Here is a 1,153,433-nt window from a genome sequence, read left to right as displayed (position 1 = left end):
AGTGGAAGTAAAATTTTTCAAAGGTATACAAGGTTCCCCCAAATATGATTACCATCCTTTTACCTATGTGGTTCTAGATTAAATATGTCTATCTTTTGCTAACTTCTCCAGCCACAATGTTTTCCCGGATTTTTCCCAAAACTTCAGCACTGTACCTGACTCGGAGCATTTGCAACTGCTATTTACTCTGCCTGGAATGCTCTTCCCCTGATATATGCACAGCTACTTGCTTTATCTCCGTCATTTCTTTTAAATGTATTCTCAGATATCTTCTTATAGGTCAGGCTTCCGGACCACACCATTTTTAATAACAACCACACTCAGCACTCCCTGTCTTTCTGCACTATCTTATGTATACCACACTTTATCTGAGAATCTATGTATTTTACTTATTTTGTTCATATTTGTTTACCCCAAATGAAACCCAAGTTCCATTGCAACTCATGTATCGATATCATGGAAATAGAGCCAGAGAAATTTAGACAGCCAAACATATTTGTTCAATGAAAAGAAAGACTCAGTAATACTTGAAAGTAATATATATATAATACATATTTTACAAATGTGGAAAACAAAGTAAATTGTTTTGGTAGGTTCTACAGCAAAAAAGAATGGAAATCAGTAGTAATACCCCAAATAGTACAGATCATAGTCCTTTTTAACCATTGGACCATACCATCTCTCCAAACCTCACATTAAATTTCTAATAAAGACGATTGAATCATTACTTGTTTTCCAACTGAGAAAAATCTGAGCTAATTTACACAGGGAGGTTTTATGACAACAATGTGGTACCCATTTATTGCTTTTAATGCACTTAATCCTACAGAGTTGTTCTCTCAGAATATCTGTTGAAATGAACGTCTACTTATCAGGACCTTTTAAGAATTAAATGGAAAGCTTTCCTGGGATTTCTGAACTTGAGACATATTTAATGAGTCTAAAATGTTAAGGGCTATATCTTGGAAGATGTAATAGCCAGGTCTTCTGAAAGAAATCTAAAGATGAAGAAGAATCAGGGGAATAGAAAGCTCATAGAGAGGGAGTTCTTTGATCATGTTTCCCGTGCACTATTTTTATTACTGAATTTTGTAGAACCTCATAAAAATTTTTTCCCATAATATAACCTAAATACTTTCAGGGTTTTTTAAAAACTATTTATGGAGTTCCCGTCGTGGCGCAGTGGTTAACGAATCCGACTAGGAACCATGAGGTTGCGGGTTCGATCCCTGCCCTTGCTCAGTGGGTTAACGATCCGGCGTTGCCGTGAGCTGTGGTGTGCCGTGAGCTGTGGTGTGGGTTGCAGACACGGCTCGGATCCCGCGTTGCTGTGGCTCTGGCGTAGGCTGGTGGCTACAGCTCCGATTCGACCCCTAGCCTGGGAACCTCCACATGCCGCGGGAGCGGCCCAAGAAATAGCAAAAAGACAAAAAAAATAAATTAAATAAATAAATAAAAACTATTTATTTCCATTGTATAAACGAAAATATAATTTTATATGTAGATGAAAGTCAATTACTAAAATATCATCCAATGAATTGTTTTTATTTTAACAATATGATTTGAGATGGCACGGTAATCAAAATAATCTAAGACAATAAGTTTTGTACATTTGTGATATGCTTTCTAGATAACAGCTAAGGCAGTGGTTAGAAAGAAGCATACTAACGTTTTTCCTTATCATTGGACACAGCTATGGCTGTTTGTTGCTCTGAGAATTTCGAAAAAACATGAATATCAGGGCCAAATTTACTTTGAGACTGCTAGACAATAATCTTACACATTACAAAGGATAGTCCAGTCTTACTTTTGGCCTTTTTAATAAGTAATTTATATAATTGAGTTAATCCATCAATAGTAAAATGAATATTTTATTTTAAATATGTTGCATTGTTACATTTATATTTTCTCAAATAAAAAGATAAAAATGGAATACTTCTTAAAAATTTAAATTATTCAACAATGGTGAAAAGCTTGTTTCCATTCATGGGATTTCTTTCTATTAAAAAAATTATCTGATGTCTTATTAACCCAAGTATGAAATTTTAAAGGTAATTATCATAAAAGGAACTTGTACAGAATTGCCTATTTCTACAATTTGTAGTACACCTTATGATATTAAGGAAAACAGAATATAATTGAAATTTACATGACTATTTCCTGATTTTTAAAACAATTACTCTGTATTCAGAATCATATTTCTTATTGTTTAAAAAAGAATATAGCATTACTAAGAAAAAACTGTTTTCCTAGATATATTTCTTCTTACACATCATTCAGCAAAGTATTATCTGAGTATATATACACAATAAAGAAATGATAACCAAACTGTGGCCAAATAGAATATGACACATCTCATCCATGGTTTATTTCCATCTTTTCTTACTTTACGCTGTTGCCAATCTATATTTTATTTTAAATCTTGTAGAAGTGTATTCCAATGTTCTCAAAGTGAAGAACAATTGAAAGTCATTCTTGTGTGATGTTTCTTTTTCTTTCTTATTTTTTTTACTTTCAAAGATTTATATTTTCCTAGTTTTATACCAATAAATGAATCACTTGTTACCTGAAGATTTAATTAATTTCCACTTGCATCATTTTCCAGATCATTAATAAAGCTAATATTAAGATTGATCCCTCTATCAGGTCCCTTCAACTTGACAGTCTGCTATTTTTCATTATTCTTTGTTTACTATCCTTCAGCATATTGTCAGTCTTACAGACAAGCCTCATAGTGTGGGTAGGAGTTAATTTTTCACACAAGATAATATGAATAATATGAAAGAGCATTAAGTGCCTTATGCAAATTGATTCTCCTAAAGCAAAATTCTACCAATGCTTATATAACTTACTTATATAAATATTTATCATTAATATAAGAGATTACAATCATAATTACTAATCTATTGTATTTTAGTATTTTCTTCTATAATAGATATGTAGAAAAATAAGTTGAATAAGTTGGAAGGTGATTATAAATAGCATCAAGCCATTTAAACCAATTTATGAAAAGTTTTTACTCTTATTATTTTGTATTTATCCCTGAATGCAAAACTGGTTTTTCTTTAAAGTTCCAATTATGAACTAGCCACAACTAGTTCAATATGATTGTTCATTTTATCCAAAATATTTGCCTATCTGCTATGTGTAAAAAGTTGTATCTTTTATTTCAGAGAAAGACTCACAGAGTATTGCTCTAAACATAGGAGAGATCTCTTATTTAGTTTAGAGGAGGGGAAATGCTTGATGATTAATGAACTGTCAGTTTCCTCTTGATACTGCCTTTAAGCAGTGTTCATTAGGTTTGTCAAACAATTTTGTTTAATTCATACAATTTTCCTAACATCCCCTTAACCATTTGTCTTCTCAAATGTAAGTTTTGTTAATATAAACATTTTTTCTCTTTTAGATGATATAATATTTGTACAAAGTTCTTTTTTTTTTTTCCAGGTAAAACTTTCTACTTTAAATTACCAAAAAGAAGAAACACTGGTTTTATATGATTTAACTGTATTTGAATAACAATGGATATAATTTTATGGTAATATTGACTCACAATTATAAAAAAATTACTGAAATCTAAATTAATGATATTAGTCCAGGCATTTACAATTTTTTTTTAAGAAATAGAACATATTTTTAAATAAAATCATACTAATACCTCAAGCTATATAACAGATAAAAGCAGAATATCTGTAAAATAGATTCAAGGGAACGAAGGTCTTGAGGTCTTCATCCATTTCCAGACTTTCATGCTTCTCAAAGTCACATACCCTAAGGCAACTCCTTAAAACTCTAATACAGTGAGAAAATCAATGTAATTCCTTGGGAAAATGGGCATCGAGGTGTATGGATTAAGAGATACACATTCAGAGGTAGATTAATGGCCTATGCTGAGAATTAGTAGAATGATGGCTAAACTTGCACACTTTATCTTAAATACATACACATTTATTTTGAAAATCTGGAAGTATTCTTTAGATATAGAGCTGCTTCCATGGAAAATTCCACTCTATTAGCTGTGATGTAGCAAATGTACTTTTCTAAGAGATCTGAAAATCTTTCATAAAGCCTATTTGTAATTAATTTCATATTGTGGCTTGCATATGACATATGAATAATTTTGTGTTGCATATATTTTCCAACTGAATTTAATGTGCTTGACAGGATAATAGGTTTCATATATCACTGGAATAAACTCTTACTCTAAAATGCTTTGTGCACAAAATTTATTTTCCTCATTTTTCAAGTAGCTTATACTAGAAAATCTTAAGCTAATACACAAAATTTGAACTAATCCACATAAATAAAGTACATAAAAAAGGACATTTTTGACAGAACTTACCAATTATCTTTGGATATTAGAAATACAGCCATCATATATCTTCTTTGAAGAAATGTCTATTCAGTTCTTTTGATTGTTTTTCAATTGGGTTGTTGGTTTTTTTGCTGTTGAGTTGTACAACTTGTTTGTATATTTTAGGGTTAAGCCCTTGTTGTTGCATCTTTTGAAACAATTTTCTCCTGTTCCATAGTTTGTATTTTTCATTATGGTTTCCTTTAGTGTGCAAAAGCTTGTCAATTAAACTAGGTCCCATCAGTTTATTTTTGTTTTTAGTTCTGTTGTCTTGGGAGACTGACCTAAGAAAACATTTGTAAGGTTTATGTCAGAGAATGTTTTGCCTATGTTCTCTTTGTGAAGTTTTATGGTATCTTGTCTTAAGTCTCTAAGCCATTTTGAGTTTAATTTTGTGCATGGTGTGAAAGTGTTTTCCAGTTTCGCTGATTTACATGCAGCTGTCAAGTTTTCTCAGCACCACTTGCTAAAGAGTCCATCTTTTTCCCATTTTATATTCTTGCCTCCTTTGTAAAAGATTAATTGACCATACATGTCTGGATTTACCTCTGGGTTCTCTATTCTGCTCCATCAGTCTGCAGGTCTGTTTTGGTACCAGTACCACACTGTCTTAATTACTGTAGCTTTGTAATATTGTCTGGAGTCTTAGAGAATTATGCCTCCTGTTTGATTTTATTTCTTCAGGACTGTTTTGGCAATTCTGGCTCTTTTATAGTTCCATATAAATGTTTGGATTGTTTGTTTTAGTTTTGTGAAAAATGTCATGGGTAATTTGAGAGGGATTGTATTGAATGTGTGCATTGATTTGGGTAGGATAGCCATTTTAGCAATATTAATTATTCCAATCTAGGACTATAGAATATCTTTCCATTTCTTTGAATCTTCTTTAATTCCTTGATTAATGTTTTACAGTTCTCAGCCTATAAGTCTCTCACCTCCTTGGTCAAGTTTATTCCTAGGTAGTTAATTTTGGGGGGTGTGATTTTAAAAGGTTTTGTATTTTTATATTCCTTTTCTAATATTTCATTGTTAGTATACAGAAATGCAATTGATTTCTAAATGTTAATCTTGTATCCTGCTCTTTTGCTGAATTCATTGATCAGTTACAGTAGTTTTTGAAAAAAAAAAAAAAAAAAGCCCAACATCACTAATTATTAGAGAAATGCAAATCAAAACTACCAAGAGGCATCACCTCACACTGGTCAGAATGGCCATCAATAACCAGTCAACAAATTACAAGTGTTGGAGAGGGTGTGGAGAAAAGGGCACCCCCCCCTTCACTGTTGGTGGGAATGTAAATTGGTACAACCACTACAGAAAACAGTATGAAGGTACCTCAGAAAACTAAATATAAAACTTCCATGTGACCCAGCAATCCCACTCCTGGGCATATATCCAGAGAAAACGTTCATTGAAAAAGACACATGCACTCCTATGTTCATCACAGCACTATTCACAATAGCCAAGACATGGAACCAACCTAAATGTCCACTGATAGATGAATGGGTTAAGAACATGTGGTATACACACACACACACACACACACACACACACACACACACAATGGAAAACTACTCAGCCATAAAAAGAACAAAATAATGCCATTTTCAGCAACGTGAATGCAACTAGAGACTCTCATACTGAGTGAAGTAAGTCAGAAAGAGAAAGACAAATTCCATATGATATCACATATCTGGAATCTAATATATGGCACAAATGAATCAATCTACAGAAAAGAAAAAAACTCATAGACATGGAGAACATACTTGTAGTTGCCAGGGGGGAGGGGAGGGAGTGGGATGGACTGGGAGTTTGGGGTTAGTAGATGCAAACTATTGCATTTGGAGTAAATAAGCAATGAGGTCTTTCTGTATAGCACAGAGAACTATATCTAGTCAATTGTGATGGAACATGACAGAGGATACTGTGGGGAAAAAAATGCGCATATATATGTATGACTGTTCACTTTTCTGTACAGCAGAAATTGACATATTATAAATCAACTATAATAAAAAGAATTAAAAAATATGGAAAAGAAATTAATTCATCAAAGTAAAATTAAAACAGGAAATATGTTTAGATAATTTGATTATATAAAACAGAGTTCATTTTCATATAAAATTATATAGTTAATAAATAGTGATATATTCAAACCCTGTTTCAAAATATTTCAATAAGTTCTGGATCATATAGCTTTGCAAAATTAGGTTGTTGAAAAGCATATTTCAATTTTTAGTGAATGTTAAATACAGCAAACTTGGCAAAATAAGAATATTCCATTTCAACTCATGTTATGTTGTATTCTTCTTTCCTGGACACTTGCTTTTTATATCTGACAAAGCTTTAAACTTTTGTGTATTGTCTGTATAAATGCACTTATTTAGCTAAAGATTTTAATATTCAAAAAGAAAGGTGAAAATTTTTTTCCTGTTATTTATGGTGGTACCTTGACAGTACAACGAATATTAATTATTTGATTGAAGGTGACTTGACAATAATGTTGTGTGTTATTTTTAAATTTATTATAATCTGTGCCTCTTTGGACACAGAGAAGATAGGTACCTGGCTGCCCTAGGGCCAGTGCTTTAGAGGACACATATCTGGCTCTCCTTCACCCATGACTCTTGCCATGTCCCTTTTTTACAGTACAGTCTTCGAGTGCCAAGGAGATGACATTCCTACCTGAGGTCCTGGTCCCCTTTTTAATCCACTCTGTACCTATCCAGAAACCTGGAATTCCCCCCACCCACCCCCACAAAGGACTGTTGCTAGGGCACTCTGATGACTGCAAAGATTTGCACAGCTCTACATCTGAGGAGGCACCTGTGTCAGGGAGTGGTGTAAAGCCCTTGGAAGGACATGGTAGATGAGGGTATTTCAGAAGCTGTTCTTCTTAATATCACATTTCAGTACAGAATTCTGAGGAGTCCAAGAAGTACAAATTCAAGTCTGAACTTCTAGGCTTTTATGAACATATTTATCTGTGCAAAAGTATGTCACATTGTAAATTGTTGCTTTAATTTGTAACTTTCAAGTATTTATAAATATATTATGGAAAACTATTTTCTGTACTCTGGCCCCATAACATAGGCATCTCAATATTAAACACGAATCTAATTATGATGATGGTTTCTACATAGCAAGTAAAAAAAGAAAAACATTGAGAATAGGTATTCTCCACTGACAATAAGGTTGAATAATTTATTTTCCAAATATTTGGTTTTAGCTTGTTTTTCCATTTTGGGTGAGCAGTCCTTATGGTCTAATGCAATGGCAAAAATGGATCATTGTTCAATCTTCCATTCTGTTTAGGAACAGATGACATTTAAAGGAATAAAACAAAATTATTTCTTAGTTTTTATTTTTTATAGTCATATAGCATATATATCATTGTAAAGAGATAATGTTCAAGAGTTAATATATTTAAGACCCATATCTAAAATATATATATTTTGCTTTTTAGGGCCATACCCACAGCATATGGAGGTTCCCAGGCTAGGGGTCTAACCAAAGCTACAGCTGCCAGCCTACCCCAGAGCCACAGCAATTACAGATCCAAGCCATGTCTGCGACCTACACCACAGCTCATGGCAACACCAGATCCTTAACCATTGAGCGAGGCCAGGGATCAAACCTGCAACCTAATGGTCCCTAGTCAGATTTGTTTCCACTGCACCCTGACAGGAACTCCAAGACCCCAGTATATTTTAAAATAAATTTTTCAAAATTTCTTAGTTTAAAATCTAAATAAAATTATCTATTTTTTTGTTTGTTTTTTTAGGGCCACACCCTTGGCATATGGAAGTTCCCAGGGTAGGGGTCAAATGGGAGCTGCAGCTTCTGGCTTACTCCACAGCCACAGCAATGCCAGATCTGAGCCACATCTGTGGCCTACACCACAGTTCATGGCAATGCCAGATCCTTAACCCACTGAGTGAGGCCAGGATTGGTATCCTTATGGATACCATTTGGGTTCATTACTGCTGAGCCACAATGGGAACTCATAAATAAAATATTGATACAAATGGTAAATGATACTGGGGGAAAAAAATCACACTTTACATGAAGTATTATGTACAAAAATAGAAGATTTATAAAATATTACTTATATGTGCCCCAGCAGATACTGAACTCTTAAGAAAATTTTAAAATATTTTCTTTGAAATTATTCATGAGGTAAATATATTTTATAACATAAGGAACTCTGAATGATGATATAAATACTTCTAGTCTCAAAGATTATAGAATAATAGTATATTGATGATCATGTTTTTTTATGATTATATTTTCATGGGTATTGTCTGGGTGCCAATTTCATGTATGATTGATTTTCAAAATGTATTGAGTGGAATATATTTTTAAGGTTCATTTATTCAAGATAAGGTTCAAATTTTATGAATAATAAAGATAGAACAATCCCCTAAAACACCAGAGTTGATGTGGATTTCTATAGTAGAATCCTTTTTTTTGTTTTTTGTTTTTGTCTTTTTAGGGACCCACCCATGGCATATGGAGGTTCCCAGGCTAGGGGTCTAATCAGAGTTGTTGCCACTGGGCTATGCCACAGTCACAGCAATGCCAGATCCGAGACACATCTGCGACCTACACCACAGCTCACGGCAATGCTGGATCCTTAAACCACTGATCAAGGTGAGGATCAAACCTGCAACCTCATGGTTCCTAGTTGGATTCATTTCTGCTGCACCATGATGGGAACTCCTATAGTAGAATTTTTTTAAGTGACATGATATTTAAATCAGTTCTTTTTACAGATGCAAAATTTTTAAAGTATACTGTATAATATGATTATTCAATTTGATCTCCTTAAGCACCTATCCAAGGGAGAACAATTTCACCCCTGAACTTTTCTGCACTGAATAGGTATAGAAAACCCTCTCCATCTTATTAACTAATTTATTCATGTATATATTCATTTATTCATGTCATTTACTAGACATCATGCTTGGTATTTTTATATAAACATATGTATACACATATAAATGCACATACACTGGATTGTTACATAAAGGAGTCCAGAGTATAAAGATGAAGAGAGTTAAGTCATTGAATTTAATACAGATTATTAAGCCATGTGATAGAAGAAGGTCCCTCCATGAATATCTCTATCTACTAAAAGTTACCAAGTTAACCTCATTTTCACTTCAACATGGACAGTATGATGTCTTTCAGTATATTAAAGTTACTTACAGTTGTATTTGTTCTATATTTAGATTCTGTACTTACACTTAGAAACCACAACGCCAAAACAAATGAATCAATAGAGTAACTTAAAATCACACATTTTAAAAATTAATGACAAGATTATTAAATTAGTTATAATAACACTATACCATATTGCCAGGGGTTTAGTAGATCAACATGAAGATATTTTTCTAAAATCCTGTAAAGATGTGAATTTCAATCCCTGCCATAAAACACATTACTAAATGGGATTAATAGTAGATTAGACATTGCAGAATCAAAGACAAATGAACATGAAGACATAGTAGTCCAAAATGAAATACAGATAGAAAAATATATTGAACGAACATAAATACATAATTTGGGAGTTGTGGGACAAATTTAAATGGCCTCTAAACTGTAATTGGAGTCCCTAAAGGAGAAGATTGGGGCAGGGTGGGGAGTGTGAGAGAGAAAAATAAATGAACATTCTTTTAATATAAGGAAATTTATAAATTTAGAGATTAAAAACTCCAAAGAACCCCAGATAGGGAGAAAACTATATCAAGTCATATCATAATCAAATAATACAAAACAAGTAATTTTGGAAAAATCCTAAAGCAGGAAGAGAGAAAACACACAAAGTATATACAGAAAAACAAAGATAAGAATGACAGCATATTTCTTATGATAAACTCTGCAAGTAGGAAGACAATGAAGCAGAATTTTTAAAATACTAAAACAATCTCCATAAACTTGGAAATCTATATCCAGTAAAAATATCTTTCAAAAACAAAGGTGGACTAAAGACTTCTTGGATACTGAAAAGCTGAAAGAATCTCTAACAGGTCTGCACAAGAAATATTAAAGGAAGTCCTTCTAGCAGAAAGAAAGTTATACCAGATGGTAATATATATCAACATAAATGAAAAGAACTGAAAATGGTAACTACATAGATAAACAGGTAAGTCTTTTCCTCTGATTTAAAAATCTTTAAAAGATGATTTAATATTTAACAAAAATCATAACAATATATTGCAGGGCTTATATGTGGAGTTAAAATGCATGACAACAATGGTATTTATGCCAGGGATTCAAAGATTCTTCAATATCCACAAATCAATCAGTATGATAAACTACATTAAAAAACTGAAGAACAAAAACCATATGATCATCTCAACAGATGCAGAAGAATTTTAAACAAAATTTAATACCAATTTATGATTGAAAACTCTCCAGAAAGTGCACATAGAAGAAACCTACCTCAACATAATAAAGACCATATATAACAAACCTGCAGCTAACAACATTCACAGTGGTGAAAAGTTGAAAGCATTTCCTCTAAGATCAGAAACAAGACTGGGATGTTAACTCTCACCACTTCTATTCAACCTTGTTTTGGAAGTCCTAGTCATGGCAATCAGAGAATAAAAATAAATAAAATGTATCCACACTGGAAAAGAAGTAAAACTGTCACTGTTTGCAGGTGTCATGATACTGTACATAGAAAACCCTAAAGATGCTACCAGAGAACTGTTAAAGCTCCTCAATGAATTTGATATAGTTGAAGGACACAAAATTAACACACAGAAATCTATGGCATTCTTACATACTAACAATGAAAGATCAGTAAGAGATATTAAGGACATAATACCATTTACCATTACGTCCAAAGAATAAAATACCTAGGAATTAACCTACTTAAGGAGGCAAAAGACCTGTACTCTGAAAACTATAAGACACTGATGAAAGAAACCAAAGATACACAAACAGATGGAAAAAATAGACCATGTTCTTAGATCAGAAGAATCAATACTGGGCTTATCAGACACAACTTAGAATAGATTTACAAGGAGATCCTGCTGAGTAGCATTGAGAACTTTGTCTAGATACTCATGTTGCAGCAGAACAAAGGGTGGGGGAAAAATGTAATTGTAATGTATACATGTAAGGATAACTTGATCCCCTTGCTGTACAGTGGGAAAATAAAAATAAATAAATAAATAAAATACTGACAAAATAACTATACTACCCAAGGAAATCTACAAATTCAATTCAATCTCTATCAAATTACCAATGGCATTTTTCACAGAACTAGAACCAAAAATTAAATTTTAAATGGAAACACAAGAGAAACAGAATAGTCAAAGCAAACTTAACAAAGAAAAACAGAGCTGGAGAAATCAGGCTCCCCAGCTTCAGACTATACTACAAAGCTAAAGTCATTAAATAGTATGGTTCTAGCACAAAAACAGAAATATGGAAAAACAGATCAATGGACTGGGATAGAATGTGCAGAAATAAACCCATATACCTACAGTCAACTAATCTATGGCAAAGGAGGCAAGAATATCCAATGGAGAAAAGACAGTCTCTTCAGTAAGTCCTGGAAAAACTGGATAGCTACATGTAAAAGAACGAAATTAGAACATTCTTTAACACCACACATAAAAGTAAACTCAAAATGGATTAAAGATCTAAACGTAAAGCAGGATACCATAAAACTCTTAGAGAAAAACATAGGCAGAACAACCTTTGACATAAATCACAGCAATATCTTCTTATATTTATCTCCTAGAGTAATGAACATAAAAACAAACAAACAAAAAATAAATAAATGGCACCTGAGCAAACTTAAAAGCTTTTTCATAGCAAAGGAAACCATAAACAAAACAAAAAGACAATCTAGAGAATGAGAGAAAGTATTTGCAAAACAATGTGGCTGACAAGGGATTAATCTCCAAAATATACAATTAGCTCCTACAGCTCAATATCAAAAAAACAAACAACCTAATCAGAAAAATGGTCAGAAGATCTAAAGAGTAATTTCTCCAGTGAAGACAGACAGATGGTCAAAACAAAGATGAAAGGATTTTAAATATTACTAACTATTAGAGAAATGGAAATCAAAACTACAATGAGTTATCACTTCACAACAGTCAGAATGGCCATCATTAAAAAGTCTATAAACAATAAATGCTAGAGAGGGTATGGATAAAAATTAATACTTCTATACTATTGGTGGGAATGTAAATGGGTACAATCACTACAGAGAACAGTATGGAGTTTCCTTAAAAAACTAAATATAGAAATACCATATGATCAGCAATCCCATCTCTGAGTATATACGTAGAGAAAACCAATTTAAAAAAAATACATGTACCCCAATGTTCATTGCAACACTATTTACAATAGCTAATACACAGAAGCAATCTAAATGTCCACTGACAGAGGAATGGATAAAGAAGATGTGGTACATATATACTGTGGAGTATTACTCAGCCACAGAAAAGAACAAAATAATGTCATTTGCAGCAACATGGGTAGACCTAAAGATTGTCATACCAAGTGAAGTCAGACAGAGAAAGACAAATAAGATATGTTATCATTTATATATAGAATCTAATTTTTAAATTATACAAATGAATTTATTTACAGAACAGAAGCAAACTCTCAGGTCTCAATGTCAAACTTATGTTTGCCAAGGAGGAAGTGTGGGGGGAAGGGATAAATTGAGAGTTGGGGATTGACATATGCATACTACTACATATAGAGTAGATAAGTAACAAGGATCTACTATATAGCAAGGGAAATTTGCTCATATTCTGTTATAATGTAGGTGGGGAAAGAATCTGAAAAAGAGTGGATATGTATATATATGTACGGTGGATTCACTTTGCTGTACACCTAAAAATAACACAACATTGTAAATCACCTATACTCCCATAAAAATTTTTTAAAAAGATAAAATGTATGACAATAAGAGAAAAAAAGGCTAGGAGAAAAAGAATGAAATTATGTCACTGTAAGGCTTTATAATATATATGAAAAACACCATTTTTTATTTTTGTTCAAAACTTCAGCATGTGCAAGTTCCCCGGCCAGGGATAGAACCCATGCCACAGTAGTGACCCAAGCTGCTGCAGGGGCAATGTCACACCCTTAGCCTGCTGAGACACAGGAGAACTTCTGGAATAATATCATTTGAAGGTAGACTGCAATAAGTTAAAGATACATAGGGTAAACCTTAAAGCAACCACTAAAATAACAAAACAAGCATTATAGCTAATATGCTAACAAAAGAGGTAAACAGAATCATGAAATGTATTCAATTGAACCAGGAAAAAAGGAAGGGAATAAGTAGTAGTAAAAATGAAAAATAGCTAGGGTAAATAGAAAACAAATGGCAAAGTTATAAATTTAAATATAATTATGTTGATAGTTACTTTAAAGGAAAAAAAAATATCAAACCATCACATTTGAAAAGTAGCTACGACCGGATTGGATAAAAAAGATAAGACACAGTTAATGCTGGTGGTGGGGTGGGAGGGATACTTTAAAGATATAATCAAATAAAGGGTAAAAGCCCATATATTCCTGGATCCTCTAAAATGCAAATGTTTAATAAAACTTGCCCTGTTTTAACAAGAAAGAATCTGTATTTCACCCTGGAACACATTCCCAGGGTGAATGTCAAGTACATAACTAGCAAGTAGATAACACTGGTCCTCTACTGATAGTTCCAAGTGTATTCAAATGGATTTATGCATCTTCAGGGTTTGGATACCTAGTAACTAAGCCAATGTTGCATATACTATAAAGGACTGAAACTAGAAATATCATGCCAATTTGAAACTCTTAGGTGCATTCCATCAAATCAAGGCATTCACTTCACTGCTTACTCAGCACAAAAATGGGAGAAAAATATCGCAGTCAGTGAATTAATATTCCTTATCCCCGTCAAATTGATAAGTTAATAGGGAATTGGAATAGAAAGTGAAAATCTGCTATTAAATATAGGGGTAGGAAAAGATGAAGAATTAAAGAACTTGTCTACAACCATTTAGTATTGTATTTTACAACTTAACATTAGAGCAACTCATATAAATAATAATATATATTTACACTATGTAAATTGTTATTCTATTTGGTGAAATTGGGGACCAGGTGTTAGATGGTAATGTAAGAACGTAGTAGAACTCTTTCGTAAAGTACCACATCTTTCCTTTTAAGTGCCAGATCCAATAATTCCTGGGGACCAAGCTACTGTTAAGGATCCCAGAGGCTAGCAATTTTTCAAAATAAAAACTTTGTCTATAAAATTGAACTTCTAGTACTCTAGTTTCTCCCTAATTTATTAAATAAGGCATTTTTTTTCTTTTGAATCCAATTCAGCACGCTCAAATAATGCCAAGTAAAGAAATGCTAACCTATCCACTCCACGAAAACATGACAAAGGTCTTAAAACTGAAAATGTATATAAAATTTGGTCTGTGTGTTTAACACAAATGAAGTAGTTAATAAAGTAAAAGAACACGGTCTTTGGGATGAAAAAAGCATTGGTGATGGTCTTAAGTTCATTCCTCAGTAGCTCTTTAAATAATTTATAAAAATTAAAATTATATTCAGCTAATTTTACATTCCAAATGCAGTCACAACTCTATCACACATCCTATGTGCTCTTTTGCAAAGCAACTTTGCCATTCCACTTTCAAGAGTCAGGTAAAGTGCAATCCCTTTCCTGTGAGAATGGGCTGGCCAAAGTGACTTGTCTATAACCAGTATCATGCAGCAGAAGTGATGATACATGATTATTGAAACTGGGTCATAAAGAGGCTTGCAGCTCTGCCTAGGTTCCATGGAATGCTTGTTCCATGCTTGTGAGAAGTCTGAAGCACATGAAGAAAGCACATGAGATCTGCAGCTGACAGCTCCATAGAGCTTACACTTCAAATTCTCTCAGCCCAGGAGCCAGACATTTGAGGGAAGTCCCTAGATGACTTCAGTTCCCAACAGTTCAAATTTTTACAGCTGTTCAAGTGGGAAGCCATCCACCAAGACCCCAAACATCAAAGAATAAGGACAAGCCCCCATCCATGCTCAGTCTGAATTCTTTTTTCTTTTCTTTCTTTCTCTCTCTCTCTCTTTTTTTTTTTTTTTTTTTTTTTTTTTTTTTTTTTTTTTTTTTTTTTGTCTTTTTAGGGCTACACCTGTGGCACATGGAGGTTCCCACGCTAGGGGTTGAATTGGAGCTGTAGCTGCTGGCCTATACCACAGCCACAGCAATGCCAGATCTGAGCCATGTCTGCAAACTACACTGCAGCTCACAGCCATGCTGGATCCTTAATACACTGAGCAAGGCCAGCGATCGAACCTGTGTACTCATGGATGCTAATCAGATTCATTTCTGCTGTGCCATGAAGGGAACTCCCTCATCTGAATTCTTGATCCAGAATATTTGTGAGCAGAATGTAATGGTTGTGGCTTAATGTCATCAAGTTAGGGGTAGTTTTGAGGATTGAAGAATTTAAAATAAGTTATGAATTGATAACTCAATTGTCAGCCTACTAAAAGTTAATTTTTTCTTCTATTTCTCCTTAGCCCAAGAGCTAAGAGAGCCAAATTAGAGTTGTTAATACAGGAAAACTGAAAAGTCCAAAAAAGGAATGATAAAATGACAAAGTGTTCACCTTTGGATAAAGCACTGAACATTTTTTTTTTAAATTACCACTTTAATAGCACTTAAGTCTATTATTTTAAAGTATATAGAGTGAATGAAATAAAATTCAACTTAATATACATTCAATTTTTTGATGTAGTTTTGTTCCTTTTTTAAAAAGAAAAGACTTGTTTTCTTTTGAGTGTTAGCACATAGTAATAATGATGACTTTGTTAGTTACACAGTGAGGGGAGTAAGTCTTGATTCATAGGAACAGTCACAAGCTAAGTTGGGACCCTGAAGTTTTCTCAGCATGATCCTTGTGTAGTGAACTCTTTGGTACAACATACAATTTCATCAAATCATTCCTTTTCACACCAGCTTAACTACTCCTTCACCACACAGCTTTCCCTTAAATGTAATCATTCTGTTACTTTCTATTGTATATACTCCTAAATATATAATGTGCTGAGCTTTCCTAAAAAAAAAAAAAAAAAAAAAAAAATTAGGTATCACCAATTCTGTTCAAGATGGTGCACTAGTTCTAGGACAAACATGTTTTTTTCTGTAAAATAGGACATGATAGCCTGCACTTTACTCCACTCTTATATTTTAGAGCCACAATTAAGTTTGTTCTCCTTAAGAGCATGTTGTAACAGATGTGAAATTACTACTATTTCCTACATTTGAAGATTAACATTTATGTATATTGAAAAGGTTTTAATTTCTTAAACAGGGATACAGTGAAATGATAAAAACATTAAAACTTACATCAAAATGTATAATGATTGTTAATAAGCATTCCCTAGCCTACCTCATCTTGGGGATAAAAATCAAACCACCATAATTTTTTGAAATCACATCTCAAAAAACTGTGGGAACATGAGCCCTCTTAAAATCTTTCCAAATTATCCAAAACAATTAAAAGACTTCCTGGCTAATAGAGTCAGCTCCTGGTGAAAACCTGCCTCCTGGGTTGCAAATGGCCATTTTTTCCTTCTATCCTCACATGGTAAAGATAGAGCAGAAAGAGAGGAACAAGTTCTCATGTCCCTTCTTGTAAGAGTAATAGTCATGAGGTACTAATTACCTTCCAAAGGTCCTCTTAATACAATCCTAATACCTCCTAACACCATCACATTGTGGGGGAGGAGGATTAGGATTTAAACATATGACTTTTAGGGCACACAAACATTCAGTCCATAATATAACCTAAGCAGCTATTAAGAAAGGAGAAAAATTATTAAGTAGAAATAAAAAATAAAGATGAGAGTGAAAAATTTAAAGAAACAAAAAAAGAATAGAGGAAAGCAAAGAAAACAAAACTTTCTTTTTGAAAAGACTAATAAAGTTGATAAATCATTAACAATACTAATGAGGAAGGACAGAGAAAATACTGTTTTATTGCTATCAACATTGAGAGTTACAGAGTTTCCGTTGTGGCTCAGTGGTTAACAAACCAGACTAGCATCCATGAGGACACAGGTTTGATCCCTGGCCTCGCTCAGTGGGTTAAGGATCCAGCATTGCTGTGAACTGTGGTGTAGGTCACAGACGTGACTCAGATCCGGCATTGCTGGATCCACAGCTACAGCTCCTATTCGACCCCTAGCCTGGGAACCTCCATATGCCTTGGAGCAGCCCTAGAAAAAGGTGAAAAGATCAAAAAAAAAAAAAAAAAAGATTGAGAGTTACTACAGTTTCTTTAGACATCAAGTAATAATTTGTTAATATTATGAACAAATTTATGCCAATAAATTCAAAATCTCTGATGACTTGGACAAATTTCTTGAAAGACACAAATTAACTATGATGGTTCAAGAAGAATGAGAAAATCTGAATAAATCTACCAATTAAAAACATTGAATTCATAGTTTAAAGCTTTCCCACAAACAAGGCATGTATGTCTGCTCATACTACTTCTGTTCTTCATTGTTTTAGAGATGCTAGCCAGTATAAACAATAAATAAAACGCATAAAGGAAATGAAAGGCGTAAAAAATGGAAGAGATAGTTAAACTGTCTTTTTCATAGATACATGATTAAAATCCCAAGGAATCTACAAAAAATCCTCCACGTCTAGACATGAATTTGGGAAGGTTACAGTGTACATGATCACTGTGTATTTTTATACTAGTAGAATAATTGAAATATTACGTTTAGGAAAATATAAAATTCAAACAATAATATCAGAAAGATACACCAGAATAAATTTAACAAAAGGCTTGTGCACTCCCAAACTGAAAATACAAAAAAATTTTGCTATGAGAAATTAACACTTAAATGAACGGAAGGTTATAATATGTTCACAGATTTGAAGATAATCATTAATATGTAAATTCTTTGCAAGTAGTTCTATAGTTTCAACAGAATCTCAGTTAAAATACTAATAGGCAGAGTTCCCTTTGGTGGCTCAGTAGTTAAGGAACCTGACTAGGATCCATGAGGATGCAGGTTTGATCCCTGGCCTCCCTCAGTGGGTTGGGGATCTGGCGTTACTGTGGCTGTGATGTAAGCTGGCAGCTGTACCTCCAATTCAGCCTGTAGCCTGGGAACCTCCATAAGCTGCTGGTGTGGCCCTAAAAATAAAAAAAAGAAAAAATATATTAATAGGTATATTTATAGACAAGCTGAAGCTAAAACTTATTTGGCTGTGAAAAGGTCTTAGAATAGCCAAAATAATCTTACAAAATAACAGTACTGTAATGTTTATTCTATTTCAAAATTCAATTATAGCTATAATATTCCAGATAGTGTAACACTGGTATAAGGGTAAATAAATCAGTTGAACAGAACATTAAGTCCCTAAATGAACCTACGCCTATAAAGTAAATAGATTTTTGACAAAGATTCCAAAGAAGTTGGAAAGAAACTGAAAAAAGAAACTCTTTTTTCATCAAATGTTGCTGGACCACCTGCATAAATACAAGGTCATAAATTTCTCATCAAAAGTCATCATAAGAGAAATTTTTTAAAAATAAGTGACAGAAGTATTTAAAGTACATATATATGACAAAATAATATGCATAAAGTACTCCAACAAATAATTTCTTAAAATCAAGGAATTTTGGATGAAAATTTTAAAAAGATATTTCACAAGTAATACATTTCAATGGGAAATAAGAACATGAAAATCTGCTCTACATGTTTAGTCATCAGTGAAATGACATAAAGAATACAACGGCATACCACTTCAGTCCTACTTGAATAGTTAAAATTAAATGTCAACACCAATATTGGCAAGGATGTACAGCAAATAGAGCACCTACACATTGCTGGAGCAATGTAAAATTGTAAAGTTGTGTTGGAAAACTGGTGAATTTTTACTAAACCCAAAATATTGACCCAGGAATTACACTTGTGGGGTTTATCCCTGACCCAAAATAAAACATACTTAAGTGAAATCATTACATACAAAATATAAGCTTTATTATTAAATTGTCATAAAAACATACAAATCAACAAGAATGGATAAACTGATATGGTCAGAGGGGAACATTATTTAGGAAAAAGTGATCTGCTGAATCATGCAACTACAGTCCTGTACCTCAAAATTATGTTAACATTATATTAAACAGGAGAAAACTGACACGCAAAAAACAGATATAGCATGATTACATTTATATGAATATTGAGAACTGGCAAAATCAATATATTTTAATAGAATCAGAAGTATGAATTTTTATAGAGGTTGAGATTAATTCATAGAGGAAAGGAATTTGGGGGTTGATAGAACTATTCTATGTTGTAATATATATCAAATCACTTAAAATTATATAATTAAAATATGAGTTATTATTGTCTACAAATTTTACCAAAAAGAAAATCATCCAAAAGGCCCAGTATTGGTAAAGATAGAGAGTAACTATCCTTCTACATATTTTTGCTAGGTGCATAAAATGGAACAGCCACTCTGGGACACTTTTTGTCAGTATACTAAAACTGAACATACATACCCTATACTTGGCATTTCCACACCTAGTTATTTATCCAAAAAATATGAATTCAGATGTCTACAAAAGAGATATAAAAAATGCTCTACTTTATTTATAATTCAAATAGACATGAAACAAGCAATCTACACAAAGAAGAATATAACATAGTTTCTCAAGTATGGCAATATTAACATTTTAGACCAAATAATTATTTGTTGTGGAACTATCATGTGCAGTGTAGGATGGTTAGTGGCATTTTTAGCCTCCATCCAATAGGCATCCCTAGTAAACATATAGTTATGACTTAAAAACATCTCTAGAAGGATCATACCTGCCCTCTAGGAGGAAAATCATTCCCAGTTGGAATCACTAAAATAAACACGTATGGTGTTTATATATATAAATATATAGGAACAAACTATTAATAAACACACAGCAGGCACAAACATAATATAAAATAGCATGTCAATAAATGTTAGTAGCTGCTCCCTGAGATGGGGTAAGGAGAAGCAGATATGCAGCATTTGCCAATTTCCATGGTTTCTACAGCATTTCAAAATAGCCTTTGACTGCTATTAGATATATGATTTTAGGAAGAATATTCCTAATAAGACTGTCACAAAATATTTGAAAGATAGAATACTTTTAATAGTGAATTCACAGATATTGTTTGACTCTTCAGGATATGGTATAAAATCTTATGAATCCATAAACTTTGGGGTCATCTAATTTTGAGATTTTATAACACTATTTATCCTTAGTACCTATTGTTTTTTTCCCCTGTTTAAGAAACTAAATGGACCCAAACTTTCAGTAATTTATGCTTTTAAATATTCCCTTTATATTTATTTGTAAATTCAACATATTTTATATCTAAGAAGAAATTAATTTATATTTTCATTAAAAAATTATGAAATCATATACACATAGATCTATGTATATAAAAAGAGCTCTTTTGTCCTTGCAAGTAAGTACATGTCATAAGAAAAAAGTCTTATTTACAAGTTAAAAAAATATCAGGAACTAGAGTAATTATTTTTCTTGGGGCTATTGTGCTGGATTTCTGATAATAAGAATGAAAAATCTGACACTAGATTCTACTACTTAGAGATGTATCAACAATAGTTATGAAGAAAGTTAATGAGGCTTTTGACTCTAGAAGAAATTGAAGCACCAGCATGTCACTGTAAATTCTGTAACTTGAATATAATATTTAGATTTTAAGTAAATATCACCTGTGAATTCTTGGCATTTGATTTTTCTTTTTCATCCCTATTTCACTATTTTTTTTTCTCTGTAGACCCAAGATGGATGATGATTATAAGCCTTGTTTAATTACAAAAGTGTCATTCAGCAGTTTTTTGACTTTGAAATGTCCAGGTTGAGTGTTTACATATTATCTTACATAATAATAGAGTCATTAAAGTTACCTATATTAATTTGAGAACTAAGAGGTACTTTATCATTCCAAATTACTCTCTGTAAACTGCATTCACTCAAATCACGTCATTTATAATTTCTTAGAAAATGAAGCAAAGTAAATATTGGGTTCCACACTTTTCCTCATGTTAGTTGGAGAATGTAAATTAATATTAGTAAAATCAAAATTTCCTTGTGGATGACACTTGAACATCTATCTACTCTACATCCTTCACTAAAGTACAAAAATACTTAATTTCAAAAGCATTTCACAAAAGTTCTTTGTACTTTCAATAGTGGTTTAGGCAGTGGTTGTACCTGGTCTCATATTTTGTAATCTTTAAATTCCGCTAACTCCTCACCAGCCTCCCCATTGCAATTAGCCTCTTGGGCACTAAACAGCAATCGAAATGTTTTAAGAAGCAAGGAAATTGACATTGTTCTGGAAGCAATACTTAATATATGTGATATAATATGTGTGATATTTAAAGGTCTCAGTTACATCAAAGCTGTTTGTTTTGAGAGCAAAGAAGCTGCCCCTTTCAAATAAGGGAACATGAATTATTACACTTGGTTATAGATATAACAGTTATGCCAGTGTTGAATAACGAGTGTTCGGTACCTTACTGAAGCTGTAAAGAATAGGTTGATTTCTTTGAAAAACTTAATGCCAAGGGATAAGAAATCTCATTTCATGTAACGTTATGAAATGTAAATATGTATTAATTTGCACTTTTGCCATTGCAGGCCTAACACAATTATTCAGCATTTCTTAAAAGTTTATAAAATTCACAGTATTAAAACTATTTCAAAATATTCCCAAAGAATATTTTCCCAATGAAATACATTGAACTTTCTTAAAATTCAGACCTAAATGCAATTTTCTTTATTCAGTGTCTTTCTGCCTCAGTTCTTCAGAATATGACCATTATCTCCTATAATTATGAACTACTTTATACATTGAGCAAGTTTTACAGCCCAGTAAAAAGCTAATTAATGTTAAGTTCAAATTGGTTCTCTCACACTGACATTGCTGTGAGTAGTTGCCTTGGCTCAAATATAAAGTGCATTTTCCTTTGACCTTATATAACCAAATGCAAGGGTAGCTCATTAAGAGAATTTTAGTATTTCCCTTGCATGGATCTATTACTAATGTTTGGCTTTCAAAAGCAAAAGAGAAAGTGGAGGGGTGTGCAAATTAGTGAAAGTTCTGTCAAGGTCAAATACGCATACAGTTTAATGCCTCTCTTAGTTTGCTCTTGACATTGGACTGGAAATAAGTTTGTAGAAGTCAGAGGTCATAGAAAAAAGTGCAATGCTTTCTTCTCTGTAGTAATCTTTCTAATTTTGGTTTTAGAGCATTCAACCTGAGGTCACTTAACCTTACTAAGAATTTATACAAATCACTATTCTTGCCATGTCTTCTAAAGAAATGTATTTAAGTATGTGTATAAGATGCATCTTATGGTCACTTCAAATCCTCCTGGCCCCACCTCTTCCTTCTGCCAATGTTCTGGTCATCATTTCCTCGCAGACACTGAGCAGATTTGTGAACATGCAATTGACAGTGTCTTGCCTCATGCCAGTATTTCTTCTTTTCTACTCTAGGACGCTTGGGTTATCTAGAAATGTGGGAAGTTAATACTCATGAAACCACTCTTCCTAATAGTAAATGCTTCTATCTTTCTTCCGAGAATAAAGAGTCATGAGCTAATTTCATAAGACCTCTCAAGAGGTTCAGGATAGAGCTCAGGTGGCTCAGGTGCCAACTTAATATTACATCCTTGGATGGTTTTCTTGTTTCCCTGTTTTATTTCTTTACTCCTGCTCCCTGGGATAATTTTCTAAATAAAATATCTATATACCAAACTTGCCCTCAGTCCTGACATTCAGGAACTTCAGACAAGACATAGAGCAATGGGCATGAGAATTTTTATTAAACATAATTATCTCATGTTTTAGGATATGATCAATATTCTGAGAGTGGCTCTACTTTTTTTTTCACCGAATGGTAATTATTTAAGCAAAAGATAAACATACTAACATAGTATTGCTAACTTAAAAAATAGACATGAATATTTAAGAACAAAACAAATATCTGTTTAACATACTAGGTTCTAAAATTTTGCTGATACCTGAATCTAAGAAATTCCACCTGCTGGTTGAATTTGTTGTCATCTCTGAGTCTGTCTCCTCATCTGTAAAATGCAGATATCAAGAGCATGCTAGAAAGTTAGAATAGCAGCATAAAGATAATGAAGTGTAGTAGATCCCTCTTGCTGCATAGAAAACCAATTCCAAAGTAAATGGCTAGAAATATTAACCATTTAATTTGCTTGGGATTCTGCATTCTTGGCAGATCAGCAGAAGAGTTCTGCTACTCTCTCTTCTAGGATCATGCATGAACTTATCATCTGGAAGTTTCACTAGAGCTAAGTATTTCAGGATGTCTACCCTCAAACAGCTGGTTGTTAGCCGGGGTGCCTTGATATCTCTCCTTCTTGCTGCCTCTTTGGAACACCTCTGTAATTTCTTACATTGAGGTAGGCAACATTCCAAGTGGGAGAGACTGGAATCTATTAAAAAAACACCTTGAGGCTGAGGCTGGGAAGTAGCAGAAAAGTCACTTCTGCCACTTTATATTGGTCATAGCAAATCATAGGGATTGGAAGGAAAAGGAATAAACCCCACATCTTAATGTAAAGGAATAAACCCACATCTTAATGAGAGAAGCAACAAATAATATGAGGCTCTTTTTCAAGGTATCCACCACAGGAGCAGTATGTATAAATAGTTAAGAACACTGCCTAGTACATAGTCTCTGACAATTAAAAAATAGCTATTTTTCACTACATATTATTATCTTTTACTACTATGTTAAAATAGAACAATTTATTTTTCTTAAAAACACATGAAATTGGTTATATGAACACAAAGAATAATTCTTTATATTTAATAGATCTTATTTACTAAAAACAACATATTTTCTTATCACATTTAGACCAAATATTAATACATATATAGTAATATATATTATATATTGCATTATATATAAAAATAATATAATACATAACATATAGTATGTATGTTATGTATTATATTTATATAATATAGATTTATATATTGTATTATATATAATACATATAAAACACATAAATATATATAAATACATATATAAATTCATATATATGTATAAGTATATACATATATACAAATACACAATAAAACATTATATATGTGTGTATATGTGTGTGTACATATATACACACACACACACACACACACACATAAAACTAACACTAGTCCCAGCATCAGCAGCACTAGTGTTTAGTAATTACTCATCAAAAGCATCAGTTTTCCTTTTAAAATTTACTCATAAGGAGTCCAGCTTATGTAGTTTTTGAAAAAAATTTCTTATCAGAACATAGCCATCCCAGGATTTCCATATAATTTTCTGCCTCATCAGACTTAGAGCAGCCAAATAGAAGGAGAGCACATCTATTCTGTTTGGGGATTAAAACAAATTACAGACTTGAAGTCCTGTAATGTCCTATTTTACTAGTGTTCCTAAGCTTCCCGTGTGAGTTTGGGCATTAACTTAATTCTAGTAATGAGCACAAGACCAGTACAATGCGTATTCCTCAGAATACATGGCCAAGTATCAAATTCCATTCTTATCATGACTTTCTATTACTTTCTTCAATGTAAGAACGACATTTTCCTTGGATGGCTTTAAATATTATGTGAAATAATCAAGGTATGTGATGGCTTTGGACACATTTTATTATTTATAAAGTGACTTTATAAAAGACTAATGTATTTTTACAATGCAGCAATAATACACTCCATACCTAGCCAGAAATTGCTGACTGCTCACCTTTGACAGGAGACTTTGATAGAACAAGGGATGCTGGTTCACCTATTCCTTCCATGGGCATGTGATTTTGGCATCACTTGGTTTGCCAAATTTCACACTTTGTCTATGTGTGCCCCAGTGCCTGAACCACTTCTTGTTATATAGACCTGATCTACAGCCAAAATAAGCTATTATATCTACTAGCTCCCTTTCCCCTTCCTGACTTTTCCACTTCCACTACATAGGACATTTGCATCATTTTTGAGAGAATGTGTTTTCTCTCGCTGAGCTTACTCAGGAAATAAATGGTCTCTACTAAAAATCAAGGCTTTTAAAGGAAAAGAATCTTTTATGCGATAACTGGAAACAAAATAAAATAGTACTATAGGAATCCATGTTACAGTAGGAGCATATGACTACAGAATGGAAAATAAAAAATAAGAGGATCCTAAATTGGGTAGGAAAAGAAATCAACATGAAAGTGAAGATTATGCTGAAGAAATTAGGAAAAAAATGAGTCTGGCAAACTATGTCGCAAGGGAAAGAAAACAGTGTTTAATAGCACAATGAAGTGTTTGTCAAAGCAGCATTTCAGTTCTGAAACAAGCCAAGAGGAAAGACTACAGATAAATCAAGACAGTTTTTGAGGGACCATTACCACACTCCCAGTGAGCAGCATTTGGAGGCCAAAATTTAACTCGCCCCTGAGTACTTCTGTAATTGGATTTGGAATATTTGCAGTGATAAATAGTCTAGTAAAAATATTGATTGGAAGAACAGTACAATATGGAAAGAACTAGGAATGTCAATGTGACCAAAAACCTGGGGTTTAATTTCCAGTTCCAGCTCTTAATAGCAATGTGACCCTGGGCAAATTATTTCAATTCTATGCACCTCAATTTCCTTATCTGTGAAGTGACATTTTAACTGTCTCATTCTGTTGTGAGTAAAATTATTAAGTCTAATAAATTGTAATAATTAGAAATGCCCTATCTGGGCACTGCTTGGAGGAGAAATACTTATTCTTAAGGGACCATAATACTCATTTAAATCACTACTGTGGTGTCCATCACTATAGATCTCCTCTTCCCTCTTGTTTCTTAAAATTGGGAAAGTTTAAATAAAAGTGATAGAAATGACAGAATCTAATATCATTAACATCATTAGAGTATTTAAATTTGTAGAATGATAATTTTATTATAGAATTTAAGAGAGATTTTAGGAGTGCAAGGCAAGAAACCACTTAAGTCTTTATTTCTTTTATAGTTTAGCCTGTAATACAGCAATTTGCTGTTTTATTTTCTCTGCTTTATGCAGTATTCTTACAAGTGAACATTAAAAATCCTGTTAAATAGTTGCATAATTAATTTTTGAAGGTTATAGTCCCACTTTCTGCTGTAAAACTTTTAGAATCATAGCATCTTAAAATAATTACAAAAAGGCATTTTTTTCCCAAATTCATAAACTAGATGTTAATCTTATGAAGAGTTTCTTAGAGCTTATCATTTCTTTTAATTCATCGATAGAGGATAATCTAAAAGTCCAAAGATTTTCCTCCAAGAAAACGTACTTTTTTTTCTTTATTTACCACTTATTCTCCCGCACTCCCACTTGAGAAAATAAGAAACATTAATTTTAGAACTACTTCCACAATGGTTGTTCATCCATAATGGAATTTTGGTGATTTAGGAAAGTCACATGAAAAGATTATTAGAATATGACATGATCAGATCTATATTTTTGGATTGTAAGTGGTGGCCCGCCCTCAGGATTAATTAGACTAGCATGAAAATGGGTAAAACAAGGCCAGAAAGAAGATGACACAATAATCCAGGAAGGAGCAAGACTAAACCATGAGATCATTCACAGCATATGCAACATACTACTCAGCCTTGTATTTCCCTATACATGTTCAATATACTATTTCTTGCATTAATGTAATAAAAGATTGAACTAGGATTACTTGAGTGGATTGGTAGGAGATTTGAAAAATGGTACAGGGTCTTCCTGTTGTAGCACAACAGAAATTAATCTGACTAGTATCCATGAGGATGCGGATTCTATCCACAGCCTTGCTCAGTGGGTCAGGGATCCAGTGTTGCCATGAGTTGTGGTATAGGTCAAAGATGCTGCTTGGATCTGGTGTTGCTGTGGCTGTGGTGAGAGCCAGCGGCTGTAGCTCTGATTCAACCCCTGTTCTGGGAACTTCCATATGTGGTGGGTGCAGCCCTAAAAAGCAAAAAACAAAACAAAACAAAAAGAAATGACAGAATGCTTTTGCAGCAGCTTCTGAAAAATGGTTGCTAAATGGACTCATGAATGGGACAGAACTATGAAGGTTCAGGAACATATGACAAGGGGAATTAAGTGAATTAAGAGACTAAGATTAAAAAAAGAAATAGGAACAGATTTGGGGAGGGATGATGAACTATCTTTACAGGTCAAATGTGAAGAACTTTCAAGACATTGGACAAAAGTGTCCTGAGTGGAGTTAGCAAAAAAGTTTAGGACTGCAGATATGTCTTACAAAGCTGATTATCTAGTGCTAGTGAGCTAAGCTCCTTAAACGTGATTCAATGCCTTTGCACAATCTCAATTGTTTTGGGATTAACTTCCCTGTTATCATGATTAGTTTCAGACTACCAGTTCCTAGCAGAGAAGTTGGAAGGAAAATGGGAACTTATTCTAAAACAGTATAATGTGGATGGCCTCAAGTCATGTAATTTTCCCTTCTATATTTTCTTCTTGAACAATGTCCAAAGTACAGACATGACTTTCTTTTTCAGCTTAGCACTATCAATATCTCACCCAATATAAAATACTTTATGTTGGCCAAAGCAAATACTCTTTTATTTGTATAATTTTTATGTTTGTCTCTATAAATACTATTCCTATTATCCCTCTTTCCAATAGCTTTCAGTGTTATGGAGGTATATTTAATAAAATTGTAAGATATTTGAACTGTGCATTGTTGTGATTTGATGTACCTATATATGGTGAAAGGTACCTATATATTGTGAAAGGTACCTATATATTGTGAAAGGCACCTATATATTGTGATTTGATGTACCTATATATTGTGAAATGTTTCTTACCATTAACATACTGTCACCTCACATTTTTTTCTTTTTGTTGATGAAAATATTCAATTGTATTCTCTTAGAAAATTTAATTTATATAATATGCTATTATCAACTATAGTCACCATGTTTTACATGAGATCCTCAGACACTGCTCATCTTATAGCTGAAAATATATGCCCTTTTATGAGCCTCTCTCTATTTCTTCCACTCCTCACCCCGGCAATCACTTCTCTACTATCTGTTTCCAAGAGTTTGACCCTGTTTGTTTTTAAGAATCCATATATAAGTGACACCATTCAGTATTTTTCTTTCTCTGTCTGGCATATTCCATATAGTGTAATGCTTCAAGACCCAGTCATGTTGTAAATGGCAGAATTTCCTGCTTTCTCATGGCTGAATAGTATATCATTGTATATATGCCACAACTTTATCCATTAATGGATGTTTAGGTTGTTTCCTTATCTTTGCTATTGTGAATAATGCTGCACTGAACGTGGGACTGCAGTTATCTCTTCCATATCCTCTTCTTATTTCTTTGGATATGGACCCAGAAGTGAGATTAGTAGATCCTCTGGTAGTTCTACTTTTAATTTTTGGAGGAGCCTCTCTATTCTTTTCCATTGTTACTGCACCAATTTATGACAGCTTTTCCAGCTGAGAGGTGCTATCTTAACAGTTGTTTTGATATGTATTATGCTGCTGATTAGTGATTCTGAGCATCTTTTCATGTACCTGTTGGTCATTTATATGTCTTCTTTGGAAAAATGACTATTCATTTTTTAAAATGTATTTACTTATTTTATGTATTTATTTCTTTTGGCTATTAATCCCATGGCAGATATATGATTTGCAAGTATTTTCTCCCATTCTGTAGATTGCTTTTTCTATAAACTCCTTTGTTCTACAGAGCTTTATAATTTGAAGTAGTCTCACTGGTTAGTTTTTGCTTTGGGTGTCAAATCCAAAAAATTGTTTCTAAGACCAATGTCAAGCAACTCATCTCATAGTTTTATTCAAGAATTTTCATGGCTTTAAGTCTTAAATACAAGTCTTTAATTCATTTTAGTTAAATTTTGTATATGGCATAAGATAGAGGTCTAGTCTCATTCTTTTGAATATGGCTGTTCAGTTTGCCAAATACTTTTTTTTTGCACACTTGCAGCATATGCGATTTTCCAGGCCACGGATCAAATCTGAGCCACAGCTGCAACCTACATCACAGCTTTGGCAATGCCAGAGCTTTAACCCAGTGCACTGGATTAGGGATCAAACCCACACTGCCCCAGAGATGACAAATCCTTAACTTATTGTGTCACAGCAGGAGCACCTCCCAATACTACTTATTGAAGAGTCTATCCTTTCCCATTGTGTATCCTTGGTTCCTTTGGTGAAAATGAATTGGCCAGATATAAGTGGATTTATTTCTGCGTTCTTTATTCTGTCTTTTGGTCTGTGTGTGTGTTTTTTATTCCAATAGCATTCTGCTTTGATTAATATAACTTTGTAATATGGTTTGAAATCAGGAAGTTTAATGCTTCCAGCTTTTTAGGATTTTTTTGTCTCCAGCTTTTTAGGATTTTTTTTTTTTGCCACACCCACAGCATATGGAAATTCCATGACCAGGAGCTGAATCTGAACTGCAGCAGCAGCTGCAAACTACTCTGCAGCTGTGGCAATGCGGATACTTAATCCATTGTGCCTCAGGCAGGGATCAAATGCAGACCTCCATACCAACCCAGGCCACTGCAGTTAAATTCTTAACCCACTGCCCCAGGAACTCTGTAGGATTGATTTTTCTATTTCTTTGAAAAAATTCCATTTGAATTTGCATAGGGATTGCACTGAATCTGCAGACTACTTTGGTTAGTATGGACACTTTAATAATATTTCTTTTAATCCCCGTGAGCATGGGTTGTCTTTTTTTTTTTCTTATCTTCTTCAGTTTCTTTCATCAGATTTCAATGTACTGATCTTTTCCTTCCTTGATTAAATTTATTCCATAGTACTTTGTTTTTTATGTAATTATAAATGGGACTATTTCTTAATTTCTCTTTCTTATAGTTTATTGTTAGTGTATAGAAATATGACAGATCGATCCAGCAAGAATATCATTTGAAAGAGAAGGGGAAATAAAAACTTTTCCAACAAACAAAAATTGAAAGGGCTTCTCTAAATCAAAAAAAAAAAAAATAATGAAGAACTAGGATGGAGGAAACCACAGTCAGAGAGCAGACACTCAAATAAGCCAGCATACAGATCTAATCATGAACATGTTTCAAACAAAATAAAATTAAAAATAAAAAAGAGATATTAAAATCATAAAATGTAGGCAAGGGAAGTAAGGAAATAAATAGATTCTTTTTTTAATTTTCTTTTTTTTTAATTTTAATTTTAGTATGGTAATGAAGTGTTTGAACCTACAAGACTATCAGGCTAAAACACACAATTACAGGAAGGAGTTAACACTCAAAAAAACAGGGCAACCACAAGTCAAAACCAAACATTACATTCGCAAAAAATGAAAAGAAAAACACTCAAGCAGAAAAAAATTGGAGACCATCCAACCAAAAAAAAGAAAGGAAGAGTGGAGAACCATAGAATCAACTGGAACATGAGGTTCAAAATGGCAATAAATAATCATCTATCAATTATCACTTTAAATGTCAATGGACTGAATGCTCCAATCAAAAGACACAGAGTGGCTGATTGGATAAAAAAGCAAAAACCTTCAATCTGCTGCCTACAAGAAACTCACTTTAGGACAAAAGACACACATAGATTGAAAGTGAGGGGGTTGTAAAAAATATTTTATGGCAATGGACATGACAGGAAAGCAGGAATTGCAATACTCATATCAGACAAAATAGACTTTTCAACAAAAGACATAAAGACAAAGAAGGACACTACTTAATGATTAAGGGATCCATCCAAGGAGAGGATGTTACTATCATCAACATATATGCCCCAAATATAGGAGCACCCAGATACATACAACAAATATTAATAGACATAAAGGGAGAAATTGATGGGAATACAATCATAGTAGGAGACTTTAATACCCCCCTCACATCAATGGACAGATCCTCTAGACAGAAAACCAATAAAGCAACAGAGATCCTAAAGGAAACAATAGAAAAGTTAGACTTAATTGACATCTTCAGGACACTACATCCCAAAAAATCAGAATACACATTCTTCTCAAGTGCACATGGACCATTCTCAAGAATTGATCACATATTGGGGCACAAAGCTAACCTCAACAAATTTAGGAGCATAGAAATTATCTCAAGTATCTTCTCTGACCACAATGGCATGAAACTAGAAATCAACCACAGGAAAAGAAATGAGAAAAAAACCTACTACATGGAGACTAAACAACATGCTACTAAAAACGCCAATGGGTCAATGAGGAAATCAAGAAGAAAATTAAACAATAGCTAGAGACAAATGATAATGGAGGCACAACTGCTCAAAATCTATGGGACAACACAAAAGCAGTGCTCAGAGGGAAATTCATAGCAATACAGGCCTTCCTCAAAAAAGAAGATCCTAAATTGACAACTTAACCCACCACCTAAATGAATTAGAAAAAGAAGAACAAGCAAAAGCTAAAGTCAGCAGAAGGAAGGAAATCATAAAGACCACAGAGAAAATCAATAAAATAGAGATTCAAAAAACAATAGGGAAAATTAATAAAACCAAGAGCTGGTTCTTTGAAAAGGTAAACAAAATTGACAAACCTCTGGCTAGACTTTCTAAGAAGAGGACATAAAGAACCCAAATAAACAAAATTAGAAACGAAAAAGGACAAATCACAACAGATGCTGCAGAAATCCAAAAAAAAAAATAAAAAAATAAAAAAAATAAGAGAATACTATGAACAACTATATGCCAACAAATTTGACAATCTGGAAGAAATGAACAACTTTCTAGAATCTTACAACCTGCCAAAACTGAATCAGAAGAAACAGACCAACTGAACAGACCAATCACTAGAAATGAAATTGAAGAAGTCATAAAAACACTCCCTACAAATAAAAGTCCAGGACAAGATGGCTTCACAGGTAAATTCTACCAAACATACAAAGAGGATCTGGTGCCCATCCTCCTTAAACTTTTTCAAAAGCTTGAAGAAGATGGAACACCTAATTCTATGATGCCACCATCACCCTGATTCTAAAACCAGAGAAAGATACCACCAAAAAAGAAAACTATCGGCCAATATCTTTGATGAATATAGATGCAAAAATTCTCAACAAAATCTTAGCCAACCGAATCCAAACATATTACAACATGACCAGGTAGGGTTCATCCCAGGTTCACAAGGATGGTTCAACATACACAAATCAATCAGCATCATACACCACATTAACAAAAGAAAAGTCAAAAACCATATGATCATCACAATAGATGCAGAAAAAGCATTTGACAAATTCCAAATTCCATTTATGATAAAAACTCTCACCAAAGCGAGTATTGAGGGAACATTTCTTAACATAAAGCTATTTATGACAAACCCACAGCAAATATAATACTCAATGGGGAAAAACTGAAAGCCTTCTCACTCAAATCTGGAACAAGACAGGGAGGGATGCCCACTCTCACCACTGCTATTCAACATGGTTTTGGAAGTCCTAGCCACAGCAATTAGACAAACCAAAGAAATAAAAGGCATTCAAATAGGAAGAGAGAGATAAAAGTGTCACTGTATGCAGATGACATGATACAATACACAGAAAATCCTAAGTACTCAACTGAAAAACTACTTGAACTAAATAAAAAATTCAGCAAAGTAGCAGGATATAAGATTAACATTCAGAAGTCAGTCTCATTTCTCAATACAAGCAATGAAATATTAGAAAAGGAATACAAAAATACAATACCTTTTAAAACTGCACCTCACAAAATCAAATACCAGGGAATACACCTGACCAAGGAGGTAAAGGACTTATATGCCAAAAACTATAAAACATTAATCAAGGAAATTAAAGATGTAAAGAAATAGAAAGATATTCCAGGTTCATGGATTGGAAAAATTAGTATTGTAAAAATGGCCATACTACCCAAAACAATCTACAGATTCAATGCAATCCCTATCAAATTACCCACGACATTTTTCACAGAACTAGAACAAACAATCCAAAAATTTAGATGGAACCGCAAAGGACCCAGAATTGCCAAAGCAATCCTGAGAAACAAAAACCAAGCAGGGGGCATAACTCTCCCAGACTTCAAACAATATTACAAAGCCACAGTCATCGAAACAGTGTGGTACTGGTATCAAAACAGACAGACCAATGGAACAGAATAGAGAACCCAGAGGTAAATCCAGACATGCATGGTCAATTAATCTTTGACAAGGGAGGCAAGAGCATAAAATGAGAAAAAGACAGTCTATTCCACAAGAATTGCTGGGAAACCTGGACAGCTGCATGCAAACAATGAAACTAGAACACACCCTCACACCATGCACAAAAACAAACTCAAAATGGCTGAAAGACTTAAATATAAGACAAGACACCATCAAACTCCTATAAGAGAACATAGGCAAAACACTCTCTGACATCAACCCCATGAATATTTTCTCAGGTCTCCCAATGCAACAGAAATAAGAGCAAAAATAAACCAATGGGACCTAATCAAACTGACAAGCTTTTGAACAGCAAAGGAAACCAAAACGAAAACAAAAAGACAACTTACAGAATGGGAGAAAATAGTTTCAAATGATGCAACCAACAAGGGCTTAATCTCTAGGATATAGATACAATGCAACAGCAAAAAAGCCAACCACCTAATGGAAAAATGAGCAAAAGACCTGAACAGACTGTTCTCCAAGGAAGATATACAGATGGCCAATAAGCACATGAAAAAAAATGCTTAACATCCCTGATTATTAGAGAAATGCAAATCAAGAGTACCACGAGATACCACCTCATACCAGTCAGAATGGCCATCATTAATAAGTCCACAAATAACAAGTACTGGAGGGGTGGTGGAGAAAAGGGAACCCTCCTGCACTGTTGGTGGGCATGTAAATTGGTACAACCACTGTGGAGATCTGTATGGAGATACCTTAGAAATCTATAATTAGAACTACCATATGATGCCACAAATCCCACTCTTGGGCATATATCCAGACAAAACTTTCCTTAAAAAAGACACATGCACCCGCATGTTCATTGCAGCACTATTCACAATAGCCAAGACATGGAAACAACGCAAATGTCCATCAACAGAAGATTGGACTAGGAAGAAGTGGTACACACACACAATGGAATACTACTCAGCCATAAAAAGAACAAAATAATGCCATTTGCAGCAACATGGATGGAATTAGAGACTCTCATCCTGAGTGAAGTAAGTCAGAAAGAGAAAGATAAATACCATCTGATATCACTTATAACTGGAATCTAATATCCAGCACAAATGAACATTTCCACAGAAAAGAAAATCATGGACTTAGAGAATAGACTTGTGGCTGCCTAGGAGAGGGGGGAAGAGGGAGGGAGTGGGAAGAATCAGGAGCTTGTGGTTAACAGATGCAAACTATTGCTCTTGGAATGGATTTACAATGAGATCCTGCTGAGTAGCATTGAGAACTTTGTCTAGATAATTACATCACAGCACAACAATGGGAGGAAAAAGTATGTATACATGTATGTGTAACTTGGTCCCCATGCTGTACAATGGAAAAAAATTAAAAAATAAATAAAATAAATAAATTTGAATAAGTTAAAAATAAAACAAAGAAATACAACAGATATCCATACATTGATTTTACATCCTGCAACTTTACTGAATTCATTTATTAGCTCTACTAGTTTTTGATGAAATCTTTAGGGTTTTTGTATATAATATTATGACATCTACAAATAAAAGTGATTTTACTTCTTCTTTTCTACTTTTTCCTTTTACCTTCTTTCATTCTTTTTACGTCTTTTTTTTTTTTTTTTTTTGTCTGATGCTACGGCTAGGACTTCCAATACTATAAAGAATATCAGTGGAAGAGTGGATATCTTTTCTTGATCCTGATCTTAGAAGAAAAACTTCCAGTTTTTACTTATTCAGTCTAATAATTTTTAATTGCAAATTTACAATTTAATTGTCTAAAGTCTTTTATCAATGGTCAAGATTTTTACAACTTTGAGCTTGCAACCAACTCTGCTCTATATTCTAGTTAATGATTGTTATGAACTCAAAAGCTCCAATTTTCCCAAGTTTCTAATACTCATACTTTTTCAATTACTTTTTATCATTTAAAATAAATTATACCAGCAATACCTTTCTCATGACTTTCCCTATTTTTTAAGATAACTCTTCTCAGAAAGATAAGAGTGGTTTTATTTTATCTCTGCTTTTGCTAAGTAAAAACTACAGTAGAAACATACTGTGTGGTATGGCGGTATTTAAGACCACTGCCTTGGGAGCCAGACTGCCTGGTTTTAAACTTTGACTCCACCATTTGCTTAGCAATTGTGGTCCTAGAACTTATGTAGTCTTCCTGGGTCTCAGTTTTTTCATTTGTACCTGAGCATACCAACAGCTCCTGTTCCATAAGGTTTTGTGCTATGTACTTTATGTCTACCCACCAGATTTTCCTCCCAATTACCCCTCACTAACTATATGCTGAGAGGTCTACTTAGATGTACCAAAGCATTGAGCTCCCTTGCCTTCTACCATGACACTGGACTGGATATAGAGATGGTGGGGTATGAGGGTTATTTATTCTCTATTACTGCCAAGTTACTGTAGACTGGCTACAACCACCTACCAAAGAGCACAGCATCTGGATGGAAACTCTCCATATAGTTACATGCACTAGGTCCCAGTAACTCCATTCGCTCCTTCAAGCATAGGGCTGGTAAAGACCCCCTGTTGTGTTAGCCCTATGATATCAAAACCCTTTCTTTAAGTAGTTTCAGTTCTCCTTCCATTACTTGTTTTGAATATGCTATTATTTTCCTGTTGGTACACAGAGACCAAGTGAATGGATTAAATGAAGTAATGTATGTCCAGTGCCGGACAAAGTAAATTCTACAAAAAGTGTTAGCTATTATTAATACACCTAGATATTTTAAGTGCTTCTATGACATAATTACAGCTGACAAAGACTGGTAAGTTTTAAATGATTAATCTAAAATGATTAATTTAGTACCATAACCCTATGAGGTACTTTCTTTTATTATAATTTATCAAAGAAGAAACTGAATAACAGACACAAAGTGATTTGCCAAAAAGCATAACTCTGTTGAGTGGCAAAACCAGAACTTAACTTGTCAGTCAGGCTCCAAAATATTTGCTCCAAACACTGCCGATATTGTTTCATCTATGCCCTTTTTGAAGCCAGTCATTCTACCAGGATCCCAGTACTGATTACTGTGAGCCCTTCTCCCCTTCTTTTTTGCAATCAGCAGTCAACCCTAGCAGATTCCCCTGTGATCTCCCTAGGGGCAAGTTTGAGAGGAACTCCCAATAAGCAACTCACAACACTGAGGGTGCAGGATATCCACCCTGAGCTCTCTTTTCCCACTAGAGGAACTACAAGCTCAGGGCAGGCCTCTCAGACCAGCCTCCGGGGAGGGTAAATGCAGTGTGTAGCTGCTTCTCTTACCCTTATAATGCAGTCTGTCTTGGTCTCTGTAGTTCAAGGGGTGCTTCAGCCTCACCCCTGTGTTCTAGGATTTTCAGTGTTGTCTTAACCATGAATAGTTGGTTGTTAGTTGTTCTCCTTGCAAAGAGAGCAAGTTCAGGAATGACCCACGCCACCATCTTGGTGGTGTTCAAATCATGGTTAATCAGTAGTTAAATCCGTTTTAGCTGTGACCTGCCTCTGGGCTAATCAAGGTTGTTCTAATTGTTACTACAAAGTACTTGCCTGACATATAAGTGACCAGCCACCTAAACAATAGGATGTTTGCCTGAGTTGTTTTCAGGAACTTGGAGTCAGCTGTGTCTAATTCAAGTGCCATGAACCAGACAGAGATGACTATAACTGTTACACAATTATAGCACCTTTTCCAATCAACTTTCCCCGTGCTCCCACACCTCAAACCACCCTGATTCTTGATTCTTTACAAAAATACCTTCAGGGAGGTAGATTTGAGACTTATTCATCAATTTTCTTGTTTGGCTGCTTTTGGAATAAACTTTCTATTTGCTATAAACCTCAGTGTCCCAGCATTTTGGCTTGCTGTGCCTTGGGAAAAAAAACTAATTTGTTAACAATGGCACTCTTCTCTGAGCCAATCATTTTGAAGTCTGTTTTCACTCTGAAGTGTCCTTCTTTGTTTTTTTCTCTTTTCTTTTTTGTCCACACCTGCAACTTATGGAAATTCCCAGGCCAGGGATCAGGGATCGAAACCACGCCACTGCAGAGACAATGCCAGATTCTTAACCCACTGCACCACAACAGGAGCTTCTGAAGTGTCTTTAATATGACTATGTTCCTCTCCTCATTAATCTACACACATACACACACACACACACGCACACGCCCACGCACATGCACACGCACACACAAATCTATCTTGTTTCCATCCATCCTCATAATTGAATTTTGTGTTGATATGAAATTTCTTGACCAAATACAAGATTACTTGCCTTCTAAAATATCAGTTCACATGAATGTAAATATGCATGCACAATGCACCAAAGAAGAGAAGCGAAATTAACTTAAATGCTCTTGTTTTAGTGATGCAAATTGAATAAAATTAAAAAATCATATAACCTTCAGAGTTACTAGTACAGAGAAAAGGGATAGTTAATGGAGTTAAACCAAACATCTTAGAGAAAAGTACTAGGGAAAAAAAGTCTCCAAATGTGAAGCACATCTTGCCATTTCAAAATATTAAACACAGTAGCATAATTGTTGACATAATTCCAAAACTCATTTCTAATAACTTACTAGTTTGAAATAAGAATATCTTTTAATTTTTATTGGATTTAGTTTAAATAAGATATAATTATAAAGTAATACTGTATGTTTACAGTATATTTCAGCATATTATTAATTCAAAAATATAATTATTTTACTTCCTATATTGATTTGTACTATGTTGTACTTCTTAACAATGGTGCTTTTTATGTTTTTCTCAGGAGGAAACAACTTGACATTTTGAATATTAAGGAATACTTGCTCTTATCATATAATACTTTACTTATATTATAATTACTTATATTTGCTTTTAATACTTAATACAATAAATATATATCATTATAATCTTTAATGAAATCAGTGTATATCAAAGGCTTACTATGTGTCAGATATTTTGCTAGTTACTGTGATAAGATTAAAAATAAATAAGATTCAAGATCTGCTTCACAAAGCTTAACACCCAGTAGAGGAAACTGGACATAGGAATAAAACATCTCAATAAAGAAAGAATGAGGGAGTTCCCCTCAGGGCTCAGTGGTTAATGAATCTGACTAGGAACCATGAGGTTACAGGTTCGATCCCTAGCCTCGTTCAGTGTGTTAAGGATCTGGCGTTACCGTGAGCTGTGGTGTAGATTGCAGACACGGCTTGGATCTGGCATTGCTGTGGCTCTGGCATAGGCTGACAGCTACAACTCCGATTAGAACCCTAGCCTGGAAACCTCCATATGTTGCCGGTGTGGCCCTAGAAAAGACAAAAAAAAAAGACAAAAAAAAAAAAAAAGGAAAGAAAGAAAGAATGAGACATCTTGAGGGATCCCCTAAAATTAGAAATGAATGGTGTTTGGAAATTATCATGGAAAGTTTGAAGAATTAATCACTTGAGCTGTGTTCTAAAGTTTAAAAAATTTTCAAGAGAAGAGAGCATGAAAGTGAAGAGAGAAGCATATCTAGTGGAGAGACTGCTGAACCTCAAGGACAGTGACAAGGAAATGACCAACATGTTCAGCCTACCCAAGCTCACCTTCCTCAAGGTATAACAAATACCAAGTATGACAGTGCAGGGTAAGCCATGAGCAGTAAGGTGATAACAAACCCATGTGAATTCTTGAATGCTAGCCAAGGAACTGAGATTTCCTTGTTGGAAAACCAAATGTCTCTGCTTTAGAAAATTTCTAATGCCATTGGTATATGTAATAAATACAGGGTAGGTGAAAATATTGTCAGAGAGACCAGTAAGAAAAAAATTACGATAGTCAATGTAGGAAGCAATAAGCACTTGAATTCTTATAATGTCTTTATGAATTTAAAGTAAGAGAAATACATAAGAAACATTAGGTATGTCCAGTTCAAAATCATCCATATAGACAACATAACATAAACTAGCAAATCTCCTCTCAATAAAGAAGTTTATTGTTTGACTAGATGACCTTCTCCTTTTCATTTGAGAATACTTCTGAGTAAATAGTTTGTATTTACTAAGGCAAGAGTAAACAAAAACTGGATAAGACGTGGAGAGCAAATTTTGGGAACAAGGAACAGTTCTTAAGTAAAGGGGCAGTTATTACAAAAAAAGAATTGTAATGGACTTTACTCAAGAACTCAAGTGCTTCCTGCAAAAAAAAAAAAAAAAAAAAAAAAAAAAAAAAAAAAAAAAAAAAGGGAGGCTATGCTGGTGGAAGGGCTGAGCATTAAAGACATTGACTCACCTTCAGGCCTTGAGAGCATAGCAGTTTAGGAAGTTGCCAATGAGGCTCCATGTTCTTCTGCAGGACTGGCCCTTAGCTTGTTGACAACCATGGTGAACCTGACCTACATGTTCTGCCTGAGCCCCACTGGTGGCTTCTTCAGTACTGTATGCCTATTCTCAGTACCCATCCAAAGTGATTTTTTTTGGACATCCCTTATTTTCTAACAATCAAGGGACTGGTATTCTTATTATACCAGTAGATTATTTCAGTATCAAATGCTTTTCTCTAGACAAGTCATATAATACTTGGAGCAGAGCAACCCCACATCACTTAAAACACAGAGGGCAGACAAAAATATTCAGTATAGTTGATGAGCCGGTGCATTCTTGGCATCCAAACAAATTTGTATTTTTTAGGAGGGCAGTTGCTGTGGGAGCTTAAAAACCACCTTTAGCAATCTAAAGATTCAATGCAATCCCTATCCAATTACCCATGACATTTCTCACAGAACTAGAACAAGCAATCCAAAAATGTATATGGAGCCAAAAAAGACCCAGAATTGCCACAGCAATCCTGAGGAACAAAAACCAAGCAGGAGGCATCACTCTCCCAGACTTCAGACAATATTACAAAGCCACAGTCATCAAGACCAATGGAACAGACTAGAGAACCCAGAAATAAATCCATATACTTATGGTCAACTAATCTTTGACAAAGGAGGCAAGAATATAAAATGGGGAAAAGACAGTCTTTTCAGCAAGGGATGCTGGGAAAGCTGGACAGCTGCATGTTAATCAATGAAACTGGAACATACCCTCATGCCATGCACAAAATTAAACTCATGGCTTAAAGACTTAAACATAAGATAAGATACCATCAAACTCCAGGAAGAGACCATAGGCAAAACATTCTCTGACATCAACCTTACAAATGTTTTCTCAGGTCAGTCTCCAAAGGTAACAGAAATAGAAGCAAAAATAAACCAGTGGGACCTAATCAAACTGACAAGCTTTTGCACAGCAAAGGAAACCATTTAAAAAAAAAAAGACAACATACAGAACAGCAGAAAGTAGTTTCAAAAGATGCAGTGGACAAGGGTTTAATCTCTAAAATATACAAACAATTTATACAACTCAACAGCAAAAAAGCTAACAATCCAATTGAAAAATGGGCAAAAGACCTGAAGAGACATTTCTCCAAAGAAGATATACAGATGGCCAACAAGCACATGAAAAAAAAATTCTTAACATCACTGATGATAAGACAAATGCAAATCAAAACTACCATGAGATACCACGTCACACCAGTCAGAATGGCCATCATTAATAAGTCTACAAATAACAAATGCTTGGTGGGGTGGAGAAAAGCAAATCCTCCTCCACTGTCAGTGGGAATGTAAATTGGTGCAACCACTATGGAAAACAATATGGAGGTATCTTAGAAAACTATACATAAAACTACCCTATGGCCCACCAATCCCACTCTTGCGCATATACCCAGATAAAACTTTCCTTGAAAAACACACATGCTCCCATATGTTCATTGCAGAACAATTCACAATAGCCAAGACATGGAAAAAACCTAAATGTCCATTGGCAGATGATTGGATTAAGAAGATGTGGTATAGATACACAACAGAATACTAGTCAGCCATATAAAAGAACAAAATAATGCCATTTATAGCAACATAGTTGGAACTAGAGACTCATGTACTAAGTGAAGTGAGAAAGAGAAAGACAAATACCATATGATATCATTTATATCTGGAATCTAATATATGGCACAAATGAAAGTTTCTACAGAAAAGAAAATCATGGACATGGAGAACAGAATTGTGGTTGCCAAAGGGGAGGAGGAGGGAGTAGAATGGACGGGGAATTTGGGGCTAATAGATGCAAACTATTGCCTTTGCAATGGATAAGCAATGAGATCGCACTATATAGCACTGGGAACTATATCTAGTAATGTGTGATGGAGCATGATAATGTGAGAAAAAGAATGTATGTGTGACTGGGTCACCTTACTATGCAGTAGAAAATTGACAGAACAGTATAAACCAGCTATAGTGGAAAAACATAAAAATCATTAAATAAATAACAGCTTTAGGGAAAAAATCCACCAAGCTGCAGTACATTTTCCTATGCCAAATTTTTAAATCTCCCAGAATTTTAATGTTTATGGAAAATTTGTTCTCATTTCTTTATAGTCATAGTAATATGATCTATCAGCTATTTATTCATTAGACATGGTTGGTTTATGATCAGTTTAGAAATAAAAGTGAAAACCATGGTGCCGGTTAACAACAGCAAAAAAAGAATAAACACATAAACTAAATTTCTGATAAATGCATACTATGTTTTTTGCTTAAATAATTTCTTTTAATTAGTCATTCATAATGCCAGAATATATAATTTTCCTTTATTATGGGAATATTCAATCCAAATATTTTCCACTACTTTGTAAATACTTAACATTTTATTCTTAAATAAAAGTCTTACACTTCCCAATTGAGTAATTTATTGCTTTAATACTGTTTATAATTCAAACAACAATCTAAAGATGACTTTATTCCTCAAAAATAGTTGTAGAAATATTGTATTATTACCATCATTATCAAAATTTAATTGCATGTATTTTTAAAACAAATGAAAATATTATGTCCAAAAGATAATTCATTTTGAGCCAGAGTACTCCTTTATTTGAAATGAAAGATCAAAGCAAAGGTTTCTACCCACCAAGAGATGTATTTGCTAAAATGATAGATGTGAAAGCATAATAATTACATTGATTTTATTCATCAATCTCAAATTTTCAGGAATTTGAGGGTGGAAAATGGAAGATAAAAATAGTACGTAAACAGTACAGACATAAGAAAAAACAATAAAATAATGTTTCCTAAAAGAGATTAGTATATGTTAGAGTAGAACCTAGTAATGCTTTTCTCAGAATCTTAAACACATAGTGCAATCATCAGTAGTTATAGTAGAAACACAAAAATAAAGTGATGCTTCAAGTTCAGTATACAAAAAAAAAAAAACATTATATTTTGTATTTCTAATTTTCTAGTGATATATTCTAAGACGCTGGGCTATATATAAAAATTTATGAATATAAAAATTTTGCTGAAGTTCTTTGAAAATTAAAAGGGATCACATAGGTGAGATATTTTCAATATGACATTTTCAGGTGAAAAATACTTATTTCCCATTTTCTAATATAAGTATTCTGAGGAAATCCACCTATTCTATTTTTCTAAAATGTTCTTGTATGAGTTTAACTAATGTATAAGATTTATATTATATAAAATTTATATAATTTAACACTCTAGAAATAAGCTAAGAAGAAGAAAGTAACATGTGATTTTAATTTTATAGTGAAAAAAATATTCAGGAAAATAGTTTAAATTATATTTTAAAATAGCATAATATAACCAATAATAGAATATCTTACAAATCATTAGAGGGCAAAATAGAAACGAAAATTAGTACTTAGAGTCAAAGAGAGGAAATGCAAGAAAATTAAAAACTCAAATACATGAAATGACAGACCAACATCAATTATAGCAGTGTATGTAAATATGTAAGAATCCCTTTATTAAAAAGAACAGCTCTCAGATTGATGTAAATACTAATGCTATACATATTATATGAGGTAGATCTAAATAATACAGCACAATATCACCATGAAAGAAGAGGAAATGAAACATCTAATAAAAAGGGATTAGTTGAATTCATTATACCTCCACAAGATATACTCATTAAACTTATGTCCTTGAAGAAAATGTAAGGTTACAGAAAAATGCCCAAAATATAATGAATAAAAAGCTATTATAATATTATATGAATATTCAAAATATAATACATATGTCTATATACTATAGATCAATATACAGAGATACTGAGATTATAAACATTTCAACATAAAGAGATATAGATATAGGAGTAACAGTCATGGTGCAGTGGTTAACAAATCTGACTAGGATCCATGAGGTTGCAGGTTCGATCCCTGGCCTTGCTCAGTGGATTAAGGATCCGGCATTGCCGTGAGCTGTGGTGTAGGTTGCAGACGCGGCTCGGATTCTGTGTTGCTGTGGCTCTGGCATAGGCCAGCAGGTACAGCTCTGATTAGACCCCTAGCCTGGGAACCTCCATATGCCGCAGGAGTGGCCCAAGAAATAGCAAAAAGACCAAAAAAAAAAAAAAAATAAGAGAGAGAGATAGATATAGCTATTATATATTTACATAACAAGGAAAATAGCAAAGACACACACCAAAATATTAATGCTCATCATGTCTGAATAATGTAATTGGTGTCAGTCTTCTTCAAATTCTTGGTATTTTCCAAAATATGCTTCCACTAATTTTTGGTTGTATAACAGACTGAAGTTTGAGAAAGGTAAGATACATTTGCTTTGTTTCTTCTTTTTAAAAAAATGGCTAATCACGTAAAGAAAGATATATACAGTCATCTCCTTAACTCAAAATTCACTGGCACCACTTTGTTTTGTAGAAAAGTATTAGTTAATGTTTAAAGCAATTAGAAACAGGAGTTCCTGTTGTGGCTCAGCAATTTAACGTCTCTGCAAGGATGCAGGTTTGATCCCTGGCCTCACTCAGTGGGGTAAGGATCCAACATTGCCACAATCTGTGGTATAGGATGCTGAGGCAGCTCATTTTGGTGTTGCCCTGGCTCTGGTGTGGGCCTCAGCTGCAGTTCTGTTTCAACCCCTAACCCAGGAACTTCCAAATGCTACAGGTGTGACCATAAAAAAGAGAAAAAATAAAAATAAAAAAATAAAACAATTGGAAACAAATTTCATGTTATTTTGCCCCAAATTTTTATTTGTTAATGTTTGGAAATGTTAGATTCCATAATATAACCTGCATTTTTTATTTGTGAGCTTACATATGTCATATTTCCACCGTTAGTGATCCTAATCTACACAGATCATTATTGATAAATTTTTTTCAAATTTACTATTTACAACATTTTAAATTTCTTGTGTTAAAACATTATTTCAGTGTAAAAAGATTGACTTCAATTATAACAATTTGTTAAACTATCATATGCTTATTAAATGATCATTTGGCAATGTTTTATAGTTTATTTTGCCCTTTTAGCTTTAAAATAAGTAGAGTTAAGCTTATCTACAAATATCACTTTAAACCAGGGTTTCTCGACACTGACACTACTGACTTTGGATTAGGTAATTCTTTGTCATGAGGTGCTGAGTTAAGGTTAGAGTGACAGAGTTGGAAAGTGTTTCTTCTACAAAAAAGGGATTGTGGAAGACAGACTTCAGAGCCTAGTAATTCATGTCATTTACTGAACTGTATCACTGTTTCAAAGTCTCAAAAAATCTTTTGATGATGTGAGTGTTCAAATCTTGATTTAGGGAACTAAATTTGCCTTGAAGTTTCCTTCTGACTCCAAACGGGACTTCCATCTCAAAGATCACAAAGAAAACATGGTAATAATAAAGTCTCACATCCAGAATAATATTTTAATAGAGACCAACTCCTTCAGAATTGCCTAGAGTGCAGATAACTGTTAAAAACAGTAATATTTGGGGACCATTACTTAGAATTTCCAAAAGTCTAAGCATTTCTTTAGGCATGCTAAAGAGTTCTAATTTTATGTAAGTTTCCTTAAGTCATTTTAGAAGTGTTCAGAACACTGAACAGAACCTCCAAACAGACTTGGAGATGAACCTCATGAAAAGACACAGATCATAACAATTAAAGTATATTTTACTGTGGACATCAGCCCTTGTGATGATGCTTTGATGTTATTTTGGAAGGTCTTCTAGGATTTAGTGTCAATCAGCATTTAGGTGACACTAAATTTTTCACTCTGGAAAGTTACCCCAACATAAAAAAGTTTTATACACTCACATACATCTGTACAAAAGAACAAATCACTGCAAATGAAGAAATTCCTATAACAAAATATGGTAACAAGATGGCCTAATAGTTTACCATCTCTCTATTCTCTACTTAAAATAGTCTCATTGACAGCACCATTATAAGTAGATTTGAGACATGGTTGTCTACTCTCAGTAAGCCAGAAGGAATCACAACTAACATTTACATCTAAATTTCTTTTAAGTCTTCTGCTGTCAGAGAACATATAAAATTGATGTAGGCTTTTGGCTCCTTCCTCCAAATCAGTCTTAGAAATACAAAATAAATAAAAAGAGATTGATAGATCAAAGAATAAAATGTAAAACTATGCGGCACTTTCAGCAAGGAAGAAACTGGTTATTTCTTAGTGTGTGTAAAAATGAGCAGCATAAAAAGCTGGCTAAATAGCCAACATGTGGAATACTGCAGAAATCTCTTAGTTGTCTTTTCTTTTCCCTATATTTGCTATGTAGGTCTCTGACTCCCTTAAAAATGAGAAGGTGCCTATGATGGTTAATTGCATATATCAACTTGGCTAGGCTATAACACTCTTACTTAATCAAACACTAATTTAGGTGTTTCTGTGAAGGCATTTTGTAGATGTGGTTAATATCTACAATCAGTTGACATTAAGTAAAGGAAGTTATCCTCAACTGTGTGGATAGGCCTCATCCAATCATTTCAAAGTTTAGGAGGGAAAACAGGTTTTATAGAGAAGAAGAAATTCTGGGAGTTCCCATTGTGGCTTAGCAGTAACGGACCCAACTATTATCCATGAGGATGTGGGTTTGATCCCTGGCCCCTTTCAGTAGGTTAAGGATCCAGTGTTGCAGTGAGCTATGGTGTAGATCGCAGATATGGCTTGGATCCTGCATTGCTGTGGCTGTGGTGTAGGTAGGCAGCTATAGCTCTAATCCAACCCCTAGCCTGGGAGACTCCATATGCTTCAGGTGTAGCCCTAAAAAGAAAGATAAAAGTACTGTAGTACTGTATTTTTTGACAAAATTCTGAATCTGCATATAAGTGGATCTGTGCAGTTCAAAGCCATGTTGTTCAAAAGTCAGCTGTAAGTGAAAACATTTTCTTGAAAAAGAAAACTTTAAGACTGATTCTGGTTTATTAAGAAACTCAAATTCAGGAAGATCTCTTTTCTCTCTTTTTTCCTATTCTCTCAAAGAAAAAAAATAGTTGAATACAATACAAAGCTTACATGAGTAAGAAAAAAAAAATATTGACCCGTTTACTTATTTAAACTAGCTTTTTCTTCTCTCTCCCTCCAACGCACGTTCCAAGTAATCAAACCTAGAATTCTTTTCTATATTACAAACCAAGTATGTTATCTCTTGATGAATAAAAATCAATTTTAATTATTAAAAAAATAGTTTTTCTTAATTGGTTCCATGATTTCTGTAATTTGTTCTCTAACCAGATTAGATTTAAAGGCACTGATGACCATATTTCCAGTGATAAAGAGGGCACTGATTAGATAGAGACAGAGGTAGAGTTACTATAGATATATCCCATTTGTTCTGTTTCTCTGGAGAATACTGACTGTTATGGTAGCCTAAAATAACAGAAATATAGATCAGTGGAACAGAGTAGAAAGACCAAAAATAAACCCATGCACAGATGGTCAATTAATCTACAAAAAAGGAGGCAAGAATATACAATGGAGAAAAGACAGTCCCTTCGATAAGTGGTATTGGGAAAACTGAACAGCTAATGTAAAGAATGAAATTAGAATATTCTCTAACCCCATACACAAAAATAAACTCAAAATGGGTTAAAAATGTAAATGTAAGTCTAAATACTATAGAACTCTTAGAGGAAAACATAGGCAGAACATTCTGACATAAATGGCAGCAATGTCTTTTTGGATCTGTCTCCTAGAGCAATGGAAATAAAAACAAAAATAAACCAATGGGACTTAAGTAAACTTCAAAGCTTTTGCACAAAGGAAACCATAAACAAAACAAAAAGATGACCTACAGAATGGGAGAAAATATTTGCAAACAATGCTGCTGACAAGGGATTAATCTCCAAAATATACAAACAGCTTATGCAGCTAAAAAAAAAAAAAAAACTAGTCAAAAAATGGGCAGAATATCTAAAGAGACATCCAAATAAGACAGACAGACAGTCAAAAACCATATGAAAAGATGTTCAATATTTCTAATTATTAGATAAATGCAAATCAAAATTACAATGCGGTATCACTTCACATCTATCAGAATGGCCATTATCAAAAAGTCTACAAACAATAAACGCTAGAGAAGGTATGGAGAAAAAGGAACCCTCCTACAACTGTTGGGGGGCATGTAAATTGTGAAACTGCTATGGAGAACAGTATGGAATTTGTTTTAAAAGTTAAAAATGGAGCTACCATATGATCCTGCAATCTCACACATGGGCATATACCCTGAGAAAAATACACATGAATCCCAATGTTCAGAGCAAGACATGGAAGCAAAGTAAATGTTCATCAACAGAGGTATGGATAAAGAGGATGTCATGTATATACATATATATACACACACACACACATATATATAAATACACATACATGCAATTGAATATTATTCAGAGATAAAAAAAAAACACAAAATAATGCCATTTGCAGCAACATGGAGGAAACAACATTATCATACTAAGTGAAGTAAGTCAGACAGAGAAACACAAATGTCATATGATATCACTTGTGGTATCTAAAAAGAAGGGTACAAATGAATGTATTTACAAAACAGAAACAGACTTACAGACTTAGAAAATTAATTTATGGTTGCCACAGTGGAGGGGGGAGAGGTATAGATTAGGAGATTGGGATTAAAATATACACACTATTATATATAAAATAAATAATGAGTAAGAATCTACCATATAGCTCAGGGAACCATACTCAATATCTTGTAATAGCCTATAATGGAAGAAAGAGAATGTTAAAAACTGAATCTCTTTACTTTATACCTAAAACACACAACATTGTTATATCAACTGTATTTCAAAAAAATTTTTTAAAGTTTGAAATCAAGTTGGGATGGAAAATAGATAAAATGGTACATGTAGACCCAGTTGCCTTTCAGATATTTTCTCCACAGTCCCCTCTAGACCCTAAGATCTGAGTAATTAAAACCCTGGGAATTAACCCTTTGAGAAAAGAAGTTTCAGAGAAGATCAATGATAGAATTCTATTAAAGACAGAGGCACATGGATTGTTAAAAACGAAAGTACGTATTTCTATTCTAGATACTCGCCACCCTAATATGCCTTCCCCATTCATCCTTCACTCTAAACTTAGGCAGAAATGTACCAACAGGGATCAAAATTTAATCCATCCTTTTTTTCTTTTTTCGCCGCACTCACAGCATAAGGAAGTTTCTGGACCAGGGATTAAACCTGTGCCAAAGAAGTGACAATGCTAGGCCACCAGGGAACTGCTAGGCCACCAGGGAACTCCTGGCCATGTTTACACTTTTCCTAAAAGGAATATAATCTAACCAGAAAAACGAATGGGACTTTTGATGAACACAAATCCTGGAGAAGAAAGACAACAAACTGAGTTATAATTTAAAAAATGAAGAAAAATCAGTGAACCACAGAGAATAAGAATTTAAAAGAAGCAAAATAAATCTCTCCCTCAAAGAGATCAGAAAGGCTATTGTAACATGGAGCAAAAGTAGTTCTTTATAAAAAGAGACAGTGAATTGTTACATATAAAATATAGAGTACCCAAAGGGAAAATATGAAACATGAATTTAATGGCAAAAAAAAAAAACAATTTAATAAGTTAAAAGATCAGGTCAAGAAATTCTCCTAGAAAGTATTAGAAACAGATAAAGTAAATAATGTGGGAAAAGCTAAGGATATAAATGGTAGAATTAGAGGCAGCAATATCGAAATGATAAATGTTTGAGTATGTGAAGAAAAAAAAGAAAGGAATATTTTAAATAATAAACGTTAATAATTTCTAAGAATTAAGGAAAGATTAAAAACTTTGAAATAGTCTGTCATGCGCACACACACACACACAATCTAGATAAATTACAGTGAAATTCACTACTACTTCAAATAATGTGACAGCTCTCCAAGCTTCCAGGGAGACTAGCTCTGCCTTACAGCAAGCATCAGCCTGATAGGATGAAACATTGACACTTTAGGCAAGAAAATAGTGCTAAATCATTTTCAAGTTACTGGGGTAACTTGAAATTTAATGGCATAGTTTTATTCTAGCAAATTCTCAAAGAAATAGACAAAATAAAACTATGTTCAATCATACAAAGTAAAACAAAATAAAACTATGTTCAATCATACAAAGTCTCAAAAGGTGTATGAAATTATACATGGAGGATATAAGCAAATAAGAACAGAAATCCAAAATGTTGCCAACAAATAAAAGGTTCGTTAACATCATTGATAATGTAAGAATGTGTAAATGATTTAATGAATTGACTACTGTTTAAATATTCACTAAATAAAACATATTCAAAATAACACATAACTAAATTCAAAATAATACCAAAATTGTGCTTTGGGAAGTTGGGGTAGAGAATAAACAATCAGGAAATAAATGCATGCCCAATATATGGAGAAGGAAGAAAATTTAATGCTATCAAGAAAGTGATTTTTAAATGATCTTAATAAATTAGATACCAAGTGAAGCACAAAGATTAGAATTTATAAATTCCTCATAGCTTCAGAATATAATCGTATCTATTCATTTATTAAAATAAATATTAATAAGTTAACTTACCAAAATGGAAATTCTCTGAATGGATTTATAAAACAAAGCCAGCATTAAGTAGAAAACAAGAAATTCTGAAGGAAATGGGTTGTAGATTTTTTAAAAGCTTGGTAATAAAGGAATAGAAGATATGCAAGGAGAAATAAACTAAAGGAAGGGAAATGTAGAAGTTTTACTACTAATCCATGATGAAGGACCTATAATATAAGGAGTTTTTAAATATAAATCATCTATAAATAAACTTGAGAAAATATTTGTAATTTTGGGATCACAGTTTTCTTTGACAAGCCACAAAAATCACTAATCATTAACGTAAAATTTAGAGTATATAAAGAACTTTTGCAGTTCATTAATAAAAAGACAGGCCCAATTAAAATATATGGGCAAATTCTGGAATAGACACCTCAAAAAATAATACATAAAAATGGTTGGTAAGCATACAAAATATGCTTTACATCATTAATAATCAGGGAAATAAGTTAAAACCACAAAGAAATGCTAATCCAGACTTAGTAGAATGGCTAAAATTTTAAAAACTTGACTATATCAACTGGTGGCATAGATTTGTACCAACTAAACTCTTAAATTGCTATAAATTATACAACTGCTTCATAAAACTCTTTAAGCACCTATTTTATGACCAAGTAATTCCATGCTTAGATATTACACAAGAGAAATTAAAATGTATGGCAAAGGCGACTTCAAAAAATTGTTCATGGCATGTACATTCGTATTTCCCCGAACTGAAAATAGCCCAAATGTCCATCAACAGGAGAGTGGATAAGCAAATTGTGGTACATTCAGTTTAATGATTATTATTGAGCAATAAAAGAGATAAATTACTAGTACCTGCTACAATATTGATGATTATCAAAAATGTTGTATTGAATACAAAGTCAGATACAATAAAGAACATACTGGGTAACCTCCCATTATGTGTATTGCCTCAAGTGATAACTTCAGACAATAAAGGGGCAACAGTATTAAATAGGGAGGTGTTGCCTCTGCTCACAAGAAAGTTTCAGTGAAATTTTAATCTTCAGGAACTAAAATATATCTGAATCCACCTAAGTACTCCATTTCAATTCTTAAAGTCCCACTGTTTTCCAATATATGCCCTAAATTTAAATAATATATTTAGGGAGGCTATGAATTCAACTTATTTTGTAATTTGGCAACTAAGAGGATCAGATCCTGTGCCTAGTTTTGTATGCTAATGTTATGCCCTCAAGGATCAGATTCTATTAGGGGCACAATAGAGGATCTCTTATCTTCTGATAGCTCAATGAGCAGGGATTTTTTAAAGCTCAAAGCTTATCATTTTATTTTTCCTATAAGTCCTCTAAGGAAGCTAAAAATATCCAGCTTGACACACAGTCTTTATATTACTTAAGTTCTTCATACTAAGTGATTCCAGGCAATAATATAAGTGGATCTTTCACAGCTTTATATTACTTAATAAGCTCTTCATTCTGAGTGACTCCAGGCAGTATTATAAGTAGATCTTTCACAAATATGTACCATATACTACCACTGCATCATCCTCTGATCTTAAATTCAAGTATTTGGAAGGATATGTGCTATTTTTAAGCCCTACCAGATCAATTTAGCCATATCAGCCTTCCATTTTCTTTAGAGTCTCTGACCTTCAACATCTCCAGGTAATATTTACTCTATCAATCTATTTAGTACAAGCATCAATCAATTTAGTACAAGCAAAAAGAATTTATTCTAGCTAATTAAACAGAACAGGATTAATTGCACAGTATTACATGGTTTAGAGAATTTTGCAAGAGCTGATGAGACAGAATCAAATCTGAGCTGGTAGGAGTGAGCCAAAAGCCACCCCAAAGAATTAGACCTCCTACTGCTCCTCTACCCAAGATTAGGTGGCCACCTGTCAAATAGGAAAGTTTCCACCATATATCCTCTTCTCCAATGTATGTTTCCATTGAATTAATTAGCTTACATGTGAGTTTTAAAGAAGATAGTAAGAAGAGCATAGTATAAACACTGAATTAGCTTATAAGAATTTTTCCCAGTCTGTTAATTTTTCACACCAAATAACTGAAGGCAAATTATAAGAATACAGTCTAGTGCAGCAAGAACCAATAGGTGGCACTCTTTCCCTGAACATAATACCATTCACCCCCTCCTTTTTCCTGGACTCAGTTTGCCAAGTATTATTAGAAGGGCTTAAAGTATGATTTTCTCCTATCTTTGTGTAGGTTACCCTTCCTGCAATAAAATAGCATAACACAAGGATTTTGAGGAACACATCCATCACCTTATATCAGAATATCCTGTTCAACAGACTCTGTTAGAAACTACATTGTTAAACGGCTGTCACTAACACTACCATTCCATTCTTTGTTTGCATGATATGTTTCTGATGGCAAGAACCTAAATCATATACGGAGCATGAAAAGTAAAGCAGCCGTGCCAAAGTAGTTTTAAGTGTTTTTTTGTTTTTGTTTTTCATTTTAGCATACTAGAAAGCAAGGGGAATGGTTGTTGAATCAACAAGTCTAAAATATCTATCAAAGAAGGGGCTCTTGGTCACAAGGAGAGAACTCTAAACAAAACAAAAATAAACGAACCAAAAAAATCTCACCAAATGCTTCACAATTAAACAAACAAAGCCATGGAATTCTCTATATATCTCATAAATGAATCCAATGCCATGTTACTACTTTATTTGCCACTTAAGATATTTTCTGGCCTCATACTTCCCCTCCACTGTTTCCATCAGTTCTGAAAGAGCCCTACCACCCCACCGCCACTCTCAAAAGCAGCTAAAAAGTAAGAGAACAAATGCAGCAAGAAAGAGCGATGTCAAACACTATCTCCTCCTTCTATTGCAGACTTCTAAGTCAAAGGTAAGCTTTCCCTGCTAAGGAAGGGAAAGATTTGAATTATGTAAACAATGATTTTATTATCTCAGGTTGACCAGAAAAATTTGGGATATGTCTGACATTTCACCCAGAGCGAGGAAAGAGGTTTCTACATAAAGGAATCACAACACCTGAAGTGGGGGAAAAAATAATTTTGTCTTTTGCTGAATCCTACTGTGTACATCTCATTCAACAAATCACTTACCTTACCCTAGATGATAGTTAACTTAGATGCTAGGCTGTTTCTAATTCTTCACTTTTCAATGATATGACTATGCAATGATAGCCATGGTATAGCTTCATTATATGCAAAATATACTTGCACATAATCTTGACATTAACTTCAACATGGAATTTCTTTGGCCATTGGGATATTAGTGGAAATTATAACTGGAGGCTTGAAATGTAGTTGTGGAGTTCAGCCTGCCTTCCTTAACTCTGGTGATTCACCATGAGAAGAAAATGCCCTCAGCAAACTACTGTCTTTCAAGTTGGACTGCACAATTTGATACATGGAGATTGCCACATGCATTAGGTAGTTGCTGGTCCCAAAAGATTGAGCATCATAAGGAACAGAACTGAAGCTGAACTTGAACCCAAAGTGCTGGGAGACTGGAGCCTAATTTCTAGAATACAGCCTAAACCAGCCACAATGCAGTCACGCAATGACTCACAATTATGTAAATTAATTTAAAAAAATTTTTAAACCATTAAATTTGTGAGTGGTTTGTTATACAGCATCATTGCAGCAATAGACTGACTGATACACTACAAAATTTCAATTAAACAATTTCATTGCTGACTATAATACATTGTTCTGTTTATCTAGCTTTGCAAAATTAACAAGATTTTGGGGTGAGGAATTGCTGAAATATTAGAACCTCTGTGAGAGAAATAATTAGAAAATTATTTTTCATAATTAAAATAAAATATGATAATGGAGTAAGACTTTAGTGTGCCTGACAATACATTTTCTAACCTTGTACAAATCCATCTTGCTTTTGCATAGTATTTCTGTTTTTTTTTTTTTTGGCTTGAAAGCTAGGTGAAAATGTCTTCAAGGATGGAAAAAAATCTAAACCATCATAAGTTTATAGGGGGAATTCATTGTTTGCTAGGATGAATTTTATAAAAATACTCTTTAATAGAGGTCATATTAATAGTCAAAAATATTTATGAAATACAATGTATGCAAATTTCATATTAAACTAAATTTCATATATGATTTATTTTTATCTTTATTACAATGCTAAGAAGTTCCTATTTTAACAATTATTTCCCTCTTACAGATAAGAAGGCTGAAGTTAAGATTTTACTAAAAAGTTAACACTCAAAATTTGTTTACTATTTAAATAAAATATGTTTTTAATATCCTTAATATATATAATCAAAAACATTCAAAAGTTTTAGGACTATAATACCTTCACATTTTAAAATCACCTATTTCTGTCACTTTTCTAAACATCAGTACTCTACATGTGAGAGGGTGACAGTGGGTAAAATGTAAGCCTAAAGTATCCATCAGAAAATTACTTAGAAAAGTCCTTCAAAGTATATAATCCCTATTCTTTAAAAAGAAAACCACAAGAAGAGCAGCCTATTAAAATTGTTCCTCTCGAAAACAGGAGTGTTCTCTAATGTACAGAAAACATTTTTAGTAAATAAGTACTTCTAACATCTTTACTTCTTTTAATGCAAGCTAACCCAAGTGAAAAAATAAATAAACTTAGATATTTATCAGCAAATTGTAAAACAAAACAGAAGATTACTTCATATACTAAGGGTAACATAATGGCAAAAGGAAACAAGAATGGCAAATTATATAGAACCAGTGTCATCTGTGTGTAAGCTGAGAACAGTAAGGACCTTTGCCTTTGAAATGTAAGTACAACTCTGTCATGCTCTAATACCCCCACAGGCAGCAGAATGATTGGAGCCAATATTAACTCGGACAGTTCTGGGGAGTCTGTATTTTGCAACAGATGTATGACTAGCCCAAACCTAATATTGTAGAACTAGATAGATAGCGAAACACATAATCTTTCGGTCACGGAGCACCGTTACATAAATACATCTAAGTTTTTCATTTGAGGGCTGCCAGCAGTGGTTTATTAAATTAAAACAAAAGGACTGAAGTAAAAACTACACAACATGCAATTACTTTCTACACAGGTGTGCTAGTGGGCAGCATGCATCCATTAAAAGCCTGTTTCTATTTCCTTGTGAGGCAGTATATCACAGTGTTTAGGACTGAGGAATTAAAGATCTGAGTGAAGTTCTCAATTCAGCCACTTACCACTGGTCTGACCAAAGGCAAATATCAACTTCTTCAACTGTAAAAGAAAAAAAAAGTAAACAAACAATTGTACGTTCTTCAAAGAGTGCTTTGAGATATATCAACTAATATATGTTAAGCCTCAACACAGTAACTGAGACGATAAATACTTGAATGTATTTTGTCTTGATTTTATTTCTATTATTCACTAAACCACTTTTTAGGCTTTTTCTCAGTATTTGACGATTTTCTCACTTCATGCTTTAGACCATTTAATTAGAAGACACGTATATCTATTGTTTTAGGAAAAATGTGAAATGAAAAGAAATGATGATGAGAGGAAAGAGATATAGAAGCCAATAAAGAAGAAAGGACAGTGTAATATCCAGTAAGGTTTTTCTATGTTCATAGTTGAGCTGGTATAGAAGTTTAATAAGTCTAGAAATCAACCAACACAATTCTTTCATTAAAACTCAGTGAAACATGGTTTGTTCTTCCTGCCGCTGTATTGATGTAGATCATTGGTTCTAAACCTGTAAAAAATATTTTCTAAAGTTCTCTTTGCTACTTAAAAAGACATTTATAGAAAATATAATCTGAAACCACACATTAGAATAATTCAGTCACACATTATTGATGCAAAAGTATACATTATATTTTACCCAAGATAATATAATGTCCTAACTGTAAAGGAAAGAAAACATGATTTATAGTAAAATAATTGGCTACAATAAAAAACATAATGAAGTAATTATTCTCGTACCTCCTTACAGTAGATTTGAATTTAAGAACTTAATATAGTAAGTGAAGGAAAATGGAAGAAACAAAATATATGGATACTAAAAAAAAAAACTGATGTCAGGCTAATTGTTGCTAATTATTGATAAGATAGCTAATACCAGCAATAAATAAGACTATATAGACCATGATGTCCAATATGGTAACTACTAGTTTCAAGTTATTGAAATATGCTCAGTGGCACTACAGAACTGAATTTTTAACTTTATACAATTTTAATTAAATCAGGCTTATCTTAAAAATTAAATCAGTGTAAAATAGCTCAGTGATATTTACAGTATTAATTACAGGTTGAAATGATAATTGGGAGATTAGTATGTTAAATATAATACACAATTAAAATTAATTTCCCCTTTTCTTTGTTATTCTTTATAACATGGATACTAAAAGTTTTGAAATTATATGTAGCTCTCATTTGTGTCTGGCATTGTATTTCCACAGTGCAGTGTTGCTATAGACAAACTGAATGGTAAACTTCTGAGAATAATAGCAGGGTAAAACTGATTAACAATAAGGAATACCCCCAAATTGTTTCAATACTAATTTCTATAACCAAGATAAATTATTTCAACATGTAACTTTTACAATCTAGATTTATTTCTACATTACAAAAATAATTACATATAAACAATTTTAAAACAGTCTTTATTAATGAAATTCAGTGAGAAACCTGAATTTTAGCCGTGCTATTAAAGTTGTTCAAAATATGTTAAAAGGTTATCTCTTGTTTCCTTGCTACAAATAGGTATATTGATATTGGTACTTTTGCCAGATTTGCCCTACAGCCTGGACATCCATTTCAACCATATATGTTGTTGGAAATCTAGAATAATTTGTTTCATTCTGAAGAAGTGTGTGTAAGTTTTAATAACATCCAAAACCCTTCATAATTAGCTTGATTAAAGTGTACTTTGGCCCCAACTAGGTGTTTAGGTCAATTAAGTTTTTCTGAAAATTTTGGTTAACATGTTCTTCATCTGTTGCAAATGGATTAATTACCCAACCCAGTTTTGTATATTAAACCAAATTTTTAAAAATCTAGGAAGCTCCCATTGCGGCTCAGTGGTAATGAACCATACTAGTATCCATGAGGATGTGGATTTGATCCCTGGCCTTGCTCAGTGGGTTAAGTATCCAGCATTGCCATGAGCTATAGTATAGCCATGCAGCTGAAGCTGCGATTTGAGTCTTAGCCTGGGAACTTCCTTATGCTGCAGGTGTGGCCCTAAAAAGCAAGTAAATAAATAAATAAATCTAATCATCCTTTCTTTCTAGTAGCCAGCAATTCAAATGAAAGCAGTCCAACTTCTGCAAAGACGAAAGCTGTATAAATGCTTTATGTGAAAACTAATTTTAAATAATATATGTTTGTTGAAAAATCCTATGATAATTCCACCCACTAAGAGATTGGTCTTATTTCTAGCATTTTATGAAGGTTCCCACTTAACCTTGCAAACATAAGTACATCTTCAAGATATATCATTTTTGTGATATTTAAATTGCGATGCTTAATTTTGCATTCAATTAATAAATTTTTTATTATTTCAAATAATGAAAATTTTCAACTGTACATTGAAGTCATCTTCCAATTTCAAACTCTTTATTACACATTGCATAGTCTATACTTAATTTTATTAATAACACCAAATACAAACATTCTTTGATTTTGAGGTATTTCTTTAATATCCCTGATGTCACTAAATAATATAATGAATTACTAAAGTAACTAGAGCTATTATTATCAGTTCTACACCCACTTTGCAGACCTTTCATAGCTGCTATTGAAGCAGTAATATTTGGAAAGTGAATATGTTTTCACATGAGATATCTTTAAGAGCTCAATGAGTTGACAATCTCTTTGTATCCATTCTCGGTAATTCTGAGAGTAACATTTCCTTTACGATTTTTTAATCTTTACAAACCTGACATATATATGGGCCTTGATGATTCATTTTCACATAGGATACCCCATCCCTTGTTTGAGAATGTGCTTGACTGTAGTTCAAGCAGATCTTCTTCAGTACACAGCTGATTGATATTTTCACAATCTCATCAAGCCTTCTTGAAACAAAATCATTGCTCAGTGAAACAGAAGTGTTTTTTTTTTTTTTATTTGAACTTCGTTCTGTAAACAAAAATAACCTCTCAAACAGCCCTTTAATGTTTTTGGTTTCACATATCTTGTAATACATTGTGCCATTCTATAAGAAATAATGAAAACTTTAGTCCTCTGTGTAGGCTATTTTTAAAGCAGTCTCATGACAGTAATACTATTTTCAAACTTTTCCTATACATTTCAGAAATATGATATATCCTGGCTATTTTAATCATTGTGTTTCTTTGTAACATTAAAGTTGCATTAAATTTCACTAGTTTTATTTTTTTCATTTAAAAATGTTTTCACGGATTGGGAATATGAGAAATTGTTCAATTATTGGACAAACTACAAAATTCAATGTGAAAAAATTAGCTGAATATCATTAATATATTTTTACATTTGGAATTTAAAAATAAGAATTTTAAAAGTGTATTTATACTTATGTAAAAAATCTCTAAAAATGTAATCATTATAAACACAAACTGAAAAAGTGTGTTATATTGGTGACTAAATACAACAAGCAGCATTGTCATTGCAATGCATTTTTCCAAAATGGAAAGTGACTTTTGGCAAAATTCAAACAAAAGAGTGGACAATGTCCCTTTGATATATAGGTGAATTTCAGGAAAATTCCATTTATATTATAACCATGAAACATATTTTGTACATGCCTATAGTTAGTTTCTAGGCTCAGGTAATTTTAAATGGCAATGAGGATTTTCAAAATTTGTCTCCGGAGAATTTTTTTTTAAATAGGCTGTACTTCTCCATGCTTTACAGGATGTCTAGCATTCTTGGTCTCTGTCTACTAATGCAGCAGCACATTTAATAATTTAGTAATCAAAGATATGCCTCCAATAAATCTCCAAAAGTTATCAGAGAGGGTGTGCTTCCTCCTCTGAAAAGAGCACTGAATAAGATATAAGCCAGTGAATTTTGCTGAATCTGTTGAATCTATGTGAAAACTATCACCACATTTGCTCTCATCTGCTATTCAGTGTCTTTTTTTATAATGAGTAATTTTTGCTATATCTCAACCTCTTTCATAAATGCAAGTGTTATTAAAAATTTAGCCTTTGGAAGAGACTTTGGGGTTAGTCACAGAATCTTCCTGTGATACTGGAAACTTTTAACAAGTTTATGATAATGAATTATTTCTCTAACTTTTATATATAATATCTGTAATTCTAGTTTCATACCTTTATACTATAACAATATCTAAGCTCATCTTTACTTAGCTATTATACAAAAAAATAACTTTAAGTAAATGTTACCGTGACCACTATATATTTATCATTTAAAAAATCAACATAGCCTCCTTCCATGACACAAACATAAAAAGGAATCATTGACCTGCTTCCACAGCTAATATTTTTTGTCTTTGCCTTAAATGGAGGAAGGAAAATAACATTTCAAGTTTTCTAAATATTAGCAAAATATTAAAACAAGGGTTTAATCTTTACAACAATCCCAGAAAGCTATTTTTTAATACAAAGAAATAAATCTCAGGAGATTGAATGACTTTGACCAAAGCACAGTGAAAGACAAATTTAGTTGTCTTTCTACTCTATCATCCTATTCTCCTTCATAGTTGGTATGCTCATGGAATGCTTTAAACTTATCCTTTTAAAACAACAGCTTATGACTTACAATAAATACCAGAACTCTTTTTCCTAAAATATCAAAACAATTTTGGAAGTTGGATTTCATTGCCCCAATTATTATTTATTATCATGATTATTTTAATATTCTGCCCCTTTTACTTATTGTCACTCTAGTCAACTTTTTCCCTGTTAAAGTATCCTGCAATTCTTAATTGTATGCCTTTCAATGTAATGAGCATTGTAGTTTGGGGATAAGTGATATCTGTCTACTCCCCCTAAAATATTTTTAGTCTATGGTTTAACAATGTGAATTTTGAAAACAAATAAGCCAAGGTTATTGCATTTTACATTTACATGAAAATACTTATTTTCCTTAAGCAGGTAAAAAAAAATTATGCTTTGAATGGAAATATTTTAAGATCTTGATGGCTTTCATAATTAGAATCATGGGAAAATTTCATTTCTAAAGGCTCATCAGAGCTATCAGTGTGAACTAAACATGTTTACTTCTTTTTATATTAGTGCTTTTCAGTATTTTATTCTCCTGAGTTTCTGTCTATAGTCACATTTTCTTCTGAATACCCAGAAATTATCTATTGCATTATATCAGTTTCATTGAAAAGCAATATTTATGATGGCATAATTTGGAAAGCTATTTATCAACTTACTGTTGTCCTCAATATAAACTTAGGTCCTTGCTTAGTGCACTTGCTCCTGTGATGATTTACATATTTTTTTCTACAGTTTTACTTTGCTAAATGTTCCAGTCAGTTTTTCTGCCCACAACTTCTTTTCCAATCATCTTCCCTTAGATTTCCCACCACAGTTATTAAATGTCTGAAACTCATTCTGCTAGTCTGGAAAATAGGAATAGCAAATTTTTTCCCAGAGCTGTTATTTGGATTGAACGAAATACAAAATGAAAGCACTTGGGACAGTATATGGTGTATAATAAGAACTAGCAGTTATCTTACACTTACTTAGTGCTCAATGAATAAAAAGTTATTACTAACATTACCTTGATTCTTTCGCAGCGATATTGTTCTATAACTAACAGTTTATACGATGGAAAGGATCACTGTTTTAACCTGCCTTTGTCTATTTTCTTCTTACAGTTCTGAGAGAACATTAATTTTTCATGTCATTCTAATGTATACTTTTGACCAAACTATAGCATATATGGGATTAAATATGTAAATTGATCAAGGTATTTACAAAAATTAATCACTTTTTAGGTTATGACCTTAATACAGTGCCTGGCCCATGGTAGGATTCAAAAAAGGCAGCTTTAGAGGTATTGTAACAAATCAATCAATATTTTATTTAGAATCCAACTTTAACACACTGACTAAATAAATGGACACAAATCTTCTCTGTCCTACATCATTCTATAGGACCTCAAGATCTTAATCAAGTTAAATAATTACTCCCTAGATTTTAGGGTGAAAGGGTAGAACCAAGTGGGAGTGCTTTTTGAGGAATAAGTTACTGAAAAACACTGCTTTGTGCATTTATAATCTGATCATTTTCACATTTTTTCCAACAAATTTCTCTCCCAGCTTGCCATTGAGCTAATATAAATCCCACTTTTCTGGGGTTAGTAGATGTAAGCTATGATACATAAAAGAGATAAAAAACAAGATCCCACTATGTAGCACAGAGAACTATATTCAATGTCTTATGATAAACCATAATGGAAAAGAATATTTTAAAAGAGTGTATATATATGTGTGTGTGTGTGTGTGTGTGTGTGTGTGTGTGTATATATATATATATGAATAACTGAATCACTTTGTTGTGTAGTAGAAATTAACACATTATACATCAACTTAACTTCAATTAAAATGAATAAATAAATAATAAAGGTATATTAAGAAAAATTCAACTCCTTTTCTGAGACTTGGCTTTACAACAAACTGAAATATCCAACTTTCTTTTGTCTTCCTCCCACACAATTCTCATTGATGACTGAATTTTAAATGCTCCATGTCATATACTCTATATGGGACAAACCAGCACCTCCTCCCACCCAAAGCTATTTAAATTCTCATATTATTCTAAATGATCTTATTTTGCTTCCATGAAACTCTTATATTTTGAATTGGATGCTTGAGAGGAAGAATCATGAAAATCTTATTTTTTCCTTTTTTTCTAACCTATAAAAATATGTAAGTTCTAGATGGCAGTATGGTATCTCTTAGAAATATACTCTATATTGGAAAAGTTTAACGTCAAATGATTTTGTCAACAGAATCTGGCACCACCCTGGGCTATGTTGCGTGTTTGCATTGAGATATAGTTCTGAAACATTCTAGGGAAGCAATCATTTCTGTATTGTCTAGCCTGAGGAATCTATACCCCACTTCCTCCCCTGGCTTACAGTTCTCACCTGCTGGCTGTCATTTTAAGAAAAGCCTTGATTGCAAGTGGCCTGAGCTGCAGGGTAGCTCTGGAGATATATATATTTTTCTGTTTTTAGTCTGTGTTGTCTATCTTCCAGTTTTTCTATCAGCTTTTGCCTCCTGGGAACAAGTACTATATATTTTATTTTTTGCCAGGAATTTAAATTACCATGTGTTTATATAATCACCAGGAATGATTTGCTTTTTTTTCCTAATGTCATAAAACTAGTATTTTGTTTTGATTGACCCTTTTCAACCTGAGTCATTTCACTTCTTTTTAAATACATTTAGAAATCACAAAGCTTTCCAAATCTCCCTTAACAGTTTTTCAAGACATTTGTAGGAAACACACTCAACAATTGCAAGTAGGTCAGATAGAAACTCCCTGGAGGAAATAGGAAATATACCTATCATTTTCATATGCTCATGACTAGGAACTCATCTGAAATCTTATTAGCACCGAGTATAAGGATTTTTATTTCCCTTTCCCTTTGGCTAATGACTTATTTACATATTGACTCATTCCGTGGGATTTAGGGAGAAAAAAAAAAACAATAAATGGGCACTCAACTGGAGAATAAAATAGTATTCAAAAATGTATTCTTCCTATGAAAATCCTTCTTTTGTTGAATTAATAACATGGAAATGATCATTGTGTCACAAAATAAATGCTAAATGACCTACTGCTCCTTAATCAGCATTGTTCACTGCTGACAGGATCATAGAATCATTGGACTTGCAAATGCAGGTTTTGACTTATCGTGGCTTAGTGTAATGTATGAAAATTGGTGATGGGATATTTCAAACCAAGAAAATTCAACTGTGATTTTACATACTGGATAGTACTGGCCTGCATGGTTTCAGTAATGAAACCCATTACCCATTTTTCTGTTTTATATTTTTGTGAAGTTTATTTTGGATTTTTGTGTGAGATTTTGTATGGAATAAAAGATACATGTTAAACTTTATTTGAAAATGTTTTTATATTTGCAGATAATGCTGCTAATAATGTAGCTAAGATTATTACAGTGTTGATCCTAAACAAAATTCCTCATGTGATTTACAGACATGTATCTCCCTCCAGAAAATACCAGCTCCCAATATTGGTCTTTTATACTAACTAAGGTTATCATAAATAAAACACTGTTTTGAATTTAAGACAGTATCTTTATAAAATCAAAATTTTAGCTGGATACAGTAAATATTTGAGTAAATTAAAACATTATCTTTCCCTAATAATTTGGTACCAAATACAGAGTATATTTTTGTTTTTCAATGGCAACTATATTACCAATATCAATAGATTTTATAGATATAAAAGTTTATATCAATAAAACAGTATCACGTGTATATTTATTATAGAACAGCAGAAATTGCCAGGCATAACACACATAAAGTTTGCATGCATTACAGATAAAACAAAGTTGCCCTAATCAAATTGCAGTGAAAAACATTTTTTAGAGATAGCCTGAAAGAATCTGATCATATGCTTTTTTTTTTTTTTTTTTTTTTTTTTAATGGCCACACCTGCAGCACACGGAAGTTCTGAGCCAGGGATTGAATCCGAAACATAGCTGCAACTTACACCACAGCGGCAGCAAGGCCAGATCATTTAACCCACTGAGCTGGGCTGAGGATGGAACTTGTGCCTCCACAACAACTGCAGCTGCTATAGTCAGATTCTTAACCCATTGTGCCACAGCAGGAACTCCAACATATGTTTTAAACTGTTTGTTTTACTTAAATTTTAGCTATAACACCCTGAGAGATTTACTTTCTATTTTACAAAAAATAAACTAAGTCTCACAGAGGTAAAGTGACCTTCAGAAGTTCAACTAGTCAATGGAAGAGCTTACATATAATTCAATTCTTCTGTTTTCCATTATAGTGTGTTTTGCACGAGTCTATTGTAAATTTAAGAAAGCAAAATCAATCCTTAATAAGAATACATGTCTATAATAAACAAAATCTATATTTCCTTTATAATTTCTAAGAAAATATCTTTGCATAATGAGACAAATTTTGGCTTGCTGGCATCCTGATTCCTGGATTACTTTGTTGGAAGAGATTTCAAAATCTCTGTTCATTGCCATTGTTGAGAGTAAGTAATATCTGGACATATTTGCTACTCCCTGGATTTGTTTCAGGGCTATATTTTGGCCATCTCAGGCATACCCGAGACCTGTAATAAATCAGGAATGCTGTTATGGTAAAGCTCTGTTCCTAAGCTAAAAGAAGAAAAAGAAATAATGTAAGAACTCTTACCCTTGTATTATTAATCTATTTTTTCTTTTTTAAAATGATAGTTGATTTAGCATGTTGTGTCTCTTTTATTAATTTTAACTAATCATCTCCCAGACTGCTATAGTTCAAAATATTCATGTTATCTCTAGTAACACTTGCGCACACAAATTGTGGAGTACTTACTGAGCATGTGCCACTAACAATACCTTTATTTTTATGTGTCTTTTATCTCCTCAGTTAGATATGAACTTTTGGATACCAGAGATTTATTTTATGCCTTTTGTCATTCACAGCACAAGACAAAGCCTTTACAGAGTAGATTTTAATTCTTTTCTGATTTAATTTTTGATTGATTTATTAGGATTGATTTAATCCACTTAACATTTGAAAATGTTACCAACTTTAGAAACCTTGGGCTTTTTATGTATGTGCTGATAAAATTGTTTAAATCAGAAAACCTATGTTTTCCAATGATACTTCTTCCCATCTGCACTAAACACTGTACTCTAGTTGTTTCTCTCAGGGGTGTGGATTAACAAATTGGAAAAAGCTGACATATGTGTAGTAAGTACAGTTCAAGAAATAACTAAATAGATGGTGAGTGCTAGGAGCTAGGATTATCAGTATTAGAGAGGGAGTAACATATAAACAAGGAGATGGGGGACTAGAATGAACCACGTGCTATTGAATTAAACTCATAGACATCTATGTAAACCCATGTTTAGCTTAATATAGATATGGAGGTGTAGATAATGATGGATATTTGTGCCTGCATGAGTTAGTGTATGTATGTCAAAATTTTAGCTGGATAAAGTAAATATTTGAGTAAATTAATATATATTATTTAATTATTATTACTATATATTAATTATATAGTTAATATATTACATATTATATATTACTATATAATTTTATTATAATAATTATTATATATTAATATTATATATATACCTTAGTTCTGTCATGTGAGAAGGACAATAGGCAACAATGCCAGAAAATTAAGCCTGCCTAGCTCCCAGATCTTTGTCTATAAAACCATTCTCCAATAAAAGGTATCAGGGCTCCTGGGAGAAATGGCTTAATCTAGTGATGGGGCAGAGGATATACAAAGTGAACCTGAAGCATCCTGTAGTGCTAAAAAGTAAGGAAATGCTTTTAAAAACATAAGCAAAAACCAGAAGGATTGGTGCATGCCAAAAGGACAAAGAAGCCTAACTGAAAGAGCTCCCAGAGGCCAAAACTGAAACAATTTGAGCAATAACATTAATGTAGTATTAAATTATGACACAAAGTATAAAAGAAGTATTTAGGAGAGAAGAGACATATCTACTTTCCCCAAGACTTCCAAATAGTTTATGTAGCTATTCCTCTCTTAAGGAAGTGGAGCTTAACTTCCCCACTTCCCGTTAATGTAGGTTATGTTAAATAGTGACTTATTTTCAAAAAAGTAGATTTTGGAAGAGTGGGGAGTGGCTTTACAGCCAACAAACCTGTCAAATATTACTTTGGCCAGGTGAGGAAGGTCAACATCATCAACCATGTTATGTTGCATGTGCCTTTGATACAATGTGAAGAAAATGATACTTCACAATCTGAAGTTCTTTTTACACCATCCATTTTCTTCCCTGGTATTGAACATGCATTGGCAATGTGAAGGCTTTTCTTACTTTTTCCTTATGATGCTTCCTTGTATTATGCACAGGTGTTACGTGAGTAAATATTTTGAGCTTCTGACTCCATCTTGGTAAATTTTCTGGAAAAAGCAAATAGCATTTACTTTTATATAATAATTGATATATTTGGGTTTAAGTCTACTAAAATGGTATTTGTTTTCTAATTGCCTATGTGTGCTTTCTTACACTGTTCATCTTTTCCTGACATCTAGAGTGAATTGATATTTTTATTGTTCCATTTATCGTCTCTGTTGCCTCTTTAGTCATGTTGCTTTCTGTTATTTATTTTGTGGTTCCCTTATGCATTTTTAATTTATCAAGTCTCAAAAATAATCTACCACTTTATAAACAATGTAAGGGTCTTACAAAAGTGTACTTCAAATTACTACTCTCATGCTTTTATGTCCTCATAATATATTTAATTCTAAATATGCTATTGATCTCATAATACATTGTTGTTACCTTTTTTTTTTTTTTTTTTTTTTTGGCCCCACAGCCTATGGAGTTCCTGGGCCAGGGATCAGGGCTCTGTTGAAAGCCACAGTCGGGACCTACGCTGCAACTGCAGCAATGCCAGATCCTTTAAATTACTGTGCCAGGCCAGGGATCAAACCTGTGTCCTGGTGCTCCAGAGATGCCACCGATCCCATTGTGCCACAGTGGGAACTCCCAATTGTTATATTACTTTAAATAGCCAACAGTATCTAAAAGGTATCTAAAGAGATGGATATTGCTATACATAAAACATGGACATAGATGTAGATATTTAGAAATATATTTACTTACATATTTGCTTTTTCTGGTATTCTTCATTCATTTTCTATAGCCTAAAAATCTTCTCTTAGCATTTCTTGCAGTTCAGGTTTGCATCATATGCAAACCTTTAAGCTTTTGCTCATCTGAACATTTCTCTGTTATTTTTACATAAAGGGTATTATCTTACATATAGAAATCTTTGTGCATATTTATTTTCCAAGACTAAAAGGATGCCATTCCAACATCTGGGTTCAATCATTTCTGGTAAGAAATCACCAGTATTCTTTGAGTTGTTCCACTATGTGTAATGTCTTTTTTTTCCTCCCGAAGTGATTTATTATTTTCATCTTTCCTTTCGTTTTCCACAGTTCGTCTATGATGTAACTATATATAGTTTTATCATATATATTATGATTAACCTCTGAATTGATATCTTATCAATTTTGCAAAAACAAAAATTGCTATTATCTATTTAAATAGTTTTTCTGCTAGATCCTTACTTCTTCTTGGGCTCCAAATAGATGTGTTAGACCGTTTTATACCATCCCATAAATTTTGCAAGCACTGTTCTCTTTTATTCACTCTTTTGACTTTTGCTATTTAAATTTAGAAACTTTCTTTGACCTATATCTAAGGACACTGATTCGCTTGCTCTTTTCTCTGCTGTGCGCAGTCCACTGATAAGCTCATCAGAAGAATTTTTCATTTCTAGCATTTATATTTAACTATTCTTTTATAATATCTATCCCTATGATGATACATCCCATCTGTTCATTATTGCTGTTATCTGCCTTTTGCCCTAGATGCTTTAACATATTTACCATAGTTACTTTAAAATAACTGGCCTTTTAAGAGACACTTTAACATTTTTATTATGGTTATTTTAAAATCACTGATTGATAATTCTGACATCTCTTGACTGCTTCATCATTGATTATGGCTCTCATATTCTTTCTCATTTACTTGTCTAAAAATTATCTCTTAAATGTCAGAAAACTGTAAAAAAAAAAGAGAGAGAGACTGAAGTAAATTATAATTATGCCTAGAAAAAAGCCTACCCCTTCGATCTTGTCTGTAGTCGCCTTAGTTAGGTTTAGCTTATTGAGCATTCAAATTATTTGAGGGTAAGTTCAGAAACTTTCTTTTAGTAGACTTGGGATCTGAATGCCAACAGCATTTCTGTTTCCCTGGCCTCAGAGTGCAGTAGGTCTTGTGCTCACACATTGGAGAGTTTTTTTCTCATCTCTCCCACACCCAGCCACAAGTGATTTCTGCCTCATGTTCCTTGTAAGATCCAGAGTATCTGTGGAGATTCTCTCCTTTCTTCTGCCTGGTTCACAGACTTCAGGAATCTCTATGCACCTGCACCTGAAGGGTTACTCTTAGCTCTCCTCCAGGCATAGACAGATATTGTTCCCTATGCCTTAGAAGGCAGGGAGATTTTCTCTCATTTGCCTTCCCCTGCCTTCTCATTGTGGCAGATCCATGGCACCATAAGCACAAAGTGAGTACCTGAAATGCTGGGAGTTTCTCCTCCCAGACTTCAGCATTCCCTGCATACCTGAATCACTTGTGGAATCTGCCTCAGCATTCCTGTGCTTCTCACGATTTTCTGGATTTTCTCCTGAATTCTCAATGAAACTTGTGGGAAATATTTGGCAGGTAGCTGTAAATTTTCTTTGTCTCCATCTCCCTGGGATTCTAAATTGCCATACCAGCCCATTATCAGTCTTTAACAACTTACTAAAAGTACCTGTTTTCTCCTTCGTCATAGCTATGATGACTTATTCCTCCTCCCACTGTTTCACCAGATAAAAAGCAGCCATGGATCACTTCTCTTCTAGATCAAGTTGTTACTTTGTGGGTTATAATTCAATAAGTCAATTTTCATGCTCCTACCTCTGATGGGTATAAGAAACCCATGACTTTAAAGTTCTTATTGTTAAGGTGGAGGAACATTCTCTTGCAACTCCCTCTATATTCAAAGTGGAAGCTGAAGTCATCTTTTTCTTTTAATGGATGTGTTTCTTCAACAGTCTCTTTAAACAATGATTAGCGAAAGACGTTTTAAATTTCTTAAATATTGCAATTAATTTCTCTTATTCCTAGAAGTTTATTACATTTAAGTTCTCTAAAACTATTGAGATGCCCACCATTGGGATTTCTCAGAAGGATGTTAAATTTCTAAGTTCTGGATTTATTAAGCCTCATGTCATGAATCCAAAGTACAGTAGCTGAAGTAGCACATATGGCTAACTGCTAAGTGAACATTCTAGTTTCCCATTAGAATTATGGGGAATATTTCCCTATGTGTAAAACTAGAGCAACATTTCTATGGAACTAAAAGATTTTTAATATTAAAGTATAAGTACAAAAGTCCAGGTGAGATTAAGGTAATTGTGGGGACATAAAAAGTCATGTTGAATACAAAGATTTATTGCTTAAACCTAATCCTAAGGGTAATAGAAAACTAGTGCAATTATTGAAATAATAAAGGGCTCATTTCTTAGACTTTACATAAAGCAATGTTTAAAGCTTAAGGGAAGCAAAACAATATTCGTGACACAACCTGAATATAAAGCACTATCTGCATTTTGAGATACAATCACCTTGAATACAAGCTTGAAAACTTCAAATTGATTTTTTTGAAGTACTAATGAATGGTATTATCATCAAAATGGATATAAATAAATTACAAAATGCATGGAATCATCCTAATGTAATAAATTGAAATTACTGTGCTTCAGCAAGGCATTTCTAGTTTTAAAAATGCACAGTTGTCCAAATAATCACCAAAGTTCTGAGTTACAAGCAGACAATTCAGAAATAAAGAGAAGAGAAACAAATATTTGATTAAATATGAGTATAGATAGATAATAAATATTGACTAAAAACTACATTTGTAATTAAAAATGATGAATCCTTCTGTATAAAAGGACTAATTATAACTGCATATGGGTAAAAGGGAAGCGAGAAAATGAACTTGAGGTATTTACTATGTGCCTGGCACTATTACATCACAACTTGATTTACTTATCCCACCATGCATTGAATGAACTTGTGGATCAGTGGTCAGTATCCTGGCCTAAGTCAAATACTAGAAGGGCTTAGATTCCAAATCAGGTGTGGTTGACTTTTTCTTTTTTATATGATTTTTAGTTGATTTTTAATTCCATGTTCTAAGAAAAAAAAAAATCTGGAGGTAGTAGGATTAGAAAGATAGGTAGAGAAGGCTTAACTTCAAAGATAATAGGTTTTCTGTGAAAACCACCAAAAGCAGACATCACAATGGGGAGAGCCGTCAAATAATGAAATCCTCTCAGGAACCAAATCAATTCTTGGCCACAAAGAAAGGAATACAAACACTCTGGCAGCTCTCTACACTGATTTTCTAACAGTGAAACAACTTAGGCAGGGATTTAAAATATTACCAAATCACTAAGGGCTATGGCCGGAAGCATCAATCAAAGGAGGCATAAAAATGCCTCATAGTTGAGCCTAGGGACTCCTTATAAAATAAAGTTTGGTTAAAACATAGCTAGAGATCAACAAATAGCTTGAATATCCTCCAGCAATGCTCAAGGCGATGAAAGAGTTGACTGTTCATATACACAGCTCCAAGATATTCAAGCAGTAGTAAGGCTGGCAATTTAAAGACATAGACTGACTCTGAAATACAAATCAACTGAAAAAGGAAATAACCTTCTGCTTTTCTGAATAGTTGTCTTCCTGAGGCCACTTCTTGCCCCCAGAACATACTTTATGAAATTAATTAGTGTTTAACTTTATGCATGATAACTTTCTAAACTCAACCCAGTAGTTGTGATCTTCATAATAAACAGTGACTCAAAAGAATGCTCAGCATTTGGATCACAGTGTGTATTTATGCCATTTAAACATAACTGTTTGAGTGAGAAAAAGTAAGAACATTTTATTTGGACTATATCATGACAAAGGGCATAACTGATTGCAAATAGAATTTTGAATAGTAGAATTCAAACACATAGATAAATACATATATATGAAGTCCATTACAAAATTAAATGGAAATTATACTCTCATGCTGAAAATATGGAAGTTTAAATACTATATCGTAAGGAGGATAATTTTCTTTAAAAGTTTTCCTATGAAAATCAGCAATATAAGCCAGTAAGTGTAATGTTGCTTCAAAATGCACCACAGCAGGAGTTCCTGTCATAGCTCAGTGGTAAGAAACATATCCATGAAGATGTGTGTTCAATCCCTGGCCCCACTCAATGGGTTAAGGATCTGGTGTTGCTGTGGCTATGGTGTAGGCCAGCAGCTGCAGCTCCAATTCAAGCCCTAGTCTGGGAATTTCCATATGCCTTTGGTGCAGCCTTAAAAGAAAAAAAAAATTAATTTTTAATTTTTAGTGAAATTAGAGGAATTGGAAGGAACTCAAAATACATTCTAAACTATGAGAATTGACTGAAACTGGGAATAAAATATAAAAAATTATATGTGATACAGCTGAAATTTTTCAGGAAATATCTTAAATATTTTATGAGAAAATATGATTGAAAAATAAGTAAACTAAATATTCAACATTGGAAGACATAACAATATATCAAATTAAAATAAAAGAAGAAATATGCAAAGATGAAAGTGAAAATTATTTATGAGATAAAAATCAAGAATGTTTTAGAACTAGACATTAACCTAATTTAATATGTCATTAAATTAAAGGATAAAATATATATAAAAAGATATCTCTAGATGCTAAAAAAGAATTGGAAACAATCAGTATATGTTTCTGATTTTTTAAAAAAGCAATCATATGACAAACTTAGAAGAAAATACCTTTAATCTATTAAATATTATCAGGGATCAATAAGAAACACCTTATTAAGAGTAAGCAAACAATGCCCCAAATTCTCTATTATTCACATCATTCTTCTAATAAGTATAGATAAAATAAAGGATTCAGTCATATGAATAATGGAAAGTTAATACAAATGATCATAATTACTATTATTATTATTAATAATAAAAAATATAGGTATATTATCTAGCATAGTTGCCAAATTTATGAGGAAACAGTAAGATGGAAGAAAAAGACAACATAGTTCATACCATATCTTTACTGTGTACTATAATATCAAAAATAAGCAGCTTTTTAAAAAGGTGATGTAAAAGTATTTTATTCATGATACAAATAAAGAATAAAACAAACTAAAAATTAATCAACAAATTTTTAATGAAGAGATAAATCATTATTAAAAACATAAAACATGGCCTGAATAAGTAGAGATCATAGTCCTAGAGAAAAAGAATTACTATGTAAAGAGTTCACTTCTCTTCAAATCTACCTAAATATAGTACAATTAAGTTGCATTCATCCAATAAGCCTGGATGGATGGCTTCTCCTAGCATATAAACTTTACAAAGTTTCTGAAATTTAGATTGGAAGTGCTGAGAAGACCTGAATAAACAGCTGATCTGAGACTCAACAAAGACTTTGCAAAACTTCCAATTTCAAAAGATAAGTATGAAATCATCATGGTTAGAATTATCACTCCCCTAACACAGATCACTGAAAACCACAAGTTCAACTGGTCCATATGCCCTGTAATAATTTGAAATATAACTGCTGCTCTCTGTAGTTAGCTCCAAGTTGAGAAACCAAGGAATTTATTTTCAATAGTGGTTAATAGTTCCACTGAGCCAAAAGAGATAAACCAAATCCATGATAGTAGATTTAATGCAATGCCAATAGCAATCCCAAGGTAATTTCATTAAATTGAAAAAAATTCTCAAGTTAGTCTGGAAGAGTAAATATATAAAATTTGTGGAAAAATTATTATGGTATGGTTGCTCTACCAGTTAAATTTAAAAGTGTTCTATAAAGATATTATAAATAAAAGGCTCAGTCATGCACAATACAAACAGATGACAGAACAATAGGGAAAATACAGAAACAAATTCATAAGGAAATACAGGATTTGATGAAGCATTGAGGGTTGTGATATTTGGTTATAAAACAGGGATGGGATAAGTGAGTATAAATTTGGAAAAATAACATCTTTTATATCTGTTCCTCATACCATAACCAAAACAAACATAAAAAGGATTAAAGTCATAAGCACTGTAGATTTCAGAAACACAAGCAAAAAACAGGTACACTTTAAGAAGGTATGTCAAACATTCTGGTGAAGTTTTCTTCTGGGCATAGGTGATCAGAGACGACAAAGGGATTGCAGTAAAAGGATATATATTCCCAAACCCTCAGCATGCTGTAAGAAAGCCAGGGATAAATCCTTACAGGAGAGACATATCATCCCTGCTTTTTTTTTTTTTTTTTTTTTTTTTTTTGTCCTGTGCCTGGTAAGTTGAAATCCTTGTCAACCATTTAAAATATACATGTGTGCAGATATATACCCAAGAGTGGGATTGCTGGGTCATATGGTGAGAAAAAAGAATGTAGATATGTATGGGTGACTGGGTCAACTTGCTGTACAGTAGAAAATTGACAGAACACTATACACCAGCTATAGTGGGAAAAATAAAAATCATTATATGATTATAAATAAATAAATGAATAAAAATAAAATATACATGGGTGAATTCTTCTGTAACATTCAGAAATCTTTTACTTTTCTTTTTTTATCTTGAACTCACATTTCCATTTTATCCCATTACTAAATTACATCCTAATGTAATATTATTTTTGGCTTAGATCTTTAAACAAGTCATCTTAATTCTGTCACAAAACATATACATATAAAAAGAAATTTTACATTTTGTTATACCTGACTTTTTATTAAAATGTTTTTTTTCTAGATTTACTTGCATTATAATTTTTATTAGAATGTAATTGATCTTAGCATAAACTTACTACAAATTTAACAAGTAGTTTTAACATAAAATTAATTTATCCAAAATGCACATCTCAATGAGATTAATAAAGCTATTTTTTCATTTCTAAACTTATCCATGGATAAACATGAATTATTGCTAGACTATAACAGTTTACAATCAATCCTACTGATGTTTTCATTTTATTACTTGAAGTAGTAAACTTGTTTATACGTATAAATTGATAGGAATGAAGGTGTCTTATTTTTAACAACATTACTCAATTCTTTGAAATCCTTCAGAATAACATGCCAAAGTAACATAATAGTCTATTATAAAATTATTAATTATAAATCAGTTGATTAGGTTATGCTTCAGCTTTTTGGAAAGCAAAGAACATGGAGTAACCAGAACTATAATTTCTTTTTACTCAGTGATTAGTATCACTCATGGTCTTTATTTGGGGGAGTATGATGCTTAATTTATGATCAATTTGACTGGGGCAAAGGATGATCAGATAGCTGATAAAACGGTATTTCTGGGTGTGTCTGTGAGGGTATTTCCGGAAGAGAACAGCACTTGAATTGATAGACTGCATAAAGAAGATTGCCCTCTCCAGTGTGGGTGGGCATTATCAGATTTGATGAGGGTATGAGTAGAACAAAAAGGCAGGGGAGGAAGTTCCCATGTGGTTCAGTGGATTAAGGATCCAGCCTTGGTGCAGCTATGGTACAGGCTCCAACTGTAGCATGGGTTCAGTGGGAACTTCCACATGCCACTGGTGCAGCCAAAAGAAAAAAGGAAGAAAAAAAAAGGCAGAGGAAAGGTGAATCTGCTCTTTTTCTTGGGGTGAGACATCCATCTTTACCTGCCCTCTGGTATCACTCTCCAGCTCTCCTGGTTCTAAGGCATTTAGACTAGGATTTGGACTTAGACTATTAGTTGTCCTGGTTCTCAGACCTTCAGACTTAAACAGAATTGCACCACAGGATTTCCTGGTTCACCAGCTTGCAGATGGTATATTGTCGGACTTAGCCTCCATAATTACGTGAGCCAATTCCTATAATAAACCTCCTTTTATACACATTTATATATATCCTATTGGTTGTGTTTCTCTGGAGATACCTAATACATCGTTATAATCAACCTTAATGTAAAATCATTATAAAATGATTATATTTTATGCTAAAAAGGCATTTGGTTAAATTTGTTAGCCACACAGATTGGGTGAGTTAGACGTGGGAGTCTAAGCAGGAAAACACCACCAACCAGAAACAACAACACAAACAAGACTTTCACTAAACTGTATTGATTTGAAAACAATATTCAATGGCATTCTGAACTCTGAATCATTAGAGGCATTCCAATTAAACTCTGAAGGCTGTTTTCACTAACACTTCTCAGTTTTATAATGCAAGTCCCTGCCAATGAAATCTTACCAAAAAGGAGAAGTGGAGACTCATTACTACTGGAAAAAGGCAAGCAGAATAATCAATATTAGTATATTACAGTATTGCTCATTACCAATAAAGTCAGGACAATGAAGAAAAAGAAAAATAGATCCACTAAGCAGTGTCAGCTGGCTTATCAAATGAAGAGATTAGCATTTGAATTGATAGACCTAGTGTCTTCATCAAAGCAGTTGGATATTATCCAACATGATGAGGCCCTGCATAGAAAGAAAAAGTCAGATAAATGGCAAATTTGCTCTATTGCATGAGCTAGCCATCCATCTTTCCCTGCCCTCATATATCAGGTGTCCTAGTTCTCAGAGCTTCTTTTTTTTTTTTTTTTCATTACTCAAATGAATTTATCACATCTGTAGTTGTATAATGATCATAACAATCTAATTTCACAGGATTTCCATCCTATAGCCCAAGCACATCCCCCCACCCCAAAATTGTCTCCTCTGGAGACCGTAAGTTTTTCAATGTCTGTGAGTCAGCATCTGTTCTGCAAAGAAGTTCATTCTGTCCTTTTTTCAGATTCCACATGTCAGTGAAAGCATTTGATGTTGGTGTCTCATTGTATGGCTGACTTCACTTAGCATGATAGTTTCTAGGTCCATCCATGTTGCTAAAAATGCTGGTATTTTGTTCTTTTTGATGGCTGAGTAATATTCCATTCTGTATATGTACCACATCTTCTGTATCCACTCCTCTGTAGATGGACATTGAGGTTGTTTCCATGTCTTGGCTATTGTAAATAGTGCTGCATTGAACATTGGAGTACATGTGTCTTTTCAAGTCATGCTTTTCTCTGGGTAGATGCCCAAGCATGGGATTGCTGGATCAAATGGTAGTTCTATGTTTAGTTTTCTGAGGACTCTCCATACTGTTTTCCACAGTGGTTGCACCAATTTACAATCCCACCAACAGTGTAATAGGGTTCCTTTTTCTCCACACCCTCTCCAGCACTTCTTGTTTGTAGACTTTTTGATGATGGCCATTCCGGCAGGTGTAAGGTGGTACCTCATAGTGGTTTTGATGTGCATTTCAATAATAATGGGTGATGTTGAACATCTTTTCATGTGTTTCTCGGCCATCTGTGTGTATTCTTTGGAGAACTGTCTGTTTAGATCTTCTGCCCATTTTTGGATGGGGTTGTTTTTTTTTTTTTTGGTATGGAGCTGCAGAAGGTGTTTATAAATTTTGGAGATTAATCCCTTGTCAGTCGATTCATTTGCAAAGATTTTCTCCCATTCTGTGGGTTGTCTTTTTGTGTTGTTTAGGGTTTCCTTTGCTGTGCAGAAACTTTGAAGTTTGAGTAGGTCCCATTTCTTTATTTTTATTTTTATTGTCAATACTCTGAGAGGTGGATCTGAGAAGATGTTGCTGTCGTTTATGTCAGAGAGTGTTTGGTCTATGTTTTCCTCTAGGAGTTTGATAGTGTCTGGTCTTATATCTAGGTCTTTAATCCATTTTGCATTTATTTTTGTGTGTGGTGTTAGGGAGTGTTCTAATTTCATTCTTTTCCATGTGGCTGTCCAGTTTTCCCAGCACCACTTATTGAACAAGCTGTCCTTTCTCCAGTGTATAGTCTTGCTTCCTTTGTCATAGATTAGTTGGCTGTAGGTGCGTGGGTTGAATTCTGGGCTTTCTATCCTGTGCCACTGATCTATATGTCTGTCTTTGTGCCATTACCATGCAGTTTTGACGACTGTTGCTTTGTAGTATAGTCTGAAGTCCGGGAGCCTGATTCCTCCAGCTCCATTTTTCTTTTTCAGGATGTCTTTGGCTATTCTGGGTCTTTTGTGCTTCCAAACAAACTTTAAAATATTTTGCTCGAGTTCTGTGAAAAATGAATTGGTAATTTGATAGGGATTGCATTGAATCTGTAGATTGCATTGGGTAGTCTAGTCATTTTGATAATATGGACTCTTCCAATCCACGAGCATGGTATATCTTTCCATCTATTTGTGTCATCTTTAATTTCTTTCATCAGTGGCTTGTAGTTTTCAGAGTACAGGTCTTTTGTTTCTTTAGGTAGGTTTGCTCCTAGGTATTTTATTCTTTTGGATGTGACAGTAAATGGGATTGCTTCCCTAATTTCCTTTTCTGCTTTTTCATTTTTAGTATATAAAAAAGCTATCAATTTCTATGTATTGATTTTGTATCCTGCAACTTTGCCAAATTCATGGATAAGCTCTAACAGTTTTCTGGTAGAGTCTTTAGGATTCTCTAGGTAGAGTATCATGTCATCTGCAAATAGGGATAGTTTTACTTCTTCCTTTCCAATTTGGATTCCTTTTATTTTTTTTACTTCTCTGATTGCTGTGGCTAGGACTTCCAGAACTATGTTGCAGAGTAGTGGCGAGAGCAGACATCCTTGTCTTGTTCCTGATCTCAGCAGGAATTCTTTCAGCTTTTCACCATTGAGAATGATGTTAGATCTGGGTTTGTCATATATGGTCTTTATCATGTTGAGGTAGGTTCTCATTATGCCCACTTTCTGAAGGGTTTTTATCAGAAATGGGTGTTGGATTTTGTCAGAGGCTTTTTCTGCATCTATTGAGAGGATCATATGGTTTTTATTCTTCAGTTTGTTAATGTGGTGTATCACACTGATGGATTTGTGGATATTGAAGAACCCCTGCATCCCTGGGATAAATCCCACTTGATCATGAGGTACAATATTTTAATCTGTTGTTGTATGCGGTTTGCTAGTATTTTGTTGAGGATTTTTGCATCAATGTTCATCAGTGAAATTGGCCTGTAGTTTTCTTTTTTTGTAGAATCTTTGTCTCGTTTTGGTACCAGGGTGACAGTGGCATCATAGAATGAGTTTGGGAGTGTCCCTTCCTCTGCAATTTTTTGAAAAAGTTTCATAAGGAGAGGTGTTAGCTCTTCTCTAAATGTTTGATAGACTTCACCTGCGAAGCCATCTGGCCCTGGACTTTTGTTCGTTGGAAGTGTGTTAATCACAGTTTCAATTTCAGTTCTTGTGATTGGTCCATTCATATTTTCCATTTCATCTTGGTTTAGTCTTGGAAGATTTTACTTTTCTAAGAATTTGTCCATTTCTTCTCGGTTTTCCATTTTATTGGCATATAGTTGCATATAGTAGTCTCTTATGATCTTAGTACTTCTGTGGTATCCGTTGTTACTTCTTCTTCATTTATAATTTTATTGATTTGAGTCCTCTCTCTTTTTTGCTTGATAAATCAGGCTAGGGGTTTATCAATTTTGTTGATCTTTTCAAAGAACCAGCTTTTCATTTCATTGATCTTTTCTATGGTTTTCTTTGTTTCTATTTCATTGATTTCTGCTCTGATCTTTATGATTTCTTTCCTTCTGCTAACTTTAGGTCTTGTCTATTCTTCTCTCTCAAGCTGCTTTAGATGTAAAGTTAGCTTGTTTATTTGGGCTTTTTCTTATTTTCTGAGGTGGGCTTGTATTGCTTTAAACTTTCCTCTTAGAACAGCTTTTGCTGCATCCCATAGGTTTTGGAGTGTTGTATCTTCGTTGTCATTTGCTGATAGGTACTTTTTAATTTCCTCTTTGATTTCTTCAGTGATCCATTGGTTGTTTAGTAGCATGTTGTTTAGTCTCCACGTGTTTGTGTTTTTTGCAGGTTTTTTTCTTGTTGTTGATTTCCACTCATATAGTGTTGTGGTTGGAAAAGATGCTTGATGTGATTTCAATTTTCTTAAAGTTACTGAGGTTGGATTTGTAGCCCAGGATATGGTCAATCTTAGAGAATGTTCCATGTGCACTTGAGAAGAATGTGTATTCTGTTGCTTTTGGATGAAATGTCCTATAAGTATCTCTTAAGTCCATCTGGTTTAGTGCTTCATTCAGAGCCTGTGTTTCCTTATTGATTTTCTGTCTGGTTGATCTGTCCATTGCTGTAAGTGGAGTGTTAAAGTCCCCCACTATGATTGTGTTATTGTCAATTTCTCCTTTTAAGGTTGTTAACAGTTGCCTTATATATTGTGGTGAACCTGTGTTGGGTGCGTAGATATTTAAAATTGTTATAACATCTTCTTGGATTGATCCTTTGATCAATATGTAATGTCCCTCTTTGTCCCTGAAAATATTCTTCATTTTAAAGTCTATTTTGTCTGATATGAGTATTGCTACTCCAGCTTTCTTTTGATCCCTGTTTGCATGAAATATTTTCTTCCATCCTCTCACTTTCAATTTGTATGTGTCCCTAGAAGTGAAGTGGGTCTCTTGAAGACAGCATGTATATGGGTCTTGTTTTTGTATCCATTCAGCCAGTCTATGTCTTTTGGCTGGGGTGTTTAGTCTATTCACATTTAAGGTAATTATTGATATGTATGTTCTTATTGCCATTTTATTAATTACTTTGGATTTGTTTTTGCTGCTCTTTTTCCTTTCCATCTTCTCTTGTTCTTTTCTTATAGAAGTTCCTTTAGTATTTGTTGTAAGGCTGGTTTACTGTTGCTGAATTCTCTCAGCTTTTGCTTATCTGAGAAGGTTTTGATTTCTCCTTCAAATCTGAATGAGAGCTTTTCTGGGTAGAGTAATCTTGGTTGGAGGTTTTTTCCTTTCATCATGTTGAGTATATCATGCCACTCCCTTCTGGCCTGCAGAGTTTCTGTTGAAAAATCTGCCTATAGCCTTATTGTGGTTCCCTTGTATGTTATTTGTTTCTTTTCCCTAGCTTCTTTCAAGATTTTCTCTTTGTCTTTAATTTTGGTCAGTTTGATTAGTATGTGTCTCAGGGTGTTTCTCCTTGGGTTTATTTTGTATGGTACTCGTTGTGCTTCCTGGATTTCAGTGAGTGATTCCTTCCCCATGTTAGGGAAGTTTTCGCCTATTATCTCTTGGAATATTTTTTCTGTCTCCTTCACTCTCTCTTCTCCTTCTGGCACCCCTATAATACGGATGTTGGTGCATTTCACATTGTCCCAGAGTTTTCTGAGACTCTCTTCATTTGTTTTCAATCTTTTTTCTCTTTTCTGTTCTGCATCCATAATTTCCAATAATCTGTCCTCCACCTCGCTTATTTGTTCTTCTGCCTCCTATGTTCTGCTGTTAGCTGCTTCTAGTGAGTTTTTTATTTCAGTTATTGTATTTTGCATCTCTTCTTAAGTTTTGTATCTTGTATCTCTTTGCTCAGTGTTTCCTGTAAGTTATCCATCTTTGCCTCCAGTTTATTTCCAATGCCTTGCATCATCTTCAGCATCAACAGTCTAAAGTCTTTTTCCTGGAGGCTGAGAATCTCCTCATGGCTTAGCTGTTTTTCTGGGGTTTTTCCTTCCTCCCTCATTTGAGTTATAGTTCTCTGTCTTTTCATTTTTATAGGTTTTTGGTGTGGCGACCTTTTTACACATAATAGGGTTATAGCCTCTCTTACTTCTGATGTCTGCCCCCCTGTGGCTGAAGTCAGTATGCGGGCTTGGTGTAGGCTTCCTGATGGGAGGGGCTGATGCCTGCCCCCTGGTAGGAGGAGCCGATTCTAATCCCTCTGGTGGGTGGGGCTTAGTCTCTGGATGGGATTAGAGGCGACTGTGTGCCTGAGGGGTCTTTAGGTAGCCTGTTTACTGAGGGGTGGGGCTGTGATCCCACCTGGGTTGTTGTTTGCCCTGGAGCTTCTCAGCAGCTGGCAAATGGGTAGGGCCAGATTTTCCCAAAATGGCCACCTCCAGAGAAAGGCACAGCTGCTGAATATTCCCGAGAGCTTTGCTTTCAATGTCCTTCCCTCACAGCAATCCACATTCACCCCTGTTTTCCCAGGATGTCCTCCAAGAACTGTGGTCAAATTTGACCCAGATTCCTTTGGAGACATTGCTTTGCCCTGGGACTCAGTGCATGTGAAAGTCTGTGTGTGCCTTTTAAGAATGGGGTGTCCATTTCCCCCAGTCCCATGCACAAGCCCCACTGGCCTTCAATACCAGATGCTCTGGGGCTCTTTCTCCCTGTGCCACATCCCCACATGTGAGAGTTTGATGTGGGGCTCAGAACTCTCACTCCTGTAGGTGAGTCTCTGTGAACCAGTTAGTTTTCAGTCTGTGGAACTTCCCACCCAGGAGGTATGGGGTTGTTTATATCGTGAAATCACCCCTCCTACCTCTTATTGTGGCCTCCTCTTTTTCTTCTGGAGTAGGGTATCTTTTTTAAGGTTTCCGGTCCATTTTGGTGAAGATTGCCCAGCCTTTAGTTGTGAATTTTGTTGTTTTTAGGAGAGAAGTTGAGCTCCAGTCCTTCTATTCCGCCATCTTACTGCAATCCCCATTCTCAGGGCTTCTAACTCAATCTAAGATTTATATCATTGACTACCCTGGTTCTCGGGCATTCAGGTTTGTAGCAGAACTATACTACCAGCTTTCCTGGAACTTCAGTTTGCAGAAAGCAAATCAAAAGACTTCTTAGTCGCTTAAGAAATCCCTATGTATCTATTATCTACCTATCTTATTGATTATTTCTGTGGATAATTTTTATTAATACAGGAAGAATATCCAAAAATATTTTGTCAAAACTTTGCAAATGAAAATTCATTGTGCCTGTTATTCTTTCTCTTTGCCTCATCTTGTTTAACTTCATATAATAAGAAAAGTCTTAGTTCTACGTCCCCTTCCATATTCATTCTATTTCCTTCTCTGCCTTCTCTCTGCTCTGTTTTACAGACTTGAATTGACAAGCTAGTGGACTTCCAATGCTTCTAATTTGTCTCTGGCTTCAGCTATAGGAAAACCCAGCAGAATGTCTGAAGGAAAGAAGTGAGTGAAGTCAGGGTCTACAGTCATTTTCATTTATTCAGTCTCTTCAAGACTGCCTCAGACTGATTGTGTCCCTAAACAAAAGTCAGTGCCCATTTCCAAACAGCCTTGTCTACAAGACTAATTCTCCTTCCAGGTTTCAATAAGCTCTTCCTTCCCTGGTCCCTGTGGTTAAGTGGTAGTAACAGCTTCATTCCACTTGGTCCTATTTCTCATTTTGCTGGTTCTCATTTTGTGGTTCTTCTATAACTCCACCATCCCCTTTGTAAATAAACTGTCTTCAAAAATTCTAATTTAAGGAGTTCCTGCTTAGGCACAGTAGGTTGGCTCTGGTCGCTGAGGAGGAACAGGTTTGATCCCCAGTGTAGGTTGCAGCTGTAGCTCAGATTTAATCCCTGGCCTGGGGAACTTCCACAAGTTGTGGGTGCAGACATTAAAAAAGAAAAATTCTAATTTTAGTGTGTCATCTGCTGAACCTTAACTGATACAGAGTTAGAGTTATGAATATATTAATTTTATTACAATTTTATTAATCTAACATTTTAAAATGTTCTTAGGTTGAAGTTTAAAGATACATTTCTCAGCTATTTTGGACCTGCATACTTTCATTCATTTTATGAAAAACTCTAGAATGCAAGCAAATTAGCAAAGCTAATTCTCATTTTTAAACTAAACATCTAATTCTTTCTCTTTATCACATAGCCTGGTTTCATTTGTCAATTTGATGCTATATATTTCAAGGAATATTAAAAAGATCAAGGAACAAATAGTGACATACATCTTGAAAGACAAATTACTTAATGCTGTGCACTCAACATTGAAATGTTGTGCATTGTATATAATGTGTTCATCCACTTTATTATACATTATAAAAATTATGTAATATATCCATATTCTATTTCTCATTATTTAAATGTAATAATGTTATGCAATGTGTATAGCTATAATTTTTTATTTATGAAGCAAGGAGCATGGTAAAATACATACTATTTCTTTGATAAACTTATTTTTAGCTTTCAGAATAATTAAATCATAATCAAGAATAAAAATTAAGAGTTGCTATTTTAACTCATTGGGTTAAGAACCTGACTAGTATCCATGAGGATGCACTTTGATCCCTGGCCTCACTCAGTGGGTTAAGAATCTGGTGTAGCCATCAGCTGTGGTGTAGATCCAGTGTTGCTGTGGCTGTGGTGTAGGTTGCAGCTCTGATTTGACCCCTAGGCTGGGACCATCCATATGCTGCAGGTATGGCCCTAAAAAGAAAGAAAAGTAACAAAAACTAGAAATAAGTTCATTTAGTTTTTTATACATCATGACCATATTTCTTGTATAATGAAAGAAACAATTACCTTTTACTAAAACTAATAGACATGATAGCCAGAATATAATTTGAAAAGTAGAGATATAAAAGATTTAATTTATTCTGAGTGTAAATGAATTGATTGTCATGGAAGATACAGCTTTTGATATGTTTTAATCAAATAGGTTTTTAACTTCCTTATTAAATAAGCTGAAACTACAAGTCAGAAAGAAATCTTTGCCTATCTCTCTTTCTCTCTCTCTTTTTCTCTCTCTTTTTTTTTTCTCTCTTTCTCACACACACACAGGTTTTACAGGTTTTATATTGAGACCATTTGCATTAAGAAATTTGCTGTACAACATTCCAGATACATTTTAAAATATTTTTATTAATAGATTACAAAGATTCTACATAGGTTTGAAAGTGCTTTCATTGTGAGGAAGAGTACTGAGAATAGCTTAAAAGAATTGCTTATTTTTAAAAACCTGGTGTCAAGAGAGGAAGATGTTGTTAGCTTTCAATAATTTCTTCATGCTTTTTTTTGGACTCAAAGAACTTCCCTCAAGTGTGATGCATTCCTTGCTAGTAGCCAAAGGTTGGAATGGATGTCATTAAAAGAAATTTTTCATCATACCTACCACCCCCCTCCATCATGTTTCAGATTCATTATGTAGTATGAGGTCAAAAGTCCCCTTTCAATGAACACATTTTGTATATGTCACATATTTCACTTTTAAAAGATGTATTTATGATAGAAATAGACATTAAGTCCTATGGGTTTGTGTGGCATTAACTAAATCATTAAAAGAAGTTGCTTTTGTTTGATACCCTAAATGTTGTCAAACAATGCATTTTTATGGTTAAAGTAGCCACAATATCTAGAAGTTAGTTTTCTTAAGATTATATTGCCAGATTACATTTGAAAAGTATATAATGAAGTATTTAACCTTATCCCAAAAAGGTCTAGCCTCTACCCTCAGCTACTAGGCAATGGGAGATAATCTCCAAGCACTTAGGCTATCCTCCATGATGAGTGTCTTCATTTATCTGAAAGTCTTTTTGCCACTAGATGTCTAGTGATGTGAATTACGACAAGAACTTTGGGCTTCATGGTATCCACTCTACTTCCAATAAGCTGGAGTCTAAAGATCAGCCATGTGGGAAATGAAACATGGAGCCCCAGTAATAACTCCAGACGCTGACACTCAGATGAGCTTCCCCAATTTGCAATATTCTGTATCATCGTATTTTGGTGTCAGGAGGGTAATGCATCCTAAAGAAAATGGAAACTTAACTTTTGGAACCCTCCCTGATTCTTCCCTATGTGTGCCTCCCCTTGGCTGATTTTAATCGTATTATTCCCCTGTAATAAAGCATACTTGAGCATAACAGCTTTCAGCAAGTTCCATGGGGACTTCTAGGGATTTATCAGATCTCAGGGTGGTCTTACATATTTAATCAGCCCACATTTTGAAAATCCCGTGACAGTGAATTTCTGATTACTGTTTCTCTATCATAGGGTATATTTATGCACAGTGATTTCAATAAACCACAGAAGTATGGAGGCATCAGGTGAAAGTCTTCTCAACTTATTACCCCAGAATTCCCAGAGTACCTAAGCTGAACGAATAAAAATTATCCACCAAACATGGTACTCAAAGAGCTATCAGGAGGGAAAGAATGAAAATACACTGGTAACATACAGCAATAATTGATCTCTGGTTGTAAGCTAAGTACACTTCTGCCTGATTCTTTCTACCACTTTCCAGTGGCAGGGAGGCGAGTGAGCAGTTTGTGTTTACATATTTAGGAGTTTTCAGCGGAAATAATCTCCCTTTTGATAAAACTAGGAACTGTATAAACTTTTATGATGCTAGGAGTTACAGCTATCATCTTTTGGCTTCTGGAAGGTGCAAGGTCAAAATAAGACATAACACATGTTTTTGAATTGGCATAATAAATTTTTTCAATGGTCTTATATTTAGATATACTTTCATGAATGACAGTAATATGACAAGGTGGCTAAAGAATAGCTTACCAAAAATGTTTCAGGCAAATAACTGGTGGAGAAACATGAACCAATATTCCCACTGAGTTCTTAAATCATTGCATTTTGGCAGTACACTGGGGGGGGAGGAGGAGAGAAGGAAGAAAAAATACGGAAAGAGCGATAACACAAGGACTAGAAATAATGAAGCTGTAGGCATTTCAAGTGATTCAAATTACTCCCTTTTATCAAATTTCACCTGTGTGTGCAAGGCAGTGTTGTTCAACATAACAGTTATACTTAACTGTTTATTATTGATGGCTGTTCAGGCTGGTTCAGAGGGAGGCAAAGCTGAACACTTCTCCAGTGCAGCCTTATCTCTGTGAAGCAGCAGCCTTGAGAACATAGGCGCTCCATCTGTGTTAGAGTCTGATCTTAGCAGCTGAGGAACAGCAGGTGATAGACTCCTAACCTCTGGGGAGCTGAAACAATCAGACAGCAAAGAAATAAATACCTGGCACAAATAACTCATTGCTTCACTGCTGTTTACCTACCTAGAGCTCTTTGGAAATTATGCATCATGTTTCAAATCACACACCTGAAGCTGTCTGATGTTCAAAGCTGTTGGAGTATTTGGCTAGTAGCCTGAATTTTAGCGAGTTATGGATTCTAAGTGTTTCATGAATATTGTGACTTTGATGCTTGTTTCATTTCATTATAATGGACACTTGTGCTATTTAATGGATTACATTTTGCACAGCTTGCCATGTGTGAGTAAGCATGTTGTTTGTGTGACATTTTAGTAAAAGCAGAAGGAAAGATTTTGAAAGAATTCTGTTTTCAAATGCTCAGGTATCATTGTTACTTTAATGGGCTGTTTAGTTTCTGTTTTGTTTTGTTTTTGCCTATCATTAATTCTGCTTAATGGACAAGAGGAGAAGGTATTTTTTTTCTTCACACTTAAGTAGCCTGATACAGCAACTAAGCTGGAGCGGGGAAATAATAAAGAATCTCTTGGGATTGATCAGTAGTCTGCATAATTCTTGTAGGTATTCATTTTACTGATGTTTATGTAACATATATATTCAATACTTTTTAAAGGAGCGCAGATTGCTATTGTGTGCTTTTTTTAAAAAGTTCTGCTTTCCAAGTCATGGAAAATTGATGAGTTAAAGAGAGAGAGATAGTAATTTTGAAGTATAAGTTGATGATGGTAAGCAAAGAATTTAGAAGAGTATGTTATAAATGTGACATGTCAAGCCTTTCCTCAGCTGAGCATACGTATCCCACTGGCTTCCCTTCAGGTACCAGCTCTGTGAACTTGTGCAAGTTCCATGACCCTTGTATATCTCCAAATTTCCTCATGTGAATAATATGCAAAAGAAGATTAAATAGGACTGTTGTGAGGAGTAAATGAGATAACACCTATTAACAGCCTAGAATCACGCCTGGCACATGGTAAGTGCTTAGAAAGTGCTAGTTATTATCTCTACTCAAATTCCCTTCCCCAGATCACCAAATAAAATCCAATTTATCTAAATTATAAATCCACTCAATCAACTCCAGGGATTTAGTCATTGGAAAATGGTTCAGTAAAGTCTATTTTTTTCCTTGTTCATAAAATTTGCATATAATACCTAACACTCTATAGTCCTTCTAGTTTTTAATGACAATCATGCAGGTTTCAGAGAGTATAGCATGATATTCATGATAGAAATAAAATTCACGCTCAAGTTGGGAAACATTTTGGCAGATGAAGAGACTTTTGAAGTTTTGTGTAGTGTTGGCACATAGTGCCTATTTTGGATTTAATTAAGACTTCAAAAATTCCATTTTCTTAGAAGTCTCCTTGATGTGCACATCCAGATACATTATTTTTATAAATAAATTTCTTGGCCTGGTAGAATAGCAGAATATGGCACTCCAAAATATGTCATATTGGCCTAAGGATTATTTTGAGCAAAAGCAATTGGATAGAAACAGATATAAGAAAAGCTCTCTTTCCTACCCCTATATGCCTAAAAGTATGACATGAATTTACAAGGGTGTTCCCCCCTTCTATCTCTACCAGGAAGGACAGAAGTTAATTATTAGAGACAACTTTAGATCCTTATCAAAAAGATACATATATACCACTATACCAGTGGAATCTCCAAAACAAACCTTGCTAATAATAGCTCTTATCTGCCATAGTTTTCTTTTTCCACATATTTGCCTTCCCACAATTTGCCACCCTAGAAGCTCAATATCCTTTTCCTTTATCTTCTTACGTCTCTGGAAACTTAGTGTTCTTTTGTTAAGGTGCTAGTAAGCCCAAGTTCTAACCACCCCTTGGAGTTACTCATCACTGGCTGTTGGATGATGCACATGATAATACTTCCACTTGTTTTTTCTCTTGTTAATCTGTTTTTGGACCTTAGCAGGACAACCGGGGCAAGTAGAAGGGAAAAGAATTTTATCTCCTCTATAGCCTTTTTGGAAAAGTTGTTATGGGTTTTTAGTGTGTTATATTTAAAAGTTATGTGGTTTTTAATGTGTTATATTTAAAAATGGCTTTATGCATAGTTCAAAAAGGGTTAATTGTTACAAAATTTTAAGGGGCAATAGTAAGGCTCCATGTGTTAAACCACTAGTCGATACAGGAGAATTAATATTTAGTGTTTTAGTTAGCAAAAACTTTGATTTTTTTTGTAAAACAGACTCTGTGCAGAGTATGGAGAGACTGCTTGTTCAGCTGATTCAGTCTTTTATACTTTAGAATGAGAGTTTTTTCCACAAATTGCTTGAATATTTAGAGACAATTAAAAAATGTAGAAAAAAATGTGTTGGGGAAATAACTATTAAAAAAATACATTCACCAAAATATTCACTGAAGAACTATCTGCAATAGCCAAGACATGGAAGCAACCTAAACATCCATCAATAGAGGAATTTATAAAGATGTGGTACATATATACAACAGAATATTACTCAGTTATAAAAAAGAATGAAGTAATGCCATTTGCAGCAACATGGATGGACCTAGAAATTATAATACTAAATGAAGTTAGACAGTGAAAGACAAATGTCATATGTTATCACTTATATGTGGAATCTTTTAAAAAAGGATGCAAATTAACTTATTTGTAATATGGAAACAGACTCACAGACTTCTGAAAAAACTTACAGTTATCAAAGAGGACAGGTGGTGGTGGGTGATGTGGGGGTTGGGACTGGAATATGCACTGTGCTATGTGGATTGACTGGCCAACAGGAACCTGCTGTATAGCGCTGGGAACTCTACCCAACATTCTGTGATAATCTATGTGAGAAAAGATTCTGAAAGAGAATGGATGTGTGTACCCATATAACTCAATCACTCTGTTGTACAGCAGAAATTATCACAACATTGTAAATCAACTATACATCAATAAAACTTGAAAAATGAAAAAAAAAATTAGTGTCAGTGAGTGGGAATGGGGCATAAGTGGGAAGTTAATTGATATGAAATGGGTGTCTGAAGTATTACGAAAACACATTTGCCACTGCAGAGGGACTATTTTGGGAAAGAAATGAAGTCCAATAAATTTAGGCCATCACAGTTTAAGGAAGGGAACATTGAGGTATACCTGAACTAGAAAAATGCAAATGCAGAAAGAATAAAGCTCTTTACCAGTGCCGCATGGAGTCAGGTCTGATCCCGAGGCAAAACAAAAGGTGTGCTCCCCAATATGGACTTATACAAAATATTAATACATTCCACTTGTTGAACCAATGGAAAAAAAGGTAATAAAAGACCTATAATTTAAAAAAAACATCACATATAAAGCCTTGCATTGCCCAGTGTGTTCCTATGTTCTTATCCACCCTCATTAACCCACCTCATGTGATGTGACAGAACTGCAGTTCTGGCTGGAACCCCGAGGCTAATTAGAAACAACTCTTCTTCTTGTACAACACAGGGTCTTAAAGGAAACGGTAGTCCTTTCTTCTTTATAATTGTGTTCACCATAGATTTTTTGACACTAACTTTTCTTTTTTAAATATCGCATTAATAAAGTGTTATCTTTACTGCCAGAATTTTTGGTGACCTGTTACATTTTAGGCTAGATGAGTGTCTCACTTGTCTCACCTTAATCATGGCCCTGCTGCTCAGACACAAGTTTCCACATCAATAGGAGCAAGGGTAACAGAGGAGTTACATAACTATGATGGTTATATAACAATTACATAGAGAATTTTATAAACGTGCGGTTCATGTTTTCTTCCTCATCAAGCCTTTTTGTTTTCATACCTTTATATTTCTGCAGAGACTAGGACCTCTATTACCATTTTGAAGTAGTGACGTTCTGCTTGTCCTATTTGGGTATTAAAGGAAATGTTTCTAACATTTCACCATCAGGAATCATATTATTGTAGCTGTTAAATATTGTTTATCAAATTAAAGAAGTCTATTCTTTTTTGTCTAATTCTAATTATCAGATATATATGCCAAATTTTATAATTGCATTTTCTTCAGCTACCATGTGATATTTCTCTTTAATCCATTATTGTAATATTAATTACATGAATGTATTTACTAATATTAAATTATACTATCATTGTTTTGAATATCTGCTAATTAGATTTTTCCATATTTTGTTTAGGATTTTATCTTCTAATAAATTTGTGTTATTTTCTTTTATCACATTATGACCTCATATATCAATATTACACTAGATGGACTCAAAAAGGAGTTGGTAGGCAATCTTTCATTTTTTATCCTCGGGAGGTTTTTTGTATAGAATCTAAATGGTTTATTCCTTAAAATTTTGGTAGACTTCAAAAATAACCACTGAATCTCTCATTTTCTTTATGGAAAGATCTTTAAATTCTGCTTCTACTACTTAAAGGCATTTCAATTATTCTTTGTAAAAATTGGAAAGTTATTTTGTCTATGTATTTTTAAATATTTTTCTGCCTTCAAAATTTTTAGCAAAGATTTCACGGTTCTATTTCTTCTCATATCTGCTCTGTTAAACTATGATCTTCAAGAAATGTGCCCTTATCAGTGAACTTTAAACTTTTATTGGGATAAAGTTGTCAATAATATTTTCTTATATTTTTCACATCTTCAGGATCAATAGTACATCCCTTTTCAATTTCTGATATTTTAAATTTGTGTTTTCTGTATTTATTGATCAGTCTTGATTAAGGTCTATAATTTTGATTAATCATTTCAAAGAAAGAATTTGTTGCTTTGTTGATTCTCACTTTTGCATATTTGTTTTCCAGCTTGTGCTGTCACAGGTCATGCTCCCTGAGAAGTGGAAAATATGTGAAATTTAGCACAGGAGGTTGATTAGGCTGTGTTCTTGGAATAAACTCATTCAGGACAAGGGAAGGATTAAAAGACAAAGAAGTTGCGTTCTGATTTTTTTCACAAAAAAAAGGTCAATCCCACAGAGAGTTCCAGATGGCGTTTTAGAGTTCTGAGATGTGACTGGACCAGGACATTATCCCTCTGCATCCACAATTCTTAGGTGCAGTATGCTTCAGGGAAGGGGGAAGAACTTCCAGTGAGGCAGTTCTACCAGGCAAAAGCACTGCAACAGCCTACAGGACAATAATTAGTTTAGTAAATGGATGTCGAAGCACAATTCCATTTCAGAATTTAGAATGTCCACTTTTAGAATTCACTCTACTCAAATACACTTCCACATATGTGTTAGGAGTGGCAGCTTTTCCCTGATTTTGGTGTGCTTGTTTTGTTTTTGTTTTCTGTTGGCAACTCATGAGAGGAAGAAACCACAAGTATCAACTCTGTAGCAGATCTTGAAGCTGCATCAGATACTCAGTATCACCTTCCTTGTTATGGACTGAATATTTGTGTCTCCCCAGATTAATACATTGAAGCCCTAACCCTAGTGTGATGGTATTTTAAGGTGGGGCCTTTGGGAGACAATTAGGCTTAGAAGAAGTTTTGATAGTGGGGTCCCCATGGCAGCAGCATTAGTGTCCTTATGAGCAGAAGAAAAAGCACTAAAGTGCTTTTGTGCTCTCTCTCTCTTTCTCCACTGAGTCAAACCTTCACCTTGTGAGGACATAGAAAGAAGGCAGCTGTCTACAAACCAAGAAGAGGACCCTCACTAGGAATTGAATCTGTCAGCCTTTTGAACTTGGACTTCCAGGCCTCCAGAACTGTGAGAAATAAAAATGTTTGTCATTTAAGCCTCCCAGTCTTTGATATTGCATTTTATAGTAGCCCAGGCTGACAAAGACACTCCTTAACTAGCCATTTCCACTCCCTTCAGTCTTAAATAGCATCTTTGTTCGTCCATATGACCTAACTTTGGATGACTCAGACCTTCATTCTGGAGTCCTGGTCACGAAGCCTTCTCAGGCATTTGCTGCTGTGTTATTGTACTTACTCTTGACACTAGGCAATAGGAGACATCCAAGTGGATCATATAGTGTTAAAAATATTCCTCTCTGCTCTTATACAAGAGCTCTACTTCTTCCTGAAGTTTAGATCAATTAACCTCTCTACTATGGTGACTTCTCATCTAGCCTTTTGGGAAAATATTGCCTAAAGTACTCAGGAAAAAGTCATAGCTTATGTTTGTCCTGGGGGGGTCAATGCATTTCACCTTTGTCAGTCAGAACTTCTAGGAGTTTTGGGTTAGTAGATGCAAACTATTGCATTATGGGGTGGATAAGCCATGAGGTCCTGCAGTACAGCACAGGGAACTATATCCAATCACTTGTGATGGAACATGATGGAAGATATTATGAGAAAAATAGTGTATATATATGTATAACTGGTCACTTTGCTGTACAGCAAAAATTGACAGAACATTACAAATAAACTATAATATTTAAAAAAAAAAAAGAACTTCTACCCATTGAGTCTGGAATTATGGGTCTGGAAAGCCCAAACACCCCAATTAAGTACCTGGGGTGATGTTAAGTGAGTTATTTTCCTATTTTAAGATCTTCATTTTCAGACTCATGTTTCCGACCCTATAAGAACACAAAACCACATTAGGTTGTGGATTTAGAATAATTAAAAATCCATTAAAAATGACATGCCATCTTCTATGGGCTCATATCTGAGCTAAGCACCTCACTGGAAATGTTAACAATCCATGCCATTTTTCTACCATGTGACTGATTGGTCTCCATGCAGAATGGTGCTATTAGGAGGGCTCGTTATTTATTTCTGTGTCTGGACATCATGCAGTGGCAATAGATACATTAGTGTTTGAGAGAGGAAGCCTATACTGCTGAAATCATGCATAGAGTCCCTTATGTCACCAAGGTTCCCAGGTTTACATGCCCATGATGGAAGCACTTTGAGGTAGGTCATTCTGCAAACTGTGGTTTTTCAGTACTTTAGTATTTCTTCCAGAGTTACTGTGCACTGATGAATATGAACATTTGTAGTATCTAATATATGGGTTGGAATAGCATCCTCAGATGCGGAATGAGTGGCCTCATACCCAAAAAGGACTATCTAAAATTGTGCTTCTTTCCTGTTGGTAAGTAGTACAAAAAGTAATAGTTTATCTGTTACTTTGTAGATGTCCCATGAAGCCCAAATCATTGAACTCCTACACATGACTAAACTGTCATCTCTTATTCTTTGTAGTGTAAGAAAGCAATTTTTTTTCTTTATTGATATTCAATTGTTCTAGCACCATTTAACTCCTTTCCCATTAAATTACATTGGCAAGGATTTTCCCTCATGGCACAGAGGAAATGAATCTGACTAGAAACCATGAGGTTGCGGGTTCGATCCCTGGCCTCACTCAGTGGGTTAAGGATCTGGCATTGCCGTGAGCTGCGGTGTAGGTCACAGACGCGGCTCGGATCCTGGGTTGCTGTGCCTGTGGTGTAGGCCAGAGGTTACAGCTCTGATTGGACCCCTAGCCTGGGAACTTCCATATGCCATGGGTGCAGCCCTAAAAAAGATAAAAGACGAAAAAAAAATTACATTGGCAAATTTGTTTTTTTTTTAAAACAGACTATCTATTTATGCATACATTTCTGGATGATATTCTGTTCCATTAACTTAAATATGTTATTATGCCAACACTCTACTCCTTTCATCCTTGTCATCTATCCTAAGTCTTAAAATCAAGAACTGTGTGTTCTTCAATATTGCACATCACCTTTAAAGTCACTTTGACTATTCTAAGTTGTTTGCATTACATAGAAAATTTAGAATTAGCTTATCAATTTCTACAAAAGTCCCTCAAACATTTTTTAAATTTTTTAAAAATTTTTTATTAATTTTTTTGTTGTTATTTCCCCAATACAATATTTTTTTCTACTGTACAGCATGGTGACCCAGTTACACAAACATGTATACACTCTTTTTTCTCCCACTATCATAAGTGGCCAGACATAGTTCTCAGTGCTACACAGCAGGATCTCATTGCTAATCTGTTCCAAAAACAATATTTTGCATCTATTAACCCCAAGTTCTCAATCCCTCTCATTCCCTCTCCCACCCCCTTGGCAACCACAAGTCTGTTCTCCAAGCCCACGATTTTCTTTTCTGTTGAAAGGTTCATTTGTGCTGTATATTAGATTCCAGTTATAAGTGATATCATATGGAATTTGTCTTTCTCTTTCTGACTTACTTCACTAAGTATGAGTCTCTCATTCCATCCATGTTTATTAAAAATATAGTTTCATTTTTTTCTGGATTATAATGTTTCAGATAAGAAATGTGCTAATATTATTGACTCCTCAGTAAATAATGTGTCATTTTTCTCTAATGCCTGTTTCCAGGTTAGGGTTAGAGTTAGAATCAGGTGATACCTTTAAGCTTTTTGGGATGGGTTTAGAGGATTCTTTACCTAAGGATTACTTCAACTCAGGTACTAAAGCATGACCCTTCTGATGTCTGTCCTTGATGTTCTGGATGGTTGGAAAGCAAATCTTTCCTAGCCTTAGAGCAAGCCTAGGAATTGTTCACCTAAAAGCCTCCCACTCCTCCATGCAAGTGCAACATAGTGTTTCATAACCTAACAAAGGGCACCACAGTGTATGTTCCTGGAGTTCCTCCTACCCTCCTTCAGGTAGTTTCTTTTCTTTGGCAATCTGCTTACACATTCCACATTCCAGGTACCTCAGCTTTCCCTTATATGATCTCTGTCTCTGCAATTCAGTGAGATCATGTAAGGGATCATCCTCCTGTAGAAGTTTGGAAAATGCTTCTAGGCAGATCATGGAATTCATTTTGTTTCCTTTTCCCTTGGACTACAATCCCATGTCTCCCATTAGTCTTTCTAAAAGCATTTGATTAATACATTTTCCAAGTTTCCTAGATGTTTATAACATTAGGAAAAACTCTAGTCCTGTTTTTCATCCTGACCACAAAAGTGTTCCGTATCTACTCATTCTAAATAACATTTTGTAGTTTACTGATTTTGTGACCTCATCTATTAATGTTTAAACATTTTATATATGGTAGTTCTATATTCTCTTTCTGATCGCTCTAATATTTGAAGCCCTTAGGAATCTAAATGAGATACTTGCTATTTTTGGCATTTCACTCACTGTGGCTTGACTTATTTAATCTCAATCTTTAGGAATTCTAGGATCAACATTTCATCAAGAGGTATTTGAAATTATTTCTCCCCGAAGCTTGGCGTTGTAGGAATAGGGACCAGGCTTGCTGACACAATGCCTGGTTCCTAAGATCAGCTCCCTCAGACTTAGTTTTAGAACACAATGCTGATATCAAGGTTTGTCTCAGCTAGTTCTATCTACTTTCCCTTTTGTGTCTTGCAAGCTGTTTACTGTTTCTGGACCCTTTCTCGGGATTCAGGTCATTTTTTTGCATGTTTATTAGGTTATTTATTCAAAGGGAGCTTAGAAATTTACTTATTTCTCTGTAATCACAGCAATGTATTTAAATGTAAATTTTTATAAAGAATCTATGCAGATTTTTTTTCTCTTGGGGGTTATTTATATGGATTTTTAAAGATCTTTATGTCTGTTTTTACTACAATATATCTATGTGTGTTTTCTCTCACTCCAGATTCAGTGTGCTTCCCAAACCTTAGAATTAGGATTCATGCTATTTTATCAATTTTGAAAAATTTACAGTTACTCTCCTTTCCCCATTGCATTACTGTATTTTAATCTATCCTCTTTTTTCCATATTTTTTTCTATCTCAGACTTTCTTTAGTCTACATAAAATCCTCAGCTCTTTCTCTCTGTTTGCTAGTGGTCTCTTGGGAAGTATCTTATCTGCTTTTTAACCATTGTGTCAAAGGTTACAATTTGTTTTCTCAGTATCCATATTCTCCTTTGGAGTATTACAATTTATAGATGAGTAATGTCCGCCTATTTAACATTTTCCATGCTCCATTACAACTACCAATAATGAAGTCCATGGAATATAAGTAAAATTAATGTATACAACTTCTCGATCATGGTCTTAAAATGAGAGGGGCAGACGCTCCTGCTCTTTTTTACCACTCAGATACAGTAGGGTGTAGATGTGATCACAGTTCATGGAGCTGTCATGCTGGCCACTGAGGATGTTACAGAAAGAAATCTAGTTGGCTGACCACATTGGAAATGCCTTATCAGCCGCAGGAGCCCTGCATTGCTTGCATGTAGGGAAGAGAATAAATATATCTCTTATTTGAACTACTGCTAATTTAGCATTTTTTTACAGCCTCCTATATCATGTTCAGAGAATATACCTATTAAGCCCATATCTTGGAAGATTTTTCTTTATTTAATATATAATTTTTTCACTTTTACAACTTATACTTGGCCTCTTTCCAAATACATCTGCTCTTTTATGCCATCTTATCTTTTATAGTAATTGATTTATTTCCTGCTTCATTCAGTTTAAAACTACTTATTATATAGCCTCTGTACCAGTCAGAGTTTGATATGAGAATCAGAACCACCAGATTTGTGTATAATAGGGGATTTAGAACAGGGATTGGCCCCTTTCTATTTGTTAGAAGAGGCTAAACAATCACTGTGAGGCTACTGTTTCTGTGTCTGCTGCTAAGCCTGAAGTCATAAGGATAAGTAGTAAGGAGGAAAAGTTTTGTGTGAAATGGGGAAAGCAAATACTACCTAATACCTGCAAGAATAAGCCAGAATCGATCAGGACAGACTGGAATTCAGGTCAGTCTTTCTCTGCTTCCAAGTCTCCAACCTCAGAGACTGATTCTCCCTGGCTGATCTGCAGAGGGACTGGTATCAACTAAAACACCCAGTACTCAGAAGGCAGAGAGGCTGAGAAAAAAAAGGGGGGGTGTTCCCATTGCCTAGCAGGTGTGGCATCACTGTAAACCCAGATACTGTCCCATCTCAGCAAGGCGAGAGAGCATAGTAACAACCTGCATGAGTAGCAACAGTGTCTTGTGCCCAGTGCAGACTTTCTGAGAATCAAAAGAACATAGTTCCTATTGTACTTCACCCTTTCAAATACAAAGCCTCTTTCCTGGCTTTCACTAACAAGAAACAATGCTAGAAGGGAGCTCTAGGAAACATAATTTAAACTTAGTTAATTTATCATAATACAAATCTAACAAGATTTCCCCAATAATCATTGCCTCTTGGTATTCATGCCCTGTATAATCCCCTCCCATGTTTAATAGGACTGACCTATGTAACCAGAGGTTATGGTAGAAGTGACAGTGCACGATTTATAAGGTCAGGTCATTAAAGATGTTACATCCTCCTCCTTGGTCTTTTAGCATATTCCTTTTGGGGGCAGGTGGCTGCCACACTGTGACCACACTAAAACAGCTCTATAGAGAAGAACACATGGAGAAGAGCTGAAGCTTCTTGCCAAAAGGACCACCAATTTCCCAGCTGTGTGAGCTAGCCACCTTGAAAACATCTCTAGCTCCAATCAAGAACATTTGTGTCCTCCCCAAATCCGTATGTAAAAAACCTAATGTGCAAAGTGATGACATTGGGAAGTGATTTGGTGGTGACCATGGAAACCTCATGAATGGGACTAGCACCTTTACAAAAGGGGCCTCACATATTCTTTGCCCCTTTCACCACAAAAGGACACAGGGAGAAGCAAGTGGGCCCTCACTGAACACCAAAAATGCTGGTACCATGATCTTCAACTTCCTAGCCTCCAGAACTGTAAAAAAATAAATTCTTTATAAGTCACCCGGTCCTCGCCTTTTTTTTGTTTTTGTTGTAGTCAAAACAGACTAAGACACTAGTCTTCAGCTAGTTTCTGCTAGTCAGCCCTCAAGTCTTCCAGCTGATACTACAGTGTGGAAGCAGGGACCAACCATCTCGTCTGGGCACTGAGTTTGTAACACATCAACACCATGAGACAGTATGACTTATGTAGTTTCAACCACAAGGTGACAGGTAAAGAATAGTCTTTAGTTTCTCATACCGCTTTGAATGGATTATTTCTTTTCATGCTTTGCTATTTTGTTTTTTGCACTCAATTTAGAGGGGCTTTATCTGAAATGACACCAGGTGGTTTGCATTTGTTTTTGTCAGAGTGCAGGGATTCACTGATCTGAGTATAATTTGACATTGATACTTTTAGCTTGAGTATTCCCAGGTCATATGGGTAGCATAAATTTGAACCCCAAATTTATATGAGATGAAAAACCCATTGTCTTAATTTGTGTTTCTCTGAAAGCATTACTTGATACAAGGAGTTGTGTTTAAGTGTCATATTTAGGAGGTGATCCCAAGAAGTCAAACTGAGCGAGGAAAGACGGGGCGTGGAAGGATGTAATACCAATAATGGGTATGCTCTTGAACTATAGTCATACTTGGAGGCAAGTGGGGCTCAAACTTCCTGAGGGTCTTCTGAGACACAGTGTGGGATGTTCCTCCGAATCTTAGTTTTGAGGGGAAGGAGTTAGAAATGTTTTTCTTGGCTCCCACATTCCATTGGCTGAGGATTGTCCAACAGGTGGTATGGCCTTTAGAAAAAAGTTGGGGGTAGAGAGCAGTAACTTGAGATGGGAAGTCTTCTAGATGCATGGAAACTACCCACCACCACTGGAGCTGAAATTGAAGATGGGCCTGGAGCATGTGAGGTAGAGAGTGTTATAGCATCTGCTTCACATATGGTTTCAAATTCTAAGGGGTATATTTTTTTACTCTTCATCCAGAGATCAAGTCACAGTAAAAAAAGTTTTTGGACTATCTTACTATGCCAGTGGAAAGATTATTTTTTAAATCCATCGCTTCATTGAAGATTGATCATTTTGTGGATTCCAACTTTACAGGGAAGTCTCATTTGCAACTCTCAGCATCCCTACTTCATCTTCTGTTCTGATGTGGACACTGGAACCAAGTGACTAAATGAGGTTCTTTGTTCCCTGACAGTAAAGCTGCAACAACAGCTCATAAATTTACCACTCTAATATTCCATCTCATCATCAATCTGAACCACAGATATTTTCTTTACTGAAAGTACAGCTCTACATTTATAATATTTAAGTATTTTATCCAGTATTTTAGGTGTTTTACAATAGGAAGGTATTCAGTATATTTAGTCAAACACATTAGCAAAATGTAAACCCATAGTCTTCTTTCTTGGAGTATGGAAATTGTCTAAGGAAACAAATGCTAGCCTGTCATTGAATCTTAATCATATTCCAATGATGGAGAAGGCATCTTGGATACAAAGATCTTAATATTATCCCTAAAATATAATTTTGGACATAATGAGTCGGGGGTGGGGGGGCTATGAAAGGGAAGGGGATGACATGCAGGACAAAGCTATTTGTTTTGACTTCAAAAGTAATTCCCTAATGTTTAGCCTAAGATTGAAACCATACTTAATTTCAGGCTAAATGAAGAAGAGTATTGCAGTGATCATCTAAATAATTCATGCCAAAAAAAGACATAAGTGTGTTTTGCATATATTATGTAGCTATTTCAGAATACTATTTATTTTTAGGGAGTACTGGCACAGGGTTAAAATTGTCTCATCACCCTAAATTTCTCCAATTATAGTCTAAATATATTGTTATATTTTATATCCTTCTAACAGGAGATAAGCAAGAAAAGCATTTACTCTTCTCTACTTCATTTTATATTTGCTTGGGCTTCTTAGCAAGTGTCCCCTTTCTGATTTTCCTTCTGTAGCTAAGGAAGTTAGGTCTCTTTACTATCTCTGACAGATTATCTTATCTAAATTGTTAATCACAATTAAGGCTCTCCTTTGAAGAAATGCATCTTTTTGATGCAAGTCTATTTATCAAGATTTTTCTAGTTCTTACTCTTTGCTTCTAAAGAAGCCCTAATGTTAGAAAATGGCAGTGGTTTCCAAGACTAGTCATGCATTAACTATCAGCCTAAGAAGGCTTTTAAAAAATAGATTCCCCGCCCCTGACAGCAATTAGCATTTACAGGGATGTGGATCAAGTACTGATAATTTTAACAAATTCCAGGTGATACATATAAATTCAGCTTACTTCTGATCCTCAGATTAGCAGTGAGAACACTCAAGTATAACAGGTGATCTGTTGTCCTCTAGGATTTAAACAAAATTAGGTAAATATTCCAAATTAGAGATCTTTCTAGGGACTTCATGTTCCTGGTATAATGTATTCTTGAATGAATAAGGGAACTTTGGTTTAGAGGAAAGGAAATACTGCTGTGGAAAAAGGGTCCAGTCACTAAAGAAAAATAAATTGTTTAGAAGAACACAAGGGAACTTTTTTTATTTTATGATTTTTATTTTTTCCATTATGGTTAACTTACAGTGTCCTGTCCATTTCTACTGTATAGCAAAGTGACCCAGTCATACATACATATATATATTCCTTTTCTCAGATTATCCTCCATCATGTTCCATCACAAGTGACTAGAAATAGTTCCCTGTGATATACAGCAGGATCTCATTGCTTATCGACTCCAAATGCAATAGTTTACCTCTGTTAATCCTGGACTCCCAGTCCATCCCACCTCCTCCCTCTCCCCCTCAGCAACCATAAGTCTGTTCTCCAAGTCCATGAGTTTCTTTTCTGTGGAAAGCTTCATTTGTGCCATATATTAGATTCTAGATATATGTGATATCATATGGAATTTGTCTTTCTCTTTCTGACTTCACTTAGTATGAGAGTCTCAGTTCCATCCATGTTGCTGCAAATGGCATTATTTTGTTCTTTTTTATAGCTGAGTAGTAGTCCATTATATATATATCACATATTCTTAATCAATGCATATCACATATCTCACATGTTCTTAATCAATTCATCTGTCAATAGGATATTTAGGTTGTTTCCATGTCTTGGCTATTGTGAAGAGTGCTGAAATAAACATACCAGTGGATGTATTCTTTTCAATGAAAGTTTTCTCCTGATATGTGCCCAAGAGTGGGATTGCTGGGTCAAATGGCAGTTGCGTATGTACACAAGGGCATTTTTCTTTTTTTTTTTTTTTTGTCTTTTTGCCATTTCTTGGGCCGCTCCAGCGGCATTTGGAGGTTCCCAGGCTAGGGGTCCAGTTGGAGCTGTAGCCACTGGCCTACGCCAGAGCCACAGCAACACGGGATCCAAGCCGCATCTGTGACCTACACCACAGCTCATGGCAATGCCGGATCGTTAACCCACTGAGCAAGGACAGGGATCGAACCTCAACCTCTTCGTTCCTAGTCGGATTCATTAACCACTGCGCCACTACGGGAACTCCACAAGGGCATTTTTAGAGATAGTAATTGATTTGGTGCTTTTTAAAATCACTACAGCAGTGAGACTTTAAGAAAATTATTATAAATTAGTAAAAAGCATAAAAGATTTAGTAAAATGTTTGCTAATATTTATATGATCAAATCGGTTTTACATGTGAGCACATACACATTCTATTTTAGAATTAAAAGATTTCATATTATAGTCTGTACTTTTAATTGAGGTATAATCAATATACATCAATCACATATGTTTAAAGTTAAAATATGATGTTTTAAAATTGAGATATATTTGTTATTACATATGTTTAAGGTGTACAACATACTGTTTCAACACATTTATATTGTAATATAATTCTTCAGAGGAGGCTCTGGTAAATGCAGAGCTAGAAATCAGGAAATCTCACTTAAATATGTGCCTTAATAAGTTTAGAAGAGGGACAGGGGAGGAAAGGCTGATAATATTTGCACTATTAATACTTGGCAGGTATTTAATAGCAAGATAGAAATTTAGTAACATCCATGTTGGATTAAACTATCAGATATTCTGAGGAAATCAAGGCAAGGAAATGTGGAAGCACTGACAGAAAAGGATTTTAGAAGGAGATTTGAAAAAACATTACACTCAGTAAGATTTTTGGTATTGTCCTTTCCTAGTAAAGGGAGAAGGGATAAATTGAGTAATTCTCAGTTCTTCATAGTCAGGGTATTTAAACTATGTTATTCAAAAAATTGCTCAGATATGCTCAATTCCATGAGTAATTTACATAATATTATAACTTTTCTGTACTTCATATGTGGCATAACAAGATTATTTAGAGCTAGAAATATTCAAAATTATGAATATGCCATTAACCAGAGATTTATACAGCCAGTTGATATAATGTTTCAAGCTTACCTGAACCCACTTTAGAATTAAAATAAACAAACTCTAAACTCATTTGTTCCTGGGGAAAAAAAAATCTCTTTATCTGCATATTTGATGTCCTATAATTATTTCCTATTAAATTAAAAGGGAACTCTATGATGTGATTGATCCATTCTAACTCAACTTTTTTGTGTAGCAAATATTCAACATATTTCATGCAATTAAATTTATTTCTAATTTTTTCTTTATATTTTATATATCCATTTCAACTTTAATAATTCCTTTTCTCCAACATAGTTTTTCTCATTTAAAATCATATAGAAATCCAAACAATATTGAATAATATAAGGATACTAAATATATCAACATAAGGAATAATGTTAAAACCACTCATGGAGTTCCCGTCGTGGCTCAGTGGTTAGCAAATCCGACTAGGAACCATGAGATTTGGGGTTCGATCCCTGGCCTTGCTCAGTGGGTTAAGGATCAGGCGTTGCCGTGAGCCATGGTGTAGGTCGCAGACGCAGCTCGGATCCCGCGTTGCTGTGGTTGTGGCATAGGCCCACAGCTACAGCTCCGATTAGATCCCTAGCCTGGAAACCTCCACATGCTGCAGGAGCGGCCCTAGAAAAAGATGAAAAGACAAAAAAAATCTCAGAATTAGAGTTCCCATTGTGGAGAACCCCACTAGTACCCGTAAGGACCCAGGTTCAATGCCCACCCTCACTCATTGGGTTAAGGATCCAGTGTTGCTGTGACCTGTGGTATAGGCCAGTAGCTGCAGCTCTGATTCAACCCTTAGACTGGGCACTTCCATATCCTGCATGTGCAGCTCTAAAAAGACAAAAAAAAAAAATTAAGAAAACCACCCCAAATCTCACAAAACAGAAGCAAGGTTTTAAACAATATTCCTTTCTCTAAATATATATTCTGTTCAGAGCCAAACTCCTTTTGCATATCTTGGCCTTAGTGCTAAATCTAGCTAAAAAGTGGCTGTCTCCCTCTATAGCAATTTTCTTCTTAGGGCCTCTTAAATTTCCCTGCAATCAAGCACATTTCATTACAATTTTAATATTAAATATAATTCAATATATTTGAACATCTAATGGGATGTAAAAGAATATGTTTCCTGGTTCAGAAGTCTTTTGACCTTTGCAGATGCCTAAAGGCAAACAAGAAAAGGAGTGCCTCTGTGCTTTACTTGACAGCACCAGACCACAGTCACCTAATCCCATCTATGAAGAGAAGGTCTAAACGATGCCTTGGCAGTGGTGAGCACAGTGGGGAGGGGCAGGCACTGGCATCACTGTGCTGTCTTCCACTTCCCACTTCCCTCCACGCTAACAATCTCTGAACTTAAGTTTCTTGGAATTTTTTTTTTTCTCTTTTGAGGGCCACACCTGAGGCATATGGAAGTTCCCAGGCTAGGGTTCAAATTGAACCTGTAGCTGCTGACCTAGGCCATAGTCACAGCAAAGCAGTATCCAAACTGCATCTTCAACCTACACCATAGCTCACAGCAACACTGGATCCTTATCCCACTGAGCAAGGGCAGGGATTGAACTCACATCCTCATATACACTAGTCAGGTTCATTACTGCTGAGCCATAGCAGTTACTCCAAGGTTAATCCTCTTGGAAAGCAAGTATATTGTAGTTTACAAATTTGAATTTTACAAGTATTTACCTGAAAAACATCACAGTGGAACAATATTCATTTTCTTTTCCCATCCTTAAATGATAATTTTAAACATCAAAAAAAAAAGATTTCTGTTTGGTTCTCTATAATCTGAGAGCCGATTTTCCCTAAGAAGGCTTCTTTTCTTTTTTTTTTTTTTTAATTACTCAATGAATATATATTTTTTTTTTCTGCTGTACAGCATGGGGACCAAGTTACACTTAAATGTATACATTTTTTTCCACCCTTTGTTCTGCTGCAATATAAGCATCTAGACATAGTTCTCAATGTTACTCAGCAGGATCTCATTGTAAATCCATTCCAAGTTGCATCTGGTAACCCCAAGCTCCCGATCCCTCCCACTCCCTCCCTCTCCCCCCGGGCAGCCACAAGTCTATTCTCCAAATCCATGATTTTTTCTGTAGAAATGTTCATTTGTGCTGTATATTAGATTCCAGTTATAAATGATATCATATGGAATTTGTCTTTCACTTTCTGACTTACTTCACTCAGGATGAGAGTCTCTAGTTCCATCCATGTTGCTGCAAACAGCATTATTTTGTTCATTTTATGGCTGAGTAGTATTCCATTGTGTGTATATACCACTTCTTCCTAACCCAATCATCTGTGGATGGACATTTGGGTTGTTTCCATGTCTTGGCTATTGTGAATAGTGCTGCAATAAACAGGCAGGTGCATGTGTTTTTTTCAAGGAAACTTCTGCTTGGATATATGCCCAAAAGTGGGATTGCAGGGTCATATGGTAGTTCTATGTACAGATTTCTAATGTATCTCCACACTGGTCTCCATAGTGGCTGTACCAGTTCACATTCCCACCAGCAGTGTAGGAGGGTTCCCTTTTCTCCACAGCCCCTGCAGCACTTGTTATTTGTGGACTTATTAATGATGGCCATTCTGACTGGTGTGAGGTGGTATCTCATGGTAGTTTTGATTTTCATTTCTCTTATAATCAGAGATGTTGAACATTTTTTCATGTGCTTATTGACCACCTGTATATCTTCCTTGGAGAACAGTCTGTTCAGGTCTTTTGCACATTTTTCCACTAGGTGGTTGGCTTCTTTGCTGTTGGGTTGTATAAGCTGCTTATATATTCAAGAGATTAAGCCCTTGTCGGTTTCATCATTTGAAACTATTTTCTCCCATTCTGTAAGTTGTCTTTTTGTTTTCTTTTTGGTTTCCTTTGCTGTGCAAAAGCTTGTCAGTTTGATTAGGTCCCATTGGTTTATTTTTGCTCTAATTTCTATTGCCTTGGGAGACCAACCTGAGAAAATATTCATGATGTTGATATCAGAGAATGTTTTGCCTATGTTCTCTTCTAGGAGTTTGATGGTGTCTGTCTTATAATTAAGTCTTTCAGCCATTTTGAGTTTATTTTTGTGCATGGTGTGAGGGTGTGTTCTAATTTCATTGCTTTGCATGCAGCTGTCCAGGTTTCCCAGTACCACGTACTGAAAAGACTGTCTTTTTCCCATTTTTATGTGCTTGCCCCCTTTGTCAAAGATTAATTGACCATAGGTGTCAGGGTTTATTTATGGGTTCCCTATTCTGTTCCATTGGTCTGTCTGTCTGTTTTGATACCGGTTCCACATTGTATTGATGACTGTGGCTTTCTAATATTGCTTAAAGTCTGGGAGAGTTATGCCCCCTGCTTGGTTTTTGTTTCTCAGGATTGCTTTGGCAATTCTGGGTCCTTTGTGGTTCCATCTAAATTTTTGGATTGTTTGTTCTAGTTCTGTGAAAAATGTCATGGGTAATTTGATAGGGAATTCATTGAATCTGTAGATTGCTTTGGGTAGTATGGCCATTTTTATAATATTGATTTTTCCAAACTATGAACTTGGAATATCTTTCCATTTCTTTACATCTCCTTTAATTACTTTGAATTTATTATATTTATAGTTTTACAATGATCGCCAATCCCAGTTTTATAGCATTTCCATCCCCTTCACCCCCAGCACATCCCCCCACCCTCCAAACTGTCTCCTTTGGAAACCATAAGTTTTTCAAAGTCTGTGAGTCAGCATCTGTTCTGCAAAGAAGTTCATTCTGTCTTTTTTTCAGGTTCCACATGTCAGTGAAAGCATTTGATGTTGGTGTCTCACTGTATGACTGACTTCACTTGGCATGATAATTTCTAGGTCCATCCATGTTGCTAAAAATGCTGGTATTTCATTCCTTTTAATGGCTGAGTAATATTCCGTTGTGTATATACCACATCTTCTTGATCCACTCCTCTGTAGGTAGTTTCCATGTCTTGTCTATTGTAAATAGTGCTGCATTGAACATTGGAGTACATGTGTCTTTCCAAGTCATGCTTTTCTCTGGGTTGATGCCCAGGAGTGGGATTGCTAGATCAAATGGTAGTTCTAATTTTAGTTTTCTGAGGAATGTCCATACTGTTTTCCACAGTGGTTGCACCAATTTACAATCCCACCAACAGTGTACTAGGGTTCCTTTTTCTCCACACCCTCTCCAGCACTTCTTGTTTGTAGACTTTTTGATGATGGCCATTCCGGCAGGTGTAAGGTGGTAATCAGAGTGGTTTTAATTTGCATTTCTCTAACAATGAGCGATGTTGAACACTTTTTCATGTGTTTTTTGGCCATCTGTATGTCTTCTTTGGAGAACTGTCTGTTTAGAACTTCTGCCCATTTGTTGATGGGGTTGTTTGTTTTTTTGTATTGAATGGTAGTAGGTATTTATAAATTTTGGAGATTAATCCCTTGTCAGTCGATTCATTTGCAAAGGTTTTCTCCGATACTGTGGGTTATCTTTCCATTTTGTTTAGGGTTTCCTTTTCTGTGCAGAAACTTTTAAGTTTATTTAAGTCCCATTTGTTCATTTTTGTTTTTACTGTCATTACTCTAAGAGGTGAATCTGAGATGTTGCTATCATTTATGTCAGAGTGGCCTATGTTTTCCTCTAAGAGGTTTATAGTGTCTGGTCTTATATCTAGGTCTTTATTCAATTTTGAGTTTATTTTTGTGTATGGTGTTAGGGAGTGTTCTCATTTCATTCTTTTCCATGTGGCTGTCCAGTTTTCCCAGCACCACTTATTGAACAGGCTGTCCTTCCTCCAGTGTATATTCTTGCCGCCTTTGTCATAGATGAGTTGGCTATAAGTTCATGGGTTTCATTCTGGACTTTCTATCCTGTGCCACTGATCTATATTTCTGTCTTTGTGCCAGTACCATATGGTTTTGATGCTTTATAGTATAGTCTGAAGTCCGGGAGCCTGATTCCTCCAGCTCCATTTTTCTTTATCAGAATATCTTTGGCTATTCTGGGTCTTTTGTGCTTCCAAACAAACTTTAAAATATTTTGTTCTAGTTCTGTGAAAAATGTCCTTGGTAATTTGATAGGGATTGCATTGAATCTGTAGATTGCCTTGGGTAGTGCAGTCATTTTGATAATATGGACTCTTCCAATCCATGAGCATGGTATATCTTTCCATCTATTTGTGTCATCTTTGATTTCTTTCATCAGTGTCTTATAGTTTTCAGAGTATAGGTCTTTTGTATCTTTAGGTAGATTTACTCCTAGGTATCTTATTCCTTTGGATGCAATGGTAAGCGGGATTGCTTCCCTGATTTCTCTTTCTGATCTTTCATTGTTAGTATATCAAAATTCTGTTGATGTCTCTGTACTGATTTTGTATACTGTGACTTTACCAAATTTGTGGATGAGCTCTAACAGATTTCTCATAGAGTCTTTAGGATTCTGTAGGTATAGGATCATGTTATCTGCAAATAGTGATAGTTTTACTTCTTCCTTTCCAATTTGGATTCCTTTTGCTTCTTTTACTTTTCTGATTGCTGTGGCTAGGATTTGCAAAACTCTGCTGAATAATAGTGGTGAGAGCGGACATCCTGGTCTTGTTCCTAATCTCAGCAGGAATTCTTTCAGTTTTTCACCATTGAGAATGATGTTAGATCTGGGTTTGTCATATATGGCCTTTATTATGTTGAGGTAGGTTCCCTCTATGCCCACGTTCTGAAGGGTTTTTATCAGAAATGGGTGTTGGATTTTGTCAAAGGCTTTTTCTGCATCCATTGAGAGGATCACATGGTTTTTATTCTTCAGTTTGTTAATGAGGTGTATCACACTGATTGAGTTGCAGATATTGAAGAAAACTTGAATCCCTAGGATAAATCCCAGTTGATCACGACGTACAATTCTTTTAATGTATTGTCAGATTCAGTTTGCTAGTATTTTGTTGAGGATATTTGCATTTATGTTCATCAGTGAAACTGGCCTGTAGTTTTCTTGTTTTGTGGTATCATTGTCTGGTTTTGGTATCAGAGTCATGGTGGCCCCATAGAATGAGTTTGGGAGTGTCCCTTCCTCTGCAATTTTTTGAAATAGTTGCAGAAGGATAGGTGTTAGCTCTTCTCTAAATGTTTGATAGAAATCACCTGTGAAGCCATCTGGTCCTGGGCTTTTGTTTGTTGGAAGTTTTTCAATCACAGTTTCAATTTCAGTTCTTGTGATTGGTCCGTTCATCTTTTCTATTTCATCTTGGTTTAGTCTTGGAAGATTGCACCTTTTTAAGAATTTGTCCATTTCTTCTAGGTTTTCCACTTTATTGGCGTATAGTTGCATATAGTAGTCTCTTATGATCCTTTGTATTTCTGTGGTGTCCATTGTTACTTCTCCTTTTTCATTTCTACTTGTATTGATTTGAGTCCTCTCTCTTTTTTTCTTGATAAGTCTGGCTAAGGGTTTATCAATTTTGTTGATCTTTTCAAAGAACCAGCTTTTTGTTTCATTGATTTTTTTCTATGGTTTTCTTCATTTCTATTTCATTGATTTCTGCTCTGATTTATGATTTCTTTCCTTCTACTAATTTTAGGTCTTGTCTGGCTTTCTCTCTCTAGGTGCTGTAGATGAAAGTTAGCTTGTTTATTTGAGCTTTTTCCTGTTACCTGAGGTGGGCTTGTATTGCTATAAACTTTCTTCTTAGAATGGCTTTTGATGCATCCCATAGGTTTGGAAGTGTCATATCTTTGTTGCCATTTGCTTCCAGGTATTTTTCAATTTCCTCTTTGATTTCTTCTGTGGTCCATTTGTTGTTTAGTAGCATGTTGTTTAGTCTCCACGTGTTTGTGTTTTTTGTAGGGTTTTTTGTTGTTGTTGTTGAATTCCAGTCATGTAGCATTGTAGTTGGAAAAGATGCTTGATATGATTTCAATTTTCTTAAAGTTTCCAAGGTATGATTTGTAGCCCAAGATGTGATCAATCTTAGAGAATGTTCCATGTGCACTTGAAAAGAATGTGTATTATATTGCTTTTGGATGGAATGTCCTATAAATATCTATTAAGTCCATCTATTCTGATGCTTCATTCATGGCCTGTGCTTCCTTATTGATTTTCTGTCTGGATGATCTGTCCATTGTTCTAAGTGGGAAGTTAAATTCCCCCACTATTATTTATTGTCAATTTGTCCTTTTAAGGTTGTTAGCAGTTGCCTTGTATATTGTGGTGAAACTAGGTTGGCTGCATAGATGTTTAAAATTGTTGTACTTTCTTCTTGGATTGATCCTTTGATCATTAGGTAGTCACCCTCCTTGTCCCTTAAAATATTCTTTATTTTAAAGTCTTTTTTTTTCTGATGAGTATTGCTACTCCAGCTTTCTTTTGATTCCAATTTGCATGGACTATTTTCTTTCATCCTCTCACTTTCAATGTGTGTGTGTCCCTAGAAATGAAGTGGGTCTCTCCAAGACTGCATATATGTGGGTATTGTTTTTGTATCCATTCAGCCAGTCTATGTCTTTTGTTTGGGGCATTTAGTCCATTAAAAGTAATTAAAGTAATTATTGATATGTATGTTCTTATTAACATTTTATTAATTGCTTTGGATTTGTTTTTGTTGCTCTTTTTTCTTCCCTTCTTCTGTTCTTCTCTCCTCTTGCGGTTTGATGACTAGTGTTGTATTTGAGTTGATTTTTCTTATTTGTTTGTGTATCAATTCTAGATTTTGGGTTTGCAGTTATTCTGAAGTTTCGGTATAAGTGTCTATATATGAGATTGTTTTGTTGGTCTCAATTGCAAGTGCATCTCCAGTGTCCTGCATTTGTACCCTCTTCTTCTCATGATTTCTGATTTTGGTGGCATAATTATGCATGGATGATTTTGTATCTTTACTGTATATATACCTTTACTGATGAGCCTTGTCATTTGCGGTATTTTTGTTTCCTGTTGTGGCCTTTTCTGCCTAGAGAAGTTCCTTTAGTATTTGTTGTAGGGCTGTTTTGGTGTTGCTGAATTCTCTTAGCTTTTGCTTATTTGTGAAGCTTTTGATTTCTCCTTCATATCTGAATGAGAGCCTTGCTGGGTAGAGTAATCTTGGTTGGAGGTTTTTTCCTTTCATCACGTGAAGTACATATCATGCCACTCCCTCTGGCCTGCAGAGTTTCTGCTGAAAAATCTGCCAATATTCTTATCAGGGTTCCCTTATATGTTATTTGTTTCTTTTATCTAGCTGCTTTCAATATTTTCTTTGTCTTTAATTTTGGTCAGTTTGATTAGTATGTGTCTTGGGGTGTTCCTCCTTGGGTTTATTTTATATGGTACTCGTTGTGCTTCCTGGATTTCAGTGAGTGGTTCCTTTCCCATGTTAGGCAAGTTTTTGGCTATTATCTCTTGGAATATTTTTTTCTGTCCCCTTCTCTCTCTCTCTTCTCCTCTGGCATCCCTATAATATGGATGTTGGGGCTTTTAATCTTGTCCCAGAGACCTCTGAGACTCTCTTCATTTGTTTTTAATCTTTTTTCTCTTTTCTGTTCTGCATCCATAATTTCCACTAATCTGTCTTCCACCTCACTTATTCATTCTTCTGCCTCCTGTATTCTGCTGTTGGTTGCTTCTAATGAATTTTTAATTTCAAAGATTGTATTTTGCATCTCTTCTTGCTTAAGTTTTATATCTTGTATCTCTTTGCTCAGTGTTTCCTGTAGTTATCCATCTTTGCCTCCAGTCTATTTTCAATGTCTTGCATCATCTTCAGCATCAACAATCTAGAGTCTTTTTCCTGGGGGCTGAAAATCTCTTGACCACTTAAGTGTTTTTCTGTGTTTTTTTCTTTCTCTCTCATCTGAGTTATAGTTCTCTGTCTTTTCATTTTTATAGGTTTTTGATATGTGGTGACCTTTTTACAGATAATAGAGTTGTAGCCTCTCTTACTTCTGGTGTCTGCCCACCTTGTAGCTGAAGTTGGTATGGGGGCTTGCTGTAGGCTTCCTGATGGGAGGGACTGATGCCTGCCCACTGGTAGGTGGAGCTGATTCCTATCCCTCTGGTGGGTGGGGCTTTGTCTCTGGGTGAGATTAGAGGTGGCTGTGTGCCTGGGCAGTCTTTAGGCAGCCTGTTTACTGATGGGTGGGGCTGTGATACCACCTGGATTGTTGTTTGCCCTGGGGCTTATCAGTGCTGATGGGTATAGCCAGATTTTCCCAAAATGGCCACCTCCAGGGAAAGGCATACTGCTGAATATTCCCAAGAGTTTTGCTTCCAATGTTCTTCCCTCACAACAAGCCACATTCACCTCTGTTTTCCCAGGAGGTCCTCCAAGAACTGCAGTCAGGTCTGACCCAGATTCCTATGGAGACTTTTCTTTGTCCTGGGACCCAGTGCATGTGAAAGACTGTGTGTGCCTTTTAAGAGTAGGGTCTCCACTTCCCACCTCCCATGGAGCTCCTGCACACAAGTCCCACTGGCCTTCAGTGCCAGATGCTACAGGAGCTCTTTCTCCCAGTGCCAGTTCACCACACATGGGAATTTGATGTGGGGCTCAGAACTCTTACTCCTATGGGTGATTCTCTGTGAAACAGTTACATTCCAGTCTGTGGGGCTTCCCACCTGGGAGGTATGGGCTTGCTTATATCACATAATCACCCTGCCTACCTCCTGATGTGCCCTCCTCTTTGTCTTCTGGAGTAAGATATCTTTTTGAAAGTTTCTAGTCCATTTGGTTGAAGACTGATCAGTATTTCATTGTAAATTTTGTTATTTGTAGGAGAGAAGCTGAGCTCCAGTCCTTCTATTTCTCCATCTTAATCCTCCTCCCTAATTTCCTCTAGGGGCATTTTGATATCGCTTTCTGATCAGAAGGTTTATTTTCTTAGGAAAATAAACTGAAGGGATCTTCCTCTTTAGCTATACATATAAAATCTGTTGTTTAATTTGTGTTGAATTTAAGGAGGAATTAGACAATGTGTTATAGTCTGCTACTCATAGGGAATGGCAATTCTGTTTAACGATTATTAAATAGCTTTATTAACAAAATGCATCATCAATACACATTATTAAATGGCATGGAATATAAAACACAGACTGTATTAATTGTTCCCTTTTCATCTTCCCAATATTTTCCCTCTGCACCATTGCTCATAAGTGAGACCTATAGAGATCTGATTGCAAAGTCACTAACTACTTTGAAGCAGATGTCCACCACAGCTTGGTGGGCACAGCATCACTCAGGTTCCTTCACATCTCCTATTTCACAAATTAATCACAGAGGATAGGAAAGCAGATTATGGGTTTTTTTCCTCCCTGGAAAATTTAAGTTAAAAAAAAAAGCCAATGCCAACATTGTACATTATCCTCCCAACTAAGAGGGAAGGCTAATACGTAAATATAATTAAGAAAGTGAATGATTCTGCCCTGCAGCATAACTGCTTTCAAGTTGCAGGAAACTATTTCCAAAATATGAGAGTCAGAACAAAATGGAGTTGAAATACTAATTTCCTTCTTCTTCCCATTGCATTATTGTTACTCCATTAAGAATTTAGTATCCCCCCTTGCCCCAGGACTATCATACTTCTATAAAATGAAAGCAAACATGATTCAATCAGAATAGAAAGAGCACAACCACAGAAGGTAGCTAAAATGATGTATCAGGAGTGACATGGATATATGATTCAAGAAAAAAAATAACTTGATTGCTTTTAAGCAGTCATTGCAGAATGTATTAGCAAACAATGATAAATTTCCAATCCTTTTCATGGCTCCCATTTTAAACTTTATCTGAGCTGTCCAAAACTCCCAGTAGCTCTTTTTAGTTATTGTTACTTACTATATTTCTTTATTATGGGACAGAGATTTGAATGTACACCATTCTTTATTTTTTCTAAGATTTAAAAGTACAATGATAAAGTTACCTTATAATTCTTTTTTTTAAATTGAGTTGCTTATATCTTTATTATTGAGTTATATTAGTTCTTTATTTATTCTAGATACAAGTTTTTTCCCCAAATGTGTGTATTGTAAACATCACCCCCCAATCTGGCTTATGACTTTCTTTCTTTCTTTTTTTTTTTTTTTCTGTTTGTGGCAACACTGAATCCTTAACTCACTGTTCTAGGCCAGGAATCAAACCTGCATCCCGGTGCTCCAGAGATGCCTCTGATCCAGTTGTGCCACAGTAGGAACTGCTGTATAATTATTTTAAATAAATAATAAATATAAAATTTGAGAAACATTTCCTTTAAGAATGTGAACCTAAAGTCCTGGGACAGAAAAAGAAGTCTAAAATTGACTGCTGGATAGTGAAGAATTATGAGATACTTCTCAGTATGTGTGTGTTGTATAAAATTGTTCATAACTTTGCTTTCTTTCCATTTCCATATTTCCATTAAAATGAAGTAGTATTTTCCCAGAAGACTCTATATTTTGCTAGGAACTCATAAAATTAGAGACTAGAGGAACCAAAAAAGAAATGAAGAGAATCACATTTGGCTTCTCTTTATTGCCTGCAACAGCATCTCATATAACAGTGATGAAACAGTAGTTCTCATTTTGTGTCTTTTTAAGTCCTATATGTGTACTGTATTTCAGCTTTAGCAATCAGAGTTGTGTTGGCTAAGGAGTCATTACATTCTTTTGAGTAAATAAATAAAATAACTTGACCTTAACTGTTTGTTGTTGTTGTTGTTGTTGTTGTTAGTATTCAACTCTCATTGCTTTCAGTGATATTCTAAAGGGAAAATGCAAAGCATATCTCTGGGTCAACTGATACAAAAATGACACTACAAAAAATCTTAAGCACATTTGTACATGAATTATAACTCAGTAATTATTATTGTATTTTAGATTGCAGTACCCTTTTTATACATGAAAAAACTCACAACTTATAAATGTTGTGAACATTTTTATACTTAGGTAGCTTGATTAATTGCCATTTTAGATCACTGACACAAAAAAAACATATTTCTATCTAAAAAACTAAAATGTCTCCTGAATGATAACGATTTGGTTCTATAAAGAAATGGAGAAAAACTAAAACATCACAAGATTGATAAGACAGATAAGTGATATGTATATATGTGTATGTATTGTGTATTCATATACACATATACACATATATTTGCCTGCTTCTAATCTGTCTCTCAAATTTCTCACTCCACAACTGCTTTATAACTTTCTACCTGGGTCTAAATAATTGACTGACATATTGAGATGAACTGTAATACTGTAATCCAGTAATCAGATACCTTTTATTTGCCTATGTCTGCTTTGGTTCTGATTGGCACCCACAGAGTGAAACCTCGTGTTGGCCCTAGGAACTAACTACTGTCTTGAAAGCACAATTTCCATGAGTGAATGTCCCAGTGCTTGCTGCAAAATCTCTCTTGGTTTAACATGCATTTCTGTTGTCAGCTTCTGCCATACTTTTCTCTGTCCATTTTAGGCATATGCTGCTGTCCAGGGATTGATTTGACCAGCCCTAAAAGCTGAGATTCCACCTAGCGTTTATGGTTCTCTTCCCCTGGAGACATATTCTAAATTTCTGTGAGATACTCATGTTACCTTTTCTCATTTACTGGCCTGGAGGTGGTAAGAATCCTGTCTAGACTGTTTCTTAGTGATTTCTACTCCATATTTTTCTTGACAATTGAGCCTTGATTCTGAAAGAATAGTAACTTTGTGTTTGTTTGTTGAACTATGATTATGCTGATCATTATAATCTCTTATTTTACAGAGGTGTTTGCCAGAGCAGACAAAGTAATAATGAGTGTGTTAGCCCTGTTGTCCTATATTATAATTTATTTTGGAAAAAGAGCTTTCTTGAAGGTATAATCTTATTGCAGAAAACATCACGATATTATTATGCTTTGTCTCTATGTTGCATTTCCTCAATTTAAATACAAACACCTATAGAAGAGACTATAGCAGATGAAAACAAACAAAACACACAGGTTTTAGATTAGGTCAAATAGGAAAGCAGATTTCAACTCAAATAAGAAGGTATTTTTTAATAGCTAGAGGTACTCCAAATAGAATGAGATAACTCAAGAACTAGTGATTGAGGCTGAAGTTATTAAAATATAGATTAGCCAATCACTGAATGGCAGTGATATATGTTAGTCTTAACACATCAGAGCTAGAATGATTTAGGCTATGGTCTGAAAGATAATTTACAATTCTATGATTTTACAATATTGTGCAATGGCAAAAATGTATCAAAGTTTATAAACCCAAGCTCTCTCCATATGTCATAGGCACAATTTGCCAAACTTTTCTGATCCTCAACACTTTCATGTGTAAAAAAAATAATGCTTTCTTTCATGGCTCTGATGAGGATTAAAGAGAAAGTTTGTAGTAAGAATGCTTTATTTGTAGGCAATGTTATATTTTAATTTTAACTGTTAATAAAAGTGACAAAAAAAATTGAAAAATTGGGAGAAGACATGAATAGATATTTCTCCAAAGAAGATATATGGAAGGCCAGTAGGCACATGAAAAGAGACTTGACATTGCTAATTATTGGAAAAATGCAAATCAAAACCACAATGAGGAACCACCTCACTCTGGTCAGAATGACCATCATTAATAAGTCTACAAATAATGAATGCTAGAGAGGGTGTGGAGAAAAGGGAACACTGTTGGAGGGAATGTAAATTGGTACAACCACTATGGAAAACAGTATGGAGGTTCAGTTAAAAACTAAATATAGAACTACCATATGGTCCAACAATCCCACTCTTGGCTATATATCCAGGCAAAACTATAATTCAAAAAATACATGCACCCCTATGTTCATTGCAGCACTATGCACAATGGCCAAGACACGGAAAACCTAAATGTCCATCAACAGATAAATGGATTAAGAGGATATACAATGGAATACTAATTAGCCATAAAAAAGAGCAAAATAATGCCATTTGCAACAACATGATGGAACTAAAGATTCTCATACTAAGTGAAGTTTAAGCCAGGAAGATAAAGACAAACACCCTATCATATGACTTATATGTGGAGTCTCATATACGGCACAAATAGACTTATCTATAAAACAGAAACAGACTCACTGACATGGAGAACAGACTTGTGGTTGCCAAGGGGGACTGGGGAGAGAGTGGTATGGGCTGGGAATTTGGGGCTAGTAGGTGAAAACTATCACATTTAGAATGGATAAACAATAAGGTCCTCCTGTAAAGTACAGGGAAATATATCCAATTTCCTGGGATAGATCCAAGTGGAAAATATATAGGATATATATCTATATATATCACTTTGCTTTATAGCAGAAATTGCCACAACATTGCTAATAAACTATAATAAAAATTTTAAAAAAGAATGGATATATATGTATGTGTGTGTATATATATATCTCACTATAGGATATATATATGTTAAAAATATTAACACAGCATTGCCAATAAACTATAATAAAAATTTTTAAAAAGAATGGAACCCTACAAAAAACTTAATAAAATAAAAATAAGGGAAAGATAAGTTTCAATAAATAAAATTTGAAATTCCTAAATGATGAAACATTCAATTGTTATAAGGCAATTTTAAAAAGTGTTTGATAAGACTTTAAAGTCCAACTAGTTCAAGCACTTACATTTTCTTCACAACATTACTGCCAGATGATTATATAATTCAGTATTGTAAAATTTTAAAACAGAATTTTCTTTTAATCTTACAAAAACTACTTCATAAAATATATAAAGAGAATTGTTTTACTGAGTAAAGGATGGAGGCCCCTTGTCCTAGCAATTTGCCTCCTTAGCCTCTAACATCCTCTAAGCTTAAAATAATAACTGATTATTAATATATCTTCACAACAAGATAACCCTCACTTTTTAAGATAGTCCTTTCCTTATTTGAATAGATGCTAATATGAACTTTCTTACATTAGAAAAAAAAAATTTGCTTCCTGGCACTTCCTCTCCATGATGTGGTTTAACAATTTGGGGCCAGACAGAACAAGTCTACATGTTCCTCCAAGAGACATTCTCAAACATTTTAAAACAAGTTAGTTTTCCACCAAGTGTACTGACTGTTCAAGGTAGAAATCCTCAACCTTAACAACATAATTCATACACATTTTCAAATGTCTCTAAATCTATCAATATTCTTTTATCTTTTTTGAATTTATCTTAATGTTGTCATTTTAATACTCCTGGTTATTCTGGGCTAAAGTATAGGACTATATCCTCTCATTCTCAAAATATAATTGTGTATTTTTTCATAAATAATATACCACTATTGACTACTTTTAAGATTTCTGCCAACTAAAATTCCTCAGATATTGTTAGACACTCTGCTGCTAAAATCTAGCAGTCTCATCCTGAATAGGTAGGTTATTTTTTCCTTTTGGTCAAAATTTGTTTGATTTTTCTTTGTACAATCTGTAATTAGCATAATAAATATAGTAATTATTAATCAAACTATTGATTAAAAGTGTTGAACAAGATGGATACAAAGCTCATAGTGACAACTTTTCTTCAGGTTGACAATGAATGATTAATTACATGTCTTTGAATGCGGTTATTTTACCCCATCCAAAGTTACCATGATTCTTTAGCCCCTATTTCTTCATCTTATGAATAAAGGACATAGGAGGACATGTTCACAAGTTGATAAAAAACCTTCATGTATTAAACTTCTTGGGTCTCAATCTACTGGTACTAAGACTGTTGGTGACAACAAAAACAAAAGCTAAGCCCAAGCGAAATCTACTAACAGTTTGTTAAAGCTCATATCTTGGACTAGCACAGGGTCAGCATATTTGTTATATGAGTAAGAAGGAAGGATGCCAAACTTTTGTCATATAGAGAGTATAAGGCATGGCCACTGAATGATGGCACAAATGCACCCTTCATATTACAGCACAACATTCAAGTTTAACCATTTATTCTTTTTTTTTTTTTTTTTTTTTTTTTTTTTTGATGGCCACATCTGCAGCATATGGACATTCCCAGGCTAGGGGACGAATCAAAGCTAAAGCTGCTGGCCAACGCCACAGCCAGAGCAACACCCAGAGCCAAGATGCATCTGCTACTTAGGCCACAGCTGGTGTCAATGCTGGATCCTTAACCCACTGAGCAAAGCCCAGAAGGAAATCCGTAACCTCACAAGGACAGCATTGGGTCCTTAACCCACTGAGCCACAATGAGAACCCATAACCATTTATTCTTTTATTGTTATTGTTATTAATAAAGTATGGTTGATTTACAATGTTTCTTCAATTTCTGTTGTACAACAAAGTGACCCAATCACACACAGTTCCCTGTGGTATACATTAGGACCTCATTGCCCATTCATTCCAAATGTTAGAGCGTACATCCACCAACCCCAAACTCCCCGTCCATCCCATTCCTGTCCTTTTCCACACTGGCAAAAGTCTCCTCTCCTTGGTAGTGATCTGTTTCTGTTTTGTAGCCAGAATCATTTGTGCCATACTTTAGATTCCAGATATGTGATATCATATGGTATGTGTCTTTCTCCTTCTGACTTACTTCACTTAGTATGAGAATCTTTAGTTCCATTCATATTGCTGCAAATGGCATTATTTTGTCCTTTTTATGGCTGAGTAGTGTTCCATTGTATATATATATACTACATCTTCTTAATCCATTCATCTGTTAATGGACATTTAGGTTGTTTCCACATCTTGGCTATTGTTAATAGTGCTGCAATGGACATAGGGGTGCATGTATCTATTTGAATGAATGTTTTGTTTGGATATATGTCCAGGAGTGGGATTGCTGGATCATATGGTAGTTCTATATTTAGTTTTCTGAGTAATCTCCATACTGTTTTCCATAGTGGTTGTACCAATTTACATTTCATCCAACAGTGAAGAAGGCTATCCTTTTTGCCACACCATCTCTGACAACTGTCATTTGTTGACTTGTTAATGATGGACACGGTGACCAGTGTGAGGTGGTACCTCATTGTACTTTTGATTTGCATTTCTCTAATAATTAGCAGTGTTGAGCATTTTTTCATGTGCCTGTTGGCCATCAATATACCTTCTTTCGAGAAATGTCTACTCAGGTCTTCTACACATTTTTTAATTGGTTTGTTTATTTTTTTGTTGTTGAGTTTTATGATATTTTGGAGATTGGGCCATTGCCTGTTGTATTACTTGCAAAGATTTTTTCCCATTCTGTGGGTTGTCCTTTCTTTTTGCTTTTTTTTTTTTTTTCTTTTTAGGGCTGCACCCACAGCATATGGAAGTTCCGGCTAGGGGTTGAATTGGAGCTGTAGCTGCCAGCCACAGCCATAGCCACGTCAGAGCCGAGCCATGTGTTTGCAATCTGCACCACAGCTCATGGCAATGAGGGATGCTTAACCCATTGAGCAAGGCAAGGGATCAAACCTGCAACCTCATGGTTCCTAGTCAGGTTTGTTTCCACTGCACCACAATGGGAACTCCTTCTTTTGTTTGTTTGTTTGTTTTAGTCTTTTCTTTTTTTAATGGTTTCCTTTCCTGTGCAAAAGTTTTTGAGTTTAATTATGTTCCATTGGCTTATTTTTGCTTTTACTGACCTTATTCTAAGAGGTGGATCAAACTAACCATTTATTCTTATAGTTATGATGAGAAAGGAATTCTGCTTATATAAAGAAATGATTTTCCAGTTTGTATATAACTGTGGTAACAGCTTCATGTGAGACTATTAAATAGTTAAAATGCCTATAAAATAATATCAAGAATAAAATTTTCACCAACACAAAAGGAATAAGAGTTATTGAGAAGATGGTTAATATGGTGTACAAAACAGCCTACAGGGCAATTCTAGCACTGATGAAAGAATTGGAAATGTCAGATAATAGACTCTGAGAACAATGGTCAATGTTTGAATTTGGATAAGTAGACTAGTTCTGAAAACATCATGAACACGTAGAATACTTCTACAGTATATCATGCTTCACATTTTGAGTGATAAACATTCATTCTCTTCTTCTGAGGAAAGTAAAACAAAGCATTTCTAAAGAAAATAGTTGTCAGGATGGAAACACAGGTGTCTTGGCTTCTGCAAAAATATTTGTCAAAATCTAAGAAGAAAAATTGACAATAACTGATACCCAAAAAGGATATATGCCTTAAAATCACAAATGAAGACAGTAAAGTTTATTTCCTCTGCATTAATGATGCTCTTTATGCATAATTCATTTCACAAGATCAAAATGTCAATCAACCTCAGTGTGTAGAAATTCCATTATTTCTAAAATTCAGGATGATAAATCTTTACCATCTTTGAATCTGTTTCTAAGAAGAACATGTCACAGATTTTGAGCATAATTTCAAAGGAAAACTTTAAAACTGTTAGATCAACATCATTCCATAAATGCATTTATGTATAAATACATTTATTTAATTTATTCTTGTTTCCTTTTTTAAAAACTCCTTAAATTCAGGAGGAGCATATTCTAAAGAGGTGAATAGCCTCTCAAAGACACTGATACCTTAAAAAATAATGATTTTTCAAGTGTTTCTGGAAAGTTTATTTTTAAATATCATTGATGTATTTCCCAAAAATATATTAATTATTTTAAATACAATTTTAAAATCATAAACACTGTAAAGGGAAACAACTGTTATTTGTTATGGTTGAATAAATATGTATCCACTCTTTTTTTCTTATTATATGCATTAATTTATATTAGTAGTTTACTTGCTCTTATATTATTATGAAATTTAAAAAAGAATTTATGATACTTAAAAATTATGGGGCTTCAATAACTGTTTATCTTCCTTTACTTAAATAATTTCTGAAATGGAATTAACTGTTTTAGTAGACTTCTATAAAATTAGCTTTTAATCTATTTTAAACTATAACTAAAAGGGTTTTATTTTCCATTTTATTTTTTAATAGCCGACAAAACACCAAAGTTTTAACACAGTAATTATTTGTCTGGAATTTCATTGTGAATTCCACTTTATAAGAACTGGCCATTTTATTTTGATGGGCTATTAACTTTAGGGCAGATAAATTGAGTGTTATTAATAAATGTGTATAATGCTGAAAATAGTTACAGTGGATTGAAGAAGAAAATGTTATGACTTAAATATTCACTATTTTTATGCAATAGTTCCAAGAAAACTATCTTACAACCAAAATGTTTTACACTGCTCTACTTTGTGATCTGTTAAGTCCTGTAAGTCACCACAAGTGGAATGGAACATGGAATAATGTTTGAATATCAAAGCTCACTTGTCTTGAAATCATATATTATTTTTCTTATTGTTTTATTTTAACAATCAACAAGATTTTTTTAATTCATTTTACAAATCTTATAATTATCTACTATGTTCCAGGCAAGGATTTTGGATCTGGAGATACCCTAGAGAGGAAAACATTTTTAAAAATTCCTGCTCTTGATCTTACATTCTAGTGTATTATTTGATTTGATTTGATTTGATTTTAGTCATTGTAGGGCCACACCCAGGCTAGGGGTCCAATCAGAGCTGTAGCTGCCAGCCTATACCACAGCCATAGCAAGGCAGGATCCAAGCTACATCTGTGATCTACACCACAGCTCACAGCAACACCAGATCCTTAACCCAATGAGCAAGGCCAGGGATTGAACCTACATCCTCATGGATACTAGTTGGTTTCATTACCCCCAAGCCACAGGGGAACTTCCTAGTGTATGTATTTTAATAAATGGGTTGGAAGTGAATGCTTACTACTTTGTATACAATAAATGTTTTGATGCTGTTCAACAACTCCAAATTCTTGATATAGTCTCTATTGGCTCTATTTCTTTGCCAATCTCCTTCATGGTTCTTCCTTTCTACCTACTTAATATTATTTTCCTTTGTTAGCCCTTCCTTCAGCACCTTAAACATTGGTGTTTCTAAAATTATAGCTTTGGTTCCTTTTAACTTGCATACTCTTGCTCTGAAAATTCCCATTCGCCACAAGGTCCCATACAACATCTTTAGGTGCATGATATTCAATTTAATTTCTGGTATAGTCAATGCCTTTGAATTCCTAATTCAACTGCTTCCTGATTATATTTTGCTAAGTACTTCAAAGTAAAGTTCAAAGAAAAGCATTACATTAGGAAAATAGGGTACTTTAATTGATAAACAGTAAATTTAATAGAACCTTCAGTAGCTAATAACATAGTTTTAAATGTCAAATACAAGAATGATTAGAAATATTTACATATATTAACAAACCTATAGCAGTAAAGAGAGTTTTTAGCACATCCTTCAGTCTGTGATAGGCTAAATTAATAACTGAGCAATACAATTATAAAACATTAGAATACATTAAATAATTATTAAAAAGATAGATTTGTCAAATATTATAATTAAAGGAGCCTAGATTTTTCAACAATATGCAGTATTTTACAAAATTTCAAATGTAGAAAGTGTGTTCAGGTAAAAATTTTTAACACAACAAAAACAGAAATTATATATGAAAATTAATAACAAAATCCTGTTACATAGAAAGCTTTAAATATTCTCCCAAACAATATCAAAATCATGATTAGAAAACCAAAATCATTAATATACAATTATAAATTGAATACTATCAAATTTAACTCAACAATAATTCTTTTAAATATTAACATAATACTACCAATTAGAGTTAATCATTGACATCAAACACATATATTATTAATCATTCTACAGTGAAAGTAGAATGATTACATAATACTGAAAATTCTGAAAATCTTTGATTAAACTAATTATCTATTCCTGATAAAACTCTTGACCAATTTGAGGTAGAAGGATCCTTCCATAGTATAATAAAGAAGAAAGTTTAATAAACTTTAACATTACAGTTAATGGAAACAACTTTAAGATATTTTCATTAAAAATAAAATATAGCTTCTAAAATTCCACAAGGAAAAAAAAACTAAGACATAAAACTGGACATAGAAATTAAACCAGTTTTTTTTTCTTTTCTTTTGCCTTTTTTTTCATTGAAGTATAGTTGATTTAAAATATTATATTCATTTCAGGTGTACCATATAGTATTTACAGTATTTTTATAGATTATATTACATTTAAGTTTATTACAAAATAATGGTTATATTTCCTCATGCTGTATAATACATCCTTGTTGCTTATCTGTTTTACACACAGTAATTTCTCACTTAATCCCTTACCCCTATCTTCTTCTTTCTTCTATCTATTGGTAAGCACAAGTTTGTTCTCTATATGTATGACTCTACCTTTGTTTTGATATTTATATGCATTTGTTTTATTTTTTAGATTCCACATATACATGATAATAGAGTATTTGTCTTTGACTTATTTCACTAAGCATAATACCCTTTAGGTACATCCATGTTGTAACAATTTGTAGACTTTAATTCTTTTTTTCCATTGCATATATGTATCTTTGTGTGTATATGTAAACATTGGGGTGCTTGTATCTTTTCAATTAATATTTTCCTTTTCTTCAGATATATACCCAGGAGTGGAATTGCCAGATGATAAGGTAGTTCTATTTTTAGTTTTTTGAGAACTCTCCATGTTGTTTCCCAAAGTGTCTGCAACAATTGGCACTCCCACCAACAGGGTACAAAGGTTGCTTTTTCTCCATGTCCTCCCACATCTGTTGTTTTTGCTCTTTTTGATAATAGCCATTCTGTTAAGTGTGAGGTGCTATCTCGTTGTGGTTTGATTTGCATTTTCTGATGATTAGTGATGTTGAGCATTTTCTCATGTGCATTTTGGCCATTTATATATCTTTTTTGGAAAAATGTCCATTCAAGCCTTATGAACTTTTTTGAAAATACATTTTATTGGAGTATAGGTGACTTACAATGTTGTTAGTTTCAAGTGTATAACAAAGTTAAATCAGTTATACATGTACATATATATCCATTCTTTTTCAGATTCTTTCCTCATATTGGCTATGAAGAGTACTGAATAGATTTCCCTGAGCTATATAGTAGGTCCTTGTTATTGATCAATTTTGTAGAGTGTGTATATGCCAATCCCAACTTCCCAATACATCCCTCCATACAACATTTTACCTTTGATAACCATAAATTTGGTTTCAAAATCTTGAGTCTCTTTCAGTTCTGTGAATAACTTATTTTGTACCATGTTTTACTAGATTCCACATATTGATGATCTCCTACGATACTCGCCTTTCTATGACTTACTTCAGTTAGTATGATAATCTCTAGATCCATCCATGTTGCTACAAATTGCGTTATTTCATTCTTTGTTATGATTGAGTAATATTCCATTGTGTATATGTATGATATCTTCTTTATCCAATCTTCTGTTAATAGACATTCAGGTCGCTTCCAGGTATTGGCTATTGTAAATAGTGCTGCAGTGAATATTGGGGTGCATGTATCCTTTCAAATTATGATTTTCTCTGGGTGTTTGCCCAGGAGTGGGATTGCTTGAGCATATGGCACATCTCTCTCTCTCTTTTTTTTTTTTGCCAGGCATGTGGAAGTTCCCTGGCTAGGGGTCAAACCTGCAGTGCACTTGAGGCCTGCACCATGGCTGCAGCAATGCTGAATCCTTATCACTGCACCACAAATGAACTTCCTGGTAGTTTTTTATTTAGTATTTTAAAGAATTTCCACACTGCTCTCCACAGTGGTTGCACAAACCTACATTCCTACCAGCAATGTAGAAGCATTTCCTTTTCTCCAACCCTCACCATCATTTATTGCTTGTAGAGTTTAAATTTTTTAAAGTTTTACTGAATTATAGTTAATTTACAAGGCTGTGATAATTTCTGCTGTACAACAAAGCCTCATATAGACATACATCCATTCTCTGTGATTATTTTCCCAGATAGATTATCATAGAATACTGGGTAGAGTTCTCTGTGCTATATAGCAGGTCCCCATTGGCCAATCATTCCATACACCTCAGTGTGCATCATATGCCAATCCCAAACCTCTGGTCCATCCCTCCCACCACCCCCCAACATGTCCCCTTTGGTAACCATAATTTTCTCAAAGCCTGTGAGTCTTTGTATGTTTGTTTGTTTGTTTGTTTGTTTTAGATTTCACATATAGGTGACATCATATGATGTTTGTCTTTCACTGTTTGACTAACTTCACTTAAAATGATAGTTTCTAGGTCCATCCATGTTGCTGCAAATGGCATTATTTCATTCTTTTTTATGGCTGAGTAATAATATATTGTACATATGTAACACTTCTTTATTCATTCCTTTGTCAACGGATATTTTGGTTGTTTCTATGTCTTAGCTATTGTAAATAGTGCTGCAGTGAATACTGGGGTGCATGTATCTTTTTGAATTATGGCTTTCTCTGTATATATGTCCAGGAGTGGGATGGCTGGATCATACGGCAGTTCTATTTTTAGTTTTTTGAGGAACCTCCATAGTGTTTTCCATATTGCACCAATATACATTCCCACCACCAGTGTAAAAGGATTCCCTATTCTCAACACTCTTCAGCATTTATCATTTATAGACTTTTTGATGATGACTATTCTGGGTAGTATAAGGTGGTACCTAATAGTAGTCTTGACTTTCATTTCTCTAATAATTAGTGATGTTGAGCATCTTTTCATGTGTTTTTTGGCCATCTGTATGTGTTCTTCAGAGAAATGTCTATTGAGATCTTCTGCCTATTTTTTAAATTGGGTTATTTGGGTTTTTTTTTTTATATTGAGCTGTAGGAGGTGTTTGTTTATTTGGGAGATTAATGCAAAAGACCTACACTCTGAAAACTATAAGACGCTGATGAAAGAAATCAAAGATGACACAAACAAATGGAAAGATATACCTTGCTCTTGGATTGGAATAAACAATGTTGTCAAAATGACTATACTATTCAAGGCAGTGCACAGATTCAATGCAATCCATATTAAATTACCAATGGTATTTTACAGAGAACAAGAACAAAATATTTTAAAGTTTGCTTGGAAAAACAAAAGACCCCGAATAGCAAAAGCAACCCTGAGGAAAAAAAATGAAGTTGTAGGAATCAGGTCCCCTGACTTCAGACTATACTACAAAGGTACAGTCATAAAAACAGTATGGTACTGGCACAGAAACAGAAATATAGATCAGTGGTACAGCATAAAAAGCCCAGAAATAAACCCAAGCACCTATGGTCAATTAATCTATGACTAAGGAGGCAAGAATATACAATGGAGAAAAGGCAGTCTCCTCAATAAGTGATGCTGAGAAAACTGGACAGCTACATGCAAGAGAATGAAATTAGAATGTTCTCTAACACCGTACACAAAAATAAACTCAAAATGGATTAAAGACCTAAATGTAAGACTGTATACTATAAAACTCTTAGAGGAAAACATAGGCCAAATTATCACTGATATAAACTGCAGCAATATGTTTTTGGATAGGGATTAATCTCAAAAATATCCAAACACCTCCTGCTGCAGACTTTTTGAGGATGGCCATTCTGACTTGTGTGAAGTGATACCTCATTGGAGTTTGGATTTGCATTCCTGTAATAACTAGGGATGTTGAGCATCTTTTCATGTGCTTTTTGGTCATCCATCTGTCTTCTTTGGATAAATGTCTATTTAAATCTTCTGGGCATTTTTAATTAGTTTTTTTTTAATATATAAAGGTATATGAGCTGTTTTTATATTTTGGAGATTAATCCCTTGCTGGTTGCTTTATTTGCAAAGATTTTCCCCCACTGAGTGAGTTATCTCTTTGGAATTTTTAAATGGTTTCCTTTGCTGTGCAAAAGCTTTTAATTTTAATTATGTCCCATTTGTTGATTTTTTGTTTTTATTGTCATTACTCTAGGAGGTGGGTCCAAAAAAATATTGCTGCTATTTAAGTCTGAGAGTTTTCTGCCTATGTTTTCTTCTAAAGTTTTATAGTACCTGGCTTTACATTTAGATCTTTAATCCATTTTGAGTTTATTTTCGTGTATGGTGTTAGAGAGTGTCCTAATTTCATTCTTCTACATGTAGCTGTCCAGTTTTCCCAGCACCACTTATTGAAGAGACTGACTTTTCTCCATTGTATACTCTTGCTTCATTTATTGTATATTAATTGACCATAGATGAGTCAGTTTATTTCTGGGCTTTTTATGCTGTTCCACTGATCTGTATTTGTTTTTGTGCCAGTACCATACTGTTTAGATGACTGTAGCTTTGTAGTAAAGTCTGAACTCTAAGAGCCTAATTCTTCCAGCTCTGTTTTTCTTTCTCAGGATTGTTTTGGCTATTTGGGGTCTTTTGTGTTTCTATAAAAATTTTTAAATTGGGTTGTTTTTTTTTGATATTGAGTTAAGTTATTTATATATTTTTGAATATTAACTCCTTATCAGTTATATCATTGGCAAATATTTTCTCCCTTTCAGCAGATTGTCTTTTCATTTTGATGATGTTTTCCTTTTCTATGCAAAATATTTTAAGTTTAAGTATGTTCCATTTGTTTATTTTTGCTTTTATTTCTTTAGTGTTAAGAGGGAGATTCTTTTGCCTTTTTGCCTATTTTCCACTCTCAGTATGACTGTCTATATGAATCAGACAAAATAACCCACCTAAAAATATTAAAAGAATTATAGAGGGAGTTCCCATCATGGCACAGTGGAAACGAATCCAACTAGGAACCATGAGGTTGCAGGTTCAATCCCTGGCCTTGCTCAGTGGGTTAAGGATCTGGCATTGCCATGAGCTGTGGTGCAAGTTGCAGATGTGGCTTGGATCCTGCATTTCTGTGGCTGTGGCATAGGCCACTGGCTACAGCTCCCATTAGACCCCTAGCCTGGGAACCTCCATATGCCATGGGTGCAGCCCTAAAAAGACAAAAAAATAAAAAATTAAAAATTAAAAGAATTGTAGAATTCTGTAAAGTATCATTGAAAACATCTGAAAACATAAATATACAAATATCAATATTTTTCTTATTTTCAGCAACATTTGGATAGAGAATTAAGATAAATAATGTACATGCTATTGTAAATAAAAATTTTAGATACTTAAGAATTTGAAAAAATTTAGTAAGATCTCTGAGAAATTTTTAAACTTAATATAAAAGGCATAAAATGAAGATCATGTAGCAGGTTTAATAGGTAGAGATTTTTGCTCATCTCGTAGAACCAATGCCATACCCAAATACATCTAGCACATATCCACCATAGGGCCAGAGCTCTTCTCTCTGCTTGGGACACTTCATTCCTATCACATCACAAGTTCACCCTGGAAATCAGTATGGCCTCAATGGCATCTCCCAAAAGAAGCTTTTTCTGACCATCTGATTTAACCTAGAAACTCCAAAACTCAATCTTATACTAAATTACCACCAATCATACTCAAGTTTTCATAATAATTATTAATATCTATAATTATTCTGAGTCTAAAGTCATTTTATTTACTGCTTAATATTATTTTTATGTTTCATCCAATTAGATAATAAATTCTAAGAAAGCAAATGCCCACAATTTTATCTTCATCTATTTCCCCAATCCTAAACTAGTGCCTAACACAGAGCAGGTTTGTATTAAAAATCTACTATGATTGGTGTTTCCATTGTGGCTCAGTGGTTGATGAATCCAACTAGGAACCATGAGGTTGCAGGTTCCATCCATGACCTAGCTCAGCGGGTTAAGGATCTGGTATTGCCATGAACTGTGGTGTAGGTTGCAGACACGGCCTGGATCCTGTGTAGCTGTGTCTCTGGCATAGGCAGGCGGCTACAGCTCCAACTAGACTCCTAGCCTGGGAACCTCCATATGCCACGGGAGCGGCCCTAGAAAAGGCAAAAAGAAAAAAAAAAATCTACTGTGATAGTCATTGGTTCATATGTCTTAGACACCTCTCATTTCATAACTGGTTGGTGAAGCTTCTAGGAGCTAATTTATAGATTAACTAGTTGAAGGAAGATTTTGAATACCCAGGCCTGGGAAGAACTGGAGAAGCACAGGGTCTGTTTTGGATATTCTCCCCCAGCCAGGTCTCATTTCTGCTGAAACTTGAGGAGAGAGAATCTGAAAGCTGAATCTGAGATTACTCTTTCTTTGAGACATATAAGATAAAGCTGCAACTTCATATCAGAGAGATTCTGAAACAAAGTTTCATTGCTTCAATTTTATGGTGAAAATGTGTGTTAAAGTGTTAAAAAGAAGCTCATGTGGTTAAAGAATGAACTTGAAATACCTGTCCTGTGGATTAGCCATACCAAATAATTTACGCCAACTCCATCCCCACACATACTCATGCCCTGCTCCCACCACAAAATGTACATTTTCACTTGTGGCAAAAATAAGTTCTACTTCAGTTTGTAAAGGAAGACTACATTTCCCAGTCTCTCCTGCAGGAAGGGTAGTGGCCATGTGAATACATCCTTGTCAAACTCATAATTTTCAGGGCTGTACATAATTTGTCCATAATCTGTCTCTCTGACTTTGATTGCAACTCAACCATTTCCTATTTTGCTTTTTTCTATTCTTTCTTATACCTCAAAACCGGAAGGAAGCCTGCCAACTCAGGGCCTCTGAACAGGTTATTCCTTGTGGCTTAAAGCTATCTACAGACTTCCTCTCTCATTTCATTCAAGTCTTTTCTTCATCATCACAATAATTCCTCCTTGATTACCTGATATAAAGTTGCAGCTTTACCTTACATCCTCAGTTGTCCATATGCCTCCATCTATTTTTTTTCCCATAATGCTGATTGACTTCTAAACTACAATCTTGTTTGATATTTAATTTATCAACTCTCTCTCCTAAATGCAATATATTCTCCATGAAATCTGCATACTTCTTTTCCTACTTGTATGTTGTTTAATATCTTTGGTCAATTTTTAAAAGCTATTTAATATTGAATGAATGAATGAATTACCAAATAGATATTATTTTATCCTTATGAATTATGGTTGTTATTGCTAAGAAACACCCTCATTGTCCCTACTGCAATGTACAAATACAAATATTTTATATGTATATTTAATGTCAACCTAGAGACCCTGGGGATATGGTCTCAAAATATAAACTTGATATAGCTATTTTAGAATCAAAATGTTGGTTTGATTCAGTCTTACTATGAGTTGAAGACTCTTTACTGTAAAGTTGGGCTACAATATACCACCACTAGATGAACTTATTTACATGTTTGTTAAAACAGATAATTTTAGACTACAATGTACTCTAGTCATGCAAAGCATTTATTCCAATGCAAGAAATAACTATTATGCTTAATCTTAGGATAATAACTATATCACCATATGTTGTCTATTTTCTTATGTATTGGAAAATCCTCATAGAAAAATGTTCTATGCAGTTTGCTTATATCAGTGTAATATACCCTTGGGCTTGCTTATCTTTATAGATAAGAGAAATGAGACCTATTTAAATTATCAAAATCAGATGCTGGAATGTCAAGTTGAGAACAAAATTGTAATAAATCTGTGGCACAGGATGGCATTCACCTGAGAGTTCTTAAGTACAACATTTCCACTCAAAATAATTAATATTAAAACAATCATTTTCCGAAAGAACTGAATTTGCCTAATTCTGTTCTAAACTTTAAAGGTGTTTGTGTATATACAGGAAGTTATGGACCAGTAGGACTGAGGTTAGAACCCCTTCTTCCCTCAAAAACATCACAAGGTTATTAAAAGAAAAAAAATAAAAACAGCCATAAAATACATAAATGAGTTTCATTCCCCCTCATTTTCTATGAGGGCATGAAAACTTTGGCCTCCATAGGTAAAAACTAGCATGTTGGCAGTCTCAAAACCATAAGATATATTTGAAAGAAATCAAAACAATAATGTGGGGGAGGAGACAAGATGGCGGAAGAGTAGGGGGACACGCTCGCCTTCTCCCACAAACACAACAAAAAAAACACATCTACAGGATAAACAACTCGCACAGAACAGCAACCAATTGCTGGCAGAAGAACCTAAGCTCCAATAACGGCAAGAATTTCGGGACATTACTGGGTAAAACAAGAGAAAAGAGGCAAGTGAGAGAAGGGGAATCCGAGCTGGACAGACGATCCTGAAAGGGAACTGCGGAGGAGAAAGGGATCCTGCACCCTGGAAAGTCACCTAGATCAATGGAAAGATCAACTGAACCAGAGGAATCTCCAGATGCAGAGAAGAGTGTAGAAGTAAGTTGGAGTTCTGAAAAGCAGAGCAAGAACAGATCATCTGAACTACGGGCACAGTCACCAAAAACTGAGATGCCTGGGTGGTGGCTGGGCACCGAGATCTCGGCTCCAGAGGTTAGTCCCTGGGAAAGGGCTGGGAGGGCGGGGTGGAGTGGAGACTGCTTGGGAGGTCCAGAAACCAGTCTGTCAAGAGACTGCCTAGGAGACTAGAAAGCAGAGTGTCGCAGGGGGAGGGAGCAATACACTAAGAGCAGGGAAGTGGAAAGCCACATCAGAGGGAACCTGGGAGAAGAGCCAGGTCTGCGCCAGTGTTGGGGAGGGGAGAGAAGAAGGGGTGGGCCCCCATAGAATACTCCCCACACCACAGCGAGCTTACCGGCCTGCTAGCTATCAGAAAGTTGTGCTTCCCAGTGCATTTCCCTGCCACCCATTACATACACGCCGGACCTGGGGCTGCTTGCCATCCGGGAGGGCTGGCCTCAACAATTGACTGAAGCCTACCACCACAGGGGCTGTCCCTGCCCTGGCCTGCTTGCCCTTTGGAGGGGCTATACTCCCGTGGAGTAGCACCAAACACCACCAGCCCCTGGGAAAAGGCCTGCAACCCAGAAAAGCTAGAACAGCTTGGCCGGGCCGTGAAAAGATCTGCCTAATTCTCAGACAGTCCTTCCGAGTCAGGCTGCTCTGGGGAAGAGCCTCTTGGGTTTGCAGCTCCCCAGCTAGCTGCTCCATCCCTCAGGGGGTGCTGCACTCCTGCAGAACAGCTGCCCAACTCCGCCAGCCTCCTGCAAGAGCCCCTGCAGCCCAGAAAAGCTAGAAAAAGCTTGGCCAGGCCGTTAAAGATCTGCCTACATTCTCTGACAGTCCTTCTGAGTAGGGCTGCCCTGGGGAAGAGCCTCTTGGGTTCTCAGTGACCCAGATGGCTTCTCCAACCCTGGGGGTTGCTGTACTCCTGTGAAACAGCTGCCAAGGACTGCCAGCCCCCTGCAAGAGCCCCACAGCCCAAAAACACCAGAGCAAGCTCTGCCCAGCCAAGTGAAATCTGCTACCATCGTGGTGTGGACCTCCCAGGTCTGTCTGCCCTCAGGAAGTCCTCCTTTGCTTCAGAGAGACCTTGTTAGCCCCACCAACACTCCAGAAAAGCCACACTGCCTCAAAAAAGACTGATCAACAATGCCAGCCCTCAGGAAACATTCCACGGCAGTGACAAGGCAAACACTGCCCGATAACGGAGAGTACAACTCCGCCAGGAAAAAGAAAACAACAAGCAAGATAAAGAAGCTGAAAAACCACCCCCAGTCAAACAAACAGGAGAACTCACCTAAAACAGTCAACAATGAAACAGATCTCTGCAGTCAGACAGACCTGGAGTTCAAAAGAGAAATACTGAAAATACTGAAGGAATTAAGAGAAGATATGAACAGTAATGGAGACACCCTCAGAAAGAAACTAGAAAATATAAGGAGGAGCCAAGAAAAACTAGAACATTCATTTGCAGAGATGCAAACTGAACTAAGGACAGTAAAAATCAGAATGAATAATGCAGAAGAACGAATCAGTGATATGGAAGATAGAATAATGGAAATCACCCAATCAGGTCAACAGACAGAAAACCAAAGGAAAAAACATGAAAGCAATATAAGAGGCCTATGGGATAATATAAAGTGGGCCAATCTACGCATAATAGGAATTCCAGAAGGAGTAGAAAAAGATAAGGGAAGGGAAAATATATTTGAAGAAATTATCACTGGAAACTTCCCAAATCTAAAGGATACTGGATTCAAGATACAAGAAGCACAGAGGGCCCCAAACAAACTGAACCCAAACAGACCCACACTAAGACACATTATAATAAAAATGGCAAAAGTTAGTGATAAAGAGAGGATCCTAAAGGCAGCAAGAGAAAAACAGAATGTTACCTACAAGGGAACCCCCCCATAAGATTATCAGCTGATTTCTCTACAGAAACTCTACAGGCCAGGAGGGGATGGCAAGAGATATTTAAAGTGCTAATAGGAAAAAATATGCAACCTAGAATACTCTATCCAGCAAGAATATAATTTAAAATAGAAGGATAAATAAAAATATCTTCCAACAAACAAAAGCTAAAAGAATACAGAAATACAAAACCCAGGCTAAAAGAAATACTGAAAGGGCTTCTCTAAACCAAAAAGAAAGGGAGGAAAAAGGAAAAAAAAAAAAAGAAGATGAAGAACTAGGATTGAGGAAACCACAATCAGAGAGCAGTCACTCAAATAAGCCAGCATACAGATTTAATCATGAACATGTTTCAAACAAAATAAAATTAATAAGAAAAAAAAGAGTCATCAAAATCATAAAATGCGGGCAAGGGAAGTAAGGAAATAAATAGACCCTTTTTTTGTTTGTTTCTCTTCTTAATTTTAATATAGTAATGAAGTGTTTGAACCTACAGGACCATCAGGCTAAAACACACAATTATAGGAAGGGGTTAGCATACTTAAAAAACAGGGCAACCACAAGCCAAAACCAAACATTGCATTCGCAAAAAATGAAAAAACAAACAAACAAACAAACAAAAAAACACTCAAACAGATAATAACCGGAGACCATCCAACCAAAAAAAGAAAGGAAGAATGGAGAACCATAGAATCAACTGGAACACGAGGTTCAAAATGGCAATAAATAATCATCTATCAATTATCACTTTAAATGTCAATGGACTGAATGCTCCAATCAACAGACACAGAGTGGCTGAGTGGATAAAAAGGCAAAAACCTTCAATATGCTGCCTAGAAGAAACTCACCTTAGGACAAAGGATACATATAGATTGAAAGTGAACGGGTGGGGAAAAATATTTCATGCCAATAGACATGACAGAAAAGCAGGAGTTGCAATACTCATATCAGACAAAATAGACTTTAAAACAAAAGACATAAAGAAAGACAAAGAAGGACACTATTTAATGATTAAGGGATCCATCCAAGGAGAGGATGTTACTATCATCAACATATATGCCCCAAATATAGGAGCACCCAGATACATACAACAAATATTAATAGATATAAAGGGAGAAATTGATGGGAATACAATCATAGTAGGAGACCTTAATACCCCGCTCACATCAATGGACAGATCCTCTAGACAGAAAACCAATAAAGCAACAGAGATCCTAAAGGAAACAATAGAAAAGTTAGATTTAATTGATATCTTCAGGACACTACATCCAAAAAAGTCAGAATACACATTCTTCTCAAATGCACATGGAACATTCTCAAGAATCGACCACATATTGGGACACAAAGCGAATCTCAATAAATTTAGGAGCGTAGAAATTATCTCAAGTATCTTCTCTGACCACAATGCCATGAAATTAGAAATCAACCATGGGAAAAGGAAAGAGAAAAAACCTACTGCATGGAGACTAAACAACATGCTACTCAAAAACCAATCGGTCAATGAGGAAATCAAGAAGGAAATTAAAAAATACCTTGAAACAAATGATAATGAAGACACAACCTCTCAAAATCTATGGGATGCTGCGAAAGCAGTGCTCAGAGGGAAATTTATAGCAATACAGGCCTTTCTCAAAAAAGAAGAAAGATCCCAAATGGACAACTTAACCCTCCACCTAAACGAACTAGAAAAAGAAGAACAAAAAAGTCCTAAAGTCAGCAGAAGGAAGGAAATTATAAAGATCAAAGAAGAAATCAATAAAATAAAGATTCAAAAAACAATAGAGAAAAATAATAAAACTAAGAGCTGGTTCTTTGAAAAGGTAAACAAAATTGACAAACCCCTGGCCAGACTCACTAAGAAGAGGAGAGAAAGAACTCAAATAACCAAAATTATAAATGAAGAAGGAGAAATCACAACGGATACTGCAAAAATACAAGAAAACATAAGAGAATACTATGAACAAATATATGGCAACAAGTTTGACAATCTGGAAGAAATGGACAATTTTCTAGAATCTTACAGCTTGCCAAAACTGCGTCAAGAAGAAACAGACCAACTGAACAGACCGATCATTAGAAATGAAATTGAAGAGGTCATAAAAACACTCTCTACAAATATAAGTCCAGGACCAGATGGCTTCACAGGTGAATTCTACCAAACGTATAAAGAGGAACTGGTGCCCATCCTCCTTAAACTCTTTCAAAAGGTTGAAGAAGGAATACTCCCAAAGACATTCTATGATGCCACCATCACCCTAATTCCAAAACCACACAGAGATACCACCAAAAAAGAAAACTATCGGACAATATCTTTGATGAATATAGATGCAAAAATTCTCAACAAAATCTTAGCCAATCGAATGCAACAACATATCAAAAAAATTAAACACCATGAACAGTTAGGGTTCATCCCAGGTTCACAAGGATGGTTCAACATATGCAAATCAATCAACATCATACACCACATTAACAAAAGAAAAGTCAAAAGTCATATTATCATCTCAATAGACACAGGAAAAGCATTTGACAAAGTCCAACATCCATTCATGATCAAGACCCTCACCAAAGTGGGTATAGATGGAACATTCCTGAACATAATCAAAGCCATTTATGATAAACCCACAGCAAATATAATACTCAATGGGGAAAAACTGAAAGCCTTCTCACTCAAATCTGGAACAAGACAGGGATGCCCACTCTCACCACTGCTCTTCAACATAGTTTTGGAAGTCCTAGCCACAGCAATTAGACAAACCAAAGAAATAAAAGGCATCCATATAGGAAGTGAAGAGATAAAACTGTCACTATATGCAGATGACATGATACTATACATAGAAAACCCTAAGGACTCAACCCAAAAACTACTTGAACTGATTAATAAATTCAGCAAAGTAGCAGGCTATAAGATTAACATTCAGAAGTCAGTCTCATTTCTCAATACAAGCAATGAAATATTAGAAAAGGAATACAAAAATACAATTCCTTTTAAAATTGCACCTCACAAAATCAAATACCAGGGAATACACCTGACCAAGGAGGTAAAGGACTTATATGCCAAAAACTATAAAACTATAATCACAGAAATGAAAGAAGATGTAAAGAAATGGAAAGTTATTCCATGTTCATGGATTGGAAAAATCAATATTGTAAAAATGGCCATACTACCCAAAGCAATCTACAGATTCAATGCAGTCCCTATCAAATTACCCATGACATTTTTCACAGAACTAGAACAAACAATCCAAACATTTAGATGGAACCGCAAAGGACCCAGAATCACCAAAGTAATCCTATGCAACAAAAACCAAGCAGGAGGCATAACTCTCCCAGACTTAAAACAGTATTACAAGGCCACAGTCATCAAAACAGCATGGTACTGGTGCCAAAACAGACAGACAGACCAATGGAACAGAATAGAGAACCCAGAGGTAAATCCAAACATGCATGGTCAATTAATCTTTGACAAGGGAGGCAAGAGCATAAAATGAGAAAAAGACAGTCTATACAGCAAGCATTGCTGGGAAACCTGGACAGCTGCATGCAAAGCAATGAAATTAGAACACACCCTCATACCATGCATGAAAATAAACTCCAAATGGCTGAAAGACTTAAATATACAACAGGACACCACCAAACTCCTAGAAGAAAACATAGGCAAAACACTCTCTGACATCAACATCATGAATATTTTCTCAGGTCAGTCTCCCAAAGCAATAGAAATTAGAGCAAAAATAAACCAATGGGACCTCATCCAAGTGAAAATCTTTTGCACAGCAAAGGAAACCCAAAAGAAAACAAAAAGACAACTTGTAGAATGGGAGAAAATAGTTTCAAATGATGCAACAGACAAGGGCTTAATCTCTAGAATATATAAGCAACTTATACAACCCAACAGCAAAAATGCCAATCAATCAATGGAAAAATGGGCAAAAGACTTGAATAGACATTTCTCCAAAGAAGATATACAGATGGCCAGCAAACACATTAAAAAAATGCTCAACATTGCTGATTATAAGAGAAATGCAAATCAAAACTACCATGAGATACCACCTCACACCAGTCAGAATGGCCATCATTCATAAGTCCACAAATAACAAGTGCTGGAGGGGGTGTGGAGAAAAGGGAACCCTCCTGCACTGTTGGTGGGAATGTAAGCTGGTACAGCCACTATGGAGAACAGTTTGGAGATACCTTAGAAATCTATACATAGAACTTCCATATGACCCCGCAATCCCACTCTTGGGTATATATCCAGACAAAACTCTACTTAAAAGAGACACATGCACCTGCATGTTCATTGCAGCACTATTCACAATAGCCAGGACATGGAAACAACCCAAATGTCCATCGACAGATGACTGGATTCGGAAGAGGTGGTATATATACACAATGGAATACTACTCAGCCATAAAGAAGAATGCCATTTGCAGCAACATGGATGGAACTAGAGAATCTCATCCTGAGTGAAATGAGCCAGAAAGACAAAGACAAATTCCATATGATATCAGTTATAACTGGAATCTAATATCCAGCACAAATGAACATCTCCTCAGAAAAGAAAATCATGGACTTGGAAAATAGACTTGTGGCTGCCTGATGGAAGAGGGAGGGAGTGGCAGGGATCGTGAGCTTGGGCTTATCAACTTAGAATAGATTTACAAGGAGATCCTGCTGAGTAGCATTGAGAACTATGTCTAGATACTCATATTGCAACAGAACAAAGGGTAGGGGGAAAAAATGTATACATGTAAGGATAACTTGATCCTCTTGGATCAAGTTACAGTGGGAAAAAAATAAATTAAAAAAAAAAACAAACAAACAGGAGTTCCCGTCATGGCTCAGTGGTTAATGAATCCGACTAGGAACCATGAGGTTTGGGGTTTGATCCCTGGCCTTGCTCAGTGGGTAAGGACCTGGTGTTGCCGTGAGCTGTGGTGGAGGTCGCAGATGCGGCTTGGATCCCGCATTGCTGTGGCTGTGGTGTAGGCTGTTGGCTATAGCTCCGATTAGACCCCTAGCCTGGGAACCTCCATATGACGCAAGAGCAGCCCAAGAAATGGCAAAAAGCAAAAATAATAATAATAATAATTCATCAAGGGAGGAAAGTGAACCTTTTAAAACTTAAGAGAAATTTTATAATTTATTCATGAGATAATGAGAAAGTAATTAACCACAGCGTTATAGAAAAGTCATATGTTTGAATACTAAATGAGAGCTAAAACACAAAACTGAACAGTCATCATTCAAACTGGAAAAAATTGTAACATTAGGGCCATAGTACCTATCTTAGGGATTTAAATATAATTTTAACAGCTGTGTATCTCTCTACCATGTATATTCTACTTCCTTTAATATATATAGCAATATTTGTTTAAAGACTAGAAAACATTGTGTAAAATAAAATAATTTTTCTTTTGTGCATAAATTATTATATAAAGTTGTTTAAATATTTTAAGTGCTTATTATACATACGTATGGCAGGCAAACTTTTAAGACAGCCCCCAAGGATACTTCCCTCTTGGCATCTGCAATCCCTCCGCTTGAGTGTAGGCTGGACCCAATGACAAATTGAAGACAGCAAAGGTAATGGGATGTCACTTCCATGATTAGGTTATGAAAGATTATATGACTTCCATCTTGCTAGCTGACATTCTCTCTCTCTGTTGCCTTTTGGCTTGCACACTTTGATGAAGCAGGATGGTATGTTCAACAGATCCATGCAACAAGGAACTGAGAGAAGCCTCAGGTCAACAAGCAGCAATGAAAAGAGACCTTCAGTTTAAAAACCCACAAGGAGCTGATCCTGTCAGCAATACTGTAAGTGACACTGAAAATGACTCCTTTCCTAGTTAAGCCTTTACCTGATTCTTCAACCCTAGCTGACATGTTGAATGCAGTCTTGTGGGAGAAGCAGAAGACCTATCTTAGCTGTTCTGAGAAGCTTGACTCACAAACTGTTGTTTTAAGACACTAAGTTAGGGGGTAAGTTATTATGCCCCACAGATAAGTAATACAATAGAAGTATTTATTTAGCACTTACAATGGGCCAGACATTTTTCTCAGTGCTTAGTTAGCATCTATTAAATTCATCTTTTAACCTTCACAGTGAGACAGGTGTGATTATTATCACTAACACATGCTGAAACAAAGACAGGTAGATGCAACATCCTCAAATTTAAAGTATCCTCAATTAGCAAGCAGAAGATACAGTCTGATTTTGTTCACAAAAATATATGTGCTCTTAACTATTCAAAACTGACTTTCACTTAACTCTAAAAACATGTCATTTGTATAAATCTTCATGAGAGATAAAATTACTTAGCTTATTTCATTCAATCCTTGAAACAACTGGGTATTTTTTAAAATCTAGTTCAAAGAAAAATGAGGCTACCTGATTTCAAAGTCTATTTTAAGCTACAGTAATCAAGATAATGTGGTAACGATCTATGGATAAATAGATCAATCAGAAACAGAGTAAAGAAATGAATCTACATGGATATGTTCAATTGACTTTTCACTAAGGCACCAAAGAAGTCAACAGGAAAATGAAAGTCTTTTTTAAGAAAAAGATATTTGAACAACTGAATAACATTATAGAAAAAGTTCTCAATTCCTATCTCACACCACACCTAAGTATTAATTTTAAATGGATTGTTGACCTAATATAAAAATTAAAATTATAAATCTTCTGAGAAAAAATATTAGAAAATGTCCTCACAACTTGTGTGAGTAATAATTTCTTAGAACACAAAATGCTTACCACAAAAAGGAAAGGTGGTAAATTGGACATATTCAATGCGAAATCTTTTATTCATCAAAAATACACCATTAAGAAAATAAATAGTGGAGCCACAGACTGAGTGAAAAATATTTACTGCACATACATATGACAAAGGACTTACATATAGAATATGTAAGAAATTCCTATAGCCTCCCGATTTAGAAATGGGCAAAAACTTTAAAAATACAGTACAAGATGTATGAATGACTAACAAGTACATGAAGAGGTATTCAGCATCATTAATAATCAAAAAATGTAAATTAAAAACCATGAGATACAATTTCACTCAATAATTTGACTAAATTTTGAAAAGATGAAAATACCAAATGTTTCTGGGTATATGGTCCCTTAAAGTCTCATTTATTCTTGGTGGGAGTGTATGATGGTATAAAACTTTTGCAAGTGTTTGGTAACTCCTTAGAGATTTAAAGCTACACCTACCCTATAAACCAGCAATTCTGCTTCTACTTATATGCTCAAGAAAAATGGGTGCATTTCCCCCCCCCATAAAAAAAAGTGTAAGGATGTTGTGGCAATTTTATTCATAATATACCCAAATTTTGTTAAGATCTGTGAGGTTTTTTTGTTTGTTTGTTTGTTTTTTGTCTTTTGCCTTTTCTAGGGCTGCTTCCTGCGGCATGTGGAGGTTCCCAGGCTAGGGGTCTAATTGGAGCTATAGCCACTGGCCTACACCAGAGCCACAGCAATGTGGGATCCAAGCTACATCTGCAACCTACACCACAGCTCACAGCAACACCAGATCCTTAACCCACTGAGCAAGGCCAGGGATCAAACCCGCAACCTCATGGTTCCTAGTCGGATTCGTTAACCACTGAGCCACAACGGGAACTCCGGTCTGTGAGTTTTTGTATATGTTAATACAAAAAAGCAAAATAAAAAACAAACAAGAAACCCCAAACTTAATGTATATATGAAACTCTGATTAAGTAATTTGCTCAGGATTATATTATACTGCCAACACATGGAAATGCCTGGCCTGGGCTTCAGGTCTGCTGTTTCTAATTGAATTAACTTTCTTATTGTGCCAGTTGTTCTCTAATAGGTTTTAGAATAAATACTCTTTTTTTTTTTAAATGAAGTCTTTTTTTTTTCTTTTTCCATTGCTTCCAGAGCATATGAAAGTTTCTGTGCCTGGGATCGAATCTAAGCCATAGCTATGACCTATGCCACAGCTGCAGCAACACTGGATCCTTAACCTCCTGTGCCACAGCAGGAACTCTTCAAATGAAGTCTTATTTTAACAGTTTGATAACTGACAATACTGGAGAGGAAAACACACTCATATGTGTGTGTATTTCTGTTTGTTTATGTGAGATATGTAAGTTTCTATGACCTTTTGGAGGGCATAGCCACAAATCTCATCAAAGGTAAATATGTATAAACATATTAACCAGATATTCCACTATTAGAACTTTATTCCACAAAGAACAATAAAAAAGAAAAGTTATTGATTGTGTATTCCATAGGACACCAAAGTGGAAGCAACCTAAATGTTGATCAATGGGGAATTAGCAAATAAATTCCATAACATCAATGTAATAGAAATCAAGAAGTTATTTGAAACAAAGTTATAGATTCATATATGTGACATAAATCACTGAGACATAAGAGTATAAAAGTGAGTCCCTAAGAAATTGCATATTATACTTCTGTTCAACTGAAAATATGAACATGCACTTATAAATGCACAGAATACTTCTGAAAATATACAGGGAACAGGACTACAGGGATGGAAGGAAAACTCGCTTATTGTATGATTTCTGAACTGTTAAATATTTTTTAACAGACTGTATTTTTTTCTTTTGCAACAACAAAATGAACACACAAAATATATGTCATCTCATAAATAATGGTTTCATCTCTATGAGTGAGTGTTGAGGTGAGTAGAAAGAATGACAGCAGAGGGATCTGCAAATTTATCTATCTGAATGTTTAAGATTGATTTTTCTAAATAATGAGAATGTGAGTGATTTATATCTAAATTTTTATTGTTCTGCAGATTTTTCCCCAACTCAGAAAAAGAAAAGGAAGAAATAAGAGGAGTGAGAACAATAGGGAGTAGAGAGAAGGACAGAAGGAATTAGAGAAGAAAGGAAGAGAAGGGAGAAAAGGAAGGAAAGCTACAAGGAGGGGTGGGGAGTGTGTGGCAGAAAGGAAGCTAGACAGAGGTGGGGGAAGGAACTCCACACAAAAGAAAAGGAACAAGGCTGCTTTTGTGGAAGTTGGAAAAAGACCCAGATCCCCAGATGCTTTGCTTGGTTCTACTGCAGCCCCTGAGGCAACCTTAAGTCTGTCTGAAATGACCAGCACATTCAAGCCTCAGTTATGCACCAGCAGTAAGAGGAAGTGGGACCAGTGATGGCAGCACCTCTGATGGGGGCTTTGGCAATAATAATTGTTGTGTTGCAACAGAAGAAAGAAACAGAAAGTCTCACCACAGAATTTTGACGTAAGAGAGGAATAAAATGGTAGGTGCTAAAGGGAAATTAAAAGTGCGTATCTGGAAGATTTAAAAAGTTTTAAACATCATTCCATGGTGAAGATTTAAAGATGTAGATATATTACCTCACTTCACATAAGTAAATTAAAACCAGGGGACAGGTTTTCCCATCATGGCTCAGTGGTTAAAGAATCCGACTAGGAACCATGAGGTTGTGGGTTCAATCCCTGGCCTTGCTCTGCGACCTACACCTGAGCTGTGGTGTAGGTCGCAGATGCGGCTCAGATCCTGTGTTGCTGTGGCTCTGGTGTAGGCCAAGGGCTATAGCTCCAATTAGACCCCCTAGCCTGGGAACCTCCATTGGCCGCAGGAGCAGCCTTAGATAAGGCAAAAAGACAAATAGAAAATTAAAAAAAAAAAAAAAAAAAAAAACAGCAGACAAATAGTATACAGTAGACAAAAATAATATTAAAAATGATGATAATATAAAAGAAATATTAGTTTAGAGAACATTGGAAAGAATTTGTTAAGGACTTGTAAGCAATAAAGCATTAATGAGTGGTGGTATTTCATGAATACTTGTTGTATTTCCCCAAAACAGATAAGCTTTACAGTTAAGGTTGAGAACTGCTGAGGCTCTAGCCTCCTCTTTCTATATCTTCACTCTTTCCATAAGGAAATGCGTCCGTGTCCCTGCTCCTTCTCCCATCTGTGCTATGTCATTAAATGCACATCTTCATCCCAGACCTCTCCTCTCAGCTCCAGACCCATTTATCCAAATATCTATATTTTGAATATCTAGAAACTTTTTTAAGACAATGGGTCAGATAATTAAGATATCTCCTAGTACCTTTCAGTCTGTTGTCAAGAGTGCCTCTTCAGACTTAGCTATCATTATCTCTCACCAAGAATCTTTCTCCAAACTCATAATTGATCTCCATCTGTTTTGGCTTCTCTCACCAATTTGCTTTTCACAAAGTATAAGATGCAGAATGATATTTTCAAAATGCAGATAGAAACGTGTTGCCCTGATGTTTAAAACCCATCAACAGCTTTCTATACTACTTTTAGGACAGAGACCAAAATCTTTCACTAGGCGGACAAGGTCTTGCATTGTCTCATCCCTATCGAGTTTTTTTTTTTTTTATTTTTTTATTTTCCCACTGTACAGCAAGGGGGTCAGGTTATCCTTACATGTATACGTTACAATTACATTTTTCCCCCCGCCTATCGAGTTTTAAGATTTACCATCACTTCCTTGTTATCTCCGTGCTCAAAACACTCTGGCTTTCCTTTAGAGACTTAAGTTCAATATTGTCTATTCACTGCAAGACTTTTGCTCAGGCCTCCTCTGCCGCTTGGAACACTCTTCCTTTTCCCAACTTCACTCTTGCCTCCTCCAATGTCCCTATTCCCAATTAATCCTAATTCATCTTGGCATAAGAAAAATATTCCTAGAGCTTTTCATTCTAAACTAAACACGTTTAACTTTCGGAGAAGAACATAACTTTCCTCTAAAGCACTGATATAAATGTAAATTACATGTTTATCAATTTCATTGTTAGTGTAAAGTATACCTTTTGAATAAGACTGTAAGCTCCACAATGGCAAGACTTCCTCTGGTGTTTATTTAAGCAATGAATCCCCAACGTTGTCTAAAAGTATTTGTATGTAGGAGTTCCCACCATGGCTTAGCAGTTAATGAACCCAACTATCATCCATGAGTTCATGGGTTCGATCCCTGGGCTCACTCAGTGGATTAAGGATCTGGCATTGCTATGAAATGTGGTGTAGGTCGCAGACACAGCTCGGACCCAGCATTGCTGTGGCATTGGAATAGGTTGGTGGCTACAGCTCTGATGCAGTCCCTAGCCTGGGAATCTCCATATGCCATGGGTATGGCCCTAAAAAGAAAAAAACAACCATCTGTATATAAATTAAGGGCAGATACCATAGAAACTACTTTGTATTAGCCCTCACAACAACTATCATAGCTCTCTTTGAAAAAGGGCTTCACATACCTATTCCGATAGAAACTGATGGCTTTCCCTTATTCCTTTCTGTGGAAAAACACATTATTCTCTATTTTGTAGATTTATCTATTTCTTGAGGCACTCAAAATGAGATATCCACATAGGGTAATTTGAATAGTGCTTAGCAATTCTTTAAGTTTACATAGGTATCACTCTGATGAATGATTCCCAAGCAGCAGGCAGGTGACCCTTGATGATAACTCTTACTAGATACAAGCAGAAGAGCTCTCATGGCTCTGCAGAATCAGGCAATATACAGTACTAGCTTTCATGACATTGGAAAGGCTACAGCTGTCTTAACTTGGTTCAATTCCCTGATGTGAGAAAAGGAGCATAGAGAAACCTCTCAGTGCTGATTTTATCTATCCACATTATGGCTCGGATTCCTTCCCTTTCTTGCCTGCCCTACCCACCCTGCAATTCTTCTTGCCTCTTCCCAGGCTGGATGATGCTCTTTCTTACCTACTCTCCTAGAGGTTACAGCTCTTTAGGTCTTATTCTATGCTAATTTCCAATCTATCAGATAATTTGACTTCCTTATTTTCAAGACATTATTTCCTCTTATCAAATACTTTCTTTTAAATCGAAATTTTTGGCTTTCAGAATAACTTACTGATCTGGCTTTCAGAGCCTATTGTAGAATTCTGAAACAGAATAATGACTAGATCTTTCTCTTTACATCCTACCATAACAATTTTACTCTCCTGCAAATGTTGTGTCTCTGATTGCACTGGGAAAAGTGCAAACCCAACTATTAAAGTATATCATTTCATGTCACTTGTTAACTAAGCACCTACTCCGTGCCAGGGAGAATGAAATATGCATCTTAGGAATTCCCCCTCAATGCATTTCCTTCACTCACATGGTCAACAAAGAAATACTCATATGAATCACTTGAAAAGAAAAAGCTGCCAGCCGCATTTGCCACTAATGTCACACTTACACAGTGTGAATAAATATATTTAAAGAATATTCTTCCAAAGAGAAATCTAAAAACCATTTAAGTTGCCATAAAAAGAAATAACTTTCATCACCAAGAACATTATAATCAGATTATGAGGTGGTATGCTTTGATTTTTTTCTTGTCTTAGCTTCATTTTAGATTTAATATTATGGCCTTTTTCATACTTTTTTCCTGTCTCACCTATTCTTATTTTTTATTTTGGTCTTTTTTGTCTTTTTAGGGCTGCACCCGTGGCATATGGAGGTTCCCGGGCTAGGGGTCCAATCAGAGCTATAGCCAGCAGCCTATGCCATAGCCACAACAATGCAGGATCTGAGCTGTGTCTGTGACCTACACCACAGTTCATGGCAACACCAGATCCTTAATCACTGAGTGAGGCCAGGGATTGAACCCATGTCCTCATGGATGCTAGTCGGGTTCACTAACTGCTGAGCCATGATGGGAACTCCTTATGTTTTTGAATATTTTATATATCATTGCAAATTTTAAGTTTCCTTTATGTATTTTTGGAACAAGATAGTGTATAAATAACTAGGCCTTTGATACATAAGTTAGTTCAGAAAAAGTTAAAGATATACACATGCATGCTAACAGTGGAGCAGAAGGTCAGTAGTCAGTTTAATCCAACATACCTTTGGTTTATTTTACCCAAGTAATTATTGTCCCTAGAGGGTCTTTTTAACTTTTTATAAAATGTATTCTCAACCAAAAGTTCTCAGGATGCATTAAAAGCAGATGCTGCAGCAACATGGGCTGAAAGACATGAAATAAGCTGAGGAAGACTGTCTCGGGGATGTCTCCATTGCTGATATGTGTATAACTCCTTGGATGGGAGTGTGGGTCATAGAGAAAGTGAGACAAATGTTGATATCATATAATTAACAAGTGAGACATCAATGTAGGGAATATATAGGAAAAAATAAAAGGTTCCCAAACTGCTGGCCAGGAGGATGCACAGAATCAAAATAAAGAAAAGAGCAAGTAGAGAGAAGACTAAAATCTCTATTTCTAGATATTGTATTAAATGGTGGCAGAGAGAACCCAAAGTTAGATGATGACAAATAAATAATTGAAAATATTATAGAGCGTGTCTTATCTCAGACTGCTATGACAAAACCCTGTAGCCTGGGTAACTTAAATGACAGAGAATTTTTCTCTTAGTTCTGGAAATTGAGAAGTCCTAGATCAAGGTGCTATGAGATTCAGTTCTTGGCGAGGGCCCTCTTCCTGTCTTGAAGAAGGCCACTCATCCAATGAAAGGGCTCCACCTACACAATCTCCTCTAAGCCTAAATATTTTCAAAGGCTCCACCTCCTAAAACCATTACACTGCAAATTGGTGATTCAACATGTGTATTTTGAGGGGACGTAAGCATTTAGTCCATAACAGAGCGTGTTGCAAGAAAATGGGGGAGAAGAGAGTGCAGTCAGGGAGAGAAGCCTGTAGGACACACACTAGAAAAGAGCATGGGAGAAATACCAAAACCAGGTGCAATGCCATAGAATCCTGACAATATGTATTTTCATAGGATCAAAGGCCCAAGAACATAGTGAATGAAGTCTTTTCTTTGGCAAAGAATTCAAGAATGAGAACATTATTTTTCAACCCAGACTTTGAGAGGACATCAAAAGCTTACTTCAACAATAATAATTACCCTGGAGTGACACAGGAAGTAATAAAACTAAACAAAGTCTATAACTGTGAAAGAAATTTAGCAACACACAGAAGGGAGATAGAAATGGAGAGAACTATTCATTAAGTAACATCTATAGGCCAAATTCTGTGCCAGATACTCTGCTTGTGCTCGCTCATCCAAGGCTGCAAATATTGTGGCAATAATAAGTTGGTGGAATAAAACAAAAGCTTTTATAAAGTAGAAGACTTCAGGAATGTCACAATCTAGAGATATTTCAATGACTTAAAAGAAACTGTCACATGAACAAGGTTGAGGGTTTACAAAACCATTAGCTGGACTCTTCAAAAATGTTAATGTTTTGCTAGGCAGACTAAGGAATTATTAAAATTAAAGAAGACCTCAGAGAGAAAGCTAATAGTATCAGAATGTTATATGGAAAGCAGATAAAAATACTGGTATTTTCTAGATGATGTGATCCTGACGTTATTTTTCAACTTTTAGGATTTATACATGTGTTCTGATTTCTTTTTATTTCTAAATAAATACTAAGTCATGATTTCTATTTTATAATGCTATATTCATTTTCTTCTACGGGACCCCTAAAATGTATGTGCTTCAAGTCCCACAAGGTCTTAATCTTCTCCTAGAATAAAGAAATAACAGAAAATAAAAGGGAGAAAAGATTTGCAGGAGCATGTGCTCTAGTAAAGAAAAGAAGTGGGGGTGTCCGTATGCACATATCTTGTAAATGAAGTAACTCCAGACTTTTAGATGGGTACATTTAGATTTTAATTTTGAAGATCCATACACATTATGTAAATGATCAGTTAATGTGTACAGTGAATTTATATATATAATAAAGACTTACCTACCTATATTATTACAATCAGAAGTAGTTTTATAGAATGACTGGCATTTTTGCTGAAGCAGAATGGGTCTTCAGGACTCTACTGAAATGTTTAAACCATGACAAAGAACTAACTGAAGGAAGGCAAAAGTTAAAAATGAGCACCTGTAAAGCTGGATTACCTTAGATATTTGCATCCGATTTCCTTGTTTCCTTTCTTATCCTGTTCATCTGTTATTGGACAACTCAGTGATGATAATGTGAGTCACTATACATACAAGCTCATGGCAGGGGTTTAGGAACTTAATGTTTAAAAAACTAAAAGTGGGAGTTCCTGTTGTGGCCCAGCAGAAACAATCCCAACTAGTATCCATGAGGACATGGGTTCAATCCCTGGCCTCACTCAGGATCTGGCATTGCCAGGAGCTGTGGTGTAGGTGGCAGATGTGGCTCAGATCCCATGTTGCTGTGGCTGCAGAGTAGGCCCACAGCTGTAGCTCCAATTTGACCCCTAGCCTGGGAACTTCTATATGCTGCACCTGTGGCCCTAAAAAAGCAAAAACAAAAATACCCAAAAAACTAAAAGTCTATTTAGTGAGTAAAACTATTAGCTTTCTTCTTTTATACAAGTAATCCAAAGAAGACCTGGCTTTATGGAAATGTTGGCTTTTTTTTTTTTTAATCAGCACACGTGGTCTTTAACCATTTTAGTTTTACTATTGTTCAGTAACTTTTTGTCTATTTGGATTTTCAAGCTGTTTCTTGGTTCTGCTGTCCTCAAAACTAGGCACTATTTATTGCTCATTGACAGAACCACATGTTATGCCACCGGCAAAGCCCATTAACAATTCCCGGGAAATAAAAATAGAATCTGGACAATAAAATAAAGTCTAACCTTTTTTTTTCCTTTGTGCTTCACTTGTTCATGGTGGGGGAGTGTGGGCGCGGAGCGGAGGCTGTGTGTATAAGCACCCCCTCAGCTGGGCAGCTGCACAGCACCGCAATCGGAGATGGCGGCAGTGCGTCGTTGTAGTCAGATATACTGAGCTCCTGGCACTTTGGCCTGAAAGGCTGGGAGCAACAAGACCGAGCCTGATCCCGCGATATCTCCTCCCACTGACAAGAATCTCTAAGGCAGCCCCCACAGCTTTAAAGCTGAGCTCATGCCTCTTCATTCTTCAATCAAAGAATCACACCTTAAAAAAATAAATAAATGGAGTTCCCATCATGGCGCAGTGGTTAACGAATCTGACTAGGAACCATGAGGTTGTGGGTCCGGTCCCTGCCCCTGATGGGTTAACGATCGGGCGTTGCCCTGAGCTGCGGTGTAGGTTGCAGAAGCGGCTCTGATGCTGAGTTGCTGTGGCTCTGGTGTAGGCCAGTGGCTACAGCTGTTATTAGACCCCTAGCCTGGGAACCTCCATAAGCCGCAGGAGCGGCCCTAGAAAAGGCAAAAATAAATAAATAAATAATAAAATTTTTAAAAAAGGAGTTCCCATCGTGGCTCAGCAGAAACGACTCTGACTAGCATCCATGAGGACTTAGGTTTGATCCCTGGGTTAAGAATCCAGTGTTGCTGTGAGCTGTGGTGTAGGTTGTAGACAGCTGGGATCCTGCATTACAGCTCTGATTTGACCCCTAGTCTGGGAACCTCCATATGCCATGGGTGTGGCCCAAAAAATACAAAAAAAAAAAATTACACTTTCCTTTGCTTCTGAACTGGACTCCATCTTGTTCTATGGTGCCAGGAACACTGGGACAAAAGGACTCTAGTTGGGGACCAACTCAGAGGGTAACAGCATAGAATCTATAAAAGTATGTATATAACAGATTTTATTCAACTACGTATTTACATACAGACTTCTGTATTCCATACAAGTAAATATTTTGAATTTCAGTAGCAACTTCAGGGCTTCAGAATGGCATGTAAACCCCCTTCAAAAAAATTCTCCCCTGACATTGTGTTAGCCAGTGTTAACCACCATCAGGTGTGGTCAAAAGATTTGAGTATAGTTTCTCAGTAACAGTCACCCATTATGTTAAATACTTGGTGCTAAACTTTAAACTCATCAGCCACTCCATGAATGCTGTCTTGTTTAAAGAATGTCTTGCTCCTGGTTTTTTCCCCTGAGTAAATAAGATACCAACAAGGTGTTAGTTACACTTATCTGTGACATCAGCCATCAAATTACCAAAAAAACCTGTGACTGTGAAGCAAGAGATGAGCCTTTAGAAAAGAGCATTAAAAGCCTGTCAAAGTTCCATTAGGCACTGATTCCTCCGGGAGGGTTGCCTTCTTAGCATCCAATCCCTGACATTGATTAGAAGCATGACATCTAAGGGCAGCTCACTGTTAGTTAGCCCTAAAATTGCACTCTGGAAAGAGATACACAGCATCTGGCTGAATTCTGTCAGTACTTCTTTAAAGCAAGGCCAGAAAAAGAGATTCTGTATCTTATTTCTGTGGCCAACACACTGTTAATTTCTAATCTGGTAAAAAGATCTGATTAGTCAATGAACATATTTTGTTGATGAAAATTCCAGAAAACAATTAAAATGCAAACTACTTTGTTTTGGAAACTATTGATGCTGTCTAAAAGACTTGCATCTGGCACCCAAAACATTTCAGCTTTCATCACACTCTGCATGTCCCAGTTTTTGGCCATCCCAGTTCATGATTATTCTCAATTTTTTTGGAAATAACCAAAGGACTAATTAGGTCACTTGTAGTTTGGCTTCAGTACCAGTTCCAGGATCCCAGCTGGAAGTAAAGGCACTTAGGAGAGCAATCACCATGTCTAATGCTGCTGCCCAGCTTTAGGGATGATTGACATTTCAAAAGCTGAACAAGCTTAACATTGAATGAAATGCATTGAGGCAGACCTGACAATAGGAAATGAACACATTTGTTCTACAAATTTTTGCCAGGCGTTTGCTATGTGTTATCCATGGTGCTAGGTGCTGGAGATAGAAAGGTTAGTGTGAAATTCCTTTGCCCAAAGAAACCATTGTCTATGGATTCAGAAAAATATGTGACTTACAATATAGTGTGATAAATATGGAGGCCACAAATGGGGGTTTACTAGAATATAAATTAGGAGCATAAAATTAACTTTGAAAGAAAAAGGAATGCTTCGAGGAAGAAGTATCATTAGGGATGGGGGTGACTATGGAAAGAATTGCACATGTAAAAAAAAGAATGACAGTGGAAAACATGGCGTCTTCTGGGAAATCACAATGTTTGAAGTATTGAATATAAGCACTTTACCACAGCTCTTAATCTCCTGAATTATTTACGTGCTTCTCACTTTTTTAGCATTCTTTGGTGTTCACTGTTCCTCAGTCGCTCAGATTCTTGTTCAGATCTTCTAGCACTCCAGGCTTTTTCCTAGCTCAGTATTTTCCCACATGGTTCTGCCATGATTGGGTCAATCTTGTCCTTCATCTCAGCATAAATATCATCTCCTCAAATACATATTTAAGTGATAACATTTCCCTTATTATTCCCCATCATGGCAACCTACAGAATTCTTGTATTAATATGGATCTCATTTTATAATCAGTTCTTTTTGTGTTTATTTACTTATTGCCTATTTATTGAAAGTCTCTCTCTGAACCTTGGCAACTTCGCTTCCTTCCACACCGCATACTTAGTGCTATTTAGATAAATTTTGGAATCTGATTTAATGGTCCCAGATGAAAGCAACCTAATGTTTTAGTATGTTTAATAAAGGCAACATTGTTGCTGTATAGCTTACTTAATATTATCTACATTTCATCATTCACTATAGCAAAAAATAGTGATAGATTCCCTGAAAGTTTATCAATTTTTACTATCCAGATAAGCATGGAGAAAAAGTTATAAGACACTCAGACACTTGTCATTTCTCCTTAGGAGACAAAGTATATACCACTTAAGTTTAGTAAATGACCAGAATTTCATAGCAAGTCAGCATTAGAGCTCAGGCTTGGAAACGCTGTACTTTTACATAGACTTTGGTTTAATTTGAAACCAGACTTGGTTTCTTTAAATCAGTCTTTATTTAGTATCCCCAGATTCATCAGATGAAGGAAAAATAAATGTCGCTCTCAAAGCCATCCTTACCAAGAGAAGTTTTTCTTGCATTGTTCTTTATATAAGCATCTTGTATGAACTGGTGCCTGATCAAACAGCATTATAACTATGTATTTATAAATTTCATTGTCTCATAAAAATTAATATGCCCTCAGACATTATTCGAAAAGAACAGATAATTGAAGAAAAAATTTAATACTAAGAAAAAAATGACATAGCAAGTGACTAAAAACAACAAAAGAGTAAAATTGGACATTACCAAATCAGATAAGATAAAACTGAAAACATCTTTAAGATGATATTTTTGATAGCTTTCACTTGATAAAACAAAGATATTTACTCACTTATTTGCTCTTATGTGATCTTTAACATCGGAATCTGCTATCCTTAAGCTAAAAAGAAAGGCACCAGGGCATGATCCTGCACTGTTGATGACCTATGACCTTAGCAGAATATTCTAATTCTGAGAGATAATTTATTTTTATTTACTTCTATTTTTTTGCATTATTTATTTTACTTGTCAAGATCAAGTTCACTGATAGAAATCTTTGTGGAATGGCTGAACACTCCCTAAGGAATGCAACCTGAAGTTTATCCTAAAGTCCCAACACAGTGCAAACACAGAAAAGACTGGACCTAAATATCTCAATGTCGTTTCCAGGGACAAAATATAATAAGGCAGGTTTTTTTTGGAGATAAGGAAATGATCTATTGAAGCAATAAGCCAGCCACATCACAATTCTTTACAAACAGTCCATTTGTTATTGTCTATCCAAACATCTATAGGAACAATAACCTGGATTAGAGTTTATGATTCATAGGCTTACTTTCTGGTATTTTATGGTAAAACACAAACTATAATTCCACTTAATGAATAATAACCTATTTTAAAGAAAAGGATAATTTGCCAAAAAATACTGAGCAAGGTAGTGTTTTTTGTCAGATAATTATTTTATATGTATCCTGTAATCTTCTGTTTTGTTGTATCATTGATTTTTACATTTCAAAGAAATTTGGCAAATCAATTGATAATATGGTTTATTGGGGGTAGGGGAAGCCTCATAGTGTTTCTAAAGCCTTTATCATGAATTAATTTTATGCCACAATAAACTGCTGTGGTTGACTCGATACTTACAACTACTACTATGGAATTTAGAGGGCCAGAGGGCAACAACTGTCTTCTCGGTGGAGTATAACTCCACTTTCCACCTCCAGAGAGGCAGAGCTGGACCATACTGGTGCCTCTTTTCATTTCTCAGTTTCTCAGCCAACAGAGTGCACTCAAACACATCCATGCTGATGGCATTCTCTGAAAAAAATAACCAACACTTCTACTGCTTTTACAACTGCTAGGGTTAGGCAGTGGAGTGTTTAGAGGGTGTTCTGTTAGAATACAAAGGGGCTTTTTTTCTTAAGCAAAGGAAGTATTTAATATTATTATTTTTGTATTGTTTACTATAGACATATTCTTCTCTCTCCTACCATCACCACTAAAACACAAACACATGTATGCACACACATTTTGTAATTCATCTCAGGTCCCATGAATCAGAATTTTTTTTTTCTTTTTTAGGGCGCTGCATCCACAGCATATGGAAGTTTCCAAGCCAGGGGTTGAATCAGAGCTGCAGCCACCAGCCTATGCCTCAGCCATGGCAATGCCAAATCCAAGCTGCATCTGTGACCTATGCCAAAGCTTGTAGCGATGACTGATCCTTAACACACTGAGCAAGGCCAGGGATCAAACCCATGTCCTCATGAATACTACTCAGGTTCTTAACCTGCCAAGCCACAACAGGAACTCCTATGAATCAGAATTTTAATAGGTTAGGCTGAGGGAATCTGCAGTTTTATCAAGAAAATAGAAGTTTGAAAATCCACTATTCCAAGCTCTTAATAGCAAATAAGTCTATTTGCCCATATCACTTCAAGAATTTTAATGAATCTTAAAGGGACATTTACCACCAGACACAGAGGGGAAATACTATCTTAACTCCCTAGTTAAGCTCTGATTATATTCTAAATTTACTTGATTAAATGAATAATTGCAGCAATTTTAGCCATGACAGAACCTAATCCATTATATAATCTTAATAACAACACTATATGTATTATCTTTATGAAAGTTCCCCCAAATAATAAGACTTAATCACATGATATTTTAAGTTATCAGAAATGTGAATGTTTATATCTGTCCAAGATGCTAACATCTATCAATTGATAAGTATATGTAATTTTTATTTGCACATTTAAATGTGAACCCATCCTTTTGTTTATTCACTATCCATCATGCAATACTCTTAAATAGCAAACCTAAATTTTCCTTTTAAATATTTTAACATCACAAAGTTTATTCTATTTGTAACTGGGTATTTTTTAAGCAAATATAGAAATAACAGCTGCAGAGACTCAAGGTTTCATAAAACACACAGCAAATGGAAGAAATGGCTTTAAATTTATTTGATTTGACTTGATTTAGATAAATTGGGTAGATTTAAAATTTTTAAATGACCTTTATGTTTATGTGAATTGGCAGGAGATGTAAAAGGTAACTGGCCTGTTTAGCCTCCTTTCTGAAGCAGACTGATAACATATTGTAGTTAAAAGTAATACTTGGCAGTCACAAGAGGCTCATAAACCTGGGATGACTCGAGCCCTTTATTTAAAAAAGGCAAATAGTAATGTAAAGATGGACTTATTTTGGCTGTTAAGTTTAGGCTATATAAAAGATTAAGAAATGAAAAACATACATAATATAGAAAGTGAGCAAGAAATTGCATTCAGAAACATCTGCCTCAAAGCAAAATGGGTTAATACCACAAAAAAGAGCCAGATAATAACACATAAATTACAGTTAATCAAATAATAGCATTGCATATTTTATACTTATATAATGCTACTTTATTTTATATATATATATACATATATCCCCTAACAGTGAAAGTGATCTGTAAAAAATCATCACTTTACCATAATTCACCTTTATTTTTTGCTTCTTTTTGTTTCTGCAACAAAGGAAGATGATTGAGCAAAAATAAGTCATTCAGAAATTCAGTAAAGGAACTAGAAATAGAATAGTCTTTACTCTTAGAGGTTCTTTTTTAAAAAAAACAAATCTCTAAAATTTGGAAATTATGTAATTTAATTAAAGTATGAAAACCAAATCTTTTCTTTGAATTATAAAATCCTAGGTAAGACAAAGAATTTATGTGATGTATGGAGTCCTACAAAGTCATATGCCATAGCAATTTTTTGCAAAGCTATAAATTATAGAAAAAAATATCCAGCATGAGAATTATATTTTGGCTTAAAGCCCCACAAAGTACTCTAAGATTTCCAATATTCTCAGTAGTCAATTTGGTGAGCTCCCTCTCAGTGTGGGGGCTATGTTTCAGTGCCATCAACTTTGATCTCAAGACCTCATCCTTCTGTAAATACAGAGTAAACTGGACCAGCCATTAATCCCACATTTTGTACCTTCATACCTGCCCTCTTCCAAGAGATTCTCCCAACTCCAAAATTTTTAGATCATTGAATTTTATGCCCGCTGAGGCACAGAATCATCAGGACCAAGGCCAGCTCCAAACTCTGCTTAGCCTACTCTTCTATCTCCTGTTCCCATTAGGCAACTCTTCAGAGCACCATTCAAGCTAATGCTTATTCTGTTGCTGAATTGTCTCAGACAATGGTGTCATCTCTGTCACCTGAAAAGTGAAGTGTCTTCTTTATTCTTCTTCTGTAGAGCAGAATCTTAAATTAACACATATTTTAGGGACATGGCTTTTTTTTTTCATAATTTCACACAGTTCTTTATCCCCACAGCATATACTGTTACCATAAAGTCAAGGTCAAGGCTGCCACATAGTATAAGGAGCCTCAGGATCTGCTGTTAAATCTGCCTCATCAAGACATACTTCATCAAGGTAGAACTCTCTCTGAAAATTTACAATCCCACCAATTGTCTTCATTTTCCTATCTCAGTTTATTCACCCTGTAAGTCTACATGTGCCCCTTTCCTATGAAGCATTCTACTTCCCTGTAAATCAAATGATATAGATAAATGTGTTGTTGGAAAGATGAGGTAAAGCAAGACATCCCCTATTTCTATAAGCTATGTTTAACATTCAGCTACCCCAGTAAAAAAGAACTGTTACTGCAATGTACAGAAAGATAATCACAAACAAAGTGGTATCAACTTAACAAGATTGTTCAACTTAAATTAGCTTGTTGTATATACAATTTCATAATCTTTTGAAAGAAAATATTTATCAGTCTTAAGAATTCACCTGGAGGGAGTTCTTGTCATGTCTCAGTGGTAGCCAACCAGGCTAGTATCCATGAGGCGTGGGTTCAATCCCTGGCCTCACTCAGTGAGTTAAGGGCCTGATGTTGCTGTGAGCTGTGGTGTAGGTCACAGATATGGCTTGGATCCCACATTGCTGGGGCTGTGGTGTAGGCTGGCAGCACCAGCTTCAATTTGACCCCTAGCCTGAGAATTTCCATATGCCCAGAGTGCAGCCCTAAAAAGACAACAACAAAAAAATCACCTGGAAATTTTTTTTTTTTTTTTGTCTTTTTGCTATTTCTTTGGGCCGCTCCCACAGCATATGGAGGTTCCCAGGCTAGGGGTCGAATCGGAACTGTAGTCCCTGGCCTACGCCAGAGCCACAGCAATGCGGGATCCGAGCCGCGCCTGCAACCTACACCACAGCTCACGGCAACGCTGGATCGTTAACCCACTGAGCAAGGGCAGGGACCGAAACCGCAACCTAATGGTTCCTAGTCGGATTCGTTAACCACTGAGCCACGACGGGAACTCCTTTTTATTTTTTGAAGATCAACGCATGTTAATTTTTTTTTTTCCCACTGTACAGCAAGGGGATCAAGTTATCCTTACATGTAGACATTACAGTTACATTTTTTCCCCCACCCTTTGTTCTGTTGCAACATGAGTATCTAGACATAGTTCTCAATGCTACTCAGCAGGATCTCCTTGTAAATCTATTCTAAATTGTGTCTGATAAGCCCAAGCTCCCGATCCCTCCCACTCCCTCCCCCTCCCATCAGGCAGCCACAAGTCTTTTCTCCAAGTCCATGATTTTCTTTTCTGAGGAGATGTTCATTTGTGCTGGATATTAGATTCCAGTTATAAGTGATATCATATTTGTCTTTGTCTTTCTGGCTCATTTCACTCAGGATGAGATTCTCTAATTCCATCCATGTTGCTGCAAATGGCATTATGTCATTCTTCTTTATGGCTGAGTAGTATTCCATTGTGTATATATACCACATCTTCCGAATCCAATCATCTGTGGATGGACATTTGGGTTGTTTCCACGTCCTGGCTATTTTGAATAGTGCTGCAATGAACATGCGGGTGCATGTGTCTCTTTTAAGTAGAGTTTTGTCTGGATATATGCCCAAGAGTGGGATTGTGGGGTCATATGGAAGATGTATGTATAGATGTATGTATAGATATCGAAGGTATCTCCAAACTGTTCTCCATAGTGGCTGTACCAGCTTACATTCCCACTAACAGTGCAGGAGGGTTCCCTTTTCTCCACAGCCCCTCCAGCACTTGTTATTTGTGGATTTATTAATGAGGGCCATTCTGACTATTGTGAGGAAATTTCCCATGGTACTTTACCATGACCGTGATTTCAATCACACTTGCTAACAACAACATTAATGAGAAAAACAAATTCCCAGGCATTCCTTAATATTGTTCTTTTCCTCCATGGCACTAACATTTCACATTCATTTCATGTTGTCCAGGATTCTCTCCTTTATTCAATATTCTATCCCCAGACACTAGGAACATATCTGGAGTAGAGTAAATATTTGTAGTAAATATTTCTTGACTAATAAATAAATGACTCTATTAGTTTACTAGGACTTCCATAACACAATACCACATACTGGAAAATTCAATAAATAGAAATTTATTTTCTCATAGTTCTAGAGGTTAGAAGTCCAAGACCAAAGTATTGACAACTTTGGTTTCTCCTGAAGCCTCCTCTCTCCTTGGCTTACAGACAGTCATGTTTTCACTGTGTACTCATATGGTCTCTTCTCTGTGCATGTATCTCTCATGTTCTTTGATTTATCCAAATTTCATCTTTTTTATGACAACAGATTGGATTATGATCCACCCTATCAGCCTCATTTTAATTTAATCACCTCTTTGATGGCCCTATCACTATAAATATTGTCACATTCTGAGGTACTGAGAGTTAGGGCTTCAAATAAGAATTTCAGGGGGACAGAATTCAGCCCATAATATGAACATTTACACCATCCATCTAAAATTCAAGATTACAATAAGAGAGGCAAATGCTGACTTATGTGAAAATGTTATTACTATATATTTAGTCAGTATTGCATGCACATTCTATAGGAAATGTAAAATGTTTTAAAATGGAGCTGAAGGAATCAGGCTCCCTGATCTCAGACTATACTACAAAGCTACAGTCATCAAAGCATTATTGGTATTGGCACAAAAAACAGAAACATAGATCAGTGGAACAAGATAGAAAGTGCAGAGATAAACCCATACACTTATGGTCAATTAATTTACAACAAAGGATGCAAGAATATACAATGGAGAAAAGACAGCCTCTTCAATAAGTGGTGCTGGGAAAACTGGACAGCTACATGTAAAACAATGAAATTAGAACATTTTCTTACACCATACACAAAAATAAACTCAAAATGGATTAAAAACAAAATGTAAGGCAAATACTATAAAACTCTTAGACAGAAACATAGGCAGAACACTCTTGACATAAATTGCAGCAACATCTTTTTGGATCCACCTCCTAAAGTAATGAAAATAAAAATAAGCAAATGGGACTTAATTAAACATAAAAGCTTTTGCACAGCAAAGGAAACAATAAAAAAAGAAAAGACAATGCATACAATGGGGTAAGAGCTTTACAACAAAGCAATTAATCTTTACAATTAATCTCCAAAAGATACAAACAGCCCATGCAGCTTTATATCAAAAAAACCTTTATATCCAAACAACCTAATTAAAAAATGGACCAAAGATCTGGACATTTTTTCAAAGAAGACAGACAGACAAAAAGCACATGAAAATATGTCCAACATCACTGTTAGAGAAATGCCAATCAAAACTACACTGAGTGAGTTTCTGTCATGACTCAGTGGTAATGAATCTGATTAATATCCATGAGGATATGGATTGGATCCCTGGACTTGCTCAGTGGGTTGTGGATCTAGCATTGCCATGAGCTGTTGTATAAGTTGCAGATGCAGCTTGGATCTGATGTTGCTGTGGCTGTGGCATATACTGGCAGCTACAGCTCTGATTTGACCCCTAGCCTGGGAACTTCCATATGCCATGGGTGCAGCCCTGAAAAAAAAAAAAAAAAAAAAAAAAAAAAAAAGTTCAATGAGGTATTACCTCACGCCAGTCAGAATGACAATCATCAAAAAATATACAAACAATAAATACTGGATAGAGTATGGAGAAAAGGGAACCATCCTACATTGTTGATGGGGCTGTAAATCAGTATAACCACTATGGAGAAAAGTATGGAGGTTCCTTAAAAAACTAAATATTGAACTGCCACATGATCCAGCAATCCCTCTCCTGGGCATATGTCCAGAGAAAACCATAATTCAAAAGATACCTGCACCCCAAATGTTCATAGAAGCATTATTTTCAATAGCCAAAACATGGAAGCAACCTAAATGTCCCTCTGTTAACAGGAATGGATATATGTGGTACATTACATTCAGTGGAATATTAGTCAGCCATAAAAAGTAATGAAACAATGTCATTGACATGAACATGGATGGACATACAGATTATCATAAAAAGTGAAATTAAGTCAAAGACAAATACCATATGATATCACTTAGATGTGGAATCTAAGAAAAATGATACAAAAGAAACAGACTCACAGATTTTTGAACTCAAACATGGTTACCGAAGGGGAAACATGGGGGGGTTAAGTTAGGAGTTGGGTGTTAACATATACACACTACTGTATATAAAATAAATAACTAACAAAGACCTACCTTTGTTTAGCACAGGGAAATTACTCAGTATTCTGTAATAACTTATAGGGGTAAGAATCTGAGAAAGAGTGGATATATGTATGGGTATAACTGATTCACTTTGCTGTACACCTGAAGCTAACACTACACTGTAGGTCAACTATATTTCAATAAAATTTAAAAATAAGATAATATGTTTTATTAACAGAGAAAAATTCTATAAATACAAAAAATTATAATGGAAACAATCAAGAAATTAGCTCAAATGTCAATGTACAAGGGAACTAGTTAACAGTTTGCAGTAGTTCTCATAATAACATTTCACAAGCATATTAAGTTATTCTGACAGAAAGCCTGAAGAATGAGGAGTACCAGAGACAAGAGGAAAAGTGAAAGGAAAAAAAAAAAAACTCTACAGTATCTACACCCAAGGTAACATTTATAGTTTAGAAATTAACTATATAAATGGGTTCTGTAAAAACTTTTCATAAAAGCATTATAAAAGAGAAGCAAACCCTGAAGTAGTTAAAAACAGGCTGGGAGCAAACTGACCTGTGTCTAAATCCCTGTTCCACCACACCCTGGCTGTGGTTTGAATAAGCTATTTCACCATTCTGAACTTCTTTCTTCTGTAAAACAAATTGGAGTTAAAAGAAATGAGATCAGTAAAGAGCTTTGCATAGTGGCTAGAAAACAGTAAATATTCAATAAATGACAGAAAAAAAAGGATATAAACTAAACTGAATGCTAAATATTTGATTATCTCATGTTAACATATGATTATGGACAAGTAGTTCATTTGGCACATGTTGAGTTCTCAGCTCAGAACAAGAAATGTAACAGACTGACTACACACACACACACACACACACACACACACACACACACACCTATGGGATAGGTACTACCATCTGTATTATACAAAAGAAGGAAAGCAATTTTCCCCTCATATACTTATCTGTAACTTAGGCTTTTATTATTCCAAACGCTGAAACTTGGCCCAATATAGTTACTGTCATTGCTAATAATTTTCAGATCAAATCCAGAAAAGCCAATTTCAGAAGTATGTTAAGGAGATTATTCAAAAGGTTCAGGGTTAATATATCAAAGTTTTCTATTTATTGGAAATCTAAACAAACAAGTCAAACACTTCCTCTTATGTCCTGTTTTATGAAGAACACACAATTGCCATGTTGACTTTTGACAAGTTGACTTTTGACACACTTGAGAAAGTAACTAATCTATAGAGGTTCTTTAACTTAATTGGTGTGGGCCATGGGATTATCCTCCCAGAGAAACTGCCTTTGCTATTCACCTTGAAGAGAATCTTTGCACTGATAAAGAGAGTTAATTGAAGGGAACCCATGCTCTTTCTTCTTGTCTACTTCCGTCACTGAAGTGAAAAGACAGGATGCTTAAAGCAACATAAATGATCTTATCACCCTGACGGTAAAGCCAAGAGCCTCTCAGAGGTGGTGGATTCAACAATACTGGAAAAACAGATACTAGGACTTCGAGTTATAATTCTTGAATTAATTGTCCTTATGTTTAAGCCATGTTTAATTGAGCTTTCTCTTATGGAGAGCTGAAAGTCTCCATGGATGACCTCGGTTTGCTTTACTGTGCAAAAATCTTGAATAATCAAATGTGAATGAACTGTGATAACTTTTTATATTCATCAATTTTCTCTTCAGTTCACATATAAGCTTACCATATTTCTTCCTGGGGAAAAATAAATTATAATTTTAGAATAGAGACTATGGAAAGTTGCTCTCACACGCAAACTATTTTTATGTGTGACTAAATTAACATAAATGCCCTGGGCAAAAAATGAAATATTCCAGCAAAAATAATTTCACAGATGATGTGAAAATTTTCAGTGCAGCACTAATTATAATTATATTGACCATAAAGCATTTGTTCATTGCCATATTCAATCAATACCATGCCAAAAACATTTTTTTAAATAAAGAATTCCTCTCTTGCCATAACTGTAAATGATAGTTTGGCTAAAAAGAAATTCATTTCACATGAAGTACATTTTTTCTGTACTGCTTCATCATCAATAACAAAGAATTCTCTCTGTCTTTCTGCAAAAATTGTCACACAGTATATTCTCAGTGACAGCTTTTCAAAATTTGGAGACATGGTTGCCTGTGAATCATATGCAATGCTCTTACTGACACTCTCCCTGGTCTTTACTATCCCTGAGATACTTGTAAAGTTTTCAGGTTATCATCACGGAATCACTCAATATTATGGCCTCCAGTCATCTGTACCATCATTGAAATTTCTTTTTAAAGGCAATGAAAAGAACAAGAGAAACCATTCAAAAGCCAAAAAGACACACCTTTTCCCCAAAGAGATTTATATCACAAGATTCTCAAGCACAACTGGCATATAGACAGATACGTAAGTTCAGAAAGACACCACAGATTTGAAGTATACCTGCACCCACAAGTTAAACTCATTTTTTACTTTATTATTTATTATATATATATATATATATATTTTTTTTTTTTTACTATGAACTTGAGACTCTTTTAATTCTGATCACCCAACCCTGTGGTACATGCTGTACTTTTTACCATTAAATTACATCTCTTTGGTTCATTTGTCAAATTAGTCATTATTACTATTTCTGTCATACAGTTTTAACTTACTTGATCATTAATATTTCTTCTAAAACTTTCTTTTAGGACTAATTCTTTTATTTTCAAATGCTTTACTTCTATCTTCCAGTTTGTTCTCTAGAAGTAAATTCTCTTATCTTTTTCTTCTTTTTTTTATTACTCAAATGAATTTATCACATCTGTAGTTGTATAATGATCAGAACAATCTGATTTCACAAGATTTCCATCCCATAACCCAAGCACATTCCCCCCAACTCCCAAACTGTCTCCTCCAGAGACCATAAGTTTTTCAATGTCTGTGAGTCAGCATCTGTTCTGCAAAGAAATTCATTGTGTCCTTTTCTCAGATTCCACATGTTAGTGAAAGCATTTGATGTTGGTGTCTCGTTGTACGGCTGACTTCACTTAGCATGATCATTTCTAGGTCCATCCATGTTGCTAAAAATGCTGGTATTTCATTCCTTTTAATGGCTGAGTAATATTCCATTGTGTATATGTACCACTTCTTCTTGATGCACTTCTCTGTCAATGGACATTTAGGTTGTTTCCATATCTTGGCTAAGGCAAAGAGTGCTGCAATGAACACTGGAGTCCATGTGTCCTTGTGAGTCGTTATTTTCTCTGGATAGATGCCCAGGAGTGGGATTGCTGGATCAAATGGTAGTTCTATGTTTAGTTTTCTGAGGAATCTCCATACTGCTTTCCACAGTGGTTGCACTAATTTACAATCCCACCAACAGTGTACTAGGGTTCCTTTTTCTCCACACCCTCTCCAGCACTTCTTGTTTGTAGACTTTTGGATGATGGCCATTCTGGCTGGTGTAAGGTGGTACCTCATCGTGGTTTTGATGTGCATTTCTCTAATAATGAGTGATGTTGAACATATTTTCATGTGTTTTTTGGCCATCTGTATGTCTTCTTTGGAGAACTGTCTGTTTAGATCTTCTGCCCATTTATTGATGGGGTTGTTTGTTTTTTTCGGTATGGAGCTGCAGAAGGTGTTTATAAATTTTGGAGATTAATCCCTTGTCAGTCAATTCACTTTCAAAGATTTTCTCCCATTCTGTGGGTCGTCTTTTCATTTTGTTTAGGGTTTCCTCTGCTGTGCAGAAACTTTGAAGTTTGAGTAGGTCCCATTTGTTTATTTTTCTTTTTATTGTCAATACTCTGAGAGGTGGATCTGAGAAGATGTTGCTGTCATTTATGTCAGAGTGTTTGGCCTATGTTTTCCTCTAAGAGTTTTATAGTGTCTGGTCTTATGTCTAGGTCTTTAATCCATTTGGAGTTTCTTTTTGTGTATGGTGTTAGGGAGTGTTCTCATTTCATTCTTTTCCATGTGGCTGTCCAGTTTTCCCAGCACCACTTATTGAACAAGCTTCCCTTTCTTCATTGTATATTCTTGCCTCCTTTGTCATAGATTAGTTGGCTGTAGGTGCGTGGGTTTCATTCTGGGCTTTCTATCCTATTCCACTGATCTATATTTCTGTCTTTGTGCCAGTACCACACAGTTTTGATGACTATTGCTTTGTAGTATAGTCTGAAGTCCGGGAGCCTGATTCCTCCAGCTCCATTTTTCTTTTTCAGGATGTCTTTGGCTATTCTGGGTCTTTTGTGCTTCCAAACAAACTTTAAAATATTTTGCTCGAGTTCTGTGAAAAATGAATTGGTAATTTGATAGGGATTGCATTGAATCTGTAGATTGCCTTGTGGAGTATATTCATTTTGATAATATGGACTCTTCCAATCCAAGAGCATGGTATATCTTTCCATCTATTTGTGTCATCTTTGATTTCTTTCATCAGTTTCTTATAGTTTTCAGAGTACAGGTCTTTTGTCTCTTTAGGTATGTTTACTCCTAGGTATTTTATTCTTTTGGATGTGATGGTAAATGGGATTGCTTCCCTAATTTCTTTTTCTGCTCTTTCATTGTTAGTGTATAGAAATGTCATTGATTTCTGTGCATTAATTTTGTATCCTGCGACTTTGCCAAATTCATGGATGAGCTCTAACAGTTTTCTGGTAGAGTCTTCAGAATTCTCTAGGTATAGTATCATGTCCTTTTTAAAAATAAATTTCATTGGAGTAGAGTTGACTTAGAAAGTTGTATTATCTTCAAGTGAACAGCAAAGTAAATCAGTTTTACACATACGTATATCCGTTCCTTTTCAGATTATTTTCCCACAGAGGTTATTACACAGTGTTGAGTAAATTACCCTGTGGTATTCAGTATATCACTGTTATTTATTTTATATATAGTAGTATGTATATATCAAACCCAACCCCCTAATTTATCCCTCCCACCCCACATTTCCCCTTTGGTTAAGTAGTTATATTTTAAATGCTAAGTGGTTAATTAGACACTTATGATTTCAAAAATGCTAGGCTTTCCTCTTTCCTCTCATACCATTCACAAATCCTTCAGAGTGTATTGCATTATCTCTGAAATGGGTAATGTGATATATAATATTAAATAAAATGTTATATGTTAACCAGTCTACATAAATGTTTTAAACATTTTGGATATATTTATATCTATGTAAGTTTGACAACTCTTTATCAGGAGAATATTCTCTTATTCTGAGATTATCTTTGTCCTGTTACATATTCAAACATAATCTCATTTATGTTAATTATGGCAATACTAGATGCTTGTTTGAGGAAACTAAGGCCTACAATAACCACTTGAGTGAGCTTAAAATTTCACTTTTAAGCTCTCATCAAGCTCCAAGATCTAGCTTGACTACTGAGAGACCTTGAGCCAGAATCATTCTGCTGGGTTTCGCTAGAACTGAAAGTTCAGAAGTGTATGAGATAATAAATATATTAAGCTGCAAAGTTTTGAGGAATTTGTTGCACAGCAAATAGATAACGTCTATAGATATGGACTAAATGAAAACTATTTCCTTGGCCACATTATTTAAATAAAAAAGGACTTGAGAGTTCCCACTGTGGCACAATGGTATTTGCAGTGTCTTGGGAATGCTGGGTAGCATGTTCGGTCCCCAGTCTGGTGCCATGGGTTAAGGATCCAGCTTTGCCGCAGCTGTGGCTCAGGTGGAACCCCTTGTCTGGGTCATCATGTGCCACAGGGACAAGGAATAAAGGGGAAAAAAAAAGAACCTGAAGGCTGATAGAAGAATTCACTTTTAGCATTCGCAACCCATGGAGGGTATTGGTAAGAAGTGCTTATTTTAGACTTTAGGTCTGATCATTATCAGTATGTTGTTTTACCTTTTGGGCAACAAAGTCCTCAGTTAACATGGTCTTGCGTGTTTTCCCATTTAATTAGTTGTCTACATATCTATCTATCTACTTACCTACCCATCTATCCATCCATTGATCTCTTTTTCTATCTAGAGATTAGGACAAAATGAACCCTACCTAAATATGGACAGTCAAGATTGTTGGGACTAGAGAGAACAAAATCTTCTTGCATGACTAGTTTTGCCTTCAAGAGTTTAATTTATTTCTTAATGTGCTGTTCATTAAAATATTTTATGGTTTTAAGTGGTAAAATTAATAACATAAAATCTTAGGCAAGGAAAATGAAAAAAATAGTTGAAGGAAAGAAAAAAATCTAAGTAAACAATAAAAACACAGCAAATGCAGTCTAATCAATCTTTATGAGGCAGGTATACTGTGGGATTCTTGCTACAAAAGGAGATTTCACTTTAACCAAGGCACATTTTATTGACTTCCCTTATTTAGATAATGTAATATGATAATTTTAGATTTATTAATATTAAATGTGCAGATGACCAAATCCTGAAATTAGAAAAATTCTTACACTAACATATTAACTCTTTCAGGAATGTACTGCCACACAGCAAACCAACCCAAAACTTAATAGCTTAAAATAATAACACTACATATATTATTTCTCATGATTCTGCAACTACAGCTGGATGTATCTGGATTTTTTGTTAGTTAGTTAATAAATTAGTTAAATTCGTTCTTGTTTGGTCCTTATAGTCTTCCTCCTCCAAGACAGCTTTATCATTTACGTGGGAGGAACAGTTGGGAATTGTCAGAGTTTCTCTTATCATACAGTCTCTAATGGTGCCTAACATTTTTGCACAATGATGATCTTCACAAAAGATTTTTTTACATGATGGCAGACTTCCAAGAGAAAGGAAGCAGAAGCTGTCAATCCATTTAAAGGCTATATCTGAAACATACAGATTCATTGTCACTGAACCCTATTGGTCAAAGAAAGATGCAAAGCCAGACTGGAATCAAAGATAAGGATAAAAAAATTGTACCTCTTGATGTGAAGAGCAGCATGCACATGCAGAAAGGGAAATGATGGCAACTGTGTTCAGAGGCTATCTACTTCAGTTCATTCTCTGGCCACTTAATTCATGGTCTTCCCACATACAAAATACTTTCTTCATATGTACATGAATACTACATTCTAAGACCTGCAGAACCTCAGCCCACTGTGGCATCAGGCTCAGAAATGAAATCAAATTTCTCAATATCTGTGTCAGATCCAGAAACACAAAAGTGCAATTCCTCAGGATCCAAGACCTGTAGAATAAGACGAGTTACCTTTCCTCTATGTACCCAATGCAGAGTAGTAAAACTGTATATTAATTTATTAATTTGAATTTATGCTATAATAAATTACCACAAACATAGTAGTTTAAAACAATACAAAATACGTTATCTTGCCATTATGAAGAACAAAAGTCCAAAATCATTTTCTGTGGGCTAAAAGACTGGCAGGTCTGCATTCCTTCTGGAGTCTTTAGGAGACAATCTGTTCTCTTGCCTTTTCAGGCTTTGAGAGGCAGCTAGCTTTTCGTGCCTATTGGTCTTTTCCTCCATCTTCAAGCCAGTAGTGTGACATGTTCAAACATTCTCTCACTCTCTCTCCCCTCCTCCACCATCCACTAAAATCCCTTCTTCTGTTGTCACATTTTCTTCCCGCGGACTTTCATCCTTTTGCCTCCCACTTAGAAGTACCATTATACATTGGGCCCATCTGAATAATTCAGTATAATTTTTTCATCTTGTGAGCCTTAATTTAATCACATCTGTGAAGATGCTTTTGCCATAGAAAGGAACTTAAGTTGCTGTGTGGTGGATAGGATAACTCCCATTTAAGTAGGGGCAGACAAATGACTTCTATCTGTCATGAGTTCACAGCAATTCTGAAATCCAGCAGAGAATATTTCCCAAGTCCTCCCTGCTCCAGAGGCAAGGTATGACGTATGTTTCTTGGCTGGGATAGATGTATGCTCTTTGGGAATGGTTTTACATGGCTCTTGAGTTCTTTCCACAGGATCTTGTCCCTATCATCTGAGTTATTCTTTCTTTTTCCATAAGAAATGGCTAGTGTTTTAAACTGAGTAGCTTTCTCCTCTGCTTTCTGCTTCCTGCCCCCAGACATTTTCATGCCCTCAAACCTCTTCTCCTGTTTTTTGGGGTTTTTCTTTTTTAACTCTTTTTAGTCCACATTTGTGGCAATTTTTGCCAATAAAATTCTCTTGAAAACATTGTAAGTTTTCTATGAATCTTACTGGGACTTTATTTCAATAGGTCAAAACACACTATAAATCTTTTTGAGGTAGGGTCCTTTTATTCAATTTTGTGAGACAGAGTGCTGTGGGACTATGCTTTTAAGATGCATGAACTTAAGACAGTCAGAAATACATTTGTCTAGATAAGAGGCTCTGATACTAGGTACTACCTTAAATTTTTCTGAAGTCTTCACTCTCTTTTTAGAGTTAGCCTTGATTCCGTGTTTTACTAGAGGTATTTGGTCTTTGCCCTGAAGTCATTTTTACTTTAAAAATATTTTGCTGCCTGGAGAAGCTGGTAATGAAACCCAAAAAGTCTTGCATAGTATCCTTGAATAGTGAAGTAGTCCTTCTTTATTTCATCTTTTTCTTGCAATGTGTTATTATAGACAACTAAAGGAAACCAAATTTACTTGCCAAATTCTGCCTGGAAAGGTATATATCAGATTCACAACTTCCTTAGGTCCGATTTTTATTTTCCATGTCACTAATTGTTTCAGCAGATTCCATGCACTTCATTCCATGCACTTTATTCCATGCACCTTCTCTTCCAGTTTCCTGTTCCTTCTTTTTGGGGGGCCGCACCTGCAGCATATGGAGGCTCCCAGGCTAGGGGTCCAATACAGAGCTGTAGATGCCAGCCACAGCCACAGCCAAGCAGGATTTGAGCTGCATCTGGGACCTACAGCACAGCTCACAGCAATGCTGGATCCTTAAGCCACTGAGCAAGGCCAGGGATTGAACCTGCAACCTCATGGATACTAGTCGGGTTTATTAACCACTGAGCCATGAAGGGAATTCTCCAGTCTCTTGTTTCTTTCCTGTCTTTCAGGCCTCAGTCCAGTCCCAATGCCAATACCATGTGCTTTAGATTTTTGTCATAGCAACATTCTACCTTTAGGCACTAATTTCTATTCCAGTTATTTATTTAGTAAAAAAAAAAAAAAAAAAAAAAAAAAAAAAAAAAAAACAAATCTTTATTTATTAAGCATAACATTATTTCTCATGATTCTGCAAAGTCAGATAGGCTTAGCTGTGTAGTTAATCCATTCTACACTGTACCACTGGGTCTGGATCATGCAAGATTCAAGTCAGGTGTTCTAACTGGAAAGAATGATACACCACAAATTTAAATCATGGATGTAATTTTTTTCATAGACTTTATTTTTAGAGAAGTTTTAAGTTCACAGAAATAACCCACAGAAGATACAGGAATATCCCATATACTCCCTACTCCCACATATTCATAGCTTCCCCCATTATCATCATCCCCACCCATGTTACATTTGTTACAATTTATGAGCTTATACTAACAAAACGTTATCACCCCGTTTACATTAGGTTTCATTCTCATTGTAATGTCTATGGATTAGGATTAGTTCATAATGACATATATCCATCATTACAGTATAATACAGAGTAGTTTCACTGCCTTAAAATTCCTCTAGGCTCCACAGGAGTCATATTTTCAACGCTTAATACCTTGAGATTTTAAAATATTTGACGCTAAAAAGCTTCTATGGACTTGCCATTGGATTCCATTGTACACTTACAAAGTACCCTTCATGTAATCCTTGGTTGCTTCTATTTTTGTGGTTTTATTTCTGCTGTTGTTTGTTTAATTTTAATTTGTTTTATTTTCTTCCCTGCTTGACTATAATGTATGTGAGAAAAGTGATATTTTGTTTCATCAATGTTTTCCTCACTGCCTATCAAATAGGAAATGTTCAATAAATTATTAGTAATGCAAAATCAAGTTATATTAAAACAGGATATTTTAAACATTATATTTTCTTATTTTATTAAGTAACTTTTATTGTAGTGGAACCTTAAATATATGATCCTCTAGTTTCCATAGCTTCTAATTTCTTTAGACTTCACTAAAGAGAACTATATGTGGTATATGAATAAGACCAAAAAAGATAACTAATCCCAAAATCCATTCCACCAATGGTGATCAAAGTGGTTTTAAAGAAAATCTTATTTTTCATCATGCTCTCTGTTTCACATAATTAATTAATGTGATCACTTTGATAGCTACCAAGTGGTATTTTTTATTTAGCCGGTGTTGAATACAAATCTGAAACATTATTTTTGTGTCTTATTTTTCTGTAGGGTGTGTTTGTTGATTAAGTTAAGCAACTTTTGGGGACTTCCCATTTTGGATGGGTCTTCTTGAGAAGCAGGAATTGTGACAAATCAGATATTTCCACCTGGGAGTTTGAATGTTGAAATTAACAAAAAAAGTCACAGAGATGGTAAAGATAAAATTTCAATCATCAAGTTACGGTGACAATTCAAGAGGCATCATGATGGGCTTAACAGTATCAGTGTAGCAGTAATGTCCTAACCAAATTATTTCTATGAAAGAGCCTTAAGCGTAACCTCCGCTATTAGTCTCCCATTGGTCTTGACCTAATTTCTGAACTTAACTCCCCAATTTTTTTCCAGTTTTGCTAAACACCCCAATAATCTTTCTATAAACTGATTTTCTGCATGGGTTACTAAGGATCAGTTTTTTTAGCTTGCAATCAAGAAGCCTAAAATACATGCTTAATCACAGTTTAACCCAATTTTATGTATTAATACATAACCAGAGTACACCCAAGATGTTTCATTTAATAACAACACATTGTCCTCCAAATATTATTAACATGTTCTCCAACAGGCACTCTATTGCATCAGGAGAGCCATTGCTAAATTGTGGTGAAGATGTTTTGAGTTTTTTGTTGTTTTGTTTTGCTTTTACAAATCTCAATGGTTTTATTTATTTTACAGTGTTCTTAGATGAAAAGACCTTAAGTGTTTTTGTAAACCAGTAATCAACAACAAGACTGAAAGGAGACATTACCCCTTGGCAAATCACGTAAACTCAAAAAAAAAAAAAAAAAAAAAACCCTAAAAAACTCTTGTTTATCTAGATACTTAGGAAATTAATTATTTGCATGAATAAAAACTTCTAGAAAGCCTGAGCAGTTATTCTTTCAAAAGCCAAAATTTTCATCATTTTTACGTATTTTCAACTATTTTTTGAAAAATATACCAATCACAATGTTTAGGTCAGTGACTTTTCACTTTTCATCATATCTGACCAGCATCAAAATAAAAAAAGCAAAATATTACACTTACAAAGTACCCTTCATGTAATCCTTGGTTACTTCTATTTGTGTGGTTTTATTTCTGCTGTTGTTTGTTTAATTTTAATTTGTTTTATTTTCTTCCCTGCTTGACTATAATGTATGTGAGAAAAGTGGTATTTTGTTTCATCAATGTTTTCCTCACTGCCTATCAAACAGGAGATATTCAATAAATTATTAGTAAATGAGTGAACTAATAAATAAATTGGTGGATGGATTGCAGTTGCACGAGTATTATAAATTCTCAATTCGGAATCAAAGAATATTTGATTCCTGGTTTTTTGCCTGAGCTACTAGTAAGCAATTGCTATTTCAGCGTTTTATTTACTGGTAATCCTGTTTTTCTACTCCTTACAGAATATTAGCTGTTGTTATTTGTAGACAGGTTTATGTGGTGTGTGAACCTATTGTCTCTTGGTCAGTCAGAATGACTTTCTCCCCCTCCAGCCACCCCTCTAAAACTGTACCTATTGGCCATATTTCAGTTAATGCTTTTAACTTCCCCCCAGGAGTCGATATGTTCTTCAGATTTCAAGAAGTATCTTTTTTCTCTGAGGCCATTTTTTTTTTAAATCCCTAAATCTTAAACTGAGAAGACTGGAATATAAATTAAGAAGCATTCTTCATAGGAAACATTGTATTAAGTAAATAACAGAATCTATTATCACCACTGTGGTATTATTTTCTCTTATACCATTACATATTTTCTAATTATTTCAACACTAATATTTTTTATTTTTGTAATAGCATGTAAATAGCTATATGTGTCAAAAATAAGAGAAGTACAGCCAGAATTTTACACTGTCCACAAAAATATTAAACTGATTCACATCTGTATCCCTAAAAAAAAATACATGAAAACATATCACCCTAAAACACCCAGAATTAACATTACTCAGTTATTTATCTAATTAACCCCTTTGGTAATCAGATCAGGTAGACTGGAACCCTATTGTGCAGTGATTAAGTTATACTCGTATTAATAACTTTGGCTAAAGGTTTTTCCATACTTTGTTATTTGACTTATTGATAAGCTCATACTTTAGAAATTTGAAAAGAATTTGTTCAATAATTGTGTAAAATTTTTCTAAAATAAATACATTATGGGTCTAGCAGACATTTGATATTTGGGGAGATGCCTACTGTAGGCAATAAGAATTGTGGAATGATGTTTTTGCCAGTGAGAGTAGTAATTCTGTTGAGAAAGAATTTAGGCTGCAGTTAACAGCTTCTCTTCTTTCTTATCAATTTTAGGTGTTTAAGCTGCCCCTTTCCTGATATTTCTGTGAGCAACCTGATTATCAATAGAGGGTTTTTTGTTTCTTTAAGCTGCCAAAATCAGTTTATGATGGTTATACATAAAGCAACCAATTGATAAATTAGTACCTAAAGTGACAACAGAACTTTAAAAATACGAGAGCATCTGGGAATAGTATAAGTAAAGACTGGCAGAAGTAACACTTTTAGATATGGTATCTTAACTGGCTTGGAGGTCATAGTAAAATGCTTCAGTTGAGAGAACCCCAGGTGAGCTCCCAGTACCAATTATTAGCCCTTTGAGTGGGCCATCTTGTATTTCCACAACAGTTCAACCTTCACCTAACAGCAGCTTCACATGACACACTGCTACAACTACAGGACATACTCAACAGAGAATCACCCAGCTTATTCCTGTCATACCACTGAACCATGAGAGATAGTAAGATATTGCTGTTTTAAGCTCTTAAGTTGTGGGTGTATTCTATATAGCAATAGATACCTAGAAGAAATGATATGTTAGTCAGGGTCCTGCAGAAGACAGAAACCACAACAGCATGTTGAACAGGGAAAATGTATCTTAAATATCTGTTAACTAGTAAAAAGTGGCTAATTGCCAAAAGTAAACCTACACTCAAAAATATAGAAGTATCAACTATAGAAACCTAATCCTATGCTAGGACTACAAGAGGGTGAAAAAAACAATTTTATATTTCCACCTAACAAGGTGCAGTCATACTTCACACAAGGGAGTTCTCAGTCTATCTCCAAAATAAGGAGACACACAATATCAACAGTATTGTATATATGATTGGTTATATTAATTAATTCTCCAATTCATTCACAGTCCCTTTGGATTAACTTTAAAGATTTGTAAAGAGATAGATAGAACGATAGATAATAGATAGAGATAGAGTTACATATTATTATGCACAGGCTTATTGGAGGTTAATTATAAATCTTTAAGATATAGTTATTATATTATATTACAATTTCTACAATTAGTTATTAAAGGGTAACTGACTTCCTTCTCCCAGTACTATTTTATATTTAAATTTTCCATTCCAACCTCAGGTGGCTGTGGTGTTTTATCTAGGAAGTTAAATCAAACCATCATTTTAAAGCATCTAAGTGCTTACTGGCTTTGATTTTTGTTGTTGTAGTTATTGCTGTCATTTTCCAATAGTGATGGAAATTCTTAAGAGAACCTTAAAGAGTCCGCTGGGTTCCAGACATGATTCTCCCTGCCCTATTGTATAGCAGCAAACCAATTTTCCCCCAAATAATTAGGATCAATTCAATCAGTCTGCTTGGCAATATGAGAAACCACAAGTATACAGGAAACACTCCTGTTCAAAGTAAATTGAAGAATTACTGTGTTCCCTGGTGGAAACCTTCTCTTCTTAGGAACTATGATCTCTATAACAGACCTCAAGATTTTTAGGGTAGGAAGCAAACATTCTGTGACTGTGTTATTAGGTAAAACAGTTGATAGGAGCACCTTCCTATCCTTGATTCTTGGACCCATGTATTCTAGCTATGCGGGAGACACAACCATGTAATATTGTCTCAAACTATATACTACATCATATGAGATCACACCATTTCAGGATGTTGTCTCATGGCTACCATCATAAATGCCTCTTCAGTAAGCCATCCCATCTTTGTATTAGGCCAACTCCTTCAGGGTGAAAGAGTCAGTAGTAAGACAGATTAACTCCACAACATCATTGAAGTTCATGCTGAGAAAATCAGTTTGTTGAACAGAATCAATGCTGTGCAAAATCTCCTGAGAGTAATTAAAGTGGTGTTAGGAGAAGCATCATGGACATCAAAAGCAAATCAATTTTCAGAATATATTTTTATTCAGTGAAGTTAAATCTCTACCTCTTCCTCATGACAACGATCCAATGAGATCAACCTGCTTCTAGATGGTAAGCTCCCCATGAGGAATGATGCCATATAGAAAACCCAGTGTTGGTCTATACTACCAGAAGATTGGGAACCCAGCAGTATTGTTATCAATGTCAGCCTTGGTAAAAGTAGGTCCATATTGCTGAAGTCCATATTTCATTCTTACTGCCATGACCTCTTTGTTCATGGCCCTTTGAGCAAGCACTGGGAAGGCTGGGGAAGAGCATACTCACATCCATTAAGTTGGTTGTTTGTCTACCTTATTATTTTGAGTCTCTTCCAAAATATATGTCTTTGAGTAGGCATTCACATGGGAAATAAATCTTCACAGTCTATGCCCCTCAGAGAGATCCATCCACAATACCTCTTTTCACCAATATTCAATTATTTTTTAAAATTTAATTTTATTGGAGTATAGTTGATTCACAATGTTGTATTGGTTTCAGGTGTAGAGCAAAGTGAATTAGTCAGACATGTAAATATTTCCATTCTTTTTTCCTCATATAAGATATTACAAACTACAGAGTAGATTTTCCTGTGCTATATAATAGGTTCTTGTTAATCATCTACTTTACACAGTAGTGTGTATATGTTATTCCCCTCCTCCCAATTTTTCACTCCCACCAATGGTTTCACCATAAAATTGGCTCTGAAATCTGCAAGTTTATTTCTGCTTTTTTTAAATAATTACTTAATGAATTTTATTACATTTATAGGTATACAATAATCATCACAACCAAATTTGAAAGCATGGCTTTTGTATCATTTTTATTTGATTCTATATGTAAGTAATACCATATGATGTTTTTCTTTCTCTGTCTGACTTACTTCATTCAGTATGATAATCTCTAGTTCCATACATGTTGCTACAATGACATTATTTCAGTCTTTTATATGGCTGAATAATACTCCATTGCATATACATACCGCACCTTCCCAATATTCCATTCTTGTTTCTTCCGGGTCTCTATATATCCAACCAAACCATTAAGAATCATTGCTTTAGTCGATACAATCTATACTTCTCAGGCCATCCAAAGTAGACAGGACAATATACTGTCTGAAATTCTGCCTAGTGGGAGGTTACACTTCATTTCTGTCTTCCAGGTTCATTTCTGTCTTCCAGATTCATTTCTTTGGGGACTGTAAATCTGAAGTGTTCACTTTCAGGTAATATGATCATATTGTCTAGAACCACTTACAAAACAGTGGAAAGTTTTCATTCTTTCCCTTAGTCCATGGATCATAAAGTACTCCCCATGAAACCAGAAGTTAGGATTAAGAGAGAGGAAAATACTGACGTAGGAGTTGGTTGCAAATAAATCTGAGCCTTCTGCTTAGAAAACTTAATCGTACCTTTGAGATCTGCCTGATACTAGGCTTTTTTATACACTGTTTCCACTTGATGAAATATTGCTTTTGCTCATGCCAAACCTTCAGTCTGATAGATCAGAAAACTATATGATTGAAAGCTCAGACTTCATAGTCACTTGATATCCCAAAGCTAGCACTGTCTTTCTTAATGCCAAGTAGCAAGTCAGAAGCTGCTTCTCAAAGGAAAATAATTACCTGCTAAAAAAGGTATGTATTTTCTCCAAAATTATTGGGTTTTTTTGTTTTGTTTTATTTTATTTTATTTTTTTTTTACAGCTGTTCTTCTATTGGTTCTCCACACAGCACTTTTTTTTTTTTTTCCATTCCTGTGGCATATGGAAGTTACCTGGCCATGAATTGAACCAGCGCCACAGCAGAGACTCAAGCTGTTGCAATGACAATGTCAGATTCTTAACCCACTGTGACACAGGAAACTCCTATAATTTGAATATGATTAGATCTCCTGGATTATGAGGCCCAAGGGGAAAAGCAGATTTCACTGGAGCCTGAATTTGCTTCAGAATATTCTTTCACTCAGGAAGAAAAAACTTATAGGTAATTTGGTAAGGTTAAAATAGAATACACAAATATAGTCTATATGGCTTTTAAATTCCAACCATGCCTCTTTGTGTTTATATGGTAGGTGGTATGAAATAATAGCAACCTGTGTTTAACCCAGATGAATATATCTTGTTCTCCACATCACTGAACCCCCAGAATTTCACTGAGTTAATAAGTTCATGAAATTTTATAAAGTTTATCTGTTACTCTCTGGCTCGTGAATGTCTTAATAAGGCATTTACATTCTCAACTACCTCCACCTCATCCTGTCTAATCAGAATAATATCAATTTATGGAAACAATGAGATATTTTGTGAAATTTTAAGAAAATTATTTGCAGACTGTGTTAGGACAGAGAGCAGGAGAGTAGAAATAGCTCTTAGACATAAACATGAGGATGCCTGTTGTCTGATAGAAATGGAAAACTTTTCTAGTGGTCAACTTACCTAGTGGTCCTTGCCATTTTTTGTATGGAGAAAAATGAATAGGCCAGAAAAATATTTGCAAACCAAGTCCAAAGGACTGGATTGATTTGCTCCAGTAAAAATACTATAACTGTATTACTCACTGCAAGCAGTGCCTCCAAAGTTATTCTCCATGATCTATTCAACTTTAGCACAGGCCAAATAGGTTAAATGAGGATGTGATAAGTACATTTTTTTTTTTTGCATCTTTACAATATTTGATAACAGTACAAATCTTTGCAATTCCTTCAAGGATGTAATATTCTTTCTAGCATAGCTTCTGAATAAGAAGGGAAAGGCCTAGGAACTTTCATGGTGGTTATTACCCATGGGTCACAAGTTAATGTAGGGATTCTACCAGTTCCCAGGTATATCTATTTCAATTACACACTCAAAAACACCTGTGATTTATAGCTAGCTAAGACTCTACCTTTCTCCTAACAACCATTAGCTTTTGCTTTGACCAGTGAACTGCAGTGGCACATTAGATGGAAGAAAACTGGCCTGGAGAGTGCTGGCTTCAAAAGAGCCATGAAGGCTACCGCTATGGGATAGAGAAACTTTTCAGAAGGCATGAACTTCTAATCCATGAAACTTGGTACTGTGGTAAAGAGTACAGGCCTCCTACATACCAATCACCTGGCCGCCATGTTAAACCCCGAACACCCTTAAAAGAAAAGTAATATATTTCTCTTCCTCTGATCTTGCAGTGGCCTTCCAGTGCCCTCTATAGGTGAACTCTAATATTAAGCTACCCACAAAGGAGAAATGTGCAGAAGGTTCAGGATCATAAAGCCAGACACAGAAATATGTTAAAAGAAGTATATACCATGACCATGTAGGCTTTTTTCCAGGAATGCTAGAATAGTTCAACTTATGAAAACCAGTCAATGAAATAAACTCATATTTACAGAATGAAGAAAAATCCACACGATCATCTCAATAGATGTAGAAGAAGCATTTTACCAAATCAAACATTCTTTCATGATAAAAACATTCAACAAACTAGGAATAACACTGAACTTTTTTTCACCAGATAAATGAAATGAAAATACTACTAACAATACTCTTAACAATGAAAAAATCAAAATTTTCCTCTTAAGATTGGTGACAAGACAAGGACTTCTGCTTTTGACACTTCTAGCCCATTTTATACTAAAAGTTCCAGCCAGGGCAATTAGGCAAATATCCTAAAATGAATATGGAATTGCAAGGAACACTGGGCAGCCAAATCACTCTTGAAAAAGGAAAACAAAAAAACAAAGGCAACACTTCTGATTTCAAATATTACCAAAAAGCTGCAATAATAAAAATTATTGTGATTCTAGCATAAGGATAGATATATCCGTCAATGGACTAGAAATAAGATTCTAGAAATAAACTCATACCTTTATGTTTCATTGATTTTCAAGGAAGATGCTAAGATGATTCAATGAGGAAAGATTGTTCTTTTCAGCAAATGATGAAGAAACAACTTGTATCCACATGCGAAAGTGTGGATTTGGATTTCTACTTAACACTATATACAAAAAATTAACTCAAGATGAAACAAAGACTTAAATTTAATAGGTAAAACTGTGAAACTCTTAGATGGAAACATAAATGTAAATCTTCATGACCTTGGATTAGTCAACGATCTTTAAATATGAGACCAAGAACACAAGCAACAAGAGATAAAATAGATAATTTAGGCTTCATCAAAATTTAAAATTCTGTACATTAAAGGACACTACCAGGAAAGATAGAAGACAACTCATAGAATGAAATGAAATATTTGTAAATTATATATCTTATGTGTTTAGTATTCAACATACAAAGGATCCTTACAACTTAACAAAAGATGAATTAACAAAAGATCCAAAAGCAGGAAACAATGAATAAATATTTCTTCAAGGAAGGTATATAAATTACCAATAGGCACATGAAAAGATGCTCATCATTAGACATCAGGGAAAATTCAGATCAAAACCATAAGATTTCCATTTACCCTTACTAGGATTTCTCTGTTTTTGTTTGTTTGTTTTGTTTTTTTAAGAAAATGGCAAACATTGGTCAAGATGTGGAAAAACTGAAACCCTCATACACTGATGATTGGAACTCAATTATATTTGCATAGGCCTCCTTTTCCTTAATCTCTTATCTCACATGTTCTGTATTTTTCCTTTCTTTTAAATATTTGCATTCATTATGGATATTTTCTTCTGATTTTTCATCCAGTTCAAAATTCTCTCTTCATCTCTGTCGAATATTTTATGAGACTCACCTTTAACTTCTTGATTTCAGTTTCTGGATTTTTCAGTCATAGAAATTCCACTTTGTTTACTATAATAGTTACTATTTCTATATTAATTATGCTTTTTATTTCTTTGAATGTATTAAGCATAAGGTTTTTGTTTTTTTTAAAGTTCAATGTGCAGTTGATTCTGGTGTACAACCTGTGCATCAGCAAATCTAGGTGCTTTAATCCAATATGAGCTGGAGTCAATTCAATGCTATGATTCAGACCCAGTGAAGGCTAGTCTACTTCAATTGAATCCTTACTCCTAACTTGCATTTTTTTGGGGGGGGAGGGGTTCCAACTCAAACTTGGTATAATACCAGGCTCTATTTTTTGGTGGGCCCCAAATCACAAAGTTTGCCTCTCTAAGTCTTTGAATTTGTTGAAAAATTTGCTTTGCTTCTCAGATTCTCAGCCTCTTCTTCAGAAATACGTTGGCTCTTCTTAGGGAAAAGTGTCTACACATTCTGGGGTCATTACACTGGGTTTCCATTTTTTTCAGATCTTGGCCCTGCAATTTTCACTATAGGCAGAAGACAGAAAGACAGATAATGTAGATGAAGGTATAGAAATACAGAAATTTATATCTGAACTTGCTGATTGTGCTCTTAGTGGAAGTGTTGATCAAAATTACCTAGCTTGTCAAATACCAGGAATAAAAATCCACTCCAGCGATAATTCTTAACAGGGTCAAACTGTCCATGGCAGCAATGATATTTGAGAAAGAAAAAAATACATTTAAAATGAATTTATTTTTTGTTGAAATATAATTAACATGTTTGGAATTATTATTTGACAGCTAGAAGATTCATGCTAGACACTTTTGGTGCATTATATTTTTTGGGGAAACTTATGCTCCTAAATATTTTCTTCACAGATTGATTTAGATGGATAGATTGGACATCTTTGGGGAAGTGAATTTGGTAAAGAAATACATATAGTTTAAATGCTTGATAAATTAGAATAATAAATGGCAAGTATATGCTATCTGCAGAGTAAGGTAGATGGGAGAATTTGCAATTCTGCAAGCTGGAAGTCAGTGTTTGTGAAATTAGTCTTTAGTTAGTTTGAAAATTAAGTCAAAATAATAGAAACTATAAATTATTTTCAAATATTTGTCATAAATGTAAGATTCTTATGTAATTTTACTTTATATTTTTTAACAATTGGTAAGAAATTAATATTTGTGTTTTCTTGAATTTTTCATTAACTAAATATGATTATGTTAGTATTTGAATTGTCAGAATATGTATTTGTCCCTTATCATTAAAGGAGGATAAACATTAATATTTTATTATGTGCCTAGACATTCTCAAAGAGTAATGATTAAGCAGATATATTTTATCAATTTCCTATTTATAATTCAATTTTTCTTTTTAAAAATTATTAATTCAAGACAGCATATGAACATAAAAGCCAGACATTATTCCAAAATTCAAATAAGGAGCTTGATGGAATTCACTATCAGCTTTTTATTTCTGTGTTAACAAGAAGAGAACCAAATGTTAGCTGAAAAGATAGTACACTAAGTCAGACACTGCAGTAATTGTCTCCTTCGGGCATTTGTCTGTCAAATAAGGAAGTATCTAATGAATATGGAATTACTCTGTATTGGAGAGAAAGGCTGCTCCAGAAATACACTGCATTATGTCACTGTTAAAATTAATTACTTTGAGCACTTCATAAGTTCAAAAATAGTTTTTTAATCAATAGATGTATCGTTCTGAAATGCCTCTAGTCATCCTAAAATAAAACTTTCAACCTAGATTATGACTTAAATCCAAATAAAACAATTACTTGCAAACTGACTTCAAGTTAGAATGTAATGCCACAATATAAGGATATTATTAATGCAATTGCGGGGTTTCTTAGCAAAATAATCCAGTTCGTGTTTGGATAGGCTAGCAATTCCCAAAGAGTCGGTGTGTTTCTTACATGATTTTTGAACATAGGACATTACTTCCCAATTAGTCCAAATCCATAGTGAAAATATGTCCTTTACTCCCTATTATACACTTCTCTTCAGTTCACTAAATCCAGGTTTTAGTTCATTTCTACTTGAGGAGAGCATTTTCCAACAAATTTTAGAGAAATTATGTGCATGTTTTTTTTGTAAAGTATGGTGGAGTTAGGGAGCTGTTTTGCCTTTAGATTAGACTCAATAATATGCAATAAAGCAGGGTAGATGAGAGGTAAAACAACAGGATTTGTGTTATTTGCTTTAAAAAACTCATACAAGGTAGAAGTTAAAACGATGTTTACTTTTGTTAGTGTGAGCAGTTAAGTGAAAAAAGTGTACATAGTGGGAAGGGAATTTGGGGGTGCTGGTAATATTTTATTAGTTTTATCTGGGTGCTGGTTATATGTGTGTGTTCAGTTTGAGAACATTCATTTTGCTATAAATTTACAATGTACATTTTTGGCCTATATATAACAACTCCATGAAGACCTAGAAAAATGAAAAATAAATAAGATAGGCTATATAAATATATATTAAATATTGATATTCATTGAAATTGGATGTCAGTTGCAGCATTATTCACAAAATATGAAAACAAACAAAATGCCCATTAAGAGATGACTGGGTAAAAAAATGTGGGGGGTGTGTGTGTGTGCGTGTGTGTGTGTGTGTGTGTGTGTGTGCATTTATTTATTTATATAATATTCCATTACATATATGTATGTGTGTCTTAAAGAAGTACATCCTGCCATTTACAACAACCTGGATGGAGCCAGAGGGCATTATGCTAAGTGAAATAAGCCAGACAAAGAAACTAAAAAACTGCATATCTTCACTTACATGTGGAATCCAAAAAAAGTCAAATCCATAGCAGCAGAGAGTGGAACTGCAGTCAGCAGATGGTGGGGATAAGGGCCAGGGATACAGAGAGATGTTTGTTAAAGAATACAAAATATTAGTTATATTAGATGAATAAATCTAGAGAGCTAACATTATGACATGATGACTACAGTTAATAATACTATGTTGAAAACTGGAAGTTTTGCTAAGAAAGTAGATTCTAGGTGCCCTCATCACACACAAAAAATGGTAATTATGTTAGGAGGTGATATATTAGTTTGACTACTATAATCATTTTACTACATTTTACTATATAAAATAATCATACTATAAGTATGTGAAATTACTATTTTTAAACAGGTTAAAAGAAAAAAGACTAAAAAAATAAGTTGAATGACAGGCTGTGTGGGGGCTTATGTTCTACATTTAGGATTCTGAAATATTAAAAATAAAAAGATTTTTAAATGAAGTAAAATGACACAAGGCAGATAGCTGATTCAGCAACCGCTGTTGACTCTCTGACATGAAACTTTTAAATAGAAAAATAACACTATTATAATTGAGGAAAATAGTGGCTTGGAACAAATATTTTGATGAAATGTTTGATTGGATAGAATCAATTTCTAAAAATTACCACTTGCACTATCTGCACTGGTTGATTCCTCCCCCTAATATTTATTTGTTATCACATATACCTCTGGGACTTTGCTCCTTGCTGCAAGGGTGTTTCCCCCAAAGCAGAACCAGGTCCTGGGAAGGACTGTTATTAGGAAATGGAGGTCAGAAGGGAGGAAACCAATAAAGGATATGCGAATGAGTAGACATGGCTGTGTGCAGCTGGGGGTCCGACTTGCTAACAATTTGCTGAAAGAACTTTCCCACCAAGGAATGAGGAAACCAAGGAATTTACCTACAAATAAACATTCCTTATTGTTGAAAGCTTGCTTTTGGAGCATTAACTCCCCCACATCTCTGGCTTTCTCCTCCGCCTACTACATTTATGCAGCTAGAGAAAGCCCTCACACAGAGGTGCTAGGAGGTGGGAAGTCATTCATCTGTCCCATGAATTCTTAAGAACACAAATCCAGAGTGGGCCAAGAGAGTAAGTCCAGAGCCTTATGCAAATACTATAATTAAGACTTTGGGGAGTTCCTGTTGTGGCTTAGTGGAAACAAATCTGACTAGTAGCCATGAGGACACAGGTTCGATCCCTGGCCTTGCTCAGTGGGTTAAGGATCCAGTGTTGCCCTGAACTGTGGTATAGGTCACAGATGCTGCTGGGATCTGGTATTGCTATGGCTGTGGCTTAGGCCAGAGGCTGCTACAGCTCGGATTTGACCTCTAGCCTGGGAACCTCCATATGCTGCAGGTGTGGCCCTAAAAATACAAAAAAAAAAAAAAAAAAAAAGAGTTTGTGGTTCTGATTCCTTTTCTTTACATGAAGTTGATAATAAAAGAAATGGGAATGCACAATATATTGAGTACAGGGATGTTGTATGCCCTCATAGTTCTGAGCATTTTCTCTAAGATTTTGAAACCAAAATTCTCCGACTTTCAACACTGATTACGTATGTTGAGTCCATCTCAGTTTCATTTCTGTTGCACTAGAGTTAGACTTGTATCATAAAAGATTTTTTTCTATGAGTCCATCATTCTCTTTACAGGTCTCTTGTAAAAAATAAGGACAATTTAACAGAATTCAAAATAACTTAAAGAATAAAAGACAAGAAAAATTCTTTACGACTACAAAGTAACAATATGAAAAAAGATACCATTTATTCTGGCTTGACTAAAGAGTAGAAGTAGAGAGAATAACAATTTGAAATAGAAAATGTAATATGATAACCCCCATTTAAATGACATGTGGCTAATAGATCACTAATGCAGCCTCTCTATGGACAAAAAATGTGGAAAAAAGACAAAAAATAATAGATAAATAAAATAGGCACTTAATCTTAGGGTAGAATCTGGGCAACACTGACATACTTATAATGCCAAGAGTAGGGGTTTGGGGTGGGGGGGAAGAAAAGAAGAAACCAACTCTGGATTTAATGCTTGAGTAAATTCAAGAGATTAACTGAAAAAAAATTAAAGAAGATTCTTTATATACTCCCCAGATAAATGGCATATTTCAGGCTCAATTTTTGTAGAGAAAGCACCACAATATACACATTCTGGAAATTATGATCACTACAGCTGAATAATAAGGGAGGCAGGTATAACTAACCCTGTTACAGTATGCTATGAATTATAATCTTTACCTACTATCTTGGTTCAGGATCAGAAAAATCAGATTATTTAAGTAGTGAAAAAAATCCTTGACATTATTGAGAATTGCATGGCCTGTTCCTTGTTAAGGCTACAGCAGTCTTCCCTCCATTGTGACTCTCAGAAAAGAATTTCACCATCACTCAAGTAGAAAGAGAGCCAGGTCTAAGACAATCCATAATTTCTGTTAACAAAAATTAAATCCTGATTAATCTAAACTCTCTTCAAAAAGAAAAATAGTCAGCATTGGGCTAGTTAAAAAAATTCTACAGGCAAAGAGAAAGGGAATGGCATGGAAAAGAGCACATCTTTGACAACTTATTGAAAAATTCTAAATAAAATTATCTGATTTTGTTAAAGCTACAATACATTCTTATAGAAATATACATAGATATTTCAACATAATAATACTTCTTTGCCTCAGTTTCCTCATCCATAAACTGAACAATGATAAGTTCTGCCTCATATAGTGATTTCAAAGACTGAATGTATTAGTAAATTTAAATGGATTAGATATTTTTTATACAATTTCTTAGCAAATAGCAACTGTTCATTGTAATATTAACAGCAATTAAATTGATTAAATACATCAAAACTCATCAAACTGTTGGATGGGATAGACGTGTATTTAAAAGTCTATGTCAATTTCGAAAAAAAAAAAAAAGAGTAGATATATTTATATGTATGACTGATCACTTTGTTGGACACCTGAAACTAATGCATACTTATAAGTCCACTATACTCCGGTAAAACTTTGGGGAAAATAAAGTCTGTGTCAGGAGTTCTCATGTGGTATAGCATGTTAAGGATCCTGCATTGTCACTGCAGAGTCTCCAGTTGCAGTGCAGATTTGAGCCTTGGCAGGAATGCCACATGTTGTGGGCGCGGCCAAAAAAAAAAAGTCTATGTCTGCCAATGCCAATGAATTTAATCTCTCTACATCTCAGCTTTTCTCAGATGCAAATGCATAAAGATATCATTCTTCTAGCTTTATTATGATGAGTAAACAATGTAATAGTATGTTGTCTAGTACAATATAAATTTTCATGACACTTGACATTGTCATTTATGATGGTTAATTTTAAGTGTCATTTGATTGGGCTAAAATACTTTGCTAAATCCCAGGTAGTTACCAAGGTAGCTGTTAAGACATTATTTCTGGGTGTTTCTCTGAGGGTGTTTCTGAGTCAAATTAATACCTGAATGGGTAGATTTGGTAAAAAACAAAACAAAACAAAGCAAAAACAGAGATTGCTCTCCCTAGTGCAAGTGGACTTCATCCAATACACTGAAGGTCTGAAGGGAACAAAAAGCAGAGGAAGGACAAATTTGCTCTCTTTACATGAGCTTGGATGTCTACCTTCTCTAGCGCTTCAATGTCAGCTTCCTTGGTTCTAGGGCTTTAGGCCTGGGACTAATACCAGGACTTATACCACCAACACCCCTATTTTTCAGGTCTTTGGACTTGGACTGAATTATACCACTGACTTTCCTGGTTCTCTAGTTTGTAGACATCAGGTCATGGAACTTTCTGCCTTCCAAATCTCATGAGCCAGTAGCTATAATAAGTACTTCTTCTACATATATTTGTACACATATACAAATGTATATTTGTGTATGTATGCTATATATCAGATCTTATAAATATATCCTATCTGTTTTTCTTCTGGAGTACCCTAATACATCATTACAATAAACCTAGGTTTAAAATAATCACACCATGATTATAATTAATGCCCAAGAGGCATTTGGTTAAATTCATTAGCCAGTGAATTCATTAGTAGATTGGGTGAGTTTAGGTGAGAGAAAAGCAACATCAACAACCAGAAACAACAACACAAACAAACCTTTCATTATTCTAGGGATTATACATCCATCTGAAATCCATACTCAATGTCATCCTGAACTGTGAAATGCAGGAGACATTCCAATTAAGAACTGGAACATGTTATCACTAACATTCTTCAGTTTTATAATAGAAGCTCCTGTCAATGGAATCTCACAAAAAGGGAGAAGCGGAGACTCATTACCACTGTAAAGAAATAATCAAAATCATCATTATTAGTAGATTATATGATTGTCTCCCTAACTGATAACTGAAGAAAATCAAAGAAAAAGAAAAATAGACCTAATAAGCAATTTTGGCTGGTCATCAGGTGAGTATACAAAAATTAAATAATTCTCCTACATACCAACAATAACCAATTAGAAAATGTAATTTTTAAATTTCTCATTCACAGTAATAAAGTACGATTTTACAAAAGTGTACAAGACATACACAAATGAGACTATAAAATATTATTATGAACTTGAAAAAGTCTAAATGAATTCTGAAACAATCCATGTTCCTGGGTGTAGGTAATTTTTTTTTGTTTTTTGAACTGCAAAATTGTAAGTTTCATATGGTCATTGACCAGATAGATTAATTCATAGCCATACCCAATATATCTGCAGACTATAATATAGGCTATTTTCTCTCCTCTTGGGATAGAGTCAGTCTCTCCCCGCACCCCCCGTCTCTCTCTCCCCATCTCTTCTCTCTCTCTCCGTCTCAATCTCTCTCTCTCCATTTCTCTCTGGGTTGTCTAGGGGCTTCACTTACAATGAGTATCAAAACTTCTCTTTACACTGACCTGTAGTGTTCTTCATGAGTTGGTCCCTAACTACTCAGAAAGGCTTCTTTCTATTCCTTCAATACATTAAACTCAAAAAACCCATGTTTTCCTTTTTTCTGTAGATCTCACCTCTTTATATAGTGGGCCTTTTATCCCACAGTTCTATCTCAAAAATCACTTTCCTCCAAAGAAGATATACAGATGGCCAACAAACACATGAAAAAATGCTCAACATCGCTGATTATAAGAGAAATGCAAATCAAAACTACCATGAGATACCACCTCACACCAGTCAGAATGGCCATCATTCATAAATCCACAAATAACAAGTGCTGGAGGGGCTGTGGAGAAAAGGGAACCCTCCTGCACTGCTGGTGGGAATGTAAACTGGTACAGCCACTATGGAGAACAGTTTGGAGATACCTTAGAAATCTATACATAGAACTTCCATATGACCCTGCAATCCCACTCTTGGGCATCTATCCGGACAAAGCTCTACTTAAAAGAGACACATGCACCCATATGTTCATTGCAGCACTATTCACAATAGCCAGGACGTGGAAACAACCCAAATGTCCATCGACAGATGACTGGATTCGGAAGAGGTGGTATATATACACAATGGAATACTACTCAGCCATAAAAAAGGATGACATAATGCCATTTGCAGCAACATGGATGGAATTAGAGAATCTCATACTGAGTGAAATGAGCCAGAAAGACAAAGACAAATACCATATGATATCACTTATAACTGGAATCTAATATCCAGCACAAATGAACATCTCCTCAGAAAAGAAAATCATGGACTTGGAGAAGAGACTTGTGGCTGCCTGATGGGAGGGGGAGGGAGTGGGAGGGATCGGGAGCTTGGGCTTATCAGACACAATTTAGAATAGATTTACAAGGAGATCCTGCTGAATAGCATTGAGAACTATGTCTAGATACTCATGTTGCAACAGAAGAAAGGGTGGGGGAAAAAACTGTAATTGTAATGTCTACATCTAAGGATAACCTGACCCCCTTGCTGTACAGTGGAAAATAAAAAAAAAAAAAAAGATAAAAAAAAAATCAGTAAATGCAATACGATTAAAACTTAAAAAATTAAACGCTTAAAAAAAAAAATCACTTTCCTAATGATATTACCCAATCTAATCCCCAACCCTTTCATAGTCCAGCACAACTCAGTTGCGATTTTTTAAAAAGTACTCATTGTAATCCAAAATTATCCTTATTGTTTGCTTGTTTGTTTATTGCTTATTATACTTCTCATCCCATTAGAATGTAAGGTTTGAAACAAACCAAATTCCCAACTAAGGGAGTTAAGTTAAATGATTACTTTAAATGAACATATTGGGCAGCTATTCAGTCTTTGAAAGTGTTGCTGGAGATCATCACTTACTGCCATGGCAAGATGTCACTCTATATTGAATAAAAAAAATGGAATACAAAATAGGTTAAAAAAAAGTATGTCATTCAAAATATATCTTTAAGAGGTATCCCACCCTGAAGGCCTAACCAAGAGATTCACTCACTTGGGGCAAGAGAATTAGGGTACGTGATCTTTATCTTAATATGGAGAATCTGCCTTTTTTTAAGTTACACTTTGGCATATCAAATGCCAGACATTTGTACTTGATATGATGCTTAACACATTAAGGAGTTATAGAATAAATTTAATTTGGTTAGGCCACATTTTTAAAAAATAAAATAATAATAAGAATAAAATAGAATGGAATAGAGAACACATCAAAATATATTACACATGCTAAAGGTAATACTTTATGAGAAAAAATGTGTTTTGTGTGTGTGTGTATACTGTCATAATATTAAATATATTTATTATTGTGAGTTGAGTTTTAAAAAGATAGCAAGAAAAGAAAGTTTGAAAAGTGTTGCTCTAAGTGAGTTTTATTTAAGGCAGGTAGATGGGAAGAAGAGGTAAATTCCCTTCTTCTGGTCACAGGAGAGTAAGAAAAAGAGAAGGAAGAGAAGTGCAAGGGTTTTTTCCCCCAGGCTTTTGCTAAGTGGACAGCATTCATCAGAGAGATGTAGGGGACCACTGAGGGTAGAGCTCATACTTGGATTCTTCTCCTGGACATCCCAGGCTCCCCATCATTTTCTGGGAAGACTTCAAGAGAACTGGCTTGGGAATAGAAATCCATTAAGTTTTCCTGGACCTTTCTGGCTCCCTGAGAATGAAAACGACTACTTCTGTTTTAACAAACATTATTCCATTTAACTTTCACAAGATTTTCCTGAGTAAGTAGTATATTTTACAGGGGTGGAAAGGCATGCATTACTAAGGTTATGTGGTTTACTGAAGCTAGGAAAATGTAATTCCATAATGATATAGAAGAAAACTTCCTACAGGCAAGGACTGAGGATATAAGGTTCAAAGGTTTCAGCCAAATAGCCTTTGTGTAGACTATTGCCTCAGGGACCAGTGTGAGCTCTTCTCTTAGTTTTGTAGGGCTGCTGTGACAAAGTACCACAAATTGGATGGTTTATAACAAGAGGAATGTATTCTCTTATATTTCTGGAGACTAGAGGTATGAAATCAAGGTGTCAGCAGGGCCTTGCTCTCTCTGATGTTGAGGGAGATCTGTTCCTGTCTTTCTTTTAGCCCATTGGAACTCCTTAACCTGTAGCTGCATCTCTCCATCCTCTGCCTCTGTGGTCACGTGCTGTTCTCCCCCGTGCCTGTCTGCTTCTATGCCTTCTCTCCTTTGTTTAAGGACATCAGCTGTATGGGATTATAGCCTCCCTTCCCCTACCCCCGCTTCATTATGACCTCATCTTCTTTTTTCTTTTTAAGCCCACAACTGCAGCATGTGGAAGCTCCCAGGCTAGGGGTCGAATTGGAGCTGTAGCTGTGACCCATGCAACAGCCAGAACAATGCCAGATCCGAGCCACATCTGAGATCTACACCACAGCTTGATTCAATGCCAGATCCTTAACCCACTGATCAGGGCCAGGGTTGAACCCACATGTTCATGGGGACTAGTTGGGTTCTTAACCTGCTGAGCCTCAGTGGGGATTCCAAGACCTCATCTTGAATAATAACATCTGCCATGACTCTATTTCCAAATAAAGTCATTTTCAGATATTCTGAGAAGGACATGCATTTGTAGGGACACTATCCAAACAAGTATGGCTCTTTTCTCCCTTCATCTATTTTGTACTCTCTCTATTAACCTTCATCAGAGGACTTAATCATATTGTTTGCTTGGTTGGTATTATTTTTGCCAGTTTGGTGGCACCCTGGGTATTTGCCTCTCCAAACTCTTATTGAATAATTTTCTACCTACAGGTTTTTTTCTCCTCCTTCAAGGAACTTCCTTCTGGAAACCCTCCCCTGCCCTCTCCTCTCCCAGAGCCCTGCATTCCTTTCGATCTGCTTCTGAACTTTGAACTTCCAAATGATGTTTTGCCTTCCTGGGTCACCCCGAGTAGGCAGGACTTGGTCCTACACCTTTGCTAACTTATTTATCGAGGACAAGGCCGTGCAGCTATAACCAATATTTTGAAATATCATCCTATATTCAACTTGCTTCTGATTCCCTGTAATTCTTGCTGCTCTAGGGTTCTATACTTATTGAAGTCGAGCATCTCTTCATGAAAAGGGCAGAAGCCAGGTAAAAGAAGTGTCACATGTTGAGAGAGAAAACAAAAATGTTTTGAGGGGAACTCCTAGACCCAGGCTCTAAATTATTAACCTCTAGCTTAGAGGATTCAGACCACAGCAATTTTTCTATAAACCAGAGTAGGGAGAACGTAAGGATGAAATGGGCTCTCCTTTTCACTTAGAAGGAAGGCAAACAGACTTCTGCCCTGGTGTGGAGCTTGAGTGGAGGACAGTAGAGGAATCTAGGGGGAGCTTGAGAGAGAGAAGAAGAAGCAGAGTCAGAAAATAGGGATGTACCGATCCCAGAGGACTTCCTTGTCCTCTTGTGTTCACATAGGGCGAAGTTTATTTATACTTTAAGACTTCCTTATTTATACTTTAAGAATTACAGAATTCTGTGGTATAGAAAGTTTGTTGTTAGACTCTTTCCTTAATCCTTGGATGAAAATGCCTCATAGAGTGCAAATTAGGACTTCTACAAAGAAGTGAAACAGTCAATAATATATTCAGGTAAAGGCAGAATGAAGAATAGTGCCATTTAGTTTGCTATTGTGAGCCATGTGAGGAGATCCAGATTCTTCTGGTGGCTCTAGAGGAGCATGGGAAGGTGTGTCTATGCCTAGAGTTCTGGAAGAAGCCTGAGGTTGGAATGAGGTGGGAGCTGAGTCCTTACAACTGGAAGCCCAAAGGAGAAGATGGGAGCACTGGATGCATCAGGGTAAGTGGCAGACAACCAAGATCAAGTGGAGGACAGGAAAGCTGAATAGAAGAAGACACCTCTCCCTATTACCAGGACAAAACATCAACCAACCACTAGTGGGGTAAGGACAAGAAAAGCACATGAGAGAAACCCTGGGAAACAGAATAATTACATAAGAGAGACTAAGTTTCAAACCAAGAAGAGACTGTGCTTCCTTGAGTTTTTCCAATAGCTAGCTGATATGAGTAGCTTGTTTGCAAGGCGAACTTAATTACAGAGGATGTTAAAAGTTGATAGCCTATCATATTATACATATATAATATAATATTTTTATAATTTAGTGTTGTAATGACAAATTTTGAACACATCATCTGATTATGACCATCATTTCCTTTTCTTTATTTTCTATTACATGCCTATCTGTAAATTACTCCAAACATAGAATCTTGGGGGAAAATGTTATTCAGCTCTCTTGTAGTCCTTCATATCTGTGGCTTAATCAAATCAAGCCTTTGTCAGAAACAGTGGGTTTCTTTATAGTTCTACCACAAATTTTCTAATCCAATGTTGATCTTTAATCTGGTCTACTGGTGACCTAGATGTGTAAGCATTGCTTTATACTAATCTGTTTTTAAAAGATAGTAGGCCGAGCATAGTGATAAGCAGAAACTTCTCTGCGTTAATATTTAAGCTGTTGAGTTCTCCAAGGATACATCTAGGGATGTAGCAGTTTTCAAAAATAATCTTGAAGCAAAATTATACTCTCAAATTTTCAAGTTTTCAGCTCTTCCTAAGTCCTGAAATGCCAAACCGTTACAGATAAACTGTGGAAAGATTTCAGAGTTCAATGTGACTGGACAGAAATGGGACAGATGAACTTTGAATGAAAGCAAGTGAAGTAATGCTTTTAGAGAAAAACTACTTCATCCTCTTTATAAAACTAAAGGTTCCACGCTGTCAGCTAGCCTCAAGATGGAGATCCTTCCAGTTATTAGCCCCATGTACAAACGTCCTCCAGCAACTAACAGATATTAAGAAAAATATTAGCATTAATAATAATAATGATAATAATGTATTGCTTAAGCCAGGTGCTGAGCTATGTAATATTCATGTATTACTTTATATAAAACTCTTAATAAACTCATACTCTTTTCATTTCAGGGGATACAGGAAATGTCAAGGTCACACTGACGTCAGAAATTCAAGCTCAAGGCAATCTGATGTCAAAGCTCAGACATTTACCTACGATGTTACACAGTCCTGTCCTGAACATCTGCTCTGGAACAAGTCAGCATTGAGTCTGTTCCCAAAATAGTATCAGAATTATAATAATAGTGCAAAGGAGGCATGCTAGAAGAAGAATAAATCTAGATAGGGCAAAGCAACTAACATCACTGGGACTACTGTATAGGAGAGTAGACTTTTAGAAATAACTATTAGTTCAAGATACAAACTGTATAGAAAACATGAATGAGTCACAAAATCCTACAAGTCTGGAATTAGGGACTAGCATGTTTGTCTTAAAAGAAGGAGGAACTATCAGAGCCAATGCTCTTTACCAAATAAATAAGTACTCAGGAAGTTGTTTTTTTGTTTTTGTTTTTTTCCCTTGGCTGTATCCACAGCATGTGAAGTTCCCAGGGCAGGGAACAAACCCATACCATAGTCCTAACCAGATCCACAGCAGTGCCAGTGCCAGATGCTTAACTGCCTGAGCCACAAATGAACTCCTCAGAAATTTATTTTTGAGCTGAAGATACAGTATCAAGACTACCATGATACTACCTCATGTTTTCCGTCTCTGCCTCTACTTTCCTGTCAGATACTCTTCACTGGCAGCTACAATATATCTGAGACCTTAGCCCCATCATCTGGTAACAAATTATCTTGGCATCCTTTCAAAGTAGTATCCATATATTCAGCCTCACCTGGGCACCTTTTATTTTTTTTGGACCCTGTATTTGCTACTTGCAGGGATTATTCTTTGGGCACTTTGTTGCTTCATCAAGCCATGCATCTTTCCTTGGCTTTTCTCAGCCCTAAGAAGGGGATTTGATGTGCTTCCTTATTTCTCATTTTAGCAGTTTCTCATTGCCCTTTTTTCTTTCACTAAAGCCCCGTTGAGGGACGACTGTTTCCTAAAATGAAATCTTTGTCTCATATTTAACACCAGTATCAGGGTTCTGCTTCTTATAAACAATTGCCCTGACCCTGCCTCCTGCAAATGACCAGCACCTGGAATTCCCCAATGCTATGCTCAGTGTCTCTAATAAGAAATTATATCTATCATCTGAAACAGCTGATGCTTTGTGATGCTGCTTAGACTTCCAAACTTGCATGCTGGCAGATATTACCATGTAGGATGAAATTAAACTAGGTGAACAGGCATTTGGCTAGAGAAAATTTACCAGGACAGAAGATTTTGTGCCCTAGAGAAATGGTTCCAATTTAGTTAATCAAACTTTGAGGTAACTAGGTTAGTTTCAAAGAGATCTGATCCATGGGGCAGAGGTCGAGGGGGTAATGGTTCATGGCCTTGGGTACAAGTCTGGGCCATAGAACAGTGAAGCTTGCCTTAACTGATTTTGGGAATATCAGAAGCATATTTTACCTCAGGATAAAAGGACCAGGTCAGGGATCCAGCTATGCAACCAACTCAGGTATAATTCAGGGTGGCTTGTCCTTTGCTGCTCCTGTTAGAGACAGAAGAGAACTCCTGAGTGGGCCCTGGCAGTAATGCAATGTGGGATTCCTTTGAGTTCTGTACATTGAGTTGCATATTCACTATGCAAAATCCAAGAAGCTGTTGATCTTTAAATTTATCCACACCATCCCTGTAGGAAACAACACTAACTGGGCCACCCAGTGTCCTGGTTCTGATTTCATTACAGCCTTCGCACCTGCCTTCCAGAGCGGCTCCTCTTCTTGCTGATATACCATCTTCCTGTCTGTTCTTAAGACTCAGCTCAGGCTCACCACCTGGAGGCCTTCAATAGTTAGTGCTAAGGTGAGGCGAGATACATAATGCCTATCTGATTACGGCAGCCTAGAACTGTGGAAGTGCCAGGAAAAAAAAGAAAACCAAACAAAAAACTCTGATTGATTGAACTAGCTGATATTTCTATAAGTCGTCTAAACAGTATTTTCATTGGAAGAAAAAAAAAAAAACGATGTTAGACTCTGCACAATTTTTATCCTTAGTGTCATGGAACCCAATTAATGGTTGCATGTAAAACCTACCACTATGTGCCTTGGGACTTTCTTTATATATCACACTTAAGATGTAAATAGGAGTAGTGGTGTATGTGTTGACCAACACACATTGTCCACTAGATTGTGTGCTTCCTAAAGGTAGGGATTCTGTCCTATGTATCTTTGAATATTCAATATCCTGGATAAGAACTGGCCCAGAGTAGATACACCTGGCTGTTTCCTCAATTGAAGTAAATTGTAAAACGACTAGGCTCTCTAAATTCTTTATGTGCTCCAAATACATGGAGCTTGGTCCCTACCTTGGCAGAAGTGTGGATTACATGGAAAAGAAAGGCCCTGAGTTCCTCAAGCTTGTGTTCTAATCTCGAAGATTAAGAAAAGTAATCCCTATTATGGGTACTCACTTAATCTGGGTTCCTCTGTTAAAGTGACACACTGAATTTTTGGGATAATAAATATTTCAATCTCCAGTCCTGAGATTAATCAAAGAGCCTATGGGTCCATAAATAAAAATCAAAGAAAAGGACTGTACAAATACACAGGTGAAGTACTCTTTCAGAACACGAGTGGCTAAAATCCGGAAGTTCTTCTTGGACCAGACACAGTCTGAGCTGCTATCTGAGGGAGGCACTGCACTTTATTGCCCCTCAAAGCTGCTGTGCTGCACTATGCAGGAATCACCTACTTTTAAAAGATTGATCTCCGGAAACCTAAGACAACACCCCTCCCACCCCCAGCTGACCAGAAAGTGAGCTTCACTCATTCTCCTTCAGAAATGCCACACACTGAGTTTTGCCTCTAAAGTGATACTTAATTCCATCTCTGTGAAAGTGGCGCCTCATAAAGAAGAGGTCCTCAACACTGTGAGGCATCCTGTGGGAACTTTTCAACACTGATTCCTCTCACCTTGTAAATCCAGAGTAGTAGATCACGCCTTATAAAAATAATAGACATAATTCATTTAAGTGAGAAGGACCTTGGTGAAAACAATGGGTTCATTTTCTAGTGCAGGGAGTCTGCCCTCGCCTCGCACCCCCACTCCCGCGCCCCTCCCAGCCATAGCACAGGGAGACGGACCTGCAGTGTGTTTTACTGGTCTATTATGGGAGCAGACAAATTAATAGTATGCTCCAGATTTTCCGTGGCAATTACTTTTGTAACACATGTATAAATGCACGTTTTTAGCTATTTTAATCACTTCCCCTACCCATATGTTGTTTGAAGAGTGAAGAATATATTCGACAAAGTGGATTGCAAGCAGGAAACACTAATTATCGTGGCTACAGAAACATCACAAACGACTACTCTATTCCCCGTTTTCCCCTATTAATTTTTGGTGAAATATTTCTATACTAGTTCCAGTGTAAATTACAGATGCTTTGTATTTTCTAATCCTTTTATAGGTATGAATTTCCTAAGCTCCTCAAACATCAGAGCTAGATCTGCCCCAATGAGAGACTCCGTCTTTCACAAAAGGGAAAAGATTTTCAAAGCGGTGAACTTTAGTAGAAGACATTGCATGTTAAATATACTAAGTTCTGAACTTTTAGTGTTTTTCCCCTAGAGCCGTCATTGCTGTGATGACCGTATTTCCGTTTAAAAGGACAGAATTGCGGAAGAAACGGAGTTGTTTCCAAGTGCTGTGGCCTGTTCTACCCTTTAGTCAAGAACGGACCTGGGAGATCTCAGGCGGCGGGGAGGTGAAGGTGTGTTCCGTAATCACCCTGGGTCTAAAGTGGTAGCTGGCCCTTCCGCGTGCAAACACAAATAGCTCCATCAGAAAAGACTACCTGCGGCCGCGGCCGCGGAACTCCGGCTGGTGGGGGCGGGGGGCTCGGCGGGGAAGGCTGGAGGCCGGATCCGCCGGCCTCGCGGAGCCTGTCGGCGTTGTCCATACTGATGAGCTCTTCGACTGACACAGGAAGGCAGAGCTTAGGAGGAGCCGAGGAGGCAGAGGCGCGGAGGAAGGAGACTGAGCCGCGCACCCGGCTTTGACGTCGCCCGGTTGCGGCTAGCAGCTCGCGCTCTCAGCACGTAGCGCACAACGTGACCACACACAGCTTCCCTCTCCCACAGCCCGGCAGCCTGGCAGCCGACTCTCGGCTTCGTCCTCCTCCTCTTCGCCTCCGCGGCGCTCACCCCCGCTCACGCCCAGGATTCCGGCCCGCGTCGAGTCCTCGGCGCTCCGCCGCCCGGCCTGGGCACCTCTGTTGCAACTGGGGCCCGAGCGGCGGCCGCGCAGCCGGTGTCCTTCTCAGGCGGCTGCTCTCGGGTTCAGCTCCGGATGCCAGCGCAACGTTAGCCCAGGCGGGGAACCCCTTCCGCGGCTCCCTCCTCTAAACTCCCGCCTGTCCCGACCGCCCCCACCCCTCCACCTGGCGGGGGCAGCGCGGAAGCGAGGAGGACGCGTGGTGGTGGTGGTGGGCACGCATAGACGTGTGTGCGATCCATTCTCTGCTTCGCATTTTCCTCTCTTGCAAGTGGCGGTGCCTGGACTCTGCTTTCGACTCCTGGAATTGATGCGGCCGGCCTGAGCCCCTTCTTCGCTTGCTGGGCGCAAAAGGCTATTTTGGAGAAAGGTGGTGGCGGCGGTGGCGGCGGCGGCGGCGGCGGCGGCGGCGGCGGCGGCGGCTGAAGCTGGTGCCGGGGAGAGCTCCAGACGCACACTCTGCGCCCTGTCGGTCCCTCTCCTCCTTCTTCCCCCTCCTCCCTTTCTTTCCTCCCCACCCCCGTTCCCCTAGCCCCACTCCTCCTCTTCCTCCTCCTCTTCCTCCTCTCCCAGCGCGACGATGCGAGCCTGTATCGTGTAACAGGATTGGCGTTGCAATGGCAACTGATGGAATGGGGGAAGGCAAGACAGCAGGGCTGGGGGCTCCGGACTGCGGGCAGGCGGGCCGCTACCGCCGCTTGACGCTCCTCCGGGGACCTTCGCGAGTTACTTTGTAAAGGCGAACCCAAGCGAGGAAGCCCCTGCTCGGTGCCCCGAGTCAGAGGCCACTTCCTGCTCCTTGGCTGCCAGCGCCAGGCTCGCACCGCTCGGCACACCCGGCCCCTTGCCCGCACTCGCCGCCAGCCCAGCGCGCCGCCGCCGCCGCAGCTGCGGAGACTCGAGCCCGCTACCCTGAAGAACACTTCGCCTCTCGGCTCCCCTTCCCATCACGCCCCCTGCTCCTCCCCGGCGTCTGCGATTTTCCCAGGCGCCCGGTGTGAGTGCGGCGTGCGTCTGAGTCTGTGTCAGGGTATTGTGTTGTGCGAGAGTGTGGTGTGTGTGTGTGTGTTTGTGTGTGTGTATGAGTGTGGGGTGTGCGGGGCTCCTGCGCTCCGCTCACGGCCGCCGCCGGAGAAGGACGGACGGACGGCGCTTCCCTCTTCGGCGAGCGGTTCCCGGGCACCTCGGCTCGGCCGGGGCGCGAGTGGAGTGCGCCGGGCTGACCGCCGGCCTCCGGAAGGTCCCGCTGCGTCCCTCTTGGACTGGATATGCTCATGTTCACGTGAAGATGGATTTGGTGTACGGTCTCGTGTGGCTCCTGACAGTCCTCCTGGAGGGGATCTCCGGTCAAGGAGTGTACGGTGAGTGGAATCGAGACGCTATCGTGACCTTGTGATTCTTAGGTAAGATAGGCTGGTGAGCGAAAAAGCACGACTCGCGCCGTTCCGGGGCCCCTCCCGGCGTGGCTTTTGATTTACACTTCATCACGTTATTGGGAGCGGTAAGGAGGCAGCGAGCGCGCTGCGGATTGGGCTGCGAGCCTCTCCCCCAGCGCCTTGGCTCCGGCTCGGAGTTGGGTCGAGCTGGCAGCACCGCACTGGTACGAATGAGTAGCTTTGCATTTGATTTATCCCTCTGGGGACCCCAGCTCTAGCAACCTTTGGTTTAATCCTGATTTGGCTCCCTGCCTGCGGTGGTGTTGGTACCGTGTTTTACCCCGAAGGGAAGCTCCCCATTGTGACCCCAGTGAGCTCCCCATTCCTCTCCGCCTTCCACCCTCTGCCGCCTTTTTCTTTCTCTCCACCTTTTCCTTTCTCTCCACCTTTTCCTCCTTTTTTTACCCCCTCGTTGGGAGTGGGTGGGTGGGGTGAATACCTCCTTGACTTGATTTTTTGGCACAGGAAGTGGGTTGACAGTTGAGTTGCGTTCTGCACCATCCGTTGCCATGAGCACTGACTTGGGGACGGGAGAATAGCAGACAAGATTCTTGGTGCTAGACACAATTAAGGGACGTGTTTATGTGAATGGATGAGCAAATGCATGAATGAACCGACGGCCAAGTCCTCGCGACTCGGCTTCGGGGCAGGACGCTAGCTCACTGCAACAGGAACATAGACTCAGTTCTGTGGAAACCCCAGGGCCGGACGGGTTAGGGACAAGAGAAGGGCGAGTTTGTTAATTCCGATGTTTTTAAGTCCTCAAGAGCAAATCCAGGTTCCTTCGTCTGTCAGCAGTTGGCACCCTTGGCTTTCCGGACTGAAAGATAAACTCAGACCCCCCCTCTCCCCCCCAGGCTCTGGCTGAAATATGCGTCTTCTCCTGGGACAGACTGGCAGTGCCACAAAGGCAAAATAACTTTTATGTTCCTCAGGTATGGTGGGAAGGTTAGGAGAGCAGCCCTCTAGGGAACAGCAGGCCAAGACTCACCTACAGTTCCCAGCCCAGAGCCCATATTCAGAAAATGTGTGCTGGAAATTTGACCCACTGCCTTCAGATTCCTCCGGGCTTTTGGACCCCAGGCTGCCTGGCCTGAGTGTCTGTGGAAGTGCAGACCCTGGAAGTGACTTCCAAGTGGGCGAGGATGCAAGGGGACCTTGAGTGTTCAAACTCTAGGAACGTGTCCTGCGCAGTGGGCGGGTGTTTGGGAACAAATGCTGGAGACTCGACCCAGGGTTTCCTCTCTCCACTGTCTCCTCCAGGGCTGAGTTGTGCCTGGGATGGTAGGGAAATGGTCCCAGCTGCTAGCCCTGGCCTCTGCTGCGCTCCTCGGCCCCTCCCCTCTCCTGTCTTCCTATTTCCCTCCTTAGCTCTCCGGCCAGGAAATCTTTTTCTCTCACCTCTAAGTGTCTTTATTTCCCTTCTCTTCTCACTCCTCTTTTCCCTTTTCCGAATGAAAGAGTTTGCTTGGTGGTGGTGGGTGGTGGTGGTGGGTAGTGGTGGTGGTGGTGGTGGGACTCCTCAGTTTCAACTGCTAGGCTGATGGCAGGAGGTGGGCTCTTCTTGAGCAGAGATGGAATTCATTTAGTGCTTTTTTGCCTTCAGAGGGACTCTGTATTGAGTAGTGGGAGTGGCTGGGATTCTAGGGATGAAGGAGTGCTACAGATAAGATAGACCCTTCTCAGTGAGCTGTTCCTTAGTAGGATAGAGTCTGAATTTTGCTTGTCCAAGCCTTTCTCTCCCATTGGTTCAGATTAGCCCACATTAAAGAAATGTTTTTTTGTTTTTGTTTGTGTGTGTGTGTGTGTGTGTGTGTGTGTGTGTGTGTGTAGGAGGTAATGAGAAGTGAGAAAGATTGGGTGGCGGTTGGAAATGCACTGGAACTGTCTGGAGGTGGGGGATGTACTGGAACAGTCTGGATATGCAGGGTTCCATCTTTCTGTCCACTTTTTGTCAATAAGATTATTTGTCCTGGCAAGTCTTGCTGGGCAGTGGAAAAGAAGAACATCTAGGAGTTAAGACAAGTAGGGAAAAATTACATCAAAACAGTCTTGTGCCCATGCTGCTTAACAATAAAGGAGGAGGCATTTCTGCTACTGAACTGATCCTTGAGATGAAGGAGCTGGGGTGGTGGTCTTTTTTTTTTTTTTTAATTGATGTGGTTATTAGTCACTTAGCTTGGAATAGAATTGGCTTTGTGTGAAAATTAGTCACCATCTCTAGTCATTATAAATATCATAGCTATGAGGTGGGTGGAAAATATATTTATATATTACTTTTCAAATGAGTCTTACAAATCACAGAAGTTAGATAATCAAAGTGGGAATCCCTAACCTTCAGCAACAGCATCACCTGGGAACTTGTTAGGACTGTGGATTCTTGAGCCCCTCCCAGACTTTCTAAATCAGAAATTCAGTGTGTGGATTCACATTCTGTGTTTGCCACCTCAGGTGATGATTCTGATGCATGCTAAAGTCTGAGAACCACTGATAACCACTTCAGATTTCATTACTTTGACTTTGTGAATCATGACCTTTCTTAATCTTAAGGAGTTTTATTTTTATTTGTGATAGCATTTATGGGGAAGAGAACAGTTTATTTTTATTTAGGTATAAAATATTGATCAGCTGTAAAAAAGACTTGGCGCAAGACTCTAAAGTATGTTTTAAACATTTTACCCGAAAAGCCTTGAAAATGATTAATTTAAAAAGCAGGTCAATCATAAACAGAGACTTGAAAGACCTAGATAGGAACTTTTCTGGCATAAAAGTCTGTATTCCTGTATCCCTTTATTTTCCTGTATTTGCAAGATGTAAAACCTTTCATGCTGCACACAAAGTGTTGTTTATTAATATTGTCTTCTAGTAGCTAGGTTCAAGAGGAAATAAATTATTTTATAGGTACTATATTCAAAATCACTTCATTGCAACCTAAAATTAATTTTGTGATTTAGAAATACATCATTATAGTCTTTCTTCTTTGAAATAGCTAGGCAGCCCTTCAATCTTCTACTACTAGCCTGGAAAATTCTGAGCATGAAATTCAGATTTTTTAAAAGTAATTGAGAACATTTGTTTTAATGCATAAATTATATTGTCCTAAGTTACTCTAATCTTCCTATTGTCAGTCAGCTGGGCATCCTGTGAAACACTTAAGAATGAAAATTTCTGCTATAGATCTAGGACCTTATTGTCATTTATCTTGGAATATTGCACAACAGCCTTACTGCACAGTAGCTGAGATTTGTGTATATATGTGGCATTTGAGTAAAGGAGATTCTCCTTTGATTTATATCTGCCTGTCTACCCTCCTCCAGACATTCTGACATCATTAAAAAAAAACACTTTTTAAAAATGGCATTTTTCTCTGTAGAAAATGGCATTTTCCCCTGTATCTATATTTGCATAGTTTCCATTTTCTTAAGTTACATATTCTCTCTTCTTGAATTTTAAGAAGTTATTTGTACTCAAACGTTTTCCTCAAAACAATCTCAGAATTTTAAAGTTTTAATTTTCTTTTTTACTGTTTTAAACATCACTGAAAACCAAAAAGTCGTTAAAGAGGAGTGAACTGTTATCTGTTTTTGGCATTATTAATGTTGCATTAAACTCATTGCATTTGCTTTAGGATAACTGATTAAACATAGTACCAAGGGTCACAGTGTAAGATGGACAGGAAGGATCTGAAGAAATTTCAGACTGTCATTGGGTTGAATCTAAATGTATATAGATTGACCCATAAGGATGTTCTGCAAGGTCAGGTACCGTTACATCCAGTCCCAGAATGTTGTCCTCCACACAGCAAAGTTATCTCAAGGTGCACTGAATTGTGACTTTTGTCTGGTTTGCATTTGAAGAAACTCTGTGATCAGATATTGCTTTTGACTAAACACATATTTAGGGTGTTAGCCTGTGGGATGTGAGGAGGAGATGACTTTAATAAATGTTGCTAAACATAAGTAAATATGAAGCTCTATCATATACAATTAGCTCTAGTCTTCTCTCTTCCCACTCCTCACCTCATCGTCCCTATGTGCACAGGAGAACACACCCCCCACACACACACATGCTCTCAATCATCACCACCTTGGTCACCATCAAAAGGAAAAATGGGTTGTCCTTTGTATCTTGGGATTATTTTTGTTTATTCAAGGTTATCCTTACTGGTCATGTAACTGAGAATTTATGTGCCAAATGAGCAGATTATTGTTTCATACTATGTTACTTGCTCATGTCCTCTTTGTCCCTGGGGAAACCCCTAAGTAGGCTATTAAGTATGTAAGATTGAGTAGTTGTACATCAAGCCTAAGGAATCATTTTCCAGAGAACAAATCAGTAAGGGTGCCAGGGTTCTGACAGTTGGGAGTCAGAGGTTAAAAGTTTAGAGGTGAAGTGTTTCTGGTGAATGGATGTCACAAAAGAAATTCAAGGAAGGTATTTTTCATGATCTTCATGATCTTGATTTTGCTTATCTTTAGTACCTTTAGTAATGTTTGTCTTATTGATTGATATTGTAAAATTTTTTTTTTTTGTTCTGTAAGGTGAACCACTTTCAACCTATTTTGAGAAATAGGATACAAGCAGACTTTTCTGAAAAAAATGTCCTCTGTATTATTTTAAAACTTACTGTTCTAATGTTGATTAGGGTAAGACTCAGGGGGATGAAATTAATAGCATGAGCCTGTGGTTGAGTTTATGTCTTACGATAGTGTTGGGAACTGTGATCTCAGGGTACTTTCCAACTATAGAGATAATTCATCACTCATGTTCTCCGGCTTGGTCCTCATGCTTTGGGAAGAGTCTTGGAAGAGCTGGGCTCAAGGCTTGCAACCCACAAAGTCAAAGGCAAAGGGCCAGATATGCCTGCCTTGTCCTAGAACTGAGCTCTAGGGCTGGTGCTCTTTGGCAGTGAACTAAGATGCTCTTGGTTCCCCATTGAATTGGGGAAGATCTTCCTTTCCTTTTTGGCTATTTTGGAAGGACAAACAAAGTATTATATTGAATGCATTCCATATATGAATATGGTGAATGTTTTTAGCCTCGCTGTAATTGTCATTAACTGAATAGTCCCTCAAAGTGAAATTTCATTTCTTCAGTGGCTGTCAATACAAATATATTCCTTAGAGCAGACTGAATAAATGATTTCATTTAAAGAGCACTGTATCCTATTTTATTTTCAAATCCAATTAATACACTTTTGGTGCTGTGAAATCATAAAGTAAGTAAGAGACTTTATGATGGCATTTCAAACTAAATCATCTCACTAATTTATGACACAATGGCTTTACATTATGGTAGTCAGATGATGGTCCCATGCCATTTGTGAGATTTGTTTACAGAAAGAAATTTCATAACTGTTTTTTTTTTAGCATTCAGGCGCATTCACTGGATGGATATTTTTTGTCACTGTGTTAAAATCCCTCATCTCCATTATTGAGGCATGCAATTAGTTATTTTCCATTTTCTTCCAGTATAATTCCATTTTTTCCCCTTAACTATACCACCTTGAATTAATCCCAGGTAATCTCTTTTGTATTGGTTTCTTACTGCTTTTCCAGATACTATGCCATTTCTAATCTGTGTTTTAAAATACTTTATTTCCTTTCCTGTTGGTGTAATTCATCAAATTCAATAAGAAAGACAATTTCCATTTAATAATCTAAATCATAAGTTCCACAGGAATTTGCAGTCACAGAAAAGAATTTCAATATTGGGAACATTTTTTTGGCTATTACACATTTGCTAAAAATTGATCAGTTAAAAACATTATGGTAGGAGCAAAGGTATTAGAAATTATGATGTAACTTATTCTTTATGTCTTTTAGTATGCTACCTCTACAACTTTGTGTAAAAAATAGGAAACATCAGTTTTTTGCTGTTCCCAGTCAAAACTTTGCCAAGGACTATTGTGTGGTTGGCAGATGGGGTCAAATATGTGACATGTTACCATATCTGCAAGCAGCATATTTCTTGTCCTGCTTTGTTGTAATGAGAATGGGAGGGATAAAAATAATGGAGTGATTCTGTGGAAAGGGAAACATACATATCTGAAAGAGGAAGGTCTGGTTCATAGCTCGACTTCCCACAGCCATAAAGGACAGCACAGAGTGCATTGAGAGCTCAGAGAGGTGAGAAGGAAATCAGATGTTAGCCTGAAAAGGCCATTAGAAAAATCTATCTTCCCTTTAAGTAATAGCAACACAGCAAATTTTTTTTTTTCTGAAGTCAATAGAACTTTGTTCATGTGTGTCAAACAAAGGAAGAAAAAAAATCTGCTTATTGACTCACTGACATCTTCAGGGAGATTCTTCTGGTCTCCCGAAAAGGAAAGATGAGGAATTCTTATATAGAGACTATGGTCCCAGTGGACCAGATTATCCTACTAGCTATTTGATTGTACAGAAGCAGAAAGAGGCACAGTTTAAACATTGTGGCATTCTCTCTGTTATTTCTGAGTGGAGCTGAGAATTGGGTCCAGGTCTTACCTTAGGTCCACTTTATCCTAAAGAGGAGGGGGATCCCATGAATCTCCTGAGAAGGATAGAAAACTCTGAGGAAGGTATGCGACTTTTCAGAAATTGTGACCAGTAGGAGTTGTACATAAGTTCTTGGCAGATTTTAGGTAAGTTCTGGTAACTTCAGTCAACAAATTCATCTATGGATTAAACATGTAGGTATGTAGTAAGGGCTATGAACTCAGTTTACCAGGTGATTGAGGAGATGAAGCCAAATGGAAAAATAAAATAAGAGTATGAGAAATACACACGTATTTGTGCCTAGATAAGAGAGAGTCTTGATAGCTCCCGTGGTTGGAAGAAATTGAAAAAGCTGGTACAGCATGACTTGAGTCTTGAAAGTGGGTTGGTATAACATAGAGAGGAAAGGGCAGTGCTATAGCATGGATTCCAGCTGCAGGAATAGTGAGGCAGAAGGGAAAATAGCCCTGCACTATGTGTCAGTATTAAACCTAACAACTGCTCCACAGTTTACCCCAACTAAAAAGATGGATCCACTTTAATCTGTACCAATACCCCTTCCCCCAAAGTCTATAAGTCTGTGAAATAACCTTCATTCTCTGATACTCTGGAATGTGCTCAGATAGCCACCAAGTTCCTAGGTTTGTGTGTGTTCCATGTGAAGCCACTTGACCTGCTCATCAGAAGATAAGATAGTTGTCTCTAAAGTTCCTGTAGGATACTGAGCCCTCCCCAATTCCAGGCAAACTTGGGAAGCTTTGAAGCTACAAAGCAGCTCCTTTTGGAGTTAAAGTCAAAGACTTTTCAAAGCCTTTTTAGAGTGCCTACTACTTAGAAGCACTGGACTGTGGGTCCAGAATGACTTAAAACTGCATGTTGTTCTTTACAAATGTACAGCCACTGAGATGAATGCATTGCCCTTATGAAAAGAAAGGTATATGCTTTCATCATTGTTTTGTGTATTATTGTGCAAGGCAGCGTGATGTGGTTGAAAACTGTTGGGGAACTTGGGCTTTCTTCTTGTTCACCTGCTGCTTTACTGCGTGGCCACAGGCAAAAAAAAAAAAAAAAAAGAGAAAAAAAGAAAAAAAAAGTCTTAATCTCTCTAGCCCTCAATTTCTATATCTTATAAACTCTTAGGAGGGTGGCCTGTTACATAGGGAAAGTATAAATAACAGCAAGAATAAAAGAGTATGTTTTCATTTTCATACCTGGAGTAGAGAGAGAGAGAACATAGTACTCTGTCTTCTTGAAAAAGTACACTCAGTTGGTCCAGCGTTCGGACTTCATAGAAGGAGTGCCATTGGGTTCTTAGAACAGAGGGAGGGGCTAGGAAGTGATAGAGAGCAAGTCTTTATTTATTTATTTATTCCTGGAAAAATAATTCCCATCTGTCAGTCTAGCAGAAAGTAACTCAAGTGGTATATTTCGAAACATGTATATATAATACTAACACATGCATGAAAATGCTATTTGATGCACATGTAGTTGGTATTGCTTCTTGGGCCAGTCTCCTTTCAATCCACTGAAGCCTGAAATTTCTCCTTTTTGCTCCTTAATGGTAGGGGCGGGGGTGAGCAGCTGATGGTTCTCCCTCATTTAAGAGCTCCAGAGATTATTAGTGTCACCTAAACCCTATGGTCATAAGTATATTTATATATGTGTGTTCAGATATACGTGTAAATCCTGCTTTCATATCAAGAAGCTAGAATATTCTCAATATCTTACCACTTTCAAGACTAAATGAAATACAGCAATATATAAAAATAATACATCCAAATGGAAAAAAAGTATGGATATATTTGTAAGAATACAAATAATTGATAATTTTAAAATTAAAAAGAGAAAATGAGAATAAGCCATTACATTGAACTATCACAAATTTGCCATCTATTTTGTGGAAAAGTGACCAAAATTGCTGTTTCCCACCTAGTCACCTAATCATTAAAAACAATTTATAGAATTAACTGAAAAGGCTGAGACCTTGTTCAACATTAAACTGCAATAGCTACATATGTAGGAAAGCATTTTTATACATATGTATTTTAATTATCCTAGGTAAACAATTGCTTTCTATTTTTTGAGGGTGAAAGATGGTTCCCTCAGCAGTCCTTATTCATATAACTAACTATGTGGGAGAAATCCATTAGCCTAGTTTTCAGAATGTCAGACTACTAGTTAGATATTGGTTGGAAATATTGGTACTTTTGTAACCAAAACCAAAGGTCATCTTTACTCAGGACTTTAAACAAGACAACACAATTATTAGTCAGAGATTAATTTTCCCCATTACATAGAATGAGCAATATTGGTTTCGCTAAGCATGGCACCTTAAGCAAATACACATGGTAGACTTTGCGATATGCACAGATTTAACTGATATGTGGTTTTGAAGTTGTCAGGCTTGGTATTTCAGAGTTAGTGAAGTTATATAGTTATTCATGAAGTTTTTACATAATTATATTGAGAAGTTGTATAATTTTTGTTTTTTTCCTGATTCTGAACTTGTTTCTTCCTTTTTGGTGGCTTTTTCTACACTGTAACTGTGATTCTCACCTTGTTCTTTTACTCATTTCACTTACATTTTTCATTTGGTTTGTGTTTCACACTGGACTATACTACCTGTACCCTTTCCTTGTATAGAGCTGCTATATGAATATTAAAGTTTTCAGTCTTAGCCCACAATTCATCTGAACTCAGTCTTGGGCTAATTTTGTTCCTGCTTTTTCATGTGTAGATTCATCTAATTGCCTAGGGAGGTGCAACCCTCTTCCATTCTGACCATTTCCTACAGTATTGTAAACTATATAATGACATCTTCACTGTTAAGATTGGGGTTTAGATACTTCCTACTCTTTACCTAAGAATAACTAACAAGAATAATGTCCAGGGGGGCTGCAGCCTTTTTACTCTGAGGCAGCTACTTCTCTAATTATTTCCTGTGTCTCGCTAACATCTCTCTAGTTGTGGAAGCAGGGGTTAAATGTGGCCTTCTTCCTGCTCCTTCTGATTTCGTGACTTACTGTTGAACTCTATCATTATATGATTTTGGTTAATATTCCAAAAAGCATTTAAGTTTTTAATTTTCTGTTATTGAAAGCTTACTCGCTAATTCCTTAACTCTCTAAGCTTACTTTTGTGAAGAAGTATTTTGAAACCTTTAGGTTTAATCACCTCTCCAGTTTCAAAGTATAAAGATATCTATCTATCTATATACAAATTATACATATATTTGTATATATGAATATATATATGTACTCTAAATATATATATTCACATAAATAAATTGTGTATTTAAGTATATGTATATGTGTGGATGTGTCTGTGGTTTTATGGAGTGGGTCTTATGAAGTAGTAGCTGAACTTGAGCCTAAGCTTGGAGAACTGGATGGCTTTCTCGCTTCCCTTGCAAAGTTGACTGATTCAGTATTAAGAACAGGTAATCTGTGGAGTGCTCTAATCTCCCATCTAACATTCATTTTGTTTTTCAGTTTCTTTTGTGATAATTCATTTTGGTATTGTTCACCAGTTTGCAGCATTGCCTTCAGAAATTCGCATGACTTCTTTTTACTTCTATATTTTTGCAGTTGACAGAAAAGAAATGTTTCTTAGCTACATAATAGCAATGCATGTGCAGTTTACTTCACCTGTCTTACAATGATGTGTATACTTGAGTCTGTGTCATTTGCATAATCAGAAAACCATCCCTCTTGCCCTGTTAGCCAGGTTTTTATTGTGATCTTTCTCCTTTTTAAGTGGAATTTTAGAGCATCAGTCATATATGTCTTCATGTGTGGATTCTAAAGTACATTTATAAACCAAGTTTAATTAACTTGGATTATCTGGCTTCTTTTTCTGTCATTAAAAAATAGTCAAATATAGGATAGTGTAATTTTTTCATAGAAAAATTGCTGGTTTTCAAATGCTTCCTACATGCCACACCTTGTACTAGGAATTTTACATACAGTATGCTATACTCTAATTTTTGAATTAGATAGATAAGAACTTTGAAACTCATAAAGTTTAAATAACTGCCATATAGTTACTGGTGACTGAATCTGAAATTAAATATGAAGTATATATTAAAATATTTGAATATATTCTTATATGTATTATTAAATATGTTCATATATGTGTGTTTATACTGCTATGATGAAATCATGCATGCTACTTAACAACGTTTTGCCATGTTGAGGTATCTCAAATTGGTATATTTGAAATGTAAATTGGGTATTGAATTCTAGCCGTTTGCCTGAGAAATATGTATAGGTAACTAATGTCAGCACTTATATCATAGTTTTCTTCTTTGTAAAAGGAAGATATGATTTATAATTTTTTTTTTTCTTTTAGAATTGACATGCCCATACTGAGGGCTCTCTCTGGTATAATTTATTTTTGGACTAGTAGGATATTTTAAGCACATTCATAATTAGTGACCTGTAAAAAATGAAGACATGGCTCTACTCGATATTCTGCAGAAGTAGTTATATTTCTCCATGTAAAATAAGAAGCATGTGCTTATAAAAAATAACCAGTGTCAAGTGTACTACTTTATTTTCCCCCAGGCTGATTAACAATCATTGGCCTTGGTAAGATTGATAGTTAAATGTGATATTTGGCCTGATTTTTGCCTTGAGTTCCCTCTGGGTATTGCTTGGGCATTTTTTTGCAGAGTTAATTGAGGAGACCATATCAGCGGGTTTCTTTTCTTGAAAATCTTGTGCTCAAGAGGACAGTTGATTGCAAGCTCTGTCCTTCTCTTAGCTGCCCGGGAGTTTCTCAAACCTCAAAGCTTAGAAATTAGTGCAGTTTAGTGATTTGTTTTAAGCTTTTAGCTACAGCATTTGCTATTATGAAAGTGATTTTTTTCCTATGCTTTTTGAATGCAGTTATTGTGTGTCATATAGTATAACCCTGTACCATTCTGTCTATTGTGTGATTGATACAGAAACTGCTTCGATAGGAAACCATTTCAAGAGAGAACAGGAAAGGTATTATATTCAGCTGTAGTGCCATGCATTTCTAAACAGCTGATGTTTTCTTTAACTGATAACCACCCCCCAAAAAAATTTTAAGAGGCAGTTGAGGCTCTAGAACTTTAACTCTTAATTCAGCCTGGCTACAAACGCAGTGTGCTGAAATTCATTTTTACATTCATGTTGCACAATTGTGGATTCATTAATACTGGATTATAACTGTGTTGTTGTATTTTAAAGCCAGAGCTTTGCACTTTAAGGATATGGAGAAACATTGATTTTGTGAATATTTCTCTAAATGGTGCTTCTTCATACTTGAGCCAGATACTTGAAACCAGTGGGCTATGATTTTTTGGACACTGAAAATTCTGTTAATATTGTTAAATGAAGTGGGCCATCATGTATTTTGCAGCCTAAGGAGCTCAAATTAAATTGCAAGCCATTGTAAAGGAATAGGGTAAAAGATGATTGAAGTTCAGAAGAGCTTAATTATAGATTTTATGTTTTTACTACCTTACATATTTAATGCTATATTTGGGAGTACTTTAAAAAATTGTGCATCCTGTTTTTATATCTTTCTCTACGTATAATTTTTGTATTTTATGATACCTTGGATGCATACTCTATTTTGAATGAAGGTGGATAATAACTTAATGATTGAGGTATAAAATTATATACCTAAGATTTAAGTACATCTATATGTTATGGTTTATCAGTTAGTTGAATATTATAAATATCAACAATATTAATTCAGTTGAATGTCTAAAAAAGCTGGAATAGAAATTCTTAAACAAAATAAAGGATGAAATATTTTATGAACCTAAAAGTGCCATTTAAATATATTTAGTTGTAATAAAAAGTAAAGTCTAGATATTTTTAAAGATTATTCTAAAATTGCTCTAAGAATCTTTTCTGGTGGTTTAACTATTGACTGCTTTTCATTCATTGTACATAGCTGTCATCCTCCCAACAATTATTATGACATTGCAGAGGATTTTTCATTATTAATGAAAAACTCAGCATTTCCACAGATAGGAAGTGTTTGATAAAGCAAATAGATGAAAACTAGTAAAGCAGATTTCCATTGCACTCTTTGTGCACTGTGCTGGGGGAGCTGGATTTGATGTTGCATGTGAAGGCACAGGTGAGTTAGTCTGGTCAAGGTATTGGCCTAAAAATAGGCAGAGTCAGCCGGAATAAATTACTTCTATTACAGGGAGATGGTTTAGCCCAAGTCATGGGAATGAGTAGGATGGGCTAAGGCACAATGAGGTGTCTGTTTGTCAGAGTCTGGCTTCCCAGACACTGGACACTGAGAGGCCCGTTAACAGGCAGGTGGTTTCTGAGGGTGTGCTCTTGGGAACAACACCTGGAAGAGAGGGAGGGAGCTGGAATTCAGCAGAGAGAGAAGTTTGCTGCAATTCTGTTGTAACGGTGTCCTGAACTGAGTGAACTGGGTACCATGATGTTTGGATGGACCTTCAGAGATGTTCCAGATGGAGAGAAAAATCTTTCCACCCCCTTTTCTACCAGTCGCTAGATGCAGGCTGTTGCTGGGGAGAGAGTAACCCATTTCCAAATGAAGTGGCTCCCTAGGGTTGAAGGAAAATCCTGGGAGGAACTCAATTGTGAGCAGTCAGGTGGTAACAGTCTTGGGAGTTGGGAGAATGACTGTCCTCATGCAGAAGGTGTTCTGGACAGTGTATTGAATCTTCTAGACCTCCTCCTTTATGGTGTTTGTATTTGCTGCTTAGAAAAGTTCATCCCAGAGTTTCCGTCATGGCTCAGGGAAAACAAATCCTAATAGCATCCGTGAGGATGCAGGCTCAATCCCTGGCCTCACCTCACTCAGTGGGTTAAGGATCTGGTGTTGCCATGAGTTGTGGTGTAGGTTACAGACGCAGCTTGGATCTGGCATTGCTGTGACTGTGGTGTAGGCTGGTAGCTGCAGCTCTGATTCAACCCCTAGCCCAGGAACCTCCATATGCCATGGGTGTGGTCCTAAAAAGACCGAAGCCAAAAAAAAGAAAAGAAAAGTTGATCCCATGTGGGAACTGGTCCTCTGGGAGCAGGCCTCTTATATTAGGGATACAGACAAGAAGAAACTTTGTGGGATGAACGTCAGCCCCTGCTGCTCCACTTGCTCTCAGAATGTCTGATACTCATCATCCCTTTTTCTACCATCTTTTCTAGAATTCTCTTACTCCCAGCCTGCAGCTCTGATGGGCTGGATGGTGAGCTTAGTGAAATGACCCTGAAAAGCTTAGGATCCTGGTTCCCATGCCCTTCTCTGGCTGCTTCCACAACTGCTGCATTTGTCAGTCTGCTGTCAGAATCTGGAAGGAATACTAACAGATACTCAAGTGGGTCCCCTGGGTGCCTGATGTCTTTGTGCCTCATAACATTGAGTTTATAGCAGTCTTGCCTTTTCTTAACAGTCAGGGTTAATTATCCCTGCCTGAATGTGACTTTTTGCTTGCCTGTTTGTCTTTTGCACCAGGAACCCACAGTGGCTAGTTGGCAACTGTCATACAACTTGGAGACTCACTCTTTCCCCAGGGGAATGTGTTACCCCTCTGGAAACCAGGACATCTTAACCACACAGGGTTTAGAATTATGAGGACTAGAAGCACAGAGATCCCAGGTGGGCCACTAAGAGAGAAGATAAGTGGGACTGTTGGACCTGTGCATTCTGTGTACTAGAGACACAGCTCCACATACTGTTCATTAATTTTAGGGTTTAACTACCTCCTAGGAGTGTGGTGCCTGATCCACTCAGGATATTAGCCATAAGTTGCTGTATCAGCTGCTCTTTCAAAAGACTGTTGTATTATTTTTTCAGGTCAGCAGCTTTGGAGAGGTACATGATGTAAAAGAATCAGTGAATTATATGATCATATACTCATTTCTGTACCTTTTTTTTTTCATCTTTAGTGAATCTCTTTGTTGAGGGCAATTTTATGAGGGATCCTGTTTGGGTGGGTTACGTATTGTGAAAGCCCATGGATTGAGGTGCTTGATGAGGCTGTGTTAGCAGTAAAGATAAACCCATTCCCAGAGTACATGTCAGTTCTAATCAGGACGGCTGTTCGCTCCTTTGTATCTGAATGGAGACCAGTGTAGTAATTTACCACCAGATGGATGGGTGGTATCCTTGAGGAGTAGTGTGAATCAGGGTCCTTCTTTCTGGTAGGTTGGACATTTAGCAGCCACAGTAGCTAGATGAGCCTTGATGAGTGGGAGCCTGTGTTACTCATATATGCCTGGTGTCTGTACTTTTCACTGTGGCTGCTTTCTTTTGCACATATTGAACGGCAGTGAGGTGACTGATGGGAAGCTGACTGATATGAGCCAGGTAAGTCATTCTGTCTACTTGGCTGTTTATTGCTTTACTCTAATTACTATTGCTCTGTAAAAAGCAATCCCAACTTAGTGGTATAGAACAGCCACTTTGTTATGTTCATGGATTCTGTGGGCCAGGATTTCATGCCAGAGACATTTAGAATGGCTTGTCTTTGCTCCATAATTTCTGGACCCTTACTTGGGAACACTGGAAGACAGAAGATGACTTGATATATAGAGACTGGAGTCATCTGGAGACATCTTCACTTTGTGTGAGAGCTGGACCTCAGCTGGGTTAGCAGGTAGAATGCCTCTATGTGACCTCTCCATTCAGGCTCTCACATCATTTGGACTTCATCACCCAGCATGGTGGCTGAATTCTAAGAGCATGTGTCTCAAGAGGTTAGAAGTGGTCTCTTGGGGTCTTGCTTTGGAAGCCACAGGCATCAATTCTGTGGTACGCTTGTTTGAGGTAGAGACAAATAAATGTCCACCCAGGTTAAAAGGACTATGGATCTCACTACTTGGTGGGGACAGTACCAAGTTCACACTGGAGGAAGGATTTATATGATTAGAGAAATTGTTGCAGCTTTTTTTAGAGACCCCAGTCTGCTGCATGGCTCTTTCATGGTAGTTGCTCTCTTGAGGGCAATAACATGGTAGACAAAGATCTGTCTACTTTACGTCTACTCTGGGCTTCCAGCCAACCAAACAGCCAAGCCGCTAAATAAATAAGTATACATTCTTTCCTCAGCTGCCTCGCTTTCCACACAGTGTATGATCCCTGAAGCTCTGCCCCTTGGGTAGATCTACCCTCAATGCTGACTTTGAAGGCACCGCCTAGTGGGGCTTCAGGGTTGGTGTAGTGCCTTTTTAATTTGTACCACGTATCAAGCCAGCCTACCTATGGACCATTCTTGCACCTGATGGTATAAGGGACTTCCCATGCAGTCATGCATATGAGTTGAAGGTAATGAGCCATCCCTCATTATCGAGAGCAGCTGTAGGGGTCTGGATCAACTCTGCATGTCACTTACTTATGCATTCTCTGTCTACTTGTGCTCAGTCCCAGATACACCATTTTCACCTAATAATGGGTTACTTCTGGACTTGCTTGGTCTTGCTTAACTTGACTAAAAGAATCCAGCTTATGTTGGACATTTTTGGCTACATGATCTCATAATAGCCTGTGGCCATGCACTCTGCCTAAACAAGGCTCAGTGGTATATCATAAACTATTTTCAGTTGATCTATAATTCTCTATTGAAAATGTCATGGATTTTCTTAAAAATCTTAATTGTCTACACTCTAAATTCTCTTTCTGAGGCTTGCCGTAAATCCTGTATGGAATTTTTCTCCCATCAGAGATGCTTCTAATATCTTGGAGTTTGTGGGATCATATGGCCCAAGCTCAGTATTTCTTCAGTGCAACCTGGACCTTCTGCAAAGCTTTTGACTTCCCTTTGTTCCACTCCAACCCAGAAAACTTCTGTCATACATGATGAAGGGGTCAGAGCAGTATTTCTAGCATAGGGTATGTTCACTCTTGAATTGAAAGGCATGATAGGGATTGTGCATCCTTCTTATTGATGAACAATGTGAGATGCAATATTTTACTCTTTCTTTATGAAGATTTCTTCTCATATTCTCAGACCTTAGAGCCCTACAACTTTCATCCTTACTAAGCAAATATGTTTTTCGAAGGCTTCTAAAGGGACTTGCAACTTTTTGCTTATCTGGACCACTTAATAGGATGTTACTGATATAATGGGCCAAGGTAATATTTTATCTAACGCTCAGTAAGTTCAGATCCTTTCAGACTCTATTATGGCAAAGGATGAAAAAACTTATCCTAGTCGTGGGTCAGGAGGGTAGATGTGTATTGCTGTTTTCCCCCTGTCAATGGACACTGCTTCTGGGTTTCCTTCTTTATAGCGATGGACAAGAATGGACTTGTTAGATCAGTTGCCAGGGATCATAGACCTGAGGTTGTATTTGCTCTAGCAAAGGCACCACAACTAGCCAAGCATCTGCAGTTGGTGCTTCTACTAAAATGAACTTCTAGTGGTCCACTCTCATCTTCCATCATCCATTTGGTTTCTGTATGGACCAGACTAGTGAATAAAATGAGAATGTGATGCCTCAATTAGGGTTTTAAGAGTGGTACTACTGTCTTCAATTTCTCCAGTAAACAGTATTGATTGTGATTTACTATCTTGATTTAGGTTTGGGATAATAGACCTTTTAGAGAATCCCCCAACTTGGCTGCCACTGTACTGCTTCTTATGATTAATTATGCCAACATTCCTTCTGATGTTTAAGTGCTTCAAATGAGGCTCTATTATTTGGAGATTCTATCATCCCACTGCTCTCAGGGTGTCTAGTTCTGTAATGACATCGACTTTCAGTCCTCACCTCAGCAATGTTAAGACCTTTCTCACTGGTGCCGGCATCATCAGTTGGTGAGTTTTCTGCCTTTAAATAGTATATGTTCTCAAGTTTTCCCACTCTCTTAACTTTTTAGAATATTCGTTGTTAGTCACTCTGTGATAAGAGTATAGTGTTTGGTCTGGTTAGTGCCATTTTCTACAGAGCTCATTGATAATGAAACCCCACTCCCCTCCCCCCTAAATAACCAGTAGTCTTGGCAGTATTTAAAACTACTCCATTGACATACACTGTATTTCTACATATGACCAAGAGGGTTGTTATCAACTAAATTGTGTCCCCCCCCAAATTCATATGTAATAGTCTTCACCTGCAATGTAACTGTATTTGGAGATTATGTCTTTAAAAAGGGTAACTAAAACTAAATGAGGTCATAAGGGTGGGGCCCTAACCCAAGAGGGCTGCTATCCTTGTAAGAAGAGATACCTAGAAAAGGCCCACACAGAGGTGTGGACACCACCAGAAAGAGAGAAGCCTCTGGAGAAAACAATCCTACCAGCATCTTGAACTTGGATTTCCAGCTTCCAGAGCTGTGAGAAAGTAACTTTTTGTTGTTTAAGCCACTCCGTCTGTGTAGTTTGTTATGGCAGCTCTGGCCAACTAATACAGGGCTCAATAAAAGAAACTAACTGCAATGGCACACATCTTTCCCCCTTGCTTGGAATAAAACTCACTCTGTTTTTTGTCTTCTTTTCCATTTCTGTATCAGTTAGTAAAGGGTGAAAACTTGCAAGTCAGGTTTTCAGTGCTATCCTACCAGGATTAGTGCACCATTACCTGGGGTCCTTACAAAGGTGTTAATAAATGCTTTATCATAGGAAGGTGCTCCCATGTCAAAAAACTCTCCCTCTCCCATATCCAGCTTTTTACCCTCTCCCATCATAATCCAGCATCTGAAAATCCATTCCTCCATGTACTCTTCCTGCTTCTACTAGTGTTTATTGGCTAAATCCACCTCCTTCAGAGCATGGTGCTTTTTCCTCCTTACTAACAATTTTAGTATGCCCATGGCTGGGCTATGTTATAAGTAAATAAACCCTAGTGATTGGATTGGCTACCTGTAGGGGGTTTAGGGATACATTCTAAGATATAAAAGTGTTGTCTTGCTGGACAGAGGTCTCTGCATCAGTGAACTCGCAGTGATTCAACTTGATACATCCCTCCCCTGTGGACTCAGCATCCTTAGACTCATCCCCAAAGTGACTTTCTCTGCAGGCTCAGCACTTCCCCACCCAGTTGGGACTTACTCCTAGTTGTTAGGCAGGGGGAGGACATGGTGGCAAATCCTGACCTCATGTCCTCCTGCAGAGAATTGTCATTTGAGTTGTTTTAAGGCAGAAGTGGGAAGCACAGTCTAATGGGGAGGGATGTGCCACTTCTCAGGCAGACATAGTCCAGGGAACCTGATTTTTGAGATTATTGTGTGTATCAAACCTGACATTCATTTCCTGAATCTCCAGGGCTCCACAGTTTCCCAATTGGTCCTTTAATTTTGAAGTAGCAGAATTTTCAGATGAATTCATCTGTTAGTTTAGAATTAAGTTCTGGACCTGATCCTCAGGAATTTTTTTTTAACCTTCTATTGGTAAGGAGATGAGATGGTTTTCATTTATTGACAAGAAAACTCTTTCTGGCTTTCATGCTTCATCTTAAATTGATGGTTGTATACATTTTCAATTGCTGTTGTAACAAATTACCACACACTAAGTGGTTTAAAGCAATAAAAATTCTCTTACAGATCTGCAGGTCAGAAGCCAGACCTGGGTCTCAATGGGCTAAAATCAAGGGGTCAGCAGGACTGTGTTAATTTTCGAGGCTCTAAGGGAGAATCCATGTCCTTGTCCTTCCCAGCTTCTAGGGCCAGCCCATGTATCTTGGCTCCTAGACCATTTTTCCATCTCCAAAACTAGCAGTGTTGCATTCTCGGCCCTTCTTCCACAGTCACATCTCCCTCTGTTTATACTCTGAAAATCCAGGGTGTTCTTTCTATTTTGAGGTAGCCGATAACAATCTTAATTTCATTTAAAACCTTAATTCCTCTTTTCCATGCAGCCTAATATAGTCACAGTTTCTGGAGATTAGGACATGGAAATCTTTAAGGAGGGGACAATATTCTGCCAACCAGAGTAAATAAATTGATGCCAGCCTTTTATTGTTTTTCTCAAATGCATGGGTGGTCTGCAGCAATAACTATCTAATTCTGCATTCCTTGTAGTTATCATTTACCCCAGCCTCTCAATACCTGAGACATTGCATATACCTTTCCATGGCGTATCATCATTTCAATTCACCTAGATAAGACATGGATAAAAAGTACAAAAAGCTCAAGCAGTCTTCGTCCTAGAGCTCAGCAAATCTCAGCAAAGAGCTGTTGCTTCCACAGTTTTCCTTTGATGAATGGATTCTATTGTCCTGGGAAATTTGTTACTGCTGTCCTGTGTTGTGCTCTAGAGAACTTTTTTATTTTAAAGGACCTTAACTGTGGCAATTTCAGATCTTCTTATGTTTATGGTTTTTTTCTTGTCCTCTGAGATTCTTACTAGATGGTAAGGATCTGGCAGGATACCACTCATACCTACCAGGATTCCATGAATTGGTTGAATTTAGGGATGAAAATGAAGATTAGATACTCTATCAGATAGTATCTCTTTCTCCTCAGCCTGCATCTGGCTCAGACTTCCAGCCGCTCTCTGAGGTATGGTAAATATTTTGGCCATACATGCCAACTCTTTAGGGATTTTGAGATCCTGATTTCTGAGTCTGAGTTATAGTCCTTATTTGTTTTTACTTTTTTGAAAAAATTAAAAATGTTATATTTTATTTCTACTACTGATTATAAGTTACTAGAGAAATGTGTGTGTGTGTGTGTCTATGGATATGCCTGATATTGAAAAGATCTTTGCAATTTAAAAAATTAATGAAGAATTATTAAGTACTGTTTTCTTACTCAACTTTCATTTTCCTCTGCTGATGTTTTACAGGAATTGTTTTCTCTGAAGAAATAATTATATAAACCTGAAATAGTTTTAATGGCATCTTCCAAAGTTATATATATATAAATTGCAGCCTAATTCTATTTAAAACCATATACATACTGTAAGTGCTGAATACATTGATATGTTCAGATGAAGGAAAGTTACTTTGTGAGTTTTTTACCATTGGAGTTAGTCTTGTATATGCAAAATTTAAGAACATCTGTTTGTCATTTGATACTTTTATTGGTTGTTATGTGTAATGAAAGTTCAGGTTTATCTGTGAATAATTTATTATGTTTATGTAGAACTTTTGTTCTCAGAAATAATAGATGAGAGGAATATTGGCTATGCTTAAATTTTCTGTAAATAACCTTCCTTCTTTTAAGGAATTCAAGATGTTCCAATAGTACTTTATAGTAAAGGAAAATAATATTTTCTAACAAAGAAGTCCATGTCATAGATGACACTGGTCTGTATCTTTTGCTAGTTCTTCCTCTTCTTAGTTGCTATATGTTAGAGATGCTCAGAATTCTGTCCTAGTGCTTCTTTTTTTCCCTCACTCTGAACCTTCTTGCCTTAGACATTTAACATACCATCCCTGTCTGATGACATGAAGACTTTTTCTCCATATCAGATCTTTGTTTTGAGCTCCAGAGCAATGTAGGTAATTGTCTCTTTCACATTTCCACTTTGATTCCTCAGAGGTATCAAAATTAACATGTCAAAAGCTTGACTCTTGATCTTTGCCTAAATCTTTGTCCTCAGCTTATCTATCTCCTTTTCACAAAAGGTCACTCATGTCTACGCAGTTGTTCAAACCAACCTCCTGGAAGTCATACTTTAACCCCCCTCTTCTTTATATCCCTTTAACCAGTCTATTGCTTTTATTGTGGATCAAACCTGAAATAGGTCTCAGAGGTACTGCTGCCACCACCCTGGCCCATGCCATTTTTATGTTTTGTCTCAATAGATGTAGTCATTTCTTAACTGTTTTTTCCCTGTTTTTATGAATGGCCTCTCCATCTGTTTCATATACCTCCATACCCACATCCACATATCAATCCTGCATGATTTCTGAGAACATAATCAGAGTATGTCACTTCTCTCTTTTAAAAATCATTCAGTAGTTTCCCATTCATTTGAAGATGCATTTGAAACTCTACTGCCATGTTTACACATGTAAGATGTGGTCCTACCTACTTCTATAATTTCTTCTTGAATTGCTGCTTTCTTTAAACATGGTGGTGGAGAGGAGACACAGTTGTTTTTATTTCATATCATAAACGTACTAAGCTCTTTCCTACTTCAGAGTCATTGTACTTGCTTATTCTTTCCTCTGAAATTTCTTCCCCTGTATTAGTCAGGGTTCTCTGAAGAAACAGAACCAATGGTCAGCGATTTATTATAAGAAATTGGCTCATGTAATTATAGAGGCAGACAAGTTCCAAGATTTGTAGTCAGCAAGCCTAGAGACCCAGGAGAATGGATGGTATATAATTCCAAAGACCATCAGGCTTGAGACCCAGGAACAGCCAATGCCTCATTTTATTCAAAGGCAGCCAGATAGGAGGCGTTCTCTCTTATTTGGGAAGAGTCAGCCTTTAGTTTCATTTAGGCCTTCAACTGATCAGACAAGGCCCATCAACATTAGGGAGGGCCATCAGCTTTACTCAGTTTAACGATTTAAATGTTATAAATTTATCCAAAAACATTTTCACAAAAACACATCCAAACATCTGGGCATCCTGTGACCCAGTCAAGTTTACACATAAAATTAACCATCACATTCCCTTTACCAGTCCTTTCTGCCTAATTCATCCTGATTTTCCAATATTCAGATTAAAAATAGAGTAGCCCTCTGTGATCACTCACTTGATTTAAATTTAAGTCCACCATGAAGCCTTTTATAACTTCACATATGTTATCTTTGAATGCTTATCATGATTTATTTTTCTACATTTATCTGTGAAACAATTTGATATGACTCTTTTTCACTAAATTGGATGATCCAGAAATACAGAGACTGCTCCAATTTATTCACCGTTTGTACAAGGAGCCCTTTGCTGTATGTCTGACACAACAGTTATTTTACTGGGGGTAGAGAATGAATGGATAGATTAAATGAACTCTTTTAAGTTTTCCATAGAAGTAGTCCTTAAAGTCTCAGGGTTAACAGATAGTAGGAAAGTTTTCCAGTGCCAAGTTACCATTTACCCCATCTGTTTTTAGTGAAAATCCAAAGTTACTCTGAATCACTATGACTGTGGACATGATTTTTATTTCAGTGAGTATCGTATACTTTGCATAATTATAGAAATTTTCTGTTGTATTGATATTTCCAAATAAATGCTCTAGATGTAAGACATGAGGTCAGAATACATAAACCATTGTCATTGTAAACATGGTAGCTTCAGGTATAACAATTATTATTGATATAATTTTTGGTAAAAATATGTGATCTTCCATTTCTGTTTGAATTCTTAAGAAGATATGTTTAAAGATGGTTTAATGAAGAAGTTGAACTCATGTGAAGAAGTCAGAAAACAGTTTATTTTAAGCAGTCTTCACTTTGGTGAAAATTCTGAAATGTATTCTGCTGAGAACATTGTGTGATTTTATTTATTTAGTCTTGTTCTATCTAGAAATGCTTTCACTTTCCAGTTCTGGCCCCTTGTCTGCCATTGATCCTTCCTTGATTCCACCAGTCCACTCATATCTCATTCTGTAAAGCTGAGTCTTTCTTGCACTTGTATTTCAGTGCCTTACAGTTTAGTGCTTAATTGCTCTCTATTTATCTTTGGTTATAATTGTTCACTGAGAAAATCATTGTTAGACATTATGTACATAACATGATACTTTCTAGACATTCAGAAAAACAAACAATTATCAGAATGGTCTTTGTCCTCAGATAACATATACTCTCATTGACAAGACAAAGAAATTGGTAATCATACCCATGATACTATCACTTACTGAGAATAAGCCTGTGTTAGAAACTTTATATCTCAAATTCTCAAAATACTCCTTTACTATTATTCCAATTTCAGAGGAAGAAGCTGAGTCTCAGACAGATTGTGTAATTTGTAAAAGTTATGTAGCTAATAAGTGCCAAAGCCCAGATTAGAAATTGTAAGTGTCTAACTCCAAAATCTGTATTCATGTCTGTTAAGAATATAAAATAACACATCACAACATGGGCAGAGAATTGAAGGATTTGCATGAAACATAGTTTGAGGTCGAGTATACATGCATATTTGAGAGCACAATTTAAGTGGTAGTCATAGTTTATGGTTGTTTTGTAAGCTTTTAAAAATGTGTTTATTTTAATCATAACTACTTCATAGTTAAAGAGAAAATGATGACAAAGACATTGTAATATATAGCCAATTCTGTGTTTCATTTCATTTTTAATGTTCCATAACTTCTGAACCATTTATAAAGCATATATGTTTGGGCCATCTGTATTAAACACCTATGTTATTTTGTGGTACCACCCCGATATTACTCTACTGCATGTAGTAGTATAAATCAAGTGTCAAAATGGATGCTATGACTACTTTTTGTCCACCAAAGGAGATATTTTTTATGCAGTGTTTCTAAAAGGTTAAGGTTTGTTTCTCCAGTTAGGTTTTACTCATTAAGGATAAGAAATCTTATGATAACCAGTCCCTAAGCCAAATAGTGAGATAAATAACATGTTAAGTTCACCCAGCTAGTAAGGGATAGACCCAAGTATTCAAATCTAGGTAGAATGACTCAAAGGCATCATTGTTACTCACTTTGCTACTTCTTCTAGGCTCAGAGTAAAGGTTTAGACTGAAAATCTAAAAAGAAGTGCATATATGTATTAAGAAAACTAGTTGGTAATCTATTCTAGACACATCTTTAGCAAGTGAAAATAAAAACAAATATTGTTATAGCACGTGTATTTATATCTTGATATTTGGACATTGAGCATATATCAGAAATGAGAATTTCTGTGTTGAAGGTGGTAAAACTGCAGAAACTTTGGAGTATCTGCCATAGTACAGCAGGTTAAGGATCTGGCGTTGTCTCTTTGGCTGCTGGGGTTCACTCCCCAGCCTGGTGCAGTGGGTTAAGGATCCAGCATTGCCTCAGCTGTGGTGTAAGTGGCAGCTGTGGCTCGAATTCAATCCCTGGCCCAGGAACTTTCATATGCCACGAATGTGGCAGAAAAACAAAAAACAAAACTGAGGAAATATTTGTTCTTTTGTTTTTTCTTGTATATTCATCTATCTTGAAACAGTCGACAGTTAAATTTTGATTAGATCTTCTTTTGATTATTTACAGACTTTTTGTTATTTTTGGAACTAGATTTAGGAGAATTTTAAAAATTATGTAATAAACAACATATCTGCCTTACATTAAGTTCTTGAAGGCAATTTTTTTCTGTTTAGAATTTTCACTTACGGGAGAGAAGTATAAAGATGATCGTTCAGAAACCCTTGCAGATAGAAAAGAGGTGTAAGATAGTTCCTTTTAAGAGTGATGTAGTTCTAAAAGAAGTATAGCTATAAAATATATGTGCAAAGGGAGAGGCTACATTATTTTTATTAAAGCAGTGCATTATTTCCTATTATTTGCTATAACAAATTACTGTAAACAGTGGTTTGAAACAGCTTAAACTTGTTGTCTTATAGTTCTGAAGGCCAGAAATGAGAAGTGGGTCTTATGGGGCTAAAATCAATGTTTCTACATGGCTATGTTCACTCTGGAGGTTCTTGAGAAGAATCTCTTCCTTGCTTTTTTTCCAGCTTCTAGAGGCCACCTGTGTTCTTTGGCCCGTGGCCCCTTCTTCCATCTTCAAAGTATGCTTAGTAGGTTCTTCAAATCTTTCTTCTACTCTGACACTCCTACCTAAATCTTGGTAGGACCATTGTGATTCCATTGATCACTTCCATTGAAAGATAATCCAGGGTAATCTTCACGCCTCATAGTCTTTAAAGGAATCACATATGCAAATTCCAGTTTGCTAGGTAAGGTAATATAATCACAGGTTTCAAGGATTAGGAGGTGGACATCTTTGGGTCGGGGGACGGGACTGGTAATTCTGCCGACCTCAGTCAGATTCTACAATATAGATTCAATTATTGTTTTCATATAAAAATATATCTTTATAATTCTTATGGATGTGTATAGATGTTCTAATAAAGTAATTTAAAATTAGCTGTGAGAAAATTCACCTGCTCTGCTCAGATCCACTGAATGACCTTTTAATGGCTCATTTCCTCCTTTTCACTATGTAAATTATACACAACAAGGAGAGTGCTTGGTAATGAGCTTTTAGCAGTTACTGCATTTAAAAGAAAAGAGAGACTCATTTAATCAGTTTCCCTCACAAATTTTGCTTTTTCTGTATAAGTAAAGAAGTGTGGAGACTCTAAATCATTCTCTTTTTTTGTCTTAGCACTGGTTATCCCCAAGTTTCTTTTTGCAGAGAAAATGAAAAAGTAGACACATTTTTGTTATTCTAAGTTTAAAAAGTTATTATATAAAGAAACTGCCTGTCAAATTATGACTTCTTGATATTTTTATGTACACAACAGAGCTTTTAAGGAGAGATTAAGAGCTTCCATCAGGTGTGTTAACAGTTGGTACCTGCTTGTTTCCCATATTTTGAAATATTGGTGATAAAAAAAATGAAACGTTTTGTTTCAATAACTAGGATGGTATTTCCTTGCATATTAAACTACTTCTAAGAGATGAATTTTGAGGAATTATTGGGAAGGAATTGCATTTTCATATTTACATTATTATCTTCCATATAGCAAACTTGATAGGCTTAGAGAAATCAGTGATTTGCATGTGTATTTCCAAAAATGGTGCATGTTAGTGATTTCTGCATCATTTTTGTAATGATTGAAAAGAAGTACCAGAGATGCTAAAACAGTCTGCTTGTTAAATATCTTTTCAACTTTTGATAGACATTTTATTAAAGTGATATAGTGTAGAACTTTAAAATATTTTACTTTTTTTCCCCTTTGCTTTGTGAACAGAATTTAAAATAAATGAACACACGCGGAATCCATTATTTATTTGGCTCTTTCTTTGAGTAAAATATGATTTTGCATCAGCGTAGGGTAAAAGTATAGTCATTGTGCTTTATCTAGAATAATGATAATAATGAAAAACAAAAGCTTACATAGTGCTTAATATTTGCCAGGTAATAGTTCAAGTGCTTTGTGGCTTTGTGTGTGTGTGTGTATGTGTGTATGTGTGTGTGTGTGTGTGTGTGTGTGTGTGTGTGTGTGTATCCATCTTCTGGTCATTTCTTATTGACTATAGTCTGAACTTTGGAACTCTTACTCATCATTCAACTCTCTATTCAAATACTACTTCCATTTGGTGTCACTTCCCTGTGCTGGAATTCTCACCCCCCTTTTTCTCTGATACTTGGCCCCTCAGAGTGTTTTTATTAGTCTACCTTTTCTAGTTACATTTGTGTTTAGAATCAAGTAAGTAGAAATGGTGAGACATCTCTAGAAGCATTCAATGAATCCGGGATTTCAAGTCCCCAGAGTAAGCAGAGTTGGTAACATACGTGAGGAAACGGTTGATTTTGCTTTGGAATCAGACTTACATATACTTGGCAAAGGGATCTGTTTTATTCTTTAGGCCAGGCCTAGTAATATAAGCATCAGGGTAGTGATCTATATCCCTGTGTAGAATTTGAACTTCTTGGCTTGACTCCAGGTATATCAATATTAGCCATATTTAATTTGCATTGGGTACATATGTATGAGTAGGTGCATGCATATATTTTTGCAGTTTCTTCGTTGAAGGAATAAAGCAAAAAAGTTGATTATATAATAAATCTAATTCACAGGGAATGAGATGAATATTTCTTCTTGCCATTGAGGAGCTCCTTAAGTAGGAGAGACAGAAGAGTAAGGAAATAATTTCTCACTTACTTATTCAAGAAATGTTTGATATGTACTTTTTAGGTCCAGATTATGTTAACCAGAGGGGTTGTGCTCCTGCTTCTGTGAATTGTGTGTTGTGATCTTATATGATATGTGCCATGAGGGAAATGCTCAGAGGTCTTGATGATAGCTCAATACAGAAAGGCTTTCCAGAAGGAATGATGTTTGAGCAAGTCTTCATAAAACTGTTGACTGGGGAGAGTGTATTTCAGGTTGAGGGACCAGCATGTGCAATAAGTCAGCCCTTGGAGATTATAAGTGGGAAAACTACTGGAGAGTAGATGGATGTGGGTGGGCAAGGGCAGGAAAGAAACATGAAAGAGGCTAAAGAAGAGGCGGGGGCTCTGTGGTGCTTTGTATGATATGCTAAATATTCATTTTAAGCATTCTAGAAGGATATAGAAATCCATCTACAGGTTTTCAGAAAAAATATGACCTAGTTTTAACTTGAAAAACAATAGCAACGACCATAGCATCAATGCATCAACATGGAAGACTATTAGAATATAACTGGAGGGAAGGAGGACACCTGGTATTTGTAGTATACCTGGTAAGGAATGATGTTATTTGACATACTTGTGTCAGTGTTAAATGCGGAGGACTTACTGAAAAGGCAACTGGAAGAAGGAGCCTATAGAAGTTAAAAACTGGATATACATGGAAAAGTGATTCTCAAATGCTTGGCATGTATGGATTTCTTTCTCAAGATGTAGAATGTGGAAGAAGAGAACAATTTAGAGTTGAACTTAAGGCTGATGGAAGAAGAAATGGGGAAATATTTGACTTCTTTTTGAATATGTTGTGTCTTACATGTTTGAAGAAACTCTAAGTCTAGTGAACATATACAGTAAGTATGTAGAGCTTTGGCTCTGGAAATCTGGGGGGAGGTCTGGCCTAGAGTGATGCATTGACTTGGGGTCATCATTCATTTAGAGTATAGTTGCTTACCATTCATTATGTGCCACATACTATGCTTAAAACTAGTGATTCAGTAATGAGTAGGATATGACCCCTATCCTCAAGATGCTTGGAATGGAAGAGCCAGTAAGGGAGGTTTGGGAGACAAAGCTGTATAGATATTTGAGATTGTCTAGGCAGTGTTTCTGCTGAGGAAAAAAAAGTTACACAGGGTCTTCATAAATGCTGATCTTAATGGATTGATGATGGTGGAGAGGTCCTTGGATGTGACTGAGAAGCAGCGGCTTGGATGGAAGGAGTTGAACTGGGAAAGACATGGACAAGTAAAAAGGTATACAATGCTTTTTATTCAAAGTTAAAGATGGATTATATATATATATATATATTTCATTTTTTATTCAAAATTTAAGAGGCATTATATATTTGTCTCCAGTGAGAGGAATCACAGTATAGTTGAGTAGAGTTCAACTTTGTGGTAATTTGGAATGAAAGTATGGAGTAGACTGGAGACCATGAGTGATTGTAAAGGAGAGAGCATTAATTACTTTGACAAAATCTTGAAAAATGTATTACTATCTCAGTTGTAGTCAAAGGGGAAGGAGGTAGAGGGAAGAGAAAGGCTTTATCCATGTCTAGACCAGAGTAGAGCAGACAGTGAAAGACACTGAAGGAGTGATGCATCGAGTGGTAGCAGTAGTAATAAATGTTTGGTCATTATATTTTTAATTGTGGGACATCCTCGAGACATGAATAGTTCTCATGGATTCTAAGTCTAGTGTAGTGAAGTAGACAACAAATTTATATTTATATGTATCTATCTATACACATACATTTACATAAATATATTCTATTAGCTGGTAAGAGTGCTACAAAGGGTGTAAATTAAGATGAGACAACAGGGAAAAATAGCAGGAGGCTTCTATTTAAAGCAAATAACTAGGGAAGACGTCATTCATGATAGCTTATCAGAGCCCTAAATTAGGTGAGGAAGCTAGGAAGGGGTATCCCAGGCTGGGGGAACTCTGAGTGTCAAGACCCTGATGTAGGAGTATACCTCCTATGTTCAAGGACTACCAGGAACTTCAGAGACCTGGGGGAAGTAATAGAAAGGGTAGAGAGCTAACTAGGAGCCAGTCATGTAAGTCTTGAACATCATTAAATGCATTAAACATAATGAAGACTCTTAAATACATTAGAATATATTCTGACTGAATGGAGTGGGTAACATAAGGTCTGAAAAGAGATGTCAGATTATCTACCATAGTTTTTACAGGGATCACTCTGGTTACTGGGTGTAGGATAGACTAAAAGGTGTTGGAGTTGGTTGAGAGAGTCCCTTAGGAAGCATTTGCCATAGTTATGGGGAAAGATGGTACTATTTGGACCAGAAGAAGAGATGGTGTGAAGAGTCACAATTTGATTTTCTATTTTGAAGTAGGGGCTGACAGGATTGGTTATTGAGCTGGTTGTGGATAGGAGAAAAAGAAGACGACCAGGACTTCCTTGTGAATTTCAACCTGAGTAATTGTGCAGCATTAGGTTGACTAAATCTGAGGGTAAAGTTTGGGCTATCTGCAGGTCCTCCGCTTTTACCTGGTATTGGGGATTGCCGGTAGGCATTTGACAAATGTTTGCTTCAGATTCAGTTTCATCCTCAAGGAAGTACAGAAAGAAAGTTTAGTTTTAGGTGCTAAGAATCACTCTAGACACTGTTTATATTTCTAATGTATCATTTTCCTTTGAATCTTCTCATTTAAAGTACAATAACTAGGGAAGATGTTCACTCCTGTTGCTCAAATGAAATTTATTTTGAATAGTTTTAACTGCAGAGTGGAGGTTATATTCATATCTAGAAATTCTGTGCCTACACACACATCCATACACTTGGGCATATTTTGTGAGGTTGCCCAGATGTATTGGCACTAATTTCTTTTTTTTTAATAATAATTTTTGTTTTTTCCATTATAGCTAGTTTACAGTGTTCTCACAATTTTCTACTGCACAGCAAGGTGACCCAGTTACATATACATGTATACATTCTTTTTTCTCACATTATCATGCTCCATCATAAGTCACTAATGTGTATTTCTGCCTCTGGATATCAGGGGCTTGCTTCATCTACATTCTTTGTGTTAGGCATCATTAGGCCAGCTTCTTTGACTCTGTTGTAGTTTGAAGACCATAATCACATGCTCAGAGCCTGGCAGGATTTGATTGAGAATGGTGATGACAAAGAAGACAGTAAGCAAAAGAATCAAAGTTGTGTCATTTCATCTCCTTGGGTAACCGCATAGACGTTTAATCTGAGCATGTTGCTCTTTGCTTTGCCAAAGGCGGTGTGGGAACACAGCTATGCAATTAGCATGGTAGTCCATTCAGGAAGAACAATGAAAGGAGACCAGCTAGAGTTAAGGATTATATATATCACATCTGAAATCTGACATTAGCTCTCTCTAAAACTATCTTGCAGTGAAAATTTAGATAGCGTTTTCTCTGATGACTTCATACCAGTTTATATTCCATATACTATACAAGATGAGGACTTTTTTTTTTTTTTGTGCAGAACTGCACACATTTAAAATCCACAGATATTTAATTTCTTTGAGGCAGGAATGATGTGAACTTTCTTAGGAATTTTTTAACCTTCAAATTTCTTTCCTTAAAGTCTTCATAGGAATATTTTTCCTAGAAAATTATTTAAAATTATACTTTCTATTAGTTATTTTAGTGTGCATTTGGCTATGTTATTCTAGCAGGGACTAAACCATTAAAAAGAGGTAATCTTCTCTCAGTGTGTTTTGATATTTCTCTCAGATTCATTTTCTTCTATTGACTTTTTTTTTTTTTTTTTTTTGTCTTTTTAGGGCCATACCCGGGGCATTTGGAGGTTCCCAGGCTAGGGTCGTAATTGGAGCTGTTGCTGCAGGCCTATGCCAGAGCCACAGCAACGCCAGATTTGAGCCTCGTCTGTGACCAACACCAGATCCTTAACCCACGGAACAAGGCCAGGGATTGAACCCGCAACCTCATAGTTCCTAGTCATATTCATTTCCGCTGCACCAAGATGGGAATGCCTATTGACCTTTATGTCAGATGGCTAGGTCCTTATTTTAAATAATTTACTACCCATTGTTAAAAAGTTAATCCATAAAATTAAAAAAAATTTTTTTTGGCTATGCCTATGGCATGCAGAAGTTTCTGGGCCAAGGATCAAACCATGCCACTGCAGTGGCCCAAACCATAGCAGTCACAACACTAGATCCTTAACCTGCTAGGCCACCAGGGTACTCCTCAAAATTAAAAATTTTGGTACCAAAATTTTAATCATGGGCATCTTAAACACAGACACATTTTCATAGTGGGTAGAGTTAGAAGTTCTGTATTTATTCTACTTGGATATGAATCCTGTTTTGTATCCCTAGCCAGCTGGGTGACCTTAGGCAAGGCATTCAACTCTGTATACACATCCCTATATGGATGGGTATGTTTTATGAGACCTTGTTTCCTCATGTGTAAAGTGAGGATACAATACTGAATTTCATTAAGGTGAAGATTACAGTGAGAAAATGCATGTACAGTACAACTCACGATGCTTCTCAGGTTGTAAAGAGTTAAAACACTTTTGAATTGCTAAAAGTTGTTAGGTTTACAAATGGCTACATTTATTTACTAATGCTGCTTTTTGGACACTAGCTGTCTTCAGTTGATGGAACTATTTCTAGCCTTACCACCATTTGAGTAGATTTTGCTTTATGATTGATTCAAACCTAAAATCCAGCACAAGCTGTTGCCTTCATTTGTATTCAGTGAAGGCAGATTAGACTGTGTTGTGGTTTCATGTTCTTTCCATTTATACTTAGAAGTTGTTGCTTTTAATAGTACGATTAATATTCCATGTTATCTTTTTGTTTAAATCCAAGTTATACTTTCAAGAGGAAGATATCTTTGTTTAAGGAGTTGTTGGGTCTGGGGGGACCAAAGTGCTTGAAAGCACTGCGTTACTATGAAAAGATCAGATGTAGCATTAGGATATCCCTGCTGTAAGAAATTGTCCTTTACTGGCAAAGCCTTGTTCCTTCAGTAGCTTTTTGAAAAATGTTCCCATTTGTCCTGTTTCCTCTTAGTTGATCATTGAGAATTTTAAAGTAGGCAACTTTATGTATAAAGATTTGCTAGGGTCTCTATTTTTTATCAGTGAGTTTAGTGTCCGTCCTTCATTCCCCTAGATTGTGTCTTGTATAGGCATGTCTGTCTTTACCATTTCTAACTTAATATCTTTCCATTGTTTTCTTGGATACCTCATACACTGCTTTGGATGAAATCTGTGCACTCTGGAAGGTAACAGCAAGCCATGGATGTTTCCCTTCACAGAAAATCAGCACATAAGGGCCTTATTGTTTGTGAAAGTTTGAGTTGCAAGATTACAAAAATTAACACTTCTGATTTTAAGGACCATTGAATTTTGAGAATTAATTGTTTTCTGTGAAGATAGACTTAATTAAGATAATGACCATGGTCCTATCTATCCACATATTGATAATTTCTATATTCATGTAGGAAGGTGTTTGCACTCTGGCATCATAATATATTTGATAAGTAGGGATGATGACATGTCTTGACATTTGAGCTGTTGAGGTTATATTTTATAAATGAAATTTGTGTCATTTTGAGAAATTTTTTTTTTTGCACAATTATACCTACTTTTAAAAATTATTATTATGTGTAAACCACCTGTTCTGTGTTAGATCCTATGCAGGCCTTTTGAAATTTAGGAGAGAATACATTGATTATTTTGCACTGATTTCTGTTATATGTCTCACATAATCCTATCTAAAATGTATAATGTAGGTATTCATCCTGTTTTGTTAGTGAGGAGCCTGATGCCCAGAGAAATAAATGACCTACCTGAAGTCAACTTTAAGAATCCTAGGAGTTCCTGTTGTGGCTCAGTGGGTTAAGAACCCAATTAGTATCCATGAGGATAAGAATTTGATCCCAGGCCTCGCTCAGTGGGTTAAGGATTCGGCATTACCCTGAGCTGTGGCATAGGTCACAGATGTGGCTGAGATATGGCCTTGCTGTGGCTGTGGTGTAGGCTGGTAGCTGCAGCTCCAGCTCCTATTCAACTCCTAGCCTGGAAACTTCCATATGCTGCAGGTAAAGCCCTAAAATGAAAAACAAACAAAAACCCCAAAGCAACAGCAAAAAACAAAAGGAATCCTAGAATTTTATCTTCAGAAAACAAAACAAAATTTACTTTTTGCAATGTACTTTGCATAGAACTTTAAACAACAACAACGAAAAAACGTAAAACCTAGCTCTGATTTAAGTTGAGTGATGAATATACTGACATTTATATGCTACCTACTGTAGGTTTGTTCCTGTTTTAGGTACTTTCCATCTATAATTACGTTTAATGTTCATAACCACTCTATTCAGTAGGCCTTATTATTACCCATAATAATAATCTAGATAAGTAATTTGAAGCACAGATATGTTAAATAACTTGACTGAGGTCACATAGTTTAGTAACTGAGGTGCTGTGATATGATTTCAGGACCTGTTCTTAAATTCAGTTTTCTTTCACATTAATGGCCTCTTTTAAAATCATTCAGTTAAAGGAATGGCACATAATAATGATTTAGATGGGAGAATCTCAGAACATTGTGCCTTTTACCTAGCATTCCTACATATTCTTCATTTGTTACAAATCAAAAAATGCAAATGGTTTTCTGGCTATGAAAACTGTGGCTGAGTAACTCACAAAATCAAATTAACTGATATTGAAATCAGTCTTTATAATTGAAGTCTTGTGGTTTAGACTTGAGATACAGAAGTAATCATTTTATTTTATAAAATATAGTCCAGAATATGATTTATGAAAGTCCTGTTTTTTCCTACTGGAGACCAGATTCGCAAGCAATTTTTTTTCATAACGATAATATTAATAAACTTCTAGGACTGATTTTTTTAACATTTGGGGAACTAAAAAGAGACATATAAGAAATATGTTTATTTCACAGAATTTATTAAAAAATCACTTCACAAATATATAGCTTTTATAAATTATTGCTTATCCATATTCTCATCTGTTCCTCAATATGAATATATAGTCATACCTTAGAGATATTGCAGATTTGGTCCCAGATCACTGCAGTAAAGCAAATATGGCAATAACATGAGCCACATAGATCTTTTTGGTTTCCCAGTACATATAAAAGTTATGTTTATATGATATTGTAGACTGTATTAAGAGCACAGTAGCAGTATTTCTAAAAAAAAAATGTGTGTACCTTAATTGAAATATACTTTATTGCTAAAAAAGGCTGACCATCATCTGACAACACAGGGTTGCCATAGACCTTCAGTTTGCAAAAAACTCGGTACCTGTGAAGGGTAATAAAACAAGGTATGCATGTATTACTCCCATGTAATTGAAATCAGTTTATGTAAAATATGCTTTTATTTGATATTATATAGCAGAACTAAAATGATTTTGATTTGGTCATAGTTTTAATTTTGAGGGCCTGACTACGATCTGTCATAATACACCAAAATCTTTGTTTTGAATATAGTTTCTGGTTTTCCTGTTTATTTTGAGAAATACTAGAATAAAGATCTTGATGCATTTGGCTTTTTTCCTCTTTCAGAATATTTCTTAAAGTGAATTCCCAGAGGGAAGAGTACTGGGTCAAACTATACAAACATTTTCCAATTACATTATAAAATACATGTACCTTATTTTCTTTTTTAAAGGATCCATTTACTGCTTAGGTACATATTGCTATGTATTTCATCCTAGAAAAGGACAAATAATGTGTTTTTCAAACCTTTCACCTCCATAATATTTCAAGAACAGAATTCCCTATCTAAACAACTCTTACCCAGTTAATGTAGTTGGCACCAATTTGTCAGATTACAAAAGCTGAGAGATCTTATATCTAACCTTTAGGATGCACTTTTTAAGGTGCTTTACCTAAGAAATAGATCCAGGGTCAAAGATCTGCCTTATATTTATGGTGGATTACAAACTGAAATTTATATTGTCTTCATGGTATCAGTAGAATTCTGCACCTTTCACATGGCATTTATAAAATAAGCAAAATATGCTGTATAGTTAGTTCACTATTGAAATTGCTGTATGAGACCGATATTTCAAAATATATGAGGATTCTCTTCTTCAAATTAAAATTTTCATGTTTCTTTTATATGCCTATTTAGTGTTTTGTCAAATATTTATCTTTGTAATTATTTACACTTTACATTTACTAAAATATACACAACATAAGTAGCATCTCAAATTACAAAAAGAATTTAAGGATTATTCCTGAATGTTTTAATTAAAACAACACACACACATATAACACATGGGAAGCAGCATGATGCTTTGAGAAGTGCACAGCCTGTGCAATTGGAATGGTTTCTTTTTAATTATGAAGCCCCTGGTCTTGTATTTAACTGGTGCTATTAGAGGCTTTTGTTTCTGTGCCAGATGTCAGGAATTCAGTATTAAGTAAAATGGACATGAGCCTGACCCCCAAAGAGCTTCAGTAAAGTGGGAGATAAAGAAAAAGATAAAAGATTTAGTTATTTTATGTGAAGGGGACAGTGACAGGAGCAGTAGAGGGCAGGGTGAGAGCACTCAGGATACTGACCAAAAACACTTGTGGGGTCAGTGGAGCCTTCCCAGGAGCATGTGAATAATAATATATATTGACAATTAATATGTACCAGGCAGTGTGCCAAGCACTTTATAAGCATTTTTTCATTTAAATTTTATATAGGTCTATGAGATGACTATTTCTATTATCCTCATATTAAAGATGAAGTGACTGTGAATTAGGGAGGTTAAACAACTGTCTTAGTTTCACAGAATAAGAAGCTTGAGTCCCGATTCAAACACAGCCCAAGTCCAGATTATGAGCATCCACTGTTGCACTAACACATGAGAGATAAGTGGAGTGTTATCCAGCAAGGGAGAAAATCTTGGGCAGGGAAAAAGGACAGAATAGTTCTAGGCAGAGAAAAGAGACTGTGCCAAGCTGGATAAGCCAGAAAAAGCACGACAAGTTGAAAGGACCTTAAGAAGTTCATTATAGGCGTTTCTGTGAATGTGAAGGAAATAAATCGCATGAAATGAAACTAGAGAGGAAAAAAGTGATGGTTTTTGAAGAACTTTTTAAGCTAAGTGTATGTTTGAATTTTACTCTAAGGGAAATAGGGGGCCGTTGAAGAGTTTCCTCAAGGAAGGTGATGGGATCCAGTTTTCCTCTTACTGTGATTCCCATCCTGGCCATGTGTAGATTGTAAAGTAGAGGCAACAAAATTACAAACAGAGGTCACTAGACTAGGGGAGTGACAGTGGAGGAATGATATTAAGATGATGTATTTGGGAGTTAAGAGGACTTAATGCTTGGTTTAATGTTTTTTATAGGGGAAGAGAGGCTTCAGGAATGCAGTTGTGTTCCTGGATGGGGCTAAGTTATGGCATCCTTCATCGCCAAAGGGAAGAATGAATGATAAGGAGATTTGTGAGGAAGATTATGAGTTCATTTTTGGACATACTAAGTTTCCATAGCTTGGAGATGTCTAATTTATAATAGGGTATATAAATCTACAGTTCAAGAAAGATTAAAATGGATAAAGCAACTAGCATAGTCCTTGGAACATGGTAAATTCACAATAAATATTGCTTGTGCTCTTCTTTGTATCTCAATGAAAATAATCCTAGAAATGTGTTTTGTTTCTACTATCAGGCTATTCTCTGCACTCACAACATTAGAATAGTTTCACTGACTTCCTTGGAATGAAGGGAATAGGTGTTATGGATGTCCCTTTTTCCTTTGGCATTATCACAACAGTTCATTTCCAGACTTATACTATGCACTTGTGGCTTCTTTTAATGTTTGGTTTTGTTTTTAAGATTCAGATACCTGAACATTTAAACCTCTTTACAGAAGGAAAGTCTCTGCTTTTTATAGATAATTCCATTAGCACAGAAAGAGTAAAAATTTTTAAGTCTTTCAAAAAAAGGAGACATGAAACACAATGCGTATTATTTGTCATTGTCTCACTTAAAATTTGACATATAAACTTTGATCTATGTATGTATGATACATACAAACACACAACATAGATGTGTCCAGATTTTATCCTGAAAATTTAGTTTGTGCAGTAGGAAAATAACCTACTAAAACTATTTATTATATCATATAATCCATACTTACAAAATATAACATGTAGTATTTGGAGGTTTGCATTATAGAAATGGTTTTTATTTGCTTCCCATTACTACTCATTAGGGTTTACTAAACTTTTGGTTTACTCATTTTGTAAAGTATAATTAAGTAGCTAAGTGACCTTTTTTACATATGCTTGTATGTTTGAGTAATTTTTCTTCAAAAATAGCATATTTTCTTCCCCCTGCTGAGTGATATATTAGAAATATTGCTTTGTACCTAAATTACATTCCATGAGCCTTTGTTACATGAAAGCTATATGTAATGATCATATTATAAATATGACTCTGATGATCATGTGGAGTAAGATTGGATAAAATTAGAAATAAGAAAATAGAGAATGATTTTGGTAATCCAGATAAGTGAAGAAGGCCTAAGACATTGAAACTGAAGAGGAAGGAACAGAACCTCAAAATGTTAAGGATGAATATATTTATGTCTCTTTTCAGTGACCAAAAGTCATTGAGCAATTTTGATAGGTGGAAGCCATAGTTAAGAACTATGTAAAAAGCTGAATATGCATTGTAAATTTTGTGTAACATTGCTCTTAGGGGGATTTTATAAATATTAGCATTAGTAGGTGATTAGGAGATACAATCCAATTTTAATCAGAGACCAAGTAAAACACAGTTATACAAGTTATAATCTTGCACTCTGAAGTTAAATGATTTTTTTTATTATACATCGTTTAGGATCATCTTTGTTTTTTGTCTCTATTTTTGAAGATATAAAAATTTGTCCAAATTATAATGTAAACTACTATACTACCCTAAAACAAGTTATTCCAAGGTGAATAAAAACCTACTACAGGAATAACTGAGCTATAACCTGTTGTTGAAAAAGAAGCCATAGATGTCAGGAGACATGGCTTGAAGTTTTTAGCTGTTACTTGCAACAATATCTTGAGAAAATCATTTAATTTTTAGGACCTTGGAGTTGGTCAAAGCAAAGAAATTACACTCACTCTACAGACAAGGAAACCTAAAATAGTTGAGAGCTTGAGTGATTTGTTTAATTTCACATGTCAAGGTAGTGGTCAAACCAAGTGTAAATGTGGGTTCCATTTAATTGTGATTCTAACAGGAATTTCTATATGGGAAATGTAAAATCAATCTGTACAAAATCAACCTATCCTGCACTTGAAAACAGTTTTATATGGTGCTTGCTATATTAGCCCCTTATTTCTATGTGGTTCAATCTTTGTTTTATATGAAAAGTATTTATCTGGTATAAGGAAGATAAGCAGAAGTGTATATTTCCCAGTTTGAGATCAAAAGAACAAAGTTAGTTTTGACTTCACCAGTTCAATGTGACCTTTATTTTAATTTAAAATTAGAAGCACATAGGAAAATTGTTTACCATTTATTTCATAGCCTGGAGCTGTTTTCAGCTGATTGGATATAAGAATATTCATTTATTTTCAGGTTTGGAACCAACCCTTTGGTTCTATTTATATCCTTATAATTGGATTAAATATATAGACTTTTTTTTCTCAAGGGTGAATATAAAGATATCCCTAACAAAGTGAACAAGGGCCTTCAACCTTATTTGTTAGGTTGAAGACACATCCTTTAAAATGTATAATAATTGAATTAAAACAATATATCATAAAAGTAGATATTAAAATAAAAGCAGTGCCTCAAAAAGTAAGATGTTAAGGTTGACATAGATTAATAGCTTCCTAAAGCCTAAAGATATAGCTCTCCCTGGAATGAAGAGAAGAAGTCAGCCACTGGCCTGTGGTTTGGGAATCACACAAAATAACTTGTTTGAGATGATGGGTAATTTTAATATACACTAGGGTTTTGCCATGTGGGTAATTTTCTTCTGCTTCTCAGTTTTCTGCATAGATTTCATAAGAGGCATATATTATAGGAGTAATAAGTTGAGTTCTATCATAATCCATCTCAAACTCACCTTGGAACCTTAGGCAAATTTAAAATTGGCCCAAACCTCAATTTTTTTCCACTTAAAAAATGAAGATATTAATACTGGTTTCCAGCTACCACTCATTGTCATGTCAATCTAATGTGGTGTTTTCAATGAATGTAAAAAAATTTAAACGTAAGGGAAATGCTCACAAATAAAGTAATAATAGATTCACAGACCACTTAATTTATGCCAGTGTCCATTGATTTATAAAGAGAAGTGTTTAATATATCCTGATGATATCTGTGGATAGCAACTACATCAGATATTGTATGGAACCTAAATTAAAAAAAAAAAAAAAGCAATGCTTTGGCTTCATTAAGATCTCTAGTCCCTTGCAAACCTCTGCTTTCCCCGTCTAACAGTGGAAGCACCCATAACCATACTTTCATTTTCCCGACTTAAACATCATATTCCATAAGCAGCAGCTATATCCTTGCCAGTATCCACAGTTCCAGTTCTTTTTTGGCTTCAGTGCAACCATCTGGCATCAGAAGCTTCTCTGGCACCAACCACCTGCCTTCTTCCCTGAGAGCATAACCAGTCTGAGTGCCTCTGTAGAAAATCATCCCATTCTGATGAACAGAGCCACTCCACTGCTGTGCTTTCCAGTAAGCTAGCAATAGTGCCCAGAAAACTTTTCCCAGTCTCTGGTCAGCTTCCTCACTTGTCTGTAATGGTAACATCAGACCTTATCTAACTTCCTAAAGATCAGCTTTACTTCCTCCACCCCTCTTGGGGACAACTGATAGATTTTTCTGTTTTCACCTGAATAAAAACTTCCTTTACCCTTTCTTTATGTTTCTAAGTCACTGTGCTTTTCCACCTAGGAGGACTTATAATGAATACTTACTTTTCACTATTTCCCCATCTCGGTAGAGGCAGAATTGCCTCTTTCATAGTTGTCTCCTTAATGTGTATCAGTGTGTCTGACTTACAGTTAAATGTTCAATAAATATTTGTTGAATAAGAAAGAGCCACGACATCATTCTTTCACCCCTTCCCTACCACCTCCAAATCTTATTCTTCTCCTTACTGTGGCTCTCTTCAGGTTGCCTTTTTGTTACCTTTTCCTTTGACTTTATTTAATACATATTTATTAGGTACCTGTCACTCTTGTAGGCATATCAGGAATTACTATTTAGAAAACATGTCGTTCTCTTCTTTGAAGAATGTGAGAAAATGAAACAGGGACAGACCGTTGGAATGATGCCAACTTGACAGTAGTTCAAGTATGTATGTATTGAATATTTCCTGTGTCACCAGCCCAGTGCTAATCACCATTCACATTCTCTTGTTGAATGATCACTGTGAGTCTGTGTAGTATTACGCTAGTTTTTTCTAGGTAGTTTTTGCTGGGGTAACATAGTCCCAGAATTTCAAGGACTTATGACAGTATAAGTTTATTCCTCGCATACATGTGAAGTATGGTTCAGCTGTGACTTTGCCCTCTGTCTTCCTCACTTTGGGAACTAAGCAGAAGGAGCAGTTCCTGTTTGGGTCATGTCATTCTTCAGCTCACATTTTATTGGCCAGGAGAGACACATAACCAAGCCTGATGCCTATGTTTTGATGTGTTCTAAATATAAGTAAATACTCTTTGCTAAATGTACATGGTCAAGACAATTACATAGAAAGAGGCAAGAATTTGTGAGTAATAAGGTGCGGTAAGGAGTTCCCTATGGATGTCTGGGTATTGTGAAAAGTAAGATGGAAGGAAGAAGAGAGAATAATGACTCCTAAGAACTGGATCTTTAATGTATTTGACAAAGAGTTTGGGGATTTGTGAAGGGATTAGGGACGGTAAAAAAAGGGGGGGGGAAATAAAGTTCTAATAATGTGAGAGTATAAGTTGTGGAAAAGGGCTTGGGAGATAATGGGAATGGTCAGTGATGCTAAATGTTTGTTTTCAGACATAAAGATCATTGCATTGGTCAGATGGGAAGAGGGTGACCAGATTTGCAAAAGAATTGCTCCATTTAAGTAATTTCCCAACATTTGTTACATTAAAGTATTTTAGAAGTAAATGACTGAAACCGATTTTCAGCATTGGGGATGCTCAGTGATTACAGTTGTAATTAGGCTACAGGTGACAAATAGTGGGCAGTTTTGCCTACACAGGCTTTATATTGTCTTGATTAGAATGATGATGCCTCAGCCAGCCTGACCCAGTCAGAGTGAACACAAATATCTAATCATGTGCTGTTGGGGCAAGTTTACGTTTGCTATTCCCAAAGACTGAAAGCCATTGCCTTTAACTGTGCCATTCTCTCTTCAAAGCCTTATGCTGCATGCAAGCCATAACATGGCAACCAGCTTCTTATTTTCTTGTAAGATTGCTTTGGACACTTGGGAGAGTCAAGTGTGAATGCTAATCTTATCATTTAGAAATTTTAAAAAAATTTGAAATTTTAGTGCAATGTTTATCGTAACAATTAGGCAGCAAGTAATTAGGTTCTTCTGCCCATCCATCATTAATTGAAGGAGGAGGAAAAGCACTTGTAAGCATATAACATATATACATATACCTATGATTAAATGAAATGTACTTACATGTAATAGGAGTTTTATGATTTAAGAATTTAAAAGTCAAATTGAAGAAATTTTAAAAAATACTACTTATGTAGACTCAGTAATGCTTTCTGTTTCTTTTAGGAAGAAGCATCTGCTATGTTGATTTGGCATGATATATTTGAAAACTAGGAATTATGTGTGTTACCTTTAATATTTAGAGAATTTAACTTCATAGAATAATTTAATTTGCATTTGCTAATGATTTCCCAAAATAAACTGTTTCCTCACGGTGCCTTTATTTAAGCTAACAGCACCACTGTGTTGTCCTTTGTATAAAATTTTGTTCCGCATGTCCTTGAATAGGCTGCAGTAGCTCGACTGCTAGTTATTGTTGTAATTCAAAAACTCAGTTATTAATATTTATCTCTCGAATCAGAAATGGTGACCAATGGCTTGATAAACTATTATTTTGATATTAGCTTCTTTATGATTCATGTATTTCTAAAAGCTGGCATCTCTTTGATGCCTTGGTTTCCTTGATATATGCACTATGAGATCTAAATTCATTTCATGCCTTAATATTTAACTCTAAATTCATTTCACTCTAATATTCATTTCACTTGTAATGTTCAATATCAGCATTATGCCAAGGATTGTATGTCTATCTAGTCTGGAGCTTCCTATGAACATTTTGTTGGAGTCTTTTGTGTAACCAAGATGTGAAGGCAAGTTTGGGCTAGCAGAATCAAGTAGATAGCTGTGTGCTGTGATGAGGACAGCAGCAGGTCAATCTGTGGGTCAATCTTGCTCCACCGTTGAGAGTGGAGCAGCTGTGGCTAACGAAGTAATAAGTTAAATTGCGATCGCGTTTAAGATTGGTGTTGGAACCTCATTCAGATATTGACTGTGTGGGGGAAAGTGTCCAATCAGGTGACTGCATCGGTCAAAGGAAACAAAACATAAAATCAACAGCCTTTTGAAATGTCAGTAACAGGCTTGAAAAGGGCACTGTAGTCCTTATGCTCAGCCTGTGAGTACAGGGAAGTACCTGTTCATCTATGAGTTTGCTACGTGGTGGTCCCTTGAGAGGCTTCCGGGCTCTGTCAGTCTGAGATTCCATCTCTGCCAATGGAAAACTAGAGGGATGTTTGACTGCACTCTTTATCCACCTCCTCATACTCATTCTGACTGAATGCACAGTCCTGACTCATAGCTACTTCCACCCTTCATTTGATGTGTGATTTTAGAGAAGCCACCTTCATTTACCTATGAAGTTATTGATGTTAGCTTTAATGTACTTAAAGCTCTGCTTACTCATTAGAAGAAATCAATCAGCCAGTCCTCTGTTAGCAGTCTACTTCATGATATTGACAATGCCCCTGACACTGTACCATGAAGGGTACTGTTTTTTTTTTCATGTGACTGATATTTTGAATATTATTATTAGGCACTGAAAGTACTAGTTACTATTTATGAGTGTCTTCTTAATGGCCTACAAGTTGCTAGATGTTGTACTTACATGGTTTCCCCATCAGAGAAAGTAATGGTGACTATATTTAAATTTAAGAAATTGAGACTCAGAGTTGCTGTTATGTTAATGTGTCAAAAACAGTATAACCTAGAGATTTCCTCTCCAGAGTTGTGTGCCAAGGTCTTGATTCTTTGAGTTTTTGGACCTGCAAAGAGGGGCTCAGAGATGCTAGGGCCCTCGGATGGGGCCCGTCTGAGCACTACAAAAGAATTTTTTTGTTTCATTTAGTGCACTTTACAGATGTGATCCTTTTATAAGTGCCATCTGTAGAAAGTTTGGAAATCTCCAAAGCCTAATAAGTTGTGGTACCACAGTTTCAACTCAGGTCTTCCTGAATTCAAAGTTGTTTTATTTTGCCTTTTTTGGGATGGTTTGTATTGTTTTCAAATTCAAGCTAACTTTGTTCATGCTCTGAGTTTAAGTACTCTTTTTTCATTTTGTGGCTGTTTCAGAGTACTGGAAAAGTAATTGTATCAAGGCAAATGAAAAGAAGAAATCTGAAATAGATAGAATAGAATATTGTTCTAGCCAGAGGGCTTGCTTTCAATAGATTTAGAGCCTTTACTATAGTATATATTGCAGCAGGAAAGGTACAGATGGAGAGTTTTAGATAGCCTTGAGAAAGGATGTGTCACATTCAGGAAGGGGATGATTGGTGGAAACATCCTGATAGATATCCAGGCATACATGGATGGATAGGTTGCTTTTGATAGAGAGCAGGATACAGATGGACATTGGGCAGAAGAAAACAGAACAGCACAAATAGCCGTACTGAGCTGGGAATTCCATTAACTTTTGTAGAATTTATTTATCTTGCATTGTGAGATTTGCACCTGCAAAAGGAAACAGAAATGGGGCCCCACTGCTTTATAGACATCAGAATGATTTTTAAGAATTTCTATGATAATATATGAGTGGGGTATTTCTGCCGGTTAGAAGAAACATCTCAACCTAGTACAGGTATTTTTGTTCACATATGTGTTTGTCCTTGTCTTCATTTTGGGTTTAACAGTAAAATTAGTTTAGGTTTTGTCATAATTTGATCTAGGCTTTGCCCTTTTCACCCCATTGAAGACTGGTCAGATTCAGCTAAGAAATTGAAAACGTCTGAATTCTTAGTTAAATTCAAATCTAAGGGAGTTCCTCTTGTGGCCCAGTGGAAAAAAATCTGACTAGTATCCAGGAAGACATGGGTTCAGTCTCTGGCCTTGCTCAAGGGGTCCGGGATCCAGCATTGCCATGAACTGTGGGGTAGGTCACAGATATAGCTTGGATCCTGCATTGCTGTGGCTATGCCGTAGGCTGGCAGCTGGAGCTCCGTTTGGACCCCTAGCCTGGGAACTTCCGTATGCCACAGGTAAATAAATAAATAAATAAATAAATAAATAAATAAATAAATAAATTCAAATCTAAGATTTAGCCTGTATTGGAAACTTTTAAAATTTAATGTTCTGGAGTTTCCGTCGTGGCGCAGTGGTTAACGAATCTGACTAGGAACCATGAGGTTGCAGGTTCGGTCCCTGCCCTTGCTCAGTGGGTTGACAATCTGGCGTTGCCGTGAGCTATGGTGCAGGTTGCAGACACTGCTCAGATCACTCGTTGCTGTGGCTCTGGTGTAGGCTGGTGGCTACGGCTCCGATTAGACCCCTAGCCTGGGAATCTCCATATGCCGTGGGAGCGTCCCAAGAAATAGCAAAAAGACAAAAAAAAAAAAATTAATGTTCTTTGGGATCATTCCAAATGCTGGCATTGTTTCAATAGAAATCTTATACTAATTTACTCATTTGTGTACAATGAATATGAAATTACCCGCTCAATTACATTGTTCATCTCCAAGCTGTCTCTTTCTCCACTTTTGTCTCTGTATAGTATTTTGTGTTCATGTAGTATGTTGTATGCAAATGTACAAATCTCATGTATCTGATCTAACAAACAAACAATAACTACAAGTTACTTTGTACCAAGCAACCCAGTAACATTTTCATGTTTATAAAGTAGCCAAAAATTGTCTTTGAGTATGTCAACACAGACAATGTGTATATTAATATAGATTTATAAATTCAGCATATATTTATACACTATATATATATATATATATATATGGCCTTGCTTTTTTAAAATGAGGTCTAAATACAGTGAGCTTGTAGATTTAGTGCTGAAATAATTTTTTAAGAGGCTAGTGATTATTGATAGCAGCAAACAAGTTTATCATTATGTCATTTAAAAAGGACTGGTAAAATTGAAATGATCTTAGAAATGCCTTATTATTCACCTATCTTACCAGATTATATCTACTCTTCGCTATGTATAAAAAGGAGTGGATCATTTGGAGGCATACACGTTTAACTCTTTAAAAGTTTGTGATTTAACAATAAGGTTGTTCCAAGAGTGATGCTCTAAAATCAGTGCTGTCCAATAGAACCGACTCCACTGATGGATATGTTCTGTATTTATGCCATCCAGTGGGGTCATTGCTACCCACATTTGGCTTTTGAACACTTGAGATTAGGTTACTGAAGCTGAAGATGCGATGTTTTAATTGTGTTTAATTTTAATTAAATTTAACTAGTCACCTGTAATTAGTGGCTACTTCATGGATAGCGCAGCTTTAAATGACAGATCAGGTCATATTATTAATGTTTGGGGCAAATCTGTTTTGTGAACATTCCATCTAGAAGCTTATACAAATGTGGAAACAAACTGACATTGGCAGTCCATTCTCTTAAATATTGCTGTGTTTTTATATTATGGTTACTTGGGTGAAAATTTTAGAAATCAGTGGGATTTCACTTATCTCATTTGTGTGACAACCTCCAAAATAACAGAAGTCACTGCTTGACTCATTACATTGTACTTAAAGCAGACCCAATAATTAGCAAGAGAAACACAGCGATGGTGTTTGGAAACACACATGCCGTAAGCAAAAGGTTTCTGAGCTAAGGAAGCACTTGCCTCAAAACTTCACTGGCAGGTGGGGAAAGAAGAAGCAAGCATTTAACAGCATTATAAAAATAGAGATTTTTTTTCATGTTGCTCCAATATCTAGAACAATAATAAATCAACAGTTATCTCACAGATTATGTAAGAGTCACATGAATGGCATAAGCAGACACTATTAAAATAAACCCTCTAACTGGCTAATTCGGAGTTCACTGCCAAGAGCAAAGCCATCTGGGAATTTTAGCAGCAGATCACAAGAGGACCAGCCAGTGCACCGATACTCACTTTGATTCTTCTGTCAAATTTGACATTAATTCTCCATCATATGTTATTGTCACCTTCAAAATAAGAGTCAGATGTGTTTTAGATATAAGATTTAAACTTATAGTGCTTATTGATCTTATGCTGAGTTTTTAGTGGTCCTGATCACGCCTCCTCACGCTCTGTCACTCCTCCTAGGGGAGATGGAGTGACTTTTCTGCTTGGTGAGATTGGATGGATAGACAAGGTCTGCTCTTCAGTGTTTTCAGCCCCAGATGGGGTAGTGCCAGAAGTCATGCTCTAAAGACTGAGCTCAGATATCAGCTGCATTTTACAGTTACACTTTTGTCAGTTGTAGAGGTTAGATTGGGTCTTATTCCCCAGTTCAGAACTAGGTTACAGAGAGGGGTGATATTGATTAGACCCCTTTGAGATTTAATAGTTTTCACCTGCACTGGGAGGAAAGAGGCTGAGGGTTTGCGATTATCCATTAGAATCACTGGTATAGCTTTTTCAAAGTACATTTGTCCTTGTCCTTTTCTCCTCTCTTCATCTGACCTCACTCCATCTCCAGCCCTGTAAATACTCTCCACTGAGAACTAGCATGGGTACTGGAAAGCCTAGTTATGCTTTTGCTTAGTGTAGTCATGCACAGCCCACATTTCATCTCTGGCTACAGTGGGCCACCATTCTATGAACGTCCTGTCTGTTGCCTCAAAATAGAGTCATACGCGTTAGGGTTATCTTGAGCCATCCCCAAATGCTCAGTGTAGCCACTGATCTGGATCACTGGAATTATCCTTAAAATGTTCATGAATTTCAAATGCCAAATTAATTTCTAATAAATGTATGTTCTTACGGAAAGGTTGAAGTGGTTACTTTGGTAGGAATTAATTAACAGCACCATTGAATTGAATGTTATTTTTATATTCTGAATAGCATCATTTTATATTAATTCAGCATCTATTCCTGAGGAGGTCAAGAGAAATAAAATAAATGTCCTTGTCTTTTTGATGGTCATAGATGTATGAATGAAAGAAAAATGGAAAAAAATAAAACAAAAAACAACACACCAGGAATATGGATTACCTTGTGACAGGATTTTTTTAACTTACAGAATCATTTTTCCAAAAGGAATTTTTAGAAAAATACATTTTTAATCAGCCCACCAATTGGAGAATCCACTTTGTGCCAAAATAATGATGGTAATAATAACATGAAACTTATGGAATACCTACTACATACCAGAGGTGGAGCTAAATGTTTTTAAAATATAAACTTGGGGAGGTGTAGTACTAAGAGGTCCTGCTCACCCTCTCCCACAAACACATCAAAAAAACACATCTACATGTAAAACTACTCATACAGAACATCAACTGAATGCTGGTAGAAGAACTTAAACCTCCAAAAAGGGCAAGAAACTCTTGACATAACTGGGTAGAACAAAAGAAAAAGAGAGAGAGAAAAGGAATCAGGATGGGACTAGCATTCCTGAGAGGGAGCAGTGAAGGAGAAAAGGAACCCACATCCTGGGAAGCCACCTAAAATCTAAACCTGGAGTTCCCGTTGTGGATCAGAGGGTTAAGAACCAATGCAGTGTCCGTGAGGATGCAGGCTTGATCCCTGGCTTCACCCAGTGGGTTAAGGATCTCATATTGCTGCAGGCTGCAGTGTAGGCTGCAGATACTGCTTATAAAAAGAAAAAAAAAAAACAAAAAAAAAACTAAACCTCACTTGAAGTGACTATTGTTACTGTGCTATTTTTGTAGAAGAGAGGCAAAGAAGAACTATGTCACTTCTAAGCCTTAGAAACATGGGTATTAACGTCTTCTGAATGTTTTGAATGAACCAGTCGATGTTTCAGATACACTGAAAAATCACTTCTTATTTACTCTTTAGTTCTTATTTTACCCAGTTAAAACAGTGAGCCACTAGAGATTTAATCTGTTCAGGGAGCATTTTGGACTTGCTCTACTGGAGGGTTCTAAATTAGGGAGCTTGACAGTTTTCACCTTAATGTTGAACCCGTCTAATTAATATGGGTTCATGAAAAAATGTTATATTAGAATTAACCTGTAATTGCTCCATTGGTTAGCATAATGGATATGAACATAAGTAGCAAAAATACACACAACCAGGCCCCCAGTGGTCTTGAGATAAATAGGCTTTCTGCTCTATAAAACTAAGTGGAATGCATCTGAGGGAAAATATGGATTTAAAAAGTGAATAACCTGTTTTTGGACAAATTTGACCAAAGTTTTTTATAGGGAAAATGAATTTTTTATAGGTTAAATCTTATCTACTTTGTTTATATGCTTTATAAACCATGTATACTTATTCTATATAAAATAGTTTATATACTTTTTAATTAAAGTGTAGTTTATATACAATGTTGTGTTAGTTTCAAACAAACAAAAAAAAAACCTAAGAGGAGTTTCCGTTGTTGTTCAGTGGTTGATGAACCCAACTAGCATACATGAGGATGAAGGTTCGATCCCTGGCCTCACTCAGTGGGTTAAGGATCTGGCGTTGCTGTGAGCTGTGATGTAGGTCACAGATGCGGCTCAGATCCAGTGTTGCTGTGGCGTAGGCTGGCGGCTACAGCTCAGATTCGACCCCTAGCTTAGGAACCTTCATGTCCCACTGGTGTGGGCCTAAAAGACAAAAAAAACAAAAAAAAAACCCAAAAACCCAAAAAACATACAAAGTTGTGTTACTTTCAAGTGCACACCAAAGTGACTAAGTTATACATGTACATATCTCTATACTTTTTCAGATTCTTTTCCCATCTAGGTTATTACAAGATAATATAGTTCCTTAGGCTATACAGTAGGTCCTTATTTACCTATTTTATATATAGTAGTGGGTATATGTTAATCTAAAAATCTTAAATTATCTCTCCCCGCCACTCCTGCTATCCCCCTGGGTAATCATAAATAGACTCTATGTCTGAGTCTATTTCTGTTTTGTAAATAAGTTCATTTGTATCATTTTTTTTTAGATTCCACATATAAGAGATATCATATGATAACTTGTCTTTCTCTGCCTGACTTACTTCACTGAATGTGTGATAATCTCTAGGTCCATCCATGTTGCTGCAAATGGAATTACTTCATTTTTTCTTATGGCTGAGTAATATTCCAGTGTATCTATATACCACAACTTCTTTATTCATTCATCTGTTAATGGATATTTTGGTTCCTTCCATATCTTAGCTATTGTAAATAGTGCTGCTATGCCTGTTGGGGTCCATGAGTTTTTTTCAAATTGGAGTTTTCTACAGATACATGCCTAACAGTGGGATTGCAAGATCATATAATAACTTTATTTTTAGTTTTTAAAGAACTTTCATACTGTTCTCCATAGTAGCTGTACCAATTTACATTAGTACCCACAGTGTGATAGGGTTCCTCTTTCTCTAAATCCTCTCCAATATTTATTATTTGTAGATTTTCATGATGGCCATTCTGACTGGTGTGAGGTGATACGTCATTATATACTTTATACTATGTAAACAAGCTTATGTATTTTTAAATAATTTATATTAATTTCTTCCAGAATGGCACACATTCTGTTCCCAATTCCTCAAATAGAGTTATAGAAGCCATATAAAACACAACTCCAACAATATATATAACTCCAATATATATGTTTTAAATTTGTGCATAGTCAATGAAAGAAATTTAAAATATTTCTTGTAAAAAAGTACAAGTAAAACATCCTAATAAGTTCATGAAAGTTTATTTTTAGTGTGATCTGGGAAGTTACCTGTATGAGATTGAGATTTCTTACTAGTAAAGGAAATGGTATGGGCATTTTGCGTGATGAATTTTGGACATGGCAACTGTGTATTATTCATAAAGGAAATCAGGAGAGCTATATATAAATGTATGTGCAGAAAGCATATAAGCCCATATCATAGGCTGTTTAGGTGATTTGACCCTCACAGTATGAAATGAATCCTTTTTTCATGATAATATTGTAGCAAGTTCAGGATTTTGGGGGGTGTGTGTGTATTGTGCATGCATGTCTAATAAATTAAGTAAAGGTGTCTGCAGAGTGTGAATTCATAACCTCTCCCTCAAAATACGCATTCCTATCTCCTGGTGAATGTCTGTCAGAAATTGCACCACACAGCTTGCTTTGTTTCTTTTTCTTTCTTCCTTTCTTTCTTTCTTTTTTTTTTTTTTTTCCTGCTTGTTAGAGCCACACTTGAGGCATATGAAAGTTCCTAGGCTAGGGGTTGAATTGGAGCTCTGGCTGTTGGCCTATGCCACACACAGGATCCCAGCCATCTCTGTGACCTACACTACAGCTCACTGCAACGTTGGATCCTTAACCCACTGAGCGAGGCCAGGGATCAAAGCTTCAACCTCTTCGTTGCTGGTCCGATTCTGTTCCACTGAGCCATGATAGGAACTCCTTTGCTTTGATTCTTTTGTTTAAGACTTGACTAAGGGGTTGTTAACATGCAATAATCTTTCCTTAGGCAATGCTTTATGCTGTTCACCCTCTAATGAAAAGCAGCACTATTAGGGTCAGATGGAGCTAGAATTGACCCTTGTTAGTAGTTAGCTGAGTAGCCATAGGTAATTTATTTATAGTCTAAGGTCATCAGTTTTCTCTTCAGAAAGATAAGGTAACTGTATTTATTTATTTATTTATTTATTTTTGTCTTTTTCTAGGGTTACAACCTCAGCATATGGAGGTTCCCAGGCTAGGGGTCTAATCGGAGCTGTAGCTGCGGGCCTACGCCAGGGCCACAGCAACGCCAGATCCGAGCTGCGTCTGTAACCTACACCACAGCTCATGGCAATGCCAAATCCTTCACCCACTGAGCGAGGCCAGGGATTGAACCCACAACCTCATGGTTCCTAGTCGGATTCATTAACCACTGAGCCATGATGGGAACTCCAGGTAACTGTGTTTATTTCAGTGCTGGTATGAAAAAGAAATGAGAAAACTGTAGCAGTTATCAGAGTTAATGGCATATATGGAAGGTGCTTAAAACTCAGTGTGAACTGCTATCTGAAATTCTTCCCTGACTTCAGTTTTTAAAATTTAAGTAGTAAAGGGTAGATACTATGGTATCAGAATGTCTCCAGAGGACTCTGAGAAGGGGGTGTCAGTAAGGCCCCCCTTACTGTAGGAGAAGGGGAAATCCTATAGACAGACCTGGTCCACTTTTAATATTGGTCACACTTAGCTTTCAGGAACGTACTTGCCTAACAAGTTGTCAATCAGCCCCATAATTTAAACTGGATATGAATTTTACATTGTAGTTTTTTGTCTATGGAAATAGAATATGTTTAAAATACGCTTTACTTTATGTATGTATATAACATATTTCCTGAAGTTGAAATGTTATTTCAACACTTTATTTGGGAAAAAACAATACAGACAGTGCATAAAGAGCACAAACAGTGGCAAATTACTTGGAGAAGGTTTAACACTTTTCAAATGGAAGCACATCCAAATAGCTTTGCATAGCCAAAAGTGAAAAATATCAGATGATAAATGCTGTATAATTTCACTCTTTGATGTTAATGAAATTGAAAATTCACATGCCAGTAGTTTTAACTTTGGGCGTCTAGAACTTTGAGCAGCTTAATAAAGTTATAGAACCTTTTTGTTTTTTGTTTGTTTTAAAGCTTATATTTGTTAAATGTTTTCATTTTAAAATATAGTAACATAACAAATCATTCTTTTACATCTGTGGTCTTTCCATAGGGTGTATAACCTCCTAAATTACTTGCATGAATTCTCTGCAGTAAATCTTTATCCTGAACCTGCTAGAGGTCACACCCCATTCCAGAGACTGACACTTGATAAAACACAGGAAACAGTACTTACATGTATATTTTATTTATAAAATTGAATGGAATGAGTGTAGTACAAAAATAGTATTGAGTTGCAGATTAGGGGAACTGTGTTTCTTAGATAAAGAATTTATTTGAAAACTTGGAAAATATTTCTAAGTAAGATAGCCAGAGTTTTTCCCTCAAAATGCTGTACTCAGGGTACCCAGATAATTGTTCATATTATAGTGCAGTGTCTTGCTAAACACATCCTTCCACTCTTGAGAAATAAATAGACTATGGTGCATCTTTCCTTATGGGGCAAGTTCTGCCTCACAAGGTGAGTCTCTCTTTGCTCCCCAGGATTGTTGAGAGCTAGCCTTTTTTATGTGCTTTAGTGTATTGTTGGCCAATAACATGCTTGATCATTATGGAATTCGGCCCAAATATGTTGTTATTTCTCTTGGTTCTGCTATGCTTGGTTTGTTTGTCACTTGGCTTTCCAAGCATCTGAGATTTGGGACATCTCCAAATTAACATCAGAACTGATTGCCTGATTTTTCCTCTCTGGACTTCCTGCTCTAGGGTTCTTTTCCTTCTTGGCAAGCGGCTTTCAGTGGCTCAGAGCAGAAACCTGCACTCTGCTTTCTCTTCCCAAACCAATTTTCAAACTATCAGCATAGCCCTGCTTTGATGTACATCCAGAATCCAGCCACTTCCCTGGCTGCTGCCTTCATCCAAGTCATATACCATCACCTCTCAACTGGATCACAGACTAGCTCCCAACTAGTTTCTTGCCTCTGCACAGCCTACTTTCAATTCAGCTTCCAGGGTGATTCTTTTAAAAGTTATATCTGACCCCTCTCTCTGCTGAGCACTTTCCACAACTTCCCATCTTATTTGGGAGGAAAGTCCACAGTCCTTACAATGGCCTGCCAGGTTCTACATGATCAGGGCTCTGTTATCCCTCTGAATTTATTTCTCACAACTCCCAATCCCCACTGCTTTAGCCATGAGGACTTCCTGAGCATTGTTCTTGATTATATGGACATTCTTCAACCCACTTCACCGCCTTTGTATTTGCTTTTCCCTTAGTACCCCCATTGCTTACTTACTCATCTCTTCAAGTCTGCAGGTCTTTCCTAGACCACTCTATCTAAAAGTACCAGTTCCTCTACTCTCAAGACTAATCTTTCCCAGTTCTATTCAGAAGAAGGCAAGGAGGTCTTAATGAATGAGCTATAATAAAGCCCAACTCACTAGGAGCTACTCACACCTACCAGCTATTCCTGAGCCAGTGTCCATGAGTACTTCTCTGCTCACTTCAGTGATGCTACTCCACCATGGGGTATAGATATTACGAAAAAGGCACTTCAATGTTTATATTATTGGGCTTACATTGACTATCTCAAACCATTAACTAGTTGTGTGGTCATAGGATTGCAAAAGAAACTCATGATGGATTTTGGCAAGCTTTTAGATTTTTACCTTTCCCCACATGCCCCTTGGGGAAAGGCAATCAATGCAGTAAGTATATCAGAAAAAACCCAAACCAAACAAAACATGGCAGTATTACAATGCAAAGTCTTTCTTTGATGCTTGATCTTATCACATTATAAACACAATTTTCCTGTAGTGCTGGATTAAGCCATTTCCTATATACACAAGACTATTAACTTGTTTTAAGTAATTGAATAGCTATTGGCTGGCTATTTGAACATACGGAATTAAGTTTGCTTATTAGCCAGTTTTCTTAGGTATAAATCCCGTATCCCTTCTGGCCTACATGATGCAGTCAAAACCACTTAGTCTGAAGGCAGGGCCCTTCCTTCAGCATCCATGGATCTTGATGTCCTTACCAGCCTATCACTTGCAGGGAGCCTTGGCCTCTGTGCTATCTCCATTTGGCTCCTTGACTTACTTGTTAACTGACCAACACTGCTACCACTGACACTTGTTGCCCCACCATGCAATGATCTGAACCATTTTCTGCCTAAAAATATGGATCTTAAAATTAAGAGCACACAGAAGGTTAAATTTTTATTTTGTCTGAGCTGTGTAATTCTGCTAATAGACAGCAACTAAAATAACTTTATGCTTTGCTCACTTGGCTGCTATAAAACTGAAGAAAGGTGAAAAATATGTGGTGGACGAAGTTTGTGTATCATTAGTTGTAATGTCTCCTTGTTCCATAAATGACACTGAAATACCTATCTTCATATAGACAAAGATGAAGATAAAATGCCTCTCTTCGAGTGCTTTATTTTCTCCTTTTTGCTACTGTGATCTCTATTATAGGAAGGTAAGGAAGCTACACAAATCCAAAAGTAGCATATATTTGTAGACAAATGTCAAGCAATTTATATTCTGGTGAAATATGCATTATAATAGAAAAGTATGTGTTTATTTTCTTGGGCATGTACTTCTTATAGAAAGTCTTAACTTTAGAAATAATTTGACTCTTGCTGATTATTACCCAAATAATTGTTAGCAAACAATAACAAAAAAATTTTTAAATTAAGTTATCCTACACTTCCTTGGCCAATTAAAATTTAGGACAGTTTGGTTATACTACTGCATACATTTTGTTTTTAAAAAAACCTCAAGCTTTCCTAGTGTTACCTTTCCTAACACATGACATTCTTTCTTATTATGCATTAAACTATTAAAAAAAACTCTAAGATTTAAGAGGTAGGGAAAAATGGTGAATTATTTAATAACAAAAACAAAAAACTCACAAACCAATTCTCTGTGGTTCGGGGAGCAAGCATTTCAGCTTTTCACAAGATGCATGCTTTGACTCACTCACAGCAGCTCTTTTTGTCCTACAAACCATTTCTTCCCAGTGGGAAACAAATCATATCATACATCTCTATAAGTGTACTGTGTGCTGTAGGGAAGGGGTGATGCCTTTTCAAAGGAGTGTGGGTGGATCTGCTGACACAAGGCAAACTGTACCTTTAGTGTTTAGCCTCAGATGTTAGATTGGAGCTGGAGGTTATGATTCCAGGCCAGCTCTACACAGTTAGGTCTCAATTACCTCTGCTAATGGAGAGGGGCATGTGTCTCATGTCCTGACGTGGTGATTACTAAAGCATATTTTGAACATAAAAACTATATATTTAGCTTGTGGATCAAATCATGTGTCTTTTAGTAGATACCATTTAAAAATGGTTTCCTGGCCATATCAAAATTTACTTTTCTGGGGTTCCCGTCATGGTTCAGAAGTAACAAACCCAACTCTTATCCATGAGGACATGGGTTCAATCCCTGGCCTTGCTCAGCGGGTTAAAGATCTAGCCCTGTGGTAAGCTGTGGTGTAGGTCACAGACATGGCTCATATCCAGCACTGCTGTGGCTGTGATGTAGGCCAGCAATTACAGCTCTTATTTGACCCCTAGCCTGGGAACTTACATATGCTGCGGGTGTGGCCCTAAAAAGACCAAAAAAAAAAAAGTACCTTTCTTTTCTGAGTCCTGGTTTTGACAGAAATGGAAAGTGATTCCAAATTGTGTTATATGGCAGAACAAAGTTATATTTGTGTAATTCATTTGCCATTCATGCATTAAGTTCATGTAGTCTAGGTGCTAAGGGCATAGCAGTAAGCAAGAAAAAGAAGGTCCTGGTCTCATGGACTGTATAGGTGAGTTGAGGAAAATAAAATATAACAAAAATATAAAATAATTTCACCCAGTGACTTGTGCTATGCAAAATTTCTATAACCAGATGAATATGTACAACATTAACTAGGGACCATTAGATACAGTATTTGGAGATAGCCTCGTTGAGACAGCAGCATGAAGGAGGAGACTTGGATGATGGTCAGGAGTGAGCTGTGTGCCTGGGCTAAGCATATTTGAGAAAAGCCAAGACCGCAATAAGGAAGAGAGTTGAAGGAAATGAGGAGAGATAGGGAAGGAGCTAGATTGCTTAGGGAATTATGTTAGGAAATACATTTGTACTATATAATCAAATACCAATGGAGATTGTTGGAATCTACTGTAAAATCTATTTTCATTTTGTGAGGAAGGAATACTTACTTCCTTCAACTTGTGAAAAGGAATTTCAAACTGCCCTCAGAACTCATGCTAAAGTTATTTTGGGGAATTCTAAGATTCATTTCTTTCATTGTAACTACTGTAAAGTTTACCTGTAGGACTATGGGAACATTGGATATTTTGTTCCCTTGAATATTTGCTGGGCTGGTTTGATGGGATTTTTCCCATTCCTGTAAATGATGTTGTTCTCTCTGTAATGTCTTATAGAAAATATGAAAGATACAGCAGTTCGTAATTTCCCCTCTGCCTACCAGCTGACTCATCCACCCCTGTGGGTCCATATGATCCTCTTATAGTTAGGAGTTCCTTGCAGCTATAATTAAAAATGCGTGTGTGTTTGTGTGTGTGTGCACATACGCATAGACACAAGCACACATATATTGCCACTTCATTATCTTGCTTCTTATCCATAAGTAGAAAAGTAATGATTGCCCTCATTAAAAAATTATTTACTGCATACAAAAATGTGAATCCAAGGGAGCTCTTATTATTAGACTAACATTGGTGGCACAAGATATTTTAAATCGTGGAGAAAAATATAGGAAAAAAAGAGAGACTGAAATCAGAGTGTATTTGTTGTGTATTCATCCATGACAAACCACTCCTGCATTTAGTAGCTTAAAAACATCAGTTTATTATTCCCAGTGATTTTGTAGCTGATGTGGTGCTTCTTCCACTGGTGGTACCTGAACTCTGTCATGCCGACGCTTCCACAGATGGGTCTCCTAGGACAACTTGACCTCTCTCTTCATATGGCCTTCCTTCTCAAGGAAGCCAGACCAGGCTTCTTCAGAGGCTGGTGATCTCAGTGTTGTAAGAAGGTGAGAATGAGGCCTTCTTTGAAATTGTAGGATATCATTTCTAAGGTAGTCACAAACTCTCCCAAATTCAAGGGGTGGAGCAATGGACTCCCCTTCCTGATGGAAGGAGCTGCATAGAATGTGTGGCCATTTTTATTATGATAGAGCTAGAGGGCCATCAAGATTCAGGAGGAAGGAGAAACAGAGGTGAGAATGGTGGTGGGTAGGGAAAAAAAGGGGCAAAAGAGATGCAAAAGAAGTGAGGAAAGTAACATCTGAAGTATCAAAGTAAAAACAAGTATTCCTTCCACATTTTACACTGATTTGGCTCAAGAACTGTCAAGCAAATACGTATATGTTTAGCAACATTTTTTTAAGAGCTTAGAGAAAACAGGCATGGAGCAGGAGAAGGAAATGAGAAAGGAAGGGGGCAGAGAGAGACTGTGAGCAATGAGTGGGGAGCAAGAACTAAATCCACATCTAATTTTAGCTTAGTCATTGGACAAAATCAAAGCATTTGCTAAGCATCATCTTGAGAATATAGATCTCTTGTTCCTTCACAGGAGCAGCCTGACACAGGAGCATTTTCAGTGTGACATCAAATAGCACCCCTCTTGGAAAAAGCACTTCTTTGAGCAGTGCTGGCTTTATGTCTACTGTTCATAATTTGAGAATGTACTCTGATGCTTTGGACTAATCCATCAGTATATGGAACTAGTACAGACTGATGTATTAGTTTAATAAAGCATTCAAATGAAATCGGATAGTTTCGTTAATGGCTGGGAAAGGATTGTAAAAGCAAAATCAATTAGTGGTGAGACAGGAAAAATTAGAATCCCTTTATTTAAATCCTTGCAGGTGGAAAGAGTAAAAATACTGCATGTCTCTGCGTCTTGGCAGACAGACTATGTTGTTGCTTAGAGAGCCATGGTCCTAGTTCTTGTTGGGGTAGATTTTACATACTCATTACACTAAACCTGTTAGGGCTGCATTGTTTTCTTCAGTTCTGCCTGCCTCAGCAAAGACTTGAAACAGCGGGTGAGTTACAGCAAGTTTATTAAAGCAAAAGTACACTATCAGGGAGAAGGGGCTGCCCCTTGTGGAGGGACTGGTCCCGCCTTACAATTGGGTTTTCCTTATATCCCCATGCTGGAGACCTGAGTCAGGGCCTGATTTCTCCATCCCAGGCCCTCTGATTATTCCTGCCCCTGCACGCTGTATGGGACATATTCAATCTTCTAATTGGTCTAGGGGCGGGATACCTCATTTACATGTGGAACAGGTTATAGGGAAATTCCCCAAAGAGTGCCCCATGATGTGCTTACTAGGCCCAGTTTCTCAAGGTGGGGGAAGAGGGATTACGATTAGATGGGTGGGGAGATGATAAAACCAAAAATTCAGGAGCTTCCGTTATTACTTCTCCTTCCCACCCCACCAAAAGAAATTCCTGTTTAAAGTCTTCTTTACTGGAAATCATTTCTGGTGAGATCTAGTAAGAAACTAAACATATGCAAATTTCAACCTAGTAAGAGAGGAAACATAGGTGGTCTCTTTTTCCTGCTGCTTTTAGAGGAATTGTAAATTGTTTGCATTTTAGAGAGCTTCAGAACTCTGTAAACACCCTTGAAAAGTGGAATTATTCTGCTGTTTTAATGAGTGATTCCTCTGATCAAAGTTAATGCTACTCATCTCTCTTGGCACCGTCTGATTAAAAGCAGACACTAATTAGTGCTTTTACTGCATTCACTCTGTGTTGGGCCTCTTGGTCGCAGCTGTCTCTTTGGATTTAGAATAACTGGTACGCACTGGACACCTTTTTGATTGGGCCTGTCACTTAGTTGGTTAGTCGTTTAACATGGTCATTTCGTCAAAACATGAAGTTGCTGGTACAAGAAGCAAAACACATGCCCCTTATTTAAAAAATAATTTCTGTGTACATTTAAAATAGTCATAAATTTCCAGAGTCCTGAGAGCTATCTTGGATTAAATATGTAATACAGATTGTAGCCTTCCTATTCTTTCTAAATGAGTGAATTTCCTATAGTGGTCCTACTTAAAACAGTATGTAACCACTCCAGGAAAATAAGCCTAAGCAGAACCCCAAAGCTAAAAGAGATAATCTAAGTTTTGTACTTGCATGGATTCATAAGACTTACATGCATTTAAAGTGAGTTCAAGTTTTATTAAAGAATATCTATTAGTACGGGCCCAGGTATACACAAGTTTGCTTTCATTCCCAGAGCTACACATACACTGGGCTATTACATCTAAGTGCCATTCACTTATGGAGATGGATCATGACCCTTGGCCTTGGCTCAGATGCCCCTGAAACGAACAAAAAATCTTTTACCCATATTTTTAAGAACAAAATTTGAGTTTCATCTCAACTATGCATGTATTTCTTTCTTTTTTTTTTATTACTCAAATGAATTTATCACATCTGTAGTTGTATAATGATCATAACAATCTAATTTCACAGGATTTCCATCCCACAACCCAAGCACATCCCCCCCAACCCCCAAACTGTCTCCTCCGGAGACCATAAGTTTTTCAATGTCTGTGAGTCAGCATCTGTTTTGCAAACTTCAGTCTGTCCTTTTTTCAGATTCCACATGTTAGTGAAAGCATTTGATGTTAGTGTCTCGTTGTACGGCTGACTTCACTTAGGATAATTTCCAGGTCCATCCATGTTGCTAAAAATGCTGGTATTTGGTTCATTTTAATGGCTGAGTAACATTCCATTGTGTATATGTACCCCATCTTCTTGATCCAATCCTCTGTTGATGGACATTTAGGTTGTTTCCATGTCTTGGCTATTGCAAATAGTACTGCAATGAACACTGGAGTCCATGTGTCCTTGTGAGTCGTTATTTTCTCTGGATAGATGCCCAGGAGTGGGATTGCTGGATCAAATGGTAGTTCTATGTTTAGTTTTCTGAGGACTCTCCATACTGCTTTCCACAGTGGTTGCACCAATTTACAATCCCACCAACAGTGTACTAGGGTTCCTTTTTCTCCACACCCTCTCCAGCACTTCTTGTTTGTAGACTTTTGGATGATGGCCATTCTGGCTGGTGTAAGGTGGTACCTCATCGTGGTTTTGATGTGCATTTCAATAATAATGGGTGTTGTTGAACATCTTTTCATGTGTTTTTTGGCCATCTGTATGTCTTCTTTGGAGAACTGTCTGTTTAGATCTTCTGCCAATTAATTGATGGGGTTGTTTGTGTTTTTGGTATGGAGCTGCAGAAGGTGTTTATAAATTTTGGAGATTAATCCCTTGTCAGTCAATTCACTTTCAAAGATTTTCTCCCATTCTGTGGGTTGTCTTTTCATTTTGTTTAGGGTTTCCTTTGCTATGCAGAAAGTTTTAAGTTTAATTAGGTCCCATTTGTTTACTTTTGTTTTTATTATTATTATTATTTTGTCTTTTTGCCATTTCTTGGGCCGCTCCCACGGCATATGGAGGTTCCCAGGCTAGGGGTCTAATTGGAGTTGTAGCTGCCAGCCTATTCCAGAGCCACAGCAACACAGGATCCGAGCCACATCTGCAACTTACACCACACCTCACGGCAATGCCAGATCATTAACCCACTGAGCAAGGGCAGGGATCAAACCCACAATCTCATGGTTCCTAGTCGGATTCGTTAACCACAGCGCCATGACGGGAACTCCTATTTTTGTTTTTATTGTCAGTACTCTAAGAGGTAGATCTGAGAATATGTTGCTGTTGTTTATGTCAGAGAGTGTTTGGCCTATGCTTTCCTCTAAGCGTTTGATAGTGTCTGGTCTCATATCTAGGTCCTTAATCCATTTCGAGCTTATTTGTGTGTATGGTGTTAGGGAGTGTTCTCATTTCATTCTTCTCCATGTGGCTGTCCAGTTTTCCCAGCACCACTTATTGAACAAGCTGTCCTTTCTCCATTGTATATTCTTGCCTCCTTTGTCATAGATGAGTAGGCTGTAGGTACGTGGGTTGAATTCTGGGCTTTCTATCCTATTCCACTGATCTATATTTCTGTCTTTGTGCCAGTACCATGCAGTTTTGATGACTATTGCTTTGTAGTATAGTCTGAAATCTGGGAGCCTGATTCCTCCAGCTCCATTTTTCTTTTTCAGAATGTCTTTGGCTATTCTGGGTGTTTTGTGCTTCCAAAAAAACTTTAAATATTTTGTTCGAGTTCTGTGAAGAATGTCCTTGGTAATTTGATAGGGATTGCATTGAATCTGTATATTGCCTTGTGGAGTATATTCATTTTGATAATATGGACTCTTCCAAACCAAGAGAATGGTATATCTTTCCATCTATTTGTGTCATCTTTGATTTCTTTCATCAGTGTCTTAATAGTTTTCAGAGTACAGGTCTTTTGTCTCTTTAGGTAGGTTTACTCCTAGGTATTTTATTCTTTGGGATGGGATGGTAAACAGGATTGCTTCCCTACTTTCTTTTTCTGTTCTTTCATTGTTAGTGTATGGAAATGCCATCCAAATTGGAAAGAAAGAAGTAAAACTATCACTGTTTGCAGGTGACATGGTTCTATACCTAGAGAATCCTAAAGACTCTACCAGAAAACTGTTAGCGCTCATCCATGAATTTGGCAAAGTCGCAGGATACAAAATTAATACACAGAAATCGACAGCATTTCTATACATCATCTATGCATGTGTTTCTGACAATACTATCTTTCGTATTTAAAAGAAAGAATATTTTATAAAACCATTTTATTTTGGTATTAAATAGTGGAAAAAAATCAATAGATCTGTTTCATCCTAACTAGTAGACTAGTAATAGAATATAGGTTTATATGTAAGCATCAATTATAATTTAAAGGTCAAACCTAAAACTGTTGCTTCCTAACCTTTTATAATCTTCCAGAAGATAACCGTTTTGGATCAATGCACTTTTTTTGGGGGGGGGTGTTCTATATTCAGAGGATTGTTGGAGCAAGTCTCAAGTGTTGATTTCTAGCACAATGGACACAGCCTGTCACCTCAGATGGGTCCTGGATCTTGTTCTTTAACCAAGGCTGTTCCAAACAGCCTCCCCTAGTTACTCTCTGTGCAGCTCTTACAGACTTTCACTATTTTCTTCATGCCCTCTGACTGACTTCTCAGATCTAGCTGATGGGATGCAGAGTAAAAGGAGGTCATCCACACACAACCTAGCTGGTGCTCAGAAATATCTGTGCAGTTAAATGCTTAGTATTTCTGTTTGAATTGATATCAAATATTCTGTCAACCTGTACTCTCTTTGGAAATCTTGTGATGACAGACTTGTGCTATTACTCTTCATAGATGTTTTTCAAAATGTGTTCACAGTAGAAGATTTGTGGCACATCTCTCTGCATGTTGTAAGAAGATGCTAGCTTACAATTCCGGTATCACCAAATTAAAACTGCTTGTTAAAGCTGTCTCTTTAGTCAGAGAAAACTTATGGGCTCATGTGACTTTGCAGTGTTTGAAAATGGCTTTTATTTAGCCATCAAAAAGGCAATTTAAAGCTTCTTTTTAGCAACAGTGGTGAGTTTACACCAATTTAAGGGAGCTCTTTCAGCTCTTTTTCATGATCTGACAGGCAGACATGCATCTCTTTTGTAGTTTACAAGGACAAGGGTGACTGAGGCTGTGACTGTGGACCATAAGCATCCTCACCTATGGGTTTTGATGCATTTCTTTTATCCGAACAGCCTGATGCTCTAATGAATCAGGACTAATGGGAGCCATAGAGAATGTGCACACACAATTCTGCTACATCCAAAAGCAGCCATGTAGTCATTAATTCAATAAGAGCTAGGTAAAGTATTCAGCTATCCTCCGATTGCAACTATGTACAGTATTAAAGAGGAGAAAACATACCATAGTCATGTAGCTTATACAGCTGCAGATCAAATATGTCTTATTTCTTTGTAAATTTGAATTCCAGTTCTTTGTTCTGTACAGTATAGCCTAAAAACTAAATTAGTTTAGTTTTAGAGGGTAATATTATTATACGGAACTTACAGTTCTAAACACCTAAATCTCTATTTTCACCTGTATATATTTTATACATTTCAAACAGACTTATGGTTCATTACAAAACATAGTGAAGAATGTACCCATTGTGGCTCAGTGGTAACTAACCCTACTAATATCCATGAGAATGTAGGTTTGATCCCTGGCCTCACTCAGTGAGTTAAGGATCTGGCATTGCCTTGAGCTGTGGAGCTGTGGTATAGGTTGCTGATGTGGATTGGATCCCATGTTACTGTGGCTGTGGTGTGTGTAGGCCACAGCTCTGATTTGACCCTAAGCTTGGGAACTTACATATGCTGGGGGTGGGGAGGGGAAGCAAAACACAGTGAAGTGAGGTTATAATGAAAAAGAATAACTCTTCAGTAGACCTAATGCCTAGCCCTGACTCTGTCCTTAGCCAACTAGGTGATTTTGAGAATATATATGGCCTGATTTATCTGTGAAAAAAGAGGGTAGGGGCAAGGTTATTTAAAAAAAATTCAATTCCAATTATAAATTAATGTAATTTTAGAACACAAGCTTGTGAAGTTGATTAAGGAGGTATTGTGTTTTTCAAATGGGGGAATTGAGGCAAACAAAGTCACTTATTTAAACTCTCTTCTTTTGTATGGGATGAAACTCATGGATGGAGTTAAATGAAAAACTCCTGACTCATTCTAAACACATGCCACTTTCTACTACTTCTTGGAAGAAATATTGAATGCAATAAAATACTCAGCTGTGTGTAAGTGATTTGAGTTCCGTGTATTGCTTTTTCTTTTTGTGCCTAAGTATATATCAGTAATTATCCTAATTTGATTTGCTGCCATTTGAATAAAATGGAAAAAACCAGCACTTGTCTTAGTTTCCAACTGACTTCATTTTTTCCTGCTAGCAGATTTTCTGTCTAGTTATGTCTCAGATGGAATGACTTGACAGATTCCTTTTAAGTTAAAATCATTGACTCAATTATGGAATATCCTCTTTGTGCATAATGATATTGTGAGACATCCTGAAGGAGGACAGACATGATGTCTTCCCCAAATGATCTCATTATCTAGTTTAGGAGATGAAATAAACTGATGGGAAACAAACAGAGAGTGACACACTTTTGGTGTAGCATCCGGGTTTGGCGATCCCTTCTACTAAACTGTATTCTGTGTAGATATTAAACATAACCCTTTCTTATAATGTATCTAATTCTCCTAGTTCATTGTTTTTGTGGAGAAAGGCACTGAACCACATTTTGGGGTGGAAGCATCTAGAGATGATTATAGCTTTCTTTCTTTTGAATCATTGTTATTGTGGTAAAATACACATAACATACTATATATCATTTTGACCATTCATACGTGTAGAAATTTGATGGCATTACATACATTCATAATGTTTTGTAACCATCATCACTGTGTGTACTCAAAACTTTCTATCATCCCCAACATAAATTCTGTACCCATTAAAAAATAACTCCCTATTCTTTTTCTACTTTCTGTCTTTATGAATTTGTCTATTCTAGGTACTTCATATACGAGGAATCATACAATATTTGCACTTTTATGTCTTGCCTATTTTACTAAGTGTATTTTCAAGGGTCAAAACGTCATTCCTTTTTGTGCTTGAAAGATATTCCACTGTACGTATATACTACATTGATTTATCCATTCATCTGTTAATTGATATGAGTTGTTACTACCTTTTGGCTATTGTGAATAACTCTGCCATGAACTCCAGTGTTCACATATCTGTTTGAGTTTCTACTTTTAATTATTTTGGATGTATACCTAGGGGTGGAATTTCTGGGTCATGTAGTTTTATGTTTAACCTTTGGGAAACCACTAAACTTTTTTCCAAGTGGCTACACCATTTTACATTCCTACTAGCAATGTATGAAGATAGCAGTTTCTAAGCATCCTCACTAACACTTCTTTCATTGTAGCCTTCATAGTAGATGTGAAGTGGTACCTCATTTTGGTTTTTACATTTCCTTAATGATTAGTGATGTTTATCGTATGCTTATCAAAGCTTTCTTTTATAAAATATATACTAAAGCATAGTTTGTGTCTATGTTTTATAGATGAATTACTTGATAACCTTTACACACACCCTTGATGTCAATATCTGTTCTTTCCCAGGGCTTGGACAATTATATCTGGAGGTGACAAGTCGAGACTCCCTGTTTTTTTGTATGTTTTTGTTTTGTTTTTGTCTTTGTCCTTTAAAATAAATCTTCCATATATTTAACTTCCTTTTTGACAGTAATATACTGTATTTTTAAAAAGGAAACCATTGTAGCAGCTGTTGAAAGCAAACAAAGATACATGAAATGGTTTTAAAGTTGTTATAGTAATGATGATTAGGGAGAAGGGTGTTGAGCAAAGATCAATTTAATCCAAATGACTATTAACTTGTCACTTTTATATTTATAAAACAACTTTTTGAAAGGGAAACGTAAAGTTATTTTACAAAATTTTCAATTTCTGAGATATAAAAATACAAGATGAAGGGATGTAATGAATTCCAGGCTCTCCCAAAAGCTAGTCATATTTTAGTTGGACTCTTTTACTGACATTATTATTTTTAGTTCCTTGATGAATTTGCTAGAAAAAAATAGGAAGTTTCATCTAGGATATTTTCCTTATTGATCTGAGTTTTACTGAAAAAATTGCAATATTAATTTTGTTTAAAAAATGGACAGACTGCTACATAGATGTCATTTCTTGATTGTGAATACAGACAACATTGGTAATTCTGTGAGAAATAGTCATAGTAAATTTGTTTATTTTGATGATTCCTTTAGATTTTTCTTTTTCTTTTTTTGGCTTTTTAATTTTCTTTATTTGTCTTTTCTAGGGCTGCACCCCCAGCATATGGAGGTCCCAGGCTAGGGGTCTAATCAGAGCTGTAGTCGCCAGTCTACGCCATAGCCACAGCAATGCGGGATCTGAGCCACATCTGCAACCTACACCACAGCTCACAGCAATGCCAGATCCTTAACCCACTGAGCCAGGCCAGGGATCGAACCCACAACCTCATGGTTCCTAGTTGGATTTATTAACCACTGAGCCACAGCAGGAACTTCTCCTTTAGATTTTTTTCTTAACTGACTACCTAGAAAATTTAACTTTAAAGGGAACATTTTCATGACTTCAGATTCTTAGTGAAAAGTCTCTTGATTACTTGAGTGTATTTATCTCTCACAGAGTATTTCAGTCTTCTACAGGAAGAAGACCTCAATGGGACTGTAAATGTGTGGCCTCATTGTGGTAGCACAATAACTCAGTAACACACTAGGATACTGTATTTGATGTGGCTGCTTAATGCAGAGCAGGGCTCTTTTAGGATGGACTTAAGCACCAGAACATATTGGATATGGATGCAGGCTCTTGAATGGGTCTTGAATCAAGGCTTCATAACCCACTAATTTTTAGAAGTCAGGAACACTATCTCAACTCTACAGGACTATTTTCTTCATCTGTAAAAATGGGTATAGCAAAATACTTACTTCAGAGGGATATTTTGAAGGTTAAATAAATGAATCCAAGTAACAGAATACTTGGCAAATTTTGTGTTCAGGAAGTTATTAGCTATTGATGATATTGGTAGTAATTTTTGGTGGAGAAATGAGGCAAAGAGAAACCAGAGGAAAGAATGCATTTCCTGGGAGGAGACAGAGTGGGGAAAGTGATGCTAAAACTGAAGCTGGATGGTGGTCAGAAGTGAACTGCTAAAGTGTTTTACTTACTTTATAATTTTACCCTAGACCTGAACATATCAAAGAAAAACATAAATAAGAAAGTAAACCATAAAAATGACTTTCAATAATGAATCTTTTTGCCTTTTCTTGTTTTTTTTTTTTTTTTTTTCCCTAGGGCCGCTCCCGCCGCATATGGAGGTTCCCAGGTTCCCAGCTCTAATTGGAGCTGTAGCTGCCAGCCTACACCAGAGCCACAGTAACATCAAATCCAAGCCGCATCTTTGACCTACATCACAGCTCATGGCTATGCCGGGTCCTTAACCCACTGAGTGAGGCCAGGGATCGAACCTGCAACCTCATGGTTCCTACTTGGATTCATTAGCCACTGAGCCACGACGGGAACTCAAGAATGAGTCAGAAATGCTTTCAGAAGATGATGAGGAGCTAAGTCCACATTTTTAGATTTCAGTTCTTAGAATGAATCCATTTTCTTTAATGCTCATCAAGCCCTACTTCTTGACTCCAAAATTGCATGTTAAAGTTCCAAGGCCGGGGATCAAACCTGCACCACGGTTTTCTTTGTTTTTTTTTTTTTTTTAAACTTTTAATCAAATTTTATTGTGGTATAATTAACATACAATAACATGCACCCATCTGAAGTGTGTTAAGTCAATGAGTATTGCATAAATACTCCCATAATTAAGATATGGAATACTTTCATTACCCACTCTCCTAAATTATCTGGTTTTCCTTTGCAGCCAATTCCTCTGCCTTAACTTCAGGCAACAACTGACTTACTTTTTGACATTAGAGATTAGGTTGGATTTTTTTTTTTTTTTTTTAGAATTTCATATAAATGGAATCATATACAATATAATTTTTACCATTTGGATTATTTTGTTCAGTGTGGGGGGTATCCTATTAAAGTCAGAATTTTCTTATAGAAAAGGCCTTATACCTCATGTAGACTGTCAATTTCTTTAGTTAGATATTTGAAAACTACCAACTCATATAGGAAAATTGAGTTAGGGACAGAGATCACTATATGCGTACATGTGTCTGCCCAGCTTGGGCACTGCCTTGGTGACTCATTCCAGGTGATGAACATTTAAGATGCATGGCTGATAATGGCTCTTCTAGGGTATAATTAATACCTCTCACTCTATTAGGCTGTCATGTCCTTGAGTGAATTCTTCATTTGGATTCCACTAAAACATAGTAGGATGAATTTATGTGGGTTGCTCCTTTTTAAAGACATTTCTTAGAATACATTAGTTTTTATGTTTCTTTAGTGCTAAGGATCAGTAAAGAAACATGGTCAAAAATGTCTAAAGGATCTTCTTTTGAACTTCCTAGTTATTTCTTATTGTTGATTATGTCCAAAATCATCAGGGCCCTACCATATGCATAATTTTTTTTAGGCATTTTCTGGGTGTGAAGAAAGCTTAAATTGGCTTGCTCTAGAAGAACATATATATGTTTGGAATGGGATTTGTGAAAGAAATGAGGTATTTAGCTAGACCTTGAAAATGGGTAACATTTTAGAGTTCTCTGGTGGCCTAGCAGTTAAGGATCTGTCATTGTTACTGCTGTGGTGCAGGTTCTATCCCTGTCCCGGGAACATCTGCATGCTGTGGGCATGGCCAAAAAAAGAAAAAAAGAAAATGGGGTAATATTTCAATTAAGAGGAGTGAGGAGACATTCTCAGATGAGGGGAGGAAGTACTAATGAAGGCCAAAATGTTAGAGAGATTGGAGGAAATTGACAAGATAGGTAAGTGTGAGATATGCCATATAATCTCTCTTATCCATTGCACTAAAAGCAACTTAAGAACAGAGATGCTTTCTCATTCCACTGTATTCTCAGCATCTAGCACTGCGCTAGTTATACAGTAGGTATTCAGTAAGTATTTGCTGAAAAAATAAAGGAATACATGGAACTTCACGGTGAGCACAGAACCTAGCGGGAAGTGGTTATGTCTCTACTATGCTTGCCGTTTAAGAGCCAAGACTAAGTCCTTTTTTAAGTAAGAGCACAATGGCATCTGGCACCTGGGAATACAAAGACCACATAGGAGGCAGTGCTTTCCCCTCTGAGCCTTGAGGAATACTGAACCCAAAAAGTCTATCCCAGAAAAATGACAGAGACCCACTATTACTCAACCTGAACCTTAACATTTCCATTAATTTATGTGTTGTTGTTGTTGTTGTTGGTTGTTCCTTTTTTTGGCCACAGGCACAGCATATGGAAGTTCTTGGGCGGGGGATCAAATTTGATCTGCAGCTGTGACCTACACCACAGCTCTGACAATGCTGGATCCTTAACCCACTGCACAGGGCTGGAAGTTAAATCTGCACCTCAGCAGCCACCCGAACCATCACAGAAACAACGCTGGAGTAGGCTAAGGAACCTGCTGCACCATAGCAGAAACTCCTAATTTATATTTTTGATTGAAACAAATTTATGGGTCTTGCAGAGAAATCTGTAGAAGAATCTATCCTCTTATTGAAAAGTTGAATTTATAAGCTCTCAAGACATTTTACTTTATAACACTTTAAGATAAAAATTAGAATATGTTCAGTTATCAAAACCCTCAAGTTATTCTAGAGATGTAGGTAAGAACAAAGTAAAATAGAGAAAGACATCCATAGCCACATTTTTACCCAAATTACAGGAAAGTGACTCTTTAATCAAAGTATGACCACTTAGTTTATCCTAAACAAAACCATTAATTCCCTGAAAGAGAGCAAGCCTTAATATAAGAGTTAGTTATATTTTGTACAAGGACTGTTGTTCCCAAGCCACACTGAATCTGAATTCCTTACTGAGGAAGAAAAGGGAACTGACTGATTTTTGAAACATTTATTTTTCAATTTTTTTATTTTGAAAATAACATTTTATTTTTACTTTATTTTATTTTTTTTTTGAAAAATTTCTAAGTTTCATTCTAAAAAATCTCTGGCACTTCTATAATTTCACTAGTGTTTTAGTTTAATTACATTTTGAATGTCATTTGCAACATGTACGTCACTGATAAAATCTCCCCACAAGAAACTAAGCAGAAATAATCAGGCAGGGTCTTAACTAAACCACTGTCTTCACACGTCACCAAGCTTTTCATATTGTTTGAATTGGTGCCAAACTTTAACAACTAAGTGTGAGAGTGTGAATGGCAGATGTCCAGTCTCAGCAGTCAAACCTGGGAATTTTCACATCAGAGATTAGCAGTTTTCCTTTGCCATGAGGAAGCAGAGACAGGAAATTTCTTTTGTAAAACTGGCATTAAATCCAATAAGATTCTGTAAGAGAGAGTCATTTCTTATGACATATCAGAGTTCTGACCATTGCCAATATAAAGATGAAATGTCCTTTCCGCTTCCAAAATTAGCCTGTAATTGGGTTTAACTGACATTTTCCCCTAGCATTTCATCATTACTTGTTGATTAATCATGAAATTTCTAAGATATTAATTACATCAATGAAAAAATTTCCTTGTCTTGTAGGTGGTCAATGAGTATATTACAAAAGGCATTCAATGCATTATTACCAGAATTGTCCTAAGATATATACTACAAATGAAAATTTCTTAGTTTAACTGATTTATCTTTTTGGTATTTTAATGATTGAATTCACAGTAATGAGACATACCTTCATTATCTCTGAAAAATTCAGTTAAACCTGATATTCATAATCATGGCCTGTATATTTCTCCCTAAATATCTTTGCTTACAGTTTCTTTCTGCCTAGAATGTATCTTAACCTTGTCAAAATCCAACTCATCATTCAAGACAAAGTTAGTATTCTTTTTATTCCTACTAACAAATGATAACTACATCTCCTGAAACTTCAGTTATTTGCATCTTTCCTTTTACATTTTTTATGCTCTTCTTTTCATTTAAAATATTTATGTTGAATATCAGCTATTTACTGTACCATGAACTAGGCCACCGCCAAGCTTATTTGTAAGGAGAAGAGAGATAATTTAAGATATTTTTGAAATAACGGATGGTATCTGCTTATATTACTTCTATTCAACAGTAGGGTTTCACCAGAGTATTTAGGCAAGAAAAATAAGTAAAAGGCATCCAGATTGGACATGAATAAATAAAACTATCTCCATTTGCAAATGACATAATTTTGTTTACAGAAAACCCTAAGGAATGCATATATATATAGAAACTACTAGAACTAATAATAATAAAATAAATATAAAAATAAAATAATAAAATAAAAATTAATTAATAATAAATGATTTCAACAAGGTTGTTATGTTTATCAACATGCAAAAATTATTTGCATTTCTGTATGTTGTCAATGAACAATTTGAAAATGAAAATAAGAAAGCAATTCCACTTAGGAATACACACACACACACACACACACACACACATATATACATATATACAATAAAAGAAGTGTAGACTTGTACACTGAAAATGATAAAACATTATTGAAATAAATTAAAGACCTAAATAGGTGGGAAAATGTTTTATGTTCACAGATTAGAAGATTTGTTATTGTTATTATGACAGTATTCCTCCAGTTGATCTACAGATTCAATCAAATCCATATCAAAATCCATACTGCCTTTTTGCAGAAATTGACCAGCTAATTAAAAAACTCAGAATAGGAAAATAATCTTGAACAAAATTGGTGGACTTAAACTATCTGCTGCTATCACAGCTCACTGCAAATCATGACAATGTGGTCTGATCTATTGGCGTAGATTGATGTAATGGAGTCTGACAATAAATTGTTTTATTTTGTTAAATGGGTTTTTCATAAAGATGCAAAGTCAATTTTGTGGGAATAGTCTTTTGAACTAATGGTGTTAATACAACTGGATCTCCATATACAAAAGAATGAGAATGAACGTTTTCTTCATACCATATACCAAAATTAATGCCACATGAATTATGGGTTCAAATCAAAGAGCTATAGTTATAAAACTCTGAAAAATAGGCCCAAATCTTTATAATCTCGGTTAGGCAGTGACTTTTTTTAGGGCTGTACCCACCACATACGGAGGTTCCCAGGCTAGGGGTGAATTGGAGCTACAGCTGTCATCCTATGCCATGGCCACAGCCACAGCAACACAGGATCAGAGCCATATCTGTGACCTACACCATAGCTCACCACAATGCTGGATCCTTACCTTAACCCACTGAGCGGGGCCAGGGGTTGAACCCACAATGTCATGGTTACTAGCGGAATTGGTTTCTGCTGCGCCACAATTGGAACTCTAGGCAGTGCCTTCTTACAAATAACACCAAAAGCATGAGAGACAATAATTTAATCAATTATGGTAAGTAGAATACATCTCCACAAAGATGTCTACATTCAGATCCCCAACACTTGTGGTTACCTTACTTGGCAAAGTGTTTTTGCAGATGTGAGTAGGTTAGTTAATGATTTCAACCTAGAAAGATCATTCTGGATTATCAGAGTGGGCCCAATGGAGTGACAAGAATCTTTTAAGGAAAAAATAAAGACCTAAGAAAGTCAAAGTCAGAAAAGGAAACATGAAAACAGTGGCAAAGTTCAGAGTGATGCAGGACCATGAGTGCAGTTTCAAGAACCTGGAATAAGCAAGGGAACAAATTCTCCACCAGAACCTCCAGAAGTAAAGCAGCCCTGCCAATTCGATTTTCACCCAGTGAGACCCATTTTGAACTTTTGAGGCCTAGAACTATTGTATAATAATTTTGTGTCAGTTTAGGCCATTGAGTTTATGGTTTTTAACAGCAGCAGTGGAAACTTAATATGTAGATGAAGTGGACTTTATTACAATTAAATCTTGTGCTTCAAAGAACAACATCGAATAAGCGAAAAAATAACTTCTTCTAGGAGAAAATATTTTCAAATCATATGTCTGATGAGTTATATCCAGAAAATGTGAAGAACACTTACATTCAACAACAAAAAAAGAAAATAACTCAGTTATAAAATGAGCAAAGGGTTTGATCCTGCTTCTCCAAAAATATCAAAATGGTCAATAAGAACATGAAAAGATTCTCAATATATTTAGCCATTAAGGAAATACAAAGGGAAACCACAAGGAGATATCACTTTACAACCATACTATAATGGCTATAACTTAAAAAGAAAAGGAAAATAACTGATGTTGGCAAGGATGTAAAAATTTGGAACACTCATGCCTTGTTGGTGGAATTGTAAAATGGGTCAGCTCTTTTGGAAAATAATTGCTGATTCTTCAAAATGTTAAACACAGAATTATCTTAGGATCTACCAATTCCATTTTTTGATATATACTCAGACTTTTGGAACACACTTTTACAGAAAAACTTGATGAGAGAAGAAGATAGACTTAAAAATGAAAATTGATTTTAACTTAGGCAAGATTGGTGATGGGGAAGGCCTGTAGGAGACTTTGTGATAACCCAGACAGGAGTCTCTAAGTTCTGAACTAAGGTTGTAGCAGAGGGTCTGGAGAAGAGGACATGGATGCTAAAGGCACGTTAAGACATTTAAGGAGTTCCCATTGTGTCTCAGCAGTAACAAACCTGAATAGTATCCGTGAGGGCACATGTTTGATCCCTGGCCTATCTCAGTGGGTTAAGGATCCAGCGTTGTTGTGAGCTGTGGTGTAGATCACAGACAAGGCTCGGATCTGGTGTTGCTGTGGCTGTGGTGTAGGCTGGCAGTTGCAGCTCCCATTCAACCCCTAGCCTGGGAACTTCCATATGCCATGGGCCCTAAAAAGAAAGAAAGATAAAAGATATTTAAATTTTTCAGAAATGTAAATTTTTTTGTTGTCTGTACTACAAAAATAGAGCAATGTTTCCTCAATATAATGCTTGTAAGTAAAGCTGTATCTTATTTATGGTTTTGATATTAACACTCTATCCACAAAACAGAATATTATCAGTTAGCAAGTATTGATTGAACAGCCAGTGTGTGCCCAGATTAAAGGTAAATCTATAACAAACAATTAAATGATATTCACAGGTGTGATCATGTTTTATATTTTATAAAACTATATTAGCAAGAATTGCCAGAAGAGACTGCCTTTGATTCATTGATATTTATGGGCTCAATGCCTAGCACTGTCTCTGAACAACAGAAGGGGCATAATAGTCTTTGTTCAGTGGATAAGAGATGAACAAATATAATAGAATCACTGGACTTAAAAAGGTGAAATTTTATTTTGAAAAATAAATAATTTCATTTTTTAAGTAAACATCCCTATGTCTCTCAAATAGCCAGCCTTTTGTCATCAGGGTGGTAACTTGCTAAGATGGTTACTTTTTAGCATAGTAGGGATAAGGTTATCATCTCTCTAATTACTAAGATGTGTTAAAGGTTAGGTGGATTTAAAGTAATTAAAAATAAAAGTCTGATGGACAACTAAGGTTTTCAGAGAAAGTGCTATTTATACACAGGTAATCATTTCAACTTCTAAAGATGGCTAATAAAGAATTTATCTTAGAAAGTAATCGCTTGTTATCTGGGGACGGTATTTTGACTTGAAGACAGATGCAATTTTATATTATTTTAATCCAAGATCCAAATACAGGGATTAAAATAAGCAAGAGGTAGTGATTAATAAACAGTGATATTTAAAATCTATCATTTTCTTCATCCTCCTGAGATTATAGGCAGATGGTATTGCTGTTGGGACCTAATATTTCATCAGTTTTTCAAGGAAGAGAAGGCTCAATGCATATACACTATGTTTAATATACATGCCAAATTTATATTAAAATACATGTTTTTTTTTTCATCTTATTTTTCAGATTATTCAACATCCCAAAGTCTGGTACCCTAATGTCTCCAAAAGTAAATTAGGAATCAATTACATAGTTTTAAAGAGAATTGACAAGATGAAACAAAGGCTCTAACTCACGCTTAAGCCAGGAATTGTAAAGCTCTCTATTCCCACTGGTTAGCTGCTGCTTGTCATTTTAAAGTCGGAGTATATCCTACCTCCTGAGACAGATATTTTCTCTGGCCATCCAATTTGATCTTGCCATGCTCCCACATCACTCTGTCTTAAGTCTCTGCATTGCACTACATTCATTCTTTTATTTACTTGCACATTATCTGTTCCCCCTTAAGCTCTGTGAGGCTGTCTTCCTTACCTCTCTCTCATACCCAAAACTATGCACTGTGGGGTTCTTTGAGTAAAGGTTTGGTGCATTAATGAGTTATGAATAAAAACCACAATTTGGAGAGATTATCTTTAGAGTAAATATCTTAAGTTTTCCCAAGATGGTATTAATTTCTCATCAGTAAGAGTGCTGTGGCATGCCATCAGATGCATGTTTGCTCACTTGCTATAGTTTATCAAAGTGAGAAACTGAGTTGAAACATGACAAAGCAGTTGAAATGGTGACTAATTCTGAATTCAGAGAAAATGTTTCAAATAATGTTGTACTATCAGAGGACACTGATAAACAATATATGTTTTTATTAAGAGCATAAAAGAACTTCAAAGAAAACTAGTTCATCCTTTTATTTGCTGATCTGTTTGGAAGAACACAGTCATCTAGCAGAAGACCAGAAACTATACTTGCTGTACTCTACTTTTATTTAAACTGAGTGAAGGTGATACTATATAGATTTAATTTAGAAATATGAGTTGTAACATTTATCCTATGGTTAGTACTGATATCTCAAACTTAGATTAAAACTATAAAATGTTATTAAAAATAAGGAAACAAATATAGAGTCATGGGAAATGGTTAAAACTTGATATTCACATAAGGAGGAAAAGAGGTTTAGTGAATATATGTATTTCCATCAACAAGATTTAAAATAATTTAAAGAATTCCTATTCAGCCATATGTAAGTCATTTATTTTCATGATCACGTTCTTAAAACATGAATTTATTATTATTATGATTCCCATTTTGCTGTTGTATTTTTTATTGAAAAACTTTGCAATGTTGAGGTCCATTTTCACTATACTGATATGGAAAAATGGCCATTGGAAGAGTGCCTTCTTCCCTTCTTTCTTCCCACTTTAATTTCCCATTTCCTTTGGTAGTTTGTGTCATGATACTGTATCAATAATTAAGACATGAGCAATGAAAAGATAGTATGACCATGGCTAACATTTAGAGGAAGATTACTGAATACCAAGCCTAGTACTAATATGAGCTCGATGCTGTCGTTATGCCAATTTTGCAATTGACTAATTGTGTTTGCAGAAATTAGCTTACTCCAGGTCCATCTTTATTTCAGAGCTTGCATGCTTAACTGCTATTGTGTTGCCTAAAGTAGTGAATGCCACTCTAGGCAGGATGAGGGGAATGAATATGGAAAGTAATTATTGAATTACTTTCCATTACTCAGGTTTATATAATCATCAGCCTAACTAACAATTTTCAGAGACTTTTAATAGCAAACATTCATTTTCCCTCTTAGGTTCAAGTCACTCCACATGTTTTCATTTTGGAACCAGTGATCTGCTGGAGCTTACTTTTCCCACAGAGGACTGAAAGAGCAGACAAATTTTGTAGTAACTGTAGCCTATGTTTTAAATTAGGCAAACTGTCCACTTCTGCTTGGATTCCAGTAGTCAACACAAGTCATGTGACCAAGCCCAAAATCAATGAGGTGAGAAGGTGATCTCCCCCCACAGAGTGAGAATTGGGAGTGGTACTGTGCCCTGCATGTACTTAATAGGGTGGAACCTCCTATGTTCTTCCCACATTTATCAGCTGGTTGGTTCTGATTTCTTTTTAAAAGACTCTGTTTGAACATATTACTATAAAAACTTGATGGTTCACAATTCTCAATTCTCATATCCTCAAAAAATCAAAATAGTAGTCCTCAACCAGAGACTGAATTCTTGGAAACTTGAGGACTGAGGGAAGTTGGTTGGCAGAGGTAATGCGGAAATACCATCTTCACAGCCCACTCCTATCCTGTTGAAAGCTAGTTCCTAAAAATGTTGCTTTTCTCCAGGCAGGACAAAGGCCCTAATGAAGAGAATAACTTAGGGTAGCTTGGAAAGAGAGGTTTTTTTCCCTATATAACTGTAAAGATGCATATTTAGCATTTTCATTAACTTGAAGGTTGAATTAAGGGATAAAGTCCTTAAAAGCAAATTGCTGAAGAAGTGTATTGCATTGTGATAACTTGGAAGTGCTTCCTGATTTCAGATGATTAAAATCTTGCTTTACCCAGTGATTGAGCTATCGTGGCTTTCAATTTATTAGCAATTATTTTTCTTTTCTAAAATAAGGTGAGGTGAAGAAGTCTGCTAAGCAGGCAAACCCAGTTGATGTGACCCTTTGACATGTGACCTGTGGAGAAGGGCATTGTCACCAAGCTGACTACAAGGTAACAGGCAGCATGTTATATAGCAGAAGCATTATTTTTCATAATTGCAAACCATGAGATAAGAAAACCAGTGCCTTTTCTGATTTAAAAAACCTCAGGAAAATGTAAATCCATATTGTTTCAAAGTAAAATGAAGTGACTTCTGAGGGATTATGCTGGCATTTTTTGTTTGTTTTCTTTTTATTCTCGAATATCTAGACACCCTATATATTCTACTCTCTTAGAGATTACTTTCTAGCAAGTATTTCCTCTCTACATTGCTTTTCTTCAATCCCATATTGTCTCCTCATATGGTTCATAGCAGTGGGTTAGTGGAAGCCTATTTGTATGATTACGTTTTTTGAAAACTAACTCACACCTAAAAGTTGGAGCTTTGGAGAATAAAATCAACATAAAATAAATAAATAAAAATAAAATAGAGGAAAATAAAATAAATATAAATAAAAATAGAGTTGGGTTCAAGTACTTGCTCTACCATTTAATTGTGATGTGAATTTAGCAGAGGAAAGCAATCTATCTGGATCTGCTTCCTTATTTGTAATATGGGAATTGTAATTCCTCCCTCTTGGATCTACTTTGTAAATTGTAGTATAATGCCTTGCATATAGTAATAGAGCTTGACAGTTTTTAGTGATTTCTATATCTTTTCCTAAAAGCTGTTTTAAAATGAAAATGGACATGCAGAAATAACTACCCACTCTATATTGTCAAGGCCTATTGGGTCAATTTTAAATTTTCGTGTTTTCTGAGAATAATTCTAACTCTTTGTAAGGATTGCTATATCGTGAATTTATTGTTTCTTAGAGGTCTTCCAAAAAACAAAGAGATTTACTTGTTTATTTAATCAGAATAAAACTCACCATATCTTGTAATTATTATATGAATCCAATGGGCAACTTTATAAATCTTAGTTGTATTATGGGATTTTAGTGATATTATTTTTCCCATATCATAGAACTTTTTGTTCTTTCATTATCTAGGAATTAGTTCCTTTTCACCTTTTATTACTAACTATTCTAAAATAGACTTAAAAAAGAAATAAAATTTCAAGAGAAGTTGTTTCACAATTATTAAATGAATCAGAAGATGAATGAAAAGAGACAGGAGCACTTTAGACTTTAATGATGTTGATGAAAGTTATTATGTAAGTGAAATCTCAAACCATGAGTCTTCAGATTATGATACTCTAGGTTTCTCCCCCAAATCAAGAATAAGTAGATGAATAATACATTTTTAAGGACAAAAATAAATATGGCATTTTCACTTCACTAGTCATTCAATTGGAAGGACTTAATCATAATACTTTACTATAAAAACCTGATTCATCTCTCTCTCCTTTTTTTTTTTTTTTTTGTTTTTCCGCTGTGCCTACAGCATGTGGAAGTTGCTGGGCCAGGGATCGAACCTGTACCACAACAGCAACCTGAGTTCCTGCAGTGACATCCCTGTATCCTTAACCTTAGGCACCATAAGAGAACTCCCTGATACATCTCTTTTTGATAAAAGTTTATCTTATAAAATATTTGTATACCAAAATTCTCTAAAAAGAGGTCGATATATTTAAAATATATGACAAACTATAATAAAGTTTTTCATTATCTCTTCACTTCTGTAAATTTTCCGTAAAACTTAAAAACGTGTTGAAATATATTTGTGTTTTAAAAACTGGATGAAGATGGTAAAAGGTGATGATTATTTTTCCTGGTATCTTGAGGGAAAAGTATTCATATACTTTGACCTAATACTGTACTCCTGGAAATTTGTCCTAAGAAAAGAGTTCTACTCATTGAAGAAGAAATTGATTGTAGCATAAAATGGAAACAAGCTAAGTGCATAACATAAAATGATTTAATAAGTTGTCCTCTAACAAGAATAATTGTGAAGACCATGGCAATTTAGAAAACTGTGTATGATGCTGAGTAAAAACAATAACGTATAATTGATAATGATTATATAGATGTGTCAAAAGGAAAATCATTAACTATGCTGTCCTTCAATTATAAAAAAGAAAGTAAATTATCAAAATTAGCTAAGCTTAGAGTTACCATTGTGGCTCAGTGGTTAACCAGTCTGGCTAATAACTGTGAAGTTGTGGGTTCTATCCCTGACCTCCCTCAGTGGGTTAAGGATCTGGCATTGCTATGAGCTGTGGTATAGGTCACAGACACGGCTTGGATCCTGAGTTGTTGTGGCTGTGGCATAGGCTGGCAGCTATAGCCCCAATTGGATCCCTAGCCTGGGAACCTCCATATCCCTCCAGTGTGGCCCTAAAGAGACAAAGATGACAAAAAAAAAATGCCTAAGCTTAATTATTCCTCCCCTTGGTAATATCTTACTATCTTTCCTTGGTTGGGGATTTGAACTCAGATTTAGATGATTTCCACAAAGTAAGGTTGAAATTCTCCATATTTTGGGGATATTATTAAGTCATTTTGCTTAAACAAGTTATTTCTATTCTTCATTTCCATCTCTTGTCTCATTAACTTCTTCCTTCCCAGAAATATGCACAATAGCGTGGGTAACTTTATAACTTTTCTTCAGGAGTACTCTGGCTAGGCAAAAAAGTGGACTCTCAAAGAAGAACAAGACATTTGTTCTACACTTGAGAATCCCCCAAATTTTATTTGATGCTCGATTGTATATTCTGGCTTATTTCTCCACTTTAGGTTTAAAACCAAGAGTAGTTTCCCAGTTCATATAAATCCTATGGTAAAAAACAAACACAATGAAATGTTTCTTAGATTGAGTGAATGTAAATGCTTCTGTGAGAATAAATCTGGTGCAATGAGAACAATATATCTTGAGATAAGGGGAAGTGATTGAAGAAAACTGAGACTTCTTGAGGAATTGTAATGTGTTAGTCATGTAGATGAAAATTCTACATCTATTCTTATGGTAATTTTCACTAAAATTTGTAAAATATGTATAGTTATCCATATTTTAATAGTTGATAAAAATTCAGGCTCAAAAATGTTCTTTCTCAAGATCACAGTGATGTTAAGTTTCTGAACCAAAATTCCACTACTGGTCTACATGGTCCATGCATAGTGGAAATATTACGTCCACTACTCTATACTGTGAAAAAGTAGGGAAACAGAAAAATATTGCTTATTGCATAGGTTAATCTCTGAGATTGGGGACACACATACAATTTTTAAGTTGGCCATCATCTTTTACTATTGACTAAACAGAGAAAATATGTCATTCATTATTTGACTAGTCAAGGTCGTACAATGGTTCCACTTGGTAAAGAGGAATGAGCTTTGATTAGGTTTTGATCTTCACTTTTGCATCCTGCAAAATAGTCTGTTTGGCCTTATTAAAAACATGCAAACACACACTAGTGTGATGTCTTTACAATGAACCATCTTGTTACTTCTCGAAGCTGCTTGGCTGTACGTAGCAGCTCTCTGGGCATATGTTGCTCTGTGATAAAGTTCGAATAAGTGGGAATGAAAATAGAGTCATAACTAGGTTACTACGACAAATGTTTCAGGGCTTTTTTTCTTCCTATATTTTTATTTGGAAAAGGTAGAGTGGGTCACGGGTTTGTGTTAGCATTTTTATGGTGTGCACTCCAGAGAAGTTAATTGCAAGTTTACAAAAACACTGACCTTGCAGTAGAGATTAGGAGAACATTTGTGGAATTTAACTTAGAAGGAAATGAAACACATTTATGATTGCAAAAAACTGAAGGCTGGCAAATACCCTCCTCAAGTTAGTGTGCTGGGATTTCTTCTTGACCTTATTAAATATTATTTCCCTTTCCCCCACTGAATTTAATAATACTTCTCAACCTCCATCTAGTTGCCACAGATAGAACTTTTTGGGGACAGAATCTTGATGACATGAATGTATTTTTTAAGACGGCAAGGCTGAAAAAAAAGATGAAATATACTGACGGAGAGACTAGAGCTAGCAGACATGCCTTGAATTTTTTGGAATAGAATGGTTAAATAATCTATAGGAGGTTATTTAAAGTTAATTGAGTATTTAGCTTATTCTAAGATATTAGTACTATTATTACAATCAATATTAACATTTTATACCCCCACCACAGTATCCAGCTAATATATTTATACAAGGGTCTGTTCTCACATTTACTTCTCATTATTGTCTTCCAATATTGGCAGGTTTACTCTGGTGATTGACACATGGGAAATATGGCTCTTTGATTTTTATACTGATTGAAATGATGTTTATACCATCAAGTAGAACTTGATTTTGTGATGACATAAATAGGGAGATGAAGAGCCAAATTTACAAAGAAGAAGGAATCTATTTTTAGTTGTTCTTAAGGTCATACCAGTTATCCACATTAAGGATGTATTGTAACAGTAGTTTTTAAAATATTGGGCTCTAGAAAGACAAATTATATTTAGGATAAGCTAATATTTGCATTTACTTATGTTTACAGCATACGTATTTCATGAAAGCCTTGAGACTGTTTAAAAAAATGGGAATCTGTAATGAAATAGAAAAATAGAAAAATAATTCTATATTGAATTAGAAACTTTGTTTTAAATATAGAGATGCTAAAGTCAATCATTTAAAAAAAAAAAAAACCCAAAAGACAACCTATGAAATGGGAGAAAATATTTTCAAATGATGCAACTGACAAGGGCTTTACCTCTAAAATATACAAACAACTTATACAACTCAACAAAAAAAAACAACCAAATTGAAAAATAGTCAGAAGACCTGGATAGATGTTTTTCCAAAGAAGATATACAGATGGCCAATAGGCACATTAAAAAATGCTCAACATCACTAATTATTAGCTAAATGCAAATCAAAACTACTTAGGTACCACTTCACATTGGTCAGAATGGTCATCATTAACAAGTCAATAAATATCAAATGCTGCAGAGGATATGGAGAAAAGGGAACCCTCCTACACTGTTTGTAGGAATGTAAATTGGTACAACCACTATGGAAAACAATTATGGAGGCACCTCAGAAAATCAAATATAGAACTATGATATCATCCAGCAATCCCACTCTTGGGCATATATCCTGCCAAAACTTTCATTGAAAAAGATACATGCACCCCTGTGTTCATTACAGTACTATTCACAATAGCCAAGACATAGGAACCAAAATGTCCATTGGCAGATTTATATATATATATGTGTGTGTCTATATATATATATATATATATATATATATGTATGTATGTATGTATATAAATTAAGATACACACACACACACACACACAATGGAAAGCTACTCAGCCATAAAAAAGAACAAAATAATGCCTTTTGCAACAATAGGGATGGAACTAAAGACTTTCATACTAAGTGAAGTAAGTCATAAAGAGAAAGACAAATACCATATGATATCATTTATATCTGGAATCTAATATATGGCACAAATGAAGCTTTCTACAGAAAAGAAAATCATGGACTTGGAGAACATACTTGTGGTTGCTGAAGGGGAGGGGGATGGACTGGGAGCTTGGGGTTAGTTGATGCAAACTATTGCATTTGGAGTCAATAAGCAATGAGATCCTGCTGTATATCACAGGGAACTATTTCTAGTCACTTGTGATGGAACATGATGGAGGACAATGTAAGCAAAAGAATGTATATATGTATAACTAGGTTACTTTGCCATACAGCAAAAACTGACAGAACAATGTAAATCAGCTATAATAGAAAAAATAAAAACCTAAAAAAATAGAGTTACTGTTTTAAAGCATACAGATAGACTTTCTGTGATTGACACTCAAATTTGGCTCTCGGCTTCCAGAAAGCTATAGTTGGGGTTCAGGAAAAAACAAACATAGTGTAATTATGTAGCTTATCATACTGAACCAAAACATATATACAAGTTCTTCAGAGGAAACATGGATTTCATTAGCACTGAATCCAAAATATGTATCATGTGAGGTTTTATGTGCTGGATATGAATTTATATAATATAGTCCTAAATTATATTTTTACTTAGTATTCTATGTTAAATTTCATATATATTTTATGTCCCTCAAAAAAACTGTAAGAGGCATAATATTAAAGTATCTTTTAGTAAAGTAGATTATGCAAGGGGCAAGACTAATGAAATTCAAATACATGTGCTTCTGCAGAAGCTGATTTTGATCTCTAATATATGTACTGAGGAAGGATGAGTACACATATTTTCCCTAAGTGTCACTTCTTGTCCTTGACAGGTAATGGATAGCAGAACATCCAAGGTTTTATTTTCTGATGATAACCTGTGTTGTTGGTATGACAGAACTCATTTTTTCCTGGAAATGTTTTTAGCCCTATATTAATGATCACCATGTTCAGTTAGGTGATCAGTGTTTCCAAGTGGAATGATGCAGTTTCTCTGGGAGTCTCTGTAGTGTTTAATATAGAACAAATGGTTTTAGTTACTTGCCAAAATAATCCTTTTGCTTTTGATGGAATCAATTTTGAGCTCTTATTTTTGGAAATTTTGGATAGTAGGATCAAGGCTTTTTTCCCCCTATTTTATTTGAAATGTATCTATTATGATGATTAACATCATAACATCAGTATTTAAAAGGGAATTTCTCTTCACTGTGCAAAGTTAATATATTGCATTTTGTTCAATGGACATATTGATCAGAAATGATCTTAGTCTCCTCACTCCAAAAAATAACTTAGAATGGTAAACTTATAGCCACTTTTACTGAAATAAATAGCAATAGGTGTCCTAACAGTACTTTTAATCTTAGGCATACACTCACTCAGCTCTGTCCTACAGTGGCCTGGCATACCCCCATTCCCAGCTGGAGATCCCCAGTCTCAGCCACCATATAGAAAAGAGGGTTTGGGTAGCTCAGTGCCCTATGGCAGATGGGGCCAGACTTGCTCGGTTCAGTTTTAGCTCCTACTTACTGGCTGCCTGAATGTGGACAGATTATTTATTTTTCAGTGTTTTGGTTTCCTCATCTGTAAGAGGAGCTCTCAATAGCAACTGCCTTAGAGAATTGATGTCCAGATTGCATATTTTGGACACATAAACTATTTAAAGCATTTTATCCATAGTAAGCACTCAGTAAATGTTAGCAGTTATTTATGTTAGGAGTAGTAGTAAGAGTGGCCATACCGAAAGTAAAGGCAGAGAATTTTCCTTGTTTTAAGGGAACAATTTAGATATTACAGTTAAGCTATCATGTCTTAACTAGAATTGGGTTGTAATTAATGCTTAAGAAAATCAGAGTAAATTGTTTATTAAGAATAATTGTAAATTGTAATCGAACATCAAACTGGAGTCAGAAATACAGAGTTGGGCTCTGGGGTGGATAAAACAGGATGGGAGGTCAGGGACAAAGTGGAGTCTACTGCTGAGCCAAGGACAAGAACCCAGGGGAGCAGAGATTATTTACAGTACTGTTTTTTGCATAGGATTTGGACATGGGGATATTAGCAAGGAACCTGGAAAGTGAGGATATAAAGGAATAAGGAAGCATCATAATTTAGGTTCATGATATGGGTAAGACCACAGAAGCTGATCTTCAGTGGGAACAACAGTCCATGAATCCTCTATAATCTGCTTGTGTGTAATCCACTGTCTTCCTTGGTCTGACTCTATAGTTTGCTAAAAAAAAAAATAGTGCACAGAACCTACCCTTTCCTCCATAAAAACTTGCCATTGATAAACTAGTGTCTGGTTTGTACCTGTATCTGTCATCTGAGTTTTATCATCAGCAGAACAAAGAGGAAGGAGAACAGTGAAAAAAAGGCAAACTGTCAGTTTGGGTTCAAAAGCACTTTTGGTGCAGTCCATGGAATTCAGAGTATTTTCTTCCTATCAATGTTAAAGCTTTACCCTCTCTGGTTTCACCTTTCTGGATTTGTAAAGAGAGCAACATCCTACAATTTAATCAATTTTTAATTTTTAAAACAATGTTAACAAATTCATGACTTGTAAAACACTCCTTCCATATCATTTCCTCCAATCAGCTCTGCACATGCTTTTAGCTGATTTTCTACTGCTTATTAAGAGCAGCTGTGTTTAAGCAGCTGGTGCACAAGTTGGCCAGTAAATGCAGGCTATATAGATATTTAATACCACTTAGTGTTTTATCAGGCTTTACAACCTCTAATTAGTTAAACCAAAGAACACCCGAGCACATTAGGTAATTATTACTTTCCCCCCATTTCACAGATAAGGAAACTGAGCATGAGGAAGATTTGTTTTCTACCAGGTTCTAATGGCTGAATGAAGGTGCATGTAAGCTGAATATTGGGTTTGTAAAAAAAAAAAAAAAAAAATGCTATCTGGTAAGGTGGAAAGCTCTCGTGGTTCTGGCAACGAGAGGTATAATGAGAGGTATAATAACATATCAGCCTGCTTTATCGAAGGGTTATAATGACTTGTAATTAATAACATGCTACTTTTCCTAGAAATAATCTGTGTCATTATGCTGGGTTCTCTACCCAACAGTTCATGCTTAACTGCTTGGAAAACACTTCCCGAAAGAATAATACTCATTCCTTCAGTGTTGTTACCTTATTCAAGTCTCATAGTATTTCATCTTTTCATCAACAGTGTGATGGAAGTTATGTCTATTAATGTTTCCAGAGATATAAAGTAGGCAGAGAAGCACATTCCTTAATGGATATATTCAGTTAATAGAATTAAGTGCTAAATTAGAGAAATAATTAGTTGCAGAGGGATTGGTCATTGTTTTAAGGGATCTGTTTAAGGAAACACAAGACTGTGATAAATTAATTAAATTGCTTGATTCTTAGGATAATTCCTGCCTTTATTGCTTTGCACTGAAGAAAATAGGATGTAGAGAGCATTTGTATCAAAATGCTAATCAAAGTTGAGCAAATGTGTTTCTTCTACGAAATTTCAAGTCTACTGGTTTGGTTGGTTTACATTGTTTTAAGGATGCTGCCAAGGCCAGAATTTCCAAGTTCCATTCATATATGGGCTCATTAATTTCCACTGAGAAAAAACAAAACTTTTCTGCTTCTATAGTCCGTATCCCCAACCCCTGGCTTATCCTCCTAGGAGTTAGGCTGGCTATCTTGAGTATAGGGGTGTTAAGATCTCCCAACCAAGAGACCTACAGAGGTTCTGTGCTGCCTCTTCTAGGTTTCTGTGCAGTCGGAAGGACTGACTTGTTATTTGGTCCTTTGTATGACAACTCACCAAAAAGCTGAGTGTTAGGAATACAACCAGTTCATCAGTGAACATCTTTAGTGGTTAAGTCTGATGTTTCAACCATGTCAGAAATTTTAAAAATTGTCCAATCAAAGCTTGAATCATACTTAAAGGATTGTGATATTTAGTAACTATTGATCATAAATAGTTCTAATTCAAGTAAGACATTATTTAGCTAGGAATTAGGAAAATTTTCATGCGTAAAAATTGCTTGGTCATCTATATAGCTGAAAGTGTATATGGGGATTAAGAAATATATGAGTCATTTTTGTAAAGTAGTAAGAATATCATGTAGAGGTCAGTATTTTGTTCATGGTCGTTGTTCATACACATACCTTGTATTCTGCAGAGAAGAAAATTAGCAAAGCAATGAATCATAAATATCAGAGGTAGTGCATGAATTTGGAGGAACAGGGGATGGGGTTGGGTAGCCTAGGAATTTTTTTTTTTGCAACTTCTTCCTGAAGTAGGATGAGAGTGAAAGATGTGCTATTCAGAGGGAATAATGAGAGTAAAAAGTGGAGGCCCAAAAAAAAGTCCTGTATTATTGCTCAATTTACTTTTTAAGTTGGGCACATGAGGAACGTGTGTATATGTGTACTGTGCAGGTGTATGTGTGTATGTGTGTTGGTGTTTGCTATACTTTAAGAGAAGATAGGACTTCAGTTAAAAGTTTGAAGTGGAAATGTAGAAAAAGGCATCTAATCTTCTAACAATTCCATAAAGATATTACTATCCTTGTTTTGCACTTAAGTATCCTAATTTTGAGAGTTAAGGAAGTTTTCTGAGATGAACATTATATCTAACTCCCAAATCTGCGCTTACTTGAATTTCATATTAATAGCTTATGTTTAGATCACACTTGAAGATAATATTCAAAAGACTAGGTATGTGTTGGTACTTACTGTTCCTTAATGTAGAAAAGCTTGCTTCACTTTAATTTTAGTTTTCCATGAATCCTGGGGCATATTTGATAAAGAAGAAAAAAATTTAAGGTTAATATTTTAAAGCAGTTTGCAACTGGAACTTTTTAATAATATATGCAGATAAAACAGTTTCTCCTTTTTTCATTAAATTGGATCATGTGTAGTTACTCTTAATTTCATTTTAAACACTTTTTTCATCTTCATCAATAATAATAACGTGGTTTGTTTTGCCTAAACAGTTTATTCAACACTTCATTAAAGTTCTGGTTTTCCTGAGTATACCCATAAATCTTTAAAAACACCTTTATCTTCCATGCTTAAGATGAATCTGGAGTTCCCCTCGTGGTGCTGTGGAAACGAATCCAACTAGGAACCATGAGGTTGTGGGTTCAATTCCTGGCCTTGGTGGGTTAAGGATCTGGCATTGCCTTGAGCTATGGTGTTGATTGCAGACACCTCGTATCTGGTGTTGCTGTAGCTGTGGCTCAGGCCGGCGGCTACAGTTCCAATTAGATCCCTAGCCTGGGAACCTCCACATGCCGTGGGTGCGGCCCTAAAAAGACAAAGGGAAAAAACCAAGATGAATCTTTTCTTTTTCTTTTTTTCTTTGTCTTTGTAGGGCCGCACCCACAGCATGTGGAGGATCCCAGGTTCCCAGGCTGGGGGACATAGTGGAGCTGTAGCCGCCAGCCTACACCAGAGCCGTGATAATGTGGGATCCAAGCCACATCTGAGATCTACAACATACCTCACTGCAATACCAGATCCTTAACCCACTGATTGAAGCCAGGGATGGAATCCGCTTCCTCATGGATCCTAGTTGGGTTCCTTAACCACTGAGCCACGATGCAAATTCCAAGATGAATCTTTTCTTAAAACTAATCTTTTTGAAATCAAGAGAAGTTATTATTTGCACTTCGGTGGAATACCAGACCACAAGAGAGGGATCAATATCTGAAATATACTTAAGTTTGAATTTTTAATTAGATTATTCTTTTTAAATAAATTTTATTGGAGTATAGTTGACTTACTCCATGTTGTGTTAGTTTCAGATGTATAGCAAAGTGAGTCAGCCACACATATACACATATATCCATCCTTTTTTTTGGATTCTTTCCCCATAGAGTTTATCACAGAGTATTGAATAGATTTCCCTGCGCTATACAGTAGGTCTTTGTTACCAATCAATTTTATATGTAGTAATGTGTATTGCCAGTCTCAGTCTTCCACTCCATCCCTCCCCCAACATTTCCCTTTTGGTAACCATACATTTAGTTTCAAAATCTTTTGAGTCTGTTTCTGTTTTGTGAATAATTTTTTTGTATCACTTTTTATTAGATTCTACCTCTAAGTGATCTCAACTGATATTTGTCTTTATCTGACTTATTTCACTTAGTATGATAATATCTAGGACCATCCATTTTGCTGCAAATGGCATTATTTCATTCTTTTTATGGCTTAATAATATTCCATTGTGTATATATGCCGCATCTTCTTTATCCATCCCTCTGTCGTTGGGCATTTAGGTTGCTTCCATGTCTTGGCTCTTGTAAATAGTGCTGCAGTGAACACTGGGATGCATGTCTCCTTTTGAGTTATGATTTTCTTTGGGTATAGGCCCAGGAGTGCGATTGCTGGGACATATAGTATTTCCATATTTAGTTTTTTTAAGGTACTGCCACACTGCTCTTCATAGTAGTTTACATTCCCACTAGTGTTATAGGAGGGTTCCCATTTTTCCACATCCTCTCCAGCATTTATTCAACTATATTATTTTTAAATTATATTTAACCCATTAGAATGTCGTGACTAAAGCGTGAAACTACTGCCATGGAAATTCTGACAAAAATGGCCTAAGCAATAAGGGTATTTCTTAGCTCCAAAATTTGTCAGTGCGCTAGAATTGATTGCTGACTGAACCATATCAATGGGGCCTTTCTACTTCTTCACTTTCCCATCTCTAGTGTATTCACCTTTTTCTCAGTCTCTTTTCCACTGTGGTTGCAAGATGGCTGAAATTGTCACTTAGGACTGTGTGTTTTCGGTTCCTATTTAGTGAAAGACAGAGAACCTTTCCCCCAGCTATGCAGTAGAAATCATCTCCTTTATTTGACTGGGCCAGACTAGTAGCAGTTGCTATATTAATACCATACAATGGATATCTCAGAGTAATCAAGATCCATTCCCTAGAGGTGGTAATGGGGTAGATATCTGAACAAAACTGTGGATTGAAAAGAGGAAAACAATAATTAGATTTTGGTCCTAAACACTTTATGTATCATATTTTAAGAATCTAATATCAACGTTACTCTGATATCAATCCTAATTTTTCTATAGGATTTCTGATTATGAGAAAGTTATTTTGTAAAGCAAAATAAAGGCATTAACAGCAAAAGGAACACAAAATTGAGTTTTATTTTTTATTTCAGTTAACAGTCAAGTTTAAATCTAGGATGGCAGTAGTTTCATGCTTTAGCTAAATGTGATAGAAGAAACTTATATACCAAAAGGAAGTAATAATCTTCAAATAGTGGCTTAGTTCTTGGGGATCGGAACTAGCTTAAAAAAAAAAATCATAGTAAATGCAACCTAAAATTGATCACATAAAATTCTGCATTTTAAAAAATTATTTTAATTCTAGCAATAATTTAAACATTCTGGGCTTCTCCTGTTATACACTGTTACCATTGATAGATAGTTTTACCAGTCTACAAAGATTTCTTAAGAGCACTTATCTAAACCTTCATTTTTATTCTCCCCAGAGAAAATAAGTTGAATAGTTTTGGGGGTCATTTCCATGATATGGAAATTGGAATAAATGATCACATAGATAGATTTTCATTGGTCTGAACCATCTAGCTACCTTTTCCAAAGACATATTGTTGAAGTTTTTCTTTACCATGTAGAAGTTTTTCTTTACCATTTTCTTAAACTGGAATGATTCATTCAGTCTTATATTTTATTTTAAAACTTAAAAAATTATTGAGGGTGACTGCTTTGTGGACGGCAGTGAGGGAAGCTGAGCAGCCCTCACCCTGTGACTTGTAACAGGAGCAAAATTCCCTAGAACAGCAGTTGGTTGATGACTTTCGTCTATACAGACAGCATGAGGTCCATAAAATCCGCATGTGATTTTAAAACTTTTAACTTCAATGACCTTTCTGTGTAATAAGTCAGGCAGGCTAGAAAGTAATCCATACTGTTAGGGCCCCAACAGTGCTGCCTAGTAAAGAAGACAGGGAAACTGGGATCCTTTGGAAACATGGGAGTGAGCTCAGGAAAACCATAGGGCTGGCTCCTTATTGGGGGCACTAATTTGGGAGTAGCCAGGAAAGTCTAAAAATAGAACTCATGGAGCATGCCAGCTAACAAAAGGACAGGAGGATTTAGAGTATATGACAATTTAAAGCAGCATTCCAGCCAGGCCCAGGAGTGAAACAAATAAAATATACCTTACCAAGAGAAGGGATAAGATTTTGTTTATTTACATAATGTGGATATATTAAATATATGTATAATATATATGCACAATCTATCTATATCTATATGTCTGTATATGCATACACAAAAACCAAAGCAAACGAAAACAACAATAACAACAGCAAACCCAGGCATAATGTCAAGTTCAGTGAGCTGCTCTTGCATTAGGAAAGTGGATCCAGAAGCCTAGGCATACTCTAGGTCAATCAAATGAAGATGGTAGAAGCTGCCTCAAAGGGTTGTGTGACACTCAGCCCTGCCACAGATTCTAAAGCAGTGAGCCTTGGATCTCATAGAGCAAGACTTAATTTCACCATACTCATTGGTGTCTTGTCCATGTAGTGAATGGGATGGGCTCAGAGAGTGGATGGGATTTATCTTCTAAATGGAGAGTACTGCTGCTTGGGTAAGCAAATGTTGAGTGGCTGCTAGGGTTCATATTTCACCATTTGGCATTTCTGTAATATGATAAATATTTGTCCCTCAGTTGATACAGACCTCATTTTAACTAGTCATAGATAAAGCTCACCTTCTCATTCTATCACAGACCTTGTTTGGGACAGGTTTTGTAATAAAAATACATTGAAGATACTTGTGTATGATGAATGGTCGAATTATCCTTTTAAATATTTAAAAATAATACTGGATTTTAACCTTATATCTGTTCTCTTATTAATAGTTTTGCAAATGCTTAGTTATTTAAGACAACTGCATAAAAACTTGAACAACTTCATGCAAAGTTCTTTTTGTAAAATCATATATATGTGTATATATACATATAATTTTTAAGATAATGAAATAAATTTTACAGATTATAGCTGTATATTTTACTCCCTTATTAAGGGTAACATATTTCCATGCAGGAAATCCTTAAGTTTCTGTGAGAAGTTCTGTTATTAGAAATAATCATTTTTCCCTATAAATTCACCCTTAGGTTTTACTATAACTGTCATTATATAATGTATATTCCCCATCTTCCCTAAGGGAAAGAGTAAAATTTATATACACTTACAAACATGCAAGCATATTATCATTGACTGGCAGGCAACACATTGTAATAGACACAGAAAACTCATTAAACTGGACAAAGAAGATGTTCATATGTGTTCTCCCCGAAGACAGAGGCTAATTATTAAATTCACTACTTAAGGGTCTGCTTTCTTTTGTCAATTCACGTCATTTATTCCTGAAATCCAGAGATGTTTATGCATTATTTTTGGAATCTTGACATTTGTTCTTCATTTTGTTTAGGTACAAATAATGTACTCCCCCAGAAAACTGCATAGTGAGTCAGTCATTTTCAATAAACATTACTTTTCTATTGAAAATGTAACTTCCTCCAGATGCTGGATTAAAATCAAAACTGGGAGTTCCCATCGTGGCACAGCAGAAACGAATCCAACTAGAACCATGAGGTTGCGGGTTCCATCCCTGGCCTCACTCAGTGGGTTGAGGATCAGGCATTGCCGTGGGCTTGTGGTGTAGGTCACAGACGTGGCTCAGATCTAGCGTTGCTGTGGCTCTGGCGTAGGCCAGTGGCAACAGCTCTGATTAGATCCCTAGCCTGGGAAGCTCCATGTGCTGTGGTGTGGCCCTAAAAAGGCAAAAGACAAAAATAAATAAATAAATAAAAATCAAATCAAATCAAAACTGGCGTTATACCAGTCTAGAGCTAAAATTTGAGAATATCAAAATTGACATTTTGTTCTTACCCCTGCCTACCCAGGATTGGAAGTTCTTTGAAGAATAGTATTTTTAGAAAGAGTTACACTTTTACCCATAGGCATAGATGGGAATAAGTCAGAGTCTTCACCCAATGATAAATCTTGTTTTCTAGGGGTTTTGGAATCATGGTCTCACATAACCAGCCTTTTTTTTGACTGCTCTCCTCTTGCCTTCATTTCCACTGTCATCTATCCCAAAGGATTCTATTTTTGAAAAATTCGTGATGACTCATCTTTTTTAGAAATGAGACCATTCAGACTTATATCTCAATTTTATGAGATAAGTGGATTTTAATGAAAAATGTGGATAATCCCAAAATCAATTTACTCAGCTTACAGGTCTCTTTGTAACTTTTTTATGTGACAGTGTAGAGGGGTGAGTTTTGCATGTACAAGCTAACAAACAGAAGCCAAATCAAAATGTGTTAAAAATGACTCACAAATCAATCTCTCTCTCAAACACACACACACACACACACACACACACACACACACACACACACACAGCCTTCAGTTATGGAATTGATGCAGGGTAATTATACTGCGTCCTAACAAACAGACCTTTTGTTCAACATTAAAGCTAGAGGGCTTGATATAGAACATGGTACATAATAGGTACTTAGTAAAGTTTGCTGAATGGATGAATAAATTCATAGATGGATTTAGTTGGACACAATGTAAGATGTATGAAGAATTGTCTCTGATTTGAAATTTTGAATAATAACTCAAGCTTCCTGGCATATACCTGCCCTCCCTCCCTGTGTGCCCCACCTCAGCCTACCCACATGCTGGAAATGTCATCTCTCCTTTTCTGGTTCCTTTTTGTTGTTCTCTGGTTCTTAAAGGCCTGCATGTGAGGTTTTTTTTTCTCACAATAGATTTGTGAACCTGCACTATCAGGAAGTTTTATAGTCCGAAGATGTCAAATGGAAGCGTTAAAACCAACCAGATCATTTGACATTTTTTTTTAGCACACTATGCACTCCATGTGAATTTTCCTGAGATATAAGGTGAAAAATCAATATCTGAAATGTCACTAATCTTATTAGGATGCTGATAATCAGATAAATACTAAAATGTATTCATCCCCAAGTTTTTGTCAATTTTACTTCCATTCGATTTGTAAATCCTACCTCCATCATGCTGTGATTTTTGTTCCTGTTCTATCACTGAATAATAATTCATTAAGTGTACATACTTCACAAAACAATGAGTTCTGCGTACTGGGCAATGGAAGGATTTGGAAACACAACCTTCTCCAAAGGAGATATGATATCATGCAGAATTGGTGGGGCTGGTGTCAGAGCCTTGTGGCATTTACTGGGCATCCATATCTTTGGATCAGCCATTTGATCTCTCAGTTAGTGTTCCTCATTGGTGAAATGGGGATGATTCACAGATCACAGAGTTCTTGTGTGGATAAAACACTTTTAAAAAATGTATATAGGATGATTGGCCAACAGGGACCTGCTGTATAGTACAGAGAACTCTACCCAATATTCTGTGATAATCTATGCAGGAAAAGAATCTGAAAGAGAATGACCATACTTCAATAAACCTTTAAGAAAATAAAAAATGGAAATTTGAACACACTGTAAAATACCATGTAACAATATGAAATGTCCCAGGGACACTTAGAAAAGAAATACTATATACCCATAACAAAGTTCTTTACTTTTTATTGAAGTATCTTAGAGATATAATATTAACAGTGACAAGTATTTATTGGGCATATATTATATGTCAGGCACATTTAATTTTAAACTCAGATAGTCATTCCTAAAACTCTGTGAAGTTGACATTATTATACTTCTACTCTGCAGATGAGGAGGCTAAAAACACTTCCCTTGACGAGGTTGTTCCAGCTGGAGTTCCAGTGGAGAAACAGGGACTCAGACCTAGTTGAGCTTCACTGCTGATCCTCTCAAGGGGATGGCATTTTGTAAAATTAGTTTCCTTCTGGCGTACTCTAGAAAAGTGGCCTTTTAAAATCCAGCCTTGGAAAGTATGTAGAATTCTAACAGTGGGGCTGCAATTCTGACAAGGGCTTTGCTAACTCAAGGGATTGTGTGAGGAAAGCTTTAGTGGTGGGAAAGCAATGGGCAAGGTTTGGAATGACTGGTGCAGATGTCTGGTGAGAAATAGAGTGGGAATTAATTATAGGTTCTGATAGTTGAGTTCAGTCAGATTGTGGGTTCAGTACAGTGAATCAAGTTTGTGTTGATTTACTGGGTGTCAAGGTCCCCTAACCTGTGCTGTGTGGCACTTGCAATGACAGAACCAACTTCAAAGCCAGAGGTAGGGCACAATCTAATGGCCAATGGTAGGAGACACAAGCGAGCCTACCAACCATACGCAGCCAGTGTGAAAGCAGAAATGGGCGTCAGAAATTGGTATATGGAAGGAAGTAACTTAACAAGAGTAATTGCAAGAACCTGAGCCAAGAGAGGCTGAGTTCAGAAATGTCAAGATGAAAAGTAAAGGAAACCTTTAAGCCTAAACAGCAATTTTGTTAGGTTGCAGCCTGTTTGCAGAGCCACTTCTTGCTCTCGGTGGTGGGGGATGTAAGAGTTTGGGGGTTGACAAATGGGCAGACATGAAACGGTGGGTAAATGATAGAGTTGTATTTGAGGAAGATTAATGTGACCGTAACAGAAAGAGATGGCTGGAAGACCTTGGCATTAGAAGGAGCTGTTTAAAAAGAAATCTAGCAGAGTTTTGGCCAACTGAGTTATTTCACTGTGGGAGGTGAAGAGACAGTGATTCTCATTTTCACTGCCTCACTATTGCTCTGTTTTCTTTCTAGAAAAACATGTCTCTTGAAATGTAGAAATGATAATTTTAAAACACTTTTTAGGAGTTCCCACCATGGCCCAGTGGCTTAAGAATCCAACTGAAGCAGCTTGAGTCACTGTGGAGGCATGGGTTTGATCCCAGGCCTGGTGCAGTGGTCTAAGGATCCAGCATTGCTGCAGCTGTGGTGAAGGTCACAGCTGCAGCTTGGATTCAATCCCTGGCCGAGGAACTGCCATCTGCCATAGGGGGAGCCATTAAAAACAAAACAAACAAAACATCTTAAACATTGCTATGATGGATTATCACTTGTACTCCTTCTTAGTCTTCCTCCTGAGGATATAGTGTCATATGTCCCTTGTATACATACTGTTTGGAAGAAAAATACTATATCTTTCCCAGATTTAGGACTATTTAATCTTAGTTCCATTTTGTGCCTAATTTCATTAGTCTCTCTTATACCCAACTCACACACTCTTCACAATTTGAATTACCCATTTTCACAAGCATGTGATTCCAGTGGCTTATCGTGTTGCAGTGCTGAGGAATGAAAAGTAAAGGAAAGTCAAGGTTTCTTGGTTCTAATTCTAGTGCTAGTGCTAGCTACCTGTGTGACCTTGGTTATGTTAGAGAGATGTGTGCCTTCAGTTTGCCAATTGGAGCCAAAGGAAAGCACTGGCCATCCCTTTTCTTCCTCAGTTGGTGAGAACATACAGTGTTAAGCCTGTCTCCTGTTGCCAGCCTGAACTCTGACAAAGGCAACAGCCCTGTTCTAATAATCTCCTTCCTATAACATTTATAGAACATAACTCAGCATTCAGAAGATTGTTTTGCCTGGGTTGAACTTATTTATTTATATAGATTTGGCCTTATTCTGCAGTTCTGGGGAAAATTAGAAAAGAGAAATATGAAAAAAAAAAAAAAAAGGAAAAGAGGTGAAATAGAGAGGACCATAGCAGCTTGTGGCAAATAACGTTTGGCCTGTTTCCACATCAGTGAAAGAAATGAAGCAAAGGAAGTGATTGCTAAGGCCACGTGTAAATGTGAACTTCTAAGATTCTGTATTTGGGGTTTTTTTGTGTTTGTTTATTTGTGTGTGTGTGTGTTTTTTAATAGGCAAGAAATAGATTCATTAAGATAGGATGCTTGTGAGAGATGCAAGCGGTCAGGCAAGGAGGCTCTAGCCCCGGATCCAGTGGGCTACAATTTTATCCAGATTCTGTATTTGAATATAACCAAAATGTCCTGAGGTAGTAAGTTTAGAATAGAAAGAGTCCAATTTCAACTCCTAAATCTTAGGTGAAATGGGAAAGTAATATCTTTAAAATGAGAAGATTAGATCAGCTCATATTAAAACACTTGATATTTAAAAAATTATTTATCCTGGAGTTCCTACTGTAGCTCAGTGGGTTAAAGGTCTGACTGCATTGGCTTGGGTGGCTGCGAAGGTGTGGGTTTGATCCCTGGCCAAGGGCAGTGGGTTAAGGATCCAGCATTGCTGCAGCTGTGGCATAGCTTTCAGCTATGGCTCATTATTTGCTTTCTGACCCAGGAACTTCCATAAGCCATGGGTGCAGCAAAAAAAAAAAAAAAAAAGATTTTTCCTGAATACAGTAAAGGAATAAAGATTTATTGAAAAGTACTGATAATAGAATTGGCATGATCCTTGGAAACTTTCCCAAAGAATCATTATTAATTCTTCAGCCATTCAATATACCTATTATGCACATCTTCATCTGTCTGAGATAGTTTAGTTATAATGCTGCTGGGGTGGTTTATGAGGACAAGATGCTTTTTCATTTTTTTTTTTTTTGCATTCCTTTGAGCTGTTTCTGTTTTTACACAAACATACTCAAAAACATACATTTCAAAAAATAGTCTTCAAAGTTATTTTTTTCTAAGCAGCAAAATTTCTATCCATGTCTCTGTTTTCCTGTGAAATAAAATGTAGACAACCCCTAGGTGTGCAATATACTCATCATAGGACAGTCATATGGCAAATGTAGAGTGTAGCTCAGAAAAAGAAAATAAGCCCAAATCAATACCACCTGTAATGGAACTCCCACTCTGAACCCAAGGACAGAGGCATTCAGGGAATCAAATGCTCTTACATAATGGACAGTGATTTTAGCAACTGAACACTCACTGAATGAAAATGGATTTCTTACATGATGACAGGAAAAAAAGTAGGTGGAAGAGGGTTAAAACTGCAAGATCCAAACTGAAGTATGTTATAGAATTACCATACCCTCCACTGAGAATAAACAGAATGCTTGACCTCATTTTATCTGTGACTTGGCTGTTAGAAAAGTGTAAGGTATTTGCATATTTTCTTCATGATTAATAAATATTCATTGAATACCTAATATGTAGAAAACAATAGATGGTTCCAGGGATGCAATAAAGTATAAGAAAACATATATCCTCATTATGTCATAAGCAAGTAATTATAATTCTGTGAAGTCTCTGATGAATGATTCTGGGTGAGTACAGATCAGTGTGGAATGAGACAGCAAAATTGTGTGGAAGATATTGGTTTTGAAGGGGTCCTTCAGATAACTTAAATTTCAAAAATATAGGATTACCTGAATAAATTTATGTACATTCAGCAAACTACTAATAACATTATTAAAATGCTTTTGATAAATAGTTAATGACCTGATAAACTATTGAAAATTAAGCATAGGAGTTCCTGACATGCCTCAGCAGAAACGAATCTGACTAGTATCCATGAGGATGCATTCAGGTTTTATCCCTGGCCTTGCTTAGTGGGTTAAGGATCCAGTGTTGCTGTGAGTTGTGGTGTAGGTCATAGACGCAGCTTGGATCTTGCATTGCTATGGCTGTGGCATAGGCCGGTGGCTACAACTTTGATTTGACCTCTAGCCTGGGAACCTCCATATGCTATAGGTGTGGCCTTAAAAAGACAAAAAAAAATTAAGTGTATTTTCTTCCTTATGTTATAAATTATGTCCTATAATATTGCTATATATGTGTGTGTGTATGTATATATATATGAGTGTATATATATTATATATAATATATATGTAATCTCCTTGTGTGTATATATATATATATACACATACATATATATATATATATACACACATACATATATATATATATGTGTGTGTGTGTATGCACAGGAAAAATACCAGAAATATTTCAAAATATGAATAGTATTGAGATAGATGTGATAGTTTAATTTTACCTTTTGATAATTTCTAAAACCTTTCTAATAATCACATAATTATTTCCAGAAAGGGGCTATTTTAAAATATAACAAATAATAAAGGCGTCAAACACTTTACATATTATTTATTTATATTAAAATAATGATACCAATTATTGAATACCTAGCAGGGTTACAAGTGGCTGACCATAATATACTTCCAGATGACTTTCAAACATCCCGTGCCTCATCATTATAGTTTAAAAATAGGCATCTACTCTGTGTCTACTACTTTTCTTGTTGCTAGGAAGCAGTGAACAAAATAGACAAAATTCTTCAGCATCGTGGAGATTGCATGGGAAGAGTTAGGTAATGAGAATAAAAAACACACAAAAAATAAAATACATCAGATGTTAAGTGTATAGATAAAATAAAGCAATGACGTGGCAGAAAGATTGCCAAGGAGGAGGTTAGGCCTGCATTTTAAAATAAGGTATAAGGGAGAGTCTCACTGAGAAGGTAATATTTGAGCAAAGATCTGAACCGTTTGAGGGAGCCAGCCAGCCAGCCTGCCAGAAGATATCTGAGAAAAGAGAAATCCATGAGGAGGAAAAGTAAATGCAAAGATCCTGAGGTAAGAGTTTGCTTAGTGTGTTCCTTAGAAGTACAGAAAGAAGCCAAATGCAAAGTGAAAATGGTAAGGTTGGAGCATTATGGGATTGTATAGGGTTTTGTAAGCCATTGTAAATAATTTGACTGTTGCTCTGAATTAAAAAAATTAATAAATAAGCCATTGGTGGATTTTGACTAAAGGAGTGATATGATTTGATTTTTTTTTTTCCCGTTCTTGTTCTTATTTTCTTGAAGGATAAATAAGGACCAGTTATAAGTCTATTGCAGTAACTTGGTTGGGGAGGGGAGTGATGGTGCCTTGGACCAGTATAGAAGGGGTGGAAATTATGAGATATGACCACCAGATTCTGAATATATTTTGATATAACACAGGAGTTTCTGAAGGACTGGATCCTGTGGTATGAGACAGAGAAAGGAATCAGGGTTTATCCCAGTATATGTGGTATATTTGGTCGGAACAACAAGAGGGGCATAGCTGTAATTTACTGAGGTTGATGAGACTATGGGAAAGCTCTTTTTTGGGGTGGGGAGGAGATATATCAAATCCAGTTTTATACATACTGATTTGAAAGTGCCTATTAGTATCCAGGTTGAATAAATGAGTAGACAGTTGGGTAGTCAAGTCTGGAAATAGAAATACTTTTGAGAGTGGTCAGTCAGGGATGGTATTTAAGGCTCTGGATCAGGATAAAGTCTCTGGTACAGTATGAGTGCTTTTCCATTAAGAGAATGTCAAGGACTGATCTTGGAAGCACTGTATATACAGAGTTACTGAAATGAAACAAAAGATTAAGATGGAATGGCCAGGGAGGAGGGAAGAAACCTTAGGAGAGTTGAAGTCTTGAAATATTATTTTTAGACTAATTTAAAAAGAAAGTCCAAATGACCATAACTCTTTCAAAAATGAAGTCTACTTTCTTAATGGAAAACAGAAAAATAACTTAAGCTCTGTTGGTAATTACTGTTGTTGAAGTTATTTCTATTGATGCTTCTCCCTTTCCTCTTACACACTTCAGTAATTTCTTCCTACTGCTCTTATTATTTATAACAATAAAACAGAGTATATTGGAAAAGGACAAATGGGGATTTATTTTTTACCTCACAAGTATTCTGTAAAAAAGTAGACATTAGTAGACATTTTTATAAATATGCTTACAATTTCTTTTGATCTTGTTCATTTTGTTTTCTAGTCTGCCAAGAAATAGTTATGAACATGTTGTAATATTAAGGTCTTGGGAGATTTCGCTTTGAGTGTATTTCTATTGCTTTCTATTTTGTGTCTTAATTCTTGGAAGGCACTAGATTGTTAAATATGGAAATGTCTAATAAGAAAGAAACACTTCATTAGAGATTAAGGAGAGATCAGATTTGGGGGAAGGGTTGGAACCATTGCAGTAAGATGGCAAAGATACCCTTTATTTAAAGAAAATGCCATCAAAGTATTTCATAGAGACTCAGAGAAGCAATATGTACATATTTAGATGTGTTGTGAAGAAGCGAGAACTTCACAATATTTATCCTCAACTGCAGCTGCATGCAGTAGAGATGTTTTGATAAACGGAAATGCATAGAAAGCAAAAATGTTTATCTGCAGGCAAAGAGTGGGCTCAGTGATTTCTAAGCTGGTAATTAGAAATCACTCTAATGGGTTAAATGTTGTGTGATAAAACACAAAAGGAAAACCACCTACCTATGCTGTCTGGAGGCAGAATGTAAACGTATGTATATTTTGAAATATTTTTTGAATCAAAAGCAAATGATCTCTTCTGAATTAAATAATTATAGTTTTAGCTTAGTTTGGAAGATGTCCCATATTGTACTTAATTTCTTTATAAACTTCTGACTTTCATCTTTACTTAAAATGTAAAATCTATTTAATAAATTAATATTAAACATACATGTTTCTCATTTTGGACACATACTTTAGATGATAAAAACATCCCCAAAGCAAAAATGGGTGAGAATCTATGCTTTGAAAAGACTGAGTTGGTTTTCTTCCTCCTGCATCATAAGGATTCATTCAAGTGGGTGGCCAAGAGTTGGCTTGGAAAGGATTAGGGTTCTGTGAGGCTCTACCACTCTCTCAGTGTATACCATGGGCCAATCTCTGGACTTTAAATTCATTGAGTGTTTTCTTGATATGTTATCTGGTTATCAAAAATAAGATCACCCTAGGCAGAACTGGATATAACTTGTAACAGAGAAAAGCCACTGTCCCTTTTGGCCATGCATCCATATTTCCAGGAATTCTGCTTTGCTGCTAAATGCAAAGACAGTGACTACAAAGATTCAGGCTCATGAAGACTGTAGTGAGGTGGAAATTGCGTCATATTTATTTGTTTTCAGCACAGTTAATTAAAAGAAGAAAATCAGTCAAGGGATAATGTTTTGATTTAGGTAACATCTAAGGATTGCTGTAATTTTGGCTTTTCTTCATCAAATTGTCAGTTTTACTGGTGGGTTGTTGGGAGATACGGCAGACACAGGTTTAATGTCAAGTCCATATTTCAATATCAGCACTGGGATAGCAGTTTTCTATTTATAGTGCATAGACTTTTGTATGTATGATGCTGTTGATTCTGAAGAAAGTGATGAAAGTATTAACATATCAAACTGGCTTGCCAAACAACACTGTACTTTAGCTCATAGCCGCATTCACTAACACGGGAGGCTTTTTTTTTTTTTTTTTCCACTGAGAAGTTGTAAATAAAGAAAACAAAATGCTATGTAGCCTTTAATCCTTTGTTTAGAAATTTTTGGATTGCCATAAAAACAAAAAATGAAACAAAAGCAAAAAAGACTGACATGGTGAAAACTTATTTTCTCACAGTTTTGGAGGATGGAAATGTGAGGTCAGGCTATCAACATTGTCAATTTCTGCTGAGAGCTACCTTCCCACCATAAGTTTACACAGTTTTCCTTCAGTACATGTGAGTGGAGAGAGAATCTCTGGTGTTTCTTCTTACAAGAACACTAATCCTGTTGGATCAGAGCCCCACTCTTATGTCCTCATTTAACCTTGGTTATAGTCTTATAGTCCCTCTCTCCAGTCACATTGGGAGTTAGGGCTTCAATAGAAGACTTTTATGGCAGGAGACAATTGAGTCTATCAGTAGCCAAAGCCAGGAAGGAGGTGGAATCACTGATGCTTTAAGTATAAAGAAATGAGACCCAAAGGAAAAGTCTGGCAGTCAGGGGTGAGGACTAAAGGAAGCCATTGACTCTGGATATTAAGTTACCTTCCTGAAAGAAGCACTTCTGGAACAGCAAGTAAGGACCTACAAGAAAATTAGCTATTAAGGGAGAGAGAGTTATAGAGAGAGAGAGAGAAAGAGAGAGAGAGAGAAGAGGAAGGAGAGACGGAGAGAGAATGGAGAAGAGAGACTGAATACTGGCAAAACCTGTCACTATGAACTTCTTCAGAACTCTGGAAATCAGTCAAAGAGTTGCAGCAATCTGAGGATTATTTATTTGAGAAAGATCTTTGAATATCCGTAAGAACAGAGAGCTTGGTGGCATTTTTTAACCTTCTCTATGTTTATCTCTTTCTCCCTACCTTTACAGTAGCTATGAAAATCATCGGTCAAACATGGTAGCTGTAAGAATGCACAGCCTGTTAGCCACTGGAAGGGTAAGACAGTTTTAGAACTCCTTGAAAAACTTATTTATTTATTTATTTATTTGTCTTTTTGCCATTTCTTGGTCCGCTGCCTTGGCATATGGAGGTTCCCAGGCTAGGGGTCCAATCGGAGCTGTAGCTGCCGGCCTACACCACAGCTCATGGCAACACCGGATTCTTAACCCACTGAGGAAGGCCAGGGATTGAACTTGCAACCTCATGGTTCCTAGTCGGATTCGTTAACCACTGAGCCACAACGGGAATTCCAAAAACTTCATCCTTTAAATGATCTACACTCCTAATAGAATGGCCAAAATTCAGAATGATGACAACACCAAATACTGGTGAGGATGTGGTACAGCGGGAACTCTCATATATTGCTGGTGGGAATGCAAAATGGTACAGCCATTTTGGAAGACAGTTTGGTGGTTTCCTACAAAACAACATTCTTACCATGTGATCCAGCAATCAAACTCCTTGGTATTTATTCAAAGAAATTAAAACCTTATGGCCACAGAAGAACCTATACATGGATGTTGATAATAGCTTCATTCATAATTGCCAAGGTTTGGGAGCACTACTATATCCTTCACAAGGTGTATGGATAAAGAAACAGTAGTAGTACATTTTCTAAGACAACTATTATTCAGTGCTAAAAAGAAATGAGCTATCAAAACATGGAAAGCCAGTCTGAAAAGGATCCAGTATGATTCTAACCATTTGACATCTGGAAAAGGCAAAACTATGGGGACATTAAAATTATCAGTATTTTCTAAGTTTTGGGAGATGGGGAAGAGAGAGATGAATACATGGAACACAGAAGATTTTTAGAGCAGTGAAAATACTTTTTTGTTTGTTTGTTTGTTTTTGGTCTTTTCAGGGTCATAACTGCGGCATGTGGAAGTTCCCAGGCTAGGGGTTGAGTATGAGCCGTAGGCGCTAAACACAGCCACAGCCACAGCAATGCCAGTTCTGAGCCGCATGTGTAGCCTACATCTCAGCTCACAGCAATGCAGGGTCCTTAACCCACTGAGAGAGACCAGGGATCTAACCCACAACCTCATGGATACTAGTCAAGTTCTTAACCTGCTGAGCCACAATGGGGACTCCAAAATATTCTCTATTATACTTTAATAATGAAACTTATCATTATACATTTGTCCAAACCCATAGGATATACAACACCAAGAATGAATCCTAAGGTAAACTGTAGATGTTGTGTGATTATATTTGTCTTGTTTCATTAATTTTAACAAATGTACTACTTTTTTTTTTTGTCTTTTTTCCATTTCTTGGGCTCCTCCCCCAACATATGGAGGTTCTCAGGCTAGAGGTCAAATCCGAGCTGTAGCTACCTGCCTATGCCAGAGCCACAGCAACGCAGGATCCGAGCCGCGTCTGTAACCTACACCACAGCTCAAGGCAACGCCGGATTCTTAACCCACTGAGCAAGGCCAGGGATCGAACCCGCAACCTCATGGTTCCTAGTCGGATTTGTTAACCACTGAGCCACGACTGGAACTCCAAATGTACCACTTTTGTAGGGGGACTGTTGATCATCAGGGAGGGAATGCATGTGTGGGGACAGGAGTAGAGAAGGAATCTGCGTACTTCCCTCTCAATATTACTGTGAACCTAAAACTGCTAAAAAAAGGTCTCTTTAAAAAGTTTTGTCCCCACTGAATTGTTGCTATTTGACCTGTCTGCCAGATCTCTGGAAAAGTCTGTTAAAGGGCCTGTCTTTATTCGACCTGACTCAAGAGATCACTCAGTGAGGACCAAGGAGTTGGTTGAAAAAATTCAGCTGCACTTGTTAACAACTGAAATGGTGATACCAATTGGGCAAAATAGGTGGCTGGCCAAAAATCTTACAAAGAAAACCCGAGGAATAAGAAGTCTGTGAGAGATATAAAGTTCTTTGCCATATACCTGGAGATCCAGAAGTCTACGGCCATAAGCATAGCTATGTGCATGCCCAGGAAGTAATACAGAAGGTTTTATTTTCTTACCTCTGGCTGACCTTGAGGCTTTGTACAAATAGAATGTGAAGGCTTAGAGTTTTAAAATGCCGGGGCTTTAAAGGCATGCCAGAGTTCCTTTTCAGAGGTTTAGAAATGTATTGGTTCAATGCATTTAAGGAGATCTCTGTCCAGTCATTGGCTCCTCACTAAACTAAATTAAGCAGAAACTTCAGTGACTGCACATGGCAAAGAATACAGACTTACCAGAATTAGTACAGGAGATTCATTAAATAAATAGCAACAATAAGAAACTCTCAGGATGGGACGTCTCACTTATTAAATTGTAATATCAGCAACAAAAGTATGGCATATATATAGGATTAAAAAAGTCAAAAAAAAACCCCTCAGATAATGAACTAACAACCCCCCCAAAAAAACTTTAAACTAGCTCTTATAAATACATTAACCAAGCTACAGGAGAATGACATGCCATAAATGAAAATATCAGCAAAGAGATAAATTTTTTAAATGAGAACCAACTAGAAATTCTGGAGTTGAAAATATAATAACTAAAATGAAAAATTCAGTAAGGGGCTCAACAGCAGATTTGAGCAGGCAGAAGCAGTGTAAACTCAAAGATAGGTAAATTCAGATTATCCAGTCTGGGGAATAGAAAGAAAAATGAATGAAACCTGTGAGAATCATCAAGTATTCTATGATATACATAATAGAAATCCTACAAGGAGAGGAGAAAGACCAGAAAGAATATTTGAATAAATGATGACCAAAACCTCCCCAAATTTATGAAAAAGTTAACATACATACCAACCCCAAGAAGGGTAAACTCAAGGAAATCCATATCTATACACATTATATGAAACCGTCAAAAGACCAAGACAAAGAAGGAATTTGAATGCACCAAGAGAAAACACCTCAGTAAGACCTATATATAGCTGCCTTAACTGGGAACCACAGAGCCCAGAAGAGGGTGAAATGACATATTTGCAGTACTGAAAGAAAAAGATTGTTGGAGTTCTCAATGTGGCAGAGAGAGTTAGGGATCTGGTGTTGTTTCTATTGTGGCTCTGGTTGCTGCCAAGGTATGGGTTTGATCCCCAGTCAGGGCCAGTGGGTTAAGGATGCATCATTGCCACAGCTGTGGTGTAGGTTGCAGATGTGGCTCAGATTCGATCCTTGGCTTGGGAACTTTCAAATGCCATGGGTGCTTCCAAAAAAAAAAGTAAGAAGAGAGAGATTATCAACCAGGAATTCCATGTTAAGCGAAACGATCCTTTAAACTTAAGGAGAAATTAAGAAATTCCCATAAAAACAAATTGAGAGAATTTGTCAGTGATAGACATACTTTTATAAGAAGTCCTTTAGGCTGAAGTTAAAGGACACTAAACAATAAACCAAATCCACATTTAGAAAAAGAGCACAGAATAATGGATTAGTACATACATGCATAAGAATGAGAGTACAAATGTATTTTTTTGTTTGTTAACTATTCTTCTGTTTAACTTAAAAGACAAATGTGTAAAGCAGTAGTTTTAAAACTGTGTTGATGGGTTTTAATACATCAAGTTGTGATTCGTATGAGAGTTATAGCACAAAGCAGGGGAGAGGCAAACAGAGCTATGGTGGAACAAAGTTTTCTTATACTTTGAAACTGAGTTGGTCTTAATCCTAAGTAGATGGTTTGAAAATATGATATTAATTACAAACCCCAAGGCAACTATTGAGAAAATTACTCAAAAAATATAGCCAAAGAATATCAAGTGAATTTACATTGTACACTAAATAATATCTGCTTAACACTAAAGAATGGAATAATGGAAAAATTGAATAATTGAAAACAACTTAAGATGTATAAAAACAGAAAGCATAATGGCAGATACAAGTTTGATATTATTAGTTATTACATTGAATGTAAATTGATTATAGATATCAATCAAAATTAAAAATAAAAAAATAAACCACAGAGGAAATTAAAAAATACTTTGAGATGAATAAAAAGAAGATACCACATACCAAAACATACTGGATGTTGCTAACAAAGTACTTACAGGGAAACTTATAGCTGTAAATACCTATATTAAAAAGGAAAATATTCTTTAAATATTATAGCTTAATCTTTTACCTTAAGAAACCAGAAAAAAAGAAAAAAAAATCTAAATGCAGAGCAAGCAGAGGGAAGAAAAAAGATTAGAATGAAAAAAAAAAATGAAACAGAGAATGGAAAAACACTAGAGAACATCAACAAAACCAAAAGTTGCTTCTTTTAAAAGATCAACCAAATTGGCAAACCTGTAGCTAAACTAAGAAAAAAAGAGGAAACCCAGAAACTCAAATTAGTAAAGCAAGGAATGGGAAAAAAAAGGAACGTCACTATTAACTTTATAGAAGTTAAAGGGATTATCAGGGAATACTATTGCATTGTATTTTTTTGGCTGCTGTTTTAAATTATCATAGATTTAGTGCCCCAAACAACACAAACTTACTATTTTTCAGTTCTTTAGCTTTGCGTCTGAAATGAATCTCACTGAGGTAAAAGCTAAGTATCAACCAGGTTGCATTCCTTTCTGGAGGCTTTAGGGGAGTACCAGTTTCCTTGCTTTTCTAGCCCACATTTCTTTATTTCCTTCATCTTTAAAGCCAGCAACAGTAAATGGAATTTTCATGTCACATTAGTCTGACCTCTTCTTTTGCCTTTCTTTTCCATGTTTAAAAGACCCTAGTGATTACATTGGCCCACCTGGATAATCCAAGATAATCTCCCTCTTTTAAGGTCAACTGATTAGCAACTTTTATTTCTTCTGCTACTTTAATTCCCTTTGCCATTCAAGGTGAAATATTCACAGGTGCATGGGCATCTTTGGAATGCCATTATTCTAACAAAATTATACAGTTGTATGCCTACAAGTAGATAGCCTAGATGAAATGGAAAAATCCCTATGAAGATACAAACTACTGAAATGGACTTTAAAAGAAATAGAAAAACCTGAATAGATGTATAAGTACAAAGATTTTGGAGTTCCCACTGTGACACAGAGAGTTAAGAATCCAGCTGCAGTGGCAGAGTGTGGATTTGATCCCTGGCCCAGTATAGTGGGTTAAAGGATCTGGCTTTGCAGCAGCTGCAGTGTAGGTTGCATTTGCAGCTCAGATTCAGTCTCTGACCTGGGAATTTCCTTATGCTGTGGGTGCAGTCATAAAAAACCAAACAAACAAAAAGCAAAACAACAAAAAGTATAGATATTTTTACTTGTGGGAAGAATCTTTAACATTCCTACAAAGTATAGCCTAGGTACACATAGTTTCACTGGTGATCTACCAAACTCTTAAATGAGAATTAATAATATTTGTTCACAAATTCTTTCCTTAACCCCCTTCCAAAAAAAAAAAAGGGGGGGTTAGGAAATACTTCCTAGCTTATTCTCTGAGGTCAGTATTACCTGATAGCAAAACTGATAGACGTCACAATAAAACTACAGGCCAATATTGCTTAAGATTATAGATTTAAAAAATCAACAAAATGCTGGCAAACCCAATCTGGAAACATTTATAAAAGATTATGCTTCATGTCCAAGTGGGATTTATCACAGCATCTGAAGGTTGATTCAGCATCTGAAAATCAATCAATATTAGTAAACCACAAAAGTTACATTATTATTTCAATAAAAACAGAGAAGTATTTGACAAAATCCAAAACATTTAACAATCTAGGTATAGACATGAATTTTTTCACCCTGTTAAGGAGCATTACAAAAAACCCAAAGCTAACATTATACTTAGTCATCAAAGACTGAATACTTTCCCCCATGATCAGAAATAAGAATGTCTGCTTTTACCACTTCTATTCAGCATTACTTTAGAGGTTCTAGATAGGGCAGCTAGGCAAGAAAAATAAATAAAATGCATCCATATTGTAAAGGAAGAATTAAAACTGTCTCTATTTCTGGACATTTTGATCCTATTTATGGAAAACCTGAGGAATCTCAAAACTTTAGAAGTAGTAAGTGGGCTTAGCAAGATTGCAGGATACTAAGATCCTATACAAAAACCAATTGTACTGCTGTATACTAGCAGAGGAAAAGCTGAAAATTAAATTAAGAAAGCATTTCCATTTACAATAGCAAAAAGATGAATATTTATTAATAAGTTTATTAAGTGCAAGACTTGTACACAAAACTGTAGAATATATTTGAAATCAATTGAAGACTCAAAAAAAGGAAAGAAATTCATGTTCATGGATCAGAAGACTTGGGAATTGTTTCGATGACAATATTTCTCAAATTGTTCTACAGATTTACTGCCGTCTTTATCAAAATCTCGTGTCTTTTTTTTTTGGAAATTGATAAGCAGATGTTAAAATTCATTTGAAAATACAGAGTACCCAGAATTGCCAAAACAAAGCAAAACTGAAAAATAAGAATAAGTTGGAGGACTCACATTTCAAGATTTCAAAACTTACTATGGGAGTTCCCGTCGTGGCGCAGTGGTTAACGAATCTGACTAGGAACCTTGAGGTTGCGGGTTCAGTCCCTGCGCTTGCTCAGTGGGTTAATGATCCGGCGTTGCTGTGAGCTATGGTGTAGGTTGCAGACGCGGCTCGGATCCCGCGTTGCTGTGGCTGTGGCGTAGGCCGGTGGCTACAGCTCCGATTCGACCCCTAGCCTGGGAACCTCCATATGCCGCGGGAGCAGCCCAAGAAATAGCAAACAGACAAAAAACAAAAAACAAAAACAAAAACAAAACTTACTATAAAGTTACACTAATCAAATTAATGAAGTTGAACCCTTCATACCACATACGAAAATGATCTCAAATTGAACCATAGAGTTGAATGTGAAAGCTAAAACCATAAGACTCTTAAGACAAAGAAATCTTCCTGACTTTAAGACATTAGTTTCTTCTATATGACACCAAAAGCGTAAGAGACAAAAGAAAAAGAGATGCATTTAATATCATTACTTATTTTTAAATTTATATATATATATATTTTAAATTTATATTTTAAAGGACACTGTCCAAAAAAAGAAAAAAGAAAAAACTCATAGAATGGGAGAAAATATTTGCAAATCATGTCTGATAAGGGACTTTATCTTGAAAAAAAATCCATTTCTTAAAATTAACGGTAAAAAGAGAATCCAGTTTTTGAATGGGCAAAGCATTTGAATAGATATTTCTCCATGAATAAATACATGAAAAGATGCTAAATAATTAAGTTATAATAGATACATACATGAAAAGATGTATCTATGATAAATACATGAAAAGATAAATACATGAAAAGATGCTGAATAAGTTATAATAGAAATTCAAGTCAAAATCATAATGAGATACCACTTCACAACTGGTAAGATGATAAAATAAAAAGTAAAACACAGAAAATGAACAGCATTACTCAAAATGTGGAGAAATTGGAACCGCAGAAATCATTGAGTGGGAAAGTAAAATGTTGTAGCCACTATGAAAAATATTTTGTAAATTCCTCAAAATATTAATTGTATATTTACCATGTGACCTAGCAATTCTACTCTAAGAATATACCCCAGAGAAATTAAAATTTTTGTACCCAAATATTAATAGCCCCAATATTCATTTTAGCCCCCAATTGGAAGCAACTTAAATATCTATTAACTGATGAATTGGTAAACAATATATAGTATATCTATTCAATGGAATAGTAATCAGCAAAAAAGGGAATGATGTACTTATACCTTCTGTGGCATAGATGAATCTTGGAAATATATTGAGGAATGAAGGCAGTCACAGGAAACCACATATTTTGTAATTCATTTATGTGAAATGTCCTGAATATACAAATTCATAGAGACAGAAATTATGTTAGTGACTCTCAGGAGCTGTAGGAAGAAGGGAATGGAGAATGACTAGGAATAGGTATGGGGTGTGTCCTGGAGGGAAATGAAAATATTCTGAAATAGAATATAGTGATGTTTATGCAATTCTGAGACTATACTAAAAGTCAGTTTATAGTATGAAGGGGTAAACTTTATGGCATATAAATTGCAGTTGACCCTTGAATAACATGGGGATTAATCTGCATATGAGTTTTAGTCAGCCCTCCATAACCAAGGTTCCTTGGCATCTGCAGATTTAACCAACCAGGAATCCTGTAGTAAATAGTATTTACTATTGGAAAATATCTGGGTGAAAATGGACCCATGCAGTTCAAACCCACATTGTGCAAGGGTCATCTATAGGTATTTTGCCAAAAAAGATGATAAAGACAAAAGGAAAATTACAAAAAGATTGATATTGAATCAGGATAAAATATACCGTTATCCTTTCAAGAGGGCAGTAAAATTTAAGGGAATGAAAGAATCATAGCTAAGTCCTGTGAGGGCTGGAATGTTTGCAAACAGAAGAGAAGAAACTGAGAAGGAAATGAAAAATATAAGTGAGGGAGCATAGTTTGATCATTTTATTTCATGTGATAAAATTGCAACTTTCTTTTAATACAGATAAATTGCTTCTAATTATGATTGATTGCTTGTATTATCAAATTAAAACTATCTAATTATCCAGTTTATGTGCATAAGTGCTTTTCCTCCTCCAAAGTTTGCATGACATTCTAACCCAAGCCAGGTCTGTGTTAGGTCTATGCTGATGCAGTAATTAGAAAATATCAAAACAGTGTTTTCAACCTTGGCCTGTTCAATCTTGAGAGGTGGCTGTGCCTGGCTAAGGTGCTCATAGTCCTCTCATTTGTCAGCCCATACTAGTTCTTCAACCTTTGCTGAATGGTTAAAAATTATCACAACAGGAGTTCCTATTATGGCTCAGCAGAAACGAACTTGACTAATATCCATGAGGATGCAGGCTCGATCCCTGGCCCCACTCAGGCTGAGGATCCAGTGTTGCCTGTCAGCCGTGGTGTAGGTCACAGACTCAGCTTGGATTGCACTTTCTGTGGCTCTGGCGTAGACTGGCAGCTGCAGCTCTGAATCGATCCCTAGCTGGGACTTCCATATGCTGTATCTGCGGCCCTTCAAAGTTGAAAAAACAAAAAGTCATGATATTGGAAATATGTGAATATGGTAACTTCATTCATCTGCTTCAACAATTTGATTGTTGGCTCTAAAGCTCATATCTGAGGCTTTTTTTGTTGTTGTTGTTCAGTTTTGGGCAAAAATGTATTAACTCTTATTATCTTATTAGAGAATTTGACTTGTATATATTTTGTTCTCTTGTATCTAAGAATCTTAAGCTCCTAGTAATTCAAGAAAAATTATTGAGAGGTTTTTAAGCCTTCTTTTCAGTATATCAAAAGAACTAATAAAAGTCTACATTTATTATCATAAGGCTACAAAGAATACCTAAGGAATTAAGATCACTTGTTTAAAACTATACCCCCGCAACACAGAAATACAATGCTGTAGTTAGATCCTGAAGAATAGGAGTCCTGATTCTATGTCTCCATGTCCTTCTATCTATCTATATTTTAAAACTGGGATGTTAATATTGTTTCAGGAGTTCCTGTTGTGGCGCAGTGGTTAACGAATTCGACTAGGAGCCATGAGATTGTGGGTTCGATCCCTGACGTTGCTCAGTGGGTTAAGGATCCAGCGTTGCCATGAGCTGTGGTATAGGTTGCAGACGCGGCTGGGATCCCGAGTTGCTGTGGCTCTGGCAGTGTCTACAGCTCCAATTAGAACCTGCATATGCCACGGGAGCAGCCCTAGAAAAGGCAAAGAGACAAAAAAACCCCCAAAAATATATTGTTTCAAAATCGCATAAGTTGGTAAAAAAAATCTCTTTAAGAAAATCTCTCTTAAAAAAGGCAATAGAGAAGTCGTAAATGAAAGACTTGAGATATTGCAGGCCATGCTTATCTCATTAGAGATAGATGTGGAAAAGATGGAGAAGATGTGGAAAAATATATCAAAAGTCATAGGTTACCGTTAAAGGAATGATTGGCACCTACTTCAAAAATGAACAAATATTCAGCATAATGAATTTATTAACTATTTCTAGAGTGTCATGGCACATTTATAAAACATCTCAACCACTATCTTTGGTGTGCATGTGAAGATTTCCAGGTGTGGTGTAGTTTTGTGTGCTTATATTTAATGATAATGTTAATGATAATGAGTAATATCAAAAATGGTTCCCCTAATCTAGAGAGATAAAATAAGTTTAAAATAGAAGCATTGGAGGTGATGAGAGTTTATGTATACATCTAGACAACATTCTCAGTGTATTTCTTTCCTTGTGAACTCAGCTACTCTATTATAGATGAGCCATGCAGGACTCAGAGGTAAAGGAGAATGTGGAGGTGAACAGCCACCGAGTGGCTGAGCAGGGTTTGAATCCAGACAGCCAGGCTCCAGGGCCTCCATTCATGATCCTCATGGAACACCGCATTTTTTCCTTTTCTTTCCTTTAGACGAAACATTTTTCTCATACCTCTTTCCTCTTAACTTTACCACCATCCCCAGAGTAAATGCCTTTAAAATAGGTTTAAAATATAATTACGTATTCTTTTAGGAAATGTATATATCTAGATTATATGGCATTAAAATTGTTGGGGGTTATTCACATGATTCCATTTTTTTTCCTCTCTGGTATAACAGACACATGTTTAATGCTTAAATTACTCTGATAAATGAGCAAGTTCAGACATTTTTTAAAGAAATAGTATATGAAAGTGGGACTCAAATGCAATGAGACTGATTTCTCTTTTTGCTAATGAAAATCAATCTCATTATTAGCATGGATGTAGCAATAGTTGACTTTAAAGGGCACTGCTAATTATAGCATTATCTTTATATATAGCCTCTGCAAAGAATTGTGTTTGACACAATTTTAAAGTGTAAAATAATCTTGTTCAAAACTTGTTCAAAAATTACCTTATTCCTTTGAAACTGAAGGCATTGTTATTCAAGGAAATGAGGGCATATTGCTGGCAGTATATTATTATCCTATTTTAAGTACTATGAATGTGTGTGTGTATTTAACTTAAATTTACTTAGCAATTATCCTGGTTACTATAGGATGTAAATTCTTTTGTTACTGCTAAGATTATGCTATGAAATTTAGCTTTAGAAAATATGTGCTACTACTAACAGTTTTTATTGTATATATTCAAAATGAGGTAAACAATTTTCTACAAAAAAGCATTTTTTAGATCTTTAGAGCTTTTGATACTATCAATAGATGTACCATAAATAAAGTCAACTGAGGTTTTGTTTTGTTTGCTTGTTTCTTTTTGACCTCGGTGCTTTTGCTCTGCTCACATTTCCTCTATGACAAATAAAAATTTCTGAACTTGGAAGCAGGGATGTGGTTTATAACCAAATATTGAACAAAGAATACTATTCTATCCAGTTATTTAACTAGTTTTTTCATCATCATTTTAAAATGAATATATAAATATATTTTTATTAAGAATCTCGTACATAAAATGTTGTGACATATAAGCAGACCTTCTCTTCTCAGATGTAGATCTTCATTTCAAAAACACTAAAGTAATGCATTTTCTCATTTTAAACCACAGTGTGATTGCATATTTGTGTTAATGGGCAATGATACAACCACTTGTGATATTCAGTGGTTAGTGCCTTTTCTCTTAAGTGCTAACTAAGTATTTTGGATTAACCATATTTAAAAATAAAAGCCACAGTAAAGGGAGGGGTATAATTTGTATTCATTTACAAATACTTACAGAATTTAAGTAACTTGTTCATGGGCATACTAGGAGTAAGCACAGGGCCAGATTTTATCTTATTTATTTATTTATTTATTTTGTCTTTTTGTCTTTTTAGAGCCACACCCACAACATATGAAGATTCTCAAGCTAGGGGTCCAATCCAAGCTATAACCACCAGCCTATGCCAGAGCCACAGCAACACGGGATCCAAGCCATATCTCTGACCTACACCACAGCTCACAGCAACACCTGATCTTTAACCCACTGACCTAGGCCAGGGATGGAACCCTCATCCTCATGGATGCTAGTCGGGTTCGTTAACCACTGAGCCATGATGGGAGCTCCAGGTGCCAGATTTTAAATCAAAGACTTCTTATTCCAGAACCTCTGTATGTCACCTATTGTAAACTTTGAAAGAATAAAGCAATAATCACCTTTCCTGCTTTGACATGGATAAGTCTGAGATTATCCAGTATTTATGAAAATACCATTTCTCTGTCGCTATAGCCAGTTCATCTCCTATTGTCACCCTTACTTGGCATTGGATTGCAACCTCCTGCTCTCTCTGCTTTGTTTTCTCTCTAGGCCAAATCCTGGGTCTAAACTCATAAATCCTGGTCCAGAAAAAAAGGGGAAATATGAGGGAGTAAAGGAGAGCAAATTCCTAGAGCCTGCTATGGAGTCCTTTGTGAGTCATGGAGGATAAATAATCTTTTTTGAAATAAAAGCAAGAACTTCAGATTTCTCTTGTCGCTCAGTGGGTTAAGGATCCTGTGTTGTCACTGCAGTGGTATGGATCATTGCTGTGGTGCAGTTTCCATCCCTGGCCCAGGAATATCATTACGTTGCAGGTGCAGGCCAATAAAGAAAAAGGAAAAAAAGTGAGAACTTTACCATCAATTCATTCACTTTACTGTGTGCCTAGAATGAACCAGGTGCTGTTCTAGGCAGTAGGCCTTAAAAATTAGCAATGTTAAAAGGCCAAGGCTTTAACTTTATGTAGGTTCACCGAAGAGAAGAAAGAGGCTGACACAGAAGCTGGAGGCACTGAGAAGTACTGTTGAGGTTTTAAGTGATTTGAAGCCCTGGTTCCTCAACCCCAGTCCCAGAGTTCCTCAAATTACTCTTCTGGGATGCCAGACCCCTTGTTAACACCAAAGGGGCTTCCCTATGTGGCTTTCAAGAGTTTCTAGTTCTAACATTCTTTAGGTATGTTGGACCTGGAGGCAAAGTTCTTCATATGTATGACATAAATGCTTGGTAGCCCATTTAAGGGTCTTGAATTTGTTTTCCCTCAGGAATATAATGGTTGGCTTCATATCAATGGCCGTCCGTATCTGCTTCAATAATATTATGACTTAAGTAGATTCCGTGTGTCAACAAAATTCTGTGATAAGGCACAGCCTTAAATAAATATGAGCGTCTATATTCTATTATTCTTGGGATCATATATTCAGAAACAAATATGACAGAAAACTGGTCCAGATTATTATTTTCTTTTTAGGGCCTCACCTGTGGCATATGGAAGTTGCCAGGCTCGGGGTCAAGTCAGAGCTACAGCTGCCTGCCTACACCACAGCCCTAGCAATGCCAGATCAGAGCCCTGTCTGTGACCTACACCACAGCTCATGGCAACACTGGATCCTTAACCCACTGAGTAAGGCCAGGGATCGAACCCATGTCCTCATGAATACTGGTCAGGTTCATTACCACTGAGCCATAATGGGAACTCTCAGTCCACATCATTAATCGATGAATAATTTCATTTTCTATGCTGGCCCTATAGTAACCACCTCTCCCCCTTGTGTACTTTCTGCCAGGACCCTTCCCAGTCTGCCCAGTTACATACTTGTCTCAGACTCTGCCTTGTTAGTTTCCATTTAGCGTCTTTACTAGATTTTCCTTCCCAGTAAGCTCTATAATTTTGCCTGAACCATGTTTCCTAAGTCCCTACTAAAAGACCCTTCTCTGTAAAGTATTTTCTACCACTATCTATGACCTCTTCTCTTGTGAATAAGCATAAAGTTCAGTTAGCATTTATTTCAGGGTCCAAATATACCAGTTGGAATGACAGTGTTGCTCTTCTTCAAAACCTGATATGTTCTCCATTTCACCATGAAACCAGTTATTTAAAAGCAAGGGATGTGTGTGTGTGTATGATGGAATCACTTTATTGTACAGCAGAAATTAATACAACATTGTAAATCCACTAGAATTCAATAAGACTTTAAAAAAAAAATCTAAATATTCCCTCAAAGTGCCTAGCACAGATTGCATACTTGGGTGAATGCTTGAAACACAGCCTATTCTTAAACCAGGCTTCCTTATTCCCAGACAAACATCTCAGTCAACTCCCACGATTCTTTAATCATTGACAATGAACTTGATCGACATGGCTTTCAAATCCTTCCCACTATCTTCTTCTTTATTTCCTTTTGTAGCACACTGCTATCATGGAGACTGCTGCTGAGTTTTCTTCTTACTGTTATTAAATACTCAGTGTAAGGATCCAAGCAGGTTGTCTTTTTCCCTTTGACCATGACAGAGTTGTTAAATGTCATTGATTGACACTGAAGATTTGAAATGTATTTTAAGGAAGAAAGCCTCGTTGGCAGATATTCACCTGTGTAAATAATACATTATAAGTAACACCCTGCCTAGTTTTCCTTGGCTTGGGTGTGTATAGATCTTTAATCTATGGCTTTCATTCCTGTTTACAATGTATACCAAATCATGAACATATTCCTTTTTGAAAAATAAAGTGTATCTAGCACATGATCCCTGCCCCTCTCTAATCTTTTCTAATCTATAAAAACATGAGAGGTTTTCAAACCAAATATTGAGTCTCTCTGACCACAAAATGGATATTTCCTTTTTAAATAAAAATGCGTGTTGGTGGGTTTTATGGTGTGCAGTTTAAACTGCTTCCCATTCATTAAATATGGACACTTAAATACATTTAGAGCTTAGCTATCAGCTTTTAGTGACATCAGACTTTCTATTTTGTCCTTTTATTTGCACAGATATTATTAAATATAGCCAACAGTGACTTAGGATTAATTCATCGATATGAAACTCATTTGTCACAAGATTTGACAGATTTTTACAATGCCAATACCAGGCCAAGATTTTTAATTTAAATACTGAATTTGGTGTTGCATAGTTGAATAATAAAAATGCTTCTTCTTTTCTGAAAAAAAATCAATTTTAGTTGGCACAGCTCATATAGATCATTATTTTATACCAACTTTTCTTAGTGCTATTCTGTTGATGAATTCTATTAAACTTAGAAAAATAAACCCAGCCTGTATCTGCATATCTATGGTGATTACAAAGCAGTTATTGGGATCAGTTCTCTCATACTGGTCCTGTGATGTGACTCTCATGGTATCTTTATTATTCTGTACAGATTTGATCCATTAGATAATCTTCATGTTCTCCAATACAGGTTATTTGGGAGAACTGGTCTGTCTGGCTTTGCTAATTAATAACCTCTGGTAGCAAAAAAAAACCCTAATACTTCAGAGGTTTTTAGTCTGTCGATTTGAGATTCAGTGCAAACTTCTGGGTCTATGGTGGTCCCCCCTATGTGCAAGAAACAAACAAAAACATCTTTAACAATGAAGCAGACACAAAGAAACAAACAGCTCATCCCTAGATGTATATGAAAGTATCTCAGCCTGTGGGAGATCACAGGCTTGTCAGACATATAATTGACATTTCCAGTGTACCCATTCATTTGGAATTGGATTTGAAGTGGGTGATTGTTTCACATTGATCTTTGGGGCAATTGAAAAAAAAAAGTGCAATTTAGGAAGCAAATATTTTATTACAGTTGTTAGTCCATGTCTACAGGTTTAAAATAGGCAAATCGTGCTCTTTATAACTGGAAAGTGAGGTAAAAGCCACACTAACCTGCTAATGGTTTTTTAAAAATCAGAAATGCTTCAACACCTAGTCTTACAGCTGTTTAAGCCTGAATACAATTAAATTTTTGATAACTTTCTCACTGGTGATATTAACCCCAGTATTTTGTCAATGGTATGCTTTCTAATCTCCGTTTCAAATGTCTAGACATTAGTTCTTTTGAGTTAGACATTATCTTTTGTTCTGTTGGGTATGTTGCTGTTAGGACTTTATATGAACCAATCTCAGACCTTGAGGATATTCCTGAGGAGGAGTGAAGAAGTTTGGCAGAATGTTCCATGGTACATATAATGGAAAGATCCTGAGTTAAACAGAATTAATTGGGTGTGTTTATCACAAGTTTCTTAAGAGCCTTTATCTGTTAATGTACTTTGAGACACCTGCAGTCAGGGTTCATGAGCTACCTTCCTCCCTTTTTTTTCTTAGAAAATCTCATGGACTAGTACTTTACTATATTCTACTACTTTGCTGAATGACATTTTAGTGCTTAATATCTTACAGAGCATCTTTCAAACACATCTCCCTTGATGATTTATAGATTTTTATGAACTGTTGGCTAGACTAGATGATTTATGACTATAACTCTAGCCGTGTGCATGAGCAAACTCAAGATATTTTTGAATTATCAGAATAAATTCATTTTAAGTGGCAAGAATAAGGATCATTAACTTATTAACCATGGGGAAAAACTTGAAAATTGAGAATGTCACCTGCTCAGAAATTATTCCATTCCCTGTTTTGGACATACTCATGTCCTTAACTCCTTTAAATTAGAGTATTAACACTTTAACTTTCCTCTTGCTTCAGGGTTAGTGCTTATGCTTCAGTGACCATCTTTAGTCATTAAGGGTTAATTTATAATCACCAATGACACAGTGATTGTTGTGTCTGATGCAATTTGTTACACTTTCATAATTGAAATAAGTAATTATACCATTTTTTGCATATTACATTTTTTCTACTTCCTATGTTTGTTAAAAGCTTATATCCATTGCTCTTTATACTTTGAGAAATAAAACGTATTCATAGATGTATTTTCTAATTCAACACAAAGCATGCTACGTCTTTGCATTAACCCATCATTGCTATTTAGAAATTAGTTGATCATACAAAATATATGTAAATTAGCATTTTTATAACAACAATTTAGAAATTTAGTGTCAGAAATCCTTTTTAATTGAATTTAATTGAAATTGATTTATTTTTATTACAGCAAACTTGTGAATAAATAATTTTTTCTTAAATTTTTTATAACACAGATTTACTGTTTTAATGCCTTGATGATGCTATTATGTTCTTAGCCTAGGAATGATATTAAATCTTTATACTGTAGTCTAAAAGCTAAAGTAAGTGTGGACTCTGAATTTACCAGTAAGAACATGAACTATTTCCTAGGTTAAAGGAAAGCTGAAAGAACATCAGCTAAACCAGTTGCAGTCAACCTCTACCTTCCCTTTTGTGCCAGAGGACTAACCAAATGTGCTTCCTAAAGGTTTTTACAAAACCAATAGTAAGTTTGCTATCCACCGACAAATCTTTTCAGAAATAAACATGTTTCTAAATGTCTATTAAATGTATCAAAAAAAGAGGTTATGAGTAGACTATCCCTTTCATGATCTATTAGGGAGAAATAAGTACTTTGTTGAAAAGAAATATTTTGTCTCTGTGAAATACTCTCTACTTTCAATTATTTAGTAAGATCATGTGGTCACAGAACCATGAACTCAAGTCATGCCTTGAGACTCTGGAATCCATTTTTTTGCCTATAAGGGATACTTGCTAACAAAATATCACTCTTTTCTTAGTCTTCCCCATTCTCCTTCTTCTCCTTTCCCTTTCTCTCGCCTTTGCTTTGACTGAGGAAGTAGATAATAACGAATTGAAAGAACAGCTCAGTAAACCTAAATGTTATATGGTAAAATGATGTTATAGTGCCAAAATTTGACTTTTAGAAGACAAACCTTGTGTGATTATCCCTCTTAAGCAGAGATGGATTCAGGCTAGTCAGCAGAAGAGCAGCCAGAGGCCTGGGGGACAGCTCGGAGTATTGCAAAGTATAGAAATACTTGAGGAAAAGTGGTATATTTTCCAAGGGAACTCAAACACTGTGAGAAAATTAGATGTTGGAGTTCTAGAAATTTACCCAAGTTCTCATAATGGTCAAGAAAGAGGTAGAGCTATAATTCAATTCTTCCTTTTTTTAAAAAATTATTATTTTTAATCAGAATTCTCCAAGTAGTCTCTTGTCATATTTAGTAAGTCCTCCTCTGTGATATAGGTTCTTTAAGTTTTTTATTAAAGTATAGTTGATTTACAATGTTCCTTAAATTTCTGCTGTACAGCAAAGAAACCTATATTCCTTTTTTTCATGCTGTCTTCCATCATGTTCTAACCCAAGAAATTGGACATAGTTCCCTGTGATGTACAGTAGGGCCTCATTTCTTATCCATTATGGGGGAGGTGGGAGGGAGAGAGATGGACGGAGAGTTTGGGGTGGTAGATCAATTCTTTTTTTTTTTATTCCCAAAAAGATGTTCCTTCTGAAAATTTATCATGTGTAAGCTTTTGGCAGAAAAAGATGGAAAGAATAAAGGATATAAAGAGGAGAGAAGGAAGACAGACAATGTCTTTATGGGAGCAAAGCTGATTTGATGAGAGGATTGAAGCATCAAGAGTTGGAGCATAAGTCCAGGCAATGTGAATTTAGAAGTGAAAACATGGACTTCCAATCATATACCAGTGAGGGAGAGTACTGTGGTTCCTGGCTGCCTTGGCTGCTTTCTGCCTCCAGACATATTTTGTTTGTTTAGCAAAAGTGTTTTGGTTTCATTTTTGGTTTCTATTTGTTCTTACATTGAATTTGTACCTACATTTGCAAACCAGAAGGTTATACCCCAAAGCATTTATTTCTTGACACTTTTGCAAAGTCTGAAAATGGCCAGGCTTGCTTCTTATTCCTGTATGGCCACAATTTTCAATGGAGATGATGGATAATTCAGACCCTTCAGACAGGACATGCTTTCTTTCTTTTTCTTTTTTTAACTCAATGAATTGTTTTATATTTGTAGTTGTACAACCATCATCACAACCTGCTGTGTCCAGCGCTCCAGGGAAATGGGGAATCCTGGAAGAGGGATGGCGAGGTATAACAGAACTCACAATACTCTTACATTTAGAAAATGGTGGGCAGGGACAGTCTGGGCAATGATGAGATAATCTTTTTAATATCAGAAAGGGGTATCCTTAGGACATAATGCAGCTGTTTATAGAATAACATGGTTAATGCATAAGTCCTACATCTTGTCTTTGAAAGAGACTCTGTACTTTAAAACTCTTGAGTCCATAGATATTTTCCTTCTGCAGAGTTCTGCCGTTCCAGGGTCTCTAACAACAACCCAATTTTACACCATTCCATCCCAGACCCATAGCCCATCCCTCCCCCACAACCTGTCCCCTTTGTTTACTGTAAGTTTTTCAGTCTGTGAGTCTGTTTCTGTTCTGCAAAGAAGTTCATTGTATCCAGTTTTTAGATTCCACATATAAGTAATAGTATAGGACGTTTGTGTTTCACTGTCTAACCTCACTTTGTTTAGCTTGATAATTTCTAGGCCCACCCATGTTGCTGCAAATACCATTACTGCATTCTTTTTAGGGGCTGAGTAATATTCTATTGTGTATATGTACCACATCTCCTTTATCCACACCTCTGTTGGTGGACATCTAGGTTGCTTCCAAGGACATGCATTCTTCATTTCACCCAGGGACTCACTTGCCTTAGCCTGCTTCAGACATTTATATTCCCTGCTTGTCATATGTAGGCATTTGACAATTTTAATTTCTAAAAAAGCAATGATCTGATTTTAGATTCATTCCACATGTATTTATTGATCATCAGGCATGCCTCAGGTATAGATCTAAGATCAAACATATGGTGCACTGGAGAAGCCAGAAAAGTCCTTCCATGGAGATTCTATTCTAATGTAGCTAGGCAATAATTATAGTAATCAACTACAATATATAGTGTGTCGTGGTAAGTGCTAAGGAGAAAAATAAAGCTACAGTGCGGGCAGGAAGTATCACTGGGTTGCTATTTTAGGGTAGTTAGGGAAAGTCTTATTGAGAAGGTGACATTTGTGTAAGAATCTAAAGAAAACCATCTCTGCAGCTTTTTGAGGGAAGAGTGTTTCAGGCAGAGAAAAAAATCAAGGACAAATGCCCTGAACGGATATTTTAGTCTGTTAAAGGAACATTAAAGAGATCTCTGTGTGTTGCGGGGCAGGGGTGTTGCATGGAGTGAACCAGTGGAAGAGGTAACAGGGGTTTGGGTCTGAAATGCCTTACAAATTGCTAGTACTCCAGTGTTCACTCTGAATAACTGTATGACCATAAATATTAGGCCCTAAAGGATGTGAGTTTATGTCATACTTGTTCTAAACTGTGAATTTTTCCCAATTCTCTGAAATGTAAGTACTGGTAACCTGTGTCTTTGAACTTTCCTAGCTACTCCATTGCAATATGTTGGTTGGAAGAAAGGGTGCAGGTAGGACCAAAAGATACGAGAATCAGAATTATTAGATGCTAATCCTGATCCTCATTTGATTGTTGAATGATATTCCAGTTATTCATGCATTGCCTCTCAGCTCCAAACACATCCTTCATTACCTGCTCAGCTAGAGTGAAGACAGATCCCTTCAACATTTTTTCCTTTTCAGTAAGCTCAAAATTAAACTTTGTCAGTAGAGGGCGCTAAAGCAACATTGCAGGAGGAAGAGTGTTTCTCTTAAGTGGTCTGGGGTGAATCTGTTTTGTTTCTTGCTTCTATTGCAAGAAGGCTGGTGTGGGAACATCCAGTAGTAGCTTGCTTCAACCCTACATCTGGAGCATGCAGTCTGATGCATCACTTTGCTATGACTGACTCTGCCAGTAGGATACCTATACAGTAGTTCTTCCGCTCCTCTGCTGGTGAGCAGACTCTAAGCGCTGACACCTTCAGTATGTACACATGCCAGCCTTAACCAGTCTGTGCCCCAAAAGATATTTCCTGCTTGCCTGGCAACTATAGACTGGCTCTGTTTTGGGCAACTCAGCAGACTCCTCCAGTTAGATCTAAGTTCCAGACTTGGAGAGGTCTTCTCACCTGTTCAGGTTGTTCCATCCACAGGTACTCTCCCTCAGCTCTAGAGTTTTTTCCAGAGGTCTCATTACACCTTTATTTATTTATTTGTTACTATTTTTTTTCTTTTTTCAGAGCCTCACCTGCAGCATATGGAAGTTCCCAGGCTAGGGGTCCAATGGGAGCTGCAGCTGCCAGCCTATATCACAGCTACAGCAACTCCAGATCTGAGCCGTGTCTGTGACTTACACCATAGCTCTGGCAATGACAGATCTTTAACCCACTGAGCAAGGCCAGGGATTGAACCTGCGTCCTCCTGGACACTAGTCCGGCTTGTACCACGCTGAGCCACAACGGGAACTCCTCTCATTACACCTTTATAATAAACTTATACTTAATATTTCTTTTCTTATTTAATTTTTGTTTGCTCCATATAATTATTATTGGTATTAAACTTTTCCTGTTCAAATCATGATGTGATTGATTGATTAATTGATTAATCAGATTGATTCTGACCCCTGATTAGACCCTAAATGATACATGTGGTAGAGCAAAAAATTAATTCTGAAACTTATAGGCACATGTTTATTTTTTCAGTATTCTCAAGGACACATCAAGTTGAAAGCTAAAACGTTATTTGAGTTGCAGTTATCAGAGGACTTGAGAGTGAGAATAGGCATTCTCATTGTGGCTCAGTGGGTTAAGGACCTGATATTGTCTCTGTGAGGATGCAGGTTCAATCCCTGGCCTTGCTCAGTGGGTTAAGGATCTAGAATTGCCACAAACTGTGGCTTAGGTTGCAGAGGTGGCTTAGATCTGGTGTTGCTATGGCTGTAGCAGCCTCAGTTGCAGGTCTCAGTTGCGGTCCCAATTTGACCCCTGGCTTGGGAACTTCCATATACTGCAGGGGTGGCCTTAAAAAACAAATTGAGACTAGCATGACAGGTGGGATAAGAGAGACAACTGACATACATGCAGAGCATTCTTGACTGGCAAAATGGACTTGATAGGGAATATAAAGATATGATTTAAGTCAGGGCTATGCATACTTATTAAGCAATTTTACATGCAAAGCAACTATGTCACTTGCTCTGAAACTTACAGTGATTTTATTCAGTGTATTTATGTATTTATTGAGCAATAGTTAAGAGCTGGCACCAGATAACTGCCAGGTAATTTCTAGGATAACCAGATAGGATAGACAACGCTGGATCCTTAACCCAGTGAGCAAGGCCAGGGATTGAACCTGCAACCTCATGGTTCCTAGTAAGATTAATTTCCGCTGTGCCATGATGGGGTTGAATAAGAGCTTCAGCTGCTGGCCTATGCCACAGGCATAGCAACGTGGGACCTGAGTCACCTCTGTCACTTATACCCCAGCTCACAGTAATACCAGATCCTTAACTCACTGAGTGTGAGGCCAGGGATAGAACCCACATCCTCATGGATACTGTTGGGTTCTTAACCTGCTGCACCACAATAGGAACTCCTAGATATTATATTATTATCTTTATGTATAACACTGAATCTCAGATAATTTCTGAGACCATCTAGTCTCATTACAAGACTTAGTTTGACCTACCATTACTGTTCTTGAATGATAATTTACAGAATCACCTGGTAGTTGAATAATCAAATCAACTTCTTAGATGTTATTCAACACTCATGGAATAATTTACTGGCCAGATTCTGCTAATTAGAGGGAAAAATTAATTCACAAATTCAAAATATCATGCCAATCACAATCAGTCAAACTTTAATAAAACTGCAGGAAAAGCTCCCAGTAATTTTATTTCATCAATAAGCCATATATATCCAGGGCATACATTTACATATGGTTAAAATGTGTTAGCACAGATTCAAAAGAGCATACCTTTGTTTAACCACTCCTTCTTTTAAATAATTAGAACTTAAACCAATCTAACATTGTAATTTAAATTGCAAATAGAAAAACACAGAGGATCTGTTTATCTGAATCTGTCTGGTCCTAAACATCACTGCTGGTAACAGGGCTTTTCATTTAACAATATTTTTTTCTGTCGTATAAATAATACATTAGGATATAAAACTGCCCACCTGTGCTGTTCACAGTATTATTCATTATGTTGTCCTTGGGAAGTTTGGTTCCTAAATATTTATTAGTATGAACTCATCGCATTGTTTTATCCTTGAGGAATATGTTGAAGTCTTAATCCTGTGCTTTTGAGATTCAGTGAACCCTGGAATTAATGTGGTAGCTGAAATAGGGGGAAGTTTAAACCACAGTTCTTTGGCACAGGATCAATGGATCTGTTCCATTGTAAACAAAGGTTGGTTTAGTCAAATCAGCCATCTGTCTCTGATGAATTTAAACAGTAGCGAGGCACATTTTAGGACTGTTACAAGCTTTTGCTTATTTTTAATTTTTTTTACAGTGAGAAGGTATCACTGTGTAATAGTGGGCCCCAGGTTTCCTCTTCAGATTAATTCTTGAACTGCATTGTAGCTTCTCTTTTCCATGTCAACAGCTGCTGCAATTTTTTAGGGCTGCACATTTGAAGGAACTTTCATTTCTAGATTCTTCAGTTCTTAAATTATTCCGTAAATTCTTCTACAGTCACTTGACCTCTTTTCAAAGTCCTTTTTCTTTGTGGATTAACCGCCAAGTCTACCATTATTCCATGAAGTGGTTTATAAGCTTTAATTACATGCTCAGAGTTGGTGCTGTACTTAACATTTGAAGAGATAGCAGAAGGTATCTACTTCTTTTGTTATATGACTAACTTTGGGGTAAGATCATATATTTAGGAGAATTATTTGTATATGCTAATGTGAACGTTACATCTGTACACACAATGTCCAAGGTTACAGCTGTACTCTATAAATATTGGACCAACAGCTGGAGAGGAAACATATATCTTAGCTCATTCTGGATACTATGACAAAATACCATAGACTGGGTGAATTAGAAACAAAAGATATTTATTTCTCACAGTTTCAGAGCTAGGAAGTCCAAGATAAAGGCCCCAGTAGATGTGGTATCTGGTGAGGATGTGTTTTCCTGGGGTCCATAGCCAGCTGTCTTTTCATTGTTTTTCACTGTTTATTCACATGGTAGAAGGGTCAAGGAAGCTCTCTGGGGTCTCTTTCATAAGGGCACTAATCCCATTTGTAGGAACTCCACCTTCATGAACTAACCACCTTCTAAAGGTCCCACCTCCAAACACTATGGCACTGGGGATTGGGTTTCAGTGTACGAATTTGTGGGGAGCACAAACATTCAGTCTATAGAAACATTTAAATTTGTTTTTAATAATGCATTTGTACATATTTTGTTTGGTTATGTGTTTTTTGTGATAGATTCACTTTGCTTGACTGTGTTTTTAGGACAGATTAAATTATTGGCCCTAATTCTTCACCCTGCCCTATGTCCAAGCCCTTTGCCTTGTGTCTTTATAGTTCTTCCAACTAGGGTTAGAAATCCATGTCTTAACTTGGGTTTAGCCAAGTTATTTGCTTGGGTCAATGAGATGTTAACTGAGTTTGTGAATAATTTGTTATGGATTATTTTTGTGGCTACAGTTTTGATGGATATGGTAGGTTTTATTATGTATATACCTTGACTTTAGAACTATTGTACTGAAAATTAAAGAAGGTGAAAAATTTCACTGGACATCAATTCAAGTCTGCTTTTTGTCTGTAAGTTAATCACATAGAACGTCATCATTCCTACAATCCGTTATCTGCCTCTGATCTTTAGTCCATCGCTATTTTACTAAAAGTCCACTCCTTCTTAACTGAGAGCCACTGCTTCTACTTCCTTTGTAACTCAGAGCCGACCAAACCCTGGCCTGTCGTCTGGAGTAACTGCAGACTCCTCTCATAGATGCCAATTCCCTTACAAAACATTTCTGAAGCACAGCACTTTCTCCTGCCTGCTAATGTAAGACAGGACATTACTTCCACTCCAATTAAACTCTTCACACTTGACTTAACTTTCCAAAGTTAGGTGTTAACCTCTAGAAACTAGTAAGTTCCTGACTTACATCTGTATACCCAAGAGAGGAAAACAAAATGGTTCTTTCTAGAGCAAAGAATCAGCCCTAAAAAGGACATTCTGTTTCTATTCTTAGACCCACTAAAAGCAAATAACTGTCATCTTAGATATGGAAGGTTTACCTTGTAGTTGCTGTGGACTTTCTTATTGAGTTGATCAGTCAGGTATGGCTACAATAGGAGACAGAGAAGCTCAGGAAAAAGCTAAGTGTGTGATACTCACATGTCTTAGAGACAAGAAGAAAGGACACATACAAGGCCATGTGGAAAAACACCAGGATGGTCAGGAGTCATGGGACAGGAGCTGGGAAGAGCTTAGGCCAATACCCTTTCGTTGGTTTTCTGCAGGAAAGGCGAGTCAGAACAGGGTAACCAGTGTAGGATTGGCTAGTTTGAATCCTTTTGGTAGGCTTTGGCTATAAGGCTGATCTCCGTTAGTTGGTACTGGCCCTGGAGTGATTAAGGCAAAGGAATACTGCTTCATAGGGTACACAGGCCGCATAGAGATGATGCATTTGTGTATCAAAGGCTTGCTCTTGGCTGGGCCCTTTGCTGTCTCTAAGAAATATCCTCCAAAGGAGGGACAGTCTCTGCCAGCCAGAAAGATTTTGAAAAATGTCAACTTCATATTACACAGAACATTTTAAAAAATACACACACATATTCACTCATAATACACTAGATGTCAAGTCTTCAGGAATAGGAAGGTCCAGTGTTAGTGCATCCTGTGACATGAAAGAAACTGTGTAAGTAATGTAAATGGAATTTATATGACTGCATTTTCATCCTTTCCTTTTGTGAGACAGGAATGGAAATACGGCCTAAATCAATACTCAACACCTGGTAGTCCCAATGATGACAAACATATTCTGAAGAAACGAAAATGAAAACATGTTGTCATATTAATGTGGTTAACTGACTCATAACTTTTCACAATTCATTTTCTAATTTTGAGACACAGTCTGTGTTTCCCCGAGGCTTTATCTGAGTGGCATTCACAAAAGGCTGCAAGAACAGTGATGTTGGGTTCTGTCAACAATGGTCTGTGAGACATTCAGGCCCCAAGCTTCTCTGTAGACAATCTTGGATTTCCTGGAGGAGGTTCTATAGGTGTCAGTGGTCTTCTAATCTATCACCTGTTGTCTGATGTTTTTTTACCTTTCCTGCTATTTATGCCTAATACGTCCTCCAAAAGTCCTCAGACCTGATTCAGAGAGCTGGTGTTCTTATCAAAACAATTTGTGCCCACGAAGACCCTATATTTGTTGGTGCCAAAACTGTCAGATTCAAAGCACGCACTTTTCACTGTTACTTGTTTTTTTCTTGAAGCCACCCACCTCCCACTCACCCATGCTTCCTCTCTGGGATTTATGCACGGGGACCTGAAGACTAGACTACAGATCAATCAGCATGACAGATGTTTTTCTCAACTTAAAGCACTCTTACCTCTTCAGTACTAGCTCACTGCCCTTGAACTTCTGTGGAGCCTCACATCTCATCCATAAGTTATTTTTTCCCAGAAGTTTTCTCTATCATGAAGAGCCCTAGGCATATCCAGAACTGTTTGACCACTATGGTGAAAAAGGTTCAGGTTGCTTAACGTAGGACCTCCTGTGAAATATAAAGAATTTGCTCCAGTGATGAATTTGACCACTTCAGTTGTACTTACCATGACTAAAGGAATATCAAATTGTACTTTTTGCTTTCTATCTATACTAATCAAGAGAATAGAATAATAATTAATGTTATTGAACAAATAGATATTTAGGAGCCTACTACATGTCTTTGCTGAATTCTAGAACTAATAAAATGATCAATAATAAGTGATTGATTCTTATAAATAAGGATACAGTCTAATGAGGACCTATGTATTCATTAAAAATGTATACAAGTGACAGAAGGATATCTGGGCATAGGCAGTGTGATGAGGTCATAATTCTCAAATTACCAAGCTAGAACACAGGTATGATACTATATGGTTTTTAAAATTATATTCTAGATACACAGAATTTTGAGCATCCTCCCAGAATTTTGAGCATCAGGGTGCTATGTGAAGAGAAGGGGAAGTAGGTGCTGGGAGGAAAAACAACAACATCTGAGACAAGGCCCATCAGGTTATTAACTCTCAGCACAGATCATGTTATCTGCATTGCAGTATTCCCTCCTCTTCTCTCCCCTAATTCTTACAATATCTAGCACTGCAGAAAATCCATTAAGTCATTCTTAATGCATATGTTGCAATTTAATGATTAATCAATAATTATTCCAACCTGACATACATGTTTGGATTCAATAGTTTATTTATTTATTTATTTATTTGTCTTTTTAGGGCTGCACTCACGACATATGGAAGTTCCCAGGCTAGGGGACAAAGAGGAGTCATGGCTTCCACCACAGCCACACCAAACTGCCACACCAACACCAGATCCAAGTCACCACGCCTTGTGGCAAGGGTGGATCCTTAACCCACTGAGCAAGGCCAGGATTCAAACCCACTGAGCAAGGCCAAAAATCAAATCCAGTATTCATGGATAGCAATCAGGTTCATTACCTCTGAGCCACAACGGAAACTCCTCAGTGGTTTATATAAATCCATCTAGGGCCAGGTTAGACGCTTAGAGAAATAAAGCAATAGAAGAGTATATGTCCATCAACCCAATTTTTTTCCTGAGTCAGTGAATCCCCTTAATAAAATGACTACAGATGGTTCTACTGTCATTTGCAGCTGAAATAGCCACTGACACAAAGAAAAAATAATTGGAGTATAAATAGTGAGAAAGAGCTTATAGTAGAAGAAACAGAAATTAATTTTCATGGAAAGGCATATAATGTAATGGAAGCATATTAAGTGGCTCAGGTCTGTCCAGCCCTGGAAACATAGAATTGAAATAGGGGTGAAGAGCAGGGCTCAATTTAAAGGTTTGTGGGTAACAATTAGGATGACCATTAAATTCATTAGAGATGGCACATAGAAAATAAACAGAGTAAAACACAGTAGACTTAGGGTGAAAACGCCACTGCTATGGTAACATAAGGGGGTGACAAGACCATGAAAGCAATAAGAAAGAAGGAAGACAAGGTCAGCAACTGTCAAGGTCATAAAATCCAAGGAAGGACGTTTTCATTTCCTGATTGAGAGTTAATATTTAATGCAAATTAAAAGAAGTAGACATTATATATTTCTTTAATTTCAACAACTATAATATTAATTAACTTGTAAATCCCAAACTGGACAGTTTTCAGTTTTCTCTGCCTTTAAATTAGTGCATAGGGCTTGGTAACCAATCCTAAGTGTGTTGAGATCAAAAGCTGCTGTTTGATACACACTGTGTGCTTCTGGCACTCTGTCATCACTGTGCACTGTTAGAATCAAATTTTGTGAAAGACTCAGCAGCCTTGGACCAACAGTCTCTCCCCCACCCACCCCAACTCCTGTGCTAGAGACTCTGGAAACAGTGGTTTGTATTGTATAACCCTTAAGATGGTCGACTTTCTACATTTATTCTGATTAAGAAATATGTTTGTTGGACTTTTCTTCATGAAATCTTTCTCAGGTTTTATTTTCCTTGATTTTTCAGATTTCTAAATATAAATGCACTCAGTTCTCTGGACCACCTAGGGTATTTAATTTCAAACTTAGATGCTTTTACCTAGATTGAGATACTGCAGGTAGAAAACCATTATTTCAAAGTGTGAATACATTCAGTGTTGCCACCAGCCTGTGACACGCCTTTGCCAACAGTTCTTATATTTAAGGAAGAGCACCTCTCGCCAATAAGATGAGGTAATACTGCCCAGTTTAATGCTTTGGGATAACAACAGTAGGCTTTTTATGTCTGCAGCATTGCTGTAAAAACTTTCTGTGAATTAATTCATTTAATCCGCATAACGCTTTTAGAGGGTGGTGTTATAATTATCAACAGTTTATAAGCAAGATACTGAGGCCCAGATAGTTACAATATTGTGTTTATCCCGTGACTCTCTCAAATCATTCACACACTTCCCTCCCTAGCCCCTCCCCCCTTTTTTGTTTTTTTTAGGGCCACATGTGAGGCATACGAAGGTTCCCAGGCTAGGGGTCGAATTGAAGCTGCAGCTGCCAGCCTATGCCACAGCCACAGCAATGTGGGATCCAAGCCAATTCTGCGACCTACACTGCAGCGTGGGCAGCACCAGATACTTAACCCACTGAGCAAGGCCAGGGATGAAATCTATTCTCATGGATGTTAGTCAGGTTCATTACCACTGAGCCACAATGAGAACTCTCCCCTTTCCCTTTTAATGTGGGACTTTGTTAGTACTGGCTTTTTTAGGACAATGTGACACGTGCACATTTTGTGGTCTTACATCTTGTATCATTTTGAGAGTGATTGTGCTTGAAGTTTTGCTGAAAAGGAGATAACCAAACTCCTAAGTGTTATATCTTCTACTCTGGAATATGGTGATAATTTCCTAGGTGATTTTTATAACCTCCTTTGGAAAATTAATTTTAGCCTGGAAACTTAATGGAAGGTAGATGACATGGGCTTAATTAACTTATAATTTGGATGAGGAACCTTTAATGTGAATTCCAGAAGATAGATATTCTTTGTTTTATTTTAAATATCATTTTGACTGCCTCTCCTTCATGTTTCCAAGTAGCAAAAATTCAAACTAATGAAGATATGATTCCTCTATGGAAAATGTTTGCAATTGTAAGTGGCATAGCCATACATACCCTGCAACTTCTGTGTAACTGTACAGTTGCTTTGAGTGACAGGATTTCCAAAATAGAAAAGTCACCAGCTGTGACACGCAGAACAACACTTAGTCAAACAGGGAGACTTATTTTTTAACCTACTGAAAAAGACTTTCACTCCAAGTTCTCCATTCTCAGTATTTTTCGTGAAAGAAAACACTTTGGAAATTCAGGTCTGCAGTTCAGAATGCTGGAACAGAGTTCTCTGTTAAAGGTCACTAGAGTGTGGAGATAATGGAAAAAGGGAGAAGAATTGTCCATTTTACCTTTTTTTTCTTTTTTATTACTTCATGAAATATGCTCTATAGAAATGCAGTAATAAATGATCATGGTAGATTTCCTAAGAAATAATGGAGTTAATATGTGTCTCTGATTTGTAAAAGTTTTTCCAGGTAGTGTGAAAAGGGGCTCACTAAGGCCATTCAGTAATGAGTCATATTGCAGAGGTAGTTTGTTATAAAAAAAAAAGTCCTCTAAATCCTGCTCATTAAGATTGGAGGAGGTAATGATATCTGCCCCTGGTCCAGAAAACTTTATGAAACTGTTCCAGGGAATGCATGCAGTCTAAATAACTCAAGAGAGATATTTAGTAGATAACTTTCTTTGTATAGTGAATGGATTGCTTTGCAGAATAAAATGTATTGATAATCCTTTTTCATGAACTTCCCAATTTGGTGTAAAAAGAACATTTATGGTAAGGTAAGTCAAATTATAAGACTTATTTGGTCAATTAAGTCTAAGAGCTAATATACCTGAGAGAGAAAATTTCTTTTTTATTTTTATTTATTTATTTATTTTATATAATTATTTTAATTTTTTTCCATTATAGCCTCTTGGGCATATATCCGGACAAAACTTTCCTTGAAAATGTTTTAATCTAATCAAAAACTTCCATGACACAGATCATTAAAAAATAACCTGGTTAAATGTAATTTTTAAACATATGTTTTACTGAATTTTGTTGGTGTAAGATAGCTATAATATTAGTGAATGTTTATTTTCTAATCTTATCTGAAAATCTGCTGGAAACCTACTCTCAGGCAATGATAGAATAGACCATGATATGTATCTTTAATTGGAAGATGGAAAGTTGCCATAAGTTTCCATAGCCACTGACTGAGAACTTCCATATTTGGGACCCTTAACAATATGGTTGTTTGACAGAAGCACATAGCATTCTGTAAACAGCTAAAGTAAGCTCTTAGAGGGCAGGCACGATGTCTGTTTTATTCACTATCCTATTCTTCTTGCTAAGCTTCCTGCTCTGCTTACAGTCAGCACTTGTTAAATACTTATTGCATGCAAGCATTCCAGGACAGAGATGGACTTTAGAAGTGCTGTGTCTGGATATAGGAAAAGGAACACTAGCCCATTTGGGCACAAACATATGAAAAGGCCTGACTTGACAGCAGTTCTTATAAAAAAACATATGTTGGTTTTATTTGGCCTGAAGTTTAATGTGCACCTGCTATGAAATATAGATACAAAAAATGTCAGAGATAATCATATTCTATATCCTAACAGTCAAGGAAAGGATCTTATCTAATTAGCTTCATGTTCTCTCCCCTGCATTTTCTGTTTCTACCCTCCTATGGTTTCTTGCCTTTCATCTCTAAACATGCCCAAATCTCACCAGAGTTAAAACTAAATAACTTACCCACTGCTTTATCACTTTCCTTTCTGTCATGACCAAAGATCAAAAAGAATATATGTTAACTGAGGTCTTCCATTTCTCCTCTTTCATTTCTTACCTCTGCAGTCTGCCTTTGCTACCATTGCTCTGCTCAAAATATTCCCAGTTAAGCCACTAATGCTGGTATCATGAGAGTCAAAGGAAGAGGGAGTTTGGAAGAAATTTTTGCTATACTTGAGTCTTCTGCTCAACTTCTTGAAACTCTGTTCTCTTGGTCATGGAGAGTCTTCACAGTTTCCTCTTTTCTGACTATCCCGACATTCTTTCTAGCTTTATACTTTATCTTTTCTAAGGTTCTTACCTCAGTTTTCAGTCTACTAAGTGTCTCATGGAGACACATCTTCCAAGCCTATCCTGCCCCCTGTTAGTATTTTTAATGCATCCTATATGTTGATGGTTACCTTTTTCTTTCTTTCCTTCCTCCTACCCTTCTTTCTCTCTTCCTTCTATCCCTCCTTCTTTTCTTCTTTCCATGTATCCATCAATAAAAGTCTTGATGGATAGAAAATAAAACCATGACTCTCACCTAGTGGGAATCAAGAGGTAGTTTCTAGTTTATTCTTCATAGTTTTATTCCTTTTCTGACTCTTTTTACAATGAATGTGAATTACTAATTTAATCATATTTTTAAAAATATATTTCTAATTAGAAACAAACAGTGAATCTGCTCAAGAATAAGTGCTTTCCTTGACACACCCACTATCACCTCAAACACTTTACTCTCTGTGTTAAGTGAAGTTAAGGATGGGGATCATATTTTAATTATCTGTGTAGGTTGTTTAACACAGTGTTTAGGATTTAGTAAATACTCAACAAACATTATTGAACTATGATGACCTCACTGCACCCTGCACAATTAAAATGACATATTCAGATCTTAATGACATGAGTGAAAACCCAACAGGACTTGGGCCAGCATCCTGGAGAAAAGAGACCACCATGATGATCCCAACAGTTGTGCTAGTTTTCCTTCACAGAACCTGTCAGTTTTCAGCAGAAGGAAGAGAGACAGAGGGAAAGTATCAGCCAGAGGCTTGCAATAGACTCGCTGGGCTAGAGAGAGAATGTCTGTCTGTCTGTCTGTCTTTCTTTCTTTCTTTCTTTCTTTCTTTCTTTCTTTCTTTCTTTCTTTCTTTCTTTCTTTCTTTCTTTTATTTTTATGACTGCACTTGTGACATATGGAAGTTCCTGGGCTAGGGGACGAATAAGACCTTCAGCTGCCAGCCTATGCCATGGCCACAGCAACACCAGACCCAAACCACATCTGAGCCACATCTGCCACCAACTCCACAGCTTGTGGCAATGCAGGATCCTTAACCAGCTGAGCAAGGCCAGGAACTGAGCCTGCATCCTCAGAGACACTATGTTGGGTTCTTAACCCACAGAGCCACAGTGGGAACTCCAGAGACAGAAAATTTAGCATTTAGGGCTACCAAGTAGATCAAGACATGGACAAGAATTCTCTGAGAACCCGGAACAGAAATTAGATGTGTGATTTCCTCCAAAAAGCATATTCCAGTTCTTTCTTTTCTTCTTCTTTTTTTTTTTTTTTTTTCAGCCTGCACTTGGGGCATATGGAAGTTCCCAGGCTAGAACTACACAGAAATGCAAGCTGTAAGCTACAGCACAGCTCACAGCAATGCAAAATCCTTAACCCACTGAGCAAGACCAGGGATAGAACCTGTATCCTCCTGGATACTATTTTACTATTTGGGTTTGTTACTGCTGCGCCACGATGGGAACTCCTTTTTTTTTTTTTTTTTTTTTTTTAAGGGTATGTTGCAGTTCTTAAACTACATATGTGCAGCATGAAACTCCTAGAAATCAGCTAGACACCTGTTCACAGGAGACCAAAGAGCTTAGCAAAGGTATCAGTAGCCTGGTGGTCCTACTGAGAGAGAAGTTAGAGTCTAGGACTCAGGAAAGTAGAGCGGCCTTTGTCAATTTCACAGGCTTTCAGTCTTGATCCCAAAAGTACTATGATGTAGGAATAAGAGCACACTGAAAAAAGACCAGCCCTAACAATATCCAAAAACCTACGCTTGACTGGATATGCTAATATTTTATCTGCCTACCAGAAAATAAAATTTGGTTTGGAACAAATCAACTAGAGTCTTTGAAATAATATTTTATATATGATATCTAGTAGTCATTTAAAATTACCTAGCATGCACAAAAACAAGTCCAGATGAGTAAAAATGAAAGCAAAATTCTATAGACAGAAACCCAGGGGATGATTTAGATATTGGGGTTTTTAAATAGAAGCCTCTAAGTAACTATGATTAATATTTTCAAAAAGAAAAGAAGAAAAGATGGAGAATTTTCCCAGAGAACTAGAATCTGAAAAATGCAGTGACTGAAAATTAAAGATCAAAAAGATAGGTTAATAACAGATTTGACATTGTCAGAAGAGAGGATTAGGTAAGTGGGAGATAAATGACTAAAAATATCTAGATTAAAAGCCCAAAGAGGGAGAGAAGGCTGGAAAATGAGGAATAGTATTTAAAAAGTGTGCCACATACATATAGAGTTCTAGAATGTGGGGAGCAAGAGAATAGGACAGAATCAACGAACATTTTCAAGAACTGACACTTAAGCCACAGATCCAAAAATCTTCAGACTCCAAGGAGGTAAATACAGTGACAGACCACACCCAGGTGCATCATAAATGACTGCAAAAAAAAGAGGAAGAGAAAAGCTTAAACGCTTAAAAGTTTGCATTTTGTTCATTTTTGAGTTCCATATGTATAGAAGCTTATTCATAAACTAGAGCTTATTCAGAGGCAAGTGCCTGGAGATCATAAAACACCTAGAGACTAGACCTAGAGACCAGAAAATAGTGAAGGAGGTGAAAGAAGGGGGAACATTGAACCAGAAAAGAATGAGCAAGACAATTATGGTGGTCTTAAAATTTTTGAAGTGTTGTCAGGATGAAAAGGCAATTTACTTGTTCTGTGTTATCTAAGGGACAGAGCTCGGATGCAAATTGAAAGGAAGCAATTTGTGACTCGGCGTAGGAAAGCTTAATAAATAGGCCTGAAGGAAAATGGAATAGTGAACTCCCAAATATTGGGAATTTTTTAAGGCTGATATTTAATGAACAAGCTTCCGAGAGGTAGAAGGTATTCTTAAATTGGATGCGAGTTTAACGAGCTCTTCTGTAAGACTCCTTGTAACTTCAAGGTTAAATAATTCTGTAACATGCGTTCCAGTGAATGATTGTTGTAGTTTCATGACCACAACTGATTTAAGAAGCTGTTGATTTAATCCTTAACTCAGCAAATGCTGGTGATTACCCACTTCATGTAAGGCCTCCTCATAGGCTGAAGAGCTACCAGGAGACATAAGACACAATTTCTGGCATCATCGGGATCATGTACATGAGAACAGCCTGTTCTGGAAAGTTTACATCTCTTTCAGGTCACTATAATATAACTTAGTATGAGGAAGACGGGACATATATTATTAAAATAGAGCTGAATAGTGTAAAAGAATCATTCATCTCCACTAAATGGGTATTTTATTCCTTTTTACAGAGGAGATTACATGCTGTTTGTCAAATGGAACACAAGTGCTATAAATATATAACCCTTTCAAGGCAACCTGGTACTGTTGCTTCAGTTCTGTACAAGGCATATTTGGTATCTCAGTGTGGTTAATTTAAACAATTTTGTATTTCTTCAACAAAACTTAGTTTCTGTATTGACTGTTAATGTAATGATTCCAGTTCTGTCATGAAGTGATCATAGCTTTATGTGGTGGCAGAAGAAAGATGACATTAATAGTAATTTTTACATACATTTTCTATGCCTTGCTATTCGATTTCAAAATAAAAATCTTCTGCACCCCCTTGGCAACCACAAGTCTTTTCTCCAAGTCCATGATTTTCTTTTTTGTGGAAATGTTCATTTGTGCCATATATTAGATGTGGCAACTACATCTGGTCACTTATGGTGGTGCATGATGGAGGATAATATGAGAAAAATAGTGTAGATATATGTGTGAGACCGGGTCACTTTTCTGTACAGTAGAAAATTGAAAGAACACTATAAACCAACTATAATGGAAAAAATAAAAATCATTTTTAAAAAATCCTCTGCAATTATTTTCTACCGCAAATATTTTCTCCCACATAAATCTAATGGGATTAAGAATCTTTGATCTCATCATTTTAATAATCCAGGCTGAGGGATTGGTTTATACTACAGTCTATAAATGATAATGACACATATCTTTAAAAACATACTTTTCATAACAAATTCTATTTTTAAAAACTATCTGCATAGTAGAAGAGAGGTTTTACATTTTAAAGACACCTTTTTAACTGGATGGGGATAAAAAATGAGGAAATACCACATACCTCAGGTCTTTTTATCTGTCCTTGATTTGCCCTCAAACATTACTGAAAAATATTGTCAGTTCCACTGCCTGAAGATTGTTTTCTGGGGAAAATAAATGTTTCAACTGTGACATTGTGCTCCCATTTGATACACCTTTCAACTTGGAAGCTGCTGGAGAAAGAAATAGGGATGTTTTGTTTCAGTCACAAACTGAGGCAAAAGCGGCTTGTAATATGATGGATAACAAAATAAAAATGGAGATGTCCCTGCATCGGGATCATGTGCTGAAGGCTTAATGAACCTATGCACCGTCGAGTTGTAGCCCACATACTGGCAAGCATGCAGGCCTGGAATGGCTATGGGGCGGGGTGTCTGGAGGTCTGAACAGAGCTCAGGCATGCTTGCATTTCTCTCTCCCTGAATGCTCCTTTCCTGAGGTCATCCCTCCAAGTTTCATGTGAATTTAGGTCCAGAGACTCTGAAGATTTGATGGATTCATTACAGATGTAACCACCCTATGTTCCACATTTGAGTCTCTGTCATTTTTTTTCCACTTCAAATAGGAGACTCCATTTAAAGTGAACTAATCTAAGTGCCTTCTTTCTCTAAATTACTTTAAAATTCTGAAAAATTAAAAATAAAATAATAGTCAACAACTTAAGGTCAATTTTCATTAAATTATAGTCAACCCCTACTGTTTGTGTTAACCCCCTACTGTAAATCTCAAATACTTTTGTTGGTTCTGATTAATTTAAATTTTTTATTAGTAAAATTGTGTACTATGGAGTGTTTTGTCATTCAAAACTGAATGAGTAAGACTTAATTGTATTCTCTCTCTTTTTTAATTTTTTTTGTTATTTTCCCAATACAGTTTTTTTCTGCTGCACATCATGGTGACCAAGTTAACACATACGTGTGAACATTCATTTTTTCTCCCATGATCATGCTCCATTGTAAGTGACTAGACATAGTTCTCAGTGCTACATAGCAGGATCTCATTGCTGATCCATTCCAAAAGCAATAGTTTGCCTCTTTTAACCCTTTCATTATTATTTTTTTTGGAACTCTTTGGGCTTAATAGGACAGATAGGTTGTTTTCTTATTTCAGAAGCATTTTGTTAGTATTTTATAACTATATAAATGTATACAACTACTGATAAGCCAACAAAATTAAGCTTTATTTATTTATTTATTTTTGCTTTTACAGGGCCGCACCCCATGGCATATGTAAGTTCCCAGGCTAGGGGTCAAATCAGAGCTGCAGCTGACTGCCTATGCCACAGCCACAGCAATGTGGTATCCGAGCCAAATCTTCGACATACACAGATCACAGCAGTGCCAGATCCCCGATCCACTGAGCGAAGCCAGTGTTTGAACCTGCATACTTAGGGATACTAGTTGGATTCATTTCCACTGCACCACACCCAGAACTCCATCAAAGGGAAGCTTTGATTCATTAATTTGAAACTTGAAAATGGGGTTATTTTATGATTGAATAACATTCTTGAATGTTTAATGCATGGCTTCATTTACCTTGATTAGCTCAGCAATTCACTACACATTATTTTCAAAGATGCTAATCAATATTAAATCAAAATAGATAGAATTGCCTCTGAAATTGTGAAGATTCCCTGAAAGTGTCAATCTCTTTGAGAAATTGAAATTCTGGCATCTTAATGAATATAACTAGTTATAGAAGTACTGTATAAGAATAATGGGTTTTGGAAATACTGTAAGTTAAAGATAAATTCCTGAATATAATAGTTACTTTTAAATTAATTTAACACTGTATTATTATACCGATGTCATTCTAATTGGAGGAGATACTTGTGGTATTATTGTAGGTATTATTCCTTCCAATTGATAAAATTTGAAATTTAAAAATACTATCTCACTAATTATTACCTCATTCACTTCTTCTGGATTGTTCAGTCATCACAATTTTAAACATTCTCCCTGATCAAATGGCAGTGTCATTCCTCAAAAGTACATCCATAGGAGTTCCTCTCCTGGCTCAGCAGAAACAACTCTGACTAGCATCCATGAGGACGCAGGTTCAATCCCTGGCCTTTTCAGTGAGTTAATGATCCAGCATTGCCATGAGCTGTGGTGTAGCTCACAGATGTGGCTTGGATCTGGCCTTGAAGTTGCTGTGGCTGTGGTGTAGACTTGCAGCTACACTCCAACTTGACCCTTAGCTTGGGAACCTCCATGTTCCCTAGGTGCAGCCCTAAAAAGAAAAAACAAACAAAAAACAACAAAAAACCCCTTCATCTGTAAAGTTATTTTAAGCAGAAAGAGAAGACAATTCCTTTAAAACATATCCAACTGAATATAGCATTTTTATTTATATATATTTAGTTAAGTGTATGTATATATATATATACACAAATATATTAGCATATTTGGATATTCAAATATGAGAGGACAAAAATACACTGTTTTTATTAACCTGTGTAAGACATTAAAGGCAGATATTTATACTGCAAGAGAAAATCATTGGCTTGCCAATAGGAAGAAACTGCAATGCAAAGGCTTCTGACCACGTGTTTATATCAGTTCATGTATTTGTTTAGTTCAGTGGAGTATGTATAATAAGAGGGGAATAGAAGGGGTAAGTATATTTCCAACTGAAGATTCATTCAGGGACTAAGATATTCAGAAGTAGAAGGAGAGGTTATCCAATAAGGGAGTATAAATATGCTTAGTTCCAATATTTTAAAGTATAAAGACATTCTGAAGAGTGGTTATAGCATTTTGGAGACTGTAAGATCCCATTTCAAACCTAAGCTCTCTTCATTACTGTCCTTGGTCCTTTAGCTAAATTAGTAAACTCTCCGAACTTCATTTTTTTTTTCATCTATAAGGTGAGGCTGATTATATCTTCTGTATAGTTTTCCGTTTTTATGTATGTATGTGTGGGAATTTCTTTTTTTTTTTCCTTCTCTTTTTGCAAGAGAAAAGATAGTGGCAAGATCAAAATTTAATACAATACATGTGAAGAACTTGGCCCTGAACCTGGTAGATGTTATTATTATAACCACCCTTAAATACATGAGTGATGAGTCAGGTAACTTACAGAGCAATGAGTAAGACTAAAAAGAGAGCACGCGAGAGAAGAAAAAGACTCTCCAAATTCAGCTTTTTTTGCCTTATTCAGTAATTGAATATCAAGTATTAATTGAATATTAAGAATGACAGTTGCTGAACCAATGATTAAGATGCCCTGGAAGGAGGAAGCAAGTCTTCTCATGAAAAGATTAAGACTGGATTTGAGGGAGGTGGAAAATCAATTTTAGTTGCTGTTAATATGAGTCTTTACAAAGTGGAAGTTATTTTTGTTAATTGTTATATCCATGACAGGTTTTGCTACCCTAGAGTTTAAATCAATGACAATGTGTAAATGCTCTTCAATAAGCATTAGCAAAGAAATAAAATTCTGATGTGAGTTGAAATTCATTCTGTATTAAAGTTGTTTTACAAATTATTTTCCCTTAATTCTGGATGACACAATCCTATACTTTAGGAATGGTCAACGATTAGCTTTAATTTAGATTCATCTTTTATCATGAGAGAAATTTATTTGAGGCTTTCATGTAATGAATGAATCAATGAATGAATTTATTTGAGGCTTTAATGAATCTAATAGTTTGGAATCATATATCAAGGAATGGTCACTCATTCCTTCTGTGTTCTGAAGTGTACATTCATTTCCAGTGTGTCAGGTGCTTAATTTACAACACTTATTGATTCTTGATTTTTGCTTGGCTGTGAGCTCAAGTATTTTAATGGAGTTGTTAATAAAATGTCAGTTTTCTCCTGTTCTGTGTTCTGTATCTATTTTCTGATCACATTTACTTGTGATCTGTCAGAGAAAAAAAAAAATGACTAATATAATTTCTCAGGGCTTGCAAACTACTTACACTTTAATGTCCATCTTATAGATTTTTGCGTTAGAAAGTTCACATGGGTTCATAATATGTAGTTTTACTTATCATTGACATCAGCCTTTTCTGGGAAATTAATCCCATGAGTTGCTTCTAGTGGGCTAATAGCAGCTGCTGTGCTTTTCCAATGTTTTAAGTCATTTCCAGTGTTTTAAGATTTCAGACAGTGTTTTTTTTTGTAGATACCCTTGAGTGCATTGTGTTTTGTAGATATTTTTCAGGCTTCTGAAGGGCCAGACTCACTTAGTTTGAAACACATGGTGACAAAAAAAAATGAAAGGAAAATACCATTAAATAGAGAATAGTCTACAGTGAATGCAAATCCTAAGAAAGCTCTAAGTTTCTACTGAGAATGAGTGAAATGGGATAATTTAGTGGTGTGCTGCTTCATAGGAAACAGGCTTAGAGGTCTACACTTCATAGTGCCTGAGATCTGGAATTAGCCCATCTACCAAGCCCAGTGCATAGACATGGAGCTAGTCTTTGCCAAATCAGGAATGAACTTTTAAAAATATGGGTTCATTCCAGCATCAGTCTCCTTGTTTTCAAGCACTGAGTTCAACTGATTTATCATCAAGCTTCACAGAGAGAGTTTATTATTGAGAAGAATAATGGCCTTCCAACTCAGTGCCCTAATTTACCTGAGATAAATATTGGAGAGAAGGGGGCATTTTGTTAGACTCATGTTTCTCCTTTCATTCCAGAAAAGAGGGGAAAAAATTTCTTATTGTGTAGGAAATCATTATCTCACAAACTATAGTGACTTTGATACTGGAGGTAAAAATGCTTGCATGTGGTATAAACTCAAAATTTGTTTCCAACTGAAGGGATGACTTAGAAGACTTAGAGACAGAGGGACTTGGAAAGTAATCAGGAAGAGTAATGAGGGATGGAAAACTTCCATTGTTCTTCTGACAAAAAAAAAAATCTTGGGAGAATTTTTTTTTTTTTGCCATTTTTATGCTTTCTTTTATTGCCTATTTCTCAAAGAAAACAATCAACAATTTCAAATAAGATTTACATGGAAATTCAAATTCTTTCTCTTAAAGTGGTGTTACAATTTAGTTGCCCAAATGAGTAGTGTTTTAAAAGTCATATACCGTACATAAATTTGCAGTTTTAAAAAACTGAGAAAAGAAAAAACAAAGCGCCCCCAAAGCAGGTGGTCAAAATATGTTGATCTTCCATCTCTTAAAAACCTTTGAAGACTGAATCAAAAAACTAAATCCGCTCCTTAAATTAGAATACAGCTGTGAATAAAATATACAATAGGTTAAGAACTATAATAAAATTGAATTACACATTTTAATTGATAGGGATCTTAAAACTACAGTAGTACTTCTTATTTATTTTCTGTTTTCGAACATTCTACATGTAGTAAAAATGAATATTTCAAAAATATTCACTAGTCCTTGCTAAAATAAGAAGCAAAATAATACTAAATCATTTAAGTTTAGTAGCTTTTTTTTTTATAAAAATAGGACATGTAGGTGCCCAAATAGGCAACAGTGGAAAGAAAAACAGTAAAAACGATGATGACCCAGTACTTACCTTGTTCTGTATGTCTCCTGAATATGTGCGTGACAGCTTCTAGTGTCACCAGAATTTATATAAAGCAGACTGCTGCTGTAGAAGGCTTAGGGACCTTAGGTGGCTATTTTCAAATTCCTGTAAGTGTTTTTAACATGTTAGTCCTCATCTTTCCTTTTTTAAAAAAAGCTTCTTTATAGGGATAGCCTATGTAATGGAATATCAAATGTAAAAAACAAAGAATGAATCAAGTGTAAAATAATAATACCTCACTGTTGCAAATTATCCCTTCTGGTGTATGAAATGTACATCAATAATAGAAGGCCTAAGCAGTGTTTTGTTTTCTGTGAAACAATTAATTAGTGTCATATAGAAGTCTGTGCCAATTTTTATGCATATAAATGTATATTTAGGCATATATATAATTATAGAATATATTTCCTCTAGAAATATTTATGTTTATGTAAATATGTTTAAAATTGTATGATTTTCTTTTTACTTAAAGGGAGTATATCAAATCTTTTCTACTTCTGTTTATGAAATCTGTTGACCTCACCACAACCTACCCATCTCTCATCCTCATAGATATCGTATGTTTTTGTGGGTAAAATTTCCTACCTCTAGAATTTTGAAGTATCATTTAGTCAGTTTTTGAGGAAGCATTATTTCTTAATCCACTTTTATGACATGCATATGTATGCTCACTTATATCAGCACTCAGTATCCCCTCAGTTTTCACTGGTCCAGCCACTTCTGAAACGTCTCCTTAATTCAACTACATAATCCCCCAATGCTCACCACACGAGCACACACCAGATTCCCTGTCTTTTTCATGAGCATTCATCACCTTAAGTTTTTATACTGTTGGATTAAAAAAAAAATAATGACTGGGAAGAAAGAAAAGGAAAGAAGTGACAAAATTTAAGACACAATGTGTTGGAAAATCTTTTTTAGAAAATAGCTTTAATTTTTATTGATTTATTTAGTTTTGCTTTTTTTTAGGGCAGCAACTCTGGTATTCTCATAGAGGGTGGAACCAGAGCTACAGCTATCAGCCTACACCACAGTTCACAGCAATACTGGATCCCAGACCCACTGAGTGAGACCGGGGATTGAATCTGCATCCTCATTGGTCAGATTTGTTTCTGTTATGCCACAACCAGAACTCCTGTTGGAATTTTTATACAAAAATTTCCTTTTTCTAGTTGAGAGAACTAACAGTTTAGTAAATAGAGATCAATGAATTCACATAATCATGTTATTAAGCCCTCTTGTCATTTTCATGCATTAGAGTATAAGTTATTTTTTCATGATTTTTCTGAATGATATAATGTCTTCAATACCCTTGTGTACAAATGTGTGAAATAACTCATGGTCAGAAGATGTCAATGTACTCCTCAAGTTCATTGAGCTGATCACACCACAGAATCTAAAAGAGTTCATTATCTCTGTCTTTCTGGAATGGGCTAGTTTTACACTGAATCACCTAACAGTGTTTTGCATATATATAGATTTAACATATGTGTGATGTTTTGATTCTCTCTGATTGGCAAATGGCTTGTTTAAAATGAAGGAGGTAAGAGAAAATATTTCTGAAAGTTATACCCTACTTTGTCAATGTTTTGCTCTAAATATCCTGTTTTCTTCCCTTTTTGTGCTCTTGGGAGGTGTGTACACATGATGGCATACTAATATCTCTGCATTAACTTTTGCTGAAGGATATATTTTGACATCATAATTTCCCTTCAGAGCTCCGGAGTACTTTAAGCTTGACTTCTCTCCATTTTAGTCATTGCAAAGACTCCCACTTGCAGTCAGAGTTAAACTACAAAAGTCAGGTGTAAGCATTTTTGGCAGGCATGATTTTTATTCCCATGTACTTGTGAAAAAAAAAAATTCAATCTAAGATGCCTTTTATCTGACTGACATTTTCAGTCCAAAAGGAGGATAAATAGTCATATGTGAAAACATTTGTTGATGTTTGTAAACGATTTGTTACTATCATAACTACTCTGAGTCTCAATCTGTGATTTCTTCTGATGCAACTTATGAGTGTTTCTCTGATGAATGTGTTACAATAGGCAATTATTTTTCAGTAAATATAATATCCATTATTTTTGTTTGTACATGTAAGAATATATTTTTTCTTCATTTTCTAGCTTGCTTTTGAATTAAAAATCTTTCACTTGCATGTGGTAGAAAACCTAACCCACATTAGCTTAAAAAAATAACGATGTATATTTACAAAATAAGAGATCTTACTGACTTGAGGCCTAGTTTGAGCTAAATGTTCATGATGTCATCCAGATGTTGGCTTTTTTTCTCTGTAACTCTCTAGCTGTATACGCCCAGTGTGTAGGTATCGTATTCAGGTCAGCTTTCCACAGGTGGCCACAAGAGGGGTCAAACCTCATGATTCACACTTTGAAGTCCAGAGAAAGAGAAAGTTCTGGTAGTTCCCCTAAAAAGAGAAGAAATTGCTGTCCTTGGAAGCCCCAGCAAATACTTCCTTCTGGCTTATTGGCTTGATCATCCCTAACAAAGTCTGCAGCCCAGAGTACGGAATTTACTCACTGGCTAAAGCAATATGGCTTTCTGAACCTGAGGTCCCGAAGGCTGGGAATGAAGTCCTGTGGATTAGCCAGAGGGAAGTCTGGATCCTGGTGGTGAAAGATTAGTGGAGATGAAATATTGAGGAGGCAGTCGAGAAAATGTCTGATCCAGGTATGTGCATAAAAGATCATTTTACAACATTGCTTATGAAAAATAAAAATTGGTTTGTTTTTAATGTCCTATGCACTAATGGTTTTGCTCGGCAAATTATAGAGGGAGGTATTAGTTATAGGTATGAAGAATTCATGAAAATGCAAACAGGTCCATTCTAGCCATAAGCATCACCTATAGAAAACTAGCCATAGATGCAGTCAATGCATAAGGAAAGGTACTGAGTCTTCTGAATGGGGGTTAATGATTGAGCTATGCTTATTTTCTATTTTCTCTAGGAATGAAGGATCTTTGTATTTCATAAAATTTTCATTGACTTAAGTTCCTAAGAGTAGAATTCAGGCAGTCTTCAACTTAGTAACTGTTGGTGGTTCCAAAATTTATTTGATGGTTCAGAACTTGGAATGAGCATGCAGATATTGATTCTGCACTATTTTCAGGAGAGAAGACTGAGGTAGAAAAAATGGAGTGAATTTGTCCAGCATCAAACAGTTAATAAGTGGCAGAAACAGCGTTTATACCTATGGAGTCTGGACTCTTAATCATTGCATATGCTGTGCTTCAAACTTGCTGTAGTTTTTCCTCAGTAATATTATGGTACATGAAGATTCACTCATGTTTCTGCACTTGCCCACCATGACTTTTTTTTTGTTTTTTGTTTTTTATAGAGCCACACCCTGCAGCATATGGAAATTCCCAGGCTAGGGGGTCAAATCAGAGCTGTCGCTGCTGGCATACACCACAGCTACAGCAATGCCATATCAGAGCCACATCTGTGATCTACACCACAGCTCACAGCAATGCCAGATTCTTAACCCACTAAGCGAGGCCAGGGATTGAACCTGCCTCCTCATGGATACTAGTCAGGCTTGTATTGTAACCCACTGAGTCATGATGAGAACTCCCACTATGGATTATTTATTTCTCCTACTGCTAAATCATAATATTCTAAGATTTTTAAATTAACTCCCCCAAATCAGAGATTCCTTTCTCTGTCTTAGACACGTGTTGTACCGAACCATTGAATATTCATTCCATTGTCATGTGGGGGGGTCTGATTCCAAAAGAGTCAGGAAGCAATGTCGTTATGACTTCTATGCACATATAAACAGAAGCTATTTCATCTCCCTGCTCTTGTCTGCAGAGGTATAATCATGTGACCCACATTTGGCCCATCAAATCTGAACTCTGTATCTGGATGTGTGCACGATATTCACAGGGTAGTCACAGTGGCGGTAACCAATTGGAAAGTTCTGTGGCATTGCTGACAGCTATTGTGATGATACCATTGGCAGCTCCTAAGTGTCCATCCCTATGGCCTCATCTTTCTGTATAATCAATGGGCTAGCCCCTCATCCTGGCCTCATCTCTCCTTCTGTGCAAACATATGCACCAGCCTAAATCCTGAAATAAAATCTGTTATTGCTCAAGCTATTGACTATTACTTTCTAATTCTGACTGGCAGAACCACTTTTTCTTCTCCCTGTTCTTCAACAAACCTTCTGTTTATTCAGTCAACTTTACAAGAAAATACAAAATGGGCATAGATAGAAAGGTAGAACTTTGTCTATATGAAGGGAGAGAGTGTGGTTAATCTGTATTTCAGAGGTAACTATACTTAGATTAGCTAGAGAATTCATCAGAGGAGATGAAATGGGCCACTGATCCCTTGATAGTTATCAGTATAACTAGAGAGGTGAGAAAAAGGAAGAACTTGAGGATCATTTTTTTAGCACAGCTGTGACCACCTTTTAATCAAGAATTTGGGCTGCTAAGGGGTATCTGAGAGTAGCAGAGAAGAAATGGAGAGGAAATATGACATAAGAGGATGGAGAGAAGGGTCTCTTGAGTTTAGAATTGTTATTCAACTATAAGGCAGAATTTACTTTATACAAGTATAAATTAAGTACCACCTGTGTAAAATGTACTTCAAGGTATAGGATATAACAGAAGTATATTGATGATAACACTACAAAGTATTATTTAAGCTCCAGGACTGGTGTTAACAGGTTTGTGGTCTTAAGGAAAAATCTCAAGAGTTTCCAGTGTTCTCATTTGTAAAACAAAAATTAGAGGCACCAATAGATTCCTGCTCCTCCAATTATCCTGAAAAACTAAAAAGGAAGACAATTTCTGAGGTTCATTTTAGCCTGGGGGGGGGGGCTTTTTCATCTAATTTTACTTGCCTCTGAGTCATTAGGAGCTCACAAATAAAGGCTGTTTTGAACATATTGTCTTTCTCAGGAACTTTGGGGCATCACCTATCTCACTTTTTTGAACAAGGAAGAATGTTGTTTGAAGGGGAAAAACATGTGTCAGATGCAATTTTCTTTTAACCTGGGGCTGGTAATTATAACAAGTATCCTTCCACCTTTATGAAAAACAAAACAAACAAAATGAAAACTTAGTAAAAATCTGTTAAGGTGCCCTAGCTAAAATCAGAGCTCCATGTTAAGTGGGCTTTGCTGTTAGTTTCTGAATTACACTTTCTCCCTTTAGTGTCAGTATAGTCTTCATATTGTTTTAGCCTAGTAGACTGTTCCTAGAAATCAATAAGATTTTTTGAGCATTTACCGTATTTCAGATATTATACATGTATTTTAGTAATATTCCAAGTGGCTTAACAAAGAGGGAAGGTACAAAATAAATGAGTATTAAGATGGTTTTTGAGTTACCACTTGGTAACAAGTGGACAAATCATTTCATATTAATTTTTTATAGCATTAGATTTGGAGGTCAATTAGTTTGTAACTCAGGACATAGGGGATAATAACTTAATGTGCTTTTCACTTCCTTGAATTTAAAACACTCTGCAGCAATCATTTATGTATGGCTATTAGCCTTAGGGACAATGTGTATCAGAATTTACATTCTAGGCAATATTTACATTGCAGTTGATTCAGGTTTCTATCACTGACTGAAAAGCTCATTTACCCATTCATTTTTTAGACCCCCAAGTTATCACTCTATTTCTTTAGATAGTTAGAAAAAAGATCACTAAATATGCTAAGTGGGAGTGCATTTAATAGTCCAACATGTTTTATATCAGAGGTCTTAGCACGAAAATATTAAATTACCTCATGAGTTTGTTATACTAATTGTTTTAGAAAATTTCTTCCAACATAAGCTCCACTAGGACATAAACTATGCTATTACTGTTTTGTTCATTGCTGTATGGGCATATAGGAAGTTCTCAATACATATTTGAAGAATTTGACTGAGTACTTCTAAATAAATTTCCTATTTTCAATTAGCTAGCACATCCTCTCATCATAAGCTTTACTTAAGTAAGACAGCTATATAAGAAATATTTTTTTTTGTAAAATTCTGACAACTATTAGATTTGTTTGAAGGAAATGCATATACTATAAACATGGAATGACTGGATACCATAGGACAAAGTAGAACAATTCTCACTAAAATGTACCTGAACTCAATTATATAATAATTAACTTTGGCAATATACAATATTATTAAAGATTGTCTTGAATGCTATTTGGCCAAATTTTTATGGCATTTCATAGAAGCATAGCAGAGTTTCAAAGTTTAGCTCTGAATTGCTGTGCAATTCAGAAATGAATATGGTATATAGCTGTGATAACATGGATCATGTTTTCTTCCAGTTCTTTCAACCAACTCAAAAATGGCTGACACCCTCACAGTGAGAGAAAGCCATGGATTTTGAGTGGCTCTACAGGGAATCTGCTGTATAAGAGACTGACATCAATAATTTCAACATTATGCTGTCATCTCTTAAGAAAATCATTGAACTGTGGATTTAAATTAGCATTTCACAGTTGAAGTACTGTTAAGTATGGACCTTGGCATAGACTACGATAGATTTATGATGTCGATAGAACAAGGCATCTCTTCATAAGTCATTCAAATCTTTGGCACTTGAAAGGTTGATACCATTTCAGTAAGTAAAGTGGAGAATTTGATTTATCATTTATAGTCCTCTAATTTGGGGGACCTCTTTGAATCTTTATGAGCAAACTTAAACTATAGTTAGATTGAGATCATATTTAATGTTTATATCCAGTGAATTACTATATATATATATATATAGCATTTTAGTGACTTTTCTAATGCAGAAAATCAGAAGAAAAATTTTTACAGTGGGAAAACTTACAAGTCAGCCTTCTTTTTTATCTGACACTTATTCATTCAATTTTGACCCATTGTTGGAGGGCAAAGTTAGATATAAACAGAAAATATTTTACACTTTAAAATTTTTGTGTGTCCAAGTATTTTACCGAATTTAGAAATAAAATAAAATATTAAGATAATTAATTTACCTGTGTTCATTGGGCAGTTTTCAGTAGCTCTCAAGATGTCCCAGGAAGCAGTAGCACGTATCAGCTCTGTGACCCTTAGCAAGGGCTTCACTTTATTGATCCAAAGTTTGTTATTTATGGGTTGTTGTGCTTATGTGTTTGATATGGCTAGAACCATTTGGGGTATGTGGGCCTGCAAATGTTCATTATTAAAAAAAGAACTATTGCTTTGAGTAGCAGACTTGAACATGTCTACTTCTGCAGACGTGGTCATCATTACTTTTTTACTCTCTTTATGTTCCTTCTACACACTCAATGCAATGAAGATAGACTTTCAGCTTGAACTGGCTGCTTTATCAGTTGCATTTATATTTCTGGTTTAAAGGTGTGTTTAAGTGTCTGTGGTTTGTGCTTATTTCCTAACTTGCCTCTTTCTTTTCAATGTGAGTAATACCTAACTAATTTTAAATTATAAGTTGCTAGAAACACTTTTGTTCTCAGGAAAATGTATGGCATGTTTAGATCCATTGGAATTGAAACAACCCAAAAAGGGCAAACTCCTCCTCTCCAAACAACTCTCTTACATGTTAAATCTTTGCACATAAAATCAATTTTTAAAATATTTAATTATTTAATAATGTATATATTGTAAATTATTATTTTTTTCTGTAAACATACTTGATGTTCACTTTATGGTAGAGTTTTTCAAAATTCAGTTCTTAACTGTAATGGCCTTTGGGCCATGGTGTAAGTTGGTCTTTATTCATTCATTAATTCATTTTAATGAGATTTATGTACTGAGAGCCTTCTTCTTGTCTGGTTTATTCCAAAATCTGAAGATAGACTTGTGACTGGAACATAGTCCTCACTTTCATAGAGTTAATATGTGTAGATGGATTGGTAGACACAATTCAAACCAATAAAAATTAGAGAAGTTTAGATAATGATATCTGCTATAAAGGAATTGAGACTGGGCAATGGAATGGAGATATCTGCCTTGCCTAAGCTAGTGATGGAAGTTTGTGCCAAGAAAATAAATTTTGAGCTGAGATCCAAACTATAGGAACAAAGAATTCATGTTCCAGGTGGAATATGCAAGTGCAAAGTCCCTCAGGCAGGAATATGTTGGAGGAGACCAGGAATATGTTGGACAGGCAGGAATATGTTGGAGGAGGCCAGGACAGAAAGAAGACATATTTTATGGAAGGTAAAACATGATGATGTCAGAGAGGCAGGAGCTAGCTCATGTAGGGACTAACAGGACAACCACAAGGAGTTTAGATTATACTGCAATACCAAGAGTAAGTAATTGGAGGGCTTCCCATTTATCTTCATATCCCTTGGTGACATCCGTCTTTTGTTACATGAAGAAAAGGGGGAGGAAGAATAATTAAAGGAAGTATGGTTATTTGAGGCTGTGCTGATTATGTCGTTTTTTAAAAGAGACATTGAATTAGAAAATAAATGAAATTGCACGGAAATCTCAAGCTAATATCAGAATGGTTAAAGAACAAAATTAAGGTGAGGTTTATAAAATTGCTAACAAGAAGAGCTTTTTTGTGGAGGGGAGTCCTATTTAGAGCAACAGAGCAACACGTTGAGCAGAAGTCTGCCTCTCTCTGTATACCTCTCTCCCATATTTCAGTGCTTCCCCCCCACCTTTTTTTTTTTTTTTTTTTTTTTTTTTGCTTTTTTGCTTTTTAGGGCTGCACTCACAGCATATGGAAGTTCCCAGGCCAGGGGTTGAATTAGAGCTAAAACTGCTGGCCTACGCCATGATGACGCAGAATCTGAGCATTGTCTGCAACCTACACCACAGCTGACGAGCAACACTGGATCCTTAACCCACCAAGCGAGGCCAGGGATCCAACCTGCATCCTCATGGATACCAGTCGGATTGTTTCCGCTGAAGCTCCCTGAATTTACCTCTCTTATGCTTTCACCCTACTTTGCTTGAATGAGCTCATGGACCACCACCATGTATATAATCCGTAAACTGATGTCTTTAACTCATTCTCCTTAGATCCAAAACAAATATTCCAAGGCTTTTACCATATATATTCACACCCAGCCCCACCTCATTCCCAACAAAATCTCTTCTAGCATACTATGTCTTTTGTATGACAGCCTAACTAGTTATTCATTGTCGACTAAATTCTCTCTCATCTAGACCTTGCTCTTTTTCTCAGTCCTTACCTACAAATGGCAACTATTTTTTTTTTAACTTTCATTTTTTGACTTGCTTTCAACAACTCAGCTTTTCTCATAGAAACCTATCTATATCGCAACCATCTTAATTCCTCCCCTGTAGTCTTGTAGGAAGTTGTGTTGCATTTTTCCCAAAACTATTATTTGCATGTGTGTGCATTTATATTTTTTCCTCCTATATTGTGCAAGTCACAATATCTAAAACATTCACCAGATCTCAAATCCATGTAAAAATAATCACCAAAACCAAACAATGAAACAATGAGATAAACTTCCTTGCCTCACTCTTACTTAGAGACTTGGTTTTTACACCAAAAATGAATGGAAATAAGATCAATACCATCCCTTTATAAAAATTCCATTTCTCATGCATACTAAAAAATACGATGAATTGGTGGGAAGAGAACTGAGGAATCTTACAAACTAGGAAATACTTGGCTGGAACCAGTTAACTTTACATTACTCAGGTATTTTTAGGAGCATTACTATCCATTGGAGATGCATATAATGCATTTATATTAAAAAAAGAACACTATATAGTCCAGCAATAATAATACTTATGTTAGATACCAGCAGTGATTATTATGACTTATTAATTGTATGATTAATAATACTTAAAAAGTGATTCAACACCTGGAGTAGTATATATGCACTAGGAATAAGACATGCACTGGAACATCAGTTTCTTATGTTGTTGTTATTGTTTTAGTCTGTTTCTTTGTATTTCTATTTTAATGACATTAGAAAAGTGACTTTTTCCAATAATAGTACATAATAGTATATATAGTATATATTATTTCTGTTTAGGCAGAATATATGACAAAATCACTTTTTAAGTAATTTTGACTAATTTGGAGAAACACTGTCTAGATGACAAGATACATAAGTTAATCTCATAAATGGGTTGCATGACTATACTTGAAATCTTATCAATGAATATATATCAACCTAGAGGGAGGCCTCTAGCGACATTCTACTGGGTTCTGTTTTCAATTTTGTCCCTTTAAAATTTCTTGATTACTATTTTGAAAGGGAGATTCATAGCATAATGATAAAGCCCAAAGATAAAGCAATGATGAATACTCTGGTTGTAAAATTGGGATGCACTTATTTTCTCAATTGTTTCAAAGAATAGAATGCTCCTTCAAGGGGAAATTGAATAATAATTAATATAAATTTTTTTTCCTTTTTTTTTTTTCAAGGTCGCTCCTGTGGCATATGGAGGTTCCCAGGCTAGGGGTCTAATCGGAACTGTATCTACTGGCCTACACCACAGCCACAGCAACACCAGATCCAAGCCGTGTCTGCGACCTACACTACAGCTCACGGCAATGCTGGATCCTTAACCCACTGAGCAAGTGCAGGGATTGAACCCGCAACCTCATGGTTCCTAGTCGGATTCGTTAACCATTGAGCCACGATGGGAACTCCAATATAAAAATTTTTAATGTGTTTTATTTTTTCCATCAGAGCTGGTTTACCGTATTCTGTCAATTTTCTACTGTGCAGCAAGGCGACTCAGTCACACATACATTTATACATTCTTAAAATCTTTTATTTATGTACAAATTTAGCTGCCCACATACAAAATCATAGCACCATATTTTTTAAAGATCTGAAAATTTTAAATGACTGATTTTGTCGTGTTGCTGTTACTTATTTTTATACAAAAAGTGCCCATGGTAAGTTTTGAACCTAGCAAAATGTTAAACTGGTTTGATCATAATAGATAAGTTGACAGTTGCTGACTATTCTACACCAATCAAATTCTCTTTGATTTTGTGATCCTTTCTAGATACCTGTAGAAGATGAGCATGAGAATGCCTAGGATGGTAAATGATCAGTCTGGTAAAGGTAGTGCAAACAGCTCAATCAGAGATGAGTCAAGGAACTGGATATGGCATCTAGAAAGAAGTCTTATAAGAGACTTAACTGTCTTTGAATATTTGAATTGTAGTCATGTTGAAAAGGAATTATCTTTATATTGGGAGCCTTCCATAGAGGGCCATTCAAAACTAGGTGAACAAATAGAGCCATTCACAACTAGCTTTCTCTTTCACTGATGTCAGGAAATACTTGGTGATATTTAAATAGAGGCAAGACTTACGGAGAGAGGTGTAGAGGGATTCAAGCATGAGGATGAATTGGACTGCACTAGAATTGCAATCACTTTTTCAATCACTGCTCAGTTCTCGGATTCTGTATTGGAATGGAGTAAACAGCAACCTAGACAATAAACTTAGAGATCTTAAGCAAAAATTGAATTTTCTTCAGTTACTGACGTAATCTCGGCAGGAAAAAAATTTTTGTATGAATTATTTAGGCAGTTCTGACAATGAAGATAAGACCCAGGTGAGTATAATCTGGAAAGAATCCTTTAGGTATAAAGAAGAATACTAAGAGAATAATGCATTACCTTTATCACTAGGGAAAAGTTGAAATCACTATTCAAAACCTTTCTTCTTCTGTCTGATAATCTATGGCTAACATGTTATAGCTACTTGAAAGGAACTTAAAGTGAGAGGCTTATCAGCTCTGTTTTATTTAGGATCAAACGTGAATCTGTGAAATCCTGTCCTCTTCCCTTTTCAGATCTGGCCTATTTGGTTTCCTCTTTACTTTTGGTGTTACACTGTGCTTATTTTCTCCACTTATTTTTGAGTAAATGGTTTCTAAACTGAAGTTTCAGTTCTGCTTTCTTACAAGTTCTTCTTTTAAATTTTTAACTCTCCAGTGAATATATATTTTTTCATAAACTGTATTCATAATTCCCTCTTTTAAATCCTTTTCCTTTTGCTGTTACCTAATTTGAAAGAAACTCAATCTCCATTGTCTTATAGGTTAATATCACAGCTAGATAATCTATTATCACTGCAATTCTGCATTCTCTACAGTTTATCTTTCTGTTCCCTCTTTTACATTCTCATGTATGACATTAACTGGTTTGATCTGGTCATTGATCCTTCAGTCCATTAAATACACAACTTCCAATAAATTGTTCTCATCAAATTATGATGAAATAACTTGAAAGAGCACACTGATAGTACTGTGATAAATGTGAAAAAAAAAAAAGCTAACTATCTTCTTCCTTCACCTAATGAAGACCATAAAAACAGAAAAAAAAGATCTAAACTCATTCATCATGTCTGAATGTTAAAAGTCTAGAATGGCTCTCCTCCAGGAAATCATCCAGGGACCTTGGTTTCATTCTTCCTAGGACTCCATATTTTAGAGATTTTTTTTTTCCCCCACAAGTGTTCTTGATCTCTATTCAAATGCCAGAAATAGCCCATGAGAAAGGGAAAGTGAGAGAAACAAAGAAAATCCAGGACAAGCAATTTCATTTGAAATAGAAAAAAGGGACTTACATTTGTGTGCCATGACAAGAAGCCAGTCACATGGCCACATCTAGCTGTAAACAAGGTTGTGAAATATAGTTTCTAGATGGGTAGCCAAGGGAAAAATAGATTTTCTAAAGGAAAATTAGCTGTGTCCTTCATCAATTCTATTTTCCATATGCCTTTTTACTCTATATCTTATGCATCAGCTTCAGCCCTGTGCCTTTGCTCTTCCTGGTCAGTCAATTTAGATGTCAGAAAAGACGTCCGTTTGTCAGAAAAGACGTCCATTTCATGCTGAAATGCTGCCTCTGGAGCATTATGTTGATCATTCCATCCAAAAGTTATCTACTGAACTCCCATAGTTTTTTGGTATGTACTCGCTTATCACTCCTTCTGCATTTTATGAGTTATATATGTGTGTGCCTTATCTCTGCTACAAGCTACTTGTTCAAAGATAATAGTACATTGGCCCTATTAATAATTTTCTCCCACTCCACTGAGAAGAGTATGCTTTGTCTCATTTCAGCTCAGTAGTCATTTGATGAGTGCATGAGGAACATGATTATTGTTTTTCTAAACTTGGGTTCAGAAGAATGAAAAATACGTAAATGACACATAATGGAAATATGTAGAAAAAATGAAGTCCTTGACAGGGATTAAGAATTATTCAATGGGTAATGACTCTGGATTTTAATTCAAATTATATTCCTTCATTCATTTTTGTATTAAGATTATAAGAGACTAAAATGCAAGTTGAAATTTGGAATTTATTTGAACATAAGGGAAGGATTAGTATGCACTTTGCAAATAATGGCAAAATTTCCTAGTAAAAATTCATAGGCAAAAATTCCTAGAACTTTTTTTTTTACTAGAATGGATTATAATAACCTAGATAATTTACTTATATATGACTTTATTCATTCAACAAACACTGAGTGCTTAATGACACAACAGCCATTTTTCTAGGTCTGCAGATGAAGCATGAACAAGACAGATGCTATCATGACTCTCCACCTCATCACATGATAACATGATATGTATATAATACAGTATAATATAATATGATATAATCTTATAGAGGATGGATAAAATGGGCATTGGATATTTATATATATATGTATATATCCCCTTCTTTTGTTGTGAATGTTATGAGAACAAGTGAGCAGTAGCAGTTTCCTAACCTATAATTCAGTACTCCAAAAATGAGTTCCATGTCCAAAAAGCATTTAAGGACTAACTATTTAAAAAAGAATTTTCAAAATGGAAATGTGAAAAATGAATCATTAGTTAAAATACCAAAGTCTTACAAGAGTTCCTTTCAATTTTTTTAAAGTAATTTGGTCCTTAGCCTTCCTTAACTTTTAACCTCAGATATATTAGATATTCATTTTTTTATAGAATAGTCATTAGATATTATGTCACTCACTTTATGAAATGGCATCATAAAGTTGCCATGTACATTAATTCATTATGAAGATCTTAGGGTTACGCTTGTTATACATCTTTTAGTGTGAGGCTCACTAAAGGATGAAAATGAAAATCCTTATTTGGAAACAAAATCTAGAACTAACCATTCACAAACTGGATACAAGCTTGCCACATTCCAAAAAAGAGGCACAGGTAGGTAGTGAAAAAGAAGGTAAAAAGGGCATTAAGGTGTTCCCATTGTAGCTCAATGGGTTAAGGACCTGACTTCTCTGTGAGGATGTGGGTTCAATCTCTGGCCTTGCTCAAGGTGTGGCATAGGTCACAGATGCAGCTGGGAGCTGGTGTTTTCATGTCTGTGGTACAGGCGCAGCTACAGCTCTGATCCAACCCATAGACCAGGAACTTCACGCTACAGGTGTGGCTGTGAAAACAAAAAGGGTAATTAAAAAGGTCAGCACCACTCAGCCATTTTCTAGAGAATACGAATTAGTACTGGAAGCCAGAGAGGAGCAAAATAAAGGTATAAGAATCTAGGATAGAGTTGAGATAGTAGAGGGGTAGCATAGTGGAGAGTGGTGACTCAATTAATTTTGCTGATCGCATGCCTTACCTAGGACTGTTTTTACTAAGCTATGCACATATGACTTAAAATAAGGCACATTTTTCCTCTTCGACCCATTAGTTTTTCCAGAAATTAATTTTAGACATGGAACCCACGTGTTAACTATATTAATTATCAATGCATTTTAAAACAGTTCTATATTTCATATATAAAAGAGGAATAAACCTTCAGCCTCTTCTCACTGAAGTCCATGCCACAATATCGAGAAATATCAGATAGCTAAGTGTCACTTTGGAGAATGAAATTGAATCTCTATACATTTATTTATTTATTTATTTGTAGTTAGCTTTAGGGCCACACTTGTGGCATATGGAAGTTCCTAGGCTAGGGGTCGAATCGGAGCTGTAGCTGTCGGCCTACACCACAGCCACAGCAACTTGGAATCGGAGCCACATCTGCGACCTACACCACAGCTCATGATAACGCCGGATCCTTAACCCAATGAGTGAGGCCAGGGATCAAACCTGCATTCTCACGGATATTAGTTTCGTTACTGCTGAGCTACAATGGGAACTCCTATGCTTTATTTATTTTATTATTTTTTGGCTACACCTACGACATGTGGAAGCTCCCTGGGCCAGGGATCGAACCCATGCTTCAGCAGTGACAACACTGGATCCTTAACACTAGGCCACCATCAAGGGTTGAATCTCTATACTTTAAAACCAACACTTGAATCTCTATACTTTAAAAGGGGCTTGTATTTTTGGTTTTCTTTACCCCGAAGCACCCAGGAATGTTCTAAATAAAATAGCATATTATTTAGAAAAGTATCTTTGGTAATTTATATTTTACACTGGATTTATAAAATACTTATGTATTTTGCAGTATATTTGTAAAAACCTTTTCAGAAACTGAGTTGTTAGGGGGGCTTATCAATACTATAGAAGACATGGATTTGGGTAAACTCATCATCATAATACTAATGAATGGCATTTCTCTGGCTGGATTCTTTGGTTTTGCACTTCGGTTCTATACCGGAGTCCAAATGCAGTTCAGAAAGGCCGCCTTAATTTCAGCTGTATATTCATGTTTAATCTCAAATATTGATTTCATGCTTTTATTTTACTCAAAAAAAATCTTTCATCTGGACCTTTCTAATCATACCAAATAAAGCAATATAACATGATTAACCCTACTTACCCATAACTCAGCTTTAGTGATTATGAATACTTTTCTAATCTTATCTCATTTCTTCTCTCAACATACATTTTTACTAGATAATTTTAGTGGAAATCTCACACATCATGCCGTTTCATTTGCAAATACTTCAAAAGGTATTTCCAACTAATAAACAATTTAAATGGAGTATTAATTTGCTAGGGCTGCTGTAACAAAGAACCATAGACTGGGTGATTTACACCTCAGTCATGTGTTACCTCACAGTTCCAGAAGCTAGAAGTCTGAAATCTCTTCTGACTTGGGGATGGCCATCTTCTCCCTGTGTCTCCTTACATCACATTCTACACGTGTCAGTCTCAGTGTCCAAATTTTCCCTTTTCTGGCAGTCCGTCATATTGGATTAAGGTCCACACTTGTGACCTGATTTTAACTGGATTACCTCTGTAAAGATGCTCTCCAAATAGGTCACGTTTTGAGGTGTTGGGGATTAGGACTCTTAACATGTCATTCTTGGGGGACCCAATTCAACCATAAAAAGCAGTAGCATGTACTAATAAAATCCTTAATATCAAATATCCAATTCTTACTCAGGTTTCCCATCATTTAACTCTAGAACATCTTTGTAGAGTTGATTTGCTCAGATCAAGAGCCAAACAATGTCCAAACATCACATTTGATTGTGATCCCTTTTCAATTTTGTGATGGACCCTATAAGTTCTCTTTTGTGAGTGTCATTGATCTATCAAGAAAGTAATTCATTTGTCCTATAGAATATTACCTATTTTGAATTTGATTGACTTACTTCTCATGATGTCATGTAATTTATTCTATCACTGTTACCCCATAAACTGTAGTTATAGCCAGAGGATTAGTCATATTCAAGTTCAGATTGTTTGATATTGGATCATATCATGAACCCCACTTTTAGTGATGCTAAAATTCATTGGTAGTTTTGGGGTTTATTATCTTTATTTTTGCATTATAAATACCCCATCACTATTTAATTTAGTAAAATTTACTGATTTTCATTATCTATGTCTTTTATTAAGATTACAAAATAACAAAATTTCTAATTCTAAGTACACCTTTTGTACTTTTAACTGGAATCTTTAATAAAAAAGAACTCTCCTTCATCATGCAAGAAAACAGGATAAATGCTTGATATTTGCCTTTTATTTGCCAGCTTTCAATATAATACTTTGGTTCTAATATGCTTGAGTTATAATTGGTTCAATTAACTTTTATTTGTATCATTGTGAACATATGGATTTTTATTTTTTAAATATTTTTAGGGCCGCTCCTGAGGCATATTGATGTTTCCAGGCTAGGGGTTAAATCAGAGCTGCACCACAGCTACAGAAACACCAGAGCTGTGTCTGCAACCTACACCACAGCCCACGGCAACATCAGATCTTTAATCCACTGAGCCAGTCCAGGAATTGAACTCACATCTTCATGGTTACCAGTCGCATTTGTTACCCCTTAGCCACAACGGGAGCTCCAGGGTATATGGATTTTTAAATATTTGATTTTTTTTTTCTGCACCCATGGCATTTGAAAATCCAGGGCCGTGGATCGAACCCATGCCACAGCAAGTGATCATATTCACAACAGTGACAATGCTAGATCTTTAACCCACTGAGCCGCCAGGGAACTCCTGATGTGTTTTGATCAGTTGTAATCATGATTCCTTTTTTTTTTAATATGTTTTTTTTTATTTTCCGACTGTACAGCAAGGGGGTCAGGTTATCCTTACATGTATACATTACAATTACATTTTTCCCCCACCCTTTCTTCTGTTGCAACATGAGTATCTAGACAAAGTTCTCAATGCTATTCAGCAGGATCTCCTTGTAAATCTATTCTAAGTTGTGTCTGATAAGCCCAAGCTCCCGATCCCTCCCACTCTCTCCCCCTCCCATCAGGCAGCCACAAGTCTCTTCTCCAAGTCCATGATTTTCTTTTCTGAGGAGATGTTCATTTGTGCTGGATATTAGATTCCAGTTATAAGTGATATCATATGGTATTTGTCTTTGTCTTTCTGGCTCATTTCACTCAGTATGAGATTCTCTAGTTCCATCCATGTTGCTGCAAATGGCATTATGTCGTTCTTTTTTATGGCTGAGTAGTATTCCATTGTGTATATATACCACCTCTTCCGAATCCAATCATCTGTCGATGGATATTTAGGTTGTTTCCATGTCCTGGCTATTGTAAATAGTGCTGCAATGAACATGCGGGTGCATGTGTCTCTTTTTAAGTAGAGTTTTGTCTGGATAGATGCCCAAGAGTGGGATTGCAGGGTCATATGGAAGTTCTATGTATAGATTTCTAAGGTATCTTCAAACTGTTCTCCATAGTGGCTGTACCAGTTTACATTCCCACCAACAGTGCAGGAGGGTTCCCTTTTCTCCACAGCCCCTCCAGCGCTTGTTATTTGTGGATTTATGAATGATGGCCATTCTGACTGGTGTGAGGTGGTATCTCATGGTAGTTTTGATGTGCATTTCTCTTATAATCAGCGATGTTTGTGTGTGGTACTGGTACCAAAACAGACAGACCAATGGAACAGAATAGAGAATCTGGAAATAAACCCTGACACCTATGGTCAATTAATCTTTGACAAGGGAGGCAAAAACATAAAATGGGAAAAAGAAAGTCTATTCAGCAAGCTTTGCTGGGAAACCTGGACAGCTGCATGCAAAGCAATGAAACTAGAACACACCCTCACACCATGCACAAAAATAAACTCCAAATGGCTGAAAGACTTAAATATACGACAGGACACCATCAAACTCCTAGAAGAAAACATAGGCAAAACACGCTCTGACATCAACATCATGAATATTTTCTCAGGTCAGTCTCCCAAAGCAATAGAAATTAGAGCAAAAATAAACCCATGGGACCTCATCAAACTGAAAAGCTTTTGTACAGCAAAGGAAACCAAAAAGAAAACAAAAAGACAACTTACAGAATGGGAGAAAATAGTTTCAAATGATGCAACTGACAAGGGCGTAATCTCTAGAATATATAAACAACTTATACAACCCAACAGCAAAAAAACCAATCAATCAATGGAAAAATGGGCAAAAGACCTGAATAGACTGTTCTCCAAAGAAGATATACAGATGGCCAACAAACACATGATTCCTTTTGATGCTGAACTTATCCTATCTTTGACCAGGTGCATCCCTCTTGCTTGGCTATGGCAACTTCCATCCTTCTCAGCACATGCCCCAGGCTCATCTTTTATATATCCCCCCCCCCACCCAGAAATCAGCTATTTCTCCAAGAAGATCTGGTTCCTTAATGGGAAATAGTATTTGGATAACACAAACTTGGTACTAGGTGTTGAATTTGATTTTTCATGAGGTCTTATTTCCTGGCTCAAGTATCTAGCTCAAATATCTAAATCAGTATATGGTCATAGCTACCAGTTTTGATCTTCTCTTATAGTCTTAATTTTCTTATCTCAACAATGGAGAAGACCCCTATTTACAATTGAAATACAATATGTATACACACGTTTATATGTATTATGTATAGTTCATGTATATAAAATAATCTCAATTGAGAAAGAATTCCTGCTACTGGTTTGGGACTTTACATAGTCCTACAGGAGTTCCCGTTGTGGCTCAGTGGTTAAAAAATCCAACTAGGAACCATGAGGTCGCGGGTTCCATCCCTGCCCTTGCTCAGTTGGTTAAGGATCCGGCATTGCCGTGAGCTGTGGTGTAGGTCGCAGATGCGGCTTGGATCCTGCGTTGCTGTGACTCTGGCGTAGGCTGGTGGCTATGCCTCCAATTAGGCCCCTAGCCTGGGAACCTCCATATGCCACAACAAGAACGGCCCTAGAAAAGGCAAAAAGACAAAAAAATTAAAAATTAAAAAATAAAAATAAATAAATAAATAGTCCTATAGTCACAGGATTAATTTAACTTGTGTAAAAACTTTAAAAATAACCGAGGAGTTCAGTCCCTAGGAAGATATGAGGACATTTGTACAACATAGTTTTTGCCTTAAATTCAAAATAGTATGAGCCTCAGATTTGCACGTTTGCATGTGGGTTTTCTCCTGTTCTTTTGTGAACATCTGCTAATGGTTTTTCAGTGGAAGTAGACTTGCAGTTTTTTTTTTAAAAAGCCCTTAGGTACTTTTAGTGTTGGTATATTTTCCAGCGTCTACCACTAAATTTCACATTTTCTTTCATCTTCAAGTTAAATATAGGCACGTATACCCATTGGTTATCAGGGCAAAGATAAATACCAGGGCACAAAACTAGAGAATGCACAGTTTTAGTAGACTAAATTAGATCTGATTGAAAAAGAACATCTATTTGTAAATTCTCAAACTTGGAATTTGCTGTGCCTGTGAACTGTTTTTTCTCAGAAGGCAGGGCCTGGCAGTCCTGCTCTAGTAAGTACAAAAAGCTCATCAAAAGATAAGTGTAGGTTCTGCTCTTTTGTGCCTTTTTTTCCTCTCGTTATCTTTCGAATAGCCAATCTTTGCTCATCTCTGCTGCTGGAAGCTATAGGTGTATGGGCTGATAGCGGTCGTGTGCTATGGTAGAACTACATTAAGAGTCCAGCGTTGCACATTAAAATAGAGTAATTACTTGTCTATGATCTGTTGTTCCAGCAGAATAGGAGAAAATAGAGTTCATGTATATTGTGGCTAGAGGTAGAAGGGCATTAATCTGATTGAATGGTTATAATTCTGCACAAATAGGAGAAGGCAAGACTATATTTGCCTATGTACTGAAAATAATTTTTAAATATTTTTCTAATAGTAAGAAATAGACATGCAAGATCTGCATATAAATGACAAAGCTTCCCTTGATACCTCTGATACTCTAGCATTTGCTATGGACCTAAAATATCTCAATCTCTCAATCTAGCAAAGACCAATCAATGGGAACAGAGCCAGGTACATTTTATGCAACTTTGTTCCATTATGATATGGACTAGCTCCAGCTGGAATGATCAGGAAGAAATATGCCTAAATAATGAACACACCTTTGGTTTTAAAAATGGACTAGTATTAGCTGTGCTAGAGAAATATGAAAAATTAGCACATGAGACTGTGAAAATAAATCCTGAAGAAAAGTGCCAAATTTTTGAGTATTAGAGTCCTGGATGACTACTCTCCTGCTGCATGATTCATAAACTGTGGTTTCATAAACTATGAATGGTTATGTCATGACATTGATTAATGAAATTTTCTTCTTTCTTTAAAGTTTTTAGACCAAAGTATGTAATGGTACACAGGATATTTATATGCCAAAAACTATGCTGAAAACCTTCCTTTTTACAATGACTTTTCCACCTTTCAATTTAAGTCGATGTGTTGTTTCCTGATATTTTTATATTACCAAGTATTGGGTGCCTTTATTTCATATGTTTTGTTACTGTGGAAATATTAATTACAGGGCACTTAATAACAAATTAAACTATACCATTATTTTTTTCTGACTTGAGTGTATCTTCAATAATAGATATTTTGTGAGTGAATTCCTGAAGAGAAGTTTTTTCAAGTTCTGTTTATGAAGTCCCATTTCTCTTGTACCTACCATGGTGGGAAAGGCATTATGAACACACATATTTATTAATAATACTAGACTACAAGGCTAAGGATTCCTTCATAATAGCAACAGAGTAACTTCAGAAATCAAGGTCTTCTATGTCTATATTGTTCCAGTAATATCTTCATGATAAAAGAATGTGTTTGTCCTTTGCTCAGTGTTTTATTGTATGAATATTACCTCAGTCAACAAGTTAACACACATAGAGAGTTAATAGATGGGGTTAACTGCTTCAGAATACTTTATGTAAATGTAGAGACTTACACGTAGCAAAGGTACATGTAGAATATGCTGGGGTCTGAATATTGATAGAAAAGTCAGAGATTTACTATCACAGTTGACCCTTGAACAACTTGGGAGATTAATCTGAGTATAACTTATAGTGAGCCCTCTATATCCATGATTCCTCTGCATCCCTGCATTCAACCAACCATGGACCCTATAGCACTGTAGTATTTGCTATTGAAAAACTATCATGTATAAGTGGACCTGGGAGTTCAAACCTGCATTGATCAAGGGTCAGCTGCTTTATCAGGTTTCCTGGTCAGTTGTCCTATTTTCATCTGTGCTCTTTCTGCTGTTTACTTTCTGTCTTCCAAGTGAAGCTTGTTGAATAATTACTTAAATTTTGGAAAGAGCACCCCAAAGAGAATATTATAACTGATTCTTAATTAAAGTAATACTTACCACAACAGTAATACACAAAATGAATTACTGTGAATTACATTGTATTTTTCTATTCATTCACACCAACACCAGACATATTTGTAATCAGTTGTGATTTATCTTCAGTTTCAACATCTTCTTAATCTGTAAGTTTTAGCTTCTCAAACATACATACACAGAAATTAATGGTAACAGATCCTTAAGAGAATCTTTTGATAAAGTAATTTTAAAAGGAAAGATACTCCAACACTAGTAATTTTACACTAATATCTTTATTTTCAATTTTGAATTGTAATATCTCTTGTTTTAATTGGAGCATACCCTATTCAAAGAATTAAAGGCAGTTTTTAAACCCTCTATTAAATTGAAGCACAGATTCAAAGAATTATCAAAATTCCTCACCAAGTCAATGAACCATATGAGTGATTTGTTAATCTCATTACCATAAACTCAGTTATAGTGGAAAAGGTCTTGTTATGAATAACAAGACAGCATTTTCATCTTTATGGCTCTAAAGCTATTTTGAGAACTAAGATCAGAGACCAAATATTTTAACAGAAAATGCTCTCATTTTTCTTATTATTTAGGAAATTCCAAGAAAGCTTTGAGCCAGGACCAAATAATATTTGGACTGTGGACAAAGATCAAATAATATTTCTTATAGAAAACAATATTGCAGACAGTGATTTTATAAAATTTTTTTAAAATAGATGAGTGATTGAAGAAATCATCTCCACCTTCTGGTTGTCTCTGTTGTCCTAGCCTTGAGACCAGAAATCACAGCAAATTTAATTGGCATCTTGGGTTCATTATAATGAAATCAACATTATTAATATAATAATACTTGTAAATTAAAGATTAAGTGAAAGAAATAAGTGTACAAATATTTGGACATATTTGAGGGTTCATAGCATGATTCAGAAGCATTGGAAAGAAAGAGGAATCTGTCCTTGTGGTTCCTGGTTCAAAGAGGACAAATGTTCTTGAATGGTCACACATTGTGGAAGATGTGGTAGACAAACCTACTTGATGGTCTAACTCAGATTCTAAAACAAGATCATTGCTGCAAGAGAAGAACAATTTATTTATTGAGAGAACAGTGGATATTACCAGGAATGTTTGAAAATACTACCATCATTCTGTGGTCAAACATGCTAACTTTTTTAGATAATTTTTTTTAAAGAGAGACTACTGTATACATTGGAAATTAGTGTTGGCTTTAATATTTTTCTCTTTAAATCAGACTTGTTACATAGAAACTACAGTATACGCATAAAATAATAATTGTCCAACAGATATGTATCATCCTGGTAGTATTCCTGGGGTTCTCACAGGAATCGTTGTTAACCAGGGCTATATAGCTAGGTTACTAGATCAACTTAAAAAACAAAACCCAAAACAACTACACTATATGAGGCCCCCATTTTTATCTCCATGTGCCATCATTAGGTCTACTTATTTAAGCTAATCAGAAAGTCTCTTGCTTAAGCAGAGGTTCTAGGAGATGAAGTGCTGGTCTCCCCTTCCTGTAAACATCTTTAATCTTCATGATTGATATACTGGTGCCTTTCTCACTTAGCTTCACATATGGGAGAGTTCCTCTCTTCCTTTCTTCCCAGAGAGCAAAAGGAAACTTTCTCACTGTGAAATCTGCATTCCTCACAAGACGGCTAGTGAAACTGTGGGGGCAGTTGGTGAATTGGTGTTGGGTGGTAGTGAGGCCTGGTGTGCTAAACCCTGTATGGTATTTGGTCCTGACTCTTTGAGTTCTTGCCCATCTCTTTAAAATGTAGGTTAGGAGCTCCTGTTGTGGCACATGGAAATGAAGCCAACTAGGAACCATGAGATTTCAGGTTCTATCCCTGGCCTTGCTCAGTGGGTTAAGGATCCGGCGTTGCCATGAGCTGTGGTGTAGGTCACAGACAAGGCTGGGATCCAGCGTTGCTGTGGTTGTGGCGTAGGCTGGCAGCGACAGCTCTGATTCAACCCCTGGCCTGGGAACCTCCATATGCCATGGCTGCTGCCCTAAAAAGACAAAAGACCAAAATAAATAAATAAATAAATAGAATAAAATGTAGGCTAATGAATGAATTTCATTTTCAGCTATGGATCTTAGTCATAATTCTCAGATAACAGAAAGGATTCCACTCCATATCCTTTTATAACTATTTCCTAAAAATCAATCCTAGAAAGTGATTACATTTGTTGATCTAGCTTTCTGTGTATCTGTATATCTACCTACTGTCAGAATACCAAGGGATAATTCTTCTAGTTCTTTAACAAATAAGAAAATAGGTAATGAATAGTTTCTAAAACAAAAGGTCTTGTAACAAGAGTCTTGTCACAGATCCTGTGAAACGTTCTTCTCCCATCATGGACATGTATTGCTTATCTCTAGAAGTGGTACCTGCCCTGGTCCTAACAATCTGATACCTATAAGAAGGGGAAACATTCTTTCAGAGTAGCAGTGAATCAGTGGACCTCGAAGGGGATCCCCCAGGGCCCACCATACAAAGGTTATTGTTTTGCTTGTTATGTCTAACCTAATATTTTTCATTATCACTTAGCTCATGTTTTTAGATCTTCCAAGTTTTCTCCTTTGTAAAATCTTCCATATTTCCTTTTACTTAAAATCCTACAATTTAATACTTCCAGTATTTGCTTCTAATATAGCTTTTTAGCATTTCTTTCTATTCCCACAAATAGGTATAACACTGTGAAAGTGAGCTTTGGCAATTATTCAGGTAATGTGATCTGCATAGAGGAGATAAACCATACCATCTGATTTGGTTTCAAAATGAATCTTCATTTAGTTCTCAGAGATATATAATATGATGCTGTCTATCACCAGTTATTGAAGAGCAGCTTATTATCTTGAAATATCTTCAGAATAAAATTATTTTTCACAGCTATTTTATTTCTTTAGCTTCCAATAGTATTTGCTTTAAATGAAATGTTTTCAAATTACCAAAGATTATTCTTCTATATATGCACACTATTATTAGGGTAGTCAGAAGAGTTCAACTTTTCTATGACTAGAAAAATGACTTTGTGTAAATAACAGCAATAAACACAGGAAACTAAAATTCAAAAACATTTTATATGAACTAACCCCAAGAGTTGCAATTTCTGTACAGTTTATGAACAAAAATACTCCCTAGTCGCATTGTTGTAGGCATTTGTTTGGGGAATAGACTGTATCCTGGTGTTGACAATACCATCTCTCATTAAAGCAGCCATCACTGTCACATTTTCATTTTCCAAATTAAAGGTAGGTGCACATAGTCATTCTTTGTTAGACTTTAGCAAACAACCTGTCACAAAAGGGTATAAGAGTGTGAAAGCTGCTGAATAATTTCTAATCTTGAAAGAATGAAATAATTCCATTTGCAGCAAAATAGGTGGACCTAGAGATTATCATACTAAGTGAAATAACTCAGAAAGAGGACAGATACCATATGATATCACTTATATGTGGAATCTAATCAAAATGATCAAAATAACTTATTTATAAAACATAAACTTTGTGTTTGTTTCTAAATCAAACTTATGGTTACCATAGGGGAAATCATGGGGTTGGGGACAGGGATAAATTAGGAGGATGGGAATAACATATATATACTACTGTATATAAAATAGGCATTCCCATTGTAGCTCAGTGGAAATGAATCTGACTAGCATCCATGAGGAAGCATGTTCGATCCCTGGCCTTGGTCAGTGGGTAAAGGATTTGGTGTTGCTGTGAGCTGTGGTGTAGATCGAAGACACGGCTCAGATCCTGCATTGCTGTGGCTGTGGTTTAGACTGGCAGCTGTAGCTCTAATAGGACCCCTAGCCTGGGAACTTCCATATGCTGTGGGTGTGGCCCTAAAAAGACTCAAAAGAAAAAAAAAAAGAAAAAAACGGTTAACAAAGACCTACTGTATAGCACAGAGAAATCTATTCAATGTTCTATAATACCTATATGGGAAAAAAGAATGATATGTGTGTGTATATATATATATATATATATATATATATATATATATATATATAAAACAGATTCTCTTTGCTGTATACCCGAAACTAATACAATATTATAAAGTAAACTATACTCCAATAAAATTTTTTAAAAGGTTGCATAGCTTTGAGAAAGTAACCCACTAGTTTGTAACGGAATGCTGATGAATAGCTTGAGCTATATGAGAAAGAAAAACCTACCCATGGAGGAAAAGAGAACTGAAGACTTATTGAAACTTGATAAGCTGTGGAGAGTACCAGGTGCTACCCAGCACTTCACTGAGCATTTGTATGACTTTGGCAGCATTGCATTTGCTGCCTCAGTTTCTCCTTTATAATTTGGAAATGGTAACTGTTCTGAATGATTACAGAATTTTTTATTGAATAAGTGGTATTAAAAACTTGAATAATTAAAATTATCTTATGCAAATTTTATATATGTAAAATACTACTTGGATCATCAGTGTTGTTTGCCTGTCTTGTTCTGATGGCATAGGTATTTCACAGATCACTGTGACCTTCAGCAAATAGTTGGGACGCACTGTTAAAATGCTAACCAAATAAAGCAGTGTTTAGGAAATGTCTACTCTTGTCAACAATTAGTTAGCTGTCAGTTCTTTGGGTAAGCTATTCAAGGATGAAGTGAAAATTAAAAGCCTTGTTCAATTTAGTAAACAGATGAATCCTTAAAGATACATCAAGAAAAATTTTCATGAATTCAATATAAAAACATAATGTGAGAAAGAAAGTATTTATATATGTATGACTGTGTCACTTTGCTGTACAGCAGAAACTGACAGAACCTTGAAGTTAAGTATAATAGAAAAAATAAAATCTTACAAAAACATAATTTAATGAACTCCACTTATAAATTTGGAAAGAAAAGCATTAAAATATGATTTTTTTTATAAATGCTAGTTCTTGTTAAGGTCATAAGTCTATGGTTTTAGCGTCATGGATGTGCTAGTTTATCTTTGAGCATTTATGTTGTTAAACTTCATCAGTCCTCAAAATTGTTATAGCATAATAAGGAACTTCAGCAGTCCACATCTCTAGATATGATTTTAGATAAACTTACATCAGAACAAATACCAGGAACCATATTTCCTAATTATCTTGTTTGGTCATTTTCAGATCATAACTTTGTCCTATGTTTTATAAGAGGAATACCCCTTTTAGCTAAGAGGAAACACTATGGTCATTTGTCCATTTCAGCTGATTATGTTATGTGTTTCTCATGGCATGTTTTTCCTGTGGTTTTCCTAGTCAACCTGTGCTGTGCAGAAGTGGGTACATTATCATCCTTTGTTAATTATGTACTTTCAATATGGTTGCATGCATTTGTTATTTATTGTTTACTTTTTATTTGCTTATGAATCTCTACTAAGCACTCACTAACCATACTTTAAATGAAAACTGGGACCCTGACTGTGACCGACTTTTTACTTCGTGCTTCTCCCTCATCTCATTTCTTCCCCGCGTTCATTTTTCTCTTCTTGTTTTTAATATAGTTTTAATTCATTAATATATATGCTTTAAAGTCTATTTATGTTAAATTTTTAACCTTATAAAAGGAGTGGCCTCTTTTTTCACGATGCATTGTTAAAAAGTCTTTAAATCCATCATGAAGCATGCATGTAAAGCAGCAGAACTATTGCAGGCAAGATATTAAGAGCACAATGCTTCCCTCGAATTTGATCTATGAACCAAATGCACAGGCCAATTGCTTCATTGGGAGGGGGGACTGGTCAGATTATTTCTCCTGCTTTGCAAAGGTTGGCTTTGTAAAGAGATTTACTTACTGAAGTTTTGAAATTTAAAGGGTTCCATTCTTTCTCTGACCTAAGTTCACTCTGTCTTAGTTTGAAATCTCACATGTCAGTGCATACACCTGACTGACAAGAAATCTCATGGGGTGACTGAATTTTCTAAAATATGCATTGTACTTAGACTGCACAAGGATTTAGCCAGGGTAGAGGATGAGTGGCCTGGAGCAGGGAGACAGCCCAGAGAACCCCCAGGGCTCTATAGAATTAAATAATTCCTACAAGGTGATAAAGACAGCCTGTAATAAAACAGATATTCCTAACTCACCAATAATTTTACTTTCCAGAGTTTCCTGGTGGCCAGCAGTTAAGGATCCAGCACCATCACTGCTGTGGCTCAGGTCACAGCTATGATGCAGGTTCCATCCCTGGCCCAAGACTTCTGCATGTCATTGGCATGGCCAAAAATTTTTACTTTCCTACTGTAGCAATGTTCCATGGATAAGACAATCCTTGTGTGAAATATGAAAATAAATTGTAATTTCAGTTCAAATCCATTGTTCAAAATATGGTTCAAACTAGACTTTCATATTGGACATTTTTGAGGTATTTCCAAGACCAAGTGATAGAAGAAATCTCAGAAATGCTAGAAAGAATGATTAATTATCAGTCAATCTAGATTGATGAAATAGCAAGTGAAGGGTTACATTTTGTATTTGTGACATGGCTTCTAAATTTAGAAATAAGCCCCCAAATAAACTTAAAAGGTGACATTAAGCAATATTGGGCTCAAATAATCTGATATTCTTTTGCATTCTTCTATTCTGTGAAGAGATGATATAATAATGAAGCCAAGGTGCTAGAAACATGTGAACATGAACAACAATGAAAATTAAAATATGAGAGTAATAATAAAAGTTCTCATTTTCTGTGTCTTCTCCGTACCACACTCTTTCACTTGCCTTATTTCACTCAACCCATACAACTCTGTCAATTATGTTTTGTAATTTTTTTTTTCTTTTTTTGGTGTCATTTCTTGAGCACGTGGAAGTTCCTATGCTAAGCATCAAACCCACACCACAGCAGGGACCAGAGCCGCTGCACTGACAACGCTGGATGCTTAATCTGCTGCACCACATGGGAACTCCTATGTTTTGTAATTTTTGTTTCACAGATGAATAAACTAAGTCTCAGAAATATTTAGTAACCTATCCAAGGTGCAGGTTTTGATAACATACCACCCATAATCCTTGTTATGGAAACAGGCTAAATCTCCTTAAAGTCAAATGTAGATGTTCTAGCCTTGTATCTGATGGAATGTGATCTACTGTATCTCTTTTAGGATCCTGCACAGTAATTGCTGTACCTGAACATCCATCAGGGAGATTATTTGAATAAGGTGGTGTTGCATAAGGCACTTACGTTCTTTATTTTGAACAGAGTCTGTGATAATCTTTGCTTTCTCAGGGTTTGGCTTAGGAAGAGTGAGTGAGACGAAATTAGCAGTCATTCAAGCTGAGCAGTTATTTTTCAAAGCATATTGTAAATGCAGAGATTTTTGTGTTTCTAATATTGTGAATTGATGATGAATGCATAAACCTTCTCGTACACATTTATACATAAGTGTGATAAAGGAAAAAAAAATTCAGTGCTAATTTGGAATCCACATGTCAATTTGAAGAGCTGTTTTGGACTTTAGAAACCTCCATGAATTTAACACCAAGCAGGAGAATGAAATTAACAGATAGTATTTCATTTACTGGTAATTTGAAGAAAATATTGTTATCAAATCCTCCTTAAAATGAAAAAAAAATCCCTGCACATTTTGGACTAATCTGTCTTGAAGCATTAATATATGAATTTTTTAAAAATATTACCAGTTGTCATCAAAAGCTGCTCTATTTGGTGGGCTTAAATATTCTATTTTATTTTGCAACCATATATGATATTCTCCTGTAAGTGTATGAAATTGCACAAATTGTATAAAATATAAAAATTGAAATCCAGCATTTTTTGTGATTTTGAAAATAAATTCTTTGGAACTGTGTATACATATTTATTTACAATTTCTGGTCCATAATTTCTCTGTCATAATTACAATATGGCTTGATATGATAAAGCTGAAAGTTTGCTAAAAACCCAAAAACTATTGTAATGTGATAAACCTGTGTAGCCATATATTCTTCACTTGGAGGTTTCTCCCACTCATTTCACCTTGAATTTCTTTTATTAAAATAATTAGACAAAATTTATTTAAAAATATAAAAATGATGGCAATACCATTCCTGGTTAGAGAAAATTTGTTTCTCAAGGGTTATGACACCAATGGACAGGTGCATTTATTACCAGAACTAAAATTTGCTGAGGAGTGGAAATGCTGAAAGGCTTCTTGGGGACTAGAATATGTCTTTGACACTTGTCTTTATAATGTCACACTGTTTAGAAAACAGAGACTCAAGAACAGCTACAGGATGAAAATAGATGCCAGCCACTCACTGCCTGCTGAGATTTGCCAGTGTGAGTGGAAAGTAAAAAGAAGTACTTGTGGGAAAATGAGGTAAATATGAATATGTTAACAGATGAAAATCCACTGTTATTTTGACTTCTGTGATGCACTCATGAGCTTTCAGCTTTGTCTTTAACCATCTGTACTTTTTTGTACATACATAGTAGACCTCTATGCCCTGTAGACGAGATTTAGAGCATTTCTCTGTGGTAAATGTTTGAAATGTGGGGTTTCAGAGAATAAGAATGATTCTTAAAATTGGGGCCTCTCAACATTGAAGGTCAGCTTTGGCCATGAGAATGATGGAGCAGGGGAGTGAAAAGAAATGGAAAGACAGCTACAGGGGTCATGATGATGGTAATTAAACGTGTCTGTTTGAGGCAGGCTCTTGCTCATCAAGATTTCTAGTTTAAAGATTGACAAAGGCCAGCCAGTTGTTATAAGGGAGGAGGGAGAATAACATGGAACATATAGAGTAAGCAGTCATTGAAGCTTAAAACGGGATAGCTTAATAATAAAATTATTAAAATAATAATAAAATAATAAAATAATAAAATAATAAAATTAATAAGTTTAAGGAAAACACTTGAGAGGTGTTTTAGAATTGTGAAAAGGGGAAGATGGGGTCAATAAAAGCACTCGAAATGATGCTTTCATAGTTATAATTGCCATGATCTGAAAGAAATATAGGTGAAATGCTGTATTAAAGTGTTAAAATTTTAGTTTTTTAAAACTTGAAAGTATACTATGAAGTATCAGTTCAGTATGATGTTTTAATTTTATTGACATGTAGTTGATTTACAATGTTGTGTTAAATTCTTCTGTACAGCAATGTGATTCATTTATACATATATATTTTTATTCATATTATTTTTCATTATGATTTGTCACAGAATATTGAATATAGTTCCCTATGCTATACAGTAGGACCTTATTGTTAAAAAATACTGTCATTGTATTATAAATTTGGAAAGGAAAAATAACTGTCTTTAGAATAGGAATAGTAGGATTACAGAGAGGGAAATTGCAGTAATATCCTTCCTTCCTTCCCTCCCTTTCTCCCTCCCTCCCTTCTTCCCTCTCTCTCTTCCTTCCCTCATACAATTCAGCAAACCTTGACTATGCCTTCAGAGTATATCTAGAATCTGACCACTTTTTCACAACCTCTGCTACTAACATCCTGGTTTAAGCCCAGAGTATCACTGTAGCCTCCTGACAGGTCTCTCCATATCACCTTGCTTCCTATAGCCTGTCAACATAGAAGTTAAAATGATCATTGGTCAGTAGTACTAAATGAATGAATGAATGAATGAATGAAAGGAGAATGATGAGAAAGATATGATATGATATGTTTCTCTTGTTTCACAATCTAGAACCTTAGATTCAATTAAGATTTATAAAATTAATTAGCATTATTTTATATTTACAAATTAGAGGCATTGAGATTTTTTAAAGTTGGAGTGAACTGTAGTACAGTGTTCTTTGTGCAAGATAAGGAAGCTGAGGTCCATTGAAAGAGATCAGCAATATGTTCCATGTCATAGTTTTACTTAGATCTGGGACTAATTTTCAGTCCAGTATTCCTTCCAATATACCATATGACTCCCAGTATGAAAATGAAAACTATTGGTAAGAAATTGATTGGTGTCCTGTGTCATTCAAAGTGCTGTTCAGTAAATGGTCCTATAGCAGAAATTTTGTAATTTGTTAGAGCCTTTTTTATCTTAGGAAACTTCCCTCTCTTCCCCTCTTCCTAAACCAGTGTTACTTCTGAGAGTCTCCCTGTGCCTAGGAGTCAAAGCTCCCAGAGCTACAGCTTCCTTTTTTTGCTATTCACTTAGAAATTATAATGCCTCTAAGAACCACCTGTGAAGCTACACTTCTTTCACTGTTATAACCCTGTGATAAATTCCAACTGGAAAATCCAAGTTCACCCTACAGGGTCTGTTAATTCACTGCAATATATTACTTAAAATATGTCAAATAAGGCCTACTCCTGAATAATAGTCTTTGTAGATCTTTAACATTATGAAAATGGGGTGACATTATCATGATATGTTTTTTATTTTTTTTTATTTTTTGATGTTTTATTGAAGTATAGTTTATTTACAATGTTGTGATAAATTCTGCTGTACAACAAAGTGATTCAGTTATAGACATACACATATCCATCCTTTTTCATATTCTTTTCCCATACAGATTATCACAGAATATTGGGTAGATTTCCCTGTGCTATACAGCAGGTCCCTGTTGGCCACTCATTCCATATACCATAGTGTGCATATGCCTATAATGATATGTCTTTAACTGTTTATTTCTGATGGTTTATATAGTTCCTCCTACACAGTACACATTAGATATTTTCTCTTTTTTTTTCAGAAGTAATCTATTCTACTTCTAGTGAAAGCTCTGAATTTTTTGTGGTGTTTTAATTTTCTTCAGTAGAGAAAGAAGCCTGATGTGATATTTTTGTTGCAGAATTTACTAAGTCAAGTAGAATTCCAGAACCATAAATGTTTCTCTGTCTTTGAAATCCTTCTACCTAGGATGGAGAAAATAAGCAAAACATCACTTCTCTTTCAATGTGCTTTATCTGATAATTAACAGGACTCATGTGATTATATAACATTGGGGTAATTTGATTACTCTTCTCTGTAGGTAAAGTCTGGGTATTTTTGAAACAGAGCTATTTTATACTTAAGTCCCAGAAGAAATATTCCACTTCAGTATTTTAGTATCTATTAGAACTCCTTCCTCTTTGCTATTAATATATTGGACAAGATACCTTGAATCTATAAACCTTACTTTGCATTGTGGGCAGCTGTATCATTAGCAAATTTCATTTCTTGTAAACTGGTGCATCATGTAAGCGTTGTCAAAAAAAAAAACAAAAAAAAAAACCCTCTGACAGTCTATTCAGTGACATGTTGATTTCAAAGTTTCTAAGTGGAAACTCTTTTCTGCACACTGGAAATAGTACTGGTTCTTTGCGAAGTCAGATTTCCTCCTACGCTTATCACTTTCTATGTGGCAAAGAGAGTGAAAAGAGTAGGAGGAATAAGGGTAGTCTCTTTTCTTAGTATCACATTAACGAAGGCAAAGAATTGGACCTCCTTAATTCCTATTTGCAATGGCAATGCCATTACTTATATATCTTTTAAGGATATTAGTAGTTCTCAAGTGTTAAAATGTTTTTCTGTAAAGATTTGTAATATCTCAGGGTTTTTTCCCCCTTCTTTATCCATTTCTATTCTCAAACAATATGAAATTATCATTATAATAGCAAGATAATTTTTACTATTGGAACAATTCTCTAGGGTGCTTCTCCATATCAGTGTAAAAACAAATCATATGATCATCCTATAGTATGAGAAGTTTTACAATATCACATTGCCCTAATTACTGCAGGAGAATTTATGATATCTCATTCTTCTTAGCGACTCCTATTTTGGAAAAAAAAAAAGTCTTTCCTGGTTTATCTTCAATACTAGGTTTTAGATGCCACAGTGGGTGTTCAGGGACCAGTGTTTAGTGGACTAAGTTTATCTCTTCTTTCCAGTTCTGTGAATGGTAGTAAAACATAAATTGTATCTTCATCCTTTTGGAAAAAAGAGTGATAAAACCATATTTGTCTTTTTGGAATATACATGTCCTACTAACCATCCAAACTATATTCTTTTGATTAAAAAATACTGGATTATTAGTACTACTTGGTTGAAATATTAATCCTTCTAATTATTTTATCAAGTGATAAAATAATTTAGGAGCAAACTGCTCTTGTCAAAGATGTTATTGTAGATAAATTAAAAGCATCATTTTCTTAGAAGTATTGTTTCTTAGACTTAAAGATATGTGATGGAAAAAAATTCATTTGATATGTTAAAGTAGTCACCCAATACTTAAATATCACTAGAGACAATTTTAGTTGAATTGATGAAGTTCTTTAGCTCACCTGTGAACCCTGATATGTTAGGTTCTTCTCTCTGGAAATGTTTGAATTTGTATGTGTATTTATGCATTAATTTTACATGTGCTTAAGTTTGGCTGATTTTTAAAGAGCTATCCATTAAAAACTTTTAAATAAATATTAAGGAGGAAAATGCATTTGGTATGAGGTAATTTCTAAATAATTAAAAATTTTATGCATTTTTATGTAAAGCAACCACATTTAAAAAAAAAAATGCCTAGTTTAGCATCAGCCATTTGAAAGGGATGAACCTGGAGGGAGATAGAATAGAAAGGATGTTCTTGCATAACCTTTGGAAGATGAGATATGAACCAGAACATTGGCAAGGGCAGTAGAAATGGAGCAGACGTGATTTGATTAGAGAGCAATTGTAGGAACTGGAAGCTGTAACTGGTGGTGTAAAGATGACTCTGAGATTTTTGTATGGTTAGCTAGGGGCATAGTACCTCACTGAGGGAGGGAATATAGGACATGTAAATAATTACTATCTGGAAACTCTTGTTTCTGTACTCTTAATGTTTTTCCGTACTTCCGAGATAGTGAATGTTTGCACCAGTGGTTATTTAGAAAAACATCTCACCAAAGGTAGTGTTTACACTATTTAATTTTTGTGTCCTATGTATAGGACAATAATTGCTTGTAATTAAAATTAGGTGCCAAGAGGCAGGAGATCCTTCAGTAGAGTGCAGTTTGCAGCTGATAGACCACAGTATTAAAAGTGTCTTTAGTCTGTATGTCACTGTAAGCCCTAGATTTTGAACTGTTGCAAGTCTTCTTTGAAAAATGAATTATGTTGAGCATTGCAGATTATCATTTGAGTCATCATCATTCTACTGTGTATCTCAGTAGGGAAGCTTTTTCAAACATTTTCTGAGTTTGTATCAAGATCTAGTATTCATCTATTTAACTTTAAGATAGATAATTATTATGTTTATATGTAGTGCACCGAGGAAGAAATGATCATGTTTATTGGATTGTTATAATAAAGAGGCTGGGACTGTTACTCTCAAAAATAATTATTTTAAAGTGAGCATGGTGGATATTTCCTTTTGATGGAGCCGAGTACAGGGAACTACAGCTAAATCTTGACATGCCTATAAAGAGCCAAAGGTGAAGTTCTCTAGAAATTAGCTGCCATTTCAAAGGCATCAGAATGTCCAAAGATCTTCAACACTTCAAAGCCATGTCTTTTCCTTGTCTATTTAGCATGCTCTGTCATCCACGGATGAAATATTCTCCACTGAATTCTTAACTTGCAAGAGATTTTTTTCAATGTATTTTCTATCAGAGAAGGGTCATTTGAATTCATTGTTGATAGAGACGTAGTGCTCTTGAATGTTAAAAATGTGTAAAATAATATTTGTAAATATAGTTGCATTTAGACAAAAGTATCCCTGAAAGCAGTTTTTGATATGGCATCACTGTCTATTTTGGCTACCAGTGTGTCCGTCTAGAATACATGCAATATGCTTTTGTTTTGAAAGAAAGGTCAGCACTGAAGTTCAGTTGATTAAGCATCTGGAATACAAATCTTCTGTTCCCATCAGTTGCAAGTTTTTAAAGCTGAGCTGAGTTTTATATTCTTCAGAAAAAATATGCAGGATTGAGTTTTGCCTTAGGCATCATGAACTAAAATACCAGAAGCGCTGTCCATTTTGAAAACAAAAGCAAAATGTTTCAGCAGCACTGAGTTTATTTGTTTATTTTTATTTTTCTTATTTTTTTGTCTTTTTGCTATTTCTTTGGGCCGCTCCCACGGCATGTGGAGGTTCCCAGGCTAGGGGTAGAATCGGAGCTGTAGCCACTGGCCTGCCGGATCATAAGTCGGATTCGTTAACCACTGTGCCACGACGGGAACTCCTATTTTTAAGTACCTTAAAAGCTGCAGGATATTGTGGTAAGGGCAGTGGCCTGGGAGTAAGAAGGCCTGAACTCAGTTCTCTTATTATTTAGCTGTTTAACCATGGCAAATGCCTTAACCTTCAGGGGCTAAGTTTTGTCTCTTTAAAAGAAAAATAAAAGAAAGAGGTTGTTTAGATGGTCTATCTGGGTTCTTGGTGCTACCCATATGTGTGAATGTCTATGGAATATCATGGATTTGTTTCTCAATTAGAGCTAGGAAATTTCCGTCTAACACATACAAGCTATTAGGATCTCTCTCTTATAAATGAATGAATATCCTTCTCAGACAAAAGATTTGTACAGAAAAGCAAAAGCTGCCATGGTGGAGGGACATTAGTCATCTATTACATATAATTCCATGTACAAAAATATAGTCCAAGGTGGAAATCAGCATTGAGAGCTTAAATCAGATAAAGACGAAAGTCCTGTCGAACAAACTCAAGAGTTAGGGTCATAAATGAAAACTTGGGTAAGGACCTACAAAATCAAAAGAATCAGTATGGACTCTGGTTAAGATATTAAATGTAGCAGAAGCATGTCTGTATTATGCATTCATTCTTCCTTAAAGTTCACAATTTTCACAAAATTTCACTTGGGGCTTAATACTATTTTAGGTTCCAGGGGTATTCAAATTAAAAATATATTCCCTAGCATCCAGAAGCTTAAAGTGCTTTCAAATCAAAAGTCTAAAAAACAGAACAAATATTTATTGAATGCTCACTATGTGCCAATCATTACATCAGACACTTTACACAGATTCTTTCATTTAATACATGTGACTTGATAATGTGGATGCCATTATTAGACTTAAAAACTTAGTATTAAAGAGACTGATGGCAAACTGGCTGTCCATGCCTGATTTGACTATGTCCAATGGTCATGTTACTACACTTTTTATTATATTTTCCCCATTACAAAACTATATATGGTGCCCACATTTGTTATTGAAAAATTATAACACATGAATTAAGGAAAAGAAGACTAACTTAAAAATGTATAATCTCTGATTTCTCTTGTGGTGCAGTAGGTTAAGGATCTGGTATAATCACTGCAGTGGCTCTGGTCCCTGCTGTGGCATTGGTTCAAACCCTCTATATATATATATACACACACACACATACATATAATATCATGCTAAGTGATAAACTTTGTGTCCTTTAGATTTCTTCTAGGCACATGTTTACATAGAATTTACCCATAGAACAATAAAGTACTATTGTGTATGTTTTCTAATTTCTTTTCTTCACTTGAGATCATCTTATATCTTTGAGTAAGTGTTCATAAGATTAAATTTGAATATATATGCTATTTTATTAAATAATATAATATCAATAAGCATTAAAATATCTTTAAATTTTTCCAGTACGTTTGTATTTAAATCTTCATTAACATCCGAATTTTATTATTTAAGATTGTCGAGATAAAGTTTTATATATATATTCGATAGCTTTGTTACATTTTGTCAAATTGTGCTCTAGATAATTTTTTTTTAACATTTTATACTCCTGGCAGGTATGATTAGCCCTTTCCTCATGTCCAACACTACATTTTATATACGTGTGTGTATTTTTATATTTTTCACAATTTGGAAATTTTTATATTCACGGACCTTTATTATTCAGATTGAAAATTTGTTTCCATGCCTTTTAGCCACTCAAAAGTTGGTTTTGTTTGTTTGTTTGTTTGTTTGTTTGTTTTTTCTTTTTATAGCTGCATCTGCAGCATATGGAAGTTCCTGGGCCATGGGTGGAATCAGAGCTGCAACTGTGGTCTATACCACAGCCACAGCAACACTGGATCTGAGCCTCAGCTTGAGGCAATTCCAGATCCTCAACCCACCAAGCAAGGCCAAGGATTAAACCTGCATCCTCATGGAGACTATGTTGAGTTGTTAACCCACTGAGGCACAGGGGGAACTCCAGCCACTCAAAATTTTTTAAATCAATTTTGTCCTTGAAACCTATCCATTTTTCTGTTGGAGTTTTTATTTTATTTTATTTTTTGATGTTGAATTGAATTTTAGTGATGAGCTCTTTTTGTTAATGGAAGAAAACCTATTTCAGGCAGAAAGCAAGTATACAAAGCACTTAATGGCATTAAAATATGGAAAAACATGAGGTAAATGTTAAATAAAAAATGCAAAACTAAAATTATGTATATGCTACTACAATGACTACATATTTTACTTCTAAGTATACATATACACTTAAGTTGTAAAATACATGTATAGGCATAGCTTAAAGCTGAATGAGCCAAAAATAATCATTGTGTTGGAATGAGATTACGTATTTTTTCTCCTTTTCTGGATTACCATTAGTTTTGATATGTTACTTTTACAATTTAAAAGAAAAAACAGTAACATTTTAAAAATATTTCCTGTTCCCCAATATAACTTACTATATCACCTTGATCAAAAAACATTTCATTCAGTATTCACTGAAAATATAATAATACTGTAAACATTTTATTTGTGGATGTCTGGTCTTGTAACAGGCTAAAAGTTATTTTGAGAGAGGTAACTGTTTTCATAGCTGTCATTTCCAACTTAGTAAATTATTGTTTGAATACAAAATTGGAATGCTTACGGAATACAGGAATTGTACTTGACAAGCCTTTAATGTTTTCTACATTCATAGAGTTTATTACTAAGTTAATTCCCAAAGAATAAATATGCCATTTGAAGCAGTTTTAAAATTTGAAATTATGTGAATGTTAACTGAGGAAAATTATCTAATATTAGTTATTTTATTTTATTTGAATTAATCAATTTAGCCAAGATTAGGTATTTCTAAATGAAAAGTAGAAAACATTTTGCCAGAGAGAATTAGTTCTAAAAATGGGGAAAAGACTGCCAAGGTTGTTTTTTAAAATAAGTAAGCATTTTGCTAAATCATATTTCTTAGACCAGTTCATACAATAAATTTCCTCCTCATTTTGTATTTGTCGATTTTAAAATATGCTTAACTAGTTTAATCTAGAGAAGAAATACAGGGGTATATTTTTAAATGTCAGGATAGTTTTAAAACTTTCTGACTACTGATTTAGTACAGATGTGTTAAAATGGTAATGTGACAACATCCAGAGTCTGTTACTAAAAATACAAAAACAAAACAAAACAAAAAAACCCTCCATTAATGCCATTAGTCACAGGAAATAGAAGCATACTCAAGAATCCCTCCTCTTCCTTTCTAGTTTCTATTCTGAGAGCCATGGAGCTTTTTACCTGGCAAGATAAAATGGAAAAGAAAAACACACTTGCTTTTGCACTATCAGTCCATAATGCTTTGGGGATACTAAAACAGTGGTAATAGTAAATCAGAACTTCCTCCCCAACACCGCCCCAAGTAGAGAAGACCAGGAATCTTGCCTTAGCTCTCCCTCTCAACATTGAGATGAGACTTATAAACATATGCACTGTTGCTGGTAAATCGTAACATATGGACTTACTTCCTAAAGCTTTCTACTATAAACTTTACGAAGAAATGCTGTCTTATTAGCTGAGTATAAAATCAACCTTGCTTCCATGCTTTCATTAATTGATGCCAGTTTGGCACTGGATATCGCTACTCCTGGGAGAATTTATCATTCTTGATCTTGATAGACCTGTGGGAAATCCTTCAGTGGAAATCCCATTAAACTAGATAAACCAGTCCCATGGGAGACCTAATAAAATCTGCAAGCTGATACCTTGATAGAGGTGAACCTTCACAGTGAGCCTGTCTATATATGGTTGGCTGTTTTTAATTTCTTTCAATCAAGGGAGAGACAAAGTGGGTAGGAGGGAAAACTCTCTATATAGACATTAACTTTTAGGTTGCCTTTTTGATATAATAAGAAGGTGGTAATTTCTTCCCAATACTAATCCAAATTAATGTTAAATAATAAGCCTGTTGACATAGCAATTTTTGAGTATATCATGACATCATGTGGGTCATTATGTGATTTTTATATTTCTTTGGAGTATATGTATGTGTGTATATATACATATGTGTGTGTGTGTATATATATAAATCAAATAGAATCATATTTATTTCCAGAACCTTCCTATGAATGTAAAGCATGAAAAAAAAATCTTTTTTTTTCAAATTTCCAATCCTCGATGTGAAGATTTGACATTTCAAAGGCAATTTTAAGTGATTATTATTTGCATAGTAAATTCTCAAAATTCCCTATATACTCAGACACTTTGCAATGAGCTAAAGTCATTTGAAAAGCAATGCACCTGGCATTTTTATCCAAAAGAGGTGCCAAGTTTAACTAAAATATACTTTAAAAAATTTCCCCATTGGTTTAAGCTAGTTTTTAATGCTATTTTAACTCCTTAGAGGAAACACTAACCCTGTGAAATTCAGTTTATGAGGTCAAGTGAAGCTCTGCTGGGCATGGCTAAGAATTCCAGTCTACCTTTGTTTTAGCTGATTTATTAAGTATCATTTAGAATTGGATTAATTTTGGCCTCAGCTGTCAACCTTCATCATAATCAGAGATGTTATTCACACAAGTTTTTCCTTGAAGAGGCTTCAGAAAGAAAACTATTTATTCCACTCGGCTATGATTAAGAGTTTTCTATTGTATAGGGACCAATAATTGGTGCCCAGATGTTCAACTTAGGTATAAGATGAAGAGCAACAAAACCAACATGACTGTCCATCAACTTTGAGGCTGCCATAATATATTCAGTTTGTCATTTCCATAAAGGACTAATCTACTTTTTTCTTTCTTTGAGGCATATTTTGAAGATTACAGATAGGCAAAATCTCAGAGAATTTAACTAGGTTTCATCTAGTTAATTTGAGGCCATCCCAAGATGGCTTTTGTCACTGTCACCCACCTAGAAGTCCTTAGATTATTGGGATTTTGCAGCACTCTCCTGATTACCCTCACCTCTCAGCACTATCCTCCTGTACCAGCCCAATGTCAACACAAAACCAGCATTGCTTTCACTCTGCCACCATTGTAAGCTTCCATCCAAGGCTCTCCATTATTAAAGGATCCAGTGTTGATAGCCTGCCATCGAATTTCTCACTTTCTGCTCCATCTTTATATAATATTTTGTTATGTGGCAGATACTATATTAACAGAGGTTTTTACTTTAATTTGCTCTAAGTTTGGAGTTAAAGTTTATTCTATATAGGTTGTTATAACCAGTTAACAAGGTTAAAATATTAAATAATATTAAATGATATATAATGAGATGTTTATATATGGTGTTTAATATGAGTTAGGCTTTGTTCTAAACATGCACACCTACACATACACTCATTTAGTCATAGGCGCAACCTCATTTGCCTTCATTTTACAGATAAGAAAACTGAGGCAAAGGAGCTAAATGCCTTTCTCAAGGTCAAAGAGCTGGTAAGTGGGAGAGTGAGAAGGCATTTCCCAAGCAGTGTGCCTCTGAGAGGCTATCCATTCACCTACTACATTATGCTGCCTCTCCAGCTACTTCAGAATATTAAAAATTGTGCCCGGCTCTCAGAACCTTGAATTGATGCCCTCATTCATGCCATTGCAGGGCATATTAATGGAGGGAGAAGGATAAAAGATGATAGTCTCTTTCCTCAGAGCCCTTATCCAGAACCTTTATTGCATGCCATGCTTCAAGATTCATGGCTCTGTCTCTCCACTCCGAGTTCCTACTGCATGAAACTTGATTGAGTTCCTTTTGCATTCCTGCAGCACATGTACTTTGTATGTCATTGTTTTGATCACTCAGCTACCCCATATAGTCAGCCATTGTTACATAATAATGCTTAGTCTTTGAGGAGGATAAAGAAAACCTTTCTCTGAACTTGTTTCCCACCCCCCCACCTACAAGCCTTGTTTTGGCTTCTCCTTTTTACCATTTTGGGAGGCATTTATCATAAATCTTTGTGACTTTTTTTGTTGAGAAAGTAGTAATTTATGATCTTGGTGCCATTTGGAAGAATAGTGTTACCTCCTTAGTGGCACCTTCACTATCCCTCTTTAGTCGTAATTGTTCCAGTTCACATTACTTGGCTTTGTTTCTTCCAGATATGATTCAATTGCCCTTTTCCCTTCTCTGCAATTCCCTCTCTTACTTAGAGTATCCCCAGGAAAGCACATGCTTCAGAAATTTAAGATATCTATAGAATGAAGGAATGTGTGTATATAGATTATACATATATATTTTATGTTATATTATGGAGTTAATATATGGTATTAGTAACAATATATTTAATGTATCAGGTACACACACACACACACACACATATATATATATGCACGGACTTATTTCAAAGGGAGTGTATCAGGTACACACACACACACATATATATGTATATATATATATATGCACGCACTTATTTCAAGGGAGATTTTGATGACCTCTCTTTGAAATATCATTTCTCTTGAAAGAATAATATTCAAATAACAGGAACATGGGCTAACCTAAGTTGAAGGTTGATAGTATTACCTCACAGACATCAAGTCCTATAAATGAACAACAGCCTTGTTGCAGAGACTGGAGCTGAAATTGGAGAGGCTGAAAGGTAGATTCTGCTCTCTCCTTCTCAAGAATAATACCAGCTCTCTCCTTCTTGCTTTCACCTGCTTCTTTGTCTCACCTCTCTCCATCCTTCTGTTTCTGCTAGTCCCAAGTGACTATGTAAGTCTTGTCTGAGCTATTAAGACTTACTGTATCAAGTTAACAAGACTTATTTTGTCACTTAATTCAAATACCTGCAAGAAAGAGAAGTGTATTGGTTTTTCCTAACCTATGAGTTATGTTCTCTTGAATCTCATGTCCACCCCAGTCTGTTATCTGGTCAGCCATGGTTCGTGTCTGCTGGCACTGGCAGAGCAACGGAGGCTGTGTGTGCATATGTGAACCTAGTCAATCAGAAATGAGCTTTAAAACAAAACTGCTCAGCTAATCTTGCAGTAATTGTTCTAGGGAGAACATGTGACAAATATTGTACAGTTCTTAGGTTATGCACATTAGTGATCGATCCTCAGCTGTACCTCAACAAACATTTGGCCATTAAATTAAACTATCAGGTATAGTGACTTTAAGTTATACCTATTATACAATAACTTTAATTTATACCCATTTTATTATACCTATTTTAGACTAAAGGAATGCATTAAATAAGGAGAGATCAGAAGAGTCCTAAAATTTCCATGCTATTGCAGGAAAGGAGTCAAAAACAATAATATGAGGATTAAATGAGAGGAAAAGTACCTACTTAGCACAATGCATCGCATATAACTGGTGATTATAAAGGTGGAGCTGTTATTTAACACTACTTTATATATGTTCCTATCCCCATAAGCTTGCTTGGAAACAAAGAGCTCTTATTTCCAGTGTATTCCCTTTTCATCTCCTTGCTAAAATGAATTTTCCTATTTTTCAAAGTTTACCTCAATTACTATGCAAAAACAGTTGACCAGTTAGGCTAACCCACAAGAAACTCTATTCTCTTTATTTTTCAAGATGTGCCTCTCTCGGATGAGATATAATATTTATATATTGGATTGCAGGCAGTTATATGGACTCCTGTGTATTATGCACTGCTACTGTTACTTTAGTTTTGGGATAACTATGACCCCTCTTTTTCCACCTAAGTTATGAACATCCTAAAAGCAAGAGCTAAGACTTGTAGTCTGTATAGTATCTACCATTATACCACATGTTTGGGGCAAGCATTCATGTGATTTTTTTTTTTTTTCTGGAGTTTGACATAGATTATTCTCAAAAGAATTTTTTTTTTTTCAGTGGAGTGGGACAAGGGAGTACGAGAGTAATCTTAATAGAAATTTAGTTTAAGATTCAAATTTAAACCATTATCTATAACTAGTATCTGTTTTGAGTCCTATATTTACCTTTCCAGAAATTGTAAGATTACTGAATATTCCTGTTCTTTTCCATGCTTAGAGTTTAACTCATTTCTTCAAGACACACATGTACACATATTTCTTTTCTAAACCTATCGTTAACTTATTCAAATTTTTTGGTAGCAAACCACAGCTATACATAAATGCTTCAATTTTGCCTAGTAAAGTCCAGTTTTAAAATCTTGTACTGTGTGCTATGAGCTGACATGGTATGTTACTAATATGTTTAATCATTTTAGTAGGAGAGGTGGAAAGGGGAAAAGCCAAAATAATTGTTTAGTATTGAAATTGTCTAGGCAAAATTGTGACTTACTTCAGTCAATTATTTACATTTTAAATATGTTCCGTTATTGATATCATTTATTTCCAAAATTACCATGCTAATAATAATCCCTTGGGGCCTTGAGCTTCCTGTTCCTTCTTGAGGGATTATGAGTCAGTGGCTCTTAAACTGAAATTTTAACAGGAATTTGTATTTTTAATCTTAACTTCTGTTTAGGAAGAATTTTATATTTTAAAATTACCTCAGGCAATTCTTAATATCCAGGAAGTTTAGAAAACATCTCTATGAAGTAGTTATCCTTCTTGTCTGTTCCCTTTATTCCTAGTTACAAATCCAGTGGACATTACCTACCATAATCACTGGTTTTATTGGGAACATCTCTTGTGAGCTGGATTTAAAGGTGGCAAAATAATTAGAGTTTATTAAGTTTCTTTTAATGGCAAAGACCTAAGAGTGATGTTGGCCGGTGAACTGTCTTCATCACTTATAAGATATTTCTAATTAGAACAATTTACTGTCCTCAATTAAATGTGAAGGGATCCCACAGATTTCAGCTTAGGGACTGTTACTGAAAGCACATTACTCATCTATGAGTTTCTTTAGTTCTTGTTGTTTCAGTCTTTTCAAAGTGTTCCTTTTTGAAATAATTTGAAATTGGGTTTCTGGGAGAAGCGAACAGCTTTGAACTTCAGTAGTATCATTCACTTCACATGAAAATAAGAAAGCTGGGATCATATGTTGCTCGAATCTTTTTCATTAAGCATCTACCTTTGATCTTTTATTTTTTTTCTTTTCTTTTTTGATGCCTTATTGTGGTTCAGTCTGTAGTCTGCAATCATTACAGGTATTTGTGGGCTTGAATATATTTGAGCCACTGAGCACAGAGTCTGTAAAGGAGCGAATGCTCACAGTTGGAAGCCACTTTCCTGAGAAATAAATGTACTGCAGAAAATTTAAATTGCTTCTACTTTTTTTGGACAGCGCTATTCTGTTTATAAAACTAAGACTTGCTCTTTGTTGTTATTTCCATGTCTGAATTCCCTCTGTTCTAAGATCTTTAAATTCTCTTTCTTATTTCTATTTTGAGTCAGAAGTTTGACCAAATGTTCTTCCAGGTACAACTGTCTGGACTCTGCTGGATTTGTGCTTCCATTTCACCGTGGACATTTTTTTTTTTTAAACTGTAGCTGAGGGCAACTATGAAAGTACTTAATTTGGGCCCATTCATGAAATAATTAAGAAACTTTGGGGTTATTCTGATTAGACTCCCATAGTTAGATTCCCCTTACTATCCTCTTGGTGGATATTGGTGCATCATAGCCATCTAAGGGCAGGGGGAGATCTTAAAACATGAAGTTGTAACCAGTGAGCACTTTTACACTAGCATGGCCAATGTTTGTCCACTGGGATTTGGAAAGTGAGATTCTATGATTTTCCTTTTTCTGTTTTTTTTTTTTTTTTTTTTTTTTAAATCAAACTGGAGGCATTTCCTTTGTAGAATGTGAAGCTGTATGAAGTGAACATAGTACATCTTTCTTATTTAAATATTGTAATTAATGTTTAGACAACAATGTGTAGTATTGAATACTGGGTCTCATTCAAATAAGTGGAATAAAAATCACTTTCTCAATCTGCCTGCATTTCTACTGAGGAGACTTGTGGATCTCTATAGTGAGTTTGTGCGATGTTCTAAGGTGAGCAGATATGGATCAGTAACACATTTATTAACCTTTCTCCTAGTCTGTTTGACAGTCACTACATAGAACCACAGGCCTTCTGGGTTCTGTTCTCAGCACTGTGGCATGCCATGATGTAATACCTCATTTTCCAAAGAGAGCACAACCTTGGATGAACTGCATGATGAGTCTGGATTACCCAAATATGATGGCTGGATGATGGCTGGATAAATAACATTTTACTTGCTGTCTTCCATTAACTACACACAATTTTCTTTTTCGTCTGTTGTGATGAATTTTGCATGAGTTTAATAACTTTTTTCTTTCTTTAACATAATTATTTTCTAAACTCTCCTCTCTTTGTGTTTCATCTCAGTTAACAACTCTAATGTATTAGTTTCCTAGAAATAGACAAAAATACACCAAATTGTAAACACTGCAATACAGTGCTTATTTTTTTTACATATCTCCTTTTAGTTTTAGCACATTCCCATTGTTCCTGTTTGTTTTCAAAGTATTTCCTTGTTTACAGTTATTCTTTTCCTAGCTAATCATTTCTCTTTTTCTTTCTGTAGTATTCATATTTTCGGGTAGAACAGAAACAATATCTTTTACATATGATTAAGGATCAATTATGGAATCAAAGTTTAAACAACCACTACATGTTCTGAATTAGGCATATCATATAAGGAGTATTAAAAATCTCTTAGGAGTCTATTTTAATACTGAGTATGGATGAGACTAAAGAAAAGAATATTACCTTATTTCATAAAAGATCAGAATCAGATCAAGTGAGTATATTTCATTTTGAAATTTTGAAGTTCAATATAAGAAATTTAAATTAATGTACACAACCACTTCTATGTTGTGGCTGTGTACTTCCACTCTAGCTCATACGATAATAAATTACTTGGTTTGCAAATTATGAACATACTCTTCTCCTTTTTCTACCTCTTTCTACAACTCTGAAAATAATTTTGCTTCTTAGCATCTTTAACAGATCTTGGCAGAAGTAGCTACCGTAAGAATTATCTTAGTTCATTTTGGTATTAATTAATTCTCATAAAATTCTCAATAAGAGCAACAATGTTTGAGACTTACAAAATTATAAAATAATATACATTTAGATTTCTTGGAATTTTTTTCAGTACATCGTTTCACTTTAGGGGTTTTATATGCCCTTTCTAACAAATTTCTCCTATTGAAACACACACACACACACACACACACACACACACACACACAGAAATCAGTAAAAGGAACAAATGGGAAAAAAGGAAAGAAAGGTAGATAGATAGACAGATGGATGGTGTATAATACAATTCTGAAATAAAATGAAACTGACCATTAAACAATGCCACGGGAGGAGGAAATCTAGGAGGAATTCTTTATCCTTTAAAATGGCTCAGCCACATTTATTCTTGGAGATGCATGACCTGTTCTATGGAGATAACCAAACCATGTCTTGAACTCCCAACCCCCACCCTCTGCCAGCTTTCTGTAAGTTTTTTTCTTGGGAAACTCAGGGCCTGTCCCCTTTTACCTCTCGTTAGTAAGTCAACAATTGAAAGATACCAAGAAGAATATGGAGGGGGAAATGATATCATCACATGGCCTTCCTGAGGTCTATTCCCAGCACATAATGTCCTTCGTAAAAGTAGAAATAGCCTGAGCCATGATGATTTAGAGATTTTTCTGGTCAAAGAGTATCCACTGCCTCAAATTCACTAGGACATAAATATTTCTCCTGGTTAAAGAGCCATTGGAGGATAGAAGCAAATAAGCCATCATCCCACAAAACCATACTAGATCAATTTCTGGCCATTACTGAAACTTGAATCAAAATCTCTACATATCAACTATGTCAAAATCGGAATATTTTTTCAGTTCCAGAGGACAATGCAAGTGGAAAGATTAATTCACACATACCTTGCTTCTGTTAGGAGACTTTTCTGAATATGTTATAAACTCAGGATATCAGAGCAAGATAATAAAATTAGAGGGGAAAGGATCTAATGGGAAAGAGAAAATTTTAAAAATAAGCTGCATAAAAATGTTATATCTTCTTAACCACTTGAAAGAAGAATGGATTTGTGGAAATAATTTACTATAGTAACAATGAATGATTTTAGAAAATGTCTACCAACTCTCGTCATTAAAGACAATAAATATTAAATAAAAAGCAAAATAAAACAACAAAAAATGACCACATAACCTGAAACTAGGAAGCTATAATAAAAGATCAAAATTATATTAAAAAAAATATAAATTGACTCAAGCTAATAGGAAAAAAGGAAATAAACTAACATTTTTCAGTGGCAGAAAAAAATAAATTAGCATATCTAACTCCAAATATGAAACAGTTAACAGTGTAGAAAATCAAATAAGTAATATAGAGGAATATCATTAGATATTACCTCAGTCATCTTTGGAGAAAATGTATTATCACTCCCCTTTCCCTTTGTTTCCCTAAAATTATGTTTATACCATTCCAAACCTACTTATCACCCCATAGTAACTTGAATTGGAGTTACTTGTCTTCATGTATTAATTCTCAATTGTATTTTAATTTAGGGAAGGTAATGAGTTTGCATTCGTGTAGTCCTCACTGCATTCATCAAATATTTGCAGAAAGCATGCCTTCTAAAATACATGCTGATTGCTAATCTATGATTAATATTTCCTCCTCTGGGAAACCACATACAAACAAGAAATACTAAGTCTTTCTACTCCAGACTGATAATACACATGCTAAAACAGTTACTGTTAGTATACAGTTCGTCTAACTCCACTAAGTAATCTAGTCCTTTTGAGTCTACACTCCTCTGTTAGTTCGCATGTGCTTTATCAGAATATTCCTTCGTTCAACACTCCAATTGGATTCAGCCACTTATTGGAGTATGTAAGCTTTGGTTCAAAATATCTCATTATATAACTAATCTAGAAAATATTTTTATCCAGAGTTTACAGATAGCATGACATTTTTTAGTATGTTTTAAGTGCTTTTCTTAAGTATTTGCTCAATAAGGCCTAGTGCTGTTTTAACTAGAACACATTCACAAAGATTCACCATATTTCTATTGCTTCTCTGTAAAATATTAGGGAAAGAATGCCCTTGAAATTTCCAGACATCATATTTCTTTCTTAAAAGAGGTTACTCCATTGAATCATTTGCATTTATTTCCCTCTCACATAGGGACAGTCTAACTTGCCATTTGTCTTCTGATTCATCCCTCACCTTATGGTTTCACATCTCTCTGAGTCTGTAAAAATCTACACAACTTTATTGCTAATACTGATTCAATTGTCTATTTTAGTATAAGTGTTATAATCTATTCTGGAAAACTTTTCCCTGACCTCCTAATATTCTCAAATGTCATACCCTCCAAGGCCTTATAAAAGGCTTCTCCTTACCTCCTCATCTTTTAGTTATAACGTTTGATATAAATTCATTTACGCCATTTGATATTTTATTTTCAATATCCCATTCTCACTCATATTCTAATATTTGACCTATAATTCCCTTTCATACAAAAAATAAACAAACAAACAAACAAACAAACCAAAAAACTACTATGTTTCTGTGGCTTGCATTCAGGATCCTAACCTTGTGAATCAAAGTTTTTCATTAACTCATATTATTCAATATTTCTTTGCATCTTTTTAGATGAATCTTTGTAAATGTACCCCTTTTTTTGCCTACTTCTACTTGTGTGAATTCTCAAATGATAGAGAATATGTAATCATGAACAACTTAAATTCATTTTGATTCATTATTTTATAAAACAAATGTTACAACTTGCTTCATCATTTTTGTTTTAACATAATGTCTGTTCTCTGTATTACCTAATGTTCATATTTTCTAAAGTTGTTATGTGATAGTGTTTTCCTCATCTTTTTAGACCATTGAACAAAGCTGGAAGAAAAGATGTCTGTATGCTTTTTCAGTCACATTATTACATCTGCTTCTCTACTGTCCTTATTAGTGTTCATTTTTCAGTCCTATCTTCCCAACATTCCCCATTGCCAGGTGTTAATGTCTCTTGATTCTTCACATTTTATCTTTTGAAATCATCTTTGCTTGAAGGAGTGTGAAATTATCTTACTCAGAAGAGTGAATTCCAAATCTGAGAAGATTCTGAAAGATACCATGTTTTTTATCATTCATTACTTCAGGCAGTCATTCAGCACACTTTCAGGTCCTTTAATTTCAGGCATCATAATAGATGCCCCCTAGCAAGCCTCTCAATTGAAATCTTTTTATATGGGTACCACTACTGAAATTGAGGAATGATTACAGAGAATCAGGTACATATGTAAAAGCTTGTTCCTATTGAGTGTGAAATCTATACACAGAGTTAAAAAAAAAACAAAAACAGGAGAATGAATAATAACTTTTATTGATCCCTTAAGGTCATTAAGTATTATAGAGTTAGTTTTTATATAGTTTTGGCCCCCAATCTTATATGTTTAAAGTATTAAAGAAATTTTGAGGTGGCAAATATACCACAGACCAGTCATTGCTCTTTTTCAAAAGCATAATGTAAAACTTCATGATTTATGGTAAACAATACTACATTTTTTTCACCCAGCTTCCCCTCCATCATAAATAAATGTTGATGCAGTTGGAGGAGAAAAGTGTGTCACATCAATTTCATTTGCTCTGTCAGACATCAAAAATTACAGAGACTGCTGCCTGTTACCCTCTTCCACCTCCCTGGATGAATTAGAAGCTTCTATCAATCACATGGATCAGCACTCGGAAGAATAAAGCAGCTACATTTATTGAGCTAAACCTCTCTATTGGGGCCTATTTCACAAATTCTGGTAGCAGAGGGAGTATGTAGCTTCTGCTATGACTAATCAAAGATTTTCAAGTACTGTATGTAATGATTTTAGCATGACATTTAACATCTGTTATCTCATCTTTTTAAATGTCCATCTGTGTGGCTGGAATCTTCTGTGAGATTAAAAGCCTTGCAGAAGCAGAGATAGCCTTTATTGTGTTCCATTAGCTAATAACACCAGTTCAGATTGTGGAACTCACTATACCTGACGTATGTTAACTCTCACCCAAAGGCAGAAATTGTCGGACATATCCAACTCTTTCCTGTTCTTTAGCTCCTTTCATAAATTGGCTACGGATTAATCAGTTTTTTAGGGGTTACCAGAGTATTTCAAATATACTCTATGTCTATGACTAAAGTTACTCTTACCAAAGCGACTGTTCTAAAATTCAGTTAGCCAATACTCTGAAGATCTTTACCCTTTTTTCTTGAAATTGTATGGGATTTCAAATCTTATGCTTTTCAAATTGGCCCATGGATAAGGGTTAGAGTTAGAGGGGAGGTTCAATAAGAAGGGAAGAGAAGAGTAAGCCTAGGGAGAAATGAACAAAAGCCATCTAGGAAGTTCAAGCTTTCCTTAATAATGATTACGTGAGGGAATTATCTTTTACTGATTAACAGAACTACTTCCAAAGGGTGTGCCTTATACTAATTTATTATTTTTTTGTAATTCTGCAATTCAGTTGGTGAAATTGTCAAAGATAAAAGATATGAGTTGAAGCTCTATAGCACCCCTTTGTAAGGAAGATTTTTATGTTTTAAAATGAGAGGGTGAAGGCAAGGGGATTTAAGACATATGAGAAAGTTGGAGTAATCAAAAGCTAAACTCAGGTGCAGTCATCAGTTGATCATACTTGAAAAGCATAGATAGCCTTTATGTGAATTTACTCTCTTGACTTTTTTTCAATTGCCGTAAATGTACCTAGTAGTAGAGTACCCAGTAAGTTGTAATAATATTATTATAGAACAAGAGTGTGTGAAATGCCTTAAACTTAGAGAAAGAGAAACTATCAGAGTTTTTATTACTCTAAGTAGGCTGTTATAACAAATTAACCCTAGAATATTAGTGACATAACATAATAGAACTGTATTTCTCACTAATGTAGCAGTCACTGTAATGTGCTTGCAAAGTTGGTGGCCTTCCACATTGTGAATCATGGACTTAGATGTCTTTAATCTTATGTCTCTGCCATCCCCTACAACATTGGTGATTTTTTTCTTTTTAATAACATTTTTATCCTTTAGCCAGAAGAAAAGAAATAAGAGCATGGTGAAGACATACCAATTTCTTAACCATTTCATCTTAGAACCGACATATATCACTTCTGTAAACATTCCATTATAGAGAGTTAGTTATGTGGTCCTATCTAGATGCAGTGGGTCTGGGAAATACACGCTTGACTCTTCTGGTGCTTTGTAGCCACAGTTCTATTTTTTGGAAGGAAAGCACACAGTATGGCGGAAATTCTACATAATGTACAGCCGGTCTAATTTATACAGACAACTTCCATCGGTGGTGTGTGTGTGTGTGTGTGTGTGTGTGTGTGTGTGTGTGTGTGTGTTGGGGGAGAAACACTGAAAAACTTTTAAACTTCCTATGCATGAACAGCACACATGATAGCATACTTCTTATCACTCATGACTGCTTTTTTCATTTTTAAATAATTTTATTAGAAAGTTTTCTTTTTAGCAACTAAGAAACACATCTTCTTGAAGCCCTTGGTTCCTACATGTGTACTTTATTGAGTAACTACTTTTATGCATTGGCATTCTTCAAATGTTCTTCAAACAAAGAAATTGTATCTCCATGTTCCTTCATACTTATACATAATGTACCTCCAAATAGTCTCATCATTCCCTGAACATTGCTGAGTCTTTCCAAGGTCTTCTGCTGTCTATATATCCGTTTGTCTAGTTTTGTCAGTGTGAAAATGACAAATATTATAATACATGTTACTGAGTTTTCATTTACATAGGTGAGGGTAAGTAAAATCTATTGACCAGGACCAATTCTCATTACATGGAACAGCTAGCACCTAATGTATCCACAGTCAATTCTTTGCAGTTAATAAAATATACACAGAGAAATCTGTTACTAAAATTGTCTTTATTATTGTAGGGGTGTGGTCTATTATCTGCTCTCTCCTTCTCCATCCTGGTAGATTGTTCACATATATGTTAGCTTCAAGTGTACCTTTAGGTTAAGATTAGAAGGAGGTTTCAACAGGAAGTTCCACTTTGCCTTTTTCCTGAACCCTAACTTGCTGTCTCTTTAGTCTTCCAAAGACGGGGGAATCCAGGTAGTCATGTTCTTATGTTCCATTTTAATGCCAAGGTACATATGATGGAAATCAACAGACTGATCACAAAATAAAAAGATCAAAAGCCAAGATTTGCCCAGTTCAGATTCATATGATCACTTTATTCCTCCCACAAAACCACTAAAGTTTCTCTCCTTACACAGTGACTCCCTTTGAATATTATTAAAAGATTTTTGATGGACTCCATCCAAATCAGATCTCTTCCTCCCTAGGTTGGAGAGCTTAAGGTTATAAAGTATGCTGTTTTAGTAAGTCTTTAGAATTTACAGATAGCCTTATCCCAGGGATTATGGAAGGGGGTTTTGGAGAGATGTGGTAAAGGATTTCTGGAAGTACTTCTTTTGAGAGTGGCTGCCATTTTAGCATCCCTTTGTGATAAGCTATGTTTACTGTCAGATATGTGATTCTCTCATATTCCCTGATGAGTTAGGAAGCAAAAGAAGTTACGAGCACCTGCCCTATCCAAATGTTAATTCAATAATGCCCCAGCTAAGAATTTTGAATTTGAATTATTAAGTTTACTTGAAAAGCAAGAACTTCAGTTCTCTATTTCATTAACCTTTATTATGAATTCCAGTATCAACCAATTGAAAAAATTAAATTATACACAATTTCATGCAACAGTTGTGCTTTGCTTCAGCTTGAAATTAAGCAGTTCTTATTCTTACTCACTCATGCAACATTTCTTCTATTGTCCTAAGAGGCTAAAAGTAAATACTCCTTTAGTTTAGGTTAAGATTGGAATGTCTTGGACTTTCCATGTGGCTCACAACATAGCTACTCAGTGTTGCTTCTACAGTGGCTGTGGATTGACCCCTGGCTCAGGAACTTCCATATGCCACAGGTGTGACCACTTGTTTGGAAGAAAAAAAAAAAGATTATCATGTCTTAATTCTAAGACAAAAATGTGTTATTACATGCTAATGGATGAAATAAGAGTAAACCTGTATGATAGGGGATAAGAAACAGAGAGCATGACTTGACATTGATATTTTAAAAAATTTGCTTTTACATTTATTCCAGAGATTCTTTTCAGTTGCTTTAATGTCATTGTGAATATGACACTGCTGGGAAGTTCTTTCCCAGTTCTGACCCAGCAGCTTATTTTAGGCTGGAAATAGATGATACTCCTTTAAGTGACCTGTGAGATACACCTTTTCTCCGCTTGCCTTAGCTTAGGGGAAGTTAACATGTGTTTCAAAGGACTTGTCAAAAGGAAAAGTGACAGATCCACACAGCTGTGTTTAAACACATTGCGAAGCTTATATTTATGTGATGTGGGAGTGAACTTCAAAAATACGAAGAGCTATTTACTCTCAGATCTTCTCAAGAAGATAGGAATTAAGAACACATAGATTGTGTGTATCAATGAAAAATGTAAAAAAATGAAACACGTTGAATTTATGAAATCCTGTATAAATTAAGTTTTTGTTTTTTGTTTTTCCTTTTGTTTTGTTTTCCGAGCCAAAGGTTTAGTACATGGAAGTTCCCAGGCTAGGGGTTGAATCAGAGCTACAACTGCCAGCCTACCTACAGGATAGCTCACAGCAACAGCAGAACCTTAACCCACTGAGTAAGGCCAGGGATCGAATCTACATCCCCATGCTTACTAGCTGAGCTCCAGAAATTATTTTTAAGCCACCAATTTTTTTCTTCTTTCTTTTTTTTTTTTTTTTTTTTTGCATAAGAAAACCAGTGTTTAGAGAAACGTCCTCATGGAGATCTTAGAATATTTTTACAGAGAATAAAGGAGTTTGTTAATGTCAGCCTAGGTGGTTTTGTTTTAGTTTTTTAAGAATATTTAGAAATCCTGAGACTTAAAAATATTTTTTTCATCTTCCTTTATCTTTTGTGATTGTTAATTACAAAATAATGTTAGTGACCTTTCAAGTGTATTCACCTTTCTCAGCTAAATCTAAATTACTGAAGAAAGTAAACTAGATGACTTCTAACTTTACTTCTATTTATAAACAAAAAGTTATACTTCTTTGAAATAACATTCCCACCATGGCCAATTCTCATTGGTCCTTACTATATGAAAAAACAGTGCTAGGTACAAAAGTTAGTTAAAAGCCTGTTATAAGTTAATTTATAATAGGAATGAATCTTAAGATGTTTCTGTAACAAAGCCCTCATTTATTTCTGCTTAAGACCATTATACAAACTAAATTTAAAATATGAAATATATTGTTGTGAGTATAATCAAGTGTTTAAATAGAAAAAAACTTTTGGACACAGATAGGGCTTGGGTTCCAAATGTAAAGAATAAAATAAGTGCTAAGTATCTCCACTTTTTTTTTTTTTTTTTTTTTTTTTGTCTTTCTTTTTATTACTGTACCCATGGCATACAGAAGTTCCCAGCCCAGGTGTTGAAAATGAGCTGCAGCTGCCAGATCCTTTAACCCACTGCACCAGGCCAGGGATCAAACCTGACCCCGAGCAGTGACCCGAGCTGCTACAGTCAGATTCTTAACCTACTGCACCACAGTGGGAACTCCTGCCTTCACATTTTTAAGAAGGGTACTGGATGACTGTTTCAGGACAGACAAAGACAATGACAAAATATCAGTTGAGTGAGCCTCAGCTGTTCACATACTTCGAAGGTGCATAAGAGGTTGAAGTATCAGAGTTAAGATTCCTTGGGAAAAAACTGGGGAAATACTTCCTTCTCATCCCAAGTCAAATGAGAAGATTTTCAAGACGTCGTTTGTAGATCTTGTTGTAGGTCACCTAGAGTTCAGAAGAGTCCAAAGCTTTGATATTTGTGCCTGTCAGCAATTTAGAGGCAGTTGGCTTTGGCTAGAGCTTCTGGCTTGACAGTCTACCAAAGAGGTTATGAGTTGGGAATCACTTCTACTGACGGTAGGAGCAAAAATCCTCATTTCCCATGAAACAGATTGAATTACAGGGAAGGGAGCCAGCCCAGGGTGAATTAAAAGGGACTTTCTCCAAGAGTACTGTCTAGAAGCACAGTCTTGGTGGAGTGGGCTGCCATATGCCCTGGTGGAGTCTTGAGGATTGATGTCAGAAATGACCAGCTGAAGAATTGCATTGCAGCAGCTCCAGGCACTGTGAGGGATTTCCATGTAACCCACAGAAGCATCCAAAAAGATAATGCATTAGAACTGAGAAACTGCCATATGAGGGAGTCCCATAGCCAGATGGCATCTGAGGCAATTAAGGAAAGACTTTTCCTTCCCTTCCCTTGGTTCTCCTTCCTGTATCCAACTCCCTTAGTAGATTCCAAAACAGTGGCTGGGGGGCAGAGAGAGGCAATGGGGGCAGGACTGAGAAAAAATTCTCTTGTCTTCACATAGAACCAAGGCTAAATAATGCTAAGTGGAGCAGAGGTAGGGACTAGAGGAAAGCAATTACATTCTACGATGTTAGGAGTTCCCTGGACTGAATATTCTTATTTCTAAAATGGTAATATTTAATATATGAGTGCAACATGAAAAAATGTTTATTATCTGAAAGTAATAGGAAAATATTTCATCCATGAGTTAGGGAAAAATGAGTCCATGTGTCAGGTTTAAGTGAACAGTGTGGGGAAAGATAGTTTTCTGAGTACATGCCATGGAGTTCACCCATTCAATGTAATGATTAAAGTCACTGCAAAGATACAGGAAGTTCACTGACAGCGTGAGAACAGAATTCTGGTCTGCCACACTTAGGTCCACGCAAACATGATGGATATTAGCATTCCTCCCCCATTTCTTCTGTTTTTTGTTTTGTTTTGTTTTGTTTTGTTTTTTTGGCTGACAGTACATCCACATACTCTAGTTCAGGCTTCTTGTTTATCTTAATACTAGGACAAAGCTAAGGAGATGCAAAAGAGAGGAGTGGATTGCCTCAGTGATAAGTGGAGAGAAACGTTTTTTTAACATTAGATAAACTTCGTGTCAGTCCTTCAAGTCTTTGTGAAACAAAAGTTTTCTTTCCCTTTTTCTCCCCCATCACTCAACCCTACTCCCTACTTTTCTTTTTACAAAGGATTATCATTTAGAAGAAACACCATCAAAACGTTTATGTTTCCTCTTCTTTCACAACAAGCCATACCTCTGAGGGAAAGGAAACCAGTAGTGTGTCCATTTAAGCAGCAGCGTTTTTTTTTTTTTTTTTTTTTTTTTCATGGTTTAAGCCTTATGGAACTAGTATAAATTCTGGATTATAAACATATTACATTTTTGCCATTAGCCACTGACTGCATAAACTTTCACTCAGATTTCTTATGTAATCTCATACATATTTACTAAAGTGTTTTTGCTTTGTTATAGCAAACCAAGTGTTTATATCCTCATGTAAACTTTCTCTGTTGCCAAGCCATTTTTCTTAAAAATTCCACACTGGGCTCTCTGTTACAAGTTCTTTTTTTTTTTTTAAGTCAGTGAGTATAAAATTTCAGACAGTTATTTTTATATATCATGACTAACAAAGGTTTTTTTTTAAGTCATAAATAATCCCTTCGTCTTCTGTGGTGCCTAGGGACAAGCTCTAAGAGGTTGAGGAGGTAGGCTTTTGAGAATATCTTGAAAAAAATAACTGAATGACTTTATAGCCTAAAACTACAAAGCTGCTCACTTGTCACATGAACAGAGTATTGACCCAGATTGCTTTCTGTGTCCTTACTAGAGTTATGGAAATAAATTGTATTCTATTCCATTGTGTTCCTTTCTTTTCTATTTATCAGCCATCATACCCACTACTATTGTGGTATCAAGAAATTGAATTCCGTTTCTGACTCACTGCTTTGCCTTTTATTTTTGTGTTTATCATTGCCCCAGAGAATTTACGAAGGAACCACGTGCCATCCCATAAAGCTGGTGTACAGTGACTTTGGTCTCTTTCCTTTCCCCTGCCCCTGACTTCCCAGAATTGTCTTCATTTTCTTATTTTCTCTATTTCTTATTTCTATCCCCTCTGGACTCTTACTTTATTTTTTGTCTTATTATGTTTTGTGATCTCAGTGATTGAGAAAGAATGGGTAAGAAATCAAACAGAAATTAAACTTCTTTTTAAAAATTAATTTTTCTTTTTTTTTTTTTTTTTTTTATGGCTGCACCTGTGGCATATGAAAGTTCCCAGGCTAGGGGAACTGCCACTGCTGGCCTACACCACAACCAGGGCAACACAAGATCCTGGCCACGTCTGGGATCTGCACAACAGCTCACAGCAATTCCAGATTCTTGACCCACTGGGCGAGGCCAGGGATCAAACTCACATCCTCATGGATACTAGTTGAGTTCATTGCCACTGATCTACAATAGGAACTCCTAAAGTTCTTTCTTTAAATAAGATTTTTCATGAAGTCTTTCCTTACTAATAATTAAAAAAAATAAAGGTGGTTAAAATGAACTCAACTGATTAAAAAGAAAAATACCTTCTTGTTACAATTTAAATATAATTAGAATATAAAGAATGATTTGCAACCATAATAATTTCATTTATTATTCTTTCAAATTGGGGCGGGTAATTGAGGGAAAAACATTTACTTTTAGAACACATAAATTCTTATTCCCTGAATGACATGTATAAACAGATAAGGTAGCTACAGTCAAGCGATGGAGGTGGCCAAAAGCAGATACTCTTCCATGACCTTGCTGCTGTTTCAAGTGTTTTAATCCTTAAATCTTTCTTTCTCCTAACCTCTTCATCAATACTGAACTTTGGTGTGGGTATCAAATGCCCAATTTTGAACTTCATTTATTTTCAAAAAGGAAAAAAGCATAGCAGTAAAATGAAGAGGCAACAGGATCTATACCTCCTCCTTCAGTTTTGTCCATCTCTGCCTTTGATTCAGAACCTACCATCTTCCCCATTTCCCTTGTCCATTTCTACCCAGTAGCATTCTCACTATAGAGCAGATACTGTGAGGAAGGCTGTTTTTATTCTTTGAAGTACATTCATCTTCTAATAGGCAAACTATGTATTATGACAGTAATCCATTATTTATATTATTTAATGATTTCAATGTATGACTCCCACTTTAAACCTGAGAAAATAAGTTTAGCTAATAAGTTGAGTATTATTGACCCCTCATGCAGGGTATGATTGAACCAATGTCCAAGCTAAGACTATGAAGCTGAGGGCTGAGTGTGTCTGAACACCTGCTTTCATCAAATTTGCTGTTCCTTTTCTCTAATAAATCTGGTACGTAACCAAGTCTCTGATGCAAAATGGCTCTTTAGAAAACCCCAGAAGTATTACATGCATGCTTTATGGGTAGTCACCGAAAGACAAGTTTTAATCTTCAGCAAGGTGTCTACATGAAAGAAAACCACCATCATAAGCAAGATGATCTCTCCCTTAAACCAGTTATTCTTTACTGTCTTTTATATGCTAGAACCCATGCTATGGGAAAAACAAACAAAAAAATAAAACCTGCCATCAATAAAGATGTAATCTAGTGGATATGGAATAGGAATGGAACAAAAAGGGTAGCCCCAGAACTATGTAAGAAAAATGAGTAAGAGTGATAGGCAGGGCCTGGGATTGAAGAGATCCTCAATTTCCATGGCAGAAGGCCTTAGACCATCTCTGTCTGCCATATGGATGCCTGAATTCCAACCCTCAGGGTCTTATTCCTGCACTAAAGGCCCCTTTTTGAGGGTAAGCCCCAGTCAGCAAAAAGGTGTCTTCCCTTGCTAGGGATACTTTACTGGCATCTCAGTTTTAACCCTGGATTTATTCTTCTTTGAAACATTCTTGTACAGGTGATGGTTCCTACAAAAATTACCAACCCTTGAAATAGTGATGTTAGGAACAAATAAATATTTACGTAGCATATATAGTGAGTTTCAAATCTATAGAAATGTAATGCTTTTAGTATTATCAGCCAATCAACACTATTATCATTTCTTAATCTAGTTTGAAGCTAGAGATCACCTAGTGTTCTATATGAGTGTGGTCTCTGCAGGGAAGTGGTGAGAGAGGGGTTGGACACAAGCTCTGTGTGTTAGTCACCTCACCAGGTCCCCTTTCTTCAGTGTCTTTAAGCCTTCGTTAATCCAAGTGGAAAATGAGGGATATAATAACAGCTACAGTGTAGAATCATTCTAAGATAAATACATTAATACTCAGCTTCTGCCATCACCACCAACTTCATGGGTGATGCTGCTTTCTCACACCATCTCTGTGTATGGACCTCCAAGGGGGCCTGTGACCAGATGTGCTTCTCACTGCTGGCTGTCCCCTTCCTGTTTCCTCAGCCAGGAAGGCAGAGACTTTAGTTGGCAGTCTACCTGGCTCTCATTTAAATTGCTTCCCAAATCATCAAAGAGGCCACCTTGGTTGATGACGGACCCATTATCCACTTATCTGGTTGATTTTACTTTAGCGGGCTTTTCACTGAAATTAGATCACCTTCTTCCTGTGTATATATTTATTGCTGTCTGTTAACCACTAGAAAGCAAGCTCCAGAAAGACAGGAGCTTTTGATGTTTATTCACCATTATGTCTGTAGTATCTGGGACAGTGTCTGGCACTAAATAGAACCAAAATAAGCATACTTTCAATAAATGTAGGGATAAGTGAATAAATGCTTATGAATCCCCTAACAGACTGCTTGCTGTATAATCAGAACTCAAATTATTATTATTATTACTATTATTATTTTTGCTTTTTTTAGGGCTGCACTTGTGGCACATGGAAGTTCCCAGGCCAGGGGTTAAATCAGAGCTACAGCTGCTGGCCTACTCCACAGCCACAGCAATGCCAGATCCGAGCCACGTCTGTGACCTACACCACAATTCACGGCAACATCGGATACTTAACCCACTGAGCAAAGCCAGGGATTGAACCCTTAGCTTCATGGTTAGTAGTTGGATTCGTTTCCACTGCACCACAACGGGAACCACCAGAACTCAAATTATGCTCTGCATTACCATTATTATAAATTATCACAAATTGATGCCAACCTATGATAGATCACATGATGCACAGTGTGTGTGTAGAACTTCTACACCACAGTCCTGTTTATCTTTTCTGCACTATTCTGTTTTTTCCCCTAAGTAAAACTTTGAATCAGTATATTTGCTGGTTTATCGATTTTTTGAAATCAAATAGGAAAACATTTGTTTTGTTGCACAGATAATTCTATCTTGGGATATATTGTGGCATCGGTTTTCTAATCATTCTCAGCTTTGTACTCATGTTGTGTCTGATTGATGTTTCATTCAAACTTCAGGAACTAGTTTGTATTTCAATTGACATTGTTCTGTCTATTGATATAATAACGTGTGTACATGTATGAAGTTCATCTACCAAGTATTTATTTTGCTACTCTGCTGGTTGTCATATGTTGTATCCATCACTAACCTGATTTTCAAAAAACTAGAAGTCCCATGGGAAAAGGGAATCTGGTTTAATAGTGCAACCCTAGTAGTTATAGGTGTTCAATGTATGTACTTATTTTGATACTTAAACTAGATTACCCCTTAACTTTCCCAACAAATCCTTCGGCGTGGCCAAAAAATGCCTGTTTCCAGTCCTTTATTTGACATTTTTAAGAAATTTACGTCATCAAGTGATTTTATGGGGTTTTTGCAACTTTATTCTCCTTGTGTCTGGATTAGCTCCTAGTACTGCAGTGTTCTTTCTAGTTATAATTTCTCATCAAATTCCAATTGTTTAAAATTGCTGTAATTAAAGTTCCCATGTGGCTCAGTGGGTTGGGGATCCAACATTGTGATTGCTGTGGCATGGGTTTGATCCCTGACCTGGGAACTTTCACATGCCATGGGAGTTCTCATTATGGCTCAGCATGTTAAGAACCCAACTAGTATCCATGAAGATGCAAGTTTGATCCCTGGCATTGCTTAGTGGGTTAAAGACCTGGTATTGCCGCAAGCTGTGGCATAGGTTACTGATGTGGCTCAGATCTGGTGTTGCTGTGGCTGTGTTGTAGGCTGCCAGCTGCAGCTCTGATTCCACCCCACGCCTAGGAACTTTCATATGCCGCAAGTGTGGTCCTAAAAGGGGGGAAATATATATACGCACACACACACACACATACACACACATACGTGTGTGTGTATGTGTGTGTGTGTGTGTGTATGTATATATATATATAGTCTTTTTTTAAATGTTCGTCATTAGCCCTAAAATTACAAATTTTTGGTGTTCTTTTTAAACCACATGAAAACAAAATGAACAAAAAAAAACTAAGAAAGAACGATTGTGTATCTCTGAAGTACAGATGTTTCTTTCTACAACTGAATTATCACAAGCATAGAGGGAATGGGGCAGCATCATCTGATAATGCAGAGATGTTAACCTAGCAGTTCAGTCCACCCATTTCACAAGTGTTTCTTGAACAACTGCTGGATGTCAGGTACAGATTGCTGTGCCCTTCTTGTGATAAATGCTTATGTAAGTCTGAGTTATTGTGTAAATATGTATAGGATATGCAGAGGTACATAAAACATATCTTCTGTGCACACACACACCAACTCTGCATGTATCTGTTTGAACTGTGGTTCATTTCCTTATTTGATTTAAGTCACTGCTGTGTCTCTCAATATAGCCTGCTATATTTATCTCCATCATACCAAACTCTTCTAAAGAAAGACTCTTCTTGCCTTTAGAGTCACTTTTTTTCCTGTTTTATTAACCAGAGCACTACTGAAGTTCATTTAAGCATCCTGAGCAAGACAAAAAGACCTAATTCACTACCGAAGCCTAATGCATAGTTAAATTCTGCAGATTATTTGCTACTGAGTCAGCCTATTTACCAAGATAATTCAACTTGCAAATTAGTCATGTAGAAAGATTTAGTTGGCGAGGATAGAGTAGGCACATTTGCCCTAAAAATAGACACACTATGCTTGTTCCTAAAGCAGTACAGTAGCACCACACATAAGAGACACAGTGAAGCAGCGAGAGCCTTTTTTTTTTTAAACTTATCCAAATGATCAATTTCTTTCCCTGCTAGAGCTTGGAGCACATTGCCAAGCATTTGTGCCAGCTTTTTCTACCCTGAAAAATAACCCCTGGCCCATGCTAATGAATCAGGCACTAGCAGGACCAATTGGTCTGTTTTTTTCTTTTGCTTTTTGCATTGCTGACATTTCCTCCTTCCAGCTTCAGAGTCACAGCTGCACGGCTAGAGCTGCAGCATATTTTTGGCTCCTTTCTCTGGAAAATGGCATCATGGAGCTGGGGGAGTGAAGGACCATACTGGCTTACAGATAAGAGGCGTGGAAGGTATTTAGAACCTGATGAGGAATATTTGAAATTCTTTGTAGAAATGTGATACACTGGTCTAAGAAGTCAGAACACTGTCCTCCTATCACATACATCCAATGATATTTCTTTCAAGGTTGCAAGGCGAATCTAAAGCTTGATGGACATTTTAACCACCATTCTTTCTGGAGAGAGACATTTGCTCTTATGAAATTGGAGCTACCAGTATACCAACTAGAAGAGTCTATTTTTTTTTTCCCACTCTTCTCTAAAGAGGCAATGTATAAAATTGTCCAGTCATTCACAGTTCTGCCAGTTCTAGGTTAAACAGTCACTTGTATCTCCCATTGCACCACTGCAAAATCTTACCTTCCCCTAGTCTTGGAGATTAGCTGAAATGTTTTCCCTTTAGATTTTCCTACTTTTAGGCTTTAAGTTTGCAAATGTAGTAAGAAGTTAAATCAATGCACAAATAGCTAATAACAGAGTACAATTGGTAAATGGATAATTAGTAATGGATTGTCTCAATCCATCCATTGGTGTTTTTGAGTCACATCCTAATGTAATGCAGCATGTAATAATTCATTCTAGAGCTACTTCAGAATGAGGTGCTAAGAATTACAGGGCTCCATGTGTATTTGGCATGCTATCCATAGTGGGAGAAGTTTCTTGATGAAAATGGTTGGTATTTTATGGGGAAAGACATTGTATATAAGACATGACCTTATGTTGCCTTTATTAGAGTATAGCAGTATTTCTCAGAATAAACCAGGGCCAGTGCTCATTAATGAGGCTTCTTCAGCAAATTACTCCTACTGTGGATATGCTTTCATATTGCTGGACTGAAATACCAAAATTTGCATGTGTTTTTCCAGCTGTGCTTATTTGTTTAATTTAAAAGATCAGCTGCAAAAGAAATTCTGATCGTATTCTTAAAGTACAAGAATGGCCCCAGTTCCCTGATGACATTTGAAGACTGGCTTATTTAACAGAGTAACTTCCTATCACATGTTGCCTCCACTTTGCCCAGTATGACATTGGAAATTTGGCACACCCATTCTATGTACTAACTATGGGTGGATTTGAGTACAAGTCATAAAGAAATACTATAGCCACTAAAGAAATAGAGGCATAGTCATTGTCTTCTAGCAGTTGGCAATTTTCCTGTAGTGGCAACATATGCTATATATCATTTGAATATGGTTTGAACAATTGAACATCTATCAGAGCTATGAAATAGAATGTAAACAATAACTTATGTTTACTGAGATTTATGCTCATATACTCTGGAATAGGCTAAGCTTAGGTGTGTTACTGCATTTATTCTTCTCAACCCAGTTGGGATACCTGAAAGGTTGGGGGTTAAATAAGTTGCTTGAAGATTCCAGGGCTGGTGGCCATGTCATTATCCCTTATTTGGTATGGTCATATTTCTATATAACTACTTTGGACTGAAAAGAATCAATTAATCTGTGGTTATTTCTTGTAAAGGTTAAGTTTAGAGGAACTGAAAAAAAGGCACACTTCTAGGCACTAAAGATAGAAAAATGATTCAGTAATGTGCCTGATCTTAAGCAGTTTTCCATGGGGTAGTAAAGACATAGGTCAAGCAACATTATGCTCTGAAGGAGGAGAGTTGCTACAGTGAAGTCTGTATGCAACCTTAATAAACACAGAAGGGCACATAAAACCCAGATAGACCCTGTGCTCACTCCTTCCTGCAGATGCTGGTGCAGTGAGCTGGTGTCAAGAATGCAGATCCCAAACTAGTGCTTTTCCCAAGAAACCTACTGGCTAGAGGAGAGTTCTTGTGGTTTCCCTGGAAACCAGGGGGCATTATAGGGAAATATGTTGGGCTGACCCAGAAAGTATGGAACGCTATAGCAGATGAATATAACTTTTTCTTTCATCTTTCCACGCTACCTATGAACTCCACCTGGGGTCCTCTCTTGATATTATATATAAATTATATATTTTTATTGATATTATGTATAAATTAGATATATTTTTTATATTTAGATAATGCATACTACTATATATACTACATATTCCATATATAGTAGTCTATAGTATATTATAAATTATATTATGTATGCTATATTTAGAAGGAAATGCCATTTGCTTTGCTTATCTGGACTACCAAAAATGGAACATGAAATTCAGGTTTTACACAGCATGAGATGTATATAACTTCATGTTAAACCTATTTCTAACCCCCATTCACCCCAGTACCACCACCTGAGGTATTTACCCAGGACTAAAACCTTTAGCTATATTTACAAAACCTGAATCTCCTGCCAGCTTTCATTTATCTCTATAAGAGCAACCTCTCAAGTAGTGAAAAGAGAAGGTTTGGGGTATTAGAGATGTATTCATAGGTGAATTTTCTATGAGATGGCCCAGTTTGAAGAAAACTGTTAATTTATGGACTTAACTATTGAAGTTCTGGGTGCACAAAATGTCGAGTGGAGCTTGAGGAGGTCTTTTCTGACAAGGGTAGGCTCTTTGACAACAAGTGACCAGCTTTAGGAAGAGGGAGAAGAAGGAAAAGAGCCCTGGAAAATGGCAGAAGCTTAGATAAGTCAGGTGGGAACACTGTAGATTTTCTAGAAGAAACTGAATAATGCAAATGCCGTTTGATAGACCATGTTCTGCCACATTCATAAGGAATTAATTTGAGAGGCGTGAGTCCAAAAGCATGAAGTCCAAGGAGGCTGTTTTGGTAACTTGGTCTTGAGGAAACATGGTCCCCCATCACCACCTCAGTGGCAGGGACATAAAGCCATGTGCTCCTCAGTACAAGAAATCCAGGCAGAACAAATGGTTTTTAATAAACTTTTACTATTTCCCAGTACTACCATGCATGCAAATGGCAATTTATGGTGACCCTAGAAAGTCTTACAAAGCAAGTTAATTATTTTTAAGGCAACAGTAGTCATACTTCATTGGTCACAGAACATGCAGGCAGGGTTATTAAACCCTGAGTAAAGGGTGTTGTGAGTAAAAACAACTGACATTTCAAGAAAGCTGATTTCTAGGTTGTACTAAAACATGCAGCTCTGGTCCACATTTCAGAGCCCAAGCGCTTACTAACATGGGGGTCTGGTGAGGTAAAAACCTGCATAATTCCCCATTTGGAAAATGATGGAAGATCTGGAAAGAAAGTACACATGAGCCAGAAATACTTGCAGGCACAGAAATGCATTTAGGAAATGTCTGGCTAAACACAAAGGAACTCTTGGCTTAGCTAAAAATTAAGGGACTCTGATATTTTAGGAAGGTGCAGCCACATTTCCTCATGTATGACACTCCCACTAGAGCTAAGTATAGTACCTGACTGCATCGCCCACATAAAGTACAATTTTATATTGCAGGATTGATTTTAATAACAGCATTGTATTCCCTCCCTCACTGAAGTACTGAGGCCAGAGTGAGCATATGAGAATTTATGCATCCAATTCTCAGTGATCACTCCTCAGATGCTTATTTGTATGTATGTCATGGATAGACAGATGATAAATATAGATAGATTTATTTTACCCATAATTTGTGATTATCTTGTCTTCTCCTTAACACTCATAAACAGCTGGTTGTTCTCTCCTTCAGGTATAGGGAGAAGATTTTTATGATTAGGGTTTCTCTACCTTTTTCTTTCAAATGACTCCTACCTATGTAACATGTATTTGTATTTGTTTTTATGTATTAAATAATTTTATCCTCATCGACATAGAGCCATGAACTAAATTTGAAGTTAATAATTTTCCTATTTATACTTGATTAGAAAAGTAAGGGGAAAAATTTGTTTTTAAATCCCTAAGTAATTCATTTTTCTCCCTTTTCCACGTTGAGTGTATCTGATACCTATCAGTAACGACTGGGAAACTAACATTTACTAAATGCCTGTGTCCATGTACCAAATACTCTGCTAGGTCCTTGACATGAATGTTTGTCTCATTTATTCATCAGAGCAACTTACTTGATGGGTAAAGAAAATGCACCTCAAAAATTTTTAAATGCTTTACCCAAGACACAGAGCTACTAATTTATTCTTACAGACCAGTTTTGAACTCCATTCTAGAAAGAGAATGGATCCGCTGCTCCGTGTGTGTGTGTATGTGTGTGCGTGCGTGCGTGTGCGCGTCTTCCTTTCTCTGCTATTCAGCTTCAGTATAGTGATTAGATTTCGACTATGTTGTTATGTATTAAGGATGCTTTATTTTCTTACATAATTTTTAGAGACTCATGTGATCAAACAATATATTATTTCCTACTGTATTCTTTTCAATGACTGAGCTTGTTAAACAAAAATATTGGTATATAATATTTATATACATATATATACACACACACATACACACACACACGTAGATGCTCACACACACACATTCATGGTGTTATAAGCACTAACACACAAGTTATCTCCTTTAATCAATTACTTAAATCCTAATTTAATTTTTGAGAAAGTATAATTGAAGTGTAATATTCACTTTTCCAAAGGTCAAGGAGTAAGTAAAGGACATAGGTGGGCATTTGAACCAAAGTCTCTTGATTTTAGTGCTCTTTCTAATACCCCAAACCTCCCCATGTCTGTCAGGACTTCATCACCACTTAAGCAATCACATATGTACATTAGAACTACATCACTCCTAAGCATATATGATTATGATGGAGGTGATTCCAATTATTACTCAAGCAAATGGAGAAATTCTAAATGTTACATGGACTCTATAAAATTATATAGTCAATACAGTGTGGAGCTAGAGGTTCTCAGACCCAGAAGTTCTTAGAGGAGCAATGCCTATTTATGTGACTTGGATAACTGATCTCTTTGTGTTTCTTTTTTTTATAAGCTAATTTCATTAATTTGATAGTTTCACAGACTAATACAAAAGCTCACATCCTTCCCATCACCTCGTTATCAATAATCCAAGATAGATGATAACAGTAATCTCATAGTTTTAATTTATTTTGGCCATGACCATGGCATGCAGAAGTTCCTAGGTCAGGAATTGAGCCTGCACCACAGCTGTAACCAGAACCACAACAGTGACAATGCAGGATCCTTAACCCTCTGAGCCACGAGAGAACTCCTAGTTTTTTTTAATTTTAAAGGAAACATGATGAAAAGGTATCTTGTTTTGGAAAGTTGCCGGAGGAGGCAACCGGAATGTGAAGAGAGAGGTGGATTATAAAGCATAAAGCTAGGAGGATCCAGAAAAGAAGTAGCCCAAGTGTGATGGGAATTGAAGCAGCTCCCAAGGTAGATCTTCAAACAGAAATTCTCATTTCAAGTTATCAGGCAATTTAAATTTAGCTCATCTGATAAATCTCTTAATCCCTTGTGTATTTCCGTAAATTTGCAAAATCCTCGTCCTTGAAAAATATGGTTCAATGTTAATGCCTTCCTGGGAGAAGCTGCACCAACATTGACATTCACATTTACAGACTTTAGGCTTGGAGATATCAATTTTTAATACTACTGGCAAAACTCATTTCAAGTAATAGTGCCCATATCCATCTAGACAATAAAACGAAACTAGATAAACAAACACTCACTTAATATCAGTAGGAAATAAATGTAGAAAAATGTCACCTAAAAGTACAAAATAGTAGTATCTATCATCATCAAGTTCCGAGAACACTTTCTAGTGGAAACCACTAAGAACTAGTCAATATCATGTCATTAAAATGTTTAAAAGCAAAGGAAATAACACACACACACACCCACACACACACACACCCACACACACACACACACAGATTATAGAGGCTAGTCACTTATGGGAACAGAAAGATTATTTTCTGTAGAGGGATGTTGAAGGGTGTTAAGATATTTTTCACTGAAGTGTAATTTAAAAGCCCATTTTCCCAAAGAGTTTAATAAAAAAAAATTCGTTTTAGTACAATATTGATATACTATTCTAAGCCACCATGTATATATGTGCAAATTATATATAATATGGATGGATATATATATATATGTCATATACTTATGTGTACACACACACATATAACAAAAATATGTGAACAATCTAGATGTCTAACAATAGAGCATTGACCAAGTTATAGTATTTGATCCATGTTACCTTTAAAGTATGATAAAGATTCATATTTACAGAGGGCAGATGACATTCATAATATATTGCCTGGAGATGAGGAGCAGACTTTGCAGTTCCCTACATGTTGTGGGTTTTTTGTGAGCCGTTTTTGTAACCATAGAAAAATATCACAGTGATAATAGGCTGTGGCAGGTACTCTTAAAACTGTAATAATTTAAATAAAAGTATTACTGAATTTGACCGCTTTTGATTGGTGGCATTGAAATAAGTCTGCTTAGTTCTAATAGATATAAACTTCCTATAAGCTGCTGTCGTACCACAATTGTCAATAAGGTAAAATGGTCAAAAAGTTATTACATTTTTGTATTTTAAGAAAATGTCTGAAATGTGTTCTCTGAAGGCAAAAAACAAAAACCAAAACCTACTATTCCTTCCTCCCCCCCCAAAAAAGGCTGAAAGTGATGGAAATATAGAACAAGATTTAAGGAAAATGATAGATTTTTGTTATGGAAATTTGAGAAGCTGAGAGATGGTAGGTAAAGGGAGACAAAGGATTATTTTGATTTTTTAGATGTTAGGGTTAGCAGATACTATGTTTTCAACACTACTCTAGGTATTCTTAGCACTCACGACTTTGATCAGAGTGATAGGGAAAAAGAAGTCTTTGGATCAGGTTCTCTCTCTCATTTGCTTATTATTCATTTAAGCAAAAATTATAAAACATGAAGTTTTCTCACTCTCTTTCTTTTCCCCAGCATTCTAAGGGAAAGCCAGACAATTGCAACTGAGTAATTGTTACCAAGCTAGGTGGTGGGAGCCAAGAGATGGAGTTAGAAAAAGCAGAACCATTTTTCTCTTTCCTGAGACTTAATGTGATGCCAGATACTTCCTCAAATGGTGAATTTGTTTCAATTGTCTAGCAATCCTTTCTCTGGTAGAAAGTGCCAATGAGCAGTGAGTTAGGGGAAGCTTCACGTTTCTGCTAAACATTTGATTCACTGCAAGACTCTGTGAAAGATGTCTTTCTCATTATTAAGAGATCTATCGTTGGAACAGGCCAAAATTAAAATTTATCATGCTGTTAGTTTAGATCTATGGATTAGCTGCACCTAAGAAAGAAAGAAAATGGTGCCAAATTCCTAAAAAAGATAAATTATTCCATGATTTCACTAAAACACGGTTATTGATCTTGCCAGATTTTTCTTTCCTTTCTTCAAAATGCTATTTTAATTTGATAATCAGTTCATAGAGAAACTTTTTTAGGGATGCGTTTCATTGAAAATGCATCATTCTATTTTGTGTGCCACTTTAAAGTCAATACATAATTGGAAACAGGAGAAAAATCTAAAGAGCATCTGTTTTCTCATTTGTTGTCTGTATTACTTATAAGTAAGGATAATTAGTCTAGAGAATACTATATCAGTATCATTCAGTCAGTCTTATAGTTAAAAAGATTCATGTGCAATTCTAAATTTTAATTGTGTTTCACTGAAAATGTTATGAATTGTTTCAAGGTTTCAGTGGAGAAGCACAGAAGTTTGCGTGATAAGTTATTCTGTCTCACTACAAAACAAGGAAATCCTGGTTAGCTTACATAAAGACTAATTTTCAGAAGCAAGTCTATATTTGATTCTTAATAGTTGGAATATACTATTTCAAAATGAAAAATATCACCTTAAAAAGAATATATTTTTCAAGAATCTGCTTCCAAAACTCTCATAAATACATATTTTGTATTCTTTTAGCTAATTATCATCATTTGAACCCAAAAAATAGACCCTGCTGGTAAAGCCTGCTCCAAATGGAGCTTTGTGCTCATTGTTTTCTAGGAAGAGCTTTATGTGTGTGTATATATGTATATATATGGAGCTTTTCTATATATAGAGAGCTTTTTCTATTATTCTCTTTCATATATATACACTAAATTCTTAAGAATATTTTCTTTACCATTAAAGTATAGTTGATTTACATTGTTGTGTCAATTTCTGCTGTACAGCAGAGTGACCCAGTAATATATATACATATATATACATTTATACATACACACATTCTTTTCCTCATACTGTCTTCCATCACGTTCTATTCCAAGAGATTGGATATAGTTCCCTGTGTGTACAGTGAGACCTCATGGCTTATCCATTATAAATGTAATAGTTAGTATCTACCAACCCCAAACTCACTTCCATCCCACTCCTTCCCTCCTTCTTGGCAACCACAATTCTGTTCTCTATGTCTGTGAGTCTGTTTCTTTTTTGTAGATAGGTTCATTTGCATCATGTTTTAGATTCCACATATAAGTGATATCATGTGGTATTTGCCTTTCTCTTTCTGAGAAAGAGAATCTCTAGTTGCATCCATGTTGCTGCAAATGGCAGTAATCTGTCCTTTTCATGACTGAGTAGTGTATATGTATCACATCTTCTTAATCCATTCATCTGTTGATGGACATTTAGATTGTTTCCACATCTTGGATATTGTGAATAGTACTGAACCCCCCTTCACTCTTGGTTGGATGTAAATCAGTACAACCACCATGGAAAACAGTATGGAGGTTCCTCAGAAAAACTAAATTTAGAATTACCACATAATACAGCAACACCACCCTTGAGCATATATTTGGACAAAACTATAATTCATAAAGTACTTACACCCCTGTGTTCATTGCAACACTATTCACAATAGCCAACACAAGGAAACAACCTAAATGTCCATCGACAGATGAATGGATTATCTTACAAATAATATTTTCATAAAATGCTACATGGAATAATGATTTATACAAGATAATGGAGGCTTTGTTGAGCATGATTCAAATCACTGCTTCAGAATAAGACCATCCACGTGTTATTTTACAATAAAATTGAAGAAACTATATAACCACTAAATATAAGTATAGATATATGCATATGCATATACTTACATATATATCTCTCCACACACACACACAAACACACACACACACACACACACATATAATAGTGTGGAGGTGTTTGATATTCCATTCTAGTTCTCTTTCTTACTAAGGAAATTATAATCATTCTTTGCAAATATAAATCTTACATTTTCTGGATTTCTCTTTTATTCATGCTCATCCAGTCTTTTCTATGGCATGTTTATAGCATTCTATTCTGAGATGGTCTCATTCCTTTTATAAAGCATCCATCATCATCTTCATCTATGTGTTGTGAGTTATCAAAGTGAATCTTGAGAATTTAAGTATAATATAAATTAGTTTATGCAGACTTGCTCTTTTTTGCAAAATGATTAATGCCAACCTCATTCATTTTCCATCATATATATATATATATATATATATTTTTTGTCTTTTGTTGTTGTTGTTGTTGTTGCTATTTCTTTGGGCCGCTCCCGAGGCATATGGAGATTCCCAGGCTAGGGGTCGAATCGGAGCTGTAGCCACCGGCCTACGCCAGAGCCACAGCAACGCGGGATCCGAGCCGCGTCTGCGACCTATGCCACAGCTCACGGCAACGCCGGATCGTTAACCCACTGAGCAAGGGCAGGGACAGAACCCGAAACCTCATGGTTCCTGGTCGGATTCGTTAACCACTGCGCCACGACGGGAACTCCCTCCATCATATAATTTAAGTCTTCATTCATTGTAAGAATTTTAACTGAAATCCTCAATGTCCTAGGAACCATTCTTGGCATTTAAGATTGATCAGTGAACAAGAGACACAATATTTATATCTTGTTGGAAAGATGGAGCATTAACAAGTAAATTTACATAGCAATGCATTCTATGAGCAATGTAAAATAATATCATAGAATGACCAGTTAAGGGGGGAAACACAGGGGATAATATCACCGCATTAGATAGTTTGCGGTCTAAGATTGATTGAAAATGAAGACCGGATGATCATGAGTGTAAAGAGCCTTCTAGAGGGAAAAGCAGGTGCAAATCCCTGAGGTAGGAGAGTGAGAAGGGCAGTGTATCTAGAACATAGGGAGTAAATGGGAGAACAGAGTTGAAATCCGAGAGATAGACAAGGTACATCCTGCAGTGTCTTGTTGACACTCCTAAAGAGTTTGAATTTGATTCTAGAAATATTGAGAATAGTTTTAAACAAGGCAATGATCTATTTGTAAAACAGATATGTATTTTATATTTGGTATATTTGAAAAGACCATTGCACACTGAATAATTAGGAGACTGTTGTAGTAGTTTAGATGATAATTCAGAGATATAAGTAAAACCATTAAAACATGTTCATTAATTGATCAGCAATCATAAGCTAAAAAAGGAATCGAAGATTTTTTTTTTTTTTTTTTTGGCCTGAGCGAAAGAATAGATTGCAGTGCCACTTACTATGATGGTGAAGACAGACTATTAAGTTTCCATTTCTGTCCTTAACCAGGTAGCTTTCTATGACCAGATTTGTCTTCATCTTGCATATGATCTCTTTGCCATGATCTATGTTCCTTATGCTATATTGAAGAAAGTGCATATTTAATTAATCAGAGTAAGAAGAAACCTTTTTATTGAGTTTAGAAATTTTAAATATCCGCATAAGGAACATTTCTTCTCTCTGGGGAGAAAAGAACGAGGAGTATCATAATTAGATGGAATCATCTTTTAAAAACATTCTCTAGCCTACCCATCATAGAACAATTCAAAAGTCATTTCTGTTTAAACATAATATGATTCTATATCAAATAAGCACTGTGAGTGATATTTCCTCATTGATGTTTAAAGTCTTACTTATTCAAATGATGGCATCCCATTTATTTAAATGTTGGCAGCAAAAAAAAAAAAAAAGGTCAAATGTGAGATTATCTAAACTCAAATCCTGGTAAACTATTCTAGCTATTTAATCTTGAATAGGTTCTGTTTCACTTTCATAAACTGGAAAGGGTTATCTATCTCATAGGGTTGTTTCAGAGATTGAATGCACACGTGTGGAGAGCTTAAAATTGTTCATAGAGTAGGAACTCATCAAGCATTTTCTCTTTTTATTATTTTTATGTTATATGTTTTGATTTGTAACTGTGTACACACACACACACACACACACACACACACACACACACACACACAAGGAATCACTAGTGGGAAGAGATAATTATTAAACGGTTAATCATGGATTTCCCGTTGTGGCTCAGTGGAAACGAATCTAATATCCATGAGGATACAGGTTCGATCCCCAGCCTCTCTCAGTGAGTTAAAGATCAGTGTTCCCATGAGCTGTGTAGGTCACAAATGCAGCTCAGATCCTGCATTGCTGTGGCTGTGGTGTAGGCCGACAGCTGCAGCTCCAACCTGGGAGCCTCAATATGCCATGGATGTGGCCCTAAAATAAATAAACAGTTAATCAGAGATTACTGATACTACTGTTGGCAGTGGTAACTCACTTGGTCTTGGATACTGATTCACAATGAAAATTATTTTTATGTTTTTAGAGCAATTTTAGGTTCACAGCAAAGTTGAGTGGAAAGTACACAATGTAAATTTTAATCATTGGCTTTCAAGAGGTGGGGAAGGAGTTCCCTTTATAGCACTATGGGTTAAGACTCCGACTGCAGTGGCTCATGTCTCTGCAGAGGTATGGATTCTGTCCCCTGCCCAGCATAGTGGGTTAAGGATCCAGTGTTGCTGCAGCTATGGTAGAGGTCATAGCTATGGCTGGAATTCGGTCCCTGGCCTGGGAATTTCCACATGCTGCAGGTGCGGCCATTAAAAAAAAAAGAGAGAGAGAGAGAGAGAAAGAGTGTGGGGGGAAGTATCATGTACAGTTGTCTAAATTAAGTGATAAAAATTGCTTAAAGACATTAACATTTATCTTCCCAGTCAAAAGTCCTGAATAAACATGGAGTTATGGTACCCATATCATAAGAATATTGTGAGAATTTTATATGGTGGTATATATAAAATGTTAATCCTGAAAGATTAGAACGAACTCATTAAATGTTATGCTTTTGATATTGTTATATTTGGAAAATCATAACACTAGGGATAAGTTCAATTCATGGCTTTACTTTAAATTATCTCAAGAAAGTTGATCATATTTCAGATGTTGCCTGGAGTACAGTGTTTTCTCTGCACAATTAAGGCTTTCTGGCTAATAATATCATTTTATTACAAAAATGTTTCTTGAGTACATTTTTTAAAACTTTATGGTAAAAAAAAAACCTAGGGAAATTAAAAATTAGCAAAGACTTAATCACTGGAAATTGATTAGTTTACATTTTTTTTAAAAAGCCAGTTTAATGACACATATTGGTAAACTAAAGGCTCCAAAAAGTCCTGTAGTAAACAACCTCTTTAAATTTGCCTGATGCAGCTAGTCCATGATGTAGTTAACTAAACTCTTATTTCAAATGTCGTTATTTATCTTCTGAGGAATTACTACTTCAAGGAACAAAGTTCAGGAGATATTAATGTAGGTTTAGTTATATCAACTTTTTTATCCAGTGAAGATTAACGTAAACAATCAGGTCTTGAAAGTGAATCTCCATGAGATGTAAATACTCTAAATAAATTGGCTGATCTATATGTGTAAAAACATGTCTATCTCTGACTTTTTAATAGATTTTTCAGGATAATTAGGTTTCATGTGGACATTTTTACTTCATGGTTTTGTGGTTAAGTTTTATTAAAAATCTATGACACAAGATAAAAGTCTATTTCATCCTCAGGGTTAGATAGATATTCTTGAATTAACTTTCACTTGTGATGATTGAGGAAATCTCACACTTTTTATGTGAGGTCACAGCTCTGCACAAATTTTGTCTAGCAGTTGAAATGTCTCATATTATGTTGTCTCACATGTACCTGCCAAATTAGATTTATAAATCCTTGGAATAAGAATCTGTATATTTAAGTTATTTCATATGTACTTTCTAGCTCCATTACTGGTAGAAGGAATTTCTCCGCAGTGTTTTTAGCTGAAAATGCATGCCAAAATCATCCTGTATCTCAGTCTAAATATATTTCTGTTCTCATTTATGTGAACAAAGGCCTTACAAACTCCTGATACTCCTTTTTCTTTTTGAAAAAGAGGAATGCTGTCTCAGATAAAGAACTTGAAAAAAAAGAATATGCTAAATGTGAATACTTTGAAAATTACCCTCTCAGGCTCGATATCCCTAATACATGAAACATGATTTAAATAAATCACATTCTTAACAATGGGTTTTGAAGGAAAACATTTTGGAAGCTCTAGTTTCAAATTGGTTATCCCCCCTTTTTCGATGACCTAGGTAAATGCAGATACAATTTTTGGAAGTAAATAATTGTTGTAAGGATTTTTTTGTAGATCAGGACCCAGATATTAATCATTCATCCATTTCTTCCATATTTATTGAGAACCTACCATAGGCCAGAAGCTGTGCCAGATACTGGGAAACAGAGATGAAGAGGAATAGCCTGTTTTTCATGCTCTCAGGGAGCTGCCCTCATGGTCATGTGAGGGAGGGCTGTATCAAGCCAGTAATTATAGATATAACTGCCTTTTCTTTTTTATCCTTTTAGGACTGCGACTTACACCATAGCTCATGGCAACACCGATCCTTAACCCACTGAGCGAGGCCAGGGATCGAACCCATGTCTTCATGGATACTAATCAGGTTCGTTCTGCTGAGCCACAGTGGGAACTCTCCTAATTGCCTTTTCAAAAGCAAAAAGATAGCGTGTAAACATATTATAGGAACTTGGAGATCGAAAGTGTTTGAGGAGAAATATTAAGTTGGGTAATTATAAAGTGGCCACAACTACAACACAAATTTTTTCTTTAAAGCCAGTTTGATAACATTAGACATAAGAACCCTAGGCAGAGTTTTCCTTCTGGGAAACAGAGTCACCGCTTCAATGACACTTGGTTTCTTGGTCAGGACTATCTTCTGGAAACACTAAGTATTGTTTATGAAAACAAATGACATTCTACCTGATTGAATTTTTTAAAGATACTATTCTTTAAATTCCCCAAACTAAATGCATAGGAAAATAGAGAAGACAAGAAAACTAAAATAATTTAGAATCACTTTGAAAAATGTTTAAACCCGTAAAATAATCATGTCTATTGCCAGTTTTGCAATAAGTAGCCTGATATCTTAATGGAGATATTCCCTAAAGCTTTATGAAACAGAACTCAGGACTGAAGAGACATTTGGAAAGCTACTCACTAAAGGAAATTAGAAATTCTGGATTCAGGACGTCAGGGAATTGAAGTACTGTGGGGCTGATGCTGCCATTTACATTGTTATTCCATGAAAATGGAATAAAGCTGTAGACCTGAATTGTAAGCACACTGAGAAAAATGAAATCATCTTTTTGTTATTCAAAGCAGACAGAGCTTTCTCTGCTATTTAAGTATCTCATCTAGTTGTGCAGGAAACAAATGCATGTGCTAATTCAGGAATGTGTTGGAGCTTCACAGAGCATAGCCTGAGGTATGTCAATGAAATAATTATCAGGCATTGCTGAAGTTTGGCATACGTTTGAGAATCATGGTGGACATGTCTGAGGTTTGCATATGGCTTCATCATTATTAGGCTCGAATTAATTTCATACCATTACCAAATAAAGACAATGTAAAGCAAGCATATTTCTTAAAAGATAAACAGAATGCCCTTAGTATCTGAAGAGGAATCATGGCATAAAAAAAGTCAATCTCTGGCAAGAAAAAAAAAAAAAAGACCATTAGCTGTGAGATTACTGTTAAGATCCTCTATTTTAGGAAATAATAATTTAAGAAAAATCTATCAATTATTGAATGGATGACCTTTGTTATTCTTGTCAAAGACTCAATTTTCTGTGATATTTTCAATTTAACCAAAGTTCGGCTGTCAAGTACATACTGTCTTGAAAATATTGCTTAAACACTGTCCAATAATTCGCTAGTTGTAGGTATTTTATGCTACTGTGACTATCGATATTGCCCTTTAATTTGTTTCAGAAACAGACACTACAATTTGTAGAACTGGGATTATTTATAGCTCCATGGCACTCTATCTTTTGAATTCATAGCTTATCAATTAATTTTTTCCTTTAAACATTTAACGTATGGTTTATGCTTTGATGAAGTGAGTTTTACTAATTCTAGATTATTTCTTTTAGGTCAAAGAAGGTCACATATATTCTCATTTTGCCAATCTAGATTTTACATTAATTTCCTTAATTCACAGGTATTTCACAGATAATGATAGGGTTCCCTAAGTGTGGCAAAGATGAGACGCTTAGCACATGGCAAAGATACATTGGGAATAGAAATATAGCCCTTTGTGTTGAATGGACTGATGCTATTTCTGCCTTGTAGTTTGTTCCTTTCTTCATGTCAGTTCTAACAGTCTTTCTAAGTGGTCTAATGTATGGAAGAGATACACATTTTGGCTTTCCTGTTGAAGGTGTTTGAAAAAAAGGATTAAGCTTATTTTTCATGCAAAACTTTGGTGAAGGAATTTCCTAGTGACCTAGTTGTTAAGGACTTGGCGTTGTCACTGCTGTGGCTCTGGTGACTGCTGTGCCACAGGTTTGATCCCTGGTTGGGGAATTTCCATGTGTCATGGGTGCAGCCAAAAGAAACCCCAAAAAAACAAAAAAAAACTTTCAGCTATTTTCTTTTTTTCCACACTTGTGCCATGTGAAAGTTCCCAGGCCAGGGATCAAACCAGTGCTACAGCAGCTGCAGTGACAACACTGGATCCTTAACTTTCTGTGGCACAAGGGAACTCCCAAATATATGGTTTGTATTGAATGGATACCTAGGAATATGAAAGAGAGAGGGATGGCAAAAAAAAAAAAAAAATACACATTATAGAAGTAAGAGTGTAGAAAGAAAACTTCAGGGACTTCCCCTCGTGGCTCAGCAGAAACAAATCCTACTAGGAACCGTGAGATTGCGGGTTGAATCCCTGGCCTTGCTCAGTGGGTTAACAACCCAGCATTGCTGTGGCTGTGGCGTAGGCCAGGGGCTACAGCTCGGATTAGATCCCTAGCCTGGGAACCTCCATATGCCGTGGGTGCAGCCCTAAAAAGCAAAAAAAAAGAAAAAAGAAAGAAAACTTCAGACCTAGCACTTGAATGAGGGAAACAAAACTCCAACCAATGTAAATATATCTTCAATTTAAGCTGCTTTTCCACTTGAGCCTTGCTTTTCAAAATCCTTAAAATGAACTTCAGAAATATCCTAGCAGATTTCTCATTCTTTGGGAGATATGTTTAGTTAATTTCACTTCACTTTTGTTAACCTGAAGTCTGGAGGCTGGAAGTGGGGGTGGCTAGGAAACAAGGAAAATCTGCTACCCCAGCCTTGCTACTCAAAACCAAAAGGAAACTCAGGCTTCACTAGGCAGAAGGGTAATGGGAAGGTCAACATAAGCGCTCATATTTCCCTTTTAGTCTATAGAGACTTTGTTCACAAATGAACTCAAATATTTAATTTATTGCTATTAGAGTGCTGAGAATGCTTTACTGAGGGAGAAAGCAGAATATTTATGAGTTTAGAGATAGAAATCAGAAAATGCAAGCCTGGCAATTTAGTAAACAGAAGTGAGAGGGTGAATGTCTGTGTGGTAGTACATAGAGGGCAACTTTCAGGTTTTAGGAAGAGATGAATATTGTTTAGTGACACTTCAACCTCAGGGAATATTGTTAAAGTTGTAAAATATGGCTTTTTTATTACAGTCATTACACCTCCAAAATTGTCAAGTACATTATTTCTTTTAACTTGGAAAAATGAATTTAGAAGTCAACACAATTAGCAGACAATTTAACACCAGAGTGATCATAAAGCAAAACAAAATGCACACTCTTAAATATTTGAAAAAAGACAGACATTGAAGAAATAGAATCTGGTTTTTATAATGGTGTATTATCTAATTCTGCTAAGATTTGTCTGTTAATAATAACTAAATAGTTTTAGGCATTATACAAGAGATATTTTTCTTAAAATTTGAAATTTTCACCTTGCAAATATCAATATATGTTTGATGGCCACTAATAGTTCAATGATATATCAGGGTTACTTACAACTCTACTAGTGCAACATTATGTAAGGCAAATGTTTTCTGTAAATGTTAGTAAAATTTGATTGTGTTCTTTCTGTCCTGAAAAACAAGAAACTCAAGGAATTTTCAATTGCACTTTTCGTTTCCTTATTTTTCAGCATGACTGCATGTTAAAGGGTAGAAGTTAACAAAATACATGGTATTGCCCCATCTTTTTCTAAAAAACGAGTCATTGTGTTCAAAATTGTTTGTTTTGTTTGACTATCCATTAACCACAGAAGGCAGAATTTTCTCCACAGTTCACAGTTTTGTTTTGTTTTCTGACTCTTTAATCTCAAATGACATATTTTTTTTAATTTCTTCATACTCCTTGAATAACAGATTTTTAAAATATAATTGTTACAGAGGGAGCAGACCTAGAATGAAGTTCTCCATATCTACTGCAATGTATCAAATGAACCTGGACTTGGGTCTGCTTGCCTATGCACAGTGCAACCAATCTACTGCCACTGTGTTGTGGTGAAGGAAAAGTATATCATTTGTTGAAGGGCACCATGCAAAAGAATAGGCAGCTCATGCTCAAAAGACCTTAACACCCAATGGCTTTTAGAGAAAGGTTCTTAAGGCATTTTGAGAGAGAGAGAGAGCTGTGGGGTGCATGATCTTGTGCTCAGGTTTTGGGTTGATTGTGTCAAGGTGAATTTTCCAGTATCATCAACCTTCTCATTTCAACTGATCTGTGGCCTACATCGGACCCCCTGGAGAGGGTCTGCTTCCTGCAAAAACAACTTAAGAATATGTATCAGACCTTTATCTATCTAATCTTTCAGGGAACTGTGAGTTTGGTGACTCTGCTATATGGCTAATTTAAAGTCTAAATAGCAATTAGAGAGGAGTTCCAAGAAGCTGTAAAACATGGAAGGCCTTTATAGAAGGGGACAAGAGTAGATCATTTCAAGTTTAGGCAACCTATCTATGGAAGGTGGAAGGAGGCTATGTGCCATCATTGGTGCCAATCAGAAAATTTTGGACTGATCGGTTAAGACCACATTCCTGGGGAAGATTGTGATTGAAATTAGGTTGAGTATTAAGTCTTAGTTTGCTGATGTTGGACTTAGCACAAGTGACTCTATTTTGGGTCTGTTCTTTCTTTGTTAACAGATTGCACTAGGGGTTATTGAATGTCCATGTAAAGTGTAACATTTTGCTATAATGTCAGTTCTAGGAAAATCAGAGAGGTTCTTTTCCTATCTTGTTCTCTGCTCTGCAGTCTTTTTGCTTTACCACATTTTTCAGTTAGTTTTATTCTTTTAATAGATATGTTTTCCTTGCGCATAATTGAATATAAAATAACAATAATCAAAATGGTCTCCAGACAAGATGCAACACATATCTATCTCTTCTTTCTGATAGAAGAAATAGCGTTTTTCTTATTGTGGCTTTAAAAAACTACACGCACACACATATGGAGAGAGAGACAAGCTCTATATTGTATTTATATATATATGGGTGTGTGTGTGTCTGTATGTATGTATGTATATGTATATACACACACATACATACACACACATACATATATATATATATATATATATATATATACACAGATTTTACTTTTTTATCTAAGGAAAATAGAAGTCTTTATAAAATTAGTCCCTGATACTAAAAGTAAGGGCCTTTTCACTTATACAAAAAGAATTACAGTGTGAATAGGATTCTGCAATGGTCAGAGACTTGCATACAGCTGAGCCCAAATGTTGACCTTCTCATCTGCTTTAAATTTTAGTGTCTGTATTTTATGACACCACGGAGAAAATGCCTACACATATTTGGATGACTCCTTTCCCATCCCATTGTCTCACATCTCTTCTCCTCCTTTTTTCTCACTTCTGCTATCCTTAAGATTAAAGATCTAAATCACTCTTCATACTAATTCATTACATAATTTTTCCAAAACGTAGAATGTCTTGAAATCACAGTAGATACTGTCATGCTTAAAGTAAATAGGATACTAGAACTATCTTGGGCTTTGTCTGTTTCTTTCCTTTACATTTGAAATCTTTGCCATTCATCTTTATCTTGTTATATGGCCATAATACTTTACCAGATTTATTTCTGAAAAGATTCATGCAACTTTTCAACTATCAAACTTGAATTGTTCATGTAACTTTCAATTTAAAATACTTATTCTGAAAGAATTTTTTTAAAGTTGGTTATAAATTGTTACCATATATATTGTATACAGGTGTATGCATATATATATATATATATATATATAGGCAAATTTTGGATTATTCGATCACATATCCCATTTCTATTTTTTACTTTCTTCCATTCAAACCCTACTCATATAGCTTGCCTAGCAATCTTTCATTCTTAAATCATTCCTTATTTCTAGCTTTTTTTCACTTATGTCTTATTACCCTTGTATAATTTTTGGATTATCCTTCTTCATATATGAATGTCCCATGTATTCCATTAAAAACATCTCAGCTTTTATGCCTAACTCCAGAGAATGGTCCTCCTCACCCCTCAAAAATGGTCCTTATGGAAAAATATTTCTTGTCCCCTATTGAATTATCAAAGCAATTTTACAACTATCAATTTAAAATTTAAATCTGACTATTCAGTATGTTTTACTGAATAATAGACTTGGTCTTGTGTCTACTGAAAGATATGGTGTATTTTATTTAAATTATTTTAAAAAATCTATTTAAACATATTCACCTGATGCTAAAATTATACTAAGCATATATAAATGAGCAGTGAATCTGTGTAAGGAATGTGTCAGGAAAGGCCTTGACTGATGAAAATAAGAAAATAAATCCAGTTAAATTCATTTTTCTGTGCTCAAGTATGTTATTTGGAAGACTACTTTAAAAATAATTTCTAGGAGTTCCCATCATGGCTCAGCAGAAACAAATCTGACTGGTATCCATGAGGACGCAGGTTTGATCCCTGGCCTAACTCAGTGAGTTAAATATCAGTATTGCTGTGAGCTGTGGTGTAGGTCAAAGAGGTGGCTCGGATCTGGCATCGCTGTGGCTGTGGCCTGGCAACCTCCATATGTCACAGGTACGGCCCTAAAAAGACCAAAAAGAAAAAAGAAAAAGAGAAATAAATAATTTGTACATTTTTCGTACTGGAAACATGTTTAAGGACCTTGACCATCTTACTTTCTTTGAGGCATGACTTTTGACTTCATATTTGGTATTTCAATATCTAAATCCTTGATAGGATGGAGAGAAAGCCTTCTTTTGCTAAATTATTTCCTCATGTGAGCAATATTGACAGCACTGGGTAGTGTTTTTATGTCCCTGTGCCTTTGCACTTAATACCACTTCAGCCTGGAATCCTCTTTCCCTTGCAGTATCCCTTTGTCAATCCCAATAAGCCTTTTATAACATGCTAAGTATCAGCATAAAAACCAATTCCAACACTGGCAGATGGATAACTGATATATCTATATATAAGTGAAAGGCTTGCTTAAAGTTGCACTTCTTAAAAATAAATTGGAGCTGTTTAAGTTATGTGTCTGAATCCCTCTTTAACATCTCTTTAATCCTTTAATCTACAATCTCTCTATAGGGCAGAAACTGAATATTATTCTACTTTCCATTCCCAGAATTCAGAGTGCTTAAATTATAGTAGTGCAGTGTTTTTGTTTGTTGTTTTTTGTTGTTGTTGTTTTTTGACAAATAAACCCTCTCCAATGGGCTGATTTCCCTAACAGAATTTCAGATCTAATATTCTTCCTATTCTCTCAGACTTAGGTTCTGTTCCTTTATAGCAGCTAGATATAATGTTCGGAAAGAGAGGTAAGAAAGCAAATTGCAGTTAAGATGTTAATAAGTGATGTCTCCATACATTTTTCTTATTAAAATCATCTTTGTTTTAGTTTAATTGAGTCAGAAACTGGGATATATAATTATAAGGGAGTAAATCTCTTCTGGTGAAATTTTAGGTAGTCTGATAAACTGGCAATGAAGATATTTTGATTAAAGGAGTTTTTAAACCTAGAAATCCTGTCATTTACCCTCAAATTCAACCTAGGTAGTGGCTACTTATTTTATTTGCACACAGTACTTTTGGGACTTCACAGTTTATGAAGGAAGTCCCTTTTGTACAATGCTTTGAGTGTATTTTGTAAGACGTATAGAGTAATTCTTATGGGGTTGGCAGGATTGGCACTTTTGCCCTGAAAGTAGAGTCTTACTGTGTTAGAATAAAAGTGGAAAATAAATCTTGAAGAGTGAAATACTTTAATTTACTCTATGTTGAGTAAGAATATGTTTGTATAATGTAAATACCTAAATTCTATATGTTATGTATATAGAACACATTTTAAACAAGGTAGAATGACTAAAATTGGTTAAATTATAGAGTATATGAGGAGATTTACTCTCTGTGATTATGAGACAGAGATAGATCTTTAAGTTTATTACTCAGAAAACAGCCCTATAGGTAAATCTAGGCTTCTTCATATGTTAACAACCAAAATCATATGTACTCGTAAAGGGTTATTAGTGTGGAGATTGCTCTGTGGTTGGATCTACTTTAGTTTATTCAATGAAGATTTTCCAAAATAGGGGTTACATCATGTCAGAATAGTGACATTAGTTCATTCCTTTTAAAGAGAATGAATGAACTAAAAGAGTGACTCTAAGTAAAATATCTAAATTGACATGTAAATATACACTTTTACATTTTAAAGATTCCTTGAACAAAAATGAATTCTTTTTTCTGTTTATCGTAGAATTAAATTTGAATCCTCACAGTGTTAGTAAAAATGACAACTGCATTCAACCTGATGATTCTTTTGACTTGCTTTTATCTATTTTTCCAATATCTGTTTTGTTGCATCTGAATTTTTGTTGGGCTTTTGGTTACATGGTGTGAATTTAAATCAGGACAGAGTTTCATAAATCTTAATAATAGTCAAATGTTCAACATAGTAGTGATGTATACAATGAAATATGAATCAAAGAAAGTAATTTTAAAAAACCCAAGCTCCACAGATTTTATATCCACAGGTACAGTGTTCATTGGCATTTTTGTATATCTCTAGCAATGGTATTTATTTTTCAGTTTTTACTTGAGTTAATGAATCAGCAAGTGTTCAACTGCATCTACCTATTTCCACATTCTTATGTTTGTGTTTGTATGTATATCAAGAAATTTATTTCTAAGCACCTATTTGTAATTTAGCAAATGGTATTATTCTTGCCATTAGTAACTAACATTTATTAAACGTATTGGTATGTATAGGGATTTTTTTAATGAATTGTATAATTTAATTCTAAAAACTAATCTATGAAGTATGCATTTTATCATTCTCCTACTATGTTGAGGATAATTAGTCTTAGAAAGACTGTTATATGGCCAAAGGAACAAAACTCGTAAGGGATGGCTCTTGGGTTATAATAAGATGCTCTTTATTTCTAATCAGTGGACTTGACTGCTATGTTTGTGGAGCTTCTGGAGATGAAGAAATTTAGTTAAGGATAAGAGAGAAATAGTACTCTGGACTATAACTCCATTTCAAGTAAAGTCTTTCCACACTACCTTATTGCACTGAATTTTTTACAGTTCTCTTAATTCCTATAGGGCATTTTTATCATTTTCTTTTGGCTTTAAGAAATGTTACTTATCATTTTGTAAATGTCATCTTCTGAATAGACTTTCAAGTTCTAGAGAGTGTGCATCTATTCCTTTTCTCTCCTTGGAACTTAAAAGAGCCTGTGACATAGGCACTGTGGATTGTTGATGACATTGATGACACAACCGAAGTTTCCCTTCTCCCTATTCCCCAATTCTAATACATATCTAAACTCGCCATTGCCACACCTGATTCACTTACTCCCCACTCCGTCTCTTGTGTGTGTGTGATGTTCTTTTGCAGCTTATGTTTCTTTGCATATAGAACAGATCATTTTGTTGGATTATTGCTTGTAATGAATAGACCATCAAGCAGCTGGTCAATCTGTGCTACCCTGTGTTTGTGTTTCCCTTGTAAGTGGTTGCTTCCATCCAAGTATTTTGTAGGCATTTTGTTTTTGTTCTCTCACAGAATTGTTGAGGACATAGGCAATGACTTTGGTTATTTTCATCATTTCCCTTTCTCATGTAACTTTTATTGTTCCTACCACCCTTCCCCTTAGAAGCGCAGATGAAGTCTTTTCTGTCCTTAGAAACTCATCACTTAATGCAATACATAAAACACAGTAAGGGCTTAAGAATAATTTTCTGAGCTCAACATTGTGAAAGGGCATGCCAACACCTCAAAAATTAGTCAGGCACACATTCTAGCCTGTGGACCTGGAATTTAAGAATGTACTTTTCTTGTTGTCTGATTTTTACTTCCAATCAAATATTTTGCAGTCTAGTATAAACTTTTGTCATTTGATAGATGTTTGGTATTAATAGGCCAAGTTTAATATCAGTTCAAAACACTGAAATATGGTTCAAATGCTCAGTCAGTCTAATGGGATAATATTATTCACATGGAATGAACAGGTTTTGACAATACACAATTTTCTGGACTAACGAATGGTTCTGAAGAAAATCAAATGAAATTTTGATAAGATGTTGATAATTTTAAAAAGCACATTATGAATCCCTGTGTGGCTCAGCAGGGAAGGATCTGGAGCTGTTACTGAAGTGGCTTGGGTCACTGCCATGGCATGAATTTTATCCCTGGCCCAAAAACTTTTCATGCCATGGGCATGATTAAAAAAAAAAAAAAAAAAAGCACATTAATGAATCTCTGAGCAATATCAATTTCCTTTATTTGTAATATATTCAGATTGCAAAGAACACATGAATTAAAGTCTTTGTCTTGTGATAAAGGATGATGTTGGTTTGCAAACTGGCTTTTCAGAGGGAGAGAGAGAAGGAAGAGGCAGACTACTCCAGATCGGTAGGTGGCAAGTTTAAGAGAATTTACTTACAAGGCTTATCTTTTTTATACATAAAGTTTATGTAGAGGCCTTAAGTAGGTTCAGGCACTATACCCAGCCTAGATGATCTCAGTACACATTACTCTCTCAAGGTTGTGTCCTTGGAACAGCTCCCACTGTGGGAATGGAGGGCAGAGTGTCCCTCCCAAGGACAGAGGAGGGGATGAGCAGCTTCCAATTTCCTTGGTCCAGCTCACAGGTCACCTTGTGGTCACATCTTCCTGATTCCCTCCTCCAACAGGGAGGGAATATAAAACAGTTTTGCAATAGATGAATGCAAAACTGTTTAGTTCAAATGGCCTTTTCCCCAAATGTCACCTGGAAATTGTATGTGGTTTGGTCTGTGTGTGTACCTCAGTAGCATCTGTATACCTCATGGCCTCTTTTCCAGGGAAATTCAGGAACTTGACAGTTGGTGACAGCCTAGAGAACCACTTTCATTCCAGCCTGTCTACTGGAATGAACGAATCTACTTTTAACATAATTTATTTTACTATATAATTTAGACATTATCAGCAATGTACCACATTTTAAAAGTATCTTTACAACTTGAAATATTTTAATTTATGTTTTGTTTTACTCCTAAATAATTATCTGGAGAGCTTCCTGTCTCATGACTTTCCCTGCCTCATATTATTCATCCTTCTCCTTTTTCAGAGTTTGACAGACACTTCAGATCAAACAAACTGAAGACAGTTGTGAGCACTTTGATGCTTCCATTTTTCCTTCTTCCTTTCAGAGAATATTACCAAACAAAATGGGAACTGGACTCCCTTGGGTTACTAGCTGTGGAACTTTAGGCAAGCTTCTTTATTTAACTTTGAGTTTCTATAATCTGTAAAATGGCATTACTGTTAATACGAATACCTACTTCTTAGGGTCATTGTGAGGAGGAGCTAATACATGCAACAGTGCCTGTGGTATGTAGCCCTCCATAGGCAACCTGTCTGACCTTTGGGGTTCTATCAAATGCCCTAATATAGCCAGAGCTCTGATTCAAAGCTAAGAATGTAGGAGTTCCCATCATAGCTCAGTGGTTAATGAATCCAACTAGGAACCATGGGGTTGCAGGTTCCATCCCTGGTCTTGCTCAGTGGGTTAAGGATTCGACGTTGCTGTGAGCTGCGGTATAGGTTGTAGACATGGCTCGGATCTGGCGTTGCTGTGGCTCTGGCAAAGGCCGGTGGCTACAGCTCCAATTAGACCCCTAGCCTGGGAATTTCCATGTGCCGTGGGTGCAGCCCTAAAACAAAAACAAAAACAAAAACAAAAACAAAAACAAAGATAAGAACCTATGCCTAATGATCCATCCTAGAATAGGCAGACTGTATGACTTCGACAGACCAATAGAGCAGATGGATGTGATCTTCCTGCTTTCCACTTAGATTACTGCTGACATTTTTCTTACCTAATCCTTCATGAGCCTATTACCAGTTAACATTTGTCATTTCCAAATGCTTTATTTTCCTATCTTCTCATTTTATATGAGTTTTTCTGTGTGTAGTTGTTGTTTTTTGCTTCCTATGGCCAACTTTTATGATCCCACAGATGTAATGAAATTTAAATGATGGAGATCAAAATTTGGATAAACTTGTATTTAATCATTTTAGAGAATCTGAGGATTCTCTACCTGGACATAGAAGAAACTAGCCTTAATTCCAAGACATTCTAGAATGTTCCAACCCAAGCATACCAGCTACTTTTATACATGCCTTAATTTCCTTTTTCCCAATAGCATTGTATTCTATAGTGTACTTTCAAGACTTGGGAGTATTTTTTGATTATCTTTGCCTAACTGCTACCTCCTCTCCAGTGTGGGGGTGAAAAAAGAAAGTTCTCTGTATTTCTGCTATAATTATATGGAGGTGAGTTTGTATTATCTTATCTTTCTCTTTGAAGCTCACAAATGTCCTTTTTCTGATAATTTCCATTCCTGGAAGAGATTTGCCTTTCCTCCTCATAAACTGATCATTTCTTCTTCAAATGATTATAGTTGATATGCCATTTGTTGTCTGAAATCACTCCTTAAAAGTTTGTTATAGGAGCTTCTACTGTGGCACAGTGGGTTAGGAATTTGACTGCAGTGGCTCTGATCACTGCAGAGGCATGGATGCGATCCCTGGCCCAGCACAGTAGGTTAAAGGATCTGGTGTTACTGCAGCTGCCTCGTAGGATGCAGCTGTGATTCAGATTTAATCCCTGGCCTGGAAACTTCCATATGTCATGAGTGAAGACATAAAATATTTTTTAAAAAATTGAAAAAAGTTTATTATAGAGATAAACCTTAAAAAGAGTGAGGAAGTGAATCACAAATATATAAAAACAAAAGGAAAATTGGTTAATTCCAGTATCAAATTAGTACAACAAAAATGAAAGGGCATAAATAATCTCTTGGTTCATTTTAATGACCTTTAACATTTTTGCTTATAAAATTTGCAAAGACTAGAAAGTAGTAATGATTTTTTAATATTTTTCTTTCTTTCTTTTTTAAAATCTTTCATCTTCCTCTTCAGTAAGCTATAACAAAGAAAAGGCTTGCTCTAGTTTACTTATACTTTTCCAGGCTCTAAATGATTGAAGATCTTAGTGCCAGAGATTAATTTTAGGTATACTAACCAGGCCTTCCAACTGGTGTTTAGAATGCAAAATGGTCCTTACTCACATTTTAACAAGTTTGCTTTCAGAAGACAACAAATATTAGTTGGCTTTTGTTCTTGTTAGAATATGGGCAAGGCAAAAAAAAAAAAAAGTGAATTTGTTAAACAGAATCAAACTCATAGCCTCTAATGACTATGTTGCTTATTATTGTGCAAAAATCAGTGGTTACATAGATAATTTTGCTTTGGAATATTTTTACACCTTGCTCCTCAATGATATGTAAGTATTGTGCCACTGCTCACTTTGCCTTTATTGGATTGTTCTAGGCTTTTTCTTTACAGTGCTCCAATCCAAGGAGGGGAAAAGAGTGAATTAAATTAAAGCCCAAGAAACACTATTCCATTCGGACTGTCTTTCTTCCAGTGATTATACTATTTCTGAGGTTTTTTTTTTTTTTCCTTTCTACTGAAAAACAAATCAAAATAATATGAACCTGATTTTCACATCTAGGTGTCATCTAAGTGGTTTGAAATGATACAGCTTCTGAGAGAAATGGCCTGGAGGACTTCTGGTGTGTCATAAAATATAAGTCTTCTCAGAAGTCTGGAATGTAATTGCAATACAGATTAGAAAAATAGGGCTGGCAGCATGTAGCTTTTTATTAGGCTCACCTGAAATTATGCAGTTGCCTTTCTAAGGGTCCATCTTGAAGTCTAGATGGAGAGAAAGAGTAAACAGCTAATTTCAAACCAGTGGTGATAAGTGCTATCGTAATAGTATGATGTATTACGATAATTAAGTAAAGCTATATAGGTGTGTCATGGATACTTCCTGGAAGAAGAATTCCTTAAATGTTATATATGTAAATAAAAAAATATTTACAGAATAGGGTCCTTTCTCATCATCTTTCTTTTCACCACTTTAAGTCATTGTTACCTTTTGTGTGGATAAATGAAGTTACCTCTGAACAAACCTCTTGGCTTCTGTTCCTGCTCCCCTAACAGCCTATTCCCAATACAGCAGCCAGATTTGGTCTACTTTTAAAGTAGATCATATTGCTTATCCACTTAAAACCTTTCAGTGGCTTTCTATTTCACTAAGACTAAAAGCTCAAATTTCCAAGGGCTGTGATGGCAAATGTTCTGAGTCCCCACACCTCCCTGGCTTGTTCTGCACCTACCCTGTCCAGTCCCAACTCACTCTACTCCACCTTTAGAAGCCCCCTTTCAGTTCCCGAGAGACACAGGGTCTATATTAGAGTCTGTCCTCCAGCAGGTGCCTCTGCCTGGAAACACTTCTTTCGTTATGTCCACTTGGCCAATGTTCTTACCTCCTTTTTGCAAATCTTAACCATCCTGATGAAGCCCAACCTGGCCACCTATTTAAAGTTCAGTCTGCCTTGTCTCCTCACATAAGCATTCTGATTTCTCTGACCTTACATTAATTTTATTTTTTCAAGACCATTTAATACCTTCTAATATATTATCAAATTTACTTATTTAGTATGCATTTTGTATTAGTTTTCTATTGCTGTCAGGACAAATTACGACAAATATAACAATTGCTTCAAATAATACAAATTTATTATCTCACCATTTGGTAGATAGAAGTGCAAATTGGCTTGCTGGTTTCTCTGCTGCATATTTCACAAATAAGGAGCATTTTTTGAAATCAAAGTATTTGTCATCAGGGCTTTTCTCGGAAGGTTTTGGGAAGAATAAACTTCCAGCTTCATTCAGGGTCTTGGCATTTCCATAACTTTCTCTAAGAATATACAAAGTAGAAAAATGTATTAAAAGCCAGAAAGCCAATTGGAAACCATATTGTCAAGGGTTAAAAATTGATTTTGGGGGATAACATTTGAAGATTTCATAGTACTCTATAAAGAACTCATAAAAATTCCAATTTTAAAAAAGTAACATATATGTATAAACAATCACAGAATAAACAAACCTGTTTTGTCAACATTCACTAAATGCAACATTCTACTAAAGGCAGAAATGTAAACGAAACAACCCAATTATTGCTAGAAATATTTCATAGCTTTATCTTATCTATTGTCTTTGATGCACAGAAGAGAAAATATAAATGTAACTGGATGCAGAAACTAGAATATGTCATTTTCTCTTTGTTTCAAACTTTCCCAGATAAATTCTGCTCCTCAGACTTTCAAGTTTTTGTTTCCATACTGCTATTTTAGTGGCCATCTAATCAGCCATCCTTAATTTGTACCCCAGTTAATTTTACAGTTACCATATTGTCAGTTATTTGCACCATGTCTGCACTTATCATAATTTCAAAATTTTGTATTGTTTTTTAAATTAATTAATTTTTTATTTCATTTCTTTATTATTCAATGAATTTATTACATGTATAGTTGTACAATGACCATCATAATCCAATTTTATAGGATTTCCATCCCACAGCCCAAGCACATCCCCCCACCCCCCAAAATGTCTCCTTTAGAAACAATAAGTTTTTCAAAGTCTGTGAGTTAGTATCTGTTCTGCAAAGAAGTTCATTCTGTCCTTTTTTCAGATTCCACATGTCAGTGAAAGCATTTGATGTTGGTGTCTCATTGTATGGCTGACTTCACTTAGCATGGTAATTTCTAGGTCCATCCATGTTGCTACACATGCCAGTATTTCATTGCTTTTAATGGCTACTATTCCATTGTGTATATGTACCACATCTTCTTGATCCACTCCTCTGTTGATGGACATTTAGGTTGTTTCCATGTCTTGTCTATTGAAAATAGTGCTGCAATGAACATTGGAGTACATGTGTCTTTGGAAGTCGTGGTTTTCTCTGGATAGATGCCCAGGAGTGGGATTGCTGGGTCAAATGGGAGTTCTCTTTTTATCTTTCTGAGGCATTTCCATACTGTTTTCCACAGTGGTTGCACCAATTTACAATCCCACCAACAGTATACTAGGGTTCCTTTTTGTCCACACCCTCTCCAGCACATCTTGTTTGTAGACTTTTTGATGATGGGCCATTCTGGCTGGTGTAAGGTGATACCTCATAGTGGTTTTGATTTGCATTTCTCTAGTGATGAGTGATGTTGAACATCTTTTCATGTGTTTTTGGCCTTCTGTGTGTCTTCTTTGGAGAATCATCTGTTTAGATCTTCTGCCCATTTTTTGATGGGGTTTTTTGTTTTTTTGGTATTGAGCGGTAGGTGTTTATAAATTTTGGAGATTAATCCCTTGTCAGTTGATGCATTTGCAAATATTTTCTCCCATTCTGTGGGTTGTCTTTTCATTTTGTTTAGGGTTTCCTTTGCTGTGCAGAAACTTTTAAATTTAATTAAGTTCCATTTGTTTATTTTTGTTTTTACTGTAATTACTCCAAGAGGTGGATCTGAGAAGATGTTGCTGTGGTTTACGTCAGAGAGTGTTTGGCCTTTGTTTTCCTCTAAGAGTTTCATAGTTTTATAGTCTTATATCTAGGTCTTTAATCCATTTTGAGTTTATTTTTGTGTGTGGTATTAGTGAGTGTTCTCATTTCATTCTTTTCCATATGGCTGTCCAGTTTTCCCAGCACCACTTATTGAACAGGCTATCTTTTCTCCATTGTATATTCTTGCTTCCTTTGTCATAGATGAATAGGCTATAGGTGCATGGGTTTAATTCTGGACTTTCTATGCTGTTCCACTGATCTATATTTCTGTCTTTGTGCCAGTACCATATGGTTTTGATGACTGTTACTTTGCAGTATAGTCTGAAGTCAGGGAGCCTGCTTCCTCCAATTGTATTGTTTTCATTAATTTTTTATTTTAAATGATTCACCATTGAACTACTTAATTTATATGTGAGTTTCTGGTTATTTCCATAGGAGAGATTTCTGACTTAACAGTGTAAAATTTATTTTATTGAAAATTATTTTGAAATTTCCCTATAATGAATTACTAATTTTCATTCCTCCCAGCAGTGAGAACATATAACTTTGTTCTATATGTTAATTCTTACATTGAGTATCAATTCCTTTCTTGCTTTTGGTCTTATATTAAAAGACTTGCATAAAATTTGCACATAAAGAGAATGAATTTCATTTTCTACGGAACATTACCCAGGCTTAGACATTTATATTTTATAGAAAAATGTTAGTTGTTCATTTTGAAGTTTGCAGTTCTTAATTATTTCTCTTTCATTCAAATCCTGACTATACAAGTAATGCTGAGTCATGCATGAACATAGATAACTTTTTAGAAAGATTCTTTGAGGAGGTAAATCTGTTGATTGAATTTTTGTGATTGCTTCATGTGTCATTTATACTCTAGCAATTTGAGCTCTTTAAATCTCCTTCTTATTGTCTTCATGCTCCAAGTGCTTAGATTATGCAAAATTATGTGACAAAAGGCACAGATTCTAAAAATAGATTCTATAACTGTCAAAGTGATTTTGCCATACGTAATTCAAGAAAAGGTGTTTAAAAAAGACTTTGAAATTGGACAAACTATTGCACCTTCAAAGACAAGTGTATAGCTTTGTTTGGGGATTGATGGTTTCATTTTCTTCCACCATTGAGGATAGTAATATTACTTAACATCACTATTCCCCTTATCTTTGAAAAACATGCAAAGCATAAAAGACATGTCGGGAACGGGAAATAAATGATTAATTCTCAGACATTTTTGAAAAACAGCATGTAACCATCTTTTTCATGACTGAAGACTTTGTGGAATTTATAGATATGACAGAATATTACACTCTAGCAGTAATGCATCAGAGTTCATATTCATTGGGAGAGAGCCAAGTAGAAAACACAAGATGAGGATGTGACTTAAATTTTATTGAGAATTCGGTTAAGAACTGTAAGATGAAGGACACATTACTGCTCCTTGATTTAAAAGTCAGTTTAATTAATTACTTTATATTTTGACAAAGCTGATCATGGCACACATTATTAATCATTTTTATATAAACATAAGACTGCACATATATATATCAGAGAAGAAAATTTTAAAAGTATTTTGTGAGCTATTGCTTACAAAGCACTGATTAACGATTGCTATAAACATCATTCATAGGTTCAGATTTCAAAAGTTAGGGATCATGTGTACAGAAACTGAGCTGCATATATTTTTTTTTTCATTATTGCTGTCTTGGGTAAAAGTTTTACTACATAAACAGATAGTCTAAGATTCATTTGGGGGTAAAATAAGAAGCTTGCCTAAAATCCTTATAAGATATATGTCATAATTACTTTCATAAACATTATAGGAAAGTTAAATAAACCAACAATCCCTTAATAGCTTAAAAATTGTAGGTATGGAAAGCTAGAGGATTCAAATTTAAACACAATTTAGAAAGCCTTGGGAAGGCTTTGATAAGGAGACGAGAGTTAAGCATAGGCCTTCAAAGATAAGCAGCAGAGAAGGCATTTCTTTTTCTTTCTTCTTCTTCTTTTTTTTTTTTTTTAAGGGCCTCACCTGTGCCATATGGACTTTCCCAGGCTAATGGTCAAATTGGAGCCACAGTTGCTGGCTCATAAATCACAGCAAAGAAGGTTTCGAGCCACCTCTGTGACCTAAGCTGCAGCTTAAGGCAATGCCAGAGATCCTTAACCCGCTGAGCAAGGCCAGGGATCAAACCCACATCCTCATGGATAGGAGTTGGTTTCTTCACCTGCTAAGCCACAATGGTAACTGCACATTTCTATTTAAAAGAAATGGTCGCTCCATAGGATTGAAGGTATGAGAAGGCAGCATGACCTCACAGAGGATAAAAACTGTTGTGTGAGCTTCACTAAGAATCCATATTGAAGATTAACAATGGATGCAACTAAAAAGGAAGGAAGGGATAAGACCAAAGAAAACGTGCTAGTTATTTTGAAAAGTTGTCTCTTGATTTCCAGTTGGAAAGTAATAATTTTATTTGAATCAGCATAGAGCATAGAGAATGATTAAGTGGCTACTGTCGGGGCTAGTGTTCCTAGTGGTAGAAATGGTTGGGAAAAAGGGAAAGCTGTTAGCAAACTATATGGTGATCCAGGTGATAGAGGCTGAGGAGCTGAGTTAAGGCTTTGGCAGTGGAGAAGGAGAGAGCACTTTGAAATATCAAGTGATTTATCGGTCGAAGGGATAGTCCTTGATATTCAGTTCATTCAAGTGGAGAAAGGGAGAGGGAAATCCAGGAAGACTAGACTATAGACTGTGAGTGTGATCAACTAACATTCATGTAGACAGCAGAGAAAAGGGAGTTTGCAGAAAAGACTTACAGGGAATGTTCAGAGGGGAAAGGTGAAGAGAGTGGTTTCCAATTTCTGTAATGTCAAATGAAAGAGAGTTTTAAAAAGGAGGAAGACAATGTTAAATGAAGCAGAGATATCAACTTGGATAAGAAATGAAAAATGCCCAACTGAATTAAGAGTGAGGGAGTCTTCAGACTTAGCAAGAATGACTTTATAGAACTGGGAAGGATGGAATTAAGTTGAATGCATTGAAGATGAAGGATGGTGACTGAAAATGAATCTCAAATAGTTATGAAGGGAAGAAAAGAGCATAGCATGGTAGCTGCATAGAGTATTGAGAGAACAGCTGTTGTTTTTTAACATGAGGATTCAAGAATGATTTTCTGTTGAGGGAGAAAAAGCAAGTAAAGAAGAAAAATTTTGTATGGAAGGGAGTTAAGTGATGGTACCAAATAGCTAAAGAGATGAAAAAGTAAGAATATCGACCCACAGGAGCAGAAATTCTTTGTTAATGAAACAGAAGAGAATTTTTAAATTAGCTACCATTCTTAATGGACACTTTTTAAACGTTCTTTGTACTCCAGTCTCATTTGTAATTTCCCCATTACAGATTACATGTGTACATAATATATTGTAAACTACATAATGTTATACACATGCAAAATGCTATTTTGGAGTAAAACATTTCATATTCTTTCTTATCTTTCTATTTGTTCTCTTTCTTTTTTTTCACATTCTCCTCTGCTACTTCCTTGTCCCATATTGTTGCACAACATTACAGAATAAACATGCATTCTAGGCTAGAAAGAAAACTTCTGTCATTTGTAGAATTACATAGGAGTACAGATAATGTACTCCTTGGTGAGATGGAAATGTGGCACCCAGGGGTAAGTTTACTTCTCTGCTTTTGTAGCAAATAAAAAGGATCTGTTTAGGATAGGTTTTTTTTGGTTTTTTCTTTTTTTGTGTGTGGGTTTTTTGGGTTTTTTGTTTGGTTGGTTGGTTGTTTTTTTTTTTTTTTTTTTTTTTTGCCTGTAGGGTTTTTATTTTAGTATAAACCACTCATTTATTTTTGGGTTTGTGGAAACCTAAATAAGATTTGTGGAAACATAGTGACAAAATACTACCTTGTTCATGATTTAACTTTCTTTTCCTTCTAAGTATGCCAGAAGCTCCTTGAGTTTTGGAACTCTGTCTTTAATGACTTTTAAAGATGTGCTGACTACCTGTGGCAGATTTATGAACACAAGCCTAGAGACAAAATGCTTCTATGAGAAACAAACCATGAAAAAGTCTTAAGTACTTCTCCCAGTCCATATGAGATAGACGTTGATAAACTACCTGTTTGTGATAACTCTTGCCTACAAAATGGAATTTGATGGGCTCTGAATTTTCATGCCCTAGGGTATGTCTTAAAGTCTTCACTTTTTATGAGGTATTTGAATTTTGCTTATTTATTTTCTCTCACCTGTCATTCCTTGGAAATCCACTGCATTAAGTCAGCTTCACAATGAAAGAACTTTACCTCTCAGCAGACATCATAATTTATCACTTAATTAAATCAGTGAAAGATGCAATCAGTGGTCCAGCCAGACCTGATGTTGGTTGTCATGGGTTTCCAAAAAAAGAGCTCTCTGGTGATTGTGCTGGAGATGAGGCTGGGGGAAGACAGACGTGACTTCTAAGTGAATTGATCTGATTGGGTGCATGGAGAAGGCTGCACAACAGCTACAGGTTATGGCCTGACTAGTCAGTCGCTGCCAGGTTGCCTGGTACCAAACACGATCAGGACCCAGATTCATAGTCTGATTACATTTAATCATTTTTTGTTGTTGACATATAAACATAGCCAAACTGTACAGGACCTGAGTGGTAAAAATTGAAGCAATTTGGTGAGTACCTAACACTAGGGTTAGTCACACTGCTGTACTTAATTTTTAGGGTGCCTCAGTGCTTTTCTCTGGTAAGCAAACAACACTTGGTTTGCTCTCTCCCTTCGTTAACTTCCATACACCTTATGGCTCTGAATCTTATCTTATGGCACCCTAAGCTTTCAGTGTCTGTTTTAATTATACAAATTCATGTCATCTTCTGTTTGCCCTTTACTGTTTCAAAGGCTAGAGCTTCATTCTATCTTTTCATCCCAATAGATAGCGCCTACTGGAATAAATGGATATGAGAATGAATGATTACTTGAATAAATAAAACGAAGAATGAACAGTTATTTTGTTACTGTATCTGGTAGTTTTATTCATTGATTTAGCACATTTTTATTAAGGTTCTACTATTAGGCAAGGAAAGCACCTAGAACAGTACTGGGAACATAGAGGGAAAAGTCATTGCTTCCCATCAAGAATTTTAAAACTGATATGTTGTTTTGCTTGCAGTGTTTTGTTCATTGTAGGTGTAACCAATATAAACTCTACCAAGTGCATTTTATCATTGGCTAAACAAATGTCACTGGTAGATTTTCAGTCAGAGCCAGATATAAATGTACAAATATAGGCGGATAGAAAGGGCAGTCTAAAAGTCGATTCTGCATAAAGGGCAAGTGAAGAAAGATAAGTTCCAGAAAATTATTTTTTGAATTATAGTCATAAGAAGAAAATTAGGGAGTTCCCATCGTGGCACAGCGGAAATGAATCCTACTAGGAACCGTGAGGTTGCGGGTTCAATCCCTGGCCTTGCTCAGTGGATTAAGGATCCAGCCTTGCCGTGAGCTGTGGTATAGGTCCAGATGCAGCTCAGATCCTGCATTGCTGTGGCTGTGGCTTAGGCTAGCAGCTGTAGCTCTGATTTGACCCCTAGCCTGGGAACCTCCATATGCCACAGGTGTGGCCCTAAAAAGCCAAAAAAAAAGAAGAAAATTAAACATTGAGTAGAAAGTTGGATGGGTTTGTGATACAATTCATATTAAATGATATACCTATGGTAGTTTGGGACCAGCAGTGTGTATGTTGGAAAATAAAGACTTTAACATTAAATTGTGAAGGAATCAAAAAAAAAAAAAAAAAAGGAATGTGAGTGTTTTAATAGATTTTTTTATAGTAAGCATGCATTTTTAATTTTCTAGTTTTTGAATTTATTTTTCTGTGTATGGTTGTTCTGGAAAAAAGATTATTTTTACCAGAACATTATGCATCCAAACTGGCAAAATCCTGGCAGGAGAAAATGGAAGTGAATTGGGGATACATGCTATCCTTGTGCCATGGGTCAGCTTTTATTTTTAGGTGTCAACACTTAATTATATATTCTCAGTACCACAGTAAGAGACTTGGATGATGACCAGACCCACCTCCTTATGGATGCCTACTTTAACCACATCAGTTGACCCATAGTGATTTTCCTTTCCTCTGAAATTCTAAAGCTTGCTATTTTTACATTCCAAATTTGAAAGTTAACATCTATTGTTCTATAGCATTGTGTTTCTTTTGAATTAGCCATAATTTGTTTCCCGAACTTTTTATCTACTTTTTGTGGAGGTAAAGAAACATTTAGTGAGCATTCGTTCTTTTGGGCACCTCTCTAATTTTTACATACTTTGTCAGTCTTCTCCGGCATCTGTTAGGTGTGCCGTTGGGGAGTGGGGGGCAGAAAGGCATTTTTCCTAGAACAGGATACCCTAGTCAGCCATGATGTTCAAAGTGTTTTAGAATCTGGTTCAATCATATTAAGACTTTTCTAGGAATTTCCATCATGGCACAGCGGAAACAAATCCAACTAGGAACCTTGAGATTGTGGGTTCGATCCCCGGGCTCGCTCAGTGGGTTAAGGATCTGGCATTGCCACGAGCTGTGAAATAGGTCACAGATGTGGCTCAGATCTGATGTTGCTGTGGCTCTGGTGTAGGCCGGCAACCACAGTTCTGATTAGACCCCCTGGCCTGGGAAACTCCATATGTGACGGGTGTGGCCCTCAAAAGACAAAAGACAAAAACAAACAAACAAACAAAAAAACCCACTTTTCTAAGTAGATAGAAATAAATCTACTTCTAAGATGATGGAGAATCCACTTCTAAGATAATGTTCCCACTGTGGTATAGTGGTTAAGAATCTGACTGAAGTGGCTCAGGTTGCTGCAGAGCTGCAGGTTTGATCCCTGGCCTGGTGGATCCAGAGTCGCTGCAGCTGTGGCATAGGTTGCAGCTGTGGCTTGGATTCAAACCCTGGCCAAGGAACTTCCTATGCTGTGGATGTGGCCATAAAAAAAGAAAAGAAAAGAAAAGAAAAGAAAAATAAGATAATAGAGACGTGGCTACTTACTTTGACACCAAAGAAGCAAATATTGGACTAGTTATTACTGCTCATTCTCCCTCTTCCTATTATGCAGATAGACAACCCCAAGCACAAGTTTTACCTGCTTTTCCTACTTTGCATTCTCTCTTGTCCTTATATTCTTATCCCCATGTGATTGTGTACCATAAAACTGTGTCAGACCCATTTCTCTTCCTGTCCCTCCACTTCCTCCTTCCTTTGTCCCTTGTCCTTCTTTACACTGCTCTTTAAGATGGATATTTCCTTCTTTCTTTTATCTTTGACCTTTTCTTCTTTAGATTGTAATTTTCTTCTGAAAATTTCCCCTACTTGTTGTCCATGACATCTGAAATTATTTTCGATGATAAGTTTTTTTGACAAAACATAGTATTCTGTCTTGGCTGAGGAGGAAAGAATTCCTGGAAAGTCAGAGGTTCCATCAGGTGAATATAAGTAGACTAACCTATTCTGTTGAAGAGTAAAAAACATTGTTCTATAACAAAAGCAAGTGAAGTTACTTATTGCATATACAGGTGTATATATACAGGTATATGTGAGTGCTGTTGTGTACATATCAATTATTTTTCCCTCAGGAATTTACAGTTTTTTTATAGAAGCAACAATATGCAAATCTAGTAATAAATACTAAATAGTATCTTAAAAATGATGTACTACATAAAGATTCAAAATCAGGAAAACATGATGTGGACTTAAATAACTAGGGGAAAAAATGGAAAGGATGAAGTCTGTGCTGTGCATTGAGGGACTTTTTGAAGCAATGCTGTGCCTTACAAATTGCCTGGAATAAAGCATCAGAGGACATGAGTTCAAGACACACTTCTATTAAGAACTGTGTGCTCTCAGGGAAATCTCTTATACTCATTGTTCCTCAATTTTCTCAACTGTAAGGGAGATAATGATGGTTTAATAATAGATAATCATTTTTACAGTACTTGTTAATGTGTTAGAAAGTACATATATATATAATTTCTGTTACCGTCATAACAACACTTTTAAAAGTGCATTTCCCCAATAAAGCATAAAATAGTAAAATGATGTTGAAAAACATTAGAACATTTTCCTGAACTCTCACAGGCAAGAGTTAGTAGAGTTGGACTAGGAGTCGGTCTGCCTGGCTCCTGGCTCCATGCTGCCTCTTTATAAGACTGTCAAGAGAATAAAGGAGGTGAAATTGCACATCTAAAGATAGCCTTGATTTCTAAATTTCAAGAGTTATAAGTAAACTAGAAAGATTATATTTTTATAGATAAACTAGATTAGGTTTATATCAAGATCATGATGTATTTTTGTTCTAATTGGCCATTTTACATTTTAATCATGTGAAAAAAATCCATACTTTTTAAGAGTTATGTGATTGCAAAGTTCTCAAATTAAACTGTTATAATTACCCCTCTCAACCTGGGGCATATGGAAGTTCCTGGGCCAAGGATCTAATCCGAGCCACAACTGCGACCTTTGCCACAGCTGTGGCCTCGCCAGATCCTTAACTCATCATGGGGATCTAAGCTGCCCCACTGCAGAGACAACACAGATCCTTCACCCACTGTCCTACAATGGGAACTGCTAAACTGTTATAATTTTAAAGAGAACCACTAACTTAAAATAGAAGAGCATGTATATTAGAATATGTAAAGAGAAATATTATGTAGTCATTGCATTCTCTGACAGATATATCCACTTGAGTGGCAATATAATAGCTTCTTCTCAGGTTTGGGATTAAGTTTTTTGTTTTTTGTTTGGTTTTGTTTTGTTTTTGCCTTTTTAGGGCTTCACTCGCAGCATATAGAGGTTTCTAGGCTAGGGTTCAAATCGGAGCTGTAACTGCCAGCCTAGGCCACAGCTACAGCAACGTGGGATCTGAGTCATGTCTGCGACCTACCACAGTTCATGGCAATGCCTGATCCTTAACCCACTGAGCAAGGCCAGGGATCGAACCTGCGTCCTCATGGATACTAGTCGGGTTCATTAACCACTAAGCCACGATGGGAACTCTCAGCCTTTTTTTTTTTTTTAATCAAATGTCTACTTCTATATCATATGTTTTCTGATTTGCTTATTTAAATCAGAACAGCTTAGATCATTTCTAGATGGGTTCTGATTGGTAAGTATTTGTAGACTGGGACATTATTAAGGGCATTTCAGATGACTAATTCAAGATATTTGATTCTGGTTTAGGCTCTAACAAACTATTGTCCTTCAGTTGATGATTCAAAACCTTAGTGGCCTAGTGGTGGAAATGTTAAAAACACTTAATATTTATTGCTTATACCTTGAGGGATTTTTAAAAGTTCAAATGAATGAACAGATTCAAAAGCTACCAGAAAAAGTAATGTCACATGCTTATATCTAGTGTGTTTACTACATATAAAATTTGTTTTTTCTTGTGATATTAATTATTATTATGATGGAAGAAGTTTGCATTTTCATTTTAATGCAGTTGGAAAGAGAGGCCCAGAATAAATCAGGTTAACAACAATTTTGTCTTTGGGAAACAGGATTAACAGATTTCATTTTCCTCCTTCTAGTTGCTAAACCACTATCTACCCTGAAGTTCTAGTGACCAGTGGGCCTGATTTTAGCACTGAATGTCTCATTTCCTGAGAAAAGATACAGTCCTTGGTAAATAAGTATGACTACATAGGTTGCAAACACATTTTCTCACTTCCTGCTCAGGCATAAATCACAAGATATTCTTACTATTGAAAGACAGACAAATAGATAGTATTGTATAAATAGAGGCAGAATGTTAATTAATTATTGGTATCACATTCAGATCATATTGGCCTCCAAAGCTTTAACAATATTGAGGTGTGGGGTAACAGTTCCTATAAAAATAGCATATAAAATAACAACTCAAAACCTAGAGGAAAACCTTGTACAAATAAGAGGCCTTAAGGTTAAGCTTCATGGAAAATTTGCTTCTGCTGATTATGAATCAATTTTTTTCTTCCCTGCATATACCCACAATTTAAAAGAAATAGCTTTTAGCTGTTATGTTTTGATTCTTAAATAGCAAATACATTCATGCATTAAATATGCAATTATAGAGTTCCTGTCATGGCTCAGTGGGTTAAGAACCCAACGTTGTCTCCATGAGGATGCAGATTCCATCCCTGGCCTCATTCAGTGGGTTGAGAACTGAGCATAGGTAGCAACTGCATTGCTGTGGCTGTGGTGCAGGCCTGAAGCTGCAGCTCTGATTTGAACCCTAGAACAAGAACTTCCATATGCCACAGGTGAAGCTATAAAGAGTAAAAAAAAAAAAAAGAAAAAGGAAAAGCAATTATATTTCCTTTTTAAGAAAGTCAAAGAACCACAATTTAAAAACAAAAACAAAAACAAAAAAAAAAGACAACACTGAAAAAATTAAATACATGGAGATCCGGTGTGGAGCTTTCAGCAGTATTATTTGGAAGTTATGTTGCTGTAGCACATTATATAGATTCCCAAGGATGTAAAAAGTGAATGCTTTAGATTTTGTAATTGAAGCAACTCTAAAGTGCTTTATTCCTCAAGCATCAATCTTAGAGAACAAAGATTTTGACACAGCCAGCTATTTGTATCTCTTGTTGTAATTCTTTTTTTATTATCTGGTCTATTTAGCTTGTAGCAATTTAAGGTTCATCTAGCACACAATTTAGTTTTTAAGACTTTGGAAGCCTAACTTCTCTTTTAGCCCTAAGTAAAGGGTTCTCAGAAAACACTGGGATGGTCTGATATTACCCAACAGAATTTCCTTGGCTGATGAAAGAGTAAGAATAGTGAGACCCCTACACTCACATTATTCCCACACTCCTGAGCCTTTTCATTTCTCTAAATATGATCTTTATTTCATTCAGGCAATGACAGACTTATGTGCTTTTTATTTAAATTCAGAAGTCTCGTTCGTCAGATAGTTTTACTTAAATATGCATTTTTGTTTGTTTGTTAAGAAATAAATCTACCCCTGGATAGCAAGTTTAAATGGAACTATAGACTGAAGCCGCTCTTCCTCTCTGCCCAGGAGATGCTCACACATCTTTGCTCTGGCCCTCCCTGTATGCCAAGGGGCATCGCTTTGTATGGGAAGGCCTCAGTAAGGCCTCTCTGGACTCTGCCTGTAAGTCCACTTGCTTCTTGAAGCCAGGGTTTCTGTTTATTTTGTCCATCATCATATCATCCACTCAAAGATATTTGTTGAATGAACAAAAATTTTACTGGAATTTGGCCTGTACTCAAAGGCCTTGTTGCATGAATATGTATGATAATAAACATTCTGATGTGGGTCAGCATGAGCTATCAGCAAAAATTAGGTCTTCTGCGTACTATGGACTATGAGTATAATTTCCCATCATTTTAATGTTGGGTCACTTGCTTAATCAAATAACATTTAATCATTTTTAAGTTTTACTTTATCTTCACCTTTGACTATAATAATTAACAATTTTTTCTTCCCTTCAACCTCACTCTCAACTAATCATATATGCATATATGTATGTATTTATTTATTTACTTGCCCATCATTCATTCCTTATTTACACACATCTTCTGTTTGGTACTCTCCTCAGCAGGTCTCAGGGACAAAAAGTCTGGCATTCTCAAAGTCTGATAAGATAGATCAAAGGAAACTTAGTTTAAGGTCACTTTATGATAGGTAATTTGCACACAATATGCCCTAAGCTAATTTGTTAAACTTTCTAGTGTTTTTTGGGTGATGCATATGAAAATGTCATTTAAATAAAATTTTAAATGTAAAAAATATTATTATTGTTTTAAATAATAATGTCATATGTCATTTAAATAAAATTGAAAATTTTTATTTATTTATTTTTTAAATTAATGATGAGACTAGCTCCAGAAACTTTGCTTAGAAAAAAATTAAATGGAAAATAATTTTTATTTAATGCTTCTCAGCTACTTATATGAGATTTTTCAGATACCTGTGTTGATGCACGTTTATAGTCCACAAGAGCCCACCTAGGAGAAAGTTGAATGTCTGACACTAATTATGTATACCCAAGGCTCCCTAGTATTTTTTGATGTTGACACTGCAAACCAGGAAGACATTTTCAGATTCACATACTTTACTGTGAGAAAGACTTTTAAATGTAATCACGGTCAACCTGACTTTTTATAATTGACAAAACCAAGATCAGAGAAATGACAGGTCTTGATTAGTGGATTGTATTAATATACATATTTGTGACTAGAGTGAGTACAATTTAGACAGATGTTCGAAGTGAAGTGAGGCTGGCAGGGAAGCCCAACTAGATGGTATTCACAGAATCAATCCCAAAGGCTGCTTTTACCTTGGGTCTGAACTTCACAGCCTCAAAAATTCAGAAATTCTCTGAATGGATCATTCTTTTTCTTGAAAGCAGTATCACACTCACCTGCTCCCAGAAACTGATTCATAAAAACTATAGCAAAACAATGCCAGCCACTTCAGTGATGAGAAATTGCTTTCACATGAACAGGAATTCTGGCACAGACTACCGCATTTTCTCCCTTCAGCAAATCTGCACTCTATGCAGTTACGATCAGAAGATTACTTCAGTAACATGAAATCAGAGCAGAGTTTGTTTTGTTTTTTCTTTTTTGGGTTTTTTTGCCTTTTCTACCCATGGCATAAGGAGGTTCCCCAGGCTAGGGGTCAAATCGGAACTGTAGCCACCGGCCTACGCCACAGCAACTCGGAATCCGAGCTGCATCTGCGACCTACACCACAGCTCACGGCAACACTGGATCCTTAACCCACTGAGCAAAGCCAGGGATCGAACCTTCAACTTTATGGTTCCTAGTCAGATTCATTAACCACTGAGCCACGCGGGGAACTCCAGAGCTGAGTTTGCAGCAAAGGGAATAATTGACTGTTTCCAGTGTCTGGTCAGGAAAAGCTTAACAGAGGAGATCAAACCAGAGGAGGAGGTGACTCCAGCCAGAAAGGACAGCACCTTAAACGCATAGAATCAAAACTAACATGGGGAGTTCCCTTGTGGCTCAGCAGTTAATGAACCCGACTAGGATCCATGAGCATGTGGGTTGGATCCATGAGCGTGTGGATTCGATCCCTGGCCTCACTCAGTGGTTTAAGGATCTGGCATTGCTGTGAGCTGTGGTGTAGGTCGCAGACATGGCTTGGATCCTGAATTGCTGTGGCTGTGGTGTAGGCCAGCAGCTACAGCTCCAATTTGACCCCTAGCCTGGGAACTTCCATATGCCATGGGTGCGGCCCTAAAATAGCAAAAATACAAAACAAAACAAACAACAACAAAAGCTAACATGATGTGTCTCTAATAATAATGTTAGATTGTACAGTGTGTAAGGTCTGGTGGGGATGAGGGCTTGAGGGCTTGCGGAGCAGGGGTGGGGGAGGGCGTTATAGAGCCAGAAATGGCAAAGACTCAGTTTTGGAAAGGTAGAAGTGACCAGACCTTGAAAAATCTGATCTGCTCTATATCAGAAAAGAAAACACTACCAAGTGGACCTAGAAGCAGGCAGAGAGGTAGGAGAAAATCCAAGAGAAATTGGTGTCCCAGAAGCCAAGAGCTGGTTCTGAGGAAATATAATCTGGAGTTCCACTTGTGGCTCAGCAGGTTAAGAACCCAACTAGTATCCACGAAGATGTAGGTTTGAAACCTGGCCTTGCTCCGTGCGTTAAGGATCCAGTGTTGCCTTGAGCTGTGGTATAGGTCCAGACTCCTCTCAGATCCCGAGTTGCCGTGGCTGTGGTGTAGGCCAGCAGCTCCAGCTCCAATTCTATCCCTAGCCTGAAAACTTCCATATACCTCAGGGGAAGCCCTAAACAAACAAACAAACAAAAAAAACCCCAAAAAACCCCAAATTTTCTTCTAACCTAGACAACCTCTGAAGTGTTAAAAGATGAACTGAGGCATATTCATATTTACAAGAGCTTATTTGAGCATACATCCATTTGAATCATGCAGTGCCAAACTAAAAGTGTTTGGGGCGAAAGGAGCTAGGGGGGAGGTTTTTATAAAGAAGGTAGGCAGGCAAAGCGAGAAAGATACATAATTGGCTCTAGCCTAAGCAGTTGTTTACTTGGGAAAGCCTAGTTGGCTGTTTGAAATTGGTTGGTTGTTCTTAAGTTTCATTTTCTTGGACTCCAGTGCTTTGATTCTGGGGTAGATTTTGGTTGCTGTCAAGGCATTAGAGCCACTTCAGTCTAACGTGACTAATTATTTTAATGTCACAAAGGTAGAAGTGTAAGACAACAGTTTTAGTATTGAATAAGCATTATACCAGATGTGGTGTGCAACACAGGCAACCTGCTAAGAACCTGCAAAGACAGAAGGACATATCAGCTTTTCATATAGCCATTGCATACATGTTCTCAAGATAAATAGTAACTAGCCCTCAGGTAAAAGGACTTGACACCATTTGCCCCATATAGTTCATTCTCAATTCATTTGGTAATTGGGATGACTGTCTAAGTTAGCCAGTTGGCTTTATCCAAAGAAAAACAAATTTATTTTTCTGATAGAACCTAGCTTTTGATGCCAGGCACTTGCCAAAGTTGGACTCCTACCTGTTGCAGGAAGGAGGACCCCCTCTAGGGCCTGAGAATGGGTTTTTACCTAACATTTAGAAATGAATTGTCCGAGGAGACAGGTGCTGACAAAAGGAAGGGACATTCAGGCAATGAGCAGCAGGGTAAGGGAACCCAGGAGAACTGCTCTGTTACATGCCTTGCAGTCTCAGGATCTATGGGAATGGGGTTAGTTTCTGGGTTGTCCCTGGCCTGTCATCTTGCTCAGCCTGTACTTGATCTGGCCCAGGGTCTTTCCTGGTGACAAGCGCACCTCTCAGCCAAGATAGATTCAGGTGCCAAGGATCCTAAGATGTTGGTTGTCTCCTCCCTCCTACTGGCCCCTTCCACATTCTCAGGCTTAGTCTTAAAGGCAGCATCCTGTTGCTTATCAGGGCCTCCTGTTGTTATGCAAGAGACTTTTATCAAGCTTGACCAAGGTGGGTGGTTTCAGTCAATGGTCCCTTAACATAACCACTACCCACCAGCAGAAAGTGGGAGATGCGGTGCCCTTTATTGATAATTACAATTCACAGGGTTGCTTCTCCTCTCCTTGTGAAAGACATTGCTGGATTGTGAAGGTGGCAAGAGGCTTATCTAGCTTTTAAAAATAATTGAAGAGTTACATGCATTTCGAAGAGATGGAAGGAACTTAAAAGTTTTCTCAAGAATTTGTTCTAAGAAGGGAGCTGGAAGAAGTCTCTCTGATTTTCAATAGGGAGAATTAAGTCTCTCAGTTTTAATTTGTATTTGCCCTGAAGGTCAGTTATATTAGTTGATCCACTACCTCAAACATTGAAATTCAACATGTTTTGTTTTTTTGTTTTGTTTTGTTTTGTTTTTTAAAGGGATGGGCAATGGAGAGGGTTGAGGGAAAATACTGTTTCCATCTCAAAGAGGCCAGACCTCCACTTCCTTATCCTCAGTATTGGGGTAGCAAACCGAAGGAGCCACCAGCCTGTGTAGTTTTTGCTTTAAGAGTCGGGAAACTGACTACTTAATAGTTAAATGGCCTCTTTCTTAGTATCTTTTTAAAGTCAGGTGGCTTAATTCTGAAAATGTTGTTTGTATTTGAGAGAATTATGTTGGAATCCTCTACCCTGAGGCATTTTGAAGTACTTAACTCTAGCAACAGTTTTTAGTCACAGCTCTCTGAGAAATTACCCCCTTTTTTTACCCTGAGGCCCAAGGACTGCAAAGTAGGGCAGGCATGCCTGTTCTTTTCTACCGCTGCAGGTGGTAAGGCTGCTTTGCTGTTTTAAGGCTTTTTTTTTTTTTTTTTTTTTTTTTTTTCTTTTTCCCCAAAAGGGAAATTGTCAAGTCCTTTGTAATTGTTCACACAGCATTTTATTTTTCATATATTCCAGCATCTGAAAAGGATTCTTAGATAGCACTGCTTTCTTTTAAATCTTTATTTTTCACTTTTTAATAGTTCTACATTTCTTTTTTTTTTTTCCTTCCAGGTTTATTGAGCTATACTTTATAGTCAGCACTGTATAAATTTAAGAAGTACAGCAAAATGATTTCACTTATATACATCATGAAATTATTACCACAGTAAATTTAGTGAACATCTATCATGTTAGATCCAAAATAAGAGAAAATAAAAACATTTTTTTCCTTATGATGCGAACTTTTAGATTTACTCTATAGACAACTTTCATATATAATGTACAACAGCGTTAATTATATTTATTATACTTGTGGGACTTCAAGGCCTCTCCAAGGAGATAGAACTCAAAGTCTATCTTGTATTTCCCATTGTAGTTCAGTGGAATGAACCTGACTAGTATCCATGACGATGCGGGTTCTATTCCTGACCTTGCTGAGTGGGTTAAGGATCCAGCATTGCTGTGAGCTATGGAATAGGTGGCAGACTTGGCTCAGATCTCTCATTGCTATGACTGTGGCATGGGCTAGTGGCTGTAGTTCCAATTTGACTCTGGCCTGGGAACTTACATATGCTCCAGGTGTGTCCCTAAAAGGCAAAAAGCAAAAAAAAAAAAAAAAAAAAAAAAAAAAATCAAAATCTCTGGCAAAGACAAGAATTAGCAAACCCTTACTCTCACCCATCTCATTATATTGCCCACTCCACTACCTTGAGCAAGCTGGCCTCCTGGCCCACTCCTTCCTACCCCTTACTAGAAAAGGAATGTGTTCCACTCCTCACCCCACCTCTATAGGGCCAATATGCCCCCAACCAACCAGCAGGTGTATTGTAAGACTCTCTTTCCCCAACCAACAGTAGGTTAACATATGTGTCATAAGACCTCTCCTCTCCTGGGCTGTAAAAACAGACAAGACTAAGGGCCTAGGATCTGCTCTCCCTGATCATCAGGAAGTCATCCCTTCCAACCCAAAGCACAGACTATGACAGTATTGTATATTACATCCTTAGTACTGTTTATCTTATAACCCTAAGTTGGTACCTTTTTACTGCCTTCATCTAGTTCCCCTATCACCAACCCTTGCTCACCGAAACCACAACTATGACATCTTTTTCTATGACCCTGTTTGTTTTTGAAGTATAATTGATCCAAAACACTGTGTTAGTTCCAGGTACACAACCTAGTGATTCAATATTTCTATACATTTCAAGTCAGTAGTTTTTTTCTTTTCTTTTCTTTTAAAGACTCCATTATAATATGACCAAAAACAAAACAAAACAAACAAAAAAATCCAAAACCACCTTGAAACGCTATTGGTTGAAATAAGTATTTGTTTATACCATTTAAAATCACAAAAAATTAGAAAGTACAGCCTAAGGAACATAAAGAGTGTATTTACTGATGCTTTTCTAGTCATTACATGTTAGTTTGGGAACTTTAAAAAAATCTGTTTGTGTGACATCCACTCTGTTTTAAGAGTCAACATGCTTATATGTTTACACATATGTTTTCTCTATGCAAAATTTATGTAACATTTATGTTTCCACTTCATAGATCAGAACATACATAGGGACAATTAAAAGCTATGATGGAACACAACTATTTGCTAGTACCATGTTGTATGTATTGAGAAATAAAGAAAAAGTGAAGACTTGATGCAGACCACAAGAGCTTATAGTCTTGGCAGTGAAATGTGACTAACACACAGACAGTGTGTCATTAATACTGACTTTAGCGACTCAAAGCGTCTTTCGCAATGGGATTTCTGAGACTCAGGGATCAATAAGCAGTAATCTTAGAAGACATCACACAGAAGGTAAAATGTGACCTTTAGTTTGAAGGATAGTCAGTGTCTTGGTTGGGATCCATGGTTGTAACTAACAGAAATCCACTCAGCCAGTTTTGGCAGAAAGTAGTCTGCACTGAGAGAAGGCAGACTAAATCATACTAAGATCAGGAGTTATTACAGTTAGGCATCAACAGCTAAGCACCACAATAGCCTTGTTCCGCTTTCACTTTTAATCTAGGCCACCTCTTCCCCTCACCTGGGCTTTTCTGTGAATATCTGCATCACTCTCTCTTTTTACCTGGAATCAGCTTTGTTTACGTTTCTGCAGATGAGGAAAGATTACAGCTCACACTGCAAAATCCAAAGTTTTTATATCCTCAGTTCAAGTGTCTAGCAAATACTGACTGGCATCTCAGACTCCTGATTTCAATAGCTGAAAAAAAAGAGTTTGACTTGATCGAGCAAGGTCATAAGGGCAACCAGTTGGATGGCTGCCACTAAAATCTTCTCTTAGAAAAGAAGTAAGGTCGGCAGGAGACTGATCCTGGAGATGGAAGTGGTGGTAATGCACAGACAGGAGAGAACGTTGGTATATGAGGGAAAATGGCATGTCAAATGGGGCATGCCTTTGTATGAAGGGAGTTTCATTTATAGAAGATTAGTGTATCGAAAGGCTGTTGAATCTGACAGTGTTTATTTTCTTCATTTTTTGCTTTTTAGGGCCCCACCTGCAGTGTATGTAAGTTCCCAGGCTAGGGGTCGAATCGGAGCCACAGCTGCCGGCCTACACCACAGCTACAGCAACATGGGATCTGAGCCATGTCTGCCACCTACACCACGGCTCATGGCAACACAGGCAGAGGATCCTCGACCCACTGATCGAGGCCAGGGACCCACCCACGTCTTCATGGATTCTAGTTGGATTCATTGCTGCTGCACCACCACAGGAACTCCTGACAGTGTTTTAAATGGGGGAGACATGTAACAAAGACCATTAAGAAACAAAGTGGTACAAATCTTTCCTTTATTTCCTTTCTCTGAGGGCCTCTTAACACTGCCCCCACATCCTGCCCAGTAGAAGGAGATACTGGACTGCGTGGAGCCCAAGTCTAGAGACCAGGTATCTGGGATTGAGGCTCTCCTAAGTGTCAAAACAAAACAGGAACAAAACAGTTCCAAGCAGACATAAAAACAGCTTGAAGATAGAATTGGACTCAGTGAATCAGGTCAGTCACTGTGTGAAAATAATGCACTTCAGGCTACTACAATCAGTGACCCATACGTAGAGTTTTGTCCATAAAGGAGAGAATCCAGATAGGGATTAAGCAGCCTCTTAAGTGGTCTCTGTCAAGAGCAAGAGACCATCTTTGTCATGAATGAATCACAGGCTCATGGTTTTTCTGAGCTGGAGAAGGGATGAAGGGTTGTGGAGCAGGATACTTCCTTTCAGTTGAGAAAACCTGACTGTTCAACAGGTTGAAGAGTCAATAGCATGGAAAATAGGGTTGAAATCATGCAGAGAAATAAAATATGCAATAAGAATGAGGGGAAGCAGAGCAAGAGCAATAAAGGATCTAGGATTGGCCTTGAGGAACGTGAATAGTAACAGGGAAAAGAAGACACAAATCTTATAACAAAAAAAGGTGTGTCAAAAAGTTAGTGGTGAATCAGGATTTGCAATGCCACAAAAACAGGGAGGGGGGAAAGCACTTCAGGGAAGGCGAGAATATGTGTCAAATGCAGCAGAAAGATGAAGAAAAATGAGACTGGAGAAAAGGCCATTGCATTTGGTGATAAGGAGGCTATTAGTGACCTTTGAGAGAGTAGAATCAGAAGATTGATTTGGTCAAAAACCAGGTTTCAGGGGGTTAAAATATTGAATGGGTGTGAAAAATGAAGGCAGTAAGTATAGATCAATGGTTTCAGATGCTTGTCTGTGAAAGGAAAGAAATAGGAAATAAATTTTTTTTTTTTTTTTTTTTTTTTAGTTAGAGGCAATGCATGTTGGAAGGTTAAGTCTACCTACCTCCAAATTCCATAGCCTTCATTCTTATGTACTCTAGAGCTCTCTAATTAACTCTTAGTCTATTGAGTTCCCCACCCCCTTTTTAATACTTATATATCTACTGGTTTGTATAACCTCCATTTTTCCATCACTGATACAACTTCAAAGAGAGGCATCAGATTACAAACCTCTACATTTTATACATTTTTAGGAGGATTTGGAACACAGTTGAAACACTTGACTTGGTGCCATTACAGAATTATTTGAGGATTCAGTTTAATTTATTACCCTTAGCATGGAAAATGTTGGACAGGGTTTAATTTCAGACCAGATTTAGGGAAGAAATTCTAACTAGGGAGTCATTTGCATCACTACTTCTTCTTACTTATATCTCTGTATCCAGTATAATTTCAGCTAGCACTCTGGGAATACTTAACAGAAGAAAGGTGACAAAAACCAAAACCAAATAAAAATAACAACAATAGATTCATCAAAGCCTTTAGTGATGAGTTCTCAAGATGAGAGAGAAGGGAAAATATGGAAAGAACTTCGTGTTTGCGGTCTCTCAATAACCAGACATTGAAAATAGGGGAAATGAGCAGAGTGGATTTGGTAAATGTTCAGAACTGTGACTTACTGACCAAACAGGCATTCCCATGCATATATTATCATTTCTTCTGATATCAGAGGCTATACTGCCTCTGAGCTAGCACTAAATAAAGTCTGGTTTGGAAATAGACAAGGGGTCTGCTTATTTACAAACATACCCCCAATATAGAAAGACGGTGAGATCTATGACCTTAGAAGTTGTCATATCCATTCTACAGAGGGCCTAGAGTATATCAGAGTGCAGGATATATTTACTATGACACAAAGATTTTTAAAGTCCAAATATGTTAATCAGAATTATGCCACATGATGACAGTTAAAGAAGTGTTCTCTGTTGCAAAAGTTTTTTAAACAACTGAACACCTTGACTGATTTTCTAAAAGCACACTTTAGAGAAACTTCTGATTTTTTTCTCTGGCTGAAATTACATAAAGAGCATACGAGAGTTAACAGAGAGGTTGGTGAGAATAAGAGGTACCTAGTAGACAATGATGAGAGACAGAAACAGAGAACTCTTTTGGTGTACTGACCACAAAGATCCAAATACTCAGTGGACTCAAACACCTGTAACTTGCACCTCCAACCTTTGACTTTACCTGCACTTGGTAGCAGGGGGTGAGGAAAACAACAGCAAGACCAAAGCAGCCCACTTTACTCTGCTTGTCTTGGTCTTAAAGTATCTGTTCATGAAATGAAGGAAATGAAGCCAACTGCAGAATCAATTTTGCCTAAAACATTCTTGAAATAACTGTTAGAGAAACCTTTATATTTCTTGCAGTTATACAGTAACCAGCTCCTAAAAATGTATTCTAAGAAAAGTATCATAAATGACAGAGCCCTTGTGGATGACATAGTCATGCCCCTTGAAAATGTCTTTGAAGAATAGCACTCATTCATGGGGAATGTATATAATCTGGTCATATTTGTTTTGTTGTTCTTATTTTTAAATCTTTATATTTTAAGACATTTATTGAGTTCTGACCATGTGCCATATGCCCTGTGTTTCATTTACTCCCCATTAAAAGCCCAGTGAAGTAGATATTAATGCCCTGGTTTGACAGATGAAGAAAGTAAGATTCCAAGATCAGAGAGCTATTAAATGGTGGAAGGGGATGTGAAGCCAGACAGCCTTCCTTGTGAGTTCATGTTCACAACCACCCTTCAACAGAGTCATTTTACTGCTCCTCTGTAATCTCTGAAACAGATACCACAATTGTGGAAGTGGCTTCTCCTTTTTTGATTTGGTTTGACAAATTATCAGAGGCTAACCTCAACAGGTATTGCTAGTGTTGATTCTTGTCCCTGCATTTGTCTCTTCTCTCTTTATGTGTTTTCACTCTGCTTCCTTAGCTAATCAGTACCTTTCAGCAAGGCTAACATTTTATATTGTTATTTCCTAAGGACTCCTTCACCTTGTAATTGTCACCTTTGTTGCCATTTTTTTCTGAAATGATTACCATGTTCACATCTTTGAGGAATGGTGGCCATTTTATTGTGAAACTAATGGTGATGATTATCTCTTTGTTAACTGCATATCATCAATCAATGGTTGCATTTTTTTCCTTTGCTGGAATCCAGCATAATCAGTTCCTGTGAAATCAGAATCATTGAAAAGCTTATGAATGAATCGGATACTTTTTAAAAATTTTTAAAAGTGATTTGAATATGAAATGGATACCTTTATTTCATTATATTGTTCTGAATGATAATCTAAATTTATTTTTTCCTCTGTCATGCATGTTACTGATTATAGTCCTGGGATTTATTGGCCTCATAAAGATGAGTAAGCAGCTGCCTCAGTTGCTATCATCACTGACTTTTTGGGACATCTTAGAGATAATTTGTTCACTGTGGTCACACAAAAGCTATCTCCTCCTTCTTCAACAGAGACCAAATATGTGAATTCTCTGCTTTGGGCAGGTAGAGACCATGAGAGCGTTATTAATGGATGAGTGAGGAGGGATGGTGGGAGGAGGAGTCACTGGTCACTTTCCTTTCTTTTGAACAATATAAAACACTAGAAGGAAAAATTAGCTTTCTAATGAGCAGTCCCCATCTCTTTTTTTTTTTTTCATTTTTTAAAGTTTATTGAAGTACAGTTGATTTAAAACGTGATAATTTCTTGTATACAGTAAAGGAATCAGTTATACATGTACACACATCCATTCTATTTCAGATTCTTTTCTCACATAGATTAGCACAGAATATTGGGTAGAGTTCTCTGTGCTATACAACAGGTCCCTGCTGGCCAATCATTCCATATACCTCGGTGTGCGTATGTCAATCCCAAACCACCAATCCATCCCTCTCCCCCGACACCGGTTCCCTTTGATAAACGTAAGTTTTCCAGTCTGTGAGTCTGTTTCTTTTCTACAAATAAGTTCATTTGTATCCCTTTTTTATTTATTTTTTATTTATTTTTGTCTTTTTAGGGCCACATCCACAGCATATGCAGGTTCCCAGGCTAGGGGTCTAATAGGAGCTATAGTTACCAGCCTACACCGCAGCCACAGCAATGCCAGATCTGAGCTGCGTCTGGAACCTACACTATAGTTCACGGCAACGCTAGATCCTTAACCCACTGAGAGAGGCCAGGTATCGAACCTGCAACCTCATGGTTCCTAGTTGATTTCATTTCCACTGCTCCGTGAAGGGAACTCTTTGTATCCCTTTTTTGGATTCTGCAAATAAGCGATATCATATGATACTTGTCCTTCACTCTCTAACCTCACTTATTATGATCATCTCTATACGTCCATCCATGTTCCTGCAAATGGCATTGTACCCAACTCTTAAATAACAATATTCTGACTTCATCTTTGAAATAAGGGCCTATGTGTGCACCATTCTTAAAAATATTCTTGATTGTGTTTGAATTTTTAATCTGATAAGTATTTTCACACACTAAATGTATGCTGGCTAACATCTGCAGTATAAAGCACACATCACTTATTTAGAAATCCTTTTTAATTTTTACTGAAAGTATTTTACTGTGTCTTAAAGGAATGAATGTCAGCTCCTAATTCTTGGTAGATGTGACCAGTGTCAGCTTGGTAAATGTGACCATTCTGTTATTTTTATTTGGATCCAGGAACTACTAGGGACACTGTAGATATTTATATCTATATAGTTAAAATCTTTAGGCTCTAAAGTGCAGTTTTTTTTTTAAAAATGTGTAAAAACTCTTAGAAATACGTATTTTTTAATTTTATACTTCAATTTGGTTCACACATATTATTAGATATACATTACCTATGTCCTGTGGGTCTCACCCTTCCACCCAGGCTTTACAGACGGTTCAGTTGCTTTGCCCAAGATTAGAAAGCAGTTAATAACACAGCTGGGACTTTAAATCATGTCTGCTCACATCAAGAACAGTGTTTGTTCTTTTTCAGGAAACCCTAGCAAGACAAATTTGAAATAGCTGAAGGCATCAGAAGTACTCATTGTACAGTTTGTCCATTGTTATAGGCTCAGCTATCTTTGTGTTCCCAGGTTGCATGGTTTCCTGATTAGCTCTGCAGTGTTCTGTTCTTCGGGTTCACTGCACTGGGCTTAACACCCCCATTTGTTCTGTGACTTTCAATTTGTTTTGCACTATTTTCTTTTCTACTGGAGTCTGTAAGTGGTTATATCAGGTAGGATGGAGCCCCTGAGAGCTGTGTGGAAATGCTGTGGCACCCGCCTCAGCAATCAGGAACAGCGATTTTGATGGCAGTGTGTGGTAAAGTTGCCTCTCAGCCATACTGAAGAATACAAAAATATGAAATAGTCTAGATTAGCAAGGAGGAGATGCAAAGAATGATAAACCAGTAGTAGTTCCCAGGGCAGTCGCTACAATACCCAGGAAAAAACAGAGAGGGAAAAGAAGAGTAATGCAGTATAACCATTCTATGAGAAGTCGTCCTAGAAAGGTAATTTTGAAGAAAAACAGAGTTTGTACATTTAATTTTTTTTGTAGGTTTTAAGATTATTATAAAGTTTAAGATTGTTATGACCTTGCATTAAACTAATTAAGCAAGTTTAGGGAACTTTCTCAGTCTTAATACAGCCTAACTTCAGCAGAACCTCATGACGTTCCAAACTCCTGACTCAGTCTCTTCACATCTATTGGTGCTACCAAGTATGAAATCTCCACTTTGTTTTTGTTTTTGGTTTTTAGCACCACACTCATGGCATATGGTAAATGGAAGTTCCCATGCTAACAGTCATATCAGAGCTGTAGCTGCCAGCCTATGCCACAGCCACAGCAACAGCTCAGGACAACGCCAGATCCTCAACCCACTGAGTGGGGCCAGGGATCCTAGTTGGGTTCATTAACTGCTGAGCCACGAAGGGAACTCCCTCCGCCTTTTTTTTTTTTTTTTTTTTTTTGTCTTTTCAGGGCCACACCCATGGCAAATGAAAGTTCCCAGGCTAGGGGAATCTGAGCTGTAGCTGCTGGCCTACACCACAGGCACAGCTATGGGAATCTGAGCTGTGTCTGTGACCTACACCATAGCTCACAGCAATACCTTAACCCACTGAGTGAGGAGAGGGATTGAACCCGCATCCTCATGGATACTAGTCAGGTTCATTACCACTGAGCCACAATGGGAACTCAGAAATCTCCACTTTTGGAGTTCCCGTCATGGCACAGTGGTTAAGAATCCGACTAGGAACCATGAGGTTGCGGTTTCATCCCTGGCCTTGCTCAGTGGGTTAAGGATCTGGTGTTGCCATGAGCTGTGGTGTAGGTTGCAGACACGGCTCGGATCCCACATAGCTGTGGCTCTGGCGTAGGCCAGTGGCTAAAGCTCCAGTTGGACCCCTAGCCTGGGAACCTCCATATGCCATGGGAACAGCCCTAGAAAAGTCAAAAAGAAAAAAAGAAAGAAATCTCCACTTTCTTTTCTACCTCCCGGACTTTTCTGTTATGTCTGTATGATTATCAGCTTCTATTTTATAATACTTTGTTAAGCCACTGGATATGTATCTAATAATCAAATGTCTGAGGGAATATTTGACAAGATTAACTAGTCACTAACCAGTATAGATCACCATAACGTTTCATCTGCCTGTCTACAGAACATCATATATATAGCCTTTATGCCAGGCTGCTTCTAAGGACTGGGCAGTCTGTAGAAGGCAACATTTTGTCTCCAGCATGATCACAATCAGCTGATCCAATATTCCCAATTAGAGTGGCTTGTGCATAAGAAATTCCTATGAATCTGCTTGCTGAAAAAGGATATGTTTCAATCACTTTCCACTTAGAACTTTGTTTCCTTAAATAATTACAGATTGCATACATGGACCCTGTTAGATCTTGTTTTGAAAGTATTTGACAGAAATCTTTCTGTCTTATAAAGTGAATGCAATGGACTTTTTATTTTCTTGATGATTCAGAAACATGTCATCTTGTAAAGACAGACAGAACTCAGTTGGCTGATTGACCCGCAGGAAACTGACTGAAGAGGAGCAAATCATAGTTTTGCAAGTGGTCATAGACTACCTCCTGAGCACACGGCACTTTGTGTGTATGTGTGTTGTGCTTTTTTGTGAAACACACACACAAGACACACAAAGATGAAGAGCAATCATAGGGAATCACAACAGAACATTTAATAAAAAGCACAAAATCAATGACCCATAAATTCTAAAAACTGCCATTTTAGAGGATAAAGAAAGGGAGAGACGTGGCTTCTAGTTAGAGTAATTAGGAAAAGTTTCTTGAAGTAGGTGAAAGTGGAAACCTGGATGGTTGTGAGGATTGGGACAAGTAAAATGTCATTACATTGTTTAATTAAAAAGAAAATTGTAAAATGTATATAATCATTGAATCATAGAAAAACAACTTAAAAGTTAATCTTTTTTTTTTTTTTTTAAAGAACTGACATTAAGGAAAAGGTAGGTTTAAGGAAAATATGTTTTTTCAAATATATATCAGTATATGAAACCAGATTAAGAAGGGTCTTAAAGGTCAAGTTAAAGAATTTCGAGTTTATTTGGTAAATTAATTCAATAACCTTGCATGGAAGATTTTTAAGCAGTGAAGACATGACGTGTGTTTTAGAAAAATAAAACAGGCAAAATGAGTGATTAGGGCTTTTGATTAAGATTTTAAGAATTTGGGGGCTAAGAAATTAAGGGAGAAAAAAGAATTACCTATTATTGAGTGATAATATTGGTGGGTACTGTATTAGAACTTTTTCATTAATGATAGTTTAACCCCCTTACAGACCTACCAAGTAGATGCTATCTTTCCCACTTTGTTAATGAAAAAATAGATTTGGAAAGATTAAGGAAGCGATCAAGTAAATGCTTAGAAAACAGGTGAGCCATAGTTCAAGGTAAGCTTTTTTTCAAGCTCTTACCATTATAACACACTGGAAAAAAAAAAAAAATCTCTGAAATAGTTATAAGGGTGAAGTCAGGTTAAAAGAAAGTGAGAAGAGGGGAGGGGGAACACTTGAACAGGTGATAGGTTTTATATTCAGTCCATCTAACACTAAATAATTTTAGGTATGGGTATATATTTTGGAAAACATACCATTAGAAATACAAGATTGGAACAGAAGGGATCCCATATTTCTTTTATCTTTTTTTTTTTTTTCTGTCTTTTTGTCTTTTCTAGGGCCGCACCTTCAGCATATGGAGGTTCTCAAGCCAGGGGTCTCATTGGAGCTGTAGCCTCCAGCCTACGCCAGAGCCATAGCAATGCAGGATCTGAGCTGCGTCTGCATCCTACACCACAGCTCATAGCAACGCTGGATCCTTAACCTACTGAGCGAGGCCAGGGATCAAATCCACAACCTCATTGTTCCTGGTCAGATTAGTTAACCATTGAGCCACGACAGGAACTCCAATGATCCCATATTTCTAATTCTAAATATTGACTTTTACCAGTTTGAGGAAGAAATGTGCAGAAAATCATAGAAAGCAAATCCAGTTCGTGTCTTTTCCAGCATCTGCAGCTTTTCCTTGCTCTTGTGTAACTCCCCTAAATCGATTTGTCACTAATTTTTGAAACCATTTTGATATTAGTGGCTGAGTCCTTTGCCAAAAACCAGCTTTGGAAAACTGTAGTCTGGAAATAGATATCCATGCAGTAATTGTAATCCCTCATGGAATAAAAATGGATCTGAAAATCTTAATAATTTGAATATCAGATACTATCAGGAACCCTTCCCAAATTGAAAATTGTGGCAGTATATCACATTTTCCATATGTTTGACAAACTTATATAGAGCAGCGAAAGCTAATAATTGAGGAAAAAGACATCTGAGGAGCCAAAACTGATCTCACAATATGTAAGCATTCAAGGTCAGGTACATTATTCATAGGAATTCATGCTCGCTCTCTCTCTCCTTTTTTTTTTTTTTTTTTTTTTAAATATGTCTGCACCCACAGCATATGGAGTTTCCCGGGCCAGGGACTGAATCCAAGCCTCAGCTGCGACCTGTGACCTACAACACAACTATGGCAACTGAGCTAGCCTGGGGATCAAATTTGCCCCTCTGCCGCAACCCAAGCTGGGCGGTCAGATTCTTAACACATTGCAGTCAGAGTCTTAGCCCACTGCACCCTAGTGAAAACCCCACTCATGCTTTCTCTTAAAAGAGTTAGTCTTTACTCTTATTTAGGATTATATTTAATGAGATTTATTGTCAAAGAAAATTAGTGAGAAATCTTTGGGGAAGTTCTTTTTTTAATCCTTACTTATTTTAATATTACTTTTAAACTCTACTATATCATAATATTAGAGATTATGTTCTTATTACTGACAACAGCTTTCAAGAAAGGTATGGCATATTTTTATTGGGATATTGCTAAAAAAGTCAAGCAGGCTTATAACAAAGTTTAGAAATTTTTCTAACCAAAATACCTGAATGTTGAAAAGAAAGTGTTGACATTTTGCGTGGAAATTATCAACCAACAGAAAATTTTACTGATATGGAATACCTTATTTTTGTCTGATGCCAGATTACAAGTTACTTAATTTAATGAGCATAACATTTAAAAATTAATTTTTAAGAGACATTTTACATGTTCCAGAGAAAGTTGTCTTTTTTTTTCTCTTTATTGAGACATCATTCGTATACCATACAGCTCACGCATTTAAAGTATACATTTGAATGTTTCTTAGCATATTCACAGGGTTGTGCAATCTAATTTTTGAATATCTTGTCCGCATCAAAAGAAACCCTCTATCTATTGGCAGACATTCATCCTTCTCCTCTTGTAAACCCCCTCAGCCCTAGCCAATCACTAATCTACTTCCTGTCTCCAGAGATTCCTTTTCTCAACAAATCAAATGTGGGGATACATTAAGTGGTTTTTTTGTGACTAGCTTCTAAGCATAATGTTTTTAAGGTACAGCCATGGCGTAGCATGTATTAATACTTTAATTTTATTACAAAATAATATTCCCTTGGATGGATATATTATGTTTTATCCATTCATCAGGTTCATTAATGTTTGATTGTTTCTACTTTTTAACTGTTATAAGCAACGATGCCATGAATATTTGTTTACATATTTTCCTTAATATATTACCTAGGATCACAGATTATTTTTGAACTGATATGCTGGGATTTACATACTTTATCTCTTACCAGTATTAATCTTTTTAAATGTCAGAATGTTTTTTCAAGTTAATTAAATTAATTACTGTTGATACATATAAAAAGAAAAAGCAATTAATAATCTCTCCCACTCTTTCTTTTCACCAAACCTTCCAAATAAACAAAGGTAATAATCTAATGTATGCATTTCTATTTCCCATACTGTTCTCAAAAATGCTAACAAACTTATAAAATATACATACAAACTTATACAACTGCAAAATTATATATGTACACATATGATGGTTTGTTGTATGGCTTTTTAAAATGGAATAATATTGGTATTCGTACTTCTCTGCAATGCAAATCGTTTTTCTCATTTAAAAACATATCATGAGTATTTCTCTACGGCAGAAGTTGTAGCTCTAACTCATTTTTCTTAATAATAACATAGTGTTTCATAAAATTGGTATGACAAATTTTTATAAATATTTACCTCTCAGTGGGTATTCAAATTTAGTTATTTCACCTCTTAATTTTTCACAACTATAAAAAAGCTACAATAATCATCCTTGTACATAGCTTTTTACAGTAAATTTATTAACTTCTCTAGGTTTGCTTCCATAATAAAAGTTTGCTAAATTAATTATATTATTAAATTTATTTCAAAAAAATATAGCAATACATACTCCAACCAACACTTCATAACAGTGACTGTTTCACAGCCTCTCCACCAATACTGGATATAATCTTTTTAAATTTGCCAATTTTGAGTATATTTCATATGTTGATTAACAATTTAGATTTCCTCTTCTGTGAATGTTAATTTTATTCTTTTGTCCCTTTTCCATCAAATTTGTTTGCTTTCTTCCTACAACATATTGGAACTCTTTCTATATTAAAGATATTAACATCTGCTTATCATTTATGCTGCAAATATTTTATCATTTGTTTCTAATTTTTTAAAAATTTTATTACAGTTGATTTATAATGTTCTATCAATTTCTGTTGCACAGCAAAGTGACCCACATATATATATACATATTTATACATTCTTTTTTTACATTATCCTCCATCATGTTCCATCACGAGTGATCAGATATAGTTCTCTAGGCTTTACAACAGAATCTCATTGCTTATCCATTCCAAATGCAGTAGTTTGCATCTACTAACCCCAAACTCCCAATCCCTCTCACTCCCTCCCCCTCCCTCTTGGAAACCACAAGTCTGTTCTCCATGTCCATGAGTTTGTTTCTTTTCTGTAAATAGTTTCATTTGTGCTGTATATTAGATTCCAGAATTAAGTGATATTACATGGTATTTGTCTTTCTCCTTCTGACTTATTTCATTTAGTATGAGGGTCTCTAGTTCCATCCATGTTGCTGCAAATGGCATTATTTTGTTCTTTTTATGGCTGAGTAATATTCCATTGTGTATATATACCACATTTTCTTTCTTTTTTTTTTTAATTTATTTTTTCCCACTGTACAGCAAGGGGATCAAGTTATCCTTACATGTATACTCCCCCATCTTTGTTCTGTTGCAATATGAGTATCTAGACAGAGTTCTCAATGCTACTCAGCAGGATCTCCTTGCAAATCTATTCCAAGTTGTATCTGATAACCCCAAGCTCCCAATCTCTCCCATTCCCTCCCTCTCCCGTCAGGCAGCCACAAGTCTATTTTCCAAGTCCATGATTTTCTTTTCTGTATATACCACATTTTCTTAATCCATTTCTGTTGATGAACATTTAGGTTATTTCCATGTCTTGGCTATTGTGAAAAGTGCTGCAGTGAACATAGGGGTGCATGTATCTTTTTCAAGGGAAGTTTTGTCTAGTTATATGCTCAGTAGTGGGACTGCTAGATTATATGGTAGTTCTGTATTTTGTTTTCTGAGGCATCTTCATAATGTTTTCCATAGTGATTATACCAATTTACATTCACACCAACAGTGAAGGAGGGTACCCTCTTCTCCATACCTTCTCCAGCATTTGTTATTTTTTGACTTGTTAATGATGGTCATTCTGACAGGTGTGAGGTGGTATCTCAGTATAGTTTTGGTTTGCACTCTCTAACAGTTAATGATGTTGAGCATTTTTTTCATGTGCCTGTTGGCCATCCATATGTCTTCTTTGCAGAAATGTATATTTAGGTCTTCTGCCATTTTTCAGTTGGTTTATTTGTTTTTATGCTATTGAGTAAATTTTTTTTTGTTGTCTTTTACCATATAATATTTTTTATGTACTGTGATATATGAATTCTTTTCTTTTAGTCATTTTTAGCTTACTTGGGAACATTTCTTCTACCCACCAGTAATAAGAGTATTTTCATACTTTTTGTCTTATATGCATTTCAACCAATATTATGTTTAAGCAAAAGAATATAAAGTATTCAGTAATTAACTACAGTTAATGTAATATCCAACATTTTCTCTACTGTTCCTTTTCTAGATATTGAATATTTATAAAATCTAAAAGTATTTTATAAATGAAGTGATATCTATTATATGTCTTTCTATTGTTTCAAAATGAATTATAAAAAGTGGAAATATATATTATAAATGTTTAATTTTAGAAACACAGGCTACTTAAAATGTTATCAGACAGAAAATGTAAAATAACACTAATAGACATTTTTATCTAAAAAGAAAAAAATACTGACTTATATGATACTATAATATAAAATATCAAGTTGTAGATATAGAAAGTATTTTGATATATATTATTTTCGGGTACCCTTTCAATGAAAATGAGACTCAATTATTCTTACAGTTGGAAAATCATTAGGGCTATGGAACTTTTAAATTCATATGAGACCTCTTGATAAGTACATTTTGGAGATGAGGGAATTGCAGGAATATTACCATTTAGGAAACTACTTTTTTGCATTATTATCCTCCAGTTATTTATCTGGTTCTGTGCTTCTCATGCTTCTATTAAGAATATAAAAATATGCCTGAGATCAAAATGATTAATTACTATAATATTAATGTTTTATGACAAAATATATTAAATTCTGTCCTGAATAAAATTTATGGCTGTAAAGAGTCAGTACATTAATTCGGAGATCTAAGAGAGATTGACACTTCCAAGTAAGTAACTTAGGTATGTATTTGAGACTTTATGTAGTGACTTTAGGTTTTACAGTTTTATAATAAAATTTAGTAGTTTTTTCTTTAATTGAGTTAGGAAATCAGTATTTGAAAATGGCTCATACATACTTTTTTGAAAGTTCAGAATTGCTACTCTAATAGTAAAATCTCTTTAAACTAGACTGCTTTGGGGAGGGCAGGGATCCCACATCATACTATTGAATTTTGGCTTGTAATTTAGTTTAAGAGAAATTTAGTATTTTCTACTTTTCAAGTTACTTCAAATTGTAAAATTATCATTATTTTATACAACTCCTTGTTCATGTCCTATTTCATTATTGTTTCTTTTATGAAATTTTTCAAGTCAAGAGGTATTTTAAAATTCTTTTTCTGCTGTCTACTAGATATGAAATAGATTTCCAACTTGTTGATTTTGTTATAAAGTTGGAGATATAAAATGTATACTCTGAAAGGTGTTAATGCCCCCCCCAAAAAAGGAAACAAAATGTAATAAATGTTTAGGTGGTATAAAACCAACTTAGTAAAACAGAAATACAGAAAAAAAGTACCCTTGGATTTTTGAAAGTTATTAGAAACTTAAAGCAAGTGTATGATTTGCATTTACAAAGCAGCTATTGCCTGAGCATATGGGAAAAAAAGAGCAGAAATGAGTAGCTGCTTTGCTTGGAAGAAGTTGGTGTGGCATAACTGAAAAGCTTACAAAATTATTGCTGGACTTTTATGTATTTAGCAACATACTATTTCAATGATTAGTTTGAACAACATACAATATAAACAAAACTATTTAGGTGAATAGCATATTCTATGAATTAGTTTGAGGAGAATATTTACTATGGAATATTATACATAAATTTCTTTCTAAATGTACAGACACAAAAATCTTATTCACATTTATGCGTGCACAAACAATAAACCTATTAAATAATCATTCATAATCAAATCACTGATCAACTCTCTTTTCCTAAAAGAGGCATTTTATCATCTGTCTTAAATAACACCCCTCCATGCACATGTTCAGCCTTCTCTCTATTTTTACTCTGCTTTTGATTTTTCTTCAAAGCATTTGTTGATGCATGCTATCTGCTGTAGTATTATATAATTGTTTGTTGTTTTCTTTCTCTGGGAATTTAAATTCCATGACAGCAAAGGCTTTGTTTCACCCCTGGGTCCCATCACCTACAACAATACTAAGCTCTTAGTATCTCAATAAATAACTGTTGAATTCATTATTGAATAATGGAGTGCATTATTCATTGAATGATGTTGAGAAAATAAGTATTACCATTTGGGAAATAACAACAAAAAAGGAGTAAGCCACTTACATTACTTCCTATTTCAAAATAAAATGTCAGAATGGTTAAAGAGTTATTTTTTTTAATATGACCACAAAATGCAATGGGCAATAATCTTTTAAGCATTAAACTAGAAACATCCTAAAGGAAAAATTTTACCTATATAATTATCTAAATGTCCAGAAGCCAGTATACACAAAATTATTGTAAACCTATTAAAAACTAAGTGGCTAGATGCTTGAAATATTTTCTACAAATGTATAAATGAAGTAATACTTTAATATAAAAGGAATTTGTACAATTCATGATGAAGAATATTAATCCTCTTAAAATGATTCATCTAAAAGTGAGCAAAAAATGGTTAAAAGATTTAAAAGGAATACAAATGACTATATTTATGGAAAAATGTAATATCTTATTTTTAATCAGGTGAAATTAAAAGTAAAACCCTAGAGAGCACCATTTTTTTAAATCTATCCTGTGATAGATTTTGTGGAGGAAGGGAAGCAAAAAATCTGTACTCGCAGACATTATTGTAAGAAGAAATGATAGAATTTATTACCACAGTTTCAGGAAGTGATTCAGAAATGGTATCAGTCTTAAAAACATTCTTACCCTTGACCATGTACTTCCAACTCTAGAATTTAAGGGAATTTTCAGAGAAGTGGATAAAAATTTATGTACCAAGGTTTTCAACCCAGTTTTATTTTTTTATTATAAAATTATGGATATGTAAAAATAGAATAATTGATATAAGTAAGTATGCAGTTGCTTAAAATGACGTTATCAGAGAACTTTTTCTGTCATTAGAGATAGTTCAGGATATACTACTATCCTAAGCTCCCAATCCACCCTACTCCCTCCCCCTCCCCTTTGGCAACCACAAGTCTATTCTCCAAGTCCATGATTTTCTTTTCTGTGGAAAGGTTCATTTGCGTCATATATTATATTCTAGATAAAAGTGATATCACACGGTATTTGTCTTTCTCTTTCTGAATGACTTCACTCAGTATGAGAGTCTCTAGTTCCATCCATGTTGCTGCAAATGGCATTATTTGTTCTTTTTTATGGCTGAATGGTATTCCATTGTGTATATATACCATATCTTCCTAATCCAATCGTCAGTCGATGGACATTTGGGTTGTTTCCATGTCTTGGCTATTGTGAATAGTGCTGCAATGAACAGGCGGGTGCATGTGTCTTTTTGGTTTTTTTTTTTTTTTTGTCTTTTGTCTTTTTGTTGTTGTTGTTGTTGCCATCTCTTGGGCCGCTCCCGCAGCATATGGAGGTTCCCAGGCTAGGGGTTGAATCGGAGCTGTAGCCACCGGCCTACGCCAGAGCCACAGCAACGCGGGATCCGAGCCGCGTCTGCAACCTACACCACAGCTCACGGCAATGCTGGATCGTTAACCCACTGAGCAAGGGCAGGGACCGAACCTGCAACCTCATGGTTCCTAGTCGGATTCGTTAACCACTGCGCCACGACGGGAACTCCGCATGTGTCTTTTTGAAGGAAAGTTTTGTTTGGATATGTGCCCAAGAGTGGGATTGCAGGGTCATAAGGTAGTTCTATGTATAGATGTCTAAGGTACCTCCATACTGTTCTTCATAGCGGTTGTACCAGCTTACATTCCCACCAACAGTGCAGGAGGGTTCCCTTCTCTCCACACCCCCTCCAGCACTTGTTATTTGTCGACTTATTAATGATGGCCATTCTGACCAGTGTGAGGTGATACCTCATGGTAGTTTTGATTTGCATTTCTCTAATAATCAGGAATGCTGAACATTTTTTCATGTGCCTTTTAGCAATCTGTACATCTTCCTTGGAAAAATGTCTTTTCAGGTCCTTTGCCCATTTTTCCATTGTGTTGTTGGTATTTTTGCCGTTGAATTGTATAAGTTGCTGGTATATTTTAGAGATTAGGCCCTTGTCAGTTGCGTCATTTTAAACTATTTTCTCCCATTCTGTATGTTGTCTTGTTTTCTTTTCGGTTTCCTTTGCTTTTCAAAAGCTTGTCCGTTTGATTAGGTCCCATTGGTTTATTTTTGCTTTTATTTCTATTGCTTTGGGAGACTGACCTGAGAAAATATTTGTAAGGTAGATGTCAGAGAATGTTTTGCCTATGTTCTCTTCCAGGAGTTTGATGATTTGTTGTCTTATATGTAAGTCTTTCAGCCATTTTGAGTTTATTTTTTGTGCATGGTATGAGGGTGTGTTGTAGTTTCATTGATTTGCATGCAGCTCTCCAGGTTTCTCAGCCATGGAAGAAATATTTAATTTGTGAATGTATCTTGTTAGTGTTTACTCTGTCTATAGCATCATTTATTCATTTCAGCTGCAGATTATTGTGGCGTATCTTCCTTTTTTATGGAATGTGGCTAACAGGATAATTTACTTTAGTAATTTTAGGGAAAAATAATAAACTTTGGGTTTCAAAAAGATTTTGCCTTTGCAAAAATATATTTTTACTTTCCTAGGTAATAAATCATTGCCTTGTAATTGACAAACTTCTTTAGAGTCACCTAAGGCAAGTGTGGAGAAATGCCAGAAGGAATAGTGGCCAAGCAAGAGAATGAACTAAAGCAGAGAAAACAATTTCAGAATGGGATTAGCAGATCATACCTACAATGGTTGCCTTTGTTTAAATTAGATTTGTTTTTGTTTTAACAAACTATGGAAGAAGAGTAATGCAATTTTTAGGATAGTTCCCCCATAAAAATCTGGTAGTTAATAGCCTATCATTTTGTAGTTTTACTTTGGGATGGTATTGCTCACCACTAGACAACTGACATTTGGTTACCTGGGAAAGAATATTTTTGGTATTACTAGAATCAAATTAATCCTGTGTGAAACAGAAGCTAAGTATAACTTTAGCTTAAAAATATTTCCTGGCCAGTGAAAAGAAGAGTTTACTACACATTAGTCCTTATGAGCATCTTGGCTACCTGACCTCTTAATTGGTTTCCTACTTTTTAACAAACAAATACAGCCAAAGAAACACATCAAATACAGCCAACCTCATCAGAATTCAGAATTATCAGATCAGAAATAATATTACATTAATACACATCTAATATGTCTTCTATTATTTACTGGAAAATGGTGGATTACATGAATATTTTTGATTTTGTCTCTTAAATAGTATTCAGAAACCAAGTCTGTTTTTCTAAAATGAGAAACTTAAAACACTATTATGCCCTTTCTGAATGTTGATAAGAGTTGAAATATTTTAGGACTCCATGTTTGGTAGAAACTGCTGCTATTTAGAAAAGATAAAAATACTTGCTTCAGTAATTGACATCTGTGTACCTAAATTAAATTGGAGTCAAAAGCAGGTGATTTATGATTTAGATTAAATGGGTTGCAAGTTGGGTAATACTGAATCCAATATGACTGGCTTGAAGACAGAAATTTTTAGAGATATACATCTCTAGGAAATATTTAAATGATTTTGAGAACTCTAGGGCTTTAGCTTACTCTGAAACAAAGATGGATGGGTGTTATTGCAGAGACAGACAGTACACATTTCTGTGAAAATTACTCATAAGACTTAATGGGTGAATTAATATCACTATGTTTTAACTGCTTACTATGAAGAAGAATTAAGATAGCTCAGTTATATTTGTATTCCTCTGTGCACGTTAGCAGTAATTAGCTAATAAACTCCAACTGAGTTCTTATTCACAACTGTCTATCTTTCATTTGATGACAGATGATTACACTGTAGAACACATTTATTTGTAACAGTTTGAACCATATAGATTAAGGTTTCTGTTCATTAGTTCTTACTTTTGCAGACAAATCTGCCTTTCTTTTTTCTTTTTTCTTCTGTTAGCAAAATTAGTGAACTGAAGTCAAACTGAAATGATTACATTATGTCTAAATTTTGGTAAAACACAGTGTCACACATAATGTTTGATTTCAAATTTGCCTAGATAAAAGTACTGTTATATAGATTGAAGTAGATATAATATTTTTAAAAGCTTCTGAGAAGGTAATATAGACACTTAAGCAAGGGCAAATAAATAATAAAGGTGATGATAATATTAATAAAATTGAAGAACTCTATACTGATTAAAAATAAATGAACCAGAAAGCAAAATTTTAACAATGTATGCTTTAAATATATATTACATATTCTTTGTAACATGAACATGTTAAATCGTCAGTTTTATTGGCTGATAAATACATTTACTGCACTATGACTTCCTGGTAAAAGAAACCAAGATGAAGACAAAAATTAAGAAGGAACCCCTATTTTACTATTATTTTACTTAAAGAGACTATGAGGAAAGAGTTTATACTGGCCAATCCTAGAAGGATTAGGAGGAGTCATTCTCTCCTTCGAGAAACTCTAGAACAGACCCCTTTGGCCTTGGATGTTTTGTAGACTAACAAATCAGTCCCAGATACCCTTGGGCAGTCACATTTTCAAGTTCTCTCTACCATTTCTGCAGAAAAGACTTTTAAGTAAGAGGGATTGAAGTTTGGGACTCTCCAATCCAGCATTCTTCCAGTAGTTTTCCTGATTTCTCTTCAATACCCAAAGGCCTAAAGCCCTGAGAGGGGTGGGTGGCGGGAGGTTTGAGCTACATGAAAGCACCCTTGAATGCTTCTAGTGCTGTAGGAGGAAGGGTTCCTGCTGTGAGAATTGCAGTTGTGTGACTTACAAGAGTGGTTTGGAGCTCGGGTTTTTGTTCCCTCCTTTTCTTTTCCCCTTCATGCGTGGTTATTGAGATTGCCTTTGTGATTGAGTTCTTGGCACCTCAGTTCCAAGAAAGATTTAGATAAATTAAAAGAGCTTCCGAGAAAAGCCACAAAAATGATGAAAGAGTTGGAAGTATTGATTTATGAAAGAAGATTAAAGGAATGGATATGCTCTGGCTTGACATCAAGTTAGGATGTGGTGGCATACTGTAGCTATAAATATTTGTAAACAGAAGGAGGAGGGAAAGTTCTGCACAATGGCCCAATGAGGTAATATGTTATGCAAGCAAGAGAAGGTGAGGACTATATTTAATGTCCTTCACTCTGGGTCTCCCCTGTGTATTCTGGCTGCGTCTGTACTTGGAAACAGAATGAGTTACTATTCACTATCTGAAACAACTGCCTTATATTGCTTAATGTGGAAGAAAAAGAAGATTAAAAGTGAGGAAATCAGTGTTTGAACAGAAAGGCTATGCAGTGTCCCTGGGCTTTCTTGGTCTTTCCCAAGTTTTAACTCCCAGTACTTACTGGTCATGGCACTAAGCAGCTTAGGGATGGAAAGAGGTTGTGCTGTCGGCAGCATAGCTGTGGTGATTCTGCCCGTTCCAACACAATCAGCTCTTTATGTTCCATGGGATAAAGAGCTTCACTCATTTATTACTGCCGAAGTTATCTCCGCCTCAGCAGCTGTGCATACTGCTAGCTGCAGCTTCCATGGGTAAACCTGGACAGACAGGAAAAGCATAGCTGGGACACCAAGAGGCACATTTTCCAGCTGTGCTCAGAAAGTCCTGTCTTCCTTTTAACCCAGAGGGAAAAAATAAACCCCATCTAAAACTCTTTCAGATATAATATACTATTGAGAAATGGATGGAAGTGATGGAATTGGATTTTATTTGATTTCTATGATAACAAGCTCGAGCACTTATTTAGTTGAGTTCCCACTGAATAGTGTAGAAATCAAGCTACAAATTTCCCCAGAGGAACTTTATTATGTTTACAAATGGGTTTTGTTCAAGGTTTCTTAGTTGTTTCTTAGAATTCATGCCCATCATGTTAGGAAAGCAGTATTATACTTGGTGATTCAATTTTAGATGAGGCTGTGAAATTCTGCTTTACCTATAACCTACTCATAATTCCATTATGACTTTACTAGGCAACTTTGCTCACACTGTTTATATAAGAAATGAACTCTAAGATCTAACTTAGAATACCAGGGGGACGTTTCTCTGGAGAGTCAGTTCCCTCAGTAAAAATTTTTGCAGCACAGTTTGGCATCAGTCACATTTGCTTTAAGGAAGGACCTCAACATAAGATGAATTATGATAACTATACTCTGTCATCTCATAGTATTCATCATTTGCAGATTAGTGGATTTAGTGTTGAAGAAGTGCATAGATACTGCTTTTTTACAGATAGTATATATATATATGTATTATTGAATTAGAATGGATCAAACTCAGAGAAAATCACTATAATAGTTATCTGAAATAAAGATGACAACGTAAAACATTTGGGAATGCCCACATTCTATTTGCGTTTCATCTCTAGTCATGTGGTTTGGTATAGGTGATCTATCATTTTTTCCCCTTTAACTCAAAATTTTTAAGAAATTCATTTTTATTCAGGCAGCTACTGTTTTAAAATATATTAACACTTTTAGGTATACAGTCTAGATTTAGAAGAGGGGCAAAGCAAATAATATATACATGTTAGACACACAATGAGTATTAAGATATATACTCACACACTAAATTGGATTCATTGTTCTCCGGAAACACTCCTGTAGCTCATCTGTTTTGGCTTCAGATCTCTCTCCCTCCTTCCTCCTTTCCTCCTTCCCTTCCTTCCTTCCTTCCTTCGCATCTTGTTCCACCTCCTTCTCCTTCTTTGTCTCTTCTTCTGGCCCTCGTCTATAAAATAATTGAAATGTTTACCAATTTTGTTGACCATGCTATGTGACTGCATTACAATTCAATGAACAGGAACTATTCGAAACTTGGATCAGTCATCAATGTTTGGTATAAGCATACAAATTTGATACAACCCAGATATTCAAGCATTTTTATTACACTTTGAAAATCTGAAAGTAGGTGTAAAAGATATAAAAATAAGGTAGATACAGTGGAGGTAGACATTCTGGCATTGCTTGTCATATTACTAAGATGATAAACAAAGATTGTAGTATATTTAGCTTCCACAGAGCTTTTCCTAAGAGAAAGAAAAAGATGCTGTTTTGTGGAGCATATAAAATTGTGCTACCATGACCAAATTATTAACTGTTTTAAAAAGTTTACTAATTGCTTTTGCATCAGGAATGCATATATCAATTTAAAATAAAAATCATCAAGCAATTTTAGTCATAAGTGCTTCTACATAATGAGCTTTTACTGACAGTGTTCAGTCCATTAGTACTATAGTCTTTGATGTGTTTATTTGAAGTAATTCAGGATAAGTAAAATAAAATAATACCTACTGTCAAAACCAATGAGAAAGCTTCAATTTGGGTATCATAAAAACTAGCAAAGTATCAGACTGATAGCAAAATATGAAAAGTAGTTCTATTAATCATGATGAAATATTCCTTCAAAATTTTAAAGGAGACCTAGAAGCTGATGGCTTTTAGTTTTACCTAATAATTTTGTAACCTCATATGTTTAGAGGTTTAGGAAAAAATAAATAAAATGGAGGGGAAATTCTACGTAAGGCAGAATAAAAAACAAAAGTGAAAAGTAAATGTGGATTTCCCTGGTTGCTTAGTGGGTTAAGGATTTGGCATTGTCACTGCTAGGGTGTGGGTTCCCAGCCTGGGAACTTCCTCAGGTTGTGGGTATGGCCAAAAAAAAAGTAAATTCAACCAAGAATATCAATAATTAAGTTTTAATTTTTATAGTGAACTTAGTACAGTTGATCTATGCATTGTAAAGACAATAAATACTAATCATTAGATTAATTAAAAGTGGAGTGAATCAATGTCTTACTATGTAGGTACACACTCAAAATCATCAAAATTATTATTTTTATTTTTTCTTTTTTGGCCTTCCCAAGGCATATGGACTTCTCAGGCCAGGGATCAGATCTAAGCCACAGTTGTGACCTATGAGCAGCTGCAGCAGTGCTTGATCCTTAACCCACTGTGCTGGGACGAGGACTGAACCTGTGTTCTAGCAATCCAACTTGCGTTTCAGCGCTCCAGAGACACCTCTGATCCCATTGCATCACAGTGAGAACTCCAAAATTATTTGATTTTTATTATTTTTAAAGTCTGCCTATTTATAACTTTACTATGATACCTAAGTGGAAAAGAGTCCTGCTTGAATGAAGGGAAAATAAACCATGGGTACTTCAAAACCCATGGAGGTGTCCGTTCTCCCCTTATAAGATTCACTTAGTGATGCAAGTGTATTTGAATGAGAATACATTAAATCTAAGGCCATTTCGATAGAAGGCCAAGCTAGGCTTCTGGTTTAAGTATAATGACTTGAATTTAATAGTAGAGTGAAATATATATATTCTATCTGATCCGAGGTTACAGATTTAACCTCAAAAAACAAAACCCACAACCATCTCCTTTCAAAGAACGATGTTTTATCAATATCAGTAACAAAATTTAAAAATAAAAGGAATTATAGTGTCTCAGAATAAAGAAAAGTGCTTGAAAAACACATTCCGGAGTTCCTGTCGTGACGCAGTGGTTAATGAATCCGACTAGGAACCATGAGGTTGAGGGTTCAGTCCCTGCCCTTGCTCAGTGGGTTAAGGATCTGGTGTTGCTGTGAGCTGTGGTGTAGTTTGCAGACGCAGTTCGGATCCCGCGTTGCTGAGGCTGTGGTGTAGGCTGGTGGCTACGGCTTGGATTAGACCCCTAGCCTGGGAACCTCCATATGCTGCGGGAGCAGCCCAAGAAAAGGCAAAAAGACAAAAAAAAAAAAAAAAAGAAAGAAAGAAAAACACATTCCAATCTGCTTTTTTCCCCCTCATTTCCTGTATTCTGGTGAAAATCTTCTCATAGATTGAGCAGATATGCTGATAAGTGACTCAGCTGAACTCTTAATTCTCTAGTTCAAAATCAAAAGAATTCAAGAATGGAGTGCTGTGTAAACAATCTGAGATTCAACTGGTCCCCTCTTTTTTTTTTTATTTTTTAATTTTTTTTTCTTTTTAGGGCCGTACGCATGGCATATGGAGGTTCACAGGCTAGGGGTCAGACTGGAGCTACAGCTGCTGGCCTACGCCACAGCCACAGCAATACAAGATCCAAGCCATGTCTGTGACCTATACCACAGCTCATGGCAACACCAGATCCTTAACCCACTGAGGGAGGTCACGGATGGAACCTGAGCACAACCTCATGGTTAATAGTCGGATTCATTTCTACTGCACCACAGCAGGAACTCCACAGTTTTTTATTTTTAAGAGTGAGGGCACCTCTGGATAATACTTACACTTTAAATCGGAATGGCATGAATCAGTTGTATGAGGGCTGATGACATTCCAATATACCTTTTCTTACCTACCATAGGAGGCAACAGTAAGATTTCTCGCAGTTAGTCGTGGTGTGTTAGTTTGCTCCGACCCACCTAACAAGATATCCCAGACTAGGGGACATATCAGAAACTTATTTTTCTTAGAGTTCCAAGATGCTTAAGTCCATGATCAAGACACTGGCAGGATTTGTTTCTTCTGGGGCCGCTCTTCTTGGCTTGCAGGTGACTGCCCTCTTACTACCTCTTCATGTGGTTGTCTGTCTGTGTGCACAAGTCTGTGATATTTCTTTGTGTGTCCTCATTTCCTCTGCTTTTAAGGGTACAAATCAGATTGGTTAAGACCCACCACAATGGCCTCACTTTAATTTAATCACCTCTTTTAAAGATTGTTTTCAAATATGAGTACATTTTAAAGTACATGGGCCTAGAACTTCAACATATGAATTTGGGGGGAAAACAATTCAGCCCATCACACATGATGCATATAATTTTGTGCTAAAGTTTTAAGCATTTTCAAAAAAGGGCTTGAAAATATTCATTACAACATAATGAACTTTAATATGAAACAAGTGATATTAAAATTTAGAGAGTAATATAATCACCTTATTAAGAATACTCATTAATATCTGTTCAGTAATTTATAATTTAGAAAGAACCTGTATATACATATGTAATATATATATTCCTCCCAATAATTCTGTGGGATAGGTAAGCTAAATTACAATAAATATAAAAATGTGTAACATTTATTTTTAAAACCATCCTGTGTCAGGCATTGTGCTGGGCATTTTATAGATGTTATCTCAATTAAACCTTATAACTTTTTATCTCCATTTTACATAAAAAGAAAGAAAACTTAGGATAGGAAATAGGAAATAAGTCTTCTTTCCTTACTTGACCTCTTTCTGGCATTTGATGCTGTTGAACATTTTCTTGTATCTTTGATTTTATAACATTGCACTGTCCCTATCATATGCCTATATGTCAGGTGATTTCTTCTGTTATTTTTGTGGGTTCTTTACTCTGTCCATTCTTTGTCCATATTTTTATTATTCCTAATGACTTTCTTAACACTTTTCTCCTCTGCTTCATATACTTTCAATGAACTATCAGATACCCATGACTTACTTCCACTGTACATTAATGATGCCCAAATCTTTTTTTTTTTTTTTTTTTTTGGTCTTTTTGCCATTTCTTGGGCCACTCCCATGGCATATGGAGGTTCCCAGGCTAGGGGTCGAATCGGAGCTCTAGCCACCAGCCTCTGCCAAAGCCACAGAAATGTGAGATCCGAGCCCTGTCTACAACCTACAGCACAGTTTACTGCAACACCAGAGATCCTTAACCCACTGAGCAAAGTCAGGGATCAAACCTGCAACCTCATGGGACTGCAACACCAGAGATCCTTAACCCACTGAGCAAAGTCAGGGATCGAACCTGCAACCTCATGGGACTGCAACACCAGAGATCCTTAACCCACTGAGCAAAGTCAGGGATCGAACCTGCAACCTCATGGTTCCTAGTCAGATTCGTTAACCACTGAGCCACGATGGGAACTCCAATTCCCAAATCTCTGTCCCAATGCTTCGTGTTGATTTTAGCTTCAAAACGCTCGTTAGAACAAAAATCTTCCCCAAAACCATACTAGTTCAGTGAATGAAAACACCAACCAGCTAGATGTCTCAGCCAGATGCCTAGGAGTCATCTGTCTGTTTGATTCAACCAATTTCCCCTTTCCCTAATGCCTGTTCTCCTCACAAGCCAATAAAATGTAAATTCTTTAGTTCTACCATCTAAACATCTGTTACATTTATCACTGTTATTGATTCTCATGGCCACTTTTCCTAATTTTTTTCCTCTAGTACATTTTACCCTTATTCCTTACTGGAATTACTGCCATAGTCTCCTAAAAAGTGTTCTGGTCTCTACTCTTAACCTGTTTAACTCATTAGTCACAGTTGCTCTCAGAATAACTTTTAAAAATGCACACTGAGGTATATGGAATGATTGGCCAATGAGGACCTGCTATATAGCATAGAGACCTCTACCCAATATTCTGTGATAATCCATGTGGGAAATGAATCTAAGAGAGAATGGATATGTGTATATGTATGATTGGGTTACTTTGTTGTACAGTAGAAATTATCACAATCTTACAAATTAACTATTCACTAAAACTAAAAAAATGAAAATCTCTGTAACTTAGAGGTTTAAAATACGTTGCTCTTAAAACAAAGTCCAGACTCCTTTAAGTGGCTACCCAGCTCTGTTTAAATGTCTGATCACTTTCCATTCCTTTCTTTACATACATGAGAACCAACTATACAACATGTAAGCATACACTCTTGCTCTGACTCTTTGCCTTTTCATGCATTTCTCTTTCATGGTGCATTTCCAACCCAGTTCTCCCTCCACCAGGCTCATCTTTCTATTCTCAGGTTGGTCTCCAATTTCTTCTCAGCTCTTCTTTAATTCCAGATTATATTGAAATGTTCCTACTTTGTATACTTCACCTTTTAAATGCTTTTGGCTTTCTAATTTCCTGTTTTTCTGTCTTTACCTTATATGAATTATATTCTTAAGGATTATAAGCCTTGTGAGGGTGGTAAGCATGTGAATTTTATTCATCATTAAGTCCCCAGCACTTAGAACAGTGCCAGGCACATAAATGCTTAATAAATATTCCATGAATGAATTAATAAAAGTAAGTAATGTGCCATAATAAAATTATAATTAAAAGGAACATTTACTTCAGTTTGAGGATTAATATCCAATATGTAAAGTGTTTTATATACATGTAATCATGACAGTTCTCCGAATAGAATTGTTGTTTTATACATAAGAAGATTGAAACATAAAAAAATTAAATGACTTGCCTAAATTAAAAAGTAATGGGATATAACAAAAAATTGAATTCCAGTCCCCAACTTCTGGTCTAATGTTACCTTCACTATAGCTCACTGGCTAAAATTTGGAAGTGCTCAAAGTACAAAATTTGCATACATTGTTCCATTGGAGAAGTTTATATAATGCACAAACTAGTATGGCTGATGATTACTACCAAGAATAAAACAAGAATAATAGTTATCATTCATTGAATGTTCACTGTGTTATGGACTATTTGTCCTTTAATTGATGACTATTTGAACAGAATTGCTTTTTGACTCAACTCCTCACTAAGATACATTGCACAAATGTATTTGTCTTCATTGTGAGAAGAAAACAGACAACACACACTTCACTTCTACAGAATATAAAACATCTAGTATTTGGGTTAGCTAATTTATGACTACTCTTTGAGCCTCATTGTAATTCAGCTGCAGTTCTTCAGTGGGAGAATCCTCATGCTGTGGAAATATGTTTTATTCTTTAACCAAGCTTAATTTGAGAATTTAGGTTGGGGTGGGGAATTAAAAATTTCAAATTGTAAAGGCACTATGTAGTTAAGAATTGTCACCCAGAAATATTAGAAGTAGGGATTCCAAGCCATCTTTGAGGGTTTTTTTTTTTTTTCATCACTTAATTTCTTGATACTTTACTTACCAGTGGAGTAAGTATTCTTCAGGGAGATATTTAGTTACATAATGAATATTGGTACAGTCCTTAAACTCATTGTTTTATAGAATGAGGTTGTAATCCTTATCTTCCTATTCATAGCATGTGTGGGAAGTATATTTTATTAGAAAAGGGACAGTCTGAAGACCATCTTTGTTTCCTGTTGGGGCATTTCCAGATTGGATGAAATCTGAGAAGAGCCATCTGTTGAATATTTAGTATTCAGAACAGTAGAACTACTCCTGGCATCTGGTTTTGCCAAGACCTAGCTAAAAATAAATATTAGATGGAACTTGCTTCTTTTTTGCGTTGGTTTTGAACTCTCTTAGAAGTGGTTGTAAATTCCCAAGGGAAAGAAATAGAGCAAAAAGAAATGTAAGCAGTTAATTTTCATTGTCATCCACAAAATATTAGGTTGAATTTTAGGATCAAATATGCTAAGACTTTTCTACTTTCATTTCTTTGTCTCGCCTATTTTTTATAAGTTGTTATGAAATAATGATTACCAGTTACTAATGATAATATCACAGCCACCTCATCCAAACACACATCCAAACACACACACACACATACACACACACACACACACACAAACCCCTACCTTTTTCAGTCATGTACTAAGTTGCAATCCCATGGTAAAATAATAAAATTTTCAAATTATACTATTTTGCTGGCTCTTGGGAAAGTATTTTTCATATTTAACCTATAATCATTGGTACAGTGTCTTAGCTGTCATCCAGCATTGACAGAACCCCTCCAACATTAGTGCTCTATTAATAAGAATGTCCCACCAGATTTGAAGTTACATAATAAAGAGATAAACTCAATTAAAACATTTTATATAGGTTAATAAATATTAATTAAATTTGTTCTCTACATCTTATTTGATGAAGAAAATATTAAGAAGTTTCATAGAAATTATCTGCTCTCTAGGAGCCAGTAGGTCAGTTTGTAAAAAAAAAAAAAAAGGTAAAGTACTACAAAAGTTTTCCTACTTTAGAATTTGCCCAAATACCAGACTATTTATGTAGCTTATCATTGTCTGGCTTCATACACCTTGTACAAAATTCCCTGATAGTGATGAGGGCTTCGAAGACACAAAACTAGAGGGGGACTGGGCTAAGTTTCTTCTGCCATCTTTCTGAGACAGCAAAGTAGGTTTAAGGATTGAATAAACTGAAGAATAAACTAGTTTCAAAATTGGCTGTAGTTTTGCTTGGCAAAACACTGTATCAAGACTGTTCTTGTGTTATTGAGGACAGGGTCTTCACACAAAAGAATGTCAATACACCCCACGCCAGCCAATCTTTAACAATAGGGTGAGAGGCAAAACATTTATCCTGACAAGATGGCATAGTGAAATATACTTGGCTTAAATACATGCCAAAACTAAAAATGCTTTCCTTTTTATGCAATAAAGAAATCTCTTACCCCTCCGAAGACATGTTTTTGATAAATGCCAAGGATAAAGAAAGCAGAGGAAATTGGAAAGAAAATGAGGGAAACAATTGTAGTTGAGAGTGATTGTGTGGTAAACAATGATCAGCTGTTTGCACTCAGGAGGGGAGGCAATGACAGTTCCGTTCATTCTAGATGTGCAGAGGTGTACACTCTTTTCTTATTTCTTTGAGAGTCAGGGTAAATGAATAGGCTGTAAAGTGGTGAATTCCATTATTGAATTGAACACTGAATAACTTTGTTGAGTTTTTAGATACCTATGGCTATTTTATTCTGAATTATTGCATATTACCTTAACTGTTTTCTTTTTAAATGCATTTTAAAATTCATATGGGCCATATCATTGTGCAATGCTTGAATATGCAGGGTTAAAAAAAAAGACACAAAGCACTAGGGAGAGCTTTACCAAAAAATTAGCAAAGCAATATAAAATTATCATAACCTAAATGCAAACATTTATTTTAGGAGGAGAAACAGCTTTCCTATTGTGTGTGTATGTCATTATATTTAGATAATGAGTGAAAATGGCATTTTTGTTCCTTGAGGTCTTCCTTCTTTGTTAGAGAAAATATTTTCACTCTGTGGCAGTTAATTATGCTATAGTAATTCAAGATAAAGCTAAGGGAAAGCTGTTGTGAAAAGTTTACTGGGGGTGGGGGATGACAAAAAGAAGGAAGGAAAAGGTATGACAATGCCTGGATGAAACAGATAGGTGAAATTTACTGATGTTGATGAAAAGAATGGATATATTTATTTGGGATTCAAAGTTAGGCTTTTTCACTCTGGGCCATGCCCTCCTTTGACCTGTGGGAACATTTAGTTCATTACAGAATCACCACATCTATTTACTGCTTATAATTTAGGTGATAATGCCTTCCCGATGTATTGTTAACACCAAGAATTCAATAATATGTCTCAAAAAATTCGGCCATGTTCCTTTTAATGGCTTCAGCCCTTATTAGAAATATAAGAAATTAGTCCTTCTCAAAGTTTGCTCAGCTATTTCTTGAATCCATCAACAATGTCTTGAGCATCTGTCCCGAGGGTATGAATCCCTGTTCACGTAAAAATCTCTTAGAATTGTCCCAGGCATCTTTGTCACGCTGCCTGATTTTCTCATCCTGGGGGGCTTCCTGGAGGTGGTGCTCTGTCAAGCAAAGTGGCCTTTCCCTTTCTCCCTTCACTCTGACTTCAGAGGGTGAGATATCATTTGCATTCTTCTATCCCAAGTAGGGGGTGAGCCATTCTTGTTTTCTTCACTGCAGAACCTTTAAGTCTTAAGGAAGCTTTCTGTGGGTAACAGAAGAGAAGTACAATATGGGGAAGATCCCACTTCTACTATTAGAATACCTCCCAGGCCACCTGAATCCAGCCCCGTTTTCATGACATCTCTTTACAGGCTTCTCTTTGCTCTGCTCATAGGCCACTTCATGCCTAGGTCCAGGACAGTTTACCTCCTGTAAGGAGAATCCCTCAGTCAAGTGTTCAGTCTTCAAACTGCAGGTCCTCCTGGAAAAAAAAAAAATTCTCCCTTTCCCCAGGTCAGCACCTTCACAAGATTCTACATTTTCTATCTCATGATGGACTTCTTCCTAGTAAAGCAGACCATAGCATTCTCCACTTAGAGAAAGCCCACCACCAACGTCCTCCACAGATTTAAGGAAACAGTAGTCGGAAAGGAGTGCATTCTCTAGTTTGGGATTATTCAGTGTGAAGTAGCAGAGAATATAAGAACTTAGGCTGTGAATTAAGAAATACCAAGATTTGAATCTCGACTTCGTTGCCCACCTAGCTATGAGCCTCTGTTTCCTCTTCTGTAGAAAGGGAATAATTATTATTCATTTTGTATAAAAATTGAATAAGATATATATGTATAAACATATTCATAAATATTTTATCTGAGCTGGGCATACATTTTACTGTTAGAAAATATAAGGAAATAAAATCTTTATGTGGTAATGCACAGACCAGTTTATGAATCTCTAACTAAATCAGCCCAGATCCTAGTCACAGCCACTCTCACAGAGTCTTCTTGAAGTTCTCTCCATCTCAGCCCTCTGTCTTCTGCAAACAGCTGCCCAAAGAATAACACAGGTAACTAACTACTCAAGAACAGCCAGTTGCTTCTAGGGAGAGTGAAGCAAGTAACACTTTTCCCCAAAGAAACATCAAAGTTTGACAAGATAAAAATTGTAGAAGTCTTAAGATAAGGCTGATTTGTCAGATATATCCTTAGAAAATGATGATGTTAGTGTATTATCAAACCTAACCTTACTTGCATTCAGGTAACTTCAGTATTTTCAAACTTTCTTGAGGAACTGAGTATATTTCTTTTTATCTTTGTATTAAAACAACAGCAACACTAATAACACCAAAAACCCAATGGAAAAATGGGCAAAAGACTTGAATAGACATTTCTCCAAAGAAGATAAACAGATGGCCAACATCCACATGAAAAAATGCTCAACATTACTAATTTTTAGAGAATTGCAAACCAAACCTATACTGAGGTACCACCTCACACCTTTCAAAATGGCCATCATTAATAAGTCGACAAATAACAAATGCTGGAGAGGGTGTGGAGAAAAGGGAACCCTCCTGCACTGTTGGCGGCGATGTAATTTGGTACAACCACTATGGAAAACAGCATGGAGGTACCTTGGAAAACTATACATAGAACTATCATATGACCCAGCAATCCCACTCTTGGACATGTATCCACACAAATCTTTCCTTGAAAAAGACGCATGCACCTGTATGTTCATTGCAGCACTATTCACAATAGCCAAGACATGGAAACAACCCAAATGTCCATTGGCAGATGAATGGGTTAAGAGGACATGGTATATATACACAATGCAATACTACTTAGCCATAAAAAGAATGAAATAATGCCCTTTGCAGCAACATGGATGAAACTAGAGACTCTCATATTAAGTAAGTCAGAAAGAGAAAGACAAATGCCATTTGATATCACTTATATCTGGAATCTAACATATGGCACAAATGAACCTTTCCACGGAAAAGAAACTCATTCACTCGGAGGACAGACTTGTGGTTGCCGAGGGGGAGGGGGAGGGAGTGGGATGAACTGGGAATTTGGGGTCAGTAGGTGCAAACTATTGCCTTTGGAATGGATAAGCAATGATACCCAGCTGTATAGCACTGGGAACTGTATCTAATTACTTATGATGGAGCATGATAATGTGAGAAAAAGAATGTATATATGTATGTGTGACTGGGCTATCTTGCTGCCTTGCTGTATAGTAGAAAATTGACAGAACACTGTAAACCAGCTATGTTGGAAAAAATAAAAATCATTTAGCAATAATAATAATAATAATAACACAAATGAGTTAGAGTTTACCCCAGAGTGAGAAATGGCCAACCAATGAGCAGATATTTCTTATACATTTAATAGATTTATTTTCCATTTTATGATCATCAGTGTTGAAAAAATAATTGGCTTTAGTCACTTTATGACATCTATCACAAAAATTTATTTGGTCATATACCATTGTATCATTTAGACCAGAATTTTTGGATTTTTATCATGGTAGGTAGTATTAATTTCACTTGTATTTCCTGAAAAATGGTTCCCCAATCCAGCTAATTCTGTGAAATTTAACTGCTTTTTTTTTTTTGCATATTATTAAAATGCAGTGTTTCTTAAAAGGAAAATTTAGAATAAGATCACTGTGGGGCAAAGTGTATGATTATCTGATAGCAGATGGATATAAGTGCAGTTGGTACATGGTTAGCAACAGTACGTTGCCTCCAAATTTTGAAGATAAGACATTCATTGAAAATGAACTTATAGAGTTTTAAATATAGAAGGTGAGATCCACCAACCATCTGTGTAAGTAACCCACCTGAACCAATATTCTGTAAATGATGGGTCTGAAATCACAGAAACAACATTATCACAAAAGAATTCCATGGCAATGAATCTTGAATGTTCTAATATATAACATGTCTGACAGTTAATTCTAGTTCTGGCATGGCAAATGAATTTCATTTAAAGTGACAATTATAATCAACTGATGGTAACTGCAGTGGGCTGCATGCTCCTCTGAGAAAGAGTCTAAGGTTCAGTCCAGATTTATCTGAAAAGAGTCCATAATTGACATCTGCCATGCTATAGTATCAAAAGAATGGCAGCAAATGATTTGCTGATCCTTTTGGTACTTTATCTTATAAAGGCAATGTTCACAAACTCTAGCAGGTCAGGAAAAAAAATTAAGGCAATTGGAAGTGAATTGTTGGTTGGATTCTAGTGCAAAGGTTCCATCACTATTAGAAACCCATCTGGAAGATATATCACTGTGATTGAGGTGGATTCTATAGGGTGGATAACTAGATGGTAATAGCTATTGATGTCATCTATCTAATTATCTTGGGTCCTCAATTCATGTATTGAAATCAGGGTTCTGGATATTTTTTTTTTTTTTTTTTTTTTTTTTTTTTTTTTTAATTTTATTTTCCCACTGTACAGCAAGGGGGTCAGGTTATCCTTACATGTATACATTGCAATTACAGTTTTTCCCCCACCATTTCTTCTGTTGCAACATGAGTATCTAGACATAGTTCTCAATGCTATTCAGCGGGATCTCCTTATAAATCTATTCTACGTTGTGACTGATAAGCCCAAGCTCCCGATCCCTCCCACTCCCTCCCCCTCCCATCAGGCAACCACAAGTCTCTTCTCCAAGTCCATGATTGATTTTCTTTTCTGAGGAGATGTTCATTTGTGCTGGATATTAGATTCCAGTTATAAGTGATGTCATATGGTATTTGTCTTTGTCTTTCTGGCTCATTTCACTCAGTATGAGATTCTCTAGTTCCATCCATGTTGCTGCAAATGGCATGATGTCATCCTTTTTTATGGCTGAGTAGTATTCCATCGTGTATATATACCACATCTTCCGAATCCAATCCTCTGTCGATGGACATTTGGATTGTTTCCATGTCCTGGCTATTGTGAATAGTGCTGCAATGAACATGCGGGTGCACGTGTCTCTTTTAAGTAGAGCTTTGTCCGGATAGATGCCCAAGAGTGGGATTGCAGGGTCATATGGAAGTTCTATGTATAGATTTCTAAGGTATCTCCAAACTGTTCTCCATAGTGGCTGTACCAGTTTACATTCCCACCAGCAGTGCAGGAGGGTTCCCTTTTCTCCACAGCCCCTCCAGCACTTGTTATTTGTGGATTTATGAATGATGGCCATTCTGACTGGTGTGAGGTGGTATCTCATGGTAGTTTTGATTTGCATTTCTCTTATAATCAGCGATGTTGAGCATTTTTTCATGTGTTTGTTGGCCATCTGTATATCTTCTTTGGAGAAATGTCTATTCAGGTCTTTTGCCCATTTTTCCATTGATTGATTGGTTTTTTTGCTGTTGAGTTGTATAAGTTGCTTGTATATTCTAGAGATTAAGCCCTTGTCAGTTGCATCATTTGAAACTATTTTCTCCCATTCTGTAAGTTGTCTTTTTGTTTTCTTTTGGGTTTCCTTTGCTGTGCAAAAGCTTTTCAGTTTGATGAGGTCCCATGGGTTTATTTTTGCTCTAATTTCTATTGCTTTGGGAGACTGACCTGAGAAAATATTCATGATGTTGATGTCAGAGAGTGTTTTGCCTATGTTTTCTTCTAGGAGTTTGATGGTGTCCTGTCGTATATTTAAGTCTTTCAGCCATTTGGAGTTTATTTTTGTGCATGGTGTGAGGGTGTGTTCTAGTTTCATTGCTTTGCATGCAGCTGTCCAGGTTTCCCAGCAATGCTTGCTGAATAGAGTTTCCTTTTCCCATTTGATGTTCTTGCCTCCCTTGTCAAAGATTAATTGACCATAGGTGTCAGGGTTAATTTCCAGATTCTCTATTCTGTTCCATTGGTCTGTCTGTCTGTTTTGATACCAGTACCACACTGTTTTGATGACTGTGGCTTTGTAGTATTTCTTGAAGTCTGGGAGAGTTATGCCTCCTGCTTGGTTTTTGTTTCTCAGGATTGCTTTGGCGATTCTGGGTCTTTTGTTGTTCCATATAAATGTTTGGATTGTTTGTTCTAGTTCTGTGAAAAATGTCATGGGTAATTTGATAGGGATTGCATTGAATCTGTAGATTGCTTTGGGTAGGATGGCCATTTTCACAATATTGATTTTTCCAATCCAGGAACATGGAATATCTTTCCATTTTTTTACATCTTCTTTGATTTCTTTGATTAAGGTTTTATAGTTCTCGGCATATAGGTCCTTTACCTCTTTGGTTAGGTGTATTCCGAGGTATTTGATTTTGTGAGGTACAATTTTAAAAGGTATCGTATTTTTGTATTCCTTTTCTAATGCTTCATTGCTGGTATACAGAAATGCAACTGACTTCTGAATGTTAATCTTATATCCTGCCACTTTGCTGAATTTATTAATCAGTTCAAGGAGTTTTGGGGTTGAGTCCTTAGGGTTTTCTAGGTATAGAATCATGTCATCTGCATACAGTGACAGTTTGATCTCTTCTCTTCCTATATGGATGCCTTTGATTTCTTTTGTTTGTCTAATTGCTGTGGCTAAGACTTCCAAAACTATGTTGAAGAGCAGTGGTGAGAGTGGGCATCCCTGTCTTGTTCCAGATTTGAGTGAGAAGGCTTTCAGTTTTTCCCCATTGAGGATTATATTTGCTGTGGGTTTATCATAAATGGCTTTGATTATATTCAGGAATGTTCCCTCTATACCCACTTTGGCGAGGGTCTTGATCATGAATGGATGTTGAACTTTGTCAAATGCTTTTTCTGCATCTATTGAGATGATCATATGATTTTTGACTTTTTTCTTGTTAATGTGGTGTATGATGTTGATTGATTTGCGTATGTTGAACCATCCTTGTGAACCTGGGATGAACCCAACCTGGTCATGGTGTATAATTTTTTTGATATGTTGTTGGATTCGGTTGGCTAAGATTTTGTTGAGAAGTTTTGCATCTATATTCATCAATGATATTGGGCGATAGTTTTCTTTTTTGGTGGTATCTCTGCCTGGTTTTGGAATGAGGGTGATGGTGGCCTCATAGAATGTCTTTGGGAGTATTCCTTCTTCTTCAACCTTTTGAAAGAGTTTAAGGAGGATGGGCACCAATTCCTCTTTATATGTTTGATAGAATTCACCTGTGAAGCCATCTGGTCCTGGGCTTTTATTTGTAGGGAGTGATTTTATGACCTCTTCAATTTCATTTCTAGTGATTGGTCTGTTCAGTTGGTCTGCTTCTGCTTGATTCAGTTTTGGCAGGCTGTAAGATTCTAGAAAATTGTCCATTTCTTCCAGATTGTCAAACTTATTGCCATATAGTTGTTCATAGTATTCTCTTATGGTTTTTTGAATTTCTGCTGTATCCGTTGTGATTTCTCCTTTTTCATTTATAATTTTGGTGATTTGGGTTCTTTCTCTCCTCTTTTTAGTGAGTCTGGCCAGGGGTTTATCAATTTTGTTCACCTTTTCAAAGAACCAGCTCTTGGTTTTATTAATTTTCTCTATTGTTTTTTGAGTCTCTATTTTATTGATTTCTTCTTTGATCTTTACAATTTCCTTCCTTCTGCTGACTTTAGGACTTCTTTGTTCTTCTTTTTCTAATTCATTTAGGTGGAGGGTTAAGTTGTCAATTTGGGATCTTTCTTCTTTTTTGAGAAAGGCCTGGATTGCTATAAATTTCCCTCTGAGCACTGCTTTCGCAGCATCCCATAGATTTTGAGAGGTTGTGTCTTCATTATCATTTGTTTCAAGATAGTTTTTAATTTCCTTCTTGATTTCCTCATTGACCCATTGGTTTTTTAGTAGCATGTTGTTTAGTCTCCATGGAGTAGGTTTTTTCTCTTTCCTTTTCCCATGGTTGATTTCTAATTTCATGGCATTGTGGTCAGAGAAGATACTTGAGATAATTTCTATGCTCCTAAATTTATTGAGATTCGCTTTATGTCCCAATATGTGGTCGATTCTTGAGAATGTTCCATGAGCATTTGAGAAGAATGTGTATTCTGATTTTTTTGGATGTAGTGTCCTGAAGATATCAATTAAGTCTAACTTTTCTATTGTTTCCTTTAGGATCTCTGTTGCTTTATTGGTTTTCTGTCTAGAGGATCTGTCCATTGATGTGAGGGGGGTATTTAGGTCTCCTACTATGATTGTATTCTCATCAATATCTCCCTTTATGTCTGTTAATATTTGTTGTATGTATCTGGGTGCTCCTATGTTTGGGGCATATATGTTGATGATAGTAACATCCTCTCCTTGGATGGATCCCTTAATCATTAAATAGTGTCCTTCTTTGTCTTTCTTTATGTCTTTTGTTTTAAAGTCTATTTTGTCTGATATGAGCGTTGCAACTCCTGCTTTTCTGTCATGTCTATTGGCATGAAATACTTTTCCCCAGCCTTTCACTTTCAATCTATATGTATCTTTTGTCCTAAGGTGAGTTTCTTGTAGGCAGCATATTGAAGGTTTTTGCCGTTTTATCCACTCAGCCACTCTGTGTCTTTTGATTGGGGCATTCAGTCCATTGACATTTAAGGTGATAATTGATAGATGATTATTTATTGCCATTTGATCCTCGTGTTCCAGTTGATTCTATGGTTCTCCATTCTTCTTTTTTTTTTTTCTTTTTTTTTTTGGTTGGATGGTCTCCTGTTATTATCTGCTTGAGTGTATTTTTTTTTTTTCATTTTTTGCAAATGCAATATTTGGTTTTGGCTTGTGGTTGCCCTGTTTTTTAAGTATGCTAACCCCTTCCCATAATTGTGTGTTTTAGCCTGATGGTCCTGTAAGTTCAAACACTTCATTATTATATTAAAATTAAGAAGAGAGACATACATACAAACAAAAAGGATTATTTACCTCCTAACATCCCTTGCCCACATTTTATGGTTTTGATGACTCTTTTATTTTTTTCTTTTTAATTTTATTTTGTTTGAAGCATGTTCATGATTAAATCTGTATGCTGGCTTATTTGAGTGACTGCTCTCTGATTGTATCTTCCTCAGTCCTAGTTCTTCCTCTTCTTCTTCTTCTTCTTTTTTTTTTTTTTCTTTTCTTTTTTCTTCCCTTTCCTTCCTTTCTTTTTGGTTTAGAGAAGCCCTTTCAATATTTCCTTTAACCTGGGTTTTGTGTTGCTGTATTCTTTAAGTTTTTGTTTGTTGGGAAAAATTTTTATTTCCCCTTCTATTTTAAATGATATTCTTGCTGGATAAAGTATTCTAGGTTGCATATTTTTTCCTTTGAGCACTTTAAATATCTCTTGCCATTCCCTCCTGGCCTGTAGTGTTTCTGTAGAGAAATCAGCTGATATTCTTATGGGGGTTCCCTTGTAGGTAACATTCTGTTTTTCTCTTGCTGCCTTTAGGATCCTCTCTTTATCACTAACTTTTGCCATTTTTATTATGATGTGTCTTGGTGTGGGTCTGTTTGGGTTCAGTTTGTTTGGGGCCCTCTGTGCTTCTTGTATCTTGAATCCAGTATCCTTTAGATTTGGGAAGTTTCCAGCGATAATTTCTTCAAATATATTTTCCATTCCTTTATCTTTTTCTACTCCTTCTGGAATTCCTATTATGCGTAGATTGGCCCGTTTTATATTATCCCATAGGTCTCTTATATTGCTTTCCAGTTTTTTGATTCGGTTTTCTGTCTGTTGACCAGATTGAGTGATTTCCATTATTCTATCTTCCATATCACTGATTCGTTCTTCTGCATTATTCATTCTGGTTTTTACTGCCCCTAGTTCAGTTTGCATCTCTGCAAATGAATGTTCTAGTTTTTCTTGGCTCCTCCTTATATTTTCTAGCTCCTTTCTGAGGGTATCTGCATTGCTGTTCATATCTTCTCTTAATTCCTTCAGTATTTTCACTATTTCTCTTTTGAACTCCAGGTCTGTCAGACTGCAGAGATCAGTTTCATTGTTGACTGTTTTAGGTGAGTTCTCCTGTTGGTTTGACTGGGGGTGGTTTCTCAGCTTCTTCATCTTGCTTGTTGTCTTCTTTCTCCTGAGGGAGTTGTACTCTCCGTTATCGGGTAGTGTTTGCCTTGTCACTGCCCTGGAATATTTCCTGAGGGCTGTCGTTGTTGGTCAATCTTTTTTTGAGGCAGTGTGGCTTTTCTGGAGTGTTGATGGGACTAACAGTGTTTCTTTGAAGCAAAGGAGGACTTCCTGAGGGCAGACAGGACTGGGAGGTCCACCCCACGATGGTAGCAGATTTCACTTGGTTCTCAGCACCCCCTGGGGTCTTGGGCGGGTAGCAGGGCCCTTGGAGACTCAAGAGGCTCCTCCCCAGGGCAGCCCGACTCAGAAAGACCGTCTGAGATCTTTTCCCGATTCGGCCAGGCTTGTTGCAGCTTTTCTGGGCTGCAGGGGGTCCTGCCTGGAGCTGGCAGTCCTATGCAGCTGGTCCACTAGGTCTCAGCACCCCTTGGGGTCTTGGGCGGGTAGCAGGGCCTTTGGAGACTCAAGAGGCTCCTCCCCAGAACAGCCCGACTCAGAAAGACCGTCTGAGATCTTTTCCCAATTCGGCCAGGCTTGTTGCAGCTTTTCTGGGCTGCAGGGGGTCCTGCCTGGAGCTGGCAGTCCTATGCAGCTGGTCCACTAGGTCTCAGCACCCCCTGGGGTCTTGGGCGGGTAGCAGGGCCCTTGGAGACTCAAGAGGCTCCTCCCCAGGACAGCCCGACTCAGAAAGACCGTCTGAGATCTTTTCCCAATTCGGCCAGGCTTGTTGCAGCTTTTCTGGGCTGCAGGGGGTCCTGACTGGAGCTGGCAGTCCTATGCAGCTGGTCCACTAGGTCTCAGCACCCCTTGGGGTCTTGGGCGGGTAGCAGGGCCCTTGGAGACTCAAGAGGCTCCTCCCCAGGACAGCCCGACTCAGAAAGACCGTCTGAGATCTTTTCCCAATTCGGCCAGGCTTGTTGCAGCTTTTCTGGGCTGCAGGGGGTCCTGCCTGGAGCTGGCAGTCCTATGCAGCTGGTCCACTAGGTCTCAGCACCCCCTGGGGTCTTGGGCGGGTAGCAGGGCCCTTGGAGACTCAAGAGGCTCCTCCCCAGGACAGCCCGACTCAGAAAGACCGTCTGAGATCTTTTCCCGATTCGGCCAGGCTTGTTGCAGCTTTTCTGGGCTGCAGGGGGTCCTGCCTGGAGCTGGCAGTCCTATGCAGCTGGTCCACTAGGTCTCAGCACCCCCTGGGGTCTTGGGCGGGTAGCAGGGCCCTTGGAGACTCAAGAGGCTCCTCCCCAGGACAGCCCGACTCAGAAAGACCGTCTGAGATCTTTTCCCAATTCGGCCAGGCTTGTTGCAGCTTTTCTGGGCTGCAGGGGGTCCTGACTGGAGCTGGCAGTCCTATGCAGCTGGTCCACTAGGTCTCAGCACCCCTTGGGGTCTTGGGCGGGTAGCAGGGCCCTTGGAGACTCAAGAGGCTCCTCCCCAGGACAGCCCGACTCAGAAAGACCGTCTGAGATCTTTTCCCGATTCGGCCAGGCTTGTTGCAGCTTTTCTGGGCTGCAGGGGGTCCTGCCTGGAGCTGGCAGTCCTATGCAGCTGGTCCACTAGGTCTTAGCACCCCCTGGGGTCTTGGGCGTGTAGCAAGGCCCTTGGAGACTCAAGAGGCTCCTCCCCGGGGGAGCCCGTCTCAGAAAAACCGTGGGAGAATTAGGTCGATCTATTCACGGCCTGGCTAGGCTTGTTCTAGCTTTTCTGGGCTGCAGGCCTTTTCTAGGGGGCTGGTGGTGTTTGGTGCTGCTCTGTGGAAGTGTAGCCCCTCCAAAGGGCAAGCAGGCCTGTGCAGGGAGAGCCCCTGCGGTGGTAGGCTTCAGGCAATTGTTGAGGCCAGCCCTCCTGGATGGCAGGCAGCCCCAGGTTCGGCGAGAGCATAGGGGGTGGCGGGGGTGGGGGGAGGGAATGCACTGGGAAGCACAGCTTTCTGCTAGCTAGCGGGCCTGTAAGCTTGCTGTGGCGTGGGGGGTATTCTATGGGGACCCACCCCTTCTTCTCTCCCCTCCCCAGCACGGGCGCAGACCAGGCTCTTCTCCCAGGTTCCCTCTGAGGCGGCTTTCCACTTCCCCGCCCCTAGAGTATTGCTCCCTTCCTCTGCGACAGCTTTGTTTTCTAGTCTCCCAGGCAGTCTCTGCCCCGTCAAATGGTTTAGAGACCTCCCAAGCAGTTTCCGCTCTTCCCCGCCCCCCTAGCCCAGGGACTAATCTCTGGAGCTGAGGTCTCGGTGCCCAGCCCCCCCCACCAGGCGTCCCCCGGCCCTTTCTTGGGGACTAACCTTCGGAGGCGAGGTCTCGGTGCCCAGCCCCAACCCAGGCGTCCCCCGGCCCCCTCTCGGGGACCAACCTTCAGAGCTGAGGTCTCGGTGCCCAGCCCCCACCCAGGCGTCCCCCGGCCCTTTCCCGGGGACTAACCTCTGGAGCCGAGGATTCGGTGCCCAGCCCCCACCCAGGCGTCTCAATTTTTGCTGACTGTGCCCGTAGTTCAGATGGTCCGTTGGGTTCTTGATCTTTTTTCCGTACTCCGACTTACTGCTACACTCTTCTCTGCATCTGGAGATTCCTCCGGTTCGTTTGATCTTTCCCCCGGTAGGAGACTTTCCAGGGTGCGGGATCCCTTTCTCCTCCGCAGTTCCCTTTCGGGAGCGCCCGTCCCGCTCGGATTCACCTTCTCTCACTCTCCTCTTTTCTCCCGTTCTGCCCAATAATGTCACGAACTTCTTGCCGTTATTGGAGTTTAGGTTCCTCTGCCAGCGATTGGTTGTTGTTCTGTGCGAGTCATTTCTTCTGTAGATGTGCTTTTTTTGTTGTGTTTGTGGGAGAGGGCGAGCGTGTCCCCCTACTCCTCCGCCATCTTGTCCTCTCTCTCAGTTCTGGATATTTTTTATCCCCATAGTTTCCTTGATGGGAAACACCACACTGATCAAGCATGTAAGTATTCAGTTTTTTTTAGTAGTCATATTTCTCATTATAAATGAGCAGGTAGGAGAGCTACTTATAAATATGTGTAGGCACTAATGTCTTAAAATTTTGGTGAACCATAATCCTTCCAATTGAGTGTAACCTGTTGTGATCTGTGGTTCTGCAAAATTGAATGTTTGCCTGTGAAACTGAAGACTGAAAGCTGTGAGTGTCCAGTCAAAATCAAGTCTTCCCCAGGTGGCTAGCTAGCATCATTGCTATTATAACTTTATTTTCTTCTAATAAAATTCTAAAATCCAGAGAAATGTGTTACCTGTATATCCAGCTTTAGAAGGCATATATCTGATAAATTTTATTTTTCAACACGTATAAGTTATTTGTTGACAATTCAGAATAGTAGGAGAAATACCTATGTGTATACAAACTCATCATATACGTATATGTACATATGCTTACATAAATGTAAATTAGTCTTAGAAACTTTGCTTTCTCAGTTGTAAAAATTTTATGATGTACTGTAAAGAATACTACTTTCAGGAAGCTCCTGTTGTGGCTCAGTGTTAACGAACCCAACTGGTATCCATGGGGACACGGGTTCAATCCCTGGCCTCAGTGTGTTAAGGATCTGTCATTGCCGTGAGCTGTGGTGTGGATCACAGATTTGACTTGGATCTGGTGGTGTTGTGTCTGTGGCATAGGCTGGAAGCTGCAGTTCCAATTCCACCTCTAGCCTGGGACTTTCCATATGACACAGGTGCAGCTCTAACAAAGCAAAAAAAAAAGAATATTACTTTCAAACTTTTGTAACTTATGTTCCCTCTTCTTGAGAAACCTGAAATTTCCTTCAATAATATTAGCTTATTTAATATCTAGTAAAATAGTTACTAAAATTAAACAATTTGAAAAATGGTGTTTCCTGTTCTATTTATGCTGGTTTCTTCTTTCTATTACACCCCTAAAGATGACATGCATACTTGTGCACTTTGAAGACTGGAAGGATGACAAAGGAAAGGAAGAGGTTATAGCCCATTTTAAAGGACTATCCTTGTAAAAGATGCAAGTTTATTACTAGTGATTAATTTAAACCTGAGTAAAGTAGACATTTTTCCCTCTCCCTAAATGCTTAATAGGGTTATTGAAATTTGCAAATGTGCAGTCCGTAGTGAATTAAATGGCTAATTTCAGCCTATTATTTTTTATTTATTTTTTTATTTTGGCCACAATTGCAGCCTGTGGAGGTCCCTATGCCAAGGATCAAACCAGAGTCATAACAGCAACCCAAGCCACTGCAGTGACGACACTCTATTAATTATATTAGAATTTTGTGAGCCAGGTAGAAAGGATTGTACATTATATGAACAATAATTCTCTTTAATGTTACTGATCAACAAGTTCCAGGAATGAAAATGAAAATACTGTTTGGCTTTGTATATTTGTCAATGTTTAAGAGTTGAGGAAATAAATCATTGCATATTGTAGATCAAAAATCCTGTGACTTTTATTAAATTATAATGCTTCTGTGAAGTATACTTATTTGACTCCAGTTATTTCTAAGCAAATTAACTGTCAGATTGTGGGTAGGATTTCAAGGGATGCATAACCCTACAGCTGCATGTCCTCAGGATTCTCAACAGATTGATTAGAATGGCCACTCTGTTTGTCAACTGGCTTGAATGACATTTTCCTAGAAGGGATTGTTTGTTTAGGTATTATGTGGACAGTGCTTTAGATTATAATTCCAAATATACACCTGAATTAATAATATGCCTTTTTAAGACAGAGGCTAATATTTATGGTTCTCAGAAAACAGTGCACTAGGGCTTTGGTAAACCTAATTACTATAGAATAAAACCAATCTGGTAATGTTGACAGGACACACTTTGGTTCTCTGCTTTGAGCAATTTGTCAGTGGGCTTTTGAACAATAGCTAACACTGGTATAAGAGCCTATAGATTTGCATAAGCCATTTAAGATAGAATCAAGATTTTCATTATTGTCTTTTAAAATCAAAATCTAATAACTCTGTCAAATCCATCTTTCTTGTAGTGCTTGAAAGCTTTTTAAGTTATGAAGCACTTACCAGATTTTGTTCTTATTTAATTGCACTATAAATTTGCATAAATTAGTGAAGATGTGATCATTCTTTTATGCTTAAGATTGAGTATCAGGAACACACAAGACACACACATAGGAAGACATTATAGCCCATATATACGTTACAAGCTAGATATATGGTCTGTTCAGATACACCTCTGTCTTTTTAGCAATGTTTCTTTCTCTAATGCCATCTAGCTCTTCATAGAAATTCTTTTGAAGCTACGTGTTTAATTTATCCTATACAGATAATACAATTATTTCCATAAACCTACACAAACTGTTTATTTAAAGCAGTCTGTATCAAATACAGTGAAATCTCATTCACTCTAATCCTCATGGTATAGTTTGATGACATGGTAATTAAAAAGAAAAAATACACAATTAGGGTAAAACAGCTATTGAAAACCAGGTTTGTCTCTCCTAGATTATTTGAAAGAGTAAAGCAAACATACAATTTTAAGATACTTTCAGAACAAAATTGGTCTGTTGCACCATACAATTATTTAACCAACTCTCAAAGGAAAAATCAGACAATGCAATAGAAACTATTCTATAGTGTTCTAGTGTGTGTATAATCAAAATAAATCATTGGAGATTGAAACATTTTAAAAATGATTATTTATAGACTAGCTTATTCCAAATCAAGTGGGGAATGTGTTGACATATATTTTTTTTCTTGCTATGTACTATAATATAATCATGTGACTATATATAAAATTTAATCATGTGCTATCAAATACTGTCTAATCCTAAATCCACAGATTTAATATCATAGATTATGAACCTAAAGAAAAAAGTTATTGATGGTGCCTAGGCAATGGCCATCATTCTATTTATACCTCTTTTCTTTTTATCATATTTTTCTCCTACTTCATTAAAGCTTTTTCTGATTTCTCTCAATTTTATTTTTGCAGCTCCTTTCTTAATAAATTACTCTGTTATCAGTTGCTAGTATTCATATCTTGAGGAATTTAAAAGTACCTCAGTTGTTTACCTTCTCCCTCTCCCTCCCTTCCTTCCTTTCCTTTCTTTCTTGCTTTTTTTCTCTCTTATTTTTTCTTTCTTTCTTTCCCTCCCTCCTTCTTTCCATCTCTTGCTTCCTTTCTTTCTTTGCTATCTCTTTATCTTTTAATTTAATTGGCCTGAAAATTCATCTTTTTTTTTTTTTTAATTAGACCGACAGAGCTGCAATGTATAAGCAGATTTGTGTCAATATAGATCACAAAGAAAAATGGCCAGTCAGGAAACTGATGCCTACTTTTCTCTTTTCTCCTTGAAATGAGCTGACTTAAAAAAAAAAAAAATATGTTAGTGGCAACCAAACTACTAGATTTACTAGATTTAAAGTCAGGATTAAATTTTAGCTACCATGTTGTAACTGAAGGCTCTTCAGGTTGCAAATATTGTAGGTAAAAAATGTGGGCAAGAGAATGCAGAATAGCAAATGAATAGCAAATTTTTTGGATCTAATATAATTCTTCAAGTGATGCTTCAAGAGTAATATCTGGTAAATAATACTTTTTGTGGCTATATGTGTAAAATACTTTAAAGACGTCATTATTGAAGTTCTAGAAAAAAGAACTAATCAGTACACCTAGATTTCCTAATTTAACACATTCCCTCTTGACATTTCACACATTTTATCTTTATTTTTCTATTTTATTTCACTGGTTATTTTTTAAGAGGGGCTAAGTTTGAAATGTAAATGGAATCAGATTTTAAGAGAGAATGATCATTTGTAGTTTTGTTTCTGGTAAAAGAAGAATATCCAAGAAAGTAGATATGTATTTCTTTTCTCTGTATTGGCATGATTGCAAAAGGGGTTGATAAAGTAAAGGTAGTTATTTATTTAGCAAATATTTATTGTGCATATACTTGTGTGAGCATTGTGCTAGGTACTGTAGAAAAAATTCAGAGCACTTCTGAAGACTCCTTTACTCTTCTGAAGAATTCATTTACATTTGGGAAAAATAGAAAAGAAATAACTAAATTAAAAATGAAGAAATAAGTGAAAATACACATTCTGTTGAGTTCTATGAAAGAAACATACTATATGATATGGTAGGAAGCTTGAGGGGGCCTACTCTTCTTTGAGGAGGTGATGTTTACACTGAAATCTTAGTCACCTACACCTATCTATCTTTTTTTTTTTTTTTTTTTCTGAGGCATGCAGAAGTTCCTAGGCCAGGGATCAAAGCTGACCTGAGCCACTGCAGTGATAACACTAGAAACTTTACTCACTGAGCCAAAGGGGGACTCCATACCTACCTTTATTTTTTTTTCTAGGGCTGTACTCTTGGCATATGGAGGCTCCCAGGCTAGGGGTCAAATTGGAGCTGTAGCCACCAGCCTACGCCAGAGCCACAGCAACGTGCGATCCTAGCCCCTCTGTGACCTACATCGCAGCTCAAGGCAGCGCTGGATCCTTAACACATTGAGTGAGGCCATGGATTGAATTAGCAACCTCATGGTTGCTGGTCGGGTTTGTTAACCACTGAGCCACGACAGGAACACCCATAGCTACCATTTTTAAGCCAGTGCATTTATGTAAAGTCTCTTTTCTTAAGCCCTAAGATGTTAAGACCCTAATCATCTAATTAATCTAATTGACCTAAGGCCATGATTCAAAGTGGAACATTCATTTAAATATAATAATTTGCGGTTACATACTATTGCAACTTACTTGTTTTGTGCTCTAGGGCAAGTTACTTAGCCTTTATAAAATAGGAAAAATAATGCCAATTTCAAAGGATTATTATGAGGATGCAATTATTTCTTCCTCTCAAAGATATCCCTTTTTACCATGTTCTCCATATTGCCATTCTCTGTTTTCTATTTCCCTTCTCAGCTAATTTTTTGGTGGCTGTGTTGCTGCTGATGCTAATTTCCCTCATTTCATTCTTTCTCAAAACTACTACAAATTCCATTACTCTCTCCAAAACTGCTGGTGAGGCCAATGATGACTTCTGGGTTGTTAAATGAAAAAGTAAGTTCTTAGTCATCATTTTATTAGCCTATGTGAACCACTTAAGATCATAGACTCAATCTTTCCCTTCTTCTTTGGCTTGGTCCACTTGTCTTCCAGAGCCAATGATTCTGTAGTTCTTCATTCCCACTCTTTGTCAGCCTTATTTAATAGTTCCTCCTCACTTTCCCAGGACTCAGTGCTTTAACCTCTTCCCTCTGATAACTGTGCTTACTCTAGGCCTAATGTGAATTGATACATGAAGTGCATACAAATACATATCTTCAGCCCAGACTTCGCCCTGGACCCCCAAACCATAGTTCTAGCTAGTTGGCATCTCTATATGAAGTCTGAAAGACACCTCATGAATGTTGATATGTATAATTTCTGACCGTTTCCCTTGCCCACAACCTTCCTCTCTGCACATTTTTTTTTTTTTTTTGTCAGTATTAGTGGTGCTCCATCACTTCATTGTCAGGTAAAAATCTTGGCGTCACCCTTGCATTCTCCCCAGGACCAGCTTCACAAGAATGTGACCCTGTATGCAGTCACACAGGGCTCCACACTCAAAAAGGATCTGTGCTTGGTTTAGTGTTCTGCTCTCCTTGTATTAACATTCTTAAAAAAAAAAAAAAAAAAAAAAGAGTTCCCACTGTGGCTCAAGAGATTGGCAGCATCTCTGAGGCACTAGGATGCAGGGTGGAACCGCTGCCAGGCACAGTGTGTTAAAGGATCTGACATTGCAGCAACTGTGGCTCAGATCTGATCCCCAACCTGGGAACTCCATATGCTGTGGGGCGGCCAAAAAAAAAAGAAAGAAAAGGAAAAAATAATTCTTAAAATTTCTTCAACAAGAACCCAGAATTTTCATTTTTCACTGAATCCTGCAAGTGATAAATGAAATAATTGTCCAGTAAGTTCCTGTCTCTCTTATACTCTGTATTCAACTATCCATACATTCACAGTAGTCTCTTGCTTGAGTTAAACTGACAGCATCCTAACTGGTCTTCTTCTCTCAAGTTTTGTCACCCTTTAGTCTTATTTTCAACACAGCAGCCAGTTTGATTCTTTGTGTGTGTGTGTGTGTGTGTGTGTGTGTATTTTATTATATTATATTATATTCCTCCACTGTTTAAAACCATCTAATGACTCTGATGACTTCCCTCTTTGTTCACCTTCAATACATTTATCACAAAGTCCTCCACGATCTGATCTCTTGTAATTGTTGAATCATTTACCATTCCACTAGCCTCACTCTGTCCCTTTCTATGAACAGTCTTCACCCTCATTTTGCTTTTTCCACAGCCTGGAAAGTCCTACCACCACGTATCCCAATGTCTCTCTCTCCTCATCTACATCAACACTTGGCTTATGCATCTTCTCTTTCAGGAAAGTTTTCCATGACCACTCTAATTAAAATTGCAATTCCTCACCTTGGGAATTGTTTTTTTGTTTTGTTTTGTTTTGTTTTGTTTTTTTTACCTTGTTACCTTATATCTTTTTGCTCACCAAATAACATATCATATTTATTTATTTAAGATATCTTTATCTCTGCTACTACAAGGTGGACATTGCTCGTTCAGTGATTCAATGTAAAGACAGATCTGGTCTTGACCTTCACCCCAGTGATCCTTCCACCATATCAGGCTAGCTTTCTGAGCATTGACTGTCTCTTGCATTTGATTCTACTTGAATTACCCATCATGCGATAGCCTGACACTTAAAATGTGGCCAGAGAGACATCTTTAAGATGTGTATTCTGCTTACAGAATTATTAACAACATAAAATAATTCCGGTAACGTAATGTTCATTTGCCTTAACCTTGAAATAATGAAAGATATTGAGTAATGTATTTAAGTAATTTTAAAATATAGCCACTGTTTCTCTTATGTAGTTTGAAGTGATTATCTCATTAATCTTCTCAACAATCCTATGAGGTATCATTATACCTCCACTACTTAGGGAGGTCCAGTGACTGTCCTGTGATTATACAAGTGGCAAATAAAATTTGAACTTAAAATCATGCCACCTTTCCCTAGAATCTTGCATTTTAAAAATAACACTATACAAAATAGATTTGATCCACTTAAACATGCAGATTTCCCACTGAAAGTATTTTTCAAATGCATATATGTATAATTTAGGTTTCATTATGGAGATGAATCAAAGTCGTGTGACCTAAGATTTGAAAACAGTTCTGTTATATTTCAAATCTAGACAATTTAAAACAAAACAAAACAAAAATCTCCATTGAGTCTCTGCTGCAGAGCTCTCCCTCAAAAAAACCAGGAACTTTTTGCTTTGTTTTTATGTGACATTTGAAGATTTCACACAGTTCTAGCTATCACCTTTTGAAGGTGATGAGTCACAACTCCATTGTAGACTTATTTTTAGTTTGTCATTGTCATCCCAGTTGAGAGCTATGATTCCCCCAAATTCTGAGCATCAGCATTTTGCTAGAGGGAATATTTTAACCATAGCTTAATATACATAGGATCCAGAAATATTACTTGTTTGTCACCTGGAACTAAGACACCACTCCAAATACAAAACTACTACAGCAAATAATATAAAGTGTATTTTAAAACGTGAGCTCACAATACTCTGGTTTCTTATTTATCTGTCAAGGCAGAGTAGAATTTAATATTATCACAGATTGCTTATTAAAATAGATTTAGAATTACACTGTGAAGTCATTTTCTTGTTTTGTTAAATAAATGACAATACATGTGTACATACGTGAGCACCAAGGCTGAGGGTGGAGATTGGGAGGAATGAGAGAGGAAGACATGCTTTTGTTGTCTGGCCTATCACTGATAGAAGAACTATAATTAAGTCCATTAGGTTTCCAAAATTAATTTCACAAGTGTTATGTTACAGAAATTCATACCGTTGAAACAGGTAAAATTGTTAGATCATTGGATTATAGTTTTGAAGACGAGGTGACTGAAGTGGAGACTTGGTATTTGATACAATTTGGAATAAAACAAATTGTATTCAGTTCAAGTTATAGACTACAACTAACATTAGAATGTAACTGAATTCAAAACAATTGAACAAAAATGAATTCTTTATTATTTTTATACTGTGTGAAATTTTATTTACCTAAACTGATTATCCACTAAATTTTGATTTTTTAGATCTAAGATTAGCAGTGTTTTTTGAAAGATATTTTATACCAATACTGAGCTGGCTTTGTGCTAAGCCCTTTTTTCTTTGAATAGGAGTTGGTGATAACCAAACTTCCCTCTCAATTGCATGAGAAGATGTATGCACTTGTTTTTCCTAACAGGCCTAGAGTTTTGTGTATTAATTAAAATTGGCTATTTAAATTCTTTTTGTTATCATTGTTTTAATGTTGTTTGGTCTCAACAGCATGTCTGAATTTTGTTCTTAGAGTGCTGACATGATGTTGCCAACATTGACTGGAGTAAAGCCAATATGGTCACTTGGCCAATTTCTAAATGCAAACCAGTCACTAATTAACTGATTTTGAGAGCTTATGGGAGACTTCAGAATTGTCTATGCTTCAGTTTTCCAGATGAGAAAACCGAGGCGTAATGAATATGACCAATTTGTACAGTATCACACAGAGAGAGTTAATGTAGTGGCTGCAACTTGATTCCAGCATTTATGTGATGAACAAAATGATTATATAGTCAAATTGAATGTTGTTACTTTATATCTGAAGACATGGTCTAGGTCATTTTAAAGTGTTTTTTATAGTGACCAGACATGAGAAAACCTGGATTTTATTTCCTCTAATTATTTTATTCATGTCTCAAATTGATTTCTTTATGCTAAAATATCTCTATGTACTAAAGGGGAATTGGTTTATTTGATTACCTTAAAAAAAAAAGTCTTTTTAGGGCTGCATATGCAGCATATGGAAATTCCCAGGCTAGAGGTCGAATCGGAGCTACAGCTGCTGGCCTATATACCACAGCCACAGCAATGCAGATCCGAGCTGCATCTGCGACCTACACCATAGCTCATGGCAACATTGTATCCTTAACTCACTGAGCGAAGCCAGGGATTGAACCTAAGTCCACATGGATTCTACTTGGGTCCTTACCACTAAGCCACAGCAGGAACTCCTAAAAATTTTTGTTTTTTACTGCACCTGCAGCATATTCAAGTTCCTGGGCCAATGATAGAGCCTGCACCACAGGAGTGACACCAGTCACTGCACTGGATTCTTAGCCCACTGCAGCATAGCAGGAACTTCTTGATACCATTTCAGAAAAAAAATATCCGTGGTCAGTTGTTATAAAGAAGAAAGGATTTCTTTTGAAGTTTTTGAAACTAAGAAATGAATGTTAACTAATAGAAATATAAAGTTTACCAATCATTAATGGTAAAGGCATCACTGATCTAATCTAAATTACTAAGCATATAAAAGCAAGACAGCTGGTCTTTATTATTCCTATTATCAAATAATTTAATAATCCTATCCTTCCAATATTCCCAATAGGCTAATTTATTAACAAAAATCAAGCGGTATTAGTAGCTTTCTAGAAAAATATTAAAATATCCCAGAATAATATCAAGTGATTTGAATGCGAGGAAATGTTTACATGAGGTATGATATGAGAAAGTGGGAGAGTTTGTAAGGCATTTGTGTCAAGAGGAACATTTTTGTTGATATAGAACTTTTTCAAATGTCTATATTTGTAAACTAAAAATACAGACAGAATAGAATACTAGTTTCTACAGTATAAATTTTACTTTAGCACCTTTTTATTACTTGGCATAATGACATGTAGAGTAATTTTTCTGTTGCTTTTCCTTTCATACTTCACACCAAACTGCTCAAGGCTAAATACAGAAAATTATGTTTTCTTTTTAATCTGAGTATTTGATTGAAGAATTATGTCATCTTCAAGATGAATAGTTTTTCATGAAAATATGTCCTCTAATCTTGAAAGCAGTTGCTTTTTTAAAATTTATATATGCTTATGCAGCTATGTATGTGCATCTTTTATATTAATATAACAGTTTTAATTGATATGTAATGAAATTCTTCTTAGATTAGCACTGCAATTTAAAAATCCTTTCATTGTAAAGAAACTTTCTGATTAGTAAACCTATCTTGTATTAAGACATAGTACATTTTTAAATACTGATTAAAAAACAAAGTTGACCCATTTCCCCCTACATCTGTAGCACCTGACAACTGTATTCCTGGTTTCTGTGGATATGAGACTTTTAGATTGCTCATATCAATGGAATAGTACAATATTTTTTTGTTCCTATGATGGGCTCATTTCGCTTAGCATTATATTCTCCATGTTTATCCATGTCGTTGCAAATGGCAGGGTTGCTGTCTTCTCTTAAGGCTGAATAATATCCCACTGTGTTTATATACCACATTTTCTTTATCCATTCCTCTTGGCTCTTATGAATAATGCTGTAATGGTCATGAGAGTTCAGGTATTTCTCTGGGATCATGGTCTCAGTTCTTTTGGATATATGTCCCAAACTGAGAATGCTGGATCACCTGGTAGTGTGGGGGAAATGGAGAACTGTTGTTAAGTACGCATCAGGTGTCAGATATGCTACATGACTAGAGTCTGCCTTTACAATGTAGTGATGATAGTTAACAAAACTGTATTGCACACTTCATAATTTTTTACAAGGGGAAATCAAATGTTAAGGGATTTTACTACATACACAAAGAAAAGAATCAAGGAATCTCTGAGCAATGTTAGAGTGTTCATTCCCTAGATTGTGGTGATAGTATCATGGATGTTTGCATACATCCAAACTCAATGAACTGTCCACATGAAATATGTACTGTACCTTGTATATCAATTATACCTCAATAAAGCTATTAAAAATAAACTAAAACAGGAGTTCCCATCGTGGCTCAGTGGTTAATGAATCCGACTAGGAATGATGAGGTTGCAGGTTCGATCCCTGGCCTCACTCAGTGGGTTAAGGATCCGGCGTAGCCGTGAGCTGTGGTGTAGGTCGCAGACATGGCTAGGATCCCGTGTTGCTGTGACTCTGGAGTAGAGCAGCGGCTACAGCTCCAATTAGACCCCTAGTGTGGGAACCTCCATATGCCATGAGTGCGGCACCAGAAAAGACAAAAAGACAATTTAAAAAAAATAAAAAGAAATAAAAAAAATAAACTAAAACAAAACAAAATTAAACTAAAATCAGCCTAGCCTGAAGTTCATTAATAGTGGGTAAGTATTATAGCTCTTAACTTCATAAAACATACAGAGAGATTACATAGTCCAGAAACATGTAATTCTTTCATAGAAACTGCCTTTCTATCTTTCTTTACTTTCTGCCTTTTTTTCTTTATTATGTGAATTTAGATAGGCAAGGACTCTGAAAACTGTTATCTGGTAGACCTGTTGAAATGCTTCCTCATTTCACTCATGTATTTAAAATGTCAGAAAGGAAATGCAGTCTGTGTAGTCTTTGAGGACTCACATAGATTTTTGGATCTAAGTATCTCATATATTTGCCTTTTTTTTTTTTTTTTATGCTGGTTCCTGCAAAGAAGTGAGAATCATTATGATATAACAATATTTATTGTGGTCTGTTACTTTATGTCATGATTGAAACTGACTCAGGAATACAAGTTACTCCTTGTCATAGATGAAGAAATGCACACTGTACATTTAAGCCTCTCTTTTCATGGTCATAAATTAATTTTATTATCAGAGTTCTTCTTTTCCAACTTAAAGTTTACCAAATGTTTATAAATTATTCCTTTTGATGTTGTGCTGAATTATGAGACATGTCATGTAAATACTGTTTGAAAGATATGGCCTGCTTTCTCTGCATTTCTTTGTATATCCCAGTTATTCAAAGCACATACCACAAATTATGGCAGTTGATGTCTCAAGTAGAAATTGTTTTATAGACTAATGTAACCACAAGTATATAGAAGAAAAATATCAAATGTATATCAATTTTAGGTTTAGGTATATAAAAATAAATCAAAGTGACATATAAAATACCTAATATAAATTAAAATTTTTATTAGGTGACCTGTAACTCACTCATAAAAATGACAGAAATGGAACCCACTTAAAATTGCTATTAATGAAATGTGTTTGTAGGTGTGGATTCCTTTATTTTAATATTCCTCCTTTTAAATTGCTATATGTTAATATTTCTAGCCCAAGTGGTTTCCTAGCAGCTATTTCAAGAAAATAAAATAGAACATGTCAGCTTGAGTATTATTGAAACATTTGCGCATTAATTTTTTCTATCTAAGTATCTGTGATTTTTTGCACTTTTTAAATATAGAGGATTTTTTTCACTTCCTACTTAGTATTTTGAACTAAATTTGAAAGTCTCACTTTGACTTCCAAAAAAAGTAACTTTAGATAAATCATTTAATTTTCCTTTGCTTCAGTTTTATCTTTATAAAATGATTGCTAGATTACCTAGAGTTCTGAAATTCCTGATTTTATTTTGTTTCTGACTATACCTTGGTATCAGATTTTTTGTATTTACTAACAACAATTCGTCTGTAATAGTCAACACTTGGTATTTTTACTCTGAGAATTTGAGACTTTACAACCCAGTATTTATGCCCTATTGTTTTCAAAATTTCTTTCCTCTCACAAGATGTGGGGTGGGGAGTGATGAGAAGAATTTAAAAGTGATCGTAAACACTTCTACTTTTGTATCTGTAAGAAAATAAACCACACTTGAATCATTTAGAAAAATACTGTGTTCATTAGTGAGAACTTTTGAAAACTATCAACCTGGAAAACTCATAGAGAAGCAGGTATTTTTCTATTATGGTAATCAGGAAGGTTCTCCTGAGCCCTCCCCTAGCAAACACCCTCTGCTTCTTTGTTCTTTTTCTTTTCTTCTCTACTTTTCTTCTCTCTCCCGCCTTCCAATGTTCTTTTTTTCTTCCTTCCTCCCTCCCTCCTCCTTCCTCCCTCCCTCACTTTCTCCCTTCCTTCCTCCCCTCACCCCCACCCTCTGCTCATCCTTTCTTTCTTGACATATTTAAGAAGATAAACCTCTGTGGCATACCAGTAATGCTTTGTCTTTAAATATTTCTTGAACAGATTACAAAGTGCTGTTGTAGAACTCCCAGAAATCACCTCAGAGGACACTCGAGGAAGAAGGAGAGCAGCTTTATTACGCCAGCGGGTCCACAGGGAATCGCTTCCCAATCGTGGACCCCAAACAAAAAGGGGGAGATACATTTAGAGTGCTTGCCTTCGTGTCTAACATACTACATTAATCTGTAGCTACATGCAGGGTACGGAAAGGTGTATAGCTGTAAAGAATGCCTTATATTGCTACTTTAATGATTAACCTGAAGCACAATCTAGCCATTATTGAATTTCTTTAGAACAATCGTGGCCCGGAGTTTTCCAAGTCCTAATGACTTTGTTTTTCTCAGAACCCTCATATGAGTCACCTTAAGTTCACCAAGATGGATGGTGGCAACAAGATGGCTTCACTCTTGCCAAGCTCCCTATTCCCTTTTCCACACACCTACAGTATAAGAAATAATGATAACCAAGACTACTTGAATCCAATGACAACAACAACAGAATCTTGCCTTGCTTAGGCTATAAATATATATGAAAAATGAATTGATCCTGTTAAATACTCTGTCAATTCAGAGTGAAAAAAAATGTGGGAGCTTGCTGTCAGATGATAATTTGAAACATAGGAAGTTACTCTAAAAATCAGCAAAGCAACAAAATCTTGTCAGAACAATCAATGATAGAGAAAACATTTGCAAACATAGGAATGATGTCTTTTATCTATAAATTGAGGGCACAGTTGGTAGCCTGTGGGCTGTTGCCCACCTGCAGATGTGTGGCTTGGAGGACAGAATGCATGCCTGACAGCGTTTCAAAGGTTTTTGCACCAGGTGCCAACACTAAAATGGGGAGTTTACAAAAGAAAATAAAATATACGTTTTCCTTTCTTTTAAACAATAAAAGGAGATTTATGAACAATGAGACCACATTCTCCCCTGGCAACTATCAGCCGGAATGGAGTAAGAGCTGGCCCTTTTCCCCTGCATCTCATACTTCGCTGGGACAATTCTTTCTGGTTCTCAGCAGAACGCACCCCTCTCTCCCTATTTTTCCTAATGTGAAATTTTCCCCTTAGTTTATAACATACACTCTATTTACAAATACAAATTAGTTTAATAGGATATCACATATATGGTGTTTATTAACAAAGCAATTAAGATCAATTAAGAATTTTGTCACATATGCTCTGCTTTTGTTATCCAAACTGTGAGAGAGTTAACACATGTTGCCATGATTCTAATCTCATTTCTATGGGGCTGCAGCCCCCTCCAAAACACTTGCATTCTCCACAATCCTGGTTTGCTATATGGGCAACAGAGTCAAAAAAAGAATCCGTAACTTCTATTTCGAAAACACTGGAGTTATTTGCTTATATTATTTTTTGGTCTCATATGTATAATGTAAACTAAACTCAATAAAATATTTTATGCAGAGCTTCTTCTTTGAGGTTTATTACCCATCACATCCCATACCTGGAGGAATAAGAACAAAAATAAATAAATAAAAATCAAAACCAGCTCGATGCATACACATCAGGGACATGGTTCTTTCAGAGAGACCTATGAATTCACACCTGCCAATTTGTTTCAGGAGTACAGGCTGTGAGGTTGTGGAGTGTGAACAAGAGAGGCTTGTCCGATAGTGCCTAAAATGCACACATGGTAAAAATAGTTTGTCTTACTTAAAATCTTAAAAATGCAGCATAACATTAGCTTAAATGTTGGTTAGATGTTCTGAAAGATGAATGATAGATCTTCTAATATGGAGTGTTCTGTTTTGTGCTGTCCTCAGCCAGTCATTAAAGTTTCCCTGGGTTGGTGGAAATGGAAGCTTTCACTGTGTGGAGAAAATTTTTCCCTTTATATTTCTGCAGGAATTTGTGTCTAAATCCATATTGTCTTTCAGACAGTGATTTCGTTTATTCCCCTCTGCTGCTGTGGAGTGCTCAGACCAAAAAATTATGTACATGCAAGGTGAACTTCTAGACTGACTGTGTTCATGTTGTCATAGGTTAAGAAGTGTTTTTGTTTATTTTCCAGAAACAAATATATAGTAGTATTCTCTACATGATTCAGCCTTTGTAGATGGTAAAACTCTGTGATTAGGAGTGCCCTGTGGCATTAGATTCCTGTGGGATTGAACCCTAGCTTTCACCTTTTCCTTAATATGTAAACTTGCTATTGACTGACCCTCTTCTAGCTTCAAGATTCTTCTAAGCTAAATGAGAATGAGATACACTACCCAAGGTTAGTAAATGTTAGGTGAGTAAGATTATGTGGAAAACATAACACAGAGCCAGAATATATTAAAAAACATTAAAATAGTTACACCTGTTGCCAGAATTTGGCCTCTGTCTGCCACTGCCGAATTGAAATGCAGAGACGGAGTTTTGGGTAACAGAGGAAAAAATAGCTTTATTGCTTTGCCAGGCAAAGGAGGGTCACAGCCAGCTAATGCCTTAAAGACTGTGTCCCCCAGCCCCTGGAAAGGATTGTGGGAATTTTTATATTTAAAAGGAGGAAAACAGATTTTCAGATGGGAATCAGGATTGGGACAAACATGTATTTTCTTTCTTTGGGGGAGTATTAGTCAAGCTGGAGTCAGGAGATATTCATGACGGTGGTCTTCTGGGTTATTGTCTAGAATAGCAGTACTTGCAAAAAGGGCATCATGATCAGAGATTAGAACAAATCAAGAAAGTTCCTGAAAAACATCATGTGCTAATCATCTTTAACCCACAGACGATTATGCTTAGGGTTCCTAATCTTTAGCTTACAGGTGTTATTATGTTTAGGGTGCAGTTAAGTCAGGGAGAAGGACAAAGAAGTACTCTAAGCTGTTCATTTTTAAAGTATTTATTTCTAAAAGAAGCACAAGGAACACACCTTTTCTCTTAGGTGTATAAGATGCCTATATTATTACATGTAGTCCTTGAGAGGGAACTAGGATCCTGCCCCAAGGCTGTACTATTGTTGCTTGACTGTTCCTCCCTTCCCTGATCAGCAACTGTCTGAACTTGTCCCTAGGAACTCAGGGAAGGTCACGGTGGCTGAATGAGGCCCATTTCCTAAGAACAAGAAATGGCGGACACGGAAAGGCTTTTGTGCCCAGGAGCCCTACGGGGCCATGTTCGGTTTCACACCCACATGTATGTATGTATGTACATGTATATATGTGTGTATGCTATATTTATATTTTTCATAGTAAGTTTACATACATACATAGTAAGTTTACATTGTAAATAAACTATGACGGTAAGCAATTCTAAGAGCCAGGAGGGGTAAAGAAACTGCTATTTCTGGAAGATGAGGATACTAATCTGGCTTTATTCTGCACTAGGATTTATTTGTTGGCAAGAAGGGTTTATACATGTCTGTACCTGCCAAAACCCTTGATGTTGTAAGTAGATGAGAGGCAAGACTACTCCAGCAATAAGGCAGTAAAAGATGGAAGCCCAGCCAGCCTCCTTTTTGCTGAATGTGTGATGATATGCTTGTTTCTTACATTCATATATGCACTAATTTACATAATTCCATCTCAAAAATAAGATTGTTATATATAAAGGCATTCAAACAAATGTGTTGGATAGTCCTTTATTTATGCTTCCTCAGTAGGGGGGCTGTGTGGGCTGATTCAGCTGTGCTCCCTAGTTGTTCAGGTTCTGATTTAATTAGGCAAGTGGGACCATAGAGGAGTGATTGGTTCACTGGAGAAGAGGTTGAGGGGTTTATTTCGCCAGCTTCCCATCTTAGGGGCCCACAGTTTGTCAGTGGCTATGTCCTCTGCCTAAATAGTGGCTCCTATCGGTGGTCCTCTCTGTCCCTCGATCTGACCAGCACAAACGGAGGAGGGCCTTCCTACTCTCACTGGTCTCAGGGTCTTTCACTGTCCTGGCTGTTTTCCTCAGCTCCACTCTCTCCTTGGTAAACTGTCTCTTCATTAATATCAAATCAGATGAGTGTGGCATCTGATTTCTGACAAGACTTTGACTGATAAAAATGTCTTCAATGAAACAAAATTAATGATTGCTCTGTAGAGAGGAAGGAATAATAGATTTTTCTACTCCAGGGATCGATACAACTTAGTGTCTCTATTTATAAAGCCAAGATAAGCCGTAACCAATTTGCCTGAATTTTTCTCTCTCTGTGATTAAGAATTTATACAACTGTATGTATGTATATACTATCTTATTCATCTAAGGTACTACTTTGGCTTGCACATTGGAACAACTCCTTAGATGGCACAATGGAGAGTGGCTTGAGAAGGGGTAAATGTTTCCAGGGAGAAACATTCATTCAGAGACTGTCATGTAGTTTAGGTAAGAGAGGAGAGTAACTTTGACTAGATCTGTGGGAGGAAAATGTTAATGGAGAGGAATAACTGGGAGGTTATTTAGGGGGTATCAGTGCACAGTTGTTGGCTTCTTAATGGCTTTATGACCCGGGGCAAATTATTTTACTTTTTTGCTTTTCTGAGTCTTAATTTTTTCATCCACAAAATGAGTGGAATTGTACCTATATTAGAGTTGTTGTCCAAGTTAGAGGATGCTAAAAGAAAGGGAATGTGTGTGTGCATATACATATAAATATATATATATATATATATACATATATATATATAAATGCATATATATATATACACACACACACATATATATATATGAATGACTGGGTCATTTTGCAGTATAGCAGAAATTGGTACAACTTCGTAAATCAACTGTATTTTAATTTTTAGAAATGTGGAAAATACATATTATAGCTCCTGGAACCTAGTAAGTATTATATGATATACACTTGAACTATTTTTGGTACTAGCTTTATGGATATGGAAGGAAGTGGGTGGAGAAAACATGTCTGGGATGTTTGAAGATATCAGATGTGGTGGAGTGTTTGATTTTTGGTGCCATTTACTGAAGTAGATTATTTAACAGAAAGGTTTAGAACTTCCAGTTTTTCTATTAATTCCTATTAGTTTTTATTATTATTTTTTAGCTTGCACTGCTGCCATCTTAGATTAATGTTAGATGCTGTCTCACTCTGCCTCTTTAAATTCCTTTAAATTCCAGATGTACCCTAGGTATCTTGCACTATGACCATGTCTTACATTGATGCCTTTATGACCAGTGAAGTCCTCTATATTGGCCTAGTGAATCTTTTTTTCCGTTCTTCTCACCTACCCTGGCCTCTCTATAACTTTATTTAGTTTAGTCTCGTGTATCCTCAGACATCTGTGGCTCTCTATGTTTCTTAAGTATATGGTCTCAACTCCTTAATCTAGAATTCAAAGTCCTTACTCGTTTGGCCCATCTCTCATACTGCTTTATTTTCTCCTTGTATTACATTATCAATTTTTTAAATATTCTTGAGAGTTTTGCTTTATTTTGGCCCTGACCCTTTCTTCTAACTATTCCCTATAACCGATATATATTCTTCTTTCCTATATATACCCAGTAAAGTACCAGTTATCCTGCAAAGATCAATCTGTCCCAGTTTCTCAAAGAGGTTATCTTCAGATTTCCTTCTCCCATTTTGTAATGTTCGCTCCCTCCCTTACTTTCCCATGTTATGCTAAGTGAAGATCTATTATAGTATTTTTCAAAGTATTCTTGTATTAGAAAATAAGTTCTCAGATTTCATTGTGAATGTCATTAATACAGCTTCTTGGGTGGCCTGATCCGAAGGATTCTGGTTCATGAGGTCTGAATGCATTAATGCAGATGCTTATTTTATGATGCTAAATGTTCAAAGAGAAAAGGATGACACTGACCACCATCACCCAGCCCCCCCAGCGCCTCCTCTTGGTATGAAGCCAGGATTTTCTCATGGTTAAGATACCTGGCCGCAGGATGCAAAGCAATCAATGCATTGAGATACCTGGCCCAGGATGGATGCAATCATCCAATAACACTTGTTTCGTAACTTGAATAATATTGCTGAATTCTCCGTTTCCCTTCCTTAGTTGAGGATAATTGAGACATTCAGTCAGATCATGAATGCCCAACCAAAAAATCAGAATATGTAACCTCTCATGACAATATTGTCTATGCTCTTTCCTGGTTTCATTTTACCATGTTTTAGTTCTTTCAGTTCTTTCTTATTTCCTTTCCTTTTTTGCCAGCTTTTTCTTCCAAAATTTTGCTGCAACACAGTAACCATGTCTTGTCATTTACTTTTGTTATAACTCTTTTCGTTTGCTTTTTGTCCAGATATGGGTGCCTATTTTTCCTTGATCCATCTTCCCCAAGATTACTATGCAGCCTACATCTTTTAAATTTAATTACTCCTAAGGCTGCCTAATGACACATTTTCCCTCACTCATACAGTACTGAAGAACAACATTTCTAACATTTAACATCCTTTCTCCTTTTACCAAGTTAAGATATAACCATTGTCAGAAATCAAGAAAAGAACCTCACATCTTTAAATTTTCAAACAGGGGTTCCTGTCATGGCTCAGCAGAAACAAATCTGACTAACATCTGTGAGGACACAGGTTTTATCCCTGGCCTTGCTCAGTGGGTTGGGGATGCTGTGTTGCTGTGAGTTGTGGTGTAGGTCACAGACTCCTTTTGGATTCCAACTTGCTGTGGCTAAGGCATAGGTCAGCAGCTACAGCTCCAATTCCACCCCTAGTCTGGGAACCTCATATGCTGTGCATACGGCTCTGAAAAGACTAAAGACAATAAATAAATCAATAGAAATTTTCAAGCAATTTATAAAATATAGCAATTTAAACAACCTCCATTAGATTCTGAAACATGGAGACAAAAGTTCATGGTTGAAAGAAAATATGAAGGAGTTCCCTTGTGACATAGTAGGTTAAGGATTCAGAGTTGTCACTGCAATGTCTCAGATCACTGCTGTGGTGTGTGTTTGATCCCTGACCTGGGAATATCTACGTGCTGCAAGCACAGCCAAGAAAAAAAATATACCAATAAATTTGTTTACTGCTCATTTCCATCATACTTTTCAAGCAAACTAATAAGGAAAAAAATTAAATAATTATTTTATGGTAATTTTGATGCAATGATTTGGTTCAATGACTCTGAGCTAGAAAGGTCCACAGATGATTCCAGGTTCCAGACTAATGTGCACTGAAGAAGGAAAATATTCTGACCTTCTCTAGATGAAAGGTAACTTTGACATTTTCTTGGTGATTAAAGGAATGAGCATTGTAACATGCATTCCAGTGATTCTGGTGCAACTGATCTATGAGCAACATTAAACCACATTGTGGCTCAGAGGGTTAAGAACCCGACTAGTATCCATGAGGACATTGGTTCGATCCCTGGCCTTACTCAGTGTTGCCATGAGCTATGGTATAGTCACAAACGTGGCTCGGATCCTGTTTTGTTGTGGCTGTGGCTCTGTTCAAATCCTAGCCCAGGAACTTCCATATGCCGTGGGTACAGCTGTAAAGAAAAAAAAAAAAAATTGAAAATCTGACTCTCCTCATTGTACTTTGGACTTCCGGGAGAAAGATAATTGAAAAAAAATTTTTTTAAATTATAGTTGATTTACAGTGTTCTATCAATTTCTGCTGAACAGCAAAGTGACACAGTTACACATATACATACACATTTTTTATCACATTACCTTCCATCATGTTCCATCACAAGTGATTAGACATAGTTTCCTTTGCTATATAGCAGGATCTCATTGCTTATCCATTCCAAAGACAATAGTTTGCATCTACTAACCCCAAACTCCTAGTCCCTCCCACTCCCTCCCCTTCCCTGGGAGGGGGAGAACCACAAGTCTGTTCTCCATGTCCATGAGTTTGTTTCTTTTCTGTAGATAGATTCATTTATTTTTGTATTAGTTACAGGTCTTAATGCAATATTTGCATAGAGTATCTACTCAATTAAATATTTCCTAAATTTAATTGAATAGTATTATTCAAGATTTGGTTTTTCTCATATCTGTTTCTTCCAGGCTATTTTATGCTTTCATTCTTATCACATTCCTTTCAATTTAAGTTCTTCCCTCTTGTGCTTTTGCCAGCCTCGACTTTTGAAATTGTATTGCAAATTAATTCTAATGGATGTCATTCTAGTTGAGAATGTTTAGTAATTCTTTAATAGTTATAGACAACTTTGTTTTCTCTGTCTTTTTGCTTTTTTTTCCTATGTGGGAAATGAACCATTTATTTTATTATATCTATTAGTCAAGTCTAGCCACAAGTCATTTAATAAGTAACTGTGGACAAGCCCTTTATTTTGAACCTGTATATGTAGTCAGTCAAACTGTTATCTGAGAGTTCCCTGCTGACTCGGTTAAGGATCCAGTGTTGTCACTGCTGTGGCTGGGGTGCTGCTGTGGTGCAGGTTTGATTCCTGGCCTAGGAACTTCTTCATGTTGGGCACAGCCAAAAAAAACCCCAAAACCCACAAGCTCCCCCACCCCCCAACCCCAAAATTGACATATGAAACTATATGTATATGCATGACTTTTTCCCCCTGAGGCTATAGTTAGCTAACACCTAACAAAGTTCACTCTAGGACAGTAGATGAAGTTGGTCTTTAAAAGGAGGGGATGAATCTTCTACCACCCCCAAATTTGTCCCTCTGTTCTGTGTCACAGACTTAGTCCTTTCTCCTTTATTATTTGTGGTAACTGCAAGCTTTCTATTAAAACTAATCATCCGCCAGAGGGAGGAAGATGTATGTGCTGGTGGGGTTCAGGGTGGAAATCATGGCGGCGGGGATTATACATGGACTTAATCCAATGCTGATAAATATTCCACATATTTGAATCATGGCTTTGAAAAAATAGTCATACTTTAGATAAATAAACAGACTTGAAAAATAATAACATTCTACTCTTCAGAGAACCTAGAATTATTGTGCTATCTCAGTCCAAATGGAGAAAATGAGTACCCACAGATGATAAATACAATCTGAGATGCGAATATGCCATCAAAGTTACTTTCTTTAGATGCATGCCATGTTTTCTGGGTAGTATTGCATTAAAAGCCCTGCCTCCTTTATTCCAGCACTGTTCCTGAAGGATAAAGTCAGATTGAATTCTGCTTCTCCAGAAGCTGTATCTCCTTGTCAGTTTGCTTGATTTCATCACATTTTAGCAGTAAGTTTCAGTTTTTTAGTTTATTATTTTCTTGCTACAGGGCACTAATTTTAAAAGAACAATAATAATAAAGGGCTAAAAACTACATTGCAAAACTTAGTTCCCCAAACTACTGTCAGAGGGTAACTTAATTTTTACATTTCAAAACTTGTCAGCCAAATACCTGAGGAAGAGGAAGCATTATTACCCATGTAGGAACCCTTGGCTTTCCTCCCCTTACAACTGGTTACTCTGCTGTTTATAGCTATTCCAGCTGCATTAAGTCTTAAGAAAAAACCTTTGCTCTGTGACATATGACTCACATCTGGTCAGCCAGTGTCTTCATTGACAGGGAATCAATCCAAACATAACACTGTGAATGGAAAATCCTTTTCTTTATATAGAATGTCTTGAAATATGTCTCTCTCCCTTTACACAATTTACTATTCAATTTGCCATTCAGTATTTTGGAAAAAAGTCATTGTTAGCATTTTAATAACAAATAGCCTAGGTATTTCTGCCTAAGTAAAATGCTACATGCAGTTCACAAAGCTATGACTTCCAGAACTGAAAGGGGACTTATTAAAATAAATTATTACAGAATGTGTTATTAGATAATTGCTATTCTCTTTCTGAATATATATGACCAATAATTACTAATGGGAGAGTTGAAAGAAAGGCATGTCAATTTTCCAAACAAAAACATTGTGAAAGTTTATTTTGCTTCTGCAATGTGACTACATCTTTATAAATATCATTGTACCTCATTTTTGTAAGCATCTTTAACTTGTATAGCTAAACTATCACTTATGAACACTGTTGTAATTTTTCTTCCGTCTTTGGTTCAGATAAAACCGCAATTCATTGAATACCACAGAGCAATGGTTGACTGCTAATTAGCTTTTGTAATTCTTACCGGATCTGTTTGTAGCACAGAAGAAACCACAGAATAGGAAAAGGTGACCTCATTCCCAGGCAGGGACAACTGGCATTGAACAGTGACAAGCCTAGCAGCTAGAGCTTCAATTGCAAGTCTTCAGGGCAACTAATATATAACAGCTAGCAATGGGATATATCCTTTGGCCAAGACATTCCATTTGATAAATACAATTTCAAGAATTAGTATATGTTAATAATGCTCTATGAATATCAGCTGTGTCCAAAAGCAGTTAATTAAAAAATAAGTAAAAATACCAACAGATTCTTCTCTTACAGCTGCAATGCCCTTACTTAGACCTGCCACACAAAAGGGAATGTCAACAGCAAATGTACAGGTTTACACATAACCGAACTGGAAGGTCACTTTGGTGTGTGTGTGTGTCTGTGTTTCTACTCTCAAGCTAATAAAGAGTAGCCAACTAATTACTCAGGAGCCACAATCTACTCTGCTTTCTTTCATTTTCAAATATATCATTTCTAGTCATATATATGTTTCTATGTTTCCTGAGAAGGTCTTTCATTTACCATAGAATTTCATAGGGTGTCCTTGATATTCCTTAGCCAACAAAGTCCTTGCTTGTGTCCCCTTTGACCATTAACTTGTATAAGTTTGGGTTCAGCTTTTTTTTTTTCTCCTTTGTAGGGCCGCACCCGAGACATACGAAATTTCCCATGCTAGGGGTAGAATTCAAGCCACAGATGCAAGCCTACACCACAGCCACAGACATGCCAGATCTGAACCACACCTGTGACCTAGCTTGTGGCAATTCTGGATCCTAACCCACTAAACAAGGCCAGGGATAGAACCCACATTCTCACATACAGTTTGTTGGGTTCTTAACCCTGAACCACAATGGAAACGCCTTGTTTTTGATCAAAATTTTAGATGTATAACCTTTTCTCTCACTGTATTTAAGTACAAAACAATGGAGTTCTTTGCTTAGAAAACTCATTTCTCTTTAATAGTATTCTTGGAGATAGGGACTGTGACTTATTCACCATGTTATTCAAACAGAGAAAGGAAAGAAGGGACAGAGGGAAGAGAGAAAAAAGTCACAAAGGAAGGAAGAGAGAGTAGAAGAGAGGAATCTAGAAGGAGGCAAAAAGGAATGATAGGTAGATGCATTGCTATCATTCCTGCTCATATCACTTGGTGACTCTCATTATATCACCAAGGGAAAATGACAAGCTCTAAACATCCCATCTTCCTCACTAATTGTTCAACAATGTCTTAGTTTCCTAGGACTACTTTAACAAAATACAGCAGACTGGGTGTCTTAAACAACATAAATATATTACTTCATAGTTCTAGCAGCTCTAAGTTTGAGGTCAAGGTATTGGCAGAATTGATTCTTCCTGTTACCGGGCCAGGTCCATTTGCCCCACGTGCAATACATTGAGAGATGCTAAGGTTTACAGCTGAGAAGGAGCTTATTTGGGAGGCAGCCAAACAAGGAGGCAGAGAATACATCACAGATCTACCTCCCCAAAGGCAAGGGGTGCAGTTGGGATATTTATGGGATAAGCAGTTTGGCCGTAGGGGTGGGGAAAAGTGATAGGAGGTGAGGAAGTAGGTGAGGTCATTGCTGTTCCACACAGGTGCATCTGGTTTCTGAGCTTCTGCATAGTCAACCTAGAAGTTCTGAGTGTGATTGGAGGGTGGAGAGTTCTAGCGTCTGACGTCACCAGGCCGGTGTGTAGACATGCAGCACAGGAGCAGTTTTGGGGGTTGTGGTGCCAACCTGTGCCAGCAGGCTTGTACAAGATAAGGGCTGACTCCCAGTTTCTGTAAACCAACTTGCTATGTGAGGTTGGAAAGGTAAGCAACTGAAGAGGACAAAGCAAGAAGGGAAAAAAAAAAAATGGCTAAAGCAAACTTAATGCAGGCTCTTTACAAATTGAGGGGTTTTAACAGGCTGTTCCCTTCTCTGTTGTTCCCTAAGCGGAGCTCAAGACTTTCTATTAGTTACCAGCTTCAGTTAACTCTGTGGGCACAGTTTCATTTCTGAGGGCTTGGAGGAAAAATGAGTTTCATGCTTCTTCCCTAGCTTCTGCAGGCTTGTTGGCAAGCTTTGGTGTTTCTTGGTTTGTCTGGATATATCACCCATAATCTCTGCCTCGATGTCCACAAGGCAGAGTTCTCCTTGTGTGCATGTCAGTTTTCAAATTTCTCTCTTTTTTTCATAAGGACATCCTTCATATGAATTAGGGCCAAGTCTAATAATTTCATTTCAACTTGATTATTTCTGTAAAGACCCTATAAATAAGGCCACATTTTCAGGTATTGGGGATTAGGCAGAACTCTAACATACCTTTTTTGGGCTTCAATAAATCTGTAACAAGAAGCTTATCTTTTTTAGTTTTAATACAATAATGTGAAAGCATTTGAAGTATGTTTCTCTTACTAAAGTCATAAATCGAAATAGTTCAAGGTAGTAGAGAAAATGTCACCCCATTTTTCCGGAGAAAAATTAGTAGATAAGACATCACTTCATCAGTGGCTATCTCTATCATTAAAAATAACACCCTGCTTGCTTTTAGCAGGTCTGTAGAAATGATGTAAATGAACCTGAAGAGGTGAAATGTCCTTGACAATTTTTTTCCATACATTGGTGTTTAGTAGCACGTGTTGGCTGAAAACGAAGTTCGCTTTTCATTTTTTTAGTTTATGAAGAAGGCATTGGTGTAGTAGAAGGAGGAAAATAAATTTAATAGACTTGGTGAAAAAAAGTTCAAACATAGGGAAAAACAGTTTCCTTATTTAAAAGACAAGAATAATGTTGCAGATTATAATAGAATTTTATAACTTGTCTGCCAGTCAGAAGCATATACTCACAAAAACTTGTTGGAAAGGGATGTTTTGTTTGAATTGCGTTGAACCCAAGGATATTATTTACAAACGTCAGTATCTATGATTTGCCTACATAAAGCTGGTAGTCCATTGTTCCAGTCCAGCATATCAGGAGATGACTGAAGATCCACCAACTAGTAAGAAAACTATTGTAATAAAACACTTAGTGAAAATTTCAGAATCATTATAGGCATCTTAAGCAGCATATTCTCAGACATTTTATATGTAGATTTTTCCACATTAAACAGACTACAGGGAAGATAAGCTAAAGGCTATCTCCCCAGGCTAAAGGAAATTAAAATGTAAATTATTTTAGTCTGAGAGATGTGGACCTGGATTGGTTTCATTTGATGAAACGATATCACCAGTTAAGAAAAGACAGAATTTTTAAAATAGGCATATGTGTAATCTATATATGATACTGTGCATAGTCAAGAGTTAGGTATAGCCTCTTTTTTCTATGACCTTCCTTCCTTCCTTCCTCCCTCTCTTTCTCCCTCCCTCCTTCCACTCTCTCTACTATATATCTATATAGGCTGTTGTTTTGCACTGCATTCATGCATTCATTCAGTAAACATCCAGCGTTCAAGTAAGCATTATGTGCTGGGCCAGCACTAGATTCCTGGGATATAATGCTGAATGAACTCAGGCACAGTTCCTGCCCTTATGGAGTTTCCTTCTAACTGGAGGAGACTGTTTAATAATCATAGAAGTGTTTGTAGATTTGTATCTATAATAAGTGGTATGAAGAAGAAGCCCAGGTTGCTCTGAGTGGCAAGAAATGAGTGATTTGATTTATTCCAGGGGGTCTAAGCAATGAGTGCCTCTGGAAGAACCCCTGGAGCTGAGCTCTGAGTAAGCAATAACTAGGTTAAGATGGAGAGGAGAGGATTTAGGAACCAGAAAGGACAACATTTGCAAAGGCCTTGGGGCAGGATTAAACCCTGAAAGTTAGAGGGAGTGGAAGAGAGAAGGATGAAAATTTGAATGCCCTGGGGAAACAGGTGAAAAACTTTCAGAGCCTTGTTAATAGCAGTTTTATTTTAAAAGCATTAGGAGCCACTGATGATTATTAAGTAAGGGGTTAATGTGGTCATTTTGAAAAATCATTAGTGTGCTGTCTGGAAAAGCAGTAGGAAACAGGCCATTAGTTAGGGTATTTTGCAGTAGTCTTAGTGAGGTACTGGCAGCTTGAGGTGGCATGGGTGTGGTGAAGATGGAGGGAAGGGACTGATTAAGAGGGTGAAATCAACAACACCTGATAATGAGGGCAAGAATGAGTTCTACATCAGCAACTTTTCTGATACTATTGAAATTTCAGTGACATAGGAAAAGATGAATGAAAGAAGACTTTTTTTTTTTTTTTGAGGGGAGAGTGATGAGTTCAATTTTGGATATATTGGAACATAAAGATATTCAAGACAAACTGACAGGTAGGCAGCTAGATATAGAGGCCTGGAGAGCGGGACCAAGGTCTGGGTTGGCTATATGGATTTGTGAACCATTAAATAGATGGTAGATGGGCCATTCTGTAACTTAATGTATGTGTCCTCTCGAATAAATACGAATGAGAAAAGGCCTGAGTAGCATAGGAAATAGTCTTGCCATGATTGGCTCTTTTTAAAAAAGATAACCAAATTGGGATGGGCCAAAGTCTTCTCCCCGCATATAAATGACCTGATGGACACATGATCATTCTAGGGGAAGACTACTTCAGATAGTGGTCCACACTACATGAAGCTGTTCTTGAGAAGATATCATTGAGAGCTTTAGGCAAACTCTTCCAAAAAAATATAAAAGCCCTTAACTCCACAGCACACTGTTAGCCATCTCCACCTCAGGAATGATAAAAAGTCACATATTTTAGGAGTTCCCATTGTGGCTCAGTGGGTTAAGATCCTGACTATTATCCATGAGGATGTGGATTTGATCCCTGGCCTCACTCAGTGGGTTAAGTATGCAGCATTGCTGCAAGCTGTGGCATAGGTCACAAACATGGCTAAGATTTGGTGTGGCTATGGCATAGACCAGCAGCTGCAGCTGTAATTCTACCTCTAGCCTGGAAACTTCCATATGCAGTGGGTGCAGCCCTAAGAAGACAAAAAAAAAAAAAAAAAAAAAAAGTCACATATTTTAATCTGTTACCTATGTGAAGAAAAAAATTAGAGACAAATACCACGTCAACATGTCAAATATTTTTGAGGTTTTCATGCACATACACATACATATATTAAAGTCTTTGTCTTAGATTTCTCAAACTCAGTTATTGTTCTATTTATTGAAAGAGGAAGTTTACTTCCAGAACTGAATTATGTAACTTCTGTACTAAATCTTAACTAAAAAAAGATTTTGAGAACCTGTATTTATCACTCTATTCAGTTTTTCTTCAGTGTCTCTTATCAAATAAAGTAGAAACAGATATTCATGTTTTATTACTATTGAGGTACTGTTCTAAATATTTGACTAGAGACTGTAATCTGAATTATTATTGTGTGAAGCCATTAATTTCCTGTCATACTTTGATATACTAATGTAGGTTGGTGACAAAACACCACTTAAAGGTACTGGTAACTAATAGGAACATATTGACATGAAACCTTGTCAGAAAGGCCTTTCATTGGAAATTAAAGAACATTTGATATATGTCAAAATAGCTCTGGATTTAGACCCTTAGGTCTCTTGTTTTCAGCCCTTAATTAAAATGGACACTTAATCTGCATAAAAACATTTTTGGCTTAAGTCATACTTCCACTATTCATTTTAAATACCGAAACTTCTGTATTGAAAATGTCACTTAAAAAGTGTTTGTTTGCATGGTCTTTGAAATTTATCCAAGTGTTTGGCTCATTTTTAGATGATGATAGGGAAGAAAATACTACATGCTTTGTGCTCTGAGTATTAAAACATTATTTCTAAGAATGCTAATAGTGAGTGATTAATTAGACAAAATCCTATTTGAAATGCTTCTCGGGAGTTCCTGTCATGGCTCAGCAGTAATGAACCCGACTAGTATCCATGAAGATGTGGGTTTGATCTCTGGCTTCATTCAATGGGTTAAGGATCCAGCATTGCCGTGAGCTGTGGTGTAGTTTGCTGATGCAGCTCAGACCTGGACCTGGTGTTGCTGTGGCTGTGATGTAGGCTGGCAGCTACAGCTCTGATTTGACCTCTAGCCTGGAAAACTTCCATATGCCTCCGGTGCAGCCCTAAAATGCCAAAAAAGGGGGGGGGGATAAATGCTTCTCTATTGATAAATATACTTGTTATTCATTTGGTGTTTCCTTATTTTTATTTATTTAAAACTGGTTTGGGATATTAACTAAGTAAATAAAGTGATATTTACCTTGTTAAGAAGCTGTTATTTTTGGAAAGCACTAGTTTCAGCTGAAATTTTCAGCAATGATTTTTATTCATATACTTAATCAGCTGGCCTCAAAAAGAAGTTTTTGGGGTTTTTTTTTTGCCTTTCTGTCATTTCTTGGGTCGCTCCCGCGGCATATGGAAGTTCCCAGGCCAGGGGTCTAATTGGAGCTGAAGCCGCTGGCCTACACCAGGGCCACAGCAATGCTAGATCTGAGCCGCGTCTGCAACCTACACCACAGGTCACGGCAATGCCGGATCGTCAACCCACTGAGCAAGGGCAGGGATCAAACCCGCAACCTCATGGTTCCCAGTCAGATTCGTTAACCACTACGCCACGACGGGAACTCCCAGAAAAGAAGTTTTGATTCGCTGACAAGTTTGATCATTTTATTACATGGGCAATTTTAGGGTCCCTTTGCAAATGTTCTTCATTTCTAGTTTTGTTTGTTTGTTTGTTTCATGTAAGTTATTGGGATGAAAATGTAATTATTTTACTAATCACCAATAATATTATTCCTCCAGTGTTTGTTCCTTACACGGAGATTTCAGACTGCCAATGAAAATTAAAATTTTGAATGTTATGAGACAATAACTATGGTAACCCTAGATTTGATTATCTAATATGACTATTGCAACAGTATGAAACAGAACATCATTTCGCCCCCATTGTATACATGAGGAAATTGAGATTATCGTAAATTATATGCTAGTGTTTCCAACCCAGGAAGTACAACTGAAAACCCAATACTTAATTAGCAACATTAGAAAGTTTCAACTATTTTACTGTTAAGGACTTTTAAATATGTAATAAATGATTGTGTATATACACACACATATATATATGCATAAATATGTGTGTATATACACAGTCATTCATTATTTGCATTAAGGAGGCATGGGAGAAAATTAGTAATGAAAGAAAAAAATTCCATTTTCTTTTGCTTAAAATGTTGACTGCTTTAGCTGTTGCTTTAAATTATGTTGCTGTTGTAAAAGTGTATTGTTGGTATTTGCGAGATAATTCCCTAAGAGTGTGGGCCAGTAAGATGATACATTAGTGATGACTTATTAGGGGACCTGGCAAAGTAGACAAAACTGGTGACCTGAACCAAAAAGAGCTTGGTCATTCAATGGATTTTCAGGTATTGTCTTATTTTGCTATAAAAATAAATTGGAAAAAAAAGTTAAATTGAAATTCAGAGAATGCAAGAAGCTATTAAGAGTTTCCTTAAGGAACTTGGGAGCAGGAAGAGTGTAAGTCTGCATTAGCATTTTGAGAGATGAAAGAAATACCTGTCATAGTCCAGTGATGATTTAGATTTTAGTACCAATGGTGCTTACTGAGATTTTGCTGAAACAGTTGATTAGAATTACATAATAAGTGAGAAAGTTAAACTGCTTCAAACTTGTACACAGAGGTTGTGGTTCTACTGCAGACGAGCTTGACAGGGCAAAGATGAGGGATTGTTGAAGTCCATAAACACAATTTAAGAAAAGTCAGAAGATTTTAAGTCAATAAAAAAAAGTCCTGAAGTTTATGGGGAAAAATCTTGTGGGTCCAGATAAGTGCCTTCCTTTATCTGTTGAGATTAAGAGAATTGTGCCACTGTGAAGTAGAACAGAGAAAGTATTACAATCAGAGAAGCAGAGCTTGGCTCCAAGTCATAGAGATGAAATGCAAGATCATTTCATTAGTTCTGGGGAGGGGGAGGAGTCATTTACTGTAAAAAAAAAAAAAAAAAAGGGGGGGGGAATCTAGATAATATTAAGAAAAATAGCAAAGATATCAGAAAATTCACTACCCAGGATCTCACAATTGTTAGAATTCTGGTCTATATCCTCTAGACCATCTCTAGGCACATAGTTGCACATAGTACCTGAATACGTTTGTGACAGACACATTATTCTTAGCAATAATTATGGATTGCTTTCCATGTCAATCAGCATCATCATTGTATGCTGGTAGAAGGGTAATCTGTTATCAATCCGGTAACACTGTTTGATACTTACGTTGGCTCTATAATTTTATAAATTATTAATGGTCATTCTTGGTCATACCTTTTCCCCCTTGTGAGCTTATCTTTATCTTTGGGGAAAAAAAAATTCAGAGAACATGTTTGTAGAGTTGTCCTATGTGTATATTTAGTTTGTACATGTAAAAAATTTATACATAAGTTTGAAAATACTAATGGCTGCTAGCTTGTGATGAACTGGCCATCGATCCAGTGAGTATTATTTGTCACATTGTCACTAAATCCTTTGAGAGAGGTGGGATTTTTAATCAGTTTTATAAATACCAAAACAGAGGCACAGAAATATGAAGTCATTTGTTCAATGTCATATAGTTAATGTCAGAATGGGAATTTGAACCTGGGCACCTGGATTCAGAGTTGCTTATAACCACGACACTTTATATGATCCACACTCTTCTCAAACCTTATTTTTAAAAATCAATGACATTAGCATTTTTGTATGTCAATACATTTGAAGCCACATACATTTGTTTAATAGCTTCTTAATTTGCTGGCATGTCATTTCCAGTTTTTCCACTATAAATATTGTAGTGGAGATATTTGCTTATGTACTTTTTCTCAAATTGTCTCATTAGTCATTTTTTTTCTTTTTAGAGAGGGCACAAAATTTGTGTATATTTTACATTTGTAATCTACATTGGCAAAATGCTTCCTCAAAAAAAACTGCACTGATTCCCATCTAATAAATATGGAGCTATATATTGCCTCATGCTTACTCAAACATTAGGCTTCTTTTATTTATTTTTTATCTTTGTTAATATCTTTGGAAAAAAGAAATATTTTAGTGGTTCAAATTTCTTTAAAATTTATCTCAGTTGAACAACATTGAACATGTTTATAGGCCACTTGTCTTTGAAAATATATTTTGCGAGGCATTGATCCAGCTCTGTTACAACCTGAACTCCTTAAAGTCTGAATAACTTATTTGGCTAACATCTAATACATATGATCTCATCACTTCTTCAGAGAAAAATTAGAAGAATTTCCAGCATAGCATTTGAAGTTAGCTGAATAGTATTTTGAGAATTTAAGTAAAACAATTTTATCTTAACAGTAAGGAGCTGTGGCTACAAGCAGTTATTTATATACTTTTATATATTCCCTCATTTTGCTCAAAAAAAAAGAAAAAAACAAGTACTATTAGAAGTTTGTAATAGAAAAAAACAGGTTAAGCATATAAAATTCAACTTAAAAATTATGTGTACCTGTTAAGTGTTGTGGGTCACCCATTTGATTTGCTACTACTCCTCTAAATTTTTTTTTAAATTTTGTTAGAGTTGATTTACAATGTTCTGTCAATTTCTGCTATACAGCAAAGTGACCCAGTTATATATTTATGTACATTCTTTTTGTCACATTATCCTGCATCAAGTTCCATCACAAGTGATCAGATAGAGTGCCCTGTGCTGTACAGCAGGATCTCATGGCTTATCCACTCCAAATGGAATAGTTTGCATCTACTAACCCCAAACTCCCAGTCCCTCCATCTCCCTCCTCCTTGGCAACCACAAGTCTGTTTTCCATGTCCATGAGTTTCTTTATCTTTTTTTGTCTTTTAGGGCCATACCCATAGCATATGGAGGTTCCCACACTAGGGGCCCAGTCAGAGAGCTGTAGCCATCAGCCTATACCACAGCCACAGCAACACGGGATCCGAGCTGCATCTGCGACCTACACCACAGCTTGCCGCAACGCTGGTTCCTTAATCCACTGATCAAGGCCAGGGATCAAACCCGTGTCCTCATGGATACTAGTTGGGTTCATTAACCACTGAGCCACAACAGGGACTTGCCATGAGTTTGTTTCTTTTCTACAGATAGGTTGATTTGTGCCATATATTAGATTCCAGATAAAAGTGATACTATATAGTATTTATCTTTCTCTGACTTCACTTAGTATGAGAGTCTCTAGTTCCATCCATGTTGCTAAAAATGGCATTATTTTGTTCTTTTGTATGGCTGGGTTGTATTCCATTGTATATATGTACATCTTCTTAATCCATTCATCTGTCATTGGACATTTAGGTTGTTTCCATGTCTTAGCTATTGTGAATAGTGCTACAATGAACATAGGGGTGCATGTAAATTTTTCAATGAAGGTTTTGTCTTCATATATGCCCAGGATTGGGATTCCACTCCTAAGATTGTAAGATTCTGTGACACTGCATATTTCTCACATTATTTGTTTATTAACAAATCCTAATGTTAATTACAACAGTTCTTGTTGTCATAACAATGGGAATGTATGAGTTTATTCAGGAGATTGAAGAAAATGTTTAAAGTTGAGAACAGAGTCTTGCTCTTTGGCAAACCAAAGGAGAACAGGTGATTGAGGAGAGTGGGAGGTCAGAATAACACACTTTCACAGGTGCTTGGAGTTTGTGAAGTTCTCAGTCTATGCGTGTGGCCTGGTGCAGTTGGAATAATTCTTGCTTTGGGATAATCTCTCTTCTGCCCAGGTTAGAAGGGGACTTTTGGGTTTGTGTCATTGTCACACTGATTCCTATATTCTGGGGCTCAGAAGGCATTTTTGTGACATGCTGAGGAAATTTTCTTTCTTGGGGCAACAGGCAGCTGTAGTGACTTCTCAATGGAGAGAAACAATGGGGAAATTGGCAGGCCAGATCCTCAAAATCCTCTGCCTGCCATTGCCACTCTTGGAGAAGCAAATTGAAGTTTTCATTTTTGGCATATTCTGTAGTAAATCTCATTTGTTTTGTTGATGAGCTAGACTGAAAGAAATAATAGCTGTCTCTAAATACCCAATTTGTGATTAAGGTTGGAGCACAATGATAACACTAATTTCATTTCAGTTAGTATTTGCTGGGACTTTGCAGTTCTTTCAAATAAAGCTGAAAAGCTCTTCATTTTAGAGAAGGATGAGTACCTTCAGGTATACATTTCAGTTCAGAGAGTTTTAAAAATGATGTCATTAGTACCTGTAGGTTCAGGAGTACTGATCTTATGATAATTCATAAGAGTCAGGAAGATTTGGTCCAAATAACTTTGGAGGGTTCACTGACTACATGACATTATTAAGAGAAATCATTTCACAAGTTTGATTTGGAGGGGGGAAACTTAACCAATGTTTTTAAGGATTAAAAGCTGCCCCCTCTCTTAGCATAATAATCTCTCTGCCTCCTTTACTCTGCTTCCATGATGACTCAAAGCACATAAAGGATATGGTACCATAAAAGCAAGAGGAAACTCCCTGGTGTCTGTGTCTGCGCCAGCTTGTTTGTTGGTATTGATAGTCTGTGGCTTAGCTTCCAAGATTTCTGGAGTAGATTTTATTTTCCTAAAGTTTAGTGATTAGATAGAAACATGATTCAGCTTTTTTTTTTTTTTTTTTGCTTTTTTGCTTTTGCTTTTTAGGGCCACACCGATGGCATATGGAGGTTTCCAGGCTAGGGTTCTCATTGAAGCTACAGCTGCTGGCCTATGTCACAGCCACATCAACGCCAGATCCAAGCCGTGTCTGTGACCTACACCACAGCTCATGGCAACGCAGGTCCTTAACCCACTAAGTGAGGCCAGGGCTAGAACCCACAACCTCATGGTTCCTAGTCAGATTTGTTTCTGCTCTGCCGTGCTGGGAACTCTATGATTCAGCCTTTAGTTGGAGAAAATTGAGGATGTGGCATTGGAGCCAGTATAGAAAAAGGAACTTCACATTTTTACCTTCTTCTGGCAAACACAAATCCCCACAATATTTACCTTTAAGTTGCAGTGCTCAGTTCATGCAAATCCTTTGATAACAAACTATGAGATTGTTGAAATATTTGATAGGCTTTCAAATATTCCCTGCCTATAGGTCAGACGTTCCTCCTGGGAAATATGAGAAGAAACAGTGAAGGGCTTGCTGTGGGAACATCCCCATAGAGACGTGAATGTCTCTACCAGACTTAGTGGCCATGATTCCTCCAGCACACATGTCAGAGGTTGTCAAATGCTGTATTAAGACAGCATTCAGTGAAATTTGTATTTTTTTAAAATCTATAAAACATATGAGAGTTTTTGAAGTTTTAGCCTTAAATGTTTATAGGCTATGTTTTTAGATAAAAAAGAAAGGTATTTCTGATGAAATCCGAAATTGTCAATGTGAAAACCTTAATAAAATACAATTTAAAAATGTTATAGTGTTTCATTTAAGAAGGTTAGGATTCATATATGCCATTTTTGTGTAAGATAATTCAAATCACTATTTTGCCAGTTTTCTGTAAAACTAGTACCTTGATTTGAGAATGTTAAAAGATGACATTGCAAGATAATTCTTTTACACAAAAACATTATTTGCTTTTATCACTGTTTTAACGTTAAAATTTAAATTGCATTATTGCTTTTTTTGTTTAACATTAAAATTTCATGAACATTGTAACAAAGTAATTACATTGTTACTTAAGGTCATTTCCTTTTGATGACAAACTTTCTTCTACCTTCTTTAATAGTATATATTACATATAATAGATAACTTGTTTAAAAATTTAAACTCTTTTCTTTAAATTCTTGGCTAATAGAAACCTAAAAAAATCATATCAACTGCTGTTATTTAGGAAAAATTAATAGCTGCTTTCTAGAACCAGAGGCTTCAGGGTTTAATTTCTTACCTTACTTGGGGCTTTGCAGATTCTCTCAGGGCAGCTCAATTAATTTATAACAATGCTGCTCAATATGTGCTGAGGAAATAATACAAAATATTCAAAACCTTTCATATTCAGAGCTTTTCACCAAAGTCATATTGAGGTAGATATGATCTTCTTTTGATTAAATCCAGAATATGATCAATAGGATCTTTGTAATTTCACTTTATAGCTCATCAAATTAAAGATAAAAATGCATTTCCCTCCAGTGAACAGGAATACAGTGTTAACCAAGTATGAGAGATGAGCAGAAAGAGGTAGGGAAATAAATTCACATTGATGCTGAAATGGTAGTTAATACAAATTATCAGTGAAGTCAAACAGTTCACCTAAGCTAAAAGCCGATTAAAAATAATCTATAAACTGTTCATTTATCAAGATATTGTACTACGTGGGATTAGTTAAATGACAAGGCAGAGAGATTTTTAACTCTTTTTTTTTTTTGAGGAAATTATTGGAACAAACGTATAAATTGAACATTCTGCTTATCTGCATGTATAGAACAAAAGTGTAATTTCAGGGGTTTGTTTGTTTGTTTTTCTTTTTTAGGATCATACGTGTGGCCTATGGAAGTTCTCAGGCTGAGGGTCGAATCTGAGCAGCAGTTGCCAGCCACAGCAACAGTGGATCCGAGCCATGTCTGTGACCTGCACTACAGCTCATGGCAATGCCATATCCTTAACCCACTGAGAAAGGCCAGGGATTGAACCTGCATCCTTGTCAATAATAGTTGGGTTCATTACCACTGAGCCACAATGGGAACTCTCAAAAGATTCTTATAGTTACATAGATGTGAAAATGGTAAACTAAGACAGAAGGAGAGGTAAGAGAACACAATAATGACAAAAAATTAGCATTGGAGCAAGCAGTCTTCTATTTTCCTGCCTTATTCTTTCATAAATACAAATGATAAGACAGAAGCCAGACTGCTGTGGCCTGAGGATTGCAAGGCAGGTGCAGGTGTATGGCTTAGAGTGGGTACTGTTCTTTCTAATCACTAGGCTGCAAAGGAAAGACAAGAGGAGGCCAACTGATGGGAGGATAAGAGTTGTTTTGTGTCCATTTGCTAATATGGGAGAGATTAAGCATATTTATATGCTGTGGGGATTAACCTTGATTATTTTTTATAGAAGAGATTAGACCATTTTGAGAGATTTCTGCCTCTATAGTGACAGAAGTGAAAAGAATTAAACTTGTAAAGGAATAAAATAACAAACATAAATAAAAGGAAAGAAAATAAAGTGAGGTTTTAGGGAAAGTTAATTTTAAAAAGAATGGTGAAGGATAGTAGAAAATAGCATAGTATTGGTAAAAGTTATAATTTACATTTGAAATAAAACATTATAGGTTTTTAAATTTTTTAATACTTAATGAATTTTATTACATTTATAGCTATACAACAATCATCACAACGAAATTTTATAGCATGTCCATCCCAAACCCTCAGTGCATCCCCCTACCCCCCAACCTGTCTCATGTGGACCATAACTTTTTCAAAGTCTGTGAGTCAGTATCTGTTCTGCAAAGAAGTTCATTGTGTCCTTTTTTCAGATTCCACATGTCAGTGAAAGCATTTGATGTTGGTGTCTCATTGTCTGACTGACATCACTTGGCATGATAATTTCTAGGTCCATCCATGTTGCTACAAATGCCGATATTTTGTTCCTTTTAATGACTTAGTAATATTCCATTATGTATATGTACCACATCTTCTTGATCCACTCCTCTGTCGATAAATGTTGTTTCCATGTCTTGGCTATTGTAAATAGTGCTGCAATGAACATTGGAGTACATGTGCCTTTGGGAGTCATGCTTTTCTCTGGATAGATGCCCAGGAGTGGGAAGGCTGGAACAAATGGGAGTTCTATTTTTAGTTTTCTGAAGACTATCCATACTGTTTTCCACAGTGGCTGCACCAATTTACAATCCCACCAACAGTGTAATAGGGTTCCTTTTTCTCCATACCCCCTCCAGCACTTCTTGTTTGTAGACTTTTTGATGATGGGCCATTCTGGCTGGTGTAAGATGGTACCTCATAGTGGTTTTGATTTGCATTTCTCTAACGATGAGTGATATTGAACATCTTTTCATGTGTTTTTTGGCCATCTGTATGTCTTCTTTGGAGAATTGTCTGTTTAGATCTTCTACCCATTTTTTTAAATCATTTATTTATATATATATATTTTTCTACTGTACAGCATGGCGACCCAGTTGCATATACATGTATACATTCTTTTTTCTCACATTACGTGTTCCATCATAAGTGACTAGACAGAGTTCCTGGTGCTACACAACAGGATCCTATTGCTAATCCATCCCTAAGGCAACATTCTGCATCTATTTACCCCAAGCTCCCACTCCCTCCCACTTGCCCCCCCCTCCCCCTTGGCAACCACAAGTCTATTCTCTAAGTCCATGATTTTCTTTTCTATGGAAAGGTTCATTTGTGCCCTACATTAGATTCCAGATATAAATGCTATCATATGGCATTTGTCTTTCTCTTTCTGACATATTTCACTCAGGATGAGAGTCTTTAGTTCCATCCATGTTGCTGCAAATGACATTATTTTGTTCTTTTTATGGCCAAATAGTATTCCATTGTGTATATATACCACATTGTCCTAATCCAATCATCTGTCGATGGACATTTGGATTGTTTCCATGTCTTGGCTATTGTGGATAGTGCTGCAATGAACAGGCAGGTGCATGTGTCTTTTTTGAAGGAAAGTTTTGTCCAGATATATGCCCGAGTGGGATTGCTGGGTCATATGGTAGTTCTATGCATAGTTTTCTAAGATACTTCAATACTGTTCTCCATAGTGGTTATACCAGTTTACATTCTCAACAATAGTGCAGGAGAGTTCCCTTTTCTCCACACCCTCTCCAGCATTTGTTATTTGTGGACTTATTAATGATCGCCATTCTGACTGGTATGAGGTAGTATCTCGTGGTAGTTTTGATTTGCATTTCTCTAATAATCATGGATGTTGAGCATTTTTTCATGTGCTTCTTGGCCATCTGTACATCTTCTTTGGAGAAATGTCTAGTCAGGTGTTTTGCCCATTTTTCCATTGTGTGTTTTGCCCATTTTTCCATTTGTGTTGTTGAGTTGTATAAGTTGCTTGTATATTTTAGAGATTAAGCCCTTGTCAGTTGCATCATTTGAAACTATTTTCTCCCATTCTGTATGTTGTCTTGTTGTTTTCTTTTCGGTTTCCTTTGCTGTGCAAAAGCTTGTTTGTTTGATTAAGTCCCATTGGTTTATTTTTGCTTTTATTTCTGTTGTTTTGGGAAACTGACCTGAGAAACCATTTGTAAGGTAGATGTCAGAGAATGTTTTGCCTATGAGAACCAGGAGTTTGATGGTTTGTTGTCTTATATTTAAGTCTTTCAGCTATTTTGAGTTCTGCCCATTTTTTGATGGAGTTGTTTGTTTTTTTGGTATTGAGCTGTAGGAGGTGTTTATAAATTTTGGAGATTAATCTTTATCAGTTGATTCATTTGCAAATATTTTCTCCCATTCTGTGAAAAGATCAACAAAGTTGATAAACCCTTAGCCAGACTTATCAAGAAAAAAAAGAGGACTCAAATCAATAAAATTAGAAAAGAAAAAGAAGTAACAATGGATATCACAGAAATACAAAGCATCATAAGAGACTACTATATGCAGCTATACACCAATAAGATGGAAAAACCTAGAAGAAATGGAAAAATCCTTAGAAAAGTACAACCTCCCAAGACTAAACCAAGATGAAATAGAAAAGATGAATGGACCCATCAGAAGAATTGAAATTGAAACTGTGATTAAAAAACTTCCAACAAACAAAAGTCCAGGACCAGATGGCTTCACAGGTGAATTCTATCAGACATTTAGAGAAGAGCTAACACCTATCCTTATGAAACTATTCCAAAGAATCGCAGAGGAAGGGACACTCCCCAACTCATTCTCTGAGGCCACCATCACCCTGATACCAAAACCAGAGAAACATCCCACAAAACAAGAAAATTACAGGCCAATTTCACTGATGAACATAAATGCAAAAATCCTCAACAAAATACTAGCAAACCACATCCAACAATATGTTAAAAGGATTGTACATCATGATCAAGTGGGATTTATCCCAGGGATGCATGGATTCTTCCATATCCACAAATCCATCAGTGTGATACATCACATTAACAAACTGAAGAATAAAAACCATATGATCTTGTCAATATATGCAGAAAAACCCTTTGACAAAATCCAACACCCATTTATGATAAAAACCCTTCAGAAAGTGGGCACCTACCTCAACATAATAAAGGCTGTCTATGACAGGCCAGAGCTAACATCATTCTCAATGGTGAAAAGCTTAAAGAATTCCTGCTTTGATCTGAAATAAGACAAGGATGTCCACTCTGACCAATACTCCTCAACATAGTTTTAGAAGTCCTAACCACAGCAATCAGAGAAGTAAAAGAAATAAAAGGAATCCAAATTGGAAAGGAAGAGGTAAAACTATCACTATTTGCAGATGACATGACACTATATCTAGAGAATCCTAAAGACTACTAGAAAACTGTTAGAGCTCATCAGTGAATTTGACAAAGTCACAGGATACAAAATTAATACACAGGAGTTCCCATCATGGCTCAGTGGTTAACGATTCCTGGCCTTGAGGTTGCAGGTTTGATCCCTGGCCTTGATCAGTGGGTTAAGGATCTGGCATTGCCATGAGCTGTGGTGTAGGTCGCAGATGCAGCTTGGATCCTGTGTTGCTGTGGCTCTGGTGTATGTCGGCAGCTGTAGCTCCAATTAGACCTCTAGCATGGGAGCCTCCATATGCTGCAGGAGTGGCTCCAGAAAAGCCAAAAAGCCAAATAATAATAAAAATAATAATAATAATACACAAACATCCACTGCATTTCTATATGCTAAGAATGAAAGATCAGAAAGAGAAATTATGGAAGTAATCCCATTTACCATTGCATCCAAAAGAATAAAATACCTAGGGCTAAACCTACCTAAAGAGGCAAAAGACCTTTACTCTGAAAACTATGACACTGATGAAAGAAATCAAAGATGAAACAAATAGATGGAAAGACATACCATTCTCTTGCACTGGAAGAGTCAATATTATCAAAATGACTGTACTATCCAAATTCAATGCAATCCCTATCAAATTACCACGGACATTTTTCACAGAACTCGAACAAAATATTTTAACATTTGTTTGGAAGCACAAAAGACCCAGAATAGCCAAAGACATCCTGAGAAAAAAAAATAGAGCTGGAGGAATCAAGCTCCCTGACATCAGACTATACTATAAAGCAACAGTCATCAAAACCGTGTGGTACCAGCACAAAGGCAGAAATATAGATCAGTGGAACAGGATAGAAAGCCCAGAATGAAACCCACGCACCTACAGCCAACTAATCTGTGACAAAGGAGGCAAGAATATACAATGGAAAAAAGACAGCCTGTTCAATAATTGGTGCTGGGAAAACTGGTCAGCCACATGGAAAAGAATGAAATGAGCATACTCCCTAACACCATACACAAGAATAAACTCAAAATGGATTAAAGACCTAGACATAAGCCCAGATACTATAAAACTCTTAGAGGAAAACTTAGGCTAAACAATCTCTGATTTAAAGGACAGCAACATCTTCTTGATCCACCTCCTGGAGTAATGATAGTAAAAACAAAAATAAACTAATGGGACTTAATTAAACTTAAAAGTTTCTGCACAGCAAAGGAAACCCTAAACAACAAAAAGACAACCCAAAGGATGGGAGAAAATATAGTTTGTTTTTTATAATGTAAACAGTCTTTGCAATCCTGAGATAGTGATACAGTACTATTCAAATATTCAGTTTTATACTTATCATTCCTTTTTACATATGGGTAGACCTTAACTGAAGTTTTACTTTTTGCCTGAAGTTTGGTTTGAGCTACTAAGACTTTTCTCCTTCTCAGTCAAATCTCACCTCCATCATCATCTTTCACCCCAATTGCCCTATAGCCAAATCTCACTTGAAATTCACCACTGCCCTCCTAACTGTCATAAGCAAGGATCTTCTCTCTGTCCTCCTACTAATTGTAACTCTGTTCAAGGTGACCATTCTTGAACTTCATGTAACATTTAAGGAAACATATTTTCTTTGTTATCCCTCTACCTCTGGGTGTCTCTCTCTCTGTCTTTCTGCCTCTATTCATATTAACAGCTACATCAGTTCTACATCAAGAATTCAGATCTTTTTGGTTCTGTTATTATCCTCTTAATTTCTCACTCTACGGTTTGTTTTAGAAATTGTATCCACTTAATTGCCCTCAACCATAAACTACCATTTTTAAAAGCTCTCAATCTTTATATCCAGCAACAACTTTTCAATTTTTGGCCAGCTCAGCATCCGCATCTAAAACTAAAATTTTCACCCCCACTCCCAAATACTCATATTATTCCTCTTCCCTACCTGAGTGTCGATATTAAGATATATAATATAATGAGCTTTGGGAGAAATATATTAGGCAAAAGAGTTGTCAATAAGAAGAGGCATAATTATACACAACACCTGTAGACACAATACTTAATTTAAAAGTTGAATTTGGAGATCATTGTAAAAAAGGAAGGGAGAGGAAAGTTCATGTAGTATTTTAAACTAATGAGTCAGGTAGGAAAGAGAGAAAATAAGAATGGAATGCAAACACTTTGAAAGTACTGTTCACATGTGCTACATTGGAAGTGGTGAACAAAGTAGAAGAGACCAATTATTGGCAGTGTTAATTAGATAAACATAAGATGTCATAGGAAACTGAAAGGTTTTATGAAATCATGTAATCATTTAAAGCAATGGAAAAATAGAAGGGTATTTGATTATTGTTTGGTTTGCTTTACAAAACAAACTGATCACCACTATGAGAATGGTATAAGTAAGTGTTAATTCTGTTATCTCTGACTACATGAGAGCAGTGAGGTGTGAGTCATTCTCTATCTCTTTGTCACTGTGTTTGTGTCTCTGTCTCTCAACAGAATTGAGAATGTGTGAGGGATGATGGTGCAGAGGGGTTTACTGAAGTCTTCACTGGGGCTTCTAAGAGGGTTTCAATGAGACCCCTTCCCTCCACACTACCTTCCCCAGAAGTCATGTGACCTGAGCTGAGAACAGAAAGTTATCTTGACCTAGTGTGGCATAATGGTGAGATTGTTCCGGCGACTTGAACTCCCAGAGAATAGTAAGACCAGGAATTTGAGGGATTTACCAAAGTATAGTGCTCTTGCTTGGGGTTCTTAGAGGAGAGAAAACTCCTGATACCATACTTACAACTGGCTAGTACAGCATTGTCCCTCAGGAATGAGGAAGAAGCTTCTCCTTCAAAAACACTTCATGTCTAAGTCCACACTCTAAAAAAGCCCTCTGTGACTTGGGCACAGAGCCCCTCATCTTAAGTCTCTCCCTACTGTAAAAACTGGAGTCCATAGTGATCGAGAAAATATTTTCTGTTAAAAAAATTACTTTTCATACTTTTCACTTATTTAACCAAAATATAAACTTTATTGTCATCTAACTCCTCTCCCTCACTGTCACATACAATTCATCTTCAAATCCTGTCTAACAAGACCTCTAAAGTAGGTCTCACCATCATTTCTATTCCCAGGGCTGTACAGTGTCTTTCTTATGTCTGGAGATTTCACGGCAGATTGAGAGAGTGTCCAGGTTAGGAGTAAATTATAAACCACATGGATCACATTTTTATGTACTTATTTCCTAAACAAAGCAGGCAGTCTCTTACAGACATACCTTTGAACACACTACTTCCTTTCTCTGGAATGTTCTTCCCCTTTTTTCCACCATAAACGTTTTTCCAAACCTAGGTTAAATTTGTCACTGGCTTCGTGAAACCTCTTGGAATTCCTCAGAGTTAATCATTTTGGGCTTTGTCCTTTTATAGCACTTTTTACTTTCTTCTGTTAGAGTACCTATTCTGTTCAACTGCAATTTTTTTTTTTACTATTTTTGTATATTTTGTATATATTTTTATTTCATATATATGTTTGTATACACACACACATATAGGACAGACCAAATAGGCTGTAAACCTATAGATGACACAACTTACAGCATTAAGCTTCATATCCTCAGCACACAGCCTTATGCCTGATCTATAGCAGTTGCTAAGTAAATATATAAAAGTCTTTATTTGAGATAAAAGGCTAAAAAACATGCCTACTGTTGCCATTGGAGAATAATTTATGTTCTTTCTCCAACAGAATACAGAGAGAATTTGGTTTGACTTTCAAAAGTATGCTCTAACAAGATAAAAGAATGTTTCTCTTTTGCCCTTTTAGGCTGACCCCTTGAACCCAAAGGCAGTTTACTCAAATTAAGGGCGTTGATATGATTAGTGTTAGGAAAGATTTTTATGTAATGGGATTTGGTTTACTGCAAGAAAATTCGGATGGATATGAGTCTCATGCAGTATTTTAACATTTTAATTCATTGCTGACTCTACAGGGCAAAAAGGATCATAACCCTTAGTCCAGTTTCACAGTGATGAATGAGGTTTTTTCCGACAAGGCAGAGGATAGAACGTGTCTTGCTTCAGATGTAGGACTGCAAACTGCATTTATATTTAAAGTAAGCAAATTCAGTGTCATAATAGTTGATATTTTCAAAAATAGGAGGTTAGAGTCCTTATAGGGATATATGCTAACAGTTATAAATTAATTATTAAATATTTACTCTGTGCTCTGAATTACGTGATGTGGAACAGTTACCCAAAATGACATTCATCTTCATCATGAGGTGCTTCATCTCCAGTTAGAACATTAAGAAAAAGGAGAATCACTGGGCAATACACATATCTTAGAAAAAAGAGAAGAGGATCAGTGCTAAGTAATCCAGGAAGGTCTCAGCAACACTGGTGCAAAGATCAGTGAAGCAGTTTAGAAGCAGAAACATCATGAACAAAGATACTTGTATTCTCACTACTTTTTACCTTCCCACTGATGCTGGGCTAACATTGCAGAGAAGTGGGAATTTTGAGTTGTGTAGTCACTTACGAGGACCATTTACAGAGCACTAACATGCCACTGGTGTGATTTGGACTCTGAAATGTCATCGGGAGACATTATAGATTCTTAGGCAGAACCACAACATGATGAAAGTAGGAGTTACAATAAATTATTTTGGCAGTTGTAAGATTTTCTGGATGTGATGGGGCTGAAGGCAGGATGGTAAATTGGGACAGTGTTACATTGGTAGAGTTTGGAGCAATTATACACTTAAATTGTTGATCTAGTTACGATGCTTTACTTCATGAACAGTTTCTCAATCTTGTTTATTCCCTCAGTCTGGTTTAGGTCTAGTTTAGGAGGTATTTAGAAACCCTACTTTAACTATGTCAGATGTAGTTTTAATAGCATGAAGTAGTAAAAAAACAAACAAACAAACAAACAAACAAAAAAAACCACATAGGATCAGGGCCCCTGGTCTTATTTAGGCTATAGCTAGTTGTGGTCCTATAATCAGGTCACCTGATATCCTCAGGCTTTGCTGCCCTAATTTGGAAATAAGAAGTATTGACCTGGATGTTCTCTAAGACTTTGTGTGGAGCTTTCTGCAGAACAAAAGATTGAATGGAAGATTCCAAAATGTTCACCTTATCATTGAGCTTCTAACGTATTGATAGTGGAGTTCCTGTCATGTCACAATGGGTTAAGAATCCAACTGCAGCAGCTCTGGTCTCTGGGATCACCAGCCTGCTGGATTGAGTTAGAAAGATTCGGCATTGCTGCAATTGCCATAACTGTGGCTAGGCCACAAGTGTGGCTTGGATTCAATCCTGGAACTTCCATATGCCACAGGTGTAGCCACCAAAAAAGGGGGGGGGTATTGATCATATATTTTAATGAATACTAGAAAAAATACATCTTAAACACTTAAAATTTAGTAGAATATTCCACCCTCTTATAAGATTAGGTGGAAGGTTCATGATGACTACATATGTAGGCAATTACTTTTTCCAAGAACACATTAAAATATTGAAGAAAATAGCAGAAAATTAAACTTTGTAAAGGAGCACAGTATGCTTACTCTGTAATATAAATGTTTTCAGTAAAGCTATGTATTTGCATAATGATGCTTTGGAAAGCTACATCTTAAAATAAGAATACTATTGGTTGATTTGAAATTAAAACAAAAATAACAAATGTAAATTAGTATGGAAAAAATGTCATGTTCCTATATAATTAGAGGTCCTAACAAAGATGTGAGCTATCACTTGTTAGGCTAAAATTTGGTGTAGAAATATATTTCAAGGTAATTAATGTCTATTTTTTTATTTAACAAATTTATATATTTATATTTTGCTGGTGTTAATTGTCATCAGTTTGTTAGCCTCTGTAATATGTATGCAGTTGTGTGACAGATGTTTAAAAATAAGTATCTTTCTAGTATTGCCTATCTAAATTGAAGTTTAAATTTGATCACTGTAGGAAATGATTTGTAGGAAACCTGTCTGAAATACATCAGAACACCCAGATAAATATTGAAGATGACTTCTAATGTTAAAGCTAAACAAATTTTTACAGTGTATAGATGGAGTCCAAAGGCATAATAGAAAATTTTTGATAAATTTGTTTTATAGGCCAAACAAAACATTTGATTTGCTTAAACATCATTTTAATTTTTTAACCCACTGAAAATATGCATACTATGATGTTTAGTTATATGAAAAAAATAAAAAGAAAAGGACATTTTTCCATGGAGTATTTCCTTAGTAAACAAATACTTGTAAGACCCAGAAAGTTATTTCTAATAATTTGGTCTAAGTAGTATTGTCGTTGTCATCACCAGAGATGTTTGGTAAAAAGGCAGGTTCCCGGGCTTTTCTGCATACATGGTAGGTCTCTGTGTACACCTGTGACATTTACATTTTAAACAAGTCCCTGGGAAGTTTATTATTCATATTAAATGTAAGAACTACTTTTCTTAATATATTATTTATTCTTATCCTACTGAGGGCAATGTTTTTGTGTCATTTGGTACTGGTTATTGGAGAGTCACATCCTGAATTTGAAGTTTGAAGAACAAGACCCTGCTTGAGTATCCAGAAAAAAGAAAAAGTGGAAATAACTTGTCACTTTATCCATAAGTAGGCTTTTCTGTTTTTCAGTTTGAAACTAAAACAATAACAAAATATGCCCTTTTCACTTAAACTCCAAAGTATTATAAACATTTTGGTTATGTAAAACAAAGTATTAGATATTGGGAACTAATTTTTCTTCTTTCATAGCACAGATTTTCCCCAAATAAATTTTCCTATAAATTGCACTATTAGTAACTTTATCTCCTTCATAAAAATCACCAACTTTACCTTCAAATTTTATAGGATTTGTGATCTTTTAAATGATAAATAAAAATGCTAAATATGCCTATAGTAATGTTTAAGCATATACAGCCTCTGTTAATAATACTTCTGTTCAGGCTGAGATTGCTACCAGGAATTTCTTTATCTTACTGTTCTTTACAGGTAGATAGAGCTTTTTCCTCTTGCATTTAATTAAAATAACCCCTTTTCCTCTACTCCAAATGTATTACAAACAAAAATGTTGAATTAAAAAATGAGGATGATCTCCAGCTTGAAGCTAGTCACAGTAATCTCCTTGATGACAAAAAGCAGGTTTTATTATCTAAGTATTTCTCATGACCCAAAGTTTTTTTGCATATAGCGGGTTTCCAATGATACGTAAGTGAATGAGAGCTAGTCAAGTTTTTTAGGCCCATGTGTATTGAAGTATGAGAAAATTATATTTAGGAATTTGGACAGTTTCATGAGAACTAAATCTGTCTTGAATCAGAATTTTATACTTGGGCATCAGAGATCTATGGCCTTCATCAGTGGCTTAATTCAGTGATTATCTTTTGCTCATATGAATACAAAGTCTATAAATATTGAAAACTAAGTTAGTATTCAATTCTTGGTAACCAAATCTTCCTATTTAGCTCCCTCCTTGCACCACAGGGTTTATAGAATTATAGAAAAATAACAATATCTTTAATTCAAACTCCTTTCTCCACTCCAATGTTCTTTGTTTGCAACCTAGTTTTGGGACAATATCCTTTACTATATTAAATTTTAGATTTTTAGAGAACTCACATTTTAACAATCGAATTTTAGCATTGATCTTATAGTGATTGTGGTTTCCTGGCCCATCAATCCCCTCTCCTCCCCCGGCTCCCGCCATTCCTATTTGCCATTTTCAGAATGTGTAGATTACAGATAAATTTGATGCTCAAAGTGTTAAGATTGATGGATCTGACAATGTCAAAGTTTAAAAAGAATTGCACTTAACAATCACGATGATTCATGGGAAGACAGTTTACTTATCCTTTCATGTATCTTGTCTCTCTTCTTCCTGACTCTACAGCTCCCCCCACGGTTCGTATTGTGCACTCAGGCTTGGCCTGTAACATTGAGGAAGAGCGCTACTCGGAAAGGGTCTACACTATACGGGAAGGAGAAACCTTGGAACTGACCTGCCTGGTCACAGGACATCCACGTCCACAGGTGAGTCCTGAGCCGTGATGTGTTAAACTGTTTTGGACTTTCCTTGGTGGTCAAAAAGTATTTATTTTAGAAAATTTAGCTAAAAATGTGTGTGCGTGTGTGTCATTCAAGTATTTGTGTGTGCAGTGCAGGATAAGGGTCATGAATGCTGAATATTCAAGTATTCATGTGGATAAGAGAAAAAAAGAAATTTTTGTTTTGGTATTGTGAGAAATTTAAAAGACACTTCTAAGGAAGCTGTTAAAAGAAGACAACTACAAAAATATCTCAGTAAGATAACAATTCATATGGCAATGAGTTTATTTTAGAATGTGGAACATGATTTCACGATGACATAATTGCTGTAGAGGAAGCATTTGTTCTAAGAATATGATGTAAGAAGTCACATGTGCTTGCCTTACTCCTATTTGTTATATTTGTAGAAAACCTTGGGAAACAAATGTTTGCAGGTGCTGTATGCATTCAAGTTCTCAGAGTCATCAGCTATAGCTTTTATAAGCTAATTTAATAGCAAAAACAGAAATTGAGACTTTCAAAGGGCGCTAAAATTATAAACAATGAGCAAAGAAAAAGCTTGTGGGAGTGAAAGAAAAAGCTTGTGGGAGTGAAAGAAAGGGATAGATGTAAGGTAATATAGTACCTATGATCTAAAATTTAATTTTGATACATAATATTCAGGATATGTTATTCATTAATTGCCATTTCTTATTGTCATATATTTAATCTGACTGGCTCAAAATATACATTGGTATTTAGTACAAACACTGTGATGGAAAAGAAGTCTCATTTGGTAGACAGAGTTGCATATTTTAAGTTACTTGTATTAGAGAAAAAAAAAAAAAAAAGCCAGTTAACACAACTATGTAGGGGCGACAAAAGAACCATGTAGAGTTTTTATGAACCCATCATTTTAACCTCATCTTTTGCTTCTGCCATCCTTAACTCTTTAGTTATCAAGGATGTTTTGACTCTACCCATTTTAATCTAAAGAACAGGTAAAAATAAGCGTCTCATGAGCATCACAGAATGAAGTCATAGATTGATAAGACCATGCATAAATTGCAGTGGTGAAATATGTTTTATAAAATGTGTGCTGTTGGTTAAATGAAAGATAATAAAAGTAATTTAGAAAAAAAATTCTAAAATATTGGAAAATGCTAAACCCACAATGGCTAAAATTTCACATCATGGTATTTGCTAAGGACTAAAAATGTATTAAAGAATAAAATTATCTTAATAAAATTGAGTAACACAAAATTTGACCCAATATAATTAGACTTGGTAGAAAAAAATGATTGCAAAACATCATATACAAGAACAGAAACAACTTGATATAGACAAAGGAGCTGATGTATAAAATATTTTCATTTTAAAATTTATTCAGAAAACAATGGTGCTCAATGAAAATTTTATAAAAATTAAAAAAGATAACATTAATTCAAGAATATTATACCAAAGAAAATTTAGTGTTGTTATAATTAGATTATAATTTTTGTATTTATATACATAGAAGAAAATTACAGAATCAATTAAAAAAAATGGGATCAAAATAGTCAGGTCCAAATAAACTCAATAGGAGACACAGGAGAAGACTCTTTGGTAATGCCATTATTTTCACATTGAATGTGCCAAATTCTGTACCTTCTGAACTTCAAGTTTTGCTTAGACATGAAACTTACCTTTATTTTTCAGTCACCCCAGCTGTTTTCCTCCCTCTATCTTCATCCTTAAGTTCCCTTAATATTATAAATTTATTTTATTCATGCATCTTCTCTTTCTAGCTTCAGCAATCTAGATGCAATTTTTGATTTCTGATCAAGCTAAAATAAGTTCTGAAAGATGGGAATAGATGATTGCTCTATTTATTTCTCCCAAGAAATTCCATATTTGGAAAAATTTTAATGTGTTCCAATCCTATGAAAAATGTATTATTTCAATAAAATTATTTCTTTATTTCTAGAAGTAATTCAGGTGTTTACAGGTGAATCAGTTTCTATTTATATTGCCTTTTTGGAATATTATCTGGTCCCCTCTTTGTCAACAAACTATGTAAGGAAGGCTGACAGAACAGCTGAGCCTTGGCATCCTGGCCAAACACTAAAGGTCATGCTGTTGGCATCTGGTCCTGAGGATGATTTTTCTTGGCTGATACTATGAAGCTGGAATGACTTTCTTGCTGCTTTGTCTAATCTGAATATGATGATAGTTGGAAATGTAGTGGATGAGAGAAGTTCCTCATTGACTTTTCAGCTTTATTTATCTGGTGCTTATTCCTGTGGCAGCAAGAATCATAGAGATTTCCATTTCCAGAAGTATTCTAAGGCAGCAGCAGTTTTTTTCTAGATGCTGTAAAATTTTCTTTAAAAGTTTGTTTGGCTGTGTGTAATAGTCTGAGGGTATTCATGTATCCAAGGGAAATTAAATAAGTAAGGATGATCAGAACATAGCAGGAAACGAGACCATGCCACTAGTACTGCATAGGTATAACCCTGGACCCATCACAACCACTAGTGTGATCTTAGGAAACTTTCTTAATCTCTCTGCTCTCAGTGCCTCAGTGTTCTTACCCCCAGAAGAGAGATGATGGTCTCCATCATACCTATATCAGAGACTCTTTTCAAGGGATAAATGTATGTTTTAAATATCCAAGTGTATCATATATACACAACTATATATACATGGCACATAATAAGCATTATATTGATACATAAACTATATATTTTTTTGTTATTTTCAAGTAATTTATACTTAGATGCTCTAACGTCTAGAGTTGAATGTGTAGGTATGAAATATGCAAATTCAAAAAATTGTTCTTGGAGTTCCCTGGTGGTGCAACAGGTTAAGGATCTGGTGTTGTTACTGCTGTGGTGCGGGTTTGATCCCTGGCCTGGGGACATGTGCATACTGCGGGAATGGAAAAAAAAAATTGTTCATATGTTTGCGTTTTAATGTACTGGCCTTACATTTCTCTCAATAAGTATTTTTTAGCTTGCAAGGTCTAGAACTATGTTCAGATCACCTCATTTAAGGAGGGTTTATTATAAAGATACATAAGGAGGCAAGGGTTTGCCAGTAAATCTGCCCACCCATTGTTACCTCCAGACATCTCTGATTCTAGGAGCCAGTTACCCACTCTCATGATTTTCCTTCTTTTCTTTTTCCTTTCCTCCTCTTCCCTTCCTTCTCTCCCTCCTGTTTCCCTCCCTCCCTTCCTTCCTCTCTCCTCTCTCTCTCAATATTACCATACCAGTAACAAATGAATTATGAATATAGTCCTCTTGTCAATGATTTAAACAATAGGATATTTATTTATTTATTTATTTATTTATTTTATTTTCCCACTGTACAGCAAGGGGGTCAGGTTATCCTTACATGTATACATTACAATTACAGATTTTCCCCCACCCTTTCTTCTGTTGCAACATGAGTATCTAGACATAGTTCTCAATGCTATTCAGCAGGATCTCCTTGTAAATCTATTCTAAATTGTGTCTGATAAGCCCAAGCTCCCGATCCCTCCCACTCCCTCCCCCTCCCATCAGGCAGCCACAAGTCTCTTCTCCAAGTCCATGATTTTCTTTTCTGAGGAGATGTTCATTTGTGCTGGATATTAGATTCCAGTTATAAGTGATATCATATGGTATTTGTCTTTGTCTTTCTGGCTCATTTCACTCAGGATGAGATTCTCTAGTTCCATCCATGTTGCTGCAAATGACATTATGTCATTCTTCTTTATGGCTGAGTAGTATTCCATTGTGTATATATACCACCTCTTCCGAATCCAATCATCTGTCGATGGACATTTGGGTTGTTTCCATGTCTTGGCTATTATGAATAGTGCTGCAATGAACATGCGGGTGCACGTGTCTCTTTTAAGTAGAGTTTTGTCCAGATAGATGCCCAAGAGTGGGATTGCGGGGTCATATGGAAGTTCTATGTATAGATTTCTAAGGTATCTCCAAACTGTTCTCCATAGTGGCTGTACCAGTTGACATTCCCACCAGCAGTGCAGGAGGGTTCCCTTTTCTCCACAGCCCCTCCAGCACTTGTTATTTGTGGATTTATGAATGATGGCCATTCTGACTGGTGTGAGGTGGTATCTCATGGTGGTTTTGATTTGCATTTCTCTTATAATCAGCGATGTTGAGCATTTTTTTCATGTGTTTGCTGGCCATCTGTATATCTTCTTTGGAGAAATGTCCATTCAGGTCTTTTGCCCATTTTTCCATTGATTGATTGGTTTTTTTGCTGTTGGGTTGTATAAGTTGCTTATATATTCTAGAGATGAAGCCCTTGTCCGTTGCATCATTTGAAACTGTTTTCTCCCATTCTGGAAGTTGTCTTTTTGTTTTCTTTTGGGTTTCCTTTGCTGTGCAAAAGCTTTTCAGTTTGATGAGGTCCCATGGGTTTATTTTTGCTCTAATTTCTATTGCTTTGGGAGACTGACCTGAGAAAATATTCATGATGTTGATGTCAGAGCGTGTTTTGCCTATGTTTTCTTCTAGGAGTTTGATGGTGTCCTGTCGTATATTTAAGTCTTTCAGCCATTTGGAGTTTATTTTTGTGCATGGTGTGAGGGTGTGTTCTAGTTTCATTGCTTTGCATGTTGCTGTCCAGGTTTCCCAGAAATGCTTGCAGAATAGACTTTCTTGTTCCCATTTTATGTTCTTGCCTCCTTTGTCAAAGATTAATGGACCATAGGTGTCAGGGTTTATTTCCGGATTCTCTATTCTGTTCCATTGGTCTGTCTGTCTGTTTTGGTACCAGTACCACACTGTTTTGATGACTGTGGCTTTGTAGTATTTCTTGAAGTCTGGGAGAGTTATGCCTCCTGCTTGGTTTTTGTTTCTCAGGATTGCTTTGGCAATTCTGGGTCTTTTGTGATTCCATATAAATATTTGGATTGTTTGTTCTAGTTCTGTGAACAATATCATGGGTAATTTGATAGGGATTGCATTGAATCTGTAGATTGCTTTGGGTAGTATGGCCATTTTTACAATATTGATTTTCCCAATCCAGGAACATGGAAACAATAGGATATTTAAAACAAATGTTCCTCTTCACTCCTCCACTCACCTCTCAGAGGTAAATGCTAGTTTGGCGTATCACCTTGCATTTCCTTTGCAGTGTGTTTCCATATATATAATTACATATATTTACATTTCACTTTCATCTTTACAAAAATTAGATAAGGAAAAGTGTTATTCTATGACTAGGATTTTTCACTTGACCAGGTGTCCAAATCAGCAAGTATATCGCCCAGTGTATGATCTGTGGAGAAAACTTGTTAGTAATGAAAATTCTTCTGCCCATTACATCAGAAATTTTGGGTCAGAAATCTGTGTTTTAACAAAGTCTGTGGATAATTTTTATGTACACTGAAGTTTAAGAACCACTGACGTAACATCATGTTCACAAAGGCAGAATTATACTTTGTATGGGTGTATTAAATGTATGTAATCACTGCCATTTTGTTCAACATTGAATTACTTACAGATTTTCATTATTGCAAATAATAATTCAATGAATGCTTCTGGAGTGTATATGTATTTGCGTACATTTTTGTTAAATGTATACCAGCATTGCTGTGGGATAATGTCCTTCCTTAAAATGGATTTGGTCAAGGTTGAAATTGACTTGTAACTAGCTTCCTTAGAACAAGTGAATCTTTTACAAATTTTGGCAATTTGATGTGAGGAAGTAAATTACACTGTAGTGCAGTTTAAATTTGCATTTTCCTAATTAGTAGTTGCTTTGAACCTTTCTCACAGATGTACAAATGTATAAGTCATTTGCATGTCTTCTTTGTCTATTGATTGTTCTTATTGACTTTGACTTTCTTACAGGTTTTTCTCCTTATATTCTGTAGCCTGTGGGGACTTTTATATAATACATAAATAAATTCAGTATCTTATAAAGGCATTGCAAATTTTACCTTTCAGATTTTTATTTGTGCTTTAATATTGTATATGTCATTTTTATTCAAAAGGTTTTGCTTTTTAAAAGATCAGTTATTTCAATCTTTATTTTGAGCTTCTAAAGTTTGCTAAGCATTATTTATTAGCAAGGTCTCTCTCATATATATTATCTTACATTGATGCTTTATTCCTAACAGTTTTAAGTTATTTATATATTTGATAGTTTATCATCAGGGATTTTAATTATCTAGTGTTCTCTTTCTTTGGATTCTTCCACTTTATCCTAATCCAGACAGGACAGTCAACAGTCAACCCTATAGCTTTAAAAATACTATTTTCTCTCTCTCTTTTTTAAAATACTGAGGTATAATACTGAGGCATATAACATTATATTAGTTTCAGGTATACAGTGTAGTGATTCAGTATTTGTATACATAGTGAAATAATCACCAGAGTTAAATTTGGTTAACATACATAGTTACAAGTTTTTTTCTTGTGATAAGCACTTTTAAAAACATTTAAATGATGTTTAACATTACATGTTAAAACACTTAAAAAGTCCTTAGAAATGCTATTTTTACCATTAACGGATTGCATCATTCTATTCTATCTTTCCACCTTTTCCTTTTTATATCCAGTTATGCTATGTCCAGTCATGCTATGTTAATTTCTATAGTTTGATAATATACATTGATATAGAAGAAAGCAAATCACTCTTTTGTAGTTGTTTTTCAGTAGTTCCTTGGTTGGTCTCAAGTATTTTTCCCTTCTTGGTGAATTTTAATATGAGCTTTTGGTATCCCCACTCAAATAAATGTTGGCATTTTAATTACATCGCTTTGTTCTTGCAGTGAAATTATGTGGTAAAAAGTATGGCAGATTTTTGCAAAGAACTTCTCAGTAGAACATTTTGAATATTTCAGACTTCACAGACAGAAAGAACTGGTGTAATATAAGGGTCTTTGAGTTGGTTTTAACAGCAAACCCTGGTGTGCATATAGGCAAGGCTGGAAGTTGCTGACCTTTTCTTGTCTTTTCAAAAACAAAACAAAGATAAAAATGTGCATCAATCAAAACAACTCTATTTTCATGGGTTTTCTATGTTGGCTTTCTATGTTAAGATTTTATCTGAATACCATTTTTCATCACAAATATTTTTGGAAACTGTTTATAAAAATAATTAGGCATATTCAAAACACGAACCTAAGAAGCATTTAAATTGTCTACTAGTTTATGACAGCTCAGCTCAAGGGAATATTTTCTTTTGAATGAAAAAAATAAGGCAAGACTATTTTTAAATTTTATAATCAGATCATATTTAGTCACTTGATTGCTATATAAATGTATTCTTGATTGTCATGACTATCACAGAGTTATTAATGTTTTTATCATCATTAATTTTCTCTCCAGATTCTAAGCTGCTAATCTTAGCATAATGAAAATCCTAGCAAACCTTGGTAACAAGTGCTTCAGTTTGAAATTGTTACTGCTATCGGTGTGTTGTCCTTTGGAAATATTTTGTATGTCTTGGTTCATATTTCCATATACTTTTCCTGATTCAGTCTATTAATTTTTACGGTGATATTAATGCATGCACATTGTAATATATAGCCTATAGTTTACAATTCATAATGCACGATTATATTTGAGGATTTTCATCCAGTTAAATGGGCACAATTGGAATCTCCTATCTTATCAGACATCATCAAAAATTACAATGATTCCTTCATGTGATTTATAGAATTCAATATAGTTTACTTTTTTCATCTATAATGCCTGTCTAGAATGGATCTGTTAGCTGCATCATTTGAGAGACTCTTCAAGTAATGAAACTAATACTTTTTTAATGAATCTTTGGAAAGGATGTGGGAAACGGTTTAGGACTAGCATCCAATATTTTATTAATCACAAATTTCATAACTACCTTTACATTCCCCCCTGTACATTTATACCTCCCACCCACAGTCTCATGCCCTGGTGATGGATGTACATCTTTATGAAGTTCATGGTCACATGGGAATATGTACTCACCATAGCTTATTTAGAAGAAAGCACTTAGTCTTTCTGATGGTTGCTGCCATACTTTCAAATAATTTTTTTGCCTTGTTATATAGAATATATATAGAATATGGAAAGCCTCTTTTGGTTCAACACTTTAATATATTTCAAAAATACTGATACTTCCCAGTGTATCAGCATTAACCTAAGATTTTTTTTAATTTAATAAAAATCCTCATGAATATAGAGTGTCATTATGTTCTTCAGAAGAGCTGAATCTATTTACAATTACTTCAGAGTTCAGCTCTTATTTAATTCCATGAACAGTCCTAATGCTTAGAAGAAACGTTTATCATAGATTCCAGACACTTGCAATAGCAATGTTAGTCAGTGTACTTAGTGAGATAATACACATAGATCATTTAGGAGAGTACCTAGCAAAAAGTAGATACTTAGCATATTTGTGATTGCATTATTGAGAGGAAACAATAATTTCTTCTATAAACTTAATAATTCTAAGCTATTACAGTTATCTATGCATAATTTCAGCTAACCCAATAGAACAGATAGAATATTCCTTATTCTCCCAGTGAAGTTGGTCTTGGTCATATGCCTGGCTTTAGCTAATGTATTTTGAGCTAGCTGTAATCTTGGTCTGTATTTTGATAATGTTGGACCAGGCAGAATTAAAGGTGGAAGCACTCTTCCATGACTTAGGTTTCATTATCTCTGAGAATACCTGCAGGCTGTGATGATGGTTCCTTGAAATTTAGATACCTACCATGATGATTAATATTCTGTAAGTGAGACAGAGATACAGGAACTGCTTTTAGAGAATATTGAAGAGCTCAGAAGACTCAGGAAAGTAGGAATGTTAGCACAGAATTATAAGACTTATTTTTAGAGAGTACCAAAGGACATTCCTTGCACTTCAAGAAACACACTGATCACTTGGGCACTGGCATCTTGGAGAAGCTCAGGAGTTACTGTCCTCTTCAGACCACGGTTGAGTAGGCAATGTTGACAATGGAACTAGGATTTCTGAAATCAATAGGATAATAGGATTCTGTAATGACAGAAGTTGGATGGTAACCATCAACAGACTCAGTGTAACTATAAACTGTGTGAAAAACAGCAAGGTCCAAGTAGCAACTAGGTTGCCTTTATTTTCAGGGCTTTGTGCTGCTGGATAATAGATTATGTGTGGTGTCTTTAGGGGTAAACTAGATTAGAGTGATGCTTGACTTATATAAACAGACAAAAATGACTCCTGGTGAGAAGTGACTCCTGGTGAGAAGTATGTTAACATTTTCCACTATGATAAAAAAATTCACACTCACTCATTCAGTTTCCAAATCTAAACACAGAGTCAACTCTCAGTGTGTGAAGGGGAAGCCAGGTTTCTTTGAGGAAAGACCTAGAAATGTCACTACATGCTTACTGCAGAAATACTTTCTAAATCTTTGCCCAAAGGAATTTGTGGCTATTTGTCATAGTAATTTGCGCTGAGAATGAGGAATACTGCAGTTCCCTCTGTGGTGCAGTGGAATCGGCAGCATCTCTGCAGCACGAGGACATAGGTTTGATCCCTGGCCCAGCACAGTGGGTCTGAGGATCTGGCGTTGTCACAGTTGTAGGGGCTTATGGAAGTCAGGTGATAAATGGAGTCCTGGCCTAGAAAAGTGGGTCTATGGTGATTTCTCCAGACTTCCAGTTGCATAACTGGAATGGATATTACTTAGCAGCTGGCAGGATCCTCACATTGGTTACCTGACCTGTGGGGTTAGTCAGGGTTATTGCGGTAGGAAGGATCTAATGGAATCCTATAAAACTATTTCTCCCAAAGCAAAATATTAAATCAGAAGTAATACTGCATCCCAGGACAAATTGCAGAGACTAGGCACTACCATCAAAGACTTGATGAGGAAGGAGAAATAGTCTCCATCATGTTCTAATTTATTTCATAATGAGATACAGCCAGGCGGATTATGGTAGGTGATATTGTCTATGGTAACAATCAAACCAACACTGCTTCTGGGCCAGATATGGTGTCTGCCCTGGAACACCTTGACATACCTCTGACATTAGCTGGTATGCAGCCAATCATCTGATAAATGGATACTTTTCAATTCTCATCAAGAAGAAGAATCTGTTTTCCTTTTATGAGATGGACAGAAATCCACATGCACTGCTCTGCCCTGAATCAAGATGAGCTTTCCCACTTTCTGTAACATAATAGGGCACAGGGAACTTTACTTTTGTAATCTACAGAACATTGTAGCAGTCCATCACAGTGATTATATCATGTCATTTTAACCTTTTGAACAGGATGTAGCAAGTACTCTAGATGCCGTCGTAAGGGAGACACATGTCAGAGGGTGAGAAATATAGGACCCACAATTTTATTTTTTATTTTTTTCATTTTTTAAAAAAATCATTTATAGTCAATTTACAATGCCCTGTCAATTTCTTCTGTACAACGAAGTGACCCAGTCATTCATATATGTATATCCTTTTTTTCACATTGTTTTCCATCATGTTCCATCACAAGTGATTAGATATAGTTTCCTGTGCTATATAGCAGGACCTCATTGCTTATCAGGACCCACAATTTTAGCTTAACCCACAAATTGGTGAAGATTTTTGGAGTCTGATGATCTGGGGCGTGCTATGAAATTCCATGCAAGGTTACAAAAACGTTCCTCCTCACAAGCTCACCACTAAGAAAGTGGGTCCATCATAGGTAGTTTTGAATTTTTGGAGCTGCCTATACTACATTTGGAAATATTGTTTCATGGCACTTTACCAGGTTAACTTAAAAGGCTATGGATTTCAAGTAGGGTTCAGAGGAAGAGAGGGCTGGCTCTAAGTCTAGCTTTTAGTATAAACTGCTGCTTAGGCAATATGATACAGTAAATTTGGTGTTGTATAAGGATACTGTGTGAATTCTTTAAGTCCTAAGAAGAGAGTCACAACACAAAACTTAAGATTCTAGAATGACTAAACTTTGCAAAGCAGAGTACTCATTGCTGTTTGAAAAGCAGTTCTCTGGTCAGTAGGGAGGACCCGGTCAATACATGCCCCCCTTGATCAGATGATTCTGTAACACACTCTATGTGTCTCCTTGGAGGGTCCCAATAGAATGGAGCCCCAGACACTCTCAGCAATGACTAATATCTTAACACTTTCTTGTATTGGTTTTTCCTTTTTCTCTGTGTCACTGTTCACAATCCCTACTCTACTACCCTGGTATTAGTTCTGAAAATAAACTATCTACTTGTAATCTTTCGTCTCAGATTTCCTTTCCTGAGGCCACTCCAGGATAAGACAGTACCCGTCTCCTAGATTCAGATGTAATGAGAGTGTGTTTACACAACTGATCCTCGTTTCTGCTTCCTTGCTGCCTATCTTATGTTGTAGCTCCGATTTGACTCCTAGCCTGGGAACCTCCATGTGCTGCAAGTGCGGCCCTGAAAAGCAAAAAAATAAAAAAAAATTAAAATAAAATATTAAGGTTTGAAACTTGTTTAATAACTTTAGTTAAGTCATAGAAAGTACTACCTATCTACTTCTGTGCTAAAAAATATCCTCTCAGTGATAATTAATAATCTATGCCAGTGCTGGTTGCAAACGTGACACATTTATTCCAAATTAGTCTCATTGCAGCCTTTCTCTGAAATACTCAGAAATGCTTCAAACAAAATCAGTAAGAAATAAAAGCCTTTCTATGATCTGAAAAAGTTAACTTATGCTTCACACACAAAAAAATGCTTGTAAAATGTATTTCCAGGATGAAAAATGAGAAAATGGTTATTAAAAATGATTCAATCAGAAGTTCCCATTGTGGCTCAACAGTAACAACCCAACAAGCATCCATGAGAATGTGGGTTTGATCCCTGACCTCACTCAGCAGGTTAAGGATCCAGCTCATGTCATGAGCTGTGGTGTGGGTCACAGATGTGGCTCGGATCCCTCATTGCTGCGGCGGAGACTGGCAGCCGTGGCTGGGATTGGATCCCTAGCCTCGGGACATCCATATGCCATGGGTGCGGCCCTAAAAAGCAAGAATGACTCAATCAGTTCTTTAATTTTGATTTTCTCTTAGTTCCAAAGTCTTAACAAAAACTTAATAACATTTATTTTCCTGACAGTTTTATCTGTTTCTATCAGCAAACATTGATTTCTTCCTTTTTCTGCTTCTCAGAAAATGAGGAAACCTTTTCCCATACAACCTGGTCCCTTCTTGTTTACTCACTTGCCTTTGGCAGAAATCATTAAATGATGTTGAATAAGCTTGAGCAGAACAAAATCCTTAGTTAATTAGTGCCTTCACTCTTGGGTGTCAAAGGAATTCTGTATTTTTTAAGATTAACTTTTAGGCATCCAGGTAAAAATGATTTAAGTGATCTTTTGCATTGGATTTAAGTGATCTTTTTGCATTGGATTTATAATCAGAACAACTGACCATTTTGAATAGCTCTTTACAGTGCCATCAAGAACATGAAGTATAGCCAGTCATTTTGGAAAGAGTTTTCTGAAATAACACAAAAACGCTATGTGTGTTATTATATACAATGCATGCAAACATGTTCCATATAAATTCACATTTCATGTAAATTTGACATTAGATAATGTCTACTATTAGCCTAAAGAGTTCCCTAACTTCAGAATTGTACAAGGACCTGAATTACATGTTTGTACATTGTATTTGTTTCCTAGGGCTGCCATAATAAAGTGCAACAAACTAGATGGCTTGAAACAGCAGAAATTAATTCTCTCATAGTTTTGAAGGCTAGAATTGTGAAATCAAGGTATTTGCAGAGCCATACTCCATTTGAGATTCTGGATAGGACCCTGCCTTCCCTAGCTTCTGATAGTAGCCTTGGTGTCCCTTGGCTTTCAGCTGCATGATTCCAGTTTGTACCTCTGTTGTCATGTGTGTGTGTGTCCACCTGTCTTGGAATGACATTTTTATCTTTCTGTAAGAACACCAGTCATAATAGATTATTGGCCCTCACACCACACTCTCCGGTATGACCTCATCTTAGCTAATTACATCTGCAACAGCCCTATTTACAAATAAAATCATATTCTGAGGTCCTGGGAATTAGAGCTTCAACCCATTTTTAGGGGGCACACAATTCAATTAATAACATATTATCTGTTTTTTTAAATAGTTTATACCTTCACTGGGCATGTGTTTTTTTTTTTTTTTTTTTTTTGGTCTTTTTGCTATTTCTTTGGGCCGCTCCCGCGGCATATGGAGGATCCCAGGCTAGGGGTCCAATCGGAGCTGTAGCCACCGGCCTACACCAGAGCCACAGCAACGAGGGCATGTGTTTTAAAGAGACTGATATAAAAATAATGACTGTTGTGTGTCATTAATCTTGAAGGAATTTATAGTGCCTTGCCTACTGACTTGATATTTGTTTTCCTTTCTACTTTTCCATACCTCTGCCCCTTGGACAACTGAGTCAGTGACTTCTTTGTAACCTCCTCCTGAAAACCTTTCTTATTCAGAGAGGTTTGCTTAAGTGCCCTTTCTATGTAGTCTCAGAATACCTGATCATTTCTTACCATGATACATCATAGGATCCTACTTTGGGGAGGGAGTGAGATTTTAGGCCCTGAAGTCAAACTCCAGAGTTTCGCATTTCACCTTCTCTCCTTGCTAGCCCTGTAAAGGTGGGTAATTTATTTAACCTCCTTTTCACTTGTTTTCCTCATGTATGCAATGACAATAAGAGCAGTAACTTTATAGATTCTTTAAGGATCAAATAAAACCATTACAAGGGAAGACAAAAGAAATCTTGAATAACAATGAAAATGATGATAGAAATAATAAAGTAGAACAATATTTTTTTTTTCATTTCATTTTCTAGCTCTAACTCTTCTCTAAACTCCTAGAAGATAAAAGACTAGGTCTTGGCAATCCCATTTTCTATCACAGAGTGAACGTCTGTCATGATTTGCCTGTGACAGTCTCGGACAGTTATTGCTCTGGTATACTTTTTGGTGTCATCTTCTTCCAATCCCCAAAAGTATCCTGCATTGGAGTATAAAATATATGGAACCATAAACATAAAGGTTTTCACATAGGGGATCTCAGTTATTTATTAAAGGAATACATGTGACAAGCATTATCACTTTGGGCTAATTGTTGAATATTTAAATTAATTCGGTTCCTTTTTGAAAGTACTAAATTGTGTTTGCCCACACCTATGTCATTTACCTATTGGAATTAGTCATTTAAGGAAACCCTAGACTCACTGGTTAGACACTGGGGGAAGATGCATACCTCAGTGCCTGCAGAAATGCATTAAATTCTCCCTTGGTAGTCTTCAAGATGATTTAATGTGTCTTCTTGTTTTACTAGCCAGAGGATTTTAAGGCACTTGGGAAATGGGACTCAATAATATGAAGCTATTCAAGTCCTTTAGTTGAAGAAGATTCTAACTTTAAACCCTTCATGCCACTCTTGACAAGAGTGCACATTTTTAATTACAAATATAACAGGGCAACATTGGGATCTCAAGTGACTGAAGCATATTCTCAAGTATCACACAAAACCTCGCAATTCCTTGTGGGGATCTCCAGCTTAAAACCAAACTTCAAAGTCATAACCCTATGTCTAAGTAATATTGAAATGATAGAAACATGGTTGCCATCAGAAAAGGAGAAAAATCTGATATCAATAGAGAATAGAACAGAGTTTGAAAAAGTGTCTGCTGAGGCATGTTTGACTTTATGTTGTCCACTGGCTCCAGGTAATTTTGAGGCCTTTGAGGGAACATAACCTCAACGTTGTTCATACAGTGCAAAATAGAAAGCCCAGAGGAAGCGTTGGTTCCTTTAAAAGCACAGGGAATTTGGATACATGATATAGGATGGTACTTTTTCTCCCATATGTTTGGACCCCCTGCTTGGAGCAACATTTCAGTTAACAAAATTGATGAATGCTCCAGTATTGTGATGATATCCTGTAACATCATGTTTATCAGTCTGACTATTGCTAGTGGTTTGATTTGTTCATAAGGTTAAGTTGAAAACTACATTTACTTTGTCATTAGACATATGTATAATCTAACTTTACAAGTGCCCTCACAACCATTTGTCCACATGAGATTTTGACTTCCTGTGACTGATCTTTGACAATCACAGTAGGTCAAACACTTGCCTTGTCACTATTTAACTTGGCTGCTAGTATAATTTACCAAAAAAGGTATGAATCAAAATTTTTATTGGTTCATTTAAATTTGTTAGGAATCTGTGTGTGTGTGTGTGTCTGTCTGTGTATGTGTATTCATGGGCAAATAATACTTCTTGAACAGATAGTGATAGTTACTAATGGGCATTTATGTCATATTGTCATCAGTTAGGATTGGACATAGAAGATAGAAACCATCCTGATTATTATTTTTACATATTTTTATTAAAGTATAGTTGATTTACAATATTGTGCCAATTTCTGCAGTATAGCAAAGTGACTCAGTCATACATATATATGTGTGTATATATATATATGTATATATGTAATGTGTATATATGTGTGTATGTGTATATATATTACACATTCCTTTTCTTATGTTATCTTCCATAGTGGTTTATCTCAAGAGACTGGGTATAGTTCCCTGTGGTATACAGTAGGACCTCATTGCTTATCCAGTCTAAATGTTATAGTTTGCATCTACTAACCCCAAACTCCCAGTCCATCCCATTTCTCCTCCCACCAAGTTTAGAAAAGCAAAAGACTGAATGTATAGAATAGGGAATCATAACTCACTATCTTATAATAATTTTTAATGGAATATCATCTGCAAAGAAAAAAACAATAAATTACTGTGCTCTACACCTGCAATTAATACAATATTTTAAATCAACTATTCCTCAATTAAAAAAAAATTTAAAAAACCTCTGAGTTTAAAATGGAGGAACCACAAGTCTTATTATCCAAGTCCATGATTTTCTTTTCTGTGGAAAGGTTCATTTGTGCCATATATTAGATTCCAGATGTAAGTGATAGCCTATGGTATTTGTCTTTCTCTTTCTGACTTACTTCACTGCAGAACACTGTAAACCAGCTATAAAGGAAAAAAAATAAAAATCATTATATATATATATATATATTAAAAAAAGGAGGAAATTTCATGAGGGAGATGAATTACACTGGGTATGGAAGGGCTGAGAAGAGGGAGAAATTATTGACTTTGTCTCTTTCTTCTGTCATTCAGTATCATGCCAGTGCCAATACACTGGTTGAAACCAGTAAGAGTCTGTGAAATATAACATACGAGTGTTTAGGTTCCACCAGTGCTTCAGAACAGAGCAGACGAAGGTTCAAAAATGGATTTATGAGCAAACTGGCCACTACCACCCCTCACAGCAGGATAGAGTGGTACCACCTGGAGAATGCTGGCTCATTTTCTAGGCAGTCATCCACAGAGAGACATTTACCTTCATAAATAAGGCCACTTCATGTCCTAATACTCATTTTGTAGGTCCATAAGCCTGGTTTTGTTGATATTATGAAAGCAGGTTAAGGATAAGTTTGCATTTTCCAAACTCATAAGGGCTTGTACCCATACAAACAATGCAAAAATCACATTAGGCATTTATAATGAGAAATGTAATTGCAGATTACAGCAGATTGTTCTATCTGTAAATCAGTGTAGGTAAACTGCAGATAGGTCAAAATTACTATCAACATGCCAAATTTTAACATGTATTGGCAAATTGATTGAACATTGCTCTTGTCTAGCTGGATCTCTTGCTCAGTAGGCAAATCGATTGAGAGGCTAAACAAAAATCATGTTGGCTAGCAAGGACTTTCAACTACATAGCTGAAGGCTGCCTAATCTATTTTGGGATGGGAGACCATAATGGCCTGAGTCCAATAGTAAAGATTTTCTCTTTCTTGGACAGTTCTCAAATAGGTACTACTTGCCACTTGTCCTCCTGAAACCTTATTTTTCTGTTCCCAAGGCTGACCAATTTCTGTTTTGATTGGTTCACTCTTTCTTTAGATACATTAATATTAATATATTTGGTGACACTGTAGTCAAGTCCTAGAGATGTGTCAAGATTGTGCCTTCATTATGCTGGTGTTGCCTGTCTCTATTCTGAATTGTGCTTAATTGATTATAACTGCCCTCTCTGAGGACAATCTTAGTTCCCGTATTTCTAATTTCTCTGGGACAGGTGCACCATATTATATTTTATTAGAATTCTAAATTCTGATGAAACTTTGACTGTATTGCATTCTTTCTTCTGCAACTCACACATGCGCAGACTGAGGCTGGGGCAGTTAAGTGACTAAGCTAAGGCTACTCAGATTGTTGGTCCATAGAGACTATATGGTGGCTGCCTGACTGCTGACCTCATCCTCCTTCTCTACACTCTGTTTCCAAACATGTGTATCCATTCTCTCCCTTTTATAGGAATTGCACTTATCAGCCTGGTAATCGGAACATGATTTTACTTGATCGTTCCTTTGATTAGCTTTTATTATTATTACCCATTATAGACATAGCCCATTCTATTTAAATTGTGATCCCTGAAACAACAGGATCAACATCACCAGGGAACTTGCTAGAAATAGAAGTTCTTGGGTCCCAACCCAGGCTTGCTGAATCAGAAACATTAGTGGTGGGATACAGCAACATATTTAGTAGACTTTCTGGATGATTCTTAGGCCTTGCAAAGTTTTAGGGTCATCCATTCCATTTCATGGATTTTTATAGTGATATATTCCAGAAAATCCCCAAGAGGCTCATATGTGACCCCAGGCATATGTGGGTCTGATATACTTACCCTATAAGAGGTACTCCCTGCATTTTTTTTTTTTTTTAATCTTCACAGTCTTGCCATTATCCAGCATATAGGGACAATCCCTCTGTTGTTGGAGACCAGCACTTTCACAGAGGTCCTCCTACTGGTTACACACACTGGTTCTCTTTAGAGGCAGGTTTCTTCCTGAGCATAATTAACACAGGGTGGTTCTTAGATTGTTTTTGACCTACTTCCTTGGACATTGTAAATCATAATTGTTCATTGCAAGCTTTAAGGAAAGACAGATTTGGTTTCCACTTTTGACTTTGTACCTTAAAAAGCTTTTATGAGGAATAAATTTCAGAAGGTATGTAAGGAATTTGAGCACAGTGCCTGGCAAATGCTAGGCACTAAAGTAAGTATTAAATCACTACTGCCAGTATTTCTGATACTACACAGAGCATATACTGCTACCTGCAACTACTACTGTTTTTGACACCCGTGACATCTGTTTTTCTGTCTGAATTACAGAGCTAATTTCTTTTTTCTTATGCCCTCTCAAGAACATATTCTCCTGTACTATGATCTCAATAAAAATATCAATAACATTTTTTAAAATTCAGCAGGCTTATTCTAAAATTTAAATGTAAATAAATAAAGCAGAAATAGTTAAACATTTTAAAGGAGAAAATTAACTTGAGAGAATTTACTCCATTATATTTTAAAACATATTATATAAAATAATTAAAATAGCATGGTATTGTTGCATGAATAGACAGACTGATAAAAAGATTATAAAGCCCTAGAAAAGAACCATATATACAAACAACATAAAACAAAGACAGCATTTCAAATCATTCGAGAAAACATGCAATGTTAATAAGTCATTTTGACACAAAATATTATCTTTCTAAAATAAAATACATTTGAATCTTCAAATTTCACACTCTTAGAAAAGACATGATACATCTACTTAGTGGAACTCTAGGCTTTTGTGAAAGAGATGAGGAAGATCTCCATCCACTACAATAGAACGAGCTCTGTGGTGGAGATCGATCGATCGATCCATATCTATCTACCTACCTACCTATCTAATAGCAGAAAAAACTAATGAAAACTTCTAGGGAATGGAAAGAACAAAGATAAAGGGACAGAGATTAAGCTAGATATCTTTGAATGTATTTTATGTTATATTTTTGATGTTGAAACCATGTGTTTTTACATAGTTCTAAAAATATAAATTGTTTTTAAATTCCTGAAAATTGAAGAAAACCAAAGCAAATTAAAGTCATTATCACTATGATATTGTCAGCACACAAGGAAGGATGGTCTGTGATTTTAAACCAGTCTTTTAGTTATATGTTAGTAGGATATATCCTAAATGGAGACAGGGAAGGAGAACTGCAAAGAAAGATTACATTGCATTCAGTAGTTTTTTTTGTTGTCGTTTTTGTTTTTGTTTTGCTTTTTAGGGCCACACCCACAGCATATGGAGGTTCCCAGGCTAGAGGTCGAAAAGGAGCTAGCCTGGGAATACTAGATCCCACAGCCACAGCAATGCCGGATTCCCAATCCACTGAGCAATGCCAGGGATGGAACCCACAGCCTCATGGTTACCAGTCAGATTCGTTTCTGCTACACCACGATTGGAACTCTAATAGTTTTGTTTTGCTTTTGTTTTTTACTTATGACATTGTCGTGGTTATTTTTGTTGTTGTTGCTTTGAGGCTAAATAATGACCCCTAAAGAAATCCACATCCCAATTCCTGAAACCTACAAATTATATGGCAAAAGGAATCTTATGTGATTAAGTTAAGGATCTTGCAATGGGAGATTTCCTGCATTATCTGAAATGGGCTCCATGTAATCATAAGAGCTCTTGATAAGAGGGAAGCACAGGGTCAGAAGAGAGGGAAGATATGCTGCTGGCTTTGAAGATGGTAGAAGGCAGCATTGATCCAAAGGATGTAGGCAGTTACAGGAAACTAGAAAAAAAGCAAAACAAACCAAATGAAAACAAAAACCTAAAACAAACAAAAAACAAACTAAACAAAAAAAGCACCTCTCCTTGAACCTCTAAAAGATGATGATTTGGGACACATTTTAAAAGTTTTTATCTCCAGAGCTGTTAAGATCATAACCTGGTATGGCTTTTAGCCTCCAAGCTTATGCAATTTTTTTATAGCAGCAATAGGAAAAAAAAATGTAAGTATGCACTCAATTTAAATGAAAAGTTTGTAATTTTAATTGGAAATATCAATAGGAACTCATAAGTTATTTTTCTTTTTCTGAAATATATGCATTCCTGGGAGTTCCCTGGTTTCCCATAGATTAAGGACTAGACAATGTCACTGCTGTGGCTTGAATTATTGCTATGGTTCAGGTTTGATCCTTGGCTTAGGAACTTCTGCATGTGGAACTTCTGCAGGATGAATGTATGGCAAAAAATAAAATAAAATAAATAAAACAAAATAAATGCATTTCCTAGCTCATTCTAATGAAAATTGCTGGAGTTTCCACTGTAGCTCAGTTGATTAAGAACCTGACTAGTATCTACAAGGATGCGGGTTCAATTTCTGGCCCGAGTCACTGGGTTAAGGATCCAGAGTTGCCGCAAGCTGTGGTATAGGTTGCAGACTTGGCTTCAATCCTCTGTGGCTGTGGCATAGGCAGACAGTTGTAGCTCCAATATGACCCCTAGCCTGGGAACTTGCATATACCTCAGGTATAGCCCTAAAAAGAAAAAAAAATTCAAGAGACATTGTGGCAAAGAGCCCTCATAGCACCTGCATTTTGATCTCTAAGTAAAATTTTCAGTAAATGAGATTAGTTCTCCTTGGAAGAATGTCAGATTCCTGTCCTGGGACAGGAAATATATAAGATGAGCCTAGATTTTTATTGTGGGCATAAAACAAGGAAAGAATCAAAAAGATGACCTCGGGTCATTTCCAAAGGACACAAAAGGCAACCAAAAAGGGCTTCCATTAGTTAAAGAAGAAACTATTTGAATCTCAAAATGATTGTGGTAATGTCAAAGATATAAAAATCTGAGTATATAATGATGCCAGCAGACCCAAACAAAACAACACAATGAAAAAATTAAACTGATGAAAATGTAATGATCACATTTAGAATTTGCTGATCCACACTCATTTTTCTGAAAAGTCCTTGCTTTTCTATACAAACTGTATTTCAGCATAAGCAAAAACTTGTTGAATAAAATGTCTTTTTTAGAGATGAATTTTAGCTAATACATGCTGAAAAAAATATAGAGTTAAAAAATGATCATTTTTTTAATCTTCTGCCAAAGCAATGGATCTAGGTAGAGATCATCATTGACTGCTGAAATGATTAGGTGAAATATTTCAAAGAAATTTTAAATGGATGGGTCAGTATAAGAAAACTTGGACCCTCTGACTAGTCCTAAGCTAACTGACAATGAGCCAACCAGATATTCTATATCTCTTGATGAGAAGTGTAAGAAGGAACACAGTGATATACATGAATTATTCTTTCTCTGCTCACAAATAAATTTAAAAGTGAACTTAAATATAATGAGGCCTATAGAACTAACTAGAAATTTCTAGAAAATGAGGTTAAAAAACAATGTTAAATAGCACTAGGATATAATCATCTAAGTATGTCTTATAGGAAAATATATGGGATAGATCACCTAGTATATAACATGGGGTGGGGGAATGTGATAGGTAAACATACCTAAGTGTCAAAGAATTCTTACGTAATGGGATATGATTTTTCTAGTTTCTGACTGAAAAAAAAAAACTTAAGATGTTTCAAGACAATTGTGGCATATTGAATAGAACCTAGTTATTTTATATTATAAAGATACTGGGTCACCATGCTGTACAATAGAAAATAAACCAAAGTATTGGGGAAATAAAAAAGCTGGGTCACCATGCTGTACAGTAGAAAATTGACAGAACACTGTAAACCAGCTATAATGGAAAAAAATAAAAATCATTATATATTAAAAAAAAAAGCTACAAAGACACATGTAATAAACAAACAAATATTCTTATTCATATTACCAGGTATAACAAGTGGTCTTATGATTATGTATTTTAATGTACTATTTAATAGAGATAAAGTGTTTACAGAAGCTATGATGCAATGACATAATTTACATAAGACACTTCAAGAAAACTAAAATAAATGATTGTTTTGAAAAAATGAGACAGATAGGGAAATGATAAATTATTTTTTGTTGAAGTTGTGTGAAGGGTATATATGGTCTCATTAAACAAGTCTATTTACTTTTGTGTAGGTTTAAAATTTTCCAGAATATTATGATAAACATCAAAAGTAGTACTGGATGGACTCAAGGACATAGGTAATGAGTAATTGAATCTGCAGAATCCTGTGACTCAGAGCTTGGTAGTGAGAATTGTAACCCGGGAAACATTTTAAAGCAGATAAACTAAATATTTGGAAAAAAAAATTGTTTGTGATATGATTGATATATAACATTGTGTCAGTTTAAGGTCTACAGAATGTTTTTTGACTCATTTATATACTGTAATATCATTACATGTATAGTGTTGCATAACTCATTTCTTTTGTGTGGTAAGAACATTCAAGATTTAGTCTCTCAGCAACTTTGAAGTATATAATACAGTATTGTTGACTGTAATTACCATGCTTTGCATTAGATCTCCAGAACTTAGTTATCTTCTAGTTGCATGTTTGTGCACTTTAATACCTCCCCAATTCTGCCACCCCAATAAACTGGTAACCACAATTTTCTCTGTTTATATGAGCTCAGGTTTTTTAGGTTCTACATATTTAGTGATATCATACATTATGACTTTCTCTGTCTAGCTTATCTCACTTAGTGGACTGCCCTCAAGGTCTGCTCGTGATATAGCAATGGCAGGCTTTCCTTCCTTCTCGTATATGAATAATATTCCATTTTATATATACACGCATACACATATATATGCCACATTTTCTGTATCTATTCATACACATACAGGTACTTAAGTTTCATCCATATATTGACCATTGTTTACAAAACTGCAATAAATATGGGAGTGCAGATATCTTTATGTACTGTTTAAAAAATGACATTTTTAAATCTCATTAAAACAATCATAGAATTTTAACCTTAAACATAACTTCCTCTTATATCCATCTTAAATGGATTATATCATATTTAATAAATTATACACAAGGATTAACTTGCATTTTTATTTCGGTTACCAGATAGATAAACATTTGAAAATATCCTTAAAAAGGGGATATTGAACTTAGAAACAATTATTCTCTAGTCTCTTTTATTACCAATAATTACACACCAGAACCATTTACCTGATAAAGTTGCATCTAATGTGCAACTAGATACAACTAGAAAAAGTGTGTTTATGTGTATGTATGTGTCTGTGTGTGGGAGAGAGAGCGATCTGGAGGTATTTTAGAGTTAAACATAAAAAAAACCAAAAAGACTAAAGGAAGATGTAATTCGTTTCTTTTTTTTTAATCTTAGAGGGAAGCCTTTTTAAGGATGGCATGAAACACGGAAGCCATAAATAAAGTCTAGTATGTCTGAGTGTACTAAATAATAATGATAATTATAATAGGGAGTTCAGTCATGGCTCAGCAGAAATGAATCCAACTAGTGTTCGTGAGGATGCAGGTTCTATCCCTGGACTTGCTCAGGGATTTAAGGATCCAGTGTTGCCATGAGCTGTGGTGTAGGCCGGTGACACGGCTCAGATCCCATATTGCTGTAGCTGTAGTGCAGGCCGGCAGCTGTAGCTCCAGTTCGACCCCTATCCTGGGAACTTCCATATGCCATGAGTGTGGCCCTAAAAAGCAAATGATGATGATGATAATAATAATAATAGTAATAATAGTAATAATAATAATAATACAAAATAAGTTTTGGGAAAAATCCTAAATTAAATACAAATACCAAACTGGAAAAGAATATTAAAATATTTACAATTTATATCCAAGACAAAGGTAATGTTTTCAACAAGAGAAAAGCAGAGCATGCATAAGACAAAGTACTGCACTTCAAGAGAATGCAAAGAATGTGAATAGGCAGGAAAAAAAAAAAGAGAAACATCCCTTAAACAGACCAAAATTACCTTAATCTGACATATAATAATCCTGATAAAATTGAAAATGGAGACTTTTTTTATTCCATTAAATTGCAAAAATAAACAGCAATTGATACTAAACTATCTGTAAGTAGTGCAAATGAACAAACTCATATATTTCTAATGACCATATAAATTGTTAAAATTGTCAGTTTGGAAGTGTAATGTAACAGTAATTTCAATACATTTATCTTATAGACATTGTCATATGTCTCTAATATTACAAACATATATGTGTATCAAGAATTTTCATTGTAGCATTTTTACACTATAAAAAAGAAACAGCTTGTGTGATATAGTGATGAACTAGATAAAAAAGTACATTAAAACACATACTCACAAACCCAGCAATTATGTGATGGAATACTATGCAGTTATTAAAAAGAATAAAGCCTTCATATATGTTCTGATTCCAAATGTCCCCAAGATATTTTGTTACATGGGTGAGGAGGTGGAGGAGGACAGGACAAGTGGGAAAAGAGAGTGCTAGCATTTGTCTGAAAAATTCATGAAACAGCCCTGAAAGAACATACAGAAAACTAATAATTGTACTATTTTTATAAAGGGAAACAGAGGATGAGAGGAAAAGGTACTTATTTTAACTTTGTATTTGTTGTTTCTTTGAATTGTGTACATATGCAGATATTAACTATTCCATAATTTAGAGTAAGAACCAAATAGTATTCCCAAGGGATTAATGAAGATTAGAAAAAGAAAAAAAAAATCTGAGTCTAATCAGGCTTTTTCAATAAGCTCACTACTTGGTGCAGGTATTTAGTTATTGGACCAGAGTCTGGGGCCTAGTTTTATACTTGACTATGTATCTTGGATTCTTGGCAAATCTGTTTGTGGGTTTCTGTCCGTTGGTAATTGAAGTTGGTTTCCCTGAGTACACAGAGGACCTCTAGGGGGCAGTGTTTCCTAATGCCACTGCCAGCTTTACAGTATCAGCTCTGGCTTTACGAAAATATACTGTAAGTTTTATCATTAACACTATCTTTTTACAGACTAAATGCACTTCCAGTTGTTGTAGCTACTTCTCTGGTTTTCCCTGTTCACTCTTGTAGCCATGTAGATTTTAAACCTGAGAGATTGTTATTTGCCTTCTCTATCCTTTACCCCCTTCTGTAACTACTTGGGGTTCCCTTCCTTTACTCTGCTTCCCCCCTCTGTTGCATGCAGTCAGTCCTCCTGCCTGAACTTTTCTTCATCTTTATCACTAGGCCAACCCTGGGAACTTCTGTTCACCTTATCATACAGCAGCACTGTTACAGAGAAATTACTTACTTTGCATGAGGTTTGCATGCAATGTAATCAGCATTTCCAGGAAAAATGGGGGGGATAGGATTGGCAGCAAGTTCAAGGCTATCTCGCTGTTGTTACCAAAATTAAAAAATGGTGCATTAACTTAGGCTTCCAGGGCTTTTAATTAATTCTAGTCCAGTTCCCACTGTGTTTCTTACTTCTTTCATTTCTGTTGGAGAGACATTTGATAGTTTTGGCAAATTAGGTCCAAGTGACTTATGTACTTTCCTTAGTTGATGCATTCAATTTTGATTAATTAATATTAAGCCCATTATCTGCAATTAAATAGATTTCTTCTCTGAAATCTGTCTCTGATCAATACTGCACAGTCAGAGGCATAGGGATTAGTCACTGTGTGTAAGTGTTCTATATTTGTTGGTTAAATTAATTATTCATAATTGTTCACCCAGACATGTTTATGAAGCATCTTCTAGTGCAGTGCTAGTCAAAGCTATGTGGTAATGGTCTAAATGTAGAATTAATTATTTAAGTCTGGCTTCCTTGAATGATAAAATCCATCTTGTTCATTGTTTATCCTCATTGCATATCCTTTTCAATATTTGTCTTCTGTCATAGTATCTTAGATCAAGTTTCCTAGAAACAGTTCCTAAGCTGAGGATTGGTGTGTTAAGTGATTTGTTAAGGAAGTGCTCAGAGGGAGACTGGTAAAGGAGTGGGGGAAGCAGGGCAGAGCAGAAGGAAGGCACAGCCTGGTCCTGAATGGGAGTTCTGCAATGTAAATTATAACTCAGAGTTTTCCTGGCCTTTGTAGCTTTCAGTCGGACCTTGTACCCTACACATAGTGACCTAGACCTGATAAATATATATTTTTTAGAATGAATGAACAAAAGATAGGCATGGTAAGGAACATCAAGGAGCTTAGACTCTCATCGTAGGTTAAGGTAAGGAGGAGTTGATCAAAGCTATGAGACCAATAAAAATAAGTTTCTGTTGGGTTCAGAGGAAGAACATATTCATTTTCTTTTCTACCATTTTCTCACAGAATTATAATATTATAAAAAGGTCTTAAGATATTCTTGACCATCTCCTATATATAGTTTAGAATCACGATAATAACTGGGATACGCAGACTGGACTTTGCCTCAAGGCACTGAAATTAAAGGACACACATCATTTAATTATTTAAAGGAATATATATTTAAAAAAAAATGCTTGCAATACATGGACCTTCTTTAAAACATATACTCCTTTCACTGACTTAACCTGCCACTAGCAATAGGATAGTGTCTCTAATACCCTTTCACCCTTTGGGAACTACACTGTACATTATAAAACCAGGATGATGGTATGCCAGCATTACTAGGTATGGCTCTGTGGGAATCTCGCCTGTTCTAGACACACAGAAGGGGATTTCACAGTGCGTCATGCTTGCATTGCTTACTCTACTACCTCTTCCTGGAATGAGCTTCCACACTTCTTAATTTGGTTCCTTCTTACTCTTCATTCAAGGCGTTTTCTCAGACATACCACCAAAAACAGAAGCAATAGCAACAACAATAGGAGATTACATAAAAATTATACTCATTTGTACTGCAGTTAAGACCAAGAAAGTGAAAGGACAATTCACAGAATGGGAGAAAGTATTTGCAAATCATATATCTTATGAGAAACTGTATATCAAGCATATAAGTAACTCTTATAACTCAGTTATAAAAAGAGGAAAAACCCAATTAAAAATGGGCAAAGGATCTGAATAGACATTTCTTTAAAGAAGATATACTAATGGCTAATAAGTACATGAGATAGACACTCAACAATTTCAGTCATAAAGGAAATGCTAACCAAAGCCTCAATAGTAGAACAATTTACAACCACTAATTTGGCTACAAACAAAAAGGAGGACATTAACACATGTTGGTGAGGGTGTGGAGAAATTAGAATCCTCTTTCATTGCCAGTGGGGATGTAAAATGGTGTAAGCCACCTTAGAAAACAGTTTGACCTCTTTTTCAAAAAATTAGATTACCATATGACCCAGCAGTTTTACTCTTATATTTATGAAATAAAAAAAAATATGTTCACACAAATATTCTTAAAGCACTATTTATAATAGTTGCAAAGTGGAAACAACCCATATATTCATCAACTAATGAATGAATAAGAGGAATATAGCATATTCATATGACGGAAAGTTATTCAGTGGTTAAAACAAATGAAATAATAGTGCATACTACAGTAGGATGAACCTTAAAAATATTATGCTAAGTAAAAAAAAGTGAGTTGCAAAAAGACCAAGTAATATATACTCTCATTAGTATAGGCAAATCCATAGAGACAGAGAGTAGACCGATGGGTGCTTAGGGCTGATTGGGAGTGGGGTAGAAGGTGCTGAGTGACTACAAATGGCTACTGGCTTTCTTTTAAAAGGACCAACAGGTTCTAAATTGTGATTTTGGTGACATTTGCACAACCACGTGAATATATTAAGCATTGAATTGTAAACTTTAAATGACTGGTATGTGAGTTGTACGTCAGTGATTTCTCTATAATGCTCTTTTTTTTAAAAAAGCCCTAAGCCTAAATGTGGCCTCTAGAAACATTTTCCTGAAACCTAACTTGGAGCTCATTTCCTTTTCTTTGGGTTGCTGGTGCATATATTTATGTTAGTAGCCATATTGCATTAAAACTCTCCATGTAGCTGTCTAGACTAAAAGTTCCTCATGATCAGAGATGAATAATGCCCTCTCTTTCTTCTTCACTATCACCATCACCACAACCACCACCATCATCATCATCAGTTTTATTATTGTTATTTGCCAGATTCTAGCATAGTTCCTTATGTACAGGGAGCAAACAACTGAATTTAATTATAGTATCACTTACATTTATAAAGTTTTTGAACCTATTTTAAATTTTATATTAAAACCAGTAATAAAACCAGCAATTTTACTCTTAGGTATATACTAACATATATTATTTTGAAATTTTGAAATATTAATGGACAGTAAATAATCCCTTGCTAAATGTTAGAAAATGCCATGTGAACTACTCTTTTCTTTTTTTAATGAAGAAAAGTTCTTGCCTTGAAAATTTGGATAGTAAGGACAAGTTACAAGAGTGGATAGTCAACATTTGTGTGCAAAAAAACGATGGAATGTACTGGGCGATCAGTGTCGTGATTTTATGAAAGACAAATCAGAATAGACACATTTTAATTTTTCTTATAATATAGACCTTATCACTTAAAAAAAACTTATGATTTTTTCTCCTGTTACAGCACCATTAAGCTTTTCAAATATTGTTAATTTGCTCTGACTTTTCCTTGCTTCAGTATACTTGAGTAAAAGAGATAGATTGAACCACTAAAACCTTGTTACTAAAATATTATTTAATGGCTTTAGTAGATTTCATTTTCATATTAGTTTCATTAATAATGCCACAACATAATTTGATATGTCTGGAAGACAGCATTATTTTTTAATTACTCAGTGAATTTTATTACATTTATCGTCACACAGTGATCATCACAACCCAATTTTATAGCACTTCCATCCCAAACCCCCAGCTCATTCTTCCACCCCTCAATGTGTCTCATTTGGAAACCATACGATTTTCAGAGTCAGTATCTGTTATGCAAAGAAGTTGATAGCGTCTGTTTTTTAGATTCCACATGTAAGTGATAGCATTTGATGTTGGTGCCTCACCATCTGACTGACTTCACTAAGCATGATAATTTCTAGGTCCATCCATGTTGCTACAAGCCATTATTTCTTTTCCTTTTAATGGCTGAGTATTATTCCATTGTGTCTATGTACCACATCTTCTTTATCAACTCCTCTGTTGATGGACATTTAGGTTGTTTCCATGTCTTGGCTATTGTATAGTGTGCTTCAATGAACATTGGAGTACATGTATCTTGGCTATTGTATAGAGTGCTGCAATGAATATTGGAGTACATGTGTCTTTTCGAGTATTGGTTTTCTCTGGATAGATGCCAAGGAGTGGGATTGCTGGGTCAAATGGGAGTTCTATTTTTAATTTTCTGAGGAATCAACATACTGTTTTCCACAGTGGTTGCACCAATTTACATTCCCACCAACAGTATACTAGGGTTCTTTTTTCTCCACACCCTCTCCAGCACTTATTGTTTGTAGACTTTTTGATGATGGGCCATTCTGGCTGGTGTAAGATGATACCTCATAGTGGTTTTGATTTGCATTTCTCTAACGATGAGTGATATTGAACATCTTTTCATGTGTTTTCTGGCCATTTGTATGTCTTCTTTGGAGAACTGTCTGTTTAGATCTTCTGCCCATTTTTTGATGGGGTTGTTTTTTTTTTGGTATTGAGCTGTAGGAGGTGTTTATAGATTTTGGAGATTAATCCCTTGTCAGTCGATTCATTTGCAAAGATTTTCTGCCATTCTGTGGGTTGTATTTTTGTTTTGTTTAGGGTTTCCTTTTGCTGTGCAGAAACTTTGAAGTTTAATTAAGTCCTATTTGTTTATTTTTGTTTTTATTGTCATTACTCTGAGGTGGATCTGGGAAGATATTTCTGTGGTTTATGTCAGAGAGTGTTTGGCCTATGTTTTCCTCTAAGAGTTTTATAGTATCCAGTCTTGAAGACAGCTTTAAGTAACTGTAACTTTAAGTAACTTTAAGTAACAACTTTAAGTAACTGAATTGGTTTTACATTAAGAATTGTGCTTGAATAAACTAGAAAGTCCCTCACCTCAGTGATTTTCAGGATTTTGTCAACTGAACTCTTTTTCCAAATTAAAGTCTTATTTAAAAATCAGCATATAAATCATATAAAATTGGAGTTGGTCTGCTTATTAGGAATTGAAAAAGAGGGTCAAGAGATCCAACCTCTAGCCGCAATAGTCTCCTGGACCACCTCCAAAGATTGCTTAAGGCTCCTTAGATTAAAATCACTGCTTTAGTTAGGTGGAAAGTAGGGCTATGCATCTCTCTGCACCTGGGGAATGATAATTTTTATAGTAACCAATTACCTTGAACTAAGCAAAGTTAATGGCATTTTGCTAACTGATTAGCAAACATTAGAACCTACCTCATATGAATATTATTTTGTATAGACTATTTTTAATAGAAATTCATTAATAGGTTAACTCAGTGATAACACACTGGGGTGATGAAAGCAGCTATGAAATGGACTGCATATAATTTGTTACCAGAAATATTTAAAGTGTCAGTTTTTGCCAATGGTTCACTTGAAAAAAAAGAAAGGTCAGGGTTGTTTTTAGCAACATTGTTTTTATCCCCCCCCCCTTTTTTTTTCTTCATTGAAAGTACTGATTGGGGAACAGAGAAAAGAGGGGAGTAACAGCTGACATGTGAGTTGCTTATAACCTGAATGTGATTCTGGGAGTGAGTGGAGAGTGAATAGTGCCTGTGTACTCCTTATCTTCATCTGGATCTCAGTCTCTTTTTCTTTTTTCTTCTGGATCACATAGCTGGGTATCTATTGAAGTTATGCCACGCACAGTAGTAGGATCTTCAAATAGCCCTTTAACTTTCATTTCAGTTTCCTCATCTCAGCAACAAAGACAATTGTGCTGCTTTTCTCAAAGGGTTTTGTGATGAATAAGTGATACAGTCCATCTAAAGCACTTAGCAGAATGCCTGGCTTATAATTAGGGTCCAACGAATATTAACAATTGACCTTTTGATTAGCTGTTTCTCTTTTTTCTCCCTTACCTCCTTAAATTTCCGTTTAATGTTCATTATATTTCTTACTTACACTTTATTATTTATGCTTACTGAAGAAAAAAAGTTATGAGATTTTTGTTTGACTTTTCAAGGCTTTGGTTTGGGTGTGCTTTAATGAAGTGAAAGTTTAAAAAGGGAAAACAAAACATTGTTTCTCATGAATACCTAGATTATAAAAACTGGGGTGCACAAAATAGAAAAATATCAACACTTGAGTGATTTTCTGTGTGCTGAGACTCACTAAATCTGAGATCCTAGATTAAACAGTTTTTGTGAAAGTTGATCACCCTTAATGGAGAAGAAAATTATTTTAGAAATTAAGTGGAAATAAGGAGCTAAATTTGCTTTGGGAAAATAACTTATAAGAAAAATTTTATTAATGACTAAAATTATTTATAAGTTTAATAACTTTAAGAAATACTTTCTAACATTATTGATGTTGCCACATATAAAGAGAGAAAGTAATAGTCTCATATTAGTGTAAGTGATTTATTCAGAATCAAGTGGTATACTGGGGCTAGGATGGGAACTCCGACTTTATCATTCTTGCTATTCTTTGATGCCTCTTTCCAAGCTCCCAAAGTCTTTTCAAATTACAGTCTCTGTATTTTCCCAGGTTCCACTTATACTCATTTCTCATCTTCTTCATAGAGTGACCCTTTGCAAAAGGGCCTGGAATCATATTTTAGACTTTTAAATTTCATCTGTATTTCCATCTTAAAAAAAAACAAAAAAACAAAAAAAACTGAAAAACCAAACCAAAAAACTACACAAGCTTTTGGTTAGCAAGCCAGCAAAGATACATGATTTCCTGCTCTTTCATAAGTATTGTCTTTTCGTAGTTGGTTGGGTTGGAGACAGAATTATTTTAGTAATTTTTAAGTGTGTTTAAAAGATGAAAAATCAAAGGCAGTCAGGCATGCAGAGGTGAAGTTATTGGTAATATTAGTAGAATGGTGATTGAAAGGGGAGTAGTGAAGAAGACTTCGTGGGAGGAGAAGGTAAGTGATGCAGAGACCAATGTTTGGGACTATTTTAGGTTCCTCTCCCTCATAGTGAGGATCCCCTTACTTGGACTGGCTACTTTCAGAGGATGTTCCTTCATGTTAAAGTGAGGAATTCCATGCAGGAAAGGAACAGGCAAATGAGACAGAAGAGGAGTACATTTCTCTTTGTCCCATGACAGCTTCTAGGGGCAGCTTTAATTCTGCCAGAGATTTTCTCCACAAGATTGTGGTAGAAGAAGTCACATGAGTAAACAAATCTCCGTGGTTTTGTAAATCAAATCAAGTAATGTATCTCTTCAGCTATTTCCATTATTTGGTTATATATTCACACACACATGCATATGTACACACACATGCAATCTGTCCCAAGCAAAAGTAAATATATAATAGTTTGTAGTTTTAAATATATGAAATTTGTAGTTTTCTTGGAATGATCTTCATCCCTATATAAATTAAATTAGTTCAGTGTTTTTCCACCACAAGATTTTGTCCTAAAAACCCTATGAAAGAACTTCATTATGTCCCACTTCTCATCCCAGGCCACCTTGTCATTTGAGTGACACAAAAACCAAAAATAGATGTACAACAGTATGATCATTCCATTTCCCCATTAACATTAATCTATATTCTTCGAATATATTTGATTCTTTTTTTATTTTGCATTTTCTAGGCTTGTTAAATTATGGCAACTAAAGCCCTTTTCTCTCTGATTTCTTAAATGATTTATGCCCATATTACCAACATGGATATGAGTGCTTCTCTTCTGCCTTATACTACTTCAGCATGACTGACATTTTCTAATTTGTGTAACCCCTTAGTCTGATCTATTACACAGAACTAGGATTGCATATAACATGGGACAGCAAATTCTGGTACTCTGAAAAGAATAGAAAAATGAAACTACATTGCCTTCTTTTAGAGCACAAATTATCTCACTATAGTGTTGAATATTATCAAATATTGCTTAATGGAAAAATCCATGGTATGGTTCAAACTAAATGAAATAATCATGTAAGTTAGGGTGCTCCTTCAAACAGCATCTTAAGTAGGTACTTATGCACTTCTGAGTCCAGCCCACAGCAGCCATGCAGCCTCAGAGCTTGTTATGGAATTTCATATTCCTCTAATGGAAATGGCTCCATGCTGTGCTTTCACTTTTCCAACTGTGGCAGTAATAGTTAGTAATCAAGTCATAATGTAATAATCACAAGTACAGGGAAATGCTGGCTGATGTAATAGGTTGCAATGGGAAAACATATTGGTGTTTTTCCAGACTTCATTTCATCAGTCTTTTTATTGTGCGTTGAAAGAATCTAGGCTTATAGGTAAAAATCACCCCTCAAAAGTGTCTACCCAGATAAGACTATATCACTTTCTTACTCCTACTGAATGTTTCTCATCTCATATAGAGCCAAACATTTGGGATTATTATATCGAAATCAGAAGAAGCAGTATATTCAGAGCAAGAGCCCCGAACATTCTTAATTCTAGAGACCTTCACATATGTAATTGATATTTTATTGAAGCAGGAATCAGTAAAATGTTTATATTCTGTATTGTGCAACTCTCTGACTTCTTACAAAAACTGATTACTTACACTGTTTCAGGAATTTTCATAAAAAAATGCTACTGGCCACTTAGAAAAAAATCATTACTACTGCTTCTCATAGTCCCTTAAATTATTTCAATTATTATGCAAGGGCCTCTAATTTAAAAATGTAAATTATACACTCATTCTGTGAAAACTATCTGGTCTACTCTTCATTTTGTCAGTAAGGAAACTGGTCCCGGGGAAGTTAAGTTCGGTCCCTGGGAAGTTCTATACTTGCAAGAGTGGTAGGAATAAATGTGGTTAATGATGATAATGGATCATTTCAAATGGCCTGTAGCTTCTCCCTTATAAGAACAAATATATGACATAGCCCCACTGAAGAAAATGTTTGTACAAGGGCCTATGAAATCCTATTGTACAGTACCAGGAAGTGATCTTTAGGGTATAATTATATCATTCAGCCAATTGCATGAAGTTGTCCTCCCAGGAGATTTTTCCTCAATCTCTGAAGACTTCTTTCTTTCTCAGGTTTAACCAGGGATTAAGGAAAAGTTCTTTGCTCACAGGAGTGAGCCTTCCTTCACAGTCCTCTGTGAAAACCATATACAGGTGTTCCTTTCTTTCTGAAAGCTCACCTTATGCAATTTCACTTTTATGAAAAACTTAAACTACCTGTTTTTGTTAACCAAAAGAAATCCAAAGAGGATTTCACTTTTATGCAAAAAGTAGTCACTTTACTGATGTAAATCTTTCATAAAAGGAAGTGGTTTTTACAAAAAAAAAAAAAGTGGGAAAACAGGGGGAAACTTCTTATCACAACAGTGTTAAGAACATTTTAAAAATAGAGAGTTCTTATCATGGCATAGCAGAAACAAATCTGAGTAGGAACCATGAGGTTGCGGGTTCGATCACTGGCCTGGATCAGTGGGTTAAGGATCCAGCATTGCCGTGAGCTGTGGTGTAGGTCACAGACACGGCTCGGATCCCGTGTTGCTGTGGCTGTGGCATAGGCCAGAGGCTACAGCTCCAATTAGACCCCTAGCCTGAGAACATCCAGATGCTGCAGCTGCAGCACTAAAAAGACAAAACATTTTAAAAATAAAAAGTTATTAAGTCACAATTTGCTATTATTGCTATTGCTATGCAACTTTTATCCCTGAACACTGATTTCTGATAACCATGACAATAACTTATCTACTTTTAAGAGTTTGTGCTTCATGAGTACTGAGGATGTTCAGAATATAGTTTTTTTTTTAATTACTCAATGAATTTATTACACATTGTTTTACAATGATCATCACAATCCAATTTTATAGGATTTGCATCCCACAACCCTAGCGCATCCCCCCAGCCCCTAAACTGTCTCCTTTGGAAACCGTAAGGTTTTCAAAGTCTATGAGTCACTATCTGTTCTGCAAAGAAGTTCATTGTGTCCTTTTTTCAGATTCCACAGTCAGTGATAGCATTTGAGGTCGGTATCTCATTGTCTGACTGACTTCACTTGGCAAGATAATTTCTAGGTCCATTCATGTTGCTACAAATGCCAGTATTTCATTCTTTTAATGGCTGAGTAATATTCCATTGTGTATATGTACCACTTCTTGATCTGCTCCTCTGTTGATGGACATTTAGGTTGTTTCCATGTCTTGGGTATAGCAAATAGCTCTGCAATGAAAATTGGAGTACATGTGCCTTTGGGAGTCATGCTTTTCTCTGGATAGATGCCCAGGAGTGGGATTGCTGGGTCAAATGAGAGTTCTATTTTTAATTTTCTGAGGACTCTCCATACTGTTTTCCACAGTGGCTGCACCAATTTACATTCCCATCAACAGTGTAATAGGGTTCCTTTTTCTCCACACCCTCTCTAGCACTTCTTGTTTGTAGACTTTTTGATGATGGGCCATTCTGGCTGGTGTAAGATGGTACCTCATAGTGGTTTTGATTTGCATTTCTCTAATGATGAATGATGTTGAACATCTTTTCATGTGTTTTTTGTTCATCTGTGTCTTCTTTGGAGAATTGTCTGTTTAGATCTTCTCCCATTTTTTGATGGGGTTGTTTTTTTTTTGGTATTGAGCTGAAGGAGGTGTTTATAGATTTTGGAGATTAATCCCTTGTCAGTTGATTCATTTGCAAAGATTTTCTGCCATTCTGTGGGTTGTATTTTTGTTTTGTTTAGGGTTTCCTTTGCTGTGCAGAAACTTTTAAGTGTGATTAAATCCCACTTGTTTATTTTTGTTTTTATTGTCATTACTCTAAGAGGTGGATCTGGGAAGATATTTCTGTGGTTTATGTCAGAGAGTGTTTGGCCTATGTTTTCCTCTAAGAGTTTTATAGTGTCTGGTCTTATATCTAGGTCTTTAATCCATTTGGAGTTGATTTTTGTGTATGGTATTAGGGAATGTTCTAATTTCATTCTTTTCCATGTGGCTGTCTAGTTTTCCCAGCACCACTTATTGAACAGGCTGTCTTTTCTCCATTGTATATTCTTGCCTCCTTTGTCATAGATTAAAAAAGACCTATACTCTGAAAATTATAAGATGCTGATGAAAGAAATCAAAGATGACACAAATAGATGGAAAGAGATACCATGCTGTTGGATTGGAAGAGTCCATATTGTCAAAATGACTATACTACCCATGGCAATCTACAGATTCAGTGCAATCCCTATCAAATTACAAAGGACATTTTTCACAGAACTTGAACAAAATAGTTTAAAGTTTGTTTGGAAGCACAAAAGAACAGAATAGCCAAAGACATCCTGAAAAAGAAAAATGGAGATGGAAGAATCAGGCTGCCTGGCTTCAGACTATATTACAAAGCAACAGTCATCCAAACCATATGGTACTGGCACAAAGACAGAAATATAAATCAGTGGAACAGGATAGAAAGCTCAGAATTCAACCCTTTCACCTACAGCCAACTAATTTATGACACAGGATATAGTTTGAAGTAGAGTTACAGTATGATTCTCAGATCACCACAGGGGAGACATAGCTGCGTAACTCAAATTGCATCCCTGTTTCAAAAGTACAAATAATTTTTTAAAGTTTTGCCAGGATTGTGACTAGACTTCTGACAATAAAATTGTCTATGTTTTAAATGATGGAGGATTTGGAAGAATTTGCCATCTTGCCTGCTTGCTGGTTACCATGTTTCAGGATGAAATGTCTCTGAATCCTACTCCTGACTATTGTTGCAGTCTTGCCTTACTTAGAAATCTCAGTTTCAGTCATTGTGGTTTTTTAAGTTACAGTTTTTAAAAATTAATATCGTTATTTGAAGTTGCTTATATATAAAAAGAAAATAAAATATTTTTGAGGACACATGAAGGGGTGAAGCCTTGGTCATACTGTGTAAATCACACAAACAAAATGTTTAAAATTCAAGGGAAACTGAAACGTTATTCAGTATAACAAATGAGTGTTCTTGTTTTTTTCTTTCTTTTTTTTTTTTTTTTTTTTTTTTGTCTTTTTAGTGCCACACCCGTAGCATATGAAAGTTCCCAGGCTAGGGGTCAAATCAGAGACACAGCAATGCCAGATATGAGCCATGTCTATGACCTATACCACATTTCATGGCAACATTGGATCCTTAACCCACTGAGTGAGGCCGGGTATCCTCATGGATACTAGTGGGGTCTGTTATCACTGAGCGATAACAGGAATGTCCCAATAATTTTTGTAATGGAAGAATATTTTGGCCCTAATTCTAAGCACCTGTAAAGTATATCTTTGCCCTACTACAGGGCTTTAAAATTTTTAAGTGCTCTTAACTTTGCTCCAAAAAAAGAAACCAAATTTTTAGTCATCTATACAACTCATAATAAATACTAGTAAAAACAATAACAAACTAAAGCCAACAATGGATAAATCTGCATTTTTTAAATTTGTAAAAGGAAAAATAACTGAAGGAAGATTATATCTTCTATGTGATTTTGAAATAATCTATGAAACACTGATATTGGTCAGATATTCATATCTTAATAACATTATCTATAGAAAATGATGGAAAAATAAAATCATGACAAAATTTCTGTTTGCCAAATTTTACTTGAGAAATAGGCACAATGACACAAAAAGCAATAAATAGCAGAAATCACAGGTAATTTTCCATATGGTTAAAAATCAATTGGATAAATCAAATCCTTTTTATGTAATTAAAATTAGAAATTATAGGCTGAAATGAAAATATTTAGCCAAATGAATGTAAATGGAATTTTAAATCATTTAATTTCTTTTTCAAGGAATTAAATTGCCTTCGTGATCTTAAAGTATATTTCCTCACTTAAAATATATTCACATTGATATAATTATGATTAAAAGATCCGTATTCATCCTAAAATTTCATCTTTGGGGCTGAAAGTGGAGGAGTCAATATATCCTGTACTCTTTGCCATTTTCCCTCCATTTATGTTTACTTTTATATTTAGATTCTTGAAAAGGACAGTGTGACCAAGTACTTTATATCATTATCCCATTTTAATCCTCAGAACAAACTCATCAGTTCATTCAACAAATGTCTATTGATTGCCTTTACCATTTAAACCACTGTATACAGGGTTGGGCACATACACATGAATAAGACATAGTTTCTGACCTCACAGAATTAATAGAACAGTTATGATAGTGTGATATGTGTTTTGAATGGAGAAATTGTGAAGAGCAGGAAAGCAGGGCATCTCACCTAGACTTTGAGAATCTAAAAAGTTTTGCAGAGAAAGGAATTTTACTGTATCTTGTTATTAAACTTTTGAGTTGAAAAACCAGAGAAAACCAGAAAATATTGGTAAAAGGAAGGAACAGAAGATGAGCATTTCAGGCAGAAGAAAGCACTGGTTGAAAAGCCAGTTGTTGGGAGCTTGGCATTTGCAGAGAACCAGAAGTTGATCATTATAAAAGAGGAAGTTTCAGCGCTAGAGCTGAAAGAGCACATTGCAAAGACCTTAAGCCCTAAGTCCTTAAAAGGATTTCCCTAACTTGAGCCCTCACTAAAGTATTTTAATTAAGGTATTGATAGAATCAGACTTTACTTTTAGAAACATTATTCTTGCTACACACTAAGGAGTGATGGAGCAAAGGGAATGCAGAGTACAGTGGTAAAGCAGAAGGAAAGGAGACAAGTAGAAGATTCTTAAGAGATTTCCAAGCCAGAGATAATGGTGACCTGGACAGGCTGGTGGCAGTGAAGATGAACACATTTGAGACCTTTTTGGAAGAATAACCAACAGGATTTAATTACTGAGTAAGTATAAGGGGTGAAGAGTTACACAACATTAAAATAAAAAAAAGTCTAGAGTTTCCGATTTGAACATCACATGGATGGTGCACAAGTGAATTAATTATCACAGGTTTAATCAACATAGTGGAGTAAATAAAGGTGTTGGAAATTATGCAGACTTGGGTTTGGGTCCCAGCTTTATCCCTGTATTATTTGGGCTAATTACTTAGTCCGTTTAAACCTTATCATTTTTGCTTACCTATAATATGAGGAACAGAGGTTCTTCCAACATGTGATCTTAAGGATTAAAGAGGGAATAAATGTAACAACTAGACAATACTTAATAATAACATTTTCTATTAAAAGTATTAGTTCTAATAAGAGTAGTAAAGATTTTTGTAGGTGAATATTATGATTTCTGGATACCTTGTATATAGAAGGCATTGCAATTTCTGATTTTCTTTTTAAAAGCTCAGAAAATGCTTGATTAGAAAATGTTGACCTTCTGTGTTATTAAGAACATGGTCTCATTAGTTTTTTTTTTTTTTTTTTAGGGTTGCACCCATGGCATATGGAGGTTCCCAGGCTATGGTCATTAGTTTAATCAGTATTAACAAGAAGGCCTCTGAGGTGAAAAAAGATTATACTAATGTAACTGGTCCTCACAGTAGAGCTGCAATTTCTCTAGTTTTCAGAGATATTCCCAGCCTGTTTAAAATATATCTATATATCATAAATCAGCCAACTTACAAGAATATAATTTATAAAACAAGATAAAACACTAGCTTCCACATTAATGTCAAGTTTATGCCACTACATTTAGTCTTTCCTTCATGAACTTAAAATTTAAGCAAAAAGGATAGTCATTTAATCCATCTACATAAGAGAAAATTTAGCAACCAAAGAGGAAAAAAAAAACCTGTGAATGTATTTAAATAGATGTTTAAAATATAAATTTTGCTGCCATGAAGATATATATGAATTTAAATCTTGATTAATTGTTATAGCATGGGCAATGGTGTGCCAGCTCTTAATGGCTTGTAAAATCTGATTGTTAAACATTGAGGTTACTAAAAATTAAGTAATAATTATCTTACCGTTAAGTAATTTCTATTAAACCTAAAGGTAATAAGTCATCAAAACTAATCATCTTCTAATTATTTTACTGTATCTTGTTATTAATGCTCTTGAAGTTATGTCTATTATATCTAAATTTAGGGAAATTTATGTAATGTCATATCCTTCATTTCCTCTTAACTTTGCAATCAATATGATTATATTAGTAATTTGAAACCAGCCCAATTGAAAGTATTTACACCACAGAAATTGGCAAATGTTACAAATTAAGATTTTTTTTGCTTAATTTTGTTGTTTCAAGAGATCGTTGTTAAGCCTTTACTAGCCCCACAATGAACAAAGGTGTGAGTTAAAGATCCAACTCTTGCAGCAATATTAGAAAGAAAATAATTACAGAAATATAGAGGGGAAGTTTAAAGTATTTTTGAAATTAGCCTGAAAGATGTTGACTAGAGGCAAGACAAGGAAAAGCACTACTCAGTTAAGAAATTTTTTTTATTGTGATTTTCTATTTTTTCCTGTTACATCTGGTTTACAGTGTTCTGTCAGTTTTCTACTGCACAGCATGGTGACCCAGTTACACATACATGTATACATTCTTTTTAGAAATTTTTAAACATGCTTTGGAGCTTCCATAACCAGTAAAACTTGGAATATAGAAAACTTAGTTTTAGTCAAGCCCTGTGTTGTAGGTAAGGCTGAGAATGTATTGGATGTCAAACTTTTTTTAAAGTTACCCTCTTTTGGAGTTCTCTTGTGATGCAGTGGGTTAGGGATCCCGCGTTGTCTCTGAAGCTGCTTGGGTTGTTGCTGTTGTGTGAGTTTGATCCCTGGCCTGGGAACTTCCACATGCCAGTGAGCATGGCCAAAAACATAAATAAATAAGGGTACCTTCTTTCAGCAATGCCACAGAAGGCAAATTTTACTGTGTTCAAAAACATACTTTAAACATATTGAAAAGTAGTTTAATTTTCTTTTTTTTTTTTCACCTACTTCGAGGAAAGAATTATGAATTTTAGCATTTAGCTGTTTCACTGGTTTTTGTTCACTACCTTTTAATGGTGATATTTATAAAGACATGTTAATTTGCTAAAGACTTGAGGGCAGAAAAACTAGTGAAGAAATTTTCAGTGAGACATGAGTTTTTAGTGAACACAAAAGCAGTGAAGCCCAGAGTACACATTTAAGAGAGGTATTCAGAAATAGGACCTCACTACTCCTTGAAAACAACTCAAGTTATTGAATTATTCTCCAGGGACATCTTGACTTAAAAAGCCTGCTTCTTGATTTTCTTCATGGGCTCAAGGAATATTAATAATATAGTAAATTTTGTGCAATAAAGAGTGGTTTGAGTACCATCACTTTAGATAAATTTGTTACAAAATGGAACATGGCCTTGAGAACTCATGCTAGTCCACAGAGGCAGGCTGGCTTTGTCATATATTAGTGCCTATCAGGGTTCTTGAACTCAGTGTTAAGTTGTTATTTTTCTATATGAAAGAGAAAAACAGACGTCATGGATATGAAAAATCAAAAATTAGGATAAAGCGAATGAATCCATTGTCATAAGGAATGGCTCACAATGCTGACTTAGAAGAAAATATTTGTCAAGTCAAATGTGAATATTTTTGCTATGCAAATATTTTTGCTATGCAGATATAAGCACTTAGAATGACATGAAATCTGAGAGTTTACCTGAGAGAGTCTAATGGGTGCTATGAATCTCTTGGTGCTTTCTAGCTTCGCAATGATAGTCTTAAGAGCATTATCAGTCATCCTATCCTATAAAAGTTTATTTTTTTTTCTTTTTAATGAGGACCTCACTGAAATGCTAAAATCCAGTAGTATATTAGATAGCTTTCTAATACAAATGATGACCTCTTATCAAGAAAACATAAATAAATTATTTGGGGGAGAGACTTAAAAAATATTGCTTCATACCACTATTTAGATGTGCCTGAGAACTGTTTTTTTTTTTTTTTGGGGGGGGGGAGAGGGGGGGCTAGCAGTTACCTTGATGAGATAAGACTATAGAGAAAAAAAAAAGCAATAGGGAAATAGGGAAAATAAAAACAGCTTATAATTTCAAGCTGACCTAAATAAACAGAGGTTCTTTAGATTAAGTTCTAAGATTAATACTTCATAGTGCCAATTCCTTGTGATTTAACATGGAGAAATTTAAAGCCATAGTATGTGAGCAGCTAGGATGTCACTTGGAAGAGGCAGACAGTCAGAGGCCATACAAGGAGGAATTATCCTGGTAAATATGCCTTTATCCAGAGTCTGCTCCACAACCTGCTAGACCTTACAACTCAAACTTTTCAGTCAGCTTGGGAGGCTGACTCATGATGACAAAACCCACGTAATTTTAAGTTTACAAGCAGAATGAATCTGTATCTATTTATTTAGAGAAATTGAGTCACTAAGGAGGAAGTTTCATTCTTTTCCTTGTCAGAAAGCTGTAAGAAAAGCCAAATTTTAATCAAGAGTGTTGGGCTTATAGTTCAAAATAAAATGACATTAGCTTTCAAAAATCTGTTCTGTGCATCTCCATGAGAGTGAAGTCCATGATCCTAGGTCCTGTCTGGGTAGATATTAAGGCCTTGTGTCCTAATTTTCCTCATCAGTGCTTAAATGGGGACTGCCATCTTTGTCTTTTGACTCTATTCAGAATTTTCCCTACTGAACTTCTGTCCTTCAGATTGATGGGCTGGGTGGAATTGTGCAATCAAATTCATGGGGCAAGGAGGAAAATATTGTAATTTTATTCATGCATATTTCAATACTTTCTATTTTATGTGGTTTTATAGTATACGTAATATGTGATGATATTAAACAGTATATGGTACAAATTTTGTGTTGTTTACTATTCTAAGAGCTTTAAGCACATTAGCGCATTTGATATTTTAAAATGGCCTTGAGATAAACGTACAGGTGAAACCCAGATTAATCATGTAATTTGTCCAGCATACCGGACCTTAAATTCATACCAGGTTGTCTGGCTCCAGACTCTATACTCACTCCTAACCATTACATCATGCCAATTCCTCAAGGTAATTTCTGAGTATAATTAATAGATAAATGAATCTATATACATTAATGAATAGTATTTACTGATAGGGCCATACAAGTGGCTCCATCTGTAAAGCTCAGCCTATTCTTTCTGACTTGGGGGAGTGTTCACATGCCTTTGACTATACCATTTTCTTATCTACTTGTTGCGTGCTGATTTTGTAGTTGAAATGCCTATGGGTATTCATAGCTCACTCTTTGCATCCACTCTATCTTTTCACATTTTTGAGGTGATTTCCTAGCATCATCTTTAATAATGTTAAGGTCACTCCAGCAGCATTTACTGTCCATGAGTTAATGAGTGTTCTTTTCTTCATAACTAATTCAGAGACCAGAGAATTCTTCACTCGGCTTGCCTAATGTGCAAAAACAAACAAACAAAAAAACAAACAAAACCCCCTAAAACTCCCTGCAAGTGTGTGCAGTATAGCACACTCTTCTAAGTTTACCTCCTTAGTTTACTCTCATTTGTCTATATCACACAGGTAGGCTCATAAGACAAGGGCACCTCATTCAAGGAGAAAGGTTAGTTTCTTTCATCTGAGCATGATAAGCACCCAGATGCTAAAACATAGGCAACAGACCAAGAGTAATTCAGAAAATAGCATAAAGTGTAAGGAGGAAAAACCCTTTTTTTGATGTGAGATTCTTCCTCAAGGTATTTTTACTGCTTTACTTGGCATCTTGTTAATAAAAAAATATTGCTTCAGCTATTTTAGTTCTAGTCTCCATACTTTTGTAATGTAGCACTGTGACTTAGGCCATCTGTTTTAACATCTTATGATATATCATTCTTTACTGCTTTTAGCAGATGAATCTTTCAAAGGGAAGTTCATGAAACGTGACCCTTTCTTCCTCATTACATCACCTTTTCCCTTGTAAAATTGTCTGGATATCTCAGAGCTAACTTCACATTCTACTTTTCACCATATACCTGAGATGAAACAGGGTAGAGTAAGATCAAGGGCATGTAATTGTAAAAGAGTTTGGCTAAATATCAGTTTGTCCATTACTATTCGACATTTTTGTCTTGTTTTGTTTAAATCCTGAGCTTGGAATTTGTAAAAGCTTGAGGGACAGGAGAAAGAGCATGCATAAATAATGTGCTGCATATTCAAAGAGTTGCTGATTGATTTGTCTTTTAAATTGTGTTTCTCCAAACACTCTGAACCCTCTTAAGCCTACATGGCTTTCACTATCATCGCTCTGTGATATGACATTGAAGTAATTTGCTTTTTCTCAACTTTCATGCCATTTTTGTCCGTTTTATTAACTCAGTGGGCTAGAATGCTAATGACTTTAAATAGCCCGTTGGTTGTCATAGTAACTGATATTAAAGCTAAATATAAATTTCTCTCTCTTGGATTTCACATTGAAATCATTGCTGGTGTTTGCATTCTTGAGGAACTCTTTGGACTGACCATGGACTTTGACTAGAAGGGACCTTGAAAATTTAGGTTTATTGAGGAGTTGATTCAGTAACATCTCTTTTTAGCTCCAACATTATGATTTGTTCAGACTCGGTCCAGTTCCATCAAATGTATGTTCAGAGAACCCAAGAAGCATGCTTATCTGCATATTGCAAGAATCATATGGACAAAGTTTTACTTTTAAAAATTGTATTTATTCTCTGTGGGTATTTTCTTTGCTACTTTTCTCTTTTATTCATCTTTGCAATGAGTTCTCTAATGTTTCTAAACTGTTTTAAAAATTATAGTCTGAGTACTGAGAAGTGAGAAGGCACATTCAAGGAAGCTCTTTAAAAGAAGACTCCTAGATATATACTATCTGCTCTCTGTCTTGGGTGACTTCTGTTCCTTCTATCTAGGGGCTCAGTAAAGATTTTTCTTCCTGCTTGAAGCCTGGCTCTCCACTTTCATTTCTTCTATGTCATTCTTTTCCAAAATATATGCACTGCTTTGATCATACAAATATTGTAATTATAGTTCTAGACAATCTCTAAGAGAAATCTCAATCTTCCTCTTTCGTTCTGTCTCTTTCTACACACCCCTCGTCACACACACATAAATTCGTCCTCATCAGAGATATTAATTCATGTGGCATTAATGTAAGGAACTCATTGCTCTCATCTGGACTTTTTAGTCTTTCTCTCTAGTTTCACTTTTCCACATAGTATCACACTTCGGGCTATGCTGTATATATATTTTTAACTCTTAAAGCACCATTTTTCTCACCTAGCACCACTTTGAAGCTGAGTGAATTTATTCCCTTGATCTCTGGAGATGCAGAATTATTTTCTGTCTAGGCTCCTACCCCCAACCTCCAGACAGAACAGTCTATTATGAGCAGCAGCTTATCTGTTGAATATGTATGAAGTATCCTAGATGGTGGACAGGTCTTGTCAATCTCTTATATAATAACTTGGTGGTGACATTGTGTCCTTTCTCTTTCCCTATTTTTTTTTTGAACTAGTTTTTTCTCTGCTCTGAATATGCAGTATCCTGCTCAGTTCCTGATCCCTCTCTACCCTCTCAGATTCCTTAGTTATCAGAATTCACTTTGCTAAGACATCAAGCCTTTATTTTCTAAAGCCAGTTTTCTACTCAAAGGAGATAGATGACTAGATAGATAATCTCCCCATGCTTTCAGTAGCAACATCTGGCTTTAGCATTAAAAACATGTACCAGTGGAGTATTAGTTTTGTGGGTTGCCAAATAATGTTACAAAGGAGAGTGTTCTGCATTCAAATAAGATTTGGACAGTCGGAGTTAAGCCAAATGGGTTTCCTTCCCAGAGAACAATGAAATTGTGAATCTCTTCAAAGGAGAAGAACAAAAGCAGCATTTCTGAAACATGTTTACCTTATAAACATTTTAGGATCCTCCATTATGGAGACTTTTTTTTTTTTTTTTTAATTTAAGAAGCAACTTTCAAATAAGGGTCAGTGAGTAGAGAGACAGTGTTAAGGGAATTAACCTCCATGTGTATACTTTCCTAAATGTGGGGGCTTGAGAAAATATTGATTGGATTTAGATTCTTTTCCCCACCCACAATAATCACTCTTACTCTGTTTTACAAAGAAAAAATGAAGTTTATAACTTTGATCTTATTGTTGGTACATTATGTCTGGAGGGTTAAAAAACCTTCAGAGCATCAAATCAATGGAAATGAGTCTTCATGTTGAAAAAATGAGTAACTATTTGGATAACAGATTCTTCTGAAACTAAGGTGGTTTTTAGTACTTTCTGCCTTCAACAAAGGTAAAGATAGACCTAATAGAGTTGTCATCCATCAGGTTACTGAAAGTAATTTTTCGATGAGATAATATGACAGTATATGATATTCTTGCTACAGCTTGGAAGAATTTCAAAGAATCAAACATATCATGTTTTTATTTGTATGAGCAAATTTTTCAGTTTTTAATTAGGAAAATGAAATTTAGAAATAAGGATAGTGCTGCAAACAAGTCTTACTCTGGAAATAAATGATGATCATCCAGAATATATGAATTAATTGGGGAAAAAACAGACCCACAATCTGATTAGGAGATGCATTTCCAATAAATATTTTTTAAAAAATGTAATAAACCACAATACAAATTAAAGAATAAAAACCATATGATCATCTCAATATATGAGCAAAAGGCTTTGATAAAACTCAACATCTATTTTTGATAAAAAAACTATTCAGAATGTGGGCATAGAGGAAACAAACCTCAACATAATAAAGGCCATATATGACAAATCCACAGCTAACATCATACTTGACAGTGAAAAGCTGAAAACACTTCCTTTAAAATCAGGAACAAAACAGGGATATCTAGTCTCCATTATTCAGCACAGTTTTATGGAAATCCTAGCCATGGCAATAAGAGAAGAAAAAGAAATAAAAGAAATCCATATTGGAAAAGGGTTAAAACTGTCAATGCAGATGACATGATACTATACATAGAAAATCCTAAAGATGCAACCTAAAAACTACTAGAGCTCATAATTAAATTTGGTAAAGTTGCTGCTTACAAAATTAATATACATAAATCTTTTGCATTTCTATTTCTAACAACAAAAGATTAGAAAGGGAAATTAAGGCAATAATCCCATTTACCACTGCATGAAAAAGAATAAAATACCTAGAGATGGAATTAAGATGGCAGAATAGGACTGGAGCTCAACTTCTCTCCTAAAAACAACAAAATTTACATGCAAATGCTGAGAAATCTTCAACCAAATGGACCAGAAACCTTCAAAAAGATATCCTACTCCAGAAGACAAAGAGGAAGCTATATCAAGAGGTAGGAGGGGCGATTATGTCATATAAACAATTCCATACCTCCCGGGTTGGAAGCCCCATAGACTGGAAAGTAACTATCACAGAGACTCACCTACAGGAGTGAGAGTTCTGAGCCCCATATGAAACCCCCACTGTGGGGATCTGGCACTGGGAGAAAGAACCCCCAGAGCATCTGGCATTGAAGGCCAGTGGGGCTTGTGTGCAGGAGCTCCATGGGACTGGGGGAAATGGAGATGCCATTCTTTTTTTTTTTTTTTTCTTTGTCTTTTTGCTTTTTTCTAGGGCCGCACCAGCGGCATATGGGGATTCCCAGGTGCAGGCTCTGAGATGCATTTGCAACCCACACCACAGCTCACAGCAACACCGGATCCTAAACCCACTGAGCAAGGCCAACCAACCTCATGGTTCCTAGTCGGATTTGTTAACCACTGAGCCACGACGGGAACTCCAGAGACCCTATTCTTTTTTTTTTTTTTTTTTTTTTTTTGATTTTTTGCCATTTCTTGGGCTGCTCCTGCAGCATATGGAGGTTCCCAGGCTAGGGGTCGAATCAGAGCTGTAGCCACCAGCCTATGCCAGAGTCACAGCAATGTGCGATCCAAGCCGCATCTGCAACCTACACCACAGCTCACGGCAACACCCGATCGTTAACCCACTGAGCAAGGGCAGGGATTGAACCTGCAATCTCATGGTTCCTAGTCAGATTCATTAACCACTGTGCCACGACGGGAACTCCCAGGGACCCCGTTTTTAAAAGATGTGCACAGACTTTCATGTGCACTGGGTCCCAGGGCAAAGCAAAGACTCTATAGGAATCTGGGTCAGACCTGACTGCAGTTCTTGGAGGACCTCCTTGGAAAACAGGAGTGAATGTGGCCTGTGGGGGAAGGACATTGGAAGCAAAGCTCTTGGGAATATTCATCAGTGTGCATTACTCTGGAGGTGGCCATTTTAGGAAAATCTGTCCCCACCCATCAGCACTGAGAAACCCCAGGCCAAACAACAATCCAGTGGGATCACAGCCCCACCCATCAGTAAATAGCCTGCCTAAAGAACCCCCAGGCACACAGCCACATCTAATATAACCAAGAGACAAAGCTCTACCCACCAGAGGTATAGGAATCAGCTCCACCTATCAGTGGGCAGGCATCAGTCCTTCCCATCAGGAAGCCTACAGCCAGCTCACAAACCAACTTCAGCAACAAGGGGACAGACACCAGAAGTAAGAGAGACTACAGCTCTATTATCTGTAAAAAGGTCAACACACCAAAAACCTATTAAAATGAAAAGACAGAGAACTATAACTCAGATGAGGGAGAAAGAAAAAAAACCTCAGTAAAACAGTTAAGTAATAAAGAGATTCTCAGCCTCCAGGAAAAAGACTTTAGACTGTTGATGCTGAAGATGATACAAGACATTAGAAATAAACTGGAGGCAAAGATGGATAATTTACAGGAAACACTGAGCAAAGAAATACAAGATATAAAATTTAAACAAGAAGAGATGCAAAATACAATCATTGAAATAAAAAATTCATTAGAAGAAGACAGCAGCAGAATACAGGAAGGAGAAGAACAAATAAGTGAGGTGGAGGACTGATTAGTGGATATCATGAATGTGGAACAGAAAAGAGAAAAAAGATTAAAAACAAATGAAGAGAGTCTCAGAGATATCTCTGGGACAATGTTAAACGCAGCAACATCTGTATTATAGGGGTGCCAGAGGAGAAGAGAGAGAGAAAGGGGAAGAAAAAATATTTCAAGAGATAATAGCCAAAACCTTCCCTATTCCATGTAAATGGGAATTAAAAGAAAGTTTGAGTAAGCAATACTCATATCAGACAAAATACGACTTTAAAATGAATATTTTAAGAGACAAGGAAGGTCATTATGTAATGATCAAAGGATCAATCCAAGAAGAAGTTGTAACAATTTAAAATATCTACACACTTAACCTAGGTTCACCACAATATATAAGGCAACTGCTAACAACCTTAAAAGGACAAATCAACAATAACACAGTAATAGTGGGGGAGTTTAACAACCCATTTACAGTAATGGACAGATCATCCAGACAGAAAATCAATAAGGAAACACAGGCCCTGAATGAAGCATTAAACCAGATGGACTTAAGAGATATTTATAGGACATTCCACCCAAAAGCACAGAATACACATTCTTCTCAAGTGCACATGGAACATTCTCTATGATTGACCACATCCTGGGCTACAAATTCAACCTTGGTAACTTCAAGAAAACTGAAATCATGTCAGGCATCTTTTCCAACCACAACACTATACAACTGAACTCAAAAACAAGAAAAAAAACTGCAAAAAACACAAACACATGGAGACTCAACAACATGCTACTAAACAACCAATGGATCACTGAAGAAATCAAAGAGGAAATTAAAAGATACCTAGAAGCAAATGACAACAAAGATACAACCCTGCAAAACCTATGGGATGCAGCAAAAGCAGTTCTAAGAGGAAAGTTTATAGCAAGACAAGCCTACTTCAGGAAACAAGAGAAAGATCAAATAGACAAGCTAACTTTACAGCTAAAGCAGCTAGAGAGAGAACAGACAAGACCTAAAGTTAGCATAAGGAAAGAAATCATAAAGATCAGAGCAGAAATCAAAGAAATAGAAACGAAGAAAACCATAGAAAAGATCAATGAAATGAAAAGCTGGTTCTTAGAAAAGATCAACACAATTGATACACCCTTAGCCAGACTTATCAAGAAAAAAAGAGAGAGGACTCAATAAAATTAGAAATGAAAAAGAAGTAACAATGGACATCACAGAAATACAAAGAATCATAAGAGACTACTATATGCAACTATATGCCAATAAGATGGAAAAACTAAAAGAAATGGACAAATTCTTAGAAATGTATAATCTTCCAAGACTAAATCAAGATGAAATAGAAAAGATGAATGGACCAATCACAAGTACTGAAATTGAAACTGTGATGAAAAAACTTCCAACAAACAAAAGTCCACGACCAGATGGCTTCACAGGTGAATTCCATCAAACATTTAGACAAGAGCTAACACCTCTCCTTCTGAAACTATTTCAAAAAATTGCAGAGGAAGGGATACTCCCAAACGCATTCTATGAGGCCACCATCACTGATACAAAACCAGACAAAGATACCACAAAACCAGACAAAGTTACCACAAAACAAGAAAACTACAGGCCAATTTCACTGATGAACATAGATGCAAAAATCCTCAACAAAATACTAGCAAACCGCATCCAACAATACATTAAAAGGATTGTACATCATGATCAAGTGGGATTTATCCCAGAGATGCAAGGATTCTTCCATATCCATTAATCAATCACTGTGATACACCATATTAACAAACTGAAGAATGAAAACCATGAGATCCTCTCAATAAATGCAGGAAAAGCCTTTGACATATTCAACACCTATTTCTGATAAAAGCCCTTCAGAAAGTGGTCATAGAGGGAACCTACCTCAACATAAAAAAGGCCATCTATGACAAACCCACAGCTAACATCATTCTCAATGGTGAAAAGCTGAAAGAATTCCCACTGAAAATCATAATAAGACAAGGATGTCCACTCTCACCACTACTATTCAACATAGTTTTGGAATTCCTCCCCACAGCAATCAGAGAAGTAAAAGAGATAAAACGAATCCAAATTGGAAAGGAAGAAGTAAAACTATCACTATTTGCAGATGACATGATACTATACATAAAGAATCCTAAAGATTCTAGCAGAAAACTGTTATGACTCATTAGTGAACGTGGCAAATTCTCAGGATACAAAATTTATGCACAGAAATTGACTGTATTTCTATATGAAAGATCAGAAAGAGAAATTAGGGAAGCAATCCTGTTTACCATTGCATCAAAAAGAATAAAATACCTAGTAGTAAACCTACCTATAGAGGCAAAAGACCTGTACTCTGAAAACTATAAGACGCTGATGAAAGAAATCAAAGTTGGCACAAATAGTTGGAAAGACATACCTTGCTCTTGGATTGGAAGAGTCCATATTATCAAAATGAATGTACTACTCAAGGCAATCTAAAGATTCAATGCAATCCCTATCAAATTACCAAGGACATTCTTCACAGAACTCAAACAAAATATTTTAAAGTTTGTTTGGAAGCACAAAAGACCCAGAATAGTCAAAGACATCCCGATAAAGAAAAATGGAGCTGAAGGAGTCAGGCTCCCTGACTTCAGACTATACTACAAAGCAACAATCATCAAAACCATATGGTACTGGCACAAAGACAGAAATATAGATCAGTGGAACAGGATAGAAAGTCCAGAATTAAACCCATGCACCTACAGCCAATTAATCTATGACAAAGGAGGCAAGAATATACAATGGAGAAAGGACAACTTGTTCAATAAGTGGTGCTGGGAAAACTGGACAGCCACATGGAAAAGAATGAAATTAGAACACTCCCTAACACCACACACAAAAATAAATGCAAAATGGATTAAAGACCTAGATATAAGACCATATACTCTAAAACTCCTAGAGGAAAACATAGGCCAAACACTCTCTGACATAAATGACAGCAACATCCACCTCTTAGAGTAATGACAATAAAAACAAAAATAAACAAATGGGACCTACTCAAACTTCAAAGTTTCTGCACAGCAAAAGAAACCCTAAACAACACAAAAAGACAACCCATAGAATGGGAGAAAATCTTTGCAAATGCATCAATTGACAAGGGATTAATCTCCAAAATCTATAAATACCTCCTATAGCTCAATACCAAAAAACAAATAACCCTGTCAAAAAATGGGAGAATATCTAAACAGACAATTCTCCAAAGAAGACACACAGATGAACAAAAAACACATGAAAAGATGTTCAACATCATTCATCATTAGAGAAATGCAAATCAAAACCACTATGAGGTACCATCTTACACCAGCCAGAATGGCCCATCATCAAAAAGTCTACAAACAAGAAGTGCTAGAGAGGGTGTGGAGAAAAAGGAACCCTATTACACTGTTGATGGGAATGTAAATTGGTGCAACCACTGTGGAAAACAGTATGGAGAGTCCTCAGAAAATTAAAAATAGAACTCTCATTTGACCCAGCAATCCCACTCCTGGGCATCTATCCAGAGAAAAGCATGACTCCCAAAGGCACATGTACTCCAATTTTCATTGCAGAGCTATTTGCTATACCCAAGACATGGAAACAACCTAAATGTCCATCAACAGAGGAGCAGATCAAGATGAAGTGGTACATATACACAATGGAATATTACTCAGCCATTAAAAGAATGAAATACTGGCATTTGTAGCAACATGGATGGACCTAGAAATTATCTTGCTAAGTGAAGTCAGCCATACAATGAGATACCGACATCAAATGCTATCACTGACATGTGGAATCTGAAAAAAGGACACAATGAACTTCTTTGCAGAACAGATAGTGACTCACAGACTTTGAAAACCTTATGGTTTCCAAAGGAGACAGTTTAGGGGCTGGGGGGATGCGCTGGGGTTGTGGGATGCAAATCCTATAAAACTGGGTTGTAATGATCATTGTACAACTATAAATATAATAAATTCATTGAGTAATAAAAAAACGAGTAAAATACCTAGGAATATATCTACCTAAAGTGACAAAAGACCTATACTCCAAAATGTATAAGACACTGATGAAAGAAATTGAATGTGACACAAACAGATTGAATGATATACTGTGTTCTTGGATTAGAAGAATGAATGTTGTTAAAGAGATCATACGCCCCAAGGGAATCTACAGATTCAATGAAGTCCCTATCAAATTACATTTTCCACAGAATTAGAATTTTCATTTTAAATTTACATGGGAACACAAAAGCCTTCAAATACCCAAAGCAATCCTGAGAAAGAAGAGAGAGAGAGCAATAACACTCCATGACTTCATACTATATAACAATGCTATAGCAATTAAAACAGTATGGTATGGGCACAAACACAGACATATAGATCATTAGAACAGAATAAAAAAATCCAGAAATGCCCCAAGGCACTTACAGTCAATTAATATACAACAAAGGAAGCAACAGTATACAATCAAGAAACGTTAGTCTCTTAAATTAGTGGTGCTGCGAAAACTGGACAGCTGCACGTAAAAGAATGAAATTAGAACATTCTTAAGACCGTGCACAAAAATAAAATAGTTTAGAGACCTAAACTAAGGTCAGATATATAAAACTGCTAGAGAAATACAGATAGAACACTCTGTGACATAAATCATAGCAGTATCTTTTTTGATTCACCTCCTAAATTACTGAAAATAAAAATAAACCAATGCGACCTAATTAAACTTAAAAGTTACTGCATAGAAAAGGAAACCATAAAAAAAAGACAACCCACAGAATGGGAGAAAATCTTTGCAAACAAAGCAACCAACAAGGAATTTATCTCCAAAATATAGAAACATCTCATACAGGCACGTACATATATATAAGTATAAACCTAAGAAATGAATGGTCAGAAAATCTAAATAGACATTTCTCCAAATAAGAAGGCAGTCAGCTGGTCAAAAAACATATGAAAAGATGCTCAACATCACTCATTATTTAGAGAAAAATCAATGAGGTATCATGTCACACCAGTAATGGCCATCATAAAAAAAATCTACAAATAATAAATGCTAAAGAGGGTTGTCACACCAGTAATGGCCATCATAAAAAAAAAACTACAGATAATAAATGCTAAAGAGGGTTGCAGGAAAGAGAACCTTCATACACTGTTGGTGGGAATGTGGATTGGTGCAGCCACCAAGGAGAACAGTATGGTGGTTCCTTAAAAAACTAAAACAGAGTTACCATATGGTTGTGCAATTCCACTCTCCATATCTAAAGGAAATTTGAAAAGATACATGCAGCCCAATATTCACTTCAGCACTGTTTATTGTAGCCAAGACATGGAAGCAACCTAAAGGTGCCTTGACAGAAGAATGGATAAAGAAGGTGTGGTGTGTATATATATATGTACAAACACGTATGTGTGTGTATATATATATATATATATATATATATATATACACACACACACACACACACATATACATATATATATACACACACAGTGCAGTATTACTCAGCCATAAAAAAGAATGAAATAATGCCATTTGGAGCAATATGAATGGATCTAGAGATTATCATTACTAAGTGAAGAAAGTCAGACAAAGACAAATATCATATGACATCACTTATATGTGGAATCTATTACAAATGATACAAAAGAACACATTTATAAAACAAAAACTCATAGATTTCAAAATCAAACTTATGGTTTTCAAAGGGGAAACCATTGGGGGAGTGATAAACTGGGAGGATGGGATTACCACATATAAACTACTATATATAAAATAGTAGAAAGAGGAGGAGGTAAATTAGAAGTAAATTAGTTTAGGATTAACATATACACACTACACTACTATACATAAATAGATAACCAACAAGGACCTACTGTATTATTACATAGCACAGAGAGCCATATTAAATATCTCATGATAACTTTTAATAGAAATAATCAGGAAAAAAATGTATATATAACCGAGTCACTTTGCTATACACCTGAAACTAACAGAACATTGTAAACTATACTTCAATTAAAAATGGTTAATAAAAATTTAAAATTATTGTCATATTCAGTAATCCCCTTTCTGATATATATCTAAAATAATTGAAAGCAGGATCTTAAAGACATGTTTGCACATTCATGTTCATAGTAGTATTATTCACAATAGCCAATAAGTGAAAGAACCAAAATGTCCATCAACAGATTAATGGAGAAACAAATTGTGATTTTATATATATATATATATATATATATACACAATGGAATATCATCCAGCATATAAAAGGAAGGAAAATTTGTCTCATGTTACAACATGGATGAAACTTGAGAACATTATGCTAAGTCAGTTAAGCAAATCACAAAATGATGTATACTGTTCGAATCTACTTATTTGAGGTATATAAAGTAGTAACATTCATAGAAACAGAAAATAGAATGGTGATTGCTAGATCCTTGGGGGATGGGGGAAATGGGGAGTTGCTCTTTAATGCGTGTGGAGTTTCAGTTTTGCAAGTGAAGAAGTACTGGAGATCTGTTGCACAACAGTATAAACATACTTAACACTACTGAACTGTACAATTTAAAATGCTTAAGATGATTAAAAATAAAGTCATAGAACAATTGTTAGTTTTCTTCTTTTATTGAACATTATTCTCACCTTTCTTTCTCCTTACTCTTTTGCTAATTCCTCCAATCTCTATTAGCAACTGAACTATTGTATAGTAATAATAATTGCCTCTGCACCCATTTCTCTTTCCTGCAAGAATAAATGCTCCTTAAAGGTAGAATCTAAGTCCTTTTCTCCTTTGCATTGCCATGGCTTGGTAATGAATGACCTGTAACATTGCCTAACACATCTTGCTAAGTTAATGGATTGAGAATAAAAAATATTGGCCATTTGCTGTAATACCCAGAAATTTCAAACCAGCCTAAAAAAAAAAAAAAAAAAAAAAAAGAAAGAAAGAAAGACAAAAGAACCTAACGGGGAATGAGACACAACACAATCAAATCACCTCGAGGTACTCATTGTATCCCTTGGATAGCCAAGCCCTACCATTACCAAAAGGAGTTTTCCATCCATTAATTGTTTTGTAAATAGGAGAGACTTTAATTTTCACGAACATTACTCACAGTTGGCTGAGCTCGAATAGCAAGTTATTTTCTCAATTTCATAAAGAAAAGCTGCCAAAGAAGTATTGACTGAGATATTGACCATATGTTAGATTTTTCCTATTTCAGGCATTTCTGTTTTTTGTAAGATACTCTGGTTAGAAAAGTGAGGGTTTTTTGGGTTTTTTTTTTTAGTTTGCTTGTAAAATTAAAATATGTAACATATCACTCATAAATGTTATTTTCTTTCTTTTTTGAGACATCCCTCTCACCTTGAACTTCTCCCCTCCTTTTTGATCTTTCTGTATTCTGACATACAGATATGTTTCGCTTTAGATATTCATTGAGCTTTGAATTCAATGAATTCAATTCCCAGATTATGCTCTTGTTAATACTCATCTTTTATCACCCAAATGGAATAATTCTGTTATGTCTCAATTTGTAGGAAAAACACAGTATGTTAGCAGATTAAATTTTCTTAATTCTGCATATTTCTTTCAGAAATAAATTTAAATCTTTACTACTCTCACTAGCCCACTAGATTATAAAAGAATAAGTCGTTAACCCATATTACTGGAGATAGACAAAATTGTGATTAAATATTTTTTCTTTTCAGATGGGACCTGTGTATATATATTATCATTGTATTTTATGTGAAATCATTGATACCTTCCACAATTAAATGTTTCACAGCCCTATTCTGTTTGGAAAGTGGCTTCCTGAATAGGCTTGACAATTTATTATTTATTGCAGGAATACCTTGTTTTTTTACAATGTTTCTGTACTTTATGAAATTCTTATATATAAAATTCTAGATTTTCTAAATCTTTGTCTCTCTTTTTCATTGAAGCATGTTTCCTCTCCTCTTTCTTTTTATATATAATAGAGTCTCTTTATGTGTAAAAATGACATCATCTTCCCATTTTAGAGACTTGGATTAAGAATGATGTTGTGAGTCATGGTGGTGGAGGAAGAAGGAAGAATAGGTTGGGGATAGAGAGGAAGTGACGGGGCTAAGGAATGGCTTTGAGTGGGAGTTACTGGTATTTCCAATAGCCTCTTCTCTGTCAACCAACACGGAATAAAATGATGGTGTTAGTAATAATAAATTACAAAAACAAAGGGAACTACTCTGCTTTAGGAGTCAGGTATTGTCACTTTCCCTGTTTTATAGGTTGAACTAACTCAAAGAGAGGTTGAGATGCTTGTTCAAGGAACTCTAATAATAAATGAAGATAGCTAAAATTAAAACCAGTTTGGTTTTCTTGATGTTGATTGTGGATTTTTAGCCTGAAGTTTTTTTGTTTTTTAATAATTAGATTTATTTTTTTGTCTTGAGTGATATTACTTACTTCCAAACATTTTCAAATTGATCTCTATGCAACTGTGAAAGTCTTAATGGTTCCTGGGGAACCTAAACATGTTGGTGTGCTTTCTTTCTTGGTGTGCAATGATGAACAAGTGATGTTTTCTTGTAGTAGCCATGCTATTAGTGACAGAAAATAACTTGTATGATAGTTTATTCATCTTTAGTGTAACAATGCCCAAGATATGGAATATGCATTTCAGGGCTGTGATTCAGAGTTGACAAAGCCCTATATTCCTATCACTCATGTAATACATATTACTTGTACCTTGAAATGTAATGGGACTTTTCTAACATTCAGAAATGCAGTGTGCACAAGATGGAAACATACATCTTAGTGGAGGAGACAGTGAATAATGAAAAAAAATATAGTAAATGGCATAACTTCTAATGGTGGCCAGTGCAGTGAAGTTAAAAAAAAAAAAAAAAAAAAAAAAAAAGCAAGGACAATGAGATAGAGACTGGATAAAGAACAGCAGTATATTCTAGAAGGGATGGTCCAAGAAGGCTTTCAGGGACAGTGATAGCCAGCTGAGATCAAAATGATGAGAAAGAGCTGAGCATGTGAACATCTTATTGGGTATATGAGACAAGAGACTGAGGGGAAACTTCCTTGGATGGAGATATATATATATATTTTTTTGTTTGTTTGTTTGTTTTGTTTTGTTTTACTCTTCTGAAAGATGGAAATCATTATCTTCAACTGGAATTACAGGAAGGCATGCTTACTGTCCAATATAAAAATCTGGGTTCCCTAAGCTCAAGTTTCCTTTCCAGTGACACGGGCAGATGTTTTTGGGCCTCTGTCCATTACCTTGTTTGAACCAAGACTGGGGGAACTGGCACAGATGCTGGCACTCTGGTGACTGATAATACTGTAATAACAATATGATAAAAGAAACCCTTTTGTTTCTCACCCAAGAATAATAAAGTATTTTATTTCTTAACCAGGAAGCTCTTATCTTCTGCCAGAGTTCTTTGAGCTGTGGCAGGCTACTTCAGCTTGTTAGTTTGTAAGGAGGGTAGAAATCACAGCCCCTTCTCAGATCTTTATAGCCATGAATAATAATGAGTAGTTTGCTGTACAAAAGAGAACAAAGAAACCTAGGTTCAGGAAAGGCACCCTTGAGAGGTAATTTGAAAACCAAGACATACAAGATGAGGATTATAAGAATAATTTTACCCAAAAGGATCTTGGTGACATAGTGATTCCAGGCAGAATAAAGAGCTCATGGAACAACCTTAGAGCACTGAGAGAAAGCTTGGCATAAAAGAGGACTTGGAAAAGTTCACTATGCTATACCTTGTACCATTTGTTTTTCCTGTCTTACTTCAAAGTTATATTATTTTATCCTCTGTTATTTTATGTGTCCATACTTAAAGTATCTTTTGTGCATTCCTAATATTTATCATGCTATAACAAAATACCTCAAAATTAGTGGCTTTAAACAGTAATTTTATTATAGCAATTTTTTTTTCTTTTTCTTTCTTTTGTCTTTTTTTTTTTTTTTTTTTTTTTTTTTTTTTTTTTTGGTGAGTCAGGCATTTTGTTAGGGCTCAGCTGAATGATTCCTCCGTTTTTCTGTGATTTTTGACCAAAGTTACTTGATAACATCTAGTTAGAAGTTAGGCTGTTCTAAATGGTCAAAGAGGGCTTCACTGACTTGTGTTACCTTATCAGAAATAGCTGAAAGTGAGCACAGATAGGAAAGAAAACCACAGCCCCTACATATGGACTCTCTAGTGTAATGGCCACAGGTTAGTTGTACATCCTACAGAATAGCTTGGTTGTCCAAGAATGGTGTTTCAGAGGATAAGGTAGGAGATGAATGGCCTTCTATGACTCAGCCTTGAGGTCACATGACATTGTTGTTGGTGCCCTTTTGCTATTACTCAAAGGAATCACAACTCTACCCACATTCAAATGATAAGGACATAGAGCTCAACTTTCAATGGGAGGTGGACCAAGGAACTTATAGCTATGTTTTAAAATTACCACAGTATCTTAGATCCTGTGTATGCATGTTTGTGTGTGTGTGTGTGTGTGTGTGTGTGTGTGTAAAGGAGTATTCATTTAATACATTTTAGATAAGAAGATAAATAATAAAACAAAAATATAGTGTATCCAGAATTCACCAATGGCAGTCCTGCTCCCAGAATCTAGTATGGCTGCCCCACATCATCTGCTGCAGACTTTGAGAGTCTCCTCCCTAAAAAGTCCAGAGAATTGTTCTGGCTTTAGCAATTAACGCTTCCCATGAAAAGATCCATACTGGGTTGCATTCTTTGCCACAGTATAAAGGTAAGAATACATTGACTCAGTGTCTAATCTGATGTAAAGCATTGTGACACAACAGACACAATAGTAATGGAGACATTCCCCTTCTGCAACAGAATTTTCCTTCATAGCCCTGTATCTCTAACAAGTCTTCCTAATACATTTTAAGCCTTAGTCCCTCTGGATATAACCATAATAGACTGTTAGTATTCTCTTAGTGCTGCTTCTACAGTGTGAAGATCTGTTTCCCTGCCATGGAATTGCCAGGTTATAGGTGCAGGGTTTCCCATTATGCTCTCTTGTTGTCAATTCTTCAGGAACAAGATCTGTTACATAAAGGGAAATACAAAGAACAGACTTTTAAAAGCTTTTTGAGCCCTTGAGCTCATTCCTGTCCTACTTTTCATAGGAATATCTAAATCTGTTTCTCTAAAAAAAATGATGTTACCTATAATTAATTCCTGTCTTAACAACAAATTCTGAAGGTAGAATGATCTTAAGGATTTTGGTAGGAAAGATGAATTAAAACATACATTTAACTTTTGGGTTTTAGACAGTGGCATTAACTTCAAACATACTAATTTTTTCTAAGTTCTTATAGCAGTGTTGAAGTGATTTTACAGTGCTAATTGAACTTATTTATTTTGGCAAGCCTAATACTGTGTTGCTCTTAGGCAAACTTATTTTGTTTTCCAGCCACTAATAAAATTTATGCTTTTTTTTGATACTCAGGAATTATATTTTTCCAAAAAGCAAAGCAAAACAAACAAACTAAAACACTATAGTTTGCCTGATGCCAACCATCTGCCAACTTTAAGGATCATTTTATTACTATAAAATTATATAACTTTAACAAGATATTAGAGATCTGTTCTGTATCTTTTTAAATATAATTTTCTTTTTGGCTCTGAATACAATGATCTGAATCACTTCCTTGTTTCTACTGTCTAACCATGCTTTTCTGCAAATTCATGGTGAAAATTATCTTCTTTCATTATTTTCCTAAACCTTTTAACATGCCATTTCCTCTATCTCTTCTTTGAAACTTATGTACGATGTGGAAAGGGGTATGCTTTTTACATGGTGTTTTATTATTGTTACTCTCTGTCTTATGATTATCATGTTTTTAAAGAAAGATTCATCAGTTTCTTCTCTCCTACTCTTTGCATAATACATATTTATTCTTTCATGTACTTATTTATTCTTTCACCTATTTAACAAATTATATTGACTCAGTCTGGCACCCACTATTCTAGGTATGACAGAATATATACAGTTAAAAAAAAAAAAGCAGAGTTCCCTAGTGGCTCAGTGGGATCTGGTGTTTTCACTGCTGTGGCACAGACTTGATCCATGGCTCCCAAATTTTTGCATGTTGTGGGGGGGGGGGCAAAAAAAATCCCAATAATATTCGTGTTGTTCTGCCCACCTCCCTCTCTGAGGAGCTCCATACACATCTGGATCCTTTGCTTAAAAGCTACCTTTCTCCCTCAGGCCTTGAGCCTCTTACTCTCAAGGCTTTCGTTTTCTTTGAGATCAAGATGGTCCTGGCACCAACAAACCTGTTAAGATATAGCCTGAAAAAATAATCTCAACATTAGAATAGAAGTACTCTTAACTAACAGAAAATACATCAACGAAAAGATCCATCCTGTATATCTTTTAACTAAGTATTCCACAAAATAGCAGTAATGTCTGCTAGTATTGATTGCCTCTGACATTCGGTAGGAATCCTGGCTCCCAAATCTAGCACTTGGGCCCAGCTCTCTACCAAATACTACACTTTCAGGGATCCTTTGGCTTTTTTTTTTTTTTTTTTTTTTTTTTAATTTAAAAACTAAAATGGAGAAGTTGTCCTGTTTGTGCATCTTGCTGACCATATTAGACCTCATTCCAGGGCTACCAATATTAAGAAAGTGATCCATTCCACAGTTATTTAGGAGTTATCTAGCTCAGCCTCCCATACCTGTCAAAAGTTCCTGACGTGCAGGTATATATACAGTATGTGTTCTAATATGTGAGCATTTTGCATTACATGGAAGGAGTTTGGGAAGTTGTGGCTTCCTGGAGTGAAGCTATCGCTGTATTTCTGGGTGGCCTTTGAATGCCTCTATTTTTCTGCTAACGATGGTGATTTTAGAAATAGGTGTGAAATGACTGGTTCAGGACCTCAAGGGCCGATAATTTGAGGCTAGCTAGCTGCTGTTTAGGGGAGCAGACTGGACAGCTAGGTTTATCAACTGCTGTTAGCAGAGATTATCAGGCAATGCTTTGCACATAATTGGTGCTCAATGTGTATTTGTAAAATAAATGGGCAGATGATAAATATAAAATCAAATTGCCAGTGAGCATGAGCATCAAAATAATGTTTTGAATGGGCTATGGAGTGAAGAGCCTGGAGCGGCACAGAATAGTGGGTAGGCCTGGAGAAACCTGGCCTCTGAACCAAAGTGCTCTGGGTTTACCTCTACCACTCTGATCACTTAGCTCTGTGTGTGACTTTCAGCAAGACACTTGATCTTTCCTTACCTCAATTTCATCATCTGCAAAACAAAGATAATAGTGGCACCTACTTTGTAGTGTAGTTATGTGTATTAAACAAGTTAATGTTTATAAAGCTCTTTAAAAATACACACCTAGGAGTTCCCATCATGGCTCAGGGAAAACAAATCTGACTAGTAATGATGAAGATGCAGGTTCAATCTGGCCTCCCTCAGTGGGTTAAAGATCTGGTGAGGAGTAGGACGCAGATGCAGCTTGGATCCTATCTTTCTGTGGCTGTGGCGTAGACTGGCAGCTCAGCTCTGATTCAACCCCTAGCCTGGGAACCTCCATATGCTGTGGGTGTGTCCCTAAAAAGACAGAAAAAATAAAATACACTTCTAGAGTTATGCAATTTGTGATTGCTGTTATTATTCTCTTTAGTAAGTGGTTGCAATAAGGATAGGATGTTAAAATACCTGATGAACTGTTAACTAGGTAGTGTGTTATTTTAATGTTTTATATGGAAGTATTTTGTTTTATATTAGAAATAAGAATAAATTTAAAATTCTATATATTTACATAAAATATGAACACTCTGTACCTAAAGTATTTCAACTTGCTTTTATCACTTAAAATATGTCATGGACATTTTTCCATGTCAAGGTGTATGAAACTGTCTCTGCTTTCATAGTTATTTAGAGTTAGGTAGGGACTTTGAAATTATTGTTTTCTACCCATCTCCTTAGTGTGTCATATTTAGTATCTAGTTCATTTGTTATTGTTGTTTAGAGTGACTTACGCTCACCCCCTGCAAAGAAAAAATAGCTCTTACTATGAATAAAACCTGGAGGTTTTTTTGTAGTGGACAAAACCTAACTCTGTATAATCACCAGCAATATTGCACAGAGAACAGTGGCAAAAGTAAATGTGGAGAAACATAATCTCTTTCAAAACCTACTTTAAAATAATGGATTGAACACCTGCATTAAAACTGTTTCATTAGAAAGTTGTAAAAATGGCTGTTAGAATGGGGAAGAAGACTTCAGTAGACAAGTCATTGGAATGTAAACAACAGCTGGTCAGCAGAACAGGGACATAAAGCTGATATTTGAGCCAGCATTGTTAAAACAGTGAAGCAATGTGATTTACATCACAGAATCTTTCCTTTTCACCATCAAAGGCTTATAAACTTGGGGTATCAGGGACTTGCAGACATGGAGGACATGGCAAGACTAAAAACTAGGAAAACTGGCTGAAAATCTCTTTGAAAAGCAATTAGACCCTGATCCTCTCTCTACATAGCTGAGTGGTCACTCCTCTCACACTCTGGCAAAAGATGAAGGTGTTCTATTCTGGAAAGGGCAAATGAGAGAATCTCTGCCTGGGGAAATGAGGGGGCGTTAAATTAAAACAGGGTGAGCATGTCAGATTGAGCAATACAGTTTGAAATGCCCAGTACCCTGACCTACCTTCTTGCCACCTCACATTCAGGATGCTGGGAACATGGTGTATATTCTCCAGGCATGAGAATGAAAGGAAACTGCTTGTCCAGGGAATCTGCTGTGGGTGGGCAGAGAATCCTGAAAGTAACGGTAAATAGAGGTCCCCAAGCAAATTGCTCAGGAAATCACAATTAGCAAGTCCTACCCATGGGCATGGACTTTCTAATCAGTTTTTTAATACTTTACTCTTAATATGAACAGAGAGCTATGGACCACTACATATTTATAGAAAACATATGAGATGAAAGATGAAGATGGAAAAAAAAAATAAAGGAAACTCATATGGAGAGAAAGACACCAAACAGGGAATGGAGCTATCTTCGAAACTATTTTTTAGTAATCTTAGAATGATAAAACATACTATGACATCCATGAAACAAGAATAGTTTGCTATTTAAAATAGTTATCAAACATAAATGAGCTATTGGATCAGAAAGATCTGAGAGTTGTGAGGGAAATCTCAATAGGAGGTTTGGAAATTAAGAAATATCAGGAAGTAAAACAAACAGATAATGGAAATTAGGAAACAAAAAATAGAGAATTATTCCAGGAAGTCAGGTCCATCGTTTGAATAACGTAAGTGCCAGAAAAAAGTGAAGAGTTAAAAATGGAGAACTAAGACAAGACACTTTCCCAGAATGTAAAGAGAGACCACTGAAGAGGAGCAAGTTGAAGTTCACAGTGGTGAAAGGATACTCTCAGATTATAGCTGCTGAGGCGATTGAGAGAATGACCTATCCTGTTGGAAAGGTAGAAGCTCTTGGCAAGGACTTCTTCCATAAGAGGAACTGAATTAAATAGTTAATGTATTTGTATATACTGAGATATATAAGTACTTTCTTGAAAGTTAATGAATAATAATTGTATAAAAAAAGGGATTGGGATCTTGGTCATGGCTCAGTGGAAACAAATCCCACTAGGAGCCATGAGGTTGCGGATTTGATCCCTGGAGGCGCACAGTGGGTTAAGGATCCCACATTGCCATGAGCTGTGGTGTAGGTTGAAGATGTGGCTTGGATCTGGTGTGGCTGTGGCTGTGGTGTAGGCCAGAGGCTACAGCTCTGATTCAGCCCTTAGCCTGGGAACCTCCATATGCCATGGGTGTGGCCCTAAAAAACAAAACAAAAAAAAAATTAAAAAGGATCAAACAAGATCACAATTATTTACTTTAAGCAAAAGCAAAAGTGGTGTAAGAAAGGAAAAATTACATTGTATCCCCTGTGGCTCAGCAGTGAATAGCATTCAAACAGTCATAACAACTATAAAATCTGAGTAATCATTAAACTAAAACTAATGGGAATACTACATTTTGGAATGTAGGGGATAAGATGAGTGTTGTGTGTCAATGCATCTGTGTGTCTTTGTGATGGGGGTAGGTGAGGCTGGTCAGGGGAGGACAACTAAATCCCCATATTCCATAATGGAAAACCAATACAGAGTGCTCAAAACAGAAAGATAGAAGAAACAATATAAATATGTTATTTAGATTTATGGGAGTAATATCGTAAAAATATGCTAGATGTTCCTCTGGTGAACAGGGAATATGTTCACAGGGGTTTGGGTAGCTTTTTTACTTTTTTATTTTTTTTTTAAATTTCACTTGTGTGTTTTTTTATTTATTTTGATTTTTAAGGCTGTACCCATGGCATATAGAAGTCCCCAAGCTAAGGGTTGAATCCAAGACAGCTGCCAGCCTACACCACAGCCACAATGGGATCTGAGCCTCATCTGTGACCTACACCACAGCTCATGGCATTGCTGTATCCTTTAATCCACTGAGCGAGGTGAGGGATTGAATCCACATCCTCTTGGATCCTAGTCAGGCTTGTTACTGCTGAGCCACAATGGGACCTTCCAGCATTTATATTTTAAACACAAATTTCTTAAAATCATTTGATGCTAAATTATACATAGTATTTTGTTAAATAAAATTATAGAAGGAAAGTGAGTGGTTTTCTGAAACTTTAAATACTTACAGATTCCTCATAACTAGATTTTTAAGAACAAAATCATAGGAGGAAAATCATTCAAAAAATCTTTTACTTTTGAAAAAGAGGCCTTTGTTTTCTGCTATTTTATTCAGGAATTTGAAGAAATACCACAAGAAAAAAATTATAAGAAATTGGTATCATCACCTTTACCAGTGTTGTTTCAGAACTAATTTCTTTAAGAAGTGAGGGTAAGAAATTCAAATATCTTTTTATAATGGGTAGGAGAAAGCCTGGTACCACTATGAGAACAATTTACCTGTCAACCTATCTTTAAATCTGAGATTGCTAATAGCAAATCTCCGTGTAAACTTTAGGTTCAGAATACCTACTTGTATCTTCCAGTCATTTTTTCCTCTTCTCTATCCTCACCTTAAGGATGAGGAGAGCATGCTTATTCTGTTTTTATCATTATACAGTATTTCTTATAAGAGACCAAGGGAACCAAGGACTGTTGGGGGCAAGTGTGTATAAAAATACCCAGACGTATTTTCAATTGCTTTTTCACAAGATCGCATCTTCTTTCCCTTTTATCAAGATGTCATATCATTGAAAAATGCTAGATAGTCTGTTTGCTGCAAACTAAACATGTTTGCTATGAAGGCTTGACTCTATTTTACAGAAGCTTTGAAAAGCTATATTGACATAGGTTCAGAATCACATTGAAAGAATAGAAAGAAGATGATTTTAAAGAATTAAAACAATTATATTCATAAAAGTATAATTAAGATTCTTTTAATGAAAATTTGTTGAATATCAGAATATATATGACCAAAAAAAATAAAATTAGGTACTGGAGGCCAGGGAGCAGGACTTCAAACAGCTAACAAATTTTAGTGGAAAAGATTGATAAACAAATACAAAAAATTGAAAGTGTATAAAATTCTATATAGCGTCATAGTTAATTCCAGAGGGTAACATGACTTCTACCGAAAAGGCATTGCTTTAGGGCAAATAGAACTATCACATATAAAGTGAATAAACCTGTATTATCTTTTCTGCTTTAATATGTTGGGCATTTGTTTGTTCATTAAACTAATTTATTGTAATTGCAGTAGTTTTTAAAAGCCTACTATGTGTCAGGCATTCTGCTAGCTGCTAAAGATAAAATAATTAGCTAAGTTTCTTCCCACAGGGGAGAAACAGAAAAAGAAGCAACTGTCAATGTGTGGTAAATGCCATCAAGGGAAAGTCATCAGGAGAGAAATTAGTAGAATTATAGAATTAAAAGATAGAAAAAACTGCTGTGGTCATCTAATTTTCTGCAGACTTAGTAAACAAAAACTGAGAGAGAATAACAGTGTAGTGAGAGACACAGGCCGAACATTTCATCATGTTCATGTTCTGATGCCACTGGGACACGGTGTCCAAGGAGCACTTTAAATGGTTGGAGTGTTTGGCTCCAGAAGAATGTGATATCCTCTATGCAAAGCAATATGTCATCAAGCCATTCAGTAATCATGTAATTATTCAAAAACAGCTGCAAGTGTGTGTGGTGGTAGTGGTTGGGGGGGGGTGGTATGTGTGTATATGTATGCTAATTTCAGTTGTTAGGCGTGCTTGTTGCCATTCTAATTTTGTAGAAATTTAGAAATGCTGTCAGTTACACTCACAAGATTTTGGAGAGCAACCTTCTACTTATTTATTTTTATTTATTTAATTAAAGAATAGTAGATTTACAATGTTGTGCCAATTTCTGCCCTACAGCAAAGTGACCCATTTATTCATACACGCACACATTGCTTTTCTTATATTATCTTTCATTATGTTCTATCCCAAGAGAATGGATATAGTTCCCTTTGCGGACAGTAGGACCTCATTGCCTATCCACTCTAAATGTAATGGTTTTCATCTCCTAACTCTAAGCTGCCCGTCAATCCCACTCCCTCCTCTCTTCCCCTTGGCAACCACAAGTCTTTTCTCTAAGTCCGCGAGTCTGTTTTGTGGATAGGCTCATTTGCATCATGTTTTAGATTCCACATATAAGTGATGTGATATATGGTATTTGTCTTTCTCTTTCTGACTCACTTCATTAGTATGATAATCTCTAGTTGCATCCATATTGCTGCAAATGGGGTTGGTTATCATTTAAATTAATAATTATTCTCAATGAAATGTTAGCAATTGTAATAGGTTAGTAGAAGAAAACATTGGGGTAGCTTTTGGGAGGTTTACTGCCCAGGAAGCAGTAAAGATCCTAAAGTGAATAAAACATTCTCTATCCTTATTTACCTTATCCCATCTCATTTTTTTCCTTCATAGTGGATCTGAATTGAGTATATAATTGAGTATAACTGTTTCCATTTTACTGGTGTGGAATGTGAAGTTCTAGGGGAAAAAAAAAAAGGAGTAACTTTACCAGAGTTGAAGTCAAACAAATAGATTGCCAGTCATTTCTCCAGCAGAAGTGGGTTTATTTGGGATCAGCAAAGAATTGCAATTCAGGATCTACAACTACAGTGAGCCATGTTCAATAAATAGAAGAGAACTCCTTTATCATGCGGGAAAGGAAATTGGGAGGGCTATACTAAATAAAGGGGCCATTGGAGAAACTGAGAATTTAGGTATAACGATTTTTCATTGGCTGAGTTGTGACTGTCTCTTATTGGCTGACCTTTTGCCAGGCAAGAAGGGGAAGTCCTTCTTTTTACTATTGGGCTGGATTATCTTCCTAGGGAGTAAGAGCTCTCTTGTCTGGCCTCTTGAGTATTTTCATTTTGACTCATTAATTTTTATACCAAGATCAAAAACAATTTCATGGTAGAAAAGGGGTTTCAATCTGGCATAAGCAATATTTTATTGTTCCTCTGCCTAAAAATGTTCTTTTGTAGATAAACATCACTTTGTTAATTTGGGTATTAGGTATTATTACTACTGCAATGGGAAAAATCTTAGAATGATGCTAGAGTTTTATAATACAATGAGATATTCTGGAAAGCATGAAAATTAGAGAAAAAGGTTGGAGGATGCAGGTGTTTTGGCGGTCTGTTATAGTATTTTCCCATCGGAATCCATAAAAGTATGTAGGCCATAAATAATTCACAGGAGACCAGAAAGATATCTACCTGTCGTAAGTCCAGCTTTAAAGCACACACTTGGCTTCTGTTATAATTGCTTAATACACTACCCCTCCATTGAGTCATGGTAAGTTTCCTAACAGTTGAGTTAATCTCTTTAAGGGAGCATTAAAGTAGCATTTTAAATATTCAGCCTTCCAACTTCAAGTGAGTCTGAATCCCCACCTCCTGGCTGGGGTATCCAATCATAAGATTTAGGTGTAAGTAGAATTTGAAAATCCCCAATGATTTCAACAAATGCATCTAGGCCAGGTTTCTTCCACATAATCCATTTTCCAAAATCACACACACACACACACACACACACACACACACACACACACCTTTTCATAGTCTCTACATGTATAAAATTTCCTAAATTCAGCTGGTTCAACAAAATTTTAGGAAGAAAATTTTGATTAAAATAATTTCAATAAAGTCTGAATAATTAACTGAGGCCACCTTCCTCGGAGGTATCTGCTTTGAAGAGGACAGGCTGCATGCTCACTAATTGGTGGACTGGAAGAATGGCAGCGATAGAGCATGCTGTTTCTGCTCTACACCTTCTTTTCAGGATAATGCATTTTTTATCTAAATCCTCTCAGTTATGTGTATTCTGAAACAACTATTACCTCCATAACAATAATCCTTTCTTCATTTCTGTCCATTATTTCCATAATTTCTTTTCAAATATATTTTTTCTCTCCACTACTACACTATGCACCTTTATATTTCCAATTTGTGCCTTTTCACAGGTGTGATAGCCACAGAGACATGCACATTTGATAGTCCCTTCCTTGACACTGATGGTGCACTCTACTCCTTAAATCCTTCTAATTATCTAGTTACCCATTATTATGATGATGGTTATTATTGATACATATGGTATATATATTATATATCTCTGAAATCACTCCTACAGCCCAGTTCAAGATTCAAAATATTGCTAGCACATTATTCCTCTTTAGAAACATTTCTTACCGAGAATAGTGTCTGTCCTCTTATTAGTTTTGGTAAAATCACTTTATATTTTACCATATATTTGAGTGACTAGGTTAGAATAACTAAAGGTGCACAAGATGTCTCAAAGATTGATATATAGAGAGAAAAATTGCTGTTATACTTCAGAAAAAAATATACATATATACCATAGAAAACACGATGTTTGATGTAAAGTTTATTGTTTCAAGAAGTGAGACTGCAGTAGCAAGTGTGTAAGAGAAGAAAAAAAAACCTCTAATAAAATATTTATTAAAGTAGTGACTTTTTAGAAAGGTAATTTAATTTATAGCAATCTGATTTAAGCCATAAAGATATAACCATTTGACTTAACAGCTCCTTCTCTTGAAACGTTAAAAATTAACAAAAATCCTCCTCAATTAAAAGTGAAAGTCTGGTATCTTTTTTATATGGAAGAAGCCTTTTATGTTTCACGTTATATTGATTGAAGCTTTTGGCTTGCCATTTTTCTACACAAACACGTCTTTTTGAGGAGGCTGATTCTCTCATCTGTAAGAAAGTTTATAAATCATTTTACATAACGTACAATAACTTGCATTAGACATGTTAAGGTAGAAGCATACGCTAAAGTATTTATGATTAAAATGAGACTTTTTCTCAACTCAGTGATAATAATACTGTATGACAGAATGTGTTCATAACTTTTTTGTTTGTTTGTTTTTTAGGGCCACACCTGTGACATATGGAGGTTCCCATGCTAGGGGTTGAGTCAGAGCTACAGCTGCCGGTCTACACCACAGCCACAGCAATGCAGGATCCGAGCCCATCTGTTACCTACACCACAGCTCATGACAATGCTAGATCCTTAACTCACTGAGTGAGGCCAGGAATTGAACCGGAATCCTCCTGGTTCCTAGTTGGATTCCTTTCTGCTGTGCCACAATGGAAACCTGTGTCCATAACTTAATTGAGCACTTAGAATAATATTCTTATAAATTTGAGTTTATTATAGATTGTGGTCTTTAGGATCACATAGAATATGCTGTTTTCCCAGGTGAGTATGAAGTTCATATTAGGCCTTCAGTAAAATGTTGAGTGATAGCAATAGTTGATAGCACTCAGATTTGTGGAAGGTAATAATTTGATAGAATACCAAGAAAAATGCAACCCTGCTATATAAATGCTGATAATGGAATCTTTGGTGAAGAAAAGCAGTTGCAGAGCTGATCACAGATTAGCTACATCAAACAATTTAGAAATTCTTCCCTATTTTGAATTTTCTCCCTCTTAGCTCATTTTCACTTTCCGTTACTTTAAATAAAAACATTTCTCTAAATTCTTCTGTATTATCTGAAGTCCTCTAGATTAGTCACATTTTACTAAAAAAAAAAAGTCAATTTTTTTGATTTTGTTAAGTTTTAGTTTGTTTTTGTTATCACTAATTGTGGAGAAGTTACTAGAATATAACTTTTCCTTTTTGTTACTGAGCTTTCACTTTTTTCTTCCTAAAACTGCTGAGCTTTAAAGTCCTTTTCATAAAACTGCTGTGAATAAAATACCCTTCTGGGAACATGATGTTTTCACATTTATTTGGAAAGGTCTACAGGGTAACTTAAAGCACAAACATTTTAATTAATAACGTTGATGTTTTTATTATTGCTGAATGGGTAACCTGCTTTTTTGTGAGCATGTAAGAAATTGAGTCTCTGAAATAGAGTTCAGATTTCCCTCAGAACTACACAGGGTGTTAATGAGATCCTTTATACTTTCTGATGATTACCCAGGGAATTGTAAAGGCTGCTGGCTGCCATATGTAAGGAGGTGAGCATGAAACACCCACAAAGTGAGAGACTCTCTTTTGGTGCTGGGGTACAGATCTACCAAATCCCAGCCCCTGTGGAGCTTCTGTTTTTCAGGGGGAGGTAAATAGCTAAAAAACAAATAAGCAGACATTCTGATTTCTGGTGTTGTGTCCTGAAGAAAACTAAACTAAACTAGATAAGGTGATGGGGAATAACAGAAACCACTGCTTTAGATAGGATGATCACAGAAGGCTACAATGATGAGGTGAACATTTAAGCAGAACCTTGAATGAAGAGAAAGGATAACTGCAAAGTCAGTGGCCCTGAAGCAGGAGGGATATTGGTTTGTTTGAGAAGGAGGTCAGTTTGACAGGAGGCCAATGACTGAGGGGTGATTGATAAGAAATAAAGAAGAATAGAAGGCCTGATGTAAGCATTTGGGTTCCATCCTATATGCAGGGAGAAGTCAAAGGAAGTTTAAGCTGAAGGTGATACAGGGTTTCTTGTGTTTTAACAGGATCGCTTGGGCTGCAACTTAGGGATAGATTACTTTTGAGAATGGAAGCTGGGCCTCTGTTCAGGGAGAAATGATGGTGACACAGGTAAAGGGTGTTAATGTTTGGAGGTGGTGGAAGAGAGTAAGTCCAATATATTTTGAGTGACGCTTTTGTCGATGCATATTTATATGAAGGTGGGAAAAGGAAAGTAGTCAGGGATGATTCAAGAATTTTGGTCTAAAACTGGGTGAATGGTGGGTGCCATATACACATGTAAGGAGTTTTGATTTACTAATTTTCTATCAGTAAACTTCAGGGATATCTACATCCTTTATCAATAGAAATACTTGCATAATAAATCCTTGATTCCTAACATTTTTGTGTTACAAAGTGGTAATCTATGATTCATTCCAGAAAGATTATCTTGATTCTTTCCATTGTGTCCCAGATTTTAAGGACCAAGGAAGAACATCATTTTTACCTATGAAATCATGTTTACAAACCCTACTCATCATTCAGAGTCATTTTGACTACACTGTCTCATGTGCGTTTCAAAGTGTAAGGGGAAGCTTGCATTAGAGGTAAGGTCTGGGAGATGTTGGTGTGAAATGTAGGTTTTAAGTGTTGTAAGTCAGTTGATTATGTCAGAAATTAGACTTATTCAGTTTGCTTAATTTGATTTTAATTTTTAACAAGGAACTATGGTGTTTTAGATATCAAGACCTTACTTTCTTGGATCAGGCTCCAGAAATAAGTAACTTTTTTTTTTTTTTTTTTTTTGGCAAAGCTCTCCTTTTTATGTACCAGATTCTCTGGCATTCTGAATTAATAATAAGTCTGTCTAAATTAGATTTAGGTTGTGGGAAAGGGACAACTTGCCTTACTCTAGGGGAGGCAATAGCTATTTTTATAGGAACCTGAATATTGTAAGCATATTCAGGTGTTTGTGCTAGTAAGTTATATTAATAACTCGATAACAAATTTCTAAGAACTAGGTCAGAGAGAAATATTAAATTGGTACCTCATAAGTTTTTCCTAACAACTTGGCTTATTTTGCAAGCAAAGTTAAAGTGTGCATTTTCATGGAGACTCTACATTTTGTGGTCTGGCTCAGGAAAAAGTGAAAAAATTCTTGAAATGTTAGTTTTTTTTTTTCTTTCTTTCTTAAAGCTGATATTGCCTATTAACTTGTTTTAAATATTTCAAATAAGTTGATTATTGGGAGTTTTAGCACTTTGCTCATTTGGAAAAATTCGCTATAACTTTTATCCTTTCCGTAAAGGCATTTAATAGGCTGTTCTTTCAATTAACCATTGTTGATAGTGTCCTTTAAGTTGCCAGCAATCATTGTATCATCAGCCCTTATCCAGCATCTGGGGAGGCATTTGGGAAGACATCAGTACCCAAATTAGTATTCATTGTGTTTTTATAAACCTGTGAGAAAGAACAGCCTGACCACTTAGCATTTCTTCATTCGACAGAAATAGTATGTGACTCTACTTCCATCAATTTTATCCATTGATAACTTTTCTTAAGCTTTAACTGCTCCTAAACATTTCCTACTAAAGTTGATTGTATCCTTCAGCTTTGTTTTTTGGAACACTTATCTCATAAATTCCTATAATCCCATTTTCTCTGACATTGATTCTCCACTCTCTTTTTTTCTTAACCCTTGAACTCAGGCTTTGGCATTGGTCAAGTTCTCTATTCCCAGGGCCATTTCTGGGTGTTCAGACATAGCATCTTGAGTAGTCCAGGTGGGAGAGTTACCTCTTCTTGGCATGAATCCAGAAAAATAGGAAGCAGGCGAGGGGGAGATATAACTGATAAATTTCTTTTTCATTTCATCTCTCAGAGAACTACCGTTGCAGTTCTGTTTTGCAAATCCTCCTGATAATCCTACATGCAGAAACAAGCACATCAGGAGCAACATATCCTTTGTGCTTACCCTACATCACTCCTTGCCTCAGCCACACTTCCTACTTGTTTCCCTCTTCATTTCCCTGGGCTTGCGTCTCCAAAAGAAATTGTCTGCACTCTAATTCCTGCTCTTCTTAAAAGGATCCTGACTAACTTAGATGGTATTATTAATCTATTCATTTAGCAAAAACTGTGGCAAATAGAAAGGTTTAGAAAATCCCCTTCTGCCTACACTCAGTTACTATCAGTTGTTCACATTATTCTTTCTAGGATTAGTTCTGAAAAAATAAAACTCCTCCTTTGAAGACATAAAGCTTTTTTTTCAATGTTCTTTCTAGGAATTAACAAAAAAATTCTCCATATTCAGAACTTATAAGCTTTATTTATTAGTGCCTCATAAATTAATATACTAACCTAGTGAATCAAGTAATGATGAGATTTCATTAATTGGCATTTTGGTATATCATAGCATGTAATAATGAAAAAATTATTCTGTCACCTGGTATGGATACATAAGATTTATACAATTATCTTCATTTTCCTCTAAAATCTACTTTCTTTCCAAACTAGCTAACTTTGGAAAGTAAGCAATTTGAAAGACAGTACTGTAAATGATGTTTGACATTTTTATCTTTCAGATTCTGGTTCTTAACAAATATCATGCACTCTTTTAAAACAAATAAGATAATGAAGATTTTGATCATTTCAATATATCCTGTAATTATATAATTAGATATCATAACTGCATGTTCAAATTATTATACATACGAACACTAATTTCTTAGAGACAATTAATGTTAACTGTAAATATACAGCAGTTGACTAAAGTGACAAAATAAAGTAAGTACTGTCATCCAAAAAATGTGAGGGAAAAATAAAGATGCATATTTATTGAAAATTCCTTTCAGTGGACTCTAACATTTTCTGTTTTTTAGAAGTTTGATATGAACTGTATTAATTTTGCAATGAGACATAACAAGATTGTATCTTATCTTAAATGATGGATGTTTAAATTTATTAGAGAGGCAAAAATTCTTTCCATGCAGTGTCATGGTAACATCTTAGAATGTATGTCATTTCCTGTTATCTAAGTTCAACATACATTTATCTCCTTTTGGCTTTGTATCCTCAGCATGTGCTATTGCCAGGAAGTATTGACAGTTTGAATGTGTTTGATATCTTGGGGCTTCTTGATATCAGCCATAAAAGTATCATTGGTAGATGTACATTGGATTAATGAGATTTTAGGTACTTGTGATTTTCTTAAGGAATACAATATGTGACAATCACCGATGATAAAACTAAAGTTTGAGATGTATCCAACCCTAATAGATAATTCAGAAATAGTGTGTAAGCCTTATGTGATTTGTATGTTTTCATTACTACACTAGATTACTTATGACGTAGTTTCATATAATTGCATATATATATAATAAAGTATAAATATACATTTATATAATCCCTATATAAAATGTAAACTTTTATATATTGAATATATACTTATGTATAAGTATTTATACACATACATATTATTGGGGCAATATCCAGTAATTATGAGGCATAGGTTATTATATCTCTGTCATTTACTATGTAATTTTGTTTTGGTATCTAAATATATAAAATAAACTTAGTAGAAAGAAAACAAGATATTTATATATTTTATAGTGTTGTATGTACTGGTTTTAATTTGAACCAGCAAGGCAGATAAAAACACTTTAGGGAGTTCCCGTAACGGTGCAGTGGTTAACAAATCTGACTAGGAACCATGAGGTTGCAGGTTCGATCCCTGGCCTTGCTCAGTGGGTTAAGGACCCTGCGTTGCCGTGAGCTGTGGTGTAGGTCGCAGACGCGGCTCGGATCCCACATTGCTCTGGTTCTGATGTAGGCCGGCGGCTACAGCTCTGATTAGACCCCTAGCCTGGGAACCTCCATATGCAGTGGGAGGGCCCTAGAAAAGACAAAAAAAAAAAAAACACTTTAGGGGTTACTCTCGATAGCTCAGGAGACAATAGGCTGAACTAGTTTCATCTGTGTCACTTATTTTCCTAAAATATCTGAATTCAAAGTTTGTGGGTATTGATGAGATCCCATGGTAGGGTCCCTATTTCCTGATTTAAAAAAGGTTTAGGATTTCCCATTTTGGCTCAGTGGTTTGTGAGCCCGACTAATATCTGTGAGGATGCAGGTTCTATCCCTGGCCTCATTCAGTGGGTTAAGGATCTGGTATTGCCCTGAGCTGTGGTGTAGGTCTCAGATGCAGCTTGAATTTGGTGTGGCGTAGGCTGGCAGCTATAGCTCCAATTTTACCCTTAGCCTAGGAACTTCCATATGTTTCAGGTGTGGCCCTAAAATGCAAAAAAAAAAAAAAAAAAAAAAAAATGTTCTCAGAAACTCCTAATGTGAGTTAGGTTAATAGTTTGACTTTGTACATGCCTTTTTTTTTTTTTTTTTTTTTTTTTTTAGGGCTGCACCCGCAGCATATGGTGTTTCCCAGGCTAAGGGTTAGAATGGAGCTGCAGCTGCCAGCCTATACTACAGACACAGCAACACCAGATCTGAGCTGTATCTGTGACCTACACCACAGGTCAAGGCCATGCTGGATCCTAAACCCACTGAGTGAGGCCAAGGATCAAACCTACATCCTCATGGGTACTAGTCAGATTCATTTGCTCTGAGCCATGACAGGAACTTCCTGTATGTATCTTTTAATAAGCTTAAAGGAAATGTAGTTTTCCTGTGTTTTATATAACATTTTCTAGAGTCAGATTCCCATTATTTATACTATGTGACTGGCACTTCCTCATTTATTTTCTTCATTTGCCATTTTTTCTTTAATGCCCCACCTCACATCCTATACCTTAGGTGAACTTGTATCATATATCACATGAAGAGTAATTGCAACTATGAGATAGACTTAGTAAATTGAACTAAAAGTGAGACGACTAAGTCTTCTTTAAAATTAAGGACAATACACTGATACAAATTAAATATATTTCTTCATATTTTCTGTTTTGAAAACTAAGTTTGGGGTAGGAGATGAACAAACTTACCATAAAGCATCGTGTTTTTGACATACATTGTGATATATCCACTTCGTAATAAGTATTTCTTTTATATTTTACCTGAAATATAGTTTAATTTTCCATATGCAGTTGATCCTAATAATTGTGAAATAAATTTTCACATGTGTCAGGATAAAACTAAGTACTCATGAGTTTTTGTTTAGATATTGGTGTTAACTTTATGCAGACAGATGAACTTTAACATAATTTACTATCAAACATTAAACATTTATCTTTAAACTTCATAAAATTATTTTTTGAAATGTAGATACACTAATTACATGTTTTTGAAATTTTTGGCTCCACCTGCAGCTTATGGAAGTTCCTGGGCCGAGGATAATACCCACACCACAGCAACGACCTGAGCTGCCACAGTGACAATGCTGGGTCCTTAACCCGCTGCACCACAAGGGAACTCCACAATACACTTATATTTTAAATACTGATGCTATAGCTTTTTTATAATAGTACTTACCTTCAGTTGAAGGCCTACTAAAGTCTTTATGAATCATGCAGAGTTCCTTGTGCATAATTTTTTCAGCTCCTAATATTTCTGTTTATGAGAATATGATTCCTGATTGTTGACAGTATGTTTGTTGAAGGTGCCACTCTTCTCTTTAGTTACCAGTGCTGACCTATTCTCCATCATTCCTTTTTCACTCATTAAAATTGCAGGATTGAAACACATCATTTCAACTTACATATTTAGGCAGCCAAGAGTTTCTGTCAATATATTAGGCCCACTTGGCACTTTTATTCTATGGTACCTCCTTATATTTGTGGAAAAAATACTGTAGTTTTCAGCAGATACTAACATAGGTTATCCCAAGTAGAGGAGCAGGCTTGGAGGTTGGAGGCCCCTGAGATGACATAGTCATGATGGCCAAAGACATCCTCAGTTTTCTATATGTATGCTGGTATTTTTCTTAGTATCTCAAATGGCGAAATTTCATTTGGTGATCTTAAGAATAAATTTAAATACTGCTTTAGTAGAATGCTATCTTGGAGTGAGTGGAGCAGAGCAATTTATTTTTTATTACATTTCTAATACTCTACAGTGTCTGAAATACTGTTAAATTAGATTATATTGTATTATAAAAATCATTAAAGAAATTACTACTTTGCTTTCAACAAGATTGAGAATGATGGTGGAAAAAGTCCCATATGAAACCCATAGGGAAGAATATGGAAAGCTAGCTCTTTGGTAGCAACACTTAGAAAAAATAAAATGTAATTTTTAAGATTCGTGGTAAAATAAATATTGATTAGTAAGTATAAAAGTGCTAATTTAATCTGTGAAAACTTTTAAAGTTGGAAGAAACACTATCATGAAATTTTACTATCTTCCTGTATTTATTCCCAAATTGCCCCCCACACAAAATGTGTTTGGAATACACTGTATATCATTACAGTACCTTCTCTTTCATAAAAATGATATATTGATAATTAAGTTGTAAAGTCTCTGTTTAATGATTTATTTATTTTTTAACCAATGGTTTATTCTTTCTTTCATTATCTGACACTCAGATCTTTTGGGTACTTTGAATACAGAATTTCCAGTGCATACAGTTTATTTCTTTGTTGTTTCAAGGGTGTTTATGTTTTTGCATTTCAAAAAAACAGACAAATCTTTTATTTATAGGGTCTGAAAATATTAAAAGTGGTTTTCTTATTTGTGTTTAATTTTTCATGACAAATTGTGTTTGACTGCTAATTAATGAATGCAGGAATAATAGTAGCTTAAACATGATCAGCATCAATTCTTTCTAGAAAATAAATCTAGATGTTGAAAATACCGAGATGCTATGATGCCTTTAGGATGTCACCCATCCTTAACACATGCCTTCTACATTGGAGTTGGCCCACAATATAAGGTGGGTTCTAGAGCCCTGGCTATCATGGTTGAATTTCAGGCATTGAGGAAGAAAAGGGAAAAAAGATAAATGGTCCATGCCCTTCTTTTTTAAGGAGCTTCTTCAGAGGGCTACAAGGTTTACGTGTATGCAGAACAAGCCAGCAGGCCTGGGAATACCATGCTTAGGTTTACTTGAAAGGTTGTTTCTTGGCTGGCATCTGGGAATTCGGATATCAGGAAGGGCCACACCATCATCTTTCTGATTAGAATGGCTCTTTGTGCCTAAATTGTTTCTGCAAACAATGTGACTGACATGGAACACTTGCTTTACTTTTGTGGACACAATTTTGGTATATGCAGGACATATTATTCAAGGCAGATGGTGCCTATGTGACCAGCCTCCAGTAAAAACTGAATCTCTAGTAAGCCTCCCTGGTAGAACATTTCACAAGTGTTGTCATAATTTAATGCTGGGGGAAAAAGAACTTCCCTTGTGACAACATTGGAGGGGGGATTCTTGGAAGCGTGTTCCTATTTTCCTTCAAGCCTTACCCCATACATCTTTCCCTTTTAAAAAATTGCTTTATGTCCTTTCACTGTAATATGCCATAGTCATAGGTATGACTATATTGTGAGTCCTGTAAGTCCTCTGTGAGTCATCAAACCTAGATATGGTCACAGGGACCCTGAAAAAACATGAAAACTTAGTGAGTGGCTATGTTACTACTTCTCAAGTTATAAAATACATTTTAAGGTCTCTCACAGTTGTTTTTGACACTAAGATTAATAATAAGATTTTGTGTTTTTATTGGTCTTCTCTGTTTATGAAGGTGCCTACAAAGTTTGGGTTTGAATAACTGGAAGGATGGAGGTGCCATTAACTAGAATGGGACAGATGGCAGAAGATGGTTTGGAGGAGAGATCAAGAGTTCATATTTTGATCAAGTTCAGATGTTACAGTAGAGATGACGGGTACATGGTGCTGTCAGAAGAACGGGATTCGGGGGGAAAGGCCTGAACTACAAAGACTACATTAGGGGTTTTCATCATGTAAATGGTATTTAAAGTACTTGAGGGGATGACCAAAGAAGTGAGTGTAGATGGAAGAGGACCATGCTTTAAGGCACCAAACCATTCAGAGTTCAGGGAGATGAATGCAAATCACCAAAGGAGACCAAGAAGGAATGGACACTGAGAAAGCAGCTAAACACAGCTCTGCCCAGGAATCTTGTGGAAAATTTGGAGAATATCTTTTACACTTTTCCTATTTTTTTCTGTAGCATAAATAGAATGTTTTAATCCTTAAACATTTAGGTTATGATAAAAAATAAAGTCCAGTTTTTACAAATTTTTAATCATATTTTAATATATTTAGCACAGTGTTTGATATTTTTGATAAGCTGTATTTCACTGCTGACTCATGTAGATGTCTTTATTCTAAAACTTGGGTAGTTTTCTGATAAACTCATTCATAACTCACAGAGCCTATCCCCCTCCTTTTGTTTCTATATTGTTTTTCTCCAATATTGGCCAGCCCTCTGGAATGAATTTATCTTTATAAATTTACTTTTTTTCCATTTATCAAATTTTATTTTTGTCTTATATAATACTGCTAATTGCTAATTCAATAACAATTTAAAATTTGACTTTAGAGAAGTATCATTTGAGATTTTCCTCTAACTTCAACCATCCATATTCAAAGTATAATCCTATGCTGATAAAGATAAATGGAAAACTCTTTAGATATATTAATATAAATTTGTTAAAATTTGTAGAATTTACATAAAAACCGTGTGTGTATATTTCAAAATGAAAATGAATGAGTCGATTCAACTCTCATTTGAGGAAATAACAACACTTCAATTGAAACTCATTATGTTGTGGGTGCCTTGTAGAGTAGGATTATTCTCTAATTTATGTTTAATTTTCAGCAGAATTATAGTGCTAGGAATCCATTCAAGCAACAATGATCTCATTAATTACTGCTATATCAGTGCTTAGAACTGGAGACACCAAGATCATGAACAGTCCTTGTCGTAATAGCTTATAGTTTATATTAAATGCGAAACAGTTATGTCTTAGCTCTGATTCTGTATCAATAGAATTTGAGGTGAGTCAAGTCCAGGTGATTTATTAGGGAAGAGCTTTTAAGAGAAACTACTAACGGAGTAAGAAAGCAAGACAGGAAAGAGAAGCATCCAGGTAAGCGTGCAATTTTAGGAGATTAACCTCAACCTGATTCTGCAGAGGAGCTCTGGAGTGTAAATTAAGCTTGAGAATATGTCCTAAGGGAAGCAAGGGAGCTGGGCTTTCATATCCACTATAATCATTAATTGGCTAAAAGCCATTGGGTGCAGAGGAAACCCCCAAATATTACAAAGACTGCCTCTGAGAGCAGAGTAGCTCCAAGCCTCAAGATCTTCTTCCAAGAGAAAGAAGATATCCTAGGGAAGTATGTACACAGAGCACAAAGGGACTCTGAAAGAATCAGGTGAAAACCAGTTATCTGTGACAACATAGAAATAGCTAATTTATATAATGTGATGAGTACTCTCCAAGAGGGAATTGCAGGGTGCTATGGCAAGAAAGAGGACAGGATGAAATAGGGCTTTATGAGAGTGGGAAGGCTTTCTAATAAAATGATTTCTGGAGGATCGGAGGGAATTGACTAGATAATAAGTGAAGGAAAAAAAGAGAACTTTCAGAAGCAGCCCAGTGTACAAAGTCACTTGGTCATGGAAGAACTGGAGCTGTAAAATGGGGAGAAAAAAAAATTTCCTCCCTTTTAAGCCCATCATGAGATTAAAATCAGCTGATAAAGTAAAAAAAAAAAAAAAAAAAAGGATTTTGTAAATTTTTGAAGAAGTAAAATCCTGTTACTGGTGGTTTGGAGTCTATGATTAATGTCTTGGTTATGCAACGAAAGAAGACCCTTCAACATGGCAATCTACTGTAACCCCTAATGTTGTGTATTCAGAAGCATTTGCACTGAGATGTACCTTCTTCTGTCACCTTTGTCTTGAAATAATGCTAGCAGGCCCTGTTGTCATTCTCCATATATATATAATAAGCCTGACATTGTTAAAGATAAGTAGAGAATTTATTTAGTTTTTTTTCACTGTTTATTTTCACAAGAAATGAGCAAAGTCTTCAGAGTTTAAGTTCAAAAGAAAAGCCACAGCCAAAACAAGGATGAGAAAAATTTTTAGTTTTCTTTGCTTTAAGATACATTCAGTGTTCAGAAATAGCCAGATCTTCATCTCACCTCACCTCATGATTTTCCTTTTGTTTCCAATGCATTTACCCTGATGCTTCTCTCTCCTTCACCATTCTGTTCTCTGCCTGGTGAGAAGCCCCTGGCTGATGTTCCACCCTCTTTTCTTTATTGTTTCCCTGAGCTTCTTACTTGAGCTACATGTACTCACAAATTCTTCCTTATCACACTGTGGACATATATCAGATAGTAACTCTAACTTGCAGAACTCTTTTAAACCTGTAGTAACTGTAACTTGTAGAAATCTTTTAAAGTGATAGTTACTTTAACTTGTAGAAATCTTTTAAAGCTCTAATTTATAGTAGTAGTAGTAGTAAGCGTATTAGTAACATTAGTAGTGGTGGTGATCTCTAATATTTTGGGCATATTAGAAAAATATCATGTTATATGCATAGAGTGTAGAAGTTTTCAGGTTAAAATTTCCTTATTTTGTCAGGCAGTTTTCTTATAATACTATATTTAGAAGCAAGTGTGACATTCTGCTATATTTATGGTAGACTAACACAGTTTATTAAAAAATTAAACCTGTGTGATCTAGAGTCCTGTGCCACCCTAAATTCTATTTATTAAAAACTTCAAATAGAACATATTTTCTCTGTGATTTTTCCCTGATATTAGTGCAGGGTAAGAGGAAAACCTTTATTTTCAAAACTGTATTTACTCATAATCATACCTTTATACTTTTGCAGGCTGTCATTCTGTAACTAGCTTTGTTTAGCTCCCAAAGGCTCTGGTGCAAATCATCCCAGTAATTCTAGCAGATCAGGTAGTGTTTATCTTTTTCTCTGATTTTCTTTGACTGATGAGGGACTTCAGACAAACAGACAATGCTGGAACAAAGATCAGATTTGTCTCTGCAGATTGACATGAGTATATAAAGTCTAACTTCTTGCCAACTGATAGAAAATATCTTCAATTCACACATCTCCATTCACTAGACATTACTTAAAGGATGGGACCTACAATTCTGAGCATTGTCAAGGGCTAAGTCCTTATTGAGTTTGTAGCATCTAGGCAATATACTCTTTTGGATTCAGCCAGGTCTATCTCTAGTCTGCACTTTAGGTTTTCAACATTTTCTTAAGTCAGTCAACATTGATTATATTTAAGGTTATGTAAAAGCAATGATGTTTCAGAAATAGCAGTATTTGCAAAAAGCAAAGTAGAAAATTCTCTGATGGGAGTTGTGTAACTCTTAAGTGTTACGATCTGCAACCTAGGAGTGTCTCCCAGTTCTTTCTTTAGATTGCAGAGAGAGTTACAATTTTAAAAAGTGTCTCTTCTTTCTTTTTCTTTTCAGGTTATTTTTATGGGAATTATTGTTTAATATTGTTGTGACAGGATTTAAGCACAATCGTGTTTAATAGTGCAGCACGTCTGAATATTAGATACATTTTATTCCCACTGTGGGACTAGTGGTGTCCCAAATAGCCCCTTTTTTCTTTTCCCAGAGCTACTGAGTCAAATTTTACTAGGAGGCTGGGAGGGAGATGCTATGCATGATAAACAATACATTTCCCAGCCTTTCCTGCAGCTAGGGGTGGGGCTAGACTCCATGAGGTGAACCAGTGTCCTGAGCATCATCTTAGAACCTTTTGTAGAAGACAGTTATTGCCCACTGTTTTGTCCTTTCCTATTTCCTTCTGCTAGGAATGGAATGTGAAATCTAGATCTGTAGCCTCAATTTTAGACTTTGAGCTCAAACAGCACAGAGTACAGCAGGTACCTCCAAAGAGCCTGAGTCCCTGAGCAGAGCCCTTGAGTGCGCACTGGTCTGCCTTATTCTTATTCCAGATTTTATATACACACATAACTACATTATGGAATATATCTTTTATCTCACATAAATAATTATTAAGTGGTCTGTCTTATAGCTGAATCTAATCCTCACCATTAAATCCACCAACCCCTCAAGTTTCACTCGTCCTATATTTTTATTTAATTGATCCTCTACCGCATTAATTGCTGGGACCCAAAGTTGAATTACCCATAAAATCTTCCTGTGGTACTTGTGTATTTTTTTGTTCCCCCAGTGACATTCTGCATACCTGGGACAGCTAGCCCATAAGGGTCTCCAGGAGAAGAAATTAAAAATAAAGATGAATTGGTTCTACTTGTGTTGCTTAACAAATAGCAATTCAGGGTAAAACCCAGCAGCCTACATTAAAATAAAATGACTTAGATGAGTGCTTATTTATTTATTTATTCATTCCTTAATATAGAAGGTACTTAAGGTTTATATTTTCCTCTTTGTACTCCTTTCACTGTGTGCATAGATTAGATTCGAAATGGTTTGCTAGTCATTGACTTTTAGATATTTAGTAATTTTCCTTTTAATGGAAAATTAAAAAAAAATATATGACTGCACCCACAGCAGGGACTGAAACCGAGTCACAGCTCTGACCTACACCATAGCTGCACCAACGCTGGATCCTTTAACCCACTGCACTGGGCCAAGGATCAAATCTACACCTCCTCAGTGACCTGAGCCACATTAGTTGGATTCTTAACCCACTGAACCACAGTGCAAACCCCTAGCATTCTCATACTTTGTCTTATATCTTTGTCGTATGTCGATTATTTATTTTTAACTGTATTCAGTCCATTGAACATGGCCTGTACTGTCTCTGCTTTTTAATTAAGTGTAGGTTTAAGGGTTCTTGTTTGCTTCTAACCACATGATCAATTTTTTAAATGTTTGTAAATTTTTGTAACTGTTTAAATAAACACAAGAAAAAAAATCCATTATTTTATGGATGGAGGATTTTTTATATTTTACTAGTCATATATTCTTTACATTTACTAGTCATAATTCTCAGAGATGTATTGGAAATTCCCACTGCACCTGCATGTTTCTCAAATTCTTTAGCTTCTACTTTTGTTTGTTTTATAATTTTAGCTACATACCAATTAATAACTATATTTTTGCTATCAGTTATAACTTTAAACATAAAATGATGACCTTCTTTCCCTATTGGTATTGTAAGTTACAAATTTCTTCTCATTAATTTAATCTTATTATATATTCCCTTCTGATCATTTACATATATCTGTTATCACATTGTCCATGCTTTCTTTGGCTTACAATCTTTTATTGTCACCTTGTTTAATACACATATTATATTATGTATATGTAACATATATTAAAGAATATATATTTGATAAACAGAATTTAAACATCTTATTTTTAAATTCAGTTATGTCTATATAATATACAAATTATATATAAATAAAGCATAAATGCTTATATGTAATTGTATATGTATATATATGTAAATTTGGTAATATCAACTTTTAAAATATTTATTTATTATATTTATTTATTTTTTGCCTTTAAGGTCTGTTCCCGCAGCATATGGAAGTTACCATATGAACTGAACTGGAGCTGCAGCTGCCCAGCTACACCACAGCCACAGCACCGTGAAACTAATTTTTTATAAATCCAATCTAATAGACTCTTATAATAGGCAAATTCAGTCTATTAATATTTAGTCTATAACTGATACAGCTTTCTCTCTTATTCCATGGTAATTATTTATTTAAAATCATGCATTTCTCTTTTTCCTTTCCTCTATTTTTCTCATGTTATCAGTTTTCTATCCTTTCTACTTTTCCCCATTATTTCATTTTTTCCATTATTGGAATTGAGCATTCTTCTATTATTTTAAGCAGACTTTTATGATTCTATTGTTATTTGTTAATAAAATATCTACTGTTTCTGACACAGAGACATGTTTTCCTCTTCCAGCGCTCCGTCAGTTGAAGACTGCAGATAACTTACTTTTCTTCTTCCCTTTTGTCCCATGAGCCACTAAGAGTTTGTGCCCTGCACCCACTCCAAATTCCTAGGATTTTCTATAATATTGAAATCCCTGTGCTCTATGTCCTTTTGGCTTTAATAAACCTTATTTAGTACTTAAATTGTATAAATTGTGTATTAAGCAGGCCAACCATAGTTAACCCTTAAATGCACATATTTTAATACTAATTGCTTACCACCATATGCTTTTCTATAGAACCTCCAAATGCAAGGCCTCAGAGCCAGTTTATTTGTTGGGTTGTTGGAATATTATTTCAAGTATGTTAGGTGGGGTTATTTGAACCCTCAGGTTACTAAATGTTTATAAATCGCTGTGTATTTTTCTTTCACACAAAGACCTTGGCTGTTGGATCCTGGAATATAGCCCCTCCTCCCATCTTTTACAATAAACACAAATGCTGTTCCGCTGTTTTTGAACTTTCAGTGTTGGAGATGAGAATCTTAAGCTGACCTCCTGTATCAACCTAGGCTTATCAACTAAAATTAAATTTGGCTGTTAGTCATAGAAATGCCACCAAGTATGACATTAGATAGAATTTTATTTCTTTCTCAGGTAGAAGCCCAGAGCTATGAATACTGCAAGTTAGTAGTGCCTCTATGATGTCAGAGATTTAGATTCTTCTGTTTTATTGCTCCTCTGTGTTTGACTTTCATTTCCTAACAGCTCATGGTCCAAGATGGGAGCCAGTGGAAATGTGCTGAAATGAGCAAAATGTGGAGTACAGTTTCCCTATAAAGACATTCCAGCTCAGAATACACTGGCAAAAACATAGCTGAATGGCCAGCAGGGAAGTACCTTTGTCTGGGGCAGCCTTGTGCCTGATGAATAATGTGGAGTTCAATTACTGTGGAGGAAGGAAAAAATTAACATTAGGGAGTGAACAGGCTCTGACATATTTTAACATTTTGTTCCTTCTTCCTAGAACCCTTTACAGTTTACTTTGTAGACTTTGAGGTCTCAACTTTTATTAGAGTATGTCTGGGGGTTCTTTTTTCATCAGTAAAAATCAGTATTAATTTTTAACTTTTTTTTTTGAGTGCTGCACCTGTGGCATATGGAAGTTCCCAGGCTAGGGGTCAAATTGGAGCTGTAACAGCTGGCCTACGTCACAGCCACAGCAATGCCAGATCTGAGCCATATCTGTGACTTAAAGCACAGCTCATGGCACCATCAGATACTTAACCCACTGAGTGAGGCCAGGGCTCAAACTCCATCCTCATGGATAGTAGTTTGGTTTGTAAACCGCTGAGCTACATCAGGAACTCCAACTTTTAACATCTCGAAACTTGGATATCTTTAATATTCTATGTGAAATAAAAATGGAGAATTCCTATAAATCATTTCTGCTGCTTACTAAAGTGCAGTGGTTGTCTCAAGGTAAAGGATTGCATGGTTGAGTTTTGTGGTGAATCAGCTACTTTTTTTCATAGAATAATGTTTTTACTTAAAAGAATGAGTATTATACCAATAATAGTTATTCAGACTTGGGTATTTGGCAGATATTTTCTCAAAAATGACTAAAGCAAACCTCCCACCTGAAATAAAATGCCTTATCTTTGTTACTAATGATAAATGTCATATTTTTAAGAGAAAAAATAGAATTTTAGAAGATCTGCCAGCATAAGCATGACAGTTTTCCAACACTTAAAGGGTCTTCTCTAAAGATTGATGATGGGATTAATATATGTGACTTTCATCATGTAATAAAATAATCTCAACATCTGAAAGATCTTTATAACTCAGTGATTTTATGTTTTCCTAGTGACTAATGTTTAGTGTTACAAAATTGTGTATGAGTAAAAGACCCATTAAAAATGCAAGATAGACCAATGGATTTTAGTTTAATAGAATGCCAAAAGGGCATTGATATGGTTTTCAGTTCTACTTTGCAAGCAAATATTAGGAGACTGACACTTGCAGAGTTTTAGTGTAGTATCAAAGAAGACTATCCACAATTATTTGAAAAGGCTCTTGAAATACTTTTCCATTTATAACCAGATATCAGCATGAGGCTTTTCTTCAAATATTTCAAACATTGCCACAGATTGCATGTAGAAGCTAATGTCATCATCCAGCCAGCTCTTTTGCTCTAGAGCAGATACCAAAGAGATTTGCAAAAATATAAAACAATTAATTTTACTAAATTATTTTTTGTTTTGAAGAGTAGAGTTTTCTGATTTAAAATGTTCCTCCTGTTATTATGCCATCAGTTTATTAATATGATTTAAAATGAGTCAATAGTACATAATTTAACATTGTCTCAGTTTCAATTTCTAATACAATGATTATGAATAGATATAATTTTAAAAAAAGCTATTGTGGGTCTTTGATAATATTTATAAAGTATAAAGGTGTTCCAAGACCAAATAGTTTGGTAATTGCTAGTCTAAATCATAATTTTTTCTCTCACTCTCTTATTTCCCTGTCTCTCTCTCGCTTTCTGTCTTTCTCTCTCTCACACACACACACACACACACACACACACTCTTGCTCTCTTCGCCCCATTCCTAGACAATTCTCAGCACTGTAATAATATTCTAGAACTAAATTATTGTCTTAATATAATATTTTTAACATCCAAAATTGCTAGATTACTTACATAAATCTTTTTATCCTGTTTACTCTTAATGTTCTGAAATATTTTTTTGAAATATAACTGATTTACAATGTTGTGTTAGTTTCAGGTGTTCAGCAGTGATTCAGTTCTCTCTCTATATATATGTGCTTGAATATATATGTGTGTATATATATCCCTTATAGGTTATTACAAAATATTGAGTACAATTCTTTGTGCTGTATAGTAGGTCCTTTGTACTATACAGTAGGTCCTTATAGTAGGTTCTTGTTTTATATTCTATATAAAATATATAACTATTTTATATATAATAGTGTATATGTATATTAATCCCAAACTCCTAATTTTATTTTTAAATATAAATGCTTATTTTCAAAAATCAGTTTTAGTACTATATTGCGATGGCCAAAGAAAGTTTGGTGTTTTAATTGGAATTGTATTTTATTTATATCTTGGGTTATATCTCAGAAATATTTGCTATTTTAGAGAGAATTAGCCTATCTCTGCACAAGAACAAAATATGTAATTTGATTTTTTTTTGCTTACTTATTTAAATCTTCTTTATTTGGTTACTGATAGATTTTGAAATTTAAATTAAAACAGAACCCTACATTTCTGTATGGAAGTAGCACTTATGAAACCAGTGCTCTTGTTACACTATGTTTTTTTATGAGTATATAAATAATCAGCTATAAACTGTTTGAAATCCAGAATCATCCCATTTATTCTTTTTTTTTTTTAATTTTATTTTCCCACTGTACAGCAAGGGGGTCAGGTTATCCTTAGATGTATACATTGCAATTACAGTTTTTTCCCCCACCCTTTCCCATTTATTCTTGGGATGATTTTTGCACAACTTTCTGCACAAAGTGTTAAATAAATATTTGCTATTTGTTTTAATTAATGAATCAATATTTATTAAAATCTAACATTTTCACTCATTATTAAGGGCAAACATTATTTATACTGATATTATAATGATTTGGAAAACTTTTTAAAGATATTTAATGTCATTAGATCATAAAATTGAATTAACATTGTATGAAAATAGAATAAATAATGGCAGTGTTAAAGAATTTCAATTTTGATGACCAGTCTTTAATTGCATTTTTCTATATTTATTCGTGTTTGACCAGAGAATTTCTATGAATAGTTTTTAATCTAAAAATATAAAAGACAAACAAAAACATATTATTCAGTATGGACAAGGAGAGAAATAAAACCTAATTGTAGAACTTCCTATTTTGAATCACTTTACAGTACCATCATGTGGCTTTTGTTCAGGTTTTATAAGCTAAAATACACAGAATTTGAGTGTCAGTCTTTATGTCTAGTAAAAACTAAGTCTGTTGTACACAGCTGTGTTTGAAAGAATGGTATTGTTTATAATGGAATGTGTTAGATATTCAAAGTGCTTTGGCAGTTTAATACAAGTGTTCTCTTTGGAAAAGTTTATACATTTTTTGAAAATAATTATTGATGTAGAGTGAATTCTAATTATCAAAACAGATAAGTCATTTGTTGGCTTTTTAAAACAAAGTCATAAAAAAATCAAAAAATACTTTTAAGACCTAGGTGTATAAAATTATACCTAATCTCAATAAGCCAAAATGGTAAAATACTGAAAGCATGTCCAAAAAGAAATTGAGAGTCTGCCTGTTTTGCCTGCTCTAAATAAATAAAACGTGCCTATAGGGTTTGCAAAATATGAAAGAAAATTTTAAATGCTTAAAAAAAAAGAGAAACAAATCCATATTTCTAATATATTACTTATATTTAACTCCCTTTGTAGTATATTTATATTGCCCTTCACACTGATTAAACTGATGAACTTGATGCAATTGAAGTAGAATTATACACACTATGCAGTGATGACATTACATTTACAACTGGATAATTCAATTGTGTGTATAAACTTAATTTTTGGAGCAGTTCTGAAAGCAAACTCTTCAATGAGTAATTGCTGTTTAATTTTTCAGTGAGAAAACCAACCTAAAGTAACAATCTTTGTTGATACTTGCTCAGATCAGGTGGACCAAAACAGCAGGAAGTGCCTCTGACAGATTCCAAGACTCAAGTGTATTCAACGAGACTTTGAGGATTACAAATATTCAACGACACCAAGGAGGCCGATATTACTGTAAAGCAGAGAATGGCTTGGGGTCCCCAGCGATAAAGTCAATCAGAGTGGATGTGTACTGTAAGTAAATTTCCAAAAACTATAATTAAGTCTACTGAGACCGACCTATTTTTAATTGTTACATCTATTGAGAAAAATTACAGTTTATTCCAAAAAATGGGGTTCTATTTAGTTGAGAATGAAAAATATGTAAGAGAATGATAGCTCATTTAACATATTTCCTGAAGAATTTCCATTAGAAAAAGTTTGTAATGGTAGATACTTATTCTAGAACATTTAAGTACCAATTTAATAAGACAATAAGTATCATTGAAAATCCTACCAATAACTGTTAGTATTGAATGTATAGACTTTATATCTTTATATATATACACATACACGCACACACACACACATATAAATGAATATTTATATTTAAAGAAAGGACCATGCTGTATATATTGTTACTAATTTTGTTAACTTTGCCTATGTTTATTTTCAGCTATTCTTGCTTTTTAAAGTACATATCATGTGAGAAAAGCTATTTGAATTTGCTTGTGAAAGGCCAAAATCTCTGTGTAGAGTCTCTTTTTGATCCAGTTCTGTTGAAAGAAATCAGTACCTAGGGCAATGCTATGCCACCTGGAAAGTGTTTGTTGATTTATTTTTGTTGTTGGTCTCATTTTTCTACTTTTTGCCATTAGCAAATATATTTAAAGTCTTCCTAGTCTCCTTACTTTCTTTCCTACCAAGACAAATTAGGGGTCTACATTCAGTTTGGTCTTTTACACAGGAATCATCACTCCATTGTCATTTTACAGGAACTCTCAGTTTATTTAACTCTCTACTGTGGAAATAAAAGCATTTAATTTTATTTATTTATATTTTAATGATTCAGACATAAGTAACAAGTGTTTTTCTACCTGTATTTCTACTCATCTTTCATTCTTTCCTTTTTTCTTTTTCAGAGCAAGTGTTGCATAGTTAGGAAAGTGATTGGAATTATATGCGATCTATTTATTTAGATCCTATGTTGCATCTCATTTTATTATTTGGGTGATTGAGATTTGTGATTCAACATCAGGTGTTTGCACTACTGCTAGTAAGGATGAGAGAGGAGCTCATGTTGGCATTCTCTCTAATATTTCCGGTTCCTTAGGCATCCCCTGACATAACTCGAACACCTGTGTCCCATGTGCTTCTCTCACCCTGTCCTTATGGGTCTCCAGGTTGGCCTTACCCACCCGTACGATTCCCAACAGTATAGCCTCTGGGCAACCTCCCCAAATTAAATATTTTAAGTAACATATACTTAAGAAATACTATTTTTAGTCTTTTTGTTTATATATTATTTAAATGACACTAAACTTAATTTAAATGGATTAAATGCTTCTATTAACTTTTTAAAGTATGCACCTATGATTTTTTTGTTTTAACTTTTGTCATGAAGTTTTAAAATGTGTAGCTTCAGCACCATAGACACAATTATAAAATTTAAAAAGTTCTGAAGATTAAATGAGTATGTTTTGTTTTATTGGTAACTTTTTTTTTTCAATAAGAGCTGTTGTGAACTAGTTTGGAGGCAACATCTAACCTAAAATGACTTGAAATCAAAAGTGGAAATGACTTTCTGGTCTTTATTTACCCTACTTTGTCTCAATAATCATACATTTTGCTCTGGAAAGAATGTGTTTGACTATACAGTGTTGCCACAAAACCTTCTGGGTATGTTATATAATGCTTAGTATATGTACTGTATTATCTTCCTAAAATCTGAGCTATTTGAGAAATATTCTCCTAAGGTTTTGAATGAGAAATTGTGACTTACATTGCCACTCCATTAAGTTTGATAATAATAATAAAATTGTATTGCTGGGTTAAAAATCTAATACAAAGAGGGAAATTACATTTTAAAGACTTAAAAATAGTCTTCTGTTCTTATGACAAAGCCTTTTCAGTACTGTTCTGCATTATACCCACTATTTTCTACTTTTTCATATCCCTTGCTGTCCTGACTCAGTTGTGCCTCAGTATCTTAGTTCATATTGTGCACTTGAGTGGAACTGACTGAAGAACTGCCTCCAATTTTCCTAAGCCCTGCTAGTCCTTTAAGGCCTGTGTCACCTTCCAAGCATCCAGGCTTGAACAAAGTAGGTCCATTCCTTTCTTCTTTGACCTCCTTTAGGATTTTTCCTATACAACTTGAACTTGACAAACATCTCCTTCTGTGTTAAGTGAAATGTCTCTGTGATGCATACTATAGTAAAGTGCTACTTTCAGCATGTTTTTGGTGGCAAGGATTTATTAGAAACGTGCTTAAAATTATATTATTTGAGAGAATAACACATATTAAATTATAAACTCGAGTTCCCATCATGGCTCAGTGCTTAGCGAACCCAACTAGGATCCCTGAATATGTATGTTCCATCCCTCAGTGGTTGGGCCTCACTCATTGCTGTGAGCTGTGGTGTAGGTTGCAGAGGTGGCTATCCTGAGTTGCTGGGGCTGTGGTGTAGGCCAGTGGCTACGGTTCCCATTGGACCCCTAGCCTGGGAACCTCTGTATGCTGTGAGTGCGCCCTAAAAGACAAACAACTATATATATATATACACACACACTAAATGAATAAATGTGACAACCCGCTAATATAAATTTTCCTGGGAATGCCTTACTTTTAGCTCCAGAGAAGATCTTTCTTATGGGGATCTAGACATATGTTTTAAGTAGTTATTCCTATTTTGAAAGTTCAAATAAATAAATTACATAGTAAATTTTCAAACATGTTTTAACTGATAAGAACACTTTACAGTAGAGACAATTAGGTCTTTTGGGGATGCCATGGGTTCCAATTATAATCTTAATTGAAAAACCCAGTTATTAGGCTCAAGTTTTCTCTACATCAATCTTTATATTTTAAAACCTGTATTTTCATTGTCAATACAAACAAGCCGAGACCAGCTCAGCAGGATGAGGCTGAAGAATGGGTGCTGTGAAACTTAAGGAAAAAAGTTGACATAAAACAAGACACAGAGACTTTTATCTTAAGTAAAGGTGGGAACTGGGGGACTCAAGATCTCAGGGACCAAGAGCCCCACCTCAAGAAACCACACTGCTTTTATTGTGCTCTTGAGGATTAGTCAAGTGAGGAGGGGGCTATAGGTGGAGGATATAGGGTTTTTTTTATTATTTTAAAAGTCACATAGCTGGTAGGTGGTTAAGCTTTTATTCTGACCTTTAGGCATTTAACAATCATTAGCATTTGAGTTAGCTATCTATGCACAGCTTTTCAGAGAATCCTCACTGTGCTTCTGCAAATGCACAGCTTCTGCAAAAGGCATGCCTATTTGCTGAAACCAGCTGCCTAGGTATGCACCTTGGTTCTCTTTGCTAAAGCATATTCTGCTAACAACAGCTCATAAACCACTTGGCCATGAGGTTCCTCTTTCTCTTATTCTTTAGAGACTTACCATGCTTGCGCAAATGACATGCCAATCTGCACAGGTCCCTGATGCCTAGACCAACGCATTAGGTCTCCATTCAGCTGACCATATGAATAACTTACGCCTTTAGGTCTTTGTGCTTAAGCTTAAATCATTCACCAGCACTGTGACTGTTTTTCAAACAGGAAGATGGGGTAAAGTAAAGCAGGACAAGATGGAGTTTTCAGCAAAGAGGCTAAGAAAATATTGTAGAGGGAGTTCCCGTCGTGGCACAGTGGTTAACGAATCTGACTAGGAACCATGAGGTTGCGGGTTTGGTCCCTGCCCTTGCTCAGTGGGTTAACGATCCTGCGTTGCCGTGAGCTGTGGTGTAGGTTGCAGACGCTGCTCGGATCCCACGTTGCTGTGGCTCTGGCGTAGGCCAGTGGCTACAGCTCCGATTCGACCCCTACCCTGGGAACCTCCATATGCCACGGGAGTGGCCCAAAGAAATAGCAAAACGACCAAAAAAAAAATTGCCTTTCTAAAAAAAAAAAAAAAAAAAAAAATTGTAGAAACATGTCTTGCAACGGGAACATAATTAGCATATTAGAACTGAGTTAAAACTTCTCAACCTTGATGTTTAAAATTGGATTAAAGTTTTAGGATTCATTTGTTACGTGGATTTTGAACTGGTTGATTGAATAAATATTCACTTTTATAAACCATAAACAAATGAGCAACTTTATTTCAGATACCTTTGCCTTAAATATTTTTGGAAATGGTGAAACAATAGGATTCATTTTTTTTAAAGTTTGAAGCCATGGTTTTAGAATCAACTGCACTGTTCGTTTATATTTCTTTTCTAAACTGGTTTATCGACGTTGGTAGAACTTGGAACAGAGAATGGGTGTAGAATACAAAATAATCTGCAGGTAAGGATTATATTTGCAACATAAGCTAAGGCAGACTATGGCTTAAATTTAGCAAAAATTCTAACAAACGGTACTAGAATTTAGCCTTGAATCCCTTTTGATAAGTTTTTTAAAAATGCATCCTCCTCAAAGTATTAATTTTATAGTCATCACTAGTTCTGGAGAGACTTCATAATAGTGAAAATGTATATCTCTAATTAAACTCCATATTCTGATCATAAGTTTCCAGACTTTAGAGCTAATAAATCCCTATAACAAAATTTAATGCTAACTCCTCACTATCTTGATGAGGAAATTTATTATCTGAAGAGGAACCTGCTGTAATACTGATTGATATAAAATGAGGTGATTTTTATTAGATAGATATTTTGAAATATTTGTGGCACTATATTAATATTTTGATCAACTTGGGAAGATTTATTAATTTGAATTAGCAGTTTCTTCCCACATAATTTTCTAAGATTTCTTATAGTAGAAAAATTGGACCATGTAGGTTTTATAAAGAAAATGTATTTTTTTCACTATTTCAGTCAAGAATATGGTTTGCTCTGTGTTACTATTTTGAGAAGATATAATTATGTTTAACAGTTTATTATGACCTATCGCTTTGTTTCTTAAGAGTTTTAAAAGCATTTCAAGATGCTTTATGAAGTATATTCCTTAGAAAAGTATAAACAAGCAGATTTTATAACCATATAACTTTTTTTTTGTAAAATCTGACTTAGTCATTTATACAAATATTTCTGATCAAAAGCTAAGCAACCACAATTCTTTTGCTAGGAAATAGCTTGTAAGGGTCTCAACACGAACAACTATGCATATATATATATATATATATTTTTTTTTTTGTCTTTTTGCCATTTTTTCTTGGGCTGCTCCCGCGGCATATGGAGGTTCCCAGGCTAGGGGTCGAATGGGAACTGTAGCCACCAGCCTATGCCAGAGCCACAGCAACGCGGGATCAGAGCCGCGTCTGTGACCTACACCACAGCTCATGACAATGCCGGATCCTTAACCCACTGAGCAAGGGCAGGGATCGAACCCACAACCTCATGGTTCCTAGTCGGATTCGTGAACCACTGTGCCATGACGGGAACTCCCAAACAACTATATTTTTAAAAGAAACATGTAGAATTAATTCTATTTAAACCCGCTATTTTTAGACATATTCATTTTTCCTGCCTTCTTCCTGAAACTGTGCTAAAGCAATAATAAATAAATAAAGCAAAACACTTATCAGTAAAGGTAGATGAGTGGGAGAGGAGATGACATAAAAACAATTTTGAGGGAAAGAATCAGATCAGGGAATGGCCACTGCTTAGTATCCTAAGGAAAGCTAGAAATCAAAGCTGTCAGTATGGAGAACAGTTTTAGGCATACTTATGTTATAGAATTCTTGAAATGCCCAGGAATTGGAGATACTACTTAGCCGTTGGAGTGTAATTTAGTTTAATAAACAGAATTGGTTGAATGTCTATAAAAGGAGAGTTACATACCCAGATATCCTTCCACATTTCACACAATTCAATACCTAACCACATCCCTTTTCCAATCAACTTTCTAGTCAGATCCCTATAGAAGATTAGATATTTATTTTTTTCTGAGATGCTGAACCAGAGAAATTTTGGACTAAAAAAATGTGGAATTAGGAGTTCCTGCCATGGCTCAGCAGAAACAAATCTGACCAGTATCCATGAGGATGCAGGTTCTATCCCTGGCCTCACTCAGTGGGGTAAGGATCTGGGTGTTGCCGTGAGCTGCAGCATAGGTTGCAGATATAGCTTGGATCTGGCATTGCTATGGCTGTGGCATAGGCCAGTGGCTACAGCTCTGTTTGGACCCCTACCCTGGGAACTTCCATATGCCACAGTGCGGCCCTAAAAGAAAAGAAAAAGAAGAAAAAAAAAAAAAAAAAGAAATGTGGAATCATCAAAAACTAAAGGCAACATATTCTTACATCAAGATTTTTAAGTGAAAATTTACATACTTATCACAATCCTTTCTCACACTTGGTTCTAGGAATGCCTTTCTGGCAGAATATTAGAGAATTCATATGTAGGAAAGTTGATAAGCCATGGAGAAAAGTCTACAAATCCTGACAAGAGGGTCCTTGGTTAAATAGTTCAGCTGATACACTCACAGTGAAGTCTACTGTTGATCAGCAGAGCTACCATGTGAATCTTACATGTGAATGTACCAGATAACCAAACATTTGAGACAATCTTCTAAAAAATAAAATAGAGAAACCAAGAAAAAGAAATTGAGAAAAGAATTCATGAGGCAAGGATACTCATGGAGCCAAACCACAAAATAAAACACAATTACTGATATTTGTAAATAGTATTCTCAGGAAAAAAGGGAAATTTTGCATTCATATAATAATAACAGGAAAATAGAAAAAAGGAATTTTCAGAAACATTAATGAAGACTCAGGATATTAAAAATAACTTGTATTTAAGTATGTTTCACCAAACTCATTTAAAAAGTAGGAGATTTGGAGTTCCTGTTGTGGCTCAGCGGAAATGAACCTGACTAGCATCCATAAGGATGCAGGTTTGATCCCCTACCCTGCTCAGTGGGTGAAGGATCCTGAATTGCCATGAGCTGTGGTATCGGTCAGATGTGGCTTGATTCTGGCTTTGCTATGGCTGCGGTGTAGTCCGGCATCTATATCTCTGATTTGATCCCTAGCCTGGGAACCTCCATATGCCGCAAGTGTGGCCCTAAAAAGACAAATAATAATAATAATAAATAAAACTGAAAGTAGGAGATTGTATATAGAAGAATACAGAAGAGAATCTTAGGCTAACAATGAAGTGAAAAACCATGATAACAGCTCTGTATTGGAACTCTAGAGCAACCAAGACAGACTGAGGCTGGAAGAAGGAGATTCCCTGAAAGATGTCTGCAGAAGAGTGATACATCTGGTGTGTTATCTGACGTTTTAGAGAAGGATTTTAACTTCTCATAGAAAGCTTATTAATATGGTAATGATGGATGCACACACCATTGAGGCAACAAAATGTGTTATTAACAACACAAAAAAACCATTGTATGAAATGAAATGTAATTGAAATATATTACAAGGTTCAACTGTGAAGACATACTTGCATAGTCACTGATAACAATAGCAATTGGGAGTTCTCTTGTGGCGAAGCAAGTTAAGGATCCAGCTTTGTCACTGCCGTGGCTTGGGTTGCTGCTGTGGTGTGGATTTGATCCCTGGTGCAGGAACTTTCACATGCCATAGGCACGGTCCCCCAAAAATAAATTTTAAAAAATAGCAGCTAACTTACAGTAAGTATGATGTAAATATAAGGAATATGGGGGGATGGGAAGAATTAGTATGAGAGAGCTAAAGGCTTCTCTTATAAAGCAAAGAAATCAGTAAAACAATGACAATGAAAAAAAAAAACTTGTAAATTGCAGCTCAACATTTAGATATATGAAGATAAAACCAAGAATGGTTAAGAAATTCATTAGAAAAAGTTGCCTCTCGGTACTGGAAATACTTGAGGTTGTGTTTTGTATAATTATTTGGCTTTCTAAACTATGTGCATGGATAGTTTGATAAAATTTAGTTCATAAAAACACAGATTTGAAGACTTTTGCCTTGGAGGTCCTCGTTATTAAGTTCCTAGAAGTAAAAAGTAATCTTATTCCAAGTTTTGTCAGAAGATTACTATGAATTCTGTTTATTTATTTATTTTGTCTTTTGTCCTTTTTAGGGCTGCACCCGCAGCATATGGAGGCCCAGGCTCGGGGTCTAATCAGAGCTGTAGCCAACAGCCTACGCCAGAGCCACAGCAAAGCCAGATCCAAGCTGCGTCCGCAAACTACACCACAGCTTATGGCAATGCCGGATCCTTAACCCACTGAGCAAGGCCAGGAATCGAACCCGCAACCTCATGGTTCCTAGTCGGATTCGTTTCCTCTGTGCCACAATGGGAACTCCTTAATTCTATTTATATTTACACTTTTCTTTAATTCTTAAGAATTGATGTGCTTTCATATTTGACACCAAATAAAATTTACTAAAAAGATAAAAGAAAAGTATAGGCAATTGCATAGGGAATGTTGGTGCCACATCCTAACCAATTTCCCCCATCAAACCTGATAGGGTACAACTCTTCCACTAAAATTTGTTTAGTTGTGACTTAGGATGAAACACTTAAAAAGTAAGTTTTAACCCCTATTCATGCATTAAATATTTGAGAAGCTATCCAAAATACACTTCCAATAAATTTTGTAAGCCAAAAAAGAATTTATTATGTAATTTGTACTTTCACTGAGTTTAAAATACTTAAAGAGACAGCATGAAATATATAATTTATTTAAATATGGCACAAATGTTAAGCAAGAAGATAAATAGCATAAATGATGCCACACAATATAAATTATTTGTCAAATGGCACAGAAAATCTAGATTTCTCTTATTAAAGAAATAGGATTTACATTGTAGTTTGGAGGAGATATTTGATATGCAATTCTGGTGTCTTTTGACAGTTTTTGGTCCTGAACTCTTTTTCAATGATTTTTGTGTAGCATATAGCCTTAGATATTAGAGTCATTGTCTGCCTCCAGGGCAGAAGGCAGATTTACTTCCTGACCAGGATGATAAAGGTAACATCTCCCTCAAGGGCAAAGATTAAGCAGGTTTGCTAGCATGACCTTTTAAGTTTCCTAAACTCTGGATTCCATAGCTGTGTCACAGACTATGTACAGCCTTCACCTGGACTACTCCTACATCGCTTGTGTGGAAATTGAGGGAGGAAAACCTATGAAAACATGAAGTTCATACCTCCATCTGAGACTTGAATAATAAAGTCCTTTGTCTCTGACCCAGGAGTCTCCTGTCTTCCGTCAGCTTCCATGAAACTGTGGCCAAACCAACTTATTAGCTAGTCAATAGGGTAAATATCCAACCCTTCAGAATTCTTAACACAGTAGATTTAAATAAGAGGAAAAGCCAAAGGTATTCCATTATCAGCGAGCAGTTTGATTAAAGATGAAAAAAAAATTCCAAAAAAATGGAATTCCCTGGTGGCCTAGTGGGTTAAGGATGATCCAGCATCATCACAGCTATATTTCTGGTTGCTGCTGTGGTGTGGGTTCTATCCCTGGTCTTGGAACTTGCGCATGCTGTCAAAAAAAAATTAAAGACACAGAAGAGAGATTACATGAACTGTATTTGGGGGAATAGTGACTAAAATGGTGGATTTAGAGGAAGAATAAAAGCTTAATATGAAAGATAGACTTCCATATTATGTTTAAATTTTACTGCTAATGTTTTCAGACCATATGAATGATCATTTGCTATGCATGTAAGATAAATTATAATTTTAGGACTTTAGAATTACAGATGAGTGTCAGCATCCTTCCAACATTAATACTTCTTCATTTACCCTCAATAAGAAGCAGTGGCCACTCATCAGGAACCCCGATACCTGTCTTTGGAGGAACAGAGTATATTCTCTGTTAAAAAAAAATGTAGGTTCATAGAATTTTATAGTTCTCATACTGAAATATATTTGTTACCTTGAGATTCTTGAGGGGATTTAAACCTTTTTTTAAATTTTTTTTTGAGGACGTGTTTCTGTAATTCTTTCACTTATTCTCAGCCATGACTGTATTGCTCACAGGGTAATAGAGGTCGTGAATTTTAAAGGTTAGGGTTTGATTAAAACTTATTTTTAATTCAAAAAGAAATTAGATTCAGAGACATTAACTTAATAAGTTTTCTTGTGTGCAGACACTGTTCGCACATAAGAGATATCTTTGCCAATATCCATTTAAGCATTTTGTAAGCCTTCTTATTTCTAAAACATATTCCCCACTTTAATTTCACTTAGGTAAATTGTTGCATTTCATTATATTCAGAACAAGTACTGATTTTTCTCTTTGTCTGTTAGATTTATTACATTTCCACCCGCAAAATTAGTGGGAGATTAGGATGACATGTTATCAGTTTATTCTTCAAATACAGTTTACCTGTGTTGGAAAGAATTGTAATCTTCTCAGTTAAAAATTATTGACAGTGAGTTTTTTGTTTATTTTTATTAGACCCATTGACATGGCTTCTGAACAACAAAGTTTAGAAAAAACCTGGAATGACTAATGACTAATGGAAAGACTGGTAGTAAGACAAGCCCTGGAAGAAAACTAATACCTTAAGTCAATCTCATTAAACATAATTTTCTCACCACCATCCCTCCTCACAAAACATCAGCTTTGGGGTTGGAAGGTCTTAATGATGTTTGATGTGGTAATTACAATGCTTATTAAAAATGGGTTGCTGTCATGGCAATTACCCTGTTAATAAATTTCAAGACATAATTTTGCCATTTTGTGTATGCTGCAGATGAAGAATGCTCACTTATCAGTTATTTACTTGTAGGACATATGACTAATCCAATTCCCAAATATTATTAAAATTACTTATAAAATAACTTAGTAACACCAGAAAACCCTTCAGCGAAAACTGCAGTGAGACTCATACCAAGTCGAAGAACATAACAATATCATGCTAAGAATGCTTGAGTTCTTGTAATCTTAGATATGACCAGGTAGATGAAGATGTATATTACATTTTTAGACTCACCTAATTTCTTCTTCTCAGTCTTACATAAGGTATACTTAGCTTCTTTACTTTATTTTCAACTAACAAGCTTTTACTATTTTTGTAAGTGCTTATTCAAGTTCTTGTGCAACATTTTTTTGGTTGATATTTTAGAAATTGCATTGTCTTTCCTAGGACTTTTAGAATGTGAACATATATCTACTATCTTTCATGTGGCCATTTGGAATATTTAAACAAAGGCATTCTGACTTCCTGCAATTTTTTACCAGTTCATTATTTTCACTTTATTGTTCTTTGTATGAGGCATTTACCAAACATTTTACCTTCTTGTGGACTCTCCTACCTTGCTTAAGTTTGTTGGTGTTTACCCCCAAAATAGTAAAGATATTACTAAAATGATTCATAGGTTTTCTGTAGATATCAGCTGATCCACATAGTCTAAATTGGAAGTGTATACTTATAATCAAGAAATTTGTGTTCTTACTGATGGAATTATTTACTTGAGCTTCTTAAAAAATTAAAGCAGTAATATTTTACTATGTTGAATTTAGCTTGCAGTAGAACTTTTTTTAAAAACAGATATTTGAAAATTGACATTCTGTTAACATTTTTTGTGCAATTGATAAATTGTAAACCTAATGGCAGAATCTTATATTCACTTAATTTCAACTTATTTTAATCCATGCATAAATATTTTAATATTTTAAAATGTTTGTTGTATAATTATATTTTCTATTCATTTCAGTTTTTATAATTTTCTATTTTGTTTAAAATATTACTTGTTTCCCATATTTAATTTAATTCATTGCTAAAAATACATCCTGGGGGCAAGACCAACATCAAACCACTTTAATACACTGTATCAGAAACACACCTCCAGGAGTTCCCGTCGTGGTGCAGTGGTTAACGAATCCGACTAGGAACCATGAGGTTGTGGGTTCGATCCCTGGCCTTGCTCAGTGGGTTAACGATCCGGCGTTGCCGTGAGCTGTGGTGTAGGTTGCAGACGCGGCTCGGATCCCATGTTGCTGTGGCTCTGGCATAGACTGGCAGCTACAGCTCCGATTAGACCCCTAGCCTGGGAAACTCCATATGCCGTGGGAGCGGCCCAAGAAATGACAAAAAGACAAAAAACAAAAACAAACAAAAAAAAAAACAAAAAAAAAAGAAACACACCTCCAAATTTTATGTATTAATCATCATGATCTATAGTAGATTCTTTCTAGATGTTTACTAAACCAATGTTAATTTCCTTAAAACACCGGTTCATCTGGTGGGGTCATGAGACTAATTTTTGCCAGTGAAATATGTGGGGAAGTGATATGGGCCATAGTTAGGTGGAGTGTCTGAAACATCTCACATAAATTCTTCATGCAGTGAAATATGTGGGGAAGTGATATGGGCCATAGTTTGGTGGAGTGTCTGAAACATCTCACATAAATTCTTCATGCAGTGAAATATGTGGGGAAGTGATATGGGCCATAGTTAGGTGGAGTGTCTGAAACATCTCACATAAATTCTTCATGCAGTGTCTTGATTTATCTATTTCTGCATATAGAGGCTCCTGTAAAGTGTCTGAGGACCTAGTGGTCTTTAGAGCCACGCAATGGAAAGATTTTGAATATTAGAGTCACTATTTGAAAGGAAAGCTACCCAGGAGACCTTCATGGGAGGAAGATTTTTTTGTTGTTGTTTTCTAAGCCACTGAGGTTTGAGAGATACTCGTTAAACTTATCCTAATCACTGTTTGTTTGCTGTTGTTGTTTTGGCTGTTCATCTTCCATCTATTTTCTATTTCTATAGTGTATTTATGACGTTAAAGAGTAACTTCAAAAGTGTATTGTCATTTTGTTCTTTTTAGCACATTTTAAGAGTTAAGTAAATACATGTTAATAAAAACAACCTCATGAAAGAAATGCATTTATTGATTATGCTTACTAAATGGATAAAGTAGGAACATTACCAATTTCTGAGATTCCAGTTTTGCTATCCCTTCCCCCGGTGTAGGAAATACTCCTAGTCTAAGACTTGTCCCCTTTGAAACTCTATGTTAATGTCTTCTGAACTTAAGCATTTTCTAGTTTATGATTTTTTCCCCCATCCTTTCATGAAACAAAAAATGTAGAACTGTATTTCAGTGGAAGAATATAATACCAGTATGACAACTTCACTCTATGACTGATTCTTAGTTTTTATAATGTCTCACTCAAATTCTGTTCATCAGAAGAGAATCTGATTTTAATTGTCTAAAGTTGCAGGAAGTGAAGCATGAAGAATTAGTTGTTCATAGTACAACTGAAAAATTAGCAGACCAGTTTTGTAAATTGAGTCAGTCCAATATTCCATTTTGACTTGTAATATGTTTTATACAAAAATATTTTTTTATTGTTATTTCCCCAACAAAAATTTTTTTCCCCACTGTACGTCATGGGGACCCAGTTACACGACTGGATTAGGAAGATGTGGTATATATACCAATGGAATACTACTCAGCCATAAAAAAGAATGAAATAATGCCATTTGCAGCAACATGGATAGAACTAGAAACTCTCATACTGAGTGAAGATTTAACTTTTAAAGCTAAATATTAGTGTGTTTTTTTTTTTAAAGAAGGTTAGTTCCTATAAAGAAACTGAAATCCAATTTCCATTTTCACTCTAACCTCATGATTAATCACAAAGATATTCAGAAAGAGTTCCTTCATGTGGAAAAAATGCAGAATGTTAAAAAAAAACTCAAGATGTACCAAAAATATAGAATTTTCCTAATTAACTATTGCTGTAGAGAGTGCTGATACCCTTCTGCTATCTGATATCTTCTTCTCATTCTTTATTTTTGTGTACACTGGAGTAACTTCCAAATGTATGTACCTGAAATTCTTTTCCTAGAGATTTTCTTTGGTTTCCGGAGTCCACTCTGTCCATATTTTCATCAGGCAGAAGTTCTGAGAAGTTACTACCTATCCCCATATCTTTCAGAAAATTATTTTTTCTTCAGAAAATTATTAATGGAAGTTGTTATATAAATACCCCAGCTACCATGGGCCTCGAATGGGATGATTCAGAGAAGCTCTTTCCCTGTCTCCCAGAGTTCCTCTCAAATTAAATTCTAATTCCTCACAATTGTCAGTTTAAAGTGCGTTCTTTGTATGTCTTTTTCCCCTACACCTTGCCAATACCTTACTGGTGTTTCTGGGGACATTTTCCAAACACTTTTTGCCCTCGAGTTTTTGTCATAGGGTTTGCTTCTGGGGAAACTCAAAAAGACACATGTTAATAAAGGGAAATATGTTCACCTTAGTATGATGATACATTATTCTAGAATGGTAATAGTTTGATTTTAGCTGTAAGAGCAAGCTATATATCTTGTATTTTCATAACCTTTATCAAAGCTATTATTTTTTGTCTATTTAGGACTGCACCCTCAGCATATAGAGGTTCCCAGGCTAGAGGTTGAATCAGACCTATTGCCTCTGGCCTACACCACAGTCACAGCAACATCAGATCTGAGCTGTTTCTGTGACCTACACCACAGCTCAGCACAATGCTGGATCGTTAACCACTGAGCGAGGCTGGGGATTGAACCTGCGTGTCCTCATGGATGCTAGTCAGATTCGTTTCTGCTGAGCCATGATGGGAACTCCCTCAAAGTTATTTTGTACATAATATTAAAATATTGATTAGCACATATTTTTACTAACCTAATTTGCAATATAATATGTATATAATCACAAGGCATCTTTTTAATAGTAATTTCTAGATTTTGTCCAACATCAATTTTAAGGTATATTTTATTTTTTTATTTTTTTTTGTCTTTTTTGCTATCTTTTGGGCCGCTCCCGCGGCATATGGAGGTTCCCAGGCTAGGGGTCCAATCTGAGCCACCGGCCTACGCCAGAGCCACAGCAACGCGGGATCCGAGCCGCTCACAGCTCACGGCAACGCCGGATCGTTAACCCACTGAGCAAGGGCAGGGACCGAACCCGCAACCTCATGGTTCTTAGTCGGATTCGTTAACCACTGCGCCACGACGGGAACTCCCAATTTTAAGGTATATTTTAAATTCATCTCTAAAGAAGGAGACTTGAATTAATTTTATATTCTATTCTATTGATGAGTTTAATTTAATTGACAATTTACAGTTGTCAAATTTAGTGAAACTGATTCTGAATTATGTCCAGAGTCTTTAGAAGACTTACCTCTTCTTAGCTCCCCATAAACATTGCCTATTTCATACCTGTTCACTGCTTTTTATACAGAGAATATAGTGGAAGAATTGCTTTTAAATCAGTTTAGCTGTAGTTTCATCATGCTTATTATTATTCATTCATTACTGATCAAACATACCCTCTTAAGAACTATCCACAGGGCACACACTGGAATCCTTTTCTCATTCTGCAGGCACACAAATCAGAGTAGCTACCAGCAGCTTTCTCTCAATTGCTCTGCACCTGTTCCTACTGCCTTTAGGTCCCTGTGCTCATTCAACCTGATTCTGAAAATCCCAAGCATTCAGAGCCTTCTGCACCAGAGCTCCCAGAAGGTCACTTCCGATTAGAGTCAGTCAGTTTGCAGTGTTAAATGAAGACCCGCTGTATGCAAAACATTCTACTAGAAGCTACGGTGAGTGATAAAACAATAATACAAGGCCTTTGCCCTAAAGAAGTTTATAATTAGTTGGAGATGAGAAAAATAGACATAAAAACTTGGTTGAAAAATAGGCTGGTGAGTAAAATATGTATGCATATTAAAAGTACTAAAGGAAAAATGATATGAAATATGATATTAATTAGAAAGTCTTTCCACTAAACACAGCAAAGCATTCAAGAGAATAGATGTAATGATTATACCAGTGTGCATTTAATTGCTAGTTGTCAGTAGGATAAAACTATCAATTTTTGAACTTATTGAAAAGTAGCAGTGTTTTTCACAAAAGTTGATGACAATATTCTAATGGGCAAGTACGTTGATATTTTTATGCTTATTATTATCCACAAATCAAAAGAAAGTGTTTGTATCTAAATACAGTAAAGTTTCTTTCTCATATCTAAGAAGTATGTATATATTTTATCTTTGATTTTTAAAGTGGTAAATTCACTGACTAAACCAAGTAAAAGGCCCTGGAGAATAGACAGTTGGTTTTGTGAGAGTCCTTAGCCTAAAATTAAATGGCAGGTAAATGTTTCTGCTGAGTCAGCCAGAGACTTGAGGCTGGCAGTCAGTGTTCTGATTTCCAGTTCATGGACCCTCTGACTCTAGTTCTCTCCCTGAGGATAAAGTCTACTACTATCAAGTCTATATTGCATATGTATTTTATTAATAAAATAAAAAAGTTAGAAGCAGTCTAATTTGTACAAATAAAGTGAGCTAATAAAATGATTTGAGTGAAAAAATATGTATAAGGATGTTTAGATTTATTTCACATGGTTTTAAATCTAGCAACTTCTGAGTCTCCCTGAGAGATTAAAAGAAAAGTTGGAATGGTAAATTATTGCGCTTGAGGCTATTATGTGACTTAACACTTTCTCTGAATTTATTCAGAAAGTATTATAGTATTTAATTTACATTTATAACAGTCCCAAGAAAACCTAGTAAACTTTGCTTCTGCAGCTCTATCTATACCATGAGTCAGATGAAGTAATTTGGAATATTAATTCCTGGCTAGCTTTATAGGACAAGGCAGAAAGATACTCGTAGAGGATAAAAGAGCCGTTAGATTTATACAAGATAAGAAGCTCTTTAAAATTAAAATAATTTTTACCTTTAACTTTAAGGTAAGATTTTCTTTTAATTATTTTTTTTTTCCCATTGACAATTAAAATGGTTCTTGTCACCCTGGCCAAGGATATAATAGAAAAAATCTGACCTTGCTTTGATACTTTATATTTTCAAAACCTTAGCTCTCTTCTCTTGATAGAGAGACATTTAATTAACATTTTTTTAGTATCAGTACCATACTGGTGTGATTGAACACCAAATACTGAAGTATCTGAAAATCACCCTTACTTTCAAGCTCTTAAGTTGAAAGTGAAATCAAAGCAGTTAATGCCTGCTACAGAAGAGTGCAGTGGATTTTTTGCTGTTGTTTGCTTTGTTTTATTTTGTTTTTAATCCATGTCACTAGGCTTAGAATATAAAAATCCATGTGTCAGAAGGTAACTATGAGGCAGATATGTAGTCAAGACATCCAGATGGCTGTGAATGAAGTAAGTAAAGGGTTTATTTAATTTCAGACATGTTCAGGTGTCCATCCCTAAGAGTTCTATGCAAAACGTGGAGTGAACACATAAGAATTTTAGAAATTTTTTCCAAATTTCAAAATGAGCTAAATTAGAGAAAGGGTAACAGATGCTGTTTTGTACTCCCACCTCCACTATTTTAATTCTGCTCCCTCATCATCTCACACCTGGTTCCTACAGACCTCTCCTCTAGCAGGAGTTCTTTCCTTGAATGTATCTGCATATCATTGCCAGCTCAATCTCTCTTAATTCTGGGCTTATCATAATATTTGTCACTAAAAATTCTACATTCATTCTGTACTTTTTCACTAATAAAACTCCAATTCCCTTTGCTTACTTTTTTCTCCTGCTTTGGAGATGTAACCCTCATGCTCCCAAACCAAAGACCTCCTCACCTCGCCTCTCTTATTCCTCCTATCCCCGCCCCCCCACCTCGGTCCTTCTGCTGCCAAGGAGCCTGGGCTTACTTCCGCCTCCACACTGTGTTCCTGTTGTGTCCTTTACTGCACCACATCTCCTCTGTGCCCCAATTTCCCTGTCTTCATATTTCCTCGCTGACTGCTTGAACTCTTTCTTAATCTCCTCTCCTGGGAGTTATAACTTTGTTTTCTGAATTTTATACTTCAAATATTTGGTGTGATTACCTACCTCTTTTTGTCACGTGCCTGCAATATATTTTACGAAAACACCAGGCCATATCAAAACACAGTTTTGTTTTTTTTCAGATTTTAGAAAGGTTATGGTGAACATACAATATTTTTTGTAACGTCACCAGGGATGATGATGAACAATAGTAATAATCTATAGCCCTCTCTATACACCGAGTTATGTCAAACATGAAACAGGAGAAATGAACTTCATAAATAACCTGAAATCATTTGAAGGTAATGTTTGTCATCAAAATAGCTCAGGTCATATCATATTTTGTTTTCAAAGGGGTTATGGAAAATCTTTCCTTGTTGAGAGCTTTTTGTTCTTGAGAATTGTGTGGAAGAAACTGTTGAATTGTACGTAAGACACTGTAGATCTGTAGTAATAGTTATTGTGTACATTGTCAGGTGTTATATAAAGATTGATGCCTAATATTTTGTTTTTCTAAAAGTCTTATAAACTTCTAGAGAGCAGCCATCACTTTAAGACATTATTTAATATATTCCTATCTAAATGACCAGCCCAACACTGAACCTATAGTAGGGTATAAGAAATGGGTGTTTGTGGTCCGATAGATTAATTTATGAAGGGCACCTAGAAGTAAAATCAAACTACTCAATCTAATCTCTTTCAGAATTTTTTTTTTTTTTTTTTTGTCTTTTTGCCATTTCTTGGGCCGCTCCCGCGGCATATGGAGGTTCCCAGGCTAGGGGTCTAATCGGAGCTGTAGCTGCCAGCCTACGCCAGAGCCACAGCAACGCAGGATCCAAGCCGCGTCTGCAACCTACACCACAGCTTGCAGCAACGCCGGAACCTTGACCCACTGAGCAAGGGCAGGGATCGAACCCGCAACCTCATGGTTCCTAGTCGGATTCGTTAACCACTGCGCCACGACTGGAACTCCCCAGAATTTTTTTTAATGATTTTTATTTTTTCCATCATAGCTGGTTTACAGTGTTCTGTCAATTTTCTACTGTTCAGCAAGGTGACCCAGTCACACATACATATATATATTCTTTTTCTCACATTATTATTCTCTATCATAAGTGACTAGTTCCCAGTGCTATACAGAAGGATCTCATTGCTTATCCATTCCAAGGGCAATAGTTTGCCTGATCCCAGTTTATCCCACTCCATCCCCCTCCCTCTTGGCAACCACAAGCCTATTCTCCGAGTCCATAATTTCCTTTCCTATGGAAAGGTTCATCTGTGCCGTATTTTAGATTCCGGATAAAAGTGATATTATATGGTATTTTTCTTGCTCTTTCTGACTTACTTCACTTAGTATGAGAGTCTCTGGTTCCATCCATGTTGCTGCAAATGGCATTATTTTGTTCTTTTTTATGACTGAGTAGTATTCCACATCTTCTTAATCCATTCATCTTTTGATGGACATTTGGGTTGTTTCCATGTCTTGGTTATTGTGAATAGTGCTGCAATGAACATATGGCTGCACGTGTCTTATTAAAGGAAAGTTTTATCTGGATATATGCCCAAGAGTGGAATTGCTGGGTCATATGGCAGTTGTATATTTAGTTTTCTAAGGTACCTCCATACTATTTTCCATAGTGGTTGTACCAATTTACATTCCCACCAATAGTGCAGGAGTGTTCCCTTTCCTCCACACCCTCTCTAGCATTTGTTATTTGTGGCTCTTTCAGAATGTTCATTGGAACATTTATCTTCATCCTTCCTTAGACTTGTGGCCCCTCCTTTATGACCTCCAAATTCTTAGAAATAGTCTATATAACTCATTTCTAGTCATAATATTGCTAAATAATAGCAATATTTAAACTCTTCAGTTTTTTTTTTTCCAGCTTAAAAATTGTGTTCTAAGAAATTTCCTTACAGTTAAGATCCAAACAAAGAAATGATGGCATGTATTCATAGGTTCATTGGAAAAAAGAGCAAATGGCTTGTGACCTTAGTGGCAATTCACTGAGAGAGACATTCACTAGTTGGAAAAATCGAGTTAGAAAATTCAGTTTCTTTCCTTTTTATATTTTTCTTGCTATGGATATGGAGCAGTTTTTTCAATGAGGGTGACGTCTGGAAAACAATTCATTTGAGTAGTATTCTTTATGGGAGTGAAATTCTACTTCATATAATATTACATATAATGACCCATTCAGTATTCATTCAGCAAACAATTCTTAAATAATTCTGTATGGCAGATTCTATGTGACTCTGTGTTAGGAACAGGGTATTATACCAACATATACCAACACAGTTAATATGATTAAAGAGGATATGATCCAGCATAGTCTGGTTAAGATAGTTGCTGTGGTAGTTGAAATGCTGAGCTAAGATTGAGAAATCATGGTTCTGTGTCTTTGTATGCTGGCCCTATGACTTGCTAAATTATTAATTCAAGAAAGAAACAACTTTCCTTGGTCTCAGGGTCTTTTGTTTTCTTGCTAAATGAATAGACTTGGCTAAAATTCTTAATCATCATCAAAATTTTAGATTCTTTGATTCTGAATATTTAAAGAGAGGAAGTATATACTTAACCATATCTAGAGTGAAGATTTTGAGTTTGTGCTGGGGCATGGAAGAGAAAAACCTCTAATACACTAAGACGTACTTTCTTTTTCCAAAAACAGTTCTGAATAATTATAATGATATTTCAGTAAACATTTTATGGGTACCTATTATACTTGGGGATGTTAAAATGTATAAAGTACATTATCTATGCATTAATAAGTTACAGCCTCTTTTGGAATTAAGAATAGATGTAAGATGATCATAAATATAAAAATGTATTACAGAACTTCAGGGGAAGAAATAGTCACTAAATACTGGCATAATTTATGAAAAGGCTTGAAATAAAATTTTAAAGAAAGAGAAGACTTATACTAGTTGAGATGGGGAAGATACAGTATTTCTGACTGGGAGAATGCGACTGACCAAGAGTGTGTATGAATATGGGTGGCATTCTTAGGGATCTTGACTCCATTACATTGGCAGGAGAGACTACCTTGAGTCAAGGTTATAGGGCAAATTTTTCTAAATACTTAGGCTGTGGCCTGGAATCCAAGTTAAATAGTTGATCTATCATTGTATGAACAGTGAAGAGGCATGGCGGAATTTCTGAGCAAGGACAAGTGTGTAGTTTTTAATGGGGAAATAAAATTGCTGGTACAAGTGTGGAAAATAAAGAGAGAAAGCAAGAAAGTCCTCATTTCTACACCTGTGACTTGAGTCACTTTTAAATAGCTTGTTCAAGTCCTCATAGCATGTTGGTGGCAGGAATTAGAGATTAAATCCTTTAATTATGTGATTGATATCCTGATGAAATTGTCTTAGAATAGAATAATACTGGTAATAAAGAAACCCTGATAAGTTTTCCTCTTTAGCATGTTATTTTTCACCAACTCAGCAAAACACTGTGAGCCTGAGCTATTTTAAACTATGGTCAATAAGCTAATTTATTTAGTAAGCACACAATTTTGAGGCTCTACTCTTCATAAACAATACTAAATGTGTAGAGGGTGTTGCAATTAATAGGATTCAAAACTATGTGTCTGCCTCAAAATTATGACCTCTTTACATGCTGTTAAAGGCCAGGGCTCTCCCTGAGAGTTTCTGAAAGATGCCCTAGTTTATAGAGCCTTCTCCCTCTTGGACTTCCACTTCTCCAACTCTGTCACTATGCAATCCTATTTCTCCCAGTCAGGAGTCATGGCACATTTGACTTCACACAAAATGCTACAACCACCAAGCCTCCATGAGCACAGTAGATGAGTAGAAACTTGTCCAGTTATGATGGAGGCGGATTTGCATTCTGGCCATACACACAAGTTTACCTGGATCTGGTGGATCATTGATTTTCTTGTGTTCTCTCAGTGTATTTATATGTTCTGTGTCTTCCTGGTGCCTTTCTCCCCTACCTGGACTCTTCTCTTTCTTTCAGGAAGAGTACAATGGTCTCTCTTCCATCTGCTCCCAATTCCTCCTCCATGAAAAACTTCACTTTCCTCTGAAACCTAATAGGCTCAATCTCCAGTTCTTCTAGTTTCACCTTTACCCTGAATACTTATAGTTTTTTGTTTTTGTTTTTTTTTTAAGTGTGATCTCTTTGGGAGAACTAATGTCAAGTAGCAGATGAATAAAATCCCTCTACCTCATTATAGGTTCATAAGAAGTATCTGGATTTCTGTAACTACACAGTGCTTAGGCTGTATCCACAATTAACTCTGCTTATACTTTTTAGTCATATGTTAAGTCCATCAAGGCAGACTTTTACCTTCACATCAAACATGACATTTGATAACTCTTTTCAGTTATTTAAAATGCCAGAACTATAAAGAAAAAAGTTATTTTCCAGTATTTCAAAGTTTTCTCCTAACATTGTATTTAGTTATTTATTGCTGTAGTAAATTTGTAGCTGGCATTTGTTCAAACAATTATATACTGAAGATCAATTATATGCCACTAATATGAGTACTATAGTCAGTAGAATGTCATCCTTTTGAGTATAGACATTAAACTAAGCAGCTGGGTTCCAATCCCAGATTTGGATTTACCCTTGTCAGTTCCATAAGGTGTGTAACATATATAATCCATACTTTTCCACTCTTTGAACTTCATTCAGAATTTTCTCATTTTTAAAAAGGAGATGATGATGATGATGATGATGATGATGATGATGATATTAGATTTGGGAGGTTCCCTCATGGTGCTGTGGGTTAAGGATTGCTGCAGCTGTGGGCACGGGTTGTAACTGCAGCATGAGTTCAATCCCTAGCCCAGGAGCTTCCACATGCATAAGTGTGGCAAAAAACAAACAAAAATCAGACTTACATGGCTGTTGTAAGAATAAAATTAGGGCATATAAAACTCCTAGATCAATGGGTGACACAAAGTCAAATCTCAGAAAGATCATCTCTTAATTGCTATTGACAGGGGCATGCTAGGGATTAGAAGAGGGTGCAGTTTCAAGAAGGATGCCCATCATTGTCTGCATTGCAAAGTTTTGGTGGATTGATGCTTGAAAAGAGGAACTTAAAATCAGTAAATTAGTGGATACTTTTCCAAGGGTAGAGATAAAGTGAGTTAATGTAATCACAATAGACCATCTTCACAATTGCTTAACTTCTTGAAGGGCAATGATAGTATCTAATCCATATAGTTGTTATTGTCTAATTACAAAAATTATATTTACAGCATTAATCAGGTGCCTCCTATTTTCTTGGCAAAGTGTTGAGCCCACTACAAAGAGTTTGCTATTTCATTTAGAACTATAAAGGTTTAGAATGGTGATTGCCATGACAAGAACTCAATAAAGGATGTCTATTAGAAAAATGTAGGAATGAAAGAAGAAGAGGCAGTGGGATTTTATTTTGATTTTATTTGTTTAGGCATAGTGCAAGGGACTTAACATATAAACATAATTATTATCAGTATTAATGCTATTCTTATGTAATTAGCAGTAATAAAAGATAACATTTCATAGTATTTAATATGTACTCTACAGTGTGTCAAATAATCACCTGTTAATTCATTATATACATATTTTTAATTTCACAGATAGTGAAATTGAGTAGAAGAAAATATAAATGATATAAGACAGAAGAGACATTTGATGAGATTGGGGTTCTGAAGGGAATAGGATAAAAAACTCAGATAATGAGGAAAACCAATTTTTTTGCTTTGTAATATCAAGGCAGACAGGAAGGAAATAGAAAAAGATACAGAAGAAAGTAGGCTGGCACTGTCTGGAAAGGTGAAGAAGTTCATATCTATTGGTCCTTTTGTCTACTAAGATAGAAAGTAAGTCATTTGATGAGAATGTGCGTAGAGTCTGGGTTAGACATCTTAAAAAAATGTCTGTGTATTTGGAGCTATTGTGAGGGATGGGAAATGTCATTTATTTGGTGGTGGGTGGCTTGTGAAATAGCATAAAAGGCCCAGTCAGTTTGGCCTGTAGATATACCAGGCAAGAAAGGAGGAAAGAATAGAGGCCCATGTAGGAAAAGGAACAATCTGGGTACAGTTGCAGAGAGAATGATTTTGCTGTGATCTCAAAGTCTAGGTAGTAATCTTGTTCAAGGGTGACTGTGGTGGAGTGAAAGTTACCATCCTTCCAGTAAAGGGTTTTTAAGGAATTTAGAGCTGGTGAGGATGGATGCAGTACTGATGTGGATGTCAAAATCACCATATTTGATGGCAGGAAACATGGTGAAGGGAGCAGTTGTAAACTAGGTGTAAAAAAATTTCCTTAGGAAGTTGATCGAATGGATGGATTAGTAGATGATGCAATACAAATAGGAATATTCAGCAAATATTTCTAATTGTTTGCTGAATAAATTTTTGTAGTTGATTATTTTTTTACTTTAGAGGAAAATGAAGTTATCATATATGGTGACAATTTGTGATTTTTTTGTGTATGTGCACTAAGGCACTCCTCAAAATTCATATTCTTTCTTATTCCTTTTCCAAACATATACTAAATGCATTAAACATAGAAATGCGTGTGTATATGCATATATGTAACATAGAAGTAAATATGTTTTCATGATTTTTATAATCGTAAATAAATATATTAATCATACAATATGTTATATATTTATAGATATGTATGAAACATCTGCTGTCTGTTTTATGTATTTCTCTACTTAGGGTCAGCTCTCACTCTTTCTTTAGTTTACAAATTTCTCCCTACTTTACCCTTCATTTTACATTGTCTACAAATTAGTACTAATTCTGATGTTATAAATATTATTTAAAATTTTATACTACTAAGATCCATATTATGGTTTTATATTTTTAAATTTATTTGAGGATGCTTTTTTATTTTTCATAAGCCAAATATTTCAATGAAGAATAAAATTTGTTACACATTTTGGTCTTCTAAAACTTTTGAGTAACATATTCACCTCTCTATTCTTAACAAATGGATCTGAATTACTAACAGCTAGTTGAGAACACAGGAGGAAATAACTATCCTTATTTATCCTCTTAGTTATTCAACTAATACCTGCACACTTACTATGGTTTTGGCATAATAAATGATTGCTCTTCCTCAGTCTGTGTGATATCAGTGTAGTACCTTATTGTGAATCAGGAAGCTAGCCTTCAACTATGTATTATTTCTATGACCTTAGATCATCACTCACTAGGAAATGAGAGAATTGGAAGAAATAATTTTCTGAAGTCCAATCTAGCATATTTTATTCTAGCCAGTCATTAATAATGGAAATCTATGATTTTAAAGAAGCATATTAGTGAGACCAAAGAAATCAGTAGAGAGTGGATATTTTCAATAACTTGTTTTTCAGTCAGAGGTACTTATTTTAACTTTGTCACAGTGCTTTGTCAAATTAAGAGAACAGCACTATGCAATAATGTTCTTGGAGTAAACAGCCAAAATTATCGGAATGTTAAATAGGAAATGAGAAATTATCTAGGTAACGTTTTCTTTGTTTTACAGTGAAATGTATAAATATTATTTTAAATTTTAAAAGTATATATATGGAGAAAGAGAGAAATTAGGAGAAGAAAAGAAAGTGGAGTTCCCATTGTGACTTAGTGGCTCCAACATAGTCTCTGTGAGGATGTAGGTTTGATTCCTGGCCTCACTCATTGGGTTAAGGATCTGGCATTGCCCTGAGCTGTGGTGTAAATCACACCAGGACTTGGATCTGGTGTTGCTGTGGCTGTGGCATAGGCCTCAGCTGCAGCTCCAATTCCACCCGTGGCTTGGGAAATTTGATATGCCATAGATGGGACCATAAAAAAAAGGAGAGAGAGAGATTTATTTTAAGGAATTGGATCCCACAACTGTAGGAGTTGCATAGTCTAAAATTCAGAGGACAGGCTAGTAAGCTAGAAGTTCAGGTAAAAGTTGGTGCTTTACTCTTGCATCCAGATTACACAGAGTAGCAGTCTAGAAACTCAAACAGGGTTTCTATGCTGCAGTCATCAGAGTTTCTTCTTTGGAACTTCAGTCCTTTGCTCTTAAGGTCTTTGACTGACTGGAGAAATTTTTTTTTTTTTGGATTTTGTAGGCCACACCCACTGCATCAGAGCATATGGAAGTTTCCAGGCTAGGGCTTGAATAAGAGCTATAGCTGCCTGCCTACACCACAGCCACAGCAACCTGGAATCTGAGTTGCATCTGAGAGCTACACCACAGTTCATGGTAATGCCCAATCATTAACCCACTCAGAGAGGCCAGGGATGGAACCTGTATCCCTGTGGATACTAGTCAGATTCGTTTCTGCTGCACCACAATGGGAACTCCAAGATGTTATTTATTCTTCATCCAGATGACTCAATTCATTTGAAATATAAAAATTAGAAAAAATAAGTTTAAAAACATTACTACGGTAAATCAAACCAGTTAAAAATGCAATACTATATTAATTTAGTATTCTCATAAACTTTTCATCAAAATCATATTAATATGAGGACAACAATCACCCCATTAGTTTACCAATCTTTCTATTTTTTGAAAAGGTAAAGTTGGCATCATTAATTGAAGTTTAAAAAGGAAAAAAAGTAACCATTTGACCTATTTTGAACAGATTACTTCTTCACCTGTTTTGTTTTGGATTAAGTCACAAATCCATTCCATGCATAACAAAGTTACATTGTGACTGAGGGCAATGCACATATTAATATATACACATGTCAATAGCTAGCGATATAATTATTAGCTATGGATAGATTTTTTTAAATAACACAATTGCAGCATATGTACCTGCTGGTTCCATGACTAATGGCATTGTTTAACAGGGAAATTAAAGACTAAATGTGTTATAATTGCACAATACTAAAATCATATATATGCTGGTCATCATGGTACTTTTCTCTGATCTCATTATTTCAGATTTGTCAAAAAGAATTTCTGATAGACATGCCTAAATTTAAAAGAAAATTATTCTTGGAATTCCCTCTGTGGTGCAGTGGGTTTAAGATCTAGTGTTGCTGCAGCTGTGGTATAGGTCACAGCTGTGGCCTGGATTCAATCCTTAGCCAGGAACTTCCATATGCTGTGGGGGATATGACCAAAAAAGAAAAAAGAAAATCATTTTTGGGAGTTCCTGTCATGGCTCAGCAGAGATTAATCTGACTAGTGTCCGTGACGAAGCAGGTTCAATCCCTGGCTTTGCTCTGTGGGTTAATGATGTGGTGTTACCGTGAGCTGTGGTGTAGGTAACAGATGCAGCTCAGATCTGGCATTTCTGTGGCTGTGGTGTAGAACATTGACTACAGCTCCGATTTGACCCCTAGCCTGGGAACTTTCATATGCTGTGAGTGCGGCTCTAAAAAGACAAAAAAAAAAAAAAAAAAACTTTTTTGTTGTTTTAAGCATATTATGAACAACATATTCAAATGTGATAGTTTTTATCTTAGATTGAAAAATATCAACAAATTAGTGTGATGATGTATATAATATAAACTCTCCAGTCTAATATATTTTAATTCTTTTCATTGTGAACCGGGCTTGGTCACCATGGTAGAGTGGATTCTAACTACCAGTGGTTATTATTGACACTTTTTACTGTTATCCTTTATCCTGTAAGCAATTTTCCCCTATTTATAAGTGCAGTAACAGCAGTTTCACAAGAAACCCATCACCTCTGTTCTTTGTGATTGCTTGACAATTCCGCTATAACTGAGTATATCCGTTGAAAAGATTTCCTTTGGAATCATTCACTGAGCCATGGCAGTTGTCATGGTGAAAGATTACTTAGGTATGTAATACTAAAAAGTAGTTAAATCCAAAAATACTTGTTTTTACTATAAAAATCATGACCCTAGTAGTAGTATGCCTTATCTCGGAACTTGTGGGATAGAGTACATTATGTTTTTTGAATGGCAGATGACAGAGACTGTTGGGCTGCTTTAATTGAATGACTGAGTGACTTAAGCAGCAAACATTGATTTCTCACAATTCTGGAGACTGGGAGGTTCAAGATGAAAATTCTGGCATATCCAGTGTCTAGTGAGAACCTGTTTCCTGGTTTGCAGATGGCTGTCTTCTCTCTGTATCAACACATGGCAGAGATGAGGGAATGAGAGCAAGTTCTGCTGTATTTTCCAATAAAGTCACCAATCCTATTCATGAGTGCTCCACCTTCATGACTACTAGACACTCCACCTCTTGCTACAATTACATTGGGTGTTCGGATTTTAACACAAGAATTGGAGGGGGCCACAGACATTCAGTCCATAAGAGTCGTGAACTCTTATAAATATGTGTTATAAAAAATTGCCAAATTGTGGATTATGATACCTGAGTCCAAAGTTGAGAGGATACTTTCAAGTAGTGAAAATAAGCATTAAATTTTAAAATGTGAAGTTCTTATAAACTCTGCTATTTTAGTTTCTCTAGATTTTTAAGGTTGTGCCATTATTTCCCTGCTTATATTGTAATGTATCTTATGAGACATGTCATCTAAAGCTACTGTGCAGTGTAAAGTATGTAATAGCAAAAAGTATAAGCTTAGGAAGCAGACAGTATATTTAGAAATACTGGCTCCAAAACTAAGAAGCTGTTTGTTCTTGAATAACATATTTAAAATCTCTGAGCATCAGTCTTTATATAAAAATGGGAATAATGATTCCTATATCTCAGGGTTCTTGTGAGGATTAAATGAAAAAATGGAAATCAAGTCTAGACTGGTGTATAAAATATGATTAGCTAATGCTATGTTGTAATATTAGGGTAATTAGCGTTACCTCTGGTTTGGTCAGATTGAAAAAAAACAGTATTTTTAATGCTGTTTCTGCTTTGACAACTAGTGTACAATTAATACTTCTGCTACTTATTCTATCTCTTGTAATTAATGAGTTGTTTCACATGATGCACTTGAAGCTTTACATAAATTTCTCAACACAAGGACAAATTATTTAGCATATTCTAAGGTATGCTAGTTCAATCTTTCCTGAAAATTAAAAAGAAGCAAAAAACATATTTTTTATGAATACAATATTCTTAGGCATTAAATAGCTCACAAAATCATAATATAAAGATCTCCTTATTTTGACTTTTCTTTTTTTTTTTCTTTGCCTTTTCTACAGCTGCTCCTATGGCATATGGAGGTTCCCAGGCTAGGGGTCCAATCCGAGCTGTAGCTGCCGGCCTACGCCAGAGCCACAGCAATGTGGGATCCGAGCTCCCATCTGCGACCTACGCCACAGCCCATGGCAACGCCAGGTCCTGAGCAAGGGCAGGGATTGAACCTGAAACCTCATGGTTCCTAGTCAGATTCGTCAACCACTGCGCCACGACGGGAACTCCCCAAGATCTCCTTATTTTGAAAACACTCCCCTGGTTTTTTTTGTTCATTTGTTTGTTTGTTTTTGCCATTTCCATGGCATGGGAAAGTTCCCAGGCCAGAGAATGAATATGAGCCACAACAGTGACCCTAGCTACAGCAGTGACAATGTCGAGTCCTTACCACTAGGCCACCAGGTACTCCTGAAAACTCCTTTTTATGAGCATAATATTTAACTTATGTCATACACACACACACACACACACATATAAAGTCTAAATGTCTGGTATGTCCTAAAACTATCATTAAATTAAAATTTATCTTGATATTACAATGTTCAAAAATCATTAAGTTGCCGATTTTCTTACGTAGATTTTAACTTTTTTTTTTTTTTTTTTTTTTTTTTTTTTTGGCTTTTTAGGGCCACACAAATGGCATATGGAAGTTCCCAGGCTAGGGGTCCAATCACAGCTTCAGCTTCCAGCCTACACCACAGCCACAGTAATGTAGGATCCAAGCTGCGTCTGTAACCTGCATCACATCTCATAGCAACACTGGATCCTTAACCCACTGAGCAAGGCCAGGGAAGGAACCTGCACCCTCATGGATACTATTTGGGTTTGTTACCACTGAACCACAATGGGAAGTCCTTTAACTTTATTTTAAATACACTTTTTAATTAATTATTTTCTTTTCCTAGGCAGCTATGCCATTTGCTGTAGGTCTCTGCTGTTTAGGTATCATCCAAAGAATGAAGAGAATATGCAATTTACTTATAAATTCTTTAGCTGTCTTTCTAACTTCCAGTTGTCAGTTACTGACTGAAGCAAACTTTGAATCCTTGTTGCAGTAGCATTTTAAATTTCTATCCAAGAACTCTGGATAAACTTTGAGGATGTATATCTAATCATTTCATGTAGTCCAATAAAAATAATTCATCAAACACACCCTGCAGTGAGATATAGTACAAATTCTAGGCCTTAATGTCTTCACGTTTTGGTAATAGGTGTTTTCAGAGACTGAAATTTTAAATTAATTTAAGGATTTAAAAGTGCTCCTAGGGACATAAAATATTTCTGCTATTCCCTATTTAAATTACAGTATTATTATCTTCAGACTCTTAAGCCATACTTTGCTGAAAAGAGGATGCTTTTCGTGGTGGCTCAATAAATGTAAAAACTATTGCCAACTTTGATGGAAACTTGAAGAATTACAGTAATTGAGTCTCAAATATAAGTAATGTGTGCATGAAAAGAATACATGAAAAAATGAAAATTTTCACCCCACTGGTTTTAAATATAGTATGTACTACCTTTATTTAACCATTACACAGAGAAGTTTGTGGTAAAATGCAGGGATTTGTACTTTAATGCACAGGAGAGAAAAAAGTGAGTTTGTGTCATATCAAACATACTCAAATCACAATGATTCCAGGATACATAAATAAAGTTATATAACGTAATAGGAAACCTGAGCAATACATTTGGTCCTATCTCTGTGTTCATAAATACGGAACTGTGGGAAGTTCATAAATTATCTTCAAATTTAGTTTTTCTTTTACTAAAAAATAAAAAAATAGTGATAACCTTGCAAAGTTGTTGTGAAGAGCGAGAAAGAAAGAGATTGACTGATTCATCTAATTACCTAATTGTAATCCTAAGGTAACATAAAACACCCTTATTGGTGTGCTCTCCCTTTGTTCAATACTACAGTTTTATTTTGCTTTCTGACTTCTTAGGAGCTGATTGCTTTACTTCATCAGACCCAAGTGTTTATCTTGAAACTACTTCCCAGGGCCCATGGGGCCAGTTAACCTTGTTGAGTGAACACTCCTTAGTGTCCCCTCTTAGACAAAGGAATAGTTCTAAGATAAGTATTTTTAAAAGGTACAAAAACTTCCAAGCCTGAATACTGTAAAAGAGGAAAAATATATCAAGTTGGATGAATTAACTTACATTTTTATCAACTCATGGTTAAATTTGAAATGATTAAACTGATGATGTAATATATATATATATATATATATATATGCATGTAAAAAGTAAAGCGACTTTGAAAAAAATTCTGTAAAAGTATTTATTATTGGTTATTCAGCCAAAAAATGGAAAGTTAATGATCTACATTCTTCTGAATGAACTCAAGCCTGAACCTTCTGAATCTGTTGTTATTTTATTAAATCGGTCTTGCACCTCAAAATATTTAAAAGATTTTTGTTGTGTGCAAAGATTTTTTTTTTCAGTTAAATTTCAGCTATATTGACAATATAATTTTGCTGTCCATGATACAGTATAGTATAATGCAAACGCAAATATGACATTTATCTAAGAAATGTCTTTTACATTCCTTTGAGGTACAGTGTTCTGGACAAATGATTGTTGAGTTAACGTTTTCTGAAGCAAGTTAAAAATATATATATTTTGCTCTTTAGGTTAATGGTTAATGCACAAATTAGGTCTAATGAAAATGACCACTTGATAAATATAATCTAAGGCTAAATTAATGAAAGTTTCTATTTATTATTTTTATTATTTTTTTGGCCTTACTGAAGCATGAAGAAGTTCCCAGGCCAGAGACTGAACCCATGCCACAGCAGCGACTCGAGCCACAAAGTGACAATGCAAGATCCTTAACCCACTGAGCCACAAGAAGACTCCAGAAGTCTCCTTTTTAAAAGCCTATCTTCTTACTGTTGGCTCTTATTTTTATATTATGTTTAAAGAAATTTTAGGGTGAAGGGGGTCAAAAGTATCTATTTTCAGTTATGAAATAAAAAAGTCATAGGGATACAATGTACAGAATGGTAACTTAGTCATATTGTGTGCATATTTAAAAGTTGCTAAGAAAGTAAATCTTAAAAGTTCTCATGACATAAAAAATTACAACTTTATATGGTAACAAATAGTAAATAGACTTACTGTGGTAGTCATTTCACAAAATATATAAATATTGAATCATTATGTTGTACACCTGCAATTAATATAATGTTATATGTCAATTATACCTCAATAAAATATTTTTGTTTAGAAAATAAACAACAGGGTATTGAGGTGCCATTTTCAGGGAAGGAGCCACCAAGATGCATTCAAAGGCATGTACAAATTTCTCTTAATCTTGCTTATTTGCTCTGGTATTTTCATTAACTACTAATTGTAAAACATTCTCAATGTGTACATTTTGCACATTCACATTTTAAGTGAAGAGACCTCATTTACTGCATAGCGAAGGTGGTTGCTTTCTCCAATATGCTCAGTAAAATGCAAGCAGTTATTCATTATCTGGGTTGAACTCTTTCATTTACATGAACTGTGGTATTCTGTACCTTTTATTAGTATCTAGGTTCTCTGACTCCTACTCACTCACTGTGCGCTCCACAGGTAGGTCAATTTTACTGTGTTCTGACTTTGAGAAGGAAAGCTAAAATAAAGTAGATGTGTGATATCCCTAAGTATTTTTTGAGTGGCGTGCATTAGATGTGCCATTTAACCATGGTATTTTCATTAATTACAAAGGTTGGACAGCAGATGAAAAAACAAGCAGACAATTAGCCACTGATTATTAGTGGGAAAATTCGGAAAGCATTGTTATTCTTAGTTTGGTAATGTTTTCATGGACATAGAGTCATTTTTGAGTAGAGAGTTCTAGATGAAATTGAAGCAGTTAATACACACTTTAATCAAATGAAGATTTTAGCTAAAGATACGACAGTTGAGACTTTTGAAAATACAGCATGGTCCTAAGATAGCCTTTTCTAATAATGGATACAATGATTAAGAATTGATAAAGTTTCTAGCATTTTCTCAATTTTTCTTTAGGGTTCAGAAATCAGTGGTTTTATATAGAAAGCCTTTTTTGTTCTCTTGAAATGAAATAAAAGGTATAAGTTTATTTAGGAGAAGGTTGTTTTTGTTTTGTTTTTTGCTTTTTAGGCCCGTACCCAGGGCCTATGCTTATGGAGTTTCCCAGGCTAGGGGTCAAATTGCAGGACTACACCATAGCCACAGTAACATGGGATCCAAGCTGCATCTGTGGCCTACACCACAGCTCACGGCAACACTGATCCTTAACCCACTGAGCGAGGCCAGTGATCGAACCCGCAACCTCATGGTTACTAGTCGAATTCATTTTCGCTGTGCCACAGTGTGAACTCCAGGAGAAGTTCTTAAAAGAATGCTTTTAAATACTCTAATAAAAGAAAGAACATTATGACAGGTTTCTAGGGTCTTACATATATTATCTTCAAATTTCTGAAATCCTAATATACACAGATTTCTAGCCCTGGGAAAAACACACATGCACTCACAGAGATAGATATATGTGTGTGTATAAATGTGCACATATGTGCACATACCATATACAATGTATATATAACATATATGAAATATAAAATATATGATGTGTAAATATATATACTACATAGGTAGCACTAGTTAAATTCAGATACTACAAATATTTTTAAAAATTTTTAAAAATCACTTTCCAACATTTCAGTTGAAATGTCTACCTACCCTAAATCAAATATAACAGCTTATAAAGCACATCTCAACCTGATGCATTTAGAAACAGTCCTGTGAATGAGTGCCTTCTAAAAAAAAACCAGGGAAACTCTACACTAACTGACCTCTGACTATATTGTTTCAAAGAAGGTAGTGTAATAAGGTTGAAAACTCCAGTGTACATGCAAGTCTCCTCCACTGGGTGTTTCATGATATTACTCCAGCAAGCCATGGCTGTGTTTTACTGTGAAAGTGAAGAGAAAATTGATTTAGATAGTTCTGTACTGAGCCATTCCCCCCTCCCCCCACTGGGAAGATTCCTATTGATAAAGTTCATTTCATGAAGAGGGGAAAGAAAGAAAAATACTCAATAGTTTATATGCCATCGTGATCTTCTGAACATTATGAGACTAAATGTTATATAATGTCATATAGATATGACAATCTCATTTTTTTACATAGTCAAAAATAGTATGTTAAGGATTGTATCATGTCTGAGAACTTTGACCTTACATTCAAGTTTGTCTTTGAAGCAATTTATTGAATTTGCTGATGTTTATATATTTCCATCACCAGAGATTATGAGAAAAATTCCAAAGGACACCCTCCTTGAAAGCAGATGTGTTAATACAGTATAGCGTGTCTTTACTGCCTAATATTTCAGCCCAAAGGGCGGACAGGCCTTCCCACCTACATAAATGATTTCAACCTAGCTTGCTGTCCTGCAAGGCTGTCTGCACTGCTGTCAGTGAGACTGGTTGCACATTCATACTTTTTTTCTTTTTTTTTAACCACAGCAGCATTGCAAAGGGTCATTAGGTTCCAACTCCAAGATTAACAAAGTGGCCATTTCCAGATAATATATGGAAACAAAAGAAGATACTGTGTATTTCAATTTGTACAAAATCAACTTTGGTGTAATTTTGGGTGTTATGGCATTCAGACTGATTTGAATTTATCATGGCTTGTTTTTGTTTGGGAAATACAGAAGCTAGAAGCCTGAGCACTTCTGTAAGATGTGGCCATTACCCTACAGCAGAAGCTACAGATAAATGAGAGAAACAATTGGACTTGGCAGACAAGTAAAATTCTGGAGAAGTAATCGAGAGAATGACATTTTACTCGGGTGTAGAGCACAGCCTCATCATTTCTTTTCATTGCTTCACTGAGGTGCTTTTTAGGTGTTAATTATCACCATATCAATGAGAAAGACCACCAGAGATGATTTCAAACCTGTTAAATCTGTCTCTTACCTGACATAGTGATTGAATGTCTAAATCCGTACTCTTCAAAGCCATGTATCTGAGCTGTGCCTCTTGCAATCAGGATTTAAATATAAATTGAAATCTAGTAGCTATTTTTATGATTTAGGAAACAATTTTGAGCTTAAAATTAAATGATGCTTGTTTGCCTAATGGCACAGGGATGTTTTCAGTCATCATGAAACTTGCAAATCAGTGATGACATTTTTGTTTAAGAAATGATTGGGAGGAGGAAAAGTAGCTGGGTTCAAAATATCTCCATGTGATAGTAGGAAGACTAGAAATGACAGCTGAATCAATATCAGCAGCTGTGGTTGTCAGGAATAATATTTTTTGCCTATATCTAGTGATTTTGGTGAATCTTAAAAAGAGATAGTTGAGCCAACTCTACTTCTTGGCTCTGAGGCAGTAATCCTTGCACTTTCTTGTCGAGTCACTCAGGGAAGAACATTTTCACAAAGTTTGATGGCTTCAAACTGTTCTGCACTTGGGGAGTCACAGTAGCAGCTCTTGATACTCAACTGTTGGCAAATTTTATTGTGTATTTGTGAGTGTGTATATATGTGTGTGTGTGAGAGACAGAGTGACTATGACTATGACCACAGAAGGATAGAGTGATATCAGGTGATCAGGATTGCAAACTCAGGATACTAGAGCTGTTGGCCCTCCTGTTCATGAGTTTGTCTTTGGTGATGGAAGCAGCAGCAACAGCAGAACTTCTTGTTTCTAAGACTTGCTTAGACTATCGTGAAAACAGAGCCTGGTTGGGATAGGCCACATATACAAACACCACAGATTTGTGCCGTTTTATCTGAAGTTCAGTAATTTTCTGAATGACTCTTTCTCAGTATGTTGTATGTCCTGAGTCAATTTCCAGAGTGTTGGGCTGTTTATTGCCATCTTTGGGAGAGGCTTTGTTGATCTCCTTATTCTATCATACTAGAAATGAATCTCCTCTGATCATTTTTTTAAAAATATCAAGAATATTTCATTTTTATTCTTTTTAACTTTATTGCTAGAAATATTTTTACATTCCCATGGTCTGATTTATTTTTCTTTCCCAAGAATAGAGGATTTCTTTATTACTGCATAATAAATTACTACAAAACTTTGTGGCTTAAAATAATAAACATCATCTCGTGTGTCAGGAATTTCATCATGGCTCAGCTAGGTCTTTGGGTTCAGAATCTCTCACAAGGCTGTAGTTAAGTTGTCAGCCAGGAGGACTATAGTTACCTAAGATTTGGCTAGGGGGTAGTTCTTCATGGCTTAGTGGAAACAAATCTGACTAGTATCCATAAGGACGCAGGTTTGATCCCTGGCCTTGCTCAATGGATTAAGGATCCGGCATTGCTATGGCTATGGTGTAGGCTGGCAGCTACAGCTCTGATTAGGCCCATAGCCTGGGAACTTCCATGTACTGTGGGTGTGGCCCTTAAAAAAAAAAAAAAAAAAAAGATTTGACCACGGGAAGATCCACTTTCAAGGTTAAGTCATATGGTTACTGGAAGTTCTCATGTCCCCATCAGGTATTCTACAGAGAGAGATGTTCCTGGCCACATGGCAGCTCACAACAGGATAACCATTTTCCCCTAGAGCAGCCAACCAAAAGAGCAAGAGTGGACACCCAAGGAGAAAGCCACAGTGTGCTTGTAATCATCTTTGAGATTCATTTTAGAAGCTGCTTACCACGAATGGTAACTAAGAACCAATGGCTTTAGTGAAAACAATGATAGTTTATTAAGTCATTTTTTACAAAATCTCACATGGGAAAACTTTTACCTTCATATTTTCACCTAAAGTGATTAATTTTTGTAATTTGATAGAGTATTTGGAAACATAGCAAATGTAGACAGGATTTCTCATTGTGGCTTAGCAGGTTAAGAACCCAACATAATGTCTGTGAGGATGGGGATTTGATCCCTGGCTTCACTCAGTGGGTTAAGGATCCAGTGTTGCCACAAGCTGCAGCATAAGTCGTTAATGTGGCTTCGATCCAGTGTTGCAATAGCTGTGGCTCTGGTATAGGCCTCAGTTACAATTCCTATTTGACCCCAGCTAGGTTAAATGCCACTGGTGCGGCCCTAAAAAGGAAAAAGAAAAGTACTGATAATTTAAAAAATGTACAGATAATAGAACAAATACCCACATATCAACATCCTACTTTGGTAACAGAACAAGGCCAGTATAGCTAAAATCCCCTATGTATCCTTGCTTTATTTGGCATAATCGCTGTCCTGAATTTGGCGCTCTTCTTTTCAAAATACATTTTTATAATTTTATAATTGATATGCATTGTTTAGCAATACATTATTGTTGTACTTATTTAAAAACCTCATGTAAATGGTCCCTTTATTTTATTTATTCATATGTTCCAAAGAAAATATGTTAAAGGCTCTTGGAAAGAGAAGTAACCTTAACAGCAGAACAAGAAAAGAAAAGGAAGGACTATATATTCATTAATAGTACAATGGAGATGAAAACTGTGCTTTATTCATGAGCTTGAATATTATACATAATGAAAATAAATGAGCTGGAGTCACATATTAATATAGATTCATCTCATTAGCCTTAAATTGAAGATAGAGTATCTTAAATAATGAACATATTTTCACTTAACTAATTTTTAAAGTAATTGTGTTGTTCTAAGTTTTTTGCCTAAAATGTATATAAAGAATTTTTTATTGGATAACTAAAGGCATTATGTTATCTAATAATTTATTGTTCTTCAGGTCATCAGCTGCTTATGTGAGGTAATTAAACAGTATTTCTGAAATTCCCAGGCAAGTGTAAAGTTTGTTTTGTTTTGTTTTGTTTGTTTGTTTGCTTTTTAGGGCCACATCCATGGCATATGGAAGTTCCCAGGCTAGAGGTCCAATTGGAGCTGCAGTTGCTGGCCTACGCCACAGCCACAGCAATGCAGGATCCAAGCTGTGTTTGTGACCTACACCACAGCTCACAGCAATGCCAGATCCTTAACCCACTGAGCGAGGCTAGGGATCAACCCACGTCCTCATGGATCCCAGTCGGGTTCATTACTGCTGAGCCCCAACGGGAACTCCAAGTGTGAACTTTTTTATCCTTAATTTCAAATCTGTTCTATAGTTACACTGATTGCATATGTTGGATGTTGATAGGATTTTTATAGGTCCATTCAGTATGAAGTTTGGTGCCCTGTAAGCAGATAATTCTTCTTTGGTCTTTTTTTCATAGTTTATTCTGAATGCTTAGATAGTTGATAGATGATGTATTTGTTCCCTCATCTCCCCACCTCATTTTTCTGTCTAACAATTGGGAAAAATTGCAGCAGCTGTAGCTAACTATTTACATTGAAAATAATAACATGCATAAATAGGATCTTTCTAACTCTTCATTATTGGCAGCAGAAATAAGTGGGAATATTGGCCTGGCCTCATCATAGAAACAGAGCCACATCCAGAATGAGATAAAACAAATGATTATAAACTCATAGCAAAACAAAAGAACAAATTAACAAAAGAAGGTGGTAATAATGTAATCAACAATACATGATAATCCTAGAAAATCAAAGTGATCCAGTAAATGTATTTCTTTAGAAAGGATTGGGCTCCATCTGTTGATTTATAAATTCCAAATAATTTGAGAAGGATTGAGTGACTAGAGGTCCCAGTGACAATCAAAAGTCAACTCATGTTTAAGGCATATTGAGATTCAGCAGAGTGTATGGTTCATAGTGTTAGCTAGGCTGTCCAGATTTGAAAATCAGCTCAGTCACTTAATAGTTATGCAACCATGAGAAGTTTCCTAAATGCTCCAGGACTGTTCCCTCACTTGTAATCCTCACAGCCTCATAGGATTTCTCTTAGTATTAAGTGAGTTAGTATTTGTAAATCTGGTAATACAGTAACTAGTCTATAGTAAGCATTCTATAAATATTAGCTTTTTATTATGAGTTAGAAACAAGGCTGTGATTTTCCAATAATTAGAAAATGTTTACTATATTACTTTTAATAAAAATAATTATATCTCTGTAATAAGCTATTTTCCTTCCATATTGGATATATATATCCGTTTTAGTAATTATAATTACTAAACAGTTTCCTCAAAATGTATTGCATTATACTCAAAGCACTGGACAGAATATGAGACAAATACATTGTCTTTCTTATCCATGTTTTGATGCATTTCTTACATGTTTTTGTATACATAAATCATATGTGGTATTTTTGTATTTCAGTACTTAGCAGAAACATTAGGAAATTCTATTCATCCTTTTGCAACTTTATTTTTTTATTCCACATAAATATTTTTGGAAATATCCAAGTTAATACAAGTTAGCTGATTTATTAAACTGTAGTACAATATTTTACTGAGCAAATAGTGATGCTAAAACTTTTCTCTTATTTTCTACTAGGAACTAATTGAATCTGTGTGTAAATGTCTCATGTGCATGAGATATGTGCATGTGCATGTAATATTTTTACAGTGCAGATCTAGAAATGGAATTACTTGGTCTGAGATTGCATCTTCCACTTTACTCAGTATTGCCAAAATGTTCTTCAAAGTAGTTGTGTTAAATTTCACTCTAGTAAGAAGTATATTGGAGTGTTTATTTCCCACATCCTTGTTGACAGCTGTTATTTTTGCCAATCAAATGGGTCTAACCTAAAATGGTATCTCAAAAGTTTTTTATTTGATATTTTAAATTAATAGTAAGGACACATATATTTTTCATATTTATTAGCATTCCTTTTCTGGAAATTGGCCTTCCCTACAATTTGCTGATTATTTTTGAGACTATTTACTTTTTTTGCTGTTGTTCATTTTAAGAAGTACTTAATATTGTTTTGACATTAATCATTTTTTATGTGTTACAAATATCTTTTCTCAGTCTGTGACCTTTACTTTTTTGTCTTTGGATTTACAGATTACAATTTTTTTCATATAGGTAACTTGATCAGTATTTTTCCATAGTTTATGCATTTTGTGCTAAATTAAAATAGATTTTTTCCTCTAGACTGAGCTCATATAATATTCATCTATATATTTTCTAGAGGCTTTGAAATTTTGATGTTGGTTTTTTAGGACTTTAATGTTAAGAGTATGTATTTTGTATGATGTTAGGTAATGATTTTCAGTGATTATGTAGTGTTGCATAATTTAAAGGACTCACCAAATTCCACAGCTTTAATAAGAGGGAAAAATATGGCATGACAGGATAAAGAAAGCACAGGCTACCATAGAGATGGTGACAAATTATAACCTCCCAGGGTTGTTCCTTGGTTGCACAGGATGTACTTTTCTTCACATTACGAACTAACCAAAATGTATATGTACATCATATCTTAATCAAGTTGTGTGATCAGTTAAACCAGATGAAAATCATCAGTCTAAATAACCCTAAACAATATAGATAAACTCATACATAGTGCTTTAAGGAGAGTTTCAATTTTTTAAAAAATATTTTATTGTGGTAAAACCACTTAACATGAAATGTACTCTCTTAATTTTTAACTGTACAATACATTTTTTTTTGTTTTCTTATTTTTTGTTTTCGTCTTTTTTTTTTTTTTTTTTGTCTTTTTAGGGCCTCACCCACAGCATATGGTAGTTCCCAGGCTAGGAGTAGAATCAGAGCTGCAGCTACTGGCCTACTATGCCACAGCCATAGCAACACAGAATCCAAGCTACATCTGAGACCTACACCTGCTCATGGCAATGCTGGATCCTTAACCCACTAAACAAGGCCAGGGATTGAACCTGCATCCTCATGGATATTAGTCAGGTTCTTTAACCACTGACCCATGACAAGAACTCCAATATAGTATTATTAAAGACAGTGTTGTATAGCAGATCTCTAAAACTAATTTAGGCTGTATAATTAAGACTTTATGACCTTTGAGTAGCAACTTCCCATTTCCCTTTATCCTCAACCCTTCACAACCACCATTCTATGCTCTGATTTCATGATTTGACTATTTTAGATATCTCATGTAAGTGGAGTCATGCTGCATTTGTCCTTATGTGACTGGCTTGTTTCACTCAGCATAATTCCCTAGGGTTCATCCACATTGTTGCATGTTGCAAGATTTCCTTTGTTATAGCTGAATAATATTCTATTATATGTATATACTACATTTTTTGTGTCCATTCATCTTTTGGTAGAAATTTAATTTGTATCCATATCTTGGCTGTTGTGAGTGAGACTGCAGTAACACTGGAAGGCTAATATCTCTTTGAGATCCTAATTTCAATTCTTTTAGAAGTGGGATTGCTGGATAATATGGAAGTTCTATTTTTAATATTTTGAGTCATCTCTATGCTGTTTTCCATAGCAATTGCACTATTTAGCATTCTCACTAATAGTTTACAAGGGTTACTATTCACATCCTAGGCAATACTGTTGTCCTTTGTTGTTTTGATAGTAACTATCCCAACAGGTGTCAGGTGACACCTCATTGTGGGTTTCTTTTTTGTTGTTTTTTTTTTTTTGCCATTTCTTGGGCCGCTCCCACGGCATATGGAGGTTCCCATGCTAGGGGTCGAATAGGAGCTGTAGCCGCTGGCCAACACCAGAGCCACAGCAACGCAGGATCTGAGCCTTGTCTGCAACCTACACTGCAGCTCACGGCAATGCTGGATCCTTAACCCACTGAGCAAGGCCAGGGATCAAACCTGCAACCTCATGGTTCCTAGTCGGATTCGTTAACCACTGAGCCATGATGGGAACTCCTCATTGTGGTTTTGATTTGAATTTCACTGATGATTAGTTAATTGAGCATCTTGCCATATACCTCTTGGCCATTTGTATGTCTTTTGGGGGCAAATGTCTATTCACTTGTTAATAGAGTTTATGATTTTTTTGCTATTGTGTTATATGAGTTCCTTAAATATTTTGAAAATTGACTCTTTATCTGTGGTTTGAAAATATACTCTCACATTTCTTAGGTGGTTTTTTATATCTTTTAGTGCAGAAGATTTTTAGTTTAATGTAGTCTTTATTTTTCTGCTTTGTTCCTAGTGCTTTTGAGTCATATCAATAAAATCAATGCTAAGAACCATATCCTAAAGCATTTTATCCACGTTTTGTTCCAGAATCTTTACAGTTTCGGGTCTTGTATTTAAGCCTTTAATCCATTATTAGTTGATTTTTCTTTATGGTGTAAGAAGGATCCAATTTCATTTATTTGCATATGTTTTCTCAGCACCATTGGTTTCAGAGACTATCCCTTTCCTGTTGTGCCTTATTGGCAATCAAGTGACCGTATATTTGTGTATTGATTTCTGGGCCCTCTCTTTTGTTCCATTGGTCTATTTATCTGTCTTTAAAATCTTTAGTTTTGATTACTGTAGTTTTAATTACTGCAGTTTTGAAATATATTTATATTTTTAATAATTGTTTTTATTTTTGTGTGATTTTTAATTTTTTATTTTTATTAGTGTATAGTTGATTTACAATGTTGTATCACTTTCTGCTGTACAGCACAGTGACCCAGCATAGTGACCCATTTCATTTTTTCCCATGAAATATATATTGAAATCAGAAAGTGAATCTGCCAGTTTTATTTTGCTTTCTAAAAGATTGTTTTGGCAATTCATAGTCTTTTGTGATTCCATATGTAATTTAGAATTATTTTTTTCTGTTTCTGTAAAAAGAAGCCATTGGGATTTTGATACAGGTTGTATTGAATCTGTATATCACACACACACAGTGTGTTTTGTGGGTTAATTAGGATAATACAAGTAAAAGGTTTAAGAGTGCTACCTAGCATAAAAATCTTCATTGTTTTCCTGAGAATCACTCTGTATTATAAAATATTTACAAACTTTATCACTATCAATGCTTTTGCCTTCTTTTACTCATATTAATAGTGCTTCCATATTATTCATGATATTCTCCTTTTCTCATTCAACTTTTCTTATTCCAATATTTTACAACATTAGTTACCATTATATTTATGTATTCTATAAAGAGTATATCATTAGATTTTTTGAGAAGCAAAATCTTATCTTTCGTTATCGGGTTATATTAGCATGATTAATATATGTGTGGCATATTTCTAGCATATTGATCATTAATTTCATTTTATAAGGTTTATTTGCTTCATTTTATTTTTCTCATACCTTTTATTTGACTCTTCTAGTTTTACTTATTCTTTTAATGTATTTTAAAATCACACATTCTATTTTTACATTTTAATGGCTAAACTGAACTTTTGGTATGCATAGTCAGCCTTCTAAGTTAAACATATTTTGTATCTCTGTTCTTTTCATAATGCATGTGTTTTAGATATCTTTAACTCTGCATCTCAGTCTTCCTTGTTCTACAAGTCACAATTTAAATTGTAGAGAATATAATTTAAAATTTTCATGTAGTGTTTTTAGGAGAGTTAAACAAAGAATACCGTATTCTTTTCATAAAACATCTCTTTTACCTTGAGTATGGTCTAATTAATGGCATTTTCAAATAAGGGGGAGGCTAGAATGACATTTATTCTTTGATCCTCATATTAATATTAATTAGCTAAACATCCTTTGAAAACACAAATTTTGCTAGTCTTATATGTTAGAAAATATTTCAACAATTTTGGAGGGAGGGAAAGAGGAAATAAGAGAGAGAAATTGAGGGAGGGGGAGAGAGACTGAATAGAGAGCTACATCCAGATCACATGACTATTTTATAAAGTAACCCAAATTTATACCAGCATCAGTTTGTAAAATTTGTCATTCGAGGGGTTGATTTCTCATTAACTATGTAGACAAAAAATGTTCGAAAATATCCCAATAGAGTTCTAATTTGCAGCTGTTTGATTGTTTTTCCCTATTATCTGCAAAGCAATTATGCGTGAATAAAGACTTCTTGACTAGCTTTCAAGGAAGTATTGACCACTAATTCATTTTAATTAAGGAATATCAAAGCAGAATAATTTAAATCAACAAAATATTGTTAAAGGACGTGAAAATTCAACAGTAATCAGTTCTAATACCTAAGAAAAAATTTTTCTGTTTCACATTCAAAACATATATATGCATAGATAGATCTATCCACCTATTTATTTAGATGTGCACATATGTATACACACATATCTGTGAATATACATATCATTTAAATTAATTTATATGAGGTATATCATGAAATGATAAATATAGTGACTTTACATCAAACAGGGGAATTTAAGCCATCATTTAGGGGGAAGTGTCATTATTATAGTAGGCTTGTCCACAAAATTGATATGTAAGACCTTAAAAATCAAGTGAAAGTTAGAGATGCAGAAAGGGAATGCAGATTTCCAGGTAGAGGGTACCACATGAGGCACAGAGGCAAAAGAATGCCTGGAAGTCAGCATAGCTTTGTACACCTTGATGTTTAGAAAAACTTAGATTTGAATTCTGAGGCTGAACTATTTTGTAGAGGTCATTTAATTTCTAAAACTCTGGTGAATTCCAATGATACTATTATGTATGTCAAAATTATGTTTTTGAAAGTTTGATATGTTTACACATATGTATGGTTTGTAGTTACTAGCCCAAAGTAAGTGATCAATAAATATATTATCAAGTTTTATTATTATATTCGCTATAATTATTTTTGCCCATGTAAGACTCTATAGTTATTTCAGCATATTGTGAGCACACCTAAAAAGTGAGTAGTAAGAGTTAGGGTAGGAGAAAAAGATAATCCAAGGGAGATTATTACCTACTTTGTAAATGTAATCAAAACATATGAACATTATTTTGTGGCATTTGGTAGTTATTGAAGTAGGTATTTAATTTCAAATAGAGAAAGCCATCTTTTGCTATATTGTGAGAGAATGGATGCAGGAGCATGATGAGTGAAACTGGAGGGAGAACCACTTATAAACTGAGGTGATGTGTACCTAAATTGTGGATGCTGTGGAGATTGACATAATAAAATTAACCACATACTTGGGGGAGTAAAGCTTATTGAGTTTAGAGATGTTTTAAATTTGCCATTGAATCAAAGTTGATGAAGATATCTTTACATGGTAAATTTTATGTATATGGTGACTCTATTCCTGGAAAAATAAACATGGAAGGATATAAAGGGAATTGAGTCCAGCTTTACACATGTATCAATACAAATGTTTAGAGAAAAACAAAGTGTATGTGTTTAGCAGTGTTTTGCTGAACTGGATTTTAGTTTGGAGACATGTCAACTGCAGATATAGAATTAGAAATTATCAACCTTTAGATTAAAATTAAGTCATGCTTGGGCTGCCGTAAAAGTGTGGCTTAAACAACAGAAAATTGTTACCTCACAGTTCTAGGAGCTGAAATTCTAAGATCAGGGTGCTGGCAGGGTTAATTTTGAATGAGGCCTTTCTTCTTGGCTTTCAGACAGCCATTTTCTCACTATGTCCTCAACGTGGCCTTTCTTCTATGCTTGCACTCTGGATGTCTCTTCCCCCTTTTTTATAAAAAGCATCCATTCTTTTGGTTTAGGGCCCTAATCTTAAGACTGCATTTAACTCCTTAAAAGCCCTATCTCTAAATAACATCACACCAGGGGTGTTAGGACTTCAATATATGCATTTTGAGGTGAACACAATTCAGCTTATAATAGTTACAGCATCAAAATGAGATGAAATTCTAAGAAGCTATGTGATGAAAATTGCCTGAGTCAAAAAAATTAATCGTAATAATTTTTGAGAGCTCTATTTTAAGATATAAGATAATCTGTGATACTATCATGATATCACAGATAAAAAAGAATCAAAATAATATGAGTGCACTTCCAACATGTACTTGGTACAATTCCTGGCATAGATTGAGACATTAAATTACTAAGTTTTGAATTAATGTTGAATGAAAAATGGCTAATTGAAAAATAAAAAAATAAATGTAGGCAATAAGAGGTTTATATAAGGGAATTGAAAAATCAGTTACTTTCAACTTCTTAGCATAAATATGATGAAATTAACATCCAGACAGGTTAAGTGCCTTTTATAACATCACACTCTTAATAGAAAAAGCAGGTCTGGAATTAATCCTTCTAATTTTATTTCACCCACAGTATTTCATGATATATGGTGATGGATATAATGTGATTTGCAAAACAAAGTGTGAAAATAAAAAATAAGAGAGAAAAGGAAGACAAAATGGAAGAAAAAGGAAAGTGATACTGACATTAAATAGGAAAGAAAATTTAATTTTGCAAACAGAATTTAAATTGAGTCTCAACTAAAATGGACTGTTATCTAAAATGACAAATAGTAAGGTATAGTTTATGAAGCTCACCAGTTAACGATCATTTTAATGTATTTATGATTAAATAAAAGTAGAATGAAATAAATTAAAAGAATGAAGAATAGAATAATACAGTCCCATAATGAATAAAACATAAGACTAGTTCATTAGAATAGAATAAAACATATTAATTTAGCCGATTAAAGGGTGTCTCTTATTCCCAAGGTAGTCAGAGACAAGATATTGTGTAATTTAGGAAATATCAAAATTATTTAAAAAGATGCTCATCTTGTTAAGATGGTCTAAAGACAGAGTAATTCATTATCTTGAATTTATGTGTAACTACTCCATGAGAATATTTTGATGAGAAGAATTTATGAGTTTAAAACTATTGATATTTAACAATTTTTTTAACTGTTAATTTAAAATGCCTCACCTGCTGTTTTGTTCCCATAGAACGGATTGTGCTGTGCTTTATTTGCTTTTTACATTAAAAATGGTACATATCAATAATAGACTATGAGAATATATAATAAAAATAAATCTGATTTATAAAGAAAACTCCAAACTTTTAATGATATGTAGATATGACATGAATTGATGTGGACCTGTATTATGAACATGGCTTAAGAATCTGAATATTATGGGAATGGTTGCTCCTCACAGATACCCAATAGTTTATTTGGAATAATAAACAGATTAGAAAACAAGGAAAATATTATAAAAGATGAAGATATTTGACCTCAAATTTTACCAAGTTACAGTAAATAACTATGTAATACAGATGTAAATAGAGGAAAATAGGAAAATTCTCCAGTAATAGGAAACTATAAAATGAAACCATAAATAAAAATACTGATTTTTAAAATTAGACATTAAAATGTTAAGACTCTTGTTGATTTGGTTCCTCTTTATGACATTTTATTTTTATTTTATTTTTTTATCATTTATTTATATATATATATATATTTTTTTTTTCTACCATTACAGCACGGTGATCCAATTACACATACATATATACACTCTTTTTTCTCACATTACGTGTTCCATCATAATTGACTGGGCAGAGTTCCCAGTTCTACACAGCAGGATCTCATTGCTAATCCATTCCGAAGGCAGTAGTCTGCATCTATTTAACCCCAAACTCCCAATCCACTCCACTCCCTCCCTTCCCCCTTGGCAACCACCAGTCTATTCTGCAAGTCCATGATTTCTTTTCTCTGGAAAGGTTTGTTTGTGCCATATATTAGATTCCAGATATAAATGATATCATATGGTATTTGTCTTTCTCTTTCTGACTTATTTCACTCAGGATGAGAGTCTTTAGTTCCATCCATGCAAATGGCATTATTTTGTTCTTTTTTATGGCCAAGTAGTATTCCATTGTGTATATATATACCACCCATTATGACATTTTATAGTTGTAATCATTGCTTACTTATTATTAGTTAATATTCAGTAAGGTCAGTCACTCTCGTATGGTCACAGTTGTATCTCTGTGATCTAGAAACAGACCAGTCATAGTAGATTCTCAATTAAAATTGTTTATCAAGCAAGTTAATATTCTGATATATAGCTTTTTTTCAGCATCTGTCAAGAGTTTCTGGTGACCTTCATTATTTATGAAAACAGTACTTATATTTGCTGCTCTGATGACTTTGAATTCCTTGCAGGTTTCTGAATATGCCTTGTTGTCTTATACTACCTGCTCTTTCCTCTTCCAGGAAAAGGTTGGCCTCCATTCACTTTTTGAACCTCAGCTCGAGTGTCCTTCTCTATCTTTAGTCAAAATTACTTGGTCTTTCTGCCTGGATCCTTATATAAATTAGGATAGGTTGTGTAAAAACATCTCTATAATATAGCTGTCTCCAGTAGTTCCTATAGCACCTTCCACAGGAGAATGCTCATTTTTTAGTATTTTTTGCCTCATTGAGTTGTGAGATTCTCCAAAGTATATTTTTATATTTCTGTACTAGCTCAAAGCCTGGTACACAAATGGTAGACATGAAACACTTTTATAGAGTAAATGAATTAACTGAACAATGCATTTTGTAGAATTTCTTAAAGAATAGCCTAGGAAAAAGATACTTGAAATATCTCCAAGATACCAAACTTAGAAATAAATAAAAGACAATTAGAATCAGAGATCCATTGGCATAATACCAGGTTTAAATATCCATTAAGAGTAATGAAAAAAGTTGAAGGCAGCCTTGTGGCTCATGACCAAGTAGAGATGCTTTTGAATTCTCTTTACTTATGAAAGGAAATAATAGCTCTAAAGAAAGGCTGTAAGTCAGAGTTGTCAAATGTGTATTTTCTTTGTTAAAGCAGAAAATGACATCATGTCAGTTACTTTAAAATGGCATAGTGGTTTTGTAATGAATTTTAATAGCATTTATTGTCTTTTTAAAAGTTTCTTTTAAGCAAAATGAAGTTATTTTGTACTGTGTTTTTAGATTACAGAGCCTACAACACCCACTCCCCTCAAAGTGTGTTTTATGTCAATTATCTCTGGGATGCATTCGATGGAAATCTTCTTTCTGACACTGTTAGCCATAGAGCAGAATTGATTATGATGAAATTTTATTATGTATATTTATAGTTAATCTGCTAAGCATTTCTGTTAACCTTTGTTCCTAAACAATTCACAAGTGGAGAATTAATAAGGTGTGTTTTAAAAATATATAAATGCATATCATAAATTGACATAAAATTTAACATAGATTCTGAAATGATTGCAATACCTATCTATCTAAAATGGATATTATTACTGAAGAAGTTGTCTCCTTTTGAACAGTAAGAAATCACATACTTTGTTTTGTATCATTTGTCAGTAAGAACCAATAGAGGAGAATTCTAGAAAAGTAGTACCATTTTCTATGTAATCTGGCTTTTGTTTCATGCCAAGAACAGAAAATAATGGCTTGATTTTTCTTCCAGTTAAATATAAAGATGTCCTCATTTATTTCAGTGAAAGCAATGTGATGTTATTTGATTTTATTATTTTCTCTTTTTGTTTATTATATAAAATGAAAAGGATTTATACCATTCATTAGGTTTGGGCCATAGTATTATTTAAAAAAATAAAATATATATCTGTTCAGAGCTATTTTATTGTACATTCTATATTTAAAACCTCTATTATTTGTCTCACAATTTCTTCAGAGATTATTACTTTTAAGACTGTGAAAATGTAATAAACAACAAGGTCCTACTGTATAGCACAGAGAACTGTATTCAATATCCTATGGGAAACCATAATGGCAAATAATATTTTAACAGAGAATGTAAAAAAAAACCAAAAACAAACAATATGCCACAAATATGATACTTAATTCTGAATTGAATGTATTGGGGATTATTTTTAGAAACATTCATTGACTCAATAAAATAACCATTTTGAAAAGAAAAAGTTTATGAAACCATAGTGTTTTTAATAAAAATGTGCAATTCTCTAATAAGTTATATTTTAAATAAATTGCTATAATTAACTATGCAAGAAGTCATGAGCCAATGGCTTGTGAGAAGTATATAACTTTAGATTTTCATATGTAGATTGAAATGAAGCTACATGAATTAAGCCAGTTTGAAATGTGTTGGACATTATGTCTTTTGATATTTCAATTAAGGTGTACATGAAGAATCTCAATATATCATAAAACAAAACAGTTTTAGGGTCATAACAGTTAAAAAAAAATCACATTCTTCTGTTTACCAGTCACCTAGGACAAAAATAAACAGAATTAAAAATTAAAAAATTAATAAAAAATAGTTTATTTTGAAACTAATCTATATAAATATGCATTTTTTTTTCTTCTCGACTAAGCATATTTGGTTTGTTTAATATGGAAAATGCATGCTAAAGTGTGGAATCATTCTTCTGTGGCCTGACTTGTGTACAACTTAATTTTTTATTCTCTTTTACTTATTATTTTTTATTAAAATATAGTTTAATTACAATATCATATTAGTTTCAGTTATACAGCATAATGATTCAGTGTTTTGGCAGATTATACTCCATTATAAATTAACACAAGATAATAGGTATACTTCCCTGTGCTATAGAGTATATCTTTGTTGCTTATCTATCTTATATATAGTAGTGTGGATCTGTTAATCGCATTCCCATAATCTAACCCTCCCCTCTTCCTTCTCCCTTTAGTAACCACAAATTTGTTTTCAGAGACTGTGAGTCTCTTTCTGTACTACATATACATTCATTTGTATTATTTTTTAGGTGTCACATATAAATGATATCACAGTGTATCTTTCTTTCTCTATCTGAGTTATTCAACTAAACATAATATTCTCTAGATTATCCGCATTGCTGCAAAGGCAATATTTCATTATTTTTTATGGCTAATTAATATTCTATTATATATGTTTGTATTTATGTATACCTCTTCTTAATCCATCTATCTGTTACTGGGCCCTTGATGTGCTCCCATATCCTAGCTATTGTAAATAGTTCTGGTATGAACATTTGGGTGCATATATCTTAAAATTATTGTTTTAATATTTTTTGGATATATACTCAGAAATGGACTTGTTGCATCATATCATAGTTCTAGATATGGTTTTTAAGGACCCTCCATATTGTTTCCCATACTGGCTGCATCAATTTGTATTCTTTTCACCACATCTCCTTCAACATTTATTTGTAGACTTTTTGATGATAGGCATTATAGGAGGTGTGAGGTGATTCCTGAATGTGGTTTTGAGTTATAAAAAAATGTGCATTTTATACAGACTTACCAGAAATTTTTATGGAAAATATCTAGAATGTTTTAGCTATGTGCCATTAAAAAAAACTCTGCGATAATTTGGTATTCAATTGTATTGTGTGAATTCATAATAATGCATTGACGTTCTAATAAAGTATATAGGGCTATTTCCCCCTAAACAGTGTCCATAGTTCTCAAGTTTTGAATTCGTGCACAAAGAGTTTTCAGTGGACTTGTTCATGAGTCTTTGTTCTGTCATCTTTGTCAAGTAACTCAACATCTCTGAAAAACTCTTAAGTGACAAGTCTCTCACCTATAAAATGGTGATGACAGTTTCTACTTCAAAGCACTCTTGTAAAAATTGGATAAAATATTAGATGCCTAAACAGTGTCTGGCACATAGTAGGTACTGATAAATAATATCAAATACTTTAGTAATAATCTATGATTTCTCTCCTGTCAATTTTCAAATACCATTTCTTATTGCTATATTGTTATTTTTCTTTTCCCACTTTATTTCTGGTTAGCTGAGGGTTTAATAATTAAACCAACAAGCAATTTATTATTGAACATAAAAGCTTGGATTGGAGGCCAAAATGAGTGCTGAGCCCTATCAGTAAAGAATGTGAACTTTTTTATTCCTGCTGAAGCCCTTTGTGTTTATGTACAAATGCTAGGATTGGTTCTGGTGGTTGATGACACAGACAAATTAAGTCAGGATAATTGAACTATTATTCTATTTATCTGCCATTAGATATTTATTTAATTAAACACTGAATTGCCTTGGTCTAACTGGACAGTGTGAATGTGGAAAAGTGGGAGGAACATTGTATAACAATATACTTAATTTCTTCAGTTCTAGATGACTTTTCTCATTGAATATGTTTGCTTTATAATAATATTTTATGAAACATCATTCAAAAGTCCTATAATCAAGATAGAATCTATATAAAGTTGAGGTGCAAGACTTTAGAAATTTTTGGTTGTAATAAACTATGGAAGGAGTTCCCATTGTGGCTCAGCAGGTAAGAACATGACTAGTATTCATGAGGATGCAGGTTTGATTCCCGGCATTGCTCAGTGAGTTAAGGCATTGCCTCAAGCACAGATGCGGGTTGGATCTGGCATTGCTGTTTCTGAGGCGTAGACTGGAAGCTACAGCTCCAATTAGATCCCTAGGCTGGGAACTTCCATATGCTGCAGGTCTGGCCCTAAAATAAATAAATAAATAATTAACTATAGAAAAGCTTGTCTATTAAATTAATGTCATTTTATCATAACGAAAAAGTAGAAAGACATTATTTTATTAGTAAATATAAAATGTATCGTTTTTTGAAATATAGTGTGTTTATTTTTTTCTAATTAGATCCTTAGGTTTATATTCTTAGTAATAAATGTTTTGATCATGTATTTAAGTAATAGTTTATTTCACTGTTAATAATTTTTGAAATTATCTCTTTTTTTTTTTTTAGGGCTGCACCCATGGCATATGGAGGTTCCCAGGCTAGGGGTCCAACCAGAGCTACAGCTGCCAACTGCCACAGCCACAGCAACATCAGACCTGAGCCATATCTGCAACCTACAGCACAGCTCATGGCAACACATGGCAATGCCAGATCCTTAACCCACTGAGCGATTCCAGGGATCACACCTGCAACCTCATGGTTCCTAGTTGGATTCGTTTGCACTGCACCACGATGGGAACTCCAATGTTTGGAAATTCTAAGTGAAAATTGTTGGTTACTAATAAATATGAACCTTTATATTAGTATTTATAGGTAATTGAAGGCAATAGAATAAATTTTAAAAATTGAAGATGGATTTTTTCTGTAGCTGTATAAAAATCTTTGGGTACTTTAAGAACAAATATTGGAAGAAAATATTCTAAAGAGAAACTGGTTCTTAAAGTTGTCTTGTGTTATTCTTGGTCATATTTTTGAACTTATAAGCTGAATTTCAATATGTTCAGCATGCCTATTTTGAAATATGTAAATAATGCAAAGTAGCTTTGAAATTTTTTTCCTATCTCCTTACTATGCCCACTTGGAAAGGGAATTTTAATGCCCAGGAAAGAATGACTTAATAAACACATAAAATGAGTTAATTAGTAAATTTCCTTTAATATGTCTTTGAATAAACAAAAAAATAGACCAATTAATTAACTAATGAGACATTAAATACTAGTGTTTAAATCTCATATTACTTATATCCATAAACATCAGCGAGGTCTAAATGTTGCTAAGGTTTAACAGATTAAACACTGGGTGAATCTGTTCTCAGTCAAAGGGAAACTGTTCTCAGGTACATAAAACTTTCATTGAATTAGTGTCTTGAAGGCAGAATTTCTTCCATTAGCTTTATTAACATTTTATTACTTTTCTGTGAAATTCCAGCTTCTTAAATTTAACGTATAAATATAATTTAAAGTGAAGTAATTTGAGTTTGAGGCAGTTCCCTAAAATTGAACTTGGTTTATAGCTTAATATCAGACTATAAAACCCAGCACACACATTTTTCAAATGTCTCCTTTTCTAGAACTCAGTTCATGCTATTTAGTTGCATTATATTCTGAACTATGTAATATGTTATTTCACAAATACTTTTTTAGTAATAATGTTAATATTTAGTATGGAGAGATCTCAGCCCAGTTTACTAATTTTATCAATTATTTCAATTGGCAGCCTCTAGTTCTGTGTAAACAGTCACTCTGACTAAAATCAATTATTTGATTTCTTGGGGTCATAAATCATACATTCTTTTATCATTCTTAACAGCAAAGCCCTTGACTTCCTTTTCTTGTACGTTTTGGCAGATAAAAGAACAGAATGGCATGAGGCATGACATTGACATTGTAAAGTCAGCCCCAAGCTGGTCCCATCTCTGTACTTTTTATGATATTGATAAAATTCTCATTATTTTGATGGAAATTATTGTGCCTCTCTTGTTGTGTGGCAAGGAGTTTCTGTTCAACTGTTTTAAAAAAACTGTTTTTTTAGAAATCCCATAAAAGAAAAGCAAACTGAAATGGTAGAGAAGGGAAGATAATTGTCCCTTAGAGATGTAGACCTAATTCCATAGCATTCAGGCAAGTTACCGATGCACAGGTTTTACCCAATGTCTAGTAAAATGAGCATTGTCAGTTGAGAATGAATAAATATTTATTTTTTTAAACAATGTACATGACTAAATGCAGTGGCTTTGTACATTTTGTCTAATTGAAATATACACTGAAAAATAGATACAACCATGCTATAAATGCAATTAAATTATTTGATTGGGACATCATAAAGGCAGCAGTAAATCATCATTCTTAAGCTGATCTACCAAGATTCTCATATTTTACCAGATTTTGAATATAAAATAAAATAATTGTATTTAAAGTAAAATACCATTGTGTTCATACATACCACTCATTTGCTAAGAGAATATAAATCTTTTTTCTAGGATTGACCTCCAAAGTACTTCCTGTAACTCCCTAAGATGCTTACATGCATGGTTGGAAGATGTTTTAGCCCCTCTAAATCTAATTTATCTAAATCTAAGGAATGACTCACTTAATCAGAGCACCTGCTACAACTTGGAAATCCCTCACTTCTACTATTCTTGCCTCCTTTCTGCTCCTTTTGGCCTCTGCTACTTTGTCTCTTGTGAGAAGAATGCTCACTGATATTTATTTTCTCTTCCTGGTTAATCTCCAGTGCTCTTCTTCCTCTCTACTCAGTGAGAAAGTCTTTTTTGGTTTTCAAGATCAGCTGGCTCAGAGTTGCTTCCCTCAGAAGAGCCTGTATAAAAAGAAGACAGGGCTACAGAGCAAGGTTAAGTAAGTTGCCTTAAATTGCAGTATTAGTAAAGACTAGAGCAGAGATCTTGGAGATTACCCAATTCTCCTTGTAACCATCAAGTTAAATTGATTCCTATTCAACTTTAATTAGAATTTGTTTCATTCAGTTACTTTTTAAATAGGTATCAACTGCAGTAATAAGAGGGGGTGGATTCTCACAAGTGGAGCATGCCAGTAGTCACTGGTTAGAGCCTCCATTTGACAGTATTGCTAATTTCCTCCAATTTTCAGAGAGCTAAATCCAGACCCTTAGGAGATGTCAGCTGAAAGCAGAATCCTATATGCTGGATACTTGGCTAGACAGCCTGATATATTCTAGCTGACAAAAATTGTCTTGTCTGCCTGTGTGGAGCCCCTGCTGATTAGTTTTTAAATTAATAATTAGAATGAGGAGCATTTGGTAATCAGTAGGAGGTACAAAGCCAGTTATTTTCTTTGTTCCATCAGGCCAGTAGTGGAATCTTGCGTAAAACTTTTTTTTATCTCAGATGAGCTTTTTGTTGAGCTGATTCATATTTTCATTTTTTTTAATTTTAATAATCACTTGTTTCCAGTTTTATTCCTTTAGGCTTTGTAGTGTATACCTCAGATTCCTCTGGGTTGAGTCTAATTTTGAGATTTTATTCTATTTTAAAGACCTATTCTTGTACAATGTTCTGCTAAAGATACCTTGCCCAGTATCAGAAAGATGCTGATGTATGTATTACGGATAACCAATGTTTCTAAAAGAAGAAAAATGCATGTTTCATATCTTTTGAAATGATAGGGAAAATGTAATTAAATATATAGAAACATATATTTTGGGCTGATGAGCTGATGAAATAAGTACTGCATATATGTTAGTCATTACAACCTTTTTTTTTTTTTTTTTTTGGTCTTTTTATCTTGTCTAGGGCCGCACCCACAGCATATGGAGGTTCCCAGGCTAGGGGTCCAATCGGTGCTGTAGCTGCCGGCCTATGCCACAGCCACAGCAAAGCCAGATCCGAGCCATGTCCGTGACCTACACTACAGCTCACGGCAAACGCCAGATCCTTAACCCTCTGAGCAAGGCCAGGGATCAAACCCACAACCTCATGGTTCTAGTCAGATTCATTAACCACTGAGCCACGACAGGAATTCCCATTATATTGTTTTTAAGAAAAAGTTTCTAAAGATGAATTAAAGATTAAAGTAGTAAACAGGGCTGCTTATAAAACTGAAGAATTAAAACTTTGAGCAGAATGTGAATATTGACCTATAAAAAATGGAACTACCTTAATGTTTAGCCACCAGTGCTGTTCTTGGGTATGAAATCAAGTAGGAAGTAGGACAAAAATGTGTCTTTATTCTGCCTATCAATAAGTAAGGGATTAGGTTTAGGAAAAAGGCTTATTAGAAGACCAAAAAGCTCTGTATGTCAGTGTTCATAGTTGCAGGAATAACAGAATAGTACTTTGCACTGAGTCCGTGTATCAGAGAAAGAGACCTGAAGGCTGAGATCCATCTAGAGGCTGTCAAATAGTTCTAGCAAAGTGAGTTGCTAGGATCATCTGTGCTCGTTTTGGAGACCCCTCCTTCCCCACACTTCAGTTTTATAAGCTATTGAGGTTGGGACATAGGGATGGAAAACAGGGAATTCTTTGTTCAGGGTGTTTCATTCAATACTCTTAAGGTGGACTAAGAGGGAGACACTTCTTTCTTTCCTCCAGCCAAGTGAGGGGAATTTCAGGAGTTGGACCCTAAGAGTTGCAGACTTTTTCATCTACGAAAGACAGAGGTCCTTAGTTCCCTACACCTCCTCCTTCAGACAGCATCTCTGCAATCCCAATGAGACTGGCCCCTGTGGCTAGTGACAGTAAGAGGGAGGGGTCAAGGAAGAAAAGGAGGCAAAGAGAGAAAAAGACACTAAGTAACAACCCCCCAAACACACTCTCTGTTTGTTCCCCTCAGCCCTTCAGGATATCAAGTGAGTACACAGCTGGAGGGAATGGAGAAAATCTAAATTAGAAAGTTCACAAGGTTTTTTTTTTTTTTTTTAATTATCGAACTGTACATTTTAATTACAGAAATGGGATTGTTCCTGTGTCTAACTACAGAGAACTGGGAAGCTGTGAAATATGCCCCCAGTTTTTTTCCAATAGCAGGAAAAGAAATACCCTGTCTAATGACAAGTGGCAGAAAGAATAAAGTTGATTTATTGCTATTAAATGTTGCTAATTCAATAGACTATTACATACAATCAGGAGACTTTAACTCTGAAAGATTTGAACTAAATGAATGAATGAATATACGTAAATTTCATAGACTTCTGTTCAGGCTTCAGAACGAAATTTAGGAAATAGGGACAAATGAGGCTAAACATACCCAATCCCTCCACAAACCTGCAGGTCAGGGCTGCCACCTCTGTGGGCACAGTGCACTGAATTTCCCTAAGTGCCTTGCTGTGCCCTGCAGTAACATCACTTGTTGTCAGTAGCATAGTTCCCCTTGCTTCCCAGGAAACTCAGTACCGTTGGTGCTACCTCCACCAGACGCCCTGGAAAATGGATTATCCCATTGCATAAATATATCATTCGTATGTAATTAAAATTAAAAGCTTTGCACGAAAAAGGAAATTATCAATAAGACAAAAAAGACAACCAAAGCCATACAAAAAAAGATAATCATACATCATTACATTCATCTGTTGATGGACACTTAGGTTGCGTCCATGTCTTGGTTACTGTAAATAATGCTGCTATACAGTGGGGTGTAGGTATCTTTTTAAATTAATATTTTCCTTTTCTTTGGATATATACCTTGGAGTGGAATTGCTGGATCATATAGTAGCTCTATTTTTAGTTTTTTGAGGAACCGGCATAACTTTTGCCACAGTAGATGTACCAATTTACGTTCCCACCAACAGTGTACAAGGGTCCCAAATACTGCCAACATTTATTTGTGATCTTTTCTGATGATAGTCATTCCGACAGGTGTAAGGCAACATCTCTTTATGGTTTTGATTTGCATTTCCCTGACAGGGATGTTGAGTGTCTTTTCATGTGCCTGTTGGCCATCTGCATGCCTTCTTTGTGAATGTCTATTCACGTCTTCTGCCTAGTTTTTAATCAGGTTGCTTGAATTTTAGCTTTGAGTTATGTGAACTGTTTATGTATTTTGGATATTAACCCCTTATTGTACATATCATTTGCAAATATTTTCTCCCATTTAGCAGGTTGTCTTTTTTGTCTTATTGATAATTTCCTTTTTAGTGCACAGATTTTAAGTTTAATTAGGTCCCATTTAAAATATGTAGTTATTTTTTTTGGCTTAAAATTTCATTACATTTATTCTATTTATTTATTATTTTATTACTCAAATGAATTTATCACATCTGTAGTTGTATAATGATCATAACAATCTAATTTTGCAGGATTTCCATCCCACAGCCCAAGCACATCCCCCCACTCCCCAAACTGTCTCCTCTGGAGACCATAAGTTTTTCAATTTCTGTGAGTCAGCATCTGTTCTGCAAAGAAGTTCAGTCTGTCCTTTTTTCAGATTCCACATGTCAGTGAAAGCATTTGATGTTGGTGTCTCATTGTCTGACTGACTTCACTTAGCATGATAATTTCTAGGTTCATCCATGTTGCTAAAAATGCTGGTATTTTGTTCCTTTTAATGGCTGAATAATGTTCCATTGTGTATATGTACCACATCTTCTTGATCCACTCCTCTGTCGATGGACATTTAGGTAGTTTCCGTGTCTTGGCTATTGTAAATAGTGCTGCAATGAACATTGGAGTACATGTGTCTTTGTGAGTAGTGGTTTTATCTGGATAGATGCCCAGGAGTGGGAAGACTGGATCAAATGGGACTTCTTTTTTTAGTTTTCTGAGGAATCTCCCTACTGTTTTCCACAGTGGTTGCACCAAGTTACAATCCAACCAACAGTGTACTAGGGTTCCTATTTCTCCACACCCTCTCCAGCACTTACTGTTTGTAGACTTTTGGATGATGGCCATTCTGGCTGGTGTAAGGTGGTACCTCAGAGTGGTTTTGATTTGCATTTCTCTAATGATGAGTGATATTGAACATCTTTTCATGTGTTTTCTGACCATTTGTATGTCTTCTTTGGAGAACTGTCTGTATAGATCTTCTGCCCATTTTTGGATGGGGTTGTTTTTTTTTTTTGGTATGGAGCTGCAGAAGATGTTTATAAATTTTGGAGATTAATCCCTTGTCAGTTGATGCATTAGGAAATATTTCCTCCCATTCTGTGGGTCGTCTTTTTGTGTTGTTTAGGGTTTCCTTTGCTGTGCAGAAACTTTTAAGTGTGATTAGGTCCCATTTGTTTATTTTTATTTTTATTGTCCATACTCTAAGAGGTGGATCTGAGAAGATGTTGCTGTCATTTATGTCAGAAAGTGTTTGCCCTATGTTTTCCTCTAAGAGTTTTATAGTATCTGGTCTTATATCCAGGTCCTTAATCCATTTGGAGTTTATTTTTGTGTATAGTGTTAGGGAGTGTTCTAATTTCATTCCTTTCCACGTGGCTGTCCAGTTTTCCCAGCACCACTTATTGAACAGAGTGTCCTTTCTTCATTGTATATGCTTGCCTCCTTTGTCATAGATTAGATGGCTGCAGGTGCATCAGTTTAATTCTGGGCTTTCTATCCTGTTCCACTGATCTATATGTCTGTCTTTGTGCCATTACCATGCAGTTTTGACGACTGTTGCTTTGTAGTATCGTCTGAAGTCAGGGAGCCTGATTCCTCCAGCTCCATTTTTCTTTTTCAGGATGTCTTTGGCCATTCTGGGTCTTTTGTGCTTCCAAACAAATGTTAAAATAATTTGTTCGAGTTCTGTGAGAAAAGTCCTTGGCAATTTAATAGGGATTGCATTGAATCTACAGGTTGCCTTGGGTAGTATAGTCCTTTTGGTAATATTGACTCTTCTAATCCAAGAGCATGGTATGTCTTTCCATCTGTTTGTGTCATCTTTGGTTTCTTTCATCAGTGTCTTATAGTTTTCAGAGTACAGGTCTTTTGTCTCTAAGGAGGCTTACTCCTAGGTATTTTATTCTTTTGGATGTGATGGTAAATGTGATTGCTTCCCTAATTTCTTTTTCTGCTCTCTCATTGTTAGTGTATAGAATTGCCATCGATTTCTGTGTATTAATTTTGCATTCTGTGACTTTGCCAAATTCGTGGATGAGCTCTAACAGTTTTCTGGTAGAGTCTTTAGGATTCTTTAGGTATAGCATCATGTCATCTGCAAATAGTGATAGTTTTACTTCTTCCTTTCCAATTTGGATTCCTTTTGCTTCTTTTACTTCTCTTATTGCTGTGGCTAGGACTTCCAAAACTGTGTTGAAGAGCAGTGGCGAGAGAAGACATCCCTTTCCTGTTCTTGATCTCAGTGGGAATTCTTTCAGCTTTTCACCATTGAGAATGATGTTCGCTGTGGGTTTGTCATATATGGCCTTTATCATGTTGAGGTAGGTTGATGCTAGGCCCACTTTCTGAAGGGTTTTTATCAGAAATGGGTGTTGGTTTTTGTCAAAGGCTTTTTCCATGTCTATTGAGAGGATCATATGGTTTTTATTCTTCAGTTTGTTAATGTGGTGTATCACACTGATGGATTTGCAGATATTGAAGAACCCTTGCATCCCTGGGATAAATCCCACTTGATCATGATGTACAATCCTTTTAATGTATTGTTGGATGCGGTTTGCTAGTATTTTGTTGAGGATTTTTGCATCAATGTTCACCAGTGAAATTGGCCTGTAGTTTTCTTGTTTGTGGTATCTTTGTCTGGCTTCGGTGTCAGGGTGATGGTGGCCTCATAGGATGAGTTTGGGAGTATCCCTTCCACTGCAATTTTTTGGAATAGTTTCATAAGGATAGGTGTTAGCTCTTCTCTAAATGTTTGATAGAATTCACCTGTGAAGCCATCTGGTCGTGGACTTTGGTTTGTTGGAAGTTTTTTCATCAGTTTCAATTTCAGTACTTGTGATTGGTCCATTCATCTTTTCTATTTCAACTCGTTTAGTCTTGGAAGATTGTACTTTTCTAAGAATTTGTCCATTTCTTCTAGGTTTTCCATTTTATTGGCATTTGGTTGCATATAATAGTCTCTTATGATCCTTTGTATTTCTGTGATGTCCATTGTTACTTCTCCTTTTTCATTTCTAATTTTATTGATTTGAGTCCTTTCTCTTTTTTGCTTGATAAGTCTGGCTAGGATTTTATCAGTTTTGTTGATCTTTTCCAAGAACCAGCTTTTCATTTCATTGATCTTTTCCACAGTTTTCTTTGTTTCTACTTCATTGATTTCTGCTCTGATCCTTATGATTTCTTTCCTTCTACTCACTTTAGGTCTTGTCTGTTCTTCTCTCTTGAGCTGCTTTAGATGTAAAGTTAGCTTGTTTAATTGAGATTCTACTTGTTTCCTGAGGTGGGCTTGTATTGCTATAAACTTTCCTCTTAGAATGGCTTTTGCTGCATCCCATAGGTTTTGGAATGTCGTATCTTCATTGTCATTTGCTGCTAGGTATTTTTTAATTTCCTCTTTGATTTCTTCAGTGATCCATTGGTTGTTTAGTAGCTTGTTGTTTAGTCTCCACATGTTTGTTTTTTTTGCAGTTTTTTTTCTTGTTGTTGATTCCTAGTCATATAGTGTTGTGGTCAGAAAAGATGCTTGATATGATTTCCATTTTCTTATCGTTACCAAGGTTGGACTTGTAGCCCAGGATGTGATCCATCTTAGAGAATGTTCCATGTGCACTTGAGAAGAATGTGTATTCTGCTTCTTTTGGGTGGAATTTCCTATAAATATCTCTTAAGTCCATCTGGTTTAATGCTTCATTCAGGGCCTGTGTTTCCTTATTGATTTTCTGTCTGGTTGATCTGTTCATTGTTGTAAGTGGGGTGTTAAAGTCCCCCACTATGATTGTGTTATTGTTGATTTGTCCTTTTAAGGTTGTTAGCAGTTGCCTTTTATATTGTGGTGAACCTATGTTAGGTGTGTAGATATTTAAAACTGTTATATCTTCTACTTGGACTGATCCTTTGATCATTATGTAATGTCCTTCTTTGTCCCTGAAAATATTCTTCATTTTAAAGTCTATTTTGTCTGATATGTGTATAGCTACTCCAGCTTTCTTTTGATGCCCATTTGTGTGAAATATTTTCTCCCATCTCTCTCTTTCAATTTGTATGTGTCCTTAGAAGTGAAGTGGGTCTCTTGAAGACAGCATATATATGGGCCTTGTTTTTGTATCCATTCAGCCAGTCTATGTCTTGGTTGGGGACTTTAGTCCATTCACATTTAAGGTAATTATTGATATGTATGTTCTTATTGCCATTTTATTAATTACTTTGGATTTGTTTTTGCTGCTCTTTTTTCTTTCCTTCTTCTCTTGTACTTTTCTGCCTAGACAAGTTCCTTTAGTATTTGTTGTAAGGCTGGTTTAGTGTTGCTGAATTCTCTCAGCTTTTGCTTATATGTGAAGGTTTTTATTTCTCCTTCAAATCTGAATGAGAGCCTTGCTGGGTAGAGTAATCTTGGTTGGAGGTTTTTTCCTTTCATCACATTAAGTATATCATGCCACTCCCTTCTGGCCTGCAGAGTTTCTGTTGAAAAAAGAAAAATCTGCCGATAACCTTATTGGGGTTCCCTTGTATGTTATTTGTTTCTTTTCCCTAGCTGCTTTCAAGATTTTCTCTTTGTCTTTAATTTTGGTCAGTTTGATTAATATATGTCTCGGTGTAGTCCTCCTTGGGTTTATTTTATATGGTACTCATTGTGCTTCCTGGATTTGAGTGAGTGGTTCCTTTCCCATGTTAGGGAAGTTTTTGCCTATTATCTTTTGGAATATTTTTTCTGTCTCCTTCTCTCTCTCTTCTCCTTCTGGCACCCCTATGATATGGATGTTGGTGTGTTCTCTGAAACTCTCTTAATTTGTTTTCAATCTTTTTTCTCTTTTCTGTTGTGCATCCGTAATTTCCACTAATCTGTCCTCCACCTCACTTATTTGTTCTTCTGCCTCCTGTGTTCTGCTGTTAGCTGCTTCTAGTGAATTTTTTATTTCAGTTATTGTATTTTGCATCTCTTCTTGTTTAAATTTTATATCTTGTGTCTCTTTGCTCAGTGTTTCCTGTAAGTTACCCATCTTCACCTCTAGTTTATTTCCAATGTCTTGCATCATCTTCAGCATCAACAGTCTAAAGTCTTTTTCCTGGAGGCTGATAGTCTCCTCATGGCTTAGCTGTTTTTCTGGGGTTTTTCCTTTCTCCCTCATCTGAGTTGTAGTTCTCTGTCTTTTCATTTTTATAGGTTTTTGGTGTGGTGACCTTTTTACAGATAATAGAGTTGTAGCCTCTCTTACTTCTGATGTTTGCCCCCTGTGGCTGAAGTCAGTATTGGGGGCTTGCTTTAGGCTTCCTGATGTGAGGGGCTGCTGCCTGTCCACTGGTGGGTGGAGCCGATTCTAATCCCTCTGGTGGGTGGGGCTTAGTCTCTGGATGGGATTAACAGCAGCTGTGTGCCTGAGGGTTCTTCAGGTAGCCTGTTTACTGAGGGACGGGGCTGTGATCCCACGGGGGTTGTTGTTTGCCCTGGGGCTTCTCAGCAGCTGACTGGTGGGTAGGGCCAGATTTTCCCAAAATGTCCCCCTCCAGAGAAAGGCATGGCTGCTGAATATTCCCAAGAGCTTTGCTTTCAATGTCCTTCCCTCACAACAAGCCACATTCACCCCTGTTTTCCCAGGATGTCCTCCAAGAACTGCAGTCAGGTTTGACCCAGATTCCTATGGAGACTTTGCTTTGCTCTGGAATCCAGTGCATGTGAAAGTCTGTGTGCACCTTTTAAGAATGGGGTCTCCATTTCCCCCAGTCTGGTGGAACTCCTGCACACAAGCCCCACTGGTCTTCAATGCCAGATGCTCCAGGGACTCTTTCTCCCTGTGCCAGATCCCCACATGTGAGAGTTTGATGTGGGCCTCAGAGCTCTCACTCCAGTAGGTGAGTCTCTGTAAACCGGATAGTTTCCATCTGTGGAGCTTCCCACCCCAGAGGTATGGGGTTGTTTATTTCGTGAAATCGCCCCTTCCTACCTCTTGATGTGGCCTCCTCTTTTTCTTCTGGAGTGGGATATCTTTTTTAAGGTTTCCAGTTCTTTTGGGTGAAGAATGCTCAGTCTTTAGTTGTGAATTTTGTTGTTTTTAGGAGAGAAGTTGAGCTCCAGTCCTTCTATTCTGCCATCAGATTAATTAACTGTGTGTACTACATCTTCTATACCAAAACTGCTGTTTCATGAAGAGGCCTCCTGGCATCACCAAAAGAAAACCCATATATTTTGGCAAGATGCACTTCCTCCAACCACAACTAGATTCATTCAAATGCAGGGACACTGGAGAGCCTCTGTCTCACATCATACTCTGCAATTCTGTTGCAATGCTTATAGACTTTCTTGTACTTCTTCCACTACTTGAAGTGGCAGTAGACATTGGGCTGGCTGCAGTATTATTCATCTCTGCTCTAAGAACACTTGTAGGCGCATGGAGGATGTAGGGGTAGTGATGGTGCGGTTTCTGGGGCAGTGGCCCATGACATGCTTGGGAAGGGGCCTATTTTTTTTAAGTATAGAAAATAGAGTGTATTCTAACCAGTGTGAATAGATGAATAAAAACAAAATTTCAGATGAGATGGTCTAAATCTTACAGATAGTTTCACTGTTATAAATGTCCCATATTAATAATTTGGCTGTAAATACTAATTTTGTCTGTTTTCTTTTATGTATTATCAGATCAAATTGATTATTGTTAAAAAATCACCATGCAGAAGAAAGATATGAAAAAATTCTTGTATTCAGTACCTGCACAAAATTTCTCATTGATTTACTATAAAAACAGTGTTTTTGTATTAGTATTTGCAGAAAGTACTACAAATCATTGACATAGAAGCTTCTTTTACAGCAAAATGCCTTATTCTTGATTATTGATATATCTAACAATGATCTAATTTGTTTCTCTTTTTTATAACTTAAAGGCACTTAATTTTATTCAGGTTAGTGAGCATTATTATTTATATACATCATTAAAATAATATCAGTTACCCATAAAATTAAAAAGTAATATACACAACTAACTTTAGTGCCTCCAAGTGTACTGAGTGGTTATTTTCCTTAAGAAAACATATTTTGAAATTCCCTGGTGTCTCAGGAGATTAAAAGTCCAGTATTGTCACTGCCGTGGCTTGAGTCACTGTAGTGGCATGTGTTTGATCCCTAATCCAGGAACTTCCGAATGCTGTGGATAGAGCTAAACAAAAACAAAAACAAAAAACAACAACAAAAATAAAATACATTTTTTTCCTTTTTCATGGGATTTTTAAGATTTCTGGAGCTTCCCAGAGGGAAAGACAATATCCAATATAGTATTTAGTGTATCTTTGCCATCTGGGTTTTCAGATTCATTTGCTTTAATTCAAAGATTAAAGACAGAAAAATTGGACCAAATGGTGGAATAAACCCCTGTGGAAAACATGCTTCTGCTGTGATTATTTTTAAAGATTAATTGATTCTTTAACTTGTAACTATGCCTGTGTCTTCAGCTGCAGTTAATAACTGATTAACCATAAGCACATAGATTAATTGTGCCAGAGAATGCTGGGAGATGAGTTAGCTCTTCATGTCACTAGAGTATCCTAGTTTAAGTGGAGAGTAGACTAAGCAAATGCTCACATGATGTAGTAAACCTTATCTCAAACAAGGACATCTAATATGTATAAGAACTAATTTTATATTTCTTTTTAAGGTGAGCTATCTTGGATTGATATTTAAAAAAAAAAAAGGTAAGGAGAGATTAAAAAAAATTCCAAATTTATAGCCTTAAAGACTGGAAGTTTGGATGAAAACCTTCTGAAAACAGGGACATAATACTGATGAAAGATATCTTAAATAATGTTGAGTTGTGAAATGTCATGTCGTGCCATTAAAATGATAATTATTTTATTAAACCAGTTCAAACATCTACCATTTTCCTGAGCTTCTTATTGTTTTACTTTTTCCTTATAAACTCCTGGCTCTTCTCTATTTGGATTTAAATATGTATTTCTTAGAGGAAAACAAAACAGTTAAATAAAGCAAAACTGCTTTGATTATATGTTCTTCAGCTAGCCCCCTAACTCTTTCTTGTCAGAGCCAAGTTTCTTGAAGGGATTATGTATATTCATTAATTGTTCCATGTTTTTCACTTAAAAAATTGTTCCATGTCTTTCACTTCTTAAGGCACAGGAAAATGACTACTGGTGCCATTGCTCCAATAGCACGGCTCTGATGAATCCCACCAGTAACATATTTCTTGCCAAAAGTCCCTTTCCAGTTCTTTTCTTACCTTGATTCCTTTTTACCATTTATTCTGTTTTCCAACCCCTCCATGGACATGGAATTACTTTTAAAATTTATTTTGTTTGGCACTGATTTATTTTGTGTGTACCTCTCTTATCACTTTTTCCTCAGTCTTTTTCAAATATTTCCCTTCTTTTTGCCTCCCCTTGATGTGGACAAGGGCTCTCTCCTTGGATCTTTCCTCTTTTCATTCTGAACCCCTCTTGAGTGGTTTCATTCACTCACACAGAATACCAGTATCTCCTGAATTCACATCTGTAGTCCAGACATCTCATTCTAGTTCCAGCTTATATACCTTGTGATTAGGAGAGCAATAGGTGTTCGACATTGAGAATGAGCCAATCAGAAATAATTCCTTTCCCTTTCATATCGTCCTTCACCTCCTTCTCTGGCCAAGTATAGGTCTGCTTTTATATTTCATATTTCAGTTAATGCACTATCTACTCAAAGGCCAAACCAGGTCCTTCCTAACTCCCACCTTTCCTCAGCCCTATATCTAATCCGTTACCCAATTCAGTTCATGTAGTTTTCAAAGGTTAAGAAAGGTAGCTTATGTAATTTTATATATATTATAAAATGTATAGATAATGTTCTTAAAAGTCTTTAATTTGACAGTTTCTGGCATATTTAATTAAAGAAAAAGCTTCCATAAAATGATTTCTGTTAAAAAGGTGTGGGTAGCTATAGCATTTTACAGGAAAAATAAAAAAGAATTTTCCTTAGGTTTATCATTAAGGTGAGTATAGATAGCCATGTTGAAAATTGACCCTGAACATATTAGTTACAGATTAATCTTCCTTTACACTAATTTATTAGATTACTAATGAGTACTTATGTACCTTATGTCAGTTTCTAAGAATACAAACATGAGTAAGCATAACTCTTATGCATATGGGTATATTTTATAGAAAACTATATTAGTTTTGTTATTTAAATATATGTAAAGCAAATATTCATGTATCAAATAATATATTCAATGATTTACATTGTTTCATAAATATAAAGAATTTTGGCCTCTGTTAAATTATGAAAATCAGTCTCTTTATTTCAAAGAACATTTTGTTTTTGCCAATGAGTATCATCTCTAGGTATTTACATTTCACATGCTTAGCCTATAAAACTTAAATAAATTTATTTTAAAGAGAAGAAATAAATATAGATAAAATATCAGCAGTAAGATAAAATAGCCCAGTGTGGTTTTGTAATATTATCTAACTAATTTTGTGTGAAAGTTGACTATTCAGTAAATATAGAACTACGTCTAGTCACTTATGATGGAACATGATAATGTGAGAAAAAAGAATGTATACATGTATGTGTAACTGGGTCACCATGCTGTATGGTAGAAAATGGACAGAACACTGTAAACCAGTTATAATGGAAAAAAATAAAAATCATTGTATAAAAATAATTAAAAAAATAAAAATAGAAAGTGATCATATGATTTCATCTCAAGGTCTTTGGATGAAACAGTATAGCATGTACTCAGTCTGTACCCTGGGAATGATGGAAGATACTGACTCTCAACATCAAGTGAATCCCTCTCATCAAATTACCTTCAGCCGAAAAGAGCTGCCTAACCTAAGCTGCCTAGCCTCTTCACCAGGCTAATCTGTGACTGATCATTGTCTTCTGTGGGACAACTCTGAAAGGCCATCTCTGAAAGGCCATCTCAACTCTGCAGTTCCTTCGAGATCATCTGGAGACTTTGTAGTGATGCATCTCAGTTTAACTCCCCCCCACTACCTAAGTCTACCTCTTTTTTTTTTTTTTTGGCACATCATCACAAGAATTCATCATGAGAGCACTCCTCAATAAATTTCCTGAATCCATATTTATCAGAGAATCATATTTTTCAAGGAATCATTCTAGATGGTCTGAGGAAATAGTCTAAAATAGAATGTGATAGATAGACCACCCATCAACCCACTAACTGACTGGCAGTGAGGACCCCTGACTGGTGGTAGGTGAACCACAGATAGTCCTTGAATGCTATAGTGGTGAAACTGTTAAAGCCTTCACAGATGGTGAACAAAGATTGGTAGCAATGGAAGGTAATGCTCTGTGAATTCAATACCTCAGGCTTTTGAGGAATTCAATAGAAAGTAATAATTATAAGGACAGTGGAATCAGTTTCTGCTGAGTTCTGTTTATACAGTAGAGAAAAAGAATAAAAGACAGATTGTGATTAATCATGAATTGAAGGTGATGTGTAATCTTAAGAAAACCTCTTTAGTAGAATATAAGGAAATCCTTATCTTCTTTTGCCAGAGGTTATAAAAGCTGCTAATAAGGCTTAGAACTTATTTAAAAGTACACCAGAGTTCCAGAGAAGCTTGAATCCTCAGTCCCAGCAAACCAGCAAAGCCAGTGTTTGAACCCCAGCTGGAAATTGGGAAGTGGGGTATGTCTGGGTTTATGATCTTGAAAACCTAGACCTTCCTAAACCTGAGCCTGCAGAAGTGGATGGTATCTTCCAATTAGAAGCTATCACTTTCCTCTTGCTTAAAGATGATGTGGAACCTCCTTCCTTTTGTGGTAATACATACCCCTCTTAGGATGTATCCTCACTCCCCTTTCTTGCCACAGGATCAATATAAAGGGTCAATAGTTCACATTATGATCTTGGAAAAATACTGTGTGTTTAAGGGAGGAAAGGGCTTATGCTATGCCTCAAATGAACTGCAGACCCTAGCCAAGATTTAGGAATAGGAGTCAGGAGAGTATATAGGAAGTATGATCCTGAGGCTGCTGGATCAGATAGGCTTGAGAATAAAATTGTGTAAGATGGGAGATGAAGGATAAGATTGAATGGGGATAAAGAATAAGAGTTTATTGCTATGGGAGCATTATCCCTTGAATTAAGATTCAGGCCTTAGCAATGACAGCAGGAGAGAGTTGCTACTGCTAAAGTGGTTCTTGTTGGAAGCTTGGGAAAAGCAGTGATCTCCACAAAAAGAAGCTGCCACAGTTGCTGTGTAAACAGTAGAAAAGGGATCAAATGACTCAGATATGTAAGCATGCTAGAGCTAATTTACCAGTTAGAACCTAAAAATGTCATCTGCTCAATGGATTCTACAGAAAGGCTTGGTGGACACCACATCAATAAAGCAATAGAAATGTACTATTGACTGAGACACAGGCATCACTGAGACTCAAAGGTGATGTTCTCTGTAGGTACATGTTCATAGCAGGAGATGCTATTACAGAGTGGGTCTCCTTGTTTGCAATGGGATACTAAGATCTCAAAATTAATAGAGGCTAGGTGGCAGTGCTTAGCTGTCACAGGCAAGATGGGTACAATTATTAATGAGCACCTAGCATCCAGTGTTCTAGACTTACAGAGAGCTGTGGAGAGGGTTAATAGAACACAGCATCCTTGGAGAAAACAAGTGGACCGTCAATGAGGGTATTGCCCCATCTGCACAATTAAAGAAATCAGACGGATGATGAGGAACCTGAATTTGGTCATATAAGAAAAGGCAGGACTCCTTGCCCAATTGTTGAACCTCATAATTTTCATACCATGTGGCCTGACATGCCAATCACACCTTGAGTTTTTTCATATCTACCATCGCTCCATCATAAAAATCAGGCAGACCTATCTGTAGTGCATCACAAGATGAAGTGGTACATCTAAGACGAAGTACGGTCAGAGCCTAAGGGCCCAAGTAAGCTGAACAAGCAATTGCCTAGACTCTTATGACATCTATGCATGTTTTTCCAGTGTCTCTATCTGAGTTAATACTGAGCCACATAAAAGGTCTCTCCTGAGCAAATGGTGGGGGAAAAAAAAAGACTAAGCTTTTTTTTCATGCTAAGTCAGCTCAGTACATGTATGCAAGCTCAAAATTGAACTTCTGTTTCACTAGAAACCCACACTGTGATGTCCTTGATAGACAGGAATAAGGGAAAATCTTCCCAGTGGATGGAACTTAATTTAGGTGCTGTGCCTGGGAAACCACTTTGTATGGTAAAGGGAGATCTGTTCAGGTGTTTGGATGGACATATGAAGTGGCATGAAGTGTGATAATATTTGCATTGCATGTTAATTAGCATCAAAAAGTATCTACCACAGAAGCAGCACAAAACAATGAAGTAAACAAAGTAATGCAGATTGATATCAGCCAGCTTCTGTCATTGGTCACCCATAGCTGGGACAGCAGGCTTATGAAAAGAATAGCCATAATGTTAGGGATAGAGGCTATGCATAAGTTTGAAGGATGGGTTATAATTTACAAAGGTTGGTCTGTCTAGTGACAGGACTGAATATCTATCCTGGAAGCAGCAGAAACCAATATTTGTCTCTAGATCCTTTAAGAATGCCAACCAAACTCCTTGGTACCAAGTTTATTATATTAGACCTATTTTTACCCTTAAAGTGACAATGCATTATTTCGATTGAATTTGACATGTTTTCTGGGTATGGATTTTTCTGCTGACCTTAGCCAGCAGCAACCATCTCCAGTGGCTTTTATAATGTTTTGTTCTTAATACACAGTCTTACCTAACCACTCATTGGACAAAAACCATATTTTACAGCAGTGAAGGCACATCAGCAGGAGGACTGCCATGAGATTCTCTAGTTATATTGTCTTCGATACCACCTAAAAATATTAACTTATTAGAGTGATAGAATGGTCCTTAGAGGGGGTGAGTGAGTCTTGGAGAAATAATATCCGGTAAGAAGTTGCCATCTTCCAAGATGAAGTATACATCCTAAATCAATTCAATGCCTATTATTATATGAATTTGGGGGGGGTGTAGAATACATAGGTTCAAGAATTAAGTAGAGACCCTATTACTACCATCACATTCGTGACCCACTTGGGGAATCTATGTTTCCCTTCCCTCAACTCTGGCCTCTGCCAGTTTAGAAGTCCTTGGTGTCAGAAAGGAAAAACACTTTAACTAAGTGACATAGAAAAGATCTTATTAATCTTCAAGGCTTGACTGCTACTCCGATATTTAGGTTTCTTGCATCAGGAAACAGTGCATAAAGGGAGTCACTCTTGCATTGGGAGTAACTGGCCTGTAAAATCAGTTTAGGGTTAGAATTGTTACTCCGTGAGGCAGTAAGAATATTTTTGATATCCAGTTGATCCACTGAGTTATTCCTTGCTATTCTACTGTCCAATTTTGGTGGTAAACAGACAAATGTATTATTAATGCTTGAGAATCTGTTACCAGTGGCTCAAAAATCCTCAGTGACAAAGATCTGGTAACCTCACTAGGTCAGGTGCTTACCCCAAAAGATGTACTAGCCCAGGGCAAGAGCAATCTAGAACAGTGATAGTAACAGACGATAATGATCATCCCACCAGTTTTTTTTTTTGAAAGATTTCCCAGGAAAGGTGATTAACCAGAATCATGGAACAGCTTTTCCCAGATAGAGTGAGTGTTATGCCTAGCAAGTGGACCTGAATGGAGGCTGCAGTGTGCCCACAGATCCCTTCCTCAGGATTAAAATACTTACATCTCCAGCTGCTGAGTCTTAGCAGCTGATGGCTCTCAGCTAAATCCTTCTCTAGAAATCACCCTAGGCCAAACAGAGCTGCCCCTCCCAAGGTCAAGGCCTCAGTGGGGAGCAGCACACCTGCAATGATCAGTTGGTGGGGAAGACTTACCTTCCTTGCCTTAAGGAAATATAGCTCTGAGGGGACATCAGGGCTTCAGAACATCTCTAAGCCACTGAGAACTTTGTTGCAACTGCACTGTAGTTGAGCTCTCCTCAACAAATCTACTGCCTTCACTCCCCCATGAGTGTTGAAGGTGCTTTCCTATACACTTCCTGCACACACCTGTGTCTTAGAGTCTCTTTTCCAAGAAACTTGACCTAAGGCAAATACACATATTCAGTATATATACAGTATTATATAGACTATATATTAAACATAATTTTTATAGACATGTCACTTAAACCATATATTATGTATTTATGCATATGTACATGTGTGTATCATGTATGTATTTATGTATGTGTACATACATAAATATGTACATATCTCTCTTAAAATATAATTTTTAGCTATGCCATTGTTTGTTTTGTCTAAAGGAAATCTTGTTTTTGGTATATTTGATTTTTTGGTTTCACTTTTACATGTTTTTAATCTTTTAAAGTATTAATAGAAATAACAGACAAATATGTTATATACTGTACAGAAAGATAATCACTAGTGGCATATTTGTTTTTAAATGTAAAAAAAAAACAAAAACAAAAGCAAAAACTAGAAGTTTCATGAAAAAGAAATTTCTAAACATGGATGACTCTAACAGATGATCCTGCCAATACAGTGTTCAGTAAGCCATTGTCACAGGGTGAGATCCTTAGAAGGCCAGAGACCCGAAACTCCTCAAAGTCAGGGACCAGCATGTTTAAACAACTGTTCAGGTTTGGTCTCTTCTTCACTGTGCCTATCAGCACCACCACCTAACCTGAAAAGAGCTAGGGATACTTCAATAAATGGATGTTTGGAAAGTATAATATTATTCATTTTTGGAACCCAAAGAAAGTTACCATTGATACACTGTTTCCCATCAAGTTCTGTTTTGTTTCTAAACTTTCGGCTTGAGAATTTTGTTCTTTCAATAAAACACAGCTCATATCTTCTAAAAAGGAGACTGTAACTGAAAGAAATTATGGCTTAAACAAGGAAAAATAAGTTATTTACAATTGACTAATAGTATCTTTTTTTATGTCACTAAGACTGAATTCAGCTTTTCAGTCTCCTATACATAAAACCTTAATTTTTAAATAAGAAACTACTCGATAGATTTTATAGGTAAAACCCTAATTATTAAATAAGAAACTATTTGATGGATTTTAAAGACATTTAAACATTTTGTGATTATAATGCTGGTATCCATAATATTCTAACTTATTAAAATCAGACATGATTCCTGCACAGCTAATAAAATGCATTTAAACTGAAAGTTCCTTAAACTTTTCCAAAAAGCAGCAGTTGTTCTGTAAACTTTCACTACTAAAATTAGAGGCTATTGAGGTAGCTGTGAACAGATTCTAATGTTGGAAAAAAAAAAAACTCAGAATATTGCAAAACTAGAAATCTAAGTCGAGATGTCAAGCGGTTCACATTCAAAACAGCTTTTTTTAAAACTGGAGAAATTTGTGATTCTGTTCTTTGACTCCTTAGGGCAACCTTTACTTCACTACTTCTGTTGTCTTTTAATATTTTACACATTTAAAAAAATTTTATTTATACTTGTTTCATTGACAAATAACATTAATTTTAGGTATACAACATAGTGATTCAATATTTGTATACAGGTCCAAAATGATCACCATAGTAACTCTAGTTACTGACTATCACCATGCAAAGTTCCCCATTTTTTTTCTGGTAATAAGAACTTTTAAGATTTACTCTCTTAGAAAGTTTTGCATATATAGCACAGTTGTTTTAAAGCAAATACATTTCTTAATTTATTTTCACTTAGAAAAGAACATGGGATATGATACATCAGGGGTTGGCAGTAAATGGCAGACTATGTCCCTAATTCAAATCTGACTGGGTCACCTGCATTTTTAAATAAGGTTTTATTGGAACTCAGCAACATTCATCTCTCATTCATTTACCTATTTTCATTGGATGCTTTCATACTACAATGATAAATTTGAGTAATTGAGACAAAGATTATATAAAACCACAAAGCCCAACATATTTGTGAATTGTTTCTTTCCAGAAAATATTTGTTAAACTCTGTTTGTTAAAATGTTATGTATACCCCTTCTTTAAAATGTATATAAAACAGCAAACATTTAGTCGAATATTCACTAACAGAAATATTAATTCTTTATAGTAGTGCCTTCTGTTAGCACATTTTAAATTACAAATATGATCTAGGATATAAACTCTGAGATGAAGGGAAAATTTAACCCAATACAATATCATATTAAGATTATAATAATTTATGAAAAAATTTTTAATTGTTTTTAATGTATGCTATAAATTATTGGGAAAAGAAGAATATTAAGGTTAAGAGTCAGGCTGCTCGATATTTTTTCCTCTGACTGCGGCTCATTGCTTTGGCTAACTTTTTGGATTTTCAGATCTCTCTCACAGAGCTCCATGCTATGTAGCTGTTGACAACCTTGGAAATAGGAAAGTCGTTGGTACTACATCAGCTTATAAATAGAGATATTAAGAAATAACCATTGTCTTTAACTCCTGTCATTGGAAATTTCTCTGCACATGAATTCAGTAAACTCAATGAAAAAAATGAGTCTAGGGCTAAGCAATACAAGCTGTTAGGAAAATTCATGTGTGGTTAAGTTTTATATGAATAGTACTTTAAAAGCCATGTAACTCATAAAATTGTTTTTATGTTTTCTAGACTTGGATGATCCAGTAGTAACTGTTCATCAAAGTATAGGTGAAGCTAAAGAACAATTTTACTATGAGAGAACAGTGTTCCTCCGGTGTGTTGCGAATTCCAATCCACCAGTCCGGTACAGCTGGAGACGTGGCCAGGAGGTATTACTCCAAGGATCTGATAAAGGAGTGGAGATTTATGAACCCTTCTTTACCCAGGTAAGAATTGAGGTATGGTATTTCCAACCCACTCTGCTCAATACATTCCTAATTCTGGCATCATGCAATACGATATCTACTTGAAAAGATAGTTTCTCCCAATCTGGTCTTTTAAAAAAAAATACATGCCTGGCTGAAAGATCAGAGGACTCAAATAATGAAAAATAGTCTGTTTATTTTGCATGTTGTAGTTAAATTTAAAATATTAACTCTTGGAGTTCCCATCGTGGCTCAGTGGTTAATGAATCCGACTAGGAACCATGAGGTTGCGGGTTCGATCCCTGCCCTTGCTCGGTGGGTTAAGGATCCAGCATTGCCATGAGCTGTAGTGTAGGTTGCAGACACGGCTCATATCTGACATTGCAGTGGCTGTGTGTAGGCTGGTGGCTACAGCTCTGATTAGACCCCTAGCCTGGGAACCTCCACATGCCATGGGGGTGGTCCTAGAAAAGGCAAAAAGACAAAAAAATAAATAAATAAATAAATAAAAAATGCTAACTCTTGAAAGACAATTTAAATTAATGTATCCTAGCATATTTCTTTGTCTATAGGTTTGCCTAGGTTTCACGCTAAAGTACATTTCGTATATTTGCTATCTACTTTTTGCCATTTGTGGGAAATAGCTCTTAAAATAATTCTTAAAAGGAAATGTTTTTATTTTTCCCATTTGCAATGGTAAATACATTTTAAAGGAATGAAGAAATCTACTTGAAATTTATTTGGTTTTGGTTTTAGGGGAAAAAACTTGTCTAATTTTCTTTGTTCATTTTTGGTTTTGAAAAAGTTTAATAATGGAACCATAATTAGGTAATAGCTAAAATATCTGCATTATTAAAAATTTATTCAATAAAGAAGAAAATCAAATTAATTTAAATAGAAAGAATATAATATGGAATATTCTTCTGTCGTGTATTTAGAGTGGAGAATTAATAATTCTTGAAGACACTGAAGTTAAAGGACTGTTTGAATGCTGTTATTATAAAGCTTTTTGATGGTCAGAAAGAAGCACAAAGCTAATTTTCTAAAAAAATTTTAAAAATGTACTTGGAAAATGTTCAAAATAATTGTGACTGTGAATTAAAAAATATACATAGGCAACAAGATAAACAGGAATTTGACTATGTTGTAAAAGTTTTGAGACATCATATATTCATAATTAAAGAAATATATAACCAAATTTAAAATATTATTAGATATTCTATACTTTGGAATGCTAAAGATGATTATAGGATATGCATCTGAACTCTCTAATAATGTAAGATTATCCTGAGTTTATAAATTTCCCAGCATCCTATATTTTGTCATTAAATAAAAGTGAATGTGGCAATTCATTCTCTAATTTTTACTGAAATCAATTTTTTTTTTTTTTTAGTTAGCAAAATAACTTCCAATTTTTGTTAACAGTATTTAGTTGCTTGGGTAACTCTAAGATTTAGAAGTCCAGATAAATGAGCACCTATCATTTACTGATTCTTCTATTGGCAATGTCTTTAAAAATATAGACATTCCTAAAATTTAGAAAACATAATTTCCTGTTTGACATGATGTTTACAGATAGTAACACAATTCTAAATACCTAGTCACCAGGTGCGTAATCACTGCAGGCAGTTTCTTATCTTCAGAAGGGTCTTATCACTTGGAAATGAACACATGGACCAAGACCAAATTTGGGAGAAGCTTTTACACTTGGAAAATAATTAAGAATTTGTTTTTAAGTAATTAAGTAAGCACAAGCATACTTTCACTCTTTTGAATTTATTGCTGTTTCTAAGTTAGTAACTCAAAAATAAAAGCCCATCTTATAAGAATTATCAAACTAGTAGCTATTGATTCTACCTTTTAAAAGTAACCTATATTTTCTCTTCCTTCCTTTTATTCTCCTTTTATGAGAAAAACAACAGGTTTTAATATGAACATTTCAGTATGAATGTTATTCTATACTGTGTTGCATAACATATGCTTTCTCTACCTTCCACTGTATTTAAAACTCTGCTGCTCCACTGTATTTCAAACTCTGCTGCTTGGCCCCTCTGAATTCTCTTAAAAATTATTGAAGAAACAAACTTGCCTTGCAGTTCTGTGCTCTGGATTCACCTGCTGTAGTTGATAACTGTCAATAACATGTAGTTATAGCTTCTATTTTAAAATATCTTTTCTTCTGAAATGGTTATGTATTTGTAGCTATTATAAGAATTATGTAGAAGGTAGAAATACTTTCAAACTTTTATGTTATATGTATACTTAATTTGTTAGTATTAAACATATTTTGTAGGCCAGATTGATAGAAATGTGCAAACTGTATCACATGGTAAGTTTACTTGTTATAACTGCAGAGAATGTTGGTTTTCTAGTAGACAAGATGTTATCAGTGTTTTTTCTTCGTACCTCACTGTGTTGATATACTGCACATAGGCCTGATATATACAAGTCCAGCTGTAACACGTGACTTCTATGATCTCTCCATGGAACATAGCAATAGGTTCATAAGTGGCTATCATACTTTATTACAGAAACATCCAATCACCTGAATGATCATTAAAAAATGTAATTTTTTTTTCCTGCTTTCATCCCTCCAGTGGCTTCCCAATGTTTAGAGTAAATCCAAAAAAAAGTACTGAGGCCTGCAAGACCATGTTTGACCTTGCCCTGCCTTATTCTCTCTTATCTACTCTTCTGTACCTCATTCATGTTATGTCCATGCCCTCTCTAGACATGCCTAGAATCTACATGTTGTCAGTCCCTCCATTGAGAATGTTACTTACTTAGACAATATGGCAGAGGTCTTAACACCAAGGACTCATCACCTGAAAAAGGCTTTTCTTGACAGATCTATAATGAAGTAACATCTTTTCCCTTCTATAGTTACTCTTTCCTACTACCCATTTTGGTTTGTTTGTTTTGTTTCATTTTTACCTTACTACACTAAAACTCTCATGTTGTCTTATTCATCTATTTAGACATAAATTCAATAATTACAGTGACTTTGTCTTTTCAGCAGCACAAATGGTGCCTGACACATGGAGGATTCTCAGTAAATATATTGAGCCAATTATTCCCATGGAAATGTCTGGATTTGTAACAATGGAATAGTAAAAATTAAGTTATTAGTAACTCCTGAGTTACTCTCTGAGTTACTCTCCAATCCTATTTTTGTTAATATAAACTTTATTGGAGTATAGTTGACTTCAAAAGTTGTGTTAGTTTCAGGTGTACAGCATAGTAACTCAGTGATATATATGATTCACTGATTATATATATATATATCAGTTCCTTTTATGATTCTTTTGACATATAGGTTATTACACAGTTTTGAGTAGATTACCCTGTTCTATACAGTAGGATTTTGTTACTTATCTATTTTATATATGGTAGTGTGTATATTTAAATCCCAAACCCCTAATTTATCCCTCTGGCCCCATGTTTCCCCTTTGGTAACTATAAATTTGATTTCAAAATTTTTGAGTCTCTTTCTGTTTTGTAAGTTCTTTAGTATAATTTTCATTAGATTCCACATATTAGTGATCTCATATGATATTTGTCTGTCTCTGTCTGACTTACTTCACTCAGTCTGATAATTTCTAAGTCCATCCATGTTGCTGCAAATGGCATTATTTTATTCTTTTTTGTGGCTGAGTAATACATTCTGCTTTATCCACTAAAGACAATTTAGTGAAATGTGAATGATACTATAATTAAATTCATTTTCATATATTTAATTTCCAAATATTTGATGATTTTATTATAATTTTTAATTGATAGCTAATCTAATTTCACTGGGTCAGAAACATACCATGACTAATATCACTCTTTGGAGATCAAGACTTGCATGGTGTACTTGGCTATGCTGTAATTCCATGAATAATCCATGTGCACCCACAAAAATGTGCATTCCAGCATTGTCGAGGTTCAGACATTTGTCAATTGTATCATTCAGGTATTCCATGTATTTCCTGATTTGATGGTCTGTTGCTCTCAAAGTTTTTGCAAGAGTTTAGTTATTATCTGTGACTATGATGGCAGGAGATATGTGTGTTTATTTTTATCAACTTTTTAAAAAATTTTTTAAATTTTTATTGTATTTTTTCAATTATTTCCCCAATACAATTTTTTTCTACTGTATCACATGGTGACCCAGTTACACGTACATGTATACATTCTATTTTCTCATATGATCATGCTCCATCATAAGTGACTAGACAGAGTTCCCAGTGCTACACAGCAGGATCTCATTGCTAATCCATTCCAAAGGCAATAGTTTGCATCCATTAACCTCAAGCTCCCACTCCACTCTACTCCCTCCCCCTTGGCAACCACAAGTCTATTCTCCAAATCCATGATTTTCTTTTTTGTGGAAAGGTTCATTTGTGCCCTGTATTAGATTCCAGGTATGTGATATCATATGGTATTTGTCTTTCTCTTTCTGACTTACTTCACTTACTATAAGAATCTCTAGTTCCATCCAGGTTGCTGCAAATGGCATCATTTCATTCTTTTTTATGGCTGAGTAGTATTCCATTGTGTATATATACCACCTCTTCCTAATCCAATCATCTGTCAATGGACATTTGGGTTGTTTCCATGTCTTGGCTATTGTGAATAGTGTGGCAATGAACATGTGGGTGCATGTGTCTTTTTTAAGGAAAGTTTTATCTGGATATATGCCCAAGAGTAGGATTGCTGGGTTATATGGTAGTTCTATGTAGAGATTTCTAAGATACCTCCATACTGTTCTCCATAGTGGTTCTACCAGCTTACATACCACCAACAGTTCAAGAGGGTTCCCTTTTCTCCAGACCCCTCTCCAGAATTTGTTATTTGTGGACTTATTAATGATGGCCATTCTGACAGGTGTGAGGTAGTATCTCGTGGTAGTTTTGACTTGCACTTCTCTAATAATCAGTGATGTTGAGCATTTTTTCATGTGCTTGCTGGCCATCTGTACATCTTCCATTTTTATCAACTTTTGCTTTATATATTTTGAAGGTATATTATTAGTATATATAGGTTAGATTTATTATATCTTCTTAGTAGATAATCTGAGTGTATTGTCTTTCTGATACCTTATCTTTCTGGTAGGTTATTATTCAGAAATGTCCTTTACCACTGGCAATGTATTTGGCCCTAACTCTTTTTGTCATTTTTTTAACTATATAGGCTTTCTTTTGCTTAGTGAGATTTTTAGGGGGTAGGAGAGAGAGATATTCATCTCTTTTACTTGCAAACTTTCTGTGTCTTTACAATATATCTCTTTTAACCAGGATATATATTTTTGTTGTAGTTTTAATCCAGTGGAATGATCGTAATATTTAATCTAGTGACTAATATCTATTTTTTACTATATGACCTACTTGTTTTCATTTCTGTTTTTTTGCCTTCTTTTGAACTTATCAAATATTTAAATTATTCCATTATAGCATCTATTTAACCAAGAGGGTTTTTTTTTTTTCATTTTTATTTATTTTTTTTGTCTTTTCTAGGGCCACACCTGCAGTATATGGAAGTTCCCAGGCTAGGGGTCTAATCAGAAGTGTAGCCACTGGCCTACGCCAGAGCCACAGCAGTGCAGGATCCAAGCCACGTCTGCAACCTACACCACAGCTCATGGCAACAATGGATCCTTAACCCACTGAGCAAGGTCAGGGATTGAACTTGAACCCATGTCCTCATGAATACTAGTTGAGTTCGTTAACTACTGAAACACAGGAACTACACTGAGCCACGACAAGAACTCTGAATCCTTTGTATTTTATGTTATTTTTCATCAAGTATTTTAATTCTACCTATATTTTTAAATCAACAAGATATTATTTTGTTCTTTGAAACAATCGTTATCCACTTACATTTACCAACATATATTCTTTTTCTACTTTGAGTTCATTTATATGTGAGGGACTATTCAAAGTTAATTTCTTGCAGTTGGATAGACATGTATTCTACCACCACTTATTGAAAAGTTCATTCTTTCATCACTGAATTTCCTTGGCACTTAAATTGAAAATCAATTGGCCCTATGTATTAGGGTCCCTTTCTGAACTATTTGTTCTGTCCCATTGACTTATATGTCTGTCTTTATGCTAATACCATACTGCCCCAATTACTGTAGGTTTATGATAAGTCTTGAAATCAGAAAAAAAGTCCCTCAACCATGTTCATCTTTTTTATAATAACTTTTGATATTTTACCTTCTTTGTATTTCCATTGAAATTTTAGGATCATCTTGACAGTTCCTAGAGAAAATCTGAAAAGATTTTGAGTGAAATTTTGTTGGATATGTAGATCAATTTGAGGAGACTGATACTAAGATTATTGAACTGATGGGTGATTGATATTGGCAATGTATTATGATCAAGCAATGAAAACCCTAATCTCCATTTTGATTTTACCTCTTTATCATGTGTAGTATTGCTCTATGAACAATTTGAGAGCATATTTAAGAGTTTCTAGTACCAGTTTTATTTAGGTTTATTCACCTGTCACATACAGGTTTGAGTGACAATCTTGTGTATAGGTGTATTTATCATAAATGCATAGGGAACCAGTCATTTACTTAAGAAAGTCTTGAGAGTTTTTAATGCCTCTCAGGGTAAGGCAGCTAGGTATACATATTCACATAAATATCCAAGAGTTTTGTTTTTGGTGGGCCATAGTAGGTTTACTTTTGTGCAGAAAAAACAAATGCAAATGCCTATTGAAACTATCTGGTAACATAAATATATGAACTCAGGCAGGTAGCATGAAAATAAGAACTGGTAAGGCTGGCTATGCACTTTTTAGAAAATAATACACCACCTATTGCTGCCAGACTTCTATATTTGACCCCCTTGACTGCAATTTTTAAACTCTGCTTGAACCTACAGTTTCTTCAGGAGTGGGTGGTAGATATGATAACATTACTAGTTGTGTATAATTTTAAATATATAGGCAATTACAAAATAAGTAAGATTTCTTTAAAAGTTCTGTTGGATGAAAAATTTAGAATTAATAAATTTAAAATTCCAGCTTTCAGGACACATTTTTATAATACAGTGTAAAGAACATTTTTACCCATAAATCTACTTGATAAGAAACAATTTCCTCATCAGTAGCTTCTAGCTGCCTTGGAAATTTGGAAGGATGATTAATTATGGATGTTTAGCAGTAGAAAGCAACACAATGGACTTAGCTTGTGGTCTCTATGTTTATAATCATAAAACATAATTTTTATGTAGATTAAAATTTGTTATTACATCTAGTTCTTTTCTCTATATTTCATATTTTCTTTAGATTATAAATTAATTTTATTTTGTATCCTTGAAATGCTCCCCAATACTGACTTAGTTTTTTTGCTTTCCTGTAATGGCTTTGCCATTTATGAGATAGAAATGGTGTTTATTTTTCCTTTTGCTTATCATGCTAATATGTATGTGTATGTATTTCTTAGATATTATTGATTTCTTGGACTGTTGTTTCCATCACTGCCATATGTACTTTATAATGAAAAATCTGTCCAAAAACTAAAAGCTTTGTTTTTATTGGCACACTTTAATAATATTTTAATTTATTTTCATAAATCCCATAGCCTCTGTAGGAGTCTTCATAGTATAAATAAGATCCAGTTAATATGACTGAGATCTATTTTGTACAAGATAATGGCAACTGTCTTTCAGAGATTAAGAGGTTTACTAGGCAGGGATCCTCTGACTTTGTTAATATATATGGGGAGAACTCAAAGTAAACAGTTATTCCTCTTATTTCTTTTTCTTCTCTGATTGCCATGGCTAGGATTCCAAAATTATGTTGAATAACTATGGTGAGAGTGAACATCCTTGTCTTATTCTTGATTGTAGTAGAAATGCTTTCAACTTTCCCTATTGAGAATGGTGTTAGCTGTAGGTTTGTCATATATGGCCTTTATTATGTTGAAGCAGGTTCCTCTGTGCCCACTTTCTACAGAGTTTTTGTCAGAAATGGGTGTTGAATTTTGTCAGAAGCTTTTTCTGCATCTATTGAGATGACCATATGGTTTTTACTTTTCAGTTTGTTGATGTGGTATATAACTTTGATTGATGTGTAGAAATTAACGAATCCTTGCACCCTGGGATAAATCCCACTTGATCATGGGATTATGATCCTTTTAATATATTGTTGGATTTGGTTTGCTAGTATTCTGTTGAGGATTTTTGCATCTGTGTTCATCAGTGATATTGGCCTAGTAATTTTCTTTCTTTATGTATCCTTGTCTAGTTTTGGTATCAGAGTGATGGTGGCCTCATAGAATGAGCTTGGGAGCGTCCCTTCCTCTGGAAATTTTTAATAGAGTTTCAAAAGGATAGGTGTTAACTCTTCTCAGAATGTTTGATATGTCACCTGTGAAGCCATCTCGTTCCAGACTTTGGTTTTTTGAAAGTTTTTAAAATCACAGTTTAGGAGTTCCCATCATGGTGCAGTGGTTAACAAATCTGACTAGGAGCCATGAGGTTGCAGGTTCAATCCCTGGCCTTGCTTAGTGGGTTAAGGATCTGGCGTTGCCATGAGCTGTGGTGTAGGTTGCAGATTCGGCTCAGATCACACGTTGTTGTGGCTCTGGCATAGGCCAGCGGCTACAGCTCCGATTAGATCCCTAACCTGGGAACCTCCATATGCCACAGGAAGCGGCCCTAGAAAAGACAAAAAAAAAAAAAAAAAAAATCCATTTCAGTTTCAGTGTTTATGATTGGTCTATTCATATTTTCTATTTCTTCCTGGTTCAGACTTGGAAGCTTGCACCTTGGTAAGAATTTGTCCATTTCTTCTAGGTTTTCCATTTTATTGGCATATAGTTGGTTATAGTAGTCTCTTGTGATCCTTTTTATTTCTTTGGCGACAGTTGTAACTTCTCCTGTTTCATTTCTAATTTTATTGATTTGAGCCCTCTCCTTTTTTTTTTTTTTTTTTTTGGATGGGTCTGCCTAAAGGTTTTTCAACTTCTCTATACAATAGCTGATTAACAATAATCTACTGTATAGCACAGGAAAATCTACTCAATAGTTTATAATAACCTATATGTAAAAAAAAATCAACATATTTATATATGTAACTGATTCATTTTGCTGTACACCTGAAAATAATACAGCATTGTAAGCCAACTATACTCCAAAAATGTTTTTAAAAAGAAAAAAAATGAGATGCCAAAAAATGAAAAAATAAAATAAGAATAAATTGGTACTAATTTCAGACACTTTATAAAAACAAAACAGTGATTATGATACAAAATAAAAATGATTGTCAAAATAGAGGTATACAGTACTGCTATGGAGAGATCATTCGAGATGAAAAGCAATAACATGTGCAATATACAGAAGGCAGACAATATCTTCAAAGACTGGCCATGTCTCTGGTTGGCTGGAATAATAGTTGGTATATGTGAGGAACAGTGTACTGTGAATCTGGGAAGGTATCTCGGGTCTATATCGTGGAAAGATTCAAATGACAGATCATAAGTCTACTTATTTTTAATACTATGAAATTAAATTTCTTCTAAATATATTATGTTTTCCTATTTGATAAGAATGTGTTGTTTAAATAAAATAGAATTTCTAACATAATGAGATATATATACTCCACATGCACATTCATACACAAGTTAATCACTGTATCAATTTCCATTGAGTATTTATTTCACCATCCTGTGGAAATACAAAACCTTGTTTATACCTTTTTATAGATCATGTGTCCAAAATGAAATTGGTCTGTGTTTCTAGGCTGATATGAATTAATAAGAATATATCTAAGTCTTAATTATGCTTTCTATACTAATACTTAATACTGAAAGTGTCAGCCAGCAAATATTTATTTCTAAGTTTATAATAAATTAGTTATTAGAGCCACAAAAATGAGTATGAATTGGAACGTTTATTTTTTAACTGATATCTGAAAGTAAATTTTAAAAGAAATTTCCAATATCTTTTATAAATAAAATAGAAATGCTGCTTCAGTTTATGGGTATTATTTCACTTGACAATGTCACCATTGGAATGGGCTGCTGAATAATATATAGAATGCCTTCCTTTTTATTTTATTTATAGACATAGATTTAAATTTAAAATATAGATGTTTCAAATAATTTTATGAACATTAAAGAAATGTGTACTTAAATTTTACAAACTACACATACTCTTGCTATTTTTTAGAACTTTTTAAAAGATGCTCATGACATCATCTTGTGTATTGTAATTACACCATCTAATTACAAGACTGAACATATTTACATCAATTATGTAATTAGTCATAATTAGGCTAATTAGACAATTAGACAATAATCAACGGAAAAATTCCTTTTTACAAATCATGGAAATTCACATGCAAAAAGCCTTCCAACATCACAAAATGTTAAATTTATATGATCAAGGAAATGAAATTAATATTATATGAAAAAACAGTTGTTAAATAGTAAAGTCTAAATCATTATAAATATAGATATATATTCATATGTACATATGCATGCCATTTGACAGCATATATTTTTATATATATATGTATGTATTCATATAGGCATATATTCTCTGGTTGTACATCATGATATATATTTTAAAAATGTTTTGAGCTTTGGGAGTTGTTTATTGAAAGGAAGAGGGTCAGCCTAAATGATTTACTTATTCCCTGAATGTGATGAATTAATTGTTTCAAATTTTTCCTTAACTCTGCCTATTGTTTTCTACTTTCTTTTATAGATTATATCAGCTCCTCTCCCTCTTTAACATGCTACATAGAGTAATCTTACATACTAACCTAGATGACTGTCCTTTAGGTTCAGACATCTTAGTAGCTTGCTTCCTGAATACAGGATTTTATCATCTTAGTTCACCTAAAACAATTCTCCAGTCATACGATAACTGAACCTTGGGAAATTGTGAATCTAGAATTGAAAGTTATTCCTTGGGAAATTGAGAACCTTTTTGTCTATCCTTCTCATGCACCCACTTTGTTGCTCTGATCTGCATAAGAATTAACTAGGACAGTCTGTACACAAACCATTATATTTACTGGACCATATTTGTTCATCTTTAAAGAATATGAATCAGGTCCATGATTTTCTTTTCTGTGGACAGGATCATTTGTGCCCTATGTTAGATTCCAGATATAAGTGATATCATATGGTATTTGTCTTTATCTTTCTAACTTACTTCACTCAAATGGAGCATGATAATGTGAGAAAAAAGAAGGTATACATGTATGTGTAACTGGGTCACCTTGCTGTAGAAAATTGACAGAACAAAGAAAACCTGCTATAATGGAAAAAATAAAAATTGCTGTATATATATAAAAAAAGAATATGAATCATCTCAAATGTAAGGCTTTTTAAGCCTTAGAAACCTCAGTATTACTACCAATTTATAGTCTTTCTTTACTTTTGGGTAACATAAACACCAGCAGCATGCCTAACCACAAGAAAATATTTCAAGAATGCATCCACTACAAAAATGACCTCTGTATTTTAATGGCCAGATATCAATTGCTGTTGGTTCAGATGTACTGGACTGTTTTATATATTTCCCTTGGGGCTTACTTCCCTTTTACATTCTCTTGATAATAATAGACTGTTCAATTCTTGTGTGGCTAGCCTCTAACTTAAATCTGTTTTTCAGCCTACCAGAGTTTTAAGAATTTTTTGATTCTTATTACTTTTATAGTCCATATGGTTCAAAAATGTTTACTGAACACTTACTATGTGCAGGACAACTAGCTGTCTCTGTTCTTTTCAAGTCAGCAATCTTGGCTGAGTTGATAACATGCAAACACACTGCACAAAATGATAAGGATGGATTTAATGTGTTTTTATATAAAAGAGGCAGATTGACATAATATATAATGTAAATTGCAGGAAACCAGTGCAAATTGAAATAAGGCTGTTATTAATTTTGTATAAACATTTTTTTCATTGAAATGTTAAACACATATGGAAAAGTACATGGAACATAAGTGTACAGCCTGATGTGTTTTTACACAGAGATCATGTTCCTCTTAGCATGAATATCAAGAAAATTTCAAGAACTTCCTTCACACATTGTAGTTAATTTTAAATCAAGAAACTAGCTGTCTCTTAAACTTTGATAGGAAATGTGGCATAACATTTCAAAGAATTGGAAAGAATTGACTTTCTCTGGTATAATTTTTATTTTTATTTTGCAAAGAATAGGAATGAGCAAGAGAGTTGACCACATATCTATTCTATAAGTGCAAGTGAAAATATTTAATTGTAGAAAAATTACAGAGAAAGAATCAGTTTCCAATTGATTATTAACATAGCAAGTATTACATAAAAGGTAGAGAGGGGAAAATATAATGAGAATAATATAAGAAAAATATAGCATCATAAGCAAAGGACAGAGTGCACTGTGGGAAACATGAAGTCTAATTTTTATAGATTTTATATTTTTGTAACTTTTACTTAAGTCATTATGATTATATAATATGATAACAATACTTCTTGTAGAATATGATGAGTGGAGAGACCAAATTTTAAATACATCCTGTCAATCAACAAAATTAAGCAATGAATGTAAAATGCTTCCTATTAGATGATATGAGAGCTGTAAGATGACTCTGACCCTGGAGGCCTCATGATTCAGTTAAAAACATAAGTCAACATATTGAAATTCTAAAAAGGCACCTCAAAATAGTGTTGAAACTTATTTGATGGGAATAAATATTCAATGAACATAATAAAAAATAATTTGTGTGAGGAATAAGAAAAAAGTATTTTTGCTTAGACTGCATAGAGTCTCAAATGATGCACTAAAGGTTTTTGAAATGACCTTTCAAAAGCTGCTTAGGGTTTCCTGGCATGAAAATGACACGATGAAGGGAGATATGGTGGCATCATGCGCAGTGATTAGAATAAAGGAGAGGGACCATTCTTGATAGCAGGTAGTACATTACCTTAGCCCAAGTAAGCACTCAAACCATATCTATTAAATCAGTGGTTGATGAGGCACTAAAGCAAATATCATGCCTATAGTTTGAAAAGTAAAGGCCATTTGTGAAGGAAATACTAAAGAATAATCTAGAGCACTTGATGCCATTGAATGTAGGATAATGAGAAACTAAAGAGTGAATGATGACAGGAGATGTAAGTATGAGTTATGGGGAGAATGATGCTGGTGATCATTAAAAAGTAGCACAACATCAGAAGGGAAAATGTCTATCAGGTGCTACAGTTAGAGTTAAGTGGAATGGAATGGTGAACTCACTGAGTTTGATATGACATTGTATGTCTTACTGATTAAAATCTTTACCAGGCAGTTATCAAAGAACTCAAGATTAGTGGTCAAAGGTATAGAGATGGTGGGAGAGGACATGCATGGAGAGGTCCAGGGGAAATTCAAGAGAAAAAAAAATTTAGTCTAGAAACAGAAGGGACAAGTCTAACTTGTTTGTTGGCAAACTATGAAGTGGGTTTTTATGGGGTAGGAGATCTGTAATGCAGGAAGAATAGAAGAACATAAACAAAAACAGTAATGAAAAGAATGTTCAAAATGAATTAGAAAATCGCTATGGATTATCTTAAGAGATCTAGATGGGGGTGGAAAACTCAAGTGCAAGAGTGTAATGGCTACCAAACTTTGCAAGTAAAAGTACAGGAAAAAATTCAGAAAACAAGGATTTCATTAATTACAATACTTTTGGTGATTTTTTTCAAGTGTGACTTATTTTTTCTTAAAAATTTGTCAAGTATCTATACATAGGTGTTAATTGAAACCATGACCATGTATCAGATTGCACTGGGAGTATAGTGTTAGTGGAAGATTATAGACTGAAATGTGTACAGTAGATAGAAAATGGAATAGAATACAACAAAGAAGTGTCTAAATTATTTATAATTGTTTACCTTCATGCAAAAGCTGTCCAAGTAGCAAATGTAATCTAAAGTGTTGGAAATAAGCATAGAAGTATAGAAGCATAAAAAATAAATATTTATTGAATTTTAACAGAAGACCACCATTAATGACATTAGTGGATATGGTTTCAGTAGTGTTAAAATAGTATACAGAAAATGTGGACTAAAAAATTTGTCGTTGGCAACAGAAACAAGAAGTAGTAGCAGAATATAATTAATTATATGTAAATAAAGAGACTGTCATTAAATATGAATCTAAATAAAAATGTTCATCCTTTGTATATATTTGAGAACTGATACCACTGCAAGATCACTTTTATAATATTGACTATATATATTAACATCTATTGAGTTCATAGCAGGTGCCAAGCAGATAATAAATTCTTGACAAATAAATATATATAAAGCAAAACCCTAAGCAGTGAAGGACAAGTATAGTACTTTTTTTCCTCCTGTTAATTTATTTATTTTTATTAAAGTAGAGTTGATTTGCAATGCTCTTTCAATTTCTGCTGTACAGAAAAGTGATCCAGCCACATACACAGAAACACACATTCTTTTTTTGTTTTTTCTAACCCAAGAGACTGGGCACAGTTCCCTGTGCTGTTTAGTAGATCCCCATTACTTATTAGTTCTAAATGTAATACTTTGCATACCAATCCCAAACTCCCCATCTGTCCCTTCTCTCTCCTCTCCACCTGGAAAACACAAATCTAATCTCCATGTCCGTGATCTGTTTCTGTTTTACAGATAGATCATCTGTGCCATATTTTAGACTCCACGTTTAAGTGATATCATATGGTTTTTGTCTTTATCTTTCTGACTTACTTCACTTAGTATGGGAATCTTTGGTTCCATCTATATTGCTGCAAATGGCATTATTTTGAGCTTTTTTTATGACTGAATAGTATTCCATTGTGTATATATATATATATATATATATATATATATATATATATATACACCACAGCTTCTTAATCCATTCTTCTGTCAGTGGACATTGGGGCTGTTTCCATGTCTTGGCTGTCGTGAATAGTGCTGCAGTGAACATAGGGAGGGGTTCGTGTATCTTTTTGAATGAATGTTTTATACAGACATCTGTCCAGGAGTGGGATTGTGGGGTCTAATAGCAGTTCTGTATTTAGTTTTCTGAGGTACCTCCATACTGTTTTCCACAGTGTTGTACCAACTTTCATTCCCACCAAAAGTGAAGGAAGGTTCCCTTTTCTCCGTATCATTGCTAGCATTTGTTGTTTGTTGAGTTGTTAATGATGGCCATTTTAACTGGTGTGAGGTGGTACCTCATTGAAGTTTTGATTTGCATTTCTCTAATAATTAGTGATGTTGAGCATTTTTTCATGTGCCTGCTGGCCATCTGTATGTCTTCATTGGCAAAATGTCTGTTGAGGTCTTCTGCCCATTTTTTGATTGGGTTGTTTTGTTGTTGTTGAATTGTTTGTATATTTTGGAGGTTAAGCCTTTGTTGGTTGCATCATTTGCAAAGATTTTCTCCCATTCTGTGGATTGTCATTTCATTTTTTTAAAGGTTTCTTTGCTATGCAAAGGCTTTTGTGTTTAATTAGGTCCCATTGGTTTATTTTTATCTTTATTGTCATTAATCTAGGAGGTAGGTCAAACAAGATGTTGCTGTCATTTATGTCAAATAGCTTTCTGCCTGTGTTTTACTCAAATAGTTTTAAAGTATCTAGCCTTACTTTTTTTTTTTTTTTGTATAAGAGAATGTTCTAACTTCATTCTTTCACATGTACCTGTCAGGTGTTCCTAGCACCACTAATTGATGAGACTGTCTTTCCTCCACTGTATGTTCTTGCCTCCCTTGTCATAGATTAGTTGAACCCCTAGGCACTTGGATTTATTTCTGGACTTTTATCCTGTTCCTTTGATATATATATCTCTTTTTGTGTCAATTCCATACTGTTTTGATGACTGTCACTTTGTAGTATAGTCTGAAGTCAAGGAGGCTGATGCTTCCAGTTCCTTTTTTGTTCTTTTCAATATTTATTTGGCTATTAAGGCTCTTGTGTGTTTCCATACAAATTTTAAAATATTTTGTTTTAGTTCTGTGAAGAATGCCCTTCATAATTTGATAGGGATTGCACTGAATCTGTAGATTGCCATAGGTAGTATAGTCATTTTGACAATATTGAGTCTTCTAATCCAAGAGCATAGTGTAGCTTTCCATCTATTTGTGTCATCTTTGATTTCTTTCATCAGCTTCAAATAGTTTTCAGAGTATAGGCCTTTTGTCTCTTTAGGCAGGTTTATTCCTAGGTATTTTATTCTTATTGATTTGCTGGTAAATAGGATTGTTTCCCTAATTTCTCTTTCTGATCTTTCATTGTTAGTACAGAGAAATGCAGTTGATTTCTATATATTAATTTTGTGTACTGCAGCTTACCAAATTCATTGATGAGCTTGAGCAGTTTTATGGCAGTGTTTTTAGGATTTTCTAGGTATAGTACCATGTCATCTACAAACAGTAATAGTTTTACTTCTTCTTTTTCAGTTTGGATTCCTTTTATTTTCTTTTTCATCTCTGATAGTCATGGCTAGGACTTCCAAAACTATGTTGAATAACTTTGGTAAAAGTGGACATTCTTGTCTTGTTCCTGATCTTAGCAGAAATGCTTTCAGTTTTTCACCATTGAGAATCATGTTGCTTGTATCTTTGTCATATATAGCTTTTATTATTTTGAGATAGTTCCCCTCTATACCCACCCTCTGGAGAGGATTTTTGTTGTTGTTTTTTCATTCAGGAATGGGTGTTGAATTTTGCCAAAAATTTTTTCTGCATTTATTGAGGTGATCATATGTTTTTTATTTTTTAGTTTGTTGATTTGGTATATCACTTTGATTGATTTGCAGATATTGAAGAATCCTTGCATCCCTGGGATCCCACTTGATCATGGTATATGATCTTTTTAATGTATACTTGGATGAAGTTTGCTAATATTTTGTTGAGGATTTTTGCATCTATGTTCATCAGTGATATTGGCCTATAATTTTCTTTTTTATGGTATCTTTGTCTGGCTTGGTATCAGGGTGATGGTGGCTTCATAGAATGAGCTTAGGAGTGTTCCTTCTTCTGCAATTTTTGGAAGAATTTCAGAAGAATAAGTGTTAACTCTTCTCTTAATTTTTGATAGAATTCACCCATGAAGTCATTGGGTCCTGGACTTTTGTTTTTTGGAAGTTCTACTTTTAATTGAAAAAGTTTTCATTTAAAAAGTCTCTGTTATGTTAAGTTCTGTGCTAGGTGAGTAGAACATATGTCTGAGAACAACATACACATCATTTCTGCCTTTTAGGTACTTACTGGCAAGAGGAGGAGTATGGCAGAAAATAAAGTCATTACCAAAATAAATGGAAAAAAGAGACTGTGTTTAAAAAGATATAAGCAGGATCTCACAAAAAGTGATCCCACCTTTTCTAGAAAGTAAGGAAGGGCTCACCTGTGGAAGTGAGGAGTGTTGGGATTTAAGAATGAGATGAAAATTGATTAGGGGTAGCAAGATAAAGAGCCAGGAATGTGTGAAGGATCTGTGGCTAGAGGAAGCTGAATGTGTACAAGGGATCAAGAATATGAGAGACTGGAGGGGGCAAGAAGAATGGGTATCTTATAGGGTTGACAGTTAAACTAATAGCTGTCATGTTTATTTTTAAGAACAATAGCATGCCATTCATGTGCTTTAAACAAAGAAATGGAATGATCAGACTTCCATGTTAAAAAGTCCTAGTTCTTGATTAGGTCTTCATATTTGCTTGGATTATTAAACTGTGCTAAGCACAATCAGGAATGTCTCAGCTGAATGTTGGGCTTAGAGCATCATGTTTAAAAATAAATAAAAGAATGTTCAAAATTGTCCATGCTGAAAGGTCAGTAAAAGAATCTGAGATGGAGATACTGAATATATGAATAAAAAGTAACAATTAAAAGATCGAACAATCTAAGATTCCTGTTCCTAAAGAAGAAAGAGTAGATTTAGAGAATGGAATTGATGTTTCCTTTAGAATATGTTGAGTTTCAGGTGTCTGTGAGACATAAAAATAGACATATTGAGGTAAAAGTTTGGCATCTGCATCCAAAACTTGAAGGAGAATTCTGGAACAGAGATAAAGACTTGAGGAGGGGAACAGGAATATAGGGCTTATCAGCAAGAATAAAATCATTTAAGGGAATTTTCTGAAGTGTGATTAACTGTGATACAGAGAGAATTCCAGGGAATACCAACCATTAAGTGTTGAGAAAGAAAAGTGAAAGAAAATGTAAGCAATAATAGTCACAGAGGTAGAAGGTGCAAGATGTGTTAGCTCATTCAAAAATTATCTGTGTCAACTGGTTCTAGCAAAACACATTCTTTCAACTATGCTTTCTAATTTAGCACACTTTTCTATGCATTGTATATTGTTAAATGAGAACTCTAATACATTGAGGATATGTTTTAAATATAAGTTCTAGAACCACACACACTGTTTATTTCTGTGGGTTTTATTTGCATTTGTTTATATAGAAAAGTAGTATTTTCCAAAGTTAATAGATAGAAGACTTATTTATCCTACTGAGGAAAATGCTAAAGGTGTGACTTTTTTTTTTTTTTTGTCCTTTTTGCCTTTTCTAGGGCTGTTCCCATGGCACATGGAGGTTCCAAGGCTAGGGGTCTAATCAGAGCTGTAGCTGCTGGCCTACACCAGAGCCATAACAATGCAGGATCCAAGCCGAGTCTTCAACCTACACCACAGCTCATGGCAACACTGGATTCTTAACCCACTGAGCAAGGCCAGGGACTGAACCCGCAACTTCGTGGTTCCTAGTTGGATTCGTTAACCACTTAGCCACGACGGGAACTCCAACGTGTGACCGTTTTAAGTGAATTTTGACAATGAATGAAAGGAATTATGGCCAAATGCAAATGCGTTCTGAAGGAGAGATTCATTTGACATTTGGAAAACTCTGTGTGCCTGTCTGTGTGTGAACAAAGTTTTCATTGTTGTTGTTGTTGTTTTTCCAAATAAACAGACATTGTCTTTATGGATTCGGTCACTAAATATTCTGATTCTTCTGGATATTGTATGGAAGTATTACAATTTTTAGGATTGGAATGATGTTACTTAAGTAAAATAAAGGAAACACATGGTTCTGCACAGATGTTATCTGGAAAAATTTAACATTTTGAAAATTACTGTACCAAATATGATGTCATTAGAAGACTTTTTTACCATGTCCATAATTAAGTTACTTGTGAGAGGAACTATTTTGAGAGATGCATTAATAACTTTAGTTGGTAAAGAAATCCCAGGAGACCTAATTTGAATTGGACAGGAGGTTTTTTTTCTTTTTACTGTTGTTTGTTCTTTTTATATTTTGAACAATTTCAGTGTTTTTTCAAGATTTTTTTTGGCTCATCAAGAGTTTGTAATATATTTCTGGCCACTTGCCTAATTTGAGTCTATCTGCAATTTTGCAGATTTACCTGGGAAAACTAAATCTTGAATTACTGAATGTAAAATAACAAGAACAATAATAATATAGAAACACTCTTGAATACTTTTTAATACAGTTTTAGATCTGTCATTTGCTCCATGTACACTGAATATTTATGTATATAAATTTAATTATCTATCATTAGATTGACTTCATTAACTTTGTTCTACCAACATTACTTCATTTATTGGCTCTTCCAAATCCATTTCTTTCATAACATTTCATGTTGAAGGCTGCATAGATTACACTGTTTGTTGAATAAACTCCATTATTAAATACACTATTCTGATCTTTGCATAATAATTTGCATAACTACTATCAGAAAAAGATCTCCCCTCCACCCTTAGGAAGCTAGTTTGCAAAGAAAATGTTATGAATTTTCATTGTAGTCTGTTATTTTTTTATCTCCAAGCACATTAGATATGATTTTTAAATGCAGTAGGTTTTTTCTTTTTAAAGTATTTCCTTAAAAAATGATGATATGCCATATTCAGATAATGTAATTTTTAACAATAGTGCCATGATTCATCCACTTATTCATTTTGATTACGATTGACTTTTTTTAATGACTTCTTCTACATTTTCAGGGTGAAACAAAGATCTTAAAACTAAAGAACCTTCGACCTCAGGACTATGCTAATTATAGCTGCATTGCTTCGGTGAGGAATGTATGTAATATTCCTGATAAGATGGTGTCATTTAGACTTTCCAATAAAACAGGTATGGAACTACCTCTGAATGTTGTATGTCTCTTATCCACAAAGAATGTTTATAATGTCTCTTTAACATTTTTATAGACAAAATGATTTCTATAGTCTATGTAGGAACAAGTCATCATTTCTCTCCAGAAAATTCTGTGACATCTGAAAAACTTTTAATATGTTGACAATGTAAATCTTAATTGTCATATGCTCCCATATATGTTTTTATAGCAAACAAAACTATAATTTCTTAAAGCATGTATTTATAAATGTCACAAGCTGGCCTATATTTTGTTTGAAGACATTTCTAAAGAATATTAGATTTTTCACATGGAAATTTATGATCTAAATTGCTAAAAGTAATTTGTCATTCCAAAACTAAGTAAAAGAATCTTTCTCTTACTCTCTTTCACATCAAGAAAGCTAATTGGTAATTTCAGGTAGGTGTTAGGAAAGTATTTTTGTAGAAAAATGTCAAAACATTAGCAAGACTGCACCTTAAGTTAGCCTATGTTTAGTAATATAGACTCAGAATAATTGCAAACACATTAAAAAGAAATATCTAAATGCATGTGAACTATCTTTTATAAGATTGTCTATAAAGAATCACCTTAATAAATTAGAATTTGAACAGATTTTAAGAAACTCTCAGAGGTAATTAATATGAATTTTTAGTTTTAAATCATTATTGTTAAAATATAGAGTTTTAAAAGTACTTTTCCCATTAACAAAAATCTGAAATGTGTGGGCTTTGTTGTTTCTCAGTTTAGTTCATGGTTCTGGCACCTATTAGTTCTTGGATCTAGCTAAGTCACTTCACTCTTCTTGTCCTCTGTTTCCTCCTAACCAGATAAAGTTATAGGAAGGAATTAGTGAGTTGATGTATATGAAGCATGTAGAATACACTTTATCCATTCCTCTGACAGTGAGCTAGTGGTCAGCAACTCCATCCAGCACATTTGGTGGAAAGATTAAACCTAACACTTTATGAAAAGATGAAAAAAAATTATTTGTTCAGACCTTGATTCAGAAACATATGTTCATTTGTGTTTAAACTTTGAAAGGTCATTCTTTTTTGTATTCATTCATTTATTCATCATAAACTCATTATGTTCCTATTATGGGTCAGCAGTGATAGGCAAAGGCTGTTTGTCAAGATGTAAGTTGTCTTAAGCTAGAGAAATGCTCTATTAAGCACCAGATAAATGTTATCATAGGAAAGTAAAAGAAGGATGTGACAGACAGAAAGAAACATCAAGAAGGATGAGAAGGACTTGATGAAAACCATATTTCAGAAAAAAGTAGACATATAAAATCTTAGCAGACCTAAGACTTGTAAAAGTAGCCTCATTTCACTTGAAAGTATTAGGATATTGAGAAATAAAAAACAGGTTAATATAATAATGGGGTGTGATTATGTTTTCTTTTTGATATGAACTGTTACATGAATTCTTATAACTGATTTTGTTTTTCTTAGTTTCTTTAATGTATTTTTAAAATACACATGACCTGAACAGCAAAATTAAAAATTAAATGTAAGTAGGACCTATGGGCTGGGTAAAGGCATTGCAGTTTGTCAACACTAATAATAGGTAAAAAATCAATAATAGAAAAAGTTTTATCTGAGACAATCTGAGGACTATAGCCCAAGAGACAGATTCCAGAAGCACTTTTGAATTGTGTTCTGCCAGACTGCAAAATAGGAGGAGGCTTATATAGTCAAAAACGTAAAATTACATAAGTGGTTTGTCAAGAGTTAGAATTGGAGCTGACAAGAAGTAAGGTGCTTGTTAAGCAAGGATTGCCTGGGGTCTGAAATGGTTGCATAGTTACAAGGGAAGACCCTGAGACCATAAGGTTGCACCTGGCTGCTGCTTGCACATGTCGTTTTGATAACAACTGGTGTGTCCTTGAGTCTGATAGAGTCAGAAAATTCAAGTTCTCAGTGATGCAGGGGCATGTCTAAAACCACATCCACAAACTGTCACCCAGTTACATCCTGAATGTCTAAATCACAGTTACTTCATTTTGATTTTCAAATGCATTCTTCTCTTTAATGGTTAAAGCAGATGTACAATGCATGTTGACAGGCCATAAGACAGGCTGTTCCAGTTCAAGCCAAATCATGTATAAACCAGATGGATTTCCTCATACCTCACTATGTATGACAGTTCTTTCCATCCAGTGGAAGGAGGAACCAAGTAATAGTAGATGTACTGTTACTTATGTTACAGCCTTACACTTGAGAAGTGCTTTATTCCTTTAAACAGTATTTCATGTTTATTATTAGAGTTTATCTTTATAATTACTGGGATGTAAGCAGGTGGATTTTTTTTTTTTTTTTGGAGAGAGGGTTATCTGACACATAACAAATTGGTCTGTAGCAATTAAAGTATCCTTATTGGGTTGTTTTGAAAATGAACAAAATTAACATAAATAAAAATCTTTAAAGATTAGAGGTACGATGAAATTATATTGTAGAAATGAATGAAGAAATGTATGATTTTATTATTTTCCATTGCACCACAGCTAATAAGGAGTGGGGACAAGATTGATTGCAATGTTTGAAGGGTTATTTTAAAATAAGAGACTGACTAGCTATTCAAAATTTTTGTGGATCTGGAAAAAGTGAATGTAAATTTCAGCAATAGTGTTTTATTAAAAGTAAATAATGACTAATCTTAAAACAGAAAGGAAAAGATTGTCTTTAGAGGTGACCAGACTTCCCAGCACCTGAAGTCTTAAATTTTAAAGCAGCTGAGTGACTTTATTTATGAGATAATTTTTAACAATTGTCAGCTCAGAACAGAGATCCTGCAGAGAGCACAGGATCACATTCAACTTTCTGGTTCATTATTTTTCAAGCAAAAATATTGTATATCTAGATTGAGCAAACCAAATAATCTATTTGACTCTTTTATAAGCTGTCTCACAAAACTTAAGATTGACAGTCATTATGAAATGAGCTTTGGAGTGATGGTAAATAATTGTGTTTGAAAATATAAGCTAGTACCTTGTTTGACTCTTCGATAACTATAATCAAGCATGTTATGTGCCTGACACTTTACATATTCAAACCAGGTTTGCCTCAGCACTTTTACCATCTGGTTGTGCTCAAAGTTGGAAGAGTTTGTGCATTTCAAATAGGTGAAATCATTTAGGTAGCTCTCAACACCAGGAATAAATTAAACTTTCATCATCTCTATGCAAAAAGTCTGTAACTGACAAATAAGTTCATTGCTTTTCCAACATCAAAAGAAGATGACATAACCTAAGGGTCAGATGCTCTTTATCACTCTTGTGAATCTCTAAATGATGGACCTAAAGTACCCATGTATTTCACTCTTGTTTTGCAAAATAACAAGGCAAATCTGTAACTTATATTGAGAATGTTTTCTTTTAAAATTATGATTGATTAATCTCTATTAATATATTTAGGAAAGGATAAGTTTGGGAATGCTTACATTGGAGATCAAAAAATTGTCTAATTTTTTTTTGGTACAGATAAACTCTCATTTTAACATCTCTATAGTTAGGTAAACTTTTTAATTTCAATCAGTCTATGGACTTGACTTGCACAATGCCCAAATGACACAGCATATGAAGAGGCAACAATGTGTGCTATGGATAAGAATTTCTAAAAGTTGTTATTAAGCAGAACAGTTGAGTCATGAGGATAGTTTCCTGGGTCTTTTATACCTGCTGAATTAGACACGTTATAAAATGACCTGGAAATGGCATACATTTTAAATAATAGTAAATAATGTCTTTGAAAAACAAACGTCTTTTTTATCAGACTGTTATCTGTGAGCCCATTCCATTTTGTGAGTAGGAACTTTTGTTAATAAAAAAATCAATTTCCCAAAACTATTTTAAAAAGCAGTGTCTAGGGGAGATGGGATTAAATGGTGGAATAGAAGGAGTGGAACTCAACTTCTCTCCTAAAACCAACAAAATTTACAACCACCCACAGAATGGAAAGTAACTGTTTCACAGAGACTCACCTACAGGAGTGAGAGTTCTGAGCTCCACATCAAACTCCCACTTGTGGAGACCTGGCACTAGGAGAAAGGGTTGCCAGAGCATCTGGCATTGAAGGCCAGTGGGGCTTGTGTGCAGGAGCTCCACAGGACTGGGAAAAATGGAGTCCCCATTCTTAAAAGGCCCATACAGACTTTCACATACAATGGGTCCAAGAGCAAAGCAAAGTCTCCAATGGAATCTGGGTCAAACCTGACTGCAGTTCTTGGAAGATGTCTTTGGAAAACAGGGGTGAATGTGGCTTGTTGTGGGAGTAGGACATTGGAAGAAAAGCTCATGGGAATATTCATCAGTGTGCCTTTCTCTGGAGGTGGCCATTTTGGGAAAATCTGGCTATACCCATCAGTACTGAGAAGCCCCAAGCCAAAAAAAAAAAAAAAAAAAATCCCAGAGGGATCACAACCCCACCCATCAGTAACCAGACTGCCTAAAGTCCCCCCAGGCACACAGCCACCTCTAATTTCACCCAGAGACAAAGCCCCACCCACCAGAGGGATAGGAATCAGCTCCACCTACCAGTGGGCAGAATCAGCCCCTCCCATCAGGAAGCCTACAGCAAGCCCCCGTACCAACTTCAGCCACAAGGGGGGCAGACACCATAACTAAGAGAGACTACAACTCTATTATCTGTAAAATGGTCACCGCACCAAAAATGTATAAAAATGAAAAACAGAGAACTATAACTCAGATGAGGGACAAAGAAAAAACCCAGAGAAACAGCTAAGTGATCAGGAGATTCTCAGCCTCCAGAAAAAAGACTTTAGACTGTTGATGCTGAAGATGATGTAAGACAATGGAAATAACTAGAGGCAAAGATGGATAATTTACAGGAAACACTGAGCAAACAGATAACAAGATATAAAACTTAAACAAGAAGAGATGCAAAATACAATAACCAAAATAAATATTCATTAGAAGTAGCCAACAGCAGAATACAGGAGGCAGAAGAATGTATAAGTGATGTGGAGGATAGACTAGTGGAAATTATGGATGTGGAACAGAAAAGAGAAAAAAGATTGAAAAGAAATTAAAAGAGTCTCAGAGAACTCTTGAACAAGGTTAAACGCACCAACATCCATATTATAGGAGTGTCAGAAGGAGAAGAGAGAGAGAAGGAGACAGAAAAAATACTCAAATAGGTAATAGCTGAAAACTCCCCTAACATGGGAAAGGAACCACTTACTCAAATCCAGCAAGCACAACGAGTACCATATAAAATAAACCCAAGGAGGAATACACCGAGACACATATTAATCAAACTGACCAAAATTAAAGACAAAGAGAAAATCTTGAAAGCAGCTGGAGAAAAGAAACAAGTAACATACAAGGGAACTCCAATAAGGTTATCAGCAGATTTTTCAGCAGAAACTCTGCAGGCCAGAAGGGAGTGGCATGATATACTTAATGTGATGAAAGGAAAAAACCTCCAACCAAGATTACTCTACCAAGCAAGGCATTTGAAGGAGAAATCAAAACCTTCACAGATAAGCAAAAGCTGAGAGAATTCAGCAACACTAAACCAGCTTTACAACAAATACTAAAGGAACTTCTCCAGGCAGAAAAGAAAAGACAGCAACAGGAAACATAAATGCCGCAAATGACAAGGCTCACCAGTAAAGGTATATGTACAGTAAAGATACAAAACCATCCATGCACAATTATGCCACCAAAATCAGAAATCGTGAGAAGAGGAGAGTACAAATGCAGGATACTGGAGATGAACTTGCAATTAAGAGAACAACAACTGAAAACAATTTCGTGTATATATATAGACTCGTATCAAAACTACAGAATAACTGCAAACCACAAATCTACAATTGATACACAAACAAATAAGAAAAATCAACTCAAATACAACACTAAAGATAGTCATCAAACCAGAAGAGGAGAGAACAAGAGAAGAAGGGAAGAAAAAAGAGCAACAAAAGCAAATCCAAAGCAATTAATAAAATGGCAATAAGAACATACATATCATTAAATGATAATGGAATAAATGTGCCAACCAAAAGACATAGACTGGCTGAATGGATACAAAAACAAGACCTATATATATGCTGTCTTTGAGACCTGCTTCATTTCTAGGGACAAATACAAATTGAAAGTTAGAGGATGGAAAAAAAATTTTCCATGCAAACAGGAATCAAAAGAAAGGTAGAATAGCAATACCCATATCAGAAAAAATAGACTTTTAAATGAAGAATATTTTAAGGGACAAGGAAGGTCACTACCTAATGATCAAAGGATCAATCCAAGAAGAAGATATATATATATATATATATATATATACATACATACACACACACCCAACATAGGTTCACCACAATATAAAAGGCAACTGCTAACAACTTTAAAAGGACAAATCAACAATAACACAATCATAGTGCGGGACTTTAACACCCCACTTACAGCAATGGACAGATCATCCAGACAGAAAATCAATAAGGAAATACAGTACCTGAATGAAGGTACTGTCTTCATTCTTTGTCTTTAAATTTGGTCAGTTTGTACCAGATGGACTTAATAGATATTTATAGGACATTTCATCCAAAAGCAACAGTGTACACATTCTTCTCAAGTGCACATAGAACATTCTCTAAGATTGATCACATCCTGGGCTACAAATCCAACCTCGGCAAGTTTAAGAAAATTGAAATGTCAAGCATCTTTTCCAACCACAACATTATATATGTCTGAAAAATCAACAAGAAAAAAAGGCAAAAACCACAAACACATGGAGACTCAACAACATGCTGCTAAACAACCAATGGATCACTGAAGAAATCAACGACGAAATTAAAAAATACCTAGAAGCGGAGTGGTTGAAAGATGGCGAAAGAGTAGGGGGACATGCTCGCCCTCTCCCACAAACAAAAAAAACCACATCTACAGGATAAATGACTTGCACAGAACAGCAACTAATCGCTGGCAGAAGAACCTAAACTCCAATAATGGCAAGAAGTTCGTGACATTACTAGGTAAAACTAGAGAAAAGAGGAGAGTGAGAGAAGGTGAATCCAAGCTGGACGGGCGCTCCTGAAAGGGAACTGTGGAAGAGAAAGGGATCCTGCACCCTGGAAAGTCACCTACTCTAGGGAAAGATCAACCAAACCGGAGGAATCTCCAGATGCAGAGAAGAGTGTAGGAGTAAGTCGGAGTTCTGAAAAGCAGATTGAGAACTGAACAGATCATCTGAACTACAGGCACAGTCACCAAAAATTGAGACGCCTGGGTGGGGGCTGGGCACCAAGACCACAGCTCTGGAGGTTAGTCTCCAGGAAAGGGCTGGGGGGCGGTGGTAGAGCAGAGACTGCTTAGGAGGTCCAGAAACCAGTCTGTCAAGTTTGACTGGGCAGAGACTGCCTGTGAGACTAGAAAGCAAAGTGTTGCAGGGGAGGGAGCAATACTCTAAGGGCGGGGAAGTAGAACCTGGGAGAAGAGCCTGGTCTGTGCCCATGCTGGGGAGGGGAGAGAAGAAGGGGTGGGTCCCCATAGAATACTCCCCACACCACAGCAAGCTTAACGGCCAGCTAGCTATCAGAAAGCTGTACTTCCCAGTGCATCCCCTCCCCCCGCACCCACCACTCCTACGCACTGGCTGGACCTAGGGCTGCCTACCATCCGGGAGGGCTGGCCTCAACAATTGTGTGAAGCCTACCACCGAAAGGGCTGTCCCTGCCCTGGCCTGCTTGCCCTTTGGAGGGGCTACACCACTGCAGAGCAGCACCAAACACCACCAGCCCCCGAGTAAAGGCCTGCAGCCCAGAAAAGCTAGAACAAGCTTTGCCAGGCCATGAAAAGATCTGCCTAATTCTCGGACAGTCTTTCCCAATTGGCCTGCCCTGGGGAAGAGCCTCTTGGGTTTGCAGTGGCCCAGCTAGCTATTCCAGCCCTTGGGGGTGCCGCACTCTTGTGGAACAGCTGCACAGGACCACCAGCTCTCTGCAGGACCCCTTACAGCCGAGAAAAGCTACAACAAGCTTGGCCAGACTGTGAAAAGATCTGCCTACATTCTCAGACAGTTCTGAGTCAGGCTGCCCTGGGGAAGAGCCTCTTGGGTTCTCAGTGACCCAGCTATCTGCTCCAGCCCTCAGGGGGTGCTGCACTCCTGAGGAACAGCTGCCCAACACCACCAACCCCCTGCAAGAACCCCACAGCCCAAAAACACCAGAGCAAGTTCTGCCTGACCGAGTGAAATCTGCTACCATCGTGGTGTGGACCTCCCAGTCCTGTCTGCCCTCAGGAAGTCCTCCTTTGCTTCAAAGAGACCCTGTTAGCCCCATCAACACTCCAGAAAAGCCACACTGCCTCAAAAAATACTGACCAACAATGCCAGCCCTCAGGAAACATTCAATGGCAGTGACAAGGCAAACACTACCCAGTCATGGAGAGTACAACTCCCCCAGGAAAAAGAAAACAACAAGCAAGATGAAGAAGCTGAGAAACCACGCCCAGTCAAACCAACAGGAGAACTCACCTAAAGCAGTCAACAATGAAACAGATCTCTGCAGTCTGACAGACCTAGAGTTCAAAAGAGAAATAGTGAAAATACTGAAGGAATTAAGAGAAGATATGAACAGTAATGCAGATACCCTCAGAAAGGAACTAGAAAATATAAGGAGGAGCCAAGAAAAACTAGAACATTCATTGGCAGAGATACAAACTGAACTAAGGGCAGTAAGAACCAGAATGAATAATGCAGAAGAACAAATCAGTGATGTGGAAGATAGAATAATGGAAATCACCCAATCAGGTCAGCAGATAGAAAACCAAATCAAAAAACCAGAAAGCAATATAAGAGACCTATGGGATAATATAAAGCGGGCCAATCTACGCATAATAGGAATTCCAGAAGGAATAGAAAAAGATAAGGGAATGGAAAATATATTTGAAGAAATTATCGCTGGAAACTTCCCAAATCTAAAGGATACTGGATTCAAGATACAGGAAGCACAGAGAGCCCCAAACAAACTGAACCCAAACAGACCCACACCAAGACACATCATAATAAAAATGGCAAAAGTTAGTGATAAAGAGAGGATCCTAAAGGCAGCAAGAGAAAAGCAGAATGTTACCTACAAGGGAACCCCCATAGGATTATTAGCTGATTTCTCTATAGAAACACTACAGGCCAGGAGGGAATGGCAAGAGATATTTAAAGTGCTAAAAGGAAAAAATATGCAACCTAGAATACTCTATCCAGCAAGAATATCATTTAAAATACAGGGAGAAATAAAAATTTTTTCCAACAAGCAAAAGCTAAAAGAATACAGCAATACAAAACCCAGGCTGAAAGAAATATTGAAAGGGCTTCTCTAAACCAAAAAGAAAGGAAGGAAAGAAAGGGAGGAAAAAGAAAAAAAAAAGGGGGGGGAAGAACTAGGACTGAGGAAACCACAATCAGAGAGCAGTCACTCAAATAAGCCAGCATACAGATTTAATCATGAACATGTTTCAAACAAAATAAAATTAAAAAGAAAAAAAGAGTCATCAAAATCATAATATGTGGGCAAGGGATGTTAGGAAATAAATAGACCCTTTTTATGTTTGTTTGTTTCTGTTCTTAATTTTAATATAGAAATGAAGTGTTTGGACCTACAGGACCATCAGGCTAAAGCACACAATTATAGGAAGGGGTTAGCATACTTAAAAAAACAGGGCAACCACAAGCCAAAACAAAATATTGCATTCGCAAAAAATGAAAGAAAAAAAAAAAAAAACAAGCAGATAATAACCAGAGACCATCCAACCAAAGAAAGAAAGGAAGAATGGAGAACCATAGAATCAACTGGAACACGAGGTTCAAAATGGCAATAAATAATCATCTATCAATTATCACTTTAAATGTCAATGGACTGAATGCTCCAATCAACAGACATAGAGTGGCTGAGTGGATAAAAAGGCAAAAACCTTCAATATGCTGCGTAGAAGAAACTCACCTCAGGACTAAGGATACATATAGATTGAAAGTGAAGGGGTGGGGAAAAATATTTCATGCCAATAGACATGACAGAAAATCAGGAGTTGCAACACTCATATCAGACAAAATAGACTTTAAAACAAAAGACATAAAGAAAGACAAAGAAGGACACTACTTAATGATTAAGGGATCCATCCAAGGAGAGGATGTTACTATTGTCAACATATATGCCCCAAATATAGGAGAACCCAGATACATACATCAAATATTAACAGACATAAAGGGAGAAATTGATGGGAATATAATCATAGTAGGAGACTTTAATATCCCCCTCACACCAATGGACAGATCCTCTAGACAGAAAACCAATAAAGCAACAGAGATCCTAAAGGAAACAATAGAAAAGTTAGACTTAATTGATATCTTCAGGACACTACATCCCAAAAAATCAGAGTACACATTCTTCTCAAGTGCTCATGGAACATTCTCAAGAATTGACCACATACTGGGACACAAAGCTAACCTCAACAAATTTAGGAGCATAGAAATCATCTCAAGTATCTTCTCTGACCACAATGCCATGAAATTAGAAATCAACCATGGGAAAAGCAAAGAGAAAAAACCTACTCCATGGAGACTAAACAACATGCTACTAAAAAAACCAATGGATCAATGATGAAATCAAGAAAGAAATTAAAAACTACCTTGAAACAAATGATAATGAAGACACAACCTCTCAAAATCTATGGGATGCTGCAAAAGCAGTGCTCAGAGGGAAATTTATAGCAATACAGGCCATCCTCAAAAAAGAAGAAAGATTCCAAATTGACAACTTAACCCTCCATCTAAACGAACTAGAAAAAGAAGAACAAAAAAGACCTCAAGTCAGCAGAAGGAAGGAAATTATAAAGATCAAAGAAGAAATCAATAAAATAGAGACTCAAAAAACAATAGAGAAAATTAATAAAACCAAGAGCTGCTTCTTTGCAAAGGTGAACAAAATTGACAACCCCCTGGCCAGACTCACTAAAAAGAGGAGAGAAAGAACCCAAATGACCAAAATTATAAATGAAAAAGGATAAATCACAATGGATACTGCAGAAATACAAAATACCATAAGAGAATACTATGAACAACTATACGGCAACAAATTTGACAATCTGGAAGAAATGGACAGTTTTCTAGAATCTTACAGCCTGCCAAAACTGCATCAAGAAGAAACAGACCAACTGAACAGACCGATCACTAGAAATGAAATTGAAGAGGTCATAAAATCACTCCCTACAAATAAAAGTCCAGGACCGGATGGCTTCCAGGCGAATTCTATCAAACATATAAAGAGGAACTGGTGCCCATTCTCCTTAAACTCTTTCAAAAGGTTGAAGAAGAAGGAATACTCCCAAAGACATTCTATGATGTTACCATCACCCTCATTCCAAAACCAGGCAGAGATACCACCAAAAAAGAAAACTATCGGCCAATATCTTTAATGAATATAGATGCAAAAATTCTCAACAAAATCTTAGCCAACCGAATCCAACAACATATCAAAAAAATTATACACCATGACCGGTAGCGTTCATCCCAGTTTCACAAGGATGGTTCAACATACACAAATCAATCAACATCATACACCACATTAACAAAAGAAAAGTCAAAAATCATATGATCATCTCAATAGACACAGAAAAAGCATTTGACAAAGTCCAACATCCATTCATGATCAAGACCCTCGCCAAAGTGGGTATAGAGGGAACATTCCTGAACATAATCAAAGCCATTTATGATAAACCCACAGCAAATATAATTCTCAATGGGGAAAAACTGAAAGCCTTCTCACTCAAATCTGGAACAAGACAGGGATGCCCACTCTCACCACTGCTCTTCAACATAGTTTTGGAAGTCCTAGCCACAGCGATTAGACAAACAAAAGAAATAAAAGGCATCCATATAGGAAGAGAGGAGATCAAACTGTCACTGTATGCAGATGACATGATACTATACCTAGAAAACCCTAAGGACTCAACCCAAAAACTCCTTGAACTGATTAATAAATTCAGCAAAGTAGCAGGATATAAGATTAACATTCAGAAGTCAGTTGCATTTCTGTATACCAGCAATGAAATATTAGACAAGGAATACAAAAATACGATACCTTTTAAAATTGCACCTCACAAAACAAATACCTGGGAATACACCTGACCAAGGAGGTAAAGGACTTATATGCCAAGAACTATAAAACATTAATCAAGGAAATTAAAGAAGACGTAAAGAAATGGAAAGATATTCCATGTTCCTGGATTGGAAAAATCAATATTGTAAAAATGGCCATACTACCCAAAGCAATCTACAGATTCAATGCAATCCCTATCAAATTACCCAGGACATTGTTCACAGAACTAGAACAAACAATCCAAAAATTTATATGGAACCACCAAAGACCCAGAATCTCCAAAGCAATCCTGAGAAACAAAAACCAAGCAGGAGGCATAATGCTCCCAGACTTAAAGAAATACTACAGAGCCACAGTCATCAAGACAGTGTGGTACTGGTACCAAAACAGACAGACAGACCAATGGAACAGAATAGAGAACCCGGAAATAAACCCTGACACCTATGGTCAATTAATCTTTGACAAGGGAGGCAAGAGCATAAAATGGGAAAAAGAAAGTCTGTTCAGCAAGCATTGCTGGGAAGCCTGGACAGCTGCATGCAAAGCAATGAAACAAGAACACACCCTCACACCATGCACAAACATAAACTCAAAATTGCTGAAAGACTTAAATATACGACAGGACACCATCAAACTCCTAGAAGAAAACATAGGCAAAACACTCTCTGACATCAATATCATGAATATTTTCTCAGGTCAGTCTCCCAAAGCAATAGAAATTAGAGCCAAAATAAACCCATGGGACCTCATCAAACTGAAAAGCTTTTGCACAGCAAAGGAAACCCAAAAGAAAACAAAAAGACAACTTCCAGAATGGGAGAAAACAGTTTCAAATGATGCAACAGACAAGGGCTTCATCTCTAGAATATATAAGCAACTTATACAACCCAACAGCAAAAAAACCAATCAATCAATGGAAAAATGGGCAAAAGTCCTGAATGGACATTTCTCCAAAGAAGATATACAGATGGCCAGCAAACACATGAAAAAATCCTCAACATCGTTGATTATAAGAGAAATGCAAATCAAAACTACCATGAGATACCACCTCACACCAGTCAGAATGGCCATCATTAATAAATCCACAAATAACAAGTGCTGGAGGGGCTGTGGAGAAAAGGGAACCCTCTTGCACTGTTGGTGGGAATGTAAACTGGTACAGCCACTATGGAGAACAGTTTGGAGATACCTTAGAAATCTATACATAGAACTTCCATATGACCCCACAATCCCACTCTTGGGCATCTATCCGGACAAAACTCTACTTAAAAGAGACACATGCACCCGCATGTTCATTGCAGCACTATTCACAATAGCCAGGACATGGAAACTACCCAAATGTCCATCGACAGATGATTGGATTCGGAAGAGGTGGTATATATACACAATGGAATACTACTCAGCCACAAAGAAGAATGACAAAATGCCATTTGCAGCAACATGGATGGAACTAGAGAATCTCATACTGAGTGAAATGAGTCAGGAAGACAAAGACAAATACCATATGATATCACTTATAACTGGAATCTAATATCTAGCACAAATGAACATCTCCACAGCAAAGAAAATCATGGACTTGGAAAACAGACTTGTGGCTGCCTGATGGCAGAGAGAGGGAGTGGCAGGGATCGGGAGCTTGGGCTTATCAGACACAACTTAGAATAGATTTACAAGGAGATCCTGCTGAATAGCATTGAGAGCTTTGTCTAGATACTCATGTTGCAACAGAACAAATGGTGGGAGAGAAAAAGTATGAATGTAGTGTATACATGTAGGGATATCTTGATCCCCTTGCTGTACAGTGGGAAAATAAAATAAAACAAATAAAATAAAAGTACCAAGCTAAGTAAAAAAAAAAAAATACCTAGAAGCAAATGACCACAAATATCAACAATACTCCAAAACCTATGTGTTGGAGCAAAAGCCGTTCTAAGAGGGAAGATTATAGCAATACAAGCCCACCTCAGGTAAACAAGAAAAAGCTCAAATAAACAAGATAACTTTACAGCTAAAGCAGCTAGAGAGAGAACAGACAAGACCTAAAGTTAGCATAAGGAAATAAATCATAAAGATCAGAGGAGATTTCAAAGAAATAGAAACGAAGAAAATCATAGAAAAGATCAATGAAATGAAATGTTGGTTCTTGGAAAAGATCAATGCAATTGATAAACTCCTAGCCAGACTTATCAAGAAAAAAAGAGAGAGGACTCAAGTCAATAAAATTAGAAATGAAAAAGGAGAAATAACAGTGGACATCACAGAAATACAAAAGATCATAAAAGACTACTGTATGCAACTATAGGCCAATAAAATGGAAAACCTAGAAGAAATGGACGAATTCTTAGAAAAGTATAATCTTCCAAGACTAATCGAGATGAAATAGAAAAGATGAATGGACCAATCACAAGTACTGAAATTGAAACTGATGAAAAAACTTCCAACAAACCAAAGTTCAGGACCAGATGGCATCACAGGTGAATTCTATCCAACATTTAGAGAAGAGCTAACACCTATCCTTATGAAACTATTCCAAAGAATCACAGAGGAAGGGACACTCTCCAACTCATTCTATGAGGTCACCATCACCCTGATACCAAAACCAGACAAAGTTACCACAAAACAAGAAAACTACAGGCCAATTTCACTGGTGAACATTGATGCAAAAATCCTCAACAAAATACTAGCAAACCGAATCCAACAATACATTAAAGGGATTATACATCATGATCAAGCGGGATTTATCCTAGGGATGCAAGGGTTCTTCAATATCTGCAAATCAATCGTGTGATATATACTGCTTTAATAAGCTGAAGGATAAAAACTATATGATCCTTTCAATAGATGCAGAAAAAGCCTTTGACAAAATCCAACACCCATTTCTGATAAAAAAAAAAAACGCTTCAGAAAGTGGGCATAGAGGGAACCTATCTCAACATAAAAAAGGCCATCTATGACAAACCCACAGCTAACATCATTCTCAATGATGAAAAGCTGAAAGTATTCCCGCTGAGATCAGGAACAAGAAAGGGATGTCTTCTCTCGCCACTGCTCTTCAACACAGTCTTGGAAGTCCTAGCCATAGCAATAAGAGAAGTAAAAGAAGCAAAAGGAATCCAAATTGGAAAGGAAGAAGTAAAACTATCACTGTTTGCAGATGACATGATGCTATACCTAAAGAATCCTAAAGACTCTACCAGAAAACTGTTAGAGCTCATCCACGAATTTGTCATTGTTGCAGGATCAAAATTAATACACAGAAGTCGATGGCATTTCTATATACTAACAATGAAAGATCAGAAAGAGGAATTAGGGGAGCAATCCCATTTACCTTCACATCCAAAATAATAAAATATCTAAGAGTAAACTTACCTAAAGAAGCAAAAGACATGTACTCTGAAAACTATAAGACACTGATGAAAGAAATCAAAGATGACACAAACAGATGGAAAGACATACCATGCTGTTGGATTAGAAGAGTCAATATTACCAAAATGACTATATTACCCAAGGCAACCTGTAGATTCAATGCAATCCCTATTAAATTACCAAGGACATTTTTCACAGAACTCCAACAAAATATTTTAAAGTTTGTTTGGAAGCTCAAAAGACCCAGAATAGCCAAAGACATCCTGAAAAAGAAAAATGGAGCTGGAGGAATCAGGCTCCCTGACTTAAGACTATACTACAAAGCAACAGTCGTCAAAACTGCATGGTACTGGCACAAAGACAGACATATAGATCAGTGGAACAGGATAGAAAGCCCAGAATGGAACCCACGCACCTACAGCCAACTAATCTTTGAGAAAGGAGGCAAGAAAGGACAGTCTTTTCAATAAGTGGTGCTGGGAAAACTGGACAGCCACATGGAAAAGAATGAAATTAGAACACTCCCTAACACCACGCACAAAAATAAACTCAAAATGGATTAAAGACCTAGATATAAGACCAGATACGATAAAACCCTTGGAGGAAAACATAGGGCAAACACTTTCTGACATAAATGACAGCAACATCTTCTCAGATCCACCTCTTAGAGTATTGACAACAAAAACAAAAATAAGCAAATGGGACCTAATCACACTTCAAAGTTTCTGCACAGCAAAGGAAACCCTAAACAACACAAAAAGACGACCCACAGAATGGGAGAAAATCTTTGCAAGTGAATCAACTGACAAGGGATTAATCTCCTAAATTTATAAACACCACCTACCGCTCAATATCAAAAAAATGAACAAACCCATCAAAAAATGGGCAGAACATATAAACAGACAATTCTCCAAAGTCATACGGATTGCCAAAAATCACATGAAAAGATGTTCAACACCACTCATCATTAGAGAAATACAAATCAAAACCACTCTGAGGTACCACCTTACACCAGCCAGAATGGCCATCATCCAAAAGTCTACAAACAAGAAGTGCCAGAGAGGGTGTGCAGAAAAAGGAACCCTAGTATACTGTTGGTTGGATTGTAACTTGGTGCAACCACTGTGGAAAACAGTAGGGAGAGTCCTCAGAAAACTAAAAATAGAACTCCCATTTGACCCAGCAATCCCACTCCTGGGCATCTATCCAGAGTAAACCATGACTTGAAAAGACACATGTACTCCAATGATCATTGCAGCATTATTTGCAATAGCCCAAGATATGGAAACAACCTAAATGTCCATCGACAGTGGAGTGCATCAAGAAGTGGTACATATACATAATGGAATATTACTCAGCCATTAAAAGGAACGAAAATACCAGCATTTTTAGCAATATGGATGGACTTAGAAATTATCATGCTAAGTGACGTCATTCTGACAATGAGACACCAATATCAAATGCTTTCACTGACATGTGGAATCTGAAAAAAGGACCCAATGAACTTATTTGCAGAACAGATAGTGACTCACAGACTTTGAAAAACTTATTTGTTTCCAAAGGAAATAGTTCCGGGGGTGGGGGGATGTGCTGGGGTTGTGGGATGGAAATCCTATAAAATTGGATTGTGATGATCATAGTACAACTATAAATGTAATAAACCCATTGAGTAATAAAATAAATAAATAAATAAATATAACCATGGCGGGAAAAAAGTTTTGTCTAAGTATCATTTTAAAAGTCAGTGTCATATATAGATTAACAATGATGTGTTTTCTTATCTTTCCTATTATGAATTGGAATTATAGTAGAGCTTGTAATTGTATATCTGCCACGGAGGGTGCAATCATTTTTGGTCCCTGTTGATTACTTGGCATACTCTGAAAAATCTACAGTTACATAAATGTCACTATTCATCATAAAAATCTAGGTATCTTAGACCTTTTTTGGACAATTTCAGAATATTATAAAATATAAAATATTATGTTAATTTATTTCTAGTCGTATACACCCCCAGACCAGTTGTCATAATCATGTAGCAAGATTTAAAGCTGTTTTGATTGTTTTCTACTCCAATTTGGTAGAAAAACTATATTAGCTTTTGATTGGTAAATTCTTACTGTAGCTGTATTTTAAATACCTTGTTAAAATAATCCTGTTAGAAGTGTAAATTGAGAATCTTAAAAATATAGGTATGTTTAAATTATCAGAATTCTAATCACTTTATAACCTATTTGAAATGTCTCAGATTATCTGTCATTCTAACATTAGAGTACATACAAATTATGATAAAACAAATTTATTTTAAAATATTCCAACCATTTATATGTTAAGGAGTCCTGATTTCAAAGGCAAATAAGAATTAAGTATGTTATTTTTATTAAGATGAAACACATGTTGTGTATGTGCTGGCAAGTTTATGATGAATTCTATTAAAAAAAATGGGACAGGTGGGGCTAATTTTACTTAACTATATAAGCCCTTTAGCTAAGTCTGCTCAAATTTAGCATTTATAAAAATTATCTAATTAACATGTCTTTAAATTTTCATTACATCTAAGAACCCAGTCATCGCAGAAGTGTTACCGGCCTTAGAAATACAGGGAACTTATACTCCCCTCTTCTCTTCCTCCCTCTATACTTCCTTTCTCTCTTTCTTCTTTGCCTTTTGTTCCCCCCCTCCATCTGTTTTGATAAATTTTACCATGGAAGAATGAAGATATCTTAGAGAACTTTATCTTCTCATTATTTTATATAGCCTATAGAAAAGTTGTAATATAAATGCTCAACACTTCCTGTGAAACTCAATATAGAACATTCTGTGATTCATTCATGGTCATTCTCACCTGTATTTAGAGGAATTCAACTAAATTAAGTCTTATGAGAGATAAAAATAATGTTTCAGTTATAGGAATCTTGTAGGAATAATTATGTATAATAGGAGTAGCGTGGACGTATATAATCCCTCTTGTAAAACAGTATGTCCATTGCCATTGATAGCCAGTTTAAGTGGAAAGGGAAATGGCAGTAGAAACTTTGCTGTCATCTGCACGTGAATACTAACCTCAGGCATCATTCTCACCCAAATGGATATTTGAGCTTCTTTCCTTTGAGCTCCACAGTATCTACACAAACAGTAGAACTGTTTATTAGAACCTAGGTATAATCACAGTTTTATAGAAAGACTAAGTTTGTGAGAAATACTTAATGTAAATATATTGTCTTCCTGTATTAATCTGCTTGGCTGCCCTAGCAGATAACACAGACTTAACAGAAATGTATTTTCTCACAAGCTGGAAGCTAGAAGTTCAAGACTGAGGCACAGTCAGAGTTAATTTCTGGTGAAGCTTGTCTTTACTGTCACAGAGATTGTTATTGTGGCCTTTCCTCTGTGGTTCTTGGAGGGAGAGAGGGAGTGAGTGAGCTCTGGTGTTTCTCTCAAATCTAATAAGGACACCAGCTCAAGCAGATTAAAGTTCACCCTTACCACCTCATTTAAACTTATTTACCCTCCTTAAAGGCCCTCTCTCCAAATAGAGTCACATGGTGGGGGCGTGGTTTAGAGCTTCAACATATAAATTTGTGGGGAGGGGTGGATACAGTTCAGTTTATAACACTTTCAAATGACTAAAAAGTGGCCTTTGCACTTAGGTTGCCTTTTCTTTTAAAATTTCATAATATAAGCTAAAGAAAAAATTAATGAACCATTCAAAGAAAAGAGACTACTCTTCAATATCATCTCAATGTAAAGAGGAAACTCTATTGAGAGTATTTGTGACCCTATATTTTTAGTTTTGAGGAAACAGTAAGGAAATAATTGTAAAGGAAAAAGGTAAAATGAAACTTTAGCGAGAGAAAAACATCATTTTGTGATAGTTTCATCATAAAATTTTAAAAGAATGAACAAAGAATTAAAATATGGTCATATGTGTCAGTGAACCTGTGCATTTTTTTCTAATTTTCTTTTTTGTGATGAATTTAGTATGTGAAACAGAAGAAGAAAGCAGAAATAAAAGATGTAGAAAGAAACAGAAAAAGCATTTTATCTTTTCATATACCAAAATATTGGGAGTATGAATTCCTTAGTAGATATTTTTTATCATAGGTAATTAATGGAGGTTTTCTAAACAATAATATTTACTACAGACACCAACAGAATACAAAAATACTATTAGAATATTGTTGATAGACCATATAATTATAGAAAGAGATTTTTGCTATAACTCTCTTGCATGAATTTAGAAATTCAGAAATCTAAGGTCAAATTTTGGTTTTCTCAAATTGGAGATATTATTTAGCTTCTCTGATTTTTTTTCCTCCCTCCCTAAAATGGGGATAACACAGAGATTCATATTATTTGACATAGGCTGTAAATGCTATTAAATGAAACCCTTTTTAAAAAAGTATCCAGCACATAATAAATACCATACATAGTAGTCATCATTGGGTTGTTAACCTTGATAATAGAAAGAATAAAATTGGTATCATCAGTAATCATAGAGAGACGATAAAAGAACCTTAGATTTTTTTTCCGGGATAATGGAGTAAAGCTTCAACAATCAATGAGTAATCTTGAAATAAGTTTATCATTTTATTAATTACTTTATCAGTGGAAAAATTAAGTATTAAACATTTCCAGAAAAATCTATAAAATGAATACATATTTTGGTGTGTCTCTATCTAAACTATGATTGGCAGAAATAGTTAACAAAAATGTAAAATATTATTCTGTAAAATTGATAAGGATATGTAAGGAAAAATAAAGAAACTTTACAATTTTGTAGAAATGTAACAGATTCTTCATCTGAGTGCTCTGTCATTTCCTATGGTAATTGAACTTATATATGCCCTATCCTCAGTAACGTAGCTTCATAAATGTGAAAATACAGGTGATGAGTACACTGTGAATCTGGGGATAGAAGCAGTGGTCATTATGAAGCTTCAACTTTGGTATTCTTGAGACTTTTCAGAGCAACAAGGTGACCCAGATTTTCCAAAATTCTATTACCATAGTAACAGGAAGTGTGCATGTTGCTGGGATCTCACTACACCTGTGTGTTTTGTTGTCCTAGCAATGAATTTTTCAGGTTTATTATATCCAAGGTTATTCTTAGACTAGGAGTTCCTATATAAAATATCCCTCATAAACTATTAACTTGCCCAGAAGACATTATAACCCAGATACAGTAGATAGCTAAGAACAGAAGATAAAAAAATTGTTAATCAAATGAAAGGCGATACTGTTATATTTGTTAAGAAGGATGTAAATTATTGAAACGCTATCTTAGAACTTAACCAAATACTTTGGAGCATATCAAATGGTCTGTTTTAACAAACAGTTAGAATAATTCATTGATCAGATTTTCCCAGTTTTGCAGTTATTCTTCAAAGGCTATTAGACTCTAATTATAACTGAACAATTTAAAAATTATTCATAAGAATACGGAAGTTCAAATCATGTGAATTTCCTTTAGCATGTTGAGTGAGAATATGTTAAAATAAAGCAATAGAATTGTTATACTCCTTAGAATGATTAATATTTAATTTTAAACTACTTCTGAATTGCACATTTGTAGACTTGGGCTTAGTACTTGTTAAGATTCTACTGTTCTAGTGAAACTGCTGAGAATTGTGTATTTTAGATAATAATTCATTTATTGGACATGAACTTCAGGCTTCTTTTATGGTTTTTGAGCTTGCCACTTAGAACTTATGGTCTAGAATATCTTCATATCATTCACATTATACGCTACTTGATCTCACTATGAAGATACAATAAATTTCCAGAAGTGCTTGTAGCTAATTCCATAATTTATTTACCCTCAATTCTAGAATAGATTATATCAAAGGATCATCTTTAGAGTTACCAACCATCCCAGTTTGTCCTGGACTCAGTGCATGCCTCCCATCCTATGATGTCAGGCAAATCAGTACAACTGGTCACTTAATGATCTAATCCATCCTACCTTCATATAGGATACTAGCCTTAATGTCCATTTTAAATGCTGGCACATATGTATCCTTAAGCAACTCTCCATAAAGAAGCATCTGTGAGAAAAACTTGGATGTAGATCCTGGCTCTCCTCAGTGGTTTGACGAGTTCCTTCAGCTCTTTGAACCTGCTTTTTTGCTAAGTCATGCTGATAATGTGCTCTTGATGGGTTACTAATTGATGGAAAGAGAATTTTTACTCTCATGTTTCATTTTTATTTATCAAGGTAATATAACAGCAACAAAAACTTAGATGAAATGAGATATCTAGAAGTAGATATAGCCTGTATGTACACAGCTATGCTTAAGCCCCAAGATCCATGCAAGCAAGTTTCAGACATTCAGAACTTGAGAAGATTAATACAACATTGAGCCCTTGTCCTTTTATACACAAGGCTTATGTTATTATTCAATCAGATATTTAGTAAACAATCTCTGGACCTGATGCACCTATTTGAGGAGATCTTTACAAATCTTGGGTTGTCAGTATTTCTTTTACAAACTGTCACTGTCAGGGAGGCTTTCAGTTGATTCAAGAGAAGATGTATGTATTCCTGTGCACTGTTCTCCCTCTGGCTGTAAGACATTTAAGGGTACACATTTTCCCATGGAACTTCATTGCAGATACTGTGAAGATTAAATGAGACTATATTTAAATTGCCTGGCAAATGGTAGGCTCTTAGTTTTACAGTAGAGTGGTTGTTAGATTTAAAAAAATTACCTTTATGAAGAAACCAATGAGGATTTCCAAAATTTCATTTGTCCCTTGGTGTTCTTTTGTATTTATTGAAAGTACAATGATACGACCTATTAGTCTGTACTTTTCACCAGGAATATTAAATCAGTTTTTTTCGATGGTTGGAAAAATAAGTGAATGTAAAATATTGTATATCATTAAATGCAAATTACCATATTACTAATACGTATATTCATAGTGAGTTGGTATATTACATTAGCTCTGCTGGACTTTTTAAAGCTTTTTTTGTGGTATACTTAGTTCCATAGTGAAGAAATAGAAACAGTTTATGTTCTTACTCTTTCTTAAAATCAAGTGTACTAATCAGTACGAAGTAAATGTAAATTAAAAAATATATATTAGGAAAACATGAATTGATTATAATCAAAGAACGCATATAGAATATATTTTCTAGTTTAAAGAACAGGCAAAATGCAAACAGCTTTTTTTAGGGGGGAATGAACCACAAATATCTTCTTTTTCCTCTAATGTTCTGATATGATGAAATACACATATTGTTAAATCTTCATACTAAAACATTTGTGTTTTCACAGAGTTCTCTGACTTTCGCCACCCTACTCATAGTACTTCACACCTTGTACTTTGGCTAAGATTAACCTTATGGTCATTATTAGAATCATAAAGTCATTTGAGCCACAACTAGCCATAATTTCAAAGATCCACATTTGTTCATGAGGGCTTTAAAATAAACTTAAAAGTTAAGAAAGTTCATTTTAGTAGTACATATAGCAGGAGTCAGGTATGTTGTGTGGAGTTACAGGGACTGAAAGGAGAGAGGAGGCAGGTTGATTGGAACATAATGGACAGGTAGAGTATTAGAAACACATTAACATCACCCTTTTGACTGAGTTCAGGCATAGCATATGCTTTTGGTTTGCTGCTATGGCATATTTCCAAAGCATGACAAAGATTTTGGCTTTTCCCTTTGTTTTCATTTTCTACAACATTTTTGTAAGAGCCACATTTTTTTTTTCCTTATAACAACATGCTTTCCTTGACTGACTTGCTACTGTTTTCTTGCTATAGAAAATAGGTATGTCCAATTGTTTAGTAGTATGTTTTAGCTTGCGTTTTAAAGAGCATTTCTTTCTGTCAGCTTCTTTTAATCACTCTGATTTTGTTGCTATATTGTACTACCTGAGCATTTTATTGACTCCATCCTTCCGTCACAACTATCCAGTGAATGTGCAGTAAAGCCAGCAGTATTGATTTCTGATAGACACATTGTGTGATAGAAATTTATTAAAGGTATCTTATCCTCTTCTACTGTTAATGGTACCTATTTCTCTGCTTTGACAAAAATGGAAATTAGAAACCAGGTATAAAAATTGTTTGCTTGAATAGATGTGACAGTTGTATGAAGCTGCCCTTTAAGTTTCACTTTGATTTTGCATTGCAACATTGTGTATGACCAAGCAAGAAGCAGAATTTTTAGTCAGCCAAATAAAGCACTGCTAGGTAGTGTTTGTCTCTTTAGTAACATCTGACAACACAAATTTGCTTTGTTTTACTGAAATGAGTTTATAGCTCCAAAATGGTAAAATGTAGGCAATTTCATATAGCTTGACTTAACAGGTAACAATAGATAAGAAATTTCTCAAAATTATTAATGCATAGTAAGTACAAATCACAATATACATTTTCAAAGTGAAGAGCGATTAAGACACAGGAAAAAACAGAACTACAGAAAAAACAGGTGGTGTAGAATGAGTTCTTATAAATTTCTCTGGACTTGAGTCCACTAAGATGGTTGCCTAGAAGGAACAAAAAAGGGAAAAGGAGGCTAAACCTCTATACATACTATGTCTTTCTAATTCTCTTGGTTTTGATCATGAATACTTAATTACTAAAGTCCTGCCTCACTGCATTTTGTCTTTCAACTTTAAATTTAGTTCAGTCTAATAAAAACTGTCGTGTTTATATCTTTTCGTTTTCAAATCATAAGTAAAAAGCAATCATATGTGATCTCTGTATAGAGTTCTGACACTGTAGATTACACAAAGATATGATGCTACCCTTCAAAGACCTGAAAATTCAGTGAATATGCAGTGGTCTGAACACTAAAAATTTTTTGTGTGTTTAATCAAAATATTAAATATTAATACAATTTGTTTAGAAAAGCATTATATGGATACAGATCCACAGTCAAAGAATATGTGATATGAATTTAATTCTCAAGTCAATGGAGAGTTAAATAGGGAAATCAATACATGTCAATATTAAGAATTTAAGGAAAAACAAAAAAAATGATTGACTTTACAAACAAATGGTATTTGTTTCCTCTGAGAAGATATTTCATCAGTCTTTATTAATCATGTAGAATGGGAAATATGGATTTCACAAAATCTATATTGAAAATATCAGAAATGGACTGGGAAAACTATATTTTTAGTAGCTCTAAGAAATAAAATATTGGCAGGACATTTTGTACATGCATTTTTCAAGTGTAGAGAGGAATTGAATTTGGAGTGACTCAGTCAATGTTTTATCTTTCATATTAAAATAGTATTTAAAAGGTTTTATTGGTTTCTAATCTTTCCTTAAGCAACATTCCATTTTGTGCAGCTTTTTGTTCCTCCACATGTTACACTACAGTATTATCTTACTCAAAAAAGAAACACCTCCCTTATCATATAGCAGTATTGTCCTAGAATATGGCAATATTACATTTACATGTACTGTCAATGTCTGAAATCCCAAGATAAGAAATATAGCTAGTTTAATAGTTAGGCTTGAATTGATTCATGTTGGAATTAGATCTGTAATAACATCCTTAAACGGCAGTTAGTATTTACAGTATGTCAACATGATACTGTACCAACACCTACTCCAAGGTCTATAGTTTAAAATTGTCATTTTCTCCAGTGTAATATAAACCACAATTTTATGGTTTTATAATTTAGTCCAATAAATTGGCTTCTAAACACACACAGAACTTGGAATCAAATCCCTCTGCTTTGGCACATTCATTTTTAACAAATTATGCTCTGATTCTACCTCTCTTTTCCTTTTTTTTCATTTAATTAACCATGGGAAAGGAATATCAATGTAAGCATAAAAGTAAATAACATTTAATATATCTGTACTTGAAAGGAGAACATCTCCAAAAAACATATGTAGCCCTTTATAAAACAAAATCTACACATTTTTAAGGTTTCCCAGGGTGGCCCTTGATTTATTGAGGTACCCCAAACCTCCTAAAATTAGATTCCTCATTCTAACATTTTCTTTTTTTTCAGCCCTCACCATGGCATATGGAAGTTCCCAGCCTAGGCATCAAATCAGAGCTGTAACTGAGGCCTATACCTCAGCCATGGCAACATGGGATCCAGGCTGCATCTATGACCTACTCTGAAGCTTGAAGCAACACCAGATCCTTAATCCACTGAGCGAGGGCTCCTCACAGGCAAAACATTGGGTTCTTAACTAGCTAAACCACAACAGGAACTCCCTCATTCCAACATTTTCAAATGCACGCTTGTCAGTGGGAGATTAGAGCAGAAATCCCAGCTAGGAAATTGGTTAACATACACTTGATAAGGGCTGAGGTCCTCACTGACACTGTATTTGTCTGAGTTATGACCCAATTCTGAAAATCAAGATATGATATTCTTATTGCAGCTTATAAAACTACTTCTAGAATCCAAAATAAATAACCACTAGAATGGTTAAATGTGTTAAGTATAAATGTGTGTACGATTTGTGGTTAATTTGATTTTTGGTCTAGTACCGTACTTAGCAAAATATGACTACTTTTGTCCTTTGCAAGGTAGCATTTTATAGCAAACTTTAAAAGCACCAGCAAGCACCCCCACCTCAGACTCTCTCACCCTTTCTTCATTCCATGATTAATACCTAAATGTATGGATATATTACTTCTTTTTGCTTTTTAAAATGGTACCTGCCTAATGTGATATTTTGAGGATGCTAACGGAAGTAGATGAAGGCTGCTTAAGAGTTTATCCTTGTGGCAAAGCTTACTATTTCATGTAATAAGACCTTTTGCTTACTCTTTTCTTAGTGGCATATTGTCAGCTACCACTGTTCTCCATTTTGCTGTTTCTGGAAGCCTTCCTTGTTTAAATTTCTCCTTGTTATCTTATGAAGTCTTAGAACTTAAATAACTGAGCCCATTATATATAGTTATGGATAAGGTAGGAGTGAAAACACTGAGCAGTGGCCTAAAAGCCTCTTCTACACAGTCACTTCAGAGTTTAGGCTTTTTAATTATGCCTAAGAGGGTTCATATGTCCTTTTTGCTTTCTATTCCAAATGGTAGAGATTTCAGGAAGCCTAACTAGCAAACTATGTTTATTTTTGCCTTCTCTGGGCTTTCATTATAATAGATGGTATTAATGTTATCCTTTCTTTCTATTAGACAAGCAGCATTAATTCTTCCTCTGGCATAAATATCATCAGGAATTTAATTAGAGCTTGAAAATTATCAACTTATTTCACTCTGGAGTTTATCTACAGTGCTTTATATCCATCTCCAGTCAGACAGCCTAGATTAGAATCTCAGCTCCACCATTCACTGTATATATGACCTTGGGAAAGTTAGCTAAAATGTTTCTTAGATTGGTAACAAGTAAAATAGGCAGTAATAGCAGCTATGCCATACAGTTACATGAGAAATATATGTAAAGCTTTTTGAAGAGTGCCTGGAACATTTTAAGAACTATAATTGTCTCCATCTAATTGCAGATACCTCGAGGGCAGGATTTTTGTCTCTTTTGTTCTTTTATCTCCAAAGCTTAGAACAGAATCTGACACAGTTGGCACAATAAATATGTTGAATTAACAATTTTTCTTTACTTAAAACATAGGTACATTTCTTTGTTTGCAATCAGTTTATTTTGTTGCTATCAATGACCTGGCTAATTAAGACTCCTGATGTGATTTCTAATGTTTGCTATGTCTTGGAACCAATTTAGTATTTGAGTAACATGAGTATAGTGATGTCATAAAATTAGGAGACTATATATAGCAAGATGTTTTCCTAATCAAGGTGGAAATTTGGCCTGAGCAGTCCTTTGGAAATTATCGAATGGAATTCCCTTGGAGGAGGAAATAGAGGCCCAGTAGGGTTAAATCTATTTTATATTATTCCTTAAAATTAGCTCTGACCATCTTAGCCAAATTACTATAAAGTTATAGAATCATAAAAGAATTCAAAATATAACACTATAATACAGTGTCACCAGGATGGGTAATAAGAAAAAAAACATATTCTTTATCAAGCCAGTAAGAGAGTAACCAATAAGAATATCTTTTTGCGTAATCCATGTTATAACACTAGTTGTAGAAATACTGGCTATCTCCATTTCAGCAGCTTTAGTGGCCAGAGCAGAATTAGTGTTTTGTTTTCTTTGCTACTCTAGTGAGGCCTCAAAAAGTATAGCTGGAAGATCAATACCAGACGATCTTAGAGGTGATGTCTTTTCTGTTCTGCTGCTACTATATCACTCTTACAAAAGAACCTGAATTACCCACATACCGGTCCTCTTATGACAAAGGCCATGTGCCTTTAGTTTTGCTTTCAAGGACATAATTTAGCTTAATCCCATGGTTTATTAATAGTAATGTTTGTATTACAACTGAGCAAAGAATTAAGTACAAAGAAATGTAAATAGCATACTATAATTATTTTATGTGAGTGATGCACTAAATTTTGCTTGAAAAATTCTTTGCTATCACGTTGTTACTATTATAAAGCGTAGTTAAAGTTTGGATGGGTTGAACAATGAAAGGGTTGGCAGATCTTCATAACTAGTAGTTTTCAATGGATGGTTCATGCAAATCCTAAATTTTCACGTTCTTTAAATTCAACATTCTTTTATTCAATAAGACTTTATTGAGCACATAATGGTCAAATCCTTTTCTGAGTGCTCTTGGTACAAATATGAAGAACATCACCCTTTCACTCTGATGGCCTAGTCCTAAGTATCACACGGTGAAAGGGGAAGATAAATGTTCTAACTGTGGCCAGAGTGTATGTGTTTTGGGGTGGGGAATGTGGAAGAGCTATTATAAGCAGCTAAGCATTTATAAAGAAGGAAGGAATTCACTTGCCTTAAACAAAAACTAGGAATTGGGTAAAGGATTGATGTTGACATTTGACCATGTTAAAGTGGTTTACCAGGTGGATAAGCACTAGAAGAAAATTTCAGGTAGCAAGAGTTGCAGGTTCATGCCACGTTGATTTTGTGAGGAGGGCATCTTTGCAAACTGGCACTATTCCTAAATTCTGGTATCTTCTGTGAAGAACAGGAAAATGCCACAATTTTTTTTTTTTTAAATCTTTTTGCCTTTTCTAGGGCCACTCTTGCAGCATATGGAGGTTCCCAGGCTAGGGGTCTAATCAGAGCTGTAGCCATCGGCCTATGCCACAACCACAGCAATTCGAGTTCTGAGCCACGTCTGCGACCTACACCACAGCTTACAGCAATGCCAGATCCTTAACCCACTAAGCAAGGCCAGGGATCGAACCCACAACCTCATGGTTCCTAGTTGGATTCGTTAACCACTGAGCCACGATGGGAACTCCTTGTTATATTTTTAAAAGTCTTATTTCATTGAAGAATTATCTTTTGGCAAATTTCTTTACTCGTTGGGCTGTGATGGCATGAAAATCCCGATCAGGGATCACAAATGTGCATGACCTCAGAGAATGGTTAGGTAGTGTAAATATGTAAAATCCCCTAAGACAAAGGCAGTCATGGGGAGGAGGCTGGTTCTGGTCCTATAAGGATATAAGATTATGAGTGCAGAAATTCTTTGGCTGTTTTGTTCACTATTATGTCCCGAGTGCCTGTCACAGATCTTGATACATAATAGGTGCTCAATAAGTTCTTCTTAGCTAAATGTATTGAAATATGTTGACCAGGGAGAACAAACAATACATAAAAGGTGTCCATTCCTAATAATAACAACAACAAACAATAAACAATATTGTGCCAACCAAACAAAACCAATCTAGGGACTGATGGCATTATGGAGTAGGTCTTTTCTAGGAGATTTTTATATAATTTTCTATGAAGGAACACATTTACTCTACCTTCTCAATCATTCCAGAACTGTCTGTCCTTTGAATATTAAAAAAATGAAAAATGCTTGTTTGCTTCAATATTTGTAGCAAAGGCTCTCCCTTGCATCAGAGACTATTTATGAATACTATTTCAATATTGCCATATCCTGGAGCATTGTTTTAAATAGAATTTCCTAATATTATATCATTCCTAGGCTTCATGAGAATCAGTCAATTTGTCAATAATGATAACATTTGAATAATAACTTCAACTACATGGTGGATTATTTTGAGTTTTCAAATCAACTTATAATATATCCTCTCATTTTTATTATATGAAATGTTCACTGCTACCTGTATTTCAATGAAATGTATGTTTAAAATGAGTTTCAATGAAATTCAAGAAAATACAGTGATTCTTATATCTCAGTGAAATGACTACTTTTTTTTTCTTTTTTATGGCTGCAACTGTGGTATATGGAAGTTCCCAGGCTAGGGGTTGAATCATAATTGCAGCTGCTAGCCTACACCACAGCCACAGAAATGCCTGGATCCAAGCTGCATCTGTGACCTATGCTGCAGCTTGCAGCAATGCCATATTTTTAACTTACTGAGTGAGGCCAGGGACTATGTCTGGTTCTTAACCTGCTGAGCCACAATGGGAACTCCAACTACTTTCTTCAAGAGAAACTTTTTTCCATTCCTCAAGTCTGTGAACATAGCATATCTCTCCATATAGAAGCTGGACTTTGTTTGTCTATCATGTGTATATATTTTAGTTTTTAAAAAAATGTAGGGCCATGAAACAGAAGCAGAATATTAAATCGTATATATTTTACCTCCTCTTCCTTTCATTCATGCTGTGCTCTTATTCATTTTATTTTGTGCTTATATCTTGACAAAGGTGCCCCTACTCACCACCCATTTCTTCCTTGTTCTTTCTTTATCCTTTTCATATTATCTCCATGTAGCCAACAATTGACCATTGAATTTACATGGAAAGGGTGTCCTAGCAAATGCGGTGAGTTCCTTGCTTTCTCCTGTTCTGGAAGTTATTGTCTTTTCCTTTGACAGATTCTTTATTTAGTTTTTCCTTCTGTTTGAGGACTTTCCCTGGACTCGTGTTCAGCCAATGCACAAGGTTGGGAAGTTAAGGCCCATAGAATAATCCTCAACTAATTAGGGACCAGAGTTGGTAGATAAACACCCCTGCCAGGCTCATCACTTTTCAGAGGGAGGGTTCTGAGATGCATTCTTTGTAGTTTCTCAGAAGGTTCCAGCAGCAGGGAGCCAGGTTTCCCATGGTGACACCCACTCATTAGTGCTTTTTGCTGGGTTTTCTCCCTCTCTTGTATCATCTCCTCTCCTTCAGTGTGCTTCCTAGGATCTCCATCCAAATGAACTACTTGTATCCGGAGCTGCTTTGGGGAGGATTCACACTAAGACAAGTGACATCCTAGCTGAGGATGCTTCATTGGAGCTCATTCTGTTGTTATTATTGTTGATGTTCCTTCTTCCCTGTGATTTTCCCTGGGACCCAATAGTCAAAGTTACTTTCAGTCAAAGAATTACATGCCTTAGATTATCTCTAAACTTTATACCATAGTTACCTGCTTAACATCAATTTAATAAGAGCCAGTGGCGGGAGCGGGGGGAACTAAGCTCTTTTTTAAAAACTAAAAGGCCCAAATCCATGGAGGACCAAAGTCTATAAGAATATAAAGATAATTGCCACTGCATTGTTTTCAATTTTTTAAACCATGTTTATCTTTAGCAAGCTATTATGTTAGGTAATAGCCAAAACAAAAACCGAAGTCATTGACCTCAGTTAAAATAGTATTTTCTTCCTACAGAATGTATTCTTAATTAACCCCAAACTAAATCTTTGTATTAAACAACCAGAGGATCTTATGAGGACGTGACTCTCTCAAATTAGTGGGCGTGAATCTCAGTCTACAAATTCAGGCTTGAAGGAAATATATTTTTATTATTTTACAATTCAGCTTTTTTTTTAGCACTCTTTTTAATTGCATATAGTTGATTTACAGTGTTGTATTAGTTTTAGGTGTACACTATAGTTATTCAGTTACATATATATTTTTCATATTATTTTCCATTATAGATTATACAAGATATTGAATATAATTCCCCTTGCATTATTTTTTAAGATTGTACATATAGGTGATATATTTGTCTTTCAACCATCTATTCTGCCATAATTTCAGAAATTGTATCTCAGTCAACATGGAGTTCTCATTTACACCAGATTTTCTTTAAATTCTAGCGGGGGGCTATGTTGTACCAAGGTGCAGGGCATGAGATCTGGATCTTTTAACAAGTGTATGTGGCCTAAGACACCTCTCATCCCCTGTTGTCTTGCCACATTCAGTTCTGGCTAGTGTCTCTGCTCCTTCCATCCCACCATCTGTGGCTGGTGGCTATTCCCCTGAGGCATACAGACTTTCCCATGAGGCCCACATCGTCCTGTCTCTCTAACCAGTCACTTAGTGACTTGAAACCAGGACAGGACATACAGATCCCCTTTGCCCTTGAATATCTATATGTTTGTGATTTGGTGTGGGGGTCAAGAGGCCAGTCTCTTTTCTGTCTGAGACCCACTGATGTATCTGCTGCTCAGCCCAAGAAAATGTTTCTTTCTGTTTGCCAGGGTGGCGCTAAAGGGAACATGGGAAGAATTCTCTTGCTCAAGGTATTTCCTGAAGTAAACTTTCCATGTTGTAGTTATTGATGGGTTTAGGATTTTGGAAAATAAAACCATAGACTCTTTGGCCTCTCCTTTCTTTCTTTTCCCTTCCCTTCTTTTTCTCTCTCTTTTTAAAATTATTCCCCTTCATCACATCTCTCTCAGGACCAATAATTTTTCTGTCTGTCTATCTATCCATCTATCTGCCTGCCTATATATCTAATTCATCTACTTATCTATCGTACTTCCACTACAGAGCACATCAGGCATACTAGAATGTTGACATATTGATCTCAAAAGGGAGAGTCAAGTCTCTGTGACCATTGCTATGATGACCTATGCATTCCATCATTGAGGGCAAGATTCTCATTCTGAAAGTCTGACAGACACTTATTTATGAGTACTGTATACAAAGAGAGTGGTTATAGCTGGTGGTATGTGTCTATGTGTGTGTCATGTTAAATCAGACGTGGGATAATTTTTAGGTAATTTGAGCCATGTTTTGGCAATAACTATAAAACATGTTTAAAATAATCTATGATTTTTAAAATATACTGTAAATACTTAACTTGAAAGATTTCCTTTGTTTACTTTATGTATTTCACCCTTATTCTACATTTTACTTTGATGAAAATCCCAAATAAAATTCAGTATTTCTCTTGCCCCTCTTCAACCTCTGTGTTTGTTTCCTTACTACTTAAAAAAAAATGAGCAGTCCTTTATAAAAAGTAGTCTTTCTCTCACAAATTGCTGTGAAGAAAGACTGGATGTCTAGATAATGCAATACGTGTTTGAACAATGCTTTTGTCTCATGGTTATAAGGAAACTGATGAGCTCTATTCTTTATTCTTAGGTAGTGATGGGGTAATTTGACCAAAACATGCAATAGACATTAATGGACACTCAGCCACATACATGATTTAGTGCAATGAGATTCATCTTTTTTAATTTCCTAATTACCTATATAAGTGCAGAAGAGGAACCATATAATGCATGCACTCAAGGTGGTTGCACAGTTTTAAGGGTCTTGTGAAAAAAAAAATAGCATTCCTTTGCAATTCACTTTTGCCTATAAACTTTTAAAGGCCCTAAGAAAAGATTTAATCTTGAGAAAAAATACTTTCAACTTATAAATTAAAAAGAGAAAACAAAATCAAAATGGTTTATTATGTATCCTCAAATATATGGGTATATTTAAAATGATTTTATGTGATGTGGTATAAGACCTCCAAAAGTCAAAATGGTTTTAAAATATCTCTGTCATATACATCAGAGTAAAATAGAAAAATTGTATTTTATAGTGATTACAGTTTTATACTAGTCATTCATTTATTCATTCACCCACTTAGTAATTTGCCTTTACAATATTTATTAAGCATCCATTGTATACCAAGCATAGGACCAGGCTATGAAGATTGTAATGAAAATAATGACAAGAGAAAACAATTTTTCAGCACATTTTTTTTGCAGTTGATACTACCGTAAGCATCTGACATATGTTAAATAACCGTATCAGTGTAGGATAGTTAGCAGTTATTCTCCTCCATTTCAACAGTGGGAAACTGAGGCACTCAGGAGTCAAAGAACTAACTGAAACTCAGATGGTTATTAAGTAATATCAGAATCAAGAACCCAGGTATTATTCTGCAGAATTTGTGCTCTTACCATTCAACCATCAGGCCATACTTCAGAGATGCAGTCATCAGGCTTCTGTCTGAAGAGCCACAACGGTAACCTGGCTAATATATGACGTGGTATGAAGGGAAAATAAGGAAACAGTGGAAGCTTACAACAAGAGAGTAACTAGCCCAGGATAAAATCTCTTCTTAAAAGTATTTGAAGTGATAGACAAAAATATTTTTTATGTTTTTCCTACTTTAATTTTTATTCCCCGTGACATGATTTATACTTAAACTTGATGAATCCTAATGTCCCTTTGATTCTTAAGCAAAACCTTATAGTTTAAAAGAGCTGATATTTATAAAATCTAAAATGAAACACTAGAAAAAACTGACAATTTCACTTCTATCATTTTTGGATTTAAAACTAGAAAGATTCAGTACCAAAACATATATGAACATTTTTAAATTCTTGAAATCATTAGCCATTGTTGTCTGTATGTGATATTTTTAATATCAGGGACTCTCAGAGAAAATAATGCCATATTTAACAAAAACTAAGTTGGACAGGGCTTGGTTTTCAATTCAAATTTGGAAAAGAGAATTTTGAATGAGATCATGAATATATTTCTGCAATGCACTATAGGTAAAACAATGATCTTCTTGTTTTATATGTATTAGTTTATGAGAATGAAATTCTCTTGAGCCTTTTTCTTTAAATATTGTCTATTTAATAGGAAAACAACTCATCCTTATACAAGTCAATTTGAGGGGCAAATATTTCTTGACTTCACCATTGTGTGTTTCCCTAATTCAAGCATATCCTATTAATGGCTCTTAGGCCATGGAACTTTTAATTTTACTAAAACACGATGTAAAACCAGTGAGTTTTATTAATATAACTGTTGGACTCTCTAGAATGTATTTTAACTAAATGCCTTTGTAAGATTATTTTATTTACCTCAAACTGGGCAATTAGGATTTATTCTACTTTTTCATGATGCTATGTCAATAATTAAGTATAATATCTATTTTCAAAATATTTAATTAGTAATATTTTAAAAATCAGTTTAACAATATTAAATAACTCTTTGAGATGCTTTCTTTTCTGCCAAATTGCAGGGCCTTTTGCCTCTCATTTTCATTTTGGGCATTGTCCAACAGGTTTTTAATCATAAATCTTTATAATTTAAAGTCAAAACCTTAGAAGGGCAATTAAGATAGTTTAAAAACTTCTGTATTACTTAAAATGATGTTATAAGGGCTACCATGCAACAATGATGTTTTAAAAAGGTAATCCAGGCATTCCATGCCTATTCCACAGAACTGTAATAATCATATAGAATTGTTTTCTCTCTCTCCTCTGGCTTTTTTGAAAAAATTTATTTTTTACTGAGGGCAACATTGATTTATAGCATTATATAAGTTTCATGTGTACAACATTTTACTTCTGCTTCTGTATACCCTTTGGCATGCTCATCCACCAAAAATGTAGTTTCCATCAGTCACCAGAAAGCCAATCCCCTTTCCTTATTGTACCCTCCCTTTTCCTCCCTCTGGTAACTACTACTCAGTTCTCTGTATCTACATGTTTGCTTTTGTTTGGTTTGGTATGTACATTTATTCTAGTTTTTTTTTAATATATATTCTACATATAAGTGAGATCATCTGGTATTTTACTTTCTCCATTTGCCTTATTTTACTTAGCATAATGCCCTCAAGGTCCATTCATGTCCTAAAAGGCAAGATTGCATCTGTTTATGGTTGAATAGTATTCCATTGTGTGTGCGTGTGTGTGTGTATTTTTTCAACCAAGATAGAGAATATTGAAACACATAAGGAGTTTACCTTTTATCCTGATAAAAGTACTCTCTAACTCTAAGCTGAAATTAATATCTAAAAATGTGACAGTGCAATTGAACACTTTATTTATTTTTTGTTTGTTTTTTACGGCCGTACCCACAGTATATGGAAGTTCCCAGGCCAGGCATTGAATCCAAGCTGTAGCTGTGACCTATGCCGGAGCTATGGTAGCACCCTATCCTTAGCCTACCACTATGAGTTGGAGATCGAACTTGTACCTCTACAGCAACTGGAGCCTCTGCAGTTGGATTCTTAACCCACTGTGCCACAGCAGGATCTCCTGGTGACTATGTTTGAGCAGTGGTTTGTTTATTTCCCTAAGTTTTAAAGCAGTGATTATGAGAACTCATTGCCTAAACCTTCTGAAAAGAGAGGTTAGAAATGAAATATGGTGGCTTCTTTAAATTAGATGGTCTCATTATTCCTTTCAAGATCAAAACCCAGGCCACTGCTTAGTAAAAAGCTCAGATGACCTTTTATCTTACTCGGTTGTGTTCAGGTTGCAAAACATCTGTCATTTCACCTCATAATGATCCCCAAATTAAACAATTCACTATCTTCACCATGAAAATACAAAAACTAAACTGTTGCAGTATCCATACCTGGAAGAACCAAAACAAATGGTGCTTGTCAGCAATAAAAAGAAAGGGATCTTTGTTTTAAAACTTTAACCCTTCTTGTCATTCTAATTTTGGAGCAGTAATCTAGGAACACATACGTTGTAATTCCCTTCTCTATGTGTAAGGTTCTTGATACAGTTCCATGGGTATATAACATGTAATTAAAAGGAGTAATCTTTCTATCTAGTATAAGTTTGATTAATACAATATGACTTTGGGAAAAGAGAACAATATTTCATTTTGATAGTTTCAATAAATATGAAGCATACTGTTGAATTCTAGTTGCAGTAGATCTAAATAGGTGCATGTTCTTTTGTTTGTCTTTTAGCATCTCCGTCAATTAAACTCTTGGTGGATGACCCTATAGTTGTAAACCCTGGAGAGGCCATAACATTAGTATGTGTTACGACAGGAGGAGAGCCTGTACCCTCCCTCACCTGGGTCAGGTCCTTTGGGACTCTGCCTGAAAAGACTGTTTTGAATGGAGGAACTTTGACCATACCTGCCATCACCTCTGAAGATGCTGGTACTTACAGCTGCATTGCCAATAATAATGTGGGAAACCCTGCAAAAAAGTCCACCAACATCATCGTGAGAGGTGAGTTCACCTAGAGAAGGTTGCAGCATAAATTTCTGGGTTATGACAAAACAAATAATATTTTATATAAAATATTTCCTCAAATATTATATATCATAACATACTAGAAAACTATTTATAAATAGTAAATGATATCTAATTATGAATGGAACCTAAGATTCCTAAACCTTAATAACAATGCTCTGTATTTGCATTGAATAGTTCTCATAACATATTCTTAGTGATACCATGGAATAGTTTTATAATACGTTATTAGTAAAAAAAAAAATCTGAATGTGGCATAGAGCATTAGGCATTGTTATACAGATTGTGTATTTAGGAATTTAACAGATATATCAATTTAATGTTTGATAAACATTTATTGAGTTTCTATTACAAGCAGCACTTTAAATTGTGGGATTACAGAGAGATCTATAAAACCTTACCTTGTACTCGAGGATCCTATTGTCAGATAGTAAAAATAAAATGTATCAATTTATAGCCTTATGATACAGTGTTTGGCAAGTGTAAGCAAAAGCTATAGACATAAAAATTACAATAGTTTTTGGCTGAGGTTATCAGGGAATAACATTTGCATCAGGTCTCTTGTGCTGTGAAGAGTTTTAACAGACTGAGATCGGCAAATGTCATAGAAAAGTCAGAGATAGTAAAAGGTAAAGTTTATGTGAGGAATTGATGTAAACAGTGTGTCACTAGGATAACAGCAGTGAGGTCCTAGCTGGTGTACTGGTGCTGCATATGGAGGAGATGCTATCTCCCCTTTTCAGAGGATGTAAAGTCACTGTGCAAGGAGAGCATATGCTTCTTCACATCTCACTTCACCTGGCTTGATCCTGGGCTGGAGAAGGAGGATGCACACCAATGCCTCTAAAATTAAAATAGACATCCATATGCCCAAGAGAACTGCCCAGCAGACAAGTGAAAATTTCTCCTGTCGGAGGATTATAATAGAATTAAAACATAATTGAGTATGTTGAGATAAACATAACTTTGTGAACATCGATTGTGATAGTTTTAGTGAGCATAGTTATCTGTTACTATCCAAACTATCAGAAATGCACTACTTGGCCAAATAGACACTCTGTTCAAAGTATTGCAAGATATTATAGTGTAAATTAAGACACGGTTGATAGTGTGTTATCTGCTATAAAATAAGCAATTTAATATTTAGTAATTGCACTAAACTATTATTTTATGTATCACTACAAAATAAAACATCATGCCAACTGAACTAACACAATGCTGTATCATGAGATTGAATGTTATTGAAAGAAATCTTTCAGAGTTGTTTATACTTAGGTTTTCTTTTAAACCATGTATCACCCATTAGCATATAGAAAAAGGAAAAGAAAAGAAAAATCAATTGATTAAATTATTCCTAAAATTTCACACTCAGAACCAACCTAACTTCTAAATCAATTTGCATCCCAGTCTTAGAAGACCGTGACTTTTTTAAATCGAGTTTGATTATAGGATCATCTGTGACTATATTGAATCCCTGTACAACTGGCAAAATGTTCAGCATCAAATGTTGGTGTTGCTCAGAAACCCTCCATAAAGAACTAAGTTAGTTCCCAGCAAATATATGTTCCCAGCATGACTTGCTCCTCCTCATCCCATCTGGCAGTTTTCATCTGTGTTCTTACAAAAGACAGTTTTCATCTTTGACATGAATGACCTCAAATAAATAAAGCCTTAAAATGTATTTCTCCTCTTTATAACATTTTTATGTCTTTAAGTTATCTGAAGTATACATTTGCATTGTCATATTACCGGTGGAACCTCTCAGCAGTGGAATTCACAAAATTCATAAAGTTGAGTTTGTATGTAATCTTACTGCATATAGAAATAGCCTTGGTTAACAGGTCTTAGATTAAACTGCAGGAAGAAAAACTGCTACAGTAATATGAGGCATTTTATTTCTTCCACAAAGGCCAAGAAATTCAGTTAAAGAAAAATGGTTTTCCTATTATTATATCAAAGAAATTATTTTCAAGTCTTCTGAATTCGTAGACCTCTGCAATGTCTTAAATTAACTATATCATGGGACAGCAAAAGTAGAACTCTAGGTTAATTTTCCCCCTATTCCTTTCTGCAATTATATCAAGATCCACAGACCAGGTTTTCTGAGCAAGTACGAGGATATTCTGTGCATAGAATTTCTATTACCATTTGAGAATATCCCCTGGACAAAATAAGGTTGTAGAGCACAGACAGGAATAAAACTCCAGAAACATTTCTGAATGTCATTTGATTTTTATAAAAAATAGAAAACACTGTAAATGTAGATAACCCTCCTAGTAGATAATAAGCTCCAAAACTGAGGAGGAATCTCAATGTTTTAAAGTTTTGTTAGATAGACATTCATTAGTATAACAGCAATGCCTTGCAATGATCAACCCACATTTCTCCATGACATTGAAAATTATTTTCATTTCCTAGATATATGTTGGGTGGCCTGAGCTCAGTGGTTTCCAAACTTCTGTTAAGCAGTATGTCATTCTCACCTCAAATTCTCTAGTGTGAGTCACTGCAATTAGAAATGCCCACATTTCTCTTCTGTTGAAAATTGAATGGGCCACTGTGTTGAGCAAGCATGGTTCATAACATGATCAAGACATTACTGTATTTTAGTGTCCTGTGGCCTTTTAAAATTTTATTCAGTGGCTTAATTTTCTCCTGTTTCAGAAGAAAAATCATGCAGACCCCATGACCTTTCTGCTCATTGTTGGAGAATCCTACAGTGAATTCAATTCACAGTCACACATTTTGTTCAGTGCTTTGGATTTGTGATCCAAAATAGTAATAAAACTCCAAACCTGACAATGCAAAGTTTTCTCCCCCACCCAGCTTTGGGCTGGAAACCAGCTATGAAAAGGGAGTGGAGGGTTGGTATGCTTGTGTTCTTTCTGTTTGTGTATCCTGTACCCTCCTCTACCTACCCCAGCCTTGACCTGATAGCCAGGTTCTGACTTCCCTGGCTTGGGGTAGAGTAGGAAGTTCTTTGCTATATAAGACATATTTATTTTTCTTCTATGACACTTTAATGGACTCTTGAGAGATTCTTACACCTATAAGAGATCCACATCTGTGTGTACCAAGGAGAGATCTCTAGTCACAGGTTCTCCCTGGTCCATTGATGTCCCACATTCCCTGAGCATCTGGTGCTGTACTCCTAATGCCTTTCTGCTGAGGGCACCTCTCTCTTCCAGGCAGCCAGCTTAACAGAGCCCAAGACAAGAAGTTCTTCTTTCCTGTGTGATTCACAGCTACGAGCAGAAATGCTTACCAATAAATTCTGTCAGAGCACATAGATTCCAGTGTAGCCACCTCTATGCTATTGTCCTCAGGGAATTTATTTTGGTTTCCTCAGGGAAAATATTTCAGAGCTTTTGCTGACTCCCTGAAAACCCTTCAGTAGGATTAAGACAGGTTCTCCTGCTGCCTTGGGCCTGGAAGAAGCTTCTTCTTTCAGGGTTGTCCAAAGATATCCTTCCACTCAAACGTGGTCTCTGACCTTTTTTCTATGCTTAATTGCCCATGAAGCCCAAGAAACATAGCATGGAGTTTCTTTTACTTTCTTTGAAAATTCTGCATAAGAAGGAGATCTGTTTTATGCTCATTTTGGAATTCCATGGATTTTGTTCTCAGTCAAAAGTGAATCAGGAAAAATCTATTCTGTTATCTAGTTTCACAAAAGTATTGAGGGATTATAAGAACTTTGAAAATTTCTAGCCAGCAGTCTTAAATGTGATCATCTTGTGGTCCTATCTTCAAACTGCTCTGCATCTTGCCAGTTCACCATTATCACCCTTGTGTAAACTATCAATGCACTTCCCTAGTTGATTAAAGTGATCTTTTCATTGATCTTCTTTCTATCCCAGTCCCTCTTTTAAAAGGGGCTGTTTATCCACTGTATTAGATAATGTAGACTAGGCTGAGTCAACAAATAGACCCATACATGTAATTACTCAAATAGAAACTCTTACAGCTTTTTTTCATGAAAGAGTATAGCGTGTTTCCTTGTTGATAATGAGGGCTATGGTCGTATGTGTGAGATTGATGTGTGTGGTCAGGAGCTGTCCTGAGTGCAGTGCTAGAGATCTGCTCCATGCAATCATTCAGGCATCCAGGGTCATAATGTTTCTGCCATCTTCAGTCTGTGGTTACTAAGGTCGCTCTGAGTATGACCTCCATCCCTGACAGCTGGAAGTGGGGAGGAGTTTAAATGAACATCCATAGGAGACTTTGATGAGCTAGATATGTGTTAGTTCCAATCACATTCTGTTGGCTAGATCTTAGGCAGATAATCACATCCAAAGATGTGAAGGCTGGGAAATGTATTCTTACTGTGAGCCAGGAATAAGAGGGCATGGATTTTGGTAAATAACTAGCCATCTCTTTTATATTCATGCAAAAGCCTGGGTAATTGAAATCACCTCATTCTCCTAATCAGATCCCTCCCTTGGCTTCCCATATCACCTAAAAAGAGGAATTCAAGTTCCTCATTGTCATTTCATGCCATTCTCTTGTTCTTTTTCACAACTCAAGATATAAACATTTGCTGCTTTTTCAGCCTGGGATGTTAATTTTTAAATACCATCTTCCGGGAAATGTCTTCCATGACTACCCTATCTTAAATAATCAGCCCCTACTCTCTTGAATGATCTACTGTTTCTTCTTATAGTTACCAAGGGTAATTTTATACATTTTTAAAATTTACCATCTGTCCCTTTCAGGGCACTATCTATAGGGACAAATAATTTATCTGTTTGTAGTGCTACTGTGTGATGTATCCTTGGGGTCTAAAAAATAATAAAGTCAATTCTCAATAAATATTTGTTGAATGAATGAATCTCTTTTTGAAAAGTTTACTGGCTTACATTAGACATTTCTTCTGGATGTCTATTGCCCTTTAATACCCTGAATGTATGATAAATGATACTATGCAAAAGTCAGAAATTCTGTATACATGTTAAATCATATTAAACATTGCTGTGATGTGACTAGCTCATTTGAAAGGCCACCTTGTTCTAATTATCCATTACTGTGTAATAAAGACTCCAAAACAATTACTTAATAGGATTTATTTATTTTGCTCACAAATCTGGGGGTTGAGACACTCAGCTAAAAGATCCAGGGTCTCATATAGTTGTACTCAGAAGATTCTGGGCCTAGAATTATCTTCAAGCCTTTTTCAATCAAATTTCTGTTTCCTGAACTAAAATGTTCAAACAGCTGGGCTCCTCAGGTGGTCTTTCTCTGTCTCTGCCTCTCATTCATTTTCAATAGCCTCTTTACATGGTTTTGCCATGCAGCAGTGTCAAGGTAAGCCAGACTTCTACAGTCTTCCAGAACCATGGTTCCAAGAGCTGCATGAGTTCTAACCTAACCTTTGAAGTTGTGCAGTGTCATTACTGCATTTTTTTCAAGGTCATGCCAAAAGTTGTCCTGGTTCCAAGACGGCTAACATCTTCACCTTTTGAAGACAATCTGCAGCTGTGTCTAAAGTCACCTCAGTAAGCCACCTCAATATGCAGTGTACTACACAAGCCATATTCTTCATATCATACTCCCATACTGCCTCAAAGTTTATTTATGCCTTGTTTTGTTTTCCCCTCATCTTCTTAATTTCATGAGCCCTTTTCTTGAACTCATGGCCTCTGCAAAAGTCATTTCCTAAACAGGTTTTTCTTTTGATTCTAGAGTTTCTTCAGCCTAATTTTGTAATCTATGATCTCAGATTCCTAATATGAAGAAAAGTTGTCAGTAAGAGATTTAACCTTTATGGAAGAAGTCAATATATATTCAGTGAGGCATGAATTTACACTTTCATAACTGTGCAGAAATATACTGTAACCTCCAGAAACATCATAAACCTATGTTCTGAAAAGTGTTGCTTTACCTAACTCTAGTATATCCATGTGAAACGACTGAGTTCTTCAAAACTCTGAATTTTTACATTAAACATATTTGTTCAGAACTCATTTCATGGAAATATATCAAATATTATCACTGTTAACATTTCAAAATTATCTTTATGCTTATTACAAAAAAATCTTATAATCTAAAATTCTATGAGAAAAATATTTGAACCTTTGAGAATATATTTCTGTTTAGGTAATAGTAATAGTTATTATCAGTTGAGCACTTGCCATATACTAACTAGGCTACCACGCCTACTATATATGTCAACTTTTTAATCATTCCCAAGTATTTATGAGGCCAAAAAATTATTATCCCTATTTTAACAAATAGTGAAACTGAAGAGGGAGTAGTTAAGTAATTTGTCCCAAACAAGCCTTATTTAAGCAGCAAAGCTGGGATTCAGAACTCATACAGTTTGCTTTGAGGGTCACTATCTTAACCAAGGTACCATAGTGCCTCTCAAAATTTAGCCATGTTGGAGAGTTCCCGTTGTTGCTCAGGGGTAACGAACCCAACTGTTGTCCATGAGGATGCAGGCTTGATCCCTGGCCTTGCTTAGTGGGTTAAAGATCCTGCGTTGCTGTGAGCTGTGATGTAGGTCACAGACTCGACCCTGATCCTGTGTTGCTGTGGCCGTGGTGTAAACTGACAGCTGCAGCCCCACTTTTGACCCCTAGCCTGGGAATTTCCATATGCTGTGGGTGCAGTCCTAAAAAGGCAAATATATATATATACACACAACACACACACACAAATATAAATATATGTATATATGTGTGTGTATACGTGTTTAAATATATGTGTATATATATATATATGTGTTTATATATATGTGTGTGTGTGTGTGTGTGTGTGTGTGTATAAAACCCCTCCCAGTCTCCTCCAAATTGAACGGACTAATGTCATTTTCTAATTCCTCTATCCTTACCTTACCAAAAACTTACTAAGGATTCTTTCTGTATTGTAAATGGAATACATTTTTATGCTTATTTAAAAAAAAAATCCCCAACGCTATAGTGTCCTTCCTAATTACACTGTTTCCCTCCCTAATATGCAATCACTTTTTATGGGAGGGAATTCTGTTTTTCTTACTAAGTTTTTTTCTCCCATAATGGTAGGCACACTTCAATTTCAAGTTCCAACTAACATACTGTTTATAGTTTATGATTTTCTAAGTAACATTATATTTGAAGGACTGAGAATGACTTTTCTAACAGTCTTAAAAATTATTATATAAAATATTTGAAGAATTTCTATTTATTAGAAGAGATTATTTGAATTATGAAAGACAAAGATACAAAATAACTATATAAATAAAATGTCTAGTATAAGCAAGGAACAAAACAAGACCTATAAAATGTGTTGATTGTTTTTGCGGAAGAGTATTTCTCTTCAAGCTATTGATCAGAAAGTCAGAGTTAATTGTCAATTTTCCAGAAAGAATTGCTTACAGTGCATTCCTAAATGTAAATTATTTGTAAATTTCCAATTACAGGGTCAGTGCAGTTCCTCCCAAGTGTTTACATTAATCAAATTAAATTTCTAGTCATTAATAGCTTTTTTCCATGACCTTTCATTAATAAAAATTATAATAGCTAAAATAGTTAAATAACTAAAATTGTAGAAAATGAATACATTAACATTCTCCAAGAGCAAAACTGGTGTGTGCAGGTGTCCCAATTATTCATGTAGATTAAGGGCTCTCTTTCTATTTTCCTAATTTAATATTCTGTGGTAATTACATCTCCCCAAAACACCAGAGAGAATTTTAGTATATAATGTTTTGTAGCTCTGAAATTGTCTCATTATTGTCCTTTTAAAAATTAATCAGGGCTATACAAAATCTAAAAATTATCAAATTCGGTAGTTCTCATCCAAATATAGATAACTCACTTCCGTCTTACAAATGAGATAAATCTAACATCTTTGTTCACTGAAATAATAGGAGGAATTATAAAATACAACTTCAAGTAAAAAGGTTTATCTAGATATTGTATTATCTTATAATTACTTTTATGTAATTATATACAGATAGCTCAGTCATACATTGTATTTTATTACAACTTAGATTGTCCTTTTTGGTAGTTGAGATCTCTGACATATTTTGTCTTTGACTAGACAGATGGAGATGCACCAATTTGTAGTAGTGCTTTAAAACTCAGTACCTGTTAACATCCAGAAAACTCAGTACCTGTTAACTTCCAGAAAAGAAGAATCTTGTTCAAATAACATTATTTAAAAAATTTTTAAATCAGTTTCCTCAAAGCCATTCTATATTCAATGGGGGGAGGAGGGATGGTTTTCGTATACCTTATAGTTGTTAAAAAAAAAAAAAGGGCCCAAAACATGGCACTAATTTGAAAACTCCTGATTTGGACTTTTTATCCTCTTGTTATGGCAGGTACTTATTCCCCAGGCCTACTGGATCACCACACTTTGTGTGAATTATATATATATATATATATATGTATTCTTTTTCTCATAATGTCTTCCATCATGTTCTAACCCAAGAGACTGAATATTGTTTCCTATGCTGAAGAGTAGGACTTCATTGCATATGTATTCTAAATGCAATAGTTTGTATCTACTAACCCCAAACACCCCAACTCCCCAACCATCCTATTTCCTCCCACCTGGCTACCACAAGTCTGCTCGCCATGTCTGTGATCTGTCTGTACTTTGTAGATAGGATCATTTGTGCCATATTTTAGATCCTGGCTTCCTTTAAATTAGCTATCAGACCCTAGTTATGTAAAGAGGCCTCTGCATACTTTACACTAAGAAATTACAGTACATAATTTCTAAGACACTTTCTTTCTAACCATATATGATTCTATGTCCCTTTCTGGACTTAATCACTATTTTTGTTTACAGGTTTACTCATGCAAATGCATAAGTACAAGTGCATGGCTGTATAGATGTACACATAGTAACATTACGGTGATTAAAAAGCACTGAACTTTCAAACACAGTTCTTTTTTTTCTTTTTTCTTTTTTTTTTTTTTTGTCTTTTGTCTTTTTAGGGCCACGCCCATGGCATATAGGAGGTTCCTAGGTTAGGGGTATAATCAGAGCTGTAGCCACTGGCCTATGCCACAACCACAGAAATGTGGGGTCCGAGCTGTGACCTATACCACAGCTTATGGCAACACTGGATCCTTTACTGTTGAGCAAGGCCAGGGATCAAACCTGAGTCCTCATGGATGCCCCTCAGGTTTGCTAACCACTGAGCCATGATGAGAACTACTCAAACACAATTCTTATTAGTTACTTTAGGATATTAAACCAGGAAGGTGAATGTAAATGATATTTTCAATAGGTACTTAGAAAATTTGTCTTCAACACTAGATCTGTGTTAGTTGTTTTAAGGGGCATAAAAGGAATGAGGAAATTAATGCATGGAGTTCTTAAAGGAAGATAATCTTCAGGGCAACTTCCTCCATAGTATGTAAGGAAGATCATAATTCACAATCAAGCCTAGAAGTGTGCTGTTAGAAGCTCAGATGAACAATTGACTCTGAATAGGGAGAGAAAAAAAATTCCAAAGAGAAGGTATCATTTACTCTGGCCTTAGAAAAATGAGAATCCTTACATATTTCAAAATGAAGTATCTCTTTCTTTTGCTGACCAGAATGTTGATATTAACTAGTGTTTTGAACTTTTCTTTAATGCATTTTCTTAGGTATGAAATATTAGGAATTATTGATTGACTTTTACAGAAAAACTATAACTTCCATTTTTTATAGTAAACATTTTCAGAAACAATTTGATGCATTATATTTTGTGATTTAAAATAATGCTTAAAAGTTAATATTTTGTGATCTTGACGTCCTTAAGATGTTATATACAATTTTTAATTGAATTAGTCAACCTGTCAGGTTTTCCGTTTACTGTTTTTGGTTTCCCTTTGAATTATTCTAGTATTCTTCCAACATCAGTGCTCTTTTTAAATGTTTCAGGAAAGTTTTAAATAGAAACAATTAACCTAATTCTTAAATTATTCTTAGTTTAGGCTCCATAAGATGATTTTAGCTTTCAAATAATCTTTTCTCTTTTCCTTCTTTTATTTATCTTATTGTCTCAGCAAATATACTTATCTGAAAATTATGTGTGCATGGAATTCATCAACCCTGTAATTTAAATGCATCTTAGTCAAAATGTATATTAAAATCAATCAAATATTAATGACTGATGAGAGAAAATTTATCCATGGAGAGTCCATAAATTTATTCTAAAACTGATTGTTTAATGCATAAAATCCAAAAATTTGGAAAGTACCTTTAAAACATACTGAAAAGAATTATGTTTTTTTAATTAGAGGAGTTTTGTTGTTCTTTTTTTTTTGAGTCATACAGACATTAGGATTATCTTTCCATGGTTCTTTCTTTGATTTTCACCCCCACATACCTTAATTTAGTTAACATGAACAGAAATAATATAATTCACATTCACATTTCAGCCATCACCATCATTCAGTGGATAATGGGAAACTTTTTTTAGAAGATAGAGAGGTGGCATTTTATTTATCTGCTTAGGTCAGTGGTCCTCAATAGCGGGCAATTTTTCCATTTTAGTGGACGTTTGACAGTATATGCTGAGACCAGCTCAGCAGGATGGGGCTGAAGAACGGGTGCTGTGAAACTTAAAGAAAAAAGTTAACATAAAACAAGTCACAGAGACATTTATCTTAAGTAAATGTGGGAACTGGGGCACTCAAGGTCTCAGGGACCAAGAGCCCTGCCTCAAAAAACCACACTGCTTTTATTGTGCTCTGGAGGATTATGTCAAGTGAGGAGGGGGTTGTAGGTGTAGGATATAGGTTTTTTTTAAGTTATTTTAAAAGTCACATAGCCAGTTGCTGATTAAGCTTTTATTCTGACCTTTGAGGCATTTAACAATCATTAGCATATCCTGCTAACGACCCCTTCTTAAACCCCTTGGGGCCATGAGGCTCCTCTTTCTTTTGTTCTTAAGGGGACATATCATGCTGTGCAAATGACCTGCCAATCCGCACAGGTCCCTGATGCCTAGACCAATGCATTAGGTCCTCATTCAGCTGACCCTATGAATAACTTATGCCTTTAGGTCTTTGTGCTTAAGCTGAAGTCATTCACCAGCACTGTGACTGTTTTTCAAGCAGGAAGATGGGGTAAAGTAAAGCAGGACAAGATGGAGTTTTCAGCAAAGAGGCTAAGAAAATATTGTAGAAACATGTCTCGCAACAAGTATATTGAGACATTTTTTGATTGTCTTGACTGGGGGGGGGGTGTTACTGGCATGTAAATGGTAGAGACCAGGGATGCTGCTAAACACCCTAGGATGCACTAGACAGACTGCACAAAATGAAATACCTGGTCCAAAATGTAAATTGTGCTGCTATTGAGAAACCCTGTTCTAGTTAAGGGTTTCCCTTATAACCAACTTGAAAGATGAATAAATCTACATAGTCATGCATGCACACAATTTTTTTTAAACTGTACATTTTGATACAATATTGATATCAGATTATAGCCATTCTTGACATATTTCTTGGCATTTCATATGTCAGTAGTTCTTTTTTTTTTTTTTTTTAATTTTATTTTCCCACTGTACAGCAAGGGGGTCAGGTTATCCTTACATGTATACATTGCAATTACAGTTTTTCCCCCACCATTTCTTCTGTTGCAACATGAGTATCTAGACATAGTTCTCAATGCTATTCAGCGGGATCTCCTTGTAAATCTATTCTAGGTTGTCAGTAGTTCTTAACCTGACATTCGTCTTTCTCTGTACCTTGGGAAAAGGCCATGATCAGGCCCTGTTTGGAAAGTGCTTATTAGGATCTTAGAGCAGTTTCTCTTCTCTGTGGTCCATATTTACGAATTCTTACCTCCTAGGTTATAATGATATTTCTGTCCATTGTTCATCTAGTCAGCATCTTAGACCCTTTCTACTGAAGTTCTGTATTCCATTTACTGATGACTCTCACCTCATTTATTAAAGTTTTTCAATGCACTTCCTAAGTTGGAACCTTTTATAATAGTAAGAGCTCTCTTTTAGGCTTCTAAGAATGTTTCCTCCCCCAGGCCATCCACTGAGCCTCTGGAGTAAATGAACACAAATTTTTCATATATAGCCCTCTTGATTCCTATACAATTCCCACATTTCCAGTAACACTAAACAATGTCCTGTCAGATCATCCAAGACATGAAACCAAAATGATGGAAAATGAAAAAATGAATATTTATGTTGCTCTTATCAACCTTCTTAAACTTCCTCCTAATTACTGTGTGTGTGTGTGTGTTTGTGTGTGTGTGTTTTAAAGAGGGTGTAAAATACCATATTATAGTTTCTTCTTACACTATGGGTTAAATGCTCACTTTCTTTATAGAAACATATTTTCAAGGATTGTTTCTAGTTTGGCCCATTTCATTTCATTTCATATTAACTATTAATTTATTTTGACAGCAGTAGAAGAACCTAAAAAGGGAAGCATGTAACTGATTGCAGTTGACCTATATATTTAGAAATTTATTTGATGTGAGTGCTCAGAGAAATAAATGATGTTCACTTGGATACAAAGGATGGGTTCAATAATTTCTCCTCTCACAGAGATGGAAGTCTAGATTTTGTGTCTCTGCGCTTTTGTTATAAGTGTTTATACATTACTGTCCTGCAGTACCTTCCTGCTTGCTGATTATATAATCAGAGTATATTAAAGCACTATCTTTAAAATATAATGTAACATATGACTTTAAAACTTTATACTCTATTAAAGTGTAGCAGAAATTGTAGACACTGTTAATATATAGCTTAATGAACTTTTACAGAGTGGACACATCTGTGTCAGCAGCAGTCAGGTTGAAAAGCAGACAAATAATAGCTCTCAGGAAGCGTCCTTCTTGTCCCATGTTCACAGCCTCAGTAAGATGTGACTCTATTTGGACTTTGAACATCTTGGATTAGCTTTGCTGTTTTAAACATTTTTATAAATGGAGCTATGTACAGTGCAACTTATGTCAAGATTTCTGTCCCAATATTATGTTCCTGGGATTCACATGCTACTATGTGTAGCAAGGGCCTTGTATTTTTATTTTAATATAATATTCCACTGTATGCATATAACAGAATTGATGTACTTGGTCATTTATGAACTTTTCAGTTATCACCAGTTTAAGACCATTGTGGGGATAATTGTGCTCTGAATATCTTTGTACCAACCTTTTGATGAACATAACTTCTATTGGGTATGTACCTAGGAAGCATCAGATAAGAGAATGTTAATATCTAACACCAAACAATTCTCTAGTTTACATTTCTATAAGCATTGCATTTGTTCCATGTTCATGTCTACATTTGATATCATCTGTATTTTTCATTCTAACAACTCTAATTGGTGTCATGGAATCATAGGGTGGTTTTAAATTGCATTTATCCTATGGTGGATGAGGTGAGTAATTTTTCGAATGATTTCGACAACTTGATTGTCATTTTTTAGCACCCCCCTTTCAAGTCTTTGGTCTCTTTTTCCCCTTTTAAGTTTTTTTTTCCTTCTTTATTTGTGGAGTTCTTTATGTATTTGATATAAGTCATTTACGAGATATATTTATTGAAAAGCTTGCCTTCTCACAATCTTAATGCCATTCTATAATGAATAAAATCCATTTTGATGCATTACCAACTATCAAATTTTTTAAAAAATTTAAGAAATTGTCTTTTATTCTATGGAATATTTCCTTTTACTATTTAGGGAATTTTTTCCTAACTACATATGAAAAATATACTCAAGTTTTCTGCTAAAAGATTTATTGTGTTACCTAAATAATTATTGCATAATTCATTTGGAATTGATTTTGTGTGTGAATTTGAGGTAGAACTAAAGGTAATTTTTAAAAATTTGAATATCTGGGTTAACTTATCACCATCTGTAGAATTGACTGTAACTTCTCATTATGCAGTTTCACCTTTGTCATAAGTCAAAGGATCAAATACCTGTGGGTTTGTTTCTTGACCCATTTCTTTTCTATTTGTCTTTGTTTATCCCTATGCTAATATTTCTATATCTCAGTTACTTTAACATTGTGTATTAAATCTGGTAGTGTTAGCATTCTGTTTTTTTGCTTTTTGTTTTTTGTTTTTTTGTTTTTTTTCTTTTTCAAGATTTCCTTATTGAGTCTTGGCCCTGTGTGTTCCATATACATTTTATAGGCAGTTTATCAATTTATGCTCCACCCTTTCCCCTTTAAAAAAAAAAGCTGAGGTTTTTTTTGTTTTGTTTTTTACCAAATTGAAGCTTCACATCTTCCATTTGACATTTTCTATCTGTCTGCTTTAATTTCATTCACTACATTTTGTGGGTTTCAAAGGAGTGATTTTAAACATCTTCTGTTAGATTTATTCTGAGTATTTGAGAGTTCTGTTGTTCTTGTCCTTGGCATTGTAAATAGTATCATTTTAAAAACTTTATTTCCTATTTATTTTGTGCTGTATATGGCAATGCAAGTGATTTTGTGTACCCACCTTACATTATGCAACATTGTTAAACTCATTTACTATAATGAGTTGTCTTAGATTATTTTGAATTTTTTATGTACACAATTATTTTGCCTTCAAATAATGAAAGATATACTTTTTTTTTACATATTTCATGCCTGTTTCTTGACTGATTTTATTGCCAAAGATGTCCAATTACATGCTTAACAGAAGTAAAATATCATGTATCCTTCTCTCTTTTCCAATCCCAGAGGGAAAGTTTTAAGTATTACACCATTAAATATAATGCTTACTGCTGGCATTTTAATGACCCTCTTCTATTCATAACTAGCTAAGAATTTTTAATGAGTGTTAAATGCCGTCCAATAATTGAGTCATGCTGAAAAGCACAAGAAAGGAAGAATAGAGGAACAAAGAACATGTAGGACATATAGAAATTTAACCTTAAGCAGAAGAAAAGTAATAAAAGAGAGCATATATCAATGAATTATAGAAAAACAATGGAGATACTTTAAAAAGCCCAAAAGGTGTTCTTCAATAACCTTAACAAAAAGTAATAAAAGAGAGCATATATCAATGAATTATAGAAAAACAATGGAGATACTTTAAAAAGCCCAAAAGGTGTTCTTCAATAACCTTAACAAAGTTATTAAACTCCTAAAAATATTGATAAAGAAGAGATAAAATACAAATTGCTAGCATCAGGAATGAAAGCAGTAGCATTACTACAGAATTTATAAACTTAGAAGGGCAGTGGAGGGTTTTATGAGCAACTTTATGCAAATATATTTGACAAAATAGAAAAATTTAGTGAAAAGCACAACTCATCAAAACTAACATAAGAAAAGACATTTAAAGATGAATACCTTAATATTCATTAAAGAAACTTCATTCCAAAATTTCCAAAAGAGATAACATGCCCAGATGACTTTATTATGAGCTCTACTAAACCTATAGAAATAAACTGTACCAATCATACACACATAAACAAAAATTCATAAAATCAAAGAAAAAAGACTCCTCAACTCATAGTACAAGACCACCATAATCTTAGTAGCAAAGGAAGATGATAATATAGGAAATGAAAAATACCAATATCCTTCATAATCATTGACACGTAAATCCTAACAAATGTTATAAAATCATTTCCTCTACAATATAAAGACAGTAATACAAAATTATCAAGTGGATTGTATCTAAGAACTATGTTGGGAGTTCCCATTGTGGCTCAGGTGTAATGAACCCAACTAATATCCATGGGAGGACACAGGTTCGATCTCTGGCCTCACTCAATAGATTAAGGATCCAGAGTTGCTGTGAGCTGTGGTGTAAGTTGCTAACGTGGCTTAGATCTGGCATTGATGTGGCTGTGGCATAGGCCAGTGTCTACAGCTCAGATTCTACCCCTAGCCTAGAAACTTCCAAATGCTGTGACTGGGGGTCTAAATAGACAAAAAAAAAAAAAAAAAAAAGCTAAAAACAGGAAAATAGGCTAGAGATGGGAAGAAAATATTTTCATCACATATATATGACAGATGGCATATATCCTGATTATATAATTAATTTCTGCAACTCAGTAATAAAACTATAAACAAATCAATTTTTAAAAATAGGAAAAAGTTTTATAAAGACAATGACTTATGAATGGCTAATAAGCACTAATTAATATATTCAACATCATTGTTCATCAGGGAAATGCAAATTAAATCACAATTAAATACCACAAGACCCCTACCACAATAGATACATGAAAATGATTTACTTCACCAAAGGTTGTAGGGGATGTAGGGCACCTAGAATTCATAAACTGCCAGTAGGAGCATAAAATAAAGTCCTTCTTGAATAATGCTTAGTAGTTTTTATTTTTTTATCTTTTTTTAAAATTGTCAGTCTTTATTTATTTATTCTTTTTTAGGCCATGCCCATGGTGTATGAAAGTTCCCAGGCTAGGGGTCCAATTAGAGCAAAAGCTGCCAGCCTGCACCACATCAACAAGGGATCTGAACTGTGTCTGTGACTTACACCACAGCTCAAGGCAGTGCTGGATCCTTAACCCACTGAGCAAGGCCAAGGTTTGAACCCACATCGTCATGGTTACTAGTCAGGTTAATTACTACTGAGCCACAATGGGAACTTCAGCTTTTAAAGTTCAACACAATTTACCTTATGACCTAGCAATTCCTTACTTGGTATTTACCAAAGAGAAATTTAAATTACATACATAAAATTTTCTGTACAGTAATGTATGATATTTTTTTCATATTAGCCAAAATATGGAAAATACATAGAAAATAGAAAATAATCTGGAATATAGTTATATAGTAGAACACCATTTAGCAGTAAAACGGAGCACACTAATGCTACCTGAATCTGTAAAATGAATCATAACTATATGCTTAGTGAAGTATATCAGATGTACAAAAGTACATGTTATATGATTCATTTATGAATTCTAGAATAGACAAGAATAATCTTTGTTAATGGAAATTATGTCAGTGATTGCTTCTTGGGGAAGAGTTTTTCACTAGAGTGGGACTTGAAATAACTTTAGGTGATGATGTAAATTTCCTGCATCATAGAGGTTTGGGTTTGACAATGGTATAGACCTGATCAAACAGATCAAACAGCACATTCAAGATATTAGTGCTTTGCTGTATGTAAATTACACTTCAATACCAAAAAAAAAAAAAAGGTAATAAAAAAAAATCAGTAAACATTTCTTCTTTTTTGCTATCTTAAGTTTATGTAAAAGTGGTGATACTTTTAATTGTTTAGAAAGGAATTTTCAAGAAAAGCCATTTGGGCTTACAGATTGCTTTGTACAAAGTTTTTCAATTACAAATTGAATTTCTTTGGCGTTCCCATCATGGCACAGGGGAAATGAATCTGACTAGGAACCATGAGGTTTTGGGTTCGATCCCTGGCCTCGCTTAGTGGGTTAAGGATCCAATGTTGCCATGAGCCGTGGTGTAGGTTGCAGATGCAGCTCGGATCCTGCGTTTCTGTGGCTGTGGTGTAGGCGTGCAGCTACAGCTCCAATTTGACCCCTAGTCTGGGAACCTCCATATGCCATGGATGTGGGCCTAAAAGGACAAAAAGACAAAAAAAAAAGAAAAAGAAAAAGAAAAAATTAAATTTCTTTTCTAAATATACGACTATTACAGTTTCTATCTTTTTCAAATTTAGTTTTGTTTTCCCGGGAATCTGAATATGTTGTTTAAATTGTCAAGATTATTGGTATAAAATTGTTAAAATTACTGTAGTTTTTAAAGATATGTTTGAGTCTAGCAATGTGCTAGAAAACCAGATTTATGGGAAAAAACAACTACTTTTTTTTATAATATTTGCAAGTTCCCTTGGTGTATGTCATCAGACCATAGCCAATTTCGAGTTTTATAGTTGGAAGAATAGCACATAGTGTGCTCTCTTGAGAAAATATAAGGTAGTTGCAACACATCACTGTTGTAACCAGTAATTATGTGATATTGGTAATTTTGTCTTCTCTTTTTGCTTTTACTGATTAGTTTTTTGGAGATCATTCAATGTTATTAGTTATTATAAAAAATTAGCTTTGAACTTTTGTGTGTTTTTTTAATTTTTCTCAGTTGTAAATATGTTTTGTATTAAAATAACTTCGACCATTTTTTTCTTTTTTCCTATCAAAATTTGTGGGACACAGTTAAGGAAGTGCCAGGAGGAAAATTTATACAGTTGAATGCAAACACTAGAAATGATGAAAAGTCTCAAGTAAATTATCAAAGCTCCCACCTCAAGAACTCAAAAAAAAAAAAGTAGAATAAATCCTATTCAAAGTCATAATATAAAAATTAAAGTAATTCAAAACATGGACTCTGATCATAATGAAATTAAGCTGGAATCAATAACAAAGATATAATTTTAAAAACATCATGTGTTTTGTGCTTGAACAATATAATTCTAAGTAACCCTTGGGTCAATGAAAAAAAAAAAAACAGTAAAAATTAGAAAGTACTTCAAACTGGATAATTAAAATATTTCAAAACTTGTGAGATATAGTTAATACTTATTTATAAGGAGATTTATAGCCTTAAAAGCATATAGAGAAAAAAATTTAAAAAATGTTAAAATCAATAATCCATCCGATGCTTTAAGAAATTGAAAAAGTAATAACATTGTAAATCAACTATTCTTTAATTTAAAAAAAAGAAAATGGAAAAATAATATTTTAAATCTACAGATTATTTTCCCAGTTTCTTCTATGTCATAGAATATGGAGTAGATGTACTTTTCCCTATTTGTCTCACTAAATATAATTTTTTCTCCATTTTGATTTATCTGTAGTGTTTTTGAGTGTATCTCTTTGTGTAGTTTCCCCCACTCCCACACCATGACTGCTTTATAACAGTTTGGGTTTTTTTGTTTGTTTAGTTTTTAATTTTTAAATATTAATAGCTTTCCTAGTATACAGTTTGATGTGAATTTCTTTGTGCTTATCCTGTTTGGGTTATTCCGAGCTTTTAAAATCTATGGATTTTAGGCTGTTGTCTTTGTTCCACTTCTTTTTCTTCTTCATTGATTCCATTTACATTTATTAGACTTCTCATTCTTTCATAGGTCTTTTTATGCTGATTCCTATCTTTTCCTCCTTTCTCTCTTCCATCTGTACTTGTGTATTTCTTACTATCCCATATTCTAGTTCACCAATGCTGTATTTTATTGCTTCTAATCTGTTATAAAACACATTTACTGAGTTCTTAATTTTTTTTTTTGTCTTTTTGCCATTTTCTTGTGCCACTCCCACAGCATATGGAGGTTCCCAGGCTAGGGGTCGAATCGGAGCTGTAGCCACTGGCCTACATAAGAGTCACAGCAATGCGGGATCCGAGCTGCATCTGCAACCTACACCACGGCTCATGGCAACATTGGATCCTTAACCCACTAAGCAAGGCCAGGGATCGAATCCAAAACCTCATGGTTCCTAGTCGGATTCGTTAATCTCTGAGCCACGATGGAATTCCATGAGTTCTTAATTTCATTTATTATATTTTTCCATTGCAAAATTTACATCTGATTCCAGTTATCTGGTGAAACTCCATCTTTTCATGTGGCTTTCTCTAACATTTTAACATTGTATTTTGTTTTGTTGAGCGTTTCAATCATAAGTATTTTAGGTTTTTTTTTTTTTTTTGTCTGAGAGCACCAGTTTCTGGATCACCTGTGATTTGTTGTTATCCTTCTACTTTACTTTGTCCTATCTCTTGACAAGCTTTATTTTACTCTTTAATGTGTATTATTCTGTATTAAAAATTGACTCAGGTTTATAATATATTTCTTCAGAAATGTTTCTTTTCTTTTTAACTTTTTTTTTTTTGTTTTCCTAGGCAGAGAGAGTATAGCTGTATTGTCTTGATTCAGTAAGGGAATGAGCAGATTAAAGATTGGCTTGGTAATGCTGTCTCCTATCTGCTCTACTCTTAGGGCGTGGTTCCTCACAGCTTCCAACTGAGTATCCTGAGCTATTCATTGGAGATTTATGCTTGGCTCTCCAGCCTCCTACTATAGACAAATGACTCAAAAGAAAAGTGGCTGCAATATGTTAGCTCACCTTTTTGTATTTCCCTTCTCTGGGATTTTGACCCCTCAAGTTCAGGTTGCCTGAACTGTTATTTGATGCTTTCAAAAAAGACTTTTAAGACTCTTTATTGGTTTTTAAAATTTTTCTCCATGGGACTGATGGTCAGCTGCAGGTGTCCCTGGTAAAGTCAGAAATAGACATCTAATTTAGTATAGTTTTAACAGTAATGTATTTATAGCAATAGAGACTAACTTTGTATTTTAAGAACAATGACAATGAACAAAGAAAACTCAAACATCATGAGCAACGAAAATAGAAAATAATCAAGTGGTTTAGATTTGTTCTTTTTTCCACAATAAATGTGATACTTCATAAGTTCCTATAGTTAATTGAAGCTTTTGTTACCTCTTCATTTTTGAGAAGCAAAAAAATGTAGTAGAATATGATAGGATTTGCAATTTGATGTATTTACATGGTAAAGGTGCTAACAGTAGTATAATTTCATAATATAATGATCACCAGTACAGAAATAATAATTGGCAAATGGCTCAATCAGCCAATAATGAAACATATAAATTGAGCAATAAATTCATAGTTCTTTCTTCCCTAATTGGAAATGCCTTAATTGTAGGCACAATGCAATGAAAATAATATGTTAATGGATATGCATTTTTCCAGTGATAATTTAGGAACTGTTCATTGTTACCAGTTAATGTGATATAGCAATTTGTGTAATTCAACCATTTTATTTAAGGAACACATAATTTCCAAAACTAAGCTCACAATGATATTCTCTTGCCAAATAAAGTCTAGTGTCTCTTTTCCTCAAAAGCATTTTATGTTCAAATTTCTTGCATGATTTTCCTGACCCTACAGAGAAAGGCCAAATGAACAAATGATCTGTAAGCTTAGAGATGAATTAGTGCATAAGCAATATATTCTTTTGTAAATTTTTTTTTGTTAAATAATATTGAAAATATCTGACTAAAAAATATTTCATTTTCATAGTTTTTATACATACATCTTTTCACCAAGCATAATGTCTCTGCTTCTGCTTCAGTATCTATAGATTAAAGGTGATATAATGTACATAATATAGAAGTGAACCTTTTGAAAATGTATACATTTAAGGGATACAACATTATTTTGAAATTGAGAAAGAATATTTTGCAAGGTAAAATGAGAATGAGAATTTATGTTGTTCTAGAAGCAAAAAAAAAAAAAAAAAAAAAAGCAGATTTCACAAATGAAGTCAATGGTCATCAGCATAAGTGTAAGATGCCCAAAAGAGTTAAGACTGATGAGGACTAAAACTTGAAAATGATGCCGCTGGTGCACTGTGACATCAGAAGCCAGGTTTTAGCAGGATGATGGGATTTGAGAAATAAAGATTGTAAAGATAGACTCATTGAAAACAGTGAGTAAGAAGTGGACATGAGGAAATAATGTTTTTTAAGATGACAGAGATTAGCATTTGTGAAAGCTGACTCAGTTCAAGTGGCAAGGTGGAGACTGAAAATGGAAACAAGAACTTAGAGTATTGGGTAAGATGGACCCGGGCCCAGGCAAAATGGTAATGTAATGTGAAGGGATCACATGGGACAGGAGGAAAAAGGACCCACAGATAAGCTTTGTCCAGAATTAATTTGCAACATTTTATATATGCTATATATAAAGACTATATATAGTCTTTTTTTTGATCCACACCTGCAGCATTTGGAAGTTTCTAGGCTAGGGGTCAAATCGGAGCTGTAGCTGCAGGCCTGTGCCACAGCCACAGCAGTGTGGAATCCGAGCCGCATCTGTGACCTATACCACGGCTCATAGCAATGCTGGATCCTTAACCCACTGAGCAAAGCCACAGATCAAACCTGTGTCCACATGGACAGCAGTCAGATTCATTTCCACTGAGCTACAACGGGAACTCCTGGGGCATTTATATTTAATGCCATTTCTTTTTCTCATTGAAGTAAGAATCCATACCTTTAGCTGAAACTGTGAGAGATGGACTTCCACTGAATCTTTGAGACTGATATCAGATTTTGGAGGAAGGGATAGGGTATGAAAAGCAATGCATAAAGTATTGCCGAGTAACAGAAATTGTAGCATTTTAACCTAGCCACGTTATTATTTAAAATTCATTAATAGCAAACACAACATCACTCAAAATCAATCCTTAATTATCATTATACTCTGGCAGTGTTTGTTGATTCTACCTGTTTTTTTTCTGAGTGAATGTAGCCAAGATATTGATTATGATAACTGTTGCAATGCAATGATGATGTGTGGTTGGTGACTGTCTATTCAAAATGGAGCAATTGCTCTACTTTTAACTAATGTATTTGTATCCTACTCCTTTCAAAACAAATAAGGCAAGTTGCAACAATACATATTCAATAAGGCTAGGGGAAAAAATAGTATTATAAAAGTAGGCTGTATATATCTCAAGATTTATAGAAAAATATTTTTAAATTGATCATCAAAATTGGTTTACTCATTGAAGTAAAGCTCTTTTAAAGCCTTTGTGGAAGAAAATTAATCTGATCCTGTGTCCCTAAATAAACTGGTGGCTATATAAGTAGAACAGACATCTTTTCAACCAGAAATCCTTGAATTAAACATAACAACAATATAAATTATTTTCACTAGTCTTATTCTTCAGCACATTCAGCTTTGTTTTAGAATCATATTTTCTTTTGCATTTGTGGTGACAGAAAACAGGTCACTCCAATGCCTGAATTATGTAACTGATACTCAGTAAATAACTTTAATCGAATTAGACAGTGTTAACATTTACCTGCTTATAGCTCCTTCATTCTATTTTATTCAGTTCCAGGTGGGTTGCAAATAGAAGTTAGGAGAAAAACAACCACTGACCCAAATAATAATACATTTGGTGGCATCCTTTTTTTTGCCAACACAGCCTAAAACTACTTATGATGAGCACTAGCACTGACGTTTAGATTCAGTAAATATTTCCTGAAGTAAAACTGAGTTCAGAGGGACAGATAATTTCACTGTCCTCATGACTAAACTTTATTATTGAATTTAAAATAGTGCTACCATATATCATCTGTATTTTTCATATTTGATTTACTTCCACTCCAGTATTGCCCTATGCTAGTTTCTACTTCAAGTAATATTCCAAATGAAGGCATACTTAATAACATCACAATTCCATGGTGAACTACTCTTCTTTCTAAAAGGTTGAAATAATGAAATTTCATTGTTGCTCAGATTTTTATCAATTTAGCCACAGAAACTTTAGAATCAAGGTCAGAATTAAGTGTAGCTTAGTTCTTTGGAGCAATTATAGTTTGTACACCTCTCAGTCTATTGTTCTTTTTCTTTTTTGTGTGCTTTTTAGGGCTGCACCCGAGGCATATGGAAGTTCCCAGATGAGGGGGCAAATTGGAGCTGCAGCTGTTGGCCTATACCACAGTCACAGAAAGGCCAGATCCAACCCTCATCTGTGACCTACACTGCACCTCATGGCAATGCCGGATCCTTAACCCACTGAGCAAGGCCAGGGATAGAACCCACATCCTCATGGTTCAATCCTCATAGTCGGGTTCATTACCTCTGAGCCACAATGGGAACTCCATCTCTCAATCTATTAATGACATGGTATCAACACAATTTTTCAATCATTTATTATCTAGTCTGTACCCTCCTTAACTGGCTAAAAAAAAAAAAATCACCCTATTGACAAATTGTAGAGTCTTTCATTAAGGAAGATTTATGTCAAGTGAAGAATAAGTAACTGTGTTGAAGTTCAGAAAGATCTCTTCATGCATGACAAATGCTGATCAAACATTAGTGACTACCTCTAGTACAATGTCCTGAATAATTCTGAGGTATTATCTAGCCTGAATAAGAAAAACTGTTAGAGTCAATGTATGATAATGGCTATACGTATATGAAGAAATAGTAAAGCAAATATCATATATTTTGCATGTTGAGTAGCCAACAGTTTTTTCAAAATTTACTTTTGAAAGGTTATTTCTCTCATGAAAAATATGTGAGAGAAATTATCTAAGGTTTTATCTTATTTGTAGGGAGTGATTTTATGACCTCTTTATCTTAATAAGTTCACCTCAAATTGGAGAAGGAATAAACAGTTACATAGGTTGGGTTTTAGTAATACCTAAATTGGATTCATATTTTAAACATGTGATTCAGATGTTTTATATGTTGCCAATCTAAGGAGTTTGTGTCATCAATACGCTGAGCTAATTTAGGGTAGGCTTCTACTTAGCAGGGAGTTTTAAGCTCCTCAGTTTTTAAGGGGAGGCTGACTTGACTTGGCTGACTGCTGAAGCATACAGCTTTGCAGTTGACTGTCAATATAGACTGATTGTCCTGTGGTTACTTGTCAGGGATTATGACCTGAAAGTTACTGCAGCTCAATAACTTTCAGAATTTTAATTAAGAATATCAAATATATGGGAGAGTTCAACGTAGGCTGTTTTTCCTGTAGGTCAGTAGCTCTCATCCTAGGGCATGAATCAGTATCTGTGGTACAGCCTAAAAATGCAGATCCCCCAAATTTACCCTTAAATAACTTATTTGGAATCACTGGGGGATTGGCTCAGACATGGTAATTCTGCTGCTTAATTTTAGTCAAGAACCACTGGCCCAGTGCTCTAAAATCAGTCCCTAAATTGATATATCATATCATATTGCCTCGATCCGTACATATTAGAATCCTCCTTGCTGAATTACCCCTGGCCTGATATTCTAAGCCTATACTGAGAAAATTTTTAAAAATAAATAACCTTTCAAAAGTGTCCCCTGTTTATTGTAAGAAAATGTTCAAAGACATTGTTCATTACTCTATCCTGTACCCTTTTTCTGATGGCCATAACAGTGATTGTACTTGTCTTGTACAACTTCTTGTTTTCACTCTAGAGATATTGTCAGTTTTATAACTGGCTAAATTTTCCTTATTATTTTGGCTGCTATAATGTTTAGTTTATAACCTCTGGCTTTCTTCTATTGAATAACTACAGAGGTTTATTGTATTGATTTTTCATATCAACGTCACTTCAGGTTTTGTCTTATTTTCCTAACTTGATTTAATCATTGCTTAGTTGTTTATTATTCTTTTTGTTTTTACTGCAAGATGCGATACATTAACAATAAATGTTGAAATTCCCTTAGATCCTTCTTAGAATATGGCAAAGTATGAATAAGTGAGCAGCAGCCCCGCTATGTAGAGAGTGCAAAGTGACATCACACATACACAGAAACCGTACCCATTCAAAAGAACACAGCTAAGAATTGAGATATAACAAAAGAAACCAAAAAATACGGCTATGGAAAGAAAGACCACAACTGCATGTGATAAAGCTCATGTATATCTTTATAAAAGAGTTCCAACAGCAAATTAGAGGGGAAATAAAATTATTGCATTATGCCTATGACGATGGTGGAAATAGAGTTGATAGTTATATAAACAAAGAAACAGCAGAAACCAAAAAGAAATTGACACAAACTAAAAATGTGTATTTCTCTGTAACCTTTAATAAAGAAAAAAGGTAATTCTGTCATAATAAGATACTTGGTGTTTAGCTATGAGTTGAGTAAAGTAAAATGATGATAGGCCCCAAATTTTCGAGAAAATACAAAACTATGTTCCAAATCCTTCTCTAAAAAGAAAGAAAAAAGCAGAGACATGTGTACTATAATTTAGAGTGAATGCTTTTTAAAAGCTTAATCTTCTAGAGTTCCCCATCGTGGAACAGCAGAAATGAATCTGACTAGGAACCATGAGGTGGCAGCTTTGATCCCTGGCCTTGCTCAGTGGGTAAAGGATCTGGCGTTGCCGTGAGCTGTGGTGTAGGTCGCATATGTGGCTTGGATCCCGTGCTGCTGAGGGTCTGGTGTAGGCCCGAGGCAACAGCTCCGATTAGTCACCTAGCCTGGGAACCTACATATGCTGCAGGTGAGGTCCTGAAAGGACATAAAGACAAAAAAAAAAACAAAAACAAAAACAAAAAAAACAAAAACAAAAACAAAAACTTAATATTTTAAAGTTGGGGCCTTAAATATTTTTGTAAATCCAAAGAGTTTCTCTGAAGTTCCAACTAGATGAGTTTTAACTTTGCTATAGGCAGAAATATTTTTCTATCTTAAAAAATGGGGAAAAAGTATAGAATTATGCAGAGATGTTCAGGTAAGGAAATATTTTCAAGACCAGCTACATTTAAATTAATCCTCTATTTCTTGCAGTGTACTGAAACAAAACATGAGGCTAATGTATTTCTCTATCACCTAGGTCAAAGGAATGGATTCAAGAGAATTAATTTTGAGAGAATCTTTAGAATAACAACTTTATAAAATTCTCATTGATTTATTCCCCATTTATTCCCCAGTAATGTGGACCTCCAAAGAAATGTGCCTGGTCCATATAATATGCTCTCAAATATGTATTTCTTTGATTATATTATATTTACAGATAAAATAGGAAGAAAAAAAGTGAGTCACACAGACATTTCTTAGAGTAGTGATAATACTGGAAAAGCTTTATCAAAAGTCCAGGTTCAACTCCTCCAAAAGAATTTGAACAAGGCACACAAAACACCAAGGAAAAATAAACATGTATACACTGAGGCTTAGGAGCAAAGAGAATGAAGAAGGAGTTTATTCAGGTCAGAAATGAAAGTAACACACTGGAAGAAGAGTCCCATTAAGTGAGGGGCAGAGTTCAGGATCCCCCTTTTACTTTTAGGGGTTTGAATGGGTGGAAGTATTTTTGATGCAGGGTGGGGGGTGGGGGGGGAATTACCACTGAATAGAGGAAAGACAGGAGGCAGCCCTGTCTTTCCTACCTCAAAATGAGTTTTCTTTTTGGTTTTTTGTTTATTTTTGTTTGTGTTCTTTTGTTTTTGTTTTGTTTTGTTTTTAGGGCCTCATTTGTGGCATATGGAAGTTGCCAGGCTAAGGATTGAATCAGAGCTGCAGACCTACACCACAGCCACAGCAAAGATCCGAGCCACATCTGTGACCTACACCACAGCTCATGGCAATGCTAGATCCTTAAGCCACTGAGCGAGGCCAGGGGTAAAACCTGCATCCTCATGGATACTAGTTAGCATTGTCACTATGGTCACTGAGCCATGACAGGAACTCCAATATGAGATGTTTTAGTTGATGTTCATGGGCTCTGAAGTGCTGCATGAGGTAGAAACCTAGCAGGCATTTGGAAATAAGCAACCGTAAGTCAATGAGGTGGGTGCAGAGGGTTTTATTAGGGTAACATCTGTACTGAGACAAATACTATGGAAGAAAAGTCAAGTTGTGAAGTGATAGTGCAGATAGAGAAGTCACAACAGGAGCACAGATTTAGGAAAAGGAAGTGGAATTAGAGTCAGTAAAAGAGGTAGTAACAAGCAGTCAGGGCAAGTTATACACAGCATGTCCTCACTGGTGGCTATTAAAGGAGCAGAACTATTAAAAGTTATGTTACTGATGGGATTCAAAACTAATTTGGAAGAGGTTAAAGGTGAGTGGTTTATATATTAATGTTTTGACCGTGAGAAAACAGAGTGAATAAGAAATAGTTCCAGGAGATAAAGAAATTGAGGAAAGGCTGTCTGTATTATTTGGTTGTTATAGCTTTGTTTTAATTAATAAGATTCTGATCATGTTTATAGATACATGGGAAGGGCCTCATTGTGAGGGAGAATTTAAGAGAAAAAGAGAGGTAAATTGAAAGTATGGGATATTTCACACAGAGCTGCAGCTGACATTAGTCTTAAGAGATTAGCCCTTAAAGGAGGACAAAACTTGCCTCCTCAGAGATAGGAGGGGCATGAAAGTGAATGGTTGAACTCACAGAGAAATACAGTTTGTGGAATCATGAGGGGATTTGCTAGAGTTAGAGAAAGCTGAACTAGACCCAATTATTGTTGGTTCAGTAAAAATCTTTCTGGAATGAACTTTCAACATCTTCAACCCCCTGTCTTCCCTTTTTTCCTTAATTCTCAGGCTTCCTCTGCTTCCTTCATGGTAACTAGTTGTATATATTTTTTTAAGTATTCCCTTCCATAATACCGACCACAATGAATCCTTTTCTTTATTGTTCTGTGATTTTTTTTTTTTATTTCTATGCTTTCCCCCACCACTAGGCTCTTCTCTTAATACCTTTGGCAGCAACCAGTGTGAGAGATAAGTCTGAGTGCACAGATAATATGGAATAGAAAGCAGCTGACATTTCCTGTTTACTTACTTTCAGCTGATATCAGTACACTTAGAGCTTCATGGATTCATTTTATCATCATCTCCATTGAACAGATTTGGGAAACTGAGTAAATTGCACAAGGTCATACAGCTAAAAATTGATGAAGTCATATTTAAACCTAGACAATCTGACCTCAAAATATTTATTCTTCACTATTACCTAAACTGATTCTCCAAGAAGCCATTGAATCTCAGGAAAAAAAAAAAAGTTGACAGGCTATGAGATCTCTCCATTGCAAATTATGAATATCATAACTTTTTAGATATGCCTACATGAAGTTTGCTTACATTCTTAATACTTGAGAGTTAGAATTTCTTAAAGAAGGGTAAGATACTTTATTTTGGCTACTCTTAACATCTTTAACATTTTGTGAAGAAATTGAGAAATAAGTGTTTTTTATTTGTTTTTTTTTTAATTTCATCTCATGGCGTATGGAAGTTCCTGGACTAGAGGTAGAATTAGAGCTGCAGCTTCAGGCTTATGCCACAGCCACAGCAATGAGGGATCCACGCCTCATATGTGACCTACACCTCAGGGCATGGCAGTGTCGTCAGATCCTTAAACCACTGAGTGGGGCCAGGGATCAAACCTACATCCCAATGGATACAAGCGAGGTTCTTAACCCACTAAGCCACAACAGAAACTCTGAGAAATATGTGCTTTTGTGGAGCTTTTCTCAGGTTTTGGCTGTGTGGAAAGTAAGTAGTTACATCTTAAACTATGCGAGGTCAGTTTACACCCTCTTGTTATTGATATTTATAAGAGCTGTTCCTTAATAATATTTGAAGTGTTATAATCAGGATAAAAGGTTTTTTTGGGCCTTATAAAGTAAAAAGATACGTAGTGGCCACTTTTTAATGTGTTCTTCAATAGCTCGATAATCCTTCTGGGTAAGCCGATGGGCTGTCTCCTTTTCTTCCAGCTCTGCATTCCTAGAGGGGAAGGAGAACTATTTTCTAAGACAGTGGTTCTTAAACTTGAAAGCACATCAAAACTGCCCACTGAAACCTTTTAAATGCGGATAATTGGGTCCTGCCCCAGGAAGTGTAGTTCTGGCGTGGAGAACACACACTGTATTTCCAACAGGTTCCCAGATTATGCTGTTTCTGTTGGTCTAGAATCCACACTTCAAGAACAAATGATCTAAAATATTGATGTCATTGTTTCATTTTAAATAGTGAAAATGTTTTCATTTTAAAAAGCATGCCTTTAATGTATTACTGGCCTTATTATCTAATCACTTCCTTTAAGAATGAGTTCAGAGCAGTTCTTTGAACACAGAAATAGTTGTTTCTGGTAAATGTGTCCTAACTGGCTTATATCCAACAATGCTCTAAGTAATAAAAACAGTTACATGACGTGGGAGATATATTGAAAAACCATTTTTTTCTTAAGGTGTTCAGCATTGTTTACTTCTTAAAGTTGTATTTTTGTTAGGTTTTAGTACCCTCTGGACCTCTCTCTCTTATTCCTGTCCACAGGTATCCCTCTATCCATCCCTTTACACAACCTGGGTCCTAGTTTGACTTTTCTCCTTTCTAAGAGTATGTGAATCTTACATCTATGCCAGGTAACACTTAAGGCAGATATTTCTAAATAACCCTGAATATATAACATCGGCAATACTACCCTTCCACTACAACCACCAGTGAAACCTCCTTGGGTTGCTCTCATAGACTACAAATTTGTATGCACTCTTGTTTAATACTTACTGAAATACTGTCTTTGGATTTATCTTTTAAGTGAGCCTGAACACCTCTACACCTGTACCATATTCTTTTGGTTCCAGTATAAATTGATATAATTAACAATCCTGTAACTGAGGGATAGATTGAAAACTAGTTCTATAAATTACACTGTTATGGTCACCATAAAGATGTGGTTAAAATGCTGCTGGTTGTGGGTCTCATTTATGCAAGTTAAGGAGATAAATCCCACTCAGATCTCTGGCCTAATAATTTTTTGTTGTTGTTTCTTTGAGGAGTTGAGGTATTTTGAACTCACAGTTACTATGAAATATGTAATTAGTATTTTTCCTGTTTGTTCCTATAAAGATCATAGCCAAAATATGGCCCAACTACCAGTTTTACTGGATATAAAAACATTTCTGTATCCCTATAAGTTGACCTTATGTCATTTGTTTATTTGCCACAATTTGCTCATTAAAAAGAGAAAAAACTATGACATGTATTTCTATAATCTGCTTCAAGACTCCTAAAGCAACGTAGGTTGTACTTTTTCAAAGGGAAATATTACACATTTATAACATACATATTAAAGATACTTAGTTTTAGATTTGGTCTCTTTACACTTCATTTTAGTAGTTCTATCGTCTTTTGCTTAACCCACAAATCCAGATTCTTGTCCTATGGCTTATTATCAGAAACTCTAGACCTACAGAACATTAAAGATCAAGTAAGACCTTACCACATTGGAGGAAGCATAGCTTCATGAAGGGATTAAATGAACCTCCATAACTCTCAAATAAACTCGTACTCATTGGACATTTCATCTTTGAACAACAGTTCTGTGTGTGTGTGTGTGTGTGTGTGTGTGTGTGTGTGTGCGCGCGTGCGCGCGCACTGGACAAAAGCATTATTTTCTTTGGCATTTGAAACTTTGTAGCAATGAATTTCCTAGACTGGTTTTCGTCTATTTAAATAGTTTTTGTCTATTTAAATAATGCACAAGAATAAGGATGTAAAAGATCATAGTGATATAAAAGAAAAATTACATCAGACACGTTATAAAACAGCAAAGACAACTGCATTCAAGACTCATAATAGGGATCAAGACTATTGCACTAAAGGAGAAAGAATACACATAACTCTGCTGAAACAAAGGACAGGATTTTTAAATGCTGGGATAAACAAATGGAAAAATACTGGAAGACATTAAAGGGAAGGTTGGACAAATTGATTAAGCCATCCGTGCTTGCTAAATGATGTTTTCATTTTCAAACTTAGGGGTCTATCCTCCTGTACAAACTGGGGTATAGAAGTACTATATCTTCTGGTGATCACAGGCATACCTCATTTTATTGTATTCTGCCTTATTGTGCTTCACAGATACTGTGTATTTTTACAGATTGAAAGTTTGTGGCAATCCTGCATTGAACACATCTGTTGACACCATCTTTTCAACAGTGTTTGTTCACTTTGTATCTGTGCCACATTTTGGTAATTCTCATAATATTACAAACTTTTCCATTGTTATTATACTTCTCATAGTGATCTGTGGTGTCACTATTGCAAAAAGATTAGGGCTTATCAAAGGCTTAAATAATGACTAGCATCTTTTAGCAATAAAGCATCCTTTAATTAAGGTATATGCATTGCCTTTTTAGACATAATGCTGTTGCACATCTAATAGACTACAGTGTAGTAGAAATATAACTTTTGTATGCATGGTGAAACCCCCAAATTTATGTGTGTTGATTTATTTCAAAATTCGCTTGGTTGTGGTGATGTGTAACTGAACCCACAGTGTCTCTGAGATGTGCCTACACATTTTAAAGGGATGGCTCCCAGGTCCTTGAGAAAGCCATTTCTAGCTTGTAGAACATTTACTTCTCAAAAAGGCAGAGAAGGAATCCACAATTGCAAGCTTTCTAAAGGTAAATACTCTAAGAACAGGGAGGTCAGAGGCCTACAGTCAGGAAGAAACCTGTCTAAAGCTTATACACACTGAAGGGAATGTTTAGTAGGTTGTGTAGGTGGTATTAACACTCCAGCTTCTTACAAAGTGGGATAGGTAGGTAAGATAATTTTTTATAAGTTCTTTGTAAATACAGATATGTTTTATTTAGTCATTTAATGTATCCAGGTTCTTTTCCTTGGTCATTAATGTGAAAAATGAAAGAATATTTAGTAATCATTAAATTATTATTTTAATTTAATTTTGATTTAAATTGAAATGTACATGGATCAAGTTGCAATTTTTTTTAATACTCAAGTGAATTTATCACATCTGTAGTTATATAATGATCATAACAATCCAATTTCACAGGATCAAGTTGCAATCTTTTGTGCAACAGGAAAACAAAAGTAAACAGTAATCTCTTGTTGCCAAACACGTATAGCATATTGAAAGGTAGAAGATTAAGTAAAAACTCTTGTGATCTGCAGTTATTCAAAATAATTTATAAAAATCCTTTCTTTCTCAACAAAGATTGGCTTTACAACTACTGTTTGATGAAATTCAAATGAACTGGGATACTAGAGATGTGTCGTGACAATTGCAATGCTAGTGTGCAAAGTCAGAATTTATTTTCTTATATCTTATATTTTTCCACTCATGGAAGTCAGTAGAAAAGAGATTTTCAAGAGAGTATAACATAAAGTGCTATGAAGTGCAAAATACAAGTGATATAAACATGGAGAAGAACTGGAAAATATTGTGTTAACTGAGTAAAAGATTATTGCTAACTTTGAAACTTCGGTGTTAGAATAGCACCAGTGAAAACCAGCTTAGGAACTATCCAAGTGAATGAGTGCATGATGACTCAGGGAGGAAAGTAGTGTTTCACTATTTTTTTTAAGAAAAATGCTACAGGAGTTCCAATCGTGGCTTATTGGAAACAAATCTGACTAGTATCCATGAGGATGCAGATTTGATACCCGGCCTCATTTGGTGGGTTAAGGATCCAGTGTTGCCTTGAGCTATGGAGTAGGTCACAGACACGTCTTGGATGTTACCGTGGCTGTGACTTAGGCCAGTGACTATAGCTCCAATTTGACCCCTAGCCTGGGAACATCCACATTCCGTGGATATGGCCCTAAAAAGACAAAAAAAAAAAAAAAAAAAAAAAAAATTACAAATAATTTGCAAGATTATTACAGTTAAAGAAAGTCTTCTAAATTTAGATGTGACCTAAACAACTCTTTAATTTGAGAGTAAATAGCATACGAAAGAGAAAATATTAAAATTTAAAGAGAAAGTGGATAATGGAAAGAATGCATGGCATCAGGGTACAGGGAGAGAGGCTGGTATAGGCAGGATCATTTTGGAAAGGAGGAAGTCCATAGCTTTTGAGATAGAAAATAAGGAAAGCAATAAGGAAAGAACAATTTTTAGTTTCCGTCTCATTATTTTCATCTGGTTTTCAGTACTACATCATCAATTCCATAAATATTAAGGATGTACTGTTTTCAAAAAGACTTCAAAAGAACTATGTTTAGCAGAGAGCTTCCTAAGCTGCAGTTTATGTTATAGCTGTTTCTAGTCCTAAGACTTTAAAAACTAGTAAAACATATAACTCACCCTAGATTCATTCTTTTTTTCTTGGTGAAGGAGTATATTTAATTTGATAGAAAAGGTGAGCTCAAAACACTAATTTTTAAAGATGTGCTGATTATATTCTCCTATTCAAATAACCAGTGCTAAGACATTATACCATGTCAAATACCATTTCCATAGTAGCCATATTAAGTTCTATTTATGACATTATTTGAGCACTTTAATAATTTATAGCTAATGCATATTTTCTCCTTACTTAAGATAGGGCTGAAATAATAAGAATGGCAAAAGAATAATAATGAGAGTAATAATATTATTCTTGTCCACTTCATTATCCCCCTTTCAAGGAAGGGCTTATATTGAAAAGCAAAATTTATGCTCCTTAAATGTTTTTTTCTTACTTCAATTTCTACTCAAAATACTTATCTGCAGTATTGTTTTGAGCAAGGACATTTAAAAGACAATTAAAAATTCAACCATATTTGCTTAAACAATTTGAATGATTAACTTCAGTAATTAGCTTTGAGTAAATTCACAAAATAAATAGTACCTTGATACTTCATAATTAAATAGAATCCCAACTTTCCTTTCAGCTTTAATTCTGCATTCAAATCATCAGGGGTGCTATTTTAAACTACTTTTAGGAAATGGGTTTAATGATTTTTTTTTTTTTTTTGTTCTTACATTATTAATGTACTTTCATTCAGACTATAGATTGGAGATCGGAGTTGTTAGATAAAGGGAGGTGAGTTTAAGAATACCAAATAGTATATAAGAAAAAAGACATTCCTACTCTTATCTATCTTCCACAGGTTTTAATATTCTTATGTTAACACTTAAAATACTTTTTATAACAACATAAGGTATAAATAAATAGTATAATTTGCTCAAGCAACTGAGCTAGATTTAGTCTTCCTAGCTTACATCAATAATTGTCAGAGTTCTTGTCATGGCTCAGTGGTTAACGAATCCCACTAGGAACCACGAGGTTGCGGGTTCGATCCTTGGCCTTGCTAAGTGGGTTAAGGATCCTGCATTGCCGTGAGCTGTGGTATAGGTTGCAGATGTGGCTTGGATCCTGTGTTGCTGTGGCTCTGTTGTAGGCCAGCGGCTGCAACTCTGATTCGACCCCTAGCCTAGGAACCTTCATGTGCCGTGGGAGCGGCCCAAGAAATGGCAAAAAAAAAAAATAAAATAAAATAAAAAATAAAAATTAATAAATAAATTGTAATGGGGAAATAACAATAATAAAAAATGTTTTTTAATTTAAAAAATTGCAAATTGTACAGAAATTAATACATTTAATTCCTTTGTTATATTATTTGCATATTTCAAAATGTGCATTACTAAGATAGAAACAAACTGATAATTCAATTTTAAGAAATTCAGGTTGTTTGGGAAAAGAAGGAGGCACACTGCTGCTAGTGCAGATAGATTTATTGGATGGCTTGGAAATATATTGTATAAATTCGTTGTGCCATTAGACACATCTTAACAAAAAATCAAGATACTATGCTGTCCTTTAGTTTTTTTACTTTTAAGTTTTATTTTCACTAGGGAGTTGTATCTTGTTTAATATTTTGTGATGCTTAGAAGGAAATGCCTAAAATATCAAGAATTGAGTCTAATTTTACTGTCATTTCAATGATTTTCATCAACAAATAGATTCTCATACTTTATTCTGTAAGGTACTAGTCCTGAAAGATGTTCCACAAATAAAAGATTTTTTGTTAAGTATTATGAGCCCCTCTAGGAATATTGTAGTGTGGATGATAGCATATTCAAAGCTTTGAAAAGTTCTTCAGAGAAGCAAGCTTTTTTTATATAGCGAATTCTCAAACTGTTTTCTGTTCCCTGGCCAGGGATCAAACCCATGCCACAGCAGTAATGCCAGATCCTTTACCACTAGGCCACTAGGGAACTCCACACAGCCTGCTCTTTGTCTTTATCTGCAAATGGTATTCTAGGAAGCCACAAGCCTAGATGTCTCCAAAGCCAGTGGTCTTTAGCTAAAGGATCAGCTCAAGAAGTAATCTAATTTTAAATAATTGAAGTCTGCCTTGGAACTTTAGATGTTTGCAAGCAAAACCCCACTTTTCTCCCTAGGGAAAGGTCAGCAGCAAGTCCTACTTGGCTTTTCAGTGGCCTTGCTTTTATACACTGGTTTTATTCTCTTTGCAGAGCACTTCTGCAAATCTCAAAGTAGAGGGACTTCAGTGAGTGTGATTAGAATGTCCTGGCAAGTAACCTGTCAAAAGTGAATGTGGGCCAATTGCATTCAGTTCTCACAATATTGTGAAAGGGGCTGTGGGTTATATTGCAATGTTTCTAAGCTGATTATCCGGAACAGAGGCTCAGCTTGATGCCAGTTCTTACGTGCATTGCCAGACTAAACAAGTACCTTCTGAGGTTCATCCATCACAATTTATGATACATTAAGCTAAATCTAATGTTCTCTCATGCTGGTGTTAGGGGATTTTCTATATTCAGGCTAAGAAATTGCATTTGGGGAAAGGGATTTCTCCTCTCTTTTTCTATAGAATTTTTTTTAGTTCTATAGAGTCTTGTTATGTCTATTGGACCCCTGTTATACTCTGGTACTAATCGTGGATTGACTTTAAGCATTTGAAATCTTAACTGGTAACAGGAAATGACTTTACATTAACATTGCATGAACTACTATAAATTGTTCACTGAAAAAGAGAGTGTTTAATTATAAATGAAGAAACCTGCTTCCCAGTTGATTAAACATATTAAACGCTTTATATTTTCAAAGCTCCACACTGTTGTTAATAAGCTATTTCTCACAATGAATCTCAGAGGGAGCCTAAAACTATCACCCTCCTATTTTTATAAATGATGCACTTGACCCATTAAAATTAGATCGCCCATATTGGACCACATAGAAATGAAAAACTAGAATTAGATTTCAAGCTCTCCATGTACCTGTGCCTAGTTAAACTATGTTCTTAGTTTTTTGAGCAGCCAAAGTAAATTAGAAAATTAAGTAAATTTAGCTGTCCTTTGTTACTACAAATGGGCATGCACACAAACACCCACACACACACTTTTTAATTTTTTTAATAGAATTTCTGTTCTGAATGCAAAACCAGGTATTTTGTTATGCAGTAACATAAAGCAAACTCAAAGAGATGTCTCTCCAGTTAAACAATCCATGACAATTATTCCAATATTCCTTAACTTTAGCTCACTTTCCAGACTGACTTGTCCCTCTCTCCCTTTTCAGAATCTGTCCTTTCAAAAGACTAATACAATTGACTTTGGCCAAATCCTGGTATTGTCTGATACTGAGATCAACAAATATTTGTAACAATGAGTTCGTTCTTAAAAGCTCACTTGGTTATTTTCCTTTCTGTCAAAAATATAATTATATATCATATATTGTCTTATTTATTAATTGATTATTAGGTTTATAATATTTAATATTTTTACCTTGGATTTTAAATATTGTTTCCCATGAATAAAACGGTCTATGACATATAACATATATATTGACTTTGTTTTTTATCAGTGGCTTTTGAATTGTTTAGTAGTTCAAATCTAATTTGTCTGATGAGTTTGCAGTTCTCTCAATATCAGTATCACTTTACTATGTCACTGTGCAGGGAACAGAGCTAGAAAACAATAGCTACCTAGTCAATAAATATTAATCACTGAAACTTCATAATTTTTTGTCATGTTTGTATATGATAAGCAACATATAACTTTAGTGAAATTTGTCCTAAATGTAACTCCATATACAAATATAAATTCATATAAACATATATAATTTTTATCTTTAAAAATTAGGAATTATCTGTTTCATTTTTTATTTGGGTTAAGGTGACAGAATAAGGAAAAATTTTACCAAATGAAAGGAAACTCAAATTTTATGAGTTCTAGCAAAAGTAAATGCTCCTTGACATACTATTTTTTTAGGTCTTTAAAAAATAGTAAAGAACATTCTATGATCTAATAATTTTCTTTGAACTATAGAACATCAATATATTTGAATTATATGTGCACAGTATTACTAAATACAGTAACCAGATATGGACATTTTTCAGTGTAGTTCCTTTTCTAGACAAAGTGTGAAGCCATGTATTCCAGTGTCCTATTAAAATATAAATATATGACTCTGTGTAATAGAATGTCATAACTTCTCCTGAGTTCATCCTAGAGTCATATACTGATAAAATTATGGCTGGGAATAAATAAGTTTCATAAGCTGCATTTTATTGTAGAAGATGTCACAAGCAATGATACAAGAATGTACGATTTAAATATTTGTGTTTTGGTACTTTCATTAACACTGAAGCTTTGTGCATTTTCTAAACAGTATTTTGGAGGTTCTACTCTGATATTCAGACTTCCTCAAACTTATACAACATTTCATATCTATGCAGTAGGTGGTTTTTTTATACATAAGTATCATATGTATTAGGTGGATAAATAAGACTATAATTTATGAGTACACAATTTGCCATACCTGATGGTCAAGATTATGTCTCTTTTATTCATCTCTTATTATGAGGTCCTTGCCTAGCATCCAGTCTTGAACAGGAGCTCTATAAATATTTCTTGAAAAAAAATAAATATATGAAAACTGGTTTCAATATTCATTTGCCTTTCCTTATTAAGATGTAAACAAGAAAGCAGATGAAAATATTTAGGGTTGGAGAGTAAAGAAAATTAAAAAAAATTTTAAGATTAAAAAATGTATCAATCTCTAGTGCATTCTTAAATCATTCTTCAGATTTCCATTACATGTCCTGGCCTTTATTGAACTAAGGAAAATTAAGTTAAATTCAGGAAAGCCTACCCAGAATGCAATTAGGAGGCCTCCAATTTCTGCAGGTCCCCCCATATCGACATCATTTTTCCCAGTGTCATCATATATTTAGGTTTAATAGGGAATGAGCGATATTTTATTCTGATGATTATGCTTTACTGCATATGATACATTTCATCATCTAGGAATGGTAATGTTACAGGAGAGGGGCACGAGTAGGATGTTGGAAAAGAGAAAACTGTGTCTATAAGACTATTACTGCCATAAAAAGGAGAAAACTGTTTTCCATCTTGAATGTCATGGATCATTCAAAATTAAGAACTCAAGCCCTTAAGAAGCAGATAGATGCAGCTTCTTGTAGGTCATCATTATTGACTCAGGCAGTGAAAACTGAGGCACAGATTTCAGACCCAGAAAGCACTGCTGCTGGGATACAAACACAGTATGTTTTCCAAGCCATCTGCTAAAAGGTTCTTTTGGTCATCTGATGAGATAGCCAGCAAGCAGTTTCTACTGGAAATATCTCTATGTGGTGCATTAGAACTGTCATAGTACATTTTTTGAAAAAAAAAAAAAGAAAAACGAAAATGCCTCATGCATATGAACTGACTAAATTCTTACCAAACTAACTTTGGCCAGCATGTAGATACAACCTTAGAAGAATTTTTTTAACTTGTGATTTGTACAGTATTTGAGTTATTTAGGGAGTTGTGCCATAATTAATGTATGGCATAGGGAAGAAATTTGGTTTAATGATCCATATCATTATTTTTAATTCTAATACCTAATGACTTTGTATAAACATATTTCATCATTTATTCAAACTTCAATGGCAACAATGTTTATCATATATAGACTTAAAGCATTTTTTATATTACTGGAAAATATTATCCAATTTATAAAAATCAGTTTTAGAGTCTCTAAGTGACATAGGTCTTTAGATTATTTCTGGATTACCTAAATGAGGTTTATTAATATGCACACTACCTGGAAATTGAAGAAATGTGTATACATTTTATTTTGATTTGCTTTATTTCAGCCCAGAGATGATTACCTAGAGTGAATGAATCCCTAACATTATGAAAGTAACACTAACACTTATGGAATTTTTATGTTTTAGCATTAAAAAAAGGACGATTTTGGATCACACCAGATCCTTATCACAAAGATGACAACATCCAGATTGGGCGTGAGGTGAAAATATCTTGCCAAGTAGAAGCTGTTCCTTCTGAGGAGTTAACATTTAGTTGGTTTAAAAATGGTCGTCCATTAAGAAGTTCTGAGCGGATGGTTATTACCCAGACTGATCCAGATGTCTCCCCGGGAACGACAAACTTGGACATCATTGATTTAAAATTCACGGATTTTGGGACATACACATGTGTAGCATCTCTGAAGGGAGGAGGAATATCTGATATCAGTATTGATGTTAATATATCCAGCAGCACAGGTAAGAAGCATATTTATGATGCCAAAGATGTTCACATTGGGAATAATTTCTTTACGTTTAGTAGACAAAATAGTCATCAGTCAAGCTAAGAACATTCTTATTTTCAAAAAGCTTCCTGAAACCAAAATCCTTACATTCCAAATGCCCCCAAAATATTATGTTTATAGACATTGTTACTTCTGTTTTCATTTAGATTTACATGAGGCTTTACAGAAATAGTGCATTAAAATTAATAGTGTTGGCTATGATAGAAGCTTCTTGGTTAAATAGTATCATTTTTCTTAATTATTAATTAGGAATCCTCTATAGAGACTATAAAAATTAAAAGTTAAATAGCAAATATCTAAAGTTTTAAAACAATTTTTAGAAATTGAAATAAAACAAAATATTTAGTTTTAAGAAGAAAATGCCAGGATAATTTAAGAGTATTCAGATTCAAATATAAGGTATATAAGAAGTGTATCTTTCACTAGTAAAAGCCATTGATGCAGATGTTAAAAATGTAATCAGATGCAACACTTTGAAGAACCTTGTGATAGAATCTCCTCCTGATGAGAATGGCTAAATATAAAAGTATACTGGATTAAAATTTCTCCTTTTAAGATTAAAACCAAAAATATGTCATCAATTTTCTCTCAATGTAGGAGGACACATTAGCTTAATTCTTAGGATGTTTTAAAGTCTTGTGATTCTATGAACTGCAATCAGTATGCATCTGGAGAACTCCAACGTATCTTTATTTGTTTTGCCAGCTTGTTACCAGATTGAATTTTAATTTAGGATTTTTATATAATCCTAGGGTGAATAATATGTGTTGAAAACATACTGCACAAATGTAGATAGCAGACATACTCTTTTGAGGGAATTTAAACAGCCAGCTTCTCTTTTCCAGTCAGGAAGCTTTTTGACTCTTTTGTATGTTAACAGATTGACCTGTGATTTTGTGTCTTCTCATAATTCCAAACTGCAGTGTGCACTTGACTGATTTTATTCCTTAAAGGATATAGTTCATACTTTAGGCTGACCAAATGTGCTTACTTTGCATCATTCTGCATTATTTCTAAGGGATATTCCGTTCTATCGAGATGAAAGATACTTGTGTTTGAATAGATAACATACTCTAGTTATCAAACACACAAAACACAGCAGTAACTATTTTTTTAAAAAAATCTAACCTGTACTTCAAAATTAGTGCCAGCCCGAGGAGATGGACTCATTTTAGGATATCTAAGGAAAGCTATTGATATACTCAGTCAATCACCATTCATTTATGAATTTATTCAATCAGCAAATATCCACCTGTGCTCTCTGGCAGCGCATATACTAAAACACATATCCACAGAGTGCCTACATCAGTGTGCTAGGGAACATCTGAAATATTATATTTTCTGTAAAAGTAAGAACAGTTGGGTAAGATTCATGATCATGTGTCCTTTTTTATGACGGATGTTTTCCAGACTTGGTCTACACTTAATTACAACTATTGCTTTGTTTGTTTAGTTGTTTGCCTGGTTTTATTTGCTTATTTCTTTTTTGGAACCATTGATACAAACTCATATGAAAAGAATCAATGCTTCTATCTAAACAGACTTTTCTGATGGGGGCACAGTTCATATACTATTAAATTTAGACAAAAGAGAGAGCAGAGAATGGAGAGGAGCAAAGAGCATTGTATAATTATTCACAACGTGAGTTCTAACATTCATTTTTATATACACTTGTTATAGAGCCTGTGTGAAACTATGTATTATAAATGACAAGCATTGATTCATGAAATTTCCAAAAATCTTAAAAGGAATATGCTAAAAGATGATTAGGAAAGCAGAAAATTCCCAAGAAATGCCTCAGTAATAAAATTTTAGTTGTAATAAAGTTTTCTAACTGTTATCAGTTTGTCTGGTTCCCAAAAGTGACAGGGCTCAAGATAAAGGAGGTATATTAAATCCTCTTCCAATGTGCTGATCAATTCTGTCCCTGCCCACCATAGACAGACTTGGTTATTGTCTGTCTCCTCCCTAGAGTGGAAGCTCTATGAAGTCTGAGATCTTGTTTGTGTTGTTCATTGTTGTAATCTCAGCATCTGGAAAAATAAATGGCACCTAGAAGGTACTCAATACATAGTTATTAAATCCAAAAAATGAGCTAATTTTTGCACATAGCTTTCTTTTTAGGTTTTCTTTCCTTCCCCTGTTATTATCTCTACAAGATAGAGATCTCTCTATCCAAGCTTGTACTTCTCTACTGACTTAAAGAAAGTCATTTAAGGAGTTCCCATTGTGGCTTAGTAGGTTAAGAACCCAACATAGTGTTCGTGAGAATGCAGGTTCAGTCCCTAGCCTTGCTCATTGGGTTAAGGATCCTGCTTTGCCACATAAATCATAGATGTGGCTTGGATCTGGGTGTTGCTGTGGCTGTGGTGTAGGCTGGCAATAGCAGCTCTGATTCAACCCTCAGCCCCAGAAACCTCCACATGTAGCAGGTTTGGCCCTAAAAAGGGGGAAAAAAAAAAGACTCAGTCAATAAACCAGTTTATACTATCATTTAACATGTTATCACTCCCAGGAGCAGAACTGGCTCCATAATTTGTGGTATCCAGTGAACATTTTTTAAAGTGTGCCCCTTGTTCAGAACTTTAGAATAATTTCATGATGGCAATATAGAGCATTAAACCAAGTGCAAGTGCAGGTCCCTTCTAAGGAGGGGTGCACAGGTGGCATGCTCATGGAACTGACCTGTGTTGGGGAAAGAGAGGTTTACAGAAGATGTTGTTTAACCTAAAGAATAAGTCACTGAAGGAGATTACATATTCTATTTTCATGCTGAAATTGGATTTGATGTTTAATTTTGCTTACAGTTGAGTGGAATACCAGAGTGCAGTGTGAAGATCTATAGATTAGAGGTTGAATGCTTCTATTGGTATCAATAAAAATTATTTTTATCACCACACAGTAGAAGACTACAATTAAGGCAATGCTTTGATATGAAATATAGAGATATTACTGGGGATAGAGATTGAACAATCTGTAACAAAGAGGAAAATCTTGAACTATATTAATTCTGTGAACTAAATAAGATTCAGAGGAAATTCCCACAAATTGGATGAGTGAAGTAAAGAGAAGAAAACTACTGTTAAGAAATGAGTATGTGGGACCCTTTTAAATTCTTGTTTTTGCTGGTTTGAATTTAGAATTGGTCAAGTGGTTTTCTTATATAACATCTTATATATGTTAAATTTAAGCAGTTTTAGGATCTCATTTTGAATTTAAAATTAGAATATTTTGTTTATCATAGAAAATCTTACAGGGAATCTTCGTTACTGTGTTTTAAGAGACATACATGAAAACTTTAAGATGAAGATGAGGTACCACAAAGTACTTCTGCCTAATGGTTTGAAACTGTTTCCTTAAATGACAGAACCACAACTCTAGATATGTTTTTATAGACTTTAAAATTGAAATACAAAATATCTCAAGTAAATCCTAGTTTATAGAATTATTAAAAATTTTGAAAGTTAATGATTTGATTTTTAAATAACTTAGAAGGGGGAAGCTACATACATTTTGGAGTTTGCCTTATGCAACTGATTGAATAATAAAAACTAAGATATATGTGATAACAGATTATGTCTTCTTCTCCCATTAATTCCACATGAGAGAGATTTTTCCTGCTTGGTTCTGCAGACATGTAAATTGTTTTATTGTGAGCAGTTGTTGTTCTGTATGCCAATTTAATATTCAAGTTTCTTGCAGGTTATTTTATTATGTTATTGCTCTGTATCTGGCTCTGTGTCACATGGTGACAGACAAATGGCCTTGCCCTTAGGGAGCTTACAGTATAAGTTGTCACATTACTTGGTTGTCAGATGACTTAGAAATTAGACAGATTGCATAGTGGGATGGATGCTGTACTTGAAGTTTGATCGGACTTCCCAGGGAACTGTGAATACTTTTGTCAATGTTACACAAGAAAATTTCACAGAAAAAACATTTGACTTAAATATTGATGGAACTAGCATTGTGACAATGAAAAGATGGTACATTTGGCAAAGTGTACAGGATGAACAAAGTCCCAGAAATAGTATGCGTTCTTCATTTCTTGCTTTTACTGTATAATTAATGTTAACTGATATTAATATAAGCATGTTTTATTGGTTTATTTCAATTTTATTATTATCATTAATGAAGCTTTATTTTATATGGCTAGATTACAGGTAACTTAAAAAATTGTAGTCAGCAGGTTAAGGATCTAGCATTGTCACAGCACTGCTCAGGATGCTCCTGTGGCACAGGTTCAGTCCCTGGCCCAGGAACTTCCACATGCCACAGGCACAGCCAAAAAAAAAAGGAGAAAAAAATTGTAGTATCTGTTGTGAAGTTTTCAAAGAAAAATTTAAATATGCTGAAATTTTAGTTAATACAATTAAATCTTGTAAAAATCCTTTACATACTTAGTAGAATATGCATGTAAATGTGAGCATACGATTTTGGCAACAGTTAAAATCAAAACTTAAAATATTGTTACTTGTTTGTTATTCACTTATGTAAATATATGTTATAGTAGATTTAATTTCAGAGGGCTTGATGAAAAATATTCTATTGCTTCCTTCAGTATTGTTCTACATAAAGTCTTTTGGTGCTCTTTAGCTTGCATGTATTCCTTTGCATGATGTGAATACTTGCAAGTTTATAGTATACTAAGAAGCATCCTTATCATGCCTAGAAAATATAAACAATGAGCCTGGTGATCTGTGGAGTTCCGTAGTGAGACATCTGGTGGACAAATATAGCAGAAGATTCAATGCAAATTTGATGATTTTTTTCCTCCCTTATTAAAGTACAGGAACATTTTATATAGCAGAAAATGATGTGAGATTTAGAGGATTAAACCAGATGTGGCACCATAAGCATAGGTACACAGAGAAGGTGAAACATTGAGAAAATTAGTTTGAAATTTTGGCTTCGCTGCTGACTACCTGACTAGTTAGTATAATTATGATAGTTAAGCATCTGTACAAGTATTCACATCTGTGAAGTGAAAGTTCTTGATAATATACGACTATGGTACACAAATAATAAGAATAGTTAATTAACATGAGAACAAAAGACAAATGATTGTCACCCTAATTGGATTTGCTTCTTTGCCCTTTTCCAATTAAAGTGGAGTAAAAACTCATGAAATCTTGCAGATTAAAAATTAGATTTTTATAGAATAACTTCAATGAGTTATGTAAGAGGTCATTTTATTTATTTATTTATTTTTGTCTTTTGTCCTTTTAGGGCCGCACTCATGGCATATGGAAGTTCCCAGGCAAGGGGTCTAATTGGAGCTGTAGCTGCCGGCCTATGCTAGAGCCACAGCAATGCCAGATCTGAGCCGTGTCTGCAACCTACACCAAAGGTCATGGCAACACCAGATCCTTAAACCACTGAGCAAGGCCAGGGATCGAACCCACAACCTCATGGTTCCTAGTTGGATTCATTTCCACTGCGCCATGATGGGAACTCCCACAAGTCGTTTTATATGAGGAAGTCATAAGTAAGACTAACATATGTACGACCAGGCAGTGATCCATGTAGTCAAAAGTTATATAATAGGTTCTTGATCTTTTGAACAGAGAAAAGTTCATTTTCTCCCTTGACTCCATAATTGTGAGATTCAACCCATGACCTCCAAATTCATGATGGAGAACAGAGGTCAGCTGTCTTTTTCTGTAAATGGTCTAATGGTAATTATTTTCAGCCTTGCAGGCTATATGGTTTCTGTTGCAACTATTCTACTCTGTTACAGTAGTCAAGCTGCCACAGACAACAAAATGAATGGACACTGCTTTGTTTTATTGGAATGAAGTGTAGTGCCTATTAATTAAGAAATAAAATCCTAACAAAGCTGAACTCTATGAACTTGCTAGGAAAGTAGGTGAAACCGCATTTAACTGTTGTTTGTCTATCCAAACATTAATATATTTTCTAAGGATTGAGGCATAAATCTTATTTTTTTTTAAATTTCCCATTTATTTGTATACAGTTGACCTTTGAACAGCATGGGGATTAGGGGTACTGACCCCTGAGCAGTATGAGATCAGAGTATAATGTTACAGTCGGGACTCCATTTTCAAGGTTTCTTCATATCTGAGGTTCTATATCCTCAGATTCAACCAACCCAGGATCACGTAGTACTATAGGACTTGTGTATTGAAAGCCCACACAGTGCACACCCATGTGGTTCAAGGGTCAACTGTGTTTTACTTGGGTTCCTTGTTCAATAGATCGTTCTCTGCTAGGATGTCCAAGCTCTAGAATTGTGCTAAGATTACTTTGCAGTTGCTCAAGTTTCATTTCTAGCATAGAAGATTTTTATCCTGCTGCCTCTGTTCTGGTTGTGATCTCTTTTATCTATTTTTTATCTCTGTTTCTATGTATATGTATTTAACTTTTGAATGGCTGAGGAAACAATAAAAAAATTAAGAAAAGAGGAATACTATGAATTTTAGAGTCTCCTGGTTATGAAATAGTGTACTCTTCTGAAAAGATGATTGGCTGCTTTCCACATCAGCCTTAGGCATGACGGTTTCACACAGATTAATTCACTCTTTAGTTGTTGAAGATTCCTCTCTCTTAGTTGACTTTGCATTTATTGGAAGGGGTATTATATATGTCCCTAAGGAGAGTCAGAAAGAAGCATAGTGTTTTGAGCAGGGCATCAGTAGGGAAATTATCCCCCTAAAAAACATTGAATTATCTCTTCTACAGTCTTTCCCACTTTAGTTTCATAGGCATTGAAAAGGGCTCTTCACCTATGACGTTGGGGCTGGAAATAAATGTGGCTAGCAGGTGTCTTTACTGTGGTTCTTAGACCCTTAAATTGCTATTGTGCTTTTAATGAACTTTCCAGAGGAAAAATAAACTTCAAAATATTGTTTTTATTGACCATATACACAGAACATTCCTTACAAAATATTGGACTATAGCATACACATAGAGAGAGCTAATTCCTTTCATTTCCACTATTTCAGTTGAGAATGGTATTAATATCAGCCTACATGGTAGGCAGAGTTATAAAATTTATATTTAGGTAAATAAAAGTTTACCAAGAATATTTTATGTTTAATAAAGCCTATTACAAAATAGATTTTACTCCTTAAATTGTTTTTATATAAAAATTTATTTAATAATTTGGAATTATTTCTTCTGCTTATTTATGTTAATCTGGCATTATTCTGTGGTGGATAGAAGTAAATACAACTATTTGGAAGTGTTGGGTGTGGTTAAGGGACTTGCCTGGATTCCATTTAAATGAGTATTCAAATTCTATTTTTAACATAATAAAAGAAAAATAGCAAAGTTTTCTGAAAATGGTTATACTCACACTAAAGTAAGTTTGAGAAAATGTCAGTTTTCCACATCAGATATTTATTGTTTGTATTATTATTGTTGTTATCACTTGGCTTCAGGTAGCACTGATTAAGATCACAGTGTTTGGAGCTAAAGTCCAGTTGTCTATTGATACCTATCATTCAAATAGTCCAAAGTCCATGCTTGAAGATTTTCAGAGTAAAAATACTTCCAGAAGGCTTCCCGAAAGCCATATTAGAGTGTGTTAAATATTCCTGAGGAAAAACTGCTAAAATTACACAAAATAAAAATGTAAAGCTGTGTTAGATCAATGACAGCAGTTTACAGAGACATCCTGAAACTTCTGAAGTTTTCTGAATAAAAATAGAAAACCCACCACAAGAGATGAACACAGTATTTACAGCTTAAGTCATTGGTATTTTTCCTTCCATTTGGTATCTCTGACCTTTATTTCACAAGCTCTGAGCCATAAATAATCTGTTTTTAGAGGAGGGAGATTGCGGTTGGAAATTTAAATTTGAGAAACAAGGTTATCTGACAATACAAGTAGGAATAATGCATAGTGTTCTGATATGGCAAAGAGAAATTAAATAGTGATGTCATCCACAATTAAGGGATTAATTCATGAAATGTAGTGCACATTCAACCCCCCAAATATTTATTAAACAGCCGCTGTAGGAAAGGAGCTATAGGACAACAAGATCTAATACATAATAGATTTACTATCCCATACTCTTGAAAATTTTTGTTAATAGTATTTGCTTTATAAACTATCAGAGTAAAATGAAAGTATACAGGATGAAATTATGAAATCTAGTCAGCAAGAGTTCCGTAGAGCAGGTGGCATCTGAGCTGGACTAGGAGTAAGGATTATGTGGCAATTGATGTTAGAAGAAATGAGTGTAACTAGACTCCTTTGCACCATCAAGAATGACCACAGAATTTTATCAAGGGAGAAGTTGATCAGACTGGTGTTTGGGAGATCCATTCACTGGATGAATCTGTAGGGTTCCAGAGAGGGACAGTTTGAGGAGGAATGGTGGAGAAATAGAGGGGACTTTCAGGAGCATTCCAGAAGCTTCATAATCAAGAGCTGGGCAGAGAAAACTTTTCCTCTGTTTCCCCAACTGTGTAGACTTCTTTTGTGTTGTTCAGAGGTGTTCAGTGAGTTATTTAGCCATAATGTGAGAGAGAAGGCAGAAATATTTTATTAGGAATTAAGCGAAGGCAAGGTTGATATGCATTACTTTATGGAAGTGTCAGATGAGAGAGGAAAAATACAGAAGACTTAACTAGTAGAAAAAGCATAAGTCTCATTCATAAACTACATCTGGAAAGTCGGTTAACTACTTTATATCTTACATTACTTTTCTGTCCACCACAGCTTTAGGATTTTTTTTTTTTTAAAGAAAGAGTTTGAAGAAAAGGAATGAGGAAAAAGAGGAACATAAGGAAGAAGTCTGCCTATTGGAGTGTGTATGGTGTGATGAGGGGAAACACTTATTCAGCTGAAGAGATTGATAGGACTCAGATGAGGTGCTCTGGGACACTCACAACCTTATTAAGGGGCAGTTAAGTCAGTGACCAGTGCTTTTAAGTCAATTTGAGAGAGTGCCTGACTGACAGCAGGCAGCTTAGTGTAGAGCAGAGCCCTGAACTTGGGTCCAGGCCCAAATTTACCACTTAATAGCATTGTGACCTCGGGTCTGGCTAGACCTCAAAACGTTCCATCTTGTAGAATAAGGGGATCAGCTGGGTAACTGATTCCAAATGGTGTTCCAAAGTCAATGAGAGATTTAAAAATATTCTCAAGGGTTACTGAACTTCAGGGGGAAAGGAAGTAACAAGTTGATCATTTATCCTTTTTATTTCCCTTCGAACTTCATATAGAGCAAAACATATATCTTTTATATGTAGGACTTTTATCTAAGACTATATTTGGGTAAAGGATTCTGACTCAAGTTTACCAACTTATACACATGCACACGGTATTAAGCACAAATAGGCATTTATAAAAAACCCACAGCAAATATAATAATGGAGAAAAGCTGAAAGTCTTCCCACTAAAATATGGAACAAGGCATGGATGCCCACTCTCACCACTTTTATTCAACATAGTATTGGAAGATCTAGCCACAGCAATCAGCCAAACAAAAGAAATTAAAGGTATCCAAATTGAAAGAGAAAAGGTAAAATTGTCACTGTATACAAATGACATGATACTATATAGAGAAAACCCTAACGACTCAACCAAAAAACTACTTGAACAAATCAACGAATTCAGCAAAGTAGCAGGATATAAGATTAACATTCGGAAATCAGTCGCATTTCTGTATACTAACAATGAAATATTAAAAAAGGAATACAAAAAGTCAATATCTTTTAAAATTGCACCCCCCAAAAATCAAATATTTGGGAGTAAACCCTACCAAGAAGGTAAAAGAGTTATATGCCAAGAACTATAAAACATTAATCAAAGAAATTAAAGGGGATTCAAAGAAATGGAAAGATATTCCATACTCCTTGGTTGGAAAAATTAATATTGTAAAAATGGCCATTCTACCCAAAGCAATCTAAAGATTCAATACGACCCCTATCAAATTACCCATGACATTTTTCACAGAACTAGAACAAGCAATCCCAAAATTTATATGAAACCACATAAGACCCAGAATTGCCAAAGCAATTTTGAAGAACAAAAACCAAGGAAAATGCTTCATTATACCAGACTTCAAGCAGTATTACAAAGCCACAGTAATCAAGACAGTGTGGTACTGGTACCAAAACAGACAGACCAGTGGAACAGAATAGAGAACCCAGAAATAAACCCAGACACCTATGGTCAACTAATCTTCAACAGAGGAGGCAAGAATATAAAATGAGAAAAAGTCTTTTCAGCAAGGGGTGCTGGGAAAACTGGACAGCTGCATGTAAATCAATGAAACTGCAACAAACCCTCACACCATGCATGTAAATAAACTCAAAATGGCTTAAAGAGTTAAACATAAGAGAAGACACCATCAAACTCCTTGAAGAGAACATAGGCAAAACATTCTCTAACATCACCCTTACAAATATTTTCTCAGGTCAGTCTCCCAAGAGCAACAGAAATAAAAGCAAAAATAAACCAATGGGACCTAATCAAACTGACAAGCTTTTGTACAGCAAAAGAAACCATTAAAAAAACCAAAAAGCAAAAAATAAATAAATAAAAACAAAACAAAAAAAAAACAAACTTACAGAATGGGAGAAAATAGTTTCAAACATTGCCACTGACAAGGGCTTAATTCTAAAATATATAAACAACTTATACAACTTAACAGCAAAAAAGCCAGTGACCCAATTGAAAAATGGGCAAAAGACTTGAATAGATATTTCTCCAAAGAAGCTATACAGATGGCCAACAAGCCCATGGAAAAATGCTCAATATCCCTGATTATTAGAGAAGTGCAAATCAAAACTACCAGGAGATACCACCTTACACCAGTCAGAATGGCCATAATTAATAAGTCCACAAATAACAAATTCTGGAGGGGGTGTGGAGAAAAGGGAACCCTCCTGCACTGTTGGTGGGAATGTATGCTGGAACAACCACTACGGAAAACGGTATGGAGGTACCATAGAAAACTATACATAGAACTTCCCTATGACCCAGCAATCCCATGCTTGGTCATATATATCCAGACAAAACTTTCCTGAACAAGACACATGCACCCACATGTTCATTGCAGCTCTATTCACAATAGCCAAGACATGGAAACAATCCAAATGTCCATCAACAGATGATTGGATTAGGAAGAGGTGGTGTATATATCCACAATGGAATACTACTCATCCCTAAAAAAGAACAAAATAATACCATTTGAAGCAACCTGGATGGAACTAGAGACTCTTATAGTAAGTGAAGTATGTCAGAAAGAGAAAGATAAATACCATATTATATCACTTATATATTGAGTCTAATATATGGCACAAATGAATCTTTCCACAGAAAACAAAACCATGGACTTGGAGAGTAGACTTGTGGTTGCCAAGGTGGAGAGGGTGGGAGTGGGATGGACTGGGAATTTGGGGTTAATAGTGCAGACTATTGCCTTTGGAGTGGATAAGCAATGAGATCCTGCTGTATAGCACTGAGAACTATATCTAGTCACTTATGATGGAGCATGATAATGTGAAAAAAAAAGGTGAACATGTATGTGTGAATGGGCCACCTTGCAGTAAGTAGAAAATTGACAGAATAGTGTAAACCAGCTATAATGGAAAAAAATAAAATCATTATAAAAAAATCCCAAACTACCTGTAAAAAAATAAAATAAACACAAATAGTCGAAAACCATTTGCTTAGATGAGTTCTTCCATCCTTCTCAAATTATATTATGATTCTATGATTCCAAAATATTATACCTAAGTTCAGAATATGGTAATACCACATTTTGAGTGAGAGATGTTAGGTTAGAATGAGGGATTTTAGGAAAGCTTTGAGAAACAAATTGATTTGGGATTAGTTGTACCTGAGAGGTTGGTAAGACATCCTTGAATTTTTGTGAATTAGAAAATAGGGTTTGAAAACTGACAGAAAGATCTGAAGTAAACCGTGGAGTTCATAGCAATTGTATTAATTAGAAATGAATGAGCATAGCCAAGAGAAAACTATGAAGCAAAGACAAAAAAATATTCAAGGGCTTCGTGGGAAAAGCAGAAACCATGAGAAAATGAAAACAAGAATGGTCATTGGCAATCAAGGAAAAAGACCTCCTTGGTTTGTGTGAAAGAGGGGAAAATCCAGTGGAAAACTTCCTGTATTTATAGCATCATTAGGGCCTTCAATACCTTTCATCAGCACGAAGAGGTATGTGAAAGATTATAGTTGTCTCAAGTACTTTAATATTTGTTGCACGGATCTTGATAGTGGAAGGGAACTCTTATTTTTCTTCAAGTGAAAGGATTGGGAATCAAAAGAGGAAGGGAGGGTAGAAAGGAGACAGAGAATAAGAGAGAATGAGAGAGAGATTTACAGATAGTAACAATTATACTAATTCTCTTTTCAATTAGATCATTTAAAGAAGTGAGAAGGAATATATGAAACATTTTTAGTTGGCCTTGTCAGGAAGTTATAAGTTGTTTTGAAAAGTATAAATTGTAAAAATATTTCCACTGCTTATTTTTGGGGAAATCATAAATGCAAAGATTAGCTGCATTAAATTCTCTATTTTCTATAATAGTTGAATAAACACTAATTATTTTTTGTATTAGAATTTCCTCACATAAAATTCAATCTATCTAATTATGGAAATTAGATTTAAATTTTTCTCCAATTTTCATCTTAAAATATCCAACACTTTTTTCCTCAACTATCAGAAAAAAGGTTGTATCTTCAAGCGATAGTTTAACAGTGGTTGATTAGCTATTGTCTAATACTGTGTCATGTGTTGAGGATTTTCTTCAGGTGGAAGAATTAAACGCTTTTTCAAAGTCCCAGATTACACTGAGACAAGAGCAGGTCAATGAGAAATAGGAAAGAAAGCTCAAGTTACATTTTCTACAGCCTTCATCCATTTAAAAATGCAGGCAATGGAGACATAGAAACGATTTGAGTTTTAAATGATAGAATAGAGATTCCTCTAACCTAAGATCACTGTAGGCAGGTACTAAAATACTCTAAAATGAATTCAGGTGACATTCTGGTTGGATCATATGACCATGTGTTCTGTCGATGGTGGGGCACAACACTTTCCCCTACTCTGAAAAAAACCATTTCAAAGCAGGCTGTCAGGTCCACTGCCCATCACATACTCCTCTCACTAAAGTGGGGGCAAGGGCTTACTCTATTCTAACCTAAGCATGAAGATTGAGCAGTATTCATTTCACCTAAGAAGACCACTTTCAATGTTATGCTAGGTTAAAATCCTATAATGCAACTCAACATGGTGATACTTGCTTTGTCCTAGCTTCCAGAAAAAAGTGGACCCAGGATTTGTCTTTAAAATGCTACGTTGTTTGTTTTTTTATATAATGATTTTTATTATTTTTCATTATAGCTGGTTTACAGCGTTCTGTCAATTTTCTACAGCACAGCAAGGTGACCCATTCACACATACATGTATAGATTCTTTTTTTCTCACATTATCATGCTCCATCATAAAACACTAAATATAGTTCCCAGGGCTATGCAGCAGAATCTCATTGCTTATGCATTCTGAAGGCAATTGTCTGCATCTATTAACCCTAAAATCCCAATCCATCCCACTCCCTTCCCCTCCCCCTTGGCAACCACAAGTCTATTCTCCAAGTCCATGCTTTTCTTTTCTGTAGAAAGGTTCATTTCTATAGCACTGGGAACTATATCTGGTCACTTATGATGGATCATAATGTGAGAAAAAAGAATGTATATATGTATGTGTGACAGGGCCACTTGGCTGTTCAGTAGAAAATTGACAGAACACTGTAAACCAGCTATAATGGAAAAAAAAATCATTAAAATAAATAAAAAATAAACTAAATAAAATACAATAAAATGCTACCTTAGAGTTCCTGTCATGACTCAGTGGTTAATGAACCCAACTAGTATCCATGAGGACTTGGGTTTGATCCCTGGCTTCACTCAGTGAGTTAATGATCTGGCATTGCCGTGAGCTGTGGGTGTACATCACAGACCCCACTCAGATCCTGAGTTGGTGTGGCTGTGGCACAGGCCAGCAGCTATAGCTCTGATTCTACCCCTAGCCTGGGAACCTTCATAAACTGTAGGTGTGGCCCTAAAAATACAAAAGACCAAACAATAAAACAAAAAAATAAAATGCTACCTAACCATATCAGGAGGTGTGTACTCCCAAGTGGCATGATTTGCATTAACTAACCCTAGAATATGCATTAATACTTACAGTGCACAAGTGTAGATCACATTGTCTATAGTGAAATTTTTAAAAATTTTTACAGCAGCATAACAAAAACAGAAAAATGTATGAATTGTAAACATGAAGCTTAAATAGTCTACACACACTTATAACCACACCCAATTTAAGAAGCAAAACACTGGTATATGCTAAAGCATTTCAAAATGTTGAACACAGGCCAATTCTGCCTACAAAACCCAGATTCTTTATACAAAACAAATGGCTTCTCAATGGAATGAGCACAAGTAATGAGATTTCAGGCTCCAGAGATAAACTGTGAGAAATGTGTTTTTGATAAGGGAATCTATCTCAGAAAACCCAAGTTATATCCTGTCTGCCTTCTTACCTCTTTGACTAAGGAATTGGAGCCTAGGATGTTCTATCTGGTGAATGTCAGCCTAAGAGACAGCTTACATTCCAACTGAAAGCTTTAGAAAAGAGAAAAAGAAAATGATTTGCAAGGGAAGGGAAGAACTGAGGACAACAGCCTCATCTTGTGTACCTAAATAAATCAGGTAAATAAATCAGATTTCCCATATTTTTGGGTACTTAAAGTAGTCTTAAAAATACACTTAATTTTCAGGACACTTAAGACAAGGTTCTGTGAGTATGAAGTGTATTGGTAATTTAAATATGTGAAGTAGAAGTAATAAAATGATAAGCAGTTTGAATGTCTGCACTCTAAAATGCATTTAGTTGAATTACAAACCATTGTAAATGAAACATAAGTAGTCCACTTTTACCAACACTATCTAACTAATACTTGTAAACAAAATATATTTAGTTGACATTTAAACAGAAATACCCTTGCTTTTGAATAAAATACAATGTAAAACCATATTAATAAAATGCTACTGAATTCTGTTGACACACTTATTAGTTTGAAATAAGTTGTGTATCATTCCGATCAATGACAGTATATGAATTTTCATGTGGTTTTAAAATTAGGCCCAGATTTTTATTGTAGCATTCTATACTTCTACAGACTAACAGAATGGATCATAAAATGCAGTCACACATTTGTAGAATGTAGAATATTTGTTAATAAAATCTCCATGTGTTATAAGAAACCCTCCTCCTATTTTTTTTTAATTGACCAGTTATCTACTAATGGATCTGTTAATTAGACCTATTTTCTCAAAGAACATGTGGTCCTGATCTGTTGATGGAACACTGTGTTCACTGGTTTTTTCATTTTGCTCTTAACAAAGCCTGAAAGAGCCAGCTTCATTTTATGTCATAATGTTTATTAAAATGGTGGTAGTATCTATTTCCACAGGATTCAGTGGTACACAATCAGTAGTGTAATTAGAGAATTTGTAAACCACAGGCATTGTTCAGAGTGATCATTTATAAGAGGCCAAACAATGTCACATGGATTCTACAAGGAGACAAATGGCCTTTTATTATAGAAGTAAATTGATTCTCCTAGCCATTCAGCATTGAGGGGTTTACCACTGTGAGCAACAGTTGCTCTAGAAAGTAAAATACATTGTGGATTTCTTTAAAGTTGTGCTTTCAATAAGCACATTTGATATATAATTTATAGCTTGTCCTCCTTTTAATTTAGAATTCCTTCATCCACAGGAAAGTGATCACATAATTAACCCAATCAGACTGTTCCTTTTTATGTACTGGTCCATGGTTTTCATGGCAACACCCTGACCTTTGTGAAAATGGACAGCTCTGACATTTTGTCATCCTCATAAGGGAGGAATAGATGTATTTAGGAATGTCCAAACCTCATTACTTCATAGAAATAGAATAAGAACTAGGAGATCTGTATTATGTGCCATTTTATGATACTATCCAAACACACAGATCAAATTATTGTGTCTGATGGCAGAACTCTGCAGCCTTCTTTCTTTGGATGGCTTTGCAAGATGCCTCTGACTACTCAGACTGAAAAGGTTTATTCTTGTCCTTTCCAAAATGTTCTCTTCTTCAAATACTGTCCTCATATGAAATATACACATATCTCCAAGACAGCTGACAATTACAATGAGATATATAGATGCGTAGATACATATATTAATGATAAAATATTTTATTGACCCTATGTATACCATTTTCAGTACTTGCGACAACACAGATATGAATAAAAAATCTTTGCTCTCATTGTAGAATATATGCAGAACAATAAAATAGAGTCACAGATATAACCCTAGTAAAAGACACTAGGAGAAAACAATAACATATATTGAGAGTTTACTGTTATGCTAGACCTTGTGCTCAAAATTTTATGTGCATTATAATGTTTAATTATTTTTAAAAAATGTGAAGTAGGTACTCTTATGCTCACTTAGAGTAAACTGAGGGATACCAGTTAGAAAACTTTGCCAAGGTTATACAGCTAGTAAGTAGTAGAGCTAAAGTCTGAATTTAGGCTGCCAGGGCTGAGCCTTGCTCTTTACAAGTATATTGCACAACTTGAAGTACTTGAAGAATATCAGATGACACTCTAATGTGCATTATGCCATTTTATCTTTAAATTCTCATTAAATTTCCCTTCTCATCAGCCTTATTTGCTGAGGAGAAAACAGGTTAGGACAACTCAAGATTGCACAACTAGCAAGTGGTTAGGCTTTGAGTCCAAGTCAGATTTCTAGTCATTTTGTACACTTAAAACCCTTACAAACACATTGTCAATTTAAAAAGACCTCCTGATTTAAAAATGATTATGAACAGTTATCAGTTACTAAGAATACTCCATATTTATCTGTTTTCATGGTGCATAGTGTAATTTTTGAAAGTAGTGAATGGCCTAAATTATCTCTCTTGTCCCAGTCTTAAGCATATTTACCTATTTAAGGGGTTCCAAAATGTATATTAAAATGAATTGGTAATAGCTTCAACCACGGGCACAAATTTTCCTATATGTAGTTCTGCTTTTGTTACTCTTAAAATGTTAATTTAAGGGATATTGCATTTATACACACATTTAAATATATCTGGATAAATCATGGCACCATCTTTAAGAGTGAGTAGGCAAGAACACAAGTGTTTTGTGGAACATAGAATTTCAGTAATTTGGAAATCTCTGAGCTAGCTTTTAGGCTACAGGATTTTTTTTTCCCTACTTTTTACTTTTAGTTTGTGTAATCCATGTTTAGAATTTAGTATTCAAGTTTTAAAGTTGAAATCCCCAATCAGTTGCTTATACACAAAATAACTCTATAGTTTTCCAGCTTTACTCTGCATTATTAAAAAAAAAAAAAAGAAACAAAAATCACCCACAAACCAAACATGAAATGGAACTTGATTAACCACAGAGAGTTAGGTTGAGGAATCAGCCCCCTATTTCCCAGATATGATCATAGATTCATATCTTTTCATCAGATAACTTAATCATATCTTGGTAATTAAATATCTTAGCACTTTATTTGATTTTGACTATTATAATATCTATCATATCTTAGTATAGATATTATATCATTTATTTACTATAATAATTAGTATACTGATATACTTAATGTTATATTTATGTAATATAATATATGATATTAATAATTATATTGTGTTAATGTAATATTATAAATATTATAATATCTATTATTACAGAAAAAAGCAAATCTTATTTTGCAGTCCATGTCCCTTCCAGCATTCTCAGTCTAATCCACATTCCTAGCCTGCTAAAATGTTAACAACATTTGAGTTACTAGCAAGCAGAATTGTCTTGGTCCTAATTTTTTGCTTAATTGTCTCCATAAAAGCAAGTTTTTCACGTGTGAGACTTTATGTATTTAGCCTGTGAACATCATTCATTTCTATATTTCAGCACATAATAAACACAGTAAGTCGGGAAAGGGAGGTTTAACACAGAAAAGAAAGTATGCTTTCCTATTTTTTCCCCAAAATGTCAGCAGAAAATTGTCTTACTGATACAAATTTATATTAATGATTCTATAAAATATTTTATTATAAGCTCAAGTTAGAAAACCAAAATATGTGGTACTCATAACAGTTTGAGGTACTTGAAAACTAAACTTAAGCAAATGCTACATAAGCAATGCTAGCTTAAGGTCCCATTCACTTATCTGTTTATGAGGCAGCAAGAATAGAATCTGTGTTCATTTGCAACTGGCCTTGTAGTTTTTGTAGCAGGGAAAATATGAATGCCACTCAGAGAATGATTTTCTGTTTTGCTCTTTCATCTTACACTTTGTGTTCCACTGAATCCCTCAGAGACTATTCTTGTGCCATAGCAACACCTGCTGGGAGAGGGAAGTTGGAACAGCCACAACTGTTTGCTGCCAAACCTGTTTTCCTGATTGAATGGCACTGCATGTCCTCCATCTTCTAATTCTGAACTCTCCAGAGTTGCTACCCTTCAGGATCCTGTTTCTCTCCATATGCTTCAGATAACTAACAATACCATTGTAATCAGATTTTCGATGTCTTTAAAAATAAGCCTTATGCATGTGTGTGCATGCACGTGCGAATATGCACATTTCCCCTTAGAATTTCCAAATGCAAGTGCCATGGTATTTTAACCTCATGTTTGTTTTTAATGCATGCTTGCTTTCTGCTCTGCTGCTAGATTTGTAAAACACTGTCAATCCTGTTGTATTAGCATCTCCTGGTTAATTATAGATGTCAGTAAAAAAAAAAATGTGTGTATCAGTGCAAAAAAGGCAGTTTTGATTTACAGAGTATGATAAAAGATGTATTTATGTTTATTCATATCATGGACAAAAACAGTAGACTTACCACATGGTATGATGACATTTAAAAATAAGTGCCTGTTTTATATATGATTTACCAATAAGACTATAAGTAATACAAGTCTCGGAGTTCCAGTCATGGTACAGCAGAAACGAATCTGACTAGGAACCATGAGGTTGCAGGTTCGATTCCTGGCCTCACTCAGTGGGTTAAGCATCTGGCATTGCTGTGAGCTGTGGTGTAGGTCACAGATGCGGCTTGGATCCAGGATTGCTGTGGCTGTGGCATAAGCCACTGGTGGCTATAGCTCCGATTTGACCCCCTAGCCCTGGAACCTCCATATGCCACAGGTGCGGCCCTAAAAAGCAAAACACAACACAACAAAACAAAAAACAGATCTTAGAATATGGGTCCATATGGAGGTTCTGTTGTAGAACCAACTAGTCTTTTTTTTTACTGATAATAGAGGAAAGCCATAGCATGGACAAACTACTCAATACTTCCAAATGCTTCCAATATTTTACTCCATGTGTCATTACTGTGACCAAATTGAAATCTAGTATAAGAGGGAACATTGTGAAAACCTATTGTTTTTTTGTGTGTTTTTCAAATTAAAAATAGAAAGAGTTCATGTGTGAAAAATGATCTTGAAATTCATATACTTTATAATTAAGCCTTGGATAATTAAGAGGTGATTTATTCATCAATAGTTTTCTTACTTTGGTTGCTTAGTAACCTTGATTGGTGTTCCATCCATCAATCAAGAATGTATTAAGCACCACTGAAATACTTTAAAACATCAGTTGATGTGGGACCTATTTCTGAGGAAATATGTAAAACCTAATACTGACATCAGAATGTTTTAGCTACATTAAGGGAATGGACATTCTGTCAGGACATAGAATAAATCAGACACATGGTTATTCAGAGACATAGAGAATAAATAAAGGATACAGAAATCAAGAAAGACTTAAGAGAACAGAAAACTTAAATTAGGCCTCTGAAGAATGAATAATCATTGGATGGGTGTTATGACAGGAAAGCCCTTCCTGTAGAAAAGGAAGGAAGGCAAGGAGTAAGAATAAGCCCAGTGTTAAGCAGACCAAAAGGCCTGTCAAATTTGAATAGAGAGCTTTTCACAGAAGCACCATGGCTTAATAACAGGTAAAATGGAAAACAAGCAATGGGATTGAGACTTCTTCTAGAAAGAGGGAGCTACTATTTGAATGGTAGAATGATAAGATTTTTTAGAAATATTAATTCCAAAATAGTAAGGTTTTTTTAGGAGGAGAAAGAAATATTTGTCAATTAGTAACTTGTTTATAAAGGGGAGGAGAATTCAGAAGGAAGTGCAGAAGTGCAATATATTATTATGTTAACCAATGGCTCAGGGAAGTTCTGCATATTTTAAAGCAACAACAACTGCAAAAATAATCTATGTGCTGCATTTCACACAACTCACTATGTTACCTCTGTGTTTTTACAAAACAGGAAGTATCCATTGGCAACCTTTATTCCTTTCATGAGAAATGAGCTGTACAATATCACTATCTTTCATAACATGGTGTACTAGTCATGGGTCTCTAAAAGAAAGCAAATATAAGCAAGTCTGTTAGTATGTGAGGAGTCTTTACCATGATGGATTTCTTTTGTCCTCTTGAATATCTTCGTAGCACATCTTATTATATGTTTTAATTGACATAATATTATTAAGAAAATTGGTCAAGTTTATTAGCTTAAAAAGTATTGTGGGAATTCCTGTTGCGGCTCAAGGGTAAAGAACCCAACTAGCATCCATGATGATGTGGATTTGATCCCTGGCCTCGGTCTTTAGTTGAAGATCCGACATTGGCCTGAGCTGCAGCATAGGCCACAGAAGTGGCTTGGATCATGCATTGCTGTGGCTGCGGCTGTGGCTGGCAGCTGCAGCTTCAAATCAACCCCTAGCCTGGGAACTTCTATATACTGCACCTGTGGCCCTAAAAAGCAAACAAACAAACAAACAAAAATTGGAGATTTGGTTTAGAATTACTTTTAAGTTGAAGGGAATTCTCAAATTTGCCTTACATTATATGAATATTTCCCAGTGACTACTTATTCTTACAAGATCCAGGTATTAAAGCAATTATTCAACATATTAATGTTGTGCTCATCAGATCAGCTATGGGCTGCATGATAATTAGAACATTTCCACTATTAGTAAACGATAGTTTTAAATGATGTATTAAGAATATTATTTTCATTTACATTGAAGATTCTTTCTTGAATGGAAGAGAATTGAGTGGAGTGACAAAAAGATGCTGACAATTTCACTGAATGGCTTATCTTACTTATTCCATAGTCTGTTTTGGAAAGTTATCACTGATATGCTGTTGATAATTGTTATGACTGCAAACTATTCAGTTCTTCCATATAAAATTACTTGTGATATTTCAAAACCTCAAAATCTGACAATAATAGTGTCTCACGCTTACAAGATTAATATGCAATATGTTTGCAAAAAAAAGTTGAAAATTGCTGCTCAGACACTGAAGGAACACTCAAGTGTGATAGAACCTCTCTCCTTTAAAACTAGTTTGACATAAGGATGTTGCTAACGTTGGTGTTTCAGTCAGTAGATCATCAAGGTTGACATGCACATCAAGTCTATAGTAAATTTTTTTACTTACCCGTTGTTTTTGAAGGTTAAAAAATACAATAAATTAGGTTGATTTGGATTAGTTAAATCTATAAATTCACTAGAGTCTTAACATTTTGCATGTGTTTATATAGACCTAGTCAGCATGAGAATTCTTGTATTCCGATTTCTGCGGTTCACTTTAATAAGCACAAAATATTTTTGGTCTTACTTATGTTTTAAATATACATTATACTTTCTACTTTATTTAATTTAATTAATTTATTTATTTACTTTTTGTCTTTTTAGGGCCGTACCTGAGACATATGGAAGTTCCTAGGTTAGGGGTTAAATTGGAGCTGCAGCTGCTGGCCTATGCCACAGCAACAGCAATGCCAGATCTGAGATGCATCTGCAACCAATACCATACCTCAAGGCAAAGCTGGATCTTTAATCCACTGAGCAAGGCCAGGGATCAAACCCACATCCTCATGGATACTAGTCGGGTTCATTACCCCTGAGCCACTCCTAGACTTTCTACTTTAGAACATACATATATGCTATAAACTACTTTTCCCCAAAAGTCAATGCAATTAAACTAGTGCTGTAGTTATTTTAGGATTCTTGAAAATATGTCTGGTTGTCTTTCTGGAAACAATTCTACTTATTACTTACTCTATTATAATTTTTGTTTTAAAAGAAATATGTCTCTTACTTAAATATCTGCTATTAAAGTATCCTATACATATGTGTGTATTTTAAACTAAAAGCATATTCTGATGTTTTTGTTTCACACAGCGTGGTATTTTCTCATATATTTGAGATGAAGTAACTTTCCCATATATTCTTTTGGGTAAAGAAAATATGCCGGCCATTTTCTAAGTAAAAACTAAAGATTAAATTTCCAAACCTTCCTTCCCAATGAAGGAATGAAAATGTTTTTATTTTCTATACTTGCTTTCTTTTACAGTCTTGTGGTACAGTGGAAAAGTTGATAGAAAACCAGTTTGTACAAATTGCTTATTTATTTATTTACGTTTGGAATGAGAAATCTTGGTGCCATATCATATTTTTTTTAAGTTTCTGTTATTATAACATCTGCTACATTAGCATTTCAGATAACACAAATTCAAGTAAGAGCGGGGTATAGACTTTATGTCAGAAAACATATCTTTGTGTTTTTATTAGGAACAACTTTTTTCTAGCAAATGTATTATGAATACATCTCACAAGGTACAGACTGTTCAAAATGTTTAATTTGACGATTTTGTTGTGAGACAATATTTTAAGAAAAGGTAATGTAGTTGATTAGTGAAAGGTCATAGAAAACATCATGACATAATTAAGTGGTGTGTCCTCAAATTGGCTCTTTTGTTTGTTTAATTTACAACTCATCTATCCCAAATCCTAATTTGAAAGGAAAAAAAAAAAAGGGAAAACTTATGAGTCCTTTCTGACTCTCTTAACTCTCATATACTTACACACATCTCCAGATCTGCTGCATCTGAAATCTATATTAAAAATATATTTTAGGGAGATTCTTCTAGTAGTATGTGTTACAAATTGTAGAATTAGTACATATTGTTATTTATTATTTTTAAGGATGTTCATGACTTTTATCTATTATATTTATTTCTATTCATAGCTTTTTACCCTTTTAGCTTCTTACCTTTCTTGTGCTCTCCTCCTATCTTTCCTACTCAATCAATCATTTCATGACGTCCTATTCCCTGCCAACAAGGAAAGCAAGACACCAGGCTTTAGAGAGAGTAAGACATTCTGTGCCTTTAAGGAGCTGTCTGGGTAGGAATATAGACATGGGAGAAAATACAGGGCAAAGCCACAGGTACAGGTTAAATGGGCATACAGTGTAATATGTGGTCAAGAAGAGTGAGCAACCACCTCAGGATAAGGGTAGGAAAGTTGTAAGTGGTGACTTAACTGAATCTTAAGACTCTGGCAGGCAGGGGGTACTAGAAGATAAGGGCCAGACTTGCAGAGCATAGGAAAGAACTGCCAGGCCACTGAGGTTCACTAGTCAGTAAAACTGTAAGTGAATGAGTATTGTTGGAGTGAGTGATTCTAAAGGGGCATTTCTCAGACTATTGTTTGGACCAACGTGTCTGGAGTGATACACTTGTTGTTAAAAGTGGAGTTTTCATCAAATGAGCTTTGGAAAATAGGTTGCATTAACATTTCAAGTTTCTCTGGGCCTCTTAGAGTAATATGCATGGCACATACCATAGAAGAGTGAAAAATATAAAGAAAATGAAATTTACCAGTAATCCCACACTCAGAGAGAACCACTGTTAGTGTTTTGGTATAATTCCTCTGGACTTTCTTTTCCTCTACATTTTCCCCCATGTAATTCTTGTTCTCTTCCCTAAATCAGCGCCCAGCTGCCTCACTATCTTAATTCATACATTTGGTATAAACATTTTTACCAAGTTTCTATTATGTGCAACATAGAGGGTGGGAAGCTGTGACTGTAAAAATGAATCATGTATATTCTCCCCTTTAAGAAGCTCTCTGTTAACATTTATTGGCATGTGTCTTTTTTATATGAAAATGTGACACAATACACACTGCTCAACACCATGGTTTACTCATTTATTAACAGTGGTTGTAGCTATTCATACTATTCACCAGCATGCTTTTCTAATTTAGAAATATAAATTCCTTTATGAATAAATGTGGGTCTATTACATCATCATTTCAGAGGGCTGCATAATAATCTTATATGTGACTGTACCATGATTTATTTAATAAATCTGTTTTCAGTTTGTTTTTTATTATTAAAGCAGTATTATGATGAGCATTTTCATTGAGGATTGTAGTTTTCATAGTGATGTGAACATACTTGTATTCATGATGATAAAATCTTATGACGGGGAAGCAGGAGGCCTGTGAGAATAGGACTAGTGACAGAAAGACCTTTAGGACACTGTCACAAGAAGAAAAAATGATAACTTGTACTAAGAAATCTACCTGTAGTCATGAAAAAAAAAATAAGGAGCAGATATGAGAGATATTTTTGATAGAGAAACCAAAGTAGTTGATTGGAAGTGATGAGTTAGAGGAAATGGTAAAACAAAGAAAAGCCTATGTTTTTTTATTAGCAGATTAAGTGTGCTGATAACTATCAACTAAGTCAAGAAATAAATAGTGCTTAAGTCTGGGGATTTGCAAGACTTTTGGAAAATAGAAGCAGACTGCCATCATTGACTGGAAGAGCCTTGGGGTAAAGTTAGAATTTGTATTATTAACATGCAAAACAAAGATATATGTAAGAACAAATAAGATCTCCTGACAGAAAAAATTACAGTAATAATTCAGAGCATTCTAGAGAATGGAAAATTTAATGTGAACAGAGAGAAATCTAAAAACTTTGACAAGTTTTAAGGACTTCTTACCCAAGAAAGTTGCAAAGAAAGGGTTAACTCTGAAATCAAGTTTTAAGAAGTGCCACAGAAAAGATGGAAAGAAAATAAATTATATTTTAATTAGGCTTTGGTATTTATTTTTAAAATAGGCAAACTTATTAAAAAATCAATTTGTAACTTTCCTAGATTAAAACTGAAGTTTACATTTCTATAATTTTGATTACGTAGGGAGAAAAGTTTATCTAACAAATGAATAACATACATGTCCAAGGCAGTTTTTGAACCATCTAGTGTGATAAACTTAAAAAATAAATCTAGTCAAGGATCTATTTTTGTTGCACTGGCCTAATGTAATGGATATTCATCTTTTTAAGTCAGAAAATGGATACTTTTATTAGCTCCACATCTATCTTTAACTTTTTCCTGTTTGTTCTTATAGTCAGAACATTAATAACCTTGGAGCTGGTAAAGTATAAATTCTTAGTTTCAAAAATGAAGGAATTGATATGCAGGGTGTATAAGCCTGGCCAAAGTTAGGTGATTTGTTCTTGGAAAAGATGAGGACGGAAAATTTCAAATAAAACACTCTATTAAATAATCTTTTAATGTGTCATTTCTTTTATTTCACATAAACTTATCATAGTTTATATCTTTGGAGTGATATATCTTATAAGCAGTTTTGATATATATGGGAATTATTCTAATATAGGTAGATATATATATTTAAGATATGATGTAATATAGATAAGATAATTGCAGCATAAGTGTTATTTACCCTCTCACATTTCTGCCTTGACTCTTTTTTATTGTCCCTGAGACAGTAACCAAGAGATGGGCAGGTAAAACTGGTGCTATTTGTGCATAGGTGTAAAATAACCATGAGTGGGAGGAGAGGAGTCCAGTGCTAACTCTAGTTATTCATTCCACTTACCATCATTTACTGATGGGGTCACATCTCTACATGGGCCACCTGCTATAAATCGGCTTCAATTCAAATTCTGTTCAAATCAACTCTTTTATTCTTAGTATTCTCATTTGTTAAACTTTGATATTAAATATTTTATCCTAGGATTGTCATGGGAATTAATGAAAATATAAAATCCCTAACTATGTATGCCTAGCACACAATAGGGACATAATTAATGTTAAATGCTGAGGTCATTGCTGTTCTCTGTCCTTTCTCGTGGAGGGTCAAATAAATACTGCAGCTTTTTTCCAGTCCTGTTATTATAAGATGATGCTTAGAATTGCATCATTCCCTGGTGGTTCACTTCAAAGAGAACAAATTATTTAACATTGAGTTGTTTGTATTTACAGGAATAAATTATTTAATCAAGTATGTTTTTAAGATGCAGCCATTTTAAAAACATATTTTGTTAATTGCCAATTCCTAGAAAACATAAATCTACTTCAGGAATGTAGTCATTAATGTTTCATATTTTCTAATTTCTAAGACGGTATGCATTATTTAACTAGTTTTGTGTTCAATTAGAAATAAACAAAGGAATTCAATGAAAAAGACATTTAAATAGCAAGATGATTCTCATATCACTTTGTACTTGAACTTATTTTTCTCTGTGTATAATAACAAAACAGTATTTCAACCTTAGTTAAAAAATGATTTTAAAATTAATTATGCTTGTTTTTGTTCCTGGGCACTGGAGCACAATAATGCTAGATAGGAAAGTAAAACCTTTGCCTTTTTGTCCATAGTAAGTATTATTTCCAATAGGGGGAGAGTATGACACTTATCACAAATACAGGATTTTTCATATATTTCCAGACATTCTTATTCTGCCATTGTAATTTAGCCCATGCTTTTTTGATAGGTGACCTATTGCATAAATACATTCGAATTCATATGTTTGTATGAGAAATAAGTCTTCCAGTGGAATAGGTGCTATTATTTGTAAGAAAACTCATTGAATAGTACTAGTCTCTTATTAATTCATGTTTTTTGCCAAACCCCAACATAAATATAATCCCAGCATAGTAAAGGAAATTCCTTAAAATCAACCTAATTTTCTCATAAATACCTTCGGTAAAATTAGAAATTAGTTTTACTTGAGAAAATTGAATTCTTGTATTATTGAAATATACTTTTGAAAACTCAAAATTAATTTTATAGGAATAGTGGCAACATCAAGACTAGATATTTACAGAGATCTCAAAGTGTCTTACAGTGAAATCATATGAAATTCAAATGTCAAAAATATTCAAAGTCCAAACAAGAGGAGTACAGTGGATTGCCAGAGCGTGGCATTGTAGTTAGTTCTATTTCATCTCCTTAAAGGAGAAAACAAATCCTAAACCTTAGCAGTTTGGCAACAGTTTCTAAATCAAAGTGAGAACTTCTGATTTTATGTAAGAAGTGGTTCTTTCTCCCTCTCTTACTACCCACATCACATTTACTGTACATGCTAAGTCTATAATATCTCTTATCCTTTTCTTATAGCATCCTTGGGTAAGGGATAACAGCATAGGAAGCAGAAGACTGAAAAGCTAAATCCTACCTCAGCAAGCAGAATTACTCTTCTGTGAAATGCAGATGTTAAAGACCCAGTTTAATGGCCTATAATGACAAGTCATTGAGTAGATTGTTCTTATGTTGATCATTCTCGGTCCAATTTAATGCTTTATTGATTTTGCTAATGTATGAATACCTCATTTGAAAAAGTTCTATGAAAACAATTTAGAATTACTTTAAGTGAGGGTATGTGCCACTTATTCCCAAGGTCTCTATAATTTTTGTCATCTGAATTGTCAACACTTCTTCAAGCAGCAGAAATTGTTTCCTTATGATTTTCTGTGTTTGAATATACTTTACCAGTATATACTAACCTTGAAAAATTTTCTTTTTCCCATTTCAAGTTCCACCCAATCTGACTGTTCCACAGGAAAAATCACCTTTGGTCACCAGAGAAGGAGACACAATAGAATTGCAGTGTCAAGTAACTGGAAAACCTAAACCCATCATCCTTTGGTCAAGAGCGGATAAAGAAGTTGCAATGCCTGATGGGTCAATGCAAATGGAGAGTTATGATGGAACACTGAGGATTGTGAATGTATCTAGGGAAATGTCAGGAATGTACAAATGTCAGACCAGCCAGTACAATGGATTTAATGTGAAACCAAGAGAAGCCTTGGTGCAGCTCATTGTGCAGTGTAAGTAAATTTTTTTTTTTCTACTTACTTCTATTGGCAAGGACAAGGGTAGAAAATGTGATTTTTAGAATTGGATTAGGATGCAGTATTTCTACATTATTGCTAACCAATTTAAACTATAATTTGATTTGCCTGTTACTTGAGCTAATAACACACTAATGGAAAAGAATTGTATTTGTGTGTGTGATGATTATGATGGTGTTATGTTGTTGGTTAAAGCCAAAGAATCAAAAAGCCCAATGGTTAAAAAATGGCCTTGTGCAATGAAGCAAAATGGACACTGGAGTATTTATTATGCTTATTGTAATACCCTTTTGTCTTTCATAGTTTTATGTTTCTGCTTCAACGATTACTTGCCCTTTGCCCAAATTATCCACCTATTTCAAGGCATCCCTTTGCTAAAACTGTGGAGACCTAATCATAGAGATGCTGTTTTCATATCTGAAGTTGTTAAGAGTAGATTACATAATTACCTAGTAATATTGAGACAATTCACACAGATATTATGTGCTAAATTTTTTTTTTATATCACTTAATCTCCCAGCAAGCTTTTAACTTTTTTTTTTTTTTTTTTTTTTGGTCTTTGTTGCCATTTCTTGGGCCGCTCCCGCGGCATATGGACGTTTCCAGGCTAGGGGTCGAATAGGAGCCATAGCTGCCAGCCTACGCCAGAGCCACAGCAACGTGGGATCCGAGCCACGTCTGCAACCTACACCACAGCTCAGGGCAACGCCGGATCGTTAACCCACTCAGCAAGGGCAGGGATCGAACCCGCAACCTCAAGGTTCCTAGTTGGATTCCTTAACCACTGCTCCATGACGGGAACTCCCACGTGCTAAATTTTTGCTTAACTTTCCTAACAGATAATTGTTTAATTGTGAGAGTTGAATATGTTTGTAGCAGGTAACAATAATGCATTTATATATGAGGTGAGTTGGTGGTGTGAGGAGACAGATTCTGGGAGCTGCTTCCCTGTCCCCATCCCTATCCTTTAGCAACTCAGGTTTCAATATGCTGTTGGTCCTATAAATATGCAGAGTTATATTGGTCAAGTATCTTAGCTCATTTCCAATTGACTACTAGTTTTTTTCTCCAAAGACTGCAGCTTTTACATGGCAAGTTCCATCCCACAGATCAATATTGTATTTTTCTTAACTGGCCTTTGTACTCATGATAATGGGTAGGAGGTTCACATGCAAACAGGTTTCAACAAAAAGCATTTAAAAAAATAAATGTCTCCTCAATTCTCCAAAAAATAAAAGACACCCTCAAGTAACCACAGAAGAAGTTGATACAATTTGAAGCACTTCATTCTTGTTGGTAACTGCAGGATTTTAGGCTTCCTCTGAAGTTATGCCTGAAGCTTCAGTGTTCCCAAAGCTATTAGGGCAATTTGTTTTCACTCTGCTCGCACCTTCCTGGAGTAGCTGTGATACAAACAAAAGCCATGGAACCCACTGGCTCTAGGGAATTTTGAATTAAAAGTTCAAGAACTAGGATCTCCAATATACATAGAATATACTAACTTCTAGAATTCTGTTGGTGACTTAAATTTCCTTCCTTTTTTATTTATTTTTTTGACTTCCTAATAAGTTTCATAAATAATATTCACCATTAAGCACAAGGTTTTAAAATTCAATCCTATAATAGTGGATGAAGATAAATCCTGGCACAATTGTCCCTAGTGTCACAGGGTTGTAATTGACTGACAGATACCAATAGGCATAGGCAGAGCCTAGTTCACTTAATGTAGGAAGATCAGTACCCCCAGATGGCTTTGCAGAGCAGGAGATAAAATCTATCAGCACTTCCTCTCAGAGGCAAGCTTCCCTAGGCTGTGTAGGAAGTCGGCTGGATGCCAGCAGTTTTGCCAGATTCAGGTGAGGATGCTATCAGGTTTTTCAAAAAGCTCCCTTTCATGTATTCCCAACTCTTCTGAAGAATCTGGTTATGTATCTGAATGCTTGCCAGGTACAAATAACTGGTAACAACTCCAGAATATTTCTGAGTCAAACATTCATTTTCCAGACACTTAATCCCTGCTTGCAAGTCCAGCCTACAAGCCTACCTAAAGCTTATTCCTGTAATACTAGTGCAGAAATCCTGATATTTTTTAAATGTAAACATTTTGACTTTTATAGAGACTTCCTAAAAGTATGAAAATAATATGGTATTTGTGCTTAACTTGGATAGCCATGGTATATGTGAGAAGAATTCATATAAAATATAAGATATTATTTCATACACACATGCACACACATGGATTCATATATATGTGTATGAGTTTTTATCATCCTCAGCAATTAGTTACATCATTGCAGCTAATAAGCTATGCTTTATATGTTTTGTGTTCCCAGCACAACATATTTTACATTATAGCTATTCAGTAAATGTGTTGAGTAAACATGTTATGATAACAAATGGAATAAGAAGATATATGTATATACTCCATACATCTTGCTTCTGCATAACTAGTTCTTACTATTTAGGTTTCAAGAGTATCTGAGGACTTCCATAACAGCTTGATAATCTGAAAATGTCCACGTGTATGAGGGGAGGAGATGTCAGTTATTGTCTTAAAAATACATTTTTCAGGACTTGAACTCTCACCTTAATTTATTAAGATCTTTTTTCTTAAAATATTTATTACATTACGAAATTCTAGGACAGTATATTTTACGCACTCCCAAACTATGTATGTATATATATATACATTTATATATAATTTTATTTGTTTTGAAACATAAAAGAATGAAAAAGAGATAGTCATAACTAATAAGAAACAAACAAAAATGTGTCTCTAAGGCATATTTTTTCCTCATTTAGTTTTAGTTGTGTCCAGTTAAACAATAACCAATCAAAAGAATTAAAGGAGCAAAGAGGTAATGCTCTTTGTTCAACTTTTGATGAACATAGTTCATAGAGGCCTAAATATAAATAGTATAAATGTTTTCATATGACATAAAAAATGGAACAGTCCACTTAGTTTAATGTTTGAAATCTCCAAATGAGATTTATTCCTAGGCAACATGTTAAAATTATAGAGCAAGTTGTTTTATTAAAGCTTTTAAATTATTTACTAGTTCCAATTAATTTGCTTCTTCTCAAAATATGTAGATAGTGATTTAGTAAGTGACAGAAGCCTAGAGGTATTTTATACTATTATACAGCCTATTAAGAGTAGCTTAATCACTGTAATGAAATGATTTAAATTATTACATTTTTGTACACATTGCTCATTCCTTGAAAGCTGAAGGTTTGTTTTATAATAGTTTTAATTTCTACAATTGCCAGTTACTACAGATGATATAGATCAGGATAGAAAGTTGCAAATATGAGATTTCAAAAAATAGTGGTTTAAAATTTATCTAAATTTAAAAATTTGCTAGATGAAATTACAAAGTATTTTGAAAGTTTTTAATAGCATACCTTTAAATATTCACCTACTATTTAATTTCATTCACATGTTTTTGAAACTGTATAATAATTCTTTTAATTTTCATGCTTACATTTATTGGAAGTAGTATTAGAATAGAGTCACTGAAAATTAAAATGTTATATATGTTAATTGATTAATATAATTAAAAATTATAGTCTGTATTAGAGCTTATCAAACAAAACAGCATTAATAAAAGTGATTTTAATTTATCCAGTAGACTGCTGAACATTTCAATGTTAATTAAATGGAAATACTGTTGGAAGGACATATTCAAGTAGGTATATGAAATGATGAAACTAAAATATGCTCATCCCCCTACTAAAAGAAATTATTACCTTTCTGTATATTTATGTTATAGAAATGTACATATAACATACTGTGGTTTTAATTTCATAAAATATAACATTTTATTTGTTTATTTATTTATTTATTTATATTTTATTTATTTATTTTTGGCTTTTTTAGGGCTGCACTTGCAGCATATGGAAGTTCTCAGGCTAGTGGTTGAATCAGAGCTACAGCTTCCAGCCTACGCCACAGCCATAGCAACATGGGATCTGAGTTGCGTTTTCAAACTGCACTACAGCTCAGGGCAATGCTGGATCCTTAACCCACTGAGCAAGGCCAGAAATCGAACCTGCATCCTTGTGGACACTAGTTGGATTCGTTACCACTGAGCCACGACAGGAACTCCCTATAACATTTTAAGTGAAATGAATAGATTTCCTTGAAAATCATATGAAGAAGATATATACTGCATTGGATGTCACTTTTATTACTAAAACTTTATTATCTACATGCATATTATATTATCTTAAAGATAAGGTATTTTTGTTATGATATACAATATACAATAAAAACCAAAAATAGTGTTAAAATATATTAAGTAACCATTTTTCAGCTGTTTTCAAATGAAATTTCATGCACCCTTTACTTACAATTTTTATTTTCCAAATAAAGTAATATTATGAAGGAAAACAAAACAAAGCTATTGAAAGATCTATATTCCTCACCTATTTCTAAAATAGGACCAAATTGGATGAAGTGGAAGGAGCCATCATTCAAACTTTATTGTTTACTCCTTTTCTCAAGAAATTTAGTGAAGAGTATATGTTAATTAGTTTCAATCAAAATGAATGATCAATCAAAACAAAATATCATGGCCCTTATAAAGAAAAAGAAAATTAAACACAGATGGGAATGTAATGTAACTGATCTGCTAACTACTGCTACATAAATTACTGAGTTATTTCCTGTAGTGTGAGATATATAGAATGACTTTATTGAGCAACTACAACTACTTTTAGGATGTTTTTTTAAAAGGCAAAAATGCTCTGAAAATACTGTGACAAGAGATTAATCTAAAGTTGATGTAAAAGTCAAGGTAATGATTGATTAAATAGGAAACACAGGAGTAGTTTCACACAGGAAGATGTTAAAGGCTAGCCAAAGGAGTTTATAGGTGAATAGACAAGAATTTTGACTTAACCAGAACAATAAAATCCTTCTAGCTCTGTGGCCTCAAATGCTCAACTTTCTCAAATGTATTCCCTATTTTGTATTAATTCCTCCCATCTCTTCTCAGCCTCATAGACATGGTAATTTGATATTGCTTTTGTAGCTGGACTTCCGTCCCTCCCTTCTCCTGTTTCCCACCAATCCCTCAACTCTTTTTCATCATTTAAGTCTTGCCTTAGTCCTATCTCTTTAGGGAGTCCCTTGGTGACCCACGAAGGGCCATCCTTGATAGCCCTGTGAACACTGGCATTTAGTCTACACAATTTGGAATGTCAGAACTTCATTTTGAACATACACATTAGATGATGTACTTCTTTCAAAATCACTGGATATTATTTCACTGTGTCTTCCTCAAAACGCTCTTGTAATATTGCTTGTAGAATTAGTTTGAGCAGCACAAAATGTTCTTGTAATTATTGTGTCGCCTCCACATCAAACTTTTATTATCTAATTGGATTCACTTCTTTTGCCAGAATGACTTGATTCTAATAGACTTGGTTTATTTCCCAAAAACAAACTCACACTCAAAAGTTGAAGACTAACCCTTGAGGTTATTCAAAAGACTACCTCAGAAACAGAAATGCTACTTTCAGTTTCTTTTCAACATATTTTAGATAATGACAGCGTAAGAGTGTACAGTCACTGCTTCTAAAAGGATAATAATTTTGAAGACAGTATTCATTTGAAGAATTTTCCTTGACCCAGAGAATCATAGCTTTCATCATGTACTGCTATTAAAAGATAAACTGAGACATATTGGAAAATTTTAAGCAAACCCTTAAACTCTTATTTGAGCAAAAATTGATTCTAATACAGCAGCACCAAACCAAAAGCAACAGGACCTTGTGGAGAATCTTTATAGAGAAAAGGTAGAAACAAAGTAAGGAAATTATTGCTTGGCTGTCGCTTAAAGCCTAGCTGGCTATTTGTGATTGGTTGTCCTTAGATTTCAATGTAATCTTGATCCTTTCACTAGCTTTGATTTTGGTTTGCTTGCACCTCAGTATAATTAATGGCCTCCTTTTAAAATTAATTTAATGCTATATATACATATGGCTCTTTGCAAATGTCTCAATTTCTCTGAGCTTTAGTTTTCTATTTCCAAGAAAAAATATTTTCCATTTTTAATTAACATTTATTTGCAGTAGTTTTGCAGAGTAACTAGAACATTACTTACCATGCAGCACAAAATGGAAATTATGACTAACATTTTAATACATCAGTTCTGGTATATTTTAATATAAAGAATTAATGTTTAATCAACTGAACCTCGAGGCAGTGTTAATATTTTGAAAACATCAATATTTGTGCTATTTTCTCCTCTCCTACCTTCCCCTCCCAAGGTAGTTAAGAACTTTTCTTTAAAAAGAAGAAACAATAGTCTCATATTATGGTGTACAGTTTAAATTGTTTAAAATAAACTGAAATTTTTATTTCAAGTTACTATGTCATATGAATATACTTCACCTCATTTTCCAGCAGACTTAATGAGGAATTATAATGGAACTGCCTTGAAAACAGACTTTTTTAAACATTTTATTGTTATGTTACTCCTGAATATTTGAAAATTGAATTTTTCAAGTGGATATGATATTTTGCAGAATCTTTAGGGTGAATTTACTTTAGCTGAACTGCTCCTGCCATCCTGGGTGATCCCCCTGCTCCCTGTTTCTCATTCTTTCAGAGAAGACAGCAAGACAGATAAAGGAAACTGTCAAAAGAGAGTAGAAACTCTCCAATTCTAAAGAGCTTCTCAATGTAGAACACAGACAACATGTCTTTATTGAGCCATGGAACACAAATTACCCGGAAGGAGGACTAGTCCATCAAGATATAGATTTTGTTAAGAAAATAAATGCCTATTTTTCTTCCTGGTTCCATCTCTCCTTCTGTCTTAATGTAGATACAACCATAGTTTAATATTTAGAAAAAAGCTTTCATTAAAAGTTTTATTTTCAGCATCTATGCAAAGAAGTGAGATTTGAAGCAGAGATTTGACAGAATAATTAAAAGTATTGACAACCTAACTCAGACAAGTTTTTGTTTATTGATGTTGTCAACTAAGTACTTCTGTGAGCCGCTGTTGTGCATTCAAGTAGATGATTATAGCATTTCCATAATACTGAAAAGATCAGTTTCTCCCTTGAAAGCCTTCAGGTATGAGATTAAATTAAATGTATTTATTATTATAGTTGATTTACAGTGTTTCTTCAGTTTCTGTTGTACAGCAAAGTGACCCAGTCATACACTGTTCCCTGTGCTGTATGGTAGGACCCCATTTTGAATGAAGAAGGTTTATGCTACCTCTTTATATGGGGTCTTTGCCGCTCCTTCTCCCTTCCTCACTTTGTGGAAATACATTCTCTAAGAGGTGAACATAAATATATTTGTAACTACAAAATTTCTGTGCCTTTTAAATCTTTCTTAGCCAAAAAAAAAAAAAAAAAGGATTTATCTCTCATCCAAAATGAATACATTCTTCCCAAATATAGATATTAGGCATTTTCTAAATATTGTACTTTTCTCCTGTGAAAATAAACAGATAATAATAACAAATCATTACAATAAATCCCAATAGAGGTTTACAATAATAATATATACCATGAACATGCTTTATCAGTTTATTTTATAAATATATCAACCATGAAATGCTTAGTTCAGAGGAAAATATAAGGTATGAAAAAGACGTGGGTGTCTGGTTAAGGGAGAAAAAAGCACAAGCCCTTTAGAAGCTAGGTAACAATGTAAGTCATGTCTGTCAATGTAATCAAATCAATCAGGGAGTCAGAAGTCTAGGTCAGTATGGTGAGAGGAAGACATGACTTCCTATCCCTCCAGCAGGAGAGGTGATTTACTAATGTTTAAACCATGTACAAGTGTTTTTCATAAAAAATTATCTTGCACGTTGTTGTTAGCAGTTTTATCTTTATCACTTGATTGATCCAATATCATATTTTAATATTTAATACCAGCCAAAGATTTTTTTTTTTGCATGTATCATATTATTCAGGGTTATAGTGTGTTAGAAACTTTTAACCTAGTAGTGAACTCTACTGAAAACCAAACAGAAGATCTTAGCTTCAACCACATTCAAACTCATGGTGTTACTATAGACATATATGGGATCAAAGTCACTTTGCAGATATAAGACAGGAACCAGAGCTTGCTAGCATGCACTCCCATCCTCATTTCCGGGGACAGCTAAAAATTCTGAAAACATTTTTGATTGTCATATTTGGAGGAGGAGGGGTGGCACTGACATCTAGTGTGTAGAGGCCAGAGATGCTGCTCAATGTTCTAAACACATAGACCTCCAAACAAGGAATTATTCTGCCCAACACATAATTTTTTTGGGAGTGTGTGGGGGGCTATCTTTTTAATTTTAGGGGTTTTGGAGGTGTCCCTGGCCTCTAATCTTGAGATTCTAGCAGCATGTCCCTCCGTCATGTCATGATCATAAAAAATATCTCCAGGAGTTCCCGTCGTGGCGCAGAGGTTAACGAATCCGACTAGGAACCATGAGGTTGCGGGTTCAGTCCCTGCCCTTGCTCAGTGGGTTAAGGATCCGGCGTTGCCGTGAGCTGTGGTGTAGGTTGCAGACGCGGCTCGGATCCAGCGTTGCTGTGGCTCTGGCCTAGGCTGGCAGCTACAGCTCCGATTCAACCCCTAGCCGGGGAACCTCCATCTGCTGCGGGAGCGGCCCAAAGAAATAGCAAAAAGCCAAAAAGCCAAAAAGCCAAAAAAAAAAAAAAAAAAAAAAAATCTCCAGACATCGCCAAAATTCCTCTGATGGGCCAAATTATCACAGGTTGAGAACCTCTGCTTAGATGATGATGCCTTATATATAAGAAGACAGGATCTAGGTAATTTGGGGATGGCAATTCTGGGAAAATCCTCTGCCCCATAGGAATCAGTGTCTCTTGCAACAAATTTATAATTTCCAGAGTCCCTGAAGCCACAAGTGTCACTAAATACTCTAAGCTCAAATTTATTTCTTTGATACCAGATATTAACAGTCCTTTCAATCCAGAAACTATTTAATACAAAAATGTTACCTAAAATCATAGCTGACTTTCTTCTCTTGTCACAGAGATCAGAGATAAAATTTTAAAAGAAGGTAAGATTCTCAGGCAGTAGGAAATTTTTTTTCTCATTCTTTTCAAATGCATCTACTCTCTTCATCTGTCTTGTTAAACTTTCTTAGTAATTATTTTGCTCTAGTATTTTTTTAGTATTATTTTGGTTGTAGTAATTATTTTTGTGTATGCTACACAAGTATGTTTCCAGTATACCTTACTTTTTCTTTTCTAAACTTGCTTTTTAACTCATTTTCTGTGTACTGCTGTGCTTATGTTCTTTCTCTGTTGGTCTTTGGCTTTGCATCTTGGTTTGGGAAGGAGTAGCATTATTTCATGCATGGACCATTTTGATCATCTTATGAATTCCTTTCTTCTAGCAAATGAGTATTTCCTTGAAGCCTTAAAGATTCTAGTAGGCAAAAGCAAAAGTCTTTCAAAAGGAAACTTTGAGACAAGTCGATTACATACTGTGAATTTGAAAGAAATCTCCCTTCATTTTATACTTATTAGACTTATTTAAATGTGGAAATTACTCTTTGTTCTTAATTACAAACTATTTCCAAAGAGAAAGAGCTAAAAAAATGTTCTTAAAAATTAATGAATATGTGGATTTTGTTCTTGAATACTGTTTCTCAATGAATTAAATATGGTGTTTTTTCCTGAGAAAGAGAATTATATAGCCTGAGTATCTTTCTTAAATTTAAGAGGAATTTAAATATACTAAATTAATTGGGGGATGAAAGTGTTCAAAGTTAAGCAGGAAATTGGAATATATTTAAGAAAAATGAGATAGTTTCTTATTAGTGCTTAAATTATCTGCATGGAAATGTATAGATGAAACAGCAGAAGTAAGTCGACAGTTCTTCAGTTGTTCTTAGTTTCTTTCTACTTGTCAGTGTATTTTCCCTTGTGATCCTAGTGTGATCTTCTTAAATATAAACTACTCTTTTGTGCATAATATAAGATGATAAATATAGCACTTTATTATTCAGTAAAAAAATATAAGTAATATGAGTATATGAAGCTTTTTCTCTGTGCTGACTCGAAACCCTAAGGTACAAATGTATAAATCAATCAATCATACATATGAATAGAGGTAGATGCATATTATGCAAATATTTAGAGAGATGTAAATACTTATGATACAATCTAACTCAGTGTTGGCTGCATGAAAAGGGTATGTTTATTGAGTAAACAGTCGTTCTTGTTAATGCATTCTTGTTTTTCTTTTATGATGCTGTACATGGTAGTTTGGGTCATATTGTTTTCTTACTCTACACTCTTGGTTGGCACTGTATTAAAAACTATCAATGCTATGCTCATCTTCCCCATATTTGTATCCAAGACATTCAGCCAGCTTCTCTGAAATTTCAACTTAGCTTTCTTATGAATTCTAAAATCTAGTGTGACCAAGTTCAACTTATAATTATTCCCCTTAATTATTTTCTCCTCTTGAATTTCCTTTTCCTTCCTAAAAGTATCTCTCTCCTGTTACTAGTATTGGAGTCACCAATCTATATGCCCTTTTATTAGAGTCACCATTCTGTCTTTCTCTTTTCCCAGGATGCGTTTGAAAATTAAAATATTGGATTCTGAAATTAAACATGTGGTTTAAATTCCACCTTTGCTACTTTAACTATAGTTTCTCTCAATATTCGTGTTTCATGTCTGTCATGATGGAGATTTATTTTCGTTCATTGTATCATAGATTTCTCTGAGGATTAAATTAGATGAAACCTGAGAAGTGGTTACCCCAGTGTTTGACACATAGGCAGTACTTTCTAAATGTTAGCTCTTATTTCTCAACACATTCTCTGAATTCATTCCTGCCTTTCCAGTGCCTTGGCTGTTTTCAAAGGGAGGACCTTTTATCTCCTGCAATAAATTCCTGCTCTTTTTCCCCACCTCTGATCTTCCCTTTCCTCTCAGAACATTGCTATCAGATGAATGTTTTTTTTATGAGCAGGAACAGTTTCAGGTGAAAGTGACAGAAAATTTTTGTCTGACTATCACAGGCAAGAAAGTTTAGTGGGTTCCAAGAGCTTAAATGTTGCCTTTTTCTCAACCATCAGCTCAGTTCTCTTTATAATGCTTTATTTAGTGGTTCTCATTATTTCTAACTATATCTGGGAAAAAACAAAACTTGCTCTCTTTTGCCTCTCACCAAGGATTAACTCCAATAGGGCATAATTTGTTTGGCTTGTATAACCAAGCCAAATTCATGAAATGGCATCAATGCAAGCATTGATTGTTCTCTCACTGTTTGAGAACTCTATATAACTTACTCGTTACCTATGATTCAAAGTTCAGATTCCTGAGTTGGAAAACAAGATCCTTCACCTTTCTCTGAGATCATATAACTATTACAGTCAAGGCGAACAGTTTGTTATCCCATGCACTTTTCAACTTGATGCTTTTTGAAATTTCATTTTCTTTGTCATAAATATCCTTAGAGTCAGCCCTCTGAACCCACTCTTTAACATCTTTAAAGCAACAGTCAACTGCTTTTTTTTCTAATGGTACCCTCTGAAACCTCCAGCTATGTATAATATTTTTACCCTCTAAATCTGCACCTTTTTCCTATTCTTAGTAATGTCAACCTTGTATCTCCCAAGTGATATATATACCTATATATCTATAGATGTAAAATATGTATCTTTATCTATCTATATATTACAATCTAAGATACATAGATTATAAATCTATATACATCTCTATTCTCTCTCCCTTTCTCCCTCTTTCTCATTAGAGTGTAAGCTCTTCCCTTCATGAGTCATAATTGTTTCTTTCAAAAGAGCCTAGATCAGTAAATACATTAATTAAGGAATATTTGAAATATGTACTCCTGACTTTGGCCATGTTTTTCCGCTCTAGTTTTGTTAATGAAAATATAACACTGCATACAGGTTTTACTGTAACTATGAATATAGGTACACTCTGGAAGAAGGAAGAAATAGGAGACTATACATTATAGGATAGATTTCAAATCTGGCCTGTGTTCTAATTCTAGCAGTGACATTTTAAACTGTGTGACTTGGATTAGTCTCTACCACCAATTTATTTATACAAATGTAGAACTTAGATGATCTCTTAATAATCTTGAAATTTTAAATTGTTACTAACAAACCATTACAATTAAGGCATATATCACAGAAAACACATATTCTAGTAATCATTTCAGGAATCTCCTAGAAACTATACATGTGAATTATAAAGAAGACTTTATAATAACAAGGATCACTAGGTACAATACTGGATTCATATCCTAGTCCAAATATTATGCCTACAAATATGCGTTATTTAGCAATTACTTATTTAATGGTAGATTTAACTGTGGATTTATTTTCTGGTATGTTCTTAAAAATATCACCAGAATATTTGGTAAATCGGCTTAATTTATTTTATTTTTATGTGTATGTCTGTTGCTATGTTGCAGCTTATCTGTAAAGAAGGTAAATTTTACAAAGTAAAAAGATATGGTAGCTTGGAAATTAGTGCTTCCCTCTCAAAAGCCATTTCCTGTCAAGTGCCTAATTTTAAAATTAGAATACCTGTTTGCTTTAGCAAGTGTATTTTTTGGAAAGTTCCTGAGTATCTTTTAATAGAGCAATCTGTTAAAAAGAAGTTCTACTTCCAGCATTTTAAGTACATCAGTTCATTTGGGTTAAAAAAAAAAAAAAAAGTCTACTTTATTCAGCATACATATTTTATTTGTCTAGATTTGAGAAGCATTTTTTTTAAAATTTCAAATACTTTTATTATAAGATTTTCTTTTTTTTTTTTTTATTTTCCCACTGTACAGCAAGGGGATCAAGTTATCCTTACATGTAAACATTACAATTACATTTTTTTCCCCACCCTTTGTTCTGTTGCAATATGAGTATCTAGACAAAGTTCTCAATGCTACTCAGCAGGATCTCCTTGTAAATCTATTCTAAGTTGTGTCTGATAAGCCAAAGCTCCCGATCCCTCACACGCCCTCCCTCTCCCATCAGGCGGCCACAAGTCTATTCTCCAAGTCCATGATTTTCTTTTCTGAGGAGATGTTCATTTGTGCTGAATATTAGATTCCAGTTATAAGTGATATCATATGGTATTTGTCTTTGTCTTTCTGGCTCATTTCACTCAGTATGAGAGTCTCTAGTTCCATCCACGTTGCTGCAAATGGCATTATGTCATTCTTTTTTTATGGCTGAGTAGTATTCCATTGTGTATATATACCACCTCTTCCGAATCCAATCATCTGTTGATGGACATTTGGGTAGTTTCCATGTCCTGGCTATTGTGAATAGTGCTGCAATGAACATGCGGGTGCATGTGTCTCTTTTAAGTAGAGTTTTGTCTGGATATATGCCCAAGAGTGGGATTGTGGGGTCATATGGAAGTTCTATGTATAGATTTCTAAGGTATCTCCGAACTGTTCTCCATAGTGGCTGTACCAGTTTACATTCCCACCAGCAGTGCAGGAAGCTTCCCTTTTCTCCACAGCCCCTCCAGCACTTGTTATTTGTGGATTTATTAGTGATGGCATTCTGACTGGTGTGAGGTGGTATCTCATGGTAGGTTTGATTTGCATTTGAGAAATATTTTAATTGTAATGGCCATTTTGACCTTAGGCTACACCCAAAATAATATGTAGTATATCCTCATGTGACAATATTACAAAGGATATGTTTCCTCCAATAGTTTTGAGAAAACATGGTTATTTTAGGCAACTTTGTAAGCTCTTACCTTCAGAAAGTTTGTCTGTGTGTCTGTCTCTCTCTTCCTCCCCTTGTCACTTACTGTTCCGTCTTTTAGGTGATTATAATTTGAGCCTATTTCTCCTTGTTAGAAGATGAAACATATTTTGCCACTGTCTGTTTTAAATAATCAGACTGGTTTTCTCTAGAATTCTACATGAGAAATTACTGGTCTTTTCCTTATTTCATGTTCCTGAAAATGAGTGCCAGGCTATCGCTGATATGGAGTACACATGTTCCCAATTTATAACTTGACTGTAATTCTTGGGCTTTGACATTTGATGACTAAATAAATCAATGTTTCTTAAGAATCATATTTGACTTTACAACCCTTAACTCTAGCTTCCTATGGTTTAATATTTTCATATTTTAATTAGTTCATCTACAGAATTAATATTTTTGCATTTATTCATATGATTGTTAGAACCCCTTAGATGAAAAAAAAACAGATTTGATTATCTGCCTATTCATACATGCTCTTTGTTGACACTTGATCTCAAAGTACCAGTACCTTGAATTTTTAGCTTTTAGCTGAAAATTTGGGGTCAGCCTCTCCACAAAATTCAAATAAAGTATTTGTATTCACCTGAATATACTAAAACTAATAGGAATAGAAATATACACTCTCCCTTTACCAAAAGTGATGCTATATAAGAGTTCCCTTGTTGCACAGCAGGTTAAGGATCTGGCAATGTCACCAGGACTCAGGTTGCTGCTATAGCATGGGTTTGATCCCTGCCCTGGGAACTTTCTCATGCTGCAGGCACAGCCAGACAACAAACAAAAAAACCCCACTAATGCTATTCAGTGTAGATAAATGATAGTTTTTGAAAATGTTTCATCTCTTTTTTTCTTACCTTTTAGGGCTGCACTTGTGGCATATGAAAGTTCCCAGGCTAGGGGTTGAATCAGAGCTGCAGCTGCCAGCCTACACCACTGCTACAGTGACACAGAATCTGAGCCGTGTCTGTGACCTACACCACAGCTCAGGGTAATGCTGGATCCTTAACCCACTGAATGAGGCCAGTGATTGTACCTACATCTTCATGGATACTAGTCAGCTTCCTTATTGCTGAGCCACAAAGGGAACTCCTGAAAATGTTTCATCTCTTTTACCAAGTAAATATCTGACTTCATTTTCCATACAAAATGTTGATTGTCCCAAATCCCTTTATACATTGTTAAAACAAAAATGACAAGATAATAACAATGAACTGACTTAAAAATAAAGCCAAATTACAACGAACGTTTACTTTTAGTGTATCTTTTTTGCTTCATTACAATTGTTTCATATACTTCTTTTTTCCTCTGTTTTGCTGAAAACAAGGACTGTTCTTCCTACATTATAAACTCAAAACATTGGCATTGTTTTGACTCCTGTTAGTTATGTTTAATTTATTGCTAAATGCTTCATTCTTTTCCAAGGTAATGAAACTATTTCTCTTATTCTTGTTTTCACTTTAATCATTATTCAAATGGGAAAGCTTTAATCAATCTGGTCAATAAATAATTACTGATTACCTGTCAATTTTTGTGCTAGACTAAGGAAAATTCAAAAAAGAAAGAAAAGTAGTCTGTATACCAGGTAAGGTAATATGATGTGGAATCAGACAAAAACTTTTAATATAAGTTATATATCAGGTACCATATAAGCACTGAAGAGGGGGTGGTGGTAGCTAATTATGCCTTGTCCTGAAAGCCACATATGTTCAGTGTATATTTTTACATTTGAATTTATCAATATTGATAGATATAAATATGAATTATAAAAAGATTTATTTCAACTCCCTCACTTCATTTTGATTCTCTCAACATAAACTTTAATAAATGACTTGAGCACTACAATTAATTATGTGCTATTTCCTACCCTGCCTCCCTAATATCCTAACAGTTCCTGGGGTTCTTAATTCTGTGACTGTCTTACTCTAGATTCCTCCTGTGTTCTTGATATTCCTTCCACATTCACCCCTTCCTTAGCAAGTTATAATTTCCCCCTCACATAATTTCATTTATTGGACATAATCTCTCTTCATAAGTTCCCTAAAGCAGTGTTAATCTTAGGTTGAGAGGCAGAATGGATTTCTGAAGCTTTCCAGAAACTAGGAGATAAGGTTGAATGAATCATAAGAGTTCCCAGATAACCATCATCAACATTTTCCTCTGTGAGCAATCACTCTCAGGTTGGTGTTTTCCTTAATTTCCTTCTAGGTGACATCTTTACTTTCTAACCCTGAGCCATTAATAGAAGGCACAGCTCATAAGTATCTTATTATGTAATTTTGTCTTTTTCATGATGATACCCTCCTCTTTGGACTCTTCTCTTTAGTCTAGTAAAGATGTTTCTTAAGAAAAGAATGCTAATTACCACAGGATAATAGTATAGAATAGTATAGAACATAGTCATGTTGGACTTTAAAACAGCATACATTTTGCTTTTTTTCACTGCGTGTTGTATGAATACATGTTTCCATGTATACTGGTGTGTTTGCACATATTTGTATGTGTGCGATAGAATACATATTGCAGATAGAATAGGCAGGGTTCACAGGGAAAAGAACATAGAGTAATAAATACCAAAGGTATTGAATCAAACATTCGACATAGTGACAAAAAAGTGTAGCACCAAAGCAAACTCCACATTTTGCTTGGGAGTTAACTTCAACAGCTTGACAACATGTAGGTTCTATTTCATTCATGTGTTTTAAAGATCATTATAAGTGATATTGAAATCTAAAGGAACACAATACAGTAATGTTAATCCATTTATGTAGAATCTGTCCCTTAAAATTTGAGAGCATGTATTTCCCAAGTATCAGAACAGAAAAGCAGGACTTAACTCTCTAATAAATGAAACAAAAAATTATTGTATTTTTCAGCTTTATGTGGAATTTTAAAACCGTTTTCTTAAGGAATCATGTGAATATTTTCTTGTCTTTTCTTTTGTCAAAGACCACCATTTCAGAGTTCCCTCTGTGGTGCATTGGTCTAAGAACCTGACTGCAGTGGCTCAGGTCACTGTGGAGATGTGGTTCAATCCCCAGCCTGACGCACTGGCTTAAAGGATAAGGCGTTGCCATAGCTGTGGTGTAGGTTGTAACTGTGGCTCAGATTTAATCTCTAGCCCAGGAAACTTCCACATGCCATGGGTGTAGTCTTTAAAAAAAAAAAAGAATTCGCAATTTTGTATCCTCTCATTCCATTTTAGATTGAAATCCCTTCTCACTTTTTCCCCCAAATGTTGAAGATTGCATGTATGTAATGTAAGCTAGAGCTCTGATATTAGGATTTGGTTAAATCCTAAAACTGTCATGTTTCTTTCTCTGCTTCCTCAGTTCTTTTTGTATTCTTATCTCTTTCACAACTGGACATAATGTAGAAATTAGAATGTACCTTACTTGTTATTATGTATTTTCCTACTTGATTTAAAATATCAATTAGTGGAATCTTTTATATTTTTCACTCAAAAACAATGCAAAAAAAAATAAAAACTAGTTTTGAATTTCATTTATTTTATTTATGTAAGCCTGGATTAATTCCTTTTGACCCTTTGGGTAGAGGCTTCTAATGGAACTAGGTTTTTCTAAAACATCTAAAATAAAACCTTTTTCTATAGGCAGCAAGAGAGCATGAAGTCAGGAAAATGTTTTCCTTTGATAAGCTTGAAAAGTCAATTTCAAGGATAAAGTACCTTGATAAAAGTGAGTCAGACTAGATAAACACAAATGGAAACCAGGAGAAATAGAGACATCAATAGCTATGTGATATCTACTTTTCCTAAATAAGGAAGGTGGTAACAGTAAAGTACAGGTATTTTGGAACAAGGAAACATTAAAAGAGAAAAAAGAAAAAAGGACAGAATGTGGAAAAAAATAACAATTACCAAGAATTATATATATGAAAATATATATATTTTTTGTCTTTTTCAGGCTGCACCCTCAGCATATGAAGGTTCCCAGGCTAGGGTTCCAATCAGAACTGTAGTTGCCAGCCTACACCACACTCACAGCAATTCCAGATCTGAGCCACACCGGATCTTTAACCTACTAAGCAAGGTCAAGGATTGAACCCGCAACCTCATGGATGCTATTTGGGTTCGTTAACTGCTGAGCCACAGCAGGAGCTCCATATGTGAAAATATTTTAAGCAAGTGTTTTAGAGGCATTTGCCTGTAAGTTATATAAAATTTAAATAACTTTCTATTCATTTTGAACATATCCTAGGTGTAAGAAATATATCAGAAGTTTAGATTCATATTTTCATAGTTACAAATAATTAATTATGATTAAAGCTTCATTTAAAAAGTATTCATGTTAGCTATATTCACTATGAGTTTGTTTGGTAAGACATTTTCCCCAGCTGCAAGCTGCATCATTGCAGATTCCAAATTGATAGAGTAATAATGAGAGCTTCAGACACTTTTTCTTTTCCCAGTGGAAAATTTAAAAGATACTTAGGGTGGTCATTGAAATATATATTTTAGTACCTTCTCCAGTGTATTTATTTTCTAATGTTAATAAAATGATGTCTGTGTTTATTATACAGAGCAAAATGTAAAGAATAAATTTTGAGTAGTAGAGAAATTAGCCTAGTGTCCTATGTAAACATTGAAAATATAACAGATTTGAGGATGTTATAGAATGATGGAACCTACATTATTTGAGAAAACAATATTTCAGGTATTAATAGAATATGGATTGTACAAATAATTAAGTGCAATTAATCAAGGATTAAGTTGTCATTAAAACTAGTAATTGTTATTATCTATATTGACTTTTTCTTGTTTTCCTTAACAAAAATAAGAGTTATATGCATGTTAATTTCCTATCTCTTCTTCAGGGCTCATAATGTAGATTATTATAATTGTTATATAGTATTAGAACTCTCAGTCCCACCCTTGACCTCTGTTGGGGGAGGGGAGAGGCACTGGGGATGGAGTTTAGTCACCAATGAGCAGTGATTTAATCACATGCCTATAAAAACCCCAAAGGATGCAGTTCAGAGAGCTCCTGAGTTGGTTAACCAATGGCATTGCTGTGAGGGTGACCCACCTGGAGCTGGTAGTTCCCTGCCTTTTTACCATATCTCACCCTATAAATCTCTTCCAGCTCTATTCCCAGAACAGGGTCTTTATCTGAATTCTTTTAAACAAGTAAAGGAGAGGTAACCAGAAAAACTTTCTGAGTCTTTTTAGGTTTGTAAATAATTAGCTTATATTTACACTCATGCCAAAAATGTATATATTTGTGGTAGTAAATTTTGTGCCTCTGCAAGTGGTATGTGCATTTTTTTTCTTTCTTTCTTTCTTTCTTTCTTTTTTTTTTTTTTTTTTTTTTTTTTTTTGCTTTTTAGGGCTGCACCTGTAGCATAGTGAAGTTCCCAGGCTAGGGGTTGAATTGGGACTGCAGCTGCCAGCCTACACCACAGCAAAGCCAGATGCTAGCCACCACGTCTGCGACCTACACCACAGGTCAACATCAGATCCTTTAGCCCACTGAGCAAGGCCAGGGATCAAACAACAAGCTTAATTAACATGATATTTAGTTGGTTAACAAAACAACAAGCTTAATTAACGTGATATTTAGTTGGTTAACAAAAGGAAGTTAGACATTCTAAGTACTGAATGAATTAAGTGAAGGCATTTCTGTGTAATTCTTTATATTAAATATGACTAGAATTACTGACAACTCATCCCCATCTAATGTTAGAAATACTTTAGGAGGCAAAACTGTGTTTTTAAGTTGTAATTATGAATTGAGGTGTCAAGTTCCATGATATGCAGATTTAAAGATTTGCTTGTTTCTTGAAATATGTCAGAAGTCTACCCTTATTTTAACAGGTAAATGCCTCAGTATTCAACCTCAGAGTGTATATATTCAGCTTTAATGTGATAGAAATTTGTATTATTTTATTATCTAATTTAAATTCCTTTTTAAGAAGTTCTCAAAAGCTTCTGATTATCTTTGAGCTATTTCTTCAAGTAAGTTCAAAAATCCTGTTTGAGCATCTCTGTGTCATCAATTAGACTAAGTGCTGAGGGTACAAAGATTATTAAGATCTAATTTCTATCCTCAAGAATTTCCAGCCTGGCTTATTAGTCAGAAATAGCCATGGATCATTCCCGACCTAGTCAGTAAGGGGAAAGACTCTATAGAGATTTGATAGTCAATGGAGAATGTCAAAGTGAGATTCAGTCTTGTCTAGTAGAAAGAGATACTCAGAAAACTTTTTTCAGGTGATATCTGAGCTAAGGTTTGGATGATCAGGAATTGGTTGGGAATGATGTACTGAGCAGAGAAACCAGCATAAGCAAAGACTCAGAGGGCTAGGAATAGCATGTTGTTTATGAGTGACAAGAGGAAGTCAGTACTACTGGAGTGAAGATTGAAGATAAAAAGGCACAGCTCTAACTAGAGAAATATGTGGGGATGGAGCCCTAATACGCTCCCCCTTGTGGCTAGTTAACTGTCTATGGCTGTCCTCTTTGAGAGACAAAGAGTTCAAAATTCTTACCTACACTTAATTGAATTCAGTAGGTATGTCCAACAGAGGAAATTAAGTGCATTGTCTTTCCAGGAAAAGATGGAATCCTAATTTAATATACCTAAAGTGCTCATTCATTGTGTCACATTGATCATAGCAAAATAATTCTGATTATAGTCACTATAGGTTAATTTTTTTTCCTTTAACTTTGTATTTCTGATAGAACTTAAAACATTTGCTGTGTGCTAGAGAAAAGTGGACCTTGATAAAAGTTTTAAAGATTGGGAAGCAGCAGACCAGTGAGGCCAGTAAACAAATCAAGATTCCATAATTACCAAAGGAGATAGAAAAAGGTCAGGTAATCTGATCTATAAGGCACACATTTAAAGAGTGTTCAAATTGAAATAACCTGTATTTAAGTGATTTTTTTTCCCTCATAATAATGACATTATGAAAAACCATCTTGTATTAGAATAGCCAACTTCATTAGGACATCTAATCATTTTATTTGAACATTTCCATAGTATATTATCACCCAAGGGCTTATTCCAAAAAAGAGAATACTCATACATGAGTAAAAATAATTGTCATAGTGCCAACCCAATTTATGTGGGTAATGTAAAGTACTTAATAGGACTATTTGAGTGTTATACTATATTATTTAATTGAACTATGATATAAATATTGCATTAAATTGAATTGCCTTATTGAACAAAGTTAACCTGGTGATATTTGCTAGGAAGTTTGATTTTGAGTTGGAAAATGGAAATATTTTCATGTGGTTCCATGTTAATAGGTTAAAAATAGAAGAAATAGACAATAGTGTCATTTGCTGAATAAGATTTAATGATTAAACAGCTAAGATGTGCTCAGGGAGAAATAAACATTTGAATGAATTCTTAGTAAGGATCCAGATATTTTTAAATTATAGGAATATTACTACAGAAAAGAATAAAGACACTTTTTTGAAGGGACTTTGCGATCTGATATAATGGTCCACAATTATAATTATGGAGTTTTTAATTTTTAGAAACTCCTTCAAATGCATTATTTTATTTTATCTTTACTTCCAGAGAAGATATTTTATAGGTAATGGCCATTGTAACTTTTAAGAGGTTAAATGTCTTAATTAAATCATATACCTGATTAGTGGCACAACTGGGGCCAGAATTTGTAGTCCAGTGTATTTTTCACCTCCCATTGCCAAATCCTGTAAAATGTTTAAATAGTTAAGTATGCATTGGGCAGAAAAGTAAAATACACTATGCTTTTTAACTGTAGAACACAAAGAATGTGATAGAACTCAGATCCGTCCTAAGTGTTGGAGACTGATTAGCAAGGTGGCCAAGAGAATATTTGATTTCAAAGACTTATGTCTACATGCCAAATATAGAGGAGGGTTATCACTGTGCAGCTGCTTGCATGAGCCAGCTGCAAGAACAGTAACAATTAGATATTAGCTAATTTCTCCAACCCCGATTATGTACCTTTTTTTTTTCTTTTTTGGGGCACAACTGTGGCGTATGGAAGTTCCCCAGGCTGGGGGTTGAATTGGAGCTATAGTGGCCAGCCTACACCACAGCCACAGCAATGCCAGATACAAGCCTTGTCTGCAACCTACATTGCAGTTCATGGCAATGCCAGATTCTTAACCCACTGAGCAAGGCCTGGGACCAAACCTATATCTCATGGTTACTAGTTGAGTTTGTTACTGCTAAGCCACAATGGGAACTCCCTGACATTTTTATTTAAACCTTTTTTTTTTTTTTGTAATCCTTCTCTCTTTCATTTTTATCTTGAAAACCTCTGATTCTTTTTGTTCCTCCAATGGACATGTGTCTCAAATATACATCCTGCCCTCATAAAGTATGTATAGAATGATACTTCAGCACATTTATGCATTATGTAATATTTAAAGGGATAATAATACAGTGGTTGTTTAACATTTGCATTTTATGACAAGTAAACTTGAAATTTGAATTGTAGACACAAATGAAGGTCCCAAATAAAAAAAAAAAAACACATTTGGAAATTGGATGTTTTCCAAAATAATTTTCTCATGTTACAATTAACTGCATGCTTATTTCCTTAAGTCTTAACTGGAAATGAATAGAACTGAAGATTTTTAGAATTCGACTCCTCTAAACCTAATATAATTCCAATAGAGAAAACAACCCACAGCATTAAAATGAGCATCATTTACACATTAAACAAAATAACTGGTCCTTATTTATATTGGTAAGAGTTCTACCCAATCAACATGATATTTGGGGAGCATGAAGAAAGGTTTAGAGATCATTGAAAACTGTCTGTACTCTTCTCTACCTGTTTTCTTTCATTTTCTTATCATAGGGGCGAAACAAATAGACTTTCCACAGTTAAGATGGTAATATTCTGAATAGTTTATGCAAGGCTTTATTCCTTAATTCTCAGATTAGCAAAATAGCATTCACTGTAAGTATCTCTAGTAAATGATCTATGTTGCCCTCATAACAAATGGGAAACCATGTAATCTTAATGTTGATAAAAATAGCCTTCATTTTTATGTGTAGATATATGTAAACACTTTCCAACTACCAACTTAATTTCTGTCACCTCCACTCACCAGACTCATCAAATCCTACAGCAAATAATTATAACGTAAAAGAAATACAACATGAAATCTCAGCTTTCAATAAATTAATTAGAATTGATCTGAAAAATTTAGGGCAACCATAGTTTTAACTGGATTTTTTTCTTAAAGCATTTGTGATAGATATTTATAATTCTGCTTGATCAGTGTATGTTGTTCTACTTCATCAGATACTTCTGTGCATTAGCCCATCCTTTTTAAAAAAGTCTGGACTCAGGAGTTGGGTTTCACTTACAAGACTAATATTTCCATTCCTTTGTGGTACAAATCCCATAGGAACTCCTTACTGGTCTTTCCACCTGTTTTCCTTGATGCTACTTAGTTTATCAGTTATCCAAAATGTTGAACTTTTTAAAGAAAATCTTCCCTCCTAAAATTTTCTTGCATCTATATAAAACTTTGGAAGCATATCATTGCATTGAAAAAGAATATTGTCTAAATTACCCCCCAGAGTGCTTATCTGTCTCCGGCCTGTTCCAGGCCAAATAACTGCTATGCTCTTTCCCAGAATAATGCATACTTTCCTCCTTTATATAGATTAAAGGAGCCACACAGGTGATTATTTTCAGACATAGTAATTCCTCTTAAGGATAAATTTGCATCTTGCTTTTTAAAGAAAGAAAATAAATTAGCAAATCTTAGATGACAGTCTTCTAGCTTTAAAAAAATCGTGGAAAATAAAAATTTCATTCCCAGGTCCTCTTTATTTTATTTATTTATTTATTTTTATTTTTTGTCTTTTTGCCATTTCTTGGGCCGCTCCTGCAGCATATGGAGGTTCTCAGGCTAGGGGTTGAATCGGAGCTACAGCCACGGGCGTACGCTGGAGCCACAGCAATGCTGGATCCGAGCCGCGTCTGCAACCTACACCACAGCTCACGGCAACGCTGGATCGTTAACCCACTGAGCAAGGGCAGAGACTGAACCTGCAACCTCATGGTTCCTAGTCGGATTCGTTAACCACTGCACCACGACGGGAACTCCCCCAGGTCCTCTTTAGATGATACTCCAAGCAAGTCACTTCTGGCAAAGAGTTAAATGTTAGATGTCATCAGCTTCCCTGACAATAGAATGATAAAAACATTTTCATTTTCTTTTTTTGTACTTGATTTATATTACTTAAATTTTCTGATGTGATAGAATAGTTTATTGAATATTCATAAATTCATATTTTATATTCAAATTGAAGTGATATCCACTCTTTACATATTTAATGATATTCTGTTTTAAACATATCATTTTATCCTTTATATGTTATAGTTAACCATTCTTGCACTATAATTCAATTTTTTTTCTGAAATGGAGTTTGGAGATTATTTCAAATTTAGCTATTATAAATGTTAATATTTAAAAATCCTTCAAATAACTTGGGTCAAAATGAATTGCATCCTGAGAGCTGAAATAAACCTGAGGTTTACTGACTAGAATAATTTTTGCATTGCATTCTCAACCACTAGGAATATAATTGTTACTAATAAAATAATATTTTTGAAGATAGTTAATAATTTTACATTTTGACTTGGTAAACATAAGTGAAAATTTTGAATTTACTGTTACTTCCCAGAAACAATCATGCTTACTGATCACAGCTTTATATGACTCTGAATAATCCAGTAGTTCTCAGAAAACATGTTGGAAAACAGTTCCATGGTAAATCAGTGTAAAGTACATTTATTTAATTGCAGAATATGATTTCATAGTTTTTATAAATCCCTCATAGGGTTTATAAAACACACAATCAGTGCATAAATATATTAAAAAATAAGTAAATCACCTAAATTTTTAACACCTATCAATTTGTATCAATATCATTACATTGATATTAATGTATATATATTGTCAAAAAGAGAAAAATATATGTCAATTAGTTTTATAATAAAAATTAGATAATATTTGCAATTATTTTCCCCCACTCAGTAGGGTTTTTTTGTTTGTTTTTAGTGGTTTCCCTTGCTGTGCAAAAGCTTTTCAATTCAATTAGGTCCTACTTAAAAAAAAAAAAAAAAAACTTTTGTTTCTGTTAAGATACAGACACTCCCCCCAAAAAAATATTGCTAGATTTGTGAAAGATTGTTGCCTATGTTCTCTTCTAGGAATCTTATGGTTTCTGGTCTTATATCTAGGTATTTAATCCATTTTGACTTTATTTTTTAATCTGGAATTAGAGAATGGTTTTGTTTGTTTGTTTGTTTGCTTCTTAGGGCCGCATCTGCAGAATATGGAAATTACAAGGCTAGGGGTCGAATTGGAGCTATAGCTGCTGGCCTACACCACAGCCACAGCAAGCAAGGCTAGATCTGAGACGCATCTGCACCCTACACCGCGGCTCATGGAAAAGCTGAATCCTTAACCCACTGAGTGAGGCCAGGGATCAACCTGTATCCTCATGGATGCTAGTCAAATTTGTTAACCACTGAGCCATGATGGGAACCCCAGAAAAGGTTTGATTTCATTCTTTTACATATAGCCCTTCAGTCTTCCTAGCACTCCTACTTGAAGAGATTGTCTTTTCTCCATTATATAGTCTTGCCTCCTTTGTCATAGATTAATTGACCATAGGTATGTTAGTTAATTTCTGGGCTCTCGATTCTGATATATGTGTCTGGTTTTGTGCCAGTACCATACAGTTTTGATTACTGTAGCTTTGTAGCATAGTCTTAAGACACATTATATCTCCAGCTTTGTTCTTCTTTCTCAAGATGGCTTTGACAATTTGGGGTATTTTGTGTCTCCATATAAATTTTAGAGATCTCTGTTCTAGTTATGTGAAAAATGCCATTGGTATTTTCATAAGGATAGCATTGAATCTACAGATTCACTTGTGTAGTATGATCATTTTAACAGTATTAATTCTTCCAATCCATAAACATAGTATATTTTCCCATCTGTTTGTGTCTTTTTCAGTTTCTTTCATTAGTGTCTTATAGTTTTCCAAGTATAAGTATTTTATCTCCTTAGCTAGATTTATTCATAGGTATTTTATTCTTTTAGATGCAATGGTAAATGGGATTGTTCTCTTAATTTCTCTTTCTGATAATTTGTTGTTAGTATAGAAATGAAACAGATTTCTATATGACTGATAAGGGTTAATATCCAAAATATAAAAACAGTTCACTTAAGTTAATGTCAAAAAAAAAAAAAATCAAGCAACCTAATTTTTAAAAAAATGGGCAGAAGACCAGAATAGATGATTTTCAGAAAAAGATGTACAAATGGCCAACATACACATGAAAAAGATACTCAGTATCACTAATCATCAGAAAAAATGTAAACCAAAACTACAATGAGATAGCTTAAACCTGTCAGAATGACTATCATCAGAAAGACCACAAAAAAACAAATATTGGAGAGGTTGTGGGAAATGAGGAACAGTTGTATAATGTTGCTAGGAATCTAAATTGGTGTAGCCATTATGGAAAACAGTACGAAGGTTCCCCAAGAAACTAAAAACCATATTGTCCAGCAATTTCACTCCTATATATCCAAAGAAAACAAGAATTTTGAAAATTTGAAAAGATACTTGCATCTCAATGTTCATAGCACCATTAATTACAATTGCCGAGATATAGAAACACCCTGCAGCCATCAACTGATGAAATGGATAAAGAAAATGTGGCGTAGAGTTCCTGCTGTGGCAAAACAGGGTCAGCAGCACCTGTGGAGTGCTGAGATGCAGGTTTGATCCCTGGCCCAGCACAGTGGGTTAAGGATCTGGCATTGCCACAGCTGTGGTGTAGGTTGCAACTGTGGCTCAGATCCGATCCTTGGCCCGAGAACTCCATGTGCTGCAGGACAGCCAAAAAGAAAAAAAGATGTGGTGTATATATACATTTTGTGTGTGTGTGTGTGTGTGTGTGTGTATGTGTGCGTGTGCATACGTGCGTGCACAATGAAATACTACTCAGGCATAAAATGAATAAAATTTTGCCATTTGTAACAACATAGTAAGATTAGTAAGATCTGGAGTGTATTATATTCAGTGAATAAGTCGGACAGAGAAAGAATCTAGAAAATAAAAGAAACAAATGAATATAACAAAATAAAACACACTCACAGATATAGAGAACAAACTAGTGGTATCACTGGGGAGGGGAAAGGGGAGGCAAGCTAGGGATAGGGGATTAAAATATACAAAGTAAAAAATATAAAGTATAAGAGTACATGGTACAAAGTATAAAAATAATAAGTTACAAGGATATATTGTACCCCACAGGGAATATAGCCAATATTTCATAAAACTTGAGATGGAGTATAATCTGTAAAAATTTTGAGTCACTAACTTGTACACCTGAGACTATTGTAAATCAACTAAATCTCAATTTTAATAGATAATATTATACACAAATTCTTCCAGAAAACTTAAGAGAATTATTTTCAAGTAATTTTTATGATACTAGCATTAGTACAAAAACAAACTATACCAGTAAGAGAAAATAAAAACTACAGACTGACATCCCTTGTGAACATGAACACAAAAACTCTAAACAAAATTTTAGCAATTGAATTCAGCAGTATATTAAAGTGATAACGCATTATGATAACGTGGCTTATCCTGAGAATGCAAAATTAGCTTAACCCTCAAAAATCAATCAATACATAATATTTGATAACGTGGCTTATCCTGAGAATGCAAAATTAGCTTAACCCTCAAAAATCAATCAATACATAATATTCACCATCTTAACCCACTGAAGAAAAACCATATGCTTCTTTCAATAAATGCAGAAAAAAAGCATTTGTTGAAATCCAACTACTTTTTCTGGGGAAAAAAAAAAAAAAAAAAAAACTCAGAAAACTAGCAATGGAAGGGAATTTCCTACATCTGGTAAAAAAACAAACAAACCCTTAACATCGTACTTAGTGGGAAAAAGAACAGACTAATTTCTTTCTTAGGAAAGAGACAAGGGTGTCTTTTCTTACCAGGTTTATTCATCATCATATTGGAGATTATAGCTACTACAGCAAGGCAAGGAAAAGAAGTAAATGACATCTATGTTGGAATAAAGAAACCTAATGGTTTTATTCACAGATGAATCACATCATCTATAATAATGTCTATATTAATCTCACAGGTTTGTCAAAATATGTCAGTACCTGTCAAATTAGACACTTTAACTACACACAGCTTATTTTTGTTAGTTAAACCTCAATAAAATTGATAAAATAGGCAAACACAAATAATGCATATATTCATTTCAAAAAAGGTTTTAATTGGAGTTCCTGTTGTGGTTCAGCAGTAATGAACCCCACTACTATCCATGAGGATGCATGTTCAATCTCTGGCCTTGCTTAGTGGGTTAGGAATCTGGTGTTGCCATGAGCTGTGGTGTAGTGCAACCTTCAGATGTGGCTTGGATCCCGTGTTGCTGTGGCTGTGGGGTAGGCTGGCAGCTGTAGCTCTGATTTGACCCCTCGCCTGGGAACTTCTATGTGCCACAGGTGCAGCCCTCAAAAGCACAAAAATAAAAGGTCTTATTAAATATGCTGCATCAAAATACATCAAATATATTAAATTTGAATAACTAAAAAATTTAATGTATAAATAAAAGTTATCGAATTGCATGGTTTCCAAGGATTGTTTCTTTACCACAAAAGATTATTTTTCTCTTAAAAGATTTCTCTGTTTAAAAAAAGAGAAAGTATTTGTTCAGTTAATCATGAGAAAAATTAAAAGGCTGGAGACATGTATTTTAAACAGTATATAAAAACTTCAGCCGTATTTAGGAATTTAAGCCTTCATAATCTTTCTTCAATTTGCTTTCATTAACCTTATTTTTGTAAGGGTTATCATTATTTTTACCTTATTAAAGTTTATATACTTCACATTCTGATTTATTATTGTCATTTTTATATTTTTGTATCACATCTGCTCTGGGCCATGACCAATCCATTCCCAATATCTGCATTTTGATCCATCCCTCAGTTGACAGGATTTTCGCATCAATTGCTGCCACCCCACTATGTAGAGTTAACAAATATTATATGTATCTTGATTTTAAATGCAATTTGGGACTCTTTTACTCTTGATTTTATAGTTTAATTACATTTTTACTGGTATATTTCTCCCTCTCAATTGACATATAGATATATAGATATCTATATCTCTCTCTCTCTCCATTGATTATTGCTATGAAAATGTGTCTGGAATACATTTACCAGAACTGTTGATGCCAATACTTCCTCCAGGAAATGTATTCAATCTTCCTGGTTTGCTACGTCTTTAACTTGAAGTTCAGTTATCTAACCAGGATATGTACCAGTGATTGAGCAGTCTACATAACTCTTTTTTTTTTTTTTTAATATGGTAGGTTCTTTATTTTTTATTTTTTTTTTAAATCTTCAGTTTGGGTAATCTTCAATTTCATTTGTTCAGATTACTGGTTCAGGAATGCTTTGTTTTTATATTGGGTAGTATTTGACCTCCCTCTTTATTAGTTCCTTTGTAATTTGTGAAGACTCTTTTTCTATATGCATGAACTTTAGTTACATTCTTTCCACTATGTAACTTAACTTTCAGCCATGTGTATTTTGCTACCTCTTGTTTCTAATTTTATATACTGTTTTATTTGTTGTTTTGGACCTCAGTTTGTTTTTATAGGTTCAGTTTCTCTTTTCATTCTGTTTTGTTTAGCTGTAAACACTTATATTATAGAACTCAATTTCTTAGTAAGCTGTTTTATTAAATTGAGCACATACAAAGTTTTCTTCTTTTCCTGTGATTATGTTTACTTAGCTGAGTTTTTGTTGTTGTTGTTCATGTTTACGCATCATATTACTTTCATTTTAAGTGTTGCCTTAGAGTTTTTGTTTGTTTGTTTGTTTGTTTGTTTTGTCTTTTTGCTGTTTCTTGGGCCGCTCCTGTGGCATATGGAGGTTCCCAGACTAGGGGTTGAATCGGAGCTGTAGCCTCCAGCCTATGCCAGAGCCACAGCAACGTGGGATCCAAGCTGCGTCTGCAACCTACACCACAGCTCACGGCAACGCCGGATCGTTAACCCACTGAGCAAGGGCAGGGACCGAACCCGCAACCTCATGGTTCCTAGTTGGATTCGTTAACCACTGCACCACGATGGGAACTCCTGCCTTAGATTTTGTACTCATACTTTAGTTGCATAACTGTCTTGACATTTTTTCCATCTTGTTCTGGATTTGGCAGCTCAAAATTGGCAATTTCTTCAGATACAGAATGATAACTTTCATACTATAAATTCTCTGTCTCTTCCCCTAGGCTAGTGTTTGAAACGAGTATTTACTCTTCTCTCCACATATGAGCAGATAGGCTGATAAAAGGGTACTTTATTTTCACTTAAACTCCTTTGAGAAACTAACTTATTTTCTTTAGATGTTAACATTAAAATAATGTGTAGTGTGCTTAGTACAGAATTAAAATAAATTTAGTTTATTATAATTTAGGAATTAAATGTTTTTAAGTGTTGTTATCATCTTCCATCTGTGGACACTTGTAGGAAGATTATCCATGATAGATCAGGTAACCAAAGTTCAGCTTCCTTCAAGATGTTAAAAAACAAAAAAAATCATGGAGTTAAGAAATTCATTTCACTTTCCATGTTGCTACCTACTGCATGATGTCAGGCAATTCGTGGAGTGATCTTATATCTTATTTTTGAACATATAGAACACAGAGGTCTAGGTGAGCCTCTGAGGAGCATATATCATTCTTATGAAACCCAACTACCTAGAAATGTGTGCAGGTAGATAGAGTAAATGGTCTGGCATATCCTACTTTTTTAATTATTTGTGCCCTTCTAGGCTTTCTCTTCATAAATTTGGATATTTCTCATGGTGATTCAAATTTAAAAGAGGTAGAAGGAGACAGGGAGATTGCCATTTTTGTGGTTTCCAAGCTGATAGAAGAGGAAATATAGAGCTTCCCGTACTTCATTCACATCCCTCTCCCTTCTTCCATAACCAGTGTTTTAAATATTGAGTATTGGATTTATTGTTTTTTAATCATTTGTATGAGTTTACCTCATTGTAAATATGTCTATCAATAAATTACAAAGTGTAATACCAAAAAAATAAAAACCACGTCTTTTTTAGGCTTCAATTATACTGAAAAAAAGCATTTTTGAAATAATGCACCAGTTTAGACACAAGTAATTTTATGGCTGTTTGGGCTTTTAATGACAAATCTGTAATTTTGAAAAAACTTTCTAAATACTTTACCTTAATGATTTTTTTTTTTTTTTGTCTTTTTGCCATTTCTTGGGCCGCTTCCGTGGCATATGGAGGTTTCACGACAATGCCAGATCCTTAACCCACTGAGCAAGGCCAGGGATCGAACCCGCAACTTCATGGTTCTTAGTTGGATTCGTTAACCACTGAGCCACGATGGGAACTCCCTTAATGATTTTTTAATAATAAAATCTGTTATGTACCTACCTTTAAGTACTGGTGTCCAAATAATAGTTATGATTTCAATCAACAAAAACAATTTTATAATGAAGATATCAGCAATTACCTTTATTAGCAATATAGTGCAAAATAGGTGGACTGCATTATAGCTTTTTTCTCTTAGTGGAATAATAATAGAATTTTGACCCTTTGATTCTGCAATTTATATTTAAATCTTTTTTTTTTTTTTCCTTTATGGCTGCACCCACAGTGTATGGAAGTTCCTGAGCCAGGGATTGAAACCACAGATGTGGCAACACAGGATCCTTAACTCACTGTGCTGGTCTGTGGGTAAAACTTGCACCTCTATGGTGACCAGAGCCACTGCAGTCGGTTTCTTAACCTACTGTACCACAGCAGGAACTCCTTAAATCATATTTTAAGATGCCATTTTAAAAATCTGACCCTCCCCCCAAATTTAAGTGTTTTATTTGAGCCGAGTAATGAAAAGAGAAATTAGCTTGTGCTGGAGATAGTACTTTTTCATCTACTACATTCCGTTCTGCATTTTGATTACACTTTATTATTTTACTGACAGATAATTTAATAAACAGTATACTGTTTCCTCCTAGAAGGGTTAGGTTCCTGAAATCTCCCATGGTAGGACAAATTATAGTTGCACAAGCTTAAAATTGCATGGGAAAACAGGTCAAGGGATATCAAGGTTATGAATGAAGGCATTAACATTTTGCCTATTTTAAAAGCTTTGAGATAATAAAAAAAATCATTCCATTAGTTACAATCATATAAATGATATTACAGACATATTTAATTAGTTTTCAGTCATGTGTAACTAGTGCCTATTTATTTTCCACAATTGATAAATTTCAAGCTCTTTTTCTGGGAATTTTGAAAAACTATTTTAATTACTTTTATTTTGCAGGGACTATGTATTCTAAAGAAATTTTGAATGAAACCTTCCATGAGGCTTTCTCATTTTATGATTCATTGTTAATAGTTTCCACCTTCTGATGTTCTTATTTGATTTAGATGTGCAGATCTTAGTCTTGCAGTTCTAAGATTGAACAAAGTTGTTGTAAACTTTATTTAACCTTCTCAGCTTTATTAAACTTTTCGGTCAATTTCTAAACTTTTCCCCAATACACATATTTCTATAACTCCAGATCTCCCAAGAGAGCTTCATGAGTTCCACATTTCTTACAAGTGGCTCTGTTTCCTCACTCCTCATAGAAACAGAGAAATTATTTTCCAAGCCTCATGATACTTGAGTAGATTTCCCTTTTCTCCTGAGGGCTCTTTTACAACAACTTTTTGCTTTGCTGCTATCCATTTCTCTTTACCTAAAATTCCCATTCTTGGTTCTTATTTTTTTCTTATGATATTTAATAGAGATTATTCATAATATTCAAATAATAAAACCATCATTTTCCTGATAAAGAAGAGATGTACGCAAAATATTTGTATTCATAGACCTTTAAATTTGGAGAATTCGCAGCAGGGTTGATTTTTTTATGGTATTGATACTTAACACACCTAGAACTTACCCACCCTACTTCCTTCCTGTTATTATGGAATTCCATAAATAATACTTGTGAACACAACAAATATTTTAAATTACCTTTGCATTTTGAGTATTCACAATATTTTACCCACAGAGATTTAATGTAGTGATTCAATAGTGAAATGATTTTCTATTAGTAGAAATTTAGTGTTTCTTTGAAAGTAATGGCAAAACTTAGAGAATAAAAAACTTTTCCTTTTAAATTAAAGAAACAAATATAAACTTTCTTATTACATTGAAAATGTTTTATGACAGTTTCCTTATACTTATCCCTTCATTATTTTAAAATATGTGAAGAAATACATTATCACATTCTTAAAATTTTATTGAAGATGTTTCTACTGAAACAAACTCATTTAAATATTGTCAAAAGAAACTTTGAAATATCCAGAACAAATACCAAGAGTTCATTTCTGATAATGAATTCAGCAAAAGATGCTGGCAAATAAAGCAACTGTCATGGAAATCGTTTAAACATATATACTACCTGACAAAAATCACAAACATAAATTAAACAATCATAATTAAGTAAATGGTACACTGTTGAAAATTTTAACTCTTAGAATGTAATTTAAATTCCATAAACATTTATTTCATGCAAAGCAGTGTGCTAGCTCCAGTCCTCAAGAAACTTTTAATTTAGTTGACCTGTAGTCCTGAAATTTTGTTATTCAATAGAATCATTTGGAGAGCTTGTTAAAGTGTAGAAACCCAGGATGCTCCTCAATATGCCAATTCGGAATATTTTAGACTAGGACCTGGGCACAAAATCTCACTACTAGTTCTTATGGACATTGATTTGATCACTGTAGTAAATGATGATGCAAAAGAATACAAATGGAAGCAGATTAAATAATTTTTTTGTTTTATGTTGCTTTAATATTCCAATTTAAATTTTTCTGTTTTAATGCTATCTCACATACCTTTCATAAACTGATATTCATAGCCATTTATTGATATTCCTCTTTTTGATTAGAGAAATATTATTCTACTCTGATCAAACTTTAGAAATACCATTTCGTTCTTCACTGTATGTGCTAAACTTGGACTTAAAAATTATAAATCTTCATTTTAATATTGGTGTTGATAAATGTGGATGCATCTATGAGAAAAATACTGTAATAAGACAAGGTCTGAAAATAATGTCTTCAGAGTACTGATTAAAGGAAGCAGATTTTGTGTTTTAAAAAAGTGAAGAGATTATAAGGAGTTATATTTCATTGCATTTTTCTACTTTGTCGTGTAGTTATATCCTTTGCATCAAACATTAAATTGATGCCTTAATACGTTCACACTTTTAATACTTAAATATATAAACACCCTTATATTTAAAGGTTTTGCACTTATATTTAAGGTCATTTTGCACCAACACTTGAATATCTTTAAAATATATTTTTAGTGTAGGAAACATGAGAGCAAGCACACATGGCATTGACCATGAGTTATTGAAATATATTTGTTGATCTATAGTTTGATTTGTTAATATTCGTTTTTATGTTTAGACTGAGTTTCTGTAGAGTGTTTTCCAGTGGTGTGTGTATGTGTGTGTTTGTGTGCACACACATGTGTTTGCCTTTCAGTTAATGTGTTGCCTAAATCTTCTGCCACAGTTCTTGGCAAACTGCCCTCACTCTGAGCCCAACTGTAAAGACTGGTTCACAGTGTCTCCTAAACCACCCCTGGATTCTGCAGTTTGCTAAAAGGACTCAGAACTCATTGAAAGCTATGCCTTCAAAGTTACAGTTTATTTCAGTCAAAGAGACAGATTGAAGAGGAAGACCAAGGGAGAGACAGAAGATTCCAGAAGCAAAGCTTCCTTTGTCTTCCCCAGTGAACCAATGTGCGTTAGCCTCCCATCTAATGTGACTGATGTGTAACAAGATTCATGAACTACTTCCAGCCAGGGAAATTTATCCAAACTTCAGTGTTCAGAGCTTTTAGGTATCAAGCAGGATTGATTGATTGATTGCCCATTTTGGATTCAGTCTCCAGGTTACCTAACACTGTTTGACCCAAAGCTCCCACCCTAAATTACATGGCCTTTCTGGTGTGATAAACACAAGGCTGTCTGCTGTGGCCAGTTCCCACCCAGGACAAAGATATTTCCTTCAGTTATGATGTAGATATCTCCCAGAAGCTGAGATTGAGAACCAGACCATGTATTGGGCAAGGCTAAATTTACTCCTACTACATAGCTTCTTGAAGGAAAAAAATAAATAACTTGAATGAATTAAATAGAGATAGTCAATGTGGACCTTAGTATTAAAGAACAACATAGGGAAAAAGTGATGATTGTGTGAAATTCATTATAAATACTATTTATTAGTATGGATTTAAATGTACAGGATTTGGAATTGTTTATTCAGTCCGAAGTATTTTACGATGAGAACCTAAGGAGTTAGTGAAGGAACCTTCTGTAAATAAAATGTTGATAGAGGAAATAATCAGTTGTTTTTGGAATAAATCATCAGTATGGTTAATTTGGATAAAATTTGAAAAATATGCTTAACAAAAGAATGCTTCATGTCCTCTTAGAGCTAGGAAAATATTTTTTAAAATCTTTTCCTAATAACCTGTTTATTCCTGGGCTAGGGGATCAAATCCAAGCTGCAGCTATGACCTATGCCACAGCTGCTGCAATGCCAGATTATTAACCCACTGTGCTGGGCTGGGGATTGAACCTGAGTTGCCATAGAGACAATGTTGGATCCTTAACTGCCTGTGCCTTAGCGGGAACTCCACACGCACGTGCGCATGCAGAGGTATACAGTTTCAGGACATTTGGTTGAAAATGTTTTCATATCACTCATTTCCCCTTGTCAGTATTAAATATGTAAGTGATTAGGTTAGTCAAGACATATTGCTATGTCATTAATCAACTACATGCATGGCTCAGGAGTCATTGGGACAATTCTGAAAGCTATTTTGGTCTCTCAATTCATTTCTTAGAGGTGTGCTCAAACTTTAATTTCTCTGACTTATCAGAAGTGACACAATTTACATATATATGCTCATTACATAGTAGCTTTTAGTAAAGTACAGAAAGTATTTGATTGCTGGACAATTGAGGTCTCTATCTAGATATTATGAAAAATGTATCAATAAATAATCAGAACAATATGAGAGAATATTCTCTGGAGTGAAAACCATTCTACAAATAAAGATTCCTATGCTATTGTAGTGTTAGTAAATTTGAGCACTAAATAATTACCTCCAACTACTACAGTATATAAATTATAAGTGAATTGTTCTGTAGCACTTTATTATAAAAAACATGGAAGTGTAAGCACTTTCCCCTCATGGGAAGGAAACAACTGTAAGATTTTTAAAATATTGTTTAAAATTCTTGGCTAATTGCTTACATTTTTAAAAAAATGCTATGAATTTTTTCTGGTAATTTTGGTAGAATTTGTCTATTTTTTTTCAGTAAAAATGCAGATTAATTTCACAGTAGATATTTTAATAATTCCAGTCACCTCCAAATATGAAGTTTTAAGTTAGATTTGCCATTGAGTATTATTCCCCTCTCCTTGCTTTGCTTATGCCTGCACCAGAGATTTGAACTGTGTGAGAATTTCTTAATCATTGCTACTGCAAGTAGTTTTGTTGTCATAGAGAAACATGGTGTATATCTCAACTACTGATCACATCTTGTTAGTTTTACTCTTTTGACAAGAAAAGATTGTATTTAAAACCAGCTTTTCTCACCAAATCTTGGAACCATGTGTTGGAAGCAATTATTTCCTCCTATTCAGATCACATAATTAACATGTTTTTCTGAGTCCATAACTAAAAGCCAATGTACAACAAGGCTCTTTTGTATTTCAGTTTTTGAGTGGAATCCAAGAGAGTTTTATAGTGAACTCTACAGTACAATGGATAGTTTCAGGGTTTTGAATGAACAAAGATATTTGAAAGTTTACTTTTAAGAACTTTATTGTAAAACCAAGTTGCATTAACTTTTTTGTTCTTCTTTCAGTCATATGGTGAAATAACTGACTCATAGTTTCAGTGAATAAAAAAATTTCTTATTTTTCCTCTGAGAAATATTCGAGCATGAGAGAAGAAAAATTGACTAATTGATGGAAGTTGATGTTTGGCTATATCCTCGCAGACATCCTTAGATTTTTTTTTCATGAAAAATAGTTATTTTTGCTTAGTGGATATAAAATTGCCAAATAATTTAAATGTTAAATTCATCTATCAATTACAAGACTTTGCTGCTTTAAATCATAGACATAAATTTTAAAAAGAAAAGTGGTATTAGGAACTATTAGGTAAATTATTGAGTGGTGGCTGCTGTTGCTCCCTGACAAGTGTTCTGTGTGATTAATAGTCTGGTAAACTGAATACTTAACAAAATAATTGTTTTCTCAGTACTGAGATGAGAATACTGTTTCATTTCTTTACATTTCATGAAGGATTTAAATAGTTCTTGGGAGCTGACCTTTCTAAAGAAGAGGACGTCTTCCTTATTATTATTCTTTATCCTGAAGTTTCTATTGAAGTATGTGACATTTCCACAGGACTTTAAATAGAAATATTAAAGGACGGAACAGGAAGTACATTCATTATAATAAAAGGTGTCTGGCTGTATGACCCCAAAAGACAAGTTAAGTATATTAACACTACTTATTTCACATTGAAGGGCCAGATGGTAGCCAGGAAAAAAAAATCACTGAGCATAAAGCCTAATTCAGTGTGTGCTCTGACATTTGTAGCCATAAGCCCATAAGCCTTTATGGAGGTGATCAACAGCCTCCACTCCTGTATTTCCTGGTTCTGTCTAATGTGTGTGCATGCTTGATTTCATATATGAAGACAAGTCAGTAACCAGAAGCTTGATTTGTAAACCCTTTCTAGCGTTTAAATTATTAAGCATATTACTATATATAGCAAAATGAAATTTGATGTGTTTTACAATCATATTTTATTATCAGTCTGTATCTAGTATCCCTACAAGTTATTTTAAAACTTTGATCTTACTTTTTTGAAATACAACATTTCAAAGACATCATTTTCCAATGTGCATGGCGTGCAACTCTAGACATGAACAGAAATTCAAAAATAAAAAGAGAGGATAACATTTTTAGAAAACATTTAACAAACGTCAGTAGGTTTTCTTACCTGTACCTATTTGTAGTTCTTTTTAACACTTTTTATTTGTTAAAGTATATCATGGGTTCCCAAGAGGATAATAGAACCAGCAGCATTTTCAAAACAAAATTTACTTTGAAACTTTGTATCTTTTAATTTATTCAAGATATATTTAATGAGTACTTGAATCACCCAATAAACAAACCTGAACAAGTTTCTACTCACATGGAGTTTATGTTGTAACTAACTAGTTTCAAAGGACTAGTGTTCTCTGTCTAGTCAATTATGATGGGACACATAATGTGAGAAAAAAGAATGTATATATGTATGTATAACTGGGTAACCATTTTGTGCAGTAGCAAAAATATAAAGAAATAAAAATAAAAATTAGAACAAAACAAAAAACTAAAAACAAAAAAACCCAAAAAAACAAAGGACTAGGGTTCTCCAGAAACTTTACAGTAACTAACACACTGGGGTCAAGGGACTACATTAAATGCTTTTTATATGTTATCTCATTTAATCTTCAAATAAACCTATGAATTAAGCACTGTTATCATTCTCATTTTGCAGATGTGAAAATTGAAGCCTATGAGATATTAAGTTCACATATTTCAAGGTCAAATGTCTATCAAGTGATAAAATCTGGAATCGAACCTGAGAGCTAACTACCCTATATTACATAAAAGACCTGCCTTGCATAAGACTTGACAAGGCAAATATTTTGACATATATGTGAAATATGATGCTGTAATTTTAGTTTCATAATATGAATAAACTGAATGGTAGGAAATAGTAGCAAGAATTCAGACACTAATGGGCTGTTGAGCTTCTGACTTTTAATGTTTCTTCCAACACTGAGAATTCTGTGATTTTATGAAATATTCATGATCCACTTGATGAGTCATTATGTATGGTTCCTGCCACCATTCTCCTCTGACAACTGGTGTGGTCCTCGGTAGCTGATCACATAGAGCATGTATAAGTGCTCTTCTGTAGGTCTACCTCTGACAAAGTGCAATCTAAAAGGAACCTATTTTGAAAAAAGAAGCAATCCACTATTTATATTAGCTCTGCCTTTTGCACTCTCATTGGAACAGTCACTCAGGAGTTAACTGGATATGTTTTATGTAGCTCTTGCCAACAGACCATTTAAACTGATGTTATATTTAGTCTCTCCCATCATAGTACTCACATTATGTAATTCAAGCCATTTTGAAAAAGAAATTAGTCACACACTCTCAACTGCCAAGATTAAAAAATGTAAGCTTACCATGCTGTATTTTTATTTACCTTCAGTAAATTCTCCAGTAAGAAATTATTTTTCCAGGCATGTCTATTGTATCATATTTAAAATCTGTGCTTTTATTTCATTGAAACTATCCTGTTTTGACATTTTAGGGAAGTTCCATTTTCCCATCATTTTCCTGTAAATATTTCTAACCCATAGAGATGTAAAAGGCCACTAAGAGCTGCTAGAAAAATTAAGGCAAACTATGTGGACATAGAAAGTAGAGGTGTGTGATGACATTGAAATTTGGAGAACTGAATGGACAGATTAAAGGAAAATGAAAACTGGGCAGAGATGTATAGGTAATGTGGTGAGTAATTCCCTATTAGTATAAGGTATTACAGTTTGTGGCTTGGGTTTGCTTTTTAAATATATTCTAAGAGAAATCAGAGCAAATTTCAGATTATGCCTCAGATATGCTTTCTTTAAAATGAAGGGTGGAGATAATGGTAGCATTTCAGGAACTGCATATATCATGTAGTATTTTACAATCCTTGTCCCTAATCTGGGAATACATGGATTGTATTGTGCTTGACAGCACATTATCCATTTTTCATGGTGGAGAAGCAGTTCAAAACCACTTTTCCAAAGAAATCTGTTTTGAAATGGGTTTCATTCTTACTGGCAAAATCATTATAGAACATGAATTTCAATTCTGCCAGAGAAGAGACAGGTAAATCAGATCTTCCTGAGATTTCCTAAAGCTCTTCTCTATCCATCCCTCTTCACAGCTTATGTATGGCAACTTGCTAGCATCTATAAAGGTTGTACCTGTGCATCCGCTTTATTAACATTTAGTTATCCATGAGTCCTTCTGCCACTCTTTACTTCTTCCCATCCATAATATGCCTATCCTGGTTCAAACTGCTACAGTGGGTCTTTTGAGAACTGAGATACTGCTGTCACCACACAGAGTGTCAGCACTGTTTCTACTAGCCAACATGTCAGAATCCAACCTTTGCTGTCCTGGTGTTGCAGTTTCTACTGAGTTGCTTGTGTTCAAATTTGACTTTGTGACAGCAGCTGTCTGAGTTGTGGACGCAGAATTATGCTACTTTACTTGAATTTTTCCATCAACTGCTTCTTCCTATCCATTCCATAAGGTAAATATAAACTTTCAATTATTCTGCTTCTTTTTATGTGATCCTAATTTTCTATTATGATCTTTTATAATTTACACAATAATTGGCACACTTCTCCCACAATGAATCCAAGGACAATAATCAACCCTGCAGAAAGAGGACAGAAGACACTCCTGCACTCCTATATGGCTTTGCTAACTAGGACTATCTTACAGAGCCATCATCACTATGAGAGTAATGAAAATATATCCTAAAAATTTGAAATATACTCTTTCTTGAAGGGAGTTAGTAAATAACATTTAGGACCATAGTTCATTGTCACTATAGTAAGTGAATAGACATACATTATAATGGAATATTAACTTGCTAATGGCATTTTCAAAATTTTACTTACCCTTTTTATGCTTTGGAAATGTGACTCCAACAAATTTCCTCCATCTTTTTAGTGCTCGTATTGCCTAAAAGATGAAATTGTAAATTTCACAGAGAGAATGGAAGGTGAGAGTTGTGAGTGAAAGAATAAAAGAGAGGAAATACGTATAACAGTGGGAAATAAGAGTGGGATAATTAGGTATGAGAAAATTCAAGGTGGTAGACAGATGGAGGTTTAGGTTGATGCAAACGGGAAGGTGTGATGAGCAGGTTAGAGCAGGAGGTCTGCTGGGAATGACCTCTAGATTGTCTTCCCTCACATCCCTCTTGGTCTTTCTAATCTCATGATTATGTAAAGGAAGAGGGATGAAAGAGAAAAACAAGTGTTTAGAGTAAGTGATGACAGAGACAGGAGACTGGGAGTGTTCAAATGAAAGAGTTTATTGATTGGAGGTATTTGGATTCTCAGCTTGCATCCACACACACACACACTATATATATATCCCTTTGAAGCCAACTTATGCTATAATTCTTATTTTAGGACTTTTAATATTCTATTTTTCCTTTCAAAATTTGTTTTGGACAAATATGATTTGTCTTTGTGGTTATCATTCCTCCTCACTTCCTTATTTTAAACTCTTGATAAGTATCTTCTTATTAGTTACAGTCTCATATTGACAGTATTTTGTTTTCCTCTGAAGGTCCATGGAATGTATTCTTAAACAGATTTTTCCAGAGAATTGATTGGAATGTTATGAATCTTATGCATATTTAGGAGATTAATTAAACAAAACCTTTCACATACACTAATGTTGCCCTTTAAAATGATCTTCTGTTTTCAGGTCATCAAATTAAGTTCTTTCTAAACTACTTAATATGATGAACGTCATGTTGTTCCTTCTAGAGTACTCAGAATATAGGTCTTATACCCATTTGCATAGAGGAGAGACTCTCTTAAACTGCTCCAGGGATCCTGAGAAATAATAGATCTTGTGAATATCATGAATAAGTGGTGGATAATATGTTTTACTTTCAACATTTTAATGTAGAATTCTCAGTTACATCTTGGCAGGGAAGATCACAAAATAATTTGTAACACTGGTACGGTAGCAACAAGGGGACCTATTTATTACATGCACTAACAGATTAGCAATGAGAAATCTACCCTTGTTTGCTTGGCCAGCCTTTTCCCCAGAATTCACCTGGAGTTTATCAGTACTTTAATCATTTACTTGCAATTACTGTCATTTTTGAGAATGATAGTTCAGGTAATCTTTCTGTGAATAAATCTCTTAAAGTAAGTTGAGTAAATGCAGATTCTGTCAGCCATCACAGTGTTTCACTATTATTAACACATAAAAATATATATAGATAGATGATAGATAGATAGATAGATGGACTGGGACAGAGTTATGAACATCACTCACAACTCTGTAATATAATGTAATCACTCTAATCTAATACAATGGCTTGAAATCAAACTAGGCCACTTTGAGTAAGCGTGAGAAGTTGTAGTCAAGTCATAAAGTTCATCCCACAGAATGATCCTGAAAAGCAATAAGCATGATTTTTCCAATCTGTTTTTTGAAAATTTTGAAATTAATATTGTTTATGAATATATATATATTCTTTTTCATATTTTTTCCATCATAGTCTATCACAGGATATTGAATATAGTTTGCTGTATATAACAGTAGGGCCTATACAGTAGGGCTTGTTGTTTATTCAGTAAGCATTCTTAACCAAGGTTTGTTAAGTAATTTCCAACAGAAAATCAGATACTCTTGACAGATTATGCTAAGAAGTGTAGAACAAGTTACTCAGTTCCACTGACTTCAATAATTAAATCAATCCTAGGCAAACAAATATAACTTACTGCCAATGCCTAGGGACAAACCATGTGCCAGTGTGTTGGTAAAAAACTAAGACAGCACACTAAACACTGAATTGTGCATTTTGGGTAGATGATTTCTCTTCAACCTTTAATTTTCTTAAGTTTCTCTGCTGGAAATGTCCGCAGTAGCCTATTTCCTCAATAGTGTCCTACAAAGTTAAACATGAATTTAATCAGCCGGGAGATGAGAATCAGAAAGAAAAATCTTAGATCAGTATTTTCAGAGAAGGTGGTTAGGGATGAGTGCTGGCAGATGCTCAGGTTGTCAGCCTTCAATATTGTTCTTCCGTTTTATGTGGTCATTAGTGTTGAGCAAAGCACCCCAGTGCTATGTAATTAAAGGGAGAAGCTTAACCTCAGAAAGAATCCCTGAAGAGGTTTTGTTGGTACAAATAATAAAGGCACAGATGTAGAGGTAACTGATAAAGCTTCTTGTACAAAGGGCTTCTGTATCCATTTGTGCATAATTGAGTTCTGTATATGACACTGTTCTTGAATGGAAAACAATTGATATCTCTGTGCCATCTGTTATTTTGTGTTTGTGCCAAGTGCTAGCATCTTAAGGTAAAGACAGTGGTTTGTGAGAAACACAGTGTACTAATACTCACTTGGAATCTGATATTCTAGCAGGGGTTCTTCAGGCTATCAAAGCTACCAAAATATAGCGATGCTTTTTTGTAGGCAAAGAGAGTACTCAGTGTTAGCTTTTGGTGAATCACATTTTATGGAGCAATCTGTAAAAATCTAAGAAAGCTTAATTCTTTTTTTTCCCCTGGAAAAATGTCCCAGTTGCAGATAGCTAATGGTAACTTGGTAAGGTGGATGTGTTAATGCTATAGAATAAGTTTGTGAGATCCATGATTCTTACATCACATGTCTCTCTTTTCATTTGAATACCTCATTATTGAAATCTTGTAGGATTTATGAAGGTGTGACTTGGCTGTTGTTATTTCATGACCAATATATGGTACCACCCCAGAACAAGTGAAAGCAGATCCATTCATGCCCAACTCTTGATTATCTTCAGGGTAAACTGTTCAAGTAAAGGTTTGCTCAGTTATGGAAGAGATGGCATGTTCTACTGCTTAACATTGAGAGTGGATTTTCCCACTGTGATCTCATATTCTTTATAAGTGCATAGTATCTTGTTGCTAGCACATGCTATTTTGGGTAGCAGTACAAGGGAGGGAATGAATGTGCCTTCAAGAAAAATGACCTTTCTCCAAAAAATTGTATGGCCTAACCAGACTATAAATCATTGTAACATACATTCACTAGAATTAAAAAGAAGTGAAACATTAGCTGGAACTTTAATAGGATAAAGTAAGTTACTAACTTATCAATTTATCCTCCCACAGCATCTAAATAATTAAATATAAAATTATATATAAATGCATACTCCTCTAGGATAAGTTCAGTTTTTTTTTTTTCAATTTTTTTTTTAGTAGAAACGCTTGTATTACAGATACTGTAGTGGATTCTCAAACAAATTTTTAAAAACCATTAGAAAAAAATTTTAATAAATTATTCCCTGCCATTGTATTATCTTGTATTTTTATGACTTCTTTTTAGTTTTCAATAAAAACTTCTTCTTTATTAAAACTGCTAAATTTGAATAATACAACTGAATGTAACAAGAAAAATTAGACTTTTATTGAAATCCTACTGTATGCATGGACCTGAGCTAGATGCTTCCTAGAATTGAAGGATAAGCTAAACACAGTCCTTTGTGTCTAATACTGAATGGTAACTACTGGTGAACAAGAAAGAATGTAGCAAATACTAATTTTGCACAGTGACAATGGTCAGCATTTGTTGAGTCATCTATTGACTCATTTATTACTAGTCAGAGATATATAAATATTGCCTCTAACCCTTCCAACAAGTGATCTCTATAATTTTTTATTCAGTGTTTCTATATGTAAAATGTTTCTAAGTAAGCATTTCCCATGTGTGCTAATATGCAGAGAAGTATATATGTATTGTTTAATTACTTCTTTTTAACTGTTTTCACATCTATTTCATTCAGTCTTATTTCTGGTGCTTAGGGACAAACAATGTGCCAGGATGTTCACAGGAAAACTTAGATAGCATGCTACACACGTAGTTGTGTCTTTTGGCCAGTAAGAAGGCACCTACAAAGACAAGATGAGTCTATACCCAAAATTCACTAAATAGAGACTAGGAGACTGAAAATGATGGGCAGTCTGTGGCTTGGTCCCAGTCACCTAATGCATCTCCTTCAGTAATAAGAAACTTCTTCCTTGTCTGTAGCTCTTTCTATTCTATCCCTTATTTCCTTGTAATTATCTTCAGAAGGCCCCAAAGAAGAAAATGAATGAGAAAGGAAAAGAAAATACAGTACTAAATATTAAAGAACTATTCCTATTAAAAATAAAATTTGAAAGGGAAATTCAGCAAATTCCTACTTAGAGATTTCAGTGGTAAGTTTAATTTTAAATGATTAATAAGTCAGTGCTATAGTTTTCTGGTGACTTGGGTGTTAGGGATTAAAGAGCAATTTAGAAATTTTAGTTATATATATATAAATGTATTTTTGTAAACAGAAAATTGGAACATGAAAATAACTGCTAGTTCTTTTGCAAGTTGGTAATTGCAACCATTTATCTATTACAGTATTTTGATATGGTTGCCAGAGTGGGTCTTGTTCAATAGTTAAAGGAAAGCCATAGTCTTGTAAATCAGCCTTATAAGATCTTAACTGGTGAACTGATGGACTGTGTAAATATTTTTGAGAAAGGTGATCAAAATAACTGGATACAAGTGTCCACTGGAAGTCATTGTCCTGATTTGGACATAATGGCATTGATTTGCTGGTGATAGATATGTGAGTAGGAATCCTTTATTTTAGACAGGTAAATTTTATGGGTACTTTGATTATATTTTGCATATTTGTGTAATAGAAACACTTTACTCAGTATTCCTAAAGAAGAGAATACATGTGGAAAAGGGACCAACATTTGTAGAAGGTATATCCCATACTGCATCTATAAGCCTTCAATGAGGTCTTTCCTTGTAGGATAATTCAAAACCTAGGCCAAAGTTATTTTTGGAAGATTATAGTTACATAAAATTGAGCAACAAATCTTAAGAAAATCTGTAAAATGATTTATAAAAATTCATTAAAAATATAAAATACTGGAATTCTCATTGTGACTCAGCAGATATGAACCCAACCCAACCAGTATTCATGAAGATGCAGATTGGATCCCTGGCCCCACTCAGTGGGTTAAGGATCTGGCATTGCCATGAGCTGTGGTGAGGGTCGCAGATGTGGCTTGGATTTGGTGTTGCTATAGCTGTGGTGTAGGCCAGCAACTATAGCTCCAATTCGACCCCTGGCCTAGGAATGTTCATATGCCATGGGTGCAGCCCTAAAAAGATGAGAAAAAAGAAAATACTAATAAGTTAAAAATTGAAATAGGATCATTAACATGTCCTTAGAGACTGTAATTCCTGATCCATTTCCCTGGCACAGTTTGAGGAATTAGAAATGCATGTCAAAAACTTTTTGGAAGTACTAGGAAAATTAAATACTGCATATCATTTATTGTTTTGATAAAACAAGTAAAGGAACAAGGCTGAGGTTGTAAAGGCTAGTTGATAGGCCCAGAAGTTTGGAAGTTAGGGATCTAATGTGAGACATTAATGGGAATCATGCAAAATATTTTTTATGTATCTTTAGTAGAATAATAAATCTATATTATTACTGATGCACTTATAGCCTTATAGGTATACTTACTAATATAGTGACACTATGAAATCCACATTAATAAGTTGATATTCAAATTAATTTCATCGAACACCCCTGTAGGACTTTTTTTTTTTTTTTTTTTTTGCTGCACTGGCAGCATATGGAAGTTCCCCAGCCAGGGAATGAATCTGAGCCCCAGCTGTGACCTGTGCCACAGCTATGACAATGCTGGATTCTTAACCCATTGTGCTGGGCTGGGCCATCAAAACTGTACCTCAGCTGACCTGAACTTCTACAGAGGCAATACCAGATTTTTAACCTGCTGTGCTACAGTAGAAACTCCCCAGTAGGTATTATAAAGTTGTATTTTGTTGGATGAAGAGAATTAGCCAAAACTGTCAACATACTTTTAAAATTTTTATTGAAATGTAGTTCATTTAAAATGTTGTGTTAGTTTCGTGTGCAGCAAAGTGATTCATATGTACATATATTCTTTTTAAGATTATTTTCCATTATAGGTAATTACAAGATATTGAATATAGTTCCTTATGCTATACAGTAGGTCCTTTTTAGTTATCTCTTTTGTATATGTATATATATGTTAGTATCTGTATTTTAATCCCAAACTCTTAATTTATCCCTACCCTTTAGTAACCATAAGTTTATTTCCTATGTTTGTGAGTCTATTTCTGTTTTGTAAATAAGTTTGTTTATATCATTATTTTTAGATCCCTCATGGAAATGATATCATATGATATGTCTTCTTTTTTACTTCACTTAGTATGATAATCTCTCAGTGCTCTGTTTTAAATGGCACAGATAACAAATATAATGATAGGGAACAGTTACACTACACAGGTGAAACTAATTTCTGTCAACGTGTGGACTACCAAAACCTTAAGTTTTTGAACTTTTCTTCACATTATTATTACTGAAAACAGAGCCTGCAAGCAGGGAGATGTTGAAATCCATTCCTACAGAGCAAAGGGAGACTGAACAGATTAAATGAGTACTCAGATGTATGACATTTAATTTTTAAATTTCCCTTGGCACTTTGGGATATCTAAGCTTTTGGTAGGAATCCTTCACTGGTGTTCTTCTGGAAGTATATTTGAAGAGATTATATTCTTAGTGGAAAGTCTAGTTGACAGAAAAGTCAGTTGAAGATTCAATGAAATTTATTAATCATAAAATACAACTATGAAGAAAATTATAGAAAATTTCTTGAAAAAATTCAAAATAATATGGCCATAGTGACATAGTATTAGGAAAATATTCAGTTAAGAATTTTAATAAGGTACGAGTGTGTACTTAAAACAATTATTCTGCTTATCTTATTTGTAACAGTCCTGTTTATATTAATAAAGTGTTAATGTTGTTTAAAAATGTTTCTTAATATATGCGTATATATGCTATATTTTAAAAATACGTTTGAAATAGTTTTAAAAGGAACTGATTTTAGGTTCCATCAATACGTTAAACATTATTTGGTAGTCAATAAATAAATATTTCAAATACTATATAATTTTAATAGTTTAGGGACTTCTTGTACGTGTTTTAGGACTTACATGGTTATCCTGGTCTTTTCATGTTAGTACTTTATCATATAGTGTCTTATAGTCACTAATATATATATATCTTATCTATTGAGAGAAATTGCAAAGTTTGAGAGCCGGACTTGGGTCTGACTAACTATGAAGTACACTGTCCAAAAGAAGATTTAATGTGTAGGTTTGTTCAGACATTTTTGAATGAATGATTTGATGCATGAGTCTGGTTCTACATATACTACCTGTTATTCAACTGAAACTCCACGTGGCACTGAAAATCTTCTCCTCTCCATCATCGTTGTCAACATGTTTTTTGGTTTGCCAGCTCTCTAGTTTTGTTTGTAAAATCATTCACCTCTGTGGTCAGGCCACATCTTTCAGTTAACTTAGGCCTAGATATTTTAAGTAAAAATGTAGACTTAAAAATAGTATAATGCCCAGGTTTTCAGTCCTAGCAGCTTTCCACAGTAAATGTTACCTTCCTATAATTTTCCTTGTTCCTTCGTCTATGAACTCAAAAGATTGTTCAAATACTTGCTCATGAAAATTAAATGATTCCATCCCACAGTGATGTTTACCTCCTCCTGTGAAAATATAGAGCTTTATTAATTTGTACTACTTCACACCTACCGTTTCACCTTTCTTATGCTCCTTAAACTTATCCATTATATGATTTGAATATTCATGTATGTATGCTTTGTCTTCAACAACTAGACCGTAACCTCTGTGAGGAGTTGGACTTTGGTAAATTTTCTCATAGTACTTGTCACATTTATTTGCCTTTGGTAGTATTACAAAGTAATACTTATCTACTAGTTCAGACTCAGAGTTTCTTTTTTTAAAAGTTTTTATTAAAGTATACTTGATTTCGGAGTTCCCGCCGTGGTGCAGTGGTTAACGAATCCGACTAGGAACCATGAGGTTGCGGGTTCGATCCCTGCCCTTGCTCGGTGGGTTAAGGATCCAGCATTGCTGTGAGCTGTGGTGTAGGTCGCAGACGTGGCTCGGATCCTGCGTTGCTGTGGCTCTGGCATAGGCCAGTGGCTATAGCTCCGATTCGACCCCTAGCCTGGGAACCTCCATATGCCGCAGGAGGAAATGGCAAAAAGACCAAAAAAAAAGTATACTTGATTTACAATGTTGTGTCGATTTCTTCTGTACAGCAAAGTGACCTAGTCCTACATATACATGTGTGTGTGTGTCTGTGTGTGTGTGTATGTGTATACATACTCATAGTATGTATATATATATATATATACCTAGTCCTACACATATGTGTGTGTGTGTATACATACTCGTAGACACACACGCACACACACACATTCATTCTTTCTCATATTCCATAATATTCTATCACAAGAGATTGGATATAGTTCCCCACACAGTACAGTAGGACCTCATTGCTTATCCATTCTAAATGTCATACTTTTCATCTAATAGCCCCAAATTCCCATCCATCCCACTCTCTTTCCCACCCCCTTGACAACTACAAGTCTATTTTCCATGTCTCTGCAGACTCAGAGTTTCTTGAAAGGTAGAAAAGATGTTTTATGTGCTGCTTCACACCATTCCTGATTTAAATGTATTTATTGATTGACATAAATAGGTACTATTTTTCAAAGAAAAATAGTAAAGACACTTTAAAATCAGGGTAGTCAGAGCTTTTCAACATTTAATTTTCTTTTCTTTTTGCTTTTTAGGGCCACACCTGTGGCATATGAAGTTCTCAGGCCAAGGGTCTAATTGGAACTACAAGCTGCCAGCTCACACCACAGCCACAGCAATGCAGGATCCAAGCCATGTCTGCAACCTACACCACAGCTCACGGCAACTCTGGATCCTTAACCCACTGATCCAGGCCAGGAATCGAACCTGCATCCTCATGGATACTAGTCAGATTAATTTCCACTGAGCTACAATGGGAACTCCCCAACATTTTAAATATAGACATTTTTATGAAGTCAAATACTATCCCAACTGCATTTATGTTTTAGTCAAAACACCTAAGTACAGAAAGTCTAGGAAAGGGCCCATTTGCAAACTCAGTATTTAATAGATATGTACAGTTATCAAAATACATCCCTAAATGTGTGAATGGAGATATAAATATTATCTTGCATCTCTGAATCATTCGTCAGGATAGATTTCCCGTTTTTTAATAGGGTTTCTGTAATGTTTTCTCAATGTTTGCAAATGCAGCAACTATGACTTGGCAGAGGCAATGAAAACATTTCTTCCTGCCAACAATAACCACCAGAAGCTGTAACTTCATATTTACAGTTACTTGATATATAAGAATTTACAGCAAATTAAAAATCTCTTTGCTGCTACTGTCCTTACCAAAAAGTGAAATAGTGAAACTATAAGTGGGTTTTTTTGGTAGTTGTTGGCTACTTTGAAGTAAATCCTGAATGCCCTACTATGGGGTTCTTTAATGGCAGTAGCATAACACACAGCCGTCTAAATTATTTACCTGTGTCCCCCATTTATACACAAATATTTTAATATACTTCTTGACTATTTGCATGTGTGCTAAATGTTTTTGTTAAATTATAAGCGAAGAAGCCATTTTTGATGCCTAATTAAAGCAATATATTTAAGTGTTTTTTCCACATGAATGCTTCTTAAAAATCTTTTTCATTAGACTGTTTATCATTGTTAGGCTGTCAAACAAGTAAATTAAAACAATATGATTACTGTGTTTGATGATACAGTTTTGTAGCCCCTGGAATTATAAGCACTTCAGTTTTGTTTTCATGCTTTGTTTTGTTTGCTGGTTTTGTTGAAAATGTTTTATGTAAAAATAGTACATGAAGAGTCTTCAAACTTCAAAGAAAATAAGATAACTTAAGCATCCATTAAATACAAACGCACTCTTAGAAGGAAATCATAAGCAAGGTGCAAAAACTGAAAACCATGTAACCTCTACTCTCTAACATTATTGATGATAAAGTTCATCTTTTATAGCTCCTTGCTACCTAGACTAAAGCAACACTTTATCTACTAAGATCTGCCTAAGATTAAGATTCACAATTTCATAGCAATATTTTCAAAGAAAATGTTTTTGCTGAGTTCTTATCTATATTTCTGAAAAATTTTATATACCTATAATTTCACATTTCTTTTCCCTGTATCTTTTTTGCATGTCCGAATCACGACAATATTAAACAATCCTTTTTTCAACTTATTCAAAATTTGATTTTCTATGTCAGAATCACTATTTTATAGATCTCTCAATTCCTTTTTAATTCCATCAGAAACTACATTCCCTTGGGAAACTTTTTTTCCTGAAACAACTAAGTTATCATTTCCTAAACATAAAAGCTTAATGTAAAATGTAAGTTCACAGAGTTCCTTGGTGGCCTAGCAGTCAAGGATCTGGTGTTGCCCCTACTTTGACTCAGGTCACTGCTGTGGCTCAGGATCAGCTCCTGTCCTGGGAGCTTCCACATACAGTGGGCACAACCAAAAAAAAAAAAAAAAAAAAAAAAAAGAAATTAAGCAATTAAGCTCTTATCCCAAATTTTGAAGAATTGGTTCTATGGTCATTTATAAGCTACTATATCTTCTAAATGCAGATGCTTCTTCTGTGGTATAGATTAATTTTTTATTATATAAAAGGTTGGACTAGCTGGTTACCCAAATTTGTTCAGTCCTAAAACCTATCCTAAGGTTGTAGGTCAATTTGTTGATTCCAATTATTTTCAGTTTTAGTTTAAATTGAACTAATTTTGAAACCAGAATTTTATAGCATGTATCAATTTCCAAAACACAAAAACAGTTAATAACATCATAGTCTATAGACTAAATTCAAAATTTATTGTAAAATCTAGTATGTTGTTTTTCATTTACTCTGTATTGTAAATCAAATGTGAGCACAAATTGCAGAAATGGGAATTTCTTTTTTTGAGAAGGTTGTTCTGCTTAATTGAACTTCCTGGTTGACTTAGAGTTAATTAAAAGGCCTGTTTTATTGCAGTGGTTCTCATGCTTGTGATTCTGAAATATCCCTTGCATTGATGAATATAATGGACAGAAAAGGTTAAGGTTTTGAAAATTTAGTTTCTTCTTGACTAAGATTTCAGATATTGTTTGGCTTTGTGGCTAACAAGGCAGTTTTTCAGCTTTCATCTAAATCTTTAGCTTTGAAATTAGCTTGCTGAGTTGTGTGGACATGCAAGTAAACTCAGACTTTAAAGTGAAGTCAGACTAGATTTTTGAGCTGATTTAATCAATAAATATATATTGCATAATTGCTTTTTCCAACTTCCCAAATTTCCCACTAAAATCATCAGCTGAACTTAAGAGTGTGCTGTGATGTAATTGGTTCACATTTTGGTGCAACATCATTTTTTCACAGTAATAGTTTTTGACCAGATCTAGACCTCAGGCTATGCACTAAATAGTGCAACTCTAGATAATTGACCTCAAATACTTTCTCAATAATAATATTGTGAGTATATTTTATTTCTTTTTGTGTTGACCTTTTTTCACATGAAACAAAAGGATGGTATAGTTAATTGAAGATTTCTATTGTGTCCATGTTAACTGTACTTTTTCCCCAATTTAGCAAAGAACTGAAGTATGAAAAGTCACCCAAAAATAGTAGGTATTATATTACTCTTCTTAAAAATTCCTTTACACTGAAATTATTACTACACCTGTTGCTAGGAGTTCTTTGACATTAAATTTTTAGTGTGTGTGTGTGCGTTTATATATATATATTATTGAAATATGATTGACATATGACATATTCATTTCAGGTGTACAATGTAGTTATTTGACATTTGTTTGTATTGTGAAATCATTACCATAATGGGTCTAGTTAACTTCCATCACCACACAGTTACAATTTTTAATAAAAAAGTAAGAATATTTCAAATTAATCATCTACCATTTCAGATGTAGACACATATGTAAATAATTTTGAAGTAGAAATAGCTATTTTAAATGTCCAATCCTATGTTTCATTGCCTAATATTAGAAAAAGGCACAAGGAATCTTACTTTGGATACACTATTTTAGTCTAACTAGGCTTGTGCCCACTTTTAAAGTGTGATATTACAGTTGAATTTACTTTTTTGTGTTACTTTTTTAACTGAAAAAGCTATATGTTTAATTTAAAAATTAGGGAAATAATCCATATAGTGTTTTGACTCCACTTTTTTTTCCTTTTAGTCCCAAGTTTCTCACATATTTATACCAAGCAAGTGAATTTTATTAACTAAAAGTTGAGGTAGTGCAAGGGACAGTGAAGCAATTGTTCTGATTCTCCTGAGAAAAGTGATAAAAAAGGGTAAAAAATGATGCTTCCCACAGGGAAAATGTTATATGTTGGGGGCACTTGGTTATAAGAAGAAGAATGTAGAAAACAAATTAGCCAGAGCTAATGTGTACAGTATGAATGGAAGAGAGAAATGGTTTCATAGATGGAGGAAATTTAGGAGAGAAACAAAATTTTAACAAGGCAAGCTGTTTAAGATGTAGCATTTCCTCTATTTTTTTTTTTTTTGTTTAGTTTATTTCTGTCATTTCTCAATAAAGATTTAGAGAAGTCATTAAACAGATGACTGATTGTGAAAGAATGATGCTCGTAACCCTATGGGTGATTTAATTATCTTTGAAATGTATTCACTTATATTATCTCATCCTCATTTGACTTTTAAACAAACAAACAAAAAAATCAAGTCTGAAAGTCTAAAAAATTGTGAACAGATCTAAATTTTTTTTCATTTATGGATCTTTAAGTGAAAAACCTCAGAGATTTCCTATAATGAATACTCAAAACAGAAGGTGTTCCAGTCCAACCAAAGATTATAATCATAATTCTTGAGTACTAGTGTAACAATTTAATATCCTTTGCAATGTAATAATACTAATCCACTAAAATATCTCTTCTACATACCCATGTGCATGTGTGTAAATTAACTCTGAGACTGTTTATTTTTGGAATGTCTCATTTTTTTTGTTAGTAAGACATATATTGTTCATAAATTTAAATAAATTGTATAGCTATTAGCAACCTTTTCTTCTCCCCAAGCACACACATAACAACCTAATAGCATACCTTGCACAAAGTTGACCATTATAACTATTTAAAGAGATAAGAAAAATGTAAACAAGAAAATGAGGAGGGAACAGGAATTAAGACCAGGGAATATCTTTTTTTTTTCAGCTCTATTGGGATATAAGGGACAAAATTATGATATTTGAGGTATAATGTGATGATTTGATATACATTGTGAAAGGATTCTCCACATTGAGAATTAATTAACACATCCATCGCTTGACATATTTACCTTCTTATATGTGTGTGTGAAAACATTTAAGTTCTCTCAGGAAATTTCAGTTATGCAGTACAGTGTCATATACTATAGTCACTGTTATACATTAGATCCTCAGACCTTATTCATCTTATAGCTGAACGTTTGCACCCTTTAACCAACCTTTCAATATTTCCTCTATCGCCCAGCATCTGGCAACCATTTTCTGCTCTCTTTCTATGAATTGGACTTTTAAAATTATAGATATAGATACAGATATAGCTATTTTCCACTTATAAGTGATACCATGAAATATTATTCTTTCTCGTTCTGATTTCATTCACTTAGCATGATGCCCTCAAGTTCCATTCATGATGTTGAAAATGGCAGGATTTCCTTTTTTTCTCATGGCTGAATAATGCAGCTCATATATTTTGAAAATTAACCTCTTATCAGATATATGGTTTGTAGATATTTTCTCCCATTTCACAGGTTGCATTTTGAGTTTCTGGTGTTTTTTGTTTGTTTTGTTTTTTGCTGTGCAAAAGCTTGTTAGTTTGATGTAATTCCATTTGCTTATTTTTGCTTTTGTTGTCTTTGCCTTTGGTGTAAAATCCAAAAAGGCATTTCCAAGACCGATGTCAAGGAGCTTACCCACCAAGTTTTCTTCTAGGAGTTCTATGGTTTCAGATTTTATGTTTAAGGGTTTTTTGTTTGTTTGTTTGTCTTTTTAGGACCACACCCAAAGCATATGGAGGTTCTCAGGCTAGGGGTTGAATTGGAGCTGTAGCTCCTGGCCTACACTACAGCCAAAGCAACATGGGATTCAAGCCATGTCTTTGACCTACACCACAGCTCATGGCAATGCCAGATCCCTAACCCAATAAGCAAGGCCAGGGATGTAAAGTGCACCCTAATGGATGCTAGTCAGATCGTTTTCTCTGAACCATGAAGGGAACTCCCATGTTTAAGTCTTTAATCCATTTTGACTTGATTTTTTTTCTTTCTTTCTTTTTTTATGCTCAAAAGTGTATTATCAAAAAGAGAAATTAAGAAAACAATACAGTTTCTAATAGCATTAAAAATAATAGACTAGACTACTTGGGAATAAATTTATAAGGAATTCAAAAATCTATACACTTCAAACTGTGAGACATTAATGAAAGAAATTGAGAAGACACAAATAAACAGAAAGATATTTCTTGCTTATGAGTTGGAAGAATAAATATTGTTAAAATGTCTGTATTTCCCAAATCAATCTGTATATTCAATACAATTCTGTATTCAATACAATCCTGATCAAAATTTCAATGGAAAAGTTCCTTTGTGGTTCAGCAGGTTAAGGATCTGGCATTGTCACTGCAGTAGCTTTGGTCACTACTATGCCATGGATTCAATCCCTGGCCTGGAAAATTTCATACACTGCAGGCATAGCCCAAAAAATATTTCAATTGAATTTTTTATAGAAATAGGAAAAACAAATCCTAAACTTTAATGGAACCAAAAAAGTTCCAAATAGCCAAAGCAATTTTGAGAAAGAACAATGCTGGAGTCATTACACTTCCTATTTCAAACTATATTATAAAGTTGTAGTAACCAAAAAAATGTGGTATTAACATCAAAACAGACACATAGTGTTACAAAACCAAATTTAGGTCTACTTGCTGAACATGTGGCAAAGCCAATCTGCTGACATCAGATTGTGTGAAGGAAAGCATGGCCATGGTGTTTATTGCAGGGCACCAAACACGGAACACAGGAAGCTAGGCCTCAAAAGACCCAAACTCCTCATTGGCTTTTAGGGAAGGGTGTTTAAGACAGTGTGAGGGAGAGGGTCACTAGGTCATGATCAGCTCATGCAAAATTCTCGGTTTGGATGATGTTAAGGTAACAACATGATAGTTCAGGAATCTCAATTATTAGTTTTCTGGCTTCAGCATGTGCTGATGGTTACCATGCAATTAACTCCTTCTACCTGATGGAGGTTTTAGTATCTTTAAAACAGCTTACAGATGTGGCTCAGAATATTATCTATAACTCTTGAGGAGAAACTAATGATCTTTATCTTTGTTTTATGGCTAAATTATTATTATTTTGTCTTGCTTGACTGCTTTCCTTTGCTTCTGTATTTTCTTTTAAAATCTTATTTTTCTGATTAAATTTTCCCTTTGGAACTTGGGGAAGGCATTAGGAGGCTAAAGCTTTTCTACAAACAAGAGACAGGGGGGACTTGGTTTCAATATCCAGTGCAACAGAAAAGGGAGCCCAGAAGTAAACACGATCTGACATGGTCTTTGACAACTACTCTTTGACAATGGCATCAAAAATATACAATGAAGAAAGTATAATCTTTTTAGTAACGGTGTTGGGAAAACTGGATGCAAAACAATGAAACTGCACTCCTATCTTATACCATACACAGCAATACACTCAAAATGGAAATAAATTTCTCTCCTGGCTTAGGAGACCTTTATCATCATAGTGAATAATGATGTTTCAAGGCCTATTTATACATATAACAGGAATCTAGTTGATTCAGTTAGAAGAAAACATTTTATATCCCATTTAGAGCATTTCTATGAGTACTGCCTGTAATGAATAGGTGCTAATTAAATGTTTTATTCATAATTAATATCCTAGAAAAATCCAAGTAAGTAAGTCAACTAGATTATTATAAACCTCCTTGGATTATCTAGAGTTGTTTTATTTATTTATTTATTTTTTCTTTTTAGGGCCACACCCATGGCATATGGAGGTTTCCAGGCTAGGGGTCAAATTGGAGCTGTAGCCACTAACCTACACCAAAGCCACAGTAACGCAAGATCCTAGCGGCATCTGTAACCTACACCACAGCTCACAGCAATGCCGGATCCTTAACCCACTGAGTGAGGTCAGGGATCGAATCTTCATCTTCATGGATGATGGTCAAATTCATTACCACTGAGCCACGATGGGAACTCTTAGAGTTGTTTTATTCTTCCCTTTCTTTTGGACTTAGGAAAATTCCAGCTATGTAATAAATAGTATCTAATAATTATATGAAACAAAGCTTCATAAAAAAGGATATGGAACTTTTACTGAGTCATTTTTGTTATGAGGAAGAAGTTTCAGTGGTTCTACACGTATCCATCATGTGCCTAACTTCAGTAATACCAATGTTCCAATATTTTCAGTCATGTAATACTAATTCTACAGTCACTCCAAAATTTTATCTTGCTGAGAAATCTATTAGAGATATGAAGTAATAATTGCTAGCAATCTCAAAATGTTTGTGAAAGGAGGTGAATACTAATTTTTTGAAGTTATCACCAGATATTTGGGATTGTTCTCCTGCTAATTACTTACAAATGCTATGGACTATTTTATTTTTAAATTACATTTCCCAATATTGCCACCTTCCAATTTATACAAACATTATGTTAAAAACTAAATTATAGTTTGCTTTTGGTGCTGCTTCCTCAAGCTGCTGTATTGGAAATAACATGGATTTTGAAGTCATGTCGTTTTGGGTCTAAAGTCTTTCACCTGGGCTGTGTGGGATGCTTGAGAATGTAATTTCTCATATTTAGTTTTTTTAGGTATAAAAGAGAATAATATACACTTTACAAAGTTGTTGTGAGGGTTGCATGAGGTAATACATACGAAATGTGCTTGCACAGTCATACAGAGTAGATTCATCATAAATGTTAGCTGTTTCAATCCCTATTTCTTCTAAATACATTTAGCCAGACCCTGCAAACTTCTCAGTATCTTTTCCAAGTTTATCCTTTTTCATATTTTTCTCTATTGAATAAATTAGGCTTATTTTAAGACTTGATTAGCAATTCTATTGTTCTTTCTGACACCATTTCTCTGATTCTCTGATACCATCTGGATGTCCAAAATTCAATTCAATTCTGACACTAACTTCCTGGAATTAGTACTGATCCTACAAGTTAAAGGGCTCAGTCCTATAAGACTGCATCCACTCAGACACCATTCACAATTTCCAGTTTTCATCCATGCTTCTAACCAGCCAACTACAAATTTGGGAGTTCTCATGACTTTCTCCCCTGCCAAGTTTGATTTGCTAAAATGACTCATAGAACTAAGAACACTTTCCTTAGATTTACCAGTTTATTATAATGGATACAACTCAGAAATAGACAAATAAAACAAAATGCATAGGGAAAGATATGGGGTGGGAGAGTGAGGCAATATTGAGATTTCATACCTTCTGAAAGTGTTCCACCCTCCTGGCACTTTAGTGTGTTCACCAACTTGAAAACTCCCCAAACCCCATTACTGAGGTGTTTCCATGGAGGTTTCATTATGTAGGCATAATCAATGAAATCACTAGCATTGATATTCAAACTCAATCTCCCATCTCCAGCCTCTCTTCCCTCCCTGAAAGTCAGGAGATAGGACTTAAAGTTCCAATGTTCCAACCATGGCTTGGTCTTTCTGGAGAACAGCCCATACCCTGAAGCTATCTAGAGACCAGCCAAGATCCACCTTATTAGCATAAATTCAGGTATGGTGGAAAGGGGCTAGTGATAAACAATGCAAAGTGCTTCTATCACTTAGGAAATTCCAAGAGTTTTAGGAGATCTGTGCCAGGAATCAAGAACAAAGATTATATGTACATATATACTATATAATATACATACTTCCCATTATACTACTGCAATTTATTATTTATTACTTCTAAGAACTCATATATTATTTATTTATATTAAATTGTGGTTACATTTATTATCTTTATACTAATATTGTAAATTACATGCTAACAGGAGCCATTTTTACTCACTTTTATTTAATCTCTTAGTATATCATCTTATACCCAACATTATCTAAGAATTTTCTAAGTGTTTATGTGCTTCATTGATACAAATAAAATAGGGATGTTTTACACCTTCGTCTGTATAGCATCATAATGCTTTGAGCTATCACATGGCCAAATCTAAATGGCTAATGTCTTGAAGATAAATTAGCTTTGGTTCAAATATGTTTAGTGTCCCTCAGTGACCAAAACCAAGTTATTCTTACTCATCTCTTTGAAGTTCAGTTTCCTTACCACAGAGATAGAGACAATTATAAGACCATAAAAAGATTTGAGAGAAAGATACATACATGTACACATTTGCATGCACACACACAGAAATAGAGGCTGTCATATACTCAACATAATTTCACTATTTTTACTGGACTTTTTCATATTAAGGGCACAACTTGTCTAGATCTCTTAAAATAAAAAGCAAAAAGCAAACAAATGTTTTATTAGGCAGGCATTTGACTTGAGAAGAAATGACCCTGTTGTGTGCATGCTTATGGTTTCTTCTAGGGGGTTCAATGATTAGGTCATTTTTACTCTGCAGTGGTACAAACAGATGAGCATTCTCCTCTTTTGAAATGGAGATAGCCCTATGTATATTTATTATTTATATTTTCACATTCCCTTAAATACTTGAAAATGGGTTCTATTAATATTCTTGAGGATTGTTTTGGAAGGTTTTTATTTATTTAAAAGTTTTTTTTTAAATCAAAAATGTTGCTTTGCTGACAGTTCTGGTCCTCATCAGAACCTGGCTATTGTTTGTCAGAAATATAGGCAATTTTTTAATTAATACACAATATTAAAAGAACTCATGAACTTGTCTCTACTCCACTACTTAAGAAATAAATACTAATATATATTTCTCTATAACTGGTGTAATGATCCTTTACTCTTTCCAAATAAGTTAGACATGTGTATACAGATCAAACATTAGAACCATCCCCTATTTGGAACACATGGAATCAGTAGATATAAGAACAGAAAATATTAAATCCTAATTAATGTTGTAAACTTTTTGCTTATCTTTATTTCTATCAAAATCCTTAATAACTTCAAAAGATTTCACCTTTATTTCCAGACAGCTAATCTTCTGCAGGCACTCATCATACATACTAATATATGCATAATATAGAAATTCATTTACATGAAGTACATTGCTATATAAACTGCAGTTTGAATCTTCTTTGCAATCCATCATTAAGATTTTTCTTTAACATAGTAATTATGTTGCAGTACTTTTATGCTTTCCACAATGATGTTTCCCATTTTGACTTACACAAGTTTGTGAATTCTAAATGCTATAGCTTGTATAGACCAGTACCTATTTAAGTTTATTACTTTAAATAATCAAAAGGGCAAAATTTTCAAAATCCTCTTTGAGGAAGAGAATGAAGTCATGAAACACTGGTAATATTTATAAGTGGAAAAAGTGAACCACAGGTTGTTATTAAGAACTTACATTCTGAATCTGATTGTCATGTTTGAATTCTTTTTCTGCTACTTTTTTTAAATTACTCAAATGAATTTATCACATCTATAGTTGTATAATGATCATAACAATCTGATTTCACAGGATTTCCATCCCACAGCCCAAGCACTTCCCCCCACTCCCCAAACTGTCTCCTCCAGAGACCATAAGTTTTTCAATGTCTGTGAGTCAGCATCTGTTCTGCAAAGAAGTGCATTATGTCCTTTTTTTGGATTCCACATGTCAGTGAAAGCATTTGATGTTGGTGTCTCATTGTATGGCTGACTTCACTTAGCATGATAATGTCTAGGTCCATCCATGTTGCTAAAAATGCTGGTATTTGGTTCATTTTAATGGCTGAGTAATATTCCATTGTGTATATATACCACACCATCTTGATCCATTCCTCTGTCGATGGACATTTAGGTTGTTTCCATGTCTTGGTTATTGTATAGAGTGCTGCAGTGAACATTGGAGTACATGTGTCTTTGCGAGTCATGGCTTTCTCTGGGTAGATGCCCAGGAGTGGGAAGGCTGGATCAAATGGGAGTTCTATTTTTAGTTTTCTGAGGACACTCCATCCTGTTTTCCACAGTGGTTGCACCAATTGACAATCCCACCAACAGTGTACTAGGGTTCCTTTTTCTGCACACCCTCTCCAGCACTTATTGTTTGTCGACTTTTTGATGATGGTCATTCTAGTGGGTGTAAGGTGGTACTTCATAGTGGTTTTGATTTGCAACTCTCTAGTAATGAGTGATGTTGAACATCTTTTCATGAGTTTCTCAGCCATCTGTATGTCTTCTTTGGAGAACTGTCTGTCTAGATCTTCTGCCCATTTTTTGATGGGGTTGTTTGCTTTTTGGGTATTGAGCTGCAGAAGGTGTTTCTAAATTTTGGAGTTAATCCCTTGTCAATCGATGCATTTGCAAAGATTTTCTCCCATTCTGTGTGTTGTCTTTTTGTGTTGTTTAGGGTTTCCTTTGCTGTGCAGAAACTCTGAAGTTTGATTAGGTCCCATTTGTTTATTTTTGTTTTTATTGTCAATACTCTGAGAGGTGGATCTGAGAAGATGTTGCTGTCGTTTATGTCAGAGATGTTTGGCCTATGTTTTCCTCTAGGAGTTTTATAGTGTCTGGTCTCATATCTAGGTCCTGAATCCATTTTGAGTTTATTTTTGTGTATGGTGTTAGGGAGTGTTCTAGTTTCATTCTTTTCCATGTGGCTGTCCAGTTTTCCCAGCACCACTTATTGAACAAGCTGTCCTTTCTCCATTGTATATTCTTGCCTCCTTTGTCACAGATGAGTAGGCTGTAGGTATGTGGGTTTAATTCTGAGCTTTCTATCCTGTTCCACTGATCTTTATTTCTGTCTTTATGCCAGTACCTTATGGTTTTGATGATTGTTTCTTTGTAGTGTAGTCTGAAGTCTGGGAGCCTGATTCCTCCAGCTCCATTTTTCTTTTTCAGGATGTCTTTGGCTATTCTGGGTCTTTTGTGCTTCCAAACAAACTTTAAAATATTTTGTTGGAGTTCTGTGAAAAATGTCCTTGGTCATTTGATAGGGATTGCATTGAATCTGTAGATTGCCTTGGGTAGTATAGTCATTTTGATAATATTAACTCTTCAAATCCAAGAGCATGTGATATCTTTCCATCTATTTGTGTCATCTTTGATTTCTTTTATCAGTGTCTTATAGTTTTCAGAGTACTGGTCTTTTGTCTCTTTAGGTAGGTTTATTCCTAGGTATTTTATTCTTTTGGATGCAATGGTAAATAGGATTGCTTCCCTAATTTCTTTTTCTGCTCTTTCATTGTTAGTATATAGAAATGCAGTCAATTTCTGTGTATTGATTTTGTATCCTGAGACTTTGCCAAATTTGTGGATGAGCTCCACTACTCTTCAACATAGTTCTGGAAGTCCTAGCCACAGCAATCAGAGAAATAAAAAAAATAAAAGGAATCCAAATTGAAAAGGAAGAAGTAAAACTATCCCTATTTGCAGATGACATGATACTATATCTAGAGAATTCTAAAGACTCTACCAGAAAACTGTTAGAGCTCATCCATGAATTTTTCTGCTACTTTTTAGCTGGGTGACTTTCCTTAACTTCTCTGTGCCTTAGTGCCTTTTATACAATGAATTAGCACTATAAAAAGATAAACTAGGTAAAGATTTTAACACAATAGCCAGCACTTAATAAGTAATACCAACCAATGCAATTACTATTTTTATTACCCTCATCTTTCAATGTATTTGTAGGAAGATATTTTGACAGGCTGTTGGACCAGATGTTTTTAATGTAAGTGAATCCACTCAGTATAATATATTTTTAGAATCATTTCACTTAACAAAACTCAAGCACCTATTTATTTCTCCTACACAAACCTTCTTTTAAGCATTTCCTATTTTGTGTACCTTTTATCATGATATTGTTACTTATTTCATTCTTAAGGTTAAATATTTCATAATAAAACATATTGAAAAACTCTTTCACCATGAAAAGCTGGTTTTGTCAGACTAGTGAACTCTAACTTTTTTGACACCTGAATCTTCTTTCCTCATGGTCAGAGACTTCATACTATACCATTTACTCACAACTGCACAGGTCTGTCCTCACTGGATATTCCAACAAACGAAATAGTAAATTCATTAATAGCCAATATGCTTAAAGTAAATCTTATATCACAGAAATTTTCCATAGGCAGACCTAATTGAACTATAATGAATATTCTCAGTTTTGCATTCTCTATCTTTTTTGAGGTTAAGGATCCACCTTGGAATCCAAGTAGTTTGGGCACTATTTTAAATAACTGTTATGATTGCCTTCATTTAAGAATGCTTTCCAATTCAGACTCTATTGAACTTATCGTTTGGGCACTATTTTAAATAACTGTTATGATTGCCTTCATTTAAGAATGCTTTCCAATTCAGACTCTATTGAACTTATCAAAACACAGTGTGCTTGAAAAGTGTTAACCCAATGCTGTCAGATGTCTTTAGGGCTGAATCTTCTAGGTATGGAGAGTGACACATTCATATATAGTGAGAGTCTAAAAAAATCAATTACTTGAAATAATCTAGTAGATCAGATACATTCAAAGAATTCTTATAGAAAATCATTCATAGAAAAAGTAAATGTATATTTTAAGATATGTCCCTGTTGAGTATAATTAATTACATTTATAAACTTTGCCATTTAAAAAGAAATTTGTGGAGTTCCCCTGGTGGCTCAGCAGTAACCAACCTGACTAGTATCCATGAGGATGTGGGTTCAATTCCTGGCCTCACTCAGTAGGTTAAGGATCCAGCATTACCATGAGCTGTGGTGTAGGTCACAGATGTGGCTTGGATCCTGTGTTGCTGTGGGTGTGGTGTGGGTCATCAGATGAACCCCAGTTGGACCCCTAGCCTGGGAACTTCCATATGCCACAGGTGCGGCCCTAAAATAAAGGGGACAAAAAAAAAAAGAGAGAAATCTGTAAGAAGAAAGATGAGCTATTGCAACTCTTTGTTTTGTCAGACAGATGCAAATATAATTTGATAGTAAATGTATATTCACTTAATTTATTTTCATTTTACACTAGTATCAATTTCTACTCTACTTTAGCATTTTATTCCAATGGCCGTACCTCTGATCTTGTAATCACTACAAATTTATCTACCACTAAAATATTAAATTGTGACATAATTCTTTTTATTGACTGAACTTTTTTGGCTTCCTGACTCCTTTGTTCTCAGTGTGCATGCCTTTCAAATTTTCAAGCTGTTCTAGTAATTCATCCAATTGATCATCTTCCACCGTTAGTTTCCTTCTAAACTAATTCCTTTCCAGAAGAGCTTGGTGTCCATGGTTTGTTGCTTAAACTGTGTCTCCTCCATTGCTCTGATCCCTTGTCCTTTTGCCTCACTCTGTTGAGTCTTAACATATAATATCAAACTGCTGGATTTTGAAGGCCAAAAGACATCTGTATCAGTTATCTGTTAGTCTGTAAAAAACTGCTTTAATACCTAAGAGCTCAAAATAATCACATCCTAATGTATTTCTTCTAATTATCTAATTTCTGATGAGTCAGTAACTTAAGTGGCTATTCTTTTGCTTCATATAGGTTGTAATATTATCTGGATCACTTGGTGGTATTTTGTGGGTGACTGGTCTGGTCTGGAAGGTCCAAGATAACTTCATATGCCTGAAACCTTGGTGGCTATGGATGGAAGGCTGAGCTTAACTCTGCCCTTTCCTTAATTATGTAATCTCAAGATCTCTTTAGCTTTATGATACTAGGTACTTTTTAAATGCAGGGGGTCATGCAATGACGAGGAAGTTATAAGTTTATTTATAATAGAGCTTGCATAAACAAGGTATGATTGCTATACAGGAGACAAATACAATGGTAACTAACATTGTATTATTAACAGTAGGAGAGATATTTTACTCACTGGTAGTCAAGGGTGGGCTTTCTTAAGGTAAAAATCTAAAATGTGAGACTAAGACAGCCATGAAACAAGTAAAGGAAAGAACATATTAGAAAGAAAGAACAAAATCAGAGTCCATTGTCCAGAAAGTTTTGTCTTTCTGAGGCAGGAAGTCCCAAACATAATGTCCAATATGAGAATAGTTGTGTATATGGTCAGAACCAGAACTTGCAGGACCTTGTAGGTGTGGTTAACAAGCATGGGTGAGTCCATAAAGTATTCTAAGTAGAGGAATAGAAGAGCTGATTTCGCTTATAAAAGATAATCTGGCTAATCCCAGAAAATGAGAGAAAGTCAAAAGCAAAAGCATGTTGTCCTGCTTAAATGCTGTCACAGGACATGTGCAGTAGTCCATGGAGAGGTAATAGCAGTGGTAGTGGAGACTGAGAGAAGTCTATAAACCCTTAATATATTTTGAAGGTAGAATCAATAGAAATAACCATATTTTCTAACCATAGACAATATTGTTGAGCAAGTAGTTTTCATTTCTGATCTCTGCTCTTTAACCATCTTTCAAATGCCAAAAATATGTAACCCAGATTATAAATTCCTAACAGAAAATGCCTTCACTAGAATCATTAATCATGTTAAAATTGTCAAAAACAGTAGACAGTAGTTCCCATCATGGTTCAGCGGTTCAGAACCCAACTAGTATCCATGAGGACATGGGTTTAATCTCTGGCCTTGATGAGTGGGTTAGGGATCTGGCATTACCATGAGCTGTGGTGTAGGTCATAGACTCGGCTTGGATCCTGCATTGCTATGGCTGTGGTATAGACTGACCACTGTACCTCCAATTCAACACCTAGCCTGCAAACTTCCATATGCCTTGGGTGCAGCCCTAAAAAGACCAAAAAAAAAAAAAAAAAAAAAAAAAAAAGTAGACATTTTCAGTATTAACTCCTGCGCTGCTAACTTTTGGTACATTAGATTACTTCCTATTCCTTGAAACACACACCTCCTTTAATCTTTGTGACACAACTTTCTGGATCTACATATCTCTCTGATAATTTTTATTTTCTTCCAACTCCATAATTGATTATATTCAAGATAAAATTCAAATTTGGCATTTTCTATGTCTTTGCTAATCTTTACTCTGAGCTATCATAAAAGAACTATGGACTGCAGTCATTCCTTCCTTCTGAGCACTAGATCCGTATTCCTATACGGCTGCCAGTGATATGCATTTCTGGGCTTGAAATAGACAAAATGTTCCATGAAACCCTTTCAATGCAACCAACTGAAACTGCTGGGAAATTTTCTTAAAATATTACTAAATCATTCAAGTGTTTATTTAAAAAATGTCATGCAAATAGTGTGGTGAGGCTACTTTTGCCCTGAGGGCATCTGCTGATATGGGCAAATTTGAGCTTCACTTTTGATGGCATCCCTGGGGGAGGGGCGTAGAGCTCCAGACCCAGAGTTTTCCCTGGGAGAGTGTCTACCAATAGAAGTTGGAACTCAAAGGACTGAATCCACAGGGTAAGAGCAGAGCAGAAATAAACCCAGTTTACATATTCCTACTCCCAAGGGAGTGCAAAGAAATTTGCTTTTGAAGTGAGCAGGGTGAGGGTAACATGGGGACCCTTCTTGAAGTTATAATCACAAACTGGTTCTTACATGGATTTTTAACTCAAACCAATGTCATCTGGATGATTAAAATAAAACTTCAAGGCATGAACTTGAATAAAGCAATCTGAGATATTGATGTCAAGAGTTGCCTATGAAAACAAATCTCCAGTGGAGGAAGCCATCATCTTAGGAATGGAATATCCTATAAATATGTTTTAAAGTAAATTCAGTAGCACAGAGTTAAAATTAACCAAGAATACAAAGAAACAAGATACCCTGAGAGAAAGCCAACAGAAATACACTCTTGACACTATAATTGGAATTATCAGACTGTATAAAACAATTACTTTATTTAAAGAAATAAAAGACAAGCCTTACTACCTTTGAAGATAACAGGAAAGGATTAAAACAGTGGAATAGAAGGTATAACAAATAACTACACAGAACATTTATAAACAAAACTCCATTATTATAATTAAAAACCAATGGATGAGTTTAACAGATTAAGCAGAGCTGAAAAAAGAATTAATGAACTGAATTACCTCATAGAATTTATTTATAATGCAAAGAAGATACCCTAGAAACAGAATATTTGGAAGAGAGGCTAAGAGAAATTGAAGACAAAATAAAAAATGCTCTAAAGTAAGAATAGAAAGAGAAGAACACAGGTTTTATTTGAGGAGCTAACAATGAGAGTTTTCCAAAAATTTCCAAGATGAAAGACACCAAACCTAAGAGATTTAAGAAGCCCATCAAATCACAAATTATAAGTAAAAAGAAACCTACACCTAAAAGCATTATACTGAAGCTACAGAACATCGAAGACAAAAACATTTCAAAGTAGCTAGAGGAAAAAAGACATTGACTTCAAAGTTTGAGACTGTGAGCTTAGTTCTGTACAGGAATAATGACCATCTGAAGACAGTGGAATTATATCCTGATGTGTTGAAAGGAAAAAAAAAAAAAACTATCAACCTATAATACTATGTTTACAAAAAATATATCTTAAGAATGAGGTTTAAAATATATTTTTAGAAAGTCAAGATCAGAAAGTTCACTAAAGATAGTTTTGTATGATGTACCATAGGCAAAAAGAAAGTGATCACAGATTTGGAAGGTCTATAATGAAAAAAAGAATTAAGATCAAATAATCTGTATGGATATAAAGTTATGATAATGCCCAATGGATTTTTAAAAAATAAGAGGGAATTAAAATTCATGACTCAGTAACATATCAGAATAGGAATAAAAGTAGCAAAGTGTTCTAAGTTTATTATTTTGTCTAAGAGGATGGGAAAGGCATAAATTGATGCTTTTGGATAACTTATGTATGCATGTTTCATGCTTGAGGATTAATAAAATGATAGAGACAGCAATTGAGTTCCCACCTAGTAACAGCAAAAGTGTTAAATAATGAGATAATCATTAATATGAAGAAGACAAAGAAATAAAGAACACAAAACAAACAGAAAATATAAAATAAGAAGGAATATTTGTACCCAAATATATCTGTACATTAAACTTAAGTAAATGAAGTGCTGAATGCTCTGGGTAAAAGAAAAGGACGGCCAGACTTTTTTGAAAAATAAAACACAATGACATGCTGTTTAAAAAGGTGCTTATAAAATATAAGGTTATGGAAAGTATAAAAGGATGGAAAAACCATAATATGTAAATGTTACCTAAATGTATACCAAGATAACTATGTTAATATAGAGATTTAATTAATGTAACATTAATAGAAATAAAGGAGATTATATTTCATAATGATAAAAAGCTTCAAATCATCAATAACAAAGCAATTTTAAATTTATAAATACTCAATAGCATAACCTCAAAATCTGTAAAGCAAAAGGGAGACAGCACTGCAAGAAGAAATTTTTCAAAAGCTTCTAAACTATTTTAGAAGAGTTTAATACACTCTTCTAAATTAATCCAAGTAAATAGGCAAAAAAAAAAAACAACCAAAAACAACAAAGACAAAAAAGAAAACACAAAATACCTAACATCTATATAAATGATATGGACAGTGCAGTTATCAGACTTAACCCAGTAGATCCACATAAATCCCCAAACTACAGGCTACTCCTTCTTTGCAAGCACACACAGAACAAAAATTGATCCTATTTGGATTGATAAAATAAGTTTTAACAAAATACAGAGTGTTGAAAACATGTGGACCATTTTCTCTATGATTCAGTTAAGCCAAAAAAAAAAAAAAAATCAAGACAAAGAGATAATAAAACATGCCTGTTCAATAAGTGTTGTTGGGAAAACTGGACAGCCACATGTAAAAGAATGAAATTAGAACACTCCCTAACACCATATACAAAAATAAACTCCAAATGGATTAAAGACCTAGATATAAGACCAGGCACTATAAAACTATTAGAGGAAACCATAGGCTAAACACTCTCCAACATAAACAAGAGAGCAACTGGTTCTCAGATCCACCTCTTAGAGTAATGACAATAAAAACAAAAATAAACAAATGGGACTTAATCACACTTAAAAGTTTCTGCACAGCAAAGGAAACCCTAAACAAAATGAAAAGACAACTCACAGAATGGGAGAAAATATTTGCAAATGAAGAGACTGACAAGGGATTAATCTCTAAAATTTATAAACACCACCAACTGCTCAATACCAAAAAACCAACAACCCCATCAAAAAATGGGAGAAGATCTAAACAGATGATTCTCCAAACAGAAAACACATGAAAAGATGTTCAACATCACTCATTATTAGAGAAATGCACATCAAATCCACTATGAGGGTATCACCTTATACCAGCCAGAATGGCGATCATCCAAAAGTCTACAAACAATAAGTGCTAGAGAGGGTGTGGAGAAAAAGGAACCCTAGTACACTGTTGGTGGGATTGTAAATTGGTGAAAGCAATGTGGAAAACATTATGTTGATTCCTCAGAAAACTAAAAATAGAACTCCCATTTGACCCAGCAATCCCATTCCTGGGCATCTACCCAGAGAAAGCCATGACTCACAAAGACACACGTACTCCAATGTTCACTGAAGCACTATTTTCAATAGTCAAAACATGGAAACTACCTAAATGTCCATTGACAGAGTAGTGAATCAAGAAGATGTGGTACATATATGCAATGGAATATTACTCAGCCATTAAAAGGAACAAAAATCCAGCATTTGTAGCAACATGGATGGACCTAGACATTATCATGCTAAGTGAAGTCAGCCATATAATGAGACACCAACATCACATGCTTTTACTGACATGTGGAATCTGAAAAAAGGACAAGACTGAACTTCTTTGCAGAACAGATAATGACTCATAGACTTTGAAAAACTTCTTATTTCTAAAGGAGACAGTTCAGGGGGTGGGGGGATGCACTGGAGTTGTGCGATAGAAATCCTATAAAATTGGATTGTGATGATCATTGTACAACTACAAGTGTAATAAATTCATTGAGTAATTAAAAGATAATAAAACATAGCCCATATGTTTGGAAATAAACACTTGCCTATCAGGTATCCCTACTGTGTGACTAAATAGGTGCACAAATTTGACATGTCCACCAAACTCCAGACTACCCCTCTTTCCTTCCCCATCTTCATCACTCATCCACCTCATTGTCTAAGGCAACATTTCTGGACCCATGACATTGACTTAGTTCAGGGCTTCTCTTTGAGTTTCTTCTCTTGGAGGTCCATGCTCCTATCTGCCACATTATTTGTTCTAAAAGATTGGTTTAGGGAGTTTCTGTTGTGGATCAGTAGGTTATGAACCTGGCTAGTATCCATGAGGAAGTGGGTTCAATCCCTGGTCTTGCTCAGTGGGTTAAGGATCTGGTTTTGCTATGAGCTGTGGTGTAGGTCACCGATGCGGCTTGAATCCTGCATTGCTGTGCCTGTGACGTAGGCCGGCAGCTACAGCTCTATTTTGACCCCTAGCCTGGAAACTTCCATATGCTGTGGATATGGCCCTAAAAAGCAAACAGTAAATAAATAAAAATAAAAGATTGGTTTACTCATATAAAGCCCTTATTTTAAAAATGTTAAAAGACCCTCAATACGAATAGGATAAAATTCAAACCCTATAACATAACACTCAAGCATCTTTGATAAGAGCCCCCCGTTTTTTTTTCATCTTTATTTATTCCCAAGCCCTCATGTACCTTTTGTGCACCAGTTATGTTGGTTCACTTATACTTTCCTAAACATCTCATCCTCACTGTCTCCTCCTTAACTTTACCCCTGCTTATCCCCCTACCTGGAATATCCCCCTTTATTTCTTACCCACCTCACCATTTCCTATAAATCCTAGGAGACATAGCTCAACTATCACCTTCCTTGTGTGCTGAAACCTCATAGTGTTATTCATCTCTTTGTTTTCTACCCTAGAATTGTTTATTCGTCTGTCAGTCTTTCAAATTAGCTGTTTAAATGTCCGCCTATTTTGTTAGACCATAAACTACATGCAGACAGGATTTTTTTCTTCTTTATTTCTTTTTTATTCTTAGCACATATATGAGGAGGGCTCAAAAATTGAATTTATGAATAAAATTAGAATTTATATGGTAAGTAAAACACATTGAAAGAGGTGATAAAGGTGAGTCAACAGATTTACCATGAAAAAGGAGAACACTTAAGTAGATGGAATGACATGTAAAGAATATCAGATGGCACATTTTGTGCGGCAGTCCTAAAACCTTTTTGAAGGAAGGGTTTCCAGGTAAAGTTGTTCAGTTTTTATTTTTATTTTTTTGTCTTTTGTCTTTTTTAGGGCCGCACCCGCGGCATATGGGGGTTACCAGGCCAGGGGTCCAATCAGAGCTACAACTGCTGGCCTATACCACAGCCACAGCAATACCAGATCCAAGCCCCATCTGCAACCTACTCCATAGCTCATGGCAGCTACAGATCCCCAACCCACTGAGTGAGACCAGGGATCGAAACCGTAACCTCGTGGTTCCTAGTCAGATTCATTTCTGCTGCGCCAAGATGAGAACTCCTGTTCAGTTTTTATACTGTACAATGCAAGTGAGTTCCATACACATTTAGTCAGGATGCAATTGTGTTGCTCAGAGCAATCCTGAGTGCAAAAAAAATCCTCAGTGGTCCCATGCAGTTTCCTTGATTAAATGAATCATGTCCTTAGAACCCAGGAAATAACTGTTATTTATTTTGACTATTGGGAGTCATCATTAAGAAATGAACTATATTTTGCCTACCCTAAATAATGAGATAAGTGTGTAACACCTTTTAGAAATCTTCCCATCAAAATAAAAAAGGTTAGGTATATAAAGTAACAAGTGTTAATTATATAGGAGAAAAATCACAATTAAGCTAGATAAATGAGCCATTGTAGTGGGTTAAAATCCATGCCAATCTGTGATGTAATTTACAAGGTTTGCTTAAAGTCTACATATAGGAATTATGACTTGTGGTCAAATATGTCCTGACCATGTAATTTAGAATATAAATTTATATACTTGTGTTATTCATTTTATTAAGTAATAAGTATCCAGAAACCCAAGGACTGAGCCTCATGTGGGATAATTAGAATTCACAGGCTTGAACCAGTGGCTTCATCTTCTTCATAATTTCATGCTGTGTGGATACTCTGCTTTTATACCCAGATCATCATTTGGTTGCTAACAGTATAAACCAAATACAGTCATGACAATTTTTTTCTGGGACATGCTAGAAGGAAAAAAATAAACTGCTAGTTTTACCTGAAAATGCTATTTTAAAGCAAGAAGTCTCACTGACTGCCCACATTCAGGAAATCATGTTTCCCTACCCAAGCTGAAATTCCCAGGCTTAACTATCATCCACCTCCTAATACTCCTTCCCTGTTGCTGGATGCATTCTTAAAAATAGCTTCTCACAGTAAGAGTAGCCACTGGCTTATTGCAAACACATATTTTATCCATTTTAATATCTCTTTGTCTACAGATCCTCCTGCTGTGGAACCAGCATTTCTGGAAATTCGGCAAGGACAAGACCGAAGTGTCACTATGAGCTGCAGGGTCCTGAGAGCATATCCAATCAGGGTGCTGACCTATGAGTGGCGCTTGGGCAACAAATTATTACGGACGGGTCAGTTCGACTCTCAAGAATACACAGAGTACCCAGTGAAGAGTCTTTCCAATGAAAACTATGGCGTTTATAATTGTAGCATTATAAATGAAGCTGGAGCAGGGAGATGCAGCTTTCTTGTTACAGGTAAGATGCTGAATATTTTACCTATTTTTTAGATCACGGGAGCTTAGGCTTATGTCAGTATAAGAATGAAAGCATTTTGCAAATCCATGAGCATGCTATGAACAGCATGACTGCTCTATTTAGAACTTCTATTCATTTATTTTCAAGGCAGGTATATTTTAGTAAAGACAGTTTATGTGCTTACAAAATTAGACAGAAGATTATGTGAATTCAGGTAGATTTGGTGCTAAGGTTGGTTATTTTGAGTGTTTCAGTAATAAAGTAACAAATCTTAACTAGCTTTATTTAGATATATAATTCTAAAATCCCTTTTGATCCAATAGCTGCTCTGGTTTTCTTAAGAGCAAAGGGTGCTTTCTTTTTCTGGTTTATTTGTTTATTACCTCTTAATATATGGTGACTCTCCACCTTGTCCTTGGCTTACCAAAGGTTTAGAAATATTCAAATAGAAATCAATAAAGTTCTACCTGGCATATAATGAATCTGACAGAATTATCAATAATTTTATGTCATTATCTTTTAATGAATTTAAATAAGTATTAAATCTATATTAAACTGTAGGTTATTACTTAAATTATTTTTGTAATCTAAAGTAAATCAGTGTTATTTTTGAGCTAGGGTATAGGCATCCATTAAAAGGATATACTTCTTTTCATTATCTGTGTGTTCTAGATAAAGTTAGTTGTCATATAAGTGTTTATGTTTGTAAAAGAAGAAACTGGCCATTGTATATTATCTGGAAAGCAATCGTAAAAATTATGATTAAAATGTTTCAGACTTAATTCAGTCTCATTCATTGGTAATGTAAATTCTTATTAATGAGTTCTTCCTCATAAGAAAACCCTCTTATGGATTGCCTTGAGACTTTTTGCTTCCTAAAAATGGGATATTAAGTAGATAAATTGTAATTGACTAACCAAAAAATATAAAGACATCCTCTCTGCTGAATCTTGCCACCTCTTGGTTTTGCAATCTCTTTTATTAACATTCAGTTGAACTTAAGGATTTTCTACTTGATTCTTAATGTGAACTCTTAAAACAAAATCAAAGCTGCCTAGGATAATTACTACATGTCGATCTAATTTTTATCCCTAGAAATATTTACAAGGGTAAGAGAAAGCAGTCTATTACTCTGATAACAATTTAAATGGCATGATGTACTTCCGTTTTTTTATATATTATTATCCCAAAGCAATAAGAATCCTTCAAAAAAAAGCATTTTTTTTTCATATATTGGTACAAGTAAAATACTTTACTTTCTTTCATTAACCTTCCAAAATAAAAATACTCCATAAAATTAACTAAACCCTTCGACCTTTTAGGGCTTACATAACATTCTAATTTTCTTTGGTGACAGTTTTCTAACTTTAACTAGTTTAGACCATGCTGCCTCTGCAAGATTTTCATTTGTTCTGTATTATAGTATCCAAATCCTATGAACTAGAAGACAAGCTAAGAGCAAAAGAAATGCTAAGTCCTTTCTCCCATTCCAGACCATGGGGTGCAGTAACTGGATTTTCAATAGCTGTAGAAAGGAATAAACCTGTTGTGGATTGCCCCATGGAGGGAGAGGAAATAGCCCCATGTATTAATTTATTTCCAGTGTGCACTTTTCAATCTTCAGTCCAATATCGTTGTTTCAAGATCTCCACATAAAACCTAATGTATTCGGGAAGAAGAGAAAGGAAATGATTGAATTCCAAGTACAGTGTGATTCAGGAAAATATACAAAGAAATCAGTGATTCCATAGAATCAGACGTCTGGAAGTAACTTTGAAAGGCTATTTACTTCTGGTAAAACATACCAGTAGTAATAATTCTTATGAATTTCCCACAATTTGAAACCCTTTGAAACTATGTAGAAGAGAGCTAAGGAATATGATATATGCAAGGATGCATATATTCATTATGCATATATTTTTGATCCACAAAACAGATCTTTGAAGATTTTTATTTTTACTTTCTGAGGCCCAAGTTAACTAAGAAAATTTTTACTTATTTATTTGTTTACTTACTTATTTTTGCTTTTTAGGGCCACATCTGTAGCATATGGAAGTTCCCAGGATAGGAGTAAAGTCAGAGCTACAGCTGCCTGCCTGCACCATAGCCACAGCAACGTGGGACCCAAGACAGGTCTGAGACCTACACCACAGCTCATGGCAACAACAGATCCTTAACTAACTGAGCAAGACCAAGGATCAAACCCATGTCCACATGGATACTAGTTGGGTTCATCACGGCTGAGCCAAAATGGGAACACTGAACATTTTTAATTTTTATAGTTACAATTATTTTACCAAGTTTAAGAATGCTTTCCCACTTGCTTGTCATGAATGTCATATGGCCACCTGAAAGCTGACTTGATTTGACTGCGTGTCAAATTAACAGGATTGAACTAAAATGCAATGGCAGGCTTCATGTCTATATTTATTTTAGCTCTCAGGAAAGCTCAAAAGTTCAGACCTGTCTTCATCATTTATATCACACAATATTTGATGTGTGTGGATGTTTGGGGTTAGGAGAGTGGGATTGGTGTGTACTGAGAGGTCAGAGGGAGTGTGAGAATATTTTCCTAGGAAGGAAATAAATAAGCAAAGGTATTTTGGGAACAGTGACCAGCCTAGCTTGTAGTGCACTGTCCGTGTTAGAGAATGTTAACTATAATACTACAAAATACTGTGCATTGTATTTACTAATATTGTTATGGTGAAGCTAGACCTAGTTCCTTTGTGATTTAAATAAACCTTTGTGAATGATGGCAGGGACCAAAACACCATTTATCACATTTTTCTATGAGAGAATTTTATAAGTTCTAAAAATAAATATGACATATTAATTTATTATAATAAGTCTACTTGTAAAATTCCAAATGTGTGTGTGTGTGTATGTATTTCTATACTAATCAATAGTTCTGTACTATTGGCAGATCACTCAATTTGAGCATGGATTTCACAGTATCACAGGTTTAAAGTGGTCCAAATTAATATTTGGAAAAAAATATTTTTAAACATTTCAGAACATCTTAGCACATTCATTCATCTACAGATATGAGTGAATAACATGCTGGGTTAGATCATAGCAAATAGCTTGATCCAGAAAAGAAAACCAGTAAACCTGAGATGATGGAATAAACAGAGAGATGGACAAGAGAGTAAATAATTAAGTGGAAGAAAGCTTACTGAAACTTATTTTTTTTAATGGAAAAAGAAATGACTACAGAGAGAGCAAAAGAGTGGTTCAAGCTGGAAATTAATAATATATAGTGGGTTGAAGAGTATCCCCTGAGAATATAAATCCATGTCCATCTAGAACCTGTTCATGTCAGTTCATGTGTCAAAACATGATTATATTAGGGACTTTGAAAGAAAGAGCTTATCCTTGATCATAGGTGGGGGTGGTGGCAAACGCAATAACATACATCCTTCTGAAAGAAGTAGAAGAATTAAAGAGGAGGAGGCAATGTGTGTACAGAGGCATGGATGCAGCCATAAGCCAAAGAATTATTGGAACCAGCAGAAGCTGGAAGAAGTGGGGAATATATTCTCCTCCAGAGCTTTTATAGGAAATGTGGCTCTGCTGACACTTCAGTGTCAGACTTCTAGGCTCCAGATTTGTGAGAGAATAAGATTCTGTATTAACCCCCCCCAGTTTGTAATAATTTGTTTTGGCAGCCTTAGATAAGTAATACATATTACAATTCGATGTTTTGAAAAACTCCTTTCTCTAGTGTCACAAGTTTAATAGAACTGTTTTGTTAGATATCCTTGACTCTATTCTCTATCAGGCTAAAGCCCCTTAACCATGGGCACAGCAGCTTCTCACAACCCTTGGATTTCCTTTAAAATGGAAAACTGAAGTAAAATGCAGCATTGACTTATACAGTTTTAAGTTATCTGTGTCTTTTGGATTATTCTAATCGGTGTTCCTAAATATTTAGTGATTGAGATGTTCTAAACTATTCTATAAAAATATTTCTTTTCTTTAACAGACTTATTTCTGACAATATGTATCGTTGAAATGTTTATGAGTGTCAGGAGAGTAAGACTTACTAGCAAGTTGGATGAGGGTCTTAATCATTTGAAAAGAAAAGAATTTTTCTGTTTACTTCTTTTGATTAGTTACTTGAATAAAATATGGAAACTGTTTTGACAATTTATACATAGGTACTCATTACACTAGGTTTTAGGTCAGAGAAAATAAGAGCAAAATAAAATGGTGACCAATTTACCCTATATAGCTCAGGGAGTAAAAGTAGAATGCCCTTATAACTTCTAGAAAGTATATATACACAGTTATGTATACTTAGACTTGTAAATTATTTAAGAATTCGATCAATGAAGACAATTTCAGATCCTTTTAAATGAAAAATACTAAAGGACCTGTGTCTTTCCGTACATAACATTAAATATATATTCTATAAAAATTTTTATTGCGTAATTATGCATTATAATTGAGCATAAAAACCACTATTATCTCTTCATTGATGAATTTAAAAAAATATTTAACAATTATTTACTGTATACCTACTAACTGCCAGGTACTGAATTACACATCAGAATTAGAATAATACCCTCTCCCTGAAATCTTTTCCTATCATGTATATTTCTATGTCTTGTCAGTTTTATATTTTCATAGTACTTTGAAACTGTCATTTTCTTTTAATCCTATAAGCTTTATATTCTCTTATCTGGAACATTATATCTGATATATATTTTATCTTATATCTGAATATTTAGCTCTTTTCTCTTTCAGTCCATTTTCCATACTGCTGGGCTTTATTTTCCCAGAAAATGTATATTGTTCTTTGTGATAAATGTTGATATTCTTCATGGCCTGTGGGGGATATGCAAACTCATTTTCATGAATTTTCAAACCATTCACTAATAGCTTAAAGAAAATATATAACATCACCTCTCCTTCAATCCTACCAGTTACTCCATATTCCAGTCAAATTAGATTATGCTGTCTTCCACCAAATCATTACACATTTTCAGGACTCTGCGCCTTTGTTCACATGTTACTTTATTCTGAAATACTAGCCTTTTGTGTTTTCCTCTACTGGCATTGTAGTAACCTTTGTATATGTCTTTACCTGCATTATGTTGACCTTTGCTCTTCAGCCAAATAGAGAGGTGTAGGCTGTTATATTATTTTATGATTCATAAATTAATATCTCTCAAGTATCTTAAAGTATCTGTAAAACTCCAAGTAACCATGATTTCAACTGGATAAAAAATTATTTCACTCAGGTTAGAGCACTGAAGTATTATTTTAGAAACTAATATGATGGGTTTGTCGCCAAAAAGTTCTCAGGTATTCAGGCTTGTTCCCTCTAACTACTCAACCATCAATAGATGTCAGATCTCATAGCCCTAATGGCTACTTAAGTTTAAGCCATTGCTTCTACATTTCAGCATATTCACTCTTTTTAAGGATACTACCAGTTGTTTTTGATATCCTTGCTGCTTGCATATCATTGGAGACAACTTGGTCATATTGCTATACCTCTAATTTTATCCTAGGAAGAGTAAATCATACTTTTATATATTTTTTAATTGCCGTTATTGAAAATACTGCAATGACATCAAATTGAGATTGGCAAGGAAAATTTAGTACCTATGGTTTTAGGTCTGTATACTTACCACTGCTACTGATAATTAATATCACTTTCTAAAAGCCATGGGCATTTGGGTCTTAGAATAATTTACCAAAAATTATAGGTTTAACATAGCTGCTTAAGAGAATTTATTGGTAAGTGGTGGAACTGAGGGTACCATCTTAGTTACTTATTGCTGCATAACCAATTACTACAAGGTTGACACCTTAAAATAACGTATTTTTTGTCTCACAATTTCTATGTTTCGAGAGACTAGCTGTGGCTTAGCTAGCTCTTCTGTTCTGGGTCTCTCAAGGCTACAGTCAAAATGTTTGTGTGATATTCTTAACTGGAGGCTCAACTTCAGATGAGTAGTTAAATCACTTCCAAGCTTATTAAGATTAGTGAAAGAATTAATATCCTTATGGTTTTGTGATAGATGGGCCTTAGCATTTTGCTAATTGTTGACTAAAGGCCACTCTCATGTCTTAGAAGATTGTCTGCAGGTCCTAGAGATCACCTATAAGTCCTTGTCATGTGGGATTTTCCAGCATGGCTGCTTACTTCATCAAGCCAAGAGGAAGAATCTTAAGCTCTATTCTGCTAAGACAGACTCTTACATAGCATAGCCTAATTATTGAAGTAACAGCCCATCACAATTTTATCCCACTATCAATGGGAAATAATTATACGTAAAGACATGAAAAACAGAGGTAGAAATCAATGAAGTCACTTAAGTTCCGTCTACCACAGGTATCAACAATTTCTGTTGCTAGGAGTACTTTTTAACACAGCCTACATATGAAATTGCTTTTGCAATATTTCATGAAATCCCTCATAGTTTAATTCCTTTAATAAACATGGGAAATAGCGTTTTGTAAACAAAAATTTACCCGTGACTATTCTTTCACCTCTAGTTTGGAAATATTTATGCTAGGAATGATTGTGCATCCTCTACTTTTCTTTTATTAAAATACAATATTCAGATTTATATTTTGGAACTGCTCATTTCTCCATGTTCAATACCAACAAATTAGACCCATAATCAATATTAGATAGATCATCAGAACAAAAAGGAAAGAGTGAGACATTTTTATGAAAGGATTTCTATCACTGAGTGAATGTAAAGAAATTCAAAATGACTGGGAACTGTAATATGCCTAACACATGGTATTGGAGCACTCTAGTATTGCTTAGTTCTAAAAAGTAAAAGGAAGAAATAAGAGCCAAATCAAATATGACTCCAAATCAAAGTGTTTTATTCTTATTTTCTAAAGTCATATTGAATTATGTAGCAACCAGATAGAAAATACATATTTTTCCCCTCTGGCAATTCATATGTTTGTGCTATTCAGCTAGATACCTGTTAAACAAGGACAGGTATGAATGTCTAAACAAGACAGCCTAAGATTGTAGAAAATCATCAGAACTATCAGAAGTAAAAGAAAATGAACTGATGGAAAAAATAATATCTAGTAAAATTTCCTGTGATAACTCTTAAAAAGCAAAAAAACTTCATTGCAAGTTAAGTGATTTTCAGGGCCAGAATTCTGTTAAATGTATTAGAATTTTATTTATGATGATAACAGACTAGTGGATTCCATTGCTTTGGCCGGCTTATGAATTGCAGTTATATCAAAACAGTAGAGCAGAAAATGCATGATGTGTCCTAACAACTCTTAATGTATAGTTTTCTATAATGTACAAAGTGATTCCATTTATATTCTTTTCATCTCAAACAATTCTTCTATGTGTATAGAAGAGGTGGTATCAACTTCCTTTGACAGATAACCCAACAGAGGCTATAGAAATCAAAAATAGAATGTGTGTCTTCTGATTATAAATTCACGCTCTTTTTGACACACCTCAATGATTCTTGTATTAGTGGTGCAAAATGAATTTTTGGATAAACTAGCTAAAAATGTAGGTGAGTCTGTGCTGAATCTGAAAAAGTAGAAATAAAAATATGAATATTAATTCAGGAAGTTAATACTATCGGTTAGAAAAAATTTTACCAAAATATTTACCTTAATATTGGATCTAATTATAAAATATTTTAGCCAAATTTTATTTTTTCTAGTATACATTTCAAGAGCCAGTCATAGTGTGTATTGTACTTAAAACTTCTATTAAAATGTTCATTGTTGACAGAAAAGTTTGATGCTTCCTTAAATTCTCTGCATCACTCATGTTTTTCACTATAAAATCATTTAATTCCTTAAAAAAAAAAATATTTACAGCAGTGAAGCTACCAAACGCCTGTTATCACTCTTGAAAATAACACATTTCAATGTAAAAGATGAGTTTGAAGTAGATTTCAGGCACTCATCTTTCTTTAACTACAGATTGTTTAAATTGTAGATGAACAAAGAAAATCATGGTTCTCATCTGATGTACTAATTTCTGAATAACATACCTATGGGTGGTAGTATGGCAGACAGAGAGAAAGTTCAAATGTAAATGCTTTTTTAGGGTCTAAAAAAATGTGGTAAGGGTGAAAATTAATTGATTTTAGTTCATAAAATAGATTTGAAAGGACTAAACCTCAAAGTTAGAACATTTGGCCCTTGGGCATTCATTGGGAGGGAAGCATAATTGATAGTTGGACCCTGTTTGGAAACAGGGAAAGAAAGAATCACATCTAGATGTAACCAGAAGTAAGATATAAGACTCAAAACTAGGGCTAACTTGTGCTATAGACTTAATTGTGTCACCCCAAAATTCATATTTGAAACTAACCACTCCCCACCCCCAGGTGACAGTATTTGGAGACGGATGCTTTGTGAGATAATTAGGTTCAGATGAACCATCCTGAGGGTGGAATCCCCAATGATGGGATTTTACCCTCGTAAGAAGAGACACCAGAGACCTTGTTCTCTTGCTCTTTCACGCCATGTGACCATCTAGGTGGCTGTCCGCGAATCAAGAAGAGAGCTCTCCCCAGAAACTCTGCAGGCACCCTGATCACGGACTTCATCCTCCTGAATGTCAGACAGTAAGTTGCTGTTATTTAAGCCACCCAGGTAACGGTCCTTTGTTATGGCAGTACAGGCAGACTAAGGCAGCCTGCTGTTATCCTCAGTGCACTATCATGTCAGAGATCAAGGACCAAAAAGTACAAACTCTTGTGACCCAGATGGAACTTTTCTGGATAATGAATTGTAAGGTGTGGCAAAATAAAATAATCAAATCTGCAAAATCAAGAACAAAACTATAATGACAAAAGAAGACAAAATGATCTATCCCTTATTAGATAGATACAATTTAAAAAAAAAAAACAAAAGAGTATGCTCACAGAAAGCAGGGACAATATAAGAAATATGGGAATAAAATGTCTATGAAGAAAAACCACTTGGTGATAATGAATGTATAAGAATATAAATGCTGAAAATAAATACATGACTAGATTAATTATACAGAATAGATACAGTCAAGGAATGAATAGGTTGGCAGGAAAACAGCAATAAATAACAAATATTAGGTGAAATTTTAAGGGATGGAGAGGACAAAAGCAAAAGTATAAATAGAACTCCTATATCTGCATGATGACAGAAGGGCAATGAATGTGCATGCTGTTGATGCTGTCTCTAATCATTTATCTATATATTTATTTTAATGTATTTTTAAAGCAAACTTAGACTACTAGATATCTATATAATATTATTTTACAGGACATGTAACTCTAGTCATAACTGCCAAAGTTCTCTTATAACAAATAAACATTTAGCTTGAATCCAAAAAAAAATAAAATTAAAAAATTAACTAGAACTCCCTCCTCCCCAGCACCTAGAGGGGTTCTGACTAAAAACCATGGGAAGAGAAGGAAAATTTCTGAGTTTAATTCTCATATGTAAATTTTCATCCAGGCAAAATTAAAAACATCACTTAAACTATGAATTAATTGCCTAATTTTTGACTCAGTTTATATGTGATAGCATATTTATCATTTCTTTTTTCCTTTATACTAATTTTCTTTAATTTTTAATTTGTGATATCATATACTTCACCATTTATATTAACCGTGTCTTTAAAATGCACATACTGTATAACCCGTGTCTATAAAAATTCCTACTCTTAAAAGACTTTGAATTTTGTGATTTAGTTTTGCTAAACTCTTGAAAGTTATATGATAAAAATGAATGAAACCAACCTTTGTACTATTAACAAGCACAAAATTAGACAACCTCTATGAGGTGGCAGTTTTCATGGAATGGAAAACAGCAGAAGACTACAATCCCTGTGAGAAGAGAAACTTGTGAGGTGAGCCCTATTAACAGTCTAATCTTCTGTCTGAAGACATTTGCCATATATGACAACATCAATTTGGGGTCCAAGCAGAGCATGAATTTCAGGCAGAACTGAAGAAATATATATTATTAAGTTTGGGGCAGCACAAGGGAAAATCTCTAGGGCAAAGCACTGGAGCAGAAAGGGCTAATTAGAGAAAGAATTCTAAGGAGTTTGTGTTGATCTCATCCTGGTCCTTACCTGAGGATTGGGCCGCATAGATTAAGATGAAACTGTTAAGGTTTAGCATCTTTTGTTATTTCATGTTCAGAGCAGAAAAATGATAGTAGAATTCAAGCAATGCTGCAGAAAGTAGACGTTTCAGATAAGCAAAATAGGATATGCTTCCTTAAAATCCCAAACATCCTGCTGAGATATAAGAATGATTAAGCCTTAGGAATAAGTGTCACGCTTGAGAATAAAGGCTTATTCTAGATACTCCCTAACAAAAACTAACATCAAGCCCTGATAAGATTCATGAGGATACAGAATTTGGAAGTGGAGTTCCACCAATTTAGAAAAGCAAAACTCTATGTTCTCCATACATATCATCCTAATAAAATATGAAAAGGTAGCAGAGGAGAGTGTAAAGTGATGAGCAGTTAGCTGAATTATCACTTGAAAAATATCAATGCTCCTTAGAAGAAGACAGCATAGTCCCGTTATTTGTAGTATATTATATAATATATATTATATATTTCCTTTTTCTTTTTCTTTTTTTTTTTGTCTTTTTGCCTTTTTCTAGGGCCACTTCCCATGGCATATGGAGGTTCCCAGGCTAGGTGTCTAATTGGAGCTGTAGCCACTGGACTATGCCAGAGCCACAGCAACGTGAGATCTGAGTCACATCTGTTACCTACACCACAGCTCACAGCAACACCGGATCCTTAACCTACTGAGCGAGGCCAGGGATCGAACCCGCAACTTCATGTTCCTAGTCAGATTCATTAACCACTGCGCCAGGACGGGAACTCCATAATATATATTTCAATGTAGTAATAATTACTAACAACATTTGATAAGCAAAAAAATAACCTGGCATGCAAAGAAAATAGGAAAATCTTACCCTTTGTCAAAAATAACAGTGGTCTTTTAAAAACTATCCCTGAGAAAGCCCAGATGTTAGATGAAGGAAAAACTTGCTATTATAATTTCAAAGTATTAAAGGAAAATATGTTCAAAGATTTAAAGATAAATGCAGTGTTTATGAGCAAATGAATACGAAATTTCAGTAAAGGGAAAAAATCCTCTAAAAAAGAACCAGTGTAGGAGTTCCCATAATGGCTCAGTGGTTAATGAATCCGACTAGGAACCATGAGGTTTCGGGTTCGATCCCTGGCCTTGCTAAGTGGGTTGAGCATCTGGTGTTGCGGTGAGCTGTGGTGTAGGTCACAGACACGGCTGAGATCCCACGTTGTTGTGGCTCTGGCATAGGCCAGCAGCTAAAGCTCTGATTAGACCCCTAGCTTAGGAACCTCCGTATGCCTCACGGGCAGCCCTAGAGAAGACAAAAAAAAAAAAAAAAAAGAACCAATGCAAATTCTATAACTAAAACTGTGCAATAACTGAAATGAAAAATTACCTGGATGGAATTAATAGCACATTGGAAAATGTAGAAAGGCCAGTGAAATAGAAGACAAATTGAAAGAGCTGATACAATCTGAAAACTAAGGAAAAGAGACATCAGGACCTGGAGGATAATGAAAAATGCTCTAAAATAACTGCAGTTGAAGTCCTAGAAGTTCTTGAAGAAGAGAATGAGAATGGGACCAAAAAAAAAAAGTTTTTAAAACCCACAAAGCCAAGCATATCATGGAACATGAAGCAAGAAAACATACAAATGAAAATCACATTTAGGCACATCATAATCCATTGCAGAAAACCAAATAGAAAATTTTTGAAGCAGGTACAGTAAAATGATATTCCAATGATATGCATGATAATTACCTTCTTGTTTAAAACAATTTGGCTAGAAGACAAACAACATCTTTATATCTTTAAATATCTTTAAAATACTGTTAGTTCATAACTTTATTTCCAGTGAAAATATGGTTTAAAAATAGGGTCAAACAAACATATTTTTCTTGAAAGGAAAGCTGGAGAATTAGTCAGTAAAACTGTACCACAAAATAACCAAAGGATATTCTTTATACCAAAGGGAAATGTTATCAGTGGAACCTGGGACCTGTAAAAACAAATAAACTTTTCTCCTGTGTTTCTTCAGTGACATTTATGTTTTCAGATCTTATGCTAATTTTTCTTTTCTTTTCTTTTTTTCTTTTTTTTTTTTTTTTTTTTTTTTTGCTTTTTAGGGCCACATGTGTGGCATAAGGAAGTTACCAGGCTGGGGGTGGGGGAGTCGAATTGGAGCTGCAGCTATGAGCCTACACCACAACCACAGCAATGCAAGACCTGAGCTACATCTGTGACTAAACCGCAGCTCATGGCAATGCTGGATCTTTAACCCATTGATCAATGCCAGGGGTAGAACCCAGATCCTCATGGATACTAGTCTGGCTTGTTACCACTGAGCTACAAAGGAAACTCGTTATGTTCAAATCTTTAATGCATTAGTAGTTAAATTTTGTCTAAGGTGAAAGACAGGGGTCTAACTTCATTCTTTTTGGTTGGATATTTAGTTTTCTCACCTTTTTGAAAAGACTGTGCCTTCTCTGTTGTGTATTCTTGGTACCCTTGATGAAGATCAGTTGACCATATATGAGTAAGTTTATTTCTGGGCTTTTAACACACACACACACACACACAAACACAAGGAAACTTTTGGAGGTGATGGATATATTTATTACCTACATCGTGGTGATAATAACATAAGGTGTACATATGTCTAAATTGACCAAATTAGTTATGTGCAGTTTTTTTATACCAATTATTTCTCAATAAAGTTGGGGAAAAATGGAATGAAGATGATCAGGTCCTGTAAACAGATGGATAAAGATAAAAGACTGTATGTTTTTTTCTTATAATTTCCCTAATAAACAGCTGTGCAGACAATGGTCAGCAAATTACAGCTTGGGGAGCAGCCAACTGTTTTGGTAGATAAAGGTTAATTGGAACATAGCTTTCTTCATTTACGTATGTATTGTCTAGGGCTGCTTCCATGCTACAGCAGGAGAGGCGACTAGTTGTAGCAGCAACCATATGACTCATGAGCTTAAAATATTTACTGTCTAGCCCTTTGATGAAAAGTCTGTCAGTCCTTGGTTTGAAGCAAAAATCACATTATAAGTTAGGGTTTAGAACATGTTTCAAACTGAAATAATACAACAATAGAACAAATGATGGGGTTAAGTTGTATCATTCAAGTCGTGTGGTTCTAAATGTAAAACATTTTTGAAATGAGAACTGAGATGAATAGAAACCTTAGAAGAGCATGAAATGTGAAGTGTTATATATTAAGTGAAACAATATTGACTCTAAATAGGATCAATAAATTAGTGTTACATAGTTTTGCCATACAGAAATGTCTAAAAAATTTTTTTAAAAAGTGGTGCATCAAAGAAACTATAATGCATTTTGAGTTTATTCAAAATATCATAGGAAAAGGGTAACAGATGAACAACAGAAACCACTGAAGGGCAATGAAAATAACAAGCAAGATGGTAGACTTTAACCCAATTGTATCAATAATACATGAAATGTAAATGAAATTAACACTTCAGTTGTGAGAAATCATTGGATTGGATTAAAAAAAAATCAAGCTTTCTACAAGATCCTGCTGTCTACAGGAAGCACATGTTAAATATGAAGATACAAGGAAGCTGTAAGGAGGGGTTGGGGGAATACATAACAGACAAACAGCACTGAAAAAAGCTAATATAGCTATATTATTACTGGACAAAGTAGACTTCAAGACAGAATAACTCTAAGAGTTAAAGGGGGACATTTAATAATAATAAAATAATAATTTATAGAGAAAATATACAACTCTAAATATGTGTACAACTAATAATAGAGATTCAAAATTCACAAATTAAAAATTCTGGGAGGAATAGACTATTACATAATTATGCTAAAATTTTAACATTCATCTGATAAAATATGTACCCAGAAAATCACTAATGTTTTAGAATATCTGAACTATACTACCAGCAAATTAAATTAATTGATAATTTATAGATTATACCCAAAGTTGTACAGCACACATGGTTTTGTGTACACACCGAATGCTCCTCAAGACAGATAATATGCTGATCAAACATTTTCCTAGCATATTCCATTAGGAAATGATAGTTTTCTGAACAGATTGTGCTAGAGCAACTGAATATTCATACTAAAATAAATAAATAAAACAAACAATACCTCATACCACAAAATGAATTTAGAATTGATTATGGCGGTAACTATAAAGAGCTGAAATTGTGAAATTCTAGAAGAAAACTTAGGAGAAAATCTATGCAAATTTGTAGTAGAAAATAAACCAAGAATATCACCACTCATCAGGAAAAATACAAAAAATAGTAATAATAGATACATCACTAAAGCTATAGTCTTTATGCTCTTCAAAAGACATAATTTAAAAAGGAAAAGGCAAGCCATAGACTAGAAAAAAAATCTTTCAAATTGTTGTTCATGACAAAGAGTTTGTATCCAGAGTACATAAATAATTCTTAAAACTCAACTATAAGACAAACAGCCCAATTAAAAATTGGCAGCTGTCTTGAATATAATTGTACAAAAGAGCTTATGGTTGACCAGTATTTGTATAAAAACTGATAGCCACATTTGTTATCAAAGAAATGAAATTTAAACCACAGTGAAATAACACTACACAAACACTATAATGATAAAGCTAAAAAAGATTGATAATACTCAATGTAGATGGGGATATATTGCTACTGAAATTGTCACATACTATTGCTGGGAATGTAAAATGGGATTTCTCTTTTGAAACTAGCTTGTTAGTCCCTCACAGACTTAAATATGCTCTTACCAAGTAATCCAGCCATTCCTCTCCGAGAAGATTACCTAAGAGAAATGAAAGCACACAAAGATTTATACACAAACTTTAGTAGTAGCTTTATTTTAATAGTGTCTAGCTACAAACAACCCCAAAAAACATCAACAGGTGAGTGGATAAGCAACTCGTGATCTGATCTACTCATGCAATGGAATTTTACTCAGTTATAAAAAGGAAGAGATCTACTAATAAACATAATACCTGAATGAATGGATCTCAAAAATAATATATTGAATATATAAAACCAGACACAGAGAGTACATAATTATGATTCCACTTGTATGAATTTCCTGAACAGGCAAAACTTACCTTTAGTAATAGAAATTATATTCTTTAGCTGGGGCTGAGGGTGGAATTGATTGATCACAAAGGTGTAGGAGGTAATTTTCAGCAATGATGGAAATCTCCTGTATCTTGATTGTTGATTACATAATAATATATACTTTTCAAGACTCAAAGATATATGCACTTAACGTGTGTATTTTTACTGTTAGGTAAATTATACCTCAATAAAGTATTACTGAAAAGTGGATGAGATAGGCCAAATACTTGAGGATAGGAGGTGTTTCATAATAGGAATGGCATTGGTTCTACTTAATGCCATTGTGTATATGATTTTCCCAATCCATATTGTATTAATATTTTTTGAAAATTTTGATTGCTCATCAAGAATGCTCTGGTCCCTTTTTCCTCCCCTAAGCTCTAAATTACTCTCCTTTGGGAGGAGACAGTAAACTTATTACCTTCATGCTAGCTCCCTTTCCCAAGATAACCACTACCACCTTTCCCCAACTATATCTCTTATTTAAAGGATAGTGATTGTTACATTAATAATACTGAATGACATAGAATATTGGTAACAAAGGTCATGTATACCAGTTAAATCAAAAAGATGTGAATCCAGTTTTAGAGCATTACCATTTTGTAAGCAAGACTGTCATTGCTGTGTAGAATAAAGAAAAACAACAGAGATGTCACCATAACAGGGTAGGACACAGTATTCCAAAACTATTTCTCACAGCTTCCTTATATTATTTTGCACAGGCATTACATCCAGTATGTAGAGGATAAGAAACAGTTTGAAATCACAAATAGTTTCTTTTTCCCTGAGAGAAAAAAACATCTTCATAATATTCGCTGACATCAGAAAAGAATAAAACAGGAGTTCCCATTATGGCTTAGTGGGTTGAGAGCCCTGCAGTATCCATGAGGATGTGGGTTCGATCCTTGGTCAGGCTCAGTGGGTTAAGGATCTGGCATTGCCACGAGTCATAGCATAGCTCACAGATGCATCTCTGATTTGACCCCTAGCCTAGGAATTTCCATATGCCACAGGTGCCAGCCCTGAAAGAGAAAGACAAAAAATAAAAATAAAAAAATAACAAATAAAACAAAGAAATCCAGGGGAGTTCCCATCATGGTGCAGCGGAAATGAATCCAACTAGGAACCAAGAGATTGCAGATTCAATTCCTGGCCTCGCTCAGTGGGTTAAGGATCCCGTTTGCCATGAGCTGTGGTATATAGGTCGCTGATGCAGCTCAGATCTGGCACTGCTGTGGCTGTGGTGTAGGCTGGCAGCTACAGCTCCAATTAGACCCCTAGCCTGGGAACCTCCATATGCCATGGGTGCGGCCCTAAAAAGACAACAACAACAAAAGAAAGTAAGAAAAGAAATCCAAACTTAGAAATGCACACTTAAATAATTAAATATTATATAGTTAATACTGCTATTCTTAAGACTTTGTTTAGCACATACTACAGTTAGATTTTTCAGTAGATATTGGGCGGTAATAAAATCAGTCTGTGAGGAGTTCCCGTCATGGCTCAGTGATTCAGGATCCCGACTAGTATCCATGAGGATGAGGGTTCAATCCCTGGCCTCGAACAGTGGGTTAAGGATCCTGCATTGCCATGAACTGTGGTGTAGGTCGCAGACATGACTCGGATCCCACATTGCTGTGGAGGCCAGTGGCTACAGCTCCAGTTTGACCCCTAGCCCCTCCATATGTGGTCCTAAAAATACAAAAGGCAAAAAAAAAAAAAAATCAGTCTGTGAAAGAATCAAAGGACTTTTTAGTTCAGTGGACTCAAAGCCATCTCCCAAACCTCCAAGTGTCTATTTAAGCACCTGGCGTTTGTCCATCTTCCTGAAGGGATGATTAATGGATGAGAACAGTGTAAAACTTGCTCCAGAATCATGCCAAAAACCAGATTTACAATGGTCAGGAGAGAGATTCCACAGATGATTACCCACAAGCTGATCCATTGTCTTTTCTCACAGGGTATTTTTTGATGGAGCCATTAAATTAAGAAAGTCAATAGAAGTTGTCCTTTTATAAATTCTTTTCCGATTTCAGACCAGAGGATATAACCAAAGTCTTATAATTTCACATTCCTTATGTGAGTGTTCCTTAGGAAATCACTTTCTTTCATCATTCTAACGAACTTTGTCTATTTCTAAGGAACTCATCAAAATGACAGTTACAGTTACTGGTGGCCTCAGGATCTAACTGCTGGCAGATACCTGCTCTGCAGTCAGATCCAGACCAGTGCTTCTTAGCAGTATGATAACAACAGTCATTTGTGCTCTAATCTTTTTTTTGCACTAGGAGTCATATTCACTGATCTTTTGGTTATTCTCAGAGTCACAGTGATTCTGTTTCAGCAACTGGTTTCCTTTATTCACATCTAAGTCCACTTTATTAATTCAAGTTATATGTTTTGGAGAAAGTAAATGTTCCTAGAAGATAAACAGCATACCTTCTGGGCTCCTCTCCAGCTCACTTGAACACCTCTTGCTCCCTGCCTAAATGACATTCAGCACATTCATATTCAGCAATGGACCACCCACATGTGCAGCAACAGCACTTGCCAAGAAGTTAATGTGCTTTCTAAGTACACCATTGAACATTCAGTCCTCTCATCCTGAGAGCTGCTGGGTCAGTTCATCCATCTGTTCCCCCTCCATGCACACACCCCAACCAATGGCCCTTTAAATGAGCACAAGGCTTTCAGATACTTTGAAACTGTTTTTAGGCAATGTATAGCTTTAGGTAAGTCTAAATACATTTATTTGCAGCCTATTGTATATTCATTATTTCTGAGTTAAATGCTTGTTAAACACTTGTAGTTCTCATTCTAGAGACTTAGCCAATCCTTATCTTTATAAATTGCTGACTTGATAATACTTTCAGATAACAGTATAATGTGCCAAATCTGGGCTGAGTCCCAGAGGTAAATTGTAGTTTAAGATTCTGTACTCAAAATGGGCAGAATAGGGAAGCAGGGATCCTGCTTAGATTAGTGTAAATAGCATCTTATCAAGAAATCCAGCAGCATGTACAGTCTTTGTGTGTGAATTAGGGAAAAAAGCATTCCTTTGTTGAAGCAGTTGGAACTCCTATACCAGAGCACAAGTAGTTGCAAGAGAAAGAGAGCCTGGATTTCAGCCCTCTCACTCCTTCAGCCATGCACACGTGGTAGTGAGCACCCATACCCCAAAACACTGGGTGTTAGAACAAAAGGAGCTTTGGATGGCATGGGTTCAGAATGCAGGTTACTCCACAGTTACTTACCATAAGGCAGGTTATTTAAGAGCACTGATCTTCACTTTCATCTTTCATAAAAGGAAAATGGTAAGAATATTCTCACTCTGCAGGGAATTGTGAATATTAAAAAACATAATGTATGCAAGTGATTGGCAAGGTGCCTGGCAAACAGCAAAAACTAACCGCATAAGTGCCTTTAATAGTTTTATTTTTGTCTGGGAGAGATGAAACATCAGTTCTGTAAGCCTAGAACTGTTTTATTCCCTAGATTAAGCTTTCTCCTAACGTCACACTTAGAAAATTTTCTGTGTACAAGTAGAACACTGGAAGCAGACTTGCGAATAGGAAGCAAAGGAAAGCATGTCATAAGAATTTTATAAGTTATCCACCTACAGACATATATGTGTTATATGAAGAGAAAAGAAAAATCCTCCAGTATCTGATATTATGTGACTGAACAGAAATAAATTGAATCTCTAATATTACATTGTCTTTGGGATTTTCCCCTTGTTTGGGCATATCCTATTCAAATTGTAACATTGGTATGTTTCTCATACACTGTTTCTGTTATATAATTCAGATTTCCATAAAATTTCCCCACACTGTACACAACCTGAAGGGAGGAGTGTGTTGTGTGTTCCCTGACTGTTGCTTTGATGGAAGCTGGAATAAGAAAGAAAGGGCAGGAAAGCCTAAAGTGACTGGCTTTTGAATTATATGTGAGATGTCCTTTGGGGATTCTCAGAAAAAGGAAGGGAAAAGTTTGGGAGCCTTATAAAAATATGGACCCTAGTAAATGAGCAGAGATATTTTTTTAATATCTTTGTTTATAAATATTCATGTATATTTAAGGGGAATGCAAATAGTAGTTCTGTTTCCTTTCTAGACCATGTAAGAATTAGCAATTAAGTTTGTAAATAAATGGTTGCTAGTTACTTCAGTGACTTGATTCTCTAGCAGTATTTCTTAGGTGTGGGATGTATAGGACCAGCCAGGGGAAATAGAAATGATCAGAGAACATGTACTCACTATTTTTACAGAATGGTGCATTCACTACCAAATAGGAGATTTGTTCTTAGCCTAGGAATTGGATAATATGTATATTTAATCATTTTCTGTTTCATTTTCTGAACCTGCTTCTGCCTTATGAAATGTGGTGATCTATAGAATTTCTCCTTCAACTTCAGTTGTCTCAGATCCCCTCATAAGCACATGCATATATACTCTAGAGTTGGCTCATTAACAGGCATAGTTGTGATATGTGAAAGAAATGACATAACTCTTGAAAAGATGCAGAAGAGAGTCAGAAAGTAAATGTAGAGCCATCAGTATGATGTAGCCAAATGTAGTGCTCCAGATAGCTACTCTGGCCTTGTACTTCTTCAACAATGATGAGAAAGTTTGGTGTGTACTTCCTGCACCCAATGACTGTTGATACGCATTACATATCAATGACATGTTTTTCTAAAATGCAAAAGGATGCAAAATAGTTTTGTATTCTTTCTGACTTGGAAGTACTTCCTCCAGTATTTCTGAAAAGAGAGATTTCTACTTGCATTTTAGCCTAACATTCCTAAATAATATACATTGAGGAGGGTAAGGATTAGACTCAGTCTGAAAGCCAGCTTCCTTTGCATATTTAGGTGAATGAATATGCATCCATTCATTCCTTCTCACAAAATATTCATTCGGATCTTTTTGAGGGATGATCTGCAGAACAGACAAGGACAGTAATCTGAATTATTTCAATAATTACAATATTATTCAGAACTTTCAAGATGTGCAGTTCAAGCTAAGTAATATCCCTCTGCATATTTGCCCTTCCAACTTCTGTGAAGGCTGAGAGAAGTTAATATTTGTAAAAGTACTTTTTAAACTGTAAAGCCATAGATAAATTTGAGATAGAGTTTTCATCTCTCAAGATTTTTCTTGGAATTCCTGTCGTGGCGCAGTGCAAACAAATCTGACTAGGAACCATGAGGTTTCAGGTTCAATCCCTGGTCTTGCTCAGTGGGTTAAGGATCTGGCGTTGCCATGAGCTATGGTATAGGTCGCAGACGCAGCTCAGCTCCTGTGTTGTGCCTGTGGTTAGCCTGGGAATCTCCATATGCTGAGAGTGTGGCCCTAAAAAGCAAAAAAAAAAAAATTTAAAAAAAAAAAAGTTTTTTCTTGCTCCATGAGTCCATGTTTGTAGTCACAAATTGTAACAGAATAACTTTTAACACCAGTCCTAAACATGTAATTCTGGTCAGTGTCTCAAATACCTGTTAGAGTAGTAGTGAGCAAAGGCCCTTAGACCAGCTCTATCTTATACAAAGGGATAATTAAAGTATGGAATTAATGAGCTACTTTTTCTTCTTTCTCTGTATAATTCTCTCCTCCACCAATAGTTTGCCATCTTAATTCCCAAAGGAGCTCTCCAGATTTTTTTTCTTTATAAATGTAATTTTTTACTACACATAATACTTACATAGATATTTCCAAGTAAAATATCAATGTATTTATAATTTTTATTTCCATACTTTCTCTAAAATCCTTAGCAATTTTCTATTTACATACTTGAAGTGAAAGCTCATTGCTTCATCAAACCTATATCATCTTTTAAATTTTTTGGACCAGATCCTAATCTAAGCCTATTCTGGGGAAAAAAACAAAAACAAAAACAAAAACAAACCTCCTATTGTTCATATTTAACATAATTTTTGGCAAAGTGCATTTAGGGATTTAGAGTAAAAGTTTATCCATTTAAGTTAAAATATTATCTGGTAAATGCATGTATTTATTTTGTATTACCCAAGACAACTGTATGTATTTGGAGTGTAAGCCAATAACGATTTTGTATAAATATTTTGTTTTCTAGGCTGATGCCAAAAAGGGGTCAGAGGTGACTCAGTTGTGTTGAAATGATACTTCATTAAATTAAAAATAAAAAATAAATGGGAACTCATTTAAAATTGTCTATTTTAGGTTTTAAATTGCTTTTTAAAATTCCTGTGCTTTTAAACAATAACAATGGAACCAACTATGGAACTTTTCCTAGATGATTTTCCTTTTATTTTTTTTCCATTTTTTTTCTTTATGGGAGAGGGTGCAATGAGAGATTAATATTTATTAAATACTTAACTGTTTCCTCAGTGCCATGAGGAATTTTCTAATATAGACTCTACCACATAATTTTAGAAGAATAAATTTTATGTTTTTATTCATTTGGATCTCTAGAGATACCTCTTTAACCTAGTTACCTTCATAAAATAATGATTTCTGAGAGCCAGAAAACCTAATTGAAAGAGTCCTTGCCAGTAACAAATGAATCTATTATTAGCAAATATACTATATTCATTACTTCTTTATTAAGTAAAGAATCTTGACTATATATGGTAGATTCCCCATTCAAAAAAAACATGAACACTTCCCGTAAGTGTCTTAAATTTGGGAAGAATTTTTACAGTGGGAAACATATCACATTAGCTTCTAACTGAGGTGGATATGTTTGGCTTGAGCATTTAGTGACTAGTTAAAATGGACGCTTTTCTTGCAGGATGTAATTACTAAACCATATTACTTCTGAATACCCTAGTTGCAGTCTGAGTGATTTGTTTTCCTAATAACCAAGGGCAGGATTCTTGGTAAGTTACATAGTCTTTGCACCTGATTATTGTTTTCATGGTTTCTACCTCCTAGCAAATAGTTCTGAGGCCATATTCTTTGGTCTTATTTTAATGGCCTCTGCCTTTCTAGAGGTTAAGGGAAAGGCTAATATATGAAGATGGTTTTAGGGGAATTTGTTATAATTGGATCTTGTGTTCATTCTGTGTTTCAAAAAATGAAGTACAAATGATATTTTAATTTAGACAATTTGAACTCATTAGAGGTAAATAATTTTCCAAATATATATTTCTATAAACACATTTCCTCTAAATATTTAATTATTTAGGAAGTATCTGTAAAGGAAAATTTAATTAAATGATAGGATAGTGTATTCAAGGGAACTTAAATTATTGAAGCGAACTATAAAAAGACTAAGTTTTCCACACAAGATCTGAGTATCTCCTTTCAATGGTTTTTGTTAATAAGGGGAAAAAATTCTTATCTATGTAATTTTTATTTACTTAATGACACATTTTAAATAATAGTATGAATTTTATGAACCTTTTCCATGAGCATGTCATGAGAATCTGCTATATGGCATTTTTCCAAATACATTTTATAAGATTAAGTTTATAATCCTAATCAACTTCACCCTTATGTGGATCAAGCAAGAAAACTTAATGATTAATAACTGAGATTTGTCAACTTCTAAGTAATGTCCAAGTACATTATTCCATTTTTCTCTGTAATAGTTTTTGTTATTCCAGTGATATTATGGGATGATCTATTGATTATTCCAGCAACTTTTGTTTATTTAAATAAAGCTTCAAAAGAAATTTATGTAAAGTCTTTCACTAACATGACTGCAATTAAATTGACATTATCTTATTTATCCTAAAAAAAAAGACCCTAATATAAATTGAAAGGAATTGGGCTAAAATTTTTCTTTTACATTACAACTGGAAAATAATGAAATAGTCTGTCAAGGTCCTACTGAAATTGGTAGTACATATTTGAGTGTTCTTTTCTAGGGAGATATTTTCACCAATGATATTAACAAGTTTAAATATCTTTTCCCAATCAATGTTTCATTTAATGTACTTGTGATGACAAAACAACTCTGTAAGCACTAAGTACCTGAATACTCCCCATTCCCTCCCTAAAAATACAGATGCAAATGACTATTTAATTGAAAAATTTTAGTAGAAATGTTCTTTGAGTTCAGTTGTTTTTCTTCATATTCTTAATTAATATGACAATATATCAAAGATGAGGTATCTGCCATAATGGTGTATATAATCTATTAAAAGATAAATTGGGGAGTTCCTGTTGTGGCTCAGTGGTAATGAACCCAACTAGCATACATGAGGATGTGGGCTAAATCCCTGGCCTCTCTCAGTGGCTTAAGGATCCGGTGTTGCCATGAGCTGTGGTATAGGTCACAGATATGGCTCAAATCCATGACAAAGGCTGGCAGCTATAGCTCCAATTTGACCCCTGGCCCAGGAACTTCCATATGCCACAGGTGTAGCCCTAAAAAAAAAAAAAAAAAAAAAAAAAAAGGTGGGAAATATTACAATTTGGGCAGGGCATGAAGCTAATACAACATGTGATAGCCACCACCTTTTCAAAATTATGCAAGATATAATAAGATGTGAGAAATGAAACATTAAGATTCTTCTAAAACAATAAGGATTTAATTGCTTTAAGTTGTTCACTCCACTCTATTGGCTCCAGTTACATTATGTCTAAATCTGGGAAAGGGCCTCTAATCAGAAAAAGGAAAGTGATCATATAGAAAATATTTGCAGGAATTCTGATATATTGGTGTGACATTACAATGTGTTTTCGTAATTAACTGTCAAGTATTGTAGAATAAAATAATGATCATAGAAGAAAGAGTAATTAAAGAATGGAAGGACAGTTGTGATTTGGTTACCAGAAGATAAGAATTGAAAAGGGGGTAGAAATTATACCAAGAAAGCATTTTGGTTTAAGGAGTCAAAATGTGTGAGAACAAAACTAGAGTTTTAGCAACTTTCTGTCATTGGCGAACTGAGTCACTACAATGTAGGCAACGGAAGTGCAATCAGGAGAAAAGTTTACTGATTCATTTATACAACAAATACTGAGCTAGGAGGCTTTTGTGGGTGTGAAGTGATGAGTGAAATTAGATGTTATTAGAATAAACTGTAATAGTTATAAACAATAGACATCGAAATATCAGTCTGTAAATGCAAGACAAAAAGTCAAAGATGAGTGGGCAAGATTTCCTTTTACAAAGGAATTTAGCCATAAACCCTATAAAATTTATTCCCAGTTTCTATTGTTTTATTTCCTTTGTAAAAATGCTCTATACATATTAAGAATTTATCAGTTCATAAAGTAAATTAATGTGAACATATAGTTATTAAAAGTATTGTTCTAGCGGCTAGATTTTTAGAGAAAAACAATGCTATTTTTTAGTTTTTCCAGGTAGCAAATAGGAGCACCAACTTAATACAAAGCCATTTTTTAGAGAGTGAGAAACCTATTTTATTTTAGCAGTTTTATTTTGAAAAGGTGTAATGTACATTAAAAAATCACAGTGTAACCAAAGCAACTATACCTATGCTTGGGCAACTTTAAAAGCTTTCTGTAGAGAGCCAGGTGATTTGTAAAGAGTAATAATATTGCCAGTAATTTTATTACTTATCCAATCAATAAGCTTGCTCTCTAGGGCTTTAAATTCAAAGGAAGATGTTGCGTGTTAAAATGTAGTCATGGGGCAGTTGATCTCAATATGATATTCATAGCTCTGATCTCTAGCAAAAGAAAATGGAATCCATGAATAAAGCCAGTTACGTTGCAATTTAAAAATAATGTTCTAACCATTGGTCATTTGAAAACATATTGGCTGTCTCAAGATGGAAGGACAAAGTATGGATAAATACTTCTCTGTTTTAAGTACAAAGGCATTTCACCTGAATTATTTAGTTGGGTTATAAATTGTTATACAACTTGCAATTTTACTTTTACAAACTTCAGTCACTAACTGAGAGATGTCATTACTTCATGGCTGATGCTATGTTTTTGTTTCCTGCATATGTATTGACAAGTTATCATAGATGAACAAGCTCTTGATGACATTCAGTTTTATTGCTGTTGTGACATTTACCTTAATTCTAAGATAAATTGTCCTTTATCAGACACGGTAGTATTTTTTAAGTATTATTTACATATTTTCCATTTTTCATTCCTTCTTCATATTAATTTACCACCTTTCTAGTCAAATAAAAACAGAACCATTAACCCAGTAACAATTCTTACTTTTAGTAAGTAATGATTGCTTACTTTTAGTGAGATGAGGCCTAGTATTATATCATATAAATAAATACCAATTATAGATAATAAGGTGAATACACTGATTCTTTTTAAAACAATTTCCTTTGACTTTACAGAATGAAACCGTTTTATCCTCAAAATATACCTTCTGTCATGACTACCATAATACTTTTACATGGCTTTGAATCAAAACAATACGCTTTCCAAAGGAAAGGATCCTAAGAGTTAATGTAATTCTTCACTCTTCTTCCAGGATGAGATGCATAAAGTCATTTTCTTTCTTTTTTTTTTTGTCATTGATTTTTATTTTATTTTATTTTACATTTTATATTTTTATTTTAATGATTTTTATTTTTTTCCATTATAGATGATTTACAGTGTTCTGGTTTTCTACTGTACAACAAGGTGATCCAGTCACACATACATATATACGTTCTTTTTTCTCACATTATCATGCTCCATCATAAGTGTCTAGATATAGTTCTCAGTGCTATACAGCAGGATTTCATTGCTAATCCATTCCAAAGGCAATAGTTTGCATCCATTAACCCCAAATTCCCAGTCCATCCCACTCCCTTCCACTCCCCCTTGGCAACCACAAGTCTTTTCTCCAAGTCAATGATTTTCTTTTCTGTGGAAAGGTTCATTTGTGCCATATGTTAGATTACAGATATAAGCAATCATTTTCCATCTCAGTGAGAGATTCTGGTGAATGTTTAGTCTCTGAAGACTGGAAATTTAAAAGTCCACTCCCAGTATCCAGTCAGAGGCCAAGTGCTGATCAGTTGTTTACTGCATTTATTTTTGAATTAATCAGCCTTCTTCATTTCCCAAATTGAATCTCTTTTTTTTTTTTAAGACAGTCCCTTCAAACTGATCCTGCTGAGAGTTTCTTTTTTATCCAATCCATCATCTTCTTTCTCAGCAGTTACAGTTGTAAAATACAAAGTGGATTTATATTGCACTTCTGATTAAAAACTTAGAAAATCACAGTTTCTGTAGAAGCTTTTCTTTTCTTTTCAATATGACTTAAGATTTATTAGTTTAAAGAGAAATTAGTTATGGTTCCAACAATTGCATTTTCTTCCTTCTGGCCTTTGGAGGAAGGAAAAAGAGCTGCACAGATTTTTATTGTAATATAATGTCTAATAGATCATTAGGAGTAATCCACTGCCTTAGCCAGCCTATGCATCTAATCACAATATAATTCTGAGTCCAAAATCATATTTAGCCTCTGCTAAAAATACATACCGCAGAGAGCTGTGATTCCTGTGATTTTTAGATTTTTTTTTTTAGATTTTTAGATTTTTAGAATATCATCAGTATTTAAGGTTTCCATAGATCTCTTAGCTACTCTTCTTATACTAATAAATACACTTTTGAAAAGTTTTAAACCATTTAATTATTTTTGATGCTTTGCAAGTGTGCTTTTGTGAAATTTCTCTGTAGTTACCAATTTGATTATGAATTTATTTCTCATTCAGTTGTTTGATATCACTGAATTCTTTTCACACTGGGAAATGAAAACCAGTAGATTCACTCTAAATCTTTTCTCCCATTGGAGTACTGGTTAAAATAATTTGAGAATAATTAGATTATTGGGTAAATATCAAACATTGTGTTGAACAAGACACTTCCTCGGCTAGCACTTACCTACTCTTCCTGCCTCACTCAAGCACATGCATTGTGTCAGGCAGTGTAGAAAGAGCTAATGAGAATATCCTTCTTCAAGAGTGCCAAGTTTGGTGGGAAAGATAGACACTGCATATTACAACCTTATCAGATCCTGTGGTAGTTCTAAAATATTGTCTTTAAGACATTCATTTTTCTCCACCTAAGTCCATGCTTTATTTCTTCTCTTTGTTTATATCTACATGAGCTACCCATGTCTAATTTCTTCTTCTCTAAGATCAATAAATATGCCAGATATTTGAGTTCCCATTGTGGCTCAGTGGGTTAAGAACCCAACCAGTATCCATGAGGATGTGGGTTTGATTCCTCTTATTCTTCAGTGTGTTAAGGATCTGGCATTGCCACCAGCTGCAGTGTAGGTTGCATACACAGCTCGGGTCTGGCATTGCTGTGGCTGTGGCATAGTCTGCCAGCTGTAGCTCTGATTAGACTCCTAGTCTGGGAACTTCCATGTGCCAGCAGGTGTGGCCCTTAAAAAAAAAAAGGAAAAACAAAATGTCAGTTATGTACCTTGTAAAGCCTATCTTTGGTTGCAATAAAGAATATTAATTAATCTTTCATAGAGGGTCCCATAGTGTTTGTTTACTATTCTCTACTATATTTCGTCAATTGTTTTATTTCATTTTAAAATTTCTTTTGGTTCACCTATGGCATGCAAAAGCTGTCGGGCCAGTGATCAAACCCACACCATAGCATGACAACCCTGGATCCTTAACTGCTAGGCCACCAGGGAATTCCTTCCTCAGTTGTTTTAAGCACTCTTATTTGTAAATTCACTTTCATGTTTCTCTTATCTGTAGTCTAATCCTGTTGTTTATTGGCCTTCTTAGTCACTCATAATAGATCATTTTCTTATTACGTTAGGAATGTTGTATTTTGGATTCATATTCATTGAGGTTTAGTTTGGAGAAATTCTCTGCAGTCTAAGTTGAAAGCATGTCTTTTAAGAACAAATTGTTATTGGATCTACTCAAGCAATCCAATAGTATCATTAACAAGGAGTGACTTTGTTAATGTAGATATGTTTCTCATTTTCCTATGCCAGTGAGGGACAGTCTTTTCCTAGCATACCCTATGTTCGAGATTGCTGTTTTAAACTGATCTTGCTCATATGTGGTGCCTCATTTCCAACTTCTCATCTTGAATTGGCCTATTAAGCTCATTTTCTATAGGCTTAAAATTCTAGCTCCCAGGGGTCCAAAGATAACAGTCCTTCTTTCCTCCTTAACTCCTATTCAGTGTCTAGTATTCAGTTCTTTGTTTTTTGACCCCTGAGAAATAGATATGCACCTAAAAAAGATTTCTATTACACTTTTATCTAACATTTTAGAGGAAATTAACCTGTTATATATTCTTAATATCCCTTTTACATTGAATTTTATAAAGTAATATTTTGAAACAAATTTAATCACTGTGAGTAGCTATTTGCAAAATAGGATCAATGTAATGTTATATACATTTCATTTAAAAATTTGAGGAAATATATTTTTCTCTGTATATTTTAAGATTATTTTAAAATCCAATATCTGAAGATAGTCATACACAATGTATCTAAAAATCATCTGCCTGTTTAGATAATGAATGTAGTTTTAGGTCAGTCTAAAAAGATTTAAACTGTGACAATGTTGCATTAAAAATAAAAACTACAATATAAAAGAAAGTGAAATTGTGAAGGACATACTTGCTGGAAGGATAAAAAAATGCCTGAAGGATTAAAAAAGAAAAAAATATGAATTATTTCCTTGTTTAACCAGCAGATGTCACGTCTGGTTGTCAGAGCCTAAAATTGTTATAAAAGTATTTCCTTAATATTACTATATGCTTCTTATAAAATGATTGTATTAAATATGATTGGCTCTGAAATCGGAGAACAAATTTGTGGGGTTTTTTTAACTTTTAAAATAGATTTCTCAAACAAAACCAGAAAGCATTTGTCCTTTATAAAGTTTATCTAAAAGAGGTTTAGTACAAAGTGCTCTGAGATATAGCAAGCATATCTATATCTAACTATAACTGCTCAAAAGTATTTATCATTAATAATTTATTAATAATCAGTATTATTTATTCTGTATCTAAACACTGTCTTTCGATTTTAATTCTAAGGTAGTAGAATTATTCAACTAAAGTAAAACTTTGTCAACACTCATGAATCATCACCAATTATATTCTGTGCCCAAATTTCTTTATATGTTATATGAGACTTCAGAATTCGTCATCTCTGTTTCCTCTTCTAATCTAATATTTTATGAAAACAATTACAGATGATGTCACTCATATGTAATACAGAAGTAATGCAAACAATACATCAAAAAGACTTTGTAATAACCTACAATTAATAAAAAGATAATAATGGAATTTTATAGTAAAGTTTGACCTATTTGGAATATTTAAAAGAGGGTTAGATGGTAGCTTAATTTTTAACAACCTTGAAAATAGATTCTGATAAACAGATTCATATTATTCACAAGGTCATTAGGATTTTTTTAACTTCAGTATCAACCTGCTCAATAATTGAGAAAGTATTTATTTAAATAAACAATCAGTTCTAGGATTATGGCATGCAGCCAATTACTCCCCTGGCAGTCAACAAAAAGCAGGATTAGACTAAGGGTAATGGAAACATTAAGTGGAATTTATAAATAAGTATGCTTAAGACAATAGAAGTAATATAATAAACAATAGGCAGGTATTGCATATTACCCTATAGATTTGAGACAGTTTTACCTTAATGGCCTTTTTGTGGACAGTCACCCACACATCTCAACCCTACTAAATATCTGATAGGTAATTAAATGAATACCTCTAGTGAAGGAAAAATCATAGACCATGTTCAGAAGGGGCTGATAGAACACTTCAAATCAAAATATATACCCTTTTAATAGACACTCAATGGCATTTATCTTATTTCATAGATCTGTTAAAATTTAGTTGATTTTCTTTCTCTGTGAGAAAGTTTCAACTCTCAGAAAGCCCGTATGCTGGTTTTTGAGAAATTGTTTTTCCTTTTCCATGCTAAATAGCCTCTGGTTGTAACTTTATTCTCTCCTTATTTCTATTTGAATACATCATTTGTTTTAAGAAAAAAGTGATACTCAGAACTAAATCTAATACCCCATTGTCATTCCCTCTTGGCTAATAAACAAAAGCAAGCCCCTCTTTTTCCTGCTCCCCGCAAACATACATACATACATAAACAAACAAAATGAAAAACCAACCACTGAGGCTCTTCTCTCAACTCAGTCTAGACATTAATTTCTAATGAAAATACTCTAAATTGACACATTCTTAAACAGCTCATTACTTCATTTACAGGTTTTGGGTGCTTATTTTTAACCAAAACCCCTAGGTGTTTATTTAGGCTACTATTCAGTGTTACTCCTCAATAACAGTTGGAAAAATTTAGTCTCAATACAAGTCATTGGTGTTCTGGTCATTGATGCCTTCATTCAGTATATTGTAGTCCTCTCATCTAGACTTTGCTAAGTGTTGTGAACATGATTTTGTGCTATCATTTAGTTAGTAATAAGTAAAATTATCATGTGGGATCAGGGGAAAAAATGAATGTGATGGCTCTTTTCCAAAAATCTCCTTCTATGCAAAATTCTTTGCAAAAAATTGATAATCCATTTTCAGTTAAACTGAATGAATATTCATAGAATATTTTTTAATGCACACAATGTTTATGTAGGAGATTTCCAAATGTTACTAAAATTTAGATACATAATTCAATGTATTTAATTTTACTAGTATACTTGTCAGAAATTAAATTTAGTTCATCTGACATTTTTTCCTGGCAAAACTCTTCAGGGGAAGAGAGGCCATCATTTTCATTCTTAGTGTTCAAAATCCATCCTTGAACTATCTGTAATAAATTTTTAGGAATCAACTCTTCTGCAGTCCCTAGAGGATAGGTGACTAATGTAGGGAAAGTAAAACCAGCTAAGAAAAGTTCCTGCATACAGGATCCCAGGAGGAAAACCCCAGGAAGACATTTAATATTTAGTCCAATTTCAAATAAAAAGAAAAGGTATTGAATAACATAAAACTCATTAAATCATAATCCAGTAAAAATCGTGGAGCTATTTGAAAAATCTGAGAAAATATAAGCAATCTCTAGGAAGACAGAGGCCACATCTCCTTATTCATTGTATTCGCAGTGCCTAGAACACTACTTGGCATTTAGTAGGTGCTCACTAAATATTGTTGATCTAGTAAATAAATGTGTTGGCAAAAAACAGAGGGTGTGAAAAAAAATCTATATTTCAGAAAATCAGGAAATTGACCTATAATTTCCAGTGGTCTGTGCACTTTTCAATTTGGCAATTAAAAGAAAAAAAACATAGATGATTTATGTATTTAACATACACTATGTGTACTTCACCTATCTTTAAACTCTAGGTTAAATTGTCTTTGTTATTAACCAAAGTTCTTGTGTTGCTAAGTTTTTGTTTGGTTAATATCAATTTTATTGACCAAAGACACAGATTATATAAACACAGATTATTATATTCTCTGATTTTTTGACAGAGTTAATCATTTGCTTGCTGATGTAATTTTTTATTATTTTTATTGATGTATAATTGATCTGTAATGCCATATTGTATAAATACGTATGATACTGTACTATACTTTGGGTGTTTAACATAGTGATTCGATATTTATAGATTATACTCCATTTAAAGCTATTGTAAAATAATAGTTTATTTCCCTGTACTGTACAATATGTCCTTGTTGCTTATTTTGTACATAATATTTTGTGTCTCTTAATCCCATACCACTATCTCACACTTCTTTTCTCTTCTAGGATGCCACATTTTTCATTTTCCTTCCAATTCACTGGTTGTTCTGTCTCAGGCCTTTATTATCTTTTGCCGTATCTCTTAACCTTAGATTTCCCTCGTGGTCAGACCTTAGTCTTCTCTATCCACACACATTCCCATGGTGATCTCATCAGTCTCATGGCTTAAATTTAATATCTATCTATTGCTTATGGTTGGCAAGATTATATCTCCAACTCTGGCCTCTCCTCTATACCAGTATATCCCACTTGATATCTCCATTTAGATCATTTGAATTGTTCAAAAATAGCTTTCTGATCTTCTCTCCCCAAATTTAATCTTCCCATAGCTTTTCATGTCAGTTGATGGAAACTCCCTTCTTCTAGTTGCTTAGGCCAAAAATCTTATAGTCATCATTTATTCTTCTCTTCCTCTCACTATGCTTATCCAACCAACCAGAAAATTCTCTTGCATCATTTCTTAAAATTCTCTAGAAATTAAGCAGATTTTAATCATACTACTTTTTAAATACAAGGATTACTTACAGAACACATAATAGAAAGGAATAAAAGGGTCACAAAGTATAAGTATGTTCACCTGTAATAACCATCATTCAAATACGAGCACTCTTTCTGTTTTTAGGAAAAGCCTATGCTCCGGAATTCTATTATGATACCTACAATCCCGTGTGGCAGAACAGACACCGTGTTTATTCCTACAGTCTACAGTGGACTCAAATGAATCCTGATGCAGTAGATCGGATTGTTGCATACCGGTTAGGTATTAGGCAGGTGAGAAATTTAACTGTCTTTTGTGTGTGTGTATGTGTGTGTGTGTGTGTCTGTGTGTGTGATTCTCCATGAAGAGCTTGATGACTCTGATTTATTGATATAAAATCTTAATCATTTTGCATTAATTTCAGAATATATTTTTCTATATCATAGATATTACACTACTCAGAACTTATACAAATTATTTATAAATCTTTGAAATTAATTTATGCATTTTTCACTATGACAGGAGGCACGTTGAGGTTAATTTTCTGAAATCCTCCAACATTAGATATGCTATAGAAATTACATGGTATAATTGCTGTTAAAGAAATTTATTTATGATGTGATCACACTTACCTAAACTGCATAATTCTTTATCTTGCTATCTGGTTTACTAAGCTACAATATATATTTACAAGCTATATATTTTAGGGCTGCACCCACAGCATGTGGAAGTTCCCAGGCTAGGGGTTGATTCAGAGCTGCAACTGCCAGCCTACGCTGCAGTCACAGCAATGCCAGATCTGAGCCACATCTGAAATCTACACCACAGCTCACAGCAAAACTGGATCCTTAACCTGCTGACTGAGGCCAGGGATAGAACTTGCACCTTCACGGATACTAGTTGGGTTCATTACCTCTAAGCCACAATGGGAACTCTTATATTCTTATCCTAAGGGTTTCAAAGTATCTATAGGATTTTTAAAAGTTGATTTGTCTTAATAGAAATATTTTGGTAAAATGAGAAGAAACAGTAAAGTACAAAATTTTCCAAAGGGAGCTAAAATAGATTATGTAAAAATATATCCATTTCAAATGAACCACTGCTAACCTTAGTTATCCTTTGTTGGTATAAATGATATTTTTAAATTTAAATGTAAGTCTTTACATTGTTTCCTGTTCCATAGTAAGGTCCATGGAGTGACATAACAACGCATTTTTGAAGATGTATTTGTTTACCACCTATATTCTGTTAGCTCTCCCTCACTTCTTTGTATTATCCATTGATTTGTGAAATGTTTTGCACTTCTTATTTAAATCATAGAATAGAATTTTGAGTTTGGAGAGCAGAAAAGACAGAGTTTGCTTGGAGAAAGATTGATCAACCAAAAACAATCCACCCAGTTTTACCATCATAAAACCAATACTTTGTTTTACAGTGTTAACAAACTTATAGTACATGACTGTACATTAAAAGTAAGGTACATTATGAGTTGAATATTCTTATCCTACATGTCTTATAATCTTAAAAAAAATTGTTTATTAGTGAGTACATCCAACATTTGATAATCACTGTTTTCTTGTCTTAAGTAGTCCTAGATCATGGACATGGCAGACAGCAGTGGAAATTTTCTCATTTTCATTCACTTCGATCGCTACGTAAATCTCAGTAAATGCCAATGCCATATCAAAATTGTTTGTTCTACTAGTCTACTAGTTCTAATTTAATGATAATTTCTCTTGATAGAGAACATAAAACAAAGAGGATGGGCACTCCTTCTCCTCCCAGTTGATGGACATGTCTTCTTTTTCCTTTTTCTTTACTCAACACAGCTAATAGGTTTAGATAATTTCTATTTGGAGTATCTTAGCACATTTTTGACTTTAGTCACCTTGCATTCATTTCCAGGTCCTTGCTACATGATTTGGTTATTCACATTTATCTTTTATCACCTCTGTTTTCAAAAAGAAAAGAAAGGAAAACAAAACAAAACAAAAAAAACTAAGAACCTATCACCAAATTGCTACTTGTAAAACTAAATCATTTTCTTTAGGTGTCTTTTCCTTTTGTTTCTGCTTCTAGAGTGTTTTTTACAACAATAGAATCTGAATTTCACCATTAGTTTCCCACTTGCTTCCTTAGTTATACTTTCTTTGAGTGTCTGGGTAACCTCTTTCCTTCCTCTATCCTGAAATGCTTCCTGTTTCAAGTTCACAGAATTAATTTACCCAACCCTACTGAGCGTACCCTTCTTTTACTCTTTCGTTCTTCAAAATCTTTGTACCCCAAAGTCTCTGTTATGTATGCAAATCACTTACCGTGTAAATCAAATTTAACAGAACAGTTACCATCTGAGTCCTTCCCCTAGAACAGAGATTTTAGGAGTATTATACTTCCTCCTAAGAGGGCTCCAACTAATTCAAACCCTTCTTTCTTGTCCATATCTTGTACTAGTTATTAATATACTACCTTCTGTATTATTTTTTATTGTGATCACTATACTATTTTCCAATGCAGTTTCTCTTCTTTCATCTTCCTTTCCTGACATAATCATCTCCTTTAAATTCCTGTCTTTTTTTCCTGATCGTAAAACTCATATATAACTCCCTGATATTCAGTAACACACATTTTCATTCACTGTGTTCATTCTTATGAACAAATCATTTAGGTAATTTTCCCTTACTCTACTACTTTAAAATGAATTACGTGTGCATGCATGTATGTATATAAATTTCCCTTTCTGTGTTTTGCCAAAATTATGAATTCCAGGCCCATCTGGCTTCCAACAATTCCAGCCAGTCTAGCCTTATCATTTTTTAGCTATATAACCTTGAGCAGATTTCTGAACATACCTAAGTCTAAGCTCCTATATAGAAAGTTGAAGATAATGATAACTGTCAGGCAGTTGGAGTATGGAGTGAAATATGTCCCTCACTTATCCCACAGGCCAGGTTCCCTTGTGCAGGGCACTTCCTGTACAAACATCTGTGGAAATTCTTGCACTTACCTGTCAGGGTTCGGTAACATTTTTTTTTTTTTTAAGTGCATCTTAGGAGCTTAACATATCTACTATTCTTATTTCAGTTTTATAGAGTAAACTATATATCCTGGGCCTAAGTGTTATCCCAAGCTGTGATTTTCACAGAATAATTTCTAGACATTTTTTCACTATGTCTTATTTTTATTTCAAACCTATTGTCCTCCATAATATCCATTTTACTGATTCGCATTTTTCTCTTCTACTTTGAGTCTTAGTTTAAAGCCTTCTTGATCAGATCAGTAAGTCTGCTGCTAACACTATTCTTTCCAAGTTTGTGAGATTCATGCTATCCACTAGAGGAAAACATATTTCTGGTGTTATAAACCATGGTCCAAAAAACACTTCTTTTTCTTACACAATTTCTGAAGTTAACTCTTTACTTGCCTTAGCATTATTTTCTGGGATCTTTGTTCTTAAGATTTTCTTTTATATTTAGAAACAAGTATTTTTTTCTAGGGTGCTTTTTAAATATAATATCCTATTTTAATTGGTAATTTAACTCAGAAACTGTATCTTGCCATGGAAGAGAAACTTTGATGTATCTTTTGGGGATATCTCAATAAAAAGTAATGGCCTTTTGCTGTTCTGCCAATATGAACAGAAAGGCAATATTTGTATATATACTGTAGGAACAGAAAGAGCATGTATAAATGCCACTCTTCTCCCTATTACCATATTCTCAACCCTTCCATGAAAAATCTTAACATGCAAAATAGCCTCAATAGGCAACATTTCTTTTCAAGATCACCTTGCACTGCAAAGTGAGGAGGACAAGGTGGAAGCATTCTAGATACAATGAAATTAATATTTTTTTAAAAAATCCTCTGTTTAATAATAGGGAAAAAGGCATTAAGTAAAATAAGGTTATTTTTCTATCTTATTAAATTGAAATTCCTACTTCCTCGGGTATGTATATTTGGATATCAACATTGTTTTCAGACACAATCAGATACCAGCATTTTAAAAAAATCACTCTTGAATTCTGAACTGATGATCATTGTAATGAAGATTTTATATGACATGTTTATATGACCTTTTATCACATCCTAAGCTATCTCAGAATCTCAAATCAATGATTTTTAATGTAATCAATATAATTTGGATAACAATTAAATTAATGATGTTAGAAATGTAAACTAAGCAACATAAATTTAAAACATAGATTTTATTCTCTAATAATTAGTTATATGTGTCTTTGATTTTGAGAGCAATCAAAGGATTATTAATTTATGTTATGTATTTTATAATTTTAAAATCATTATTTTCCTCAATATTCTTATTTTGAGCCTATATATCTAAACTTCTTCTATCCATAAAGTACCTAGATTATCTAAAGTACTTCCCATTTTAATATCAAACATGGCCTTAATTATGCAAAAATTTCTGATTTAGGTCTGAAAAGTAAGTTTGATCCTTTAAGACTAATGGCAAATTCAATTCTAAAGAGCCCAGCTTTATTTTTAATCCAGAAACTGTTAGAAACCTTACTACCTACTCTTAAATTAAGCAAGATTATAAAATCACCATTATGTTATTAAACCCCTAGCTGCATGGGGTTGGTAAACTGAACCCAGCATTTCTCTAACTTTCTGGTAAAATTAGCTGACTCTTTTGGTTAAAGTGTATAATCTGTATTTAAGTATAATGAAGAAAACTGTCTCTCAATTTGAGTTTTGGCTTATATATTTTTATTAAAAGTTGCTTCAATGTACCTATAAAAAAGCATTGGCATTCTTGAATCAATGCTTTAAAAAACAAAAAAAGAACAGCTATATCATGTAAGGTTAAAAAAATTAACATGTAGAAAACAAACTTTTATCAAAATCTTAATGTCCTCAAGTTATACTTTTTAGGCTCAACTAAGCAACTGTTTAATCTCCTTAGACAGCTATTAGCCTCCCAATTATTTGCTTCATTTGTTGCTTAACAGGAAAGAGAAAAAGGTTATTTGAATGTCTGCTTTCCTTAGTATCTAAGGAATTAAGAAACAAGCAAAATTATTTCTAAGTTACCTTAATATAACAAACAACAAACATCATTTGACTCCATTTAACACACACTGTGAGTTCTAATAGTAAAGGATTTTAGGCTTATATACAGTTTCTTTTTTATACTCTGCCTAAGAGACACACATGAATCTGATTTTTTGACTTGTCTTTGGAAAGTAGGATATTTTATTGAATAATATACCTGAATTTCCCCTGTTCCAGTCTTCCTAAATCATATATTAAAATGTTTAGAATTATCATATACATATGCTTACCTAGTCACTTAAAATTTCAGTAAAGTAATCATTTAGTAATTACCAGGATTTCTTTTAAAGTGTTGTCCTCAGTGTCTTGTTAATATAAGTGCTATAATTGGAACTTGTACAAAATGCCACAGGAACATTTTTCAGAGTAGTTAGTATACGATCAAAAGAGATTTGTTAATTTTAATAGGATTTTAATTTATTTTATTGAAGTGTAGTTGATTTATAGATCCAGTGTTGTCACTGCAGCAGCTCAGGTCACTGCTGTGGCACAAGTTTGATCCCTGGCTCAGGAACTTCCACATGCCTTGGGCATGGCCAAAAAAATAAATAAATAAATAAATAAAATAAAAAAACAAATGTGTAGTTGATTTACAATGCTGTGTTAATTTCTTTTGTACAACAAACTGATCCAGTTATATATATATAACACAGATATATGTTGGCTCACAGATGCAAGCCATGTCTGTGAGCTACACCATGGCTCATGCCAATGCCAGATTCTTAACCCACTGAGTGAGGCTGGGGATCAAACCTGCATTCTCATGGATACTTGTTGGATTCATTTTCATTGAGCCACGATGGGAAATCCCATCTATATATATATATATATTATTCATATTATTTTCCAATATGGTTTGTCACAGGAAATGGAACATAGTTCCTTGTGCTATACAGTCGGACCTTGTTTATCCATCCTATATATAGTAGTTTGCATCTGCTAATCCCAAACTCCCAATACTTCTCTAACTCTTAACAACCACAAGTCTGTTCTCTATATCTGTGAATCTGTTTTTGTTTCATAGATATGTTGATATGTGTCATATTTTACATTCCACATATATAAGTGATAGCATATGGTATTTCTCTTTTCTGACTTACTTTGTTTGGTATAGTAATTTCTAGGTCCATCTGTGTTGCTGCAGATGACATTATTTCATTCTTTTTGATGGTTGAGTTATATGTCACACCTTATTTATGTATTCATCTATCAGTGGACGTTTAGGTAGTTTCCATGTCTTGGCTATTGTAAACACTGCTACTATGAACATAAGGGTGCAAGTATCTTTTTAAATTATAGTTTTGTCTGGGCATATCCCCAGGAGTGGGATTGCTGGATCATGTGGCTACTTTATTTTTTAGTTTTTTGAGGGACTTTCATACTGTTCTCCACAGTGGTTGCATCAATTTACATCCCCACTGACAGTCCAAAAGTTTTCCTTTTCACTTCACCCTCTCCAGCATTTGATATTTAATGATAGCCTTTCTGACTGGTACGTAATTTGATTAGGTCCCATTTGTTTATTTTTGTTTTTATTTCTATTCTATTCTTGGGTCAGGTGACTGACCTAAGAAAACATTGGTATGATTGATGTCAGAGAATGTTTTGCCTATGATCTCTTCTAGGAGGTTTATGGTGTCATATCTTACGTGTAAGTCCTTAAGCTCTTTCGAGTTTATTTCTTGTGCATGATTTGAGGGTATGTTCTAATTTCATTAATTTACATGTGGCTGTCCAACTTTCCCAGCACCACTTGCTGAAGAGATTTTTTTCCCATTTTATACTCTTGCCTCCTTTGTCAAAGATTAATTGGCCATAAGTGTGTGGGGTTTGTTTCCTGGGCTCTGCTCTGTTCCACTGATCTGTATGCCCGTTTTTGTGCTGATGCCCCACTGTAGTTGTATAGTATTGTCTGAGGTCTTGAAGGGTTATGCTTCCTGCTTTGTTCTTTTTCCTCAAGATTTCTTTGGAAATTCTGGGTCTTCTATGGTTCCATATACATTTTTGAATTATTTGTTCTAGTTCTGTGAAAAATGTCATGAGTAATTTGATAGGGATCACACTAAATCAGTAGAATGCTTTGAATAGTATTGCTATTTAAACAAAGTTACTTTTTCAGTCCAAGAGCATGGGATATTTTCCCCTAGTTTTTATAGGCTTATACTCCAATTTTCTTCATAAATAGTTGTTGCTAATAATGACTAATCAAGAAATCAGTAATCACAAATTCACTTTTTGGTATAATTGTTTATTAGATTAATCTATTATAAATTTAATTTTGGTCTTATACATGTGACCATAATGACTGAACTATGTTTATTTTTCCTTCTATTTAAAACATTTTTATTTTATTAAAAAATCCATTGTTATCATTGCTTATTAAGGCCTAATATAATAGATCAGAGTAATTAAAATTTATGTATTTATTGTATATATAAATGACCTATGCATGTTAATTATGGTTATTAATACAGCTATGTGTCTAATTTAGTGTATTGATAGAAGACATGGAAAAATTTGCAACATGCAGTATAATTTTTATACTTTAACATCTCGTATGAAATTAGTTTCTATAATATAGTCTACAGATGCTGAAGGAAAATTGTAGAATAAGATAAAAGCGGAGTTCCCATCATGGCACAACAGAAATAAATCCGACTAGGAACCATGAGGTTGCGAGTTCGATCCCTGGCCTCGCTCAGTGGGTCAAGGATCCGGCATTGCTGTGAGCTGTGGTGTAGGCCGGAGGCTGTAGCTCCGATTAGACCCCTAGTCTGCGAACCTTCACATGCCATGGGTTTGGCCCTAAAAAGCAAAAAAAAAAAAAAAAAAAAAAAAAAAGATACAAGTGAAATTAGAATAATTCACATGTTTGACTTAAGCCAATTGGACAGATTTTGTTGACAGAGATGTTTGGAGGGACCCATGTGACAAAAGGCATTTAATGCCAACTCCAGGGAAATCCGTGGAGAATTGATGGATAATCTGAATTTATTGTACATTCTTAAATCATGAATAAAAATGACATATCCTGTGGACATATTAACCTGATCATTATCATACATAGTACACTGAATGACATTACAAAGAAGCAGAGGCCACAGTTAGGCATGTTTGAAATGTCTAAGTAACATCTAAATTTGAGTACTGAAGAGGGAAAGGAAGAAAAAATGAGTTAAGAAAATGTTGTCAGAGTTCCCATCATGGCTCAGTGGTTAACGAATCTGACTTGCGTACATGAGGATGCAGGTTTGATCCCTGGCCTCTCAGCGGGTTAAGGATCCAGCATTGTTGTGAGCTGTGGTATAGGTTGCAGATGTGGTTTGGATTCTGCACTGCTGTGTCTGTGGCTGGCAGCTGCAGTTCCGGGTTGCCCCCTACCCTGGGAACCTCCATAAGCCACATGTGTGGCCCTAAAAAGGAAAGAAAAGCAAGGAAATGTTGAAAGGGAAAGAATTTGAATATTGTTTTAATTTTGAGAAACAGTTTTTAAAAGCTTAGTAACCTAATGTTCTCTGCCATTTACTTCAGTTTCCTAGTGAATGTTCAGGAAGTTATCAAATATATAGATGATGAAGAAAGCAAGGGTATCAGAGAAGTATAGAGAATCCATTTCGCAAAGGGTCTCTTTGGTTCTGGAAAAGAAATAAGCCAGTTGGTAAAAATTGATATTATCTCCATCTTCCAAATGAAGGATACTGCACATCTTCTTTATTCCTATAAATGCTAATGTCACAAAGTATCTATTAAGAGGAATAAATGTGATAAATTTAAAAGATGTGCATAAGCTAAGGGCCGTTGATATAGAAGGCTTTATGAAAGAAGGGTACTTTGTCTTAGAAAAATTCAAGTACTTTTCTGAGGAGTTTTTCTGAGTCTATGACCCTTTGTATAGATTTCATTCTGTGTGGTAATACTTCTAGGAGAAACTAGTTTTGAGATTTCCTTTCTTCACCCTGAATGTAGTGGAACATGAGTAACCTCAGAGAATTTTGGAATGAAAATTATTAAATTATTGCCAGAAATAAGACATTGAATCAAAGTTTGCAAGTATGCTCATATTTTCAAATTGGACTTAAGTTGATGAGATAGATATAAAACAAACAATGGTACCCTTGTTAGAAATGTATTACTCGAATTTGAGCGAACACCTCTCCTGGAATGTGTAAATTTATAGGTCAGAAGTATCGGACACGAGAACTGAAGCTAGCAAAAATGTAGACATAAGGAGTTCCCTTGTGGCGCAGTGGTTAACAAATCCGATTGGGAACCATGAGGTTGCGGGTTCAATCCCTGCCCTTGCTCAGTGGGTTAAGGATCTGGCATTGCTGTGAGCTGTGGTGTGGGTAGCAGATGCGGCTTGTGGCTCTGGCGTAGGCCAGTGGCTACAGCTCTGATTCGACCCCTAGCCTGGGAACCTCCATATGCCGCAGGAGCGGCCTAGAAAAGGCAAAAAGACAAAAAAAAAAATGTAGACATAAATTTACTGTGTGAAGACAATGACAGAAGGTCTGGTGAAAAGAATTTGGAGGTAGAAAAATCTGCCAATGTCATGGAAACTAAGGGAAAAATGTGTATGTGTGTATATGTATTGGGGAGCAGGTGTACTGGTACTTGTGATCAAAATTTTTAAAGTTTAAAAAGCCCTAAATTTTTAAAATACCTGATACTGACAAATAAGTGTTTTTTTTTGTTTTGTTTTGTTTTTTTGTTTTTTTTTTTTTTTAGTGTTGCTTTTTTAAGGTGATTAATTTAAGAAGGGAATAGGAAAAGATTGATTGCAGATACATTTAATATTATTCCAAGGTCAACTGATTATAAATTTGATTAAATTGACCTAAGCCAATTCTGGCTGTTGACTTAAATCAAAAATTTATTAGGAAGAGAAGACTGATATATTTCCTTGGATGAAAGGACAATTTGTGTGAGTTTCCATTGCAGCACAGTGGAAATCCATCTAGTATCCATGAGGGTGCGGGTTTGATCCCTGGCATCTGTCAGTGGTTGGGATCTGGCATTGCCATCAACTGTGGTTTAGGTGGCAGACACGGATTGGATCCCTGTGTTGCTGTGGCTATAGCTCGGATTCGACCCTAGCCTGGGAACTTCCATATGCTGCAGATGGCCCTAAAAAGAAAAAAAAAAGAACAATTCTTAAATGTCTAAATTGTATCTTTTACAGTCTATAAATATATGGTTATTATGGATTCCAAGTCTTTGATCCAACCAAGAAAACTATCCAGTGGAGCAATATGATCAAAACTTGAAATAAAGAATAAAGTTGGGATTCACAGTCATTTTCTTTTTTCCTTATTTCTCTGGTAGTAATTCCCTGTTGAAATTTTCTACCTCTTTTTATATTAACTTTAGTTTCTATTTGTATTTTAATTTAAGTTATATACATCTATATTTATAAATTTATGTGCACATATTTGAATATTATATTGTATTCCTTTCATCTCTCCTATATTGGAGAATATATCTGATTTTCCACCCAGAATGTGTATATATTATTTATAGATGGCTTTTTTGTTTCCCGAAATTTTCCCTCAATTTCTAATTTTATTAATTGTTCAGTTATGGTATGATATCAATACCTGTTTTCACTTTTATGGTCAATGAATAAAACAAATATTTGGTTTCAGAAGAAATAAAAATATAAAATAGGAAAATATTTCAGTATAATATTAAATATCAAAAAATTTGTAAAATTGGTATTACCACTCTTATTTAGACGCAGAAATAATCTTACAGAAGTTAACCTATATACCCATGTTCTGACAAGAGGTCATTGGGGGAATAGATTAACCTTATTTGTTTAATTCTAAAAGTTCTTTATTCTTACTTTTACACTTTACTGCTACAAAACTGGATATAATTCTATGAATTATTAGAATATATTGAGAGATGGGGTTTGGTTGGATATGAGATTAGGTAGGCAGCCCATGCTCAATCATGAAAGGCTGTGTGTGTCCTCTCACCTCTTGCTGCTCCCTCTCCAGACAAATAAAATGTTTATAAATTTAAAATGCCAATACAAGAACATGGATTTGCTTTGCCTTAAATAAATGAGACTAAACAAAATGAGATAGCTTTTATTTTAAAACATTACTTAAGTCTGTATTTTATATTTCAAGTCAATGTCTAAATATCATTAATAAGAAAAAATTACTTAATGTAATCAACAAAGTATGTATTAGGTTCAGATTATATATAAAATACTTTGTTAAGCATTTAAGTTGCCAAAGGGGCAAGGATGGGTGGGTGGAAGATAGTTCTTATCCTTAGAAAGATTAAAACAGACAAGGAGATAGACAACCAAGCAGGCAATTACAATAGAGTTTAAGTATGATAATGTACAGTATTGTGGGGAAGCGTTGAGGGGAAACTACTGTAACTTTGGGAGGTGAGGAATGCTGATAGAAGTACTAGAAGATTAATAGCAGAGGAGTGAATAGAAGTTACCCAGATCAAGAGACTTGAGTGGAATTAACAGGTGCCTAGATATAGAGCCAGCTTGATAATTTTGGAGAACTGAAAATAGTGCAGTATATCTGGCCCTCTCCTAAATAGTAGTTCAGGAGAGAAGGAAGAGATCAGACTGGAGGTATGAGGGACCAAAAGCATGAAGGGGCATATGAGTTAGTCCAAGGAAACTGGACTTGAAGGAAAAAAAAAAAAAAAGAAATTGGACTTTACCTTGAGGAAAGTGAGAAGACACATACAGAGCCAAAACAGAGGAGTCAAATAATCACTATTGTGGTACAAAATAGGGGACATCATAGAATCGAGGTGTTGTTTTATTTTAAGGAAAATATAATGATCTGAATCAGTGCTGTGTCATTGGTAATTGGAGGAAAGTTTATGTGGAAAAATCAGGATTAGATGATTAAGTGTAGGCTGGAGAGAAGAAGGGAGCAAGACAGAGATGAAAATGTTTATTATTTATGTGCATTTTATCTTTAGAAGATCTTATATTACAACATGTTAATATTTGTTTTCTCATTTTTGTATATTAGGAAAATGTTCTTAAATGTGATGATTTAAGAGAAAAATGAACTGTTACGGAAATGAATATTGAAGCACATATTTAATGGGATATTTTCAAGGAAATGTAAAATGATAAAATTTTAAAACAAAATCTGAAGTAAGCTTCACATTATAATGTAAAACAACTTTAATGTGCCAATATATGCATGCAACATTTTTTAATGTTCTAAAAGACACTAAACTGAAATTTATTCTCAGAGATCCATGGCTTAGCAAAGTGACACAAAAAATTCATAGGAAGTGTTCTTATAATTAACTAGAAACTTCCTTGCTTTGAGAAGATAATTTGAAATATATGTTTTTATACTTTGATATAAGATAATGCAAAAAAGTTCCTGAATTTAACAACAACCAAAAATAAAAAACCCTGGAAGAATTTTTGATAAGAATCATTTCACTTAACACTTAACTTGTTTTTTTTTTCTATATATTGGGTTCCTGTGTGATTTTTGTATTATCCTTTCCTTGGGTGTCCTAGCATCCTGCAAATATTGGTATACTAGGTTAAGTACTTCTATGTATATATTAATACAAACAATTGTTATAATATCCATTGTTTTTGGAAAAAGAACATGTTGTAGCATACAGCAGCTTTTAAAATCCTTCTACTAGAGGGAGCACCTATCATTTCTGTTCATATTTCCTTGAGCAAAGTAAACCCTAAGGCCAAATAGGGCAAACAAGTGTTATCCTCATGTACATGCAAAAAGTAAAAGAACCAAATACTTGTGAAGAGCTCAAATTACTACTCAGATCTGCCTTTCTGGTTATGATTATATTAATAATACCACTTGATTTTATGCTGAAAATATAACCTAAGAAAGATCTACTTCTAAAATACTAAAAAGAAAATGAGTAAAGATTCACTTATGAAGTTGTACCACACCATTAATTTCAAATAATGAAAGTATAAAGAACTCAAAAGGAGCTTGTTATAACTTTCAAGTGCCTGAGTCAATAAATAAAAAATGAAATAAATTCCCTTATACATATATATGTGAACTATGTAAAAGAACAATTAATCCTATAAATAATTCAAAGCCTTTATGTTATTTAATTATCATTTTGTAATTAAATGTTACATATTGTTATATGTACACAGAATAAGAAGTAAACAGGACAGGAAATTCATGATCTTATGGACCTTATATTCTAGTAGAGAGCAGTCCAAAAAGATATAATTAAATAATAATAACAAATAAATAAAATATTATAAGAAAGTGATTAATGCCATGCAATACATAAAGCAGAGTTAGAGGAAAACTGGTATCAGTAAAATTCATTCTATATTCAGAGAATCTCCTGAAAACATGAGAAGATAACAGAAGTCTTATCTTTACTTTTTTCACATGTTCATCATTTTGAAACAATTTCCAAACCATGTTTGTAGGAAGTGAACTTAGTTCAGTCTAGGGGAAAGAAGGAATCTAACTTTGAATAATCAAGTACATTAGCTAAAATGAAACATTATTAATAACTTTTCTCACATTCCCTTCCTTTGCCATTTTAGTTATTCTTAAAAACTAAATGAGGTAAGTTAAATGACCCCAAAATTCCATAGCTGCATTCATAACATAATCCTTACATGTTCAGGAATAAGAGAACAAATCTGAGTTGGAATATAGTTTAACTCTACATATTTTGAAAATATATTTTGACTGGTCAGTATGTAAAGACCCATTGGCAGTTTTCAAATACAGATCATGTGCCTAAGAACAAATTGCCAGCTAAGAGGACCATTTGAGGTTCTAAGAGGCATTGTGAGGACAAGAAGTCTTACTTTCGAAAGGGTTGAGTCTAAAAATGCTTCAATCTTAACTGTATTTCCTTGCTTATTTAAATGATTACTTCGAATTTTGTATTCCAAAGATCACAGGTAACTTAATTGGGATAAAATGATCCTAAATAGCTCCTCTGCAAAAAAATGACCCAAGGTTAGAGTATCAAGATGCTAAGACACAAGTGACAAACATTGCCCAATGCAGTAAGCATAATACCAAGAAATCAAGAACTAGCTAATCCTCCACCTCAAGATAGCTCTATCTACTGCAGATGCCTCTCTCTTTTTTTTTTTTTTTTGTTTTTGTTTTTGTTTGTTTGTTTGTTTGGTAAACTTTAGCTTCTGAATTTCTGGATGAGATCTTATGTACTCTGGATTTTTAAGCTTATATTTTATAATAAGCACCAGGAATAGTAATGTTAAGAGCCATATTGATTTTGTTACTAACAACTGGTTTGATGATACATGTGGCTTTGTTATGATGATATGTATGGAGGTTGTTTGTGGGACATTATATAAATTGTGGGACATTATATCAATAATGTTGCTTGGAATTCTACTTGTTGCCTTTAAATTGGTACCACGTACTCTCCAGCTAAGGACTGAGATGTGTCTCCCACTCTGAACTAATAAGAAAACAGAAACAGCCCTAACAATATACTCAGGAAAAGTTTCTTACCTTGTAGAAGTTTTCTTTTTATTTGGGAAGAAATCCTGTCCACAAATAAACAGCTATTTCAGGCAGTGAAAAAAAAAATGTTTTGAGGGTAAAACGTAGCAAGATCATGGAGTGAAGAGGGTTACTGGTACTATATGACATAGTGTGGTCAGGGACCCTTTTCTTAAGAGTTGACATTGAGTAGAGACATGAATGAAGTCAGAAAATATGAGCCAGAAAATTACTCATCTTAGAGATAAAAGCAACACATAAATACATCAGAAGAAAATAAATGCACTTGTAAACTATATATTTTTATATTTAGTTTTGTGGGCAATATATCTTCAAATGTCTATTGGAAAAAGAGAGTAGTTCAGTGACAAGAAAAAGGGGTGGACCAAATTCAAAATTTTTAGTGTGAATCTGATTATTAAAATAATAAAACGGCCAACAGAAGAGGATAGAACATTTTTCTAATTGGAAGTGTGATTATCATCCATAGTATTAGGATGAGAAGACTGATAAGGCACTAATTATGCAGAAGATGAAAATGCACAGTCCACAACTGATTTGCTAGAAATTAAAACAAGCAAAGAATGAAATTTTGTTTGTAATTAGGATTGCTCAATGAGAGACAGTTAGTAATTAATTTTTTGTGTTGGATTGAGTTTTTATTAGCTATCTGTCAGTTAGTCTAAGTAATGGCAGAACATTTTGTCAGGAGGAACAAAATACTTTTTTTCCTGATCCAGAAAGTAAGACACATCTTTCTACTGAGTAATTGACTTGATAATGCTCATATATTAATTCAATAAGTGCAAGTATAGACTGGGAATATGACAGTGACTCAAAAAAAAATCCTTAACTATGTAAATTTGCATTATAGAGGATAAATTAATGCATTGTCAGACAGTTATAAAGATCACTGAGTTCTGGCAATAAATTGAACTTTATGTTTTGGAGTGCTTCATTTTTTGTCACTAGCTGATCAGTCAGATTGCTATTGAAAGCAACTGGCAATAAACTGTAGTTTTCTATATTTTAGTACTATTTTGTATAACCAGATAATAACTTGATAAATTTTAATGTTTCATAAATATTACACACTCCTCCGTTTTGATTTCCTTATGTTTGCTTCTATTTCCTATTTGTGTGTGGTTTAGTGTGTGTATGCAAAATGACATAAACTGTGTGACATCAATAATTAAGTATGAGATAGTTTGCATGTAACCTCAAAAGAATATAAATAAAAGTAGAATCATAACTTGAAATGTAATGAGTACCTTTGCCAAGTGAAACAAATGAGACATGGTTTTGTGTTCATGCAAACTTACTGCTTAGTATTTTGATATAGATTTCAAAAAGTCCCACATGCTCAAAAACAGCTCTCCCAGTCTTGAGATTGCACCACTGGGGATTGCTTTGAACATCTGAAATCTTTTCTGTCATTATTAGTCTTCTTGCATAAAGTAAATACTCCAGGCAAGGTGAAATCCTGGATTTTTCATCTCAGTTAAAGATTTAGCAACTTATCTCAGAATAACTTACTAGATAATGGTCTTGTGAGAATGAAATGAGCTGAAGGATAATCATCTAGGCTAGAGAAGGCTTCTGGGAGATTAAAATTTTTTTCCGATTGTCTGTTTTACATAGGGTTGTCCCTGCATGTCCCATTAATTTTGTTTTAATAGAGCTGTGACTTCTCCATGCCTTCTCACAGCTGCAGAAATTCACATTTACTTCCAGTGGTTCTACATAATCTAATCTGGTAACAGCATTTCAGAGATTGGGATATAGACTCCCAAGAATGAATGTGTGAATTTTCTAAAAAGCAAGGATATTGAGACCCTGAATTTAGATGTATTGAAGGAGGATTCACTTGAGTCCAGAGTTTTTAGTCACATTTCATGTCACAAACTTATGGATTTTTAAAAATAATTATATATGCTATTTATTATGCCTAATTCTTTAAAAGAAACCTTGCTTATATGAACACTGGGAACATATTAACTTGTGTATTAGAGACATTATCTTTAATGAGATTTGGTAAAAATAAAGGACACGGGTATGAATTGTCTCACGTATTCTTAAAATGTTTGAATACTCAATAATACTTCTGTTTTGGGCCGTTCATCTGACAATTGTATTAGGCTCAAAAAAGTACTTAGCCTCACTGACATGTGCTATATGTCTTTTTTAAAATGGATTAAAATGTTTAAAATTAGCACTTTTATTATTAATGGCAGCATTAATAATGGCAGTGCAGTGATTTATAGTAAAATGTTCAAAGTAAATCTGAAATATATAAATTTTTAAGAATTTTTTCTTTTTTCAGCAAATGTATATTTTGAAATATATATATTGAAATATATTTAGACTGACAATAAGTTCAAGTGGGTTTTGTTGGAAGATACAGTAATTATATTGGCTATCTAACATGGCGGCTCTATGATGGAAGTCAGGAAGGGAAATGAAATATTTTCTTTGACTGGAAACAGAATAAAGTTCTCCCAAGTCAAGTACAGAATTGGACATTTTGGTCAAGATTAGAAAATAAAACTTTTGAAACATTGAAAAAATTACCTTTAGGTATTAAAAAGTCAAAGCATATAATGAACCATCAATTTTATCTGTAAAAGCCACACTAGACTACCTCTACCTTAACACTACAATTAAAAGAATCTACTTCTTGACATTTTAAAGAAAACATAATTTCATTTTGTGGTGAAATCTATTACAAGGTGGAAATTAGATTGTACAACCAAAAAAAGAAACACTGATTAATATGTGTATTTAACTAGATCTCTGGAAGCCTAGTGCCTTAGAATTCGCTGAAGATGAAAAATTGCCATACAAAGTAGTGTAAATCTTGAGAAAAATGCATGTTTTCTTAACCATAAAATGCTAGATAGCATTACTTTGAACGTAAAGCAAATTCTTACTCATTATTAGTTGATAGCATGAGGATATTATGGCTATATATGAAGCAATAAAGATAGACAAATAGGGGTCCCCGTCGTGGTGTAGTGGAAACAGATCCAACTAGGAACCAGTGGGTTTCATAGGGTTGTGGGTTCGAACCCTGGCCTCGCTCAGTGGGTTAAGGATCCAGCATTGCCTTTATATCACAGATGCGGCTCAGATCTGGCGTTGTTGCGACTGTGGTGTAGGCCAGCAGCTGGAGCGCCGATTAGACCCTTAGCCTGGGAACCTCCATGTGCCATGAGTGCAGCCCTAAAAAAAAAAGCAAAAGCAAAAAAAAAAAGACAAATACTGGTAACTATTGTATTTTGTATTACATGCTCTTTTTATTAATACAGTGCAAGGCCCACCTAGGCACAATTCCTTTATTTATTTATTTATTTATTCATTTATTTTATTTATTTTCAGATGCAGATGCTTAAAAAAAAGGCCACTCAGTTATAGAAAAAATATTTTTATCATAGCAAAAAAGCTGGTATTTTAGAAAAACGTAGATTTTCCTTTCTAATCAGCATAATTTTTATGTATTCAAATGTATGCTGAAAAGGTATTAAAACCATATTTGGGAAGAGATAAAAAGCACATCCTATATATAGTGCCTACGTACAATGAGGGGAAAAAGAAATGTATCTGTAAAGAAGTAGACTGTGGGGTTCCATAAATCTGAAAGATTTTATCCTTTTTTAAAAAGACATCTAAGCAAAATATAAAATATTAAGTTCATTTTATTGATAAATACACAGATAATTGTTTATATTATCTGTACATTTCTACAGTTTGACATTTTTCATAGTTTAAAAATTGTCTTAAAATTGTAATGCTTCCTTAGTTCAGATTTTCTTTGTCACAGTCTAATGATCTTTATGCACTTAAAGCAAATATTTAGCCAGCTCAGTTATTAGTAGAAAGGAAAATCTAATAGTGAATTATGGTGGAGTTCCCATAGTGGCTCAGCAGAAACAAATCCAACCAGGAGGCATGAGGTCCGGGTTCAATCCCTGGCCTCTCTCAGTGGGTTGAGGATCTGCTACTGCTGTGAGCTGAGGTGTAGGTAGCAGATGCGGCTTGGATCTGATGCTTCTGTGGTTGTGGCACCGGCTGACAGCTGTAGCTTCGATTGGACCCCTCACCTGGGAACCTCCATATGCCATGGATGTGGTCCCAAAAAGGAAAAAAAAAGTGAATTATAACATAGTGTTAATAGTGCATTTAATCTACAGAATTTTATATTCCATAATGTTCAAATATCAGTTTGATGGCTACCGGTGGATTTTAAATACCACCTTTATATTACTACTGAAGAAACTACAGCCTTCAAATTTCCTGATGGAGCCAAATGCAAACAGCTAATGGTTATAAAAATAGAAATAAAAACCAAGTAACCAGACTTAGGTATTCAATCCTTAATCATCCTGGAGCATATTGCTTTTAAGACATTTTGACTCAGTTATAAGCCTTTCCTAAATGTGACAAATCTTGTTAGGTAATGTCCTTGGGCTTTTATAAGATTTTATCAATATGTAGGCCACATTATAGCTGTCATTTTAAAATAAAGATATAAAAGAACAAATACAACAAAAAGTCCCACTTGAAATAGAAGCAAAATCATATGAAAGCACTTCATGTCCCCAGAAGTCTAGGAAGGTACATAACAGAGTCATTAAGTACACTCCAGTATTGAAAAATGCAGCTTAGGAGTAGGGAATTGTATTTTAAATAATGTGCAACTTCTCTTTTCACTGTAATTACAGTGAGATCTTTTGTTCATTACCCAGCTTCCCTGATTTATTTGTCTCCTCACACTATTACTCTCTGATATATATATTTAAGTATTCTTGTTGTTTAGTATTGTTTACTACTTGAAATGTTAGTTTCAACTAGGAAATATTAGTTTCAAGTTGTTAGTTTCATACTGAAATGTTAGTTTTGTAAAAGTTGAATATTTTCATTTTAGTATTAGCATTATTATTACTGTTACTGTTACTTTTTTTTGCTATACATTCCTAGTATCTAGAAATGGAATACTATATAGCTCTTGTCTTTAAATAACAGACATATAATAGGCACTCAGTATATCTTTTGTAGTAAGTTTTATGATGGTATATAATTAAAAAATTTACTAATTATCATGTGAATAATGAGAAGTAAAATAATATAGTAATAATTCAAATGTTAAAACTTTCATTTAAAATTAAGATCTCGATGGCACTGTTGAAAAGATGAACTAAAACTAATTTAAAAATAGAAACCTTGGGAGTTCCCATTGTGGTTCGGAAGCTTAAGAATTCCACAAGTATTCATGAGGATGCTAGTTTGATCCCTGGCCTCACTCAGAGGGTTAGCTGCGGCGTAGGTCACAAACTCGGCTAGGATCTGGCATTGCTATGGCTGTGCTATAAGCTGGCAGCTACAGCTCCGATTTGACCCATAGCCAGGGAATTTCCATCTGCTGGGGTGGGGCCCTAAAAAAAAAGAAAAAAGAAAAAAATGGAAACATTTATTTAAATGAAGACATTATATCATTTCTGCAGTTGCATATGGCTTACATAAAACCTTTTCGTGTAAAGCAAGGGGAAACTAATAGCAAATAGTTTGTCATGATTATGTATCTCATGAAGAGAGGGAATGGAAAGAAGGAGGTTAATTAGCCACTCTGGATTTGGACTATAGTAACATTTGTAAAGGCCTTATAAAGTCACTGCTGAAATCTCCTCCACAAACCCAAGCAATATTGTCTGTGGTGGTGAATGATTAAGATCCCTGCATGAGCCACAGATATCTCTTTGTAGGATTACTCCCAGGCTTGACATAGTTCTTCTACTAAGCCATGCCAAGGTGGTTCAGAGCAAGCTCCATCATTGGCCACAGGCTCAGCTCACCATGTTTAAGCTCTAGCAGTGAGCCTGGGGAAAGGAAAGGTGTGAGCATGGTTCTCCAAAGTGGTCTGAAAGGTGAGAGACAATCACAGATTGGTGAAATAGCATCTCTAGTAGCATACAGGCATGCAGTAAGAGATTTGGGTCTATTTAATCCTTTGTATTTTTTCTCTGTGTTTGGCACAAACCTGTGGTGCAGTAAATATTTGCTGAATAAATTAATGAATATATGTGCAGCAATTTAGCTGAACATTAGTACATAGTTTGATTTTCTTTTCCTTTACAGTTTGAAAATACTGCTCTAATATCTTTTGTATGCACTGATGATACTGAGGAGCATATTGTCAATTGGATTTTCTGCTTTTTGTTGTTGAATAACCCCTCTTTGCTAGAAGCTTCCAATATTTTGTTTCTTTGATAGTCTTACATTTCACCATAACAAGTTAACATGTGTTTTTGTGTGTCTTTTCCTCACCATTATGTATAATTTTTAGTGCTTTAAAAGTCTTTTAATTATGAAATAATTTAAAATGTTTAAAAGAAGTTTTATTTTGAAATAATTATAGATTTATGAGATGCTACAAATTGTACTGGGAAGTTCCATGAACCCCTTCTCTAGCCCATTCCCAGGCAAAATCCCACACAGTATATTATCAAAATCAAGAAATTGACATTTAGTACATTCGGTAGATTTTAATAAGAGTTCTGTAGGTGTGCAGACACTCATTTGCCTCTCAGGGAAACTTCTTTACCCCTGCTGTGGAAAAGCTTTATCATGTGTAGTCGTTTCCTCCAGGAACAATTTCTTTTCTCCCCACTGTTCTCCAGGAAAGAAGAGTGGGGAGGAAAGAAAATACTCAGCTACTAGTCTGCCTATGACTAGCATTATCCACTTCCCAGCCTTTTAAATGGTATGATTAATTTTTGGCTTCTCAGCTGGAAAAGCCTGAGCAAAAATCAACCCATAACAACGATGGAGGCGGGAAGAAAAAGAATCATGTTCTAACCTATTTCTTCTTTGTGACATGACCCTTTTTCCTTTAGGGTTTACAATTTATCTCCCTACCTTCTCCTACCCACCCCCCACTGCTCCCACCAGGTCCATTAGTCTCCCTCTTGCTTTCATGGGGTCTCCAGGTCTATGTTTAGAGAAAAACAAAAATCCTGTTAATTTTCTGTTTATTGAGACCTTCAATGACCATTAAATACTTTGTTTGCTTAGTCTTTGCTAGCATTTATATTGTGTTCCAATATTTTTGTTGATGCTACCTCTCTAATTAAAATGAATGGCACCTTTTGTCTTAAATACTTGACTGACCTTGATGTATTAGTTCCTTGGCCTGGAGTATTTGCTTTTAATCTTTCTTCCCAAACTTTAATTTTTGTTTTCTTTAAAGAAGCCACTAAACAACATGTGATTGCCATTACCTTATATGATTTGTCAAGTACCAGAGAACCTGTCCATGAATAACATCTGCAAAGTTTTAGTGTTACCTCCCTAGACCTAACCACTTGATAAATCTATACTTGGATTGCCTTAGGTGCCTCTCAAATATAAATGTGTCTGAATGCTAACCTGTTCTATTTCCAGGGTGGGTGGTCTTCTTCCAGAGATCCATTACACTAAATAGCCCCATCACCCATCAAGCCAGAGATAAACTGGAAAAATTCTCAATACTTTTGTTTCATTCCTCATATCTAGCTCATCACCAGTTTCTGCCAGTTTTATCTCTTGAATATCCTTACATCCTTTCACCTTTATCCATCTCTACTACCATCACAAAATCCAATATCTTGCTGGAGAAATTACTAGAGCCTCAAGCTAAATAAACTTCAAGATGTTTTCCAAAATTATCTATTATATTTTTAATGATTAATATTTTATTTTGATTATGTAAACTCCTATATATATTAAGAATTCTAACATAAATTTCAGAAATATTCTTCCATGTACTTCTAATTCATGTGTTATTTTTATGGTACATATTTTAAAACTTCTTATATAATATTTTATTTTCCATTTATGATTTCTGAATTTTAGGTCTTCTTGTAAAAGCCTAGCACACTCAAAGATCTAAACAAAATCTTAAATATTTACTTCTAATACTTTTGTGACTTCACTTTTCACTTTAAAATTAGAGAATAGCTGTAATTTATTTTGATACATTTTTAAATTAAAGAAAATTGATAAAAAGATTATATTCCCCAAACTAGGTCAAATCCCCATGTTAATCATGTTATATATTCTCAGCTCATAATTACACGTTTTGAATGATAATTAAGTTAATCTGTCTCTGACTGCACTCTTTCTACATATCAATTGCCTCTCAAAAATAATACTAGTCTTAAGATTAGCAAATGTAATTATTGTTACATTAGCTAACATGTGATGCTTACTTTGTGTCATTGTTTTGATCATCTTACAGGTATTAACTCTTTTAATTTTCATATCATCTCAGAGGCAGTTACTAGTTTAGATTTTTAAACTCTGTGAAGAACAAAGATGCTGTCTAATTTGTTTAATAATCTCTCAATAACTGGTTTTGAATGAATTAATCAACCGATTATATTATTCAGCCTTTTCCATCAAAGTAAAATATAATGGACTTATGTTATTGAAAATACAAATGACCTTAATATACACCTTTTCATAACATATTGCTTGTTTGTCTGATTGTTCATTTTCAAATACAATATTATCAGAACACTTTGATGATTAAGTGATGATTATTTTTGGAAATTGACAGGAATACGAGATCTAGTTATAAGGATAATATTAAGTTAAAATATTTCTGCATAGGCATATTTCATTGGAGTGATACTAGATTATATGCTTAATAATATATGTAAACATGTTAATAAAGAGTAATAACCTACATATGGACTTCACATATAGATAATGTAAATATCACATTATAGATTTTCTGGAAAACATTTAAATATGTTATTCTGTAATAAGACATTGGTTGCTTCAACTGCCAACTCATTTTGCACCATTTGAGGGGAAGGGGCTCATGTATATCATTTCTTTAAACAAAAGACAGTGGATATATTACTGTTTCAATCTTTACTAATGAAAATTTATAGAATGATTTTGGTAATTATCTCTTCCCTAAAACTGGAGCTAGTTTCATGTTATAGAAAAGACATATAACTAGCCAAACATCTGTAGTCAGTGACATTTTTTAGATAAGGTCAATGTTGGCTTCTAAAATTATTGCTTTTAATTTAATTGTCGTATATGAAAAGGAGTATAAAAATGTGATTATAGGACAATATGACACACCTTTAGTTTAAGCTCCAAGAACTTGTGTTTTTAAATTTCTCTTTAGTGAGAAAACTTTGTTTTTGGAAATCTGTACACTCAAATTTCTAATACTATATTGTAGAATATTAGATTGTTGTTCACATAAAGTTTACTTCTTCTCAGTTCTAGTCTTCATGGAAAGAATGTATCTGTACCCACAGTTGTTGAGCATGGGTGTGTGATATGCTGCTATCATTATGGGATACATGCAGATATGTTACATATTCATTCTGAGCCTAGGCATTCAGAGACCTTGCATGATTCTGCTCACTCTCTGGGACCAACTGGTATCATCAGGGAAACAAATTTACCTTAGGTAGCTGGTTGGTTCAACATAATGAAACATGTAGAATTGACTTCAATTTTATCTGTAGCTAGTGACAAGCCCAATCAAACCTAGCTTATATAGCAGGAACCTAACCAACCTGCAGATACACAAGCAAGAAACAAATGCTTGTTGTTTTGTGTCATTAAGATTTTCTGGTTAACTGTAACAAAGCATTGTTGTGCAGTAGCTAAATTAAACAAATGTACTATTATATTTTCCTTAATGTCTAATATTGCAATTTTGCAAAGTGAGTCTTTGGTAGAAGAAAAAATTAACACAATCATAATCTGTTTTATTAGAAATATCTGGAAAAATTTTTTATAATTTTACATTGAGTAAACTCAATAGTCTGTATATTTTAAGATATAAAGAAAAACGAACAATTTTTTTGGCATCTGTAATAAGATTTTTTATAGTTGCATATAATTGAAAAGAGCAAAAGAAAAATGAGAAAGATGTTTATTTCTCTCTCACATAGAATACCTTCAAATATCAGCAATCCAGTGTTGCAATGTAGTCCCACAGTATCATCAGAGACCTAAGGTTATAGCTTTCTTTTTCACTATCAGAAGGCCTGTCTTTCATGCCCAAAGTTACCTGGTGATCTAAGATAGCTACTAGAACTTAAGTCATCAGAAATTAAGCACAGGCCAGAATCAAAAGTAAAGAAATAAAATCCTTAAAAAACAAACAAAAACAAATAGTCCTTACTGGCTGTTTTAGGCTATCTGCACTAGCTTTCCTAGAAGCACCATGCAGCAACTCTACTTAGCTTTCATTGGCCAGGATTAGATCATGTGACCACATCTTGTTTAAAGGGAGCCTCAGAAAGATAGCACTAAAAATTGGGTTCTCTTTCTAAAGAGCAAGGTGACTAGGAATGAGTTAGGAAGTGTTGCTTTATTTATTTACCAAGAAAAGTTATTGTATGTTATTGGCCAGGTCAACTGAAAAAAAAATGCGCCATATGAGAGTTATAAGTTTTACTTAAGTTTTATTTGGGGCAAAATGAGGACTATACCCCAGAAGTCAGCATTTCATAAACTGCTCCAAAGAGGGAGTAGAAAGTCAGTATATATATATATAAGGAAGGGGGATACATTCAGTCAAACACGCATTTTGGCAGAGGCTTACTGCTATTCAGCAGGAGCAGATGTCACCATTAACGATTTTAGAGCTTTTCTAGGTATGAGGTGATGCAGGAATTGAATTCATAAAGTTTTCTCCTAAAAATATCTAACTATCTAAAGGCCTTTTCTGCCAATTTTCCTAGAGCACAGAGATCTCCACCTTGAACTCCTTTTGGGGTGTATTGAAGGTCAGCAGCTGCAGTGACTAGTGACCTAATTCCTGTAGAGAAGTATGGCAAGTGCCAGTTTTTAGTTGGCAGCCATAAACTCACTAAAAAAGTTAAGACTTTAAATCTCAGGAAATTTTTAAATCTAAAATTCCTAAGATTCAGAAAAAAATGTGCACAGAGTTTGAAACTATATTTGAAGTGTGTTTTAATATGTTTTATATAATAATCCCATTATCTTGTTCACTCACCCCTTCATTTTCAGTTTAGCAGATATGATTTAAAAAGAGCTTACTCTGCTGTTTTCTCAATATTTTTGTTTTTTCATGCCAGTCTAGTTAGGTGATTTTGAATAAATGAAAAAACTTATCAGTCAAAGTTGTGCCGTGTTTATCATGAAAAGCGAATATTGTTGTATTTTTTCCAAAATGCAGCAAGATATGCTAATCTCTCTTTACACATTTGTGTAAGCATTATTTGTTTTTCTTATTGTTTTTCTTCTAAGCCTACAATTGAAAACCAGTTGAACGATTTAGACTTTTTAATCATCGTCAATAATTGAATTACAGCTATAGTATATCAATACATTTAGGTTATAATAGTTTCTATTGTATAAAGTTTATGGAAACATATTAACCTGATGATTCTCTCTATGAGGGTCAAATTGATTGCCCAAATGAATAGCTATTTAAGTGGTATCAAGCTAATGTATTCTAACAAAACCTAGAAAATATTCATGGTGATATTATAGATTTCAAATAAGTTTAATTGAATAATTCATTAAAGTACCTAGTGGGCATTCAATAATGTTAGCTGTTACTATAAATAACATTACAAAAGCATAACACTCCAATAATTAGAGCAGGAAAATAAGATCAAAGTACTTTGGTGGCAATATGTAGGATGGGAAGGAATCAGAATTTGCTACTAGTGAAGAGATCAATTAAAAGGCTATTAGAGTGCTCACTTCTGTAGCACATATACTGAAACTGGAACAATATAGAGAAGATTAACATGTTCCCTGTGCAAGTATGACATGCAAATTTGAGAAGTGCTCCATATTAAAAAAAAAAGGCTGTCACAGAAAGTTGTCAATGAGAAATGGAGGGACCAGGTGGCATTCGCAGAATCTAAATACAAAGCTATTAGTAATAAATCTAGAACATGGCAGTAGCAAAATATCTTACAGATGTAAAACAGTACACTGGGGTTATTCATAAAAGGAAAGACACGATTATGATTGTGATCTTTGAAATACCAGGATGAAATGCCAAAATTGAAACCCTAAAAACTGATCTATTTTACACCCTGAAAAAATGAACTTAATGAAGAAAGATGCTGCCTGAACTGCTTAATTCCAGTTTATTAGGGTTAAAATTTGTAGTGAATTCATCTTTAGGTCGAGGTGTCCTTTTACCTTCTGATCCAAGCATGGCAAGAAAATAATTAGGCTGTTATTTCCAAACTTGTTGGGAAAACAGTTTTTCTTCTAGAGTGATCACTACCCTCTAAAGACTGATTATTTTTACTGTTCTAATGGTCTCTTGGGTGGTTTTCAGTGTCATTGTTTTTTTTAACAGATGAAAGTAATAAATGCATGGTTGAAGGGGTATGCTGGTATTATAGGCAAATTCTTTCCTGAGGCAATATGAAATACCCTGTCACTTAATGATTTATATAATAGTTATGAGCACAGAACTCAGTACAACCAAAACATGCATTCACTGGAGTCTCAAAATAAAATTCAAAAGCAGAATCTCAATCCACTTCAACTGTCAGGACTCACATAATCAAACCTTTTTGTATGACAAATCTTCCTCCAGAAGATAGTTTCATTATCTTAGTCTATCACCCATTGCTGTGTAATTCAGTTCAACATAATTAGGCCTGCCCTAGTGTAAAAATTCTTTATCACTTTTATAAGAGGATGTGAATAAAGTGCACATTGGTTTAAAAAAAAAAAAAGCTGTGAAAACAACACATTTAATTTCAAGCAAAGCCTTGAAATTGGACACTATTGGGTTCCTATATCATCTCTTGCTTCTTACCAACCATGTGACTTGGAAAAGTTTATCAATTCTTTGTTTCAGTTGCCTTGACTGAGGAAATCTATATGATAATACCAACCTCACTGGAATTTTATAAAAATTAAATGAGGAGTTACTGTCATGGATCAGTGGTAATGAATCCAACTAGTATCCAGGAGGATGAGGGTTCAGTCCCTGGCCTCGTTCAGTAGGTCAAGGATCTGGCATTGCCGTGAGCTGTGGTGTAGGTTGCAGATGCAGCTCCGAGACTGCATTGTTGTGGCTGTGGTGTAGGCTGGCAGCTGTAGCTCTGATTTGACTCCTAGCCTGTGAACTTCCATATGCTGTGGCTGTGGCCCTAAAAAGACAGAAACCCAAAAAATTAAATAAAATATAATGTGTAAAATCTTTAGTACAATGCTTGTCAACAGCAAGTCTTCAAAAAGTTGGTAGCTATTATTTTTTACTTTTCTTATCAGACAAAAATACTTCAATAATTTAGTTGAGTATTCCCAGCTATCATCCCAAATTACAGTTCTATAAACTGTGGAAGATGAGTCAAATGCACTTTTAAAGGATCATGCTCTCTGATGTCTGATGGTTGGATTAAGAGGCATACTATACAGGGATCATTTATGCACCCTGCCCTGTGGGGTCGCAGTGAATTAGAGGGATCCTGTTTCACTACTGTTTATGCTTAAGGAGAGTATAGACCTGAAGAGAATCTTTAAGTAAGCTCACTCTTTTTTTTTTTTTTTTTTTGTCTTTTGTCTTTTTAGGGCTTTACCCATGGCATATGGAGATTCCCAGGCTGGGGGTAGAATCAGAGCTATAGCTGCTGGTCTAGGCCACAGCCACAGCAACACGGGATGTGAGCTGTGTCTGAGACCTACACCACAGCTCATGGCAATGCCAGATCCTTAACCCCCTGAGCCAGGCCAGGGATCAAACCCACATCCTCATAGATACTAATAGGGTTCCTTAACCAGTGAACCATGATGGGAACTCCAGGTAAGCTCACTCTTTGATTAATTTCTTAATTCCTACGTAAAGAACACTATAGTTGTATTTATTCCTAGAAATTTAAATATGGTATTAAAATATGAATGTACTGTAACTACATTTTTATATTAAAAATGAGTGTTAAATTATATTCCTTAAAAGAAACTTATATTCCATTTTTAACAGAGTTGTCATTTGTACCTTTAGAATTCATGTTTCTCATAATGGGATAATTTTCCCACAGGGAGATACGTTAGCCTGACCATGATCAAAGGGACACTTCTTCTGAGCTAGAACCACTCATATTCATTTCTACTACATATTGACGTATTTACTTAAGTTTGATAGGAACTTTTTTAACATTTTCAAATTCGTTTTATTTTTAAACCTTCAAATGTTTTACTATAATCACAATGTAAAATGATTCATTATCAAAAAATGTCCAGTAATAAGGCAATGCTTTGGGTGATAAATTATAGTTATTAGAATTTTACATCCTATTCTTTAGATAAACACAAACTATTCTTTATACACTGATAAAAGATTAGTGAAATATCACATCAAGATTTGTATATGTCCTCTTTCCTGTCAAATCTTTTAAATTCTATCAAATCATAACTACAGTTTATCTTTAAAGTTATTACTAAGTAATCTCATAAAAAATAAAAACTTTGTATCATATTCATATAACAAGATAAAAGAGTTCTGCAGAGTTAGAAATAAAAGTGTTTCCTGGAGCATTCCCTAAGGTAAATGTTACCCGTTTCCTAGTGGCTCAGCAGGTTAAGAATCTAGCATTGTCACTGCTGCAGCTTAGATTGCTACTGTGGTCTAAGTTTGATCCCTGTCCCCAGAACTTTGGCATGTCAGAGGTGCAGCCAAAACAAACAAACAAACAAATAAAACAACAAAACAAGACTAACAAAAAGCCATGTATCTCACAAAGGATCTAAAATATTCATGCAAGGAGCGGGAAAAGAAGTCTAGAAAGATTCATCTGAATATTCAATTTGTTTTGTATGTCTTCTGAGGCACTATTTACTCTTTTTCTCTTTACTCTTATTATTTTACTTTTATCAGATGTTTTTATTTTTAGAAACAATAACTATACATTTAATAGAATAAATGGAAATATAATAACACTATCTAAAGTTAATTACTTAGCTACCACATTGAATTGTTTGCGCTTAAATAAAATGCTTAGAGAGATCCTAGTACATAGTAGTCAATATTAACTATATTTAAAGTATTCTCATTTAACTCATCCAGTCACATTGGAAGTAAAAAGCTAAATCACAATAAAAAAATATGTACTAAATAGTTAAGAATATGTAAAATGGATAGTCTTTGTTTTCAAAATCTTTACTTAATGTTTAGCTACTGCAGAAACATTAAAAACTTTCAGGGTGCTAAAGGACCTCTGTTTATCTAAAGTCCAGTTCTAATATTGTCTTAGTTTTTCTGGAACTGCATTTTTAACTTTAAGCCACAACACTCAATATATTTAGGAAGATTTAGGCTCTATTTTCCTTCTCCCTCTCTGTTCTCCCATTGCTATCATCACTGAGCAGACATGTATCATTTGATTGTCACTGAAGATTTTGTTCTATGTATCTAATATTTAGTTCTCATTTTAAAAATTATCTTTGAAATATATTCGTAAGGTCTTTCACTGATATACCAGTGATGTTTACCAGAGACTCTGCCTGTGTGTCCATTTTGCATTCCTCCAGACAGCAGTGGCTCATCAAGGTAAGCAAGGAAGGAAAACTTCAAAACTTGTGAAAAACAGAGGCATTCACTGAAGCTATGGACCTACCTAAGGGGTGTTGTATTCTTTCGTTTTCCCATCAGGTAACTACTGTGATAAGGAATATAAATTAAAAACCACAGGGAATAACTTTCAAGACATTCAAAACTAAATGCAGATTGACATTCATTTACTACGTAAGTTAGAAATATTGATTGCAAAGGACAGTTGGGAATTTAAATATGAACAAATGCATTTTTTTAAGCCTTGTAATTCTTTTTATCAGCTGCTCGCTCATTATTTAATATCACAACAAAAGAGGCTGAAATTTATGGTCTAATAATATGAACACAAACCCACAAACACCCTGGCAGAAAATTAAAAAGATAGAAAATGAGCTTTGCATAGATTTTGTAAAATATAAGGAAAAACGATAGTCTTGAAAGGCTAAGCTTTAAATCAAGCAAGAGTTCATAGAAGTGGGCACAGGCAGTTGAGGGAGAAAAAGCGTTGAGTTTCAAATGCTCTTATAGCAGAATAAAAGTATCAGGAGATATTCCAGTGCAAATACACAGAGACCACAGTTAATAACGAATATTTTAGTAAGAGCGAAATTAAGAACAATAGAGTAAATCCAAGAAATCCCAGAGAAAGGCACCTACAACCCACGGAGTAGGAAATAAATGGGCTCACTTCTCCATAAGTGGCTCAGGAAGATTGCAGAACGTGCCTTGAAGCTCTGGGTCCTGCCTGAGGCAACTTCTAGTACTACAGTAGCACAGACTGAGTCTGGTTTTCAGGGACTGAGAGTTGGCAGGTCCTTTGCTTCACTGTGATACAGGGGAAACAGGATTCCCCAAACTCCTTGTTGCTTTTAGACCAAGAGAACCTGTGATTTGCCTAAGAAAGATGCAAATTAAGTAGAAACATTGACCTGTGTGCCAAGGCAGTTCCAAGGACAAGAAAGACAGGAGGAAGTTGACTAAATCCCAGAGAATATCAGTAAGAAACAGGATAATCCAGCAATAGGCAACCCCTCACCACAAGGCAAGGGGCAATTAAACTGGGATATGGGCTTCTTCTGCCCCTGTCCCAACTTAAGTACTTCCCCTGGTGATGCCCAGTATGCAAAGTGAAAGTGATTGGGTTAAGTTTATCAAGTTTATCTTGTATTGTCAAGAATGAGTATTCCATCAGCAGAAGTGAGGTACGTAGAATTCAGTTTTAGAAAAATTGAAGACTATCCAATTCTTAGGAGAAGCACATCAATGCTTATGAAAATACTTTTCAAATTGCTATTGAATGTAGCTTTCTAATATTCCTCCATGTCATGCTATAGAACTGTTCTGAGCCTCACTCCCTGGAAATCAGAATTTCCAGATATTGTATGTATTTCAAAGTATGGATCTTAACATTCATAAAAGATATGGTTCATTTCTTCTTCAAATAGTGATATATATTTTTATAAAATTTATTCTCCTAGAAGAAAGGTACATATCTGCCAGAAAAGAAAAAGTTAAGTGAAACTTTTTTAAAAATTGAAATGATAAGAAAAACTTTACACACTGCTTTCATAGCAAGTACTTATGGTTATGCTCTGGAACTGTCATCTGTAGTTATGGTTTGGGTCGTACGTTCTCTGCGGGTTTTGTGCTATTACTTCCAAATAAAAGATTAATATTGTGTTTTCTTTTGTGTATGTGAAATCATTGAATTTAGTTTTCTATTTTTACATTTTACACAGCTCACTGAGATGCAATATGAAGTGTTTAATTGCTTATTCCTCAACTGCTGAAGTATATACTTTCATTACAGCTTTAAATTAAAGGCTTAGAATCAAAGTTATTGCTTTTTTTACACATACAAAGTTATGTACTCCAGAGTTTGAAATAAGGAACAACATCAATGTTATCTGCCAAGTAAAATTACTTGAGTAGAGCATCTCATTATAACAACAGAATACCTACAGTCTTCCCTTGGGATGTACTACAAGTATGTGGTATTAAACCTATATTTAACACCCAGAAAAGTATATCTTGATTAATTTTGTATGTCTTTGGCTAATAGTAAAATGTCCAATTATCTGGGTATCTTTTTGAGTTTAAACTACTTTTATCTTTTGAATAATAGTACATTGCCTTTTGTTCATACATATAATTTAAAAATCTAAAATCTAAAGACAGTGAAAGAAATGATCACATATTATTTTGCAGAATGTTTAGTCTCCAAAACTGAGAGAAACTTCGTAGTGTCTAGTGTTAACTACACACAAGTAAAGTACTTTGTAGAATTAGGTTTCATGTCCATTTTTTTACCAGTGTTTGTAAGTTAGGTGACTCTATGCAATTATAACTAAGTTAGATTTCCTACTCCACCTCACTCTTTGAGTCAGTTAAATATGTGCTGTATGTTGGAATTTAATCTCATCACATCTTTATCTAGTTAATGACTAAACACTGTAGGTTAAAAAAAATTTAGTAAGAAACCATTTCTGGTTTATAATCCATGTGCACAAAAAAGTTCTATTAAGTGTACTGTACTCTAGTTAAAACAAGCAAACAATAAATTCTGGGAAAGTAAAGGAGAAAAATGATGCCTGAGAGTCATTTTGGGTGTAAGCAAATTCTGTAGCTGCTACTCTCTAGATACACAAGCTTAGGAGAGTTATAGCAACTTTCCTCTGCCTCAGTTTCCTCAGCTTGTAAACTAGGGCTAGTATGAGTTCCTATCTACTGAAGGTTGAGGTAGATTAAATATGGTAGCTATGATACAGTTAACATGGTGAGTGCCTGGCACACAGTAAGGACTAATAGATGTAGAGGGATGTTTTTTGGTTTTGTTTTTCACTATCTGACCTGAAGATTCAATTTGGGGAGTAATCAATGTAGAGGTGTAGGAGAAACCACTAGTATTAATGCCATGGTCTAGGGAGTCTGAGCTGTGCCTCACCAAATATAGGCCCTGAATAACCCACTTCCAAAATGCCTTATGAAGTAGAAGGTACTTCTTTTTGTCTGCATCTGCAGCATATGGAAGTTCCCAGGCCATAGATTGAATCTGAGCCTCAGCTGTGACCTATACCACAGCTGAGGCAACATCAGATGCTTAACCCACCAGATCCCCACCTCAGCAGCTAAACTGCAGAGATAACACCAGATGCTTAACCTGCTGCACCACAACAGGAACTCCTAGGAGGTCTTGAAAAAAATATGCTTTTCCAAACTCACTGAATAATTATATTTCTAGACATCACTGAAGCAGAAATACTGGTGCTTAAAACTTGGAATTTTTGTTTTTAATAAAATTGTCCCATAACTCTCAGGCTTGTCTAAATGTGAGAACCACTAATACAGAGTATAAAACCTCCAGAGACCATCAACATGTAGAACTCAAGAAAAGAAGAAGCATCCCATCAACAGAATGAGAAGGTGCCACACAAGTACATGGAGGAAACAATACAATAGAGTGTATTGTAAAAATTCAAGAGGGAAAAAGTTTTTAGAAAATTCACAACTGCCTGTCTCTCTTAGACTACAATTTTCTCTTTGAAAAACAAAGAAAAATGGTTCATGCACACACAAAAATAATATAATTTAGATATCAACTACCAATCTTAAGGAACAAAATCATCAGGGTTAAAGTGTTAAGGGTTAAGTTCCTTGTTATAACCTTACAATTGCACCTCCTACTCTTGACTCTCTCCTAACCCACGTGACCAGTATGTTGAATGTAGTATTTGCTATTTTGTGCATTTCTTTATATTTTAATGCCTATCTACGTATCCCTCTTCAAAATGTGTATTTTGAACTTGAATTTTATAATATGCCTGCTTTACTATTCATTTAGCTCAGTATTACTGTTGTGAAATTCATCCATCATGATGGCATTGTAGCTTATGTTCATCTTTCATGTTATATTTTGAATTGTATTTTATGAAGAGTCTACAATTCTATTATTCTATCTCTTATTGATGTTTAGATCATTTTCTGTGTTTTCTATGCTGTGAATATTCCTGTTTCATGTGTACAAGGGTTTATCTGTTTTCATTGTAATTGCTTTTATTGCCAAATTGCTCTCCATACTTACACACCAATTTATATACTCATCGGAACTATATTTTTATAAAACAATTCTGTTTTTGCACATCATATGTGCAGAGGCACTTATTATTCCACCCTATCTTTTCATGGTCATTTGCATAGCAAACATTCTTAGAATACAGAGATCATGCTGCCCTCTGGAGCAGAAGGAAAGCCCATTTAAGTATAATAAATATAATGTCTTCCTCTTGGGCAATGATTGAACAGGTTTGGTTACTGTCAGCTATAAAATACTAAAGTCTCTTAAACTCAGTGTCCTACAGATATGATACAAACCAAAGACATAGGCAAAATTCACCTGAGCACTTCTAAGTCACCCTGTGTGACTCAGGAGACAAAGGGAACAAATCTGAAAGTAAAGCTTATGCTGTCTGCTATGTTGTGAACATTTCTCTCTGAACCGCTAGTCTCGGTTTTTCTGCTAGTATCCAAAGTATGGTTGCATGCTAACTTGTTAGTTTGTAAGTAAACTAAAATCTTACTCCTCCCTGCCCCCACCACCCTGAGTACTCCAGGTTCTTGGCACATATAAAAATTCTCATTGTTTTATATCTACATCAAACCTTAAAGTTGTAATTTTTATAAACTTTGGTTAATCTGATGGTCTGAAATAGTATTATGGTTTTACTCTTAACTTCCTTGATTCACAGTGAGGCTGAGCTTTTTCTCTAGTTAATTATTTAGGTTCCCTCATTTATGAAATACTCGATCCTGCTACGTTCATTTTGCTATTGAATTCTTTTTCTTTAGTTATAGGATTTTTAATATATTATGATTAACTGTATTTGTTCTAAATATCTTTTTCCAAACATCTGCCTTTATTTTCCCTGTTTAATGGGGAGTACTGATGAGAAGACATTTTTGTACTAAAATTTTCAATTTAATATTAGTTTCAAATTTAAGATTGGCTAATTTATCAATCTTTTATTTTACTAATTGTGTCTTTGCTATTCTATTTAAGAAAGTAATAGCGGGAGTTCCCGTCGTGATACAGAGGAAACGAATCCGACTAGGAACCATGAGGTAGCGGGTTCGATCCCTGGACTAGCTCAATGGGTTAAGGACCTGGCATTGCCATGAACTGTGGTGTAGGGTATAGACGTGGCTCGGATCTGGCATTGCTGTGGCTGTGGTGTAGGCCAGTGGCTGTAGCTCTGATTAGACCCCTAGCCTGGGAACCTCCATATGCCCCAGGTGCAGCCCTGAAAAGACAAAAGACCAAAAAAGAAAAGAAAAGGAAGTAATATCAGGAGTTCCTGTCATGATACAGAGGAAATGAATCTGACTAGGAACCATGAGGTTGTGGTATCAATCCCTGGCCTCGCTCAGTGGGTTGAAGATCCAGCATTGCAGGATCTGGCATTGCTGCAGCTGTGGCATAGACCAGCAGCTGTAGCTCTGATTAAACCCCTACCCTGGGAATCTCCATATGCTGCTGGTACAGCCCTAAAAAGACAAAAAAAAAAAAAAAAAAAAAAAAAAGGAAGTAATATCTTACCTGAGGTCATAATGACATTCTTCTGTCTGTTTTCTAAATGATTTAACTTTTGCCTTTTAAATGTAAGTAGTTGATCCTCCTGAGACTGACTTTCCTTTATAAGAAATGAGATAGGGATCACATTCATGTATTTTTTAATATTCACAGCCAACTGAATGGTATTTATTTTCCTGTCGTTTATGTGAACAGTCCCACCAATGTATACATGGGCTTTCTATTCCATTCCATTATTTTATCTGTCATGTGTCTAATGCTGTGCTATTAGCACAAACTTGAGATTTTCATTTCCAGAAATATACCAGGCTAGACTATATAATTAGGATTAACCCACCCTTAAGCAGTATTAAATATATATGTATATATACACAAACATTTACCTATATGAGATAAAAAAATCTAAGGTAAAATAGAAAAATCTAAAGAAAAATGTAAAATCAAAGGAGTTAATGGAATTTTTCACCCAAATTGCTTTTGCCTTCAGCTATTAAATGACCCAGACAAACCTGAACTTTGATTCTTATAGTTTGGCAGTGGTGAGGCAGACAGGAATGAAAACCTAGAACTTGCCTAAAGCAAGGGATTGGCCCCACTTTAATCTGTAATACCAAAGGATTTCATATTCAAAGTAAAAGTAAACCATACTACTGAGGCCCTTAGGAGCATTTCAGAAACAAAGATACATCTCTAAAGGAATATAGCTTTGTCCAAGTCCCCAAAGAACTGCCCCTGCCCAAGCCTTAGTATTTTTAGCCACATGATCAACACACAGTTAAAAAGACTGGGAATATTATTATGTAATTTTTTTATTTTCAGGCTGGACAACAGCGATGGTGGGAACAGGAGATTAAAATAAATGGGAATATTCAAAAGGGAGAATTAATTACATATAACTTGACTGAGCTAATTAAACCAGAGGCTTATGAAGTCCGACTGACTCCTCTCACCAAATTTGGCGAAGGAGATTCAACAATTCGTGTCATCAAATATAGTGGTAAGTAGTTTTTCATTTCAAAGTATTTATTTGCATACCAAAGTATCTAAATATGTAGGCTGTAACTATTTAGCAAATTTAGACATAAAATTTAGCATATTGACTTTCTGGGTCCTTAGCTAAGTGACAAAAGAAAAAGATTAAATCACCATAAGTTGTAATATTTTGATTATTAATGCAGAGATATATAAAAATGTTTAATTAGCATTGAACCTACCCTATAAGGTATGATGCAGCATGTCTACCTTTTTTTTCAAGATGGTCTTAAAATGTATATCATTAAGTTAGGAAATGTGAGAAAATTTTTAAATTTTAATTAGTAAACCACTTTTTAGAACAGTTTTAAGTTTATAGAAAATTGAGCAGCAAGTATAGAGACTTCCATATATGCCCTCCCCTCAACACAGTTTTCCCTTCTGTTAACATCTTGGAAGGTATGTTCATTACGAAGAACAAATACTGATACACTATTAAGTCAATGGTTTACATTGGGGGTCATTATTTGTGTTGTGGAGTTATATGGATTTTCATAACCGTGTAATATTTTTATCTGCCACTACAGTATCATACAGAATAGTTTCACCATTATGAAATTCCTCTTACTCCACCTATTCATCCTTTCATCCCACCTCTAACCTTTACAACAACCACTAATCTTTTTATGGTTTTGCCTTTTCCAGACATTGTACAGTTGGAATCCTACAACATATAGCCCCTTTAAACTGGTTTGCTTCACTTAGCAATACACATTAAAACATTGGCCATATCATTTTCTGGCTTGATAGTTCATTTCTTTTTACTGTTGATAACATCTCATTGTTTAGATGTACCACAATTTGTTTTTCCATACACTTGTTGAATGTCACCTCAGTTGATTTTGTTTTTTTTTTGGAAGGGGGTTATTTTATTTTCTTTTAGATCACTAATGTTAATGTGTGATAATTTGCCTTTATTAACCATATGTATTTAATATTTCTTTACTGTTTAAATGTCCTACTTTAACAAAAGTTGAAATACTGTCAAACTTGGGAACCAAAGTTGATCAAAAACTTCATAATGGTTTACAGAGTTCACTGGTGTTCCAGTGGGTTAAGGATCCAGTGTTGTCATACCTGTGACTCAAGTTGCTACTGTGCCATCTTTTCATTCCCTGAACCAGGAACTTGCACCTGCCACAGGCATGGCCAGAAGACACAAAACTAAACAAAACCTTTATAATAGTTCAAATAGAAATAACAGCAATCATTCATATATATATATATATATTAATTGTTATTTCCCAATAAAATTTTTTTCTACTGTACAGCATGGTGACCCAGTTACACATACATGTACACATTCTATTTTCTCACATTATCATGCTCCATCATAAGTGATAGACATAGTTCCCAGTGCTACACAGCAGGATCTCATTGCTAATCCATTCCAAAGGCAGTAGTTTTCATCTATTAACCCCAAGTTCCCAATCCATCCCATTCCCTCCCACTCTGTCTTGGCAATCACAAGTCTATTCTCCAAGTCCATGATTTTCTTTTCTGTGGAAAGGTTCCTTTGTGTCTTATCTTAGATTCCAGATATAAGTGATATCATATGGTATTTGCCTTTCTATTTCTGACTTACTTCACTCAGTATGAGAGTCTCTAATTCCATCCAGGTGGCTCCAAATGGCATTATTTTGTTCTTTTTTATGGCTGAGTAGTATTCCTAATCCAATCATCTATTGATGGACATTTGGGTTGTTTCCATGTCTTGGCTATTGTGAATAGTGCTGCAATGAACATATGGGTGCATGTGTCTTTTTGAAGGAAAGTTTTGTCCAGATATATGCCCAAGAGAGGGATTGCTGGGTCATATGGTAGTTCTATGTATAGATTTCTAAGATACCTCCATACTGTTCTCCAAAGTGGTTGTACCAGCTTACATTCCCACCAACAGTGCAGGAGGGTTCCCTTTTCTCCATACCCTCTCCAGCATTTGTTATTTGTGGACTTATTAATGATGGCCATTCTGCCTAGTGTGAGGTAGGAGCTCCTGGTAGTTTTGATTTGCATTTCTCTAATAATCAGAGATGTTGAGGATTTATTCATGTGCTTCTTGGCCATCTGCATATCTTCCTTGGAGAAATGTCTATTCAGGTCTTTTGGCCATTTTTCAATTGGGTTTTTGGCTTTTTTGCTGTTGAGTTGTGTAAGTTGCTTGTTATTCTAGAGATTAAACCCTTGTCAGATGCATCATTTGAAACTATTTTCTCCCATTCTGTAAGTTGTCTTTTTGTTTTCTTTTGGGTTTCCTTTGCTGTGCAAAAGCTTGTCAGTTTGATTAGGCCCCATTGCTTTATTTTTGCTTTTATTTCTGTTGCTTTGGGAGACTGACCTGAGAAAATATTCATAAGGTTGATGTTAGAGAATGTTTTGGCTATATTTTCTTCCAGGAGTTTGATGGTTTCTTGTCTTATGTTTAAGTCTTTAAGCCATTTTGAATTTATTTTCTTGCATGGTGTGAGGGTGTGTTCTAGTTTCACTGCTTTGCATACAGCTGTCCAGGTTTTCCAGCAATGTTTGCTGAAAAGACTATCTTTTTCCCATTTTATGTTCTTGCCTCCTTTGTCAAAGATTAATTGACCATAGGTGTCTGGGTTTATTTCTGGGTTCTCTATTCTGTTCCGTTGGTCTGTATATCTGTTTTGGTACCAGTACCACACTGTCTTGATGACTGTGGCTTTGTAATATTGCCTGAAGTCTGAGAAAGTTATGCCTCCTGCTTGTTTTTTGTTCCTTAGGATTGCTTTGGCAATTCTGGTCTTTTGTGGTTCCACATAAATTTTTGGATTGTTTGTTCTAGTTCTGTGAAAAATGTCATGGGTAATTTGATATGGATTGCATTGAATCTGTTGATTGCTTTGGATAATATGGTCATTTTTACAATATTAATTTTTCCAATCCAGGAGCGTGGAATATTTTTCCATTTCTTTGCACCCTCTTTAATTTTCTTGATGAATGTTTTATAGTTCTCAGCATATAAGTCTTTCACGTCCTTGGTCAGGTGTATTTCCAGGTATCTGATTTTTTGGGGTGCAATTTTTTAATTCCTTTTCTACTATTTCATTGTTAGTATACAGAAATGCATCTGATTTCTGAATGTTAATCTTATATCCTGCTACTTTGCTGAATTTGTTGATCAGTTCAAGTACTTTCTGGGTTGAGTCCTTAGGGTTTTCTATGTATAGCATCATGCCATCTGCATACAGTGACAGTTTTACCTCTTCTCTTCCTATTTGTATGCCTTTTATATTAATTTAATATATACCTCACAGATTTTGTCTTTTGAATTTATGTGTATTTTTTCAGTTATATTCAGTGACTAGCTCAAAAATCATCAATGTATCTTTCAAGGTTCAGTAAATCACTGGCAAAATGTTTCATTACTTCAATGGAATATTATTCTGTTAATTATTGATTTTTAGGGCTTGAGTTAAAAAGATAATGGAATTTGTTTTTTTTTGTTTTTTGCATGTGAAGTTCTCCATCCTGTTTAGCATTAAGTATACTTTCCTACTTAAGAGGGAAAAATAGTGAATACTATCAAAAGTAAAAAACAAAATGAAATTATTAAAAACTCATTAAGGTTGTTTTTCATGTGAAGTCTTTTCTTCACTCTCCTCATCAGAGTGTACATTGTACACGATATATTCAATTTTCATTAAAAAATTAAGATATGTAATGTAGAGTAGAATATTCATAGAAGATCAATGTAAAAGCATTAGACTCATTGGGCATCTTTTCTTAAATATAACTCTCTTAAAAATGTTTATTTTTCTGGTGAGTGTTATAAATATTAGTACAGAATTACAATTGTTATTCTATAATCACCTTCATAATTCCATCAAACAACAACTAGATAACATCCCAGTATATTTTTCTCAAGTTTTAGTGTCATATGTTTAATAAAACATGAATGATCTCTTCCTAACTAATATCTATGCTCCCTGCCCCAAGTTGTAAAACTGTAGACTATGTAATATTTAGAAGCATCGGAAACCATATATTAATATCCATTCTTTTAAAAGATGAAGATATTAAGACTCAGAAAGTTTCAGTGTCCTGCAGAGTTAATCAGACTCACTCTCTAGAGTTAGGGCTCACGATTCCATGACAGAGAATCATTACCTCTTGCCTAAGTTTAGAAATTATTAAAAATTGTCTTATGAATGTATAGAAAAAAATCTTCACAAGCTCTATAGTTCTTATTGAAAACTCTGAGGTAGCAAACTGAAATGAAAAATAAATCTGGAAAATAGACATCATGTTTAGTTTCAACTTTAGTTTTCTTTATATTAGTAGGTATGCTTATTAAAATTTCAAACATTTTAGTTAAAAATTACTTTTATATATTATGGATTTAGGTAAAGCATACTTTAGTATATCATGTATCAGCATATCAGGTATCAAGGCATCTATAAGATATTAGACTTTCAAGTTCAATTGAAAGAAGAAAAATAGACCCACTGCAGTATTTTGAATTTTGAATAGCAAATTTTCACTAGGTTAATTGTGATGTTTATAGTCAATTTGGTGACTAAAATATTGTAGGAGAAGTCTCAAAAATTCAGTCTGGTCAGATGTTATATGTATATGTGACATTTCTTATAATTACATTATAATTCAAAGATACTTCTTTCAAAAAATATAGAAAAACTTGTAATCTTAAATTTTAATTATGAAATAATTTTAATTTTAATAAGTATTTTTCAAATTAAAAAATACTTATGTCTTACAAGAAAGTAGATTTTTTTTTCTCCACTTCAGTGCAACTAGTAAATGTATAGTCCCTTCTCTATGTTATTATTTCATAATTTGCCCTGGAGAATGCAGAATCAGAACAATTAAAATAATTGGACTAGTCTATCTTTTTTATGTAAACACAGTAGAAAGTAATTGATCAAAAAACCAATCACTTTGTTAAAATTGATCCTAGAGTATGAAATGTAACAATTATATATGAACATGTTTTGTGCATTTTTAACTATCATACTTTAATAGTATATCCAAGTTTAACAAAAATGGTTAATGGCAAACACTAGGATTAAGAAGAAAGTAGACAAACTTCTGGAGGTTAGATTAACTGCCCATTGTAATCTTGGGTGGCTGCAATAATGCTTTCTTTCATCCGTAACGGATTTTCTTGCAGTATGATAAATGCCTAATCAATATAAACAGACACCACTTTGCCTCTTAGGTTAGATATATTTTTGTTGTAAGTAAAATGTAAAGTACTTATTTCACTTCAGATAGAAATCAGTCAGCACTTGCACTGTAAACACGATTAGTATTTTGAGATAAATATTTCTTCCAGTACATAAAAATGCAAATATATTGCTTATCATTTGAAAACTATGTGTGCGTGTGTGTGTAATTAAACAAAGCAACATCAAAACAGTTGTTTGTTTTGGGACACATATAATGATATGATATGAGAATTGCTTTTTTCATATTTATTATGTTTTTTCACTAGAAGTAGATAAGGGCAAGAAAAAAAAGAAAGTACAATCTCTGTAGGATAATTGCATTCATTGCTAAAACATCTGGATTATAGGTTGGCCTACTGTCAGCCTCAGTTTTGATTTCTTGGTTTTGTTTAGCACTAGTTAGGATATAAAAGATCAGAAACACCATTCCTTGAAACATGAACAAATCCCACGTGCTATTTAGCATTGATCTTTCGGGTACTTTTATTGCTGAGCTCCAAAGTAGATTCTATTCAATCCTCTAGAACAAAATAGATTGCAGATATAATTCTCTGTGGCCACAATGGGGCAGATCATTAAGTTTTGGTAAGGAACTATGAGATTAGAATTTTATTTTTTAAAGACATTCGAGCCATGCTAATACTATTTTTTTTTTTGTTTTTCTTATAGCTCCTGTTAATCCTCATTTGAGTAAGTATATTTTCACTTTAAAAATGGAACTGTATTTAAAAATTAGGAAAAATAGAACATGCATAAACATGCAAAGATTATTTAGCAAATGTTCTCATTTGGGTTAAAATGAAATATCTTAGAAACAGTTAAATTGGCATTAAGTGTAAATTATACATTTCAATGGATATGGGTGTTTTATATTGATAATTGACTTTTCCTAAATATGCAGTCATTTTCCCAAACCTGTTTAACATTTGTTTCTCTTCTGGCATTGTTGATTTTTTATATTACCAGTATTTAAGTTTCTCTAATTTTCATTATTTTATTTCTATGTTCCACTCATGAAATATGATATTTACTTAAAAAGTTGGTATTTGAAAGTTTTAATTAAGATTTTTCATGGATCATTATTCTATATTCCAATCTTATATGAAGAAGAGGATAATCTGATCACCATCCATTTGATAATATTTCATTTTGAAATGAAGAATTGATTTTTATCTCCTATTTTGTGTCTAGCAATATATTGTTCTTTAACAAAAGAAGGAAGAGCCACCTTTGCACTCTTATTCCTAGTCATACAATATTCTCGATTTCCTATACTTAGTGAAGAATCTGTCCAAATCTTTTTTCTCATTTTACTGTATTCTCTTTTCTGCAATGGCCTTGAACTGACTATATAACAAAGACCAAACTACATAACTCTGTTCTTGCTGTATTTCCTACTAAAGATCCTCTTTTACTCCACATCTGCATATCCAAATTTTTTTCTAGATTTTTATTGTTCGCATCTTGCTTCATTGCATAGAAGTTCATTTAGTCATCACAATGCCCCTTTATTGTGGATATTATCAACTCTGAGTTTCATTTTTCATATGTTTATCACAAATGCTTCTTCTTCCACTAAGTATTCCTTCTTTCGATTTTCATAACAATTTATCTTTATTTATATGGAAGCTATTTTTCATTTTCTATTTTCCAGTAGACAATAAGATACTTAAGCACTCAATATGTTTCTAATTTCTCTCTACATCTCACTATCTTTGCGTCTATCACAGCATCTCATTTTTAGCAGGTATTCAATGCTTATTTGTTAACAGAACAAATACATGACAGTTTTAAGACTAATTAATTGCATAAATCAAATTCTCCCTGGCTTCTACCCAGGATATTATTGCTATTTAATTACTATATTGATTATAATTGAAGTAAGTTCTCTTATTACACATTCAATAGAAATATTTGAAACAGTTGTCACGAAAAAATTAAAACTAAATACAAGGGAAAATTGACAAATATTTCAATTCAAGAAAAAGATTTTGAACAGTCTATCTACTGAACAAAATGCACACATATTTATGGGAGGGAGTGTTTGTTAACTGACCTCAGTCCAATATGATAAGAACCATTATTTTATGGCAACTGAGAAAGATAGAATTAGATGATATAGAAAAGATGATATTTAAGCTAGATCCTGAAAGCTGAATAGAGGCCCCTCAAATGAAGAAGGTAAGGAAAAACTTGTCTGTCATCGAAAAGAAGGTCATGTTCACATACACGATAACTGAGCAACACTCAGTATGTCTGGTGTACAATGTTCAAAAGTTACAGAAGCCAGAAGTGTGCTATAAAGATGGATAACATTAATTGAATTTAAATGCTTCCTTTAAAAGCTTGGGTCCTTTAGGTCATAGTTACCAACTTCTCTTCCTCAGCAAGCATTTTATATACAGTAAAATGCAAATCCAAACAATGCATTGAATTTTCTATTTTTAAAGTAATTCCCAGCACACCTCTTTATACCAAAAATTTCCATTGACTGTGCAGTTTGGGATTTTTTTCCTGAGTAGTCCATATGGTAGAATATGAGAATTGTTTAGGAAAAAAGTAAACATTACATAATCACTTCTCTTTGTTATCTAAAGAAGTTATTTTAATGTTATTGACAGTCACATACTTTTTTTCTTATTAATTGATTTCTTTAACTCTCATTGTTGTCAATGGGCCAAAACTCATATAAGAAAAATGCTTCATCAAACAAATCCACTTGCTATTGATTCAGGCTCTTATTTAGTAAAGGAGGAAAATAGGCCAATCTGTAAAAGAGGGTCATGTTTTATTTTTGATTTTTGCTATGTAAAGTTGATTTTTCTTTGCCTCAGACTACTTTTACCTGAGGTCTTTTTTTTAAATGCTATATTTTAATTTTTGCCATTTATTTTCCAGGTATAATTTACATACAAAAAAATTCAACTTATTTTGTATACATTTCCATAAGAAATGTTGACCAATTTGTACAGTCTTATAACCATCACCACAAAGTTTCACCACCCCTAAATTTTACCTATCTTGCTTTCTAGTCAAGCCTCCCTGCACCCCAGCCCCTGGCAAACTTGTTTTCTGTTACTGTGATCTTGCTATAATATTTCAACTAGTTACAACTTACTTACTATTTATTCTCCACAGATCATTAAAAGATACCTTACCAGTAATGATATTGTTAATGAAGTTGAAAAAAAAATGAAAATTAAGCAGTTCAGGGAGGGGAAAATCTAACTGAGAAAAAAATGAAATTAAAAACATTATTTCCATTATGATTCTAAATTATTTCTTGAAATGAAGAAAATGCTATCAAATCTCACTTCTTACATGATGTTTATGATTATACATAATGAATTCTTAAAATACTATTTAGCAATATTTCTTTCAAAAAAAATTATTGTTTTGATAATAAAGTTTCAAAATGGTTTGAATATATGTTGGCTTAGACATAAATGATAGTTTGAAACATCTTAATAAGATAAAATGATTTCAGGAATATACTAGAGAATATCTTACATTTAATATGATAATAAATGTGATATGCAACTTTGTATTGTGGCAACAAATCAAATTATTCTTAAATGCTCTTTCACATTTCATCACTTAATGTATTTATCCTAAATAGCTACTTCCAAAGTATTTATATAGAATAAGTTTATGAAATTTTGTCATAGTTAGGCTCTTCATTAGACTCAATCTTAAATCTTGAATTTGTACTCAGTGTTAAATTTAGAAGAGTATTTTATGTTTAGAAGTTTTTTGTTTGTGTTTAAAATCTTTTGATTGAAATGCTTTACTGAAAAGAAAGATGATTAGTTGTCAAGAGTACCACATTGTACTCCAGGTTCATCTCTGTTATTGCAAATGTCAGGATAATCATTTTTAAAGCCTAATAATGTTGCATTATATATGTCTGCCATCATTCCTTTATCTATCCATCCTTCAGTGGACTCTTAGGTTGTTCCCACATCTTTTCTGTTGAGAATAATACTGCAGTGAACATGGGAGTGCACGTATCTCTTTGAGGTACTGACTTCATTTCCTTTGGGTTATACTTACAGAAGGGATTCCTGGATAATATGGTAGTTCTATATTAGATTTTTTTTTTTCAGGAACCTTTCTACCACTTTCCGTAATAGCTATACCAATTTACCTTCCCAATAGAACACAAGTACTATACTCCTTTGATTATTGTAGCATTGCAGTATATTTTAAAATCAGTTAAGTGTGAGGTCTCCAGCATTCTTCCTCCTCATAATTGTGTTGGCAGTTTGAAGTATTTAGTGGTTTCATATGAATTTTCAGAATTGTTTTCTTTTTTTTTTTTTTTTTTTTTTTTTTTTTTTAAACATTTTTTTTTTTTTTTTTTTTTTTTTTTTTGTCTTTTTGCTATTTCTTGGGCCGCTCTCGCGGCATATGGAGGTTCCCAGGCTAGGGGTCAAATCGGAGCTGTAGCCACCGGCCTACGCCAGAGCCACAGCAACGCGGGATCCGAGCCGCGTCTGCAACCTACACCACAGCTCACGGCAACGCCGGATCGTTAACCCACTGAGCAAGGGCAGGGACCGAACCCGCAACCTCATGGTTCCTAGTCGGATTCGTTAACCACTGCGCCACGACGGGAACTCCAGAATTGTTTTCTAACTCTACGAAAATAATGCCGCAAGGATTTTCATAGGGATAGAAGTGAATCTATAGATCACTTTGGGTAGTATGGAGATTATAACAATGTTAATTCTTCCAATACAAGAACACAAGATGTCTTTCCATTTGTTTGTGCATCCTTTAATTTCTTTCATCAATGTTTTGTATTTTTCAGTGTACAATTTCTTTCATCTCTTTGGCAAAGTTTATTATTAAGTGTTTTGATTTTTTTGATGCCACTTAAATTGAGATTTTTCTTAATTTCATTTTCTGATAGTTCATTGTTAGTGGACAAAAGCACACAGATTAATTCAGGGGCATCATCTCAACATCAAGGGCTCTACTCCCAGAGATATCTGATCAGCGTAACCCATTGTGGGGAGTGGGGGGGATGGGAGTCTCTATTATTTAGATATTTATACTTTTATGAATTCCAGGGACTTTGTCTTTTTTTTTTTTTTTTTTTTTTTTTGGTCTTTTGTCTTTTTAGGGCCACACACATAGCATATGGAAGTTCTCAGGCTAGGGGTCAAATCTGAGCTACAGCTGCCCACCTACGCCACAGCCACAGCAACGCATGAGCTGAGCTGCATCTGCGACCTACACCATAGCTCACGGCAACGGCGGATCCCTAACCCACTGAGTGAGGCCAGGGATCAAACTCGCAACCTCATGGTTCCTAGTTGGATTCGTTTCTGTTCTGAGTACTTCCTGTACTCAGTCTTGACTTCATTATTTACTAGCTGAAGTTTGCCAAAGCTTTCTCCATCGTGAGCCTGATGAGTTAGTTCTACTGTTTTTTCATAGAGTTCTTACAATTTTAAATGAAATAATATAAACTGTGTTTATTTTTTTAAATTAAGGATTATTTTAATGTTGTATCTAGAGGAGTTTATAATCTCCACTATTTACTCTGATATTTCAAGCAATATGTATCCCACTAACAAAATCCTTTGATACCTAGAAACATAACTACACCCTCATTTCAGGGGCTTCAATAAAACTCTCTTTGAATTTGTGTCTGAAATCAGCATGTGGCAGGCAGCCAAGAAATCCCAGTCCTTCCACAGGGTCTTCATAAAGTCTTTTCATTATTTCATTTCTAGTGAATTTGAAGCATCTGGCAAATCCAAATTTAAATAAAGTATGAAAGATAGCTACTTTAAAAAAAATAATTTGCCATTATCTTCCCCTAATTAAACTTCCATTTGTATAAATGGGTATATGTGAAATTGTCTCCAGACATGGTGTGAAAAATTATAACATCAAGGTATACAACATTAAAGTGCTGTCAGGTAAATTAATAATAATGATGCTTTTCTAATTGATAGTTTTGTTTAGATTGATCCTATACTCGAAAAATGAAAATTGAGGAAATTCTTCAGCCATAATTCAGGCATGAATTATATTCTTTAATTTCAATTATCTGGATATTTCAGAGGAAATTGTTTGAGTTTAAATTATTAGGTAAGAGACTGATTTATATATCAAGCTTATTTTTTGTTTTCATTAAAATTGAAATAGTTTTTGTTTAGTTGTGATCTTGTAAGTGATTGCAATCTTGAATTATTATTGGTTTATAATGTTTTAATTTAGAATATTGCAATGTTTGTATTCATTTAATTAAATTCAATTACCTTAATTAAAATTCGTTAACAGGAGAATTTCACTGTGGATTTGAGGATGGTAACATTTGCTTGTTCACCCAAGATGATACAGATAATTTTGACTGGACAAAGCAAAGTACTGCAACAAGAAATACAAAATATACTCCAAATACTGGACCTAACGCTGACCGTAGCGGCTCCAAAGAAGGTATGAGGGTATGAAATGCTGTGTTCATAACAATCTTACCCTAGCCTTAGACTTTTAGGTACGCCGTTAATATGAAATACAGGAGAATGTTTAGCTATAGATTGGAAGATTTTGGAATAAAACATGAAATTTTTGATGTACTGTATCAATAATTCAGATACAGCCAAAGTTGGTCGTCATTAATTTTCTCTTAGAACTCACTGGCATATATAATTGAGAGATTAGGAATTTTTTTTTTAATTCAAGTCTAAAATTCTAATTTTGTCTCAGTCTTTTGTACATTTTCAGCAATTTTATCTTTAGCTCTATAGATTATTTATTCTTTATATTATGTTATGCCTCTACAGATTTTTTTTCTCTTCTTTTTCTTTTACTGCTGCACCTGAATCATATGGAAATTCCTGGGCCAGGAGTGGAATTGGGACTGCAGCTGCTGGCCTATGCCACAGCAATGACAATGCCAGATCTGTGACCTACTGCAGCAAGGCCATATTGTTAACCCACTGAGCAAGACCAAGGATCAAACTGCATCCTCACAAACACTATGTTGGGTTCTTAACCTTCTGAGCCATGACAGGAACTCCTGCCTATACAGATTTAATAAATGAGATGCAGACCATCCTAGTAATGTTTGCTTTGTATGAAAACTCTAAGACTTCTTGGTGATTTTGAATTTTATGTCACCTAATAATAATGTCTTTAAACATTTTATTTTGTCTTTTTTAAAGGCTTTTATATGTACATTGAAACATCTCGACCCAGATTAGAAGGAGAAAAGGCACGACTTCTTAGCCCTGTTTTCAGCATAGCACCCAAAAACCCTTATGGACCCACGAACACTGCGTATTGTTTCAGCTTCTTTTATCACATGTATGGACAACATATAGGTAAGATGGAAATATTTACTATATTTCTTCTAAAGTAAATCATTACTAAGAAGAAAAAGGTTCACAAACATATAGCATGAAATCAATTTTAGCCAAAGAGTCTTATCATTGACTTGTAAATGGCTTAACTGCAAATTACAAAATAAGATGCTAAGAATATTCCCCCTTCATGTCCTAATTTCCCAAATTTAGATTAGAATTCGAATTTGAAATTTTACCTATCTCTTCTGGAATCATAGTTCAGGCAGACCATCAATTGGTTAAGTGCTTTATGAGATCTTAGGAATGATAACAGTATAATTTATACTGTTTCCTTCCAAAGAAATTTGTTTGAACAATGACTCAGTGCATGGTAACCATCAATCATGAAAAGAAATATTGCAATATTTGGAAGACAAGTCCTCTTAGCATTATCTACACATTTAGAATATTAGTGTGATATTTTGTTTATAAAGTATGCCCAATATACCTAGTAGGATTTAAGAACATACTTGATTCTGAAAAAACATACAAAGATGGAGACACACAGACATACTCCTTGCCCTTAGAGACCTTAAGAAAAACAGAGACTGAGATGAGTAAATACACAACCGTGCTAAATAGAATACAGCATAACATCAAGAAAGAACCTAACAAAACTGTGAGGGGGGTGGGTCAGGGTGGGAGGAATTCATACAGGCCTCAATTCTTTATGTGCAATGCTAAAATCAACAAAACAGAACATATTTTTTTTTTATTTTAATTGTCTGGCAGCACATGCTACCCTACATCTTAGAATATATGGCCTAAACTGATATGAACATAGGTAAAGTCTTTATTTATCCAAATGGTGTGAACATTTGTATTATTTGCAGCCAAAATATTACTGTGTTTAATTACAGGATTCTGTTCCAGATCTTTCCAGGTGACAGCACATAATATATAAGACAAATATTCTTTTAACTTTTTAAAATAAGACCGAATTCTAAATGGTGAAGCATACCCAGTTCCACAGAGCTTGGCAAGGAACTGTGGATCTCTGTCTATTTGTCAAATAAGGCAGACTTCAGGGCAAAGGGAAATATTTCCCTGTGAAAGAGGGGTACATTTTCAATAGACAGAGATGAGCACAGTGAAGAGTAAGGTACTAATGATAAAAAAAATGCAGGATGTTAGGATAACATTAAGCACCTTAACATAGATCAATAAAAGTAAAAATATAAATATATATTAATTTATAAATTAATAAAATTGTTTACATGATATATACCAGCTACTGTACTTACTGAAGTGAAACAGTCCTCTTAATATCTTCATAAAAATGAGCATCACTATCCATCCTGTGCAGTGGAGAAAACTGAACCTCAAAGAGTTTGTATGAATTACAAGTAACTGGTTATGCTGGCATTCAAACTCATAGCCAGCATCATTAACCAGTATTCTTCACAGTGGAGTAATAGATGACAATCCCAGAAATAATTATTCCTGTGCAGTAAAATGTGTCCTAAACATGAAGTCAGAAAATCCAGGTGGGAACCTGGCTGTAGCAGTCAGTCACTGTGAGAATTCAGAGAAGTCACTTAAAATGTCTGGGTCTTGGCCTCCTCATCTGTAAAATGGGAATAATAATTCCTATTTCAGAAATTTATAGTTCAAGTTAAATTAGATAATGTATATAAAATCTTCTATCAGATGGTAGACATTTATAATCTTAGGTTATTTTGAATTTCAAAGAGTAGCAATATGAACAATAATAACATAATAGCTAATATTTAGGAAGTACTCATAATGGACCAGGGCAGTATTCCTAAAACATGATGGATTATTTCTCTTCATTTTCACAATAAATATTTGTGCTCATTAAAATTGTTATCCTTTTATAGCTAAGGAAACTAAAATACAGAGAATTTTAATTACCATGCCCATCATATCGTAACTAATAAGAATGAAATCATAATAGCAAGCTCAAAAGCTGGACACATAGCCTGCCTACTTCACCATTTGCAGGGAGACCTATTGAAATGTCATGAAAAGTTTTAGCTATGTATTAATCGGGGGGGGGGGTTAGATTTTGTGCAGACAATGAGCATAGTGGGATCTGTGATATTTGGAAAAGAAATCTTATAGGAGTGGCAAAAATCATTGAAAAACAGAATATAGATTGGAAAAGAAGTTAGAAAGCTATGGAGTAATCATGAGTTCACTATGCCCTAAATTGTGAAAGGACATAAATCTCCACACAGTTGTCAAACCATCTTATTCATTGAAAGATTACTCCCTTATCACAAAGGCAGGATTAGCTCAATTCATCCCTATAGTTGATCATGTATGATTATCCTCGCTCTCTATTTTGAATAGATCTCATGGACTTTTTTTCTTTTCTTCCAATTTACCTTGGAAAGACAGGCATATTATTAATCAGTTTTTAAATAATTCCAAGATCAAGAGTTCCTGTCATGGCTCAGCAGAAACGAATCTGACCAGTATCCATAAAGAAGCAGACTTGATCCCCGGCATCACTCAGTGGGTTAAGGATCTGGTGTTACCATGAGCTCTGGTATAGGTCACACAAGACTCAGATCTGGTGTTGTTATGGCTGTGGTATAGTCCAGCAGCTAAGGTTCCAATTCGACCCCTAGCCTGGGAACCTCCATATGCCATGGGTGTGGCTCTAAGACAAAAAAAAAATATTCTAAAATCAATATTTTTAATTACTTTAATAAGTAAGATATATATTTACCTTATTTATGAGGCTGGATTCCTTAAAGATCCCTTGAAAATTTTCTCCATATTTATACTGAGACCCAAGATAATTTAAACATATTTTTAACTTCACAATTTGTTTTTATTACTCAAATGAATTTATCACATCTGTAGTTGTATAATAATCATCACAGTCCAATTTCACAGGATTTACATCCCACAACAAAGCACAACTCCCACCCCCTAAACTGTCTCCTCCAGAGACCATAAGTTTTTCAGTGTCTGTGAGTCAGCATCTGTTCTTCAAAGAAGTGCATTATGTCCTTTTTTAGGATTCCACATGTCAGTGAAAGCATTTGATGTTGATGTCTCATTGTATGGCTGACTTCACTTAGCATGATAATGTCTAGGTCCATCCATGTTGCTAAAAATGCTGGTATTTGGTTCATTTTAATAGCTGAGTAATATTCCATTGTGTATATATACCACACCATCTTGATCCATTCCTCTGTCGATGGACATTTAGGTTGTTTCCATGTCTTGGTTATTGTATAGAGTGCTTCAGTGAACATTGGAGTACATGTGTCTTTGCGAGTCATGGCTTTCTCTGGGTAGATGCCCAGGAGTGGTCAAATGGGAGTTCTATTTTTAGTTTTCTGAGGACACTCCATCCTGTTTTCCACAGTGGTTGCACCAATTGACAATCCCACCAACAGTGTACTAGGGTTCCTTTTTCTGCACACCCTCTCCAGCACTTATTGTTTGTCGACTTTTTGATGATGGTCATTCTAGTGGGTGTAAGGTGGTACTTCATAGTGGTTTTGATTTGCAACTCTCTAGTAATGAGTGATGTTGAACATCTTTTCATGAGTTTCTCAGCCATCTGTATGTCTTCTTTGGAGAACTGTCTGTCTAGATCTTCTGCCCATTTTTTGATGGGGTTGTTTGCTTTTTGGGTATTGAGCTGCAGAAGGTGTTTCTAAATTTTGGAGTTAATCCCTTGTCAATCGATGCATTTGCAAAGATTTTCTCCCATTCTGTGTGTTGTCTTTTTGTGTTGTTTAGGGTTTCCTTTGCTGTGCAGAAACTTTGAAGTTTGATTAGGTCCCATTTGTTTATTTTTGTTTTTATTGTCAATACTCTGAGAGGTGGATCTGAGAAGATGTTGCTGTCGTTTATGTCAGAGATGTTTGGCCTATGTTTTCCTCTAGGAGTTTTATAGTGTCTGGTCTCATATCTAGGTCTTTAATCCATTTGGAGTTTATATTTGTCTATGGTGTTAGGGAGTGTTCTAATTTCATTCTTTTCCATGTGGCTGTCCAGTTTTCCCAGCACCACTTATTGAACAAGCTGTCCTTTCTCCATTGTATATTCTTGCCTCCTTTGTCACAGATGAGTAGGCTGTAGGTATGTGGGTTTAATTCTGGGCTTTCTATCCTGTTCTACTGATCTTTATTTCTGTCTTTTTGCCAGTACCATATGGTTTTGATGATTGTTTCTTTGTAGTGTAGTCTGAAGTCTGGGAGCCTGATTCCTCCAGCTCCATTTTTCTTTTTCAGGATGTCTTTGGCTATTCTGGGTCTTTTGTGCTTCCAAGCAAACTTTAAAATATTTTGTTGGAGTTCTGTGAAAAATGTCCTTGGTAATTTGATAGGGATTGCATTGAATCTGTAGATTGCCTTGGGTAGTATAGTCATTTTGATAATATTAACTCTTCCAATCCAAGAGCATGTTATATCTTTCCATCTATTTGTGTCATCTTTGATTTCTTTTATCAGTGTCTTATAGTTTTCAGAGTACAGGTCTTTTGTCTCTTTAGGTAGGTTTACTCCTAGGTATTTTATTCTTTTGGATGTGATAGTAAATGGGATTGCTCCCTAATTTCTCTTTCTGATCTTTCATTGTTAATTTTGTATCCTGCGACTATTCTATTTGCAGATGACATGATACTATGCCTAGAGAATCCTAAAGACTCTACCAGAAAACTGTTAGAGCTCATCCACGAATTTGGCAAGGTAGCAGGATATAACTTCACAATTGTTATTCTTGTGTGCTTTAGTGTCAGTGACTGTCCACTCGACTTCTACTATATTTTTTCCTAATTATTTCAGAAAGAAGCAGTTCTCCATTTCTTCAATGTTCTCAAACATTTACCATGTTGCTACCTGTGGCATTTCTCCACTTCTTCAGATGGTTGAAGGTTGCAGGTATTAAGTCTGTCACTTGGGTCCCCTCTCAGCAGGGTACAATCATGCTTACTAAAATCTAGGAAAAGTATCTTTTCCAGACATTGCCTGGTCAATTTTGCTAGATGAGCTACCTCATTAGAGAGATACTGCCTGTAACTAAACCCTCCCGTCTTTGCAAAAATTTTTCTGAGACACTCATTCATCTGCTAAACAGATCCTGTAGCTTAAAATAACAAATATTTATTATCTTACATTTTCTGTGGGTCAGGAGTATGGATATAGCTTGGCTCAGTGCCTGTAGCTCAAGGTCTCTCGTGAGGTTGCAGACAAGCTGTCAAGTAGAACTACAGTTTAACTGGAAGACTTCCATTGGGAATGATACCCTTCTAAGCCCCCTCACTTGTTTTTTTGGCAGGCCTCACTCTCTCACAGGTGTTGGATTAAGGATATTGATTTCTTGCTGGCTGTTGGCCAGAGGCCACTCTCAATTTTGTACCATGTGTACATCTCTATAGGACTGCCTCATGGCAACAGGCTTCCTCTAGAACAAGCAGGCCATGAGAGAGAGCAAATGCATGCCCAAGACCTGAACTCTGGAGTGACATCTCCTAACTTCTACTTAATTTTGTTTATTATAACTGGGTGGATCATTCCAAACCACATTCAGAGGAAGGAAATTACACATGAGTGTTAATCCTAGGAGGGGGATCCTAGAGGTTGTCTGCCACAATGGTGCAGCTTCTTGTTCAAGTTTTCATCAGAATTGATTTAAGAAAAAATAAATGAAAGCTATAAGGTGTCACCCTTTAACTGTTGATTTATATGTACATGAACAATATCTGGCTATAATATAAGATTATTTCAGCAATCCTGTGATTCCTAGTAGGCATTCTGATTCTTGATAAATCAGCTAAATTTCTAATTTTCTTGCAAAGAAATTGAACTTCATATGAAGTCACTGGATATGACAAAAGTTTATTAAAAATCAGTAAAATATGTACTTAATTTACTTCTAGAAGGAGAAAGTGAAGCATAAGCATTATATCATACCAGGAAATTAAATATAAAAATACAAAACTCACTTATGAATACATTTCTTGAACTTGATAAGAATGGTTCAATACGGTTGCAACTCTACAAAGCTAATTTCATTATGGAACAAATGGGAAACAAGGAAAGGGAGTTTGTTAATGAAATCTATTCTCTTGAATCTTGCGGGTGAGAAAAAAGTGATAAAGCAGAGAGATGGAGGATTGTAGAAGAGCCTATTTTAAGAGGAAAAAGAATTTTTAAAAAGGACAAATTTTTATGTTTTTAGTGATACAAAAGTTTCTTTCTTTTTTCTTTCTTTTCTTTTTTTTTTTTTTTTTTTTTTTTTGCTTTTGCTTTTTTAGGGCTGTACCCATGGCATATAGATGTTCCCAGGCTAGGGGTTGAATCAGAGCTGCATTTGCCAGACTACATCACAGCCACAGCAATGCCAGATCCATCTGAGCTGTGTCTGTGACCTACACTACAGCCTATAGCAACGCGGTTCCTTAAGCCACTGAGTGAGGCCAGGGATCGAACCCACGTCCTCACAGATACTGGTCAGGGTCATTACTGCTGAGCCACAACAGGACCTCGGGAAGCAAGTTTCTTGAAGAGAGGAGAATTTAGAGGTTTGGCAGAAGGCTTAGTCTTGAAGAGGGCACTAATGTCCCTTCCACTGAGGTGGGATGAAAAGAAGTAAGAATGTGGCTTCTGGAGTTACCGTCGTGGCTCAGTGGTTAACGAATTCGACTAGGAACCATGAGGTTGCGGGTTCGGTCCCTGCCCTTTTTCAGTGGGTTAACTATCTGGCGTTGCCCTGAGCTGTGGTGTAGGTTGCAGACGCGGCTCAGATCCCACGTTCCTGTGGCTGTGATGTAGTCTGGCAAATGCAGCTCCGATTTGACCCCTAGCCTGGGAACCTCCATATGCCATGGGAGCGGCCCAAGAAATAGCAAAAAGACAAAAAATAAAATAAATAAAATAAAATAAAATAAAATAAACAGAACGTTGTTAAAAAAAAAAAAAAAAGAATGTGGCTTCTGATTCACTCCTAGATGCAAATACAGCAAACAGACATGAAATTTGCCTTTCCAACAGTCTCTGTTTTCTCTTTGAAATAAATGCAGAGGTTGCATTTTCAAATAGTAGACCATTTTAGGAAAAGGGCAAAGGAAGCAGATACTGACCAGAGATATAGAGAGGGCTAGAGAGGTTGGAGATCAGGACACCAATACACAGGGTTTTTAAATGTATTTTAGGATATAATGCTCAGTTTTACTGTCCATCATTTCTTTTGCATATCACTGAAGGGTGAAATAAATTGCCAACTTCTCCTTGCTGTCTCTGTTCCATAGTTTCTGGAGGTAAAAGATCATTCTCTGAAACTAGTAACAGGATGTCAAGGATACCGGCCCCTGTGGCTTCTCCTTGGGGTAGCTCCATAATTTACTCCAGTTATACGGGAATTCTCCAGATCCATCTGTGTTATATCTGGGGCTTCTTTATAGGCACTATTTTTTTTTTTTCCTGCTTGAACTGTTTGCTTGGGAAGAGCAGAAACAATGTTTCTTCCCCATCACATGATACTCTGCAATTATAAATGTTTATTTTACTACTCCATACATACTTATTAAGTAAAAAAAAAATATTTTTCAAACATATGTTACAAGAGTACTTTTTCTCCTTTTTAAACATCTAACTCATAATCTCCACTCAGAATCCAACTCAAGGTACTAAAATTCCTCCCAATCCTCCATGCTCCTTCTGCTCTCATCTTTGTCACAGTGTTTGTCACCCTGACTCCTGCTAGACTGTAAGCTCCTTGAGAGCGATAAACATGATTTATTTACATTTGCTCCTCTGGAAAAAACAAATGCTCAATAGATTTTTTTTTAAATAATCCAAGCTAGATTCAGTAGCTTCTGAGTGAGCTAGAAGAATCGCAGAATGAGGGAAATGAAAGTATTGAGTGTAGATTGAAAACGAAAGGTAGTTTCACCAAGACCTTATATGAAAGGTTGGGGGAAAAATAGAGGTTAATCATGTACTTAACTTGAATTTGAATTTAAGTTATCTGGCAGCTAAAGTGTAGAGGAAGACGGAAGAGTCACATATTTCTTAAACAATTCAAAGGGAGATATATCTTTATAAAAGTCCTCTTAGTGGTTTGTAAAAGTAATCAGTATTGATAAACAATATAGATATTGCTGTGTTTTCAGCAATATCTTCACTTAGTACTTTAAAAAAACATAAAACATGTACAAATAAAATTATATATACTTAAGGCCATAATACATTAGAAAATAAAATTTGGGTTTTGAGCAAAAAATGCTGTGATCCAGATATGTTTGTTATCTTATATGGTCTAACAAAATGTAAAAATAAAATTCAATGAATCTGAAATTAACCTCTAAGTTTTTCCTAGTAAGATAGTAGAGATTATCTTTGGGCAAGAGGTGGATTAAAGCATTCTCATTGCTGACATACATATTTTTTAAAATTTTGTTTTGTTTTGTTTTAGGGCCGCACCCACTGCATATGGATATTCCCAGGCTAGGGGTCAAATTGGAGCCACAGCTTTTGGTCTATACCAGAGCCACAGCAATACCAAATCCTTAACCCACTGATCAGGGCCAAGGATTGAACCTACATCCTCATGGATACTAGTTGGGTTTGTTACCATTGAGCCACAATGGCAATTCCTCAAAGATTTTTAAATGGATACTTAAATATTTTTATTCAAGATATGGAGAAGTAAAAGGTGACAATCTTTTGTATGATTTTTGGAGTCTGATTTTTATTTTAGTCAAAGACCATATTTCTTCTGAATTTTTTTAACCAGCATTTTTGCTTATATCTCAAATATAATCATCAAATGGAAAATCTACTCATATATTTCCCCCCCTTGGAGTAAATCACCATAAGAGAGACAGTTTGAGCCTGAAAAAAATTAGTATATCATTATTTTAGATCCCTTATTACACTGACTATACAAGAATAACAGCAAAATAAATATGTAATTTTGATATACTTACATTGTCATAATTTCTTAGAATTAAGGTCCTTGCAAAAGACAAATTGCAGATCCTGAGAGAATAGATAAAGTTATTTGGTATTCTATATTTAAATATTAGAAATAGCTACCAACAATAGACTGTTAATAATTGATATTAAAACACTCTTTCTATTAAGACTTAGATAATGCTTTCGGTGAAGTCTTAACTGTAGTTGATACTGATGATATCAGTGTCATCAGTGTGAAAATAATGCAGTAAATACAAGACATGCATTCAGTAAACTGCTTTGTATTTTTTCACAAAGGTCTTGTATAGAATTTAACCATGGTTTATTACATAATCAAAACACTATTAAAGACCCATGTCATAGACTCTCTAAGAAGACCATATGTAATCTCTAGTACATTTACCTTAAAAGTCTCTGGTTATGAACCACCAACTACCCCTAAATTTATTTTCTTCATATTTAATTACTCAATGATCTTGGTCTCATTGAGGAAGAAATTTTTCTCTACCTTTCTGGATTCCAGCTGATTTAAGAATTAAAAATGTCATGAAAGAGATTAACAGGAGAAAAATCAAGCAAAGCTTAATAACATGTATACATGGGAGAGACCCAGAAAAACAGAGTAACTCACCAACATGGTCAAATCTCTCCCCTTAAATACCCTCCTCAGCTAAAGACAAAAGAGGATGTTGAGGGTGGGGAGAGTCAGCTCTGAGAGGGTTCTGGGAAAAGCCCAGTAAACAAGGGTGATTGTGGTACACATTTACATCATTGCCTTCTCCATTGACGAGAGTTTCCAGAGATTTGATTGTCTGCACTCAGGCATAAAGAAGGTGACACTCTTACAAATGGAGATTTCCCCTATCAAATACCTGTTTTTTACAAAGAGGACATTCCTACTTGATTTTCCCCATGTCTACTATTGCTCAGACAATAACAAGCTTGAAACAATTAATTATGCCACTTAATATGCCAAAGAGACATATTTTAGAATGGCAAATTATGCTCCCCTACATTCCCTCAATGTATAGTAGAAGCTAGGATGTTTAAACAAAATCAGTGATATGACTGAGAAAGCCTAGTGTTTCAAATATACATTTCTTTTTCAGTATAATTAATTAACAGTATTATTTCATCAACTGAGTTAATGGTAAGCAACTTGGTTAACTGCTTTTGTTTCTCACTCAGGGCACAAAACATTTAAACTTAACTTCATTTAAAGTGTAGATTTTTGTTTTATACATCTATATAAAAGCAAATATATATATTTGCTTCTTAGGGCTATACCTGCAGCATATGGAAGTTCCCAGGCTAGGGCCAAATGGGAGCTACAACTGCTGGCCTATGCCACAGGGAGAGCAACATCAGATTCGTGCTGCATATGTGACCTATACAAAAGCTCATGGCAATGCTGGATCCTTAACCCACTGAGCAAGGCCAGGGATCAAACCCACGTCCTCATGGACACTAGTCAGGTTCTTTACCTCTAAGCCACAGCAGGAACTCCTGTAATGAATATTTTTACCCTCATGTCTTAGATTCACTCATTTCTACTCAAAAGGATGAATTGCACATGCTATGCACCTAGTGGTGTTTAGAGAACTGAAAGGGGTAAAAGAGAATTATGATAAAAGTGTCTTGTCCATAAAATAGTTTGTCTTTTATTTGGGGTACTAAATTACTGAATGAAATAAAAGTCAAAAAGTAACATACACCAAATATTCATGAAGGCCCATGAAATTAATGAACAAGGGAGAGACTATCTAGAACAAAGTATTAAAAAAAAAATGTTTCTATGGAAGAAAATGAATGTAAACCAATCTCTAAAGGAGGTAAATGTTTCTGAATATAAATTTCCAAGTTTGTGTGCCTGGCACACAGTGAGGCCAAACACACCCAAACATCAGAGTTTTGAGCAGAGCAAAGTTTAATGGCAAAAACCAAGGAAAGAGATGGCACAGCTCAAGCTCAAAAACCCAAACCCTATGGTTCCTTGGGAGAAGTTTGAGGCCAAATTTGGGATAAGGCCTGCAGGGTGTGTGACCTTCTGGTTGGTTGGTGATGAGGTAACAGGGCTGGTGCTCCAGGAGTCTTGTGTTCAGCCTGAAGTTATATCCTCCATCTGGTGGTGGGTGGGCAGGCGGGTAGGGGTGGGGGTGGGGGGGGAAGGTGTCCTTATTCCTACAGAAGAACTCAAAGATGTTGTTACATATATTCCTTCTGGAGGGACCAGCACCCTTCCCCATGTTGTCCTATTGTCTCTTGACTGCTTCCCCTTTATTTCGGCATTCCCTCACTTTTCTGATTAGCAACTGTTTGAATCTGCCCATTGATAGGGAGGGTCTAGAAAGCTGAAGCCTTGTTCCTACAAACAGGAAACACAGGAACTGGAAAGGATTTGTACCTGGGAGGTCCCCACAGGGCTCATGCTCAGTTTTAGAACCAAATAGTGACAAAGTCTATATAAGATCTCTGATGTGTATCAGAAAAATAGAAAGCCTGATGAAAGCTATGTTTTAGTAAATTTATTGGACACTCATGTGGAGATTCAACTGTAATGACTGGAGCAAGTGAACTGATTTTTTTTATTGAAGATATGATTGTAATTATATATTTAAAAAATAATGACTGTAAGCAGCTGCTTCTATTCAAGCAGAAAAACAATGATTTTATAATTTCCCATTCTCTCATGTATATAATACAAATGATGTTACCAATTACCTATCAATAGACATAGCTCTTGCCTGGAGCTAGATGACTTTGGCACATCATCATCTTTCTTGAAACTCAAATTAATGAGTTAGTATTACTTATTAGGATAAAAATGTGATTTATATGCAAGTGATCCTCAGGCTTTGGAGTAAAGCAAATTACAAGTTAATTTATATGAACTTGGGAAGTTCAAATATCTATTTTAAAAAAGCATGCATGTTTTAGGACATATATTTAAATTTTTATCTAAAATACATAAAATATGTATTTATAGTAAAATAAGAGTAAGGTTATGTTAAGGACTTAATGAAAGAAAGTAACTAGGTAATAGTAATTATAAATATTTAAGCAAATTATATTTTATACAGTAATTTATATGAAATAATATTAAAATAAGAATTATATTATTCCATAATGCCATGAATAACCCCCAAACATAGGTCACTGCCCATGAGATAATATAGTCCTTAGGACTGCTCATGAGATAACATAGCACTTAGGTCATTTAGTCCATAGTATGAGATGAGCAAAGTCTTCTCTATCTCTTATCTCTAGCATCCAACTTTTTTTTCCTTTTTTTTTAATCTGTTTTTTTTGGGGGGCGGGCTGTGTGTGTAATGTTCCTGGGCCAGAGATTGAACCCGCACCGTAGCAGCAACCCAAGCCACTACAGCAACAATGCCAGATCTTTAACCTGCTGTGCCACAAGGGAATTCCAAAGCATCTGAGTATTAAGGACTGGTGACCGAAAGATGAGAATTAGGAAACCCAAAAGAAAAAGACTGTTAAGTTTTGCTTACTAACTTCAAACTTGTATCATGGTACAACATGACATTTGAAAATCCTTGGGGATGATTAAATGCATCCCTATTGATATCTGGTGCTTACCAAAGCATAAACACACTGCCTCTGAGGACTTAAAATTACTTTTAAAGGGTATTAACACAATACATCATATTTGATTTGGAATTTTCTTACTGTAATACTATAATAATGTGCTAAATCAGCTTTGCTGAATCTAACTTCTCTTGAATAGCTTTATTCTGTTTCACAAGTTCTAATTTTGTTGACCAAGATGACTTGGGCATAAGTTTGATAGTTTTAAGCACTGAATTCTCTTTTATAAACTTAAAAACAGGAAAGTTGCTATAAAAATTTCCAAAATTATTTGTCTATTTATAGTACTTTGTCATCACCCTTAAGTAGATCAGTGAATAAGGTGTATACGTTGATTTGGATTAATGAATGTAATTAATATTATGCATTGCCAGAGGCCAGCTCCAGCGGCCAGTGAGTGTACACTTTTTCCCAATAGGAGAGGGATGCGGTGTTGGCGAATGTACAATTACGGAGACAGCCTCTTTGTTCCTTCTTTCAGGGCTCTGGACTGCTCAAACTTTATTGGCAATAGTAGTTGATTATATAGACAGTTTTTCATTACAGATTATACCACAGTGTTAAAAGTACATTGGTTAACTATTACATGGTATAGCAGCTATACATCCTGTTTTAAGATCTCTATCTTAACTAAACTTAGTGAGTACTTTGAAGAGGCCATAAAACACAAGAATTTGGCATTCACAAACTTTGTAGACTGGTGCTTATCTTCAAAGTGTTATGGCAGGGAGACAGTGTAAGTAAATATAAACCAACTTAATTAAACTAGCTATCACTAAAAGCTTTTAAAATCAAACACAAAACTCAAAGCTAGGTTTTTTGGATAAGATATGGCTAACTTCTATGGACCTCATTAAAATCCTAACTCTAAAGTTTACTATATAACTAGTTAATAGATAAACACTATGTTTTAACTAAGTTGGATTTAAATAGGGGAAAGTCCTTCAGGATGAAATTCTTATTATATTATTGTTGTAACTTTGTTAAATCACAAATTACCACAGGAAAATAAGAATAATAAGTAAATAATCAGGAAAGACTGAGAAAAAAAAAAAAGTAGGTATTCGAAGTTCCTGCTGTGGCGCAAGGGATCAGTGGTGTCTCTGCCATGCCAGGATGTAGGTTCAATCCCCAGCCGCACAGTAGGTTAAAGTATTTGGCATTGCCACAGCTATGGCATAGTTTGCAACTGCAACTTGAAACTGATCCCTGGCCCAGGAACTCCATACACTGTGGCGCAGAGAAAAAATGTAGGTATTCATATTTATGTATTTGTATATAATGTGAGTACATGTGGTCTTATGTATAAATGATTAGACAAAAGTGCTCTAAAATTCTGAAGGATAAACTACTTTATACTATATAACTGTAAATATGTAGACATACATTTTTATTTCTTTTTTTTTTTTTTCTTTTTAGGGCCGCACCTGTGGCATATAGAAGTACCCAGGCTGGGGGTCAAATCGGAACTACAGCTGCCAGCCTACACCACAGCAACTGCAATGCAGGATCCAAGCCTTGTGTGTGCAACCTACACCACAGCTCATGGAAATTCCAGATCCCTGACCCACTGAGCAAGGCCAGGGATCAAACCCACATGCTCATGGATACTAGTTGGATTCATCTCCACTGAGACGCAACAGGAACTCTCTATACATTTTTTTTTAGCAAAGCAACGTACACCAAAATCCTAAGGAGACTACGACCTCTGATTGATCAACTCAGTGGTGATTTTGATATTTTAAAAAATAGAATTGTCTCCTCTGCTTTTTGGTATTTAAGTGCAATGTTTGCATAAACATATATATTTATAATATGCAAAACATCATGTATATATACGCACATACATACATATATTTATCTTAATAATAATATGATTATCAGTAAAAGTTATCAAAATGAGGGTGTCTTGAAGCCATACAGTAGTAAATGGTTCCAGGTAAGTCTTGCTGCCATAAATAACTATTAAAATGGGCAAAATGTGTTAGGTAACTACTCTCAGAAAATGGAAAAGAGGCAGCAAGATAAGACGGAGATCTATGAAAAAGAAAGAAGCTAAGTGTCTCCATAGGAGTCCACTTCTCTGACTGAGGACAATTTCCTGACCCTAGTACAGAGCCCTGAAATTCAAGTAGAATGTAGAGGTTCCGCCAAGTTCACGAGGTAGAGATCAGAGTACTGGGCAGCTGAAAATTGTGAGTCAGGGTAGCAGAAAGAAGGGAGGTATGCAGAGTTGAATTTAAAAGGCTGTATGGGGTTTTCCTTGAATCTGTGCCTGAAGGTGAGGCTGTACTTGTGCAAGACTACTGTCATATCAATAACTATATTAAATGTAAATCAACTAAATATTAAAATTAAAGGAATTAATAATACAATTAAGAACTAAAGAATTAATACAGTTCCACAGATGAATGTAGCAGAAATTATGGTGAAACTAGCCAGACACACAAAAAAGCACTTATTGCATAATTCCATTAATATAAAATTTTTGAAAAAGCAGAAATCATTGGTTAATGAAGGAAGTCAGATCAGTAATTGTCTGGCATAGTAACAGGGGATGTGAAGATTAACTGCAAAGTAAACTGAGGGAGCTTCCTCGAGAAACGGAAATGTTCTATATTTTGACTGAGTTGATGATTACACTGTAATATATATCCATCAAATGTTATTAACTTGTACATTTAAAATGAGAGAATTTTATTTCATATAAATTATACCTCAATACAGTTTATTTGTTTTAAATGTATCTAAATATTGATTGCATAGCATGAAGATAACAGATTTTAAAACTTACTGGGTTCAAATTCTTCCTCTGCTATTTTCTTAATATGGCATAGAGCAAATTACTGAATTACTCTTAAGTTTTCTTATCTACAACATAGGGATAATAATATTAAATACATCATGGGACTGTTGAAAGGACTGAATTCTTATCTGGAGTAGGTCTTCAATGTAGTGTATTGTGTTATTATCACCATTACTGAAGCACTGTGTGTCAGACATGAAACTGTTGATATATATCAAATCATGAGACAAAAGCTATTTTCATTTTCTCTTCAAATAATTCTTCTAGAAAAAAATGAGATTTGGATGAAAACTAAACTGAAAATGAGATGCTCAGGGCTAATAAAATACAATTTGAATCAGGCTTTGAGCAAGACAGTGCATAATTACATGCTCTATTAGTTTTCTGCTGCCACCGTAACAAAAATTACCACTTTGTGGCTTAAAACAACACACATTTAGGAGTTCCCATCATGGCGCAGCAAAAAACGAATCCAACTAGGAACCATGAGGTTGTGGGTTCAATCCCTGGCCTCGCTCAGTGGGTTAAGGATCCGCCGTTGCCGTGAGCTGTGGTGTAGGTCGCAGATGCGGCTCGGATGTGGTGTTGCTGTGGCTGTGGTGTTCGCCAGCATCTATAGTTCCGATTAGACCCCTAGCCTGGGAACCTCCATATGGTGCAGGTGCAGCCCTAAAAAGACAAAAACAAACAAACAAAAGAACCCACACATTTATTATCTTAAAGTTCTGAAGGACAGAAATTCAGAATGAGAATAATGGGACTAAAATCAAGATGTCAGCAGGGCTGCTTCCTTCTGAATGAGCGAGGGGAGAAGTTGTTTCCTTGCCTTTTCCTACTTCCAGAGGTTGCCTGTATTCAGCTTGTGGCTCCTTCTTCCACCTTCAAAACCAGCAATGCAGCATCTTCTCTGCCTTTCCCATGACCTTCTCTCCTGTATCAAATCTCCTTATGCCTCCATGTAATAAAGATATGTGATTACATTTAGAGGACCCACCTAGATTACTTACAGTCACTTTTGCAAAATCTCTAGCTATAGAACATTCACAGGTTCTAGGGATTAGGATATGACCATCTCTGGAGACTTGCCATACATGCCAACTGTCCTAAAAGCAAGAGTCAAAATGAGACAGGAAGAGAAGAGGAGGCATTAGAGTGTTCTGTGAAATTTCATTTTTAAAAATTTACAAGTGTTTGGTCAAGGATAAAAAAAAATAAGTCAAAATAAATATACAAAATAAAATTTCATTGTTATTTTTAGGTGTTTTAAATGTTTATCTACGTTTGAAAGGACAGACAACAATAGAGAATCCATTGTGGTCTTCAAGTGGGAATAAAGGGCAACGATGGAATGAGGCACATGTTAATATATATCCAATTACATCATTTCAGGTAAGGAAAGGACAGGCATGTCTGTGGATAGATTGTTGCACCTGAGCATAATGGTAAAGGCAGAACTTGAGCAAAACTGGAATAAGAATATGCAAAAATTTTGTGATATGAGCATCACAAAAATCACGTGATTAAGTTTTTATTTAGTTTTAAAAGCTGTTTTATACAGAGAAAATGCCTTTTTCTTCTATTAATTAACATCTACCAAGTAATACGTTTGAATAGTGGTCTATCCAAATTAACATAATTTGCTTGGAGAAAATGTAATCCATTTCTATAAAAATCACATGTATATTTTGTTTCTTGAAGACAAGCAACATAGATTCTTATAATAATGGAAGCTGGATAATCAGTTCTCAATCTGTTTGAATTTTACTGGATGGAATTTTGTACATTTTAGCAAAATGTGTCTCTTTGAGGTAATGTAATTTTAGTAATTTACTACTTTATCAAAGTCAAAGAACTTTAAATAAGTTTTTTTATTTGTTTTTATATAGAAAAGAAGTAAAGTTTGGGTATGATTAAGAGAATTAGCTGCAAATATATAATAGATATTTTAACAATTATAGCATTGATCATCATGGCTAAAGACAATTTTTCATGAAACTATTTTATGGGAGAAGATAATGTAGCTTTAGTGATTTTTAATAACTTTATATATGTATTTTATATACTTAATGTTTTTTACTACTGAGGATTTCTTCACTGCATTTTATGGCATTTAGTAAGCATATGGAAATTCATAGAGCTCCCATTATGCCAATTTTTAATTGTTGAAATGCTCTTTTCTTGTGATCTAATCTATAAAATTCTAATGACTTTGATTTAGAAATTGCACTTCTAAAGCTAACCAGGATAATCAGAGTGCATACAGAGAAAAGTCACTGTGGTAAAGAAAAGTAGAGTAAGCCTAGCTGATTATCTACAAACACATAAAAGTAATTCAAATCACAGAACCTAGAAATTATGTTGTTTCTATGAAGGAGAATAAAATAGTGAATGTTAAACCTATGACACCATATTATTAAAACAAATTAAACTAGGAAGACAGAAATCCAAAGCGTTATGATAAAAGTAATCTTAATATTAAAATATACATACCTATGTAGGCAATTAGAGCCCTTCTTTCTAAAAAGTTGATATTCTATTCATATTTTTGCTTCCTATGTCATTGGCTCACCAACACAAAATTATCAAGTAACCCACATAGACAATAAGTATATAAGAGAATAGTTATATTAACATTTCCTTTAGAATAATCCTTTATTACCATATACATTACTTTAGTAAATATTTATTGAGTACCTTCAGGACAATCATTTATTGTCACAGGCAACAGTTCAATAAATATTCATTGAGCTACTATTGTGTGCCAGTCACACTGCTAAGCATGAAGATTTAATAATGACTGTTTACCTCAGCTGATGGGAATACACATCTAAATCCATACCTCACACACTGTAATAACTGCAGTAATAGAAACATGCCCAAGTTTCTATGAGCACACCTCACTAGCCAAAAAAGAATGGAGGAGAGTCGAGGAAGGTCTGTTGTTGTATGGGGTAAAGTCTGAACTGAAGAGGAAGATTGCAAAGCAGAAAAAAGGCCCGTATTAATATTGCTGCGGAGTTGAGAGTAAACAAAAACGTGGAGTTCATACATTTCAGGATTTAACAGAGAAAGATAAAGACGTTTATCTGAAATTTGGTCTACCAAAATAAAGTGGAGACAGCTGTGAGATGAGGTTCAGCAACTTAACCACATAGGGAGTCATTGAAATATTGCACTCGGGGGATGGCATGGTACATTCCCTCAGGTTGTTTGTTGTATGAAGACTGATGTAAGGAGGTAAAATTGGGCCAGCAAATTAGTTAGAACCCTGTTGTAAAATCCACATAAAAGACACTGAAGGGACCAACTAGGGAAGCGGTATAAAGAAAAGAAGGTGATTTTAAGATATATTTAGGTATATCTATAAACCAGCAGAATATTTTTTATGTTAGAAATTTGGGAAGTAGCCATGAAAGAGTACAAAGCTTCTAACTAGGGAATCTTGAGTAATGCCTGTTACCACCCCCATTCCCTTAAGTAACAAAAAAGAGGAAAAAGAGACTAGCTTCAGGGATGAATATGGTTATTTCTATTGTGGACATGTTAATATTAAATGCTTGTAGAATATTCTTTTAAAGATGTGCAGAAAGTTGTCTATTTTTCTGAAGCTCTGGGGACAGACATATTTGTGAATTAGCTTATATGTGCTACCTAAAACTGTGGGAGTGGTTGATGTTTCCAAGGAAAGGTATATATATAAACTATGGAAGAGGAGCTTGATCCTAAGTAGTATTTTTTAGTAATAAGGAAGGAGATCCAGGGAAGTTTGGGGCCCATAGATTTTAAAGATAGTGATTCACAAAGTGGAAAGAAGGTCAAGTCTAGTAGACTGGTCATTACAGAGAATGTCTGCTCGAGAAATTTGCACAAGGTGTTAAGGAAATTGGGAAAACCACCACCTTAACTAAAATTATTTCACTGTTCAGAATTAATAGAATTCCCGACTGGCTTCCATTCACTAATCATTTCTTTTGCACTGTTTAATCCGCTTTTAATCCTATTCAGTGTATTTTTCATCTCAGCCATTATACTTTACATCTCCTTAAGTTCAATTTGTGTCTTTTTACAAAGTAACTTTCATGTTTTAAGTTAATGTTTTGAATATATGAAATACATTTATAATAAATGTCTAATGTCATTGTCTGCTAATGGTATCCTCAGTGCCAGTTCTTGGTTGCTTTTGATTGAGTGACTGATATTTTCTTCTCATTGCAAGTCATTATTTTCTTGCTTCTTTACATGTCTGGTGGTCTGATTGTGGGTCAGACATTGTAAATTGTACCTTGATGGTTGCTGGATATTTCTTTGTTTTATTCTGAGCATGTTTTTTTGGATGTAGTTCAGTCACTTGAAAATGGTTTGATGATTTTTGTTCTTGCTTTTAAGATTTGTTAAGTGAGACTAAAACAGTGTTTGGTACAAACCTAATTACTTCTCCATACAGAGACAAGAGGCTTCCAAGTGCTTTACCCAATGCCCCACAAATTATGAGGTTTTTCAGGTCCTGGTGAACTGGGTGCTGACTTTAAATATATCCTTCTGGTACCTTCCCAGGTCTTGGGTAGTTTCCTCATATTGGTATCCTGATCAGGACTCTGTTGAATACATATGGGGAACCCTCCGCAGATGTCTCTTTCTCTGCAATTCATTCCTTACTGGTATTCTCCCCTGCATATTCTAGCTGCCTTGGACCCTTTGGATGCTGAGCTCCATCTCTTCAACCCAGATTTTCTACTAGGCTCTGCCTGTGATCTGCTTGCACTATGCCAATAAATTCTATCTAGGGTGGTTGTAGGGCTCATCTCATTTGATTTCAATTATAAGATTCACTGTTCCCTGTTACCTGTTTTCTAATGTCCTGAATACCATTGTTTCATACATTTTTTCCAGCTATTTGGTTGTTTCAGATGAGAGGATAAATTCTGTTACTCTTGACTGAAAGCCAATCAAAAAATGAAGATTTCGAATCCGTGCATTCGCAAGCTATTTAATTGCCAGTAGGAGTTCCCACTGTGGCTGAGAGGGTTAAGAACTCAGCTAGAATCCATGAAGATATGGGTTCAATCCATGGCCTTTCTCAGTGGGTTAGGGATCTGGTGTTGCCATTAGCTATAGTGTAGGTCGCAGACCTGGCTCAGATCTAATGTTGCTATGGCTGTGGCATAGGCTGGCAGCTACAGCTCTGATTCGACCCCTAGGCTATGAACCTCTATATGCCAAGGGGCAGTCCTAAAAAGAAAAAAAAGTTAAAAATTAGAAAAAATTACCGGTAAAAAAAGATAAATAAAAATCATATTTTTCTAATACTAAATGTTATTTTTTAAATTTTTTATTATAGTTGACTCATAGTGTTCTGTCAAATTCTGCTGTACAGCAGTGACCAATTTATATGTATATATACATGTGTATGTATCTATATATAGATGTATATATAGATACACACACATTTGTGTTCTCATATTATCTTCTATCATGTTCTGTCACAAGTTATTGGATATAGTTCCCTGTGGTATACATCAGGGCCTCATTGCTTAATCATTTTAAATGTAAGAATTTGCATCTACTAATCCCAAACTCCCAGTCCATCCTACTTCCTCCCAATCCCCCTTGGCTACCACAAGTCTACTCTCCATGTCTGTAACTCTTTCTGTTTTTGTATATAGGTTCATCTGTGCTATGTTTTAGATTCCACATTATAAGTGATATCATATGGTATTCATCTTTCTCTTTCTGACTTAATTCACTTAGTAGGAGAATCTCTAGTTCCATCCATGTTGCTGCAAATGGCATTATTTTGTTCTTTTTTATGGCTGAGTAGTATTCCATGGTGTATATGTACCACATCTTCTTAATCTATTCATCTGTCATTGGACATTTAGGTTTATTCCATGTTTTGCCTTTTGTGAATAGTGCAGCAATGCACATAGGGGTGCATGTATCTTTTTGAATGAGAGTTTTGTCCAGGTAATGTGCCCAAGAATGAGATTGCTGGATTATATGGTAATTCTATATTCAGTTTTATGAGGAACTTCCATACTGTTCTCCATAGTGAGTGTACCAATTTACATTCCCACCAACAGTGTAGGATGGTTCCCTTTTCTCCACACCCTCTCCAGCATTTGTTATTTGTAGACTTATTAGTAATGGCCTTTCTGACCAGTGTGAGGTGGTACCTCATTGTACTTTTGATTTGCATTTTTCTAATAATTAGTGATGTTGAACATTTTTTTCATGTGCCTGTTGGCCATCTGTATGTCTTCTTTGGATAGATGTCTATTTAGGGCCTCTGCCCACTTTTCAATTGGGTTGTTTGTTTTTTTATTGTTGAGTTGTATGAGTTGTTTGTGTATTTTGGAGATTAAGTCCTTGTGGGTTGTATTGTTTGCAACTATTTTCTCTATGGGGAGAAATAGTTTCCTTTGCTGTGAAAAAGCTTGTTAAGTTTGATTAGGCCCTATTGGTTTATTTTTGTTTTGATTTTTATTGCATTAGGAGACTGACCTAAGAAAACGTTTGTACAGTTGATGTCAGAGAATGTTTTGCCTATGTTCTCTTCTAGGAGTCTTATGTTTAAGTCTTTAAACCATTTTTTGTATATTTTTGTGCATGGTGTGATGATGTCTTCCAGTTTCACTGATTTACATGCAGCTGCATAGTATTTGCAGCACTACTTGTTAAAAACACTTTTTCCCATTTTGTAATCTGGTTTCCTTTGTCACAAATTAATCAACCGTATGTGTCTGGGTTTATTTATGGGCTCTCTGTTCTGTCCCATTGATTCATGTGTCTGTTTTTGTACCAGTACCACACTGTCTTGATTACTTTAGCTTTGTAATATTATATGAAGGAGATTTATGCCTCCTGCTTGTTTTGTTTGTTTGTTTGTTTTCTCTCGGGATTGCTTTGGCAATCCTGGGTATTTTATGGTTCCACATAAATTTTAGGATTGTTTGTTCTTGTTCTGTGAAAATATAGTGGGTAACTTGATAATGATCACATTAAATCTGTAGATTGCTTTAGGTAGTATGGCCATTTTAATGATATTAATTTTTCCAATCCAGGAGCATGGAATATCTTTTCATTTTTTTGAATCCACTTTAATTTCCTTGATTAATGTTTTATAGTTCTTACCATATAAGACTTTCATCTCCTTGATCAGGATTTTTCAGGTATTTGATTTTTTGGGGTGTGATTTTTGAAAGGTATTCTACTTTTATATTACTTTTCTAATATTTCATTGTTAACATACAGAAATGCAACTGATTTCTTAATGTTAATCTTGTATCCTGCTCCTTTGCTGAAGTCATTGATCAGTTCAGTTAGTTTTTGTGTGGAGTCATTAGGGTTTTCTATATATGGTCTCATGTCATCTGCAAAAAGTGACAATTTTATCTATTCTCCTCTGATTTGGATAATTTTTATTTCTTTTGTTTGTCAGATTGCTGTGGCTAGGACTTGCAATATGTTGAATAAATGTGGTGAGAGTGGGCATCCTTGTCTTGTTCCAGATTTTAGCAGGAAGGATTTCAGCTTTTCTCAATTGAGTATTACACTGGGTTTGTCATAAATGGTTTTTATTATGTTAAGATATGTTATCTCTGTACCCACTTTAGTAAAAGTTTTTATCATGAATGGATGTTGGATTTTGTCAAATATTTTTCTGCATCTATTGAGATGATCATGTAGTTATTGACCATTAAATTTTTATTTTTATATAATGATTTCTATTTTTTTCATTATAGCTGGTTTACAGTGTTCTGTCAAATCTCTACTGTACAGCAAGATGACCCAGCTATACATACATGTATGGATACTTTTTTCTCACAATATCATGCTCCTTCATAAGTGACTAGATATAGTTCCCAGTGCTACACAGCAGGACCTCACTGCTTATCCATTCCAAAGTCAAGAATTTGCATCTATTATCCCCAAGTTCCCAGTCCATCCCATTCCCTCCCACTCTGCCTTGGCAACCACAAGTCTATTCTCCAAGTTCATGAGTTTCTTTTCTGTGGAAAGGTTCCTTTGTGTCTTAACTTAGATTCCAGATATAAGTGATATCATATGGTATTTGCCTTTCTGTTTCTGACTTATTCACTTAGTATGAGAGTCTCTAGTTCCATCCAGGTGGCTCCAAATGGCATTATTTTGTTCTTTTTTATGGTTGAGTAGTATTCCTAATCCAATCATCTGTTGATGGACATTTGGATTGTTTCCATGTCTTGGCTATTGTGAATAGTGCTGCAATGAACATATGGGTGCATGTGTCTTTTTGAAGGAAAGCTTTGTCTGGATATATGCCCAAGAGTGGGATTGCTGGGTCATATGGTAGTTCTATGTATAGGTTTCTAAGGTACCTCCATACTGTTCTCCAAAGTGGTTGTACCAGCTTACATTCCCACCAACAGTGCAGGAGGGTTCCCTTTTCTCCATACCCTCTCCAGCATTTGTTATTTGTGGACTTATTAAAGACGGCCATTCTGACTAGTGTGAGGTGGTATCTTATGGTAGTTTTGATTTGCATTTCTCTAATAATCAGGGATGTTGAGCATTTTTTCATGTGCTTCATGGCCAACTATATATCTTCTTTGGAGAACTGTCTATTCAGGTCTTTTGCCCATTTTTCCACTGGATGGTTGGCTTTTTTGCTGTTGAGTTGTATAAATTGCTTCTATATATTAGAGATTAAGCCCTTTTCAGTTGGATCATTTGAAACTATTTTCTCCCATTCTGTGAATTGTCTTTTTGTTTTCTTTAGCATCTGGCTAAATTTTTGTTGGGAATTTTTCCATTTATATTCACCAAAGATACTGGCCTCCAATTTTTTTTTTGATAGTATCTTTATCTTCTTTTGGTATTAGGGTGATGATGGCTTCATATAATGTCTTTGGGAGTGTTCCTTCCTCTTCAGTAGTCTGGAAAAGTTTGAGAAGCATGGGTATAAATTCTTTATATGTTTCATAGAATTTGCCTGTGAAACCATTTGGACTTTTGTTTGTAGGGTGTGTTTTTATGATATATTCAATTCCATATCTAATGTTCAGTCTTTTCAAATGGTCTATTTCTTCTTGATTCAGTTTTGGTGGGCTGTATGTCTCTAGAAAGTTCTCCATTTCTTCTAGGTTTTTCAAATTTGTTGACATATCATTGTTCATAGTATTTTCTTTTGTTTTTTTGTAGTCCTGCAGTATCTGTTGAGATTTCTCCCTTTCTGTTTATTTTGTTTATTGGGTTTTCTCTCTCTTCTTCTTGGTGAGTCTGGCTATAGGTTTGTCAATTTAGTTTAACCTATCAAAGAACCAGCTCTTGGTTTTATTGATTTTTCTATTGTTTTTTGAATCTTTTTTATTGGTTTCGTCTCTGATCTTTTATGATTTCTTTCCTTCTTCTGACTTTAGGTTTTGTTTATTCTTCTTTTTATAAATCCTTTAGGTGCTAGGTTAAATTGTTGATTGGAGATTTTTCTTCTTTTCTGAGGAAGGCCTGTATTGCTATGAACTTCCAAGAACTGCTTTTGTGGCATCCAATAGATTTTGAATATTTGTTTTTTCATTATCATTTGTCTCAAAGTATTTTTTAATTTCCCTTTTGATTTCCGTATTGATCCAGTGGTTCTTTATTAGCATGTTGTTTTGTCTCCATGTAGTCGGTTTTTTTATTTCATTTCTTGTGGTCCATTTCTAGTTTCATGTCATTGTGGTCAGAAAAGATGCTTGAAGTAACTTCTATACTCTTAAATTTGTTGATGTTAGTTTTGTGCCCCAGTATGTGGCCAGTCCTTGAGAATGTTCAGCGTGCACTTTAAAAGAATATATATTCTTTTTTATTTTTGGATATAATGCCCTGAAAATATCAATGAAGTCTAACTTTTCTATTGTGTCAATCTATTAGGATCTCTGTTGCCTTATGGATTTTCTGTCTAGAGAACCTGTCCATTTATGTGAGTGGTGTGTTAAAGTCTCCTACTATTATTGTATTCCCATCAGTTTCTCTTTTTATGTCTGTTAGTCTTTGTTGTATTTGTGTATTAGGGGCATATATTGACAACTGTAATATCCTTTTCTTGAAAGAATTGTTTTATCATTACATGCTGTCCTTCTTTTTCTTTCTTTATGGCCTTTGTTGTATTGATTGATTGATTGATTGATTGTCTTTCCAGGGCCACACCACAGCATTTGGAAGTTTACATGCTAGTTGTTGAGTAGGAGCTGTAGCTGCTAGCCTACACTACAGTCACAGCCACAGCAACGTTAGATCCAAGCTATGTCTTGTGACCTATACCACAGCTCATGGCAATGCCAGATCCTTAACCCACTGAGTGAGGCCAGGGATCAAACCCGCATCCTCATGGATACTAGTCGGTTTTGTTACCACTGAGCCCTGACGGGAACTCTGGCCTTTGTTTTAAAGTCTATTTTGTCTGATATGAGTTTTGCAACTCCCACTTTCCTTTCATTGCCATGTCTTTTTCCATCCCCTCACTTTCAATTTATATGTGTCTTTTCCCCTAAGGTGAGTCTCTTGTAGGCACTAGATTATAGGGTCTTGTTTTTTTCACCCAGTCTGCCACTAGATGTCTTTTGATTGGGCCATTTTGTCCATTAACATTTAAGGTAATTAGTGATAAGTATGTATTGCCATTTTAAACCTTATTTTCCAGTTGATTCTATGTTTCTACTTTGTGCCATTCTTTTTTTGGTTGGTTTCCTTTTCTTGTATGTTTGTGTCCTCTTCTCTTTTTAGTTCTTGTGAATCTGTTATTTGGTTCTGATTTGCAGCTGCCCTATTTTTCAAGTTTGTTAACCCCTTCCTATATCTGCTAGCTTTAGCCTGATAGTCACATAGGTTCAAACACATTGTAAAAAAAAAAAAAAAAAAAAAAAAAAAAAATCTAGAGTTTATTACTTTCTTGCCTCACATTTTTAGGATTTTGATGTCCTTTTTTACATCTTCATATTTATCTTTTTGCTGTTCCATGTGTTTATTTATCATCACTTTTAAAAATAGTTTTTTTTTTCTTTTGCATATGTGTACTGGCTGATGTGATTACTTCCCAGTTGTTATTTCCTCCATCCTATATCTTATTTCTTTCCTATTTAGAGAAGACCTTTCAGTATTTCTTTTAGAATGTGTTAGTATTGCCATGCTCCTTTATTTTTTGTTTGTTGAAGAAATTATTTTTTTCTTTTGTTGGAGAAATTCTTTATTTCTTCTATTTTAAATGATAATCTTGCTGGTAGAGTATTCTAGATTACAAATTTTTCACTTTTATAACTTTGAACATATCTTGCCACTCTCATCTTGCCTATACTGTTTATGTAGAGAAATCATCTGAGCCTTATGGGGGGTTCCCTTTATAATTCATTCTTTTTTCTCTTGCTGCCTTTAGAATCATCTCCTTATCTTTAACTTTTGCCACTTTTATTATAATATGTCTTGGTGTGGTTCTGTTTGGGACCTTCTGTGCTCATATATTGATAGGTTTCCTTTAGATTTGGAAAGTTTTCAGCCATAATTTCTCAAATATATGTACAACTCCCTTTTCTTCCCCCCCCCCCAGTATGCATAGATTGGCCTGCTTTTATTATTCCACAGATCTCTTATATTGCTTTCATGTTTTTTCATTTGGCTTTCTGTTTGCTGTCCTGATTGGGTGTTTTCCATTATTCTGTCTTCCAAGTCACTTTATCCATTCCTCTGCATTGTTCATTGTGATCTCAATACCTTTAACTAAGCTTGCATCTCTGCAGATGTTTTTTCTTGGCTCTTCCTAATGGTTTTTAGTTCATTTCTAAAGTAACCTGCATTACTGTTTATATCTGCTCTTAATTTCTTCAGTATTTTCACAATCTCATTTTTTAACTTAGTGTCTGTTAGACTGCAGAGGTCTGGTTCATTGTCTGTTCCTTCAGGGGAGTTCTCCTGTTGGGTATGGTTCCTGATCATCTTTATTTTGCTTAAATTGTTCTTATTCTGTGAGTTTTGGGAAAACAACTGTCTACTATAGTCTTGGAGGAGGACTGCTTACATTCTAGAGCACCCCTGTCTAGCTTGTGAGGGCTTACTATATATATTGATTTTTGGTATCAGGGTTGCTTTTGGTTCAGATACTTGCTGTCTCTTTCCTCAGTGTTTACAGGTTGTTATGCCCTTGATAGAACATGTGCTGGTGTATAGCCTGCATGTACTTCCAGGGAGACAGAGGCAATGGGCAGGGCTAGTAGCCAGTGCCTGGTTGCTGGGGCCTTGATAGTGCTGAGGACCTGTGAGGAGATGTTACATGCTGTTCCGGGTTGCAGGAACTACCTGGGAAGTGGTAGTGACCCTCAGGGAGGTATAGGCATTGCCCAGAGACTTTGGCAGTGGCAACACCAGGGCCTGTGCATTCCCAGGGGATTGAGGTCAACATGTCATGCTCAGTTGCAGTGCCATCCTCTGTGGCAACCCCTGAGGTGACTGGGGCTGCAGGTGGTGCCTTGACATGGACCCCAAGTGGTGGCAGGCCATGCCCACCTCTGGAGTCTGAGATGGAAGTGGCAGTTTGCCTCCACCACACATAGCCCACACAAGAGTTGTGCTGACATGTGCACAGAGAAAAATATTCCTATGGTAGTCCCACCCCTCTTTCTCTTGCCCTCCCCAACAATGACACCTTGCTTCTACTGTGGGCCTGGGCCTCCTCCTGCACTCCCTCACCTGTAGTGCTCCACTCTCCAGTTTGTGGAGTACCACTCCCTAGCCCCTCAGGCTCTCTCCACATAGCCAAGCCTAGCCATCTCCCTGTAATTAACTTTAAAAGTGTGATTCTCAGTGACCAGCTGCCAACCGAGTGTCTCAGGCTGTTGTGTGCCAGGCGGTGGTACGGATGGTTTATGTGGCTGTCTCTCTGCTTTTCCCTCGTCCATTCAACTGCTGAGCTTTTTTCTGAAGCTTTGAGGTTCCCCTACCTCCCTGCTGATCTCCCCATTAATTAGGTTGCCTTCCAGAGTTCAAGTTCCTTCCCTTTTTCACAGCTCCCTCTCAGGAATGCTGATTCCTTTTTGCACCCTCTTCTCTCTCTTTTTTTTCTTTTTTTTCCTTTTGTTCTAACCAATTATATGGAGGGTTTCTTGCCCTTTTTGGAATTTTAAGGTCTTCTGCCAGTGTTCAGTAGATGTTTTGGTTCCCATCTTTCTACCTATAGGTCTTTTTATTTTTTTTATGTGTTTGTGGGAGAAGTTAAGTCGCCTACAAACATCTTACTCCTTTGCCATCTTGATCCCTCTCCCAAATATCACATTTTTATGTGGGGTCTCTATATTCCTTTTTCTGAGATATTTCTAGTTCCATTGTATAAGGACTTTCTTTTACTTCATAAGTCTTGCTTATTCAGGGAAACCCAACTGCACAATTCTATCCCATATTTTTTATAAATTTTATTTTTTTCAAGTTTCTTGTTATTTTGAACTTTTTCAAAGTATTTTTTTTCCTCAAGAGTCATTTATAACCTATCAAGGTTTTCAAAATCTTGCACTGTTATGTGATGCCTACCAGAAAAGCATGGCAGAAACTGAATGGAATACATCACCATATAAATTAAGTTGTGAGACGTTTTAGTATTATTCAAACATAGATTTGTGACATCCTAGGATGTCTTTAATTCAAGTAAAAGGATATATCTTATGTCATAGTTTTAAATGATATAAGTGATTTTGAGCCTCTGTTACACTGACACATTTTATCTTGTTTTATTTGGAGTTCTATGCCTTTAAATTAGTTTAATCTATAAACCATTTAAAAAAACAACCACTTTCAAAGTCCTTTGTCTAAATGTGGCCATTTAGTTTGCTTAGCTGAAAATAAAATTATTGTGTAGTGCTTTTCCAGGCAAATAGAAGTTTTCTCTACTGAAATTTATTTTGTGGCTGTTTTTAATATTAATTTTGCATGATAAGTGCTTGTGATGAAAATATATTTTGCTGGACTTGGAAGGATTAGGGTAAAATTAAAAAAAAATAAAACTAATATAACATTAGTCTTAGAATGTCAGTCCTATTTTATATCCTACACCAAGGAAAATTTTTAATTATCCCTCTTAATGCTTCTTTCATAGTACATGCCAGACATTTTCTGGGGGAAAAGTATAGCGATATTATCAGACTGCCTTTACATTTTCTTAGTTATAGGTGAAAAGAATTCTGGAGCTCTCTTCTCATACCTCAAAGATATGGAAGCAAGTTTTGAGTCAGTTTTTCTTCAATCACACAAATCCTTAACATTAAATAGGAATTGGAACAGAGATTATAGTGATCTCATTACATCATACTGCCTCATGTTTACCTAAGAATAATAATTATCTGGAAACTATTATCCTCCTTAGTAGACTTTGCATGCTCATGTAGATACATACATGGAATTGTAAGACAAATTGCAGGGCAATTATAGAGACAGGATGATGGCTCCAGAAGTAAGAATTGAAAACATTTTCTAACTGTAGTTCACAGTGCAATCTATTTCTTTCTGCTTGTGCCGACAGCCAAAATCTCATGTTATTATTTCAGATTAGAAGCTTTGACAAACAACTGACATTTATCCAGCAAGTTGGACTGGCAGAATCTTGTGAAGTAAATTATTAATATTTTTTATAGTTTCCCCAGAGAAAAAGCTTAGGCTACCCACCTGGTTTATTATGTTACCTCTCTTCAAATCTCTTCTGTACTGGTTAAGGAGAGTTTTTCTGCTCTTTGAAGGTAAGGTGGGGTGGCGGGGGAAGGATAGTTCAATTATTTGCTGAACCAGTAATGAAATAAAGGTAAAATTATTAATGTTAAAAGCTATTTTCAAATTTATTCATATCCTGAAGTTTTTCCAAGTGATGTACACTGCCAGTTTTCAGACTGCATTCTAAGGCTTTGGCTTTGCTTCAGCAGTAACAATCAGAAGCAAAGTGTATCTTGTCAGGAAAAAAACATTTTCAGAAGGCACCATTAATGTTGAGGTCAGATCATCAGAAGTGTGTTTTAATGTTTGACTCTCCATCTCCCCATCTACTTTTACTCATTAGTTCTGCATGTTGCTCTTCCTTTCTGAGAAATTACATCTGAACATAAGCTTTAATAGCATCATATCTCTCTCTCTCTTTTTTTTTTTTTTGTATTTTTGTCTTTTTTAGGGCTACACCCACAGCATATGGTGGTTCCAAGGCTAGGGTCCAATCAGAGCTGTAGCCCCCAGCCTACACCACAGCAACACCAGATTTGAGTCATGTCTGCGATGTACACCACAGCTCACGGCAATGTTGGATCCTCAACCAGTGAGCGAGGCCAGGGATCGAACCCTCAACCTCATGGTTTTTAGTTTGATTCATTTCTGCTGTGCCATGATGGGAACTTCCTATCTCTCTTTATGTTGGTATCTATATCTATATGCTTTAAAGCATTATAATAAATTTAAGAAACTGTCAGTTGACTTGAAACAGTTTTGCTGGATAAGCAATGGGATCCTGCTGTATAGCATTGGGAACTATGGCTGGTCACTTGTGATGGAGCATGATAATGTGAGAAAAAATATGTAGACATATATTTGTGACTTGGTCACCTTGCCATGCAGTAGAAAATTGACAGAACACATTAAATCAGCTATAATGGAAAAAATAAAAATCATTATAAAAATAATTATGCAGTATAATTCTAATACAGAAATACAAATATTTTTTAAACTCCCACTTGAATTTACCCAAGAGGAATTAATTTTTTGTCATGCAGTATTTCTTGCATATTAAGCTTGCTGAACTGCATGCACACACTGTGAAAACATTACAATTTTAAACTTGTCATTTCAGTTAAAGGAAATAATTTTGAATAAGATTAATGTGGTTGTACGTGAAGTACAAGTTTTGCATAAGTCCTCTTTCAGGAGCCCTAAACTTCAGCATTTTCTCTCCAAGAATCTAGATGACATTAATTCCTTCTTCAAGGCAATTATACCAAATGCAATTCAGAAGTATTGAAGAGGAAAAGAACATAGTCTTATGCTTGGAATGTAATAGTAATCAGAATCATGATGGCACTTCATAAAAATATGACATAATTTAACCTATTAAACTAGAAAGCATTTCTTCTCTGAGTGAAAATAATTCAGATATTATTCACTGTATACAGAGCACATCTTGCAAGATGAGCTATATCATATTATAATGCACTGTTATAGTTGATCACTTCTATATTTGAGAGAAAGATATTCGTAACTAAAGATTTACTTTTAAAAGCACTTGAAAGTTTGGTCAAGCTACATTATTTAAATTTAATATCTCTATATCTTATTTATATTATCTCCCTCAGAGTCAAAAACAGTATAAAGGAAAAAGTATCCCTCTAGGTTTTAGTCTAAAAGCCATTTATAATTCTTTTAGAATCTATAAATTATAATAATTTATATAGCATAGCAGTTGGACTTCAGAACATAGAAAAACAAAAAATAAATATTTCTAGAGGAGTTCCCATCGTGGCGCAGTGGTTAACGAATCCAACTAGGAACCATGAGGTTGCAGGTTTGGTCCCTGCCCTTGCTCAGTGGGTTAACGATCCGGTGTTGCCGTGAGCTGTGGTGTAGGTCACAGACATGGCTCGGATCCCACGTTGCTGTGGCTCTGGTGTAGGCTGGCAGCTACAGCTCCAATTAGACCCTTAGCCTGGGAACCTCCATATGCCGCGGGAGCGGCAAGAAATGGCAAAAAGACAAAAAAAAACAAAAAAATTCTAAAGATAGGATTAAGATGGCAGAGTGCAAGGACTTCTCCCATAAAAGCAACAAAATTACAACCAACTGCTGAATAACCTTCAACAAAATAGACTGCAAACTACTGAAAAAGATATCCTCCTCCAGATGACCAGGAGGAGGCCACGTCAAGACAGTAGGAGGGATTATTATGCAATAAAAGCAACCCCACACTTGCCGGTGGATGGGCCACAGACTGGAAAGTAACAAAATCACAGAGACTCATGCACGGGAGTGAGTTCTGATTTCCATGTCAGGTTCCCATGCTTGGGGATCTGGCATCAAGAGGAGGAGTCCCAGAGCATTTGATGTTAAGGATCAGCAGAGTTTGTGTGCATAAGCTCCATGTGACTGGAGGAAATGGAGACTGCACTCTTAAAAGGCACACAGACTTTCATTCTCACTGGCTTCCAGTGCAAAACAGAGACTCTATAGGTAGCTGGGTCAGACCTACCTGCTGTTCTTGGAGGATCTCCTTGGAAAACAAGAGGGTGACTGTGGCTCATTGTAGGGGAACAACATTAGAGGCAAAGGTCTCTGGAATAATCAACAGTGTGAGCTCCTCTAGAGGTAGCCATTTTGGAAAAATCTGGCCCCACGTGTTAGGGTTGAGAAGCCCCAGGCCAAACAGTAAACCAGGTGGGAACACAGTCCCACCCATCAACAAAAAGGCTGCCTATAGAAGCTCCAAGCACACAGCCACCTCTAATCTCACCCAGAGACAAAACACCACCCACCAGAGGGATAAGAATCAGTTTCACCTACAGGTGGGCAGGCACCAGTCCCTCCTATCAGAAAGCCTATAGCAAGCCCTCGTACCAACTTCAGCTACAATGGGGCAGACATCAGATGCAAGGGAGGCTGCAACTGTATTTATTGCAAAAATGAGACCACACCAAAAATTAACACAAAATGAAAAGGCAGAGAGTTATGATTCAGATAAGGGAAGAAGAAAAAACCCCAGAAAAATAGCTAAGTGATCTGGAGATTATCAACCTCCATGAAAGAGACTTTAGACTGATGATAGTAAAAATGATTCAAGATCTTGGAAATAAATTGGATGCAAAGATTGATAAATTACAAGAAACTGAGCAAAGAAATAGAAGATTTAAGGATTAAGGAAGTAGAGATGCAAAATACAGTAACTGAAATAAAAAATTTATTAGAAGCAACCAATAGTAGAATACAGGAGGCAGAAAAATGAATAAGTGAGGTGGAAAAAAAACTAGTAGAAATCACTGTGCAGAATAGAAAAAAGATTGAAAGGAAATGAAAACAATATAAGAGAATTCTGGGACAACATTAAATGCACCAACATCCATATTATAGGGGTGCCAGAAGGAGGGAGAGAAAGGGCCAGAAAAAATATTTGAAGAGATAATAGCCAAAAACTTCTCTAACATGGGAAAGTAATCACTCACTCAAATCCAAGAAGCGAAACAAGTACCATATAAAATACACCCAAGGAGGAACGCCCTGAGACACATATTAATCAAATTGACCAAAATTAAAGACAAAGAAAAATATTGAAAGGAGCTAGAGAAAAGGAAATATGTATTTATTGAAAATAAAATAACATACAAAGGAACCATAATAAGGTTACTGGCAGATATTTCAGCAGAAACTCTATAGACCAGAAGGGAGTGGCATGATATACTTAAAATGATGAAAGGAAAAAACCTCCAACCAAGATAACCCAGCAAAGCTCTCATTCAAATTTGAAGGGGGAATCAAAAGCTTTACAGATGCAAAAGCTAAGAGAATTCAGCACCACTAAACCAGCTTTAAAACAAATACTAAAGGAACTTCTCTAAGTGGAAAAGAAAAGTCCATAACTAGAAGCAAAAATATTACAAATGGCAAGGCTCACCAATAAAGGCATACAAGAGTAAGAAATCATCCACACAGAAATATGCTACCAAAACCAGAAATCATGAGGAGGGTACAAATGCAGGACACTGGAGATGCACTTGCAATTAAGAGACCAACAACTTAAACAGTCTTGTGTATATATATAAACTCCTATGTCAAAACTTCAGGGTAACTGAAGTATCTGTATACTGTATCTAATTCTACAATAGATACATACACAAATAAGAAAATGCAATCCTAATACAACACTAAATATAGTCATCAAACCACAAGAGAGGAGAACAAGAAAAGAAAAAAGACCAACAAAAGCAAATCTGAAACAGTTAATAAAATGGCAGTAAACATTCATATCAGTAATTATCTTAAATGTAAATGGACTACATGCACCAACTAAAGAACATAGACTGGCTGAATGGATACAAAAACAAGAGCCATATATGCGCTGTCTTCAGGAGACCCACTTCAGTTCTAGGGGCACATACAAATCAAAAGTAAAAGGATAGAAAAAAATACTCCATGCAAATGGAAATCAAAAGAAAGCTGAAATAGCAATACTCTTATCAGACAAAATAGACCTTAAAATAAAGAATATTATAAGGGACAAGGAAGCACATTACATAATGATCAAAGGATCAATCGAAGAAGAGGATATAACAGTTGTAAATATACATGCACCCAGTATAGGATCACCTCAATATATAGAGCAACTGCTAACAGCCTTAAAAGGAAAAATCAACAACAATACAATAATAGTAGGGGATTTTAACACCCTGCTTCGAGCAATACACAAATCATACAGACAGAAAAATCAACAAGGAAACATGGGCCTCAAGTGATGCATTAGACCAGATGAACTTAATAGATAATTACAGAATATTCCAAACAAAAGCAACAGAGTATACATTCTTCTCAAGTGCATATAGAACATTCTCTAGGACAGATCACCTTCTTGGCCACAAATCAAGCCTTGGTAAATTTAAGAAAATTGAAACCGTATCAAGCATCTTTTCTGATCACAACTCTATATGACTGGAAATCAACCACAAGGAAATAACAGCAAAAAAAAAACACAAACACATGCAGACTAAAAAACATTCTACCAAATAACCAATGGATTACTGAAGAAATCAAACAGGAATTTAAAAAATAGCTAGAAGGAAATGACAACAAAGACACAACAATCCAAAACCAATGGGATCCAGCAAAAGCAGTTCTAAGAGGGAAATTTATAGCAATACAAACCTACCACAGAAAACAAGAAGAAATCTCAAATAAACAACCTAACTTTACACCTAAAGCAACTAGAGAACAGACAAAATCCAAAGTTAGCAGAGGAAATCATAATGATCAAGCAGAAATAAATGACATAGAAATGAAGAAAACCATAGAAAAGATCAATGAAACTGAAAGCTAGTTCTCTGAAAAGATCAACAAAATTGATAAACCCTTAGCCAGACTCATCAAGAAAAATAGAAAGAGGACTCAAATCAATAAAATTAGAAATGAAAGAGGAGATGTTATAATGGACAACAGAGAAACACAAAGGATCATAAGAGACTACTACAAGAAACCGTATGCCAATAAAATGGATAACCTGAAAGAAATGGACAAATAAACAAATGAGGCCTAATTAAATTTAAAAGTTTTTGCATGGCAAAAGAAACCCTAAACAAAACAAAAAGTCAACCAATGGAATGGAAGAAAATATTTGCAAATGAAGTGACTGACAAGGGATTAATCTCTAAAATATGTAAACACCTCCTACAGCTCAATACCAAAAAACAAAAAACCCCATCAAAAAATGTGCAGAAGAACTAAAAAGACAATTCTCCAAAGAAGACATACAGATGGCCAAAAAACACAGGAAAGTATCTTAACATCGCTAATTTTTAGAGAAATGCAAATCAGAACTACCATGAGGCACCACCTTACACCAGCCAAAATGGACATCACCAAAGTCTAGAAACAATAAGTTCCGGAGAGAGTGTGGAGAAAAGGGAACCCTCTTACACTATTGGTGGGAATTTAAATTGGTACGACCACTAAGGAAAACAGTATGCAGATTCCTCAAAACCTAAAAATAGAACTACCATTTGATCCAGAAATCCCACTCCCGGGCATCTAATCAGAGAAAACCATGACTCCAATGTTCATTACAGGACTATCTACAATAGCCAAGACATGGAATCAACCTAAATGTCCATTGACAGAGGAGTGGATAAAAGAAGATGTGGTACATAAACACAATGGAATGTTACTCTGCCATAAAAAGGAATGACATACTGGCATCTGCAGCAACATGGATGGACCTAGAAATTATCATGCTAAATGAAGTTAGACAGTGGGACAAATGTCATATGCTTTCACTTACATGTGGGATCTAAAAAAAGGATACAGTGAACTTTGCAGAACAGAAACTGACTCACAGACTTTGAAAAACTTAACGGTTACCAAAAAGACAGTTCGCAGTGGGTGGGGAGAGACAGGCTGTGGGTTTGCGATAGAAATGTTGCAAAATTGGGTTGCGATGATCATTGTACAACAATAAATATAATAAAATTCATTGAAAAATATAACCCATGTCTTTTCAATAATAACCTGCTATGGAAATTAAAAGAAAATAGACACACCATATGGTACTTTTTTTTTTTTTTCCTTCTTTTTTGTCTGCAGTGCACCCAGAGGATATGGAGGTTCCCAGGCTAGGGGTGGAATCAGAGCTGTAGCTGCCAGCCTAAGCTACAGCCACAGCAATGCCAAATTCAAGCCATGTCTGTGACCTATACCACTGCTCATGGCAATTCTGGATCCTTAATCCACCGAGTGAGGTGAGGGATCGAACCTGCATCCTCATGGATGCTAGTCAGATTTGTTTCTGCTGAGCCACTACAGGAACTCTGTTACCTTTTTCTTTCTTCAAGCTGAAATAGTACCCTGAGGAAACGATGCTTTGTCTCTAGCCTATTGGATTGGATCCCCTATCACAAGATGACATCACAAGATGTCAAATTTAAATCACCAATTATAACTATACAAAGAGTCTGATTGTCAGAAGCTGTTTTTATCATCCCAGTTACCACTAATGCTCTGATTTATTTCCACATAATTACTAAAATTCTCCTACGCTTATATGGACAGCTATCAAATTTATTCAGTGACAAATATATTATTTATAATTGTTCAGATAACAATACATACTCATTAAATTGTTATATCCATAAAATGGAATATCCTATAGTAATTAAGATGACTTCTCCTTTTCTATATTTAGTGCTCTTGAATTTTTATACCATCTTTAAAAAAAAGCAAAAAAGCAAACAAACTCCTCTTTCATAATTGAAATAGTCCTCTGAGGTCTTTTTAGCCCCTACCTGGATACTTTCCAAAACACTTAGGATACTTTCCACCGTCCTAAGTCAAATGCAAGTCATCATTTCCAGGTAGGCAAAGTCATGTTTCATTGCTAATTCTGAGGATTAAGAATTCATACACTGCCAACTTAATTCTAAATATTTTAGCTCTGGCCTGCTATTTTATTTTGTCTTCAGTGATACAAGATATAGTGGATGCTTTTCAAAGAAATGGCTTTGGACACTCTTTATTAATTATCTCAACATAGATATAGTAATATAATAATAAAAACTTCTCAAACCTTTTTCTCCTATAAAATCATGAAAGTTATTCTTATGGACTATATTTCAATGGGGGAAAAAACTCAATACAAATGTTGGTACTAAGTCCTCTACTCTCCTATTTATTATAGCTTTTGACTGATAAAATTATGATAGCATACCAGAGAACAATAGATCAACTTCACAAATGTAGCCTAAGTTCTCTGAAAATCACCAGAAATTTGCCTTTAAGAAGTCAGATTAAGGAGTTCCCTGGAGGTTCAGCAGGTTAATTTTCTGGCATTGTCATTGCTGTGGCGTGGATTCAATCCCTGGCCCAGGAACTTCTTCATGTCTCAGGCACAGCCAAAATAAAAGGAAAAAAAAATCATATTAAGATACTTTAAAAGACAAAAATGAAACCAAAATTTTTGACATTGATAAAAATAGATGCAAACTATTACAATCATTTCTGATAGAACATGATGGAAAATATTATGAGAAAAAGAATGTGTGTGTGTGTGTGTGTGTATGTGTATATATATATATATAAGCGGGCCACTTTGCTGCACAGCAGAAGTTAACAGAACATTGTAAATCAACCATAATAAAAGTTTTTAAGAAAAAATAAGCTACAAAATGTTAAAAATAGACCTATTCTAACTTTTCTAAGTAAATAAGGCTAGAAATTATATTAAAATGGACACATTAGCTTGATGTTGAAGAAACTATTATAACTATTTTTTCTTTGGATATAACAAACTAGGTATTTCCTTTGTGTATGTCAAAATTTTTCTAGGTCTATACTCATTAAATGCATAGCTTAACTTTTTAAGTATTAACAGGATGAAAGGTTTTACTGGAAGCAAGGAATAATTGCGAGGTAAGACATTTTAAAAGACTGTTATTTCTATAAAAATTATATTAAAAGTTGCTAATGATTCTTACATTGTCCTGTATCCAGAACTTAGTAATGAGTGGAGGCTGATTTCATTCATGTATTCTTTCAACACTAATGTACTAAGCCTTAGTGCCAACTACTATTATAGATACTGGAAACTCAAAGGTCTACCACCAAATACTCAACATAAGTAAAGCCATGAATATCTTCATATATTTAAAAACAAAATGTCAAAAGTGAAATTATAGAAGTAAATCATAGCATAGATATGGGGAATATGATGAATTTATTCACTGTCTGCAGAAGCTTAAACAATTTAACAGAGAAGTTAAACTCTTATTCTGGGCTTCAGTAAATGTAATACTGTTGCAAAGACTCTGGAACTGATTCATCCATAAAATATTTCTAGGAAACCAGTGTTATGAGATATGTTTAAGAACATTGGAAAGACTCTATTTCAGAAAAATATTTCAGGGAAAAATTTGTCCTTACCCCTGAAAACAAAAAGTGATAGTATTTGTAATGGTGGTTGTATCTGTTGTTATTCAGTTAGCTGTAGTTTTGCTTTAAAATCAACACAGAGATTGTGATGTGGAAAACTAGGCTCTACAAGGAAAATCTTATTATTGGTTCTGTTAAAAAGTTTATGTTTTTTATAAGTAACAATTCTAAAGACTGTCAATAATAAATGATGCCAGGATTGTTGTCAATTTTAGGTTTGGCTCAATTTCTCAATAAAAAATTCACCCGAAATCAAAGCTCTGCATTTAGGTTTGTTTCATTCATATTTGTAGCTCATTTTTGAAGGTATTCGAGGTCCTGGTATAGAAGGTGACATTGCCATTGATGACATATCAATTGCTGAAGGAGAATGTGCAAAACAAGACCTAACGACTAAGAGTAAGTGTCTCTTCTTGGATTGGTTTAATGTGATGTTAAAGTAACATAATGACTATTAAACTAATAGTCTAATTGCTAAAACTAACTTATTTTTAGTTTGTTTATTGAGAAATTTCTCATGCATGAGACCCTAAAATTTTGTATATATTTTAAAATCAAAGTATTTTAATGCTATGTATTTGACCTTAGCGGACCTAAAATAAAATAAAAATAATTTTGACTTAGGTCTGTATAAGGCAAGCACAATTTGATTTTTAATTCATATTTTTTAATATTTTAATTTATATTTTTAATTTCAGAGGATTTTACTTTTATTAAAATATTTGGCTAATCTAGATCCTCAACACATTTATATAGCCATATCTCTTTTTAGTCCTTCGAGTTTATGAATGTATTTCCTAGGTCTAACTTTTGCCAACCATTTTAAAGACTGAATATTGTCAAAAGTCTTAGTATATATATTAAATAATGGAGCAGCCTAAGTTTGTTCTGGAATAATTAATTTCTTTCTACCTGTATCACAGTCTTGTTTAGTAATTTGGTTTTACTTTTTATTCTGGTTTGAATATTATGGTTTAACAGTGTTTTCAAATTATTTTTTCACCATAAATCCATTTTTAATAAAAGAGGTATAAATAAAAAAATATAGTTCACACAAAAAACATTGAAATTGTATGTTGTTGGGCTCCTTCTCAAAATCCTCATTATATTATTCACCTGAAGGTGAGAAATCTAAAATCATTCCTATGAAAACTTCCTCCATTTGAGGGATTTCCATAGGCCCCATATGGAATCTTTAACTTTGTGGTCACTTAAAGAGGTATGGATCAAACTAAATTTACACAAATAACTCAATTCTTTAGCACTTACAAAAAAAAAAAAAAACCTACAAAAATCCATTTTGTATTAAGTCTAAATCAAATCAGAGTCTTTACTGAGTGTAGTGAGAAATGCTTTCAGTCTGGATGTTGAAAATCAGATCTGTATAACTACCCAGTGATTGCTCACAGGAACTGAATTAACTCCATTTTTAAACATTGTTAGAAGACAAAATCTTAAGATTGTGTATATCAATGAGCTGTTTTGCTTATAGTTTTCACCTTCTTGTCATTACACTTAGCATTTCAAGTAACAATTCTGGTAACATTTTCTCCCTCTGTCTGGCTCATTTTTTGCTTTAGACAACCAGTAGTTATACCCATAGAAAGTAGGTTTGTCAGAGGCACAGGAGAGCAAGCATTCTGGGAGTTCCTGTTGTAGCCCAGCAGTAATAAACCCGACTAGTACCATGGGGACACATGTTCTATCCCTAGCCTCACTCAGTGAGTTGGGAATCCAGCATTACCATGTGCTGCAGTGTAGGTCACAGTCACAACTTGGATCCCACACTGCTGTGGTTGTGGCACAGGTTGGCAGCTATAGCTTCGATTCAGCCCCTAGCCTGGGAACTTCCACATGCCCTGGTGAGGCCTAAAAAAGAAAAAAAGGAAAAAGAAAGAAAAGCAATCATTTTCAGGGGAGAAAGAATTTCACATGAATTAGTGACATTAACTGAAGATAGTTACCACCTTATATGTAATTCCTACATTTTGATAATTAAATCACTGAAAATTATTACAAATCAAATTAAACTTTCCAAATGAGGAAGAAAGAACAGAATTTGCTTCCCTGTAAAGGAGAAAGCAGAAGAGTAGCCCCAGTGAAATGACTATGAAATTCCATAGGCACTTTATTTTTATACAACAGAACATTTTTATAGTCTGCTTTGTTCTCTTAAACTACTAAATCCAGGAAAATGTATACATTTTAAGTAAGATATAGCTATACTTACTGGAGATATATTTAGCCTCTGTAAATCAGAGGAAACAATTCTAATTAAGCAAAAATATTTTCTTTGGTATGAGAAAATATTCTGTTACGTTATATCTATTTAACTCACTTATTAGGTTTATTTTGATGAATAGTGTTTGATGAATATTAAATTACTGTTTCAACGCAGGATCCTTAGCCCACTTCTCCACAGGGGAACTTCCAAATTAATGTTAATTTCTAAGTACAAAACATGCTTGGAGGCCAAAAGCCTTGTCCTACCTGCTCAGGTTCCCAGGCCCTCCTCCAGCAGTAAATGCAGTACCATGGCCTACCACGCAGTCAAAAGCTGAAACTATCTGTCTCTTATTTTCAAAGCCCACCTTGGTCCTAGATGAATGCTGTTTTATAACATAAGCCAGGCGAGTGAATTACTGTGTTTGCCTATGTTAACCCTTATATGTAAGCTATACATTCTAAGAAGTATCATCTGGACATGAAGTTTACTTGAAATACCAGCTATAGCAGGAATCTCAAGGTGGATTGATGGAAGAGATTTTTTTTAGTTAGAATGGACTTCATAATAATTCTAAAAGTTACACTAAGGGCAAAAATATTTACCCAATTGGTAAATAATAGACTGATCTAAACATATATAATTCACTGTTTGCAGAAGTTAATTTCTCTCAACATAACATCCCTACCTAGTTTTCATAGAGAGTAGTTTTTCTCTGGGTGATCTTTAAGTGTAAACATTTCTGAGAGCTTAAAGAAAAAAAAAAAGAAAGCAACCAAGAAAAGAAAAACTGACCTTTTAGATTCCTGAGAATTATCTGTGTGTATGCCTTCATGTGGCTGGCAGAACTCAGATTCACATGAACAGGTTCACCTTCTGAAAAGGTTTTCATAGCACATAATATCATTTAAAATATGAAAGCATTTTAATTTTATCCAAAGCCTCACCATATATTCCAGTTATTTTCTGTTTTGTCTTGGAAATGAAGTTGATTAATAAAGCAAAAATATATTTTCCATAAACGTCTTCCATAAACTGAAATTGTTTTATCAGTTCACCAAAGCTGTACTGGTAGCTACATGGAATACTTATTCTCCTTTTTTATTTGTTTCTTGGCATTTATTTTCCTTGTCTTTAGATTCCGTTGATGGTGCTGTTGGAATTTTAGTACATATATGGCTTTTTCCGGTTATCGTCCTCATCTCTATCTTAAGTCCTCGAAGGTGACCTTACCCTGGCAGAGGCTATAAAAGATTCACCAGGCACTAGCATGAAGAAAGAGTCTTTGTAAATGGACACTGAAAAAAACAAACTACCAAAGATTCCTCCACTGACTACTGACTCAAAAATAAAATAATAAAAACAAATTTTTTTTTAAGCACTGGGGATAAAAAGACATCATGGAAGTATAACTTATTCCGCACTACATATAGAAGAAAATCGACCTGAGTAGAGAAGAGACCTTCAGGTGCTTTTGTGGCTAAAAAAGATTACAGCGTCATCTGGTTGAACTCAGAAAAAAAAAAAAAAAAAAAAAGCTATAGAAATCCTTGTCAAAGCACAAAGTCATGGCTGGTTTTGTTTCAAATGAATAGTTTGCTTGTTACCATGGAAACCTAATGGCCTGCCAACAAAAACCTCACTGTAAACAGGGTACGTGAAGAGCTGGCATTTATTTTCCTTTTGAGAAGGTTTTGCATAGAGAATTAAATAAATGTAGGCCCTTTTACCTTTGGTTGTTACCCTTCCTTGAAAATAACCCAAACTCAGAATTATTTAAAACATTCATGTTCCTCCCCACCTGATCCCCATCCCACTATTATTATTATTATTATTATTATTATTTGTTTTCCTCCCATGGCTAAGCTAGATAACTGTATGCTGTCTCTTTTTGCATGCACTACTATCCAGGATGGTAAACCTGGGCTTACATATTACACAGGCTTATCAGAGTTTGCTTGCGGCCACTTGAACACCCAAACTAAGTCATCTGTTCCAACGAAGAAACCAAACCACCATCTTTTATAAATTGCCATGGAAACCAAGTGCCTTCAAAGAAACAAGCCTGAATAATTTTCAACTCAGAAGCTTGCACTGCTAAGAGTGGTTTGTGTAAAACTATTTTATAAACAAACTACAGAGCCTAAATGTGCAAATTACAGGCAAGACAACAAAGCCGCTTCTGAAGAAGAAAGGACCGAAGCTGCTGCGTAAGCCCATGCAGACGAGATATTTATTGTTTGACCTCCTAGACAGCCATGGCCTTTCGGCTTATTGTCCATTAGAAAATAACTTCCATTGAGACCAGACATGGGAGCAACACTTTTTTCTTCCAGGTTATTAAATGGGTCAACCAGAGCAAAAGGTTGTTAAGATAATACTTAGCGCAGAAGGTGGTTAAAAGCAAGAGTGATTTTTTTACTCTAACCTCCATTTGAAATGAAATTGGTCCTAGCTTTAGAGGGAACAAGAAAATGTTTGTGATTGCAGTGCATACAAACTCTACAGCGGAACTGGGCCTGAAAAATCTGGCTTTATTCTAAACACTGAGGGTAATATGCCTCTGCCCTTTAGTCAGACTCTGTGCAAATTGTGAAATATTATTTTATTATTTTACCAAGATTAAAAAAACACTTTTACAAAAAAACAAAAACGTGTAAAAATGATTTTGAGCTACCTGAGGACAAATCATACCTTTAGCCAGCCAGTTTTCCAATGCATTGTAAATTTCACTTAAACCTGTTGGTTATGAAAATTTGAAGATCTTTTTCCTTAAATTATCTCAGCTTTTAACTTCATTTAAAAAGACTTTTGTCTAAAGAAGAATATTATTATTATTATGTTCTTTCAACACCCCAGGATTTAAAAAAAAAACTGATATGCAAGTAATTGGGATATAAGCATTAAATTATAACATTTGCAAATATTAATATAAAAAGCACAACAAAATGTAGAAAAATGACAAAGCTTGATTTTTTAAAAAAATTCTGTAGAAATGTTTGTGCAAATTCAGTAATTCAACTTAAAAGATAATTTTACAGCTATGTTCAATAAAGCCTCTTTCCAGGTAAGGTATGAAAAGCGGTATGTGTGTTTGTTGAACAATGTTCACTTATCACCAAAATGAGAATAGTTATACAGTTTATTGGTTATGTTACCATGGGATAAGTCTTTACTACTTCATATACCTTAATGTCTGCAAAAAGAAATTTTCATAGGAAATCCCTGATGTACTCTCTCTTATTTGTAATACATGTAAAAAAAAGTCAAGCTTTTGAAAGGAAAATACGAAACAAAATGAACTAGGAATTTAACGTGTATTTTCATAGTTAAAGAAGAGACCAGTCTGAATGTGTAGGTAGTAATGGAATTGAGCTAAATCAAGTTCCTTAAATTAAATAGAATAAAAAAGTTTTATAACTTATTTGAACAAATCAGGCATATAAAAAAATTTCAAAATTGAAGTCATGCATCTATTTTATCAAACCAAAGAGATTAAAGCAAATGATATTTGAGACAAGTAGCTTAATATTTAGTAAATCTCCCTTTACCTTGACTTGCATTTTAATGTGGCAATTTACCACTTATTTTCACTATCCCATATTAGCAGATCTTATTTTTAAGTTGATTTTCTCCAAACTCATTTCTGATAAAATCAATAAAATTGTTCTAGATCGAAAGAGAGGCTTAACTCATTGCCATCTTCTTTCCTTGATCTTTGTTTGAATGAGGTTTTTGCAAGAAACAAAAAAATCTGCATTCAGAATTGGAGATACATATGTCCATTCCAGGAAAACAATCAAGTCTTTTCTCCTCAGCATCCTGCACAAAAAAATTTGCTATAAGCAAAAAATTCAATTCTACTACTAAACATTCATAAAATCCTCAAGTCTTTCCATAACCTTTCACACAATAAGAATATACAAGCCTTCAGAAGTTCATGAGAACTGGCTGGTACTTCAAAAAGTATTTTTGATTAAATGTTTGAGAAATTGTGGGTGACTATTAAGAACAAAAGGGGGTAATCAGAAGAACTGCAAAGCAATTAGATTTATTGATATGGTAAAACATTAAAATATATAACTCAAATAGGTTCTGAATCACTTATATATAAACCAAAAAATTTAGAATCAATGTTTTTTACTCCAGATCAAATGTTTAGTTGCTTTAATCGAAAGGTAATGGATAAAAATGCAGAAGTTTTTTAAAGGTTGGCATAAGTAAAATGTGATTTGTTAAGTATTCCCTTCTTTAACATTAGTTATAATAATGACAACTTTACCGCACTTACCTGTTTACCAACTGCCTTCTTTTTCCTAATATTTTTTGTATATGAGTTGAACTCTCCAATATATTCCCATTTTCCTCTTTGATAATCCATTTTAAGCATAATTTATGCCAATATTTTGTTGTTGTTGTTCTTTCATAGGAAGGCATTAGGCAATGGAGCTTTTTTTAATTTCCTGGGAGAAAGATTATACCATGTAATCTCCTGCTAGTTGTTGATCCCAATTAATTAGGAGCATTACTCTGTTTCATCAGTTGAAAGATGCTTATTTCTGCACATTTTAACATCTTTTTAATCAGGCCCATGTTAATTACAAGTACCAGCATTTCTGTATAACGGCATATAAAATAATTGTGCATCCTAAAACCGATGGCATCTTAGTTATTGAAATCCACCAAAGTTTCCAAAAGTGTCAAATTATACCCAATGTTATTACTTTTCAATAGTAATAATATCCCCTTCATATTTGTAAGATTCATATTAAATATTTATTGAATACACATTATTTTAAAAATAACTTTTATTTTGTGCTTTTAACAAAATCTTTCTTTCCTCACATACATTATACACATACTTAGCCCTGCTTTCTTTTTTTCTTTTGTTTCCTGCTATTTTTTATTTCCATTATGAAATGCAATATGCTGTGTATCCCTGGATTAAAATGTTTCTGGTTTTATGTGATTCATAGCACTTAGTAGGTTAGAAGTTTAGCCTACCATTAAATTTTCTTTAAGAGATTTGAAAAATGCATGGTCCCCACAATGTCATATAATGGGTTAAACTGATGGTATTTCATTTCACCTATATCACAGCATCGACTTTGGCATGGCAATGAATTGTGATAATTACAATAATGGGAATTACAAACCAGCTGGTCAGTTACATCATGTTACAAATGGTAAAAAATAATCCCATTCTTTACTTTTATATTTTAAAATATGACAAAATATGAATGACAACTGTACTAACTTTTCACCAAACATGCATTTTTATTTTAAAAACTTTATAATAAACTTATCTGTCAAAATGTATAATTTGAAGAATAATTAATTTAGATCTATACTTAAGACTGTATAAAACTAGCAGTGGTGTTTTTTATGATTTATTTTTGTTTTGATTAGTGGTTTGAAAGATGCTGACAGACTACATAATCTGAGTTTGATAGAATGATTTCAGAGGATTTTATTGAATGCATGTTCTTTATCAAACTCCCCCCCCTTTTTTTTAATGTGCCTTCCAAAGAGCAGAGCCTCTCAACAGACATTTAAACTGGAAAATTTTTATTCCAAATTCATTTTCTTCTTGGTTGATGACTATTTACTAATTGCTTGGTCTGCGATTCAACAAAGCAGAAGGTATACTCTTCTTGCAACTGGGCAGTTGATATCAATGAGGAGTTATTGCATTTTCTGTGAAAACAATAAAATCATAGGGTTCAATCCCAAGCTATTTCCTTTCCCACGGTGTTCCCTTTGTGGCTAACTAGCTTAATTAGTTCTCTTAGTGCTTATTTTTACAAAGCAATGTCGCTGGCATTTTCTACTTTTACTTAGGAGAAAAGCTACCACAGAATGATCAGAACTTTTTTTTTTCAAATCTAGTATAAAAAGTTCTCTGCTGAGTATCCATAATATATATGAGTATATATGTTATGACACAGAAAAAGTAAGAGTTAAAGACTTGAAATTTTAATGTGAAATATGCCAGTTGAATCAATCTATCATATGTTTATGTCTGTTTGAAAACAGAAGTAAAAGTTACAGAGTGATAAATAGTCCATATATTTGTATATGGACTACTTTATTGACATTGTTATTAACATAGAACTTAAAGATTGGTGATTTCATTACCCGGAATCCACATTGAATATAATGGAATTAAGCAATTGGAATTCACAATTTTGAATAGGGCAGGGGTTAAACTCTGGATAGAAAATGAAATAGTTTTCTAAAGTAAATATCTACAACTGATTGAATTTAATTTCAATTGTACTAATCTTCCATGAGTTGAGCTAAAATATATTCTTATTTTTCAATAAAACAATGGGAAATTCAATGAAATAAGGATTAGCTTGTTAGTTTCAGTTTGTTTTCATATGGCTCTTAATTGTTGTCCTGGATTTACAGGATATCATTTTTATTTCTTGAGACTTATCAGTATATTTAAATGTATACGTTTAATCAAATATATGTTGTGTTAAATTTATATCGAATATTAGTTACATTTTAGATCTCAAAGTTTAGATTTAACTTACTTTTCCTTTTGATATTTTCCTTCTACTAAATAGTTTCAGATAGCTGTATGTTATTTTCCCTTGGATTTTCTTTCAATAAATGAAATTATGTTAAATACTCTTAGTGTTTTGGGGAAATTTCTGCTGTCAATAAGCACTTAAGTTAGAAACAAAAGATATTTAAAATGGCAATTAATTTGCAAATTAAGATGAAAATGCCATCATTTCTCTCACTGTTAAAAAGCTTTTATAGACTCAACACTGCAGTGAAGCACAATTAGCCCATTAAAGATATGTGTTGATTTTTACATCCTTTGTGAGGGACTATTTATAAGATTGTGTTGAACAAGCAGGCACTAAAATCTTCCTGAATGAACTGTGATTTAAGAATTATTGCTCAATTTAATAACTGGGGGCTTCCATATGCTATATGAAATAGCTGACTGCAGACTGACAGCACTGCTATTATCCAGGATGAAAGTTTTAATCACGTATTTCACAAGGGCACTGCAGGCTAAATGTTAAATCTTCTAGGGGAAATAAATAATACTACTTGACAATGACTTGAGTGAACCAAAGTATAAATGGGATACTAGCACTTAACTTGCTTATTATTGTTTCCCTACTGCCTATTTCTCTTAGTTTTCACTTAATCTTTTGTTTTATATCCAAAATACAGCCATGAAATTTTGGAAATTCAGATACAATTAACATTAAAAGACCCATTAACCGTCCTTAAAAATCAAATCCCCAACTGCTCCCTAACTGCATATTAAAGTACAGTTTATTCTTCACAAGCTGTTTAGTTTAATAGTCAAATTAAGGACTTTGCCCATATTTGATTCCTATAGTACTTATATTATTCCTTTAAATTATTCTTGGAGTTCCTGTTATTGTGACTCAGCAGGTTAAGTACCCAACATTGTCTACATGAGGATGAGGTTTTGATCCCTGGCCTGGCTCAGGGGGGTTAGAATCCATCATGGCCATAAGCTATAGCATAGCTCGCAGATGAGGCTCAGATCTGGTGTTGCCATGGCTGTGGTGTGGACCACAGCTGCAGCTCACATTGGACCACTGGCCCAGGAACTTCCATACACTGCAGGTATGGCCATAAAAATAATATATATATATACACACACATATATATATATTCTTTAGTTGTCTGCATATCTGCTTGCCAGCTGAGGTCATGACTTCTTCCATGTCAAGGATGTCTTCTTACAAATTTAAGAGCATCCAACTTACCTAGATCTATAGAGACTATTGAATTAATGATTACTGAATTAATCCATGATTTAGACCTCTATTTAGAATGGAACTTATTCAATGAATATAAGAAATAAACAGCAATGTGACCTTTCAGTTATAAGATCAGTGACATTTCATGGCAGAGGATATCTCCTATATGCTGGGGAAAATGAGGAGTCAAGGTAAATGAAACATCAGTTTAAGCATTTCCAACACAATTTTCTGACACTTCTTAGTTTAACAGAAAATGATTATATTTCTTAATAAAACAGCAAATGTTAATGATTCTGCAAACAAAATCATTATATGGTTAAACTAAAGAAAAGAAGACTAATTCCGCATGTTTTATGTTAGATGCCAGCATTATACATGGGAATAATACTGCATAGAATCTTTTCTTTCAACCAAAATATATTAATTATAGAATATTATGCTTAATCTTACCTTAGGGAGATCACATGAGCCACATTCAAAGTCTCAGTTCCTTTCTAGAGTTTGTTATAGTATATTTCTTGGGATCCAATCATCCACTAAATGTGAAATGAAGTATATTAAAATATGCAAATATTCTAAAGAGATGTATAATAATCTGAACTATAAAACATAGTTATAAAAATAAGATATTTAGTTCTGGGCAGTATTTTGGGTAGCAAAAGCTAGATTCTTACAGATATATCAAAATATGAGAAAAAAATTAATTTTCAAAATTGCTAACAGTGTTGAACAGAGATGACAGTTTATTACTAAGTTTTTAAATTTTATGTTCTGCTTTGAGTTGTATGTCTTAATTTCCAAAATTAACACTATTCATCAGGCTGATGAGCCCAAAATAAATGATAATACAGTTATAGTATGTGTCAAATACACAATAGTTAATTGTTAATTAAAAAAATAAGCAGTACACCATTATAATTTTTAATGATATAGACATGCATCTTTGGTTTTACCTTTAGGTTTTAACAGTATCATAAATAAGAACAGGATTGTGCAGGTACTCATAGGGCTTTTCCATGCAGGAGTATCTATGGGTACTTGAGGCGTATCCATTCTCAATCAATATCCCACATCCAGGCCCGCAATTCCTTACTCCAGTCCTTCATGCTTGGTGCTACTTTCTCCATTTAGTCTTCTTTCAAACTCTAAATATTCCCATCAGGAAAATTTATTCATCCCTAATATTTGGGGGTAACATTTTATCAGCTCACAGTCTTTAACTGTAGCAAAATAGACTGAGAAAACCATGGACCTCTTGGAAGGGGCCAAGGAACAGGAAGGAGAAGCATGCAAAGAGGAGAAATTTGGGATTTCAAAGACTAATACCTTTCACAGTTTTCCTGAGGACAGGTCCAGATTACATATCCAGCATATAAAGCAGAGTTAGAATAAGAGGAATGTCAGGCTGTCAGATATAGACAAAGAATGGCTCAAAGAACAGAGTGATGAAGGCTTTGGACAGAAATATAAGGAGTAAGGTCAGAGAGAGGGAGGCAATGTGAATAGACGTGGAGGATGCATTTAAAAATGAAACTGGGAATTCCCACTGTGGCGCAGTGGAAACGAATCCAACTAGGAACCATGAAGTTGTGGGTTCAATCCCTGGCCTCACTCAGTGGGTTAAGGATCTGGAGTTGCCTTGAGTTGTAGATTACAGACATGGCTTGGATTCTTCATTGCTGTGGCTGTGGTGTAGGCCAGCAGCTGTAGCTCCAATTCAACCCTTAGCCTGGGAACCTCCATATGCCGTGGGTGTGAACCACCCCCCAAAAAAAAAGAAAAAAGAAAAATGAAACTGACTGGAGTTCCCTGGTGACTCAGCAGGTTAAGAATCCAACATTATTATTGCTGTGGCTTGGGTTAGATCCCTGGCCTGGGAACTTTCACATGCCACAGGTGGGACCAAAAATTTTTTTTTCTAATTTTAAAAATTAAACTGATCAAACTAGATTATGCACAATAGTAGCAAGGAGAGAAGAGGAAAATTATAGTACAAGATGCTTTTTGTAGAGGCGCATAATCTAAAAAATGAAAATAAAATGTTTAGGTCAAGAAAGTTTGAAAAGGAATAAACAAATATTCACCACATGCTCCTCTTGCTTTCTCTTCTTTCCTTCACAGTGACTGTGGTTACAACATGGCTTCTCTGTCCACTTTCTCCCTCCTGGTTATGTGGATTCACAGTGTGTACATTAGTATATAGAGTAAATTTTCCTTGGATGTACTCCAGCAAGCAAGTTCCTATTTCAAACTGCTTCTGTTCATACTCACTCTCCACCACTTTCTCATTCTACAATTTTAGCTAACTTATTTAACATCCTAACCACTCAGTTTCCTCTCCTGTAAAATAGGTATAATATTCACAGTAATAATATGGTTTTTATAGGATGGCTAAGAGGCTTAAATGACATAAACTATGTAAGCAATGTCCTAAAACATAGAAAGCATTAGTGAACATTTTTATTGGTATGCTGACTAGTCTTAGAAAAAGAAGAGTCAAGTTAAGAGTCATCATATCTATTACATTGCACAAGGGCCAAGTTTGGAAATAAGCATTTTAGAATTGCTTCCATTTTCTCTAATAATCTTACTTCAAGCCCATGCATATGCACACATTCATACATACATGCCATTAATTTAATGATTTATGGTTTTCTAAGTGTTTTCACATAGATTATTTCATCTGTTCTAACCCATAATGATTGGTGACTTTCCCATGGTGTGTATGAATCAAGGTCTGATGAATGATATCCAGCCCCATTTCCATCACTCTGTCTCTCACAGCATGGAGGTGGGCACCTATTCACAGAAACCCAGGACTGGAAAGAACAGTATTTAATATGCTATGTCTTCTGTATTTGATCATCCAGTGAATCGCCATATGATTTGAAATCTAAAAAATTATTTTATGTACCACTAAGAAGAAGAAAATCCACATTTTTACTGTGGCTGCAAGACACTGTCAGTTTTAACAGGCATCTTACTTCAGAGATATTAAAGTTGAAAAAAATTTAATCTTAAGATTAATGACATTTGGAGTTTATAATTATAGTAGGTATTTCACTTACATTTTCGGGAAATCTGCTCTGTGTATTATAACGCAGTTGGACTCTGAGTTTAATGTGAACCGAAATCTCCTAGAATGGTTGCTGAAAATCGAGATGCCAGGATATTGGCACCAGTGGTTTTGATTCAGTAGAGCTGGGGGAAAGGAGAGGACATTAGTTTTTAAAAAAGCCACTTAAATAATCCTGACATTTGTGGTCAAAACAGCCGCAATTTGGTCAAGATTGGTGTCATGGAAAGAATATAAGTTCAAACCCTGGTTTTTACCACTAGTAGAGCTGTGTGACCTTGAGTAGCTGGTTAGAAAGCTTGTACCTTTGTGCTCCGGGAGACACTGTAGCGCAGTTGGTGAAACTGTCAGGTTCTTCACTACATAATCTCCCTAGGCTCCTTATCAGTAAAAGGGGGTTATCTAATCAATGATTTCATATAGGTAAAACACGTGGAACACTGCTGGCCTGTAACAAGCACCACAAAAGTTTTTGCTCATCTGCAGAAATGGGATAGTAATAACTGTACTCACCTCAGAACACCATGATGAATAAATGAGGCAATGCATCTCAAGGATCTGGCAGGGAGAAGAGACTTTTAAAAAACATTGGCTTAATTAAGTTACCTCTTCCCAAACAAGATCTTTAAAACTTCTTTTCAGAACTAAACCTTATTTCCTTTTCCTTGTTTTATCTTGGAGATAGACAAGGAAGGATTTTCTATAATATTTTAATGTTCTTATTTATTTGACATGAAATATATTAGCACCCCCCCAAATGAAGTAAGCCTCTTAACATTATTGTATAATGTAAATTTTTTTGAATAATCATGTTTATTCTAGAATCAGCAAATATTAGAAAAATTAGACAATTGTTAATAAGCACAAGTTTGTCATTTTTTAACTTACCATAATCTTTACATATGTGTTTATATTCTAGACAGAGATGTTGTTCACTATTTAAAATTGAACTTTTCCTTTGAGATTATAGATTCACTTGTAGTCATAAGAGATAATGTAGAGAGAGCTTGTGTGTACTTTACTCAGTTTCCCCCAATGATAACACCATGTATTTATATGTGTGTATTTAGTTCTGCATATTTTTACCACATCTGTATGTATTCAGCACCACAGACAAGATACACAGTTCAGTGTTACCCTTTTATAACCACATCCCTCCTGCCTCACCTCCTCCAACCCATCCTATAATCTAGCAACAATCTGTATCTGTTCTCCATTTCTACAATTTTGTCATTTCAAGAATTTATAGAGATGCTATCATACATCATATAAATTTGGAAAACTGCCTTTTTGCATTCAGCATAAAATTCCGTGGAGGTTTATCCTAGTTGTGACATGTGTCAGAATTCTGTACCTTTATGTTGCAGAGCAGTATTGCATATTATGAATGTACTACAGTTTGTATAGCCGTTCACTCATTGAAGAGCACTGAGTTGTTTCCAGGGTGGGGCTATTACAAATAAAGCTGCTTTGAACATTCACATACACATTTTTTTTGTGTGAGCACGAGTTTCCATTTTCAAGATAAATGTTCACCAGTGCAATTGTTGGATGCTATGGTAATTGTATGTTTAGTTTAGACCAGATGCCTGTCAAAATGTTTTCCCGAGTGGGTACATCATTTTACATTCCCACCAGCAATGTACCAGTGATCCAGTTTCTATGCATTCTCACTAACATTTGGAATTGTCACTTTTTTTTTTACGAGTTATATCTAATTGTTGTTTTGCATTTTCCTAATGGCTAATGAAGTTGAGCATTCTTTTCATCTGCCATCTGAATATCCTCTTCTGTGAAATGTTTAGCTATGTCCTTTGCCCATTTTCTAATTAGATTTTTTTTTACTGTTGAGTTTTGAGAGCTTTTTAAAATATTATACATGTAAGTCATTTGCTGGATATTAGCTTTTAAGTACTTCCTCCTAATCTGTACCTCATCGTGTCATACTCTTCACATGATATTTTGTGAAGAAAAAGTTTTTAGTTTTGATGAGGTCCAATTTATTTTTTTCTTTCTTTGGATTATAAGTGTGGTATCATCTAAGAACTCTTTGTCTAGCTGTAGATAATAAACATTTTTCTCTCTGTTGCTTTTTAAAAGCAATGGTGTCTTTATCCTAGGATGGAAATTGGACAAATTTTAAGTCCTGTTATAATATGAGGTACCTTTATTTTAGTTCAAAAAATACTAATATTTTCTCGTGGCAGTGACAGAAGGCATAAAACAAATAAATGGGGCTAACAATTTAGATATTTTAGATGTTACATTAAAATTTTGAATGTTACATTTAAAGTTATATGATAAAGATATACAACCATATAAGGAGAAGAAAGTTGCATCTCTTCATCTCAAAATATACCCAAATATTACTGTTTTTATTTTATTTTTTTGAATTCTCCCTAATTTCACTTCTAGGAGTCAAACAGTGATAATCGGACAGTCATGTAAAGAGTCATGCATAATAGTGAGAATATTGGAAATAATATAAGTGCCCATCAGTAAGGGGATGACACAGTAAAGCATGGTTATGCTTTTCCTGTATGGACTCCAGCTTTAATACAGCTATGCAGCCTGAAGCCTACCATTTGTGTGAGAGCTTACTCAGGAGCCAGGGCCTGCCCATGCGCTATGGTTCAAAAGTACCAGAAATGAATACCGCCACAACCAGCCCTTCTGTCATTCTGCACCATCAGTCCTCAACCAACACATAATGCCCTAGCTTTCTAGCCCTGAGGGAGAGTAACTCCAAAATGCCTGTTCTACGGACTCTTAGAGTTCCCCATGGGACCAAGTTCATTATCCATGGTGGTCTCTAGATTAAGAGAATTTTTTATTGGTTGCCTTTCCTTTCCTTTATCACATCCTTATACCCCTACTAGAATTTCCTGGAATCATCTTCCAGATAAAATATTGCACTGAAACCTTGTCTTAAAGACTGCTTCTAAGAAAACCAAACTAAGACAACTATTTATAGGAGAGAAAATAAGGAATCTCTTTTTTAAGTGGGCTTGAACTTTATATAACACATAAATAGGTTTACTATGTACTGTTGGGTTAAAAGCATACATGGCATTGCATATGTATATCTCAACCTGCAACATTCTTCCTCTCTGGTAGGTATGGTTGGGCACCGTTCGATTTTCAATTTCATTCCTAGATTCATACTTTTTTGACATTAAATATATATTAATTTTGTAGTCTGCAAAATCAAAACAAAATGTAACAAAAAATCCTGGGGAGAAAAAAGACAGTGGCTCAGTGTAGGGAAAGATATTGGGAGGTTTGTTTCTTGATCGAAAGTGGATTTTTCTAGATATAAGTGGCCTAGAAAATGTAGATTTAGGCATTTTATGTGGAGGCATAAGAAAGTGAGGAAAAATACCATGTCCCCATGTCTGCCTAGTGAGGCCTTAGAATTGCGCTGGGATAGTGAAAACAGGATATTACCAAGGCAAAACATCACTGGATGCTGCCGCATGTTGGCACAGGAAATCAGGTGACATTATAGAGTCAAAATATGCTCTCCTTAATGCAGCCTACTTAATACAAAATTTAGATGGAGAAACATTAATTGAAAAAAGGCAAAAATCCTGTTTGTAATTAATGAAAGTAATAACATGCACATTAATTATGAGTAACAATAGAGTTTGCATGCCACGAGAAACATAAAATTTCTGTTTTAGAATATAATATACATGTTCCTCAAGACTATTTTTCCATTTTATCTCTCCCCTCCTGTACACTAATTATTTGTTGATCTCAACAATGGTCTATCAACTGAATTTATTTGTTCTGGAAAATAGTACAGTGCACATGAAAGTAATCTTCATCACAATTTTTTTTTTTAATCTTTCTGGCCTGGTTAGCTCTGTTGATTTGGGCATGTGCTAATGAAACCAGTTCTGTAGATTCAAACCCCATCCTAATTAGCTGTGGAAAGAGAGATGAACTCTATGGATGCAACTGATTTTCTCAATCAAGCCAATGCTAGTCATTGGTCAGAAATGGGACTATCATTGTGTGGCTGAATTGATGGTTTTCATTTTACAATTGAATGAAACATTCAAAACCTTGTTTTACCTTGGTATATTAATAGCCACTGCTTCTCCAGTGCTATTTATTGTGCCTAGAATAGCTCTAACAGTCATTATAAGATAAGCCAGGAACCTGAGAATCAAACTTGATACTTCTTATTCTTCATCCATATATAACACCCATCACCACATCTTGATTTTGCCTCCTAAATATATCTCTCTTCTTGCCACCATCTCTGATGTAACTACCCTAGACACAATTACTAGGAACTCTTGCTAGGACATTTCATTAGCTTGTCATCATAGATTTCTACATCTGACACTGACCCCCCTCACTCATTCTTTAACTTGTAACTTAGATTATCTATCTATCTACCTACCTACATTTCTACCTATCTATAGCGAGAGATAGATATCTTAAAATTCAAATATAAGTCCACTGTCTTTCTTGAAGCTATTTAATGGCTTCCCACTGCTTACCAAATAAAAACTGAAATTCTTAAATTAGCATAAGAAAACCTGAATGATTGGCTTCTTTTGACCAATCTAGCCTCATATCCTGTGTTTTCTGGGTAGTGGTACTTCACAGAACCTATCATTTTATGCAATCTATAACTGAGACTCATCAAATTAAGACGAAGGAATGAATGATTACCCTACCACTTTCATTCACTCTTATTCTTGCACATGTTGCTTCAGACAAGTAGCTTTTCTTCAGTTTCTCCAATGCTACCTCCATACTCAGGGCCATTTGCCTGTTTTCCCCATCCCTCAAATACTCTAAGCCCTTTCCCCTTTGCCTAGTTCATTCTTCATCTCAGCTTATACAAGTGTTCCTCTGAGAATCCTTTCTTCATCATTTAGACCAAATTAGTTTATTCTATTTTTCCTCTCTCTTGCTTTAAAACAATTATCAAATGTTTAATTGAATACTACTGTATTTGATTATGATGAATTGCCCTTCATGAACTTGCTACACTGTAAATTCTATGGCACCACAGAAAACACACTTATTTTGCTTACCATCTTTTTAAAAGTCAGAGTAGGATGTCAAATATTGATAAAGCAATGTGGCATGACTCTAATCCCCCTACAATGATCCTTTAGAAGCCAAATTCAAAGACTTCTCCTCAAATTCATTCTTTTCAGTTATTTTTGATTAATTATTCATGACTAATTTTTGAAATTACCAACTTTTTTGAAATTACCAACATTGGTGCCTGTTATTATATTTGCTGGCTTTTTCTGATTGTTTTAGACACTATGTATTGCCTGCATGCCACCTATTCCTCCTTCTATCTTTAACTGTAAATATTTTCCATTGCTCTAAGTTCAGTTTTTTAGCCCCATCCCATTCACTACAACAACAACCCTTCAATGAATGTTGTCCAAATTGACCTCATTCTCCAGGCCCATCTCTTTCATATAGATTCAAGATTTATGCTGAATACTACTTTTCATTGTCCAGATCAGTAATCTCTAGAGACCCCTTAATCATTAAAAATCAAATTCTTCTCCTGAATTCTGTCTCATCCATTGGGCCATCATTATGCTGCTATTTTCCTGTGAACTATGTTCAACTATGCTCAAAACCTATAGAATCATCTTTGCCTCCATGTCCCTTGTGTCTTCCTCATTTCTGTCATGGTTAACTCTTTTTAAACTTAATTCTGCTTTCACTGAAAATGACTTAAATTTTCTCTGGTCTAGACAGTATAAGAGCATCCTGACTCATGTCATAGCCCTTATGCCCCCATCCCTAAATTCATCACCATAACTATGTCAAACTGGTCTTCCTAAATAGAATTTGCTCCTTTACCTGAATGTGGATCCTCAACTTATTGGTGTCCTGGCTCAGGGATATTGACTAAGGTGCAAATGTCAAAGTGTAAACCTACGATTTTCTTTAAGTTTTCTAATATATCTTTCTAGATTACTCTAACTTACAAATTTTTCTTAGGACATATTCACCCTTTCTAAATTCTTTGAGTTTTATCCTACTGTTCCACTTGACTGCAATGACTTCTAGCTTACAGTCTTGGAAGTGAGGAGTGGGGAGGGGAAAGTCCTATCCTTTCTTGAATATTCACATCAAATGCTACTTGATAACCTTCTTGAAATTCATGACATCTTTTGGGACCTCTTTTATGGAATAGATATTTTGTTTTATATTCTAACTATTGAGCCCTTGTTTCCTTAAGAGAGACTGTAAGCTCCTTAAGAGCAGGCATTATTTTTTATTCGTTTTATGTTCCCTGAAATGGTAATTTCATATATCACTGGCATAGGCTAGGTGCTCAATTAATATTTGTTGAATTAAACCAAATATACAGGAAATCAACCTAATAAAAATGAATATATATGTAATACTCAAGAAATCACTGAAATTTGTACCTCAAAATATATAGAATAAAGAATTTATTATTCCTCTTGTATCATTTGTTTTATTACATGATTTGACATTGTTTATGTTTATAGGATTTAATTGTCTTCAAATTTTCTAACAGAACATTAATGTGATATTAGAACAAATAATAGTATACTCAGTCTCTATATCAGGAAACTGCAGTAACGGGATTTTATATCTAATTTGCTTAAGGTACATGATTGATAACAAAACCAGAACTAAATTAAGGTCTTTTGACATTTGTTAATAATACATTGTCTCCTAATCCATGTATTATTTGTTTGAAGATGTAAAGCAAATTAATATAAAAATGATATTTAATGATTTGTTCTGTTTTTTTCTAAAGTTATATGTAGAATATATTCTGAGGGATATTCTGAAAGATGATGGGATTATTGCAAAAACTCTGCAATATAAAGAGAATGAATGCTAATAAGCAGTATATATCAATTATTTGCACTTAAGTATAAACACACAATTGTTTATATATGTGTATATCAGCATGTATATGTTTATCACATTTGACTGAAAATTCTAGGCACGTAACTAGTTCTCCCAAACCTTTTGTGATTTTAGAATAAGGGTTTTAGTGACTTTCAGAGGCCATATGAATCTCTTTTCTTTTTTTCTTTTTTTTTATTTCTTTATATATATATTTTTTCTACTGCACAGCAGGGTGACCCAGTTACATATACATGTATATATTCTTTTTTCTCACATTACGTGTTCCATCATAATTGACTAGACAGAGTTCCCAGTGCTACACAGCAGGATCCCACTGTTAATCCTTCCCGAAGGCAAAATTCTGCATCTATTGACAATAAACCATTAATCCCTATGTAATATAGTAACCCATAGGAGACAAAATTGAGAAAGATTTATATTCTCATCAAAATTTAATCATGTTCATTTTAGTTTGAAGTTATCTGCATATCAGTATATTAACATATCAGCATAAAATAAGTCTCACATAAATACAACAAGTTTAATTATTCTAGCATTGTTTGTACACAGCTGCCTGCACATGAATAAGCTAGATGCAGATTCTTTGTGACACTTTGCAATTTGGACCTGAAGTAACATTGGAAATTATACAAGGAAGATACGGTGTTTAAATTTCAATAGTTGTCTTCATTCATCCATAGCACTGAATGCAAGCTCAAAAGAATTGGAAATGCCATGGTGGTATCATGAAATGTTCTAATACTAAAAAATATATAAAAGCTTTCTTTCTGACACACACAGAGAACCCAGTGTGACTAAGTGGTTTAAGTGCATGCAAGTGCAATAATGTTGCCAAAGCAATGTCAGGATTTAGCTGAAAAGAAAATCTCTTTTTTCTAATTTCTCCTCCAAAAAATAGTTTGTTGAGAAGTACTATGACTATTTCCATCTGGCTCTAAATATCAAAAATCATTTATAGAATACTAACTGTGTCTTGAAATTGATAGAAGTTTCATAAAGGTAGAATTTAAGTCAAGGAGGTAATGCTTATACTTATAATGAATAGACTCAAAAACATGTCATGCCTCTGTAAAAGGTTTCTTAATATTGCTACTATTTCGTTAAATGAATTTATTTTCTATCTTTTAGATTAGGAAAATATGGATTTTGCGACTTAATAGGATAACATCTGTGTGCCATATAAAACGTAATCTCTTTGGTTAGAAGGGAAAGTTCTATTCTAAAAATCGTTCACTGAAAAGGGGACCATTTCAGTCTTTTTAAGTAATTTTAATTGTACAATTTGGTTTGTCAAATGTCTCAGAATTTTATTTTTTTACATTTGGATTTCTTTTCTTTATAATTGTGATTTGGTTGAATCTTTAGTGTTAAGGGGAAAGCAGGTAGATTGCCTTTATTAACTAGAGTAGAGGCTTTTAACCCAGTGATATTGAATTTACAACTGTTCTGTTTCCTTTTCATTTCTGGATTCATTCCTTCAAGTATACATTATTTTAACAGTCCTAAGTAACATTCTATTATGAGACAGGCAAGATGCTAAGAACTGGGAATGCAATATGAATGAGATGGAAGACACTGCCCATTCTCAATTTAACATCATCAATTGAAATAGGCTTTTGCTTTTTTTTTATTTTTAAAGTAATATAGTCCCAGTCTTCTGAGTGGAAAACTGACAGTAATAAACCTTGAATAAAAGATTTATGTGCATGTGTTTCATTCAGTAGCTCTATTCAATTTTCGGTAAATAAATTTTAATATTTCTGCATGTTGATTCCACTCTTGCTTTGCCTGGCAAAACTTGGTCATGGTAAAAATAGGAATCACTCTGTTCCCACAGACATCCTTAGTAAGTCTCAAAGGACCTAGCTTGTCAACCCAGCATGCCTTTTCTGTGTGAGATTGTTACAGTGGCCAAAATGGGGTGATTACAAATGGAAGGAAGGAATCTTCAGAACACAAATCTGAAGAAAGGACCTGAGATGCTCTGTGAAGGTCACTTAGTCAAAGAGTCCTCTCCTCTCTGTTTTGATATTTTGCAAACTTATTAGTAAAAATGATAAAAATAAATGTATTAAAATTCTGAAGTTGTAACATAAGCAAACTATCTTTTTGTGAGATTAACTCTGAACTGCCACTTAAATTTAATTGAAAAAAAAAAAGAAATATACTTACCAGGAGCTTAATGAAATCTGCAATTCTGTGCAGTCAATTGAGAAGAAAGCTATATTGAAAGAGTCTTTGGATAAATATGCCCATTTCTGAAGAAGCTATTATAAACCTGACTTTCCTTATCTTTAAGTAAAGTAAAAACTTATGTGATTGGCTTTTACAAGTAAACTGTCCAGAACTGAGTTGCAGCTATAAAGGAAGAGTAACCTAGAAATAAAATCATGGGATTTAGTGGACAACCTATACTTTGTTTCAACTATATTCTGTCCCCAAACTATAATAACTGCTGTCAGATTCAATGGTCTTGTGAAGTGATAGCTTTCATACAAAGTTATTTAATCTTGGTTTAATCAATTAATAAATTGTAATAAAATGTTTCTATTTACAACCAATGTGAACAGCTTTTTTGCAGAATACATGCAAGCATCTGTCCATCTACCCACCTATGCATACACACATCTGACAAAACCAAAGAGTGATTTCTAGGAACTAGGCATTGGTGTATGTACTAGTAACAACAATGTAAATAGACAAAGATATCTACTCTTATATAGCTTATATTCTAGTGGAAGTAGAAATACAAATATCGGAGTTCCCGTCGTGGCGCAGTGGTTAATGAATCCGACTAGGAACCATGCGGTTGCGGGTTCGGTCCCTGCCCTTGCTCAGTGGGTTAATGATCCGGCATTGCCTTGAGCTGTGGTGTAGGTTGCAGACACGGCTCGGATCCCGCGTTGCTGTGGCTCTGGCATAGGCCGGTGGCTACAGCTCCGATTCAACCCCTAGCCTGGGAACCTCCATATGCCGCGGGAGTGGCCCAAAGAAATAGCAAAAAGACAAAAAAAAAAAAAAGAAAAAAGAAAAAAGAAATACAAATATCACCACTACCACCATAAACAACAAGGAACATAACAACAAAATAACTAAACTGAATTATACGATAAACAGTAGCAGTGTTATGGGGAAAATATAGCAAGGGAAAAGGAAGTGTTAGAATTGCATCAGGTGATAAAATTTGCCCTTTAGGTTGGAGAATAATTTAGGAAGTAAGTGATAATAATTCATGATAAAGCAATAAAAAGAAAAAAATATTCATTCTTTCCCAAAATATGTCAATTAAAAATACCTGGAACTTCATCTTTTCTCTTTGTCCCATAATGGGTGTGGGTGGAGCAGGAAAAAAATGAAAACCAAGAATTGCATATTATCTAGAACTAATTCAAAGCTAAAAAGCTCTCAAATGATTAAGATAGAATTTATTTTAATAGACATTAAAATATCAAATCTTGAACTAAAAATAAATTCCAAATATAAAATCTTGATATTGAAAAATATATATGCACCTATGATTGTCATATGTATCTTCCTTCTGCTGAGTGTCACTTTTTTTTAGAGAATAGATAAAATGGACATTTTTGATAAGCTCTCACTTTTTGATCATAGGAAATTCAGAGATACATTTAAGCCAAATAAAACTTCCAATGTGTCAAATACATTTAGAAAGAAGAAAATCAGAACGATAAAAATTAAATTACTGCCTACTTATGAAAAGTAGCTTAAACATTGAATTTAACATTTATATTATTAGCTTACATTTAGATTGTTTGGATCATGACAAATCTACATTGGTTACTTGCAAGTATAGCACAATTATTTGCCTTAACCTACATATTGCATACTGATTCACAGATGGATTCTAATGACTTTAAACTGTCCTTTAAACTGTCTAATGACTTTAAACTATCTTTTAAACAGGACACATATCACAATTTTGCATATGGGTAGAAATGAAATATACATTTAAGTATGTGATTTTTACAATCTTTATGCAAATATGTGTAAACCTTTAAATATAGTAATCATGTTTAAAATGAGATTTCATTCAGGAAAATCTGTTGTGCAGAGTAACAACTAATATTTTTAATAAATAAAACATATTTAAGAAATATCTTGCCAGCAATGAATATTTTGCATATTTTACCTTATTTGATATGAAGGATAACACTATGAATTAAATATTACTACAATATACTATTTAAAATAAATTTGTTATGTTAAGTAAGGTCAAACAGCCTGGGTATAAGTTTTAGCCCCACTATATACTAGCTATTTGATTCTATTAACTTATTCTTCCATATGCCTCAATTTCCCCATCTGTAAAATATGAATAATTATAGTATCTATCTCATAGACTAATATGAGGATTAAATGAATTAAAAATGTAAATTTCTCAGAACAATGTATTCATGTATTTATCACTTGTATATGTTAACAACTATGGTGGTTGTAGTGTCATAAATAAAGATCTGAAACTTAAAGAAGTCAACATGATGTAAGGAGACAACATTTGAGAAAAGCACAAAGCCAAGTCTCTTACCTTTGAAGCTTCTCTCTTTCCAAACTACTGTGTAAACTGTAACAGCCTCAATGACCGAAAAGTTGAGTTTCTTCAGACATAGAAAAAAATCATAGGTGTGTGTATGTCATCATCAGGAATCTCTGTAAGTTAAAACTCTGTTTCAAAATGTAATTCTACTTGGAATTTTTCTCACTTTTGATTTCTAAATTTTGAAACAATCATTTGAGACTTAGTTAGATACTTGTGCCATTATTACATATTGTACAATCACCTTTAAGAGAATGCATTCAAGGACATAATATGTTGATAGAAAACATAAATTAAAAAGATGACAATATATACTGAATTAATCTTATATACTTTCTTCATTTGTGTTAATTACAAATGAACCCTGAATCCTGGAACTGGCTTGACATTAGTGTAACATGTATTTTCCCTTGCTACTTCTCTGATATCATTTTTGACTCTAATTTGTCGTAGGACATATAATAAAGAAGAAGAGCAAAAACTCATCATTACTGACAAGCATTCTTACCTTCGAAGGTTGAGATTGGAGTAAAGGAACATAAGAACACATAGCTATTTCCACATTTTCATCATTCTCTTCCACAGACCTACAACCCAACAATCAGCTCAGCTTCCTTCATAGTGAATCTTCCTAATTATTGAGTTTAGCTTTACTGGATTCTGGGTCTCTCTCAAAAGTAAATAAAATTTCCAATTCTGGAAAAACAGTGGTCTAAATATATAGGGTCCATCCTAAGAAAGTAGGTGAATTTTTTGGTATTTCTTAATGTATCAATTTTCTCTGTTGATATCCAAAAGATGCCTACCTGAAACTATCTATATTCTTATACATTAATTTGATAAATGTGTATAAAGTTTCAGCTCTCTTATTCCCTTGATCTTATGAGGCTCATTTTTATATACAGAAGAAATGTCTTCCATTAAAATTTGGATTGCTGTGATTTAAAAGCCATCATTTAAAGATTTTATTAAAACCTTCAAATATAAATCAGACATTAATTGTCTGATCAGTACTTCTTTGTGTTGCTATTTGTTTTTATTATCTTACCTCTTTATCTACCAAAGTTACATGGATGTAGAAAAGAAGGGTCATAAATTTGACTCTATTTGACTTCCAAGTATATATTTCTTGTATTTGTCTTTAAACTCTTCTCCAATCTATATCTCCAGATAAAATTTTGAAAATTTTGGATAAATTTCAATTCCTATCCTTCTTTGCCTCCTTTCATTTCTGGAATCTAATCAGTCAGCAATTTCGACCAATTCATTCTTCTTCTGATCCATTTTGCGTTACTGGTTTTTATATACTTTCCTCTCCTGACTGTCATTTTCTTTTCCAAGATATCTTCTTTCCTTTCTGCACAAAATGGTCTCATGCATACTTTTACTTCAACATTTGTCTCAAATATTAGTTTTCAAGGAGCTGTCCTTCACTAACTGTTGCCCAGTAAAATCCTGTTTTTATTTCATGTTCACTTAGGCATGTTCTTGCATCACTTACTAGGATCATTTATATTGTCTTGTTTTAATTCAGTATTGCTTTTTATTGGTTTGAATCTTGGCAAATTCTTGATATGCTGTGGCTTTTTTTGCCCTTTACAGTTATTTTATTATATATATATATATATATATATATATAAAATGCTTGCAATATTTACTTTGGATTATTAATTTGGTAAGTATAAAAAAATTGCAAATTTTAAAGTTTTCCATTTACTTTACCCTCAGAAGGACTATTCATACTATTTCTTAAGCCATATTTTATTACTATCTTTCACCTTCTTAATAGTTTCATTTTTTAAAGTTTTATTGAAGTATAGTTGATTTACAGTCTTGTGATAACTTCTGCTGCACAACTGATTCAGTTATAAATGTACATACATCCATTCTCTTTCAAATTCTTTTCCCACAAAGATTATAACAGAATATTGGATAGAGTTCTCTGTGCTACACAGCAGGTCCCCGTTGGCCGACTGTTCCATATGCTAAAGTGAGAAAATAAAGCCCTAGAATTCTACACATTCTCTGAGTTCAGTATACACTGGGGGAGGCTGATATTCTTGCAGGTATCAAAATCCAATCCTGCAACTCAAAATTTAATCACTCTAGAAGACTCAATTTATGTTTCCTTCTTCCATAATATATCTCTTCAACTGGAGTTAGTTTCAAATTCCTCAGTGATCCCAAAATATAACATATATCCACCTACATCGTTTTATAAGTATCTTTTTAAACATCTTTCTCTCAACTTGAATGTAGACTCCATTTTTAAACTTAAAGTATCAAGCACATAGTGTTTAATAATTAATTGGTTGTTGAATTAAATTCCATTGAATTAAAGCACAAATGAAACTCCAGTTGACAATAATATTAGCTTGATGACAAGCCCCCAAATCCTGAGTCAGGATCTCCTCAGTAAGGTTTTTGCCTGTTGTTTTATTTATTCTCTAAACTCCAAAATAGTTGAGACATTATGACCACCATAACAAACCGCAGCATCACTACCTTCAATGTGTGGCTGTCCACATTACAATTCAAGAAATTAGCTGAATTGTCATGTACACTCACAATCAAAAAGTCTCCTTTCCCTCTTCTCCTTGTCCTATCTCCTGGGATTAAGGACAGAGGAAAAAAAAGATTGAAAGAAGCAGACCAAATTTACCCACCTGGTAATGTGAACAACTGGGGTCTCACTGATCCTGCTGTGGGGGATGGGAAGAACATTAAGCCAATTGTGAATCTCTGTTTTAAAATATGGTGAACAGAATTTCAATAACTGAATAGAACTATTTTAATAACCTAAGGTGAATAACTACCTGTGGAACCAGACTAGATGTCAAAGAGTAATCTGCTGCTCAGCAAAAATGGTGATAACAAAGTGGGTAACAATTATCAATAAAGCAATTTTATGTTTATACCTGACTGAGAGAAAACTCTTTACAGAGCACAGCAAAAAATTTACAAAAGCATAGCAGAAATGAAGTAATTTCATTATCAGGCTTAAAAACTGACACATGATCCATAAAGGCTACCCTTAACGACACCAATAAGATAGATGGACATCCTAAGGATGACAGATATTTCCAGATGATTCTAAGCCACCAGTTAAACACAGCCCTCATATCACTTCTCCTTAGGATTACAGAACCCAGTTTACCTCTCACTGAGTAATTAAGAAGTGAATCCAGGAAATTAGGATGCCTAAAAACTCATGTTGAATTTTGCTGAGCTTTTAAAACAGGGTCTTGAACGGTGAATTAGATGTTGTGTAGCATTTGCCCATGTGTAGGAAAATGCATATCTTAAAGACGCTTTTTCTCTGATTGTTACATTGACAAAGGTGAGTCACACTGTAGTGAAAGATAATGGGTGGCTTTAAATGAGCCATAAAGCCAGTCTATTGACTAAAACTAATTACTTGGCAGTGGTTGCCTATGATAACAGAGCACTTATTGAGTACAACATAGAAAATTAGAATTATGTGATTATGCATTCAATGTAGGTAAAAAACTAACCATTGTTTTTCTATTTAAAAATTTGATAACTACTTTGACATAGTGGATTGAATAATAACTCATTAGCCCTTTGCCAACCAAAATTGTTAAATACTGTGCCAATTCCCAAGGAGACTACATGAGGTTTGTAAAGTGGTAATTTAGTTAAATATGAGAGGAGAATGAAAGTAAAGCATTGAAATACCAGAATATGTGTATGTGGTTTCTCTTTTTGCAGGGAAGAATAAGCAAAATCTTTGGCAACATTTTATGAAATATATTTTATTTAGTACTGGATGATAAAGGGGTTTATTACAAATTTAAGAGAGGCCATGTTATTCTGATAGCTAATCATGTAATTCTTTGGGCACAAATTCTTTCTTTGTAATCATTACTATGAGAATCTGAAAGCAAATGTCCTATCATCACTGGCAATTACAACTGCCATATTTTTAAGTGCATTAATGATTTTAGGTTATTGGAGTTCCACTTAAGGCACAGGAGTAGCAATTTACTAAATGAACTCAAGTGGCCCAAAAGATCTAATGTGGCCCCAAAAGATAAGCACTTAGTTATGTTTTTTCCTTTTGGGTCATCTGTACATTCAAGAAGAGCAGAATTGGGTGAGTTAAAAATGATCATTGAGAAATAAAAAAGACAAAAACACACCATAAAATAAGCAATTTGGGAGTTGCATTTTTTTTGAGAAGTCCAAGATTTGAAAAGGACTACTTCTAGAATATTAAATTCATTAAGTTTGATGTGACAAATTGCAGTCAATGAAGTCAGGTTTTCTTAGAATAATAAAGATTCAAAGTAATAACAATCTTGATAAACAGTGGAGTGTGAAGTTCCTCAAAAGAACAAGAAATCACTCATGGGTACAGAGCTAAACATTCAATGTGTCTCAAATAACAAGCAAAAAATACATTTGACCTTATCAACCTAAATGTTAACTTATGTAAGGATACACAGAATGCAAGAGTATAAATATAGTATATGTACTGAATATTTAAAGACATTTGGATTAACTTGGTTTGTTTTAATCTCATATTTCAATTCAGGCCTCAAAGAGAACACCACACATAATCTCCTCCGAGATAGCCTTTCTAAATGAAAATAAGTTTATCCTAAGAATTAGTGATAAAGAATCTTGCACCTAGCTATATTTATGCAAATATATTTTGAAATGTGGTTATAATTGATGAATATCATTGAATACATTTAATCGTCTCTTGCACAAATATTTCTCAGTTATAGTTTCATAAGTTCCTCACATATTTAGATCCAAAATTCTTTTGAAGTAGATTTTTTAAGTTCTTTATTTCCTAGTCTAGGAAATTTCCTTGTTTTTGCTAACTAAAGAAAAACAGGAAATAAAGACTCACACAGGATATTTCAGATAACGAAGAGTAAGATTAAGGACACACATGGGGATAAGAGACTCTGAATGTCACATCCATATAAGAGGAATTTTATGTGGCTGGAAATTAGATCTTTCTGGATCTGAGGCATTGATAAATGCCTGGCAGCAGGAGGTCAAGGATGTGTGTGATAGACCTCCCCATTTACAGTGGCTCAACTGCTATTTGTGTGTCTACTTCATCTGCACATCTACACCTGTGACATTTCCTTCAGACCACTGCACACAATTAGGACATAATTTTAATGTTTAATGGCTTCCCTATATCCTGGTAGAATCTATTTTCTATGCTAAATCATCTCAGATTATATTCGATAATGTTGTGAAACCAAGCTTTTAGAGAGGACTTCAGAATGTACTAAATAATGAAAAATTGGTAATGCATTACATATTCAATTTCTTTTCTAGTTATCAGTCTGTTCAAATGATCTATTTCTTCTTGAGTCGTTTTGGTGGGCTGTATGTCCCTACAAAGTTAGCCATTTCTTCAGGTTGTCAAATTTGTTGGCATAAAATTGTTCATAGTATTCTCTTATGGTTTATATTTCTGTGGTATCTATTGATATTTCTCTTTTTCACATCTTATTTTGTTTATTTGGGTTCTTCTTCTTGGTGAGTCTGGCCAGAGGTTTGTCAGTTTTGTTTACCCAAAGAACTAACTCTTGGTTTTATTATTTTTTCTATTATTTTTTGTATCTCTAGTGTATTGATTTCCTTTCTGATCTTTATAATTTCCTTCCTTCTGCTTAGGTTTTATTATCTTTTTCTACTTCTTTTAGGTGGTAGTTTAAGTTGTTGATTTGGGATTTTTCTTCTTTTTTGAGGAAGACATGTATCTCTATGAACTTCCCTCTAAGGACTGCCTTTGCGGCATCCCACAGATTTTGAAAATTGGCAAATGTAAACTTCTCCCAAACTGACCCTTGAACAATATGGGGTCAACATGGGGATGAGGAGTGCTGACCCCCATGCAATCAAAAATCCACCTATAACTTTTGACTCCACCAAAATGTAACTATTAATAGTTTACTGTTTACTACCTTACCAATGACATAGTCAACTTACTCATATTTTGTATGTTATATGTATTATATACTATATTCCTACAATAAAGTAAGCCAGAGGAAAGAAAATGTTATTAAGAAAATCACAAGGAAGAGAAAATGCATTTACAGTAATGAAGCATATCAATACCATAAGTTTACACTGTCTGTTTATGAGATGAATTATCTGCTTGTCAGTACTTGGTGCTGAACTTATGGGGTCCTGGGTGGCCAGGAGCATTATCAATATCGAAAGAACTTTAAGAGGCAGTCCTTTACTGGCAAATATTTCCAGACTTCAGGGACAAAACATCTATGGAACTAATCCAAAAAAGGTATTTTTGTTGTCTTAAAGACTGGCAGCTGGTGTTTCTCTTTTCCCTTCAAGTCTCAGGGGCTAATAGCTTTATAAATAAGGACAGTCTTGCTCACAAACCTAACTGCATTTGCACAAAAGAGTAGAAATAGCTTATTCTATCCTGCCTTAAATCCTGATGCTTGCTGCTCTTCCCTTGTGGCATTTTCTTCCAGAATAGGGCTCTTTCATCTGCATTAAAAACCTGTTCAGGTAGATATCCTTTCTCCTCAGTGATTTCTTTAGTGGCATCTGGGAACTCACTTGCTGCCTTATAGTCAGCAGAAGCTGCTTCTCCTGTTATCTTGACATTTTTAAAACCAAACTTCTTTCTAAAATTATCAAACCATCCTTTTCTGGAATTAAATTCTCTAGCTTTAGGTCCTTCACCTTCCCTTTGCTTTAAGTTGTGATATAATGACTTTGCTTTCTCTTGAATCATGTTATGCAGACCTCAGTCTATGAGGCATATCAAGCAATTCAGCTTTTTCTTGTAATGGCATGACTTTTCTCTACTTCTTGGGAGCACTTCCAGCATCACTCATGGGTCCCATGGCGTTATTTAAATGTGTTTGCGTCCAGTAAACACAATGAAAAATATACAAGGACCACAAGAGATCACTTTTTACTGAAATATGCAATTTACTGGAGAGGCCAACTGCTTAGACAGAGAAGATCAGCATTACATGACATTTTAAGCAGATTCAGGCATCACTTTCAGCTCACCACAGTAGCAAACAAAGGTGTCTACAAAATTATTACAGTATGTATTATACTTAATTTTACGCAGTTTTGATTTAATATCACATCTTGTATGTGTTTATATTTCTCACAACTGTGAATGGTGACATGTCCTATTTGCAAGCTTGTGCATAGGTTTTGATAAATTTAACTTCTTATAATAGATTTGTGTATAATTTATAGTAGAAAATGATAAAATAGTCTAGAATCTACACAAATTTTGTGTATTCATGACATACCTAAAATTTTCTTAATTCTTTTGATATTTCTAGGCTATACCATTTGTTAGTTTTTTCAAGTTGTTATAAATCTCCAAAAATACTCCAATATATTTATTGAAAAAAATCTGTTTGTTAGTGGTTCCACACAGTTCAAACCCATGTTCAAGGGTCAATTGTACATACTTTCTTTTAGCAGCTATTAACATTTCAACAACTTGCTTGGAAAGAAGTATTATCACCAGGCATTTGAATGTCATTTTCTTTTGCCTATTTCCTTCTCAGTCCCCTGAAATAACAGAAAAGAATACTGGAATTTCTTTGATGCATAATTAAAACTAAATTTTTTTTGTGGGGTTGAGTTTGGTTGTTTGTTTTCTTTTCCCCAGCAGCTGAAGAATAACTTCCATGAAAATTGATGTTGTCCCTTCAACATCTCCCTGAACTTGAACTATCTAATCTTAAATTATCTGATACATTTCAACATTTCAGACTTCCAATGAGAAAATAGGACACATAAGAATATTTTATAAATCTAGCATGCTCAGCTATAAAATGTTAGAACCAAATATGCAACAGTCCATTCCACTTACCACTTTACAATAATATGAAAAAGTAAATTATTTTTCAATAGTAATTTTATTATTAATGATAAATATTCAATTAAGTAATAATTATCAGTCATCTAGACAATGGGAATAAAACTGAAGTATCTACTCTTTAAAAAGACTCAAAACTACCAAAAGTCATTTAAACTAAGCAAACTAAAGTCATATACATTTTAAAATACCACTTTAGGAAATTTTGCAAGTTTACCTGTTCCATATATATGAATACAAGAGTTAAGGGGTATTTGGGGAATTGAATTAGCTCTGTTTTAGGAAACATTCGATTTTTTCTTTTTGTGTTGCTTTCAAAATTTATGACTTTAATCTGTAAAGACAAGCACAGTATTCAAACTTTTTATACCATCATATAATAAAAAATTCGCTCCTAGTAATTATCATCTCTAACCACATTTTAAAAAATACACGCCTGAGGTAAAATTAAAAATTCACACTTGGCCTTTGTCCCTGGCACAAAGCCTCTAGAATCTCTTGAGTGATAAGAGTAATTTCAGTGTGCTAAAGAGATGACTCTTAAGGAAATTCTGGTTTAAGGATGGGCCTGGGTTACCAGAAAGATTGACCCTGGGTTACAAGCTTGGAAGTTCAGCCTCATCACCCAATTTCCAGGGAGGGGACAGGGGCTGGAGATTGAGTCAATCACCAGTGCCTGTTGATTTAATCATCCATGCCTACATAATGCAATCCCCATAAAAACCCTACAGAAATGGGTTCAGAGCACTTTGGAGTTGGTGTACAGGTCCATGCCCCAAAAGGATAGGGCTCCCCAGTTCCACGGGACAGAAGGTCCTGTGTTTGGAATTTTTCCAGACCTAACTCTATGTACCTCTTCATTTGTATCATTTGTAATAAACCAATGACAGCAAGTAAAGTGTTCCCCTGAATTCTGTGAGCCACTCTAGAAAATTATCAAATCTAAAAGTTTGGGGATTGTGGTAAAGTACAGCCAAGTTGGACAAAAGAGTATATGCCCTGGAACTCAATATTTGGAACAGTCTTGTAGGGCTGAGTTCTTAAATGTATAGAGTCCTGGACAATAACTCCTTGAAGTTGTGTCAGAATTGAACTGAATTGTAGTTTGGTGATATACAGTTTGGTAATGAGACAGTTGGAGAATTGGCTATTGGTGTGGAAAAACTCCAAAGAATTGTGGGCTGAAATACAGAGTTAAGAGGAATGTGGGACAAGATAAATCTCCAGCCACTCTAAGCAGTAACTGGCAGATTATTTTATAAATTGGATGTTTTCTCCCCTCACTCTTCCCCCCCAAAAAAACAAGAAAAAACAAAATGACTTTAAACAGGAAAGTGACATAATCAGACTCATATAATAATTTCATATACATTGGGTTTTTTTTTGTTTTTGTTTTTGTCTTTTTGTCTTTTTTAGGGTCATACCCGCAGCATATGGAGGTTCCCAGACTTGGGGTCTAATTGGAGCTGTTGCTGCCGGCCTACGCCAGAGCCACAGCAACACAGGATCTGAGCTATGTCTGCGACCTACATCACAGCTCATGGCAATGCTGGATCCTTAACCCACTGAGCAAGGCCAGGGATCAAACCTGCAACCTCATGTTCTTAGTTGGATTCGTTAACCACTGAGCCATGACAGGAACTCCATAAACACATTTCTATTAGAATGCAAATGCTTACAATAGGTTACAAATAATGGAAAACCCAAATAAAGTTGATTCATATCATTGGAAGAGCAGAGGTAGAATGAGCCTCGAAATTTATTTAATTCAGTGGCCTAGTGGTCACTAAAGAACCCCGTTTCTTTTATTTTCTCCACCATAAAGTTCATGGTTCCCCTTTGCATAAGTCTCATTTCACTCATCACAACCACATGGCTTCAGCACGTCAAGGTTTTATATCATATACACTATCATCCAAAAAAGAGAGAGAGAGCTATTTTAATAGAATATTAAATAAGATCTCTAAAATTCATTCTGATTATTATGTGCAGGCCATATGGATACATCAGAAACCACCACTGAAACAAGAGGGATAAAAATCTAATGAATGTTGTATGCAGTAGGTCCAGCTATATAGATCAGTTTCCTCTGTAGTGGGGCAACTGGTAGAGGAGAGATGAATGCCTGAAAAAAATCAGGAATTTAGTAGAAGGGTATAATGGATACTGAATAACATGCCAACACTACACATAAGACCATTTGATAATCACCACGCACTGAGCTGGACTTTAGATCAGTATCATTATCATCATCATCAAGCTACTCACAGAGTTAGAATACTCTATTTCTTTCTTTAACAGCATTCCTAAAATTAACACTGAATCCTCTAATGACACAGAATCATATTGAAGGATGAAAATTGGAATTTAGGAAACTTATCACCCAACCTTTAGATATTTTGTTTTGATATAATACACATATTACCAATTAAAGGAATTTGTGATTTTTGGCAAAGAATATCACCCTCTTAAACTTTAAATATAAATTTAATAGTAGAATAAAGACATAAAGTTTGAAACAATTTCTTCAAAAAATATTATAAGAGAACTGTAGATGAATATTCCTAATGAACATAGTCACAAAGATTCCAAACAAAGAGTTCTCATCATGGCTCAGTGGTAACAAACCCAACTAGGATCCATGAGGACGCAGGTTTGATCCCTAGGCTCGCTCAGTAGATTAAGGATCTGGCCTTGCCATGCACCATGGTGTGGGTCACAGACATGGCTCAGATCCCATGTTGCTGTGGCTGTGGTGTAGGCCAGGAGCTGTAGCTCCTATTCAACCCCTACCCTGGGAGCTTCCATGTGCCATGGTGTAGCCTTAAACAAACAAACAAAAAAAAGATTCCAAACATGTCAGCAAATCAAATCCATCAATACAAAAAGGTATTATATACATCATGACCAAGTGCGCTTTATACAAGAAATGAAGAGTTGGTTTAACATGTGAAAAACAGTTATGTATTTAGCCATATTAAAGGACTAAAAACAGAAGAAACAATAATCTGAGTAATTGCAGAAAATGTCAACATCAATTTAGTAAGAAAACACACAGTAAGATGAGAAATTAAGGGGCATTCTTCAACTTGATAGAGGGCATTTATAAAAAATGCTGTGGCTAGCATTATAGATAATGGTGAAAGTCTTTTCGCCATAAAATGCGAAAATGATGCCCAACTTCACCACACCTGTTCAACATTGTACTGGAGATCCTAGCCTGTGCAACATGGGAAGAAAAATCAATAAAAGGCATACATTTGGATAGGAAGATATGAAACTCTTCCCGTTCACTGATAATATAATTATCTGTAGAAGACACTCAAACAATCAACAAAAATAGGTGTTAGCTATATTAAGTGAGATTAATGAAGTCAATACGCACAAGGTTTATATACAAAAAATCAATTATATTTTTATATAAGAGCAATAAAAAATTGGAAATTGAAACCTAAGAAACAATAAGATTTACAATAGCACCTAAAAACACAAAATACATAACTATAAATCTCACAAAAGATGTACATATCCGAATGCATAAAATGATAAAATATTGATGAAAGAAATCTAAAAAATTGAAATAAATGGAAAGATATAAATTTAAGAATTAGAAGACAATGTTCTTAAGATTTAAAAAATCTCAAAAATGACACGTAGATTTAATATGTTACCTCCCACATCCCAATGGGATTTCTTTTGTAAAAAAAATTAAAAGCTGATTCTATAATTTACACGAAAAATACAAAATTTTAATAGTCTATACAATATTGAAATAGAAGAGCAAAATAGGAGAACACAAACTATTTGATTTTAAGACAATGTTAATAAAAAGTGTGTTATATTGGTGAAAGCATGGATACATAGATCAATATAAGGAATAGAATATCCAGATATACATATAAGGTCAATTGATTTTTTTGACCAAAAAATTCCATGGTAATTTAAATCGTGAATCTTTTCAACAAATGATGCTAATGTCTGGCCATAAATTATTTATAATCCCATTGTACACAAAATACATTTATCCCCTTCCAAGTCTGCCAAAAGTCTCATCTCATTACATGATCAACAAAATATCCATAATCTTGTTTTGTTTATCAGCTGTAGAGGAATAGATATCGTCCTCAATTTAGTTACTTAGATACAGATACTGAAATATGACTTAAAATATGAGACATGCTGCCCACCCACACTCAACCTACGGTTGTAGGACAGGTATAGAATAACTACTAAAGACCTTCTTGTTCAAAAAAAGGGAAATGTAAGTCAGCTGCTGATCCATACTAATTCTGAAATCCATCCAAACAAGTGTTAGTTCCTTGATTATGACTCACCCTAGTCCTTCAAGGAGTAATTCTCCTTGACTCTTGTGTTTGCCCTCCAAAGCTCTTTATTACACATTTTGGGCTCTTGGTTTCTCCCTCTCAGTCATCTTTCCTTTCTATGAAATGTAGCCATGTTTGCAGATGCTTAATTTTCTTATCCTTCTTCCTGCTGGTAGAATTTTGAGCATCCAAATGTCTTTTCATTTTCTAATGTCTTTATTCCTTTAATTCCAAGTTCACAGTGTTTTATGAATATAATTTTCTTAAAACTTCATGGTCCCCTTGTGAATACTACTGGTGTTCACTTCATTCTCAAAAGCCACACCTACAAATTTTTTTCAAGATGAGTTATCTCTGCTAAGGACTTTTGATGTAACAGTAAGGACAATGCCCTTAAGCTTCTTTAAAATCTTGTCATTTGATTAAAAGAATCCATGAGATAACCCATTAAAAACTTGAGTGATGTAACCATTGTTATTTCTAAGGCCTCAAAAAAAGGGTTCTGCATTCATATCCTTAGTTTCATATTTAAATGATGATTCTTTTGCAATGCCTCATATTTAGTTTTTTCTTAGAAGTCACTGCTTAATTTTAACATTGTCTTTTGGAAAGTCTGAGAATTTTCAACACTATAAAACATCTGATCATTGATATGTCACATTCGCTGCATTGTTTATCGGTTTATTCTTAACATTTTACCCTAAGCATGATGCCACTCAGGCTGCATACATCATTTAGGCTAGAAATTCTTAGCTAGATCATTTAATTCATTAGGTATGTTTTCCATTTTGCACATTATCAGAGGAGACAGTGTTATTCTCTCCCATTGCAACACAAATATATACTTTCCTCTGATTTTCAATATGATTTTTCTCAGTTTCCTTTAAACCCTCACCCATGGCCTCCTCAAAAGTCATAATACTTCTAAAGATAGTTTCTTCTAGGCTTTTTCAGATTTTAACAACACTATCAAATTCTCTCAGCTTCTTCCTACCACTTATTTCTAAAGCCACTCCTATATTATAGTATTATTTTATGGTGGTTCCCTGCTTTCAGGTACCAAAATATGTAGTAGACATCTTTTACTCATACCATATAACTATTAAAATCTAATAGCTTGAAACAATATATAGTATAGTTTCTGTGGGACAGGGATTCTGAAAAAGCTTATTGCTTTGCATCAGGATATTTCATGTAGTTATAGTCTTTTGCTAGATAGGGCTGCTGTCCTTGAAGGCCTGGCTGGGTTGAAGAATTTGTTTTAAAGATGACTCACTCTTAAGGTAGATGACAGGATGCCTCAGTTTCTTTCTTGCTTTTTTTTTTTTTTTTTTTTTTTTTTGCTTTTTAGGGCCACAGCCATGCACTAAAGACACATTCTATCAATACCACTTATTTGATCCATCAGAAGCAAGTCATGATGTCTACCCCAAGTTCAAGGGAATAGGGGTTAGCTACATCTCTTGTAGGAGGAGTAGCAAGGAATTTGTGGGCTTTTTATTTTATTATTATTTTGTTTTATTATTTTATGGCTGCACTCACAGCATATGGAAGTTCCTGGTCCAGGGACTGAAACCCCAGGTACAATCTATGCAGAACCTTTGGCAACATGGTGTCCTTTAAAAACCCACTGCACTGGGTGGGGGGTCGAATTCACGCCTCCACAGCAACCCAAGCTGATGCCATAAGATTTTTAACCTACTGCATCGCAGTGGGAACTCCCTGTGGTCATAGTTTAACATCACTCCTCCTCTGGGAACTTCAGTTACACATATATTTGGTGCCTGAAATTGTCCCACAGCTCAATGATAATGTGCTCATTTGTTTTTCTATTTATTTTATTTTGGGTGGTTTCTATCACTATATCTTTAAATTCACAACTTTCTTTCTATAATATATAATCTTCTCTTAATCCCATCAAATATATCTTTCATCTCAGACATTGTAATTTCATTTTCAGAAGTTAAGTGGTATCTTTTTGATTGTTCTATGTTTCTATTTAACCTATCCAATCTTCCTCTAGATTTCTGAACATGTGGGATACAGTAACAGAAACTAATGTCCTTTCTTTTTTTTTTTTTTTTGGCTATACCTGTTGCATGTATAAGTTCCTGGGCCAAGGATCAAACTCATGACGCCACAGCAGTGACCTGGACCACAGCAGTGACCTGGACCACAGCAGTGACAAGTGTCTTTAACCCACTGTGCTTCAAGGGAACTCCTAATGTCCTTTTCTATTTAATTAATCATCATTTTATTCATTTTCCATTTCAGAGTCAGTATATTTGATCAATTTTTCTTTTTTTATGTGTAGTATCTTCTTGCTTCTTTGCATGCCTAGTAATGTTTACTGAATTCCAAATAATACAATTTTTGCCCTGATACCTGCCTTGAGTTAAGACACATGGAAACATTTTGAAAATTACAGGTTAAGCTTTTAATCTGTATTGTATGGGACCAGAGCAAGGTAATTATGGGGACAATTTGGACAGCTCCTGAGATGCAACTTCTGAGCACTTTATGCAATACCCCGACTAATGATCATTGATGGGAATAGGCACTTAGACTAGTCCTGTGGGAGCAATGCAGATTGTTCCTGTAATTTTTTCAGATGTTCCTTCCTTTGCCTCAAGTTCCCACACATCTAAGTTTAATTATTACTTAGCAAAATTCTGCTGGGATATTGTCTGCGAATAACCAGAACTCATCTCATGAGCAGTTCTTTATCTTTCTATCATTCTGCCCTAAGCACTGTACTTTCCTTACCTGCCTGAACATACAGCTCTATCTCATCCAAGTCATTTAGTCAGTTGGATTTTTTAGATGTTTCTCTTGGCCTTACCATGTTGCTCTGTGGCCTGAAATATTTAACCAGGCAATAAGCTGGAGCAACCCTAGTGTTCACTTTATTTGATTCTCATTTCCCAAGAATCACCGTCCTTTATTGCCTGATATCTAATATCTTGATATTGTCTTTGTATATGTCTTTATATATTCTGTCAGTGTTTTACTTGTTTGAAGAAAGAAGGTAAATCTTGTCTCTGTTGTCCAGGAATACACATCTTCATAAGACTATTTTGTAAAATATATCCTGAATTTCAAAATTTTATTTTGTAACAGTTATATATGGGTCCAATAAATAAGAGCCAAAAAAATCCTATTGGTAATTTTAAAAATGGTTAAGCTCTGTTCGCCTACTGACACAATATATTTTCATGTAAGACACCCACATCTTTACTAATCATATACATATAATTTTATTTGGAATTTTTAGTAAAGCACATCAAACAAAGCTTTAACTTTTAGTGAAAACATTCAATCAAGCAGTAATTTGCTAACATACATCCTAAAGGAAAAACCAAATTTTGTGCTTTTCATTTTTTTCTTATTTTATAGATATATCAGATATAAGGCCCAGCCTCATAGAAAGGAAGAAAAGAGAAAGAAAGAAAGAAAGAAAGAAAGAAAGACAGACAGACAGACAGAAAGACAGAAAGAAAGACAGACAGACAGACATGCATCTGGCCCTATAAGATCAAGCCTTAAATTTCTCTTTTATTAGTTCTAAGAAGCAAATTTGAATTTATCTTTGTGTGATAAAATGCAGATCAAAATATCATTCTATCATGTAGTGCTAACTAATCCCTATGAATTGCTTTCTGAGTTGTTTTTATAAATTATTGCATTTGGGAGCACAGTGATTACTGTGAAAATGAATTAAAACTATCAGCAGTGGCTTATGTAGCTGATTTCACACATTTTAATAAATTTATGTCATATGTTTTTTTATTGTGAAAGTAAAAAAATTTCTAATGAAAAAGTGAAGACAATGACCAAAAAAGAATGATTCTTTAAGATGATGAAATGATTCAGCCTGAAGTAACTACAAATTAAAACTATACTTTGGAAATAATCTTCTGTAACATAGAAAATGGCTAGAATGTCCCAAAAAAAGCCTGAAACAGAGGCTTGAGACAGTGTTCATCATTTTATTAACAGCCTTCCAGAAAGAAAGTTAGCACCTTTTAAAGGAAAAAAAAAATTCCACACACTAAGCAAAATAGGATTGACAGTATTGAGCATATCATAAGAAAATCACTGGAAGTGTGAAAATATAGGAAAATGTGTCCCATAACCAAAACAACCCACTACTCTCCACCAAAAAAAAAAAAAAAAAAAAGAAAAGAAAAGAAAAAGAAAAAGAAAAAGAAAAGGAAAGAAACATGGAATCTTCTCAAGGATTTGCTACATACCAGGGCACACATTAACCTCAACAAATTTAAGGATATAGAAATCATTTCAAGCATCTTCTCTGACCACAATGGCATGAAATTAGAAATCAACCACAGAAAAAGATGAAAAAAAAACTGACTACATGGGGACTCAACAACATGCTACTAAAAAACCAGTGGGTCAATGAGAAAATCAAAAGGGAAATTAAAAACTACCTCAAGAAAAATAACAATGAAAACACAAACATTTAAACTCTATGGGATGCTCCCAGGGGGAGTTTCATAGTGATACAGGCCTTCTCCCCAAAAAGGAGAAAAATATCAAAGCAACAACTTAACCTACCACCTACAAGAATTAGAAAAAGAAAAACAAACAAAACCTAAAGTCAACAGAAAGAAGAAATCATAAAGATCAGAGAGGAAATCAATAAAACATAAATTTAAAGCACAATAGAAAAAAATCAATTAAAACAAAGATCTGGTTCTTTGAAAGAATAAACAAAATTCACAAACCTCTGGCCAGACTCATTAAGAAGAGAACCAAAATAAAACATTATTATATAAGAAATGAAAAAGGAGAAACCTCAACTGATAATGCAAAGATACAAAAAAAAGAGAACACAATAAATAATTAGATGACAAAAAATTTGACAAACAGAAGAAATGGACAACCTTCTAGAGACATACAGCTCACCTAAACCAAATCAAGAAAAAAATAATTTGAACATACCAATCACTAGAAATGAGATTGAATATGTAATACAAACACTCCCTACAAAGAAAAGTCAAAGACCAGATGGTTTCACAGGCAAATTTTATCAAACATACAAAGAACATCCTTCTTAAACATTTCTAAAAGATTGAAGAACAAGGAACACTCTCAAAGACATACTACAAAGACACCAACTACCTAAGAGCAAAACCAGAAAAAGATACCTCCAAAAAAGAAAATTAAAGGTTGATATCTTTGATGAATAGAAATGGAAAAATTCTCAACAAAATTCTGGCAAACTGAATCCAACAACACATAAAAAAAAATCATACACCATGACCAAGTAAGTGGGATTCATCTTAAATTCAAATGATTCTGCAACATAGACAATTGATGTAATATACCATGCTAAAAGAAAAGATAAATACCATATGACTGATACATTGTCAGGAGGATGGAGACAGACCCTCCCACCAACCCCCACTCCCAAATGTGGCTATCACATTGGAGACGTGCTGTCGACATGGGTACAGCTTGGCAAAATATTTATGCCCTTTCCCAGAATGTGGATGCTCACACTGGCCAGCAACAAACAGTGGCCTGCAGAAAACAACTGCCTACATAGATTAAACACCTACAAGGATTAACTGGCCTCTGTCATGGGACTCAGTCTCCCTAACCCTCCCTTGACTTTCCCCTCCTCATCATTGTTCCTACCAAAACTTCCTGGCATAAACTCCAGCCACAAATTCCCACCACAGATCCTTTATAAGCCTAGTATCTCCTCACAGTCAGGGACAGTGCCATCTTGAGCTCAGCTCATCCACCTCAGATACCTTAATAAATCTCTCTTGCTTTACCAACTTGGCCTTGAGAGTTCCTCCCTCAGCAAACCTAACAATGATCATTTCAATAGATGTGGAAAAAGCCTCTGACAAAATCCAACATCCATTCATGATAAAACTTTTATAAAGTGGGTATAGAGGGAACATCTTAACATAATAAAAGCCATTTATGACAAACCCACAGCCAAGTAAACATGGAACTTTACATAGCAGAGAAAAAAAAATCTTTCCCACTAAATCTAGAACAAGACAAGGATGCCCATTCTCACCCCTTTATTCAATATAGTGTTTGAAGTCCTAGCCCAGAAATCAGACAAAGAAAATAAATAATAGGTATCCAAATTGGAAGATAAGAATTACAATTGTCACTATATGCAGGTAACATGATACTATATATAAAAACCCTATGGACTCCACTCAAAATCTACTCAAACTGATCAATGAATTCAGCAAAGTGGCAGGATACAAGATTAACACTCAGAAATAACTTGCATTTCTGTACACTAACAATGAAATATTAGAAAAAGAATACAAAAAAAACATTAATTTTTAAGATCGCACCCCCCCAGACTTCAAATACCTAGGAATAAAACTGACCAAGGAGGTGAAAGACTTATATGCTGAGAACTATAAAACATTTATTCAAGAAATTAAGGTGGATTCAAAGAAATGGAAAGATATCTCATGCTTCTGGATTGGGATAATTAATATAGTTAAAATGGCGACACTACACAATGCAATCTACAGATTTAATGCAATTCCTTTCAAATTACCCATGACATTTTTCACAGAACTTGAACAGATAATCTGAAATTTATATATAATAGTAAAAGACCCAGAATTACCAAAGCAATCCTGGGGTATGGTAGGAACAAGCAGGAGGTATAACTCTCCCAGATTTCAGTCAATATTAAAAAGCTACAGAGAGAAAAAGAGTATGGTATTGGTACAAAAACAGACATATGAATCAATGGAATAGAATAGAGATCCCGGAAATAACACAGACACTTACGATCAATTAGTCTTTGATAAAGAAGGCATAATATAAAATGGCAAAAGGAGAGTCTCCTCAGCAAGTGGTACTGGGGAAACTGGACAGCTGCATGTAAATCAATGAAACTGGAACACACCCTCACACCATGCACAAAGATAAACTCAAAATGGTTTAAAGACTTACACATTAGATGTGACACCATAAAACTACTAGAAGACAACATAGGCAAGGCATTCTTTGACAGCTAGCATACAAATGTTTTCCTAGGTCAGTCTCCCAAGGAAATAGAAATAAAAACAGAAATAATCAAATGGGACCTAATCAAACTTACAAGCTTTTGCACAACAAAGATACCATAAAAAAGAAAAAGAGAGAAAAAAAAAGACAACCTATGAAATCACAGCAATAACTGCAAATGATGCAACCCACAAGGGCTTAACCTCCAAAATATACTCAAAATGAAAAAACAAATAACCCAATTGAAAACTGGGCAAAATACCTAAATAGGCATTTATACAAAGAATACATATGAATGTCCAGTTGACACATGAAAATATGCTCATTATAACTAATTATTGGAAAAATGCAAATCAAAACTACAGTGAGATACCACCTCACACCGGTAAGAATGGCCATCATTAATAAGTCTACAAATAAATTTCTGAAGAGAGTGTGCTGAAAAGGGAACCTTCTTTCACTGTTGGTGGAAATGTATATTGGTACCAACACTAAGGAGAATGCTATGGAGGTTCCTCAGAAAACTGAATATAGAACTACCATGTATCCAGCAATTCCACTCCTGGGCAAAACTACAATTCAAAAAGATATATGCACCTGTATATTCACAGCAGCACTATTAACAATAGCCAAGATATGGAAGCAGCCTAAATGTCCATCAAAAGATGAATGGATTAAGAAGAGGTAGGTAAATGAACACAATGGAATACTACTCAAATGAAATGCAAATAATCCCATTTGCAGCAACATCAATGCAACTAGAGATTCTCATACTAAATGAATTAAGTCAGAAAAAGAAAGACTTGTGGTTGCCAAGTGGGAGGTGGAGGGAGTTGGATGGACTGGGAATTTGGAGTTAAGATAATAATTATGCAAACTATTGCCTTTGGAATGGATAATAAGCAATGAGATCCCGCCCTATAGCACTGGGATCTGTATCTAGTCACTTATGATAGAGTGTGATGGAGGATAATGTGAGAAAGAGAATGTATATATGTATGTGTGGCTGGGTCACTTTGCTGTGCAGTAGAAAATTGACAAAACTGTAAACCAGCTACAATGGAAAAAAAATCATTTTAAAAAAGAAAAAGAAAGACAAATACCATATGATATAATTTATATGCAGAATCTTAAATATGTCATAAATGAACCTAACAAAATAGACACATATTTACAAACATAGAGAACAGACTTGTGGTTGTCAAGGGGAGGGGGAGGGAGTGGGATGGTCTGAGAGGTTTGAGGTTAGTAGATGCAAATATAACATTTAGAATGGATAAGCAATGAGGTTCTACTGTATAGCGTAAGGAACAATATCTAGTATCTTTGGATAGACCATGATAGGAAGATAATATAAGAAAGAGAATATATATATGACTGAGTCATTTTGTTATACAGCAGAACTTGGCACAACATTGTAAATCAACTACATTTTAATAAGATAGAACAAACCTATTCACCTCTTTAATAGAATATATAATAAAGGAATAAACTCACATGATCATTTGAGTAAGCAAAGTGGTCTAAAATCCAAACATATAACTACAACCAGAGAAAGAAGTTTATTTCCATGATTTTTGTTCAGTGGTATCTGGGAGAAAAGAAGCCTTTTATTAACAGCTACAAATTTGTGAGTATATGATCCTAGAGTTAGAAAAGTGAATGCTAGTTTTTTTGGAAAAATACGGTTAGAGAATAAAACCAGAATACAGAGGATATAGAAATGAGAGTTGGAGAGAGAGCCCTGAATGTTTTAATCTTAAGTAGTGATATCCAATGTATTTTCTTTACCATTCTTATGTGCACTAAAAAAATTTCTCTAACATTTTTTCAGCAAAGATAGCTCAGGTTAAGTCTTTGCACCTGCAAACGAACCTCATTTTTTCCTATAATTCTCTTCTAATTTCAATCTCCTGTTTTAATAATAACTATATGAAAAATAAAAAGAGTAAGAAACTGAAAAAAATGACAATTGATTCTATAATACAAATTAATATAATTACAGAAGAAAAAGACAATATTAGGAGTTCCCATTGGGACTCAGCAGGTTAAGAATATGACTAGTACAGATGACAATGAAGTTTTGATCCCTAGCCTTCTCATTGGGTTGAGGATCTGGCATTGCTGTGAGTTGCTCTGTAGGCAGCAAATGTAGCTTGGATCTGGCATTGCTGTGGCTGCGGCATAGCCTAGCAACTGCAGCTTCAATTCGAACCCTAGTCTGGAAACTTCCATATGCCGCAGGTTCCCTAAGAAGAAAAATAAAAGGGAAAAGACAATATTAGAAACTTGTATGAATTTTACACAGAGCAAAAGACACAAAAACCTGTAGCTATTCTCCATTTTCTTTTCTTTTCTTTTTTTCTGTCTTTCTTTTTTTTTTTTTTTTTTTTTTTCATTTCTGACTTGAAGATGTTGAGAAGGCAAACTAGAAACTTCTGGGCCCTAAAAAGATAAAATGTTTAAAATTTACTGATTGCTCTTCTGGAAAAAAAAAAATCCTATCAAGAATTTTGCATAGATTAGGGCAAAGTCCTAGAATAAGCATACCTTTACTTTTTCCTCCAAAGAACAGTAAACATATTTTAAAGGATAGTAATTTTGTGAAAGCAATAATGAAGGAAAATGGATGATGAAAAAAACACAAGAAATTGGAAGAAATGGTGCCAAGGCTCTAAGAGATCCACAAACATGCTCTAGTGAAAGTCAGTAAAAGGTACAAAAACAAGTGCAGAATCCAGAAACATCAAATGGACACCAGATTTATACTCTAAAGGAAGAGGACTTGAGGAAAGCTATCATAAGTCTGAGGGAACCTGAACTATTAAGTCACTTGAAGTATAGTGAAAAGTAGATTTCATATTTGTTTTGTCTCCTTGCAGGTTTTCTGCAACATCAGCTGTCTGAGTTCTGCCTTCTCTACTTTTGTTACATGATGCTTGATGTTTTTCTTGAAAAAGATTCATGCATTTTTTTTAAACTTCAGTAAATCTATTTTTAAAACAATGTTTTAAAATAACAACCTCAATGCAAAGTTGAATAATTAAACCTTAATCTTTCACCTGTCATATTGCCTTGTGTCTCATTTTATATGTCACCCTGCTATATCTGCAGTGAGTTGTTTATAAATCAGAACTTTGTCTCCTTCTCTCTCTTTTTAAAAATCTTTTCAAATTCAGTACCTGTTGATATTAGAACTTGATAGGTATTTAATAACTATCAAAAAATAGCTCAGAAACTATTAAAAGGCTAAAGAGTCAATTTGCTCTGTTAGAAAATGGGCAAAAACCATGGCCTGGTCTTCCAATAATGGAGAATTAGGTGGTGTATTGCAGACCTTTCTTATGATTATGTGACTAAGAATGTGCATCTTTCATTTTTGTTTAAAATTGAAGTGTAATTGACATATATTGTTTTTGACTAGTATATTTCATATTCTGAGGTTGGAGAAATTTTTTGGCAATACAAAAGCTTATTATATATAATACAAACATATGTCCAGTAGAGAATATATATGCATATACATATAATGTATATGTGACATATATGCCAATTTTTGTGTATGTGTGGGTGTGTTTTTGCCTTTTCTAGGGCCGCTCCCGTGGCATATGGAGGTTCCCAGGCTAGGGATCGAATCAGAGCTGTAGCCACCGGCCTAGGCCAGAGCCCCAGCAACGCAGGATCTGAGCTCCATCTGCAACCTACACCATAGCTCATGGCAACGCCGGATAGATTGTCAACCCACTGAGCAAGGCCAGGGATCAAACCCACAACCTCATGGTTTCTAATCAGATTCACTAACCACTGTGCCATGATGGGAACTCCCATATGCCAAATTTTAATTTGAATTCATATAGTTCCCTCGATAATTAAGAAAACAAAATCTTTGATATGCATAGACTCTTGGTCAAGCTTTTATATACATATATATACATTTTTTGCCTTTTGTCTTTTCAGGACTGAACTCAGAGCATGTGGAGGTTCCCAGGCTAGGGGTCCAATCAGAGCTACAGCTGGTGGCCGATGCCAGAGCCACAGCAATGCCAGATCCCAGCTGTGTCTGTGACCTACACCACAGCTCACAGCAACATTGGATCCTTAACCCACTGAGCAAGGCCAGGTCTCAAACCTGCAACCTCATGGTTCCTAGTTGGATTCGTTTCTGCTGCACCACGACGGGAACTACTTTTATATTTTTGAAATACACACTTTATCAACTTAAACATAAGGGAGAAGAGTCTCTGTAAATTTGTTTTTTGTTTTTTTTTTTTTTGTATTTTTAGGGCCTCATCCATGGCATAAAGAAGTTCCCAGGCTAGGGGTTGATTCAGAGCTGTAACTTCTGGCCTACACCACAGCCATAGCAACCTGGGATCTGAGCTTCATCTGCAACATACACTGCAGCTCACTACAAAGCCAGATCCTTAATCCACTGACCAAGGCCAGGAATCAAACCTGCGTACTCACAGATACTAGTCTGGTTCATTACTGCTGAGCCACAATGGTAACTCTCTGTAAATGCTGAATTCTAAACAAAAGCAAGGATGAGCTTTATTAAGAGAAAGCTCAAATATTTCAAGAAAAAGTGATTGCTCTGCTTAGTCAAGTTTATATTTGACAGAATTGGTGGCCATGGGGACTATTATGCTGGCTGATTGCTGACCTGTCATGATTTTAAGAGGTAACTTATCTATATGTGCTCTGTAGCAAAATCAAATCAGAAAACTCATCCAAACCAAGATGGAGAACAGTAACGTGGTCAAATTCCTTCCTCCTATCTCTTTCTAATATAAGTTCTCATAATGTACCTCTTCTGTCATTATGGAAAGCTTCTGTAGGAGCAAAGACTGTAGTTAGAACAACTGAAAATTTGAAATTTCAGCATAAACCATACAGAAGGATAACTAATTAAATAAGCACTTATCCTTTTGTGTAAATTATTCAGTGTTTTGAAAACCACAGGATACTTAGTATCTGTATTTTCAGGCAAGATTTCATGCAAAAGAAAGAAGTTGAGTCTGTTAAGAATGAGATAGGAAAAGACAGGAGAACAGCATTTCATGGAAAGAAATGAAAGTAGGAGCAAAACAAAAGATGGATCTGATCTAGAATAGAAGAGTGGGGGGAACATGGAGCAGAGGGGTTTTTTTTTCCATTTTTAAAAATTTTATTGAAGTATAGGTGATTTACAATGTTATAATTTCTGCTGTACAACAAAGTGATTCATATATCCATTCTTTTCAGATTCTTTTCCCATATAGACTGTCACAGAATATTGTGTAGAGTTCCCTGTGCTATACAGCAAGTGGCTGTTGGCCAGTCATTCCATATACCACAGTGTACATATGCCAATCCTAAACCTCCAGTCCATCCCTCCCCCTCCTCCACCTGTCCACTTTGGTAACTATGGTTTGTTTTCAAAGTCTGTAAATCTGTTTCTGTTCTGCAATAAATTCATCTGTATCCATTTTTAGATTCCATGTTTGTGATATCTATCATATGATGTTTGTTTTTCACTGTTTAACTTCACTTTGTATGATAGCCTCTAGGCATAAAAAAGAATGAAATACTGCCATTTGTAAAAACAGGGATGGATCTAGACCTTGAGTAGTATTATCAGATTTTTAGGGATGAAATAAAACCCTGAGGAAGTTGAAAATGGGTAGTTGTACCCGTGAAGCAATGGAAAGTAGCTAAGTGTATTGGTATCAGTCAAGTAGAAAGGGAGATATTAGGGAAAGTAACCTTGTTGATGGCTGAAAGGATAGGAGTTAGAAAGCCCAGGAAGAACAGTTTGCTAGGAAAACAGCAACCATAAAAATTATCTGAGAACAAAAAAATATTTTTTCTTATTATTTGAAAAGTAGACTGCATTTTTGATAACATGACTATTTAGTTACCAGGCTTAGAGTTGTGAATCTATAACACCTATTATCCAGACAGATGTTAAAATCTGTGAATAAATTTTCAGGTTTAAATTAAGTCAACTTTTTAAAAATTTCAAGATTATTAGAAAGGTGACATGCTACTTTTTATTTGAATTATGCTTTTCATGTTGATGCAATTTTTCTATTAAATAATTTATTTTTTGAAAGTGTATATGATTCTGTCATTAAAAAATCAGAATATAATTTGTTTTTCTTTTTATGTTTTAGATTTGTATACATATATATTGAGTAAGAAAATATATTTATCTGAAACCAAATACTCCAAGAAAAAGGAAGGAAAAGCAAGGATTTCTTAAATTAATATCTGGGTGAGAAAATGCTGGCTTCAAAGGTTTCTTTGATGTCTGAATATTATATTTGCATCAGTGAACACACTCCAGGGCTTCCAGAAGTCCTTAGCTGAGTCCCCCTACTTGTGATTTCCTCCCTCCATTTCTCATCAAAATACCCATGATAAGTGTCAGAAAACTTACATAACAAATAGATAAACTGTGGCCCTTATCTCAAATTAAGACAACTGTTAAGATATAATTCTACACATAAGCACTGAAGGAAGCAGTGGATGGGCCATGTCACTTGTCTTGCAGGTCTGTTCTCTAGAAGAGAAAACTCTTTCTGTAGGTGAGTTCCTTTTATCAGAAAGCATCATTAGTATCTGAACAAAATGGATACGGTCAGTTATTAATTGATAATATGAATTGCATGAATGAATGGATTAAAAATTCAAACTATGGAGTTAAAGAATCAGGATTAAAAACTAAGGTCTTCCAGGAGTTCACTGGTTAATGAATCCGACTAGAAACCATGAGGTTGCGGACTGGATTTAGGATCCGGCATTGCCGTGAGCTGTGGTGTAGGTTGCAGACGTGGCTTGGATCCCGCCTTGCTGTGGCTCTGGTATAGGCCGGTGGCTGCAGCTCTGATTAGACTCCTAGCCTGGGAACCTCCATATGCCATGGGAGCGGCCCAAGAAATGGCAAAACAAACAAACAAAAAACTAAGGTCTTCCATTTCTAACTAAAAGAATGGCTTGTGAAATTTACTTCAAATATATAAACCTCAATTTCAAAGGAAAGGTGGATATCATGATATAAATTTTATAGTTATTTTGATATTGCAATAAAATAATGCATACTGATTTCTTCCCACAGGTACACAATGTTTTACTATATCTAATTCCCAATGATCAGCACTATAATTGCAAGCTAGCATTAGCAAGGTGAAAAAAAATCAAATTATGGAACCCAAAGAAATATCTACAATATTTTTTTTATCTGTGACCATGCATGTGGACGTTCCTGGGCCAGAGTTAGAAACTGCACCACAGCATTGACCCAGGCCACTGCGGTGACAGCACTGGATCTTTAACCTGCTGCTACATAAGAGAACTCTTACAATATTTTTCTTTTAACAGAGAAAGGAATGCAGAAAAATCTCAGCCCATAAACAGAACTTCTATAGGAAATGCAAATAATTATTTAAAAAGAACTTGGTAGTCATATGCAAATATAGGAAAATATCAATCACGATTTTTTAAAAAGGTTGAATTTTGCTGCAAAACAATTGGAATAACAATGAAGCAAATAAATAAAAGAATTGAAGCTGCATAAAATTTGATTTATGAAACAGCAGATTTTCAGAATGTGGAAAGCATTAGCAAAGTGATGAAAATCAGCTAGAATATGACACACTGAAAGCATGTAAGACAAAGTGTGAGATATACATAGTGAACAACAGAAATGCTTTAAAGAACTATCAAACAAACAAAACAGAATGCTAACTCAGGGAATAAGTGACATGTCTACAGAGGTTAAGGAATTGAGACTAGAATTGGAAAGGGCTAATTATCTTGGATAAAGTAATTATGAGAATACAATACTGAGATATTATCTAGATAAAATTCAATTCAAACAAGCAAACATTTATTAAGCACTTAAATACATGAAAAATATTGTCAATTGTCTCTCTGCCTAAGACAGCAGAAGTGAAGACAGTTTAAAATGAGTCAGTTTTGTGTTCCAGTCATCTATACACTAAGGGGTGTTTTTTGTTTTTTTGGGTTTTTTTTCCAAGTTATAAGCAGTTTTGTTGCAAAAGGTCCTCACATATACTTGTAGTAATTCTAAGACCTTCTTGATTACCACACAAGTCACTTCCTTATGAGAGCAGGCATCATGGAAAGAAACTTCACTAACCCCTGCATGTTAGCAAATTTTCAGTCCCCAAAAATACCACATCTTCTAAAGTCATTCTTTCAAATTCAACCAAATAAAAGGTAGAATTAAGTAAAAATGCTATATATTATTTTAAAATTCTTTATAAAATAGTAACAAATTTTTTATGAAATGATTTTTTTTCCATTATAGCTCATTTGCAGTGTTCTGTCAATTTTTTTTTTTTTTTGTCTTTATTAGGGCCGCACCCAAGGCATATGGAGGTTCCCAGGCCAGGGGTTGAATGGGAGCTGAAGCACCGGCCCACACCACAGCCACAGCAACACAGGATCCAAGCCGCATCTGCAACCTACACCACAGCTCACAGCAACGCTGGATCCTTAACCCACTGAGCAAGGAGGCCAGGGATTGAACCCGCAACCTCATGGTTTCTAGTTGGGTTGTTAAGTACTTAGCCACAACGGGAACTCCTGTTCTGTCAATTTTATGCTGTACAGTATGGTGACCCAGTTACACATACATGCATACATTCTTTATTCTCACATTACCATGCTCCATCATAAGTGACCAGACATAGTTCTCTGTGCTACACAGCAGGATCTCATTGCTAATCCAGTCTAAAGGCAATAGTCTGCATCTATTAACCCTGAGCACCCCATCCATTCCACTCCCTCCCCCTCCCCATTAGCAACCACAAGTCTATTCTCCAAGTCTATGATTTTCCTTTCTCTAGAAAGGTTCATTTGTGCTGTATGTTAGATTCCAGGTATAAGTGATACCATATGTTATTTGTCTGTCTCTTTCTGACTTCACTCAGTATGAGAGTCTCTAGTTCCATCCATGTTGCTGCAAATGGCATTATTTTGTCCCTTTTATGGCTGAGTAGTATTCCATTGTGTACATTTACCACATCTCCCTAATCCAATCATCTGTCAATGGACATTTGGGTTGTTTCCATTTCCTGGCTATTATGAACAGTGCTGCAATGAACATGCAGGTTCATGTGTCATTTTCAAGGAAAATTTTGTCTGGATATATGCCTAAGAGTGAGATTACTGGGTCATATGTTGGTTCCATGTATAGTTTTCTAAGGTACCTCCATATTTTTCACAGAACTAGAACAAACAATCCAAAAATTTATATGTAACCACAAAAGACCCAGAATTGCTCTGGCAATTCTGGGGAATAAAAGCCAAGCAGGAGGCATAACTCTCCCAGACACATAACTTTTACAAAGCCACAGTCATCAAGACAATGTGGTACTGGTACCAAACAGACATACAAGCCAATGGAACAGAATGGAGAACCCAGAAATAAACCCAGACACCTATGGTTAATTAATCTTTGACAAAGGAGGCAAGGACATTAAATGGGGAAAAGACAGTCTTTTCAGTAAGTGTTGCTGGGAAACCTGGACAGCTGCATGCTAATCAATGAAACTAGAACACACCCTCACACCATGAACAAAAATAAATTCAAAATGGCTTAAGGACTTAAATGTAAGACAAGACACCATCAAACTCCTGGAAGAGAACATAGCCAAAACGTTCTCTGACATCAACCTTATGAATATTCTCTCAGGTCAGTCTCCCAAAGCAACAGAAATAAAAGCAAAAATAAAGCAATGGGGCCTAATCAAACTGACAAGCTTTTGCACAGCAAATGAAACCAAAAAGAAAACAAAAAGACAATTTACAGAATGGGAGAAAATAGTTTCAAATGATGCAACTGACAAGGACTTAATCTCTAAAATATACAAACAACTTATACAATTCAACAGCAAAAAAGCCAATAACCCAATTGAAAAATGGCCAAAAGACCTGAATAGACATTTCTCCAAGGTCAGGGATGGAACCCCGCAACCTCGTGGTTCCTAGTTGGATTCGCTAACCACTGAGCCACAATGGGAACTCCAAGTAAAACTGTTAAAAGATAACTTTTTTAATGTTAATGAGTTTTTCTCAGGTTTTTTTTTTTTTTTTTTTTTTTTTTTTTTTTTTGGCTTTTTAGGGCCTTAACCATGGCGCATGGAAGTTCCCAGGATAGGGGTCAAATCCGAGCTGCAGGTGCCGCCCTGTGCCATCGCCACAGCAACACCAGATGGGAGATGTGTCTGCAACCTCAACCTACACCAGAGCTCACGGCAATGCCAGATCCTTAACCTGCAGATCAAATCTGCATCCTCCTATATACTAGCTGGATTCGTTATTGCTGAACCATGACAGGAACTCCCTCAGTCTTACATCTATAAAAATAAGTAGAATTAATGAATGTTGCCTCATTCGCTCCATTATAATTTTTAAAACGTAAATTCATGACTTTCAAATTTAAAATGAACACCTATCAAAGATTTTTCTAACTCATTAATTAATGAGGAATTCAGTAACACTGTTCATGTGAGAATTTGACTTGAAGATTTATATTCTTTACCATATAAAAGTCTTTTTTTCATTGTCATGAATGGGAATTGCTTAGATTGTATTTAGTCTTCTATAATTTTTACTGTTGACCCCTACAGAGCATAAAATAGCCTAGTTAATAGAAAGCTCTGCAAATTTGCCCATCATTATAGAATCAGATGATTTGTGAATTTCCACTGAAACTATACTTGTAATCTCTTTTGCCCAATTACAACTCTTGAGAAATTTTTTATAATTTGTACTAGCAATCAGCAATATAATATCAACATAATAAAATATTTGGGAAAATTGTAACAGTCTCATTCATTTTATTAGAGCATGCATTTCAAATAACACTACTTTTATGTTTAATAAATATTTTAAAAAATAATTTAATATGCCTATGTTGTTTGGATCATTATTTATTTATAACCACAATGCTAAAATAATCCACAAAAATGTTTGTGACTCCTAGAGTCATATGGTCACAAGAAATTTTTTTTCAAAATTTATGGCAGAGGTATGTAATAAACAGTTAAAAGACATTCAGGCATAAAATATATATTTAAATAAAGTGCTATGGGGAAATGAAGTTGAAATACATATTCAAGTATAAAAAGAAAATCATGTTAAATTCAAATTATTAAAAAGTACTTTTCCATGATTTTTAAACATAGATGATAATAAATATAATAGAAAATGGCTATTGTATTAGGATTGCATTGACTACATTTAAAGATGATGTAACAGTTTGATTTTTAAAGTTTAATGTTTAAAATATGCTATGCTCCAATAAACTATAACAGGTCCTAGGGTTATAGTTTATAGATCCCTGTTTCAAGCCAACATGTTTTGGGTTATTTTCTGAGATAGCAATAGATCACTGAAACACCCCTCCACGTGAGCAAAAAACAGCTTCTCCAGAAGCCCCTTTCAAAAAATAAAAATGCTTTTATCCAGAACAATCACATGGTCTACTAACAAGAGGCTAGTGTTCAGTTATTCACCCTTTATAGTAAAAGAAAGCAAGGTAGAAAGTGGTTGGATTAGGTATCAACTAAAGCAACCTTAACTGTATAGTGAAATGTCCAGCTAGAATGTTGCCCTCACTATACTTGGAGGTTCTGAGGGAAGAGTGAGTTACTCCATCACTTCTTTCCTCTGCCAAACAGCATGTGGACTTCAGAAGTCATACATTTCTTGTTGTTAGTAATGAAAGTAAAAAGTTTCTAATAATTAGAGATGTTGAGCATTTTTTTATGTGCTTATTGGCCATCAGTGTCTCTTCTTTGGAGAAATGTCTATTCATATCTTTTGCCCATCTTCCTTTTTTTTTTTAGGGCCACACCTGTGGCATATGTAAGTTCCCAGGCTAAGGATCCAATCAGAGCTGCGGCTGCCAGCCTATACCACAGCCACAGCAACGCAGGATCCAAGCATTGTCTGCAACCTACACCACAGCTAATGGCAACTCGGGATACTTAACTCACTGAGCAAGGCCAGAGATCAAACCTGTGTCCTCATGAATTCTAGTCAGATTCATTAACCACTGAGCCATGACGGGAACTCCATCTTTTTCCCATTTTTCAGTTGGGTTGTTGATTTTTTTGCTGAGTTGTATATGTTGTTTGTACATTTTAGAGATTAAGCTCTTGTCAGTTGCATCATTTGAAACTATTTTCTCTCATTCCATAGGTTGACTCTCTTTTTTTTTATGATTTCCTTTGCTGTGTAACACTTGTCAGTTTGATTAGTTCCCATTGTTTTATTTTTGCTTTTATTTCTATTGTCTTGGGAGACTGACCTAACAAAACATTTGTATGGTTGATGTCAGAGAAAGTTTTGCTCATGTTCTCTTCTAGGGGTGTTATGGTGTCTTGTCTTACATTTAAGTCTTTAAACCATTTTGAGGTACCACCTCACACTGGTCAGAATGACCTGAATTAACAAGTCCACAAATAACAAATGCTGGAGAGGGTGTGGAGGAAAGCGTACCCTCCTACACTGTTGGTGGGAAAGTGTATTATTATAACCACCAGGAAAACAGTATGGAGGTACCCAGAAAAGAAAATATAAAACTACCATATGACCCAGAAATCCCACTTCTGGGCATATATCCAGACAAAACGTTCAGTGAAAAAGATACATGCACCCGTATATGCACTGCAGCACTATTCACAATAGCCAAGACGTGGAAACAACCTAAATGTCCATCGACAAATGATTGGATTAAGAAGATGTGGTATATTGGAGTTCCCATTGTGGTGCAGTGGTTAACGAATCTGACTAGGAACAATGAGGTTGTGGGTTCGATCCCTGGCCTTGCTCAGTGAGTTAAGGATCCAGCATTGCCATGAGCTGTGGGGTAGGTCACAGATGAGGCTCAGATCCCGAGTTGCTGTGGCTCTGGCATAGGCCAGTGGCTACAGCTCTAATTAGACCCCTCTCCTGGGAACCTCCATATGCCACGGGAGTGGCCCTAGAAAAGGCAAAAGACCAAAAAAAAAAAAAAAGAAGAAGTGGTATATACACACAATGGAATACTACTTGGCCATAAAAAAGAACAAAATAATGATATTTGCAGCAACATGGATGGAACCAGAGAATTTCATATTAAGTGAAGTAAGTCAGAAAGAGAAAGACAAATACTATATGATTTTACTTTATCTGGAATCTAATATAAAGCACAAATGAACCCTTCCATAGGAAAAACAAAAAATAAACTCATGGACATAGAGAAAAGACTTGTGGTTGCCAAGGTAGAGGGGGAGGGAGTGAGATGGACTGGGAGTTTGGGGTTGATAGATGCAAACTATTGCACTTGGAGTGGATAAACAATGAGATCCTGCTGTTTAGCACAGGGAGCTATATGTAGTCACTTGTGATGGAACATGATGGAGGATAATGTAAGAAAAAACATATACATGCATATATATATGTGTGTGTGTGTATATATATGTATTATGTATGACCAGGTCACTTTGCTGTATAGCAGAAATTGACAGAACACTGTAAATCAACTATAATGGAAAAAATAAAAATCATAAAATTAAAAAAAAAAATCATTGAAGAGCAAGAAAGCAGATTTGAGCAGGCAGAAGAGTCAGCAAACTTGAATATACAACACTTGAAATTACCTAGTCAGAAACAGTAAGAAAAAGTGAAAGGAAATGAAAAGATCCTGAAAGACTTTGGGACACAATCAAGCTTACCAACATATGTACGCATAATAGGAATTTTAGGAGGAGAAAAGAGAGAGAAAGGAACAGATAAAGGCTTTGAAGAAGTAAAGCGTTTGGCTGAAGACTTCCCAAATTTACAGAAAGCCAGCAATTTACACATCCAAGATATTTCATGAACTCCCAAGCAGAATAAAGTAAAAGAGACATGTTACAGTCAAATTGTCAAAACCTAGGAACAAAAAGACAAACTTGCAAGCAACAAGAGTGGCTTATTACGTACAAGGAATCCTCAGTAAAATTAACAGCAAATTTCTCATCAGAAACCAAGTTAACCAGAAGGCAGTGGTTGATATATTCCGTCCTGAAACAGAAAGACGAAAACCGAACCCCTCAAATGTATAATCCTATATCAAACAATCTATCAAGAATGTAGGCAAAATGAAAACATTTCCAGGTAAATAAAAGCTAAGGGAGTTGATTACTAGTAGTCCTGCTTCCCAAGAATTTCTGAGGTGACTCTGTCATGCTGAAATAAAAAAGTAAATATAAAAACCAAAAAAAGTGTCAACCTAACTGAATTCCAAATGTAATACTAACTTGTTAAAAATGACTATATGATATTGTTTGTTTAATCATCTTCAAAATTATATTCAAAAGTATATATCACATGGCTCTATTATCTCTAAAGCGATTCATTTAAAAATTTCTTATACTAATAAAACCCCACCTGAGGAAAAAACTGACATTCTTTTATTCTAATATAGAAAGTAAACATTATTTAATTTACTCATTACAGTTGTAAATATGACACTGTCAGTTAACATTATTATCCAAAGAACCCTTCACTAATTAATAACCCTAGAAATAAGTAATGTTAATGAAAGCCAAATTCATACTTGCTATTAACTATCAAATGCCCTTGAAATAACATTTGTCCTCTTCAAAGCTGACTAGCCAGTACTTTGATGCCCTAGAAGACCACAATTTCAGTCACTCTATACTAATGACAAGAAGCTTATATTCATTTAGAAATGAATTAACTCTCAAATTCTAAGCACTTAGTTGAAAGTAAATAGTAAAAATATATTCATATGCCCGAGGTGAACAAGCACCAAATAATTTAGACAAATAGAATTTGATTCGAAGCACAAGAAAAATATGTGAAAGTAATTTTACTTAAAATTAAATTTGTAAGAGTTAAGTTCTGTAATTCTTCCTCACATGCTATACTGACTTAAGTAATTTAATGTCAAAGAATAAAAAAGTAAAGCCATAGCTCTACACATTATACCTCCTCTGCAATGATCCCTTTTCCTCCACCATTCCAATACCACTATATGGCACTTCCTATAGTACAAGGGCTATTTATGTCTCTCATTCTGTCCCCACTTAGACACATTTAATTTGGGTCAAGAATGAGAAATACAAAAAGACCAAAAAACAAAAACAAAAACAAACCTATCAGAGTTCCCGTCCTGGCTCCGTGGTTAATGAATCCGACTAGGAACCATGAGGTTGCAGGTTCGATCCCTGGTCTCACTCAGTGGGTTAAGGATCTGGCAGTTGCCATGGGTGTGGTGTAGGTCTCAGATGTGGCTCAGATCCTGCATTTCTGTGGCTCTGGCCTAGGCCGGCAGCTACAGCTCCGATTAGACCCCTAGCCTGGGAGCCTCCACATGCCGTGGGAGCGGCCCTAAAAAGCCAAAAAGCCAAAAAAAAAAAAAAAAAAAAAAAGAGGGATTCACATTTATGCCTCTCTCCTTTTGGTTTTGGCTGTGTCTGTGGCATGCATCATTTCCTGGGCTAGAGATGGAACCCACACAATGGCAGCAACCCTAGCCTCAGCAGTGACAATGCCAGATTCTTAATCTGCTATGCCAGCAGGGAATGCCCACATTTCTCTTTTTATGAATTAATTTCACATTTATACACAACATTATATTATGTGATGTTTTTAAATACATGATTGAAATGATTTGAGACTATCAATACAACTACCTAGATTCTATCATTAATAATTTATGCTTTTCGCTTTTTCAAAAGTGTACCATATGTCTATCCTTCCCTTAATTCATCAGTATACTTATTGGTAAATACCTCACTTACAGTTTTTGCCCTTAGAGGTAACATTTGCATAAAATTAAAAGCACAAATCATAAGTGTGCATCTGCTACATGTATACATTAAAATTTTTATACACCTTTATAATCAAGAAGCCCATCAAGATATACAACTTTATAACATCAGAAAATTCCCTCCTACCCTTCCCAGTAAAACCTTACCTGACTTGTCATGAAACAACCATTGTTTTTATTCTTCATAATTGATTTTTCTTTTGTTATAAATCTTGATATAAAGGATATCATCACCTCATATGTATGCATAATTTGTCCTGCTCAGTAGATAGGTAGACAGATAGGTAGACACACAAATAGTTGCATGTGTCAGTGGTGTCTTCCTTTCTATTGCTGAGTAGTAGTATTTTATTGTAGGGATGAAATAATATAGTTTGCTGATTTTTTTTCTCTTATTAGTGGTAAACTGGACTATTTCCAGTTTTTGCTTGTTATGAATAAGGCTGCTATGGATATTGTTTTCTAAGTTTTTTAGAACTATTTGTTTCCATTTCTTTTGGTAAACACCTATGAATAAAACTGCTGAACTAAAGGGCAAGTATGTGCTGGAGGGTGTGTAGAGGTACCTCATTGTTTTACTGTACATTTTATACAATATACATTCGAATAAAAAAGTAAGAAACTAAAAATGCAGAGAAAAATAAAATTATATGTGATAATGATAACCACTGTTAACATTTTGATATATGTTTCCCAAAATTCCTTCTCTAAATGTATATGAACACTGACACTTGAATTAAATTTTTTAATTGAAAATCATCCAAAATAAGAACCAATTAAATGCAGGGATACAGTAGAGAGCAAAACAGAATTTACACGGTGCTTACAATGAAAAGTAAAAATAATTAACTCATGAATATGGGTGTCAAGCCCTGTCCAAATGAGCTGACGTAGTGGGAGAAAATGGAGATTAAAGACATTAAATAGATAAATTATATAGTAGATTATAAGGTGATTAAGTGCTCTAGAAAAAAAAACAGAATAAGTAATTCTGATGGTACATGGAATGGTAGTAGGGTTGCAATTTTAAGTTGAGGTCATGGAGGTACTAAGAATAATTTTCTAGCAAAAGCTGAAGGCAGTACATTATAGGATATGTTTATCAAGTAGTAGTTTGGTTTATTAATCTACCTGCCTGGGTCTTTGTTATCTCCTTGGTGTTTATGTGGGAGACAGCTGTGTTTCTTAGTGACAACATTTATCAAATTTTTTTCTTTTCTATTAAACTGCATCTGGAGAGCAGTGCAGTAACTCTTAAATTCTCTAACATTTACAGATGGACAAAAGAGATGTATAGTTGTGGATAATACACTGTAAAATGTTATAATTATAATAAAAGCTCAAAATTTTTCTTATATTTTAAGGCACAAAACTTATAGAACAAATATTGTTTTCCCTGTTTTATTGAAAATTTTTGTTTTCTGTGAAACTCTTTTATGGAAATCTCAGTGGAAATCTGTTTTTCATTTAAAATGTGTTCACAGTAGCATTCTAAGGAAGCAATCTGTTATGTATTCTCCTTTTCAAATTGAACAATAGTGAGTACTACTAGCAAATCCATCATGCTCCATTGCATACATTAAACCACTTAGCAAGCACAAGGAGTACTTTTAAAGGAAATATATATTATTAAAAACAGTCCACCATTTGTCCAGCATTTTAGAAACTCTATAATACTGATGCATTTACTACCTTCTATATTTGTGGTTTTAGTTACTAAAGGTAATTATAAACAAAACTTGAAGAGGCATTCACATTTTTGCATAAATATTTACTCCTTTGGAGTTCTGCTAATGAAAACTGGCATTAAAAATCTAGTTTGAATGAAACTATTCTCACTTGTGCATCTCTGAAAAATCCTATAGTTACCTTTATAATGCATTGAGCAATCTGAAAAAAAATACTACATAATTTCTATACACTTGAAAAGAGATTTTCTGATTGTAATTTTGTTTGAACCTACAAATTAAGATTAGTTTACATAAATGCAAGATACTGTTTGTCTCATGCTACTATGCTTAAAGGAATGGTAGTTCCTCTGAAAATGTAGCATTTCCTAGGTTTCTTTGACAATTAAAGATGGAAAATAACTCATCCCTCCATTCCCAAATTTTGAAAACTTTCAAATAACTGATACTAATTATATTCTTTCAGTTTATTCAATTAAAAAACACAAAGTAGATTCAACTGACATCATCTGCTATTTGACAGAACACAAACACTGCCTGTGGAGTAATCTTGCCCAAACGCCAATTTATAGAAAATATAGAGACAGGAAAATCTATTGAATAACACCACAGGGATGTAATCAACAGAATTCCTACTGTGAAAAGATATTGAACAAAAACTGAGTTTCTTCATCAAAACATTTGCAGGAAAAAAAAAGAAAGAGATGGGAGAAATAACAGATTAAAGGAAGTTTCTGCATGCTTCGTCTTGAGCTAGATGGAAATGGATAAATGATAAATAAAATGACATTTGTGAAACATTTGGAAACTAGTAGGATATTTGATGAATTTATTAATTTTGGTAGCTATAAGTTAAAATTATCTTATTTTTTTGGAATTTAGAACTATATTTTGAAATATTTACAGGTGGAGTTGTATGAGGTCTAAGAAAAATAGATCTGACTGGGCAGTGAACAAGTCATGAGTTGATAATTGCTGAGGATAGGTGATTTGTTTATGGAGCACTATGTTATTACTTTCTTGTTGTATAATTGGTATTTTTATAATAATTTTATTATGAAATATTTAACAGCTTTATGTGAATAAACACCACATTTTTAAAATTTGATGAACTCACACAAGAACTGTGACTCTGTGTCATACATACTACTAACAAACAAACAATGAAAGGCATTCAGGAGTAAATGCATATTTAATACATATTTATTGAACATTATTGGCCAAATGGAATTTCTCTTCAGGAGATGATCTATAAGAAACTGCATCTTAGAAACCACTATTGTTATATAATTAACTTTCTATCAAATCATTTTTGAATATAATATTCTATTGGTTAGAAGCAGTAGTTTACAACAATAATATTCTTAAGTATTATGGAATGCAAATAACTATTGTTTTTTGGGTCCACCCACAGTATGTGTTAGTTTCTAGGCCAGGGATCAGACCTGAGCCACAGCAGCGACAATGCCAAATCCTTAACCACTAGGCCTCCAGGGAACCAAAGAATACAAATAATTTTTATTCATTACTTATATGGTTAGTATGCCATGTTTATTTCTTCATCTAATTAGAATACAAAAAAATGTCCAGTGCTATGGTTACAATATGGTTAAATTACATTAAAATAACTATTAGTTATCTGTTGATGTGCAGCAATATAACCATAAACACCATGGTTAAAACAACAAATATTTGTTGTTTCTGGATCCTTGTTTAGTTGGTTTGTCTGCAAGGTTGAAGTCAAATGTGTCAGCCTGGACTGCAATTGAACTGACACTTGACTGGGGAAGAAGTTTTTACCTTATTCATGTCTTTATTTGAAGTATTTAGTTACATGCAGACCATCAGACTGAGTGCTACCCACACTCCAGAGTAGAGGATTATCCTAACATGTAGGTGCAAATGCCAGGAAAGTGGGGATCATGAAAGCTATCCTAGAATATGTCTACCATGTTAACCAAATCAATAATATTTATAATATATGATGGCATGTCTATAAAATCAGCGTTTATAACTCTTTTTTTCTTACCAGATGAAGTTACCCAAACCATTTCATATAAAACTGTTTTTTATGATAATTTCATATTTTCATATATCACAACATTTTGTGTATTCTTTAGTTTCTTTTCTCTTTGATTTTATTTAATAAAAGTTGGAAATGGTTTTTACATAACAGGCTTCTTGTTTCCAAGCATATTAAATTTTTTTAAAGTAAATAATTTTTGTTTGGATCTTTTATCCACCTATGGTCATGACTATGAATTCTCAGTTATAATCAGAGGATAGTACTCAGTATTAATCCTAGAACTTTAAGGATGATCTTTAATATTATTATTCACTATACCTAAAACTTAGTTGTAAATCTCTATGGAGAACACATATACTATTTTAAAAATTCTAATTTCTCACACTTCGGCAATATTTTCACGAGGAAAAAAAAGTAAAATAGCCATCAAATATAGTCAAATTTCCTTTGAGGGACTGAAATAATATACCCAATATTTCATTTCTTTTTGTTTATGAGGTGAAAAATGTTACTTTTTGTGCCTTTATATAAAGCCTCAAGTCATTTTCTCATGAAAGAAATTTGGAATAAAATGGGCCTATCCCGAAGAGTCAAACAATGGGGTATAGATATCAAAATAAAATAGTACTTTTGAATTTTTAACACATCAACAAATTAACAAAATCAACTAGAATCAGTCTAGTTAGTTTATCAAAATATATGTAGTATGGAAAATTAGTTGTCTGTACTGTCATTTAAAGACCTGGAGGAGAAGGTTTTAAACTAAGCTCCCAAGAATCACTCTCCAGCAACAACAACCACGTTTTCTTCTTCACAATTGAGGAAGTTTCAAAAGCTGATGAATGGGAAGCTAATTGCTGGAAAAGAAGCCATTGCTATAGCTTCTGCCTCCAAAACATCACCACCTCATTCAGAAGCTTGTCCTATACTCTATCTTTTCCCTCATCTGGACTCAGTTCTATATAAAAATCTCACATAGATGCACCTAATTTGCAGATCAGGACCATAACTACAAAATGGTATTGAGGAAATGTAATTTTTTTAGTTTTTTCGCTAACAGGGTCTCCATTCTAGGATGGAATATTGAATAAGCCAATTTATATATCAATGCATATCAATATCTGTGTCTCTCTCTGTAAGTATAATTCAATAATAAACATGAGTTATATCTTGAATTCTAATGTCAAGTAACCTCACTATCTTCAGCAACAAAACTCTGAAATAATTAATTTCTGGAATTAGTCTTGCTGTAAACTTTTAGGGATTCATTCAAAATAAAAATAATTATTAATTTTTTTCTATTGTGTTTTGAAACTCTATTTTATTGATTTCCTGAACAGACATTTCTCCAAAGAACACATACAGATGGCCAACAGGCACATGAAAAAAAATGCTCAACTGGAGCTCCTATCATGGTGCAGTGGAAACAAATCTGACTAGGAACCATAAAGTTGTGGGTTCGATCCTGGGCCTCGCTCAGTGGGTTAACAATCTGGCATTGCTGTGAGCTATTGTGTAGATTGCAGACATGGCCTGGATCTGGCATTGCTGCAGCTGTGGCATAGGCTGGCAGCTGTAGCTCCAATTTGACCCCTAGCTTGGGAACCTCTGTATGCCGCAGGTGTGACCCTAAAAAAGCAAAAAAAAAAAAAAAAAAGCTCAAATCACTAATTGTTAGAGAAATGCAAATCAAAACTACAATGAGGTACCACCTCACACGAGTCAGAATAGCCCTCATTAGTAAGTCATTTACAAATAAATGCTGGAGAGGGTGTGGAGAAAAGGGTACTCCCTACACTGTTGGTGGGAATGTATATTGGTACCAAAAGTACGGAGGTACTTCAGAAAACTAAACATAGAACTACCATATGACCCAGCAATCCAATTCCTGGGCATATATCCAGAAAAATAACTTTCCTTGAAAAAGATACATGTCCCCCTCTATGTACTGCAACACAGGTCACAATAGCCAAGACATGGAAACAACCCAAATGTCCATTGACAGTTGAGTGGAGTAGGAAGAGGTGGTATGTATACGCAATGGAATACTACTCAGCCATAAAAAGAACAAAATAATGCCATTTGCAGCAACATGGATGGGACCAGAGACTCTCCTACTAAGTGAAGTAAGTCAGAAAGAGAAAGACAAATACCATATGCTATCACCTATGTCTGGAATCTTATATATGGCAAAAATGAACCTTTCTACAGAAAATAAACTCATGTACTTGGGAGAACAGACTTGTGGTTACCAAGGGGGAAGGAGAGGGAGTGGTATGGACTTGTAGGTTGGGGTAAATAGAAGCAAACTATTGCATTTGGAGTGGATAAGCAATGAGATCCTGCTGTATGGCACAGGGAACTGTACCTAATCACTTGTGACGGAACATGATGGAGGATAATGTGAGAAAAACAATGGATATATATATATATATATAACTGGATCACTTTGCTGTAGCAGAAATTGACAGAACATTTTAAATCAAGTATAATAAAAATTCATAAAAATAATTTATATCATATCTTTATCATTTTATCATTTTTATTATATTAAAATGACTTCACCTAATTATAAACCTGTATTCATCACAATACATTCATAAATGTTGCAATAGTCACTATAAAATCTATGTATGGGATAGAGAGGCATGAATACACTTAAAATAACTTGCCTACTCTACTTGTAACCTACCAGATCTCGGTTATAAAACCACCAAAACAGTACTCTTTGTCCTAATATTTATTTCCTCTCTTGGGGAAATGCATATTTACTAGAATCCTGTTGTGTGTGCATATTGGCTTTTTTTTTCCAAATAGGATTTCAGAATATGAATTTGGATCCATGTGAGCAAACTAATTTGAAAAATAAAGACTACAATAAATAAAAGGATAACAAACAGTGCTACTTTGAAAAATGTTTATAAATGAAGCAATATTAGGGTAATATGGTTATAATTATAAATAATCATAGTGAGTATAAAATTTATAATCCAAATCCAAGGAGAAAAGATGTAACTTTCTTAATTTGTCTAGGACCAAACTCACCTTTGATCATGAGGTCCTATTTCTGCCAATTAAAAGAAAGGTGAATCTTAGACTTTAGGTAAACTCAGTAAATTGAATTTATAATTTAGTTAATTTTCATTAAATATTCAGATAAAAGTTTCTTGCCCTTCCCCTCTCCTTACCCAAGCATCAAGGCAGAGACATTATTTTCCATCACAGTCCTGTGAACCAAGACATTGTTTCTTATAGTCTTATTGTCCTCAGCTCTGGGGTAGCTCCTTTCAACTTGCTAGTATCAACTCATCCGTGGTGAGGAAAGAACAAATAAGAAAGCCTTTGTTCAAACTGAAGGGGCAAGTAGTTCTCAGATTCAGCTAACCATTAACAGTAATTTGCCAGATCTTTTGATATTTCATGAGAACAGAAAAATTTTTTGTAATATTATTTTCAAAAGTTGATTCACTATTCTTTTAAAATATGATGCATACAGAACAGGTAAAACAAACATGGAGATTGCTATTAGTACACAAGATGCCTGTTCATAATAGGTGACATTTTATTGCATTTCCAGATATTTTTATCTTATTTCTAAAGTTAATAAAGTGCTGTAGTATTTATTTTTATTTAACACTGAAAAGATGATTTTTTTGTTATAATACTAATACTATAACTCTTCTTAAAAGCTGTGGAACATGTTCCTTGAGTATCAATCATTGGTCTCACTAGAAGTCATCTCTTACAATTATCCATTAATTAAGATTAAACAGTTCAGATGTTCCTCTCCCTTCTTCTCATCTATAGCTACCACTTCCTAGCAGAATCTGCATATTTTTTTAATGAGGGTTTCTGAAATATCATTTAGATTTCCATTTAATCCTAATAAATTTAAATCCATGGTCATATCTCTGTTTCTGCAAAAAATCATAACAGGAAGAGCAAAAGGATAATTTCTTTTAAGGTTATTAATCTACAAACACAAAGAGAACAGAATAGCAGACAAAAGCAAGAGATCTCAGCATAATTTCTTGAAGATGGGAATTAGTGAGAGGATCTAATGATTGACAGAGCAGAACAAAGAACAGTGAAGGGCAGCTATTTACAGAGAAGAAGACAAAGAGTTAACTGCCACATACTTTAGAAATTTTCACTAAGAAATTGTTGCAATAGGACCCAAAGTAAATAGCTGTGAGAGTGGACCTGAAAGCTGGAATGATGGTTTAAGACATTATAATTAAAAGTTAAACTTTCAGTTTCTCTGCACCTCGGTTCAGGTGAAAACCACCAATTTCCCACTTCCACAGGAGAAATTGAGGCTGAGATTCAGCAGCATGATATGTTGAGGTTCTTTACTGCAAATAATGGTAGTAAATGAAAGGCAATGAATGTTGAATGAATGAAATCCTCAATGTTGACACCCTCTCTCTGGCCCTACCTCTGGCTCAGTTCCCAGCAATGTAGCAGTTAGGTATGTGTTTCTTTAGTTAACAGATTATAGGATTCATTTACAAAAAACTGACTTGTCTTGAGGGTAAAAAAACAAAAACAAGCAAACAAAACAAAACAAAACAAAAAAAACCTGCACATAGTGAAACCTGATGTTCCAGTGAAATCCTAGAATGTCACTGTATTTTCTCATGCTCGCTCGCTCTCCCTCTCTCTCTCTCTCCCACACACACACAAAGTCATTTATTTCAATCATCGTTTTCAGAATTTCACTCTAAAATGAAAGTCAAGTAATGCCAAATATTAAAAGAAAACATTCAATACAGAATACAGCTTAAACAAAACGAGAAGATCCAAGTGGCAATGGAAGAAGCAGACAAAAATCTCAAGACTATCACCAGTTTTCTTAGGAAGATAAAATAATGGAAGCTCTGAAAAAAGAAGTATTCAGAGATTAGGAAACAGCCTTTGAGACTTGAATGTATAAAAGTCAGAAAATAGAAAAGTAGGAGAGAGGCAGAGCAAGATGGTGGAGGAGTAAAAGGTCGCAGACACCTTCTCCCACAAATACATCAAGAAAGTAGAAAGGTAGGAGAAAGCCAATAAAATTTCTTCCAAAGTAAATATAATATATATATATATATATATATATATATATATATATATAATATATTTTATATATAATATAAAACATTGAAAAGAGCAAAAAAAAATTAGAGTCCCAACCTAGGACACCAACTGTCCAGTGATAGGGTTTCCAGAAATGGAGAACAAAGAAAATGAATGCAGATATATCATAGAAGTGAAAAATAAAAGAATGTTTTCAGAATCCATATTGAAAGAACTGATTCAGGAAAATGAATTAAAATAGAACCAAATCAAGAACAGGCTGTGATATTTTAGGCAACCACAAGGGTGAAATAAAATCCCATACATTTACAGCTTTAACAATTATCAGCTAATCACAGATTGTTTCATCTACACCTCCAATCACTTCTTACCATCCTGTATTATTTTATTTTTAGTTTTTAAACAACTTTATTAAGATAGTTTGTGTACCAGAAAATTCACTTTCTGTGAGTGTATGATTCAATGAGTTTTAGTGAATTTACAGAGCTACGTGATTACATGGCATTCCAGTTAAAGAGCATTTCCGTTATACTCAAAAGATCCTTCACATCCCTGTGCGGTAAGTCTACTCCCACACTCAGCTGTGGACAACCACTGATCTGCTTTCTAGGTTTGCTTTCTCTGGATACATCATATAAAAGAAAGAGTACAAGACTATTTTTTGCATTCGCCTTCTTTCATTTAGCATAATATCTTTGAGGTAATTCATGTTGTACTGTGCATCTTTTTGTATTTTTTTTTTCTTATGGAAACATTTTCCTTATCCATTTACCAGTTGTGGACATTGGCTCTTAGGATATTGCCCATATGAATATCCACATGCATGTCTTTGTAAGGAAGTAAGTTTTCATTTCTCTCAGGAACATTCCTAGGAGTGGAACTGTTGAGTTATATGCTACATTTTATGTTTAACTTAATAAGAATCAGGTATTTTTTTAAAATGGCTGTAATGTTCTGTGTCTCTCAGCAAAGTATGGGATTTCCAGTTTCTATACATTCTTGTCAACTCTTGGTATTGCCTGGCTTTTTAATTATAACTATTCTATTGAATGTATAATGATATCACAATGGGGTTTTAATTTTTATTTCCTTAATGTTGAATATCTTTAACATATGCTTGTTAGCCTTTCATGTATCATTTTTGGTGGAATTTCTTTGCAAATATTTGCCTGTATTTAATGGTTGTCTTCATATATTCTGAACATATAATTTGCAAAAAAAATTCTCCCAAGTATTTTATTAACACAATTTAAATTTTCAAATGGAATTTAAAAAGCAGCAAAATCCAATCTGTATTTTTTTTCTTTTAAGAGTTGTATTTTTTTGTCTCACCTAAGAACTTTTTCCTAACACAAAGTCATGGAAGCTTTCTCCTGTTTTCTTTAGGAAGTCCTATATTTTAGCTATTGCATTTAGGGCTTACCATCCAATTTAAATTTCTGACTGGGTCGCCATGCTGTACAGCAGAAAATTGACAGAACACTGTAAACCAGCTATAATGGAAAAAAACTAAAAATCATTTTTAAAAAGTAAATTTCTGCTGGGATTTTGATAGGAATTTCACTACAGGTATAGATAAATTGGGGGAGAATTGCTATTTTGACAACACTGAATCTTTGAACCATAGCATGAAGTTGTTTTTAAAATTTAGATGTTTAATTTTTCTCAGCAATATTATGCATATTCAGTGTAGGAATCTTAAAATTAATATTTTGCTGAATTGACTTCTATGTAGTTTATTCTGTATGATGCTATTGTAAATGGAGCTGCTTTCTTAATTTCATTGATAGATTATTTGTTGCTAGTATATAAAAATACAATTGATTTTTGTATGTTGATCTTGTGTCAAAAAACCTTGCTAAATTTGCTTAACAGTTTGTTTTTTTTCTTTTTTGTCTTTTTGCCATATCTTGGGCCGCTCCTGCGGCATATGGAGGTTCCCAGGCTAGGGGTCTAATCGGAGCCGTAGCCGCCGGCCTATGCCAGAGCCACAGCAACGCAGGATCCGAGCCGCGTCTGCAACCTACACCACAGCTCACAGCAACGCCGGATCATTAACCCACTGAGCAAGGGCAGGGACCGAACCCGCAACCTCATGGTTCCTAGTCGAATTCGTTAACCACTGCGCCAGGACGGGAACTCTTCTTTTTCCTTTTTTTTAAGGGCCACTCCCACAGCATAATGGAAGTTCCCAGCATAACGGAAGTTCCCAGGCCAGGTGTCAAATTAGAACTGCTGGCCTACACCACAGCCATAGCAAGGCCAGACCTATCCTGCATCTGCAACCTAAACTGCAGCTAACAGCAATGCCAGATCCTTAACCCATCGAGACGCCAGGGATCAAACCCTCATTCTCAGATACTAGTCAGATTCATTAGCACTGAGCCACAGTTGGAACTCCTTAGTAGCTGATTTTGAAGGATACCTGGGATCTCTAAATTATGTCATCTTAAAATGAAGACAATTTTACTTTTTTTCTAAGTTTGTTTTGCCTTTTTGCACTGACTAGAAACTCCAGTATGTTGTTAAACAGATGAATAGAAGTGACGAAAGTCTAAGTATTCAATCTTTAACGTGTATAATGTTAGCTCTGGGTTTTATTATGTGTATTCTTTTTCAGTTTAAGGAAATAACCTTGTATTCCTAGTTTACTAATAGTTTTTATCATGAATGGGTGTGGGATTTTTTTTCGAGTGCTTTTTGTGAATTAATTGAGCTATTACTAATTATTTGTGCTCTTATGTAGGTATTAATTGTATCAGAATATATATTTTTAAAATCACTTTGATAATGACATATTTTGGTTTACCTACATATTCTAAGTTCTTAGAGAGAAGAAATAATGTCTCAATGCTATTCTGTCATCTCTAATTCTAATCAAAGTGCTATTCATAAAACGATGATCAGCTATAAGAAAATTATAGACCAATGTGCTTGATGAGCACAGATGCAAATTTCCTCAACAAAATGTTTGCAAACTGAATACATTAAAAAGGATCCCATAACCATGATCAAATGGGATTTATTGCTGCAGTCCAAGAATGTTTTAATACAGACAAATCAATAAATGTGATATACCACATTAACAGAATAAAGCATAAAAATCATATGATCATTTCAGTAAATACAGAAAAAGCATTTGACAAAATTCACTATTATTTCATTATGAAAAATAGGTATATAGAGAGAATATACCTCAACATAATAAAGACAATATATGACAAGCCCATAGCTAACATCAATCTCCATAGCAAAAAGTGAAAAACTTTCCCTCTAAAATCAGGAACAAGATAAAAATGCCCACTCTTGCCACTCCTATTCAATATAGTACTAGAAATTAGGCAAGAAACTGGCCAGAGAATTTAGGCAAGGAAAAGAAATTTAAAAGCACACATGTCAGAAAAGAAGAAGTAAATTTTTCTCTATGTGCAGATGACCTAATATTACATACAGCAACCCCTAAATACTCCACTAAAAAAAAAAGTTAGAACTAATCAACAAATTCAGTAAATTTGTTAAGATAAAAAAAATCAATGCAGAAAGATTAGTTGCACTTCTATATATTAACAATGAACTATTGGGAAGAGAAATTTAGAAAAAATCCCATTTACAATGTCATTAAAAATAATAAAATACTTAGGAATAAGTCTAGCCAAGGAGGTGAAAGATCTGTACACTGAAAACTCTAAGACACTGATGACAAAATTTTCAGAAGACACCCCCAAATTAAAGTATTTGTGTTTACGGATTCAAAAAATTATTTTAAAATAGTTGTACTGTCCAAAGTGATTTACATATTTAATGTCATCTATATAGAAATAGGGATTACTGTGGAATTACTGTGGAATCAGTAGTTGAGATTCGAAAGAGAATATAAAGATCATCTAGTTCAAGGCCACGATTACCTCAAGACAATTAATGTACAAGTTTTTGCAACTTTTTTTTTCCTTTTATGAACTCAACTTCGACCTATGCCACGACTTGTGGCAACACCTGATCCTTAATCCACTGAACAGGGCCAGGGATTGAACGCCGCATCCTCATGGAGACTATATAAATTCCTTAACCCACTAAGCCACAATGGGGATGCCGCAACTTTTTTATCTTAAAATTACTATGCGAACTCAGATCTTATTCATTAACATCTATTAATGACATCACTCCCAACTGTCTTAAATTGGGGGAGTGGGTTTGCTATAAGACTTAGCAATATATTTAATTCAGAATAAATAATTAGGCCCTAAAAAATCAATTAGCAAATAATGTAATGCTGGTTAACTTGGAAGTAGACTTAAGTGGTATTTTTTTTTCACTTTTCTTTTTATGCATTTCAGGCTTGTTTGAATTTAATGCAAAGAACCTGTAATATTTCTGGATTTTGAGTAAGTATTTTGTTTATAAGGGAGGTGAAAAAAAAGATGAAGTGCTTCATTTTACTTAGCTGCTTTATCTTTTGAAAAACTCCTTCAGTATGATTCAAAGAACTTCTTGTTGATTTCAACTCTTGGGGAATTGGGAAGTCTAGATCTAAGTGTAAAATTTGTTAAACCTATGGGAAGCTTTAATGTAGCTTGATACTGACTCTTCACAGAACCAACTCGACCCTTTTTTTCCCCCAAAGTGTTTAAGCATGAACGTGTGGATCCAGCTTAGATAAGTAACACATATACAAAATATTAGCATATTTCTTTCATTAATTTTTGTATGTTGTAAAAATGTTTTAAGAAATTATATTTGTTTCATTATTTGTATATTTAGGTATACATTAGGGGATATCAGAGATTGATGTCCAATTTCTAATGGTTTTGTCGCTTAGCACCCATGAATTTATTTAATAAAAATGTCACCCAAAGAATATCTAGAATAACACAATGGTAAATTATCATCACTGTCCCCTATATTTTCATATCTGTACATGAGTCTAATCTACTGGCTTCAGAATTGATTTGGAGTCTAGGAATGTAGCAAAATTGAAGAAGAAATTACATTGGAACTTGAAATAACATAATGCTCTCTAGAATTATTTATATTGCATGAAAGAAAATATTTGAGATACTAGTTATATTTAAACATAATTACTACTTTTTTTTTAAATGCAGAGAATCAAAATGATAAAATAGCTCATTCGTTGCAAATGTCTATACAAGCTTGCAAAGAGCAGGAATGCCTAAAGCAGGGGATTCTCTCAGATTAATAATAGCTATGTATCTGAACACATCTTGCTTATTTGCACCAAAAAAATAGGGGAGGGGGAACTAACTCTAAATTAAAGGGGAGGAGTTCCCGTCGTGGCGCAGTGGTTAACGAATCCGACTAAGGAACCATGAGGTTGTGGGTTCGGTCCCTGCCCTTGCTCAGTGGGTTAACGATCCGGCGTTGCCGTGAGCTGTGGTGTAGGTTGCAGACGCGGCTCGGATCCCGCGTTGCTGTGGCTCTGGGTAGGCTGGTGGCTACGGCTCCGGCTCCGATTAGACCCCTAGCCTGGGAACCTTCACGTGCCGCGGGAGCGGCCCAAGAAATGGCAAAAAGACAAAAATAAATAAATTAATTAATTAAAGGGGAAAATCATATATACATTTAAATCAACCTAAAGTTTCTATATATTGCTTAGAAAAGAATTATTGTTTAGAATTATTTAGATAATTATTGAACCTCTTCATCCTCACATGGCAATTGAAATGATTAGGGTTTCCAAAAGGATAACAAATATACTCAAGTTTTCGATTCCTGACATTGATTCTAGATAGTTCTCTTTTTCAAGGTACGTTTTGATAGTTTTAGACTGGCATGAACAATTTGAAATATTTAACACAATGGTTTTCATGAAATGCAATTATAAGGTAGTAAATTGGCTGGTGAATGAATCAAAAATCCTATTTTATGTGAATTCCAACATTTGAAGCCATTTTCTTTTTCCCTGTGGAGGGCCACATATCCAAAAGAGACATTATAGCATAAAAGTAGTTATAATTGTACTGTGTTTCTTAAAGTATATACATTTTTCTCAGAAAATCCATTGATCTTTTCTATACTGGTTAGATAGATAGTAATAAAATCCAACAGGACATACATACTAACAATGTTTTTTGTTTTTATGATTTTGGCTGATATCCCAGAAAAGGGTGAAATTTTAAACTAAAAGTGATTTTATTTCCTAAAGGAATGAAAATATAATTTCTATTCTGTATTTAATTTGATCTATGCTAAATAGGAGTCATTCAGTAGATGCCATATAGGGGGTTAACTTGTCATGATAAGAAAAAATGTGTGCAATCCCCATGGATATTTTTTAAAAACCAGCTTCTCAAATCATGCAACTATACCACTTTTAAATTTTGAAGCACTTGTAAAACGAACATCCATGTTCTGCAGAAATACAGTATCAGGATGATGCACACCCCAACTCCATGGTGACAGAAACTGCAGAGCTTGAGACCTTTCTGGACATTTCATCTCTTCCTCTGGCCATTCATTTGTATCCTTTATAATCTCCTTTATAATAAATTAGTAAACAAAAATAAAGTGTTTCCCTGAGTTCTGTGAGCTGTTATAGCAAATCATTAAACCTGAAGAGAAGAGTATGGAAACCTTCAATTTATAACTGGTTGGTCAGAAATATAGACGACACCCCAAGACTTGTAACTTGCATCTGAAGTGGCATCCATCTGGTCAGACTGAGCCCTTACTTAACCTGTGGGGTCTGCGTTAACGTCAGGTAGTTATGGTCAGAATTAAACTGGAAGATAAGAACGTGGCATTTGGGAAGTTGGATCACTGGTTGTTAGTCTGAAGAAAACCACACGCATTTCGTGTCAGAAGTGTTCTATAAGTAAAGAAACAGTTTTCCTTTAATGTGTAAAAGTATGAGTTTGCAGCCAGTGGGCTTTTGAAGAGATAAACAAGCTAGGGCCAATACACAGTGACCTTTTTTGGCTCATTTATAGTACAGCTTATAAGACCCATGAGGTCAGGTACCATTTCTGCTTTTGCTCACTCTTTTCTTCCTTTTGGTGGTATATGGTGGATTCACAATGATACACTGAATGGTGAAATTATATAAGATCACTTTTTTTAATATTTTATTTTATTTATTTTATTTTATTTTATTGTCTTTTTTTGCTATTTCTTGGGCCGCTTCCGTGGCATATGGAGATTCCCAGGCTAGGGGTCGAATCAGAGCCGTAGCCACCAGCCTACGCCAGAGCCACAGCAACGCGGGATCCGAGCCGTGTCTGCAACCTACACCACAGCTCACGACAACAACGCCGGATCGTTAACCCACTGAGCAAGGGCAGGGACCGAACCCGCAACCTCATGGTTCCTAGTCGGATTTGTTAACCACTAAGCCACGTTGGGAACTCCAAGATCACTTTTTAAAGCATATTTGAATATGCCAGGTTATGTTATCATCTGATTTTATTTATCTGTGAATATTTTGGTTGATTTGAAACTTACATTATTTTCTTCAGGGACAAGTTTCTACAAGACCTGAATGTTTGTGTGCCCCCTCAATTATGCTGAAAATCTAATGACAAACACTTAAAGATAGCATCAGGAAGTAGGGCCAGTGGGAGACCATTAGGTCATACAGAGTCCTTATGGATGGACTTAGTACCCATATAATAGAGGCTCCAGAGAGCTAGCTCCTCCCTTCTACCATATGAAGATAAAACAGAAATATGCAACTGAGGGCCCTCACCTGACCATACTGCACCTGGATCTTAGACTTCCAGCCTCCAGATGGTAAGAAATAAACTTCTGTTTTTAAGTGTCTCTGGTGACAGAATGGCCTTTTCTCCTTACAGAACAAATGGGAGTCCCTGATCTACAGCTTACTCAGTATGAGGTAAGGCCTTGTTATTTCAGACAATAGATCTTAAATATATGAATTAGGCAGGACACAAACTCAGACTGCAGAATTCTGCCCCTGACCCCCCTAAATTCATGTCCTTCTCACGTCATCAACTCAAAAATCTAAGTCAAATTCTCACTTAAATATCATCTATATTGGAGTTCCCAGTGTGGCTCAGTTGGTAAGGGACCCAGTATAATCTCCATGAGGATGCAGATTTGATCCCTGGCCTTGCTCCAGTGCATGAAGGATCTGGCATTGCCATAAGCTGCAGCATAGGGTGCAAATACAGCTCAGACCCAGTATTGCTGTGGCTATGTCCTAGGCTTCAGCTGCAACTCTGATTTGACCCCTGGCCCAGGATTTCCCACATGCTGCAGGTGCAGCCGCAAAGAAAAAAAAAAAAAAAAAAAAAAACATCTAAGTCATATGTGGCTGAGACTCTAGCTATGAACCTATGAAACTGGTTTGTGCTCTCTCCCCAACAAGCCTTTTCATTTATTTCAAAATATGTAATGAGAATTTTTCAAAATTTAAGTTTTACTTTCTTTGTAATTAATAATTCTGTCTTTAAATCAATCCTTCCTTCTACACGCAATTCATATGTTGAAGATCTATTGTTCGAAGTAATAAGGCCTTACCTAATACTAAGTAAGCATTAGATCAGGGACTCCCCCTTGTTCTGTAAGGAGAAAAGGCCATTCTTTTCCCAAAGGCACTGGCTTCAGGAAAATCAATGCTGTCATCCTCACCAGTGCAAATGAAGAAATGTTGCCATTACTGGCACCCCACTCTCTGTGCCCAACACTATGAGAAGGAAGCTAACCTTGGTGGTTAGCCGTGTTCATGACCTTCTTTTGAGGTGTGCCAAGTTAATTTTTCTTAAGGACACACTATGTACTATTTTTTTCAGTTATTTGTATAACCCATCCTTTCTCCTAGACAATGAGCTACTTCAGATCAAGGCATGCGTCTTAGTCATTTCTGAATACCTGACACCTAGTTACCTGATGATATGTTTCTGAGTGAACACATGAATAAATGAATGAATGATGTCTCATTTGAGGCTTCAATCTTATAAATTTTTCTAGGGCAAGACACATATTTGCGGCATCATTTAGTAACCCTTGACCATAGAATAAGTAACATAAGCTAAATATATATATTATATTATATATATTATATATTGTATATTTTATATATTTTATATATATTATATATTATATATAAAGATTACTAAATTTTTATATATTATATATTATATGTTATATATATATATTATATATTATATTTATTATATAATTTATATATTACATATTTTATATATATTATATATATTTTATGTTATATATTATATATATATTACATATTATATATTATATATATTTTATATATTATATATATTATATATATTTTATATGTATATATTATATATATGGTAAGAGATAAAATTTCTAGCCTAAAAACATTATGGTGTAGTCTAAGACTGGCAAAAACTCCACAATCATCAATCACATTTGAATCATATATACCCTTGCTGGAATTCCTTCACTTATCTTGCTAAGCTTCAATGCCATAGCTACTATGAAATCATAGGAGTTACTTTTAAAGCAATAATTTTTGTTTCATCTGTTATCATATAAAGGTTACTAAATTTGAATGAGACTTGAGGTTTAATTCAGATTATCCATAATTTATTTCATGGTAAGACAATAGCTTCATCAGTAAAAAAAGAGTGGTTTAAATGCATTATACATAAATTTACAGCTCAATGATTACATGATTCTAGACAGATCTCTTTCATTAATGCAAAATCTACTTACCCGACTATGTTTCTCAGAGACTGAAACTTAGAAATATTCTTATCTATAGTGCATGTACAATAATATTATGAGGTATTTAAAACTTTTCTTATAACAAAATACTAAAAACATGTGCATGTCTCTTGGAAATGCACCAATAAATGGTAAATTTTGTGCCTGACTCAAAAAAAAAAAAAAAAAAAAAGAGAGAGAGAGAGAGAGAGAGAGAGAGAGAGAGAGAGGGATAAAAAAGTAGCACTTTCACTGCTTAATAAAATAATATATAGTTTAAAAAAGATACAAAATGGTAAATTAACAGCACATTAGTGCATGGAAATTAAGGAGAAAGTTAACAGGTTTTCTTGGTGAGGCACTGCTGTGTTTTACTACTAGTAAAATTTTATTACGTCTCTCAAGAGACAGTGGAAAAATTTATACAATAACATAATGAGCTTCTACATTCTTTAAGCAACTTTACATTTCTGACAAAGTGATAGCCATGTTAAAAACTGCAGCAAATAAACATGTGGGCTGTGTGTCTCAAAAAAGACTTTTTCCATTCCATTAAAGTATTTATTTTTTTATTTCAAATGTAAACATTTAGGCATTCATATATCATTTCTGAAACCATATCCTATGACTGATAGACACATATTTCTGTCAACATGATGATAAGAATGGGTATTGCAGCAAAATGAGTGCATAAATTTGAATTGGAAAATGAAAGAATTCTTGATATCATTATAGTTCAAAAAATACATGTCACTGAGTTTTACAAAATCATTCCATTTAAAATGAATATTTTAAGATTAACAGAAGAACCCCACCTTAAGTATAAATACATACAGGTAGAACCCTTTCTAAAACATACTAACCTTTCCCAAGAACTTTATTTTCATCATTTTACATTCTCTTGATAGCCAAAATAGTTTGACTCAGCAGCATGCTTCTTCCATTTGTCTAATATCAACCTAGATAATGTTGGAATTCCCAGATTCTAAGTCTTCAGTTAAGAAGCTATCTCTGAAACTTGTTTGATATTTCTATGTTTTGATGCAATGAGAAAACTACATCTACTAAAATGTCCTCTATGAGGTTAAGATTTTTGAATGTTTATTTACTGCTCTATCACCAGCACCAAGAATAGAGTCTTACATGTAATAGTTATTCAATAAATATTTGGGAAACACATTTTCTGACTTAATTATTTTCAAGTGCAACAAAGATTCTGGACTGTTTCCACTGCTATAACACTGGCCCAAATTAGCTTGACATATATTATTGGGAATATATATATTGGGAATATATATTGGGAAGATATATATTATTGGGAAGTCTAAAGATGGAGCTACTTTCCAGTACAGTTGGATCCAATCAAAACAAGATTAACAGGGCTTACTTTCACTCCCTATGATTCTTCTTCCCTAGATACATTAGTCTTTGTGGTCCCGCAGGATATGCACTGCCCAGTTCCAGAAGATATAGTTCATATGGACTGTGATGTAAATTCTCATCCCCAAAGTTGTAAAGTACGCAGCCTACAAAATCATACAAGGTTGTCTAGGATTCTATTCACATTCTTTCATTCATTTTGCCAAGAAAATGACTGTTAATATTGGTGTTAAATAGTATTGTCAATATCAATACAAAACATTTTTTATGTGTGTGCGTATGTGTGCACAGGTGCATATTAGCATACCTGTTTATGTGGTGTATCTCAAGATAGTATTCTGATTATTCTTTGACAACAGCCCGTGCTGTCCTCCAAGGAATGGAATAACTGAACTTATTTTTCCACTCCTGTGGACAGTGGATAAAGTACACTCCCAAAATGAGGGAAATGGGGAAAAGTGAAAGGCAACCACAGGTAATTGTTGAAACGAGGGGGAAAAATTCTGTCTCCTTTTACAACAGATATCTGCTTCTGACTTTTAGGGATTGAAAACAATCAGCAAAATTGCTCCAGTGCAAGTCTTTAGGACTGAACTGCCAAATAATAGAGTAGATAATACAACACATCCCAGGATGCAAGAAACATCATGCTAAATACAAAGTCACACAATTGACTATCTATATAGAATTGGTGAATAGCATTGCAGTGTACATATGCGTGTGTACATATGTTCATTGAGCACTATTCTAGTTATCAAAAAGGTATAGTGATTATAAGCAGCATTGTCATTGAAATGACTAGTAATTGGTATGGCCATAAGAATTAAGGATCTGAAGTTAATTAAGTTAAGGATCTGAAGAAAACTAACATTTCTCTGTCCTGTATTCTTATTGTTTCCTCCAATTATTCTCTTATGTTGCTTTTGATTCCTTTCTTCTCTAACACAAAACACACTCTCAATTATACTTCAATTCAATTATATTCCAAATTTCTGCTCTTGACTCTCAAAGCCTATCCTAAATCCTTTCCTCACACATGTTCTTATTTATCCTATTAATATATGTTAATTTAACAACATCAGATATGCTGAGAACCCCCAAATATGGAGTTGCCATGGTGACTATATAGCACCTGTGAGGATGAAGATTTGATCCCTGGCCTTGCTCAGTAGGATGAGCCAGTGTTGCTGTGGCTGTGGCGTAGGCTGGCAACTGAAGCTCTGATTTGACCCCTAACCTGGGAAATTCCACATGCTGCAGGTGCAGACATAAAAAGAAAAAAAAAACCCAAATATATACAAATTGAGCCCCAAATCCTATTTGATTCTACTACTAATGTTGCTAGGTCCTTTTCATACCATTAGTTGTATTCCAGATCCCTAGCGTTTCTTGCCTTGAACATTGAAATGTTTTTTAGATAATTATTGTTTTGTTCCCTTCCTTCAAATTCACATTTCTCCTGTCTCTCTTTTCACAGATAAGGTCATGCTGTTCCTTTCTCACTGGTTCTCTAATGCCTGGAGAGTCTAAATTCAACTCTTAAATATGAAATTTAAGGATTTCTGCAGTTTAGGTTCAATCAGCCGATTTAATTTCTCTTCCCACCCTCCATGTGTTCTCTACTTTGCAAGCTAGATTATTAGTCATTCCCTGAGTATACCATGTCCTTCCCACCTACACACACACATACCTATCAGCCTCTTGGATGAAACCTGAGATGACCCAGTACTAACATGTGGCACAACCTATGTCCATACGAAATCACTCTGGAGATGCATGTTAAACTTGGATTGTTCTCAAAGTAGCTATCGTGTCTTCCTATCTCCTTTTAAAGTGGAATAACCCTAGTTCTGTGAGACTGCTAAATTCAAAGAAAGCACAGCAGACTACTCAATGGTCTCTTTAAAGCCCCTCTCTTGATAGAGGTGAAAAGAAAACTAATGCACCCTTCTGAGTGCCTGGGAATGGAGATTGGGGAATGGGGTAGGGTGGTTGCAACCAGGCAGATCTTCCTAATTTTTCTTTTCAAAAGTCCTGCATTACCCAATTTCACTGAATCTGAAAAGCCATTGGTGGTACGAGCCTTTAGTCATTTACATTCCACATTCCACTTAGGAAGCCAACATATGGCAAAAAAATATGATATGATATGTTGTTGATGACAATTCTTGATTTCAGAGCTGTCAGAAAAAAAACCCACCTATTCTTCTTTGGGACATGGAAGTTAAGGGTGAGACTCACAGTCTACTTTTTTGGAATTCAGTTCCATAAATTTTTTCTTTTTTTCATAACCTTCATTTAATGTTGACTTATACTCTGGATGGAGCTAAAAACACCATCAGTCACCTTTACTATATTAGTCACATTTTCTGGCCACCTACTTTTGCTTCAGCCAACATTTTAATTATAACATTATGCAACATGTGCCATTGTACCCAACAGTCCCTTCTTCATCTTTTAAGACTCAGATAAAATATAATTTTTCTAAAAATCTTTTTTTCCTATCTATTAAACTTATCTGTCAGGAAGAATGAATCACTCATTTTTCTTTTATTTTCACTGATCTTGTTAATACTGATTATGACTTATTTTTTGATAAGGAGAGTCAAGGACTCTCAATAGGAAAAGAATAGTCTCTTCAACAAATAGTATTAGTAAAACCAGATGACTACATATAACAAAATGAAATCAGATATCTATCTTATACCACTCACAAAAAATTAACTAGAAATGAATAAAAACTTAAGCACAATATGTATACCATAATACCTAGAAGTGAATATAGGAAGAAGCTCCTTGAGATTTCTTGTGGCAATGATTTTGAGGGATATGACCAAAAAAACTAAAAATCAACAAATGGGATAACATCATACGAAAATCTTTGCTTTTCTACAGCAAAAAGAAACAGTCAACAAAATTAAAAGACAACCTATGGAGTGGGAGAAAATATTTTCAAATCACATATCTGATAAGGGGTTAATATCCAAAATATATGAAGAATTTATAAACCTCCATAACAAACAAATGAACAACCCAATTTAAAAAATGGACAGAGGAACTAAATAGACACTTTTGACAAGAAAGCATAGAAATGGCTGACAGGTATTTATCAAAAGAATGTAAATCAAACCACAGCTTCGTCTCATATCTGTTGAAATGGATGTCATCAAGAAGACGAGATAAGTTTTAACAAGGATGTGTATAAAAGGGAACTTTTGTACACTGATAATAAACTGTAAATTGTTACAGCCACTGTAGGAAACAGTATGGTGGTTCCTCAAAAATTAAGAGTAGAACCACTATATAATCCAGCAATTCCACTTCTGGGTATACATACACAAGAAATGAAAACAGCATAATGAAAATATATCTGCATCCCCATGTTTATCCAAAATAGCCAAGATATGGAAGAAACCTAAGTGCCTGTGAACAGATGAATGGATAAAGAAGATATGGTGTATATATATCAAATATGTGTAATTCAAATATATATAAGTTATAAGAAAGAAATCCTTCAATTTGCAACAACATGGAATATCTTTGAGAACATTATGCTAAATGAGGTAAGTCAAAGAAAAGTGAATACTTTGGGTTATTACTTATATGTAGAATCTAAAAAACAAACCTGTAGAAACAGAGACTAGAATGGTGGGTACCAGGGGCTGGTGGGCAAGGGAATTGGGGAGAAGTTTAAGGGTACAAACTTGCAACTAGTAGATAAATAAGTCCTTGGAGTTCCCATCATGGCTCAGCAGAAACGAATCTGACTAGGAACCATGAGATTGTGGGTTCAATCCCTGGCCTTGTTCAGTGGCTTAAGGATCCCCCGATGTCGTGAGCTGTGGTGTAGGTCGCAGACACAGCTCAGATCTGGCGTTGCCGTGGCTGCGGCATAGGCCAGCTGCTACAGCTCTGATTGGACCCCTAGCCTGGGAACCTCCATATGCCCCGGATGCGGCCCTAGAAAGACAAAAAGACAAAATAAATAAATAAGTCCTGAAGTCTAATGCACAGCATAACGATTATAGTAAAAAAAAAAATACTGAATTATAAACTTCAAGGTTCCTAAGAGACTGGATCTTAATTGTATTTACCACTAAAAAGAAACAGTAATTATATGACATGATAGAAGTGTTAACTAATGCTATGGTGGTAATCATTTTGTGATGTATTTAAGCGTATCAAATCAATACATTGTACACCTTAAGCTTACACAATGTAAACTTGGATAATGTTATATATCAATTATGGCTCAATTAAGTCAAATACCCATTATGAAACACTTTACTAAGTGTGGTTGTGTTCATGTCTGCAGGTCTTTTATGTTTTTAGTGTCTAGACTACTGTCTGGAACATACCTCTACATTTGTTGAAAGAATGAATGCATCAAGAGTTGTGCAATAGGAAGCCATTTTCCTATTTCAGACTTAATCCAACAAAGATTTAATATTTCTGTGTGATTCTTATACATCTAATATCTAGTCTTTAAATGTTCAGATTGGTTTTATTAATTCATCTTAAAGTACCTGGGCTTTGTGACAAAAAACATTTAAATTAAATCCTCAAAGGCTGATTTTCATTCTAAAAATGAATTAGTTTACACCAGTGAGTATAAGTGCCAAGAGGACAAAAAATTTACATAATACTGTTAGATGATTCTTTCACTTTTAACGATCTCTATCAGGGAAATAAAATTATGATCAGAAGTTATTTGCCAAGCATAGGCATCATGAAGAATTATAACCAAGTTTGTAATAATAGGTCATCATACTAAAAGCCTGAGAATGTCTCTGGTTAAATTTGCCAGGAGGATAAGAATCTTTGTGAGTTGGCAAGGTGTTTTCTTCCTTGAGTCTTCTGTTGTTTGAAATAATAACAACTCTAAATAATCAGATGTGGACTAGTAGTCCTTTGCTTTGTCAAAATAGCAATTACCTAATTTATGTGGCCAACAGTTCTGTTGGTTACAGTGTTTTCAGAAACTCCTAGATTCAACAGAGAAGAAAGAACATTCTCATTAAGAATCAAATTCAAGATTATCCCTTAGGGAGTTCCCATCGTGGCTCAGTGGTAATGAACCTGGCTAGTATCCATGAGGACTCGGGTTCGATCCCTCGCCCTACTCAGCAGGTTAAGGATCCACATTGCTGTGAGCTATGGTGTATGTCACAGACACAGCTCAGATCTGGTATTGCTGTGGCTGTGGCCTAGGCTGGCATTTACAACTCTGACCCAACCCCTAGCCTGGGAACTGCCATATGCCATGAGTGTGATCCTAAAAAGACAAAAAAAAAAAAAAAAATTATCGCAGAATGTGATAATGCTGCAGATCTTGAGTATATTTCTTCACGTGTTGATTTTTATAGTTTTCAGTTTTAAAGGGAAATCTTTACCTTGATATTTTTGACCCCAGTTGGAAGGGCACCTAAGGATTGCAATGCATGATAACTTAAAATTATGCTCTATAAAGAGGAAAGAAAATGATTTACATTGTTAAAATAGGGTTGCAATATAATTAAGTATTATGCGGTAAAATGACAAAGTGCATATTGAGTACATACTTCTATTTAAGTAATAGAATATATTTCCTCACTAAGAAATTTATTGGATCATAGAATAATTTCTCTTGAGAATTTCTATGGGAAAAAATGAGTGTATTTGCAGTATTGATTTTCGTTCCACCTAAGCAAGTGACTCACTGAATTCCGTATTAAGAAGTAATCCAAGAAAAGCTGTGATAAATCTAAAATTTGACTGCATCTATTATAAGAGTAAAATGATTCCTAGAAAATAAGGTAAACTGTGATAAAAATTCTTGGCTTATTTCAGTTATGTACATTCCAGTTTTTACCCGACAGCCAACCACATAGCAATTTCTCTTACCAGGTAGCTAGTTTTATATTTGTTTTCTTATGAATACATTCATTCTGATTTCAAAATAATATGCCTCAAGCATAAATTTTACCAACACACTACCTAAGATGTCTGAGTTTGACTAATTCTGTTTTTGTTGGTTTGTTTTTATATTTTAATACATAAGCCAAATTAAGCTTTAATACTCTTACCATAAATAGCTACAGTGTAATGTGACTTCCTCTTTCCTAGATAAAAAGGAGGCAATTTTTATTTTAATTAGTTTTAAAGTATATATGTGTTGCTCTACATTTTAGATACTTATTACTTGTAAAAACTAGCCTGAAAATAAAATGGGACTGCTGCTGAGGTTTTAGAGAAAGGAGCTGTTTTATGTATGTTCTAGTTACAACTAACCATCTGCCTCCAGCTAGAAAACTCCTGTGGTCACAGCTAGACCTAATCCATTGGGTTATGTCCTCCATATGGAAGGTAAAATATCTATTAATATCCTCTGCATGAATTCTCTCTACTATTCTCATATGAGAGTTTTTTCCTTAACTGACACTAAATAAACAGAATTTTTTTTTTAAAGGCAAGTTTCTGCCATTTTGCTTTAAATGAAATTTCAGGGGAAAATCATTGAAAAAGCAGTAGACTGCATATGAATAAGCTGTCATAACCTTAACATCTCTCCCCCACCAACCCCGCCTGCAATGTTTTCATTTTAAAATATCACTGTTCTTACTCCATAGTGAAAAAAGTAATTTCTTCCACAAATGTTGTTCTTGTTTTCAAAAAATGTATTATTTTTATACATAAAAGGGATAAAAGATGAAAGACTCAGTCATCTTATGGTGGCAATGTGTATATACTGATGGGATTCAGAAGAAGTCTCCCTAGAATGTGTCACCTTGGGACACATACTATCTTGAACTGAAGACAATCAGGGCCTAAAAGACCCAGGCAGAGCTTTTACTTTCCTTTTAACTGCCTAAAAGATTTAGATGGAGGATTCCTTCCAGGAAAAGAAATATCTCCAAAGATAAAAATAATACAAAGAATATGGGCTAGATATGGTAAACTGGATAGGGGTAGAGGTAGGGCTGGGGGTAGGGTAGTGGAGGCAGGGTGAGGATAGGGTGGGGCAGAGGTAGGGGTGGGGTGTGGGTGGGGGAACTTGGCAGGGCCTGTTGTTTCAGATTTCCCTCTGTCTTCCATTCTCTGCAAGGCATGGCAATCATTTATTTACCAAACATTTCTTCTTTCCATATTCTTGTAAATGGTCCAACTCCCCTTACTCCATCCATATCCCCTTCTTAGCTCTGAATGATATATAAGCCTCAATTACCTGGCTACATAGGGGTTCATATTCTATGGGGCTCCCACATGTATTTAATTAAACACATTTTTCTCCTGTTACTCTGTCTCATGCCAATTTAATTGTCAGACCACCCAGAAGAACCTAGAAGGGTTGAGGAAAAAATTTTCCTCTCTTACAACATATACACATTTCTCTGGTATAGGTTCCATTATTGAATTTTTTTTGGAAAATTGTGATTCAAACATTTTTAAACCATTTTTTCTTTCCTTTCTGTTGCTAGAGTGACTACTTGTAAAGAAAATGTCCATTACCCACTACGTTTTATTATGACTACATGGGATTTTTTTCCCTTTATAAAGTTCACATCTTCTTAAAGGTCAACAACTGACCTAACAAGATATACCACTGACATCCTTGCTCAGTTCAAAAGAAACATATCCATTCCCTAAATGTGACACCATGTTAAAATATTTAGCTTTTATGTATTTAAACATCTGTCTCTGTTCTCTATATAAAACTATTTAGTTGTCATATTTATAGAATAGAAAAATAATTGGAAGGCTACTTTTAGCTTTAAGAGATCACAGTTAATTTACTTCATTTATGTATTTCTTATTCTCCTACTTTAAAAACACTTTTGTCCACACTATTGTTATATAAGCTAGAAAACTCTCAATTATATACTTTTAAAATATATAAGAAAATGTTGATTAAAAAGCTTTGGGACTTCTCAAATTTCTCCTATGTTAAATAGCTGTTGCTGAGATTAAAACAGAGCATAGACCTCAAAATCTAAAACTGTTATCTGAAAGTGTTCAGTCAACATGTAAAGATTTAAAAATAAAGGAAGTAAAGGTTAAGTAGGACATTCGGAAACCATGAATAAGAAAGTTATTTAAATTCAATTTTTAAAACATAAATATACATTTGGTCAAAGATCTTATATTTATTGACACATAAAATTATCTCTCAAGTTTGTTAAACATAAGCCTGAATAGGTTTAGATTTAGCATCAAAAAGATCACCATTATTACTTTGATCCTAAAGCATATACACTTGTTTCATAATATTTGTTTTAGTATGTGGAGAAATTTCAATATAAGATAAATGTCAGGCTCTAGTTTCATGCTCTATGTCTTCCTGAGAAGCAATGCTATTGATAGACAGTGGCATCTTATTCAAACGCTTGAATTTTCTGTTTTACCTTGTTTGATTATTTGGGATAGCAATGTAGGATAATGGCAAGCTAAAATAAGGAAGTTTTATGTCTACTTGAGTATGACTTTTAACTTTATTAAAATAGTTTAACTGTAGGTTTTGAAAATAACAATTTTAAAGGCATTTTCTAAACACACCATGTGTGCACCTTACAGAAGGCAGTCAAAAATGTTTGAATGAATGAATAAAAATTCTACCTATCATTTTCTAATGCTAGTGTTTGTATTATGTTGGGGATCCCCAGGACCACCCCCAAGTTCAGGGATTCACTCAGAGGGCTCAGAAGACTAGGCATAGAGTAGTCTTCACGGCTATGCTTTATCACAGTGAAAGCATTCAAAACTAAATTAGCAAAGGGAAAAAGCCATGTGGTGAAGACCAGAGGAAAGCGGGAAGAAACTTACAAGTGTCTTTTCCCACTGCAGTCACACAAGATGAACTTGATTCTTCCCACAGTCAGTTGTGTCAACACATGTGAAGTGTTGTCTATAGAGGAAGCTCTTTCAAGCCTAGCAGTCCAGAGATTTTATTCTGGTTGGTCACACCATCGATCATAAGCACTGAAATTTGACACTTTGAAAGGAAGGCAGATGCTCAGCATAAAACTCAATGTACAGGGTAAGCATAATGAGCCACTCTGATCATTTAATGAAATTTTCTATCACTGTGAGAAACTGCTTCTCGGCCAAGTTTCCAGACTACAGCCCTGGGCGAAACTGACAAAGGCCTTTCAAAGTGTAGCAGTCTCAGGCCTGTTTTGTTGTCTTCTCCACTTGGAAGAATAAGAAACAGCAGACGTAAGTGTCTATATTAAACATTTTATAAGGACTGCTGTTATGCTTTTCTTATCAAAGAAGAAAACTGAAAGTCAAATACTTTCAGAGCTTAGACAACAGATAACAGATGACTTCCACTTTCTTCTCAGGTTCACTGTGTCTCAGGGGCATTGATGACCTGTATCAGCCAGCTCTTTAACCACCTGGTTTCCAGTGGTTTGGCAATTGGGAAGCACAGAAAAAGACCAAATGGTAGGGAGGAGTGAATTCTTAAAATATATCAAAACAGCATCAAGTCCACAGGATTTCTTCCAGGGCCCTGATTGATACAGTAATGAGAACAAATACTGGTTCTGAGACACCCTCAGATGGAGATTCTTTGAGAAGCACACTGACTGATAGCCTCCTCTCAGACATGCAATGGTCTGTTTACAAACCACACCACGTAGTGAGTTTTTTGTTTGTTTGTTTTGTTTTTTTTTTTTTTTTTTGTCTTTCTAGGGTTGCACCTGCAGCATATGAAGGTTCCCAGGCTAGGGGTTCAATCCAAGCTGTAGCTGCCGGCTTATACCACAACCACAGCAACACCAGATCTGAGCCATGTCTGTGATCTACACCACAGCCCATGGTAATGCCAGATATTCAACCCACTGAGCAAGGCCAGAGATGGAACCTTCGTCCTCATGGACACTATTCAGATTCATTTCTGCTGAGGCATGAAGGGAATTCCCTAGTGAGATCATTGTTACTCAAATTACCACTGGTAGCACATGAGATGGAATACAGGTGGAGGGCAAAGTATTGGGAGATAAAGCAGCTATGGAGACTAGTCTCCATGGTGACAAAAATGACTATAACTGCTCTATCTTTCCCTGATGGCCCTAAAGAACATACAGAGGAAGGAGGTGACATTAAAAGCTGTAAATATCCAACATAAAATCAGATAACTCTGAAAGTAGCTTTAAGGAAGTACCCATCTCCTATTGCAATAGGGCACATAAAATTGAAGATTACATCCACATCTTAATTTTAAGAGTGTTAGAGTTGCAGCACTAAGTAAATGCTCAACTATCTCAGGACTTTAAGCTAAGTTTGGGGAAATAGAAGGAAAGGACCAGGGCCTTATGATACATGATTGACTGAGAACATGACAGGATATACGAATGAGGCTGAAATTTTGGCACTCTCAAATCCCTCTTCATCTCTTCAGCTAGTAGAAGCATCTAATATCCACACCCACCCTTTTCTTTTCTTTATTTTTTATTTATTTTTTGGTCACACCTTCAGCATGTGGATATTCCCAGGCCAGGAATCGAACCTGAGACACAGCATTGACAACACTAAATCCTTGATCACTAGGCCACCAGGGAACTCTAACACACACTCTTTTGAGCACACCAGCCTTCTTCATATAATACTTTGAATAACTGTACCTATATAATTTGCCACATATAGAGATCTACACTCTGTTCCTTTCTTTTGGTGGACAGGCAAGACTAATTATCTTATGTTAGCTCAGTCCATCCTGTTTGCAGTCGTGAATACTCTGTCCTTTAATCAAACTCAAATTTCAGGATAAGATTTTTCTATAACCTAAAAGAGGATCCATTTGAGATTTTTTTTTTTTTTTTGGCAGAGGAATGGATATAAATACAAAACATTTGTTGACTGCATCTCTTGAAGTACATTCATATATGCTGTTAGTTTCATAGGATTCATGTAGGAGGTAGCTTTTTCCTCCTGTGCCCTCTGAAAATGCCTTCTCTCAGTGACTTATTTCCTGAAAATGATGTCTAGTAGGCTAGACATTTTGGTGTTCTGTTCTCTGTCTCTCTGAGATGTGTTTGCGCCCCTGGCCAGCTTCTTGTGTGTTCCGATGGAGCTGCATTATATCTCAATTCCTTTCGACAGAAAGATTAAATTCCACATAGGGTCCAACCTCTACAGAATCCTCCCATGGTGCGGAAGTATGAACACAGTGTTATTCTCTGTGTCACACCACTAAAACATCCCTCGAATTGCAGCAAACTGTGATTTAACTCTTCAATCACTGACTTGTTTTTCCTTATGTTGGGTAACTCTTTCCTTTTTAGAATTCACAACTCCCTGAAGGTATCAAAGGTACAACAGACTATCTACTTGTCTTTTCCATTACTCTGACATGGGCTAAATTTAGCTTATTCTAGGTACCATGGGGTCATCTTCCCTTTAGAGTAGTGCTTATAAAAGTTTAACTTGTATCAAAAACACGGGGGGGGGGGGCGCTTATTAAAACACAGATTTCTGGGCCCACTCTCAGAGATTCTGATTCAATAAGTGTGTGTTGGGGCCTAAGATTTTGGGCTTCTAACAAGTTCTCTGATGATGTTGGTATTTCTGGTCAGGCTCTTCAGAGAATCCATGCTCTAGACTGGTGCCTCACTTCAGTTTGAATAATATGATCAGGATCCATTCTGCCAGGTAAAAGTAGAGTTTCAAAATTAAAAGAAGGCCCTGCTACCTTGATCCAGAGTTGTAGTTTAAACTGTGTTCAACGTTATTCAAATCTGAAAATTGGTTATAGGGGCTATCATGCTGTCAGTGCTCTAATGAGGGACAGCAGTCATGAAGATGAAATGTTTTTGATATAGTGAATTTTCATTTTCATGTAATCATCTGGGACTCTTGTTCCTCAGTGAGAAAGAGTTTCAAGGTGTATAAAGTGCTGTTTCAATTCAACAGAAGCTTATAAAAAGCATATTTGAGGTTAGATATAATAGTGATGTGACAAAAGCTGTTTAAAGTTCAACAATGTAATGCTTAGAGCAAGAAAGAAAATAACATTTGCTTTTTTTTGATGTACTTGTTTCGAGAAGGGAAAAAAGTTATAGCTTCAAATAATATATGAGACCAGAAAATATACATATATTCAGGATATTCAACCAGGATTATTTAGAAATGGTAGAGTAAAAAGGATCTCTCCCTCTTCCTCTATCTCCTGAGAGGTTGAAAGAAGTGGGACAGTCCAGAAAATATACATGGAATCAGGATTTCTTATCGTGGTTCAGCAGTAACGAATCCAACTAGTACCCGTGAGGATGCTAGTTTGATCCCTGGCCTCGCTTAGTGGGTTAAGGATCTGGCCATTGTCATGAGTTGCAGTGTAGGTCGCAGATAAAGACTGGATCTGGCATTGCTGTGGCTGTTGTTGTAGACCAACAGCTATAGCTCTAATTCGACCACTACCCTGGGAACTTTCATATGCTGTGGGTGTAGCCCTTAAAAAAAAAAAATACACACACACACACACACACACACACACACACACACATATAGAAATAAAAGAATCGGACATTGCTAATATTAGGTTTAAAAAAAACTATCTGGATCATCTTTCTGTAAAACTGTATATTTATATCTTTCATTCTATGGAATCTGAAACAAAGAATCTTTTTTTCCCCTACAACAAGTGAGAGAAGAGATGATATTCTGAGAAGGTAATGGAATTTTAAGAATCATGGCCTAGAAGAGTGGTTCTCAAACCTGGAACAGTTAGAAAACTAAAACTCCCATGTACAGTTTGCACATCAGATCAATCAAACATGAAACTCTACAGATGGGTCCCAGAGATGTAATGCTTTTTATTAATCTCCCCAGGTGATTCTATTTTGCAGCCAAGTTTAAGAACGATTGGAGGAGAGCAAGAAAGAAAACAACATTTGCTCTTTTTTTGATGTACTTGTTTCGAGAAGGGAAAAAAGTTATAGCTTCAAATAATATATGAGACCAGAAAATATACATATATTCAGGATATTCAACCAGGATTATTTAGAAATGGTAGAGTAAAAAGGATCTCTCCCTCTTCCTCTATCTCCTGAGAGGTTGAAAGAAGTGGGACAGTCCAGAAAATATACATGGAATCATAGTACAACCGCCTAAATTTGCAAAAATTAGTCTGTGCCAAGGTGAGGGACAACACTTGTATGGTCTGTTTTTTTTTTCTCACAAAATTTGCTTTCAATCAGTTGGGATATTCATAATAAAATAAAGAACTTCAAGAGGCAAAGACATTTATATTGCAACTCATTCTTAAGTAGTAAAGTAAAAGATAAATCTAAAATGATTAGTTCTGGGACTTCTATTCAAACATCACTTCCCTCACTTTTTTTAAGTACTTGTTCAAATCAGCTTTTAATCCCTCAATAAAATGATCTAGTTCTCTCATCTCAGACTTGGTGTCTTTATTTTGGAGGTAAACAGCTTTTCAAGAGATTTGAATACTAGCCAATCAGTTCCAAATATGAGGTTCCTACATAACCCTTTAAAGCCAATTTTTAGAATCATATTTTTTCTACATGTATTTTTACAATGAAACATCACTGTTCAATAATTGAAAGTGTATGTAATATTTTCAGCAAATCTTATCTGTATAATCAATTTTTCAACTGTATGTAAATGTTATTTTATTCTTCTGATAATGATGAGAAATTTACAAACAAGTTGATAAGTTCTGAAAATAATTGAAACTTACTGTCCCCCCATTTTTGCTTTGTTAATGGCAAACCAGGGAATGGGTCATTTCTTTAATATATTATATAACGTATATTTTATTGAATATTTATTCTGTTCAAGGCATCATGCCAGATTTATATAATATTAAAACATAACTCAGACACATTGTCTTTTGTTCAGTTAAAGAAAGATGTACAGTTTTTTAATCACAAAACTGTAGAACCGAAAGAAATTATTTTCTACCTGACTCTGAGCAGTCATTCACATGTGATATCACAAACTGTTTTGGCCATTCATTTATTGGAAACAATACTGGGTTTCAAAAAATATATATATATATTAATTTTAAAAATTATTGTTAACAATGTTCTGTCAATTTCTGCTCTAGAGCAACATGACCCAGTCATTCATATTATATATATATGTATATATATGCATATTTATATACACACACATTCTGTTTATCTTCTATCCAGAATGTATATTTAAAAGTAATTATAATTTGAATATTCTCTGGTATAAAAAGATTGATATTTATCTACCTCAGACAAAATCTTTAAATAACTGGTAGCATCTCCCTGGCTCAAAGATCCTGAGTAAATAATCCACTTTTATAAATCTTCATAAAAGTCACAATATAGGAGTTCCCATCGTGGCTCAATGGTTAACGAATTCGACTAGGAACCATGAGGTTTCGGGTTCGATCCCTGGCTTTGCTCAACGGGTTAGGGATCCGGTATTGCTGTGAGCTGTGGTGTAGGTCGCAGACGCGGCTCGGATCCCGTGTTGCTGTGGCTCTGGTGTAGGCTGGCAGCTACAGCTCTGATTCGACCCCTAGCCTGGGAATCTCCATATGCCGTGGGAGCGGCCCAAGAAACGGCAAAAAGACAAAAAAAAAAAAAAAAAAGTCACAATATAAAATGCCGCTAAAAATATGAATGGTACATTGAACAGGAATGGGGTAATATGGAGTGGTGGGGAAGGTGACAACTAAATCTACATGTTGCTATGTGAGACTCAATATCCTATGAGTCTTCTAAGTTTAATAAGTAAGTAATAATATGGACATTCCACAGGAAATTTGTTGACTTGTAAAACACTTTACACCCTAAACAATGATCACTAAAAGGTCACATTTAATAAGTCCCAGTTGCTAATATTTTTGGCTAAAAGGAGAAACCTAGCAAGTTATTACAGGCTTCTGAGATGACTCTAGTTTAATAACTAATCTGTATATAGCTAGCATTTGCCTAGTCTTTGAAACATCCTAGGCACTAGGTACTAAGTGTTCATTAAATGATCGATCAATTCACCAAATATTTATTTTCCTCTCATGGAGGAACATTAAACTCCACTATGTAAACTTTATGTACCAGAGTACCAGCATGCTGGCAGCACAATGACTGCTTTCCTTGAAAAAGGAGACACCAACACTGACCTTCTACTATTCTTCCACTTTGTCCTTCCTCCACTTGAGGAAGAGAGAGAGACATTTTCAAAGAAGAGGCAATCAACTTCCATAGTAGCCTCAAATACCTATAATAAGCAGTGAGTCCATTGATTCAAACTGTTGGTATTTGAGAAAATCTCCATATAAACTAAGACTATAATAAAAATGGTTTGAGCATAACAAAAATATTATCTTAAGCAAAGGGCCAACTTTAAACTTTCTCTTGAAACATTAGAGTCATTTCTGTAAAAATTAGGACAACAGAAATAACACTCACTAATGATATTTAATATTGTTCTAGAAATATTAGCCTGTAACACAATAAAAAGAAATCAGAGTAATATCAGAAAAATGATACAAATTTTTAAATTGTGCTTAAGATACAATTACATACCTGGAAGTCCCATGAAAGTGAAATACAAAACTGTCCAGATTAATAGCACTTCATTATACCAGCCATAATTAGTTGAGAAATTTAACAGAAAACTATTCCATTTATAAAATAGTAAGGACCAAATAGTATACCTCACAGGAAATATGCAGGAACTATATGAAGAAAAATGCTAAATTTTAGTGAGAAGCCTAAAACAGATCTCAAAAAAAAAAAAAATGCATTCCACTTTCATGAATGGAAAATCATAAACTCAATATTGAATCAATATCAAAAGTCATAAATTATTCTCAAATGAAATCATATATTTAATATCATCCCAGGCAAAACTGCAATGAGTTGGTAGAGGTGCTTAATAAAATAATTCAAAAATTGGAGGAAAAATATGCAAAATATCTTATAAAATTTTGAAAGGAAGACTTGAAGAGTCCTTCCCTCTCAGATATTAATGTTTGATGAGTACATTTTTATGACTAATCTGCCTCAGGCACTGGCAGAATGCATATTATGGACACAACTCCTAGCCCCTTGGGGCTTAAAATCTAAAATGACTATAAGGGAGTAGGAAAATAAAAAGTTACAATGCAGAGGAGGTAGGTAATAGGATAGGCTGAATAGAGTGTGGCCTGAGAGCACATAGAACTACATTCGGGAAAACAATACTGGATTTGATGCAGAAACAAACTAATGGAACAAAAAGCCCAGAATCAGTAAGAATGAACAATGCAACTCAAGATAAATTGTCACTTCACATTCCAGCCAACACTACAGAAAACAGTATGGAGTTTCTTCAAAAAATTAAAACTAGAACTACTGTTTGAAACAGCAATCCTACTATTGGGTATGTATCCGAAGGAAATGAAGTGGATTTCTAAGAGAAATATGCACCCCCATGTTCATTGCAGCATTATTCACAGTAGCCAAGGTATAGAAACAAGTTAAGTATCCGCAGGATAAATGGATAAGGTTATCTAACTATTTGTCTGTCTATCTATCTACCTACCTATCTACTTATATCTTCTATCTATAACTTTAGAATTTTTTTCTCAATACAACTCCAAGAAAAAATAAATCATAAAATAGATGACTATGCTAAATCATGAGAGCAGAATCATCAATTAAGAAGTAGGATGATTTAAGAGATGGAAATGGAAAAGTGGCACTAGTGATGCTGTTTATAACCATAAATAATATGTAATTTATGTTTTCTAAGTGTTTGATGTTCATCTTCAAAGAACATTGGCATAGAGTTTGAATTTAGCATTCAACGGGTATCTCTTAGTAAGATTATAGATAGCCTTTCTAGCATGCCTTACCATTAATTTCAAAAGAATATTAATCAGCTTATGTTTCTGTGCCATAGAAGCCATTGAAAAATCATTATTAACTATATAAACAATCATCTCCTATGCAAATAAGTTGATTTTTAGAAATGTTCTGTTTCTATTTCTACTTCTCTTATTAATATAAACTACCTTAAACAGCTCATACAATTTTGGGATCTTACATTTAGATATGCATTAGTTTTTGTTATTCTCTTGTATTACTCAAAATATACATAAATTGTATATATTATGCAATATCTTAGATATTAAAATGCATTAAATAGTTATTTATTACTTTTAGGTACAGGGGTCTGACTATATCAAATGAAGCAAGGAATATTCTCCTAAATTTTAAATTGAAGGTGTGATGATACATGGTTTCAGAATACAAAGAACAAGTTATCCTTTTTTTCTTTTACTTCCTAATGTATTATACAACACTTCGTAAACTGTATCACGTGTGTGTGTGTGTGTATGTGCGTGTGCATATGTGTGTGACTGCAAATAATATTAGCAGCTTTTCCAGTAAATATAAAATCGTCTGAGCCTCAATTTCGGCATCCAGTTTTAAGAATCTGTCATATTCAGTGACTGGTCATGTGGTAAAAGAAAAGGTGAAAATATTGCCAGATGTTCTTTGCGGCATCAGGTTATTTTGCTTAAATTTCTCTAGAGTTTGGATAAATTATTCTGCACATAATTTCTAAAACTATTAATCATAAACATCAGGCCAAATTTGATATTTCCGATTTTAATCTCAACTTCAGCCTCTGCTCTTGCTAGATAATACTTTGATTATACTCACTCTAAAGCCAATTTGGCCTGTTTTAATAAAATCATTTTGCCTCCTATACATTATCTTTTGAGTATTTTTCAACATTTTTTTTCAATGAAGAAATTTAATTTTACAATTGTGGCCATGTTTTGTATGAGATATATACAACGTTTATCTGAACTTTTTCAAAGAAAAAACACAAACATACTTTTAAGAATGGTCGGTCTTCTTTTACCTAAACTACTGGTTTAACAAATACCTATCTTTTAGTATATACACATTTGGAATATAAAGTCATGCTCTGAAACTCATGAATAAATTATCCCTTCTCTGAATTTCTCACTGGTTCTAGTATCACAGTATGCATTTCTAGACATTCCTAAGTTAGTCTTTTTCCATGTTTTTCTTTTTTACTTGATAGGTCCTTTAAATCTCATTTTGTAGGCCACTATGAGCATTAGCTTTCATTTAATTTTACTTATTAAGGAACCCAGAACATTTACCTATAGAGTTCCTCAGAATTTTCACTTTCCTGATGACATACTCATGGTGTGGCTCTGCATGTTCATCCATTCTCTGTATTTCCAGGGATTTAGCAACTGGATTCAGAGGCTTCTCATACTAGACTTACATTCATCCTATTTGGCAAGACTATAAACTGTTATGTTACTATCATTGGACACATAATGTCTGTTTTTTTTTTTCTTTTTGTAATGTTACCAGTCTTTAACGTTCATTGTCCAGATCCATTAATTCTCTGGGGCTTGCAAAGTTTTGATATTCTAATTCTTTCATACTGATTTCATTTCAAATCAGAAATAATTTCATATGGAAAGATTTTAAAAGTAATTGTTTCTTTCATTTTATTACATAGTTTTCAAGATGGAAAATTGGTTTAAATTCTGTAATCCACTTAAGTTAGCCTGATTGGGGTTTTTGAATATATATAAACCGAAAATTATAAACATATTTGATAGGTATCAATCTGTTGTTTTTCATATACCAAGCAACTGCAAATTATTCCATCTCTGACCATAAGCAGCCTCCTAAATTGACCTCTGAGACTTAATAACATGACCATACTGATATTCCATAACTTCCCTGAGATCTTGTTTGTCAGATCTTGTATAATTCCAACCTCATATTTTCCAGTTCCTGCTCCAGGTCAGATATTAGTACTGTCCAAAGAAGGCTTTGTTTCTTTTATAGGAAATTGTATTTTAAGATTTCAATCTAGGTGCTTGGAATACTGGGTTGGTTCTTTTTGTAGATATTTAAGCTATAAACAAAAATACATGCATGAATAATACTTGTGAATTCATACTAATATTTCCAACTCAAATTTAAGGTCACTGGTTTTTATCTATCTTCATCATATTTGTACTTCTTTTGTTTCACATCAAGAATTCTAATTCTTGGGAGGGAGTTCCCCTGTGTCTCAGTGGTAAAGGAACTCAACTAGCATGCAAAAGGATGCATGTTGGATCCTTGGCCTCATTCATTGGATTAAGTATCCAGCATTTCAGTGAGCTGTGGTCAAAGTCACAGATGCAGGAGTTCCAGTTGTGGCTCAGTGGAAATGAATCTGACTAGGAAACATGGTGTTGCGGGTTCGATCCCTGGCCTCATTCAGTGGGTTAAGGATCTGGCATTGCCGTGAGCTATGGTGTAGGTCACAGATGTGGTCCAGATCCTGCGTTGCTGTGGCTCTGGTGTAGGCCAGCAGCTGTAGCTGTGATCTGACCCCTAGCCTAGGAACCTCCATATGCCGTGCGTGTGGTACTAAAAAGCTAAAAAAATTAAAAATGAGAAATAAAAAGAATTCACAGATGCAGCTTGAATCTGGCATTGCTGTGGCTTTGGTATAGACTGGCAGCTGCAGTTCCAATTCGACCCCTAGTCTGGGAATTTCCATATGCCATGGGAGTGGCCTTAAAAAGCAGAAAGAAAAAAGAAAAAAAGAAAAAGAAGTCTAATTAGAATTCTCAAGAACATGGATTATGATAGAATTAGAATAGCCCATAATTAATTATTTGTCATATTGTATACACAAAACAATTTTATTTTAGTTTTGCTAACTAGATGCTAAGTTATTTTTCATGTGAAAGCTTGAGAAGATTCAAAACTCTGTATTGTAACTGTTGCTACCATCTTCCTGTTGATTTTTAAAATCAACACAGACTTACGATGGGATAATATCAGTGACTGGGTAACAGCACAGAAATGAGATTTACCTTAGCGTTGAAGAGATGCTCTTTATTTTTCATTTGTATGATCTTGTGGAATTATTCTGCCTCTATTATGTCTCATTTTCACTATCTATAAAGTGGGAATTATAATGGTATCTAGAACAGAGTATGGTTGTGAAGATGTGACAAGTTAATAAAGGTAAAGTTTATAGAATACTAAATAAAAGTGACCGATGATGATGATATGTATAGCAATAGGTCCAGGGAGACTACAGGCAAAGAAACAGAGAAAAGACAGATAGAGTTTCTGTTTTCACATACTTGTCTAGTAGAGCAAAATAACCATACAATTGGAAGTTATAATTTAGTTGCATGCTAAGTCCTATATATTATAAAGAAAGTGCATAATATAAAGGATGTACTTGATAAATTAGGGGAAGATTTTATTGAGGTTACTGCAAAAGAGAGGGTGTTCATGAATGAGAAACAACTAAAGGAAAAAAAAGGGGGGCTTGGGGTTTTATAGAGACAAGCAAACAAGGAAATCATTGAAGAGAGGTGGTGGTAGGACTTATCTAGGAATATGCCAGAACATGATGGTACTTTGCAGACAGACATTTCTCCAGAATGCAAAGAGTTGGGAGACTTCTCAACCATCTCTGATTTCTGTGATTACAGAGATCACTGTCCTTAATGTAGCAATATCAATGTAGCAATTGCTCTAATCCAAATTTAGGAGGTCAGGGAAAACTCTTCAGAGGACATGATATATGAAATTTTAAGGGTTGGTAGTAACTAACTAGATGAAGCAAATGGCGTGGTGGGTTACTTTTAAGGTTCTGGAAGCTAGAGATCATGGAAAGTTGGGAAAATTTCAGGTTAGTATAGAAAGTCGTAGAGCTCAGAAGGATAAAGTAGATGATCCTGGGGAGGTAAGCAGGAATGGCAAAGTTAGGGGGTTTGGGGACATTTAAAGGAAGGTGATATTTATTTGGAAGGCAATAAGTTTCCTTTCAAAATCAAAGAAAAATTAAATGACTAGATATATGGTTCATATCTCCCAACTACCTAAGTAAAGTAGCCAAATTTTCTCTGTTCACAAGACCAGCTGAATTTTTCCAGGGAAAAATCCAATATTTAATTAGACTTTCAAACAGTACCAGTTTGGATTTCATATTCTGAGTTGGCAAGTGAGATGGTTTGGTCTGATATAACTGGGCTGTCCTCTTATTGTGAGATAATATTCATTAAAAATGATTCTGTGCAGCAAATGGCAATATTTTGTTCTTTTTTATGGCTGAATAGTATTCAATTGTGTATATGTACCACATATTAATCCATCTGTCAATGGACATTTAGATTTTTCTTTGTCTTGGCTATTGTGAACAATGCTGCAGTGAACACAGGGGTTCATGTATCTTTTTGCATTGTAGTTTTCTTGGGGTATATGTCCAGGAGTGGGATTGCTGGATCAATGGTAGTTCTATATTTAGTTTTCTGAGGTACCTCCATACTGCTTTCCATAGTTGTACCAATTTACATTCCCACCAACGGTGTATGAGGGTTCAATTTTCTCCAAATCTTCTCTAGCATTTGTTATTTGAAGTCTTATTAATGACAGCCATTCTGACAGTTTTGAGATAGGACTTTATTATAGTTTTTATTGCATTTCTCTAATAATTAGTGATGTTGAGCATTTTCTCATATATCTATTGATCATCCACATGTCTTCTTTGGAGAAATGTCTGTTTAGGTATTCTGCCCATTTTTCAGTTGGGTTCTTTGTTTTGTTTTTTGCTGTTGAGTTGTATAAGTTGTTTTTATATTTTGGAGATTAAGCCTTTGTGGGTTGTATCATTTGCAACTATTTTCTCCCATTCTGTAGGTTGTCTTTTTGGGTTTTTTATGGTTGCCTTTGCTGTGCAAAAGGCTGAAAGTTTGACTAGGTCCCATTGGTTGGTTTTTGTTTTTATTTCTGTTTCTTTTGGAGACTGACCTAAGAAAGCATTTATAGAGTTCCCATCATGGCTCAGCAGAAATGAAGTCAGCTAGTACCCATGAGGTGATGGGTTCAATCATTGGCTCCGGTCAGTGGGTTAAGGATCCAGTGTTGCCATGAGCTGCAGCATAGGTCACAGACACAACTCAGACCCTGCATTGCTGTAGCTGGGACAGAGACTGAAGGCTATAGCTCTGATTTGACCCTTAGCCTGGGAACTTCCATTTGCCATGGGTGAGGACTTAAGACAAAAAAATTAATTAATTAATTAATTAAAATAAAGAATTTGTATGGTTGATGTCAGAGAATGTATTGCCTATGTTCTCTTATAGAAGTTTTATGGTATCTTGTCTTATGTTTAAGTAGTTAAGCCATTTGGAGTTTATTTTTGAGTATGGTGTGAGAGTGTCTTCTAGTTTCATTGACTTATATGCAGCTATCCAGTTTTCCCAGCATAACTTGCTGAAGAGATTCTTTTTCCCACTTTATATTCTTGCCCCTTTGTTGAAGATTAATTGACCATAGGTGTCTGTGTTTATTTCTGGGCTCTCTATTCTGTTCTACAGGCCTATGTGTCTGTTTTTGTGCCAGTAGCACACTGAATTGATTACTGTAGCTTTGTAATATTGCCTGAAGTCTGGAAGAGTTATGCATCCTTCTTCCCGCCCCCCTTAGGGCTGCTTTGCCAGTTCTGGGTCTTTTATGGTTCCATATAAATTTTTGTATTTTTTGTTCAAGTTCTGTGATAAATGTCATAGGTAAATTTAATATGGTTTCCATTGAGTCTATAGATTGCTTTGTGTAATATGGCCATTTTAACAATATTTATTCTTCCAATCCAGAATCATGGGATATTTTCCATTTCTTTGAATACTCTTTAATTTCCTTGATTAATGTTTTATAGTTTCAATATAAAAGTCTTTCACCTCCTTGGTCAGGCTTATTCATAGGTATTTAATTTTGAGGGGTGTAATTTTAAAAGGCATTTTTTCCTTTTCTAATATTTCACTGTTAGTACACAGAAATGCAACTGATTTCTGAATATTAATATTGTATCCTGTTATTTTGATGAATTCTATCATATAATACCACTTATATGTAAAATATAAAATATGGCACATATGAACCTATCTATAGAACAGAAACAGTCTCACAGACAGGGAGGGCAGACTTGTGGTTGCCAAGCAGGAGGTAGTGAGATAGACTGGGAGTTTGGGGTTAATAGATACAAACTATTACATTTAGAAAGGATGAGCAATGAGATCCTGCTGTATAGCACAAGGAACTATATCCTATCACTTATTACAGAACATGATGGAAGATAATGTGAAGGGTGTGTACATGTATGATTGAGTGATTTTGCTGTATAGCAGAAATTGACAGAAAGTTATAAATCTACTATAATATTTTTTAATTAAAAAAAATGATCCTGTGCACATTTCAGCTAGGCATCTTCCTAAACTCTTACGGAACTATACTAATGACTCCACATCCAGGTACTTCAATGTCAGCAAATTCAATATGATTGAGGATATAAGGTCTTGCTATAAGCAGATGCGGACCTTCTTCTGGTCCACCCAATTTCATTAGGGTCTGGGGTAAAAATTGGAGTGAACTCTGATGCAACAACATGGGTGGTATATTATGGTGTGATGGTAGAGATTACTTGGACCCATATTTGAAGACATGTTGGTTACTGCCAACCAGCACATTCAGATGGTTGTGGGAATGAATGACATACCAGCTCAGTTCTCAGGTTTATTCTTTTCAGGGCCTCAAAGGGTCAGCTCCCCACATCTATTCTATATGGTATTCTCTTGATGGTGACATTGACCTACTGGTTTATATTCCCAGAACTAGTTTGTCTGGTGACTCTTAAGTCTTGCAGGTTACAGTTAACAAAGTGAGTTGCAAACTTACTTTCTAAAAACCAACAAATGTGGCCTGGCAGAACTGTGATTGGCTGAAATGCACTGGACCTTGATTTTGGTGAGACATTCTGGTCTTGCCATCAGTGATAGTGGATCAATCTGGATTTTCCTAAATGTGAAACTCAGATTGGATGCTGTGGAGCCTCTCAAAGTTGCCTAAACTGGTAATCTGGGGAGGATATCACACTGCCTCTCGCCCTCTGAAGCTACTGTTCTTGCTGATGTGCAGGAATCTAGTCCTGCTGTATAATACATTCCATATTCACCTTGGAGGAGGGGAGGGGAAAAAAGGAAGGAAGGAAAGAAGGAAGGAAGAAAGGAAGGAAGGAAGGAAGGATTGGTTATTCTGGTGGCAAGATGGGGAATGAATTAAATGCCTAAAATTAGAGACTTAGACCAGAGAGAAGATTCTTGTACATGCATATAAGAAATAATGATGAGGAACATAAAAGAGACATAGGTTTCATAACTGATTTTAAGTTTAATTTTGAATTTGTTGAATTTGAATGCCTTAGCTATTCACATGAGGAAAGTCGCTAAGTAATTGAGTATATAGATTTGAACCTAAGAAGAGAAATCTAGACTGGATATACAGATTTGGTTATCATCGGCATATGGAAGGGTGTGTTGTCCCTCATTTTATCTCTCCCTCTCTCTTACACACACACTCGCACTCACATCTACAACCTTCTCTAGCATTTCCTGCCCACTCACCTAATCAAGACTCATTGGGGAATCTGTGGCACAACAGATTAAGGGTTTAGCATTGATGAAACAGTGGCACAGGGTTCAATCCCTGGCTTGGGAACTTCCACGTACTGCAAGTGTTACAAAAAAAAAAAAAGGAAAAACCTACAGTTTCTTTCTCACTTGGAGTCCATATCTAAAAGATGAGTCATAAAAACCAGTATAGCTTGTTTGTTTGTCATAAGCACTCATTTAATACATTGATGATAATACAAAGTAATATAACCAGATACTACGCCATGTTAACACACTCTTAAAACAATGAAAAAAGTTGTAGGATTTTATTTTTATTTTTGCTTTTCCTAGCTATCTTCTAGATGCTGAGATTTTTGGTATGTTTACTTATGTGACAGGGAATTTGATATTAGTCATGTGTTTATAAATTCCTTTTATTTCTTTCTAATACTTTAACCACATAAACTCTAAAATAAGCTATTCCCATTACTAAAACATATATAGATTCAGTTTTAAGTGGTACTCCAGGATTCTCAAAGGAAATTCCTAGATTAAATAAACCAGAGTTAAAAAAAAAGAAATAAAGCATACTGGAAGATAGCAATAAAAGGATAGAAAAGGGGGGAGAGGGCAGAGGTAAGAAAAAAAAATAAAACTAAAAGCACTAAGACATTTTTGTTCCTGCTCCTCAATGTATACTAGTATCACTAAGGAAGACACAGGGTTTGTTGGCAAAAAGAGAAGAGGCTATGGATATGAACTTCCTCAAAAAAAGAAGAGAGGAGTTCCCACTGTGGTACAGTGGGATTAAGGATCCAGCAGTATCATTGCTGTATGCAGGTCACTGCTGAAGTGCAGGTTTTATCTCTGACCTGGGAACGTCTGCATATTTCTGTCACAGCCAAAAAAAACGAAGAAAATTATAATTTCCAATAGATGTATAGCTGAAGAGTAGGTTGGTGGAATTTAAGGAGGATAAAAGTTAAGCAAAGGAGAGAATTAAAATACATGGGTTTTATATATTGAGGAGAAAACATCAAAAGAAGACACACCTTCATGAAACTACCAATGGGCTCAAGAAATAGAACCTACCACAGCCCTAGAGTCCCCCATTTTCCTCTCCTCAGTTGCAATGTCCTCATTTGCCCCTAGAATTGTTATTCTAAATGTTATAATTTCCTTGCTTTTCTTTGTAGTTTTAATATCATTGTATACCTCCTAGAAAATATGGTTTAGTTTTATCTGTTTTTTGCACCAATATTTTTCATACATTGAAACATAGCATGTTTATTTTTAATGTTTTATTTCCTTAACATTACATTTTTGAGATTCATCCAGTTTATTCGAATGTAACAATAGTTTGTTCCTTTCCACTGCTGTTGATCTACAGTTGAAGACATGGGTTGTTTGTTGGATTAACTTTTGATAAAAATGTTCTGTATGTTTCTTTATGTGTAGGCTTAAAAATACTTAAAAAACACAATAATTCCAAAACATCAAGGGAGACAGAAAGTACTGTATCCTTTTGATTCAGATAAGAACTAAATGAGAGAGATGATCTAAGCGATGTTATTAACAACTTCCAAGTTGCCCAAAGCATTAAATTTAACAGTTTGAAATCAATATTTCTCTAACCTCATCACTACTGGGATTTGAAGGAGCCTAATAAATAGCGATTCTTCCTTGCTCTTAAATGCAGAAGCAAGTGAGAAGCAGAATGGTAGCTCCAAATATATTTTTATTACTGATAAAACTGATACTGGAGTACCTAGCTTTTAGATATATGGAAACAAGAAGCTTTTTAATATTGAACTTGGGAAATCAGGAAGAACTACTTCGCATGACAACAGCAGTGTCAGTAGACCACAGGCCTCATCATGGGAGGACTGGTTTTTGAAAACATTTGGTGTGGGGAACAGAACTGAAGGCCTGACTTTTGAGAAAGTTTGCAAAGTAAGGGGATAAAAGCACAGGCTAGGCTTCCTTTCTTTGTTGAATTCTTTGGCTACTTCACCAATAGTATCCCTTCTCTTCCATTCCCCTACCCCACCTCACCCCCACACCTATGTCCTATGAACCCCTAGGTGGTGTGAGGAGAAAAGTTCAGAAAGTCTAGAAATGTTCCATCAATTGATGTCCCTCACACAGAAATATTGAACAAGGGGAAAGACAACTTCTCCTCAAACCTCTCTTTGAATAGTAGAGCCCCTTGAAAGATTGGGAAACAAATCTAAGAGGAGTAGCTAGTAGCTAGAAAAAAAGTATCTGCTTTTTTTCTAATTGTCTTAGTTACCTCAGAGGATCCATACTTTTAGTCCCTCTCCAGGGGATTTCTTGGTTTCTCTCAGGTGAATAAGCAATAGACACTTAGCCGACTTAGCCCAGTAACTCTTCAGACATCCTTGGACATGCCTCAACACTACAGTGCACACACCTTCACCTCCAGCTCAGGGCTCTGACAGCAGAATTTATGGAGCAAACTCACCCTTCCGGCTCTGTTTTGGCTCCTGCTTTTCATTCAACATGATGTATCCTCTCTGAAGTTAAATCTTTCTAAATCCTACCTGTCCATCCCTATGAATCGTAAGTACAGCTTCCTATAAGATTTATTCTAATGACACAACTGAAATTCTTAGAAAATAAAAACTCAGGGTCATCTATTTCAAATGCGTTTCTGACATTTAACCCTTCCCTCTGATAATATGACCAAAAGCTATCCTGTTTCATTTGAAAATAATTTCCTTCTTCCTGAAGAAATCCATTTGTCTTTTAGATAGTTTTAGAAAGTATGTTTCTTATTTTAAATTAAAGTAAGTGCTGTGGTGCTGTGATCTGAATGTTTGTGTCACCTCAAAAGTCTTTTTTTACATTTTTTAAAAATTAAGGAATAGTTGATTTACAAGGCTGTGCCAATTTCTGCTGTACAGCAAAGTGTCCCAGTTATACATATATACACACTCTTCTCACATTTTCGTTCATGGTGTTTTATAACAAGTGATTGGATATAGTTCCCCATGCTGTGCTGTACAGCAGAACCTCGTTGATTATCCATATTCTAAATGAAATAGTTTGCATTTGCTAACCCCAAACTCCCAGTCCATCCCACTCCCTCCCCCTTGGCAACCACAAATCTGCTCTCTTTGTCTGTGAGTCTGCTTCTGTATAGATAGCTTCATTTGTGCAATATTATAGATTCCACATATAAGTGATATCATATGGTATTTGTCTTTCTCTTTCTGAAAAGTCATATGTTGAAATCCTAGTTGGTGACGAGATGGTATTTGGAGGTGAGGCCTTTGGGTGGTATGTAGGTCATGAAGGTGGAGGCTTTATGAATAGGACTGAGGTTCTTATTTTTACAAACCCATAGAGCTCCCTTCCATCCTGAGAGGATATTATGAGAAGTCTGTGACCTGGAAGAGAGTCCTCAACTAATCATGCTGGTCTGCTGATCCTCTAGCACTGTGAGGAATAAATATCTGTCATTTATAAACTATGCAGTCTGTGGTATTTTGTTATAGCAGCCCAGATGGACTGAGACAGTACGACTTCCTATGATTTACAAGTATTAGTTCTAGGTGTCTTTATAGTTAAAGAGAACAAATTTACTGCATCTTCCAAATGACCTTTCCTCAGATGTTTAAATATAGTTACCATAGCTCCTTTTATGAATTATATGTTCTCAATTATTTTCATTTTGCCTCATTTAGTTTTTTTAGTAATGTTATTGGGGTTTTTATTTTATTTTTACTTTTTAAATTTTATATAATAATTACAATTTCTTTTGTCTGACTATCTTACTCTTTATAACTTAATGTGATTCCTAGGACTAAGGCGTAAGCACTGGTTTCGAGTTGACAAGAGCAAGGTAATTCTTTGAATTTCTATTTCTATGACATTTCTCCTGCACCTGTGGTAATGTTTAGCAAGGTCTGAATTATCTCTCCTTTCTATTCCATAAACTTATTATAAAATCCATGTCCTTTTCAACTTCATATCATCTAAAACATCAGGATATTTTTAAAAACTGGTGCTCAATAAATGTCCGAAAACAATATGTAGCAGATTGCATAACTTCCCCCAAAGATGCCCACACACTGATCCTTGGAACCTATGACATGTTACCCTAATTTCAGAAGGGACTTTTTAGATGTGATTAAATTAAACATCTTGAAATAAGGAGATTATTCTGGATTCTCTGGGTAGGCTCAGAGTAATGACAAAAGAGAGAAGGCAGTATGAAAAGGGATGTAGAGGCCGAAAGTCCTCAGGGCCACAAGCCAAAAAATACAGGCCAGCTCCAGAAACTAGAAAAGCCAAGGAAATTGTTTCTCCCCTGAGGAAACACAGCTCTGGGACCCATTTTGGACTTCTGATTTCCAGAACTATAAAATGAATAAATCTGTATTAAGCCATTAAATTTGTAGTAATTTGTTACAATAAAAAGAGGAACATAATACAGAATGGAATGATAAATAATTGACCTAAACCTACTAGGTTAACTATTATTCCAAAGTAATTTTTTTTTGGCCACAGCAAACCCACAGCATATAGAATTTCCCAGGCCAGGGATAGAATCCAAGCTGCACCTGCAACCTATGCCACAGCTGTGGCAATGCCAGATCCTTAACAAACTGCACCAGGGATCAAACCTGCGCCTCAGCAGCAACCTGACCTGCTGTAGAGACAACACCAGATGCTTGCACCACAACGGGAACTCCCAAAATAATATTTGTAAAAAGTAGATATTCCTTCTGTGGATTAATAAAATACACATTAAGATGACTTCTAGAATACACTCGTTATTTGTGTATATAATTTTGTTTATGGAACATTTAATCTAAAACCAAGATTTTTTTTTTCTTTTTAGGGGCTCACCTGCAGCATGTGGAAGCTCCCAGGATAGGGGTCAGATCAGAGCTGCAGCTGCTGGCATACACCACAGCCACAGCAACCTGGAATCCAAGCCTCATCTTTGACCTACACCACAGCTCAAATCAACACCAGATCCTTAACCCACTGAGCAAGGCCAGGGATTCAACCCGTATCCTCACGGATACTAGTCGGATTCCTCTCCTCTGAGCTACAAAGGGAACTTCCCAAAACAAGATTTTAAAATAGCAAAGATTAAATGTCCCCTTAGGTGACATTTTTTTTTCCTTTCTTTAGAAGACCATTCCACTGGGAATATTTTCATTTTGTGGTAAGAAATATAATGGCTATAGCTGAAACTCTAGGGTTCATCATTCCAATCTGTTAATTAAAAAATAACAGCAACCAAACTTAAACTAAAATCAGCAAAGTTTTATATTTAAAATAATTATAATAACAGATTATTATAATTCCAGAAAACTTTTCACTACTTACTTTCTCTGAAGAGACAGAGAGTTGTGTGCACTTACTTTCTCTGAAGAGACAGAGAGTTGTGTGCAATGTTCTCAAAACTTATCAAGTTGCTCCCACAGTAATCATTTCTCTGTAAGTCTGAGTGCTTCATTCAGGGCACCATTTGTCAAATATGACATAAGGGTATGAAATCTAACAGCTTTCCATGAGCGGCTGAAAGGAGAGGGGAAACTTCATTCACCAAGAGTCCTTTATGGAGCCAAAGTCTATAAAAGGCCTTTAATTTGCTCATATTCATACTTGAATTACAACGGAAAATCAATTATGATTTTATTTTCTAATTTATAATTTGTATTTTTGCCATATGGGATTCACCTAGTTCCTTACTCTATGAAAGAATAGCCACAAAAGATTTTTAGAGTAATACAGGAATCAATTTCAAAGTATGCAATATGTAAACAGTGAAAGGCAAGGATTTACCAATCATTATTAATGTGTATGTTTACATATGGTTATGCTTTAACTTAGCTACCAATTCTAGACTTTCATCACATAGAAGCACAAAGAGAAAACAGAAGAGATTGAATAATCCACAACTTGTCAAAGTTTCAATTGTTCAAATATAATATACAAAATTGTATTGGTGATTCATATGTCAAAACATATTCTCAAATTCTTAAAAATTCTCTGGGGTCTGAATTACACTTTGTAACTTAAATGGGTGAAGTTCACATGAGAAACATCTGTACCAAATTTTAGAGTGGAGTAATTCTAAAGACTGGACATATACAATGGACCATGTGATCACATCCAAATAATAAGTGACGCAAATTTTAGACAAGTAAAAAGCACGGTTTAATTTAATTTGAAATGTTCAGATATCTAAAACTACTAAGAGTTTCAGAGTCAAAGAGATGTGGATTTAACCATTTTCTAATTGTGTGAGTTTGAATAAATTATAGCCTTACAGCTATCATTTAATCATTTATAATACAGAGAGTAACAACAACTATTTCATGTTGTATGACGTCTAGATAAAACACACACATCATAAGAACAGGCCTTTTGTCTGTTTTACTCATGTCTCCCCCCCTGCAGTGCTTAGCATAGTATGAATATTAATCCTCATTTTAATATTGTTGAATAAATGACTAGCATATAGATCACTCAATACATGTAGATGTTAATATCGGTATATAAATTCGCTTCTCAACCTCATTAAGTTTTACTCTGCATTGAGAAATACCAGTCATCACAGAAAAGCACTTAAATTACCATGATATTTGCTCCTATTTACTATATTGCTTCACATGTTATTATAAGAATGTATATGGCTAGTGTGCATTAAAGTAACACTAGGCGCTGCAATCTGTTAACCCTGAAATTTCAGAGATTTAACCCAGTGAAAATTTAATATGTTCTCTGGTAAAGTCTAATCAGAGTATACAAGCATGAGCCAGGGTGCGGGGGAGGTGTTCTGTGAGGAATCTGGGTGGTGGCAGAAAGAAGAAAGTTGTCCTTCATAGTCATCAAGGACCCAAGTTCCTTCCCCCTCATTAGTCAGCCCTGGTTATTGAAGAAGTGATATTTATAAATGTCATCATTTTCCATGGTCATACATTAGTTTGTAGTGACACCAAACTCCAAGAGATGGTAGGAAAAACAAAATCCGTCTGTGCCAAAAGGAAGAGGAACCAGGTTTGGTGAACAACTAACCATTCTCTACTGTAGTCTGCCTTTGGGGTCACCAATTATCTATTCATTTCTCTTCCCACGCATACTGACACAAAACTCACTTTTTCACTGAAGTAAAACAACCCCAAACCCTATCCAATCACTGTAGCAAGCAAAAGTCCTGGATCTCTGGAAGACAACCCCTTCTTGCTACCAGGCCATGGGATTTGGATAAGCTTTAATGATTTATTAACTGAAAGATACATTGTCTTTCTCCTAACACTGGATGTGGAATGGGGAAGAGGAATATGAAAACTGCAATGAAAATCTGCTCTTGGTTAGGAGATGAAGGGGAAAACCAAAATAGTCGCAGGTCCCTATCAATTTTGATATTCTGCTGGGCAGGCATTTGGTGGAGTCCCTTCCCTGGGACTAGCACATGTTCCTTGATTGTACCCCAAGTACATTCCCAAGAGGTTCTTTTTAGCCCATTATCTTCCATGGACATATCAGAAGTCACTACTGGGGAATGTGCCTTCCTAGAGTATCCTAGGATTCACATCTGGTTTCCTATTTAGACAATTTTGGATAGTTGAGAGTTATATTGAATTTCAAACATTCCAAGATGTTTTATCTGGTCTCAATGTTTGTGTTACCTGAAATTCATATGTTGAAGTCTTAATGCCCAATGTGAGGGTATGAGGAGGTAGAGCCTTCGAAAATGCTTAAGTAATGAGGGTGGATCCCTAATAATGAGATTAGTGCTCTTGCAAAAGGGATCCCAAAGAACTCCCTAGCGCCTTCTGCCATTTGGGGATATGATAAAAAGAATGCAACCTGATCACCCTGATCTCAGACTTCCAGCCTCCAGAGCAGTGAGAAATTCATTTCTGGTGTTCATAAACTACCTAGTCTCCACTCTTTTGTTGGAGCAGCCCAAATGGACTAAGGCAGAAAATTGGTACTGAGAAGTGGGAGTGCTTCTGTAACAAATACCTGTCCCAGTGTGTCTGATAATTGGGATCTTCCACCCCAATGGGTCTTGATGGTTTTGAACACACTTGGGATTTGTTCTTTCTTCTTTCCTATCTCTCCTCTTTGGAATGGCAGTATATTTTGGAATCACATAATATGTTGGATTTCACAGATTTACAGTTGGAGAGCAATTTGCTTCAGGATGAGTTCTACCCATATTTGATTTATATAATATCCAGATGAAACTTTGGACTAAGACCTTTGGGTTGTAGTGGGAAGAGAGATCTAAGAAGATCTAAGATCTAAGATTCTTGAGATCATTGAGGTGGAATGAATGTATTCTGCATGTCAAAGGACATAAATCTGGGGGGTCAGGGCAGAATGCTATGGTCTGTTTATGTCTCCTTGAACTTCCTATGTTGAAATCCTAATGCCCAATATGATGATGCTAGGAGGTAGTGCCTTTGGGAAGTGCTTAGTTCATAAGCAAGGAATCCTCATGAATGAGATCAGCGCTCTTATAAAAGAGACAACATATATCCCCTGAGGCCTTTGCATCATGTTATACATAAGGCAGTAAGAATTTTGTGACTCATGCTTGCACCCTGATCTTGGATTTCCAGGCTCCAGAAATGTGAGAAATAACTATATAATTCATAAGCTACCAAGTCTGTGATTATTTTTTTACAATAGCCTGAATGGACTAAGACTGTGTGTGTGTGTCTGTGTCTGTGTGTGTATACACTTGGGCAAATACTGCAAGTCTCTCAATTATTTAGTTTAGCTTTTATTCTGTTGCAGTGCATTTCCATGTGCCCATAACCACATCCATTTTTTCCCTGGCATAGTTTTTTTTTTTGCTTTATTTCTTTGATTCCTTACTTGGACATCTCTCTCAACTTAATGGGTGAATTTGAGGATATCTGAAATTGTACTTGAGAGGAATATAATATCTCTAAGCTGATCTTTGCTTTATTGCAGAATGTCTTTGTTCAGGTAAAAAGTCTTACTGTGACTTTGTGGCTCAAACTCTTTTTTCTCACATTTTTTTATGTTTCTTACATTCTTACTCCTTAGTTTCCTAATGACAGTTGGCTTTTCCAAGCCTGTAAAACTCATGTCCTCTCAACTCCTACTAATATCTTTGTTCTCTGAAAACCAGGCAATTTTTACCTAAGCTTATCCCTTTCATAAAGTATATTGCTAAAAGTAGAAGCTAAAGCCACACATAACACTCCTTAACGATTTCCAACTATTCTCCATAGAGCTACAAGTACAGTATGCTAGGTTCAACCAACTAAATGTTTGGCACTGCCTAATATACCTCTTTATACTTCACAGCAGTTTCTTTATGGTTTGAATTTATAAAACTCTATTTGTCAAAATAATACAAAGCAACTCCAATATCACAGTGACTTAACACACCAGAAGTTTACTTCTTGATCAATGTCTAACAGTGGGAAAGGGTGTAATCAGTGCTCCACTCAAAAACTTTGATTCCTTTCCTACATGAGGCTGCCCTCCTGTGAATGTGTGGAATTCTCTGTAGCCGGCAAAATAAGCATGAGAGGAGAGAGCAGGGAGGATCCTGAAGGAGGATTGTGAGTCAACCGGGAAATACACTACCTGCCCCCACATTCCAATGCTCAAAGACCACCTAGATACATTTAACTGCAAAGTAAGCTGGAGAAGTTGTCCAGGTGGGTGTGCAAAAAAAAAAAAAAAAAAAAAAACCTGGACTGATGGACAATTAGCAATTCTTTGCCTCCACAGTGTGTATGTAACATCTATTCCTTTACTACTTAAGCTATTTGAAGCCTGACAAGCTGGGACGCTGTGATAAGTTGTGACCATGGGGCTGTCAGTCTAAGCAATTGTTTCTAAGTCTGCAGAATGAAAATACAGTCATTATCAGAGTAAAGAAAAATGGCTAAGTGATAAAATTTCAATTCTAAATCCTAATCAACAAATGGAATAGACAAAATTTATAATATTCCCAGATTGTTTTAAATTTCACTCAAATAATTTGTTGTTGTTATTCCAGTAATTGAATGCATACCAAATCTATAAAAGTAAAGGAAAAGAAAGATACCTAATTCTGTACTATCGGCATGATCTGTTTTAAATTGATCTAGGCACTTGTATAAGAAACAGTATTGCTGGCTAATTTTGGCAAGGAAGAACACCTTGGCATCTGTGACACTAACATTTCCCAATGTAAAGTAGAAAGTATTCCACCCAAAAAAGTTATTCTGCAATGTCACAATGTGGTTATCCAGTTCCAATTCATGCTGAAACCTTTTTAATATCATTTCTACTGAAATGCAATCCATAGAGTCTTAGATATGTTCTTTTAAGAATGACATGTACTCTGGTAAAATCAAATCTTAAAACTTCTTAGGCCCCAATGAATATGTTCCACAATGTGGGGTTCAAACAACTGATTTCATATACTAGTTCATGTATCTCTCGTCTTTGGAATGAAAGAAAAATTTAGGTCATCTTTGCTGATACTGATGACCACTTCTGGACACAGTTCAGATGGTGTTTGGTATGAAGGAAAAACAAACAGGATTTCATGTTTTCACAACAAAATGTCAAATCTCCAGTGTAACTTTGACAAAAATTTGGATTTCTTATATTCAATGACAAAAATCATTTCTGGCTTTTACTTATTAAGCAGCAAGGGGTACTAACCTTTTTCTCTTACAGCAAACCACTATAAAAGTAAAAAACATGTGAAAAGAAAAGTTTTTATATATTGGACAACAGCCCATGCACAATTATGATCCATGAGGAAGGGAAACACATAAGAGAAACCCTATAAATACCAACTTTGTACTGAGATGAAATAGTCTGATAGGGAGAAAGAATTCAAAGAGCCTGAAGTTTTGATGAAGTGAAGAGACAGATCTGAGCTTAGGGAGGCCAAGGAAGCTGAAATTTTCAGGGCAAAGTATCAGGGACAGGGGAATTATATTGAGAAAAAGCTTCAGAAATCCATAAGCGATCCCTTTTGAGTCTTCCATTAAATACAAATCTGCACAAAAATGGGGTAAAAAGCCATGAGGCCAAGAAAATAATAATTGTTAAGGAGCTGCAAATGAAACAACTGTCTGAGCTTACAGCCTAGGAGCTATTCAGATTTTCATCAGTCAGAAGGGAGATATGCTGAATACTTGGGGCAATCAGTAAAATGCAAAGGATATCATGCTTTAGGAGAAGCCATGAATTAGCCCTAATATAGACTATTTTGACACATCCAAACAAGCTAATCTGCAAGTAACTACCTGCAAAACAAAGTTCAACACTCTTTAAAAGAAACAGATAATGAGACCCAGAGCCTGCCAATAAAAATAGACATAGATATGACAGAGCTTATAACCAGGAAACTGTTAAAATTTACGGATTATTCATGTTGTTTCATTTGCTAGAAATGTTTCTTATCATGCTCTTTCTCATTTCATTTTTAATTTGTAATTCGCTCTTATAAGATTTAGTATTTTGGAGTTCACATCGTGGCTCAGTGGTTAACAAATCCAACTAGTATCCATGAGGACATGGGTTCGATCCCTGGCCTTATTTAGTGGGTGAAGGATCTGGTGTTGCTGTGGCGTAGGCCAGCAGCTACAGCTTTGATTCTACCCCTAGCCTGGGAACCTTCATATGCCTCAGGTGCAGCCCTAAATAGACAAAAGGCAAAAAAAAAAAAAAAAATAGCATTTTATATTCTAATAAATCAAATTAAATCAGCTTTAATGTTTAAGGAATATGTCACAAGAAAACATAAAATAAAATAAGATTTTATCTGGATGCACTCCTCAGAAAAGAATCAAATGTGAATATAATGTTTTTACAAAATCTTTTTTTCTTATTGATAGGGTGACATGAGGCTCTGGGATGGGAATGAGTTTCATATTTCATAATCACAAATTTAAGTCTGCTTCGAAAATACACATTAACATCCTCTGAGAAAAAGACTAAATTTTTTTTAAGTCATGTAAAAATAATTCTAACAAGACAATGTAAAATTCTCCCCACTACTACTCTTTTAAAATATTGACTTCTGAATGTTTTAAAATTAATTTCAGTTGGTTAATAAGAATAAGTTTTAATGAAGATGATTTTCCACTATTGAAAATGACTACTGTAGGTAGTAGAACATATTTAATTCAGGTATCTGTAGAGTCTTGCCACTACTTTATCATCTGAGGAAACGGGAATAAATTAGCTAATAATCCAAACCAGTCCTGCTATTTATAATAATGTACTAGATGTCAGTGGACTTATCTGAGAGATTAGTTTCTTAATATTAGCAATTTCTAGCATTGTTAAGAAGGGTTGTTTAGAAAGTGAGGTATAATTCCCATATGTAGTCTTCTATTAGTGTAATTATTCAAAAATGCCATTTGGGCAGTTGGCCTATGTCATGCATTAATATTATGAAGTTACTTCCTGTTTATAAGTACAAATTTAAGAATAATTGCTCCCAAATAATTATTTATGCATAAATGCATAAACAACCCACTGATGTATTTGCTAGGATTAATGATTAAATTCAGGTTTACTTCTCAACTCATGATTTATTAAAATATGATACAGAAAAGGAACAGGATCATTTGAAAAATTATTACTAGAATTCCATGTAAAGTTTTCACTTATCAAAAGAGCTTAGAGTAGTGGAACATTGATGTAATTTGCACAGAGTAGATGCAATTCATAGACACATACCCTCTCTTAGATACCAAGAGAGATACGAAAATCAACTCTTGCTCTACAGTTGGATTTCATATTAATTCAAGTATCGCTTATCACTTTCCAGATGAAGTCAGGTAATTTTATGGTGTGTAATAGTAATTGAATTGGTATATAATCTTCTTGAAGGGACAATTTTCAAGAGCTTTATTAGAAACATTTTTCCTTAAAAATATTTTGAAGTATTATAGGTCGAAATCTATTTCAAAAAGTAACACTCTACCAAAAATTTCTAGGTGAAAAGGTTTTTAAGCCTTAATGATGGTCTGCTTTCCAAGAAACATAACAGCAAGCAGGAGGAAAAAAAATTTAAAACCTTAAACTTTGTTGCACTAGGATTTAATTTTTACTATTTGTTACTGATAATAAGACCACGTTTTCAGTTGTCCAGGTCTTTCCAGGCCTTTCCAGTTTTAGAGGAATGTTAAAAAAAAATCACCAAAAATGCTCTTAGGAAAAGCTAGACTTTTTGTTTTTATTTTATGAGTTGTTTCCTACTTTTTGTTGTTCTCATTATTTATTGACAAGACCATGATAATAGATAGTAATTTTTAATGACCTTATTTAGAAAATTTTAGGATTATAAACTTTAATACTATAACAACTCTCTCAACACTTCTAAAATACCTTATTGATTAATATCGAAGAGATCTGGTATGCAATGATGACAGATGATATTAATTAGAATAGAAAGAATAAAATCAGGAAGATAATTTAAACAAAAATTTAAAAATCCAAGTCTATGATAGGTATGGTAAAATTATAGAGGAAGTGATATGTGAGGCATATGAAGTTTAAATTATTGGAGAATCCAAATTATGAAGAGTATGGCTGATTAGTCATAGAACTCATTTATTTTGGAACTAGATGACACCATGGAGTTCACTTTATCCAACCTCTTACAGATTCACAGATTAGAAAAATAAGGACCAATTTAGCTAGAGAAACTTGCACAATATTATTTAGCTACTTGAATTAGAAGTGAAATAACAAAGAGCGGTTGAAAGTTCTAGATATGGCCTCCTTAGTAATCTCAACATCGAATTCAGTTTTTTATTTACTTCAAAGTTTACTCACTTGAAAATATATTTTTTAGTTTAATCCACAGCTTTTAGATAGCACAGAGCAATATAGGAAAAAAAAAAAACAAGACTGATAAGCATCTTTGTTTTCCACTCAGCTATTAGACAATTGAATGACTTTAACTAACCTAATAAGAGTCCATCCTTTTTCATAAATAAACTTGATGGATTTAAAAGTCCATAAATCAAATAAAAGTCTAAAATTCAATGCACATATTTAATAAAATTATACAAATAAAAGCATATATCATATAAATGCCCATTGTGTACTTTTTTCACAGTATAACTTTCTAGAAGGCAGTTTATTTTTCTAATAATCAAAGCCCTCCCAAGTGTTAGTACCAGTAAGTCATATCTCTGAGATAACATATTTTAAATATATTGTGATAAAAATGACCTACAATAGAAAAATCAATATTTGTATCACAACATTTACATCTAAGTAAATACTGTACTTTTTTTTTTTTTTTAAGAAAATAGATTGTTTGGAGCACACTTGTGGATCAGTGAGTTAAGAATCTGGTGTTGTCACTGCTGTGGCTCTGGTTACAGCTGTGGCGAGGGTTTGATCCCTGGCCTGGGAAATTCTGCATGCCATGGGCATGGCCCAAAAAAGAAAGATCATTTTACAAAAGCAAGTAAATTGCTTTCTGAAGGATAAACAAAAGCAGAATAATTCTTCATCTGATAAATGTTACAATGACATGGGCAATGAAGGAATAATCCAAAATTCTATATGTTTTTTAATTGCTCAAGATAGAATGACAGGGATAATTTCAATCATTATTTTGAAAGCATCTAACTTGCATGAATTTTGTCAATATTTGAAGTTCATGACTTTTCAATTCCTTGAACTATTATGAGTTCCATCAAAACAATCAAAGATTACAACTGTTTAAAGTAAAAAGGAGGAAAACCTAAAACATAGAAATTATTTCCTTTTTGCTGTAGAGTTTGATTCAGTTACATGATACACACACTTAGAAGAGGTAAAAACTGCCTGTGGCTATTATAGAATTGCTAATTCAAAAGTGCTAATGATAAAACCTAAATTATGACATCCTTTATAACCAGGAAAATAATGCCTTTCTCCACATGCAATTTTATCCCAAATATTTTAATAATTTCCAGGAAAACAAACATAAAAGGTGAAAAGAATGAGGCAACAAATCATCATGTTGACAACATTGGCATGCTTTTTATTTTATTTACTTTTTCTTGGAGGAGCTAACTATCTGTTCTACATCTCCTTTGAAATCATATGAGAAATCAAAACACACCTTCTACTGTAAGAATTGGAAGCCATATGAGAGGCAGTAATTTATGATCAGAGTTCAGTGCTTGAAGCTCAGGTTTTGGTATCAGATGGCCCTGGGTTCAAAAACCAGTTCCTTCCGTTGCTACTGTGTTACTTTGGGGAATTAATTTACCTATAAATATCTTCATCTACAAAAGGAGAAAATTGTTGCTGGAAAGATTAAATGAGATAATGTAGAGTGCCTTGTGCAGCATATGCATTTAATAAGTGCCTTATATTAATAAAATAATATTATTAATAATAATAAAATAATAATAATAGGTACTAATTCAGTAAGGAAAATCATCTTGAGGCTGGGAAGGTAGGTACAAATAAGGCTAAAATGTATGCTTTTGCATAAATCGTATGCATTTTTCTTCTGTCTACTCAGATATACCTTTCATAAGAAAAATAAGGTAAACTGAAATAATAAAAATAACTGACCAATTTTATCATTTTTACATGCATGAACTATCTGGTGTTATTAGAATTTGTATATGATGGGGGAAATACCATGATAGGGAAATATAATCCCCTTTGATCAATATATCATCATCTGAATATAATCACTATATACAAAAAAAAAAAGTTTTTTCTATTTAGGGACAGACCTGCAGCATATGGAAATTCCCAGGCTAGGGGTTGAATCAGAGCTGCAGCTGCTGGCCTTCACCACAGCCACAGCAATGCAGGATCCAAGCTGTGTCTGTGACCTACACCACAGCTCATGGCAACTCAAGTTCCTTAAACTACTGAGTGAGGCCAGAGGATAGAACCTGCATCCCCACAGATAAGTCTGTATATGACAAGTCCATAGCTATTAATATACTGAATGGTAAAATGTTGAAAGCTTTTCCTATAAGATCAGGTACAAGGCAAGGGCGCTCATTCTTACCACTCCTATTCAACTAGTACTAGAAATCCTAGGCAGAGCAATCAGGAAATAAATAAAAGTCATCAAAATTGTAAAGGAAGGATTAAAATTGTCTTTGTTTGCAGATATGATCTTATGTATAGAAAATTCTAAAGATCCCATCTTTAGAATTAATACATTTAATAAAGTTGCCAGATATAAAATCAATACACAGAGACTATTCATGTTTTTATACACTAACAAAAAAGGAATAAAGAAAAAATCCTATTCACCATATAGTTGGCCCTCCTTTTCCATGGGATTCTCATCCATGGATTCAACTAACCACGGATCCATTCACGTTTATTTGAATCCACAGAACACAATCTTGTCTAAATTCCAACGACATTTTTTTTCACACAAAGAGAGAAAAAGTCCTAAAATTTTTATGAAACCACAAAAGACTCCAAAAGCCAAATCATTCCTGAGAAGGAAGAACAAAGCTAGAGGCATCACAGTTTTCAAACAATACTACAAAGCTACTGAGACTGAATCATAAAGAAATAGAAAATATGACTAGGCCAATAATGAGTAAGGAGATTGAATTAGTAATTAAAAAAAATCTGTATGGTCAAGGCATTAAAATAGACACCTAGACCAAAGGAACAGAATCACAAGTTCAGAAACAAGCCTCTGTTTAACAGAACAATTAACATTTGACACAGGAGCCAAGAACACACAGTGGAAAAAGAATATTCTTTTCAATAAATTGTGCTGAGAAAACTAGATAACCACATGCAAAAGAATGAAATTGGACCCCTGACTTACACCATATCCCTGAAACCATAAAACTCCTAGAATAAAACAGGGGGAAGCTCCTCGACATGAATCTCGGCAATAATATTTTGGATATGAAGCACCAAAACAGAAGCAAAAATTAAGTGGGACTATATCAAACTTAAAAGCTGTATGCAGCAAAAGAAACAACAAAATGAAAAGGCAAAGTACAGAATGCAAGAAAATATTTTCAAACTATATATCTGATAAGGTATTAATATCTAAAATATATAAAAGCCTCATAAAATGCAATACCGAAAACAATCCCATTGAAAATTGAAATGGCATTGAAATCTGGAGTTATCATTGTAGCTCAGCGGGTTACCAACCCGACTATTATCCATGAGGATGTGCATTCAATTCCTGGTCTTGCTCAGTGGATTAAGGATCCAGCATTGCTGTGAACTGCAGTGTGGGTTGCAGACATGGCTTGGATTCCATGTTCCTGAGGCTGTGGAGCAGGCCAGCAGCTGTAGCTCCGACTCAACTTGTAGCTTGGGAACTTCCACATGCTGTACATGCAGCCCTAAAAAGCAGAAAAAAAAGCCAAAATCCAATTGAAAAATAGACATTTTTCCATACAAATACCCAAAAAGTACATTAAAAAAATGTTCAACATCACCAATCATTAGGGAAATGCAGTCAAATCATGAGATGTCACCTCATAGAATGGATACTATCAAAAAGAAGAGATAAATATTGGCAAGGACGTGCAGAAAAGAGAACACTTATGCACTGCTGGTGGGAATGTGAATTGGTGCACCCACTATGGCAAAGAGTATGAAATCTCCTCAAAAATTAAACTATGATATGATCCAGCAATCTCACTTCTGGGTGTATATCCATAGGAAATGAAATCAAGATCTTGAAGAGAGGAGTTCACATGATGGCAGAGCAGTAAGGAACCCAACTAGTATCCATGAGGACACGGGTTTGATCCTTAGCCTCGCTCACTGGGTTAAGGATCCAGCATTTTCATGAGCTGTGGCGTAGGTTGCGGGTGTGGCTTGGATCCCCAGTTACTGTGGCTATGGTGTAGGTCTGTAGCTTATAGCTGTGATTTGACTCCTAGCCTGGAAATAGCTATATGCCACAGGAGCATCTCAAAAAAAAAAAAAAAGGAAAAAAGGGAAAAAAATCTTGAAGAGCTATTTGACCCCCCCCCCACATGTTCTTTGCAATATTATTCAAAATAGCCAAGATATGAAAACAATCTAGGTGTCTGTCAACAGGTAAAGGATAAAGATGTGGTACATATTCAATGAAATATTAGCCATGAGAAAGTAGGAGAATCTTCCATTTGCAATCACATGGATGGAAATTTAGGGCATTATGCTAAATGAAATAAGTCAGTCAGAGAAAGACAAGTATTATATGATATGACCTACATGTGGAAACTTTAAAAAATCAAGCTCATGGAGACAGGGAATTACGGCATTGTTAAGAGATGGCATTATAAACTGGAATAAGCAAATTACTTTGAGGGTCATCAGCTGCCACAAAGTGCCCAGATTTGGTCAAACTACCTTTATTAAACTTAATTTAAATGATAATATTTAGTCTTTGGGTATTTGGACATATACCCACAGGGGTGATATGCCAAACTCTGTCTAGGTACCTGGAAGGAAGCTACTCATTAATAAAGAATGAATACTGAATGGCTTTTACCTTTTTTAAAATAGCTTACTTTTAAGTAGCGTTCTGCTACTACAAATCAATAGAAATAGTCTAAAATATCTTTTTTTTCCCCTTAGGTATTTTAAAAGAAAAAACTAAGTTTTTCACTTTCTGCGTAGGGGAAAACATAGTTCTGGCTGTGTGTCTCCTTTATTGCCACTTAGAACACTTCACTTATACTTCTGGTCACAAATGTGTGGAGCTTTTCCCCACACCAGGTGATTCCCTGCAACACCAACTGGCTGTCCTACAATTCAACTCCATTCTGTCACTGTTTATCTAGATACAGCATCAGGTCTAACAGGTGCAGGGTTCTGTCATAAAAGACTGCCTCCTCCAACTCCCCACCATTTCAGACTCTACTGCCAAGCCCAAGCTGTTACTCTGCCTCTGACAGACTACAGGTTGTGGAGATTCCCACAACTCCTTCTTTGGACTTCAGATACCAGTTGCAAGTCCAAGTTGTCTCTTGTACTTTTGACCAGCTGGCTATAAACCAGAGGTTCCCACAAGCCCATTCCTTGATTTTGATTAATTTGCTAGAGTAGCTCACAGAACTCAGAGAAACATTTAACTTACTAGATCAATGGTTTGTTATAAAAAGATGTAATATGGGAATAGCCAGATAGAATGGACCCATAGGGCAAAGTCTATGTCCTCTCCAGATGAGCCATCTTGCCAGCACATCCACGAATCCACCAACTTAGAAGCTCTCCAAACCCTGTCCTTTTGGGGTTTTATGGAGGCTTCATTACATGGACATGACTGATTAAATCACTGATCACTGACAACTGAATTCAATCTCTTAGCCTTCTCGCCCCAACAGTGTGGAAGCCTAAAAGTTCCAACCCTCCAATCACAAGTTTGTTTCTCCTGGCATCAGCCCCCCACCTCTGTTTACCCTAAGAGCTTTCCAAAAGTCACCTCAATAACATAACAAAAGACACTTTTATTGCTGTTATCACAGGAGTTTTAGCAGCTGTTAGCCAGGAACAATGAACAAAAACCAAATATATGTGGAAATACATAGATTTGTATTCTGAATACCAAACACGTATTTCTTAAAAATAACAATATCACAGCCTTAGAACACAGTCTGTTACAGCTAAACAATCATTTAAGTCAGAAGACAGTGGTACATTACTAAACTCTCATTCAATGATTAATAACTATCCAGTTCATCATCATATTGGGTTTGCAGGCTTCCATTCAGGTTCCAAAATCAGCAGTGGTCTCAGTAATATACAACTTCACCTTTCAGACATCTAGTATACTCAAGCTAGGAGAAAATATCATCTCACGTTGATTCTCTTTCAAGGTATTAATGTAATTCTATATTTCCCTCATTACATACGTTAAAAAAAAAAAAACAAGTAAATTTGAAGATCTAGTTGGCTTTATTCAATGGTTCATTGAATTGGGCAGCACTCTACATATGTCGCAACTAGAAGGGCACTTGAAGGCGTTTGCAGAATTGAATGTTTTTATATAAAGAAGGGTGGGGCAAGGGAGCTATTAACAAAAGGAAAAAAAGAAAGATAATTTGGGGGCCAGGACATCTTTTTGAGGTGAACAGAGAGTCTTATGTAGGTTGTCTCTTCTTCCTCTGGGGAATGGATATGGCCCACAATAACAGAGTACCTCATTGATGCTGACCAGAAAATTCCAAATAGGTTATTGTTACATTTCTGATGAAAATGGGAATTGCAATTAGGTTAGGTATTAAATCTAGGTTTGCTGTTGTGTATTAGCACAAAATGCCATTACAGGCATGTGGTTTTTCTCTTTAACACATAATATAACCCAGTTATTTATTCCCTTACCTTCAGCTACTATTTTTCCTTCTTTCCATTTACACCCAAACTTCTCCACCTTTGGAAAGGATATTCACTTCAGCCACTGTGCTGGTCTAGATCACAAGCAGCCATACTAGCCTAGCAAGTCCCTTCCCCTCAGTCCACTCCTGTTCTCATAGGGTAAGTTTGCATAAATGCAACGGGGGGGGGGGGGGGGCTATTTTTACCACCAGGAAATATAGCTGAATTCACTGTTAATTCCACTTTTTCAGATGAGGGTAAAAGCAAATCCTGCCCCATCAGGCCCTTAGGAATTGCAAAACAGAGATTAAAATCACATTACAGTTTCTTGCTTAGGAATCAACTCTGCTTCCAGTCCTGGTATTTGCAGCTCTAGTTCTGTGACTATAGGGAGAAAAAAGTTGAGGTGATGTGGGGAGGAAAGTATACCAACACCTACACAATTCCCCTTCTCCAGATCCACCCAGAAAACAGAGAACTCTATGCAATGGGGACACTCTTTTAGTCTCACTCACATTTTTGTTAAGTGTGAGCACACACTCATGAGGGCATGCAAGACAGCACTTTCAGCTTTTACGTCCCCCTGTTTCAGACAGGCAATATTTAAATACCCATTCCAGTTCTCTATCAAACTAGTCTGAGGAGGATAATTCTTGCCTGTTGTTGGATGTTATTGGCTATAAAGAGAGTGCCTTGGTCTCGTCCAAGAGGAGGGGTTTTCCCCCTCCACCTCTCTTGAGGGATGGTTGCATAGTGAGCTGTGGGTCCTATACCAACCCAAACACATTCTTCTACTCTGTAACATTTAAAACCAAAAACAGAGCCCCCCAAATTATTGCAGGTATATTACAGTATGATGTTCAAATGAATCATAGGCTTCATGACAGGTCCAAAAACTGGTTTTTGAATTGAGTATAACCAAGATAGCAATTGATAACATTACCACAATCTGTTCACTGAGTCAATACAGAATGTTTGAAAACATATCACTGCTATTTCCCCAGACTTTTAAGAGGATTTTCTAAGTGTGAACTAGAAGTATATTAGACAAGGTGCTATTTGCTCTCCCTAAAATGGGGTTTAATTGGCCAAATATACCTCCATTGGGATTTTGGAATACCTGCTGTAAGTAAATGGTACATTATTGGTTTTTATAGGTCATTTTAATACAATAAACTATTTTCTACCTTCTAAAATTGATGGCAGGGATAAAACAATAAATAAATATTCTATTCTACGCACATTTAATTTTGAAAGAACATAATATTGATATAATACAGTAAAAAATGCAGCTAATTGTCCAATTTAATCAACTAAGACATAAAATGGATTTCCATCAAAACTATTAAAATGAGGCTTTTTCTATTATGCTTACATCCTATTTAGAACAATGGACTACTGAAAGAGATAAAGGATATATTTTTAGAAATATCAGAGAAAAATCAAAATCAAATAGTTTTTTTGTGTGTGTGCTTTTTCAAGACTTATGCAATTATATCTGATCGCCCTTTGACTACAATTAGGATTGCGTGAAAAGAAAATCACAATGGAGTCAGCATCTCTAAGAGAATGCTCTAAAATGTATCCAGGAGGCCATGAAAAAAGTGGGACTTTGAAGGCCAAATGTAAGAGAAAACTTTGACTACAGTCTTAAAGCAGGCATCTAGAATGTCTGCACAACATTCCAGAATAACAAGAGCCTTATAGGACACTTTTGCTAAATAACTCATGACAGCCTGTCCCTGAGGAAGAAACCTTTCCTTTTTGCATCAGAGTGAATCATTATTCTTGAAAGACAATTTTAACAACCTCGTTGGTTTGCCTTTGTAAGTCCCTCTCTTTTTCCCTTCCCTGGGACACTGTTTCTGCTTTACCTAAACCTGTGTATCCTGAATTGCATTTTTAGGACCTCAGACAAAACTCTTTGCTCTTTGTAGCCTCAATGGTAATTATTGTTCAACAATTGTAATAATTGTCATCATCAGGATAATAGAAAATGAAAAAAGTTAAACATATGGCTCATTTAGAAAAGTTCATAATTGAGTACTACAATATGATACACCCTTATTCTGAGTGGACAGACCACATTCTCTTTTTCTCTTAGTCCCAGAGGACTGTTATGAGTTTCAGATGAAAGGTATGGAGGAAAGAAAAAGCATCATATTATTTTTGTTCTTATGGTTGTTCCATGATTCCTACACTTTCAGGATTCCTCTCAAATTGCAGCAGATACTTTACCCACACCCACTTTTCCACTGCTTCTTTCTTCCTCTGCCACGAGCTCAGGGAAGGTGGTTCTTCTTTAGCCTTAGATAGCGAGCCTTGAGTAATCACTCATCATTGTTGTCTCACTGGCACTGTTAAATCATTGGTTTAGTTATGTCACATAATTCTGGCCAACAGAATCTACCTTCTATCTATGAAGGCAGATCTGTTTGAGGGCTTCCTGTAGGTTTTCTTTGCACTTAAAAAGGATTTACTATAAGGAAATTCCTTTCTAACTCTGGACATTGTGATAAGACAATGTTTGGAATTATGGAAGCCATCTTTGATGGGGCCAGTTGAAGAGGAAAAGTCAATTCATTCAGGCAGGTAGGATGAAATGAGAAGAAATACCTGGTTTCTTTATAAAATCACAGCATCAATGGATGCTTTAACCGAGCTTCTCCCATATTCCTTGATATGAAAAATGATAAACCCATTGCATCTAAGCTGCTTTTAATGATTTCTATTGTTTGCAGTCATAAGAATCTTAACTCATATGAAAGGATAATTTTTCTTATCATTGATAAACTATTCCCAATGTCTATATCTCTCATCTTTCTAGTTCTGAAATTAATTATGTATAAGCCTTTTTTTATTTTTTTATTTTCATTTTTTTGTCTTTTGAGGGCTGCACCCACAGCAATGGAGGTTCTCAGGCTAGGGGTCTAATCCGAGCTGTAGCCACTGGCCTATGCCACAGCCACAGCAATGAGGGATCCAAGTCTCGTCTGTGATCTACACCAGAACTCACAGCAACACCAGCTCCTTAACCCACTGAGCGAAGTTAGGGATCAAACCCCAACCTCATGGTTCCTAGTCGGATTTGTTTCCACTGTGCCACGATGGGAACGCCCAGCCTGTTTTTTACATTAACTTTTTTCACTAGTCATGTACTTTATATTTAGGAAAACTTAACTTGATGCTGAACATAACTAAACTTTTATACAATGC

At 35.2% G+C, this 1,153,433-nt stretch overlaps 1 protein-coding gene, 2 long non-coding RNA genes and 1 other non-coding gene across 12 annotated transcripts; 3 read left to right on the top strand and 1 right to left on the bottom strand.

Annotated features, from left to right (window-relative positions):
* The first annotated feature begins 196,178 nt into the window (after positions 1 to 196,178).
* MDGA2 (MAM domain containing glycosylphosphatidylinositol anchor 2) lies at positions 196,179 to 1,033,601 on the top strand. Of its 9 annotated transcripts, none has more exons than XR_014841443.1 (18): positions 196,179 to 197,709; positions 543,512 to 543,651; positions 633,792 to 633,966; positions 708,169 to 708,365; positions 728,311 to 728,443; positions 764,830 to 765,099; positions 804,449 to 804,778; positions 832,589 to 832,856; positions 905,216 to 905,485; positions 913,989 to 914,076; positions 937,920 to 938,068; positions 974,314 to 974,491; positions 980,406 to 980,426; positions 986,034 to 986,189; positions 986,918 to 987,076; positions 1,003,677 to 1,003,807; positions 1,026,352 to 1,026,457; positions 1,029,421 to 1,029,594. XR_014841443.1 is itself a non-coding variant. In XM_085018662.1 (17 exons), exons 7-17 carry the CDS (start codon positions 804,755 to 804,757, stop codon positions 1,029,507 to 1,029,509), a joined length of 1,551 nt encoding a protein of 516 aa, XP_084874788.1. In that variant the 5' UTR covers positions 196,179 to 197,709; positions 543,512 to 543,651; positions 633,792 to 633,966; positions 708,169 to 708,365; positions 728,311 to 728,443; positions 764,830 to 765,099; positions 804,449 to 804,754; the 3' UTR covers positions 1,029,510 to 1,033,601. The 9 variants fall into 9 exon arrangements, 6 of the variants coding, with proteins under 6 accessions (XP_084874788.1, XP_020929733.1, XP_020929738.1 ...); XR_014841412.1 differs by having other exon boundaries at positions 832,563 to 832,856; XR_014841441.1 differs by lacking the exon at positions 804,449 to 804,778 and having other exon boundaries at positions 832,563 to 832,856.
* On the top strand, positions 889,710 to 895,188 carry LOC146406912 (uncharacterized). Its single transcript, XR_014841450.1, has 2 exons — positions 889,710 to 889,759; positions 889,801 to 895,188. It is a non-coding gene; the product is annotated as an uncharacterized LOC146406912 (long non-coding RNA).
* LOC146406911 (U6 spliceosomal RNA) lies at positions 964,083 to 964,189 on the top strand. The gene has a single exon (XR_014834293.1). It is a non-coding gene; the product is annotated as a U6 spliceosomal RNA (small nuclear RNA).
* Positions 1,030,126 to 1,114,444, bottom strand: LOC110262096 (uncharacterized). The gene is made up of 7 exons (XR_014841449.1): positions 1,114,280 to 1,114,444; positions 1,053,252 to 1,053,287; positions 1,050,577 to 1,050,698; positions 1,039,638 to 1,039,682; positions 1,036,499 to 1,038,212; positions 1,032,574 to 1,032,745; positions 1,030,126 to 1,032,104 (listed from the first exon to the last, which is right to left on the bottom strand). It is a non-coding gene; the product is annotated as an uncharacterized LOC110262096 (long non-coding RNA).
* Positions 1,114,445 to 1,153,433: the final 38,989 nt, after the last annotated feature.

This window comes from Sus scrofa, chromosome 1, assembly GCF_054392235.1.
Source record: "Sus scrofa isolate SSC_HxYL_T2T_F1_AM1 chromosome 1, Sscrofa_HxYL_maternal_Yorkshire_Landrace_v2.0, whole genome shotgun sequence".
In the NCBI taxonomy this organism is placed as follows: domain Eukaryota; kingdom Metazoa; phylum Chordata; class Mammalia; order Artiodactyla; family Suidae; genus Sus; species Sus scrofa.
Note: the sequence above shows the minus strand (reverse complement) of the source record. Positions and strands in the feature narration are given on the sequence as shown.

What these genes read in the sequence shown, in the direction of transcription:
- MDGA2 (XM_021074074.2), top strand. Translation starts at nt 197,430, where the DNA reads ATGAGTGTGGGGTGTGCGGGGCTCCTGCGCTCCGCTCACGGCCGCCGC. An exon ending in CTCCGGTCAAGGAGTGTACG is followed by an intron (nt 197,710 to 543,511) that starts GTGAGTGGAATC and finishes CTGACTCTACAG; the next exon opens with CTCCCCCCACGGTTCGTATT. An exon ending in CACCAACATCATCGTGAGAG is followed by an intron (nt 765,100 to 804,448) that starts GTGAGTTCACCT and finishes TTTATGTTTTAG; the next exon opens with CATTAAAAAAAGGACGATTT.